At 39.0% G+C, this 1,153,433-nt stretch overlaps 5 protein-coding genes and 1 long non-coding RNA gene across 36 annotated transcripts in view; 2 read left to right on the plus strand and 4 right to left on the minus strand.

Moving 5' to 3' along the window:
• Nucleotides 1-56,880, plus strand: part of LRMDA (leucine rich melanocyte differentiation associated) — a 680,646-nt gene extending 623,766 nt beyond the window's left edge. The window contains exon 7 of the mRNA XM_055803455.1: nt 54,664-56,880. Within this exon, the coding sequence (XP_055659430.1) occupies nt 54,664-54,743 (80 nt within the window). The 3' untranslated portion in view covers nt 54,744-56,880. The remainder of the gene's footprint in view (nt 1-54,663) is intronic.
• Nucleotides 56,881-182,457: 125,577 nt separating this feature from the next.
• On the minus strand, nt 182,458-688,174 carry KCNMA1 (potassium calcium-activated channel subfamily M alpha 1). 27 transcript variants are annotated; one of them, XM_055802251.1, is made up of 32 exons: nt 687,768-688,174; nt 686,827-687,041; nt 552,038-552,202; nt 451,926-451,987; nt 389,558-389,651; nt 385,533-385,644; nt 361,360-361,435; nt 356,158-356,233; nt 354,335-354,505; nt 352,574-352,665; nt 338,449-338,559; nt 336,466-336,571; nt 334,954-335,036; nt 332,580-332,649; nt 330,659-330,814; nt 318,185-318,294; nt 308,715-308,783; nt 295,566-295,652; nt 291,423-291,499; nt 290,043-290,195; nt 253,954-254,047; nt 242,162-242,285; nt 239,025-239,249; nt 235,310-235,502; nt 227,452-227,496; nt 213,101-213,214; nt 209,670-209,800; nt 200,936-201,130; nt 199,217-199,335; nt 197,220-197,444; nt 195,017-195,045; nt 182,458-189,225 (listed from the first exon to the last, which is right to left on the minus strand). In XM_055802251.1, the coding sequence occupies exons 2-32, from the start codon at nt 687,007-687,009 to the stop codon at nt 189,071-189,073; spliced, it is 3,702 nt and encodes a 1,233-aa protein (XP_055658226.1). In that variant the 5' UTR covers nt 687,010-687,041; nt 687,768-688,174; the 3' UTR covers nt 182,458-189,070. The 27 variants fall into 27 exon arrangements, with proteins under 27 accessions (XP_055658226.1, XP_055658231.1, XP_055658218.1 ...); XM_055802256.1 differs by lacking the exon at nt 687,768-688,174 and adding an exon at nt 687,599-687,739; XM_055802243.1 differs by lacking the exon at nt 687,768-688,174 and adding an exon at nt 687,592-687,739.
• A 69,324-nt stretch (nt 688,175-757,498) lies between these two features.
• DLG5 (discs large MAGUK scaffold protein 5) lies at nt 757,499-866,834 on the minus strand. 3 transcript variants are annotated; one of them, XM_055807501.1, is made up of 33 exons: nt 865,936-866,834; nt 825,469-825,537; nt 813,517-813,682; nt 808,319-808,462; nt 805,466-805,649; nt 801,703-801,962; nt 797,625-797,937; nt 793,474-793,704; nt 791,948-792,132; nt 791,178-791,303; nt 790,585-790,717; nt 787,579-787,706; nt 786,723-786,898; nt 786,104-786,207; nt 785,285-785,377; nt 783,327-784,346; nt 780,612-780,750; nt 778,332-778,476; nt 777,718-777,839; nt 776,586-776,675; nt 775,151-775,319; nt 771,147-771,309; nt 770,089-770,222; nt 769,313-769,477; nt 768,744-768,927; nt 767,619-767,767; nt 767,136-767,306; nt 765,756-765,952; nt 764,873-765,016; nt 764,554-764,681; nt 763,657-763,766; nt 761,758-761,867; nt 757,499-759,385 (listed from the first exon to the last, which is right to left on the minus strand). In XM_055807501.1, the coding sequence occupies exons 1-33, from the start codon at nt 866,228-866,230 to the stop codon at nt 759,282-759,284; spliced, it is 6,051 nt and encodes a 2,016-aa protein (XP_055663476.1). In that variant the 5' UTR covers nt 866,231-866,834; the 3' UTR covers nt 757,499-759,281. The 3 variants fall into 3 exon arrangements, with proteins under 3 accessions (XP_055663476.1, XP_055663469.1, XP_055663486.1); XM_055807494.1 differs by having other exon boundaries at nt 778,332-778,479; XM_055807511.1 differs by lacking the exon at nt 763,657-763,766 and having other exon boundaries at nt 778,332-778,479.
• Nucleotides 866,835-874,767: 7,933 nt separating this feature from the next.
• LOC114013919 (uncharacterized) lies at nt 874,768-877,408 on the minus strand. Its single transcript, XR_003557186.2, has 2 exons — nt 877,251-877,408; nt 874,768-876,880 (listed from the first exon to the last, which is right to left on the minus strand). It is a non-coding gene; the product is annotated as an uncharacterized LOC114013919 (long non-coding RNA).
• A 4,905-nt stretch (nt 877,409-882,313) lies between these two features.
• Nucleotides 882,314-923,438, minus strand: POLR3A (RNA polymerase III subunit A). Of its 2 annotated transcripts, none has more exons than XM_055818319.1 (31): nt 923,168-923,438; nt 922,539-922,674; nt 921,870-922,007; nt 921,185-921,356; nt 919,790-919,944; nt 918,578-918,817; nt 917,453-917,615; nt 917,121-917,257; nt 916,477-916,580; nt 915,749-915,890; nt 915,075-915,215; nt 913,799-913,868; nt 912,966-913,093; nt 911,364-911,502; nt 909,218-909,382; nt 908,758-908,930; nt 907,426-907,537; nt 904,296-904,414; nt 902,692-902,829; nt 900,898-901,068; nt 899,981-900,094; nt 895,059-895,145; nt 894,891-894,973; nt 892,484-892,654; nt 891,782-891,875; nt 891,579-891,671; nt 890,978-891,142; nt 890,137-890,301; nt 889,681-889,812; nt 888,204-888,336; nt 882,314-884,319 (listed from the first exon to the last, which is right to left on the minus strand). In XM_055818319.1, the coding sequence occupies exons 1-31, from the start codon at nt 923,209-923,211 to the stop codon at nt 884,171-884,173; spliced, it is 4,173 nt and encodes a 1,390-aa protein (XP_055674294.1). In that variant the 5' UTR covers nt 923,212-923,438; the 3' UTR covers nt 882,314-884,170. The 2 variants fall into 2 exon arrangements, 1 of the variants encoding a protein (XP_055674294.1); XR_008749745.1 differs by having other exon boundaries at nt 884,152-884,319; nt 888,204-888,391.
• A 148-nt stretch (nt 923,439-923,586) lies between these two features.
• RPS24 (ribosomal protein S24) lies at nt 923,587-929,952 on the plus strand. Of its 2 annotated transcripts, XM_055818425.1 has the most exons (7): nt 923,587-923,698; nt 924,502-924,567; nt 925,051-925,260; nt 925,710-925,820; nt 926,715-926,732; nt 928,903-928,938; nt 929,757-929,952. In XM_055818425.1, the coding sequence occupies exons 1-5, from the start codon at nt 923,696-923,698 to the stop codon at nt 926,718-926,720; spliced, it is 396 nt and encodes a 131-aa protein (XP_055674400.1). In that variant the 5' UTR covers nt 923,587-923,695; the 3' UTR covers nt 926,721-926,732; nt 928,903-928,938; nt 929,757-929,952. The 2 variants fall into 2 exon arrangements, with proteins under 2 accessions (XP_055674400.1, XP_055674456.1); XM_055818481.1 differs by lacking the exon at nt 926,715-926,732 and having other exon boundaries at nt 923,606-923,698.
• Nucleotides 929,953-1,153,433: the final 223,481 nt, after the last annotated feature.

Below are 1,153,433 nucleotides of genomic sequence, written 5' to 3' on the forward strand. Positions count from 1 at the left end.
CTCTATATTGGCAGTATACAGTTATATGCTGAATTAAGCAAATAAGTTACATAAAGTTATTTCTGTCCTACGTTATATATAAAAACTATGCATTAAAGTGGAGCTGGTCATCAGGTCCTTTCTCTAGCATTCTCAAGGTTCTACAAGAAATGGTTTGATGAATAATTGCTCACAGCAGGGTAATTAACAGAAGATTCTTTTAAGTTCTACTAACCTAGTGCTATTGCTATTCTGATTTAAAGATGCTGACCGTGTTTCTAAACTATGCGTATGCTCTTTGGTGCCCGTTTTAGTAGGAGGATATGTCAAATATTAAATCTCCACCAGCAGACAACTGTGCATTATTTACAAGTTTCTAGCTCTAAGAAACATAATTGACCAGTTCAATCCTTACAATATTTTGAAATGTGAAACGTCCCTTCTAAAATGTTACTTTATGAAAAAAAAAACCCCAAAAATCATAGAATTATTAACATTATTGTTATTATTACTAAAATTCCATGTTTTACAGTTACACCACCAGGATTAGACTGTTGTGCCAGTGCGTAGCCGAATATGTGAAAATCTGCTTTGATACTTGCATAGCTCAAAGTGGTGCCAGTAACGATAGTTCAGATTCCATTTTATGTGGATTTTCAGCTACTCGTAACTAAAATATTTACAAGCCTGGGTCATTTTTCTAGCTACATTTTCTCCAAAGGTGAGCATTTTCTTACTTTTTTTTTTTTTTAAGTTCGGTGACATGGAGGTGCAAGGAATTTGAGGTATAAAGAGAAGGAATGCAGGGTACAGATTGAAAATCCTTTTTCTTTAGGGGAACACCTTTGGAAGTTCTAATGTTGGTTTGGATTTGATTTACTGCATGCTGATAATTATCAGTCAAGTCTCAGATCTTCATGCTGGATTTCAAAAAGCATTCATGTGAATTCTTATATCATGAAGGACTTAACCTGAGTATACATTCCTGTGCTATTTCATGAACTTGCTAGAAATTTGTGCTCAGCCTTTTACTGTGTGTCAGTCTGCACCCTTCTTGGGGTGTGGGGTGAGCCAGCTGGCTCCCCACAGAGAGGAATTCTGGTAAGAGGAATTAGCTTGAATTTGAACTTTATCTTGACAGGGGTCAGGATGAAACATCATTGCCTGAAATCATATGGAACCATGCACACAAGCTTGCTCTTGGATTCAATAAATATGTGTGGAGTGGATATAGATTCATCTGCAAGACTATTTACATTTCTGAAAATGAACTTGCAGTTAAAACTAGATTCAGGAGAAGACTGGAATTGTGGTTATTATTTTCAAATTGTGTTTGTGTGAAAACTTCCCTCTGGATTCCCCAATGCAATAGTCGTCTGTGCAAGCAGACGGTAACCACTCCATTCTCATGAATTTCAACAGTGGGCTGGTTTTGTAGCAGTCAGTTTTGGATGCTTCAATTGCATTTTTCAGACATCCTTTAAGTACATAACCCTTATGGTAAGGATGTTACCTGCATGTGCAGACTTAACTACCTGGTAATCTTCCTTGGATCCTTGCTCATTGCTGCACAGTAAACATCTGTGTTCTATCTAATCTAATGTGTTGGGCCAGGCGTTCCTTTGGCTTTTAGCCAAATATTTCAAAAGTGAGGTGTTGCAAAGTGAGCTTTTCTTGTGAACCAGAAGAGCTTCAGAGTCTTGGAGGGTGCAGTTTGGTGTAGGTTTTTTGTGGTTTGTTGTTGTTGGATTTTTTTGAAAATAAACAGAATAAGGGGTTCCCTATCAAAGCCATTTTAAAGACGATGTTAATGTTTTTCTTTTTATCTAAAAAAGGCTTTATCATTTAATTGTGCAGGTAGGAAGAGCTATGTTAAAAAAAACATTTATTCTTAATTCTCAGCTTTTACACGTACTCAATTGTAGTTTTGCAAATGAAATTTGTTCCGAATGTTCTACAATACTTGGATTCAAGGTAAAGTTATTTACTGAAGAACTTAGAAAGTATTGTAAAAAGTACAGTGAAGTCTTTTCACTTAAAATTACACACATCTAAGTTTTCTCAACTTGAAGAGCAGATTCGTGTGATCTGCTGCACAGAGATTGTTTTCTGATGTGTTAATAATTTTTATGACTTCTTTTCCCCAGAAATTCTAAACAAAACAGACTATAGCTTTTAGACTGAGTAGTAATGAGCTTTTATCATGTCTGTATTTGTTGCTTTAAATGAATGAAATCTTGCTTAGTCATAAGATCATGATCCATGTGGACACTGGTAACAAAACTTAGTAGTTACTTTCTTCTCCATGCAGTGTGTAAAGACATCATTGTCACCTGTCAGTAATAGCAGCAAATGCAAGTAGCAAATATTTACTTAACATATTATTCTTGTTAAATGTTATTTACATACTGAAATAGTTGTTTAAATACTAATATTAAATACTATTTAATATGTTAATCAGAAAAAGAAAAAGTTCATGTGAAGTAGCTGGAAAGTAACTTAGTATTAGGATGTTGTACAGTATTTTCAGAGAAATCGTGTGATATCGTTTGACCAAGATGTATGAAATCAATTGGCCTGAGCACACAGACTGGCATTAAAATTTCAGGCAGGAAGCATTAATTTGGCTATATATCTTCAATTTGTTCTTTTGTGCTTTTAATATTTTCAGTTGAACCACTATTTCTGTGAACTATTGACACATTGAGTGACACGTAGAAGTCTGCAAGTCTTCATTTGGAACTGAATTGGGCTTTCTTTGCATGCAGCCAGTTTTGCTTTTGTTGATTTTAAAGCAAATTATCTTTGCAAAGATTCTTTCTTTGCAGCAGTTTTTAAACCAGAAATATTGTAAATTGCAATTTCTGCATGTAACTCTCAGTCCTATAAAGTTTATATTTTTTATATATTTTTAAGACTTTAAGGTATGCAATTGTTAGTTATAAATCTGCAACTTGGTTTAAGTCCCTAGTGGTATGAAGAAAAGGGACACAGATCTTGATGGGATGAACTAATTTAAGCATATTAAAGTTTTTATATCTGAAAGTAATTTTAAGTGTCTGAAAGTTCTAACAGTGGTCAAGTTTCTGGTGTATATTGTGTAATTTACTAGTTAAATTACTGCTAAATATATGTACTGCTGTCGCAAGCTTTATGCTTGTTTTCCCGTATCAATAATAGATGGGGCATAAAAGAACTTGGATCATATTAGCATTTTTGTCTGTTTAAGCAAGTTTTTCATATAGCTTCACTGTCAGGATTCTGCATGTTTCATTTCCATAGTAAACTTTCTCATCACAGCTAGTTTTATTTAGCCTCTTTCAATCAATCCCCCTCCTTATTTTATAAAGGGGTTTTGTTTTAAATAACGAGATTTCTCCTCATTATTTATGTAACATTGACACGATTGTGATGTGACTTTGTATAGTACTCACTATATACAATTTTGAATACTTTGATTATTTTCAAAACTAGCGTTTTTAATGCTCTATTTTCCAGCATCCGCTGGAGATAATTTCAGCTAGGGCTGTTGCCTCCAGCATCTTGCTGTCTCAGCTATTCAGAAAAGCTAAGAGCACTGACCACTGTGCATCATCTTTGATACCAATTCTCTGCTCATCAGTTCATAGTCGAATGAGTCAAAGATATTAGTATTTTTCTTATTCCAATAAGTCTTTTGCATCTTCTTTTTTTTAGCTGAGTTGCTGGCTCCACCTTCCCTTCCAGCTCTACAGTTTTTGGTCCTTGCTCTCTTCTGGTTTTCTGCAACTGGCCAAAGTTTCATAGCACCAAGAAGGTGATTTTGAAAATCTGAGTGAATGTTAGTATTTTGAAATTTTTATGTGTATTTTAGTTGTCTCTTGTATACATTGTTTATTTGGTGTTTAGAGAGCATATGTAGGCTTGGATCTTGAAAACTGACAACTTAGAGTTCATTATAATTGTATTAATAATTTCATCCAATTCTAGTGAAGCATAGATGGAAGGGCTAATAAGATTAATTGCAATACACTCACTAATAACTTAAAGCTTTATTCATGCAGCTGAAGGCTGATACAGACCCTGATAATTGACCTCCTACATATTCTTACTGCAGTGTCCATGCCTTATTGCTAATACTGGCTTTTATGGTGCTGTAGGTTTTTTTATTCTTTCACTTAGCTAGCATCCTTCTGGCTGACCGAGGTGGTTTTGGTACTGTAGGAATAAGATCTAACCCGTGCATGGTCACGTCAGCATGGTCACATTATAGCTGTTAGCATCCTGAAGAGCTGCCACAATAGTTTTTGCTGGTGGACTTAGGGGCATGAAAGCAGAGTCAGTTTTGGGTGAGGAAGTGTTTTAATATAAAGGCCTTGTAGGTGACTTTGTACGGCTGTGCTCTGGTTGCACTCATCTGTATTTCAGCTCAGGACCCCTCCTTTCCTGTGCGGAATCCAAGCAAACCTGGCACTTCAGTATTTACCACCTCTGTCAGTATTGATAAATACATAAATTCCCCCAATTTGGAAGTGGCAATATCCCGTGTGCTTTATAGCCATGTTAGAAACAACAGAAATACTTCTGTATAATTAGCTTTATATATAATGTGCATGAGGGAAAAGCAAATAGTTGCCTGAGATACTAATCTTTCATGCCCGGTCCTTCAAGCTTACGCCGAGTGTTACTGCTACAACAGCACTTGCTTTTTTTCCCCTTTCTCACTCTTAGAGTTATGGGATGCTGGATCAAGGAAGTGCTTTTTCCCCTTTCTCTGTCAGGTCATCTTCATCTGCTGTGGTCGCATTAGAAAGCCTTTGCTGTCTCAAAGGACAATTACTTCTTTTCTCTTTATTTCAAGGCCTTTATCCAGCTCAGACTGGTAAATTAGTACAAAGTGCTTGCTCAGAACAAAACTAGAATGATGTGATTTTATTAAATGGGGTTTGCAAAGGCTACCGTAAAAGTGAGGAATGATTTTCAGTCACTTCTTCTGGACCGTGTTCAAGTTCATGTCCCTGAGAGAGCTTAAAAGAGCTGCAAGCACTAATTGTTTGTTTAATGATTTGGCCACCTTTGTAAAAACAGCAAAACTAAGTTTTTCATTACTGCTTTGGGTCATTGCTCTAAAACCTCTGGGTTAAACAATTAATCATAAATCTTGACTCTGTTTTTGATGGTACTTTTTGATATTTCCTAGTACTTTCACAGCCCTCCACAATTGTCATTAAAATAACAGTTACGCTGGTAGAGATGCAAGCCAGGAATAAAATATAACTGATAAGTGATTGCAGTGATTAATTTTACAGTCTTGTTTTTGATGGAAAACATAGTATTTCACATAATGCTAGTAAATATTCAAACTATTACCTACTGTAAATTGCAATTTTTTTAACCTGTATCCCCAGGATTTCAACAGTGTAACATCTGTTTTATTTTGAGAAAAATATGATAAGCATCTGTTTGCATGGAAGATGTGAATGAAACCAGACCACATTTGTTTGCAGTCTTATGGATTATCTGGTCTTACACTGTTTATGAATAAATCATGCAGGATGGATAGTGCTGGTAACCACCACAGTATGTTTTATACTTGGTTTAAAACATAAATTTATGTATTTGTGATTTTTGCTGTAGACTCTCGAAAAATTTATGTTTTAAATAAAGAAGAAGCCTGTTGCATTTCTAGGACAATATTTAAGCTCATGGATACCAGAAATTCTTTTAAGCCAAGCCATGCCCACTGTTGTTAGTATGTGTGAGTATATAGCTTGAGACTTAAAAACAAAACAAAAAAAGATTAGCATGATCTGGAAAACAATACAATAATATATTTTATTATTTGAGAAATAGTGTGCTCTCATGTAACTGGATTGTGGCCTAATATACATGTGGATAGAGTTAAGTTTGCATGTGTAGCCTGGAAGACACATCTTGCAAACCCCCGTGCCTCATCGTAGTACTTAGTGCCATGAATCCTTTGTGTAGATTTCAAAATATTTCATATTCAAGGGAGCGGGTGGATGTACAAACATTTTTGTGTTCAAAACAATGGGGAGATGCTCAGGTCTGAAGAGACCAGTTGTTTGTGTGGTGTCCGCTTGTCCAACAGTATCTGTACTACCATGTTTGAAGGGTTCTGGCTGCCTTTGGTCACAGCTGTCAAACTAAAAGGGTCTGTTGGTTCTGCAGTATGAAAAAGATGTGTTCTACAGGACACTTTACAGGCTGGGTTTATACTTGGTAGCCTGCCAGTGTCATATGTGTGCTTTGGTATTGTTGTTCCTTTGTCATTTCTGATATTCCTTGGAGCCAGCGCTGCTGGGCTTGATGCTTTCAGGATAGCTTTATGAAGGCAACCCAGTGATGCCTTAAAATGGCTTGTGGGAACGCATAAACCTTTTGGTACCTCTGTAGGCTGAAGTCCAGCGTGCATGAAGGATTCCAGTGGAGAAAGCAGATTGGAACTGTAGACCTAATCCTAACCTTTGTGTGTAATGTGGACGTCAAGTTCAATGCTGACCTGTTAGCTTCACCAGCTACGAGGCGACTTAAGGCAACTGCTGCCTCTCAGCGCTTGGTCATGTCTCTCCTTTGATGTGTTGCATGTGGCTGTGTGTGGATGACATGGTACATATTAAGATGTCAAATGTTAGCACATATTTGGTGTGTTAGTTTGAATGCTGGAATGAGTTTGGGATGGAGTGAAATCTTCTAACCGTGTATGCACACCCTTAATCTTAGCCACTGATCTGTTGCTTTAGCTCCTTGGCTGGAACTGAGATGGAACAGGTATTACAATTAGGCAAGTGTGTCTATATTATGCATTAGTTAATTGAGTTTCTCTACCCAACAGGAGTCATGTTTTTCTGGCAAGTTGAGTCTCTCATCTTTTCCCTTCTTTTGAAGTACTTTGGGTATCTTTATTGTTATGGTTCTGGCTTTGGGGTCCGCCCCCCCCCCCAAGCATCTCACAGTTCATCTCTGCAGTCAATTCACCTTCAAAACAGACTGGGCAAAACCTCGTGCAACAGTCCTCTAACATTGTAAGTTGGATGCAGATTTCTTTATCTTGTCTTCCAGTGACGTGAAAATATATTGCTCTTTTGTAGTCTGTTCCAGGTAGGCTAAAGTTTAAGAGCCAAGTGAAATAATTTATGTCCCCATACAGGAGACGGGAAAAGCATTTTTGAATGGACAGTTGGTAGGGGGAGATACTGGATCGGTTCATGTCCTGTTCCCTGCTAGGGGTTTTAATCGGGTGAAACAGAGGGCCTTCCTTCCCTGGTAACTGCAGCTGTTAAAAGAAGTTGAATCCTTGCCTTAAAGGGCCAGTGGAGATTCCTTTTGTGGGAATGCTTGTTGGTGTAAAGTGGCTGGGGTCAATGTTCAGGGCAGCAGGATCTTTCCCTCTTCTGCCAGGGCTCTCGAATAGCAGGAAGAAGGGTGGGGGAAAGGTAGAATTTTACTGTGCTCTGTCAGTTCACAATTGATTTAAGGTTCCTAAAGGAACATGTGCTAGAGAAACAATGTAGAAGATACTTAAGTTCTGACAGCTTCTGTAGGAGCAGAATGAAAGCTCTCTGTGCTGCATCTTTCCTGTACAGCAGCCCAGCTCACTTGCTCAGAGGATCAAGCCAGCTATTTTGAGCCTTTTTCTTCTTAAAAGCTGCTGTTTAGATATAAATAAGTGCTTAAATTATATCAGTTTAGATAATACACAATAATTACTGTTAAGTGTAAGTCTTTAGAAACGTATCAAATATCTGTGGTTTAAACAACGGGGTTTTTTTGAAATGTTCCTACATATCTGTTGCTTTGGAATATGGATAGGAGCAAATAAAGTAATCTAAGAAAACATTCCAGACTTTTCCATTTAGCTGGCTATTTAAAAGTTTAATGTGATTATGTTACTGCTCTGTATTTACCATTTTGACAATACTGTTGCTTTTTAGCTAAGATAACTACAGATTATGGTTGGGGGAGGAGGTTATGTGGGAATTGACAAAGGAATTTGCTAACAGTGATCTTGAAAAAATTGAAGTCAGACTCTTGAAAATCGTGGCTTTAAATTTCTGAGACTCAAAACCAGCGCACTTGGAGTTTCTTTTATTTGGTTACTGGGTCTTGAACTTTTGGGTTCGCGGTCCTAAAAAGTTTATTCCTAAAGCATTTCTAGTGAAAGCAAATAATTCCTTGTTACCACATGGCTCAAGAAATTGAGGTTTAATGAGAAGCACTAAAGAAAACAGGAATTGCCAGTATCAGAACTGGTTGCTTCCCAAAGGAACTTTGGCAGGACGAAGTGCAGAGCCTGTGTTAGAGCAGAGCAGAAAGGTGATTGCCCATGGTTAAATACTGAGTGGGACAGACTAACTGGCAGCAAATCACACTGTGCTTGAAAAATCCCATCTCTTTCCTCTTCTTGGAAACATTGTTGTCCCGATGTTTTTTTCATTGGTATTCCATTACTTTTTTTTTTTTTTACTTCCCCCCCCTAATCTGCAGGAAAAAACAGAGATGTGTGAGGTAATTACATTTCCAGTACTTTAATTTAGGCCAAAACCTGAGTCCTGGAACAGAAAACTTCCCAACACATACATCTGCTCTTGGAAAAGTTATTTCATGAAAATCAAATCTTTCAGTCACCAGATCAAGTTCTTGACTCATGATGCTTTGAGATAGCAGAGGTGATGTCTTAAGCTCTTAAAGTATAGCTGCTAAAGCAATTGCAAAGCAGTTGTTAACATGATGAGGAAAAAGATCTCTCACTCTGGCCAATTTGGATAAATTGATAAGAATAAGGAACGTTCTGATAACTCTTTGATAATAGCAATCGTTGTTGAAGTAGTGATCAGCATTTGTGGTTTAGCCATCTATACTTTGAAATATAAATGTTTTCTATTTATAATATATTTTTATATCTAATTTAATATTTTAATAATACATCAAATTAAAATAACCCTGATTAAAAAAAGCCTTTTATTACTGGAATGACTTTTCAATGAGGCTCAAGTTACAGATGCAAATGTGTGGTGAGACATGATTTGAGGTTGAGGGAAAGAAAGGCACGCCCAGATGAGCTACTCTTTTCTGTTCCTGTAATAGTTTTTGTCAGTAATGATGGTCTGTATTTTCAAGAGCTTCCTTTGTTGTTGTGAGCGATGACATTTCTATTTCCTCTTGGATCTGTTGCTGTAGCTGAGATGTTTAGCTGAAGATGTTTGCTTAGTGTCCTGTGGGATGGTGGAATTTTGACACTGTAGGAAGTGTATATTTTTACTCTTTTCAGAGTCTGTCTCTCTTTTTTTTGCCATTTCTATGGTAGTTTTGTAATGGGACCGGGTCACTTTTCCCTCTTGTGCAGGCATAACTCTCCCACCTGGTACGCACGTAGAGAGGGAATGGAGTGATGACAAGGAGTTGTGTGTTATTACAGTGCTTCTTGGCCTAATTTCTCCTTCTAATTCTTCCTTCCATGAGTCCCTGGCAAATGGGCTGGACTAGAACAGTCCAGGCAGAAAGTCGCCAGACTGAGGCTGTGAATGCTCGAAAGGGTTTATTCACGTGTTGGACAGAGTGTCTGACAGCTCATGATTATCTCTGTGATTACTTAATTGCAGGCGTAGAAGCCCTCATCCACAAAGTCAGTTAGCACCATATTAACCATAGACTTGCAAGTTTGGAGGAGCTTAAATCCCGAGATGATTATGGTTGGGTTGGTAACATCATGTGTGGTGGCACTCACTTGCACCATGTGGGAGGCACCGATGAGGGCTGCAGAGCCCAGTCATTGCTGGTGCCTCTCCAGCCTATTGTGCTGTGTCCCAGAGCATCTGGGAATAAGAGTTCAGAGAGTGTCAGGATCCCTGCTTCCAGCTCAGGGCAGAGCACAGGGGGGTAAGGAGGTACTGAGAGCTACATGTGTAGGTGACGGGGAAGATTGGTGTCCCAGTTTGTGGATTTATTGTAGGAAAGCTGAGGGGACCAGCTAGGTGCAGTTACACGATATGGTTTTCATAGCTTATCAAAGAGTCACAGAATGATTTGAGTTGGAAGGGACCTTAAAAACCATCTAGTTCCACCCCGCTGCCCTGGGCAGGACACCCTCCCCCCAGCCCAGGCTGCCCCCAGCCCCGTCCAGCCTGGCCTTGAGCACTGCCAGGGATGGGGCACCCACAGCTGCTCTGGGCAGCCTGGGCCAGCGCCTCATTGTCCTCACAGGGAAGAATTTCTTCCTTATTTCTAATCTAAATCTACTGTCTTTTACTTTAAAGTCATTACCCCTTGTCCTATCGCTACCTGCCCTTGTAAAAAGTCCCTCTCCAGCTTTCTTGTAGGTCCCTTTAAGCAGGGATGTACCTGCAAAGTGAGAAATGCAGGACTGTAGGACCAGGCATGATTTTGGTGGCAATGAAAATGCTGGAAAGGGGAGAACATTATCTGTTTAGGATGTACCAGGAGAGCACAGATGGGCTGGGATTCTGTCTTGAGTGGTACATGGTAATATCCTGGGAAATGAAAGTGGGAGCCAGAAGCTGCCGCTGATCCAGCTTGTTACCTGTGCTGTCAGCAGGGCCAGGATGAGTCTTGTGAGCTGGCTCCGCTACAACTTCATTGGCTTTCTAAGCCAGACTTACATATCTTATTCTTAACTCAATGGTCTTGTCTTATGGAGTTACATGTTGCTCAGCCAGGCCTTGGCCGATTTTAGCAAGTAAAAAGCAGGTTCAGCCTTCTCTCCATTTTCTGCGGGCAAAGCTAGTGCGGTGCAGTCGAAATGAGGTGAGTGAGCTTTCTGCAGGCTTTGGCTGTCCCTTGCAAAACAAGGAAAATGAGCATTTCCCATAAAAAACAAAAAAAACCCAAAAAACCCCCAAACAAACAAACAAAAAAAAAAAACAAAACACAAAACCAAACATATTAGAAGGGGGGAGAAGTTTGCATGATCAACCCTCCTACCCACCCCCACTCCCACCCCACCCCTTTTTTTTTTAGCTCATTGTTTTGCTTCCAGAAAGGATTATTGTTCCTAACCAACACCCAGACCGTGTTCAGGGCATATTTGAAACCTGAATGCCAGGAAAGGGTTATAAGGAAATAATACGGATTTTATTGAGTTCTAGGTTAAGGTTCGGACTACTAAAATAAATCTTAAGAGTCAAAGCCATATTATCTAATATTCAGTACTGTTTGTATTTCCAATACTATCAGTCTTGAGACTCCACTGTGTTTTTTACTTACACGTAAACATTTAGATGAACATTAAAGAGCTTATTGATTTTCTATACGCAGAATGATTTATTGATACTTTTCTCAGATTTCATAATATTCATTTGCTAATAGCTCCATTGATTTGTTTTCAGCAAAGAAACCCCCAAACAATAACAAAAAAACCCCAAAACAAATCATCCAAAACCTGAGGAAACTGAAGATGTTCTTTTTCCATGTGCAGTATAGCTGTGTGCAGAAACGTGTACTTAGAGAAAACAGGAACACAGGTTGCTGTAAATCAACATAGTCGGTTCTGAATACGAAGCCCCAATCTCCGCTTAGGTGCATTCCTGCAAGGAGCCACCAGGAACGCATGTGACTCTGTGTAACATTATCATAGGCTGCACTGGTGGATTTGCAAATTAATTGTTCACATTTGAAGCAACATTTAATCCCCTTTGGGACTGAATGCTTGAAGGAGACTGATCTGAGTTTGGGATTTTTAAAAATTTATTTATTTATTTATTTTTGTGTAGGCAGGCTGCCCTGTCTGTGCAGACCTCTGTTAATGTCTGTGGGATTTTGGGCAAGTTCTGCCACCCCACTTTCTGTAAGAGCTTCCAGCAGCTTGTAGTATATATTCCCCCACTTCAAGGCAGCTGCCTCAGCTTCATGAAGCATGTGAAAGTTGCAGCTTCCCAACTATCTTTCATCTTTTCTCGAAGACTCCCTTTTAAAACATTTTAATTCTGCATTTAATCTTTAGTATATTGAATAAAGAACACAAGTGGATTGTTACCTAAATACAGCAATGGCTCATTGTTTGATACAGTGCTCAAGATTATTTATTTAAGTAATGTTTTTTTAAAATCAGCATTTCTGAACTTGCCTTTTTGTATTTACTTGGCAAAGTAAGAAAAACTTTTAAACACGCTGAATTTCCTTTTGTTGCTATCTCAAACCTTTATGAAGGAGACAGTAGAGCTGCGAGCTTCAAAATGTTATGAAAGTTTTTAACTCGGGTGCATGACCTAACTCACCTGCACTCACAGAATGCAGTGCGTCCGAGGAGATGTAAAATTACACGGGTACTTCACAGGTTTCAGAATTAAGGCTAAATTGTGTGCTGAAGTAGTGTTTGTCCTTTAAAGGTAACACACTGAAGAAGAGAGGTTCCACTAACTGTTGAGTTCCTGCAAGTCAATATTTTGTTCCTGAGATTAAAAAGACTGTATGTGTTTTAATATTCGGACCAAAACAATAGTAAAAGGCTCGTGACTGTCTCTCGCAGAACGTACTGACTTCTCTCATACTGCATTGCGTGAGCTCGGGAGTAACATGGAACTTAACTAAGTGGAGCATTTTGCCCTTAGTACTGTATCCCTCTGTCCCACAATACAAAACCTAATTAGTGCGTCCAAAGAAGCGTTAAATAGATTTCATGCTGTTTAATAAAGGCATTACGTGTTTTTGTCTATTGCAAAACATTAGAGGGAACGCTCGTAGTGCATGTTTCTGCTGCCTCTCTCACAATTAAGGTGCAGTTTTACATTGTGTCTGCCTCAGGAAGGCTCAGTAACTTTTTTCTTCATCAAATCTTTCCTCTCATTGTTATGCTCTATTTGTTTTGGTGTTATTGCATAATGGCTTTGAAATAGACTCTTAATGAACATCTTTGCTAGTCATTTCAAATTGGGGGGGACAGCATTTAGCACAGGAATATATCAGGCTGTTGTGACTTGAGGTTCAGTAATTCTTTTTTGGTGCTGATCTTTAACTGGTAACTGAGAATGAAGAGTTTACTTTGTGACATCTGTAGCCTGAACCTTTTCATTCTTGCAAGCTCTCATTAAAATGTGAGATTTCTTCCCGAGGGTCACCATTACTGTCAGGTTTACACAGCCCTAATGGTGACGTTTTGTTTCTGATTTCATCCCTTAGCTGGCCTTGTCTGGCCTAAAGTGTCTGAAGCGCAGACCTTCTAGGCTATATATGCTGAGGTTCAAAAGGAGAAAAATACCACCTTAGGGAAGGTGAATTCTGCCAAATCTTGCCTTGTTGTACACGAACCTATAAAGCTATCTAAGCAACTCATTAAGGAATATCTCATTGTGTCTAGCTAATCTGTTGCCTGCCTCTTGGCAAGGTCTCCATTTATGTGTTTTGTGGATTTTTTGGTGGTTGGTTTTGTTGGTTGTGTTTTGTTGTTGGTTTTGTTTGTTTGGTTTTTTGTGGGTTTCTCTTTAGCTCAGTTTCTTCAGATGTGTTTTATCTGGTTTTGGGCTTTTATTAGGAGGTTTATATGAAATGTTATACAGTACTCATCTAACATGTTTTGCAAAACTTTCCTAAGATTTTGAAAATTGTACTGAGTTAATCTTCGTAACCTGTATTTTCTGTAGCTTCGTGGCAGTGTGAACTGATGTAAGGAGCATCAGCGACAGGCCTGTGAGCTGACACGAGAGCTCTGGTTTCTCCTAGCCCACTGCAGGGTTTTGGTCAGGATTTAGTGATACATGAACATAGCTATCATAGTGTGACATCTGCTTAGAGTACTTTGAGAATGGGTACTTGCCAGCTCAATACTTATCTGGAAAGCAGCTAAAGATGTACCATAGCAATTTCAGATCAAAGCCCGGTGGGAACTGTTCCATTATTATGCTCTCAGCTGTTGATGTAATATATAAGTTTGCTAATGCAGCATTTTTCTGCATCTTGTTCAACTCATCAACGTAAAATAGGTCTGAATTTTGCTGCAGCCTTTGTTCACAGCTAGAACAACTTCCCACCTTGGAGTCTCCAGTTCTTTAAATGTATGTTGTTTCAGGAATACTGAAACAGCTAGCTGCTTCCAGAAACACTAAAAACATAATAAAAGGCAACATAAGAAAACAGTTAATTAAGTCCAGAGACAACCTGTGTCCTTATGTTGTTACTTCGTCTGAGCCTACAAAACCACACAAGGAGGAGTGTGATCTGAAGGTCACTGAGTGCAGTGAATTTTCCAAATGTTATATAATTAAAGAAACACCTGTGCCCCAGCCAAATAACTTCATGCTGATCTGCTGTGAAAATGTTATGCTTAATAACCCTAAAAATGTCTAATTTTCTTATGCCCGGTGGAGGTTGCAAACAGAGCAGCAGTATATAAAACATGAGGCATTAGTTCAAGATGTCTTAAAGGGTCTCTTAAGATTGATTTACTACTGTCCCAGTGTGTGTTCCTTTGTTTCTGCAATTATGTTTAGTACACTTCAGATGGGACAAAATGGGATTTAAGACTGCCGATGATTTATGGAGACTTAAATTCTCCTCCTGAACTCCTGATGTTCTTAAGCCAACAGAGGTTTTGAAGGAGATCACAGGTTGCTTCTCCTTTCCTAAGGAGAAAGCAAAAGATCTATATTGCACCAAGTTTGTCATGGTATTGGTGCCCTCATTTTGCACTAAAGAGAGTGCTGTTGGTAAGACATCTAAACATTATAGGTTCATATCAGGAGGGAAAAAAAAAAACCATTGGTGCCAAATTTTAGTGTGTCTTGGGGGCATGTAAACTTTTCTATATAGAAGGAAGGAAAGACAAGGAAGGAGGGATGGTATTGTTAGCATTTTAGGGCTATGAAGAATCTGTAGAAAGATTCCAATGGGAGTGGGATACATTGGAAAAGCAGGGAAAACAGGATAAATGAAAAGCAAGACTAGTAAGCTGGATGGATATTTTTCCATCTCCAAATTTTACATACACATTTCTTTGAAATCTTCCCCACTGAGTACCCGACTACTGACTCCTAGGATGTGCCACCAAGCATGTGAGGGCACAGCAGTAGAAGATATGCCGAGAGTTCTTTATTCATTGTCATTTCATCTCAAGGTGCACATATCTGTGCATGTTATAGGTGTAGAGACTTACTTCGGTATTGCTGAACATATTCACAATTTTAAAACAGATTTGTAAGGATAAATTGGCAAAGGACACTTCTGATTTCACAACTGAGAAGTTTGGCCGTGGCTGGTAACAGCACTAGTTGGAAGAGAAATGCAGATCTACCTGCCTCCCTCTCCTCGTCTCGAGCATGTCCTTTCTGTTATTAAGTTCAGAAAGCACTGTTAACTGTCTGCATAATTGTGAATGGCTAAATTATATAGACTAGGTACTTTGTGAGAAGTCACTGAATGACTGATCTGGGCTAATTAAATGTTTTAATTTGTTCTGTGGTTGCTCTTGATAGTAACTGGAATCCACAGTAACTTAATGCTTGCTAACTGGAATTTATTAAATGACTGTAAGCCCATGAGTAGTAGTGATATCCAGGTGTTCTTATCTCTGAACCTGCATGTCATCTGCTTAAAAAAATAAAAATAATAATTTTATGTTGGAAGGGTCAGAGGTTTAAATAGCTACAAAGACAGTTCTACAGTCATTACTAGTTCCTTTAATGTATGGTATGGAATAAAGGCCCATTGGAAGATAAATGGTGGTGGTGGTATTGAACTGGGCAAGCAGAAACAGATTAAAAAGAAGGCAGGTGTGTCCCAGATCCTGAGCAGTGAAGGTACTGTTAAGGTTCAGTGGTATTTTGTGTAAAGTAGTCACTTGCCTTTATAGATCGCAAATAGAATGAGAACCTGTAGGAGTCATTTAGCAAAATTATGTAGAACTGCGAAGATGAAGGCACCATCTTTGCTTGGACCAGGAAACGTGTGTGTACACGCTGCCCCTCTGCAAAGTGCAGATGATTAATTTGTGAAATTATTCATGGAATCAGTAATTGCACAGGTGGCCTACACAGTCTGAAGTTTCTGGTGGGTCTTCATGAGTAGCTCCTGAGAGGAGCATGGTGCAGTATATGTTCCTGAAGTTACAAAGGTAGGTATAACCGTGGTAAGGTGTGAGGGGGCTGTCTGTTGGCCAAACGAAGGTAAAGGCTTGACAGAAACTAAAAGAGCTGCAGGAATCCAACGCTGTTTTTGCCATTAGCCATATTATAATAGACAGTTCTCTAAGGCAGGAAAATTCAGTATGCCTCTTACTCTCCCCAGACAATTTTCCGGATCCTCCACTGTGCTACTCTTCCAATAATCTGCTTCTCTAAGTGAAAAGGACAGAGCACTGGGATCTGAACAAATGGCCCCTTTTACCAGTTCAAAATTATTCTCAAAACCTGTGTACTGACCGTCGCTACCCGAATACTAACTTTTCCATGGGTTTGAGTCTTCTCAAATTTAGATATTTTCTCCCGAGATATTTTTTACTCTCACTGTAGTTTTGGGTTTATGCGTTATAGGAATTTGATATCAATGTGAATATTCCTGCTTTAAACTTGTAATGATACAGATAGTATTTGCAATTTATCTGTTGATTTACAGTTCTAGGTTTTTAATGTTGAAACTCTTTATCCTAGCTTGTTTGACTGTCTTCCTTCTCCGAGTATGGAAAAGTATGATCCTTCAACCCTCTGCTGCTGTTCTTCCTTTTTTTTTTTTATTTCCCCCTACCCCCTGCCCCAGGCATTGTGCTTCAGTATACATAGTAAAGGTGTGAGGTCATGAGGGATATCCATAATGTGGATGTGTTATATCAATTTAGTACACACCTCATATGGCTTCCTCCTGTGGCCTCATCCTGACGTGAGGCCTCTTCTAGCCTGCTCCTCATAAGCAAAACATGGAACTTTTGTACAAACCAGAGGATATTTTAAATCAGCTTGATATATTCTTTATATATTCCCTCCTCTGACCTTGTTAGGCATCTGTGTCTTGCCCTGCATCTTGCCATATCTGCTTCCTTCAGTTCCTTCAGAAAACCCTGAGTGGAGTTTGGATATTCAGCCACCTTGGTCTATCTAAAAACACTTCTACCAGTGACTTCTTAGGGGCTAGAGAACAAATGGCTCACTGGAATTATGCTCTTGATTTCATCTGGGTGTTAGTTATTTTTTTCCTCCCCAGGAAGGGTTTTTTATTACCTTATCCCTCATGCTTATCAGTCTATGTACAGATCAATCAGGGAGAAACATCTGCTTTCCACACAGGAGTAAATAACAGCCACCCTGATCTGAGCTCTTTTCAACACTGCATGATGACATCTGACAAATTAAGTTGGATCATATGTGTATAGGCAGGATTGTCTTCAAGCCATATAACAGGATCTATCCATACTGCAGGTTGAAATTACCTCAATAAAAATAAGTCCGTACTTTGCCTTAGATCCTCGCTGAATCAGGCCCTAAAAGATGAAGCATCGGCATTTACGGAGTAGGTGATTACAGTTCATGCTCATGTTAAGTGGTGTATATCAGTTAAAGAAATCTTCATGTTTTTACACCAGACTATTAAATTCTTCAAAACTTAAGGTGCTACGGAAATTAGCCTAGATTTATTTGCAGAGCAGGATCTTGAAATCTCCTTTTTGGCATACTTTTGTTTTTATGTGAAGCTTTGACTTTAACTGGATTAAAATGCTAAATTAAGAAAGATGAAATTTAGAGAAGATGATCTAGGTGAATGCAAATGGATTTATTTTGGAATTTTCTCTGCTGGAAGATATCAATATTATAGATTATGTTCTCAGATGGAGTGAACACAGATCTTAGGATGTTTAAATCCTTTCTAAAACAGAGTTTTTGTCCTATACGGCCATAGTAAATTGATAATACCGAACGTGCCAATAAATAGTGTTCATGAACAGGGAATATATTTCTGGGTTATGTAGGGTGAGTAAAATGGTTTCTGTACTCAAGTGCCTTCCTCCAGCCAGAATTTACACCAGTTGTTAACAGCTCCTAATTCCTCCACCCATCTTTCCTCCCCCTCTTTAGACACGAAAACAAGCAGGCTCATTTTCAAACATGAGCTACCAGCAGCTCCGGGTCAGTTTGGCTAAGTCATTGGAAATTGCTGGACACCAAAAGAAGGATTGAATAGCTTCATTTTAGCACTCAGTTTTGCAGTGTTGCCTAACATAGAATAAATAAAACATTTGTAGATGTATGGCTGTTCAGAAACCAAACAGACTTTGAGAACATCAAGAATAATAGAAAGCTGAGCGCTTCAGCAAAAGGAATATGGTGCCTGGTTTTAGTGTTTGACAGCACTTAGGTCAGAGCAGTGTCTGCAAAAACATTGCTTCGGCTGCCCTTGGCATAAGAAACTATTTTGTGATGTGTTATACAACTGCATGTAATCACTCTGTGTAAATGTTGGCTTTTTGATGGAGATCACTGTAATCTACTCCACCAGCCCTACTTCATAATAACCAGTATAATCCAAATACTGGTTCTTTTATACCCATTAAAAAAGTAGTTCTGTTTTTTGCACAATGAATTTGTGTATTTTACTTGTGTTTCATGATGCCTTGAAATGGACCTTGGATCCTGAGGTCGTGAGAGTTTTATTCCGAGTGTATGTCTTAGATGATGTACTTCTTGCTTGGAGGACAGATATGACTTATGGCACACAGAGGTTTTGGTCTATTGTAACATTCATGTATGAAGTAAAGGGCAGCAGTAAACAGTAACAGAAGGGAAAAAAGTACTGGGGAGGGAAATATCAGAAAAAGATAAATTTTCAAGTTCTGAGTCTGGGGTTTATTACTTCGCTATCAGGTATTAGCAAGTGCATTTTCAAAATGATGCCAAAGTGTCTATTTAAGAAAGTGGTTTTTAAAGAATGATGGATAATCAAACATGGGTGTGGCTCATGCTTTAGGCTGAGATACTGTGGGCTGATGATGCATGAAAGCAAGTCTTAGATGATGCCACGTTTTTGAACCAAGCACAGAAAATGTTTTTCCCCTGACAAAAAAACTTGGTTTTTTCCAACATTCAGAGTTATAGGCGGGACTGGTACATGCACTTACATGACACTGTTAGAGATACCAGAATGTTGAAGCTGTAAGGAATAGAGTTTTCAATGCCCTATAAATTTCTGAAGATTGCTGTGTTTTCAGTTCTACTATTAGTTCCTAAAACTTAGAGTAGATAATTAAAAATCCATATAATAAGATAATCCACCATACCACCATACTCATTTCATTTTTCTCTAGGCATACCATGCATTTTTGACATGCATTTGGTAATTTCTGTTTTAAGTATAGCATGCTTATAAAAAATTTGCTTTTCACCTACTGTAAATTAGGTTAGTAGTTAAAATTTGGGCTAGGTATATATGGTCTATATTCCCTCTAAGGGACAGTTTCTTACTGTTTCTTTGCTTTTATTTATTAATTTGAAAAAGAATACTGCAGTAATCTTGCACATTTTGTATTCTATTTCAAATGGTAGTGATAAGCTAGCGTTTCTGGGTTTTTTTATCTGACCAAATAAATTGATAAATACAGCTGATTCAGAGCGTTTACATAATCTTTCCAATGTCAACAGTCATTTAAATTATCCTAACTTTATACTGAATCTCCAAAATCCAATTACCAGCTAATAATAATTGTCAGTTTTACTCTAAACCTTTAATGATAGGTCACAAGGGAAGTTGTACCAGAAGGATTAAATCGTTGTAGACTGTAGCTATGCCCAGTCTTAAATTACTAACCTCTTATCTCATGGTAACAGAGCTACTATATGTTTTGTCGCCATTTTTGCTAAATAGAATAAATGTCACCAAAATTAATTTCATCTTTCTTAAATTAGCTTCTTAGTGTGATTTCTCACTTCAGTCAAAATTTATTTCTTGAAGAATTTAATTTCCTTCTTAATCTATTTTATTTGAGAAAGAGGAGGAAGAACATTCAGGAACAAATGCCTTTTAAATCATTCTGTGGCTAAATTTGAAATTTACCCTTCATTAATAATTGCTGACCCCTACAGGATTGAGTTTTTTAAGTCACTGTATACTTAAAATCAAACTGGTTCTGCTTAGTTCATCCTGGCTATATTTTAGGCACTAAAAGATAAAAGGGGGTAAATCCTGCTTGTAAGAAAAGGCAGCGCTTAATCATGTGAATACAAGATTTCCCATGTGATGGATGATCCAAGGGAGTGTTGTAATTAGATGGTTTAGTTTAGCTGCATTTATTAGTTTTTAATCACATTAAGGACACATGCAAGTGAAGGAAAATATATGTAATGTAAGGAATAATATAGCTGCAAGAAATACTGCCTTGAAAAGAAGGCATTGACAGTTGGCATTTCATACAACATAGTGACGGCAATTTCTATCTGAATTGCCAGTACCCTTTAAAAGTATTTCCAAAGTAATGTGTATTTTAAAATAATTAAAAACCGAAGCTGTTGGCTTTCTATTACACTGCCCGTTCTTTTAGTTTTGATGAGCTCAGTCAAAAACTTTCTGTGAAGTTACAATGCAATAGTTCTTTTAAAGAAAAGAAATTCAAAGGATGGAGCAACTGAAAACGGGGGGATTCAAAAGACAAACCTGAAGTGACAGGCTATGTCTGAAATTATCACAGCTGGTGCTATAAGGCAAAATGTGGGGCAGGAAAGATTTTTAATGCTCATAAATAAAATCTATTTGAAAATATTGAAATCTAGAGGGAGTATATTGGCTGGAACAGTAAAATCTCTTAAATGGCTATGATTTCCTTTTGGAACATGTTCCTGTTTAAGAATCTATAGCATAAAAAACAGGGATGACTAGAAAAAAAAAAAAAAAAGAATTAATGTCTTCTGTCAGCTGCACATGATTATCAGGGTTTTGTAAACTCAATTAGTAAAGAAGAATATATCCAAAATCTGATTAAATATTAGTGCCAGCAGGGCAGAAAATTAAACAGAGCGTATGCATTAATAATCTATTAGATGTTCTATCAACTTTGAACAGCTGTAACAGTTGTAATCAGGCATTTCTTTGTGGCATCCTACAGATTTGTATGAGACTAGGAAGTCACTACTAGGTTATTGCAGTGGGTGGAAAGTCAGAAGTGTCTGTCACTCTTCTGGCTGTGGAGGGGATCCCTGTCTAGGAAAATATTTCTTTTGTGTTTAGCAGAGCTGTCATCTCCGCTTTTGAGTCGTTGATATTTATCTGTATCATGGCACTGTATCTATATCATGATGTTTTTCTGTAAGATGACTGAACCACAACCTTAGAGAAGAACAACTGGAAAATCACTCGAACCTCTGCAGAAATATGGCTGCTGTTACTGCCTTGCCATTTCTAAGGAGGCAAGCATACCAGTTAAGTTGGTAAAATGTTAGGTTGCTTTGCAAACAGAATGATATTCTGAGGAACTGAGCTTTTCATTCTTTCATGGAAGATGTATGGTACCCACATAGCCAAAATAAGTGAAAACAGAAATATGGATAACCTCAAAAATAATAGAATTAATTGTAGCTTCTTGAGGTAAAGTAGGAAACCAAATGATTGATAATTTCAATGCTTTTGAGAAAGCATTATAGGGACTACAAGTGGTGTGTTCATATGGGTAACCAATCCTGTGCATGATGGGGAACTGCACCAAGAAAAAAGAAAGAAGCTGGTGACGAGGAAAGGACCTCGATGACCATGTGCTTCCCACAGCATAGCATAAGGTTGTGCAGAACGCTCTCCCCGGTTCAGACCAGCTGCCCAACTGGCCCAGTGTTCTCTCTTAAAGTGTGGCCAGAAGCAGATGTTTGGAGAGGAACTGAGCAAGTATATGTGATACTTTCCCTTAGTACTCTTCCAGCACTTGACTTTTCTCAGCTGAGTTTGTTTACTAACCTGTAATGGATCTCCAGTCTCCCTTGGAGTTCATATAAGCTTCTATATCCAGTGGCCTCTGGCAAGGAATTCCACAGGTCTGCTGCCTATGTCAAGAGCCGTATCTTTCTGTTTGTTTTGAACCTGTTTCCCACTGCTTTATCCTGATGAGCCCCAGCTCTTGAACTGGAAAAGAGAGTTGAAATGTAATCTCTCTTAACCTTTTTAAAATCATCTGCAATTCTGTAAGCCTTCCATGATTTTAAGGCTATGCCTAGCATGGCAAGATTTCTGCATGTTGATCATTAGGCGAAACTGAATGTGTGTGTGCCTGGATTTCTGACAAGCTTAGTCTATGTGTCCTTGAACAATTTTTATATCATGTAACTCCATATGTACAATTTGGAAAAAAAAAATATTTGCTTTTTTTTCATCTTTTGCTTGTTTGTTGCTTGTTCTGTTCCAGACTGTGTTTACATAAAGAGGGCTGTGGTCCTACAGTACCATCTCTGGAATAAGTAATTGATCTGAATCAATCTCTACAATTGTTGGCATTGCATGCGGTAGGAAGGAGGGCTCTCTCATTAGTCGGTCGCCACTTGCTCTCAAGTCCTCCTTCCCCTGCCTTTATATAAAAACAAAAATGCAAGAATTACCACCAACAGATTCTGAAAATGGAAAAAGGTTTCTCCCTTTGTAAATGCCCTTGCTTTGTTTTGTTGGGGGTATTGCTTTACCTTCCCTTGGAGTTTGTTTGTTTGTGGTATGGGTTGTTTTGTGGTTGTTTGCTTTATTTGTTTTCTTTTCTTTTTTTTTTTTTTTTTTCCAAAGCTAGGATTTGTTTGCTTTGTTTCTGCTTTAGTAGAAATTGAAGGAGGCAGTCTAACTTTAGAAAAAGCTGAAGCCTTTACCATTTATGAAACCATAGAAGCCTGTGTTGGAGTGAGAACCTAGAAAGGCCACAAAAATAAGGTTCAATAATGGAGCAGTAGGTTGACGTTCTGGCTTCAGTTTACACCTGGGAGGCAAGGTATAGCCAAGTTTTGCAAACAGTTCATGATAGCTAATAATATGTTTCTTCCATATTCTAAAACATACTCAAAAGAGCAATTTGCCAAAATATATATTTCTGGTCTAGCTTAAGGATACATTTTGATATGTTAGAAAGTGTTTACTGTGCTCTCATGGTTGTAAATAATCATACTAATTTAGGCAATGCTAAATGTTTTCTTCCAAATTCTAATTGTAACTGGGTTTAGTTATAGTCACATTCAATGAAAAATGATTTTTGTAAGATTTCAGTGCATATTTTTGACCTAGGAGATGTTCTGGATTGAGTTATGTGGCATCGTTTCTAAGAACAGTTTTTACAGTGACCGTAAGTAATCCTTATTACATTAGTCATCTATCCTTTGTTCCTTTTTAGTTTTTCCTTCGAGTTGTTTTCCTGTTGATCCTTATACAGGCTAGATTACAAAGAAAAAAGATTGTTCTATTTTGGCCTTAAAAATCCAGGTTTATTTCTTTCTCTCATCTTTTCACTTAGCAGGAGTACAATTTACTGCACAATGGCACAATCCCAAATGTCTGCACTGTGCAATGAACTCAAATTAGGATTAAAGATTGTCAATTTTATTCTGAAAAGCAATGCTGGGGTAATATTGGCCATCTACCAAAGCTGTACAGGCTTGAAAAGTTTTGCTGAATGTGCACAGAACTCCATTCAAGCATGGGCAGTTCACACTGGCAAAGGTCAGCTCTCTTTCTCATTCTGCAAGGCCTCTAATTTTTCATCATTAGTGCCTTTAAAGATTGCTGTGGGGGCTTCAGAGGAGATAAGGGGTGAACACCGGTTTGTAGTATGATGGCACCAGGGCTGTTTAAATATTTAGAGCTAGGTGTCAGGGAATATCTGGAGATGGAGGGGTGTGGTGAGTGCTGAAAAATTGGAGCTTTACTTTCTTGCCTGTAGAAAACTGGCGTTTTCGTGGAATAACGTGTACAAAGTCCGTGCTGGTATGATCATATAAGTCCATTTAGCTTTGGCTGCTGTATGAATATATGAAACAAACATGGGAGATATTCAGTTTGGGGGTGGAAAGAAGGGAAATTAATCGTGCGGTAGTAAGTAAATGAAATATGTGTTGGAACTGAGCGAACAGGACCAAACGCAAGTACTTAAGAGTGAATGTTACATTGCATAATGTTACATGTTGTAGCAAATAGCAGTAAGTGCCTCCTTACTGCAAGTTTGCTATTTTTCCTGCCCCCCACCCCGCATAAAGCGATGTTAAACTGCATTGAGATGCCTTCTTACTTTCAGGTGGGAGGTATTCCACATCACACTGAATTATGTTCTCTTCCAGTTCCTGACCTTTTTGTGGCAAGGCTGTAATGGAAACCTTTCCTGCATTATCTTTTATACTGATATGGCTATGCAAATATGGATATATCTCTCTAGTGAAGAGATAGTCAATGACAACAGATGGGATTTTTCTAAATCTAGACACAGCATCTCCTTGAACAATATAAGCCAGATCTGTGGTGTGATGGTCACCACAGGAACATCTGTGCTGGTTTACAATGTTACAAATTATGGGCAAAGGCAGAAGGTTAAACTGGGTCACAGCTAAACTGGAAGAGGTTAGCTTAGCTCACCGTTGAAGATTTTGCAAATTCGGTCAGCTGACTTTGTAGCGGAGCAGATGATGGGTCTTGCACAGGCTGTTCCACTAGCTCAGATGTAATGGTAGTGACCCTCAGCAAAGGATGTCAAAAGCTGTTAGAAACTGAAATGGGGATTAGCATCCTAAATAGGCACAGGCTTTTCTCTAGCGGCCATTTGTCATGGCTTGCAGGATTGATAGATTTAGCAGCAACACTACATTGTAAAATTCAATATTGTCTGAATGTGGATCATCAAATGGACTGCTTCTGTGCGTTGATTCTTATCTGTGCCGTGTGTGCAGGGATAGCTATGAACATTTGTTTTTAACAAGAGGAAAAATCTGAAATACTGGAGGAAAGGGGTGTCTCAGCTAAGCCACTCACCACAGCTGACTAAAACCAGCTAGCTCGAATCTTGATATTCTGAGCCCATTGCCTTCATATGTGGTGTTGTTCTAAGGATGTTGAAATCTGCTCGGCTTCTGGAAGCAGTTTAGCTGCGTTCAAATGGAACAGCACCCAAGCTCAAAGTGTTTCTCCACTGACAGACTGGCTAGTTTAGGTGCGTGTCAGAACTACCACTGTTTCTGTAATAGCATAATGACCTGGATCTCTCTTACAGTCTGTGCTAGATGGAGCTATGCTTTCCCTTCACTCATTCCGTTGGATATTGAGTCTGTTGTTGTTTCCTCTTATATGGTACTTATGGCTTCTCCAGGAAAAAGGAAATGTGAAAAGAAATACAGTCACATTTTTTTGAGTCTGCATTTGTGCCATTAATCAGAATATTAACCCTTCTGGCAGGGTTATTCTGGGGCTCGATGATTGCAGATGATTCCTCGCTCTCTCCCAAACTGCCTCCACATACCTCATTTCATGACAGAATCAAGGAAACATGATATTCATGGTACATCCCCTTTCTTTTGTTAAACATAGATGGTTAGGCTATAGACAGATCTTTGCTTCCTTCTCGGCTTGCTATTTCTAGCAGCAAAGTAATCTGCTAACCTGAAAGGCAGGACATGATGCGTCCCCACCATAGCAAGTGACGAAGAGAAACCTCTGTGCACCAGCCATTCCCTGCATGTCCTAGTGAAATAGTTTCCGCTGCTGTTAAATCATCCCAAGAGGAATCAGAGGAGAATTGTGCACTTACTTTTTGTAAGGGCCAGCAGCTCATGTAAATGGTACCTTAGCCATTTCCAGTGTGGTTGCAGTCCACCTGTAATTCTGCCCAGAGCCAGATCAATTACGCTTAGTGAAGATGTGGCTATCTGCTGCATGAAAAATGAGAAACCATATGATAATAGATATCTGTCTCTCACAGTATTGAAAGTTGTTATTTGGCTTACAGAATTTTTATTAAAGCTTTAACAGGCTTGGGGTGGGTAGGGTGTGTGTATAGCTTCACTGGATACAGTAATTAAACACAATACTGGCTGGCTGCTGAATCTGAAGATGCTTAGATAATATGACGATGCCTTTTTTCAGTTCTCACATAGGAGAGATTTATTATGCATGTATTACAAACCTGTGATTTATAAACCTCATTGACTTCATTAGTCCCTAGGGGCTTCATTGTTGTTAGCCTGGAAATGGCTGTTAAATTTTAAAAATTCTATTTATTTATTTATTTATTCATTTTGAATTATGACCTCATTAGACTAAAACATGGCTCCAGATCCTTGCCTTGTGTAAATCAGCCAAGTCTTGTGACTAACCCCAGCTGAAGATCCAGGCTGTAAATTGAAAGCCTGTTCTTTCCAGTTGCGTCTTCCAATCCCAAAGGCTGGCCCTAGTGTTAGAAATATCCTCGTGCTATCATAAAAGGGCATTTCAGTCACTTCTTTTGTGTGGCTTCTCCCAGTTAAGGCAGCAGTCTCTCAATGTGCCTAAAATTTAGGCAGACGTGAACGAGATGTAATGCAGTAAATTTATTCAAAGGAAGAATTAGAGGCAGGATGTTTAAAAATCATATGTAAAAATGCTGAAGGCTGGGACTGCAAAAATTGTGGATGCCAAGTGAGATTCTGTTTCAGTCTCTTGGTTTTTTTGAGTGGTAAGAGAAGCTTCATTTTTGTAGATTTCTAAAGTACTGTAGTTAATCTGAAGAGCATCTTGTGAAAGTTACTCAAGGTAAAACAGAAAAATGGTTTTGCTAAAGTTGTCAAATTCCACTTAACGAGTGTCTTTTTTTTTTTTTTTTCCCTATGCTCCATTATTCAAATTCAAAACCATCTTGAGATTATTGTTGGATTGTGGCAGTTGCACAAGTTGTTGGAGGTTTGCTCTTTGTAACAGGTTTCTTTTTGTTTCTCTATTTTAAGATACTGAAAAGCCCTTCTACCTAATCTTTTACAGTAAATCCCAAACAGTTTTATTTATAGTTGCCAGAAGTAAGTTCCTAATGTCATCTTAATTAGAAACATGTGGTGAAAAAACAGGCAACTTTTAAGCTGACACTATTTTTGAGTTAAAATCTGGCATCCCCTTTCTACTGACAAGCCTGACAACTGCAGCAGCAATCACCTCATCAAATCTCTCCGTTGTGTCTCTCCTGGTTTTTGGCATCCTTCCTGTCTAAATTTTTATCAGATGAGTGCTTTTTTCTTGGCAAGTATTTTAAATACCTTCTTGTTGCTTTATCTCTGCACCATCACCCTTTCCCCTAATGTCATTTCTCACATGTAAGACTGTGGCAGAATTCGAAACAAATTAGTTAGGAACGTAGTTTCAAAGACCAGTTTTTCCTCTTGGCTCACTTGTCTCTTCTCCCCCTGCTTTTTAAACACCAGCATGTCACAGATAGCACAGGAACACTCGGTTTTTAAGATGCAGTTTTGATGCTTTAAATCCTCAATGCTGCATCTACCTTCTTTCTGCTGTGGCATGTCCTGTTGCTTTTCTTTATCTTGGTTCTTCACGCCACTGGAAGATTTTCAGCTGGTGGTGTCTGAAACTCTTTAATCCTGAGTTTTGGAAATACTCAGTGGGCTATGTCAGAATACAAATCTTTAGGTGTAGATGCTTTAGACCACAGCCAAATTAGATCTCCTTTCTGCAGCTTTTCTGAAAACTGGGCTGGAATAGACTTTCTTGCAAGAATCCTGGTATTTCCTCTTCTAGTTGCCGTTGATTGCAATGTTGATTCTGAACCTTGAAATTCAGATGCGACCAAGAAAAATGGTTTTGGGGAAAGTTATCCAAATAATGTGTTTCTACAAAGAAATGCATAAATACTGGATGACATTTGCAAGCTGAATTCATATGCATAAGGATAATTTTAGCAAAATCATCCAAAGTCCAGGAAAAAATCTTGTTTATCCTACAAGACTTCAGTTATAGGTCTTTGCTAAAGATTACAAAAGTGCTGAATCGCAGCTGACATTTGTAAGTAGGTAAAGGAGTAGAAAAGTAGAACTCTGTCTTCCCCTTTGTATATTGTTTAAAAATGAAAAATAAGTTTCGTGGAAGCAGAATCCTATTGGCCTTTTATTTCTCAGCTGAGGTGTATGGTTTGTCAGACACTTAGAATTTATGGTTCAACACTCAGCCTGAGTTGAGACTGCTTTTTGTAGCTCAGATGGAAAAAAGAAAAGAAGGGGGAAAAAGAGAGAGGCAGGGGAAAAAATTAACACATTTTTGAACCGTAAACAAATCTGTGGTTCCGAAAGTAACGTTACAGAGACAGACTTATTTTATGATAACCTGCTTTAAGAGTTTTTCCAAAATTAAACTGGTAATAAATACCAGCAAAATAGACTTTGGCTAGAAGGAAACTGTCAAGTTAATGTAGGCTTTTGTGGTCAGATATGTGGTTTGCAATGTAGATAAAGTGTCGTGTATGAAAAATGTAATGCATGGACACAACTAGTGATCGTTGCCCACATATACCATGGTCAGAACTCTTTAGAAGAAAAAACATTGTCACTAGAACTTTATCCTATATAGTACCAAAGAGATGTTAAAAACCTTTTTGATACCTTATTATCATTTAACTTTTGTGACCAAAGGTCTATTCACTACTTGTAGAACAGTCTGTGCAAGTCTTCATTGTTTTCAGTTGCTGCCCAACCAGTTACTTTGTGAGACTGTTGTATTACTATAAAAAGCAAGACACAACTGCCTTGAGATGAGATTTGTTTTAACCCTGAATATGCATGAAAAAATTAGTGACAGTATAGACTGTCTCTAATTACTGGTGTCAGGGACAGCCTCTGTAGGCAAGGGTCCATGTCCAGTAATTTCTGCCCAGTCATGAGAGTTGGTACCAATGGTTGTTGACATGTCTGCAAAACTGAAGCCATTTCTCACAGAAACCATGTCAACGTTGTCAAATCCTATTTAGAAGCTGTTGGATTGCCGTTAGGTTTTAATGTAGTTATTTTTACATTACTAAACAGGCTGTATTTAAGCAGTTGAGTTCAGCGATGAAAGGTGCTGGCTCCAGTTCCCAACTATTTCTGTGTTGTTAAATTTGTCCTTCTTATGCACAGTTGATTAGGAAAAAAAATATTTCTCCTGTTTCAAAGGCTGTGTTGAATTCAAAAGTTTGATTGGAAAGAGGAAATTTATTTACCAAATTCCATTTTGTTTGATTCTGGATTCTTCATTCTTTAGGGATATGGGAAATAATAACTGTTGTCTGGGGTGGGGTTTGTTTTGGTTTGTGCTCTGTTTTGAAATCAAATTTTTAAAGATGCCGTGTTACAATAGAGGTTAGTCTTCTTTCCTTGCAAAAAGTAAAATGAGTTGTTCAAGTTGGAAAAAAACCCCACCCTATATTCAAGTTATTCAGCCAGTTTTCAAAAGGTCTCTTAAAACAAGAATCTGTAAAATGTAAGTTGTGCTTTTCCAAATCTGCTTTCAGAGGGAACAGTACGTCGTAACACCTCTTCGTAATCTGTCCTACAGTTCTGTCATTTTAGGGATGTGTGCAAAATGCTGTCTAGGAATGTGTCTTTCGTGGACCCCAGGCTACCAGTTTGTCCCCTCCCCTGCATGGGAGAGGAGTGGAGGAGAGGCTCACTGTGCTTTAGCATGTCAACCATTCTGTTGAAGTAAAATTCCTTCAGTGTACTATGTTTCTGACCTGTGTCATACTCGAAGGTTAAGCTTCTCGAAATGTGAGCCTAAAATGAATTTTGCACAATTGTATTTTCAAAAAATAAATTAATATGGTAGCTCTCACTGAGAACACTGTCAGCTGCCGAATGCTCAGCAAATGAAACCCCTCTTCAGGGTGCCATGAACAGGCAATAAACTTCAAATGGTTTTGAATTTGAGTAATGGAGCATTAAGGAAACATACTAATTAAGGTAAATTTGGCTATTTTATTGGAGTCAGTTTTCTGATTTCTTTACTGGATGAAGAGCAGTGTAAGCTTCTGGACACAGAGCATTTTGAGATGCTGGCTGCTTCTTTTCATTGCCTAATGGGAGTTAAGCTTTTCTGAATATCCAGCCACAGTTGTAGCACTAAGTTCTTTTGAAAACTCCAGCTGTAAACCCCAACTTAGGCAACTAATGAAGTGGGCTCATTTTCCAGTGCTAGCACCAGTCCCCTGTGAAGGCAGTGGAAGCAGCTAAGCACGTAGGGTTCATTTCTGTAGATACACATCCAAACTCGTGGCAGGTGGTTTTAAAGTGGTTAAATGCTAGGCTCTAAGGGCAAGATCAATGTGGTTCAGGCTTTTAAGAGCAAAAGAACAACCAATGCATGAAATGTTGATCCAGGTGCATACATGATGGAAAGTCTCAAGCTGTCTATGTTTTCATTAGTGAAGTTGCCTAAGCAACTAATTAATACTCTGCTGCTGCACGTGTCAGCAGAGGCTGCCATTTTGACATAGCTGAGGCTTTGATGGCTGAGTCCTTCCTTGACCTCTTGCGGTTTGCAAATTCCACGTCCCTTGAGAAGAGTAATGGCACTTGTCTGAGTGGGAAGCATGCGATTCAGTGCCTGTCATGGCAGCTGCGGGCACATTCTCTCCAGAATACCAGGCAGAAGGGTAATGGCAAAGGGTTGGAGTGTATTCTCGACATCTGGGAGAGAAATGGGATTTTCTTCTACCTCTCCATCGCTGTCTGACAATTTATTTTCTTCTTCCTTTCTCACACTGTGGCCTTTGCTGAGAATCCTTTTTTGGTTCTCTCTTAGGCTGCATGTCACCGTGCTCAGTGATGTGCCCGGTTGTCCCAATCTCAGCAAGTGTACCCAGCCCACTCCCCAGCTGGGGGAATGTGTTCCCCGTGGAGAACCGTGGGACACAAGCTTCTCCCACTAGAGGCTGTGCAGCAGCTTCTTGCCCAGATGGTCAGGGAAGTGGAGCAGAGACGTGTTTCTTCCCAGTACAGAGATGTGCGTGGGGACCAGTGCTGCAGTATATTGCAGAACACAGGTTTAGCCTCTGGATATCTATTTTTCTTTACAATCACGTTACAGGGATCTTAGGTGCTAGCTGTCAACTCAGAAAGGTGTAATGGTTCTCTTTGTTGCCAGCTTAATATCTTTGAGGGTTTAGGCCTATCTGGGATTTTTTTCCTCAAACACCTGAATTATTTAAAAATAGGTTTTAGGGACTTTTGTAAATGTAATCGTAAAATGCTTTAAATTTATTGGGAAATATCATCGTATGAACATTCATAAGATTTTCTTTGACACTCATAGTGTAATACACAGTTGTTTTAGTAAACAGCGTTGCAAAAAGAGTGATCAACCACTAAAACGCGTGCAATTCTGCTTGGTAGTGTAGAGCCTTCCTGTGACTGCACCCCCAAAGGCTGGCTCAGTCGCCAGTTTGCATCACAGTGCCGTGTTGTTACTCAACAAGCGAAAGTATTTTTGGATGCTTTGTTATGCGACAGCCAAGGCTTTAACTGACCTGTCCCATGGAAATGAAGATGAATGGTAACTCTCCAATCTGCTACCAAATGTTATTCGTAGCTTTTTTTCAGTCTTACATAGAACATGTGCTGCAAGGCAAAGGCCGTAGCACAAGTGGACAGTCAGCGTTCTTTGGAATTTCCAGCTGTCATTTTGAGGCTCAGTTTTGACATAACTTAAAATAACAAGTAACTATATGGAGAAGAGAAAGTTACAATCTTAACGTGTTAATAGAAGAAAGTATTAGGAATTGAGATGCTGATTTATTAAAAGATCTTGTGGAATAGCAAACCAAAGCTCTTAAAAAGCCGTTGTTCAAAGGGTATGCTTAATACAAGGATTTAAGACCAAATACACTTCTTTTTTCAGTATAATGTAATGCTGATTTGTAGAATCAATGCACAGGAAAAAAAATAACAATAATGTTGTTGGAAGAGGGGTTAAGCACATCTTTATGAAAAACCAACATCGCACAAGCAGTCTCATTGCCGGTATTGTTCTCTTATTGCATTGCAGCATGTGCAACATCCAGGTCACTGCCAGTGCAAACCAGACAAGCTTAAGCTGCGATGAGTGATACTGAAGGGGGGGCAGGGTAAGGGGGGCTGCGCGTGTGGATCTGGATTGTCTCAAACTCAGACCCCAAGCAGAGATCCAGTGCTGGCAAATGCTGCGAGAGTCTGTGGGGAAACTCTGCAACTGAAGTCTGCAGGGAATGGGAAAGAGTAGTTCCAGATAGGCCACCTTGACAAAGGTATTAGGTGTAGCGGGACATGCTGGTGTTCTGTACACATTGACAGTTATGAGCTTTTTAAGCAAATGTTTCTCATTTCTTTTTTTCTCTTTGTTAGTTAAGTTGGATTGGGTGGCTGGTGCTGAAACAATTTAATCCTTGTCTACAAAGCAATTTATTGCAAGTTATTGCATCCTATTGCAATTGATTGCTTTATTGTTGTTGGCGTGTTCTGTGCTTTTTCTCTTAGAAATTTCATTTTGCAAATGTAGTAATAATATTTTACATGTGTAGAGTGCCTTTCATCACAAAATACTTCACAAACTGGATGGAGTTGTTGCAGTCAGTTGTTTGAAAGGGGTTTATGCTGGTACCAGGACACATAGCCATCTTTGCCCATGCAGTTGCTCAGGCTGCAGTTTTGATCATGCTGTCTATTTTCTTGTAACCTATATTGTCACCTAAGCAATAAAGAGCCAACTTCCATTCCTGGCTCAGATGTATTTACCGCTGTGACTCAAAAAACTGAAGTACCTGCTGGGTAGGAAAACAGTTTCAATTATACTGGCTGACACCCTGTTTGCCCGATTTGCCACAAAACTAAGAAGAGGGGAAAAAAAGTGTAAGAAAGGAACTTGCAACCTAAACAAATGTGTTTTCCACTCTTTTTTTTTTTTTTTTTGGTCATTGTTTTAGGTGGGTTTGATGTTAAAAAGTGTTACTAATCCAAATCTTGTGTTCATTTAACCAACTTCTGTTGATTTTAAAATCTGCATTTGTCTTCTTTGTTTTATTGTATGCTACAGCCTGAAGCTAAGACACCGTATTAATAACATTGACCAGCTAGAGGGAATAGCACAAGATTCTGTGCTCTGTGGTAAACTGGCCTTAAATTTGAGAAAATCCTTGGAAATTCTGTGGCATTCAGTGAAAGGACTGAATTAATTTAAACTGAACTGCACACAACCTTTTAAAAATTCAATCTGCTACATATATGGATAATACTACTCTTAAATATTCAGCCTCTGTTACTTACTTTAATTCAGTGGATTTTTTCACTGTCTCCACATAACTTCCATGTAAAAGGAAAGGCTAACCTACCGGCTCAGACAAAATGCTTAAGCTCAGCTGATCCGTGTTCTGTTTCTTTTTTACCACATTCCTGCATTTTTTTCCCTCCATCTGTAAGAAGGAGATGACAGCACTTCACTGCCTTATGATCGAGTAAGGATAAATACATTGATTGCGAGATGTTAAAAAATGATTGAGCCAAGTCTGTAACTAGGCCAATTTTTGTAGAGAGAAATGCTTTCAAATTAGAAGTTGGACATTCCGTCATGGAGAAGTGTGGCGTAACAGATTAGCTACCTTTCTCAAAGTATTTAGTAGTGAAATGGTTAACAAAATGTGTGTGTGTGTATATATATATATACAGGCAATGTTTAGGTTTCAGAGTTAACACCCTATTGAGATGATTGAAAATAGTTCACATCTTGCTGAACTGTCATTTTGAGCTGTCTGCCAATTTAAGAACATATTGCTGCCTCAGTTAACATATGGTTCGAGTTGATACAGTTTTCTGTGCAACCATGAGAGCTAGACACATCATTATATGAAAATGAAAACAAATGGCTGAGTCCTGAGCTCACTGCTTTAGGCCCCCCTGGTGCAAGCACGAGTTCAAAGCCACCTAGTCTTCCCATTTGGAGATTCCTGCAGCAGGAGGGTCTGGGTGCGATGGCGAGCAGCAATAGCCTGTTCCCATGCCACGGAGCCGTGGCACGCAGCCTGTGGGGGCCGTTCCCAGGAAAGACGTTTTACAGCGTGAGCACAATGGCAAATGATCCCCTGGGTGGCTGTACCTAATTTGTCAAGATTTAATTAGATCCTGGGATTGGTGAGCCTCACTTTGGGATTTCTGCTCCTTTACCCTATCCACTGGTGTTGCAGATATGTTATACTGGGCACATCAAATAACCGAACCCCAAGCTCTCACTGCACCTTAACTGTGTTCTACCACAAGTTAATGCAGACAAATAGAAAGATAAAGGGGAAATTTTCTAAGGAAGCACTTTCTTTAGTGAGCACCATGAGGCAGCTTTTGATATCTGCAGAAATAAGGTTGAAAATTTTTCTGCTGACTTTATAACAGCTCAGTTGTAGGACACCTGCAATTGTTTTGCATACTATCTAAGATTGTGTTTCTGATGTGATAGAAACTCCGTGGTTGTGCTATAATTTGCTTTGCTTGTCTTAATTTAAGTTACAGTTTTAGCACTAAATCTTTTTTCTACTTAGGCTTGGTAAATTTTGCAATATTTCCAACTCACTTGTTATCCAGGTATTTACATTGCTGAAGTTCCTGGTATGTCTCCTGCCATAGTAGAAAATTAATTCCCTACAAACAAATTATATTTAATTTATTTTAAAGATCTAACTTAAAGCTGACAAAACTGAAACAAAATAAGAACCTGAAGCTGCGTTTTCATCTTTTCCTCGTGCAGTGGGGAAAGATACAGACCAGAGTGACTCGGGTTATGTGTACGGCATAAAACTACCCAGATTTGGATAAATGGACTTTTTTTTCTTGTACATATGGCTTTGTAGCTGGCTCGTTTCCCAACATTCTTTTTGACTCAACTTTCAGATTCGAAGGAATACAAATATCTGAGCAAAACTCATTTCATTTTCTCCTGCCTATTAGAAGTAAGTATTTGAGCAAACTGAAACCACAAATGAGCTTGGGTTTACTTGTGAGATTGATGAACCACAATGAATCTTTCTATGAACTCCGTCTAAATTTCAAGCATGTAATAAAACACGAAAGCATATCCAAAAGTCCCTTTGAGTATATCCCTGCATATCTGGTAATTTATTTTTAGGTCACTTGTTTCGGGGCATTTACAAGCCAGCCAACTGACAGGGAAATGCCGCTTAGCAATCCCACCTGCAGATTGCTTATATACGTCCTGGTATACAAACTGGGGAGGCACGCACCAAATGGCAGATTTTTGGCTGAAAAAGTAATGACAGGGCAGCATTTATTTCATTGGAGCTACGTTGCTGGAGGATATAGGCCAAAATCTCTTGCTGCTCCACAGATCAGGTTGTGCAGATAGATCACCGCCTCCTGTGCGTTCCTTGGCCGTGGCTAGAGCCTGCTGCTCCCCACCGAGCCATAGCAGAGAGCGTCCTGCTGAGGGGTCACAACTTGCCGTGGGTGCAAAGAGCCAGGCTGGGCTGTGCAGGTGGGTTGAGGGTGGCATCAGCCCTACAAGAACCAGGACAACACGTGGACAACACATTCACAACACGTGTTTTCTCATTTGGACGTATGACGTTTACCTATTCTAAATCTTTGTAGAAAACCTTTATTTGGCTGAGTGGGCAATCATCTCACAGCATTCCAGGGATGTGGTTCTGGTTGTCTTTTCCAGTCCCACAAACTTTCTGAAGCGAGAGCCTTGTGTAGCTTACTGTATTGATTCTTTTGCATCCATGCTGTGTATGGCTGGGATTTTGCTGGATTTGGGTGCTCTCTCCAGGGTTCTTTTCAGCCAGGTTGATATTTAACAGTAAGCTGATCACTGATAATAAAGGCAAATTGTCTCATTCCTCCTTGTTTTCCAATGTACGCATAAATCCACATTGTAAAATGGCAGCGCAGTGACTGTTGCTGTTAGGTAGAGATCATTACCTCCTTAAATGATGTTTTAGGCCTATGTGGAGATTTCTCTGTTTGTTACAGGGCGCTATTATGCTTATGAGTCTGTCTGCAGTGGGGAACCTGTCGGATTTGTCTTACATGAGGTCTTCATTTTTGGAATGTAGATGACTGCCATTAGGCTCAACGAATCTGATGCCCTGCCGCTACGCGTTTACCTAGCACAGTGACACTACTTCATTTATAGGTAGTGAAGAGGAAAGAAACCAGGATGCATTTCATTGATCTTTCCGTGTTGTAAATGTAAAATTCATGTGCATTTTTTGTTTGCTTTATGGCTGTTCTCTTTCCTTTTCCTTATTTAATATGCACTTTATACTGTGCCAAGGGGTCAGTAGGGCAAATCAAGGAGCCAGATGGCTTACCTCTACCCTAAGGAAACATACCAATATTTATCTGGGCATTTTACCAAATAAAGGCAGGACTGGAATCCACAATAAATGTGAGAGTTGGTTAAAACTGCATCCTTTTCTTAGATTCACAGCTACAACCTCCTTGAGGCATGAGCTTTTTATACTTCACTGCCGCTTTCTAGTTTTCTCCAAGTAACTGCATCTTAGAAGATATTAGAGGGGGTGCAACTCATTTTATTTATGGCCTTTGCACAGAAACAAGTTTCAGTTATTTTAATCTGACTGAAATAAGAAACCATAATCCATGGATGAAAAGACAGTGGACAAACTCAGTTAAATCCCTAGTACCCTGAGGACGTATATTTTGTCCATTTCTGATTTTTTATGTTCCCTTTTTTCTGCTGTTATTCCCAACTTTAACTTTTGAAAAGCCAAGCAGTTTAAGTGGCCGGGCCTGGGGAGCTTATTTGTATGCAGCACAAATTTCAGGATCTGTTCCCAAGCCTGTGCAGAGTGAAAAATGGCCTGCATTTTCTTGATAGCCCATGTGGTTGTAAAGAATAAATGGCTAATGAATTACAGATGAACATTGACGCAAATTAATCTTCCTGATGTCCCTGGGTTATATGGCAGCCATTTAAAAGTTTAATCAATACACTAAAGTTGAAAACATGCAGGCACTGCAGTTGTTTGGATGTAATAAACATCAGAGGGAAACGGGAGGCTTGTACCCAGTCCATGTATCATAATGACAGGTATTTATGTTTAATGGACTAAATATTTTTTATTGGAAGAGAGCAAATGTCAGCTTAACTTTGTAAGCCCCGCATTCAACTTTCCTTTGAGGTTGGTGAGAGACGGCTGACATGTCATTGAAAATGAAATGTAAAAAAACCAATTGAGACAAAGCGAGGATAAGGAGCTGTTTTGCCGACGAGATGTTGCTTTAATGCTCTGCAACTATTCATTAAATAAAATGTAAACTCTACCATTTCAAACGTTGCAGTAAAATGGTTTACTAGGGCAGACTTTTAATGGTTATTAGGGAAAACAAGAGCCAACCGCTGCCAAATATTCTTTTCTGGGAAACATTTTATTTGAAAAGTCTTTTCCTGAGTTACAATTTCAGAAGATTTATAATTATGGAGCAGTCATCCCCCCCCCTCCCCCTTTCCTTTCTGAGACAAAGAAAAACAGAAAAAATAACTTTCAGAATAACCATTTGATGGTCCTTTTTTTCCCCTTTGAACATAGTAATAGCTTTATATAAGCTTTCCAGAGGCTTGGGTATTAATTGCACTAGAAGTCAATAAATTTTAGAGCCATGTGTGTCCAGGACTTACCCATCATTGCTATAAATGGGGAAGGAGGCAGTACAAGACTGCCAGATTCACCGGGCCTGCACAGTTGCTTGGCTATGTGAAAGACCACATGATTTTTTTTTTTCTTTAGATAGAGAAAAATGTGGTTGTCACATCATTTGGTCTTCCAAGAAGACAAATTTCTTCCATGTTAAACAAAAAGCTCTAATCTAATAAATAGAAGAAAAAGGGAAGATCACGTTTTGCTATCTTTCTGTAATCTGTTTTAATACCCCATTTGTTGGCTGATCTTACCTGAATGGACCCTTGATGGTCTGGAGTGGTCTCATGAAGCTTCTGGTAACGTATACTGTGGAACCATCTCAGAAACGGAGGACGGTCTCAAGGCTATGGGTCAGATTGCTTCTTTGGTGATTGGTTGAACTGGTTCTCTCTTGACTTCATCACCTCTCTAAAATATTCCATTCAGTTCAATAATTGCTCTTAATAACAGCGCGGTAAGTCATCCGGTAGAGGTTTGATGCCTGACCTCCTGCTTCATGATCTCCAAGTGTGTTGTGTTGGCTTTACCACACATTGTTTAAGGCAGAGAAGTGCATTGGGGGAGCAGAAGTAATCTCATATTACTTGAGAGGCACCTGACAAATCCAGCTTCTGTTTGGAAGGAAGGCAATTTTAGTTTAAACTATGTCAACAGTTTTGTGTTATCTGCACGTCTTCATTGCTATGTGGCCTCAGGTTCAGCTTCAGGTAAAGTGGCTAATACTGTGAATAAAGCCGGCTGTGGCTAAATAATGTTGTAGATTGATAATGTCATGTTTATAAGAGATCATATACTGTTTCCTACGAACAAAATAATTGTTAAAGAAGCATCTGAAAACGTTGCACTTGCCCACTCCCTGGATGATGAACTATTTCTGTTTTTGAGCAAGCCCATAAATAAATATGTTTACACCATGAAAAGTAAAAGAATGAAATGAGTGTGTTGGCCACACAGTCTGTGAAGGCTGAAGAAGTCGTAGCGCAGCACAAGATTGAAATCCCACCAAAATGGCCCTTTCCTTCCCCTCCCCCCGTCCCCCCCCCTCTTCTTTTGGACCCTTTGTCACGTGTCCCAAATAGAGTAGCCTCCCAGGCTCAAGGACCCAGCATGGCCTAATCTGGTGATGCTTCCAGACATGCTACTTTCTCCTGATCTTACACCCCGCAGCATGGTGAGGGTTGCTCCTGCCATTGTGTGGCCACACCGCACTATGGCTGGGATTTACCTGGAGTGCAGCGTGAGGCAGCTGAGCCATGACGTACTGGGTTATGGCAATTAGGAATGGTCTAGCGAGTAGTTCTGAGCGGACTTCAACGTGACTGATGAAGGGGAAGGTTGGAGCCTCGTTATTATTGTCATGGCAAAGCATCAAAGACTTGGAAGCAGGGTTGCAGTGTCCTGCTGAATTAAGTTACAGTTTGGTTTGGTTTCAAAAATTGTCTTCTCTTTCATAAAGCTCAAAAGCAGTTTTCCAAAACTGCTCGAAATCAGTAAGCTTTAGTGGCATGTGAAGTAAAACAGCAGGTATCTACAGCAAAGCATTAACAAGATTGCACCAGACAGAGGTGGTGCTAGTAGAAAATTGGAGGTAAAGAGTGGGTGACATTAGATTGATTCTCTCTGTCAGATAGAAAACTCTCTTTTCAGTAACTATTCACAACAAAATATGAAGTCCTCTGTAAAATGGTACATTGGGGAGTGCAAGCCACCTCTATCCAGTATACTACTCCCACAGCAGAAGATGTGATTAGTTATTTTCTTGGTCAACCCATTATACCATTTGACTAAATTACTGCAAGTTAGGTTTTTACAACAAGAGGCTTGAATTTCAGACAAAGAAATCCCTTTCACCATGGTTTCTGAATATTTACATTCTGTAGAGAGGCTGCTGCTATGTATTATAGGCTTAATGGATAAAATACAGAAAGAAAAAAATCTGCTGTACGTAAAAGATTTCTTTTAAAGCAAAAAAACAGAAAGTGTGACAACTCCAAGGCTTCACGTCTGAAGTGAGGTTCAACTTCATTGAGAGAAAGTATCTAAGGATGTATGAAAAAATATTGTCAAATGACAGAATTATTAGTGATTAAACATGGCTTTTTGAGAGCCCTTTTCTTATGTGGGCGTATATATGTACTTAAGTACAGCAGCCTCACACAACTGTCCTGAAGATTTACCAGCCCAGACACACAAATCTACCTGCTCACCCTTTGCCTTAATAAGTGACAATGAAAAAAATTTAATGGTGTTTTATCTGTCCATCAAAAAAATTGCCTCTGACTACTGGCTGGATAATGTTTTGCAAGGCTGATATGTACCAGGCGTTTAAGTGCGTATTCGTGTTTCAGGTTTTTTCCTACACAGTACAAGTCCGGCAAAGATATGTGGTATGTCTGTCACCTAGTCAAAATTTTTAAATAGTGATACAAAACTATTAATCTAAAATAATTTTAATTTAAGTGAAAAAGAAGATAAGGAACCAAGATTTGGCAAAGTACCTTTTTCTTTACCATGTTCATTGTGAATTCCTCAGGAATACGAATGTGATGTTAAAGGGTGAAAGCAGTTTGAGAATTATGCCAGTCGCAGCCTTCTTGAGCTGGGACCCACAGCCCTGACAGCTATTAAAAAATGAAGTAACTTTTGGTTCTGATTTTGTATAATGAGCGTATGACAAAAAAGAGGTTCACTTCTACATTATCCTGCAGGTGTAACTCTGCTGTCTGTCAGTTTATCCTGTATTTTATTTTGATGAAGAGAGAACATTAGGGAGGGAAAAAAATAAAAAAAAAAATCTTTTCATCAAAAGCCTTAACAGGAAAGAAAAAAAGTCTCAAGACAATGTCATGTATTGCTGGTTATTTGTGATGGTTAAAAGAATTATCTCAAAACAAAGAAGTCTTTCACAATGAATCTAAAACACAAAAGCTTTGGTAACATTTACATCTGTGTATCATCCATGTCTCCAAATGCAAGTCATGAATAACACATAAACTAGAATATATAGGGAACAGAAGTGCTAGCACATCATTTAAAATCCAACACACCCCATCGTCAGTGGAATCAAATACACAGCAGGAATGGTTCCAGTTGATAGACGCACAATGAAGTCATTGAAAATGAAAACATATTAATTATGTTCCTAAAGGTTAAGATAGTAATGGCTGAATTCTCTAATCCTGGAATAATATAAGTGCCCCAAATCCATGCAGGAAAAGCACGTAACGTTTCAAAAATTGTCGGGAATTTTAGTCACACTTATTTGTGTCTCACCCATGACTGACTCCACAGCATGGGGGGTAGCAGGGGGAAGAGCAGGAAGTGCAAGACAAAGACAAAACCAGGGAGAATTATCAACAAAAGAAGATGTTCTTGGTCCAAACAAGCCCCTTGCACTACATGAGCTAATTCTAAGAATAGACCATTTCTAAACTGCAGCTGTTATGTGCTTAAGCAAACCCTGCTGGGAGAACTGCTTTGTAGAACACCTCTGCTAACACAGGCACAGAGAGTGCCCTTTAATAGAGGAATTCAAAGTACGGTGTTTAAGGGAAACCTTTTCAGCTTCCAAATTTTCCTGAGCTTATTGCAGGATGTGATCCTAGCTTGTCGCTCTGACATAGGTTTCCCTTAAATGTTTTCTATTTTCATTATCTTTTTGCCTACGTTAAATCAAAACAACGGAGACTGAAGGCTCCTGGGGTGTGTTGGGAAATGGGTAAGGGGGGCTGACGGGGAGCGCTCAGGTTGTGTGATAGAAAATGATAGGTGTCAAAAATACCCTCGAAACACCTGGCTTGGTTGTGGTCATTTTATTTGTATAACAACTTTGTTTGTTTGTTTGTTTTTCCCTGGGGACTAGGAAGATCACTCGCATGGTGGTTAATTTTAGATATATTGTTTCTGTCCTCTTTACTTCTCCCTCCCCCAAATCCTCATCCATGCATCTCTGACACAGGACTATTGCACCTGGGCTCTTAACTATATTAACTCCATTGTGCTGGTGTGCCGAGCGCCCCTGATCCTTAACGTCTTTATGCTAAAACCCAAATCCTCCCAACAGCAAGGGGTTAATTGTCTGCTTTCAGTGCACTTTAAAACTCTCTGCTCTTGGGAATGGTGTTTCCATGAGGGTTGAATGTAATTACAAAATAATATAGGCACTCTGTCTTATTTTCAGTGAGTGATACTTAAGTCCTTGCTGTTGTTGCTGCTGCGTGTGTTTATATTGGGGCTCTTCCTCAGTGTACTTGATGCAAGGTATTTGCAAATTTGAGCCTTTGGGCTTTAAATGTTGTGCTGCTTCTTCTGTTCCTTATTCACTACAGATTATGTATAATTGATGACCTGCATTTACAGACATGGGTGGTATACAGATGTAAATGTTATTATAGCTTTTATATTTTATGTTCTCTCTGAAAGATCATTTTGTCTTTGAATAATACTCCTGTTCAGATTTTGGGGGGTTTATCTCTAAAAGAGAATATGAAATGGATATTGCACATCGTATATTTCTTAAAAGTAATTTGGAATTTTAGGGTATGGGATTGGTGGTGACTGATACACTGCCTGGATGAGATATATCCCTTTGAAAATAACAGCGCCAGTACATGCCTGCATCTGTCTAACCTCATAATTCACTTTCACATTGGGTTATGGATGTCTGCATTCAGTGAGTCTATCTTCCCTTTAGGTATTATTTCAGCCCTTTGAGATAATAAGGAAAGTTTAATTGCGTTGTTAATTGATTTTTTGCACAACATTATTACCTTGATTGATTGCAGAGTTGATGAAAATGTTAGACACAGGCAGTGTAAAGTATCAGCCCAGTAAGGAGTGGGAGCCTTGTGGAGAATAGATAACCTTGATGTTAAGAGCTATATCCTTCAGATATGTCTTCCCTTGACATATTGATGGCCCTTGAAAAGGGAAAAGCTGATTGTATGCAGAATGCAATCATTAAACCCACTTCAGCTGGCTGTTGATTAATTTGTTTTTTCCTGAAGGATCTAGTTAAAGAGAAGGCCTCACTAGTATCAACAGCAGCCATTTTCCAAGCTTCCGATTATTCTTAACCCTCTCCTAGAAGAAAGAAAAATGATACTGTCTTGGTTTAGACAGGCAAATTGTCTGAAAACATTCAGTCCAACTGCAATTTGGGGATTATAACACTCACTTTACCCCGTTAACTACTGCTTCCTCTATGACCTCTCCTCCCCCTGCCTTCAGTATTCAGCTCCGCCAACGCCACAGCTAGCAGAAAGTCCAGAAAGTCACGTTTGATGTTTTCTGAGCAAGGCCAGTGTCTCTTCACAGCAGAGATGCCAACAGGGATGTCAAGCTTGTTTTGCCCAAAGACGGAAATACTTCAATAGCATATAGCTGCTTCCCAGGAGCCTCTCTGAAAGGACGAGAGGGTTCACTGCACACATGTAAGTGGTTAAGCTTTTCTTATCCCTGAAAAGATCTTTCTTGTATGATTTTTTGTTATTGCTTTTGAGATCTTTGAGGTCTTCAGGAGGACAGTTGTGCTGTGCGTTGCTTCTGTCAGAGAGCACAAAGGATGCTGTGAAAGTTGGTATGCCTGGTTCTTATCCCTGCAGGACAGGGGCTGTGCAGTGCTGCCCCAGGCTTGACAGCAGCACTCAGGTACCCTGCCATCGGATATGTTCAACCAAACAGTGACTGTATGTGACCAGCTTTCCCACTGGGAATTCACGTGATGCTCTAATCCGGGACTACCTGCTACCTTCAGAGCACTTTCTGTCCTCGTAGCACCCGCTCTGAGAGCAAAGGTGAAGAGTATTACTTGTAAGAGCTGTTGCCTATAACAGCCGCCTTCTGGCAGATGGGGCCTCCTTGGCTGCAAAGCATTCCATGGATGGAGGGGCAGCTTCTGTCTTAAGCATTTCTTCCATTTGCATCAGCAAATGACCCAAGGCATCTAAAATATTTATGCGGCTTTAACCAAGCAGTTGAATGTTTCAGGAAGAGAATGTGGCGGAGATTTTATCCTTCAGTTAACCATGTAAAGGGTCTTTGGTAAAGGAGTAGGTAGCAGGTTATTGCTTCCTGTTTAGCTTGGTAGTCTCAAAGACAGTTGCTGTTAATTTGTGCTCATGAGTGATACGGCGATCAGCGTTGCTTGATTGTTTGGCCAGATGTGTTTTATTAGGTCCAATGTGCACATTTGCCAGTTGGCTCCTTTTTAATATGGGGACATGTTAACTTACGACATAGTCAAGTCTGACAAATTTGAACCAGCCAAATAAGTGAGTAATATTTCAAGCTGTCAAAGTGGGTGAATACTGATTAACTGACACACTCCAAAAGCTCTTACCAATATCCGTGCTCCAGTGGAAAACGTTTACTAAGCATGATACTTGTTAGAAAGTCTTTGGTGCTTTGACTAAACTTTAATGACTCTGACCCTAATGGAGGGGTTTTAATGTGCTTCTCTTGAGCTATTTCTTAGCCCCCTATCTTTTAGCTTTAGCAAAAGCTTCCATAGAGGCTAAAAGTGCGCTTGTAAACCATGTTCCACTGTCCACTGTGATTTAACCTTCAGCCTCCATCTCATTTGCATGTTTTTAAAAGGAGGCTGAGGAAGGGGGGAAAAGAGTTGAGGATTGGAAACAATGACAATGGTTTGGCATTCAGTACTGGAGGCAGGCAGTGTTTGGGAGCTAGACTACGGCCAGTAAGTATTTAGCAATAGCAGAAGGTGCTATATGCAATGTGGCATAGAAGACAATTCTGCTGAGAGGCAAGCCCAGACTTCACCCAGAGAGGCAGATGTTTGCCAAACACTTCAGGTTTTTGGATCCAGATGCGTTTCTGATTTCATTTGGTGCTATATAGCCACAGTTATAGAAGAAAGAAAGGAGCTCACCGGTTGTGTGGGGTCTGGATGTGTCTTACAAAGTGCCAAATGCCTTCAACTTCCACTGGAAATCAAGAGAATCCAGGGCCTTCTAGTATCAGCTTCTTAAACACCACTTGGTTTTGTATTAGGAAGAATCATAGAAGTTCTATCATTAGCAATTAGTTAAATGTTTCCTTTGTTTCTGGGGAAGGGTTTGTGGAAAGGAACAAGTAATGGCATGCATAGAAGGTTCCCTTAACTGTATCATAATGTGACAGCAGCACTATTTCATTATGCTCTTTAATTTTATTTGAGAGACTTTCTTTCCCAGCTTTAAAAATAAAAAGCAACTTGTCTTTATTTCAGATGACTCTCTTGAGAAATTTCAAACCAGTTGAGCCAGACTGAATTTTGTATGGCTTTTTTTTTTTTTTTTTTCCTAATGTGAACTCCTCCAGCAGGAACACATTTGAGATCCAAAAGCAAGTTTTACTCATGAGATGAGCCAAATTATGTCTAAACTCTCCAGAAGGGCCCTGCTGCTCAATTTTTTTTCACATAAGAATTTGTAATTTTATTGGAATGCTTGCAGACTTTCCGAACAATTATTCCAAAAGTTTGCTTTCTGCCCCATAAATCATGATACATTTGTTTAATTCTATCACAGTTACTTAAAGAGTTTGCTTCCCTCCTTCCCTCCTCCCCCCCCCTCCCCCCCCTTGCATTTTACTGCTAATGCAATCTGTGCATGGTTAAAGTTTGTGAAGTACAGTATAGCTATGCTCGCTTTCTGTTTTCTTAATGACCCTGTCATTCTTTATGGTTTTGCTCCATTGCTGATTGATGTAGGTATTGTTAGTAGAATGTAGCCCAAAGTATAGAGCAGCCCACAGAAATGCCATTTTTGCATATGTTAGCCAAATTAACTGAAAAATCCTCTAAGTTAATACGGGGAGTCTACACTGAAGAAATTAACTTTAATATATGGTAGGGATAGGATTTTATGACCTCCCTTTCCTCCACCATTCTGAATATGTTAAAAGTGTCTCATGTCACTTCAGTGATCGTACTGTTGCATTACCAAAAGTAATAGAGAAATGGTCCAAAACAGCACTGGAATTTATGTTGTGAAGGTGAGAGAATAACAAGTTCCCCCCAGCTGCAGTGGAAGCCTGTGGTGTAGAGGGACGGTCACCTCTTTCCCATACAACATTTGGAGCCTTTTGTTCAGACCACTACCCAGTGACATCCTTCTGTAGGCATCTGTATACACAAACTGATGCTCACTGAGACTAGTCCACCACAAGTCAGGCTCCCAGGCGAAAGGCTGAAAGCAGAGGTTGTATAAATATAGGCTTTGATCATGCCAGAACAAGAAATGGGCTGCAAAACTAACAAACAGTATTGCTTTAATTGTCATATCGGAATATTTAGTTTGCTGGTGTGGTCCGATTTTTAGACAAATGCATGCTGCCCTCTAGTGCTGATGCTCTCGGCCTGAAGCAGCCTGGCGGGAGGGCAGCCGGGAGAGGGGTCTGGTTTGGCGAGGGGTGGCTTTTTTCCCCTGGTTACTAAAATTGCCGGGCCGGTTTGGGGTCTTCGGTTATTGATAGAAAGCAATTAAGTTCTTGTGACACTGCTTTAGAGATGAAGGGTATTTAACAGATGTAACCTGACTTGCGTTGGATGTTTACAGTAATTTGTTCTGCCTTTACTACTTTGGTTTAGACCACGTATGAGAGAATGAAATATGTGAAGAAGCATTTACAAGACTAAAAGAACTGTGAACCCATGCTTCCTTTCTATCATCCCATTCAAGGGTATCCAGTATATCCATATTTAAGCATTGGCTCACCCGTAATATCTGGCATGCTGATTCTTTCTGTGCACTTGGCTTTCTTTGACGGCAATACCTAGCTGGCTATACAATTTAGATGTCCCAGTAATTAAAAAAATCTGCTTTAAAATTTCAACATATTCAACAAGAAATACGTTGTCATAAAGTTGGCATTAATTCCATCCATGGCATTATTTGAGAGTGCAGGAACTGCAAAGATGCACTGAAGAGACAAAAGCATTTGAGTTTTTTCTTTGATGCTTTTTGCTTCATTTTCACTGGAGATTTCCGCCCCCCCCCCCCGCCCCCCCCCCCCCCCCAGTATGTTTCTCTGATGATGCTTACAATAAGCATGGAAAGATTCCAAAGAAATCCCAAGAGTAGGACCTTAAATTGTAAAAATGATACCCAGAGGAGTATGGAACTGGTTAATGATTTAAAGTATTATGCCCTAAATGCTCTTATTTTAGCCAACAGTGGAGAATCTGTAGACAGCACATGCCCAGATCAAAGCTGATCATGTCAATGTCATTCAAGGAGGGAGAGATACCCTCCTTTCCCCCTTGTCTCCCCCCTACTCTTTTTTTAAACAAAGTATGACATCTGAGGAACAGTGTGTTGATTGTTCCACTGCCAGGATACGCATAATGGAAACATTAGCTCCAAGATAACTTTTAATCTGTCAGCCTAATGGCTCCTTAATGTGTAGAGGGCTTTAAATGTATGTCAGCCAGGGCTGTATAAAGTAATATAGTTTGTGGCCTGAATGGATCTAGATGACTCCACACCATGACACAATATGGTTTATTATTAAGTATCAGCTCATCAGCTTATTCCCACGGACTTGGACAAGCTTCTCAATTTCCCAGTAACAGATTATGTGAGAAAAAGCTTGCAGTGCATTTTTTTCCCTCTTTTTTCTTTTCCTTTTTTCTCTCTCCTGCCACCCCCCACCCCCCCACCCGCGTCTTCCAAATTACCAGTTTCATCCCCAGCTGCATTGGGAGCCCTGAAGTGTATTTACAGCAGGCTGTGCTTTATCACACATCAGCTTGACTGCTAGTTTACACTGAACATTTATGCAGCTCCCTTGGCCCGAGATGCAAACTTCACATCTTTGTATTCCTATCACCTTCATTGCAAATTTTTCCAACATCCTCTCCCTGTTGACTGCTCTCCTTCCTCTCCCCTGCTCTCACTTCCCCACATACTCCCCCCGCCCCCCCCCCCCCTCCTTCCTACAAACAGGCCAGTGAGACTTGACATGTCACAGTACTTGTCTGTGCAGGATACTTGCAATAATTCAGTGTCTTAGTTTGCCTGCTCTGATTCCTCTCAGCTCTAGCTTAGGTGTACGGTTCCAGCGCCATTGCTGTAGACTGGATACAGATTTGATTTTGGGCCTTTTGGTCTGAAAGACCACTTTGTGCCCCATGCTGTAGGGTGTCCAGAGGAAAATGTTACTGCTTTTTGGCATCCCTGTGCAGGGAGCAGAGCAAAGAGGCTGTTTGTCTCCCCTGAACGTGAGGGTTACCTTCCTTTAATGTTGCTACCCACAGAGGGAGGGGAGAATCAGGATCAGTGGTTTGCTGCTGAAGGAATGTCCTCCTCCTCTAGGAAGCCTGCAATGGTCCACATTCCCTAATAACGGACCGCATTCCCTAATCCGTGGAGACCTCTTTGGGAGTATTTGCAGACTGTTGTGTGGCCATGGTGTGGAATTCTGCTTTAGCCACAGTGAGCTCTGTCCTCAGCCTTCTCAAGCATAACCTCATCCCCTTATGCACAGATAATTTTGGAGGGATTATGCATTATTTCTGCTTGCATTTAGTGTTTCTCACCTCTTAAAAATAAATTAATTAGTTTATAACATGAGATAAGTTAGTATTTGTGCTTTTGTTACTTGAACACTTGTATTTTATGATACCGGGTTTTGGGAATTTTTTGTTTTGGCTTATTACTATGGTATCTCAGGTCTTTATAAGATAACCCTCCTACAGCATTCAGCAATAGCACCACCAAAGGCATTTGCTTCCTTATCTGTTGTATGCTCCCTTTTCTGTTGCTCCCTCTGTTCTTGATTTAAGGAGTCTAGGTCCTGTGTCTTGACTCCAACCTGGAGCATTCTAGAAACTGTGGTTGCAACAAACAGATTTAATTGTAGTAGTCGGACATCCCGTCACATTAATGAGGGCAGCTGCAACTTCTCTGTTCTTTTCCTATGTCACATTGCAGTTTTTGAGCTCAAGCTTCCCCATACTGACAGCGGTCTGTTTGCTGGGGCAGAGTGGAAGTCTGGGTGGACCTCTCTGAGTTACGTGCTTGGTTGCTTTTGGGAGGACTTTGTGACCTGGGTGATCCTTTACCCCTGTTCTCATCTTCTAAGTGATCTTCTCAGATTCCTGTGTCAGAGACTTCACAGGCTGGATCATATTCCACAGGATGTTCTGTTCCACCAAAAGTCAATGTGAAGTATAAAAAGTTGGTCTGTCATTTCCTCCCTCCTTTTTCTGTAAGATTATGGTTTTAAATTTTTGATTAAATTTTTTCCATTTTACAGAACATGGACCAAGAACATAACAAACATTCTTTTCCACTTTGGGGTCTAACATATTTCCAAAAGTGAAAGATTTTTGGTTTCTAATTGCTCAAGTTATTGTTCTTGTTTATAAAAATGTATTTTGACATAAACAGCTATGAAGGCCCAGCTATAAATAAATAAATGTCTGCAAGTTAAAGCAGATGAATGAACCTTAGAAGACTGAGTGACTTGGAAAAACACTCAGCATTATTTTTTTTTTTGGGGGTGGGGGTGTTGTGTGTGAAAGGTGGGGTTTTTTTAATCATCATTATTTGTGAAGTATCTCCCTGATGTTACACCCACAAGACTCAGGAGAGCTAGAAGTGCACTACTTTCTGTTTATTCTTTTCTTCCTATGGCTGTTACATATTCAGCATCTCTCCTCTCCTTGCACCCTGTCCCAGGCCCTTCTGTGCTGTGAAGCTTTACATGGATCTGTGCTCCCCAGTTTCTAGCTGATTTGGCTGAATGTCAGGCTACTGTTTTTGTGGGTTTGGCTTTGTTTGTTGGGGGCGTTGTTCTTTTCTTGGAGTTTTGGGTTTTCTTGTTTGTCTTTAATGATTCATTGAGGATTACAAAGCAAATATTTCGAAGGAGCACGTTTGGAAATATGTTGATGTATTTTACAGCATTTAGTTGTTTGAATATTCTTAATGATGAATATAACATAGATGACTCGGGTACAATTAAATTAAGTGTTTGGATTTTATATTTGAAGCTAAAATTACTGTGAGAGTGTATATATATAGTTTAATTGTCCTGATTTAGCAGAAAAAATAACCTATGTGCTTCTGAAGGTGAGAGGATTAGGCTCCTAATTTCTTGAAAATCTCTAGTACTTCATTTTTCATTGTAAGTCGAAGTGGAATTCAAAATAAGTTGTTGTCAACTATACAACTAGATAAAGTTGTTAGAATTACATGATGATAAATATAAAATTAAAAATTACCAAGCCCCTGTAGAAAAGGACTTTTTTGTTTCAAACCAGCTCCCTTAGATGAAAAGGTTTTTAAGAGTTTTCAATTAATTCAACTGATGGAGATGTTTTGCCTAAATCAGTAGCATTGTAGACTTGAAACTGTTTGTACATAGGCATTTATTCTCCTCTAAATGTTGTAGGTAGGAGATTATTTTCCTTTAAAGGAAGTTTATATTAATATTTAAGGGAATTTTGCAACTTCTGTTCATTAATTGTAGAACATGCCCAAGTGCCTATGAAAAAAATTATAATGGTATTGATATTTCATCCTGAAGGGTCTCAAAACAATTTACAGATTGGTAGTATAACCTGAGACTGAAATGCACCCAGCATCTAGGTGGAACATGGCAGCTGTTTAATAGCCCATAGCAAAACTATACAACAGCAGGTTGTGGGAAAAGAGATGAATATGGATCAAATACAAATTGGCAGTGGAGGATTTAGGTACTGTACTCAAATTAAAGTTAGGTGAAGTGGAATTCCACTAGAATATCGAGTCTGTGTAAGAAGTGCTACACTTTATCTGACCACAGTCCCTAGTACGACAACCTGTGGTTAGCCCACGTGAAAGGCAGGCAGAGGACTGTATGCTGAAATGTAATCCCTGATGAATACTGTAGACCCATATGTTTGACAAACAAATGTAATTGTGAATACTTTGCTGTTTTCACTTGCAGAAGGTTTTATTAAAAACATTTGATGTTAAAACGGGTGCCTGAGGGGGATCTTGGGCAGATGTGGCAATAGGTTTTGATGGGGGTGGCAAGAGCTTTGGCTTGACTACTTAGTTTTAGCAATTACTTTTTAAAGAAAACTGATTGCTACTGAGGAAGGCTGTGTTTCAAACAGCTGGCCCTGCTGTGATGGCTGAGAGGTGGTTTTCTTGGAGATGTAGAGCCTTTATTTGCCAGGAAAGAAAAGCAAACCAAGAAAGGCAACAAGATGCCACCAGACAACAATTCCCTTAGGTCACTGTTGGCCTGGCCTGAGTGGCAAGCTGTGACTGAGGCTGTATGATCTATAGGTCTAGCACATCCCATCACAACTTCTTTTTACCATTTTGCATATATTCCACGTAATACGTGAAGATCCGCAAACTTTTTTTTTTGTTGTTCTAGGAAAGTGTACAGAGGTCCAACTGCATCGTAGCTCTTTGAAACACATGTCCGATTTAAAAGGAGCAAACATGACTGGAACAATTTTTCATGTACTTTAGTATGCATGTATGTATTTATTTATTTATTTGGATAATTGGGTTTTTTTCCTCAGCTAAGGAAAAGCTGGTGTTGCTGACATTACAATGTGTTTGTGAAGAAAGACTGATACTGCAACACATGCAAGCAACTGCAAGGTCATTACTTACCCAGCATAATTAGAACATCCATTCCGAAGGGGGAAAGCATTTAAAAGATAAAGAGTGAATTTAAAAATTATTCTTCCCAATGCATTTTTTTCATAATTATAGTTTTAACAGCTTGTGGTGATGGTAGAAGCAGCTACTTAAGAAAAATTAGAAGCCTCATTCAGGGAAGATGATCCCTCAAGAGACCTTGTGTTGTCATTTCTTAAGAACTGCGAGCAGCAACCTCATTCAGGATGCTGTGTGTTGTTTTGATGTATAGGGGGTATACTTAGCTTATTATGGCAAATGCTGGATGTTTTAATTAAAAACCACCGCAACAGCCACAGATGTATTGTTTCCCCTTTAGTCCTTCCCCTTGTCTGTGTGCAAAAACACTGGCGTGTACTCCTGCCCCTGAACTGCAAGGAATGAATACCATAGCAGATAGGTAAGAGAGAAGCAGGAGGTTTCCTAAATTCACGTGTGACACATCTTGGCATCAAAATTCTTGTTGCAGCACAGAAGCCTTTTGTAGTCCTCTGAGTTTTTCTGCAGTTGCCAAAGGGAGGTGAAAAATGGAGAGGGGGGGAAAACCAAAACAAAGCCCCAAACCCAACCAGTCACCGCATTTAATTTCTGAGCAAGATTATTGTTTTCCAAATAACCTTCCTGATAAACAGAGTCTCGTGGCAACGTTTTCAGCCATGCTTTTATCCAAGGCTCTCCGAGCAGTGTGTGTAATATGGCTGGCAATCGAATCACAGCTGTGTGCCTGGGTAGGGAATCTCTGCGGAGACAACACTTCCTTAATTTAAACAATTGTAGGCTGCAGGAGTTCAAAAATTTCAGCTGACTTTAACTGTCACTAGCCCAAGCACCTTTATCCCCAGGCGAGCAGCAGCAGCTGGATTTCATTTCCCGCTGCCAGACTGTCCGACATCTTTGCTGAACATCCCGGGAACTGAGCGTCTTTACTTTAAGGATTTTATTCAAGGTGACAGCTCCTCACACTTTAGCGTTCAGATCACCTCAAGTAGCTGAGATATCAGTGAAAATGAGAGCACTTCTCCAGCAAACTCCAAATTTAGATTGACTGAGGTTATCCTTAGGCCTCTAGACCCAGCCTCCATGACAGCACAGGCCTGCCAGTAACTTTAAAACTACAGTGGAGTTTGTAATGATGTCTGGGGAGAAATATTCTGCCAGAGCAGCGGAGGATACTATAAGCGATAGGAAATGATGTCAGATTTAGTTAGGGCTGGAGACAGTGTTAGAATATACTTGGCATAATATGGCACCGGTATCTCTGTCAGCATCTCTGTTTTCTGTCACTGCACACAATCACGGGCCTGTCTGTAGCCCTGACAGTGTCTTTTCAGATCAGGTTATTGCCAACTCGGAGACGGGCTCGGCGCAGCACCATACAGCCCCCTTTGTTTGAAGTCTGCCCTTTTGTCATTAATGCACTTGATGTCTATTTAAATCTGACGGTGAATGCAGTATCTGTTTTCCTGTCAAGAGATCATTGACAATATTAATACCTCGTGTCCTTGCCTCATTTTCTAAGCACTGACACCTCGCTACAGTCTCCAGCATTCATCAAACAGCACTCCCGCGCCGGCTTCTCTATAAACAGTCTTGCTTCTAGTCCTTAAGAAACACGGCAGACCTCAAACGAGACTTTTATCAATGCCAGCGAGAAAGGAGTCTGAAGAATGCCATTAATAAACCGTTCGTATCCTTTACGTTTAGAGCTCCAAACGGCCTTGTTGCCCGCCTTGTGCCTGCTGCGGTTTCACTTGGAATATCGTCTGTTCGGGGGGAGAAAAACTTGCTTGTCGGCAGGCGCTTGGTTAGGAATGACAATATCTTCCCTTGAATGTGGAAACTGCTCTGTGAGTGAAATTATTGAAATTATCAAAGAAAGCCCCGTGGAGGAGGGGAAAGGAATCAGCTGGTGCACCATATAGTCCCCATTTGTGTTATCCTGAAGAAGAATGTGTTTTTTCACAGCAAATGACAGGCCTATCAATTTATTATTTCCACCACCAACCTCCCCCCCCCCCCCCCCCCCCCCCCAGGAATGTGTTACTATCCTTACTATCCTGATGTCTTAGAAGGAAAGAAGAAGAGCACGGGTTAACATTAATCTTGCACAGCCCGTGCCTTCCAAGGTTCTGGTTGCTTATCTGATGCACGTTATACTGGAAAAATAGATGCAGAATATAAAAGCTTGCATACTTAATTCATACCGCAGGTGACAGGCATGGTCTTTGCTGTGTGAGTCCTGGAAAGCTAAAACAGCAGTGAACTGAGGAGCTGCTCCTCCCTCGTCTTTACCCTTTGTGTAAGGCAGGTTTGTCTCCATTGCAGTAGGCTATGTTTGCCCTCACGGAGGTGAGCTGAGTACCGGGGCGACTGCTGTGTTAAGGCGCTCCCAAGGTGGAGGAGACCCTTTCACCTTCCTCCCGTGCATGGGAGGCAACTTTAATTTGACTATATGCGCCTGGGGGCACAAAGAACAACCCTGCTAGGAAAATTTAGCGTCTTTGAGGATGTTCACAGGTGGGATGTGACTGTGAACTTACGCTTTCACATACCACTTAGTACCACCAGAGGGGATGCTTTTGAATAAGGTAGTGAGATCTGCAGGTGTGTGTGTGTCTCACCCGCAGCAGTTGAGGCTTCCTCAGGCATCTTGCTGCTTGTACCCACTGAGAATAATGTGCCTTGTCTCTCAAAAGCAGTGTTCTGGCTTATTTGTGAAAGCATACTCTATGTATCAATATTTAGCAGCATTTATAATTGCATCTTGCTTGTGGGATGTTGTTTGGAGAGCTGCTTTAGAAATGTAATACTAAATATTTATTTCTATGTCTGGGGTGAAGGCTGGAGTCTGTAGGGCTAAGCATTAGGAAGTCCCAGGTTCTAGCCCACATGTGTCCATGACTTCCCATGTGGATTTCAGCCAGTCGCTTCAGATCTCTGCCACTGCAAAGCGTGGATGGCTTTAGGTGCCTGCAGGATGACTTTGTGAAGGTTTGAAAGGTTTTTCCAGGATCCGCGTTAAAGTGTAAATATTTGCTCTTTTTTTTTCTTTTTGGTTTGAATGATGAAGAAAACCCTGTAAGCATATAGCACGGAGATTACAGAGAGTACAAAACATAACTTCAACCCAGACTTTCTGGTTTGAAAACCAGGGGAGAGGCACTGTGATTTACAATACAGTGCACGGTGTTTCAGTGTTATGTTGTTCCATTTTTGAAGATACTTGCGGATATATGTTTAACAGGATAGGTCACGCAGGTAGTTGAACACATGTTTTCCCAGTGGATTCAAAACTGTCAATTGAAGTGGTAATTCTGGATATTTCAATTGCACAAACTTTCTTTTGCAGGACCACGGAAAGCTGTTCCCTTCCCTCCTTCAAATTTCCCTAGTTATGTGCTTTAATTATGTATTATGCCATTGCTGTCCTAACTGTAATTAATTTCCTTTATGTTGTAGGCATTTTGGGAAAATGCCGCTACATTTACTATGGAAAACATTCCGAGGGCAACAGATTCATCAGAGATGACCAGCTATAAAACACAGTGTTGGTTTGGGCCTCTTCGATCCCTCCACATAAGAAGCACAAATTGCATCTAAATTTTAAGCATGCAACCAAAGTCCTCTAGTGCCTTCTGCTGACTTTGCCAAGCCTGTCAAGATCATCCTTCTATCTTAGTCTGAGTAGTCACAGAGATTGACATGATTGCCTTTAAGCAAGTCCCATCCACCAGTGTGACAGACAGCTGCAGCCGAGCACCCAGCCTGACAGGAGGAGCACCGTGATGGATTGCCTGGTCCAATTGCTGCTCACAGAAGAGCAGGGGTCACACCTGGGGCTTCAGTGAGCATGCTCCATCGGTCGGCGCCTTCGTAAAAGCAGCGCGTTTATCTCCAGCTTGCCTGTTGAGCGAAAGTGGCTGGCAATATCAAAATGTTTAGAAAAAGAGAGAGGCTATAATTTCAAATGAAAAAGCCCTTATCTGTCCTTATTTTTTTCATGTGAATTAAGTGCTCGTGTTCCTGTCCTCTTGCACATGCTTACACAAATCCTTCCACAGTGGTATTTTTTTTATTTGGTGTGTCCCCCCCTACCCCCACCCCTAAATGAGCCTAGGTGGATTATTTTTTGTTCCAACAGGGGAAAAAAGTACATGCTGGAAATATTTTGGCCATGCAAAGTGCTATCAATTTGTACAGTTGTCTATGTGCAAAAGAAAATGATTAAGCAATTTTGCAGACAAACAGAATTTTCTAATTTTAAATACCATCTCTACATTTGCTAACTCTGACCTTCAGTAAAGCGATCATTTTTTAATGCTGTGGAATAGTGGCACGGCTTAACTGAATATACTTGGAAGAAGCCCTCGATTGTCGTATTTACGGTGTGTATTATTCCTGGTTTATTGCATGAGATATTTTTAACTTGTACAGAGATTACATTTAGAATTAAATGCTTAAATTTGGAAAGAAAAAAGTGCTTAAAAGGAGTGATATAAAATAAAATTGCCACCAGGTGGGTATGATTATTCAGAGGGGAAAATAGTCAATAAAAGTAACTGGTGAAATTAACATAATTAACAGCTTTACTAATATGTTAGAGAGATGAGTTTCGATTAATCCCTTTTGATGCCTATGTAAGAAAGGCTATTGTCAAATATTCAGTCGAAAAAAATAAAAATGCATGGCATATTTCCTGCTTTTCTGATAAATAGTTTGGACATATTTAGCATTGTGAACCTGTCACTGTGGAAGAAAATATCCCAATTCTTTATGCATATGTAGTGTTAAGTGCTACTAGGTATGATGGAATTGGCCAAGGAATATGCAAAAGTTCTGACCTCTGGGCTGTTCCAAACCCATGCACATTGGTCCCAGCCGACAGCCATCGCTGACTGGCTGCTCTTGGCTTGTTTGAAATTGCTTGGTGGCCTTTGTTCACATTCCTGGTTGAAAAAAAATGTCACTTTTCAGAAGTTGCCTACTTTTGGGGGACAGTTATCAGCTGATGTTGCAGGTCGAAGTGAACTGGATATTGAAGCCGATTGTGAAATGGGGGTTGACCAGAGAAAAAGCATGGGCTACTGGTAGAGCGAGAAAGGAAAGCTTGCGGCTGCTGACCGTTTCAGGCCTTACTCAGTAAATGAAGCCCTTCATTCGCTCTGGATGTCTATAATAAATCTCCAACAGATACTTAAAATCAGTGATGAACACAGAACGATCCAGTTCACACCACCTGTGGCACAAATTGAGCTCTGAGCTGTTTGCCATACAAATTGGTGTCTGGAAAGCACATTTTGAGCACTTGTAATGCTTCTGCTAATGTCATACATGCCTACAAATGAAATGCCAATTTATGTTAGAGGTACTAGGAGACACTAGATAAAGGAAAACTGCATGCCTCTTTTTTTTAATCAAAAATATCATTAGAAATATTTAGGGCACTTGTCATCTCTCTTGGTTACCAAAATAACAGCAATCCTAGTTTGTTCATATCATATTGTCTGTTTTGAAGCCTCGGCACATTTTGGCCATGTCATATTACAGGCAGCAGGGTTCTGAATAGGGGTGTTTAGAATAACCTAATGTCACTTTCAGTCTGGTTGCATATATGTTCTTGTCTTTATAAAAGGCTTTAACCCTGCCTGAAACAATAAACAGCACTTGCAAACTGACCGCATGATTTTTCCATCTTTATTTTGCTTGTTTACTTTTGCTAATGTCAAAACCATTTGTATCATTTTCAGGAGTGTTTTCTTCCCAGCAAAGCTTTGGAGGCAAAAATATTTTTGGAATGAGATGTGATCAGTCTCTTCCATTTTGTTTTTTTGTTTTCACTTGGGGAATTATATACCTATAGTTAAATATGGTAAAGCCCTAATTAATATTTGCTCAAAGGGAGTTCACAGTATATGTCGCTGATTCTGAAAAATCAAAAAGATAATCTATGAATAATTATTTTATATTGCTAACATGTATAAGGATATTATTTAAAAACAAGTGTGGATGTTTATTGCTGTTTATACTAACATCCTTTCTCAATACACAAAGCATTTTATTTTCAGATGTCTTCTGCTGAATTTGTTTTAAGGGATGACAAAACTTTCAAACCTGAGGCTGCTCTCTACACTTGGTTCTTTCCTCAGTGGGTACTGCGCCTGAATTTCTTAACTGAACTGAGTATCATTTAGGATGGTAGTTGCAGTAAAGTGGTCTAAGAAGTGATTCTATGCTCTCTCCTTTACTCTCACTTCTTCATACATGGCACGTCTTTCCCTTTCAAGGTTAACTAGGCTATTTAAAATAAAAGATTTTCCTCCAGAGCTATAAGGATTTTAAAATGTGTATCTTTCCAAGAACCATTGCATTCTTAGTTCTTTGTGTTGTCACCAAAAAAATTTTGGCCAGCTCTTTTTCTGTGATGGTTAACAAGGTTTGAGATCTGAGGTGTGTTTGAACAAGTAATCTTCAAATACTACAAATTTTAAACAAAATATCCAAGCTTCAGTTTTACATTTGGTCTCGTGATGATCAGTACTTTGGCTTTTGGCAGCCATCACATGTCTTTGCAAATGAAGACTAGGAGGAGAATGATTTTACTAGGAGCTGCCTGTAGTAGCTGTGCTTATTACATTCCTAACTTTATGTATTGAAAATGTTAATTCCTAACCTTTTAATTAAAAATAAGAAAAACATCCAAACTACAAGTGAAGTGGATTCTAAAGATAAATGACCTTCAGTGAAAACCCTACTGTTACGGATACACAGACCTAGCTTTAGAGCAAACTGGCTCTAATTGAATGTGTTGCGTGCATAAATGATTTATGGGATTGCTGGAAGTATGTTACCACTGAAACCACTTTTTTTCCTCCTTTGTTAGGGCTGAGTCTCACAATACTTATTCTAGCATTTGCTTTACTCAAACTGTGAGTCCCTTTGAAGTCAATGTTGTTATCCATGAGAGTTAGTGTTACTAGTACTAGAAGGCTGGTATCCAGCTCTCTTTTTCATATATCTGGTTCTTTAAGCAGGGCATTACATGATTGCTGAATGTTCAATTCTCACATCTTCTTTGCAGGTGAAAAAATCATTGTATGTTGGTCTAACATTGCTCACATTTAAGTCAGAAGAAAGAAACAAACCTGTCTGTGCTTTTGAAAATTCTTTCTGTAAATTACAGGGTTCTCTTGCTGCCAGTGGATGTTTTTTTGGTTTTTTTTTTTTCCTGCCAGAGATATGAGTATGTTGGGAAATGTTTACCCCCAGCAGAACTTTGCTAGATGCAGCCTTTGTGGTGAGGTTCTGAATCGGCCCATTTCGTACTGACTCTCACACTGAGTCTTACCACATATTTCTTCTTTGTGTGGAATGAGAGCTGGCACACGAGTTTCTGCCTGCCCGGTTTGGGGAAGTTTTTCTTTTTCCTCTGTGTACAACTGCACCTTTCTGCTTTGTTAAGTGGTTGGCATACGTGAAAGAAAGAGGTGAAATTCAGCTTTCCAGAGGTGTAACCCTATAGCCAAGATTTGACACTTAAATTTCTAAGTATCTATTTGCAGGTTCAGCCTGGGGAATCTGACAGTGAAGCAGGGGATAAGGAGTCAGGGGTCTTACATGGCTTGCTAGCTGTTGTCCTCTGTTCCTAGAGATCTCTAGCTGTGTCCTTGTCTGCTTCAATTGCCATGTCATTGCTCTGCAAGCAAGTGATGGCACAAAATAGGTAAGTGCTACCCTTTTGTTTTTAAAGTGAAATTTCTGCTTCACTGCTTGTAGCATAAAGTATAACAATTGCAATGCATAGTTTGCTTTTTCAGAGTTTTATATGTACACCTGATAACGGTTACATCTTGGTGGCTAGTGAGCTAGCTTTTTCTGCTGTTTAGTTAAAATCTGTCATCTTTGTTCCTTTCTACTCCTAGTTACAGGAATAAAACAAAACAAACAAGATATGATTGTGAGAAGGCAAATGTTACTGCAGAACCATGCCTGTGCTAACAACTCTGCGTGACAGGTGAGCATTACTGTACACAAACACATCTAAATGGCTGGAAGGACAGAGATGTCTTCTGGTTTGGAGCGTTCTTGGAATTAGCCTGTGATTGTGAACAACTGATACAGCCTTTGATTTCCACTCTTGCAGTATGAGGTAGTTAGGGAATGTTGTCTTACCTAAAATGATGCTCATTTTACTTCTAATATTAGCTGAATAACTGACGGAGATCTTGGATTATGTGAGAGTTAGGCCTCTGGAAGAAAAATGGCTTTTTCCAATCATTTATAACCTGTTCTTAAGAAATCTTAAGAGTATTTGATTTGGCATTTGTTATGTGAGAATATTCAGGATGTACTCAGCACTCCTATTTCATCAAAGCTGGTTGAATTAATATCTTTTCTGTATGCAGTACTAAAGCAGCTGTATCTTCTAAAAGTTACCTTTTAGGTTAGGTGACTCTGATGGACTTGCCTCTGGTGGTGTTGTCAACCTGAAGCTGACCCTTTCTTAGAGTTGCTGACAATTAGATTAAGGCTTCGGATCAGGATTTTCACAAGCCTTCAAGGAGCAGATATTTATAAGGACAAGCTAAGTCGTGGTCATGGCACATTCACAAAATATCATCATCATCTCAGCGTCCTCAGCGTTTTAAGGGAACAGCTTCTTGGAAAATACGTTTACTTTTAGGTTAGTCGTGTTCATAGGTTTCAATGTAAAATATATTCTACATTATCACATTACATGCAATGTTTGAGCTGTGAGAGCAAGTTCTTAAATGTGTTCAAAACATCCTCCCAACACAAGTTTCACATTTCTTGCAAATATTTTGCTTTGCAATTGAACGTTTTGCTGCCATTTCAGGAAACAAAGTTGTAAAGTCAAGGAATTTTTAAACACAGCTTTATCTTACTCCAGAAGTTTTTTTAATAGATCATCTCACCTCTTATACACAGTTCCATAGATCCTCTTAGAACAGAAATACATCCTTATGGCATGATAGTGTTATAATAGAAGATACAGAAAGGAATCTGTTTGGAAACATCAGTATTAAAAGTAAGTGTTAATTCAGTGTTCTGTTTGGAAGTAAAGAGGAGAGCTTCACAGGATCTCTTTAGGATATCTCACAGGATGCTCTGGAGTACAGGTTTGGAAATTCTGCATTACTTTTACATTTTAATGGGGCAAATCAAATGAGTACCAAGGTAACTGACACTGATATTGCTGGCATAATTTTTATCTGTAATTGCCCTCCTACTTTAAATTAACACTATTTGCACAATTGAGTATTTAAGATTCAATATAGGGAAAACAAAGGAAGGAGATTTCTGAAGACTATCTGCTTATTCATTTTATAGGCTTCTCTGATTTTATAAGACCTTTGAAACAATGTGTGCACTCAATTATCTAGCATTCAGTGTATCTACCGAGTAAGCAGACAGTTGTGGACTTCAGGGAATTTTCAAACACACATGCTGTTCAACCTTAGCAATTTTCTTTTACCTAGGAATTGTTTTCAGAAATTCCCATATAATGAAATTTCTGTTTAAGTTGATAGCTGTAAATGAGGGCACAGTCGCTTCATTTCCTTTTGACAATAAGCCAAATTCATCCCTGGTGGAACTCCATTGATTTAACTCTACTTGAGCTAAGCTACACAGGGGATGAATTTGGCCCAGCTTGAGATTTTTTTTTTTCCATCTTTTCTTTAATTTCCTTTAGCTTAGTAGTCGATTTAGGGCTGGTCAGAGGATTACAATGCAAGAGAGGGGAAAAGCAAAACTTCTCTGCTCAAGAGTCATTTCCTTTTTAATACCCTACTGATTTAACCATGACTTGTAATGTGTTTCAGGTAGCCAAATTTCAACATCAATTTTGGGAAAAAAATGTTCGCTATACTTTGAGTCTCCTTCCTTGGCTACTTCCCAAACCACCAAATCACCACCTACTACACAATGCACATATTATAAAAGGCAATGGAAATGTCAGTGCACTGGGAAATTATTTGGATAAACTGCAGTTATCAACTGGTGCCTGATATGGTTAGCTTGAGCTCTGCTGATTACATACCTCTTTGGCCATTACTTTGGATAATGGTGGAGCTGCAAGATCTCAACATCTGTAATGCCTAGCATACCTTCCCCTCAGCTACTGCTTGCTGTACTTGGGTTTCTGACAGTCTTGGATGATATCTATCCATGTGGTTCTCATGCCAGTCTGGGTTTTTTTATTTATTTTAATTTTTTATAGGTTTCGGTTATTGTGGGTTCACACCCAATAAGTTTCAAGTTGGAGCAAAAGCTGAAAGCATCATTCAGCCAAAACCACTACTGAGCTGTATGTGGTTTTCACATGAAACTGTAAATCCGCTGCGTTCACTGAGGGGTTAGCAAACCTGGCCTGAATGTCAAACCTCTAGCAACTGTCCCATGTCAGGCTAGTTCTGGGTTTTGTTATGAAAGGTTTGCACAGCTTTAGCTAAGCTCTTATTTTCCACTTTCAGATAAATGCTTTTTCAGCTCTATTTATGAGGCTTAAGAGTAAAAAAAAAAAAACCAAAAAAAAACCCAACCTACCAGCTGTTAATGTTAATCACAAGTTTATATCATAAGCACATTCTGAGTCTTATCCTCTTTCCATTCATGTCAGTGGCAAAGCTTTCAACATCAATGGCAGCAGGAGCAAATATCATAAAATACCGGAATGCACACCCATTTTAAAAGGAAAAAAACAGAGGTCTGCCTTAAAATAACAAAGCTAGGAATAGGATGCTGTACCTTCAGATGTTTTGCACCATTTTCACATTTACTTTTGCACAACGAAGTACTTAGTGGCGATATAGAAGAAAGCAGAATTTTCAGCTTCATGCTGGAATGGTTTGAATTTTCTTATGGGTCATCAAAATACACATTAAAGCAGGGCCTTCGACATAAGGAATCAAAACATATGATCAAAAGAATGAGTGTTGGTCACCCATGCTAGGAATGAAGCCCCACATTGTTAGTTTTGAAGCAGCTGCTGGCTGATAAATTTCTGGAGCTTTATACAGTAGAAACGTTTTGTTATCTGTCAAAATCAAAATTAATATTATTTTACAAGATCTTAATCTATTCCAGAAGTAACTATTTTTAAGCATTTGGTGAGATCTGATGGGTTTGTTGTCCTTTCTCAAACTAAGACACGAAGGATTCAGTCTGAGGCATTCTGCTACATTTGCTGTTTGGGTTTGAAGGCTTAGTAAGTTCACATTTTACCTGACTGGAAGGGCAGCTTCACTGAAATTTATGAAACCTCAACAACCGCTCGAGACCTGCAGACTATGCTAATGAATGTTTTACAGGAAGGCGGAACTGTAGATTTCAGGACTATGAGACAGGATAGGTGCTTTCAGTTTCTGCCTATTTCAGTGGGTTACTTCTGAAAGTTACTAAAATAAAAATATATGTCCTAGTTTCCCTTTTGGAGTAATATAGCTAATATAACCTTACCTGAGAGGATGCTGACACTTAGTCAACTAAAACTTTCCTAGCTCTATTGCAATAACATACCAAAGGAATTGTGTTCTCACTCTGGTTTTATTTTGTACAAAATGCTATATCTAAAACCTTTTTCTTTTTTCTATTTTTAGTCAAACTAAATCCTAAATAACTGTCACTGTTAATGCCATTGTTAAAATTCATCCTTAAGGGCATTCCAATATAAATAGAAATCATAACAGTTGCATCTTTTTGGAGCAGTTTGAATTTGAGGCCACAGTATGCCATATTTTCTGGAAGTCATTTTCATGTATCCCTCCTGTGTTTGAAAGCATATCTGTCAGTGCAACAGAAAGCTGTAGCTGTGTTTTCTTGTTTAATCATGGCTGTGTCATGCCTATGTAAATTGTAGTCGTTCTTGCCCAGGATGCAGAATGCTACCTTTTAAGAGAAGTCTCACCTCCTGCTGGCAGGCTGCCACTCCTCGTCCCCACAGAGAAAAAAGGGAGCACCATGAAAAGTTTGGGCATCTTCTTTATCCTTAACTAACCATAGCTGTGTAATTGAGGATAATAAATATATTCTGGCCTTTCCCACCTTTCTCTCTGGTCCTCTGTCACTGGTTCCCTAATACATAATTAGAAATGCAAAAGTAAATTATTCACTCTCTGCAGTGGTAGTTCTGGTTATGTGATTCTATGATTTGTTTGGTATTAACTTTTTCATTTAGCCTTCAGTGCAGCAAAGAGAAAGGTGAGTGCAGAAGCATTCACTTTTAAAGTAACTTAGCTGGAGTTTAATAGGCCTGGAGTTTAATAGAAGTTAATGAATTTTTATGTTTGGAATGATGGTCTTTCGTCTAGCAATGAAGTAAATGGTGAAGCAGTGGCTCAGAGGAAAACAAAAACAAAAAAACCAACAACCCTGGAGGCCCTGAATGTCAGGATTGAATGCAAAGTGCATTGGCTACCCAGCAAAGTCTGGGCGCAGCACTGAGATCTGGAATGCTCGTCCATCCACAAGGAGGGTGGTTGCATTTTACTTGAAGTTTTGGCAGTGCCCTCTCTAACGTCACAGGTTGCTCTCTGCTGAATGAGCATCTTACATCTGAGCCCAGCTTCCTCCACAGTCAGACGTAAATAGGCAGAATGCTTCCCCTAGGAAGCAATCCGTCCCTCTAGGATCCCTCTAGGACTAGCAGGGAAACAGGTGTATACGATAGGCTTCCAAAAAAAATCAAGATTAAATTGCATGTTTGCAAGTACACGCAAGCTCATGTGCCATCATTGCATTTCTCTTCTTATGTTTTAAAAACAGGATTAACCAGGAGCCCAAATAATTATTTTAAGAAGATTAAATTTTTTTAAGTCCAACTCCTAGTCAAATCCAGCTGAAACATGACCAGTTGAAATGGGCAAAGAGAGCCCCAGAGTAAAATTACACAGTGTTTAACTGTGTGAAACATGTCTGGCTGCCCATACACAGGCACAAATAACTCTGGGAGAATCTGAAGAACTCAGGCTGCCCAGGGAAAAGAAAAAAAAAAGTGACTGTTTATTGTATCAATTGAACCCAAAGGGAAAATGTCTTAATCAAGGAGTCCAGAGTTTTAGGCTTTAAAAAAAAAAAAATAAATTTGAAAGCAAAGAAATCCCAATCTGATCTTAAAAATGACATGTATTTATTTTAAATGAACGATAATGATAGAAGACTGCGCTGTTCTCCTTCTGAACTGTGTTTTCAGCTCCTGGAGTCCAGCCCTGAGACCCCTTAGTGTCCATTAGCAGATCCATTTTCTACCCTTAAACTATGTATTCTTATCAAAATGTTAATTCTTCCAAGCCTTGAAAAAAACACCCTGATACACTGCGTATTTTATATGCCAAATTATTCCACTTTAATGGAAAAAGAACAGAAATGTTAAGGAATTCATGTGTATCTGAGTTGTGCACATCAATCTTCTAAGGCGGCACATAACAAAGGTCAGAAATAGCCTAGCGCTGTGTTTTGTGTAGCTCATCATTCTATGAGAAAATGTGCCCAAGTTCCTCCTAAAACATTGTTTTCAAGCATGGTTACTACTGAATATATTTCTAAATGACAAGGTTTATTTGTCTATATTCTGATATGTTTAGGGGAAACTCAGGCTGACAGTTAGAGGAGGCAGGAAGAGGGAACCACAACAAGTTCCACCCAAACACAAAATGTCATCTCTTCCCTAGCTAGGATACAGAAGCATCCTGATGAAAAAAAGAGCAGACATTTAAAAGTTTCTGACATGTGTCACAGATGCAGCCATTGAGCCACTGTTCCTGATGTAGCTCGAAATGACAGCATCCAAGCCATTGGAACTGGCTGCAGGACATTCAAAGTTTGGTGTGTGTCGCATTTAATCCTTGTCATGGCACATCTAGAGAATAAAAAAGACAAATGGACACAGGCAGTAGTGATAGTTCAAAAAACTTAAAATAAAGCTTCCCAGTCTAATTGATATTATCAAGCTGTGCTAACATTTGCCAGCCACCAAGTAGACAGACAGGAGGTCAGCACCCTTTTTTTCTGCAATTTTCCCCCAAGTCAGAAGGATAAGTCTTTCAAGCTTTCTCTAAGGGTGACCCAAATACATGAACTGTTTACTCAGAAATAGCACTGACTTGCCAAAGATACTCCTTAATAATCAAAACATATAAAGACAAAAAGGCTTCAGCCACTGATGAAGCAACTTGTCATGCATGGCCCGTGTGATTTGTATACACTGTCTTAGGATCCTGCCAATAATGATGATTCTTGTACCAAAGAGTTGATAATTTATTGATTGTACTACCTCTGGATATTTTACAACCTTCATTTCTGATTATATCCTTGTAAAGTTGAGATGCAAGCAGCATAAAATAACATTCTTTTAGAGTTATCATGTTGGCATCTTCTTTCAAGTAGTACATCTTTTAATGCTGGCCAAAAAATTTGTGTACATAATACTGATTGCAGTGGCTCAAGAACTGCAGCACAAATCACTTGAATCAAGAGCTGCTCATCTAGGTTTCCAGAGAATTTATAGTCAGCAGCCCATTAGCTTGTCGTTGATTGCAGGAGATGGGTGCCTGCTCCTCATCTAACTTCCTGTTTAACATACGGGATACTTTTCCATTTACCAGCCTGGGAGGTGAATACAGAGGATTGGGTTTTAGCATTTTCCAAATACAGTCAGCCTCTGATAATGTGAATCCCCTGGCAAGCTGAAGTTGGGGAAAAAAAAATATCTTTTGTATTAAAAAGTCAGTGGTATCTACAGGCTATTGGAATGGTTTCTACTGAAATCCTTTGGATACCTAGGCATAGTGGTAAATGAGGAATGGTTTAACAGTGCTCCCTTCTGTATGTTAGAACAGACTTGTAAGACAGCCACAACTTTATAGACGTGGTGGTGGTGGAAGGGAAGGTTCAATGAAGGAATGTATTTAATGTATGCATTTTTTGTACAGTTTTATTAGAGAATTGACAAATGTATTTGTTACTACCCATCACATTTTGAGGAGGGAATGTTGTACTGTTTTGTTGTCTAAAGTTCAAAAATATTTTTAAACAGTATTTTTTCCCTTTACCTTTGCATCCAACAGCAGAGCCAAAAGCTCAAAGACATTGTAGAAAAACATATATGGGTATATTTCTACCCCAGGTCAGAAGTACGAAAACAGATTATCCCCAGACTCCTTTTTTTCCCCTCTTTCATTAAATATAGCTTGAGGAGAAGTCAAGTTAGCGTGCTAACTTAGACCTGGACTCTGAATGTTTTGAGGTTCTCCCTTTGACAGCCTGAATGTTGACATTTGGACTTGGTTGCCCTCTGGAAGAAAAGGATGCTCAGAATTGGATGTCTCCGTTTCACATGATTTCTTATGCCTCGGAGGGTACGTTTGTGAGGTATTCCTTTGGTGAACCTCTTCCTGTGCCTAAATTGGAGAATGGCAAGGCTCACAGTTTGGTGGGGAGGTCGCCAGCAGGCACTGCTTTTGCAGAGATTCCCCCACAGCAACAGTGAAGAGAAAATAGGTTAACTTGAAGGTCTGTCCTTTCTGCATGTGACAGGTGAATGGGAGCTCCCAGGGAACATTGGCCTCACCTCCAAAATTCTCCTCCTGGAAGACGTGCAGTTGAGGCCTGCAGGGATAGCAGAGCAAAATCCAGGTAATATATCTTTTGTAATGGCAGCTCACAGAGGAAATAAGCCTTGGTCATGTTTCAGTTGGGTCTGACTAAGCATAAAAGTAAATTGGTACTGTTCTGTGACAAGTTGAGTTGCATCTTGAGAAGCAAACCACATCCCTTTGTCCCCCATTTACAGTGGCACAAGGTGGTTCTACCGCTGGCAGAGAATGATGTTTGAAATTGTTTTGCTGAGGCTGTGGACTGTTTAGACTGATGCACAAAAGACTTGGAATGAGTAAGTGTGGTGTAAGCTGCGGTAGTAGACTCCTCACTCTTTACGGTGACACTGCAAAGTCCTCCTGTGAAACTGCTCAGATTGCGGAAATCTGGCTGTACCTCCACCTCTTCCAACAAAAGCTTTTCCATGTATTCTGTTCATACATGCAGTGAAATTAGAAAGTAACAACAGGAAATTAAACTGCTAAAAAGAAAGTTGTAGAGGGGAAAAGGCATCGGCAATGCCTCGTTCCTTCACAGTAGTGACAGTGATGAACAGTATAAAAGGACATGGTGGAAAAAATTTTTTTAAGACTGTTTTTATAATATTGGTGGCTGTAGATGGCAATCTTCATAAGTCATGTATAAGTGTTTCGTGATCTTTGGTAGTAGCTCTATTCCACGGGGCAGAGTTAAGATTGGGGCAGAAAGCCTGTTCCTAAGTTTGTTTCTTCATTGTGCTCCATCTTCCTGTTGAAGACAGAATGTGGTTATTCTTTCCTTCTATCATAAATGAGCTATTGCATCAAAGAAACTAGACTCAAGAGCAGGAGAGAACTCTTCATTCAAATTAAGATGTGGGATTCCATCCACTCATTTTTGTGTCATTGCAGAACATGATTGCATACTCGACAGCAGTATAAGTTTGTTGTTTCTCTCTGCAACAGAAACTCAGTTTTCTTTTCTGCCGATAGTTGCAGAGGATTTAGGTAAGCTAGGGATTTCCCTTTTGCTTTAATGGGAGTTACCCCACACTGCACGATAGATCAGTGGCACAGCAAAGGAAGATAAGTCAAAAGACCCCTAGAGAGCAATGTTGACTTTAAATATTTCTCTTCTGCTATAATAACTTCCCTTCTGCTATAATAACTTCCATAGCATCCTATGCATTATCTAATGCCTGATTGAGTTAATTTGCTGCATTGTAAAATAAAGCCATAATTATCATTATTAAGTGTAATTAACTGTACATCTGATCACTGTGAAGAATAGAGAAAGACAAATATAGCATGAAAACACTTTAATGTTGTAATTACCGGTCCTTTTGTATTGTCCTTGTTAAATATGTATATGCTAAATTATTTGATTTAATGCATTGAGCTATGTTGCACTTTGCTTATCCTTTGCTGATTTCAAAGACACAGTCTTTTCTGGGAACATTTTTGGCTCAATTACTTTTTTAATGGCAACCTGTGGGAAGGAATAAAAACAACCAAGCTCTTAAAGTTTTTTTGGGGCCACCGCATAATGTGCACCACCATTTCCCAGACTTGTACTTTCTAGTAATTTTTTTTTTTTTCATGACTGTGGATACTTATTCTGTAAGAGTCAAGATTTTCAATGGTAAATCTAGTTTAAACAGAGATTCAATTGGAAAACAGTCTTTGTTAGGGAAGAGGAAGGAAAATAATCTTGTGCTATGCAGCAAGTCACAACATTGTCAACCAAATTCTGTAGGTTAACGGAGCTGCCTTAACTGCAGATCCAGAGTGGAGTTTCTGGTTTTACTGGTCTATTGAGGACCCTGGGTACCAGTGCGGGTTGTTTTGCTAGTGATGAGAAGTAGCATTCCAAAGTTTTTGTGGCCTTGAAAACGTCAGTCTTAAGAAAAAGTTTTCCCCTCTAAGACTCATTCACACATTAAGGTGGGCCAAAGCTTGAAAGACTTCCTAAAACTAGATAAAATGGACTGGATCTTTTCTTCTCTTGGGAATTAAGCATTTTTGTCCGCATTGATTAAAGAGTCTAAATTCAATGAGATTGTTTGGGAAACGAGCTAATTAATGAGAAAAGACTTCAGGATTTGGCACTTTTGTAGGAATGTCACAGACTTAATGGGATTATTGACCAGGGGAAGAGGTTGCAGGACCTCACCATAGGCAGTTTATGTAAAAGAATCCATTTAATTTGACTCTGAAATCAAACCACTGTAATGATTTCTGAGATCTGCCTCTTTTCTGGTCAGGTGCCATCTCTTTTTCTGCAGCACTATTATAGCAGCATTATTTGTAGTATTTTCTGCTTAGCTCAGAATATCACTGATTCCCAGAAGCATCAGATTTCCAGTTTCCCTTGAGATCTGATAGTGATGCAGCTGAGGTTTGGGGTGCTTTGTTTTGGTTTATTTCTATGACAGTCACTCCACTAAGGGAATGTAGTAGTTACAAAAAGGTTTCAGCGAGGAGCGTCTGGAGGGGCACTAGTGGGAAATTTGCCAGCGAATGGATAAACAACTTACTGTTATGCTGGACTTTCTCCTGTACTCTCTCACAGAGGTTGGTTACCTTTTTTAATATAATAAAGGGTGAAATAGTTAAATACATCACGGTTTTGCCAATAATAGGTGTTGGTGTATAAGTCTAACTGGCAGTCAGACTGCCCAGGTTATTGATTTTACTGTCTAATGGCTGAAAGAGATGTTATCTTGATTAATTAGAAGTCAAAAACAAATGCATCTTGCTTCTGTTAGATCTCCTGCCATTTGCTTTCTTTTTTTCCTCCCTCGCCAACATTGTTGTACATGTACCTTTAAAATGTCTTAAACTAAAAAGCTATCAAGGTCAGCAGTATACAAACCCTAGTGACTGTATTTCAGCTGTCAATGCACACACTGATTTTGGTGGTGGAAGGTAGTCTTTTAAAGATTAAGGCTATTCATTTAACCTCAACAGATGAAAATCCAGTAGGCTATTATTCTTAGCTCTTGAAGTAACTTATCACCTCATTATGCTGTTGGGTAGAAATGCTAACATGTTATCTGAGTATTACTTTATATATTTACTGATGGTTTTACAGGGAGACATATTTTTCTCTTTTGGAGTATTTAGTGTTCTGCAAAGGTGTTTTGTGCTTAATGCGAATAAGCTTTATAAAGACCATGGCAACAGCAAAGCATAAAAGAGTAGATGATTTTCTATCAGCTACTCTGAGTTACGATCACTAAGATGACAGAAAAAAAATGATAGATGATAGATGATAGAGTGAAAAAAAATCCAGGGTTAGTCAGCAATAACAAAACCTGTAGAGTTATAATATATCATGTTAATAATCACTTCCTGGTGTTTTACATGCTCTCAGAATGCCAAGCACTAAGGAAAAAAATTAAAAAGGAATCTTGGTACATTTATAAACACTGTACATCTCACAGAGTTTACTTCAAGCACACGAGTAGTCATTTGTTTTTACTGTAGTTTTCTTTGTGTTTAATATGAACATGATCTAAAACTAAAATTACTTTGCAAAGTACACAGAAATAGAATATATTGTGCAGGCTGTTGTGAATCAAAGTGAAATTGCCATGTTTCCGTTTCGTAACTTTAGTAGAGATCCTTGTTGTCACAAGCGGTCTGATTCTGAGAATTGTATAAAAACCATAGAACTGTAGAATCATAGAATGGTTTGGGTTGGAAGGGACCTCAAAGATCATCTAGTTCCACCACCCCTGCCATGGCAGGGACACCTTTCACTAGCCCAGGTTGCCCAAAGCCTGGTCCAGCCTGGCCTTGAGCATTGCCAGGGATGGGGCACCCATCGCTTCTCTGAGCAATCTCTGCCAGTGCCTCACCACACTCATTGTAAAAAATTTCTTCCTAATATTTTATCTCAATCTATCCTCTTTCAGTTTAAAGCTATAAGCCCTTGTCCTGTCGCTACACGCCCTTGTAAAAAGTCCCTCTCCAGCTTTCTTGTAAGCTGGAAGACTGCAATCTCCCCAGAGCCGCCTTTTCTCCAGGCTGAACAATGCCAACTCTCTCTGCCTGTCTTCATAGGAAAGATGCTCCAGCGCTTTGCTCATCTTAGTGGCCCTCCTCTGGACACAATCCAACAGGTCTATGTTCTTTTTATGTTGAGGGCCCCAGAAGTGGATGCAGTACTGCAGGTGGGGTCTCACCAGAGTGGAGTAGAGAGGGAGAATCGCCTCCCTTGACCTGCTGGTCACACTTCTTTTGCTGTAGCCCAGAATACAGTTAGCTTTCTGGAGTGCGAGCAGACATTGTTGGCTCATGTTGAGTTTTTCGTCCACGAGCACCCCCAAGTCTTCTCCTCAGAGCTGCTCTCAATCCATTCTCTGCTCAGCCTGTATTTGTGCCTGGGATTGCCCTGACCCATGTGCAAGACCTTGCACTCAGATTTGTTGGACAGCATGAGGTTCGCACAGGTCCACCTCTCAAGCCTGTCAAGGTCCCCCTGGATGGTCTCCCTTCTCTCCAGCATGTCCACTGCAGCACACAGCTTGGTGGTGTCAGCAAACTTTCTGACGGTGTGCTCAATCCCACTGTCTGTGTTGCCAACAAAGATGATAAACAGGCTTAGCTCCAGCTCTGACCCCTGAGGAGCACCACTCATCACTGGTCTCCACTTGGACATCAAGTTGTTGACCACAACTCTTTGGGTGTAACCATCTAGCCAATTCCTTATCCACCAAGTGGTCCATCCATCAAATCCATGTCTATCCAATATAGATACAAGGATGTCACGTGGCACAGTGTCAAATGCTTTGCACAAGTCCGAGTAGATGATGTCAGCTGCTTTTCCCATATCCACCGACACTGTAACCACATCACAGAAGGCCATAAATTGGTCAGGCACAATTTTCCCTTAGTGTGAAGCCATGTTGGCTGTCACAAATTACCTCCTTATTTTCCATGTGCTTTAGCATAGTTTCCAGGAGGATCTACCCCATGGTCTTGCCAGGGTCAGAGGTGAGACTGACTGGCCTGTAGTTCCCTGCATCTTCCTTTTTTTCAAGATACCAGGGACACATTTCAGATCTTTTCAAAATCTTGGGAATCTCGTAAATACAGTAGTTTTCTGCTCACAGCAGCATGTAATGTGTTACAGAAAAACAAAAAGCACTGACATGGACTTTGCTGCATCATCTACCGAGCAGATGGTTTACATGACTTCCTTTCTTCTTACTTTCTCAATAATATTTTTGCATACAGTTAATCTGATTATCAAGTTCTCAATTCTGTCCTCTAGGTTTTGGTGTCATGAAAGATAGTGTCTGAGGAAAGATGGCATACAGCCCTGCCCAATTTATAGGTGTGGAGTAGTTTAAGTAGCCAATTTGTAAAACTTCAGACTCGATTTATGTACACCTAGAAAAAGTGTAAAATGTACAAGACTTCTACTGAACTTCAACTCCTCACTTTGCTTAGCAACTTTTTTGACAAAAAAAAAACCCCAACAACCCAGGAGCCTGTTCAGTCCAAGCAAGGAACTGCAAGTGTTTCCTGAAATAAGGACGTAAAAGGACAGGATGTAAATCAAGCAGCCCTGTGGTCATTTTAATTGGGATTCTTACCATTTATGCAGGTCCATGCAACTTCTTACTGTGCTGTTGAATAAATTGAGAAGTTACCACAGCAACTGCAACATCCGTGGCCATTTTTGACTATAGGCCCGCTGAAATATTGACCTCAATTTTATTTAGTTGAAATTCACAGTACAATTTCAGTAAATTTAGTGCTGCTGCTGGCTGTTAGATTGAGTGCGTTGGATAGCAGATTTAGGTAGTGGTAAGGTTAGCTATCCTGAGTAGTACTGCCACTAGCATCCCTTGTCTCTGATCTGAAAGAGCTTCACCTAGGCAGGAGTATAATCCAGTATTTGTTTTTTATTCGGAGACTACCTGTGAGGGGGCGTGTGCTAGTACCTGTTGTAGTGCTGAACCCTGTTCTGTAAAAACTGGACAGACATTCACTCGATATGAGCTGTACATGGTATGTATATATGTATGTATATGTGGTTGTTTCCATCCAGAAGAGACATTGACTCCTTGCCCTGTTACCAGCCACCACATCCGTTTTGAATCCCTCGACAGATAAGGAACTGAACCAGAGGGCAAATTAATAGACACTGAGGAGTGCATACCTAGGCTGGTGTTGTGATCATCATCATTTTTATTACTCTGGCCTTTGAGTGAATGGGACCCAAATCTGTGAAGAATTGACCGATTCTATCACAGTGTAGGTGTTCCAGGGTCTAATCTTTTAAAAAAAGAAACAAAAAAACCCCAACAAACCATCTTAACCCAGAGATGCTTAAAACCCTTATGGTTACAAACAAAATATGGGATAAATATATAATATCTATATGTCTATATTTATATATTAAAATATTGAAAAGTGGGAAAGAGCAACTGGTTTTGGGTTAGGTGGTGCATAAGAGTTTATACCAATTTGCATTGTGTCACAAAGATGCAGGGGCTCATGAGCACCCAGGGCACCAGGCTGCTTTAATGTGACGCTGAGCTTTGATGGAGGGGAGAGTGCTGTGTTGACCAGGTCCTTTCTTTTCCTCTGGTGTTTCCCTCATTTCCAGGATGTCTTCCTTCTCTTCACGGCAGTACTCCCGATTTCCTTGCTCCAAAGGAACACTTTTTTTCTGGGCTGTGTCACCATCCATTTGTGGAATAAAGGGAAATACAAGCTGTAAAATATTGCTTCTGGAAGTTTACATGAGGGAAATACCAAGCCAGTCTTTGGAGCCTTGGAATGGCTGTCAGAGGCCTGCCTGCCTCAGCCGTTAAGAAGGGCCCAGCTAATGCAGTCAGGTTTGCTCCGTCTGCCACAGCGTTGAGTGACAGCTATGGCCCAGTGCACATCCACTGAAAACTAGCATCAGGGAATGACACAGAGTTTGATAACATAAGATGCTTAGGTTTTTTGGCTCAAGTGAGATGTTCAGAGCTAATAGCCCTGTGAGCAGAGTTTCAGCTGTGATCTGTACCTTGAGATATCGGTTGTGTCTGGCTCAGGAAAAAGGGGAAAGAATGAAAGCTTATTTCTAGAAAGGTTTCCGATGAGCAGCATTTGTCATTGAAGGGGAAGATGGGTATAATTAGCTTGTCAGTCTAGTTTGGGCTGAGCTGGCTTTCTGTGGTAAGAAAGATGGACTAACTGCCAGAAGAGCTGACAGGCAGTCGATAATGCAGCAATTAATGTCATAAATAATTCTGGAACCAATTATATCAAAATGGACTCCAAGCTTTAAAAAGGAACAGAATTCCCTTATTCTTCCTGCTAACAGCAAGAAGCAGCTTTCATTTTTCTCTGTAATTACTTTTCATTGTATATAGCAATAAAGTAGGGCTTTTCTGTCCATATTTAAAACTTGTCTTTCTTGCCTTCCCCCGCCTCCTAAACAGTCTTTACCCCACAGGACAAGGTTGTTACAGCAGATCTTTACCGAGGTGAATGTATAATCTTTCCACATGGCTGTTACATGATAATTTCTGCCGCACCTAAATGACTAAGAGCCAAGTTTTTTCAAATGTCATGGGCAATGACAGCAGAAAGCACCAAACAATGGCATTTGGAAATAAAGACATTTGTGAAATAAATTGATTTGTCTTATTATTTTAAAGGTTGCTCTGACTTGCTTACACTGAACTTATTGATTTTTTTCCTCCCCTCTCCCTGTACAGTTACAGCTACAGAATCTGAGCCAAGCTATTCCCTTTATGCTGCAAACACAATTCAGAACAGCCCTGCGAATTAATGGGCATTCCCTTACAAAAGACACCGAGTTACAAACACTCTCTAGAGTGATATTCTCCTTAGCTGCTTCTCCATGTGCTGTAATACAGATGTAGATAACACAAAGCCTGTACTGGCAAAACCCCCACAGTACTGCTTTGGCTAATGGTCTTTTCTGTAGTCTCATCCGCTGCTTTTTTTAAAAAAAATGGACTGTAGAAGTAGTAAATTACTGTAGCATTCGTTCACAGCTTTGTTCAGAGCCTGACAAACGTTTCCAACTTTTCAACTATGGTGGCATTTACTCCTGGGAGGTTGGGGAAAACAGTTCATGAAGTTCCCACTGTTTTAAAACCAGAAACATCTGTTGGTGTCACATGCAGTTTGTTGGCAGGGTCCAGGAGTAAAGAAATCCTGCAGCTGATCAGCTCTCTCCTTAGCAGTAGGTGTCAGTATGGTGAGCGGTAATTACAACAGAGAGTTTTAGAGGACACACGATAATTAGGCCAGCTAACAAAAACATAAACACTGACATTTACCCTACGTAAAACCAGAAACACGTCTGCTGTGTCTGTACATTGTTTCAGACCATTACAATAGAGCCATAACTGGTTTAATCAAGCTTTCAAGGAACAAAGGCTTTTGGATTTTGGCTGTACTGCTCGCTGTTTTAGCAGGAAGCATGGGAGAAAGAGCGCGAGCGATCTGTGGTGTGCAAAGCCCAGGCGTGCAGTGGTGGAGAGCTGGGTTCCCTTCCAAGCCCTGCTACAGGGGTGCTGCTGAGTGACTGCCAGGGAACCGGCACGGCTGTCATCACAGCTTCCCCCTGCCAGGGGACCCACAACACTCACCTCGCAAAGGCAGTGTGTGTATTAATACATTTAAGGTCTTTTTAAGCACTTGGAGATTGTTTGTAAGGTAGGGTGATGGAAATTCAGCATTATTGAGGGGAAAGACCATCTGTTTCACATCTCATTAAGAACTATATCCTGTTTCTACTCTGCAGCCCAGCAAGGCCTGAATACAAGGAGCTGTGTTTAAACAATACTACCTCAGTTCAACCACAGCATATAGGAATTAAATGTGGTTTTGGTCCAGAAGAACCACCTTTTACAGCTACAGGAGCTGTTACAAAAGGTAAAACTAAGATTTTTGGGAACGTCTTTGCGTGTCAGCTCTGTAGCCCTTCAGTGGTTTTGCTGTCATCATTTTCTTTGCTATGCTTCTGCATTTCTGGCGAAAGCATTCCACTAGCCTCACGCTTCAGATCATTCAGTGCACTCTTTCTCTTCAACAGAAAGGAGGTTTCAGTGCTTGTCTTGTATTCATAAGAATGATCCAAGTATAATGCTAAAATCAGTTTGATCTAGTCTGGAAAGAGTGGTCTAGAAGATAGTATTGCTGTTTTGTCTGCAGAACTCCTGTTGATCTCTGTTCTGGGAAAATTTGGTTCCATGGTGAACTGGACTTCATGAACAAGCCAAGTGATTTAGTGTGAAATGGCAAATTACATGAGCTTAATTTACCTGCCATCATTTGCGATGCTACCCCAATAATTCAGCTTTTCTATTCTAACTGCCAATGCCATTGATGCTACTCTTGGAAACTTATGGCTAAGTGAGCGACAAGCATACTTGGAACAAGTAGCAAATTTCCAGTTTGTCAGGACGGTAAGTTGTCAAAGAGCAATTAATATTACCTAAGACTTCTAGTGTCGTCACCTGTGCTTCTAACAAAAATACAGGATGAGTTTTTACTTTATTCTTAAATAGTTTTAAATAATAATTTTTGTTAGATATATTTTAATGTTTCCTAAAAAAAGTGGAAATGCTATGAGATATTTTGTAGTCCTGAAAGGCAAATACAGGGTAAACTAATGGCACTACTTACTTAGATATTGCTGGTCCTTTATCCTCTAAATGCCTGAAAATAGCTCTTTGCAGAGGTGAAGTGCAGAATCCAATGACTTTAGCACTTTGATTTAGCTCAAGATGGGAGATATTATCTAGTTTTATTCTGTGTGTGTCAGGGTGTTATGTGTTTTTATCTGTTGCTTGAAGTTGCACACTAAAATTCCAAGCTCTTATGGCTATTCACTACTGAAACCATTGAAATCGTACACACTTGTTATAACTTAGTGAATTTGGGCTGATAATACAATAATGACCGGGTTTTCACCAGGAAGTAGCATAAGCATCCTTTTGGATTGACTTTGGGATATTCAGAAATACAGTGCCTTATGTCTGAAACACAAATGTGGCAGCAGTGGGGTTGGAGTAATGTGCCGAGAGACAGGAAGGTGGGGAACGGGCATGAATTCAGCTTCAGTATGATGGTAGATAAGAGAGGTTCACAGGCATCAGTATAATTGATGTGATTTTCAATTACTTTCTTTTTTAATGGCTGACTGATTTACATAATCACGTAAATTTTTAAACATCATCCTCCTCTCTCCTTTAGGTCTAATTAGCTGCCATTCACTTCAGAGTTGGGTTTCCTCTGCCTTTTACCTCAGATACTCTTTTGCTGTATCACTGTTTGCATTTCTTAGATCTAGCTTGTCAGAAGAGCCCAGCATGTCCAAAAATTGATGTTTTTTTCTAAAGCTCAGTTCTCTATCATGCAGCCAATTAAGAAGCCAGGCAGATGGTGGGCAGAGGATGGAAGGGGGACAGGCAGGAGAATAGATCAAGAAAAGTCTTACTAATTCAGAATATCTGGATCTTTGACATCTAGATATGGTTGTCCATATCACAGACATTGATTCTGAGGGTTTGAAAACCTGACCTTCATTAGGTACTTAAGTTAGAGCTGAGGAACTAATATTGTTCTCTTTAGAGCATGAGCTCGGAGAGCACTGACTTTTCACATGAGTTTGTACAGCACTGTTTCTGAAGAGATTTTTCTGAATGACTTTAATAGAAACAGTAAATAATACAGCATGAGTGCACAGGATATGAGTTTCTCCCTAGCACTTTTATTATTGAGAGGAGTGTTTTATCTTCTACGGTGTCTCCAGCAGCCAGACTAACATACGTTTAGTTTTAAAGCATCTATCATACTTTTGGGCTTTGGTAGATAGGCATGCTTAAAAATGTTTTGGTTCTTGGTATATATTTTCTTCACTTTTCTGTATCTTTCTAGATCAGTTCTTGAAATTGCAGGAAATGGATCAAGGGGAAAAGGGGACACAGAACAGGTTGAGAGCGTGCTCGTAACCCATAAGAGCAAAACCTAGTATGTACCATAAGGTGAGCAGGTTGGTGAACCTATCTTTGGCTAAAAAGAGGAGGAAAGTAAGTCTTGCTGAAGAAAAAGAGAAAAGGAAATTGAGGCAGGTGTGTGGAGTGCTGTCTACTGCAGCATCTGGGGACTGCTATCTACCAGAGCACCAGACTTCGAAGTTATGGAGACTGATGCTAACGCTTCTGCTAACGCTGACTGTATAGGCTCTGTGGAGAGCTGAAGGATTTGTATTATTAAATGCTGTAACTTGTTTTATTTTGCACAATTCCTGAGTAAAGAGGATGGACATCTAAGCTAGTCTTCTTACAAGATAACACATCCTTGCCAAAGCTCTGTTCTTGGAGTGAATTTTAGATTTGTAATAGCTTTAACTTTCTTGGGTGTTGAAAGAAAGCTTCAAAATTAACTAGTCCTGTGCCCCTCCACAAGATCCTTTCTAATGCTGCTTCAGAAGGTGTAAGTTTTTAATGTTTTGACATTTGAAGGGAAGTAATGAAGTGGTCTAAGGGAAATCTTCAGTCTGCTTATGGCAAAGGAATCTGTTACTCTGAGGTAAGACCCAAGTGTGAAGCTACACTGGGACTCAGAGAGCTCGTACCTTCCAGAACTGAAAAAAGAAGACAGCACAGCCAAAAGGTATACAAAGAAGCGCAAGAGGGTGTTGCCGAGACTGTGTTTTCTCATTAAAAGTAGAATCTGTTGACGATATAGTGCTAGCTACCTTTCTCTCAGGAGATGTAATGCTTGCATTCTGTTCTTCTAAATGGAAGAAAAGGGAAGTCACTAAAAGAACTAGGGCACCCTGAGAACATAATGATGTTATCTCATCCTGTTCTTTTTCAGAGTGGAGGGAAGAAGGGTGTCAGGTTACTACCGAGAGTATTTAAGCATTTGCCTTTCAGGGACTTCTGCATGGTTAATGCAGATATTCAGTAATAAATTTGAATTTCACCCGTGTTTTCTCCTGAGGTGCCATTTTTATTTCCTTGGCAGACTCCAGGTGAGGTTAATTGCTCCTGGTTTAACATTATCAGGATTAAGTTTTCTGTCCTCCTGCTAAAGGGGTTCAGTTTCTCTCCTTGGGTTAACGTCAAACACCAATCCACTTCCCTCTCCCCTTACCCTCCCCAGTAACTAACTGTGTTGAAATACATAAGACCATAAGATAATACACTGTATAATCAAGAATGAAAAATAATATAATCTACTACAGTAAATCACAGCCAAACAACACACTTATAATAGAAATACCTTTCCTATGTCTGATCCACTAACACATACTTAGTCAGATAACAAATAACTTATTCTTGGAGAGAGTGCCCTGGATTTGATTTATCTCTGAGTGTAAGTAAATATGAAAAGGCTGCCAAATCTGCCTATATAAATCTCAGCTATCTCAAAATGTCATGTATGGGGGAAGTGAAAAATTAAGAAGGTGTTTCTGTCCTAATAGGGTATGGAGGCAAAAGGTTCTGCTTTTAATTCTTCTTAGGGATGCTATTTCTCTGGTTGATACCTGGGAAGAATTAGAGTTGGAAAAAATACATACATATATATATAGATGTATATATAGATATATGTTGTGCCAAATTCTGGTCTTATTTTTGCTGATGTAAATCTGGAGTAGATCCACTAAAGTCTGTGGAATTAGTCTGGCTTTGGCCCAGCGTAGCTGACAGCAAACTGAGAGCCTTTCAAATTAATAATGGTTAAATCTCAGCGTTGTTAAGATTTTTCATTTTGGTTGTAGTGGCCATTGTTTGTTTGAACAAATGGAACAAAAAGAAATCATCTGACAAGCTTACATCTACACAAGTGAGAACAGACAGAAAACTGGGCCAATGTGAAAATCAAAGGTAAGAAAATAGTTTCTGTGACCATTGTTTGCATATGTGTATTCTCATCTGGCCACACCACGGCACACTTAAAGGGTCCATTTAGACAGGAAAGAAAGAGGAGGCATGCAAGGCTGCATTATGCCACTTCAACTCAAATATGAAGTCATATCATAATCCAGGCACAAATCCTGCCAGTCTGTGAATTCTCACCCATGCGCTTTATATGTCTTTCCCTTAATTCAGTGGACGTTACTGACTTGTACCAGGGTGGTGAATGTCAGAATTAGGCCCTCCGTCTCCTGTGTGGGTTGGTGAGCCAGATGCTCTGTGTGACAAAGTGTGTCAATTAGCCTGAAGTACTTGCTGAGCCTCGGTCCATCTGGGATTCAAAGGTAGTTTGTTACCTCTGAGGTGAGTGGTTTTTGTTGAACGTGTCATCCTACTCAAATTCATTAGATGAAAAGTGAGTATCATCTTACATTACATAAGTTCAGCTGGAATGTATACAATGTCAGCAGTATGGGAGAAGAAAACATGTGTTGAATACATCTAGTGTGTCTTGGGTCTCTGAAGGTCACTCCACTAAAGTAATATATAGTGGTAGTGCTAGTGGCTCAAGGTCAAGTCAGCTTGCTTTTCATAATGCATAAACCTGAAGCTCGCTCAGACACCAATCATCTGACCTAAACCTTGGAACAAATATTTTACTAAGTAAATCAGTGAGCATGCTGGCATTTCTATTAACCTTCAATGCACTGGTGACAGAAAATGAATAATGATAAATAATAACTCAGGCCTGTAAATCATGCTTAGCATCAGAGAAAAAAAAAAAAAAAAAAAAAGGAAAAAGAAAGAAAAAAGTAAAAGGTCTGGTGTACTACCATCTGCTAAGCTGGATGAGCCTGAGCCTGTAGGGAGAAACCCACAACAAAGGGAAATGTGCACTCTCCCTCCCGCAGCAGTTCCCTGGCCTTGGAAGTTGGGGGGTAGGGTGGAGGGGGCTTTGCAGAGACTGGTGAAGGAAACACTTGAAAGCGAAAAGCTGAATGTACACAAACTGCAGGGAGTCAGAGTAAGAAGTGCTCAGTTACACAAGGTGGTAGGATTGTTTGGCAAGCCTTGAAATGGATGAAATCTTTTCTTGACCCCCTCACCCACCATCTTACCATCAGCAGCTACCTGGTAGTAAATGGAAGATAACAGACCTACAGCAATTTACCAGGGTTGAGAAGCTGCTTGTTGTTCCCCTCCGCCCCGCCACCACCACCCCCCCCCACCACCCCCCCCCACCACCCCCCCCCACCACCCCCCCCCCACCACCACCACCCCCCTCCGCCCCGCCCCACCACCACCCCCACCACCACCACCCCCCACCACCACCACCCCCCCCACCACCACCCCCCCCCCCCCGCCACACACCCCACCCCCCCCCCACCCCCCCCCCGCCCCCAAAGTATCTTGTTTCCTTTTCTTCTGTTTTTCCTTTCAGTTGTTTTGCTAACGGTTAGGATTATCATAGCCTCGTAATAGCCTTAAAACAATTAAGCCCAAAAAGCAGGAAGAACTGAAAGACTTGTATTTAGCCACATCTTCTGCCCTGTGGTACTTTCAAAGGTCTCAGCTTTATTCAAAAGTGCTGTTTCTCATAGCCTTTGGGTTTCCAATCAGTCTTGTTTTAGACAATACAAACCTGAACTGTGATTTATTATAGAGTTTATTACAAGGAGGGTTTTTCCTAGCCATGTCGTTTAAATGATTTGCACGTCACAAATTTGCTCAGTATCTTTTTTTTTTTTTTCCTTCTGAACAATTTTTGGTAAAGAAAATAAGTGCTGATGAATCAGTGGTTCCGCCTACATGTTGCATTGAGTTCCTCTCTCTCTGGCTGGGAGTGCATTTGTACTGGATTGTCAGGGTTGAGACCCTGAGCATACTTTGTGCCCCTGTTACAAGAAGGAAACACGGCATGAAGCACATCAGGTTGCCACTGCCAGAAAACCACACCAGACTCTCATTGAGTAGCCTTGTCCTTTCACAAAAGGGTGTGCTGTGACCCCAGGGTGGGAACAAATATAGGGAGCAGAAGCTGATGCCCAAATGGCACAGAGTAACTGCTCAGAGACCAGTTTTTGTCTTTAAGCAGCAAAAGTAATTATTTCGTGCAATGTTGGGGAGCTAGCCGATTCGCACCAGACAAACTAGCTCCAAAGTTTTCAGTGAAAAGTTAGGTATTTTATACACTTTTCATGAGAGGTTACATCGTCTTTACATACATATTCATTTGATTTTGACATCCAATCATTCCATTCATAATAGGTGGGATCTAGGTGGAATAGACCTTTCAATTTTCTTTGTTCAAGGATTTCCTGACTTGATTGTCTCCTTATCTCCGTCAGGTGCCCAGCTTATCTTTTCTAATTATTCAGAGTACATTCCTTTCTCAACACAAACAGAGCATCACCCAGGGCATTTACCAAACTCATCCTGACTAACCTTTTTTTTAAGACCTTGTTCTGTATCAAAGCAAGGGCCGATGTTTGCTTTCTGTGGGATCACAGGAGGAGGTACACTCAGCACCTGTTGTGGGTTGACAGGAAGACTGCAGCTAAGAGCTGTGGCTAGGCACAGTTTGTTACTATGCTTTAGCCCGTTGTGGAATCATAAAAGATCAAACTAACCAAATCTTTACCCAGGTACATGAGGAAGAGTGAAGTCTAACTCCCTAGAGGAGAGGATATCAGAGTTAGGGGCTTCTGTTCATATCTGTACTTCATTTTTTTTTTTTTTTTTGTCAGAAATGGGTGTAGAGCAGAGTTTGAAATTTTCAAAGGGTAAATGCATTCTGTGCTCTCACAGGACTTCAGTCAGAAATGCAGGCAAGAGCCAGCCGTGACATTCAGATTCATAACCGAGTTCAGACGCCCGACTGGTTTTCGTCAGAAAAATCCCAGGTGCTGGAATTTGGTGTTCTTTTTGACCATTTCTGTCTTGTGACCAAAATCAAAATAAGTGTATTGTCCACCAGCTGGACTTGTGCTACTTCCATTTATTGTGTTAAAATTATATTCCCAACAGGATTACAGGAACATGATAACACCACTTACAATGCAGTTGCCAGCTGACATTATAAACAAAAAACCTGAACTTGTCTACGCTGCTCTAGAGTATTTTGTATGTATATGTAAAACTCTATCTTGGGTGCAGCTCCTATTAATTTGGGTTCTTTTCCCTCCATATGCAATTGTATGTATCTCACCTGCAGATATATCATCTGCACCTCCAGAAGCTCTCTACTCAAAAAATTAACAATAAATTAATGCTGCTTGTTGTAATCCTGATGCAGGAAGTCCAGATTTTATTTCTGTTGTATCTATTGTGCTAAAATGTACTTCTTGATTCAATGTGCTCTGGGTAAACTTAAGGTACATACACTTCTAAGTGGTTCTTGACAAGTAGAGAACATTAGGTTGAGTTCTTTGCTCTTTGAAGTTTCTTCTCTCTCTTTAGTTACCAGCCAATTCTCATTTGAAGTCTGATGTTTAACAAAATGTGTGAACTATTGACTTTGTGTATGGAAATTGTTAACAAGTGAGCAAAAGAAGGAAGAGTGAACTGCTCTACCAATACCTAGGACTAAACACAATCGAAGCCAAAATCTGTAGAGGATACAAGATATTTTAATGGTGTAATTAGAAAGACTGAATGATAGACTTGGGATATTAGAGCACCAAGGGGAATCCAGCATTTTTTCTATGTCAGATGATCACAAATAGAAGCCTTTAAACTGAGTCAGTAGAACTCATTTGTCTTTCCTGTTACGGTTTAGCTATGGTGCAATTCTGTGTTTGCCTTTTCACTGATAACACTGTAAAATATTCCTCATCTTGAGCAATAAATGGCAATATTGGTCCTGTAGAAAATACGTACATGATTTGCTAAACATTATAACTGTATTAAAGGAAATGCAAAACTACCTCAACCTAATCTGGATTACTGGTGAACCATTTTATTCTCCTGTTTGAGGATAACATGCATTGTCTGCCTTGCTTCTGTGTACCGGCTTTCATTTCAGATTGGCTGCCTTTTGATCTCCAGTGGCAGTAGGTATCTGTTCCCATCACTATCTTTCTCAGTCCCCATACTGAAACAAATATATTTTAATATAACTTTGCCTATACTTTCTTACTTTTCATGTCTCCTATGGTAGTAACCCTCATAACAGCATACTACTTTTCAGACTGAAGTCTAACACGGTAAGTACACCATGATGTGTGTAAATCTGCCTTATAGAAAATGTATTAAGTAGCTATATCTACTATCTCTTTCTGGAAACCTACTTCCCTGTCAAATATTGCTAATCATATAGATATCAGTTGCCAGAGGTGCTATCAGCATTTAAATGTTTTATCTCTACTGCTTCTCTTCTGTAATTCAGCTGCTGCTGAGTGAATTGGCAAAAGTTGTTATTTACAATATTTGTTTCATCATCTGTTTTTTTCCTGAGAGAAACTCTACTTACCTACACAGATGAGATAATAATGTAGGCCTAATCTCACATATCAATGAAAAAAATTGTTCTGTCATTGCCGGATTTGCCTGCTAAAAATATTTTTAGATGTCTCATTTTAATTTTGTTTCACCGGCATAGGTGGTAATGCATAGAGAAAACAATGAATGTGATTATGTCAGTTTGCTTTGTTTGCTTTTGCTTCTAACAATTTTGCTATCACAAAATATTATAAAAGGCCACTTGGGGTTTTCTTGTTTGGTTGGGGTTTTTGGGGTTTTTTTGTTTGGTGTTTTTTTTTTTGTAGATCTGTTTCTGCATGTCTGGAAATTTTGCATTCTGGCATTAAGACACAGTAAAAAACACCACTACCATGTCAGGTTTTGGATGGAAGCCATGAAAGGTTGCAGCAAAGGAAAGCAGTCACACACTAAATGATGGTATGTTCACCAATGAGGATGGACATCAGTAGTAGTGACTAGAAGATGACTCCTGGCATGATGGAAAAGGTAGGTAAGAACCTTGCGATAGAGCTCCAGCTACACAAACAGGGAAAGCAAGCTGCACTGGCTTCTGAGCGTGCCACGTGTGAAAAGCTACAACTTTAAAACAACCTTTGTGTAACTGAAGTGAAATTGTGTTTGAAGCAGGTGCCATAGGGGTCTTATTGGCTATTTATAATGTAGTAGGTTAGTCAGTTTATCTCTGTCGGCATACCTAAAATCTTACTTGATTCTCATGACTCATATGCTATGGAATACAAGGGAAAGTATGAAAAGCTCAGTATTTCTGTCACTGCCAAAGTACCGGGTGCTTAAAACCAATTTGGAAAGGGGCCTTAACATAAGAAAATTAAGTGAAAAAGAAAGGCTATAAACCAGCCTCATGCCAAACTCCAAGCAAGCAGAATGAGTAACAGTCAATTTCTAAACTTTGGCTAAAGTCTTTGTTTTATTGAAGGACTGTTTTGTGAAAAATGTTGCAGCCTAAGAAAAAGGCATCATCAGATTATTCCACTAAAATGGATGTGTGGACACTACTTCCAACAGAAAACTTATTATGCTGAGAAATCATGTGGAGTTAGCTGCTGCATTAATGCACATGCATTTCACAGACCTCTTTAGGAAAAATTAGCCTTACCCCAAAGGGACCATCACTAAACATAACTTATTCTGTCCTTTGCTACATCCTGACTCGCCTTTCAGAAGTCATTGCCCATTAAGCAAAAGTAAGCTTAGCTGGTATATGTTAGGTGTCTGATGTTGGCCATTCCCAGTAAAAGACCGACAAATTAATTTTCAAGTCTCAGCATACTGTTACAGGATTGGGTCATGTAAATCTTAGTATCTCTCTCCTCATATTTTTCTGAACAGAATACAAATAATTTATCCAAGTCTGAATAAGCTCTGAAGAAAGGTAACAAAACAGGTTGTGAATAAGATATTATATTGTTTTCTTTGTACTTTATTAAGCTACCTTATGGCTCTTTTGTGAGGTTGTTCGCTGCTTTGGGGATATTTTTATTTTATTTGTGTGCCTGTAAATGATCTATGGCTGAAAATAATAATTCAATTAATATGCCATCAACAATAAGCAGATTTATATTTGTCTTAATAGTAGTACCTAAAATCCACAGATGTTTTTTGTATAGTGGTTCATTTCAAGTGGTGAAAAGAAATTAATAGAAATCATCTGCTTTTTACAAATTAAGAAACTAAAATACAAAGAATTCAAGTGGTTTGCCTAAGGTTTTACAGCAAATTCAGACCAGAACCATAAATATTCCTTCTATTAGCTGCAAACTGTAACGAAGAAATGAAGATATTGTAAAAGGGGAATCCCAGTTTGCTCAGCTGGGAAGTACTTACCCTATATTTGTGGTACATTTTTCTTTCTGAAAATGAGTGCTCTGACTGTCCTTTTAAACTTTTGAGGAAATTGCAGCTAACTAGCTGCAGGCAGAGGAGGGGGAAAATCCTTAGTAATTAGTATTTACTAACTACTTTACAATGGGAGTCTATCAATTTAAAAATGATAGTCTATAGTTAAGATCTGTGTATATCTTTAGCCGTTTGGATTTAGCAGAGGGTTTTTTGGCATGTAGCGATTACTTACCCACCTTTACTTAAATCTTAATACAAACTGTAAGCGTGCGCATAGCAGGGCTACAGTGAGAGGCTGAAGTGCATCTCAATAAGGTTGCGTGTATAAATACAACATCATAGAGGTAGTTGTGATTTGGTAGTGGACCCATCCACAGTTATATGCTCCTCATCACATAATTGGTGACCTCTTTTATTGAGCTTTGCTAATGAGAGAGACAAAAACTCATCCTTCAAATCTAGTCATCTCTTTTCCCAGTAAATTTGCTCCAGTGTGTTACATGGTGCAATGAAAAATAAAGTTTTAATTAGAGTAGAGCACAGCATCTTTTGTCTTATGAAAATCATGTTATATATGGAAAAACCTAATAACTAACTATTTTTGTCTCTATAAGCAGACCAGCTTGCTAGTTTTGCTGAGTTCATAGAATGAGCCCAAAGATTTTGCTGGAAGTGCATTTTTAGATTTTTAGTTGGGAGAGGAGTGAGAAAAGCCCAGTTTTTTCAGAAAGAATTAAACTAATTATAAAGGACCAGCAGATCTTCTTCCTCTTCCTCGAGTGTCACCATTTCAAAAAATTGTTTTCTGAAAGGAATGTACATATGGAAATGGTGCTGCAAAAAAGGAGCTTCTCCCCCCCACCCCACTCAACCCCACCCCCAATTGTCCCCTTTCTCCAAATTTGGTACAGCCCAAATGGGTATAGCTGCCATTATTTTTTTTAACATGGGTCTTCAAGGTCCCATTATAAATTTCTTTGTGCATCAAACTCTTCAAAGTATGATACGCTTACAAGAATATATAATACTTACAAGAAGGAGAAATTCTGGTTTTGTAACTGAGAAAATACAACTGGTTGGGAGTAGCTCTACCTCATGATTTAGATGTTAACAAAAAGCATTTTTTGTATGTGATATCTGTGCATATCTCTGTTTCAAGAATTCAGTAGACTTGATGTTTGGAGAATAATTTTTGTCCATACTATCTGTCTCTGCACCCCCAAAAATGGATTTTTTCCAAATATGAAAATCACAGGCTGGGTTTAATAGTAGTACAGAAGAGAAAATAAGTGTCTGTGACATTGTGTCTACTGGCTGACACATTTGAAAATTCCCAGGGTAATAATACACATTTTGTCTCCTAGAAGGTCTATGCACTCTCTGGACTCTCAGAATAATATGTCAGGTACCCAAGCCTCAGTAGGCCCTGATCCACATGAATTTTAGCTGGAATTTTCTGAAAGTACTTTCATTAAAATTAAACAGTGGCGGCTTCGTTTGCATTGATGGGTCTATGACTGATAGCCCTGAAATCCATGTCACAAATAAATGATTGGCCCTTCAACTATTCCACATGTCCTTATAGACAGGCAAATATGATCTATAGCATCCACAGACATCTCAAAGAACATAATCATGATATCACAATATATCATGTTACACTAGTATATGTTCAGGTCACATAATTTACCATCGGCAGTGTGAGGTTTAACAGGGCTAAATTATATGGATGCTGCATAGAACAGTTTGGGTGCATTATGCTGACGCTTTGGACTTTAAAATGTTAATATTGCAAATGAAAGGTACACTTCGTGTATCATAAATCTAAGTGTCTATTCTTCCTGTGTGCTCAATAAATACACTTCTCATCAACTTTTAATTATGCTGTTTGCATTATTCTGTCCTGAAGAGGATAACACTCTGTAAATCATCCACTTCTAATGTACACTACAGCATAAGTTTAGTTAATTAAACCATATATTTTATTAGTACTTGCACTTCCATCTTGGAAAACTGCTGGGAAAAAAAATAATACAGAGAGGTTTTTATTTATTGCAGCTGATTTTAAGATGGCATTAGAAAAGTTGAACAGGGTTAGATGTGCGTATTGCTGTTGCCTGGTAGCTTGCTTACCAATATCCAGTCTCAAACACTTATTGTCTACCTATTACTACAAGAGTGGGAAACTTCTTGAACAAGTTGACTTTCCCACAGAACCACTTCAGTGTATTTAATGGTTGGTATTATCAACACTTAATCAGGTATATGCTCATCCATTTACATAATTTGTTATGTTAATTCACCAAAGAGAGATTTCTTTTGTAATGAAATTCATGGTTAGTGGAATTAGGAGACCTTTAGATTCTTCTTACCTTTGAGTTTCCACTTTTTCATTGGACCCAGTGCCACCTCCTGTTTCTAAAAGCACAGTTTTCAGAACAGAGCCATTTTATGGTCCGATATAGGTGCCAGTGCGGTGCAGAACTGTTCGTGTTTGAGGATCCTAGGAGATGACATGATACATATAAAAACCAGTAATAAAATATTGTGTGACAGTAGCATAATTTCATGAGAACTGTATTTGCCTTAGCAGCTGTAACTCTCTGAGGATTAAAGCCAGCCTTGTGTAGAGTCCCTAGTATTTCCTGTTCAGATGGTGGTAAAAAAATAATAATAATAAAAAAAAGAAATTCTTTTCAACTTCTAGGTACAAATGCTCAGAGAGAAGATTTGATTTCAAGAGACTTTCTGGTCCACATAAAGACACTATCATACTGCCAAAGATGATTCTGAACTAAATCCCCTGAATGACTTAGCACTTACTGTCCCAGCTTGAATGTCAAAATAAAAAATTTTCAGAGGATTTTATCAGCAGAATGATTTGAAATTAAATGTATATTCAGGATTTCCTTCATCGAAGCCAAGTAAATTTGCTTTATCTAGAGTCTGCAGTTACACAGTATGCTCAGTTGGAAGTACCACACTGCTGAATAAGAAGGGGCATTATATTTTGCTCTCTAGATGGTCTTTTCCTTATCTCAGAAGAATATTAGGAAAAAAAGTCTCAAGAAAATGGCAACTTCCTGACACCAAATTACAACAGCTTTAATTGCAAGGGGGAAAAAAATAATTAAAGACGACCTCCCAAAGAACAGCAAAGCCAAGAGTACAGTCTTCATGAAACTAGTTAGTGTGGTGTAGAAATCACATGATTAGGGTCAAGCTTATGTATTGTTTTCTCACTCTTTGAAACTGTCCTTTCATGATTTCAGGATCATTGGCTGTGTAAAAATAGGAGATAGAAGCTAAAATGTTATCCTTTTCTCACAAGTAAGAAAGGATTGGGCAATTTTCAGCCCTGTGTAATGAAGTCAAAAGGATCAAGAGTAAGCAACTACTTAAAATACGTTCATTTGAATGCTATTGTCCTGCAGATTGAAGCAGTAGAGATGTTTACATTGTGTAAATATGAGACCACAGTCTTGTTAATAGAGTCCTCTCACCATTAGCTGAAATCACTAGGCTTTGGCTTAGACGTGATGTAATTAAAACTGCCCATTTACTTGTACTTTAACTTGATAAGGACTTTGTTATTAAGCTGTTTGTCTGTGTTTCTTGACTACTGTCTGTATTTTTGTGTAGGATGGCTCAAATGAAGAAGAAGAATGAAGCCAAACTAAAGAGGCTCCCTTTCCATTCAGAATTCTACAGCACCACGCCCAAATCCAACCAACCAAAAAAAAAAAAAAAAAGGAAAAAAAGGAGCAGAAAGGAATGAAATGGGAGTTCAGGGAGCTTATTCCTTGATATTACTTCATAGCTGATATTGTCAGCCTTTGTTTTTTTTCTGTATGTTTGACTCCTATACGTAGAAAAGGGGCTATGTGTTACCATTTCTGTCCTTTTTTTTTTTTTTTTTTTTTTTTTGTGTGTGTGTGTGTGTCTTTTGACAAAAACGCCTCAACATGCTTTGTTACATGGTAAGTCATGGCCTGGCACCATTGGTTTAAACCACAGTCACATTAGCTGGTTTATTCCATGTTTGTTTGATTTTTTTTGCACAAAAATACCAATTTTTAGTTCATATGGTGGCATGAAAGCATGAGAACATGAAAGAAAAGGCAAAACAATGGTTGTTAGCCAGAAAAAGCACTGAGCAATGAGTTTTAAGGAGATTTTAAAATGCTGATACGGAACTGCACCTCCCTAGGATCACTGGATATGTTTGGTTCGGTCTAAAACCACATAGGAAGTTTAGTTAAAAACAATAAAAGATTCTTTTTCCTCTTAATTAGTGCTGTGGCAGTTAAGAACTCCATACGCTTTTTATCCCCCTCAGGGTGACTGTGTTTTATTGATGGAGCAGACTCTTCTGTATCCCCAGCATACGCCGTGCTGTAGCTCGCCTCAGCCTGGCCTGGAGCTCTGAATCAGCATGCCTGCCTTCAAACACAACCAGCAACGCTGCAGCTTGCTGCAGACGATGACATTTACTCACATTATTATCACCAGTCAGAGAGGGTCACAGGAGGGAGAAACTGTTCTTTCTTTTGACTGCGGGGAGGGGGGCATTGTGCCCCCTGAGGCGGACATTGCCTCTGTAATGGATGCCAGCTGACCGGGCCTGCTCGGTGATATTCTCCAGTCCCAGAGCACCTACAGCTTTGATTCTGTGCGCCTAGGGTTGGTGTGTTGGGTCTGCGACCCTGAAGCGGCCATTGGCGGGCTGAAGCAAGCTGGTGTTCAGAAAACGGCCTCCACAAAGCGGCTCCGCTTCTCTTCTCTCTGATCAATATTTACGAGCTGCCGCTCCGTCTTCAGGCGTGGTTTCAATATGTTTTAAATGTATTTTCCTTCTGCAGACTGCAATTAATTGAAATGCTTCAATTTCTCTCATAACGTGAATGGAATGTCTAGAAAGGGTCTGAGTTTTGCCCTGGGTAAGGAGGCCCGTGCCACGCTGAGGGCTCAGTAAGCACCACACATCGCCTCATACAGGGAGCGCCAGGCTTCACCCTGAAGGCAAGCGCCCAGGGTTACAACTTAAACGCCGAGATTTTTTCCCTGTCTGTCCTGCACACAAATATGAGCACATTCATTATTCGTATCAGCAGAGCTGGGGTTTGGGGAGTTGGGGAAAGTGAGACTGAGGAGTTAAATCCTAGCGGGGATTTCAGGGCCTCAGCTGGAGAATCTCCACAAGCTTGGAGCAATCAAATGCAGCTGAGGCCAATTTAATACAAAACAACAACAACAACCACCAAAAAATCTGCCTGTTCTCAGGGCAGGGATTTGCAGAGCTGTTCTCAGAACAATAGGGCTAATGGTATAAAAGCCATGTTTGAAAGTTACCCCCTTTTAAGCAAGTTAAGGTATGTGGCGAGTGGGATGTGTGCATGTGCAAGTGTGTGTGAGTAAAAGCTGGGTGTTTGTTTGAATAAGAAACCCCGAAATAAACTTGTAACATCAGAGGAATTTTTCATTGTTTAATCAGAGTGCCATCTGATATTTCTGACAGTGGTTATTTTCTGGCCCTGCCATAAAACCTGAAGGACAGGGAGTGGGGAAGAACATCTGTCCTTTTCTTTTTCAAAATATGTACTTTCTTTGGCCAGTGAAAGCCCTCTCATTTTCTATTAGGTTTATTCAGGATGTTGAAATTCAGATTTATTTTTTTTTAATTTGCTAATTAAATTTTCTGTAAAATTTTGCAAGTAACTCAAAATTTATTTAGCAGCTTTCTTATGAACGGTTACTGTAATTGGGATTTGAGCTTTAATAGGTTGAAATCAGTCATGTAAATCAATGGAGATGCACTTTTTTTTTTCCTATTAAGTATATCTACCAGAACTAGCATATTGATATCAATATTTATGGTTAAGTGCCTTTAAACCTCAGTGCTATACTTATTTAAAGTTTGCCACCTCTGCTTGCACTAATGTCAATAGACTGATTTGTTAGATAGATTTGTTAGATTAGATGTGCAGTAAATCTTAACACGGATTTTAACTGGGTTTTTTTCAGCAGTTTGAAAACAGTCTCAACCTTTTCTTTGTAGGGGGGGAGGGAGTTTGGGTTTTTACAGTTGCTTCACTGTATCTCTGCTTCCAGGTAGGATAAGATAAATCTTAAGTGATTATTTTACCAAATGTATCACACCATCTTACGTTATCTTAAAATGCCCAGCATATATCTGGTGTCATTGTAAGAAGGGAATCCAAGCTTGAGAATCATGGTAATTGTACTCAACTGAAATCTATGTTTCTGATAAAATTACGATTTTCATTCTATCTTTTTTTTTATTATTTTAAAAGAAAACCTCACGCTATATACACTCAAAGCTTTCTGAAGCTTTGTTTTTCCTTAGAAGATGTCCTAGATTTTATTCTTTAATGTTGTTCCTGATTTATTGAATGTCCATGTTTCCCTGGATAGTACCATCTTTTGAGTTATACATCATCGGAGTGACTCATTCCGATGATGTATTGCATTAATACATCATCAAAGCGCCTTGCTCTGCTGTTGCACTAATGATATGTTAGTATAATACATCATCAGAGTGAACTGCACTGATGATGTATTACTTAGATGGTGATGGCATTCTGTGAAGAAAAGGTTGAGGAGCAGGTTCAATACAGTCGCAGGAGAAAAATTAGTCAATACAGAGTATAACTGTTTCCCTGGTAGTGATGTTGATGCTAAATTAGCACCATAGCCCCTGATCTGTACCCTTGCAGAAACACTGAGACATGCATTATCCCTGAAAGAGGAATGAATTCAGAACACTCAGCTAGAGAATTTTACAGAAGAGAGGAGATGTGTAACTATACATATCACTGGAGAGCTAAAGGTTATACATATAGCTATAATTACTGGCTACTGAGAGATCGAATGAATCAAATGGGGCCAAAATAGGACCAAAGCCTCTATATGTTCAGAAGCTACCTCTGCTGGAGAATGTGATGCACAGGAAGACAGAGATATAAGGGCTATAAATACGCTGCCTGAATTAAAATATCTGCCATTTAGAAACCTCTAACAGGGATATTAAAATATTCTGAGGCATCCAAGAAAGATACGCCATAGCATTTTTTTTTTACTTGTTTTAGCCATGCCATGTCAGAATAACAGGCAGAACATGTTACTGCCTCAGTGCTGTGTAGTGTCTCATGAGCTCCATGTGCACTCAGTAACAGACATAAATTCCAAGTTAGGTGTGCACAGCTTGTATACATAGAAACTAAAAGGCATTAAAACTTTTGATCTTCAAGTGGCCTAAAATTTGCTTTGTCAGAGACTAGGAGGAGCAAACTGTATATGTATACATATGGCTGGAAATCCTCCTACAAAATCAGACTGTACCATGCCGGTGCCTTTCTAAAAGTGACATTTTATATAAGATTACACTTAATTTCTTTTACATGTTAATTTCTGTCTCTTCAGGGGGTTTTGTTGTTTGGTTGTGTTTTGTTTTAATACAAAATTGCACGCTCTCCTTATTCTTTTTATTTAATTAGGAATAATGATTTATTGACTTTCTTATCGCTGGGGTTGTCTGACTTCAGGGAGGGCAGTTCCTTTTATCCTAACTCTGACAGTGTTAGACCATTCCCAAAATGATCTCTGGAAGGAGTTGCTGGAGCAGCTGCTTTCTGGTGCTGGAGCAGCACCTCAATTTCCAGACAAATGGAGGTAAAAATAGCATTAAAATGAAAGCTGTCGGGGTTGTAGAAAACGGAAGATATTATACCTGGACTTATTTATTTAATACAGGCGTCAGGCTGTGACATAATTTCATTTCTAAATGAGAACTAAACGTACTACAGGTACATAAATGGTTGTGGCATTGTGTTCACATTGTTTTCCCATCTTCTCCCTCATTTTGCTAAATCGTAATTCCCTCTTTTGTTTTCCTTCAGCTTCCTTTATTTTTTTTCAGCTGCTTTGCAGCTAGTGCCATTTGGGCTTTGTACCCCACCGTCCCCTGTTTCCCACCATGAGCAAAGCCTGGGTGGGCCTTTCCCTGTGATGCGAGGGAGTGTGCATGGCCCGTAGGTAAAAGCAGCCTTCACAAGAGTGTTTGTGCACAGTGTGGTGCTGCTCTCCTTGCCCCAGAGCCATACTTTGGCTGAGCTGACATGCTCAGGTCCCAGGCTGGGTAACTTTTGGCGATGAAACTGTGGAAGGAATTTCCTTTGTAATCATGGATTCCTCTCTATCATCATACGGGTGATGCCCACACTTGCCACCCCCCTCATAGTCTCCTGCTTAATGCCAGACCAGAAAGAAATGAAGTGGCTAGCACTGCTTTTGCCTACCCAGGCAGCAGTGAGGGTGGATACGCGTGCCATTGAGGTGCACAGCGGTGTGCGGCCATGCCTCCTGACAGTGGGAAGGGGAACGCTCTTGCCTGTCTCAGCAGTCTCCTTACAAAACTATTTGAGGACTCCTATTCTTGGCTTGTTCACATTGTGCAATATAAGCTTCCAGACCAGCCCTTCTTTCTTCCATTTCTCTCCTGATCATCCATCCTCTACAACTTGAAGACAGACGGCAAGAGCGGCTTAAGATACTCTTTTGTTCTCTTTCTCTGTCTTTTTTTCCTTTTATTCTCCCCTTCCTTTCCTTCGATCTCATGTTTCCCACTTCTGCTCCAGCTCTTTCTGTGTATAGGTGATTGCTTTAAACTTGAATTATGTGGTCAAGATACACTTTAGATATGACTTAGCTTTTAAAAAAACCTGTATTGTACCAGTTCTTAAAAAGCCAGAATACTTTGTGGCAGTATTCCCAAGATATTTATCAATGCAGCAAGTCATTGTTTCTCATTACTTTAAAATATTGCTAGACTCTTCTCCCAGGGACTGAAATCACTGTTTCAAGCTTTTATTTGAAATTAATGCATCAGAGATACTCAATATTTCTATCACTGCTGCAGGTATTTTCAGAACAGCTCTCTCTTCTGATCCATTACAATCCCTTCACATGAAACAGAACACCAGAAAATATTTTAAAAACCCAAACAAACAAACAATGAAATTAATTAGCTTGTTTTGTCTCTGCATATTTCTGAAGTTACTGTTAAACAAAACAAATGTGATGGTATTCCATACAATGCAGCAGAAACTGAAGTATTTTAAAAATTATGTTTTCAGTAACATTTTCGGCATTGAGGTTTAGTATCTTGATTCGTCATGTTCCGTTTGTGGAGTTGCACCAATGTCAGATGATATTACAGGCACTGAGGCCGATTTAGGAAAACTGCAGATGCCATGAAAAGAAATGAAAGTCCCACTAGATATGTATAAAATATTGCAAACCTTTTTTTGACTTTTTTTTGAGTTTGTTTGACTTCTGTATCCTAATTAGTGGTAATGAGTTTTAATAATATAAGAACTAGAACATACCCTTTGGGTCTGGACAAACTGAGTCTTAGTTTTTCATGTGGCTCATACATATGTGTTTTTTATCATCTAAGACAATCTGCCATAACAAAGGACAAAACAAGATGTTGTAATTTTTGTAAATAAAGCTTTCTTTCTTTAAGATAGAACTGCCAATTGCAGAAATACACAAGTTGTTCATGATTTATAAACAATAAACACTCCTTTGGGCAGGCTGCCATGCAGTTCCTTTTCTGCTCAAGGTCTAAACTGTGAATGAGAAATGATGTGCAAGTCACAAATGGTATGGCGGAGGGACCTGGCAGGGTTTCAAGTGATATTGGTGCCAATCCAAATCCGTGTTAGACTCCGTTAGGCGAGGCCAGTTCAAAGATGTAATACAACTTACTGGAATTGACTATAACAGTGAAAAGTAAAGTGAAATATGTAGCAGTCTAATTGCCATGTGATAATGACAGAATATCATCTGAGGCTTTTCTCATTCCTGTGATTAGTATCATTGTGAAGATGCAGATAAGCAGTTACTTGTGCATCTGGACTTCAAATGGTCCAAACTTCAGTTAGCTTTATATTTATAAGGGCAATGTTGCATAAAATGAACCTTTTTGGGGGGAATATTGGAGGGTTGGGGTTAGGTATCAGACACGCCATATCTGGCAAACTGTTGGATGCTCGTTGCTTTGAACCTGCAATTGGCTCTTCTGAAGCCATTTGCTTTCCTTCTCCACCCTCTGCCCCGGCCTGCAGCTGTAGCTTAGAACCACCTCTGGTGTTGTTTCCTTCCTCTCCTGCTTGCCCTTGCCAGCACGAAGGAGATATCCTATTTGTAGTGGGCACCCTAATCTGCCTCATGTGATGTGAACATCATGCTCAGGCTTTTTATGCAAGTAGTGGGCTGGTTTTCCTGTGCCAGGAATCCCAACACTTATTTCTGCCCCCTCCTTTTGGGTTGGGTAAGTGATAACCACTCATGCTTTTCTATTTGGCTTTATCCATGTAGAAAATAAACAGATCTGGGGGGGGGGGAAGACCTTATTTTAAAATTGTTTATACTTCCGTCAAGTGGTCAGCATGTCACACAGCTCTCGTAGTCTTCTGGCATCCTGCAAGGCTGCACTATTAAAGATCTGCTATAGCAAGAACCAGTGCGCTCAAATTTTTCTGAGATGGTTGCATTTAAGTAGGCTGTAGCATTTTCATGCCTGCTTTGAGAGTTTTCTTGGGTATATTTCCTATAACCTGATGCTATGCTATAGCAATACATTTGCTTGACCTGTTTTTCTGATGCTGCACAAAACATGTTCAACTCCTCGGAGTGAGTACATACAGTTTACTCAAGTTCATGTATTTAGTGAATCCTTTTTTAAGCGTTGACTTTAACTGAATTGGGAATCTGAACATTATTTTTGTTCATTTGCAAATTACCATCTCTGATGGTGTGCAGAATCAGTGCATCTCTCAGGTGCAGTGTCTGCTGCTCTTCCACTTCTGCAACCTAATCTTCTCCTCCTGTATAATTTATATACTGGAATTGTAATTCTCCATTGATTCAAAATAAAGAAAGCCCATTGATTTTTGTCATTCCGCTGTTTCAGAAATGGTTTGTTACATCGACAAAAGGCCTAAGCTGGAGCTCTCTGAATTCAATGGAAGTCTTTCAGCTGACTCTTAACAAGCACTGGATCAAATTCTAAAATGCAACTCTTTCTAACAATAGCCAAACTTTTTCAGATTGTCAGTAGAGGAGTGCTAGAGGAAGAAGAGTAAATCTGTACACAGTCATTTTCTCTCAGGAATGTTCCCCTAGATTTGCAGACAGCAGTATAATAAATCAATTATCTGATTGAAACCAAAATAATTAATATGCAATTATGACAGATGTCAGGTGCATTAATATGTAAATATTCATAAACTACCTGACAAATTGCACATATACAAGCAGAAATCTTTAAATATGAACATCCCACTGTATTTGCTGAACATAAGGGCAGGATGTTTCTAATTTGGTTGGGGAAAATAGCAAGATGTATTTCAAAATAATTTTGTTTTCTTTTATCAAATACACATTCCCAAGAATGAGCAATGAGCTGTGATGTGTATAAATAAATAAAGTCTCCATGTATCTCAGCACTCCAAAACTTAAAATGTTTACTTAAAATTGGCAGAACTAATGTAAATCTGAGAGTCATTCAAGCTATGATAACATTAAAAAATATATATATATCTACTTGTTCCGTTAAGAAGCTGCAGTTGTTCACCAAGCTAACTAGTTTCACTAGTTAATGGCTTATTAGTTAGCAACCTGGGTTAATTGGTATTCCCCAATCAATCATTAATTTTTCCATTCATTGATCACATTGTTTAATTGTTCATTTGTTGCATATTAACCACCCATAACCAGATTTACACATTAACTACATTTAAGGTAACCTACCCAAATTAATTTATTTTCTGAGTTGATTATTAGTTAGTTCCCTTGGTAATTACTCACCAGCTTAATTATTTTCTACCTTACAATCATTATCGAGTCTTGAGTTAATAATTGTATAAACTCTTTTCTCTGTAGATTTTTAAGTACACATGCCTTATTAACCATTAAATGACCCCATCACTAGCATATCTGTTCCAAACCTCAGTTTACTTATGTCTGAGCTAGTCTTGTTGCCATGTTGCAGTAAATTAATCCTGCATTTGACAACTTTGGTAACTGTAGCAGGCCAATGTCTGAGCTGAACTAAATTATGGCTCCTTTACTAATGAATATCCTGCTGTCAGAATGAAAGCACTACTCAGGAATGAGTGATACTCTGGTTTTGGATAAAACATAGACATAGTGATTTCTATGACACTTGTTCCCTTTTTTTTTTCTTTTGCCTTTTTTTTTTTTCCTTTCCCCTCCTTCAAGATGTCCAAGGCTGAAGTTTTCCCCCAGCTTTACCATAGTTGCAACGGAGACTTCAGACCTGTGGCTATTAAGTCCAAAAGGAGGAATTTTTTTCAGTCAGGAGGTAACTTGCTTAAGAAGGTGTGGCAAGACAGATGAATAGGAGGAGCATTTTGAAATCTCCGGAGCAAAAGAGCTTAAAGACAACTCTTCTGTCAAGAGGTTTTTTTTCAACATAGCAGAGAAGGGTAACTCTCATGAGTAATTAAATAGCTTTTTCTCCTAATTTAAGAAATGTCATGATTGTATGACTGGAGACCCAATCCTCCTTTGAGACATACTGGTGATGATTTCTTCATCTGCACACTATGGATCTCACATAAACAAATATGACTAGAACTGATTAGTCTTTCTCTATTAAAACATTTCTCTAAGAAAGTAGCTATAAAAATGTAGGTTTTACATTGTAGAAGATATAAACCATAACAAAAAGTAGTACACGTGCCCACAGAGAGAAGATAAATTCTAGGTACCGGTGAGGTACCTAGTCTTGTGAAACAATCAGTTGGATTGGTGCAGTATAAAATGCTTTGCTGTTTTTAAATGGCTGTATTCTTCTTTAGTAATTTGCTACTCCACAAATATTTTCCCCATTTCTCCTTCAAATTTCTTCCGGAAAAGGATGTTGCAATTTGGTTTTCTGCAAAGGGATGGATGCTGTGAAGGGTTGAATGTTTTTCATCTAAGTCCATGCACAGATTCAGACTGTTACTGCAAATATAGCTTAAATATTTCCAGATATAATATGATATTTTGAAATATGTTATTCAACATTTTATTTGAGCTCTTTTAATCGAGCTTTGGAAAACTCTAAGTTACTCTATTGAGTATAAGTAGGCGTTTAGCTGAGAAGAAAGGCAGCAGAACATAAGTGAAATCTTCCAATACCACATTTGAGTTGCATAATCTGTCTACCTCATAAAACTGATGCATTTTATATTTGCTTTTGGAGGAGCGGGTGTTTGAAAATAAAAGTTAAGAAGCTGACTTCATAACAGTGACACTGCAGAGCCACTGAAGTTTCAAAACACTGCCATTTATATTAATTTTTTTTATACCTTGGTATTTTTTTTGACCAAAAAATATGCTTCAAATGGGGTAAATGTGATTTCCTAAAATAAGAAGAAAATTACTAGGATACTTGTTTTCAGAGTTGGTGACTGATATGAGAAGACAGAATGCAGAAGAGAATAAATTGAAGCATGTTAATATGTTAAACAAAATGGCTTGAAAAATTATTATTTAAAATTTTTATCAATATTTTCATATTACAGCTACAGTGTTTTTTTAGAAAAACATAAGAATTTCTATTGGTCTTTAACAATTTAATCTATTTATACATATCTATAGATAATGTAAAAAAATAGAAGTGCATATATATACATTAGAGTGAGACAGAGATGCATTTTGTTTTCGTCCACAAAACTGAAAACAGAAATGTCTTCATAAAGTTTATTACCATTTGATATCAAAAGCAGCTCTTGTAAAATTTTAAAAATCTGATTAAGACCAAAATTTTCTTTTTTCTTTGGAGAAATAGAGTAGGAGCATGATGTATGTGTTGTGATGGATGTTCAGAGCAGAATGTGTTGTCAGGGTTTCACCCTTTGAATGAATTTAAGCATAATAAGCTTTTAGACGACTTAGTGATTGGCTTTGCAAAAGCAGTGATTTAATTCCTTGGTTGAGGTTTACTTTAGTATCTAAATCATTATGTGGACCTGCTTTCATCCTCTTTCATAGTACTTAGTGTAATAAGGAATACCTTGTTTCAGTCAGTAATATTGCAACAGGAAAAAGAAATGAAAAGGTAAGTCTCAGACATAATGTACCTGAGTTAACAAAAAAAGAAAAGGAAACACCAGGTATGTAATATAATTTTCTAGAGGAGCAAACTAATTTTTTAAAAAGAAAGCACACTCCAAATTAGAGGTGTCGCTTTACTAGTATCAATTTGCTGAGCTTCTATATATAGAGACCAAAAACCTTTTCTCGATATGCAAGGATGAATCTCTGGTCTTTAACAGAGAATGAGTGTGTGGCAGTAATTTATATAGGAAGGGGATGGCAGCAGATAGCTATTTCCTTGCCTTTTATATATTCAGTATGAGAGTTCAGAGTGGGTGTCTGGGTAAATGAGAAAGGGAATTATTAGCTGTTCCCAATATGGAAATGAATTAAAACTTTAAAAAGAATTGGGGCGATGGTGTCTGCTTGTTTCAGTTTAGTTAAACAAAGATTATGATATCGTACTTTATTTACTTTGGATTATTAGAGCCTTTTCCTAAGCGATCCAGGGAAAGTTTTTCAAAAGGGTCTAAGTGAGAATAAAGTACTCCTGGATAACCTAAATATCTCAAAAAAATCCTGTGTGAATTTTACTACTTATAAAGCACCATCTTGCAATGTATTAACATGGTAAATGTTATATATAGCAATTTGATAGTCTTATCTGGTGCTAGCCTTTCATTCCCTAGCAACTGGCTGCTCTAAGTGTGAAGCATGGTATGTACCTTCAACATCCAGCAGCAGTCCTACCCATATCATCTGGGTGTGCATTACATAGATCTTTTAAATGTTCGGGAGAGAAATCCCCATATGCCCACATGTTAACTATGACTTCACCTCAGGATCAGAGATGTCTCTCAGCAGAGAGGAAAAACTGTTACAGAAGCTCTAAAACCATGCATGTGATTAAGCTCAGATCTAATGACTATGCAAGAAATTACTGTCATGGGCTTAAAGACACTTCTTTTTGAAGGTAAAACAAACCATGAAATTAGATGATAACAAGGTTGAGATTAGTATATTTAATCCCTTCTAGGCAAAGCTCTGGGTGAATTACAGTCAGAAGAAAACTGTCTTAGGTTAACCAATATAACTAGCAGAATATTTTAAAAACCAAAAAACCCACACACATCCCCCCACACACCCCCCCAAAAAAAAAAAAAAAAAAAGAGAGAGAGGGAGGGATTAAGGATCTAGCATAAAAGAGGTGGGGGAACGAACCCCTCAACAAGTCAGAAGATAATGAAATTACTTTAGAACTACAGCCCTTGGTTATGAAGATAAATTCATACACAGCCCTATGGGCAAAAAGGAGCTACTTAAAGATTTTTGTAAAGGGAAATAAAATTTGGGAAAGTGAATAAACAGATGAAAATCCAAAGAGGAAGGTGAATTCCACCTGTGGCCAACTGCATCAAAAGACAACCTAAAACCAAGTTGTTAACACTAGTTTAGTAGGTCCGCAGCCAATACTTTGTTACATTTGTTCTTTTGTTATTTGCAAGTTGTCTGCAAGCAGCTCCTTCAATATTTTACCACGCAATCATTTTGAAGTGTTTTGATTTTCCAGCGAACCCAGTTTTTCTTAAACATCCTATTGTTCCATATTTTTGTGACACTTTTTTAATATTGTCACATTATCTGACACCATGGAAAAAGTTTAGCACTTGGACAAGGAGACTGTACTGGATCTGCACATGTCACAAGGGAAAATGCTATCCAGCTTTGTTCAAGTGGCATAGGAGCTATTCATTGTTCAGAGAAGCACTTCTTGTTACTAGCTTAGCCTAGCTGATATTTCAGGACCAACTTGCTGTACCTAGTGCTTCTTTACAACTCAAACTTATCTGCCACTATTTCAATCTCTTTCCTCTAGTAATGAATCTCCCCATGCCATCCTAAAGTGTCATGCCTTGTACTAAGCTATGACACTTGCAAGCAAACAAACCTTTTCACAGCTTTGATGCCATAGACTGAATGCCCATAGCATGTTACTCTTTCTTTACAGATTCTTCTCCCGCACGTGATGTAAGGCAGAAGACATTTTCCCCAACATGTATTGGAAAATATAGCCTTAATGTATTGCTCTTGCTCTCTAAGTTCAAGGAGCTGGACAAAGTAGCACTTCAGCATTGTCACAGGCAAGTATTATAGCTAAAATGAGGAATTATGCCTATTTAAGTTTGTGTTATTCATACCTTTCCGAATGATGTTTGTTTCTGCTAACAGGTTTCTCCAGGATGCTATCGTGCTGGATTATGGAATGTATATAATCATCTGCATTTAAAATATCTAGTAACGTTTTCAATTCTTCATTTTAGTGTTATCTGCTAGGATTTATACATAGCTTAGGAACCATCAATTTGTTTATCTCACTATTTATTGCTTCATTTAATAGTTGACAAAAGAAATACAGTATCAGACAAATCCAAGTCAAATAATTTCTGAGGTTACAACATCATGAGCGTTTGGTACTGAATATTGTTCTGCCTGGTAATACAGAACTACTGTTATTGATACCATTACTGACTGTAGAATGCTTTTCGTGAAAATTAAGATATTCACATTATGACTTCTGAGTGCTAGATTTCACATCTGATATAGCTGAAAAGCATAACTTACATGATATGTGCCTGTAAAAGTAATAAAGAAGATAAGAATAATTCTGACTATAATGTTCCTCATATTCTTATAATTTCAAGAAACAATAACAGAAATATTTACTTTGTTGCAAAGGAAGTTTATAGGCATTATAACAAGATGAGAAATTATTATTTCTGTCTATTACATGTAGATTTCTGTTGGCTATACTTTGAAGCAGGCTCAGAATTCTACTTTTTTCATATTTGGTTTGTCTAAACTGTTACAGCTACAGTGGAATAAAGAGCACTAAGCTCTGAGTGATGTAACTGATGACATATTTCCCTGTTAATTAGCTACATCTGGAACAGAGGACTTTTATGAAAGTGAATACCTACAGCTGTTGTTAGCAAGTCTGAAAGTATTCAGCTTCTAAAACGTATCACTATAGTAAGACTAAGAGAGGTGGGGATCAATTAAACTAGAAAGTTTTTGTATGAGAAGTCATGGTCAGATAGGTAAAACAAAATGCCTGGCACCAAAGGCTAGACATGAAAGTCTGAAATAAAAGTCATTATTCTGATTGGAGTTTGTTGCAAACTAAAGTGTAGAAAAATATATTTTTGTTTTAAGTGGAATTATTTTGATAATTAGGCCATTATTTATGTTTCTTTGGGGGCATGTCTGAGAAAACTGATCAAACAAATACTGTTGATGATTGTTTAAATATTTTTAATGGTTCAAGTCAAAACTAAACATAGAGAATGGTTACAATATATGGCTGTAAGCCATTAAAGACTGCTAACACTATATTTTGTTATTATGAAATATGGAAATAGAAAAGATAGTATGTTCCACCTTGGATTGCAAGTCTGAGAGCCACAACTTGAGCTAACGGTGCAGTTAGTTAATTCAGTTGTACATGGGTATCTGATCTTCTGGGCTTAGGAGTTCAAGGCAGACAGATATTATGCACTCTTGCCACACCATTCCTTCCTGTACACATGGCTTCAGTGAATGACTATTTTTTTTAATTATTTTTTTAATACAATCAAAGCAATACTGAAATAGCTGGGTAGCACGAAATTATATGCATTTCCCAAATCATTCCCCAAAATATTTTCCCGGGGGGGAAAAAAACCTTGTTCATTGAAATTAAGATATGTTTTCATTTTATTCCTTGTAAGGTAGAACTCTGATTTACTACTTTAAACAAGTGGCAGTTTTCTAGATGCAACTCTTAAAAATAACCAAACTAAAATGGTCTTTGATTTTTTCCTTATAATATAGAAATCTGTCAATAATTTTATTGAAATTATAGGATTATAAAAATATAAGATGGAGTGATACTTTTCAATGTTTCTCACATAATTTACTCCAACCTTTTTTTTTTTAGAAAAAAAAATAGGGGGAAAAAAAACCTGTGTAACCTGAAACAGATTGTTTTGTCTGTGTGGGATCTCGTGTAGATTTGATTAACACTATACTGTCAAGTCTTTAGGGTCAGAGCAGATTGTATTAGAAGCATGACAAGTAGTTAATGAATTTGCATTGACTAATCCATACAAAGCTAAAGATTTTTCTGTCAGGATTAATGTCCAAAAGGAGTAGGACACACTATTTGATACATTATCTTATAGTGAATCATACTGTTATTGGACATAAGATTAAGGAACTATGTTATTTTGTCTCCTTTTATAGATATACAACTGTTTTTTGCTATGACACTGATGTATAGTCATTGCATTAAGAATTCATTTAATCATCAGTAATGTCCTGTTATAATTCCTCTGTATATGGCATGTGCACTTGCATGAACTGGGTAAGTACTGAGTCTTGCAAACATTCACTTCATAATAGTTCCAGCTGTGTAGCCACTCAGAATGCAGCATGGAGTCTGAGACGCGGGTTCCACATTTTGATCTGTGCCTTCAGTTTGAACCCAACTGTCAGAAGGATCTGGTGATGAAACATACTTTTAAGCTTTTGTATGCTGTCTAGATATATTGTGATGAAAAGAGTTGCTGTTTCTTAAAAATTTAGTGACCTAAGTGAAATGAACGCTCAGTGATCCTGTGATATTTCAGGAGGCAGAATCAGGTGAAAAGAATTGTTGGAATGCTTTTTCCAGGGAAATTACGCATGCTAGTCTTGTCAAAATGGTAAGACAAGATAGGGTAAGCCCTTGGTTCTGGAGGTAATAGCTTGATAATTTTTAAGAATATTTATTAAGGAAAAGCATGAATTATATAGATCACAAGATATCTCAATATTCAGAGTCAAGACTTTGGGTTTATGATAGTTAAATGAAAAAGTTCAATTCTCAGTAATAGTAAAAAAGAATAGAATATTAGAATTTACTAGGGGAAGATTAGAAAGCAGACTGGGAAATCATAACATTGCTGTACAAATCCAGGTTTGCCTACATTTTTAGCCCTGTGCAGAGTGCTGTTTTTTTCCAGCTTACGGACGACAAAGTAAAATTAGAGAAACTTCAGGAAAAATCCCATGGTCAACATCGGTGATGTAAGGAATGGGACAATTTCCGCGTGAGCTAAAAACCTAAACTGAGTGGGAATCTTCAATCTGGAATGAGATAAATGAAAGAGCGTGCAAAGAGAATATTGAAAAAGCATGTCAGATGGTTCCACTGTGTAATTATTGTGTATATTGTGTAATTATTTGCTCTCCCTTCCAATGTGAAACCAAAGTTGCATCAAGTGAAAGTAATGGGTATAAACAAAAAATGTTTCTAGCCACAAAACAAACTTCAGCTGTGGAACTGCTTTGCCATGGGCCATTGTGACTGCTTAAGCTACCTATGGCTTTTAAAAATTACCTGATAGCCAGAGAGAAAAGCTCTTAAAATGCTATAAAGTCCAATGGTGATACCCGTAGCTCAGGGATTTGTTGGAGGCTGCATGAATGTGATGGAAAGATGTTTACATGTTTTGCATTATTTTCTGATAACTGGTAGTAGATGGGAGTTATTTGATTATGAGTCTGGCTTTCTTTCCCTCTGACATCTAGAAGACTAGGGTCAGATGCTATGAAAGACCATCTGTAATGAAGTCCCCTTATTTTGTCTTGTTTTCCCTTTTAGGAGATAGTACACCAACTAGTTAAGTTGCTCTTTGGGAAATGTTTTGTTGTTTGAGGCCCAGGTCTAGTTTACTGTATGTATGAAGTCATTGCACAGGAAATGTCTGGCAACATCTAAAAAGCTTCAGTAGGCTCAGTGCTGCTTAAAAGTATCCACAAGAATAATATGATAATATAAAGGCTAAAAATTAGTTCATGAATAATACTGGCCCATAAGAGCAAAGGAAAGTTGTAAATTAATATTTAGGGCACATCCTTCAAAAGTGGAGAATGCTAAATATGATTTACCTTGCTAGTAAAGCTGTTGGCTGTGTGGATTACATTCATCATTATCACTTATTATAGCCATCTCAAGATGAATGTCACAGGCTGACACCAACCATTTGGTTCCTGAGGTGAATGTGATCATATGCTTCTCGTAAATAGTACTCATTCACGTCTCCAGCCTTCTTATTTTTGATCAGCTCTCTGGGTAAATACCGGTTGCCTACTTCCATACCACATGGTACATCACAGTGCATTTAAATATTGTATTTAAGTGCTATCAGAGCTGCTGCAACTTTTTTTTTTTTTTTTTATCTGTGTACAGATCTTGATAACTTAGATAAATCAAACGGTAACTATCTCTTCAGAGAGACCTTCACCACTCCCATCGCTCAAGGGCCTCCCTAGGCTCTATTTGACTGGTGCGCTTCTCAGTTTCCCACTCCAGACTGCACTATTCCTCCATGCCAAATTCTTTCTCTATACTTTCTAAGTGTTAGAGCATCGAGTTCTTTCTTTCTCCTAATTGCATGCATGCTTTGTGAAATCATTGTTTGTGTACCTCTTTCTTCCTCTGTTCCACCTTTGACTTTTTGAGTTTGGTGGGTGTGATATTCAGTTAAAATAATACTGTTTACAAATGAGAAACCGCTATTACAGTGTAGTGGTTTGAAACTTATTTAAAATAATTTTACAGGTTAACATTTTAGGGAAAGGCACTGAGAATGATCTTTACCTATGGAAGTTAGGAGACCTATCATTTAGTTTCATGGGATATTCAGAAATCTCGGGTATTCTTCTTTTACCAGGATGCCCTTCCCAAGAATCTGTAGCTGTTTCTTTGACAAGAATAGAAAAAAAAAATGTTGTAAGAAGTTTTGTGCTGCATCCTACAGATAACATTGCTATTTGCATTCTTTTAAGACATATATAAAATTGAGGTAAATGAGGTAATGATAATGGGTGCCTCAAACGTCTGGGAGCTGTAAGGGGAAGGAACACTCAGAAGTGTAGTGGTGGCAACAGTTTTAAGTGCTTTATTAAGGAAGTGATGCATACTTAGCTTTGCCATCAGATTCAGAAAGATTTCTGTGTTTAACCCATGAAATACTGTATTTTTTACATAAATCTCTGTAGTAGCTAACTATCTTTTGAACAAATTTAATTTCCAGCTATATAAGAGCTGTGGTTGGTGAATAATTACTTAAGTGGGAGATCATACCCATGCTTTAGTCTAGTGCACTACAGCATCCTGCAGGCTGGGACACAGGGAGAATGAATTCAGGAGCATTATATGATTTTGCCCTGTCATGTGCCACACAGTGGTGCTAATGATGAAGGATGTAGCTCCCATAGCCTTGCCTCTCCCCTCCATACCTGCCCTGTTAAATGCTCTCTGTAGTTCAAAACATGTTTGTGTCAGTCAATGTCTGTTATGTGGTGCAGAGTGTTTATAATTTTGTATTAATAAACAGATTAAAAGTCTCCTACTGCTTTCCTATATGGAAAGCTGTTACCACTTGCTTTAAAGACAAATGTGCATGCTTACTTTTGCTACTGTTTGGGGTTATTTTTTCTGCTAATTAATCAAACAGCAAGAAAACAGGGATGGATGGGTTAGATGTCATGAACTGTAAAAATACAACCAAAAAACTCTTTTGGCATATTACTTCCCACTGCCAGGTATGGTGCAGTGAAAGGGAAGAGTCCAGTTTGCTTCAGAGCTCTCACCACCAGCTGCCTGCCTTCTCGGGGTAATCAATAGCTGCTTAGCCCCGCAGATCAGTGGTTATAACACAGCTGTAAACACAGGGACAGTTGACCGCAGGCATTTTAAGTTCTTACTAGATCTAATTTAAATAGGGTGAGGCAATGCAATTCTACTCAAAACTGCATTTGTTCTCTAGTTTCAGTCATTGCAATCACTCATTAGTTGGCCCATCAGCATGAGTCATGGTAAAACTGTAGCAATGCAGAATGCAATCAGCTGGGGTTGAGTAGATAAAAAGCCCCACATTATCACATCTTGTGGCTTTGCCGGCTGTTTTGTCATTAGGAAAAAAGGTAGGGAGGTAGTGCAGCACTGGAACAGGTGACCAGCCTGGAGAATCTGTTTGAAGGCTTTTAGCAATTGCCTAGACAAACCTACAACTGACCTAATCTACTATTGCGATAGTCTGCTCTGCAAAGAAACATGGGCCGTTCTTACTGTGGAAGCAGTGGGGTTCACTACAAATCGCCTTATTCACTGTGGCAGGTGAGTGCTATAGCGGTTTAAGTCTTGTATAATGGAGGAAACTACAAACCTCTCATAACGTGTAATGAGTTACACAAAGATTCATCATCGCAGTTACTCTGTGTTGCAGAGTTCTCAAGAAGTTGTGTGCTTGCATAGTAGCCCTCTGGGTTTTTTTCCAGAGGTGTGTATTTGGCAACAAGGATGGTATGTGAAAAGAGGCACACAGGAAAAGTTACAAGGTCCTTTAAAAGGTAATGGACATTCTCTGTTTTTAAGCATATACCAAATAAATATTCTCATTTTGCTTATGAATAACTGATACCTTTTTGGTTGGTACAATACTGACCTCTTAAACCCTCTGCATTATAAGAATCTGTGCGCTTGTGGAAGTGCATGCACACGCACACTACATGTGTTAAATGTACTGGAACATTTTCTGTCAAGATTCCCACCAGAAGAAAGGCATTAGAACTTCCATTGAATGCGAGGCTGGTCTGGATAACCTCCAGTGATCTAAAATCAGTCTGTGGGTCACTCTTCAGGAGAAGCTGAGTGTTATCAGACTAGAATTGATTTAAGACTGTCTCAAAGTCAGAGGCAGACAATTCCGTAGACATTTTGAACTATTCAAGCGCATTAAAAAGTAACAGTTTGCACACTAAGAATTCTTGTCTTTCCTAAGGATTTATTTAGCTAATGGGTCTCCTCGCTTGCAGCCAAGTGGCACTGATGAAGCAAGTACGTGGCTGTCTACGATTTTGAGACTTGCTTTAAAGTTATGTAAGGACTTTAGGGTAGGCACTACTGTTTATGTTTGCATGGTCCATGATTAGTGTCTCCCAGCACTGTTATTTTGCAGATGAAAGAATCCTGCATCTACACATGTACAGAATTTTTGCAAAGCAACCTCTGACCTCTGTAAAGTTGTACCTAAGGATCCAGGGGGAAAAAAACCCCAGAAACAGGGGGAAAAAAAAAAAGTGATACTATGACTAAGGAGCTGGGGGACCGGGGGGGGGGGGGGGGGGGCGGGGGGGGAGCGAGAATTCTTTTTATGGCATGATATAAAGCTATTGATGATCAAATTCAAGAAATCTACTTGATGCAAATGGGAATAGTGAAGGAATAATTTATAAGTATCTTTTAGCTTTTTTTTTTTTTAAAAAAATTATGGGTTGCCAGGCTGTTTTCATAGTTCAGTGAAGATCTTATTTTGCAACTAAATAGCATCATTGTCAGTACTAGTTCATTAATATCATCATAAAGTGGGGCTAATTTCTGTTGGCTTAAACTCTTTTTTTTTTTTTTTTTTTTTTTTTTTTTGTATTTCACTTGGCTTCTAAGGAGTTTTATTTCTAGTATTTATATAATGACTTACTGAGGACCTTTGAATATACCATATATTCGCTAGCTGTGGTATACAGTGTAGCGTGGCAGAGAGAATGCACACAATGCTATTGGTAGAAAATAATTACATAGATTTAATCACTGAACAGTAAACTGTAATACATCTAGCAAAAACTCCATTGTAGATCTTATTAGATTTTATATACTTCATGGCTTATGTTTAAGAGAATAGAAGAGGATTTCATAACAATGTGGTAAGAGTAAGCTGTGTTATTAGAAGGATGAGAAATTTTAAACCGAATGTTTATTTATGTGGGCTTGCAGCATTATTTTACTGTCTAAAACTAGGGGTTTTTTTCAGAGCTAACTGTTTGTGCTTCCTTACGCTGTTTTAATTGTGTGTCCTTTCCTCTCCTTGCATATTGTGGAAATATGGTATTGCTAACCCAGGCTGAGATTTTCCTGCAGTGTATAACTTGCCATACTTAATGTGAATGAGCCAATGCTACAGAAAGCTGTTCTAATTGTGTGCTCCTTTCCTGATGAGATTTCAGTTTCAGAAGTGTATCAAAGTCAGAATCCCGAATGCTTAAGTTCACTGCCTCTCACTTTGTGTGCTGTTTCAGCATATAACTATAAAAAGAAGATTCCATTTTCTTTCGATTAGACTCAGGTTTTTAAACACTAATTGACTTTGGAGGAAATTTGTAGGGATAGGTACAGAATTAATGTAAACCAAGAAAAAAGATTTATTTTCTAGTGGAAGTCTGTATTACCGATATGTATGTGAATTTATACTTATACATAAAAACATGTTAAACTTGTAACTGAGTTGAGTTGTTCTCATACTGTCTGAATAGTGATTCAAAGAGGGATGCATTTCTCTTTGTCCATCAAGGGAGTTTGCTGCTGCTCTTCATCAGTTCACACAAACTGCCAAAGCCAATGTCTGCCTTGCCCTCCTTATATCTAATGCACTTTCTCTATAAACTCATGGGATTACACCAAGCTTTTATAACTGGTAGCAAGGCACAGCAAGGGAGGAAGGCAGAGGGAGAAAAAAAGATATTAAAGCTTCTTACTAGGACACCAGGACCATCGCTCATCATCAGAGCTGTCCTTGTGAAACGGTGATCCTTCTAGCAGCCCTTGGAAAGTCACACTTTGCCACTAAATGGAAAACAACAATTATGCTTTGATGGATGTTCAAGATTACGGTATTTCTTATTCTCAATTTCTACAGTTTCAAATAAATGTCTCCCTTGTTTCCTGCTGTCTTACTGCTCCCAAAGAGTACATTCACTTGAGTGAAGAAGTCCTTATGAATGCTCACAGGTTTGCTAGGCTATCTGTGTTATGTCTTTTTCTACTATCATGAGAAGTCAATATTTCATTTACATCTCTTTCCTCTGAAAGCCCAATCTCCCTCATGCTCTCCATTTTTTTATTTTTTTTTTAATTTTGGAATCAGGGTAGGTTTTTCCAGCTTGCTTATTTAGCTGTGAACAAACTCCTTTGTTTTATCTTGCTAGTTTTTCCTTTTAAAGTTTCAGTCTGGCTTATAACTCACAATTGATGCTTCTGCTCTTGTTTCATGACTAAAACCTTCTTGGAAAAAGTAACATATCTCTATGATACTTTCCTCATAGAGACCAATTGCTACAGCTCCTGCTGCGAACCCATAATTTTCTGTTCTTTAGCCCATCCTATTCCTTTGACGTTTCTCTACTTCAAATTTACTGACTGCTCAGGGGAAAAAAATGTCAAGAAGTGGACATCTGAATACTTTAGGTTTAGTTTTCAGGTCCTGCATGTAATTTTGAGGGACTAGACTAAAGTCATAGACAGATATAGGCTGTGTGCTATAGTTAGTTATTAATCCTTAGGTGCTTCCTTCCTAGACTGGTATTAAGAACCTTAACTGAGATCTCTAAATTCTTTATTGAATGCATGGGAAATGTTAGGAATCTCATTGTGGCATCTGTAGCAGACGTGTCCCTCTGAGTGGGAACACAAGGATATAGGATATTCAGAAGAGGAGTGCCTGACTTACATGGAGATATGCATCTCCACAGGGAATATGCATATCTTAATAAAGATACACCTATCTCCATAAGGAATGTAGAGTCTTAAATCCTTTCTGGGTTGTGGAGGAGGAGCATGCCTTTAAAATTATATGAATCCCAAATGAGGGAGATAGTTTCAAACCCACTGTTTCCACGTCCACAGAGCTTACTGGTTCCTTACCAGAATCTCCCAGTCCTTAGCCCAGTGTAGGATTTTCTAGCCTGTAGGTACCCTCCTGGCCTTGAGGCTACATCACCTATTTTGCATAAAAGAATTACAGATTCATTGATGGGCTTGGTGAAGCTGATCCTGAGGCTTAATGGTGACTGTGGCAGAAGGTGCAAGGTTTCAGTTCCAGCCTCTGCAGGGACTATCCTGTACAGTGGGCAGGCAGAGAAGTTTTTTTGCTGATTGTTATGAAAAGCATTCAGTTGTGAAAAACTAAAACTAGAACCATGGATGGTTCTGTTGGCTCTCTTCTAATTAATTTGTTAAACTATTTAATTCCACAAACCAAAGGAATTGTGATACAACTTAGAACTGTAAAAATGTATTTTTTCCCTCAAGGAGATTGCCTTTGTAGGTGTGATCTACAGAGCAATCCAGCTATCAGATTTTATTTCTTAAATGGGTTCAGATGAATGGCTGTAGCTGTGGTGGTGGTAGTTTACAGTTACTCTGTGTGCATTTATAAAATCACAGTATATTGAAAACAATATATTTACACCATATTTGAAGCTTCATTCTGTTTTTGGGGGGGTTGGTTTGATTTATTTTTTTTTAATGGCCTCTGTTAACACCTCAATGATAGACATGAGGATCAAAAACTCATGATAGACAAGGATCAAAAACTACGTAACGAAATAGAATTAAGATTGCTGTGAGAGCAGGGCATGGTTTTAAAATATCAATGCTTGCTCAGAATGAGTTTTGAGCACCATGCATGTCTGATGCAGGACAGGAAAGACTGGTAGAATTTGCGGGTCTGAAGTGTTGCAGAAATGTGACAGGAAATAAGCACAAGTTAATATAAAGTCTAACAATTTCCATCAAGCAGGTGATAATTTTTCTCTTTTGGTATTGTAGAAACCTTTTACAAGTCTGCATTTGATGGTGATGGTTTCCTTTTTATTCACTCGTTTTACACCAGTACAGCTGGTTTGGTTTCATTGGGGTATCTCCTGATTAATATTACTGAAAAACAGAAGACCCATTTCTTATGTAAAACACATTTCACACACTATTTTTTGCTTTCCTTTTATTTCTGTTTATTCCATGTTGGATATTGTCTTTTTCATTAGTTTTAAAATTTCTCCTTCTTTTATCCTTACACATGCATGTATTGTAGATGTCTCATTTTTCAGAGACACTAGGAAAATAGCTAGCAAACTTCCGTTCCTAAGAGACCCTTCGATTTCCCTTTCCCACAAACATTTAAAAACAGAAAAAAAAGAATGAGTAAGAATAAAATGTTAAAAAAGTTATACAGATGGATCTCCATAATGGTCTCTCAGTATTTCCAAAATAGTGGAGCTGTTAGATTCACATCAGATCATGCTTCCTTATGAGTAGTCAGTAGAGTCTGCCTGCTGCCATGAGATCATGTACCAAGAGTTCTCAATACAGATCTTTTTTTTTTAAGTCTGTGTAGCAACCCAGATTTCTATTTCTATTCTTGCTTGGTAAGCAGTATCCATTTTCTCCTTGTATTGCTGTTCCTTTTGCTTACTTTATTGACTTTGTGCCTTTATCAGAATCAGCACATCTTTTAATGTAACGAGTAAGCCTGTCATTAGGGACTTGATGGAAGCCTTCCTCAAATTGTAAATAAATTATACTTTATGTACGGCCATTATCATCTTTCTCTAGGGGTTTCAATGGCTCCAAGCTTTTGTGGTATAGACCATATCCCTTTAGGCAAGATATCATCTTTCTCTAGGGGTTTCAATGACTCCAAGCTTTTGTGGTATGGTCTATAGACCATATCCCTTTAGGCAAGATATCCCTTCAGGATATTTCCCTTCAGGCATGATAAGCTGTTTGTAGTTATTACAATATTACTTTGGTTATTGTCTAAATTACCCCTCATTACTGTACATTTTCTTTGCTTTTCTCATTACAGCTGTAAACATTGAGTGTCTGTTGTGTTTTCAGTCGTCCTTCCATTCAACTCTTTAATATACAGCTTCTCTCAGTGAATTTTGATGGATTAAAAAAAAAAAAAAAAAGAAAGAAAAAGTATCCACATTTCTAGCTGTGCACGTAAAGCTTAAAAATACAGGGAAATCAGAATATGGTTTGTTATTTAATTTAGTGTGCTAAGTAACTAATTAGCCACAATAGCATCTTAAAAGGCATCTTTATGGCTCTGTTGGGAAGTATTATGAAAGAGGCCTTGCTCTACATCTTGATCGTCAACTGACCTGAGCTCTGTCAAAGCTGTAATAAGAGAATTGAATTCCAGAGGTGAAGGGCTTTTGCTGAGAATTTCCTGTCAGCATCCCCTGACATTTATGTTTAGGGACTCAAGTGTTGCAGCTGACCTCAGCTGTCGTGGTGGAACACAAGGGGAGAGGTAGGGTGCTTAATTACAGTCATTCAAAACCTTGCCAATGCTTAACAAGTTCTCTGTTATGATTCCCATTGGGTTACACGATTTCATGGATGTGAATGCTATTGTCTGTTACATCACATCCTATGGGAGCATATGAGGATTTATTATGGAAAGTAAAATTTGTACGACAGCATCTTAAGCTGACATATTCAGAAAGGTCTAGTAACCTTCATTTTTCATTCCTTTTAATACAAGAATTATGCCCCTAGTACACACATGTAACAGATACATTTCTGTCAGTACCAGCCTGTAATTTCTCCACTGCTTTTAACAGAACTTCTGAAGATTCACAGAAATTTGAGTCTCCATTTAAAAAGCTCTTCTTTCTTCAAAGCTTATAACAGTCCAAAGACCATTTATGCGCGTCAGTTGTCCCTCTTGTCATCGCTTTTCATAAGATAATATGTTAATCTTAATTTCCAGCAATCTTTTCACTCACTGTCCATGTATATTGTAGCTTATATTCCGTTTCCACAGAAGACATTACCTGTGTATTTGGATTTGTGCTCTGAAAAACTAATGAAAACAGATTCTTGGGTAAATTTCCTTTTCCTTTTGAGGACTTCAGGTTTTATAAAATTTACTGGAACTACCATGAAGCAGAATTAGTAAAATAGTTGCTCCTGTACGGTCCCTGCCCCCAGTGCTTGATAACATTGCAATTTCTCAGAAGCATTAGCCACACTTTCAGGAAGAAACCTGGCACCATGTGGAATTTAAACATTATTCTAATGCTAATTGAGCCCCACTTCGGATGCCAGACCACATGGCTCATAGCATTTAAATACTAACAGCTAATTATTGAGATACATCTTTTCTCATTGTTGCATGGTCAGTAAGCAGCAGTGGTGGTCATAAAAGGAGTCCAAATTAATCCGTGAGATAGTACCACAGTTCTCCTTGAGCCATTTCAATAGCTGATGGAGTTTCTGCTCTAAGCAAAGCTGGAAGCTGTGAAGGATGAAGATATACCTTGATCATCATCAGAGATTTCTGCGTGTTATCCCTTTTTTATTATTATTATTAGTTTATTTCACCTTTTGTGGCTACATCCAGGATGTTGACAGGCTAAATTATTTCATACTAAGAATGTCAGAAGAGATCAGGTATGACTTTTCCACTCTCAGTGAACCAACAAATCTTTCCTTTTGAACCTTAACATATATTGTGCAAAGGACAAAGGAAATATTTGCTTTAGTCCTTAGGATTCTTGAAGACCGATTTTTGAGATGTTTGAAGTGGCTACGTGTAGCATCTTACTACCTTTTATTAGATACTGTGTAGTTAGTATGCCATTTAGTAAAGGCTCTTTACTCTTTCCTGTGGAACCTCATAGTTTTTAGCAAATGTGTAGTTGTGAAGAGCATCATCAGTTTTAAAACTAGCCTTTCTCCCAGTCAGGCCTTTTGTTCTCTTTGAGTCCCAGCTTCGATGGATTTTGCAAACACATTTGTGAGGCATGTGAAAATGTATGGGCTCAAAATTTTTAAATGTTACTCTTGGGGGACTGAGGTCTTACTCACAGGAGAAACCTGCCCTGTAGGGTGTGCCTAATGATTATAACATCTCAAAGAGCCTGAAATGGCAATATAAGATAAGCAAGGTTTTTTCTTTATTCCGTAGAAACCTTGATAAGCTATGGCCTTTCCTCCTAGCTCTTCTGACTAGCCATCTCTCTGTCTCTTGGTAGTCCTAAGCATAATTTAATTTCAACTTCTGAAGGCTTTTGAACTTGTGGCAGTGCTTCACAATCAGTGCAGCTTGGTTGCAGGTAGTTGATGCTTGGTCCTGGCTTTAGCTTGACACACATGAATTACTATGCTAATAATTTTAGGCTACTTCTTTGACTTGTTAGTTTGTTCTTTTTTTGAAAACTTCCTAAAAGGATATTCTGCAATTAAAAAAAAATAATTGTAAGTCATTTTAAAAAAGTGTGCTACTTGTTCTACTTGTTGCTAAAATCTGTTTGCTTTCATTATAGAGAACCCTACTAAAAAGGATTATTAAAAGTACATGTGTGTATAAAGAAAATTATTGTTTAGAGAAGTTGTTCTCTGAGTTCAAGGCATAAACCAATGTGTTTGAAATAGGAGTCTAGGTCTCAGGTTTCTGAAGCAATAAAATACTCAAAATTATTTTTGTGAAGAGTATTTGAACGGTCAAAGTCTGTTCAAGCTTTTAAAACAAACATATGCTAATATCCTCAAATTCTGCCTTCAAAATTAAGTACTTTTGTTTTATGCTGAAAAACTAATTCCAGATTTAGACAAGAGAGGTATGAGGTTTTAGTCTCCATCACCTTTGCTTTTGGTAGGATAGGATATCACCCTTGAAATATCAGCTGTGGCTTTGGAGGAATTATGTACTACAGATTATTATTGTTGTTAATTTTATTTATTTATTTTAAAATAACAGCACTGCTTGAACAAGAATTTTAAATAAACATATGTAAAGCATCATGCCAAGAGACATTTTCCACAAGATTGTCTTCCAATAGCCATTCTTTAAAGCTTCCTTTGTTTTTTAGTTTCTCTTTGATCTATAAGGAGATAATTTAGTAATAATTGAAACCTTTATTTATACACAAATGTTCAGGAACGGTATATTTCTTTTCTTACTAATTCTTCTAGTTGGTCAGGGCACAGTTTCAATTAAAATTAAAATATTGTCTCCTGATAGAGACAGTAATTGTCATCGCCGATGATTATGAACTACCCAGAAATTTTCTGCCTAACAATCAGGAAATGACTCAATTTTGATGTTATCTATGCCTGTTAGAAGCCTGAAAGAAATGTGTTGTCTTTATTGTCTTTCAAGATCCGGGTGTATCACAAATAGAAGTTTCTGTCTTCTAGTAACCAATGCTTAATGGGAAAATATCACTTAATTTTAAGAAAATCAGCTTTGTTTTTTCAGTTGTTGGGATTTTAATTTGACTTCTTTTTTTTCTTTTTTCTTTTAGAATGGCCTGCCATCATGTCAGCTTTAATTTGCATGTAGAAATAGATCATTTTACCCTATTATTTTTTGGCTAACTTGAAGTGGAGTTTCAATCATCATATAAAATGAGAGAGTGCTTAGTCACATTTCATAATTAATATGTAAAATCCTGTCTTTCCTCAATGTTCTTTCTCATGCACGCATGTACTGTCAGATTGGAAAATAATTCACGATTAGTGAAACATGGTCAGGTTGATTAACAACCAACAATTAAATCATTCCCCAGTGAAAGACCTTAATACTTTTTAATTCTTGCTATTTGGTTTATAGATCTAGTACTATTACAGAGGTTGCCACCAGGGATACAGGGAATAGTGTTAGCTGTACTTTGTCAAACTCCAGCAGAGCATGCTGGAACACCGTGGATACTGTGGATTTACAGTATATCTGTAAATGTGTATGATTCTGTCCAGAGAATCTTTTCTGCAAAGCATTTGTGTAAAGTATGTCAAAATAATAATATATGATTATCTATATCAATGGAAATGTCATGCTACAATAGTAAATTTGTACTCAAATAACAAATTTTCACTTTGCCTGAAAGCAAACTTACTGATATGTATGTTCTTTACTCAGTTATGTGAAATAATGTGCACTGATGTGAACCTTTTGTGTGGCATAAACTGATCAAGGTAAGAGTGCAATTGTCAACTAGTGTAGAGAAACACACATCATAAAACCTACTATTTGTAGAATTCAAGTAAGCACTGAATGTATCACTGCATAAGATGTGCCACTAATAAATTGTTTAGAACACAGAATGAGAATTTCAGGAGAAAGTCTAAGGTTCTGTATATTTCCTCTCTAAGGCTTGCTCTCACTGCAAGTGTTACTGGGAGTTCACCCTTGAAATGTGTTTTCCCATTTCAGGTTACGTGAGTGAGCAACTTATTCAACAGGAGTGAAAATTTTATAAAACCAGAATCAAGTGCTGAAATATTTAAATGTATTCTTTGTTTTTGAACTTGTGCAGTTACAGTTCAAAACCTGCTAGATTTGAGGCATAGCAATAAAAGTCCTGTCACACACAGCATGGCCAGCATTGTGGCAGCACTGCAAGCTTTCCCTGTCTGATCTGTCAACCTCTGGAGGGCACGATGCTCAGCAGCTGATAAAGTGCTCTATGCCGAAACCAAAATTATGGGTTCTAATGAACCTCAGAAATGCTGCCGTCTTTGAAATGTGACTCCCTGTCCAGTGAGAAGTGGGCTGTTTTCACAATATTGAACAGCCACTGGATGATAATGACCTTCAATAGCTACAGCTTGGGGCTAGATTTGAGTTTGATACTAAGAGGTGAAAAGCTTTCAAACTCGGTACAAGTCCCTTGAGCTATTTAGTCCTTCCAATGACTTATGTCTTGGTAAACATAAATCCCCTTTGTCCTCATCATGCTTGTTACTCTGCAGCAGGTTTTGTACAGCTTTGTATCATATCTTTATGGTAGATTTTCTGTAGATTTGAACCCTATTCTATTCTCATTCACATCATCCGGAAAAAAAAAAAAAAAATAGTGCACTTGGAATAAGGATTTGTTTCAAAGACCACCAACATCAACTCCAACTTTGCTGGGTTTTGAGGCTTCAGTGAAAAGAATTTGGGGAGCTGTGTATTTCTTTGTCCTTTTTCTCAGTGCAATCCACAGCTTAAGCTCAGCGGTGCGCTGCGTATGTCTCAGAAATGTAACGGGTTAAAGTAAACTCAAATCTGTTGCTGATGTTGTGGGTAAAAGTACATCTTTAAAGCAATATGTGCCTTAGTGGAATAAAGAAAGGTAATTTCTCAGTTTTACTAACAGCTTGGATTTTCTGTTTAACATAGATATAACATTCTGCCTGGGATTCTTTCCTCCTCGTAACTTCTGTCTTCCTCTTGACTGAGTAGGTCAGTAATGCAAAGTGATAAACTGCTGAGAAACATGATGTGGGCATGAAGACTTTCATCAAGCTCATCAGTTTAGAATGGCCTCAGGTGAAAAGCATGTATGCCTACATGCTTATACATGTTTGCTTTATATCAACTCTTTGCTAAACATTTTCATGATAGTTATTAAATAATAGGGTGTGTACTGTGTCCCTGTATTTTGAGGCGCATACTGTGACACTATGTATTCACACTAAAAGCTACAGCTCTAAAGCATCTTTAAAGTAATGTTCATATTGAATATACCCTTTACCCGGAGTACACCCACATGTGTAGGCTGGCAAGCATAGAATAGGTTTTTTTTCCTTTGAACATTACCTTCATTTGTGGTTTTGTTTTTGGGTTTTTTAATAAAAAAAAAAAAAAAACAACCACCACTGGCTGATTATTACTGTATTTAGACCATACCTTGTCTCTGCACATTTATTTACTTAAAATAGTGTCCTTTAACAAATAGATTAATTCAGATCCATTCAAACATAGCTTGGCTTGGAATACATATTTACATTGTACTTGATTGTAAAGACTCTAGTAGATTGCAAGCATTATCAAACTAAGAATATAAGCCATAAAACCTTGTGTGCCTTTGTTGTTGTACTTTAATTCTGTTAATCGCCCTAGGTAAAGATTAGCTGCTGTTGTCAATTTAATTCAGCTTCAAACAAAGCAACAAGGTCACTTTTTTTTTTTTTTTTTTTTTTTTTGTGTGTTAAGCAAACAGGATTGAGTTGTCATGTAGTTCTAATAGGCAGCACAGGGAATCATTAGTCCACCTCAGCTCCCTGACTGATGGGCATTTCACTTCAGTCATCTGACTGAGCACTAGTGGCCCAGTACTATTGACACCGTGTCAGAGCTGAGAGAAGATGCCTTAATCGGCTCAGACACTCTCTGCATTGATTTGACAAGTTGCTGTAATGACCTTCTTGTTTTTCTGAAGGATTACTGTTTACCCAGGGAGGTGCTGCTGAGCGCATGTGCTGCATTGTCATGGAAACTATTATTGTTGCATCTTGATCCCATTAATGCTGTGGTGTGTGACACTGATATGAGACACTGAATATTTCAATGAAGTACATTCCACCTCAATAATACTAATCGCTGACCATTCATTAGGCTTATGATATTTGCAGCTAGTTCTGCGCGGCTGGCTAACTGGGATTGAAGGGCTGTGGTTGCTTAGGGCACTTTCCTGCCTTGTGTGGGTGTTTTATGAGGCCCAGGTAGCTTCTTTACTCTCAGGGAAGAATGTGCCACTTTTTGTTTTGCTTGTTTTGTTGTATTTTCTAATTTTTGTTCTTTGATTTAGGCAGCTCACCAGTAATTTTGGGTGCTTCTGGTTGAAGAAAGAAGAAAATCAAGCTGGGAAGAAAAAAACCCACCAAATCTCATGTATATCCATCAAGGAAAACCAGTATTTTGGGGAAGAGAGGGTGAGGTGATGTACGGAACTTTTTCTGGATCATGTTGCAAGTGTAGCAGCCTATAGCTAATACTCTATTCCCTATTTCCTTGTAGCTTTAAGATAATGGCATGTGGAAGACATATCTTGCACCTTACAACTCTAAATTCTCCCTCATTCTGTGCAAGCACATTTTCTTAGTCCTTTCCTTCTTGCATTTGGTATACGACCATGTGATTTTTACTATCACTAAAAATTAGGTTCTTACTACACCACATTTGGAAACAGGCTGAAACAAGCATGGTTGTTTTAGGATGAGTTTTAGGCTAAAAAGAGTGGAAAAGAGCCACTGATACGAAGCAAATAATTATAACAAGTTAGTCTGTAAGACAGTGTAGCTGATTTCTTGGAAAAGGTAGTATAGCAGGCTCTCTTGCAGGCTAGACCTAATGATTAAGCTGCAACAGAAGTGGTTGTTCTGACAAATTTGAGCAATTTCCTGTACATCGATTTTTGATGAGAAGAAAAGCAAATCCCCAAAGTTTTTTACTTGAAGAATCATCTTTCATACACGGCTTAGTAATTGGGAAATATTGTTTGAAAACATGTCGATAGAAGATGAGCTCTTAGCTAGTGGCCATGAGCTGCGAATGAAAGAATGATGCTATAGAAGTAGCACTTTAGGAAAAGGTGGTTTTATTTGAAAATTAAGAATTATTTCAGGTTTCTTCTTCACTCTTCATCTTACATGTTACAAGGCTACCCAGGTTTAGAAGCTGTTACGTCTTTAGATTTCTGACTGAACTAGATGTTGAAATCAGTGCCTAGCTGCAGTAATACCTACCATTTCTCTCCATTCGATCCAATACACAATCATCCAGTCATCAGCTAATAGTTTGGGTTATTGACAGATGTATCTTATTGACTTCCTTGTTTAACCTAATGAATAATGAAATGCCTTTCACAATATTTGAGAAAGTACTGAGTAATATTTCCCGCACCATGCAATCAGTTTTCATCTAGTCACACAGTCATTAATATTTCTGCTTTGATTCCAAGTTTTCTTGGCAAGATACTGTCATAGTTTCTTAGCACTTCATTGCGTGGTACAGTGTACTGAATAGTCTTTGTGGCATTCTGCTTTGAGAAAAGTGTGCAAAAATTATAGGTTTTGCAAGATTTATTTCTCAGAATACAAGCTAGGAAGGTTTTTCAGTAAAATCACCCAGAACCAAAAATAAAAACCATCTAAGGTTTTTCCCATTGATTAACTACTTCAAACGTACTAATATCAAAGATGGTTATGATTACATTTCCCTTTCTATAGAGGGGAATAAATCCTTCAAAAAGTATAGAATTTACCAAAATCTTTTGAGAAGAGTTATTCTTGGGAGGCAGAATATGTGTTCCTGTATTTGCATTTATAGTTATTTCTTGGTGGCCTCTGGGGTCATTCTTAACATGGGAAATGTTCTCTTTATGTTAGGAAGAATCTTTGGTTTAGGGTCTGCTCTTTGCTTAAGCCAGACTGTTTATAAAATGAGTTTTGGCTTAGAAAATATTTGTCAGGTTCAGATTCTGAGCTTTTTTTTCTCTTGGAACTTTCTAGTCCTTCATTGCAACAATGAAAATTCTGGGTAGCAGTAGTCTAGCGTTACTTAGCAAATGCATCTTGCAGTCAGTAAACTCTGGAACTAGGTAGGGTCTGAGACTGTAAGGAAGCACTACCTTTGTTGCTTGACTTTCAAAGGTGCAGAAGCGTGCTTGATTCCATTACACAGAAGAAATTATCTGAGTGGTGCAAAAAAATGGTTCCTTTATCTTCTGCATTCAGCCCAATATACAGGCAGTTGCTTGTTACATAAACCAGAAAATAGAATCAAGGAATTCTTCCTTCTCTGATCCAGATAAACCTGCCATTCTCTTATGCCACACACGCTTACTTGCTTAGTAAAAATACGGCTTTAGGTTGTCAGCATTAAATAACCAGGCATAAATAAATCTTAGCAATTGTATTCCATATGTTAAAATTCTTCATGGGTTAAATAAATATAATTAGTAGTATTCCATATTTTCAAATTCTTTAAGGGTTAATCTTATGCATCTATAAATATATTTGTGTGTGAGATGTATATGTCTCATGTACTAAATAAAACATGTTTTTCTATACAGTGACATCAGACAGGAAAATACAAGAACATGTACTATGCTGAAGTAGATTATGTGGAGTTCCGTTAAATAAATATTAAAATTACAGACTCCAGAAAAGATTCACTGTACAACTGCGAGTAGACAGTATGTTGTCTGATGTATCTGTATTGCATTACCTGCAATTCAAATTAAAGACTGAGTGAATGTGGGATTATTGTATCAGTTAAAACTGAAACATTTCAAAGTGATAGCTCAGCATAATTGAAGAACACCTATATGGCATCAGAATGTTGATTTAGCCAAGAGGGATACTGCATGCAGTCAAAATAGCACTTAATGACGTTGAAATTAGCAGTGTAATGAGCCTTTTTTTCTCCAAGACATACTCTTGAATGAGACCCTTTAGGCTGAAATAGAATATTTAGGCTTAAATTTTTTTTACTTGCCTATCTACTAAAATTTGCCTTGGTCTTTTTCAAGACCTGTTGTGGATATTTTTACATTTGGAAGAAGCTTTTCCTGAATGCTAATTTTGTGAGACCTCAAATGTCAAGGCATTTTTGAGACTTTTTCTACCTGTCAAAGTAAAGCAGTGTGTCCCTAACTCTAATTTGTTGGTTAACCACTCAGTGTGTTTGTGTTTCATTTTAGTAATGATGTAAGATCTAATGAACATTTACCAATCTTTTTGATGCAGTCCTTTTGGAATTGATGTTCAAGTGCTAAGCATTCAGTTTAATCTTAAAAGTCTTCTCCCTAATCTGATCAAGTTCTTTGGTTTTACATGCCGAAATTGAAAACTTTTGTGTGACATTTTTTTCCCTATAATGTTAACCTTTTGTCCTTTTAAGAAAAACTGGATCCTTTTCAAGGATGCCTCTTTATACTGTTTGGTTTTTCTTCTATGAACAAGCTATTGGTGACTTATGCAAAATGGTTGTGTTTAGAGATGAATTTTAAAATCCGGATCTGAAAATGGATAAAATTTCATTCTGCATCTTTAAAATCTGCCTCAGCCTTTTCCTGGTAGGCTTACATGATAATCCCCATTACAGCTTGATATTTAGAGGGGCAATGAAAGGGGCTATTGCTCCCCTTTAAACCAGCCAGTAGAGTTGTATAACAGGCTGGCCCTGGGACCACTTGGTTCTGCTCTAGCACAGCTAATGAATTCTGCTATTCTAGTTATTCTAATGAAAAACTTCTCTGGTTTTACTCACTGAGACCCTTCTTGTAGAGTTGGTTCCTGTGTTTGACTAGAATACATGGATTCGGGATCACCAAATTTCTGCTGCAATTTTAAAGCCACTGGTTGTATGACTAGTGTTGTGTGGAAAGACTAGGCTGTGACAGCTAAGCACTAATCTTTTGGAACTCCATACTTCATAAATTATCTCCAAAAGCTGACAACAGAAACTTCAGGGTGGATTGGCTGAGGAGAGTCAAGGTCTAGGAAAACAGCAAGACAAAGTTGTCCATTAAGCTTCCTTATTCTATTGTGGTATTTCTGCCCTTCGTACAGTCTTGCTGTTAGTACAGTTTAAAACGATACAATAAAAGCACTGGTGAATCATTTGATATTATTAGGTACAAAGTGTGAACTTTAAGGCTAGGCTGACAAAAAGATAACTTGACACTATGTGCCAAGTAAGACAGGCTGAAAGTAGACCAGCTGCTGCCTTGAATCTGAATGAGTCTGGAAGATGAGAAGATGATTCTTCCTACAGTCAAGCTGTGAACTTGTCTGGACTGGGCGTGAATTGCAAATCTTCGCACCCCACCCCCCCAAATATACAAAACCAGTTTTTGTGTTAAAAAGTTGGGGGTTTTTTTGTTTTTGTTTTTGAGGCATGAGTCAGCTCTTGTATGTTTTGCTTGCCATGTCTCAGCTGTTCTAAATGTCTGTTCTACCTTAGTAGACTGTTGTTGTGCCATGTATTCATGGGGCTGTTCCATCTCCCCTGGTGTCCTTTTAAAGCATGATCAGCCATAAGATGTGCCAGGTTATGTGCCACTATAAAAAATGGTGAGAACGGAAAATAGGCCACTAGATACTAAGGCGTTTCTGGTTATGATGGGATATATTAGACCATATATGCAGTCTGACTGTTAGAAGCTAGGTTTATACAATTAAAAACAGATTGGACAAAGAACTTGTAAATGTAGAATGATGACTAAGTTTTTTACTGGCATGACAGTGAGCTACTTATTATAATTTCAGTGGCCGTTTGAGATGATTATTTTTGTCTGTAATATGTAATCTCACAGGGCCAAAATATTCAACATGAAGCCACAGAAAAAACAACAGAGGTTTTCCAAAGTAAACCCCTCTTGCGGTATGCCAGAATTTTCATTAGCTGTAATGACTAGTTCCAATCTGAGCAACTGCTTGTTGCTGACCACTGTAATGATTTTTTTCAGGTGAGACTTCAATAGTCACTAGATTTCTGGTTTCTCCAATGCTGTGGTTTAACCCCAGCCAGCAACTAAATACCACGCAGCTGCCAGCTCTCACACACAGGTAGGATGGGGAGGAGGATCAGAAAAAAATGGTAAAACCGGTGGGTTGAGGTAAAAACACTATAATATTTGAAATAAAATAGAATAATAATGATGATGATGATGATGTAACTAAGAGGTAGGCAACAAAAACAGAGAGAGAAATAAAACCTAAGAAAGATGAATGGTGCACAACAAAATTGCTCACCGCTCTCTGACCGATGCCCAGACAGTCCTGATGAGAACGTACTTGCTTGCTGAAACCAGTACCTCCACATTTTCTATCAGAAGATCCAATTGCCAATCTAGTAGCATTAAAAGATTCCTTATACCAAGATTAACATTTTTAGCAATATTTTACGATATATGAGATATAAAGATTATGCCAGCTGTGTTGCACACGACCTGATTTAATTGGCTCTGAATTTTCTTTTATGATGTTTCCTCTTGTTTCTCATAGCAGAGCACCAAATACTCTCAAACTGAAATCTGATCAGTTTTCATTTTGCTCTTTGCGATCAAGCATCCTGTAGCTATCCAACTTTTCCAAGCTGAATAGCTGTGAATTTTGCCAGTTTTCAGTAGATGTATGTTCCATCACACTTCTCAGAAGCTCTATTTCCCTTCTGTGGATCTTTTCCATTCCAACCTATTGTACTTCTGATGAGGCAAAACCATACAATGCTTCATATGACGGCATCCTATTGTGCAGCACAGAGAAGTCCCAGCTCTTCCAAATAATTTGTTTAGGCTTTTATTATTATTCTGTATTAATTTAACTTCATTTAGTAGTCACAGAAAAGAAGAATTTCCCAAAGACAGTTCTGTTGAAGGCAATTGGGAAAGTATTAATCTGTTAGCAGTTAGGTGGATGTCTTGGAGAGTAAGAATGCAAGCTATTATTCCTCTGAATATTTCATTGAAAATGTAACTTTTCTGGCACACATAAAGCATTTATTTAGCTAAGGGGAGTTTAACAGTGAGTTGGGTTTTTGGTTTTTTGTAGTTTTTTATTATTTTATTTATACATTCATTCATTCATTTATTTACTTACTTACTTATTTATTTATTTATTTTAAGGAGAGGATATAAACAAACTATTGCTTGTAGCTGTACCAGACCTGCCATAATTAGCATTGCAGTGGGAAAGCATTTTAGGAAGTCATAAGGAACAGACTTAGGTCTCACAGTGTCTTTTGGCATAAAATAAAAAATCGTTACTTTACAGAGGTTTATTTTTGTTTCTTTGTTCAAAATGATGCCCTTTTTTGTTTCCCAAGTTTTTTGATTCCTTTAGCACACTTGATATTTTCGCTTATGGAAAGGGACAGCCAAAGCTGTATTTAATGCAAAAACTTATGTAGACTTTGGCATCCAGAATCTGGACTGTAGTTCAGCTCATACTCTTCAAGGTATTTTTCATATGTCATTAGGGTGAATACACTGATTTTTCCTTGCAGGAGGACAGGTCATGCACTCTTCAGTCTTTTCCTGCATTTGGTTATTTAAACCTAATGCCAACAGGTGTCCAGAAAGTGAGGAGGACTGCACTCGTGAAACAGCAGTTGTGCTGGGGTAGTTGCCAGCATACATGGTAGGTGTGACATAGCTCAGGACCCTGGGTGATGGAGGCAGGTGACAATGTATTTGGGGTCTAGCAGAACATCTGCAGCTGTGAATGCAGCAGAAGGAAGAAACACATGTGCTTTCTCACCTTAAGGTAACTTTTTGTATATACTACCTTTGTTTTTTCAAGCAGGAGGCCTTAAAGTATTCTGGGTAGATTTCAGATTGCCAAGGGTCTGCTGTAACTACTTTTGAAGTCAAGAGTTAGTATAATTCTTGTACCAGCATTCCTGACTTCACTTTCCTCCCCCAGTGTCAGTGGTAATAACTAATATGCACATCAAACTCAAAATGAAATTTGGATTTTTTCTATTGGTATTTGTGTTTCTACCTTTGCTTGCATGCTTTTGAGAAATTGCAAAATTTTCAATGTTTTCTTATTCCATCCTTTTGCAATACTCCTTCTGAGGTTATTGAATCATATTCTATATATGTGAGAGACAGCTGTGGGTGTGGTTTTTTCCTTTAGTAATATGTCTAAGTAATACTATTTGATTTATTAATTCTAATGTCTCATTACTACATTGTTCTGTTTCCTTCACAACTTTACCATTTTGTTTGTTGCTGTTTGCTATTCAATTGCCTCATCTTTGTAAATTAGTAGAGCTTTCACAGGAGTATAGTGTTTTCTGTTCTGTCTTTCAAAGCCTCTTTTAGAGAATATTTTCAATTCTTTGTGATATTCTACATTTCTTAAGAGCAAACTTGCTTAGATTAATTACTTGTAGTTTTACTAACACATTTTGGCAGCACTTTGAATTTTTTTGTGGTGTGGGAGTATGGTGACTTTGTGGCTATGTCTATGAACTGCACAGTCTAGAGAACAGACATTTTCTTGTCATCTTGTGATGGGCCTTTCACATTTTCTGTTGGGATGTAGCAGCCTGTAGAATTTTTCTGTGTACTCTACCAGAGCAGAGTGGTACACCTGTCAGCAAGGAAAGGAAAAGAGACTTTGCTGATACCGCGGCTTGGAGTTCATCGCATTGTGTCACAGAAAATGTTATTTATTGATTGTGCTGACAGTGGCAGTAAGTACAGCTAAGTCTGTTTTACATCGCTGATGGGAATGTGTATCTCATAATTCTTGATGCGCACTCCGACTTCAAATCACTTCTCCTTATCCCCTTCCCCCATTTAAACCAAACACGTTGTTCTTTCTCTGTCTCCTCTATAGAAAGGAAATATGAGAAGTCATTTTTATTGCATATTTTTTCGACATGCAAGTTAACTTTTGCTAAGAAGTCTAGGAAAACAACTACAAATTCCATTTCATCTGTTAACCCTGTTATAGAGTGCATTATTCACTCAATTGACTGTAACACTTAAGACGATTACCATCTGTGATCTAGACATATGTTTATATTGGAATGCAGAAAGTATTTCATTATTAATGCCTTCTTATAAATCCAACTCTCATTTAGGTGACAATCAGTTCAATTTATGACAACCAGAGTGTGTTCCAGTTCTTACTCATGTTTGATCATTGTGTGCAAGTTGCAGACTCATGTAAAATGTCTTTGAATAAGGCATAGAGGTGTGCACTGATCTTGCATTTCCCTAGGTAGATCACATGTCCATGATAGATGTAATATTATGCACTAAAATATTCATGGCAAGTTTGTGTAAAGGATTGTGAAATATTGTATTTTAATTGAGGAAACAAAGCATTTACTTTTCAGTAGTCGGAGTAACAGTTTATGATTGTGATCTCTGTGAGCTGCAGAGAACCCATTGTCATTAATTTAAATATATATTCAGTCAAAAAGAATTCTTTTAAGCTTTTTGATACATGAGGACCAACAAGTGTCTCTAGTCTCAATCTTGTTTCATCTTTACTTTCAATCAGCTTACAAGTGCATCTTCAAGGCTAGATCGATTTTATACTACTACAATTTCCATTTCTGGGTGTCTGCCATGTTAATATATCGATTATTTTAAGAAAAGTCAAGCAAAGTTAGCACAATTTGCAGCACATTTCCTGGTCCCTTTTTCTGATACCTTGGCATTATTGTAGAAAACTAAAGAGGCTGAGGAACCACACATTACTTACAGTGGTTGGAAGTCTCTCCAGCTGGCAATAGGTGGAGCCAATGGTGTTATGAAGCCCTACCAACATCTCTGAACCTCTCTGTGGTGAAAAGTGCTGCAGGAAGAGAGAGACTGCATTGATGGGATCATCATGCTCATGCCTATGTATTCCTTTTTGAGCACAAGTATCCAGTAAGTGCAAGGTGAGTCCTTGAAGGTCCTGGGTTGTACTGGAGCTTTCCACTACTTTCAGAATTTTTTTCTGCTGTGACTAATGAACCCGTTCTTTATCATTTTTCCCTTAAAGATTTGCCAGTTCGTTCTTTATTACAACTCTTGTAATTGCTCGCATTTAGAAAGACAGAGTAACTTAGGTTCAATTTTGTGTGTTCTGTAGTGAGAAAACCCACTGCCGCTTCCCTTCTAATGAATGCCAGAATTATCACAAAGCTATGCCCCATGAATAATGTATATAGACCAATTAAATGAAACTGCTATATTAGTTCTCATGGGATGTAGCTGGTCGAAATGACAATCTTGTAGGCATTGTTACTATGCTTTGACACCTGAAGCTAACCATATGTATCTTCTTGTAACATTTCAAAACCTGTGAATTTATACCTTGTGTTTTCAAACAAACTTAATCATTGTAATTCTAAATTATATGAGCAGCTATTTTTTTTTTTCTTCTTTTTTTTGCATCCTCTGAGGCTGTCACATAACTCACACTGCTGAATTTTGATTAAGTGTAATGGGCCTAAGTTTGGATTCACTTAGGAGGTAGAAGGGAAAGAGTCCACCTGAAAGATTCTGACTGTGGAAAGGCATTGATTTGATATCTCCATTTCAATAAAAGTAATGTCTGGAAGTTCTACTGAAGTTGTTGCAATCATAGCAGATGGAGAAATCTGTTCCTCTGTGAACATGATTCCGTCACTGGTTGTGAAATGCTAGAGATGCATAAAGCTGCATCAGCCATATAACTGGACGAGTAAAGCAAGCACAAGTGCTGAGCCATCCAGTTCACTGCAGCCTTGCCTGCTCTGCTCCAAAAATGGTACAGAAAGAAATCACTGATGCTGTGGGACTTCCAGTCCTGAGCAGGTAAGTCTGTTCAGCATAGCTCTACTTAAGTGTTCAGATACCCAAGCTGCTAGGAACCTATAACTATGCTCTTCATGAGCTTAAACCCGATAATCCACAAAATCAATTTGTTCTCTCAAGAAGACATCTTGAGATGAAAAGCTGAAATTCAGCTTGCTTAGTTATTAAACCACATATGGTGCTTTTTAGAACAGCCAATAGACAGAATAGTCCAAGGTGGGATTTTCAAAACTGCTTAAGGCATTTAGGAGCATAACTGACACTAAAAGTCTATGGGATTTACGCTCTTACACGCCTGTGGCACTTGATTAAAAAAATCCAATTTCAGCAGATAGTACTCTGGACTGTTACTGGGACTTAAGTTCTGCTGATCCAGGTATGACCTGCTGTTTCAGCTCTCTGTGACTCTTATCCTATATTGGCCTATTTAGGCAGGCATTTTCAATGACCTCTGGAGTTATACCGTGCAATGGAATGCCCATATCTCCCTGGGTCTTTCTTGATAGAAGAGATCAGCTTTGGATTGCACAGTTTCATAAAGTGAAGACTATATCTTAGAATAGGTATATGATGGGCAGCATGGATCTGCATTTTGATTGTGGCACCAAATGAAGTTACAATTCAAACAACAATATTGCTTTTCTTCATGAGATTAAGATGCTTTGATTGCTCGGTGATTGTGAAGAATTTTATTTTCTTTTATGGAATCATTTTAATTGCAGATAACAAAATTCTTTTTTTATCCTAACATTACTTTGTGCTTTGAGTCCCATTACCATACTAATGGTCTATGGATTCATGGTCATACAAAGAAATAAATCTCACTTGAGCTTTAATGTAATAATGAACACATGGTGGCATAGAGTGTTTCACCTCTAGGTCCCTCCCTTGAATTTGTCTCTGAGGTTATTGACAGAACCTAATTATCATCTGACAGTTTGGGGTTGGCCTATGTGTAAACTTGTCAGTCTAGCCTAAGTGGTCATGTTGCAAAAAAAACGCAGCTTCTTGTGCTGCTCTGAGAATACACTTAGTCTTGAAGTGGAGATATGTTAAGAAACTTGCTTGCATGTTTCCTTCATCCCCCACTCCCTGATCTTTGCCTGTGCATTTTAAACCCCAAAGCCTTCAGTGGAAGGGTTCTTTCCCTCTGCCGTGTTTGCACAGCATCTAGTGCAATAGCTGCTATTCATAGCTAATTTCTTCAATAATCTGAGAAGCTGAACATACGTCTTAGACTTGCAGGCGTATTGTTCAAACTAGTAAGCAAACAGTTCGGGGCATGTAGAGGAATGAAGCTGAGTTAATTAGCATTGATAATATACAACTGTGGGCTGGCTTCAGGGGTGTCGGGTTGGCCGATGTAGATAAGGTGCAGCTGTGGCTGGTTCTGTTAAGTGGCTCAGAGCCAACGAAGAGAGAGCAGCCGAGGAAGAAGCAAGAGAAGAGAGAGCGGGCCCTTGATGGGGCAAGATGAGAAGGCAGCAGAGGGACTGGCGTGAAGAGCGTGTTGGTATGAGATGGTAAAAGACCTTGTTGCAGCCTGATAGTTTGGAGAGTGCCACGACAGGGGCATTGTTTCTGTCACTGCATAGCAGTTTCAGCAGTCAGCAGATGATCACCATGTGTGTAACACACTTGACATGTCAATTTTAGAACTAACTAGGGACTAGAGGTTGTCACTCATTTTAGAACATAAACTGCGAACTCCTTTTTGGAATAATTAACTGAACATAACTCGAATATTGTCTGAGAAATTAAGAAAAGGACAGGAAAAAAACCCAGAACCAAACCCAAACTGTGTCGGTTCATAGACTTCCCTAACAGAAGTCTGTCATAGGAAACTGCTCAATCCAGTTATGACCCACATATGTTACATGCTCAGTTTCCTTTGTCCAAATCATTCATGAAACAGGAAGAATATTCATGCATAATTTCAGCATATTAAGATAAAGAGTAGGTTCTATTTCTTCCTGGAATAGTAAGATGTCGTTACTTCATACAAATCCTAAGCATCCAGAAAAGATCTGAAGCCCTGCTACACATGATGCTTGGGGCACAGCTATGGCTTGCACTTAAAAGCAGAACAGCTGCATGCGCAAAGTTTCTGCAAGTGGCTCAGAACTCCACCTTATTTTTCTCCCTCGCAAGCACCCAGCCTTAAATTAAAAGCAGTTCTGTAAACACAAGCATTAAGAGAAGATTACATATTTGAGCCTCCTTGTTAATCGCAACTTTTGATTAAGCTTTCCCTTGAGGTTGGCACCTACAAGTTCAATTTTGTTTACATCTGGAGAAATTTAAGAGGAATATATAAAATGAGCCAGTAACGTCAATGACAGTGTTAGGAGAAGCCTGCTGGCACCAGGCGTTAGCAAAGGGGAATTCTGGATTCTCTCTTTCTGTAGATACTTTCTTAAACGAAGGAGACAAAGTGGAGTAATCTCTCGGCATTTAGGTGAGGCACTGTGCCACCGTCATCCTTTTAAGAAAAGGGAAGTTGAAAGAATCCAGGTGTAGAAGAACTACATTTATTGATTCCTTCTTCAAAACCACACAGATTGTATTATTCAAGGAATTAAAAGTTAACTTTATTTTCAAGTCAATAAATTGATGTCAAATCATCAAGCTACTCTGTTGTATATTATCTCCTGTTTATGGCTTTTGTGTGGTTGAGCATAAGTCCATTTCTGCCCCAATTTTCTTACCGGCAAGGACAACAGAAGCGTGTTTATGTATGTTTACCTTCAGATTATATAGCATATCATGAAGGATATACAGCCAAGCACAGAGCACATGCCTAAGTGTATAAACTGGACTATTGCACCATATATGCCTTGAACATCACATGCTGACATTACTTTCCATTTTTTAAATACGTGTGTACTTTTATTGTATGTTGACACTTCCTTTCACGGTGCGCTTTGTCAGAGTTCTGCCACTGTTTCAGGTCTGCCTATAGATTATTGTTATTGACGTTGCAGCTTTGCTGATCAGAAACAGTTTGTAATCCTTTTCCCCCACCAATTAACTTTTTTCAAAACTCAGAAAAGATAAATACAGTAATAACATGTAATAATTGGAAAGCCTTGTATAACGAAGTGAGAATTTTAAGATTAATAAATAGCTGAACGTGAGCCTGATAGCCTGCTTAATTAATCACTGAACTGTGGAACCACTGCAATTCATATGTCAATCCAGGCTCTTTTATGGAAGTGATTTGAATCAATTGCTAATGAAATTGAGAAATTTAGAATCAGCTTTCTGACTTTCAAGTGACAGGGCTCATATTTAACTCAAGAAATGTGGCAGTTAATGACAACATAAAAGTACTGTGAATTATTTGCCAGATCATGTGAGAATTACAGCATCAACCTATTGGAATAGCTCATAGCCGATCAGTGTGAAAATAAACAGTAATAATGACATATTTAGAATTCTACGATGCTGCTTAAAATATGAGAGTCTGCCTGAAATAAACCAAGGATATAAATTGTACAAGTATAACAATAACATTTCAAAAATTCTCCTACTTTGCCACACAGGCAAATTTACTCTTACTACTGTTACACTGTAATCCTTTAGAAATTCCCGTTATCTTTATTAAATCAATTACTTTAAACTGCCAAAGTAGTTTCATGGATAATTCTTCTTTTTTTAAAATGTAATTAACATGCTTACTCTTACTCAGTCACTGTGATTTAAATGATTCTGCTGTTGAATCTGTTTCCTTAACTTTGCACTTCCAGCCACACTTTAATTAATTAAAACTTCATCCAGATATAAAGAGACAGTTATTGTGTGTTAATGAAATATCAGTAGAAAGTGCACTGATCAATAATTAATTTAATTAAGGTGTATATGAGACAATATTGCTATATAATTAACCGTAAACCACGTAACACATGCATATTTAAATTTTCATTAATAAGTTTGTTTGGAATTTTAGATCATGCTGTTTTATGGATTTACATGAGATGTTTAAAATTAAAGTGTTTGTCGAAGAGATTCTGAAACACACATTGAAGGCAGTCCTGAATCATTTTGACAGTCACGCAGCAAATTTAGACAATTGAAGCCACGCTAGGAATGGGAGTGTGCCTGCTTGGAAATGAGATAAAAATCTGCAGATTTCTTTTAACCTCTGAGTGTCAGGTATGCAAAAAAACCTATGAGGTGAAGTTATTCTATGCTTGAAAAATGTGCCTTAGAAAAGATTATGAATAATAGAAGTATTTTTGCAATTCCATCGCTAAAGCTGCATCATCCCACTAGCACGTTGTTCAGGCACCCTACTTATAAAGACTGTGTTCTATTAATATTAATTAAGTTACCCCATTTGGTCTCTGTGAATGACTTTTTAATGAGAATTTACCAATTGACTTTGCTATTCAAAGTTGCTGCTAATTTGCTACATTTACTAAACTTTTAAATTCCTAATGAATAATATTCTTCATGTTTCCTGTTTGTTCAAAACTCATTACGGTTTGTGTTATTTATGATTATTTGATCTAATAGTGACTATAGCAAGGTATTTCAAATCCAGAAAGTTTTATAATTAAAAATATAGTCTTTTCCTTGGGTATTCTAATCATATTCTATCTAGTAGATGTTCAGCACAGAAGCTTGACTTTATGGAGGAATTTTAAAATTGGGGTACAAATCTGTCTGTCAGACTGGTCTCCAAATTAAAACTTCATTATTGTGTATTAACAATGGCTAATGAAGAGTTTTACAAGGTTAGGTAATCATCATGAAGTATAATGGTGTTTTTCATAACTGAGCCTGACCATAGTTAGCAGATGGAAGATTGAGAGATCAATGATGATGAATGTCTTCTAGAAAGTGCAGCCCCTATTCTGGATCCATGTCAAATTTTTAAGTTGAGTTAACGTGCATATTTTTCCTCTCTTCAGGTGAAGCATGCTGCTAGCTGTTCTGTTCGTTTTGTTTATCAGGAGACCTTCAGCAATCTCGGGAGCATGCAGTCCTCCTCAGCATAAATGAGTATTAATTTACTTTTTTTAGACTTCTGTGCAAAAAGCATTGTAGGAAAAGATCTAGTCATTTCAAGCTGGTGGTGATTGGTTGAGGCTATATATCATTTAAAGAATGTTGGATGTGGAAGGCCAGTGTTTCCTACTGGAACAGACTGCAGATATCAGCACATTCTACCTGTTGTTTCAGGGGGAGGGAAAATTTCTGAGTAAGAGTAGGAGAGTAGGCAGTATGTATATTTAGATTTCATTGCTTTTACAATTTGTGCAAAGTGTATTAGCTGGCAAGGCTACTGCACAGGCAAAGGTCTTGGCAGTTGCTGAAATTTTCAGTGGACTGGGTTTTCCCTATTGTATTCAAATATCTCCAAATTTATTTCTTTCTTGGTTGGGTTTTTAGATTGGGTTGGGGTTTTGTTTAGTTGGGAGGGTTTTTTAGTTTTTTTAGGGTTTTTTGTTGTTTTTTGTTTATTTGGGGTTTTTTTGCTTGTGTTTTTTGTTTTGTTTTGGTTTTTTTTGTTAGAAGTTAGAAACTGTAACCCAGTAACTATTGTGTTGCCGTTGCTTTTTACAGGCCACAAGCTCTGTGTTAAGCTCACAACAGAGATCTTGGGACTTGTCAGGACCTCCCTTGAATGTATTTTCTCCTCTCTGGAGAATTATTTTAGCTTGCAATAATTTATCTAACAATTAGGTGATTATTTGTATGATTTGTTTTTGATTTGGCCTAGCACAACACATTTGTTTTATTTAAATTCTTATTATTGTATCTATTTTTCTAACTCATAGGCAGCAATAGCAAATAATTATTCTATGTAGGATGAACCATCTATGACCCTAGAACAAAATGAAGCATGGAAGAATCTTCACTCAGAAGGTGCACCTTCATCAGGAGACTGAGCATAGCAGGAGAGCACAGGTACTGGCATGTAATCACCAGCTAGTTGTCGCTGAAGTTGGGAGAATGCAGCCCATTCTATGGCTAATAAAGGGAACAACAAACTACATAATCAAGACTTGCATATATATAGTAAATTTAGATGTAACATGAACTTTCTAGCTAATGAAGAAAGAGGAAGGTATGAAAATAACTTCGGAAAAAAAAACACCTCCAAGTTGGTCTTAGGATGAGGAGGAAAAAACTGTCAATATCAGCTTCGTGCCCCTCACAGCAAAAGGGAAAAAGAAACACTATCATCAACATCTTTCTGCTACTGAAGAAGCTGGTATCATCAAAATCTTGCCATAATACACCCTGCTGACATAAATACCCAACTTCAGGATATGGAAAAGTAAGTATGATAGCAGAGAAAGGGGTAGATATGGGGAGCACGTAGAATAAATTCAACTCTATTATTATTGTTAAGACTTATTCTGTACTACTATTCATTATTTTATTTCTTTTTTTTCCTATCCTTTTCTGTAACAGTTAAACTTCAACTAACAGTAGTTCTTTAATTAGACTGTTGTTATTTTAGTTACACTATTAATTCCTGGCTTTATATGCAAAGTAAATGGCCTTTTTGCCCATAACAGAAGTTGTGTGTGCAAGAACTGAAAAAAAAAGGTTGTACTAAATACTGATAAAATAAAAATTCTCCTGAATGTTGGTGATGTCTCCCGCAAGATGGAAATCTGGGTGTCTTCTGCTTCACCCAGACTCTCCAAACTTCCGTGAGACTTCATGGCAACAGGAGTGAAAATGGATTTATGCTTGCACTGACCTGAGACTAAATATTTTGGCTCAGTACAATGAGCTGCAATACATCAATGTAGATCAATTTGAGCCAAATCTAATGATTTAATTGTAAATTTCAAGGGTGTGTGTGTGTGTGTGTGTGTGTGTGTGTGTGTGTGGTGTTTTGTGGGGGGTTTCCATTTTGGATCATAAAAACTTGTGGGCTTTTGATTAAAAAGGTCATGTTTCAAAGGAAAATTAAATTTCAGGGGAATCATTTCAGCAAAATCTTTTTTTTTTTTTTTAATTAAAAAAAAAATCTGGCAGAAAATGGCCTAGTCAGCACTACTAATAGTGCAACATTCTTATATAAAAGTAAACTGTACTACAACATACACAAGTAACACATACGAGTCCATATCCATAAACAAATGAGCTGAAATAGTTTTGAAAGAGGTATTTGGAGGTAACTTAAGTAGTTCTACCAAGAATTAGCTCAATCCTGCTTTGTAAAGAAAGCATGCCATGGCATGTTAATTTTCAGAATCAAATTAGAGTTAAATGATTTTTTAAAAAATATTTTCTATCAGTGCAGAATAAAGGTGATGTTTATTTTCATGCTTTGTAGATATCTTTTTTTTTTTCCCCTCAGGAAGAGCTGCATGTGTATGGTAAGAAGTAAAAAAAAATAAATAAAAAAATGACATCACTGGAGTTTAAAATGAAATTTTAATGATAACTGTTTGGTATTATGAAATAACTGCATGTCACTCCTGTGCCAGGTGTTGTACAGGTGAGGTGCTTTTTTAGCTGAGTTCTGGTTTCATCTGTAAGAAGTGGGAGTTTTCAAAACTTAATTTATCTCTTTCCGAGAGAGGTGTTTAAGATGTAGGGAGAATTAATTATCCTCAGCAGCTCTCTTTATGTCTCAGTTTTGGAGGGAGACTTGACAACTAGCTTCCAGCTGCTGGCTAATTTTAAATGGCTTTTATTAGGTGAGACGAATTTCCACCTATATTGCTTGTATATTCAGTATATAGTTGGAAGCAATTTAAGTTAATAACAGCTGGGATTTTGTTTTCTTAAAGTTATTTCATGTTGATACAATAGCTTGAACAATAACTTGGAAAACCACTCACCTTACTTCTCTGGTCACCTGCTATGAATCATTAATTATATGTTTTTTTATTTTTTTTTACATTTTTAGCAATGCATTTTTTTATATTAGAGTTGTGAGGCAATAGTCAATGTAAGCATTGATTAATAAGTTCTATAATATTTCAAATGGATGTTATTTAAAAAGAGATGTCATATAGCCACATGCTTTTAGTGAAGAAATGTATAGGCCGCCTTTTTTATACCTAGGAAGAGGAACGATTGTAAGTTTTCTATTTTAAAAAGTGTATATTAATTATACACTACTTATATTGCATAATTTATTTGAAAAAATAGTTGAGCAATTTCTCCCGCAACTCCTCTCCATTTTGCTAAATCACAAGTTTCAAACACTGGTCAGGACTTTTGCAGGAAGCCATTAATCACAGTACTAGGTAAGAGTGATTTTTAAATACATCTTCAGAATCTCGGATTCCTATTCAGCTTTTAAATTAGACTATATTAGTCCTCACTCCACATCTGAACCTGTTATTCAAAGTGGGAAGTAATACTGGAAATTGCAGCATTGCAAGATTATAACTTCACAGCTGAAATTGAAGAACTGACCCAGAAAACTCTGCCTGGCTGGTATTTTGACCTCTGCCTGAGCTCACGTAAAGCCTGGGTGCAATCTCCCAGCATGGGACCGTGAAGACTCTGTCCAAAATGGAAAGCTTTCTCCTGGTGGCAGGTCTGCTGAGTGACTCAGCCCCCAACCACAGCCATCTCCTGGCAATTGCAGAGATTCTAGTAAGCACCCACCTTGTGGCCAAAATCTTCCCAGAGGATTGCACTCCCAGCTTGAAGAGTCCCAATAGCCTAAGTCCAGGGTTGTCCTCTGTAGAGGAACGCAGGCAGTGGGTTGGTTAGCATTGATAATGTGCAGCTGTGGCCCTGCCCCAGAGGCAGTGGGTTGATTGACATGGATGATGTGCAGCTGTAGCTGTTCCTGCTAAGTGGTTAAATAGCCCTGAGGATTGTGGGAGAGGGGGTCAGGTGGAGGAGGAGTGGTGTGGTCTGACCTCTGGAGGAAGGAGAAATAGCATGGACAGTAGAATCTGACCGAACGTAAAAGCCTTGTTGCAGCCTTCTGGTTTGTTTGTGCTGCAACAATTGGTGCCCCGTGTGAGGCCGACTGAGTTGGATGCTGACTACAACAGTCCTCAATATCAAATACTTGCTGCATTTTAGAAAAGTTAGGTTTCCTGCTCAGCTCTGTTCAACTCCAACTTGCCTATTTTCAGGTCTACATTCAGTTGCAATTGCATCTCTTTTGCATACAGGTTGATTTTCCACTTGAAATACAAGGGGTTTCCCCTGCAGTGTATCTCAATGTGTCTTCCTATCACTACAGAGACAGCAAGCTTTGAGCACTCATGGCTGTAACATCCCCCCAGTGAGAAAGACAACTCAGGTGTCACCTGAAATTCATCTAATAGTGATTTCAGGACTCTGCCTGGGCTGAATACTTAACATGTTTGTCACCTTCTCAAAATCACATTTAGCACAGGGACAAGGATGTGTACGTGTCACTGCATTGCTCTAGGAAGACTAACACAGTCAAAGAGAACTGGGCATTTCCTTTCGGAAGTAGGAACGTGGCAGGCAGAGGCAAGCTACCTCCTTGTAGACTCCCAAAATGTATGGAATGGTCCAGCCCATTTCAGTACCTGTGGATTAGCATTCTTTAACCATGGAGCACAGAGAGGTTTGTTCCATTCTGTTCTTGTGACTTCTTCCACCAGCACATTTAAGCCCTCCTTTTTTGGAGCCCTTGGCTGTTACAGCCTGTCACCTGTGAAAAAAAAAACCACAGAAGTCTCATTTCCTCTGTCAGGAGCTTAATGGAACCCTCAAACCCATTATTTTGTGCAAAACACAAGTTTATCCATAGTTGAAACCTCACTAATAGTATCTCAAGGACCACACTAAAAAAAAAAATATCTTACTCTTTTGCTAGGGAAATAACTCCCACAAGTTGTGATAGTAAATTGCTTGAAGTAGGTATAAGGGAATTGTGTTGACCTCAGTTGAATGTCAAATACTAATACAGCCTCTGACATACCAAACGATTTATTTTATAATTGTGAAAATGAAAGCAAAGAAAATTCCCTTCACACACCCTGGTAAAAATACAAAATACGTAATACATCATGCATTTTTTCCCCATGTGTTTTGCTGTAGATCTTGGTTTTATGCAGACTTTTTACCTTGGGTTGTAGTGTTGGGATAGTATCTATGGAGAGGCAAGCTTCTTTCCATTCTTTCATTGCTGATACTGGGCATGAAAAACCTAACACTAGCATAACTTTGCTTCTGTACCAAAGTAAACTAGATACATGCTCTGAGATAAAACTAGGCAGCAGATCTAGGGCAGCTTGTTTTCATGCCTTGTAGCAACTGGAGTGGCATACTGCTTTTGTTGACCCATGTCAGAACAGACAGGCTTTTGTATCAGTCTGAAAATCTGTTTGTGTTTACTTGTTTCTCATGGAGTTCATATGGTATAACTCAAATGCTATAAAGTAGTGACTAGTAGATGGTGTTTCTTGTTCTTGCTGCCAAAGCAGCATTGCTGTTCATTTTCCTTTTTCAGGCCTTGATGGTCCACTTAGCTCAGTTTATAAACTTGCCCTCCTTTTGCTTATCATCCCAGGAAGAGGAGACTCCTCTTAAAGAATGATGAAGAAATGTGGAAAAAAAAAAAGAAGGAAGAAAATAAATTCAAGGAGAATGAAAACACTGCAAAATGTTCTCATAATGTCACAGATTGTATTGTTTTTGTCATTTTATATGATAAATACTTTCTGGTTAAGAACTGTAACATACCATGTCAAACATAGACCTTCACAAAAACTTTGTAAGGTTAATTTATTTTAATGTTTATTGACAAAATACAAAAGGGCCTTCCCAGTCAGGTCAGCCCATTTGGTTAACATAAATAGACAAATTTTGTAGCAATAACACATGAGAGCATGAGGTGGTTAGCTCCGTCCAGACTTCCCATTTAAAGTCCAAGTTCATATTACATCCTGGGAAGTTCTGACAAGTCCCTTTCTAGTGCCAAAGCAATATATCTTAACTGCTCTGTTATGATCATGTTTATAGTACAGGTTGTACCAAGTATAGATTACTGCCCAGAAACAATTTAGGTATAAGGACTATGGGGCGGTGTGTGTGTGTGAATTCTTCAATTTTCTTACTTTTCAAGCCTAAGGATAGTGACATGACATTAGCCCAATTTACTAGGTTTAAAACTAAATTAAATCAATGCTTGAAGCTTTCCTTGAATATGCCTCAAATTCAGTTCATCTACCATTATTGAAAAGTATCACATTTAAGTCTTAATAATTCTTTACACTAGAGTGCTATTAATGTCATCATTATTATACTTTCCTATCTTCAATATATTATAGCTGTTAGAATTCAAGTACAAAAATCAATGGGAAATTTGCATTTGATATAAAATATTCTAATCTATCACAATTAATTTCCTTCCCTGAATTATGTTAATCATCCTCTCCCCCACCTGGGAAGAAACCCCTATTGCATTCTTGACTAGATTTAGATCTAAAGCTGGTTCCCCGGAGTGCAAATCTTTGATAAAAATTCCATACTAACTCTCTCTTTTCTTCTGTCTTTCCTACACACAGCACAGTGAGAAATATTAAATGAGAGGTTTGGTTTGACCAGCAGTTTTTAAATACAGAAGACATCTGGTCTTCCTTTAAATAAAAACAAAAAATACTCCCTCAGTTCTTGCCCATGGGCAATTAAGCTCTACATATGCAATTTCCAGATTAAAAGCAGCGCTGAAAACCTACTCATGATTGACTGCTGAACAGTGTATACTCATCTAAAGAAATATCCTTGACATGCAGTTTTCTTTCAGTTATTTCCAAAGTTAACTTATCTCCTTGTCTTCCTAGCTTGAGGAGAACTTCTCAACCTCAAAACTCCTAGAAACTCTTCTTTATTAAGAAATTATTTTAGTTAAATGATACACATCTGTCAGTGAAAAATTGTTTGATTTATCATAAGGACAATTCCTTTACTCTGTTTACAGTCAACATCTTACTAATCATCACGGGTTTTTTCCAGACCTTTTCCTAAATTTGGAGTTTGCATCAGTTACGACCATTTGCACTGTTTTACGTAAGCCTTAGTTACCTCTATTTTTCACTTTCCTCTGTGAATTTTGCTCAAGGAATCCCTCTTTCCACCTTGTTCCTCACATCTGATTGATGCCATCGTCATTTCGGTTTCAAAGGCACTTCCAAATTCACTGAAATCCTTATAGCCAACACTTTTTCTCTCCTACAGTTTTGCTTACGCAGAGTGCATGGTCATGAACCCTGGCCAGTCTGGGACCTTGACAGAGGTACATATGTTCCAAGGTAAAGCGATCCATTGAAAATAGCAGTTTGGTGCCAGGCATGTAAGAACAGGGCTTTAGCCTAAAGGTTTAGGCTCGTTATATATCTCCCTCTTTGCCTGTTTTTCATAGACTATTTACTTGGTTATAAGGTTACCACCACCACCAGGAAAGAATTATTAATGCTGACATCTTCTCACATGCTAAGTTTCTTCTGAATTGACTGCTAGGAAATGTACGTTATTTAATATTTTTTTCCTGCTGGCTTGCAGTTAGTATATGAAAACTTTCCAGTGTAATTTGTTAGTTCCCCTTTGTACACTGGATCTGGGGAAATTTTTTAAAAGACTGCTGAAAAGTCACCACATCTCTCACTTCAGAATTTGATTTGCAGTTTGACTGAGGATATGAAGGCAAAATGCAGGACAGTAACTCTTTTGATTGCAGCCATAAGATATAAGGAAAAATCTAATTCTTTAAACATGTAGTTTTACTGGAGAGTGTGTTCTTGATACTTTTGCTTTTGTGAAACTATCATTTACAGAGAGTCACAGGTTCAGAGGCTAGTTAACACAGGAACTGTTTTGGTGAATAAGATTATGCTGGGTTCAGGGTGGCCCAGTGTTACAGTACATAAATAGTTATGTCATTGATTACAGTGATGTTGCAGTTTTGTTTGCTCCTCTGACCTCATTTAGTTGTTGGGTTTGTTTTTTTCTTTATCAAATAACAGATAACTACAGAATAATTAACCTTCCTCTGAAATTCCTAGCAATTGCATTTTTGAACAAGGGAAATGATTGCTCATAACTTACAGGGAACAGACAGGAATTTCTGTGTACTTAATCTATACTTATGTACTTAAAAGGCAATATATCAGACAAAGAACAAAGACATGGCTTTCTATTAAGTGGTTTTCCATGAGTAGTCTTGCATATATCTGAAGTTCCTTAAAATTACAGACTCCTCTGATGGCAGCTTGATATGGTTCAAACACACACTGCCACGGTGGATAAACTGTAGAAGGACTAGAGATTTCATCCTTGTTTGAATAAGTTTGTAAAGAATGAAGATGGTTTGGAACTCTGCTCTTTCTTGAGCAGAAGAGCCTCAGCCTCACTCACACACAGTGCAATGGTGTTTGCCCAGAGCTCCACATGCTTCTGTTTGCAGCATGCTTAGCATCTTTGGGTTATCCTTTGAGCGTTCAAAATGGCAATCAACTGTATTCAAACAGTGTTTGGGAAAAAGCATATGGAACGTGTAAGGTAAGCTGTGAAATATGAAATTGATGGTGTCTTTCCAATGTTTTGATAACGAGATTCAACTTCAAACAACATTAAAGGGCTGTGAACAAGAGAAAAGTAACTCCATGCCACAGCACATTAGCAGCACTAGTACTGCCTTGTTCTTCTGCAATTCTGAACCATTTTAAAAAATATTTTACTAGCTGAAACAGACTTTTCATAGCCATGAAACTGGTTTCATAGTGAGGCTTAGGAGTATAGACTAGATTTACTGCATCTAGTCATATGGTTGTGGTAGGTCAGAACTGGCTTCATAACCATGCCCATAGTAGCAACTCTGGCAAGGAAGATATTCATTAGGGTTGGATCTCAGCTGATGACTCCTTCGCTTTGAAAGATAGTCACTAGATGCGTGACTGGAAAATTGCAGCAGCTGAAGCTTTTGCATTAAAGAACTTGAGACTTCAACTAGATTTGCAATTCATGTTTCCTAGCATACAACCGCTGCTAACAAATGAGATGTGGCTTATTTTTACATATTCATGCTTTCAATCATCTTTTTACTTTTGGGTAGAAATGAAAGATATCTGTGATTCTTTATTCCCAGGGGCATCAGAGTGGTTGTGAGAGAATGTGGTAACGCTGAGGGAGGTGACCAAAGAGATATCTTAATCCAAAAATAGGAGTGTGAGTATGGAGAAAGTCATGAACCGCATTTTCATTTGTGATAGTAAAGTACCTTTGGAGATACCATGTTCTGTCCCTGTTTCTTCTGTTTATACATAGTACACATGGCAAAGGGCGATGCAATTGCATTGGTGCTGGTATATCACGGCATACTAATAATTTCTTAGGCAGGTGCAATGCGAATATTAATCAGCAAGATGATGGGGCAGACACATTATTCTGGTCTAAGATCATTGTTAACACTTCCTTTGTTTATGGCAGTAATTTCATTTATGATCAGTTTCTATATACATATAATGTATCATAAAAGATATGGGAAAATTCCTTCTGCTCGCTAATTGTTGAAAAAGAGCTAGCTAAGACCTCTGCACAGGAAAGGCTGATTTTCAATAGGCTTTGAAGCTGCCAGAGTTCCAGAGAGCTAGAAGAATGCTCATCATTACAAACGGTGAAGAGGACAAAACATACAGTCAGCCTCAACAGTGATCGTGGGCAAAATAAGGTTTCTGTTGACATTAGAATTGATTAAATTAAAAGATCGTAGTGCAGATCAACAGGTTTTTATGAAAAACAAGGAGAACAAAAGGAGTAACATCTATAAGAATGAATATTGAGTGAGAACACAGGCAAAATCTTTGCCGGATACTAATGCAGCTGCTTCTGGAACATGTGTCTGAGCTTGATGTCAGTGAGAAAGAAAATAGAAGAACTGGAGAAGGTAAAAGAAATGCTCGACAAATGATTAAAGGATTAGAAAGTATGCTTTACAGTAAGAGCCCATTTAGCTTACAGGAACATGGCTAAAGGACTGTCTGACATAATTTGCAAGTATATTCACAGGAAACAAGTTTGGTAGGAGCTGCAATGTTGTTGACTTCCTTAGAACTTCAGCTCTGAACAGAACAGGTTTGCCTACGCATATTAACTGCAAAAATATAATGAGAATCACTGGACACGAATTTTGACTGACTTTGTAAAAAAAAAAGTACTAGTATTTATTCAGACTGCAGTGGATTTTTCACAGTGAAAAATTAAAATCTTTTCCCAAATGACCTTGTTCATTCAAAAATTAGTTTAGGGAAGTCTCAGAGGAGGGTCTACAGTTAATGCAAGAATCGGGTGACGCCACCAGTATCCAGAAGATGTACAGCTGTAAGGAGACTGCATCTGATAATGCGCACTGGCTCAGTTTGGAATTGCTATTGCTTTCATCTAAACCCAGAATGAAACTGGTCGTGCTTTGGGATTCTTCTTCCCTTCTCATGACCTCATCATCCCATACTATTTGGATAGTTGACAAGTTGTTTCTTGAGTTTTCCGCTAGATTTTAGTGTGTACAATATATCGGTATATTAATTGTCTCAGATACTCGGACAGCAGAAGTTTGAAGTGTGCCTCTGTTTCCGTATACATGTGAACCAAACGAGTGTGATAGATCATGCTCAATGCCTGTGCACAGTTGTCCAAGCAGCTGCTGGTTTTGAATTGCCAATCTTATCTCGAAGAAACATGTCTTGTTCAGTTCAGAACCAGGTAGCTTATCTCACCTCTGAGACTGCACATCAACCTGAGGTCTGAAGTGAAATGACTTCAGCGCTATCAGATCAATTTGCTGTGAGCAGCCCACATCACAATACCAGCACACATAATTCAGCTGGCTTTGGCAGTTTGCTCAGGAGAGAGCTAGGCCTACGTTTGCAGGGGCACTGAATTATTTCTTCTCTCTGGAGACGGAGAGTCAGAAAAGAACCCTTCAGGTCAGGGTTGAGGACTCAAAAGGAATCCAGCAATGAGGCGGCTAAATTTTACTTCAGTATGCTGGGAATTCAACACTTTTCAAGGCTAAAACAGTGAAGGTCAAGAGGCTAATCTTCTCAAAAACAGATGATGGTGGAAACTAATGTGACACATCCAAAGGTTGCAGGTGGCTCCCTGATTATCCTACTTAACAGTTACTTTCTCTTAGAGTCCTTTCCTTTCTTGGCAAATAGTAGCGTTTATTCTGTGAGTATCCAGTGGTGTGGTTGATCAGCTCAAGAGTTCTGATTTTCCTTTTTAGATACAAATGTGTTGCCCTTCACAAACTTATTTCATGATAAAGACATGCCTGACTATTTTTGACATTTAACGTACATGTAGCAATATGGGTAATATATTGTTTTCCTTTATTACTGACAAGTTTTGCTTTCCTTTCTGTAGCAATAAAAAGTAGCTTTAGCAGTACACCTGTCAAAATATTTACCTTCTAGGCCACCAAATTTAATGTCAGTATCTGCTTAGTATTTTAATTTCTGTTATCAATACCAGAGGAAAGCAGATGACAGTAAGACAGTACATTATACATCTCAAAAGCTACAATAAGGTAACAGTTTCAGTTTGGGGCACATCTTGGGGTCTCCTCAAATGTATGCAAGTAATAAGTCAGATTGACAATGATCTTAATGCTTACAGAACTGCTGTATATATGTGCCACGTTTCTTTAAGGTAAAGAAACGTGCAGGTGTTAGTGCAGCACTTTTCAATGACTGCTTTGAATTGGAATCAATTTGGTATTGGTTTTACCTGGTTTTTAACCCCAGGTGCGATGAGTTTCAGACCATTAATAGGCACATATAAAGGCCCTCAAAAATTGCTAACGATTATCGCTCTGTTAGTCAAGCTCTGCAGAGTGAATAAGGACTGAAAAAGTTCAGAGAGGCTAAACTTTTGTCTCCTTTTTCCAGGTAAGCCTGAAAAATCTGGGGAAGGGGAACTTGTTTTGTAGATTAGCAAAAACTTCTTTGCCAGCACCATCATCTCTACCTCCTACTGTCAACAAGAGGAGAACTGCCCTTTTTCACCGGCGCATACTTGGTATTTTTCTGCAGCGTTAAGTGTATTATCAGCATAGGGGGTATGTCTATGCAGGGTGGGGAGGAAGGATAGAAAAGAAATCACAGATTTTGCAAATGCCGGAGATGTTGTATGAAAGAAGCATTATGGACAGGAGGTGGTTGGAATTATTTTGCTAAGCCCCCACCCGCCTCGCGTCCCTGCTCTTGTTATCAGCTCTGAGGCAGGGAATATCTATTCTCCTTTCACTTACCCACATTCTCTCTGACACCTTTCACTTACCCACATACATCGTGTTCCCCATGGAGTTTTTCATCTTGTTGTAAAAATGACACTTTCGGGGATATGACTGTAGAGGCTGAGATGTTGATTACCTAGCATTAATCATTTCTGGAAATAGCAGTCTCTAAAGATGCTAGTCCTCTGGTGTGCATGTAATAAGTATGGAGAAGGACAGACTGATAGCGTGTGTGGGACGGGGGAAGAAGAAACAGTACATATTTACTCTTGGCCATTTTGGCATTGATTTATCCTTTTGTGGTTACATTTTAAAAATATTGTTGACTTCCCACTCCAGTTAATTAATTAAAGGAGTTGTTCTCATTTGGTGGTGCTCTCCACTGGTTTCATTAATATGTAATGAAATTTCCCCTTGTGCCTTTATTGTCAATGTTTGAAAGCACATCTGCAGGGAAGGCTTTATACCATCAGGTCGGAATCCCACTTCCCTCTCGGCTGCTTCTCTCCATATTGATGGCATACAGGATAAACAGAACAAGTTAATTTGTAATCTTAGATAGAAAATGATAGCTGGACTGTTTCTGTCATTGAGCACTCTGCCAGTTTAAACAGCTGATTAGTCAGCTTCTGTGGAATCGATCTGAATCAGTTCCACCTGCGTGCACCCACCAGGAGCCACTTTATTGTAAATCAATCATTTTGAAAACATCTCACAAAGGGGCCAGTCCTCACTAACAAGCCATCAATTTAAACTGTCTGTCTAAAGCACTCTAGAAATTAGAAGTGCAACAAACATTTATTCTAAAATTATGGTGAAGTTGTTTGGTTGGTTGTTTTTTTAAGAAAAAACAGCCTGTAAATATTTGGTCCTGATGGTGATTTTCTTAGTTGTGGGGTGGTGGGGTTTTTTTTGTAATTCAAATGCATCAGGTCACTTTTCAGACATCCCAAAAGTGCGGGTGCTTTCTCATAGGGAAAAACAATAGGTTGGGAATTTTAACAACAATGGATGGAATGGATGGCCTTTATTACTAGAAGGCAACATTAACAGTAACTCAGAGACTTTATATCCTGCCCTTGTGCCCCTTGGGTGTTAAGATCGATCCCCAGAGTCAGAGAAGTTCTCCTTATTCTCTGACATGATGAATTGCTAAATTTTGCCTGTGCAGAGAGTGGGTCTTCCAGCTGGCAGTGGTTGGAGAAGCTGCCCCAGGGGGGACATACAGATATATGGCTTGGTTTCCAAACTCTTCCTTTAAGACACTTCATACTACCCTAAATAAAAGAGAGTGGAGAAGGTATATTCTACCTATTTTTTTTCTTTTCTTTCTTTCTTTTTTTTTTTTTTTTTATTGGCCTGTCTGGGCATTTCACTTATGTCAACAAAAAAAGCTGTGAGAATCATGTTTTCAGGTTGAGTGCATTGTTTAGAATCTCTGGAGTCTTATTCAGCTTGAGAAAAAAATATGGCAGCAGTTTGCAAGGTGTAGTGCGAAATACTCCACATGACTTTATGCTGTGTAATTACACGCTGCCATAAGATTGCATTGTCAACACTGTGTCTGATTACAAGCTAATTGCTTAGTTACTAGTTTTGATGCAAAGACTCTCAGACACTTGCATATTAAACAAGTGTCCCATTCTTGGAAATAAGTCAAAATAAAAGTTCAGTGAGACCGTACGTGATTGTAGGGAAACTAATTTTACACTCTGATTATGCTGGGCCTGATCTATCTCGGGTTAACCCCAGCTGAAATCCTCTCAGTTATTTTAGGATATTTTGTAAAGATATCTCTTATCAAATATTGTAGAAAATCCACAGCACGTTTGGAGCTTCAGCTTCTCCCTCTTGCAGGGTTTGCATGTGAGGGTGTTTCATATGTTTAATATGGCTGTACATCTCCTTGTCTTCCAGCCCACATGTGTGACTTCTGCAATTAGTCTCTCTACTCAGCCTTATTTATTTTTTTAAAAGTGATAAATATGAACAAGGCAACATCAGCTGGTAATCCATGCTACCTTTTGACTCTTTGACTGTATGGATATCCCACCCCCAAACATACTATGTTACTATTAAAGAGTAGGGTTTGGGGAATTTGGGTGATGTGTCTCTTACAGGTGCTTTGCTAACACCCATTTGTGTGTCAACCAGACGTCACTGAGGGGGAGGCTGTGCCTCTAGATTAAAGCTGTGGAGCATGGCAATGCTCTCTTCCCCTTCCTGAGCACAAATCCTGCCTCTCCTTGCCCACTGCTCTCATGGAGCTCAGGAAGCCTCTTCCTTCTCCGTAGCAGAAATTCTTTTCAGCAATCTGTTAGAAGGGAGGCGAGTGAAAAGCTCTGCATTCCTCGAGCCTTGTCTCCCTCTGGCTTATAGGCTGCAGAGGGCAAAACATAAGAAAATGAAGTAATCATGTCTTTAGGTGTTGCACTCAAGATGCTCTGAAACCGCGGCAGGATTGATATTATGTACATTTGGAAGCTGTGTCAGAGCTCATTGATTTCTAATCCAAGTCATCAAACAAGAGAAACTGCTTTGGCAGGCAAGTGAGCTGTTTCTGGGCTGACAGAGGACAAGGTGCAGGGGGGGGCCTTTTTCCTGTATCAAAAGTTCCCATGTGACCTTTGTGGTGTTGGGGCTTTCTCACTTTTTTTCTTCAAAGGTATTTCATGTGTCTTTCTGGGCTGGCTCCTTTTAATGAGACTCCTGCTCCTCAGCTGACTTCCCATGTGTGCTGAGTCTGTACAGGTTCTCTCTTTAAATGTCTCACTCTAGTGTGACAGGCGTGTGCTACACAAGCAAGATGACCACTGTTCAGTTTTATCGCTCAGCTCACAATCTCACACAAGTAATATTTTTGTTAGTGTTGGCCATGATTTCTGTTTAATTTTTTTTGTACTATCTGATCATCAACAAAATCTCTCATTTGTAATCACAGTATTTATAATGACAGGTTTTGAGCTGAGCAGGAGTACCACATAGAAACTGTGTGAGAATAGTTATGGTTTCGTGAAAGGCAAATGATTTCAATACAGAGATGGAAAAATAGGGGAAAAAAAGTCCTTTTACACCTAGTTACGAAAATAATTGATTTCTGTATCTGTGTTATTTACTGTCTGCCCACTCCCTTCACAGGATTATGCTGTATATCCTTGCCCCAGTTCCATGGACCACCATCAGGGTGTGGATTATAACTTCTACCTTGTCCTCCTGTGGCTGCTGAAAATTTCCCATGAGCTAGCAAACTATGGGTGCAGTCAACGTATGTCCCTGTGAACGTAGTAGTGTATTTCGCCACCTTGGAATCATGAAAGTCTGGATAGTCTATTGTCATTGCCCAGAAGGTAAACTATATTATCCTTTGAAGCAGATATAATTACAGAAAATCTAAGCTAAATCATAAATGCACCATAATGATTTTAAATAAATGAAAAAATTGTACTTACAAATAACAGAAACTTCTAATTACCAGAAGGGTGACATTTGTTTAAATACCTGATCATGCTACCCTGATCCTTTGTAAAAATGTGGTCAGAAGAAAAGTTTGAGAATTAAAATGAATGGTAATACTGGATACTAAAAACATATTGTAACTTTAAACGGAATTGATGTTCTGACTCCTGAAGATGATATCGTGCTATAGACACCTGGTCTGTCACCAGGGCTCCCAGGATCAACAACAACAGAAATAATAATGCATTTTTACCCATGACTAAGTTTGTTTTTTCAGCTCACAAAAGTCATGCTGCCAATAATGTTCCCAAATCCTGTGCTTTCTTTTTCGTACAGTTGCCTACTATCTGGCACTGAGTTCTGTCCTGTCTGTGAAGAAGGATATGGTTGTAATTTGGTTTATTACTACTATTTTAATATGACAATCCTGACGACTTTTACAGTGTGCACTTGCTTGATACTGCATATGGAATGCCTCACCATAGACACTTGATGATCATCATGAAAGCTGTCTTGGAGATAAAGGGAGGAAGGAGAAGTTATAGAGCAAGGACGTGTCTGCTTGTAGTAATCTCGGAGTAAAGGAAATGGGGAAAAAAATAGTCTGGAACAGTTGTGTACCTCAAACTCAGTACTACAGAAACGTATGCAAATAGTTGAAAGCAGTGCAATTCTGATTCTGAAAGTACAGTACAGCTTAAAGGAAGCCAAGCTATGCCCATAAGCACAGGCTTAATGAGATGGTGGCATAAGCTAGCAGAAACACTGACGCAGTACTGGAACCCTGACACAAGCTGGTTTGCCCAGCTCTGGTATCCTGATATCAACAGAACAAGAGGGAATGGCCTCAGACTGTGCCAGGGGAGGTTTACGTTGGTTATTAGGAAAAGTGCCTTCACCAAAAGGGTGGTCAAGCATCTCAACAGGCCACCCAGGGAGGCGGTGGAATCAGCAGCCCTGGAGGTATTTAAAAAATGTGTAGATGTGGTGCTTGGGGGCATGGTTAGTGGTGGGCTTGGCAGAGCTGAGTTAATGGTCGGACATAATAATCTCAGAGGTCTTTTCTAACCTAAATGATCCTATGATCCTACTGTTCTTCTTACAAGATGAGAATGTATTAATGGGTTGTTATTGGTAGTTCTGCAAATTATCTTTGACATATCGCATTAATGATGTGGTGACCGCTGGGTGCTCATAAGGATCTTGTTTCATTACAATAAGGAAAATGTTTAAATAAACAGTGCATTTCAGTATCTCTTTCCTGAGTTATTTTTTGCTAATTAGGACTTCTTTCCTCTGTGTCCTTTATTTGTTGGTGCTGAGTGCTTTGCACTACTTTGCTAGTAAATTTTTTTACTATTGTCTTGCTGCTAGCTAGCAAGAATGTTGTGCATTGATATTACTGGACTGTGCTCAGGGATGACAGCAAGAGGGTGCAAACACAGGGTTTTTTTTTTTATTAATGACAGCAATTTCTAGAATGTATAAACTGGAGGATAAAGATGACTAAAAGTGCAAACATGGTTACTTTCAGATTATTTCATTTCCTCGTCGCAGGATGCTGCGTTATCATAAACTACAGTTATAATGCCCATGTTGAACTGATACTGAATTGTAAATGCAACAGTTGAAAATGTAATGAAAATTACAACTACTATATGGTGAAAAAATATTTTCATAGAAAGAGATGTCATTAGGCTATTGAGGGAGATTGTTGATATCTGTAGGCATCTAGCTCACAGTAGCTACTTGTGAAAATCAGATTTGCTAAACCTCCCTGGAGACTCTAGTTTGACCCTAGTGGCTGTTTTACTGGCTGTGTTTCAGTGCGTTTTAGGATTAAATGGGACAACTGAACACAGTGTAATATACAGAGACATCTATCTTCCCTTCCCCATCAAACAGTTGATGCATTATGGATTTTTTTTTTTTTTTCATGCTTTTGATTGGGAAACCAGTAAGGAGCTGACTAGCAAAGACAGACTAATGTGTTTGATGGGGCAGAGTGGTTTTATTGAGCATAACAAGTTGCTTTTTCTTTGGGACCCTGGTATGTGAGATCCCACCGTGGGATGTGCATGCTGGCAATTTGAGAGACTGTGCCAATCTCTCCTGAGATGTCAGAGTTCCCTTGCGTGAGATGTTGACTTCCCTAGCATAAAGCAAAGCCCTGGGCACATCTGCCTTTCCAACAGCTGCCAGCATCTGGAAAGGCTGCATTAACCAAAATAAAAAAGCTCAGAAGTGCAAGGAATTGCACTGCAAGTAAGTGAAAGTTATTAGCATGATGATAGCTTGTGCACAAGGGATCAAAGGGCTGGAAAATGAAAACAGCTCCATCTGTTCTTGCAAAAAGGAACCTAAGCAGAAAATCACAAACTTCTTACTGTATTTAGTACGTAAATTGTATGTCCCCTTGGTTGGCTTACTTATGATTTCCAGTATAAAAAAAGACACTTCAGTAAAAGAGTGCAAAACTTCCATCATTTTAATCCATAGTTATCCATATTTTTTCCTAGTGCATCAGTGGTTAGAACACATTCTGTTGTAGCTCACCCACACTGCATACATAGTATAGCATTGAAAATGTCTCCATTATATGCCATTTGGGGCTTCATATTTATTATTTTGCAGCATCAATTGTGCTCAGTTTGCAAGCAAAATAAACTATATTTACTTTAAATGCCAATTCTGCAAATTCGACTTGGGAACTGGGAATAACAGTGTCTTGTTGGAACTGTATTTTGACCCTGGCAATAAAAGTCGAGAATTGGCAGAAATTTCCATATCTCAGTTGAAGCAATTCTCTAGTCCAAAGTCTAAATAGGGAACATATTTCAAAACAGTATAGATTATGTGTGAAATAAAAAGGGTTGTACTCCAGTCACTATGGTATTTCAGAGCCAGTTGAGCTACAATAATAAAATGCGCTGAAATGTATTTATATCAGTCAAGTAAGCAGATCTAATTTAGGATACACGTACAAGAAAAGATAAGTAAACTCTGTTCTGTTACTTTGGTTTAAGTCTTTTATTATTCATCGATTTAAACTGAATTTCTGTGGACTTATCCCGTGTAACTGCAATCACATTCAAGTCTGTGAAGTAAAACTCAACATTGATGTGAACGATGATCTAAATTATATTACCTGATCATTTATGTCTTTTTGAGCAACTAAAGCTTGATGAACTTCTTATCGATGCTATTCACATCCCAACACATTTTGACCCAGACTACTGTCTAACATGTGTAGCCATTTATTTCAGGTTATATATTAACACATTTGACTTCAAGTGGGCTACTTCAGCCTCCTTTTGGCACTGTACTGTAACAGCGTTTTGTGGTTTAACAGAATTTGGACTGAAGGCTGAGGGCAGTGAGAATTAAAGACAAGAGGATAAAGATGATAGGATATGGAAATCTGTTTAATTTTAAAAAGGCACCAAATGGTGTCTTCAGAAGCTCTTCCATCATATCCTTTGCTTATATTAGAAATCCAAATCTAATCTTTATCTCTGATGAAGACCTTCATCAAAGCATGTTGGCTTATTTGAGAAGAGTTTGTTTTTTCTCAGGTCTCAGCCAGTAGTTTTTTGGATAAGGTGGACTGTTTGCTGTATTAAAAAGCAAAGAAACTGAACTGATCTTGGGAAGCTTTGTATTTCTGTTATTTACAGATATGATATTATTATTGGACTAAATGCGGAGCTGTGTATAAAGAGAAATAACTCTCTGCTTAGGCATCCAGTCCAACACAGTGCTCTACAAAAGACTACTCTATTAATTACAAAATATATTGGTCTCACTAGCAAGAGCTACAAGACTGATCCATCCTCCTCAGCAATGAAAAATCAGACCGTCTAAAATGCTAGTACGACAACAATGTATAGTTTTGGACCTAAGAAGTGCAATGACAATAACTATAAAAATCCCCATTTATGGGGCACTTTATCAAACAAACATCTCAAGGCATCACAAAATAAAACCATAAGAAAATGAAATCAAACGGAGCTGTGGGTTTGATTGAAGGGAAATCATTGATCCTTATTCCTAAAAGCATAATGGAAAAAAAAAACCCGCTTCATCTCTTGAGGTCTAGCATAGAAGTTAGAAATCTGCTTCAAAGGCCTAGTACGAATATCCTGGAGACAATTCCTTTTCTTGCTGATTCTAGATTTGCTCTGGCACAGCACAAAATAGTGTGCCTCAAACGGTAATTGAAACTGATTCGGACAGTATGGTTACCACCCTCAAGTCCAAAAGGTTATCAGTGATTATAGAAACCATACCCTAAATTTGAGGAATAGTGCAAGAGTTTAGCTGAGATAATTTCTTATCATTTAGCGATTTTTCTCTCCTTTTTTGATGTGTCACCTTCTCTCTTTGCTTCAGATTCATGCAGGTGGCTCTACTATATGACTATACCAAGTCAGAAAACAGTTTTGTCCTTTTCCCTGCTTTCCGAGTCCCAGGTTCCTCTCTGTTGATACTGGGATTCCTATCCTGCTTCCAGCTGCATGATGTAATTATGTCTGTAAATCCAAGCACAAACCTTTTTGTCCTTCCTTCATACATGAGAGCAGGCACGCTGTCAGTTTTCCCGTTGGCAGATATACTAGGTGAAGACACTCAAATCTAGAAAATGCTATCACTAATGACTCATTCCACTGCCCACAAGTATATGAGTTAGGAGGAAAAAAGTTCTATCAGTCATTCCTGTAAATTTCTTCTAATTTAGAGTGAAGCACGTATTAATCAACAGGGCTTTCAAAGATAAAGAAAAGATTAATATATAGAAACCAGGGTATTGTTGATGCTTTATGTTTCAGTATCAGAAGCAAATTTTGTTAGATAAACGTAAAGCAAAAATATACACAAAGTCTTTATGCAAATACTTTTTGAATAGAAAGAGAAATAAAATGTATTTACAAGGCTGGTAAACTTTTTTAGCTGGGCTCTAAGTACGTATATTTAATATTGAAAAAAACTTTATATGGAATGTATTTTTCCCCTTCAAATATCAATTCCTACAATTTGATACAGACCTATCTTCAAAAGCTTTTTACTGTAATACTGTGGGCCAGGCTGCGGAATAAAAGCGACAATTCTAATTTGAGTAGTTCTTCCTGTCCAGAAGAGTTGAAAAATTATTTCCAAAATACTTAAAATAACAAAAGACAGTTACGCATTTTGGAAAGCAAAAGCTGTTATCAGCAGGCTTTTTTTCCTTGGGTATACCTGGCTGGGTGTTTGGAGTCTGGGCAGGTGGAGGTTTGGTTTTTCATGCATTTTTTTTGTTGTTACTTAAAAGTCTTCAAAGATTTTTTTAATCAAGGTTTTTTTTCTTAATAAAATCCTGAATTTTGAAGCCACGGGTACTCAATATGCTGGCTGTTTATGTTTACATTGATCAATATCCCCTCATAAATCCAATGAGATGATAATAATAAGGATAATGACATAATAAGGATAATACTTTGACATAATAATGATAAAACCTGCATTTTTTTCTTTTTAATTTTCAGTTAGTTGTGATTTAAAAGTTGAAAGCTTATGCAAGTAAGCTCACGGATAGCAATCTACCACTATTGTGCTACCAGATGTTATTGCTATTTGAGGACTCCTATGGGTTCCTTACTGTAATTGCTAGAAAGTATATGCCAACACCTGCAGTGACAAAGATCCCTGAATGGAGTTCACTGTAATTAGCTTATTGTTCAGAGTGTGAAGTCATGAATAATAAGTCTTCACTGAATTCAGAATAAGATTGTGATTATTATTTTTTTTCCCCCACATTTCTAAATGTGTAATTGTTTGTATCAGTTTTACTGGTGCCATTGATAAGGAAATACTTGAGCCGTAAGGTCCCCAAAAGTGCATCTGAACCAATAATTGATGCTTCTTCTGAGTTTAAGTTAATATTTATTTTATTGCCACTGATGTCTAGGAGAAGAGGTTCTGTATTTAGAGAGAAAGTAAATACAATTTCTGGACATCTAAATCTGTCCCATTCATGCATTTAGACAGCCTGGATACTGTCTCACCAGGGGCTGATGCAGTGGGAGCTCCAACTGTATCCTCTATCAGTGGCTCAGGACTCTGAAACAGATACACTGTACGGAAAGAGTTAGAATGAAGGTCTAATAAGTAGTATCTCCAGAATGGCAGTAGGAATACTCACATGGCTCCTGCAACAGCAAATTGAGACCAATGAAAAAATAGACACTGACAGCTGAATTAATTCCAGGTTTTAAATTTTACAAGAAAAGTATAAGAAGTCCTTTGGCAATGACCCCAAAGAACCTCCATCTTACCTTCAGGCAACCAGGAACATTGCCTTGATGGGTTACAACTGCTAAAATAGAGGTTAAAGCTTTCCTGGCTCAAAGCCTACGCTTCATGAACTTCAGTACCATGAACACAAAGAATGGGCCAGACAAAATCGGCAGGACACTGAGTCCAGAGACTGCCACAGATTTTGTGCTAGATTTTATGGGTCCTGGTCACACAAAATTAGCTGAGCCAAAACCAAACCAAGTGCTTCCTGAGGCTGAAGGTCAGCAGATGTAGCTTTACATCTCATCTGTGATACCAGCGCAGCTGGAGAAGCCTGTATGCTAACCAAGTGCTACAAGCTTCCTCTGTGCCTATCCCTTGGATGTAGCATGGGTTGGAAACCTATAAATCCCAGCCTTTCAGATAGTTCATGTGGCTGTCTCAGCCACAAACTGATTGACAAAGCAGCTGTGGGAGTCTTTGCAAGATCCCTAACAGAAAAAGTCAACCCTTCTTTCCATGCTTAGTGGGATGTCTATGTTGAATATCAGGTGTAATGAATAGGCAATAAGCTCAACAGAGCTTTCGATCAATGTCCTTTTCTTCAGGTTCAGCATCCATTGATGTTTCTCCCATGTTTACTTGAATAATCTGTTACCTTCAGTCTTCTTTATTTGTATGACCCCAGACGTTGCATATGCAAGGTAAACAAAGACTTCTGTAAAGTCATCATCATTGGTGAGTTTCATCAAACTGATCAGTCCAAACTGCATTAAGCCTGTTGTGTGAATTTTGGCTGAGTTCAACCCTAGGAACTGTTCGCTAGAAGACTGATGACTACCCAGGCAAACAGTGCTTATGCCAAGTGACAGTCCAGAAAAAGAAGCTGGTGATCTGTGCGAGGATTGTATTTTGTTGTTCAGCAAGATAAACATTTATACAGAAAAGCCTATAAACAGGCTTGACTTCTCCAAATTTGGAAATAAATTTCACTTCTGTAGATTTTAGAGAGACTTGCAAAAGAGCAGATCTGTTTTACTAAAGTTAATGAACAAACGTCCTTTTTTTACTCATCAAGACAATTTAATCTCTAAGCTATTAATTTAAAAAATATTTTTTTTAGTCAAAGCACATATTAAAACACTAATGCTTGTGGATTCTGACAGTTTTGTAGTAAGTTTCTGTAAAAAAAGTGGTTGAATTTTATCTAATTTGAAGTCAATAGAGAACCAGAAAGAAACAGATTCCTGAACGTATTTTGCAGCAGTTGCAAACACTCATTGAATTCATTAAGCATTCATTAACATTCATTAAATACCCTTGCTGGAAAATAAGTCACCATCAAGAAGTACTATGCTGAGTGTGTGTACTGATAGCTGGGAATTTTACCTCTAGATTAATTATAGAGATTACAATAGGTTTTCCTTACTTTTCTGATCCAAATACACCGATATAAACAAACCTCTATTAACTTCAGTAACCTGTTAAAGGAAATTGCATTTCAGGTCTCTGGGACCGTTCTTTAGTTGTACATCAGGCTTGTTTGCACTAACTGATAGGGCATACTCAGAACAGTAGCAAGGGTGACACGAAAGGGTGCTCTCAGGTTCTTGCTGAGGCAGAAAGATCATGAAGGTGCAGGTCTTGGCCCACCTGGTTGTCTTCTTCGGCTTAGCAATGGTGGATCCAAAATATTGACAAACAACAGCCAGCCTGCATAGGCATAAGATATCAGCTATCTTAGAGATGGTAATTTCCTTTTTTTTTAATTCACACTGGAAAAAAGCAATGCTTCACTGAGGCAAACCTTATATAATAAAATCCAGTTTGACAAAGTTCTGCCCGAGGCAGGTGCCCTACTCTAAACTTTCAGTCCTACTTTACATTCTTCTCTTATATGTCTACAATTAATATAATTTCTTGTGGCTCCTAGATTATCACCTTGTAGGACCGTCAAGAAAAAAGACCGTTTTAGCCTTATTGGGTTTGATGGAGTTGTGCAAACATGCAGTTTTTCCTTTTGCAGTCATTCATATCCTTCCATGGTTGTCATACTGATCTGCATGGCTGGAGAAAACATCAAAAATATTCTCTCCCAACAGAAACTAAGAAAATTAAAAGATCTTATATTGTTCTTATTTAGTTGTGACATTGTTAAAGAAAATCTGTTTGGGGCTTGAAATGGAGCTTCCCATTAATGACGGGTTAAATATGAAAGAGTCCAAGGACTTTCTGCCCTAAAAGAGGGATTTGTCACATGGACAGTTTGAGAAATCTACATTTTCATAATCCTCTATTTTGGAAGGTAGCGGTCCTTTAATGACTGATTTTAATGGCAAAAAGACTTCTACTCGTAACTTTATGATGTTCTCTTTTAACACACCTCCTTTTGCAGTATAAGATCTTTTTAACGACAATGAAACATACATGCAATGTTTATGGTCTGATTTAATGCCTTTTTAAAATGAGAAAGTTATTAAAACACAAATCATGTTGCAGCTAATAAAAAATGAGGGGAGTTGCAGGAGTAGAGGCCCAGTCAGGAAGCTGTGGCTCTTTAATGCAGAAATATTTATCGTGTGATGCTATGAAATCAATCACAGGGACTAGTTTTTTAGTTGTTTACTGAGGCCTATATGGGAGGAGTGAGGTTCAGACTAGATGCGTACAATACATGGGATTCTGCACTTGCACTGGAGTCTTACATAAAAACCGTGTCTCAGAATGCTTCAAGGAATTGACTCCAGTTCCACAAATTGACTCCAATACAATGAATGAGTTGCAAATTACTAAATTGCCATTTGCTCATACAGTTGCTAGAACATTTAAGAAGAGGATACCTAAGCAGTCAGTGCTGTGACATATGGATGCCTGTGAGAGCAGCCACACTTAGTTTGGGGTTTGAAAGCAGTGGGGACAGATCTGGGACATGTGAGTGGAGCAAGGAGGAGAGAGAAATGGGAAGCTGAAGTAGCTAAGAGTCCTTTGAACTGATTCTCATCGGTTTTGTAGCTTTACTTAATACCAAGAGGCGTCACCATTGGCACCAGTATGGAAGAACCAATAAGGGGAAAGAAGAAGGGGTGTACACCAAGAAGGAAAAAATATATATATATGTATTTTTTTATGCATAGGTCCATCAAAACCTGGCAGCCTGCAGTGATAGGAGAGATACATAATATGATAAAGCTTGGTAACCGGCATGTGTGATTGAACAAACCAATGAAGAGATAACATTTGAAAGCTTTACAGCTTGGAAAGCTGTTAGCAAGCTGGTGTCCCCTTCATCATTTTTAATTTTACTTTTACTGCCCTTCATTTGCTTTGACGGGTTGATGTTGCCATGGTGCAGTTGAAATTCTCATAAAAGTGCTGTTACCCTTTCAAGATGGCTATTTTTTCCTAGGGTTTATACCACATTTTATAGTTATGTCAGAAGGTTTACTTGGTTTATGAATTCTCCAAGCTCTGAGACTGCTCTAAAAACTCTGGGTTGCAGTTCAGCTTTTGCCTTTTAATTTGTGAGATTTAACAACCACTACATCAGTGTGTTATATCCCTGCATAATTAGAAAACTCATTTTAAATGTATCCTTTTGTTAATAAGGGTAAATAAAATTTCAGCTTGTCCCTTGCCTTTTTGATCTGTAGCTTCTTTTAAAAAAAAAAATCCAACAAAAAAGTAGACATTTTTTTTCTGACTAAAACTATGTGGTTCCTTTTCATACTAATCCCCCAACTCTTAAATGATTTATCTCATGTAGGAAAATACTTTTAAAAGTTTTTTTTACTCATATGAAATACCATACCCAGTGTTCATAGAGATACTCTCATGGTTGCAGTGGAAGTTGATTCATGTCAGATGTGAATTGCTCCCCTGGTGCTTTTGCAATCACAATTAATTTCCCGTTTTGCTTGCTCTGTAGCAATTCAGGTTAAGAATCTATGGAGTGAAACTCTTGCCAATGGTGTTACGAGTTAAACTTTTTGCAAGATGTTTTTTAAAACTAACGTACACACTTTGATAAACCTGAAAGCCTGTTGGTCATTAAGAGCTGTGCTATAGGAATCCTACTCAGTGTGAACAACAGGCCAACTTCACAACTTGAGTGGAACTTTGGGGTCAGAAAGGATGAAAAGGGCAAGAGAGACTTTTCTAGACTTTACATTAAAGTCTAGAAAAATTATTCATGAGAGATATGCCCTGTAAGGGCAGCTGGTGAGATTTGTTCATTAATTTCCATTTCTGTTATTGTTTTGGAAGAACATGTGAATTCAGTGAGTGTGCTGTAGCTGGCTTTCATAACGATAATGGTGCTGAAGAAAGGAAAGAAAGTTTCAGACACAACTCTATCATTGAATTGGTATTTATTGTCTTTAGCGGAATTAGAAGCAAAATTTACAAGCTCCAATTTTGCTGCCTTTTTCAAAAAGCCCTTCTGTAAGGCTCTGGGAAAGCTATTAAGCAGTGTCATTAAAGGCAGCACAAACTAATGCAGAGAAGAATGCAAGTTGCACCTGGACATCACTTTTGAATAATCAGAAATTTTGACCTACTTGGACCTGGTTGGCTCCAATTTCTGGCACTAGCATAAAATTAAATGAGCAAACAATGTTTACATGTCAAATATGAGTCAACAAGTAAACAGAGTAAGAGCCAGAATTGGCATCTTAATACTACAGGTAGTATCAGATACATCAATTCTTGCAGGTACTTTACTGAAACAATGTGCTGAAGAGCAACAATTAGGCATCCTTTTGCTATGCTTTGGGGAAAAACTAAATAAAACCTCAGATATCTACACGTCAGGGAACCTACATTGTGTAACTGTAGTCCAGCTCTAACAGGAACAGCTATTATTAGTGCCTTTCACAGCTTTGCTTTTATTTCCTTTCGCTTACCTGTTTCACACTACAGTGTACTGAGCAGTACTTTCATAATATGCATTATATTTGTGCATAGCACAAGGACTGTTACCTCATGTATGACTGAGTTATATCCTCTCAGTAGTAGAACAACTCAGCTAGTTTTTCTAAATTTATTATGCACTGAAGTAGTTGCCCCAAAAATTGAATGATACATTTTAAACTCTGGAATTTAGAAGAAAGCTTGTCTTTGGAAGAAGATTAGAAAATTGCATCTAGGGATGCGAGTTGTCCACCTACAGATTTGATCAGGTTGGCTGAATAAGGATCTTCTATTTGCTCCTATTTGCACTTGTAATTTAGGGAGAAGCGAAAGGGAAGTGAAAAACAAATGTTCTTGATTCAAAAGTGTTATTACAGCATGAAGTGGGTTTTTTTCCTCCTAAGTTAATAGGTTTGTTCCCATCACCCTTTCCAGAGCCCCATGCAGCTCTATATTGTTATTTTATTTTGGCTGAATGATAGTTTAAATGTCATTGTAATCATGATCTGTCCTTAAAACTGCATCATTTTGTTTTGCTCTGTTGTTAAATACTTTCCTCCTTAATTGCCTTTTCATTCAACCAGGAGACTTATAATGGCAACCACTGCACAGCTGAAAAACAATTCATTGTATCAGTCACAGACTCTCATAATGGAGTACCTTAATAAGAGCAAGTTCTGTACTTCTTGAAGGCACAAGATAAATTAGGTTCGTAGTCCATTATTTGAACAAGGGTATCTGACTTATGGCAAATCTATCTGAAAGAGTATTGTAGAATTGTATTTTATCTTTAAGAAATGTGTTTTCTAAAAGTAAGATATTTACTTCTGTTGTGGTAAAGGATTTAAACAGAAGAATTTCTCTCTAATGTTTGTTGAATCATAGTAGAATGATGAGGTAGAACACAGCCATACATCAAACAACCAATGTGGAAAACTTAGAGTTGTATTTTATTTCAGGAGGTAAAGCTGAGCACAGAATGCCCAATGGTTTTGCCAAGAGCACTCTCTCTCTTCCTTATTTACCAAGCTATATATACAATGAAGAAGGTGACAGCACTCTTAAACTTTTTCTACTGCTGAAATTTACAGACGTGCACATTTACTTTTACTTTTGTAAAGAAGATCACAGCAGCAGTGCTGGAGATTGCATTTCTCTAGCTCTGTATGCTATGCAGCTGTAATGTAAAGAGAAACCAGGCAGTTGTTCAGCGGCTGGTTTTGGTTGTTCTTTATTTTTTTTTTCTGTAGATGCCCTATCAGTTTGTTCTCTTTGCCAAGTAGAGAGCTGAGAATGAGTGAAAAATAGAACTCTGCCTTTCTTCCCAAGCCTATTTTGGTTTTGGTTTTGGTTTGTTTTTGTTTTTGTTTTTTTTTGGGGGGGTGGCATTCCTCGCCGTGTAGTAACAGCTAACAAGTACCACAGGAAGTATTTAGTCTGGTGGCCATATTCTAATGAGGACTCTTCTACCTTCAGCATTTAACTGACATTAAGAACTCATGTTTTGAGTGCCTGTCAGGCATCATCAAACAACCACTGGGTTTTAGTATGACCTGGAAGGGATTCAGGCTTACAGTTTAACACCTGAGAAATGTTATAATGCATTGAAATTTCCTGTACAAGCTCCTTTGGTTTTGGGTCAAAGAACACAGATTCAATTGTCTCATGTATGCACTTGCTATTAATCTTTACCAGAGGTGTCAAGAGGTCAACTGACCCTTTCTTGATATTTCTTGATCCACCACTAGGACACAGATAAGATTTGAGGCAATCGGTTACTCTTTATACAATGTTTCTTAAAGTATAAATGGGAAGGAGGCTTACTGTGAGGCTTCCATCTTATCAACCCCTTCATTCAACTGCCTTGGTGTCCTTGGTTGGCATTTTGAACTCCTACTCCCGGAGTAGGGCTATTTCACTTAGAACAAATAGGTGAGAGATCAGGTAAAAAAAAAAAAAAAAAAAAAAAAAAAGTGTTTATTGTAAGGTTGTAGATCTCTGTTTTTGCTATCTTATCTATTACTGTACTTCTGTGAGCGTTTTCACTTTCTAAATACTGAGCCAATGAACTGCACTAAATCACGCATGGTCTCCTTGGTCCTAGTGAGAAGACATTCTGTAGACTGAATACCAAGTCAGTGAGATACAGTGGAGATTCAGGACCTAAAGCAAGGTGAGTCAGTAAACCCAGTCTGCAAATGGGTCTACTAGAAGTAGGGTTTGATAACCATCACACTTAAGAGGAGTTAAGTTCAGTAGTGCAGTTTCTCCCTGTCATGGATACAGAGTGCCTACCTGACAAGGTGGAGATAATGGACCACCTAAGTCCTTCTGGTAAAGCAGCATTGATTGATTCAGAGTAGTGGAAATGTGATGTTGTAGGCACTTGTACTGATCATTGGAAATTCTGCGGTAGAAATTGTATATGTGGAAGCAGGAAGACCGAGAAAACCCTTCCAACTGCTTCTCCCAGCTATTAAGGATCCATAGCTATTGGGTGCGTTTCTCCTCTTTCTCTCCAGAATAAGGGAGCAAAGTTCAGCTCTTTCCTAAATACTGGGCCAGACACCATGATGCTATCACATCGGCAGCATTGTGCTCTGTGTCCTTTGAGTTGCAGACGCAGACTTCTGGCCTAAGGACCTGTAAGCACAATTAGGAGGGCTGTGAATCCATATATAATTATTGCTGTTGTTGCAAGACATCTGACCTTTAAAACCTAAGTTTATGAAGCCACTTTGGGAACAGGCTTCCTGAGTTGTGGAAATAATTAACGCCTTCCCTTGTTGAGACTTTTGATTTGCATACGGTGCTCCTCCCTCTACTATTTCTCTGTGCTTTGAGTGTCTCGTAGGTCAATCTGTCTTCTATGTGCTTTCCACTTGTTCAGGGTGGCAATAACCAGCTAACACATTTCCTTCTATATGTTGGTGTTTCAACACATGTAACTCTTCTGTAATGTAGCCTTGCGGTAAGTTCATCTTTCTAGCCTCTAGAAATATATTTTTACCAACTGAGATTTCAGCTGAAGTTCTGGATTGTCTCATGTCCTGAGGAGATAGATGCATCTTAGTCTGTACAAACTTAAATAAACATAAGATTGGGGGTGCAAAAATGGCTTTCTGAACAGATGAAAGAAATGTGATGCTTGTTGTATTGCAGCATGAGGGACCGACAAGTCTAAAATAAACATGGGCATTCAATAGATCAGTGTCTGCAGTTACAATAATGGCTTTTGTCGGTAAGATACATAGAAAATTCTATGGAGAACCCTCTTGAATATGCCAGTAAAGACAATTTCCAAGATGCACAAAAGTTCTCCATAAAGATTCCAGCCTAATTTCTTGCACTTTGAGACATGCCAGTAGGAGTACTACTTTTGTTAGACTTTCATTACGTTTATTTATGGTAATATAGACTCTTTCCACAATGTGGAAATGTTATCACAACTTCTTACAATTTTGAGTGTTTATTGTTGCTTTCTGAGGAACCCCTTTCTCTGAACGGACTGAGGCCCTGTTGTTTTAGCACATTTGTATATTGACAAGTAAACTTGTCTCTGGACGAATCTCTGGATCTCTGATGTGGTTGACATGATATTACCTCTGCAACTGAATATTTTACAGTTCTAAAACTTCTACTGGCATCCAGTATCAATAATATGATTCAACACAGGAGAAAATATATGGCATCATGGTGGGAATAGAGGCAACATTATTGTTAGAAAAAAATATTCTCTGGAGGAAAAAAAATCACTAGTGTTGATTTTCCTTCAGAAACTTAACAAAAAAGCATTATATTTGCCATATGATCTAGACCTCATCTTATGCTTTAATAGCATCCTGTTGACCTCAGTCGTATTAACTATTAAATTATCTATAATGCCTTTGTATTATAAATGGCAACATTATGATTACAGCAACAGTTGAACATAGGGTCAGCAGTGCTAGATCTGACCTTCAGTTTTATGTGTGCATGGATGTTACTGTAGCGGCCCTCTGATCTGCAGGTTTATACACTGGAAATAGTAATACTAGACAGACAGTGTTGGCTTCTTTGTCTAAAATATATGCTTCTCTGGGTTGGGACAATGATGGAGAATTTTGGGCTGATCAGTGTTCACAGGTACGAGTGTTTGTTTTGCCTGATTTTGCTAGGCTGCTCTAAATGAAGGATAGTTTAGTCCAAACAGTAGATACAAGGAATTTGTCCTGCTTCATTTCTGAATCCTGGGATAGTAATTTTGTTCTCAGCTTTTCCTCTCCAGTCCCTGTTGTATATTGAGGTGTCTGTGCCTGGTTTTATATCCAAGGCTTCCTAAGATTAGAGTTTGGAGATCCTGGAAATGTGTTTCTGGTGAAGATTTTTTTTTTTTTTTCTTGAAGGAAATTTATCATGAATAGCTGGGTGGATTCTGGTGCAGCTGAAGTGTCTGATACCAAGGCAAATGACAATGCTTGAAAATGATGGCCATGAAATGCAAGTACATTGCAAATCACTCAGCTGCAGAGTCTTGGAATAAGAGCACCGCAGAGCTGATGTATGGACTGATGTTGCCATTTAATGTGGTTTCCCAGCAAACCTTTCATAAAATTCATGACTGTAGCTGACCTCTGTTACTGTGTTCCTCTTCGGGAGGGGGGTGGGGGGGGGGGTGGGGAAGGCTGTAACCCAGCTCTCTACGGCAGTGCACTGAAAAGTGATGTGTGATGTGAAGCAAGGTGAGGGGAATCATGTTCACTTCACCACAGACACCAGAGGTGAGCCTGTAGTCAAACAGTTGATTAAATGTCACAGCTTATTCGACAGTCTTCCAGGCTGACAAGGTTCTATTCTGACCAGCTTCAAACTAAGACACTGATTCAAATCACATTTTCTACCAAGTTCACTCCACTGCCAGTGTTGCTTTACACCTATGAAAGTAAAGGCAGGATGGGCCATCACCTGCCAGCAGGAAACACACAGCTGCTTTATGTTATTATTACCACAAAATACAAGACAAGACACTGCTTACAGTATTCTTATAGTATTTTGCTCTTGTATTAGATATAGTTATTCAGCTTCTGGTTTATGCATGGCTGTGAGTGCTGATGTTTTCTGAAAGCAACAAATCTGGCCTGTCCTGGAAAGTCTTGGCTTCTTGTGTAAAAACTGGTGTACGATTTTTCACTTCCACTATAGCTTACAGTCAAGGGACAGTCGCTGATACTTGCATGTGAAGTTAACAAGTGCCATAGCAAGCTGAAAAAGGGCTGGCTGGCATGGTCATGTCCGAGCCACCGCCGAGAGAGTGGGAACGAGTGTGGGTGGGGGGAAATGTAACAGCCGGAGGTGCTCAGGTACCATGAAAATGCGAAGAGGCAAAGAGTACCCAGTCAGACAGATGGCATGTTTAAAAGGGAGGGGAGGCAGATGTTTTCTCCCTTCCTCTGTGTAAAATAGTAAATCAAAATCCGCCTTCAATTCCTACTTCCTTGTCTTTCAACTTCCCACCCTCCTCAGAGTTACGAGAGCTGAGAAGGCAGAGTCTTTCATATGTAAGATGATTTCCACAGTCTGGGAAATGGAAAATTAACAGCTACCAGCGCACACCTTTGTCACTATCACCAGCTAAAAATAATTTAGCCCTTCCATTCCCTCAGATCAAATTAATAAACCAATGTGTGCATGATGCTTTTGTGAATCGCTACCCTCCTGATGAAAATGATTTGTGAATACAAATTGAGGGTACTACGAGTCTCCTAAGCACCTGAGTGATCTTGATACCCACACTATCTATCAGTACAGCATGCCACATTGTATTTGCTTCTCTAGGAGAGTGATGTATTAGTCCCTAAAGGTCTGTGGTACAGTCGAGATCAATTGCTTTCTTCTCCCTAACTCTACCTTGTCTCTTCCAGTGCACGTGTGTGCGTCTGTGTGTGTGTATAATGAGAGAGGTAAGGCAGGAAGAAGATGTGGAAAAAAGCATGTTTCTTTAGAGGAAAAGAATATCTCTTGTCGTATTTCCATGATGATGAGTTAATGATGTAGGTTTTACCTGTTGAACAATGTGCCTAAAGTTTTTTTCATATTAGCTACCAAAACTGTTCTTCCCAGTACTGATCTGGTAATATGCGTTGGCAACTGCAAATCAGACTTTCCACAGTTCTGTCCTATTTCTAGACCAAACAAGCTGTATGTAGAGTGATACGGTGCAATAGTGTAAAAAAATTTACAATATAATTAATTTTTTTTATTCTAGTTCTCTCTGCACTATATAGTCCCTGCCTGTTGTTTTATTTACTCCATAGCTATTCTCGTTTTGTAGCTATTTTCTTTAGCTTGTAGCTCTAAGGTCAGTCTAAGGACAAGATCTTCCTTCCAGAGATGAGTTGTGAACAAGTAGGCTGTGTAAATGCTTTTCTTCTATGTCATTCTGATAAACCTAGCTTGGTGGGGGTGGAAAGTCTCCTTCAGCTCAAGACTTAGGTCCTAAATTCAGAATTTTGAGGTTGGCATCGTTCCTTTGATGCCTCTGAGTAAATTACAACAGAATAGTTGCAAGGTCATCCAAAGCCATGCGCATGTAAGTTGTGGTTCTCCAGGTTGAGGTTGTTTTTTGTAGCCACTAAAACGTACAGGACAGATATTATTTTTTTTTCTATTTTGCTAGATTGGGTTTTGTTAAATAATTTCATGACTTTAATTTTATTTTTAAAATAAAATCTTGATTCATAAACAATGTTACAGGCCTTTCATCCTGCTGGAATCATCTGTACTTTGCTAGGACATTAATACAAGTGTAATAGTTATGGCTACTTTTCTAAATATTTGCTTTGTGAGGGGAGAGGATTTTAACATCCAGCCAAAACAATTAATTAATAGAAATGGAAAGAGTAGTAGTACCACACTCGGCTCCTCTTTCTTCTTCCAGACAATATAAATGTGCTGGTGGTGCTAAATGCCTTCATTCATAAGTAAGTACAATGAAGATTAGTCTTTAATTATTTCTGGCATATGTCCTTTAAATTCAAAGCCTGTAAATCGCAATGGGCAAAGGGTAATATGTCTTAACAGGTTACACCTCCCAAAGGATTTGTTGATTGACATCAAAATTGTTTCCCCTCCCTCTCTTCTGACTGACAGAATGGCAGGTGTGAAGTGATGGCAGTGTGCTGTAATAATGTGTCAAAAGACCTTAAATCAAGACTAATGTGGCTTCAATGATAAGCTCCCAAACGTTTGTATGGCAGAAAATGGAACTGTAGGGCAGATTCGTCTTGGGGCTATTATATCTTTGCACTTTCTAAAAGCGCTTTTTAGTGAAGGTCCTTGAATGATTACAGGGCAGAAGTTTTAGAAGTATTTCTTCTTACAAAGTCATCTTGAGGAGAAAAACATTTCTATGCTTACTACTGTGAAGTGAAGAACTTACATCTAGTGTGTTTTTAATATCAATGTAATACGGAACCTGAAATTGAGAAAAATATACTTGTTTCAGCAGCTACTGATGGTTACTCCTGTGAACAAAACTCAACATTTAATGCTTGAAGAAACAGTAGAAAGGCAGTGAGCATAAATAAGGGTGAAGACACAGAGAGACAGTTTCATGAAGCCACCTCTGATGTGCAGTTTGTACAGAATTTCCTGACCTACAGGGAAAATGAACTCACAGTTAAAAGGATGATGGCTCGTTAAATCTCCATATTTTTTTTACATGAGTGGGTCTTTGCATGCATAAATATAAAAAAGAACAAACTAGCACAGAAGCTGCTGAAGTCTGGTCAAATGGTGACGCAAAAAAGCCAGACTCTGTAAGGAGTCCATCAGTAGTCTGAATTCTGCCCTTAAAGGACAGACTGAAGTTCTCTAACCTTCCCAAAGTTTCAGATCAGGGTCTTACTCCTTAGTTTCGGTATTTGAGGGTACTTGAGAGTACCAAATGCAAATTTTTGTGTACAAAATTCAAAATGCTTTTTACATGTTGTTACAGTGTCTCTGAAGACAAGAGATTTTGCATTTGTTGCACAGGTTTAGCCAGAATGTTATGAATTTTAATGAGGAAAAAATGGCAGTCCTGTTGATTATTTCTCTTCTTGGAAAGCAATTTTTGTGCATTAAAACTGTAGGGCATTTTAAGATAGTCATTAACCAGAGAACTTCATGCTGAAAATTTATAGAAAAAGTAAAATTGGATTTTTGGCATTGTCCATATAAGTAAAAGCTTTTCAGTATTAAAAAGTGCAAATACATATGTTATTTACATATAAAAACAAACAGGAAAATCATTCTATTATAGGTAGAAAGCATGGGTGCGGGAAGGCAGAGATTCTTCCCTTTGGGTTTACTACACGGCTTTTACACAGGATGTTAACAGCAGATGGAAAACCATCGCTGTCCCACAAATGGTATGAGAGCTGACATTGAAACGTGCCCCTCACAATCCGGCTGGAGCCGAACAAATGTTATAGTGATACCCTGTCAGTGTGGGGAATGCATGAAGGTTAAATTAGAAAGCCTGAGTACAAACATCAAACAGAGGCAAATTATTGCTTTGGCCTTAGACAACATTCGCTATGAGTAAGAGACGAACCATGTTGCCAGGGCAGGTGGGAGAAACTTCCAGTAATTCCTCATGTGCCATTTCTGTGAGAAAACAGAGGGTTCAGGTTATCAGGGCTCCCTAAATAAACTAAACCAAAGATAAAACAATTTAAGATCTTTACTTTATGCTTTTAAGCATAGCTTCTTGTCTCAGGCTCAGTCTGCTCAGTGACAGTTAGCTAGGACAAAAGGCACAGGAGGGCAAGTACGTATGGAGAATTCCAAGGAATTTTTTATTTCCTTGGAGACGGCGCAGTTCAGTGGTGTTTCCCAGCAGGTCTGTAGGGAAATCTTTCAATTAGTTTTCAGCAATATGATGAGAAGTACTGGAAATAAAGAAGGACTTGTATGGTAATACTTCATTCTGGGTGAGGAAAAAACCTCCTTACCACCCTGTGGAAATGCCCAGAAAAGGCTTCTGTTACAACGCCTGCTTTGGTACTTATTCCTGATGAAACAGGTATGAAAAAAGATGAAACAGGTATGAAAAAATCAGGATAGAAGGCAAGCCAACTCAGGCAAAAAAAATGAAATAAAGAAAGTAAAAAATCAAAAGGAAAGCCAAGACAGTCTCTTTATATTATAATTGTAGGTCATTTTAAGAAAAAAACAATTACCACAAAAAATTCTTAGTGACTGATAACACAGTAATGGTCATGACAACTTTGGAAAAATCTGCTCCACCCACCTTTCAGAGCATAAGTAGGAGCTATTTCAGACAGAGGGGGGTCTATGCATAGAAAGAGAAAAAAAGAGCTGATTCCAACTTTTATACGGTAACATGGGTGAAATTGGACTTCCGGGAGAGGGACGAAAGGACCTGTGGTCATAGACATGAATTAACACAACAGGTGTAAATTAAGCACAGGCAGAATGAAAACTGAGGACTTCATTAAAATTATTGCACAAATAAGTTGAGTAAGTTGACTAAGAGTATTAAACAACAACAAAAATAGCCCTTAATATATCTTGGTGCTGCCTCGGTACTACGGCTGACAGCTGGTCTAGAAAGTGGAGAAAAGGTTAACAAAGAACTAAATTGTGTCACTAGGTGAGTGCCAATCATTCCGCTGTCTTCTACCCATGACAACTTTAAGACAAATAATTGGAAAAAAACTCTATCAAAGCATCAAATCTGGATAATCGCTGCAGTTTGTAGTGCACTGTATTAAAATTTACACAGCCTCTTTGCACCTCAGTGAAATTCTCCACTGCGTGGCCCAGTTTCATGGACACATTGCAGTCCCCTAGCCCATAATCACGGCCTAGGAGGAAAATCTGATTCACAGTACTGATTTTCAAGTTAGGCTGCTCAAATATGCCTACAATCAATAAGTTGCAAGACCATTGGCACACAAAACAGAGGGCACCAACACAGTCAATAATTTACATTATATACACTATTCAAATGGCAGTACAGCACTAATGGCAGTGGAAGAACCTTTCCTTTTCACCATCCAAACACTTAAACTGAAAAATGGCTTCTTAAAACTTTTTTTCTTTTCAATGTCTTTCCTTTTCTTTATTTATCTTTTTAACTAAGTCTTCTTTATCATAGTTCTGGAATAGCAATGATAATTGGAAAAAAACAAACCCAACTGTTAAAAATAATTGGCCTTTCTTTTTCCCCAAGGAAGCTTTTTTTTTTGGTTTGTTGGGTTTTTTTCTGTGTGAGATTTGTGTGTGTGAGAGAGCTGGTTATTGTGTTTGATTGTCTATTTATTATATGAAACACTGCAAAAACCTGTGCTATGCTGAAGTATCCACCCTCCACCCAAGTAGTCATTACAGGAAATGTTTCCATTGGAAAAGCTGGTAAAATATGACAACATTCCTAAGCCTCATTTTTCCTCTGAAGCATTACTTAACCCTTAAGCAATAAATTTAATCACTGAATGAGAAATGGACCCTTTTAATAAGGCTTTTAACTACACATCTTAATGAAACCTAAACAAATGGTGTTCCTGCCGCTATGTTGGTTGCATGTGTGTTTGTATATACTATGAAAGCAAAAGAAATATTTTTCATACTTAGAGATTTATCGTTCTATAGTAATTTCCAAACAGCACTGGAATATAAACAGAAAATTCTTCCTTTTTAAGAACTGCAGTTTGCTGGCTTTCTTCTTTACGTGACTAATCACCACCAGGAGGGGCTTCACAGCAGCTTGGTTTGCTACTCAATTCAGAAAATATGTGGATTTGCCTACAAGGACAGTGTGTGCATTTTAAGGTGCGTTTATCTTTGACTCATTTATTTATTGTTTGTTTGTTTCTTTAAAGACAACTCACATTTCTGACCTCTGACACTGGCTAACCCATGCTGTAGGCTGTGCAAACAGAAATTTCCTTCATCCAGGCATTCACTTTGCATTAGTTAAGTCCCTGTATGCTACTCTTGTCCCCCCTCCTTTCCAATTCTAGTGAATTTTGTGCTTTATAAAATCAGGCTGTTTCAAATGTGAATAAATCTGTATGTCAAACCCACCCTCCTCCCCACAAATACAAATCTGAATATGAATGTCAGGACCCGTGCACATGCCTAGTTTCTATATGAGAGCATTGTGCCTATCTGGAGAAGTGATTTGACTTCTCTGTATTGCATTAGACCACTGTCATTAACGACAGAGGTGTCATTTTGATGTGATCTGTGAGGCAGTAGAAGCTTTGAAGTTGAAAGATAGAATAGACATGGATAAATTGTGCTCTGAGTATGCTGCTATTGCGCCATTATTGCTGGCAATTATTTCACCAAGTGACACATCTGATAAAAAGTCATCCGCCTTGCTATGGAAAGAAACCACAGTTCGCTGAAGCACATGGTAGATCTGTCGATTTTAGAGCCTGACAAAAAGCTCATTAGTTTTGGCCTGATTGTTCTGCACCAATCCTGAACTCTTCTGCATTGTTTCCCCCTTTCCTTGTGTTTTCAGTTGGTTTTCTTTTCTGAGATAGCACTTTGGCTTTTCTGTTTTAATGTTTGGCCATTGGCTTTCTCTTCTCCATATGACTTTCCTCAGTACACCCTTTCCTAAGGATGTTCTTCATATGCCTCCCCCTTCTCTTCCTTAACTGTCTCAAATAATGTTTATTTCTGTGTTGGTTTCATGAAGTGGGGTTTTAGAAGTTTTTCTTTAATCTGCACAGCATGTGAAATCTAACTTCTCCAAATAAATAGCAGCAGATTGCAGATAATTAAATTTCAGATTAGTTTTAAGTTAAACGTGGAATACAGATTTGTATTTTCATCATCTAGTGGAAGGTGTTCCTACCCAGGGCACAGGGATTGGAACTAGATCATCTTTAAGATCCTTTCCGACCCAAACTGTTCTGTGATTCTATGATACATTTGTAAGCATGTAGGGTGAGGACAAGATAAAAGGCCATAATTTATCATTCGGTGTCTTCATCTGACTAGAAAAAAAAAAAAAAAAAAACCAAACCCAAAACCAACAAAAACCAGTGAAGAGATAGCAAGAGAACAATTACATTAGAGGATGAACCATACGTATGTTAGGAGTTCCTTCTCACATTAAAGCATTCTGGGCAAATCGCAAGCACAAGTTTTGAGGAGCAGAGGGATGGAAGGTATAGAGGCATCATAGGTTTTAAAGGTTCTTCCTATTTCTAAGCTGAAGAACAACTTTGTGAAAACACAAGCTTGTGTTCTGTGCTTCAGTTATTACATTTCCCTGAATAGGTGAGCTGTAAAGGAAGGTGGCCTCAAGCCATCCACCCCACGAAAAGGTCTTTCATCACAGTACATCAGAACTGGTCTTCCATGAAGGGGTCACAGAGTATGTGGCATAGATTCATTCCACCTAAACTCCAGTGTCTCAAATCCAGTTACGTTAGGCTCCTTTCATAGACAATCAATACTGATAATTGTCTTCAAAATACCATTTGTGTTAAAACCTGCTGTTTTTCTGGGATGAGCATGGTCCATGTGCTTTATGCTAAGCGTATTATGAAATGAAACAATGGTAGAGTCCATGGAAAGCAACCACTGCTTTGGAGCATCCTCCGTGAGGCTTGGACACAGCAACAGGACACTGTCCAACAACATAAGCTTTACCAGGATTGTGCTACTCAGTCTGAAGGATTTAAAACTTCAAATCTTACAAAGACAGTATTATTTTTGCTCTAAATTGATGGTCTCAGTTTAATCCTTATAATTATGTCTTCACAGCATTTATAGCCAAGGGACAGGTGATTTAATTGGCTGGAGATTCTCAGTCCTACTAGGAACAGGCCTCTAGGTCAGAGGTGTATTAATGAGGGAACTGCTGGAGGATGATGAGCTGATCCTGCAGCCTCCAAGAGCACGGACTTGACTACAAGTGACTCTCTAGGTAAAAAATGTTCTCCCTAATCACTATGCAAATCATACTGCAGATACAGCTATTACTGTGACTGTAAGCACTTTAGTTGTTTGTTTTGGAGGGGGCCAGGGCAGTTGTATCGAAGCCCAGACCACGTATAAGCTCTCTGGTTGTCACTGTGTAGCACGACACAATGGTTGAAAGGGGCAAAAGGAGTAAAGTTTACATCTATTTCTGTCAGAACTCTTATCCTGCGCCAGCTGAGGTGGAAAAGATGCTGTTTTGTAGAGGGCTTCTCTGACCAGTACTCTCCAGATATATCCTAGTGGTAGTACAATATAATACAAGCGTTAAAACTACCACACACAACTGAGCTACATGTTATAAGAGGTAAAACTAAACATGTTCTGCTGCTAGTACTTGGTACTATTTGCATTAGAAAAGCATGTTGTAGTTAGGCATGCCATACCCCGACCCTTTTCATTCTGAAAGGGATCTCCAGGCATATCTTGGTTATTTCTTACAGAGGTGGATGAGAAGCATAGTTTATAACAGGTTTAGATTTTCACATTGTTTATAGGGGCTGTTTTGATTTGTTAGCTGCAAGCAAAGGGTGTGAGGCTGACAATAGCCTTGGACAAAGAATGTAAACTAGAAAGAACAATAATTCTTTACGTAGAGCTTCTCCTGCACCCAGCAAGCAGGTGGTTTCATCCTGGGCAGAGCAATGTTTTTCAGTGAGATTTGAGATGTCAAAGGAGCATTACAAAGCCCAGACAGCTGATTTCCCTACAAAACACCCTGCAGCCATTCAAGCACACGTTGCTAGAACTATTTCTTGAAAGTCCAGCTACAACAATTGAATCAAATGGCTGTAAGGAGTTTCATTGCTTAGTGTGATGATCTTCCCTGCGAATTTTTTGGATGGAGTCCAAGTACGAGAAAGCATCTGTCGAACCTAAAGTGATGAAGTAATGTATCCTTACAGAAACTGATCCAAGAATGCAGGGAGAGATGAATGCTGAAGCAACCAGTGAATTTAAAAGGGTTTCTTTTTCACACTTGCCATCCATGCAAACAACTGAGCTACCCAAACCTCTACCCAGCATCAGATGCCCTGATATGAAACCTCTCCAGCTCCACTGTCAGATATAATTGTCTACACATTTAAGTACCTCTTTTTCTTCTCCTTCCAGGTTTCCCACTCAGCCCATGAGTTTTTGAAATTTGGTTAGATTTGATTCTCTAAAATGCTGTTTCTCAAGAAGCAGTTCATCAATGCAGGAGACTATATGATAGACTAACCTGATGACTTTCTGGGTTTCCCTAAATTCCACTGTCTTGCACATTTTTATTATTTCTCCATTGCGGTTATGTCCACATACAGGGTGATGAAAGGATAGGAGTTTGCATTGTCTGACTAGAATATTGCAGAAGCAGCAATGAAGTTTGCATATTATGAACAGACAGAACAGAGATGGCTGATCATGTGCAGGGTCGGGGATCGGAAATGTATTTTGCAGCACACTCCAGAAAGTCTATCATAAGGAAAAGTTGTCTTTGAAACAATCCCTTACTCAGTGGGAATATCTTATGTGTGTGCAAATCACAGCTTTCCTCGGCTTCAACTTGAATCACCAGTTTTCTTTGAAGTAAAAGAACCTGTCCTGTTTCCATCAATTCCAAACATTAAACCACTATGGTATTGACTTTTAAAAAACTTTGCATTTAAGCTGTGGGCCTGGGGTGGAGGGCTACCTAATTCAGCCTGAACATATGGATTACACACCCTACATGTCGAGTGTTTGATACATGATAAAACCAAAACCAACATTTACTGATTTGTTTTGCACTGTCTCTTGAGATAAATGCATTTCAAAATACATATTGTATTGTATCTGATGTCTAACTAGAAACGTTGCTGGATAACAGTTGAATGAGTGCACTGGAGAAAAAAAAAAGGTATGTTTACAGTTTCTCAACAATCAGAAATTTCAGATACAATAGATTATTTTACAAGTCTTCACTGTGGTTTGATTTGCAAACCTCTGTGGAGAGTCTAAGAATACAAAGATGTTGGAAACATGAGTTTCTTCTTCCAGCAGGAAAAGAAAGTAGAAACCTGAATAAAGTCATAACAAAAAGTGCTCTGAGTGTTCATCTCTCTCCAACACATCCACTGGGACACTTTGAACTCACTCTCCCACTGACTCTAAGATCTTTTTGACAGAGACTGAAAGTGTCTGGTTACTGGACGCTAGTGTCTAGTTGTTGGAAATAAATGAGAAAGTAAGAACAGGCAAACTGCACCCAGAGGCAGATGAAAATTTTTGCTTAATGGATGTTCTGAAAATAACTTATAATAATATATATGTGTTTTCAGGCCTGGGACCTGGGGGGATCGGAAGGGGAGTGTTTTTTAAAGAGGTCAGTCAAGTATGTATAGCCAGAAATCATGCTTGGGACGTAGCTTAGCTGCAGAAACACTACATACTTCAAGTCCTCATAGATGTATGAAGTTTTTTCTGACTTAACGAAGACGGCACAGAAACTTTGCCAATGAAATCTGCTTATGTTATTTCCTGTTCTGTTATGTTTGAATATTGTTTATTTGTTTGCCCCTGCTCTTCTTTCCTCGTTTTCTTTCACAGCCAGAGTGTATTTGTTACATCATGCCTGTTTGGAAGGCTGTCTTCATGCCAGCTTATGAAACAGCCAGGCACAGTGCACTCACTCACTGCACAAAAGAGTAAAGAGCACATAGAACCACTACAGAAAACAAAGGAAGTCTGAATACTGATTCTCTAAGTATGAATACTTTCTGTATTTTCTCTTTTTGGTCCCTTGGTGGGGGATAGTAACAGTTTTCCATCCTTTGTCAGTCACCATTCTTGAAGATGATGATGCGGGAAGAGCCAGGCTTAAAACCTGCATAGTTTTATCAAATACCATGAATGGATATGCTGTAAAGATTTTTCTCCCTTGGTTTCACTCACAAGTGTAATTCAGTTATCTCCTTAGGATGCAATTACATGATAAATTCTGTCTGGTAGCAAATCCAGGCTAAGAAGCTGCAAATGCCAGCCATGCAGCCTTTCTCCAGGCTCTCCAGATGTGGCTATACACAAAGGCGTCAGCAAACAGCCAGCTGAGTAGCAAGTTGGCCCAGCAAAGGGCTCTAGACAAGGAACTGTGCTGTTGATTTGGACTCAAAACCTCCCTTCTTCCACCCGGCCTATGCCCTGAGCAAGATGTATACAGGTAGGTAAGTGTGTGTCTCACATCCCAGCTTGTTTAGACCATTCTGGGGCAGTGTGGGTTTTTCTTTCTCTCCAGGAGTAAATTATCTTTTGCACTCTAGGGCAACAGAGGTCCCACTGAATATGAGTAACAGGATTTATTTCTGTCCTTTGACTGTCTGGCACACAGCTTTTGAGGCAATAACATGTCAAGCTTTCTGAGGCTATTCAGATACCTTTTGCAAGTTCTATCACAGCTCTTATATACATCTACAAAAGAATAAGGTGGCAGGAGCAGCTGAAATATCTTCCATTTTAATAGCAAGTTACATTACTTCCAGCTTCCTCCTCATCTCTCTTTTTTTTTTTTTTTTTAACTTGCTCAGGTCATAGAGTGGCTTCATATTCTGGTTTGGAATAGGATCTCCTGCTTCTGCCTTCTCTTCTAAGTGTGGGACTTGCTAGCCTGGCTCTCCGTTACATCATAGCTGTATGTCACAGTGCATGTCACTGCTGAGGTGCTCGCAGGTACGTAGCCAAGAGAGTTGCGCTGTTAAACTGAGGTTCCCTCACTGCACCCTTCCTCTGCCCCAGTTACTTTGCCAAAGGGAACAGATTCTTCAGTCAAGTTACGAGGGTGGCAAACAGCCATTTAGTTGAAAGATACAGGTATTTCTTTTATGTTTATTTATGTATCTGTAGACACACATATATGTCTCCCCCCAAAAAAACCCCAACCCAAACCACCACCAAAACTGTACTCCAGAATGCCTAAATGTCTAAACCACCTTCTGGTCATGTTTACAAAAAAGCAGAGTAGAGGTTCCTGCCCTCTACCAAAATGTTTTGCTACAGAAAGCTCAGTGCTGTGAGGTCTATAATGTATTACAGAGGAATAGTGATCAAATGTGTCCTTGTGACAAGGCTTAACGTCATGACTTCATGCGTTAGCTCTAGGTGACCCTAGGAGCTATTCTGCAGTCTACAGTGCAGGTGGAGGGCTACCTATCACCTGCTACACTGCCCAGTAATATATTTTACATTATTATTGATACATTTCTTGTATTCTTGGTATTTAAAGAAATTTTTAGTGATGTCTGATGTTCCCTGAAGAGCTCAAGGCTGCAGAATTAAATTAATTTATTATTTTTTTCAAAGAAGTTATGAAGTACATAGCCATCACTAAGCCACACGAGATGATATTGATGAGAAGCAGAGGGTTTACGTCTGTGCTACCAACCCATGTGACACATAGCTTTTCCTCTAAAAGAGTTGCATGTATCAGTGATAGAGCCCATTACCAGCTTTTGCAGCTTCAACACCACCAAACAAAAGAAAATAAATCTACAAACCTACAAAATTCTCAGAAAGCTGAATTTTGGCTACTGGAGTGTATATACACACATTTATCTTCTTATCTTCAGACGCTTTTTTGTCCTTTGTGCATTTATTTATTTATATATTTATTTAAAGTCCTATGTGTCAGTCCATTCTGCTTCTCTTCAGGGAACGGGGAAAGTGAATTGACTTTCCTATTTATGTTGTACGCTTAATGTATAACCTACAGGCTGCCTGGCATAACTGCACTGTGATGTGCGCTGTTGAGCGCTGTTTAGCAAGCAGTGCTGTGATGGCCCCAAGTGCCACCAGCCACCCCCTGCAGCTGCATGGCCATGCATGACTGAAGTGGAGGGTAAGGCCATAAACCTGGCACGTAACACTTCCCACACCTGTTCAATTGTCATGTTTAGAGATACTGTACGACCGCAGTCTGGTGACAAGATTTGCGTTTTTCTTTTTTAGATGTTAGCTATGCCTAAAGATTGTTCAGGGAAAGAGAAAGACAATCCCATTAGCCCTCATTGTTTTGCTTTTAAAGTTTAAGATCTAGGAAGGAAGCAGAGTTCTTCGATGGTTTAAGAAATAAAAAAACCAAAGTTTGTAACTTTTTGAAAGTAGTGCATCATGTCACAAAATTTTCATCCCTACCTCTGACATAAACCGAGTACTATTTCACTATGGCTGGCAAAACTTGTAGGCTTACAAAGATGATGGCTGTAATGCACAATAATTGTTAATTGGTTAAGGGTTCACTTGACAAGATCTTTGATTGCCTTTCTCATAATACTTAGAAATAGGCCTGAAGTTCCTCTACCTTTTAAGTGAGAGACGTTTTACAGGCTTTCTTAAAATAGCATTATTATTTTTTTTTTCCTAGGGGCTGCTGGTGCGGCAGAGGATGGGATTGTGGTGAGTAAGTGAGGATGGGGAAGAGGCTCATTTTTTGGGTGTGGGGTTTTTTTTGTGTGTTGCTATAGAAGATTATGACAAATATTTCATCTTTTTCACCTTGCCTGTGGGCTGTAAGGCAAAGGTTTGTTTCACAGTTTCCCTGCCCCTCCGTGGCACTCCTTCAATGCACAAAGCTATGCTAATGCAATCATCTCCCTAGCTTGAACAATGTATTTGCCATTTATAAAAAGAGCAAAATTTGTATTTATCATCATATACAGCAAAAAGGCAATTGCTTCTTAATTAAAGTATTGTGAAAGCATAGCAGGACTGCCTTGTAATCCAGAAAAGGTGTGATCAGCCTGTTCATTCACGGCAACCACTTGCTGACCAGAACTACTATATAATTTTGGGGGACCTGCATAGGCTGCCGCTCAATCTAGCCTTTGTATTGGTAACAGGGCAGTAGCTACACAAAACAGTTTTTTACCTTAGTTATTGTATGCCAAGTTTGATTTAAGTGTTTTTGACAGCAAGCTGTGCCATCTAGCAGCCGAGACACTAAAAAAATTAGCAGGTAGTGACATATATGCCTAGCTATAAAAATACATGTCCAAATTCACACACCTATATTAATGGATGACTATTATGGATAAATACCTCTTTTGTAATATGGCTCCTTGTGCAGGGAGCAGACACCTCACTGAACCGGTGATGACGAATTATCTTTCCATCTTAAAATGGGCACCTGCTCGTGGTGACATATGGCTGTCCATCACTTCCTTGTTATCGCTCTCCTTCAGTAATTATAAGTCAAGCTTACTAGTTAGTGCCTGACACCATGAAGGGCTGAAGTCAAGGAGTAACATCTAAACTAGACCTAGTATACATCTCTGTGCAGATTTATTAATATAGAGTAATCCTTTCACTGAACTGGTCTAGACAGACGTCACCGGTTTTATGGTGCATAAAATCCCTTTCCGCTGAGAGTATCTACGGATGGTTTTGACAGGTGTATTCGGTGAGGGCTGGACCAGTTTGCTTCACTGACATTGGTGCTGAGCCAGTTTGTTACCAGTTCTCCATGGTCCTGCATAAATACTGTTGTGCATTGATTTCCCCCAAGCTACTGCCCTGCCAAAATACTCAGTTTGCTTAAAAAACAACAGTGTAGCCATTTTATAGCAGGTTCTTTATGTTATTTAACACCAATTTAGGACCAACTAACTATTTGTACTTTTGTGGTTTTTTAGATGCTTGAGTTGTCTGCAGTGCTTTGCTCTTCTTGCTTCTCTATAATTCAGAATTAAACAAAGTTTATCGTACTGTGGTTCATTATAAATCACTGTGGTGATGCTGCTACACAGAAGATTAATGATGTCAACTTTAATGACAAGGTTATTTATTTTCAATAGCAGAATGCCAGCCACATGCATGCAATTTTACAGGCTCTGAAAAGAAGCTAAGTTTTTCTTCAACTTGAAACCCTGCAGTTGCATGTAGTATTATACCTAGTTCCTGCACTGCAACAGAAGCAGCATAGTTTAAATCTTGCAAAAAAACTTTTAAAAGTTCTCAGCACAAGAGATCAGAAAAACCTTTGGACTGCTAAAAAAAATTATCAGTCCCTCATAACCTGACATATCTGAGCTAAAGGTACCATGAGGTGCTCTGTTCAACTATGTAAAGTAGCTGAATTAGGCAGGTTAGATGTGACTTTGAGCAACCTGGGCTAGTGGAAGCAATTGGAGCTAGATGGTCTAAGGTCCCTTCCAACCCAAACCATTCTATGATTTTACCAGATTATAATTGTATTTGAGTACATGATGGTATTAGAGTGGCCTTTATGGTTACTGCAGAATTATTCACTTGCAGAATGCACAGCATCCTTCACGGCAGCTGGTATTGATTATTAGGCAGGGGTTGATTCTGGAGAGTGAGCCAGACAGAAAGGCAGCTGGGTTAGTTTTAGTTCAAAGTATTAATAGCTTTGGTTTTGTGCAGAAAGCATTCATGGCTTGGTGATACATGTTGCATGACCTTATGGGCCACAGCCTGTCTTGAAGAGAAAAAAAGAAAACACAGCAATCTCTCCTTCTTTTAGAACACAAATACATAAATTTTAATCTGAGAAAAATACAAAATGAAACCATGTACAAGTTATGTACAAACCCTTTTTACAGGACAATATATTTATCACTGGATATTACATATGACAAAGTCAGGTAGATCATTTCTGAGCACCAGCATTTGTTCTCTCTCACCAACCCATAATGGTAAAAAGTAAAATGATGAAGTCATACTCCTTTTTCTTGATGAACTTTTAAGTTAAGATGAAAGCTGGTTCTCAGTGTACCCTCGCCACATCCCACTCTCAAATTATAACTAAATAGACATGTGTAGCCATCAAAATATATTGTATATATGTGTTTGCATGTGTGTGTTTTTTCTGAAAGAAGGAAAAACCATCAGCCCTGAACTCTACAGAAATGCAAACATAAGTATTATATCAACTTTTTTTTTCTTTTTTTTTTTTTCTTTTCTTTTTGACAAAGGTTAGATTACTTGCATTGGCTAACCGTGTGTGTCCCAAGTTGCGCCATGGCCGAAGAAGAATTTTTTAACCGCTACTTAAGGTAAACTTGAGATAACTTCTGCTGACGTTTCCACGTGGTTCCTATTAGTTATTGTCCAGTCAACAAAGTGCTCATATGCCAAATTTTTGGTTTCTGAAAAATCTACATTTTCTATTACATGTATTCAACTGCTTGTATGCTGTGTTGTGTTTTGGGGTTTGGGGTTTTTTGTTGTTTTTTTTTTTTGGTCTTTTTTTAAAGTTATAAAGATCTAAAATGCATTCACTGAAGCAGTAAGAAGCTTTCTTGCAACCTCACTAAGGTTTTAATTAGATGCAGCATTACTGTGTTTAGCTTCTCAAGTTAGATATTGTTATAAATTAAACCCAAAGTGATAAAAAATATTTTATATTTTCTTCCTTTCCCCTACTCCTTCTAATTTTGGCAGTTAACAGTAGTACACCATTATATAAAACAGGTACATTAGACCAGCAGTCCTAGCTATTAACTTCAGTGGAATTTACTTGGTTATATAGACTACTGCACCTTATAGACTCTACAGTTTCAATGTGGCTGCATGTTCTATAGCAGAAAATATCTGTGCAGAATGGATGCATTACTTATATAAATATAGCTCTGATAAATGCTGAGGGCAGAATTGTCAATACTATACGCCTGCGTACCACACTAGGCAGTGGCCACAGACAAACAGCTACTCCCTTCCTTGCATTATTTCAGATGGTGGCAGTGCCTCCACCTAGGAGTATCGCTCGGTATAAAAGTACTGCAAATAGTATGCCTGCTAACTGAATATTAGGAAATTTGTGTGCATATATAATGAACTTTAAATAATCTATATTCCCTAAGCCTGATATTGTTCAAACACCCTTAGAATTAAGAATTAACAGAAAAAAGAAAAACAGTGCTTGTTCATATGTTGGGGATATTGGTGGTTCAGATGACGGGGAGAGGAAAAGGACTATAAAGAACTGTCCTTTCCCCTGATTTTTTCTATGTATCTGCCATTGACTTTGACAAATGTTCCCAGGCCAATCCACTGTAACACGGGGAAAGGATTTCTGTTTTCACTTTGCCCTGTTCATCGCCTTTCACACACTGGATTATTTTGTTTAAGCACATTTAAAACTAGAAATGAAAGGTGAGACACACAGTGCTTTTGGTGCTAAAGAAATTCTCAAAGATAACAGCTGTAAAAACAAAATACCACACATGCTCACACACCCCCTGACCTCAATATGTGTTCATTTCCAATATAAAGGGATCCAGAAGCCCTTACAAATCTACTTCTCGATCAAACCATTTAAGCACCTGCTCTGTGTTTAACTTTGAGCCCACGTGATTCAGCTAGAACAGGGCAGTTGCCTACATGTTTATGGATTCGCTGGTGAGTGACCAAGCAGTGAAAACATGCATAATTATCCATTTGTAAATTATTGCCTTTTTTGTGTGTGTCATACATTATTTTATGCATCCAATTATTGCAGTAGTTGTTAAATGTAGTTTGCACACACACATAGAAAAAATAAGCAACAAAACCAGTCCTCTCTGAATGAGAACATGTTATTACACTTTTTCCTTCTTCTCTTACTCTGTGAAGAGTTAAGAAATGTAGATTTTTACACTGGCTGAAAAAAGCCCCAACAATAACCACCTCACTCACCACCACCCAACAACATGTAATAGAAAGCTACAGATAATACTTTTCTATGTCTCTTGTACATTACATGCAAACTGCTTTTCCCCTCTTGTGCTTTTGGCTGAGGCCAATTACATCTTTTCACATCCCTGCTGCCTGAGTCATTGGGTGGCTTTTTACTTTAAAATTAAAAAAATAGGGGAGAAAAAAATCTTTAGTATAGCTAAACCTGGCTTTCCATCAGCGCCTCTACTATACTTGCCTGTAAGCTGCTGAAGACACAATAACTTTTTCAAGACATCTGTGTGGCTTAATAAGGCTACACAGGATCCTCATTATCCTGAAGCTCATGGGCTTCACCTTGTATAAGCAGCACTGGTTTGCCCACCAAAGATGAACTGGAAATAGCCACATGGTTACGTGTGTTTCAGGACCTGGATGTGTTGTGTCCCTCTCACCCCTTGCTTGCTCTGTCCCCACGATCCTGGATTTGGGGCTGGTAAGGCTTGCAGGGTCCCTTTGTGTTACAGGTGGAATATCAATGATGTCCGTGAACCTGTAGCACTGCATCATTTCCCAAATCAAGGGGTTTTCACCTTCCACCACATGTATTTCTTACAGTTTGGCCATCAATGCTGATTTGAAAGAAGAGCTGTTACAGTTTTAGAAAGTTTTTATGAAAATATAAGGAAGTTTGCATCTTCTTTCTATTTTTCTTATTAATAAATAGTATTGTATACTTGTCAATGTACAAACAACAGTAAGTTACATTGAGGCCTTAAAAACTGCATTTAAACTCCAAATAGCTTTTTGTCTTTATGCTTTAACTTTTACTGTGCTTGGCACTTGCCACCCAAATGACACCCCATCAGACAGCAGTTTTATTCTTTCACCTTAGTGCTCATGGTCTTCAGGGGACAAATTACAATAATAGCCACGAGACAGAGACAAGGGGCTTTCTGGCAATGGGGGAGTACATGTGTGTGGGTGCTGGGGGGGAAGGTGCACGCACCTGCTGCAGCAGGGAGGGTTCTGCGGAGCCCTGTCAGCGCTGCTATAACCAACAGGAACAGCTGCTTTTTGGTCAAACCAGGAGGAAACAGCAGATACAAAATTCCTCCATGTGCCAGCCTGTAAGTCACAGATTTTTCTTTTCCTTTGTTTTATTCTTCACCCCACCCAGCCAAAAAATAAAGACCACCACCTTGCAATGATGCTGTACCAAATACATATACACCCCCATACATATGCATTTACATATCCACCCATACATGTATGTGTGGACATGCATATATGACAACATACACACACACACATTCTCTATCCAATACATCAGTTGCCAATAATAAAAAAAAATAATTCTTTAGCCTGTAATAATTGTACATGCAACTAATGAAAAAACTGAAATCCCTTTTTTTAAAAAATTCCCATTTGTTGACTTTTAGGGAAAAGAAAGAATTATTAATAAAGATTGAAAAGTTATTTCTACATTAGTCATCATGTGGTGTGTCAGCTGTCACTTAAGCCACTTTCCCAGCCACTTGCCTTGCTATAAATTCATATTGGTGCTGGCCTCATTATAGTCTTTAATTGGGAATGTCTCCAACAGGTTTTCTACATGAGCCTCCCTCTAACTGCCAGAAGTCAGTCCTCTGGCTTTGATCATCAAAAAGAGTAAGAAAATACTATTGATTGCTCTTAGCTTTTCTATAAATGGGGAATGCAATACCATACCTATACCTGTTTCTCTGTGTCTCGCTGGCTCTCTGTAGGTGTTGTTCTAGCTGTCATTACACAGGGAACTATCTGGGCTGGGAGAAAGCGTAAGTATAATTCAGATCTTGTCCTTTATTTACATACAGTTGGCAGCGTGATATTTTTGGACGTGACAGACTGGACAGACACACACACAAACCTTAGCTATGTAGAGGTGTTGCATTTGCTTCATTAGTATGTTTTATCCAGTGAATGCTCACTTCTGAAGGAAGGACACCCAGGAGTGGCACTGTATATGATATGATGGTCTATGCCCCTACAGTAAACGCCACTCTTCTAAGAAAATTTTTTAAAATAAAAATAATTAAAAAAAATCACATGTACCTGGTGAAGTTGAACACAAATTTAAAAACTTCTCCTGTACTCAGGACCAGCATTTTTCACTCTGGTTGTAACATGAATGAAGTTCATAAATGAAAAAGGAGACTGACTTCAAAGTAAAGGCTTAACGTGACCCAAATGCAGAAACTGTGTAACGTGTCACTAGCTGAAGCAGCATAGACCAGAAGAGCTCACCGGAATCATCTTCTGGTTTGAGGACTGTGAAATGGGTTAAACACGGTCTAAATAATAATGAAAACCTGCTTAAATTGTTTTGTTACTTTGTAGGAGAGTGAGATAATTTAAACAATCCAATTTTACAGATACTGTAGTAACAATTCTTGTTATTGTCTTTAACTAGCTATTCTACAAAATGTAACAACAAAGTATTCACAGTCCAAGAAGTCACTCCAGAATAAAGCCTAGTAGGTGTTAGTATGGTTATATTTGTACTGCAGCCAGTGGACAAACATTAAAGCTGAGATAGTTTAGCTTAAATGTTGGATTATATAGTGGAAATCATTGTTTTCACAATAAATTCATCTGCTTTGTATTTGTTTGATTCACTGATATTTCTCTAATGATAAAAGTACCACTGTATATTTTATTGTGGTGTTCAACAATTCTGCAAAATTACAAAGCCTAAAGTTGCACAATGAAAATCTGCCTTTTCGATGACTGGGTCCTATATTTTTTGTTTTAATCTTTATTAGCATAGCCTTTATTTTTTCTTTCTTTCTGTTCACGCAATTGTGTCTGATGTTGCTAATTTGAGATAGAGAGAGTTACTAAATCATTTAGAACATCAAATGCTTGGGTGGATAGCTACTGCAGCACAGATAGAAAACATCACATTTTTGTCAGATGGCTATAAAGCTTGTTGGCAACTTTGTGAATCTGCTGACACAAAAGGCACCTGTCCAAGGCCTTTTGTAAATTATCATAATAAATACATTCATTACTTTTAGTTCAATTTGGTTAGTACTGTACTTTTATGTGTGGTGTCCCAGCAAATTGAAACTAAATTGAAGAAAACAAACAAACAAACAAACAACTGCTAAAACATAAAGTTGTTTGGTGCAGGAATTAATTGAGACCAGGATGTTGTGAGATTATAAAGCTGAGGCTAAATCAGTTTTCAGCCTGAGCTGAGCTCTCCAAAAGGAGAGGCAGTGTGACTTTTCCCAAGGTACGAGCGAGCACCCAAGTGCCAGGGTCTGGAGCTAAACCTCTAGACACAGCAGGAAGCATCTGAACCAACTGAATGAGACTGATGCATGTCCATCAGCACTTTGGCAGTAAGGACCCAAAAAAACACAGTAGGTGAGAAGGTTTCTAACTTCTGATTTCATGCACTATTTATGCACTCTGGCTCAAAGCACCTGGCAAAAGAAGAAGCCTTGCCAAACTTGCCTTCCTGCAATTAGCAGCTGCTGATGGCTAATGGGAAACGGAGTGGAATTGCCAAATTTGCCATTTAGAGCAAGTGCTGCCTGTGAGCACCTGCCCTACACGGTCCTTGGTTTAGGGTCGTGGCCATCACTCTGTTAGCATCACAGAAAGTTATCATCGAGGATGCTGGGCTGCTCTGTGTGTGTGTGTGTGTATGTGTGTGCAAATGGGCACAGTCGGGGGGCAGGACACAGTGTCTGTGGGGGGTATTGGACCTTAACATAACTGGCAATTAAGATGATCTGTATATGGTAATAAAACAAATAATATGTCAGAAGAATGTTACAGGTACAAAAATATGACTTTCAACTTTGAAAATAAATAAGTTCAGTTTATTAAGAGCTGGTGTCAATGCTGAACAAAATACACATCCTCCAGTAAAGAAACATTTTGGTGAACGGTTCTTTTTTTTTTTTCTTCTTTTTTTTTGATTTACTAAAATACAAGTTGGACCTTTTTTTTTTCTTTTTTTATAATATATCATTTGTCTCCCTTAATTACATGTCCTTATAACTGTGACCATCATTCTCCTTTAAGCCAAAGACTGAGGTTTGTTTTGTTTTGTTTTTTTTTTCAAATTCTTAGGAGTCTGGCCACATTAGCAGGTTTTTTTTTTAAGGGAAAATACTTGACAATGAAAAAAAAGAAAAATATATTTTTTTTCTAATAAATAAAAATAATTTAAAATGCTAGAGGCTATACATGACTAGTTTTGATTATGTTCATTTATAAATGAAACAGTTTCCAAAATACGTGGAAGCAATATTAAAGGCAGACAAACAAAGATCTGTCTACTTTATTTTTCCCATTAAGCTTGCCCCTCTTAACTTCTCCATCAGTGGTTCAGCATGTAAGAGGAATAAATGTCACATCACCATTCATGAAGTTTGTCAGGCTTTAAAAAAATAGTTCTGGCCTCGAAGGAGTCAACATTCATCTTCAACTTCTCTGATTGGTGGTATCAAGCTGCTTGTCGATTTATATTGATTGATCTGATTGGCCATGTGAGTGCTCATGGGCTTGATTTGAATGTTTCTGGGATAGGCATTATCCGGCTCATCTGTAAACCATTTCTTTTCTGCTAAGGAGCAAAACGGGTAGAGACAGAATAAGGAGGGGAAAATGAGAGTTTTAATTAGTGAAGCACATATACACATAAATATTAAAAAAAAAAAAAAAAAAGAAAGAAAGAAAAAAGGCAGGGGGGAGCAGTCAGTAAAGTTTGTACAGAAAAGGCAATCAATAGAAGGTGACTTTGACTAATTACTAGCAGTACAGTGCATTAGATTAATACCTCTGAAAGTACTTTTCATGAGAGGAGGATGACATGTTTGCAGATTTGATAGTAGCAGCTAAAGAAAACTGTCAATATGCTAGTTTGCTTGTTGAATGCAAGAAAGCTCTTTCTTTTTTCTTTTTTTTTTTTTTTTTTTTTTTTTTTTTAATGCTCCTGTGAACACCCTCTGATTCATTTATTGGGGAAAAAAACCCAACCCAACAAAAGGCTAAAGTGAGAAGCCAGGGAGAGCGGGTGGGTTGAGGGTAATGCAGAGAAAAGCAGGTCAGTCCATATACAGAGGAGCACCTAAAGAGCTGGAGATTTCTCCAAATCATCCCAGCTTTGTGGCAGTCGCCACCGCTGGCTCAGAAATCACAGAGGAGAACATAACTTTCTGCAGTTGGTGCTAGAATAAATCCTCTACGCATTCGTGGTGCCAGACAGCAGCCTTGCTCCTTGCTGTACGTGGTGGCTGTTCCATTGCTACTTAGCAAGCCGGCTGCTTGGGCACCAGTTTGGGATGGGGTAGGGACCATCCCTGCAGGTGGCTCTGTGAGGGGCTCAAGGTAATCCCGAGGGCATTGGTAGTGATATGCAGCAGCAAGGCAAAGGAAGCAAGGACCTGACTTAAAGGAAGATTAGAGGGGAAGCTGTTCCTTTTATATCTTGGGGCAGTGTCTGGTTCCATGAACATGGGAAGAATTTTATGGTGTTGATTTATGGTGGGCTGGGAGTGAGGATGGTGCGAGGCCGCAGCGGTGCAGCCATTCCCTAGCTGCTTATGACCGTAACCACCATGTGGCATTGATCATAGGTGACTGTGGACAAAAACTTCTTAAAAGTCACAAAAGAAAAAAAAAAAAAAAAAACAGAAGAATTTTCTTAAGCCCTTTTGAGAGCAATTACTGCTGTCATTTCTTAGTTAAGGTGTGCAACTTTACAAGATAGGTAGCTCTGTTCAAAGACTAACTTAGAGTGGCTTATGGCCATTAGGTGTTTCTGCTTTGATAAGCAGTTGTTGAACAGGGGTCTCGATTCTCATCCTCCTTCCCCAAATTCCAGAGGTGAGGGTGCAGAGCAGCCAGCACATGTGGTTCTGGGGATGCAATTCTGCAGCTGAGGCATTGTTATTAATTACATACAAGGTTTAATGTGTGCCACATCAGAGCTGCTGCTCTTAACATGAACACACAACTCTCTTTCCAACGGGGAACGCTTCAAGAAGCTCTCGTGTCTCCTTTCCGTGAGACAAACTGCCACTGAAGTGCTGCTGTAGCTGGGCTGGAATCAGGGCAGGAGTGGGAGAAGTGCTCACTTTAAATAGTTACATAAATACAAATAAGCAAAGCCAAATCAACCTTGGAAACCCAAGGACTGAACACAAAAGCTGAGGAGGTGAAGCAGAGAACAGAAACTGGGAGACCAGGAAGAATAAAGGAGAACTATCTGGCCAGAAATGTAAGCCACCGGCTTCGAAGGTAGGGCCTTTAAAGAAAGGGGTTCGTTTCCAGAATTACTGGACTTCTCAGGTACTTCCATGAATATGATTTTTAAACACTTATGCTTGATACGGCCTTTCAGCACCTATGTGCAGCACCTCTACTCCCCAACAACAAACCCCAAACTCATGAGGGATTAATCCATCATGGTTTTTTCTTTCCCCAAATTATGTGTATATATATGTTACCTGTGCTCGTGCTTTTTAAAAAAAATAAATTGAAGAAAAGGATTTGTTTTAAATGCTAGTGGCTTATTAGAGAATGTAAACAGATCTACTGTAGTGGTTTTTTTGCCCTTTTTCTAAAATGTATTTAGCTTCTTTTTAAAATATTCTACTCATTTGTGACCAGGGTAAATAGTTCCCTGCCCCCTTAAAGTTGCCTGGGTCTGAACAATGTTCAATCTCCCATCTCTCTCTCACCTATTATAATTAAGTTCCCTTTGATTTGAACAGATTGGACGATAGGAATTCATAATGTTACATCCTGCACACTGAAGCTAACTGATTAAGTGCTTTAAATTATTCTTCCTGACAGAATGATAAAGTTACAATCTGTTCAGAGATGATCTACAGCTTGCCAGACTCCTACCGCTTCTTTCTACATTCATTTATCTTTTTGTCAAGCAGTTTTAAAAAAAAAAAAAGCGCCTCAATTCCATAGATCTTTTAAAGTAATCAGAACATCTGAATTATTAATGAGACTTTAAGGGAATGTTTCCTGATGGGGGCTGGTTTAAGAAAGGTTGTAGGGAAAAAAAAATATCTGGGAATGTGTACACATCAAAATAATTTCAGCTCCATTTAAAAAAACCATTTAGTTCAAGTGTGACACATGAACCATTATGCATTTGTGGAAACCAATTTTATGTGATCTACGATTAAACTAACCTTTCAGAGAGGTGTAAAGTGTGATGGTTATCATGTTTTAGAAGCCTTGCAAGATCACATAAACAATTTCAAACTAGCAGTTTTCTAATGGTTTGTGTTTAAAATGATTTTGAGGCAAGTTAAGCACTGTGAACTTTTATCTCTACCTGCTTTTTTTAACGCATGGTGCACAAACTTTCCTTACAAACAGGACTTGGAGCAAGGTAATTCAATCTCCTAGCAAGGAAGGAGCACTCACTGTGTGAGTGCCAAGGAGCAGGGATGAGCTGCACTGTGTTTCTCAGCAGCCAGTGTAAAGCACGGCCATCTCCCCTGCTTTCCCTGGGTTTTTCTAAACAAGGCAATTATTTAGATATTAATCTTTACAGTAAAGATCATATCCAGGGAGCTGATCTTTAGAAAGACACCATCAGGTCTCTTTTTGCCTTTACCTGGCATGCAATAAATACAGAAACTAAGTAAATGCAGGAACTGGTAGATTCTAATTTCTTTTGCTGTTGAAATTTCCTTTTGCCAGTGCTGAAACCTTGATCCGGGCATTATCACATCCAGCATGAAATGCTTGGACCCAGCTCTATACCTTTCCTGTGCCTCTTCTGCTGTTAAAATTGTCTTTGACCACATAATGACAAATCTCCTGTGGAAGCCCATCGACCTCTACACTTACCTTTGAAATGTGAGCTTGATGCTCCTCATCTTTTCTCTTGGCCACTAAGATAGTCTGCTCCCAGTTACTAAATGTCCTTCTTGAATCCCTTAAATGCTTTTCAATCTTTTTTGTTATGCTCACAGGCTGACTTTCATACATCTTCCAAAGTCTTAGCACAGATTTTTTACACATCTTAAATGAGCTACTTACTTACTCCTTCCGCTAAATCAATCCAGAAACCCCCTTTTATTTGCTGGTTTTTAGTTCTCTGTCATGTTCAGTCGGTTTCTCTCCCTTTTGGCATATGCATATTAATCCTTACCATATGCATTTCTATGTTACAGTGAGAACAGGCACAGTTTCATACTTTTTTTTTTTATCTTCCTACACTATTTGGCAGGTTTGTTTTTTAACAGCATCACCTGAGAGATTTTGGAACAGCTAAGTAGCTTCATGTATCAGAAAAAAGAAAATATTTACTTTCCGCTCAACCACCCGTGTTTGCAATGGGCTATCAGCATCCCAGTGCAGCCAAGAAGCTTTTAAAGGCTTCATGCTCTTGTAACAAATAAATGAAAATTAACATCTTGTATAAGACTGTTCCCTGCAGCATGAAAAGATAGAAATAATAAAAATTATCAAAATTCAGATTTCTTCAACCTGTATAACATTCTAGCAATTCTCTCCAATGGATTTATTGTCCTGGCACTTTAAAATTTCTGTCATTAATTCTGGATGGAGTAATCACATTTAAATAAACGTCACTGTGAAACACTCCCTCTTCTGAGCAGAGGCAAAGAAAGTACTGGCTAAACATGACACAAGGATTTTGCTAAATCTGTATTCTCACCATAATCCCAAGTTACCTTACAATTGTTTTAAACACGCTTTTTTTTCTTTTGTGACACTTGCAGGAGTCTGCATGCAGGTGGATTTGTGCCTCCCCACCCCACACAGGCAGCTCTTTTCTAGCTAAGCTGAAAATTCTCCCATGCAATTTCTTCCTGTATGAGAAAAAAAGTAATGAGAGTTTCTCCACCCACCTGCTCAGCAATTCTTTCTTTGGCAAATGAATATTTTACATGTAACAGGCAGCAAGTAACTTGCAGGGTGAGAGAGGAGAAACTGTTCTTGCTTTCTGTGAGGGTCTTTATGTTACGCCAAGGCAACTAATGTTTTGGGACAAAAATGCTATTCTGGACTTGCTCTTGCTGTTTGGTTTTTTTATTTTTTTTAAACTAACAAAATTGTCTACTTTTGACAATAGAAGTTTCACTGGGAAATGCCTGACTTTGCCAGTCCAGTCCAGTGGGAACCCATGCCAAGAACCTGCGGGTCTGCTAGATATGGGGTTGTGTCAACACTTGGATCAACAGAGCGCCCAAGAACCTAGTTTCCACTGTTGAACTCATGCTGGGACTGATATAAAGTGGCAGAACCTCCGCTTAAAGCTCTAAAAGGTCATCTCTTGTCACCAGTGCTGCTTTTCCACTTTCAGAAACTAATCAGGGTAAGTTACTAAGAACGTTTGACTTGGGACAGGCTTCCGAAGAAACTGGGGGATTCTTCTTACTTTTCAACATAAAAAAAAACCTGACAGCATAACATAGTTGATTTCAACATTCCTATACTGGTAGTGACCCACCTCCCAGTGTCACCGGCATATCCGTATCAGAAAACCTTCATCGCTGTAACAAACTATTTGATCAATTTGACTGTAGTTAGCAGTGAAAATTGCACATGGTATAAGTAAAAGTCAAAAACTTTAAGACTTCCAACTTTCAGACAGAAGACAGAGGAGAATTAAGACTTCAGTATGATTTGAAGAATTCAGATTTGCATCCCTATATTACTTTTCTGCTGCTCACAAAATAGGCAAGTTGCCTCTCTAACGTACACTGCGTGTATTTTTTCTATTTGAGCTGCACAGTTACACAAATACTATTTTTGGGGGGATAAAATCATTATGTAGTATGTGACAAGTGGCTTCATATTAACACCCTTCCTTCCTCTGCTAAATGGAAAACAGATAAAACATTAATGGAAAAGCATTTTGGTGTCAAAGCCATTAACATTCTTCCAAAATGCATAACTGCTCTCAACTATCTTCAGTCAATATTGCCAACAAAAAAAGATGCTCATGAACATACACAGGGGACAGGGGAGTAGGGAGGGGCAGGGAGGGAAGGAACTGGAATGAGGAATGGGAAGTTAAAGTAATGTCTGCATCAGGGTAGGCATCTTCACTGAGCAGGAACCTGGGTGTTCACAAAAGGACACGTGCAATTAGAAAGGCAAGCAGATGAGAGGATAAAAAAAGAAAAGAGGGTTGAGCAACAGCAGCAGCAGCAGCAGCAGCCAGTTTTACTTCTGGTTCGGAGGGAAAAAAAGGCAAAAGAAAACCAACAAAACAACCAACCAAACAAACAAACCAGTAACTGAATAAAGTTTGTAACTATTTTTTTTTTTTTAATTTCACAAGTTTTCACAAGGACAAGTTATAGAAGGAAACCCACAGCAGTCGCTAGGTCATGCAGAACCATTAATTGTCATACCTTGGCCCATTCTATTCATCCTTGTTGCACTTTAGAAAAAGAAGTAAGCTATGTAAGTTTTACAATGCTTTTAAACTGTCATATTTCCTGTTGAGCACTTTAACTGGCACATCCTTGTAGTAATAAATATTCTTAGGGCAAAACGTTATAACTTTCTTTGCAAAAGAAACACATGAATTTGTCTTTGTGAAGAAGAGCAACTGTAATAGACTTATTTGTAGGGGAGCATCCATAATTTGCAACGTATTTCACTGATAGGACTTACAGCTGCATTTGAATGCACACACAGAGATAGACATATATATACATATATAGAGATATATATAGATATATATATATATATACTGTATTCCAATCGTTACGCTTAACACTGCACAGTGGTACTCTCCGTAGCCCACTTTGATGGTTCCAGGGTTTGTCAGTAAAAGTGCTTGGCTTCATTGTCAATTCACACAGCAAGCAAATCTTCAAAATCATCATGCTTGGGGAAGGGGAAGGTAGAAAACAACACTAACCATAAAAGCACCTTGTCTGGGTTGGCAGTTACAATGCTAATAACTTCTGCATCCAAATATTTCTTTTTCTGGCTGCATGCTCTCTCGCTGGGTAGCAAGGCAAGGTGATAGGTGTTTCTGGCCTCCCTACCCTGGGAGACTCTTCATACCACCTAGGACTAGTGCTATCATTCAAAAGATTGGCATTTGAAGAAATAATAATAATAAAAAGCAAAAAAACCCAAGCTTGAAGTATCATTTCTATGGTCTTCTCTGACAGGTTCCTTTCCACTACTTACTTTAATTCTCTGTCACCATTTTTGTTTGGCTGGGCGTGTCAGTAAGAATCTGCAAGAACCAGACTCTGGCAAGTGCTCCTAGGACAAGATGCCTCAGCACAGGGAATATTTCCACCCCAGGCCTCTTGTTCTGCTCCTTAGCTGTCTAGGGCACAGCACCTTTTCCTCCGCAGTGGGGGAGACCCTAAAGGCACTAGTTTTCTTCCCTGTATTCCTGCATACTGGCACACACCTGTTGGAAAGAACCAGCTAGAAGGTGGAACAGTGTTTCTGGAGGCTCTTCGCATATTAGGCCTCTTGTTGGAAGATTTATACCACCACTCTAACTTCGAAAAGTTAAACTACCATCTGGGGAAAGGAACAAAGTCCCTTGAGATCTGATACTTAAGCATAGAAAAATGCTTGCTCTTTTCTGAACATTATTTATTCTGTACATAAGGTGACTAATTCACCTTTTAAAGATGTAAAAGTCCCAGGAAGGCAGTTTTTAATGACTTACATCCAATATTTATGATACATATGGCTTTTTATCCCAAATGTCAAAAGTGAAAGAAAATATAGCTATTCATGTGGCAGTATAAATAGACAGAATAATAATTTAATATGCAATTAGACTCTTTCTAAACTTAAATTAAACCATTGGAGTTTTACAACTCCATGCCCAGACAATTTCAGTGTTAAAGGGAAAAGACGCTATCTCCGAAAGGCTAGTATTTTAGAGAAAGACCTTAAACAAGCAGAAAAGTCCCTGATGTTGCTTTGGTATAAAGCAAGTGCGCAGCAATAATCTATACAAAGAGTGTAAGCCCTATACAATATAAGCTTTGAGTGTGAAAAATCAGTAGGGATTTTTTTGGTATTTTGGGGTTTTTATGTGGTTTTTTTTCTCTCTTTTTTTTTTTTTTCCTCCCCAATGGGTTAGTTTTATACGCTTCAAATAAATGTAGCAACTCCTGTAAATATGAATATAAAAAAAAACCCTACAACATACATCAACACTTCTGCACTAAATGACTTTCTTTGTGTAACTCTGACATCAAGAGCAAGTGTTCACGTTAAATATACTCTAGTTTCTGATATGTAGAGTAACTGCAGTGAGTTATTTATGTTTTCAGTGTGCCTATGGGTTTAGAATTTTTTTTCTTTTTTCTCCCCTAGCATCATAAATAACTTTTGGTCCGTCTGCTTTGTTGCTGTTGTGCTTAAGGGTTTTATGGTGGTGAAATAAAAATGACAATCACATGCACACTGTCATACATATGCAAAATATGTGTACAAAAAGGGAAAACTCCATGGGAAAACAGGGAACATTACTGCTGGAAACATTAACTGGGGAGAATGGGTGGTGAATGCAAGTTCACACACAGTGGGAGCAGGTACACATATCAAAGTCTATCTTCCTGCACATACTTCTGTTTTTCCCGGGAATCCCTGGTCTTGGTGCGGTTCGGTCGGTTTGCTGTTGATGGGATGGAGTGAACTGATGAGCTCTTCTTGCTGGAAGAATAGGAGGAATGGGAGGAATGAGAAAGACTGGCCCGGGACTGGCCAGCGTTGTGGTCAAATTGCATCAAACAGAAGATCAAGTCTGTCGGCACAAGCTCAAATTCATATGGTGGGTTTGTGATAACATAACTGGAAAGAAAGGAAGAAAGAAGGAAAGAAAGAAAGAGAAAGCACATTTAGATTTGTAGTAAAACATTTCTTCTAGACTTGTTATCTCATGAACATTTACCCAGATTTTTGCATCTCTGTTTCCTTCAGTGCATATCTAATTTTAGCTCACATAATGCCCACTATGAAACTGGACCTTCTTACGTCAGATATCACTTTTTCTATGTTTTCTGTCACCCAGACATACTGTCTGAGCAGGATGTTCTTCAAGCAAATCACGTCATTATTTTTCAAAGCAGACACCTTACCAACCACCCGCCTTTCCCTAGCTGCACCTCAAGGCAATGACTCTAGCAAACAGATTCACATGTTGACAAAACACAGTAACCTACTCACCCACAACATATTTAAAAGAACAGCCAAAAAGCAGGGCAAGGAGGATTTTAGATGCAGTTCTATCTAAATACATATTTACTACAGAATTATTAAATATTTAAATACTGTCAATAGAGCAAGGGATATTATTACTTGTTTGGATTGTGACTCTACATAAATCAAGCTACAGAAAAATGTATCGGCAAATCTGCAGCAATGTTAATTTTGTTCATTCATTCCACAGGTACATTCATGGCCTCAAAGAGCATTCATAAAGGGAAACCTGCACATCCAAGAATCCAGCATTGCTAAGTATACATCCCAGACCTGAAATAAACAGCCCAACGAATTTCAAGAACCTCACCTTCCCCTAACCCCCTTCCAGGGTAGGAAGGGCTTATAGACCTTGCTGCTAAATTCTTTCATGCCTGTGAAAAACATAGTTGAGCAAGGCAACAGGCATTTTCTGTCCAAGCAAGAAATGAGTAAAATTGATCATGAAGCTCACACTTTCTTTTCAAATTAATTCAGGGTTCTTAAGAAATCTGCTTAGCTGCCTCAGGGACAGAAGTCATTTATTAATCCAACAAATAATCCCAAGAATAGCCAGTACAGCATAAATCTAAACCGAAAAACATTTTTTCTACCCAATTTGTTCAAATCCTTACAGAAGAAACCACTTTGGTGGGCTGCAGGGTTGTTTATTGCCACATTCGCCCAATAAAGATGCTTTTTGCAGAGAATGAAACAGTAACAGATGGTAGATTTGTGATAGTTCTGGTATGGGTCTGTGTGTGTATTTCTAGTAGGCACTTAATTAAGACACATTTCAAGTAAGCTGCTAAATGGCCTTCAGTTTGCAAAGATGGAAACGAACCTGCTCTATTTACAGCACTGAGGTCAGCCTTGGTGCTGCTGAAGTTAAAACGCAGCCTACCAAGAGAAGAGTTTCCATTTACTGGAAGAAATAATGATTAGCTACAGACAGGACCAAGGGGAAGCCCACAGGAATATTTTCTGAGCATTCAGAAAAAAGAAAGTGTTGCTACTATAATCTAAATTATTATCCAGTAGCTTACAGCTGATGGATATGAGCAAACTGAAGCCCTTGCCTTGTATGCAAGCAGTGGATCATCATACATCAAACAATATAATCATACTTTTGGAAAATTTACTTTACATTTTTTTTTATTAAAATTAGCTGAAAACTCATGCTATAATATCCAGCCTGTGATTTAAACTCAGCAAAAGAGTCATCATGAAGTCCTCAAAGAGTTACCTTTGTGGCAGTTACGTAAAATACGGAGAAAGCTCTCTTTTAGATTGAGATTTTAGGGTTTAGATTCCAGGCACTGGGATCTCCCTCACCCAGAAGACCAAAAAACAGTGCAGCAGATGTTCTGAAAGACTGGACTTACCGTTTAGTGCATTGGCTGGGAGTACTTAGATGTGCATCCCTCAATCGATAAATTCCAAAGCAAAGCATATTGTATGTTTTCAGTGCTTTACAAAATAGATCTCCATAACAACCTCCATCCTAGGAGAAAGAAGGGGGGAGGGGGGGGAGAGAGAACAGCACATTTTTTTCCTTTCTTTCTCTGTTAACACAATGTCAGGGAACAGGAGTTTCCGTATGAGCCTGTACAAAAAGGACAATGCATAGACATACTGTTGCTTGTCACAAATGAGAATCTTTTACCTAAGGAAATGAATCATCTAAATGTATTATTTCAAATAGTTAATTATGGAAAGTGATCATTATTTTGGAGAGCCTCGGTCCATGAAAAGATGGTAAATTGGGAAGACTGACATTTGCTTTAAGCTGGAAATATAAAGTTTGGTACCAAACAATGCATACTCTACAAATTCCATTAATCATGGTATTACAATTGTTAGTATTGTTGATCCTTTTCTGGCAGTAGCCATACTGTCATCTAGATAAATAAATTGACCGGGGATCACAACAGAAATCAGAATTCTGCGGCATTAAAAGGGTAATAAAAAAGCACCCACTGTAAAATAATGATTAAATGTATGCCAATTTTCATAAAAAATATAAAATGTTCTGATTAGCTGAAAAAATAGTTTAGATTCCATAATTTGTATCTCAAAAATATTGATTCTTAAGTCACGATGAGTGTTAATGCCTTCTGCCTTCACAATGTAGTGCGGTTGAGGTGCTGGCGAAAGAGTACTTGAAGGATGGGTGTTGCTTTTTTTATTTCTGAAAACGTTACGCCGATAGCCAAGTGTTTTGATGAGCTGTTAGTTTCTGCTATAAACGGACTTCTGCATGAACCGAAAGGCTGTTTACTTCTATCTGTGTACCCTCATCGCCCATAATCCTGAAACGGTGATTCCCTGTCATTCCTGTGGAGAAGGTTGCTCCATTCTTTTTGAACAGAACTGGTGAACACAAGGTTAATTTAAGAAATAGCAGATCCTACATCATCATCAAAGCGAAGTGGGTGCTTTGGGATTCACTTCAAGATTACAAGACTGAGTCCAGAAAACATTTCTAGATACTTCTTTATCTGAATGCATCCAAAGATTGTTTCTTTATTCGGTTTTGCTTTTATTCTTTCCTTTGCTCTTAGGATAGTGGAGCCAAAATATCAGAAAATTAGGATTTCATGAGATTTTCAGCTCATCCCGAAACAGCAGAAAACAAACCTTATGGCTATGATTTCAAGTTAATTAGCATATTTTAAGCAAGAACTGGAAGCTCTGTGGAAAGACTAAATAAGCCTATCAAAACCCAGGCAAGGTATAGATATCGCTGATGTTTACACTGGATTAGAATGTTTACACTGGATTAGAATGGGTATACCATCCAGGTCAGCTCATCCACCTCGTTAGCTGACAACTAGGAGCCGCCACAGGATTTTCCGTGTGAAACACCCAGGCAAGGAGTGTGGGAAGTCACAGAGCTTCGTACAAAGGGCAAGGGCAAACCTGGCACCCTGTGCTGTACACTGTCCAGCGACCCACAAGCTCTATTCAATTAAACGGTAGAAATTACACTCTAATGAAGGGAGACTTCTAATTCCATCTGAGAGAAAACAAACAGATTGCAGACCCGCCTTGGTCCTGCATCCCGCCCCCCCCCCCCTGCCCCGAGCCCCCGGTGATCTTACCCCTAGGTCTGCGAAGGGCCCATCATACAAAGCCAACTGAGCAACTCGACACCTGTCCCTGTTCGCAAGTGTCTGGGGCGTGCTGTAACCTCCTCTCAACGCATTTTCCTCGGCAATCAGTGCTTCCAGCTCTGGTGTGGCTCCTCCTGTTACCAATGTCCGTATCAGTGTGAGGATATTGTCATTGAAGTATGTCTGCAGAGATAAAAGAAAGCTCTTTAAGCAAACACCATTAAAGTCACAACTGAAGACATCCAAATTACAACTTTTCTGGGTTTCTGCTGTTTAAAGTTCTTGGCTGTCTCTTCAAATAATTTTATATAGAAAGTGAAAAGACAGCAGCCTCCAATTACTCTATTTTCTTCTATCCCATTAGGCTTCTATACTAGATCCTTCCTTTTAAACACCAATTCAGGCTGATTTTTATTAAAGTACAAAAATTTGAATGATTTATGTTTCCTATAATTGGTGTTAGTAGTGATGCAATGACTGCTTTCCTTCTTATTGCCTTCATGTCTAATAATGGGCTTTAGGACATGTAATTGTAAAATTCAGACCACATTTAAAGCTTACACAGGCTAGATTGCCTTTTTACTCTTGTCACCAATTCGTTGGGGAGCTGCCTTTGTGCTGCAAATGTCATTACTTATTACTGTGGCTGGACTCTAGCAGTCTAACCGATGTATTGTACTAAACATCTTATTACGAGACTTGACAGTGTTCAGACATAAGCATGTATCAATTAAACATCTTGAGTTCATTCCAGATAAATGTATGATGAGTTTGGGATCCTGGTGGTCCTTTTAAAAAACTCTAGGGTATAGGGTAAGTGTGGTTTATTAGGGGAGATTTACTCCACACTGACATTTTGCCAGCATCTGTAACATTGCTGGTTTGTCAGGCAAACAATGGGTATTTTAAATATTAATTTAATGCCAGATGAATGACTTTCAAGTTCAGTTAAAAGTATACTGGTATAGTTCGGAGATACTCAGCTAAATATCTGCAATGTACTGTGCAAAAAAAAAAAAAAAAAGCTGAACAAAAAAAGGGAGACACCGTCACTTACAATGTCACTAACGCCTGCGTTTTCAGGAGGTTTGCAAGCATGGGGGATGTACCAGAAGATAATGAGCTCGCTGTGGAGTACCCAGGACTGACGTTACTGGATTTCTGGTTTCCTTTACTAGATTAGTGACTTTTGTTGAATTTAGGACTTGGAACAAATGTCTGTAATCCAACCAGGTAAAAATGAATACTGAATTCTCAAACAGTGCTTATTGGTCAAAGGTAATGCTTCTTAAATACTGCCCTTCAATGAAATTCATTGCTCTAGCCATATAATGCAATTGTACTTAATACACAGGTAAACTGAGGTACAGGTTGAGATACTTTATCCTGAGATCAAAAAGCAGAACTGGCTTCCTATCCATGTTACTTTGATATTCTTTCTTTGTACAATGGAATTTCAGTTTTATTGTTCACTCGAGATGACAGATAAAACAGGAGAAAATGAATTCTACACGGTTTTTCATTGTTACAGTGAAGTTTCCTAACTTCAAGCTTCTCTGCTTATTTACATAGGCATACACGCCATTCACCTGTTGACTAAATCAAAATGAGGGGAACATATTTTTATTGTTATACATGCCCTAAAGCAAATATTTGCATCTCATCAACTCCAATTATTTTAAATATCGCCTGGGTAAGGCACTACATACTTTAAATACAAAGTGTAGTGTAAGGAGTTGCCTGGCATTAGTAGGGGCTCAGGAAGATTCAGTTAGTCTAAAACAACAGCTAATATCAAATCAGCTCTTACATATGTGGATGCACTGTGTAACAATTCAAGTGTAATACTCAAACCTTTCTTAACATACAGAAAAATCAATGTGACCCCTTGCAGGAATGTGAGTCTGGAGTGATTATATGATGTTTAATAGGAATTGCCATGGTGAGAGAGAGAAGACATTCAGGCGTGATTGTTTATTCTTCAATTACTTCTTCCTTGATGTCCCTGAGGTGAGAATCAGAGTTGCCCTCTTTGGCAACTTTTACCGCCAAGCTACGCTTTTCTAACTGGAAGTTGGAAGTACATAGGATTAAAAAAAAAAAAAAAAAAAAAGGCATTGAGTTGAGCCTCTTTTTTTAGCCTTTGTCAGCATATACTACATACCACTCAGAACTAAAATAATTAGTACGATTCCTAGCTGCAGTTAGGCAGCAATGTTACTTGACAGCAGTTTCATGGATATAAAACCAAATTCTGCCAGATCTAAAGGTTGAAGACACCGTGACTGTAAAAGCTGGAAAAGCCCTTCCAGTAAGAATGTGCTTCAATATATTCTGCATAGCACTTTAAGCACACATCTTCACAAAAGCAGACCACTTTCTGCAACAGTACCTTTTTGCATGCCTTCCCCACTCCTTTATTCAGAATTTCTGATTCCTCTTTCTTCTAGTAAGTAGTGATATTTAGTATTATTCAAAAATACTACTCTCAGTTTTACCTCTAGAAGTCAAGATAGAAGAACATGAAACAAAGTAAAGCCGTCTTTACTGGTAGACTTTTCAAGTCTGATTTACAGTGAAGCCAACTATGGTAAAAGATGTTCACCTGCTCTAAGACTGATAAATGCTGGTTCATGTAAAACAGCTTCATCTTATAGACTGCTGATTTGCAGTGATTGGTAGAACATGCAAAAGTCTAAAATTGTACTAATAATTTTATTCTTCTTCAGGAGGTATCATTAGGCCAGCCTCCACTGGTTTCCAATTCTTTCTCTCTCTCTCTTTATTGTGTAGTTCAAATTATAGCAACTGTAGCCAGAATGCAAGCTTTAAACACATATACTCTTAGCTCATCTGAATTTTGTACTGTGCAAGTGCACAATTACCCCTTACCGTAAATTCAGTTGTAGTTCGCTCGAGCATGATATACTAAGAAATTATTCCATGGCCATATCGCTCATTTTACTACAGATCTCATATTAAATCGAGAAATGAAAGCAGTAGTAAAATCATGTATCAAGTCATGCACCTGTCACAAATTAATACAAATAAAATAAAATAAAATGCAATGCAATACACCACCCCCAAGCTCCAGTGCAATTAAGACATAATGGGCCCAATTCTGACTTATGCCATGTGCCAACCAGGAGTAACTCTGAGAGCCACACACTACTATGAATCTGATGCAAATGAGAAAAGAATCAGATCTATTGTCGGTAGAACAGAATGCTGTCACCAGAGAAAGGCCTCCCACTGCTAGACAAATGTTAAGGCAAAGCTAAGACACTTATTAGCAAAGAAGGCAACATTTCTCTTGGAACAATGGCTTAATCTGGGTTTCACGCCATAACTGATGTGGGTGTCACCATTAAATCAGACAGATGAGTGCAGCCAAATGATGGTTTGGGGGGTTTTGCCATCCATGGTGAAAAGATTCCAACTTTCAGGATGGACTGCTCTGGCATCGCAACCGACCAGAAGAGGCCCAACCACAAGCAAGAACAAATGGGTGAATAGGAAGCTGTAACTTGTCACCTTCTGCTACGTAGGGTCACTCCCTCCTGCACTAATATATTCAACACTTGTAGGGAAAAACTCGTCCATCCATGCTTCTGACTCCTCTCATTACCTCTTGCCACTTTGGAACCGGGGGACAACGGAAAGTTGAACTAGCTGATATCCATTTCTTTTGGAATAATAATACACTGAAATTAATGAGAGAGTGATCATCTTGCTCTGTGGGAGGGTACATGGCCTGGATACGCCAGTACCTGTAAGAAACCGGCCTACAGAATGTCTTTGGAAAGGTGCTGCTGTACCTAAACTAACAAGACACTTCCCAGTGATGGTAGTGAAACCCTTTTGTTGACTGTAAAATCAGTAAAATGAAGAAATATTTGTTTGCTACTGTCATTAACAGAACCCCACACTGGACATCTGTATGGCATCGCTGCAATCGGCACCCGGAATGGGCGTATGGAGGAGGTGTAGCCTAAACACAGCAAAAAAGGAAAGGCATCACAGACACTGAAACTGGGGAAACAGCCCCGACATTCCGGCGGAGATCTCTGAGCTAGCAGTGCCACCTAGCCTACGCTCCGCAAGCCTAGTGCAGCTCCTGCAAACGTTTTGGGGATGCTTTCCGGTTTGTTCAATCATTTTTTAAAGTATAATTACCAGAGTGCTTATGTTTTGCAGTTAATGCTGTCAAGCCTTTTAAACTAATTGGTCTTTTACAGAAAATTTAACTGAAAATTAGCGCATCTTTTAATAACATTGCTTTAACTTTAATAGCGCTTTGCCTTTCATTTATAAATACTCTGAAATTGTCATTTTCCAATTCATATATGCCATTTTTTGTGTGTTTACTAGTGGGATTTTATGGATTTCTGTTAAGAAAACTCCTCCACTGCATGCAGCTTTTAACACCGCTTTCAAATAAATATTTGACCTTGCTTTTCTTTTTCAGTTAGAGGAATTCTGTTGAATGAATAATATATAGCCCAACGTGAGGAACCACTGAGCTAACATCAGTAACTTATACCAATAACAAAAGGGCCTTTGAGACAGAATCAACAGCAGAAAATAAATAACAATGTTTCACGCTTTAAAACCGATTGATTCTCCAAATATTGTCCAAATTTTAAAGAAGTTTGGGACTCTTTAGGTTACAAGATGCTGCCTGCCAATCCCCTGAACAGGCTTGCACGAAAAAAAGCCCTGTGTTTCAAACTGTCCATATCATAGACTACAACAGTTTATTTTCTGTATAAATAAGACTGTGAGGATCCCTGAGGGAGGACTCTTGAATAAGAGATACACTGGAAAGCTATTTTTAACTATGGTCTTCCATTCCGTGCTTTTGTTCATATAAAGAAAAAGTAGAATTTAATATTATAGAACAAAAATTAAGACCTAAAGTTCTAGCACAAGGAAATAAATTCTAGGATATCGTATGTTAAACGCTATAATCCGGTTCTGGAGATCCTTGCCTCTAAATGGCACCACTCCGACAGTTTATCAAGTCTGTTGTCAGTGGTATGTATGGGAGGGATGCCAACCTGACAGAACTTCAGGGTTCTCATAGCTTCAGTGCCAAAAGGAATAACAGAAAGCTTTGACTCTCAGGCCAACTATTCAAACCTTTGAAGGTAAACAATTTTTGTTGATAAAAGTAGTTTCCTCGCACGTACAGAATTTACTGGAACACCTATCCCATCAAGACCCAGAAAAGGAAAAAAATTCTTCTCCTCAAAAATTTGCTTCTCTTAAGCTATCTTATGCCACATAACTTTTTTACAGGTGCAGATAATCTTTTAACAAAACATCCACATCGCCTAAAAGAGGCTTCCAATTTGGTGTTTTTCCACTCACATTCAATGTGGTGATGAGAACGTGCTTTGCTTTTCAGGAGCACCACCACCTTGAAACGACAGACTACATATATTCTTTCCCTGGCTATGCATATGTTTGACAAAACAAATATTAAAATATATTCAAGTCTTTGATGGCAGTAGATGCCTCTTCAAAGACACAATAATGATTAGCTGGTGCAATCTAACGGCAGCCACTGCCACACTTAAGACACGAACGATGCCTACAGTCTTCACAAGCATTTTCACTGAAGCCTGGAGAGCCCACAGTTACCAGCTCATCAACCAGGCAATGCAGGTGCTGAGCTTATCGCTGCCTTCTCAGCAATGACCTGCAAATTATTATATATTATATATATATTAATATATATATATTATATACTATACACTATATATATATTATTGTGGAATATACTGCCTCTGCTGCAGAGGCCAAACCGTGTGTAGATAGCCCATAGACAGCATTTTGAAAAGTAAACTTCATTAAGTCTTTTATCCTTGACATAAAAAAATATCAGATGATTTCAAATTTCAGTGATCCGATACTGGCACTGTATAGGAAATAACGCTAAACTAGTAGGACATAATGATCTTCGGCACTCAGATTTGAATCAGAAAGTGAGAATGCATTTGTAATCTGTGATTCGGGAGTAGGGTTTAGTCCGCTACTTCCATATAATTAAAAATATATAAAAGAAAATAGTAATTTAACACGGATTAATTCTGCTGAATTATTATTATTCAATAACTAAATATTTGAGCAAATTATTTAAAACATATTTTGCACCTCTTTTTCTATATAAATATGTCCATATGTATGTTTCAAATTACTTGTGGGTCAGAAAGAATACTGTATGCATGGGTATTATTCTACTTTGTAATCCTTCTTACATCTGCTTTACTACAAAACCTCGCTACTGCGAGAAGACATTCATCCTTAATGGAGCAGTTCATGCATTATATGTTTGTATTGCAGACCATATAAGGAATTTGCATTCCAAATATATCAACAGAGATCATAAGCTGTATTTTTTTCTATAAAAATTAACCAATAAAAAACCCGCTGAATCATTAAGTGGATCATATAATGAACTATATCTCTGTCTCAAAGTGAGCTGGCACAGGCTGGCACAGTGTGAATTACTTCCTTCTTGCAGAATTCCTGCACAATTAAAAGGATGGAATCATGATTGCCGATCTCACAATTTAGTTAGGATTTTGGGTTTGGTTGGTCAGTAATGGCTGGAAGTTAGGCAGAATAAATAGAAGTTGATCCTTTAAAACAAGTGTACTCTATGAAAAAAAAAAAAAAAAAGAAAAAAGATAATATAGTGCGAGTAGATTAGTTTGTGTGAGAAATGCTCTTTTCCTTGGAAAAGAAGTGAAAGGAGAATACATGCTTCCCATGAGAATAGGGATAGTAAAGGAAAAACATCTCACACATCTTACACTTTCTGAAGGGTCAGAAAGAATGGTACTTTTCCAACTCTTTACTAGGCCTTTGAGGAATAAAAGACAAAATAATGCTGCCACCAATCAGGAAAGTGGTGAAAGCAAGGACAGGATGGTGAACAACACTAACTGACTGAATCCTTGGCTTGTCTTCTTGATTAGTACTTTTTTTTTAATTTAGGATTTTCTACTCTTGTTATCACATTTACCCCTCGGGCTTCAGGCTGTGCTGTCCCTGACATGTAATGTGACCGCTTAGATGTGAAAATGTTTGGGGAAAAAAAAAAAAAAAAGACCCAGTTGAAGAAAGGGACTGCAGAAACAGAGGGGCATGTTGTCAAACCTAAAAGTTAATAAAAACTAGCAATAACTACAATTATTGTGAGGATTATATGATGAGTTCCAAGTAAAAAATTTCTGAACTGTCATGTTCTGCATACTTCTTATTGCCTCACTACTATTTACGCGATACACCTTTGCACAAGCAAAGTGGTGCCCACAACGCTTGGCTTGCTTTTTGTGGTGATGCCAGTGGCCACCAGAAGAATTAACGCTACTTTCTCCAAGATCCTGGAAGCACCCTACCGAAGGATTCATTCAGGGACATCGATTTAGACAATAATGTGAGTAGATAAACAGCTCTCAGTACAACAATTTGGCACCTTTGTGTTAAATTACTCCCATTTGTAATGTGAAAATGCTAAATATTTTATACATTGAGATTTTAATTAGAGAAGGTACAGAGTTGAAGTGTGCTTGCTTAGGCTTTCTGAATTTGTCACACCTGCAAAATATGGCCCGGAAGTATTTTCTGAGTTTATTGCAAACTCCTAGGCTGCATTAGAATAACATTTTATCAGCGTAGACTGATATTATTCATCTGTGGATGGAACATATGAGGAATATAGCAGGGAATAAAAATATGTAATACACATACATAAACAAGAAATATGAATAAAATATTAAATAATAAAGATCACTGTGATTTTTTTCTTAAAAGCAAAAAGCTTCGTTGTAAGTTTAGGTGAAGGTCAGACTCGGCTCCTTTAAGGAAGCCTGTTCAGTCGTTTCTAGTCTTACGTGGGGTTTATAAGATGATTCCCAGCACTATAGAACTTTATTCTGCAGGGAGCTCAGAAAGCCTACGCTCAGATTTTAATACGACTATGTCCTTGCGACATTTAGCAGAGTTTAAGGTCCCTCCTAAAGAAGTACAGTTCATACAGAGCAAGACTGGTCTGAAAACCTAGCCGATATGAAGCAAGGGGAGATGACAAGGACTACGACCGAGGCGTCTGTTGTAACACTGTACTATGGCTGCAAACTAAAAACCCTAATGTAGACATAACCAAAGGCCACCATCTGTAGTTTCTGGCATGCACTTATGTTTTGACTCACAAGACAACTCATGTGAAAAAGAGATGATGACCTCTCTTCACACAAGTAGAGTTCACGTGATGCGTGCAATGGCTTTCATATCGTTCTAGCTGTGTCCCCCAGCGCTCATACTCAGAGCACTGTTCATGGCTACAGGAAATTAAAAGCTTAAAACACGATTGATGCTGTCTGACACGAACGGTGAGCGTAGGGACCAACACACTGAATTCGGGTCTAGGTTTCAGGAGGGAGATACAACAGGTTTTGGAAAATGTTATCCTTAATGCCTGACATGCAACTCATTGCTTTTAAAACTGTGGACTCGTGTCCGTCCTAGATATCTCTGTTCTTTTAAGGACTCTGTGACCAACTAAAAAATAACCTTGTTTAGGCTCTGAAATTCTCCTGACATCTAAGAGAAAAGCATCTTCTCCTGACTACCTGTGGAAAAGGGACCACACTTTCATACTCTTTCACAGTAAGTTCAATGGAAGGGAATGAAAAAGGTTTTGTTTGCTTACTGCGCTCATGAGAGAGTCCAGCACACTGACAGCAAACGCGGTTCCACAGGCAAAGGGCTGCGTGAGATACAGTTCTGTGTCTGGATCATCATCATCGTCTTGGTCCAAGAACTGAACATTTGAATCATTTACTGAAAACAATAATAATAATAATAATAAAATCATAAGGTGTTTCTGGGTCACCAGCATGTGACCTTACACATTACACAGTCAGAAAGAAAAAGAAACAGCATATGTCTGGAAACACAGACTTGTGTCTTTGACGTCACTGAAAATGAAATCAAGATGGATGTGAAAACGTGCATTTAAAAATCTGTCGGTCATTATCTTGCTCATAAGAGGTGAGACTCATTCTGGAGAGGTGACTATCCCTTTGCCATGAAAGAAGCTTTGTGGCACCTGCTGCCTGCGCTCAGAATGAGATACACGATGCTCTTGTATATATCAAGACAATCTCGGTGTTGGTCAGGTACAGTGGCTACGGCTGTATGCACGTACAGTGAAATGTTATCACAAGATACCAAGTCAGAACCCCGTTGCAAAACAAAGGCTGTCCATAAAACTCTGATATAGCCCACAGGCATCTGTTAGATGTGCTGCTGTGATTCTTACTGGAGTGGTGTTAATGCACTTACGGCTTAAAAGAGGATAAACTGTCCCTTTAACATGCATCTATCTGAATGAATGAGCAATACTCCAGCTATTCTCTTGCAGCACTGCCTTTTGTTCAAATATTTGTCTCCGTAACTTCACTTCCTCGGCCACAAATTCTGTATTAGCCACTGTGAAAAAGAATCTATATCAGGCTGTTTTAAAGAAAAAGCCCAAATAAAGTAATATTTGTCATTTAGACTTTCTCTGGCATTTCATTGTCACCGTTAAGCTCTCTGCCTCCACCTCCTTCCACTAAAAATATTTGTTTCCTTGAGATCAGCGTATCAAGTGGATCACATTTCATGAAATATTTCATTTCCATATTAGTCCTCCACAGGCATGAAAGCACAGACCGCTTAGCTATGCCATCAAAATACCCTTTAACTTTCTAAATGACAAATTAATTTCAGTTCCCATGCAAGGAAGGGAAATTAAAAACTTTTTCAGCGTTTGAAACTGCACACAACCCTATTCCCCATGTGAACACATCTCCTGAGCTAGCCCAGCCAGCTTTGAAAACGACGTGAGAGCTGCTGTTAACCTGATACGCTTTCGGCTCTGGACTTCTTAGGTTAGAAATTCTTCTGCCTGCTATTCTGATCTTCCTTCCTATATAGTCCCATTTTCCACCCACTCCTTTTCCAACCTGTATGCACTACTGTGCTTGCCACGCTTAAATTACAGACCGTGAATAACTATAGATAAAGCTTCACAACAGCTGTCTAAAAAAGATGAGAATCGTTATCCTCCATTTACAGCCCTGTTGAGCCAGTCCTTGGCCATGATCATTCAGTCAGGACCTGAGCTGAAGTAGGATTGAAAATTCCTGCCTTCCCACTCCCTGAGACAATCACAACAATGCGACACCTCAGCACGGTAGAGAGAGAAGAGTTCCGCCTGGGGAGGTGGAAGAATTTCATCCTGAAAAACACCGATACCCACAATGCGCCTGCCTTTGTACAATCGCTACCAACTTATTCTCCAGGTTCTTGAGCCAAACAGCAATTGAAAGCCTGATGTCTCATTGCAAAATGGACTTTTCAAAGAGTTTGTGCCTCACTTTAATTTGGAAATTGAGAGTAGGCACTACTGAATGTAGCGATCTTTTTCCATCCGCATCTGGCAGACTCATGCCTGACTGACACCAGCCACACACAGCATCGGTTTCCAAGGTGCTACAGACCTAACGTGAATTCTGCAAGGGTGGTTTTAGCCTCAATGTCTTTATCTTCCTGATGCAAGGTAGCAGGCTAGGGTCCTAGGGAAGGGAAGTAGGTGAGGGGGATGGAACGCCTGGTGCTGCACCGTGGGACATGCTCATCAGCCACCGCTCACCAGAGCTGGCAAGAGCTCTCTTTACTGAGAAGAGGCAACACAGAAGCTTGGCTGCTTTTTTACAGCTTCAAAAGCCGAGCTTCTGAGAAAAAGGCCTACTCCCCAATATAAACAAATAGCTTAAGGGAAAATATGATGCTGGGGTTTTGGTTGGGTTTTTTATTTATTTATTTTCCCTGGTATTTTTTTACTTCTTCTTGGACTTCCTGTGAGAACTGCTAAGGCATGTCCACCAAGTTGACAAGAGGCTGAATTAACGAGAAAAAAAGAGAAATAAAGAGAGAAAAGGAGAGAAAAATTGGGGGTGGGGGAGGGAGGGCCCGAGAGGTGGGGACCCAGGCCAAAGAAAATGAGTTGGTGAGAAGGTGCTATGAAAACAGCCGGCAGGTCAGACGAGTGTGATCAAAGGTTTACTGATGCTGCGTGGGGGGAAAAAAAATAATATATATATATATATAAAAAAAAATCATTAAGAAAGGCCAGAACAAGACAGTCAATTTCAACCAGAACCACAAATAAAACACATTCAAAGCAGTGCCATGAGGGTAGCCCCTCTGATACAGCCAGATAAATAAAGAAAAAGCTGATGACAGTAAGAACAACAACAGAAAATAAGACAGTGATGTGAAGGAAAAAGGCACTTCTTACCCAGTTCAGTTATCATTAGAATGTGGGTTCCACTGTTTTTTTCCTGACTGATTGAAACCAAAGGCAGAAGTTTGCCAGGCTTAGCTAATAAGTAAAGTATTTAGGGGGAAAAGAAAGTACAGAAAGAGAATAAAGTAAGGGAAAAAGACAGGTAAGGCTCTAAAAAATAAAACTGAAAAAGAAAATAAAAGGACAAAGGACCACAAATCAAGTTTGTATTTGCCATGAAAAAAACAGAACAGCTTCTGCACTTCACATCACACCACTTGACAACATAAATACCCACAGCTAGAGTGGAAATCAGAGCCTGGTTACCTACCATCATTGTATTCTCAGGAGTAAAATGTCTCATACTATTATACAGAGTTTGGTTACACATGATTAAACAGTTCTGGACCATGAAGAAATAAACAAATGGCCTCTTACTATTGATTAAATGCACAGGAAATGTCTGCTCATACTTACTGCGTAGGGGTTTTTTCTTTTCTAACCTTAGCCCAAAGACCCCTGCTTATTTGTTACACTATGTAAAAAGCATCTTGTCTGATAGAGTGTTTATTTAAGAAAATGGAGAAAACCCAAAGGGAAGAGAGAAATATATTTCAGTTATTCGTATAAAGTGAAACAACTGTTACTAATCTTTCTTTAGCGAGAGTAATTCAAAACAGTTATCAGAAGAGAAAACATAGCAGCATAAGATACAGTTTAGTTAACGTTCCTGAGACTGCGTAACAAGGGAAGTAGGGAAAGGATAGGGGAACGTGCATGGAAGGATGAATGCCAGCTTTCCTTACCTAGCTCTGTTATAATGGGGATGTTGGCTCCTGTTGTAATGGAGGGTTGACGTAACAGGCCATGGACTGGACTGTTGTCTGGAGAGGACCTATCCATCCCGGGTGGTGTAAAGCCTAAAAGAAGAAGGAAAAAAAAAAATTTTATACAGGACAAACATAATTTAAACAAATCCCCACCAACAGGGAATTCCCCATCTCTATTTTTCTGTTTTTTCCCAAAAAGTATGGTAAAAAAGTTGTCATTTTAAAAAAAAAAAGTTACTTAAATTTCAACAATTATTTCTTAGTAACATAATCCTTCACAGACATGGAGGTCATTTCTACTGTAAGAGATTTGGTAGCTAATGGAGAAACTGAAATTTATGTTGTTATCCTAGGTAGCCTTTGCATCAAAACACGCAAAATGGAAAGAACAATGCTTATTTAAAAATCTATAAAAAAATTCAAGGCTTCAGTGTTAGAGAGGTTTACTTTTGTCCTATTAGTATTTCAAAAAATCCTGAAACAAACACCTTTCCTTAAACCTCAATTAACATTGTAAAGAGTATTGTTTGTAAACAGTAGTACAACGAGAAGAAATAAACTGCTTCCATTAGCAAGCTTCAGGTTTGATCAACATGCAGGATTTAAAATTTTCTGTTATATAGGAGCAATACAACCCACACAATTGTAGGTGTTTTTTTTCTTTTTGGGTGCACCTTTCATAATATGCATTTTTAGGAGGATTACAGTTATAGGAATACTGGGATGGAAGGGCCCATTCTAATAGGGAAGAAGAAAAAGATAGGATGGAAGGAAAAAGACAAAGGTTTTCAAATGGTGCATAAGAGGAAAGCTTGAAAAGAAACCAGAAAGTTTTTTACTTTTGGGGATGTAAAGGAAACATAGGTGGGAGAGGAAACATTGGCAGGCACTCAAAGCAAAAACAGATCTGGAGAGCAGCAAGGTTCACCTCGGAAGAAATTTGTGTTTTCAGCCTGATTATCTACACAGTTTGAAACGAAGCTCTTGACACTGAGCATTTTTAATTTTTAATATATTTTTTTTGATATAAAAAATACCCAGGCAAAGCCTTTTGGAGTTGGATTGTAAGCACTGAAAAACAGGCAGTTATACAAAAGCCCATGCAACAGTTGGGCTGAAAATTCACAGCTGAGAGTAACACGTTCCATCTCCCTTGTCCATTACAGCTGCGGAAATCACGGGAATGTTCTTTTAAACTCATTGCTGCAGAAATGACAGTGAAGCCAGAGTTTGACATTAGGGTTTCATGTAGACCAACACCAAGGCAACACTTCTAAGCAAATATTTGTCTGCTAGGAATAGAATTTAGCCAAGCTCACTTTAAAACACACGTTTCTAAGAAAGCATTCTGGGTTTCTTGCCACATTATGCCCAAGTTCTTCAACTAGGGACTGACTTTTGATCCTCTGACATCACTAGTCTGAAAGAGGTTTGAATAGTCCCTTTACCAATTCTAAATGAATCACAGCCAAATTAATTCCTGACGCAACTGTGTTATCTTCTTGTACTGTGGAAACTGTTTCACTGCATTAAATTCATTGATACATTCGTCTGCTATTGAATTTAGAAGACTGTTACATTATGCACTTTACCTTTCTTCAGTTTGGCAACTAATTTAAAAACCAAGAAATCTCTAAACTGCAGTTCTTCACATGTGGTGCCGGTTTGATATTGTCTGAAGGATTTGTGGTTCTCTTCCAGTGACAATTACCATCACTCTCAAACTGTCCCTAAACAAGACAAACTATAAGAACCACTAGATCTGGAATTCTTGATTGAATGGGATTTAAATTTTGATTTGATATTCAGTTAATTTCTCCATGTCTCATCTATATCATGTATAGAATATATAGGCAGTAAGACTAAAATCACTGAGGAGAGTTACTTAGAAGGTACCAGTATGAATTTCCTTCTGACTATCGCATGCAAGCTAGACACAACATGAGGATTATAAGGACAGGATAAGTAAAAAGGGAGTGAAAAGTCTGCAAGAAAATTCCTTGGGAGAGAAGCAGTCGGGTTATCTTCAGCAGGCTTGCAAGACAAAAACATCGCCATAGGCAAACCTGCGCCAGCAAAGCAATTCTATTTAATATTACCAGTGCATGCAAAACCTTTAGAACGCAGATTTCCCAGGGACGATTTGAAATGCTGCTGATGTTAACAGTCAGTCATTTAACACTACTTGTGCTGAAACGAATTCAGTAAGAGCGCACGGTGACAGCAAGTTGCATTCCCAACGGGTGTTGGTTTGCAGATGTTCCCGTGCGTGCGGCACTGTGGCTGACGGCCATACTGGCTCTCCGAATGCTTACTTCTGCCTGGCACAGCCTAGGATTTCTCAGACTCACGAGCGAGTTGTAACGGAGTTCCTTCAGGCACCACACCATGAGTTAGAGGTAACCTTGCCACTCTCACAACAGCGGGAAAAATGAAAGCAGGACTCCAAAGGGAGGGAATGCTGTCCGAGGGCAGGTGGGTATCAGCGTGACACCTCCTCCTGCAGCGGGCTCCAGAGTTTTGCGGCCTCATATGCTACAGGAAAGGCAAGGCTTTTGCCACAGCACATGAAAAAAAAGCTCAAGTAGCTGTAGACTCCTTGGGCAGTTAAAGCGGCAGCCCCTCTGCAGAATTCCAAGCCAAAATGGCAACAGCAAGACTTTTTACACTCACTTATGTGAGAGCAGAGAACACTAATCTTGTGCCCATGCACCCTAGGGGTTGTGCTGCTGGGAGCATCCCTAGAGGTCCTGCTTCTCTCTTTTTTCTGAAGGCTTTTCTCTCCTTATCTCAGGATAGACTCCTTAAAACATCTTTTAGTGAATCATGCTCTTCAGATGGCCAGAGCACACCTGTATTTCCCTACCAGCTAAAAGCAAACTGAAGAGAGTTGGCATAACCACGTCTGAACGTGCAAGTCCTTCCTGACCTCGCCCTGCTGCAACGTGCGCACACACAGAGGCACGCACACACACACTCTCCATCAAAGGCTGTTTGTAGCCACCCTCTCTAACCCTTCAAATGTTTGTCTTCCTAGGATGGTGTTAGAAGATTGAAGCAAATGTGGCATTTCTTTCAGACACAGACTGTCAGGAGCTCTGTAATTGCACACTGCGCACACAGTGCATTCAGTCTGAAATGCAGGAAGCATGTTAAAGGGATTTTGTTTTCTCCTTGAATGAAAAATAAGACTCATGCCTTAATATTTTTCGCCCTATGTTCTTGGAAGATGTGAGTGAGATCTGCTATTTTAATTTAATTTCCTTGCCTGTACTTCATTCAGACAGTTCTACAAATCCACTTTTAAAAAATGTAAACATCTTTGAATATTTTCAGGAAAACAAAAATTGGAGTACTTGGGAATTTTGTGTCCCTGTGTGTGGAGTCACAAGGCATCGTAAACCTTCAGGCCACATTCCTGCCCCCAAGTCACAGTGTAAATTCTGTACATGGGCTCTCTATTTTTTTTCCTCCAGAAGAGATTAAAAAAAAAAAAAAAAAAAAAAAAAAGTGCAGAAAAACTAACCTGCTTTATCAGAACTTTCATTTAAAGGCATGAAAAACTACAAGTGACAGCTGTGCAGATTCAGTGAATGTGACATTTCTGAATTTCTTCAACCTGACAAGTAAACACCTTAAATCGGTAATGCTATATGCATAATACATGACCTGTATTTTGACATCCATCATCAAATGCTGACTTGAGAAAATACAGGTTTGTACGTCAAGGAATAGCACCCATAAAGCAGGGAGAAATTCAGGTCACAGGGTATTAGGGAAACTCTATTTCATTACAGAAGCTGAAACAAGCTAAGGCATCAGATTTAAGATCCATTTTCAGCTGTGAAAAGATTCAATTCCTCTGCACAGAGCATTCATTTAGAAATGACATGCTTTCCTCACAGCCTCTTTTCATTTCCCTTTTCATATTCCATTTTCTCCTTCAGTCCCCAAACCTTGTTCCATTAACGCTCATAAAAATCGTAGAACAGGGCTGATAGTTGTGATCTTATAACCACAGTGTCTCCTTGTTCAACAAACAACTGAGGGAGCTGTGGCTCCAATTGCTTAACAGGATCAACCTCGCCAAATTCCCATAGCCCGTGCGAGGCTGAGCACAGTCCCTGAAGAAGGAAATCCAGGGACAGCGGGGGGCTTCTGGAGAAGGGAATTCCCTTGGCCAGCAGTGAGGAGGTAAGGTGCAGCACAGCTGTGCCACGTCCTGCAACCACTGGATCCCACAGCCAACTTCTGGCGGGGTGAGCGAGCCCCTTGGCATCACTTGCGTTTTACTTTTTTGTGGTTTGGTTTGTTTTTTCTTTTCACTTATTAAACTGTCCCTCAGTCCATGAGGGTTTTTATCACGCTCAGCCTTCTGCTTCTCTCCCTCATTCCACTGTGGGGAAAGTGAGCAAGAGGCTGGGTAGGGGTTTAGTTGCCAGCCAGGTCAACCCACCACCACTGGCTACAGCCGTCACCACCACAACACGTATCGTAAAATAATTTAGGCTGGACCTTTAAGAACATCAAGTCCAACTGTTAACCCAGCACTGCCAAGGTCGCCATTAAACTATGGCCCTAACTGCCACATCTACACGGCTTTTAAACACCTCCAGGGACGGTGATTCCACCACCTCCCTAAGCAGCCTGTTCCGATGCTTAACCACCCTTTCCGTGAAGAGATTTTTCCTCATATCCAACCTAAACATCCCGTAGCACAACATGAGGCCGTTTCTCTTGTCCTATCGCTTGCTGCTTGGGAGAAGAGACAAACACCCACCTCGCTGCAACCTTCTCCCTTCTTGTAGTTGTAAAGAGCAAGGTCTCCCACATCAAACTGAGGAAATGGCTTGTACTTCAACAGGAGGTAGCAATCCCCTATCCCTCTCCGAAACAAGATGCTGCCAAACAGTGGATTAAATATACCACACCTCTGAGAGGAACTCAAGCTCTGGACTCCTGACGTGCTCAAAATCAGTGAGGACTGGCAGTCCGGAGTCACCCTGCCATCAGCAGCCTCCCTTTTTGAGAGGTGGGGACTCCCACCCCCTAACTCAGCTCTAAAGGAGTTTGAGTCTCCTGCAGTTCTCTGCAAAAGCAGCTGGATTCCACGTCTTGATTCTGCACAAAGAAATATTCCCCATCTCCCTTTGGGGCACTACTGCTCACAGGAGGCGGCGAAACAACCAAACAATTGCAAGACTCTAACTCTTTAAGGTTTTCTCATCTTTGTGGAAGGAGAACCTTGGGGAAGGCTCCTTCCCACAAGAAGGCAAGCTCTTTTTCCCAAGGGTTTCTGGGGGTCCAGGTGCTCAGAGCTCAGCAGGGCCAGCTGGCTATAAGCCCTCCTTGTCTCTTATGGAACACGACCGATGAAGTGATGAGCAGTGCTGGGCTTCTGCGAGAGCTGTGCCCCGCAGCCAGGCTGGCCCATGGTTCCCCCAGGAACCCAGCGGGGCATCGCCTGGGGCTCAGCAGTAACACGCAGGTATTCTGGGAGATACGGCAGCACCGTGATGACGTTCAAAATTAAGGAAAGTTGGCACGGCTTAACATGCCTTCTGCCCACTGAAAGCACCAGCAATAATTGCGGTTTTCCCTGCTTGTGCACGGTTTGGAGCAACTGGCCCGATGGCCGAGTGCTCTGCTGATTGCGTTGGCCATAAACCACCAATTTTTGCTCCTGTGCGGTCCACTTGACTGAGTAATGTTCCATGAAATTTGGGAAGGTTTGCTCTACAGAGCAGTAAATATATCCTTTTAGTTTGCTGGGGGGCCAGTAAAGGCTTACTGGGGTTTTAATGTGGAAACGAATCTGGCTCTCGGATGTGCACTGCTGCTGTTCCTCTGGCTTTACCCAGACAGGCATATTCTCATTGCAGATTTTTATGTCACATTTATATAATATCTTCTGTTCTAAAGGATCCTAATGGATCCTTTATGATCCTCTTCCCCTTTCCCCTCGCCACTTTCCTCTTTGCCTCCCTTCCCTTTCAAAGAGGTACGTTATACTGAACTGGCACTCTACGCAGGCAGAATGCAGCTCCCCAACTGAAAATCCACTTGGCAGACCTAAAGGTTGTGGCCTTGTCATTAAAGCGACATGTAAATTGATAGTGCCCTTTAAATAATGCTATTCTAGGGAAAGGTGCCATAGGATTCAACTGGGTAACATACGCACGGAAGTCCTCAGAAACTCATTTTTAAAAGCATATACGCTATTAACTAGCTCTGGGTCATCCAAGAAGCAGGAAACAACAATGGTATTTTGAGCCTGTATGAATATCGCACAGGTGGTGAACTGCCAAAGACACCCCCGACAAGTTACCACGCAGGAATACGGGACAAAGATTTTCATTAAGCAGAGCCAGCCGAAAAGAAATAATTCTCTTACGAAAGGACCTCACAGCTACATCCCTTTGCTACTGTTTGCTGACAACATCCATTAATATTCCAGTGAATTCAATTGAATGATAGAATATACCTGTTATTCTCCGAAGTACAGCCACTTGGGTATACCTGGAAAGTTCAGCAGCAGTCATGCGGCTAAAGAGCTGCTGACATTCATGGGAATCTGTTACAGCCATTCAATTTAGAAACAATTCCAGCATCAATGTCCCATGTGGTCTAGAGACTGAGAGTCTTACCCTGGCCTCAGAACCTGGAAATCCCAAATTCTGGTTTCAGTTCTGACTTTTACTGTAATTTGTGCCTGAAGATCTACTAATCTCTTGGAGATTATCGCTAAAGCCCTGGAAAAGGAATGTGGAAGAGCAGATGTGACTGCCTAAGCTCCCAGCTCTCTCAGAGGTTGCAGCATCTTCAGAGATGCTCTGGGCACAAACATTTAAACAATTAAATATTAAACTGTGACACTCTGCAGGTTCTCCATAGTGCAAGAAGAAGGGACAGGCCACCAGCAGTTTATTGCCTGATATTTAGCACCATCTTGTAACTGCCTAAGCATCTCTTTCCTAAGCCATCTCCAGAAACAGAGGAACGGATGGGTAATTCTCTAATTGAAAACATCCAGGACAACACACAGTAAAATACAAAGGACTTCCAGAATGCAGAGGACAACAGTTTCTAAACTGCTTCGCACTTAATTTATTGCTTGGGATGTCTTCACGTTGGTTTTATGCTATGTTTTTACAAACCACTTCGAGAATATTTTAACTGCTTCCAATATACCATGTGCTTTAGATTTGTTAAATTCTTGTCTTGCTTTGTTGTAATTATAATGCCATCACTGGTTTCCCATCTGCTTCCACCCCCATCCCCTTACTTTCTTGTCAGGAACCTGCTTTTCCAAAGCCTGCTCCTGTTGGGAAAGAATTTACCTCTCCCATGTTGTTTTTCTAGAGGTGGCAAGTGACTGTTCATACTTTCTGGTGGATTGCCCCTCTAGGTATAGCACCTGCTCCTAATATTATTGCCCAGGAGCTAGAGAGCCGGTTGGCTACTTCTCAAAGACTTTTTTTCCCCCTTTGATTTTTCTTGTTCGGTTGGGGTTTTTTTTGTTTGTTTGTTTTGTGGGTTTGTTTTTGGGTTTTGGTTGGTTTTTTTTTTTTTTTTTTTTTTTTTTTCCCAGAAAGAACCGCTAGAACTATACAAATACTTGGAATGAGAGAGAAGAAATTGTAACGTGTTCATTCAGCAATTATTATGGAATACACTTAAATTCAGAATAACATCAGAAATTGTAATTCTTGTGGGTTTTAGCCACTTCCATTGCAAACTTTATTTCTGAATTGTCCCTACTCTCCATTTACCATTTAATATTTTTCTACCCTAGGTACTTCTAGGGCAAAAAGTTGGTAGCATCTAAGCGTAGCCCAGGTTTGCAGCTAAAAGAATTTACTATAAAATGATGCCAAATTCTTTTCAGTTTAATCGTTAATCAACCTTGAATATTTAGATCTCAGGCAAAAATAAGTAAATATGCCCAATAAAACTTATCCAATAAATTAAGCTATTACCTAGATCGGAGACAAGTATTCAATAACTACAAATGAAATGGAAAGCTCACTGTTAAAAATGATATATCGTCATGTTAGGCGAGACTCTACATTATGTCATTATATCTACATTATATCAAATAAAGTAAATTTTTCCTTAGTGAAAAAGGAAGAGCAAAGCAGATGTCATAGCAAGCAATCAGTAAAAACATTTTGAGAAATAAAAGTAACAATGTTGTCCAACACATGATTGGCAACTGCTGAAACATAAATTAAACAAATTTCCCATTGCTGCTTATGGGAAAATTATGCAGATTAGAATTTGATTAGGTTTATATCATGAGACTCAATTTGGACTTTTAATCTATTAAGCTCCAATAAATGAGGCATCTGAATAGCTCCCCTGAGCAGCAGCAGTAATAACCACAGCAGTCATTTTTTGCAATATGTATTCCAACAATTTCTTTAGCAGATGATTCCACGGCTTTAAGTACAATTACTTTGTAACTTCTACAAAAATTTCAGGTGTATACAGTGAGGAAATGGATCCATACAAAATGCTTTAACAGACATTTTGTGATAATCAACATATGTCACTCTGTTCCAGCAATATTGTTTTTCCATCAGCTTGGACTTACTTACAGTCAACTTCATGGTCTGTGTGGGCTAAATAGTGCCAGCAGACTTGTAAATTATCCGAGCTGGAACTGAGCTGGAAACCTACAGTAAAATGTCGTTAAGTTCTCTATAGGCTGGGTCAAAACTAAAATCCCACATTTGAGGCTGTCTTGGGATCAAAGGTTTAACTGTGAAGGCTGAGACCACATTTTGTCAAAGAAATCTGAACTGGATTCCAAAAGCCAAGCTCTGAGACAGGTTGGATTCAGATCAAGACCACCTCTAATTTATCTGGCAGGTATGTGCCATCGGCCTCCTGCATGCTCCCTGCCACCTAATCTATTTGCAAGTGTCCAAAAACTCCTCTCCCACCTTACCCTGCATTGTAAAAAAAGGTGACTCCTGGCAAAGCCTGCCAACTGGAAAGCATATCGTGCCCATGTCCCATCCTGCCAGATTTCACCAAATCCCATCACAACTCTTTAGTGGACAGGTCGTCATAAAAGACCATAGTCAAGTGACAGTACACAGGTGATTCCCTAAGATTAAATTTGTAATTTATAAACTTCAGGGCTCGATTAAATGCTCAGAGTAAAGGAACACGGATTTTGTGTTCACGTGTGAATATTTTTTTTAAAGAGAGGTTTAATGGAGAATTTTCTTCTGGTGTTAATGCTTTCAGCATACTACTACAAAGGTCCTCTGCAAGCCAAAATTTTTTACCAGAACCAGAAACAGGGGGAAAAAAAAAAAAAAAAATCAGTCATGCTCTTTGTCACTTGAATACTGCCTTCTGTAACACACACAACCTCAGAGTAGCAAGCCTGTTGAAGACATCTCAGTAGATAGCATGTGTGAAAATGAGTGCCAAGTCGCTTTGAGCTATGCCAGTCTACACAGTGCTAACTCAACCAGCTCCTCCACAGAAAGCACAATAAATCACATGCACTCAGGGGCAGTTACCACTGTGGGGAATGATAACTGCCTAAGGAGTATCTGTATACCACTTCAAACAAAACTCTCCTGATCCAAAAAGGTAGCTGACAACACCTCTGTTGCAGTTTAATCTGAACCTTGCCAATAATGTATGATGCCCAATTTGAAACAGGCATAAGGAAACGCCATCCTAGGGCTTGGGGTATATTTTCAAAACATGCGCATTGTCACATCAGCACAATTACATTTCAGAATTACTGGTATTACTGGTCAGTATAAAACCCATCCCTGTCATGTGCAACAAAGTTACATGAAAGATAAATACATCCAGAAAGTACTTCCATTAAAAAAGATGTCAACTCTTTCATACTGTAGTTCACAGGAGTGGCTAACACATCAAACCAGCCTTATACTCTGTTCTGTTTGGCATATTATCCCGGGTTTATATGTCACATATACATTATGCCTTATATATGTGTGTGTATATATGTGTGTGTGTATATGCATATACATTATATACATCTAGTCCAGTTTTAATATGTCTACCACATAATAAAATTGTCTAATTTATTGCAGTTTCTCTTGACTCTGACTGCAAATACACAGACAATGAAGATTTCCTTTTCTTTCTACTATTTTTCCACATTAAAAAAACCCACACACTAAGTAGAATTTACACAGTTAAGGAATCAGGATGAATCTGAAGTAGCTCTCTAATTACGCATTCTTGAATGATGTACCAGTAGCAATATATTAACTGCTAATAATATTTAAGGTGAAGAACTGCAGCGATACCACTTGTAGTACCCGATCTGTGAAGTCTGAGAATCTCTGTTTCAATCAGTACAGGATCCAGAATCAAGAAGCCAGAAAGCAACTTATGCCTCTGATGGCCGTTCTAGGGGGAAGAATATCCAAAGCATAGTCACCAGTGCAAATAATCAGAAAGTTTGTTCAAATGTATCAAAAACACCCAACCAGGACAAGTATATACAAAACCAGTGAGGTACTGCCTGCTTTTAAGAAAAGACAAACTTTCCATTGCTAAGTTTGCCCTATTTTGGCTTACCATTTTTCCCCTCTTATTGAATATTAATCATCGAAAGAAAAGTAACTCGTCATCATGACAGAATGACTCATACTGTTTTATTACACTTTTTTTTCAAAACCCTATGAATGGCATACTTCAAGGAACCTTGTCCCAAGATTTTATGACAAAACCCCCTTTTTATGAACTCGAAAGAAGATGTGGTAGCAAGGGGCAGCCAATGAAATCCACTACGACATAACAGAGTATCTGAGATTGATCTGTTTGCTTAGGCGCATTTACTAAACTGGAAATAGCAACGTTGCTAAATTGGAGTTATATGGAAAAATCTTTTTGATATTTGCCCTACAGGAAGGAGTTCATCAAAACATTACTTTAATCAGCTTGTCAAACACTGATTTCAAGACAGGGTGGATTAGATAATTGAACAGGGATTTTTTAATATAGTTGAACTTACTTCTGAAAAGTTTTAAGCTACTGTTCTAGGAAGACCTCTTCTTCATACATGAAAAATTACAATGGGAACAATTCACAATTACTGAGGATTTACAATAGACATAGCTTCTAAAATACACAGATTAATATGATAACAAGATAGTTCAAGTAGCCTTTCTGAATTTAATCTTGGTTACAGCATAAACTGGTTCTGAGCAAGCTCACACTTATGACTAATGGAACATTGGTCCTTAAGAACACCTCCTGTAACCATAGTGTTACTACTCCAACCCATCTGTCCTCAAACAAACAAGAAACAGCTCTACAAACATTTTGTTTCCTCAGCCCCCATACAACACTGCCTGATTTCAGTGAAATCTCTCTTTCTTTTTTTGTCCAGATAAATGATTTAAGAAATGTCTGGCTACCTTTGCCCTCACTTGGAGACTCATTTCTAAGTCACAACACAAGCAGACTGACATAAACTCAGCAGAAATGGGAAATCCTACGACAACATCCAATCACATTATAATCCTGCCTATACATTTAAGCAAAAATCCCATCGAGTCAACCTTCCAGAAAATATATGTCCTGTTAGGCTGTAGGGATACTTTGCCTCTCAATACTAACCAGTAATCATGCTCCTGTATTAGTATTAAGAGTACTTGACATTTAAAGCTGAATACGAAATTTAAACCAGCAACCAAACCTCAAGTCAATACGAAAGGTCCAATTTCAACTATACTTTCATAGGATCTACTTAAAGCTCCAAGGAAAGTTTTCCAAAGATCAGGTATACCTATGACATTACAGAAACTTTATATCACCTTAATCTTGTATCCAGATAAATCAATATGAAAATTCCAGGCACCCATAATCTTATTAGGGTGCGTTGAATGAAGATAAATCACAATGACTAGTCAAGAACAAAGTTTACCCCATTTCCTTCAATAAAAATTCTTACTGTAGCATTTGCAAAATTCATAGATTTACTTTTTCAGGTTTGGTTTGCTCAGACATCAAAAAGAAAAGTTGCAAAAATGCATCGTTGGTTGCACAGCGGTATAGATTCTCAGCTGAAGACCATGCCTCTGCTCAGCCTGCATATCCACCTCTGCACATGCTGAAAGGTTGGAAGGTTCCTGATAACCAGAAGCTACCAAGTTTTTAGAGAGTGTCTACTACACAAAGTCTGAGATGCCTCAAATTTAACCATGTCAAACATAAAAATCAACAGGTCTGCCTTGACAGAAGAATGCCAAGTATTTTGTAATTTTTACCCTAAAGCTGTCGAATTTGTGCAGCTCACTAGCAGGTGTTAAACCGTGCTCTTCTACAGTGGAAACCTACAAACTAGGATTTAACTGGAAAGCAACAAGACCTAAACCCTAGCTTCCTACTGTAACGTTATCAGACTGATGGAAAATGCTGGATATTGATGCTTTGAATCTCTTGCAGACTAAAGCAAAACCAGTGATGTTGATCTCTGAATTCATGTACGTCCTTTAAAAAAACCACCCACCTTTATGCATATAAATAACCATTTATTAAACAAACAATACGTACTGAAGCAAAGAAAGATACCAGAATTATGCTCATGAGGCTGCCTGCTATGGTATATAACTTTCAAACTATCTTGTAATCCTGTAATATATTATCTATATGTTCCATTTTCTTGAAGTTATCTTCATAATCAAGATGCTATCACAAGTATCGTGGGCATTGGAACTATTTTTAATTTTCATTTAAAGAGCAATTAAAGAAAGACAATGGATACACAAGATAATAAAGTAAGTGATTAGCAGCATGCAAATGACATAGGCTTAATGATAATACCCCGTTCTATTCTCCAAAGGGCCTGTCGGGAGAAACCCTTCCTACATGTGGTTGTGCAGCTAATGTGCCTCAGCCTACAATTACAACATTGCTGACACCATTAACCACTGAAATAACATCACTTCATGAAATCCTTGTTGTCTCATTAAAATGCAAAGGGTCAGGTAATTTACCAGCATTGTGTGTCTACTTTTGTTGTGGGTAATTAGCAAGCATTACCCAGCATGGACTCCAACTGGGAAATAGCAAACCTGTGAAATATTAAAAAGAATTGGTTTTTTTATTTGATGGGAATTTGAAAGATTCGCAATTGCAACGTCAACACACCTTTCTAGACAAGAGGCCATGAAATACAGACCTTTTATGCATTTAATGCCACAAGATTTTATGGTTGGTTATTTTAGAAACTAAAATTCAAATTTTAAGAAATTTACTCCTGTATAACTGGATCTAGATATGCATTGCCTTCTGCAATTAAGACCTTTTTAAAAAATACAGAGAAGCAAACCACCTTACATTTTTTTAAAGACTTAAAAACCCAAAATTTCTTCAAAATGTTTTTTTTTTTTTAAAGTTAAAACACAGAGGTTGGTACGGTACATTCTAATACCCATGTTCCCTTTCTTCTTGCTAATTGAAGCCCCCTATCATCATTTAAAGCAACCTTGATAACATCCACTATTGGCTCACATCTTGTCAGTGAGCAGAACGGTCTCTTATTCTTTAAATGGAAGTTTTGGAACATAAAACACATTCCAATAAAAGTGAACAGAAAATTATGAATTCATTAAACTACTTTGGTATCTTGTGCTATATATAATATTTATATTCCAACTACTGTAAAATATGCTTTAATATCTTTAGGCAACTATAAGGACTTAAATATTTATAAAATGGCTAAAGATAAAGTATAGCACTCTTATTCCTACATACAGATGATGTAAGGCATGCAATCAAAGACAATAACACTTTCAACCCATTTGTCATCTTAAAGGAGCCTTTCAACTTCAGATCCCTTGTGAGCAATCTACATAAGAGTTGTTGCCTACATAGGCAACTCCAGAGGAGTTTGCTCCTTAAAAACTACCAAGAGTGCTATACTTCACATAAAACAGGGTTTTCTGAAAATGGAGACAAAACTATAAATTTGCAGGCAAAACAGCTCCAAGTGGGGCTTCAAAATACTGCTGTATTTATCTCTGGGACATCTGGGAACAGGAAGCATTTTGATTTAATATTTCATAACATAGAGGCAATTGCTTCCTTGCCTGGTGTATAATTAATGCTCATAAAAACAGCGTGGTTTTTTTTTTTATTCCTCAGCATCAGAAATGCACAAAATAGTACACCTTCATAATAGGGGGTTTGCTTTCAAGATGTTGAACGGCAAATAATAATAAAATAGAGTCACCAAGAATTTATCACAGTCTTGGGACGGTTAAATATATTTATAGTTTAAGTGTGAAATCACGTGCTTGATGTACTGTACTATCTACCTCCTCGGCTGGGTTTTATCTTTCTCTGGCTGAAGCAGAAGGTATCTGGAAAGCAGAGGAGAAAGAGGATGAGAGCTCAAAGGTGCTGGAGCCAGACCCTACAGCACTTCTCAAGTACAGGGAAACTGTGTCTCTGCAGCCATTCCCCAACACATTTTTAGCTTAGCAGCAACAGAATTGAAACCCTCTTTTCTTAATGGTTTTTCTCTCTTGCTAGGAAAACTTTGAGAGAGACGGGAAGCTCTTTTCCACGTGTGTAAGTTCCAGCCCCTAACGTTAGTGTCCAGCTGCAAGGAAAATATAAGCATCGCAGCCGGTGCTGGGTGGGAAGGTTTCTGCTGAGGGTTTCTGGCGTGGGCTGGCAGGCGAGCAGGGTCCTAACCGAGGTGGCTTCCACAGCACGGGAAACAAAGTCAACAGCCTCTCTCCCACCCAACCTCTTTAGTTTATTTAAGTTCAAATCTTGCAAAGACTTGCACATAATCTAACTTTACACAGGTGGATAGTTTCATTGAAGTCAGAGAGATTTATTAACCTGTATAACATTGAGCACATAACTTAAGTTTTGGAACAAGCAAGGCATCAGATTGTAAACTTGCCAGGGCAAAGGCTATATTTTATTCTTGTATATATCAGGACTATGACAACAAGCTCTTAATCCCATCTAGAGCTCCAGTGTGCTACCATAAAATAAATAACAGCTATCAGCTGATCCATCTAGTTCAGCAGGATAAGAAATTATGTGCATGTAGCAAAAAGGTAATACTGAGTTATTTATCACAGTGACCTAATCTTCAAAAATTGGATTTTTTTGTGAGCAAATGGTGATGTGGGACATGCGCTGGGAAGTCAGGCTACCCTTATGTCATTCCTCAGTTATTAACTCCATTACTTAGGATGGTCAGCCTTTGTTTAGAAAAATAATGATGAAACTGAACTACAACAAACATTTCAAAATTCAATTAGTTAATAACCAAGCAAGTAGAAAAATTTTGTTAATTGCATTATTTTTGTCATTTACAACAACTGATGCTGGCAAAAATACAAGGAGCACTCAGAAACACACAGCATAAAACCACCCTTAATCAGGTGTAGCCCCTACACTAAACTATCGACCCTGACAAACCCATAACCCCAATGTCAACGCAAAACACTCGCCATCTTTGCAAATGTGACTGGTAGGATGGATATCATCTATGAGAAAATTTTTCACAATATCTATGTGATTTAGGAAATTATGAGCCATCTGTAAGTATAACAAGCATTCCGTAACCTAAATTACACTGATTTGCAAAGACACACACGAATCTAAATGCTGAAAAGATTAAAGTTAGTGTCATAGCTCACTTTCACACTTAAAAAAATTACCCCAGATCTTTCACTTTTTGCCAGCACTGCTTATTTATTTATTTTTATTATTACATCTACATTTAGTATTCTACATTTACTTATATGCTTTCCTAAGGAGGTTAAGTAACCCCTTAAACTCTCAAATTATTTAGCTGGCTTAAGTAGAGTTTGATTTTCTGTGTTCGAAAGTAAGGCACTTTATTTCTACATTTTCATGTAATATAACAAGTTAAACATAGGAAATAGTACTGGAGTGGCCACAGAATATTGAATTCCATAGCAGCCTAAAAAGTAACTGTGTCTATGATTATCCAACCCTATATTCTGAGATCTTCACTTAAAACCTTTAAGTTATTATTATAAAATAAGACAAATAAAGATACAACATTCAGCCGACCCCCCTCCTTCGGGAATTGTTTTGAACTTATAACGAATGCCTGTAATGGTGTTACAATACAGTTATCTCTGAAAGTGACACAAAACTTTTACTAATGAAGCATTTCAGACAGTGTTTATTTTTTCCCCTTCTTTAAGAACTTTCCCTCTTTTCCAATCCTGATAATGCCATGTTCTCTCTCTTTTGCTAACATTTCTGAGATAAAACAATCAAGAATTCTTGCTTGGTAGAGGTGAAAAAGAATATATTACCTCCAAAACACAATGGAATACAGATCTCAAATTCATTTCAACAGGAAATTTCTTGCAGGAGATTGCTACCCTACGTCCATCAAAAATTGCAAAAAATTTAAGAATTAATCAACAGATCATGAAACAAATCTAACGGAACTCCGGGGCTAACCATTTCTGCCCTTTCAAGCGGCATCTAAGCCAGCTCCACAAAAAATGATGATGAAGCCACAAGTGATTTTTAAAGGAACTGGATCAAATGAAACTAAACTCGTACAAGGTTATTTTAGCTTGTGCAATCTGTTACACTTGAAAGTCAGCGTGTAAAATTCTGAGTATGTTTACTTGATTTTATAGGATTTTCCCCAGAAGAATCCTGCCATCATGCATGAGATGTATTGCCCAGGAGTTCATCCCCTCTTTATTTTCTTCTCTTTATTCTTTCTTGTTGGAGGATCTATTACAGTAACTGTAAATGAAGGCCCTAAAAGGATCTCTCATATGTTGAAATAGTGTTCCTAGGGAAAATTCTCGTAAGTTGAAGTCATTCAGAAAACAGCTGCAATTGTTACTATGCTGAAATACATCTACCCTGCTGTACTGTGATCTGTCTTGTAACGTCCATGGAAAAACATGTTACTATACAGCCCCCCCTTTCTTTACTTTAGACCTGCTTGGAGCCATAAGATCACTTTTCTTTATTGTTTAGTAAGTGTTTTTTAATGAAACGTACTGCTTTTATTATATAGGACTCAAAATAAGATCTAAATCACTATCCAGTAAAAGAAAATTATTGAGTTGGATATCTAACGTTACTACCCAGAGGCTACTCTGGTACAGTATTTATAAATCTCTAAACAGTTAAGTATAATTGTCTTTCTGGTTTTCGGGAAGAAAGCCAAATAGCAGTTTTAGTTACAACTAAAGAAAAACATTTTGTGTTGAGCCCTGTTCATCTGGTGGGTAAAACAACAAGTAAAATTCCCACAATGGAAATTCTGAAAGAAAATGCAGGAAATATGAAAAATTAAATGGGAAGAGCTAATAGATGCTACTTGAAGAAGAAAGGATAGAAAGGTCAACAGACAGGAGGAAAGGATTGTTACCGGGGCTCTCCCAGCAACTGCCAAGGCACAGCCCATCCCAGACTCAACCTTTGTGGGTGTTTTGAAAAAATGTTCTGGCTAGGGAGCACAAACGCTTAACACAGATCTGATATCCTTTAGTCTTATCTCCAAAATACTTCTTGATAAAATAAACTCACTTTGCATTTGAGGGGACAGAATGAGAATCAGGAAGGACCAAGGGACAATAGAAAAAGCCTGCAGCACTTGAGGGCGACCTTTTTGCCCCACCACAGACATACCTCTTCACAAACCTTTCTGGGAAAACAGTCAACATCTATGAGAGGAACTGCAAGATAAAAACAGGACCTCCCTCACCACACAAAAGACATCTGACTGGCTTTACGAGTCATTTTGCAAAGAGGTGGGCCAAAAGCCACCATCACGGCATTTTGTATCTCGGAAGTTGATGTCACTGAATGAAAATGATAGCTCTCTGCAACTTCAGTTGGATACGCTTTGGTCTTTCTGTCCTTGGAATCTAGGTCTCCCAAAGGCAACAAACTGCCCTGATGACTTCCAAAAGCTCACTTCAGGACATCAGCGACTGCACCCCTAACCTCTAGTGAGCCTAAGGGTTGCCTGGTCAGCTTTGAAACGCCCAGTGCAGACAGCCATGAGAATGCTTTCAACATGAGAGCTTTGGACACGGGTCTGATTTGAAAGAGTTTCTTGTTCTTTTCCAGTAGACTTACACATTTTATGGAAAGGAGACTAACAATTCCTTCCAGAACAGTTAGTAAGCTTTTCCTTCTATGGAAGGCATCTTGTTTCCATTCACAGTTCTCTGTAGTCATGCGTTTGGTCATATGTTTCTAGACAGCTGATGATGAACATAGATTTGACAACTTAGTTAACTTTCATCTGCTCTGGGTACTCCAGGGTCCTTTGTAGCTCTGGTCCATGATATAGTAGGTTTTTTGGGTTTTTTTCTGTGCCTTTGAACTATGAAATATTTTTTTTTCTTCTTCAGGTCAAGGCAGAGCACTCTGATTGATTAAGATGCAATTCTGGCAGGATCAGTTAGGACTCAAGGCAGGCAGATCAGAAGACAAAAGTGTTCTCACACTACTTAAGGAAGGTCCAGATAATTAATGCTACCCAGTCCAAAAGCCCAGGAATATTGTAACACTACAAGAAGACACTAGCAAGTCTTTGTTCCTGCATGAGAATGGCTGTGTGTGTGTACTAAGTTCATCTTGAACCAGTAAGGAGCAAATCCTTTGCTGATATAAACCAGATTAATTCCATAGACTTTCTTTCGGCAGTTACCTTCATTGGGAATTAGCAGCCCTATTTACAGAACTTTCCCTGTCAAGAAGCCTTGCTGTCACAGGTCCACCCTCCTGTTCCTTCCACAACACTTTTCCTCTTGGATTACTCCTGGGTTCAGTCGGCACAATGCTGTGTCCCTGGTTGGAAAGGGCACGTCTGGATGGATACAGAAGGTTGGTTGGCTGCTAGTGATGAATGTTCATATGCCTAGGACTGGAAGCAACCTTGCTATTGAACCAGGTGGTGAGGGTGAGGCTCTGGGGGAAAGGGAATGAAATCCCAAAATTTGTGGGTTCTTTTTCTGCTAACAACTTAGAACGGAGGAGATATAAATACGGCCCAGTACCTCAGCACTAGCCAAGGATTATGGCTTAACTGAACATTATATAAATTTGCATCCTGCTTTTTATGGCACACTTCTTGCACTGGTGCCATCTTTTGTCTGACACTGAAGTGAAATAACCACAGATAAAACCAGGAAAGATCCTTGTGCATTTGATAACCTATAAGTTAAATTACTCTATTATTTTTTTCCTTTTCAGAGGCATAAAACATAAAATATACATCAGGCTTTTGCATGAGATTCCACTGCTGACTACAGAATTATACTAGCTTATTACTCAGAATAGCAGGGGTAGGATTATGCTGTTAATTCCCTCACCAAAATTCTCACAGCTTAGCCCATACGTTTCTCAGGTTGTCCACATGTTTTGTTTTGTTTCGTTTCTTCTTTTTTCAACACTCTGTCACAGGTCAATTAACATTCTTCCACACACTCAGGTTTTCTAATGTCAGTCTTCCCTATGACCAGTAATAGAAGTCACACAAAAGAACAGCCCAGAACACTCTGTCAAAGAATGGCATTGGTGAGGAATGTCTTCATTCAATTTCATACATTCAGATCTAGAAAAAATTCAGACTGGCTATACTTAAGGCTTGTACCAGCTAATGTGTTAAGGATAAGTACGTCAACTAAGTCAAAAATGTTTAAACAAAAGTAAAATGCCAAGTTGCTCTGTAAATAAAGGTACTTAATTGTTGGTATGGAGCTGTGAGGTGGTTCTAGTGTGCTGCTTGTTGACCAGCAAAAGTTGAATCAATGGTTTATATAGTTGTCATGATAGTTGTGTCCACCGTACGTTAAAGCTGCATTTCATAGACAAAAATGTCACATTGGATATAATTTCCAGTAAAGTTTGTGCTGTCTACTGATCTAATTGTTTCTGACAGTCTAACCATTGTATTCAAGGTCCTTCAAGAAAATATACTGTACTGAAGGCAATGCAACCAGTTTGGTTGTGGATACCATAAGCAGAGAATTTACTTGGAAGATAATTATTTTCTGAAGCAACTGGTTTTAGAAGAACTCCTCCCTAGTCAGTGCTCCCAACTAAAATAGGCTGCTGGTTGTTGCCTGCCCCACGTTACACCCTGTTTCCCAGAAAAGCTACAGAAAGAGTCACGCCTTTTTTTTTTTTTTTTTTTGCCTTTTTTACATGCAGACTGATACTGATATTTACCTGAAGAAATGGCCAGGATTTGTAATTTGTACGTATGTGCTAACCTATTGTGTCTCTGCTTCTCTGCATCAGCAACACCGAACAGGGCTGAAGGGACTTGGACCACGGACCCAGTCGGGATGTCCTGACCTATGGGGGTTGTGCTATAGCACCAGCCTGGATATTGCAGAAGCACTGAACAATTGAGGCTGGAAGGGACATCAGAGGGTCTCCAGTCTGACTTGGTGCTCAAAGCAGGACCAGCTATGAGGTCAGATCACGTTCTTCAGGGCTTTATGCAGTCAGGTATTGAACACCTCCAAGGATGGAGACTAAAAAATGACAGGTGTTCCTGTGGTGTACAAGACACTTAATCCAGTCTAAGATCCAGTGTGCTCCCAGAGGTAAAATATAGCAGCCAAGTGATGGAAATACTACTAATCTCTGTGCAAAGGCAGAAGAAGGATATTCTCTCAGACTGCCCATGCTCAAGAACAAGAAGGAAGGGAGGAAACGGGTGAGGCAAACAGATTTCTTGATGGTTTTAATTACCTGTGTGACAGGAGACTGAGAGAGCGCCACCAAAGAACAGCCCATAGACTGGTAGCAAAATCACACATTTGGTTTGGAGATGTAAAATTTTAAATGCCAGGTCTAAATCAACAAAACAAGAACCTCCATGCCTGTCTTCCACTTGACAATGAGTTCCCTATAAGTTATCATAGCATGAGCAAGTCAGCCTCATAAATTTTTAAGGGAAGAACCCTAAAATATTTTGGGTTGTATTGGTTCCAGGCCACGGATTTAAAACTTCAAACACTCAAGGGATTGAAAAAAACAGTTCCTTCTTCCTCTTCTCTAAATCAACTTGTTATCCAGAGGACTATCCAACCTGACTTTGAAAATTTCAAACTTTTAGTTTCCTGGTACAACTTAATTCTAGTATTAAATTCCACAGTTTTATTGCTGATTCTAAGAAAGAATTTTCCACGTTCAAGAAGTTACACGGCTGCCTCTGATTTTTGGCTCATAATTCCTATTTCCTGATTAGAAATAGTAAAGAGCAAAAACTGAACCTAATCTTAGTTCTCACAGTCCTTGAGGGAAAACTATCTCTAGGTCAGGCTCACAGGGAAATTGCAGACCACAGCACTATCCTTTCTACACCTACATTTATAGCAGGGCTAGATCCAGAGGGAATATTTACTGCAGCACTTAATAGGTTTATCAAAGGTAGAACTTCAGCTGCATAAGCTGCAAGACCCTTCAGGGATGGTAAGATGATTGTTTTTACACTGATGGTCTTTGCCAGGGTGCTTATGACTGCTTTGCAGCTGCTTTGCACAGACACAGTTGGTGTAAAATAGCCTTTGGCTACCTATGAATCAGTCCCCTACTTGCAGCAAAGAGTGAAGGATTTTGCTCAACGTCCTTAAATGGGACAAGTACATGCCAAACCATGGGAAGAAATCAGCTCTGAGTTAATTCTGTGTGGCTTTTTGAGCAAGAAGGCACAGGAACTGTAAAGACAATTTAAAATCCTTGTTCTTTTTATTTTTTGGCTTGCATAACTCATCCCTTTTTCTCTGCAATTGCAATGTGCTTTACATAAAAAAAGAAATCTTGTTAGACAGATGCTTCAGGTATTCTGAGTTAGGTTCAGCTACATAGGAGCAACTGCCCCAGTAAGAAAGCCACAGAGCAGGGCAGGGTGAAAAAGCAATAATTTGATATATTTTTTCACAATTTTTTTTTTTTAAATGCCAATTTCACATTCATTCATTTTTCCTCTACAAGACGTGCTTTGTGATGTAGCAGAGAAACTACATGACTGTCCCTTTAAAAGCCATCAAACCAATCAGCAGGTTTAACTGTCAAGCAAGCTGATGTAGGGCTCTTTGAATTACTGAGTGAGGGATATTCTTCCTGCCAGGTCCTGTCCCCTGTAGGCACTGCAGAGAAGTATTATAGGGCAGTCCTTACCTTGGGAATTAGCCTGCAAGACCCCAATGCTGTCATCAAACTGCATAGATTTGATGTTGAGTGACGCCAAGATGCATTCCTTGTCCTGCAGCGAAGCATCATCAATATTATTCTGATTGGCTGACAGGATAACGCACATGTCGCAGAGGTTGATGTTGACAGCCCTTAAATCAGCCCGACTTAATGGCGTACCCTTCGGCACAGAGGAAAAAAAAAAAAAAAGGAAAAAAAAAAAAGAGGGGGGGCAGGAAAGGAAAAAAAAAGAAAAACAAATTAAAGATTGAGAAGGAGCTTTGGGAAATTATTTAACAACTATCTTTTTTATGCTCTGACATTAGGCTGGTCTAACTATGTGCCAGGGAATAGGAGATGTGTGCTAATCTAAAGGGTAGTTGGTGCTGATGGCAGCATTTTAGGTTCAGTCTCAATACTGAGTCAAGCTATTACTAACAAACAAGAAACAGGAATAATGCCAGCATTCTACATCTCATCGGTGACTTGAAATTGTCTTGATTTAAGTTGCTATCATGTGGCAACCTCTGGCTCTCCGAATATAACAAGGGGTGTGTTTAAAATGTCTATTTATCTACTACCGAGCCACAATGGTCTTGGGCAAAAGAATAGCAATTTAAACAGGAAAGCATTATGTGTCCTACACTTTTGAAAGGTAATCAGGATAAAGCTATTTTTTTTCTACCTGAAGCCATACACAAAAAAGGTTAATCCTTTCCAATGCATGCTTTTGGTGCTTCTAGAAGGAAAACAAACCGATCTTCAAAGCTGTGTGCTTAAACCCTTTGAAACAGAAACAAGACTATCTTACTGGGCACAACTCGTGCCACGTTCCCTACTGCCACAATTCTCAATCAGGGAATGCAATAATTAAAATGAAATACTGTGGCAGTCTGTGGGTTTTTTTTCCTTAGTTAACACAACTAAGACATGACATTTAACCCCTTATGCTTTGTTTAAAGATAACACTTGCCTTTCACATGCAACAGTCCACATCTCTAGTTACAAAATACTAAGCCTATGTCACAGGGGCTGCAAGGTCCAGGAAAAAAAAAAAAAAAAGATTTTTGCATGGAAACTAGATTCTGCTCTGCTGCCTCACATGGTTTGGTACCCAAAGACCCTAATGATGATGAGGAGACTAAGCTGTCCCCTTGTCACACAGCAACTTTCATAAAACCAAGTCAAGACCCTAGTCTTCCATCTCCTGTTCACTCATGGTGAACGTCTCCTGAACTCCACTGAGAATATTCAGTGCAAAAGTGAATTTAAAATGCAGAAAGTGAAGGCAGAGCTCAATTCTTATTCAGTGATTGCCACCTAGTTTCAGATACCAGCCTGACCATTCCACGTTACTTTCAATAATCTGAGGCATGAAACCTTGTGGGAAACAGTCTATATCAAACAGATATGGTTTACTCATAAAGTACTTAAAAGTTAGGATATTATTATTACTACCACTTTAATTCTGCCCTTTGTGTCTGTACTGTGCACCAAGTGAAGCAGGATTTCTGTGGGGAAAAATAATATACAATCATGTAATTAATTAAAGGCTTACTCTTAATGATTTTATGCAAAGGGACAGAATTAAGGCTGCCTGAGGATATTTAAAATTGGCATTTGCCTACTTTTTGAGCGTTTAGTCAGCAGCTTAAATGCCTCTTTTAATACAGACTTCAAATGAAATTTCCACCTTTTTTTTTTTTACTAAACCAGAACAAATGTTTTTATATTCAGCTGTAACCACATCCCCATTAGATATCAGCAGCAAATTTTACCTCGTGAACCAAAGCACAAAGAAGTAAGAAACGAGTTTGAGTGGCTTCCCTGTAACACATCATTCCTACCAGTATGATCTCAGAAAGATCAGTAGAATTTTAAATTAATTATATCAGAATAATGCTGACATTTTAAACTTTATATCATCGTTTTGAACCACATAGGCTGAGGAAGATAAGAAAAGAAAAAGCCATGAAATCTGTGTGGTCTGCTCAGCACTCTTGATCATTGTGTAAGATACAATTCCTTTACATATTCTGTATTTTTAAAGGAGCATCAACTATTTAAGCTGTTTAAGTTGAAATTAGTCCATAACTACTTTTTGGTAGTTATGGACTACCAAAGGACCTCTGGATTGTGGGTTTAGTGGTTGTCCCTACTAAAATCAATACGAGCTTTCAAAAGGGTCAAGGTTTTGCCGCACTTCCACACACAGGTATGGCAGGACGCTGAACTGAAGCGCTACGGCAATGCCCCTTCTAGAGTAGGCCAGCCTACAGGAAGGTTTTACGACTATAGAGGGCTATTACGTAGAAAGAGTAGCTAATTTTTTTCAAAGGTTTTGCGGGCATAAATACCTAAAATATTTGGTAATTTGGGTGCAAACTGATTGGGAATGTAAAGATGGTGTACATTTCCTCAATGCTTCTTCAGAATTTAGAATTAAAACTTTACAAACACAAATCATTGTAATGGATATGCATTATATACTGGATAGCTTGGAAGTAGTAGCTGGATTCGATTTTGCCCTACTATTAAACATATTTATTAATTTAATTCTTATTCCTTAGTCTTTAGCCTTCACAGTGACTGGAATTAAAATGAATTGGCAGGAAGAGGAGGACGGTGACCAAATCTGATACTGACACCCTTTTTGTGACAGCAGAGAATCTTGTGACACCATCTGTTGTATCAATTAACAGAGAAAAGCCAATGGCTAACACTAAAACTGCATTTACACTAAGACCGACCTACAGCCTGAATTAATCAAAAAGTGAAGGCAGCCTTCCCGTTCTACAACTATTTTCCCAATTATTCAGCCTAAGTTATATCCATCACCGATTTATTTATTTTTAACTGCTGAAATGTTATTATTAAGTACTGGTAAATTGTTAAGTTTTCAGTCTGATGAAAACATCCAAACTAACTTTACTCTGTAACGTACATAGCATTCTCTTCTATACTCACCCTGAGGCCTTCTGGCCCTCCTGCCTACACCTTTGCGGGTCATTTATAGCTATAACCATCCAAGATCACCAGTTTGAAGGGCTTCACTTGTTTGTCGTGTTCCCACACTTTGAGCATGCATATGAGCGAATGATAACAATACATAGGAGAGAAAGGAATCTCTGGATTGTGGGTTTAGTGGTTGTCGCTACTAAAATCAATACGAGCTTTCAAAAGGGTCAAGGTTTTGCCGCACTTCCACACACAGGTATGGCAGGACGCTGAACTGAAGCGCTACGGCAATGCCCCTTCTAGAGTAGGCCAGCCTACAGGAAGGTTTTATGACTATAAAGGGCTATTATGTAGAAAGAGTAACTAATTTTTTTCAGAGGTTTTGAGGGCATAAATACCTAAATAACGTAATAAATAACTACTGTCATTCTGTCAGAGAAATCACAACATCAAAGCCAGCTTACATGCAGAGCACTACAGCGAATGTTCGATACATAACACAGCTAATACATTTGATAGCAGCTGAAATTCATCCAATGAGGATGATGAGGAACCGAACACTGCAGCAAATATCTTCTAATAAGGTCTCAAAGGGCTCTGTTTTCATAGACACAGTAAAGGGAAAATCTAAGTCCTCAGGCCTACAAGTAGACAAAAGTAAAAAAGCCTAAGATCAAAGTCAATACGAATCTGTCCAGTTGGTGTCCTAAATAACAAAGTATCAATAATATGGCTTTGGACTTACAGGCAAGATTGAAACCTTGGGGAAGTTATGCAGTGTCTCCCATTCCCTTCTCAGGTATTCAAGTGAACCCACAAACACAATGTGCTTGAGTTCATGGTAGTGAAAGTTGCTGGCTCGTAATGGCATCACTAAATTTCTTAATCCAATCAAAGCAGATTTAACATCCCCAAATATGCAAACGACTACATGCCCACTTAAAACTGTCATCGCTGCTTCACTTCGAGTCTAAAGAAAAAACAAAACAAAACAAAAAGACAAGGGAAAAATGAAACAAAGGGAAGCTTAAATCATATATTGAGTTTTAAACCAGGAAAAACACAACTCTCAATATTGTTTTCATGCACAAAGAAGCGGTTTGATAATAGCTGTTCATTTTACCCTTAGTTATCATTTATTAAACTTGCTCAGCGGAAGAAAATTTCGTTCTTGTTTGCAAGTCCTTCGATGTTCAGGAAGACATTGTACTGGACTGAATTCTGGTCCTATACGTGTTTCTATATATGTGGATTAAGACTCTGGTTACAATCAAAGTACTATGGGTTTAGCTAAGAACAGATTTTGACCTACTACATGTTTAGTCATTAGAAGGATTATAGAAAAGAGATGCAAAACGGCACCTTAGCTGAATACTCACTGGTGGGGTCTTTTCAGCATCAATTTGGAATGGAAAACGTGAGCGCCCAATGGTCTTAGTAGGGCTTGGCGGTATTACATGTACCTTGTGAACTGAGGACCATATTCTCTTAGAGTCAGGGTTCTTATTTTAGGACAAGCTGCTACCACCCTGAGAAGCAATTGAAGAACGCTTTGCACTGCTCTGCTTTACAATGGCTGCCCACAGCACTCCACAGAGCTTCTCTCAGTAACAAAAACTGGGTGGGCAAGACGACTAATACTAATTTTTCAGGCCTTCTGCACTTCCTGACTTGTTCAACAGATAAAGGGAAAAAAAACCCTCATGGAGAACACTTGAATGATGATCAGAATTATCTTCTTGTCTCAGTGACAAGAATAAATCTTTGCACTAATTTCATCAGTGGTAATGTCAGTTGAGCAAGCAACTCAAACACCAATATGATTAAATAAAGTCATTAGGAAAAAAATGACCCTCATTTCTGGAGCCAGTCTTAGCTGCACTCCAGCGAGTAGCTGCAGATCCACTTAAATCATATTGCCAAGAAGTTGTACACTCAGGATTGTTACAGAGATGTTTTGACCATGAATAAAACTAAGACAATGGTGAACTGCAATTTTTTCTTCTCACTTATCCATAGGTTATGTCCTTCTTCTAAATTATGGAAGCATGACAAGGTGCAATACAGATTGGAATATGCAGCAGAGGTGTTCACTATATAAAGCGAACAGGAACCCTGGACATTTTCTCATCAGTTGAAAAATACATGAGTTTTCTCTAGGGCAATTACACTGGTTTTTACACAACTCTACCAAGAGAGTGCTCTTGGCCCTTCGAACAGCAGAAGACATAAGTGAATGCTCAAGCATGTAAGTTGTCCCATGCCTCTGCCTATGGGTCCGGAATACTCAGACTTTACAGGACAGAGACCAAGTCTTGAAAAAAATTACGTAAAACGATGTCACTCTGTAGTCATAGAACTGTATGTAGCCACAGAAATTTGACTGCAAGTCAAAAAAAAAGTTCTTACTGCCTGTTACTGCTGGAGGACTCTCACAGAGCCAAAACAGACCTTGGTCAGAAAAATGAATTATTTTCTGGCTGAGGCATCATCAAGTATTGAATTGACAACCTGGGAAATCCCATCATCTTCAAATTATGTACTAATTTGTACTTGTGTGCTCTCTAAGGACAGTATTAAATTTGCATGGATATGAATGCAGACGTAAATTGTGGACTGTGAGTTTCAAAAGGTGCAGGGAAGCATTTTGTTGGCAGCGTCTTTATTGATGGTGATGCACAGAGCTGAAAGAACCTGGCCAGACTTGCAGACACAGGGGCTAGCAGGGGGAAAATTGGCATGGCATCACCAAGAGGTGATAAATAATGCACTCCACGGTGCCATTTTGCAAGAAACACTTTTCAAAGTGGGACAAACTGTAAAGGTTGTTGGCTAAAATGTGTTTAGAGCATGAGGAAAGATTTCTATCTCTGTCGATTATAAAGTACTGTACAGCAGGGCTGCCTCTCCTTGCCTGCTGGGTTCATAAAAATGCATACTATTTAAAGCTGTTCCACCAAACTCTGTCTCACAGATCAGTCTCCAGAATTTGGAATTTACTTGCCTGGCTGTTTAAACACTGATATTTCAATTCCAGGCAATGCCACGGTTATTACAGGAGCCCCTGAGGAGAAGTGGAGGCAAGCTTTTAACCCCTGACTTCTAGAATAAACCAGGGCTGTCACCATCATTGGTTATACCACACCACAGCGCAGGAAAATCTAAGAGAGCGAGCTCAGGAAACGCTTTATGAAGTGTGACAAAGTGAAGATCCACCAGGGATTTCATTTCAAGTATCATCACTTTTGCATAGGAGATCCAGAGTTAGTTACTTGTTACTCATAGGCATAAGTACACGAACACAAGTGGCACAAACTTTCACCGAGCAAAACAGACCTTGATAGGTCTTCTAATTATTTTTAATGACTTGAGTCAGTTTGATGGTTTCCCCAGTTAAACAAATGAAACAAACCTAGACTACGCTTGCTGCAACATCCTACTGTGGCCTATTTGGGCATCTTGGAATGCAGGAAATTGGGAGGAGTTCTAATAGAGCAAAATTCACATCATTAAATAAGAGAATGCAAAGCAACACTTGCCCGCATTAGAATCATTACTGCCTTCTGTAAAAACATAAATGGGGTATGTAAACATTTAAATATTTCCAATCATAATTCTCTAAAGATTTAAACCACATATGCGCATTTCAACTTATGAAAAAGAAATTCTCTATCTTGGACCAATTTTTATCGTTGCACTTGGCATACAGATTTACATAATCATAATTCTTTAACCAAAATGCTAGTTTCAATTACACCACGATGTGTTTCTGATTTCAATATGCTGGATTTAATGATAGTAGCGATTAATTTATTAATCCATTACACATCAGTTCTACAGCTCAACCAACCTTTTCAAACACAACTTATCATCAATACCTACCAAAATGACTTTTTCAATGTCCTTGGCTGGACACCAATGAAACATCCCTGTAGAGTCATATTTTTTCACATTGGCATCCATATTGTCAATCTGCTCGTTGCCAGGAATTAGCAAGGGGTCGTGCCTGGGGAAAAACAAGTTGAGGACAACATAAGTGGAAAATATTATGAATTATGAATGGAAAGATATCCCAAGAGCTGCATATAAAGAGGGATAAAAGTGAAAAAATGAAATGTATTTACACTTGAACATGCTTTCAATGCGAGCACTTTTAAACAAAAGCCGAAAAGAAAAAAAAGTCAATTTTTCAATTTTGGGTGCGTTTTCAAAGATTTTCTGTACTCTTTCTACACAAATAACCATGTCAAACAGGGCTTTCTGGCATCATCACATCCCTAAAAGTTTGTTGTTTTTTTTTTTTTTTTCTTTCCTGTCCCACCCCTCAAAATAAATATCAACGTTACTGTTAGCATCTGCAATGAAGTAGAAGGGATAGGAACAGAGCCCCATGCTGGCTGACTGGCATAAGTATGGAAAGCCAATTACTTGCTTTTACCACATACAACTTCTGACATGATGCTCTTCGCAGTAAAAGCTTTAACAGGCTGCACTTTAAATATTTTAGCAATTTGCCCAATCATATTTTGCTTTCCCAAACTGAAGCCCTTTAAAGATTCAACAGTATGTCATTTTAGAGTCGACTGACTAACAAATGCCCACATCTGGAATACATGATTTCAATACCAAACAACAATGTCCATTTTCTGTGGCAACTCTACCTGTGATAACCTTCTAACTGCTTTTACAACAAGATTTTAAGCCTCAAAGGAGAAGCAAAGGAAAGACATTTTTATAAACTTGCTCTCCAGCTATTTAGTTATATCTAAGGGCAGACACATCCAGTCCTTTCATTTACATCAGACATTAAGCTAGTACTAAGTGACTCCAACACTCCCAGACGCACCCCTAAGTGATTGCTCTATACAACAGCATTAGAAGAAGGACCGTGTTTACAAGGCACAGGGTAAACTGACCCTAATATCTTAAATTCAAGGAGGGAACAGAGCGTTGTCTGGCAAAAGTACAGTCTTTAGCTTTTTGTCATGAACACTTGAAATATCATGATGCAGAATTGTAACATCTCAAAGAAGGAAGTATTTGCAATGTAGGAATATGCTAACTACTCTGAGACAGCTAGCCAAATTTTAAAGCAGTTTGCTTTTTGAAAGCTGTTCGAGAACATATTAGCTGAACTCTCAAAACTGGAAAGTTTCCTGCTTTTAAAGCACATGAGCTGCAGCCTGTGGTATGAACCTCTCTGCTGCATAGTCTGCTAAGGCAGACTTTGAATACTGTGTATGAGAGAGATGAATTTACCCTGAATAGAGTACAATAAGTTACCATGCTTAAAACAGTTATGCTTGCATGCCTAAGAAAGGTATAATCTCTAATTCCGTCACGGTGATTAACTTGTGTAATTTTATAGCCACTGATTATATATCCATTCAAATCAGTGGAAAATTCTCATTCATTTCACTCAAACAGGGTCAGATCCACTGGAAGTGGCTTAAAAACACTTGAGAAACCAATAATACAACATCCCACTTACACCAGAAATTTCTGATGCTTAAGAAAAAGCAATGCACTACCCGGCCAAGGCATAAGACAGACTTATCTGGAAAAAGGAACACCACGTTTTCAAAGTTTTTTATATTCACTCAACAGAGATACAGTTCAGTGCATTTCACTATCAAGCCGCTGGCAGCAGAGGAGTCTCTGGGGGTCTGCCTGGAGCCTCTGACCCTACTCCAGGTTTAATAACAAAAAACCTTTGCATAAGTGCGCTCCCTCTTTTGTAGGAAGCAGAGGTGGCTTCCCGGTGAAAAAGCTGTACCAATGGGTTCTGTTGTGAGGTTTTGATTGGTGTGGGTTTGTTTTTGTGCGTGTGTGGGGTGGGGGGGGGGGGGGGTGTTGTGTTTGTTTTGTTTGTTTGTTTGTGTTTTTTTTTAATTTCTAGAAAAATATCTACTGCATTTTCTTACTCCATCCATCAGTGAGCTGCAGCCACGGTAGCTTTGGCTGAGGGCTAACTGTGATGCTGCTCATAGGGCATTCCTTGCTGCTCATAGCGGCTTGTGGTACAGCAAGGTTTGCAACCATGGAGACAATCCCACTGGAAGGTTGCACAAACGTTCAGACAACATTTTGTGGCGCTCTGTCCTTGCTGGTTTTTTCTGATGGGGTATTTTAGCTATGTGTTTCAAAATAAGGAAGTTTTGCCAAATGGTTGGGAATCTTCAGGAGCTTCCACTGAGAAATGGTGGGTTTAGGCTGGTTTTCCCCAAACTGTCACAAGACACTTCTCGACAAGCTTTCCTAGAAGAGCACTGAAACAAAAGCAAAGTTCACTGATCAATTCACCACCTCCTTTCAGAAATCAGATGCTTATAGGAAGGGATTTATTTTTTCCCTCTTTCCCTTCATCAAAGAAACTATAATCAATCAACTGGTAATAAAGGCCACATTCTAATTTTCTAATCAGTGTTTCTTTTCTGCTCTGAGATTTAAAACTAGATAGATTGAAATGAATATTGTAACAGAGCAGTTAATAACAGATACCTGACATCGAATTATGGTTAACTGCCTTGGGGTATAAGGCGATAGTGTGTGAGTGCTTAAAGCCAAGTGTAGGTCTCTTTTGGGTAAGCGCCTCGGATCCTAAAAGGAAATATTCAAAGTAGCTCGTGCCAAAGATTTATTAGACATTTACCTCAATACTATATTTTCTAGTTATCTCAGGTTTAAACAGACAGCATGATATGGAAGGGATGAAGAATGAGAATCATCAGATATAACCCCCTATTGAAGTTTTAGGTAACAAATTGTGATTCGAAACCAAAAAAGGTGTTTATTTTTTCAAAATCAATACATGCACTTATTTGCAATATGATAAACTGTTTGGATCCTGTGCTTCACTGCTCAGAGTACAGCAAGTGGGAGCCTTAAAAGAAGCAGATGGTATGGGACACAAGAAAGTATGCTAACAGATACTATTGTACTACTTTTACTTTAGCTGAATGAATTATTGCCCGAGAAGGAAACCGTGATAAGACTAACAATGCTTTGTGTTTCGGAATCTGTGTTTTTTTACATAAAAGTTTGTTTTTCAGATTTAAATCTTCTGTGCTAAGCTATTATTTTAATCTCTCTTTAATGAATGTTTTTTCATTCTCAGTAGAGCAATCCCTGAAGATGTCTATGAGGGTTGAAGACTGTTTACTACTAAAGTCCAACTTTGTCCTCAAATGTTAGAAGATACACCGCCTTATGTACTTCAAAATGGAATTGATCTTTGGACTTTTTGTTTTAAATAAAAAAAATGGTCATTTTATTAAGTAATAAAGTAACAAAATAGCATTACTACTTTGGACATATACACGCTCACTAATCTGATGATCTAAACCTGTTTTGCAAATAGTAAAAAGTAATTAAGACAGACACACAGAGGGCAAGGCTGTCAAATCTGCCTAAGGGGTTTGGACACCCTCTTCCCATTAAAATGTATATTACAGAAAACACTACAGTTGTTGCCCTTGCAGCCAAATCATGGGGTGAACGTTTCTCAAGCCTCTCTGCCCCCCTCACCCACGACGATGGCTCTGTCAAGCCATGCCTGAGTCACACTGGCAGGTCACTGTGGAAATGCTTGTATAAGCGCTTCAGCTATTGTGTTCTCCAGGGCTGTGAAGTCATCTGCTTGAAAAATCCCAACTACAGGAAGAAAACCACCTTTTATCAATTAAAATCCATAGCCTTTAATTGCAATGTCGGCTTTTATGGCTTGCAATGACAAAAGCATTTGGTCATTCCAGCTAGGAAAAGACAAGGATGTATAGCATGCATGGGAGAAAAGGAGCAAAAGTTACATTTCCCTCATCCATAACCCCAGTTTAAAAATAGCTTCTCTGGTTCTTATGGCAGATATTATGTACACATGACTTGAAGAGCAAAAGACCATCTTTTCAAGGTTTTTGAAGAGCACATAATGCCTCTTATGAGCAATTAAACTTGAAAAGGACGCTAAATGCCATGCTACAGCTGCAACCCCAGAAAGCCTGCCTGGAAGACAACAGCCTAAAGCAAAACCGTAAATCCCACTTCCAGCAAACCTATTGCGAGGAAGCCAACACTACACGTTCCAAATAGCACTGCTCTCCTAGCACACGTTTGTAACTACTGCAAACTTATTTCCTTGGAGGTTTTGAGCCTGGAACTTCTGAGTAATGACCGGGGATGGACAGAACTGAAAAGACCACTGGGGCCAAATGGCTGCCCCATTAAATGACTACTGTTTAGCATACCCTTGTGTGCTGGCATGGTTGTCTTAATGTCTTGCTATCATTCATGTGCAACCAAACATCAGAGCACATAACCTCTCTGATGTGCAGCAGAACTGCTCTGTATAGCTGAATACTGGGAACAATACTCTATGACTAGCGGGGACCCCAGCGCTGCATGGAAATAAACTGCAATCTGTTAGTCTTTGCACATCAGCAAAACAATGTCTCGGCTACTTTTTATTCTGCCCTCCTTATATCAATGCAATGGCAAAACACCCCTGGGAACAACACAACTGGTCTTTAACCTGTATCTGGTAACGTTGGCAATTATGCCTTTCTCAGGGAGATACGACATATCTGGATGCTGCCCACCAAAAGATGGTTAGCCGTCTGCTGCTCCAGATCCAGGGTCTTAAAACTCACCTTGCACCTGGACCAAGGATTCTGAGCTTTCCTACCCGACATAGGTGGCTGCATGCTCACGAGTGTATACGCACACGCTGAATTTTAGTGGGAAGGAGTGGGCTTGCCAAAGGTAAGATAGGGATTGAGGGCACACTGGAGAATGTCTCGTGCCTTTGAAATTTCTCCTACAAATACCTTAACAAACCATGGCAATTAACATGCTGTTAGTGTTAGATACGTGCAGCCAGTGCAGGTGCTAATAATTCAAAAAGCATTTAGAGCTTTTACACCCTGGCTGAATATTTCATGATGCGCTGCATGTTTCGCTATTTACTCAGTGGGCCTCTGTCACTTCAATCTTCTCTGACTGCTTTGACTGGTGCTATAAAGCTCAACCAAGATAGAGTGACGGCTTGTCACCGGCAAACTCCACTGACTGCAGCAGCTCGCTGGGACTAGCTGTGAAGGTTGTCACGACATTCTGATGGAATCCAGCAAATGTTTTGTGACTAATACACCCAACATTTGTCGGCTACCATTAGCCATTCCCTGTGACCCTCTGTGGTCTGTGTGGATGGCATTAAGTTGTAATGAGAATTTGTTGCCTACGTGTGTTAGGCTAATGACACTCTCTTACTGATCTTTCCTTTCACAGGTTAATCAGGAATGAAATTTGTAAGGATTCAGTGCCCAGATGCACTGGGCTTCAGAGAAGACAACCCAGTGTGACAAGAGAAAGAAAACCTGCAGTTTACTCTTAAATGCTTTCACTGTCATATTCAGAAGCTGCCCCAATATTGGTTACAACCTCACACTGCCTGACCTCTCCCCTAAATCTTCAAAGAACCACCTATCTAAACACAGTGGTTGGTACCCAGCGCTCCGTGCTAGCTTACGGGCTGAATGACAGCGCTAAGAATCCCAACAATTCTCCTTCCTTCCCTCTTGCTCTGCCCAGACGCCACTGAAGTTTTTTTATCCTCAAAAGCCTTGCTGAAGAGTTCACGTTAATTTATCAAGACTACCAAGGACAGTGAGATAGAGCTGTTTACCATAGGAATCTTGCTCATTAAAGTATCTTGATACCTCAGGACATGATCAGAATATGCTTCTGAAGGATGAACCCTCTCACAAAATGGTTAACTTCTAGACTTTTATGTGAGCAATTTAATGAGGGGGAGACAAGGCACGCAGCCAATGTGTCTTCTGGTTTTAGTATTTCCCATTTATATCTCCTCAAGCTGCAGAAACAGCAATCTTTGAGGGGTAGGAGAACGTACCTGAAAAAAAATAATTTTTCATTTGGAAAAAAAAAAAAATAAACCCACGGTTAAGTGGCATCATAAAATATAGGAGTGTTTTTTGCCACTTAAATGAAGTGTGTAGCCTTTATACCTTAAGATAAAAGCTACCACTCTCGCAAGTCAAAGTTTATAAGAATACATTATTTTCTTTAAAAACCAGTTTAAAGCTAAAGAGTTTTTTCTTTCCACTGCCTTGATCTGAGTGGATCTTCTGCTACCCTGAACTTTATTAAAAAGCCAGTTGATTTTTGCTGCTGCAAAACTCTCCTTTTCTTTCCTGACACAGCTCTCTCATCTCAAAAATACTTCTGCAAGATTCCACAGTACTCTAAAAATAAATAAATAAATAGATAAATGAACATATACGTCCGATACTGTTCTTACTCCCATGGTTTGTAACACAGCTACTGATGGTAGCAACAGTCGTGGGGCTAACATATACCACCTCCTAGTATCCAAACCATTTCATTCCATTACCTTGTTAAAACCAGGTCTAAGATAACACACCGATTACTGAGTTACTCCTGTTGCTCGTGTTTGTTGCAGTGAACTTGTAGAACAGAACCAGGAAGGGAGATGTGCTATTAAATACCTGTTGTGTCGCAGATTAGTTATCGCTGCTTAACTAGCACTGCATAAACTTAACCTCATAAACCCTTAACAAAGGACGTAAATTTTTAGACTACATGATGGAATTCTCCAAGGCTGAGGGACATAAATATAAACATTTGTTATGGCTAATCAGTGAGCTTCCACCTCTTCAGACCTTACCTTCATGCTTGGTTTAGCGGAGTCATGGAAAATGATCAGATTGAACTTATTTTACCAGTTTTTGCTTGAGAAATGTTCCCCCCTAGACCTCCCACCCATTGGTTTTGATTTTTTGCTGGTCCCTACGAGAAAGCTCACAGTTTCAGCTCACGGAAGGGCAGCACTGGCAGGGGCAAGATAAATTCATCCTGAATGGCACTAGCAAAAACACATGTGTACATTTGAGTGCATGTAGCTGCATGGGCAGAGGAGGAGATAAATGTGCACAGCCATTGTTCATCTACTTAGCATCCTATATCCAACTTCAGGAAAAAAGACAGGAGGTTTCCCCCTGAACTTCAGATAAATAATCTCATTAGGCTTCTGGAAAGGTATGCCAAAAAGCTCACTTTTTTCCGTGTCACTTAGCTGGGTCTTGACAGTCTTTGAGCAAGTTTTATGGTTTGGTTGGGAATTATTTTAGATCCTTGATCAAGAACAATCCTCAGGCTTACGAAATTCTCCTTGGCAACACACTGGAAACCCAGTGTCCTCTGATGCCTCTGATTCTTATGTGATCAGGGACACTAATGATAATGACCCTTTGCTGAGTATGCTACTTGTCTAGAGGCCTATGTCAACTACACCACTACATTCAGAGTGGACAGGGACAAACTATTTGTTTGCCTTTCAGGCCCCTTGGGCCCTGTCACATGCTATTTGTTCTTGCATTAAGAGGTACTTTGACTCAGCTGGGCTGACATTTCCTTCAAGTCAGTGTATTCCACTCATGCAGTAGCAGCTACCAAAGCATTAACTGCAGACTTGAGCCCCAGAAACAATCCTTTTAAGTGGCTTTTTTGATTCATATCCAGGGATTTTCACATTTTTACTGGTCATTCTGGAATCCAAAATGACACATTTTTCTTTTTAAAACTGGCTTTGCTATTTGATATCTGGGCAACATAGCCTCCTCATATTTAACGTGGCTGTTCATCAATAACATGCATCAAAACCTCTGACTCTGAGATGATGAACAGGTGACTTGATATCACTGCATGACACCAGAGGCATCAACTGGCTCTACTTTCCTTCTCCATCTCATGAAGAAGGAGGCCTGATCTGTGATTACTCTGCTGCTTAGAGCCTTCCTTCCTTTACCTTCCACTGCCTATTTGAATTTTACTTTTTATTGTAATAGGATGTCCTGGTGTTCATGTCTCCACAGGAGAAGTGCCCGTTCTTTCCTGTCAGAGTTTATTCTGAAATTATACCCATGGTTCTTGTGAGTTAAATGGGACAGACTTCTGTTGATGTAAAACAGATCGAAATAACCATGACAATGCAGAGTATTTTTCTAGTTAAGTTGCATTTGTAGCTCTAGCTGGAATTTGAAGGATTTGTTTCTGATTGATTAGATCCTTCCACTGCTGCACCAGTGCGAGTCTGCTCGTGTCATCTGATGCGATGCAGGACTCAGAACGGTGACTTCCTAAACGTGAATCCAGACCGTTAGTGACGTATACAAAGAATGTTTGTATGCCTACCATCTAGTTATTTAGGTTAGCAATTTATTGGCGTTTAGAGACAGTAACGTCAAAAAGATGTCTTTCCCTGTCTACCTGGATCATATTAGGTAATGTAGCTTTCTCCTTGTGCGTGAGAAAATCTCAGAACTGCCCACTTTCTGAGCAGGTCTGAATAAGCACCTGTCAGACCTCTTGCCGTGATGTCCCAGGGAGTACCTATGATATTGCTTATGTCCTCGGTTCTACTACAGTTACAGCAGAAGTCATAAAGCTTTATCTCATGGCACAACACCCTCTTCCCTGACTTGCCCCAACCCCTGCGGAAATCTAAAATCTACACAGCGTCTTCAACATTGTCTTAACTGTAGAGCTGCTCAGAATGGGATTCTGAAGTCACGACTCTGATTACAATTTATAACTGACCTTTACACGTATTCCTCCTCCACATGCTCCAGCCTTCTTGTCCCCCAGGCCCCCTCTAGATCCCAGACTACAGCTGAGGAAAAAAAGTCCGCACAGTCACCAGCTGTTTCTGTGGGAGGGACGGGGGTGAAGCTGGCTTTGAAAAGGAGCTTTTAAAGTAAATTTAGGAAAAACATTGCAAAGATAAATATCAGCTACAGACATGACAGTGCTTTAGCTGATTTACCTCTGGTGTACTTTCAGCTGACATACAGTAAAGATTTCTGGGCAGGAAAGCAAGTACCTGTCACTTTAGGTAATTTACGAGGAAACAAAGCAGCAGATAATACAGCCCACCTTTGTTTCTCGGGAAGGAGGAGAGTGTTTGGCCATCGCACACAAAGCTTAGCAGAGTCCTCTTCTGCTTCCATCCATGTTGCCTTATTTTGCACCTTGAACCAAAGCTAAGGCAGTGTGGATAAAGGGTCAGGCAAGGAGGCGGTTGGGTCCGGGGAGAGGCTGAGGGTGCCAACACAGGGCTGGTGAATAAATTTAGCAGCAAGGGAGGAAGGAAACAATGTCTGGATGTGGAAGCCTGGCAAGTTCTCCACTCACTGCTCGACCTGTGTTTAGCAATTCTGATGTGCTACTGAGCAGACAGCTCAGGCTCAGGACGACTACTCTCCCTCAGTCCCTCTTCAGCAGGCAATGAAAGCAGGCTCTACTTTGAAAATCTTCCCCCATCATGCAAACTGACACAGGCATGCTTTTCAAAAACCCACAGCCAATCTGTTGATCATTACTTATTTACAAAGGCCTTCGGGCAGAAAGTCCTGTAAAAACCATACTTGATACGGTATACACTAGCTTTTTCTGCTTGTGGAAAAAAGTACCCCTAAGGCTACCTCAAACCATCACTTTCTATTGCACACAAAATGTACCGTGTAACACTAAAGTATTTAATATATATGGTATAATATATCTACAGGAAAGGCATTTGTGTAGAAGTATGTTACCCTGTATTTGGTAATTTGATGTTTTGCTGAAGGCTATGACTTGAAAAAGCCTGCACCTAGTACAGAGGACCTGTCATCTCAGTACCCAAGAGCCAATAGAATAAAGAAGTACCCTTAAGCAGCAAAACTTTGACACAGCTTTGAAGCATATGAAAACAGTATAACTCCCCAGAATTATTATTACTCAAGATCAAAGAAATGAGGCATACTTTACATAGCAAACAGGGACAGTGTGTTCAGCTCCAAATGTTTCAGCTCTTTCTCTCTCTCTCCCTCTCTTTTTATTTCTACTTCCCCAAAATTAGGATTTGAGGGCGGGGGGGGGGAATCTCCCACATGTTTAAACTTGAAGTGGTTAAAACCATTAGCACCAGATAAGACGACTGTCCAAAGGTAAGTAAATTGAAAATGATGCTAGCATGACAACTGGCACCATAAAAATGAGAAGCTTGCCAGTATGTTCGTTTTATTCTTCCTCATAAACTGTAAACAAGCATGTAAATCAGTGTCATATGGGCAAGGCTGAGCTAAGGGGAAGGCAGAGAACTTTTAATGATACATTTAACAGAAATAGATGGTCAATAGGGGAAAAAAAAAAAGCCACAGCTGGGTGCATTTTCCTCTGCGAATCAATCTCACTTTTGGTTCTGTAGCTGAAACAGAGATGAAGATGACCTGTAGAACTTATGTCCTTGAATATGCCCTGTATTGCAGTAACAATAAACAAATATGGATGCTTCTGGAAATGGCCAAAGAAAATTCCAGTCTACTGACTGAAATACAAAGAGGAATATTGCCTAGGTGTATCCAGAATTCTTACAGGAATGAAAGCATTGTCAACAATAAAAGCAATGTCATGAGTGACATTATATACAGAAAGACCTATATATTCATTATTTTTTTTTTCACTTAACCTTTGTGACTTCAGAGCAATTACAGTTACACGTACACCCAAACTGCATGACTGTGTTTATATATGTAAATGAGTTTACATTTTTCTCTGTGTGTGCATATCTCTCTATCTATTTATCTATCTATGCAGTGGGAAATCTCTGCTATGGTATTTAGTTCTGGGTACAATTACGGACTGAGGTTCTACGCTGGCTACTTTAGATATGCAAAACCAGAGCAGGAACAGCCTCCTTGCAGAAAAATCCATGTCTCTGACCTGATCCTGTTCTGACTGACTTGAGAAAGCAAAGGGTGAAGCGCAGCGAGACAGAATGCAGGTGCCCTATTATTTTAATAGATTCCAATTTCGTGTTGCAGTTCTAGTTTTAACGAATCTCTTAGAGGTAATTTGTCCTAGGCAAGGAAACTACCTAGTTATACAAAGGCATACCGGTGTAAAATAATGTACACATAGCAACAGGGGAAAAATATCACTAACACGATGATGTTTTCATCACCCACTTTTAAAGTATATACTATACCCTCTTAAAAATCCCTGTATTTCATAATTAATGTGCTTTTAGCCTGACTAAAACAGCATTAGTTTTGAACTTTGCTTTGGCAAGTACATAGATTATTAGACTTTTTTATCAGTCTAAATCAATTAACAGAAATTTGATTTCAATCGACAGGATAAAAGGAAGGTAATATTCAGGTTCATTTTTGATTGTGATGATACATCTCACATATGGCCTTAAGTACAGAAAATAGTACTCCGAGGGAATCCAACAAAAAGAGAATTGCCGGAGGCAAACTAACCACACGAGTTCCCCTGATTGGTTCCCGCTATCATTAGTGCCACTGCTGTTTAAGAACTACACACGGACAGGACAGGGTGACAGCTCAGACTTTAAAGCCTATGTATTTTTCAAACAGCTTTTCAAACTGTTTTTTTATGACAGAATTTTTTTCAGCTCTATCATTAACTGCTGACAAGCTGACAGAATAAATACTTCAGCCTTTCAGAAACCATCTAACAATCTTTTTTTTTTTTTTTCTCCCCACCCCCTCCCCTTATTTTTGATGGGGGGTGGGGGGGGGAGGAGAAGAGGAAGGAAGGAAGGAGATGAAGATATGAGCTTCTCGCAGTCTTACCTCATCAGTTTGGGTGAGGAGTTGGGTGAATTTCGCATGCCTCCGTTTCGCTGCTTTTTTTTGGGTGATAATGTCGAGGGCTGCTCATCTTCAACTGGAAATATAAGGAACTCATGAGATTAAGTACTGCTCGAAGTGCAATATGAAATACAAGTGAAGTAGCAAAGAACACACACTCTATGTCCATTCACGCACTGATACTTCACTGCTAACATAAGCCCAACAGTAATAAAAATCAAATACATGTTAGTCAAAGAGATTGGTTTGAAGGAGAAGCAGGGAAGAATACCAGGGTTTTGAACACAGGCGTTCAAATTGGTTTCATACTTCAAAAACAAAGGGGGGCGGGGGGGATGACCACATTCGGGTTATTCTTAAGAGTTATTTTCAGTTAATCTGCGCTACAGAAAAGTAGAATTAGTGCTCTGCTATATTCCCAGAAAGATAAAGTACTATTTGCAATACCAACATAACAGCTGCCAGCCTGCTTTTGCTAATGAACCAGACACCAGTTGGTTCTTGCTTCTCACATGCCAAACAACAGAGTCTTCATGAAGAGATGTAAAATATTCAATGCCTTGATGTTCAATGATTCAGTTAGTCGGGAATGTGAACGCAGCCTGCCATTGTGCACGGATCTCCAGCACAAGTCAGACCTCGTCGCTCTACCCTTCTCACAGAAGCCAGTTTTAACAGGAGTGAACAGAATGAGGTTGAATGGAAGTGGGGAGACAATACCTGTATAACAGAGTATGCATGAGTTATGCAATCTTTTAATGAGGATGAGGTGCATTTTCAATGACAGATCAATTTCCAGATGTAAAATCACTTATGGTTTTGCCAATCGTAAACTACTCTTGGATAACCTATGTCACAATAAGTATTGCTTAAGAAATGCAGCTTCCTAACAAGTCATCTATAAGAATTTACCATCACCTGTTTCAGGATTGGTACTGCGCTTGATAACCTGCGCATGAGGTTTACATGTGCTATCAAAGGAATTTTCTTATGCCTGCTTTCTAAAAATCATACTGATGCTGAATTATTCTAATATAAAGAAGGAAAAGTTCACTTTTTTCCCTATCCTATTGTTAACGGAAAAATTAACTAGAAGATAATATAACTGATGCCTAGGAAGCTGTTACTTTAAAGTTAAAAGGAAAGAGATTAGTAGCCATAGTAGTAGCTATATTAAAAGAGCTTAACACACATTAGCAGTGCACAAGCAGAGGCTGGAAAAAAAAAAAAAAAATCTAGTTGCCATGAGCCCTGCAGAAACAAACCCAAAACCTGGGTATATGTCACCTACCCTAGACTTATCTAGCAAGAACTTCAGTAATATCCTTCTGCTATATCCCTCCTCAACACCATTTTATTACAGACTGCACCCTAGCCTGTCATGTCTGTTTGCCCAAGTCTGCTGTGGAACTTCATTTTGCTTGGTCGAGACCAAAGGAGTGGCCCTTGAAAAGACAGATGTGGTATCTTCTTAAATGACCTGGCACCACCTGACAGAGCAAGGGCATCAAAACAAAAGAAAGCATTGCAAAAGCAAAACAGGCAAAAAAAAAAAAAAGAAAAAGCTAACCCCAAAATAAATGCCCCAAAGAGTAGTGTAAAAGGTAATAAATCAGAGCACCAACTGACACTGGTAATAACTTAATTCACTAACTTATCTTTCTTTTCTTCTTGGGCAGCATCCTCAAAGCCAAAGCCACTTCCTTCTCATTAGATTTTTCTTCCCCCCCCCCCCCAAGTCAGTCCTATGGTGGAAATGCTTATTGATGATTAGTCAAGTACCATTCTTTGTTTATCTGAGTGATAAATAAGCCCATAGAAAATTCTCAAAAAATATACAAATTGAAATTTTCTTTCTGTGATAGTTTGTTTGGATTAAACTAGATCACTTCAATATTTAGCAATTTGTAACGTGAAGCGAATATGCACAGAATCACTTTGTTAGTAATACCTTTATATTTCTAATTATAACGAAGTGCAAGTGTTTGTGCATTTCAGAACACCCTCTGCAAACCACTCTCTTGGAAATGGCCTAGTGTTGTCTTAAACTTGTCTATCACAAAGTTATTTGCGTGCTATTCCACACAGACAATAGGTTGCTTTCAAGACATACACTGTGCTCTTGTTCTTTATAGGATATAAATATTCAGTTTCAATCTGATGACTCCACCATTTAAAAGATCAAAGGAACAATAACAACGCAAAACGATCCTTCCAAAAACCAGCTACAAGTCCTATGTTTTGCTCTCTTGGTACTAAAAATTCTAAATTTCACTTAATTTCATCTGCTACCATGGGGTTACAGAATGTTTGTCAAGACTTTCAGCATTGTACCGTAAGTGTATTGTTATCCTATTTTAACAGTTTAAGGAAGATATATAGCCCCAAGGACCATGTGCAAAATCTTGCATTAACGCAAGTCAACTGTAGATCATGTTATAGCTGCAAATATTTCTATGAACAATAGAAAACACTGTTAAGCCAGAGTATTTTCCACATTTTGAGCGAGCTAATAAGACTCCAGTCTGATCCTTTCAAATACTGAAAGTTACTACAATAAGGATCTTTTGTACTATATGGTCCAACATTTGTGTTCTCCAGTGCTGCCAGGTGACGCTACCCTGCCATCCAATTCAAAACCAAAGTCTTAGTAATCATCCACAATAACCATGTCTAGACCTAGATTTCTAGCAGCCTGCCCTTATTTTTGGTACCGCATCTACAATAACTAAGCTCCCTCTTTTGGTATGCTCTTGTCGTATTCAAACTATGCTACTGTCACCAACTGCCTGGGAAGTTCAAGGTTAATGTGGCTCACTAGTTAATACCTGTTAGCAAAGCATTCCGAGGGATCTCGTGTTGTTGCTAAAGCAATGCCTTGCTGAAGCCAGGATGCAATTTATTCTCATTGCGGCAATGAAAGGTGATCTATCTTAATCATATCACATCCAGACAAGATTTTGTTTTTCAATGAAACCTGTGCGCAGAGTTTACAGGGCGTCTGCAGCATAGAAACGCAGCCCCATAAGAGTGGGGGAAGGGAATACATGAAGCTGAAATATTTGAATGGTATATAATGGACACCACTACCTATGGCTTGGTTCCCTAAAGTGTTGCCCTGCTACCTCACAAGTGGCTTCTCAGTAGTCATCAGGATATAGAACATATTTAATTATTATCTTTCAGATGCTCTTATCAACGTCCTGAATATTTAAAGAAATAGATCCAGCAAAATTTTTAGTAAAGCCATAAAAAAACATTTTAGTTTCATGGTTCCTGTGTCTGCATTAATTTAAAAGGGAGTCTTACATTTGCTTGTTCTTATGAAAGACACCCATATCTGAATTGTGGGCTGTGATACATAACTCTGCTCTGACGTATGATTGACCTAGTGCTTTTGTTAATGACAATGAGTCCCCAGTTTTAGTTATTTTTAATATCTTTATGCTACAGCGTTTGTATTAAAGCACACTCATATTACATTATGCAGCCTTTCTATACCAGCTTTCATGAAAATTGCAAATAAGTTTAAGAACTGGACACAGAATTTTACAGAATCAGACCTTGATCCATCCTGTGAGTCCTTACAAAACTCAAGAGCTTGCTGCACACCCCTAAGTATAACGCTTAATGTGCTGTTGTAACAACCAGTGCTCGCTTGTCTAATCGCAGAGAATCTTAACAGTTTTGCAGTTCAGGAAGACTCAGTGCTAGAAAAATGTCAGAGGAGTCTAATGAGGCTTCAGATGCTCCGGTTTATGTTGGAGTTTAATTTGAAGTTACACTGATATTTTAACATGTTTGATTATTCTTGAGTAAAGAGGATTCATTATTTCAATGACATAACCTCCAGACAATGTTCCATGAATTGATTTAAGATGTGCTGGTAATTTTAAGAGCCTTAATGTGGAGCTGAACATCTGTAACAACATATTACTTGACTTTTATCCTCATTCCATTTCTTAAGCAAAATAAAGGGAATGTCTTTCAGAAACAGTGGACAAGTTTGTAACTTTTTTCTTTGTAATTTTGTTACTATTTTTTAAATAAATTTGTCTCCTTCACTGCCTCGCTGAGGTCACTACCAGAAGAGAAACTGTTTTGTAGAACCCAAAAAGAGCTGGAATTTGAAAAAACACCTATGCTACCAAACATCCCGTGAACTGGAATACCTGGTAAACTCATTCTGCCTAGCACGTAAACGCTTCTGAGCAAATAAACCATATGAAAGGTAAAGCACAAACCACCCAGAAACATTAGTTGACTAGCTATCTCGATTAACGTATTAATCACCACATCTGGAGAAACCCACATCTGTAAGCACTTAACAGAGCATTAGTAATGTCATAGTCACATTGAACACAGACTGCAAAACCATGCACAAACCAATCTGTATTGCTTTATGCATCCAACTACGGGGCTACCTACGGAGATCTTGGTTCAACCCGGGCTTTTGGGAGTGGTAGCGGTATTTTACAGGCAAGCTGAGTGCCCTTTGCAATCTACAGTATGTAGATTTTCCTTGTTCAACAGAACTCAGTAAGTTAAGGTGCAGCAGCGAGGGGTTGTTGGGTAGGAAGAGGCTCCCTTTACGGTTATTAACAAGTGGAACAGGTTCCGGGATTCCTTCAGTGGACTTGGCACCAACCAGTGCATTAGTACTTGCATTCTTGAATTGATATGAACATTTTGTGTAACTTGATCTAGCTGCATTCTTTACTTCTAAATAATAAGAAAAAATTTAAATTAATGTCTTTGTATTAAAAATTATTTCAAACCACAGGCATGAATCACTTTTGCTATTATGTGGAATTACAGACTTTAAAGCTTAAAGTATCAGTTTCTACAGCTGAAATAAAGGTTTATACCTGCAGCTTTCTTAAGTTTTTTTCTAAAAATGGCTTTTTATAAAAGAATACTTATAAAAGGATTATTCCACAATATTATCATCTTTAAGCAATAATCCCATCCTAGGGTAAGTGTGTCTGAGGCAACACTTATTTCCCACATGTTGATAAAGGCTCTGAGATTTACTAGCTGTGAAAGATGTTTATTCCTTTGAATCTACTGAAAATGACAGGGGAGGTAGAGCACTCTGCTGCTATTAAAATAAATAAGGAATCATAGCAAAAACGAAGGTCAAAACTTCAAAATTGTGTAAGCACACTTATGGAATTAAACTGATTTTTAGGAACCTACACAAAAGGCTGGGCATTCAGAGGTGCTGACTACTATAAATTTCAGGAGGTTGCACATAGCCCATCTGAAAGGAAAATGAAGAAATCTAATTCCTAAATACAGACTCGGCTTGAAAATGTGATTCTTAGTCTTCCATTTCTCATATATCGAAGCTAATTAAAGAAAACCCCCATATGAATACCTCTAACGAATGCCATCCCCCATAAAAGACAATAAAATGTTTTTCTAGTGAAAATATGCAGTAATGATTGGCTAATGCTTGTTTAATTCTGAAATAGTAGTCTTTTAGAGAACAAGGTATATTGCGGAGCCACTAAGATGTCATATTCTGTTACGTAATATGAGGTGAGGAGGTGAGGTACGGAGCAGCCTGTGGACTGATAATCTTGCGGCATTATTTCCATATGTTTCAACAGTCCTAAAGTTTCCATGGAGAACTTTTGACCAGACAATACCTTCAAATTATTTGAGGAGGTTAGCATGTATTTTGGCATCTTTGTCTAGTTTACCATCAGCTAGAAACGCTACCTGAGAAAGGGAAAGACACATAAATAGCGTCCACACCTGCCATTTGTGTTCAAGTGCAAAATCTGTCTCCCTCTCATTTGAACACATTTTACCAGGTCCAACTATTTTGTGACAAAGTAGCCGTTCCCATTCAATGCTCTCTGAATTGACGGCTCGCTACGGCTCCGACCGAGGTGGACAGAATAATCGCTGAGAACAGAACCAGTCTAACTCACGGTGTTATTCTGCTCATCACTAAGAGTAGTAACATTTAAAGTATAATAATAATAATAGACACTCGTTAGAGTTCACAAAGATTTTAAATCATCGGAGGGTAGCATGTATCTTTCCTCAACAAAACTGCCAAAAAAAAAGCTCTGTATCATACTGGATACAGTACTTGAAAATTATCAATCTTACCTCAGAGTTATAAGGGTTTTGTCATATCTTGTACTTCCATCTTTGATATCCCTCCAGTACAACAATTTTCAGATGATAAAATGTATCTGCAGAGACCTATCTCCCTACGCAAGCCACTGGTCGAGCGTATATTTGAACACTTTGAAATGCACCAACTCAGTTCTATTTTTAAACTACAGGTAGTAATACTGGAAATAATCTTTATAAAACCACCTGCCTACAACAAAGTATCTTCACATACAATGAAAGAAGACCAAAATATATTAATAATACATATCCACCCTCCTCTGACCAAGTTTAAGAAACATCATAATATTTTTACAGTCTCTTCTGGAGATCAGTAAGTGATGGTTTCAGACACCAGACCTGACTATTAAGCACTAAACTTCTATAACAGTATGGTTTATGGCATATTCCATGCAGACATAAGCAAGCTTTCCCAAGATTTTGTGCTTGCAGTGCCACAGCATGAGCCAGAACTAAAATACCTTGTCTTTCAGTATGGCGTAACAGCTTGAGCTTGGCATCGTACTTAATAGCATCACATGATCTTGTTCAGCATGAAGGCAGGCTGAGCTGCTTAAAACGTATCCTACTTCCCCTTATTTCCAGCAGCGTGGGTAAGTACTACCATGGAAAATCAAAACATTAAACAAAGGGAACAACAGAGCTGCCATTTTTTTGTCAAATTATTCCAGATTTCGAAGTTCCAACTACCAGTTTCATCCCATGAACTCTAACCTCCTGCCCCTGACAAGAGCTCAGCTGCCTCAGATGAAAATGGAAGAAGCCCCACACTGGATGACTATGAAATACCTTGTCCATAGGACAAGCTTTTTTTCTGACTCCAACAGTTTATGGCTTGGGTCTTTTTACTCGGTCTTGAAAAGCAAGGACTACAGTATAATAGCTGAACAACCTATCTTTGGTAGAGATGATTATCTTTCTCCATTCCTCTAATACAATTACATATTTTCTGCCTTAGAAGAGTAAAACTGGTTATTTTTCATCTAAATAGCCTGTCAAGTTGTACATGCCCACTGTGCCACAAACACAAGCCTGTCAGGATACACATGGGGCGCCCAGTGCAAGCACAGAGGTGCAATTTTGAACACAAGGTATTACTGTGCTTTCAGATTAAGCACTATTACACAACTAAGTGAGAAACACCGTCACTTCTGAAGATACGTACTATAATGTGCGGAATCCAAACCACATTTTTTCTAGAATCCTGTTGTTTAGCAAGGGCAGGTTTTTTTTATTACAAATTTCTTTAAATAATCTGATTGGGTGCTTGCACCACTATGTGGGCTGATTTCCATAGAAAACATACTTGGGAAACAAAGATCGCTGTGAATTATATGGAACTAAATACATCCTCACGTACTGTCTCTGCCTCAGTAGGTTTGGCAACCAAACCGTCAGGACTGGGGTAATTTGGTGCACCACTGTGCAACGTCAGACCACGATCTCCAAATCCACAAGGGTTCTCTTCCAAGTATGTGATGAGTTCAGCACCAGCAAGTCTACTAAAACAGAATTATTCGCTAGTCGTGGATAAGTTTCTTTTCATCTAATATGACACATGCCTTTATCCTCAATGCACGTGGTCACTAGACGAGTGTGCTGCTTGCATTCTTTATTCTGCCAAAGTTCATTAGAACTATTCGGGAGACTTGTGATGTATCCATAAGGCATTATTATTAACTAAGAACAGACACACTTACTGGTCATTTCGAGAGCAAATTTTGAATAACTTTTGGAGAACAGCAAGCAACAAGGAAGAGGATAGGAGTAGAGTGAGAAATTCCCTGTTTTCTGTAGTATTTCCTAATTGCACCCTGAGTGAACACTACCTGCTTTTGGAAAATGCTGTGCAGAACTTGCCCCAGAAACCTGTCAACATCAGACAGATACAAAACAAGGTCTACAAAACGTGAGCTATGAATGCAATTTATGTAAAAGTATTTTGAAGCTGCAAGCATTCCTGTTCCTTCCCCCCACTCTCATGAACTCCCTTTCAAGCTCAGTGAATATACACTTGCCTACAGACTGCATTAGGGAATCATGCCTGTTTCTATTTCTATACGTTTTATTTATTATAATGAAGATAATTTGAAATGCAATCTGCAACTCCCTGAACATTTTTAAAACAACCAACGTAGTTAATCTAATGCCTATGGCAATCTCTATTTATTCTTTGTGAGCCTACACTTGCCATAACTTAAAACCGGGCTGAGCTTTAATTTAAATGAAACAAGGCAGAATACCAGTACAGTGCTTTCAACAAAATGGCTGAAACTGGCTTCAGCATGATTTGCCTGGAAGGGAAGATGAAAATGTGTTTTAAAGGAGAAAAAAATATCCTGACCAAAACCAGACATTCTAAACAACCACCACTGATACCCACTGCTCCTTTCCTCCCCCATCTCGATCAGCTGCTAGGCTTTCAGCACCGTTTTCCGCCAGACACTAGCACAGTGTTTTCCTTCGCAGTCAGCCATCAGCCAGAGCTGTCACTTGCAGATACTTCATTTTTGTTTCAGTCTAATTCCTACTGCACCCCCTTAATCTCTGCAGCCAGTAACGCCATGTCGCTGCACAGCTATGCCAGACCCCGCGCGAGAAGTCTAGATAGTGTCTGCAACAGTTCAACTGTCTCGGTTTGAAAAAAAGATTTTCATCCTCCCCCCTACAACTTCACCCTTCTCCTTCTCCTAAGCATCTTCCCAGCTGACCTCCAAAGGAGCAATCACCCTTCTGCAATCTGGCATGTCTTCCACAGAGCTGGCCTTTCAGGGGGCGAGTGGAGACAAGCTGCAGCTCTGTATGGCTAAATGCAAATAATCAATATGTTGATTGAGCTGCTGGCTCCCCGGCTCCGTTCCGATGGGAGCGACAGCGAGCGTGCCTTCCCTCTTTCCATGACAAGCCTGTTCGGACTTTGCTACCTACCACTTTGTGAATCAGGCAACTGAAAACACCCACAGCCCTTCCTCCCAACTGTCAGCTAGCGCCGCGATTCCACCCAGCACCCCCTGTACAAGACAACAGATTAACCATTAGGCTAGATATGTTGAAAATATACAGCTTCAACCTTTCCCCAGCTAGCTCAGAGCGATGTATAGATGATTATTTCAACCGTCAGCTGCCGCATAGGCTTAAACCCCTGCACAATAACTCCTGGATTCATCTGCCCCTTGTCAAACTTGCACAGCTTTAGTTTGAGCATACATAGTGTGGCAGTTTCACTGCGGATCTAGAATAATCCAGACGGCTGCTGTCTCTTTGTTAACAGGAAGCTAAACTGATGAGTTTGTAATGCATTTCTTATCAAAGGTAGTTTCAGAAAAGAAAATGTGCCCAGTCGGTTGGGGTTGGAATTTAGCGTAATATTGAAATAGGGCTTAATGGGAATGTCATTTGTGTGTGTGTGTGTGGAAAATAAATATTACTCGTCCCCTTTAAAAATCACTTCACGCCAATGAAATATTTACTCTACAAATTTACTTGATTTTTTTAGTGGTAACAGATGTAATGAATTCATTGATTAGAAACTACAGTACAATGGTGCCTGATGAGATACAAGAATGTTAATTTTAGAAACTGCAGAGCAGTGTTTGCTTGGTGTCTGAAATGGTAATTCCACTGAAACGGGATTGCTGGTTTGGTTTCTGTGTGCATTACAAACTCGAGGAAATGCATTTCATTGCCTTTTTTTTTTTTATATACAAAGAGAAACAGATATGCTGCTTATCTTTACATACTAGCACCATTTGAAAAGCAGGTGAGGCTCACTGGCTTTTCGTTGCAGTGTGTGCCATCTAACGCAGATAAGAAAACATCAAGATCCGAGAATATCAAGAACGTACCATCTCACAACATTTTACAAATACTGAATGGTGCTTACATGAGACGTTCTCTTTGAAACACTGCAGCCCAAGGAACATCTCTTTTTATTATTATTATTTTCCTTCTCTTTGTGTCCCAGGCTTGCACCTTTTGGCTAAAGGCACATAAAATTGAATGACAAATGCATTGCTCTATTTTTTTTTTTTCCTATTGGCATCTGGTGCTTAAATTTTACATTAATAATACACACTCCTTCAGTCTTAATTCTCCTCACACATAAAGGATTGAAACTCAGCCAGATATATATTCCTCACCTCTGCTTTCCCCTGAATGCTGTCAAAAGACAGTTAATAGAAAATGTGGAATGTTGCTAGGCTGGATCCTGTTATGCATTCTAGATGGCTGCTCTGATATTCTGTGAAACCACGATAAACACTAAGTTCCTGAGCTTTTAGGGTTACACGTGTGTATAGAATAAAATATAGTCTGCAAAGGTTTGGAAACCCAGCAAACTTTTAACTTGAATCTTTTGGTCAAAAAAGTCCAGGGTATTGTTTTTACGCTCCTAGGCACTGGGCAACCCCCTATGATTCCTGTAAAACTTCAGTATTTTTTTCCCTTTGCTCCTCCAGTTTCATTCATATAATTTAACTAAAATAAATTATGAATGCTTTACAGAGATGCCGGTTGTTTTCACTTCTCTATTACTACGACTTCAGCAAGCAAAGAAGTGGTTTAAGGCTCTTGAAATTGTGGTTGATCTAAAGTCCACCGATGTCAGTGGAAACGCTGACATTGACTCCAGCAGATGGTAGACCAGGAGCTGTTCCTATCCCATGCTTCAGGTTGGCAGCTGATAAAACGGGGCAGGCAGAAAGCCACGGACACAGCGCTTTACAGCTGGCTTGGGCAACTCGGGGAAGAAAGGCTCCAGCTCTCACGGGCCTGGCTTCTCGTTCCTGTACAGAAGGATGTACACCACATGATGCTATTTGTACGCAACAACCACCTTCCTGTTCCCCTGACAAACGCGCACTGTAGGAAAAAAGCCACCTCATTTAATGCCTAATCAAATTCTAACTGATACTGAGACTAAGTCATAGGTCCATTGAACCTCAAACATCTTTGCCGATTCAGATTTTAGTATTCCCTCATACATTTCTCTTCATTTTGAGTCCCCACTCTCCATTGCCTTTTCAGTTTCTGATTCACTCTGTAATTGTTTGTCAAGTAATTCTTGCTGGAAAACCATCACAGGAAAAGTTAAAAAAAAACACCCGTCAGTAGACCCTTTTCCCCCCGTCCATTTAATTCTCCAATTAATTTCTCCACATGTTGCACCCACACAGGATTCTACTGGGGTACGGTAAAGCTTATTTGGGGAAAGGATGAAGAAAGGGAGATGTGTCTAAACTGCAATTCCATTTTAATGGAGTTCCTTTTAGCTCTTGCTAAGACTCAAGTGACAAAATTATCGGAAAATGTGGTCGTTAATCACTAATACTCTCAGATCTACCAGGTATAAGATGGTGAGGTTGCTATCACTATTTGGAATTCATTCCATAAAAACATACCACGTGCATATGCAATAAGAGTAAATTGTTATTACACTTTTTGATGGGGATTTTTTTGTTGTTAATTGGACATGAAAGTGTATGTCTAACAACAAATAACCGTAACAGCTTTTTTATTTCTGTATTTCTTTTTTCTTTCTTCAAAAAAATGCAGTGTCAATTAAAGGACACCGATTCCCTTACGAGTGGTCTTTTGACAGTGACCCAAGGTATGACACGTAAAGCCAAAAGGCACATCTCTGGAGGATTCTTTACCAGTAGCAACACCCAGCAAACTGTAGTATTTCCACACCCACAGTTGTAATTCAGTGCACTGTCATAGACTACCCTTGTCTCAATGCACAGCAATCCAAAGTGTCTCCTCCTTTGTCCTATTGCCTCAAAGAGGATTTGGAGACACACTGGAAGGGACACGGAGGGAAAGCTGCAGCACTAACAAGGGCAGACTGTCCTTACCCAGTTCTGCCAAACTCCAGGAGGAACCTGTCCTGTTTTTACAAAGTTAACACGTTTCCCCTTTGTAACTGAATACACTCACCATCTGATGAGTCACCGCTAAAACCAGTGAAGTTCTCTACGAGGACAAAAAATAATCTCCCATTTAAAAAACATAAAAAATTTAAAAATTGGAAAGGCCACTCACCATTGTGCTTATGAACACTTCGCTGCTTACACTCCCTCAGCTCCATTACATTCAGTGGGAAAATATACAGTGCCTAGAAGTAACTAAGGGAAAACGTAAGCACAGGAGTCCTTGGCGATTGCTCTGCTCCTTGGGATTAGAAATCTTGTATTTATTGCATTGGTTTTGCTCCTCAGAAAGAGTATTTCAGTGGATAGGACAGGGATGGTTATATGCCAGCTTCTTTGGAGCAAGGCTCTGAAAATTTAAGCTACATCTTGCTGCAACTGTTTCCTTCCTGCCAACACTGGGAAGTGTGGATTTCATCCTGCAGAAATCCAATTAGAATTATCACTTTGCTTTCCAGTTCAAAGTGCCAATTTATCTCAACATCTTAAAAATACGCATTTCCAGTATAATTCCAATCTGCTTATCCTGAAATTTTAAACTGAAATAACCTTTTCTCTGTCCTGACCATGACAAGTTGAAAAATAAATTTGTGATAAACTTCCCCTACCACGTTTCCTGAAGAAGGCACACTAAGTCCCCATACCCGTTTCCCTGCCAGTACATTTTGAGTAAAGTGTCGAGTAAAGAACTGATTTTCATAAATATCTTACAAATCTAGGGGACTGTATTCTTCACTTCCCAGGATTATTATTTTTTTTTTTTTAAATATTCCTCCACTTCCCAGTGAGTTGTCTTACTTCTGAAACACACAATGTAGAGGATATTGCTCAGTCTGGCTTTTTTACTAGGTGGTTAATATGCCGCCAATAAATTGGAATATTTTTTTACAAAACTTCTAAACCTTCAGTACTGTTGATTTTTTTTCCCCTTTTGGCTGTTGTTTACCCTTGCACAAAACGGTGTAGAAGTGTCTGTGTCTCTGAACAAGAAGAATTGAAATCTTGACATTTAACTCTGGCTTTCTTATCATCAGTCTTATCTGGCTTTCATCCACATCAGTGGAAAAACTTCCATTTATTAAATGTTAATAGGATCAGGCTCAGTGATCCTCAATACACTTTCAGGTTCAGCTGTAATATTCCTCTGGGATGGAGGTCTTCACACGACTGTTACCTCTGAGGTCATAATTTAATTTTCATATGTAAACTAAGCATAAAACGCTGTGCAAGTTTACATAGACACAGGCTTTATACACCGGTGCTTACACCATATATACCCACCCAGAAGCACTTCTATACAATTAAAAAGAGCCATTTAAAATATTATTTTTTATAAATAAAATTGTTTCCTCACAAAAGCAATACATGAAGTTCTTGGAGGCTTTTCAGCCACCACTTATTCCTAAGCCACCACCACCACCTGCTGGCTACATGGAGTTTCAAGCCCCAAGCGCTGCTTTTCTGTCTTCAAATCTCTGCCTAAGTATAGAACCGTATTTCTCAGCGGCTCTTACACATCGAAACGTTGTTGCCAGAAGACAGATTTTTAGCATATCGGTTGCAGTTTAATAATACTCTGTTACCTGAAGCACGGCTTTCATAAAGGAGGAGAATGCGAATTGTTGACAAGCAAATTCTCTTACTCAAAGTACTTTAAGCCACATCCAAATTAATCAAATGGATTAACAGAAGCCGTTGGATTAAAAAAAAAAACCCTATTGAAACCTATGCTGGTTTTACCACTTACAGATATAAGGTTAAACACACTTCACAACCCTAAGAAATCTGTATATTTTTTTCCTAAGTACTCCTTACTTTAGCAAGTTCTACAACGTACTCCATTCTTGTAAAGATCTGTTTTTCTCTGAACAGATGTATCCAAAAAACCCATATCATCTGATAAAAATACAAATATAAAAACAACCAAGATACGAATAACAAAGATTACATCTATAAAATAATACCAAAAGTTGCAACAGCAAAAATGGAGATGGAATATATAATTCAATGCTATGGAAAATTAAAGTACGGCACATAATTTCTAGGTACACAATGGCAAAACAAAAGAAGTAAAACACCACAATAATAAGAAGAATATTAAAAAAAAAAATGGAAAACTGATGTCTACTTCTGACTGTATGAGCAAAAAAACACTCAAAAGAATTAATACTCCCATCTCTGCCCAAGCATACAGTAGTTTGGCTGAAATCGATTGCTATGGGGAAGCGAGGGCTGGCAATTTCATAAGGGTGGAAAATAAAGCGTAAGATAAGAAACTCAGCAGTGATAACTAATAACAACTTTACTTACAACAGTGTTCGGATCTCTAACAGAGAGAGTACACAAAAGGCTGGATGTCTTTAGCAAGGATCCTGTTTTCCAAATAAAACCTAAATAGGATGAAAATACCTCTGTACAAAACAAAACCACGACTGTTAAATTCCCACTGAATACTCAAAAATACTGCACTGATAACACTGAAATACACATGGAAGATAGGGTTGAAATATTCAGAATTATTGTAAGAGGGAAACGCATGCCTTCTCGCATTCACTTTGTGTAAGACAAACTATAATGGCATAAAAATATGCAGACTACCAAACGAGGGGAAAAAAGCAAAGGATATTGAATCTACCAAACTAAATTGATAGCCACCTTTGAAAAAAAATAAATAATGTTTTGTCCTTTCATTTTTCAGTTTGTTACTAAAGCTATACAGGGATGTCAAGCTTGCTTAGTTCATGACAAGGATCAGGCAGATCACGCAAAGCAATCACAGGCCATGACAAGGAACAGCTTTAGAAAGAAAACTTCATCAAAGGTAAATGCACTGTGCTAGTACTTCTGGTTTCATTAACCAGAGCCTGATGAGACTACGGCCATTACCAGAGGAGGAGAAGGCAGCCTAACAGCAGCACTCCCACCGGCAGTATGCAGTGCATGGACACAAGAGGAGAGGAAAGAAGGCAGCGGAGAATTAAGAGAGGATTGTCCAAGTGTTGAATTAGCTGCTCAGGTTGCTTAGGTATGTCCTGCAGAATGCCTGGCGTGCTCAGTGTTACACCAGGGAAATCACTTCTCTGTGAGTATAGGGTTAAATACAGATGATGCTAATTTTCAAGGCAGGTAGCATGGTAAGGAGGGACGAAGACTGAGACAAGAAAAAATACAGAAACACAATTCTGCAGAAGCCACTGAAGCGCCAGCATTTCTGTTATAATTATCACACTGATTTCACATGAAAGTCCACAATCACCTGGAGGAGGAGGAACGACAACTCTCTCCAACGAAGACAAAACTGATATATAAGATTCCTAAGATTTACGGGTCAGTTACTACTCTGAAAGTAACTATATCAACCACAAATGCCACAGGATGTCAATATGTTTGGAAATAGCGTTGCTGCCAGATGTTTTGAGAGTCAGATACTGAAAGCATCCAGAAATCCAGTGCTCAGGGGACACTGACAGCTGTCAAGAAAGTAATCTTCCGAAAGCAAATTGCTTGGAGCTCTACCTCTGAGGATTTTATTTTGTCCCGCTTCAGGAGAAAGAAGAGGGCAGACAAAAGGCTTGTAAGCTAAAGGCAGATTAAAAACAAATGCATATTTTGACATATTTTATATTCCTCATAGGCAGAACTCAAGGATACCGCTGAGGAAATCTGGGGGACCCAAGGGACAACTCCAGGATATTCGCTGAGAAGTATGCGGGGCTTGAGTATTGAGACTGGATATACGAGCCTAAAGGTACGATTCTTCCATTCCCTCAAGCTACAATTTTAGATGCAAAACAAGAGCTGAACTTTCTATTTAGAAGGAGAACTACCCGTAAAACTGCAGTTCAACCAGCCAACCAAGGAGACCAGTAAAGCTCAACTAGGTACTAGGCACAGCAACGCTGGAAATCCTGAATCCAAAACCAGGGTAAGCATCCTCATTCGAGTAGGAGAGAATGCTTTCAAGAATTATTCAGAAAAGAAAGAATGAAGAAAGAGAAGTTCCACAGACCGTGTTACAATAAAATATAACATGTGGTGGTGATCACGGGGGAGATCTAAAACAAAAAATAAAATAGTCCCATGCTTTAAAGAGAGGCGAAATGAAGTTTAGGGAGTTCTAAGAATGGCAGAATTATACAAAAACGGCATATTAAAGTGCACAGGTATGGCACAGAATTCATACTATGTAAATCAGCACACAGAAGGATCTGGTGCCAATGAGTTCAAAGAATGCCTGTTTCTGCTCTTGCAGGATTTCAGACTGATGTAATATCAGATGAGTCTAGACTATGAGAGCACAGACCCTTGGCTTGAGTCTTCCCTGTCACTGCAACCGTGTGCTCATTTAATTTACTTCTCTTCCAAACATAACCAAAGGCTTTTGCTGAGTCATGTAACTATCCAAAGGGTAAGATGCCTGTAAGTTGGACTCCTTGTGTGGAAGGATCCTGTCAAAGAGCTACGATTGCGTTACTGGTTCCAGTCTCTGCAGATCCTTGCATTACGATGGTCACCACAGAACCTGTGCTGAGACTGACATTTGTCCCAGCTCCACTGTTCTCTCATATTTTCTCCTTTGTCTGAATGAAGAAATCAATAAGGTATATGTTGTTATCCAGGGCGGTGAGCCTCTTGACTGGACACAATCAAAATATACACCATGAAATGTTTTCTACTACGTGCTTATATATATACATACAGTCGTTTTCCCTTGGCCAATTCTTCTATGGAACACAAGCTCTTGGTGCAAAAAAATCCAGCTTTTAAGAACTATGGAAAAGCATAGATCTTTATCAAATGAAAACCAATTTAACTTTCAGCAGTTTTTGTATGTAAAATGAAACAAAAATTACATTTTCATGTCTCAATTTACACAAAATATCATTTGTCAACAATTAAAATCTAATTCAGATAGCACTCTGAAAATGTGCAACCTCACACAATAGCATAAATATTTTCATGTGGAACATCAAAAGCAGTTCTTCACATCCAAGAGTTATTAAAATTTATTTTGCTATTTTGTTGCTTGCCCTGAATTGGAAAGCTTATTGGCTTTGTTCAGAACCAAGTAAAAAAGCAGCATTTCATGTCAAAAACAAGACAAGATGCGAGAATGGCTATGAGTCCAACTCCATTATTAGTGAGAAATATTAGCATGTCATTTGAAAATTTGGGAAATGTTTCCCATATGTTGTAAAGGAGACTGTGTAGTGGGAGCCAGAAAAGTACATCCTGTTCTATTCAGCGGTGCATCTCACTTCTTTTCACCCTTCTGCTGCCTCGTCATGCGAATTATATTCATTTTCCCACCCCACAATTCTAAATAAATACCGTATCACTTCTTTGCTGCCACCCATCTTGTGATTGAGCGATCACTGAGAACCTGACAGTCCTTGCATATTTTGGTAGATCAGGAATAATTCTAACAAGAGATAAAAAGCACAAATTAAAAAAATCGTCGGAAAAGTGCCTGTTAATGAAACATACTATCAGTTAGCAGCTAAGGATTTTAAGGCACGTTACTCATGGAAGAGGAATAAGCATCACCTCTGCATTAGGCTCAAAACTTGTAATTGATTTTATTTGTTGCTAGAGGAATCCTAGTTCGATTACCTGATGAAACTTTACAGCTAGGCAAACGTTTGACTTTTAAGTTGTTGCCCACGCCACAACTTTTATTATTGCTAAAAGTCCAAGCAACAACCTAAGTGCTAGAGAAGAGGAGCCAGTTGTAGAATAAACCATCCACGTTGCTAGCTGGCATGCCAGCCGGTACCTTCTGGCAAGTTTGATCAAGAACAGAACCTCCATTCCTTGTTGCCCATCTTCCTCCACAGCACAGCTACGGTGATGTAAAATCCCCCTCTACACTGTCAGACATGCCGTGTCAGGCACCACGTGCCACTGCTAAGTCAGAGAGTGATGATAATGTCAGGAACATGGGAATGGAGAAAGCAACATGCTTAGTGCAAGCAAAATCTTTTATGCAAGAACAAACAAAGGAAATTGCATGACAAAGATCAAAGATGCTATAATGATTTTTTGGATTTCCTTCAGCAGTTCTTCACAATAAACAAGGTCGGCATTCCAATTAATGTTCGGAAGCCGCTAAAACCTGCAGATGGTTTTTAAAATATTTTTTCCTCAGAAATCTAAAAAGAGATTCTTCTCTGCTGATACCAATAAACAGAAACTATTCATGCCCTCTTAGGTAGTCTCCCCTTTAAAAACCTCCCTAAATTAGATAGCAGCAAGGCAGTTCTGGTAATTTCCCACTCCTTTCTGTCACATACCCCATTTCACTTCCCTCTCGTCCTCGCCATGTATCTATGACCTCCTTCAGCAAAGATTAGAAGACATGAAAATTGGCCTCTGCAAGGGAATTGCTATGTCAAAAGAACACCCAGGCTTATATTCAGTACTTCAGAACACAAGGATCTCAAAGCACTGAGCGCAAAATATAATATAATATTTTGAGAACACAATATTCTCAGTGTCTGGGGGGAAAAGAACCACAGTTGTGTAGTAAGTCAGTGGCACGGTCAAGATTGAGATCTTTGCCTTGTGCCATTTTTGCTTCACATTTACCTAGGCAGAATTTCCAGTCAAACTAAAATGCCCACATGAATTTTTAAGCAGCTGACAATGGCCACATCTTACACAGTAATAATGTTTTTTCCACCCTTCCTTTCAGAATAATTGTACTGTGATAACAGGATCTGATCGGTATCAGTGAAGCATGTGCGTGTGAGGTAGCACACAGTATGTTTCCTGAAGTCACTGACAATAAGTGAATCACAGCATTACAGCGTTCAGCAATATGTACAATATCACAGGGGAAGCTATATGAGACCGTATTATGAAAAGGAATCCTAACAGAAGTTGGTGAATGGTCTCAAACAGAAAAAGTACAGCTTGACTATTTTCAAGTATATTATCAACATATTAAAGAACTTACATACTAAAATAAATATATCTATGACTTCTTTAAAAAAAAAAAAAAAATCATCCTCTGTTCAACTCCCTCCTGTCTACTGTAACCTCAATCAAAGCAACGATACAGGGTGGGTGCTTGCTTTGTGGCACTTCAAGAACCACATATAGATTTACGTGACAACAGTCTCCTCTTTTTTGTGTCGCACATAAAAAAATTACGAGGTTATGTATCCTGGCATACACAAATACCTGGAAATGTTCTAGGTACTCAGTAGAAAATATGATGACCCAGTAAATACTGTCTCGCAAACTGCTTCTGGCTTCCAGGCTGAGGGCTGGACCTACGCTGAACTCGATAAAATCTGAAGATCTCTGGTTCTAACGCCATGGACTGCCCTAGCATACTTCTCGAACTGGAGCCAGGTGCAAGCAACCTAATGCTTACCTAAGCTAGGAGAGTCCTTAGGTAAGCACCAGGTTGGTTGCCTATGGCTCCAGTCCTAGAAATATGAATCAGTAGTACGTACGTTAGCGGTCACGCTATCGCTAATGTGGCTACTTACCCGAGTAAAGGTATGTATATATTCAATATGCTAGGGGTCTCAATGGAATCATCAGATGGTGAAAACACTGTGCTTGATTCTTATCTTCTTTCTCCTGTTTTTACATCAAAATGCATCAAAAGCAGTAACGCTCCCTTACATAATGCAAGCTAGGCACATTTTAACCTGGTTTGGAGGGGTTTTCTTCTAGGTTTGTTTTTTTACAATAAATTGGATTCCACATTATATGCTGATACTATATTGTGGTCTGTTGCACATTTCAATAAGCACCTCCTTCTATACGTTACAAGAACTTCAGATTACATGATATGCAGAAGACCTAGGTCAGAGGACTTAATTTTCTATGAATCTGAAGGAGAATACTCCAAGTTAGTGAACACATTGTTCCCTGAATTGTAAAAGGAGCCAACCCATAATGATATGAAATGGAAAAAACCCCACATTATAATACAAGAGTATGGCAAGCACAGGCTTTAAGAAACAACTACTCATTTTTGTTTGGAAGCAATTTGAAAACACAAATTATGCATCAAAGTGTGTCTGTGATTAGCATGATCTGATAGCTTTCTGCTGTTATTGGTTCAATATTAAATTGAGACCTTGCCCAATAACATCAACACAAATTAGCTAAGACTCAAAATGACAATCAACTTGGAGGACCTATCCTGAAAAGTGGCACTAACAACTTCCCAGCCTCGATGAGCTCTCAATCTTGCAGCTGTTTTTAAAAGCTTCCTCCCAAAGGCACATTTAGAACTGAATTAAATGCAACTTTGACTTAATTAACGTTTTAAATGATAATGAATACAATGTAGATTCATAGAAGGCATTTACATTGTGTTATAAAACTGATAAAAATTTAATAACTCTTTGTTAATAAGTTATGTCTCTCCAGACCCATAAAGCCTAAGGCAGTCGGTGCTGTAGTCTAGGGTCTAATCCAGGTTCCTAACGCAGGTGGTATAAGGAGGCAGGAGACTGACTTGACACTTGACATTTGCTCTAAGCCTGCTCTGGATCAAGCCACTGCTTGTTCATAAATACTTTATTTCATATAGTAAAGGTCAGAATTTGGGCTCAAGGCAGGGCTATGACAGAAATGCTCAAGCTGAAACGGAGCCAGCTCTGGCATCTGTCGCTTGAAATAGCTCGGAAACAGCAGAGAAGGAGACCTAACCGGCTAGCATCTGTCCCACACCAAGGAGGTAACAGGAAGAATCTGCTGCCTGGTGGTAAGAAACTGTCATGGTGAGTTTCATGACAACCAGCCACACTCAGGAACTAAAAATGCAAACATAATTTCCATGTCACCTTGCATAAGACCCTCTGCTAAATTCACTCCACAGGAGGCAGACAGCATCTTTTCTAGCTTGTCCCCATCAAAGCAAGCCACTCACTAGTCTCTTCCCTATGACCCTGGTAAGAATCACTGCTCAACATAAAGGCCTAAAGGAATTAAATGCAGACTTCTTGATCTCTCCTTCCCCTGCCTCCCCAATTCTTCGAACAATTTGCTGCTAAACTTAGCAGTGCCTCCATCCCACTGTGATGCGAGAGCTCATCTCCTTGTTACAGACAGCATAAATTGGGCAGAGCTCCCCCTCATCAACCTAGTCTTAACATGCTGCATCACAAAACTCAACTGAAAAGGTGTGGGCTTCATTATTTATATCTGCTGGTCATCAGTAACGAGTCGGATTGTCCTGCTCTTACCATTCTGCCATCTGAAAAGGAACAGCTTTGGTTCGCGGGGGTTGTTTCAGCCCTTTTCTGCTCTTGCATTTCTACATCTCAGTATTCATCTGTATGCTCATGTTATATCCAGAAGAGAGTTAAAGACTTTAGCAGCACTCAAGTTCCATCAAAATATGGAACAATAAAAGGGATTGATGTTTTGAGTGTTAGAGTCAAACTACATAGTTGCAGTCACCTATCGTAAAAATATCTGTTGTTTCCTGTGTACTACCTTCCCCACCCCCACACACCCCCGACCTCGCCACAATTAATGTCATCTATTTAGTATCTGAAAAGGAAATACAAAAGTACCAGTGCCTTCATATACATGAAAAAAATGATGGACTAGATACTTGGAGTCTCAAGAGGGCATATACACTGCTTCTATCTCTACGCCAGCAATGCAGAAAGCCATATGGTTGCACCAAGGAGAGGATCACCCGAAGGCCTGCACACCAAGAGCACGAGAAAGGCAGACAAATCAAAGGGCTGTTCCAGTGGAACCACCGCTCCAGCGAGCAGTTCTTGGCTGCTAGTTAAGACTGTGATTGCATACATTGAGTCCATTTATCCTACCTTTAGCGGAAACACCTGTGTGCACCTCTGTACAATTGCCACAAGGAGATGACTGAAAGAAAGTAGGTTAGGCAGGATTGCAAATATAAACTAAGCTTGGAAGTGGAAGGCTAACTTCATTCCCAGCAAAACAGATCTCATGGTGGCTGGCTTCTGCTCTGCCCGTACCACAGGCTGTGGAGCTGGCTGCAAACATGGGCAAATCTCCAGCACGTACAAGCATTGACTTCATGGCAGTGGCCACCACCATGAGAACCTCTACAGAAAAGCGCACGTATCTCCCGCATTAGTATTTTCTTTTTTTCAGTTGTTCCATTGCCTTGTTTTATATGCTTCAAAACCCCACTGGCCAGTTTTGGTAACAGCAGCTCACTTGAAAGCAATTCATTCTGAGAAGGTGGCCGAGGAAGGTGAGCCGCTCTTCGCCATTACCCAGCAGCCACACAGACTACACTGAGGTACACGCCTTTTCCTCTGCCACTCCCAGCTGTAGTAGACTTGCATCTTCACTGAGTTATCTAAAACAGTATTTTATCTGCAAAATGGAACACTAAAATATACACAGGTTTCCATTTTTACATTACTGTCAGTATTTTGAAAGGGAACGTACGCAGCCTTGTAGGGGTATTTAGAAGAAACGTCACAGCCATGTCAGTTCTCAGGACCACAAGGCTGAATACATGAGAACTGATGTAAGCAAAGTAAAAATCTGTCACCCCAAAAGCAAGAACAATATTTGGAACTAGTTTTACATAAATCATTATATCAGCCACAGCATGTTTCACAGGCTTATTGTTTATATTCTCTGTGGTTTTGAATTAACAGGAATTTATTTGGCACTGTGTCTCATTCTAATGTCCCGTTTCCATTAATCTCATTCATAAAAAAAAATAAACAGGCTACACAACATAATGCTATATCATTGTCCAGTACACAGAGGTGGGGTCATTCCATAGAAGTGAGCTGTAAAAAATGTAACAATCCGATTATAATCACTTGCTTCTGACCTTATGATGCCACCCCTGAGGGGCAACATCTGTCTTTCCTTTCCGAGCAGACCCGATCGCTTATTTACTCCCTCTGTTTCTTCTTCCTCAAAACATTAAAGGTGTGCTATTGCCTTTCTGAGCAGGAAAAAGATGAGACAGTGTGACCACAGAGGGATCAGCGGGTTATATTAAAGAGAAAAGTGTTTATGCAGCATATGTAAAAGCAATGGTTTCAGAACAAATGACTCTCCATCCCTCCTGTGGCCACAACAGGATTCGCACAGCTCAGAAAAAGTGCGTAGCGGAAGAGAGCAGTGGTAGCACCCTACCTTTTCCTGTTCGAGTATCATCAATACAATGTAAATGGGATCATATTTATAGCTGGTTTGAGAATCTCGGAGTCAGTAGCCACCACAAGGTGGTACACACATCCTGTCAAAGGGAAACCACTGCTGCTAAAGGGGGAGAAGGAAATTCTGGCACTGAAAGTTGTCTTTGGTGGGGCACACACAGGCCCTTCCTGCACCTTAGATCACCCATAAAATCAAGTATTCCTTGTTGTCTTGGCTACTCCAGCAAGACTAGAGCAGTAGTAGGTTAGTTTTGTTCCATAGAAAGCAGAGGGTATAGCTCTTGCATTCTAGGAGAGATGAAGACTACGCTGTCTATCCAGCCAGCAATTTGGGAACCCAGGACTTAATATTCAACTCATTCAGAAAAGCCTGAGTGCAGTTACACGACCGATGAGTTCTAGATACACTGACCGATGTAAGCGTTATACATTCTCTCTAGCTAAGTCAGTGACACGTCTTTCCCATTCCCACTATAGAATTTAGGTTTTGAAGTTGTAAAGACACACAGGAAGAGCCTACATTGCCCTAAATAGCACAGGTCAATGAAGAGGCTAGAGTTTTCCTCAACCTAACTTGTTAAACCACATTGCCAGACGTAGCTGCAGCACAGTGTGCCAACCTTGGTTCAGCAGCTCTCCTTCTCCAAGCCGCCCAAAATGTCCATCTGATCTTGCAAAATGTGATTTCAAGTCCTTCGAAAAAGACTCAGCATCTAACCTGTCTGTTCACCATAAATCACGTGATGGCACTAGAACACCAGATGGAATATCTGGTTCTAAACTGGGCCTGGGACACAGGTAGGTAGGTAGGTACATGCTTTGGCTGCTTTCAGAAGTTAAGCTTCCTCCAACTTGTCTTACATGGTCTTTCCTTTCACAAAAGATGGCTAGGAGTTCAGACTGAACCCTAAATTCAAAATACAGTGATAATTAGTCTTGTCTTTTGTCTCCAGAGAGCCCTGATATCCACCAAAGCCATAAAGGTTCCACACAAAGCTTCTCAGAACCACCAGAGTGTGCCAAGGCATGCTTTCTCACAAGCTCAATTAGATCTGTGTGGGCCTAGTATCAAGAATGTCTTTGGAAATTTAGATTCCCATGGCAGTGGGCACAGCAACAAATTTAGAGGTTTGCTTTTGGAACGTGAACTTGTGATGTTCCTGAGAAGCACAGCCATATGGTGATAGACACAGAAATTAAATGGTTTAGGTCAAGATTTTGTCTGTATCAATTAATCATTTGAATGGCACTCCCCAAGATTTGGCACAGACTTAAGCAGAAACATCACACTTAGTAACATAATTTCACTGTATAAACCACCCCAGGTTTTTCAGTGGCTAAGTGCCTCTCTTCACTCTAATTTCCTTGAGTCTCCAGTGCAAAAAATACTTGGACTGTTTGAGTGCTGGTCATGTAGCAACCCACCAAAAGCAGCTAAACCTGAAAAAGCATATACACACACAAATCCTATTTTCTTACATTTAGAAAAATCATATCCATTTTTTTTTCCCCAGACAACTGCCTATAAACTCAAAAGCTATTTTAATGTGATTACATTTAATCAAAATATGATTTTCATTTGCTGGAAGTAAAAGCAACAATATAATAACAGAGAAAATCATTCACAGTGGAAAATACACTGCAAGTGTTACTTTCTCTATGTATTAAACAATTAGTACCCTAAATCCTGTGTACATCATTGAACATGTAAATTGGTGTCTTCTACTTGACATCAGATTTGTACAAACAGCGTTAATTATTATAAAAGCTACTCACTGTTTCAAGTTTCATACAATGGTCTGTGATTTTATTTACTTTGGGGAAGAAAAAAACCCAAGCCTCCTTTTATAACCAAAAGTATATTAAAAAAAAAGGGGGGGATGGGGGTGGGAAATGAAAGAAAGAAATGCATTAAGCAATTGTAGAAGCAACCCAACCCAACTGGGGCACCATGACCAAAGCAAGCCCTGTAATAATATAATGACCTTTAATGAGTGTCTGGGGAAACAATACAGTCCTAGCATAAAAGACAAAGGGCAAAACCCATCATGGCTCCACTGACACTAATTCAAAATGATTTTCAGAACAACTAAAGAATGTAAGAGTGGTAATCTGATCCACCAATCTGACCTTACTTTGATTCTGGGGCCCTGCTGCTGCCATTTCTAATTGTCAAACACTCTACATTTCACATCTGCTCATATTTAATGAAAAGCTGACTCTCACCGCCATTCTTTGAGTTAACTAGCTCTGTCAAGATGGGCATCATACGACCCCTGCAAACTGCAAAGAAAACACACTGATTTCTGTTGAAGCCCTGCCAGTGAAATGTTGCATCTGTGTGTATATATATTAATTGGAAAAGAAAGGCTTATGCTGCTTTGCGAAGAGTGTGAATTGGTATTGATTTTCGTACTTATTATTAACAGTCAAAGGTGACTAGTCTCACAAGGGGAAGAGTGAGATCTCTTTTGAATTGATGGAGTGATGAAGGGGGGAAAGGGCCCCTGAAAGATAGGATGCTAAAAATCCTCAAAGCTGTCAATATCACTTAGCCTTCAAAATATAGCGTAGATCTACCGTGTTTCCCCAAAGTATTGTTTTTTTTGGTGGAAATAATACCATTATTGCAGAGGGGTTTGGCTCAGCAGGCAACACAATCAAAAATGTTTACGTTATCTGCCTCTGTACAGTCTTAAGTGAACTTGAAAGCTACGATAACCTATAAATTACGGTTTTTCTTTCCTTACCAAACAGTGCTAATGGCAGAAATTTTACCCATTTGTAGGGGATGTATTCATTTAGCCTGACCTGGTTGCTGTTAACACCAGTGCCGGGACCCAACCACATATTCTCTGTACTAGTCTGTATTAAGGCAAACTATACCGGGCACCGTGTCACTGAGGCTGTTAGGCTGCATAAGTAACACCGCCCGCAGTAATTCTCAATCCAGGAAGGTTTCTTGTTGGCTTTTTTTAACTATGTATGTTTTGCTGTGTTTTAACCTGATAAAGGCCTCTTTAAAGGATAAAAACTCCTGGAACTTAGGATAGGACTTAAAACTGGGAACCATCTCCCCTGAGCTGACGCACAAGTCGCAACCAAGTAGACAAGAAGAACATTCAGAGTGCTTATACACACGTACAGAGAGAAGATTTCTAGTAAAATCTCTAAAATCCTATTAAAATCTTTATCTGACAGTCTTTAAACAAAAAAAGCTAACAAAAATCACAGTACTGTTATACACTCCACACTTGTGTCCAGAAAAATAGTTCAAGTGTCAAACTAGTTAAAATCATTCACCACTTGGACTAGATACTGCAATATACATATGGTATCAAAAGGAAACCAGACACAATCTACTAACTATGTTACACTCTTAGCCATGGAAAGCATTTTTATCTGTGATGACTTGTAACAAAGCCGACATGCTTCCTGATCAAAAGTCCTAATACTCCTTTATAGATGTTTCTGAATAATTTTGTAGCTTTTCTTTGCTACTTGGGTGGGGAAAGGAAAATAGCTCCTGTCCCAAGACATAGTTTTGCCTGTTATGAACATCTGAAGAGGATAAGAAAATGAAAAAAAAAAAAATTTAAAATCACCATTTTTGTATTTAACAACCTTCAGTTGTTGACATCACACTGATAAAGCAAGCTTTGAAATCCCTGTCATTTCGCCCAAAGAATTAAAGGCTACGCAGAACTGTTCTACGTTCTCTGCCTTCTCTCTCTCAACTCTGACCTTTCGAAGGAGCTTTTGGGGCATATTCCAGAATGGTACTGTCCTACGGGACAGATTCCACAGTTAATTTCAAAAAGCCTGCATCAGGAAGTAAGCTTGCATCAGGATAGCCCTTCTAAAAAGGCACCACAAAACGTACAACCTTTTTAACTAAGATTTCTGCGGTTTCACTGTTGGATGGAAGGCCCTGCCTTACTGAGGCTGAAGGGTTACAAACAAAACTAAAGACAATGGGTAGCAGCATAGAATAGAATTGCAGCTGCCACGGTTCAGCAGCTAAGTTGTACCCTGTATATTTATTCCCTGCCCGTTGTATGCTGCTCTAGTGCCAGCACCATTAAAGCTGTCTGCTTAGCACCGGTCATAGGTTTAGACACAGGCCTGTTCCTCCACTGCAGCACCTATTGTTTAATTAATGACAATTTATATTGTATGAATTAAATAAAAAAGATGTCACCAAACTGCACTACTAAGGTCCTGCATGCTATTGCAAAAGCATGCCTCATAAAGAGCACATGAAGCAAAATAATGAATCACATTTTTCATCTTAAAAATAAATTAAAACAGAAATATAGATACAGAGCTGTATTAAATGTGGGTTTGACTTTTTTTTTTAAAAAAAAAGCATCAGCCCAGTAAAACTCACAGAACTACAATGTACGACACAAGACGGGGATGATACCACAGACATCACAGACATGGAACAGCATGTGTTGGTGTTAAAACTTACAGGCACGTAAACTGGTGGAGCAATCATTAACAGAGACAGAAGAAAGTGGGAAGGCTCTCTCAAGGGTGTCCATGTTACTATGTACACTGCCTGACATGCAAGAGCAGTCACGCTCAGAGCGTCCGCAATCAAAACAACATGCCAGTTTCATTCTCTTGTAGATGGACATCTTGGCTATAACCATGTGTTGGATGGGAGGAGAGGAAGAGCAGCAGGTTAATGGCAAGGTTATATATATAACAAGGCAGCTGGAAGGTAATTTAAGGGATTTAACACAGGCCTTAGTTTATGTTAACAGTCTTGACCCAGGGAAAAAAAAAATGCAATGAGATTATTGATAACACTTTGGCTGTACATTAAAAGTAGGGCAAAAGATAAATTGCTCTTTATTTCTGTTCAGTCTTATAGGGTGACCGCAGACATGGGGAAGAATTACTGTTTACAGTCAAGTGTTTGGATCAAAAAAGAACATAGTAAAAACAGAGAATCCTAAGAATATATATTTTTCCCTTGGCACAATTAATACTACTGAGTTAAAATGATTATCTGTTAGATATTTTTAGCCTATCTTGCTTCCTGTAAGAATCAAAGACTTTCTATATATATGTATGTATGTATACACAGACAAAAACACACATACACATATATTCTTACGCACACACTCACACACACATATACATTATACACATACATACATATACATATATGTAAATATATTTATTCTTAAACATATGCTAATAATTTCTCTGTATTAAACTGTGCCAGGGAACTCCTTTAATGCAATAAATTACACATTACTAAAGAGTTACAAGATGTTCATAAAATTTTCTGGAAAATTTACTTCATTTACATTATATCCTCAGGAATTCAAATTAACTCTTGACAGAATACCAAAATTTGCCCATATAAGAGACACAACTAATAATGGTAAATATGCTTGACATTAAAATCAGTTCACAAATAAGGCATCACCAAAAGCACACAGAGCATCGGTCCACTGAAACATGCTGAACCAACCACTGGCACGTTTCCTGCTCGGGACTCACAGGTAGGTTGGGAACCAAACCACTGAATGTAGAATTAAGGGCTAATGCCAAAAGGAGGGACGGGTTAGAATGGAACTTTTTTAGCCTTCAGTCATTCCAATGTCCTTGTTAGGTATTTCTGGAAATATACAGCATCTTATTTCACAAACGGGCGTGTAACCCCCACCGTGCCATTTTGTACGTTACCTGAATCACAGGCACGTTCGAGTCTGAAGAAACGCAAAGGCCACTGAGATTGTTTCACATGTTGCGCTGAACCAACACTTTTGGTAATGGTTTAGATTGAACTGACTCAATTATACTAAAAATGAAACAGAACACTGACAGGCAAAAACAAAACCTTAAAAGCAAATGCAGAAAAAAGGTAATGTTTCTCTGGCCTGTACCCTCAGTTTAGGATGTCTTTTTTGCATTATAGTAATGACATTAATTTACAATAATTTCTCTTTCTGTTGTTCCTTTTTTTTTTTTTTTTTTCCTCCCCGGTTTCTTAATGCCACAGTCACCAGGGAAGAGGGATTGAAATCGCTCAAATGGGTCAAGTCCTGTTCTAAGGCCTTGATGGCTTGCCATACAGTATACTTGTCAAGCAAGGGTAACATTATGATTGTGGAAAACAGGCATTGAGGGAGATGAATGAGTGATCTCTTCAGCAGCGACTCCATTCCTCTAAAACTTTGCTCACATGACTAATGCCATGTTCTTTTAGCATCCTAGTAGAGTTATCTTACAGCTGTTCAGAAAGTCATCATGCAGCGTCAGGCTTGTTCATTGCATGGTACATCATTCCTCAGAGCTTGGCTTTTAGTAAGGAGGTTTCCACTGCAGCTTTTGATGCACACACATTCAAACTACACAGAAAATTCAAAACAGCATTCATTTTCCCATGGTTTCCCTCTGTCTAACTCTTCCCAACACATTCTTTAAAATCGAAAAGTTGGGCAGAAAAAGAAAAGCAAAATATGTTACCAAAAATGTGGAAGTCTTTCCATTATGCCTATTTTATTATTTTCACTTTAAGGGAAGGAAAGCAAAATAAAGGGCATTTGTGAGACACACTAGCAGTAGGTGAGGCAAAAGGCAGGCCCATTTTGTTTTAATTATAGCTGTTTTGAAGGACTTTTTCTAATCAAATGCTGTAGCAAAACACACTGCTCAGAAATTCTCAACCGCTAAGTCATTGGTTAGTAACAGTCCCTGGGTTTCATTTACTTGTAGCCATATCTTGTCAACAGTCAATAATAGGATAGGACACATTTACGAAAATTAAAAGAAATCATCCTTAAGGGCAAAGAGGCTTGAGAAGGAAATCTTTTTGTACCATTTTCACCAGACTTAAACCAATGAAGGGGGAAATTTAAGCCCTTCTGCTCAACAGGGGAAGGACTCCAGGGCACTTCTCAAAAGTGATGCCCTTTCAGGGACTGTTTTTAACTATTATTATCAGTTGTTCCAGAGATCATGCATCATTTTAATATTTTACATCATTAACATGCAGGAAACAGGCTTGGACCTGGAAATGTAAGTAGCAGAAAGGACTTGCTACAAGGGTTTCAACCAGTATATAAGCAACTGCATACCAGAGCAATACATTTAGGAAAGAAAACATGCTGTTACTCTTCATTCCCTTTATACAGTCATTATTACATTCATACCAAATACAATACTTATTTTCTTTTAAATAAAACAAAACATGGATTATTAGTAGAGATGACTAGTGGACAAGATCAAAGACAGGACAGAAATGATTTTAAACGGTTCAGCCACACACATACCATTTCCTATAAAACTTGCAGAAACATTAACAAAAAATGGGACTCGTCAAAGAGACAGGGGGACCTTAAGAACAGCCTCTGGGTGGGTGTTAAATTCAGTTGACACCTGTACCACCTGCATCAGAATTGACTCATTTCTATTCATGGAATTCTTATGGATGTTGAATAGAACTGCTATTTTAAACTAGTAAAAACGTAAGTTGGGCCATAAAGGAAATTACTTCCCTATTTTCAACTGAATAACCAATGGACAAAAAGGAAGATCAGATCCTTCTACCCAGTATGATGACAATCCCACAGCATTTGTGAAATGAATTAGTAAAACTATCAGGGGATGTTATCATGGACACAGAAATCAGGCTACTTAAATAATTTACTGACAAAACAAGGCATATATGACCTAGCCATTTTCTGATTTGTGTCAAGAGCAAAAGGAAAGCAAAATTTCTGTCTTTTATTGATGAAGTAAATACTTCTGAAAAGTTTTTTTTTTTGTTGCAGTTTTTCTCAGAAGACAATAGCCTTCCATTCTCATAAGGAAAGAATGTCTAAGCTTCTAGCAGTACCTCGCCTTCTCATCGCAAAAACTCAAAAAGGCCAGGCAAAATTTTTAGATTGTCTGGATCTGAGGTGTTACTTAGAGTTCACAGACAGTAATAGGAAGTATTTCCAGCTGCAAAAATAAGCAAAGGAAACTGCAGATTATTGCCTACCTAAGATATCAAGGAACAGCTCTTGTGGGTTTTGGTTTTTTCTGTTTTGTTTTTTTGTTTGTTTGTTTTTTGTTTGTTTGTTTTAAAGCAAGCAGAATAATGTATGCCTTCATCTTTGCTGATTTTTATTTATTTTTTTTTAAACCATACAGTCTACCCAATCATCGTGCTCCACCCATCACTAACATTTTCCTTGTGACCTTAGGGTAACAGAAAGTAGATCTACGAGGACATCTAGTGGGTTTGTACGAGATAACAGCTGGTTAAGAAGAACTGGAGGTTTCTTGACCAGCAGAAGGTAAAAACAGGTCCCACCAAAGAACTGAAATGCACACAGCGTCATTTCAATTCATCAAGTTCTCATGATCCACACTACGAGTAAAATAACAGCAGCATTGAAGGGCGACCAGAGCGATCTGATTGCCTTCTGGCAATGCTGGTTAGCATCATGGGACTGAAATACTGAAATATTGGAAGGATTTTTGCCAGCACAGTTTCAGTTTCCTGAAAAATACAGCAGCATATCTTAAACTGTTTGTGAGGATTCATTTCCTCTTAGCACAACAGGCAAAGCTATCTTCTCCATTATTTAATTTCTACAGGATGACTTCAAGACCACCAAGTCAGCTCGTTCACTTCCCTAGCTTGCGACTTGTGCAATCAAAGAATGTTCGTTAGTTGCTTTCTATAATTCATATGATGCTGTTTGTTGTCAAAACTATAGAAACAGCAGGTGACCTACGTGGACATTCTGCTCTATTTTAGTAGCTATAAGAATGACTCACGGGTCTTGAAGTAATGGCACATTTATAGACCAATTCATTTTAATTTTGAAATCTGATCGTAACCTTTCCTTCATTACCTTACAGAAGACTCTCCGCCAGCGTACTTTCAAAGCTAACTGCATTTCTGAAAAAACCCAAGCTATTGGGGAAATGGAAAAAAACAAGTCAAAGCTACGTGACCTTTTCTTTTTTTAATACTCTCTAAGCATGAAGAACTCTCTTACTTGTTTAATTATTCCTGTTTAAACTAATTTCTCTGGTCCATAAAGGCCTAAGCAGAGAAACATATTTAAAATAAATACCTTGCTTCAAATAAATCCAAATTACTTCCAGTATTTTGCCTCCAGGTCAATAGGATTCATCATTTTATCCATAGAAATTAGTTTCTTTCTGGTTTATTATTAAGTATTGATTCTTATCACGCTGACCTCTCTCACAATCTGCTGTGCTGTGCTGCCCCATCTTTCTGCTGTGTCACTCCAGTGGCTGAAAATAGATCTTGGGAGAAATTTCTGCTCTCTGTCTGGATGCTTTCTACCACAACAGGTTCTCAATCCTTTAGCCTAGTTTGCAGGCAACACAGTAGGATAAATAGTAAATAATGATAATCATAAGGAAGGCCACTGCAATTCCAAGCTGTCAAGCTCTTTATAATGCAACTCCAGGAGTGTGTGTTTTTCCCGGATCCTCTGCAAGATCCAATGGCATGTATGGCTGGGGGGGGCGGGGGGCGGGGAGAGGAAAGGGGAACATCTCAATCCTATTTAAGACCTAAAGTGTTTTCACCAGATATTCTCAATTTATTGTGTGATATGCTGAAGTTTCACAGCCTCACTTACTTCAAATAGCTGCAGTTACACGGTACGGCTAGCAGCCTCCGTTGGGCTCAGTAACGCCTCGCTGCAGCTAGGAAATATTTGATCCCTCTTGCTACTTGAAAGAACAAGCTCCTCTAATCCCAACACTGTCCTACAAACAGTACATTTCTTTGCAGTGCTTGTATTCATAAGCAGAAAATTCTTTCCATGTCCCAAATGCTGTGTTTATCTAAATTATCATGACTGTACACACTGAAAGTGGCTGAGGAGAGCCTTCATCGAGTCTGCACCGCTTTCAAAGTGGGATGACTTGGATTGACATGAAGTGGTCTATAAAGTTCATATTCTATATATAATAATAACGTAAAACTTGACAGTTAAGGTCCTGAAAAGTCATTGTGGCTCTACTCACGTAATTTATTTCAAAATAAGCAAGCTGGGGGAAAATAATCACTGTAGCTTGTTTCCTGTTGGAGATACCGGTAGGTTTAAAAGGCAGCCACACCTTTAATTCATTGTCTGGCTTTCCCCCATCTCCTTTTTTTTTTTTTTTTTTATTTTGCTGATGAGGAGAAAGGAGTTAGACCAGGACAGTGAAAGAGCGTGTTGCTCTTTGTGTCAACTATCTAATGAAAAAGACAAAGCACAAAAAAAAAAATTGAAGAGGGGTCTGACAATGAATTGCACTTCACCAGGCAAACAGGGCTATAGTGGTCATTACCCCAGCCTAACCAGTATCCCTAAAAATTCGTGAGGTATCTCTAGAATCACTTCAAGGAAATGCTATCGCCAAGATCTCATTTTCAAATAGGGATGAAAGAATAAGATCGTGGAAAAAAAAGGGGCAACAAGGTGGAAGAGGGGGAAACTGCTGTATTTTCTTCAACGTCACCCTAATCTCCATTGGTGTAAACGATGAGAAACTTGTGCGTATGACGTCACTGCTACATGCAACATAAATAAAGAAAAGAACCAAAATACTGAACAAAAATACTCTCTTCTAGAGAAAGACAGGTTGGACCGCACTCTGGGCTACAGGGAACCCATTTTTACTCACAATAGATCACTATCAGTGTGCAGTTAAAATATAGTAGGGGCCGTGTTCCAAGGCAGCAAGAGGAAAAATAAATCAAAAGTTTGTCAATTGTCATAGATTGCAAGAAATTCCTTCAAACACATCAATGTACACACGATATGTCCCCTCTGGGGTTCAACCCCCACCGTTCACAGCAAGCACTGTCACTGGAAAAAATATATAGAGAATTAGACCACAGCTGTTGCACAAAGTGAAAGAAACAGGAGTCGTCGGTCATCCAGTTTAGAGAATTCATCCCAACATGGCTGCATTTTATATAAACATATACATGTATTTGGCCCCTTGCTGCAAAAACTACAGTTAATGGAATAGGAAAGAGATCGAAAACATTAAAAAAAATATTAACAATCTGTGAATAAAATTTCCACATAAGCATTTCTCTGGACAACGTGACATCAGCATTTATATGTTATTCAGGGAGTGGGATGGGTAAGAAAAACGGGATGGCAAAGAAACTGCAAAAGGAAACAAGGTTACTTTCATTATCCCTGGCCTTGTGGAAACATACTGATCTGCCCTGAATTATTAATATTAGGCCTAACAGGTTTGGACAAATGGCTATGTAGGTCAGACTCACGTTTAGACCCTGACAACACCACAAGATAATGTTCATACGGTATCTAAATGGATGTGCAAGCCCAGATGCATTATTAAAGAATGTGGTTTTCAAGTGTCACAGGAAACTGCATTAATTAATGCCACCATAATTAAGTTTTCCATGTAAAGATATTCTTTCACATTTAATTCACCTGAATGTGTCAATATTTTTACATACAACCTTTCATCTTACACATTTTCCGCATTCAGTTGCCTCTAATTGCTATGTTACTGGCTAATTAGAATATATATTTATCATATAGGACTACAAATACGCATGTGTGACTATTTGCAGTGCCTTTGAAAATCAAATTGACATATTAGCTGTTGACAGATCAGTTGACAGTTTCCTAATTCCATAGGGAAAGAGTATTCTTGATTTATGCTTTGTTTTGGTTAGACTGCAATTTTAAGACCAATGATTTGTATAGTTTACAGATGTATAACACAGTTAAGATTTTTCAAAAGTGATTAGTGATTTGAAAGCTAAAAACTGAGATATTTTATTTGAATAATAGACTGCACTAAAGACTTACCTTAAAAAAAACAACCAACAAAACCCCAAAAACCCTCAGGTCCCATAAAAGGAATCTTAAGATTGTCATCAAAATCTGATCAAAAAATCACTAATTACTGTTTACATTTTTCATTTAAATTTTGTTGCTGATTGACAGAACTTTAAAAGCAAAGCAATTCTATTATCCCTAATAGCTGTGAGCATGCTCCTAAGTGGAATCTGCTCCCAGCTATCACTATACCTGTGACCATATGGGTGTGTATGCAGGAAGGGAGAGGGAAGAGGGCAGATGGCAGACAATGAAAGGGAAATTTAAGATTTTACTCTCACTGACCTTTTTTTTTCTTTCTTTTTTTTTTTTCTTTCCCACCTGACTCAGAGGGTTCCTTCCTTAGCGTTCAGTGCTCACCGCAGCAGCTCTGACAGCCACCGCCACCTCCTTCTGCCTCACTAACTCCATCATTCTGTTTCTTCATCTGTCCCACACCCTTTCATTTAATGGACTGATACATGTGACCATGCCATTTGGAACATTTCCTAGTGCTACACAAAGAAGTTGTCACTCTCACCTCTCCACAGCCCTACTGCTGGCAATAACATCCCTTGTGCTGGCTGGGTCGCTGGACACTCCATTTTCTCTGTGCTTTCCTACTACTGAGGATGTTACGCTCATTCTCATTAATGTCTAATAAATGGCTCTTGCCCCTTATACTGTGAATTCCAGATTCATACCTTCTAACAGATTTCAAGGAAAAGTCTAGATCTCCCATTACTATGGCAGCTCTTTGGGAATTTTTTTTCCTGTTCTTAATCAGCGCATGTGTCAAAAGCATACACTATGTGAAGGAGGAGTAGAGAAGAAATAGAATAGGTCTTTTTTTTTTTTTTTGACAGAATCAGATAAAATTAAACAGGTAACATATTTATTTTCAACTGTTGGTTAATTTGGAAAAAAATATTGGGTTTGAGAGTTACAGGCACCCTGAGGCATCTGTAACTGGCTTTACCAGAACTTACTCAGCAGCTTCATTGGCTTTGGCAGCAGTTCAAAGGTCACATTCTCAAATGGATAAACTGTTCTTGAACAATTTTTTTCCAATATGTTAGGCAACGCATACATTCCTTCCACATCAGGCATGCTTTCCATGAGCTTTGCTCTCCTTGTGGCTACTGGGAGGATAAATACCATTTTCTGTCAGTGTTTCAGCTGCTTTCTCTCAATCATACTTTGTCCCACACTCCTGTCTTTTTGGGGGGAGAGGAGTTTCTTTAAAAACCCTAGTGAATTTTTTTTTTTCCCCTTTTAAAATCATGTTCAACAATTCCTCAGTTTCAGGCACCCCTTAAAGGCAGAGAATGCCCAGTTTAGGCTTTCTCGCATCCTCTAAGACTAAGACAGTGATAACACTATGACTGGATCTATACATAAGAGGTTTTCCCCTTTTAGAAGTAATGGTAAAATAGATAAAATCCAACTCTTCTGAGATCTTTCAGTTTACCTAATCAGTACTTTTGAACTGAATGATCTTTTTCATGGCATGATACCATGGGATGCACATAAATATTCAGATATCCATTGAGAAATGGATCCCTAAATCCTTTTGTTATCAGTATTACAAATATGCTTGGGTCAGACACATCTTTGACTAAAACATGGTAGTGATAATTCCTCCAAAAAGTCCTTTCACAGTGTATATAGATAAAATGCTAGTTTCTATACATTTCTAGAAATACAGATAGAAAGTCTGATCTCAATTCCAAGCGTCAATTATTTCTTCATGTAAAATTTTTCAAACAATTTAAACAGCATCCCTGAGAACTTAAACTAAACCAAATATTAGCATTACAGCTCTACAAGGATATATGTAAGAGGCACTAACATTTGATTTCTTTCAGACAGTTCCTCCCTCCGGTAAAACTGATCATTTATTTCAATAATAATTAATTTCAATAGTTATATGACAGAATATTATTCCCTTGTTTCTTCTCTTAGAGAATCATGTTCACCAAGACTGACAAAAGTTCTGCACTTTAGAAATGGAAAGCTATTGAAATTGCCGGATTTCTGCATGGCACGAATGAGAGCAGAACTGCATTGTTAGCTCATTCTTAACTCAGAAACCTCCTCGATTAGATCTAGCTTCATTTAATTCTTCAAGTTTTGTTAGCTTTTGACTCTAATGGACTATTTAATGAAAAAACAGGTGTGAGCGGTGTGAAATGTAATAAAAACATATGGACTTCAGAAATGCAAATGTCACTTATTATGGTGCTGTGCATTTATTTCTTAGCTTTTCTGTACCACTGTGTAAAACATGCAAATGCATGTACAGATATTCTCCAAGGCTGAACAGTTCATGAAAAGGAGAGGAAGGGAATGATAGAAATATTACTTACGCCGTTTGCAGCCACATTTTTTTATCCTTTTGGGATCTGTGATGTCATCATGACAGGCCTTGCAGTAAAAAAATGCCCTAGAGAGACAGAATGGAAAAACTGACACATTTCTTAATCCATATAAATTAAATTAGTCCCACATTTCCTCTTGCTGCAGTGCCAAATTAATGAAACATGCCAGCATTAATTTCCTTTAATCTTTGAAAAGGTTTAGACATTTAAAGTAGGAAATAGTTGCTGCAAGACCAATAATTTCAAACGTAAGACTCCAAATAAGTGTTTCTTTTAATATAACTTTTATTTGAAAAGTAACTGGGAGAAGGGATGATAATCATGACACAATGTATCAGTCCATTTGTCTTTCATCTTATAAAAAAGAGCATCCAATGAATTTTGTCACAGAAATATAAATATATAATGCATTCTCTGTTCTTATAAGATACACCAGATATTTTTTTAAAAAAACTGTCTAGCAACCTGGGTCAATTTTCCAACCTGGTCACAGTAGGATTTTGTTTTGGATATAATGAGATATTGCAATGAGAACAATGTGACTAATATCAGATATGCTATTCAAAAAAAAAAAAAAAAAAGAAGGAAAAAAAAAGAAAAAAAATCCCAAACCTAAACAAAACCAGAAAGGGAAAATCCATTCAAAGTAAGTTCCTAAAGGAAAATCTCAATGGAAGAATCAAACAGTCTTGATTCAGACTGTTCTCTTAGCTTCCATATCTGAATAAAGCAGAACCATTTTCGTTTTGACAGAAAAACCCCAAAATTTCAAACAAAACCCTGTAATTAACAAGGCGAACCATTGAGGTTTCCATTTAGTATTTTTGCTTATGTCCTACTCTTGTATTGAACGGCTCACCACAAGAACTAAGGAAGCGAGGAAGAGTAAACATTTGACTTTATATAAGAATAAAACAAAATTCCAGTTTAATAAATATGCATGAGACTGCCCACAGGACAGTTTAATCATGGTTGTCAAGTCCACATGTCATGTAAGGCTGCCGTGACACATTCTATGAGGATCACGCAGCTGGCCTCTAGCTGGACAGTTACAGTTTACCAGGATTCCTGCTGGCACAACAAATTAAACATACTTTTTAACCTGCTGAAATTTCCCTGTACTTATCCATATTCAGGATGTGTCAGCTCCATGCCTATCTTCCCACCCTCCCTCACTGCATGCTTCTCAACGTAAACCGGCAGCGAGAGCCAAAGCTGCCACTTTGCGACCACCCACGGATTTTGCCACCAGTACCCGATGGTTGGATTGCTACAGCAGGGGGGGTCACTGGAATAGAACACTCTACGGTCCAAAATATAAAAAGAAAAATAAAGAAAATTAATACGCAGCCTCTGAATAAAGGGAGCCTTTGGCAGCTCATCTGGGATGATCACTGCTAATTTCTTTTTTAGATTTATTAGGGTCCACCACAGGTGGAACTACATTACAGGAAATGTTCAGAAATATGAAGTAGATAACTAATCCAAATAGTTATGAATTTACCCAAGTTATTTTACACCTCCGAATAAAGGCCCTGGTAGTTAGGTGGCCCATCAGGAGCAAAGTAGAATGTCTACTGTATGAGATATGGACCAGAGAATACAATTTTCTGACAATTTCCCTAAGAAACCTCCAGGAAGATTGCTCCTTCAGGCTGAGCAGTTGTCTTATATTTTCCAAGCAGCAAAATGCAACATGAAAAAGCCTTTTCTGAGCATTTGTATACTTTGCTGCAGAAAGTTTCTGGTCTTCAAAATATTCACCTTCCACCAAAAAGAAAACAAACTGCCTCTGAGGAAATGAGAAAAAAATATTTCCAAAGCATGACTTGACAGCAAGGAGAAGAAAACTGCCTCCAGTGTTTACAAGTTCCGCCCAGTCCAGCAGTAAAGCCTCGTATTGAACAAGAACCCGCTATCACAAATACTCCCTCAGAAAACTTCATGACACAAACTGGACATAGGTCGTTTCCACGGATCATGTAGTCCACTCCCATACAAAAGTCCTACAGACTACCTTGAGTCCTATGTGCAAAGCCAAGAGCAAACACCTCAAGTGACTGCTGGAATAAAATTATCCCTCTATACAACTGGGTTGAATTAAGTGGATTTGAAGCATGTGGATTTCTGATGATAGTACTAACATGTAAATGAATAAAGAATAACAAACATGGAATTCATATAGTCTGTATTAGAATTAAACGCTCCACATTTTACACGAAGCTATTTACCGAGGCATAATTGTTTCTAGGTGTAATTGTTTCTAATGTGAAACTACTGTCCTAAAAATGCAAAGATAATTTTGGCAAGAAGATTATACTGAACACTGCATGCTATATTTCATTGTGAAATATATTGAGCTGTAATTTCTCCGTTAGCATGTAACACCAAAACCAGAATAATTTAATTTGTATTTCGGGTATGTAACATGTCCAATTTACTTCATTAAAAAATCCTTTTTTTTACCCTCCGAAAGACCTCAATTTTAGAATATTTTCCTGCCTCTGATTCATAGCTCAAAAGGGTGAAATCAACACTTTCCATAATTGGCTTTGTTAGCTGAAACACATCTGATAATCATTTGCTTTGCACAGAACAGCTAAGAAAAGTGGAAAGGGAGGCAGCAAGTTTCTAAACAAAGCCTTCTGCAAAAAGCCAGGCAGAACTGGGAATTTTGCTTCAGTTCGCTATTAGAGAAAACGCGCTAGATGAATGATGTGTAAAATTTCTTTAAATACATTAATAACAGTCAGCTTCTCCCTGTTAAAAATGCTATGCCGGGTAATTCTTACTTACAATCTGAAATAATTTCACAGGAGAATGTGAAATGCTTATCAATGAAAAAAAAAAAAAAAAAGCTAGCCTCTCAGGAAAGGAACGTGAAGGCAGTGCTGTATATTCAACTGGAGAAAAGCACCAGAGAGGAAGAGATCTCTGGGCTGAAGGGCAGCGTACCTGAGGCAGTGCTGAACGCAAGCACTCCAGGGATGGTGCCAGAAATACGAGGGTACAGGTGCTCCGCTGCGCTGTTCTGTGCATTTCACCTAATCAAAACTTATCTTAGCTCTTTCCACAAGAACAGCATTCAAGCTCTCAGTGATTTCGCTGTTTTCATGTTTTGACTTTCTTTAAATATTTGTGGCAAACATGCATTGCTTAAATATTATTTTCACTGGAACTTTATTATTAAAAGTTTAGGACTTAGCAAAGGTTTTTATTTGAATATTTTATCATTCCAAGTATAGGATTTCATTAAAATACCTAACTCAAGGAGAACATCATGTAAATATCAGATTCCTGTTAGCATGACTTACAACAAATTGCCTTGATAGCATGACTTGCAAATTATGAAGAAGCACTCAGCTGCAAATACTCCTTTTTTTTAAATCTTACAGATATTGAATAATTATTTCTTTTAAAATTATTTTCTCACATTGTTCTTTCATTCCTTCCAAACATATTATAATCCTAACAAACAAGAATACACAAGTTTGGTGATAAACACTGCCATAAACCTCCTTTTCATTCAACCCAAACCTAAGACAATCAAGCACAATGAACCTGGGAAGTTGCCTACAATGGTTGGGATGTACTGCACTGCTGTGGTTTGATTTATTGTTACGAGGCCATAGAGTATGTCGTTCCAGCAAAAGAAAATGACAAGAACATAAATATTATTCTGCTAATGCAATTACTGAATGAATACAGTAGCTTGCTCACATCAAATATTTGCCAAGGTCTATGTAAATAACAACTACTCTAAACCTGAAACTCAGACAAAAATGTAATCCCTGTCCTCTCTCAAAGTAATTCCACTGAGGCAAATTAATTATAGAGATACCAGATCAAAATATTTTACATTTTCTAGTAGGACTCAGGTAAAAAAAAAAAAAAATGCCTCTTCATTGCTTTTCACATCTGCTATAAAATTATTTTATTTCCTTGTTATTCAGGACTGTAGTTAAGAAAATGGCATGCACACATCGTCGGTTCACTAGAGTGCCAACTCCCCGAGACTCTTTTAACAGATAAGAATTAAAATTAGATGAGGTGTTTACAAGTAAAGAAAAAAAAAAAAAACAGAAAGCAAATACTAGTGTTTAAATTTAAAGATAAAAATATATAAATTACCTTTTTACTTCTTTGGCATCACTTGCAATGAAGAATCCTAAAGTACCTTCTTGAATCTTGACATGGTTTCCAGGATTGATTAATATACTGCTCAGTGAAACAAGAACAAAAACAATAAAAACTTAAGTTGAAATGACTTTTAACTGAACGCTCCCAAATAGCTTTAATTGGTTCTGTTATAGGGGACCCACTAGTTAGGAAAGGCTGCAAGGAAATTTTAAGCCATTCTTTCTTGAAATTTCCAATCAAGTAACAGTTTCACATGCTTTTTACAAAAACTTAAGTTTGAGACAGTCACATGCCTCCGCCTAGAATCACATCATTTAACTGTTTACATGTGTTTTCTTATGTTTTTGCTTTAAATATAGACCATACAAAATAACAAACCCTCTCAGAAACATGATGTGTGAAGCTGAGCATTTCAGCTTTCTTGCTCTGTCATGCAAAGTGGTGAAAAATTCACAGTGTCGTGAAAAGGGAAGAACCAGCAACCACCACTCCATAATAATACAAAATATCATTTATGAAGCTAAACCATTTGATGTAAATTTTTGCCAATTTCTAGTGAAGTAGAATGTTAATGGGACCCCTATCTGGACATATAATGTTATTATTTAAAATAATAAATACACACATACACTCAAGGGGAATGGTACAAGACAACCAGTCACGACAACTGAAAAAACATAAAATGAATAGAAAGTTCTTAAAACACCGCTATGCAGCCATGGAAGAACAAAAAGAATCCAACCACACTGTCAGAGTAACCTCAGCTGAACCTGATGGAGGAAATCTTAAACTGCTATCAAGAAGTGAGGTTCTCCAACGTCTCTCTACAAAATATCCTAATTTTTTTTCCCCATAATAATTTAACACTTGATTTTAGGTAAGGCACTTTGCAAAGTATCAGGCTAAATATGAATATACATATAGATGTAAATATATTCTCCAGGCAAGTTTTATTAATGTGTAATACAACTAGGCTTTTGACTTGCTAAAACTGAATAAAAGCTCTTTTTCTCTTTTATTAAAGCTTAGCCTTTCTAAATCAGAAAGTCGTAACGCCACACATATGCAATTTACAGTAAATAAAGACGACCAGCAGCTTAAATGCTTGTGGATTTAGGAAGAATTGATTGTAGGGAAGTACACATACACAAAAATAAATACAGCACATTTCTGAACAGACACACATCACTAAAATTTGAAGGCCAAAAACCTTTCATGCTATTGTTAGGAGGGAAAATGGGCCTCAACAGATCTCTTATTCAAGATGTTATTTATTATCTATACATAAGTAATAAATTAGTGTGACCAAAAATACACCTGAAAGTTTTATAATGAGCACATTGTTTTCTGTGATTACATATGCCCGCAAGGCCCTATGAAAAGAATATGCAGGCTCCGAAATAAAGCGCTCATGAGTTAAGAATTAAAAGGTTGGTCCTGCAGCCATAATTCAGCCCCCATTATGTAGACATTAGGTTACAATTCCTAATTTAATAGCCACAAACTACTTTATTCTCACAATCTGGAACTTCATTCAGTGGTGTTTTACTGCCATTACTCCAGGCATGGCTTCACGTAGTTTATCTTTCTTTAAAATCAGCATCGTATTTTTCTTACATGTTTCTCTAAAGTGCTCATCACTATAGCATGCAAAAGATTCACAAATACATAATTTATTTTATAAGAATGAAGATATAGTACTATCCCATTTTACAGATGAGAGATTAAGTCACTATGAGATATAGTGGCTATTAATCCGGGATGCCTACAGGCTATTTTTTGCAAGTATTTAGCATTGCATAGCTCCATATACAACTTCTGGAGACTTTTGCCGTAAGAATGCTCAGCATTTCCAAAAATCCAGCCTCTGGTTCCCAAAATAATAAGCACTTAATCAGAGGTCATCTGTAAAAGATTTGGTTTAAATTATTAGCTCCCTCTCACACAAATATTCAGTGGCAGAGGCTGGAACAGAAATTAAATCTCAAAGAAAGCATTTACCCAGATATATGCTCCCTTTTCCTTCATTCACAGTTTCAAGCTTTGCAACAGAAAGGAGAGGAGAGCTACAGCAAATAGAAGTCACCACCACAGAAAGCAGGTTCATCTCCACAGCACACTTCAGCGGTATTGCAAAAAATGAAATGTGATGGTGTAAATAACACCTACGTTATGTACACAGATAAATGGGATAAATTAAAGTTGCACAGCTAAACTTCACATCTGGTGTTTTATTTTTTTATTTTTTTTTTAGTGCATTTGGCTTAATAGTTGTGCTTGCAACCAAAACATTTACCTAATGCAGTTTTAAAATGCAATTTCACCAGCTTTAAAATAGGATAAAACACAGGGGAGGGAAAAAAACCCCAACAAAAAAAACCAGCCCCCCAAGAACTTCTTCATATGAAACCAGTCACTCAATTCACAAAAAGGCTGGAAAATTCAGATTTCTGCACCAATTTTTGTCACGTGAGCCACCAGAACACTTAGTAGCCATTACCGAGATGCCTTACGAGGCCACCCCTAAGGGAGGTGAGACGGACACTGCACCCATCCACTCCCAGAGCCAGCGTGAGCCCAGGTAAGTTGCTCCTCAAGAACCAGGGGAGAATCTTCCTGCCACTAACACTCCAGAGCCTTTCTGCTAAAACTTTCTATCGTGTCCGTAACTGCATCTGTGTTCCGGTCTTCACTTCCCTCTTCCCCACCTGCTAGTCCTTAATCTGCCATTATGCTGAGAATCCAAACTCAAAAATCTTCTACAGATGCAAGTCTCATTTATTTCTACAATGTTGCTCCTTCTAAAATACGCAGCTACTTGTAAGATGTTTGGGTTGGCTATTTTTCTTAGGCACTGCTCTGTCAGAAAAATACCTTTTTTTGCCCTTACTTCGTTCTTAATCATGGAAGTATTACAGCTTTTCAGTGAAAACAGATGAGCATGTTTCTTGACATAGACCCACCATTTTGGGTTTTTTTTCCTCATTCCATTCTCGGAGATAAATAAACCATACCTGAACAGTAAAAAAAATCCTAACAAAAGCTCCACAACCCAAGCTCCACAAGCTGTCGTAACCACTAGGTATGTGAATGTTCAATCCCTGCCAGAGAACTTAAAATCTGACAAAGTAATAAGCAAATGAAGCAGTTCTTTCCAGAGGCAGTGAACAATACTCTTAAATCAGATGTAACTGGCCTCACTTAGGATGTAACGAATTGTGAGCTCTATTTTGTATCTCAAGGTTTTCCGAGACACATGAAATCAATTCAGATGGGTCAGCTTATAGACTTTATTTTTGTCAGACCTTAGACTTCATTCACACATACTTATTTTTCACAAATACATTGTATTTATAGCTGCAAAATATAGACGTGATCGCAGTTAATGCAGTATGACCCCAGCAGCAAAATCTTCTGTTGGGAATAAAAATTAATTTGCCCCATCACTGCTATTGGCAAAGAATTACAGCAAAGGCTCATAAAGCTTTGGGTTTATATACACACTGCTATTTAGCCAGAGCAAAATCATGAGAAATTTCTACTGAGTCTGTATGGATTTCTAAAACATGCTGCTTATTAAAGCAGCAATTGAATTATTTCTTCTGACACCTGTAGTGTTATTACCTGAAGTTATGCTTTGATAAGCACTCATTGTAATATGTACAGCAAGGGAAATGTTTTGAATTAAAAGAATAGAATATAGGGAACAAAGAGGATGGGGAAAAAATAAAACAGGCTTATGAGCATACCAAGAAGAACACATACATCAGTTATTTAGAGATGCATGTATCTGTTTAAGTACCTCATGAAAATATGCATATATATATATATCTCCCCACAGCAGAAAAGATAAGTACATGGCAAAGCAAATTGGAGTTTTAAGAGAGAAAGCTTGAGCTAATGTCTCATCTTTTGTATCTCCAAGGCTGGGGAGTTTTGCAGATATAGGAAGATGTAGGAAAACAAAAAAAAAAGGACAGAAACTCATTATGTTTAATAGCAATATATATAGCTAATCCATATGCATTCAGTGCCACGCATTGGAAAAATGCTGTTGAAAATGACACCCCTGATTTTTCCAAATATATGTTCTTATCGTACAACATAATTTGAATTTTTTATCTCTTAAATCAGCTCCTGAAATCAAGCAAGGAACTGCTAAATACTTTAAAAGCTTTAAGATCTTGATCAGGTTTTATTTAATTTTATAACATTCCTATTTTAGGTTATCTCAGAAGCTAATCAAGAAACAGCAGGGTCAAAAAACTTTAAGTCATAATTTCCTTAACAATTCGAGTTCTGGAAATGTATTCCTCAGAACAAAGCTTTGCATGACAGGGGTCACATGTCACTGCAAAAAAAAAAAAAACAAAACCAAAAAAACCAAAACCAACATTATCTTCTGACTTGCTTGCTCCTTCATACGTGAACATTTAGAGCACATGGCAAATACAGCCATGTAAACTGAATATGTGTAAATTAACTATGATTTAATATGTTTAATGGAAATTTTATGTACTTCACCAGCATGAACTTAGGAGAAGCCAGATCCATTGTTCTATGATAACACCACAATTTGTAAGAGCAGAATATGCAAAATTTGGAAACCTCTGCTTTACACTTATCTTTACATGTACCAAAAGTCAGTCAGTTTGCTAAACAGGATTCACTTGGTAACTAGGTGCAAGATCACACATCTAAGAGCAATGAAAACATTGCACATTGAAAATGTGGAAATCGCCTTTGAATTCAGTTTAACTCTCAGGAACCACAAAACGAATCATAGAATGGTTTAATTTGGAAGGCACCTTAAAAATCCCCTAGTTTCAAGCCCCCTGCCATGGTCAAGGATATTTTTCACTACAACAGACTGCTCAAAGCCCTGTCCAACCCAGCACTGAACACCTAAAGCTCAGGGAAGAATCACCAACAATGGCACCCTACCAGTGGAAACTGAGTTCCCAGGCTGATTTAAACACAAGCAAGTGAATAAACGCACATTTGAGATGCACAGTTTTAAAAATAAATAAATAAATAAATTCAAATGTGGCCAGGAAAATTCTAGACTAACACTTATGGACCTCTTTGCATAGATTGTTCAATGAAACGTTAAGATATAGGACATTAGGATATGACAACTTTTTCATACGTCAGTGTAGAATAGATATATGCTAGTAACTCTGACTGTGTTAATTTTGATTTACTCACTTGTTGGATTCTATCTTTCTGATGTGTTAAGTATACATGCTACCTTCAGTAAAACACGGAGACATGAAATATCTGTTCATCCATTCTGATTTACCTGTACCTTCCCTGGAACATGAGCATTGCCCAATATATTTTGCTAGTGCACGGGTGATTGGCTGTACAATAAAACAATATTGTGACCTAGATAAAGAATATCATATTATGTCTTCCCTTAAAGCATTCAAAATGAGCTATGGTTTTGATTACTAACTGTAGGTCGTCCATGTTTTGCTGAACTTAAAGATATTTGATGGAGAACCTGCCAGTCGGAGGTTTGAACTATAGGACAGTTTGTGAACTGACACTTTGGGGCAGGACTAATTCCCTCCATTTATTTTATTACTCATTTCTGCTGTTGATGGTGATTTTTATTTGTCCTCTGATTTCAGATATCATACATGTTGGAATCATACTGCTTCTTGGGTTGAAACAGCATTAGAAGGTTTGATGGCTGATATCTTTTCTTGTTAGTAAAATATATAAAACATTTTTTCTAATAGTTTTTCGGTATACAAAAATTTCAGTAGGAGATGAAAAGCACTTCCTATAGCCTTCTGGAATATACAGCTGTCTTTATGTGAACGACATGGAAAAAATAACTAATCAGCTTTAGAGCTTGAACTGTGATTATACCATATGCATTTATTGGCAGGCCACTTGCTGAGTGGCATGGCTCCACAATTTGCTTTGGACAGGTTGAAACCGAGTAGGCTTCCATTACTGCTGAAGTTGTAAATGACTTTGACCTCTTAATCTAGACATCGCATTTACAAAGTAGGTGACTCTCAAATTTATATCACTGCCAGTCTTTGAGAAAAATGAGGGATACTTATGAAGATAGAAGAGGTGCAGTAAAAGTCTTAAGACTGAGCTGACAAATGTGTGTGGAGATGTCCAGCAAGTACAGCACAAAATAAAAGGCAAATATAACAACGTTTTATCAGTACTATATGAAGACTAAAAACTTGAGGACATAGATAAGCTCAATCAGTGGAGATGTACGCTGGAAGAGTTCTTTCAGAACTTTCCTTCCCAGCAGCCTCAGTTACGTACTGTTCTTGTTTGCTATTATTTGCAAGGTTACATTTTAGACAGCACTAAAGCTGGGATTCATCTCATCTGTCTTAGAATGGAAGCTGCTTTCAAGAACTGTCTCCCCTTGCAGTCATGGACTAAGTCTGGGTAACTAACAGGAGATTAGGCCTCTAACATTTAGATTTATAAAGTTAGGTGAGATGAATCCCGTTATCAGTGACCAACTGAACAGTTCGCCCCTGCATCAAGGAAACTTTTCTGATTCAAGAACACTCCTTTTTCTTGTCCCGCCCCACCCCCCCACCCCACCCCCCCCAACCCCAAGATCTATGACTACCCTTGTAACTGCTATCATACTTGTCTAAAACAAGAAAAGATCAATTGTTGAATTAAACGAAACACAAATGGCAAAATTTGGACTAAACAAATGACAAAAGCTGTAACAACTCCGCTTTAAACCTTGTGGTAGATGTACTGTACCATTCCCCGTGTGACTGAAACAGTAGCAATATCATCTAGTAATCAGGAAGATATATTCTTTTAAAGTACTATTAATAATACATTGTCTAAAACAAGATTATGTGGTATTACTGACTATAGCTACCACATTTTAAAATAAACCCAGCTATTATTCTTGACTGTTTCATGCCATGCCCAGATGAAATGCATCACTATTATTAGCATAACGGCCTTTTAAAACATACCATGTCAGTCACACAACTACAGAATTAGAATTACAAAATTTGTTTGAGACAATCATTTTTGTTCCAGGGTATGTTTTGAAGTGGAGTGTGAGGGTAGGTGCACAAATCCCACTGTGGGAGTTGCGTGCATACCAGCTTCACACTGGTTGTAACTGAGAAAGTATTGCTTCTTTCTTCTGGGCTCTACCATTGACATTAGTTCAGACTCATATTGCTCTAAACAGAAAAATCTAGTAAGACACTAAAAAAGATACAAGGCAAAGGACACAGTGCACATTACATGCTACAGAATATTAAAGCTTAATTACTACAAGCACTTAAAAGGTTGCTCCCAGGAGTTAAGTTCTCGACAATAGCAACTACTAAGTCATGGTCTACAGGATATGCATGAGGTATTTTACTGGGGCATAGTCCAAACTAGTTCAGTGGTGCTGGTGAGTTCAATATGCTTTGAAACAATTCAATTATTCCTTCTGGTTCCAGAAGTGACTGATTATCAGTACAAGGAAGCAGCACAATGCACTTCATTCTGGGAGCAAGCAACTTCACTTGGTACAACACTTCTTCATATTGCTCATCATGCCAGCGTTAACATGCCTTCACCACAAGATAATATATACTTAAAAGCAAGAAGCGAGGTAGAGGTGCAACAACTGCAGATCCTTGAAGATGCTAAGTGTTGCAGTAACTTCTCTGCAGTTGGATCATATCAATAATGCCAAACTGACAGGAAGCCACCTCTCTTTTCACACATCTACTCAGAAACCACGGGAGAGTAAGACTAAAACTTAAATAAACATAACGCAGACAACACACGCAACAGAACAAACATGGAAAAGAAAAGTTTGGAGAGTAGGGTGAAGAAGGATATTGAAATGTCTGGACAATGAGAATGGGTCTCCATAAAGCACCACTGACAATCGGACAGGCTGGTATAAGCAAATAGAAAACAATGCTGGGAGGGGGGAGAGAGATGCAGATGAGAGAGGATAGGGCAGGGCATGCCTTATTTACTTCATCCAAACCAACAGCAGCTAGAGAGAATGTAGACTAGAGAGGGGCTCACAGCATGGTGTACCAAAGGAAAATGCAAAACACGCCATACCAAAGAAAAAACAAAACTGAGAAACAAATACATTTGGTTACATCTTCATAAATGAGCTTAATAAATGCCATTATAATGAACGAGACAGAGTACAAACTTTCCATGGCACTTTCACTGTAACGGTACAACAGCTTTTAATGAGTATTACGAATAACTGGGCTCGAAACAGGACTGGCAATGCAAAGAATCAGGTATTTTGTTGTTGTTAATGGCAGGTGAGAGACTACAAGAGAACATGAATTACTGTATTAAAAGACGTGTTTTGAAGGAAGAATCTGGGGAAAGAAGGACATCAATGAAGGTGTGGACATGGAGACAGTATGGCAGAACAACGTCAGGTAAAGACGACATATACATCGCCACAATACAGTACAAATGAAAAAAGAAGAGGGGAGATGTTAACAGTCAAGTCTGCTTTTCAAATGCAACAATCTGAAACACTGATGACTCCACAAGGTAGGGAGGTGTGGGGTGGGAAGCCTAAAAACTTTATACTGATTTATTTTGTACTTCCTGCAAAGAAGTTAGTGCATGAGTCACAAGAACCAATGGAGAGACAAAATGCTATTCTCTCTCCTCCTTGAGATTGGGGGCTCATATAGAAATATACACACAGATATATATATACACACACACATAGACAGATGAATATATATATGTATATATGTGTGTGTATATACAGAGAAAGATAGACAAAGATGTTATCTTCCTGTGTTCTTGGCAAGGAATTAGTCCTGAAGTTAGAAGGAGTGGAGGTAGGATTGAGGTTGGAAGGAAAGGTAACGAAGAGGGCATACCGCTTTCGGCTTCTGCAAACGACAAGAAAAAAATTGCAAATCAAACACTTTGATAAGAAATCAACTGACACCAAAAGCAAAAAAACCCTTTACTTAAAATTCTTCAAGGCTCAAAGGTTTTTCTGCTGAGAATGAGAACAAATATATGGATAGACAGAGAGAAAATTTAACAAGAGGAGTAAAGACAGAGTGCAGGAGGGAGGAATCCTGGTTAGGCTTTCCTTCTTGCTTACTCATTGAAAAAAAGGAAAAAAAATACAGGGGAAGGCAAAAATATGTCTAAAAGGGATTTCCAATAAGGAGTTTGAGTGTCTGCATTTTGAACTGATACTTTTTGCTATCTATTCAGCCACCTTTCCTGGAACATTTTCAGGCTGATGTTCTCCGTGTTCCTTCAGCATTTTTATTACAGAAGAAACAAAACCTCTCTACAAATCAACTAAGATAGACCATTTTTAAGCTAAGGTATTTGGCTTGCATCAGGGACACAAAAACTTATTTAAGAAGTGCTTCCTGATCTTACTTACTACTTAGAATATTCCCCAATCCTAATTAGAGATGAAGGAATGGCTAACTAATATTGTGACCTGGAACTACTAAAGGGCAGGCCTTAGCAGCTGGTCAGAAACCCACTAAATGCAGTCATGTTTTGTAAACTCAGAGGTTACTTTGATAACTAAGCAGTAATTTAAACATTATTAAATATATATGTAAGGTAAAACAAAATAATAATCTAATCATGGCTATTTTGATTAATCTTTAAGATACCTCGATGAAAACCAGTTGCCTAAAAAGATAAAAATACTATCACTACTTTACCCATCATCTGAAAACGAGTTTGTATTTATCATACCTATGACTATATTAAATTTAGGCTTGAACACTTTTCATTTTCACTTTTAAGCAATCTTGCAAAATCATAAATTGTTTATAATTAACACTGTGATACTGTTAAAACTTGTCAAGGTGTGCTTAATGTTTTGTATAACTTTATCAACAGTCAGGGGAAAAGGAGGGAAAAAATCCCAGCTGCAAGCAGGAAGCTCAGCTGCTGCTAACTTGTACGTTAATATCAGCTTGGAAGGAGTTGCGATGATTTATAATTACTATTGATCTCAAATTCCCTACAGCAGAGTTAACAGAATGTGGCTGTAAATCAGAAAGCTTTAGAAAACCACCATCTAGGAGACTGCCGGGGGCCGGGGGGGGGGGGGAAAGCGCATAGGTAAATGAGCATTTATGCCATTCTGCATGCAATGAAGTCATTAACAAAGTCAATGAGAATTCTGTCTTTGACTTAAAATGGTACTGGGATTTATCCTGAACACTGAGGTGAAGATTTAAAGAAGGGATTAGGAACTCTAGAATGCCCTCACATTACCCCTTCAGAGAGCTGTGCAAACTTTGGAATTTACTTTGCACTGCTTCAGCTCTGAGTGCAAAGGGAGCAGGCATACAGAACTAAGCTTAAAAAGAATCTCCCTCCCTGTGTAAGTAAAATATCAGATATAGAATTTACTTATCTATTATGACTAGCAACAAAAGTTAAACTGGTGGGTGTAAGATCATCTCATCCCTTAGGCAGAAAGAATGCTTTGAAAATTTCTTCTGCTCCTGAAAATACTGGTCTCAGACCCACCTCAGCTATGGCAGGAAATACTAGCTCTTAATAAAAGGATGCCACCTGGATAATATTCTAATTTTTTATTTCTATTTATCATTGTTGCTCTAAATTGTGAACTATGTAAAACCTGCCAAGTTTTACAAAATATGTATCTAAACTATAATCATAAAATCAATCAGCACATATCTACTGTTGGTTACTCTCATAAGGAGTGAAAGCTCATAGGGTACCATAATCAGTTCCCTCTTCACCTTTATTAAGAATTACCAATGAAGAAAAAAATATATGAATTCACTTAAAATATTTCCAAAGTCAACATCAACAACTGGCAAATGACAAATCTATCTTATTCAAAGACAGCTTGCACTTGTAAACCATGTTATTCTATTTTCTAGCTTCATTCCTCATCTTTTCATTTAGTAAGATGCAAGGAAATGTAAGTATACCTAAGAAGTGAGACACAAGTTTTGTTCCATTACTTTTCTGGTTAGATTAAAAGGCTCCAGCTCAGAAAACCACAAATATGCATGTAGCATATTTGGGTTGAAGAGCACAGGAACAAGTAGAACAGAAAAAGATACTCTGCAAGTAGCTCTGTGATTCACTGAACAGTGACTATAAAAGTATCACTGGTTAATAAAGTCAGCAGATATTAGGGTGAATCAGGCTTATAAGAAAATGTGAATACCTAGCTTACATGCTCTCCTTTTACATGTATATTCACAAAATGCTGCTGTGAACATCCCTTTGTTCGTATTGATTTCTGCAATTTTTAGGCTCTTTTTTACTACAAAATTAATTAATTGTGAACTGTTACCTGCGTGGCTTTAAGTAAGAAGAAATATATGATTATATCACATTGTGTTACTTTTTGTGGGATCCTCTGCATCACCTTGTGATTAAGAACTCAATCCAACTCCCACTGAAGTTAGTGCAAAGAATGACATGGAAGCCATGAATTATCTGTTATTACTGAAAAAGACTGTAATATTAGCACCTGCATAAGTAAATGACAAGTGAAGTAATTACAGTCTAAAGTTGGGCAATAATTCTTAGGAGAACCAACAGAAACCAAATATTTTCTAATATTGGAAATACAAAATCTGGTAAATAGTTCCACTGCTGTTACTATCATATTTTTATTTTCCCTAGGAAGAAATTAAACTGTTTAGAGAAAAAAATAATATAAAAAAATCATTCACGTTACACTAGCCAGTGCGGAATGAGATCATTCAATGGAAAAGTATTTTAAGAGCACATGGGAGCTGAAAACACTAAAAAAAATCTGAAATCTGGTATTTCCAAAAAAACCCCACAGAAACAAAAAAGGATGTCTTAATCAGCATCATGTTGAAAAAAATAATATCCAATAGCACATACACCACTTCACATATCACTTTATAACATAGAAAAAGAAAACAAGCAAAACATACTACAGGGCATGGAAATACTCTTCTAAACAGTTGTAACGTGGCATTTTCCACGTTAAATGCCCCACATAGGTTTCACAGATATTTTGAATAAAGAAAAATGACAGCATTTAATAATAACCATTAAAATAAACTTTTGAAACCTCAGAAATTGTGGCACGAGCTCAAATGACAGAATTGAGTCTCTTCCAAGGAGATACAATTGCTGTCAACATTTTAGGTCGTTAGTGGTCAATTATAAGGTAAATTAATATGCAGCATTCCAGATTTACTACAGTAGTACAGAATGTAATTTTCAACAGAGGAATATAAACTTCAGCTCATAGTCAGTACTGTCATATTTTTATTATATGTCCCTCCACATGTGGCAGAGCACATTTATATAATTTCTGTAATACAAAAATGAATGTTGTGTAAAGCACTGATGGACAAGTTGATAGAATATTGACTCCAATATTGACTCAAATTTTATGAATTTTTGTACCAAAAAACCTCACAAGAAATATTTCTTTTCCTGTCTGTGAATCTGAACTAATAATAATGACTTCTTTTCTTTTTGGTTGAAGAAAGGAGTCAGCCATCTCGTAATTTGAAAGCTAAATTAATCTTTTCCAGTTTCATGATGCTATTCACATGCGCAAGTTTTGTCAGAACAGATACCATAAAAATACTATGTTTAGCCTATATTTCTGTTTATCCTGTATCCTATCTAAACTGGTTCTTCCAAACTTATTTAAATGAAATTATTGTTTTGAGAATACACATAGCCACAACGAGTTTTGATATCGCATCTGTTTTCCACTTCTCCATTGTCAGTAAAATAAGTTGGACCACCAGTTAAAATTGCTTGACTATAAACAAAAACATCCTAAGTTTCTGTTTAAATAAAAAGGAATTGCGCTTCTGGAAATGGGACATATGTATCCCTGTGTGTCGTGTCCCGTCCCCCGCCCCCCCCCCCCCCCTTCTACTAAATGTTCTGACTTGAATTAATTACAGAGAAGAATAGGGCAGAAAGAAAAGTCTTTCAGCGTTATGTGAAATGGTGTAATACAATGGCATGCTAATTATACTCTGAAATATTTCAAAAGTGTAAGAATAGCTATGTTCATTCTGGAAAAAAAAAAAAAAAAACAAAGCAGGCAAAATTCTTGACAGTGCATTCCAGAACTTCAAAATTCATAGGCATCGGACATACCTGCTTTCTCGTTTTTCCGACTTGTATTCTATGGCTATCATTAAGAGCTTTAGTTTCGCAAACACCAGTCTGTAGGAAAAGAAGAGGCCAAGAGTCAGTCCTTATCCGCAACCAACATCACGTATGTGGAGATGGCTGAAGTTTGAGACCTTACACTAAGATCTCTTCCCATTGTGTTTAAGTTAGGTATACACAAAACATATATTAAAGTGCTTCTATTTTGAAGATAATGAACACATTTTCCTAAAAATGTAAGCTCACAAGCTGAGAAGAGGAACATAAAACCAAAACACATCATATTATTAACTCTACCTAAGCAACAATAACAAAGGTCATGATATACAACATAAAACTGCATTTGGCTATAGTTGTGGATGTCTTGAGAAAATTTTTCACATCTTTGCTGGAATTCAACCATATGTTGACTGCAGTGTGCATTCCTTAGAAAATATGTAAATACTGAAACTAAACTGAAAGTACACTATTAATAAGTCAGTATTTGCCAACTGCTGTCACAGAGGAACAGCGCAACTGGAAGTAATTTCTGACAAATATATAGGAAGCAAAATCTGATCCTGCAATACACATTTTTTTCAGTTGTAAAATTTTGTGCAAGTGGCTGTTTATTAAAACATCTCAAGGGTGATATTCATAGACTGCAAAACTGAGTTAGCATGGCACCATTTGCTTCAAGCTAATAGGCTCTATGAAAATAAATGAAGAAACTACCTTTTTAAAAAAAATAACTAGAAACCATTTTCTAGTTTTTTCATGCAAAGTCAATGTTACTTGCTTCCTACTCTACAAATCTGTCACAAATTATTCTAGGCCTCACCTTTCAATTAGATGGCTGCCATCTTCTACATCATACACTAAATTTTCTAGTGCTCACTGCTTCTCTACAACCTTCCTTACTTTAGTGTTGTTCATTTTTTTGCATATATTTCAATACTATTTATTTTCTTTAAGCAAATAAGGTGATATTCTGCATACATTGCACCTGTCACATACTTAGCAGAAAATAAGGAATTGGCTGCTGAACTGATATTCCATTTCTATAATAAGTTTCAGATATCACTGTGAACAGTAAATTACTGCTATTTCTTCAGGATTGGAGAATAAGTAGAGATAAGCATGGATGTAGGGGTTCTGACAATGCTGAGGCGATGTGCTGCAGATCACAGAAGGGTATATATATGATACAATTTACTTTGCACTGCTTAAGTTTGGCGATGTAAAACTCAAGTGTACTTCTTCAAAAATTTTCCTTTTAAAGGATTGCAAAAGTGCCCCTTTAATGTCCTTGTCTGGGGAAGCAGGTGATGTCTCAGTACTGGGAAGCAATACAAAATGACAAGTAGGGGCAAGATTCATTGGACTTTTCTTTTTCAGAACCAATTAAGTCTGCTCCTACCTCCAGAACTCCAGCCAATGTCAGAAATGGGCAGACAAAATCCCAATAGCTACTGAATTCTCAGTTAGCCCATCACCTCCCACAATGTTAACAGGTAAATGAAGCCTGACTATCAGCATCAAAACAAGTTAAATTAGAAAAAAAAAAATCACTTCTCAAACATTTTAAAACTAGGGTACCCTATACATTCTATTAAGACTATTACACTTCTGTTTTAAAAACAATTATATGAAATACAACTTTATGAGCCATGAATGTCAAAAGTTCTAAACCTATTCTTTCATGCTGACCGCCTACATTCCTTTAGGAAACAAACTTAAATTCTCTTCCTTGCTTTCTGCTTTGTGCAGTATTTGATAATCTATCTCCATACATATATATTCATTAAAAAAAACCCCAAACCAAAACAGCCCCACCACCAAAACCTGAGAAAGTCAACATAAAGAGGTAAGCATAATGCTATCCTAATATTAGGCATTATTTTGTCATTCCTATCTATAGATTTACTAAAAATATTTAAGTGGTCAAATAAATAGGTTTACATGCACTTGGTCATCCCATTAAACATTCGGATTAGTAAGTCTCACTATTTAACTGTATTTTGCAAATGTATCTTGATAAGATTATAATGAGAAAGATCTTATACCTGCTCCCCCCACCCCCCACCCCCCCGGATACATAAAGAACCTTGTAATAAGAAGTTAGAACACTATTTATCTCAAATTATTATGTAGAAGTCCACAAGAATTGTCAATGACAGTACATGAGGCATTAATTTCTATTTTATTTTCAACTGCCAGCATCATCTCTTAACTACTGATGAAAACAGATGGTCAAGAACAAAGGCTCTCAACAATCTGACTATTTCTATCTACACAGAGGGAAATAAATTCTTTTTGACATTAAATCTTTTTTTACTGGTAAGACTATCATTGGCATAAATTAAACATAGATAACTGCTGTATTATTTGCATGTGAAAGTACTAGAATATGTAGAATATAAAGAAATTATCATACGCCTTTCTGAGCAGCAAAACACGAAGATAAAACCCTGATTAGTTCTTAATTATTTCTTTTTGTACAAAACATTATAAAAAGGATTTAAATTAGAAATTAAATGGGAAGTTTTTGCTTTTCAAGAAAGTTTTTTGATTGAAATCTTGCACATCATAAATCTTTTTTTTTTTTTCCCCTCAAACTCAGTTCTAACATTTTTTGTTGAACTACTTTTGACAAAGGAATAGGTACTGTCCTCAGGAGAGAAAAAGTATTTTCAACTAATTCTATACCTTCGTTCAACTTAGTTAGCAAAAGTATTTTGATACAGAATAAATCACATTGCTATGCACCTAAGGAAAAATACAGGGGAAAATAGAATTCCTGATTAAAAAAAAATAAAAAAATCTTATAGCATCATCTTAAGCCGAGAGAATAATTTACAATATCAGAATTCTTTCCTAAATATATTATTTTTGTCTTCTTTTCAAATGATTTTTTTATGCACATTGGCAAGTAGTGCTTCCTTTGCTGCTTGATAGTATGCTGTGTTCCTTAGGAGTTGGAAGGATGAGAATATCAGGTACTTTACTCTCACTGAGAAGCAGTATTTAAAACCAGTGCAGTCAATGAGCTTTGTATGTTTTGGAATAGAAATTATCATTATTCATATATTTACTTATGTAAATATTTATTTATATATGCTATATGTTCACATACAAAGACACTATATATGTACAAACATATATTAAAATGATAAATATATACACACATACATGTATATCATAACTCAAATATCTCTTTTAAAGGTTTGTTAGTGTCAGGCTCATCTTACCGGCAATCACAGGAAACTAGCAAAAGTGATTCTTCCAGATGTTTAATACTTATGTATTGCTTAGGCAAAAAAATTGCAACAAAAAAAGGAAATACTCCAATACTAGAATTTCACAGAACCATTACAAAAAATAAAAGGAATCACTGATGTAAGTGGTTATCTGACCAAGTGTACAATGCATAGCAAGAGTTTTCGGTGTCTTATGAAATATGGAGATTTATTTTATAGGTGTCTTACTAGATCATTACATACACTTCTACTTTTGCATTAGAACTGCTGGGTCTTACGTATGCTACAAAAGAGCGGATGACAACAGAAGTTAGAGGAGGAATCAGAAATTAGAGGTGCTAAGAAACAAAGCCACTGGCTGAAATCTATCACATATATAACACAGAAGGCACTGGTGTTGCTGCTACCAGTACAGGAATGTTTGCTCAAAAATTAAGAGTACTTAACTACTATGACATTTATTTCCACTTATAATAGTGCTTATCTTATGTGACTATTGACTTATTATTTTCACCTGAGAAAGACAGCAAAAAGTCTGAGCATTCTGCAAAAGGAGAAGAAACCCTAACAGGCCAGCTTGGAAATAAAGAAAATACGGGTGTACCACGTGTATCTGTAATCACGCAGTTTCTAGATCTGTGATTGCTAGGTATTTTACTTTGGCGTGGAGCATAAAAGTCCATAAAATTCATGAAATCATTAACTTAATGAAAACTGAACAATGCCAGCGAGGAGTTTAGTTTACCAGACAAGATTTGGTTAAGTAGGCAGCTCAGATTAGAATTGTAACTTTAATCTCAGCTGCGAAGAGATAGAGAGATCCTACGTATTCAAGGTATGCTTTCTAGTCTAATCCCACCTGAGCAATAAAATTAAACATCATTAAATTTTGTATTTTGCAAGTTAGGAATCACTGGCTACAAAGCAATACTCATTGCCAGGTTCAGTGCATGCAAAACACTGCTAAAATGTTGCAGAATACTCTTTAATTTCTTTGGTCAGAGTCAGAAACCAATAGATGTATTGGAGAGAGATTTGAAACTGATGAAACTACATACAAAGAGTGCCTAAAGCGCCCGCATGGCAGCCCTTCCGACGTACTTTAGTACTTCAGTAACCGTTTCCCTGCTGCACCTGCATACCATATACAAGTTTTGTTCTCTTTTCTTTCACTTCGTCACATCATGACAAGAGGCTATTTGGCTCTGAGGGCTCATCACGGGAAGTATATGGAAAAGGCTCTTGTCCCCCAGCCTTTAAATTATCTTCTGGTAGAAGGTTACTATAGACTTGCTTCTTGTCTCCAACAGGGTAATGGATGCGGGGGGAAGGGGGGCGGGGAAAGTGGCAGGGAAAGCTTTTAGACGTTTTTAAAACTTCTTTAAACTTTAACTTTTTTTTTTTTTTTAAAACAACCCTTTAACAAACCTTTTAGTAGTAATTTTCTTGAACATCATTCATGTATGGCTATGGACAAGGCCTTTTTTCTTTTCCTTAGGAGATCAAGATCTTATGGGGTCATCCAGAGACCAAAAGAAAAAAACTTGCTATTAAATTCTATGAGATCGAGTTGTAAACAATTAACATGTTAAAATAATATTAAAAAAAAACTACTGAAGTGGGCCAAGGTTTGCATTCATCAATAAAAAAGTCAAAGCACTCTTTAAAATCTAGCACAGTGGAAAAAGACCTCTGAGGCTGGAGCACTGCTAGGATAATGAGGAATTCACGGCAGCAGGAAAAGTAGACATCCAGAGGGAGCAGAGAATACCAAGCGTACACTTTAATACAAAAGCATATAGAAAACATGGGTGAACCTTGACAAAGATCAGGCTCTTTTCTAGTGGGTTCGTGTGTCATTATATATATAATATAATAGAGTGTGTGTAGAGTGACTTATGTCACTCATGGTAACATGACATACACCACTCAATGACATATATAACTCTATATACAGGTATATACACACAGAAGTGCTTCATACAAATTATTTGTACCAGGTCCAGTCAGTGGCTGCTGACAAGATCAAGAGCAGGTGAGCAAATGAAATTGCTGCCGACGGTAGTGGGTACCACTGCCATTACGCGGATGGCAGTGAGAACGGGAGCTGAATATTTAATAGCTTTTGATTCATGGCCTGTCAGTCTTATGAAGACACTGAATGTAAGAAATGTCAATATAGAACTCTACATTGATTTTTCTCTGTGTTTACCACATCAAATATTGTCTTGCTCTACGAGATGGTTCCTGATTTGAAACGCAATGGAAGTGCTGTGAAGTGTGGAATACATCCTGCTTGCCTATGGAGTTCCATAAATATTTGTCTTTCATTACTTTTACGTACTCTTATTCTGCTAAACCAAACTGTCATTCCACTGTTCTTTCTGGCTCCCATTAAAGCTGATCATGTTCAAAGAAGAACAGTAAGGATACTGTTCATATAAGAGCTCTACTGAAGGTTTTAAGCACAAAAAAAACAAGCTTGATTTATAGAAGTGGGTATTTTTAGCTTTTTTTTTTTAGGTATGGAGAAGAAACATAATTGGTATATATAAACAGTATTGAATAAATAAATGAGAATTTGTACATTTACTAACTCACTACTTATTGCTTGTACCCAGGGTAGCAAAATCCAGGTTATCTAAGACCATGGCGTAAGCATAGGTAACAGTAACATACGCCTTCATACTTCAAACATATTAAAGAACTGTGGGAAGACGTATGGCCTCTGTGCTGACCTAGGGACACTTTTCTATCAAAGCAGCATTTTCATACTTGCACAAAGGCTGTTGTCCACTGAGATGACATTAGGGAGCACAGTGGGACCTTACAACATCTGTTTTCATGTGTTGGATCTTGCTGTCTCCCAGGCGTGCCTGAGGGGACTATCTAGCACATCATCATCGCCTGGGTGGCGGCAGTGGAGTGGCCAAGCTTTTCCTGGGGGGACCCAGAGGAGAGAGCCTGAGAGTGCTTGGAGGAAAGTATACAATACAGGAGAAATCTTTGGCAGAATCAGATGGAGTCTGATTGTAATCACAGTCAGAAGACTGAAAGCTTCATCTGCAGTCATGTCAGTCCAAAGGCTGTCTTGTGGCTGGGTCGCTACCTGAGCTGAGCTTAGGTTTGTTGAGTCTAAAATGGGACACATCTGCGGCGTTGAATAAAATCCTGGGCTCAGGGAAAAACCCTTAATTGAGCAGGTATGGCCTGACCCAGCACCACTCCTTCAGAGAGGAAGAAACTGCACTGTTCATATTATGTGTAGCATAAGCCACAGGAGTCCAAAAGTGCCTAAGATTTACCTCGCCCTCTGAGACAAGTCAAGCCTAGTTGAAGAGAAAGATCCAAAGATAGAAGCAAGAACTCGACAGTTACAGGTAGCCCATGCTGTCCTCGCTCTGTGAAATACTGACTTTATTCGGGGTCGCCCTTGGAGTGGGAAGTGCCACTGCTATGAATACATCTGGAAGAGAAATAATCTGTTGTGACGCGGAGAGAGAACGGAGCTAAGTGCTGAGCATCACCAGTCGCCTAATTCAGTTCTCTTTCATCAGGACAGTGAAGTTTCTAACTGTGATTAGCCCCCCAAACAGTCTGTTGTAAAAACATACAGAAAACCTTCATGACTACTATAGGAATATAGGCCGTGCAACAATACGCTACGCAAATACAGAGATAATGACATCTCTATAATTTTGCTTTTATTAAAGCATGGCTATAACATTGGATTGAATTAATTACTTCAAAAGTAGAGCCAACAGCAAATGGGCCCACTTTAACATATATTAAGTGGACACCTCTGATATGCTGTTCCCACTGCTAGGTCAATGCATAGTCGTGCTAGCCTCACTAGGAAATTTTTTGGATGGAGAATGGTGGGCCTAGAACCTGGGTGAAGGTTAGCCTTGTATTAATAGCTATTAGATGGCCCACTAAAAGACCACACAAGTTGGGGGACAGCTTGGTTAGTTTACTCTTTCAATCAGCATCATCCACACCTGGTTCAGCAACACTGAAGGGCACAGAACAATAGCAACTACATTCAGGTATTGAAGATACCTAGGTGGGAACACGTTCACGCAGTATGCACACATATACTCAGTTATAAATTAAACTTGCAGACTGATACTATTGTCTACTTCCATCTAATTCTTCACCCTGGTGTCGACATCAAAAGGTTGAAATTCTTCAACAATTCTGAGCATCCCATCCCCACTGAAAGAGCAGATGTTTCTGCACTCTCTTAACTTATGTTATCCAAACTGTGTGGCAGCCTATTTACAAATAATCACATTCCTAGACTGGCAATCAAGGCCAATAACCTGAGGAAGCAGCACATTTTATTCAGCTTCGAAGTTTTAAAATGTCATTGATGGCACAAATTTTGAAAATCCGAATTACAAAACCTGTTCTCGAAGTCTGTACACTTTGTGGGTAGTTGATCACACTAAGCCTGGCCACCAATTTTATTTCCCCTTCACAAACCAATGCAACGGACATTTTGCTGTCCTTCGGTTCTTCTGCAAATTGAAGAGCCAATTCTTACAGTAATGCAAACACCCATGCACTGAACTCATTAATATGAAACACTACATTTTAATTTTCAATATGCTTTAATTAACCTGAATTTAATAGAGTGATGAAACTGTTGGAAATTTTGATATAAAACTTTTGCTTTAATTTAAACTAGGAAACACAGTTAATTATGCCTCCAGATAACCAAACGCTTGAGGAGAGCTCCAAAGCTTAGACATGGTTCCAAATCTCAACAAACACCCTTTCTTTATTGATCATTTTATCTCAGCTCTACCAGTACAGTTAAAAGAATGTCAGGTTTGTGTCACAGCCAGTCTCAGTCACATGTTTCTAAGAAATGGGATGGAAACTCAGCTATGTTTGACAATGGTTTGGCGTGGAGATTTAATTTTCATGATTGTAGTTAGCATAAACAGCACAAATTACCATTCAATTCTGAACATAATACATATTTCTAGAATGCATTATGAGATTTTCTGTTTCAAGATATCTGGGCAAAGTTTTGTGATTATAGTAATTGTCCCTCAAGAGCCTAGTCACAGTCTGGTTAACAGAGAGAAGGAAGAGATTGTGAGCCCCTTCATTTTACTAGCAAATCAAAGACGGGGCTCTGTCATAGCTACATCCCAGGAAAGGACAGATTATTAAGTTGATAACATTTGTCTAACAGTTCTTTCTCCTTCATTCTTATGCCATAACCCTATGTTTATGCTTTTTTTAAGTCAAAAAAGGTTGGAGAAGTGAAAGGAGTTGAAGCAAAATCATTCTCCTTTACATGAGAGATCTTACTTCTTTATTTCCTCCTCTAAGAAGGGAGTGTGCAGAAGTTTTTCTACGTTATCTAGTTAGACATCAAACTCTCCAGAGTAGGGTCTTTTTCTTTTTAAGCATCTGAACAGTCCCTAGGAAAAGCTGTCCAGCCTTTGTTGTGACCTTTTGGTTGGCACGGCTCTAACCAAGAACAATGCCAAGAGAAGAGGAAATACAACAGTGCTAAACTACTCTGACTACGTTTGCGGCCACAGTATTTATCACAGAAACCCTGTGCATACAAATCTCTCATTCACAGAATCATTCTAGGACAAATATATGGATTTTCAGTCTCCAGAAATAAAGTTGTAGCATGCCTTATACTACGCTTATATATTATATGCTTCAAAAACTCCTTTCTCATTACAGAAAAGACATGTGTTTTCTGACATATTTCACTTGTTAGAAGTGTTTTGCAACCAGTTCTACAGTGCTCTGGATGCCACACTGCTTATACAACTCCACTACATCTGTTTCAATTAATGATAGTTTCCTTGGAATGGGACATAAGCCAAGATGGTGACACTGACAACCACTATTCAAGGAATGGGAAACGTTAGAAGAAACAATAGGACAGCACAGATGAGTAAATAATTCAGTTTAAATGGATTGCTGATGAATTTGTTCAACACCAAAAACATTTATGCTTTCATTTACAATCACTTAATTCCAAATCTCTTCTGAAAACAAGCATTATAATGTTTTGCATACTTCCATGCAGTGATTGCTTTAAAGTTTATTTTATTGGATCCCATCTGATGTAGCAACTTTAGGCCTGTAGCAGAGCGAAAAGGTCTCCTGCAGAAACCTCAGATTTCACTTGAGAGAAGAAAATACTTATCTACATTAATATGTATTTCTACTTACTCACAAACTGCAGGGAAGGACAAACCCACAAAGGCACTAGACAGATATTCTGTATACATTTCATTTGCAACTCCTTCCAGGTAGTATTTCTGCCACGTATCCTCCTCAATCTGAAACACAGAAACAGAGATGCAGAGTTCTAAGTGAAACCAAAAGCTTTCTCTAAATTTTACAAACAACCATTAAAACACGAACCAGATTTTAACAAATAAGCCACTAGACTGTTACAGCAACTAATATTGCTTATTTTTACAGGACTTCCTGGAATGTCAAATAAATAAATAAATAAATGAGTACATGTAGTCAGTAAATCAAGTATCCTACGTAAAAATAATACACCCAATTCTTGGCAAGCACATTCAGCATGAGGAGAAATAAGGTTGTAGAGAGCTTGAGGAAAAAAGTTTCTCAATTTTCTCTTTCTGAAAATTCTCTAGTGAAATGGTTGCATTATATTGCTATTTGTGTTTCTCTAACCATTATTTTCTCCTTGTTTTGAAGTTGATCGGCAGTCAAAACTCATCCTTTAAACCTTTTTTTTTCCCCTTCTCTGCATCTATAACTAACAAGGCAGTATGAGGAACATATACTGAAACAATTTCAACAGTTATCAGTGTGTAGGACAACAACTGGAGAAAACCGTTACTGCTAAATTCAGAAATCTTTTACTGTTGAAGGTATGAAGAAAAACAAGTCAGAGGTGCTACATGACTACCATCAAAAGCTCAATACATTTGCCAAAGCAGAAGTTTCTAGTGATATCTGAGACGCACATGCAATGTCACCTAGCTTCCAGCTGCTACCCTGGGGTCCGTGGATGCCACGTCATATCTATAAAGCTTATGTCTCAGACATTCTATGAGGTCTTCAATTAGTATCAAACACCTATATTAAGGTAACTGGATCAAGCTACTTGGTATCCATCAGTAGGAATAGCACTATACTTCAGAAGAGCAAATACCAAGCCAGCTGAAACGAAATATGGCCTACGCTGAAGTTGTTCGCTGCTGGAATCCCAGTTCTCTATATTGTAATTCATGCCCTCATCCAAAGTTTGAGATTTGACTGTCGTTCCCAGTGCAACCTTCCTAAGCAAACTAGGGAAACCGCCACAAATGTGCAGCCTAAAATACTCAAGGCTTCACATCAAACAGTTTGTTCCCTACTTATTAGGTCGCATTAGAATAGAGCAAAAATGTAAACCACAATGGGACGTTCCTGCATGTAATTATCTCTTTATATTTCTTCACAAATTGTGCTATATAAATTGTGAGAAGAGAGAAATTCATATTTTCAAGAACTGTACACAGCACCAAAACTATATGTATGATAATAAAGTACATAAAAAATTCAGCAAGAAACGTAAATTACATCACACTAGCAAACATACTATGACATCTTTTTATTTCTTTTTTACATTTTACATTACCACATTTTCATTAACCAGATTCTATCTGACTAGATAGTAAATAGGAAACAAGTAAAAAGAGATTGAGAGATCAGAGACTTTAATTTTCTTACATAAGACATATGATTTTACAGATTATGGAAATACTTATCTTGTAATTTAGTGCATGCCTAAAACTGTACCTTATTCTTCACAAAAAAATAAAGTCTTAGTTCCACTGTTTAGGTAACCCCACTGTGATCTTCAGATTAAAGAGCAGAAATTGGGAACAGTATTGAGATGAGACGTGAAGGCCAAAAACCGAGCATAATGAGGAAGTATTTTTTTAAAAAAAAACTATCAGCAGAGATTTGCAAAGCTACCCAAAAGGTTTAAGTACCAAATACCAACTCATCTGAGAAGGACTTGGATGACTATTTCTCTTAAATATTTCACAATTTGTCTAAAAAAAGCTAAAAAGTTTGTGGAGTCCTATTAATTCCCCAAGAGTCTAGAGAAGATTTTTCTTGTTCCTTCTTAGCCATTTTTATTGAGCACTTAATATTTTCTAAAAGCTTTACATTATAGTTATGTATTCTCTATTCTTACTTCAGTTGCAAATCACGAAGCTCACAATACCCCACAAAATAAGAATTCCATAGAAATGCAGCAATGATCATCTTCCCACTCTTTTTTTTTTTTTTTTTTCCCCTCCTCTTTCCCCCTCTGCTCTTTTGGAGAGCTGTCTTCATCCCTGCTTCCCTGCTCGCAGTTCCAGAAGTCTCTGCCTCTTTCTCTTCTCTGCCATATCGTGACCTAACATCACCCACAATATCAACAGAACTGCTTCTCTAGGCTAATGTCCTGTTTATCTTGCTTTCTATTTCCTTCAGCTCCTTCATCCAAATGGCGATATGAGCGTGCCTAACTAAGTGTCCTTCATCTCACTCCCCCATCAGCAGCGTTTCCACCTCTTCTTTCAGACTCCTCTTTTAGGCTCATAATGTGGTTATCTCCTCCACCTGCTTCAACCCAGGCACTTATTCTATGCTTAAACCATATGGACCTCTTGTCTTCCCACTAAACAGGATATTCTGTGAAAAACTGGCTAAATCACGTTAGGAAAAAAATTCACCTTTAAAAGCTTTAAGGGACAGCAAGACCAACTCCACATCAAACCAGCTTTTTATGGATAGCTAGTACCAAAAAAAGTGAAGGATGCCGTACTGTTGTCTATACTAAGCTCAGTGAGCAAAACCAGGATTATATTATCCATTACCATGAAATAAAGCAACAGCCACGTTAAAGAGTTCAGAAAGGGAATTACAGCTGAGCCTCCACGGTCGCAGAAGCACATGTCAGGAGTGCTGTGTCCCAGCGCCATATATAACAGCTACAACTCTGCTAATTGTCTAACTTATCAAGAAGCATTTTCATACCACGTCCACACACAGCTTGTCTTGACATGCTATAATCATAATAATGCTGAGCTTTTCAAACTCTTTCACAACTTTAAAGCACCTCTTCCCTGCAACAGCCTGATCCACGGCTCACTTAAACCACCCGAACCTTCTCTACTGATTCTGACACGCTTAGGAGCAGGAGTTGTATTTTATATGTTTGCATTTTTACCTTACAGCTTGAATATCAAACTGGGATTCACCAATCATTTCCCCATGTTAAACTACACACTCTCTTCAAAAGGACTGGAATTTTTTTAAGAAACCTGTGAAATATAAATTACAATGAATTTATTTCTTTTAAATGTTCTTCTCCTGTTGACAGGCTGCCAAGAAACCAGTTACGTTAGTACTAGAGAAGTACACAACTGCAAGAAGAAATTGCAATATGGAGATGTTCCAAATCATACATTCCCTGACAAGCGGGCTGCAAACAATCAAGAGAAATTTCTTCCACAGAAACTGTTTCACCATTCAGAGACCATGTGGGATGCTAAAAGGGATTTGCATTGTGTTATTCTCCACCACACACAGAGAAGTCATACCATATTTTTTTATAAGATTTTTATTTATGTGAAGCTTGCAAATGTTGCTGATCAGCAACTCTTTATATACAGAAAACAGATAAAGTGCAGGCTTGGTGAAAAATAAGAGCAATGATAGCAAAGACATGTTTGTAACTTATGGTTTATTTTATGGGTTTTTCTTAGATTGACACCACCTGGGGTTGGAAAAAAAAAATACAAATACATTACGTGTTTCTCTTTTCTACTTTCTTCCCTTGCTTTCTTTTCTTTAGGCAGATGGTTTTGATTTGCAGGAAGGAATTGCAGATCAGACCTATACTTAAGCACTCACCCTTAGTCAAGGGCCAAGAAAGGACTGGCAAAAGCCAATCTCATTCACAAACCAGTGATGAAGCTTCATAGATACTGGTCAGCATTAAACAAACCTTCACAATGTGACTGGAATGCTTAAGATATGTTCTGTCAGTATACGATGAAATGTTGATTAATGAATTTAAAGAATTGCTGGTGTTTGGGATGCTATAAAACGTTATTATAATATCATGAAAATAACAGACTAAAGTTGATCTTTGCATTTTATCTCTGCCTGAACCATGACATTTTCCCTGTGATTTTAAAGAAAGAGGTGGTCACCTGCCCAGTATTTTCGGAAAGGCACTGCTTGGTGGTCTGCTAGAAATAAAATTATATTAAGAACCTCCAGTATTCAATGTTTCTTTTCTATTTCCTTGAGTCTTGCAGTTACCCTGGGTTTTAATAAGGAAAGTTCCACAGACAAAAATAATCAGTTTCTCCCATAATCCATTTAAGTAAGGTACTAATCTTGAAATCCTGAAAGTGAAAAAAAAAAATAATCTTTAGGACTCATCGTGTTCTTGACTAATTTAAGCCTTTGCGATGACATTTTAAAGTCTGCTGTTGCATTTGACCTCCAAAACTGAATCTCTAAACAAATCTGATTCTTCATCATGTGAGTTTATTTTCCTTTAACATACTTAACCACACCTTGAGTGTCATCCAGTCCATCTCTGGACTTACCCTTACTTATCCACTACTTATCCACACTTATCTATACATTAAGAGAAAGTTGCCAAAAATTAACTGTTAATGTACAGATGAAATAATCTGTCCCATATGCACCTATGAAATGGATGTTTCACATGTCATTTGCCTGAAAACAATGGGCACAATAGTTAAATGTTATGTAAACTTTACAGAAGCACAAAGAGCTGAATTTGGGGTGAGTTTGGTTCAAGACACACTGATCAGGGCTACCACAACAGTCACTCATGAAAGTTATTTATCTGGTAAGCAAAATTTATACCTTGATTTTAGCCTACCTGAATATATTACTGTGCTTACAAAGATGAAAACAACCTTGATTTTAACTCAAAAAACAAAGAAAACCTACAGTAGTTGCAATTATACAGTTCTAAAGATAATTTTGTTACTGCAAATAATTTCTGGTCTATCTTACTTCACTTGCTGACAGCAGAATCTGGGTGTTCATATTTTCTACATTAGTACAAACTAATACTGTTGAGACAAAGAAAACAGATTTCATTTCAGTGCAAAGCTTTACCACAGAAAAATTTTCTTGTTGGCTGAACAAACACATTCCAGAAGAAAGCATAAATCTATCCTTATTAAATATTGTGGGTTCCAGGAAGCCAAATGGACTAGTTGAGTTTTGATACCAGAGAGTGACAGCAGGTTTGATCTCCTGTTCATCGTTATCTCTGTGGCTAACTGCCAGTTTGAGAAGTTCGGAATTCAGATCATAAAAATGGTTTGGGTTGGAAGCAACCCCTTAAAGACCATCTAGTTCCACCCCCCCGGACACGGGCAGTTTTCACTACACCAGGTTGCTCAAAGCTCCATCTGACCTGGCCTTGAAAACTTCCAGAGATGGGGCATGCCATCCTCAGATAAAACCTTTATTTTTTACTGGAAAATGCTGTCTTGGTAACAAACGTTGCAAATAATTAAGCAGTCAAAGACTGCTTTGGAATGAAGGGGTGTGTCTTTGCTGGCAGAGTAATTAAAGCAGAAGGTAATGCCAGCTGGTACTTAGAACAGAATAAAACGCAGCAGAAAAGCTGCAGAGGGACAACACAAGAACCCCAGGAGACACCAGCTACACAGACACAATAGCAGTGAACCGCTTCAGTGCAGGAAAAATAAACATGAAATAATCTTGATATTATTCAGTCCTGCTACCATTTATTCTTTTCCCTTTTGCCTCTTCTCATTTCTTGCATGTTATTTCCATTTTCATTTAGCCTCACGCCTAGGCCTCTATAGATCTTATATAACTTATCTGTGGAATGAAGGCACAATAACTGATCAAAGACAGTTTTACTCCCTCTTTTTAAATTTGGATCTCCTTTACTCATGAAATACTGCACACCAACATATCAGCAAGCAATGACACACGGCACTTCTGCACACTTTCCCTCACAGAAAATGAGCATCTGTCTTTACGAAAGATAAAAATTCCAAGATCCCTGCATGATCCTAAGGAGAAGGCATTGCAGGCCGTTCTGTTATTTTTATCCCTGAAGTTAAATAACTAACATACTTCAAGCTGATGCTGCAGCAACATGAGTAAATGTAACATTCTAGAAAGATAACGAGACAGCACAATTAGTGGTTGATGTAGCAACAAGGAATCAGTCACTATCACACTACAAATGTGATCACACTACAAATGACTAGGAATAAGTACATTGCATTTTCTTTTGACTTTGACACTAAGTCACAGCAAAAAGTTATCTCAGGATGCTGTCAGTGTCAGTACAAACAGTAACAAGTAATTTTTTTTCTTCAGAGACCTGATAAACTCGAGAGGAATTTTTAACAAATAGCAACAAAACTTTAAGTTATTCCAATCACAGCTAGGAAGAAAAGTCAAGAGTTTAGAAGAAGAAAGGTAAACTTAGGTAACTTTTGGGCCTGACACAGAGTGTGCCATACCACCATAGTGACCTGAATCTGCCTCTTCCAAGTCCCCTCTAGTACTGCAAGCGCATGATTACCTTTCCCCAAATATGTTACACCACAATGCTGTCTCCTGGATAGTCATAAAACAAATTACCCAGAGATTCAATAGCCTATATGAAGAATAGCTGAAAAACGACATAACGTATCCCAAGAGAAGGAATCTAATTTTCATCTGTATCTTTTTTTAAGTCATAATGCTCCTCTCCTCCCCTCTAGCTGTATATAGATAGAATGTTGTTATTGGGAAATATACTTACATAATACAATCATTTCCTAGTGAGAAATGGTGACAGAGGTATGAAAAAACAATGCATATCTTGCAAGCACAACCATTAGTATTGTCAGGAAAAAAACTAAACCTTTAACACACCCAGCCCTCCCCCGCCAGCAGCGTCATTATCAGAGGCTCTGTTGCCCCAACTGATCGATCTTGTTCATAGCATTTGCTTCTCAGTGTAACGATAGAAATAGTCACATGAAACAGATTGAGCGTAACTGAACACGATAACGCTACATAATCTCTTCCGTCAAGATCTAAGTCTCAGTATTAAGAAATAGAACTAATGCTAGAGTTACAGCGTCACTTCGGAACTTCTCTTGCATTTTGCAAGGAAAAACAGGGAGAGGATGGTGGGCATGTTAAGGAACTGACACAACAAAAATTCATTTCTAGCACAACAAAAGCAGGTATTAAAGCCTGCTCCCTAGCATCAAATAGACTCAGCTCATCACCACCAAGGAAAGAGCATAAAAAATTACAAAGCCTTTGAGAATAATTTCAGACATTTGGAGGAAGATCATCCATTTTTTATTTTAGACATGTACTTGCTTTGATAAACAAATCTATCTAATTGAATAACAAAACCCGCACAAAAAGTGCAGCAAATGAATGAGCTAATTCTATTCATTATCTCTCTAGAACAGCCCTTGAATACTTTATTCCTATTAAAGTGATCTTGCTTTATTTGAGCGGCCTAATTTTTTGGTTCAGCATTCTGTTCCATTAATCAGTGTTTTGTCTAAGCTCAAGCAGTCCAGAAATTCTGAGTGGTCTTTCCAAAATTACAAGCTTTGTATCAAAAGATTAAATAAAGGGTTGTGTAAAAAACATGGAAGTTGTTACCTATTTCCTTTCTCAGATACATATAAAATGTTCTCTTCAAAGATGCCCAGAAGGCCACGTAGAGGAATCTTTAAAAAAAGAAAAAAGAAAAAAAGCCTAGAAAATAACATCTTCACTGGAGAAATTTTCTTGGGCCCTTGCCAAGTTGTTTTCATCTACTTCTGTCTAACAGAGGGACTCCTGCCTCCCTCTAGGCTCAGAACACTTCCAGGGCTTCCTGATGCCCAGTTTTACAATTATCTTCACCCCCCCATCGTGGGTATTTTTCTAACAACACAGATGAGAAGAAAAAGAAAGCACACACAAAATATTTTTGATTGGTGGCTGAAGTTGCACATTGAAAACAATGTATTTAAAACATTTCCTCACACTCATCTACAATGCCCTTCCAGTCCACCTAAACTGGAGGAGTTATTATGCTTCTGATATGGATATCAAAATCTGACAGCAAGTAATTGGCTGAAAGAAGTTCATACATTCCTAGCAGAGAGTGAAACTTCTTCGATTTACAGTCTTCTAATTGAATTTCCTTAAGTATTATAAATTACCAACTACCTCTTTATTCAATTCCATTGTCTGCTTAAATCAAAGGTAACAAATATCCATAGCGATATAAAAATTTTTACAACTTCCCACAGTTCTTTCTGTATGCAAGAATGTTTTTTTTAAAAGCAGTATGAAAAGGGTATGTTTTATAAAACATCAAATATGCTAATTAAGATTAGCTCTAATTTTAAATGGCAGATATATGCACTTTTTCATTGTCCCTACTAATGTAGAGTCTTGTAGTAGGTCAAAGCAGAGAGAGTATTCTTGAAATATTATGACAACTAATTCTTCTTTAGATGCTGGCCTTGATGGATTTCAACTCAAAGGCATATGGGCTCTACTATTAATACTTCCAAGTTCACAAAACCGGGCAGTACTTCTATCGAATCGTAATACAAAAGACAGACTGGTGTTGATCTATTCAAATGATTGCCTGAAAAATGCACTGCATGGCAGGCTTCAGCACAAGGCATGCATACTTTTATCCCAAGGACTGATACTATTTTCAACCACAACTGTTTTTAATTCCTCGACTCAGCGATTAAAAATATTACATTCAGGCAGACCTTTTTGAGACAGAAAGCCTTTGGTAACAGGCTACATTAATATTTGGTCTAAATCCTGTGGGGAGAATCAGGTAATCGCTTTATTATGCAGCCCCCTGAAGAACCTCAGAATAAACCGAGAGGTTGCATTTGCTCCCCACCCTCTTTTTAAAGCTCTCCCTCATTTGAAGGAATTCACTGTGCACACCCTACTCTCATACTTTAAAACAGTCCAAGGCTGCTTACGTGGCCAAAATAAATAGCAAACCAGTAGATGTGTTCCATCAGTGTAGGTAAGCACCTACTGATGTAAATCTGACTGATGTAAATCTGTGTGGCTATATCGCATCTCTCCTTCAGCCTTGACTAGAAAGGAATGTGGTGGGAGAAGTGGGCATTGCATACGTGTAGGTGTGAGAAACAGCTGCCAACAGAGCCCACAGAACATTCCTGCTCTCAAAATAACTTAGGAGAGAACTGCAACTGCTCTAGATCATTTTTCATATCTGGAATGAGGTGTACTGTCTTACCAATAGAGCAAAGACAAAACTAATTTGTTTGTGGACTTGTGTTACACTCAAGGACCACATTCCACATTTTATTAATTTATATAACAATACTAACTCAAACTGGTTTGCATGGTTGTATGCAGGGACAACACTTGACCACCTCTGCATTTTATTCCATTTACTTACATTTTGTAACGTTTTTCATATGGGTAAACTTCTGGTATACATTTCCTAATCCAAACAATACAGAAATCACAGTACAGTATAGTATTTCCATCTTTTTCTGAGACCATGCAAGTAATAAAGAATCTCAATTCCTTTATTAATACAACGATAACAGCCTGTGCTATAAAAAGACTGGACTATTGAAGCACAGCTTACAGGTGTAAAGTTGGTGGGTTTTTTTTCCTTAACATACAGTTTGTTGTGCAATCTGTCTTTCTTCCTTTAAGTGTTTACAGAACCCTAATGTTTTTGAGCTGATTTCCTTTTTGTTCAGTTTGGTGCCAAAGGGAACATAAAAGATTCCATATGAGATTACATCGCTGAAAGCAAAAGGAAAATATTAGGAACAAATATAATATTTTGAGGTTTCTTAGTTTGTTTTACCTCTAATACTGGGCAGACTGTTTACACAAATCATTTTGCTGTAAAGCAACATATAACGAGTTAAATGTGTGCAATGTCATCATCAATCATGTTCATTTGTGTTTGATTGACCAAACAATTATGGTACATTAAATCACTTTCTAATCACATTACGAAGGAGGAGGAACGAACACACATTTTGAGCTTTCTTTAAAAAAAAAATACAGAAGTTTCACTACATTTTCCTGGCAATCTCCTAACTTGTGGGAGACTCAACTAATAACGTTTGCCCAAGGAATTTATGAAGGTCTGACAGTACTAAAATTCGCTGCTCTAAATGAAAAGGGCTGGAAATTCTTCTATGGAATGGACATCTTTCTTTTCAATAGAGACCTCTAAAAACAATTCCAATCAATGCCGTTCCTCTCCTACGATACACCGTTGATTCACAGCCACCACTCACTAATACTTTTCTCTTTCAAATACAGGTTTTAGAGGGATACAGCTTGGAGAAAGAACATCCTTTCAGCTAAATCAAGAAACAAAACTTTTGTTGTCGCCAATTGAGTTGGATTCTCATGAAGAAATATGTCTTAGCAATTGCATATTTATTTTGCTTTAGATTTCCATGCACTCAGAGATCTTTGGAAATGACAGCATGCATTTTTCTTGCCTAGACTATTTACTTCACTCTCAGTAAGTGGCAGAGATCTTTTTAACCAAAACTGCCTGAGTCTTGCATTCTCCCAATGCACTATATCACAGCATTTTTTTCTCCCAGTGCCATCTGAAGATGAAAGTTGAAGTAACACAAGATAAGGTATGCCTGCACACTATGCTGTTTATAACTGTATATAATCACAAATACAAAAGCAGAACACACACTGATAGCTTCCTCCAAATCAAATGCATTGCTATATTTATGTTTATTCTGTGTATACAGAAACACTCGGATGTAATCTCAGTAGTGCCTTGCAAAGCTGAGCCTTCAGCTTAAAAGAGTTCATCAGCAAGATAGTCCAATCTGTCATTGTACTGAAATTATTATAAGAATATCTTATAGAACAAGAAAATATAGGATCGAAGGCGGGTAAGATACTGGCATAAGTGGTTAGATGCATTTTCTGGAAAAATGCTACCTTTACATTTGCAGTTTTAAACTTGTCTAAATATTTTAACTACAAATCCAGGCCATACCAGTGGGTGTGTCTGGTACGGTTCCCCCACAGTCAGACATTCATACACTTTAGCACTTTCTGAATCTCTCCAGTTTTCTCACTGCAATTTTAAATTCAGTATTAAATTAACTTGAATTAAGACCGGGGCTTCTGAAGATACCCATATATTTGGATCTCCTTATGACAAAACTAATCCCTTCTGATTTTAGAAATCAGAAACTGAGCAAAAGCTTCATGCCTACTTCTGATGTCTAGAGCAAGTTGATGAAACAGGTTGACTCAGTAATTTGGATACATTAGCATGACTGTTACAAGTGTGTGAGACTCCTGAGAGTCTTGGGTTACCACACCAGGCAAGAGTGAGGGAGACCAAAATCACCAACAAGACCAACAAAGTTCATAAGGCATATAGTTTTCTTTTGGGATATAAGTAGAACAGATTCATATCCAAGTGACCATATGCTGATGAGTCATAGACAGTTCCTAAGTTTGGCTTTACTCATGTAAAAAACTTTTTTTTTTTTTTTCACAGCATGAATAAAGATGCAAACATCTTAACTACAGACAGCAAAGTACATGCAGAGCCCAGGCTTGTTTCTATATGGAAAACTGGCATTTTTTTGACTATATGTAATAATCTGGAATAGTTTTGACACACAGGAGTCTGCTGTCTCCAAAGAATACAAAAGAATTTCAAGACTTGATAAGAAGTAAATGAAGACTCACGGTCCTGCACTGACATGTGCACCCCTATGAGAACAGTCCTGGCTTTCCCATTGAAGGATATTTAGATAGTTTTTGTTGCTGTTTACCTGCACAATGGAATTAAAGTGGACCACGGCATACCTTGCCCTCCTGTGTGTCCCATCCCATTAATACCACTCATGGGATTGGAAAGTGACCCTCCTTTACGTTTGGAATCAGTGCCCCGGAAGGGCACGCGGAAGGAAGCACTGATCGCTGCAGCCAAGGCCTTGGTTCAGTAACTACGACTTCTGCTACAGAAGTCTGGGAATAACTGGGTTAAAACTTTGCCACCTAAATCCAAAAGAGCTCTTTGACTGAGGAGAAATAAATATATGAATGATGTTGTAGGAAGTTCAGGCTTCAGTGGCTTCAGTTCTGACACATGTTCCTTATTTACTCTCACAGTCAGAAGTTCCACTAGCCACTTGATGCTAAAAGACTAAAACGATCAGTCCTTTTTTCTGGGCACTTTGTTGCTATATGGGACACATATAAATCATATTTTTTTTTGTTTTAGCAGCAGGGGTTTTTCTCATAGATAAACATGCGGTTTGTCTAAAACAAAGCAAAACACAAAACAGCAGAAAGGTCTCCCTAGAAATGGAAGATGATAAAAAAACCCCAACATTTAAAGGCCAAATGCGTGCTGAATGAAAAATAAGAACATAACATGACAGAACCTGGCTCCTTGCCCAATTTGCAGCAGAGAAATTTTGTAGGGAAGTGTGCACTGGGGTTTTTGTCTTACAAAATCTGTTAATGTGTTTCTATCTGTTTCATATTTGAATCATGTTCTCTACTCAACTCTCTGACAAACTGAATTGCAGACTAATACATTCTAATGAGACAAGACATTACCTTTATGAATGACCTCATAGAGAAGAGGTTGGCTAACATGGTTGAAAGGCCCGGTGCCAGGCAGCTCTGGGCTATGAAACCCAGCTTCAGCTCAGCAAGACAGATTGCATCATCTCCTTCTTTCCAGTTCCAGCTTGGGATATTTAGCAGATGGGCCTGGAAAACAAACAAACAAAAAAATATCCCATAGATAAAAAACCAGAAATACTTCCTCAAATCAGTATGGTGTTGAAGGAGATAGCAGTGAATGATTTTCTTTGTTACTGGCTTGACTGCTTCTGAGTACGCATAAGTAGTCCACGTATTTTACACTTTATTGCCATGCTAAAAAATGTTCCAGTCTTACTAATTATAGAGAAAATATTTTGTTTCTCAAGCCATATTCTGGCTGTGACACACTGCCAGGTGGGCATCCTCACACCTGAACCACTGCATTTTGTAAAGCTTTCCTTCCCTTCTGTATATTCCTTTTACAGGACTTTGAGCTTCTCTCTGACAGATAAAGCACACACATAATATACAGGAATCCGATACAACTTATATCACAACTCATGTGAAGCTGCAACCTATATAGGGCATTGTCATTTAATAAGGTATATAGCATCTTCTGTCTTTTCTATTTCATTCCTTCCACCCTGACTTGACTTAGTGAAAATTCAGCCTTTTTCCTAAGACTGCTATCTATAAGGATAGAATACAGCAGATCAAGACACACTGGTCAGTTAGGTATTGATATGGTTCAGTTATTGGCATAACTCTACTGGATTCTCTCTTCCATCTGCCTTGTACATTTGCATAGACATAAGGAAACACAGAAGCCTTTGCGCTTGTCTCCCTTCTTTATGTTAGAATCACCGTTCAGTGCTTTGATAACAGCTATTCTTGAAGACACATTCACTGAAAACACAATAAAAGATCTTTCCCTCTGAATCTCTTTAAAGCAGAAAACCACTTTGCTTGAGTTCTATAAAAAAAGACAGGCTCCTTCCATTCCCGTACAGGAGGAGAACATCGCAAGCCACAGTAAGTGCTCTTGCTCTAGCCAAAGGTTGCATGTGCAGGGACTTGTTCGCAGGCAAACCTTCTAAGTACCAGGATTATTGCATATCTCATCAGATGAAGGTCTACCCAGCCAAGCTCTGTCTCCAGCACTGGGCAGTGGTTGATGCTTTTAGAAATAATAAAAGAAGCAGGTCACATACGAGTAGCCTGTCCTCTGAAATATTCTTCGTAGCCCTGTTAAGCAGCAGTTTATGGATTTTCTCATCTCAGAACTAAATGAATTAACTTCATTGTGTTTAAAGGCTACAGTTTTAGCATAAAAAGTTTGCCAGACTCCTTACTACAGCAGATTGATAATTTTGATCTTCACAATATTTTTAGCAACAAATTCCACAACTGAACTATGTTTTATAGGAAAAACACTTCATTTTATTTATCTTGTACCTGCTACTTTTCAGGTCTACTTTGTCACGTAAGTAACACAAAACTCACAATAGATCTCCAACAGGGCAATAATTCTATGCTTTTTTCTTTAAGTGTCCACCAAGAACTGACTTCAGATGACCTGCCTAGCAGCCACTGATTTGTCTTGGGTAGTTCTAGTGAAATAAGCCGAGCAAAACTCTTATCAGCCGAGTGGTTAAAAAGCTTATCCGGAATCAATAGCAACTATGGACTACGGATACCGTAGCTTAGAGAATTAAACCCTAGACAATTACTAAGTGCCAAGATTTTGGTAACATCCCTTGCATATACAAATAAAACTGCATTACCTTGTTGCTGGATTACACAACAAGGCTTACTAGGATGTTTTTGTTTGGAAAGAAAAATGCCTTTTATTAGTGAGGCTAGAAAAACTGTGTATGAGCGAATGCAATGCAGTAAAAAACTCTAAAGACACTTTTAGTCACCACATTACCTTATTGTGATACTGCAACATCTGAGTGATAATTCTTATCTTCGGATGGTAATTCTTTATTGAAATAACTCTAGAAATAAAAGAAAAAACAATTAAAATAACTTCTCCCTGGTGGGGTATTTGGATAATGTATCCCAATAGCTCTACTTTACTGTGTTGTCAAGTCCCACAATTAAAACTGTACCTTCTTCTTCATCTGCCTGTAAAGCATACTAATTTAAGTCAGACCTATGGAATACTTACACCTAGTCAAATTCAGTTAATAACCATCGGCTAGGACTAGAAAATATGAAACTTCAGGAATTACTCCATGGACCGGTTTTCTCCTACTGAATTTGCAGAAAGAGAGGCTTGTTTTAAGCATCTCTGTTCAGAGACTGTACTCATAAGCAAATAACACACAACTATTATGTCATATTCACTGACTACCTTCACATCTTTGAATCAACATAATTGATCAAGTTTTCCAATGACGTCTGAAAAGAACCCATTTTTTTCAGTCCCTCCACATATTTTTTATTTATAGTTGCTAGACATTCATCATATTTAAACACCTTGAATACTGCTTTTGTTTGACATAAATCCACATTCAAATTCATCTTAATTCTTACGGGTTATTCCAAAGCTCAATATTGAAACTGATACCTGACTGCTGAATTTATAAAGTATGTGGCTGTTTCCATAATCTGCAGCTTGTCTGCATTCTTAATTATTTAATAAGCCTAAAATATACTCAACTGTGTACAGCTTAAAAATGGCTGGAAACAAAAATACTTTAGAAATTAGTAGATTGATAACGAGTTATGAAGAGAGCAATTTACAATTTAAAAATGAAAAAAGCATTAAGCAAAACTAAAGAGATAGGCTGAAAAAAATAATAGTTCTGTATATTACAAACTAAAGGTAGAAAAAGAAGATAAAACAATTTTTAAAATCCGATTATAGAATCATCACTTTTATAAGATTCTGAATGCCATAACTGCTTACAAGGGTGTTTTGGACCAAGTATCTTGCAAACTGCTGGTTTGGCTTGTGCTCTGAAGCTTAACAAAGCTAGAGCATGAAACAGCTAAAAAAAGTTTTATCCCTGATTTTAAACTTTTGGAAGGAGAAAACAAGTCTTCCTTCTAATTTTCCATTTCTTGCTGAATTGTTTAATTAAAAATTCAGTTTTGCTGAATTAAATTAATTTAAATGTGAGAAAACACAAGAGAATTCTACTCTCAAAATAACACCTCTGCCTTTTATTACATTAAAAGTATTAAATTAATTAAGAATGCACTAATCTGCAATTGGCATATTTTTTTATCGTATTTATGCAATTAATGTCAAACTCAAAGTTTCTCGCATTGCAACTCAAAAGCACGTTTGGAAAATGAAATTAGGCATATTTAAGCCCCGCATCTGCCACAGACAGTCACAGCTCTTGCGCACGGTGAACTTTTTCCAGAGAAGCAGTTTTACTAATTTGTCTTTAATTTCTCCCCTTCCTTCAATTCACGGCATGCAGACATCTGTCAGGCCAGTGAAATTGGTTCATAACACTGACCAATCCTATGTTAGAGATTTTCAATGTATCATTGACATTTTAATTTTAAAAGGAGCGACTGGTCTCACGAAAACTAGGGCTGTATGAAGAAACCTCCCCCAGTGGACTCGCTCAGGTTTGCTATAACTCTAGCTGCCATCTACTGACTGACTCATCTCCTTCCTTCAGAGAATATAAGGGGGAAAGCAGGACAAGATCTGGTGGTGCCTAATGTGGTAAGTGCCTCGTCAATCTAAGTAAGTAACGTTTGGTCTTTGGTGGAAAAAAGGAGGATGGAGCAAGGAGACCACTGTTTCATTACCATCATGAAGTGTATACCTTGCCATCCCCCCAGCAGTGTGGTGACTTGTAGGAGCAGATACACCAAGGAGCAATGAGGTATGAAGTGATTAAAGGGTCCTGGTGTCCCACAGTTAGCAGCAGCCCAAGCAGCCCATTCGCTCACGTAACACTGTCCAAGGACACAGCTGCATTCCCTCTCCCCTCCCTTCTCGTGGGGCCGCATTCCGCTATGAACACTTCAGCCCTAGGTCCTGCAAAATGACTGAGTACCAAAGATCGTGCCCCAAGCACCTCTCCTGATGCACTTTTTCTAAAAGGAGGTAAATTAAAACAGCTTAGACAGGAATTCAGGGTATCCTCCTCCATGAACTTTGGAGACAATCTTGTCATTTGTCCACTAAAAATAATAATAATAATCTTGCAATGTTCTTCAAGTGCAACAGACGAGCAATAAAGCTGTGCGTGGCTGTAGCCTATCTGGACACCAGAAGTTAGCTTATCAGAGTTAAGAATCAAAAACGTATTAAAAACTAATGAGTTTACCTCATAATATTGGAGGCATCTTCAGCATCTGGGTCAGCGCAGTATTTATTGGCAAGGATTAGGCACGCATCTGCTGACTCTATCTGAGACACCAAAGAAAAAGCAACCATAAATAGCAACATCTCTTTCCAGCTCTTCTTTCATTGTAAAGTATTAGAGAATCCAACACTGCCACCACGAGTGTGAACATCAGTTCTTAATACTGCTAATCAAAACTGTTCCAAGGCTAACGTGACTTCACGTGCACGGCTGTAACAGCTCTCACACACACACAGCAAGCTCTTGAAACTTCCCGATGATGCTCAAACTCAGGTCAGTAGTTCAATTACTGACTCGCTGTATCATGAAGGTGTTAATGGACATATCTTTTGTAACCAGATAGTGAAATTTAGACCCCTAAATCCATAGGAAGTTCCTGTTATACAAGTACAGCAGTCCCACAAGCCCTGCAGCTCTGTTTGGGAATTCAAGCACCTTCTGATCAGAGAGGGGAAGAGGAGGCTGAACTGATGATTTAGAATCTGAGCACCAGTTTTACAAAGCATGAGGAGGAGAACTGATCTGCTCACAGGACCTCTATGTTCACACAAACCTTAGCTCTACTTAAAGCAGTTGAAAAAAGTATTTTTCAGTGTATACAACCAAACACCAACGCAAAGAAGGGTGGTACACAAAATAGCAACACACAATTTCATGGTCATAATTGGAACATTTTGTTCTGATGAACTGAAACAGTGGGTGCCGGACTACTAATCGTTACCAATTTCTGCAGACAAAATGGACAAAACACATGACTGGAGCTCCAGAAATTGTTAACATCGCGCTAAAATATTCTTGGCTTAAGCAGCCAGTTTACATTCCATTAAAAAGAAGGAGAAAAAAACCCCCAACAATAAAAAAACAAACCACAGAAGAGTTAATGCTGTATCTGACAGTTTGCTGTCTTTTTTTTTTTTATTTATTTAACTTTCATCCTCTGCTTTAAGAGTACAAAGTAATTTACCATAGAGAATTCTAGACAATAATACCATCTCATTTTAGCTACCAAAATCTCAAATTATGGTGGTGGTTTTTTTGGTGGTTCCCCCCCCCCAGGATTCTAAGACAATAGAAGAAGGGTTTGACAGGTGAAAAATTATTTTCTAATCATTCCGATTAAGGTAAGACAATAGTGTTTTAAGCGATTACTCTAAGACAATGTTCTATTATATCAAACATTAGTGTAAAATAGACTCTTGAACTAAACCCCAATGAAAAATTCATAAAGAGATCAGTGGAATGGCAGACAACGTATCTTAAGTCACAGTCTTACTGCAGCTTTGAAGATCTAAAGATATAGGGAAAACAAAGTTTATAAAGGTAGATATTCTAATCTATCAGACAAGCTAATGGAGGTGGATAAACAATATTTTGGGGTTACATGAGGAAGAGCTTTACTGTATTTTTTTTCCAAATAACACAATGAGCACTTTAAAAAAGGCAATTAGCAGAAAAGAACAATAGAGCCATTACCTTCACTCTCGCCAGGTCATGGGGATTAAGGACTGAACCCTGATAAAATTCCACCTGAGTGAAGTGTCGTTTAAAAAGAGCTTCCAGCTCAAGGTTAGGGGAAATACTGCATTGGGAAGAGGAAGACGATACAAAAGCAAATGAGAAGTCACATTTCCATAAGCGCCCCCTTTCCTTCACTTATAACCCAACCCATTTGTTTATTTTAGGGATTCAGACGGCTGCTGGGGCTTTTCCCATGGTGCGAAAACCGCGTGCAGTGCTTCAGAGACGCTCCAGTGCTTTCATTTCCTCACTTCTGTCCACAGCTTCTCCAGCCCACTTCGTGGGGCTACCCTGCACCTTCACCGATTCCCAGTTTCTCACAGACGTGAATCCAGAAGAGTCAGTGCAAACATTTAGAAGCACCCTCACACAGCATTCTCGACAGAAATCGTCTAGTAAGACACTCATCCTCTGCATGTCCCCACCATTCTCAAAACAAACGATTGCATCAATAAGAGAGCTCAAAGCGAAAACACCGAATGGTGGAAAGGGAACCCTATAAGGGACCCAGTGGCCTGTATGAGCTACAGTTAAAACAAACATAATTATGCTGTGACTCTGCGTCATTTCATTTTGCCATAAACAAGAAAAAAATAAACAAATCACAACCTATCATACAACATGCCACTAACCTTGTAAAAACCTTCTCTGCTACCACTCATTAAAACGGAAGGGATTTCATAGCTACATAGTAAGTGGGTGGGATCTTGGTCATGCCAGATGCTAGATTTGGCAAGAAAAGAAAACATACGTGCAAATGTTTTGCCTGTAAAGGTACAAAGGAAAGCAGGCACAAACAAGTAGCCAGGTACTAAGGTCCCTTCACATACCTACAGCTTCCTGATTCCCATCTGCATCTCTGCTTTCTCTCTTGGTCAATTCGTGTTATTATTTAGGGAAAACAAGCAAACCATCTAGTGACTTGAGGATGTAATCTCTAGTCAATTGGAAAGGACTAGATAGAAAAATTGTGCAAATGCTGCTGATTCTTAGTTTTTCAGCTTCCTTTGTCAAACCATCACAAATGATTCTTTAACTTATTAATCATTTTCTTTGACAAGAAGAACAAGACAAGAACTTGCTGCAAAATGCAAAAATACTACTCAGTCATAGCTTGTAACGCATCTAAACAGATGCCATTCCAGAGCAGAAAAGACCTTTCACAGTCCCTTCGCTACCACATGGCTATTTCTAGCAGCCTCTCCCCTAGGCATGCCCGTTGCATGTCATACGTGTAACGCGCAGCCAGCAGCAGGCAGCGACCACCCTAAGACACCATTCCACACCCCACAGCAGAAAAATGCACTACACTATTTGTGTATAGGTATGTATATATGGGCAAAAGAGCAGTGCTAATTATCAACGTGGTAAGAACTTATTTTCTATCTTCACTGTGTCTGTAAAGTAATGCATCCCATTCATATTAAAGTCAAACCGCACCTACATTTTTCTTTTGATACGTATTTTGCAATATGGCATGAGCATTTGTTTTCTAGTGAAATCAAAGATGAACATGTGTTTTCTGATAGCATAAGTTCATATGACACAATATTTTTTACTTATTTTACGGATTTTACAATTTGGGTAGTTTCACTAGAAATATTTACACTAAAGAAAATTCTCCCATATATTTATTAGCATTTCAATATTTTTAATTTCATAATTCCATTCTGACTTCAACTATGTGTTTAGCTATCTACCTCACAACCGACATGACTGGGTCTCAAGTCTGTATGCTTGAAATACCTGCACTTTAGCAATAGGTTATAAGAAATTGCAGAAAACAACTCTTATCAACATACACTGTTAACAAAAGGCAAACAATTTTATGAGTATTTGGAGCCTAAAAGATCCTCTGTCTTTAAAAAAAAAATAAAAATATATGACTCAGTTTAAGGAGTTTTAGTAACAGATGACAAATCTTGAAAAATTACTTACTTATGCAGAAAGACGATTTCTACGTTGACATCATCCCTATCCTTGTGCAGGAAGTCCTTCAGGAAGTTGGACACACTTTCAAGTGTTATGTGACCACAGACAACTATGTGCCTGTTACAGAAAAATCAGAGTTAATCTTGCAAAGAAGGTAAAACAAGTGAGTGAGCAGAGAAGGAAATGATAATTCATTGGCCAAAAAAAAGTATTAGTGTCTTCTTGATGTGTCTCTAGATCCTATTCCATGAAGGCAGAGAAGGAAAACATCAGTTCCCAAAGGTGCTTTGCAATTGCACATACATATACACTCACCTGCAAAGAATGCTATTATCAAATCACCCGGGCAAGTTGTATTATACATTTAACAGTAAGTGGCATCATTTTTATATATATATATATATGTTTATACATTGTATTAACCAGTCCCTTTTTAAGTCCTATTTCTTTATTTTACACATCTTTCTCCACATCTTTACCTCCTCACCTGACATTTACTATTTAAATTTTTAGTTTATGACCTAATGAGACCATATTTTTCCACAGTTGAAAGCAGACACTTATGCCAATGAAGGCAATGCAAAGCTTGCCAATTATAAGTCATACACAGTAAAAAAGAAATCTTTCTCCTACCATAACTCTTACAAGGAGAGTCCTTTACAATAAGAAATCATTATTTATTGCACCATAGCAACAGACGGCTTAGAAAAATCAGTTTGCATAGACTGCGAGGCCACAGAGGTTTCTACCACTCCACATCTCCATTATGAGATGTACCTGACCATGCAAGATGGAAGCACAATATATAACTACATACATTCTTGAATACCATATTTTAAATTTTGGAGGCTGGAGAAAACACCTAGGAAACTGCACTTTTCCCGACTTAAAGGGATCTTGCTCCTTTATTACTGTAAAGAAAAGTTAAAAATTTGTGATTAGAATATCCTACATTTTCTCAGTGTTTCCTCCATGCAATAAAGTCAACCTCAGCTTCCATGACTGTCACAGCTTTAAAATAGATGGTAATTTTGATACGCCCATTGCTAGTGCTCCCAATAACCACATTGCTCACGCAAGTCACAAAAAGGGACAAAGTGGTATAGATAAAACTCCAGAACTAACAGCAAGTCAGCTTCATTACAGCCACATAGCCTATGCACAAATACTGCAAACACACAATTTTAGACTTATTTGGCATTTGAACTGCCAAATGCGAAGCAAAGTAATTCCAAGAGTAAGAAGCAGACCATCCCAGTCTCCCCTACTTCATAACCGTTCTGTGGAAACAAGAAATAACACGTGGCAGCAATGATTACTTCTGTAATGGGCTCTGTCCTTGCTTCATAATTTGATGCTTGATGAAATGCGTGTGAAAAGTGCACGAAACTCATTGGAAAAGAGATAATTATGCAGAACAAAGAATACATCAGTAATATGCATCAGGCAGTAATGCCACCATCACCTACTGTCACTTTTGCAGTGGTTCAAACGGTGACCCGAAAAGCGAAACAAGAAACTGTGCCACCAATCCAGCACGCTGTATGATATTGTTCTGCTATTACCACTTTCATACATAGCATGGCACAGAGTTATAAAGCTTTATTTTGAAATATTAAAAACCCAAACGGTCCCGTTGCATGAGTTCTTAGTGACACCACCAGGACTCAGAAGTAAATTTAAAATAGCAGCAGTCAAAAACTTCAATGGTTTCATTCTTTTTAACAGGCAACAAATATGTGTCTTTATGAGACTCTGATCATGCTAGTTTGTATTTAACATAAGACTCAATACTACGAACTTTTAATGCTGAACAGCTATCCAGAGTGCCTGCTTTGCCTCCAGTAAGATTTTGCTCAATTTTTAACCTAAGCTTTTGGTACAGTAAGTGCACAGAGCACTGAGCTCTTGGGCTGTAAACACTTAAAAACACAAAAATCCCCCAGTTAAAGCTTTCCTAGTTTATGAGGTGGTAAGCACAATGTCAGAAAAGACGACATAAAATATATTAGCTCATCCTTTTTTTGGTGCAAGGGGTCTGTAAGAGGTTTCCTCCAGGATCTTTGCAGCTTGGCAGAGTTTGCAGCAGCCTCTGTACTGGATAAAACCATGCCTGTGTTCCCCCCTTGAGAATTACTCTGCCTCAGTTTCCCTAGGGGCCAACTGCCGTGGCTGCCAGCACCGTGTGTGCCTCTGTTATTGCACTCATGGTTAGGTCAGGATAATAACCTTCAACACAGAAGGGTAAAATATCATTTGGGGCGATTTGCTCCCCACCAAATGAATGAATCTCCATCCAATACATCAATGTAAATGGAAAATGTCAAGAAAGCATCAGATTCTGAAGAGATGTTTAAAACCTAAATAGTTTACTAGAACTAAATTCTGAACAGACTGTGTTTGATACACTACATTAAACTAACATATTGGGAAGTTCTAAGTGTGTAGTTGTATTCAGCACTTTTCCTGACTGTAAAGCCATCTAGCATCAAAAACTTCAAAGGCCCAAGAAAACAATAAAAAGCAGCTAAGAATATTCATTGGTATTCCTTATGCTGTTTGTACATATTTTCAAAGATGACCAATTTTAAACTATGGGTATTATTTTCTTCAAATATTTCTACCTACTACTAATTAAGAAACTGAACTTTCAACTTGCATAGGTGATGCATTATATTTAATAATAGAAATTATTACTTCTTGTAGGCAACTGCTTTGTACAGATCCTGTGCTGTTAGTTTTAGCAGGGTGTCTTCCCAAATGTTCTTGTGCTACATCACATTCCTGTGCAGAAAAATTACTTCCTTCCTGGGAGGTTTCTCTTCACATGGGTCCTTTTCTGTAATTAATTAGAGTCCATATTTAAAAAATATGTGTAAACTGAAGAGAAAAAACAATGGGCCAGGTAGAGTGCACAACCCAAATTACTGCAGAAGAAATTTTCATAGGATCACAGGATTACAATATAATTCAGTTTTGAAAAGACCTCCAGACATTATCTACTCCAAAAACGTCCCGCTAAAAGCAGATGCATTTGGTACATAATTCAATCCTGTTATGATTCCAATTCAGTAGGGTTTCATAACAGTCTGCTCCAATGAAAATAAAATATTTGGCTGCCAAACACTCTTGCATTTGAGCACCAGGACTGATCCTTTTGAAGTGTCAGAAGGCATCTGCACCATGGTTTCATTTTAGCACTCTCATTTGGGGCTGAACGTGATCTATTCCTGTCCTCTTTGTTGTTCTTATGTAGTGTGAGACAGTGTCCTGAGCAGTCATCGCAACAAAACCTCCTGCGTTTCAAACACTGTTTTTTAATGAGATACGTGCATTAATTTTTGGTTGAAAACTCCCACCAAAAAATCTCCTTTAAACATAAATTGTATTTTTGCTTAGAAGTTGTAGAAATTGGAAACAGATTTCTTACTTGCCCAGAGAGAGTTATTAGGTACATTATTTAAGAAAACTTGGAGAGCTTATATTGTTCCAGTCTGTCCTGTATATGATTTGAAGATTTATAACTTCCTCTGTTTGTTCCAATAACCATTCCCTTCCCATGTACCACCCATTTCTTTCCACGCACTGAGAGTTTAAAAAAAGGCAACATACTGGATATAACCTTTGCTTTGAGCTAGAGTTAGTTGGTAGGAAAATACTGTATTACTAATTTGGGGTCAATAGAAATGTCTAACCTCTGCATTATCCTTTTGTGCATGGAAAACCTCAATAGTAATAGAGTATTCAGCTAAATTATTATGATTTCCAATTTTTTCCCATTCTTTACAAACAAACTTTAGAAATTCCCTGACAATACTGAAAACCATCCTTCAGGAATTCAGACGTTTTTATTGCTGACAGGTATTCAGGAGGACCAAGGTTTCTGTTAAGTAATGGCTGTCATTGGTATCATGTATCAGAGGTGAAACTGCTTTAATATACAAATGAGAATCCATACCACATGGCTGTGATGGTGCAAACAAGAATTTTTTTGAGAATCTAAAGCTTATCACGAGCCATAGTCCATCAGCCAGTAAAAGTAGACTAATCCATCCTCTCCCATATATACTTATCATTCTCAAAACCAATTACAGTAACCAAACATGAAAAATCAGTGCAGTTCTACACAGTTAATTTCAGCTGTGATTCTACACAGATTAAATTCTCTGCAGTACCTAATTCTTTTGCACTCAACTACTGACATAATGATATATTTGCTAAAAATACTCTAGCTTCTTATAAAGTAAATAAAAATGGTGATAAAAGGTCCAAAGCTACCACAGATACAAACAGTTTCAGGAAGACAAAAAAATGAAATAAGCAAAAGCTAAACCATCTAGAATTCTGGCATGAGATAATTGAGAACATTCACTTAATCTATGTAAATAACACTGTAAATGAAAACAGATCCACCACGAATAAGATTCTTCAAAAAGGATCTTTGCATGGTTCTTCCTTCAGAGGACACAGTACGAAAAGAAAATCTTTTGCCTGTTTATTTTGAAAGAAATCATATCCATTTTATTGGAACAAGTATAAAGAACTTGAAAAAACTCACTCTAACTCATCTGTCATAATAAATCAAAGATAATAAATACAAAATTCTGCTCAGCATTCTGTTGAATACATGGTGTTCACTTGTCAAGTAACTAAATGAAGTGTGGCACATATTGATCTAGATGTCTCCATAAAACTATAATATTTATATCAAATACATATGCTCAAATCTCTTTATGGTCTTTCTGCTTAGTGTTCTGATCTTCCCTTTATCTATCAACCATCTACGTTCTTTCCTAGTATACCAGTAGCAGGCTGCTGTGGTTGAAGTAAACAGGTTCTTTAAAGTCGAACTGGTTTTCCTCAACAAAGGATGGGCCTCAGTCACCCTTTCTTATTAAGAAAAGTCAATAAATGTCAACAGAGACCTATGGTGGTCTTGTCAATACAGCGGTATGCATTCTTTAAATATACCGGTTTACAATATCTTTCTAGCTGCTTATGCTTTTCATGATTTACCTAACATTACTCAAGGTTCTGTTGATTCAGTTCAACTAAGCAAAACCTTTATATATGTGTGCTTATGTGCCTCTGTCTTATTCAGTTAAATGCACGCCTCATTAACAGAAACTCCCCTCTCAGATTAAAATAGTGTAATAGGTGCTGTAAAGTCATGATTTCATGATTTCTCTTTTTTCCACAGAAGATTTGAACTCAAGGACGGTCCTCAAAGGAGCACTTATTTGGCCAACGTGTACAGTCAGCCAGAACAACACGTCATAATATTTTAACCATTAAAAACTTGCCTATGTATTGGATATATGACGAAAGCAAAGACTGGGAACATACACCAGGAATGGACATTTCTGGACCAAAGAAAGACACACCAAGTTGGTTTAAAAAAAAATAAAATAATTCAAGCAGGTATGAATCTAAAAGGCATTACTGCCAGACTTGCCTTTTTGCATTAGTCATCTGTGAAGACAGAGCATAAAATACTCTGAAATGAAGATATGATATTTTAGTTTATTTTAAATTCAACTGTAAGCTGTTTTCTTACTTTGATTCTCAAACCGGGCTCTAGAAATACGAAAGAGACAAGTCAAAAGTATTGAAGGATATAGTAAATTGTCAAGTGTGTAATTTCCCAGCAACTTTACTTTAATATTTGTTCTTCGACTGTTTGAAACTAGATTTTCATTATTCTCTTTACTCCTGAAGGATTAAGATTTTCAAAAGTGTTGAAGTTACTGAGAAGCCAAAAGCACTGACTTTGAAACTTCTATCAACTTTAAATGCATAAAGGAATATGACTGCACTGTGACTGGAGATGTGATTGTATCACGGGAGAACATGTCTGAGGTACCTTTGATTTCTGTAAATTGGACCTGATAGCTTCAGCTGCCAACTATTTAGGAACCAGAGAAAACTCATACCATCTGTATTGAAGCTGTTGTGATTAATTCTGACAGAAACTATCTGTTCTTTCCAACAGGTTCCACCCTCTTTTAAATCTCTCTTATATTGTGAGTAAAGAAAGAGGAATTAGTTAAGACTAAAAAACACTCAAAAGAGCTACTCAAAGAGCTATGGTATACAGTATAAGGCAGTGAAACAGCTCCGGATCATACATCAGACCGACATAAATGGGAAACCATTGATGTCGGGCATTTGAAAGTTACTTCTGAGGCAGATAATAATTTACCTTGTGACCAACATAGGTATATAAAACTAAGAATCAAGAAGGAATCATTTCAAATGCTGTTAAATATAGCATTGGTAAGGTGTGGCAAAAATACAGTCATGCATAGGACCCTAATTAGTTGTGAATTATTAAGTTATGATACCATAACAAGTGCACTTATGCAACCCCAGGTTTCAGTCTTGCCCAGTGAACACTGGTGGTGCTACTGGCAACCTTTAAATATTAGAAATTGTTTCTAAAGTGCACAGACATAAAAACTCACTTACACAGGTCATCAAATATTTTTGTGTCCACTTAAGTGAGATTTCTACGAGAACAGGCTGATAGAGTGTGTTTCACATACTTTGATCCTGGATAAATGGCACAGTCCTTTGTTCGCTTGCATCTGTCTGCAACAGTATGCTATCGTAAGTGATTCACTGTGAGCTGCTATGTTTATTCCACTTCCTTGCTCAGTTACACCAGAATGAGTTGCTCTTACATTTTTATGATCTAAGTATTTGCGTAATGCTTGTCAATAAAGCAAATTAAGAAATAAAAGTTAATATTATTTGCATGACACACACCTCTGAAACTGCAATAATGAGAAGAAAGCACAGTAGCGTGATTCTTCCAGGGTCTGTATTAGTTAAGAGACTTCCACTGTAGCTTAAAGTAGAGGACCAATATTGATCCTTTCATTCAATCTTGATAGTAACACTATCTAAAGTATTTGTACTTTCATTAAAAATACCACAGCATTTAGACAAAACACAACTATATCACCATAAGAAATAAGTGAATACTTTTATATAAACAGAAGTAAAAAACATTAGATGCTACGGCATGCACAAGGAGCCCACGCTAGAAAGGTTACAGTAAAATGCAGGAGTAAACCCCACATCCAGCATTAGCATCTCAGTTGCAAACAGCCTTAATCTACTGTTCTAAGCCCTCCAGACTCTGGGCTTCCTTCTTGTAGTATTTTGAGCAGCAGATATCATACTCACAAAACACCTTGTTATTGCTTTTGAAATACACTGAAAATATTTTACCTAAATTGCTTCCTATGTTCCCACCATTACTCATTTTCAAATTGCCTTATGAATTTTTAAAACACTTAGGGAGTCAAAAAATAATGAAATCCTTTGTAAGCAATGCAGAAGTTAACAACAGCATTAAAATTTTTGAGCATTTCATTCATGACCAGAGCAAAAGCACTTCTTTTCCTAGAAATCACCCTAAAACATCATGACTAATTTTCTGCAAGAGAACCCAACTGAAAACAAAGTCATAATTCACTAAAACTTGCTGATCAATGCACAACTTCTGCCATCTGACATTATACTCCCTGGAATGCCCACAATTCAAGCTACGACCTGTATATTTGGTAGAAGGTGGCAGATCAGCAGAATTATAAACCAGATTCAGTCCTTCCTGGGTCAAAAGTCTGACAACAACAACTGCTACTTTGTTGCCAAACCCAAAAGGTTTTTTTCAAGTTTAGGTAGCGAAGGAAAAGTTGAATTACAATTCTAATTAGAAATACAAATTTAGTGCTGTTACTGTAGGAACAGAACATCATTTGAGATGTAGAATACACATTTTTTTAAAGTCATAATATTGTTATATGTCACTTCCCACATTCCCTTTCTTGCTTTCATAAGAATAGATGTAGTCTAATAAGCATGCAAAATTGGGAAGAAAAAAAAAAGTTTGTCCTATTAGTTCTATCTGTCAGTCTACTTAACACTCATCAGATTTTCTTTATCACTAAGTGAGACTTCATTTGAAACAGTGGGATTAGAAGAATGGCTAGCAGATGGGAAATAGAGACACCCCTGGGGATCATAATGCAATCCATGTCACATTCTCTTACTACATTTCTCATCCCACTGGAAAATAATATCTTACATATTGTATCATATTATTTAATGTAATAATATAGTGTCACTTTCTTTGGAGCTATGCCTCTCATTACTGCAGCAAATGGACCTTTGCCAAAGTATTTGGATAAGCCTTTTTTTTTTTTTTTCCTAATTTTTAATCAAATTCAAATGTCTAATGAGTCCAAGATGGCCTGTCAACTTAAATTATCTGTTTGTCTTTCTGTTTACCATATCTATCTGTCTACAGTTTTTATTTTTCTCTGTGAAGTTTAGTTATTGAATCCCATGTTTCCTTCTGGAAGGAATCTCTAACAGATGATTATTCCTGTTGATATGTTGATGATTTGCTAATTTATGGCTTGTAAATTTAAGAAATCTGAAGAAATCTCTGGGAAGCAGAGCAGATCATGAGAGAAGAGAAACAAGAGGGTTTAATAACTTATACAGTAAAGAACTGTGATTTCATTAAAATACAATTTTTAATCTTATATATTAACTACAGTAATGCTTCTAGATAATTTTTCAAAAATCTTTTGAAAATTTAACAAAGTTTAGCATAAATGCTTACTATTTGGACAAGATCAGTAGTTTAGATAGACACATACTAATACTACTAATAATCCCTTGCTCTGGCAGTATCTATTCATGTGAAGCTGTGTTCTGCTTGCTGTCCTCATAAAGAGTTTCCATTGGATTTGATAGCAGTTTTGGATAAAAAGGCAAAAGGAATTTACTCCACAGAATCAAGTCAATAACTCAATGCAAAGACTGAAAAAAAAATAATCATAAGTTATTCAGTCTCTCTTTCAGTCCATCGGTTTACAAATGATCTTTCCATATGCTTCCTAGAGCTTTCGGCAGGCTGATTTACAATTACCTAATGTCTTCAACTGGAAAATATTTCACAGAATTAAAATCCAGTCTGATCATATGAACACTGAAATGAAACAACTGAATAAGAATGATCTTGATTCTCAAGTAAATTAGTAAATGAAAAATAAAAGAACTATAAATTAGTAGAGCTACAACAAATCTGGATCTGTAACCAACTCTCAGACCAGACTAACATAAACATTACTAATAAATACACTAATCTTGATTATTTTTTTATTGGGTTGTAGGATGGGGGTTTTTCCCTTTAAAAGAATTAACACAGGTTACCTTGCAATTCATATTTTGGCTAGGACTGAGTGTGTGAGTTCCAAATACCACAAAAGGAGTGCAACAGCAGAACTCTACTTATCCAAAACCAAGAATCCCCTGAAGCAAACCCCCGTCTCCTAAGACTTAAGGCCTGAACTTCACAGTTAAGAGGTTAGTTGCAGCACTTCAGAAAACCATCCAAAGGCAAAGTGATGACTGCCTCTTCCAGCCTTCCAGAGGTATGCATGCACGCACGCAGGAACCTGTACGCTTATTGCTACATTCTAAAAACAATAGTCTCTCATCCACAGTGATAGAGTAGCAGGTACCTTTTCATCCTTCTATACCACTTCACTTTAAAAATATCATTTAAAAATGATGCCGTGAATACTAACTTGAGAGTCATGCCAACAGGTAAAAGGAAGAGCCTAAACAGAGTAAGTCAAATCAAAAGCCTTAAAAAGAAAAGAGCTAAGTGTAGCTAGGGTGTAGGGAGCCAGCTGCTGGTTTTAAAATCATTAAGAAAAAAAATCATTAAGAGAGGAAATACCACTAATACTCAAGGTGTATACCACTTCAGTTTGATGAAAAGAAGTCAAACAAAAACTATAAAACTTCCCCTGCTCTTATACACACATCTGTAATTATGTATTATTTTCCGAACTAAAAGCTATAGACTTCTATAATAAAAGATCAGATTTTTTTTTCTTCTCCACCCAACTATGTTACATCTAGCTTTTACCTCCAGCATATATATCCAGTATTTTTTCATTACAAACTACTTTATCTGTTCATAACGATACTAGTTTTGTCCCAAACAAAATTACTCAAACATAACTTTTTTCAATTATATGCTTTCATTAGTTATTACTTAGTGATCTAGGAAGTCTCACAATGTTTTAGTGAGGTATCTCCTATATAATATTGCAGATGTTCTTCAGTGTGACAATGTAATGCTTGGTCGTGAAGCAGTAATGATTTAACCTTCATTATAAAATTGTCTACTTTGCATTTTAAAAGCATTTCTCATCTTCAGAAAGCATGAAGTAGATAGACTTCATTAAATCTCACAAGAACTCTGTCAGGTAGTTATCCTATTATACCTCTAGGCAGGATGAGAAAACAATATTTTTCATGGTTCTGACTGCTTCTCAACCCTGAATTTTATTTCCCAGTTACCCCTTAGTTTTTATAGATATGTATGTATGTATCTGTATTGAACATCAACTATTTTTTGCCTTCGTAACTACAGTCTGGTTTCTCTGTATCATTTGTATTTATTGGTGACTACGGCAAGAAGGAATTATTTGTTTGTTCTGAATATAACTAAACCAAGGTGGCCAGCTTTTCTTGTCTACTGACCATCTGATTCTGGTGTATCAGGGCAAACAGGAAAAACATTAGAGTCTTCCGATTAGCTGCTCTGTAAAGAGTAGCAAAACAGCTGTTTAGAAAGAACCTCATTACCTATAGAGCAGATCCCATTGCTTACAAATCTGAAATTCAAGACAAGGATTGGTACCTTTTTTGGCAACTTGGTTTTTTGGAGGTTTTTTTGGTTGTTGGTTTGTTGGGTTTTTTTGTGCTGGGTTGTAATGCACCGACATCGTTATGCTACACGTCATGAAATGTATCTTTTTGGTCTCGGTCACATTTTGTACAGTTATATTTGTATGCATTTTGGTATATATGCAACAATGAGTTAACAGGTGAAACTTCAATCAAAGACTCCAGTAACATTCCTGCTCTGTGCCCTATGAGACCTTAGAAGTCTCATTACAGGAATATACTACAAGGCAGATACTGTAAATTAAATTTAAAATCCCCCATGGACCTTTATGAAAAAACTACCTAGTTTCTAGTAATTTAACCAGTGATAATTGCATACTGCCAACAAACTACTTGGGTTTCCAAACTCTGTATGTAGACATCTCATCTAAGAGCAAAGCAAGCTTCTTCATTGTGCACAATGATTCCTATATAGTTTATGAGTCCTTTGGGGTTTTTACTGGCTGAATATGAAATTTTGACAGAATGAAATGTGAGATCAAACTTGCTGGTGTGTTGGTTGTTTCTCTTCTTTAGTAAGCGGGGTTTGTAGAAATAATTTTTATGCATACATTCTAGATGCTCTTATAGCTATAATTCTATAGCAAGGCCCTCCATAGTGTTAAAGCCATGTGGTACAATCCTCAAAGCATACATAATCATATGTTAATTTTCATTTCCCACCTAAACATTCAATAATATAGAAGCATGCTATTCCACAGACATAGTTCACGAGGCAGCATATATAAACAGATATATAAACGCTACAAAGCAGATTCCATATATTTATCTATCCTGGAAAACGTTAAAAAGTATACACATTTGCTATTTTAAGAGCTGAAACTACATCTTTCAACAAAATTTATCTGCTTTCATTTTGTACACGTATTTAATTTTATCTGGAAACTTTCTGACGTTAGGAATAGAACAACTGTAGTTTCTCATTATGTTTCCTGCCAGAATCTATGCTTGGTTGCTCAACTAAAGACCTTATATTACTAATTACTACCACATGTCTATATCCCAAGCAAAGGAAAACTTATTGGTTCTGACAATCCATTCTCTCAACACTGAATTCCAAATGAAAACTTAAATTTTGGCCAAACATAGCATTTCATCAATCTTGTTCTACTGACTGCAAAAGCAACACCAAACAAGGGGTGCTAATGGCTTTTTACTGTGCAGTTCCCAAGCTCAGAGTCTCTGATGAAAGACCCACGTGAGCAAAGAACATCTTTAAACTACTCAGTAATTAATAACTGAATCAGAAAACAGTGCATAATGTAAATCAAACAGTTGGTATGCTGATGACAGAACTGAGTTTCAAACAACAAGTTATACGGGCAGTAGAGATCAGCAGAGAAAGCACTGACAACAGGGTGAGCTAAAACCAGATAGTGCAGATAAATAAGACAAAAAGAAAAGGTTAAAAAAAAAATAAATAAGCACGCCCCAAAGCTAGCAGAAGCCTGTAATCTGGAGTTGAGCTTTGCAGGATGAAAGGTTCTGACTGTAGATCAGGTCCAAGTTTAGAGACATCTGAGCAATGCTGGGTACTAGTGACAATGTAGAAGGGAGAGACTAAAACTCTGTACGTAAAAGGTTTTTAAACCATATTCCCCTCCACTATCACTCCTCTGGAGCCTCAAAAACAGAGCTAAAAATTCCGTGTTTGGCAAACTTCTCTTTGAGAAACCATGTATGAATACAAATATGAAACTGGCTAGGTCTCTCTCATAAACCAACATTTGGAGAAGTTAATGAGACCAGTCTATCTCAATTAAGGCAATTTTTTATTCTGGGTAAGCAAATTATGATGCAAGTTTCCAACATTAGTGTGTTTACAGCAAGAAAACCAAAACCTTCCAAGAGCTGAGGTTATCTCAAAAAATGGAAGTACTGACATTTTCAATTGTGTCACGTAATTGCTTGAGCATCATTGAACATACAATAGCGTAAGCTATAACGAAAGAATACACTTTGATTTATTCTTGATTATTGATTAAACGGTGACATAAAACAGTACTCTGGAATTAGCTCTGTGGGACATTACAGTCTTTCTGCTCCACAGAGGAGAAAAAACTTGATAAAACCATAATCCACATTTATAAAATGATGCATGTGTGATGACTTGAAAGGAATAAAAGTAATAAAACATATCCCTACTAAAAGGTAGGGAGAGGATGCATTGCCTACAGTACTTTATGCTATATGACAAGGATTCTATACAACTAGTCTTTTAAGGCAAATATGTCTCTACCAGTGGATGTCTCAATGATATGTAACGAAAGAAAAGACGGCAACACTAAAGGTGATATAGAGGAGAAACTACTATATCGCCAAGTACATCTAGTTCATTAAAGGCGATATCCCAGCAGGTCTAGATGCTGGGAATCTTAGAAAGAGCTAGTTTTAACTTGGTCAAGGAAACAAGCAGGCTTTCAATAAAATGTAATGTAGTCAAATAAAATTTCACCTTGCTACCAGGCAAAAATAGGACTTCTTATGGCTTTGTTTTCTTGGTTTGTTTTTTTCCCCCCATATATTGATACTAAGGCTACCACTTGCTCTTCTTAGGATAAGTTTTATATTGTGTGTAGAAGAGAATCACTTTAAAATCCTTGGTCACAGATCCTAAAATCCAAATGTTCGCAATATTCATATGAAGTCAAAAGGAGCTGCATGAGATCCAAATCTACTGTTTGAAGAATGATGAATAGTACTATCAGACTTCTGACATAGTCAGCCTAATAAAATAATCCCATCGACATAAACCGCATATTTTGCACTCCAGTAAATCCAAGTTTCTTGAAGAACTGAGTTGCTTGAAAATCACGTGAATTATCATTGTTGCCCAGTGAAGAGATGAGCACATGATAATCTGATGCCTAAAACTGTGAAGCGCTAGGTCAACGTTGTTGCAGAAGCTAATGCATATGCAGCATTTGTTCAAGATGTGTGCCAGTGTAGACTTAGTGGCATCCAGGTTCTTTTAAATTAGGGACAAAACATTGTGACTCGTACCATAGCATAGCCCAGGTCTCTAATTATAGTGTGACAACTCTCCAGTGGTAACATCTGATGTCAAGGAATACAGCCTGCTAAGCTGTGAGTCAGCTATTACCACCATCAGGGGCTCTTTAAAGTCACACAACCACACCTGGTCTGTTTTGACTTACTTTCTGCCTCGGGTTGAGTTAAAAGTCCCGCCGTATTTCTTCCGATTAAGGATGAGAGCAGCAATTTCTGGCACGTAGCGAGCAAACATTGCCTACATGCATGAAACAAAAACAAAAAAAAAAAAAAAGAAAATGGCATGCAGAGAGTGTTCTACTGCAGCAGAGGCAGCAGAGCCTCTTGGGATACTTACTTTCTTCCACTAACCGCACTATAGGAACCACCATATTTCTTGCGGTTTCCTATTAACTCTATGATTTCAGGGACGTAGCTGGCAAACATGGCCTAAGAAGAAGATAGGAGACAGAAGAAAAGACTAAAAAGAGAGGCCAAAGAAAGGGGGATGATGAATATTTTCAGAAGATATATATCTTTAAGATCTGAAAATGCAAAAGAATTAGATCTATGCAGTTGTTTTAAAAAGAATTTTTTTTAAAAAAATGTAAAAGTTCTTATCAAACAAGAAGGCTCAATGTAAAAGTTGGTCTTGGAGAAGATGCACACCTTACAAATTAAGAAAATGGTCAAAAGAGGAAAAATAGACACACAAAACAAAACAAGAACAAAATTAATTCAAATCGGTATCTAACCATAAAATACAGTTATGTCTAATTCTTCCTGAAGAGGGGAGGGGAAAAAACTTATCCAAAATACACTGCAAAAAACAAAAATAAGTGTTATCATTACCGTTACATTTCTAGTTTAAAAGACAGATTTTTTCCCCCATTATTAGGATTCAAAATAAGGCAAAAACCACGATGAAATCGGGGTTATTCCCCCTAGTCAAGAAACGAAAATGTCACCCCCCGCCCCCAAAAAAAGCTTTTCCAAAAGTTTATGTTTTCAAAAGGATTGGAATAACACGTGATAGTAAAAAGGTTTTGAGGAGAAAATAAAAATTATTCTGCCATGTTTTGTCCAACAAACATCTTCCTTGTGGCTGGATACTTCGAAGAGCTATTGCCATTTGACATGGTCTTTGTCTTTGTATGTCAATAAACATCGATGGGAATGCATATATTTATACTCATATATATATATAGATATATATGTATTTCTGTTTGTCTCATATATTGCATTCATAACATTAGTTATATACATATCACCTCTGTGAGATGTATGTATATGTGAAATCGATACATGAGAGAAAACAATACACGTATGTATCTATGGGCACAATTTATATCGTGAATCATCCATAAAGCACTTACCTTGCACAGAGTAAATAAAAAATAAACCTTGCTGGTTTACAGCACAACATTGCAACAGGTCCTATAATATTACTAACACTAATAAACAATAGCAAAGTTGACAGAAGACAATTAGTAACTTTGGTGCTATGTACATACAGGACAAAGAACACAAGCACTTGCTGACATAAAAGGATACTGGTTATGGCCATGTGATAAATTGTGAGTTAAAATTCTGCTATATGACATGAAAGTATGTTTGAAATTAAAGAGAATGTGGTTTGCCATCATCTGGATCAGGCAAACTGCTCTTTAAGGCAGTCCAAAGCCACAGTGTTTGTTGGAATGTTGGGAAGGAACACAGAAGGGTGGGTAGGGTTTCTGAAACCGCAAAGTGCCTTTAAGTATCTACAGCAGCGTCAAAAAATACACACTACAGTCACTCACTAGAAAGTACAAATAACATTATAAGTTGAAATATTAAGGCACTTCATGTATTCACAAGCATTACTGATTTAAATGGCTTAGAAAAATTCTGACTCTACTAAACCAGACTAATTTGATAAGCTCCACCAAAATATTTGTCTATAGAAGAAAAAGGGTGTATTAAACATATTTAAACATCTTATAATTAATTTTAATTCCCTAAACCATATATTATTACTTCTTTAATTACAGCATTGAGATATATTGTAACAAATATTAAGGTAGCTGGAATAATAATAGTAGTAATAATAACAACAACAACAACAAAGAGTTTTTACCAATCCCCCAAGGATGAAGAAGACCATGAAAAGGCGACCAAGAGTTGTTTTTGCATAAACATCTCCATAGCCAACAGTGGACATTGTAACCATCAGTAAATAAACACATTCCCAATATGTTAGCGGTTGATTATTTTGGAAATTTTCCCATGGATCCCCTGAGTTCTCCACCTAAATTTGACAAGAAAGCATACAATGAATTAAAAGAGCTGTACCACAAATTAACTCTAGTGATATATGTGTGTGCATGTGTGTGTGTGTATATATATGTATGTATTTTATTTTTTTAAATGGCATATAAACTCCTAAACCTCCTGTGATTTATTTTTAACAAATACAGAACCCAACCCTGCCCCAATTATACCGCTATCGTTCTTTTGTCGACATACACAGCCTTGCCACTCATACCATTCATGGAAAGTTTCTTTTCCATTCACCACTACATAACATAACTTATTAATGCAGCTAGATAAGTTCATTTTATATTTTATTTTGTTCAGATTTTTTTTTTTCAGTGACTCTTACTTGTAATGAAATTATACTTCTTAGTTTGGGTCTTAAAGCATTATGTAGCTACCAAAGGCAGTAGTGACATGTTAAGTTCAGTGATACTCATTACTTTTCCAAGAAGCCAGCTACTGTATGTGACAAAGTTGTAGATTTATCAGTGGGGAAGGAGCATGCCCTCTCAAATCTGTTCCAGAGTAAAAACATTTGATGTTTGAGGATTCCTACAGTACAATAGAGAAATTTATGCTGAAAACCAAAACCAAACCAAATATAACCTAAACCCCAAGCTCTAGAAAATAGCATCCCTGCCCTCCTGATGTAATTTTATTTTTTTTTGTTGTTGTTAAAAAATGTGGTCATCCCTGAATGTGAAGTATATCGGAAACAAAAACATGCAAAATTTCAGTGCATCTTCATAAGAGTGAAAATTAAATTACTATCTGGTATAATAAGAAGATAAGCATTCTGAATATTTGATCTTACTATAGCTGGATACAGGTCAAGGTATTTCAAGTGAAGTCATTTTAATTGCTCTGGACTAACATCAATATCATTAAAATATAATATTAGTCCAAAACCATTCGTGAATAACTTGTTACTACTAGCAGCTTGATCATACAGTGTACTTAAGGGACAAACAGTTAACCACATTCAATCATATTTACCAAACTGATCAGTAAACGCCATTAGTTTTAAATACGCAGTTGACATATGCCTATCCTATATATGCATATTCACATTTATGAACTCATGTACTTCTGCACTAGCTATCTTAAATTTTTCACGTCTTGCCAGGTGCAGAACAAAAAACTATTATAAAAATCTACGTTATCGGTGACTGAAAACTACATAAAATTTTTTTTGAAATTTCAAAAGAGAGGAAAACAATCTCTTAAAAATCACTAGCCAGAATGGTGGCCATTCCATTGCTTCTCGTGGGAATACAGAACTGCCTCCTGGCACAACCCCTGCTTTCACCATTTCAGCATCATTTCAGCCCTGCCGACCCCTTCCAGGAAGCAGCCCGGTGTTTCCTTAGGAAACACTACCACCTGCCGGCAAACGGTGCCCTTGCCCCCACTTCCACTGGTCCAAGTCTGTTTTACGGCTGAGGTTCATGATGTATTGCTTACTACTCAGAATTAGTTTCGAGTAAAAGCCGAAAATTTAGGAAGCCGTGATGTCATTTTTTATTGTACTCTCTGGATGTGTTCAGGGGTTATCCAGAACAAGGCGATTTCAGGTCATCAAGTAGCTCAGAGAGCAGACGATCCATGAGAAAAAGTCAATGAAGTATTTTCAAATATACTTACCAAATGTATGAACCCAGCTGCTGTCAGCCACGTGCTGATAAATATAGAGCACAGATTCACCAGCTTGATGGAATTACTGAAAATAAACAAAACCCAACGACAAAGAGGAATTTAGACTGGAATTTATCACACATTTTTCATATGTACCTGTATAAGACTGCATGCCTCAGATGCGAGAGTTTGGTAATGATTTCTGAAGAGAAGCAGGCTCCCTAAAAAACTCGATCAAAAGCCTGTGCAAAATAGGTGTTATTTTGTCTTTGCAGAGTTCACAGTTGCATAATTTAGTGAGCTTGAAAGAAAAATTCCAATGTATTTGAGAGCAGTCAAACAGAAACCTTAGCTTCATTTGTACTCATAAACAAACAAACAGAAAGAAATAATGCTTTTTCCCAAATTATTTCGTTGCCTCCAGTATTCTCACCTTCTCATTTATCATTGCTATACACATCAGAATTATCCGTAAATATTCTGGTACCCTAAAATACATCCATGCAGGCCCAATGAATTAAACTGAGCAACGCCACTTAACATTAGCCACTGAACACGGCACTTACACAAACAATTGACTGATGTCTTTCAAATTATTTCATTTCTTGTACGCTTTTTCTATACTCATTGTGCTTTTGACCTCAGACCTGTGGAGGCTTTAAAAATTAACAGCAAGAAGATGATTGTGTTGCAGCCTCACCACATGTTAACACTTGCAGACCTGACCACAGGACAAGACTATTTTCCTACAGTTATAGCAAACAATTAATGAACTATTGCAGCCAATCTGTAAACATCATGCTGCTTTTGCAGAGAAAAAAAAAAATAAATTATGATTCTCAAACTAAATAACCCAGACACTTTGTGGGTTTTGTGTAAAATCTTAAGTAATTGTCATATTATTCTGCTTGCCTGAACTCTTATGGACTTCTTTGTGGAAATTCATACGAAGCTAGACTATTTTATATTTCATATTAACATTTTTCTAAAAAAAAAGATGGAAACCTATCAGTCAAACTCTGCAAGCTCTTTTTAGTCCCACTGAGTAGTATGTTCCCTACTGTAGCCAGAAGTGATTTTGAAGCAAGGACCTCACTCAATTCAGCAGGAAAATGCCGTAGCTCATGGAAGAAATACAGGTAAAGACTGCTCCCTCTCTTCTTACAAAAATCACTGAGACTTCAAAAGCTAAGAGGGATATTTCACCAATACAGAAGGAACTAAAGTCCCTGTACTACTATGTCTAAATAATCTCACCCATTCAAGGAACTGTATTGGAAATAGCTGCCCTTTGTTTTTGAAAACATTTATAACAAAGAATAATGCCTCAGAAAAATCACTGTTATTCCTTAAAGCAATACCTTCCTAAAGAAGAAAAATCATTAAAAAAAAAAATCATTATCAACATTACTGTAGAATTTATACGTCTGTTTATAACAACTTTAGGATGATAAAAATGCATTCTTTTCTAAACAAAGTTGAGAAATGAACCTGCAAAATTCATCAGACCGGCTCCCTTAAAAATATTTTAAGGGTTACAGTTATCCAAGCGGGCATCTGTGGGTACTAGGAAAGAAATACAATTGGGTAATATGACAGGTGCTGTAATGAATATTGTACTCAAAATTAAGAGACTATTTCAGCAGTTCTGCAATTAATAAGCATTCACCTACATCAACATATATTCCCTAATTCTCTCTTTCTTAAGGCGTGCTTGATTAAGGTTCATATTTTGTCAGCGACAGCATTCAGACATAGTGCGGGACCCTAACACGGGTTTCTAGATTAAAAAAAATCATAGGAATCACGCTGATGGAAAGCTCTGCTGTGAGAGGCTAAATATCGTCCTTCACATGGGCTTAGGGCACGAGAGGCTCCTGATACACCGACGCGTCACCTGGTCTCCGCTTATTACTGTAATACAAGTAAATGGCAACAGCCATTAAGAGTAACTATTGACGTGAGTTTTTTGTACCTTTTATTTTTGAAGATTTATTAAACACCGTGCCTTCTCTCTCCTCTATGAAATACTCCCTGTGTTTCTGCCAGTCTAAATATAGATGAAGGATTAGTCACAAACATTTTCCTCCTCTTTAAGCTCTTTCCAACATCTGTGCAAAATCCCTTACTGTGAGCCCTGCCTAAGCCTCTGTATTTTTGTCAGAAAATATTAGAAAACAGTGAAGGAGAGAAATTTTCAACTGAACACCACACAATTCCTTTTATTTCATAAAATACAGAAACAAAAGATATTGTGTAAAATACATTTAATTTTAAACTAAGTAAACAAACAGATCCTTAGCAGACTGTGGTCTTTTAAGACACCACTGTAAAATTTTGCTTTGCCTTACTGGTTCTTTTCAAGTATAATTAATCATTTTTCAGATATTCTAATAATTATCTAGCACTCCCACATTACATTGCTGGTCTTCTCACTGCTTCTATTTTTGCACTGTTTAGCTTCTTCCTTTGGACTCCAGTGTTTAGAACAGCCCTTCTGCCCACTGTATAAATAATAAATGTGTATTTTATTCCCATATTTCAGTCACTAATTCCAGGAGTAATTTTAATTTCTAGGTTAAACTTTTTTCTTTACTGGGGAAAGAGGAAAAGGAAAGAATTTCTTCTCTAACTGCACCAAACATTAAAAATATAGCAGTACCCTTTATATCCTATCGCTTTCTCATCTTGTCAGTAGTTACTTCTTATTAATGCCAAACACAATGAAATGCCTCTAGTCGAATTAGCTCCGTATTTTTTTCATATAAACACATAACACCTCAAACAGAGAGCACTTTTATCTTTTGCAGAATTTTTAAATAATTTGGGTGGGTTTTTTCCCTGTACTATCATTTCAGACTAGTAACAATATACTGAATTTACTATTCAGTTCAACAATCCAAGTCTGCCATTATTCCTTGGTCTTCACACTCACAAACAAACAATGATGTTGAAAATTTCATTAAAACCTTGAAAGCGGATTGCAAGAAAAGCAAAATATATTAATTCTGTAAGATTTTTAATCATCCCTGAACAACAGAATGTTGCAGTAGCTGGTCAAAAGCATACAATAGTATAGGAATAATAACAATTCAAGGCCACTGTATGAATTGAAATCAATGCTTGAATTAAGGGAATTTTTTATCGAGACTACAAGCTTAACTGCTCTAACACTTGCAAAACTACTAAAGATTGTCCATTAACCACCAGTGGTCAGCATGCTGCTTTTTTCATTAAGAAAGATTAATAATCCAGAAATAAAACTCTCATTTAAAAGTATTTTGGTACTGTAGCAGAAAAAGCGAACTGTACCTACAACACAAACCGTAGTTCTTGTTTATGATAGTACTTAGGAACACACTGAAAATACAAACATTTCTAACTGAAGTTAGTAATAGCAGCAATAAATGTATTTTCTCATTTTTTGCTTTGTAAAAGCTAAACTCACACAAGACAATTAATAAAAGCCAAAGTGCACAGATGGTCAAATTTATGGCAGGCGTAACTAAAATTTTTTTCTAAAATAAATGACATTCTGTTCATTTGGTTTAAATTGACTTACCCATTTTACAAAATCATGTTTTGTGAACACTGATAGTATTCCTAATTATGTAGTTCCTTTCAGTTTATTAAGGCACAAAAGAGAGGAGACATGTCTTTCTATTGAAGAACCAGGAACAGGGAGAAACATAAAAAATTGTTTCAAGGCACTGACAGTTTTTAAGTTAAATAAAAGGCGTTAGTGATGAACTGCTGGGGATTAATCAGCTGAGTAAACTCAGTCACACAAGGAAGCTTTGCTTGACAGGCTTTCTAATAACCAACATTTGAGGTTTACAGATATTTGGACGTTCATATAAATAATCAAAGAGATGAAAACATCTAATCTAAGAGAAAATTCTGCACCAGAGAAGTGTTATCTAAGTGAACAAGTCAATGCTGAACAAGCCAGCTCTGAATACAATGAATGTGATTAATGCGGTATCCCTTCATTTATGGATCTGGAAGTTTACAAATCCACCGCTCCTCAAGGAGCTTTATCTAAAATCCTTGCAGTTTATGGGGCTTCTCCATTGACTGGCATTTCTTTTAGCAAGGTTGCTCTGCGTGTTAAATGCAAACGCACTGGCTCTTCTGAGCTCCTGCACAAATTATTCTCCTTTACCATATTGGCAGTATCCTGAGCTACTGGGACTGCACCTTCACTGCACACTCTGATTTCTGTATTTGACAAGAACTGGATTACTTACAGTCACACAGCTAAAGACAGACAGCGTGAAAGTTTTATAGCAAAGAGAAGAGTTTTGAGCTTAAGGGTTGAAGACACAGCTGTTTACCATGAGCATGTACAAATCTCAAGGATCTATTTCCCCCATCACTACTAATTAACATAGCAAGTAAATGGAGTTCCTTGTATATAAAGCCCTCACACCCGCATCATCGAGCAGTGTAGAGAGCACAGGACATCAGAATGGAGCTCAGTTTACAGCAATTATTGGAAGCTGGGCTCAATACTTCACCTGGGGCATTCTAAGGAATGATGAAAGGTGATGTGTCTTCAACTGCAAGGCACAGGAAGGTTCCTTTTTATTTCCTTCAAAGTTATGCTGTTTCAGCACAGCTTTCATGTATTAATAGCCCAAAGAATCAGTGAAAGGCAGAAGGTTCCTTCAAGTATATTAATTATTCTTTGAAAAAAATGCTAACGACAATAAACACAATATAAAGATAGCTCAGTGTAAAATTAATTTTTAATATGTTTTTGATGTGCAAAAGGTTGCTTAGTTCAAAAAAGCTGAAACAAAGACACAATGATTATTTCTCCAAATACCTTGTAACTACATCTGTTGAAAGAATTTTGATTTCTGTCTTTCCAAGGCAGCAGAATATGGACTGATTATGTGGAAAGAAGCAATGTATAATCAGTGCAGAGCTCTGTAATTTGTTCTGCTTTTAATGTATCAGCACCCAGTCTTGCTCAGATATTTCAAATGTAACACCACATCACATCAAATAAAATCTACTGATCACATAGCAAAAGATGCTGACACTGATAAATCATGCATCAGCAGAAAAAGGTTTAAAGAATAGATAGCAAGGGGTTTTTTTTGAGAAAAAAAAAAAAAGTCATATATTACAGTGACCACAAACCTAAGACATTTATGTTCTGTCACCAATGCAATAACTCAGCATTGTAAGAAAAGGTCTTACCTTGTTTTAAGGATATTCAGAAACTGCAAAATTTCTGAAAACTGTATCAGTCTAAGGGCTCTTAAAAATCTTAAACCTGCAGTAAAGAAAAAAAACAAAAACAAAAACAAAACTCTAGTAAAGAATAATTCAAATTATAACAACATTTCACTTACAATGACAGTGATCCATTAAATCAACATAGATAACATACAAAATGTCAAATACCTTTGAAATGTTCTTCCATATTTAATGGTTCGAAGATCCTTTACCAGGTCTTTTTCAAACTGTTTTAAACTTTTGTCCTTAATAGCTGAAGTATCCTACCAGAAAGCCTTAGTTTATGTAGGAAGCCATAGGAGGAGACATAAAGGCTGAAAGCCTTATGAAAGCTAAGGGGAAAAAAACCTCACTGAGGTTCAGTTGGAAGTTCTAGTGCACGTGTCCTTCAGTTCCAGGCTGTCAGAGGCACATACAAATCTGCATCCTCCAAGCTCACACGTTGGTTAGTGAAAAGTAAAAGTTATGGGCATGAGATGTGATAACCTGGATAAAGTAGACTGTGTATATGCCTGATTAAATTGGTAAATCTTAGTGACGTAAAATCTTTTATTATAATAACGCTCCCTGCCTCCACCCGAATTTCAAAAAACTGAAGCAGGAATAGAGAGAAACAACACATTCTCTCTTAAAAATGACAAACCTACTATAAATCCTTCCATCAGGCTATAACTATAGGAACAGATTATACTTTGGCTATTAAAGTAGCGACTATTTTTACAAAGAAATAGCATTTTTGTGTTGAAATCAGGTTGCACATATAGCAATTCTCAGACAACTACAAAGCCAGTGAGGCATACACAAAGACAGTGTGCACCAGAGGAGATACTATAGAAGATTAAAGGCTTAAATTATTAAAAGAGGTTTATGCTGATAGTAAATAATTTGGCTGCAGATCTTTGGCATATGAATAAAAGTACCTTGTGTATCATACACAGCTTATAAAATTAAAATAAAGCTTTGAGGATAATTTTTATTAAATGGTACAGCCAGAAGTTACATAAAAGTTGTGTAACATGGTATCGTGACTGTTGGTTAGGTCCAGGGCAGCTTCTTCTCATACATCCTCTTTATTGATACATATTTGACCCAATTCCAGTGCTATAAACCGCTTTTTATTTCTAGAAACTCAAGGTGTTCCTGGCAAACTTATAAACCTGGTCACAACTGTCATCATCTCAGTGGAGTCGAGAGGTTCCACTCAAGAGCAAAGATGCATGTGGTGAGATGTGTTTAAACCAAGGCTTTATTTCCACAGTATTCTTGGAAAGTTGTTAAAGAAAATTTTTACTCTTCCTAAGGCTCATATGTAGCCTTATTAAGCAGTCTTGTTAAGGCTCCTAAGTAGCCTTAAAGTAGAAAATCACTCCTGTCCATTACATAGATATAAAGTCTCTTTTAAATTACTGACTGCAGGGAACTGAAGATTAATCGCAACTTGAAAACTGGATTTGGGGATCTAGAGGAAGAGCAATACAATGATGCTTAACAACTACAAACTTCACATCCATTTTCGATTAGAGAATGAACATTTTGGATCATAGTGCTGAAACTAAGAGACATGTCCCTCTGCTCCACTTTCAGTAGTTCCCACAGTTGATACTGCTATCCAAAGAGATGTGGCTGGACAGGGATGGAGAGGACCTTTACTAGCAACCCTAAGCTTTCTCAACTCTGTTCTGTCCAGCTACCTCCCTCGCTCCATTCTTTTGGAACTTTTTGAAAAATGGTTGATGGGAGAAAAATCTTTCCTTTCAAATGCTTTGCACTACTTCTGAAGTTAATGAGATGCCCAAGTTACCTATTGCAATGATTCAAAAAGATGCCTGAGAAACAAAGTTAGCAATAAAATCTCTTATCTCCAAACTCTTACAGTGCTTAAGCTTTATTTTAGTTGTTGAGACATCAAATAATAGAAAAAAGAGACTACAGCTTCAACGTATTTTTTTGTGAAAGAAGAAAATCACTATGGATTAAGCTCTGCACTTGCTAGGACCTACACTATTTTTTAAAATTCCCTCCAGAGAACAGAATTTAAAATAAAATTTTAAAAAGTCCAGAGTTTGCTTGAATGGTTTAATTGAACTACAAATAAAACTGGCTTGTAATTGTAAAACGTACAATCACCTTGTAACCTCTGGATCTTCTCTAGAACTTTACTTGTGGGGCTATGCCTTATAGCCAAATTAATTACTCCACAGAAAGGACCAAATTTTGATCTTCAGAAACCTCAGTGTATTACCTGCTTTGCGTGGTTCAAATCTCAAATCAAAGATGAAATGAAAAACCACAGTTTTCTTTATCATGATGCCAGATGAACTCTTCCCAGTATTCTGTACTTTTCAAGACCCAAAGAGATCTGTTATTAGATTACTATAAACATGTCATTTTATATGATTTTCATAGAACAATTGGGGCTGGAAGAGATCTTTAATGGCTATCTAGTCCAGCCCCGCCGCCACCACCACCCCCTGCAATGAGCAGGGACTTCTTCAACTGGATCAGGCTGCTCAGAGCCCCGTCCCACCTGGCCTGGAACGTTTCCTGGGGTGGGGTATCCACCACCTCTCTGGGCAGCCTGTGCCGGTGTTTCACCACCCTCACTGTGAAACATTTCTTCCTTATACATAGTCTAAATCTGCCCTCCTTTAGTTTAAAACCATTAGCCCTTGTCCTGTTGCTACAGGCCCCGCTAAAAAGCTTGTCGCCATCTTTCCTATAAGCCCCCTTTAGGTACGGGAAGGCTGCTCTAGGGTCTCCCTGGAGCCTTCTCTTCTCCAGGCTGAACAGCCCCAACTCTCTCAGCCTCTCTTCACAGGAGGGGGGCTCCAGCCCTTTGACCATCTGCGTGGCCTCCTCTGGGCTCCCTCCAACAGGTCCGTGTCTTTCCTGTGCCCCAAAGCTGGACACAGAACTTCAGGCAGAATCACCTCCCTTGACCTGCTGACCATGCTTCTTCGCCAGGGACTTCACCTGGCTGCCAAGAGATGGGTATTCCAGAAAAGTGTAAAAAAAGACCTCTGAAACGTGATCTGAACAAAACACATAGAGGGACTGGACAATGTCAGGGCTGCAGCTGTAGATTTGAGTAACCCTGTTTGCAGGTACTCACAGTACCTCGCTCGCGGGGGCTGAGCAGACCAGCATCAGTGCGGGCAGTGTTTGCCAGCCAAACCCACCCTGCCTGCTGCGTCTGCTCCCCACGACACCACGAACACAAAGCCAGCCAGCCAAAACAGCGCTACCCATAGGGACAAATTACAGATGTACTCAGTAATTTGTAAATCAGTAACAGAATGCCCCACACTATGCTCTCTCACCATTTTCAAATCAAATTTACCTCCCAGCTAAGATGTTATCTCTTCCAGGCCCACCAACTCACCAAGAACAGAAATTTGTGATGTTTGTTTATGCACCAAGATTAGTAAGCAAAATTCTGTAAGTAGGAACACTAACAAAAAAATCCCATTTTCCAAAAGCTGTGTCAGCTATGTATAGAAATGCGTATCTCTCCCTTTCATTAGCAATATTTTGGAATTTATTTTATACCATTTATACAAAAAATAACTCTCGGAAGATGTAATTTACCTAGAAGATCTCTCTAATCACAGGTAAAACATACAGATAAAATAAAGGGCCTCTTCAGTTTGTCAGTCTGCTGCTTCTAAAAGGATGACACAAGTATGCTTCTGAGCTGGGGTTTATTTCAGCTGCAATGCCTGGGACAAAGCTGAAAGATTCACAAACTTCTAGACCACAAAACACTTGTATTATTAGCAAATCAGATTCCTTTAACAATATGAGACAAAGAATTTTAGTCAATAGCTTCCGCCTCTAGTACAACAATTTGAGTTGTAGTTAATGACGATTCAAATGAACCTCCAAGTATACCACAGGATTATTTTCTTACTATGAAAATATTTGTTTAGCTACCTGTGTTGCCTGTACAGCTAACAGACCATTTTCAAAGTACACGTAAAATACATGTGTAATGTGTCCTATTATTTTTACTAGGTAATGTCCTGGATAACATGTGCCATCTAGTATTATTTCAGATTCTGAGTGCTCAACCTGGAATCTGTAAAAAGAAAAAAAAAAAAAAAACCAAACAGAAAATCCCCCCAAACCACACCTGACTCCCAGAGATCAAGTGCCTACCTCCTGAAATTCTATACATTGAATTTAGATATGGAAATTTGACACATCCACGTCTTTCAGGCCAATTTTGAAAGGTCAATAAGAGAGGCCAAGTACCGCCCAAAAACCTGAAATCAATCTTAAATATTATCAAAATCAATAATCTGTGGAATAGGAAACAACGTACTATGTTGAAATACTAAGGTAGATCCAGAAAACAACAGAGGCATTTTTCTCATTTCACTAGATACTTGCTCAGTTCTGTGAGGGGTGCTGCAAATATTCTCCTGCCATTGCTTTCAGACTCTTTACTAAGGACCCAGTAAAATGGATGACCAGAACTGTGACACAAACACAACCAATAAACTATGTGCCGGTAGCAATACAATTACAGTACAAAATTATTTTCTCTCTAAAGTTTACAACAAAACAAACATTACTTTAAGCGCTACTTGACTTTACAGTCTTAACGGTGCGGAAATACAGTATTTTCCTGTCTCTCAAGGAGTTTTGCAGTCTCTCTGCTGAACTAATGCTTTCCACTGGATTCACATACAGCAGAAATCAGGTTTACCTGTAGGTTACAAACTCTCCAAAAAAGAAAATATATCATTTTAAATCTATAAAGGGAAAGAGGAAAAAATAACAACTGAACTTATCTGTCTGTAACGAGATTCGAAAAAGCAGAAACAGAAATTGGGATATTTCTTCACACAACATGAAAAGTCAATCTACCAGCAACAGCATCCAGCATTACACATTATTTCTCATCAATGAGATACATAATCCCTCTCTTATTGCCGTAAGTTGCTTTTTCTTGCTTATTGACAATAGCATATCCAAAATATTGGTACAAGGATTCAATACACAGAGATCCTATACACCATTTCTATCCCTGACAAACCATTCACCCACGCATCAGAGCGGCGTCTTCGTCAAACATATCAATGGGCTACTTCTACCCTGGTATTTCATTAAGACCATATGGTTTACTGCAGACTGAGCAAACCAGAAACCATATTTAGGAAATCAGAACCTTTACTGAGACATGTACAATGGAGGGGTAAGTTTTTGGATGTAAAATAATCCCATCCTGAATGCCTTCAGACAGTGCAGCAGAGCAACCCAAGATTCCACAGCCTGTAAATAGGTTTGAAAGTGAAAGCTCAATACACAAGATGGGAAGAAATAGCACGGGAGGAAAAGAATCTGCCATTCCCAGGAAGCAACACAGCCCAAATATTTTGATACATTTCCCTGCCTCTGTTACGCAAATGTATAAGCAGAGAAAACAGCCCACAGCTTGAAAAAGTCAACACCCTACAAACCGGTACAGTAAAACTGCTTCGAGTTCAGAATCTGTACAGGTTGTATACTAATTGTTTTCAAAGAATGCTGTATCAAAGACTTGTTAATAGAACTCTCTGTTTCTTTAACTTACTTGTACACCTATTAAAAGAATTTCAGCATTTTTTTATTATTATTATTTTTTAATTTTATAACTCCACCATTGCAGAATACTCCATTCCATCCTTTGGTAAAGACTGGATTACCTGATTCTAGGTGAAGACTAAATCCCTTTGATGAGGGAGATACCAGCAGCCTACAGCATGTGAGTTTGGGAAGGAAAAAGGAACCAAAATACCGGAGCATTATTTTGAGGTTGAAAAATTACATATAATATCTTTTTAGAAGAAAACAACACTAGCACCAGAGACAGAATCACAAACTACAGTTCCGAAGAAAAACTCAGACCTTACCCCAGTATGAGCCGACCCTGTAACAAGACACCAAGGAGTTGCGAAAAGTATGTTGTTCTTCCTTTTCAGGGATATTATGTCCAGCTTTGACACGATATCCATTTTGAAACAATTCTCCAAGAGATTTTTTACGCCTTCTGGTACTTTTAAAAGTTTCTGTACGTGTGCCCCCAGAAGGGTTGTGGTAGACTAAAATCTTGCCGGGAATCATGACTATGTATCTTCAGCTTCAGGAGCACGGCACATAAGTACTGTGGTCCAGTCTTCAGTCACAGCATCCGCTAACAGCGAAGACAGTCATGTATTCACCCTTCAGTTACTAATTCAGTATCGACACTGAGAGATAGCTCAGAGTTCTTTCTTTAACAGAACTTCTCTTTGGAAGCAGATTTATTTAACTGGACACAGGATAACAAAGTTCACTTTTACATGTTGTTATCAAAAGATCATTCAGTACAATCTAGTCCACTGCTCTTAGCATGAAACAAACAGAATTGATTCAAACACAAAACTCAGCCTCACAAAACAGACTATGAGTATCACAAAGTGGACGGACAAAACAAATCACAGAAGCAGGCAGGCAGTGCAGATGCTGCTCTGATCCGTGATGTATTAGAGCTTAAAAGCCATCTTCTATCCGGATATTACCACATAAGCTTCTTTCAGATACACCAAAGAACCACACCCATCGATCCAAACCCCCAAAATGTGATGCTGTTCACTTGTAACGAACAGGTCCTCTCATAAAGAACACAGTTCTTGTAGTTCACATACATAAAGGCTATTATTTACTGTGTATTATTTTCTTTGCCAACTTGATATATCTGTCTTCTGGTTAAAGCTAGTATGCAGAAGGCAAAGGTCGCATAATCAGCCAAACTCTTACAGGATTTATCCCAGATGAAATGAAATAAAAGAAAAAGAAAAACCAACAAAAAACCACAACCAAATAGACACAAGAACCCTTCATCTAATCCCAGCTAATGACAGCTATATTACTGAAGGGAAAAAAAAAAAAAAATCAACAGAATTTAGCCATCGGGCAAGAGCCCAAAGAAGAGAGTGCATTAGTTTCTCAAGCAGACTCAGTCTGTGAATATTCCCAAAACTGGATTTTTCTTCAGCCAGCTATCATCTCATTCAATTAGGAAAAACTCTTTAAAATAAAATGTTAATGTGAGATATTACCTTCCACGATATATGACATGCTTTCTTAGTCAACTTCACTGCTTTGAGCATAACATACAAACTTCATCTTGAAAAGCTATCTTCATTTCGAGGAATATGCTTATTGTTCCTATTTTTTGTCCCCAGAGGAGACACAAAGATGTACATGCCAAAAATACATCAATGCCATCTGGAGTACAATGCAAAGCAGACACAAAAATAGACCACACCATGTGCTTATAAGAAATGTACAGGATCTTGAAGTGTTTTGGAAGTGTTTTTGAAGGGTGACAATGCTAAATGGGGAGAACAGTACACACGAATTTCAAATTTCAAGTAATATGCAGCAAGTGAATCTGAGGCAAACCACTTCTGTGACACCTTTACACTACGTTCTTACAACCAACCTGGTCATATTCCCACTGGTCACAATAGTAAAGTTCTTCCAGGTCTAGTAACAATAGCCTTTGATTCTTTAAATACACACGCAGGCATATATAATATATATCTCTGAGCGCTTGAATCGCTCCTCTCCAACTGGAAAGATTTGAACACGGCAGCACTTACCTGTGTTACTAATCATGTCTTGCACAGCTCAAACTGAAAGAACGTCCTACTTACTTTTTGCCATATAAGGCACACTTCTTTCTTTTTGTATTTCATCTCGACTAGTATTAGAATCTTGCTGTTACCCAATTTTAAACCTATCATTAGCGTACTTTGTACTTAGCACAGCAAATGTTTGAGTGTAGAATCCATTTACCTTGCAAGCATGGAACATCTCTAAAGGAAAACATTACCCAAGTAATAAATAGCAAGAGCCAAGCTGTTTATATAACCTGTATTTTGGCTTTAGTAATTTTCACAGTACCCCTTTAACTCTCTCAAATCCCTGGCACAGCCAGATTTTTATCAGTTTTCTCCCTTCTTCTGTCACTGCACTGCCAGCCAAATCTTTTGCATACATCAAAACTTGAAAACATGAATTAAATAACAAAATCTGGAAATAAATGTAAAATAAATGTGTTCAAAAAATTAAATATGTATCTAAATTTCAGCAGCAGCAGGATGATAATATATTGTGCTGAGAAGCACTATTCAGCATCACAGACAGAGCCACACAAAGATGTTTGTTATCGCTCCCATGTGCACACATTTCTGCTTTCCAGTGGAATGTTTTATAGCATTTTGTTCTACAGCCTGATTACAGAAGACAGCTTATTGTTTTCAGCAAAAGCACAGTTCTCTACCATCTATATTATCTATCTACGACTTGGCTAAATTTTTGGTATTAGATGTAAAATTAGATTACAGAAAATTGTTCTCTGTAGGCTAAATTATGTTCTTCTTCTGTTGTCAAGAAAGCTACTTTTCAGATAACCCATTATCTACCTCAGATGAGCATCTGAGCAAACATCTGAAGTCCAATTAGCAGATAAAGTCGACGTCGTTAGGAAACTTGCACTGCTTCCAGTGTTACTGGACTTCTTCCTACCCCTGTGAAGGACACAGTTGGCAGCCTCCTGGTCCAAGGTAGACTTAAAACTCCTAAACTCTGTGTTACCAGAAACATCAGCGATGTGTGCAGCAGTCTGCTCGGCAGCATTTACTCCAAACCAATCAACGTTCGTTCTGTTCTAAAGAGCTCTAGGATGACTTGTTAAAACCTATTGTACCTTCAATGAACCCAAGCTATTTAAAGTATGTTAGGAGTGAAGGTCTCCATATCTTCAACAAAAGCGTATCCTTGGAGCGTATCACTCAGTGACCCTGCCTGAACTTGCCATAAAAAATGGATTGATAAACTTATGGAAATATTGCTAAAATTAAATGAAAACTTGCTTTCAAAGTCCATCCAAATGTGACACTATTAATATCAAATATGCAGGAGAAGAAAACAAAGCTTCTCACCAGCTGAGCTTTACCTTTGGCTACACAGGAACTAGGTGTCTGCTAGATCATCTTCCAAGACAGCAAGGGAAGAACAGGTCTTTGGCATAGACAGCCAATGCATTGGTAGAAGTGGGTATCAAATTACTGTCCTCTAAAGCACAGGTTTGAAGGGGATGACTGATCTGCTGTGCTTTTGTAGGACACTAACTGCTTACAGTTGTGCCCAAATGTGCAGTCTAGAAAAAATATGGAACACAAGGAAACCTGTTGTAAAGACAAATAACTTTGTTATATCCAGTGACCATTCTCTTCTTGAAAATTAGATTTCATTTATTTTACAATGAGGCAACACAGAACATTCCACCTGTCAGCTTTCCTCTCTTTCAGGCTGCAGTTTCTGAAACCACAGTGCAAAAGCCACTGCTCTACAAGAAAAGGCCTGTAAAATTTTCACTGGTTCTATTTCACACAGGGTAAAAGTTTTATGCATAGAAAAAAAAAAAACCCCAAACCTGGTGTGTCTGAATATAAAAACTATACAGGCTGGCCAACAATTACGTTTTGGTGCAGCTCTGCAGCATCCTCTATGGGTTATGACAAAACCAGAACAGTCTAATGTTCATCCCGCCAAGCACTTACTGCCCATTAATCTCTCACTAAATGATTCAGAAGGTAAATTTACGATCCAAATTCAAGTTCCTAAAGAAACACATGGAGTTGCATTCTTTAGTTTTTTTAACTCCCAGTCTCAAAGTCTTAAGGTACTAAACCATTTACAGAACAAAACCAGGCCCTATATATGTAAACATTAACTTTGCTGTTTTCTACCCCTTGAGGCAATGACTATGTCATATTCCATAAGGCAATCAGAGATATACCCAGCAGTGAATGAACAGCAGATCCTTACATAAAATAAGAGTGCATAAACCTGTAAGCATCATATTTTATAAAGGAAATACTAATCCCACCAAACTGACGGTGGTGCTGTTTTTAACAACAGCTGATAGCATGAAGGGAATGATAAACAATATTCACATTTACCTCATGTTAAAAAAGAGCTAGGGAGAAAAGGAATTTTTTAATCTCTTTTTTTTTTCTTTTTTTTTTTTTTTTAATTTTACAGTTGTGTAATCCTTTCTAGATACCGAAGTCCATCTTCAAAAAGGATGCAAAACATGCCTCTCAATTCTTTGACGGTTGGAGAATAAATTAATTGGATACTTTATTGATGATGCTACTAAAATCAAGATGGCCCTTGAAATACTAGGTTACACTTCAGCAAGCTAACCTTGCAGAAAGGTAGGTGGCACTGAACACTGGGGAAAACTCGGGGTCTGTTCTTTAAAGCGTCCATCACAGCTTAATATAAAGTACTTTCACTTCCTGAAGAATGACAAGTTAGCATCTTGTATAATTTTCCCTGGCATTCATCAGGAACAAATTGCGCTAAAATCAGGAATATGCTATTCTGAGAGGCTGTAACCGTGGGGCAGGACAAATGATAGGAACAAAGGCAAAGGAAGGACAAAGGCCAGATCTAAAGCCTGACTCATGCTGCAGGACGTTGGTTTAAAAAAAGACTTGCAATTCTGCCCGTCTTTGCTGCTGTGAGTCACAAGGCACAGGCCATAACTGCCAAAGAAACAATGAGCATACTATGAAATAAGACTTGAAAAGGAGTCAAATGGTTCATTTCTAAGCAGCTGCTACGATACAATGTATTCTAGCCACAGAATCTTCTTTAGCTTTTAAAGTGCGCAAAGAAAATATTTAAAGAATAGATATGAGCAGACACATACAGCTATATTAATTATTGAATAAGGACCACAAAATTCAATAAGTGCTTCTGATCCAAGTGCAAAAAAAAAAAACACAAAAAAACTCATTTTCTGAACAGGTGGGTGCCAAACTCCATAAAACATTTATGCTTGTCCAAAGGAAGTGATGCCCTTTTACTCAGTGTAAAGAATAATTCCTAGCATATAATGTAAATTCACACTGTAATAAAAACAAATGGAATACTTCATACCAGTGGTTAGATTAAGAATTTAGGCATAACATTCCATAGAAATTAAAGATAATGGCATTTTAACAGCTTTTTGGAAATACAGCTGTCATGTCATACACCACTTACCACTACCCGTTATTTCACCCCATGCCAGTACTACAGAATAGTCCTCACCTATTCAGCATCTTATCATGTTTAAATACAAAGCCTGAGAAGCAAAGGGTCAGTTCAGCACTAAGGCTGAATCAAGAATAAATCCAGTGAAGGGTGTAGCATTTAAACCTCCTCTCTTCAAATTCAAGTCAGACAGAAGATCTGTCTGTGATCTGCCTACCGAGAAGCAAATTCTCAGGGAGTTTCAAGCGCACACGAACACTTGCACTAACAGGCCCGTGTTACCAAATCACTCAGAACACATAGGGGAAATTTCTATGTACTATCAGCATACATTAGAACCAGTGTCTAGGGGTCTGACATTTTCCTAGAAGATGCCATTCCTCCAAATCTATGTATTGTTCGCTATTTTCCACTGAATGCAACGTATTTTGTATGCCATCCACCCTGCATGCAATTATGTATCATTTTCTTTAAATGAATTTCCAAGGTAAGTGTGAGCATGAGAAAATCCAGATGAATCTATCTTGGTTTGTTTTTATTTTCTAGATGCGTCTGCTTTTGTAGTGCTGATACCTACACTTCGCACACAATAGGAAGGAAAGTTAAATAACACAGAAGAACACAAACTTAGTGTTAACGTGGATTTTAGTAGAAAATGGAAGTTGGGATCACACTATTTTCTTTACAAATTATCCCATCTAATTTGAATTTACACTTGAAATATTTTACATGTAGAGACTCAGACAGTCATTGCCTGCCACACCATCATGACATATATTGCTTGCCAACTACCCACTATAAAAGTATTTTTTTTTGATAGTTAGTATTGTCCTAACCGCATACTTATCCATTACTAAACACTTCATTAACTATGCTTTAAGAATAAGTATCTAAGTTTTAAATAATTATATAAGTATAGATATACGGTATATTCTGCAATCCAAAGTTGAATACTTAATAACAACTACTTTATTACATGCATAATTAATCCCTTAAGTAAATAATTAAAATTGAACTTTTAAATAATATCATATCTATTACCTACAGCAGCCTTTATGTAACAGAACACTAGTAAGGATCCTTATAGGATTTAGAATGTCAATAATAGCTATGGAAGTTGGATGTTGAATAGGAAAGGGTCACAACGTTTGAATTTTGAAAAAAAAAATAATAACTACAAAGCTTGTGAAAGGCATTCAAATCATATTAAGATTTTATGCTTATCCTACTGTGATTATCTCTTCTTGTCACAAGGCTGAAGAGTCATTACATCCTTGAACTTCACTGACTCGCTTGATTTCCTCAAAGAAAAGCATCCCAGATCAGAATTAAGTAAGAGTGAGCAAACTGATACAATGTGAAAATAATAACTGCTCCAACATCAGCACACAGGGTCAGCGCCATACCTGGCCACTAACATTACTGCCAGCTCGTAGCAATAAAAGACCTTTCTGCTAGGTTGTGGAGGTACGTATCCATAGTCCCTAAATCTAGCATCAACTGAAATTATTTTATATCTTCAAACACGTGACACTTGCCATGGCCAAGGGGCTGCAGTGTGGAGGAATGAGATTGGTATTAACTGCTGGATGCACAGTGGTTGGAAAGGAACCAATACATCTCCACAGTGCAGCATGAGCACACCGGTACGCAAACTCGCCTACCACTCTGAGGGAAAATGTTCCACCCGGTAAGGGGTTGATCAAAGAAAAACACAAGCGGCAAGTAGGAAGACAATAAAGATGATAGATTTTTTATACCGAGCAGCAGGGAAACTAGGTGATAATGGAGAAATAACCACTGGAGAGTTCCAAGTACCTCAGAATTATCATAAAGCAGTAGACAACCATTTTGTTCTCAGCCATCTTTACTTATGAGGTACTACAACATTTTCCTTTTCATTATGCAGATTATCATCTCCAGATATCCTGACTTGAATGGAAAACCTCTTAACGCTTAAGATTCTACATGGCAAATTCTTTTCAGCTAAATGTCAACGGTGATGCTACAATATTATTATTTTTTAATAAAAACAGCACTCCCTGCAAGTATAATGCTGAACAAGATGCTGTGCACTAGACCCGCCCCTATACAGCACACTTCCACTTGCCCTGCTTTACAGAGTTGATTTAAAAAGAAGTCAAATTATTTCCCTGTATAAATCACCTATAACTGAAACAAGAACACAGCCTTAGGAAAAAAAAAAAAGTTTTATATACTATTTTTTCTTATGTAGAAACACACATTTTCCTAAGTTTAAACGCTATTTTTAAATTAAATGATGCATTATTCTGGTTTTGATCCTTATCTGTCATCTGCTATATTTTTTCTAGCAACAAACAAGAGAGCCGATGAAGTCAAATATTTCCAGTATTTCAGCTTTTGACCTGAAGTAGCAGCTAGTGAGATTTCATAAGAAAGTCTACTTCTGGCAAATGCCCATGCAATTTTGAAGACAAGATAAGCTTAGATAGCTGAAATGTAAAATACCAAGAAAATTCAAATTCCTTGGCTTCATATCCCTTTCTACATATCAAATCAGAGAAGTAATATCAGTAGATAGATTTAGAGCAAAATGTTTCATAACGAACATAAGCCTATATAAAATTTGCTAGCACAATGTACTGATTTTTTTCAAAAAGAATTAAAAAATAAATGCCTGAATGACAAAGATGCACCTCAAAGCAAATACTGCCCTTTGAGCATCATTAGGTTTTTTGGCAAAAGCTTTTCTGGCAATCCATCAGGTACACCACTGCAGTGTAAGTAGTTACGGAAGAGTCAAGAACTTCAGAGACACTTTTGTGATGCAGAGAAATGTCCTTCCATTTACAGACTGGATTTTCTCTGCCGTCTTTCTATTTTTTTTACATTATGTAGAATTTGAGATAGTATAATACTAAACACTGCTGAAGGTGATAACAAGATTAATGAAGGCTAAATGTCTGGGGGTCAGCAGCGAATCAAGAATAAACCCTGTGGAATTTATGCACGGACACTATAAATACAGAAGTACTAGAGAACCTTAGGCATTTAGAAAATTGATGTGAAAAGGGGCAAAAAGTAGCAAACTATGGAAGATACTGTTTTCTTGGCTTCAGTCAGTATCATATGAAATTCTGCCAGATGGTATACCCTGCAGTCCAAAACCTTAGAAAAAAGCATTAAATACTTTAGCTGGAAAAACACTTAACTCTGTATCCCAAATATTCCTTCTCTACATCTCACCTGACTTTGTATGGCAAATTACTGCAATTGCAAAATTGAATAGGGGATCAAGGAACAGACCGAGGAGCAATGTAGCACTGTTAGAAGCTATTATCCACCCAGCTGTTACTTCTGAAACGTCACATGAGCAGGAAGGTCCGAATTTTGCTCACATTGATCCCTGAAGCACAGAAGCAGAGCAACTCATCTGACCTAATCCCGGGGGGGGGGGTCTGGCCTGTCAGGTGATGGCCAAGCATTGCAGCTGAATAAACACATAAATGAAGCTTCCCCTTTTGAGTTTGGAATTGTAATAAAAGTGAAAATCTTATTCAAATCCCCTCTTCACTTATCTTAGATTCATTTATGTAAAGTTAAGTGAAGGAATTGCCAAGAGGTTACTGAAAGGATAGGAATGATCTGGCTTATCTAAACCTCCAGTCTCATTTGGGAAAGTAAGTTCATTGAGAGCTCTCCGATATTCAGTAACAACAGCCGCTATATGCACTTTCGAAAGTCTCCTACAGAGCTCCTAACTTCTAATCTTTCAAGTGAGATCCCAACTATCTTTGCATCAATTTCTATCGATTCCAGTCTCAACAGGATTTCCTTATGACTAATTCAGTCTAGCAAAAAGGTCAGGAGAAACATGGCTAGGGTGGTTTTCTTTTACCTTACTTAAATTGCATAATGCATCCTTCCTTAATTCCACATAAACCAAGCCTCATGCACCACAGAGCACACTACACAACTGGTGCTGAATTAATGAGAACTTCATAGACATGTCAGTACACTTAGTCCAGGGCTCAGAAATAAAAGAGATCCTCTAAGCTGTCTTACAGAAGTTAGATGCTTAGAAATACAAAATGAGCTAAAGCTCAAAAGATGGTCATCAGAAATCATAGAACTCACGTCAAAATTACCAGAACATGAACTCTTGTATTCTAGGTATAAGGACTGCTGGTTTGGTGCTTATGCAGATTATTAAGTATATTACTTACAAAGCATAAAATAAACAACAACCATTGAAAATTCAAAGGTGAGAAGATCAGACCCTGCAAGATCACCCAGATTCGATGTATTAAAAAAAGCAGTTCCCAAGAAATCAGTGCAAGATGATATCAGGGAGTAAAACTACTGGATAATGTCTATTGAATGCCTACAAGGTGCTGTACAAGCAAACATACTTTCTTGGAGCTAGGACATGACATTAAACTGGTCTTTCAGCTGACTTTTAAAGATAAGAAACAATTAGTTACATTGAAAAAATATAATCTTATTGCTTATACTACCATTCAGGAAAGTGTACGGTTTAGTTACATGTTGTTGGTAGCTCAGGAAAACTTGGAAAGCATCTAATGGCCTTGCAATGATCCTTTTTAGCACTACAAGCAGCATTTTTAAATGCCCCTCATGCAAAAGAATACAAACGTCAGAAGACAGCATAAGTGAATTACGGGTTCCCTAAGCAGTTCGAATGAAAGGGTTTTCTTCTTTTAGAACACTATTCCACATCCTATTAAAGACAAAACCATACCGTTTGGGTAGCCTTCATTTGGGCAGAAGGGACCTAAACACAGAGTCTACAAGACCACTGAAACCACTGGAGAACACAAAAGCACTCATAAAGTAATTAAAGTGCTAATAAAAAGCAGGATAAAAAGAAAACAACAGTGTGTTTTTTCACATAATATCTGGATGTCGAGAAAATATTTTGAGTAGACAGGAAGGGATACGGAGAGCAGAAAATTACATACCATCTTACAAAAATTGCAAATGTTTGGCTATGCAGAGGAATTGCAACAACTTATTTTTCAGCATAAATTCCATATACTTAATAACACCGTCCTACTACTGTCCTAGAGGGAGTGTGACTGAATTAAATAGGGGTGGAAAAGTTCGCATCAGTTATCATAAGCTACTGAGAATTTAGCAGTCATCTATACCATAATAACCTTCTATGTTACCTAATTACTAAATTTGGCAGACTATGATCATGAATGTTTATGGATCAGTGTCTAGAAAAAACATGAAACAGACCATTAAGCGGTGAGAGCAAGAGACAATTTGGGTGGATCAGATAGTGTAAAGCCTAGATGGTTAAGTTAGTTCCTTTGTAAAATATGGGGCGGGGGGGGGGGGGGGGGGCGCGCGGGGAATAGTTTGGCTTACACCATGCAAACAAACATCTATCTGAAAAACAAATGCTGAAGAATATTTAGTATACCTTTAGAAGTTCTAAATATTGTAACCACAAAAGAATACTAAGAGTGTTTTAGTGAAGGGAGCGTTGTCTATATGACTTCATCTTGGCAGGCAAGGAAACAACTCTTATGGAATTCATATTTAGGCTGTTTAAATGAAAATCCCGATTACCTTTACTGCTCATGAAGAAAACAAAAAACTAACCCCAAAACAGAAGTCCAAAATACTTATATATATTTTATACTTTAAAACATCAAATTTCAAAAAGAAGGAAGCGTTTATGAACTATGGTAACCATCCATGGACTTAACTGCATTGCAAATAAAAGACACTGTAATTGTAGCGTTCTACTGCTAGCAGCACAGTGGACATGCCAGGGATAATGAAGAAAAGGCAGAAGTGTCCCATATATATTTTATTTTATAACTGAGAAAAAGCCAATCATGCAATGATGGCATACTTGCCTTCTTAACACAACTAAGGAGAACGCTAATACACGCATCCGTTAAGCCAGCCATTTTTAAGTCATCGTGTCTGGGTCAGTCACATCCAGCAGTTTTAACAATTCACTCTGCAGACTACTTAATGTTGGTTTTCAGTGGGACTGGCACATATAGTTTACAGAACTTCAAGAAATATTTAAGAAAGTTAGCGCTATTTCCGTATGTTTAAAACAAGCCACACTAGGCCTATTAATCAATCTCAGAGAAAACAAAGAATTACACTAAAAAGTAATTAAGTGGTCAAAATAAAGAACTGTATTTATGTATACATTTTAGAAAGAAATCCTATCCTATTTGCTTTTCTATTAAATGTCACGTTTGAGTGATAAAACTATAAATACTGATGTAATTCCCTCAGCATTGCCGTGGCAGTCATTAAATGGACAAAGAACTATGAAGTATTGAAATGTATCTGACATGTCCTCCTTTGACTCTTGTCAGGGATGTGTTCTTGACTGAAGTAATTTAATCCTTATACTAATATTCTGGAGGAAAAGTAAAATCCTCTCTGATAAAGTTAACCAACGATGCTAGTGGGTGTAACACTTCACAATGAAGGGAATAAGGTAGCGACAGGCAGGGCTTGGGATTCTGTGTAAAGCAGGATGCCAAACTATACACATTTTTACAGTTAACTATAAACTTAAGACTGGATTTTTTTTTTTTCCCCACTCAAGATGCATTATTGCTCAATCAAGTTTTTCCTCTGAGAAAGTGAAAAGAAAAGGTGGAAGAGGTCTAAGTAGTCTGGCCAGCCAAGCCAGATAAACTAGGAAGCACTTTTAATTAAAGCAATATAACTGGTATCAGCTATGATATTAACTTGCCATAGCTCCTCAGCCGTCAGCGCATGACTACTTTTGGCTAAGCCTGCCACTCGTGCACAGGAAAAATCAAGGTTCCCCCCTGCCTACAGCCCCTCCCAATCACAGCAGAATAGAACAGGACAAATTCAGGCTCCATTTTCTGTGCAGTGTTAAGTGCCACTCACAAACAGTTATAGACTGGGAACAGAAGATGATTTAAATCATCCAGTTTACTTGGAATTCTGAGTTGGAGGGACACGAGCACTCAGTTTCTATGAATGTCAGCTAGGTGACGGGAACTAATGACACCTGAGACCAGTACTGCCCTTGTGGTTCTCCTCTGCTCCAGTGTCTTTTGGCTGACTTAGTGGGGGAGAAAGGAGGAGAAGCATATTTTCACAACTGCATGCAACAGTATTGGTAGGAATTCATACTGGATGCCATGACAAACACACACTTGTCACAAGGTTACCTTTTGCTATTAATATTGCAACAACTCAAGAGCCTGTTGTGAAGTATCGCCTTAACTGGTACCCTGCCAAAACATACATGCTCTGACAAAACTTAACCTATCAAGGTGTCTAGAAGAAAGCAAAAAATTGCTGTCTTCTATATAACACAAATGTGATATGGTCCGCTCAATGACTTATTGTTGACCAACCACCAAGCAGATTGAGTTGTCAGAACTATTTTCATTAAATTCATTCCGATAGCTGGTTGAAGGCATTTGAAGCGTACAAAAAAATGTTTACTGCACATAAAGGTAGTGCATATGCACATATACATAGAATACAGTTTTCCTAGGAAATATTACAGAATTCAGCTTCCATTACACATAAAATAACTTATAGTGTAAGTAAAAGGACACAAAATGCTTTAAAACTGTATAAAATACACGAGCTTTGTAAGCAGCACAGAATTTGGCCGTTTCAAAGGTTTCGCCAATAGATGGCAGAAATGCACAATGCTGAACCATGAAAATGGCAAACGCTGCACATTTAAGGTGCTACGGAAGAGTTTTGAGACCTGTGGACGCATCAAAAGTCAGTAAATTATTATAAAATTTTGGAGCTCATAATTCCTCTCTTACACTGGTATCCTTATAATTTAGTTACGAGAGCAGTTCCTTGTGTCGGTATACCTAAAGTACTGCTCTAAATTCCCTTAAAATACATATGTTTTCCAAAAAGAGTAAAGTGTTCTGCAGATTCAGACATGGTTTCAGGCTGAGCTGTTCTGCAGAGGTTATGTCAAAAATGTCTGCTGGGTATTGAAACAAATAATGTTTTCAGTTCACATTTTTAACTAAAGCTTCATCTAGAAGCACACTTGCTGGATGGCCAGGAGGCATTCACACCATCAGCTCAGCTATCTCAACAGGACACACTGCTTTTTCTCCAAAGGAAAAGCATCTATCTGTTTCTACAGAGGGAAAACAATTCCATTCTCCGACTCATAAAAATAGCTGAATATCTACCAGAGATTTTGGAAAGTCTTCTCAGACCAGGACTTGATACTGAGACCACAAGCCTCATCCAAAATTAATTAAGATGTCTGTAACAAGACCTGGACAGAATTTCAGCAAGGACTGGAAAAAAGGATCCCCTCTTTTCCATAACTATGCTAATCACCACACAAAGAGATTTGTTCTCTATGCTATGTGTGTGCCTACATTTGCATCTGTTGTCTGCCGTCTTTTCCCCACTGTAAATCCTGAATTATTTTCTGAGAAAACAGCAGAGCTTCGGTAGCAGCCTAGACTAAAAGGGATGTCAGGGAAGAAGGATGATGAAAAAATTCCTCCCGATAATAGAATCTATTAGGAATCAAACAGTTTCGATCACTTGAAATTTTGTACAGTAGGATAGATGAAGCACATGGTCAGGAAAAGGAAACCTTTTTTTTAATAGAACTTTTCTATATTTAATTTCTCTGATGCAATAATATAAGACATTATCAAATCCATATATTAGGCTTTATTTAAATCACTGTAGTTCCAAGGCTGATTGTTGCTCATGCACATGTCCTTGTAAATGTGAAACCAAGATCATATTTTACATGTTTAATCTTCCTCTGACAATACCATCATGTCAAGGCAATTTATTCCAATACAGTCTGCTCAAAATCAATATTTCCTTTTTCATAATCATATAAGTACATGATAAAAGGCACTTCAGTTATCTGAAGTGCCTTTACTGTCATAGAAGATGGAACAACAGTTTTAAGTTGTGTAGGCCATTTGTAAATCATTACCAAATAAAACTGGAAGATGTTAATTTGTTGCAGAGCTCTGCAACTTGGCAAACTAAAATCTATCCAAAGACATGAAGATGTGAATCTGAAACTTAGGTATGATACTCAGTGATCATGATGACTTTGTATTAAAAAACTTGAGTTTTACCGTGACATTATTTCTCCCATTGCAATTACTTTGTTTTCATCCAACAACCTTTTCGGCCTACCTTTAATTGGACTGCAAAGACAGTATCCAGACACAGCAACAGACTGAAATAATTTGGTTGAATTTAACTGTCAAAATTATTCTAAAATCTCAAGGAGCCAGAAACTCCATACTTTCTGTTATCATTCTTCCCTTGGGAAGATACTCCACAGAAGCCTGCACTTCAAGTGAAGAATTGTCCTTCTATCACTATCAGAAAGTTTCAAGTACAGTGTTGTGCAAGAAATATTTATGATTTTATAAAGCATAGCTTTAGTTTGTTTTGTTTATGTATAGTTAATGAACTACCCAAAAATGCTACTGTTTGCAAAGCACTGTTGGAAAAATGTCAAGGGGATATAGATAAAAACAAACATCAGAAAACATACTGATGTTTGTATGTGTACAATTTTAAGTCAGAGCATAAGAAACTTTTACACCGACTTAAAGCAATGTATGCAACTGAATTAGATTAATTTTCTTCCTTTTCTCTACTCCCCCACAAAGTTTCAATGATACGTAGATCATTCCATGCGCCAGCTGTACACTGCTCATGTACTTCCTTTTCTTATGCTGTCCTATGCTAGCAAAAATGATACCCTAGAAATCCTGTGTAAAGGATTTATCAAATCTAAAAAATTGATATTTTGCAGTTTTAAAATGCTGTTGGGCCTTCAGCTGTACATTGGATGGTGAACACCTTCCTGGAAACCTTTTGATGGAAAAGCATACCCTGAGCCATCTTGCATATTGAGTTTTGTTTGCATAATGAAATCTAGGTGAAAGACTGCATTTGAAACAACATCCCTTATGAATACTGATTGAAAAGCTCATTCATATATAGAATTTTGAGATACAAAACTACATTTTATGAACAATTGAACACAAACGAGTAGCGGGGAAAATGGAAGGCTTCATGTACTAAGAGTTACAGAATAGCTGAACAGTGGCATTTCTGAACTCCCAGAAGAAAAGGAAAAAAACCCACTAGCTTCCCACTACACAGTGCATTGAAAGTTGATACATTCAGACCACACGGCCTCTGCTATACTTCACATTTTTCTCTAAGCATGTAGTGCTCCAAAGGCAAAGTTTATTTTTTATTTAGGCCGGTTTGGGTGTTTTAAATACTGTTTAAATTCATGTCTTAACTTTATTGTCAATTAGCTAAACCAGGACAGTTCTTGTGAAATCTCGTGAAATCCCTGGGAATCCAGGGGGCCACATTCTGGGGACTTTCATTCTGTCTAGTCCTTAGATAAACTCACCACAGCTGACTGACATGAACCAACAGCGAAATAAACTGGAAAGGCCCCGATGCTCAATACATTCCAGACAGCGCATTGCATTTGGGCTCCTAAGTGATCTTGAAATACAAGCACTTAAAGGAATCTACTTAATAGCTTACAAATTCTTAAAACGTGCAAAAAATTTTTGGGTACACTGAAGTCTGAACCTGTTCAATGATTTTCACATTGCCTAATATTAGGCGCTCTCTATTTACTTGCCTCGTTAAAAAGCTAACCTCCCTGTGTATCCCATTTCCACAGGGACACTTGGTGCAGAAACCAGAATTTACAAGTTCCGAATCACGCTCCACACAAGGATCTCTCAATTACAAAAATTATATAAAAGGAAAAGGGAAAGTAGGCATCTAACCTGAAAAGGGAAAGGGAAAGTAGGCATCTAACCTGAAACTGTAACCAATGCAGTTCAAACACCCTCCCTCTCCACCCTACACGCCCAGTCCTGCCACTGTATTACCTACAAGTACATCCAAAGTATTTGAGCTCCATAGGCAAAGAAAAGTTTGCCATCTGTTTAAAAATTGTAAAGGAATAGACAATCATCATTAATACCCTTCAATGTATTTCCTCACAAATTCATTCATCACTGGATCTCAAAGTGATAACTTGCTGATCTAAATTACAGCTACGTCAAGGACCCTGATAATTCACTAATTCAAAAATGTGAATTATTTTACTAAAGATTATTTTCCCTAAAGTGGAAAAGCCTTTCAAATAAACACTATGGAAGCAGGTGTAAAGCTGAAACATTTTAAATATGTCTCTCCTAAGATGATTATGGTTTTTTTTAAAAAAAAAATAAAAATATCTGCCTCAGCAGGTGATAAATGTCTCAGGAGGATTCCATGATAAAGCAGATAAAGTGGACTATAAACAAGAAATCAAGACAAAGTTACACTGGTGTAATTAAAAGAGATGGAATTACTTTCAACCCTGTGAATAAACATAAGTACAATGCTTAACTCTGCCTGTGAAATGACATAAATCTTGTAAAAACTATCCAGCAGAAACTGCTAAATGTGCAAACTCTCTCATTATTCCTGTTGCTACTGTCAGTTAGATTGCTGTGTCACCATGAGTCAGTCAGTTACGCAGTCACTTTTACAAAGTGACTTTATTTATTTAATCTCAAATTTATTTAATCTCAAATAATTATCTCTGCCCCATTTCCCAGATTTTGAGGGTTTGCTCTTTTCTCATCTCACATTCCTTTTCTATGGATTCCATGATTCTAGTTTTTGCTCTTATCCTTCATCTCCAATTATGTCAGCCTCAAAGTTCTGGGAAGCTGACGCCACATTCGAGTGTGAAAACACATCCCTTTAATTCACATATTGCAAAGAGCCTGGATTGAGGTATAGCTAGTGAAATCAGCAAATTCTTTTAAGCAAAAGTTTGGGGTTTATTTACATACCTTTCCCCCTCCATCATAATATGGAACTGCATGACATTTTTTCATTCAAAAAGCATCGCTTGGTTTTACATGCATGCCAGAAGCATGTGATAAAGACAGTAATCACATGAGGATCTGTAGCGATCTCCTCTGGCTCTTTTACTGCTTTCTTCTTGGGCACACTACATACTAATAACCACTGATGTATACAGCATGAACCCTAACGTGGTTAAACATTTATTAATCTCTCTTCATACCACAGTAATTAATGAATATTTTTTGCATATTGGTAATTCTGTATCAAGTTTAAAATATTATAATACTATAAAAGATCCTCTGGTTTAATTTCCTTTCCATGTGAAATATTTAGGATAAGCACCCTGTTCAGTTTTCATGGACAATACATGACTGTCTATATTTCTGGAGAAATGGATTGTCAGATCATGAGTTTTCACACATTATCTAAAGACACGGCATTCACAAAGTATGCCATTCTTAGAAAGTTTTCCCTGAACAAAAAGAAATCCCAAATTGTTACCTTCCTTTTACTTAACTAGAGAGAACATGCAATTTGTACAAAAAATTTCCTATGCCATATTAAGGGTGTTCTTTAATTGATTTGTCTGCTCTGCTTCATTTTGTCTTCCATTTTACATGTGGCATATTCTTTTCTAATGCATTCCATGCATTCCAAGAAGTCCCACCTACACAAACGTTAAGCCCAATAAGTGTCTAAACAAATCTTCAAAACCTGTTGTTTCCGTGGATTTACAATTTAGCTATATTGGCTCAAAATGTGAAAAAAATTGTTGATTTCATTGCTGACAATGATTCATGGCCATTCAGTTCAGTGAACAAATGGATCACCTGTTCAGGCTGTAAGCTGAGACAACTGCATCAAATTCAGCACTTCGTAAAATGGCCTTATGTTACACAGTACTTCCAAGCTTCAGTTCACCACTACTTAAAGTAGGAGATTATATTAATGTATCAAGAATAAAAGAAACTCAGGAAGTCCTTTTTCTGACATAAGCCACCTGTCTGCTGAAATGGCAAACTCACTGCAAAACCAGTTTTGGTTAACAACCTTCTGCTTATGCGATCACACAAGATGAAGAAATTCTCCATCACAATGTGCGAAGTCAAGGTATTTTCGTAACAGCTATTAAAAGAAAAAAGCATTTTACTTACCAAGCCAACTTCTGTTTAAATATACTGACACAAACACTGGAGGGACCGTGAAGAAATCTACTACTGAGTTAACTTCTAGCCAAAACCATAGCTTGTCATTGGCTGCTATGAACTGAAAAAAAAAGAGGGGGGGAGGGATGAAAGAATTAGATTATGCTTATGGTGGTTGCAAGTATGTGCAATATTTTCCCTTCTGAAATATTAAATCACAAAGTTACTGGAGAAATAATTGATGTGTTAGGTCAGCCCAGACAAAACAACATGTCCCACTGGGAAGAAGTCTGTATTGTGCATTGCTTGATAACCACATTGAGGTCAAAATGAAAGGTCTAACTAGAGAGGCAGATCATTTATATGATGAGTTGCAATATCCATGATAAAAACCATTTTCTCCATGTTTAATAACAACTCATCAGTAATAAGAGAAAACCGTAGGTGAGTATATAGTATTTCAAAGTAAATCACCTTTGCTATAGCACAGGAAATTTGTTGGCAGTAGTCTCATCACGTATTTGCTGTTCACAGGTTTCTAAATACATCATAGTTTACAGAGTCCCATTATCATCTTACACAGAGGTAATCAACAGGATGACTCCTACAAGGCACAATTCTAGACCGCAGCAGGGCTAGAGTCCTTTGAATTGTGCCATGGATGAGGTCGCTTCCCTCTCCTGACTACAAAACCAGCCCAGGGAACCTGGCAAACTTAGATGCCAAGGACATCATAGTTTTAATCTGCCTATTCATCTATGCGCTTATATAAGGTCAAACTATTCTTCATATTCAAGTAATAATTAAAATGCATGCTTTATAAAAATAAGAAATATAAATATATAACTAGATATAAAAATTTAGTGTATCACAAAGGTATTTAACATAGCAGTTTTACCCACTTAAGTCTTCAAACCTGGACTAACACATTTCAAAACAGTGCTTTTATTTTTCGAATTACAGGCAATAACCATTGTCTTTCTTCCAAAGCAAACACTGACATGCTCTATTTCACCCACTTAATCTCCTTGCTTTAGAATTACTTTAAAACTTGAACAGAAAATGTTTACGGTGCATACCAACTTTGCTGGAATCCCAGACAGAATATTGGAAAGGGACTCTACTGATGTCAAGAACGTTGAAATCATACTTAAAAAGACGACAGGCAACACGAGTAGCATTTGCCTCAGAGAAGACTGAAACCCAAAAATAAATCGACATTTTGTAGTCTATATTACTCAATAGTCAAGCATGACAATTGATCTAAAATATCCAGTTTCAGCAGAAGCTTTCTACTCCCTCCTGTTGAATTTAGTAGTCAGAATATTTGGAACTAAAAGCTTGTTGAGATGGCAGACCAATATTTTCATAACCTGCAACAGAAGTTCTGATCAGCATTTTACCTTTCCAGAGGGAACAACATTTAGGCCTTCAAAAAGGTTAAAATGTGTTGTTATTCAACAAAGAAAAAAAAAAAAATAAACTGTTCACTGTAAAGGCCACTCATACTTTCCTATGGAAGTATTTGAATAATTATTCATTTAGGTCAGGGGTCCCCAAAATTTTTAACCAGGGGGCCGGCGCGTGGATGAAGTGGCAGGCAGCCGTCTGCGGCTGCTTGGTTTCCCCCCCCCAACCCCCGGCGGGGGGGCAGGGGGGTGGGGGTGCAGGGGTGTCTGTAAATACCGGGGGCCGGATTGAGGACCCTGGGGGGCCGTATCCTGCCCACGGGCCGTAGTTTGAGGACCCCTGATTTAGGTAATTAGTGACTAATAAAAGCCCATTCCGTACAGAAGCAATCCTACCATGCTTGAAGAGATATGTTCTTCCAGACGCACTAACATAATTCTGTCACTTCCAAAGCAGGATTACTTCCATACTTGCCATAGCTCTGCTGGATCCTATTGCTCGGCTATGCACTAAACTTGTGCTATTTGGACTTAGTCTTCATCAGCAGTTTGCAGAGTTCACTTCTGACTTCTCACATAGTTGGGTACTAGCCAACAAAAATTTTAAAACAGCTATATGTGTTTGAACACAAATATCTTCTAGGACTGGCGATATGGTAATATTTATATGATTTTGAGTTGCAACATCATTTTGGGGCGAACAGATGGAGAAGGATGAGATTTTCAAATATTTCTTAAAAAATTCTAATTTGCCAATGAGCCCTCATAGGAGATATGTATGAGGGGAAAAAAAACAACAACAACAACAACAAAAAAACCCCAAACAAACAAAAACCCCAAAACAAACAACAAAAAAACCCAAACCCAAGACAAACTAAAATAGCTAAAGGTATGAGATGCTTATTATATAACTAGCCAATTCATTATTGATCTAAATTCTTGCATCCAAAGTATCAGCTTTTCCTCAAGAACTCTCCTCTCCAGTTAGAACTGAAGTTACACCCATCATAGCATTTTAACTTAGATAAGGAGTACTAATCTGAAGTGAATCCTTACCATCCCCACTTACCATATTTAAGTTAACATCACAAAGCTGTTTTGCATAACACAAAGATTTGTTTTGGTTGAAACTGAAACTGAAAACGGTGTTCTAGCAGCACATCTCACATTGTTACTGCTAAAGTGTGTTCAGCCCACAGGACAAGAGCAGCCTCTACACTACTCTCTCTTACCCTTCCAAAAAACACACAGTGTGGATATGAAAGTTTACACATCAACACTCGGTATGTTCTCCCCTACTGTGCTCTGCTTCTTGCTAATGTAGCCTAAGTGACTGCTTTGAGGAAGTATGAGTGGCCAATACATAATTCTAATTTTCTTGGTAAGAGCATATAACCTTTACCACTAGCACAAAATTTATAAAGCATTCGGATACGTCTGAAAAAACAGTTCTTGGAAGTTCAAAACTACAATGTATTGAATCTGTTGCGTCAAAAAGTTAACCCACATTGCAGGCCTGGTGGAGATCTATGAAAGCTCACCAAATACTTAAGAATTAGGGGTTAATACACTATATGCTTTTATGATGCAGCTTAGAATGCACACCCAGTACTGTAAATACTGAAGGAATTTCTCTATTTAGTTAAAGGATAGACACTGCACCTAGACTAGGCAATGAAATGACCTAGATCTGCAACCAAATTCCTTACTGGACCACCAGAAAAGGTTGGTCAAGTTGGTAAGAAGTGAAATCTGAGAAACTCAACTGTCACTGAGACATAGGAGCTCCTGTGATTCAGGAGCAAAATGGAAAAAGGAAGACTACGAGGCAATACTTGTAACAAAATGTAAAGACCAATGTGGCAGGCTTTCTGCTGGCATGAACTTTTCTTTGTAGTTCTGTTATGCTTGAGGCCTTTCCCCCCTGATTTTCCGATTAACAACAAGCAAAGCTAATTTTCGGAGAGTATTTAAAAATAAAACCCAAACATCAGACAAACAAAAAACCCCAACAGCTTGAACTGCAAGCCTTACTGGCCCACATTTTTAAAAGTGCCTGCCTGCCCTAACTTTTAGATACTGCAACAGCATTATTGGATTTTCAGAAAGTGGTAAGTATATTCTAAGGACATATATTTCAGCATGTTGACTAGTATTTACAGCTTCTGCAAAGCATTCATTAGCAGTCTGGGAAAGTGGATGTGCATAAACCTGAATACAGCAGCTCCACCAGCTGTCATCTTTGTCTTTGACTGCCAAAGACATCGCTAGCAGCAGAGGAACAGACCAAGCGTTCCCCAGCCTTGCCGAGGTAGTTATCACTGCCCTGCTGCTGAAACTAGATCTGACGTCATTGACCAGCACTGAACCATAAGAGTTTTCACTTTCTACCACACAAGAAAAGTACGGAACAGATGGCTTAGCTTATAAACTATTGGTCTCCTTACTGATCTTAGACACTTATTATCATTACCTGAATGTTCTTAATCAAATATTTGGGTCGTGCGTTTCAGAAATTAGCTTCGTTTGGTCCAGCCACTGTCAGGTCAGGTTGTACTGAAAGACACTCCCTATTGAAAAGCTATATTCCCCCCTGACCCGTGCTAACAAAGAAACACTACTTACACGCAAGCCAAAGTAGAGTAGGAAGAACACATTGAAAGCCATGTCGATCTGTAATGTGAAATCTTTGTAGAAATTCTGGCAGGATTCTATTGGGCTATTTGAAAGAAAAAGAAATTGGAGCAAAACGTCAGTAAATGAGTATCTACTCTGGTGAGATTTTTATGCATTTCATTTAGGACCTTGATTCAGAAATCACATTTCTGTTTTCCAGTCGTTTGCAAGATACAAGCAAGCATTTCAAATGAATTATTTTATTCATTCAGTTAGCCATTCATACAGTCTTTATATTCACCTGTTCAGGTAATATCTGAGAATTAACATGCAGATACCTTTAAGAAAGGACAAGCAGGAGAATACCTCAGGATTCCTTAACCCCACATTAACCCTTAAAGAACTGACTTCTTTCTATAGGAGACATACCTATAATACTTTAGGAAAACACCTAACAAGCACACAGCCACAGTGAAACATTACATGTTTTTAATTCATATCATAACATAAAACCTTAGACAAAAAAGAAGTTGCTTAGGAATACATTACCCATTAGCAACCTGGGGTACTTAGTCTTGCAGAATCCCTTGTTTTTAAGAAGTTGGTTTTGGTTGGATTTTTTATACTTTTTCTCACTTTTTTTTTTTGTGTATGGCTATTTAACGTACTTTATGTACAGTACTATGAACTGAGTAGAAAAGCAGCATAGCCCACTGGTAAAATTAAATAACGAAATAAATTGAGGAGTTTGAAGCAGTACTCTAAGGGTTAATTTCTGCATGCAGGTTAATTAAAATACCTTTGTGTGTGTCAGGCAGCCATTGCAAATTCTAGCTTAATATATTGTGCTTTATTTAACAGTGGGACAGGTCAAAAGCATACTCTATACAAACTGGTACTTTATAGATACACTTTTGTGTAAGGAAGGAGGTAACTTCCACGAGTATAACTAGTGATTTATTTGTGAGGTTTCTAAAATAGGTTGGTGAAGCCACAGAACAACGTTGAAGTCACAGACCAAAGTGAAAGTCACGTCCCAATATATGCTGATGTATATGCTATATATACATAACATCCCACCATATATACATGTATATACACACATATATTGCAAATGATCATCACAACTGTATTCATCACAACTGTAACAAAGTGGAAAACTAGAACATAGGTCATTTGATCATTTGGAGCCCTAGAAAACACCCTTTTAGGAAAGAAGAAATTCTTTGGCTTCCCAGGTCAAATAAATCACTGCAAGTGAACATAATACCAGTTAGTATAGTGGTAGCTCAGCAAATACAATGCTAGACCGCTCAACAAGCAAAATTCTATGCATTATGAATGTCAGTTACCTAATTTAAAGGCATAAAAGGAAATTACCTGGGCTACCAGGTCATTACACATGCAGCCAAATTTTCCATTCCTTGTATACATTACAGATCAAACAGGTTAAGTAAAGCATGCCCTCTCCTGCCTTTAGATGCATGAATGTATACAGCAAAATTCTCCTTGATGTACAATAGCTTTATATTTTAAGAAGTTTCAGTACTACAGGAAATTCTATCAAAATTGTTTTTCAAAAGCTGTTTGCAAAAACATTGAAGTTACGAAACATTTCTGTGATAATTCGAATAAAATTGATTTACAAAAGCAGGCAGAAGGGAAAAGAAGCCAAATGTTAACATATAGGACGGAGGACAGCACCTCGTACTTTACAAATACATCTTTAGCTACAAAACCAGCGGATGTAATCTGAAAACCCAACAGGATCATTTCCCGATGGCATTATTGAGAGCAATGGATTCTGCCAAAATAAGGTAGGCTACACACCGAGTCACCATGTACCCCACCAACAGAAATCACAGTAAAGTGCAGTGGAAGCAGAACGAACAACCCTGCACAATCACAGAGGCTTGGACTCTTAATTCCAGGTTAGGTTCCTGTAAAAGCTGCAGAAATTCACTGAAGCAAATGGAACGGCACAGATTTATAACTAGGGTCGAGGTCTCATCTTCCTTCCCACAGTTATTTGGTACTTGTCATGTTTGTGAGATAAGGTCAGCTCAGGTTGTACCTAACAGCCATACTTTTGTACCATTGTCCTTTACAAAAACCTACAAGATCTGACAAATTAGCCAATGCATAATACACCTTCATTTTGTATACAAAACACTTCGCCCAGTGGACCACAATCCTGATTTAGGACTTTGGTTTACCTAATACCAGAACTAATACTTCTGCTAGTCATATCCCTAAAGCATCCTTCATTTCAGAGATCCTCTCTCTCTCAATTTCTAAGTTACCCGTTTCAAAGACTATGTTGGTGCCTTTTTATTTTAAATTATGATTTTGTCAGAAAGGTATGTCACTAACGCTAAACAAATGATCATTTTTACACACAGGATTGATTACACCAGATTTTAAATTTTCCAAATTAAATGGCGACATTCTACAGTTTAGATTTTTTGTTTTCATCAGTAGCTCAAATCTGAGCTGACAGAAAAACATGGCCACTAACGTTTCTCATTGTGCTATTCAGTCTGCTGCAGAAAGGAAGCCAATTTGAAACCCCTCTTTACATCAAATTTCCCCCAAACAGAAGCACTCTAGCTCTTTGAGTTCCAGACAGTAGTGTGCTCCAGGACTAATATTATATTCCCAATTTCAAACTAATATCAGATGGCTTGTCCTGTGAGATTTCACCCCTTTAGATTACCAAAGGTTTCACCTTTGAAGGAGGTAACAGATGTTTAGAAATATTTTTATTACTCTTCCATGGAAGTGTGTTTCATTGTAAGTTCGTGCATTTATACTGCTAAAAACAAGGATAAACTACACTAAGGTTAATGGAATACCACTATACTAACAACGACAGGAAAGATTTAACATAACTAAATAAAAATTACAGTAATGATGTAACTAAATGCATGGGCTTCCCTCAAGAGGTGGAAGGATCTACAGTCCAACCAAAGCGCATGTATACCAACGCACACAGCATGGACAACAGGAGGAGCTGGAAACCACTGGGCAGCAGGAAAATGAAGACATAGTTGCTGTCATGGAAACACAGAGGGATGCCTTGCATTCCTGGATGACTGGAATTCCCGAGTGCTGCAAGGGTTGGCTATGAACTCTTTAGAAGGGACAGGCAAGGGAGGAGAGGTGGTGGGGTAGGCCTGTTTGTTAGGGAGTGTTTTGATTGTCTAGACCTTAATGATGGTGACGATAGGGTTGAGTGTTTATGGGTAAGACTCAGGGGGAAGGCCAACAAGATAGATATCATAGTGGGAGTCCTACAGACCACCCAAGCAGGATGAAGAGACAGACAACATAGTCTATAAGCAGCTGGGAGAATTGCTGCCATTATGCTCCCACAGAAGTAAGGGGAAGAAATTCTATAGTCAGAATTTAGCCCAGCTTCACAATCATAGTAACTTCTGTCTGGCTGATCTTACATAAAACATTCCCCACAATAATGGGAAAGGTTGTGCACACCCAATCGGTACTTGAAATTACTATCCAATATGCAAATTTCAGTTCCCTATTCTTTAAGGAAGTGGACTCTTGTATTTTTGGCACACGTCATGTCAGTCTGCTCTTAATGGTTTTCTGCACCCTTTTTTTTTTTTTTTTCTTCTTAATAACAAGGCCTGCAAAGACTATGATGGATGCCAATTTTTATCTGCGTGTAATTACATACCAAAATGCAAAAGATTAATTTAAAGACATATAAATCTAGTTATGGTTTGCCACATTTCTTGAGGACCAGAAGTTATACGCAAAACATTCATCAACCATAACAAAATAAAATTATTTCTACTGTATCTTCAGGAAAGTACCAATGTTAATGTTGTACCACATCTCTGGAAATTTTAGAAGCTATTGAAACTTTCAGCAATTCAAAGAATTGCCTAAATTTAGAAATTTTGCCTAAATTAAAAAAAATAATAATTTTTGGAAAAAAGTAAAGTTGTCTTCTAAATGGTGGAGAAAAAGCTACATCCATTATTGAAATTAGATAAAATATATTTTAAGTCTTAATACTAATTAAATAAAATGTAAAATTGAAAAATATGAACTAAAAAAAAAAAAAATTGTTAAAAACTTAACATGCCCGAGAAAGAAATGCAATAACCTGGTACTACGAAAAATTAGGAAGTTTTTTTTATTTCCATTGCTCATGACAGTTTTTAGATTGCACAATAGTACGTTATATGATAAAAGAGTAGTGTGCCATTTCTATTCTAGAAGGAATGTCCATTGATGAGGGTGAATTTTAAAATCAAACAATAATTCTGTACGCAAGTAGAGGCTGCTACAATATAATCAACACAAACGAATAAATAATTGAAAGAAACCACTCAATATTTAGAAGCTTTTTAGTATCCAATAATTTGAAGACATTCCATTCCCTTCCCACTTTCAAATGATATTTGAATGCAACTTATGTGTATTACTTTGGGTGTGTAAATGTTCTTTGTTCATAAAACTGTCTATAGTGATTTTTTATTCCAAACTATTCTGTTTTACTGGAAGCACCTCTGTAGTACTGAATTCCCTCAAATTTATTTGAAAAAAAAAAAAAGTTACAAATTTTGAAGTAAAAAATGTTTGCCACAAATCTGGTAAGACAGTGTCCATTTATACTCTTAATACATACTTCTAACAGTGCAGGAAAAAAAAGGGGGGTTATATTTAGGCTTTTAACTGTGTTTCAGTGATGTAGTATTAAAGTAAAACTAAGGGGAAAGCCATATGTTTCATTGCCATATGTTTCATTTAGGAAAAACAATTTTCATTCAAATGCAGGATACTTTTGCTTCCTTTAACTGTGGTTTAGTTGCACAGCTCAGAAGGGAATCAGCAGTTAAAAATCATCTTTACTGAAACAGGCATGGACATAGAGCAAAATTATAAACAAGGATGCCTATCAAGTGTCAACGTAGTGAAACAAATGCCACAATTAAAATCCATCAGCAAGTCTAAATATAATGAAAGTTATCAAACATCTCACAGATTGATAAGAAAGTGTAACCTTTTTTTTCATACTTCAAATGGCTTTCATTTATTAACCAAGTTAGTCCCATAGCAGCTAAACAAAAAGTATCTTCTTGCAGGTGTGTAGTGATCTAAATGCAAGATGCCTTGGTAAATGACTCAGTTTAGAAAGCCTTTCTTTGAGTCATAACATCATTAAACTCATTCATTTTTTAATGGCAAATATCTTCTAAATTACTTCACCCTCCTTTGACATGGTGGTGTCTGCCACTGGGGAAGTGTTGCCTTAGCGTTTTCAGTCAGCACTGCAGGACGTGCAGGAAGAGTTAAGCTGGTTTCTGTCCCCAACAGGCGGAGCAGCCAGCTGGATCAGCACCACCTTCAGTCAAGGCAGGGGGAAAACCCACCTTACCCACAGCAGAACTGCAGTGTAATCTGCCCTTACAGCCCTAAATTGTGGGATCCATAAAACTCCATGGCATCATCCCTAGTTATAGATATGTTCTAAGAGGTTTTGTGTACCTGAAGCTAGTGAGTGAAGGAGGAACAATCCCTTTGTCGATGAATTTTGCAGACAGTTATGACCCAATGGCCAAGGATGATACTCTGACCATTTCCTCTCTCTTCTTATCTTCACATTGATAAAGATACATTTGAATTCGTTTTGACCATTCAACAACCTACGTCTAAATCCTTAGCTACTGTTTCTCCTGTGCACACACACACAGACCTGGATAACTTTCTGCTCCCAACGTGTTTCAGTGTCAAATCCTGGAGCTTCTTTTTTGTACTCTAGCCAAGATGCTGACCATGCTTAGTTGTCTTTCTCTCACCTTTTTGTATAGTACCTTTATCTTCCTCTTCCTTCAGAAAGCTTCAGATAAGTATTCCCGCATAACTTCCTGGGACTTCGCCAAGTACTTTTTTAATTCTCTGTTCTGACTCTCCTTTTCTTAATGAATTAAACTGTATTTTTCTTTCCAGTCACAAAAACTCAACTTTAGCATGCGATGAATTTATTTTTGATTATTCTATCTTACTGTCTGTTTCCATCTCCATTCCTGCTTTGGCCACATGTCAAGCGGCCTCCCTTCTTCACTCGGATATACATCTTTCTCTTTGACATTCCTTTTGAAAATGTATTGCTGACCTTAGGCCCACACCCACTAAGCTATCTTTCATTTACATCAACAAATAGTATCCTCTTTCTTCAATTTTAAGGCAAATAAGCAAAATATAAATCTGATCAAAAAAAAAAGAAAAAAGATGACCTGCCGAACAATGTGAAATATAGCTATCTTCCAAGATTTATTAGGCTATTATTTAATCTACCCCTAATAAATTGCTAGCACCTCAAGGGAGCTGCTTTTCAGAAAAAAGCACAGGAACAATCCAAGTTGCTTGTCCTTATTTCCCTTTCCTAATTTCTATCACAACACCTTCTGTTATTCTTTAAAGTCTGATGGATCACAAGCTGGCATTAGAGCATTACCCTTCTATTTCTAACCTAATTAAAAAATGCATCATGACTCATCTGTTCTGTAGATGCTTTCGACAACTAAGTACTTCTATATTATCTCCCTAGCACACTGGGGAACCCTGAGCAGCTTTTAAACTCATTTTGGGTAAAATTAACAGGTTTCCTCATTCTCCTTCAAAAATATCCACTGTCAGAAGAAATAAGCAGTTTCAAAACCAGATCAATCAGTAATAAGTTGGTACAAAAGCATCATTTAGTAAAGATTTTTCTAAGAATCAGGGTCAGAGATATATTATTTTTCCTTATGGTTCTCTGACTTAAGTGGATCATGTGATAAATATCTAGGCATAAAAGGTTTGGGGGGGGGGGGGGTGTGTTTCCTGTGAATGTTAGCTTGATTTATAGATATATTTAAATCCTGTGACTTGACAGTTTTTAATGCAAAATTAATTCAGTTTAGAAAATGAGACAGAGGAGGCCTTCCAGTGGGAAAGAAAGAAAGGTTCTTAATTTCCTTTTCTGTCATATCCATGTACAAAATTAAGAGCAAAATTAAATTTGTACAACTGCAAAAAGAAGGTATACTTTCCTGATGCCTTCTCAGATGCAGAAGATTTTGCCTAGCATAACTCTGACTTTCACAGAGCTATTTGTTACTGGCAACATACAAAGTGACAGAGTCAAGTAACATTGCTAGTACTGATTTTACCTAAATGAACTAATACAACTTGGTAAAGTTCAGTACTGTTGTCAGTTTGCATCTTTCTTGTTCAAGTTTTCCATGCATTTTAAGTACACCGTGCCTCTTCTAAGACTGCCATAAGCCAACCCACCATAGAACTCAAGCAAAATCAAATTCTTACCTTCCTCAGCCCAAACACAAAACTGTATACAAGTACAGTAATAAGAAACTTTCACGTACAGATTTATTTTGAATTGCTGGGATATATATAAAATATGCACATTAAAATTGCTCACTGTGAAAACAGAGTATTTCTTAATTTCATCAGGGGGTATGTACATTCACTACTGCCTGCAGCATATGTCTTCTCCAATTACTGACTTTCACAAACAAAAGCTAAAGGAAAATTCCTGCAGAACAGCTAAACAACCAGGAACCGAGTGCTAAAACAAGTATAAGTAAATGGCCCAGAGTCAAATCTCTCCAAGTTTTTTGAGCAGTGAACAGAAGACAAAGCATGCGCTTTCTTGCAAAAGGTTTGCTCAGAACCACATAAGTAAGTAGGAATAGTATATGATTTTATTTTGCATTAGATTTGTTAAATGCTTACCACAAGCTGAGAACAGTGGCAACTGCAACTAGTATTAATTTACCTTGATAAAATAATCTCCCTGATGACAATCAATTCTAACAGAACAATAGAGCAACAATGCCAGGCAGCACATTTTTAATCAAAGGTTCTTGTGTGAGACTACTAACACATTAAAGAGAAAAACTCCAGTATATGGTTTCAACTAACATAATATTATTATCTTTTTTGAACACTTAATAAGCCACCTCAGTTATATCTGATATGCTGCCTACATTGCAGAAAGATTCTGTTAAACTGCATACCCTATTTACTAGAGCTGACAATCTGGCATATTTCTACTTCATAATGACCCCTTTCTATTACTCCTTGTCTGTTACTATTTAATATAATTGCTCTTTAATATTCTTTATCAAAGTGCATCAAGGAGTAATAAGTTGTTGTAGCTGTTCATTCCAGAGAACAGAAAATAATTGGTGACATGAAAATGCAAACACATCATATGATACTGCAAAAAGGGTATTAATCCCTTTTCCACATTGACATTGAATTGCATAGATGGAAATGGATCAAGTTAGTGAGAAGTACATCAGAAGCATCAAACTTTTTCAATTAAAACAGTTAAACATCGCAATAAGTTCTTTAGAGAGAATGGTGATTCTCAGATTTTTAAAACAGTGGTAAGTATTTTTCAGCCTGGGATATACAGACCACTTACAATCCTTGCATTTGCCTGTGTCAACAGAATGTTCTACACGTGATACTTCTAAAATTTCCTCCTCCTGTAGAGGACGGCCTACAAACCGGTGTTCTCTTAGATAAGCGTCAGCAGGCACACATTTATGTGTAACCACTCTTACCTTGCAACAGAAGGAAGAGTGACTTCCTGAGATTTCCTCTTCCTCTATTTTATGTGATTCTACTTTGCAGCCGCTTCCTTTTACAATTAACCAAAGGTGCTTTTCATGTTTTCTATCCACTTTCCTTAAAGTTTTCAACAGTCCACCATCATCACCGGTTTCCAGCTTTAACTACTCCTTCACCTCAGTGCCTTTTATTATCCTTCTAGTCTGTTGATATTGATGCCCCACTTTTAAAATTCTCCCACATCTGACTGCACTCTTTGAAAAAACACACTTTCCAAAACTGAGAATGTCCTCTACCTAACCTATTTGACTCCAAGTTAAGATAACTATTTTTCTTTTCTATATCATCATAAAACTGACCCTTAATTTTCTGCTTGATATGTGTAACGGACTCCTCCAGATGATTTTGAATATTCTTTCTATATGTTTATTGCTTGCTTACATACTGTAATCAAAACAAACAAACAAAAAACCTAAACTTGTCCTACGGAATTTAGTCTAAATTCAACTATCCTAACTGAAAATGACAAGAGTATCACATAAATTGAAGTGTTTAAATCTTTCCACTTCATTCATCTGTCTTTTCTGGAATTCCCTCCTCTGGCTACTATCTAGTTTACTGAATACTAAAAAACTTGGACCTAAGGTACATTATTTGACTTTAATGTCAGTGAATAATGTAATTGAGCAATGAAAGCCAGAGGTGCTGCAAAACGGTAAAAACTTGACATTACATTACTGCATCAGTTTTTTTGGGTCAAGCTTTTTAGTGCATGCACCCAAATCTAATACTACCCATAGAAAGCTATCTATCTTGCGTTAATGAATATTCTAAGGCAGTCCTAATACACAGTTACACCAGGCAGGATATATTGTTTCATATGTCAAATGAAGGAATAACTGTAAACATGAATAATGTACATTCCTTCAAAAAATTTAAGTAAAACTAGAAAATATATTAGCCCCAAACAAATTTTCATAATTTCAGAGTCCCTCTCGTTCCTCATGAGGAACTTTGAGCATTATCTATCCCATCAGCATAAGGGTCCTGTTAAGCACCTCAGTCATTTAATACCTAACACACGCCTAAGGTGCCATAGGTCATGTACCTCAGCTACTCCCAAACTACTACACATCCAGTATCCTTGTAAATTATGATGGGAGATCTGTATGTGTATACTTGTTCCACTTGACAAGGAATAATGGACAGGTGAACTGAAGTAAAAAACCTTTCAACTACCCAGAATAACCATCTGAGTTCTTAGAACAGACCCTGAGTATCACAGTGTATCTCTCTAAATTTGTCTAACTTAAACAAACTGCAGGCACATAATCTAGGTAAAATTCACTCCCAGCACAGAGAAACACTTAGAAAAGTCCTTTGTATCACTTTCCCTTTCTCTGGACTCCTGAAGAGTCTTATTGCACATACCTTTAAAGTAAAACACGTGCACACGGTTTCTCTACCCATACACTCCACTGTGGCTTACTTTCCACACGCATATAACGGCAACCTAGGAAATGTTGCTACTCAGAAATGTTCGTGTCACAGCTGTCACAGCTGCTCCAGCCATGGGACCTCATTATTTACCAGGACCGTCTTAAGAGCAAACTACCATGTTCTTGAGGCAAAATGCTGATTCTATGAAAGACTCACTGCATAGCCACATTTACTTTTTGCAAAAGAATAGAAACAGTTTAAACAAAGAAGAAAATTTAAAATATCCTTCAGCTCTTTCCTAGTTCAACATTTCAGATAAGAAAACTAGCCTGGAGCCCAAGTGATAGCCCCTATCACAGCAGCTTTTCTAAACAGAAAAGGCAAAGCCCTTTTTAGGCAGATTAATGACATTATGCCTTTCTTCTTTAGCAGTCACTTTATCTCCATTAACAAATGGAGTAAAGTTTGGCCAACACCTGTAGTGGCTGCTCAGATCGATTACCACAACCCTGATATAAAACTACTTTACATCAATGTAAGACGGGGATTATAATGATGTTAAAAATGAATATATAGTGGCCTTTTTCTCTGACACAATCTCAAAATGGCTTGCACTGTATCATCCATCACCCTTTTATCCTGGCTGCTGTGCATGGGAAAATGGATGTGTAGTTAGGCTTACACACTGAGCTAATGGAAAGTCAAAAGGACTAGTGTAATAAACCATTTTGCACCGATTTCAGGAGGAAGAACTTCACATTGCCATATAGATATGTGTCTGAGCAGTTTTATAGTCCTAAAATAATTTTCCATCGTTATAAGAAAAAAAAAGTAACTGTCATTATGCGGAATATAGGAATAACAGCAACAACTGAAAAAATAAATGTCCTAAGTAAGGCTAAATAATAAAATATTCTCAGGCCAGCAGAGTATCAGCATGTGGGTGGCTTCACACCAGTTGTGGAAATTACTTCCCCCTTTTTTTTTTTTTACTGTTTTGAATATATTGCGTGTTTTCAGTTACCTACTTAAAAGTACACACTAAGAGTGTATTTCATCTTTATGTATACATATATATCTGTTCACAATTATAATTTTTCAAGCAACATAACTTTTTATATTATATATTTTATATATTTTTATATATTATATTTATATTGCAGGATACGTAATGTTTATTCACCATGTTGAATACTAATTTCTAATTGGTAAATTAATTTTGATCCCCAAAAACGCACAGAATGTAACCTCAGAACACCTAACATTTGCACCACTACAAACTGTGTTCAGACACAATGTTTCAAGTCACTTTCCAAAGCGTTGTTTCATCATTTTATCAGGAAACTATACGATTAGCATTAAATTGTATCTTCTACCATGCTGATCAAAGATCTGAATACATTTAAGAACATATGAATAACAGGTTGCTTCAGATGGTCACAATGTCATTTGTAAAAGATACTTAGAGTAGTGTTACAATTCCTCATACGGAATTTTCTTTTGTGTTTTGTAAATGAATACATTTTAAATTTTGCAGACTATTTCTATTACTAAAACCCCCAAAACCATTGCACTTCAAAATGCTTCCCAAATTCTGACTTTTAGTGAATGGTTATGTATAATCTTACCTCTTTTCACTGTCACCTGCTGCTAAAGTTGACAGCAGGGAAAGGTTTATCTTTCTGAACACTACTGGCATCATTCAGCAGTTGTCAGAACAGGATAGTTCATACACGCTTTCCTTCCCACATCTTGACAACACTGCAATTGTCTGTCTAGTCAATAAACTACTGTAATATGCTGGAAATGTTAAATATATAGATCTGATACATATTATGTCCTATTCATTCTACAAAAGCTTCAATAATAATGTTATGGGTTTTTTTAAATTCCAGTTCATGCACTTAATGCTCTAGACTGCATTCAGTGTATACACCATTATGGGAAACACATTGGCATGCACAAGCAATACAAGAATAGATTATAATTAATCCCGTAGACAACCAAAAAAGGTGAAGTTGCATCATGCAATGAAACCACAGCTTGGCCTGGGCTGCCATGCAGAAAAAACCTACATCAAAGAGTCTGCTGTACGGCTCCTAGGTAAGAGTTGATATGAAAGAGGTGAGTTATTTCAGCAATGAAGTCACAGGCTGAAAATGTTTATACTACTGTAAACAAAATACTGTACATAGCACCAGTATTACTCGAGGGGGAGGTGGGGTGGGGGAAGATGCTTGTAGAGGAGGACAAAAAAGGATGAGAAAGAGAAGAAGGGGGAGGAGGATTTATAAATTACAGTAACAAGTCTGAAATCCAATCGGTCCTTTTTAACAAGCATTTTTTTATTTCATTCAAAATAATCTCATCTGAGCTTTCAAAGCAAACCCGAATTTTCAATGTATCTTGCAAAAAAAACAGTGGATGAATTAATGGTACAGGGTAGTTTCAAAATGTCCATAGTGTTCAGTAACTGATGAATAACTGAAGATAATAAACACATAGATATGCAGAGATGAATTTTTCAATGCAGTGCACAGGACCTAAACCACACAACTTCCACTGATTTGAATGCATAATGTATTGCACTGAATGAATATGGGCAATATAACAGATGCATTGGTATGAGTGATTTATTCAGCCACCTTCTGCTGCTTTTCTAGTAAAAGACATCTTTCTGCTGAATAAAGCAGGTTTTTTTGCAGAGATTGTGCTAATTCTGAATTGCCTTTACCTTACTCACCTTCACAGCTGTTCTGAATGCAAAAATGTGCCCTGAATAATAGGGTGACCACCTAGCCTGTTTTAAGGCATGTACATTAGGCCCCGTACTTCATAGCCTGATTCCAGTAAGTTAATAAAGGAATAGCTGACCAGGTAATTTATTTTAACGCAATACTCAAATAAGAGGATCCTACCCTGTGACGGAAAAAAGTATTATTCTGTAACACCGTAACATATTTTTATGTGTATGCCATTACAGAATGATTTGTTCCATGTTTTTTCCAACAGGTATGCTGGTTTTGAGCATTTTTTCTTCATTGCCTTTAATTGTAGGTGGTCGCTCTATTTTAATCACAGTTTTGAAATATACCAACTAATTATGCAGGACAGCAATTTCAGGAACACCAGAAACAGTTTTATCAAGAACGCTGAAATTTAACTTATCGTATAAAGTTTTTAATAGAATCTATCGTTGTATCAGTTGCAGAACAATTGCTTTTGTTGTCTCTGGTTTTAAACACTAATAAATCTTGAAAAATTAATCTTCCTATTTAGCAAATTGCCACAGAAATTTAGATCAAAATAAAATAATTTTAATTGTAAGTACAAATTAATTTCTGTCCTCTTGAAATTGCTCAGAATATTTTGAAGAAAAAACTGTCAGCACCTTTTGAATTAGGTAAAAAAATAAATCCATATTCCAGTTATAAAACTTCCGATTGTACTACACTCAAATAGTGTTTAACACATTCTTTTTCTAGCCAAACACTTCCATCCTCTTCACAGGGACAGAACTTACAGTCATGACTCATACCACTTTTGGCCACCATTCGCTATTTAACAAGGCTAGCAGGATGTTTCATTAATTGCATATTAAAGATGTGAACATTTTCTTGGGTGTACAGGTATGCACTTACAAATTGTTGCACAGTGCATGCAAGTGTTATCGACGAGGAAAAAGGTTACTGAGTCAAGACAGATTTAAGAACTGCTGACACAGCCAGCAACCTACTACATTATTTAAGGCAAGCGGATGAGAAGCCCAGAAATCTAGAAAATGAACTTGCAGACTTCCACAGCGTACCATTCCTATTACTGTACAGTTTAGTAATAGGAATTATGGCATACGCATTAGGTACTATAGCATATATGTATGTATCGCAACATAAATATACATATTACATATGTATACGTTCCCACTGTTGTGGAAATAAAAGAGCCTAGCTTTTCTTACTTGGCAAACGTTGATTTAGCAAAAGATGAAAAACAGCCCTTATATTTATTCTTAAGAAAAATAATACACAGGTGATTTTTCATCTAGTCACGATGGACAACTCCTCAAGACACAAACTGAACACAGAGCAGGTCTTAGTTCTACAATCTCATCACTCAGAAGATGAACATAATTTAAAAACAAAATGAGAAGAACCATATCCTGGGTATCTGTTACTAATGCAGGAGAGGATGACAGAAGCTACAAATGCAAAGATGTCTGAAGATCAGGTTAAATTAGTTTACCATACACCTTCACAATAGTTTATTGTCCTATGAACAGTGAATTTTGCTAGAAAACCAGTTAGTCTTGAGAGACCAAATCATTACGTTCAAGAAGAGATTCGGTCTTCTGTTTTCAGATGTCTGCTACGAACAAACCTCACATTAAAAAAGACTCTCTGCTGCAGCTGGAGGGAAGCTATCAAACTCATTAATTTCTCAACAAGCTAAAATGGCAGAAATTTGTCCCTTTTGGTTTCAAACTAAATGACCAGAGCTACCATACTGAGCTAAACTGCCAACTGAATTTTCCCTGGAGTTCGGTTCTTTCCAATCCCTGAATAAGAAATTCCTTTCAGTAAATCAACTACTAGCAAAGTTTAGTCCAGCAAAACAGGGCATCCGATTCTAGCATTCTGTTTTCTCCTAGCCATACCATGATGCACAGCAAAAAAATCAGGTCAGACTAGGGTCTCCATGTTGTACATATTTCTACTTATACACTTTCTAATAAACCCACTCACTAAAGAAAGCTCAGCTGTATTCAAAGCCTTCTTGTCTAACTTGTTCTGAACACCTGCATGAACAAAGATTTCAAATGTCTAGACAGCTTGTTTCAATGCTTCATAGCTCTTATAAATACAGATAAGCCTAGTCATTATTAGTATCAATAATTAATAACAAGCTTTAATCTTCATAATATTATTGCTCTTCTGTATTGAAGAAAATGTTTATTGCAACAAGAATTTTTCCCTCTGACTTCAGAGGGAACTTTCTAACCTGTTGATGTCCTGGCCTTCACTTAATTTCAGTACATCTGTTTCCAGAATCTAAAGAGAATACTGTATCAGCAAGTTGTTGTCATTTTTTTTGCTTGCTTGCCAAAATTAAAGGCTGATATTTTTAAGAAATCTAATGATTGAAGCTTTTGAAAAATTTAATTCGCTATATATTCCATGCTCTAGGAAACGTATATGAATGTGTCAATATTTTTCTATACTTTGCCTTTTTCTGTGTATATTGTATTGACATTTCATAAATTCAGTTCCTTGTTTAGTCAGATATGCTGTTAAACTCACACCAGAATTCAACAAAGGTACAATAAAGACATAATTGAACACTCATTCTTATTTTCTTAAACCTAGAAAGAAAAAAGACAACACGCTAGATCTCACTGCACTTCAAATTTGAGATTTACATCAATGAGACTGACAAATACTTAATATTTAAGGTGGTACATACTGTTTCAAGAAGGAATTTGACAAAATACACCTACACTTTTAATGAAAAGTACAAATTGCTAGGAAAAATAGTCAAGAGAAAATTTCACTGATATTTCACAAGTAATCATTGAAAATTAGCTTACTCATAAAATGATAGAAAAAATAGCAGACTATGGACCATCTGTTTTCCCTAAGGTGGAAGCACTTAAGCCTGACAATTAAAATGAAGATTTAAAACAATGGCGCAACAAGCAACGTGCACTCTTAACATTAAAAACATCCATCAGCTACTGTTAGTGCATTTTCACTTTATCATGTGGTATAATAGAAATAAAATTACTGTAAAACATCGTTGCCACAGGAGCTCTTGCTTTGGAAAAGAAGTAGCCAGCAAAGGAGGTCACTGCCTGTTATCTCTATATTACATAATACAGAATGGATGCTCACTCTTAAATTAGAATCTATCAAGTTATTTTAACTGTTTAATGGAAAGTTAAAATGATTAAAAATCATGAAGGTAATTTAGAACAACAGAGACTTGCTCCACAGTTGCCTTTACAAAATATGAAACCTATATAATAGAACACCATATATATCTATGTTATAGAAATCTCTATCTGTATGTTCTATATCCATCACTCAGTTCTAATCATCATATGAAATTAAGAAAGTAATTTCTCCTTTGACTATATAGGAGCTAATATTTACACTAAAGCCAAAGGAATTAGTTACAATTGTATACAATAAACTGAAGCTGGGAAATAAGAAAAAAAGAACAGACACAAACTTACAGATGTAGAAATTTCAGATCACAGATAACATACTAAAAAGATTTCTGAGAGCAATCTAATCTCTGCCTCTCCAGACAGAAAAATGATGCCAAACACAACAAAATTAAAACCAAAACAAATATAAAAACAAAGAGGAAGATTCAAGTGGAAATACATAATCAATTACCCAACTTTGAAGCCAAATGTAAACTGAAGAGAATAATTGCAAAAAAAAAAAAAAAAAAAAAAAAAAAGAGAATAAGCCACCTAGGAAGCCTCGAGGATGCATGTTTAATTTAATAAATGTCACATTAAAAAAACGTGAAGTCAAAACTGAAATACTGTGCAAAGCTGCGTGCTAACATAACTGTTACTGTCTGTACGATCCCTTTAAGACTTGGTTTCACTTAACCAGATAGCTGAGTTAATAAATTTGAGTAACGGTTCTGGATTACTTGACTGAAGACAGCCATAAGCAGTCACTGGATTCATATCCATTAAACAACAGTGATCTGGACAATTACACTGTCACTGCATTCTAGCTACAAAATCAAATGCATTGGAGCTTCAAACGTTCCCTGGACGGCCAAGCTTAGCCAATTCATGTCAGGTATTCATGTTTAAGACAGAGAGCTGGTCCAGAGAAAATGCCTTTGTTTTCGTGAACTAACAGTACCTTGAGACCAGCCTTGAGACAGGTGATAAAACAGTTCTCGTGAGTGTACTTAGTAGCTGTCCCTTAACATACAAGGGTAGAATAACACCAGACTGTCCTAATTGCTGTAGCTGTTTCTCAAGCCTTTTTCCCCCACCTCTACCAAGCACACTACATTTCTTTCCAGAACTCATTCTTCCCAGCCACTCTGACACCAAGGAAAAAAAAAAAATATATCAAATCTCACTATTTTTTTAATTCTTCCTATAAACACCATTTAAGGACCACATCACAGTTTATCCCTGTCTGCCCAGGATTTTCTTTGTAAATGTGCTTCTATATTCTTTTGTAATTATTTCTGACAGGGCTTGCTTTTCCTCAGATCTGTAGAAGGTGAAAAGATTAACATGCAGATTAATTCAAGAAAGACATTAAGAGGAGACAAGACCCTAGCTGCCTTCTGACCAAAAAACAGCTGTTGCCTCTGATCCACTGAAACAAGTTATGCCAGGTCAAGAACATTGGCCTCTGTGACGAATGGGCAGATTTCTCATCTTTTTTTCCTACAGGACAGCTCCATCCTTCTTCCACGCATTCAATACTTAGCCTCGCTCCTGCTCCTGTTGCCAGGTCAAACTGGAGGGAAAAATACACTGGGTTTTGTCTTGTACTAAAAATTTGGAAAAAAACCAACCCAATTTGTAACACTTGCATCAGTGTTCCCATGTAAGTGAATTAGCACAACAAATTTTACCAGCTGTTAAGTTAAAGCAAAGGCAGAAATCTCTGCCTCTGCAGAGGGTGTGCAATGCACAACCACTGCACAGGTGTTGATTTTTTTAATTTATGAAAGACTGTGTGTGTGTGGGGAGATTATAAATAATTTTCTCTAAGTCAACATTGCAAAGAAGAATTTTAAAAACATGTAAAATCATTTCACATCCCCTCAAAGGAGCATATCTCCATAAACACACCTGGCAAGCTAGAGCACTGAAGTAACATGGAAGTTTGGGAGACACCATGGGGAAAAGGGTGACACAGCAAGTGACATCAGAACCCAACTGCTGACCTTCCAAACGCTTGTCTAATCAAGGGCTTAAGGAAGCTCAGGAAAAACAACAAATGAGAATTGTGAGATACAACTTATTCACAGAAAGGACAGTAATTTCTATCAGAACATGATTTAGTAGGGTCCTATTATTAGAATACTCAAAACACTTTTAGTCCCAAATGGCTTGCTTGTCTTGACAGAAAGAGGAAGAAACTAAGTCAAATCTATTGAAGAACTAGGAAGAGCAGTGTCTCAGGATTTCTGGAAAAAGTAAGTGTAGCGTAGCAATAGATAATGCAGTAAGGATTGAAGTACACACTTACTAACGTCCGATGATGGCTCTAAAGAACGTTTTTTAATTCAATACCTGCTTTTCTAAAAAAAAGGTGTACTGCAATAAATGGGCTAGCATGAATGAAGATTTATCAGGATTCTGCTTTATGGAACAGTTGGATCCTTACGTATTCTTTCTAACAGAAGGCATTTGACCACAGACTTGTTACAAACGACATAAGACAAACTGTTGCACAGCATTATTGATTAGCATGTTAGCACACCCACCACCCCATCACTACCGCAAAACCCTAGACCAGCTGCTCTATGTGTAAAGCAGCTTTATGAAAATTTGTGTGGGCAGATCTATTTTTACGATGACGCTGCCCAAGGATGTTTTTTAACAAAGCTGCCAGATTGACAGACTGAAAATTTTGAGTTGAATAGCTGCAGCTAATTAAAAAAAAAACATTTTCACAACAGTTTTATTAAGAAAGAAATGCCAACAAAAGCACAAACAAAATTTCACTATTTGGAAGTATTTAGAATTCTTTTTACTAGAACTGCTGAAAACTAAACTTCTCATACTTATGTAAACTTTAGGTACTTGACTCCACATCAATATCATCTCTGGGCTGAACCTTCACATCCCACCAAATTCAGCTGCAATTCTGACTGCTCAGTACTTCTGTAAATTAGAACATTAAAACATTGGACTCAGATGTTTATTTTTGGACACTACATTTAGAAAATTTAACATTGAACATTACCATAGGTAACAATGATTTGTGTAATATAATTTGAGGGGCTTTTTACTTCTGCCACTGTAGAACACCATGCAATCATTTGAATTGTTTCATCACATCATCACAAGCAATAAAAAAAATTCACCTGGGAGAAAATATGTAAAGCCTGCCTTTTGTACGTACACCTAATGTTGCAGCACTAAAAGTCCATTCTATCTGTGTAGCAACAGAATCCACGCACCCACACTTAGTTCATGGCACGATAATTCTTTCACTTGTGACTCTCTTAGTTACATTCTTTATTATCTCTTTGGCACATCCCACAGAAGACACTCTGGAAAGCTCAAAGAATTAGCATTTTGAATACTAAGGAAAATAATCTCCAAACTTCATTACCCACTGAATCATCAACCCATCAGTACTGTAAATCTTGACACTAGCTGAATAAAAGTAATTAGACTGGCCTTATAAGTCCATAGGGGGCTTTCCTCCTTTCTTGCTGCTTGTTTAGAGGGAACACTGGCTACAGAACCAATATTCCATAATTCATTCAACCTCTGCTCGTAGTTTGCATGCATCCCTGAGGCCTTAAGATGGGCTATATTTATCATACAAAATGGCAGTAACATATTCAAGGTTATAAATTATTGCAACTTCATTGGCAGACATGCTTTTACAGTCACACTAAGTCTGATGGTGAATTACGGCCTTAGGAAAAACAAGAAGTTGAAAGACACGTTCCCGACTGATTGTGACATTACTTCAGTTGATACCAGTAAATAAACATATACATATGGAACAGCCTCTGTGCTTCCATCAGGGTTTGCAGTTTCATGTACTTTGAAAAGCTATATTAGTTCTATTCAAGCCATAATTTTATTGTACATATTTTTTTTTTTTCCCCTTTCCCAAAATGTATTAGTATTACTAATAAGGTTCAGGACCAAAAAAGTAAAATAAAGAAACTTAAACTCCCTCCTCTGATCAATTCTTGAGAAAACCTGAGAAAAGTTTTCATGGCAGCATTACTATTCTGTATGTGCATCAAGGAACGTTGCAGTTTAAAATGTCTATGAATTTAATACTAATGAAATGCATAAGTGAAGAGTGATATTCAAATACACGCACAGCTAAAATAATCTGTGCACCTGCAGAGTATGAAAACTTTTTCAATTACTAGAGTGGCATAATGATTTTGCTTTGATATACACTGGTCATATGCCATAACTATTTATGCCTTTCCCTCTTAATGATAACATGAGCAGTTACAATGAACAGCATAACAATTTCATTATGTTAAGGTGCTTATTGTGCAGTAATCAAGAATCAAAATATTTTGGGGGGTTTCATCCAAATGTGTTACACTGCCTTCATTTTGGATGAACAGCAAAGACTAAACACTCCAAATTACTGTATTTTTTTCCAATGTAAAAGGGTGTCTGTCTTCAGGCTTTTGCACATTTAAAAATCTAACCCTTTGCTGTCTAGTCATTTTTCACTGCATATTGTGAGTGCACAAGGGACAGATACAAACTTCATTCTAAGAGGAACAAATGAAAGACTTACAGCTAATGTAGCTGGCAGGGAATAAAGAGCATATGAGTTACTTTGAATTACTTAAAATATGTTTCAACTTTTTTGTTTTTAATACAAACTGCATTTCAAGTTCGTGAAGCTCCTATAAATTACATTCTAGAAATATACATCAGCCATGCTCTAAGTCCTGTGTTGCCTTCCAACTTATTGTAAGAAATTACAAAAAAAGTTTATGAAATATCAGTGGACTATCGTATATAAAAAAGATTATGTTAATATAACCTTACAAGATTATTAATCAAGATGATTGACAATTTTCACAGTCAGTATTTTCTGTGAGGGATTTCTTTCCTTACTAATTTCTTCAATCCACTTGACAAGGTTCAGATCTGTTGAGCTGAAGGTACACACTGCAACTCAATTTTCCTCATTTCTATTTTTTTTACTTTGCAAGGAAGCAGATGGAAGCGTATAAAAGGTAGCATGATAGCCTGCTGCAGTTTTTATTGATGGGTAAACTCCATCTAAATTAACTTGTATGGAAATTTCACACGTTAACAAGATCATCAATATGGATATTAGTATTTGTGAAACCAGAAATGTATGAATAGTAAACACTTTATGCATCTGAAGACACACATGCAGCTCAAAAACTCTATGTATCATTAACAATGGTCACTTATCTGAAATACATATTGAAAAAAGTTCAAGCCGTATTAGAAGACTGACTAGTTTAGTCCTGCATATATGCACTTGCCATACAACAGACACTTCAGAGACTAAACAAGAGGGAAATAATTTTAGAAGCTAAATCAGAATAAGAAACAAAACATTATATTTTTTCTAGCTCTACACTTCTTAGTTACCCTAGATATTGAAATGAACAGGGCAGGTTAGGAGGTGAAGTGCTCCCACTTTAATGTTTACTGGTGCAATAAAACAAAACAAAACAAGAAGACATAAGCTCTGCTTCTGTATAGTTCTTGCCTTAAAATACTCAATTCTGAGAAGGGAAGAGATAACCAAGTTCCACATAGATGTGTCCATGAATACAGATTGTAACTACTCTCTACACTGGTACATCAAGAAAAAACAGTAGGAACCCAAGGGAAACATTCAACTGGAAATTCTTAATGAATTTAGCTGGATATCTTGTACACCACAAGCCATTGTGATTTATCAGCTTACTTCTCAAGGGAGTAAAGTATTGGCATTTTAACTGAAATATAATTTATGTTTTGATAAAGTGCATCTTTCAGGAAAAAACAATCATTCCCAACATGAACAAACAAAATGATTCTCTCTTGCTAGAAGATGTCAGTGGGCAGTCACTCACACTATTAACATTATACCTTATTTTCCCTTTGTTTGTCCAGCATCAACTTCAAGATATTGATTCCTGTCAAGTCTTTATTATATTAAACAGCCTTTTATTTCATCCACAGAGATATTCACAGCAGTATATGCAAATCACACATCAATCCTATTCCAAATAAACCAGAGTGTGATTAAGCTCTTTAAATCTGCTACGCTCAAGAACTTTCTCTGGCCAACAAGTTTCCTGTGCTCTCCACCATTCACTTTTTGTGGCCCTACAGAGTATCTGCAATCTCCAGTGTATGCTTCTACAGAAGGGAGATAATAAACCAAGCCTCACAGAGCTTTGGGTATTTAGAACGATAAAGCACTAAAGCCACTCCTTGATGGAAGCTACTTTTTCAGTGGAAGACTGCTGTGAACACTGATGTCAACAGCATGCTTTAGACAGCACCCATCTCATCTTCCCCTGTGGTTCAGGAAGCTGTAACTCTGGAAAACACTGGTGCAGTTCCTCAATCGTACATTTCAAATCACACACTGACAAGCCTTTTAAAAAAGCTTTCAGGTACCATTGTAACTTGAAACACTGCAAAATTCACACCCTGAATTGTTTATTTTGTTAAAAAAGGATGACAGGCTGAAAAAACAGAATGCAAGCATTCAGTTACCTAGTATAAATGTATTCAGGATCATGACGGCTTCAAATTTGATAGAATACTGCACACAACAAGTCTCTTGTGCAATTAGACTGCTTACCTGGCGAACCTACATCAAGCCCTGGGGCACAAATCAGATTGAAACTGTTCTCTGCATTTTCTTTTATGTCGGTAATGGCATAACTAACTACAAAAATCATCATTTGATCTGGTGAAAAGCCTGATTTTTTCTACTTTTGTTACAGATTTCAGATCAACTGTTCTTTTCTGTACTGAATTATGGGTGAAAAATCAGATGCAATACTTTGTTATGTGCAAGTGGCACTTTCTTTCCCCTTTAGCAGTGTGTGAAAGTTCTCTGTGGGAGTATGACTAGCACTTCAATAGCAGAACAGAGCTCATTCTATTTTAGTCCTTGCTTCCATAAGCCTGACTGTAGTGTTTTCATTTAGAATTAAAGGTAAGCTTACAGGCAAATAATATCCATATGACATCAAGACTTAAAAATACAGGAAGGCACATAATCACTTGTCTTCCATTAAGAAACTTGTGTCTGATACTGTACTTTCTGAATTTTGAAAGTCGTAATAAAGGTTTTCCTCCTTCCTCAATAGAGCTAAAGTCTTTAATGTTGCAACCACTTGTTAGTTTTTAATAAATAAAGGAAGACTGAACAGGTTTTATATTTTGTAACTGATTTGACAACGGTGATCCTGGCACACTATAGTCAATACAACTTCAGAAAGGGGAGGAAAAAACAAAAGCATCGAGAAAAGACTCAGCGATGGAGATGAGGATGCTGCAGTAGTTTCCTGCCATCGTCATACTGTCTTAACCTAGAACTTACTATGTAAAGGCTGATCGCCAGTATGAACCATGCACTTAAAAGCTGAATTAAACTTTTACCTGTTTGTCAACTTCTCAGAAATCTAATATCCACAGGAAATCTGATAACCATTGGCCATGTCTCATTTCTGAATAAGACACTGGTATAGAAACTCCATCACCCACGTGCTTTATTGCTTTCTCTGAACCATCTAAATGACACAAAGGAACTTAAATGCATAGAGTCTTCAAGAGAGAGTCTATATTCATCGGCTAATATTAAAAACCTTTGAAAAATGTATGAGTAAAACTCCCAAAATGTCTTTACTTTTAGATATTTGTTAATGAAGAGGGTCTTTGGTCACTTTTTCTGAAAAGGTAGAAAGCTCTCATTACAGGTTAATGCTCCTCCCTTATTCTCCCATCACCATCTCAATTTTTTATAGCTGCAACAATTTTAGCTGAAGATTAGGTTCTTTCTAAGCTGTCTCTCTTCGCTTTGAGTTCCTTCTTCATAGAGTTAAGGGACACAATTTTGTCAGTCATATCAGATTTATTTCATTCTAAACTAGATTACATGACTCCTTGGAGGGGAAATGAGTGGAAGGAAGTTGGAGGAAAAATTAGGCTGTACAAAAAAGTCCCGATAACTTTAAGGCCCTTACAGATGTGCTTATTAAAAATAATCAAAACATAGAGACTGTTGAATCCAGTATTAATTCTTGAAATACCTGAACATTCAGATGCCTTTTTTTTTTTCTAATTTGCCTTTGGAGATAGCACGAGGAAATGTGCTTGAACCATCTTTCCAGATGGTTTAAATATTTCTTATGAATCTTAAATTGTTTTCTCTGATTCTTGCTCTTCCAGTTACAAAAAGATGAGGCTAGATCGGGGTCCTCAAACTACAGCCCATGGGCCAGACACAGCCCCCCAGGGTCCTCAATCCAGCCCCCGGTATTTACAGACCCCCCCACCCCCCCCACGGGGGGTTGGGGGAGGGAAACCAAGCAGCCGCAGATGGCTGCCTGCTACTTCATCCGCGCGCCGGCCCCCTGGTTAAAAAGTTTGAGGACCCCTGGACTAGATGATAGGCCTATGGAGGCCCAAACATAAAGCAGACTTTAATCTTAGATGCCTCTTCAATTTAATATGACTCTCATTTCCAAGAACAGGCATGAAAGCGAACAAGAAGTTTCTGAAAGGCTTACAACAAAGGTGCTAAGGACACCCCAAATTCTATTGCCACAATCCCCACACCCTTTGCTTCCTTCCCTTCGCATATGTGTGTTTCAGCCCGCAAACAGTTTGACAAATTCCCAGCTGGAGTACCAGCTTCCTTGTATCTGTTAGGAATTCAGACCTAGCTGCATATGAGCTTCATGTAACTGCTACTTGTATTCAGATGGCAGTGCAGACAGTGAGAAAAATTAAAGTGAGTTCTGTGTTCTCTTCAGCAGAAAGCAGCTTTCCCCATCACTCAAACAGTACATAAGCTACCTAGAGTCAGAAGAGGCAGAATATGAACCCCAGTAAATGAGAGAAGTACCACAGACTCCTTCCTACTCCCAATGTTTTCAAGGAATGATGACAGTAGGGGTTACACTGGCTGCACAGCTCTCTTTAAGTGCAAGCGAGCTCAATTCCTTTCCCCATTTTGTCAGACAAGCTCTTACTCGGAAAGTCTGTGTCATACGTTCCACAGTGACAGCATGTTACTGCAAGGGTAAAACTTCCCTTGTTCCCCTCAGCAGAGAAACAATTCTGTAGAAAGCAGAGAGGTACAGAGAGGGAAGGTCTGTCTGTTAATAGTTCTGCTTGAGTTAGGATGACACAGAGTTTTCAAAACTCATCTTGTGAAACTGATATCCTGATCACTGAATCAGGACAGTGCTGCCAGCAATTAGTATCTCCCAGCTTCAGGTTCCCACCTGCAGTTATTCCTTTGGTGTCATGGTTTAACCCCAGCTGGCAACTAAGTACCACACAGCTGCTTGCTCATCTCCCCCCTCCCTCCCTTGCTGAGATGGGGAGGAGAATCAGAAAAAGAGGTAAAACCTATGGGTTGAGATAAGAACAGTCTAATAACTGAAATATAATATAATAATAGTAATGAGAAGGGAGACCTCAAAAAGAAAGAAATACAACCTCAGACAGACAAGTGATGCACAATACAGTTGCTCACCACCCACGGACCGATGCCCAGCCAGTCCCCCAGCAGCGATTGGCAGCCCCTGGCCAAGCACCCGAAGTTTCTATACTGAGCTTGACAGTCCATGGTATGGAATATCCCTTTGGCTACTTGGGGTCAGCTGTCCTGGCCCTGCTCCCTCCCAGCCCCCGCGCACCTCCTCACTGGCAGAGCGTGGGGAACCGAAAAGCCCTTGACTTAAGTAAGCACTGCTTAGCGATGACTGAAACGTCCCTGTGTTAGCAACGTTATTCTCATTCTAAATCCAAAACACAGCGCTGCACCGGCTGGTAGGAAGAAAATCAAATCTATCCCAGCCAAAACCAGGACATTTGGTTATAAGCTTCAGTTCTCCACCCAAATCAGTAGTTTGAAAAAGGAGTAATGTTTATTTATTTTAGCAAACCACCATTGAACGCCTCTCCTCCTCTACTAAAATATCATTTCAAGAATCCATTATGCTAAGGGAAAAGATTTATATAAATAGCTATGCACCTGCATGGAATTTTACTAGCCACATGCTGTGAAGTTAATGCTCAGAATATCAATTTGCTTAGCAGGTCTGCTGTCATGCTAAGCTCTATTTGCGTTGTGTGTTACCACATTTTGTCACATGGAAATGTTTCCTTGGATAATTTTGTTTCTATGCAAGTAACTGTTCCTTCAGGAAAAGCTTTTCTAAGTACCATACATATGTTTCTATGTACTTCACAGACTTTCTTCATACTGTATCACCTAGTTGCTACCCTCTGTGAATGCCAAAAAGAATTTAAGTCCAAAGACTGCTTTTCAAAATGTTGAGAAAAAGCAATCTTCAATGTACTGTCTGCCAATTTTAAGATCTAAAACTCAGAGAATGAAAAATCTGTCTTTAAATAACTGTTGTCAGCTTGCCAAATATACTTTTTTTTCTTTTTCATTTTTGTGGTATTTTTTTACCAGTAACCTGCCGCTGTCTACTTGTTTACTAAAATTTTAGACTGAAGGTTCTGTTCTCACCTTCCCATTCTCTCTCCGTCCTGGAAGTGTTCAACCTTGGGTATTTTGAGGTGTGGTGTGGGGGTTTTTTGTGTGTGTACAGAAAAGAGGAAAGCTCCAAATATTCATCAGGTACTAGCCTTTGAGTGAGACACTTAAGATATTAGACTAGTCTCAACAGACTTTGTTCTTGTGCAAGGCAAGTAATTTATTTTCATTTATGTCCTGCCTGAGAGGTTATTCCACTGATTAATCTACACAGGCAGGTTCATTGCCATCTCTCCAAACCTGATAAAACTGTTAGTGACACTCCTAATCAATACAAAAGAATTCTGATTTACTTTTCACTGCTAGTCACTTACATGCAAAAACTCTCTCCTTAAACCCAAGTTTTATCTTTTCAGCAACTAGAGTCAGAAAACTTTTTTATGGAGTATTAATCAAACTCACCCACACATCAAACGTTATTGAACTTGGGTGCAAAACTTCCAGAAAGCTGTCAGTTCCCTGTTCACTCTTGTACCATTGGGTGGCACCATTCCATCCCAACACCTTTTCCATTTACTGACATTGTTTAATCGACATGCACACCCTTCGTGCAAATAAGTTTTGTGCTTCACAGCTGTATTAATTATGATAACTAAGGACAAGTAATAAGAACAATCATCTCGACTGTTTTAATAGAGCTTGTCACTGTCAACAGCAGCCATCAATGAGACAAATACCTAGCAATTGGTACAGACTTTGCTTTGTGTTTTGTAAATTTTCTCCTGGTTTTTCAACAAGTATTTGAGATAGACAGTGTTTAGAAGGGTAGATGTTACTGGTCTTCAATCAACTTCATAAAATAATTAATACTTAAAAGGGAATTTTTCCTGACCTCCATGAAGCAGGAATTCACCCCAACAGCTTAATCGCACTGACACTAATGCAGTTTGCAAAATTGCACAGGTAAGGCCATGGGGGTTGGGGTGGGGGAGCAAAGAGGGGTGCATCATCTTCTTCTGAAGAAAGATAGACGAAATAACTTTTGTCACTGCAAGTAAAAAAAAAAAAACAAACAAAAAAACCCAAACAAAAAACCAAAACAAAACACCAAAACAAAGCAAAAACCACACACCTATAAAGCTCTATGTATCAGTGAGGAAAACCAGACCATTAAATATTTAAAGTACCAAAGAAGAAAGATAACGGTTTTAATAATTTCTCAGCCTTCTTCACAGTTTCCAAGAAAATTTTCCAAGACCAAATAGAATAAAGGAAAATACACAGAAAGAAACTTTGTTAATATATTAAGACCATCTGCCATGCTCTCAGCTTTACAGATATGTAGATTTACTGGTTCTTAAAAGTTCTTTTGAAACTCAGCTTCATAAACTGGGAGGGAGAGGGCGTAAGTATGTCCAGTGCTCTGTGTGACAAGAATATCTTAGTTTGAAATTCCATATAAGCACCACAAACAATATTTTCACAGTTTAAACAATTTCTTTCACAACTCACTGGCTCCATAATAGTTACAAGGTAGGTCTAACATTAGGAGAGGCTGAGCCAACTCAAACATTATAATTTTCCTTAAATACACTACAAATGTGTTTGCCATTTATGGCACCAATTACAAATTTTGTGAGGGAAAATGTCTATGCGGTGAAAGAACCTGTTGACCAGTCTGCTGCCAAATTTGTTCATATTTCCATCCCGCAACATAACTCCTCCCCCTCCTAAAATATTGGAAGATTATTGTTTTAACTGGGTAGTAAACAGCCATGACAGTCCTCTGTTGGCAAAGAAAATCATGATCCGTGTGCCAGCTCCCAGAACAGTATGCTTATTAGTCATGGCTTTGTAAATTCTCTCACATACAATATCTGAAGAACTTGAGACGCAATTTCCATATTTCCCATTGCAATCATGTACTACAAGCTGCACATTAAAATACCAACACTTAATATACAGATTAAAAAACATAATCTCCTAAAATGGATAAAAAAATATAGAAATTCTTGCAACACTAATGTCATACTGTAAACTCACTGGGATTCAGTTCAGCCTACCTTTCCATTTATAAGACCCAAAATCTTGAAGAAATCTGGTGTTGAATACACAGAAAAGAGACTCTAGGGCTATTTAAATGATCTTCATATTTTTGCACGTACACAAACCCAAAGACTCTTATCTTTCATTGATTAACTAGCAAGTACTCTTAACGTACCTCTTAAAAACTGAACTGGAAACTGGGGTGTTTTTAGCAATAACAGCTTGCAAAGAAATGCACACTAAGTTAGTGGACACCATAACTATCCTGTCTTTTCAGATGCAACTCACACTGCATTTGCCATTTCTCTATCACACCTGCGTCACGGGATGTTTTTTGCCTGTTGTTGCCAAAAGGGGATCTTTTGGAAGTTACTCACATGGCCACAGATGTGCCCAGCTGGCATGTTTTTTTCATAGCAAAATTGCCTATGACCTCTATTTGTAAAGCAACTGCTCAAGCAAGTACTAAAACAAACGAACCAAAAAATAAATATTCCAGAAGCTAAAGTTTAGAGCCTGGGTTAGAAGATTCTGCAGTATCAATGGCTTAGCAGAAGACGTTGCTCTGACCATCGGTCAGGACTCACCGATTTGAGCGTGCTGTCCTTAACGGGTTTACCTTCTGAGCAAGACTCTTTAAGGTCATATGGACCAATGAAAATCACTTCTTTTTCTTGCACATCCAAAATATTACTATGCATGCCAAGAAATTAGTTTCTAGTATCATGTAAAGTAATTAATATATCGGTGTTTCTTTATGTTGATATTCAGTTAGGTATAAAGATAAGTTTTGCCAACTCAAGGAAAAGCAAAACCAAATTAAAAGCACCACCAGATGATGCCCTTAAAATCTTAAAGCAAATTTTAAGGTGATTCTCCTCAGAGTGTTTTCAAATTTCTGATTCCAAAACTGGCACCCACACCTCTGTCAATCTAAGTTATGCATACTGTCCTCTTCTACCCTGTTCATCTGTCCTTCCCAACCGTCCTGCTGGAAGAAGTAGATGAAGAGAGCAAAAAGAAGAACAACTCTGCTAGCAAATACTAATTCAGCTTTGGGGAAAGATGGCTAGTAAGATTGCTCCACTGTTTGATGGTCCCTTCTGCCTTTGCTGGTGATAACCCTAATTGTTCTCTTAGTGAACTCCAATTTGCCTTTCCTTTCCGTACAAAAAAAAAAAAAAAAAAAAAAAGAGGAAATTGAGTGAGTTGCTAACAGGAAATAAACAATCTAAGAACAGAAGCTTCTGTTGATGGCAGGTGAGGCCTGCAACCCACAATTACCAGCTGGAACTGTAACTGCAACCTCACAAGAAAATTAGCCAGAAAATCTTGAGCTAACAGCAGCTGTTCAAGAGATTGTGAGGAGTTGCCAAAAAGTGACAGAAAGGCGTGGGAGTCCCAAATATTTTGAGAGACGTGGCAAGTAAGACAATAATCATTACATATTAAGCCAGAGCTCTTGATCCAAAAGGAAGGTGTGGCATATTGCCCAAAATGAATAAGTTTAGTGACCTTAATTTATTTTGCATGGGTCACATGATTAAATGATTTAGGGAAGTGGTGAAGAGACACATTTTCCTTCTTTCAATTTTTTTCTTTCCCTTTACTACTTGTCTGTCTGTATGTTCTATACACCCAGGTTTTTTTACTCTACTTCTGGGTTTGGTAGAGAAGAGACTACTTTCTCATTTTTTTAATGTAGTACAGAGAAGTTCTAAAGGTTAACATGCATAGGCCTCAGGCTTACCACTAACTACAACAACAACCACCTAAAATTCTATTAAATAGATTTTGTAATCACCCCAGCTATTGCTGGAATGATCAACATGCTGCACAGACACTGAAAATTTACTGTCTTTTCTACTACAGACTGTTTTTCCAAACACCTCTAAGAAAAATCAGCTTTCAGTATCGCTGCTGTATTGCTATTATCTTCCAAAAGATTACCTTTCCTATGTTTGTTATTCAAAATCTTTCTTACAGACACGTAATCAAAATCTGAACTATAAAGAATTACCTGAGATATGATATTCAACCAAAACTGTAGTTCTGCTACAGGCCAGGTTAAACCACCAGGGTTAATGCAGTTGAATTTGCCTAACACTAAATGGAAAAAAAAAAAAAAAAAAAAGATTCTGAGGATATGAAACCCTAAAATGGAACACTGACTCTGTAGTAAGGCAAATAACTAAAAAGCAAATTAATAAACTGGGTTCTCCCCTCCTCAAATCATTCTGCCTGTGCCTCTTTCCTCCAGCTGTAAAATTGGGTTTATAGGTTGCAGGTGGGGTTTTTTTCTTACCATTTGTAATTCATCTTATGCTATGCTCACAGAACATTCTGTATTTTACCTTGCATTTGCTCAAAAGCTATCAGTTAGAACATGGATCTTGCGGACTTAAAAGTGTCTACAGTAACATAAATACAGCACAGCAGGAAAACTACGTGTCTTCTCCCTTGAAGACCTGGAAAACTCTGGGATTACATGAAACTCCTGTTGTGTTTTGATGTACAAGCCCACAATTTCCCGAGTTCACAATCTCAGCTTTTCCAATATAAATGCTGTCTTAGCATTGAAGCAAGTTGTAGCTGACTACTGTTTATTTGTACACTAACTGCATTACATCTTGGTGAAAGTCTGAATTATTATATATTAACAGGTATGCTACTTGTGGGGAAATTACATTATTATGACATAGAATAGCCCAACTATGTAATAATGTGGTTTGGAAATTACTAGGGAGGTTTTGTGAGGACAATAAGAAATCCAGTATTCTGTGCCTGGTTAGTACACCACGTATAAGTACTGCCCAGAAACTTAATATTTTTACCTACAATTTAAAGTTATGCTAAAGGAAGAACCAGGAGACCAAACTGGAGAGGCAGACAGACGGTAAAATTCAATACAAAGTCTGGATTAACTATTTCAAAGGAAGCAATTGATTATTTTAATTTCAGATCTCCTTGACTTGTGAATACCGTCAAAATTCATCTTTAACTGCTTTCAGCAACCGAGTCTCACAGATTCCTTAGCAAATTTCAGGTGGAGTGCTCTGGTGCTTCTTCACATGCTCATCTTTAAACTGATCACCAGATTTTGAAACAGAAGGGGGTTTTTTCCCCCCTTTTTTTCTCCCCCCCCCCCCCCCCCCCCCCCCCCCCCCCCCGCTAAAATGACTGGGAATCATTGCCAAGCTCCCTGGTTATTTCCTGGGATTGGCTGGGAATTTAATCTAATATTTATTTTATCTAATTATCAGAAGTGTCCAAACATTGAAAACTCATATTTGTGTCACTGCAACATTTCATAAAAGTGGATGGATGGCTTATTTTAACACTGTCCTGTGAAGCGCCAGGGCCCTGAGGACATCAACAGGCCCCCAGGACCTGGGCCAGCCTCACCGGCCACTGGGGAACAGCAATGGCAGCTGCTCCCTGGGGGTCACAGCGGCCTTGGCTGGACCATTCTCCATGCCACGGACCCGGGCCCGTGCTGCCAGAAATAGGTCCTGATCCTCAGGGGAAGGGCACGGCAGGGAGGAGGTCCGGGTGGACCCAGGAAATCCCAGCTAAAGCCGGGGAACCAGGCTGAGGCAGCACCCTATGGCCTGGCCAGGGCCCTGCGCAAGCAGCCTCCCAGGCCATGCGCCGGGGGAGGCTCTGGGGCAGCCTGTCACTGTCATTAAGGCCTGTTGATACCAAAATGAAACTCCTTTTAGGCCAAAACCTAGCAAGTGAATGTTTGACCCTGCAGAAAATTTGACCCTCAGAAAAAATGCTGAGATGCAAAGGCATTTTTTTGATGGAAATAATATCGCAGGCTTATGTATAAGGATGCTGGCCAGGAGCTGCAAGATTATAAATTGCTGCTTTTACTTTTAAGTAAAAGCTGCAAAGTATTATTTGTGAAATTGATTTTTTAATCTGTCCTCCCCAGTAAGTGCTCTCAAAATTGACTTCCGCACCAGAAATTAATTTACAGGGCTTTAAGCAGTGAAAAAAACAGGACAACAAATACACAGTCTTAAGGCTGTTACTCTAAGGACATAAATGAGATGGAACAAACTCAAAATGAGCATTTGTCTGCATTATTTTATTTTGTAATCACTACCGAGCATTATTTTCCATTAAAGGAAAAAAAAATAATTAAAAAAATGCGTATCATTAAGAAAATGCCATTCCTACAATATATCCTATGCATTCTGAAGGCACTGGCAAACATACAGCTGTAGTCTGATCACAGATAAAAAATTATAGAAAAGATGTATTGCATTTCCCTGTTCCATCTCATAATGTAAAGCTACTTGCTTTGTTTCAGAGGAAGTCCACAAATAAAGCAATGCTATTCTCCTCTGGTTTAGATACAAGTGCATTTTTGAAAAACATAATCGTACAAATATTAGCAAGAGTCATTCTAATACAATTTTTATTGTGAGGACTACAATAATATGCAAGAAAGGAAACTCAAGGTAAAGAGCAACATGAATACATATAGGAATAAAATATTCTGAATGCAGTTTACAAAACTCCTGGAATGGCTACTAGGCTGCAGAAATTCTGACACAGGTTTTTTTGGAAAACACTGACAAAAGGTTACAGATCCACTGTTTCCTCCACAGAAAAGAATAATATTTCATAACTATGCTAGCTCTACAGATCTAAATACTAGAGTTAAACTTAAGAAAATAGTGGTGTTATAATTTAATTAACATAGGTGCAGAAGGACATAGAGATTTTTAGCATTTTTTTTCAACATCTTAATTTGTGAATCTGGATAGAATCTTATCTAGTTTTAACCTCTGAATGGCAACCACTGAAATTAAACCTACAGAGACCAATTCCTTGTCTGTGTTTCCCAAAACACCTACCGCTTTTATCACTTGGAGCAGTTTGACCTTTAACTGCTGATTTTTAGTAGCATACTCCTAATCTTAGGGTCAAACACATCATTAGCAGCATGTGTTAACAGAAGTCAGTTAGAAAGAGATTAGCCAGTGGTTGGGGCATCCTTCCTTTTCTGTCAACTTTTTCCCTTATTAAGATTTTACATATTAGGATTGCCTGAAAGCTTAGAATCATACACCATCACAGCAACAGCTTACTGAAGTTGTGGAATAACTGAGTTCTCTTGATAACAACGTTCTCAGTGCCAGCCAGCGAGCTATGGGAAGCCTGAAAGGCTCCCTGAGAACAAAAGGACTCCCATCACCATTATTGCAGTAGACAGCTTTGCTGTAAGACCACAGCTTTGAAGTTCTCACTGTAAAACATCTGTCCTGTATTCATCAGTCAAAAATCCTTCAGCTCTCTACCCACAGTAAGCCTTGTCAAGTTACCTATAGTTTGACACCCTATAGAGTCTAACAGAGATTTCCAAGTCTGCCATGTAATACAATCTGAGTTGCTGGCAGACACAACTGACTTCACATGCCACATCTTTCATCTTTCTGATCTCTGCTGTTAACAATACTTTAAGTGTCAACACATGTCATCACGTGTAACGCATCAAGAAGAGCCAATGCATGTGTTCTACCGTTGACAGATCTCCTCCCAAAGATATATAGCATTTATATTATGCAGGCAGGTCCATTATAGCCATTCTGACCCTGTAAGTGCACTGGATGCTTTGGAAGTTTGCTACAGTATTCAGTTTTTAAAGTGAACTGATTAAATTTCCTTTTGGAAAGGGGTTTGATTGGGGGCCGGGGAGGGGGGTGGGGGGGAGATAGAGCGATAAAAAAGAAAAGAAGAAGAAGAAGAAGAAAAAACAAACCCTAAACCAGACCACTGACAGTTCTTTCATACCTAGCCACAAATCCACCAAGATTCTTCGCAGCTAGAGATGGTGACCTCTTACCTCTCTGGCTAGACAATTTGGCCGTTTAACTGTAACCACCAAAAAACCACCAAAGCTCACAGCAAGCTGTGAAATCCACCATGTACTACACTATAGTGCTTGCACACATGTAAGAAAACATTCCAGTATGATTTCCAGACCACAGACATTGAAGTTCAAGAGAGACCGAGTGTTTGCAGATTACAAACATCTGTATGCCCTATCCATATACGCATCAAATGCAAGGAAATAACGTTTCATTTAAGCAAATGTGTTCATCTAATCCTGTTATGAATGGAACCGATACCTGCCAGTCTATTTAATAATTTTCTGAATATACTTAGTACTAAATTTGCATACAACAGACCAGAAGTGATCAACAAAAACATAAGTGATCACAGTCTGAGACACTCAAGTCAGTACGCTAATAAATTGAACTCATCAAAAATTAAAAGAAGCCTAAGCCAGTATTGTTTTGAAATGTATACAGCTATTCGGTCAGCTGCATTCAGATCACTTAATATGGTCAGCTCTTCCTTCTTTTCAGAAAGCAGCAGTTCTCTGAAAAATTTCTAGTCACATAAAGAAAGATATTCCTACCAGAAGAATTATTCACTATTCCCCTAGTTCAGAATGATTCTACCTTCCAATACAATGACAAGATTAAATTTTTAGAGGCTAAATTAGCCAAAAGGAACAGTTCACACATAAACTTTAGTGTGATACAAAATCAATTACTTGACAATTGTCTGATGTAATTTGTCAAATGCTAGCACTTTTGAGAAACTGAGGAATGGTGCTTAGTTTAAAAGGTAACCTTTTGAGAAGCACTTACATGGGTAAAGAGTTTTCAGTCTTAACATGACTGTTTAATATTATTATGAATTATTTAACAATAGGTGTTCATCTTATTTTAAATGATGTACACTTTTTATACAAAGAATGTCACTGCACTACACTCAAATAAGAGGACTTAAGGAAACTATTACCACATTAAGCAATGATTCGTTAATGTGCAGTTTAAGGGACTCATGTTTCTAGCAGCGTTGCTTAAAGCAGTGAAGAAAGAATGAACACACTAAGAAAGTACAGATTGTTTCATATACTAGATAAGATTACAGAACTCTACAGTTCAATTAACCTATAAGGTACTTCAAGGGATAAAACATATTTTTTGCTGAAAAGAAGTATTACATATTAACCTTAAAAAAATGATGTCATAATACACATATGGAGGGCCACTATGAATGAAAAATAATGAAAGAACATGCACTTGACTGAACATACAGGAGATCAGCATTTGGCTAAATACTGTTAACATTTGGAGGCCATTTGGGGATCTCTCTGAAGCTAATCAAGAAATACCAGTGTTTCTAAAGAAAATAAACCCAGCAAGTTCAGCAGTCCCTTTGGCAGCATTGTAAATGAAATAAACGACTGGCTAGGTCATTATGATGCTTCTATCTTACACTAGAGAGAGTACATTAAGGTATGCACAGACACAGGTAGATCTGCCTGTATGAGCTGGAATGCATCACACACTTCTGTTATATTCATTCTGGCAATTTTCATAAGTGGCAGACAGACCCAAGTATTTTCAATTACTAAAATTATTACACAATGCCCGGATAAATACATAGATATAATTCAACTTCTCTTTCAAGGATTAAATAGAGAAAATTGAAACATTTAGACAAAGTCCTATAAAAATGTGAGTCACTTGCCAAACATGTATGTGCATTCTTATATCGTGCATCTGTAAAATTAATGCCATTCAAACACTTTTGAAAAAAGGGACATTTAGCTCAGATACCTACCATTCTAGAAAAAAACAAGAAAAAAACATTTGAAGTAGAATACTTGAAAATACGAGGCCTGTAAAATAACATTAAAAAAACCCAGAAAGAACTCACATAATTACTTCAGCCAGTAAACAGATCTGCAGTAGCATGTTCTCAGTATGAATCTGTTCAGTAAATATAAATATAATTCCTTATACTGATGGTTGCTATAAAATTTGTCAAAAGCACCTAAGTATAGCAGATTTGACTCCTAACTATATTGTTATGCTGCCTCTATTAGGAAGGGAAAGATAAAAAGTATTGCCATAAACTCTAAGATCTTACAGCTCCGAAGAATTCAGTTTCTCTGCCTGCTATATATGACTCCACTTAAATTGTAACTGCCAAAGTGATTACAAGTTTTTACTGAACTGCTTTAAAGCAGGAATAAAAAAAAAAAAAAATCATTAAATCTCACATGTGACAGAGTCCACTTAAGGTTCCCATCCTTTCTGCAAGTGACCACAGCAAAGCTTTTCCCTATAACCAGGTTTTGATACTCTGAAACAGTAAATATACTTCAATATTAAAATGAGCTTTATAGAACTATTTTGATTACTAATGCACCCATATATTTTAGTCACCAATTAAATATCTTTCAACTGCTTCACACGGTTCTTCACAAAGCTCAAGACAGCTTCAAATTAAACAAATTTATTTTTTTTAATTTAAAAATTAGCTCTTAATTCTAAGCTCAGTTGGCTTAGAAAAATAAGCAGCACGGATGTTGGCTTTACACAGAGGTCAACTGAGAAGGAAAGAACTAAGCATGCTGGAAACATGCTGGTTTACATCCTCAATGACTGTAAATTTAAGAAAATACTTTAAAAAAGGTTTCTAAACCTCTGCTGAGGTAAACCATAGCTATAACTTCTTGAAAAGCTCTTTTCTCTGTTCATACATACAGTTTATCAAAAGTACTTGGTTCTTAGATTGAGCCAAGTCCTTCAGTGCTGTCATGTGGAGAACAGGTACAGCGTGGCTCTAACATCAACAGTGTCTTGAGACCTGAAGTCAAAGGACTCTAGAGAATTGTGGTAACTGTGACAAATACTGAAACTGTATCACAGAAAACAGTCTTCAGGAAAAAGGATACAGAAATTTATCTAATGAAGCCCCTTTATATATTAGTGTCCCAAACAACGCTGACTTCCTCCCCAGTCATAACAATGGGTTTCAAGTTGTAGGTTGCCCTCTGTTTATATATACAATTCAAATGCCCAGTGGAAAGACTAAGAGCTGATGAGAAGGGGCTGCTCTTCTCTTCTGGGCTAGTGCAAAGAGGTAAAAGGATCCCCTTCTCATGCTACTGGCAATACATAAATTAACAGGCAGTATACACAAACACCAGATCACCACTTACATGCACAGTATCTGCGTATGTAAACAGATCACCACTTACTCTTCCTAAAACAGTGAGATTAATAGTATGTGTATATATATGGAACCTCTTCTGAAACACCTTTTCTTCTCTGACTTTCTGGTTAGATCGTGGATCTACGTATTTGTCTGAATACAGTGGCCTGAATTTCTCCTTTTCCGCTCCCTGCTTTGTATGTCTCATACAGACAGAATGTGACAGGGCTTATCTCACTTCTATTGCATCTACCATACAATCTCTACATCCAACCTTCACCTCTCCTTGTAATGCCTTTCAGACATATGGATCTAAAGAATTTATTTCTGTCTCTAATATGTATCTACATTAGTTCCTTTTTACTAACTCTGAATTTATGTTAGAGGATCCTTTGAGAGTTACATCACGATCATGTCACGATTCCTTCCTCATGTTGCATGGGATCTATTTCAGACTCCCCAAATTCAGGTGGTCTCCCTTTCTGTTGACAGATACCAGTCTCCTGAATCAGATTAAGGTACACATACAGTATATTCCATTCTATCAGCATCTGATGTAAAAACCTACATCAGATGCCGAGTGGGGGTTGGAAAAGATCTGGCAGCTGGCATGAGTGGGAGTAAGCAGCCTAAGGACAGTGTGCAAAATGCAGCAATGAATGACACTTCCATTTTTATCAGAAACTGAGCATGGGTTTGCTAAAGAATCTGATCTGCTGCTTAAAATTATATTTCTAACCTGCACTACTTCTTATTGCTACTTTCAGCACTGATGTGAATTGAAACTCAGTACAAATGGGGCTCATTAATATCTGGAAAAGGAGGACAAGTTATCACCCTGAAGAGTTTTGTCGTTCCTCCGTTTTTTGATTGAGGCCTGAATCTGATTTAGAGCTGAGAGGCAGTGAACCTTCTTTGCTATACTTGTGTTCAGTGGTTACTTACAGAATGCATAAGATTTTAAACTTATACATATGTATGTGTACACACACATCCAGCGAAGAAAGAGTGTAACTATGTATTACATGCTGAAAAGCTTAGTTTCATATAAAACTCCAATGGAAAAAAGAACAGAAATATTAATAGATATTTTGTATTTTGGACAATGCCACTTCAGTATGGCATATATATTAATATTAAAGACCTATTATATGAACCTGTTGCAGGGGAAAAAACTGCTACTAAGTAAGGATCTGTTAATGTATCTGAGCCTCTAAGGTGCCAACAATCTTCAATTCCCATTGATCAGAATAAAATCAGAACCACAAAATATTCCTTTTGTATTATCTGAGGGAGTGTTTGCAGAGAAAATATTTGGTTCTGTGACTGTGATTATAATTAAGGGAATAATATTTTATAATGCAAAACATTAACACCTCATTATGATAAGCAGACATCAAAATATTTGCCTAATACCATAAGGTCCTCCTGGTGCCATTTCATTTTGCTTTAAAGGATCTTTAGCTATTTACTCTTAAAAAAAATGAAGAAACGTGCATTTGTGAAATACCTAAACATAACTGAGTGCAGATTTTGTTTTTACACACAGGGATCTTATCTGAACAATTTCCAGCTATATTTGTTGTCTTCTCATTATTTTCTATTTGTAGCAGTCTCCTTAGCTGTTAAAAACACACATTTGGGGATATACCCGTTGCACTTTCATATTGAAAGTAATTTCTTAGCATTAAAATCATTTATCAAAGATGCCCCATCTAAAATAGTTCCATTTTTATCACCGTTAGGAGAAAAAGTGGTAAAAGATAGGAGGTAATCTACAACATGACCACTGGGGGTCATTCATTTTACACAAATATTCCAGTACAGTATAAGTATTTACTGTTTTTGACTAGGACTAATATTTTTAATAGCATTAATTATTTCTAAAGAGAAGAACACTCAGTGATTAATATCCAGAGATAATAGCCACCTGTGTTCAGTGATTTTAAATGGTAAGTGGGAAAAATAATATTACATTGTACAAATTGCTAGCCAGAATAATGTCAAGAAACAGAAAATACAGGCACAGCATTTAATACCTACATAGAAAAAAACAAACCAAACCAGAAAAAAAACAACAAACCAACACCCACCACCACCTTTCCCAAACTAAGTTTTTAAGGGGACAAACGAAAATTGTAACTGCTCTGACATGGATTCTGAGAGATGGAACACTGCGAACTCTGCTTTACCTTGTATGATTTACTTGTGCTTTTATCAAATTCTGTGCAGTCCTTCTAAGCACTGTGTAGAAGTCCCAATGAAAACAGTTAAATGCTAACACCGAGCAAAAAACCAAGCATTTTATTAATGAAACTCTGCTGAATAAAATGAACCCTATATAGTTGTTCGCCAGTCAACTGTAAATATGACAAAAAATAAAACTGCACTTTAAAAATAAACAAATTTAACATGCTCACCAAAGGTTCAAAAATTTTCAGGTAAGAAAATAAACAGTAGGTACCTGCACCTAAGATCACAGCCAAATTTTTTCAAACTTTGGGAAGTAACTTTCTGTCATGTGTAGCCTTTATTTATATACATAATTGTATGTAATCATAGATAAGAAAATTAAGCACACAATTTTTTTTTTTTTAGTAAGAAAATACCAATCATACATTGACAATGAAGGATGTTGATGTCATTTTTCCAGTGAAGCACTAAACTCAGTTCTTTACCTACTTGTCCAAACAGTATCTGTGCATGTAAACAGATCATTATGCATACATATTAAAATTTTAATTTTAAAACTTTAAAATTCTCTCTAGCACAACACTAGATATTTTGGCTCCTAATTTCTGATCAAGAAATCAGAGATTCACGAAGATTTACAGAAATTTCTCTGAAATTAATGCTTATAGAGAAGGACCAGGTGACTCATTACTAGCTCCAATTTATTACTCCTCATTCTCCTCCAAGCATACCCGGTCTTTTCTATAGGCACTCCTGTTACTATTAAGAGGACATAAACAAATTCACCGTTAATAATATGCTTAAAGAAGTTTCACATCTATAAAATGATTTGTCTTATAATTTATCCTAACAGATTTATTACCACTTCAGCATAACAAACCTGACACAAACACAAACCCCGGCCCAATTAACTATATATGTCCCACAGCTTTAAGACTACTCCTCCTCTCCCATCTTCAATATTCCAAAAGGACTTCTGCTACAGTTTTGATTGGTTTGGGTTTTTTTTTTTTTTGAGTCATATATAAGCCCTGAAATGTCATCAGGCATTTTAGACTTGGCAAGATAACTTTTTCCTTTGCCAAAAGAGGAGGAAGTTCATGCAGTAATACACCCAGTAATCAAACATGAATATTATGGAGTGGGAAGAATGACTCCCTGCCTTTCTGTACATCTCCCAGTATGCTCATTTTCATTGTTTTTTGTCAATTAAGTTCAGTTGTTCATTTTTAAACATATCTAATTTGCTTTAGAATCAAATAATTTCCACTGGCGGTAAAAATACATATATATATTTAAACCTATACCTTCTGTATAAGATATCCTCAACAGAAATCATCCCAACAACATGAATGCGTCTTATGCTCTCTTTAGTGATAACAATGAATGCCTCAGTAACATTAAATCTTTCAATAATTTGTATCTGAACGCACTAGAATTCCATAATAAAACATGATGTACATTTATTATTGTCCACCAAGTTTTCCTAAAACTGTAACCTGATTTGCCAATTTATTTATTTTTTGAAAAATCAAGGTCATGATGGACATGAATATGAGCTGCACTGAGAACAAGTGAAAAAGCAGCAATCTCCATTAAAAAAAAAAAAAAAAAAAATGTACCTGCCAGTATATATTACTTATAAAGTGGAAACTACTACCTGAAGCAAAGGCTGATAAAGAAATTCAAAAGGAAGAGCACCAGGTTGTTTACTCTCAGTTTTTAAATTCAATACACAACTTGCCCTAAAGTTTATCACAGTGCAAACATGGTTACTTTTACAGTGCTTCAGAAAGAAATGGAGCAACCTCAGATCTTTTAAAAATACTTTGGTCTGGGTAGCATCAGTTTGCCATAGTTTAGAACTAAATTGAGTGGAAAAATATTTCATGCAATAAGGATCTAACAAATGCTGTTGAATAGCTAGTTTAATGAGGCTTGCTATCCTGGGACCCACGTGGGACACTGAATTGGCCAAGCCAATTTGATTTGTCAACTACCTTAGGAAGCTCACCTAGAGCAAATGGCATCATCTTTCCTCTTTTGAATAGACCAATGTATCAGTCCATGACAACAGATGAAATTTCATTGCAAAAGTTTTGAGTTTTATAAAGTTACAAGAAAAATAAATAAGCTGAGTTCTAGCAACTTAACGTGAAGGGAGTTTATATCAACAATTAATCTAATAATCCAACTCTCACAAACACCAACTCTGATGTGATCATCATCATCACAGATGACAGTATGAGACAACTCATCTGAGACCTAGTACCATCATGGGCTACCTCGATGGTGCCTTGTTGCCAGTTCAAACAGGAATCTCTATTGCATAGAAAAAGGACAAGCAGGAAAACATCACACCAAGCCAATAAAAGAGATTAACTTGCTGTGAACTTCCTGAATTCTGTATCTATTTCTATTCTGTATCTACTTCTATTCTGTATCACAGATTCTGCTGTGATCAACAACAGTTTCCCTGAACCTAAAACCAAGATGGGAATCCTGTCCAACAAAGTTTGGCACGCTAACCACAAAATGACTAATGCTAGAGCTTGGACCAGTTTAAGGTCCACAGGGGAAGATTCATGTTACTGGAACTCCAAGCTCATCTTCAGCTACCTAGAAGAGGCTTCCTTCAACTAGGACTCTGAAATTCAGTATTTGGCCTACTAAAACCAAAGCGCAGGGGAAAAGGAACGACCAGGTAATCTACAGGAATTCACCTGTTCCTAACCCATAGAAAATCCTACTACTTCCCCCAAAATCACCAGTTTTGTCAAAGCAAACCAAGTACATGGCAATTTGATCTTGAGTTACATAAAAACAGGCTTGTGATCAGGCAAAGCTCCTATGACGCCCAATACGGCAGGAAACCTGGATCCTGGACTGGGCTCCTTTGCGGCTCCACAATGAGCAGAGGCTAGCTAAATTGCTAATGAGTTAGTGTATGCCTCTCCAACAGTGCCAACGGCATTCCTATGCCATCCTTACTAAAACTTAACTCTGACTTTCCAAAGGAAAACCTCCTGGGAGACACAGATGTGTAAACAACATCTGTCCCACCTTTGGAGTGGATCCAAGCTACTGCAGACTCTATTGGTGCCATGAACCTGCAACTAGCACCACAGGGATGTAAAGAGTCAATCAAACTAATTATTATTTAAGCATTAGGATGATTACATTATCTCAGTTCAAATGCAATGTATTGCTGAGCAAAATACTTTATGAGCACCATACATTTGTTATTTTTCCCCATTGTTTTCAACCTGAACAATCCAGTATCTGTATATAAGAGAACCTGCACATTACATTTAGTCTTAAGCACTCAGAGTAAAAACAACTCAATAAAAATATGATATAAAGCATGCTGCAGGTTGTTTTATGTGGCATATTGGCACCGTATAAAAAATTATGTGTTCTTTATAGATGAATATTTTTCTAAGTTTTAAACCAGAGATGAAGTTTCCCATCTCTGCAAAATCAGCCATGAGGAATTCAGTGTGATAAAGTCTCCCCGTAAGCTGATCTAGCAGACATGATTAATTTTTTAGTTGCTGATAAAGAATTCACCATGAATGTAAGATGTCTGGGATAGTTCCTAAATACTCCGCGTTTTCACTGATGCTGACATGAACACTTACAAATTATTTGTCATTGGTACTACATATGTCTGTAAATAAGCTATAAAAGCTATATGTAAATACATAAATGATAGCCATATTTGGGATAGATAAGAATTTGATGAGGTACTCATTGATGTACCTCATGTAAATTATAACTGTATAGAAAGGCAATCTCTTGTAGATTACTTGAATTTTGATGTCATTGAAATTGATTTTGCAAGTATATACCTGACATTGCTATTCCCTGGAAAATTTAAGTCCCTTCTCACATTAGGGGGGTGGGGGGGGGTGAAGAGTAGCCATTACTCATTTTCCAAAAACAAAAAAGCCTGGATAAGCAAGGTCACAGACTTCTGTAATTAACTCTAAAGTATCAGGTGAGGCAGAGCACAGAGGATGATTAAGAAAAAGAAGATACATGAAAGGGGTGAGGGGGGAAATCGTACTAAAAATATATCCAAACTCCTATTTTTGACAAGGAAATATAAAACGCCACAACAAGGTTGAATAAAGGGGAGGAAGGGGGGCACAGTGCAACATTTGGCAGAGACCAGTAAACATCTCAGTTTTTCATGAAATGTATGTATTTGTCACAGACATTTCTCTCATGTCACTCTTCAGAAGATCAGAAAAATGGTTTCCATGGCCCCCTTTCTACCGTACCATTATTCTTTGTGATGCAATATTTCAGGTGACAATAGAGCACTAGCCATAACCAGTGCCAGCTGGTGCTGTTACTGCATAGCCCTTGCAGCAAGATCTTCAGTACTTTTTCACTTCTTTCATTAATTGTCTTACGGACTGAAATCAAGGGAAGTTCCGTATCACTACACAAACAGAAAAGGAAGCCACAACAGATATGCAGCAGAGTCACGATGAGGAATATAAAATAGATTCCCTTCAGTTCTTTGGGAAGTCCCAGCATTGTTAGTGTCTGAGTAACCAGAGCAAAGGAAACTTTGGTTTTACTGACTCACATCAAGCTGTTCTAGTGATTATTTTTTTGTTGTTGTTCCCATTTTTAATCTAAACATCATAAAAAACAAACACAAATAATTCTGTGTTGATATCAAGTTATTTCCTAATAACTATTTCCTGTTTGCTGCATACCTTCTGCCACATCTTCCATTCAGCAACATCAACCTATAGGCGTGCGTGTCTCACTTTAAGCTTTCACTGCATTACAGAACTAAGACACATGAATTAGGTTTTCTTCGTTCATCACTAATCATAATATGGGATGCAGACAAGTGAATAGAAACAGTATTGTTTGGAATATGTGTTCTGTGTGGGTCGGGTGTTTTGAATTATTGGGCTGGGGTGGATTTTTTTTTGTTCTCCAAACACTGTTGCTAAGTCACAGGGTTGTGAACACTGACAGGATATATTTTCCAGTACATAAATGGAAATGAGTCTATATTCCACTTACACTACTGAACTCCTTAAGCAGGAGGGAGGCACTTGTTTCTGTTTTCTGTCAACTTAATATTCTAAACAACAATGTGTAGGATTAGCTGGCTTTGAAACAAAATTGAAGGGCTTTTTTTTTAATGCAGTGATGCTGTTATTAGGTAGGTATGGTACCACTGAAACACATGAATAAAATGGGGCCAGAATAAGTATTTCCCAAAACAGATTAGAAAGTGTTGATACCATAAAATTTGATGCCATATGCACTTATTTAATGGACTTCAACCGCAAAATTCGGGGCTTTCTAAAGACAAAGCATACCTTCTCTGTCTGACCATAGCATGTACTACTACTCTACTCCTTTCTCTTCTACAGAATTTTACATGTAGTCAAAAAGTAATACTACTGCAGTGAAACTGTCCAGGAAAATCAGAAACACTGGGGTTTTTTTTTTTTTTCACTCCATTCATTAAAGTCTTTGTACCTTTTTCTTCATATTCTGTATACCACAAGAGTTGTGAGACAAACTGGGAGAACAAAGAGTATATAAGCAGCTGTGGCAAAGTATTGTGCTGATCTTCGTGCACAGACTATACAGATGAGTTAAAGTCAGTATGGATTTCCACATACACATAAAAATAAACGTTACGTAATATGTGTCCACCTACACCTATAATACACGAGCATATAGCTATCACTGAAGACAGGTTTCACCAGATCGAAAGAAATTGAATCCTGGGCTCCAGTTCAAATAATAAACAGCTTTGACAACACAAATTAAAGTTTTCTTCACCTTAAATAGCATTTCATTTGTTTTGTTTTAGCTAAATAGGCAGTAGTAAAACCAGAGAATACTACATTAATTTTGCTTTTCATAAATAGCTGTAATGCCTTTCATAAATAACCACAGAAGAAAAAGAAAAAGCAGAATTTTCACTGCAATGAAGTACTCAAAATCACTGCAATATTAATATCCAGTAGTATCCAATTTGGAGTGTAAATTGCTTGAACTGAAATCTTAGGGAAAAAAATGGAAATGCCAAAGAGTTCAGAAATAAAAAAAATACTACCATGATTCAGTCTAAAAACTTGTACTATTTTAAGAATATGAAAATGAGTTTAGGAAGTTCAGTTAATATTAAAAAAGAAAAAAACCCAGGAGATTAAAAGTGATTTGCCCACATCTAATGATAACTCTGCAAAATATCATTATTTAGGATCACTAACAGTCAAAAAGGAGGTAAGTGGAAGATGAAGCCAAATGTTTGGCTTGAAAGTTAAACATTTTTAACAGCAAAGTCAGTTAACCACTGCAATTAGTTCTCTAGGTAAATGGAAGACTTTGCATCACACCACATCTTTAAAATAAAGTCTGACTGTCTTTCTGAAAATACTGTAGGTACTGTTGTATTAAGAAATGTGACAAAATAATCACAATAGGCCCTTCGGCTTAAATTCCAAACCCAGTGGTATTTCACAATCTCTTTTAGCCTTTTTCCAGGTCTAGAACCACAGTAATTAAAAACAAACAAACAAAACAACAACGAAAAACACTACGTAAGAAATCCTTAACCTAAAACATCACAATATCTTTATATGCATTCAAGTATGAAATTAAAAATATTAAATATGTCATAATTTTATAATAGATAAGCAAACAACTATAGTGGTTAGGAGGAATTTTATTCTTAGTTTCATTTCTTCTTTATAATTTTTAAAAGCCAGTAAACAATAAAATCCATTTAAACTGATGGGTATTTCCTCCAGTTACAGTACACAGTTTAAAGAGTTTCCCCCGATACCCTATAACAAATTAATTTTAATTAAGGCAAGCCAAGAAAACCCTGAAGTTACTGTCAGTCTTCCCTCCCCCCCCGCACTGTTATTCTACTCTTTTGCTTAATTTTACAAAAAAAAAAAAAAAAGTTTGCAACACTTCAGATCTACAGTAAAACTGTAATATTGTAGAAGCGTTATAGGGCTTTATACAGAGTGACTGATAATCAAGTGATACTCAGAACAGGCATGGGTTTGTGTTTTTGTGGGTTGTGGGGTTTTTTGTTATTTTTTTTACTCTGACCCTAGTTTATGGATACTAATTATTTCTCATTTGAATTTCATGATAGCATTGTAATGCATATCACTAAAATTTCAAATATAAGGTCAGAAAAATTAAGGTTAAACGTTAAGTTATTAGAGCTTTACAAGAATTTTTTTAGAGCATTAGTATTATTCAGAAAGATTATGTCCGGTGAAGAATAGATTTTCTTTAAATAATGGTATATCAACTGCTGACTTAAGTACTGTCTTCTATTATTTAAAATCTAACTCACCTAAGAGTGTTTCAACTAGTCTGACTGTGACTAGCAAAACTAGTTTATCTCAGTTCAGCTATCTTAAGCGGACGACTTCTCAGAAAGAATACTGTTTCACAGTATAAATACAAATAATATCAGAACATACTTCATATACTCAATATAACCTTATTCTTATAAATCCATTTTCTCATAAGAATAGAAATTGAGCCATCTGTTGAAAAATTATGTTTCTCAGTAGAGATGGAGTATAATTAGTAGGAATTTAAATAGTTACATGTGAATAGAAAGTTCCTTTGTTTTGAGAAAATGTTAAATTCAAAAGGGTAACGGGAACACCACATATGGCTGATGCAATACCTTTTAGGTCTTTAGGTATATATACCTATTAGGTATAGCATCTGACTATCACACTCGCATTGTCCAATGAATCTTACATGTATCATGCTGTCTCTAGCAAACTTTTGCAATTTTCTGACAAGAATTCATTGTTTTATGGATGCTACAAAGAAACCAGCTTGCATAGAACCCACTTTCTAATGCTTATCAAGATGCAGATCATGTGATGAAAAACAAGTCTCCAAATCTCCAAGGAAAACATTACATTTTTATAGTTTTGTGTTGTCATCAAATTGTTCCACATTAGTGGGTGGTCTTTATTTTTGAGGCCAAATAATTCCCACTGATACCAGGGGAATAAATATGCCACAAGCTAGTAATTTTGCTCAAGGACAGTCCATCCCACTGCCTCTAATCACAAGAGGTTTGATAAGAGTAAGAAAAACTTTATGACTGTTAAAGTTAGCAAGACTTACTACAATGCTTTACATCGCTATTTTTACTATTATCACACTTGTATTTTATGCTCTCTATCTGATTGAGGCTTGAATAGGGTACCCTAGCACAGGTACCTACTGCTGAAGTGATCATTTGATCACTGTTCTCTTGCAGAACTCTTCCTGTGGGTATTTCATGTGCCACACCAACTAAAAGGATAACAGCATTGTAATGCTTCCTTACAGCTTTTCTTCTGTACAGATTAATCGGCTCTTACAATTCCCTTTGTGAAGCTGGTGTTCAGTCAGGTCTCAGAGGGTTTTAAAAAAAGAAGGGGGGAAAAGAAAAACAAAACAAAACAAAACAACCCCCCCAAAAAAAAACCAACCAGAAAGAAAGGGAAAGGTGGGATAGCTATGCTCATTACATTGTACCAGATATCTAAAAAAGGCTCATGTCAGCAAATACAGGAAAGGTGGGGAAGCACACAGGTATACACATTCACGTATACGGGATTTCCCTTTTTTTTTTCCTGAGTGTTGTTGGATTCCAACTCTGGTATTTGCTCAAGAGCAAGTTGTTTTTATCTAGTTGCTTAATTAACATGGCATAGTTGGCCGTGTGACTCTGTCAGAAACAACATATGCATCAAAAGTGGAATGGGTGTCCTTGCTGCAAGGAATTCTATTTTTAAGCAGAAATGACTCATCAATTACTGGGGTGTCCCAAAAGCTACAATTTGTCAAGCTGTCAGGAGAAAAGGGAAGAAAAAAAGGAAAAGAGGTCAGATCTTCATTTGTATCTGTAGCTTGAAAAGCAGAGGATAAGACACTGACTGTACATCCAACCTCACTCTGAAAGGCAATCTTTTATGCAAGCCATGTTTTGGAAACAGCTATATGGTATCTCGTATTTTTAAAACTTCATCCAAGTTAGCTTTTTGATTGGATAGATTTGTAAATTTCACCAATGGTAAGGAAGAACACTGTTAATTCAGTGTGCACAACTAATCTGTCTACAGGGAAAGAAAGCATGGGATGAAACATTTGCAGATGCTTTGTCAGAGGCTTTGGGATGAAATACAAAATGCAGAGATTCATCTGAAAAGAGGAAAGGGGGGGGGCGTGCGGAGGAAAGAAAGGTTCTAACCTGTATATCAATTTTATACCAATGTGGTTTTTCAAAGAATTTAAAATGTAATTTAGGAATATGTTCTCATGGCAATACTGCAAACACATCAAGCAGCACAGTATGAGTTTGTGAAAACAAAGAAGTGAAACTGAGCATGCCATAAATGTGATCTATACAGTTAAATTTCACAAACTGACCTCCAAATTATTGCGTGCACTAAATGGTGAAAATAAACACAGGACAGATTTCCAGATACTTGTTCCCAGTAAAAGTTACTGCAATGTTACTAAGTTACTAAGCTGCAATGAAAAGCTAGCCTACATTTTTTTAATCTGTATTTCTTAAGTTCAGATCCAAGTTGTCATCAAAAGAATGTATATGCAAGTATAACGGCATCAATATGCTTATTATGTTATTGCTGCTGTATAGAAAGCAAATTATTTTTCAGAGACACAATCGTGATCAATAAATTGTAACTTAAGCCACCATGTAACAGTTTGCTCTTCAGAAGCAGCATAACATGTTGTGCTGTAACACAAATATTATATATAATTTTAAAAATAGACATAAATTTACTAGACTAGCAAGCAACAGGATTAAGAAACAGAAAATCTATTGCAATTATTTCGTCATCCCATGGAAACACCATACAATTATACCCTAAAGCACAGTTCAGACCAATTTCAAGTGTCCAAGGAAGGAACATTTCATATTACTATCTACAGAAGATGAGGAAAACACCAACAGTAGCACCAGTCCCTACCTTGAATCAGAAGAGAAATGACTAGATATGCATGGAAATTTAAAAAGGATATTGGTTCTGGGGTTCTGAGATAACAGAGATACTTTTACTACTCTGGTTTCACTGGCCTCACAAACCTATGAGTTCATGCACAGATAGGAATTGAGTATGGCATCAAAACTACTGCAAGATTTATGCAAACAGGGCAGCAGAAGGTAAACTACAGAACTTAAAATGTATTTTACAAGTATAGTTTTCTAGACATGTTTGATTGCACCTGACATCATCTTTGAACCTTCACATAAAAGATTTTCCTTACTCTTGCACAAATCAAACACTGAGATCCTGCCCTACAAAAACTAATGGAATTTAGAGCAGATGGGGACAATCTTCCCAAACCAGGGCTAGAAAGCAATGTAGACTACCAGGAATCAACTACAAGCAGCTGTCAATTTGCAGTCCGTTTTCACCCTGACATTTACCCTGATGCCTTTTGATTTCTCAGTACACAAAAGCAGAAGCAATTCATTGGGAAAGAAAGATGCAGTTCCGCATCCTAGTGTTGAATACCAGCCAGTGGTATTCAAATGCCCTTTAACAATGGGCAGTTGTTTGGAGTAAAATAGCCAGGTAAGGGAACAATCTCCTATAGTCTTTATCAAGCCACTGTCTTCCCCCAACCCCATTAAAGGAACACAGGTATCCCACATAAAGCATAAGAACACCCCCCTGAAAAAAACCAACAAACTAAACCAAAAAAAAACCAAAAAATAAACCAAAAAAACACTACAAACCCCGAAAAAAGAACAAATAAAAAATATTTTTCCTAAACACAGCAGACACAAAAGAATTTGACTTAAAAGCAGACTATAACGTATATGTGCAAACGATGCTTTTTTTTTGACTACTTAATACAGCTCCAGAAGTGCCAATATAAACTTTCTTGCCATGAATGGTATTTGTCATGAGATAACAGAACTGAATTGCAACCCAGTAAGGCAAAAAAGAAATTTCTACCTGGTGGTACTACATACTTGTTGGATTTTTACTAATTTTAAGACATGCTATAAAATCCTAACTTCTAACACCAAATCCTCAGAGGCATTCCTGTGTGCCTACACACAGCCTCTGGATGAAATAAATAAAATCAACAACATTTCTCACTGATCAGGTACTCTAAAAGACCAAACTCTTATCTGAGTAATCATAACCTTGAACTGCAAAGTGTTATGAAAAGGAAGCGTGCCCCGGGCCAGAAAGTATCACGCATATTCCTTCTGCCTGGATCCATTTCAGCCTGTTTAGAATCTCAAGAGTTTATTATCATAAATAATAAGCTGTGGTAGAAAGGTGAGGGTCTTCAATGTTGACTTTTTATCAGAAGTATTTTTTAGAAAAAAAATAAAAATAAAATTGTAAGATTGATATGGTATAGATAGCCTTCCTGCTCCACAGGCTTAGATCATCAGAGCAATAAAATGGTCTTCCATTTCCATTCTGTGTCCCAGGCCACTCAGTCACCTGTATGTTACAGAAGACCTAATCATCATCTAGTCCAACATCCCACCAACCAGAGTATAACCAAGTACATGTACAACTGAGATACCAGGTATTTTATTTTCTTCAGAGCTTCTTTTGCAGGAAATTCCACAACCATTCTAGGTTATCTCCTCTGATATTTCACCACTGTTCCAGCTATCAAACTTTCCTTAAGACCCAAACTAAATCTGCAAAATTGTAAATTCTACAGATTGTATAGTGTCTCAGGACAGCATAGGGATGACCTTTGGTTACCCTTTCATTTACACATTGGAATGGTGCCATTTCTGCTCTCCCAACCAAAACCCAAGATGGAAGTTTTCTTCCTTCCTCAGGCTAAATAAATCCTTTCCAACAACCACTCCTCATTCCTTTAACTTATCTGTCCCAAGAAGTTTCCTAAACTTTTCATCATTCCTGTTTTTCTCCAGACTCTCTCATTATTTTTTCTACATATTTCTGATACAATGGTGTAGAAAAAGAAGCATGCTTTTTGAGGCCTTGCCAAGGCTTAAGATATTCTACTGGTGTTAGTCTAGAAATTTTTACTTTCCTCTTCACCAAAAAATGAACCCAGGTTTTAGTCTAAAATCCAGCTCCTTTGAAAAAAGTTTGTTATGTAAACATAGCTAACAGCATATTTAAATTAGACACCTTTTAATTCAGAGCTGAGTTTCCTCCAGTCATCTTTAAAAGAGAGAAACTAGAGAGTGCAACGTGTAGTGCTCTCCTGCAAACATGCCCATGACCCTGACTTTTGTCCCTATCAAAACCAAATTTCTGGCTATTCAGTAGAAATTGGAGAAGGAAAAACTAACGGCAAAGTGCTTCCAAAAAAAACATTAGGAAGTTCCATGTAGCCCTTAAAAACAAAGGATCTGATTCTTGAAATAAGATACTTTCATTTGACCAGTTAATATTCTAAGAGATTCTGAAAATTTAAACCCTGTAAGAATTGGCTCATGAAAAACGAAGACTTTGCTTCTTGAAGATCAAATTCTTAAGCCTGCTATGTTCAGTGTAAACACTATTAATTCAAGTGACTGATATTTACGGAGGCACCTATCTGGCAACATATTAAGACAAATAAAGTGGCTAAATACCACTGCACATATAAAATTTTGTTATTGAAAATCAGTGACTGATTTTTGGAATAACAAAATGATAGAAGCTTGAGCTTCAGTGATTCCTTAGCATGCAACTTTGCAGAACAGGACCCGAGGGGGCTGGTGCAGAAGCTGACTATAAGCCATCAATGTGCCCTTGTAGTAAAGGTCAGCAGCAGCATGGGCTGCATTAGGAAATGTATCCCGAGCATGGGGACACAGACAGACAGGAGGGAGACCAGTGAAGGGCCACAAAAATATTAAGGAACCGGAGCACTGTCAATATGAGGAGGGCTGTGAAAGCTGGGAGTTTTTTGTCCAGAAAAGAAAAGGCTCAGCAGGATCTTAGCAATGTGCATAAATAGTTATGGAACCTCCTTCACGAGTAAAGAAAACAGAGCCAGATTCTTCTCAGTGATACCAAATGACAGGATAAGAAGAAATGACATTAGCTGAATTACATGGAATTGCAATTTAACAGAAGAAAAAACACCCCGCATTTGACTGTGAAGGTGATCAAACACCAGAACAGGTCGCCCAGAAAGTCTAGAATCTCCATCCTTGGAGATACTCAACACCATACTGGGCAGAGTCCTGAGCAACCTGCTGTAGGTAGCCCCGCTGGAAGCCGGAGGGCTGGACTGAGCAATCTCTTGAGGCCCCCCCCGTCTCAACAATTCAGAGATTCTGCACCAAGGCAGCTGAAAAAGTTACATGTTGAAATATAAGACAGTTAGTAAAACACTGAAAGGAAACCAAATAGAAGACAATAATGGCTTGTTTCCAGAACTGCATATACAAGCCACGTTATTTATGCCACAAATTAATTTCTCATTTTTTATGTTTTCCAGAAACTTTCACCTTACATAAATGTTTTACAAGACTTAACACTTCAGAAAATTTATCCGCTTGCAATTTATCAAATCAAGGTTGTGTATCACAATTAATAATTTCTGTATAATACCAAGGAAATTTACCCAGAGCTTGATTTACCAGTTATGACAGAAGGAAGTTTTTTCTTTCTTACCATTTTATCTGAAACTCATTGACAGTATTTCTCATTTAATCCATTTGCAATAATTAATTTTGAGCATTGAGCAAACACTATCTACTGGCGTCAATTAATAGAAACTTCATTGCATTGTTTTGTCTGGAGAAAACAGGATATTTCCATATTGCCTACCCAGTGATTATGTAAAAATAGAGAAAATCATTGTGATCCAGAGTTGTTACATCAATATGACAAACACATAAAGAAGAATTATAATTCTCTATGATTATAATCTAGCTGAAGAATTAACAGAAAGTTTTATAAATGAGTTTTACAATCTTCCTCAACTCCCAAGTAGATTGGAAGAGATATTCAGAGAGTGTTTTAAAGATCTTACCTGCACATAACTTACCACACTCGAGCTCTCTGAACATATCAGAGAACAAATGCAAACACTGAGCTAAAAGATGGGTAACGTGTAAAACACACATCTAATTTCTACAGGCATGCCTCACTATATCCATCTTTTTTAATAATTCAAGGAAGATAACACCTATAATGATTGGTAGCTGTATCTCAAGGGACAGGTATCTACCAACAAACTCAGAAAACCTATAGGCATACCTCATCCCTTTGTTCTAGGCATCTAAGTGTATGCTAACACATGGAGGATAATTATCTGGGCTTCCCACACTCACACTCTGGCTTGTTTCTTTTACCTGTCAATAATCACATCACTCTTGTTGCTGGATTTCACTCATAATCAACACCATCTGCACCCAACAAAAGCCTTCCATCCTTCTGGTATTCAATTGCCTGCAGAGACCATGCACTGCATTGCGTACCCACCTGGCTGCACCTGTAGCATACTATTATGAAAGCAATGAATCTTAGCTATGGACATTTTCCCATGAAATTTTGCAGAGCAGTGAAGAAAATTAACGTTCATTGCCACAAATAAGGCTTTCTTCTGCAAATCGCTTCTCAATTAAACCATCAACGGTGTACATTCAGTTGTTTATCTACTACAAACACAGTAAAGACAATATTAGCCCCTACTTATAATTTAAAATGTTACTTAATGCTGTATCAGTTGAAAGGGTGCTGACAGACTCTTCATCAACTATACATTCTGTCATTTGCCAAGAATCAGCAGTAGGAACAGCTGAAGTTATATTTCTGTTACAATAGTAAAGCCAAGTGACCCAAAAGTAATGACTCCAGAGAAACTAATTTACATATTTAACCTCAATTTTCTTTGCATCAGAAAATGACACCTATCAATCCATTTGACTATCAAGCATTTCATAAAACTAAGAGCTGTTTTTAGGAATTAACTCTTTATTTTGCCACCCCTTTTTTTTTGTAAAAGAGAGGTGGGGAGAACAAACTGAGCTGAATTTACTTAAGCATGAGACAAAATTTATCAGCTTACAGAAATGGCCAGAAATTGCAGCAGTATTAACAAAATTAAAACGAGCCAAAAAAATTTTAAAAAATCAAAATTGATTAGGAGACTGGCTGCAGGGTACCATGGGGAACTTAGTCTGTATGAGACCGACTGTATTATTTCCCAACAATTCTCATTATAGAGGGTATAATACTGTTTTCATCTACTTGCCAAGATACAGACCACTGCAATTTTGGCAATGTTAGCAATGGTAAATATCATCTAAAAACATTTCCTTGAACCAGATCCCAGAATTTTAAGTCATCTGCTCCATCTCTACTCATCCATCAGGAGAAAAAAAAAAAAAGTATACATATTAACTCTAATGTGTACTTAAAATATGAAGGAATCCTCTGGTGGCCACTTAGTGTGGGTTAATGAGTATAGTAAGACAAAGAAGGGGGTTATAAACATAATAAAAATATTTTTGCAAGAGTAAATTTCACCGTAAGTAGAAAGGGTTGACACAAAGCTTAGTGCTATATTTAAGCCCTACTTAATTCCTCAAACATGAAGACTGAAATGCTATGTAGAATCTGTATGCACTCAAAATATTGGTAAATGCAATACTTATGAGCATAGAAGCCTGAACAGCCAGGGATGTCCTCAGCAAAATGATACAGCATGGCTCAAAAATTCTTTATTGAAGCAGAAAACAGCATTATTTTAAAGAATGCAAGACATAGAAATGTAAAAGAAAAATACATTCACAACATTTAGAAAACCAAAACAATTAAACTGTAACCTGAAGCTTGTAACAAAGTTTATTAGACTGTTTTGTGGAATAACAAAATCAAAGACCAAAACAATGAACTTTCTCTAAGAACTACATTTCTGATGACCTTAGATACATCTTACTTCTTTTTATAGACAGATCAGACCAATGGGATTCACTTGAAATTCAGATGCAACAGCATTTGTTTGATTTACAACTGAAATTTCAACTGCTTTATCCCCTAAGAACCATGAAACTGAGAAAGACTCATCAAAATGTTCTACAGATTAATCCAGGTGATGTGGAAAAGCTGACTGATTTGTAATGAAAATATGAGATTGGTACCTAAAAATGCTTAATTTTTGATGTTTACAGACTTACTGAACTACTCAAAGTTCATACGTCAGCATATCTGCAAAAGAGGTAACACAGCCTAAACAAATGAGAAAGATGTGAATTCTCTTGGGCATTGACAGTCTGTATCTGTAACACATTTAAATAAATAACCCTCATCAGCCTTGTCATATTTCTATAGCACATTGTGCTGCACTAAATCAAATCTCTTTCACAAGACAAGACAACGGCAGTAGCGAACAAGCAGCAAAGCCAAACATGGTACACAGTCACAGCTTATCCTCAAATATTCCCACAGAAAAATAGAGTTCAAAAGAACTTTAAATAAAGTGCCACTTAGGAAAAAAACCCTAACATTTTGCTAGTAAAACATTCCAAGAGAACTTGCTAATGACACTTTTCTCCTTGTGCTATCACACAGAAAATTCCTCAAATAGAATACTTATATCCAATGCATCCTTCCTAATCTATTCCCAAACAATGGGAGAAAACAATGTGAATCCTCCAAAGCAAGAAACCAGACTTCTTATTTTGCACCGTTTTGTTAAGCAATTTCTAGTATAGCATCTCTGGCTTAGGTGTTTCTAGCCAATATTGTTACTAAGCAAGCATGTAACAAAGACTTGCTTCACTCTAAATAAACACAAAGCTCAAGAAAACTGTATCCCAGGAGGGAATGACAATCCTTTCTAAAAGTCATCCACACAAAAATACAGTTAATGTGTCATTAACTGAGCATGTATTTTTATGCAGTCAAACATATACGTGGATACTTTTGGTGTGCACATACATATTTTAATCAAAGCTGGACAAAAGAACGAATAATGATGCATTAGAATATCAGCAGTTAAGCTGCACACATGACAAAGTTTAACAATTGAAGGTATTTTCTTTTTTCTTCTATAAACGATTTGTTTGAAATTAAATTTGTAGTTCATTGTCAAAAAACGCTACCTCAATAAACTATATCCTAGAACAAAACTGAAAAGATAATTCATCTGATCAATTAAAACTGTGCTTTAAATTGCATTATCCCGTACTCTTCACGTTTAATTCACAACTAATGCAATTCCAAAGAGGCCAAGGTCTCACACTCTCATAGAGTAAAGTATGATCTGTGTCAATGAAACCCTAGTACGTAATAGCTAAAAGTACATCTTTGTGTTCGCTCTCCTGTCATAGCACTGAGGAAAGGGTTATGGAGATGAGGAGGATATGTATTTTCTGATAGTTTTAGAAACTTGGAAAGCTTTAAGGAAAGTCTAGTATAGACACATTTGCAAAAAGCACATAATTTAAAAAAAAATAGTTTAGAAATCAAACTGAGAATCAGAATAAGGGCATTTTCCTTATGCTATACTTAAGACAAACTTGCTAGTTTTACATTTGAACGCTATTCAGGTTCCTTAGGTATCGGATCAAAACAAAGGGGAATTTACACAATCAGTATGTGAAAGGATCAAGTACTTCTGAAATCTTCTCAGATATACATAAATATATAGAAGGTTTAATAAAAGTAGAGTTGTCTTTAAGTTTACCCTTTCTGTTTTCCACGTGTAAAAAGAAATAAAGCTGTCTGGTTAAGAACATACCAGTTAAGATCAAGTTCAGAGCTCAGAATGAACCTATACATCTGTATGTATATTTGTATAAATCTCCCTATTCACAGTGCCACTGTTGTTCTTAGATCCAGCTGTTTTATACTCATTACCAGATGGCACTTTTATGTACAACTCTAAGCAAGTACAATACGTGACACAGTATTGGAAAAATGAGCTATTTAGGGATAACACCAGTGGTGCCTCTAAAAATACGAACAACTCCAAATAACTAATCCGAAAAACACATGCAAGTAGAACATATTAAGCAAGTTGTGAGAGTTTTCATGTTTTCACCTTGCCATTGATGGGCTTTATTATCTATACATTGATGTCAGTTTGTACTGAAGGGACCCCAGTAAATGAGGCAAACTTCAACAGACAGGACAGTAATAACTGGTCATTAGAAAGCAAGCTCTTTGGAAAATAAATAAATAAATAAAGTTCTGTGCCTGAAAAGCACAGCTTATATCCACGGTTGCATATTACACTGCATTGCACCCCAGAAGAGAAAACAGAACTGGAGCAGAAACGGATGATTCAGATCATAAGCAGTTTCCATGCTACTGCCATTACAAGAAATAGAAAACAGGAGCCCTGAGTTACTGGTTTAGCGGGAAATTGAGTTCTCTGCTAGTGCTTTCACTGACCGTGCCTACAAATTATCATGGCAAGCAAATGTTATTCTCTACTCTATTCAAGTCACTAATTCAGTATGATATGCAGAGATCAGGATAACAAATGGAAATGAAAACAGGCAATTCATCTTTAATGCTGACATAAATAAAACTGAGATAAGTACTTTTATATGTATTAAAATACCTGTTTATTTTTCTCCATGTAGAAAAAGCAGACACAGGAAGGAGGAAGGTTGTGAAAACTACTTACAAAAAAGCACAGAAAATGAAAAAATATTGGCAGACATCCAGCTCTATTCTACTGCAGCACACACAGCAGACTCTAGAGAATGATCTAAAGAGTCCACATCAAGTCAAATATCGAGTCAGATTTTCCTCTTAGGAATGAAGGATACTTCCATTATTTCCTTACATTGAAAAATTCATTGATGAAAAATTTTAAAGGAAACATGAATCTGAAAAGAACCATCACTAGGATATAGGATACTAAGTAGATCACTTTCTTAATCAAAACTCTTCTAAGTAACTGCTTACAAGTTCAACTTTGAACGTTCTGCTTTTATTCAAAGTAAAAATGGAAGTCAGACATAAAGGTGATCGAATCTCTAAAAAGAAAACTGTAACAATTTGGTTATTTGTTACATAAAGATTAAAATAATTATGTGGGTGATATTTATAATATCTCTTCGGCAAATATTTCACAATTAACTTTTTGAAAAATACCATTGCCCAAGAAAACAGTATTTTAGGAATGAGATCCTACAAATAAAGGAAGGGAAGAGTCTAGTCCTTTAGTAATAAGTGAAACATTTCCTATCAGGAAGTGACTGGATTTAATTGACAGGGATGCCAAGTTAGTCATTTGTCTGCTAAATAAAATCTCAGTTTAAGAACTGAAATTTTCCATTAGTTTCTACCACGCATCACTGAAAGGGTACATATTCACTTTAAAGAAAAATTTTCTATATACATCGTGTGGTACTAGGGGACAACAATTCAAGCTGGTGGCTTGTAAAAAGTAGAAGCATCGAATAAACAACAGATTATTCTTAATGAAGGGGAATGGAATTCTCACAATAAAGAACCTTCATTCTTTCCACCAGGAATGGTAATTTTTGTGATTTTGTTTAGAACCTTTCTTGAAAGGTGAGTTCAGTAGTGCTTCTTACTAAGAACAGTCAATTCCGATTGAAGCAGCTGTACTGCATCACAACTGTGCCCATATTTTGTAATGGCGTATGGTGCAGAGATGCCCAAGTTTGTGCCAGAACCAGAATTAGTACAGCAGCAACGCAAAGCAGCTTAATTGGCTCTGCTGAGATGTAGGACTAACTGGTCTGGGGGATACTACGCTAATGAAGCTGCACTGTTTTCTGAGCTCAGATCTCTGCAAACGGTATGCCAAGTGCAATGCTATTTTATGTAGTACTAGACTGGGAGAGTGTCGCTTCCAGTGATGACCTGGGTTCCATCAAAATGCTTTAGTTTACCCTCCTCTCAACAGCTGTGGTGGCACTCATTTTGGCCCTAGTCACCTTCCCTACACCATGAATATAGCACCGGGAGCGATGGGTAGTACCTTCAGTACGAGCCTTACTGACTTCCCCAGTGTCTTCCACTAGAATTAATCACGACACACATCCTTGCGTGAAAAAACTCAGCGGTCTTTCCACTCTTTCCCCTTCCTTCGCTATCTAAGAAAGTGGTGCTGTTATTCCCATCTTTCTTGATGCCCCTTACATATGAAGTCATGTGGGATTCCCTTGTGGAGGTATCTGCCACCGCATCTGAAGATCTACTAACAGATTAAAAGCCTTGGCTGAACAGATCACTGGCATTTTGGTTTAGACAAATGCTTACACTAGTACTCTTCAGCTTTGGATTGAAGACACGATTTTTTTGTCACTCTATGCATAAGATCAAGTGACAGCTAAGTGTCCGTGGCACTGGTGGAATACAACAGCTATGGAATGCATTGTCCAGCGAAAGCACGCAGCAGTGTATGTCGCTATCTGTCTGGTGGGTGTGAGCACTAAACCCTGGCTGTCTCCACTGCTCCTGGCAAAGCTATAGTTTCTGTTCTTCCAGTTGTTTTGTTGAGGATATCACAAGCCTTCCTCTCACCACACCTTCATTACTCACTGTTTAACCAAATTCTGAAATGAATTACTTTTACTAATCATGCACTTGGGAACCTTAAATTGACGGATATATTGCTACAGTTGACTCTACATTGCTGAAATGCGTGTCAGGTCAGCTGCTAATACAGAATAAAGCAGAATTTTCCCTTCAGGGATATATCAGGGGAGTTTCTAACCTGAATTAAACTACTAATAAGTATTAAAAAAAGAAAAGAAAAAAAAAAGACAAAGGTGTGTGAGAAGTAGGGTAAGAGTAGCAGGAGAAAACCAAGGCAAAGTGTGGAAGCAGACTATACTAACTTGAGGCTGCTGAATTTAAACTGCAGCTGGAAGTACGATGTTAGCTGAAAACCCAGAGAAACCTACACTTAAAACATTTTGCTATCCCCGCTCGCAGAGCAGCCAAATAAGCTGGTAGCAGTACATAGATTAAGCGGCCTGCTGAAACCTTAACCATGTCAGAGAAATCTCCCACGTTGTTAGTTTTGTTCTCCTTGATTAAAAACAATTTAAAAAAGTCTCTAGAATGCAATTCCTAAAAATCATTATCAAATCCATTAGTTTTCCAAAAGAAAACTGCCCAAACACATAGCTGTATTTTGTTGGTCTGAAATTGAAACAGGTTTTATTCTGTTTGACACTTTCGACCTGGATACGTTGGGCACCCAGAAGTTTTGCCCTTGTGTTTCAAAAAGTTTTTTAAAAGGTCTTTAGAAAATCACTACCTTACGTGCTTCAGTAGTGACATAATAAAGAAAAAATTGCTAAAACTAATGAGAATGCTCACTGCAATGTTAAGAAGGAAAAATCATTGTCGTCCCTTTCAAGGGAGCTCAAGGCAGAGCTTGAGTTTTCCCACCACTTGGCTCTTCTCCACAAAGAAAATCTCTGTGTTAGTTACTTGTGTTACGTTTGACACACCGAGGCTACAAAGGTATGGCTTGAAATGCACGTGATATAGCACTGATAAGCCAGGACTTAATGCCTTTTGCTGGTGCTACCACCTACCTAAATATCAGTATGTACAAACATCAGTGGTGAAACGCCTAATTTTCTGAGCCACATAAGGATTGTTGTAGAACATAACCACTGCTGTTACAGACAGCTAGGCTGGCTCACGTGGGGTGACTCCAGCATACTCTCCTACCTGCTGCAGTAACAGCAAGCCGAAAACTACTTGGGAGAAAAGCTGCACATATGTAGTCCTACAGCTTTAAAATGCTATTGATACTTTAGAATATCATCCTCCCAAAATAACTGGATTCATCAGAGTAATATTCTATTAAGTCCCTTTTTATTGGTTTCTTACGTGTTAGGTTACCAATTTGCCTGTTAACGCCACTGACAGTGTCCAGCTTGATACAAAAGCAAGGGTGATGTACGAACGATCGCAGAGAGGATATTTCTAGTTACACCAGTTTGTATCAAACCATCACATACCTCAAAAAGGTCAGGATGAAACTTTCTATTGCCTGGCCAAAACTGCAACACTATACAATAATGTTGGTGTAAATCTAAAAAAATACTGACATGCTTTGCACATTTTTACTGGCTCACCTTGTCTTGGGAAAAATCTATCAAACCGAGGAGTTTGAAGTCTGAACAGATATGCAATATATAATGCTCATACTAATTCATTCAGAGTTTTTCAGAAGCGTTCCAAGTCAGTCTCCTACGACACTTTTTTCCTCCTGCAAACTAATTTTTTGGTGAATATTCTCACGTATTTGTTATCCTAGTCTGGAATTTGAGCCATTCTACATACACCCAATGAACATAAAAACAACCATTTTATAACAGTATGTATAATCTCAACACACAGAAGTAGTTTTTCTCTACATTCTACAGATGCAATGTGACTGCGTTCAATCTATAAGATCTTTTTCCATTTTATATACGATATTTTTTTTAATATAAGATCTTTTTCCCATTCTTGAATTATTTCAGTAGACCAAGCACTATTATAAAGTTCTTCGCGCTCAGGTGATGAGACCAAGCGCTGATTTGAAGTAGATGAATGGAGCAATTTAAAGATGTATAACTGCTGCAGGAAAGGAGGGTAAGGAATATGTACTAGAATACTCACTTTGACGAATCTATGAAGTATATTACAAGAGCACCAATACTAAGAGCGAAGACTAAGACAACCTAGAAAAGAAAAGAAAAGATTCATTATTAACAGTGTTGAAGTGAAACTTTTACACACAAAAACACACAAAGACAATAAATCATAACCTAATGGGTTTTTATTTCAGCTGTCACTTTCTTTAGAAAGCTACTCCTACTTTAATTTCAAGCACTATATATTTTCAAAGAATGCTTTCTTGCATTGAAAAAGAGACACAAAGAAGTTGAATCCTAGCCTAGGGAAACCCAGGATACAATTAAGTCCTAGATCCTAACCTCTGCTAAACTATATTACTTAATTTCAAGTGGCAAGCAACCCTACTGCATGACATTCAAATCACACTACAGCTTTATCAGACCTATCCTTGAGAACTGTACTGAGTTTCTGCTCATTTGTATGTAAACCAGGAGTGATGACAGATTAAACTGAATTTCCATTTCTGTATGTGGCTGTGAAATCCACTGGCTAAGCGTAAGGCTATGTAAAAATGCATATTTATTCTGTACTCCTGTCCACTGAGACTATAGTTAACTTTCACACAGGTTAAAACAATCGCAAGATGCAGCATGTCTTGATGCAATGAATATACAACCCAAGCACCTTGTGGTCACGATGCTTCCTCCTCTTTAAATCTTTTAAAGTTCTTGAACGGAGTAATTTTGTTAGGTCTAGTATCCAGCCCTTATTAACAAGGTAGAACTTGCTTTTCTGGCTAGGTCCAGCAGAAGCTGGATTAATCACAATTCATCTGTCTCTAATTTCTTTTTTCTGAACGTAAACCCAATACAACTGTCTGTTCTACTGGCTACCAAAGATTCTCCAACTTTGTGGGAAGAAGCAGTTTCACATCCTACCCAGAGCAGGTCTGCATCTACACAGGACGGCGTAATTCGAATTTTGGCTTGAGGAATCATGAGCTACATAATACTTCGCGTACCCATAGTGACTTAAATTTAGGTTATTCTTACTCTGGGTTTCTGTCTCCTGAACAATGCCATCGGCTGGGTAATTTAGAATCCGAAAACATGAACCCAATAAGCTATTTTTTGTATCCTAAAATGCAATTGTTCTGGAAGAAATCAGAAAAGATTCCTGCAAGCTGCACTGAGGATGGGAAACAGATGGAAAAACTTGTCTCCTGCAACTCATCTGAACTGCTGGTCTACAGAATCAAAACAAAATGTCCCTTAGTCTTATGGCAGGCATGTCTCGAGTAGCTGCATAGAAGTAACATCCCTTAAAATGAACTCGGAGAACTGATCACTTCAGGATTGGGTAAACCAGCGTATTAACTATGGGGACACGCAGCTTCTCAAACTACCAGTTAAAATAGAGCTTCTTTGGTCAGAAATGGCTAAAACTTAAGAAGCTGAACAGCCACATGTGAAATAAACTAGTTGTGTCATTCCAGTTCTGACTGAGCAGATCTATTGCTGTGTATGAATACCAAAACTAATGCATACTACCATCACTTTTGCTACTTTTCTTGACAATCTTGACTGTTTGAGTAACAGATGAGCACTGAAAAAAAAATATCTTCATTCAATACATGCTTCAGACCTTTTTCTGAAGCTGCCGTATTAGGAAGGAGCCTGACAGGCATAGCTCAGACAACACGAGGATCATGCAGTTCTAAGTAGATTTACTGAAATAACAATGTAGAAGTTTCTTTACTCTAAGCTATCGTTCAATGCTGTAATGACAGTATCTGAAGCAAGGTTTAATTATATAACCAAATTCTGGTGCTCCACAGGGCCAAAATCAAACATGCATATATTTTCCAATAAAAGTAAGAAACTCGTTAATTTCTCAATATTATATAATTACTACAACTTGTCAAGAAATTTTATTCAATTGCTTAAAATTCATTTTTCATGCCTTTTAGATCTTGCTGACCATAACTTTTTGCTTTGTGAATGTCTGAGAAACAGCATTTTGCCTGGAGTACAAATACCTGTTGTCTTATCACCCAAATCAGTGAGATCTGAGAGTCAAAAACAAGGTCTGAGGCATGAAACACTTCAAATAACATTTTTACTACCTACATCTAATATAATCTTAACACCTAGAGTTCAAGTCTTCTTTCATTAAAACAGACTATTGATCAGATGTGTACAGGTGTTGTAAGGTGAAATAAGCTATTAAATTCATATCAGCTGGTAAGAGTCTCACCATCTCTAAGAAACTAATGTGAAGAATAGAACTTGTGGACAATATACCCTAAATTATGATGAACAGTGATCCCAAGGCCCAATTTTCTCTGAACTAAGTTACTGAGAATTGAATTGATAGTGCACACACTGCTCCACCCCGTGCAGTATTCTAATCCACACGCAATCAATGTTTGGATCTGGATCAAATCCGCTCCATTGCCTAGCTCTAGAATTATTTATTACCAATACATTTGAGCAAAGTCTTTATAAACATATTTTTTTAAAACAGTTAACCAAGGCGCTGAGGGTTCTGGGAATACAGTGCTTACATTTTTAGTGAAAACTTTGATTTGACTCAAACCAGTTTTAAACACAGCTATTCTGTTTTACCATCTTCAGTGGTTTATAGTCAAGTATTAATGCTGATGTTTTAGTCTACATTCTGTGGAATCATTTACATATTAATAGCACCATCAAACCCACTATTAAATTCAGGTATCTCCTTAAAAAAACAAACAAACAAACAACCAAACACACACACACCACACAACAAAGGAAACAACTCAACCAACCACCAAAAATAACCAAACCAAAAAGACCAAAGCCAAACTCAAGACAGATTTGCCCTACAGAAGGAATTTTAAGCTGAAGAATGCCAAAATGACCATTTAATGCTGAAAATTAAATTTGAGAAACTAAACTTGCAATCTGTTTGGGACTCTATGAAAGTCTTCTCATTCTTTCATGTTTTACGAAGTACATAAGAAAAGCCAGACTTTTATTTTCCATTTCACATAGCAAGCCTTAGGTTACAACATTTGGTCATTGCCTACTAGCTAAAGAAGTCCTCTAGAACAAAACCAGCGTAACTGTATACCAGCGTTGCACTTCAGTTACACCCAATTCCTTAATAATCATCACTGCGCTACTTAAGTAACGTTATATAGATTCTGGGTAAAAGCTTCCAAGACACTTAAGGAATTTAAATTTTCTATGACAATTCATATAAGTGCCACTAAAATGCAAATATCTATTTTTTGCAAGAAGCTCCCAATTCCCATGCTGCACCAAACACAAAGATGTGTATGTAAAATTACACTATTCCCCTATTGTAATATACATCTGCTTTTAAATGAAGGCTTGTTTTCTCTTCTGTTGCCCTGAAACACATACTTAACATCACAGTTCTTAACATCCCCAAAAATCCCAGAAAGGGCATCAGAAGAGAATGGAATCTTAAACTCCATTTTTATACTGCTAGCAGAGAAACATGTTTTTCCTTTGCTAAGTGACAAATGTACTGAGCTGAATTTGAAAACATCGAGTGTGTGGAAAAAGCAGGGCCTAAACCAATCAGGTTACAGTTATATAAAAATTGGGAATAAAAAGAAAATTAATTCCCTTCTGTGCTATACAAACACATTGTATAGAGTCTTCAGATGCAATTCCCCTATATATATGTGCGTGTGTGTATATATAAATATATAAAGCAAGTTTGCTATATTCCGATATAAAAATCTGAATGCAACCTGGTTATTCAGACCCAGGGAGAAAATTACTGAGTTTAGGTCTAGAGTCTTTGCTAGATTGTCATGGGAAATAACACCTATTTTGGGGTACTTAACTATGCTTGAAGAGAGGTATAAACATATACCAACTGATACCCCAAACTCACCGCGACTAGATTCTAAGGGAGGAAAAAAGCATATATGCATGTGAATTACGGCCTTTGTTGTTACCCAGGCCGTGGGTTGCTTGCTCTGTTTATTATTCCAGTGCATTTGACACAATGTTGCAATTGCTACAAGTCTGTTATAACTTCTCTGTCTGGAAGGAAAGAATCTTTCAATTTCTAGTAGCTTACTGATTGTTTAAGACTGAGAAATGTGAAATGTTATGCTAGCAGCCACACTGATTAAGTACTTTGTATCAAGTTAAAAATAAACACCAATCTGATTAAAGGCAAGTGGGGGAAAAACATGGACTAATTGATGCATATCCTTAAACCTTTCCTGAAAAAAAAAAAAATCGAGCCACAGAGTTCAACAAAAAAGGACAATGCCTTTTTGAGGCAGCGAGTCAGAGAAATGGCAGATAAAATCCACCTAAAGAAAACTGTAAAAATGTTTTATTCTCCACTGCTAGCAAGATGCTCCAGAAGAGCTTTGACTGCTCTGTTGCAGTCATACTGCAGCCAAACTTTCTGTATTTACATTAAGGACAGAAAAGGAGGAGGGGGGGGGGGGGGAGGGAAAGAAAAAAAAAAAACACCACACCCTGGAAATTTTAATAAGGGCGTAGCAACATAACAAAACACGAGGGAAAGTACAGACATTGAGAAAATATTATCAGAATTAAGCTGTGATAATCACCAAGGGGATCAGCCCACCTTCCAGGCCAACATAGCAAAAGGATGACTGATAATCCAAGGGCAGGACGGTTTCCCCTGCAACTGCACTGACCTAACGTCCTGGCATTGAAGAAACATGGGAAAACGGAAAGGCTGTTCACCTTCGAGAGGAGAGCTCTCTAATGAGAGTTCCTACAGTTCCTACCATCCACAACAATGAGTAACATAACGGCTCTATAGTGGGAACGTCAACCCCTCCCAGCCCGTAACATCTGAACACTCTCTGGAACACGAAACAGAATTCACTGACATTTCAAAGGCAAATTCATGCTTATACAATATTGAACTATCCAAACATCATTAATACAAACCATCATAGGACTCAATAGGCAAAGCAAGAACACAGAAGGAAGGGTTATTTATTGTTATATTGCTCTCAACATTAAGTATTAAAATAAGAAGTACACAGTGAAAAGGAAACACTTTCAGGAATCCTGTAACCCCTAACACTTCAGGGCACCGGACAGGCCTTACTTCGTTATCTGATTTCAATCTGTTGTGTATTCTTTTCCAGAATTGTCTGAAACTCTTATTCTAAGGTTAAATTTTTCAACTCCATGGCCACTGTACCACTTAGAATATATTAAGTTGTTCATTATTAATATTTTTAGAATTTAACTTAATTTTAATTTCCACATCCATACAATAAATTCTGTTAATGAGTTATTCGGCTTTTTCCAAATAATGCTTTAAAATAAACCTCTATTAGCTTTTTTATTTCAAATTACTTAAGGAGAACAGAAATTATTTTTTATGACCATAAAGCTATATCCTCAAGGATCCACTAATTCTGGAACACTGCAGTTTGCATTAGTAAGATGTCAACAGCCTGAGGTTTCCACTCACTTCAAATCGGTTTTTATATTTAAAGTACGTACATTTTCAAACCTCCTTTAACCATAAAGACAAACAGAATTTACTTGTCTAGATTTGTTAGGAATGAAAACCTGCATTTCTGAGGAAACAACAGCTGCCAGTTACATTTCAGAAGTAGGAACTACTTAATCCGTGCTTGGCAATCCCAGCATTAATTTGCAGACTCTAGGATACACACCAGCATCTGAGCAATTACTTCAGTTTAACAACAGTAAGACTTGAGCGAGTCTAGACCACAGAAGAGCCAAAATGGCTTACTTAAATTGATGTCTCATTAACTGATTCCCTATACGCAAACAACAAAATTCAGAAAACATTCCATGCAGGCAAAGCCATAAGTGGTAAGAAATTATGCAATGCCGCTGATAAAAACAGCTGAGCAATTAATATCTCTTAGGTTACTATAAATGCAAATGAAGTAAGTGCTATTCGTTATAATGCAATATAGATTCTTTCTCTAAAAATCACTGTTCTGCAGTCTTGTTTTTTTGGTAGCACTTACTTCATTAAGATGTTTTTATTAGAATTACCTTTGCACATATCACAGTGAACTAAAGCAGCTGCATGATGTTAAATTACTCAATTCAAATTATTTCATCCAACAAAAAAGTCTTCAGAAAGCTGTGAGTTTTCAAGACAAATAAAATGTTATATATCATTTTATAGCCATCAATAGCAAATTTCTGTATAGACACTTGTTTTCCACTATAACCCACCTAATACCTGCAAATAAAGCAGGAGTGAGGATCTCTGAAATCCATCAGCAGGGCTTGGTACCACGCTGTGGATGGAGCTGTGCACGGAGCTGTGCACTGGCTTGTCTCTGGGCTTAGGCATGCTGCCTCGTCTCCGGTCTTGTCTTTCTGCCTCTGCTGCTTTGCCTGGTCCCTTCCAGATCAATGTATAAACAACAAAGGTGAAAGTACAAAATATCCACCATCTATGACACCATGAATTTTCCAGGGTCTCTTAGAGGGTCATTCTACCTCATTCAGGTTTGCCAGATCATATTTCTTATTTATTAAATGCTCCCTTAACACCTTCCAGGACAACTGCATACAATACCAGCTTCTCTTTAAAGAAAACTACCTGATCATGCACCAGGACTTGTGGGCCACCTTACAAGAACCAACCAGGACATGCAAGCACATGAGGGCTGAAGTGGGTAAATAAGAGAACCAAGATAACACGATAAAATAATGATAAGACAAAATAACATTCCATCCTGTTCCTACCACCAGTAAGTAATAAATGTTCAAACAAGCATTCTAAGAAATGGGGAAATTTCCTGTTGTTTACCTACTATTCACAAATATAGGGAAACAGATTTTGCAGTTAATATACTCCTTGTATAAGAGCCAAGCTTGATGGAACATAACACTATGAAGAAGCAGCAATGATATACGCATTGGTTTGCGATGCGAGTACAGGCAAAGTGCAAATTCTGCAGTCAGCACCTGCTGTTGATGACAGGATACACGTGAACAGCCATGAATCTTAAGGGATGCGTCTGCTGGGTAGTATGCTGGCTAGTAAATCTGTCTCAGAGACTTATTGATCCTCCAAATAGTCATGCAGAAATGGCAGGTTGTGCATGGGGATAAAAAAAAAAAAACAAAAACAAAAAAAAACCCCAAAACAAAACAACAACAAAACCCACCAACCCACCACATTTCTACTATTTCTTCCACACTCCAACGTCAGCTAGGATTTAACATTCCTTGTAGAAGGAACTAAGCACCTCCAACCTAGACAGTGAGCAAGCTTATCTTTCAGGGAAGTCAGAAAAGGTTGAAGAGCACACAACTCTGAAGCGCCTTTACTAACTCTTAGTTAGTAGTTGTGAGCCTGAAACAATTAAAGTACCAAAGCCAAATGCTGCAACTTTGATAGCCACATTAAAAACTCCAAAACCCAGACTTGAAAGTGTTTGCATGCAAGTTACTTCAATTACATTTTCTGCTTTTCATTTTATTTACCTTTATTATACCACAAGGAGTTAACTGAAAAGTTAATTAGCTGTTAAGTTCCACAGTAAGTGCATTAGTCACTAACATGCATCAGAGTACTGAAAACTTTAGCACCTTTATGAGATTCTTTGCTGTATAACTTTTCCCCTTTGGCAAAGCTCATATAGACTGGCCATTTACCAAGAAAAATCTGAGTTCATTCAAAAGACAAGGTGAAAGGGAGTGAGAAATGAGTATTTGAGAAACCAATAGGCACTAAGGGCTCAGTGAACTTCTCTACGAAAATTCATAGCAAGGATTTAATTTTAAAAACGAAAGGCAGCGGTAAAGTAGGTCAGCATGAGCTCTGGATGATGATCATGAGCAATCAGAAGACTTGGTTATTATCCTTAGTTCTGCCACTCATGTGGTGTGCGACCTAAAGCATATTACCTGACCTCTCCAGGCTTCCCATTCTCTCTGTTGTTTTCATTTGGCAAAGATGGTACATGTCAACTCATTAGGGCAACAGCTGTCTTTCATGACAGGTGATCTAGTATAGCTGAGCCTCTGCTGCTGCCACAATCATCATACAGAGCCTGAACAGGACACCATGGAACAGTATCAGCACTGCCTATGAGAGCAAAGGGACTTCATTTATTAAAGGGTTTTATTTAAATAGCAAGTTGTCAATATCTCTTTTTAAGATAACCTCCCTGTTTAATTTTCTGGAATTACATTTTTAGCCTCATTAAGCCACTGCTTAGTATAGCAGGATTTTCTTATATTTCTGAAACTAAAATGATGTATTTATTGTAAATACAGCTTAAAAAATACATTTCATATTTAAAGCATCTCTTTTTACAGACTTGCATAATAGTGATAAGAAATACAGAAACAAAATTGCTGGGAGAGAAAACAGAGCAGATACAAAAGAGTTACCCCCCCCCCCAAAAAAAAAAGAAAGATTAGCCACAGTTCTCGCATATTGAACTTGTGCACGAGAACAGTAATTTGAGTATTAGCTGAAAGGTAGAGGTAAGATGCACGGTAAAGGCCTGGATCGCTGGGAGCCTGCCTGCCTATTTGTAACTGTAGTAAGTAATTAAGAGGTCACCAGGGGTAGAACACGTGACATCTCCAAATAATGCCACAGAAAACAGAATTTGCAAATTCAGCCTGTCTGCCACCAGATGCGCTTTAATCTCTCCCCAATGAGAGATTCAACTTTCTTACACGCACTTTAACAAACTGCCTCTCATTTGAGCAGAGTTTGTGAAACTAAAAAGACTCTTTCTTATCAAAGGGATCCTGGGGAATCAGTATTCCTGATTCAGGAATCAGTAGAGGAGACATCAGGCTCAGGATTATGAAAAATCAAAGCAGGAAATAAACCAAAGAAAGTGAGTCCCTTAACACACTTTTGTTTTCCACACAGATTCCCAAGGTCATTGGAGAAAGAATTTTAAAAAAGGAAATATCTTTGCTATGTCCGCGTCTGTACATGCTTCTTACACATGTTAATGTTTCAGCTTTATTTTTCTTTCTTTATACAAAGTGATTGTTTTCCCCCTGAACTTTCCACTGCCATATTGACAACAAAATGAAAGTTTCTGTTCAACCCATAAATTGGAAAAGACTGACATTTTCCAATTAATGAAAACAATACAACACAAAACAACCCACCTGTTAATAGTGCTCTGTAGCTTGAGGCTAATTAGGTTTGCTGGGAGAGTGCCTGGCAATATGACCAATTAAAGTTCATGCAACTTTTCCAATTCAGTATTTAATTTCATTAGTCACAAAAAGTGCAGTACGTTCTATACAATGTGCCATTTGCTAGAGCTAGATGCATAGCATTATGCGTATGTAAATACCTGTGTGCACACATACGTACATATGTGTGTGTGGTTTTTTCCTCTAATCTAAAAGGTCCTTCTTCCCAATTGCCTAGCAGTCATCTAAATCATCTCCCATTAAGGTCAAGAAAAATAAAATTCCCTTTTTGTATATTGGTAAAAGCATAACAAACTCATTTCCAGTGGATGCATGACTGGCTCTGCAGTCACATGGAGCAAAACAATTATGTAAGTTATCTCCAACCTGTTCTTCTCATTGTCCACAGACTTCTGGAATGTCATTTTAGACCTGAGTGACTGACCTGTCAATCAATGAAATCACACTAATTGAAAAAACAAACAAGCTCAACTGCAAAGCCACGCAAAATCAGAAGAACCCAGCTGCTGAGCATGGCCCCCTACCCCACACAACACGGCAGGAGTGCAGCGCTCACAGTGGTGCTCAGTAATTCACAGTCCCAGCCCCAGTGCTGGACTTGAGGAAAACCTCTGCTTATTGTGTCACACCCTGAAATGCAGAGCACAGTATTAATTTTTTTGTTGTTTTTTCTATGTTCCTATGTTTCACTGTGACAGAAGGCTGTTCATCTCCAGATGAAGAACTGGAACCAAATACCTTCAGATGGAACTGCTCTAGTAATACCTCATTCCACCTCTAGATAAAGAAAGTGACTGAGGTGAGATGAAGCAGCAAGTAAAGACTCTTACACTTTCTGGTATAGTGCCTGTGCAAAAAAATTTCCAGGTGTGCATGAAACATCTTGAAAAGCACAAAAGTGCAGTAACATGTGGAAAGAATAAGAGACAAGATATTGCCCCAAAATCATCACCAGAATCTCTATGGTTAATTTAGAAAGTAATCTAACTACAAAGGCTCAACCTGATGGAAATTAATCACCTGAAACAAAGAGGAAATTAAATAATGTCTATTACCAATAAAAAGTAATCATTTACCAACAGTTAACCCACCCCTGTATCTGGAATATCACAATACAGAACTGAAAATTAATAAACTGTATACATATATATAACACACACAGAGGCAAATGCTTCTTTTTAAATTAAGCAATTTTCTATTTCTTAATTGGAATTAAAAAAAAAAGAAAAAGAAAAACAAATAAGCAAAGTAATTTCACTGCTCTCTCCTGTACTTCAAGATCTCAAGATCCTGTACGTCTCACCAGTTCCCATCAGCAAATTCACTGAACAACAATATAAGAGAACATCCAAGAAACTGGCAAGGAAAACACAAGATCGAAACCAAAGAATGGTCGTAAAAATGTCAGAAAATTATAATATAATATGGTACAGAAAATGCTGTGTCTTTTAAATTTTGAAATCAGAAATAAATTTCTGGAGATAAGTGTTTGGGGTAGAAAAACACTAGCAAGTGCTCTCTGGAATGAATGAAGCTGCAAGTGTGGACTTCCTGAGAATTTAGGGCTGGATTGCGCAGGTCATGATGTGTTGCTACGATATTACACATATCAACACTGCCACTAAAGGAACTTCAAAGCTTTATTGCCACATTATAAGAAATGACTAATAGTAACTACATTTCTTTGTGAATGGGTCCCTTCAAGGATTACCTATAATGAAATTAGCACACCCAAATTAATGCTAGATTGTATGGCAGACAAAAGGAATCCTAACATTCCTCAGTCACTTGGACATTAGAGTCCAGCATGCAGCCTACAGGACAGGCAGTCAAGTCCATGAATGTTCAAAGAGGAATTAGAGAAACACTAATTAAAAGAAGTTACTACTTAAGATTTTGTGTTTGATTGGGATGAGTACGTTCATTTACTTAGATTTGCTGTTACCATTCCTAATTTTTCCAAAGAGCAGAACTCCAGAAACAGAAGGAGTTACCTCCCTTTTCAGTTGCTGAGGTTGTTAGTCACAAGAACTCACACACACAGCAAAGCGGGATGCAGCTGTGGAAGTATTCTCAGAAAAAAACGGCAAGCTCTTGGCTTCAATAAAGCCTAGCAAAATTTCATTCAAGAAAAAGACTGAATAAAGAAGAAACAGGCAAATCATTCAGCTTACAAAAAAGAATCTGAAGGCTTGTCAAGGCATGTACTTTGAAACAGTGTGAAAACAAGACACAGCCTTCAGAAAGGAAAAGAATCGCTGCTAAATGCATCTGATTAACTGCAAAACCAGTTTTCTGCTGCAGTACTCAACATTACAGCTCTCCTTCCATTTAACTTCACCTAATGTGGCGAGTTGGGTTTTTTTTCTCTTGTCTTTTGTAACATAAAGATAATTTCCAGAATTTTCATATTTCCACTTGCATTTCCAGAACTACCACAGACTGTAATGATAGCCGATACCTGCAAATGAATGAAGCCTTGTACACATGGGTCAAGTCTAGGAAAATCTGTATCTGGTTCATAGACTTCTGCACAGAAGTAGCCATCAACACCACAACTTGCTAATAGGACCCGCCACACCTCCGGAGGGCTGCAGCAGCTCACTGTACCTCAGGCCACCTTGCCTACTCAGTGCTTAGGCACAGCTTACTGTCAACCACACCAGAAGCTTGCTCATGGCAATTCAATAAAATATCAAACACTGGACATCAGTGAACAAAGTCAATGCAAGGAAAACATGCTGAAGAGGAAGGGGGGAAACTACTGCTGGAGTTAAACATCATCTTATTTTTGAAAGCCACTTTTGTGAGCATGTTTTTCTTCCTTTTGCTCTGGTATCGTTTGTCCTTCAGTCATTTTGCCAAAATTGATAGCTTTGATAGCTACAGGAAAGCGTCTCTCCCCATACCAACCTGCTCTGAAGACTGAAAAATTGACTTTTTTTGATCATTAGGAATAAATCTAAACCTACTAAATCACCCAGCTTTATAGCAAAATTTGTGAATACAAAAAGCTGCCTCTAATTAGTGTACGAAACTGTAGAGACAGCAAGTCTGAGCAGTGACTTTAAATTGTAGCACTGACTAAAATTTAGTCATAGTACTGACTTCAGAAAATTCTGTACAAGAGCATATACCTCATTCAAGCTGAAAAAAAGAAAATAAACAGCATAACACTTTTCCAGGGGCTACTTCAAAATATAATAGTAATCAGCACTCTCGATTTCCTGTGGCAACACAAATGTGTGAGCAAGACAGTGTGAGCTCTTTCGGTTTCAGACTACTTTGAACTGAAAAAGCCTGTCAATTAGTTCTTTGACACAGTCATTAATCATGAGATACGAGATCTCTACATAATTAGATAATAAGATTTAGCAATTTCACAGGAGCAGCTAAATCTAAAGTAGGCAATGTTCAGGGTTGTGTTGATCTTGGTTTATGGGGAAGCATTCAATCACGGTAAGAAAGCCATTTTCGACAGGCTTTGGAAATAAACTGAACAAAAGGTCATGTAGCGGGCTTCTGCTCCTTAAAAAAAATGAGCATAAATTTCCCTTTTAACTTATGTAAAATTTGCACAAGTATAGTTATATGCTACGACAGGTGAAATCTTCATTTACAATTTGGTGCAAGGCTGCACTGCTACGGAGGTTTCTGCACACCAGTATTTCAGAGAAAGGCACAGAAGCCTTTGATACCATCAATTACAGACACTGGTGATTTCCCATTCTGTAATCATCAAGGAAATGCTGATGGTATGTTGTGAGTATTGTTAATCGGGAATTATGATTCAGCATCATGTACCAAATGATGAGAAATTCACAAGGTATGAAATAGAATCAAGGAGCTGCAGCTATCACTAAAGACCAATGCAAAAAACAAACTATGTAGGAAGCAAAGCTAAAAGGTTATTTCTGCACAATAAAACCTTTTTCATGGTATTTTTTCTATTTTTTGAGGGGTAAGACTGGAAGAACAGTTTCTCTGTAAGAATGTAAAGACTGATTTATTCAACAAACTTGCTTCCTGCAGATGAATTTTCCTGTGTTGCTATGTGGCTATAATTCTAAAACTGAAAGCTTTTTTATGAGCCTTTTTAATGTAGTTGGAAGATAAAAATCGTATAATCACATGATTAAAGGCTTGCAGAACCAACCTCCAGTGTAACTCTAATAGTCTTGTTTACTACCCTTGCTTTTAAAAAACAGACAGCAGTGACCACTAAATCTGGCCTTGGAACCAAGTGTTACCTCAGCTGACCTTTTCTCTTGCTAGTGACAGCACTGCATCGGGTCCTTTAACATTCGCCCTCTGGTGTGGTGGCTTATGTTGTTCTTTTTACATAACATGAACAGTCTAATTCAAAGCTAACTTATCAGAGACATCCCATCCTCTGGGCCCACAGCCTTTGCATCTTTACCTGGCTTTGCTAGCCTATGCTGTCTCCCATGAGCATCCCCATTCTTCCTACAGACATCCTCTTGTAGGTGGAGACATACACAACTGCCTGTCTTTCTTCATGCTTTATCTGGTCCCTTGAGAAGGTCTAACACTGTAAGACTATAGTATCTATCTGGAGTAGTCTTATTTACAGACATTAAAAAAAAAAACAACAGAGTGAGGCATGAGGAACATACAACTTCAGCTTATGCTCTGTCTCAAAACTGTCACTTGGTACATAATTTTCCCCTTTTTCTCCATGCTTGCTTCAGCCTGGCTATAGTTCCTTTCTGAGGAGCTACAAAAGCATTTATTCACCAACAAAATTGGACAAACTACCAGGTAATCACATACCTATCCTGGCCAAAGAGATTTATAAGAGGTATTGCTGCAACTCCATGTCTTTATGTTCCCACGCACTTTTAGTTCACAATTTAAAATATTACAGAATGGGCAGAAGTTCAAAGTACATATTGGAGTTTAAGGGTTGGGGGTTTTTTAAGTGTTGCAAGAAAAATATTGTGTCTTGCATCAGCTACAGAAATTCTAGAGCAAACTTTGTGAAAGACAAAGTGTTTTTCTCTGAATAACTAACGCAGAATCTGGCTGAGATTCTGGCCAGGTAAATTATGCCTCTGAAGTATAAAGCATCTTCCTTTTTTTTTTTTTTTTTCTTTTTCTTTTGTTTTCACATGTGCTTTCCTTCCCTCCTGAAATTCTACTTACTATTGATCTCTTATGCAAATTCAGTCCTACGTTGCTTTATTCAAAAAACATTTTATTTTAATATAGGTCACGATCTAGAATCTATTCTAGAGCATTGAATTCAATTGAAATAATTGAAAACTAGATATGGGGAAATTACCTTTTTAACACATGCTTTTTAGATGTAAGGACAGTTTAAGGTTTTTGCCTGGGATGAGAAGTTTCTGTCTCTCAGCTGCAGGCCCAGCTCGTTCCCTCCACGGTGCTGCATCACCAGTCCCACCCCTGATGCTCAGCCTCCCCTAAAGACACTGCTGCTGTTCTCTCTCAGCGAAGCAAAATATGGCAGGTGAACAAGATGGAGCATCAGCGGTGGGTGGGCTATTTGATCTTGTATCAAACCAAAACCTCATCAAGCCCTGGGCTCTGCCAATAATCTCCCCCCTCCGCTGAGCCAGCTCACTGTACATACAGCCCCTGCACAAGACTGAAAAGCAGGGAAAAAACCAAGAAAAGAATCAACGCAGTCCAATTACACTCAGAAAAATGCTCATACCAAATCTACAGATGATAAATATTTATACTCTGGTGATGACACTGCACAAGAACAAAGACTATCAAGTCCTAATACTAATAAATAATTTGTTTTCTCAACAGATTGGCTGACAAGCTTCCTCTCTGACTCCCAGACAGAGCTGGAAGAAAAAGCTTTTAGCGTTCTTAATTTCAAACAGTAAATAAAACTAAAAATCCTTTTGCTGATTGCCTAAAACCTCAGAACGCGCCTCTGATCAAAACAAGCTTTTGACAGAGCCCTGTGGAAGAGTGTGCCAAGGCCCCCGAACACCGCTGAGTCAGCGAGGAAGCCCACCTACTGATACATTACCGTGCCTGCCAGCAGCACTGAGGCAGACCTTGGAGACCTCTTGTTTAAGCAGCCTCTCAGTTCCCAGTCTGGTTTGTTATCCTGGTTCCAGGTATGTTAAACACCAGAAAGACCAAACACACATCCCTATCTGCTTATATACCCGACTGTAAGACAGCACCTTTTCCTTTACTCTAAGAGCCACAGCAGGACATCACCCATAACAAGAACACGCTGCAGGGCTGTTCCACGATGCCAAACACAGCTAGGAGGACAGGCTCTCATGAAAGAGAAAAGCCTCTGTTAGAATGGGTACAACCCTTGGCACCGACAAGGCAACCCCGAGACACGTGCTTTGCAGCCAAAAGTGAATTTCTAAAATGCACATGAACAGAGAAAACTTCTGTTTGTTCCAGCTTCTTGGTGGATTAGAAGCAGACAGCCACCGTGCTGAGTATATGGAGCACCTGGTTAGACTCTGTTAATTTTGATCGCTTCACATGTTTCCCCAGAACAAAGCCCTTGCTGTGATTCAACAGTACTTAACCACAGCCCCTGTACTTGCAAAGAACAGCCGTCAGTAAGCCACCGTCTCCAAACCTCCAACCCAGTCTGAAAAAAGGCAAGTCTGTGCAGCAAACATTTTTGAATGGTACTTGCACAGGCGTGTGTGGACTATACAGAGTTAATTAATTATATATCAAAAATTAAGCTAAACTAGTTGAACAATAGCTTACCGATAATTATAAGTTCTGAAATATTTTATATGGAAGAAGTAGAACAGGAATCAAGTAGATGCATAAAAATAACATAAGCAAACCCCTTCTTCTCCCCATCCAAAAAGAATGATGGCTGAAAAAAAAAAAATTCAAGTCCTCCTTCAAAAATGTAACATTTTATAAAAATCTTACATTTTTGAAGCAAAGAATTTCTTACATAGAAATGTAACAGATATCAGATCAAAACTTCCTCCATCTTGCCCCAGAATTCTAGATTTATATCTAACCCTTCATTTAAGAGTGCAACAGTTGTAACTCTTTTGAAAAGTTATTTGATTTCCTGCAAAGTACAGGACTCTCTACATTCACTTAACACTCAGGTCATGTTTTGCAGGTTTCATCAACAACATAGTCACTAGAAATGACTGTGTTAAAACTACACGAAAAGCACTCTGATATCCAGGAAAAAAACCAAACAGACAGTATTAATTTTAATTAGAAGCTTTTTTCCTCTATGATTATGGAAAAAAAAATAAAACAACCAAAAAACCCTGCATTTTTTTGTTTTGGTAATTCAAGAGGGACCAAGTGATCAAAACACAAATACCATTTTAAATGATAAAATTCTCAGTCTGTTACCTTGAGAAAACCACTTTTTTTTTTTTTTTTTTTTTAATATTAAGACCACAAGACTTCTGAAGGAGCTCTTCTAGCCCTTATAAAATCAGATGTATGCTTAAGTTACTATTTTTTGGGAACGCTATAACTCGCTCATAACCAGAGAGGTCTTGGAGCTGCTACATTTACATGTATTTTCAAAAAAGGATTAAACACAGATTAGAAGCATTTCAGCTAAGTTCTTACCTAGAGCTTTGATGAACTTTCAGAAACACTGTCCTCCTCCACAAACTCCTAGGAACACTACACCTGACCAATGGCACATTAATTATGCTCAGTGAAACAAGTATTATTCTTGAAGAAAACCAAACAAATCAAACTAACCTCTTCTGTATTATTTGCATTCCACTCTTGACAGTACCACTTAAAGGTATTTTATCATGAGTCTTGCCAAATTCTATCAGTTTGGTCTGCCATTTCAGTTTATGTCCCTGTTTCCTGAGACATGACAATACAAACAGCTCAGATTTTTAAAAAACAAAAATAAACCACTCTGCTACCATCACAATTTTTTTCAGCCCATCTAGTTATAAATTAAAAGGTAGTAAAATTTGACCACAGTGAATCACTGCAATGGTTGAAATGCATGAGTTTAACATGGAGAAACCTCACTGGTTTGAAGATAATTTGAATATAGACTTCAGCCTGGTAAATGCTTTGGAATTTGTGTTTTTGATCTTGAACACTATCACCTACTTCTACAGGATTGATTCATTTTCATAGTGCAGTCTATGCAGTAATTTTAAAACAACAAAAGAAAATATTTAAAATTATAAAAGCCTCTGGAAAAGTCACTATATTCAAATTTACCACCAGCTGTATTTATAGCAACAATTTAAGTCCTCCCACCACAGTAAATTAGTGGCAAATGGCTCAAATGGCTGTAGAGTTTTTTGCAACACTTGAGTAAAGAATAAAAATATATATGATAATAGCAAGGCACAATTAAATTTTGAACATCTGAAACCTAGCAATAATGCCAAACTCTTTAGGAGAAAAAAACCTATCAAAATATATTGCTTCACATGCTCCATATCTTTCTGAAGAGGTAAATGACCCAAAAAATAGAGAAAAACAAGCACAAAGCTATGGCGGGTTGTAGTGATACTTTCCCTCTTATAAATACCACGAGAAGAAGAATGCTTTAACACATATGATTATATATGATGAGTAAATCAACTTGTCCTCCTGGAAATTTTCATACAAAACGTTTGCAAATGTTTAATAGCATTATATTTCCGGGTGTGGGTGTGTGTGGGGGGTGGAAACCCAACAGTTAATCTAACAACACTTTAGCAGAAACATACATATAGAGATAAGAATTTAATCAGAGATGAGAAGTCCATCCATTTCAGTACAGCCAACGATCAGTGGGAAGCGTATCTACCTAAAATGCATGAATTTTTTTTTTTTTTTTTTTTTTTTAGAGATCACACTACAGTGTGAAATCTCAGGTTTTGAATATGCAGACCTCCACTGCATCTCTCTCTGTTCGTCTTTTCTGAGATACTCTATTTTGTGTAAATAGTTACATACCCTTCGAAGAGGAACATGCCACATCTCCCACAACCAAGTTAAGTACTATAATCAGTCCACACCTGAGAGTCCTCCTTACAGTCTGCTTTCTCTCAGTCTCTCCTCCTTTTACTTTTAAATTGTTATTTTCAAGTAATATGGCTTATCACAAAACATATTAAAAATTTGCAGAACTGATAAACTTTTTACTGCTGTGATTCAAGCTTCTTACCTTTTAGGGTTTGGTTTTGGTTTTTTTTTTTTTTGTTTAGGTCGATATGAACAACATTTAGATTAGCACAGGTTTTTTTTTACTACTGGTTAGTTACTATGAAACCGACCTGTGGAAAGATATCCCTAAGGACAGTGCAAAGGTACCTCGCTACAATTAGTCTATCTTATTATTAGATTGGGGGAGTTGCATAATTCAGGTGTAAACATAAGTAGGTACTCCTGTGAGTTTTACATGTTGCAGTCTCATGCAAGATAGGAGATTTATCAACTCATTATCTCTGGACACAAACATCTGAAGATACTTGCATATACCTGCTTCAAGGACTCATTACAGGACAATTTTGTGTCAGGGAAGCTAACACTGAGCCCTAAGTGTCCCAACTTTCAGGCCAGATCCTGCATTTCAAAATACCTTTGTCCACATCCATGAAAGGAAAGAGTATGTTTTGCTTCTCTGATAAACTGTAGTTTAAATAAACTATTAATGTAGTTATTCAGGGTTTATCTAAACTACAAACATTACTAGTTTATTTAAACTCAGTTCTCAAGTATATGTGAATGTGTGCATATTTTACTCTTCCATAAAGTTACATCTTGATGCAAATGCTTGTTTTCATGAAGTTAGATAATAGCTAGCAATGAGTAACTTGTGGGCACTATGTAAAAGGTGATAAGAAGAAACAGTTCTTATCTTTTTTTTTTTTTTTTTTTTTTTTTTAATAGTTGCCAGTTCTGCTCATTTATCTGTTTTGGCAAAGAATCATATTAATTTTTACCAAAGAAGATATAAGCACTGACATTGTGCTGAGGCTAGCAAATTATGTAGGACTTCATTTCATCAAAGCAAATTGAAAGAAAACTGCCAAAAAAACCCAACAGTGATCCATTACACATCAAAAGACAGGCAGCTTAAGCAAAGCTCCATTTACTATGCAACCAAATTGAAAATTCTAATGCCTTCAGCATAAAGCTTTGATAAGTTGTTGTCCATTTTAATCAGATTTGTGCAAACCATATTATTTGGCTGGTTACAAGGTTTGAATTTTTGTGTCTTCCGTACACAAATTTATTTGATGATGTATCTCTTCCATCGAAAAAGAGTTATTAAGTAAATTCAACTGCTCCAGACAAAATTCCCAGTTTATAATTTAAAAAGTGACATTAAATTTTATAATTCATAGAACGGCATAGTACCTTCACCACTAAATAACCTCCTTTTCTGACATGCTGAAAGAGCTGCTACAAGGAAGAAAGAAAGAAAAAAAAGGCTGTTTCAAACCACATAAACCCAAAATTAAAGGGAAAAAAAGAGGCCAGTAGTAATAGGACAAGGCGTAATGGTTTTAAACTGTAAGAGGGTAGATTTAGATTAGATATTAGGAAGAAATTCTTTACTGTAATGGTGGTGAGACACTGAAACAGGTTGACCAAAGAAACTGTGGATGGCCCATCCCTGGAAGCATTCAAGGTCAGGTAGGACGGTGCTTTGAACAACCCAACCTAATGAAAAATCTCCCTTCCCATGGCAGGGGAGTTGGAACAAGATGATCTTTAACGGTTCCTTCCAACCCAAACCGTTCTGTGATTCTATGATTCTAAGTGTTCATTAATTTCCATCAGTTATAAAGCCATAGTAATAAAAAAAACCCCGAACCAACCACACTTCACTATTGCAGATAGGTAGTAAATCTATCCCAAGAAGCAAGAGAAAAGCACAGCAAGCAGAAATGTAAAAACAGGGGCTTCTCATAATACCAAAATAACAGTTAGCATAATAACTTTAAATAGTTTTCATTTGGTCTTTTTTTAAATTTTATTATTACTTTTAAAGGACAGCGAGTATGCCATTTTATAGAGAAGCAGGAGCAGAACTTCCTCCTCTCTCCTTTTTCTTTATTCGATCCAATGACAGCTGAACACCCTGGGTGTTTCTGTCAGCCTCAGTGAAATCTAGATTTCTGTCTCACTGTACTTCATTACTGATGACAAATGATTTTTCCAGAATGCAATAAATCACATTAATAACTAATACTTGCATTATAAATAAATGAAGTAAATAATACAGTATAAATAAAAAAAAAGGAAAACAGAGGCTATCAGCTACACAACGAGTTCTATTATTCTGCACACAGAATCTAAAGTGATGGTACTCCCACCACAAGTAACTTCAGTTTGAAAGAAACTCATTTTGGCAGATGTAAACCAGATGCTTGCAGTCTAAATACTTTAGAAAAGTTATAACAGAGATTCAAAAAACACATATGTATGGGACTAGTGACATGATTAGCAAGAGCACGACTGAGGCATAGAACAACTTCATTCCCTTTCATTTACCTTCATTTCTGTGAGGTGATGACCTTCCACTACCTAGATCTATGAATTCTCTAAGATGCTTCCTTGTATTTCAATTCTAGATGTCTTTCCCTAGCACAAGGAGTAATATTCTCCCTAATGTATTCTTCAGTTTTCCATAAATAACAATTCCATTGAAACATTATTGGTACTAGAAGTTCAGTATCGCATGTGATTACAGAGTTTTGAGGCTAAATTTCTAGCTGCGTGGTTGGGTGGCCCTACTGGAATGAGATGAATTAGTCCACACTTTAGGCCCAACGCCCTGTTTGTGGCACAGAAGGAGGAAGGCTGTGCCTGAGGAAAGGCAAGATGCAAAGCCCAGACAGAGCTAAACCAGAAGTAATGGAATATGCCCAGTGTGTACAATAACTTTTATTTAGCTTTAAAATCCCACACCTCAGTTTTTTTCTGTTTATAGCATGTGCATCTTCTTCACGCTATTTCTTTCACGCCATGTGGGCTGACAGTTGAAAAGTAGGCCATCCAAGCCTCGCACAAATAGTGTACTTCAAAAAAAGTGTTCTGGCACTTTGCGTGAAGAGCCAGGCTGTTCTCTGCTGGTCCTTGTGCAGCGAGGTGCGGTCTGAATCTGTGGCCTATTACATCTGAACTTCCTGATGGGAGACCACAACTAACCTTGATTGTGTGAAAACTAAGTTTGTTTTTAAAATGTACATTTTCAAAAAATATCAGCTTTATGCTTTTTTTTCTTCTCAATTTCTTCTGCCTATTGCATGTTCAGCTAAAATGCACTTGAATTTCCATTCCTACTCTAAGTAATGAACTTGAGAGAGCCTGGATTATCTTTTTCCCTGTACCAAACTCCAATTTGAACCAACCCACATTCACCCAGTTTCACGATCCTACTTTTCCGTGGTGTAACAACTTCAAGATCTTTAGTTTTAACGATCAACAGCACAGCAGCATGCATTAGTCAGCTTTTTAATGTCACTGCAATAAAGTTGCATTAGCCATGAGCTTGAAAGCTCCTTTAGTTGCAGTTTCATGGACTCCAGCTCATAATATGTCAACCAAAAGCGAACTTTTTTAATCAAATCCCTTCTTTTTTTCAGTTAAATTATATTGCATGTCTTCATTGACAGTTTTGTATGATTTCTTGGAGTATAATTTGCAGAACCCTGTTTTGCTGAGTGATATGAGAATAAGTAGTATAAAACAGATACAGCCAAAAAGTTTCAAGTTTGGATGCTGAAGGTGATGGAAATTGATCATGTTCTGCCTTGTCAAAATGAGATGCTTACTCAGATATCTTAACAGATTAAGCTCCCAAATATCAAAAACACTGGCACACGCAGAAAAAGAGCACAAAATAACACGCAACAACACTTAAAACACTTGAAAACTGAATGAGAAATAGTATTTATATGCTATTTTTTCACTTAGGAATAAGGACGGACAGACTCACTTGTTGGCATCATCCAGCTCAGAAACCATGGTGAAGGGTAAATCTGACAACATAAGATATTATCCTTTTGCATACATCAAATGGATAAGCCGTTTGCATCCAATATTCTTTTCTTAAGAAAATATACATTTGGTGCAAACAAAGTTATGAAAACCTGAATGTATTTTTCTCTATTATTTAGAGTAAAAAAAAGAAAGCCAGTGTACTATTTCAACGATTTAAAAAATATATTTGTGGTTTTCTATTATTTCAAAAATTTTTGTATTCTAATAGAGAAATGTTGTAAGAAGGTTATTTATTGCTTTGTGCAAAACCTAAACTAGTATCAAATGCAACTTTAATTGCAACAACTTGTCAGATGTCACAAAAATTATCTGGCCTGTTATCTATTTCCATCAGTCTAATTATGCTTTTACAGCCTCTACTTCGTTTCAAAGTGCAGCTGCTTATTACTGTTAAAATATCATCCATCTGGAAATACACCTTCCTCCCAAGGGCCTTGATGATTTACTAACTAGCAACAAGTAACTTCCTCCATGAGCTTCTAGTTTGCAAAGACGCTCATTAAAATTCACAATTTTTAGTGTTTACTTCTTTGTTCCCAAAGCAAACACCGGAAAGTGCTGTTGGGGGAAGGAAAATAAATAAACCTTCCAAAGAATCTTATGAATAAGTAACAAAACAGAAAGTACATTATCAGGTTTGGCTCATTGTTCTTAGCTCCAATATGGTGTCACAGCATAACAAGGCAACTAATGTATAATGCATTAGTAGTAAAAGGATCGCTTTCCATTATGTGAAAGGAACCATATCTACGTTCTGTCTCACTCTATGCCTCTTTATGAACTCTGCATAGCTGGAACAGGGGCAAAGTGAAACTAATTTTGTGGGATTTTGTGATGTTGGGAGTGACATGGAAGTTTCACTTCCTCCGAGATCCAACTTGAATGCAGACTACATACCCAACTGTGTAATTATTCTAATGTAGCCCCAAGTCAAGCAGTATCTATCTTAGCCACTAGAAAATACCTTCTAAACCTTTATGAAACTTTAAAAAGCAAAAATATTTATAGAATTTTACCCCATACCAACACAATTCACTTTTAACAACTTTCTTGCCATCTGAAATTATGTTCCACAAGCTAGAACGGACTGCCTGTTCTCTATTGTCTCTTCAATCAATATTTTTTCCAGCAGACCCCATTCTCCTTTCTTTTTATTTCTTTCTATTGCCTCACATTCCCCACCCCCCACTCCCAGTTCTTCCACAGACATTTTCTTCTTCATCAAATGTTCTTCAGACTTTTAGGTAAGAAAGTTGCGTGCTCTGTGGATCTCGATCACTCTCAAGAGGTCTGCCGGGCCCGTTTGGCACAACTAGGGCCAGCAGCAGCTCCCTGCCTCCCCGCCACACCTGCCTCTGGCAAACGTGCTTGTTCTGCCTTTCACAAAAGAGCTCCCACATGGGACACGGTAATTATTTGGATAGACCTACTTACTGGAGCCATGGATCAGTGACAGCCACCGACAGACACTAGCCTTCAAGTGACAAGTGGTGAATTTCTGGGGCTCGCGCACGGCTACGCCAAGCCTGCCTTGCAGAGGCCCACAGGGCTAGGAGAGCCTTCAGGAAAGCAGGGCCTGAATGCATACAGTGACACAGGGAAAGCAAGGGAAGAAATCCAGGTGTGCTTTAGGCAGAAAAATAGTTTAGGGTCCTGACTTAAAGATGTGGAGATGTTCAATAAGATGATGAGGAAAACAGGTGAGTCCCCCAGAAGTTACTAGAGGGAAAAGAGCGTGCCTCAGAGAAGGAGATGTTCCCTGCAAATGACATTTAATAATCCTTACTTGAAACTATTCTGAAATGCAGCAAGCCAAGCTGCCAAGTGTCCTGCTCTTCAGCCATCATTAGCTACGCTCAAATGACCTTCTCAGGTGAATGGCTTCCTTATCACCTGTGACAACGCTTCCCAATGAAACTTCCTAGCAGAGAGTCCACAAAATTAATCACAAAAGCAATAGCCCAAGAAAGCAAACAAGCTAAAATTGAAGGAAATGACTAATAAATGGGTTGGCAAAGTAGAATGACAGGTACTGGGGACAGGATACATCACACTAGAGTGTGATATCTGAACGCAGTTAGTCACCCTTAAAATACCTGGATTACCATAGATACAGCCTGGCCTCAGAACAGTAACAATACTTACCCTTTTCAAAAAGTCAACAGCTCACAGCCTACTCGAAAGAATAGTCTTTATAACAATCTCAGCACAGCCTCTTCTACTTCATCTTGATGTAAATGACCTGAGCCCTACTCAGTTTCAGTCTCTGGGCAGGGTTGGCTGAATATATAGAACTTGGCATTCCACCATAATTCAAAATACTGGAGGCTAAGGATTATTTTATTGAACATACTCAAGATACAAAGCAAACTAAACGAAAGAAGCAGAGAGAATTTTTCCATTAACTTCGAAAAAGGCAAAACAGGCTGTGGACTTTGACAGGCAAACACTTGTTTTCCAAGGTATTAAAATCCAGACTATTTTAAGATTTATGCGACAAAATTATACTTCAAATTTTAACCAATCTGTTTATCACATACTCTACTCCTTCAAGGACAGATACATTCTTTCATACAGGCTCCCAGTGTCTACACACGGGGGAAGTTTATTCTTAATAAAGTTTGGCACTTGGTATGTGCTAATATTGGGGTGCACCTGGTAGAATAGCTCTGAAAAGTTTTTTTTTAAAAAAAAAAATAAAATAAGCCTTAGCAAGAACAAAATAACTTCAGCTAGGTATCAGCCACACATTCCCTTCCAGCTTCAGTCAATATCTTGATCTGGAAGATTTTGAACTCTACTGCCTTCTGACAGACAGCAAAGTGCCACTTGATTTTGCAAATATAACACTGGCAAATAGACACGGTGATATATATGGGATCCAATCTCCTACTTAGTGAGACAAAATCCACATGTTTTAGCAGTAATGAGAAATAACACATTTTATTTAAGGAAAGGTTTACCTAGAGACATGGTTTAATTGATTATGAAGTAGTAAGAAGGCATTTCAATTTTTATTTATTTTTTTTTTTAATAGTGGATGCGACCGAATAACTTGATTAAATGAAGGCTGGTTTTCTGTTTCGGCACACGGAGATCCAGTTGCTTTAAAAGAAAGTTCATGTAAAGCGAGGGCTTCACCATAATCTCCCTGGAGCATGTCTAGACCTCCCAAGCTCCCTGGTATTTCAGCCTGCAAACTGCAGGAGACCAAAATCTTACCCTCATCTTTGTGCCAAAACATCTTCAGATGCTTTGCCAAATCAGGTGAGTATTTCTTTGACTACTCTGAAATTATTGGGAAAGACAACTACAATACGAGTATAGCTTTTGTTGCTACTGTTCGTTAACAGTAGACAAGAGTTTATTTCAGATGTGCTCTAATATCAGCCTTTATAAAATAAGACCCTAATTAATAACAACCAAGCAGGACATGGCAATTTTCAGGATATGTCAATAATCTAGACCCTACCCCAGGGCCACAGCCAAGCGAATTTCATACAGCTAAGCTGCTTTACTTGATTTAGCTAACAGCAGCTCCATGGCAGCATGGTACACAACACAAAAACTTCCCAAGAAACTAGAAAAATAGTCAGGTACCTAATGTATATCATGCTCCATCTGCCCTTCCTGTACTGCCAGTACCTCATCTGATTTTCCTAAAACCAGCTTCCATAACCCAATATTACCAGCCATACTGTAAAGAAAAGATCTGATTCATTCTGCCTTGAAAGTAACACCTGTGCTGCACTAATGGGCACGTAACATGGACGTAGGAGTTGCTTTTTATCGCCATTATCCAAACCAAATAATGGCAATGTGTCTCAGCCGGTTTACAGGGTAAATTAAAAACAGCAAAAAACATTACTCAAACAGTTGCTGAAGACTGTCACCCCTCTTATTAAATACTACTTTATGTACCAAACTTCTCACAAACAGAAAGAATTAGAAGATATTGCGTAACACTGGATTGGGGATTAGGTGTGTTCGTGTCTTTTTCAACACAAACATGCATGAAGTCCACACAAAAAGCTACTCCACCTATGTGAATATCCTACGTGGATGTTCACTATGAACTTGTACAGTTTTGTCAGCCAAACCATGTTAAAATAAATAAAAATAAAATGAATAAAAATAAATAGAAGCAATAGTGGGAAATAAGATTGTTTTAGAAAAATGAAGATACTACAGTATTTAAAATTTTGTATTAGCATGCCCTGATACATACCCATACCTCTTAGCACTGTAACATGAACCTGTCTTCCAAAACCTCAGTTCTAATCATACGTTTGCCTCCAGCATTTCTGTCCTGTTGAAGAAAGGATTTCTTTCATCTCTTAGTGGAAAAGATGTCTGCCAGAACATAAAGAAACTCCCTAACAAATTTGCACAGCTTCCCAGTTGACAGTACTTTGCCTCCAATTTAAATCTGTTGTGGTAATCTCTTTTACTGCTTTTAGGGAGAGCTGCGGATATTCGGATTCAACGGGGTCTAATCACTTCCAGAGCAGAAAGAGAACACTTCTGATTCCAGAAATGATAATGCAATTGATGACATACACCTCTGAGTCAGTCGTCATTTCCTATGAATGTCATTTCTCCCCTTTTCAATCTCACCTGTTTTTAAAAAGTTTCTCTTTATTGAGGTATTCATGTCACTGGAACACCATGAAAATTCATCATATTATATTTATATTGAGTTTAAGAATTTTTTTAAATGTTTTTTTAAAATATATATTTTACCATATTGTATAGTACAAAGGAGGACATACTCGGACCGCATTGTGCTCAACTAAAAGATTTGCTGGCTAATGGAATTAAAGAGATTTACAGCCTTTTACTTGGAAAAGGAAGTGTGACAATGAACAAAGTTATCGCATAAGCGTTGTTCAACAAAGTATAATATATTTCTTAATGAATACACATTCCTCATCCTGTCTACTTACAGCATAAATATTACCTTCTTCCGTGCTAAAGCTAAATATGAGGATGGGGACTGAAATGTCTCTCTTGAAAAGCATTTATCTTTTATATCCAGAGAAGCAGACAACCACATACCCTAAGTTCACTCCTCAGTTTTCAAGTGCTTCAATCCATTTCAATTTATGGGCCTCAGAAGAACAACTGACAAAAGCAAACTTCCAATATACTTAGGAGTATAACATTTTGAATATACTCGAAACAAAACTAAAATTTGCACACGTTTCAAGAATGTACTCTTGCAGACTGTTACAGGTTGCTGAATAAGTCTTTGCCTCTCACCTCTATTGCTTTACTTTTTGTTGAGATTCGGCCAATTAAAAATGTTAATGTCCTCTTTCTTAATTGTGGTGAAATTTGTGTTTTTATTCCTTTTTAGAGGGTTAGAAGAATCCTTGTAGAAGAACTTTAAAAACTCTGTCCCTATGGACAATATGATGTAGATTCTATGTTCACTTTAATTGGCATCTCATTCCTTCTGTGTTCTGCCTTCAAAATCTCCTGTGGCTTTTTTCCACTCATCCTGCTATGTTTTGCATTGATTTTTTTTTCCTCTGCCTCCAACCTACGCTTCAACTTCAACTTCTGCCAAGAGAATTTTAAGCCATTAATCGCTGAGTCAGATTTCCATTCTCACAGCATTTAACTGAACTTAACAACTCATTCATCCATATTACAGTAAAAGAAATTAAGAAGAAAAAAAAAATAGAACAAGTACTTTGGAATAATGGAGCGCCTTAGCTTTCTAGAGTTTGATAATTTCACTTTGTACATAAACATACTGAAAGGATAAACATGCATCAATCAGCATTGGAATTCCCATCTAATCATGAGGGGGGTTGTTGTGAGGGTTTTTTTAGGCATTTACATTGAGAGAATCAGAATACATCAAGAAGAATGACACATGAGTGATTAGGCACTTATTTGCATTGCGCTTACTTTTCAAACACTGAAACGTTGTTTGAAATGCAAGATTTCATCAGGAAGTTGAATATCATCCTAACACATCCACTGCCAGTCATTAAGAAAAAAATTTCCATAAGAGGTCAGTGTAACACTGGAACAGATTTCCCAGAGAGATTATGGAATCCCTGTCCTTGAAGGCTTCCAAGACTCAGTTAAATAAAATCACAGCTGAACTAGTCTCTCTGGTAGTTCACCACTACAAGGATTCATTCGTGCAAAAACTTTACAAAATACTCTCAGTTATATGTTAAAATAATCTGTTCGGCAGTTTCTAAATGAAAGGGTAAAAACAGCTCACAATGGTCGAAGTTAACCCAGAGAGCAAAGTAAAGTTCATTTTATTATGTAGTTACAGTCTGCATCTCTCAAATCAGAACTATGACATTATTGTATTTTACCAAAATCGCAAAATAGAAAGACACGGTAAACCAAATGGCATACGCAGTTGACTGCAGAGTAGAATAGTCTTATCTCAGATAACGTGACGAGGAAAACAAATTTAAAATCATAAAAAGAAAATAATTATATGAAAAAGTAAACAAAAACAGCATATATTTTACAACCTGAATTTGAAAATTGGCCAAGAAAAAGAACTATCAGTAAGATGCATGTAGAAACTGAAATGATTAAAATAAAAAAAGAGCATGTTCCATTTACTACCCCACAGATGAACTACACAATGAAACAAAAATATAATGGGTGAAAAATATGATGTAGGTTTGGGTTATCCAAGTATTTTGTTACACCCCTTTCAAGGTAATGACACTATAGCGGGTGGTTCAATATTTTCAAATTGTATGATGCTGCTGCTTATAGTAATGTTCCCTTGAAATCAAGGGGTTTGGTAGTTACAAATGATCACAAACATAAATCTATTTTAATTTTAAAGAGCCTTTTCAGCTGGAGGCCCTCAGGTCTTAACTTGCAGTTCTTATAAATAGATCTTGACCTAAATATCCTGAGATTAGGCAAGACCTTAGAGTTACAGTTAAAAGCATTACCTGCAGAGGATTAGACAAGTAGTCACGTTTCACACTAAACCATGACCTTCATCTAACACAAGTGTCACGTTCATTTAGGAAAGGTATCTGTACAAGGAAAACGGCACCCCTCTCAACCCACTTTCTCTAACCCGTGTGGCTCAGCGTATTTGATTTCATTCAGTAAGTGCCATACACAACAAGGACCTGAATTATGAAACTTTGCAATGCTCCAGTCCACCGAATGGAAAACTAGGCAAACTCAGGACCGTATTCTCTCCTTAATGCACATGTAACTTCTGTCATGGCTAACAAAGCCTAATTACACTCATTAGTCCTATTCAACACTCCCTATTCAACTTAGCGATTGCAACAGGACTTGTGCTTTACTGTGCGGCACCAAGTAAAGCCCACAGAAAATAAAACAATTGCCTTCTCTCCATATTATTACATTTTTGTTCATCTTCCAAACATTGTTTTTTATTTAGATGCTGAAGGATAGCAAATATAGCGTGATATTAAAAAAATAATCACAAACCAGATTTTAATTTAATAATATTCATTTAAATTTAATAAATTTGGCTCCTTTTTGTTGCCTATTTTATCCTGGTAAACAAAGTCAGGAAAATACCATGTCTTTTTCATGGATTAATCACATCATTTTAGAGCATCAGTCTTGTGCTGGAAACACAGAAGAGAAGCAGCATAATCACCTTGCTTCAAAACCAAGTTAATTTATCATGAAAAGGTACAGAAAACAAAAAAATCCTTTGACTGACAGTAAGTTTAATAGGGCACAAGGATAAACAAACTATAATGCAAAGCACAGATAAGATACAGAGGGAAAGGAGAAAATAGTTTGTGGTGAAAAATTACTAAGCTTTAGCCAGGCTACAGGTTCCCTGGCCGTTGTACAAAAAAGAAAAGCTACTGCCACTACGAAATCACTTTGAAAATTAAATTATTTTTTAAAATAAGGCTGTTGAGGACTTGGCAATTTAAAAACAAAGTTAAACCTATTTTTTCACTTGCAGGCCATTCTACTTTATATTCATGAGGCTACAGCAACAAACGTACTTGCAAATTTATCAACCATAACTACAGCCTGTGCATTCCATGTCTCCCTAGCATCATCGCTTGTTGCTGAACTGGGATCCAAAACTTCAGCTTGGATTTGTTGACCATTGCCATGGACTCTGGAAGGCGAGCTAGTGCAGCGTTACCTGCCTGACACTGCAGGCAATGTGAAACAACAGCTTGGAGAAACACAAACTGGCAGAACTATCTCAGAGCTTCTACAGTCTTTTTTTCCATAAATACAGGATTACATATGATTTTTTTTATTAGAAGTCAATCATACACATTATGCTGAAGCTAAGTCCATCAACGTTTTGTTTTCTATTTCTTCTCTCTACTTCATCCAGTCTCCCAAGTAACTAACACATCAGTTCATACTCCTGGCATTACCCCTTAGAGGTCAGCAGGAGGTTATGAGGGAGACAGAGCGAGCAACAGTGATGGGAGCTGCAAGAACAATCTATTTAAAATAATAAATTCAACAGAGAGGCAGAAAGCAGAGTAATACAATGTGAATGTCAATTCCCTTCCCTTCTCCTGTTGTTTTAAGTGGAGATCAAGGATAGCACTGCAAGAACTGGGGAATGGCAGAACAATGAGCAGCCCTGAGGTTCTTTGATGCTCTTTCCCTGGGTACATTTTTAATTGTACTTATGCACTATGGAGAAGAACACTGTATCACAATAAAGCAAGCTAAAAAAAAAACAGTCCGAGAAATTTCTAGTAACTAAGTAAATACACCTTGTAAAATATCAGAGATGCTATTTGTATACTACGAGATCATAGAAAAGATTAGAGATATTAGCATTTTCATGAAGTTAAAAGAAAAGTGTACAATCATTCGATAGCTTTTTCCTGACTCGAGTTCTGTCCAACTTCAAACACCTCAATACACTTAAGAAATACTTTCTGGGCTTGTTACAGCTTTTGCCACAGTCCCATGACCATGGTAAATCACCTAAATGGGAATACATGTGCCAAAGCCAGCACTGGCAGAAGCAGAGGCATTCCCATTAGCTCCTGAAATGCTGTGCCTGCTGTCACTGAAGTGCTTGGGGCCTTGAAAGCCCAAAGGTTTCGGGATCTCCTATAATGAAAAGCTCTTAAAACATTTTGATAAACATATTCTGACATTTAAATAGCAAGCAGTGCTACAGCTAACCATTCATCTCCTCAAACACGCATGAGGGAGGCTACAGTACAGTACTCCCCTGCACTACAGCAAAGGTCTTCTAAGCAAGAACGTGCTCCATATACCGCACATACACACCAGCGCCACCAGCTCATCGTTTCTTGCTTTGTCAGGTGGACTTCCTGCCAAGATTCCTAAATTTAGAATGTTAGAAGGGGAAAAAAAATAATTAACAACATATATTATCGGAATATTTTTTTAAAAAAATAATATATGGATGCTATAAAACTAATATTTGGCTTAGTTCTGTAACAGTTTCAAGCTAGAATATCGCATGCAGACTTGCAAAATTTTTGAAAAACAGCTGGGTGTCAGAGCTTTCTCAAGCAATTATCTCAAACGGCGGATGATTCTGTGTCTTCCTTCAGAAACGGGACTCAAAGCAAGACAGCAACATTGCCTGAGCAGCTGAAGAGTCCATACACCACCTTCATCTCGACATTTTTTCTTTGCAGACTCAGACAATCTTCGTTAGTCTTGAGTGAAACTTAAAAAACTCATACCATTAACCTCAGAATGATGGTTGTTTTAGAACATATTCATTAAGTAAAAAGCACCAATTATTATAATTGTCCTGAGGGAAAAGATAAATGTGAAGTAATGCCTAATTCTGATTCCATTAAAGAACAAAACTAATTTGGGTTTGGATTATTTGCCTTTTTTTTTTTTTTTTTTCTTTAAGAGGAGGAGTACAATAGTTTCCTAGTGCACTGAACTTTATTTTCTCCAAAAATAAAGCTCATTTATGAGAGTTACCCAGAAACTCTACCCATGGATTAGACTCCTAGGCTGTTAAAGATGATGTTATTAGCCTATCAGGTTAAGGACAGCAAAATATTAGTTAAGGGTATACTGCATTTTCTCTAATTCCTTTCCCATTGCATGCACATACCCTGCTGCAGTCTTTGCCTTTGCTCCGAGCCTGAGTCTGGCTTCAGCCCCAGCCCTGATCCTGGCCCACAGCGAACACTTTGCTTTGCCTCTTCAGTCTGTTTTGCTTTCTTTTACGGAGTGAATACAGAAACAACAACAGTTACTGTGCAGCCACAGACTCAGAATTTGTTAAGCAAGACTGATCACAGTAAGCACTTGAGAGAAACAAATACACCTAAAAAAATTTAACAAAAGACACCTGAATTTTACACAGTACAAAACAATTATTAATTTTCTTCAGAACATATCCCTTAGGGCACAGGAATCCTATTCTTTATTGCTTTTATATTTCCTCTTACCTTTGAGCTACTAAATGTGTATTTCAGTTTTTAAAATGTCACAAGCTAACCTATGAGTTTATTATATGATCATGCGACACGGTCAGCATTATAAAACGGACTCATTTTACAAATGTACTGTATGGCAAACAAACAAGTATTTCAAGATTACTCTTCCCAAATGCCAGGTATTGATTATTAAAAGACTGTTTTAAAATTTAATTCAGTGTTCTTTTTGGTCATCATCTGATGGGAATTATCTAGAGATCATGGGTTTTGGATTGGCCCCAAGACACTCTAATATATCTTTTATTGTCTTTAATGTCTTAGAGAAGAAAAAAAATATTCTTAGACACAGGATAAAAATGTCACATTTGTAACACAGCTGTGAATGGCCTTTCCACAGATATGTATTTTAGTAAAGCCTCCTTTATCAAAGCCTTCTGAGATGAAAACAATCCATCACTCATGTATCCTAAAAGATCAGGCCTTGAAAGGTAAATACAATTCTTAACTCTGATCAAAGATGACTTAAAGCTGACATGTAGCGCTTTAAAATGTAGGGAGATTATTAGAGGCCAACAGAGATGGATGGACTGACACATTCAATTTTTGGAGGAAAAGGAGAGCCAAAAACCGCAGAGCTGTTCTAGCATTAGTTAATAACAAAACTTGAAGAGTCTTTTGTTTTATTAACAGCAGTCAGCAAAACCCATAAGATGCAATTCTCTAATTTATTGCACAGTAAACTATTTAAAGTATGTGATGTGTCTTCCATTATTGAAGTGTATATTTTAAAGTATTATTTTATTTCAAGAAAAAAAAAACCCTTACAAGTTCATTAGCCCAGCTTCAGTGTGTAATTTACCTTTTCACTGTACCTGCGCATAGACAGAGGACAAAGACACAGCTTATAAAATAACACTTATCAAAACAAAAGGCAAATAGCTAGCCAAAGTGTCATGCTCCCACCACTGCAAATGACAAGACTGTAAAGAAGTATTTAAAGGGAAACACACTGAACAGATAATTAGATTTGTGTGCATAAAAACAAATTACTGTGGAGTATGGACAAAAGCAGGTGTGCGTTTGGTTGTGGTTTTTTTTTTTTTTTCCATAGATTATTCTAATTAGTTGAAAGTTATTCGGTTATTTCATAAGCATCCATAGGACTTTGTGAAATTTCAGTATCTAGAATGAAAAAAAGGATTCTTCTGACGTTATCTATTCACTCATCTAATCTTTTTAGACAGCTGCAATCAGAGATCATAAGCTCTGCAGATAAAGGACCAATTTTTTATGGTATATTTATACATTGCCTTTTGCAAAATGTGCAAAGCATAAACTATTACTGTATTTTACATAATAAAAAATAGTGACAGAGACTTGACAATGATGTGCGCATTTTCTCCCTGTAACATTCATGCCTTACAAGGTGCCTGGGCTTCTGGCAAAGTATCTTCCACTGCACTGCATATTTGTGATTAAATGCTACCTCACTTTTTTCCCCTTGCTAACACTTCCTTTCCCCCAGTGAATCTCAATTACAATCCATTCAGCACTTCTGCTACGACATTCATAAGGGGATTTGTCAACACTGTGACATGACTATATGAAAGAACCAGATGGAAGGTCCCAGACATCAACCTGATTAATGAGGAGAATGAAGTGTAATGAGAATTTCTAGTGGCTAATGTAGCAGCAAGAAAGAATCCAAAATAAACAAGAGACTCTTCTGGTACAGACTACTTCCTATCAGTACTGTGCAAAATATGATGTTACTTGTCTAAATACGTGAACCTCTCCAAACCAATGACAGTGAAATAGTTCTAAATTGTGTCAAAGTTAAATGAGAGAGGGAGGAAAAAAAATCCAAAACCAACCAAAAAAACAAAAACAAACTTAACCATATACTCTGAAGTGTGCTAAAATACTGCCTACCGTTTCTGACTGTCCACCCAGAGTCTGCACAGACGCATGGAGGAGTTTATTGGCAAAACTTTGCTTTTCCTTCTCAGCAGAATGAAGTTGGGACCAGAGCCATCACGAAGCAGTAGACATACCTGAATTGGGGAAGTCAACTGGAGATTTTTCTGCTGTGAGGAAACTTAGTATACACGTGGTCCGATTTTAAGAGGTGATGAAGCTCAATGCCCGCTCAGCATGTTGGCATGAAATGAGACACACAGAAGTGGAAACAAATTCACTGCTTCTGTCTTAGGTTGTCTCCCCTTTCTGTCAGACTACAAGTAACCACCTTACATATCCCAGTAGATAAAAAAAAAAACAAACCAACCAAAACTCTTAACCTACATCCCTGTACCTAGTGGAGTTAACTGAGCACTGAAAATCAAGGACTAAGTATTTTGAGAAATCTGCACAGTGCACATGTAGTTATCGAAGGTTGAATGCAGAAGTTTAGAAAAAAATAGAGTAAGAAGGCAAGGTGTTCAAGAGTAAAACTTATTAAATGTACTTTAGTACTCAAGTAGAGGACACTGATAATTAGATGGAAGTAACCTAAACTGAGTGACCACTGGACTGTCAGGAGATTCCGCCCTTCAGACTGCTTCTTCAGAAAAGGCAATACTGTTCCTGCGAAGCGTAGCGTCTGGCTACCTCGCTATTTCAAAGAAGAAAGGTAATGATCTGAAACACACGTTAATTTTACTAAAGTAGTTTCTTTTTCTTTTATCACCTGACTTACTGGATAAAGTTCAATGCTCAAGTTGTTCACCTGGTTCAATGTTCTGAACTGGGAAAAAAAAAAAAAAGAGTACAAAATCATATACAGAACAAAGATACACATTTTTATCTTTTACTATATATCGCCACTGATTGTGGCCAAAAGATAAGCATTTGATGCTGTTCTCACTTTGAACTAAAATTTTCAAAACTTTGCCCTAAGAACTTCTTTTGCTAAAGTTAATAATATATTTTTATACTTACATTTTCTTTTATTTCATATAGTTTCATTTATTTAAGGCTCATATATTTAAGATGTCTCAAGTGACAAATCAGAACATGTAAACCAGACTCTTTATCTTAAATAACCACTGCAGTGAGAAACTTAATCTTGCTTTCTTCCCGTTTTTCTTAATCCCTCCCCAGTGTCATGCTATTAGAAGGAGCAGGGGACCTGTCCACTGAAGGTTTCACTTAGAATTAAATGAGCTAGGCACTGCTTTACCCATCTCCCTTAAAAATTCCATCCAAACACATTAAACATTCACTAGGACTACAGTCCTATTAACTGTTTTGGATATTCTGGATAATAAGCATAACCCAAGCTTACACTCCTCCTCATTTTTTTTTTTTTTTTAAAGTCCTGTTACCAGAGGAATAAGACATCATGCTGACTATTGCATGGCCAACTTCTATTCCTTCAAAATTTTTTTCTACATTCAACCAAATCTGGCAAAGCAATTAAGATCTCAAAATTACTAGTAACTTGTATTGTTGATAATCAGCATCTGGAGTATATCAACCCTATTAGTGCTCCTTCAGTGGAAACAGCTGAGAGCTGACCCACTAGCCACTTCTATCCATTGGACCATAAGCAGTGGTTAATCAGGCCATTAGCACATACCCTATTCCAGACCCGCACAGCACATCATCTATGATCTTCCTGAGAGGCCACACAACTGAAGGAAACAAATTTAAGAAGAATTTTAGGACAGGAGAGAAAGAGGGATGGGATAGGATAGGACAGCACTGAGACTGTTGTATGGAATAGGCAATATATGGAAGAGATAATTGCCGAGAAAGTTTTACTGGCATGGAAAATCTACTAAGTTGACTGTTCAGTTTTGGGTCAAAAGGGGAGCAAGGAAGTCCTGAGGATGCTCCAGTGAGAAGGGTATTACAGATGCACCATATGAACCATATCACTAGATCCACTAGCTGCAAAAAGAATAACAACAAAATACTACTTGGCATGAGTAACAACAAACCTTACCTATGCACACAGCACACACCGTGCATTAGCCAGTAACAACTCTGAGTAGCTGATCAGTCAGTCCTCACACAATGAGCTCTCACAGGTATTGGTTAACTAGATGGATGAATGGAGCTGAGAGTTCTTTCTAGAGCAAAGTCAGGGCTAATGACTAAATTCCTGGGGTGTGTGTGCATGTAACCACAGAGGAAGAAAGCTTTTAATTTTGCCATTTCTAAATTCTAAGTATACAGAGACACATGAGAAGTGTGCCAGACTGCATCTCCTTCAGGACTGAGAAAGCAAACAGAAAATTAGATGGGGTCATCATGTCTGTGGCAGAGAAAACAAACAGCTGATCTTGTGAGGCGCTAGTAACCTGGAAATTACACCTGTGCTTTTAAACTGGGATGGAAATCTCCACATCAAGTGGGCCATCTGTCAGCTGGCTGTATTTCTTCTGAGCTTTAATATTGTTGAATAGCACAGATGTGGACATTTTGGCTTACCATCCGACTTAAAAAAAACTGAATCAGGATAGCTGCAGAAATCTGTCATGGGACTATGCCTAATGACATATTTTACAGATTCCTCAAGGCAAACAAGAACAGGTTGCCCTACTATGATTCAGGCACATTTGAATCATACCTGCTATTACAAGTTGGGTAGGAGAGCTTCTTTATATGTTATTTTTTTGTGCTTTTGGAATTAATAGCCATTGCTGCTTTCAAATTCCAGCCCTTTGTCTGAAAAACTAAATCAAAATATGTTAAACAGTTACACTGTTCCATACATATGGAAACATGTGTTCTCTATGCATACATGGATATATTTTCACATTTTTTTAAAAATTAAGCTAAAAACCCCTGAATTTCAGAAGAATAAAACATAACTGAGGAGATTTAAACAGTTCCTTCCCGAGGTAATCCTTATAAATAGAAACAGAAAATTCAAATTTCTATCTCTTGCAATAAACTGAACATCTATATAAGTTTCAGTAAACAAGTGCATATGCCTAAATTTATTAAAAAAAGCAACACTGGGGTTATACTTACTTGAGTCATTTAACCATTTTCCATTACAGAGCAACTTCACATATACACCACTGATACAGAATCACACAGAACTAATGTGTTTTGGGTGAAGACTATGCTATATTAATAGAGGTTCCTTAATGATAAATATACAACTTAACCAACTATTTTAAATACAGTTTTTGATGCCTTTGGATTTTTCTCCCTTTTAGTGGTCTAGAAGCAATTATCAATCATTTTCACAACCAAAGCACCTATAGTGTATGCATCTGCAAAAGAAAAGAGCAAGGTAAAACCCTTTCTGACATACCATCCTCCTCTGTTCCTATTTCTTTGCTATACAACCAAAATTTGCACTAGTGTAAGCAATGTGGTTGCCAGAAACATTCTTTCCTTTTTCCCAGTGCTCATATGTTTTATCATGCCTTGTTTCAAAACAACCTTAGTTCCATTGAATTCTTACTTCCTCTTCCATTTTTTCCACTGATGCAGTCTATCTACTCCCCTCTTTTGTGTCTTCCTGATTTGCCTTGGAAGTTCTGAGGTACAGTCAAGACTAAGTGTTCAAAAGACTGCAAATCTTTAAGAAGCCTGAAAAAAACTGCAAAAACTTTAAAAGGCCTGAAAATACCGCGTGAGGTACACTCCTCCCTCCCCATAAGCTTCTCCTCGTATCATGCAACACCTGAATTGGCTAACACACTGTTTACGTTAAAGAATTAAAGACCTGACTTGAGAGCCCAATGAGCTCAATAGAAGTCTTTCCACTGATGTCATTTGGCTTTGGATCAGGTCCTAAACCGACAGAGGCCATTAAATTGTCCTCTTGTTCCTAGTTTTTTTCTCTGCCAGTCACTCCAATTCCACCATGATGCCATACACCCGTCAGAGAAAATGGATTGACTTTTCACATAGCCACATTAACAAACCCTGATGGCCAACACAAATATCCAAGTGTATAGCCAACAGAAACATTCAAGTGTGCAGATACTAACTTTTCAGTACATTCCAGTTAGTGCCACATCTGGGTTTAGTCAGCTAGCACCAATGAGATCACTTTTGGCTCTTCATTTCTAATTTAGTGTTTGGAAATTAACAGTTTTGAATGCCATTCAGAATTTCAAGTCTAGAAGAAGCCAGTTTGCAACATCCCTTAGCCATTCCAAACCTCTCATAAATCGTAGCTTATAAGTGTTGTTTTATACCGCATAGTTCTATTTATATGCAAATTACGACACAGAAAAGGGTGAATTCTTGAGTTTTATTTACTTTCCTCCAAAAGATTTCCGCCTTTTATGCTTTTGTTCTTATCTTTATGTGGTAGCTTTCTTTTTGCCTATCACACCCCGTTTATCTGGCCGCCCAAGAACAAAGCAATAGCAACAAAGTACTTCAGAGGATTTGGGAACATTGAATGCAAACTGCACTCTCACTGACCTGCAGGGAAAAAGGTACCTTTAAAATGTATTTTAACTGGGAACAGAAATTATATAATGCCTTTAAATGACAGTAGTGATAACATCTAAAAAGTTTCTAAAACCCATTCCACAAAAAACGCAACGCAGTGATCCTGAGTTTGAATAAATCACAAGCAATTACAACTGGGTGTGAGGCAGACTGTATATCTGTCTTCATTTCAAACCCCTATAAGCTCTGCATTGGTCCTTCCAAGATTCCTTACATCATCCAGAAATAAATCCTACTATATAGGTTAGAGTGAAACATGAGAGTGCACTGGAAAAGAAACACTGCTTTGTGGAAAAGCGATGCCCAGAAGAGCTTCAGGCTTCACAGAACTAATAAATCCGGCCTCCTGCAGATGCTGTTCTACTAACTTACCATGTCTTCCCTTGGTGCATCTGCCTGCTCACTATAAACCAGGAAATGTGTTAGGAAATTCATTATGTCTGGGGTTAACTAAGCTTGTGCTGAGTGGGAAATATTACCAGATAAAAAACAAATAAGAGATGAGGGAGAAAAGCTCCCCCATTCTTTTGGGAGCATCTTGTAACTCTGCTCTTTTTAGATTTTTGTCTCTATTTCCCTTAGAGGTGACAAGAACTGCAGATAGCTATTGATTATGAGGACAGTTTCAACATTTCAAAGAATTAAGTATGTGATTAGACTCGTTCTTGGTTTCTCCGTGCACTGCAGAAAACAGCACTAACCCGTCTGATACTTTTTTCAAGTGACTGCGCTGGCATTACAGTGGACATTTGATCTGCTAACGGAGTAGCAAAGCTACTTTAACATGAAAATTAAAAAAAATATTTTACGTCTTTCAGGAAGAATTGTGGGACATCATTGCAAAATAATTAAAAAAAAAAAATTAGTCACAAAACATTGAAAAGATTACCCCATATGCCTGCACATATGCACTGGCCTGAGGCTTATCTTGTAAGCACAGAAATACGGAGTCTTATTTGACGGAACCTTTTATACTAAAACACGTACATCTTTAGAAAGCACATATATATTTACTGGTTGAAAATATTGTTTACACACCAATGAGCCCTCTAAACCTGAGTAAATAAATAAATCATTTTGGCCAGATTGTATTTTACTTAGCAGAAGTAAGGCCAAGGCTGATTCTCCTTCCAGCCAGTTGTGCAGGACAATGCTGCTGTAGCAAGCAATGGAGAAAAACTAAAATAACTTTTAAACTAAACCTTCCTGTTAATAAGTACTATATTGTATTTTTAGTAAAATCATGAATACCCAGTTTAGTAGATTTAGCCCAAGTAATTAAAAAAGGATCCAGTGCTATCCTCCTTACTCTGACAAGTTGCCAGTAGTTCCTATTAAAAAAACCTCCTTTTAATGGTAGCGTAGTACCCTGAATGATACATGCTGTCTTCCTCAGTGCTAGTGTCACGTTCCACCTCGACAAGTTAAAGTATTTGTGGGTTTTGCTACTAAAAAACATCTCCACTATACTCCTGAAACATCCGATTTGAATGATGTAAATGTGATATGGCAAGGTGGGAGCAGACTGGCAAGGGGGAATGCTTCACAGACTCTTACCTTCCTGTTTTTGCATCATCTTATAAAGAAAAATCAATACAAAGCAAATATTCATTTTCTTATTCATGATGGGTAATGTTCTGAATGCAAAACAGGGAATGCTTGAAAATGAAACTGCTTGAAGGATGCCTATGAATGTTAAGCTTCATCTAGACAGTGTTAGCTAATGCACAGATTTTTAAAATTATATAGGATATAGAACTCAAATTATTAACTGAGAACCAAACATTTATAGACACACACACACACGTATGTACATATGAAATTGGACTTCAGTAGAAAAAGGAATAGGTTTTTCAGGAACATTCAACAACTTAACTCTGATAGAAATAAATAGGCCTCAAATGACTAAATACTTTTAAAAAGCTAAACGAAAGACATTTTACCTTTCTTTCCAGCTACAAGCTCATAAACTGCTATTACCACCAATAAATATATAAATATTTAACGGCAATCTGTTTTCCACAACTAAATGTGCCAAAAGTTTCATAGAAGGTTCTAATTCAGTGTGCTGGTAGACTTTGTTAAAGTCCAAGTAGAATACTTTTATTATTAGATTATCGCCATCATGTATTGAGCCTCGCAGTAAAAAAAAAACCATAGGAAAAACAAGGAATAAGGCTGAGTCCCAAGGTACTCATTTCTACAGAATGTTTAATTGCTCTCATGAAAACAGCACTAGCAGAATCTGAAGAGAAAGCGAGGGAGTGCTGCAAATGCTAATCACATACATACCCGGATAAGAAAGAATTTCAGTATTCAAACAGGATAACCATAAATAAATTTAGAAAAACAGACTCCTTAGTAAGTGTTTTCACGTTTAATGACTTTAAAATTTCTTAGTTGGTTTTTGTAACATGAGGAGGCTGGCCTTGCCAAGGGTGGTAATGCCACTGCTACCAGCTCAAGGATTTTTAAAGCTCAAGGCAAGTTGAAATCTGTCTGTCTAGACAGCCTAAAAATCATTCACACAATAAAAAGCCCAATAAACACTTCATTGCCTCTAGCAACCACCTGCTCTGCGCATATGTGGTCACTGGGAACCTCATCTAAACCCTCCCTACCTTCTTCGCTAGTCATTATTCATAGATGAAAGCAATCTCTGACTTTTAAATTCCATGGCCAGTATATGGAGAAAGCAAACTACATTAAATCTCATTCACTGACATATTCCTGCCTTCACTTGAGGCAGCACTTTACCCTTTGGAACATATTCTACCAATATTAGTATTATATTGGACATACCTTTATTCTATCGTCTGGATTCAAAAATCCCAGAAACCTATTATCAGCTTCTAGCAGAATGGAATTCAGGAGGGAGCAGAATGGAGGAATCACAGAAAGAAATGTATCTCCACTTTAATTATATTACCACATCAAGGAGAATTTACTTTATAGCGCTGGCTCAAGAACCTCACGACTCCACGCACCACAAACTCTGACACGCAAATAATGACTTAGTGGGGGCTTCAAGAGCTGTCCATGGATAATTCAAATTACTTACATTCAGTAGATGCATAATCCTTAAAAATCTTCTTAAAATTCTAATTTTATATTAGTGCACAGAACATATCCAATTACAAAGTTTATTTTTACCAAGTTTCTGCTTCTTCATACTAGGCAGTACAATTCACATTACGGATTGTTAGGTTCATCTGCCTAGCACTGTGGCACTCAGTTCATTGAATATTTTAGGTTTCCCATTACATTAAGATGTTTTTTCAAGCATCAACAACTTGGATGTAATCAAAAGACTGCTAGAAGATAACAGATGGATTCAATCCTTAAGTGTCATAAAATCAAAGAAACAAGGGGACGTCAGAGTGTGAGAGAGAAGAGACAGAGAGAACAACAAAGAAGGAAGCCTAATACCCAGAAATAAATGCTCAAAGTTTTGGAATTTGCAGTCAATGCAAGAAGTGAATTGATCCAGGGTTTAAAGAAAAGTTAAGTGACATACAGAAGAAGATTAAATGGAGAACTTTATTAACTGGATAGTGTAAGAGAAGTTTCGCCTCTACCACCAATTCCACAACTTGGCAAAAAACCTAAAACTGGGAAGCTTCCTACCTAGCATTCCATCTTCGAAATTTTCACTCACTTCTTAAGAATGAAGCAAGTGAACGGTGGCAAATAAAGGTTTTCTGATAGAACGTGGTGCCCCATCTTCATCTAATCTCTCATTAAGTCAGGGGTCCTCAAACTTTTTAACCAGGGGGCCGGCACGTGGATGAAGTGGCAGCCAGTCATCTGCAGCTTCTTGGTTTCCCCCCCTAACCCCCAGTGGGGGTTGGGGGAGGGCGGGGGGATCTGTAAATACCAGGGGCCACATTGAGGACCCTGGGGGGCCATATCCAGCCCGCGGGCTGTAGTTTGAGGACCCCTGCATTAAGTCTTATTGCTCAACCTTTTTGCTAGCATCCTCACAAATCATGATAATTACCCAAAGCTGCTTGGAAGCAGTTACTGAGCAGCATACACTGCCAGTGTCCTTATTACGTTTCTATTGTGATATGAGGCCTTCAGTCATCTTGGCCGCCAATCTTGTGCTTTCCTCTAGAATTACATTGACTATAACAAAGAAGAAAAAGGATGCAAAATAGTACCATGGCTGCATCTAGCTTCCTGACAGCAAATAGGAAGATAATTATATACATCAGTAAAGATCTTTCTCAATACACTATAAGTCAAAGTAAATATCTGAGATTTCCTTTGTCAAATTGAAATAAAGCATCCATACTGTCCATGTACAGAACTGAACAAGAAGCCCACAGTTATTCATGAGTTTTGAATGCCAAGTGTCTCTTTGCACATCCTGCAAAGAGCATCAGACCTATGTAATGAAATGCGTGATGTCAGCTGCTGTGTCTGGGTGCTGTAAAAGGATGCAAAACATCCTGATGCTGTATTTAAATTGACAAGGCTTACTATATTTGGAGTTTTTGCTGTCTCAGTGGGAGCCTGGGGACACGGCTGTCAAACCAAGAAGCAAAGACTGCCCTGTGAAGGGAGCCCTGTCGACTTCTTTTGCTTCTTCCCCAGTAAATTTTTCTTCATGTAGTTCATACTTGGAGACTCCACGTGCATACTTCAGTTTCAGATCCACATCTTTAAGTTGTCAGTCATTGGAACCAAATTACCCCTCCATTCCTTTCCACCAAAGGGAAGCTAAATGGAAGTAATGGAATCACCTCAGTGCTATGTTTTCTGGTTAGAATCAGCACCACCAGACCAACTAATTCCTACTTACTGAAAAACAAATAAAAGGAGCAGTCTCTGCCTCCTCAGCATCAGTGAAAGTACTGACCATGTAGTAGTCCTTGCACATAGCTGCATATGTATACTTAAAATATATTTCTGCCTATCAAAAGCTTGCTGATCTCACACAAATGAGATTAAATACGTTCTAAAAGAAAAGCTGTATTTCCTGTACAAACCACCCACCCATTCTGTCCCTGAAAAAATAATGCTGCTTGTGGCATACCTCTAAACTTTTCAGAATCCATTTGCCAGCTCAGTTTGGCTCAGGTAGACTGGGAAGGAAGGGAAATCACCATGAAAATCAAGACTTCACTACGGCTGGCACTCAGACATTTAACATTACAACCATTCATTAAGCTGTCTTACCTGAACCCAGCAGAAATACAAAGAAAGGTAGAGTGCCCTCCAGGTTCACAAAAATCAAATTAAAAAAACTGGCACACATAAAAATAAATAACTTCAGCGGGATCCTGAGTCTCTTAGAACATCATGTTACTTATATAGACTACAGAATGCCATACAAGTTTTTAGTACATCGCTATCCTAACAAGTGATTTGAGATTTTTGGATAAAGAGATCTTTTACAGCCATAGACATTTATGAGGGTGGTTTTGTTTTACAGACCACAAAACTAATTTCATTAAATTAACATTGGGGTTGGGTGGTGGGGTTTTTTTTCCTGAATAAGAATTTGAGGCCTAGATCCATTAGGAAGGACAATTACTATTCTGTATAAACACCCCTGACATTGGTCTCTAATAGTCAGACCTCTATTTTCTGGTTTTATTATTCTGAGATACTGGTTGTACTGCAGTATAAACATGGAAATAGATGGGTGATTTCTCCTGTAAGCATAACACAATCTGAATGCTCATAAGTGGATTTAGAAATTACTCTAATATTCAAATTACTTATTGTTGTATGAAGAAAAGAGATTTCTCAATGGGCTGCTGCTGGTACTCTGCTTCAACAACATCTGCCAAAGAAAAATTGTAACTTATATTGCTGCTGTCAATCAGAACAAGAAAAACCTGAAGTTTGTCGTTTGTGTGTGCTAGGTCCTTGGAAAATTAAACCCCTGAGATTAAGAGAATTAAAGAAAAACTGGGGTACTCTGCACTTCCAGCTCCTATCAGTCTTTGTTATGATTTATACACCCAAAAAAACTGGACTACAGCTAACTCCACTGCATTTAATTCACAGCACTTAGAGTTTCCACTTAGAAAGTGAAAGCTCTTCCCAAGCAGTTAAAATTTAAGGTCTCTGGGGAACGTTTCTAACAGCAACAGTCCCATCAGCTTCTCTTCAGCATGCCTAAGGCTTCTGAGCCACTTTCCATGGAGCTGTCCAGCATTACTTACCAGATACTGGAGTTCATTCCCTTTTTGAAAATAATATCAAACAGAAAAATTTTCCATTTCTCACCCACTCTTTAAAAGAATTACTTATTTAATGAAGCTTCATTAACTATGATATACATGAAATATACGTATTCCAGGCAATATAAAATTCATAGCTAGCCAGCTTTCAAAGTACAAACAAAATTCAGGATATCGCTGTTTAATTGACTTTTAAGAACACAATGTGTCTGAGTGATGGACAGGTGACACTGTACTGTCGCCTTCCCTTGCCGTATTGTGACACAAGAAAAAATATCTTGGATTTATTGTAATGAATGCCAATGCCAAACATTCAAGCTGAAAAATAAATACAGACATACTTGTCCTGCAGCTCAATTCCTATGGAGGTAATACTTGGGAAATCTGAAAATCCCCATTACAGACAGTACGCTTATGCCCAATTTCTTAAACAACATTAGTTCAAAGATTAGACTTCACATTAATCAGTAACTGTACACAGACCTTGCTTATGCATCCAAGTATATTTCCAGGCACAATTATAAATTCGTGATTAACAAAGAGTAGTGTGAACCAAGTTTTCAGTAAAATAGAAGCTTCATTAAATAACTCAAAGGTATGGGGAAACAAAAGTGAACAGAAATGTATCTGAAGTCCCAAATCATCCCAAGCACTGGAAAATCACCTGATAGCATATTGCAGAAATGAAAGATCCTTTATTTGCCTGTAAAGGCTGCGAGAATATTCTCATGCCAAAACCAGATACTGATAACAAAGAATATGGCTTGATTTTGACAGTGATGTTTTGTAGAAGCTATCAGAATAGGCTATTTGGAAAAATCTTTAGCACATATAAGATGGGAATATACTAAATAAGTAATTACCAGGACATCATATTGTAGCTCAAGTTGGAAGGATCCGTAAGGATCACTGAGTCCAACTCCTGCTCCTTGGAGGACTATTTCAAATTGAATCATGGGACAAGAACACCAGCAGACTTGTTCCTGTGACCATTTCCCTGCGGAGCCTTTTCTGGTGACCAACCACCCTCTCAGTGAAGAGCCTGTACCTGATGGCCACTCTGAATTTCCCCTGACACAGCTTCATTCTATTTCCTTGTGTCCTTATCACTGGTCCCCAGAGACAGGAGATCAGCACCTTTCCCCCCACTGCCCCTCATGAGGTCCATCTGTAGGTAGAGGTCACTCCTCAGCCTCCTAAGCTGAGCAAACCAAGTGACCTCATAAGCTTTGCCCTCGAGACCCTTCACCATGTTGGTCACCCTCCTCTGAACACACTCCAGTAGTTTGGTGCCCTCCGTGTGTGGAAGCGCCCACACCCCAGACGCAGGACCAGGGCGGGCGGTGGGGCAGTGGCCTCCCCCAGGCGGCTGGCGCTGCTGTGCCTGGTGCCCCCAGGGCACGGCCGGCCCCTCGGTGCCAGGGCACGCTCCTGGCTCATGCTCAACACCCCACTGACTTGAACCCCCAGATCTCTTTCCACAGGGCTGCTCTCCAGCCTCACATCCCCCAATTTGTATGCGTTACCAGGATTACCCTGTCCCAGGTGGGGGATCCAGCACTTGCTCTTGTTAAGTTTCACACAGCTGGTGACTGCCCACCTCTCCAGGCTATCCAGATCTCTCTAAGGCCTTTTTACCCTCAAGAGAGTGCACAGCTCCTCCTAGTCTAGTATCACCAGCAAACTTCCTCACTGCACATTCAATTTCTGTGTCTGGATAATTTATAATACATTAAAGAGCACAGGCCTTAAAACTGAGTCCACGGGAACCCCACTGGTGACTGGCCTCCAGCCTGATCTAACCTCATTAACTATGACCCTTTGAACATGACCCATCAGCTAATTATGCACCCATATTATGGACTTACCCAGCTGTATGCTGGACATTTCCTCCAGAAGGATACTGCGAGAGACAGTATCAAAACCTTTGCTAAAATCCAAAAAATCAACTTCAAATATCAACATGAACTTTAGTAAGCACTCATCTCACTAAAATCACTTCCACAGCACTTCTTCCACATTTCAAGCTACCATACTATTCTCCAAAGAGGATAACAAGAACAGGATACAGCCTATCAAGGAATTCTGAGAGCTTTATCTGACTGCCTTCTTCACAGTATACGGAAAGCAAGTCATGAACCACAAGTTACGAAAGGTTTGACCTCCCCACCCAAATAAAAATCAGCTCTAAGTAAGGAACAAACTTGAGACCATGACTCTAATTACAGAGCCAGTTAAACACACCAGCACAATCTATTGTCAAGGAGACCCAAGAAGAAGATACTGTCAAAGTAATTTAATGCATTAAACATTTAGAGCACTTCTCATATAATATTCAATACACAGAAAGGTGAAATTTGTTATCTTTTTCTGCAGCCCTTTTGTTACTCAGTAGATTAACTCTACTTTTCAATGCAAACCAAACAAGAAAGAAAACAGGCAACTCATTTGTGTGTGAATCATTACACACCAAAACCCGGCAAAGAATGAAAGTAACTGCATAAAAGACACCGTTACATTTCAAAGGCCTGACTGTGCAACACTTGCAAAACAATTGGTGATAATAGATTTTACTTTCTAAAAGCTGCACATATTGTCATGAAATAGTTTTGAAATGGAGATAGAAACAAAAGACCCAAAGGAATTTTAACAATTCTGACACATAACTCAGAATTAAGACTTTAAGTAAATAATAGTAAAAGTATTTTAGTAGTGCTTTTTAAATGTATTTAAATGCCACTTTTGAAAACCTTAACTGAAAGTGAAGCGCAAACTTAAAGAGGGTTTTTATTTGTGTTAACTATCAAAAACAGTACAACACGAAACTTAATATAAGAAGAAATAATATTTTTTAAACTACAGAACATGAGGATAACAGCAGAGGAACTACTCACATCTTACAGGGTCTACACAATGGAAGAAATCACAGTATAAAATTGCGGAAAGGTAAATTGTGGCTAATTAGCTATCTGAAAGTATTTCCTAATACTGAGTTCTAATAAGGCAGCAGAAACATGGCAAATACTTGATCTCTTACAGAGAAGTACTAAAAGATGTAGGGTGATGGACTATTTTTAGTATTTACAAGGCTGCGTCTCTTCCAGCTGTAGACAAAACATTTATAAGAATAACTGGGGAACAGAATTTATGATACACAATGTTTTGTGGAAAATGGTCTTGTTCCCTAAACCTCCATAAAGTGACAAGTCACAAAAAATCACTTTGGCCATATCAATATGGCATTGAGAGCCCATTAAGACATAATCTGGATGCTTTCCACACACAAAACTGGAAAACTAAGCTCTACTAAAATTCATGTGTGTTGATATGAATAACCAGCGAGTTATTCGGAAAAGTCATTTAACACATCAGTAACATATATCATATTGACAAGTAGGTGACAGAAGGAAAATGTTACCAAGTAGAAGCCCTCCCCAACTTGGATAACTTCAGGTTGCAGATTATCCACATTCCTACTTTTAGGGAACAAAATTTCTTTTTCAGAATTTTCTGGGTTATTGCATTTTACTCACAGGAAGTATGATATACTAGAGGATAGCATAATACTATAAGGTACCATGTACAGCTAATTAAACATTCTATTAAAAGTGAATGCACTCCTAAAAGCTGCCCAACTCAGCACATATATTGTATACAGCCACTCCATCATGATTAGTAAGTGGGTTTTTAATTTGTTTCATAATTCACAGTAAACAACTTTTTTTTTAACATTATTAATCTTTTTTTTTTTTTTTCTTCTTTGTAGGCAGAAAGATTTACTCCCTGGAATGTTAATGAAGAATTAACTTTATTATAGGAAATGTTTATAATTGTTTCTTGAGTTCTTCATTGGATTTGCCACTAAAGTACAAATAGCTCTTAATTTGAAAGATTTCCTTCATTCTTCTGAACTTTTAAGGTAGGTCCCTTCTGTCAGATAATATTGTATGAAATATTTTCTTTTCTTAGAAAATTATTCAAAAACTATACACTGAGCACTAAATCACAATAACATGCACAAAAAAAGTAACCCAACAAACAGTGACCCTGATATTTCTGTTTGTGATGGGGACACAGGCTTGCAAATCTAAGCTCAGCCAAGTGGTCCTCCACCTTGCGGGGAGCGCTGTTATACTGCAATCCCTGTCGAAGAGCTTTTAGATTTGAATTTAACAAAAACATGAATCCTTGTTGTCATGAAAGAGACAATACCATTTTCCACGTAAATCGAGGTGTTGACAGGGATGCCCTGAGAAATTTCCAGTGTGAATAACTCCTTTTTCTTCCCGTCCCTGACAGATACTTAGTATTGCCTTGTAGACTTAGAAGCTGCCAGAGGTAGCCACACATTGAAGTGAACCTGAACATGAAGGGGAAACTGCTTTGTACACGCAGATGTTATAACAATCACGAACTGAAACACCAAGGTATCTTTTTTCAGTATGAAATGATTATTCACGATGATAGATAAATTTAAATACTACAAAGCAACATTTTTGTCATATCTTCCCAGTTAACTTTATGTTAATATCTTCTTTAGAGAGACCTTTAATTTTTGTGACTAATTTTTCCTTTGAGAAAATGAAAGTAGAAAAAAAGTATTTTTCAAGAATGCAGAACTTCAAATTGAATTTATAACTTCAAAACTACTTGTTTATGAGTGGTGAAAATCCCACCCCACCCCCAAATAGAGAAAAAGATATCCTACGAACACGGCTATCATCTCATGGCTGCGAATGTCGCTCCAGCCTGCTAAGTTAATTATTGCTTAGGAGTCACTCAGTCATGTAAAACTCCAAACCAAGTGAAGCATCAAATAAGCAATAGGACTGCCATTATATGACTTCAGTATAAAGTGAAACAACAGCATAAGTGTAGGAAGTGAGCTAATATCTTTCACTCTAGTGAATTCACTTAACTGTTTTACGGGGGCTGCATCAGCATTAAGACACTGAACACAATCTTATGTTATCTTGATTTTATACCATCGCTTCTTACAGAACAGATGTGAATTTAACTAGCACACGCCACAGAGTATACCAGAAAATTTAAGCACATACCACAAATAAAAAAGAAAAGCAAATTATGAACTTTCTGAATTTATAGTACAAAACTTGTTTGAACTTGATACCCTCCTTCCTCAAAGCAAACCGTGATACTGTAATTTCGCATATTTAAAGGTATTTAAATGGAACTGTAATAAAAACCTAGAATAGTAAAATATAGGGATGAAACCAGTATCTAGATTAGATAAAAAGTAATTGGATATTTTAGAGTGCAAATGCCATTGCAATTTGCAGACAACTTGAAATTTCACCGAAGTGAATGAGACCAAGGACAGATGTGAGTGAACCATAAAGTCTTTCCATCTAGGCTTATCAAACATATTCCTAAGTGCATGTAGGTTTTCCACTCAACACATACACATGGGCGGATTTTCTCATATTTGATCATTTGTCTGGTGTTTCAGATGTGCAGATAAAACAGAAAGAACCTACTCTGTCCACTCCTACTGCATGATCAGATCAATGCTTTGCCTTGGGCTTTGAGCATGAGCAGGAACAAAAAGTGAGTCACACAAAAAGGTGTGGGCTTGGAGCACAGCGGGCTGCCAGCCGGCCGTGAGCTCTGTCTCCACCAGCTGCATTAGCTTCTTGAAGCTGCAGCGCATTTGTCCAGATTGCCATCACTGAAAAAGCTTTTTTTCCATGAACCAAGTTACTAGAGTGAATGTTCAGTTGTTATTCAGACCCAAAATAGCACATCCATCTGCTGAAACAAGTGTATAATTAAAAGATTTATTGTTACATAAGCTATATATTCCATACTGCTCCCTTGTCAAATTTGGAAGGTGTTGAGCCAATTTCTCTCGGGGGGCTTCCCTTCAGTATAATTTAGACCAACTCATGATTCAGTCCATTACTTGGCTATTAACAAGCATAAGCTACTGAGGGGATGAGTCTAAAATATCACTGAGAAACAACTCAGCCGCAAAAGGGCCCACCGATCATTATTTCCTGAATCACCCAATTCCAGCCAAGTCATCCTTGCACAACTCCAGCCTACGCGGCAAGGGACAGCTTCTGTCTTTGCATTTTCAAAAGGGATCTGAGGTGGAGGGCAACGGTAGCTGACAAGCCTACAAGACGCAGTCCAGATGTCAAACTTGCCTCTGGATCAGGCTTCCTCCCGACTATTTTTAGTTTCCCAGTTCTTCAGCTCTTCATCCATATTTATACTTCTCTGTCAGAAATATGGTAGCCTGAACCACAGTGACAGAACTCAGACTACACAAACAGCCCTTGTTAGAACCTTTAAACTCATCTGATTGTTTACACTTAAGTTTGAAGTTCATTATATGATTTTTTTTTGTAATTCAACTGGAGGTCAGCATCTCAGCATCATTATGTCTCCTAGCACCAGTTCAAAACACAGATTCATGGCATGCTGCTTACCCTTTTCCCAGTTCTCAATTGTGTGCTGAAGTAATCACACAACTCAATCATGCTCTGCAGGCTCCAAATCAGACCTTAACGCAATATAAAACTACCAAAAACTGCAGAGAGAAGCCATCTCAGAGCCAAGGAACAAAATAACTAACAATGAGTGGATGCTTATACTCTTATTGAATTCTAGGCACAGATAATGATGTTGTCTTCATGTACAATCTTGTACTGCTGCACAGCTGAAGTAAACATTAAGCAGAGAAAAAAAGATATTAAGATGGTAACAGAAACTGTAATCCAGTATTCAGAAAAAGATCAAAATAAAAACTTGTCCCTTACAGAACTGTGAAAAAAAGCCTTATTGCACAGGTTTTCATAATCTAGAAAACACAAAGCACAAAGAAGGGAACTAACAGTATGGTGAGTTTTTTTCTGACATTATATATTTCTTACTACCAAGTACTCATTAGATCAATGACATTAGTTAATTACTATCTGATTTCATTTGCAATTTAGAATACAGCCTACTTCTAGATGGGAGCTGGTTAAAAAAAAAAGGATCTTGTAGATGCTTCTAGCACCCATACTAAGACTTCTGTGGCTGACTGGGCAAGCAGGAGTTTGTTCTGATGACCCGAAGCTATTAATGTGGGCTTCCACCGGCTTACAGGGCTGAGGCGCAACAGCCTCTAGAACAGCTATAGTAACGGTACAAGAGCAGATCCAAAACACCCCTTCCTGAGGCCTTATTTGGTTTCTGTTTTTCTAAGCTATCTCAGAACTCTAGCTTACTTCTCTTTTAAACGCAGAAGAATTTATTAACTAAAAAAAGGGAACCCTCAGTGCACATTAAAAGTAGTAATAATAATGAAATATAGTGTAATGCTTGTATCTTTGCCAACAACAGACTATAGCAATGCACTGATTAATTTTCCCCGTTGTCACCGATCATTAGAACAACCTGTACTCAAAACGGAGGTTTTTTGTAGTTTTCATGCTTATGTTTGCCACAGGATAAAAGTTACTATGGTTGAACTAAAATTAATTTTAGAGACTAAGAGCTACGCTACTACTAAATAAAATTTATGGTTGTTTACATTCCAGGAATAGGTACACATGTAGAAGAGGAGCTATGAATGTGACACAGAAGACTCTATGGGCTGAAATCTGCTAACACTGGAATAGCTCACTTGTTTAGAATTTTGCTTCATTAGGTACTTCACTGGTTGCCATTGTTGAAAATCCTCAGGCAAATACGCAATCTTGAAAAAAAAAAACAAAACAAAACAAAAAAAAACTTAGAAGAGAAGTCTATCACTCTTCCTTCCTATCAGAGCAAATGCCTTGCCATTTGGCACCTACAGAGAACTCCACTATCCTTTACAAGTGAAGGAAAGCTTCGTCTTGCATCTAAATTTCGCAAAGGCAAAAGCAGAAATCCAGCAAGCCTGTTCCTTCCCCCAAGACAAGTGTTCCTATGACATTTGACAGAATTAACATTTATTTATATTGCACATAAAATTATACATTATTAATCAGGTTTTCGCAGCCAAAATCTTGTGCCTTACATAAGAGTGATGCATAACGCTTTTCCCTGGAGAAGCCACTGTTCTCAATAAACAAAGAGTCCAGGAAAGTCTGTAGCATTTTGTAAATATAAAAGTTTACTATAAATATATTTTGATACTTTGATGTACAGTCACCACATTAGGGTAGGTTTATTGACACAACTAAATTAATTGAGGAAAAATCTGTAAGTTGTCTCCATAGTAATTTTTGTCTTCATTATTTAACTAAGAAATTATTAGCAGGTTTTTGGTACTACTTCCTTGACTGACATAATGGCTGAAGTAATAATTTCATGTATCATGCACTTTGTAGCGTATCAAAGGTTATCAATTAATACGTTAGCACAGCAGAACTGGACACACACACACTAACTGTTGTCCTAACTACATCTTCCCCAAACAAGTTGACACAACAGGAGGTGCTATAGATTTAAATTCTACAGAATTTAACTCCACTCCCTCATTCTGATATACCATTTTCCTTCTTCTACTGTCACACAGCAGGTGTTATTTCTAATTCTCTTGGGAATCAAGGCATGCCTGACATACACATTTCCTAGTACTGGAATAAATGGCTATCTCTTAACCATTGCAAAAACCTCATTTCTTCCGAGTGAAAAAACACTTTTCTCAATATCACTTTTTACCCTTATCCATACTTTTCCAGTGGAATCATGTTTGCAAAAGGGTTAAAACACAGTTCCTGTATCTAGTTGAAAAGCTTTTATGCAAGTACGTATACTCAAAATCTGTAAGTATCAGGGTAACCCATGCAAGCTTCATCCACTACACATTCATGCTTAATATTCAATAACTTGTAGTTGAGGTGTAGAGTGTGACTGTGGACTACAGGACTAAGCCTGAGAAGGATCGAGATACTTCTACAGCGAGTGCCTTAAATACTTCAGTAAAGCTAATCTAAAGTGTTACAATATGTTTTCTTCAGCCTCAGACCCTCTGAACTCTCATCTATTATTAAGACTCCTCATTCTCTGCAGCATTTCTACTCTGTACGAGCAATTAACTAAAATGCAATCAGGTGATTATATGAAAATATATACGCTATGAAGGCATCAATCCTCCCATATCTGAGGACAAAAGCAATTAAGAAAATGCCTTCATTTTTGCATAGTATGGATATTAGTATTAGAGGCATGGTGTTATTATTATTTAAAACTACACCTGAAAAACCCATCATTTTTCTAACACTCTATCACAGTGATGCCAGCAGGTGGGGTTGGGTGTGTGTCCATAGCTAAGTACATCTTTGAATGAACAAGTTATTTCATTTTTAGGACTCTTCTACATTTGAGATTATCATTTTACAGTCAGCATTTGAAACACCTGGAAGGAAAAAGAAAAGATAAGAGCACAAAGCAGGGCTAAACAGCTTGAAAACCTGAGAGGAATATTTCTGGACAGATACTAAATTGCCCTCTAGACTCAGATTAATGAGGAAATAACAATAAAGCCTCTGAGAAATTTTTGAGTAACACAAGTCGTTTGCCAAGGAAAAAGAAAAAAAAAAAAAAAAAGGTAAGGAAGGGAGAGCACACCTCAGGAATCGTTTACAGTCCTGACACCTCTTTCTTTCAGTCCTACAGCTTTGCTTTTGCACTAGCAATTCAGTATTAAATTTAAGTACCCTACTTACTTTATATAGCCCCTGTTACCATAGTATCTAACAACCAGTTACGGGGAAAAAGCAGGTTCCACAAGGTAAGAAAATACCATAACACACATTTGGGAGGGGGGAAGACAGACAGAGTGGTTAAATGTGTTGCCCAAGGTCGCTTATAAAACCCACTGCAAAGAAAGAAAATAAATGAGTGTTACAGATTTCATACTATTGTGTTAAGTGCTGGACCATCTCCGTATTAAATGGAAAGGGAAGATCAGTGAACAAATACTAAGGAGAGCAACAGCATTTTTTCAATCTTTTTGTTCGAATTGCCCCTTCAACTCAAAATTGAAACCTGAGGAGTTTAGACCCCATCAGAATATGTGGCTTCCAAAAAAAAAAAAAAAAAAAAAAATTCATTACAAGGAGAAACTGTGTTTCTTGCTGAAGAACCCAACTAAAGCCCAGTTACAAGGGCAAGCAGTGCTGCTGTTTGAGAAATATAACGCCTTGTCATCACCTGTCACTAACACCCCATTTTGGAAGAAACACCTTCTTGTTACCTTCTTGGTAAAAGTTGATTTTTCACTTTTCAGGAGACTCGGGATCCTTAACAGAAGACTGAAGCAGAACAGTGCCAATTTAAGGTGAAGGGTCCACATACAGACACCTATCTGCTCAGGAGGAATTTTAGGCTGACTTTCCATGTATACAGGCTATCAAGATGCCATCAGTCAAGAAAAGTGGAGTGCCTCTCTTCTTATCTGAACTTATGCAAAGGTTGATCAGTGATTATATAGCAAAATATTTATATAATTCCTTCCTTGACAAAATCCACACTTCCTCCAAACTGAATACTGACATGTTGGCTGAAGTTCAGCCATTTAACAGTGGAGTGTATGAGGCAATTAATTTGAAAAAATATATCCAATGCCCCATACTTCACAATAGGTTTATTCAGTAGTTCTCAACAAAATTTAAAAAATGCTACTTGGCAGATCCCCCTTGAGCAAAAACGTAGCTTGGGTGACAAAGGGAAGATTTCTGCCTCACTGGCTGCAAGTGGAGGAACAGTGAAAACAGGAGGCATCTCCTACCAGCTCAGCACAGATATCTTCCAATGGGTTTGGGAAAAATGGCAAGAAGGACTGAATTATTGTTCTGTCTGTACTTGCTGCGAGACCCTCTGTGCCGGTTTTGGCAAAGCAGCTCAGCTTTCTGCATTTCCATTTCTTTCAAAGTGTTCAATCAACTATGTAGGCTTTTCAGAACAGAGAGCGGTCCTTATTATATTTTTCTGAATTTTCTACTTGGCACTTATCTCAGGTGGGGCTTTTGAGCAGCAACATATGACCAGCAATATAAACCATGAGATTTCTCTTTCTGTTTGATGCATGGCAGCATTTATTTCTTGACATGACCTGATGGGAATGATTTTATTTTTTTCATTGCTAAAAGTTTCTCTGAGCACTTACAAAGTCTACTCATATAAGTGAAGCTTAGAGAAACATATACGGACCTCTTCTGACAGGTAAAGGGAATAAAAAAGCTAGAGGAGTAGATGCTGGAGCAGATAGAAACACAAAGTAATTTCCTTGCTCCAGTCAATAGGCAGATGTCACCATTGAGGTCAATCGCTACATCCTAACAACTTGAAATGGTGTGAATGAGAACCAAATTGAAATAAACATCAAAAGTGACCAAACCATCTATAACTACAGTTAGGAAAGAAAAGATCCTGTGGCAGGAATAGCGATAGCACTAGTAAGACTTGAACAAAAACTTGTTTGGATATAGATGTCCCAATGACAGTAGACCTGGTAGCAGTGTCTGAAGAAACAGAACTCCTCTCGGCTCCCAGCTGATATTTTTAAAGTGCTTTCCTAATGGGAAAACTATTACCATCATATCCCTGACCCTCATGATTTCTTATGACAGAGAACAAACAAATATAACACTAATCAAACTTATAAGGTAAACTGAGAAAACCGATGGTGCAGATCACATGTATATTAGAGTAAATATAAAGAGCATCCATATAAAACATCCACAGAAAGTGCTACTTTAAACCTTAAGAATTTAGTAGGCCAATAAAACATTAATCCCTGTCAAACTTAAATATCTTCTATTTTTAAGAGTTCATTTGCCTGCAAATGGCTGTCATGCCTAATCCAAGTACTGTGCTTGTAACAGATGTCGCTTTAATAAAGTGATCTGTGCCGGAGATGCTTATTAAACTGCACACAACAGCACAGGATTTACTGCTCCAATGCTCACCCTCTTTGATTTCAGCTTCTGCTTCTCTCAATGGAAACCTTCTATTAGGCTGGCAAAAGCAGATTTCAAAACATAGTGCAACAGGCTTTGGCAAACCGTTGAGGGAGTAGTTTAAAGTTGTGCAAGGCATGAACATCATAGCGGCCAGGATCCCCAAGGCAGCCAGAATATATCGCTTCAAACATCTCCTTTGTGCCAGCTGTTCAGCTATCAAGTCAACTACCAACGACCAGCAGACCTATTTTTGAACACTGCTCATAAATATATTTAAATTAAGCCAAATTAATCACTAATTACAGTAACCTAATGGATGGGAGGACAGATGTTCTCTTCTTCAACCACCAGTTGCGATCATTATTTGGTGACTAGCAGCAGAGGTGGAAAAACATGTTTCACAGCTGCAAGAGACCTAAGGACACAGCAGGGTTAAGCAGACAGTACCCAAGGAAAAACCAGCACCTGCTCCTGGACAACTCAATCTATTCTGGTCCTCTGAAAAGGCTTTATTTCTAATAGTATTATAAAGTAACATAAAATATTATCTTTACAGAAAGAGCAGACTACTTACTGTTAGACCACAAAACAATTCATAAATTCAATTCCTGATCACACTGCTATCCCCTAACATGACCCTGTGAATACTTAAGTTTGGTGGATTATACTTTGAATATTCTCCCTTTATTGTTGTGGGGGTTCAATATTCTGTGTGGATACAGGACCTGGAACGGAAGCTCATTCTAGTGCTTTTAAGCACTGTAAAACAATTTCAGAAACCTGCACAGCTCAAAAATCCCCAAAATCTTATAAAAAAATATCAGAAAACACATTGCACTTACATCTGATTGCCATCTAAAGTAGTTGCTGTTTTGATCTGATGTGTAGAAATGCTAATGATATTGAAGGAACAAGAGATAACAACTGACAACACACAGAAAAAAGAACATACTTTGTGCTGAGATGTGTTTTAATAATTGAAGATGGACACATACCAAAAAGATTGGGATTTTTTTGATTTAGATTTGGTCTCCTTTAATCACTACAACTGTTTAAAAAATCAGGAAAGCTGAGGCGGGGGATTTTTTTTTTTCCTTTAGTATATAAACTTAATATACACAAATACACCAAAACAGACAAAGCGTGACAATAGAATTTTAAAGGTACTAATTTAGAGATGCTTGAATTATTATTTATTGGAAATGTCTGCATTCTGGCTTTGCTTTCCAACTGTTGCTGTCCTCTTCACAAAATTAAGTTACAAGTGAAGATTTCTTTTTCTCTTGAAAAGAGGCCTAGGCAAACACAACATTTTGGTAGCTGGAAGCGGCTCTACTGCATTTAAAGAATATAAACATCATTGGTACTGACTTCAGAACTGTATAAATTCAATAGCTTCAATCAGCTGGTAAATAACATTAAAAGAAAAGGAATCAGTGAATCCCAGCTGAATGACAGGAGTTGGACTTGTCACGTATTCCGCCACGATTCTACGGCTGACAGCTACTCCCATGCTATTGCCAGCGACTTCACGTGAGCCGCTGGAGATACCAACCCTTGCCGGCCCCTGTGGCGGTGCACGCCTCAACACCCCCCACCCACCCCCCCCTCGCCTTGGTTTCCACGACAATGCTCGAGTGACAACTGTCCGCAGCGGTCCTGATGGATGTACCCGACTCAAAAGGGAATTTGGGCAGACGAGTAACGACACAGTAGCCAAGGGTTAACTTGAACTATGTGCCCACCTAAGAGCACGGGTCAAGGTCCCACTCCATTTAAGTGTGAGAGAAACCAACTTCTGTAGTCAGTATGCAAATATGGCTGTGAGTTAATTATCTTACCCTATAAGTCACGGGCAGCCCTGGAGCCAGTAGAGCTCTCCTGCACAGCAGTGGGCTGCACGGCAGGATCTCCCCTTGAGTGGGGACACCTCCCAAGACTACTCCTCCAGGTTGAGAGATGCCTTGCCGCAACAGATTACCAGTATTATTGATGATAATGATGCTAAACTCTGAAATCTTAGGTAAATGGTATAAAGGACTGATTGTGCATACATAATCCTTCAGATGTAAACTTTTAACCAAGTCTAAGACCAGGTCTGGAACCAGCTGCACCTAAACACCCCACCCCCTCACCCCCCACCCCAGAAGGAGTTTAGAACACAAGGAGGTCCATTCTGAAGCACATATACTCAACAGGAGGGTCCCCCTGACAGCTTTGTCTGACCCCGTCTCCTGTGCAGTAAACAATCAAATGCACCTGGCCATCAAATCTTGTTACAACCAGAGTCACATTTACTATGAAAATTTGTTAAATCTCGGTTTTACACCAATAAACCTATCACTGCTTCTCTCTTATAAATGGAGTGTGGCACTCCATCTGCGACAGCCTCTTACCCAATGCATGCAACTACATGAAAGCTAAAAAAAAAACCAACCACACACAAAAACCAACAACAGTCTACATCACACCTAAAATTTACTTTGCATATTTTATAACTGCTTACACAGAAGAAAATTAATGTCTCTGCTTACTAGAACCCAGTGGCCATAAATTTACTACTTATGGTACCATTACTTTCAAGTCAGTTCCTGTGTCTTTGGAGAAGCACTTTCATTATTACTCCTAAATCAGGAATTTCTCTCTTTTTCTTTGACCTCCCAACTACAATTAAGAGCACTCAAAGCACTTTTGTAAATATTTATGCAGACAGTTGCAAAACTGAAACCCCAAACATCAGACTAGCATACAGGGGGTCAGTAGATACAGTCAGGAGGATTTAACAGGCAATGCAAAGTGCTCTACAGGGACCGTTCAGAAATAAGGCATGTTGTATTTCCAAAAGAGAAGTGGAACTAGTGATTTCTGCATGTTTTAATGGCAGTTTGACCTCCCGTTTGAAAATGGAATTGAAATTACAAGTTTTCTTCTACTTAGACTTGAGAACTAGCAAGACAGAGGACATATACTGAGTTGGTGACTCCGGAGAAAAGCGAAAAGCAGGATGTGAAAGAAGTGCCACCGCGTGTTTCCCAGGTTATTAGTCTGACTACCCGATCATACAATTGAACTGGCTTTAAAAACTGAACACTCAGATTCCCTAAATCTACCACATAATCTGGAAATGCACTTTATGCATTTGGCAAAAACAGGATTAGGTGACATTGTTACCGGTTATGAAGTCTAAGCTATCTATTGAGAGAAAATTCTGGAAGAGCTCTGAAATGTGGATGCTTACATACAAACAAAAATTAATAATTTCTGCAATACTGCATCTTTAAAACCGAACAGTAACAAACTGCATAAACAGCCAAGTTTGCATAAACATCCACATTTTCTAACTTTCTACAGAATCTTGGAAAAAAACTGAGCTGAAGAGTATTCTACCTTACAATTAGTATGGGAGAATGCTTGCAATCAATACTGAAAATCAGTCACACCTGACATTTAAACTGAATTTGTGAGCACAACCCACAATTCACAGTGAAAATTGAAGCTTTTAGAAAGTCTATGCACAAGATTAATTTAGAATAGTATTTTAATAATAATAAAAAAATCTATATTTCAAAGGGCTGTCATTTTTTTATGCTTAACCAATTTTAAAGCATTTAACAGATTATACAGAATTCGCAGCAATTGCAGCTATAATTTCCTTTCAACAAAGTATTGCCACAAGAGAGAAAAGAGGAAGCAAGGATACGAATTGGCAGGCAGGAAATAAATTAAGCTTCAAAACCATTATAAATTCCAATAAATACCATTATAAACCTTACAAATACTGCCTGCTTCCTAGGAATATAACAATTTGATGCAACAGCTCAGGTTGGTTGCCTCAGAATTTGCATAATGAAATCCTTTATTTTACATATCCCTTTGAAGCCTCAGCGCTGTCTTGTCAACCCAGTACTGAAATGGGAGGAAAATAAAATATTAAAATGTTAACATCTTTTAAAACTCCACTGTCAAAAGCGTATTATTATATTGACTCTTAAAACTGCAAAATCTCAGCAGTATCCTTCATTTTGATAGTCCCTTCTTTGTCAATTAAACTCTTTTAGCACGACAAATACATAAAAATCATGTCTGGGTTTTGGGGGGGGGGGGGGGTTGTTTGGTGTTTTTTTGGGGGGGGAGGGGGTGGTGGTGGCTTTTTTTTTTGTTTTATTTTATTTTATTTGGAGTTTTGCCTTGGTTTTAACTTAAAAGTTCCCTAGACAACATTTACCTTGGGAAAGCTAATAAAAACCATAATTGTATGAAACGTTTAAATTACTGCAATGTTATTTATAACAAAAAGCTACTTAAGATCTTCTTTAAATGGCTCTTTCCTACACCTGTCACAGAATTGAATGAAAGGCAGAGTAAAACAACTGGCATCCACTTTTTCCAGACTTCACAAAATGTTTCCTACATAACACATCATAAGTGAGATTTAAGGACAAATCATATGGTTTTGTCTTCTATTATTTATTATTTTTCTCCACCAATACTAACTTTGTTTCTGAAGCTGAAAATATAAAAACTGCCTGGATCACCTGAACATCGAAAGCTACTAGGAGCTGTCCAGGCAGTCAGTTAGGTACCTACGCAAATCCCACCCTAGCTCATTATTGCATATGGGTTTCAGCTTCTGTTTCTCCAGGTTAAAGGGGTGATACTGTCCTCAGCCTCTCCAACAGAAGATGATGCAGGTGTTATCAGACCTCTTAGGCTAGGAGTTTCTCCGCTCCTAAATCAAAATATATAAATTTGTAACTGTTTTCACACTATTTTCCTGTTGCTTCAGGTGATTTATGGTTATTCGATTACAGAAAGTAAAAAAAAATTCAAAACCTTTATGGGATGGGAATATGGAGGTGCTTATGTGTCCACACAAATACAAAATCAGAATAACATTCAGCATGTACTTAATTCTCGGTAGCCCAACTGAAAAATCATGTATTTTTCAATTACAAGTGGAGAAGGCAAAAAATAAAAAAAGACCCTATTGTATTTGAACTCCATCTGCAGGCCAATATTCGTCATGTTTAAAGCAAACAAACACCGTCATTTGAATATCTAATAATTTCAGGATGGAGAAATATCAACAGAAGAACAACTGTTTTTGCTTTTGCTAGTATTATTTTACATGGTGAATACAGATCTTTTTTTTCCTCTCAAAATTGTTTTCCTCGAGCCAAGAAAAGTTCCGATCCCACAAATATGTATGGGCCAACAAATAGGTTTTCAGTTTACATGGTAAATTAGCAATTGAATACTGATAGACAATTTTAACAGCTATTACCACAAAGGAAACTTCCAGTATCTGTCACCATCTCGTAACACCTAAGACTGACCACAAAGAGTCTGAACATGTGAAAAATATGGCCAGCCAATCCCATGGTACTCTGTCAGCAGAATTACAACCTGCGACACTTTTTCCTTCACTAAAAATATTATGGATTGAACTGTTCGATAAATAGTAGAAACACTCCAGGTGTGAGTGTCATTCACTAGCACCCAAAAGGTCAGATTAACTGCCTCCAACTCCATCAAGCCCAGGCTCACAATTCTCCAGCACAATCCAGACCCACAAACCTGCATGCTATCATATAATTCTGATCAGTTCTGCCTATGGAAAAGGTCTCTCCATCAAACTGACATTTCCAAAAGAAATGAAAGCCCTTACTTTTCTTTTTTTCTACAGTTAAAATCACTTTCCTCTGGTGAAAGAACCTCATAGTTGTTTACCCAAATATGCTTACAGGCATCTCCTAGAAGAAGCACCATACCTCAGCAAAGCACTCTAAACAGCTTCTCTGTTAGAAGCTACCACAGTGTATCTGAAATAAACAATATATAAAGGGAAATAAGAAAAACAGTATTACCATAACAGAGTCTGTCACCTGTTCTTTACAAGTCTCCATTTACACTCAAAAACTAGGTAATCTGATGAATTATCTTAAAATACGTACATATACAGCCATTCAGGAAAAAAGCCACTAGTGAGAAGTATACTGTTTTTTGTAGGTTGACCAAAAACCTCACAAATTTTCAGAATTTGTTCTGAGAAGGTGGCTGAAGAAGTACATTTACAATAAAACAGTAAAAATCATGTCAGCAGCTTCCTCCTACAGGGATACTGAAACTTGTAATTTACTCTTCCTATAGGAACAATGCACGTTCAATCTACAAAGCAAGGCATATAACAAAATAATCTGAAGACCACACCCTTAGTCCTTACTCTCCATGCATTCCTCAGGAAAGATGTGATGCTTTTAGCATTGAAACGCCAAAAAAAAAATTTCTTTATTTCAGGAATACAAAATAGAGGTTGGAAGTTTCTTATACCTGAGACAAAGGTGTCTTAACAGACCTACTGAGATGCATGAGACGTTGAGGCAAAAGTGTAGAAAGGAAACAAGTAAAGATTCATCTCTGTCTGATTCTGATACTCAGACTGGATTCTGTCTGAGGAAAGTCGGAAACCAATCTAATTACACAAAGCTCTAGCTTTAACATAGTTTCTCTTTTTTAAGATGGAAGCACTGGAGAACAGTAGTAGCTCTATGATCTTACCTTTCTGCTTTCCCTTTTTGAAAGTTATTTCAGATTTTGAATGTCAAATGATGAACATGTTGACAGGTCATCTAGAAGGGTTTATTCTTTCCACAAGACTTTTCCGTTTTCCCATCCTGTTGTGTGATGACTTGCCGTTGTTCAGTAACCAGTAATATAAAAAAACATTATTATAAATTAAAAACTGATACAACAGGACTTATTTAAATGCCCTGAAAAAAAAATAAAAATGAACTGAACTTGTCAAAAATGTCAGTTATAACCAATGTTTCTGCTTCCATCCAAGTAACATCTGTCAGAGAGCAGCGGCTCGTCCTTTACCCTTCAACAACTTATAGAGAAGATCAACTTCATTCCATAATATACTGTAAGTGTAGAATCAGAAAGTAAAAGGTAGAGGGAAAATTTACGTTACGTTTAACAAGATACTCTTGCATTCATATTTTTGAAACTAAATGCATACAAGTGTTATTATCTGCCGTGCCAATTAACCTACTGTTCTGAACGTCTCTCTCTCCATGACAGACAGCAGTTCTCACCTGGTTTTCCTTCTCTTCCTGCCAATATCTGATGGTTCTATCCTTTCACTGTTGTTCTCTACCCTAACTTTCAAGACCATCCTTGGCTTTTTCCTTTACATCTCCAGATGCTCAACTACATTAGGGTTTAACAATGCCTTCCACATCTGAAAAGCATAAACCATCATATACACTCACTTAACTGAGAGTCTGCAATGTCCACTGAGGATATTCAGGAAAAAACTGCAACGGGAATTCAGACACGTGTACTAAAAATAAAAAGAAAATAAGAAAACCGTGCATGTTTGCATTCAAATATGTTTTTAAAATGAAACAAAAAAACCGAACTCCAACAACGAATTCTAAGTTTCAGCATTTTGAACTTGTGGATCTGTATATAGTTTACAGTGGTTATGAGGGGAAAGAAAAGAGAGATTGATTTCAAGGGTCAAATAGGTTTCCAGTTTAAGAACTAAGTCCCAAGATAACTGATTCTCAACAGAAATTTATCGCATTTTGTAAAGGAATTCAACTATTCACTATCTTTTCAGTGACAAAGGTTTTTGAGACATCGATTAAATTCTCAATTCAACCTCAGTTTCATTCACCTCATATTTTCAATTTGAGGAGAGGTGAGAGTAAGAGTCATTCATTTGGAAAACCTATTAGTTCCCTTTTAATGGAACAGTGACCTTCTAGTCCAAATGAGTGTCTTCTCACTCAGTAAAAATTTTTGTTCACTTGAATTTACAAGAGAATTGCCACAGTTAATTCTTTGCTGACACTTCTATTATTATTCAGCTACGCTATCTTTACATTTGCTTCACACAATTCACACACACTGTTACGTTGGTTTAATTGGCAGGTAAAATCAGAGATACATTAAATAAGGAAAGGACCGTGCCATTAGTAAGATTAATTCAGTGGTCAGTTTTATATCATTACTTTATATCTGACAACATCAAAGCCTTCAGGAGAACTTTTTAAAACAACAGAACACCACCTAACCTTGAAAAATATTTTTACCTCAGGCAGCTAACAGTTGTTTTTGATGGCTGTTTTTTGTTTTCACATGCTTTACGTTTCTGCTAGATCTTCTAAATTATTTTTTTTTTTTTTTTTTTTGGGTGATGTGATCAGAACTATTCATAGTCTACTGAGAACACACCACCAAGATGTATGGTATCCAGTCTGGCACAGTTTACCTAAGCTTTGGAAAAAGCTCTCACATATTATACACAGCAGTGTTTTGGTTTGTTTGGGTTTTTTTAATTTTTCTTGATGGAATGGCTGTATTTTATACTTGGTTCATGCCTTCTATATTGAAATCAGTGCAGAAGAAGGTACATCACTCAAAACAGATTTATTAATTCCATGGGCTCTAATCTTCATGTCACTCAGAGTTCAAAACCCAGCCCAGTTTCTGAGAACTTTCACACACAAAAGCCTTCTTATCAAGGGTGGTTCTAAAGTGTATGCGTCACTATTCATTTCACTTTTTTTGACGTCTTTGTATGCTTTCTAAGGGATATTATCTAAAACTCCCAGCTCTTATTAACAGGACATTGCCCTGATGGACTCTAATATTAATATTAAGGGTAAGGAAATGCTGCCCCGCAGCTAGGAAATAATTCATCACTGCATTACGTAATACTAAGATGCTTGTTAGTGCGCAGCTTAACAAAGCTATCTGGCTTATCGGGCTTTCCGCAAGGAACACCGTTCTTGCTTTAAATTAATGATGAAGATAGAAGTGGAAGAGTGACTATCCAAGGAAGCCTGCTTCAGTGTCACAGAGCTTTTGATAAATCTCGTCTTGGCAATGTTCATTGCTGTCCAGCACAGCCTCAAAGCATTCTCTCCTAACAAGACTTTTCAGCAATTAAAATTCTCTTCCGCTGCCCAAGATTTTCAGAAAGAAAAGCAATATTAGCATCACCTAACCTTCACTAAGTTAACTGTTATGTCTGATGGTTTGCACATGTGTATCAGTGTCAAGAGTGGAACACTCCACCCTTAGAAATAATACATCCACACCTCTAGATTAAATAAAACTACTTTTTTATATCACAATCGCAAAACAAACATTTTGAAAGTGAGTAATGTTCTGAAAAAGTGATTAGCTTTCAGAAAGAACGCGTGGGCATTTCAGATAAATTTATTTCCCAAATTTATGTGTGATTTATCCTTCTGTTGAAATGTGCACAACAATCTCTTTGCATTGAGCCAAATCCTTGTGATCAGTGACAGTGACAAAGGACTAATAAGGTAGGGACCAAACTGTGGCACTCATTCAATAACAAGTAGCAACACCAAACCCAATGTGTTCTAAACAGAAATAATGCTAATAAAGGATGACTGCTGCTTCCAATGACCATTTATACTGTGACTTCTTGATGCAATATTTAGCACATTACCCTACAGACTAATACAGGATCTCTAACGTGCCCCTGGTGGGACATTGTTAGAAGACATCCTCACAGTAACCTGTAAAGAAGGACATTTTCGGATCATATAGAAGCAAGCTACTTTATTTTGAGGGATCTACAAAGTGGAGGTGCTTGAAATTATCAAAACAAAATAATTAGTTGACAGTACTTCATAATATCAGCCAAAAAGTCCTGAAATCATAGCAATAGGGAATGGCTTCTTTTGTAAGCACTTTCAAAAATTAAAAGAGTGGATTTGGGGCTATTAGGAACACTTGCAAACCTGCAATTCCTTGTATCGAGTCCTAGTCCTAGGAGTTAGGTATTTTCAACTATTAGGCCTGGATGCTTCCTGGTTTAAAATACAAAACAAAAAAAATTAAAGTACAATACACAGAGTTGACAATACATCAGCCAGTCTCCAAAAGGTGTTCTGCATCAGTTTGAAAAGGGATTCTCTTCAAACCCTCCCTTTCTCATCAACCCTTCTTCTCAATAGTAATCTTGACTATCAACTAATCACAAAATCATCCCCTTAGAAAAATCACTAGGCAATGGCAATACATGAATATTCAGACAGTCTGTTGGAGATAATTAGTCTGGATTAGTCCTCCTACCTTGACCAAGCTTTTTACTGTTTTCTTCCATATGCTTTTTTTATTCCTGCTTTACCTCACTCTGGACAGTTTTTATACAGAATTAATCTTTCACCTCACAGAAACATGAAGCCCTCCAACAGCAGCAATTTAATTTGCTAACTAATGGAGGCTTTAAAATTTCAATTGGTGGGGGTTTCTCTGTTGGTTTTTTGGGTTTGGTTTTTTTTTTTTTTCATTTATTCATTTAGATTTTTTTGTTTGCTTACAGTTACTGAAAAGGATACTTCTGATCAGGTGGTGACAGTTAAACCACACGGTATGAATCCCCTGTCAGCCTATCAGTGTATTTACTTCCTCCATTAATAAAAACCTAACACTTTATTAAAAAGCACAATATTAGATGAGACATCTGTCAAAATATCCCTCTTAGTTAGAGGCCATCCAATGCCCTTCTAGTCTCGGGCATGCCCAGTCAAAAGTTATACTATGAGTAGAAAAGTCTATATAAATCCATGCCCAAGTAAAACAAAGCACTACTTCACCTGAATTTTTTTATTTTTCTTTAAAGGTGGCCAAGGGTGGGGCCAACGAGCCATCCTAAGTCCCTTACCCACTTCAGTCTGTTTTCATTTCTCACATAGTAACATGGGATAAATAAAAATTATTTACAGATCTTTCATCTAATTTTTGTACATAACTCAACTTACACAGATGCATTCGAAGTTCAGGTGCATAGGAATAAGGAACAATTGTACTCCTCCCTCACAAGACCTCTTATTTTTCCACATATAAACCAAGCTCCCTGCTGACAAATCACTTCACATACATGTGATTCCCCTGTGAAGTTTAACAAAAACATCTGTATTGATTGAGAGATGTCACAGGTCATATTCCTATACCCAAACCCACCAGAAAACATCAGAATGCTTTAATCTTCTAGAAGCATAGGGCTAAAACATGCTATGGATGTCCCACCTCAGGCAGAAATTGCCACTGAAGAACTTTGCAATACACAAATATGAGTAGAGCATCATAATGATCACATTGAAGTAAGAAAATATATGAGAAATGTTTCTGTAATTTCTGCTACTGACACCATAGCCATTAAAAATAAAACAGAGTTCATATGTAGGACATAAAAGGGGGGGGGAGTACAGAGAGAAAGAGAGATTCCTGACTTGAACTATGACATAAGCTAAGGTTTTGCAAAATGGTGCTAGTTTACTTGTTTCTTTTCTTCTTTAATTTAAAATTCATACAAGAAAATTAACTCCCTGTCTAAAACACTTTATTTGCTTTAATTTTTTCCTCTTCCAACTTCATACGCATACACACTGTGAATATAAACAGATACCTAGCAACCGAGAAAAATAAAACAACTGTGAGGCTATTCTGTAAGCATGAAAGACAGCATATCTTTGGGCAGTGCAAAAGCATTATGTGATTAAATTCTCCCTGTGAATATGACCTATTGGAAACAATACCCCATTCAGTGGCAAAATTACACTGTTGCAGAGAATGGACTTAATTTTTTTGTCAAGATTAGTTATACATGTTTTCTCCCCTTAGAGAGTCTTGAAATTTATATTACCTTCTTGCAAAGACTACATAGGTAAGTTAACAGCATACAGATATACAATACGTTCAGGCATTTTCGAGTTTAGAGATTTACTAAGCACTGGCACCATTTCTCTGATGTATAAATCACAAAATATTGTGAAGGTAAAAAATGGTGGTAGAGCCACACAACTCAAAAATTTAATGCTCTTAGGTCTCAGTCATGCCATTTACTTCAGCTTTGTCATCCACCATGCTTTGTGTCTACATGAGTTATCTGGTATTCTCTCTAATGAAAGATTGCTTTGAGGCTGTATTTATAGAAGCAAGGGATTTTGCATTGCCAAAGCAACCTACTGCAGTGGTTCTTGAAGCTTCTCCAAATAAATGAAAATGTTTAAGAGAACTACAAAGATTTAGTTATTGTTCTGAAAGGGACTGAAATTCTAGCATTTAATTTTAGTAGAATTACATGAGAATAAAAAGACAGCTATGCAAACTAAATTTTTTCTCATTATTAACTGACAGTTAAAAAGTTCAGATTTTTGGTAGATACATGTTTTTTCAGTCTTAGATAATAGCCAGGCAATGCACTTTCCTCATTATACTAATGCAGGACTGAAAAGAGCTACTATGAATAAAAGTGTAGTTACTGTACATATCCTACCTAGCTACTCTGTGCAGTGTTGTTCTTAAGATTGAGAGCTTAAAATGACCAAAAAATTTATAATCCAGAACTTCAGAACTCTTATTTCCACACGTTGGACGGGAACTAGAAATTACAACACACTGTAGTTGCTGGATCTTCTAATTGAATATTACCATATTGCTTTTACCTGTACAAATGCTAACCCTAAGGAGTAGCGGGAAAATTCAGAATTTCTCTATCAGTCTACCATAAACCAGCATTTACTGAGATGAAGCATTATGCCAGTGACAAATTTTAATTGGAAAAATTAATAAATGCTTTTACTGAAATTTATTTTTGCAGCCTGTTGAGGAAGTGAAGCAGGATACAGTGATGTGTGAGAAAGCAATAAAACATTATACAAGGGCATTGAAAGCAAGAGAAGAATTATGAAACTCTCTTTAATCTCCTGACCTCCCAGCTGCCAGAAATGGACAGGATCCAGTGCCTTGAAGAACCACAAAAAGGCCATAAAGCTGCACCCTACAACCATCCTGCTCACACGTATCAGTCTAGAATGCAGTCCTTCTGTACATCTTCAATTATCATGAAAGAAATCAGGCAAGATCTAGGATTTGCTGTCTTTTCAAACATCGCACACTTTTAATGCCCAATGCTAATGTAAAATGACAAGTCCTTTGGGTTTTGTTTTGTGATGCATTAGGTTTTTATTTGGGGGTGAGGGGTGCGGGAAAGAGCATCACTTTATATGGAAACTAGTATTTGGGTAATGTATAAGAAAAAACTTGTTCTGTTTCCCTTCAAAGATCTCTTTCTGTCACAGTCCACAACCACATCCTGGTTGGCTAGGAAGGCTGGTCTCACCTCTTGCACTAATAGGCACTATTTAGAATTTTTTTGTTATTTTCTGTTCTAGCATCTATTCCCTCATTTACTGGGCAAGTGTAACTAGGGTTACGTATCTTACCACTACAAAAGCAACCGCTCATGCCAAATTTATACATGACTATCTGTAACAGATGTTCCAATCATCAACACTAAAATTCCAAACCGGTCTCTAGCTGCACCATGGCATTTCTTATTCAATTGTTACAAAAAGTATTCAATAAAAGCACAATGCTAGCAATTCTGTGCAAGCATTCAGCCTTCGCTCCCAAAATGAAAATTAATGTTATCATCTGCCAGATTTCTTGGTTTGCCTATAAATCACATTCTCTTACAAGACGTCTACTGTAAATCAAACCTAGTTCAATATATTAAAGATGTGCCTAAAGCAAACGAGCCACAGGCAACATACTGGTCAGCCAAGTAAGAAGCTTTGGTTCCTCCAAAGCAAACTGCTGAACATACTCTGTTTTCTAACTTTCATATCTGCATTCAAATTGCAAGCCCTTTGTTCATATATGCTACATGTGAACATGCTACATATAACGTGATTTTTTTATTATTTCATTCATATTCTAATTTTAACCTACTTTTACACAACTGGAACTCTGACATCAATTAAATTAGTTCAGATTTATAGTACCACAAGATGTGAGGAAGAATAGATCCTCAGCTCCTGAAAGGATCATAAAATAAAAAATATTCATCTTAATACAATAAATGTATTCTGTGATGGAGATGTGTAGGTAGTAAATGCTGAAGTTGAGTGCCTCTAATGGTTCTATAGTGATGTGGGACTACTCATTTGAATTTAATAACACGCCATTTATATCATGAAAGTCTGATGTGAATTTTAGCCACAATAACTGGAATTATCCCATCAGTGGAACAATCCTATGTCTCTGTTTAAGGAGTTGACAAGTCGCCTTGGAATAGCAGGCAAGCACCTTCCTCTCTGTCCCCATGTCATGCCACCCATGCAGGGCTGCCGCACAGTGCTGCAGCTTCCCCATGAAACTCTACAGGACTGGGATTTAGCGATTTCAAAAAAAAAAAAATTCCAAAAAAACCCAAAACACTCAAGTACTGTTCCACGATGCTATTTCTAGAAATCCTTGTTTCATAAGAATTTAAGGTGGGATTTCAAAATCAAATCCAAATCTATATACTCCAGCTATGCTGAAGTCATGCTAGAAAGGAGCTGGATTTCATTGGCTTTTGTCAGCACTGACAACAGGAAAACACTAATATTTTTCTTGCTTCTGGAAAAACGATTGCAAAATAAAAAAAAAAATTAACAGTTTTCCCTGAGGGCCATGAGTAAACACGCATCAAGAGAACAAGCAAATAGAAATAATACAACAGCCACGTACTATCACTGCAAGATAATGAGGCTACCATGTACGCTCTCTGATAGTTACAGAGAGAGACTTCCCATAATCAAATTGAACTAAAAGTCACATAAGTTAAATCAACATAAATTCCTTAGATCTAGGGATATACACAATTTCGATTTATTTCCACTTCACATAATTCATAATGTTTTGTGGAAATGAAAGGGGTGAACGTGCCAATAAAGATCTAATCACACTACAGTCATAACAAATTTAATAGGACTCCTGTATATATCCCAGTATAAGTTGTATGGCTCTCTATACTTGCCCCCTATATATTGTTTTGCCTCACAAGGGTGACAAAGCATAGTGATGTTGCCTTGTAACATTTTTTCATTAAAAAAACGAACAAAAAACCCCCAAGGGGGGGGGACTTTCATTGTACAGGAAATCTTCTTGGGGTTTTTCCTCTTTCTTCACTTGCCAGCTACTTCTGAAATGGTTAAATAAACCAAACTACAGCTTAGTTGGAGTAACTCCAACTTGATAAGTGATATTTAACATAAACATAATGTACTGAAGTTTAAAGATGAAGGATATTGCCAGGTACATCACAGACTGATGTCCATCCTCTTTGTATTATCACATCTTACATTTTGCTTGGAGTGAAATTGGATAGAAGGAGCTCCTTCTGATTTATGGCAGAAGAAATCTAAAATAATTTATATCATTTTGATAAGCTGAGATTCTTCTGAATACTTGGATGTGTTCAGACGTGACTACAAAATAAGGTGCAAATGGATTTTTCCATGACTCTACCTATATTTAAAGACATATCACCTTCAAAGATTCTAGACATACTTTTAAGCACATAATGACAAGAATAAATTCTTCTTAGTCTAATTTATTTAAGAGGGAATGGGAAAATGTCCAGCTTCCATGTGGCACCATGTGCAAATAGTGAACTTTGAAGTAAAATAAGACTTTCAGCCATTAAATATACTCTTTCATATGGGAGATACTTAGTTTTTACTCCTTTCCAAGTAAGTTCTGCTAGCCCATGAACAGACTACGATGAAATGTCCACTTTACCTACAGCAGTGGATTCTCTTCTATACCATAGTTAGTCCATAATTTTTTTAGGCTAGAAGTTTCTTGGCATCTGTTGTATTAAGGAACAATGTGGAAGCCATACTGCTCTAGGTCATTATATCAACCTCCACCCTAAACATTTTACAGTCTAGACAAGCACGAAGACAAAGCTGAAGGTGGAAGTCAGCAATAATTTCCACTTACAAATGGGAAACTAAGGCCAAGCAAAATCAGCATTTGATGTTGCATAGCACATCAGTGGTGTAGGTAGTCCCCATCTGCAGCCTTAAGCCACAGATATATTATTTACATATGTGATATATACAAATACAGAGATACCTGTCGCGACGGAGGGAAGACACAGTCACTCAATATGAGTGATCAGCAGACTTCGTTTATTGTGCCTTACAGTCATCTTTTATGCCTTGTTATAATTAGCTCACACATATTACAAAAGTTAAGCTCATTATTGGTTAGTTGCCTAAATACCAAGCCCGCCCCTAGTTTCTCTTCTGTAGTTACCCGTTCCCTCCTGCAACATTCTTTACCGACCGCAATCTTCTTGTTATTGTGTAACAAAAACAGCCAAGGACAGTGTATTTTTGCTTTACTTCAGATAAGCTGAGTGCGATGTGCATTTTCGTCCAGCCAGCTGGACTATGTCTATGTGACCTTCTTCAGCTAGCCAGTTATCCACAGATATCCTTCTAATATGCTCATATATAAAGACACACACATATTCTCTCAGTGAGCCACTAACACATCCTGTCTTGATGTTGTCATTTCCTACTCATCCATCTCACAACAGTACCTATTACTTGCCTCTGCATCTTAAAGCAGTTAGCTTTGATAATCAAAATAATTAAGCCCAATTTAGTTTTACCACAGCAAGCAGCAAGATCCCGAAGAACTCAGCATAATAGGAAAACTTTCTGCCAACTCAGAAACAATAAATTTTTAATGCTAATCAGGAATTGAAAACACAATGTGACAGTATAGGTTTTTAATTTTAAGAATCTTATTAAGGGCTTACTTGTAATTCTGACTTCCTCCTCTAATATTATGAGTGCCGAGTAAACAGGCTGAAAATATTTACAAATTTGTCAAGCTAGAATAAAGGTGGAATACAGGAACTGGAACTGATATGATGCTCCAGCTGTTCACAAACTGGAAAATATGTAAGCTGTAATATTTAAATGAGTTCCACTGAAGATGTGAAATCAGACTGGAAAGGAAATAAAGCAGCACATGCTAGAAATTGCATAGGATTCTCAAAATTAGTCCAAATGGGAAGAAATGCATGCGTGTTTTACATGCTCCCAAGTATCACCTGCATGAGGTCCAAATAAATCATCATGAAATTAGTATAAAGATTACATTTCTATTTTTTAATGAATTCTTTTCAGTTGGCAGGATCATCCCCTTTTCCTTACCCGTTGGAAGCGGATGGAATCAAAAAGCAATAGGGGTCAAACGTGACAAGGTTTATTTTGCAGCTGGCCGTGAGTGTAGCAAAGGTCTCTTGGGATCGGTGGGTGATGTGGGTGGTAGCTCTGTCAGCAAAGCACAACCAACAGGCACACGAACAAACCCAGAATAATAAGCTTAAGGCTTTTCCTCCCATAACCATTACTTATTAGTCTTTACGAAGCCATCCAGTATTGCCGCTCTAACAAGTCCAAACAACCACATTTCCTCGTGACATCCTCCCCATGTCCACATCCACCTGAGACAAGGAACAATATTTCAAACATCTGAAAGTGTTCAGACTTCCTTAAGCCTTCTTCAGCTTCACAGCCAGCACTTTTTAGTGCATCTCAATCCAGTGGCTTTCGTATGCAAATAAAAACGAAACGATAAATGAGTTAAATGAATTTTTAAAGAGAGAAAAGAATAAAAAGAGGTGAGTCACAAAAGAGAAACCATATAAAATTTGTGTTACCCAGCTTAAAGCAGCGTAACACCAAAGAAGATAAAATGTAACAAAGATGAGGGCTCATCTGATAGTAAAAAAAGTATATGAACAGTATGAATTATTAGACACAAAAGAACAAGATGCTGGAATTACACTTCACGCAGCAAAGTAACTGAGATGTTGGAAAACTTGGAAAGCACTTCCAGGGAAGCACTCTCATCAGAAATTTGATAGGAATTTAGTATTAGTAGAGGATGGGTAACTGTGCCAATGCAAGGCAGTAGGACTTGGTGACTTAAGAAGCTACTTCGAGTACAATTCTGCAACACTTCTCCAATGCAAAATTTCTGTCAAAGTTCTGATCGTTTTGCTTTTAGACTAACACAACACTGCATGCAATGAGGCATTTGAGTATGTGGTTAACGAATTAAATAGTACTGTCATAGTACCAAGTACCACCATCAATTTCCTTAATGCACAGGATCTGCAACAGAAGGATTCTTCAATTTCAGTCATCCAAATTGACGACCAACTAAAGCAAAAGTTGAGAAAAAGAGCTAAGGGCATAAGGACATATTAAATAGCTAAGCTTTATTTTATAATTAATTAAAAATTTTCCACACCTTGTTGATCTAAACTAATTCTGTACAACTGAAAATAAGAGAAGTCAAATAAAATAAAAAATAAAGCTTACTCTAGGCATACAGGTTTTTCTAATTAGAAATTGTCCTAAATACACTGCAAAAATTATTCAGTTACTTAACTGGAATCCAAATACTATAGTTAAAGCTGATTCTTTCAAGTTCCTTGTTATTAAAGACTACAGGACATTTAGTATTCACATGTAAATTATAAGCCTGAAATATATTTCATTTTAATTTTTAGTCACTAAAATTTGGTCAGGAGTTTTTCCTTCTTAATGCTTCAGAATATACATCTGGCACCTTCATTCAACTTCTGAGCACTAACTACTTTGCCTCACCACTCCAGGCAGCATGCTACCAGGAAGCACCTCCGATAATCACTGCTGCAAATGAATGTACTGATAACGAAAGAACTCCTTGACCTGGCCCCTCGAGGTGAAACTAGCGGATTCCTCCTAGCTGTTTTATCAATGTTTCAGAGTAAGCACACTGGGTATCCTCTAGAGATAGTATTAGACTACAGAAAATATTACACTAAGTGACAAGTTGCCAAGACTTTGGGAAACTTGTGTTACTTATTTGGAATAGACACCTCGTCAAAGATTTCTGCAAATTGCACAAATTATCATCCTGCCACACAGAATGGTAATGGAACTATTACCGAAAAATAGTTCAATATTAAACACAGTGAACACTAAAAAATACAACACACATGTCTAGCATTCCAAAACATTTACTATTATATTATTGCTTTGATGCCCTTAATTTGTCTTTTTGCACTAATGCATTAAAATAGTCCACTTGATTAGAAAAATCACATACTACCTTTTCCAAATTCTCTCCAGGTTCCAGAGATAAACAGCATGCTGCTAATGCACCAAGACTGAAATGAAAGCTGTTCTAAGGGTGCATTCATGCTTCTTCTGTTATTAAAAGCAAAACTGGGTAGTAAATACAGCAGATATTCTGCACAGGAAAACTCTGTTCAGACTGTCAGTGGCCTCAGATTTTAAACAAATTGAAATTCACTTTTATTTCAAAAAGTGTATTTATAAGTTGCAACAACCTAAAGACTTTTAGGATGTTTTTACACATGTATATTTGTGTGATCTAATCAATACTTTAGGTCCACACCGCCATTAAATGTGATAAAAGAAATGCAAAGATAGAAGATACAAAGACCCTAAATCTACTTAGTAAACGAGGTATAGATAATATATAAATTTCTCAGCCAGCAAATAAAATTCAGAGCCTGAGGATTACAAGCCCATCCCTCCACCGCAGTGTATTAATTTACAGAATTATCTCCCTAAAGAAATGCAGACGTTTCATCACCTGGCTGACTTGAACTAGACTAGACAAGCCAGCATCTAATCAGCATAGAGCATATATCAGCATATAGACAGGTATGACAGCATAGAGTGATACTATTATCGCTATCTGTATATCTATACCAAAAAGGCAGATGCAGGAGTTAAGTGCCCTAAATAATCTGTCTTGCGCGGAATTTTTGTGTTTTGTTTAGTTTTACATGTGTTACTATTTTAACTGTGTCAAATCTGGTGTAATCTGTGTATCATTCCAATGCAGGATGGCAAAGGTAAAAGACGACATTAGAGGTGCCTTTTGTCAATGCCAAAAGGCATGTAACAGTTCTTCAACTTAAATTTTAACGTGTGAAGGAAATAAAAAAACCCACACACATAACCCTGCTGCAACAGAGGCTAACAAACTCAAAACCTGAATGAGGTCAAAACATACTTCTGTTGTCACCAACAATCACAGTATGACAGCTGAACAATAATGGAAACACCAGGCTCGAAGTCTCAGTTTATTTCTTTACTAGGTCAGGAGAAGAAAGATCCCTAGATCATCCTTGATCAGATTAAGTGCAGTCAGCGAAAGTCAAATGACACTGTTCTCACCCTTCTCCAAAACACACCTTGCAAATCTTTCCAGTAAAGTGGCACTGCAATTAAATAGAATATTTTGTAGCTGTTCAAGAATGTGAACTTATCAAAAGAAAATCTCTCTACATTAAAACTGGATAGCTACATCAGGTCGAAAGTCTGAAGTTTCCTGTTCTGGAACTGTCGGCAAACGCAGAGTCAGGACCACAGCATCCAACTGCGCATGCATACAGTACAAAAGGTGACAGCTATTTCTCTCCATTTCCACTGTGTTTAATTCAGCATAAAAATATAATCTGCTAAATGTAACGTACAGTAAAATAAATGACTGCTACCATATCATAAAGTGGGGGAACAAAACCAAGGGGCAGAGTATTGCAAAGCAAATGTTACAAAAACCCCACTCCAGTCAACACGCTCCAAACTCACTTAACAGCTCCCCTGTCCATCCTGTTTCACAACTCAGCACAAGATTAATTGTGTAACAGTAGGTTTGATACCTGACAGATAATCCTGGAATTTCTATACTTCATGATCATAACAACTACTGCTGAAAAAGTGTTGCTATTGACTTCTTGGGTAAATTTTTAGTATGGAATTAGAGTTTGGGTCTTGTATCCTTTTCCCATCTAAACTGAACAGAAAGCTCTCTAGGAAAGCATCTGTTCATACGCTTGTATGAATGTGCTTAGCAAAGCACAGTTCTCATTTAGGAGACATCACAGAAAGCTTGTAGTTTATAGATTGGTTCCATGAACCTAGAGAAGGTTTCTTTTACTGGCCTTTTGTGCCCACAGGGCACTGTAAAACACTAAAAGCATAAAATCTTCTGTAGTATTAGAACAGCAACACCATTCAACATTTGGTAAGACTGATATGGCAAACGATCACCTGATAATAAATAAATCTATAGAAAAACATATATAATAAATGAAGTCTTTACATTCTGAGCACATATAAGAAAAATATATGAGGGAAGAACTGATCTTGCTGAGAACTTTTAGTCCTGGGTTTTGCTGTTTGTTTTGTGGGTGTTGTTTTTTTTTCCTTTCTTTCTTCTAGTGGCAGATAATTCTGCCTCTTACATGAAATTTCAGCCTCTGTATCATTATTCTGACACTACTTGTCTTTCGGGGGGGGGGGAGGGGGGAGAAGGAAAGAAAAAAGGGGGCGTTATTTGCTGTTATTGAACATTCTATGCTCCTTCAAACTAAAATCTTATTTGTTTGTGTTAGAACTAATGAATGCAAGAGAACTTTGTTATGACTTCCATGTTAATATCCAGAAGTTATATAATGAATCATTCTTACCATAATGAACAAGTGTTACATTAGCTTATCTTGCTGGTAAAAAACTCGTTTGTATTAGGTAACTCATTCTGCTATTAGGAACGGACTCTCCTGGGAAGACAACTCTTATCAAAGTAAACGCCCCTGTAGTAGGACACGTGTAAGCACAGACATTTTAGCCACCATACCCTTGAACTACTGTACGGAGGGATGGGGGAAGAAAGGAGTAATACAGTCAGTGATTCCAAAGCGATGGCTCAATGGTCATCATCCAACTCAAAAGGACTCAGTGGGTTACTGTGTTCTATCAGTGGTGGCATATAACCATCTAAAACATGGCCTCAAACAGTCAAATGTTGCTGTCTCCACCTAGAAGCTGTTTTCCAGGTTGTCTTACATACACGTTACTCGAATGAAGTACATTACGTACCTGTCAGAATGTTAAGCTATGCCACTTCTGTGGCATTTTAGCATCGGTGCAAGTTAACTTCCCAGTCATATTGGAAATAATTGGAAATAATTGAAATCATTATGTTGTCAAGATATTTCATAATATTAACAGTGCATGGATAGTCTTTTCATATTACTATTTCAAAATACCTTTCAAAAGAAATATTCTGCAATTTACTATGTTAATTACCAGACCTGTTGATTTAAAAAAAAAAAAGTTAACACTGATATAATGCTTTCCTTACAAAATGTATTACTTTTTCCAGAAGACTGGTTTAACCTGGTTAAACATGGGGAGCTCTAGCACAGTAGGACGAGAAACAAAACATCATTTTCATTTTGCTTTTCCAACTACCATTAATAAAGCCAAAATATGCCTCCCACGCAAGAAAGTCTTTTCACTTTTAACTGATGTCTCTATTCAGTAAAATACTATGAGACTTCACTCCTGCAATGGTCACATTAAAAACATTTCTTTGTATAATTACAAAAAAAGTATTTTGAGGAAAGGAGAAAACTCAAGTGTTAAGCTTTGCGTTACAACTTCCCTTTGCTTTATTAGACAGCAGTACTAACGTCTCTACATGGCAGTGTTAAAAAGTTTTCTGGAAAAATCTTATCTATAGACCAATAAATAGCGTGTCATGCAGCAGTAGGAAAGCAGACAATATTTTATACAAAACCTGCATAATTTTTTAACAGCTCTCACAGAGCACTGGATCCATCAATAAACCTAATAATTTTTTCTCATTTAAAATGCAAGGCTAAAATTCATCTTTATTTATTACCTAATATTGATTTATCCATGCCAGTTTAAGGGTAATCAGTATGGCAATAAAGAGAAACATCCTCACTGTCCTATGTCTAATCCTATAGGATATGGAACAGAAAAATTACATGCAAGATGTAAATCATTAAAACCATTCCAAAAACACTTCCTTCCTGTGATTTCATGTCAATGCTTTTAACAGTTTTAAATTAAAAGCAACACCCTGCTTTCAACGCATTACTCAAACAGAGAAGGAATTACTTCAAAAATCAGTTATTTGCAACAAATTTTTCTTAAATGTAGAAAAAAATCAAGTAATGTTTAATCATCCAAGTAAATTTGCTGTTGACTATTTTATTATCAAATTAGTAAATGCATTACAGAAACACAGAAGTATCAGGTCTGCATTATACATAGATGACTGAGAAATGAAGAAATCTAACAATTTGTGTAACATTTCGTAAGACAAAGTCAAAAAGGAAATGAGGTTATCACATTCTGCATTAAAAGCGGGTATCTTAGTCTCACTGTACCTCAAATGAGCAAGTACTACTTCAGAACACTAACCAAACCTAACCCTTATACTTTAAAACCTATGCATACTGTTTAATAACTTAATGTAATGGCTAAACCCTGCTCCCACTGAAATCAGCAGAAGACATACAGAATGAGTTTCTTTTGAGAATATCCTTACTGAAGTACTACATGTATATATACTCACGTCCCTGGGAATAACCATCACACTGATCTTTCCGTATCAGCAGATTTCTACATTTAATGGACCTTCAGCTCAGCAGTCTATAGGCAGAAAGAGCACTATTTGAAAACTGTATGAGAAACAACATTATTCTGAAACTTACTGATTCCCATTACCTTCCAACAAAAACGGGAAAAAGGAACAGTTCACTCTTTATCTCATGTCATTTACCAATAAAATAAAAATGGCTGGGCTTCCAGAATGAGATAGAACTATGGCTTGGGAATAAAAATATAAATCTGTAGTCATACACAAGAGAAAAAACCTCACTGATAAGTTTGAATATTTCTACTGAAGTTTCCAGCATCAGTGTCCTATCTTGAAACTCATACAGACTCAGTCTGCAAAGAAGAGCATGGCATTCCAAAACTGAAAAGAAAACACGAAGTGCTACAGGGAAACATATAAAAACCAGATTGTCTTCAAACACATAAGAAGTTGCTCCAGCCAATTTTTTTTCTCAACCTGTAACTGTTATTGCCATTAAATATGATTTGTATGTGCATATCTGGTCCTGCCAAGGGGAAGGCTTGACAGGATTTAATTTCTATTCAATAGCATCTGACCTCGAGCCCGGAAAATTCCCTGGAGCATTGTAGCAGGCAAGTTTTTCTGCTTTGTTTTGTTTCAATTCTTAAGCTTATTCACCTTTCTTTAAGAAGCACCCCATAATTAGTTTTAAATTAACAATACGCCTGCACATATATTAGTTTTTAAGCTTCTTGCAAGAAGGCAGGTGTCTCTGATAAAGTTTCATTTGGCTCTGACAAGAACACACTCTTCCAAATATGTTATTTTCATCCTTGAAAATACCAGACTACATCTGTCCTCAATTAAACCAGTGTAAATGTGGATTGACCGCACTAACTTCAGTTAAATTACACCAATATGGACGAGACCAAAATTTGACCCAGAAGCTAGAAACAAATTTCACTGTGTGTTTTAAAACGCTTTCAGTCCTACAGCTCCTTAGATAGTTTTTTTTCCCCTTCTGACCTCACTTTAGACATTTTCATAATGAACCACACTACACATTTATTAACCCAAGCCAGTGAGCAAGGAAAAGTAATTCATATAACACATTTTTCAACAGTTCTGTAAGCTAAATGATGCTTTTTAGACTTTTTTCTTTTTGCTAGCAAAGGCATGTATTTTGTTTTTACAATACTTGACCATGTTTCAATGTCACTTTGAAGTAACTACTTGTAATAGCAAACATACTCCTGCCACCTTTTTCTACATGGCAAGTTTAAATTGAAAATAATTACTTAAAAATATTTTTTTTAAAAAAAAGCACTAAAAACTTCTGTTTCTGATTACATTGAGCAAAATACCTTTTCTCCTCCTTTCGCAATGCTTATCTTCTAGTCTAAAAAGTAGAAAAAATACAAAGATGGAGAAAATAAACTGTCAATAAAACTTTGCTCCTAGTACAAGCTGAAAGATAAAGCCGTAGAACTACTAATTATACACATTCATATTTAATGAAGGCTTCCCATGTGAAACTCATGTTTCAGCCTAATTCTTTCTAGTCAGTTATTCATTTTTACGCAGTGTTAAACCACTTTTTTCAATCTCTCCAGCTGAAACTAATCCAACATCCAAGACCAATAAGAGGAACAGAAGGCACTTACTGCCTTCCTTTGTTATCACTTCTTTTCATGCCGACATCAGAATTCTTGGACATAACTTTGTACTTTGTTAGAGAAATTGAAGGACTTTATATCATCCACAAGAATAAAATTGTAAAAAAAAAATAAGAAAATCACTGTATTAGGAGGGGGAAAAAAAAAAAAAAAAGAGGCATGCACATAGCTTTCTGAAGATGCAAGTGAATCAGAGATGCACTGCTTTCTTTTTAACCTGAGAGATGACAGCAAACCACAACTCCTCAAAGTACAGGTTGCACTGTTTGTTTCTACCTACAGGTTAAGCACAAGACATGACAGTGCATTACAGACTAACAGATCTCATCAATGAACTGCACCTTTAAGGCTAATAGTGCCTTTTGTTGTCCTTATAGACTCTGCCAGCTTATAAAACAGCTGGTTAACTCCTCTGCCAGTGCCAGCCCCCCACCACCACTGAGCACTTCGAAACGGTAAAACAGACACTTATCCAGCTCCTGCATTTTATTGCCTCTCAGTTGAAAACCACTCTGACTATCCTCCTTAGTGGGTTAGGAGCCCCTAAAAGAGTTTCCTTGACAAGCAGATCCCTTTTTCCTGTCTCAAATCAGCTCTTCTAGACTGCAGACAGCCTAACATTTCTATAAATCATCCTTTTGTGAAGTAGTTTTTAAAACAATCTCTGCTGCTAATGTACACCTCTTCAATCTTATAAATTTAAGATAAGGAGAAGGAGTAAGTTAGAAGACCAATTTTACAATAAAAGTGAAGTAGTTAATCTGATACAGAAACACAGTTCCTCATCTGAAACAGAATCCTTGAACCGTTCATTGAAATGTCCCAGTCTGGTACTCTCGGACACGTTCAATGCAATAAAAAAAACAAACAAAACAAAAACCAAACACACACAAAAAAAAAAAAAAACCACAAAACACAACACCACACACAAAAGGTCAAGATCGGAGAACAGAAAGGTCCGAGTGATTTGGGAGTTTAAGAATAAAGCACCTGAACCAGTAACACAAAAACATCAAGTCCCCCATTTGCAATAAATGATAGGACTAACCAGCAGAGAACTGATCAGTTCATCTTACTGTATTTAAAGTTGTAGAGATGCTATCACATCAAAAGGAGCCAAAGAGCATGCCTTAATTTAGTACCAAGTGAACTTGTTGAAATATTCACTAAGGATAATGTAAAAGTCTGAAGAAACATGGTATCATCAGCACCAACCCCCCGAGTTCCCATAAAGACAAGGCTTTGGGCTTCAAAAATGCCTATCACAATTCTCTCTACAGAGTATTTTAATGGCAACCAGGTATTAAAACCTCATACAGTTCAGGCTGCCACAATGTGCTGGAGAAAACCTGGGATGCTTAAAGTCCGATGCCAACAATATCAAACGGTGAGGCCTAATTTACTGCAAAGAGATCACTCAAAAAAACAACAAAACCCACACCACTTGCAACTGATTACAGTATATATTTTTAAAATACCTCCTCTCAATTTTTCTTCTGGGCAAGCAAGACAACATGAATGCATTCCACTGCAATATACTGCAGCGTGGGAAGTGCTGAAAACCTTTCCATGTAACCTCTCAATGGTCTCAAAATTCTGTTGGCCAAACAACTCTGCATTTCAGCAACATCGTAAACTGTTTCATCTATGCTTTCTGTGTTAAATAAACTGGAATCAAATAAATGGAAAATCCTGAAAATAATGGCATTACACTGAAGTCATAATGGAATAAATAAGGTTCCTGAATTGTGCAACAAGTTCAGGGGGGGTAAAAAAAGTACTTTTACACCAACAAACAAAATTGGAAATGTAATTTAAACCTTCTAGTGGGCTAGATGCACTTAATTAATGAACTCAGTCGGTTTTTAGAATCATTTTCACATCTAACGGGCTGCTAACGGGTTCATTTTTATCAAAGACACAAGGGTTTACCCAATGGGGATCCAAACACATTATCATTAAAATGAAAACATGAACTATCTGATCTCCTTATACAGTGCTCTATTTAATGTATCCTGTTTTCTTTCACACTGATACTGTTAAAAAAAAAAAAAGCTTGCTATTCCCGATATCCTAACCTTGTAAACCATATCAAATTGTGATGCGTAATTTGCAGTGAAGACACCTTATACTAATTATAGAAGATATTTTCAAAGTATTAGTATGCTATAGAGAGACGAGTTTACATAAACACCTGAATAACACTGAAATGCCGATACTCCTGCCGACTCAGATCTTGCTGTAATATTAAACCTTAAAATGGGAAAGAGGATTCCTACATACTCGTCACTGTACCTGTAAATGAGAGCTAAAAGCTGGTAATAAAGCTGCATACAATTAACATGTTAATTCTTAAAGTGCAACAACATTGAAGATTTTCCAAGCCTTTGCACACATTCCTATTCCCCAAATAATCAGAAAGATAACATAAAATTCCGTTATGTGAAAGAAGCCAGTATCATATTCTTTACTACACCAGATAAGAGAAAGCTGAAGTCTCTCTCAATCCAATGCTTACTTTGTGGCAAACCAAAATTTCTTAGACTTCAGCTTCTGCTTATTCCTATTACTCCAGATCAGTGATTTAACTCATGTGATTAATTCTCAACTAGTAGTATAACAAGTTTCATAAAACCAGATTTAACATTTGTTTTAACCACATGATACGTTCTCTTAAGGGAAAAAAGAGAAGACCTCGCACAGGCAGGTTTTTCGTTTGTAGAAATACAACTGTGGCTTTGGATATGCAACAGAACTGCATCTTTAAAAATAGGTCTTTCACATTAAGAGCCATCAGCTATAAAAGGACAATGAGCAACTAGTGTTGATGCCCAAGGCTCTTTCCAAAAAAGAATACATAATGAGTCTAATGGACTGAATGGCAAGGAAAAATACAGATTGCTTATATGTCTGCACCTATCAGGCCCAAAACAGATAAAAAAGCAGAAATGCAGAACAAAAACACTAAGGAAAAGAGTCGGTATAGTGAAAAAAATATTTGGATAGATGAACAAGCCATCTTCAGTTGCAAAATATGGAAGTAAAAATAATTAATATATAAATAAAGATAGATATGTGTGTACATAATTGTATTTATATAAAGATGATATAATATCTATTTCATAATACTAGATGGATTTAACTATATAGAACAGAAATGTATTTTGGACTGGAAAACCTGTGTCGGAAGAGTTGAAACAATTTCCACTAAAGTCCCTGATTTCAGTACTTTTTAAAAGCTGATTTCAATACTTTTTGCAAGCACGGGTAATTATTTTTAATCCTAGCTTGCACAGAAACAGAGAATAGCAAGTTTAGTTACGTGTTGAAAATCACCCAAGTCACTGTTATTGCTGAAAACAGAAACCGTGCCAAAGTTCCAGTCCTATGCTGCAGTTACTGAATCACACTGCACACATTATTTTTCCAAGGGTGACAGAAAATGCTCAGGAAGTTCAGAATTACTGTTATGCACTGCACCATCTATTCGATGTCCTCTAGCTGATACTTCAAAGGGAGGGCAGGTTTGTGAGCAAGTAACTCTTCCAATGGATTTAAGCCAGTGGCTGACAATCTTTTCCAGTCTGGAGATCCCTAAAAAAATTTCTATTGTACTTACAAACACCAAACAGCAACTGCAAACCTATACACCACTGGCCTGGGTTTCTTAGCACCTTTTCACAGCCTTCTACAACAGCAAATTGAAAACCATCAAACTCACCCCAAACAATTTGGTAATGGAGAGAAAACAAAAGTAATTCTGAAAAAAGTCATCTACAGGGAATCTTTACTACAAAAAATCTTTAGAGTTTGATGGGAAAATATTTACAGGCTTCTCAAATATATTTCTGTTAAGTGTGACACCCAAGCCTTTTTTATGTTCAGCATGCTGATTTATATTGCTTTTCTTATATGGAAGAACTTTGATTTCATGTACTTCATTATCTTCAATAATACTTTGCAATCCTTTAAGTAGAGCAGAAAAGGACTTTAAAGTCTAGTCTGACAGAGTGCAGCCTGATCACATTCATTGAAACAAATCCTTAGGCATAAGCACCAATGACAAAATTCACTCAGGCCTTTGTGGAGAACAAAAAAAAAAAATAATTTAGTCTTGAAAAAGAAATAAAATGGGAGCAAACTACTAGCATATTCAAGAAAGACCTTGCTGAATTAATCTTTTCATACTTGTGCTGGGTTTCCATACATAATACTACGCCAGGCTTTTGAGGGGTAGGAGAATGTGACAGTTAAGCTTTGTTTACATGGCTTAGAGCAGAATACAGAATTATTTGATTTAGATAAAGCAACAGAACTGATTGTGCCAGCTTCTCTTGACATACGCATGGTTGCTAAACCGTAGCATGCAGTCAAAATGGTGGCATGCAACACTGTCCAGTCTAATGACATTCCAAACACATACAGAACCGCCACCCTAACAGCCTGCTCTGTCCATCCTTCTACTTCAACATTCGTGTGTGGTTTCATCTTATAGTATTTGGGTTCAACAGTTTTAAAAATCAAAACCAAGAGAACTGAAGTCACAAGGCTAGTCTTCCTTTCTCTTTTTGAGGGACAGATTAAAAAGGACAAACTATAAAATTAAACTGCTTGCAAAGATGTTGCAAATATTTTGCATTGACACTAAAATGAGGACAACATGCTTGCTTGTTACCAAGACACGTGGCTATACGTTCTCGAGGTACATTCGGCACCTTCAGGATGCATGTTACAGGATGAAATATAATGGCTGACAACAACAAAGAAAATAGTGCACCTCCGGGCAAAAGCTTAGCACGCTGCTGCCCTTTGCAGCAGGCTCATGACAGTATCTCATGTAGTGTATCACAACAATCAGATGGATCGCTAAATCTACTCATCTCTACAGAAGTAATTATTGCAAGATTTTACCCTGACAGGCATAAACTGGTTTTTTAACAGTACGTAGGAGTCACTTGTTTTTCAATGAGAGGACTGCAGGCATCTGACAGCAGTGGATGGCTTAGTTTGCATGCAGCGAAGAGTATCTATCTACACAAGGCAGGATCAGGTTTCCACATTTCACCTCAGTTCCTAATGTGGGAACCTCATTCTAAGCAGTAACAGTTACACTGTGTTTGAAATCACATTTTTTGAAGTCTGGACTAGAAATAAAGGAAGAATCAGCTTCGTTTCCCTTCATCCATTCTGTACCTACCCTGCCTCAATTAAGTTAGGTTTGTGAGCCCCACTCCATGACCAGAGTTAGCAGTTCTATAGCTCATTAGAAGGCATGGAATTAGAATTACATCGCAGAAATTGCCTTTTCCCTCATCTCTCCTAGCTATGCCGAATAGAAGCAATCTTCACAAGACTGAAAGAAGCAGCAGGGCTACTTCAAACTTATGATAAGTCCCATCCCTTCCCCTTTCAAGAAAATATGAATAGCTCACTCCTTTTCTCCTGCCTTCCCTAGTGAAACATTCCTCCTACCCATATCCAGAGATAAAGGGAAGCCCCTGCAGGATGAAGACTCTCTTACTGGGAAAGGGGGAGCAGGACCAGTCAGAGCAGACATGCCAGTTTACACCCTTAAACCCATGGCATTTTGCTGTAGACTTCAACAAGACCCAGAGAGCTTTCAGCTTCCAGGTGAACTCATAAACAGGCAGTTAATATTCCCTGGTCTTTACTTCAAATTCACAACTTTTTCATCCTACTTTCTACCATTAGATTTCCTGCTCCCTTCTCAGATTAACTAGTATGTTGTACGGCGTTACTTCAGACCGAACCAAGCCTTCTGAACCTTACCCAATAAGGAGAACCATTCGCATACACATATATAGATATATAAAGTCTAGGGAATATGTCAAATTAGGCTTGTGACTCCTGCACGTCATCAACCAGTGTTTCAACTGATTCTGGCTAAATGGCATATAATTCTGCCAGCAGCAGGACAGACATTAGACTTCACAGGAAAAGTGGGACTTTCAGCAGCTTTAGTGGTAAACTGTGAAGCTGTCTCTGCTGCAGCGCTTGGAGATGAAATAAAGCATTAAGTAAAACACAGAGGCACCTCCTGTGCCAAAGCAACACGCATCGGAGGAACCGTGTGAAACTACTGACGCCAAGCAGAATATCCCGAGAACGTTTCTCAGGAAATTTGTACATATTCAAGTAACTATCAAAAAACAGTTTTAAAACAAACAAACAAAAAAAAAAAATACTGTGTATTTAAGAAGCAAAAGGAAACTGGTTTTGCTAGACAGAATTTTGTATGGAAATAAACTATAACTTTTTGCTAAACACCAAAAAGGAGATTGTTATTTTTTCTTTTTAACTCGAAGCTTAGCAGTTCGTTTCATTCACCCCACGCCTGACACTAAATCATTGATGGCAGAGCTGCACATAAACAGAATTAACTTTAAAAATATGCATTATCACATCAGTGTTTGGATTACAAGCACAATTTTATCAAATACACTAAATGCAAAGAGAAAAAATACTAAACAAACAACATTATCAACTGCATCATCAGAGCAGCCCCTTGCACGGGAACAACAAATGCCTTAAGGGGAAGCCATCTGTCTCCACTGGCGAGCTTTGCAAACATGGTTCATTTGCAACAGTTGCATCCATATCTTTTGTTTGATATCTGATTATTGTCAGCGGCCCATAGGTAGAAGGGAAATCTCCTCTGCACCACATTCTTATCATGAGGATGCAGCACGTTATCAGAAGGAACATTCCTGTGTTTATATACTTTCCTTCTAGCTGTATCTAAGAAAAAGGTAGCAAGGATTTTTCCTAACTTACATTTAACATTAATATAGTGACACAGCCTAACAAATATTTTTTCAACAATAAAGATTTGTGTAACAAGTCAACCTCTAAAACAGCAGTTTCCCTAAGCCAGTTTTACCATAACTGTCTGAATACTAACTTCTCGACTTTCTCCAAATATTCATACAATCCACAGCTTGATACAACATGATTTTTAAATGCGTTTGCTTTTCTTCATTTTAATGACAGAATGCCATAGCTATGTTAGAAATAAAGGAGTGGTAGATGTCAAAGATGCTAGCAGAGTACATGTATGCCCACTGTAGCAAGAGTCACGTGCTTCATAATACTATCAAGAATAGACTCTATAAGTGTGGCCACCTATCTAGAGGTCACAGAAGTCCCTGCAGCACAGCAGAAAGTTTCTGAAACTAGCTTTACAGTAGGTAATCCCCCCAGCAGCAGCTATAAACTTGACTGAAACACCACAGAAATAACGTGGATTAGCCTACACCAAAATCTGGTTTACAAAAAGAAAGCTTTTAAAAATCAGTAGTTTTAATTAAGATTAACATTTATGAACTGTATGTGACATACAGACTTAATTTTTCTATTTCTCTACTTTCTGAGCTTCTATTTCTCTACTTTCTGAGCTAGTAATTCAAATGCAAGGCTTTAAGTCCAATGTAAGTCCACTTCTCCATATAGTTCAGGTCATTCTTTTATGAAACACACTGTTTAACCTCTTCTTGATTTTATTTTAGCCTGTATGTCCACCTTATGCCCACCTAACCCATCCCCACCTAGCAGTACTTAAAACTGGTAGAGTTCAAGAGAAAAAACACTATTTATGTTTGATCAGCCATACACTTCATGGGACACCTAACAGAAAAAGAAAGCCTAAGACTGGCATGCATTAACTTGAAAAGCAAGCTGATGGGGAAAGAATGTCAGCCACCTTTCTTCCAATGTTACAGTATAGGAGATGATAATAAAGTAACTTCTTGGTCCTACATACTGCCTCATACTGAGAAATTGGCACATTCTTGTTTTTATTATTTTAGCTTAACCACTAAATATTAGTATTTTACTTGTCATTGTATTCAAGAGAGTAGATCAATTGAAATTACAGCAGATTCAGCAAACAGAAGGTGGCTCCCTTAAAGGTGTAGTGACAACAAGAAGTGCTACAGCTACACTGCAGAATCGAATAGTCCAATGCTGAAAAAATAAGTACACTGAAAGAACCTTCTCTCCCACAGGACCCTGGAGAGAAGCCCACTGTTTGATCCAAAACACAAACCCTGCAAAACAATGCTTGGTACTGTCAATAATAAATAAATATTCAGAAAAAGAAATTGCATAAACAGAACTTAAACTAGCTGCTGTTGCCATAGAAACCAGCAAGAGTTACTCAACACTTCCTACTCTATGCCATTATCATTCAGTATCTCATGAACTCGAACGGAGAAGCATTGTTTCTATTCCTATGGAAACCCTGGAAATAGCCCCCATCATTGTCACAGGAGATCAAAGCAACCTAGAACATACCTCTTGGATTCGTTTATGTGCCACCAAGGCCTACAAAACATTAAAAATTATGAAACAAAGTCCATTTCTCAGGAGAGCAGAGCAGAATCCAAATTAATCTCTAGAAGCAGTAGGTAAATAATAACCATCAACAAGCAGTTCATCATCTGTGAACAGCAGCAATGGACTAATCTGTACAGTTGCACTGACAGGCAGAACGGCACAATCTGAGCAGCTTTGTGTGCTGTCCTTACACAAACGCTCTAACTTGTAAGACTATGACCTTTAGTACTTATGACATTTCTCTTATTTGTTGACCAGAGTGAGGAAAAGGAAACTTGTACACAGATGTAATAGCATATAATCTAAAATGCATATACATCACTTTGCACCTCAGAAAACCATCAAAAAAAACCCCAAACCACCAACACAAAAATCTGTACACATAGATTCAGAAATACATGTACTGTTAAATAAACAAAACTCATGAGTATTTGAATGACTACATATTTAAGGTAACATGCTCCTCCATCTCTCTCCTGTCTGACTAGATGAATGCCTCCTTTTTCTACTCTATTAATCTTAGCATCTAGAGTGAGTATAAACTTTGTTCTAGTGATTAGAAGGTATGACTGCAAACCATAAAAAATACCCCCCAAAGCCAGTTCAGTCATCGATCTAGCAGACAAACAAATCTCTGACTCTGTTAACACAAGATGCTTTTTAGGAAGAACAGGAAACAACAGTAACTTTCCACAGTCCATTACACTCACATACACTCTTTAGAAAATTTATGTTGGAATATTACTCATTCTTATACTCTGTAAATAGCTGTTTGATATCTGTTGCCCAGTTGTCCAATATATCTTTTGAAGCTGTTGACACTGTCTATACAATCTGACTTCTAAAAAAAGAGAATAAATAAATAAATCCAGGAGTTCACTGATTCTTATATTTAAAAAAACAAACAAACAAACTTTTTTTTAAAATCTTTAAGTTGATCTAATAACTTCCTTAAGCTGCCCTTGGTTTTAGCATCTGGTTTATAAGTTTGGCAAAGATTGTCCACTACCTTCCTTCGTCAATGCTGACCATATCCCTCACCAGCCCTTTCTCTAAACTGAAAGGTCCCAGTAATTTTTACCTCATAAGGCAGCCATCTCACACTCTTATTCTTTCTGTTGCCTTTTTCTGTCCTTTACTTTGTCACCCTTAAGACATAAAAATAAGCACTTCAAACAGTACTCAAGATGTGGGTACATAAAGATTTTTTTAAAGTAGCAAAATTATGTCATCTGCCTTGTTCTTAACGATGCCCAGAGTCAGTCAATTATTTCAAAGAGCTGTCCATGGTAATGCCAAAACCTTTCCTCAGCTATATGTACATATCTGGCTTCAGAATCATGTACATGTGGTTTAGATTTTTTTTTTTTCCTCTCGATACATTGCCCTACTTTTACACACACTGAAGTTCATCTGCCACATACTTGCTCGCCATGGGTATGAGCGTGCTACTGATTTCTACGCCTTGAGGTTGTCATCAGCTCGTCTGTGTTTTAATTTTTTCATCCATAAAATAAAAATAGTCATCTGCCTTAAGAGACGGATGGATACTTCATTTATTTACAGCTACTTCTTGTTCTGTCATCTTCAGGGAGATGTAAAAAGGCAAAGTAATGGTTAATGTGATTAGATAAATTACAATTATTCTAATGGCCCTGAAATGTTTAGCAGTCCCAAACGGTCAGGTAAAATCTCATTTTTTCTGCTACGAATTAGAAGCGGATTTAGCACTGAGTAGAAATGAAAAGTTTACTTTCTGTCCTGAAATGGGATGACAGTAAACCCTGTACTGAAACTTTAGAACACCTTTTGAAAACTTTCAATCATATTCTGAGAAACTGCGATTTTGCATTAACCTTTGTGAACTATTTTACTTTCTAATGAAAACAAGTCTTCATAGGCACCTTCATTTCGTGAACATAATATTAAATAAATAATAATAATTTAAAAAAACAATCACACAAAAAAATCCCACCACAAACCACACGCGCGCACGCACACACAAAAAAAATCCAACCAAAATTACCCAGACCACTGAAGACATGGAACAACCTGTGGTTCCTGCCTGCACAGTCAGACCTGGAGGCTCAGAAACGCTTCTCCCTTCTCCTCTAGTTCAGAAATCTAGAGCACAGTACAGGGAAAATAAGGCACTAGTTATTTGTGTCTAACTAGGAGAGTTTAGAGGTCACGCCAAACTTTCCTTAACTATCTCAGAAAAACTGCAATGTCATAGCCACCAGACCGCAAAAAAAACTGTTACTAAGAATGCATGTGCTTCACTGCTGAACTACCAACGTCAGGTTTGGATTTGGAAAGGGTATGGGATATTATGAGTATGAAAGACTAATCTTTCTTTCTAAGATCAGTCTTTTATATATATATACACATATATATATATATAATAGACTAAAAGAAAAACTAAATCACGGAAAAATACATTTGATTTCTGTTATCAAGTCAATTAATACTTTTTATTCTCAATTAAGTCCTATTCAGATCAACTGCGTCCTACGACCAGTACAGGTGCTCAGAAAATGAGTATATGTTAATTCCACAAGAAAATTGGTGGCAAGACATCTCTGGGGTGACAGGGTCCCAACAAGGGAAAGAAAAAGACAGCCCAGAATTTGTAAGAACTTTGTTTATGCTTGAGAAACTTGTTAAAATACATATTCAAATTCTGCCATGTTGCATACTCAAGGTTGCTCAAGGTTTCTCTTCCTGCTTTGCATATCTCGTAAAGTAGCTGATATTGTCAAGAACACTGTCAAAAAATCTGTATGTATACCAGATGTACCTGCCCTCTCCAAATTCGTATCTGTCAAGGATACCAAATTATCCTTTGAGCAACCGTTACTGCCTTTGGAAATAGGAGAGCCCCCACATACTTTCTATGCTGCTAAATTTCACTGTGGCTGCTAGGCAACTGCAACTTATTACAAGAGGTGGTAGGGTTTTTTTTCCCCTGTCAGTGTTAAAAGAATTTGAGTCCTCTCCTTCAGGATAAAAAAAAAAGAAAAAAAATAATGCAGCAAAAGCAAAGCAAGCTGTGAAAATATCCTGGAAAAAAACCCAAACCCAGGGAGTATATAGCATACTTACATTTTTTTCTAAGAAAGTCTACTATAATTACATATATATTTAACATTCCACTGTTTTTTCTTGTATTTTTTTCAACACACTCCTCCAACTCTCAAGCAATTCACCTGAATACAAACTTTTTTTTTTAAAAAAAAAAAAACACCACCCCAAACAAAACCACCAACCACCAGTACTTCTAATTCTATTGCTTCATGTATTTTTCCCTTTTAGGATATTCTTATTTGATATAATTTTTACTTAATCTCTTTATGACATCTTTATGGACAAAACCTACACCTTATCTAAGCAAAAATAAGCAACTTAAACTTCAGAATGTTTGCTTGAGCAAGACTATTGCAAATTAGTTGCATTCCAGTACTGCATCTATTTATAATCAAACTGTGATCACTATAAACAAATTAGAAAACCATAAGGCTTTACATCTCTATAGAATCACAACAAGATGCCACTCTTTCCCTAAATGACCAGTAAGGCCTCCTAGCATTTTTAACAGCTCTTCAGAAGTCCAGTCAAGGGTCTAAATCTTCCCATATTAAACATTTAGTGCACTCTCTATTCACTGGATGGTGTTTGATTCAGACTTTTAATCATATTTTGACACCAATTTCTCAGAAACTGTAATGTGTACACCTTGAAGAATGAGACCCTCTGCCAAAGGGAGTCCCAAGTCCCAAGCTAGTCCCAAGTTTTATTACTGACCTCAAAACATTGTTCTACCTTGCCAAAACATTTTTAAGATTTGCATTTTTCAACCTTTGAATGTGTAAGACAGTCAGGGCTGGTCAAACAAAAAAACAAGACTGCTGGAATTTTTGGACAGATGGAGAGAATGTAGCAACAATTATACATTCCAAACACACTATGTAATAGAAAATTTCTATTTCATTTTAAGCATATACTGGGGAACGTATAGTCACTATTTTAATTTAAGAAAGCATCTTCATATAGTATCTGCCTCATCTTTGGGTTTTTCAATGTAGTTAATAAATATTAAGAGCATGAATAAAGCAGGCTATAATAATGTTCTAATTAAATAACTTAGTAATAAACAGCTTAATTAATACACCACTGCCACTAATTGCCATCCCATCTTCCCTCTCTCCCCAAAGGGCTTTTCTTCTCTTTCTTTCAATGCTGCCAAACTAAAAGACATTTTCATCATGCAGTGATTAAGCAGCAAAGCCTCATACACTCCATTGCAGCACAAATTCACCCGTTTCTGAGTGTTTCCTTCAGGTACTGTAAGAGTCACGGCAGCAGGCACAACCACCACAGGGCACTTAGCACAAGCTACATAAAGCTTGTATCTCTGCTATGCATTTACAGGTCACATTAAAAATGGAACACATAAAAATTTGCTCCAACATTTTATCTCCTGTATTTGTGTTTGAAATAACGATTCATCTTTCTTTATCAGTTTGAAGGACAGTCCATGTTCAACCGTGTCTTAGATTGAACTGTGGTAACCTCAACAATATATATCTGACTTTCTTTTGTATATTGAACACTTCATCTAACTAAGGAGTTCTTTTTCTTCTTACCCAAATGATTTTAAAAAACTTAATTCCAGGAAGCAAAATCAGTTCATAAACACCTTTAATTTCCTGCTTCTTCAGATTAATTATGAATGTGTCTGATTCTTTGAGAAACCCACCTCCGGAATTTTTATCTGTTATTTCCATCATGTACAGCACTATATAGCACTTCGAAGTAAACCAATATTTCCCTGAACAGATTTTGAGTAAACTGTTAGCTTTTATTGTTATTTATATTTATGCCACTCAACAACAACCGCAACCGGAACTGCATGGGTTTGATTAGCATCTTCTTAAAAGAAGCTGTAAAGAAACTGCATGTAAAATTCTCATCTATATTACTTTGGAGCAAAAGTCACATTTTCAGAGGTTGTGCCATCAAGAACATTAAGTTCCAGTAGTGCTTTTAAATCCTGCGGAATGGAGAGGAAAGGTTATTCTGACCACACAACTGCAGGCACCATGCCTAGCCAGCTGCTTTCTGCACTAGCGCGGAAAACTAACAGGGCTTTAACTGACAGACATTCTGCATCACCCTCCGCAAACGTCCTCCTCCACACTGCCCAGTCTCATCTGAAGGGCAGCCTTTGAATATTCCTTGGTGTATAAACCACTTCTGAGATGTCAAGCACAGAAACTGCTCCTAGAGCAGTAGGAACGTCTAGCTGTATTTCAGCACTTGAACATTCACGTAAACAACCGAATCACCTGCAACATTAGCCTATGCCACTTGTACCTCTATTCCACCTAATCTCACTGTCATTAACAAACAAGAATTAGATGCTATAAGACATGCAGCTGACATAATGATAAAACAAGCAATGGTCCAATGCATTGAAAATTTGGTGGTTTAATTATTTACAAGTAAATTTCCCATTCTTGTTTCTCACGTTGCTCTACCCCAAAAAAGAAGTCTCCTTTTGTTAAAAGGAAAACTACTCCTAGAGACTTAAAGAACAGAAATCTATTTCCTCATAGTTCTCTGTTGGAATTAACAAAAAAACACTCTGAGAAGCAGGGAGCAGGCACAACTCCCTCCTCGTGTAACCAAGAGCTAACAGTACAAGTGGAGATACTAACAGGCCACATTTGAGACTCTATCCTTTCCAATAAACATGCTCTTAGATACTCTCATGATGAGGGAGTAGCATAAAAAGAAATGAAAAAAGGTAACCAGTTTGTATTGAGAAACCAGACATAACTGACCAATTCTGTGGAGTAAAGCACAAAACTGGCAGCACCAATTCTCCTATGCTCCAAAAAAGTAACAAAAAGTAGGTGCAAGCAATACTGAATTTTACATATGAGCACCAGTATGAGAAGCTTTTGTGCCAGGGAGACAGTTAATTCTGCCAGTGTTCAGAATCATTTCCACAGAGAACGTGTGAAAGTTTTTCTGTATACAGAGATTAATTTGCACAATACCCCTATCCTTGGCTTCAACTAGTTTGCTCTAACACGTACATGTAAAAAATAATGCCAAAATTTAAATTACATGCCTGGGTTTTTTTCCCCACCTCACAGCAAACACTGCTGGCAGGCCCAGACATCCATCACAAATAGGTTTTACAGAACATTTCAGATACTTTAAAACATTATTTTATTTTTATTTGCAATGGAACATTTAATTGAAGTCAAAAGCAAAATATTTCACCGTTTGAGAAGGTTTTGATTTATCCTCTGTTTAGCCTTTACATGTAATTCCTTCCTCTGTTACCAATGGAATAGGAAAGGAGGAGACTAAAACCACTTCCCCCCCAGCTCTGCCCTTCTTATTTCAGTTACAGATCCCTTCCCTCCCTCAGACCCACCAATAAATTAAATCTTTTTAAGAAAACTAGTATGGAGGGGAACCATCTCTTTCAAAGACTTCTGAGCCACTGTGTTTGTTAGCAATGGATTAAATAAGCAATAAGCAACATCCCTTATTTTCCAGCAGATGCACTGAAACGTATGATTTAGGTACTGTTTCTTCAAAACTATTTTTCAAACTACAATTAAAAAAAAATATATTTAAGTTTTAAACTCCTTCTACAGCCACTATGCTGAAGATGGCCTTCTACTCCATATCTGAAAGGTTACCTACTGATTTGCATCTATTGTCTAAACAGAAATGTATGATTTCACAAGAGATTTGGGCAAATGGTCCTATGCTGATATATATGTCCAATTTTGTAAAACTGCATGAATGTGAAGCTGTGACCTTTAAAAATAAATTTTGTCCTGTGTTTCACAAACTGTGAGCCTTTGTTTTCTTCACCTGTGGGTAGCCATGAAGTTTAAATATTAAAGAGGTAACTATAGGAACAGCCACTATAAAAGTATTTGTTCCGACACTCACAAAGCACCTAGGCAAACTGATAAATCAGGAAGTTGTTTTATAAGGTTCCTGGGGAAGAAATATAAGCTAGACCAGACACGTCAAAGACACGGTGACAGACCCCAGTAGAGAACGGTCCAAAAAATACTCAGTTTTGGTTCCACAAACAGCACTTGACATTCCTCTAAGATTCACTTTGGAGGCAAAAAAAAATAATGTCCAGGTAAGAATAATGGTAAGAGTGTTTTCCCATGAGCAGAAAACACAAATAAGATTCTATTTTACACTGATGTGTGTTCAACACTTTGCTAACTTATCTCCTTCACTTGTCAAATAAACCCAGGCAGCCATTACACAACAGCCTTCAGGTGCTCATGCTGAACTGAAGATCAATTACAACTCTCTTCCAAAGTCCATTTTCAGTGGACAACTTAAAACTTTGATTTTAATTTAAACTCTCACAGCATAAAAATTTACTATAATTACTTTAGCTGCAGTTATCTCATAAAATTTTGATTTCATAGCACTGTAAAGCTACCAGCTCTTTCTTCTTCGGGGGGGGGGGGGGGGGGGGGGCGGGCGGGAATATTACACGCTTTGATTCAGAAATAAAATAGCTGGCAGGAACAGGCTGTGTTAAGTTAGTAGGAATCCATGAATAAGTCGTAATATTTTCAAACAATAAAATTTGACAAAAATATTGGCCTGACTGAGCTACATCCTATAGCTACAAATAATGTGAATATTCTCTCTAGCACAAATGTTCATTGAAGCAGTTAACCTTTAGCAAATATAACCATAAAGTAATATTTAAATTAACAGTTCATACTGGAAACTGTCTTCCAGAAATTACACTGTACCAAATCAAATCCTGAAATTGATGAGTACTACATTAAAATAAATACATACTGTTTTCTAAACCGAACAAAATTAACAGAATTCATACATTGCTATTCATTCCTCAGTCATATTGGTGAGCCCAGATGTGTACAATACCTGCTGTTATACCTTGACAAGAATATAGATATACTCTCTAGAAATTATCTGACCCAATTATATTGGCCAGCTGCCTACAAAAATCTCTGGAAATAAACCTGTCCTTTATGCAATGGTAAACTGCAAGTACAAAAACAAAAACAAACAAACAAAAAAAAACAAAACAAAAAAACCCAAACAAACAAAAAACCACACCAAACCAAACAAAACCAAGCCATAAAATGGAATCGAGTAAGTTCTCCCAGTATCTTGAATAGAAATACATAGAAAACCATGGTTTATGTTTTAAGTTTTGGTCTTATTTGTTAGTTTGTATTTGTGCTCACATATACCTCAGTAAAAACAACACAGGCCAAATTCTGATTGCATAGCTAGTTGCATAGGACTCTGGTTTTGGGCGATTTCTAGCCTTGATACTTATATTGAAACAAAAAGCACGGCTCTAAGATTTGTCACTTTTAATGATGAAGATGTGAGGAAAACATGCAGAAGATCAATACGGCGCTTTCCATAAGGTGATCGATATGTCGGTCTCACATAGAAGACGTAGTGCTAAAAGCAGCAATGGAACAAGCTTTCAAGCCACCGATAAAAGTCAATATTTAACATAAGCAATTGCACATAAGGTACTTTTAGCAAAAAATAATCAAAATAATGTTATTGCGGAACTAAGACAGCAGAATTTGAGTCACCTCCTCTTTTCACTGTAAACTACTTTACTGGGAAGTGCAATTTGGGGTTTTTTCCTTCCATGTCCCTCCCTCCATCCCCCACCCACCCCAAATAATTACTTTGCAGAGCAGAACTGAGTCACAGTTAAACATCTCCTTACCAAAGTTAAACAATCAAGGACATAAATTCTGTTTTCAGTTTAACTCAAACTAGTTAAAAAGTCTCACTGAAAAGTTTTAAACAGGATTTAAATCGATTTAGCTGTTTCTTTATAAGTACATGCAATCTAAAAATGAAACTAATCAAAATCACACAGGAGATACCTTTTACTGCTGTGAACTCCACAAAAAAAAAAAAAAAAAACAACAACCTTGGCAATAAAGTATGATTTGACAAGGCTATAAAATAGTTATATTCAAAAACACTGAGAAGTATAAAGTTTTTGCAGTGGAACTTTAAATCACATATTATCAGTATCTGATTTGTGGCTCTATTTGATAGATAACTGTTCACATCTTGGAAGGATTTCCTAAAGAAAGATCAAAAGAAGATGAAATCATTGCTAATCTATTTAAAGTATCACAAATTCCATTCCATAGCTAAATCAAACTTGATTTTCCTTTAGAGTTCTGACCACTATCTGCAGTTGTAACCCTGTGCTTATTTTCCAAGTCGGCATCCATTTTCGCTAGCACTATTTCACTTCCAGACAAAACAGACCTATAGTTTTACCACGTAATATGAAATTACTAAACTCAGTGTTTCTAGCACAGCTCAAAATCCTGGTGCCAAAAACCTGCAATAGGCTGGGGGGGTTGGCTGGAAGTCAGTTTGTCTTACTTGCTGTCTTTGCTTCTCTCTTGCTGTGGGAATTTGTCTGCTAATTTTACTTCAAGATTTGATTGGTTTGTTGCATCAGCACCGAGTCAAAATCCTCCACTAATGCTGGGACACAGCATTTGTTTCAAATTGTCCGTTAAAATACAAACATAGAATATCATAGAAGACTTACAAGTACTCTGCCAGTTAATGTCTGGGCAGATATCATGACTCCTGCCCAATCCTTCACGGAGGTCATCCATCCCACTTCTGCTGCCACATTCTCCTCTTTTTCATCCGTAGGTTTGCAGGCCCCATCTGCCTGTGTATCTCCACCACCATTGATCTTCTGGGCCTCCTGCAAGGAGAGTGTTTGGGTTAGTTAGCGTTTAGCAATTTGACAGTGAAAATCGGTGTTACAGCGGTGGATAAGAAATCCTAAGAAAAAAAAGCAAATTGGTCTTCCTGTACTCTTTCTAGACAAAATCAAGCACCTACTTGCCCATATCTGTTTAGAAATAATAGAAATAAAAATGTTCTATGAGGTACCAGGCTACTAGATGTTAATACTCTCCTTGACATTACATCTTAAAAAACATTTAGTTAGCATCAAAAATGCTGTATGTTCCTTCCCTATAGGCAGCAAAATTGCCAAGAGCTATGTATGCATTTATCAAGCTACAAATAAATGAGTTTATCAGACATACCAAAGGACCATTTGATGTATTGGCTCAAAACAATGCATACTAGGTGTGAACATAATTTACGTACAGTTTTAATTTACTTCACTAGAATTAATTATCTGGGTAAACGTTCACTGAGAAGCATGATGTAACAAGCCAATAATTATCAAGTGTGAGAGGAACAAAATACACCATAGCGAATCTGCAGGGAGCTGCCATGCTATCAGGGAACCAGCGTCTCAATGAAACTGTTTAATATATCACAGGAATTCTTCTGTCATTAAGTGGCTCTCGTAGAATGGAGTGCTAGAAATTGAAGGGGAGCCTCAGCTGCACTAAGCTGACTGATGAGTCACACACCCTGGAATTCGTACCAGTCTCTTGCGGATGCTGCAGAGAGGATGTTTAGCTCTGTAACTGCCTGCTATGTGCCACAGTCACGCACGCTGCACAAAAATCAAGGGAAACTATCGGAAAAGGCAGCCTGGATTGTACAGCATGTAAAACAGATCGCATGCAAAGTATCAGACTGTGCCACAAGCGTGCCTTTGGTGACAGCCTAATAGTAATGACTTCCTGAACACTTGACAAGTTATGCTAAACAAGCACAGGGGAGGCAGCAACATGCAATGTGGAGGCGAGCGCCGAGCACTGGAACTGCACCCACAGATCTGCATTAGCACTTCAAGCACACCGCACAGCCCAACAGCTTGAAAGATCTTGTTTATAGATGACCTGCCTATAGGCCACTAAGCGGGAAATCAATTGTCATTAATCCCCTTTGAGGGAGCAGTTATACAAGCAAAGATGCTTGACGCCGATTCAGCAATTATTTCTACCGTAGGAACACGACCCTACGATGGCCAGAACGTGTGGCTGTGAGATGGCCGTGAGGACGCAGCTGGACAGAAAGGTAAGGGCGCTTCCTCACAGCTGTACTGAACTAATACAGCAGCTGCCCTCAGTCTGTCAGCAAGGACAGCAAAGCAACAGTAAAAACATAATATGGAGACTAACAGTTGTTTTTAGAGAATCCCAGTATTGCAATTTAATTAGCTAATCAGATTCTTCTCTGTTGAGTCCCCCTCCCGAAACGTGGGCTCCGTCTTCCTCGTAGCAATCACAGCACAGAGTGCGATGTAGCTCTATCGATAATAACAAATTATTCTGTTACAAGAGCAATTCAGTGCACTGCCTAAGCAAATAGCCAGACAGAAGGCAAAAAGCAATTTTGTATTTGCGTAAATGGGCCATGTTCCCTGACAAATTGGGATACAGTGAAAGGAATGTTTTGCACTCGGCAGTGAGACATATACTGCATCGCACAGATATATACCGAGTACAACCGGCAGGAATGAGCTCACTGCTTAGGACAGTGGCATAAGGCACGGCACCAGGCATGCCCAGGAGGGGAACGCTTGGCTAAGGACAATTTTTGACTCACATCACCACCAAGCTACATAGATCGGTCCCAAAGAAACCCCTTGACCGCCATCACTTATTTGTTTATAAACCATGAAACAGAAGCCTAGCTTTTTTTTTTTGCCTTTTTTTTTTTTGAGTGGATGGTGTGGCTCTATGTACCATACATTACAGTCAAACAAAATGCTGCTGTTTACCTAACGGGGACACATCTCCAAGCGCTGGGGGCACCCACCGGCCTCCCTGACCCTGGCCACTCTCCACCAGGCTTCTCGCCCACACTGCCTGTGGCCCACGACACCATTTTAGCCCAGCCCAAGGCCACCGGCTCCCCACAGCCCTGTCCTACACCAGCTATGCCACCAGCCCACGACTGGTTGCCCTCAGCTTCACTGCTGGGCCAGGCTGGCCCCAGGGAGGCCCCTGACGACCAGGCTGCCCCGCTCCTGGCTGCGGTGATGGGAGAAGGCCCTGGCTGCCATTGCTGGCTCAGGCACCCCCAGGGAGCCCCCAGCCCCACAGGGGCTACTGACCGGTGAAAACTTACACATGCTACTTATTTCTCTCTTCCCACCAGCCTGTCTGCCTTTTGTTAATGGTTAGAACTTGTCTTTCAGATTGGAAACTGTGCGTGCCAGAAAATAGTGCGTGGTCCTCCTCTGCATGGCACAGTGGGCTTCCATACTCTGTACAAGTTTATACCGAATAAAAAGTATGAACGTGGCTTTCATAGTAAAGGAGGTGTAATTATCTCTTCCTCTCGCCTAGGAAACCGAGATGGTGATGCAGTGCCTAACTCAGTCACCAGAGAAGTCATCAGCATAGCGAGGATGGAACCACGGGCTTCCCCAGTTTTTCCACCCAGCACCCCTATTTAAACCTCAGGGGTGCACAGCTGGCTAAAAGCATTTGTAGTGATGGAGTTTGGTATAGAAAGGCACAGAACTACAGATCATTAAACAAAAGGAGCTTAATGGAAAAATCCCCTTCATGGTACTCGACTTGAAATAACATGGGAAAATCCTGTTGTTTATATACTCCTTCCCTACTCCCAACCTTTTTGTCAAAATATCAAACCATTGTAACGACATGAGTATTCATAAGATCATGAAAATAAGTTTCCTAATACTCAATTAAATAGCGGGCTATTTACCTCATTGAAGGTAGCTTTTATGTTTTCAAAGGGTTCTAAAACCCTATGGTTCTTTTTGCTGTATTGAGTGTCGGTTGCCAATAGAATGGAGAAGATGTCACTGTCCTATTCAGCATTTCATTCTCTGAAGGTATTAAAGTCTGTAATACATCTAAACAGCTGTATTTTTACATTTTTAACACTTATTTCACCTCTATTAAAATCTCCCACCCGTACTATTTCTTAATTAAAATGTAAGTAAAACAATCATCCCCTTGCCAAGGTATCATTTGGAGCAGAGTCTCACAATCAGCTACATGCCAAGCCTAACTTTTGCCATTATTGTAGCTATAATTCATACGCTGATTAGTTGCTGTTACGTCATATTTGTATTCAGTTGGGATAGTTTACATTTTCCATCTACCCGGCTAGCTTCTTAGTTCACTTAATTGGCAGTTAAGAAAAGTTTATTCCTAAGCCATTACGCTATGGTGCAGAGATCAGTGGAGATCTAAAGGCTGCTTTCATTTACACTGTGTAGAAATCAGTCCTGTTATTAACCGTATAGTCCTGCTCCATCGCTATGTCCTCACCTGAAAGCACTGAGTAACCAACACCTGAAAAAGGTGCTTAAAAAAATAACCTGACAGTGACTGTAATAGTTTAATTATTTACAGGCTCAACAGCTACAAGTAAGGTAATAGTATCTTTATCTACTCTGCTTACCTGTTGTTTCACAAAGTGTTTGTTATTTTAATTACTTGATGACAGGAACATTCAGGTAGATTAAGTGAGAAGCAGCATACTTGGCGGAATATAAATTTCCTAAACTTAATCACAAAATGGAAGAGAATCCATGTTAGATAAGAGGGGGTGTACGGGAATCAGGACTCACTGTTCTACCAATTCCATCGACACAGACCTGGACCAGAAACTTCTGTGCTTTACCTTGTATTGTCAACAATAAATACTGACTTACATTACGCAAGTACTGGGATGTTTAAACACAGTTAGCTTAAGAAAGCAGATGTCAAAAAGGGTAAGACACTAAAAATGAGTTTTCATTTTTTTACAATTAGTCCTGCCTGCTTCACTTTACCTCTCTCTAGAATATCTGTACAAACATAGAACTAATGCACACACATGCCATTCAACCCTGGGCTGCAAAAAATAAAAGCAGAAAATGATTATGAAAACTTAAAACATAATCTGAGAATAATTGGCTTTATTAGAAGCTTTAAAAAAACAGGACACTATAAAGACAACCTGGTAAGCACCCTCTGAAGTATGGTAGTGAAAAAAAAACCCCAAACAAACCAACTCACAACAAGAAACTTGGTCTCTTGTTAAGATATGTTAGAAAACACAGGAAACAGGCAAGTAATGTGAAGGAAAAGAACCAGGTTAAAGTCTGGTGAAACAAAGAAAAGTACTTCTGATAGTCCTCTTATCTAACATGTGAGCAGTATGAATAGCCCACAAAAATCACAAATTATCAACTGCTATGAGAATACAGGGCATGAAGTCATGCTCACATCACACAAAAAGCAGCAGCATGCTCAATTTAAGCAGATTTAAAAACAGTAATACCAATGGAGCAATCCCAGTATCAGCCTTGGTATTCCATCCTAGAGAACACAAGGTGGGAAAGAACCTGCCAGAATGGTAGTTGCACCTGGTTCAGAGCATGCAGTAATAATACAGTAATAATAAAGATAAAACTTGCTTCCCCAAACTATGTTTTAACTGCCCTTCAATTAAGACCATTCCATTCCTACAGCCTGCATTTTACAAAATATTTTATATCAAATCAACAATGCTTTCATACTGACCACTCTTATAGATGGGGGATCTATTTTTATAGTCCTTTCCTTTTTGTTCAACTGCTTCCCCAAAGCTCCTAAGACATGCTATGTGAAGAGGAATAATTTTAAATATAAGACTGTTTCTCCTTTCTGTTAGACAAACTTTTAAAACACAGACTTTAACATTATTAGACTTCTATCAGTAATTCAGCTACCGTGGCCTTGGATACATTCTGTCACCATTTTGATAATTCTGAACAGGGGTCTTAAATTTGTATAAAAATAATATTTTGCTGCATTCTCAGCAGCTTGGCAACATACAGTCTATGTCAAGACGTCGGGTACCTACTGAATTCATTGCCATGGCAGATGGTAACTATATCTGATGGAGAACATCTGTGGTCTTCATCATAATAGTTACTAATTACTAGTTCTTCAGGGCAAAAAACAACCAAAAAAAACCAAACCAAAACCACCTGAAGCTGTTCACCTATTCTGCTACAGCTGAGCAAACACAGGATTTCACTGGAACACTCATAAACAAAGCAGATGGGAATGTGAGAAATGAATAGCTGCATGGAGACATAGAGACACCCTTGAAAAGAGCAAATCTTACAGCAAAGAGAAAGCAAAGGCTAAACTAAAAGTGAGCCAAGACGAACTCCCATAAGCTGGCCTATCCGCAGCATTGCTTTGAATATTAGGTCCTGAGTCAATATTAGGTTACATAGACACCAGTTATCGTACCGTAGCTATGGTTCGGCTAGTTTCAAAGGATTAATTATTGATGCAGAGAAAAACATTTTCCTTCCACTGAATAAAAGGAAACAGAATGATCCGTGGAAAACATGGCTGATAAGATAGCCAAGCATTTTGCTCTCATAAAACATTCACAAGCTATGTAATTTGGCAGGTTAAGGAAAAAAAAGTCCAAAATAGATTCCAAAACTTTTCTTCTTAGTTTAAAACTGAGATGGTAAACTCCTGTGAGTCAACTACTCCTTTTGTTCTCTGCATTCCTGCAGAAATACTGAGAAGGTCCTTGCTAGTCCTTAAGGACCAGAACCTTTCTTTCTTTGCTGACTGAATTTAAACAAACACACAAAAACACAACACCAAAATCCTTCACTGTGAAGCATCTAGCTTCCAAGACAAAATACAGTCTTTCCAGTGACCAGCTTCTCTGTTGCATCTGTGCGTACCTTCTGTAATCCTGACAGATTTGCTTCCTGTGCCCTTCATATTTCTGGTATAGGTTACTTGTATAAAATCCCCATTTCATGTCATTGTTTTCACTGACAAAAATTGCAGCAGTAGAGGAATTAACTCTAAAACCTTGACCTGAGAAACCAGGGAAACTAGATTAGTAAAATACAGTGTTCCAGCCATGATCCCACCAACAGCACAACAGTCTGTCAAATGAAGGGTTCCTGGGTATGCTGTTTTGTATTCTTACGTGAGAACCAGACACCTATGTTCTCAGAAATCTAAAGAAAACAGAAAAAGGTTCAGTTGACAGTTTAAAAACTTCTACACGTTGATGCAAAACTTTATTTCTGAACAATTGGAAAGCTGGCTGAGTGATTTCCAAACCAGCCTAAGAACTGGGAGACATGCTGAAGTCCCCATTCTGCCACCAAACTTTTTAAGTCGTTAGCCACGTTACCTAGTCTCTTCATGCCTTCACCCCACAGCTACAGAATGAGAGTAACAGTAGTTTCTGTCACAGAGGGTCCTTACCAAGATAAATATATTTAAGATTTTAAGTATTTTATTTATTACACAAATGGCAGATAAGGCAGGCATAGGGTAGGGAATTACCAGTATGCTTTAGTGTGTGTACTTGATAAGGACTGGCAAACTATTATCCAAACAGTTATCCAAGCCAATTACACCAAAGACAGAAGCATAAAAAGGGAAGCAATGAACTCCTCCAGGCACTACAATGTAATAGCACAGTCTTAATAATGATACCAGGCAAGTAAAGATAGGTGATAAAACCAGTGCCCACTTAAGTTATAGAAGAGTAAACAAGGGAGGAATATAGAAGGATTGCACAACGTGATTATCAAACAGTGCTGTTTTGTGGGGTTTTCTTTTAAATCACACTTAATGAAAGAGATTGACAGAGGCAGAACATCGTTTTCACAACTAAAAATCTATAGTAAAAGAAGAGTAATCGCAAACTGACAAGCATTCAAAATGGACGGAGTGCTTTTTTGTAAAAACCATGATCCCTAGTTCAAGTTAGCAAGAGTTTATAGCAATAGTTACATAAGTTTTGCATATAAGTTCAGAAGTTTGTGTGAACAATGTCTTTTCTTTTTATTCGTAAAAATAAATCCTTACATTTTCATTCCTTACTTCTGAATATATATCAGCCCACATTTACAGAAATAAATAACTAGTGAGCTTGTCATAAAACTACATAACAAGTTAACTTCTTGTCTGCAATACAGAAATAAAGAAACACAGGAGAAGTCAGTGAGGTACAGGTTAGGAGTATTCACTGAAAATGTTTCACAAGTAGTCAAACTAATATCTAGCCCACATCCATATATTTATTTTCCTTTTCTATAGTCAACAGAGCGTTTCTTATTAATTTCCTTTACAAAGACCAAATTATTATCACATTAAAATATTCCCTAAAGACCCTATTCAATTATGAAGTGGCAGGCAAAAGGGCAAACAAGCATTTCATTTTATTAACAGAGGCACTAAATTTAAATCAAAGGAGACGTGTCATTATTCTGTGGTCCCTGCATACCGTAGAGAAAGGTACATTAGGCGGATTAAACAATTATTATGTAAAAGAGCATATTTGTCTTTAACCATCTTTTCTGTGGTTCAAGCATTACACTGAGGCCATTCTTTCGAAATGTTTTTTTTAAAGAGAACTTCAGAGTAGCTGTGCCAGATCACTAACCTTAATTATGATGAAAACTAAACATGTAAAAATATATGAAGCAATATCAGATGGCACGGAGTTACCAAAAGTCTGGAAAAGAAAGGGATCCTTAATGGAGAAGCATAGAGAAAGGCAGAAAGGTGCATGTGTTTTCTGTTATCCTCCCACCTAACAGAAAGGAAATCAAAGAAAGCATACAATTGAAAATAAAACCAACACAGACATTATCATGAAATTAACACTGTCAAACTACCTACATCCTATTGAGTGATTGATCCAGATGAAATTTCTTTGTCATAGATGACACAGCATTCTGAAATATCAATACTTCAACAAAACCCACATTTTACTTACTGTCTTCGTGCTTAACTCACATTCATAATGCTATATGATTCACAGCAATCCAAAAAGCCTCAAAGACCTTCATGAATGTGAGAAAAAGGTCCTAATCGATGCGGAAATAAAGCAACAAACAACAGGAAAATCACCTAACTTATTTATCTTGATTACAGGAAGTACTTTAGGTGATTGCTTATAATTTTGTTGTTGCTAACGTTAAGGAATACCCAACTCCAAGTTTTTCAATCATCACTTTGTGGCACCTTTTTTACTACTGTGAAAGGATGAAAAATGCATTGAAAAATAAAGTTGGGCAAAATCAAATGCATTAAAAGAATAATTACCAGTAAACTCTTTATGATCTACATGATCTAAATTATGAGAGCAGATGTTACAAAATAATTATGCGGTAGAATCTGGAATAAGAAAACTGCTGAAAAAACTACTCTCTCTCAGGAACAGTCAACATATAAATAGATGATTAACAGGTTCCAAAAGTAGAAGGCTTATTTCACTCAAAGATATATACAAATGCAACATCTAAAGTAAGTATCAACCTGCTTTGTCGGTGAAATTAAACTTCGCAATACATCTTTCCGGTTGTAGACTTTTCTCCACCTTGCTCAACTACGCAAGAGAAGGCTTTTACCTGTTAGCAATCAGCGCACTTTATTTCATTATATTAACTTCATAATACCTTCTTGCTTGTGGTGTCAGAAGTACCGAAGACAAAGAAATGCAGACTCAATTGTAGTAGGAAATTCAGAAAAGCAATCCAGCTGACACCAGTGACTAAAACCAATGCTCTCTGGTAACCAAAAAATACAAGGACTAAACCTTTCCTCTAAAGGACCAGTTAAGTCACATTGTAAGAAAACGGTAAGTGCTATTATTTAATCCGGTACCTATGACCTCATTGGTTACTCACCGCTAGGGAAACATTTCTGTATAATCTGAATCTCATTACTCCCTTACATAAACGATTAAGTAGACAGAAGTTTTTAAACCTAAAAGAAAGAAGAAAAACACCTTGTAGATAAATTTCTTTTAGGTAATATACATTATTTTGGTCCACTTCCCAGACACTAAATGTCAGCATCCAAATTATGCAAAGTCGGTACGGTACTTGCAGACTACAAATACAGCAGCTGGTACATTATGATGCAAAGAAACACACACAGTTGCTGCAAATTCATAGACACTAACTGAAATCTAAGGCAAAGAAGAGAGGAAAGCTCAATTCTTGTTTGGCTTGCATACTACAGCTCTATTAATTTCTATTTATGCCATATAGAACGAGAATAAGCTCAGTGAATTCTCTTTGACTTTCTTAACCTCATCATTCTAAATAACAGGAGCAAGTTTTAACCGGCACAGAGATCATCATCTCCTCTTGTGGGTGTACCAGTGATGCACTGATAGGAGCTGATGCATGACTGTGACATTGAACATAGCTTTTGTAAGCAAGGAGAAGTTGGACTACTGGAAAATAAAGATACATGATGTCCATTCTTGGCAATCATAACATGAAGAATTGTGTCCAAATCTTCTTGCTCATGCCAGGATTGAATTTGCCTGTCCAAAAACTTTTAGACAAAGCTCCTGCTCTGACAGGCCCTTTTCCAAATGAGAAGAGCAACCCTTTGAAGTCCCTCAGAAGTCTGAACTGTTAGAAGCAGCCCTGGCAGACTTGCATGAGTAGCAGAAGGGAGGAGAGGTGCTTAAAGGCAGACACTGTTCTCTCTCATGAGTCTGCAGTTTTTGGCTTCAAGATTTATCAAACCCGCAAATCCTGCATATATCACAAAAACATGTTACCTCTGAATACTGAGGCCATAAATTATGCATGATACAGCAAGCAGTTATTGTCCACTGGTCAGGAAAGGTAAGGAACAGAGGTGAGAGAATAGGTCAATTTATTTATTTATTTTTGGCTCTTTTTCCAAGATTAAATGATAGCAAGAAAGAAATCAAAGGATAAGAATTGTTCAATCATCTGGGAGTACTGACTTTTAATTTGCTAAGCCTTCAGGGGAACAGCAGTTGACAGCGATCAGTAGTAAGTTAATGCTACTACAGAAATTGCAATCTTGAAAGAGGTGGAAATCAGCCATGCCCTTTGTTTGTATCTTGCAATTTTGTGATAATCTGGTAACTTTATTGCAGGGCCTAGAACTCCAGTTTTGTCTTTTAAATTTTATATAAATTATTCTGGTACAGAGTTTGCAGCAGCATAAAGATCAAGCAGCTCATCAAAGAAGGCTGCCACGCTTCACGCTATTGACAAGCCCTGTTTTACAGAACCTACTCATCAGCTTGAAGCTTTAGAGTCTTTCTCCATTAACAGTGCTGCATAATTACCTCACACAGCTTCCAAGATGCAGGTGCCACCCATCATTTATCTGTGAATGAGATTCATTGACATTCTCATCCAAGGATCACATGAAGTTAAACACTTTACCTTTTCTACTTCTTGAAATAAAAAAGACCTTAATTAAGCCCTAGTAAAGAAAAAAGTAGTAATGATTCGTACATCATTAATTCACATCTTCCAAAATTCTGACTCTAGTTTGTTCAGTAACAAGACATTGAAGTAATATGTATAACTAGAGGATGCATTTCAGAAATGCACTTTGAGAAATAAATATAACCTGAATTTCAGATTCAGCTCATGGAAATTTGGGGGGGGGAGCATGAACTATAAGAACAGCTTTATTTTCTAGCTTAAGAGTATAACTTTTACCCTCACAAACTAGTTTACCAAGGGAAATGGGATCTACAGGTTACAAATGCCGAAGTCATATGTAACACAATTCCCATTTTGCGTGCAGATACACAGCTCTAAGAGTATTCAAGGATATTTTTCACCATGGTCACCCTCTACAACTTCACTAGTTTTAGGATGCACTGTGCATAATTCAAGTGCTTGGTTTTATTAACCCTTGTAAAGTGCTCAATACAGCCAAAGTGTTGTCTAATACTTTAGTTTTACTTTCAATTACCAATGATGCCCATATTAGTAGCCATAACTGCCTTGTTTTACTAGCTAAAAACATGTTGCGGTCCTCACTCTAGGTTGCAAAAGATTTCTACTCAATAAAATTAACTTCCTGCGAAGTAGGGAGCTTCTTCCTTAAGACTAGGCCAGATAACTACTGGTTTTTGTACTGAGCTCTTCTAATAAAACTACACTACCAATCTATTTTAAAGGGCACTGTGGAAACAAAGTCTCCTTGTTATTGACTGGGTCAATAACAAGAGCTGTAAAAACTCAAATTAAAAAAAAAAATTCTTACCTTAACTCAGTTCATTTGTTTCAGGATTCAAAAATTATAAACTATTTTATTTCCTCTAACAACCCACTACTTTTGCCATATGAATTTAGCCTGGAATCACTCAGTGCCACAGAAATCTTTTCCTGTCCTGCTGTTTTCTGCTCATGCAGATAAACTACGGGAGTAACAGAAAGCTATAAACTGGGAGAGCATTCCAAACCCTATTTCCATTTTGATAAAGCAAAGAATGTTTCAAACAAGGTTCCAAGCAATTACCCAAAAGAGAGGCCAGTGTAAGAAAAACACCCAGCAAATCAGTAATTGAGCTATTTTCTGTGTTATCGGCTTTTTTTTCCCTAAGGCTACTACCTTTGCCCATCACATGCCCCAACAAACCTCCCAATCTTTGGTGCTCTCACAGGTCAGAGCGTGACCTTTGTGAGCCGCTCATTAAGTACGCACCACCTGGTGAATTCTCCTGCTCTATGAACTCCAGCAACACCTCTGCAAGTACGGTGCTAAATGCAGTTTCCCTCTTGCCTCTCAAGAGATTTATGGACACCGGTACAATTCAAACAGAAAGGGGAGAGAATGGCTGGGTCCTCTCGCTCCCAGATCTCACAGCTCTGACCTCACTAGAAAGGTCCTGGCCGTGTTTCCCGTCACGACCAGCTATAGCAGCTGTCAGCATAGGAAAGCAAACCCTGTGAAAGTCTGTACTGTCTTTTTTAAACATAATACCAATCAAAAGAAGGGAAAAAAAATAAAGCTTGAAATTCACTACTAGCCATCTCTCTGGATATTACCATCTCCGTAGGGATTACAACCTAGAAAAAAAGAGATTGCAAGTGTGGGGAAGCACCATGTGAAGCTAAGCTCACGATGATACCGCTTTTTCCACAACTACAGAAGCACAGAGATGAAACTAATAACTGGGTTCAGGTCGATGGCGTGTTGAGCATGAGCCAGGAGCGTGCCCTGGCACCGAGGGGCCGGCCGTGCCCTGGGGGCACCAGGCACAGCAGCGCCAGCCGCCTGGGGGAGGCCACTGCCCCACCGCCCGCCCTGGTCCTGCGTCTGGGGTGTGGGCGCTTCCACACACGGAGGGCACCAAACTACTGGAGTGTGTTCAGAGGAGGGTGACCAACATGGTGAAGGGTCTCGAGGGCAAAGCTTACAAGGAGCAGCTGAGGTCACTTGCTTTGCTCCACTTGGAGAAGAGGAGACTGCGAAGTGACCTCCAGCTACGGGTTGACTTCATAGAGGGCAGCAGGGGGAAAGGTGCTGATCTCTCTCTGGGGACCAGTGATAGAACAGGAGGAAACAAAATGAAGCTGTGTCAGGGGAAGTTCAGAGTGGCCATCGGGAACAGGCTCTTCACTGAGAGGGTGGTTGGTCACCAGAAAAGGCTCCGCAGGGAAATGGTCACATGACCAAGTCTGTCCGTGTTCAAAGACCTTCTGGATGATGTTGTTGTCCCATGATTCAGTTTGAGGTAGTCCTGCAAGGAGCAGGAGTTGGACAAAATGATCCTTATGGACCCCTTCCAACTTGAGATATTTAGTAATTCTATGACTAACCTTCAGTCTATACCTGCCTTTTTCTAAATCTAACCTTTCTTAAACCTTTTTAGTCCTGCTCTCCTTAGACATCCTTTTTAAGATATTTATTCCTAACACAGTAGTGATTGGGAAAGACGTCTCTGAGCTTCCAATTAGTTCAATAGAGGGTGTCTAATGAGAAAAAAAACCAAAAACACGCACACACACAAACCACATGCTGAGACAGGATTTGTGATCCATTCAGGAGATAGGGAGGTATCACCCCTCTTCATTTTGTACTTTCTGTTTGCTTGATTTGGGGTTGGGGGGGCAGGGGGGATTTGTGGTGTTCCCCCCCTCATCCAATACATAACAATTTGTCATTTGGTGTCCACAAGTTTGGCTCAGAGCCTTCACTTTCTTTCTGAGCATCTTTTACTATTGCCATTAACTGAGGTGGCACCGAATACTGAAAATACAATCAACAGCAGCACACATCTCTCTGGATGAAACTCTGCCAGCCTCCTGGGGTGACAGCAGATGTTTTTGTTATTCCTCATGTCTTGTAGGAGCCAATACTAACCCAGGGAAGGAGCCAAAAAATGAAAGCAAGACTGACAGCAGGAATAATATCATAGCCCAATACGCACTGAGGTCACCATTTAACTAAATAAGGCATTCATGGGAAGATAAACACCAAATTACCAAAATGGTTACACAGCCTTTCAGCTTGCTGGAATTTTTTTTTTTTTTTCTCTCTATAAGAAAATAAAAATACAATTGTAATAGTGAGATACCATTAGGTAGGGTCTAAACCCAAGACTGTGTTTGGCAAAGCTACTGCAACTGGAAACTGGAATAATGAAAGCTCCCAGATAATCAGACTCCAGGAGGATGGGAGTTGCATTGTTTTGACTGTTTAGTTGTAAAAGCAAGCATATGGGAATTGCTGAAACAAATATGCACACACAGTTTGCCGATACACAGTTCATAGGAATTAGGGAGAAATCTGTATTCCTGAAAATTATATGAATTCAAATTTAGATTCTTAACAGTATGGAATTTGCTGGAGTCTGCTTCATTATTACTTGTAAAATTAATTGTTTTCCTTAGCAAATTTTGACACTGAATATCAGAATTTGATAGTAAACTCAGGCCTCATATTGACAAATGAGTTATCCTCTCTGTTAGTGAGACTACAATTCAAATACTCTCATAAAAGGAAATTTGAATGGTACAGTGATTCTCACAGGTTAGTAGTCACATGTTTTTAGTCTATGTGGTAAAGTTATCTTTTTCTTAAGATACATATAATATCAGCACTGAAAAATCTTTTAAAATAACTTAAATTTTGAAATAATGACAGTTCCAGGAAGAAATTAAACTTACATCTTGATCTTTTTACATACATTCAATATAGCAACTGTTTTCATTTCTATAGAAAATAAATAATGTATAATTTTCTTATCGGTCCTAAGGGACTAATTGAAGAAAGTCTCATTCACTGTAACATTTTTTAAAGCCACAAAAACTTCTATGTCGATAAGCTTCTAACAAGTAATAAAACAATTTTCTAAAAGCAAACTGATGCAAGTCTACTTTAAAAAAAAGCCACAGTTTTCATTTTCATATGGTGCTTTCAAAATATTCTACTCAGTTCAGCTTAACCTTCATTTTTATAGATACTTAATAAAAGCTTTTAAGACAGATTCAAATATGGCTAAAAGAATGAAGGGAAATACAATTAATCAATTTAAACACAAACTTCTGTTAGGAGTAGGGCAAGATTTCCTTCACAAGTGACATTCCTGACTATATTGCATGACTGACTTCACCTTGCAGAAAAAGGACTATCAGAGGTGTGAATACAAATCTTGTTCCTGGCTACTAAGTTATAGTGCAGAAGCCATACTAACAATTAACTCATATGAAGAGAGGGGCCAGTTTCTTATTATTAATTCTAGGTTATTACAATACAGCTTTGAGTCTGCTTCCTGACATCTTAGCCAGCACCCCAGTGATGGTGGCATCACTGGCTTGCTGTGCTCCAGATCCTGGAGTTCAGGAGAATGCTTTCATTACTTGGAGACCTAGCAACAGTGATATTTACTGAAATGATCAGTCACACACAGAAAAAATACATTTTTAAAAATGTATGATTTTCTACTGTGCTCTGCGCTCCCTGTAATCAGCAAGTTCTGCTGGAATCCAAGTGGGGGAAATTTTTCATCAACATAGACATATCAATTATGAGAATGTCAGCCCTGCTGGAAGCCAGGCACAAACTGTTGTTAGATAGGATGCTTTTGAGATGGCTGAAGCAAAACAGTAGAAAAGTATAAAAATAAATTGAATACTTAACAGGAAAAGTAAGTTTAAAACTCCATACAACTTGTACGCAAGTCCCAAGTCACTAACAAAACTCTTCCCCCTCCCTCATCCCTTCCGTGCGAGTTTGAGGTTGTGTCTTGACTTTTACATTTAACTCACCCTCTCACATACACACACACAGCATCCAGGTATTTTTGAAAATCCTGATACATTAACTATGTCTGACATATTGCGATGAAATGCAATCGCCTTCTCTGACAACCACAGCTAACAATGCAACTGACAAAAGAGAATCTAGTTGATGCTGCTGCCAGTCATATGGATGATGACTGACCATTACATCGGGAAAAGTAAAACACTTCCACTAAAACCGCTTTGTGACTGCTGTTCAGCCCGAATTAGTAAAACACCAGTTCTGCATTTGGTAACTGATCACTAAACAAACGAAGTGACTGATTTCAAGAAGGTATTCCTACTGAATCAACAAGCCTTAGTAAGAGTGCTTATACCAAAGAACTGCCCCAACAAATATCACGGTACTTTCTAGGATGAACAGAGATTCTAGCATAGAATGACGTACACAGTAGATCCCAGAACTGAGTTCCTTGAGAGACCATACAGCTGTTGGAGGGTCACTCCAATTACTGGCACACATGTTGTGCCAAAACTGCCTCAGAACACAAATTTGGTCATGCTACCAGTATTTTTTTCCCAAACACATTCAGACATACAAACAGTGTTACCTCTGATAACTCTGGACCTTTTGCAAGTTCCAACGAGTCTATAAAATCTGCAGAGGTCCCTGCATGCAGCTTCCTGAAAAATGAATGCTTTCTCGTTTATGAGAGCATGCATACATATCTCCAGAGCATAGTGTCAATACTCTCTCCTTTTCCTTTTTTTTTTTTTGCTAATAAAATGTAGCTTATTATAACACTGCCTTTCTTTACAATGTGGTAATATAGCATTGCCATCAGATGAGTTCGAGGTGGTCTAATCAAAACTAAAATCCTCATTATTAGAATATACAGGGTAGCAACCCAGTTATTAGCTCAACGAAAACAGGAGGCATTTGGTTGGATGGCTTGGCTTTGGGTTTTTTTAAGCTAAAGAAATTCCAAGTCAGCGACACAGACAATAAAGGTATATTGATTCATAAGAACTACGGATCCGGGCCAACAAGTATAAAGACGCATTCCCTCCAGGACAGGACAAAGCATATGGCTCTATAAATGACTCCATATGACTTCCATATGGCTTTGTAAATTATCTTTTCCTTACCTATGTTGTATTTGATGCAACATCTGCTATCTTTCTTTGTACCATCCATATATTATATTCCAAAACCACTCCCAAGTAATATTTGACAGTACTATATAAGCATAACTTCAAAATTATTATTCTATGGGTTACATGAGTAAAATTAATCAAGTCTTCAATAGCAGAAAGAGATATTGTACAATCTCACATGATTCATGCCAAGATGTTCACTAGATTTATATATATAAATACACACACACCCGAGCTCCACCACAGGACAACCAGCAGCACTCTCATTAACTTGCTGCTTTGCACAGAAACCACCATACACAGTTCATTTTGACTTCTTCCACCATACTGCAAAGAGCAACTCGGAACTATTTACTCTGTTGACTGTTTAGACCTTTTCACTGGATGAAGTGAACTGTCAAGCAAACTATATAGAAAGCTTGCATTTTTCAGTTTGTTTCGGTTTAATATTTCAGTTTTCATATTTCACAAAGGAACTAGCATATTCTTTCTCTGGTGCTTCCAGTGCCAAAATAATTTGTATTAGTAAATATCTACTGGTCTATGGCCCAGATCAGTCATTTAAGCTCACTAGGTTCTACAGATTCAGCCTGGGAACACAAACGTATCTATGAATTATAAAAGCAATCCCTGTAGCTCTGGCAACTAGTGCTATGCAATGACCAGTAGCCTATGTCGCCTCTGTGGGATGAATGCAAATAAAACATCTTTGGTTCTGTACACATGTATTTAAGAGTTGTGTGACTAAACGCAGATCCAGAGAGATTACAGTTCCAAAGGCCAGAAAAGGATTACTGAGGACAGAACCACTTACTTAATACATATAGCACTTACTCAAAACATTTAAATAATAGACTTACTACAAGCTGTATGGAAGATTTTCATGAGTCGCACAACCAATTTTCATTAAACATAACTTGGCAGCTTTGTCATTTCTCAGTTCAAGGGCTGATAGATTGCTACTCGTGCAAACAAGAATAAATAACTTCACACTTTGAAGAAAGACTTGCTGGGTTTTCCTAGGGGGTTTGGGATTTTATTTTAAATAAAGACCTTTACACAGATCACAAATGAAGCTATAGCAGTCCAACATCAGTTAGCACCTGTAACTAATGGCACAAACCCTAACAAAAATTCAAAATATTTAAGTTATGTATAGCGGAAAGATACTTCAACCTTCATAACATGGAAACTTGGATAATGTAGCCTCTATGACACACTAGCTTGTATAAGTATCTTTAATGCCTAATTTGAGCTGTCTAATATTTACAGACAGGATAAGCTGGTGACTGCAGTAATTGTTCACTCTTTCAAAAGGACAAAGAAACACTTGTGCACAAGGTTTTAATTCAAAGACCGTGTTCTAAACTAGACCTCCTTCAGGTCAAGCCCATTTGTTATAAAGCTAGAAAATACAAAATCCCAATTCATAATTTAAGCCTGACTTACAGCCAAATTGATTCTTCTGCTAGTAGTCAAAACAATCTTAGCAACCAATTGAAAACTTTATGAAGGGGTAAGGGCTAATAATTGCTGCACTCCATTTCTCAGTAGAAGTCCCAAATTAGTTGCATGACCACTTTTGCCTGTGTATTCTCCTTTATTTCACCCCATCATGCATCAAGTTAGCCTCTCGAGAGAAATAATGGAATAAATGGAAAGAAAATTATCTATTTTTCTGCCCACATCAGTCTTCAAACACATTAACAGGGAAGACCAGGAAAAGCTAACTTATTCAGTGTGGTAGTGCTTGTTTGGGAACAAACCAAGACCTTTATTCCAGAAGGCTGTTAATTCACCAATTCTCTTAAGTACTAAAAGGGAACCTAAAAGTAATGGGAAATCTAAGTAAACGTAAGTTACTTGGCACTCTCAGAACTCCTCGGGACATGGATTAAAAGTGAAAATTACTTTTTCTACACTGTCTACATTCAAGCGTACCTTAAAAGAGTTTTGGAAAGTCACTGTTGTTGTTCTACACAGCAAGTTCAGATGGCAAGAAATCTATGAAAGAGCTTGAGCAAATATCAAGATCTCTCCTGTAGTGAGGGGTTTTGGGGTTTAGATCATTTAGATACATGTTAATGCATGTGGAAGAAACCATTAATTTAAGTACGTAGCATTACCCATTTAAAGCGTTATTGAAGGCTGAAACATTTATCTCAGTGTCTTCTAACTGAACTCTAAGATGGCATATAACAAGACAAAATTCATCTACTTATAATTATCAAAAAAATCTTACGGTTTTGAAAGTGCAAGGAAGTTAAGCGTGCTACCGTGGTAGAAAAATCTACTATCAATAATGAATTAAAAATATCAAATCAAGTGCCTCTGGGCTTGAGCCCACTGTAAAACCTCTCCTGATACTGGTATGCAGATATGTAAAAAATGAATTACCACATCTTGAGACACTTTCATGTCTGAGTCAAAGGGACTGAATAAAGGTAACTAGCTAGTAGAAGTTCATCACATCGTAATCAGAAGCATTTTTCATTATCTAGTTGCTGGGTATTCTTTGAAGATTAGTAACATATACCATACCAGTATATACATAACAATTCATAAGCACAAAGCCATCAGAAAAATACATAGCCAATTAACATGTACAAAAATACTCCAATATAGATGAGGAACAATTTTTTTCCAAATTGGTCGTGTTTTATTCTTTCTTAATTGAAGGGCAAATTAAGAAATAAAATGCCAGTGATGGCTAATTGTGACTTCAAACACCTGTGGGACTTAAATCTCCTGTGAGACTTTGGTTTGGCAGGTTGAGCGGGGTTTGGATTTATTTTGTTTAAAACTCAAAAGGGAGAGCTTTAAAAAATTATATCAATACAAAGCAGTCCTTAGCGTAATAGATGCAATAGGGAAAAATTTTCTTCCCTAGCAAGTAACAATTTTACTACATACTATACTGTAACGCTCTTTATTTAAGAAAGGTCAGAACGCCGATTTAAGAGTAAGAAAAGTTTTTCATAGTTTTCAGCAGTCTTTCAACTAGCCCTCTTCTACGTTTAATTCCCTTCCCTAGCCAGGAACAGGTAACCAGAAGGACTTGAATTTCACTGTGTCAGATCTATCTTTTGTTTGGTTTTGGAACGCGGGAAAGTAAAGCACTCATTCTGTCAGAATACAACTTTACACCTACAAAAGGGTGCATTCTGGTAGCAATAGCCACTCAAAGGTGCTGGCTACCTAAATATCAATACCACACATTGTTGCAGTACTCAACCATTATCGCTTGTCATCAACTAATATGTGAACGATCCTTCTTCCAAAATTGCTATGCCCAAAATGAGCAGCTGCCGAGAAGCTGACACTTCTGAAGCTGTTACACCAAACCAAAATCTGCCTAAGCAAGTAATAAGCTCTTTCGTGCAAGATGGATGAGTAAAAACAGTGCATTTACACACACTAAGGACTGTGTGATTTTATTAACAGGAATAGGAACAGTAGCCTTGGGATCCAGAAAACATACGCATTAACCAACCTGCAGACTACTTTCTCCAACCTCTTAGGACAGTTCATTCTGTTCTGTGCTGTCTAATTTTGTATGTGCACAATTCACTCAACTTTTCCATAAATAGAAGACAGAGTACATCTGGAGAACAAATAAATCTAAAGACATACTATTGTGTTTCAACTAAACATTAGTTTTCTGTAGGTGGGAAGTTGTATTCACTGTCAGGAGACCACATGCAAGTAGTGAAGTTTGCTAATTCATCATAGGTCACACACCTCTACAGAAGAAAAAACATTACAATTCAGATATATTTTTTTCCCTATTAAGGAAAAACAACAAAAGATTCCATGAGATATACTTTGGAGTCTTATTTTCTTTTCTAGGTAAATAAATATATATATCTACAAGGTCACCCTTACCTAGGAATAAGAAAGGCTTACAAATACTTCCTTGACAAAAATCCACATTATAACTTCAGATTGTAAAGCAGAACACGCTACTAAAAATACCGTATAAATAGAAATAAAACTGACAGTGTCCTTGTATACGCTGAACAAAAGCAAAACAAAAATACAGTAATGCATAAGAAAAAAAATAGCATTCATTTTTTAATAATCAATCTTTTATTTTTGCTGCTATTTATTTGCCAAACTATTCTAAGCAGAGATATTTCTTAATGCCTAACCACAACACCCTGAAACTAGCAAGAGGTCATTCACAGAATCGGATTTGGATGCTGTCAGACAAGTAATACACATAAAAGCATCTACACATCGTAGTATTCCCCCTCCACCAGAAATCACTACACTAATCCTGTGAGTAAAGACTGCCTACATTATCATCATTAGTATCAACAGGATACCAGAAATCATTCATTTTCACACAGTCGCTTCTCTCAAAGCACTAGGGCTCTGTCAAATTGGAACTGCTTTTTGCACACAGCAACTTACTAACACAATTTGGGAGTTTCACTCTAACCTACCACCAAGAGGCACTTAGAGAAAAGAAAGTTAAACAGCTAAGGCACAGGATGGGAATCTTTGAGGTCTGACAAGTGGCCTTCATTACCAGTGAAGCAGATTTTGGGGGAGAACTTCAGATGGTACTTTGCCAGCCTCAGTTACATCATTTGTACACTTGAGATTGATTACTTAAATTGTCTGGAAGTAAAGAGTTTTCACATCATGATCATCAGCAGCATTTCTAAATTATTTCAAGTCGCTAGGGCTGAAAATATAAATACCTAATTTCGACTCATCTATCATGCTACTATTACAATAGTGGCCAAACATCTCGCAGACTTCAGCATTTACTCAGAATACTGATGGCCTGGAAATACTTGCCTTCAGATTTAGACAAAGCAGATAAATGGTTGACTTGTTTTTCCAGTTTTAAAAAGCAGGTATGGAGAAACTGAAAGGCAAGCAGGAACCCTGTAAGGAATACAGATCTAAAATCAGATGACAGGTTGTAAGCTACAGCACTAACGAATGGAATAACTTTCCTCTTCCATGGGGTGTATATAAGCAGAATCCTTTGACCTCCTAAAGAAACCGTACACAGGCTAGAACTTCCGAGAATTTTTTTCCGAGTCCTAGAGGTCATCTTTTCAAAATAACCTCATGTTATTTGGTGTATACATTAAATACATTAGTTCTAGTCTAGATCCTTTGACAATTTCCTATTCTAATTATTTTCCATTGGGCTAGAAAACACGGTACTTCTCAGTACTGTAAATATAGTCCATGTCCTCATTCTTCCCCCTGTTCCTTACAGAGAAAGGATCATCACAAAATTTAGGCCAGTTCCTACCTGAGTTTTGGCAGTGCTTTGGTAAGATTCTGCCTTATCTTAAGAGTCTCTGCACCAAAGTTGCCATTTAGAAAAGGGATTACCAATTTCTTCGATTAATTCCTTGTGTCTGCTACCAGCAACTCCATCTTTGAACATAACAAAAGGAGAGCAGACGGACATCACACTGCACAAAGCCAGGACAACAGCTCCATCCACACACTAACCCCAGACTTCTAAGCCCAAGAAAAAAATTGTCCTCGCTAAGAGGAGATGCATTTTCACATGAATAATGTTTTTTTTCAGGGTATGTCTATCTGAAAGTATCCTCAGTCAATAAATGGAACCACTACTTCAGTTCCTGTTCAAGAAACTCCCGCGTACAGTGGCTGAAATGGATCAGGATTCCTGCCTGCCATGCCAAGGACTGCACTTTATACTTCTTTTATCCAAAGAACTGTACTGCAGCCTGTGAAAAATATAAATTCAGTCTTATGGATGAGAGAATAAAAACGTTGCATTCCAAACAGGAATTTATTTTTCCATGTAGCTTTAGAAAGCAGAAGCTAGTAATTTAGAATTAAATACAAGAGCTATTGCAACACTTTTCTTCACAGACTTGTGGTGTCTACTAAGGTAACAACCTCTCTTAATTTAAGGAGACTTACTGGCTGGCTGAGAACTGTACAAAAGCAGTTTGTGTTTTATTCTTTTTAGTAGCCTAGAGAGTAAGAGGTAAACGTGAGACTCAAGATAATTAAGAGCAATAACTTCTTCCATCTGCTACGATTTCTGATTAAGATCCTACCTTATCAGTCACCTTTGCTAATATCCAGCATTCAATAAGCCAAACCTATCACTGTGTTAACCCAGTGCTGCAACCGGTTAAGCACGTTAACCACTGGGTTGCACACAGAAATGTGATATGCCCAATCCTTAATACATCCCCAGGAATACAGTGTTTAACCGTGGAAAACATAAAAATCTCCTTGAACATTTCTGAAGCATTACTTGAGAGTTCAAATGGTACCAAAAACTTCAACAGCTAATAAGTTAACAGCCATAACTAAAAGGCTAGATGGAAATTTCCAAATAGTGCCTTAACTATTCATTTAATATTTAGCAGCAACACTTTTGAAACTTACATTTATAAAAGAGAGAAAGCTGCAGTACTGACTACTTTCACATTTCTTAAGTCAACATACCTTGGAGAACAGCTCCATGAACATCAGGTTACATATGTCTTTAAATTCTTACTGTGGTGACCAGGACTCAACTTTCGTTTTTATTACTATATTCAAATATTCTTTATATTTCTCTTTTTTATTATTATTTTTCTGCTGGATTCAATTAAGAATACAATGGGATTGAGTTCCAGACACTGAGATTTGGTTCACTGAACTCAAATAGTACTCATTCAATATTTAGAAAGTTAACGAAGAAAAGAATTTTATGTGGGGGGTGTGTATTTTTTGATATTTTTTTCCCGCTGCAGTTACCATCACTGTTCCACTTAATGATAGCTATGTCATCATAAATAAATAAATAAATAAATAAAAAACCCTAGGGTCTGTGGAGGGGCAATAAAGCATGTCTTAATACAGAGAAACACTGAGGAGCCATTTCAATACTTTTTTTTTTTTGGCACCAAACAACTTCTTTGAATTTCATTCAGTAAAATGACAATAAAGGTTTCCACAGCATAGAGAATTCTCCCATATATTAGTGCTATATTCTTCTAGCATTGTAAGAACACACTTCTGAGTTATACTTCCACTCTATATTCAATAGCCATTAAAGGCAACAATGTGTGGTGCAGAACGTAAAAATCAAGAAATATTAACCCTTCAGCCTTTTTTTAATGGAAAAACAAATTACGCTATTTGGAACCTATAAAATACATAAAACAGTGACAGCGATTCTACTTCATTTTCTCTCTGATGAGCAATTCAGTGATCTGTTATAAAATTAACAAAAGGATAAAAACCCAAAACACCCTAGTGCATTTATTCTTTAAAATTCTCTCTTTATAATTAGCTGTACCTGGACTTCTTTCTGGTTATAATTCCACATCAAGAATCATTTTCATAGTAAATCCATACATTTAAAAATTTTGTTAACTGTTTTAAATTGTCCCAACAACTGTGACAAAGTAGTATGTAACACAACACAGTTATAGTTCTCAAGCCATCAATTTAAGTGCTGAAAAATTTACCAGAACAATTCTAATCTCTATTAAAAAAGTACGTTCGGAATTCATATCACAAGGAACATAAGCTAAAGGTTGTAAAAAGCTTCACCTGAAAAATAGGAACTTTAAAATATATTACAGTGATGCGATAAATGCATTGATACATACTTCTCTACCAGAAGAAAAACATAATTCTTATTTAGTTGTACATCAAGAAACTATGAGTCGTTCATATAGGATGAGCAAAAAACCAAAGTCTAGAACAGTCTTTTTATTGATCAAGCAATACCATGTCTTCACTCCAGTTTTAATTTGCTTAGATAACAGATGTTCCATGATAACTGAATACAGACACACGTGTAGTAAAGCACAGGACTCTGTCTGACTGCACCCTTGGGGATTTGCTTTGTGTAGTAAAGAAAATATTGATCTGAAAGTCTTTAGCAGTTGTGTATCGCTGATAAAGCTTCAGCATCACCACAGCCTAAACAAGAGGAAAACAAACATCTGTCCTTTCACACATGGAAATGCAACTGTCTATTAATAATCACCTATAAAATGCAAGGTCTTGAAAACAATCTTAAATTCACAACATGAAAATTTTGTTCTCAGAATAGTTCATACCAGTTGTCTTTGCCCTGAACTTCATATTGCATAATTTTCGCACACCAACGATATTAGGCTCAGAAAAATCACTGAAGCTGCAAACAGCTGAAGTTTTGGAGAGCAACAGGCAGCATAAATATATACACCAGCCTTGCTTAATAAATTCTTCTATTGGCATCCATTTTCGGCTACTAATTGCAAAAGAACTTCGGGCTATATGGATCTTTGATATAGACCTGTTGATCATGTTCTTAATCAATAAATGGGAATTATTAACTTAGATTATTGAAAATACTGTTTTGCTTTCATTCGCCTAAATGCAAAGAGAAGAAAGAAGGGCAAACAAACTCTCATAAAGAAATTAAATGCTTGGAATCAGTAAGGCTAAAAGGATTCCAACCACCTGCCACAACATACACACAAGGTTTGTGTCAAAAATTGCAGTTATACACACCAAGGAATATGCGCCTTGTATGAGCTAGCTTACAGGTAGAAGCAGAAAGAGCTAAAAAAGACGACAGACAAAATGTCAAAGGAATCTGCTGACTGGCAGCCAATGAACAATATCTAGCCTGTACATATTTGTGTTTTCACGGTCTTAACATCTGCTTTGCTCTTATGTCTTGGGGAAAAAAGATACAGAATGGAAATACCTATGCCTGGTAACTTTAAAAAGACATGAGAACGCATTGAGCGTAGCGGTCTTGGGTCTTTGATTTGCCATTCTTCACATACTCCTTTTTAAAACTCTCCTTAGATAAACATTAGGGAAAACATTCTAACTAACTTTGGTTTAGAAAGGCTGAAATACAAAGTGTCATTCTGTAACTGAGGGACAGCTGGCTGTTACTGTGATAACGATATGTCAAATTAAGATCTTTTCCACTGGAATATGTTGCTACCGCTGATTATAGCTTAAATTCCCAGAATTAAAACCCCATTCATAAGGATTTGAGAGCCTGAGCTTATGACTTGTCTCCCATATGCGCCTGTTCGCACAGACCAGGGGATACTACTCCCTAACTGCCCACAAAAACAAACAGAACAAAAACATGGCTACAGGGAACATCTTTAACCCTCAAATGGTTATTAACTGCCACGCAGTGCATGCTGTGCACCTTATTACAGTCTAGGAAAACAACCGTGACTGGGAAAAAATGCCAAAAGCCTTAAGATTTCCTTATTTAAAATATAACATCTGAGCAACACAATGATTTCTTAGGCAATTATTATGCCGCTGGCCATCATTTATTTATTTTTGTAAGTATTCCTGAATAGCAGTGTATCTGCATTCAAAAACAAGCCCATCATAGCAATTTTCTACTGATTTAATTCTAACAGGAGGCACTGAAAGGAGAAACTATTCAAACTGGGTTTTTTAATGTACTTCCATACTTTACAAAAGCCAACAGCGCAAAATAAAAGTATATTAACAGTTCACACTGTAAGCGACCATAAACTATACTTTTCCTACATCTAAAAGGCTGTGAAGTCCAATCCTGACCTAAATGCAGTTCACACCAAGTAAGTGAAGACCACAAGACAGCACTCATGAGCTTTGGTCTCAAATACCACACCAAATTTCTGAATGGTTTTCTCTAACACATACACAAACGAAGATCCTTGTTGGAGTACAAGTTCCAAGTGACTTTAAGAAGAGTTGATGCGTTTTAGTCTGCAGTACAGAAACACCACGTTTACCACTCCCTACAGATGCTACATGCATCACATTGCCCACTAAAGTTACACGGCTGAGTTGCTGCTGCAGGCTAGAATAATACTACTTCAGCAAATTAATTTTGTTTAATGCCTTTGCTGCTCAGTGAGTGAAAAACCATCAAGTTTGGGGCTGAAAACACAATAGAATCAGTAGATAAACTCTGTGGATGCATGCAGCTAATTGTTTTGCTTTTGCCTATGGCATATGTATTACTCGACTGCTAATTTCACGCTCTGATACTGCTTCTTTATAGCAGCAGATGAAACTGAAGCTCTAGTACCCTGTTCAAATAGGATGATAAATATGTATCCCACCCCTCTGCAATATGTTTGACACACTCCTCGCCCATTGTCGCGCTTCCCTTTTAGGAAGTCTAAGCCAGCCCCCTGCTTTAGCTCTTACTCTTGCTGTTGTCAACCCAAATTTCTATATGCTCCTGCCTTATTCAGTATGCAAAAAGGAATTCTGATTTCCCCATTTACAGAAATCCTCTTACAAATCTGTTGCATCTGTGGAGTATTTAGGTTTGAGGTGGGGGGAACACACTGCTGTACACTCACAAAAAAATTCAAGATAATTATGCAGGCACATTTCTAAGCAGATTGGCAAATAAGCACTAAAGAAATCTTACTGTTCCATGTGCACAACTGAATTTACCAATTCAAACAGATTTGGAATCCTCTAGGAACAGGAGGTGTTGCTGCCGTAGTTAATTCAGACCTACCTGGCTCTAAAAGCTGTCTGAGATGACGATACAGCATTGCAGGATAGCTTAGAAGGTGGCTGAAAAAACAAAACCTTTGGCTGGTCCCTAAATTGTTTCAATACCTTGAAGTGAAAATACATTTCTAATGGTACCTGTCAAAGAAGTACAAGGAAACCAAGAATATTGAAATTTATCAAATCCAAGATAATCACATGACAGTCCATCATACAAGAATGATAATTTAAAAATAATGGTTATGAAATCAGGAACAAATGGGATGAAACCAAAAAGCAAGTCTAAGGAGACAAATCCTACTGGTCTAATCCAAATCCCTATTCATTTCCAGTGAAACACCACAGTAAAATTATATGTTCTTACACCACTGCCATACCAGGAGCTATTTATATTATTTTAGCTGTGAAAGAACCCATAACCATCGCATCCCCATTTGTTTTTGAATGAAATACCTTCCCTTTTGTTCTTGGGGGTTTTTTTAAGGAGAAGGAGGAGGTTTTAGCATAATAAAGGAGAGCATCTAAAACCCAGATAGTAAACATGAGATCGAAAAGGAGAAGCAAAAATTAAGAGAAATGAGGCACTCCAGGCATGTTAAAAATAAGAGGACTTGGAATTATTAAGTCTTTAATATACTCACGTATGAAATCTAAGGAATGCAAAAAAACCCAACCGTAGTGTATGCAAACTTTCAAGTTCATACTTATTTGTGAATTTAGCAAATATATATAGAGACACACACATGCATTTATATACATAAACACACACAAAACAGGCATACAAATTTAGATCTTGGGCAACACAAATCTGGTTTCCTGTAGAACAAATCTTCATCATTGCCTAGCAACCAGAGCTATTTTTATGTCAAACTGTAATAATTCAAAATTTCAGCTGCCTTGACTGAGATTTGGGAGTGGGGGAGATCACTTAAATCCCATCTCTTCCTACTTGTGCCTCCAATAGTCTGACACTTGAACTTTTCATAACCAAAAACTGCTCCTTCACAGAAGCCAAGTTAGGACAATTCCAGCATATAAAGTGCAAATCCGAGGAAAATTCTGAGTGATAGAAAAGGACACGATTCAGCAAACACTCCTTCTATTCCATGTACGGGTACAGGTTGCTGTCATCTGTATTTCCTACTTGCAGAACCCTCTGCAGGTTCTCATGCAATAATACTACATTTGTGCAGGTACTGCTGGGTAATTATGTGTAGCACAACTGGTTCTTGTTTTAAGGGCTACGTCAGTCATAACAACACCAGTCTTGAACATAAAAGGCATTTTATTGCACATTATAAACTGCTGTATTGCATTTTGATTACAAAATTCAGTGGAAGAAATGGAGGAATACTATTATCCTCAGATTTTTTACAAACAAGTTAACCGAAATTGAAATTCCCTTACAAGAATTGTAACACAAGCATGATGGATGAGGGAATGGGAGTTTAAAGCCAAAAACCAGGTATAATGCTTTCCCAAATCCAAAGCCTGTTTCTGTCAAGAAAATAGGCCACATATATTAAGTGGGAATAACATCCCTGCACATACAGAAGGAAAATATGTGAGATGAAGTATTAAAAGACTTGGTCCAGCATATTCAAACTGCTTGGGCTATTGTGAAGACATTCTTCCATATCTTCTTGCACATCTTACCTCAGATATTTTTATTTTTTATTTTAAACACTATCTGTGGTTTACTTTTTGAAACATCAAAACAAAAGACTAGAAACACTTGTTTTTAAGTGAAAGATGGAATTCTGATGCATCCACATAGCACCAGAAGGTATAAAGATGTCTCTATGGCAATTCTCGAGATGAAAAATAACGAGCCGTTAATATTACATTATCTGAAAATGCACAAGACTGAAACCCCCGAGGGAAAGACAAACCAAAATATAGCCCTTATCTACAGTTTTCCAAAAGTAATACATATAGGCAAGAAATCCACAGACACAAAAGCATTCTCCAGGCAAGGTTACCACTTACAACCAAATAATACGCTTTGGTCACAGGGTACAACCATCTTCTATAGTAAGAATATGAAAACTAGTGCAATAAAAGCTGAGTTCCCTCTCAGATAAGTACCATTTCTGTTTTAGAAACAAGGAAAGTAGAACACAAGGAAGTCCATACACTTCCCAGTGACACTCACTGTAGGGTAACAGAGTTGCAGTGCCAGGTTCCAAGAGTGGACGCTACCTAATTGTTTTAAGATATGCTACGTTTCAAAAAAATGTGAGTGGTTAAAAGACTGCCCAGAAAGGAATCAAGAGAACTTGGCTAATATTAATTTACCCATTTTTTTTTCTTTACTTTTTCCTATTGCTAAGTAATTCCCATATTTTTGGGGATAAATCAAAAGGCAATTGCAATTGTTTCTTAACTATGAGATGCACAAAGTATTCACTAAGCTGAAACTGCCCAACTCCAGATCTCTTTTTTAAAAAATACTATAAAGGCCTGTAATGCTGCTTTGCTCTGCAGGGTTTTCCCAGAAACAGGTTTAGGCAATGTAGCTTTTCTTTTGGAATTGGAGTTCTTCCCATGGCACTTCCAAGAAAGCGCCATTTAGTGGAAAACAAAGCTAAAGCACAAAGAACCATATTCAGTCATGTATCAGGAAATAATTTATAATTCCTTAGGAAAATCTATGGATCTGTATAAAAGCAAAAAAATAAGAGTATGATTTGATATTTAAAATGTTCATTTTTGCCCTCCAGTATGGTGGATCAGTGCTAGCCTCAGTTCTTTTATTAAATAGTAACATGACATTCTCGAAAATAATAAAGGGTGTTAAGATAACATATTCTTAACGCTTATATAAAAATCACTTGTAAAAAACAGCAGAGAAATACAATTCAGAGACCAGGACAAGGAGCAAAAGATGACACAGACAAATTCTAATTAGAATTTCATTTGACATAAGCAAGACAGATTTCCTATGCTACACTGCAGGCAGTATTTGGTTTTCTTCCCTAACTTGAAAATGTATCAAACATTACAGGCACCAGCTGTGTTTGGGATCTCCAAGCATGATCAGGACCTTCCGAAAACTGAGGCAATGTAAAAGTATATTATTACATATAAAACTTGTCCCTTAAGAACTTACAAGTCAGACAAACAAGCGAGAGCCTCAGAAATTACAATTATAAACCCCCCCTCAGAGAAGAACACGATCACAGCCCACAAATAATACATGTCCAAACATTCTCCATTCACTAGCCTGTGTTATTTCTTCCAGCTTTTGGTTTCTATACTGCTTATTAGCAAAATTATGGTGGAAAGCTGGAACAACTTTTTCTTAATTGGCCTATTATTATACCACTTTTTTTTTTTTTAATTAAGATTCAACATAAAAAACTCTAGTCGTGACAAAAAGTTCAGATTTCTAAAATATGCCATCCATGCTGGCACATATATGTGTGTTGAAAACATTTAAAATATTTCCCACACACACACAAAAGGAAAAGTCTAATGCTCGGATGCTCAGTGCTTATGTGTTAACTTCTGAAAACTGCTAAAACTGCTTTGAATACTCCTAATGTAAAAGGTTCACTTTAGGAGCTTTGGGTATTATTATAATTGCAAATTATCATCTCTTATGTTGGCTCTGTTCTTCCAACAGTCATCAAATAAGGTAAAATGTCCTCAAACTACCTAATGATCTGCCAAAGTTATGTCCTAGTTTTTCAGATTATTCAAGCCTGGATTTCTATCATTACATATATTTTCTAGAACATTATTGTGTGTGTGGTAATGGCAGTGTGAATGAGGAGCAATGCCAACAACATTTTAAAAGAAATAAAAAACAAACACACAGCAGCAGCCCAGTGTCTTTACAAGTCAAGTGGGTAAAATAAATTCCAACAGGTCTATAAACCTTCTGGCCTCAGTAATCTTAATTTTAAAAACAATCTTGTAATATCAGTAACAAGGAATAACTGTTAATTGTTTGGGATTTGTTGGGGTTTTTTTCTTGTACTTGTCCTATTTTCCTCTTTGGAATACTGTCCATTCCCATCTAGCTAGGCAATGAAATGATAATTTCATACTTCACTGGTAATATCAAGGAGCATAAAGTCCTTGGCTATAGTATTGACCAACAGACATAACCATATATCATTCTTAAATCTGGCTATAAAAAGAAAAAAAGGTGTTCTTCAATGAAGCAACAGAAGACTATTTGATAAATAGGATATTAAAAATTAATAGCTTCAACATGTAATAAAAACTGGAAAACATTATTTGATTATTACATTTGAGGTCTCTAAAATAAAAAATAATGTTAAAAAATCAAATAACATCTACACATTTTAACTTTTTTTTTTTAAAAAAAAAGCTGTTGCCTCAGTCATTCAAGACTGTACAGTCTATGAAAACTAGGTCAGGCCATGTAATTCCATTCATGTAATTCTGTTTTTCTCTTTCCATTCACTTTTCATTCTTTTGTGGCTTCAACCCAAGGAAATATTACTTCAAGGTATAAATCAAAATGGTTATGTTTGATATTTTAACTTTTTTAAACTCCGTATGATTATCTTATGAACAAGCCAAGCCCAACAGATGAGAGGTGAGGTCTGTCATAAACAGGGTTTCTGAACGAGCATAAAAATAAAAATACAAGGTTCTACTTCCTAGCATTCTCCTCTCAAAAAAAAAAAAAAAAAAAAAAAGATAGGATGCTAAGAAAGAGTGGAGTACTTGTCTCACAACAGTGCAGCTAACTAACTTTATAGCAACAGGGGCAAATCCCCACATCTTCAGTCAGATCTTTCCTTTGGGAGCACTTCCAGTGAGTAAGGTAAGATTGTTAGGATTTGCTTCTGAAGTATTTTAAGACAATTAAAACCCCACCTAAACAACTTTCCTATGATGGACTGTTACAGCATAGCATCATCTTTTACAGTTAGCTTTGCCCATGTTCTTGCTATTGCCTTGACTGCTGTCTAGTGACTAAAAAAAGACCCCTGCGTATGAAATACATGTGAACTATTATGTCCTTTTCACTGCAAACACAACTGTACAGGACACAGCAGAAATTAAAACTGTCATTATTGTTAGTCATACTGTGGACAGATCTAAATTACCATTCAATTCCGAAATGCATCATGTAAACCTCTTATTTCACATGGCATAATTAAAGAACACTTGTTGCACCTTTAAATAAATGGTACAACTAAGACAAGCACACATCGTTATACAGGTCATCCATCAGAAAATAAAAGCTCCATTGAACACTCTTGCTTTTCAAATTTGGAAGCTTATAAAATGCTTTCTGAAATTATTTCTAAACAAAATCTTCTGAAAGGTGTTTGCTGTTGCTAGGCTGGCCAAAAACAAAGGTACCAAGAAAAAAAAAAACCCACTCACACCCAGCTTCCAACCGTGTGTTCTCTGAGACTAATATTTCATTTAACACACATCTGCCCTCCTCAAAAGGATCAATGTGCATTTTTTCTTATTAACCCACCGAAAAATTAACAGTAAGCTCTCCATTTTAGATCAGAAGTCCTACACAAAGCGTAGGATATTTTAAAAGTGGAATATTACTGCAATTCTTTCATGAGATCACTGTTTATCAGCCTTTTTTCCCCCCTTCTTATTTTTATAACAAAGTTATACAAAAATTTATATTTATTTTTATAACAAAAAGTTGCTCTCCACTGCAAGAAAAAGAGATATGTATTTCAGGTTTTCTAATAATCAACACAACCTCCTCAAACAAAGCCTTTTTTAAATTTTAAAAAGAATTGCCAGGAATTGATTAAATATCTTTGCCTTAAACCGTTAACACATGTAAACCCCATCAACTGCACCGTCTTCATTAGACCTCTGCTCCGCATGTCTTAACACATCGGCCGGCGCAGGTCAGGAATACATCTTTTTCACAACAAAACTACGCCTAAGGAGACTTTCAGCTTCCAGTCTATCACCCTTTACTGCTGTAACAAAAGGACCTGGTTTCCAAGCTGTAGGCCGTTTCACAGCTGTTTCTACTGGAACAGCACTGAAGACTGATCTCCAAAGGTGTAGCTACTTCACTGTCAAGTAAAACTGACACTGTGCAAAGCACGAATCTAACTCCCAGAAGCTCAGAACCAATGCCACATCAAGGGCACGCTGGTATTTTACAGCCAGCATCATTAGTGCTTTGTCAATTTCAAAGGAATGGAAAACTTCTATAGTTCACTAACTTTACCTTGTTATCAGAAAAAACTTGAGGGTAACAGAACTCAACTATGGATTATTTCACAGATAACAGGCTTGGTCAATTACAGAGTTCACAGAATCATAAAATCATTTAGGTTGGAAGAGACCTCTGAGATCATCAAGTCCAACCATATAGTATTCAGCAAATAGTTCCACTACTATAATGGCACAAAAGCAATATTATCTAGGATTTTCAAAACACCTACAATTAGGGGTACGCTACATTTTTTGACTTTTTCATCTAGAATACTTTAAATGGCCTAGTTTTCCAGAAATCAAAATAGCTAAGCGTATACCTTCTTGGGGGGCTGGGAAAATTCAAGAATCGTAAGACATTGCTAATAATTTAAAAGCCTGCTTTTTTTTTTCTGTAAATTGGAGACATTTCAGTTCTCTCTGGCATTTCCTACACAGGGACAAAAGACTAAGGACCTGCAGAGAAAAATGTCCAAAACCATCAAATGGAAAGAATAACTTCAACAGCAAGACTAAAAGACAACCAATTTGTAACTGCAGTTGATTACTAAAGAAAGATCAAGGTATTTGGCCTGAAGTATTTAAAGACTACTGCTTATACAAACGGAATTACCAAAAAAAGAGAAAACAAAACCAAAAAAAGTGTCACCTGGCTATGGTGGCAGACTGTGACAGCATGACACAGGGACCAAGATGAAACAGTTCTCTCGGCAGTTGAGTGGAAATTAGTCTTTTAAAACTAGCCCAACAGAATGTTAAAAAATCAAAATACAGAAAGAAACTTTCCTGCATTTTTGCAGGATGATAGAGATGGAAAAGCTTATTCTTGGCTGTGCCACAAAGAAAATTCTACAGCACTTCTGCAGAGTTAATGTGCACCATAGCTAGAAATAGCTAGAGATGTAATTGAGCTTTCTGAAATCTTGAAGTAGCATGCAGGCTTATAAAGTGATAAATGAAATGCACAGCTGACTTTCTAAGCATGGGCATTAACCCAGCACTGCAGGTTAATTTCATATATTAAAACTCACTGGAGAAATTGTTATTAGCAGTGCCGAGAATGTATTCGGGTTGAAAAATGCAATCACAAATTGTACGGAAGTTAATTTCTGGTCACCTTATTCTGATACTTCCAAGTACAAACTAAATTATATATGTTCCACAATAAATAAAAGAGCAGTGCTTATTCACCAAGCAGCATGTGTACGTGTATTGTCCACATCAACAAGGGCAAATGGCAAACAGGAAAGCAATTTAATTGGCATCCCACCGAGATCTTGGCTTCCGTGATTTAGAAGCTGTAAAAAACCATTTTTTTTTTTCTTCTATATAAATATTTCAAGGGAGACAGGATCAAAGCCCTTCCATTTTGCAGGTATCCTATAGCCTTCATCCTAACTAAAAATAAAAATAGTTAAAAATGATACTCTGAAACAGCAGCCAAAATAACACTTCCTCAGAAAAGGGCTATGAGTGGAACCCTCTAATGCAATTACAGGCACCTGGTGATATGACTGGCAAGCTCTAGAGAATCCAGTCCAAAGTGGCAAACATCCAGCAGAGACAATTTAGGGTGCAAGACAAGGAAATGTGAATTTTTAGAGACTTGGATGTTGAAGTAAGACCTCAAATGGAAAATACTCAAAATGTCAGTCTTCTCTCCCTCCCTGCCCCTCAGCCTAAACACCCAATCTAGGAATGTCATTAAAACAGGTTCTTGCAAAACTCCTGTCACTCTTGCACAGGAAGAAGAAAGGATGGCGAATATCGCCTCTCCACCGAGCTTACCAGGCTGACGTATCCACGGACCATATGCATTATTTGCGTTCCTTAGTAACACGCGTATCCTGTTTGTAGGTCATGCTTAGTCACAGATGGATTGCTTCTGTGCTATACTCTCTGCCTGCTTAGCGAGTAGCTTCACTTGCTAATCACAGCTCTACCACAAGATCTCTTCCAGAAAGTTAATTGAGAATCAATACTACAACTGGATGAATACACCAACTTCCTGATTCAACACGCCCACATTTTATTCATTCAGCTTCAATTAAAACAGCAAGCTCCCTGCAGAAGTATTGGAACAACTTGTTTACTGTTGAACCAAACGTAATAGAAAATTTCCAGATAACCAATGGGGTTTTTTTTTTATTATTTTCTTAAAAAAATAGCGGGGGGGGGGGGGGGGGGGGGGGAGAAGAAAAAAGATTTTGCCTTCAGCCACAGAAAAACTGATGGTCAAACCAGTTCTGAGGACCAGATTTTTTCTGTGCCTTAGAAAGTTGGTCAGGATCATGCTTATTTGAGCTTTTCCCTGCACTTCTTGTATTGCCAGCTTCTGTAGATCAACACAGAACGCTAGGAAGCACTCCTTTTTTGATGAGTGGAACAACCCTATGGATATTTCAAAATTGTCTATGCTATGGCTGCCTGTGGAATCATAAAACCCTTGTCTCTTGCCAGCGATACTTGTGGTGGTTTTACATTGGAATAACTGCACTTATCACATACAAGGAAAGAGGTGCTTCTATTTCTTCAACTCTGTAAAATTCACATGGAACTGATAACAACTCACTAAATCTGAACTAAATTAATAGTAGGGATAATTTATTGCTACAAAGAGGGGCAAATGCAGGCATTAAACTCAGTAACAGTAGGCTTAACAGGTTTTCATGTTACGTCCTATCAGTGTTAGCATGATACGCATCATTTACTTACACAGGCTAGCTGTATCTAATTAAAGAAATAATAATTATACATCGATTTTGAAAATTACTTTTCAAGTCAGTGAGCACAGAGGTAGTATACAACAGCACAGATTTTATTGCTTCCTTCCTATGCAACCTCATAAAAGTTATAAACTAGAAAGAAAAAATAAAGTATCTAGAGGAATGGGATGAGCTCCCTGCTGAGTCTCTCTAAATGGAGCAACATTTGAAATTAATTCTGCTGTAAATAAGTACTGTTACATTCATAATCGTCATTTACATTGCCACAGCACTGTCACTCTGCATATAAAAGCAGATTTATGGCATCTGCATGTAGGAATTGAAATGCTGCATGTATAACTTCATAATGTCTCATGTTTCTAAAACAATTTCCTAAACTGATCCAAATCCCTCCATCTCAGTGTGTGTTCAGATCTTCTTTTAATGCTGAGCCATTTATACGGCCAGCACAAGGGTAAAGTGTTCTCCAGCAACAGTCAACATTTTCAGGTAATGGCACTTAAAGATTGGTGATTCTAAATACCTCCAAATAAGCTCAAATTGTAATTTTGACTTGCAGGAAGATAATCACACAAAGTAAATGGAACCAAGGTTACCCTCTGTGTTCAGAAATCACTGTCATTACCTAAACTGAAAAGTATATGAAAATAATCTCATTCAAAAACTTAAGCCACATCAAAGATGTCGAGGTGTTGAAGGGTAAGTACAGAGAATCCCTTACAGCGGCAACCTTAGATCAGCAAGTCCAGCTCATCTCACCTACTGGCCTACGTCCCGTTAAGACACTTTTTATATGAAAAAAAGAGATCTAGAGACAGAGAGATCAAAGACAATTCTGACTTGGAATTTTGCAATTCAGCACATAAAAAAAACAGAATCTGTTTTTTCACCCAAGAGCCCTATATATAAGAATACTATACTGGAGGAAGCTGTCCAGAAACCAGCTAGCAGGGAGGCTTTTAAACCAGCCTGGAAAAGAACAAAAGCTGCATCCCTCAGAAGGGATGACAGTGTTTTAACATATGTAACTCTCAAACCCTTTGAAAGCAAAATGTCCATCCAGAGAAGTTGTGTTTACTTGATTACTTCTCATGCTGCCCATGAAGTGACCAGGTTACAAATCAAATTTTAAGAGATGGCGCAGTTGAAGCATGTTTGTGCTAGACATACCACTAAATAGTGACTCTATTAGTAAGTTTCATGTGACTAACGCTAGAAGTGAGACATTTCCCTCCCTAAAAATCAGCTGTTATCCCAGTCTTCCTTTCTTCTCATTACCCTTTCTGTTCTCTTAATATCACCACAAATCGCAATTACCTCAGTTTAGTACATCAACTCTTTAAAGGAGACCATAACAATTCTCTCCAGTTACTTCCTAGATTTTATTTAGCAAAACAGTTTTAGACTTGTTTTTCTTAACGTCCTTAAATTTTCCATTAGGAAAAATCAAAGCATGTCATTGCAGCTTTATTTCACTTCACTTGGAATATTTAAAAATATAGATGCAACTAAATCATTGCTTCTGCTTTGTAAAAAAAATGATTTATTTTTTTTACTTAGCGCAGTATTTCAAGAGACAAAATTGTAACATCTATCCTGAAAATGTGTAATTAACACTGAATGCTGGAAGCATCCCGATCCAAAAACGGAATCAGAGTAAGGAAATGCAACGGACAAACTGACTTGAAATACTAATTGCAAAGGTATAAAATGTATTATTTTTCATACGTGAAGGTTTCACATTCTTTTAATCAAACATCAGGTTTACTAAGCACTCTTCAAGGTTACAAATATAAAAGGAAAACATTCACTTTAGTATTGAGACTCAGTGCTAAATCACAGACTTGCTAAAAAAGAAAATAGTCTGATTCTTCGTCCCCCCTTCATTTCGGAGGTACGGCCCAGCACAAACAGCCACTGACTTGCTCCAGCACCTATCTTCCCTAAAATTATCCTTCACAAAACTTATCGTACTGTGATCATTATGGTACAGAAGGGGAAAAGAAAAAAAAAGAGCATTGGGAAAGGAAATGAGATAAGGAAAAAGAGCAGGGCAATCAAAATATACTGGCAGTGTCCCCAGAAGGACTGGCACAGAGGGGTTGTGTGGTGATAACACCTGGAAATACCTGAAGAGGAACGGCTGTTGGCAGGCTGCCCGGGTACCGACCGCCACCATCACAGCTGTCAGAGCTGCAGTTCCTTCAGATAACAGCATCATATAAAGAGACTCCATTTTTTCTGAAATTACACAGTGGGGATGCAGAAAATTGGTTTTCCTTAGAGGTTAAGAAACTATTCAGGTTTGGAGACACTTTAACGTAGGACTCGTCCTCTTGTGCAGTACTTAAAGCCGTGGGTCAACAGAAAAAAAAAAAATCAGATTATGAAATAGCAAAAAGCACCAGCATTGCCTATACATTTTACAGAAGACAAGACATGGCTATTGGTAATAAAATGAGAATGTGGTTTTTGATTCTCAGGCCAAGCCTAAGAATTTATATTTTTTTCCCTTTCCACAAGATATGAAATTAAAGTAACCACAAAATAACATATATTGATTGATCAATATTTGTGCCCTCTTGGCAAGTATTTGGTATTCAGAAACTTCCCTGCATTTCAGGATTTCAGAAAAACTCATCATACCACTTCTTGACTACAGCAATGGAATTTTAAAAAGCAATGAAAGCAAACTAACCTTGATCTACACATTACTGACACTGTTCTCATTATTTGCAGGTTCATTAGGAACAAAGACCACCCCACCCCCTTTTTTTTTTTTTTTTTTTTTATGTGATTTTAGCTAAGTCCACGTCTGGTCACGGCAAAGCAGTGAGTGAGTGAATTGGGTTCCTTCCTCTGTCTGGCTTCTGATAACCACAGCAATCATAACATCCTCACCCCCAGCCTGTATCTTTCTCATCAATCTTATCTTTAACTGCCTGTCAAGGAGAGAATGGGAACATAAAAGCTTTGTAGAAACCCTGATAAAGCTTATCAGTGACTTAGATTTTACAAAAAAAAAAAATACCCCACCACCCATGGAGATACATCTATCTCAAGAGGCCCATTGGTGGTAATTAACACCTCCGTTTACATTTACCAAAAAACACTCTATAAAGGTTTCCAAAGGACAGTCTACTGTTACAAGCAGCTAAAGAGCTTTATTCAAGTTTACATTTCACATCAGGGATATAAAAATTCTCCTGCACACACAGCATTCAAGCGGTCTACACAGTACATGCAAATTAACTTGTTCTAAGGAGCTATTATCAGATAACTATTTGCAGGAGCAAATTGGAAGCAGTGTTTCCACTATCAATTACTCACCCAAATATCTGATAAATTGTCTTTATTTGGGGCATTAGGAAGGCCTTCGCTATGGCATGACTCTACCGTTCTCCATAAACATTTCTTTACAAAACCACAGTGAGTTCACATTATGGCTCCATTGCAAATGAGACACCGATCCATTGAGACTTCCCCAGTGTCAGCCAAGGAGCTCTTGCACCCGGTGGTGCAAGAGAGGTTTTAACCAAGGTCTCCCATGTCCAATACTGCACTGTAACTAATAGACTTTCTCATCTTTCATGTTTTGCTTTCAGTGAGAACAAATCAAATTAAATAATACTAAATGCAGAATAACCGCTTAAGTTGTGTAAGTAATAGATACACATGACTAGGGAAAACTAATACTTGCTTGCTTCAGAGGTATTAAGCAACAGAGACTATTTTAAACATAATTCTCTCAAAAACTGCATAGACTTGTAAAGTGTGCCCACTCCGCAAGCTCTAGCAAGTTGGAAAAATCAAAGCAGGAAACACAGTAATCATGTTACAATCAAATAATATGCAGGTTGCATAGTTAAAGGCATCGACATTTTTCCAGGGAAAGTGTTGCTCGGTATGAGCCAACCTCCTCGTTCTGGAGTTCCATTCATTTTTCCCTCTTTGCTCCATAGCCTCAAAGGTTTTGAAGTAATTCGGGATGAGGTTGTCCAGAATCAACTACAAATTAGCTTAACTCAGTAAATACAGAATTTAATGTCTGCTTTATTGCTGACACCATTTGGAGATAAACCAACAGTAAGCTGGTCTGAAAATCCAGTTTCCTGCAGGCAAAACAGGTAAAACTCCCATCCTTAGCCTTTAAGATTCCTATGTGAAGGTCTTTAGTGGTTTGGGGGTTTTCCTAATAACAGAAAAAGAAAATAAGCTTTCATTCTTCTGTACTATTTTTGCTCAATGTTCTACTTCGAGGGGAAAAGCTGCAGAGCACAGACTTCAGTCAATGAGCCCTGCTAGCACTTCTCTGCGGAGACTGCACAGCACAAGGGAGTTGACAGCAAAAACTTTTTCCAAATACACACCAGAACCCAGTTATGTTGTATCCGTCATCCTTCTGTGTATGCTTATATTTACATGTGCAAGACTTCCATATCTTTTAATGTGTTGGAATTTCCTTTTCATAGACACAGCAAGCATATCACCCTTACATAAGATGCAAACAGAGCTCCGAAACCTGAACTATAAGTACCCGGTGGGAAATATTGCTGGAGCATGAACATTCATTCATTATAAAAACTGATTAAAGTTTTCCTTCTTAAAGTCTTAAGGTTATTTTCGGATTCTCCCTTCCCAGAACTGGGTCACCTTCACTTCTCACCCCACACTGGCCTGCCCGCCAATGCCACACAGACACCTGCCCAACGTCATTTACTAGCATTTAATTGCCTTTAACTTAAAACACAATTTAATAAGCAAAGCATGAGGAAAAGTAATCCAGCAATACAAGGACTGTCTCTGGAAACATCAAGGGGATCAGAGTCAAGCAGGAGACAAACATAACCCTTTCTTCCTAAATACCAAACAGAAATCCACATGGACTTTCAGGATAGAAAATGCAATGCTGACTGTTATCTATACTCATTGCCTTCTTGCCAATTGCCTTATTAATAAAACTCTGACATAATTCATCTAAAATATCAACTGTCATGACTTCCACAGGAGGGAATTTCCTTTTGGTCAGTTCTGCACCCCAATCTCCCATCAGAAATGTGGCATTTCATGCACACGAGTCAGGATGAAGCACGTTTGTAGATGCGGGTTTGGACAGAGCCCTTGTCCTGCAGCACACGTATCATAACAAGGGGGAACGCCAGTGACGTAGCCGTCAGGCACAGAACGACACAGCCTCCTGGCTAATATTGCCTCCTCAGCCTGTAAGAACTACACTGCTGCCACTTCTAAAACACCGACAGGTGTTCCAGGCAGCATTCACCCGTTCAGATGATCTATTTTGTTGGGACATAGTTTGATGGTACACAAGGCAAGAACACACCGCAAACAAACAATACTGTAAAAACAAGGCGTTATGTTTTAGGCACAGTTCTTGAAGCAGGGGGTGAGTAGCAGCCCAGCCTACGGCCTCTCCTGGGGGGACCAAGAACCACAAAGGCGCGAGGCAAGTCCACCCGAAGACAAATACCACAGCTGTTCGGGGCAAGGGCAGAGAGCTTATTTTGCCTGCCCATTCACTAACCCAGTTGGGGAACACGGAAGAGAACGATTAAGAAGTTGGTCAGAAAGAAACCAGCAGCTGAAAACCCACTGCTAGTACTTGAGGCTTCAACACCAAAACCACCACCCTCTGCAGCCAGCGTGGCAAGAAGTTCTGTTGCTTCCATTTGCCTGTGACTTCTAAGAAGGTTGCTGGTGTAGATGGATGGGGAAAAGGAAAGCAGACCAGTAACAGTATTAAGGACTATGGAAAAATGGAGTCAGTTCTGCCAGTGATGAGCAAGTAATAGAACAAGAGAGTGCAATCATACTAAAACTATTTCCTAATTAAAATAATTATATTAGCTGGCCTTTAAGGAGATATATTTATAGCAAGTGTGACAAGCTATTAAGGATTCAATTTAGATCAGAAGTTTCAAATTATGTCTTTAGGTATGGGGCAAAGCGAGCTGCTGGCAAGCACAATAACTCATCTCACACTGGAGTAATTTGTCTCTGGCGAGGGACGTAACTGGAATTATTTTCTAAGATCAAGAATTCAAGTAACTTCTGCATAAGTGAACATACGTAGACTGCAAAGCACGATACATTCAACAAACTACTGAACTACTTGTGAAATGGCACTTGATTTGTGGTATTTATGTCATAAGTTATTTTAGACAAACACCACCTTTTAAAATTCTCAGGGTTTTATTTGTTTGTTCATTTTTTCATAAATTTCTATCCAGTATATACTAAACCCTACCAGATGCTCTCATGGTTGTATTTTTCCTGTATTTAAATATTGATGAAGACATCTCGAGTCTCTCACCTCTGAAAAATTACACATATCCCATGGGCTGTCAAAATGTCTAGAACCAGCAGCATATTAAGACTGAAATGTCCACACTGATGCATTTAAAAAGGTATGGAGTTTAGAGGCAAGCGAGGAATACAGACAGGAAGAAACAAATCATAAGAAAATGACCTAATTTTTTTTTCAAGTTCTTTATTTTCATCACCAGATGTAGCAGAATTGTTGTTTAGAGCGGCAGGTCAAGATCAGACAACGGGCATCCCAAAGTCAGGCTGTGAAATCTGCAGTTTGGACTTGCTCTTCCGAAACACAAATACTCTGTTAGTACAAAATCCTTCCCTTGCCAAGCAGATGGCTCATCAGGTTAGTCTTAAAGGATAAATACACTTTGTATTGTACAGAAAGGTCTCTTGGAACTAGATCAAAAGTACTGAAGGTACACCAAGAAGCCACATGCAGCAGAAAAGCAGGTTTATCTCAGCCAAACCTGGCAGACTTAAACAAGTATATTGCAACTACTGCAATACACAGAAGTCATTAAAAAAAAGTAATCTAATCATTAGCGTAATCACATGTCAACACATACAGCAATATGTAGAAAAAGTAATGTATACAAATTCAAGGAAAATAACTTGATTGGTATTTCTAAACTCAGCTGTTGTCATCACCATTTCTCATTCAGCAAAGTCTTTTTCTCATTAGATTTCCAAAGCATGTCTGCTCCGTAATCCTAAACTCTTGCCTCCAGACAGATGAAGGCCATTTGATTCACCTTTATGATCCCATTTCATTCCCCAGACACTGCTATTTCCCAGGAATAAGCCTTCCCTTTCTAAGCCCAGATGGTCATCCCCCTCCAAGTGCTGATGTACATTTTTCTTCTACCCCAGCATTACTGTTATCTGCAGTGATTTATTGATGAAATTAATTTTGTCCCCTGAGCACAGCAGCATATTAATAATCCAGAGATTAGTATGTCAGGGTTCCCTTTAGCAATGTGGCAAACTTATTTGCTACCACAGACAACAAAACAGAGTTCTGCTGTTAGCAAGACTAAATGGGATAATCTAGAATATTGAACTTGTTGGTACCGATTGGAGTGCAACACAGTGCTTAGTAATTTGACAATTAATAGACATCACCCTCCTAAGGAGACCAGCACCCTAAGGCCACTAAAATTTCAAGAGCCTGCTTTGCAGTTCAGCATGGAAAAGCCATGTAGCGCTACAAGAATATTTTCCTTCCTTTTTCTTTCACTAGAAGCAATTGGCATTCAGAAATGCTCATTTTGTAATAGAAAAATAGAATTGACAGAGATGGCAACACACCTAGCATCACAAAAGTTTTATTCTGGGGGGGGTGGGGTGGGATCATCATCAAAAAAATTTAAGAAAAGCCAAAATAATTTCAGTTAACCGCTAAGTCGATGTAATTGACAACTGCATGTATCTGACATATTCACCACTGGAATGTAGGAATGTAGAAGAAGGTGCAGCAGCGCTGCTTCAAAGAGCCCAAAGTCTCCTGCTCATTCAATGGACTGTTGTCACCTGTTCTTAAACCGTTACCATCTGAATATCACCTGCTGCCTCCTCCTCAAGCAACTGTGTAGGTTACCCTAGCTTGACCTCTTGACATTTGGTTCTTATCCCTTCTGTGATGTTGGTAATTCCATAGTGATAAAACACACCAGACAACATGGTAAGTTTGGTCCTATTTACATTCAATACCAAAAAAACTGGCACTAACTTTTGTCTACTTTCTTCATACAATCTACAGAAGAGTTATCCAGTAAGGCTAAAAGGTAAACTAGGTTTAGCTCTCAGCAGTTTTCAACTGCACCTTTGCCTACGAAAAATACATACAGGAAGAGCGACAGAGAAAATTTCTGCTTCGACCCATTCTAGTGATTTTTTGGGGGAGAACACAAAACACAGACAGTTGTGTATGTTTCTGCTGCCCTTAACAGGGAAATTCATATACTAAGAACTCAATAAACAGCGCCAAATTATTCCATAAAACTCACACCAAAAAAAAATGATAAATTATATATTCTTTGAAGGTATATTTGCTAGATTGAAATGGAAGATGAAATCATTAAACATGACTCTTTCAAAATATCTATGTTTAAGTTCATTATAAAGCAATTATCCTTTTAAATTGTACGTATAATCAGCTTTATCTTTCTACAGCGCTGTGAAGCTTTAAAGGTTTCACTATGCATTGGATACAGGTATTAGTGCACCGCTCTCGTGAAATTAACTCCACTTAAATCAGCAATCTGCTAACAGACTAGTAAATACACATGCAGCAGTATAAAAACAATTGCATCACCGGTCTCTGAATTATAAAATATTGAATATTTCAATAGCACATATTCTAAACCATTTTTAGATTTTATGTAATAACCTCTCTGCAAGTTATGTTACTTAAAAGTTTTCCCCATCTCTTCCAAATACCACATTGAAAACAAGACTATTAACGACGACCTCTACTGAAAGTATTTCAGCTCTAATTTAGATGGATCTAATGTGAGGAGAGGAAGAACACGCATGTCCCTCCATACACTTACATCACAAGGACTGAGAGCTCTGAAGTTATTATGACAATCCAAAAGCACTTTATTCTACAGTACTGGAATGAATTCTTAAGTTCCTCCATTTTATTTAATCAAAGCAAAGAATTCATTTTAGATTTGCACAGTTCATTCATCAGACTGAATTAAATTTTTGATAAGCCATAGTTAAATTTTTCATAACATAACTATCTGCAGTGTAATAGGCTTTTTTTCCCCTTGCTTCTCTCCTATGCCTTCCCCATTTCCATGCCATCAGCCAGACGGAAGGGCCTCGGCACTGGAGAAAAAGAATTACTAGCTACTTTAAAATACTGATTATCAGAATATTCACAGAGCTTCAGGTTGAGCATGAACATTCACAAAGTAGTAAATCGGCACATATTATACTCTTATTAGGAAGGGAACAGGGGAATTCAGGAATCAAACTTTCTTAACAGTATACCCAGATGTAATTTTATCTCTCTAAATCTCTCGTATATTCTAGATGCTAAAAATTATTCTCTTACCTGCAATCCTACCGAAAATAGTCCCAGAAGATCATGCGAAGCCCTTTTTACAGCGATTTTTGGTCAGAAATTTTTGCATTAAATGCTTATTCCATCAAGATTAAACACTTCAGAAAACTATCCTGTTTTTCCTGGACTTCCTCCACAAAAAAAATTTCTAACCTGTGCCTTCTACCATTTCAGCTGTTCATGTTCTGAAAATATGTTCTGAGAAGTCTGTACTCTTTGCTTCCGAGACACCCATGGCCACATAGACTGCAGTGGAAACAAGGGTTCCACTACAAGGTTCATGACTCCTGGTAATGCCAAAGCCAATTCTGTTTTAATTCTTTACAAATAAGTCAATATGGTATGCAAAAAGCCAAGTCTACTGATGGAATTTGTATGGCTGTAAAATAAAAATAAACAAAAAGCAAATGGACTCCAAACTCAGACAACTTTCTTTTCTTCAATATGGTATTTATTGCAGCTACACCCGAAATAGACTTCTTACCTGGCACTAGGAAGGGGAAGCAGAGGTAAGCATATCTGATTTTTTTTCTGATGAGCTTCCAGTTACACCAGTCTCCATTCAGCATTTATCAAATTAATTTACCCAAGTGCTCAAAAAACATTCTTTTTCTTTTTAATTATTCACATAGTCAGCACAGATTTCTATATTCTTTTCTTTGGAATTGAAAACTGTATTGATGCATCGATGCATCAAGAACATCTGTTAAATCCCAGCTCCCCCAGAATCTTTCATAGAATCATTCAGGCTGGCAGGCACCTCAGAAGGTCACCTCATCCAAACTCCTGCTCCAAACAGGGAAAACAATGAATTCAAAACTGGTTGCTTTGGACTTTGTCCATGCAGGTCTTCAAACATGACTCCCTGCCCTGGATGGTGCTCCCTCTCTCCATTGTTCCAGGAGTTACGATCAGAACATACAGTAGCTGCAAACTGCTTTATGAGGTAGGCAAGTGAACACAATCATTTTTTCATTCTGTCTCCATTTATCATGAAGGTAATGAGAGGTTCCACTTACGTCTCAAGTTCATACGCTCTGGATTCATTTTAGTAATTAATAGGAAGAAAAATAGTATCTCATTGCCTTGTGCTGTTAATGGAATTTTAAATGTAGTCTCCTCACTACACTAGCAACTGGCTTTTTTTCCCATTTCCTTTAGTCCATAATAAAAATAAAGGAAAAGAAATAAAGAGTTTTATGCGTCTGAATCTGTGAACAATTAGGATAATGTGCTAGGTTTCCCAAGACAATGAAGATACACCTGCTGGTCTCCAACACACAAAGCCTACCATCCTGGACCAATATTTATATCTGAATACACCCAGACTGCATTATAAAGAAATAAAATGGCACCATTAATATAAAGAACTAAAAAGCCACTTTGGCACTGCTAGTTCCTCTGTTATCACCAGCAAAAGGCGACACATGAAACCAGCACTCTCAAAAAAGGTTCAGCCTATCTTGTATTATGCAAATATATATATTTCAATAGAAACATTTTCATACAAATCTTCAAAAACCACAGTATTTACATGCAGCAGAGTTCATTCTCATTGGCCGTCATTTTCTAATCGATCATACAGTTAGACATTCTAACTGCAAAAACAGGTGAGCGTGCCTGTCACCGTCCAACCCATCCCAACATTCTGAAAAACACAACATTTTGTGTTCGTGTTTGAAAAACATAAGCCATACGATCAATTTCTGTCTTCTGCTCAGAACTGACACACTTTATAGAAGTCATCATAGAATTATAAAAGCAAATTTCACACAAAACATGCAAATCAAGATCTGGAAACCATCTTTCTAAAATATGAAGTACTGGACTGTAACTTTTTAATGCCAGCCACCTTTTTGAAGTTGACCAAAGCTTAAGAGTTACTTTCAGGTATTCCAGGTTGGACGGGCTTTAAATTGATATATCCTGTGTTTTGGTCACTGAGGAACAACAAGGTTGCTGACCTACTTAAAAGAAAGGCAAAAAGATGCCTTTTAAAAAACAAAGGAAAAACCTTTTCAAATAAATTAAAAAAAAACCCCAACAAAACCAACAAAAACCGAAGTATAATGCCATGTTTTTTTTCCCCACCATTGCTAAGTATGTATTTTTAAAAATGAACTTATTTTAGAGCTCTTCTACATAAATTTGTGAAACCCAGCACAGGCATTGGGGTTCAGCTCAAAGGTCATCTGTTTGCCAAAAAAAATGTCATCCAGAACGAAGGAAGTGGCAACTGGAGACAGCAGCAGTTCTGGTACAGTATCAGAACTCTTAGACCCAGTTGCTTTTGAACAGAGATCAACTAAATCTATACACCTTACTTGGGCTAAGAAAGAAAACGAACCAAAAAAACCCACCCCAAAACCCGTAAAGAAGGAATAAGAAGAAAAATGTTTTCCTTGTGGAATCACTGTACTAGAGCACCCACTGGAAATGTGCACAGGGAAGCCTCTGATGGCTATCAGGAGATATTAAGGCATCAGATAAGATAAATGGACAGTCTTTTAAATATAATTAATCTTTAATGGATTTGTTTCTAGTAATTAGAATACTTGAGGAACATCTTATCACTAAATACCAGTAAATGAACACCTAGAGGAAAGAACTGCAGATGTTCAAGTTTACTCAGGTCAGCAAGGCAAGGTGACCCATCCGAAGAGGAAAAACTGCAAAAATTTTATCTCAGACTAAAACACAATGTGTGCCAAGGCACCATCCTTATATTTAAAACACAGGATGATGGTATTTTTTCCCCTCATTGACATAGAAAAAAAACCACCACAAAACCAAAATACACCAAACAAACAAAAAAACCAAACCAAAAACCCCCAAACCACCAAGGCCCCTACAAGAAAGAAAAAGAAAAAAAAAAAGCAAAAAGTGCTGAAAAGCCAAAAGACAACCCCCACCAACAAAATAAAAAGATTAAAAAAAAAATACAACAACAGAGAACAAAAAAAAAAAAATCAAAACAAGCCCACCCACAGTTCAGCCATTTGTGCAAACTACTTGCAGCCTCTAACACAGCACAAAGGAAGACCTGCCTTGTAATTTATCTGAGGCTCAAGAACAGAATTACAGAGTAAGGTAAAATAGATTTTATTTCCTTTATTTCCCCCCCCAAAAAAAAAAACCCCAAACAAACAAACAAAAAGATCCCATGTGAAGGAATCTTACAATCCGTACACAGAGTACTTCCACATACAATGTTTCAGCAGCTAGCCATACATCTATCCAACACCCTTCCTAACACTGCCTGCATCCATCGAAAGTGTCCCAGCAAATCCCTCCCCACATTCCCAAGGTGGGAAGCAGAGAAGCATCCTGAGGTAGGGATGGAGCCGCCAAGCCTTGGGGCAGCGGCTGCGGCGATCCTGTGAGGCTCGGCAGCGCTTGCACTGGGGCAGCACAGACCGTGCTTTGCGTATCAGTGTCAGATAAGGCTGACACTGTTTGGTACATCCAGAAAAAACAGAAGAGCATAGCAATGGCTCAGATTTACACAGTTTTAATCCCATATAATTCCACAATAGGCCCCATGCCTGTCAGTTCTTATTGGTTGGCTCCAGGCTTCCAAAGGCATGTAGCCAGTAGGAAACATTAGACAAAAGGACTTAGGTGGAATTAGGTGGCATTTAGACTGGGCGAATCTGGGCCATACTATGCTATCTCATTTCTGAAAGCCCCAAACAGTGCCAGTATGTTTTGACCAACCCATAAATTACAGATGGATTACTGGAAAAGAACTGCATCTGAGTAATGTGTCATACCAAGATCTCAGCACATATAATCAATGTCTAGTTTTGACATAGATCTTCAATTCAGCTTCTCCAATAGCACTGGGATTATAGAATTTATATGGGATTATAGTCCAGAGGGGTACGAGGGAAACATCCAGCTCCTAAACTGTTTTTTTTCCCCATTGATTTAGCCTATCTGTAACAACACTAAAAAATACTGATCAGCAACATCCTGCTCCAGTTTCTGCCCTCTCCTTTTGCTTAAATAAAGGATTCAGTCTCTCCGATCCATTACTGTTCAATTACTATAATATAAAAAGGCATCAAATAGATGAAGAGTCAAGGAAAATTTAGCGATACAGCTCCAAGACGGCCAAGAGCAAAAACTATGTGCAACCCCATGTCACTGCAAAGATTTATCCTACCCCTATTTAAACCACTTAATATACATCAATTTTAATACATATGTCCAAATAAATTAGAAGATATATGAACTGGTAAAAGGAATCTGAGTTTCATTACAATCCTTGTATTACACTCCCTTCTACTTTTGCTCCTCTGCTTCCTAGCCAGGCTGTGATCTGTACTCATACACAGAGGTACCAATTTATTCTCAGGTATGTCGAGGCATTAATCCAACTGCTAAACACAAAACTATTTTTTCAATAATATTATAAATAATCAAAACTGAAAAAGTAGTCCAAAAAACCTCTTCCAAAGCTCTACCTCAAGATAACCTATTTCTCTGGTCCTTTCCACATGAAGTGTGATCAACCTGCCTTTCAAGATCTTGCACAAGGAAAGGCTGGAGCTCCAACTGCAACGCTGTAGCTCAGTGCTCTCCAAAGCGGGGTGTTCAAGACCATCCAATAGGGTGCAAGAAGAAAACATGAAAGCTTAGTACATGTACAAAATTTATAAGTAATCTGCATGTACTGGGGATGCAGGCTCTAATTGTTTTATTTTACTGATAGGGTTGCACAATCAAAGAGGTTTGGAGCTCACTTACCCTAGCTAATTCCCCAAGTGATTCCGGGCCATGTTATCGAGATGCGCCTCCCCAGGTAACTCGGTGGCAAAGTGAGTAAAAAAAAGTAAGAACCTTCCAAGTTTTCTGGACAAAACACTTCACTAAAAAGAACAGAGGCAAGTCTTCCTAACCAGGCTACAAGCAAATTTCCATTAAAATGCTTTCCATTACTATGAACTAGGTAAGAACCCAAGCATCCACACTACATTTTTCCTCCTCCTTTTAAGGCAACGCTTCTACTTGGCTCTGCCAAATTTGAAACTCACCCAGGTTTACCACATTCAATAATTAATACATTTTGATCTTGTATTTTAGTAGATTACTGCTAAGTCAAATCAGGCCTTTGAGAAACACATAAAGCTCTTTTTTTTTTTTTTCCTCTCTCTTAGGTATACCAAAATAGAATCTCCAAAAACCAGTAAACTATTATCATTCTTTTACTTAAGTTGGAAGCTTCCATCATTTCCATTAATATTTCTGATATTTTAAGGTGACTCATTTAAGTGCAATTGCATAAGTACCCCCTTTAATTAAGTGACCAAATCCAAACGAGTCATGCATACATGCAGTATCTTTTACATTGAGGTCTATGCAGTGAGACAGATGATCACTGATGGTAATGAGACCTTGAAAGACTTAGCAGAGCGACCACTGAGAAATGTAAATTCTGCTTTTTTGAAAACCTCTGCCAACAGTCCATAGTATAGATGCTGCTGGTTTATTTGATTTTACATAAACTGAAGTACAGGAAAAGGGTTTAGAATGACAGGACTGAAGAAGCCACTCCACAGACAGCAGAAATATTTTTGTGACAATTTTATTGCGTTACTTGCAGAGAAAGCATCGTCAGCCTTTGTTAATATACTGCAACTCTGTTTGGGAGTACAATTATTTAAATCAGAGCATGTATTAATGGGCACCGTTACCATTATGTCTGTACAATTTTGTGCTTTTGCAGAGATTTATTTTCCAGGCAGGGAGAAGTTATCTGTTATTTCCCCCTATGCAGGCTGTCCAATTTACAAGTCAAGAACTGAAACAGCTGAAATTCCTTTAAGCGACATTAAAACAACACTAAAACCAAAATATATGGCTCTGAATAGACAGTACAATTATAAGGACTTTTCTGTAACTTACCTGTCTTTGATCCACTGACAGAAACATCAAAGCAGCATGAGGATATTGAATAATCCTTTTAACTACTCCATACGTATCAATACCGTACTTAAACCTTTAGATTCTACAGCTACAAACAGAATACTTGTACCCCTTCAGATAAAATAAAACAAATTCAGAAAGAGGAAGTCTTACTGTATGACAAAACTCCATAACTTCAACATTAATTCCTAGGTCTTAAAATGAGAGCATGATGAAATACAGTGCATTAAAAACCAGGAAACAAGATTAAAGGAAATACGTGTTTTGGAGATCTCTCAGCTGATCTCCCTACTACTTATTTCTTCAAAACAGTTCTAGTTTTACAAGTTAAGAATGATAATCTCTCTTTTGCCCTAACTCCCTGTGTAGTGGAAAAGCAGATGAAGCTTCCAAACCCGGTAGGTGATTTGAACAGCAAGCAAGTGAAAAAACACAGGCCATATGTGAGAAACCTCATCAAAAACCTGGGGGTTTACAGAATAATTGAAATGATAAAAGAGAGGACAAGGAATAGTGCCACTTGTGTATTTGATGGTTTTTAACCCTAGATACACGGTTTCTCTGTATCTCCCACCACAGATGGAACACAAGAGTCCTTTGAAGGACATGGTAGAAACTGGTAGAGCCTTCAACATTACACTCAGCAGTATGGATCCAAGTAGCATCATCTGTCACCTATTTCGCAGCTTGAGATATTTAATAAACCTCTAGAGCTAATCACCCTGAGGCCACCAAGAACAAGAGGCCCTTTTGCTGAAAACCTCAGTGGAAGGGCCAAGAACCAGAGGGATGAGGAAAGGTCATGATCTTCAAGGAGCCTCAGGAGAGATCTTTACAGTGCACCTTGCAATGCACAGCAACACCTTCACACAAAGGACAAGTTAAGTTGCACTTTGCTCTGCGATATACATTTTGGAGTCAAGCCATTCTTTTTAGCACTGTCAGACACCTTTACAACAAATAGGTCATTTATACAAGAACAGAACATTTGAAGGCTTAAGTGCAGGGGCATTACTCTGGCTTCCCGCTCATTAACCAAGCTTGTTGGTCTTACCTTGCCCCATTCTACCAGCTAATTACGCCTTAGGACAGCAGCAAGCAATTAACTAAGTGGTATAGTCACAATCGGTTACTCTCCATAGCAAGTGATGGGTAGACAGCATTCATAGGAAACAACCACACTAAATCTCACTCTCAAATACTTGCTAGATATCGTTCGGAACACTATTTAACAACTATTCCTTTGAATGTGTTAACAAGCAGCCAGTAACCCAATAGGTATCAGTGGCCTTTGATGACACTGCTTAATTTTCTAGGGACAAGATAGGACACAGACCACGGCAGGCTGCGTGCTTTGCACTTACCAAGTAATGTATACCATCAATCAATAGCGGCTACATCTTCCTTTTTAATCCGTCCAAGTAGCCAGGATGTCAGACATGACACAAAATGGAAGAGTTACAGGTGGGAGAAGGATCACATTATCACCCACACCACTGAAAACCAGCTGTTTGTTTTAGCAAAAGACAGTGCCTTCAACCCTCACAACGGATAATGCAAGAGGGTCTGTTGCCAGAGCTCACGTAGCATGTGACAGTGACCGCCACACGGCTTCCAAGCCTTTTTTCGTTTTTGATTACTGGCAAAAGAAGCAGCCAGATCGCACTTCCATCCTCCTGCCTTTGTCAATTAGTTTAATGGTTCCCTTAAAGGGCATAAAAACATGCACCTCCATGCATGATCCATACAACCAGTAAATGACCTCAGGAGTCAAAAAATAACAAATTAAACTGAAGATTCCAGTCAAGTATTTAAACATGACCATGACCTGAGTTTTAGTAATCTAACAGTCCTGCAGCTACAAGCAGAAGTATAGAAAAAGAGTATTTTTCCACCTAGCACCTTCGCACATTCATCCTCCATAACTAATGCACGGTATATTCTCATACATACTAGCAGTAGTATTTACATTAAGTCCATCTAAACTACACAAAGAATGCAGATGAAAGATACATTTTCTAATTCTGCTTCTCACTGAAATCCATATGTGTTTTTTCAAGATGATTCAAGTTTATATAGAGACAAAACAAGCACAAAGATGAGAGCCTTCTCAGCCCTAGAGAATTAGCTACAGACTGAACAAACAAGTCACTGAATTTTAATTCTCGTTAGCCTTGCTGTGTTGTCTCAAACGTCAGACCTCTCTCACCCCAGCACATGGAACACTTCAGAAAAGCACAGATGTAAACACAGCCATGGCTACAACGCTCTTAACTACGCCAGCAACCACAGCTTGTGTAGGTCCTGCAACAAATGGATGCTGAACCTTGCAAGGTTTGTTTTCTCATGGAAGATTGTTCAGGTGCAGGCAAATTGCCTTAACTATTTCTAAATTGCGGTTTTCCTGCTGGTGTTTTCAAGCTGAAATGCATTCTAAAGAAAAGCCTGCTATAACTCAACATCATTCAAACTCTGGAGACTGGATTTCCAATCAAATTTCTGTTTTACAGAAATTTCTCCTATTACACGCAACAATGCTGGCTCATACTAAATAACTCAAGTTCAGCACCATTTGCAGAAACACAATAATCACAAACAAGATGATAGTAGTATATATGAAATATTCTAAATTGCATTTAAAAATCCTAGTATATACTGAAAAAATGTGCCTGATGGCCACTAGAACATGATCAACAGCATGCAGGGCTCTGGTTCTCCGCTGACAGCTAGCTGTAACTCTGACAAATGTACACTCAGCCTTGGCGGCGCTGCCTCTGGCTAAAGCAGATATAGTGTGTTAACACACACAGCAAATTTAAGTGGCCAAGCAGAAATCATTCCAGGAGTTAAAATAAATCCGTAATTAAGTGACACTTTTCAGATATATAATTTTAGTTCTCATTTCCTTTTTTCTAACTACTTTGCAGGCTGTTATTTTGAGACTGCTATTAACCGCTAGGTTATTTTTAATGTCCTGCATGTGACAGATGTCTCTGAAATAAAAGGCAGCTGAAGGACAACAAACTCTTTCTCCAGGATGGTTTTGATGTCCGGTGTTACTGTGAGGATCAAGCCCAAATATCCTCTAACACATTCAGAAGTCACACTGACAGCTTTCATACAAACAGCTATTTCAGACCACCACTCGCTCACTCAACAAAGCGAGCATGTAGCCGCAGGACATTTCACCTTAAAGGAAAGGTGGTTAACTAGGCTGGAAATGCACCAGAAGTGGGATCCTAGTTGAAACAGACGGGGGATAAAGCACCTGGAGTTAAAGGGTATCCTACAGATAGAATTCTATGATTGCTTTTGCTGCTAGCATCATTAAAATGACAAAAGGGACCACCACACAGGCACTCAAGCCAGCAGTTTCCTAAGCAAGTTGCCAGATACCAAGTAATTGCTATGGAAAAAGTGAGGAAAAGGGAGAAGAGAGGAAAGCAGATAGAGAAACATCTCCATAGTAGAAGATAGCCTTAAATGAGTTATACATTACAATCTGGGTCATTTTAAGAATTAAAAATTGTTCTATAATACACTATCAAACTGGGTCTGCAAGATGAATGCATTTCTGGTGATATCAGATAAATCCACCACTGAAACTATGCAATCAGACAGGAACAACACAGCCCCTGTCTCTTTGATCCAGGGGAAAAAAACCCCACACCTTCAGACCACTCAAGATTAAAATAGTAGATTCTTTACTGAAATACTTGAAAGAGAAGTAATAACCGGCCTTGTGGGACCGAGACAGAAGATCCCTTTTCTCTGAGTCAACATTTGGGCCTGGTATTAACTGAAGTTTGAAATCTTCCATTACATACCACGGGGTATGTTTGCACAACCGTGTGGAAGCTCATCCTTCCCTGAAAGGCTCTTCCCAGCACCGGCACCGCCACCCTGGTACCACTGCCTGAGTCACACTTGGGCCGCAATGAAAGGAGAGCTACAATGGGATGAAACACACAGTCCATCATGACTATTTTTTCAAGTAGGTTACATCAGTGCTTTCGGATGTTGCAGAGGCAGAATGTGTAACAACAGGTGCCAGAGAAATCCATCTGTACTCCTTGGAAGTGCCAAAACGTACAGAACTGGAAAATGTTGCCACAGACACTCTCAGATCAAAATGACCGCAGAAGACCAAGTAAACCACCAGCCAAGGAATCTAGAAATTTATGGCAGCAGTTCTGGGTTTGTCCCAATTAGAAAGAAAAGGCAAAGTTTCATAATACTAGTACTTAGTTGCCTGATATTTGTTATTATACCAGTCTTTAAAAGTTACTATTCAGATACTATTACAGTAGTTTCCTGTACAGATGTGGCACACGAAATCATAGTAGGAGACAGACAAAACCTACGAATTTCACTTAGATCCATACATATTAAAGAGATCAACGACTTACCATCACCAAACACACAAACATGCAAACGCAATCTTAGAAACTGCTGCTGCTTTCCATTCTGATAGGACAAAACTAATTTAACACTGGTTTCCTGCAGACCACTTGCATTTATTTGACTGTGACATAACATGGGCTTCAGAATCAGCGTATTGCTGTATCTGGAACCCAAAGGATCAGAAACCTTCTGCTGCACATCCCGGGGATAATGGAAGGAGAAGGGGAGGAGCAGTTTACTGACCCTTCCATTAGTCTGCTGAACAGACTAGTGATTATTGGAAATTTAAGCCACTTATTGAGACTTTAGTGACTAATTCTGTCACTCATTTATTGGCCCTGATACTTGTGGGCTTTGCACAGTAATCTTCCTTAATGAATTTTTGATGCAATTATCTTGAACTCACCGTCTTTTATTCATTCATTCATAATAAAAATCCAAACAAGAGTTGCTCAGCTGCAGCAAATCGGCTCACACTGCAACAGGAGCATGGCAGCTGCATTTAACAGTGCCCTCAACTTTCAGAAAACAGTAAAAACAGAAATGTGTTAACACAGAGGCATTCCTAATATCACAAAATGACAGCAAGGGCTTCCCGTAAATCAGTGAGAAAGACGCTTTTATTTAGTCAATGGGTTCTAAAGCTTGGCAAATATAAAACTGGAACTACAACTCTTATCATCAGTCAGAGATTAAGAATGCTCAGGCTTTGCAGCTGTGTGCAGTATCCCAGAAAAGTATTTTTGCCTGCATTAATCCAAAAACTTAAAGGTGACAGCCTGTACATATTTCAACAACGCACCACAAGAACAATCTTATATGAATCCTAAGATACAAGACGACAGTCAGACCGAAGGCTGAGAAGCGCTGAATAGCATTCTAGACAAAATTAGATTTATATTTTTGCCTCAAGCAGACTACCTTACTTTTTCAGCACTTAAATACTCCTTCTGTTGCTTTCTAGTCACGGTTGCGTTACAAATTCTATGCCCAACTCACCTTAGTTTTGGAACCTCTATTTAGAATGTCAGTCACAGATGGAAGAACACTATGTAAATCCTAATGACTGTTCAGGTCACTTTAAGCTTTGGTTAAGAACAATACTGCAGATTTATGAAAAAGCCTGGAGAAAGAAATATAAACAATTGTTTTTCTACATTGTGTTCTCATTTGATGTGGAAGAGAGAAATGAAGATGCAACCACACATCAAGAACTTCTAAATTCCACTCCAGCCAGATACGGTGTCCTTGAGTCAACTTCTGCATCTTAGTAGCCAAGTAACTATTTGCTTACTTGCCAATTTTTTTATATTTTTTTTTTTTAAACACATTGACCCAGCTGAACTAAAAAAGAAAAAATTATTGGTAAGCAAGCATGAATTCTCCATTTAGACAATGCTGAAGACAAAAACAGACTAGGTAACGAGTCCTCAGATGAAAGTTTTAACACAACGGGGAAATAGCCTTCTTTGTAAGCATATTCACGTGATGTAAAACTGTGTAAGAGTCACAATGCACAACGACTTACATTCCACTTCTTCTATTTTGGGAAAGCCTCAAGGATACGGCAAAAGAATTAAGCAATTCTCTATTTCTGCTTTGCTCCCTCACGTACCTATCCTTTCCTCCTCCTGGTGCAAGAATAGGAAGTTAATTGCTGCCATAATTTTGATCTAATAGGATTTGTATCTTTAGTTCAACAGGACCTAAATATTATCTCCAGATCTTAGAACCCTATAAATAGTTCTTGCTTTTTCTGAACAGCCATGCAAAACTATGGAGGAACTCTCAGAAGGTTTGCACAGCCCTGGCTGCAGAGTCACTTCTTACTCTTTGCTGAAGTTCAGTCCCACACCAACAGCTGTTCATACAGCAAAGCTCAGGGTGGTCTCAAGGCTGTTGTTTTCTTCTCTAGCAAAGCTTTCCCCCTGCCACCCCCACCCCCCCAAAAAAAAAAAAAACTATTCACAAGTGATTTCTGCTTGTTCTATCATTTCAGTAGCACCTTGGGGCCACCCTTCTTTATTTCTGCCCTTTCTACTTACTTCGGTTCTCCGTTAGATAGGTAGATCCACACAGTTATTTTCCACTACTGGTAAAATTCCATTGAACCTATGAGTATTCCCCAAGTCCCAAAGCTAAAATTTTCCTCAATTTAAGCTGCTTTTTTTAGCTTTTATAAACAAGATAGAGATTACATTTAATAATGTATCAAGTGAGTACGAAGTCTTTTTTCCTGTGCACACACTTGCTGCTTTTCTTCACATGACTACTATTACAATTGTTTTATTTTTAAAACCAACTTTGTGCAAAAGAAAGCTACTTCATGATATCTTAAGCTTTTTCTTTAAAATCTATTAAACAAAGCACTTACTTGCTAATATGGGGGAACTCAGCATATTTTTCCAGATCTGAAGTTGCCAATACAATACAGACCAATTAAATAGGACCAAGGCACAGGCTATTCAGGAAAAGGACAATACACTGAAAAAGCCCCAAAAGGGCTTTATATTAGTATTTCTATCCATTACCGTGCACCCTTATTTTTTACTTTTGACCTGTGTGCTTGTTTCTGGGGTCAGGAGAGTGTTTTACTTTATGGGACAAGGGAAGGAGAAGAAACGTAAAATTATCCAAGGCGTTAAAGCAGCTTAAAACCATCTCATGCCGTAAGCTGCTTTCAATGCCTTCGATCTGTTTAAAGGAGGAGGGGAAAGGAAAAAACACAAGAAAAAAAAATTGTGAAGGAAAGCAAGAAGCCTTGGTGATATAGTGAATCAGGAGGCATATTTGACACAAGTTTTTGAAGGGGACATGTGTAACATCTGGGGGCAAAGATGCGAAAAATCAAGATTTGTTTTCAGGAAGATACAGGCACTGGTGATTTGGAACTGATGTTATCACATGCATAATTTACTCTTGGTGATGGATGGTTACAGCCCTGGAGTAGCTTTAGACAGTTGTTTGCAATAGCATAGCTGAGAAGGGAAAGGTTGGGAAAGTGGAATAGGCAACCAAATGCAATAATGGAATGGCTGCAAGCACAAGCACGTACAGCAGGACACCCCAAAGCACAAATACAAAGTAAGGCTGGCCCGTGGACCTCCCAGTGCAAGACCTTTCTACATTGACATAAATTGATCTCTTACCGTAACGTTACTGATCTTCCAAAGGTAGTACTAAACATACACAGAGCTGCCCTCGGAAAGGCGTTTGCTGGAGTTATCACATTTATATTAAACTGTCTTCACAAGCATTCTCAGTTGTACCGCTCTAGTTATTTTTCTCCTGTCTAGATATATCTGGTTGATCCTGGCAAAAATACCAAACTGTATTAACACCTTTAAGAGGTGATTTAAGATTAGGCATAAATGCATCTTGTGGTTATCATTTGCTAAACAATAAAGAGACTCCAGCCATAGGAATCTTCTGGAGAGGAGCTAGTATTGCACACTCAGCACGCTGTAACAGATCTGCATCGGTGGACTATTTTGTGTCTCCTCTCTTAGGGAAACAGTGGAAGACTAAAACATTGAACAAATACTGTTAAAGTTTTACAGAACAGCTTTTTCTTTAGTCCTTGGAGGGAAGAGGGGCAAACAAAACAAAACCAGGCTATTTCTTTTTTAATACAATTTCAAAATATTTTTATTTCACAGGGGCATTCTGCTGTGTTGGTAGACCAGAGCAGAGGCTCCTTACTAAGCAAGAACGCTACTCTCTGATCCAACCTAACATGATATTCCATGCCAGTGATCATTCAAAACCTACTACAGGCACCAAGATGAATGTTGGGAATTTTCTACTAGGAATCTAGATTGAAGGGCCTTTGACAGCTTTTGAAATTGGGCCTTCAACTGCTCTCAAGTATCTGTTCGCTACTCATCACCTATCTTGCATTACCAACAAGATTCTGGAGCCTAAGCATCCCAGTTCTTGGTGCTGCCTACAGATCCAGCAAATGCACCGCCTCACGTCTGAGGAATGGTGTCTGAAGCAAGCTGTATTTCGGGTGCTTGTTAACTGAGTAACTGATGGGCAGAAGTTTGCGTAGACGCTCAGGAACACAAATTACCTAGCACAAGGGCCAGAACAGCAGCCGGGGACATCAGGGGAGCGCAGGCATCTGTTCAGGTTCTGTTGGGTCCATAAAGAGCTGCAAATTTACATTAAGCCTCCACTAGGGCAGAGGTTTCGAAGACCCTCCACAACATTAGAATCAATACGACTGGACTGAAGTAGATGAAACACTCCCTCACTCCCAGTGCACTGCTACCTTATCGTGGTCAGTGAATATGCGCCATGCCTGTCCCCCACAGGGCTGAACCCCACGCCTCCCCGCCCCCCCTCTGCTCACCAAGTTTTGTGCCCTTCTCATTAAGTGGCTAGGTAAAAGCCAAACGACCTATACCAACCATTCCAACAAATTTCAAATTATGCTGGAATGTTTTCCTAACTAAATAAGTAATTTTCTTTTCCCTGTCACTTCTGCAGTTATTACACATTGTCCATGACTACTTCCTCAGTGACCTTTTTTACTTAGAACATTTCCAGAGTCAAAGTGCTTCAGGATTATTTCAAAGTCGAACCAGTGAAATGTAAAGTTATTTTTACACCTGTATTGAATTGTTCATTACCTATTTGACATTCTGAGAATAATGAAGGACATGCAGCCAAGATAATTTTTCCTAATTAGAACAATATCCGTGGCAGATTGTGACGACTTCTTACAAGCTTGAAACCAAAAAGTGTTCTTCAGTGAAAAAGTTCTTTCTCTACCTGAAACTAACAGACAAATTATAGTACTTTGCTAGACAGCTGGAAGTGAATGCATTTATATTGATAAAAACAGCATGGAAACAGTTCTAAGTGAAAAAGAGGTATTTTGATGACTCAGAAAAAAATGCTAGAAAAGACGTTACGCATAAATTAGACAAGGTCAATGCTGGACGACCTTTTTAATTCTCTGGACACCAATATTTACATACGTCTACCATCAAAAGTGAAATCATCATTGATTATGATAAAATTATTGCTATGAAGAATTATTATTGCCACAATGAGCATTTATTTCATGAAGCAGTTGCAATTCTGATAAACCATTTCAACTCATTTTTGGATTAAGGAACGCTGGAAAATACTGTCTGTTTGTGGGAATACAAAAATCCCTGTTGAAATTCCTGTCAGCAGCACGACCTTCACTGGATAGGTCTGAAGTTAGAAACGTAAACAAATTTTACCTTTTTAAAACACCATTTCAGCACAGCCTTTTTTTTTTCCCCCTTCCACACAGGTGAAAATACAAGGGAAGAGGAATATCACCATGTTATTTATCCACTTCCCATTTCAAACACCTTTAAAATGTCAGTTTCTAAGCTGTGTTTTTCTTTTCCAGTAATTCTTTATTTTTCTCTGGATGGATACTGCCGCCACCCAATGCCACCCACCGATAGAGAACAGAGCGCCATGGAAATCAATGAACAGCGCGCACCAAAGCGGTGGGGGTTCCTCATGGATTTTGCCACTGATAAACACTGTGCCCTAGATAAGAGAAACGCTACTTTTGCCCTACCCTCATTGCAGCTATTCAACTAATTCTACCAAAACGCGTTGGTATGAACCGCTCCTGGCTGTATTGTTTGTTGTGAGGGGCCGGTTCACCCGAGCACCAAAGGTTCACACCACCAGCCATCCCAGGTGCGTCTTCTCGTGCAGTAATGACTTCTGGTTTGTGTGGCATCACTTCACCCACTGTCTGGAAAGCTCTGCTTCAGAAGACCAAAGAAATGTTTGAGAAAATGGCTGCAATTACAACCCAGAATTATTATAAAACCTATTTTAAAAAAAAATAAGTAAATCCAGAGCTTTTAGCTTCATGTTTTTTCCCTGCTTGGTACTGCTCAATCATTAGCATATTCATATTTTCTGGATCGTGCTATCAAAATCTACATAACAGAGATGAACTCCCTCACACAGCAAATACGTGTGAACATCTCTTAGCAACAACCGGTCATGAGCCAGCAAGGAAACTTAACAGCGATCCCACTTAAAACATCCCACTTATGCATACCAAATGATAATGCCATCAGTAAAAATCCAAACTGTTCACTAAAGCAGCATGCTCTTGAATGCCTGAAATTAAATCTTCCCCACAGAAGCCAGACACCAGAAGGAGATGTGCTTTGTCCTTGACAGCTATTTCAAGAACATTTGCAAGGGAACAGTAACGTGTGCTCCTGTCCTCAACTGTTTCAGTTCCAAACTCTTTCACATTCAGGCACTGCTTAAAATTCACTATGCACATAATGTGCCTACATTACCAGCAGCAGAGAAGTAAAGGAATAAAAAGAAGGAAACCATTAACAGTTTTCTGTGTTACTCAACCACGTGGAAAAGTACTTTTGCCAGACTAATACAGGTACCAACCACTGCAGCGTTAAAAATCAGGCTTCCCAACCGGCCTCTACAAAGATGCCTGAAAAAATGAGTGAGATTGATGTCAGCAGCCTCCTAATTGCATGTGTAATAGCAAGGGTAACTGTCACAATTATATTAAGGTTTTTTTAAGTCAGGCTGACTTCATGCACTCCTCCATCTGAATGGAGGGCTCCAGAGGAAAGAAAAAATAAAAAAAAGGTAAAAAAAATCTGATCTGCCAGTAAGCATGGTCTCCTATAGTCTCCCACTCTTTTCTTGCCCAATAAGGCCTTTATGATTACTCAGTGAAATACTTAGACGTGTAACTCCTCTCCTTAGCCATCGAGTTCATCACTATGGTGGACCCTGATGTTTCAAAGAAAGTGATCCTCTAAAAAGTCCCGTCACATTTATATGCCTACAGATGGATTTGGTGAATTACATTCTGCACACACTTTGTTTCTTGGTATTTATCTTGGCCGGAAGGCTCAGCTGCTCATGGCACTGAATTCTACTTACTGGGAGTTCCACTGATATTTTTACTTTAAAGAAGCTGCAGCTTTTTTTTCATTTTACTGTAGGCTACACAACATGCTTAGCTTTATGTAGCATACTTCTCAAAGGGCTGCTACGTATTAGGTCAAAGGCAATTAAGCATTCACAAATCTATTTGGGGTAGGTGGGCAGAGAACACTGCCGTTTTGAGAATAAAATGAGAAGAGATGAGTGAACTAGTTCAGAAAGCTGGGTAAAAATAAAGCCTGACCTGCCTCTTCATGCAATACGCAGACTGCACACGGGAGGAGAGGGACCAGAATTAACTGTACAGGAGTGAACTTTCCCCAAACAAGGTAATACATAAGACAAATGCCACAGATGCTGTGTTGAAGAACGGAGAGATGCAAATGTGAAGGGAAAGGCAGCAAGACAACAAGCAATGCCTTCATTAAGTTCAATCCAATTTCTTTAAATAACTGCTTAATGCAGGCACTGTGTATCAATTGAGTAAGACATACGAAAGAGAGATACTACCTGCTTGTTACCAAACAGTGCTTGTTAGTAAAGAGGCATAGAGATACCAAAAAAATTGTCGAAGTACTCTTTGAATAGAACTCTCAACTCAAAGAAATGTAGCTACACATTCTCAGAAAGAGACATACGTTTATTCCAACTCATGCGTTACAGTTTGTAGAAAATGCACCACATACCTCCTTTAACGCAGCCGTTTGTGCTTACATCAAGTGGAAAAACTAAAACCATCTCAGCTCATTGCCTTTTCTGTAACATCTACGTCGTCGGAACTATTCCTCTCTCCTTGTGTTTCTGTCATCTATTTGACCTTACGTCAAAAACAGATATGCATTTTTCATCTTGAATTCTTCAATACACGCAAACTTGTTTGAATTACAGTAGGTTCACTGAAAATTACATTGCCATTCAGCTAGCTGTGACAGAAATAACTGCCTGAATTACTGTCTAGGGGAAGCAGCCCCCCCCCCCCCCCCCCCCAAAGTTAGGGCCATTATCTCTGCCAGATACTTTATTCAAAATCATCCAGCTCCAGTGTGGGCTGTATAGCTTCATCGCTTTTTTTGTACTAGCATAGCTCATGTTGAGTAAAAAGGAAATTATTCTTAAATACTCTACACAAAATGATCAAAATGTTTAGTAGCTCATCAGTTCAATCCTTTCACATTCGCTTTAAGCATATACCACAAAAAAGCCTCTGGACTTGTAAATACCAGTTCTAAAACTATTACTCTGTAGGTTTTGATACCTGTTATCAAGCACCAAACTATTCAACAGAGAAGTTATAAACCATTCTCCTCCATACATCGAAGCGTACCGCTTGTACCTTACTCATACCTCAGGAACTCAGAAGTCCTTAGCTGATTTCTCAGTGATGGCTTAAGCAAAATTATTTCTTTGCTGACTAATTGAACAGGACAGTTACTGCCCAGATGCGATCCTGTGAGGCCATATATCAATAAACTGGCAGTAGTTTCAATGAAGTGCTCCAAGTAATAATCTTATGGCTGTTAACGAGCTATGGGCAGCCTCCGTGAATAACTCAAGATAAAGCAAGAACTACGTTGAATAGCAATAAAGGTACAATATATAGTAAGATATATTAATTACTTAAGCCACCTAAATAATTTTTTAAATGGTTTATGAAGCAAAAGGAAAACATGTTTCTTTCTGATCCGATCTTAAAACTTAGTTGTCAGAAGCAGCATTTTGCGGTCAGGTCATCCGAGCAGTTTCCAAGGATCCTAACAATCTGAGCCGAAGCGTAGCATGAGGCTGCATTTTACTGCAATCCCAATTTCAACCTCATACACCTCGCACCAAACTCTGCTAATGAAATATTTCACTTTACTAAAGCAGAATCATATTTTTACCTTTAAGCACATCTAAGACCAGGAGCGGCTTAAGCGAAGCCAACATACAAAGCACGCTACCAGTGTTACCCAGCGATACTGAAAGCGGTTGGAGTTCGGTGTCCAGCAATGCCTTGGGGCACCAACAACCCAAACTGGGGTTTAGGAATTCAGGAGGCATGTGCCTGCTGCCTAGCTGTGAGAGCAAGTTAGAGGCTTGGTGTCACGAGGTGCTGCCTTCTGGGATGAGGGTGCCCCTGACAAAGACTCAGCAGTGCAGAGGGTTCATCGTTCCAGACATCTCCCAAATCACCCCATGGTCAAATGGGGACATTTGTTGTGAGAGAAGTCGGCACTGAATAAACAAGGAGAACGAGCATTCCTCAAAATAACTAAGTAAATGCAGTTAATGAACAGTGACAGAATGGCACTGGGAATTCTCCACCTATATTGCATCTTATGATTCATGTCCGCACGAAATGGAGAAAATAAGCGCGTTCTTTTTCTGAATTATGACAGCCCGTTTTTGTGACATGAAGCTACATTATCAGCAATCCTGCGAAGAGGGAAATTTGCATATAAGGCTGAGAGAGAACTTTCCAACAGTGAGTCACCTATCTGCTGATCAGGTATTTTGGGGACCACTGGGAACTCAAGATGGTAAACAACACGACTCAGGTTGGCCAGTGCCAGCACAGCCTTCCACAATACTCTGAAGAGCTGCTCACCTGAAGTCTGTCATAATGCCAAAAGCCCTAAGTATTCACAGATTGGAAGAGAAAGCATACTGAAGGAAACTGGGTTAAACCCAGAGGGATACTTTCAGATAAAAATCCCTTAGCAATATTCTAAATGAACAAAATTTTGCAATTAATTTATTCTGTTCTAGACCATTAAAAACATTCAAGATGCATAATCTAATACAATGCAGTTGGAGAATACGGCAGAAGCCATGCTCTTCTAATACAACTAGTAATTATGCATGCCATTTGTTGTTATGCAGCTGAACTGACACAAAGTTCTGCATTAGCCCTCACACTGCAGCCCCTCTTACATCAAAATTGCCAGCTTGAGTATACTCCCACATTGCAACGAGCACACCGTGAAATGGCTGTGAATCACAGATGGTGCCAGCAGAGATCTCTCCATTCTCATCTTTAGTCATTCTGCAGGCAGGGAAACGCACTGGCTGCAGAGTGCCCACCTCCCGGAGCTGCAGCGCTGCTCTGCTTTGCCATGGACAGCCGGCTCGCCCGCCCGCGCCTGCCTCTCCAGCCTAAGGTGCATTCTGCATTCACCACACACAAAATCCCTCGTGCACTGCTGACACTGCAGCACTGCTTACAACCTACGTATAGAGCCACTTATCCCCTGCCCGGGTCCGCAAGCCCAGTTCTCACTCACAGGCGAGCTCTACGCAGGCACCGAGGGCACAGGATGACCCTAATACTGCCCCAAACCTGGTAAAAACTTCAGTTTTTCTACCATTGAACTATTTCTGTGGCCAGTATCTTTGTGGAACAGAGAAAACACTGTACCAAAACAGATCTGAATTTCCCTTTTCTACAAGTGGCAGAATGAAATACTGCAGTACATCCAGCATTCCACACCTTTAAAGTAGCCACCCGGCAATATGGAAGCAGAAACTACTTGATACAATTAGCATGTGGCTCTATCTCTATTTAAAAACTTTTGTATCCCCAAAAAGTTTGAAGTTAATCCTGTATTGTGCTGAAGACACAAAATTTATTGGTCTCTTGACTGGCACTGTTACAGTAAGCGTCCCACCCTTCCTTCCCCCTCCATTTCTAAAGACAGTCCAAAGCATCAGCCTGGCCAACAAGAAATACAGAAACAGGACAGATACTCCCGTGACACTGAGCAATGGAAAGCATGGGGTTAAACGTAGCGGCTAAACAGTGGAGAAAGAGGAAAAAATGCCAAAGTGCTTCACTAGCTCAGTGTAGAAGAGGCCTGGGATGCACTGCTGAGACGACAGCAGGATCTATGTTTCAGACTTCTGGCCACAACACCCGATGTTGATGAGCGATGTGAGAAAGCTCATTCCTGAACACGAGGCGTCAGGGGAGCCCCCGGCGCTGAAGCCCAGCAGCAACACGGCCGGTCCCCACAGAACACAGCTCTGCGGGACAGACGCATCTGCGCGATTCTTGTTGGGCCAGCAGAGCATACCAATACCCAGGAGACTAAAGCGTTTCTCCCATAAGTGGGACCTAACACACGGAAACTTTATCTTGCAGGTCACGTCAGAACACCAATATATATTAACAGGAGCGCAGGCAGGTTCCCTAGTCATGTCACAGAATTTGGGATAAACTAAGCTATATGGCTACGTGCCTCCTCTCTTCACTCGTGCAAAATCATTGTTTACACGTGTTCAAAGCTATCAAGGGGCTAGTACATATCCACATGGAACAAACTTAATTTAGTACAAATGCTAAGCCAGTTCTGCTACGCTTATCATTTAACAACACAGAAATAACACCTGCTCCTCCTAGGAGAAAACTGTGCGTTTTGCTCATAAATTCTGCTTGCCTTCCTTGAAACTGGGGCAAAGCACCCTCTAGCATTACCTGTCTCCATCCCTTACAGGCCAACGCTGTCACGCGGCTGAAGTCCTCAGCAGTGATGGGCAGCGGTTTGCTGAACTGTGTATCTGCACTGAGTACAACTTCTGTCCGAGTCAAAACTCTGCATTTGGAATTTCACTTCACACGCAGAGCAGAGGTGCGTGCATACGTATACACACACACACAAATACGGTATAGGAAAACCACTAATTCGCTCCAAAAACTCGCTTGATACCTGCAGATAATCCAAGGTTATTTGGAATGCATTATCACTGCTTGAAACTGCAGAGTTTTTCATCAATATAAAGAACCGCAATGCTTACTTCACCTTTGCCTTCCTGCCACCTCGTCACGGAGTATTTTAAGCTTCAGAGAGAAAAACCACGGCAGATTAGCCTACAGCTCTACCTGTACTGTCTACTTAATTGTTCATTATCAGGAAACACGCTTACACTTCTGCATTTATAAGAATTAAACACCTTAAGGACCATCTCTACAAACAGAAATACAAGAGAAAAAGTATTTTTATTATCTTGTCAACATCAGAGAAAGCAGAAAAAGACAAACTATGACACTAAGTTATTATCTATTGAAAGTTGGTCTACTAGCAATCACCACTGCTTCTAACCATTTTTCATCTTTTCAGTAATTCTAACAGACATAGGTTTTAACATCTACGATCTAAGAAATCTACAAGTCATACAAGTAAAAATGTACTGCCTAAATTAAAGACAAATACTCATAGATCAGCTGAAAAAATGCTTAATTATTCTCTCCCATTTACACTTTTCTGAAGAGTTTGACTCTCAAGAAGCCTAGGGAGAACCTGTTTTTCCTTATTACTCACTTTTAACCTCAATAGCTTTTTATTGCCTTATGAACTAAAATCCTGGCCACGGTTGTCTGATCACTATATTGCTAACTGACAGAAAAACAAAGGAAAAAAAAAAAGGCAACAGAAAACTCTATAGGTACATTCAGAAAGAACTCTGCACAAAAGGCTCTTTGAAAAGACATTTTTATTAGGGGTGTTCGCATTTATCACTTGTTAAACAGATATATATTGGATAGTATCAAAGTGAGAACTGGCAATATTACAGTATTTAAATTACCAAGTAATTATCTGAATATAATTCAGATTGGCATGTGTAGGCTTACCTGAGCACTGCAGATGACTAGTTCTGTGAAAGACTATATATTGCCTTCTGCAAGCAAACAGTAGCTTAGCACTCAACTGATGTATTGCAATATAAGTTTAAAAACTGTTTTCCCTAAAAAATAAAATCTTGACTAATTTGAACAATTTTTTCATGATACACACAGACGTAAAAGTGCGTATGTAGATAGACACAACTTTACTTGAGAAAGAAATATATTCCTTTGCAATTACCTGCAAAAGCATATTTTTTTCTACTACAGGACTAGGAGTAAATCTAGAAGGCATCCTTTTGCAAGTTTTGTTTATAGTACGGTGACTGTGTAGTTCGCGTTTCTAAACAAATTACATCACTAACTCTAGATTACATCTCTAACTGCAACCACAAGCCTTAAGTTCAAATCTAAGCTACGAAGGTCTTGCTCTGCAACATGCAGTCGCAATACTGGGAAGCATGATGTCCATGACTGCCCTCCCAAAAACAAGCTTTAAATAGTAATTCCCTAGTAAATTCTACGTGAGCCTAACCTGGTGCAATAACAGGGTTTTTTTCCTTGACAGTCAGCAACCATAAACACAAACTTGAAAGCACTGTTATAACAAAGTAAATATTTTTGTCTGCTTTCCCTCACCCCATGGAGAAACTGTGGGATGATTTACACACACACACAATTGTGGGGTCAAAACTGGAGCAACTAAACTTTCTTCCAGCTAGTGGGCATATCACATAATACTGCTCATACACATCATGAAAGCTAAAATTTAAAAATGGGCTAAAACCGACCTTGTTTTTCTTTCCAGCCTCTTTAACCACCACCTACACTGAGTAAGCTGAAGTCGCCAGCATACAGGATCGCACCTTCTGCATCCTGTGAGCAGCTGGTTCTACAGTATGCAAAGAGAGAAAGGAAAAAGGAAGGAGAGAGAAGGAAAAGAGAATAGGGACGCAGCAGCTGGACATCAAGAGGTCTGTGCTATGGTGCCATAACAACAACAGAGATATTTATCACTGGAGCAGCCTCACGATGCACTATACTGTCCATGACCACTGTCTGCAGAGCTCCCGGACAGCTTATAATTGGCATCTATCCTCAGCCACAAAGCAAATACCAAGTTATTTTGAACTAGTTAAAACAAGAAGTCAACAACTAAAAAACTTCCACCATTTAACATCTTCCTGTACAACTCGGGATAAATAAAACCTTTTCTCTCCCTATTTATTTCTCTCCCTTTACTAAATATGTTCATAAATCCTCAGGCAAGGTCTACGCCTATCCCAATACCAGACATCCAGGCTGGTGCCTGTACTCTTTTCCTGCTCGGTGGCCTAAAGGGGGAAGTATTTTTGGTGCCACTCTTCCCGGAGCCAAGAGCAGCACTGCTGGAGGCAGCAGTACACCATCAGCTGCGGGAGCTGGTGCACACGCCAGATCTAGGCATGATCTTCCCTGAGCAGCTAGGGTGCTTGGGGAAAAAAAACCACTACCAAATGGATCTGGAGGGAATTTGGTATTTACTAGTGACTTGCTAACTCTAAAGGGTTTGCCTTTTATTTATTTATTTAAAATAAAGGAAGGGACGCAAAGTGAAATACCTCAGCCACTACTACCTGATTATAGGACAAGCCAGGGTAAAACACTTCCTTCAACAGAACCAAAAGAACTTTTCACCTTTCTTAAATCAGAATTAGGCCTTTCATCCTGGATCCCTCACATTCTTAACCAGAGTCTCAACTGAGTTTTGTTGTACCACAAAAACTAATGAGAACACAATATAGAAAAACCTGAAGATGCCATCAAAAAAACCCACCTGTCAGCCTTGGTCCACTCCACTTGCAACCAATAGGGTGTTAAAAAAAAAGCAAGCTTCACCCAAGTTTCAGTCTTCAAGCTGGTGGTGCAGAGTAACCAAAATCAAATAAATAAGGAAAAATTCAGAGTCTGATTTACATCTCAGAGCAGCGTGAAAGTTATGCAGCCCAACAGTCCACATCATTCATTTGGACGTGTGAAATACCCTGTGGAGAGGTTTGAATCTTAAAGTAGTTCTCTCAAAGTAAAGGATGAAGTAGTGCATGATAAATGAACTTGTCAGGAATCCTTTTACAGCTATTCCAACTGGAAATAAGCGGCATTCTCAAGGAACAGCAGAAGAAAAATAGTTATGTCTGATACGCTTTGTCTCTAAGCCAGAAGAAACTAGTCTGAAAAGCCTATTTACAATTTTTAAGAGATGTATTAATACAAGGGGACAGGGAAGGATTCCTTGCAACTGCTGGGAACAAACTACACAGGAGAGAAAAAAAGATTGTTATTTACAGGAGAAAAAGAAAGGCCAACAGTAAGAATTGATATCATTGATGCTCTTAATTGCCTGACGAGGGAAGATACTACATTTTTTCTGAAGGGGTTTCAAAGTATGCTAGATCATAAAACAGAAATAAACATTCAGACACTGACACTACACTTGACAGAACAAGCTACAGTCTAAATTTAATATGAGCCCAAGAAAGATTTTTTTGTATAGACAATAGCCTTTTTTTTCTGTGACGTGAAGAATCCACTGTTCAGCATCTTATAAATCATTAGCCCTTCCTGTAAGATACAACATTTTGATCCGAAGTTTCCTGTTTTGGTTAAATTCAGTGGAATCACCCAGGTGAGGAAGGATGGCTTAGTCAGTGACTAAGGTTTTGACAAATAGTTCCTGTCGATAACTGTAACAAAAGAATAAGTGCTAGCACAGAACTTAATGTTTCAGCAAATTACTATACTTGCTAAACACAAGAACAGGCAAAAAGCCAACTTCTGGCCTCGGGCATGTATAAGGTTTCCCTCTGGAATCAGTATCAGCTGCTTTTGTGGATTTAAGGTGAAATGTGGTGCTGGCAGCAAAGCACCCTTTAAGCTATCACCCCTTTCTGCGAAACCTGCGTCTAGAAGAACTCTAGGTTCGAGCAGTTTTATCGATCGGGACACAGCTTGTAACGGCCCTAAAGGCTCCTCTTCCCTGAGCAACGCCATGGCTGTGTCTGGCCGTGAGGGGAACTCCGCTCTCCCCTCTCGAGGTTCATTTAAGAGCTGGCAGAGTGTGGAAAGAGGAACCCATGCCCACGTCCTCATTCGGCCCCCGACACCCACAAGCCCATCGCTCACGCGAGGCATGAGCCGCGCACCCCGCAGCACCTCTGCACGAGAGGCTCAGGCAGCTGTGTTACACCTGGCTGGCTCTGCAAACCTCTGAAACCTACAACCACCTTCTTCCGTGCTCCTCTGAACACTCAGCCGAGGTTTTCAATTTGGAGAGGAAGGACAATGGCTTTACCCCTTCTTTATTTCAAGCTAACCTGCCTGGTTACAAGGAGCGTGGTTATACTACAGCGTGCTGCATTTCCAGCTGCCGACACATTGCATCTTCCCGTGCTGAAGGCTGTCCCTCAGACAGCCGGTATATCTTTAAACATTTCCTTTAGTTTTGCAATGTACTTTTGTTACACATTAAACACACGTCGCATCTTATCAGCGGTACCTTCCGTAGCAGTCTCTTGTTTCCAGAGGAATAGGAGAGGCAGGAAAAATACCAAACATCAGCTAAAGCTGTGCAGACACAGTGCAAATCCAAGTCAGATTTTTCGTATTGCCGATTAAAAGTGATTAAATAACAGACATTAGTAAGAAACATTAAGATACCTCTTCTTCCATCAAGACACTGACACACGAGGCGCGTAGCTCTTGTAAACGCTAAGCAAAAGGTTTCCTCAGAAAAAGCAGTAGTTAATATATAGTTGATGGAGCTGCTGTCTATAGGCAGGGCAGCGTACGTATGGCGTGGTAATGATGCACATGTAAGTGTTCACCAGGGTTAAAAGCTGAGGAACAAATACTCTCTCAATAGGAAGCTAATGAGGATTTCATCCTTATTCTTCAAAGTTCTATTTTCAATATTACTATAAAGAAGTAGAAATCCTAATTGCTGTCAAAAAATCTGAGCTTATACAGTTACACACAATATAAAGGAAGAAATCTCACAGCATTAGTTTATGCTGTTGGGTACTGAATAGGTCAGTAATACATTAAATTACTAAGCCAAACTTCCCCTCTTGGCCAACAATCCTGAAGTTCTGTAAACACAAAGAATTTTTTAAGCTTTACTATTAATAGGTTACTCTTCATTGTGCTCTTCACGACAGAGAAGAGCAGGAAATTCTCCAAATGGTGACACAGCCCAAGGTGAGGGAAAGGCATCTGAGGTAACCAGGGCTCAAGTTATTATAATCCACCGAAATGGAACAGAAGTGAAACTGTCCTCCCCAGTTTTTAACCAAGCCTTTTATCTGCATGTAGGAAGCCAAACAAAGAACTCGAGATTTCCTGGGGTTTTTTCCATCAATTAAAGAGGATCTTTCTGTACAAATCCCTCCGCTTCATTCTGTTCTGGCCTGCCTAGAATTTTCTTCTATCCCATTTGTTACCCCATCCTATTTCTCCCCTTTTCTCCAGCCTCCCCTTTCCCGTCCAGTAACTTACCTTTTGGAGGGCCACTGCAGCAGCTGTGGTTTTCAGCCTCTTCCCCCTCATCTTCCTCACAGCAACACCACATTTTACTATCCTAATGTCTGGACTGTTATGGCAAGATTCATTGAAACACAACTATAATTGTATTGTAATTCAGGGCTAAGGTGTACTTCAGCCTCTAACTTCGAACCCGTACCTCTAGAGCTGCGTAACTTGCAACTGATCCTGGTCTGTTAGCTGTATGGCCAAAGAAAAAGCAGGAGCATAAGAGAGAGTGAGTGCATAAAAAAGTATTGCAGGCAGACATTCCCAAGATATTTTAAAGTATGCAACAAATTATAACAATAATAATTACAATAATAAAACGTGTTGCAAAAGACTCACAGGAATAAAAACGGTTCTGCAAGAATTTCTCTAATAATCTGTGCACTCAAAAATAAATGAGATGCTGTATTTAGAAGAAAATTAACGTAAAATCAAGTATTTGACTGGAGATTTCACACTGTCACATTGACACAGACACACAAGTTGCGTGGAGGGCATCAGAGTGACCTGCGATATGAAACAATTACCTTGCAGGGTTTAATTATAGCATTCATCCAGCATATAAAAATAGGTCAGCCTCTGCCACCTGGATATGTCAACCAACTAGCCAGAAAAAGTGTAATTCACTCCAAGCTGATAGACTTTAGAAACTTTTGTGTGGGCATTACGTGAAATAGCTACAGCAGGCGATAAATTCAGGGCTGTGTGGCACTTACTCTGTCAGGCGCTTTGAGCGCTGTCTACCGAGATTCCAACAATTCCTTTTTAACTTAATTTTTAACGCTTATTCTAATGTAGCTTGTTACTACACAGAGCTTTCTGGCAGGTGAGCCAAACCGGTATAAAGTTTATTTCTCTGTGCCAAACTTGCAGTTTACGAAAGGGGCACACTAAGTCTCCAGCAGGTTTGAAAGGACTAAAGCTTTTTATTCCCCAGATAGCATTACTGGTAGCTGCATTCTCTATTTGCCTCATTTCTTAAGTTGAAAAGTCTAGAAAATTCTTCTTAATCATTTTCTCATTAGCTAGTAACATCTAGGAAGTTGTAGCAATGGCTGAAAGAACACAGATGAAAAACAGATGAAAGAGGAAAACTGATGCACCATAGCAGAGCAACCCATATGCCAAGAACAACGTATCAAACAAAAATTACTGGTACGCTGACTGATAAGGTGTGAAGCTATCTCAGGGTGAAGCCACCAAACAGTTCTGAGCCTGCTCCCTGAAACTGGGCAGCACAAATCCAGACCAGGTAACAACAACGTTCAACATTAGCTTTTTTGCTGAATAAACATGTGAAATGGCACTGAAAGTGCAATGACAGCTGGAAATCGTATATTAATGCCATCTTCAGAGAAACCCAGGTTTGAATAACCATAAAAATGGTTCAGAATATTGCAAGATGAACTCTGAAGAGCATAAAAGACACGTATGGGTGTGAGGGAAGGTCACAACTGAACAAACCTGGAGAGCCAGGTCTCCAAGATTGCCAGAACTTCAACTGCAGAGTAAGAATCTGACTTACAAAGGGATAAAATAAACCCAGACTATCAGCATTTAATATCACTTTCAACACTAAAACTGTGTATTACTACCAATGATGAAACAGCCCATAAAAGCCTGTAGAGAAGCATCACCTGCTATTGCTCAGCAACACTTGGGGCGGGGGGGGGGGGGGGGGGGGCGGGCTGTCCTTTTATGAGAAAAAAATGTATTTAATGGGGATAAATTTAAACACTAATTTTTCCTGTAGCAATAGCAACAGATATTTTTCAAAATGCTTGCTTGCTTATTAATGGGAAGCTAAGTGAAGGTGCAACCACCCAGTAAGACACTGCAGACAGGAAGGGAGGCGGCAGAGGGACACCCTCGTGACGCTGCGTTAACACACGGGCACCCCAGCACTTAGCCACCAGATCTCTCCCTGTATAGCAATAAAAATGCAAATGAAAAACAGGTTTCCCAGGAAGGCTCTGAATAGTACCAACTGAAAGGGAAGTACGTTAAGGCTAAAAATAAGCGTACCAACAACTTCTCTTGCTGTTTTTGATGCAGAAAAAATTCTTTGAAAGATCTAGGTTTATGCTAAAAACATTCCAAATTTTTTAAGAACACTTTTAGCATAAACATTTTGCCAAAAATAAATAGATAAATATGATTTAAATAAAAAACAAAGTTGTTTTAACTTTGAAATTTTGAAGATCCTCTCTTCAGAAAAAGATGTTTTCCTGAGTGAATCCTAATAACTCACAAAATAACATTTTGCATCTTTCATTGCTCTAGCAGCACAGATCTTAACATGATCATGACATTCCATTGCAGTTACTAATTTAATATTTTGACCAATCATTCCTACTATTTTAATTGAAGCTTCAAAGTCAGATCAACACTTACAGAACAAGCTCTTGAGTTTGACTGAGCCTTTGACAACATCAACAAATAGTGCTGTTTAATTACTATAGGATTCCTTGCCAGATATTTTAAATGAAAGTTTTCGGGGGGTTTTGCAAATGTTGGTTACATTTTAAATAGTCTTCTGTTGCCACTGCTATGCCTGTCAAAGTCCTAAGTATGTGTAACTGCTGACATGGCTATTGCAGAAGAACTCTGAATTACCCATGTTTATTTTCGTAACTCTCTTGCAATGGACACAACATGTAGTAAGTGCTTCCTGTGCTGGATTTTTTTTATTTTTTTTTTTTTAACTCTTTCACTTTTTAAAAATTCAGTCTCTACAAGACATTGTCCAGTTCCACACCTTTCTGTACCTGGAGATGACTCTCTGTGAAACAGGTCTGCAAACAGACACAATGAAACACAAAGAGATCAAAGCAGTTCTCACAGAAATACACTGGAATTAAATAAGGAAGCATAGTTCACATTGTTTTAACTTGCTTCTAACTTTTCGAACAGACGCGCCTAGAGAGGTATTTTAACTCTTTTGCATCCTCTCCTTCCATATATGCCCATATAAATAATAATTGTTAAAAATTAAAAACTTTATTTTCCTCTTACAGATGTTCAGTATATTTTACCAACCTACCCCAAACAATCTCTATTTTATTTTACACTTCCCTTTTTCCAGAACTCAGACTAGTGCCCCATTCACTCTAGTAAAACATTTCTTTGCATAGCAAATGCTTTCTTTTTTAATGTTTCTAACGCTAGTCAGAAGATGCATTGGGGTTTTTTTCAGAGAAAAATACTTCTGCACTTTCAGAGCATTTCTGAAAGAAAGTAAGTTTGGTTTGGGCGGGGATTTGATGTTGTTAGGCTTTTTTAAATTTCAGTCACACTGTGTACACCAACATTCAAATGCGACATGTAACAGGTCTCAATAGATGTTGTCACTACGACCTTTAGACACATCTCTTTTCCTCCTTATTTTTTTTTTTTAAATACACCCTAGCACCCTTTTTAAAGTTTTTAAAAGCATTTAAACCACCAGCAAAATATGTTGAGCACAACCAGTGAATGTAACACTTCTGATGAGGTAAAACATCATCTGCACAAACTCCTGGAAAAAGCTGGTTCACTTCACTATAGGAACTGATTTTCTTTTTACAGAGAAGTAAAGTATGTTTGACTTACTATTGTTATCCTAGCTTAAAAAAAAAAACCACACACACAAACCCAAAAAACCACTCCACACAACAAAAAACCCCACACCAACAAGACAGAGGCATAGTGTATTTTAATAAGCACTCCATAATACTAAAATAGTATATATTTATTACCAGCAACCTATTACTGTCAAGAAAATAAGGTTGCCTCTGAGGAAAAGTCACCCGTATCTGAAGGGTCAACACTGATGATGCTTTTAGGATGCAGACACTGAAATCTGCAGGTAGCAGTTCTGTGATTACACCACAGAAACCCTGACAGCATTCTAGAGCTTTCTCCTAATAAAGAAAACACATTCTAAAACCTATGAAAACTTGACCGTGTGCCACAGGGCTAGAGGAAAAGCTGTGTTTACCTCCACTTCAGCAATGGATCTACCAGATCAGGGAAGCATCTGCCCTCTATAGCTAATCCCAACCTCAATCTCCCCGCCATCGGGAGGAGAAGAGGGAGGGCTGCAAGAGGGACAAAGCTACTATTTCATGGTTAGCCAGGCTTTGCCTTTAAGACTGGCACAATTGGAGCCCCAGCTGCACAAAGACAGTGCCTTCTGCTAGACAGGGACTATAAAAGCAGGATGGAGAAGAGCAGTAATCAGAAAATTTCTGCAAGGTGGGACTCTCAGAAGTCTCACCTTTGGCCCAAAACTGGTACCTTTACCACTGACTTCAGGAAAACCCAAATTAGGTCAATGCTGTAGAACCCGAAGTGTCAACATGGAAAATTCTTTCACTAAATGTGCCTTCACCTTTTAACCATTATTTTTGTACTTTGAGTTTTTTCTACCCTCCTGACGTATGGCTGCTCCTTCTTCCTATTAGCAGATTACTGCAACTCCAGCAACGACAGAGCAAGTCACCTGGGGCTTGCCATACACATTTCTCAACTCTGATCAAACATTAACACAGGCCAGGCCCTTCCCACCGAGGGCACGGAATCACAGGGAACAAACCACTTGGGTTTGTCCTGGCAGTGCACTGCAAAGGACAGGACATTGCCAGTCTCCTCCACCATACGTGCTTTTGCAATTCCTAACAGACCAGTCTTTCCCAAGTATCTCAGAAGCAAAAACAAAGGAATATGCAATACGCCTTCGTCCTTCTGCGTTGGGTTACGGTAAAGCCACCACAAACTGAGGCTGAACGTCCTACAGCTACTAGGAATGCTGCTGGAGGCTGGCCAAGGATGTGTCCCACAGGGCTGCTCTCTAATGGCAGCAACAGCGAGAACTATATTTCATTAACATCGGACATATCATCTGATGCATGGTCTCTTCGCCAGTCCCAAAAATCTATGTTTCCAGTTCTAACACATTATTTATAACAGAACAAGAAAGGTTTTCTTCAGTTGACGTTATTTGATTCTTGCGAGTTTTTCTTCATGACATTTACTCATTTTTAATTAGATACTTAAATGTTTTTCTATGGTTTGTCCGGCACCACCTCTCATGGGCAGTGGAGGGGGAAAAAAAAAAAAAAAAAAAAAAAAAGGAAAGAGTAGTAAAGACAGTCCTTGCTTTTTGCTTTTTCTTAACATCATTTCAATTTTGTTTCCGTAATACTTCTCAATTAATGAGTCAAACAGGAGCTCTAACTCCAAGCTAACTCACTGCACAGGTCCAAGGGTTGCTCCTAACAGTGACATTTAGAATTGTGAAGGGAATGCTGTCTTTTCAACTAGACTAACATAGGATTATTGTTTTTAAACCAACTTTGTCAGACAAAATAAATGGCTATTCCTCCCGCCTCTTCCAGAAATTGCCAAGAACCGCAGCTATTAAGGAGCTAACAGAGAAGGCATTATCCAAGGTCAGGAGATTGCTCTAGCAGATTTAAAAACCTGACTGTACGTAAGCTCTGCAGTCAAATAAAGAACCGCTGCCTGTACTAGACATGTATCTGTACAACTTCTCCAAAACAGAAGTTTTTCTTATTATGAAATATATGTCTCATCTACTTCTTACCCAGATTGTTTTTGCAAAAAAACGTTTAAAGAGGCACAGGAAGAATGAAGTTAATTCCAAACCCACTGCACTTATCTACATCTGAAGTAACGCTTTATTATTGTAGAGGATAGTTAACCATATATTTGGGCATCTTTTCAGAACCTCCTTCTTAACAACTTTGATTCCGCCAAGACTCCAGCATTTCTGCTAACCTTTTAACTAATGCTTTCAGAAGGTAAGAGGTACTGCTTAAAGACAAAATTTTGGTTCCTTGAAAGACACCAAGACAGGTATAGCCTGCATGGAGAATTTCTTACTTCAAGATGAAGGAGACTCAGTTCATAGTTTCTAGAACTTCCCCTGGCACATGGGTTTTGCAAAACCTATCTCAACCTTATTTCACTGATGATCACATGAACCATGTTCCTAATATTATTTCAATAAATAAATGTCCTATTCTTGCTCTTTCAATTTGCAAGATCCTCATTTCCAATAGCCTGTTCAACAGTTGGAACCCAAGAACATTCAACTCAAATGTAAGTTTCTCAGAAACATCAAAATAAACATTAAATGCACCATAATGTAAGCTTTCAATGGTATAAAAGCCGAAAAAACATGTTTTCCATCAGGGCCTCCAAAAACAAAAGGCAGAGGCTGGAATTACCACCTTTATCAACCGATGTTCAATAGGCATCAATCCCCAAAAGGTGAACTTGCCTGGGTAGGTGGAGCTGAACTTTAACATTTCTAGACAGCAGGACCCCACATCAACTAGGCAAGCAGCTCCCATCTTCCCACGATATCAGCCTGTCTGCTTTTCTCAGACAAATTTATATAATTTCTAAATTATATAAAACAATCAACGACGGTCGTTACACCCCTTCATACAAACCTACAACTCAAGTCCGCACTCACGGAGGACAGCCTTCCATGGAAGCGAGACCAGAACATGCCACATAAGGAGGGATTGCTCTTCACCTGGTTTACGTTAACAGATCTTCAGCTTTTAACAGCAGGTTCTTAGCTCAAGTTTAACATAAAGAATCTCTAATCTTTGTGCAAAATGGAGAAATTTTACAGGAGGCAAAAGCAAGTTTCAGTGTGATTCTTGAAAACATACAAGAGACAGATATTACAGACATTATGAAAGAAAAGTTATAAATATTGGACAAATATCAGGTTTATATATATATATATTTACACACACACAGTTTGAGGTTACAAATAGTAAGAGGGGTAGCAGCTCTTCCAAATCACACTGATGTCCATTAGAAATACAGTTCTGATCTAACAAGTTAAAGTGTGGATGAACAACATGCACAAAATGCATCCTATGCCCACTGTTTTGTCACCGAGTTAGTCACCAGCAATTCCTCCTGCAACGCGTCTGAAGTTTCCCACACTGTGGTTTATTTTCAGAGCTCTCTGAGTCATTGGGCCAGGAAGGAGACACTTCTGCGTACATTAGCTCCCTGAAAAAATGTCAAGTCACACTAAACAGTATTTACCATTACAAAGTACATGCTTCCCACTGGAACCCAAATACAGTTTCAGAGGGAGAAGCCAAGAGAAGGAGGAAAAAAAAAAAAAGAAAAGGGAAAAAGCCATCCCTCAACTCTAACCATGGCAAATTTAAATATGACAGCACAGATATTTGTGTTGCTATTTTGAATACAGCTCAATACATCCCTTTGTAGCATAATTTTCAGCAAATCCCAAAAGTACTAATTAAGCTATTTCATTTTTATTATCGTTCAGCTGATGCAAACTGGAAACTGGCACTTGGGCTAGACTGTACCACACCTTTGGCCGTGCTAAGTAATATCTTATCCCTGAACAGTTTCATTTAAAACAATTTGACTTAACGAGGTCTTAACAAGCATTAAAGTATCATTCAATAAACCTATGAGTGTGAAATGAAACCTTTAATTCGTATTTATGCTGGTTTCACCTGGCATTTCTAAATCTGCTGCAAGTCACATAAAAGTACCTTTATTCTTCTTGAGGAAAATCAAGCCATCCAGTAAGGTGGCTTTTTAGGTAGAGGTGTAACTTCAATAGGGAAGAGGTGATGACCATAGTAAGAGTGAATCGGAAGGTGCACAAGGAGCTTCCCCCACCCGATATCACAAGCCTTTATTCACTAACAGACCTAACAAGTCATTTGTTGGCATTCTGCAAACAGGTAGGAAAAAAAAAAATTTAAGTAGCAAGCTGGAGTTAATCACACAAGCTGCAGAACCCAACCACAGACTCACACTGGAATACTCAGAGAAAGCAGTCTATGCATCCACACCTGGACAACATTTTACAGGTGTCTCCAAGACCAAAAAAAAAAAAAGTGAAAAAAGCCACATCTGCAAAATTGTCCGTTCAAAACCTTGAATGCTGCATAAGAAAGTATTGCTCTCCTTATGCATTAGGAGAAAAAACAATTATTTCTCATCAATCCCTAACCAGATACAAGCCTGTACGTTTAGTTCCAATTTTACTTTTTATCAGCATTGTTTATTTATTTCAGCTTGTTTATAAACACCATTTTTGTTACTTACCACATTTAAATTTAAAGTTTAAAAGATTTTACCAGTCTTTTGCTCCCAGGAAGAAACTGTGAGCTGATTCTTTTTAGAAGCAGGATAAATTAGCACCTAAGACAAAGGTGATTCAGTGTTCTTACTTTCCCAAATATTAACTTGGTACACTATCAAAAAAACTCCATAATTCAGACAACATTCAAGATCACAGCTAAGTTTTAGTATTCTCATATAAGACAAAGTATCCTGAAATGTCAGCATTAATTTTTCCTGCAGCATCTCCATTCCCACCAGTCTACCATTCAAATACCAATCCAGTCTAAAACCAAAGACCTTTAAGGAAGAACCAAGCATCGCTACAAAAGTATCTCTGAAGCACATGATTTAATCCAACAGAGAAACCAGAGGATCTCTCCACTCACTGCTTTTCAGAGAGAAGCAGTCATAGCACTGATGAGTCATACTGGTTTATCAAAGGCGTTCCAGATCAGCCCATCTCATTTTTGGTAGGGCTTAAAGGATTTTGAGTAGGCAGTGGAATGCTTTATAGCACATACATATTAACCTAAACTAGCTTAAATTGACGTAAGTAAAGCTCAGCTGTCACACTGCTGGAAAACAGAACAGGAAAGAGTGATAAACAATGGGAAGGACTTTCCTACCAGTATGCCAGCAAGACTAATGAAGAGAGAAAAAATATATCTATACGTATTAGCAGCATGTGTATCGGCATACTTTATAATAACACAACAAAAGCTCTAGGCATTCCAACTTAGCTGTAAGATTCAGAATAATTATACTGTACAGCTGTATTTTCCTTATACATTATTTATACCGAATTACTTTTCTTATATACGTTTTCATTAACAAGCTTTTAAACTTAATTCTTTGGGAGGAGAAGGGATGAATTCCTTGAATCTGTCCTTTGTGTTTGGGTGTCAAAGCTGAAAATAAAAATAAGATTTTCCACATGACATAAGGACAAAGTAAAACAAAACTATGAAGTTGCCAAGGTTAAAAAAAGAAATAACAACAATACACACCACCAACAAACAAAAGCCCAATCAGCAAGTCCAACTCAGCATTAGGATGACTCCAGGTCCCTTTCCACGACCAATTTCCTTGGACTATGATTCCTATTATGCTTTCCTGCTTATGACTCATTTACCTGGATGAGTCTATGCTCTAAATAAGGCTTTGCTACTCTACAAATGTGTTCATCTCCTCCTTTCTAGAATTCTGCATATATTGTTACCATTGCTGCTCTGCATGCCATAATTAAGTCACACATTTCTAGCCCTCTGATTTCTTTAGGTAATGCCATATAAAGCCTCAGGAGGGTTCTGGACAGAGACAAAAGTCTTCGCAGTACGTGCTGAAGACGTAGACAATCCAAAGCTTTGTCAAGAAGGATGACTCCAGCAAAATAATAGCTATTTTCTCTGTTGCATACTACAACTTTTTAATTAAAATATCTTTATTAAAATAAACAGCCCAAACCACACGAAGAGAAAAGGAAGCCCAGCCTTGCACATCATTGCGTAGTCAGTGGGACAACAGGACAATGAGAAAATGCATGGGTGACAGCCTCCCACCTCAGTCCCACTGACCCTTGAGATGCTTTGAGTCACCGGTGGGACCTCTGCAGTCCTGCCAGCCTCTGACAGGCTCCGTAAAGCTTGATAGTTATAAACTACCCGGAGGGGAACAAAAGGAGGAGGCGGCACAGACACAAGACACATCTGGGATGTGACGTGCAAGCTGGCTTCCACAGGCGGCAGCCAAACGGCTTAGGCTTGAAAAATTCTCTTGTTTTTTGGTACCAGTCACTGACGTCTCCCTGCAACACGACTATCAGGGAGGAGGAAGAAAAAGAAACCCAAACCAAAGTCCGCTGATGACATGATGAATAACAACGGGCACACAAAGCACACCAGATGTTTTCAAACCACGTTCCAAAGGCCATGTCTACCTATGGGAAACCCCGCAGAACAGATAACAAGATACAGGGAGCACCTGCCTTGCCTTTCCACCTTACAACCCATGACCTCTCCCACAAGCTGCGCGTTTTTATATTAATGCGAGCTAGACAAACCAAGGCTGCTTTGATACAGAAAGGACAACAGCTGTAGATCCCAAGGGGAGCACCGTCAGAGGTAAATGCTTCCACAGGTAAATGCGACAAATAAACTTCAGTGATAAATTTGCACAGACAGGGGGAGTGAAACCCTCATTACTGTATTCTTAGCAGCTGTCAATCCTTGTCAGCGATACAGTTTAACCTTACAAAAGAGGCTTCAAAACAATCTATTCTGCTGACTATCACAGCAATAATCAGGCGCAGACAGTACAGCTCCAAGCACAGGGGTTCCGACTGCAAAGACAAAAGGTGCTAAAACCAAAACAGTGGCTCCGGAGCGGATAGGCAAAGCCCAGAAGCTAGTTACATCATTCCAGGTCACGCATTTTCTAGAAAAGTTATTAGACTAACTAGCAATTCAATACTTAGGTATACTTTAGCCCTGTCATTAAAAACACTCTGCTCTAGACTTGTTTAAAGAGCATTATCAGCATTATGGGTCTTTTTATACCTATTCTTACTACAAACTGCTATCCTATGTTATATTGGGCTGTATTATTTATTTTTTTTAATATGCAACTCTACTAAGTACTAAAACCAACAAAAAGTCATTCAATGTACGGAAAATACAATTATTTTTTTTTCTTTTCATTGCAGGATGGTAGGACAGTTTATTTGGCACTGCATCCCAGTGCTTCAACACCACTATACTACAAGGTGCTCACAGAAAACTCTGTTTTCTTGAAGCTTATACAAAGTGCTGCCTATATAATCAGAATGATACAGAAAAATCAAAAGGTTGCTTGGGAAAATATCGCTCTACTAACCGAAAGGTCAAGCACAAACAGATAGCAACAGAGTAAATACTCTTCCATAGAACATCCTAGTAAGAGGGCCCTGCCCTGAACCAGAGGGAACAACCGTCTTGATGCTGTATCAGCGTTTTATTTGCTTTCCTTCCCACATCCGCATACTGCTCTGTGGTGACTAAGTCACACATTAAGCCACCATTTGTTTAAATTATTCCTGAAAGCAAAATACTCAAAAGAGAACATCAGCTCTTCAAAACACATACCTTACTGGAGTACTGCAATCCCCTGCATTGCCCAATCGGGTATCTTAAACTCAGAATTTCGATTCTGTGGGAAGTTCTACATACGTAGATATATTTATTATTTTTTTTAAATACAATTTTGTTTCATATTAAGCATGGGACAGAAGCTAGCACAAAGCTGGAAAGTAGACCTTGAGGCAGAGCTTCGAGCCCGGCAGGCTCCAGGGCTCCCAGCGCTGCGATTGGGATGCTGGCAGCACTGCAGCCCTCGGCCAGGACTCACAGCTGATGGAAACACGAAACACTTCAGAACCCTGCCGAGCTGACAAGAAAAAAAGGTGTGTGTTTCCAAAAGTCACCCTGTCTTCCAGGGGATGCTCGTCAAGACAGGCACATTTCAGTTTGGATAAAAAAGGTGTTTTGTGACAAAAAAAAGCACATTTCATTGGAGCACTCCTGCTGAGCTTTGTTCAAGGTAAGTTAATAGATTCATCAGAAGTAGCTTTAAAAAAAAAAAAAAAAAAACACACACACAAAACACACACAAACCACAACAAAAAAACACTACCCAGAACCATGTACCACATTCATTGCACAGAGCTGGGCTAGCACCCTGCTCATTCAGGTCCAGAAATACAAGTCATGCCAATTTACTCTTGGCAAGCACCAGGTCAGAAAACCCCCATGCATGCCTGTCATTTGACACAAATATTGTGCACCGGCCTCAAGTTGTACCGGAGGAGGGTTAGATGGGGCATTTGGGAAAAGGTCTTCACGGAAAGGGGGGTCAAGCATTGGAACAGGCTGCCTGGGGAGGTGGTGGAGTCATCATCACTGGAGGTGTTTGAAAAACACACCAATGTAGCGCTTCGGGACACGGGTTAGCGGTGGCCTTGGCAGTGCTGGGTTAACGGTTGGACTTCAGGACCTCAAAAGTCTTTTCCAACCTGAATGATTCTACGATTCTATTCCGTAAAGAATTACTCCTGTTGGAACCACCACCGCACTTTGTGACAAGTGCTTCACTGCCCACTCCAAAGCACTGTGCCAGGGTCCCTGTGGCCTTCCACAAATTACATTTGCAACACTTCACCCAACTGGCACCGCACTTGCCACCGGGAGGCTAACCACCTCCGCCGGGGCTCACACCTTCAGGCACGGGATGTGCAAGGACAAAAAGTAATATTTTTGTTGCCGGTCGGTTGGGATTATTTTTTTTTTTTTTTGAGGGGATAGGTTAATATAACATACATAAAGTATTATTTACCATGCTACTACATTCCTGTAGGTCAGTAAACTCCACTGAATTTACACTGAAATTAGGTTTACACCAGACCCTGCTATGTGCCCTTGTCAAGTCTGCCAGGCACCGAGCAAACCTCCCTGACAGTTCTTCCACAAATTTTCCCGCAGCAGTGTCCTGCAGATGTCAAATCATTTCAAGTTATTACTAATCGATTTAAAAACATGATGTTGCAAAACAAAGCAACTATTTTTTCCTAATGATTTCCATAAATTCAAAAGATGACTCCCTGACCTTTCCTTACTTTTCCAAGCAGTGACTGTTTTCTTTGTTAGCCAAGATTTTACCCTGGGACAAACAACAATAAATATATTTAAAATATTTATATTATTTATTACTATAAAGGATATTTGTATATGCCTTAATATTTCCCATCCTGATAATATTGTATGTCCTAAGTTAACCTCATCTTTCCACTCTTGTTGCAGCTTTGTAAGAAAAAGTTTTCATACTGACTTGGCTTTTTTTTTTTTTTAATACATATCCTCACTAAGTAAGCCCTGACATATTTCTCACTTGAAATATAAGGTGTTATGTTCTATCTCCTTGCTTTGCCACCTGGCACTTTAGCCAGCAATCTATTTATGTTATTTTTCAAGCTCAAGATTTTTCCTTACAGCAACACAAGTAGTTAAACATGTCTCTTGTAAGAGCTGATACCTACTGGGTTCTGAAATCTTAATGATAGTAAACAAACCAGCCTTTTTAGCATGCTGGAGAATATCAAAAGCCTGAGACTGTGTATCTCTTGCAGAAGGTAACAGGAAAAAACAAGAGTTGCCCAGAAGGGTGGCCCCGCTATCCTGGCACTGCCCGGAGCAGGGGAACCCCGTGTCCTCATGTCATCGATCTGGCATGCGCCTGCCCTTGTGCTACATGGGGCATCGGCAGAAGCCAGCAGAGCCCTCTAATTCCATTTCTGCCCAAGTTCTTTGCCAACTAGATAGGAAAAATTGAATTTAACCGATTTCAAACCCCATAGGCTACTAAGGAAAAAAAAATAATCCACGCAGAGTATTACATATTCAGGTCATAACCATGACAGGTACTTGCTTGATAGCAGGAAGGCTAAGAAGCTCAGGGGGCAGAGGGGATGCCATACTACTGCCCTTTATTAGTGACAGCTGTTCAGCTCATACACTGTCTGCACTGTTATGATTTCAAACAGTTGCCCACAATTTCACTTTCATGATTTATTTTTCATAAAATTCAAATGCAGTGGGTTTAGACCCTGGCTGGTTGCGGGGTTGTATTTTTTTTTAATGTTTTGGAGAGGTTATCTTTGTGGTTGTTTCATTTTCATGGGGTTTTTGTTGCTGTCTTTTTTGGTGGCGTGGTTTTTTTTTGTTGTTTTTTTTTTTAATAAAATCAGGTGTTAGTGTCTGTTCTCTGCAGTACCAACTCTGATTAGAATATTTCAGTGCTTTGAATTTCCATGTTGAAGCAAATTTAAAACCCTCATTTTTTTAAACCTGATTAGGTACTAGACTGAAAATTATATATATACACACAGAGATCATGAATATAAGTTTATCCAAGAGAAAAAAAATCTAGGTTCATTTTCATGACTTCGCCTTCATTGGGACAGGCAACACAAAGGCTAACCTAACTTCTTCTGACCTGTTAACGAGACCTCCTTTTTTCCACACATGATGCATTCCATGCTAATTAAGCAGGAAAGTTAAGCCACACTCTGGGTAAGGCAGTCTGCTTGGCTTGAGAACAGGAGCTGCACTTCATCTCCTCTCCAATCAATAATCCATAAACCGGGGCTGAACGTGCAGGCTGCGTGCCAGCCAGCTGGAGCCCAGACCTCCGCTTCTCTAAGCCTTTCCTTTTCTTTCACAGTTCCATCAGCTCTGCCCAAAGGAAACATTTCAGATGAATAAAACAAAAACCCCCGTCTTTTAGTGCTTTACTTTGTCATTTATTCCCCCGCAGACCAACATTTTTCACAGGTAGCGAATGCCGGTTTTAATGAAGCCTGCAAAAAACCTGCATCAGGATGGGTGTTGCCCAGCCTTCCCATAGAAACAAACAAGTCTACTGTGCAATCTAATAATACACATCTCACCTTGTGTCAAATTTTAGGGGTTTAGCTGCAAAGCTATTAGATCTGTGGAGGTTTCTCTACTTGTAGACTTTCAGCTTTACAGGTCTTCTGTTAGGTATACAACGCACACTCGAGAGACTGCGGCATGCGAATTCCTGTGCCTTCAACTTCACATGGAATTTTTTTTTTTTTATTATTTACTTTTAAATTACCACTGTACAGCTACATTTTGAAAGTTCTCTTTTAAAAGATCACTTCAGCATTCTCTACTTTTAAACCCTGATATCCCTGAAGCTATTACAGTTGGCTTTAATTAACCACTCAGGTTAGTGAAACCTTTTCCAGGGGCCTCAGAATTTAAAGGCAGGTATGCAGAAGTAGTACCTCATTTTTTAATAAAGTCAACAAAAAAAAAAAAAAAGGGGGGGGTTCCGGGACACATCCAAAAAAGCGGTAGAATTATACGGATAATGCCTACAGCCAAGAACAGAAGAGTGCAAGCTATTGGTCTGGCAGGTTATCTAATACTAAGCACATAATATTTTGTTTTATGTAAAAGAGTCAATTCTTTTTTGGAATTCTATACTGTTGTTCCATTACAGTCATTCAGTTGCCTGAGTTAACATATTTATATACTTCAATTACGGATACATGTTGCCATGTACTTTTATTACATTTTTCAGGATTTCCTTCTAATTTTTCTCCCCCAGGGAGTTTCAAAAAAATAAATCACAATCTTTATTAAAGAAGATAGCACAGGGAGAGCAAAAATCTGTCCTAGCTATTTGGTACAGCTATAACTGAAAAACAAAAAAAAAAAACAACTCAGAAAATTATTCTATTAAAAGCATAAGGACACTACAAAGTGCACATGTATATCTATAGCTCCTATATAAGCAAATCTCTTCAATACAAGATTTCTTTGGGAGGTGGAAGCACTAGATGTACACACACCACATTAGCTATCAACAGCCTGAATTGTAACCGATACTTCATTTTTTCAACTGACACTAAGATAAGAAAAGGAAAGACGGGGCAGGGAGCAGGCCGAGTAGGTTTAGTTTTAAATTTTTTATTTTATAAAGTGTTATTTCAGCTGCCATGGCAAAACTAAAGCTACCTTTGAATTTAAATTATTTGTCAGCTCCTGTGCTACAGTAAACATTGCATCTAAAAAAGAAAAGATTCATTTCAGGGTTATAAGTTCTCTCAGACCATTTTAGTGAACGGTATTTCTACTGCAAGGCATTTTAGTGAATAGTATTTCCATTGCGTTTCCATTTTTTGGAGGGATTCTTGCGTTCAGGTTTGCCCATGCACCCCAATTAAGTAAAATCTACACACAAGTAAGGTGGCTTGCAGATTTGTGATCCACCACAGTAAGATACACACTTCACGCCACTAGCAAAGCAGCTACATGGTATCATTTAAATTTTTTAAGTGTATCCTAGTACTACAAATCAATTTTTAAATGAAAATACAAAAAAAAAAAAAAAAAGACATGGAAGGGGAATGCATGAATATTCTTCTGCTTTTGGGCTTGTGAGGTACCAACAGGATTCATGAAACTTATCTTTTCCATGCAACTAATCTGCTGACTGCTCTGGCATTCCCGCCTCTTAACAGTGATTTTAGGCTTATCTGTCATTATTTCCAAAGTTAAAATTTGAGTTAACTGTCATTTAGTAAATAACTAGATTATTATCCAGGTTTCTAGAAAAGTCCTCCCATGAGTTACTTCCAGGCTTCCCCCAACCCCCTCCAGCCATGACCCAAACCACGGTGCTCCCAAGGAAGAGAGGAGACCCCCAGCATTGCCGTCACCTTGCGCCATGTCTCCATAACTCTCTCTTTCTACAGAGCTTTGGACTCACCCATTAATCTAATGGGGGGACGTCATACACATGGAGGGCAGCATCATCGCCTCTCCATCCATATTCAGTCAGATGACCCTCAAAAGGGCATTAAAGATATACCTGTGTATGTTAACAAAAAAAAAAAGGCCAATTCCTGCTGTAATTATGAAAAATTTTAAAAAAAACAAAACCCTAAATGTTTATCCTACAAGGAAAACTGAAAAATAAATTTAATTTTCAATTAAAATAAGTTTTACACAAGAAGTAATTTATAAAAAAAAATAAAAAGTCTATTTTTATTTTTTTTTTTGGCAAAGAGAAACATTTTAAAATGAAGTCACACACCTCCCATCACTTTTAGCCTGTCACAAGCTCAAGCTGGGACTGAACATTTCCATTTTCAGTTGAAGTCCTGGTGGGGTCAGGAAACGAGGGATCTCCCTGTTTTCTCAGATCTCAAAATGCGCTGCTGATATTTAAAGCCCCACTGAGGACTGCACCCAAGAGGGATGTTTTGGATTTTAAAAGACAGGCACAGCAGTACACACGTCTCCATGGGCAAACAGCTACGCCTGTCAACATCTGCCGCAGTAAACTTGGCTGTGGGTAAGGAGGTCCACAGATGCGCTTGCCACTGAACGGCTTTAATTTACATCCTAATTCATAAGGCACAACACAAGAATGAAAATCAAGGCAGAGGGACGGTATTACAGCTAGGAGAAGAGATCAGGTTTTACATTTTTCCAATTGAGTTCACGCTCACAGTTCTAAAACACTTGCCACCAAACAAGTCATACATACTGCTGGCAGACAGACCTTGCCTTTGGGACATGACTTCTATTTTTAATTTCTAGGGCATTGTTCTATCCAGTGTGCAGGCAAGGAGAGGGAAATTCCTTAAACGAAAAATCTACCAAAGACTAAAGCCATTCAGCATTAAAGTGATTTCTGGTTGTAGCGAAGAGGCAACACATTTTGTTAAGGAATAACTCAACTGCCTGCACAAGAGCTGGAAGCAGTCATCTGGTTTTGCAAACCCACCCATCACACCAAACTCAACTCACTGTATTTCACACAGCAGCATAGTGAGGCAATTTTACTGCTGCGGTGGTATGGTGTGTAATATCTGGACCATAACTGTACATGATGCAGCACCTATTTGGAATAGCGTGGCCACAGTAGTGACTGAAGAAATACTGCACTGCCTCTCCAAGACCACCCGAAACATACCCAGCACAAGCATACCTGGCTGGGGGAGAGCAAATCCCCCGTCAACGGAGCGGACCCAAGGTGGAACAATGGTTTGCAAGGCTTCGCTCGCTGATCAACTATTTATTTCAGAATACTAAGAAACTCTATGCTGGGACAGTAAGATGCATGCTCTTTTCCCCCTCCATGGCTCAACCCCTGTTGCTCTCCCTGCCACCATTTGTACTTTAGAAGAGATGCTGAGATCCAGTGCAAAAGAAAACAAAATAATCCATTATTTTAAATTACCACCATTTTATTGAAAGAAAAACATGTGGCTTCACCAAACGATGCTCCACAGCATACAGAGAATGTTTTGTCCTCCCTGGGGGTGGGCACAGCCCCCCACCCGGGTGAGAGGCAGCCGCAGGTACGTGTGGTCATAGACCGCTCGCTCCTGGCAAGCTGGGAGCCGCTTCCCAGCACGGCAAGGGCAGCTTCACCTTGCAGGAAAGCTCCTGCCATTCCCTTCAGCCCAATGATCTGAAGCCTTCTTCTCACCACAAACAAGCTGTGAAATATTTCTTTAAAAGAAGTTTCCAGATCCAAGTGGCATTTCAGGAGCAGCCAGATGCTGGGAGGAAAATAACTACACCTGTGACACAGATACAGCCAGAGTCCAATGCAACTCCAAGGGAATCTCAAGTCCAAAGCAATCATTTTGTCATCCTGTTTTCACACTTAACATACCTATAAAAAAAAAATCTAAAAAACTTTGTTCCTTTACAAGGAAGACAGAGCTTCTTATATTTTAATTTATTAGGAGAGTATTTTTTCCTTTGCCAAATTAAAGGCTATGTAACAAAGCTTCAAACGAAAATCAGAGTAACGTTTTGTTATCTGCTGTAAATAACAAATGATCTACTACCTCAGAGCCTTCAGTGAACACTGGTCTACTAAAATCTTAGGCAAAGAGCCAAATTCTGGATTTGTGAATATGCATGTGCCTCTCACCGACTTCAGTGTAAGCCACGTGAATGAATCTGAAAGCTGAAGTTGGCTCTAATTCATGTTTTAAGCCTAATGAACTGGTAATAATCAAATTATTTGCTCCATTTTTGCCTTGTATTTTTAATAAAGTATTAACAGCAAGGTTCGGTAAAATAAATAGAGCACAAACAGAAATTCCCAATACACAGCTCCTCACTGACCTTGAGTATCTTTGCTAACGTCAAAGGACCAGACAAACTTTGGACAAACAGAAACCACAAGAATTTAGGTTATTGATCTTTTTTCATTTACATCTTCTGTTCTGTGCTGGATATAATTTGAGATGTATACTTATTGCATGTAAGAATAAGGTAAGTAACACAAACCCATTCACTTGGCTTCAGCTGAGTTCAGTTTTACTTACTACATAGAAACATGTACTAGAGGAGTGTCCTACCAGCAAAAATAACCACAGCAGAACAGTGAGAGTGACTGACAGACAGTAAAAATAGTAGGGAGAGTAGGGGAAAAAAAAAAAAAAAAAAAAAAGCAGCACATGAGGGTCAGATGAAACAAGAGCAACCCAACCAGTGCAAGAAGCAAAACAGCAGGTACCAGATGCAAGTCAGTTATCCGAACGGACATGGAACTGGACTCCTCGCCATGTTAGTGTGTCACAGTGTGACTGCCTTAAGTGTGCTGTAGGTCCTTTCTATACGTACACACATGCTTACACACACTTATTCAACAGGACAGTTAAACTGCTAGAGGCTGCCACAGAAACCAGTTATAAGCACAGGACCGGGAGGACTCCTGTGGTGCAGGCTGTGGTTTGAACTAGACCTGGAAGGACAAAGCCCACCTGTATTCTTCTTAAAGCAAATATCCTACCTGTATTTCATTATATAGTTTCAGGAAGAGTCAATCATGTGGCTTATCAAGTCTACCATGCTTGTTGTTTGATAAACTAGATTAATAACATCTGATGTATTGCAACTTCTGTAATAAACCTGCCAAACTGCTGCACTACTGCCATCCACATTCATCCCAATGGGTAGCTTCAAATCACTACCATTGATTTCCAAATAAATATATTTTAAAATCGCTCTCCATTTAACATCCCCTCGAGGAAGTTCTGGCCCATATAAACACAATCATTCCTGATTAATTTATAGAAACTAATTTAATTGAATAAGTAATGAGAGTTTCTTTTCCCAGTTGGGTAGGAAGAGTAAAACAAAACATGCGTGTGTCCCTTGAGAAGATGCAATAAAATGAAAATATTTATAAGCTGGGGACTTCCCGTTTTGGTGTAGGCAGTGGAAAAGAATATTTCAAGAACTGTTGCACCCTCATATTTCTTGCGTAACACTAGGACAGCTCTGCAGGTGACATGGCTATTAGAAGAAAATGTTTCAATAGAGATCAGGAGGACAGGATCCAGAATCAGTTCAACCTTTTGAGACAGAATGGCATCACCTTGTCTTGACAGCAAAACCACAACAGTGTAATATTGACCAATTGGCATATTCCTCACCGGCACCAAAGGCCGTTGGGTTTCCTTTTACTGACCCAAGGCTCCCAAGAAATTACAAAGAGCTTGTACAACATGCATGGCGAGCAGTCTCTGCCTTGCTTTTAACAGTACTTCACAGCTGAGGCAAACAGCACTGAACCGAGATCTGGCAGCTTCCATGGATTCTCCTTCACGACTACAGTCATGAAAGTGAACTTGCCAGAAATTGCTAAAAAGATTAAAACGGCTAAAGCAAAGTTTCAGTCAAACTAAAGCAAACTGGAAAAAGGTTGCCCCTTTAAGATGGTAACTTGACATCTGCTGCACCAGACGGGAAAAAGGAAAGGACACGACCCATTTGCCAACCTTCTTTTCTAATTGATCCACTCCTGGTTGTTTCTCAGGTTGAAACAAGCCTCCGCATTCCCACTAAAGCATCTTATAATTGGCACTAAGTCTGCTTCTTACAAGGAGGCAAGGCCTCTCCTCACCACGATTTCTCCTGATTGGCCTTCCTGCTGGTAGCATCCCCAATTCCTACCTCTCCAGCCTGTCTCCCTGCTCCTCCCTTGCACTCCTGAAGCCTTTTTTCTACCTGAACAAGCTCACTGCTCCCAGGGAAGGAGCATCACCGCTTCCCTCAACAAGGCTGTTTGTTCTGACCAGAGCGTTGCAGGCTGGGCTGCACATGACAGCTGCCTGCCTGCTTGCCAGCCATACCCCTTCCAACAATCCATAAAAATACCGTAGTAAATTGTAAACGGACATTACCTAGGTTTCTACCACCTATGAGCAAATATATTTGCATTTCTACAGTCAACTGTCCTAAATTTAACTTACAATGACCTGCTCAGCTCCAACTATTTTTAACTCTTCACATATAGAGTAATACTGATTGGGAAAAGTTCTTACTGGGGAGTAGTTTCTCAATGAGAAAAACAGTCTTCTTCCTTTTGCATTTTGCTTGTTGGTTTTGGGGTTTTTTTTGGTTTGGTTTTTTTTTTGTTGGTTTTGGGTTTTTTGTGGTTTTGGGGGGGGGGGTGTTGTTTTTTTGTTTTTTGGGGGGGGGTTTTTGGTTTTTTGTGGGTTTTTTTTTTTTTTTTTTTTTACAGAAAATATGAAGTTTTCCAATAACTAAGGCCAAATGGTTTTGTCTGAACAATAAAATATTAATTGTGAAGCAAATACCCAAGAAACATATCTGAAGGTAACCATCTGCACTGTTTCCCTGCTCCACCTTTTACCTGGGGAGGGTTTTAATGGTGGTAGATCTTAGGTGTTTTCAGCAGCTTTACTGAACAATCTCAACATTTTTTCCCCTCCCCATACTAAAACTCTTGATTTAAGCGAATGACGACACACCATCCTCCCTGCTGTGACCAGCCAGGGCTCCCATCACCTGCAGCAGTGCCCCCCTGCATCCCCCTCCGTGCCCCAAGGCTGTAAGGCTGGCTGGTACCCCCGAGGGCTCGGCTGAAGGCATCAGCATCACCCAGACCACCCAGCTCTACCTGAGCAAGCCTGCCTGCTCCCAAACGGTGGGGAAGACCTGCAACCCCCTCCACCCCCCATCCCTGCTTAGGTGGATACACATCTAGTTATCTTAAAATCCTCTCTACCAAGGACTGATGGAAGCACAACTGTGACAGCCTGGAGCTCAACACTGGCTCCCAAACTTGCCTGGAAGAAGTGGCCAGCCCGAGCAGAGCTGTGTGTTGCTATAGCTACACCGTTGTCATTACTCCAGCTACCTAAAGTTAGCAACACCATCCCCACCAGACCCAGGCCCACCTATGACTGCTGTGGAGACACCCAGGCTGATTACTCAAAACACACCGGTCTCCCACAAGGAGTAATTTTTCACAGGGTCTGCAGAAATACACAGTTCAGTTCCTCCTTTCCTCCCCACCCAGCTACCAGAGCAGCAGGCATTTCCTTAAAAACACCCTCCTGAATTTCTAAAGATGGTGTGCATGTATAAATAGAAGTGGTTTGGCAGGATGAGATCCTAGGGAGTAAGTTGGCTCCCTTTGACTTGCAATACAGAACAGGCAAACTGAAGAGAAAGAACAGATCTAGATTCAAAATTGCTTCTGAACTACTAAGGAGATATTCAAGAATGACAAACTTAAAAGATAAATAGAAATTGTAAGAGATTGCCACCCCTTCCCCCCCCCCCCCCCCCCAAAAAAAAAAAAAAAAAAAGGCAGACTGACACAGTTCATTCACAAGGGTGAAAAAAAAGTTAGCTTCCCATCTCCCATGATGGAAAAATACTCCGTCACGCCCAGGGCTATTTGTGTAACCTCCATTTAAAGTAATTATCTTGTCCACAGGTCTAGCTCCCTTTTACTCTTATTGATTAGTCCTACCCACCTTCAAAATATTCTATCCAAAATCTTATTAAAAAAAAAAAAAGCTTTTCTGCAGGTGTTAATGATATTAAAGGACCTTCCTTGTTTTGAAGCATCCTGTATTTACACAGAATTTTCCGGGTAAAGATTACAGTGCACACTTCACAAACAATTATGTAGCAGCACAAAGAGAATTGATCAGGCACACGTGTTCAAAGGCATCACCTTCTGTACCATTACAGTGCACAAACCACAGAAACCCAGGCAGCAACTAGTGCTGCTCGGAAACACCATCCCCAACACTGCAAAATCTATCAGGAGAACCAAACAAGGGCCTGGGACACTGCTGAAACAACTTCCCAGTTCTCTGACCAGTAATTTTATCACTGATCTAATAGCTATGCATAAGGCCAAGTCCTCCCTGCAAGCTCTGTTACGGCAAATTGTACTCTCTAAAGCATACTGGGGGGTGCGTGTAATTTTTTTTACAAAATTAATAACAGAGAATTATTTCTGAAAACAGAACTAGACCTGCTGATCATTAAAAAAAATCAGAACCTACATAAAAACTGTACAGCACAAACAGTACAGGCCGAAGAGTGGGTGCCACGCTGCACTGGCACGGACGGGTGCACCTCCCAGCTGGCACTCCTGCGGAGCCGTGCCTCTTCCCTCCAGCCCTGGCGTGGTCAAACATACGATCCCCTATTCATTTTCCCTGTACACGTTTGTACGACATGTTTTGTAATACAGGATGCTGAAACACAGCCAATATTTACCCAGGTTTTATTTCGGCCTCTGCAGAACAGGAGTTGATAAGGTACTTTTTATTCCAGGTTTTGTTACTTTTTCACACAGAGCAGATAAACCTAATCTATATGCCATGCAAGGAGCTAGGTCAGATAACAGCTAAACACCCTTCGCTATTACAGTGGCAGCATTATGTAAGTACCCGACGATGCATTTTATTGCCTTAGCTAGTGTCCTGCCAGACTGGCAACGTTCCTGCTTCAGGTGACCTGCACAAAGCCACTGAAGATTTAGGGATGGACAGGCACAAGAAAGCATCACCTTCTGACCTCTTATCCAGAATGCCATACAAATTCAGGTAGCAGCAGGTAAAGTCACCGTGTTGTCTGCTCAGGTTCACTATGTCACACTCTGTATCACGGGACAGGTCTTAAAACGGCAGAAAATTTTCACTCCTGCTTTTCACTCACCAAGCCTGGATGTTCTGGCTTTGCCTCAGGAGATTTTTCCAGCTTGTCACAGGAGCCCGAGAGTGGCATACTGTCAGAGAGAGGGCAATACCTAAGCAGTCCCCTTTCTTCCTTTTAAAAACATCCTAATTTGACTTAAAGATGTTTGAACTTACAAGTCATATTCTTAACCTTTTTTAATACTTTTTAAATATTCGTGTCTTTTTAGTCACGCTATCACCAGCAATCTACGCTCAATTTCCAAGTGCAGCAACCACACATCAGCCACACTGCATGTTCCCATCATTTTCTCCAAAGAGCGTATTTCCCATTTTTCTGTTTTACAGCTTCTAAGGAAGGAGGGTCAGTCCTCTTTCAAACCAGACCTCAGCCTTTCATTATCGATGGCCCTCTTGCTAGCACCGAAGCTCACCTGGACAGCAGCCTCCTCCACCAGACTCCCTTCTAGGCAGGGTCACGGCAGGCAAACCATACTGGGCAGCACAAACAGGTGACAGCTTGGCCCTGCAAAGCCAGGCTGCTGGTGCCGCCGTGCCAAAGAGGTTCAAGCGGGGAGGGCAGTGGCTATGGCTGAGAAGAGCCACGAAGCGGGAGCCACCGTTTAACCCTGCTCTTTTGCCAGCAGCACCAGCCTTTGCTCTTCTCATCCCAGCACGAGCCGCGGAGCCCTGGCTCATCACCCCTGGGACAGCCAGCAAGAGCCCTGAACCACAGAACCGGGATGCCAGGGCTCAGGTACTGCCTCTTCCGACCTGGCCTCTCAGACCTTTTATTTTGATCCTCCTCCTTTTCCCTTGCCCTTTAGCTCATGCTCCCTCGAGGAAGTCCTCTCCAAAATGCACAGTGCTTGCCTGCACCCCCTGCCCGCCCGGCTGCCCTAGGACAGCTTTCCCTTTATGGGGTGTCCGCCTGCTCCAGCTGGTCAGTAAGCTCCTCCGGCCAGGCTGACAGGCTGCATTACAAGTTCCTTAATTATTAATTTGATATATTAAACGATTAGGCTAGCACTTCCTAACTCCCATAAAAATGCTGCTGCTATTAGATTTCATGGTATTTATATACGTGCGTGTATATATACACACGTATACATGTATACCTTAAATGGAACGGGACAGCATAAGTAGAGATGTTTCTAAACCTATTTTCTTAAGAGCAGCCGCTTTGATTTTCCAAGTTACCTACCTTCCTTTTTCCATTCAGATCAGCCTTTCCCATCGTCCCATGAAAACGACCTTACCTTTGAGTTCAAGTGGCAATGACTCTTAAGCTACACCAAGAACAGGCCCCTGGAAGCGACCTTCGAGAATGGTATTTCTGACTTAACATTAATAGTCTCCTGGTACCCAGGAATTACCTTTAAGTGTTCCTGCACGAGCGGCTGCCGGCGTGCACCAGCTCTCCAAGGAGGCCGGCACTGCTGCTACCACAGGGTCATGCTCAAGCTGGCTGCATTTTTTGACCGGTTTTTGTTGTTTCCACCACTCCCATTACTATGTATTAGCTAAAAGCGAGCCCAGAGCAGTATTCTAACACTTACTAAATACTTCTCGATGAGTACATTTCTGTAGCAACATCATTTCAGGCTCTGTATTTCCATCCTGCCGTGTGTTATATATGGGACTCATCATGCCAGCTCAAAAAACACCTCAGTGGTGCCTGATCAGGAGAGGGCAAAGGCTGCCAAGGCAGTTTTTTGACTGGCAGGCAGCAACGCCAGGGAGCCCAGCTCAGGGCAAGCACCAATTACTGCAATAGGGCTTTAACTCTCAGAACACAATGATACAGGATGAGCCTGACAGACAATTAGGAGCCCTGCTCTCCTAATCAACCCTGATCTCCTAATCAATCCAAGAGCCAGGCCAGCTCCATCGTCAAAACACGCCTGCTATCAGAGATACAGAAGAGACCAGCTCTGGACAGGTCATCTGTCCTACTCTCAATCAAATAAAACGCTTTACAAATAACCCACTATGACAACTCAGAACGTCACTGCACGTCTCTCGTGTTAGTGCTCAGGCTTTCAGAAATTACCTCGAGTTAGCCTTTTGCTAAGCAGAGATAACCCACTTTCAGAGCAACCGTAAAAGGAAAGAAGTGCTATATTCTGGACTGCACAAAGATTCTTCTACAGCCACTGTGCCCGAGAGTGACTTGGCTTCCACAGCCACTCCATCAGTGACAGGGGACCTAACAGTCCTCTGTGATAACTGGAGAGAGTCAGAAGTTTTGAAGAAGTCACTGCAATGTTTTGTTGGGTTTTTTTATACTTGCATGTTATAATCTAGAGGAGTTTATATAATCTAGAGCACCCAGTCTGCCCATCTCACTTTGCTGCATTGCTGACTTCTAGATAATTTTCTTCAGTTTCCTTAAAGTCATGACTATGTGAGAGTCTCTGGTTTCATTAAAAAACAACAAAAAAACCCCCCTAAAACCCACAAACAAGAAAAAAACCACTTGATCTTGATGATTTCAGGGGGAAAAGATAAAGAAAAACACTGAAATACTTAAATACATAAAACACTAACAAAAAAAGACAAAACCCACACCTAAAATATATTGTGGCTCTAGGTATTTTGGAGAAGGAGCTGTCAGCATTTCCGCACTCCGCTGCCAGGTAACCTGCAGAAAGTCAGCCAAGTAACATTAACAGAACCTGATCCAAAGGTTTAAATAAATTAGCCAGCATGTTTTATACTCCTCTCTTCAAAGGCTGACAGTGATCAGTGCTGCAAGCACACAGCATTACCATCACCCACGACCAGTCCTCTGACAGCACGGCCATTACATGAAAAGCAATTCACCTTCCCTAAAGCTGCAGCCTGCTTTTCTCTGACTAATATCTGGATAATTCATTCTGAGCTGAAAAAATCCTGATCAAGCTTTTGTTTTACAAGCACTCATTCCTTTTTCTCACATTTCACAGGTAACTCCCATTTGCACGTGACTTTCGTAAGCAACGCACGTGCAGAAGTTTTTCGTGAATCTTGTACTTCACAGTGGAATGAGTCTACTACACAGCACACTCCTGACAACAGGGATACAGACTGTTGCATCATACTGTTTATATTGTTTCAAGTGCACTTAACCCAGCCAGCTTCTAAAATGTATTAATCCTTCAAATCTTTAAAGGACATACTATATGCATGAGACAGTTATACTGTGTAATTTCCTCCTCTTTAATTAGAGACACACACCAGTGTGGCTATAAACTTCATTTTCCGTTTTCTTTATTGGGGGGTTTACTCATTCTGAATCACTATTTCCTTCTTGTTTCACTGTTTTCATGACATCCCATGCTGAAATACTAGCTGGACTAACACCGATGACCTGCACGTACCTGAGTATCTCCAAAAGCATCCTTAAGGTAGCTTTAATAAGTATTGTTACATTACACCTCAGGATGAAAGGTTTCACGGCAGCACTGGTAAATGAACCTAAGATTCCTGACTTGCACTCCAGTGCCAAGAGAAACATCATCACAAGCGAAACGGGAGGGCCCTGCTGCATCCAGGCACTTGCAGCACAAAAGCAGTAACCAAAGGACAACCAGTCTGACCTGATACACAGACTCAAAACAACTTAAAAGACTGTGAAATTAAAGCAACTCATCTGTTAACTCAGTTCTTCCAGTGAGGGCATGCTGAACTATTTCAGTAGCTTCTTTCAAAAAAGGCCTTTTCTCTTAAGTATTTTTACTCAGACTTCTGGCCAGCTTTAGAATCACCGATTCTCAGCCACTGGCAAGAAACAAAAAATAACAGGAACTACTGAAAAGCTCTTGGGTCCCGGCTTACACTGCACCCCTAAGAACTAAGTTAGCGGAGTGAGAAGAGGGGCATGGCATTTGCACTGGTGGCAAACACCCTATTTATAGCATCCTAAATTAGGACACTGGGGATGGAATTAGTTAAGTTGCACTTCAAATAAAACCAAACTATCAGAATTAGAAGGACGAAACTGAACACTGCTGAGATAACAGGCCAATCATTCAAATCAACAGACTCCACATTTTACCCGAGATCACTTTGTTCTTCCTTTTAAATCCATAAAATCCTTCCTGTCACTTCCATCGCTCACTCTTTCACATCTGCTAGTGAAAAAGCACTCATGCTCTAGAAAACTATGATTTGGCACATCGTAAAACCCATCAGGATTAATTTACCAGTCCAATCTAGCGGCAGCAAGGGAGAATCATTACCTGCATCTGCCACTTAGCAGATACATGCCAGTCCTTCTACTGTGGCCCTAGCTGGAAGGGCACCCACAAAGAAAATGCGTCACTTAAACAGTGATACTTCTCATCTTCCAGTACTCCAGTCTGGCACCTGTGTTGAAGCCCACAACACACAAAACTGCGAAACCCCTGTCCTGAAACAAGCAATGCTGACAAGTAAGAAAATGACCACGTGCCAGGGCTGTTAAAAAGAACATCACTATTCCCCTTTCCCCTCTTTTTTTCAGGGCCTTCCCTTTGACCTTCATTCATATGTGCGTGCACATTATAAAAATGTCTGTCAGTCATGGTTTGGTCTTTTAACTACAGTTTATGCAACAAGAATGTAAACAAACTCACCAGTTGCTCATGATGAGCTTCAGCCTACACTAGCTTTCAGAAAAGCTAAAAACTGGTATGCTGCAATCCCAATTCTCCGCAAAGTAACTGAGAGGTATGGGGGAGAAAAAACACTAAATAAAAATCAGTGCTCAATATGCCATTGAAGGTGTAAAGAACTTACCTCCATTGTCTACCTTGTCTGTTTTCCAATAAAGTTCTATTAGAAAGAATACTTCCTCTCCGACTACACCTATATACAGGTGATATATATATATATATATATAGTGATCTCTGTCACACATACCCCTCCTGTACGTTTTTTTCCTTCTATTTCCAGAAAAGAAGTGATTTTCTTTCTGTATAAAGAGCTGGAGATTTATTAGGCTAGTCATTCAAAAAGGCAGCAGGTATTGTAGCCAAGTTTTTTAAAATTAAGAAGAAAAGTTGAGATGTGATCATTGAAGAACAGGATCAAAGGGAAGGAGGCATTTGTGACTTTGGTCATTTGTTTGCTGGCGTTTAATAAAAACAAACAAACAAAGGTCTTCATTCTGTACAGCTAAGCCTAAATAAGCCAACAGAAACAATCTTTGTTTATCTTCGGCTTTCTCTCCCCAAAACATTCAAAGGATGTTTAAGCTTGGTGTCACAAAACCTCAACTTCAGACAAAACTAAGCAAGCTTAATAGGATTAGCTTGCCTTTATAAAAAAATAACCTATATTGCATTTTTTTAATTGAAGCCTATAGATATGTAACAAATTTGAGCAAGTTATATGAAGTCAGCACATCTACATAAACCTAGGTAAAGTGCGAATACATATATGCATGTGCATGCTCATATCACCACCCTCAAAAGCACTTAAGGGCCACAACTCTGATATTAAGAGCAGCTGAAACGAGTTCTGCATTTACAGAATCCCCCAAGGAAGCATACAGTAAAGGAATTCTGTTCACCTCCCATTCTCCCACTTTGCCACAAACAGTTACTGTGACAGGGAGAGCGGGTCCGCTTGTTCCAAAGTGTGATCCAATTGCCAGACATGCGAAGAGCCAGAAACTCTCAACTAATTATTTTGGCTAAATGTTTCAAGTGGGAATCAGATGACACGAGCTCACAGGTGCTGAAAGAGCTGGAAGCACTACCCAGCTGCCTCCGAAACAGGTGACTTGCAAGATGAAAGAGGCTTCCATCCAAGTGATGCAAAGCAGGATTTGGCACGCTGCACACAGGCAAGAGAATAACCACTGCTGGCATCTAGACACGGAGCTCACTTTTATTAGAACATATGCCATACGGCTGGCTAAAATGCAGCACGCTTCATGAGTGCATCTTCTCAGTTCCCCCCAGCTAAAAAGCCAACAGCCTGCCCTCCTGACAGCCTTCACAGAAAAGATAAAGTCCCGAGATCACCGCACTGAGCTTCCCTTTGAACAAGGCAGGACATACATGCCAACTGTCCAAACATCACGTCACCAAGCCCCAAAGGTTATCAGAAACCTTCTGTGTAACAACACAGGCTGCTCACTGCCAGTCACCTGCCTTAAAATGCGTGCTGCAGAGCCTTCTGCTTCATACTCCTTTCCTTCCCAATTTCCTAGGTTTTCCTCAGCTCCTTGTGTCCTCCGCTATGCTCGAAGAACAACCCCAAGACCAGAAAAACTGATCTTTCCTAATGAGCACACTGCTCTTGAACGGACATGCATTCTGGTCATCCTGCAGTTGTTCTTTTTGGTTGGTTGGTTTTGGTTTTAATTAAAAAAAACACACACACACAACACACACCAGTATGCAGACACATAAGCATAATTTTATTTGAATTTGTTTCTTGCTGGAAGAGTTCTGTTTAAAATTTTCTTATTTTAAGGACAATTGCAATTTCTCCTCATGAAACAAATACTGTATAGCACACAGGTTTTACAGTAATTTCTAATCATGTAATAATTTCATTTAATAAGGCCTATTCTATTTTAACAAAAATTCCATCTCAGCATAAGGAAAACCCCAAACTCTGTTAGTTTCTCTTACCTAAAGGGATGAAATTCCATCAGCATCCCATTTAATAAATATAGGAAAGCTCCCTTGGGAAGGGGGGGGCGGCACAGAATTGACACTCATGAAGAAGCAAGTCACATATACTACTCACAGCTCTCCTACAAGCCTATCAAGTGCATGTCACCATAGATTTTAGTTAAGTCTGCAAATTAAGAATTAGGAAAGCACCATGAAGAAAGACTGCAGAGGGACAGAGAGCAATCCTCCCAGGGACAGAGTTCTTGAGAAGGACGGGAGATCCCCACAGAGTGGGAGAGGGGCGCAGCAGGACAGGCAGGGAAGCAGCACTTCTGCCCTACGAAGTAGAAAGGAGAAATGAGCAAGTTGGGGCCAGATATTTTTCTGTCTGTACTTAGGCATTTCTTATACCCCTAGTCTGGTTTTGATTTTGATACAGATTTACATGAGCATTACATCATCCTTTATATTTATTACCATTTATATCATTTTTATCAATCTCAGACTAAAATTTAAGAGCAAAAATTTAGATATCATCTTATATTTACTTCACTAAAACAAAGTATAGAACTTGGCCTGTGCCACCCCCTCAGTAGGTCAGTAACTCAACCTCTTTCATTTCCACAGCACCCTACACAAAAACCTGAAATGACAAGCTTCAAGTGTCATTCACCTTGCAGAAAAGCCTTCTAACAGTCAGGAACCTGGCCAGATAAATTAACTTCTTTTGTAGTGTCTAAGAAAAACAAACAAACAAACAAAGTCTTAAGAATTCAAGGAAAAGTAAGTCTTAAGAATTGAAAAGTAAAACACTTTGCATCTTAAAAGTGCATTTTCACATAGCTGGACAGCACAAGCTATCCAGGCTTACAAGACTGGTCCAGAACCTCACAATCTACTCTACAGAAGTGTTGATTCAGACGAGCTGAGGCTTTTATTACCAATACTCATCATCCCACAAACATTAAGACAGGCACACACAGACTTTTGGTGGAGCTCTTGGTGATTCACCACCACATACAGACTTTCCACTCAGAAGTGTTTGTTGGTGGGGCTCCTGTGACTCACCTCCAACGTACTTTCTTCCTCATCACCATGGTCCCTTGGTGGAGCGCTGGTGATTCATCAATGCACAGCCAGGCATCCCAACTCAAGCAGTCTGCCAGATGACTACGTTGCGACTGTGGCTTGCTAGATGAATTAAAAGTGTTCTGCCACCCCAGTTTGTATCCCTAGTAGGTGAGCTCTGAAGACAGAGCTGCTCCACTGCTACTCCCATGAGCCCGGTCCTTCCCAGTTTTGTCTTCCCCTACCCTTTCTGGGGCCAACAGAACACCTTTCCTTGGTATTTAATTCTTCATTTTCCATACAGTCAGGTAACTACAGAAAACTATCAAAACTCACACTTCAGGAAACAGCACTGTGAAGCCACTTCCAGACACACCATGAGGCTGAATCCCAGCACCAGGAACAGAATGACTGTAGTTATAACACTACAAACTGAATAATGTTAACCAGAAATCTAGCGGTACACACTTTGTGCATGCTAACTACAGGCTTATCCCTAGCATATTCTTAGTTGTCTACTAAGGAAAAACTATACTTAAACAATAGGAAAGATTTTTGAGGCAGACGCCAGGATATTTATTTTTATTTTAAAAAAAAATCCAAATAAAACCCAAGAAACCTCCACATAACCCACAAAGGTAGCAACTCCTATAAAGTTCTGCAAAAAAAAAACTGTCCTGGAAGAAAACCAGAAATAACTCTGATTAGGCAGAAGCACAGGGCGTACATACAGAACACCTGAAAATGCGCAGATTTAGGAAGTGCTGCCCAGACTTTACCCCACACATCTGCATATAAAAAGAATGCGATTGTTCATATTTTGGGCAACCAACTGAAGAAATAAAATGTGCTGAAAACTCCAGAAAGAAAAAGAAAAATAGGCCTGCAGTCACAGTCACCAATACATACAGGGAGGATTTTCCCAAAGAGTTTTTAGGATTCCAAATGATTATTAAAGACCCCTTTCCCCCTTGGTATCCCGTCAAAACAAGCTTTCCCCTTCCTGTGCTTCCAAACAGCCTTCATATAAAATATTTAAACGTATAGGCATTAGTTGTTTAAGTCCCCTCAAAAGATGCCTTTGATTATCATTACCTATGACATATTGTTCATTTTACCTCAGTTGTAGAAGTGAGGCTGTGGATCAAGTCACTAACACCCTGTTCTGCATCCTGCCATACCTGAGGCTCCAGCCATCGCCCATCAGCGCTCTCCTCGTTCCTCGCTCTTTATGCCATGAAAAGATGCCCAAACAGGTAGCACACTCTGTGCTGCTCTCCATGGTGACAATCACAGCCCAGGTACAGACTTTATTAATAAAGTCCCTCCAAAACAGCCATGTCATATTACTTTGGTTGTGATCCTCCTTACATCCTTTAAATGCTATTTAAGTAACTTTGGCAGGTGTTGGACAAGAAAAGTATTCCAATCACTCACAGCTTAAATCGGCAATTACTGCTACACACCTGTAGATCTACGTAAAGAGTCCTCTATGGCTCTGAAATACTACAACTCACACTCTGAAAAGCTACATCTTTTTCTCTTAAAAACTTCCAGTTTGTTTCCAAGAAGTAGGCAAGCCTACAAAAGCAGATAGAAATGCATGCTGTCCACAGAAATTCCCGTATCTGTTACTTCCATGACTTTTCAAAAGCTAATTTAGAAACAGCTCACATATTTCCCATTACTGTTATTTTCTCATTGAGTTTGCACCTTTATATTCAACATCACTGATCTACAAAGAAGGAAAAAAGAGGCGCAGCAATAGCAAAACAATTGTGTTGCATGCTGCAAATGCCACTACCACTTTGAAATAGGAAAACGTATAGGCGTATAAGGGAGAGAGGACTTTGGTGTGGTTTTGTATGTTTTGTGATCACCGTGGTTTCTACAGCACAAAGCCTTACACCCAGACTAGCATCCCTGTAACCAAACTGCTCTTCTGAATCCCTAGAACCAACCATTACACCTTGAAGGATGAATGTCTCAGCGACTGCAGGCAGTAGAAGAGTTGGCAGCAGTATGACCAAAAAGATGCATGACCACACTTAAAAAAAAAAAGAAACAAAACAAACACACAAACCAAACCACACCTCATTCAACCCTCTAACTACAATAGGCTGCAACTGGAAAAATACGTAAAAATAAACAGTCTATAGGAAATACTTGGAAGAGCAAGAACTTCACCAGTCCACTGTCTCAAAAAAAAAAAAAAAAAAAAAAACCACACCACAACAAACCCAAACCTCTCACAGCCAGTCTTTCTGTGCACACCCTCTGACTCAATCAGGGATCTAATGGAAAAGGACGAATAAAACAAGTACCCACCTCAAGTGCAATAAGGAAGCAGGCTGTGAATTCTTGATCGATTAGTCAAAAGTCCCCAGGACGTGAGCCCACAGCTTCCCCAAGCCAGAGCGGATGTGGTTTTCCAGTTGCATAGATGAGTAAGCTCTCCATGCTGTTAGTCTGTCCCATACAAATACTTTTTCATTTACATTTAGATCCAAGGGATAAGACTCGAGAGGCTGCATTCATACAATGTAATCCAGAGGGAGGCGAAGGCAGCATGGCTTTACCCTCAGGCCTGCAAGAAGATGCTCCAGCAGCCGGCAGGCAGGCCGACAGCCCTGGGCAGCGAGAGCCAGCGGAGCCCCTGCCCCAGCAGTGAGCACTCACAGCCCTGCGGTGACACCCCCAGCACCTGAACCCTGGCCACCACTGCCATTTCAGGTGCCGTAGGTTATGCTTTCCAGCTCACTGCTGGACCTTCAGAAGATTTTACAGAGAGCCCTACAGATAGATATGCAACATGGCACACTATCCAATGCAAAAGCGCGACACAAAAAGCAAGAACGCACCCAGAATGCTACAAATTTCTCCGTGGACTGTGCTAAGGAAGCTGTGCTTCACCTGTGTATATTCCAGTACCAAATATGTACAGAAAAAGACAAAACAGCTAAGTTTGTAATACCTATATACTTAAAGAAAAAACCTAGACAGACGTAACTGTGTCCTGTAGCACACGTGTACCCCACAACGCAACAAGCCCAAGGCCACCCCACATTCTGGTTTTCCTTTCTTGCCCTATTACCCAGCTTCCCATCACACCCCAGGTATGAAACCTGGTACCTTTCCACTGGCATTTTAAAATAAAGTTTTAGTCGTTGCTTCTGCAACTTTTGTGAGCTTTCATTCAGAAAGCAGAAATGAGACACAAATAAGAACATATTCAAAGAATGATAAATTAATATGATTTTCATGTTCTAATATTAAAATGCAACTGAATAGTCGTACCAGTGGTTTGAGTAGAAATTAAAGTTCTACACAATTTTGACTTTTTCCTGAGTATGTAATTACAAAAGCTTTTGTACTTTTTTTAGTTTATTTGTATTACAATTCATTTCAAAGTATAAAATGCATTTATATACTTTGTACATGCCCCTTCGCCTGAATAAAACAGTAAATATTTTTAAATTTGCTTAATTCCATTTCCATCTAGTTATTTCATATTTTGTACCTAGAGAAACATTTCGGGCCAGAATTCCTTAGCCTGAAGTACACGAGCACCTCCACAGAGCACATGCAAATTTACCATTCAGTACACACAGAACCAGGCTACGCAGACCTACACAAAAAAAGCAGCCCTGTGTCACCCATAACTCTGCTTTCATTGCTTTCACCAGTGTATCTTTTGTTATGACAGCTGCAAAGTCACCCCATTACTCAGCCCTCTCCTCCCTGTGTATTACATCCCTGTTTGCCTTTTGCACACATCCATCAGCACGTGGCCTGCTACACTGCCAGGCCCTGAAGATACGCATTAGCTGTGGCACTAGCTTTTATTTTTCTTTCCCTCCCCTCGGAATCAGACTCGCATCAGCCCATCACCTTCCTCTTCAGCATTACCAGGACTAGCCTGTACCCTCAGCAGCACTTGCTCCAGCTGCTGCGCTCTCCTCTCAGCTGCCTTCCATCATCAAATCTAGCCCACATCACCAAAAACTGTCTTCTCTGTGTCACAAAAAAAACCTGTGTCACAAGCACAAGTCTGGGGTTGATCACACTCCCCTTAATATATACATCCATGTATTGTCTTCATACAGGTCCTTCCCCCTGCAATTGCCTGTAGCTATTGGGGAGTTTAAATCATTATCAGTCACTAAAAGACCTGGCAACAGCACCTGATAACACCCTGCCATGACTGTATCTTGTGCATGATAAGATGCCATGTGGTATCTTCCATAAGTTTGGGATTCAGCAATAGAAGAAATGAAGTTATTTCAAGAGGTGGAAGGAAAAAATGGGAAGGATTTTACAGCTGAAAACACAGAGTAAAAAAAAAGGGTGAGGAGAGGAACCCTCATATAAACAGCAATTACTCACTCCCTTTAGGCAGAGGCTCAGAGAGTAACGTCGTACTAATACAACTGGGAAATGCAACTTCCAGTGTTGTTTAACCTCCACTGCAGACAGTTACATTTATTTCTTCACAACTGCCTAAGCTAAACGGGGAATTTCAGTGCCACATTTTAAAACAACTCAAAATGTTTCAGAATATTCATTAGGCAGCTGTGTAAATCCTGTCTCCTTCCATTCTTCCAATCACTCCAACGGGAACCACCGTGCTCTGAGAGCTGACACTTCTGCAAAGTGAATCTGAAATTGTATCGACAGCAGACTAGTGGGTGCAAACCTCTGACTCAGTGCTCTTTCGCAGTTCAACAGCTGCCTCAGGAGCAGGGCACTGAGGAATCAAACCGAAGGTAAAAAAAAATAAAAATAATTTATGGTTTCCTTTCCCTGCTGTTATGAAAATCTGACTCCAACAAAACCAGGATTTCAGCCTACAAGTTTCCAAAGGTGGTCTGATATGCCTTGGTGCCTACAAATTCAGACCTTCACACCGATGCACATATATCCAACGCTATCGTAAGGGCAAGAACAGCCACACCGTGATTTTTGCCAGCAAAAATTTCATGATCCTTAAGGAAAATATATGTATACTTGAAGGTTTCTCTGAAATGTGATGGTTTACATTCTTCTTTCCATGCCATTAGGTTTATCTTTTTTGTTCTATATCTGTTTGTGTTACTCCTCATTTCTCATATCACACAAATTTTTTTTGGCCTCTAAGTAAAAAAAAAAAAATAATTTTCGAACCTCAAGATTACTTTTATGCCAGAGAAAGTTTAGTTTAGTATTTACCTTTATACTGCACTGATTAAAGAGTAGTCCCATAGGGCCACATAAATATTTACTGTACCTGTCCTGTAGGACTGGATCTCTATGGTCATAAACATCTTTCTTGAATGTAAGAGACATATAGTGATCCTTAAATCTGCTCATCGGTTGTACTTCACTTGGTGTACTCTTAATTTCTCTAAAACCCCTCCCTAAGAGTCACATTCAGTTCACCTCAGTAATACTAAACAATATATAGAACACCTAAGTGAAAGGCCTTTCACCTTAAATGAAAAAAGAGACATAAGGATGGGTGTGCACCAGTCAATTAGGCAGTCATGATGCACTGCAGCAGCTTTGCTAATGTTCAAAGACAAACCACCTCTTCATCATGGCACTGTACAGGTGCAGAACATTTAGACAAATGAGAAAAAGGGGTATTTATTTAAATTAAGCCTTGGCAAGAAAACTTTAGAAACATGCACTTTGCCAGCCACTTCCCAATGCTGGACAGACCTTCCAAAGGCTAATTCACAACACTCTGAGAGAGGCAGCTTTAAAGACTTGAAAAATACAGCCAACAAAATCCACCAAGCAGCGCTGGAAAGTTTTCAGTCTCGTCTAAACAATTCGCACTTAAGAAGCAAAACTTCGCAGACAAGTATCCGTACAGCACTGTAACACCTAGAAGATCCGGAAGCAGAGAGTCACATCAGCTGGCTGCGAGCGTTTCACACAGGCACTGACATGAACTTAGAACACTTTATATCATCATATCAAAACAGCAATTACAAACAAGGCAGTTCTTCATGTCCCCTCTCAATGTTCACAGATTGTGCTTCATCCCTGTAGTGAGTGACAATGCGTACAGAACGTGCACATCGTCCAGAGCCAAGGAACATCCCTCTCTGTTCCTGCAGGGAAGTCACAGGCCTGGGTTTCTCAGATCACAAGGTGTTAAGTGACAGGAATGAACACCACCATTCGCTTACTAGACATTATCTGTCACAAACTACCCTCTTACTGAAACAGAGCAAAGTCTTAAAAAGATTAGTCAGGATGAGTTCCCTACAGTGCTCTAGGTGATGCTCTGTGTTGAAAAAGGAATGTACTCTGAATAATGAGAAAAGGTTCCACCGACAATGTTAAAGGAAGGTACCACCGACTGTTAAAGTAAAGCAATGTACTCTGAATAATGAGAAAAGATAAGGTGGGCACCTGAAAGAGGTAAGACCATGAGTCAGGAAATCGTTGAACAAAGAAAGTTGAAAGGTTTACTCCACCTAGATCCCACCTATTATGAACAGAATGATTAGGTGTCAAAACCAAATAAATATGTATGTAAAGATGTTGTCATCTCTCATGAAAACTGTATAAATTACCTAACTTTTCATTGAAAAGTTCGGAGCTAGTTTGTCCGGTGGGAACTGGCTAGCTCCCCAACGTTGCATGAAATAAATACCTTTGCTGCTTAAAGGTATTTATATTATCTCTGAGCAGTTACTCTGTGCTGTTTTGGCATCACTACACAAAACTGGCTAAAAGCCCAATTAAGATGCTATTAAAACCCCAGAAGGGAATACTGAACAATGCCAAGATGACACAAAACTCCACAGACCCTGGTTGTTTGTTTTGGAGGGGAGTTTTGAGGGATGAGTTTGAGGGGGTTTTTGGTTTGGTTTTTTCAGTCTTGTTTGTGAAAAACTAAACTTCTATGTCCCTTGAAAGCCAGAAAGAAACTATCCTTCATAGCCAGGTTTACCAGAGTGAAATAGCAGTCTTTAACCTATCTTTTAGAACTTGGTTCGGAATTTCAAAGACACCTCCCTCAAAGTAGACTCTCTGAGAAAGCTGGGGTTTTTTTTACTAGTTTTCTAAAAGTAGGAGGAGTCAAAACAATCACAATGGCAACGATAGTGTCAGAACCTTTTGAATACCATTTCAAAACCAGAAAGAATTCAAAATATGGTCAGCAACCCATACAAACCATGCTTATCTCGGATCACCAAACGTGGTCCCAAACAGATGAAACTTGTTTGAGTAGGGCTTAGATTACCAAACATCCTTGTGCAGAATAAGCCTCCTGCATCACAGCTGCACCTACATCCTGGAAGTCTTCACCATTGAGACCGCTCTTTCCCAGGGATGGGTCCAAGCTGTTTTCCTTTCACCCAATCCGGACCACGTGGGATCACGCCAGCAGACTGCACACTTCATTTCAGCAGCGCCAGCTGTCACACGGGCAGCAATACAGGACAACTCCCCAAGCTGGACACGGCTGCAGCAGAACCCGCTGCCCAGCGCTCTGCATTCACAGAGGGGGGTGAACACCAACAAACACCCCTACCTGAACTTTTAGGCTTTTTATTCTTAAGCTGCTTCTGCAGGAGCGAAAATTTCCTGCAACGATGAATGCTGGTCACTAGCAGACTGCGGTCAAAATGGGTTTTACCATCTTGAACCAGACTCCTATTTGAGGTAGTTGTGTTTTGAACAAACTAAAGACCGGCCCTGGCACTCAGACCTCAGATTTCTTGTTTTCTCAATACAACTGCATGTGGTCTCAGAGCTTCACTCTTTTAAATGAACCCCTTGTCCTCTCATTAGGTCAGAAAAAGGGGGGTGGAAAATGGCCAAATGTCTCAAGACAAGTTCTCAGTTTGATCATATTCCGCTACCTGGCACTACCCATCTCCTCTAATTAAGACTGCATTTTTCCCCCACTTAAGTGCAACGGGGAACTGAAGTTGCTATCATCTCAGCCTCATGGGATGCTGAGAAACCTATCTGGAGTTTCTCAGTACGTAAAGAAAGAGTTACACCGAGAGCCACAACTTAACTCTGCCTCAGAGCTTGTATGGGTTTTGCACGACAAATTAAGTGAGCTATTACTTAGAGATAACAACTAAATTTAAAAGCTAATATCTCACATATTAATAACAAATGCAATAGTAATACACCATTTACTGTCCCGCTAAAACCAGTGCTACAAGCTGTCACAGTGTTCATCCATGAAGGCACACAGTGCTGCAAAAGATCTCTGTGGAACACACATTTTCATGTTCTTCCCTGTATGCAACGACTTTGTTATGTGGGGCTACAGATGCCAGAGGCACCAGGGGTTTATCTTTTGGTCTCCAGAGAACAGCAGATGCCACCACACCGTAAATACTACTATGGGAAACGGAAGTTAGTCAGCTGTTTTGGGTACATAGATGTGCTCGATAGCCCGATTTCTAGAGGCTCAGGACACTTGCAGATCTACAGTTAAAGCTTTAATTTCCAGGCTCGGAGCCTTAAATGGACTTGGGAGCGCTTCTGCCATCTGTGATTCGCTCACAAGCAGTGCTCAAGACTATTAAGGTGTAAATCTCATCCATGTATTTTACATCCTTTACAGCTGCAGCATCTGCCTCCACACTGTGACCCAAGAATTTCCATATGGTAAGACTCCGCAAGGCAGGTTTTGTAACCCCCACTCTTCTTCACTTAAGATTTTTCCATGGCACCAGAATTTCTTTTTTTTTTTTTTTTTTTTTAAATACATCTTCTATCATTCATCTCTTAGATCACAATGCTTTAAAGACTTAAAGCCTGTGCCTAAGCAAGGGTCAAGGCTCGATTTTCACACGCTCTGTGCTTATTTTGTCTAAGCAATATTGATGGTAGATTGACAGAAATAGATGGCAATCACACATGGAAAAAGTCTAAGTTACGCAGCTCTCCAACTTGCCAGAAAATGTGATATTTGAATCAAAAGGCATACCAGACTTCCCAATTACCTTACTTCAAAGTAAAAGTAAGGCATTGACATTTATGATTAACAGAGGAAAAAAAAGATACTGTAATGCTTGTATTTCAGTGTGGGATCACAGCTAAGCCAAGCTCACCTGCTCCTACTAAAACCCCAATCCTCTAGTAAAGTCGAGATAGCTGCAAGTATGAGTATCAACATGCTGTGGCATCATATAGGTTTCTCTCCTTCTCTGATACAATATGTTCTTATATTCTTTCCTAAAGCTTGAATAAAACCAAGCAATTTTCTTCACGCTTTGATCTTGGAATTTACATAGGTCATTTGTATTTAGGAAGCACTTTCATCAAAAGCAAACTAAAAAACTACCCTCCTTGTCCTGCTGCCCTTTCAAAGGATATAAAAGTATCATTTAAAAAGCTGCATTTCCATGAGACAAGCAGCGATTGCATGATTTCAGCTTCCATTTTTACAGAGTAAACTTCTGGTTCCTGTGGCAGACTTGAATTATCCTCATTTTACTACATCTAATATTTGTTTCCTTTAGTATTCCTGGCCTGTCTTAAAGAGTTGAACTTTCACAGCAGTCCACTGGCCTTCAAATGCTCTACAAAAACAGAAATGGCAATCTATTTAAGGAACTGTTTTCCTAACACCAGGGACAAATATCTTGACTTCAGATAGAATGCAAAATTCCCACTAAAGTCAGTGAAAGAAGTGTTTGGATGACAAACCGAGACCAATAGTGACTTACCACAATCTTTTTCTATTTACACTGGATAAAAAGAGGGCCCTGGACACTGACCAAGCAAATGTAAAAATAATAAATAAATAAAAGAGTTCTTTTTTCAACAAGCTTCCTACAGTCTGCCCAAGCCTCCCACCCTCTTTACTGCAATCGATCATCCTGAATGATGTGGTACCTGCTAGTTTGGGTTTTTTCCCCCCTCTCTGTTCCTCATCTTTTAGGACAAACTCTTTTGATGAAAACACTCCACTCTATGAAGGTTCACGGCTGCTGTTCTTCACCCCTTTCCTATCGAAGTTTCCATCTCTTCCTCGCACCGGCAGCTAGAACAAGAGCTGCTGAATTCCTCCCCATATTGTGGTTTGTGTTCCCATAAGTCAGGCCTGTGACTAATATTATTTCTGATATGGTTGGGTTTCGCCAAGAGTATCGCCAGGCCGTCCCTCCTGCCCGTTCAGTACTCTGCTTTCCCTTTCCAAGGCTCAGAGCATCCTCTACCTTCCAACACAACTGGTGCATCCCTCTGTTTTCTGGGACGTCGGGTAGGCACATTCTTCGCCTGGGTGACCTTCACACCCACTGCTAAAGCTAACCCCTGGATCTCCCTTTCCCATTGTCCTCTCTCCTCTTGAGCAAAGCTATGCAATGCACGTTCAGAGGAGCAGACGCAGGAAGAGTAAAGAAGAAACATGATCCAACGTGTAACATCAACAAGGGGGCCTCCCTAGAAGCTGAAGGGGCAGAGGTTATGGGGTACGAGAGAATGAGAAACAGATACAGGGGTGAAGAAGCGAAAAATGTTTTGTGGGCTCTTCTGCACTCTGACATTTCTCATCTCTTTACTCCAAAGCTCAACTCTCCATCAAAATACAGCACTGGCTTATTTTCTAGGTTCCTTCAAAATTCTCAGTAATCACGCAGATGCATTTATGTTTGAGATTATTTTAATTCTGAGCTTCTTGCCAAGTTACATTTTGTGTAAACACCTTTAAGTACCTGAAGCCAAATTCATGTGAAGTATTATACTCCTTGCTCCTCTTTCTTTCCTGGAGAGCTTCCATGTGCTCTTACACAGCTGCTACGCTCCACTTAACTGATGACTGATGTTTTTCACACCCATACACATTTTTCCTGAGCTCTATTGTTGCCCAGCTCTAACTTCCTATTCCTATGTAACACTGAAATTTTAGGAACTGCTGTTGCATTACATGCTGATGTTTTATATCTATATTTTATAGTGATCCTAGAACAACTAATTATACATGTATGGGTCTACTTTCTTAGCAGAGACTCTCTCAACCTAAAAAAAGGAATAAAAATATAGCTACTCAAATTTTAAGACATCCCTCCTAAACTTATGCGACATGTTTTCTTGTTTCAGTAAGAATGTTCTTTAATGGAAAATGAAGACAAACAGGAAATTGTCAGAGCTCCATAAGAAATATTAAAAAAAAAAATAGCATCATATAATCCTCCATTACCTTCTGGAATCTGTATGTAGCTAAAAATAAAATCCTGAGTTACAGTATTGCTGGTACTATAAAATGCCAGTCCCTGTAAGGCATATGTAGTACTCTGTAATTTCCTTTGGGTTTGTTTTTTTGTGGGTTTTTTCCCCCTTCTTTAATTATTCATTTCTGTGGAAAATTTCTCTTAGCTGGAGATTCTCTTTACAATGGGGAGAAGATTTCATCTTTGGAAGCAGCCTACTCAGGGGATGACAAATCCCTGGCATTCTTGAGTTTTTGAACTCATTAACCTCCTTAAAGCTGTTATCAGGGGACTTTCAATACTTAAATAACTAAACAGCTAACACTTTCAAATGCTGGAATGTCACCGATGACAATGAATGGCTTTGGACCTGGAGTGCTGGAAAGCTGCCAGCTCTGGCCAAGGATTTGCTGAGTTTACATTGAATTCTTGGACTGGATTCTAAATCCCTGTATTTGGATTTCAGGCTTTGGCACTGACCCATTTGTATCCCTAGCAGTAATAAATTATGCAGTTAAGAATTTCATACTGATTTAAGAACCTCAACTGACAGCGGCTTCAAATACGAACCGCGAGTTCCCAGAACATTATGGAACAAGTGCTTCAGTCCTAATCAGATAAAAATGACTTAAGTACAAGTTCAGATTTGATTTGGCTAAGAAACCTTCCTGGTTTGTTTTTGGGTTTTGTTTTGGGCGGGGGGGGGGGGGGGGGGGGGGAGGTGGGCAGGGAATGAATGAGATAACAGTCTGTAGGTTCAGAAGAATTATTTCTCTTCAGGAATGAGGAAGACACCTCTATCAGCCTCTACTACCCCCAATTCCCAGGCCAGCCCCTCAGCCAGCCAGCTCAACATTGAGCACCTCTGAAGGACCCCTCCACCGAAACCTGCACACACCTGGGCTTCAACTCCAGAACTGTGAGGGAAGCTATTGTTGCAATAACGGGACTTAAAAATAAGTCTGTAATTATAATATGACTTCATACCAAAGTGTCAGGAGAACCCCTATTGAGTAATACCTGAAGAAATTAAAAAATTAGAAGCGCTACAACTCTTTAGACAAAGTAACACACAGGCTGCCAAGGAAGACGCACCCAAAGCCAGATGGATCTCCCTAAGTGCACCCTACAGTCCTGCAGGTAGATACCACTTTGCTGCAATTCCTATATGATGCACATGTTATCTAGAACTTATCATTTCCCCCAGGATCCTGACACCAGTAGAGGAATACCAGAAAGACTTGGACCCAAATGCACGCTTGCTCTAATTAGCACATTATAATGTATTACTTAGAGAATGCACCATCTCTGCGTGATCCTCATTCAAAATCGTCCAGAGACAAGACACTAGAGGACGGTATTTGTACAAAGCCACAGAACAGCTCCTCTTTGCAAAAGGAAAAAGAGTACAGGGTGAGGAGAGGAAAAGGGTGGGTAACCGAACTGATGCTTGGCTGCATAAATAGTGCGGATTTTAAGATAAGTATTCCATTGGAAAATGACTCTGACAAAAAGAAAGAAGAATTCACCCACTAAAACAGGAAAATAACACTGCCAGAAAGCAGCAAACAAAAGCAATGCAGCGCAGCTTTTTATATGGCAGCTCTTAATGCACCGTTATCACAGTACTGTAATTTAGATGAAGAATAAAAGCAAGATAAAACCAAATAATACTAAATCTGCACTAATCACATCCTCCAAATGTTTCTGGCTGCACATTCACCAGTTACATTTGTGTAAGTGCCACATGCAAAGATCCCAACGGAGAGCGCACTAGGCTCTGTGGATTTAAATCTCAAAAAAGTATCCAAGGATAAAAGTCACTCCAGGTAACGCTATCACAAATTAAGTTTTTCAGTAGTATCTGACCGTGGATATTTCATAAAATTTCACTCTGGACTGACAGAAACAACAGTTTCCAAGAAGCACTTATACAGTACCTACTTACGAAGTATCATTAGTAGCCTGTGATAATACAGTACGCTACTTTTTCTTCCATGCAACCACATGCAGAAGTCTTAAAAAAATGAAATTGCTGTTTTATTTGAATGACCAAAATCTATTTGTTGGTACCTTCTAAGATCAATTTCTAACATGAACTGCACTGAGAGAGAAAGCATTAGCTTTTTAGCCTTTTTTCTCTCTTTGCTGCTACTACCAGTAGCAGTGCGTAAAATTATTATAGGAATTTGGTTAGCCTCAATTTTTTACCAGGAAAGGATGAAGTAGAAAAAAAAATAAAAATCTGTTTTAAAATACAGCTCAGTGTCCAGATAATGCTTAAGTACCTACACAATGAAGGTTTACTTCCTAAGTACTATAGTAACAGAATTTCTTCCAAACAGGATAAAAGGATCACACTGTACAGCACCAATGTAATCAGAAAGCCATCTGGATAAATTTAAAAAGTTGAGGTGTAATTTCTGACTAAAACTGAGCACTCACAGCTCCTGCTAAAGTCATACTACAAACATCTCTGCACTCTTTGAAGCCCGAGACTTCAGAGCTCCTTCAAGCCACAGGGCACTGCTTATTTCTGCTACACTGATCAAACCGTTCCAGCCTGGTTTAAATCTATTTCTGGTCTAGCTCGGCTCAGACCAAGAAGCTCTGTGAAGTAAGCTAACAAAGAGGGCAACAGAGGAAGAAAATGAGGTATTTAGTTTTCCTGTGTACAAAGAAACCTGAAGGCACATACCTTCAAAATAAGACCGCTACATTATATTGTGGTTTAACGTACTATTTGCCAACTCAATTGGCCAACACCATGGAGTAGCAAAGTTTTGAGTAACATTAAGCATTAGCCTGCCATATATATTGCAAATAACTATTTCGGACTTCTCTTTGCAAAGTAGAATAGCCTGGGATATCATCAATCTATTTCTCATGTAAACATACAGCAAAAGCATCAATCCTTCTCTGACCTCTGGTAATCAGTCGTGCCAAAATTCTGCTACTAACCAGGAACTATGTATTACACCCAATATAGCAAGTGGTCTCCACATTCTAACGTTCACCTCTGGGGAGCAGAAAAAAAAAAAAAGGAAAAAAGTAATTTCCAGGCATGCAATGATCATCTATGTAGTTTATTGCCATATATACCTCATTCTGTGTTGAGAGCACAGGCTTCAGGTCAAACAAAAGGAAAGAGCAATAAAAAGCTAAGTCCAAAACCACTGCACTGAAGAGTTAAGCGAATTCTGTAACACACTAATGGGCCCCCGATAGAAAAGAACAGCACAGGAATGGCCTAGGAAAGCGTGAACGCACCAAGCACTTTAAAAAATTATGTATATTCAACATTTTCTTTTCATTGTCTTCTCGCAGACCAGCTACTTTTGCGATATACATTGCTCTCATCTTCCCACTTCTTCCTTTCATTCCTGTCTTGAAAAGCTGTATTAAGATTTCCCAAGGGCTCAGCACTCTGTAAGCACGCCTCTTACGTACTTGTGTGCCTCTGCTGTAATAACTACTTCAACAAATAAACCACATGAAATTCTTAAATCTACAATTATATGAAAACAGATTTATTAAAAGCCAACGCAGCACATGAAATGTCTGACCACAGCTTTTATAGTCATTTAGCTGCTAAATCCTTCCTTATTATCATCTAATCAATTGGTTTGAGGAGGGTAGCAGAGTTTATCATATTTCTAAAAGTGAGAAACATTTAATTGCCTATTCTTGCGTGCTTTCCACAATCTGTTACGGACATTAAAATGAGCATAACACACCTATTCCAGAAAAACATTGTAACAACATCTAACTTTGGTGCAACTTCATAAAAAGTTTGGTCACATTTATACAGATCCATTGAGAACCATGTATTTTACACATACATATTTACGTAGCCATACCCTAGGAATGGAAACATTCAGAGAATACAGCTGGGCAGCAAGCAGAACTGATGTATCACGTAAAATTTTAAGATATTAGCTTCCAATATGAAAAGAACTCCCAAAAACTATGAAAGCTTGACAAAATAAGGTTCCTGAAAGAAGAATGTGAATCAAGCTATTAACCAGCTTCGGTTTTGACTTTACAATAGGAAATAAAAACATAAGACTAAAAGGTCATATATTTATTTCTTGTCAAAAAAAGAAAACAAGGGAAAGAGTTTCAGTATCGTCTTTTCCCCTTCCCCCAGTCAAACCCAGATAAACTGACAGTTTTGTAACCATCCCTATTTTGGCAGAACTGTATTTTTCTGAAACTTATTTATCAAAAATGGAATTCAATCCTCTCCACTAAGAAAAAAAAAAAAAAAAACAACCAACAAACACTTATATAATCTTACAAACCACCTAAATTCTTTCACTTCAGAGCTGGAAATTCAAGACAAAGGAGACAAGCTCCTTCCAAACTTGACGTGAAATATTCTTGTCGTGGTTAGCTGGGCTTTTGGTGACACTTAAGAAATAAAAGCATAGAGGATGCTGAAAAGAAAATGATAGACAAGGATGGAATTTGACTTAAAGGCAGGTAATGAGATTGATTTTTTCTTTTTGTTTTCTTGTTTTTTTAAGCTGGATAAAGATCTAGCGACTAAGCTCCTAAATTCACCAACATCTCTATGGCCTACTTTCTCCACTTCTTTTAAAGTCATGCCAAAAAGCCCAGGCACTTGCCCTCACAAAATGCAGACGCTTCCCCAAAGCTCCCCTCCGTCAGGCAGGCAGTGGCACAGCGATCCCCCCACAACAAGGGAACGTGCGCCACGGAGCCCTGCCACACTACCAGCCCCGCACTGCAAACAGACGCCATCCTTCCATCTCTTCATTGCTGTTTCTTTTCTCATCTAGTTCACTGCCCAGCGTTCATACCGTTTACTTTTTGCATGCCTCCCAAATCAGGCAATACAATTCAATTTTTACAGTCATTTTTACATTCCTATTCCCAGCGATGCAATGACTACCTTCAAAGTATTGCAGAGAACTTAAAAGAACAAGGTAATCTTGGCAACAAAAACATCCGCATAGAGATTTTGTGTTGTTCTTACACAAACATAAATTTGAGGACAAAACTGAATCGTCAGCATAACTTCCATGATTTTTTTTTTGTTTGGATAACAGCTTTCCAAATTTTAAACAGGAATACTGTTTTTCTGAAATAGTGACTTTGTTTCATTTTCTTTCAAACAATGTCAACTCTTGTAGCTTGAAAATAAATGGAAATGGTATGTTGTTTGTGAGACCGATTAAACACATTCGCCACCTTATTCCTGAAAAAATCCTTAGCTTTTTTGCAATGCAACAGAAACAAGCATTTCAAAGTATGACATTAACCCTTTGCCTTAAAAACAACAAAAAGTCAATAGCTTCATACCAAGACTAGTCTTCTGCTTGCAATGTGACACAAAGTGCATGTCCTGCCCCCCACTGTATGTTTGTCCTGGCTCTGATTCTTTCACCTGTTCTCTCCCGGCATTGCTGGCACCACCAGATGGGTCCTGTTTAGACTTAATTAATTTACCCCACCTCCTAGGATTTCAAAGTAGTAAAGCACTGTCAAGAACCCTGGTTCTTTCCTTTCTTGGATACAGAAAAAGAACCCAGACACAGAGAGATTTGCCTTTTAAGAACAGAATACAACATACACAAATATCTGGGGAAAACACGTGTTGTTCAAAGAAGCTAAAAATAGTACAACCAACAAGCGTATGTTTAACTGGGAACCTTCCTAGATTCTAAAAGTAACGTTATTCTTTAAATCCAGTGTGGACGCGAGTACTCAAAAACTTTTGGGCTGGGGATTTTTTAATGGCAATGGAGCACGCATATTCAAAGTGCCTATGTATAGATAGAGTGAGTACCATACACTGCATACTGAACAAGGTAAGATGTCCTTCTTCTTGCCATCAGTCTTCATTACCTCCACCATGTGATTTTTCTATTCTCACCAATTCCTCAACACACTACAGCTAAGATTTTCTATCAGCCAAGATGATTCTTTTTTTAAATTCCTTTTATGTTGTAGTTTGAGTCTAAATCAGTTTTCCTCACACGGGGCACCAATTGTCACAGCACAAGCAAGCCAGCAAACTGCAACAAGGCTTTTACAGTCGGTCAGATTCTACTGTCCATGCTGTTTCTCCTTCCTCCAGAGGCCAGACCATACTGCTCCTCCTCAGTGTTACTTAACCACTTAGTGGGAACGAGCTACAGCTGCACATCATCCATGGCCATCAACCCACCGCCTTCGGGGCAAAGCCACAGATGCATATTATCAGTGTTAACCAACCCACTGCCTTCATTCCTCTACACTTTTATTCTCTGCTTACGTAAAAAATAAATCTTCAAGAAGGAAACTTAGGATTGCACAGCATGTTTTAACCACCCATAACCCCTTGAAAATAGTAACCGCTCTAACAACTTGCAAACTGTGTTCCTTTCACAAATCTAGCAAACAGGAGGAGTGGATGTACATGGACGAAATTGTATGCCCGTCTCAATCACCAGGCTGCTTTATATGGACTGGGGCAAACCAGTCCTTGCACAACCCTCCCGCTCCCCCGGCTTTCTCCCAGTTATCCGCTTTCAGATCTCAAGATGCACGAGGCAGAGGATCACCCCTTGGTCAAAGCTGGTAATAGGATCAGGCATAACTAAGCCTGCAGAACCATGTGTCCTCCAAATACTACAATAATAAAAATAGTTCAGATAGACCTTTTAAGTTGCTAAGCCCAATTTCGAACACACAACACTCCCTGCACAGAGGGAAAAGCTTTAAACCATACCCTAGAGCCCTAGTGATGAATTTTCCCACTTGCAGAAAACCCTCTGAGAACCACAAGCCTTTCAGCCCTCTAAAAGGGACTTAAGTGGTGCAGAAGTGTCGACACACAGTACAAGAATGAATTTCACTTCAAGCATACCAATACAAAATACAAACCGGCCTACGACGAGAGCTGCCCCCCCCCCCCCCCCCCTCCAAAGCCCATCTCCATAATGGATATGCTGCAGCTGTCCCGGTATTAACACAAAGTTTTAGCTCCAAGTGTGTCACAAGTACACCAGAGCCTCAGGTTTTCACCTTCAGAAGTCCGGTGACACACTTAAAGAGCATCAGCTCCAAACTACGTAACCTAATCAGAAGCCTGAGGCCAGAAGACAAATAGAAACAACTTATAAATAAATTCTGAAGAATCTAATGTTGTTGGTTTGGCTTTTTTAATGCTTTACATCAATGCAGCATTTTCAACAGGATCTGCACTGAATTAAGCTAGTGTTTTAATTTAAAATCTTTTTTTATTATTATTGAAGAAGAGAATGATCTAAAATTTTAGTTTAATATTATATTCTTTTAAATTATTAGAAATGAGCCCAAATAATCCAAAATAAGCTGACCCTGTGAAGGCAGACATCCAGGAACCAACATTAATTACAGAAATGAAGAACCCTTTACTTTCACTGATACTAATGGCCAAAACACCACTATGGTCTTAAGACGCATAATTTCTTCAGAGGTTAAGCTGTTACTATGCTCAGAGTGCTGATGGAATTCTCATTTACCTATAACTATTAGGGTCATCAATTTTTTTAAAAAAAAAAAAAGTCACAGACATTGTGTTTTTTCCCCCGCAGGATTTACACACCAGCCTACTTCTAGGTGCTATTTAAAATCCAAAAAGTATTTTTCAAACTAACAGAAACTACAGTCTTACATTCGCTGCTGAAAACAATCCATTCCCAGGACCAAAACTATTTGTCCCAAGGAAGAGACAACTCGATCTGAGCAATAGTTGCAAAAAGAGCCTCCATTTAAAATGGTTCCTCTGCTTCTTGCTCATAAAGGTATTTTACTGAGCTGAGAGAATATAAATACACGAGACAACCTTCAGAAGTCTGTTTATATTGCCAGAAGCTTTTCTAGAACTTTTACCTTTACTTGAAGTTATCATTACTCTTCCCTCCACTTCTGATAAGCGTTTTGAAAATAAAATATATATATTATTGAATAAGTAAAATAATAAAAGCTCTAGAGCTCAAGTTCCCAGTGATAGGAAAAACACCCTGAAAACAGTCTGGGCACCAAGCTCCACCACTTCTTGTCTCAGACTACATCAAACAGGCAACAACTGCTTTAAACAACCCTTCCCAAACCCATTTTCTTCCCCCTCAGTCAGAGTAAGTAACAACACCTTTGCCCACACAGACTTCACACACTTGCCAAAATCCTCAGAACATCAATTAAAAACCAAAAGACAATTTTGGCATAGTTATACTGAAACTAATCAATAGCTCTGGCACAGCCCAACACCCGTAATGTTTTAAAGCAGTAAGAGATCATCCAAAGTCACAGTCTTACCATGTGATATTTGCTGGCTTGCTGGTTCACCATCCCATCCGAGGTAGCCGCTCGCCCAGAGCAGCCTGCTGGGGCCACGGCACCAACAGAAAGCCCACCAGCACAAGTTTAACACTGCAGAGTTATGGCTTAATAAAAGAAAGAGCTCCCTGGAAGAGCAATTAGCAGAAGCTGTACATGCATTGTACACTGGCTAAAAAAAACAAAACAAAACAAAAAAACAAAAACAAAAAAAACCTACTCAAAAAAGAAAGGAAAACAAAGCTCAGATGCTTACCAAAAAGCTCATCTGAGCTTTTCCCTACAAACACAGCTAACTCGACAAGGTGTGAGATGCAATAAGAGACCTTAAGAGCTGCACCTGCTCTGTACTCTAGCATTTATACCGTCAAGGCTAACCCAGCCCACCTGGGGGGACTTGCATGCCCACTCACAGGTGCAGTAGATCAAGTGTGCTCCTCGAGCTCATCTCCCTACCCAGTTACACCTGAAGGGAACCCGCTGAGCCACGCTGGAAAAGCTGGAGTTCACTTGCAAAAACACTTTTGTCATCCAGCAAAAACATTGAACAAAACTGTATTCGCCAAAGAACATCATGAAACTACTAATTGGCATGCTAATGATGGAACCACCTCACTTTCAAAACTTTCCAAAATCTAACGTGTGAAATCTTTTCTGCTCAGTAAAAATGCCTAAAATGGTTTCGGATCTGGAGGTACTACTGCCCGCCAGCCACAGCCCGTCCCCAGCACGGCTCAGGCTCCTCACAGCAAGCCTCCTCCCAGGCTTTACACTTTGGATTTATTAGCACTGCCAAACCACCACCTCAGGACGGTAGGACCGGTCTTAGAGAACTACATAAAAAATACTGCTGCCCAAAACCACTTAATGTGCTCTGATGGACTAAATTTGGGGTTTTTAAAAAAGCGGTAAGCGATGTAACTTAGCTTCAACAGGCATTAGGTCAGATCAGGTAAGGTTTACATCGCCTGCGCTCCATACGAAGTCACAAGGTGGATGTACACACCAGGCAATGCGGGACAGGCACCTTCACAAAGTAACCACGCTATCAGGTGTGCTCTGCACCCAGCTGGCATTCCCCTACCACCTCAAGAGCCCAGGCAAGTGCTGAATGACTGGAGATACTACCCACCATTGTACCCTACCCTATGCTATCACACCATATCACCCCACCCCACCCCATCCCGCTCCAACACATCCACCCACACCCCTTGTACCAACTCGCTGTGTGATGTGACCCACCTCGTAAGGAGACTCAGCAATACCCTGGCTGATGGTCACTGAGGGCCTGCAGCCACGGGTAGCTCGGTGGGTTTACTCTCTCACTGCACCCCATGCAGAACTGGAGTCTTTTGCTGCAGCACCCTTGAGCGGCTGCGGGCAGAAACATCAGATGTTTCAAACCTGAATATTCTATTTCTTTGTGTAGAAGAAGCAAACAGACAAGCCTATGAAATCCTGGGTTCACTTTGTTGTTTAAAACCATAAGCAAACATTTCATCCTAGAGGTTGAATTATTTTCCACCTCTTACATTCTCTCACTCCACCACTCTCTAATGAGACAGAAAGTTTCTAAATATAGTTTCTGTAATCAATTGTAAGGACACGCTTTACTTTTGTACACAGCTGGCATAGCAGCAAGATTAAGATCTATCTGCTTTAAGCCATTAGCACTTCTCGCTTTAAAGAACACAAACCCAAACCCACAAATAATCACATGGACAGTCAATAAAGACAGAAGTTTGTATACAGCTTTATTAAAGCAACTGCAGCCAGAGAAATGATAACATGTTCTGATTACCCCCACAATTTCAGTATGGGAGCATGAAAAACTTATTTTTCTAACTTATTTTTTATTAAAGTTATTTCTAAGAGCAATCAGCTTGAAGTAAATATTTTTTATTAGAGGGTGTGTATCAACCCCTTAGGTAAAAGAAAATTAAAATTCAGAGTATTAGGTATTAATGCAAGAGATGATGCTGCTTTAAAGAGCTTTAAAACAGTGTGGAACTTTACAAACACTGAAGTATCTTCTCCTATGTTTATATATACAGAGAGGAGAAGCCAGGGGATTAGCTAAATCCTACTCCAGTCCAGGACATGATGTGTAAGGTCAACATTAGGAAAAAAAAAAATTAAAAAAGGTACTTGGATTATAGCTGTCATGTTCATCGACAAACATCTAAATAAGGAAATAAGTTTTCAAGAACAATACCTCTTTCTGAAACCCTCTGAAATGATCACTGACTCTGAAATCAAACTCCTCATCAGCTCTTAAATTTAAATTTGGGCATCTAAAATGGCTGGTTTCTGCAAGTGTTGACGTTAAGCTCCACAAAGTAACCTAAACAATTGTTGTGTGAATTTTCTTTTAAAATTATGCATATCTTAATAACAAAAATAATGCCATCAGTTGGAAATAAGAACAATCAAATCTCTTTTTTCTTTCCGTCCAGGAATCACATCTTATTGTTCCGTTGGCAACTCAAATGATACCGATGTTCTCCTACAGTACATATCATTTAAGTTGACATTAAAATGTTATCACTTAAATCACACAGGCAGAGTCAAAGCTCCACACCTTGGACAAGCATTTTCCACTTTCAGTAAACTAAAAATTTATTATATCCTAAAGACATATCCCAGCAAAGCAACTAAAATTGTTTTTGCAGATATCCAAACTGTGAGGTTTTTAGTGTTGTTTTCTTTTAGGAACAATGGATCTGTAATACAAATTCTGCTCTTCTGCCTGATGAAAAGCCCACTCTGTAACTTACACATCTAATGCAGAGGCAGAGGAGGAAACCCAGCATTTAGTCAGGTAAAAATTTTGTGTGGCTTTAAACCAAAAATCAGACCATCTCTCAATCGAAGACATCCTTCCTTAAGCAGAAAATCCACGTCTCTCTAAAAAAGCACAACATAACAAATGGTGACTATAACCTTATCCTGCAGAGAACGGGAAAATAATGTTGCCATAAAGGACACAAGGAAACAAGTCTGCAGTATCGCTGAGAGCCTGAGCGATATGAAAATCATGCCAACATAAAACCAGCAGTCCACTGCCTCTGATGCTGAAGGAATCGGAAGCCTTTGGATATAAATGCATTGGGAATGGATGAAAACTAACACAAAAAGCTGAAAAAAACTTCCCACATAACAAAATCAAGTTATGAGAAGTATCAAAGCATTAAAAAAATTCCCTCGTGGGGAAAAACGTTTGCAGTGCACATAGATAGACCCTGCAATATTGTCTCCTAATTAGGCTGTTCTTGTGACTTAAAGGAAAAGGAAAAAGGAGGGGTGTTTTCCCTTCAGTCCTTAAAAGCCGAGTACAATTTATCAGCTTCTTTATGAAACAATATTTATAGTACAAGAACCTAGAAAATGTAAAACATCACACAACATCTGCCTGTCATTCAGCAACCCCACTTCCAAAAAAGTGATGTCAAATCCCTTGTAGCCAAAGGATTCACTGCATCCGAAAGCATCCGAAGTGCTCCACACCAGCTGTGACCATTATACGTCAAAGAAGCCAGTGACCTGTTTCAAGCAATTTGTGGAGCAGGATACCCGTGTGTAATCACAACAGAGTTTTAACAGAGTTCATGCTAGAAAAAATTACAAGATGCTTAAACAAAGAATCACTCTAATATATTTCACTTTATTTTTGTAATATTAAGGTCACCATTTGCAAATAGGTTGTGGTGGTTTTTTTTTTTTAAAAAAAAGACATATCTGTGATAACGTTTCCCCTGTACTTAAAATAGAAAATTAATCCAACACCAGTAGTGCTAGAGTGAATCTCATTCATAATAGCAAATTTAAAGCGAGTCACCTTTTAACAAAAAAGAGCTACAGCGTTACATCAAAATGTAAAAGGTAACATGAAAACTGAATGACATATAACAAGAAAGAAAATGCCAAATATTTAGTCAGCGTTTGCCTGGACAAAGGGGAACAAAACCATATTATGAATTTATTCCTCAGTATAGAAAGAGCGACAAAAACGCAACATGGTAGACCTGCACCTAACAGGGTGCCAAGCCACCCAAATTCCAGCCAGGCTGCCGTGTTACACTACTGTTGTTGGTGATGTTACCGTACTTTTCAACACTCTTCTGGCCTGGTGATGAGATCTGGGTTTTTTTTCTCCACTAAACGGTAGCAGTTCGCTACTTTAATGAGGTAGCGAAGCTAAGGCCATGCAAAGGGGGTGTCCAGGACTCAGGGCATGGCCGCACGTGTGCCCCCGTGCTGCGGGCGATCCGTGGGCCAAAGGACCTTTGCCAGCTCCGCTGAATGCACCCTTACTGCTGTTCTAAAAAAAGGGCCAACATTTACCATTGCGCGCCAGCTTGCAGGAGAGATGTCGCGATAGGATATTACCAGCGGTTCGAGCACTCAGATCCTGATTTCCAAGGGGGGCCTGGCAGAAGGTGTAAGTCTTGGCTGGAATAGAAACACAACTCATGTGATTTTTAAATATTATGTTTCTAACGTTGAAATCCCAGACATAATGGCCACAAGCCAAGTAAATACACCTCCCTACAATAAAAGAAAAAGGCTTTTAAAAGCTTAAAATGTTAACACAAGAATCGTTTTAAAAAATAAATCAGATTCATCTAGAACACTGTGAACATCCAGGCCTGAGTCCAAAACCATTGAAATTGTTAGGACTGCCTCCCTCTATTTCAACAGGCTTTGGATAACGCTCCTCGTTCCTTTAACTCTCAAACAGACAAATACATGCAATACATCATCTCAAAGCAAACTGAAGTCAACACATTTCAGTGGCAGCACATTCATTTAAACAGAACCATGCATACTATATATGGGAATAAAGTGTTCCTCTCAAAGATGCAAACCCGATGTATTCTCAGGCTATAAATACCATCAGGATTCAAAATGGGCCCTCCCTGGCCGATACATCTCTGACAGGCATGGAAGACATGGATCTTTCTCATTTACTCACCCAGCTATGCTATCGCTAAAAGCGCTAACGAAATCCCACTGCATTTCCCCCTCCCGTCATCACCCAAGGTGACCTCTGTGCCGCAGACAAAGTGCTCACACTTACAGACCATGAGGTCTAATCCAGAATCTGTGCATCTAGCCCTGCGTAAAGTTGGTGTAAATGCCAGTCTGGTCTGGTGCTCCTGCGAGGAGCAGGGAGCTGGACTCCACGGTCCTTATGGGTCCCTTCCAACCTAAGATCTTTGGTGATTCTAAGCCTTCAGCTGTGCAGCAGCACATGAACTCACTATAGAAACACAGCATCTTATGATAGTTAATAAAGCATAGTCCCTTCCCTTTTGTCACTGAAATGATATGTGGGGGAGAAAGTATTTTTTAACCATTAACACCCACACATAACATTTCAGCAATCTTCCCCTTCGAAAACCTCCACAAGCTGTGTTGACTATGTCCTTCTCAGACTTCTGATATTTGATAATTTTCATACCTTAAAACACGTAATTCAATGCCATGTTACTAGGTATGTATAACCGAACCAGAAGGACAGCCCATCCTTAATTTTGCCTAGAGTGATGTTTATGTCTCACCAGGTTGTCTGGAACCGCTGCCCAACAACCTCACGCTATGGAATGCCTCCCTGCTGCTGAACTACAGCCTGATCTTGCCGAGGAATTATTACCGACCAACCCTGGAAATTCACATGAGCTTTGGCCAATCTGAGCTGGATTCCACAGAACAGCGGAGCTGGCTTCTGAAGGAACCCTGACCATCGCCCTGTGCTTTGCCTGCTGACTAGGGATTACTGCTTCTCCTGAGCATTTGTCCCAGGAAGGACACTCAATGACTCAGATTCACAATCCACTTTCTTGCAACAGTACAGGGCAGACACAGGCCACCGTTGCTTTTTTAATTATAATCATTAGATCCTGTCCTTGCAGAGATTATACTTAGGACTTGCACTCTCCAAATTTTCAGTGTTTCTGTCTCTGGGGCTATAAACTGCCCTCATTTTGCATTCAGAAATCGCACCACATCAAAACTGCGTACATAGACCATTGCTATTTGAAAGCATTTTGTTCCCCATTACAGGCATTTCTTCTATTGAGCTGTAACTGAAAAAAATTGTGAAATCTAATGGTTTCCAACCAGCATTTACAGATTTGCAGACGTGCGAGAGCTGCAAATTCTTTCAAAGTGCAGCTTTTCTCCTTAAATATATGCGTTGCAAAGCCTCGAAAATAAGTACAATACTGCATCAAAATAACCTGTTGGTTGAAATTGTTTGGTTTACAGCTTAAATCCTTGTCCATACATTTTCTTTTCTGCACGCATAAACAATTTTAGTGTGTGTCTGTAAAACGTGAAATCCATTATGAGCTCCAGAGAGCCAAAAGCATCTTTCCTTTTCACAGCATGGAAAACAGCCGCACACGCCTCTCCACACCGGTGCCTTGTATCACTTGGAGAAACACTGCCTGCAAAAAGCTGCCAGTACCTTTTCTTTCAGTCCTTGACCTCTCCACCATGTCCATCTCTCCATTGGCAACCTGTCCGGCAGGACGCTCATGGCGTAATTACACACAGGCCACCTGATAGCCAAGAGATGGGAACGATTCAGTGCCTTGAGCCAGGCTGCGCATGTGACTAACGAGCTAAATGCATTACGGTCCTCTGCTAATCCCTTGAGCCTTCCAGTTGTTCATACGCTTCTGCTCGGTACATCTTCGAGAGAGTCAAGGTGAGGTTTCCACATACAGATTTAAATGGAGCGATGTCCTGCGTTATGTGTCCACAGGTGCTTTTTAACGTACTCTCATACTTTTCTCAATATACAGTGCCCTGTGGTGAGTTTGTTTCTTTAGTTTCATTTGGAGCGGACGTTTATGCAGATATTGCTAGGAAATCAAAAAACTAAATTTATGAGAGCTGGCTTGGGAGAAATGCTTCTTCTTTTAGGGAAAACAAAATTTTCCACTTAGAAATTCTCCCAAGCCTTAGAGGTCCAGGTGAAAAATCTTAACTTTTCAAAGAAGGCTTCTGCAAATATTTCACTTCCAGTAAAAACAGAATTTTCCTATTCAGAACCAGCAAGAATGTTGTTTTGTTTCTACTGACCAAATCTAGCACTGTAAGATTTATTAAACTTCCCGAATATGTAGACCAATATCAAGGAAGACTATTATGGCTTGTAATTTCAGGCAAGCAACTGCTACCTCTAATCATAACGTGATTTCACTTTATATGTACGTGAGTCCTGGGTTGTGGGGAGGAAAAGCTCTCCAGAACACTGAAATCATTCCAACAGGAGCACAGAGATAAAGATCCATTCCACCTGCTACAGCCTTGAAGGCACAAGGTACATAAGGGGTACCACCCCCCAGGGAACCAAGGAGCAGCGACACAGGGTCTGGTACGCCGTCCTTCGAAAGGGTTCAAATCTCACGTCATGGTGCACTGGGCAGCCTCAGGAGCCGGCTGTGCCCCAAACTGGTGTGCTGTTGTTCCACCGCTCCTGCTTCATGTTTGAGTTTGTCCCAAGGCAAAACATAGTATCTGATAATGTCAGTAGAAAAAGCCCTTCAGGAGCATAGAAAATACAGTAGCAGGCCCACACCATCAAAAGGACGAGAGATTGTCTAACACGCATTTAGCCACTCTGTACTGTGTACTTCACCATTCATATTTATTTAATTTTTCTGTTATTACGAGAAACAAGAGCAACTAAGGGTGTCAGAGCCCAGCCCACTGAACTTCAGTCTCACATTCTACTTTTCATACACAAACAGGAATGAGTTGGTCAAGCGACAAAGGAAAAGCGAAGAGAAGACCAGTTCTTTAACAATGTCTAAGCATTCCTAAAAAAGCAGGTGGAAACACTGACAAGAAAAACAGCATTTGTTAAGTCTCTGCAATGTGACTGTAGCTAATTTTGCAAGAATTACATCTAAAATTATACACCTTAGTAAATAAAGGAATACAAAGGCTTCAGTGTTAATGACCCTCACATTATGTGAAACACTGACAAAACAGGTCAAGATTTACATTTTTCCTTTTGGCAGATTTAACAAAATGTCATCTCACAAAGCAAGCATGGAGCATAAAAATCCTAAGACTTCAGCAATCATTTTTAGTACGTGATTAATATTAATGATCTATTCATATGCGATGACATAAATTGGATATGGAATTTTAAGGGGCAACATTTATCAATCTGTTACCAGAAGTTTTCATAGTCTTGACTTATGGTATCTTGACCTTATCTCCAAGAAAAAAAGAAAAAACAAAAGAAGTGAAACTTCATACCACAAAGTGTTAAACTGTTTCTATCATGTTTTTAAATTCCAACTTTAAATTTGATGGGGGGGGGAGCGGGAAGTGGGGATAGGGGATGAGGGGACACACCAAAAAACATTCCAAACCCTATGTAGCCATTGCAAACCGCTACATCCCAAAATCAAGCTGACAATCACTGACAAATCTGAGGAATACACTGTGCTTAGAATATAGCAGGGGAAAAAAAAACAACCCAGAACTTTTTGCAGTTATTAGCAATAACATACATGGATACAGGTGTTAGCACAGTAACTCTGTGAATTATTCACATATATGTGAGTTATTCAGCAGGAAGTGACAGAAAGAAGACGTGAGAAAGATTTGAACTCACTCCCTGGGACCACCCTTTGCGCAGAGAGTGAGACGATGTTGGACAACCCAACTCTCCCACAACCTGTGGAGCAGCAAAAGAGGCAGCACAGGGAAGGAGAGGTCCTAACATGCAAAAAACTTCTTCAGAAGTTTGGCTACCTCTTGCCAAATTGCTTTTGCTAGCATATATGTGCATTCACCTTTTTCACCTGCATCCTTGGCAGCCTCTCCCACGTTACCATGCAGCACAAAGCACATGTTTGGTAACAGCAAAGCTTAAGACATTTCCAGTTGTTGCTTCATTTAGCCTTCTTACCCTAAAGACTAGAAAAGTGTATTGCAGTAATTAGTTACTCCTTACACACAAAGAATTCCCTCCAATTCCCCTATTTTAGGACATAAGAAATGCAGGATCAGCCCTTGAAAGTTCTTCACCAGAGGCTTGAAAACCCTTAGAAGTGGAACAAACACAATCTAAAGAGAGACACATATCTCCCCCTACCTGCAGAGCCCTTTATCCTCCCGCCCCCGGGAATAATATTCACGGACACAGCTACTTCAGGTCTCACACATGAAATAAGCTCTGATTTTACAACCTGGCACTGCTGCAGTATGTCAAATCGTTTGGACGGGAAGTGCTGGAACCCCTTGATGATACACCTGTTATTTAGTGAACCGATATGTTTAGCCTAAGAGGTCTTAAAAAAATTTGGATATGCCTTTCTGTACCGGTTAAGAAATGAATTATGTGCCTTAACCGAGTATGTCCCAACAACAGACTATCAGACCAGCAATACCCACCAAGACACTATGTGCAAGAAGTCTTATGTGCAAGCCTCTAACTTTTCATTCTCACAAGGAATGAATGAAGGGGATAACCTGTAGGATTTCCTTTTTCACCAGTATCCCCGACAGCCCTTGCAGATTTGTCTCATCACATGGAGAGGAAAACGCTGAACGCACACAGCAGGAACTGCAGGTAAGCCCTAGCTACCCACCCATTCTTGAAAATCGCTGTCTACCGTTGAAGGCAATGACATTTTACAAGACACGCTTATCACCACATACCGGTTTGAACTCTTGTCATCATATCTGGCTACCACCTCTCTAGGAAAAGTTCAAGTTTGCTTTTGAACGCAATAAAAATGCCTATAGAGAAGTGATGCTGCCTGGTAGGTTTCCCAAAGCTTAGGGCTGACTTCAAAGCTTTTATTTACCCCTTATCTCTAGAAATCACTTCTTCCGTAGATAGGCCAGGTTCACTGCAACTGTTCTACTTCCAGCCGGACTGTGGAGGCTCCTTTAGGCAGCCCGAACGGGTCGCCTGCCTCGCTAAACCCACACACACAAACAAACAAGCACGGTAACTTCTCACACTCTTGACTTCGCTTCTGGTTTCCCCGAAGCGTTCGATCCTCGGTGCGGCTGGGTTATGCGCTGTATCAAGTGTATTTAGGGGGGGAGGGGACAGAAGAAAGGGGAAGACAGCTCACTGTACGTCAAAGCAAGCCAGCAACCTAGCAACCATATATTAAAAGGTGTGTGTGTTTTTGTGGGTGTCTGTGTGCCAGGAATAACTGAAGCAGATATTATTCCATTTGTAATCCAAAAAATGTGAAAAGGGAAGGGGAGAAACTCCAGCTGCTGGTCTATTTTGGGGTCTGTCAAAATCCACTTTCACAAATACAGAACCTTAACGCTTTCTAGCCCATTTGTCTTAAGCAAAAATGAAAGTCTGGACCTGAGCGAGTTCTTAACTTCGGTCTGAAAAGAGACCCTCCAAAGCAGGAGCCGACCTTACTTCACACGCTGTGCTCTCTCCCAGCTTTCTGATATGCAAAAATCACAGGGGCAGAGAGGCTGCCTCAAAGATTTTGCGTTTAGGTTAAAAGAATACTGATCTACCATGTTACTTACAAATGCACTAAATACTTCCAGGTATCTACATTTAATCTATCAAGTGGAAGCGTCAAAGATTCTCAGGGAGAGGAAGCTGCTCTTAAAAGATTCACTTGAGGGAGAAGTTTACCTTTTCGATTTTGCCCAAGTTTCTCAGTCTAGGGGATAGTTTAGCCCAGCAGACACACACCCCCACCCCACCATCGCATGCGGTCCTGGGGGTGCACACCAACTTCTGAACCACACCGTCCCACCGTGCCTGCGTCTGCCTCGCCGGGAGGGCGAGCTGACACCAAGGTGTAACTTCGGTGCCACCAGATGAAAACCAGCATGTCCCTGCGTGGCGTGGGAGGGAGAGGGGGGACTGGGGGGCACAACTCAGGGCTGCACCCAAGCCACACTCCCCACGTTGCGGCTCCCACCAGCCTGTGGCGACTCTACCACACCAGCAGCCAGCACGCTGCCATCCAACCAAGAGCCCTACGGCATCTCCAGTGCCACCTCGCCCAGGTGTCCTGGTCTGCGAGGCTGAGCTCCTCATCCTCCTCCTCCTCACCACCACCACCGAACCAAGCCATCACCAGCACCGGGAGAGGAAGGGGTGGGGGTGTTACCTTGTTTTTGACCCCGCAGTGGCAGCAGACAGTCCACAGGTACTTGAGGGTCCTCCACAGCAGGATGATAAACAGTCCCCCAAAGAAAGTGACCATGGATGAGGCGAGGAAAGCCCACCACATACGCTGTCCGCGGCTATCGCAGGGCACCTCCATGGTCACCGGGATGATGAGCGCATCCATCTTGGGCACATTGACGGGGGAGGAGGACGAGTCTGTGTTGAGATTGTTGGCGTTGATATTGTTACTCATTCTAATGCCGCCGCCGCCGCCGCTGCCGCCCGGGTAGGAGCCGCCGCCGCCGCCGCTGCCATTTGCCATAGCTAACGGCGAGCCGGGCGCGCAGGGGCTGCCGAGAGCTCCTCCCGCCGCCAGCGCCCCCCGAAAAACCCATCACCAGCCATATTGCTGCTGCCGCCGCCGCTCAGCGGGGGGGGGGGGGGAAGGATAAAAATAAAGAGGGGGGGGGGGAAAACCCAAATCAAAACAAACAAACAAAAAAAAAAAAAAGAACGCAATTAAAAAAAAAAAATTGAGAGTGAAGATAAGCGACCGCACAATCCCCCGGTCCCTCTCGGGAGCCGGCAGGCCGGTGAATTCCGAGCGTCCTCCTTGTACGGTGAAAATAATACGTATACGTAAAAAAAAAAAAATTAAAAATAATAATAAAAAGGTAGTCTCCTCCTCAGATTCCCACCCCTTCCTTCTCCCGCATACACGGCCCCCACCCCGCCCACCCCCACAAAAATCAGCCGCCACCACCACCACAAACTGATGCCTCGGAGCGTCTCTCCAAGCCCCCCAGCGCTGCGAGCCTCTGCCTGGCGGGGACCTCCGCCTCCGCCGCGGATCTTCCCCGAGGTGCTCTGTTATTATTGTTATTAGTCTTTAACTTGTTATTAGCGACACTCAGCCCCCCCCCCCCCCCCCCCCCCGCGCACCCTCCTCCTCCTCCTCCTCCTCCTCTTCCAAGTCCAGCCCCTTCCTCTCCTCTTCCCCCCTCGGTGCCGGCAGCCGCCTCCTGTGGCTCCTAATTCATCCTCCGCTGGCCCATCTGTGCGGGCGCTGCCGCCGCCTCCTCGCCCATCCTTCAGGCGCTCCCGCCGGGGCCCGCGCTGCCGCTCGGGCGGCTGCTCCCACACGCGCAGCGACGCCGCCGGCCCCCGCCCCTCCCTGCGCGCCGCCGGGGGACGCGCCGGCCCCGGGCCGCGGCCCCCGCGCGGGGCAGCCGGCTGCCGGCCGCGAGGGGAGGAGAGCGCGGGTTCAGGCGGGCTCCCGGCCCGCCATGGGCAGCACCGCGCGGCGCCGCCGCGCTCCTCCGCCCCGCGGTCGCGCCGGTGGGGCCGCTGAGGCGGCGAGCGATGGCTCCGCAGGGCGGCGAGGGGAGGAGTGTGTGAGGAGAGGGGCGGGGGGGGCGACGCGCTTCACAGGTGGCGCCGGGGCCGCTCCAACAAGTGCCGCCGGCCCAGGCGGGGCCATGGCGGCCGCGCAGCGCTGCCCGCAGCCGCGGTGAGGCGGGGGCGGCGGAGCGGGCCCCCTGCCCGCCGGGGCCGCTGTGGCGGCTGGCATGGCGCGGGGGCGAGCGCGGGGGCCGGCGGGCGGGGGCGGGGGGCTGAGCTGCAGCAGCAGGTGCCCTGCCCGGGGTGCGGGGGGGGCCGCCCGCGGGGGTGCCCGCTCCCGCCGCCCGCGGCGTCTGTCAGTGACAGCGGGGGAAACACCGCAACGGCTCCGCCACTTGCTGCGCAGCCCGGGAACCTTCCTGAAATCAACCCTTCGGAACAGACGTGGCGATTTCACAGGACACGCCGAGGGCAATCCAGCCAGGAAACCCCGGGAGTCGTCTCCTGCCCCCCCCCCCCCCCCCCCCCATTCCCATTGAAAAGCAGAAGAATCTGCACGTATCTATTTAATTATAAATAAAAATCTTCATTTGGCCGCACGGTCTGCTCCCTCGCGTGCCTGCGCAAAGTATTATGCAGATCCTCTTGACATCTTTCCAAGGGTAAAATACAACAGCCTATGTGTGCTGCGTGACATTTCCCCATCTGATCAAGCCACGCTACACAAGGACAGGGCCACCATGATGGAATAGTAATCTTTTAACCTCCACTAGCACTAGTTCCTCTTGCTGCATCTGCCATGGGTTGGTTTGTTTGTGTTTTCTACTCGAGTGACGGTAATGAGATTTTTATGAGTCCTCAAAGCTTTTTATGGGGCTCTCTAACCCTCTCACCTCCACTTTTTTGTGTGCTGACACTGCCATTTGTCTGACTTTGCGAGGTTATCGTGATGCCTCGCTCCAGTCTGTTCCTCCAGTCTGTTCCTTGAAGAGAGAAAGGGATTCATAGAGGCCTCTGAATAGGGAGAGTGCTAAGCAATAATAGGGATGTATATACACAAGTGACACAATATTACACGACCGTATCCTGGAGGAAAACGGATAGTCAGTTACACGGTGCACCTGAAGAAACCCGTTCCCAGGAGGCTGTTGTAAGAGGGAAAGAAGTGGAGGATTTCTATATGCAGAAAACACGTCAGGTTGGAAAGGAACTGCATGTTACGGCCCAGCCTGTGCTGCCACAGCCACTGCCACCTGCCCCGTCTCTCATTACCAGCCCTCCCCACTGCTAGAAAGCCACCTGGGCCACAAAGCGGTGGTGTGACAGGATCACGCACTTTGGGACCTGGGCTCAGAACCCGGTCATTTTCTCTGTATGCCTGGCTTGGTGTTCAAGGAGCACCCTTTTCGCAGCTGCGCATGCACCCATCAGCAAACACCGGGAGTGGAACGAGAGCGGGAGCATCGCGACACAGCCACTCGATGCCTGATCTTCAGAAGTGCTGGGTACTTACTGATGCTCTTACAGCTGATGGAAACCACGAGCCCAGTGCACCTGGAAAGAGCCGGGCAATGAACAGCAGTAGCACAGCATATCCCAGGGGAGGGGCTTGCACAGTGGAATTTCTTCTGTATTCTGGTCTGGTAGGTAACAAGGCCTGGGTCTCTGAAGGCATGGATATGGCATATGTCTTCTCTCGCTGGTACTTGAGAAGTACCAGAAGACTTGGCAGAAAGGCCGCAGTCTGAAAGTCTGTCTTCTCACTTTATACATTCAGAAGGTATGAGTTTAAAAGTATTTATTTGACCCCGGGTACTGACTGATGCAGCAGAGTGCTGCAGACATTGGTTTCATGCGCGCTCCAGACACAAGAAGAACCATTAGGCACTTCTAAAATAGCATCCCCAAATACTGTACCCGCAAATACAAAGAATGGTCCAAAAGAAAAATGCAGATTAAAGCAAACCAAGTGCACTACAAGTTATAGTCTGTACTACCAACATAATTTGATTTTAATATGTTTACACAACATTTACACATAGGTTTGAACAGGGGTAGGAGATTTATTGTGATCACTTGTATAAAGCTGATTTTAAGTTCTGCTGCTCAGAAACTGTCCATAAACCAGCATATAGATATATATATGTGTACACATACACAACATGCACATTAGGAGTTCTAGCTTGTAAATTTCACACTATATATCCAGGGAAAACCCTTTCCTGTTATCTGTATAAACAAGGCTCTTTATTTACACAAATAGGTCTCAGTTTTACAAATATTTATATTGAAACTGACCTACAAAGGTAAACTCACTGATATCAGCTGGTTAGTGGAAAAGTTTCCTTAATAGGAATTGCCTGCTAAAGACAAAACATACATGAATTAGGTAACTTTGTATTTTGTTCACCACTCTGTGGACAGGGATACAAATGATATCTGAATGAGGAGTACCACTCAAGTCAAGTATCATTTGAGCTTACTCCTTCATGAATAAGGACAGGCCTGCTTTCTAGTACAGGTTTTATAATGTGGAGTTCGAAAAAGCATGCTGCACGCTACGTTTGCTGAGGCAACAACTGCACTTCACATCGCCTTCAGCCCAAACACAGTTTTCCAGCTCTGTTTCCTGGGGAGGTCTATTCCGAGCAAACCCAAAACTTAGGCAGATTAGTTTTCAGATTAGTTTTCCATTTAATACCTCAACATGAGAGCTCAAAATTTACTTATTTACAGAACATACCGAACACTGTGTTTACCCGTGTTTTTCCTCTGTTGCTACCATCAAGCATAGTCCGGGACACAACCATGCCAGCTCGACATAAATCTGGAGGGTTTGGTTCCAGAAAGCTGTATTTTAGCAGCAACGAAACGACTCCTCTTTATGTAAAACAGTTCCCTCTTGTGGATATTCTGTGTACAGTAGCACAGACAAAGTATTTAAAATATTCATCAGATCTGGATCTTTGCAATTAAAAAAAGAACCCCTCCATTCAGCAATGAGCTCAACGAACAGGGAAATCTTGATTTTAGCAAATGAATATAGAGGTAAGGAAGAAAGAGCTATTGCATTTAATCAGATATAATTTACCTGCAAAATGACTCATAATCAATAATAAATTATTTAATTAAGTGCAATAAACACAACAAAGCTAAATAAAGTTGCAGAACTGTACCTGTATGAGTCAAGTATAAATCACAGTGGGCTTTTTTATTTTACCTATAAGAGAAAACCTTCTGCACATTCCAATAAAGAAAACTGATCAGAAAAGAAGGAAAACATACAGTATATAAAGAAAAACAGCAAAACGGCCAGGATTTCCAAGGGTCCACATACTAAGTACTGAAGACAGAGAAACTCTTTGGAGTGATAAATCTTCCAATTAGAACTAAATAGTCCAAGCAAGTAAGTGGCCTGGCTTCACTGGTGACACAATATCGCTCCAGGGATTAATCGGGCGTAACAGTTTAACAAAAACCATGTGAATGGAGTAACAGTGTAAAATTTATGTGTTCTTTAAACGATGCCTACGTTATAGAAAGAGAGGTGTTGGTTGTTGCGTTTTTTCTTATGAAATGAAATGAAATGTGAGAGAACAAACATGTAGTCCCCAGTTTTGCCAAAAGGCATTTCATCTAACTGTGTCTGGGGAAATGACAGAAAACAATTGCATGCTATTATCTTGAGGGAAATTATATTTAAAAAGGCTAAAAGCCTTTATATACCAATACACTATAAACTTGTTTGCCACAACTTGTTTGTTTAATGGTTTTCTATAAAAACTTCCCATTTGATTAGAGGTACAGAGTAAACGTTGAACAAGCAGCTTAAGGTTCTCTAAAGGGAAATACTTTTCCAAGGTAAAAAAGTCAAAGTTCCAACAATTAGGTATGTATTTATTCTCTGCAGTGCCAGTCTTCAGGCTGCTACGTCAACAATCCCTTATAGGATGCACTGTTGTTACCTCATGCGATTGTTTAACCAGCATAAATAATTACTCTTTGTGACCAACAGCCACCTCCTTTACATTTCTGTTGTCTGCATAGAACATGCTGTTGGCTTTTACATAAAGTCAGTAGCAGCGGCAGAGCAATACCTTACACACAGAAGTGCAATAAAATAATGATTGAAACTGATTACCAGTCAAGGGGCTAGATCTGTATCCCTGAGGTCATTGGGGCACTTGGCCTTGACCTCAAATGATGGAGAGACAGTATCAACCAGACTTTACATATAATCATAGAATCTTAGAAGATTGCAAGTTGGAAGGGACCCATAAGGATCATCAAGTCCAACTCCTCGCTCTTCACAGGGCTCCCCAACACTAAGCCAAATATCAGCACACTCCTGCTCTCTTCAGCTTCAGAGGCTTTGGGCGACAGATGCCAGTTTATACTGGGACAGCGCCAAGAAAGACGAAGGGAATGCAGTTTAGTCATTGCACTAACACAGGAGTTCTTCCCCAGAGTCCCAGGAACGCCCAAGGCTCATAATGTCTTCGTGCTGCCACATCAGAAGGCTTTCTGATGAGTCAATCCCTAATACTAGCAGGTGGGCCATCACTTTGAAGTCGGTCCCTCATGTTGCTGCTCAGTGCAACTCATGCTGTTTTGTCATGGGTCTGACCTTGACCAGCGGGCTGGTAAGTGCCTTTACAGGATGTGTAAATAGTTGGATTTGGGGGGAAGAACAGGAATAGAGTGCTTGTGCTACTAGCTCAAGTCAACCATACGTGATTTTGCTTCTTCATTCTCCATGCTAGTCCGTGCCTTGGGCCAGGAGACTGTTGTCCAAGAAAATATCTTGCATAAGCAACTCTGAGCCTCGCTTTAATACTGTTCCTTACCATTCCTACTGTGTCCTGGGAGAACAATGAAAAATAATATGTTTGCAATGATTAGATGGATACTGGAAACAAAATGGTATCATGAAATAATTCTGAGTAATCTTTGTTGTAATGCAAGATGTTGGCCTTCCAAGATGCTGGGGAAGACCCTGTGCTGATGAAAAACACCCGTAAGCATGGATCGGCTGTTCTTGTCTTAAAGACTCTAAAGAGGAAATATTTGCAGGAGGTGATACTAATGTGGATAGAAGAGTAGCATGGCCGCATATAACTATATATTTGCATATGACAAATTATCTTTAGCATTTGCTCTTTTCATAGAATTTAGTCAAATGATTTCAGTGCATATTAATTTAAAATCCTGTTTGGCTCATTTTGCATTTACCCAATCCCTGTTCAAAGCCTGAAGTACATATTTAGCATGATAATGTATCGCACTCTGTAACACCTTCTTATCAAAACACTTTGCAAATACGAATACATTCAGCTTCATCAGATCTCTGTAACAGTATACACGGACACTATTCTTGGCAGCGAGGTTACATAACGATTTCCTTGAATTAGTTAAAACTTTCATCTTGAGATCTCTTCTGGCACTTAACCCTGGCAAAATCCTCCAGCTGGCAGGACAAAGACATACCTCAGCAGAATGCTTTGTTGGGTCACCCAGTCACTCAGAGCGATCATCTCCAGAATACTGGAACCCTTGTACTCAATCCAGCCAAATAAAATAGTAAAGAAAATCCCTTGTTCATGCTAATCCATACAGTATGAATAGAAACTTAATACATATTAGTATTGCAAACCAAGTATTTTCCTTGGACTTTCATTTTTAATAAGGTAATTCTTGGGTATCCTTATATGTTCTTTAATACTTAGACCTAAGCGTGCTTCCTTGTCCTCATTTTCCTCTTACCAAAGGTCCTGAGTCACACAGTATTTGGTTAGATGTGATATTCCTTGCCAGTAGGATCACTTCTTGTTGGAAAAGGAGTATGGTTTATGCATTAATGGAATGTTAAGAAGACGTGGCTAGCATCTGAAAAAAGGTGACAGCAGAAATGATGACTTCAGGAGCGATATTAATTAAGCCATATTATATCCTCTGAGGTCTGTAAGTGCATTTAATAAATATCAATCCACACACTTAAAAGCACTCTTGACTCCTGTGAATCAGAGCCTGTTTATTACTGTTTGTATTAATTATTTTTTTCTTCCAGTCAGGGATTTTGCCACAGAAGAAAGAAGGAAGATAGCAGGGGATATTCTGAGGACAGAATAGTAGCAACCACTGTTAAAACACAGGTAGGTTAACAAAGGAGATACAGAAATAGCAGTTAAACAACACATCAAAACAGTACCCAAAACAAATCAAAGAAAAAGACCTTTACAATGGCTCTCTTAAACCATTAGTTCCCCTTTTTCTGAGTGGGCCTTGACTTCCATCCAAACCAGAGGGACAAAGCAAACCCTTCAGTCTGCACTGGATGATAGTGAGAGCACAACAGAGAGATGAATTATCTGAAGTGGTACACAAAGAGCCACCCCAGAAGCAAGGTAAAAATTCTCTGCCTTTACTTTGTGTTGGTTTTGTTGGGTTATATCAAGTCAGGACAGCAACATCACCCTGCAAACATACCAGTGCAATGGCAGGTCTTCCTTCAGCAGCACTTTGCAACTTTGTTTTGTGGAATCACAGAATCGTAGGATCGTTTAGGTTGGAAAAGACCTTTGAGAGCATCAAGCCCAACCGTTAACCCAGCGCTGCCAAGCCCACCACTAAACCATGTCCCTAAGTGCCACATCTACACGTTTTTCAAACACTTCCAGGGATGGTGATTCTACCACCTCCCTGGGAAGCCTATTTCAGTGCTTGACCTCCCTTTTGGTGAAGACATTTTTTCCTGCTGCAAACAAAGCATTCCAGAACCCCTCAGGCAAAGACCAATACTAATTTTTTAAAATGTCATTCATTTGGAAAACTAAATGGTGGTTGTCTCATCGTTTCATATTTTTCCATTCCATTACTTGATATCTTGCTTACTGGAACTGCATAGGCCAGGTAGCTTTATTTCATTGCTTCTAGGAATCCTTTATCTTTTACTCTAGACCCTGCTAAGACATGAATAAAAGGGAAGGGGGGAAAAAGAATTTTCATTGTACAATATGATACGTCTAAAGACACTTGTTTGCATTGGGCAATTCTTTTTCAAGCCTAGCATGTGGCACTCGCACTTGCCACCACTGTCAGAATCAGAGCCCCTGCAATGGAAACACTGCCAGTCATTCCTGAAACTAGCCACCAGCCTTAGTGTGCTCCAATGTCTATGGTGTGCCATTTAAAAAAATCACTTGGGGAGCAAAGTAATAGCAGCAGGACTGCACTGCTGCTCTATTCCAATTAAGCCAATGGAAATTTTCATAAAAGTCAGCTAATTGTGAGAAACAAAGAAAAATGTGAAGATGGATGTTTACTGAAACCAGCCGCTGAGCGAAACAGCTCTGAACGCCAGCTAATTTAATGTCCACCAGGTGTAAATCTGCTTAATGCTGAAAAATCAGACATCAGGCATGCTAAAACCATACAGGGGAGACCATATGTTTACAAGCAGCCACTCCGTTTCTTTGCAGCTTGTGGTGACACTTACACTTTGTTCTCCCCAGGATATATTCACATTTAGGAACATGGTGGTTATTTTTGACAGTAACCTCAACATAATTTCGGGAAGAGCAGTATTTGCAATGATCTGCTTCACTTTCTTGTCTCTCACGCTTGTCTGGAACTGAATAGCTGAGAAGTAGGTATTTGCAACTGAAAATAAATTAGAACAGAAATAAATCAGGACCACTTCCATTATCAAACATCAGCCTAGAGAGTAAGGTTTGAAAAGCTGAATCTCAACATAATCAGAAGACGCTCTTTCTTATCCCTCTACGTAAGCGTATATCCACCCAAGAGTTTTTCCAATATGAGGAAGAGATAAAATCCAGTTAATGCACAACCCTGCAAAACACTGAGCATTCCTGCTTTGATCCAGCAAAGCATTTAAACAGGTGTCTAATGTTATGCACAAGTAATCTCACAGAATCCTGTAACCCAGTCACATGTTTAAAATTAAGCATGTGTTTTAGGTCCAGGGTGACAAGGCTCAGCACCTTGTATGATTAAGTGACTAGTAAGCTGAAGAGGTTGTGTAGGAGTCATGTCCTTAATTGCTTGCTGACTTCATCAGCGCTTACATCTCACTGAGGTTCTATTTGCTAATGCGCAAAATAAAGGTGACCTTTAATTCCAGAATAAAGATAGCTTTAGGGTTCCCTTTCCTATCTGAAACTATGTTTTTCGGTTAGAAAATAATGACAAAGTAATACCCAACTTGGTCACAATTTTGGAAGGATCAGTGATTAACTGACGTTATTTTTTGTATTCCTGATAAAGGACGAACGTCTGGAATACTATTCTAAAGACGATATTCTGTTTTCTCACTGATAGATCCAAATCGGTCCTCTCACAAGTCAACGATGCTGCTAAGGATCAAATATATACCACTAGCCACAGATACACGTCAAATGTCGGAGCTCTGCTAATTCAGCAGTCTTATATGCGGTACTAAGCCTGCAGCAGGCTATACAACAAAATACCCTCGGGCTGAATTCAAACTAATTGAAGTCAAGGCCACAATGAATGACTGCCTTAAAAAGGCACAATTTTCCAACAGAGCTTAGAGTATTATTTTTTTCCTGTGCTACATTCAGTGGAATGTTGGGATATTTAATGGCAACAAACAAAATGGAACTGCAGTTATGACCTTCAGCTGCAGCCTCTGGGCAATAAAATAATGGTGGAATGAAGCTTTATTAACTGAATAGCCTCATATGCTGCATCTACTCATATTCATGGCTTTAATTTAATCTGATCTGTGGGCAGATGTTAATTTCTGTTTCCTGACATAAGCTAACTGTAATTCAACCTATGGTCAGAACTTAGGTAAGTTATTTGTGAAGAGGCATGGACTGATTATGTCTTATGCAGGGGATGCAGTTTTGCCTTCGACTACAACTCTGTAGCTTCATCAGCGACAGATAGATGTGGATATCTAATAATAATTTCCATGTGCAGATCTAATAATAGTTAGACACAGGCTAATTTGTAATCAGTGTAGCAAAATCTTTGGGGAAATACATAATAAAGCGTCTATTTTCATAAATGTTCGCAGGTGGATATCCTGCAGATAATTTTTAATTATTAATTAACATGCCATTTTAGACAACGGAATACTAAATTGTGTTGAAATGTGAGACATATTAATCACAAACCTTCCACCTAGTCACCATCTCAGTCAAGTCCCATTCAAAGTCTCTGACAAAAAGCTCTTGTCTATTGTATTGCCTTATCTCACACAATAGGTTTTCCCAGCATCTCCTTTAACAGAAGGAGGTTGATGATAATACATTATAGCTTATCTAACCTTAGTACGTGAGAAACAAATATTTACAATCTACTGACAACTGAAGTAGTGAAAATACTTCTAATTTTTACATAGGGGATTTTTTTGCAAGTTTTATGGTAACTGAACATGACCTGTTTTTCATTAATGGCTATTGCTAAATGCGTAATTTAAAGTATTACTTAGTTTAATCAACATTTACTAAGCTTGTAATCAAGACTTTCTTCTGAATTTCTACTATGTTGTATTTCATGTCTTTTTGTATCAAGAAATAAGTAATGCAGAACTTTTGAAGGTTATAAACTGACGAAGCTCTACAAGCATCTGTGTCTGTTAGCATCAAGACAGGTGAAGTGCACAGGTGGGTAAGGTGTTTCTCACCCACAAATAAAAAGACAACACTGTAAGTACTGGAGAACCCTACAGCAATATTACAATTGTATAATATAGAATCATCAATACAACTATGGTCCTGGAGGAGCTCTGGCAGTGTGGTATTCATTCTAATTTAAAACAATAAAAATTAGATTAGAATTTCAGGGGTGGTTATACTCACTCCCATAGGTAAAACAGGCTCACTGCTAACTTGTTTTCCTAGAAGGAAACTCACCTTTCTTGCCTGAAAAAAAATTCATAAAACAACTGCTCTTTTGTTTGTGGGTAGATTCAGCTATTTAGAGACAGGTAATCATGAGCAAATTATTTACTAACTGCAACAGAGCAATAGGACAATGAAAGTTTGTCAAGGGCAGGTTACCATTAATATAAATAAATACTGTTTTAATAGACTTCCTTCTCCATGCATCAGGTTAGCGCCCTTTCAGTGGCAGGCACTATCAACTAATTAGAATGTGTTTAAATCCTGATTGATAGGTCAATGCAACACACTTCTGCGTGCATTGCAAGAATCACAAAGTAATAGATTCAACCAGTTTTTTTTTATCACCATCAATGAAGTGTGGGACATAACCTAGATTATGTTAAACATTTTTTCTGAAAAAGAGGGTTTCCATTGCCTTTTTTCCCAGATGGTGCACTAACTGCTTTCTAACACCAACCAAAACATACAGCCGACCCTCTTCAATGGTTTACCTTCACTTTTGTGAAAGAATTCCTGCCTTCCAGACTCTAATAAATTCAGTATTGGCCATTTTGAAACGTGGGGCGTCATCTCACTGGTCTTCTCTGGATTAATATCAGGTTTCAGGAAATATTAAAGGTAGAGTTATTTCTTCTTTGGACAGTCAGATTGGATTTTCTTTCCCTTCTTCAGCTTGCTCTGATTTCTGCAAAAGTCCCATATTACCTCGTTCTCACCTTAGACTGATACTTCTGCAGTACAGAAACATCTTTTTTTATCATCCCAGTCTAAGTATAATAAAAATATCCCAGTTCTGTAGCTTGTTAAACCCTCCTAGTTGAAGGACGGGATTCTTATGAACTCAAGATAGCTGAGGATAAACTGTCCCGGCCTGAGGACAAGCGGTGTGTTCGGAGTCAGTACTTTTCAGTGTTTCTACAGTGCAACAGAAGGCAGGTCTAGACTTGGCCCCATGGAGCGGGAATACACCAGGCAACATCCAAACAGGGGCTCCATGATGGAACGAGAGACTGAAGGCAAAAAGATGTTTAATTCTCAGATAATGTTTTCAAGTAGCTGGTTACAAAGGAAATGCATGGTGGAGGCTCAGTTATATCCATATTTTATTTTATTTTATTTTATTTTATTTTATTTTCCCAGTGAATGGTTTAAATATTCAGACTGGCTTCTATTAGACTGAGATCCATTGGATGTGGGTCAATGCACACACATTTCCTGTTATATTTTCCTGATGGTGCCCATATCTCTTGTATAATGTGTACATGTACTTGAAAACTAGACAGAGGCGTTTAAATCTCTTCTAAACCAGGCAATGTAACTATTACTAGAAAGTACTACAGATGGCTGACTAATTGAACCATGGAAAGCATTATCACACCATTTCTCAATTTAGAACTCATTATTCATTTGAGCTCAATCTGATTTCATTACTGTTATAATGTCATACGAAATTAAAGTGAATTTCAAACTGACACACCTGCGTGAGGTTATTTTGCAGTCCTCTGAACTATATGTGATTTCCAGCCAGTCCTACCGGGCCGCTGAAAATGATTATTTATTTATTTATTTTCTTGTTTTGGGAGGGTTTGGGCTTGTAGCTTAGTTGTTAGAGCAGAAGCCAAAAAGCCAAGAGGCGCATGCAGCCTTGGTTCTGCGACCTTGAGCAAGTCACATGTACTCTGTGGGCTTTATGTTTACCTCCATGCAAAGGGCATTCCAGGGGTTAATATTTCTACTGTGCTTTTAGAGTTTTAGATGAAAGGCGCTGTAAGAGCTCAAAGCATGACTTGTTGTTTTTTTGTGGTTTTTTTTTTTTATACAAATATATATATATATATATATATATATGTATTGCTCCAGTTTATGTCTCCGGTATCCAGTATGGGGATTTGTATTTGTGCAAAGCTGTGGGACTTCTCCAATAAAACAGACTGTAGCAGCTACTTATTTAAAGTTCTTTTGCACCAGATTAACTGAATGCCTGAGAGAGTGATACTAGGTCACCTTCTTAAAGTGGCCTGAATACCAGCAGAAGATTAAGAAATGGTGGGAGCAACTATATTTTGTTACACTGGAAGCATTCATTACAAGCAAAGCGTATATGAGCGAAGTGACATTCAGTGACAGATTGAATTGCATTATGAAAAACTAAAAATGGCAGAGAGACTCAGTCCGCTGGAATAATAACTCTTGAAGATTTTCCATTTTGATAGCCAGTTGATTGACGGGGGGTGTTACAATAAGAAAATGGCTGTGACTTTTAGGTTGGAAAAAAGCCACCCTGTGATCTAACATACTTTCACCCTTGCAACAACAGCGTTACGATCTGCAACTCAGTCGGTTTTCATGAATCCTGGATCATTCTTTAAAAAATTATCTAATCCTTTACTTTCCCAATGGTGGCACAACAGCAGCTGTAACCAAATACCCATCACAGCAGATCATACGTGATATAGGAACACGAGCTACCTTTCATCTGGCCAGGATACAGTGCCACCCTATAATTAACTGTTGCTGTGACTTAATTTAAGATCATGTGTGTTAAAATATAGTTGGAGTTCTGAGGTTCTTAAGGCCTTAATACCGTCCATTTATGCAGCTTGCCTTTCCTCCTGGATTATCGTAATGCAGAACCTGAGTGTATGGGTTACTTTAAATAGCAGTTATAGAAGCATGCATCAGAGAGCAGTCTTTTGTGCTCTATTAGTATAGGTGAAAGAAGGAGAGGAATAGAAAATACCCAGGAGCAGGCAAAGCTGCTAGTGGTAGCTTTAGAAGTAGAGAAGCAAACATGAGACATTATAGTCCAAAGAAAGGCTGAAAAGACAAAATAAAAAAGAAAAGAAAAAACTTCATGGAGATTTTATGTTTGCACTGCAAGGTTACTTCTTATTTTTTGGCTCGTTTCCTACATGAACAAAAACGAACAAGTATAACCTCAAGGGTTTCTCTAGTCAACGTTAAGCAAGTACCAGTTTGTTGATAATGTATCATTTTATTTGAGTGATGCATCTAACTGATAGAGCAGAAGTGATATTACTGGACTATTAAGCACAAGAATTTGCACTCTATATTAAATTTCTAATATGCCTGTGTGTATTTTATGGGGGTTTTAATGAAAGACATGAATGCAATTAAATCTGCACTTAATGTGTTGCACTTTTAATATATTACAGGATTAATTTCCAGTATTATGTTTCACACTGAATGGCAGGTGCTGATTGGGGTTTTTTTAATTTGGCTTTTGTGAAAGAAAGGTGAGGGGTAAGAATAAACTTCTGTGCTGGTTTTAGCTGGGGTAGAGTTAATTTACTTCACAGTAGCTGGTATGTATGGGGCCGTGCTTTGGATGCGTGCTGGAACAGGGCTGACAGCGCAGGGCTGTTTGGTTACTGCTGCGCAGAGCCTGCCCGGAGCCGAGGCCCTTTCTGCTCCTCTCACCGCCCCACCAGCGAGGGGCTGGGGGGCACCAGGAGCTGGGAGGGGACACGGCCGGGACAGCTGACCCCCGCTGACCCAGGGGATGTCCCATACCATACGGCATCATGCTCAGTGTGTAAAGCTGGGGAAAGGAAGGGACGTTCAGAGTTTTGGTGCTGGTCTTCCTAAGTAACCAATAATGTCTGATGGAGCCCCGCTGTCCTGGGGGTGGCTGAACCCCTGCCTGCCCATGGGAAGTGGTGCATTTATTCCTTGCTTTGCTTTACTTGTGCGTGTGGCTTTTGCTTTCCCTATTAAAGTGTCTTTACCTCAACCCACGCGTTTTCTCACTTTTACCCTTCCAATTCTCTCCCCCATCCCACAGCGGGGGGGGGGGGGCGGGGGGGGGGGCGGCGGGGAGCGGAGCGAGTGGCTGCGTGGGCCTCAGTTGTTGCCTGGGGTTAAACCACAACTTCCTAACTGGCCGATATCAATGTAGAAAGGGATTTTTATTTTTTTTTTGGCCCTAGTAACATCCAGCTGCGAGGGAAATCTACTTTGTCAGGATAGCATGAGCTCAGCCAGTCAGTCACTGGCAACTAGAAACCAGGTCACAGTGGTCTACAGCGATCCTGCTGCTGGATCGTGTTCTCTAACGGAGAACGTACATGGACAAAGGTATAAATTGCATCAGCAGCAACAGCTGGGTGAAATAAGATTTAACTGCTGATTGGCACCAGATGGTGGGCTATTAGAAATAGTCTAAAGCTGCCCTGGAGGAGCAGGAGCAAGCCTGAGAGCTGCTGCAGCAGGCAGGAACTGACAGCATTAGTATGAAGACTCTAGGATGAACCATGTTGAGGCACTCATTCCTAATGTCTCCCTACCTCTTATAAATTTTAAGGGCTGTGAGCAGAGGAGAAAGATACAAATTATAGAAACAGATGGAGAGTCAGCGAGGCATAGAAATACAGGTGCTATATGAACAGATGGAGTGAAGGGAAAAAAAGGAAAGGAAGAGTGCTAAGTCTGAGAGTCATTGGACTCTGCCTATCTCTGGATGCACAAAATTCTGCAGGTGTAGAACAGTTCAGTCTTGGAGGGGGATTCAGAAATTAATTACATCACTTATTTTCAGCTAGCTCACTCCTTCCCACTAGCGACACTACTTTCTTCCCTCCTCCACATGCATTAAAAGAAGTTGACTTGTCCTTGAATACATCTGACTGCCAGAAATTTTAAAGAAGTTATCTTGTGGCAGAGCAGAACTAAATCAATATCACTAACTAAGAGCCCTTATCTCCTTAATATCACAGCAATGCCTTTTTTCCAAACTCAGACCACATTAGCTTACAGATCAATGTTAAACACAATGGCAAAGCTGGAATGCTCTTACTTTCAGTCCCAAGGCTGATAGTATCGCTGCCCTAAAAGACGGTGCCAAAGAGGTACTCAATTGGGTTAACCATCTGATAAACCTCGACTGCACTCACCGAATGCCAAATCCAACATCACCTTCCCATTACACAGCAAAGCACAATCTCACCGTCTGACGTTAATTACATCAATTTCCCTTTTGTAGTAAAAGGACAAAAGATGGCTGTTATTTATCCCTGAGAGAGTTGATTGATGACTTAGAAAACTGTGAGCTAACTCTTAAATTCAAACTTACGGTACATTTCCTCTCTGCCTTTGCTGATTCAGCACAAGGCAATGTCGTTGTCAAGGACAACATTCTGGAGCAGAAAGTGGCTCTGTGAAACCCGCAAGGTTTAGCCTGGCAGGAGTCCTTGCCGGTAGCAGTCTGGGGTTGTGGACCAGGTTGGCTGGAAATCTTTGGCTGACAGATTCACAAGTCATACCCACCGTGCCCAGGCTTAGCTGGGGAGGCAGCCTCTCAGCAGCAGCTGGATGCGGGTTGATGCCTTCAGCGCCTGAGAACCAGCTCTGTGATTAACCATCCGACTCTGATCAAAAGGCGCACATGCCTGCATCCTGACGGCTCACTTCTGAAATGCCCTGTTGGAGGAATTGACATTTTAAAGCGAGGCATGGCATTTCCTTCCATTTATCATTATGCTTTCTTGTGTTACCTTTTGGAAAATGAGGACTTAGTATTCCAGGCATTACTCGCTGAATATCATTGATCACAAAGCACTCAGCTCCTCCGGTTTTGAAGAGAGTCTCTGGTTCTTTGCTGCAGCAGCATGTCTATTTGAAAAACAGGATTGCTAGGAAAGATTATTTATCATTTTCCCATTATATCCAGAAGTTAGAAGGGAAAATACTTGTTAGGTCAACTAGCCTGTCCTCTTTCAAGAACAAGCGTTCTCCCTTTCACACATTTTACAATGGAGGCTTTGCAGGACATACATACTTTGGCTTGGTTGAGAGCATCCTCTGGGGGAGGAATGGGTTGCATTTTGAAAGATTACGTCTGAGGTGCCAACTGAGACATCGGAGTCGGGTTAATAATTTCAGCTTCCACATCTTTTCCACAGCAACGCTTTCCTGCCAACCCCAGATACCACCCTAAACACTGAAATTAAACAACGTCGATGCTCAAGCCCTTTCTGGCATGTGACCAGAATGAATGTGAATGTACACAAACGCAGCAGAACAGGATGGGATCCCAAAGTGCCATCCTCCCAGGTGCCATCACACCCATTTTCTGCATGTCTTCTGGGTCACTCGGTATAACCCTTTGCTTGGCCTCTATTTCTTTTATTCAGTTTTGTTACCTCAGTTTTATTAGCTTTAGTTATCACTGTGTTTTGTCATAAAATCAGGATGATTTCACAAATATCTGCCAGCTGGCTGAGGAACAAAGTTGAATGCTTATTAGATTTTGAAGGCAAGATGTGATAAACTACCATTTTGCTAGATTTATGCAAGTCATGTAGCCCGACTACAATAAGATGTCTCATAAACTATTAGCTTTGGGAGCACTGCAGGATAAGGCATGCATTAAGCAGATTAAAAACAAATAGGAGGTGGCAAGAGACAACAGCAGCCATTAAAGGAAGGATCACAAGATCTATTGGACAGAGTCAACACCCTTAATGTGGAATCACTCTTGCGCAAAATTGAGTGTTTGAGCCTGCTGCAGTGATACTCAGAGCAGCAGCGAGAAGAAAATTGTCACTGGCTACCTTGAGAACCAGCGAATAATTCAATGCAAGCAACCACCAGTACCATGGAGCACTCCTGTCCTGGAGAAGCCTTTCTAGCAAAGCATCTGACAGACATTCGTACACCAACCATCTGTATTGTATATTTGTAAAGTAACAGGTGCTGACAATCTGTGCGATCATTGTTTTTACAGTTGCAAAATCCCTTCTTGCTTGGCTAATCTATTTAAAGGAATTTATTCTTTGACTTATCCAATACATGCAAAAGCTGAAATCTTAGACAAAAAAATGACTTTCAATACTAACACCCTTATCAGGAAAGGTTCCCGTTGATAGGAGAAAAGAGGCTTTACCATCTAACCTGGTTTTGAAAAGTGTTTTGGCCTGATTCCAGATGCTTGCCCTTATATGATCTGAGAAGCAGAGGGAGTGAACTCACAGGAACCAATTTCTTCAGATTTTTTTTTGCACTCACGCACAAATACACACAAGAAAATGTATCAAGGCTACAGTCACTAGCATGACAGATGCACCCAAGGTCTTGCTGACATTGGCAGCCTTACAGGGGCAATCTGTATATAAGGACAACATGTTCTTGAGCAATTCCTCCTAATGAGGCAGGCATACAGATAGTTCCTCTCATATCTCTGGCATGAAGTCTCATCTTTTTTGCTTATGAACTGAGCACTGCAGAATCATTGGAGGACAATACTGAATAATAATAATAATAATAATAATAATAATAATAATAATAATAATAATAATGATGTAGTAATTTGTTAGTAGGTTGATGCCAGGCCCTGAAATAGATCCTTAGAATCTTCCTATCCATAATTTTTTTTTCCCCAACTGGAGACAAAGTAGCTTAATAAAAGGCTCTGAAAAGCCCATATCATAAGCATTTTACCATTTTCTGTGAGCATGAAATTACAAAGAGGAAATAACACAGACTGTGAAAAGTCATCTAAAAACTAATATAATTTAAACATGCCATATAAAACATCGAAAAATGCATCTACTACTTTTAGGAAGGGTTGTTCACTAGAAGAAAATAATTTCAGGCCTGCCCGTTTTTTACATATTTAATCCAAGGAAACGGTGGGTTTATTTTAGTAGGTAAAATTAATAATACACGGTAATACATGACAACATGGACACACTAAACATCCTTCATTTCGTTAGGAGCCGGTTGGATGCATCACAGCTGGCATGTCATCAGAAACAACACAATCCTGTATCAAAGGTTGTGGGGCAAATATGCTCTGTTATAATACCATGGCAGTAGTGAACTGTAAGTCCTATTGAACAGCCCCAAGAAGAAGAGCTGTACAGTATGAAAGAAATGCCTTTTGAATATCTCCTGCCCTGCTTACAGTGGTAGAATGAACCCGGCTCATGGGAACCCCTGACTACAAATTCAAGGAAGGTTGGGGCAGTTTTTCCCCCTATAAAAGACTTCAAATGCTTTCTGGGTCACGATTAACCCATCCTTCATCTCCAGGGTTCTTACACATGCTTCTTATCTTGGGTTTTGTGAACGGAACAAGAAAGTGACACCTACTTCTCTCTTCCCTTCCTTTTCCCTCAAAAGCTCCTATTAATCATAGCAATTCTTTATCCTTATCATTATATAGCTGAAGTCTTTCCAAACTAACCATTGTGCTCTTCTAGCTGTAGGAACAAAGATCACACTTTTCTGGCCAAGTGAACTCATGAAGTGTGAATTTTTGACCTGGAAGATGCCATTTCATGCTTAATTGTAGTAATTTCCTTTAAAATAAAAAGGCTTTTTTTTTTTTTTTTTTTTAATAAAAGGTCATTTAGTGGCGTTATAGCCTCTCTCTGAGTGTGTACATCTCTGATAAACAAGGATATAGCTGAGGATTTCTTCCTAGAATCTTGATCGAAAAGATGCATTAAATGTACCTATACATGTAGTATATCTAGATATGTTATCTATTTGCATTATTATGGGACTTGGATGTCCTAACCCCAATCAGTCTCAGTGAACTGGGAGCTGTAATACTTTATAATTACCGACCATCCAAAAAGCTCTATTTTGCATCTCCTTTTCTTTTTACAAGGTTATTGAATAAAGTGGATACCTTGAAAATAATGCTTGATGGACCTGAGAAAGTCAAGAAAAGTCATATAGGTTTGTAACTGTAACATCTTCTATGATGTCTGTCGTGGTATCTAAGTCTTTCATTAGGAGTTAAGGTGCAGGCTCTAATTTGTCTGCAGTGCTTGTAGTCGTTTATATACCGACAAAGAGTTTAAAATGAACCTGATATGGTAGCGTTATTTTCATTAGTGGCAATAAAAGTGACACCTGAAAAGGTAGTTCTGCTTCGTCTAGCCTTCTAAATAATTAATCAAATAAGGAAGAATAACCATCCGCCTTGTACCATCCTCCTTGTACAGGCTGAGAACTCTGCCAGAGCGGTGACATTACAAGTCTAAAGCCTCCCTGTAAGGCAAAATGAAAGCCAGGAGCAGAACGGAAGAGCCTACGTACAACCGCGACGCCTGTGCCATTCTAATCTAGCAGAGTGTAGAGTCTGGAGGTCAGCCGCAGAAGGAAAAGGCTGGCAGGAGTACGCTTGCCCAAAAACTTGCTGGAACTCAGTTCCACCTAGCAAATACGTTCTGTAGCAATGCAGTGGGTGCTCTGTGTTTTGGCACCACGACAGGCTGTGGGGACCTCAGGGCAGCCTTTCCATTTTCCAGCATCCTCTTTAGACCTGGAAAACCACAGTTCAATTATGAGTGAATTGATGGACTTTTTTTTTTTTTTGGGGGGGGGGAGGGAGGGGGGGAACAATTTTACTTGCTAATAGCAGTGAAGACAATGGTTATCTTTCAGCAGTACAGAGTAAAACTTGGCATTTCTTTTCATGACATGCAGCAGAATCAGCTCAGCTGTATTAAAGTTATTCTTTCCACAGCTCATGAATCAGGTATTCATATTCAGAATGTCATATGAATTAAAAGATCATAAATTTAGTCATTATTTTCAGCAGCTATTTCTTTTTCCAATACGTATTCAAAACTTCACTATGTTACAGTTTCTTTGAATTCTTCTGTACGTGTCTCCTTCCACTTAATAATAATCATTGGTTTAGTTCGATCTTTCAAGCACATTTCTGAATGAGCAGGAGGATGAGCAGGAGGGCCCCCGTGGGGATGATCCACGTTAACACTACCATCACTTGAATTGTGTTATTCACAGGCTTCTTGGCACTGCAATGGGCATGACCATGTGTGCGAGGCAGCCATACATACAGGTAACCAGATCAACTAAGTGTTTCAATTTATGTGACATGAATAGGCTTCACCAAAATGAGAGAAATGACAGAGTTATAAAAGGCAGAGCATAGATGTCATGTTTATTTTGTGCTTCAGGCTCGTTAGCTCTAATTAGCTGTCAAGCCAATTAGCCTGAGCAGACATGCCGGAATCCTCCCTGTAAGACCAGATGAAGTACAGGAGCCGGGGACTGGGGAACCCCACGGCTGCTGGGCGCTGCTGGTCCCTTCCACCCCCGCAGTGCAGCAGCAGCAGCAGCAGTAACCTGGACGCCTGATTTTGCCAACAGATGAGGAAAGGCTGGAGCACACAGCAATGACAACCCGAGCTTCATGTAACACAGAGCAAGCCCTTGCTGAGTCAGCCTCAAGCATCTGCAAATTGCTATACGCTGCGTTTCCTTTTATCGCCTCCTATGCACTGCAAGACGTCGTGGTGGCTAAAGGGAAGGGGCAGAATCTGCCCCGCGTTTATTCCTCAGCTAAGAACCAGCACAGGGTTTATGTTTCCCTCAAAACAAGGATTAAGTGTGACTTGACTGCTCTTGGCCCAGCCGGTTCTTTTACAGAGAGGTGTGAAATTCATCTAGTCTGATCATAGCAAAAATATTTTTGTCTCCTTTTCCAACTGCTATTAAAACTAACTTCTGCAGAACGAGCCTTGCGCAGGAAGAGCTGCAGCAGCAGTAGGTGGGGAGGCAGGAGGAGAACCCTGGAATTTTACAAGCTGTTTTAAGCTCTCCTGAGGCTTAGAACTGTTTTAGGGTGATTGCGTTTGTCCCGTTTTTCAAGCTGCTCCCATTTTTGGCCTTCATTAGATTTTTTTTGTCTTGTGCATTTTGTTATACGTACGATGTTTATATTTTAATTATATTCCCCTTCCTAAAAAACTAAAATTCCTAAACTAAAATAATGAACTGTACTATGATGTTATGTATAACATCTTCCTAAAGAAGACTGTTGTACTCATTTATCTTACAATGGTAGAAGCAACAAGCCCTATCTTTTGCAGGGTATGAGCATGAAAATATGCTTTTGTTGGTGGGGTCTGTTTATTCCTTAAAGCTAAGAAAACAAAGTTGGAGGCTAGGTCTTGAAGTCCTCATTTAATATTTCTGTTAAAATCAGAACAGAAACATAGATAGCCCTGAAGATGAAAAGTAACCTCCTAAAGACGAGTCAAGGGGAAGTTGCTATGACAATGTCTTCTGAACAAAGTACAAAATCTTAGAAAAAAATAATACAAAAATCACTTGCTTATCAGAACGAAAGTATGACACAGGAGTTGAGGTCATTCTGAAATTAGACCCCCTACATCAAAGCTTTCAATCAGACCCCCTGCACTAGAGCTTTCAGCAAAGCTCTGGCAGAGCTTTTGTGATTCCAAGCCTTGCTGTGACCCCCAACATCTGTACAAAAGCCTGAGAAACAGCCTCTCCCTCACAGCTGGAAAATAATGAGGCAGCCAGGTAACCTACACAAAAGGCCAGCATCAAGTGCAAGCTGAGCAGTTAAGAACGCCAGTTCTCAATTCCATTCGTAGACACCCAATTCGAACATCTTTCTGTGTGCTGCGCCAGCGTATTGGGCTATGTAGAAGAGGTATGAACGTGCTGTTCTACCCCCGTTACTGAGGCAAGTCAGCTTTCCGTGCCAGGGCTCCTCTAACGTCTCAGCAGCATGACACGCCTGGTATGCATCACTCCGAACATGTGAGCTGTTAATTGCCACAGCTCAAGCTTCCCCTCGGAGGAGAACTCCCATGGTGGGATTTGTCTGCAGAGCCTATTCTGTGCTACTTAAGAGACAGCTGTTACAGCAGATGACAAAATCTGAAAACAAATTGAGACAAGCGGGGCTTTGATACGGGGAACTGCTGCTTTAGAAATGCCAAGAGGTTTTACATTACAGCATGGCTGTAGAGGTGGAGTTCCTACAAGACTTGGAGGCCTGCGTTTGGCACGCACGGTGTGTGCTAATTCAAGGAGATACAGCTGCAAGGAAGCCGTTTGGATGTGAAACGCAGACAAAATGTATGTGTTTAATGACGTTAAGTTATGTCACCAAAAGTACCAGTTTCCGAAGGTAAACCACACGCTGTCTTTGGGCAGCATCTGAAATGGGAACAGAGAGTCTACAGACTTTTTCTCCTTTTTTTCAACACCTTTAAAATTAAAGATTACCAGAGGTTTTCCCAGAGTTTCCTTCACTTCGGGATGCCAAATCTGAGACACTATTAGAGGCGACTGCTCCTCCAGTAAATTCCTCTGAAATCAGTTCAAAAGGGTCTCAATACTAAATGCCCAAAATAAGAAGCAGCCGAACTGCTTGGTCATTTCTAGATTTCTTGACTTTTATCAGCACTGATCTGTGCATTTTCTTTTTGGGGTAAAGAAAAGTCAACACATTTCTGCTAGAAAGAATACCCAATTGAGGCACTGGGCCATCAGCACATTCCCTACAGGCTAGAATGTCTGTCTGCTTAGCCATACAGAAGTAAATTTTGTAATAACAAGCATAAAGATGGCAATATATCTTAGCTAATTGAGTTTAAAAAAAAAAGATTCTGAAATGACACGTTCTTGCAAGAAGTGAAAGTAGCAAATTACAGTCTGTCTGCTCAAAAAATATAGTCATGTAGCATAATGTATTCTACCACATGAAAACCATTTATAACTATTAAGCTATGACATAATATTTTTAATAAGTTCCGATTATGTTTAATTTGTCATCAATTCTTTGTTGCAACTTATCTTTAAATTCTGATATAGAAGCTCAAATTAAGCTTAATGTGACATTAAGATAAATATTCATATATTTTGAATATGTCATGAAATAATTTAAAAAGACTTTCAGCTACTGAAAGGCTCTATCCATCAACACCATTTTTACCACCTTCTCAAGAAAATTAAAATGGCACATTGTGAATATTCACATCTGTACCAAGCACATTCTAACAAATAGATAATTTTTAGTTAGTCTTTTTAGTAAGAAAGCATAACATTTTCTAATGTAATTTCTATAGATGGATTTTGACAGCAAATTTGTTGTTCCCTAGGTTTTGCCCAGCTAAAAAGATACGTATTGATAAGGCAGAAGCTTTGAATATTGCCAACCATATATTAATTTCTCTTTCTTCTGAGCAAAAAATGAGAGGCTTGGTGGTAAAGGGTGTGCTGCTCTGTGCGGTACCTACGCTTCAGCCTATGGAGACGCTGCGGTATTTTGAATAGCCATTTGTCACTATGCAGCTGAGCCAGGATAAAGGTCAGCCAGTCTCTGCTCTAAATCACACTAGTCTCTTGAATTAGAAAAAAAGTAATGATTTAATTATGTTTTGCTCTTTCTTTTTAGAAAAAAACAAACAAACAAAGAAAAACACACACAGAAAAAAAGCCAAACAAACCCCACAGTTATCCATGGGCTGAATTTTACATCAAACAGAATTTTTCTACACTGAAGATATTTTTTTCTTAGAAACACATCATCTCATTAAAACCTCTTCAGGCAACAGATTGTTTTCTTGCAGGTTTCTATGTAATAATATAATTACGTGTAATCGCTATATATTATATGTAACTAACATATATCATATATATAATATAATTCTGTGAGTTTTTCTCCGACTTCTGTTTTTTTTAATCAATAGAGGAATAGTCATAGGTGATATTAACCTTTCAAATGGGGAATACCTTTAAAAAAACCCAACGACTAACCTCTTTGTAGATGGCATCAGAAAATAGAAACGTTTCTCTAAACAGCACGGTATTCCCCTGCTGCCCTTAAATAACATTTGAGTCTGTCATGTCCTCACATCTGGTTGTCTTTGGATCTCCCGCTCCTCCCAGAGTTGGCTCCAAAATGTAAAAAATTATTCACTTGCAGTCTCAAAGATTTCATAGGTTTGACATCCCACTTCTAAATGGACAAAAATAGTTCATGAGTAAACCAGGTATGGATGCCTCTCACAGGTGAGCTATTAGATTTGTCATTTTTACACTAGTGATTTCTTAAAGTAAAGGAGACCATAAACTGTCTTCATCACAACTTTTGGGAAGTTCAACCAAGATGAAAAAAGAAAATTTTCAACAGAGCTCAAATTCCCGCATCTCCCACTGGAAACAAGTCTAGTCCCGATTCTAGGAACACTATTTTTTTTTTTTTTTATTTTCCCCCACTAACTTAATAATGCATATGAATGAGATAGCTTGAGCTCTGGCATAAACACATAGCCATCAATTGTAATTTCAGGTTGCAAAAGTGAATTTTTGGCTGAAATATATTCTATAAGTGTCAGTAAATTTTTATAGTGGTATAATGAGTTTAAACCCTCATGGTGAGGGCTTGTTTCTCTTGCAGTGTCTAGCATATTTCAGTCACAAATGCAACTGAGTGAATAACAGTAATGCTAACACAAGAAAGAAAATAAATTAACAAATTCTTTCAGTTCTTTTGTTTCTTTAAACCTTGCAAAACTGTCCTATCTTTTTCATGAGAAGAGGGAATATTTTTCATTACTCATAACTGCACACGATGCTTCCAGGTGAAGCACAGATGTTTGTTATTTCTTTTTAAACATTCAGTTCTGTAATGAACATGTTTTCCCTCTAAACTTAGCAAACTAAAAAAAAAAAAAAATACAAAGAATCTCAGGCAAGCTCCTTGCCTAATACACATTTCAGCACTGCTTTAGATTGAAACTAACGTAAAAAAAAAAAATAAATTGCATTTTGCATTTAAAAGGTGGCTGTCTTGGTGGAATCATCCATCAAACTAGAATCAGCTTGTGCCAAATGAAATGCTAAACAAGGTTTGCAATGTCCCGAGAGTGGGATGAGATGCATGCCAAAGCAGAGTCCTTAATAAGCTGGGCTGTGCTCACACTGGTCTGACTAGCCTACACATAACTATGCTGTTGCCTGCTTTAGGCAGTTTTCAGATCTTACTCCATTGATTTAATTTTCTTTAAACATTGATTAGTTTCATTGCTTCATAGGAATGGAAATCACATCCTGGATTCTTCTTCTGGCTTTCCGATTTTGCCAGCCTCACGCCCCAGATCTTTGCTAAAAGCCGGGTTTCACTGTTGACACCGCCCGGGCAGTTTCACAGGCAAGGCAAAAAAAGGCTTTTGATGAATTATACCCAGCATGCAACTTAAAGTTAATCCAAGCAGGTTTAAGGATCGCAGTTCCCTTCTACTCCTTGTGTGTTAAGTAGCAGGTGACAGATGGGCTGTTGACACGTGGTGTAAGCAGCAGTGGTGGCTCTGGTGGTAACAGAGAACGGGGATGGCTCTGACCAGGGGTCCTCAAACTACAGCCCGCGGGCTGGATACGGCCCCCCAGGGTCCTCAATCCGGACCCCGGTATTTACAGACACCCCCCCCCGCGGGGGGTTGGGGGGGAAACCAAGCAGCCGCAGACGGCTGCCTGCCACTTCATCCGCGCGCCGGCCCCCTGGTTAAAAAGTTTGAGGACCCCTGGCCCTGATGGCTTGATCTGTCCCTCCCCATGTGAGCATCCTTCTGCCCGTGAGCAGGGCTCTGAGCGGGCACAGCAGCCCCCCTCACACTCTGTCATCGCTTATTCTCCCTTCAGCTACCACGCTTAGAGAAAAATGTAGCTGCAGCGCTGGCACAAGCTACAAGTGTGGGGGATAAAGAAAAGGCAGCCCCAGCCCAGCTTCTACTGGCCAGAGTCACCCTGAGCCAAGGTCTTGCCCCTGGGCTACTTCATCTCCGACTCTGCATCTTGCTTCCCCCTGCTGCGCGCCTCCGACCAAAGGAGAGGCGATATGTCTTCGCCAGGCAGGCGATTACTGCTTTCAGCCGCGTGGCTTTCTCCCAGCTATCGACTGCATTACCTTCCCAACAGGACAGTGTCAGAAAATTGATGTCCCGAGTTTTGGCCTCAGTCTTGCATTTGCGGCGTAAACCACAATGCCCAGGCAGCGTGTGGCTCAGGGTAACGGTGGAGAACTCCGCTCTGAGCCACCGCTCACCCATACGCTCTCCAGGACTTGATTTGACAGCCTGTATCACATAATCAGTATATTTACCTTAATTGCTGCCTAGAAAGAATGGTTCCCTATTGTAAATATAAAGCATCTCCCTGTTTTTCATGAGAATTTGTGAATTAATGCTCCCTCACCTCCATTCCTTCTGTAATCAACGTTAGCAACAGTATCTGCAGCAGACGAACAACATTTCTTGCATTAATTCACTCAACTGATTGTCAAGAAAAGTTGTTCTCACCTGCTAATGCAAGGAAAATGTTACTGCACCTTGAAAACAGGACCAGATAGCAGACAGAAGGTATTGCTTTTTAAAGGTGCCAGCTCCTCAAAAGACTTTTCAACAGTTGAATGCTTTAAAAAACCTCAGTAACATCTGACCTGTGTGTGTCCCACTACTTGACGTACCACAGTATAAAATACAACAGCAAATGATATAGTGCTGAGTAGAAAAGATGATCCATGCGCTGGAGGAAGAGTCCAGAGCATTTTGACTCAGACGGCTCCATCTTATGACAAGGGTTTTAATCAGGGACCAGTCGTTACAAAGGCAAAACGTGCAGGCGGTCCGACGGCCACTTCCTACTGACTGACCGAAACCCCAAACTTACCAGCTTGAAGTGATTTCACACAATAATTTTTCATACTGATCTCAGTCGTGGTAACATTGTCCAGCAACACAATTACTTTTTTTTTTATTATTTATTTTTAAGCAAAACTTGGAAGTTATTAGCATTATTGATGTGAATGCTTTAATTCCTGTCTTCCTTACTAAATCTAACTACAGTATAGGAAAAACTTCTGAAATACGGTTTTCAAGTGAAGTTCTTTCTAAAGTTATTTGCAACAAATAAGAACATGCTGTTTGATATCTGTAGTAATGGAACTCTTCTGTTTAGTTACTGAAAAGATGCAGCACTGTTAGCCCGGGAGGGATATTCCCTGCAAAAGAGACAGTCTTCTAAGACCGTTTCACTCCAGGTCCTCTTTTGAGATAGGCAACAAAGGTTTATTTTTTTCTTTCTTTCTTTAGCAAATAAACTTCAACTGCAACATCATCTCACAGAGCGCCTCAGACTGAGTCAGTGATGTCAAATCTTCAGAAATAACGGCTAGACCAGAGTTAAAGCAATGATGAGAGTGATGGTTTCTGCATCCCACCACCGGATCCCTTCAGGTCAGCACCACAAGCTTATGTCCTGAGCCATCTGCTGTTGGGGACAAGCCTGCTCGCTTACCCTCCCACCGCAAAGGCAGGGGGCACCTAGAGGTGGGTCTTAGCAGCCAGTCCTGCACTTCTTCCTGCACTTCAAGCACTGGAACAGGCTTCCAGGGAGGGGTGGAACCACCTTCCCTAGAGGTGTTTAAAGAAGACGTCAATGCAGTGCTTAGGGACGTGGGTTAGCAGTTGGACCGGATGATCTTAAAGGTCTTTTCCAACCTAAATGATTCTGCAGTTCTCTGGAGAAGCTACAAAACCCTCCAATGTTCACGTAAAAGGTGATGAGAGAGTGAAGCCACCTGTTCAGTAGGAACTCTCTGCCACTGTTGTACCCAGTCTTGAGTTGTCACCGCATACTGGCAGAGGACAGTTCAGCTCTGGTGCACTGCCTGCTCTTCCAGAAGGGAAGGCTTTAATCCTATTATCCCGTGGAGCCGGTTGCTTTCTGGCAAGAGTCATTACAGTGTGATTAGCAATCTCCTTCTCCACTGAGCCTGCAGACTCTCCCTAAGGCAAAACAAAGACTTTCACTCTCAGGCTTTCTTGTGTCACAAAAAATAGAGCTTAAAACAGGGTACTCGGTCATTTTGTACATTCGGGTAGCGTTCTGTGCAGCGTGTCGGAGCTCTTTGCACAATGCAATTTCAAACTCCAAGGCATCTGTTCCTCAAGTAATGGATCTAATTGAAAAAAAAATGTTTCTCCTTTAATCTTTACAAGGACATATGAGTGCATTCCTCCTCTAGAAAATAAAAGTTAATGGTTGTCTCTTTTCAGAGGTACATTTGATTATTCATTTCATATGTTTGAAAAGGGTGGTGTGCATAGTCTGAGATGTAATATTTGATTTCTAGGCCCCTGTGAGAAACAGCAGTTAAGATCATTAGACATTTTCATTCAATAAAGGCGGCTAAGAAGGGATAGCCCTAATGGACACCCTGTCACATCTTATCCATCTTAAAAAAATACAGCTCTCATAGTAAACACAGAGCCTCTAAAACACAAGATGCTCACTGCCCTTAGCTTTCCTTTTGGCTGAGCAAACTGGAGTCATTCAGATTCTAGAGACACTATTCAGGGTACCTTGAAAAGTGAAATCTCAGCCTGAGAACACCTGCCAAGAGAAGAGAACAAAATAATATGAGGGAAGACTGGGTAAAGGGATTCAAAAACTTCAAATCCCCAAAGATCTATTATTAGCTGACATATTTAGATTTGACTTCTCCTAGAAAAAATCCAGACATTAGGGTCACTTCATCATTAGCAACAGAGCAGAAAATAAAATGTAGTGACTTTTACCATGTATCCTATTTGAAACAGATACTTTAACTGAAGACTGTTCTCAAATTAGAAGTACAAATCAATACACAAGACAGATTACTGCAGGGTCTGCCAACTTATGTCTCGGAGGAAAAGTAAAAATTTTAACCTTTACTAATAATAGTCATTTCTCATGAAGAAGCTAGGTTGGCCAAGCAGGTTTTCCAAAATTAAATGGGTTCAACCATGAGAGGAGACAGACCATGGTAAGACTAAAGGTTCTTCTCTAAATGACTGGAACATTTTCAGGGGGGACCATTTCAATGAAAATGGCAGAAAGTAAGAAATTAACCTGGGGGTGGGGGTGGGGGGTATTCCTGTTTCTTTTCACCTTTGCTATTTATGTAATCTTTCCCCTCATAGAAAAGACTCATGCAGAAGAAGAAAGAAAACATCTTTAAAAAGCAAAGTGCCAAAAATGTTTAAGTTCTAAATAGCTGAAAACAGTTTCATGAAACAAATATAAATAAATAAAACATAATCAGGGTTTGAGAAAAATGGTGACCCCTCTGCAGCTTTACTTATATGGAATCCAGTGATGTTTTCTAACAATGACACCGACTGCTCACATGAAAATCACCGACATCAGGGGCTTCCTTTCTCACTGGTGAGCCCTGTGGAGGGCCTTAATGGGAGTAACAGGAGGAAGGCGAGGACAGGGGGCCAGTTCCTTGGGTAGCAGTACTTGCAAAGCTTTATCCTGCAGCCTCTCCTTCCATCAGAGCACTAGCAGGGTGTCCTGTGTTGTCATTCAACAGCCCCCCCAGCCCTATATTTTTGCTTGATCTGTAAAAATGACACTTTCTTAGATTTTTTTTTTTTTTTTTTTACTTCTGTCAAATGAGGATAAAATCAGACAACTGGTTTAGAAGTGATTGTGAGAGAGACGGCAACTGGAGGCAAGAGACCCAGACAGCATAGTAAGTAATCTTTCTTTAGGAAACCAGACTATAAAAAACTAGGTGGACGGTGAATGACAGTAATTTGCTGCAAAGCAGAAGGCTCTGAAACACCGATACCTGCTTAAATTTGGAGCTTTGAAATGAAAACATACAAGGAAAAGTTTGAAGGCTAATGAAACATTTTCCAAAATACATCTGAAGAATTTCATAAAAGAGTTCACATTATTCTGATGCTCCACCTTACTGACAGCAGTTTTAAATTGAATAGATGGGGAAAAAAAAAGTAATTTCATTGTTTAACACCAACTGTTCAGTAACCAGAAGTAAGGAGGACACACATGTAAGGGATTGAGCTACGAAGGGTCACAGGCTCAAGCTTGTGTTCTCTTCCTGGCCTTGATGTTGTGCAAGATCCTCAACAAACGGCACTTCACACACCCCTTTCTCTGTCCCCTTAACCTTCTTGGCCATTTAGACTGTAAAGTGCCACAGTGCTAAAGTGACAGCCATACTTCAGCATTTGTGCTCTATTTGCTGCCTTTCGTACTTTCTTCTAACGAGGCAAGGTTTTTAACAGTGAGTTGCATCTCTCTAAATCTTAGAGTCCTCCTTAGATTTCCATGTTTTAGTGGGGAAAAAAGTAACTAAAAAGGCTGAAAGACTTTACAAATAGTTATTTTGCATTAAAGTAAAAGTGGTGAATAATGCAAAAGCAGAATTCCAGCAGTGGTCATACTCTGGTTGCACTTAGTAATAGTTAGGAATATCAGCAAGGGTCTTGGAAAATGCCTGTGAGGTTTTCCTCCTTCAGTCCTATAAAACTTACATCCATGTTTCATTTTCTGTTCTCTGCATTCCAGTTCTTTGGGTTTTACATACATTTTTACACAACAAAGAAAGGTAAGAGATTTCGTATTTCTTCTTTTTCCCCTTCCACTAAAAAATACCTTAAAATGGAGAGAAGGAAGGGGTTTTTGTTTACTTTGTAGTTAGGCCAGAACATGTTTCTTTGGCCTTTGGCTTGGGAGGTGCATCTTTAGGAAATAACAGGAGTATCTTGTTCCTTTTCTTTGTGTTTTCCTTTGTAAGGTACTCCTCAGGCTTTACCCGATATTCCTTTTTTCTGCCTAGGGCTTTCTGCCCTTCTCACAGAGAGAGGAAAGGTGCTGATTTATTCCAGAATACTTATCAAACAGGACCTAACCTAGGCATCAGTATGGTGAACCTGAACCAAAAAGCTATAGTGTGTACCTCAAAAAGGAGACATTAGCTGAAAGGTAATGAGGGATACCTCACTGCTAAAAGAAACTCACTTCCGTGACCTCACATATCTATAAAGAAGCACAGCTAAGGGATAGAGTGCCCTATAACGGATGGATGTATAGGAAGGACTACAGCATGGCTCAGGCTCTGACATGTCACTTTAATCAAACCTAACTTAAGGTGCTTAAATGCCTGCACAAATGTTCTTAGCATCATGGAACAGAGAGCAGAGGGTCTGAAAACAGAGGCTGCGGAAGGAGCTGTTAAGGAAAACAGCCAAGCCAAGGAATTCAAGGCAGGACACCAAGCTGGGTTAAGATCCTTCCCGACAAAGCTTTGTACCAGTCATATCAACAGCTGTTAATTAAAAAAAAAAAATAAATAAAAAAGAGAAAGGGGCAGTTGCTACAATATAGGCCACTTCTGCAGCTAAGATCCGCTATAACGTAATGCTTTTCCTCTCTCTTTCAGTTTGATTTGCTAAATAAATGAATAATTGAACTGTGAAACATGGCAGAAGGCTATTAAAGCCTATTAGCTTGTTAAATGGGCTGTCTGCTGGTGTAGTTCTAACCCCGTACAGTGAAAATCTATGTCATTCATATGGGACTGATGGATAACCAGTCCTTAGTGCTGCTGGAAGTCTCTGATGTGTGAGAAATCGGACAAACTTTCAATAAGCTTCCTTCTGCCGCTTCCTTCGCAGTCACAGCAACGCATTCCAGTTATACGCGTATAGGTATCTGCTGCAGGGCTAAAGCTAGTCCAAAGGCAGAAACCAGTAAGGCAGCAACCCAAAGAGCTTCCTGTACTGCTGGTTATTAGCCTGGCTCTGGCCTGAGCTCTGCTTCCACATTCTGCTGCGAAAAGCTCTGGAGACCTGCTGCCAGACACGGCTTGTCCAGATCAAACAGAGAATAAGGTTCCCGCAAAGGCACCGACTGTGAATAAGTTTTGTCTCTGAGGGCTTTCTGCTGCTTGGTGTGAGTCCAGCAAAGCTTACCTTCCCATGCCACCGCTACCACTGAGTTGAGTTTTGAGGTCAATGAAGTAGAAGGAGCGTAATGGTAGAGCCGTGTGCTCCCCCTGGCACAGCTCTGGATGTAGCGAGGCACAGGAGCCGTGCCTGGACTCAGGTTTGAAATCTCCTGCTTGACTTGGCTGCCGGTTAGAAGGTCCCCCTTTTCTTCCTTCCATCCCAAGGCCAAGGCAGGCAGAAAGCCAGTAGTGCTTCACAAAATCTGGATAATGCTTTGCCCTGGTAGGTAACAACTGGTTTAGTGTTTCATAAACTTCTGTACAGATTTAAAAGCAAATGAAAAATGAGATTAGTGAATAAAATAGCCTTTTTATTTTTTCTGTAGGATTATTTCCTTTCTAGTTTCTTTAACCTGGGGAATTGCTCTTTGCCAGACACTCAACTCCAGTTCTCTACTGGGAGAATAATCCTCGTTCAGACTAAACTAAAAGTTTACTCTTTCTAGACTGTGGTAGAATCTCTGAGCCAGCAGAGGAGACCACACGACAGCTCTCCCCTTCCACCACCTACCACCAACACCCCGTGGCCTTATTGCAACAGACAAAGCTCTTGGGTCCCTATACAGTCAAATTGATAAGAAGCCATCCAGATGTACATGCTGTTCCACAACTTTCCATTTGCCCTGCACTCCAAATATGTAACCTAGCTCTCCCTGGAGCCCCTTAGAATCCATAAACTGCCCATGGTATAGACAGCATCGTTTTACCTTTTTCTGGGTAGTATTTTGCATTCCACTGCAGTCTTTGAGAAGTCAGTGTGTAAAAAGCACGCAAACATAAACTGCTTACAGGGAAAACGGTGATAAATTCAAACAGAACACAGGTACAGATTTATGTGAGCCAAAAGCACCTTACAAAATATTAATTGAGCAAGAAGGAGACCCTTGTGAATAACAAAGGTTCTAGAAAAACTGAAAATCAAGGAGGAAGGCAGTTCACTCTGTGAAGTCAGCTAAAAAACTAGCAGTACAGCTTGTTTCGTGCTAACCCCTCTGGTTTCCATTTCACATTCTTCTTGTTGATGTATGTCTGTGTACATACGTATAGACACATACACACATTGGTGAAGCAGCTGAGATGTTCCAGACCCAGCTGGACAATGTTTGTTTATCATTCTAATCTCTTGCACTGGCTAAACATTTGCCAATGGAAAAAAACCAGTAACGTGTCAGAGTGACACGTGTCAACAATACTTTGTAATCCCTAGCAGCAATATACCTTCTGTGGTAGATCTAAGGAACAAAAGGCACCAGAAAGGTTCTTTCTTGTCTTACATGAACTTTTTGCTTACCTGAGTTTGAAGAAACTGAGAAGAAATAAGAGCACAACTGCAGAAAGAGGAAGATTTCAACTAAATTTGCAGCTCATTGGGGATCCTAATTGCCCTGGGGGCTGCTCTGTCCCTTCCTCTCGGCATCACTAATCAAACGGCTGCATGGGTCAAGGCTTGCATTCTGTAATTTGTAGCATGATATATTTGATAGCTACCCAGCACTGTACTGCTACCATGCTGTAAGATTTATGGCATCTACCACCATCTACAAGTTGCCCATTCATACCTCTCTCTTGCTTATGCCTTTCCTTTTTATTAGGATGCACTGGGCTTTTTCTTTCATTAGAGATGATAGATTTTAACATCGGTGATAGTAGCAGGTAATTATATATGTCTTTCTTCCCCTCTCCTGGAACACAACTGCTTTGGGAGTTCGTTCCTTTGCCTGAAGTTGCAAGATTGAGTATGATTCACATTCTCAACATTTTGTTGGGGATATAAGCTGTGAATCTTACCCTGTACATGACAGAAATACAGATTTGCTGAGCCATAGAAACATCAGAGTAAATCAAAAGTTGCACCCTTCCACCGGTCTATCGTATTGCTTTAGTCCCTTTACTTTGGTACAAAGTTACTCCTTCATACTTTTAACTTAGAAGGCTAGAATATGTAGTAAGTTGCTGGAGAACACCTTACAGGAGGATAACGCAAGAGCATCCAACACTCTTGTGTTCATGCCAGTCATCTGTGTTCTACATTCCCTACAGCTCAGTTGCAAGCACTAAGTTTGCACTGTAGGTTAATGCAAGCATTCACCCAGCTAAGTTCAGCCTCTGCTAGCCACGTAGCTGTGGCAGACTGACTCAGCTAGAAAACTTGCCCAGGAGGGTAAATAAATATTCAGGCAGCGAGCCCACACTGAGCTCCAGCCTGCCACAGCTACGTCGACAGCAGTATTTCACATGCCTAGCTGAAAGCTAGTGTCTTCGTCTGTGCGTTGGAGGCAGTCACGGCAGCATCGGTAACATTCTCGGGGATGTGTGGAGCACAGAACTTAGGGCAGCACGTGCATGACCCAAGGCAGGGCTCCCAGTTCCAGGAAACCACGCAACAGAGGTCTGTCCAGGTCAGAAAGAGTCACACATCTGCTCCACGCCTGCGGCACAGGTCAGAGAGCGGTACCGTGAAGGTGCCACCATCAAAGGCAGAGGCTCCATCATGACGTGCTGCAACCATTGCGTGCCTCACGAGGGGAACAGGAGGGCTCAAGGGGAACCACACCAAGGGCTTAACAAATAAGAGTCCTAAATGACTCTGGGTAGCGACTGTGCGGAGAGGGAGGTGGAAGCCCACAGTGAGATGTGGTGGTCTGATCTGGGCCCTCCCCACCTGGACTGAAAAAAAATTTACTTGAAATAAAGAAAAGGTTCCTACCTGCAAATGAGAGTGCCCATTACTATGAAAGACATTTGAGTTTGATGCCTAGCTTCTTAGTTCCTGGGGCTGAAAGCGCTGGACGATTTTCTGGTAAATTGCAGCCACATCTCTCTGCCCAGATGATCTGGGATGGAGCAAAACCTTGGTGAGACTCAGGAACCCCATTTATATCAGTTTTGAGTGCGTATATAGTTAGCATAGATATGCTATCTTAAAAACCAGAATAATAATAACAAAAATCTCTAAACTACTTACCAAAGAAAGTTTGTGCCCATCTATGTGATCCTGTGCCATAACAGCTGAGGCTCTGCTCTGAGTCTTAATGAAGCTCATGTGACAGGAGTTATAAATGGGAACTGTGCAGAGCAAGTGACATAGTGTATCTGAGAAGGAGCTATAAAAAAATATGTTAATTCTGAAAATCAGATTCTTGGAAGGGAATTTGAATATGTTGATGAATCTCTACAGAAAGCAACATATTCCTTCCACAAAGACCTTGCTGTTGCCAAGAACCAATTTTTACCCATCTTAAATGATTACTTTATATAAATGCAGAACTGGTATGTGTTTTTACAAAAGAAAGAAAATTCTCTCTTAGCAGTGTTCACATGCTCTCGGGGATGCAGAATCTTTAATCAGCCATTATGTTATACAGCTTTTCAGATGTCTCTATCTCCCAAATTCTGATGACTGAAACATATTTAGAACAAGAACAGCTATAATTGTAAAAACTTGTGCCTTTTTGAAAAGTCATGGCTAATGATAGTTTTTTAAAATGAGCTTCTCGGTACTCTGTATCCTCCAGAGGGCTGGTGGGAGGAAGGGATTGCATGCATTCCTGGTTGCTCCCTTTAGTTCCTCATTCTACTTCTAAAATCTTTTCTACACCTTTCTGAACAAACAGTTGAGGAAGGAAAAAAAAAACCCGAACCCACCCTAAACAAAACAAAAAAGACCCACTAGAGAACTGAAGTCCCTTGTGCATTCATCAGCTGCACCTTAACCCGTTCTCAAAAATAGTGTATTTTGGAAACTACTCATCCAAACAGTTTCTGAGAGCACGAGTTCTGTCCCTTTTTCTCTTCTGTTTTTTCTCTGGTCTCTTTTCCTTACCTTGACTGACAAAAGAGAAATGGCTGAAAATTTTCCATCAAACATTTTTGTTTTCAAGAAATTCTAGCTAATCAGTTAAACCAAATTTTTTTCAAGAATGCAATATTACACAGGTTGGTTTGGTTTTATATGAGAATGGAATACCTTTTATTATTCATTTGAATGTCTTTCTAAAGCATTGCTCTAGTGTTTCATACTACCTACAGTTTGTGTTCTTCAGCTTCTGTTATCCCCCATGGGCTAGGACTCCTCACTGAACTACGTGTCTGGGCAATGGTAAAGACTATGACGTGCGACCACAGATTTAATTTATTCAATATCAGCTGTAAAAAAAATCACACCAATCTATTTCAAGATGGAAACAGAGCAGTTTTCATTCAAAATATTACATGGGTTATTTCCTGTGGTTTTCATTAATACTCACAATCTCAATTTTCTCATTGTTCATATGCCAGCTGAGATGTGGTTGGTAACATTATTCGGTATGGATGCTGGGATATGTAGCCCAATTCATGTGATATGATTTTGGTTCTTACATGAGTACAAACTTTAAACACACTAAAGACCAATGACTAATAACTTTTAATGAAATAAAGCACAGAACTAGTTGATGTAGTAGTTAAAATTATGGTAGCAGCTTATGTCTCTCTGTTCTAGGGCTTCCAAGTTTGCAGAATTGAATCAGGGTCAGTACTGTTGCCCCTAGAGACGTTACATTATACCATGCTGAGAAAGTTAAATATAAAACCATGAAAAATATCCAGAAACCAATACAAACTCCAACAACAATCTTGTTAATTTTTTAGTTGCTTTAGCAGCTAACATATTTCTGCCAGAAATGAAGCCTCCCCCGCTTTCTCCCCATGAAGACACTGATAATTAATGTCAGAGCGACACAGAGAACATGCATTTCTATTACCTAAAATATTTGACCAGAAATACTTCCTGCTCCTTTTTAACTCACTAAACATCAGAAGAAAAAAAAATATGTATTGAATGTCTTTCCTTCGTATTATTCAAATGAAGATGAAGAATAACATAAACTGCAAACACAGAGTGGGGAATAATCCCAGCATGTCAATTAAATTGACAGTGTATGGAAAAATGCTAGTGAATTCACTCTCTATTTCATTTTACAACCATTTCAGCTTGAATAGTGTATCTGGGAAAGCTTCTTATGTCTACAAGAGTTTTTTCCAGAAAAGAACATTTATTACAGTTGTCTTGGCAACGTGAGCTCTGTGGAAATCTAAATCAGAGCTTAAGAAGGTTTTGTTTTTAAACTCCGAAATAAAACAGAAGAAAAATAAGACAAACTAGGTGAGCAGAACTTTATGATCTGGTCTTGGTTAAACACATGAAATGAACAGATCCATTACATGTTAAAGAATTCCACCGTGCTTCATGCTGAGGAAGCTCTGAGCAGAGTATGGTCTTAAGCAGGGGCTGGCAGCAACGCACCGAGGAAGATGCAAGCAAGCGGCGTGGAGCCCACATTAAAGCATCAAACAGGGTAACAGGCTTTAGAGGAACAGGACCCTTGACAAAGTCAGAAGGAATTCAGAATAGAACAGAGAAGACTGAAGGGACTCGCAATTGTGTTTTTTTAAAACCTTAAGCGTTGTTATAAAAAGCACAGCTATTAATGGTTCCACATGGCCATCAGGATCCCAGCCTTGAGAAGCAGTGCAGAGAAAGACTAAAAAATTCAGCTTAAACGGAGCAAGTTTTTAAGCTGTTAATTAATGTCTTTAAACAATGTAACAAGTTACCTAGAAAACCTCTCAATATCATTAATAATTTTAAAGTGCAGACTAAATAAGAGATATTATTTATTCTTGTACAGTTGCAAAGAAATTGCTTCAGAGGTTTACAAAAATGTAAAATATTCTATCCTACCACTTTTTCTTTTTTTTTTTTTTTGTTCTCCAATGTTTTTTACAGGGCTTCCTCTCATACCCTGGCTGAGCTGAGCACAAAGCTGGGTGCTCCCAGTGCTCCCATCCATGCGAGAGATGGTCCCAGACAGCCCCACCTGAGCAGGCACACAGCGTGCCCTAGAGAAGCCACTGCTGCTGCCGTCACTGCCCTCATATTCATTTTTTTCTCACAGTTATTGAGAATTATGAACTTCAAATTGGGAATCAAAGTCTAACAACCTTTCTTCTGTTATTTTAACTAAAAGCCTTGTCTAGTGGCAATTGCAAAGGGAGAGCAGAGATGTTGTGTGACCCCGAGGAAACAGCTCAGCCTTCAAGAGCTGCCCCTGCTGCTGTCACTGGTTGTGGTCCAACACCATGTACAAAATACAGGTTGTGAAATGCAAAGAGGTAGCTGAAACGCTTCCAGCTAAACAGCATGTAAACCTAATTTCAACAGGAGGCAGAGAGGAAAGTACTGAACTAGCCGAAGGACAAATTGACTAACCAGTGATTTCAGCCTGGATCCAGATTTCAAATAAACTTTGTTGGTGCTCTCCCGAGCCCCCAGCCACGGCACACCATGGAAAGATCTTGTTTTCTGTTCCTCTTTCTGAACCAAGCAGGAGCGCATCTCCAGCTTGGCAGCAGGCTAGCAAGGCCGCGTACATTGTTTCTTCAGTCAGCAATCACGAGCAAAATTACTCAAAAAAAATCAATTAAAACTCGGGTCCTAACACCAACCAGAAACCAGCCAGCTTGGACAGGGTAAATGACAGTTTTGTGATCTTATTGATGCTGTTACACTTCAAAATCAACTGTGAGATAAAAGGAACAAAACAGGGTAGACAAAAACTGAACTTACTTTAACTCGGTGCAAATTTCAAAAATTTCACTCACACTTTTTTCAGAACTTTTGTCCTTTCTTAACTTCATAAACTAATCTCATTATAACTAATGTTCTCAAAACACTCCCAAGGACATTGAAAGATGAAACTTAACATGTAAGAAGCAGGTCTGGATAGAAATTGCTCAGTGTCCCAGTAAGACATTTCTTCTGTTCCACCTCAAACAAAGCCTCAAAAGCTTCTTAACTTGTTTCTGTAAAGGCAACAACAACAACAAATCGGTGTCTCCCTGCATTTTTCTTTATTGTTCTTTCTCCTTTACCACATGCAGGTGGTAGGGCAGTAGGGCAGCCATGTAATGCATACCTGTGACCTTGAAACTTGCTCTTGTCTTCATTTCAGACGTCGTGAGGGATGGTAACACCAGCTACAGGAAACGTTCTGCATATCACAGATAAGTTCTACGTATCACACCGTAGTGCTGTGCAAAGAGAAAACTGCTCCCAGTACGTCCCGCCTGGCAGAACAAAGGCAGAGGATAAAGAAGCAGACGCCATAAGGGCACTCACTGATGCTCTGTAAGGCAACAAAGGGTTTCCTACTTGGAAATATTTTCTCAGGAAGCTGGCATACTTTAAGATCACCCACCAACATAGGTCTGACTGTTGTCTGCTCACTGGTTAAGTATTTGCCTTGAATAAACCTGTTAAATTTCATCTTGAGACAGCTGATGTCTTTCATTGCTCTGTGCTGCCCGCTACTTAAGTCTCGGTGGAACTTAAAACCTGTGAAGTATTTACCTTCAATGCATCCCAGTGAAACAACAACAACAACAAAAATCATTTTCCCTATATTATTGATGGGTCACAGCGCCAAAAGGCACTTAAGGTTGTACCTAGGACCTCAGAAAAACTGGCAGAGTGAGACAAAGAGCTCCACTCTTCCAAACCTCAATCTGCCATGTAAAACCTCACTGCATAAAAAGCTTTTTCACGCTTTTTCTTTTTTTCTCTTCTTTACTGTGCCAATTTACCATCTGCAAGTGACTCTTGATAGCAACAGTAAAAGAGCAGGAGAAATTAAACCCAAGGTATGTTGGAGCTTCTCGATATACAAGAACCTTCTGCCTTATTTCTATGGTAGGATGGTTTGCAGTGCCAGCAAAGCTTTTGTTGAACCAAACCGGTGTGAAGCAGGGATTTTGACTAGCTTCAGTACCTTATCCAGTGTGATTCTGCACACCTATGGGATGATCCTGTCTGGTTCCGAACAAGGAAGAGCAAATTGGCTACTTGTGGCTGGATCATGCAGGTATTCCTAAACAAGCTACAAGGCTTTGTTTTGTTTCTCATTTCAAAGGTGGGAGAGTGCACACTTAGATGACAGAAGAAAGAAGGAAAATAATGGATAACTTTTCGTTGGAGAAAACAGATGCTGAATTTTCACAATTGCCTGCAATAATGTGTTTTCAAAAGATTCTAGTCTAAAAGCTGCTCTTTCACTTGCCATATTGTCCTCAGAGACAAGTTTGCTCATGTCAGGGTTGAGTGATCTCAATATCTGAAATGACAGCATGATGACAAGCACGGAAGAGAATGAGAAATAAAAGTATTGCTCTCTATTTCAACCTCTTTTCATTTGATTCTTCATGCTATGCTACTGTGGCTGAAAGCATTTTATTTCTGGTGCAGAACCTCTGGCTGGAGACTCAGAGCTGGTAGTTTTGAGGAAAAAAAAATAGTGTTCAGTATTTTTCAGATTGGCAAGAGATACTTCTACTTTATTAATGGAATCCAGTGCAAACTTGTTGGAGGATTTTCCGAGCATAGGAGGATAGGGCAATTACCAAAAGAACTTTAACTTTCTTTACTCCAAACATTACTCTGGTTGTTAAAAAAACCATGCAGAATATGTACACATTCTGGAGCATGAAAACAGCTGCAGACATATGAGACCAGACTGTATGCTGATGTTAAGGCTGTTAAGAAAACAATGGCTAGCTGTAAAAATATATAAGAAGGAAAGGTAGAAGAAGAGACCAGCATGGGTCTCTCCATTTATTATGCCTCAATCAATATTTTTCTCTTTTAAAACCCATTTAAACAACACGCTATAATATGTGACATAAAAAGTCAGGTCTTACAGCTAGAAAATGCCATTGGAAATGCTGATTCTTAGAAGCAGAAGGAGAATGAAGACTGTTAGTGACTCTTTGGGGTCAGTGCAAATTAGTTTTGTGATTAGTGTTTTCTATAGGTTTTGTGGTTTTATTAAGTGACAACTTAGCCTTGAAGGCATTCACAAAGTATAATGTAAAAATATGATGCTATACTCCAGCTGGGGAAGTAGATATTTAAGTGATTTCTCCATTCCTTCTTTTTCTGTTTTTTCCCTATGAAACTCTTTCCTTAGGTCCCAGAGTTTCTATAAACCTTACCGATAGCATTTCCAAGCGTAGGCATATTAAGAGACATTTTTTAATTCTTTGCATCAGCTGATTGACCTCCTCTCCAAGTGACTGCTTTAAAAGCAGGGGCTATTTTCACCTAGAATGTAACATATTGTGGCCCAAAGTTCAGCTTTCATTTGTTTGCTCTGTCAACCAATGAAATGCTACATAACATTAAGTACTCTGAAAAAAACCCACCCCTCTATTCCTGTATATATAAAACTAGATAGTCAGAACTAGAGAACAACTTTAGTGTAAATGACTGCTTTTCTCAGGTCTTCATCTGTAACTTATGACTGACAACATTCACTTTATTTCATAGTGACAGTAGTGAGACAAATTAATAGTAATGCATAGTTGAAATATTTTAAGGATGAGTCCATAGCAAAGACCACGAAGTGGCTATGTTGCCATCACAGTAAGGTAACGGTAAAGGTGCAGTTAAATGTTGTAACGAAAAAATATGTCCTAAGTAATTTTTCATTATTGCTTGTCTATTGGGGAAAGTCACCATGAAATAAGAAATTTCTGTTATAAACTGATTTCAGACAGGAAACCTTAAATATCATCATTCTGGATGCTTCGATATTAGCATCTAATTATGCCACAAGACTTTCTCCCTTGATTTCAAAAGAATGCAGGATCACACCTACTGGGAATAATGTTTTCCTGTTAATTATGCTATTTTTTTGCATCACATGAAATGATGAATTAGAGGGCTTGTTAATGCTCTGTAAAACAACGGCATCTTTGAATGTGAAATGAACTCAAAATTAAAAATAAAATATTTAAATCTTAGCAGCATTCAAAACTTCTAATATATTCTAAGTGTATTGTAAACAAGGTAACATTTACCCCTGATGTTCTAACATATACTATATGCTGATACATTCTAAATACAATTAAGAAATATCTATAGTTCATAATGGGAAATTTTGCTCACCAGATATGTTTCTGCCTTGATAAAACCAGGTATGCTACTAAGCACAGAAACCTCTTATTAAATACCGTTGGAATAACAATGTACACAAAAAACCATTAGCATCGGCGCTCCTCTCATTATAGCTAATGGCAAAACCTCATTGATTACAGCAGGAGCTCTTTTCAGTGCGCATTTCTGCTTACTTTTACTGCAGGCCAAATTATACCTCTGTAATCTCTGGAACCCTGAGTATTTTCCATTGCCACATCAACAGCTGCTAGCAAGCGCTCAGCCCTTTTTCAAGCACATGAGCCTCTGCCGATGCCCCCAGCCAGCTTGCTCCATGAGGTCACATCTGAAACACACACGTTCCGCTCTTGGAATCGTCATTTTTCTCCCATCTAAGAACTAATCTCAGCACAGATGTATACCCACTCACGTGAAAGAAGTATGTAATGTGGATATTTAGGTGTAAATCTCTCTGCGTAAACTAATTTTTGGGGTAGTAGATAAAATTCATAAAGATTAGCAACAGTTCCTTTCCAAAAGTGCAAATTTTTCCCCTTTTCATGGTCACTCGCTCAGGGAAGATACCCACAGTCTTACGGCTCATGCAATCAAACACAGCTCTGCACAAGACAGCATCCATTTTAAAAATTGTAATAGATCCAGGAATAATTAAAAAAAAAAAAGTAAAAAGATTTTAAAAATCACTGCCCTTACGGTGTTCCTGAATTGAAAAGCTCCTAAGCTTCCAAATAAACGCATGCAATAAAGATTTACACAACTTTAGAGGGGAACTGCTTCACCCAAAGAGCCACCTGATGGACGGAGCCGTACACACCTGTGCTGCTTCAGATCGCGGCCTGGGCCAGCGGCCTGAAAGGAAGGGGTGAGGAGCTACCTACGTACATAGGAAGTCGTGGGAAAAAATGCCTATAATGCTAATTATGTTCTAGGCTCTCACAAACTCTTGGCCGTGAAGATCAGGATTCCTGGTTTAGTTAGCCCTGCCAGAGGACGGCACTGGTTATGGCAAATTCCTCCCGTCCTCGTGAGAGTTACTTTCTCCCTTTCTGTGCTAATGTCTCTGTACCCTTTTCAGTTGTTATCCTGAGCAAAACACCCAAAATTTTGCCTTCTGCTGGCACTTCAGCTTCTTCTGTTTCTCTGTCGATGAAGACGACAGCAAGTTCGTTATTGCAATGAAATTATAAAGTGTATGGTCCTTCTTCCGCCCATGCCATCTGTGGACGTAGGTCATCATTTAGGAACGATGCCAGCTGGAGATGCCGAAGGTACCGTTAACCAAAGCGGGGAAAAACTCAAAGCAGCTGCAAAACACAATCATAAAGATACATTCGTTATTATTATTCAGTCTCTTTTAATAAGGTACACATTCCGTGTGCCAAGCCAGAACAAGTAATAGCAACAAACTCCAGCTACCTTGGAAAGAATCTGTTATAATTAACAAACATAGTCACAGCTTTACCAACGAAGTCTGCCATGACAACATACGTCGTACAAAGATTTTTTTTTACATTGCAAAGATAAAAAGTTGAAGCTAAAAGATAAAAAGTTGAAGCTATTATCAGATTGACAGGGCTGCTGACACAGAGTATGCAGGCAGTTACTGTAGGACATTGATGGCTGTATTTCTCACATAGAGTATGTAAACACAATAGATGATATTCTTTTTGATGCTTACACGTGATTCACGTAAGCATTACTATTAACTGCGCAGAGCAGCACGTAAACTTCTCGGATGCAGTTTGCAAAGGGCTGGGCTCATAATGTTTTGTTGTTATTAAGGAATATAATTCACACAAATTCCTATTTAGCTGCCTTGCTTGCTTCCTGTTCCATTAGGTGTTTCTGCAGAACCTAGAAAACTGTGCTCAGTTATCTGCTGTCTCATTGAAATAAGAGCAAGAATCCCTGGGGACACATGTTAGAGGAAGGCCATCTGTGGAGCTCCCGAGGCCCACAGGGACGTACCAACGCCAGCACGTACTGACACGGACGTGTAAGGAACTGGTAAAAGGAGAATTCTGTTACCAGAAGCAAAGTGGGATGAAAGTTGATCACAGCAGCAGTTTTCCTGTCAGAAATGTTGCTTTGAGAAATGGTTTATGAGATAAATGCACATCAGTTCCTGACACAAAAAAAAAATAATTGAAGAACTAAATTACTAAAACAATGAAAGAACTAAACTACTAAAATGACGGTTAATGTCTGGTTGCACAAGGGAACGGGCATTTTCATTTTTAAGGTGTTCTAGTGTTTGATGTTATTTCATTACACTGGTTGCAGAAGTGTTAACCTGAGGATGGCTATACTGGATGAGAGCAGTAGCCAGACTCCCTGGAGAGCATCCTCCCTCCCGTAAGGGCTGTGGAAGCGGGTGCGGATGGAAGAGCCCTGCCAGACAGGGGCTTCCTTCCCCATGTGTTTCTAGCCAAGAACAAATCATTGAAGAGCTTATTTGGAGGTGTGTGCAGTTCACATTCCACAATCATTGGCGGGCTCCTGCTCCAAAGATCCATTTGCAAAACCAAGCATGCTCTCCAACCCCATAAATCCTGTAGCAATGAATACATAGATGTAACTTTTTTGTGTGTATGAAAAAAATATTTTTCTTCTGTTTGCTTGAAACACAAAAATACCTTAGGATGGCTCTTACCTCTTTTTTTTTGAGACATGGGATGATGTATTTCTATTCACCTTCTCCACATCGTTCATAAATTCAGGACACTCAGTATTCCCCTACAGATTTCTCTTGTCCGTTTTGAGTCTCCATAGATACACACCTCTGATCACCCTTATTAGAAGTAGAAAATTTTTAGATATCCTTTGATGTGGCTGAGGGCCTCTGACAAGGCACACAGTGCTGTAGGCTGCCTTCCATGTATCTGTACAGTACATGTTTTCTGTTTTACTTCCTTATTTACCTTTTTAGCCACAATAAACTTTGCACTGACTGTTCAAAAACTGCTCGGAGAGGTGGTGATAGCTAATAAAGAGCCTACACACACGGTGAAACTGTTAGCTATTAATCACCTTAGCTACATACATATTTATTTTCCTTTTTCTATTATGTTGCTTTGCATTTGGCATCCTACAACTCCCTGTAGTTGGCTTTTGATCCTATCAAGTCAAATAACGTTGGTCACCCCACTTTTTCTCTCTTACAGATAAGATAGGAGTAGGCTCCTGGCAACCTCCTTGTGGTGGAAAATGAAGCACTTAGTCCTCCCCTTCGTTTTCCGTTATTTAGCTCTTAAACTCATCCCAGGGTTACTAAACTGCCCTTACAGACCTCAGAAAGGACCTTTGTGGATGCTTTCTGAAAACCCTGAATAGACCTAATACATAGCATCCTGACCTCGGGAGGTCTTTGGCAGCCTTACAAACACGGAAGTGTGAGGTATTGACACCCCTTCTACAAAGGTTCTCTCCCCTCTTCCCCTAGTATATTATAGCTACCTGAGTGCCTACTAACTGTATTCTTTATTGCAGCTTCTACTAATTTGCCTAACATGCCAGTCAGACTTACAGTCACTCTGCAGTTATCCCTGCATCCAAGTTGTAGACATCCCGGCCTCTGTGCCCTGGTAACATTTTGAGGGGCAGGTAACATACCACATAACTACATCAGCAATTTCATATATAATGTCTTCTCGAACATGACATAAGTATTCTCAGATCCTGGCACTTTTTACTAGAGACCGGCCATTTTCTGTAAAAAAACCCCTCTTTTATGCCTTCTTCAGATTAAGGTTTCTCCAATTCATGCCTGGGGGATTGTGTGGGTTTTGTTTTCTCTGTGTGTGTATTTTTGTTTCTTAAAAACAAAAAAAAAAGTACTGCTGAAAAACTTCTTTGATCACCTTCTCCCCAAATAATGATTCAACCAATACCTTTAGCTTTTCAGCAACAGCTTTTATATTCCCTGACTGCTCCTTTTATATCTGGATCAACAGCCTTCTCCAAACAACTCTCTCAAAATCTTCCTAGGGTCTGATGTGATAAAACCATATCTTGTTACTAGTTTTCATCTCTCTACCAGGATGCTCCAGTTTTATCTTTAACTAGCAAAAGGTTAGGCTTATTCATGGTTGATTGCTTGGAAATAATTTCTACTCTAAAGATGACTTTAAAAAAAAAAGAAATAATTTCTTAATTACCTCCTTTACACTGCTGTGCAACCATGTTGGCTTTTGAAGGTCATTAAAATAAAATAAAACGCTATTTCAGTGGATTTGTTTTAACGTTCCTGCTTAAAAGAAATGCTGTTCTTTATAGAGTATCTCTGCTACCATTAGATCTTGCCCTAGTACATCTCACTTCAAAATGGTAAGTCACAGCATAGTATAGAATGCCTGCATTATCCTCATCAAGCCATTTATATGAACTGTCATAATATGGCATGAAATAATGCATTGTTTTATTTTTAACACATGAAACACTTTTTTTATTATTACGTGACACAGGTTGACATCTCTTATCTGATTTGTGATACAAATGAACACCAAATAGAATGAAACCATTTAATACTACGAAGAAGAAGAAGAACAGATAAGCATTCAGGGTACTAATTAGAGGAGCAGCTATTTTCTGGATACGTCTCTCAGCCTGGAATCATTTTTCTAGGATATTGAAAACAGATGCTTTTTAATTAGAAGCAGAAAATCTGAGTTTCAGCTAGCAACACCCAAGAGCACGCTTGACTGTACTGGAGGTAAAACACAAACTTTACATGAGTTCTACCACCTTCTGTTACGTAATTGTCTACTGATGTATACATCTGCTGGATGGCATCAGAGTGGTCAGAACGGGCATCTCCGTGTGGCTGTGACAGCCTCCCCTTCACAGGGGAGGGACTATGGTCAATAAAATTGCATGAACTGTTCTTTAACATCAGCGTCGAGACCTGCAGCTTTTTAAACAGAGGACCCTGGATTCGATCCCCAGTGCTCTCTATATGCAATTTAGTTGGCTGTTGCCGTCTATGACTATATATAGAACCAGATTTATTACTATGGGTGTGTTACCAAGACAGCAGATCCAGCCTGTTAGAAGGAAAAATATTAATTCCATTGAGTTCAAAAACATCTCCTGTAGTCTGCTTATCCTTCTCTCTCTTTTATAGCCATGACAGCAGTGATAGATGCCTAAAAAATACCTAAGCCAGAATAAATCTCCACAGAGAACACAAAATGAAGTGTGACCTCTCAAAAACTCTAGTTTTACTACAACAAAAATACAATAGCACCACGTTGCAAATGACTACTTCATACACACACAGAGAAACCAAAGCCATATGATCAGCACAGGTCATTCCATGTCTAAATGTGGACAGCAAGAACGAGAAGGGAAAAGCACAGCCTTGTTTACAATACTGTCTCTTGAGGTTCGGGCAACCATCCCAAAAATAATAGCCAGCAAGTCACAACCAAAAGCCTGGCCTGGATTTAAACTCCTTTCAGCTCTACATAAGGTAAACGTTAAGTATAAGGTTTTTATTCCTTTGCAGCGCAGGGCTGTCCGTGGCACCACAATTACCACAATTCTTATCTCCTGCACCCTTCTGATTGCCCCAATTGCACCCTGTTCACCAAGCGTTTCTAAAGGCAGAGATATCCTGACGTTTTAACTTTGCCCTGGTCGAAGGCCCAGTCGGAAGCTGAGAGATAAGTGGGAAAGAGGCACCCTGTTGGCTTAAGGTGACACAATCGATCATGAAACTGGCCTAAGCTGAGCCAAGCAGTCAGCATCCCAAATACTCCCAAAGCCTTCGAATCACCGATGCTTGTCACAGACTGGTTAGCTCTGATGGAAGGGACAACTCCTTCTTAAGCTCTTTCAGTTAGTTTAAAGAACAAGAAGAGGAAAAAGAACTAATGGAATAGGGCTTTAATTGGCTCCCCAGTGCTAATGACACCGGCGGTAATTAGCTTACTCCAGGCACTCTCACTGAATTTGCATAAAACAGGTTGGGGCCCTTTGGTGTACACACCGGGCTAGCTCGCAGGCCTTGGCCATGTCATGTCACAGGGCATCTGAACACAGACCGGAGCGGCTGGTTACTATAGAGAGGACAGTGTGGGAGGCAAGCTGTGGGGTTTTAAATAGGCTTTAAGACCTAGAAAAAAAAGAAAAAAAAAAAAAAAAGCCTGAGTCAACTGCAGAGAACAGGGAGAGTGAAGGGAAGGAAAACTGATACAGTGAGATGCATAAGCAGATTGGCAAGACTTGTGACAGTTGGTGTTTTCCTTAGAGCCTCAGCTTTTAGAATTAAGGGACTAAGGGAAGAGACTGATTTGATTTAATATGAAAATATTTCTAGCCCCTGACCAGGTGATTTCAGCATCAGATTTGTAACAGCCTCTCTGAATTTGCACGTCAGTTTGATGAAAATAGTGAACACTTTAGAGAGGGGGGAAAGAACCCAGGAGACATGCCATTTATACACTTTAGCTTTTGAAAGCTGAAACTTTCGTATTGTAAATGTGGCCCTGTTTTGAAAGTCAGTACTAGTTTGACAGAGTCCCATGGAAGCATAAAGGGAACCAGCAAGGTTACAGAGAGCAGAAGGCTGGACAGGAACAAGATAAGACACTACTGCGTTTTCCTCCTGGTGTAGCTGCCTTGGTACTGAAGAGATAGCTTCACGTTGCGCTGTCTCATCCACAGAGAATCTAGAAGTCATGGTAGCCAGGGCTAGAGATTGGGGGGTGCACTGTAGCTGTGTCTTGGTTTTGTATGCCAAGACAAAGGTATGTTCTTCCCAAGGAACGATTTGAACTTTTCTATTGTGAAACCTTTTTTCCTTTTAGAATTCAGAGAAATGAGTAGCAAATAGATCTGTGGTCTCCTGCCAATTGCTGTAACAGCTCTAAGGATCCTCAAGCACTCTGCAAATACGAGTGCTTCCCTTCACACCCAGGGGCTGCAAAACCAGCCTTATACCTACGCTGCAGAAAAATAAATGGCCATTTGGGCATACCACGTAACAAGCTCAAGGTCACACAGCAAAGGAGGAGCAGATCTTGGAATAAACCAGGACAAGCCTATAATTCCTGGTCCCTCTTGGCTGGCATTCTTTCCTATTCCTATGCTCGAGTCTGATGACTGTACAGCACTGTAAATACCAGCCAGTCCTTCAGCACAGAAGGACAGGGTTTGCTTTAATGCTATTTTTAGTTAAGCAGATCCCACTTTTAAATCTGCAACGCCTTCATTTTCAATATCGTGATTATGTTTAATGTTCCATAGGAAGATGAGGGGATTAGTATGAATCAGAAAGCACAATGCAGCGTAGGCAGTACCACGCTGCCTTCCGAAACACTAGCGCGGAGCAAGCCGGAGCTGCAGCGGGGGCTTTGCACAGGGAGGAGGCATTAGGCAGCTGGACGTGTCAGCTGGGTGCCTCATCAGGCAGCTGGTGCAAGTGGAAGGTCAAGAGCACATTTACTGTTTACTGAATTTGTAAATTACTAATTATTCAGCTCACTAAGCAAGGTAGGCTCATTGCCTGCGCGTGATATTCCCCCTCCCATCAGGTCTAAGCACATATGGAAAAGTAGGAATTCTCAGCTATATTTTGATAGATGGAAGTCATTAAAGTGCCATAATAAAGGCCATAAAGAGCTGTAATGGGTAAGTCACTAGAAGTCTAAGCACGCTTCCAGGGTTGTCAGGGAACAGGTGTAGAAGCTAAAGTCCTGCTGTGCACTGTCTCCACAGAGAGCCTGGTGGTAGCCTGGCTAACCAGGAGGTGGTAGGATGTCCCATCTGCATCCATGGGAAGCCGTGACATAGGAGGAGTTAAAGAGGAGCCCTTCATTCACATTAGCAGCTTTCAGCCGTAGGAGACAGAGGCAGTAGCTGGAGAGAACATCTCCGAGCTGGGGAGATGTCAGAGGTACTGGCCAACAGAAGTGGTGCGAGCTACAGTGCAGGAAAAGTGACTGCCAGGGAAGGAAGCAAGGAAATGGTCTGCAACGTGAGGGTCTGAAAAAAGATTATACAGTGGGCCTTGAACCAAGAAAAGAGATTTGTTCTTCCTGTCCTGTGTCAGCAAGAGAGATGGTTTCGGAAAGAAACTATTTCAGAATTAGTCAGAAAGAGGCCTGAGATGGAGTATATCGTCATCACAACTTGGGAAGGGACTTCATTTTTTTTTTGCCCCCCAGATGCCTAGATTGGGGCAGGCATAAATAATATTTATCAGCAGTCAAAGAAGGCTGACACAAGGATGCTTCAACTGTGGAGGCTGGGAAGGTGGTAGCTTCAACTGAATAAACCCAAATGAAAAGAAAACTTGGGGAGAATACATCCAGCTCTCAGCTTGCAGCCACTTAACGCTAGCTAAGTGGCCAAAGAGGCATGTCTTCCCCTCCAAAAGCGTATCCATGTACAGGCAAGTATCTGCCACAAGAAGACTAAATACTTCTGGAATTAATAGGGTTAAAGGATACAGTTACATGCTACCCAGTCTTTGGTTGCTGCAATATCTACCAAGACCCTTTACAGGGGTCCTCAAACTTTTTAACCAGGGGGCCGGCGCGCGGATGAAGTGGCAGGCAGCCATCTGTGGCTGCTTGATTTCCCCCCCCAACCCCCGGCGGGGGGGTCTGTAAATACCGGGGGCCGGATTGAGGACCCTGGGGGGCTGTATCCGGCCCGCAGGCCGTAGTTTGAGGACCCCTGATTTAAGAAATGGAGAAAAAATTAACCCCTCCCTGTACTTGACTGCTCAGACAAGAATAGGAGCGAAAGCTCAATGAAAGCAGAATTCTAAGTGAAGCCAATGTTTGGCATAGAGGGATGGAAATCAGGGTCAACTGTAGCAGATGAATGAGACTGTGGTTTCCAGAATGTTCGAAAAACAGAAGTGAACACTCCAGGTGGGAGGAATGGACTTAAAACAAAAACACAAAAAAAACCCCCAAACCGAAATTTTGAAGTGCTTACTTCAGCGAAAAAAGCAACACAGTAATGAAAAGTGGCCATGACACCTAAGACAAAGACTACAAATAAACTGTATTGTGCCAGAAAAAGTTCTACGTTAAGAGTCTTCCAAGCCAGTCAGTCAATCCAGACATACCCTACCTAGAAGCCAGGCTCTGTAGGCAGCATCCAGACTGGAAGCAGGGGAAGGGAAGTGACGCACAGAGTGAGAGGGAGGCGAAGAGTATTCTGCTAGATTTTGCAAAAAGAGCTGGGGTTTGTGATGGCAACTTTCTTTTTTTGATCCTGGCTGTGCATCAGAAAGGAGACACACACCTGACAGGAGGCAGCTTTGACATTACAACACTATATGGCTTTCTCCTACTTTTTTTCCCCCTCCCCTTTCCTTATTTTGAGTTGAACTACTTTAATACAGACTTCCATGGAAAAAGGCAGTTCAAGACTTTTTCAATCACGGTTTCATTTGCAGACCCTCCATTACCCTAAGATGCATGAAATTGCACCTGACAGTTTGAAAGATCTGTTTCAAACGAGGCACTACCAGCTTCTCAAAGCTTTTCATGCAGCTCAAGACCCCGCAGACAGATCCTTACGCCAAGGCTCTGCCAAAGAGTATTTCAGTCTTGCTCTGTGTGCGTGTGTACATATATGTATATATATATAAAATGCATATACATGTAGTCTTTCAGAGTGTATGTGAAGCTGCTCCTCTAACCCTTCTCAATATAATTTATGACATTAATGAACATCTCCGTTTTTTGTGTGGGTGCTGTTGCAAGTTATGATCCATGTCAATAGCTGGCTTCCCACCACAGGTCACCTCAGTGCAATGTGAACTGCTCTGGAGGGCTGGAGCTTTTAAGAACACCTGAAAAACTCCTTCAGTCACGATGACATGCTGAGTAGTACCTACACATTACTTTGAAACTGTTGTTCATACTAAATGATAGCATACTCCCAGGGTAGCTGCACACAGGTCAGTGGGGCATTAACCCAGTATGGGAGCTGACTTTTGAGTGACTTAAGAAAGGGGAGGGAGGGCAGTGGCTCACATTGTCTAATTAGAGAAAAGTTTTCTTTTAACTGTTACTTTAAAAGCTGTCAGGTTATAAAAGAACTACCAGTCCCATGAAATGAGTAAAGAGAACTATGGGACAAATTAAACTGGCAGAACTAGTGCGGGATATAATGCAGAGGCAGAAAGGCAGGCAACTCTGTTGCAAGCGTGGCTAGAAACCTCTTCTCCCTTGTTTTCATCTTCTCCCAACCAGAAGAGGGCCATACAGAAATCCAGGGAAAATCCAGACAGAGATGAACATGGCACTTACCATGCAGTTTCAATACACCCCCTGAGTTTGAGTAGTATCTTGACTCCCTGGTACGTTTCCCCTCTGTTTCTTTCCAAAATAACTTTCATCTCAGTTTGCCTTTGGGGCTTAAAAGAATAATCAAGAAGTGACACTTAAAAGTGAAAAGCAGATGTAGAGATCTTGGGCTGTTGAATAATGTGATTGTGGATCTTCAGTTGTTGGAAGGAGCAACAAAATACAATGGATTAAGATGATTTAGCACATCTTTTCAGCAAACTCTATATACGTGCTATAGATTTGCTCTGTTTTCTACAGAGGAACATAAATCACTTTGATCAGAGACTGGAAGCTTCTTTTTGGGGAAAAAAAGGGCAACAGGGAGATTCGGAGTCTGCATGAACTGCTAGTGACCCCCTTTGCGGCTCTACCAGCACCCCGCTGCACTGCCGCTGCACCTCACCTACCCCGCACTGAGCTTGCTCAGGTCCGTTAGAAATCAACTGCAAAATAATTACCGCAGCGCTTGGCTCCAGATCTGACTTGGAAAGTGATAAGTCATCAGCTCTACAAGCCATAAATTATCAGTTCTGGTCAGGCTCAATGAAAAAATATGAAAGCCACAGCTTCTTGAAAGTGCAGCTAGACATAGCTTAAATCCAGTCCAATTAAAATAAAAACACATGATGGAAAAGTGTAATGCTCTCTCCAGCGGTTTGTGGAGCCTTTGGCACAGGGGAAGCAGATAAGGCTGGCTTTGAGACTGAGCAATGCTCCTGCTACCCAGCGTGCGTTGGTTATGGTCTAGACCTGGTCTGAAAAGTGGGGAAGGCTTGCATAGTGCAGCTTCTCCGTATGCTTAAAATAAGATAATCCTGAACACTTTCCTTTTCAGAGTTCCATTCCTCCTCTTTGTGCCTGACTACAAGGAAAAAGGAACATTTAGATGGAGGACTAATAACCCAGGAGATAAACATACTAGAAAAAATACTTAGTTTATGAATTGCCATTGAAGATTTTGCGATTCTCACATTTACTAATATTCTCTAAGTAATTTCTGCCATAAGTTTTTGGCCTAAAGTCTCTGAGCAATTCCAAATTTTTTTTAAACCCTTGTCTTGCAGAGAACTTGATAAATAGCTCATGTAAGCTGTTTCCATTACTTTGAGTGAAACCAGGCTCCTTTTGCAAATAGTTGTGTCTTACAGTTCAACATTTGCCTTCCTTAAATACTTTACTTTTATTTGTCTAAGATTAGCTGTTTCACAAACATTCTTTGCCACAGATTTCTTCAAACCTCTTTGCTAAAATACTCTGTTAATACAAGAATACTGCTCAGAGATAAAATCCTCCATTTTCTTGAAACAGAGACAGAATGTTCTTTCAGTTATTTGTCCAGCTGTGTTAATAGGATATAAATCAAACAATTAGGAAACATCCAGTTATTGTGCAGACTCCAGGACTGTTGCATTTGAGTACCTTGCAGTCTTATCCAGAAAATGTTTCTATAAGGAAAGGATGCTCCGATGCTCCTATTTGACAGCCTAAAAGGAAGGTCTGGAGAGGCTGTACAGATTGCCCCGAGCTTCTGACAGAAAGGAAGACACAAGCACGGACTCCACTGGAATATCTCTTTTCCCCTGAGGAAAAAGGAAAACTATTTTACTGATGGATCCTCTCCAGCCAGCACCACTCGACTACTTTTTTTTCTTTTTTTTTTTTTTGTCAAAAAATAAGCATGCAAAGAGAGCGCAAGTGGTGAACTACCAGTAGCGAGGCTGGTGCAGTATTTCAAAACTCAAGTGCTAAATAGGGACCTAGCCAGACCAACATCTTGGGTCAAAATCCGCAAAATGAAAGCGACTTAAAAAAAACAAACAACAGATTACCATGTCATACTCCGTACTTTAGAGTTGGGTCAAAGCTGCCACACACAGACTATCGTGTCCTATATTCAATACATCCAAGTACTTGAAGGGACTAATAGGAGGAGCCAGGAGGACCCTGCTGGCAGTTCAGATGCCCGGGGGCTAGACAGAACCGGGCAGAGATGCTGTGGGCCTCGGGGTGACAACTGCCCAGAGTGCGACACAAACCCCGGAGAGGACACAGTGCCTTAGGAGAGGCAGATGCTTCCGAAGGGATGTTTGCACGCAAGAAAGGGAGCCGCTTAAAGCTGGTCAGGAAAAAAGAAAAAATGCTCAGTGTCTTCTGGGTGAATTCTTGAACTAAATTCCCAGTTGGAGGTAAGTGGTTCTGTCCTGCAGGGTCCTGCTCCCTCAGCACCAGCCCAAAGTGTGGCTGTCCCCTCCACCCCAGGGGACACCGTAACTGTCCTTTGAAGGAACTGAGCAGACCTTGCTGGTTCCCCACAAAAACAAAGCTGCTAAGGTAAGAAGAGGGGGTTGTGTTTCTTGTACCACAGCAATTAAGGATTCTCATCCTGAAAATGGGAAACCCAGGTCCTGTAAGGATCCAGCGGGAGAGGCAGGGGGTCTGAGCTGCATCTCACACTCCGTGGACGGTCACAGGAAAATTAACACCTGAGAAATGTCCACGGAAAGGAAGGGGCAAGCAACAGCATTCTGAATGGTGCTCAGAGAGCGCTGATGCTGTCAAAGTCTTTCAGGAATATTCCAGGCACGAGCCTTTGTTTTAGTCTCTCTGACACTTTGTCTAGTTTCTGAATCCCAGCGGTACTGAGGTAGGATGTATTTTGGCACACCATGAAAAGTCCAAAAGTATTGTGAAAGATTTACTCAGATAACTTTCTGTAAAAAATGCCAAAGCCTTGACAAGTATCCCATTTACTTCTAACTTTGAAGTTAAAAAAAAAAAAATAAAATCACAAATGCTTTAACTAGCTAAATATTTATAATAGCTTGTCTTATGCATGCAATGTGTGAGGCCTTCCAAGTACTTTAACAAGCTAGAAATAGAGAAACATTCAAAACTGAAAGAGCCATATTTGGGGTGAAAAATGGAAATTGTTTAAAAACACCACCATCGGTTAGAAGAGAAATGACATTTTAATGTATGGGCTATTTTCAGTCAAGCAGGCTGTAAGGACTATAGTTAGAATTCGGCCAGAATATCAGGCCGGGATATCATAGTTGCAGAAGAGAACAGCTGTCAGTAGCACCAGTAAACAAGCAAGAGGAGCCCTCCAGAGAGAGAGACATCTGCACCTACCGCCAGCCTGGAGCCCGAGCTCGAGAGAAACCTGTGTACAGCGCTTCTGCTGCTCCCTCCTGCGAGCTCCTGGGCCTCCTGGTGGGGAAGCATCCCCCAGAATAAACACCTGCTGTCGAAACGTACATGCCAGGTGCCCAAGGCTTGCAGCGCAACTGTCTTTACTTGCGTTACAAACGTCTTGTAACAAGGATGGTCTTTGTTTGCTGTAGGTTTTCCACGCTCTAGCAGAACGCTCACTTTTCTACCCCTTGGATTTCACCCCTGACCACCACAGCCCTTGGATAGCCAGACTTCCACGGGTGAAGGGCCAGTGCAACAGGGATGTCAACAGGTGAAAGCTCTTTCCAGCACATGCCTACACCTTCTGCAGATGTAAAACAGCTTCGTGAGACGTTCACGATGCCGGCTGGCAGGAACAGCCAAAAGATGCATATTCTAGTGATGCTACAGCTGCCCATATTGTCACCTGACAGCGGCTGGCAGGAAAGCTTACCGCTGCAGACCGACCTCAGCTGCCAGTGCATTAGGTGTTCTTCGAAATTCAGCTCCCACTTTCTCCCATGTCATTAAAGTCTGTTTTCTTTACTGGGAAAGCTGAAGGGGCACACATTTGCTCTGCAATCAATAAGTTTCTCTTTAGAGGCACAACTTTGGGTAGACAGGCACACAGCTAATTGCCCTAAGTGCTTGAAAAGTCGCACTAAACAAGTTTATGTATATTCCATTAGCCAATTTTCTGCAGCTTAGTTATTTGAAATTCTTATGTGTGTCTGCAAAATGCAAAGTTTTATTCCCTGTAAATCAGAAACTGCATCTTGGCACTTCACACCCTTTGTTTTGTCCTGCTTTTAAAGCCACGTGCAGTATTTTTATGCGCTGAGATCTCGTGGCAGATGGTGGGTGCAGACTGATTGTAAGGCATTTTCACAAGCAATGCAAATGCATGCGACCATTTCCATAGGCTCCCAGCGAACTGAAAGCAGCGAGGCAGGGCAGGGAGGAGAGCGGGGGAACTGCTGCTTGTCTCCTGTCACCTCACTGCTGAGACCCAGCTGGGTGCTGCAAAGCACCAAACGTTCTGCGACCAGCAACCAGCCCTCTCTGTTCTGTCTCACTTGCTGTTCTGGCAGCTCCAGGCCACCCCCTTTCACCAGACAGACACGCTACCTAAAAGCTGTCACATTAACGTTGCTTTCCATGTACAGAAGTTCTAGAAATATTCCTGTTCGGGCTGCACAGGGGCCACAGCTGAGATGACAGGCTCTTTTCACAAGGTGTTTAACAAAAATATAGTCCAAAAGCTACAGCCTGAAGTCAACAAGACTGGCAAGAAAACATGAATGGTATTATTCTTCATCCAAGTGAGACAGATAATGTCACTCCTTTGGGGTGAGTTTACACAGTCTGGATGGCTCAGGAAGAAAATGCTTTAAATACAATAAAGAAGGCATATACACAACTTAGGGCAAAGTTTCTCCAGTTGGGGTACACTTATGCCACTTCAAGGATATTGTGACTGTAATATTTTCTCTCTTCCCTCCAAGTCTGCTGAAATTTTCACGGGATGTCTAATGTCAAACCAGACTGACTTGCCTAGGATTATAAAAGAAAGTCATCGCCATTTCCCAGAAACAGGAGACACTGTCCCGAGTCCCCACCTAGTAGCTTACCATCACTCCCTTATTCCTGCATCTTCCAACACCAGCGTACCTTGAATGCCACCTTGGCTTTGAACAGAAATACATCAGTTCCGTAGAGAGGGAACAGCCGTCCGTAGGCTACTGTCCTTCCTCCTTCTAGCCATGATACACATTGAGAGCTTCAAAAAGATGGAGGAAAAGCAACTACTTCAAAACCACATGGCTGATAGGAGACTCTCCCATTCTATAAATATGCTATACATGTACAGTCATAGGTGAGCATTTCTTTGGAAGCCTACAGCTGACAGCCCTTGCGATCTCCATCCTAAGCTAGCGTAGCTTCAGGCATACTTATTCATGGAAATCTCAGAACCACCACTGAATCTCACTTAGTTAAAACAGAAAAGCAGCTACTATGCCAAAAGATGTTCTGAACTGCTCTCAGCTGGGAGTCTCATTTTATGCAGCTTACACAAAGGCTTCTAAAAAACAGCACATTAACGCAAAACACAAATGTAACTGAGCAGGATACGATGAGACTGTTCTCACAAATGTCTCATCAATAAGCACCATAAAAGACTTGCGTCAAGAAATAGTACTCCATCTACCAGTATACACAGGCCATAGTAAATAATGAAAACATAAATAGGAGAGCAATAAGGAAAACAGGCAGGGAGTACAATGATATCATTGAAACACATATAAAGCAGCAAGGTTACTGGTGAAAACAGAGGGTAAAGGGAAATTGTGCGTATCTTTCTGCTACAGAAGAGATTAGTACTGGCATGATGAGTAAAGCCATGGACACATCCTTTGTGTTTGCAGAGTCACTTGGGAAAAACAGTTTGAGTTTGCTTTAATTGAAGTACTTGCACATCTCATTGCAGTGTGAATGCCCTCATCAGAATCCAAGGAGCTGTTGTTTCTGCAGGGTAACTCACTTCAAAATGCCTCTGCTCCTGAATGAGTGTATCCATACTGTCCATTTTGGTTTGAGTTATCAACATTAAATTCACCTGATTAGACTGTCTGAAGCACCTCCGTACAGACAGGCTGTAAATGAGAAAGGCAAAAGAGATACACCAAAGATGAAGAAAAGAATAAGACAAGACTATAAGGCTCATTTTATCTTGTGCTGCAGGCACGGCTTACCTCTAAAGGTACCAGGTAAGTACAAACGTAGTCTTGAATTCAGCCAACAAATGCACAAACCACATTTGCACAGAAAACTAATAAGCTAGCATTTGCATGAAAAAGATATCAAGAAATTAAGTTAAATCATAGAAACATTTAGGCTGGTAAAGACCTTTCAGATCGAGTCCAATCATAAGATAAAAACTGGAATCTATTTATTCTTGAGTTCTTAAAGCACGCGCGTTTTCTTTAATTAGAAGCAAGCATCCACATAAGAAATGCAACCTTGTAACTTTTAATAGCTGAAGCATAAGCATAATCATTGTAATGGAAACTCCAGATTACATGCTCTCATCTCTTGACCTTGAAGTCACCACGTTGGTCTCTAGCTGCAATTAATACTCTTTTATTAGGGGGGCAACGACTTTGTCGGGAATGTCAGTAAACACAGGCACTCTAACACCCTTCACGTTGTCCCAGGTGTCCCAGGTTGAGGCTGTGTTACAGCTGCTGGGCAGCCAGCCCGTCTCTTGTCTAGACACCCAGGACTGACCACAGAAGTGCAGTGGGGCGCGCACCCCACTTCCCAGCACGGTGGGGACAGCACTGGGGAGTTAGTTGCCCCAGGAGAGATGCAGCTCCTAGTCAGGGACTCCCCTCTGTCCTTAAAGAAAGGGCTGGGATGTTGCTCCTTAGTACCTGGTGGAAATCAAGGCTGCAATTTCAGTACCTCACAGCCCTCCTGTACGTAAAACTGGAGCTACCAAGAGGCTGCGTAACAAAGACTAATCTCGTACCAGACAGGGGTAGGTCAGAACAAAGTCCATTAAACTAAGCACTCACGTGGTCCAGGCCTTTCTCCTTCTAATTACCCGCTTTGTCCTACAAGTTTCACAAAAGGAAAAAGCGAGCAATCTGAAAGAGAAATGTTCACATCTTGTTGGAGAGGGGGATTCCTGCATGGATGAGACCTCCATCTCCGGTTGCAGGCAACAGCAATACCCATTATGTAAACTGCCAGGCTTTACACTGGCAGAAACTCAGCTTCACCTAAAAAAAAAAGAACGGGGGAGGGGGGGTGGGGGAAGGACAGAAAAAAAGCACCACCAACTCAAAAACTCACAAACCCAAGCGCACCAAATTTATCTGCCATCGGTCTCTCTGCATTAAAAATAAAATTAAAAATTCATATTTCTGGCTCTACCCCACCCCCCCCTTCCTCAAAGGTGAGACCCTTCAGCTGCTGAACAATGACAAAAAGCAGTGACAAGTTGTGCCTGGGAGCTGCAGGAGAAACTGCTGCCTTCAGTGGTGCTGGGCTAGAGCTCAGCGTCCGTTCTGGAAGGGTAGAAGGAATAGGTACAGAATGATGTGAGGAGTAAACTCAGAGAAAAGCTGATTGTGAGATACTGAAATGTTATTTCCTGGGGTAATTATTTGCCTCAGTGAGTGCACTGAACTCAGCAGCACTAGGGTTGTTGGACATCACACAGCACCCTGTAGCACACTTCTTGTTAAGCTACACACTTAAGAGTAACATGTCTCTCCTCCTGATGGCATCATTTGAAGTATTACATTAGTCATTTTTTTAAAATCCCTCATGATTTCTTAAAAACTGGTCTTTTTTCAGTTGCCGCTCAGCTTCCTAGCTGTAAAACAGGCTGCAGTTTCTGACCTGTAAGACATCTGTAAAAAGATGTGAAGCTGCATAAACAGGACTCTAGAATCTTCTGGGATAAAACACAGGCTCTTCCAGGAACCAAAGACACTCAAAAAAAAAAAAAAAAAAAAAAAAGATTCCCCTGCAATGACATCTGCTAACGTGGTGCTCTGCCCCTCACAGATCACTTCACCCTGAAAAGGTTTGTTTGAATTATTTTCCTGTTTGAAGCAAGAGCTAAGCACTCGCTGCCCTTCCTGCCCCACCCCCTCTCTGTATCGCTAGATTTTGTACGAGCACAAACAGCTAAGCCACCTGTAAAATCCAGGCAATTAAAACTGTTTTCCAGGACATCCGTGGTCTCAAAGCACATAGGAAAAAAAAACAACAAAAAAATTAGCAAACGGGGGCTCTGGGGCCTCCGGCAGGGTGAGGAGAGAAGGAGGAACCAGAGCCAGCATCTCAGTCCCTTAAACACCAGCAGCGCGGAGGGCAGCGAGCGAGCCGGCGGCAGCAGAGCTGGCGGGCAGCCACGCTCCCACTCGGGCCCTTCCTTCTGCCCTTGGATGGTCGAGGCTCGCACCAGCCACGGGGCGCGGGGCGCTGCGAAACCTGGGCGCAGAGGTGTCTGTAACTTGAATAAAGAAATTCAGAAGAGAAAGGTCACGTCCCAATGCACGGCTTGCGAAAGGAAAGACACAGAGTGACTTCTCATGAGGCGCTGGGACAGTCTGCATACGCTGCATTACAAGACAGCAACATATGGCAGAGGAGTTTGTTGACAACTTAACGACTGTATTACTTACATCGGTGCCTAAACAAAAGAAAGATGCAAATCTGTAATTTTTCCAAGTAAGAGGAAGTTCTGTAAGTCTAACTTGGGAAACTGGTACCTAGGAACATGTGTCTGACAGCAGGAAAAAACGCTGTTATCACTGAATTCTGGACCTTTACATTTTAAAGCTCCAAGTCGACATAACTTCACACTGCTATTTCAAATGCTTGTGGATTAGAAAGCTTCCTCCACAAATGTATACGAATATACCTTAAAGGATTGTAAAGCCCTCTGAATATGTCATAAAAGGAAAACGCCACTCAAGCTGGACATACGTTTCCATAAGGAGAAAGAACATTGTATCGGTGAGGGCTGATACAACAGTGACTTCTGCCGTGAAAGCCTTGTCAAGCCAGCATATCAGTTAAGGTTAAAGCTTCCTGGTATTGCTCCGATTACTCAAAATACCTAATACGCTTTAAATAGAACTTAACAATATGCTTCCGACAGGAGCATTTATAACGTGAGAGGCCTCGGTTCCTGTTCTTGTTCCTACAGCAAGGGGCAAAGCATCTGTGTTAGTGGGACAAGGATGGAGACATTAAAAAAAAAAATAAAATCGAACTGTTTGTTCACTGGTACCAAAACAAGAATAACACTTGTTCATTATCAGGAAATTCCCCACACTTAATTTTGAACACAGGCAGATTCAAAAGAGTTTCCAAGACTTCCATCTGACACCTTGATGCGATGCCATCACCTCTTACCGGAGTTAAAAGCAGAGGCAGTCTTAGTGAACTGCTTTAATGCCTACGTCTGACACACACTTAAGGATTTTCCTTCCAGGGGAGAGTGCAACAACGTGTTTAACAGCCTTTGCCTCTAAGAAAAAACATAATATAACAAAGTGACAAGCTTTGGAGGTTTGAGGAAGTCACTTTCATTTTTCATTTTTTAAAAAAATAAATAATAATCAAGTGGTTTCAAGAGAGAGCTTTACCTATGATAACAGAGCCCACGAATCCTCAAAAATTTTAATACAGAGTTTTCTTCATTAGTAATTGTTTTTCCAGAAGATAAACCCTCTGTGGCCCATAAATTAGAGCTAGTCAATTGTCCATCAGAAACAATTGATTTGACTAAAGAAAAGAACTGCCTGCACCCCTCTGTGTCTAGAGCCGATTTCCTTGCTCGTGCATTCACAAGAAGTTGGAAAATAACCCTCTGCACAGGCTATACACACGGAGTTAGTCAGCATAAACTGTCACAAAGGCTTTCCATTTTAAGTCATACCTTTTATAAGCAGGACTTGACGCTGTGCCAGTCAGCCTGATGCTCTCTCATGCTTTTTGCATACTTTAGAGACTAGATTATTATTGTCTGGTCTCAGCTCAAGGTCTGTGGCCATACAAGGCTTAGTATGTCTTCATCAAGTTGGAGCAATTGCTACAAAATAGCCCATAATAGGTGTGCGGATTTAACACATGCTCAAAATGCTGGATTTACAGATAAGAAATCTACAATACTTTTCAGCCCCTTCAGAACCCCCATTATTGGAACTCCCTTTAATTGTGCATTATAGACCGCAGCATATAGTATTTTAGGAATCAGTCACTTTGTTCTTTCATGCCATGCCTAGCAGCCCTTGATTTACTAAGTCATCACTACAGCTGCAAGTTCTCACCATTGCTTTTGCTAATACTTTCTGTCTTATGGAAGAAATTGTCATCGAGTACGCATTCTTTAATTTTCTTAAACCTAAGCATGATTGTCTGGTTTGTTTTTGTGGTTATCGAAGTACTTTAGGATTTATAAATACAGGAAGACTCTTCCGCCAGGCTTGTGACCTTGAGGACGACAGTTTAAAACTGCTCTTAATCTTGCAAGAAAAAACAATCAGTACTATATACCGCACAAAATGACTGTAAACGAGATGTTGTAACTACATAAATAAATAGTGTCAGAGAGAATGTTTGATGTGTCAGTCTGCACCAAGGGAGTTTCCTGAATTTTAAAAGAACAATTTGATAAATGCAAGTCATCTTCCATGTATTATTGTTTCTGCTGAAGAAACATTTTTTAATGTCTGTTTTCCAATCTGTTATGCTTTTTGTACTAGCCATATTAAAACACTGGAAAAAGAAAGATTTAGTCTCTCTCACATAAAAGAAGTATATTTTTTTCCCCTCTAATGGTTACATTCTGTACTACACAGTAAAAATCCCCAAGCAAAACTTTTAATGATGAGTAATTATATACTATAACCCCTGTTCTGAGTAGCTGGCTTGAGACACCTTTAAAGGGTTCTTTATTTGTCAGAAATCACTGAACATTTTCCCGAAAACAGTGAATACCAAGAAATTTGAAGAAACGGAACAGCCTTCCTTTTGCTGAAACTTAATGTCTCGTTCCAATGTTTAGCAAACGAAATTCCATTCCAATTCAGTTACATCTTCCACATATAACTTTCAGGCTCAAATCACCTTTTTAAGGTAGGTATATTGACAACGAAAGACAAGGCTAAATAGCTGAAAACTGGAACATCAGGTCTGAGGGGTTTTTTTATGTAACCCATCAGCTTCATTCTGAACAATTTTGCCATTTTCCTGTTTCACAGTGACTAACAAACCGTATGTGGGTCACATACTCACCCTGCAGTGCCACTGGTTTTCAGGAAGTGGTTTTGGGGTGTGTAGTATTTGGACAGTTTGTTGTTGTTGTTGTTGTTGTTTTAAAAACCAAACCACCACTGACAAAAAGAAAACAGAACCAAACCACCACTTGGAAAGCACAGGTACGTGTACCCAAAGGGAATCCCACACCGGATAGGTTAGCTCACCTCACTTTTTCTTCCCCGCCCCGCTCCCACCCCCCCCCAACCCCGAGGAAAAGGACACTTTGCTTTGGAATGACTGTAGAACGATGAATTCGCACCATGAAGCAGAGCGACTCGATGCCTTGCTATGCAGCAAACCCTTCTTTAAACAAAATCCACATCCAATAAATAGCAAGGGGTAACAAAAAGCCATAAAACCCAAACCTTTGAAAGAGATCGGGCTTACATCGGGCATACTTGAAAGTCGTCTCTGGATTAAAGACCTCCTTTAAGATATTAATGGAAAAATAACAAGCCATCTCTGTTTTAAAGGGCAAGATAAGATCACGGCAGAGCTAGGAACTTCTTGTAAATAGACCCTTCCTTGCTCCAATAAAATTCATTGTTCCACACTAGCAGAAAGGAGCTCAGTTTCTTTACCAGCACTACTTATAACGCCTGGAAAGCGGCAATTCCATGTGCTCATGTGGTAGCAAACTTTGGTTATTCAAAGTAGCTTCATTCAATCTAGAAAAGGTGCAGAGAAAAGGTAGCAGGAAGGAAAAACTTAACATTTAAGAGCCTAAGCGGTTTGTTTAGCCTAGTAGAACGAAAGTGCTCCGCATCGTGAAGGACACTATGGAGGCAGAGATGTTAAAACAGTACTTTCACAAGAACAAGTATAAAGGTGCTACACACGCCTTTGGTTTGGACATGAGACTATTGCTAAAAATAAGGGAGCTAGTTTGAAAGTCTCATTATCAGAGCACCGAGAGCAGGAAAGAAAATGACTTTCAAACTCTGACTTGACTGTTTCATGAAAGGATTTCTGTCTCTGAGTAGCTCTTGCTGCAGGTAAGAGAACTGAAAAGGATTTTAAGGGCCCACAACTTCCAATACCCAGCACCGGTTTGTTGCTGTTCTTGTTCTTTCCATCGTCCCGTGTATTACAGACTGCCTACATCTTCAAATGACGGACAGTGCAGAGGGTATAAAATAAAATGTGGGCTTTAGTGAAACAGTGGGGTGGGAAAGAAACAAGAGAAATAGGGCTACTCCTGTTGAGTCCCAGCTTTTCAGAACACTTTGTTGTTGTTGTTGTTATTTCAGTAACATCCCAAATTATATCAAAACAGGTTAAAGTTAGAATAACGACAGTTTATTTCTAGGGAAGGTCAAGCACGCTTTGGGTCTCTGTAATTTGTAGCAAGTCAGTTCAGCTTCTGCGTGCCTTACCAGCACTGTGTCATCACAGAATCAAAACAGTGTGCGGATGGAAATCCACATTAATTGAAAGACTGCAGCCTCCATAAGCCAGAAAAGGTCACAGAAATCCTAGGGCAGGTGTGTGGACTTTCTCAAGTCATTTTCTGCTGCTTACCACGTAGGTTCTTTTACACATGTACTGCTGACACTGCTGGAAATATAGCAAGGCATCGCTTTCAGAAGCTGCAGACATGGGATCCTTGCTAAAACATTATCTAAAATTGCAGGCTGCTGAATGCTGGAGCGGATCAGCCGCTGCTGTTCACCAGATCATCAACAGTGAGTACAACAAGCACCCAGAATCAAATCAGTAATTAATACGCAACTGCATAGTACGCTTTATAAAACAAACAGACTTTACATAACATCCCAAAATACTTTGGTATTAGGTAACAGGGCGAGGAAGAGAGAGGTTAGGTTGCATGAGGAATGGAAAAAAATATCTTTGAGAGTTTAGATGTGCAAGGAGTTGAGAAGCAATGACACAAGTGAAGCATGAAGCAAGGAAATGAGGCAAGCGGCGGGGCTGCACAGGGTGGGAGACACACCTTGAAAGAAGATTTATCTACTAATGGCAGCAAGAATAGAAATGAAAAGGAAACCAAAGCTGACCGTAACAGTAAAAAAGAAGGGGAAGGCTTGTGATGTATCCATAATATAATTCTCACAAACTAGAGGCCTGCTCCTATTCTGAGGATATTTTCGTGGAGTGCTTGCCAAAACTGGATGTCTGTGCACGGTTCCAGAGCAGAAGAGGGACAACTGCAAGGAAAAAACGTGGCAGTAACTGCAGATTGAAACCCCCATTTCGGCTCTGGAAGGCACAGAACTGCTGCTGTGGAGGCAAGACTGGAAGCATCTCACTGGGGTTAACTCATGCAAAGGCCGAATGAAGCGCCCTGCAGTGTCCTGTCCTACGGGGGAGCACAGCTGCGGACTGAAGGCAGCGCAGCCCAACACATCCTTACTCCACACTGCCAGGAGACAGCTCCGACCACGTCCTGCGCAGGACAACAGAGCAGTGGCAGCATCAGGCAGGAATTCAAGCGTCTCTTGGGATTCACATCTTTGAAACTCCGCCACGACAGGCCAGGAGGAACAGGAGGATATGCAATTATTTTAAGAATTCATTTGAATTATTTTGCAGCTGTAAAATAGTCACCCCGGCACAAAATATGTGGTACCACCCTGACAAATGACTTCTAAATAATTGAACTGCAAATCAGTCAGAGCGGGTCTCAACAGATCACACTGTAATTGCAGCTATTAACCACATATTTTTTATTACATTACAAGTCAGGGTATGAAAGTATGAGTATTCATTTGAATGTGAGAAAGACATTTGCAGCCAGAAGATGTGCAAGGCCACACAGTTCAGCCAACCCCCGATCTAAGTGATACACATCTGCCACCACGGAACCAACCTTAAGAGTTGCCGGGGGCATGCACCTTGTATCACCATCCTGGAATTCAGCTCCACGTGTTTGGTTTCTTCAGGAATTGCGCTTACTCATCTCTGCATCACAAACCTACTCGTTACTATATTGATGCGAGCAATGGCTAGCACACTCCAAGTCATATCTTTGCAGCAGAGAAGTTATTATCTCTTACCTTAGGATCTTTCGGCTGACTCCACTGGAATTATCTTCCCAAAATGCTGTAACTAAAAGCTATTTTCATCACAGAGCTGAAAGACTTACAGTCACATTTAGACCCCTTGCACGTGTTTAGATGAAGCAAGGTATTTTCAGTCCTTCATTGCTTATGGTAGCAAAAACATCAGACCGGCTCGAAACCTAAAACCTTAGCTTCAACACAGGTGGCCCACAGATACCGTCTTAAATTAGGCTAAACAATTAGATGATTTGAGCATCTAAACGCTAAGCTCAAATGCTAAGCATTTGTGGAGCAGGCAGATTTGGCAAATGAACGAATTATGATGATGATTTTAATTGACTGGCATTACTGCTAATGAGTAAGAAGAAACTGCAGCAAAACCAGATGCAAAAATTGTGGGAAAAGGGTCACTTCCCCTGAAGATGTCACCATCTTTAGAAAGTCGATCTTACTCTGCCTCAGAGGAAGGGCATAGGGAAGATTACACAAGAAATGTCCTTCACATTTGCACTGGAAAAACTTTAAAAGAAAAAAGCCATTGCACATATAAATGAAATTTTATCAAGAAACAGACAGAATGTTTTTTCAAGCTGTTGCAAGTATTTAACATTTTGACAGACTTGCTTCTCATTTTGAAGACATCAGTGTATCGTTAAATATGCAGTATGTACAAGGATTAAGTTAAGACTTCACTATTAGCAATAGTATTTTAGCTCTGGGACGTTCTCTTTATACTGTGAACGAGCAAAGGAAAGGGTCATAAATCAAGATACCACATCTCTGAAAGCTTCCTCAGCCACTGCTGTCATTTCCTTCGCTGTGACAGACAGAAAATAGCCCAGTGAATGCACAAATTTGGCATATAATATACTGTTAATAGAACATGGCCATGACAGATAACTCACCATAATATGAAGTGAGTAGGTTATATAGTAGAAAGATTTTGGTGATATGCTTCCTAAAACAATGATTAGATCTCTGCCATTTTCCCTCCTGCATTTTTAAAAATACAGACTCATATTTTTTAAAAAACAATAAATCTGGAATTTCATACTTTACACATGAGAAAAAAGAAACCTCACCACACCTTTAACACATGCATTTTGCAGAGGAAAATTACAGATGCTTACCTGAATAACATCTACTGAAATCAGAATACCTGTAATATTCCTCACTGGTTTTAACTAAGTTACAAGATAAAATAAATATAGTAAAAATTCAAAACATTTTCTGTACTGGAGGTCTACAAGGTAACTTGCAGTACCGAAAGAGTTTTGAATTATTTTAGTCACAGTGTGCTTTGCATGCACAGTTTACTTCAGGAAAAGGATTCATCTAGACAACTTTTAGATATAAAGTTACAACCTTCATCTAAAATTCTTTAAAATGTAATAAACAACCATTCTTACAAAGCCTTGTAAGGAACTGTTTGTTAAAACAGAACAATTTGAATGATCCCAAGTTAAGCCAGTATGTTTACACTGGAGTAGCAGGATCCCTTATTCCCCTGGGTTTTTGGATTTGCGCTCACATCGTTCGGGTTGTGCTAACAAAAACAGCTCTTTGAACACTCAGAGAGAAAGAAGTCAAATGGAATCATTAAAAGGCTTGCTACCCAACGGGTCATCAAAAACATACTCTTCCAGTGAAGAACACAAAGACATTTTCTAAGTCAAATGACACAGAACTCTGGGGTGGGGGTGTATGTGTGGGGAAGTCTTTAAAAGCAACCAACTGAATGAGACCCTTACAGTCACCAACACAGTAACCATCAGAAAACGTACAGGAAGAGACCGAGCACCTTTTTCATCCTGTTCAGTTCCTATTGTAGGTCTGGGACCTTTACGTTGTTGCTCAAGACCAAAGTCTGCCTTGTTGGGTCTATGTATTTTTCAGGGCAGCCTCTTCGGTTTCCAAGCCAGTGCGCATTTTTCCGACGTCTGTGTATTTTAAAAGAAACAGTCCATTGGGAAAGAGGCACAGAGTCTTAGAAATTACACTGAGCCTTAAACGTAAGCCTAGAAGAGATTACAAGACTGTACTTCAACCACAAATACATCCATCCGAGATGCATCTGGCAAAGTTGTTCAAGACCGCTTAAAGCAACGCTTGCATTCACTGAAAGGGATTACGATACAGCCTCCAAATGTATCAGACACTGAAAAAGGACCCTTATCTGAGGCTGGAGAGGCTGGCAGCTGTCAGAGCGTTATTCTGGATCTGGCAAACGCTTGCCCTGTAGTTCAGGTCAGCATGAACAGAATGCAAAGGTTTGAAAGCAAGTAGATGCTCATCAAGTGTATTAACAACAGGTCATAGGTATGGGCTGCAGTATCATTTCGTGTCAGTCTCGCTACGGAGAAGTAAAGGTAAAAGATGCTGATTTCTAACTCCTTACCTGCAGCCATACATGCTGCATGGTGGCTTGTAAGCACGAGGGTGAAATTTTCAGACTTTTGGTTTCTGGCTATATTACTTTTTAACTATTTTTGAAATACCCACACAACTATGTTCTTTATTTGAACACCCGGACAGAGTTACTCTTTTTGGAATGATGGCCAAATCTAGCTCCAGCACGTACTATTATAAAACAAAATGGTGTATCAGGAAACTTTTGACCTGAGCAAAAGGAATCTTTCTAGTGTTTAAGCATGATTTCTATTCTACTTCTTTGCAATCAGCAGAGATGCAAGGTATGCCTGTTACTGACCTGCCAGAACCTGCCTATTCTCATTGTCTTAATCCTCTATCAGAAAAAGGCACCATGGTGGGATTTTGTTTGTGTGGGCTTTTGTTTTGGGTTTTGGTTGTGTGGGGGTTTTTTTTTGGTTTTGTTTTTTTTTTTTTTTTTTTCCCCCAAGAAAAGCAGGTAAGGTGCAAGTACTGTCATATGACCGAAGGGTATTACCAGGTATGCAGATTACAAGAAGACTGACCATCCACCAATCTGGTTCATGCTGAGGTTGGCTATTTGGCATCTGGGAATAAAGCAATTGATGAAGCAGAAAAGTTAATACATATAATAACTACCTTCCCTAAACTTTCAGACAACTCAATGAACAGAAGAGGCTGGTCTGTCTCACATGTAAAAACTGAGGCACAGAATTCTCAATGTGCCTTTAAGCTAACGAGTCACATTTTTGCCTGTTAAGTCTTCTCTGGTTTCCAGTGACACTCTCTTGAAAATAACAGCGATAGACTCATTCTCCAGTTAAAGCCTCCATCCAGTCAATTGCATTTGCACTTGAAATCCTTACCACCACTGGGCCAGAATGTTACAAATACGTTGACACAAACCAACATCTCGCTTCTGTTGAACTTCTCTGGTATTGACATATGCAAGGCTGGGCAAAAACAAACCCAAACCTTGTTCCTCTCAAGGTGGGCACTTGAAGCTTATATGCACCAATTTTCGTCAGAAAATAAAAACCTTACATGAGGACTCAACTATACACACATTTTACACACAAGTCAAGTTATAGAAATTGACCTTTATTTAGTAATCAGTTTCTTTAACTTTTTTTTTTTTTTTTTGATACAAAGTGACATTTCCATTTTAGTACAGAAAATCCATGTCAGAACAGTACCTGTTTCGGTTGTACCACTGGAGTCTACTCTGACCTCAATCTTTAAAAAACAAACAAACAAAAAATGAGATCAACAAAAAACAACTGCTGTCCCTTACCATGAGAATTACTTTGACTAGTAATTAATGCATACCGTTTCCTATTTTGTATGTTTTTATATATATAGTATTATAATAGTATGATTTAATACCATATACAATACTATATATATAAAATATGTATTACAGTTCAAAATATTCTCTCTCTATAGTATATAACTAGATAAATACTATATAAAGTATTTTGAACTGTAAAACAGCATCTGTCAAGCAGAACTTAAATTTAGGGCCAGATCTTTCTTTGAAGAACTGTGCAAGAAGAATCCCTTTATTTTTTTTTCTTTTTTTTGTTTGTAATTACAAAAGCTGCAAATAGAAGCAAAACTACAGCCTGTAGTGTAAAACTAGAAACCCTACATAACGAAATGTTAGGAACAGTGACCAAAAAGCAGTTCTACTCAAATGATATTTTAAAAACAATTAAAATACAGTACCCAAGAAACATGGCACAAGAAACAGAAGAGACAGGTACAAAACCTGTGTTAGGAACACAGTCAGAAGTGCAAAAAACAAACAGGGAACCGATACAATGGAGTTTGGTACAACAGGTAAATAAGTATTGCAACCAAAACTAAACGATCACTTAATTTTTGACAGTGAAACCACTAACAATTTAGTACCTTTCTAAAGGCTTTTAATCAAAGCCCTAAAACTGTGGCTGCTCTTAAATAAAAAACATTCTATGTGAATGCTACACACAGAAGTACAAAGCTTAAGAATTACCCTGCAAAATTGCACCGACGTAAGCTTTCCATATTTACAGTATCTAAAGGTGACAGAACACAGCATGCTAGGCCTAGCTCACGACTCTTCCCCACCAGTACTCAATCCAGGCCCAACAACCAAAAATTATTATTTCTCGACACACGTTAAGCTTGGATTGTTCAGATATATTATAACGCTTAAATATTAGATTCATGCATAAACCAAGAAACAGTATCTTTGACAGACAAGCATTGACAGGATACAAAGAGTGGTCTGCCCTGTAGGAGTGTACTTCCTTCTGAGCTTACTCCCAAGACGTACCGATTCCATCCCACGTTAGTACCTGGTTGTCAAGTCAACAATGTGCTTAGAAACGGTCAAAATTTTAACTCAAGAGTCACGTTGCGCGCACACTGTTCGCTCGCCTTCAGACATTTCACTCTGTTTTGGAGAGTTACCTCATTAAGTGAAAGGACACAGAGTTCAAAAAACAAAACAAAACAAAAAGACTTTCAAGTAAACAACAACAACCAAATACTTTGAAAAGGTTTTTGTAAACTTGTCATTCTACAGGGTTTTGCAGCATTGTTAAATTCGTTACTTGCAGACAAGCACACGCAGGCCGCAACCTCTCGCGACCACCTGCCACGTGTACGCATACAGCGTAAGAGACAAGCTCGGTGAAGTGACCGACCTCTTCCCATGTGCCTCATCGGGTCCTTGCGTGTTCAGTGTTATCATTCCCCTTCATGAAACAGAAATCACTTACGGATATCTTTATAAAGACAGAAATGGACAGAGTCCGTCAGATAGAAAGTTAGTTGGTTATTTACATCTGCAAAGTAGTTTCACAGCAAAGTAAATCTACAGCGGGCCAGCTGGGATCCACAGGACTTTGTTTTGTTCTTGATCGACAGTTGTCATAATCTGAGTGCAAATGCTTGAAAGGGCTCCTCCCTGGACAATGCCTGGAGAAAAAGAACCCCCCCAACACACACGCACGAATGAGACTGGAACAAACAGTTATGACTAATTCAAAAGAGCAGTCTTTGCATTTTTCTGCAAAGTGTTTATCAACAGATCAGAATTAATCTCCCCAGTTCGGTATTTGCCAGATGCATGACTCCATTAAAACGAGAAAAAATAAACAGAGCGAAGAGGTCAGGCATTCAATACGCAGTTTCTTCTGCTAGCTCTTGAAACAGCCCAGGGAAGTCGCAGAACTGATGGCTATAATCAACTAAGACAACTGTTGTGTTCGAGGCCTCCATGTACTATTTTCAGAGGCATCAGGTGACAAAGTTTAAGTCTAAAGATGGTCAGAACCTGCTGGAATAAACCTTCTCTGTTCAGCATGTGGTGTTACGAGTTTTATATTTACATATTAATATACATAGAGACTACAGCTGTAGCAACTAGACACTATTTACAAATATTAGAAGTAAATTGTGAGGCAGCTCACAGATCATTGAGCTAAATAAAACAGCGGCCATTGCTACTCTGACTCTTATAGTCAAGTATGCTCAAAGAGCAAAAGGCCTGAAAATCAATTCAGAAGATAAATGAACACCTTTCATTCTACTCTTGCTAAACATAACAGTCATAAAAATGCCAACACTGACACAGGAGAGGAAACGTATTAGCTTTAAGACTTAAAAAGCAAGAGGCTTCATGACTTGAAAAATATGTCAGCAGAACCTCTGGCCTCAGCTACCACTAACACTGGTAAAATATGGAAAGTCTTAGAAGGCTCAGTTTCCATTATTAAAAAAAGAGAATTTGAGCTCACGTAAAGCACCGCTTGACTCTGCAGTATATGGGGCAGTTAACGTCAGGTGAGTTCAGATACAGAGCGCAGTAGCCAAGGTCTATGAAAGGTGACAGGTGGCACTGAAGAAGCGATTGGGATTAAACACCGTGCTCACAACTTGGTACAGGAAACAAAGCCAATGTGAAAGAGTGATTAGTCAAAAAAAGTACATCGTCAAGTAGTCACAGAGCTCAGGTCTGAGAGAGCGTGTCACAGCTCCACGAGGAAGCCTCCATGTCCCACATGCGTATCTACAGGCTTATTTTATGCACAGCATCATAATATCAACAAGCTTAAATGTCAGCGCAGCTCGAACACCAACCCCCTTCTGACTAGCAGCAGCTGGAAATGCTGATGGCAGCTGGGGTCCCCTGTGGCTGGCACTGACAGCAGGAGGTCCTGGCCACAGGGCATGCATCAAGATGCACACAGGACTGTTCTGGACTGAGTGCTACTCGCAGTGTCAGGGTGAAACTAAAATGCACCAAATGCCTTCAGAAGGAGCAGGAGATAACATGTGGTGACACAATCTGGCCATGCACATATCAAGTGCTGAGAGGGTTTAGTAAGTACCGTATAAAAGAACATGTATGGCTATTACATACCAGGTAACTGATTTTCCTGAGAACCTGCAGCTTCTCTCAGGATGGGCTGAGACAGCGCTATACCAAACACCCCCCCTTCCCTCCCCTGCACTTGGCAGGTATGCCTCAAAATATTTCTGTGAGAATCCCATTGCTCAGAGCATGAAAAGCTGGGGATTGGCTAGTTCAGTGCTATATTTTTTTTTTCTTTGTAAGTTTTGTTGCCATTCACATCAAAATGGCTAGAATTTTATCCCCACTCTTTTGAATGTACATGGAACCGCATGGAAATATACTTTGAAATAAGCAGCGACAGTCCTCAAACACAGTTTTCTTTCTCTGGGAAAAATACTGTATTAATTACAATCCAAGATTCCTCTAATATACTTTATGATGTTAAAAAGGCCTCTGAAGCTGAATTCAATTATTCCAAATTACAACTCGTGCTCAAGAAGCCTTTGACAGCTTTTTTTTCCTTTCTTGTAAGATTTAAAGTATGTCTCATGAATCATTCATTCATTTGCACTACAAGGTTTTCTTGTTGTTGCTTTGTTTGCTTTTGGTTTCTTCAATTTTTACAATTACAAAACAACTTATATTCCTGACATGGTATAAAACCGACAACACTGTGTCAAATTATCTCAACCATACTTCCAGTACTACTGGCACGTAAAGAAACATTTTCAGAATCTCTTTAGGTCGTAAGATTCACAACACGCTAAAACAAAAGCACGTAAAAGCAAGAGATAGTACTTATGTTGTGAGATTTCCTCTCCCAGAACACCGGAGCATGAGTTTGCCAAAAGGGAAGGCAGAATGAAAAAAAAAAAAAAAAAAAAAAAAAAAAAAAAAGTGCTCTTTGAAGGAACATAAGATCTTTTGAATTACACAGTAAATGGATTAGATCGTCACTGCATTCCTAGGGAAATGTTGATTAAATACTAACCTGTAAAGTACTTGCTATACTCTTGTTCTATTTTTTGAGCTGTCTCAAACTGTTCTTTGGAATGTTTTTGCGTAACTTTGTCCCTCAGGAAGATTGGGTCTTTTTGCTCTCTGCAAAAAAAAGAAAGAAAAAAGAAAAACCTCGTATAAGAGTAATTTTTTTTTTTAATGGTCTTGAAATGATTACCTCCAGTTGGGTGAATGTGAAAAGCTAACTAATTTGCAGGCACAACCCTGTGCATGGAGTGCCATCTACTGTGTTTCAGCAGTACCAGCATAGTCGCCAGGATCACAGCAGTCCTAACAAATTTATCTGCTATCAGACCAAGATGGTGTTCCTTTAATTTCTTAGAGTCTGGGAGGGAGTTGAGAGAGATAGAACAAAATTTTTTCCAGTAGATGTGAATTGGATCATCTCATAGTACACACCACTACTCCCTACACAAAGCTGGGCTCAAGCACTCCTTAAGGGCCTGAAGCATCAAGCAAACAGAATATATTCTTATGTCATCTTATACTTCATGACACATTTTTGTTTTTCTATTATACAAGCTGCTGGAAATAAAGTAAGAAAAAATATAGATAAATACAAATTAAAAATAAAAAATATTTGAATTCCAATCAAGGCTTGTAACACTCCCCTCTATATCTGACTTGGGGTCCCCAGTAGGGGATTTGTTTTAAAAGGAAGCAGAATTTACAATCAACTACTGAAGTCATATTAGATAGGTACTGAAACAATATAAACATAGTTTCTTATAGCGGTGAGAAAAAAAGCACAATTTTATTTTATAAATAAAAAAATAATCTCTACTGCACTAACCTATCACTGCTGCACGGCACTTCAGAGAACGCCAGTAGGACCTGTTCTATATCAAAAAGCCTATTTGGAAAAACCTTTGGTGCTCATAGCAGGCAGAGACAATGTGCCACTTTATGTTGTTTTGATGACTGCTAGAAATCGTTGCTTGTCTAGTTCAATCGCTCTCTGTCACTTTCCAAAAAAAGGAAATGGCTGTAACGGTCACCATTCCATTTCCAAAGGGGCTCAAGGCATGACAATTCCATTTATCCTGCAAGTGCATGATCCTACAGAGGTAACGAAATACACCATACCACTTTTTTTCATGCTTCTACTTGAAAGTGGTGATACTTAGCTTCCTTATTTCATAGATAGTCATCAAATTTACCCATGGATCAAGAACATAAGTCATCAGCTCTCCAAATGAAGATAGCACAAGTATAAGATCTCTCAACAAAACTCTTTGGTAATACTTATGTTGGGAGATTCTGTCAGTTCTTGCCAAACCCATCTATGGAAATGTGTGAAGGCCTGCTCAAACATCAAGGGAGGGACCGGGGTTTGTAACTGCTGTGGTCTGTTCCTGGCTGTACCTGAGCAGGAAATTCCCATTTAGGGAAGAGCGTGGCCTGGGAAGCCCACAGCATGTACACTCCATGGCAAAAGGGGACGCCCCTTGCTGTTATCGCCGGAGAAGGAAGGTGGGAAAGCTGAGGTTACGGATCAGTTGGCACTGCATCCACACGCTTGGTCCCACTGGGAAGATGAGGAACAGCTCTTTGTCACCCCCACTTAATCCTCAATGGATCTCGCCCTTATCTGTCTGATGGTTTAATACAAGGGTGAGCAGGAAAGATGGGAGTGCCTCCGGGAGCACATTCTGTTCCGTCTACATTGTTTGATTTCTTTGAAAGATTCACTGAATTATCATGCAACCAAAATGAAGTTCCGACCATATACCTCACATCAGTTTTTATGAGGATTAATTTCCACATTTTAAAGAGATTTAAGATGACTAGGATGAAAGAAACAACAAAGATAACAAGTTTGTTTTAAGCTAAAATAAACATCCCTGAACTATACCCCTCACAGACTTACTTGATTTGTTTAGCATTTTTGTAGCGAATAAAAATTACAATAGGGTAGATATGAACACTGTGGAGCCGTTCGATGGCATGAGGAGCGATGTCAAGCAGACAATGACAATCCTAAGATCAAATGTAAATGCAAAACACTCATTCAGTTAAAAAGCACAAGCACACATGCAAACCCCCCAGTTCTTCCCTTACTTAAATCATAGCAACCCAACAGAATTTTGCTACACATTTAGCATTTTGGGGCTACTGAGCAATTTGTACCCAAAAGATTTATAACCAAAGACAGAAGATGAAAAACTGCAAGAAATTCCATTCATAGTATCAAAAGCATGCATTGATAGAAATAAAAGTATTTGAAGGAGTCATGAAATGAAAACTCAGATTGAAATATATGCAATACAATTTTTCTAAATTTAAACATTTCTATTTGTTTTCTCTTTCAGAAGCCACAAGCAAACACAAGCGTTAAAGTAGTAAGATTTTCTGTGTGGTTTGACAGAAAACTATAAGCAATGTTCAGATTTTAGTTAACATCTGTCTCCAGGACGCTGTTTATGTTCTATATGACTGCATTAAAGGCAATAGTTTTTTAAAAAATTAAATCCTCTTTTGGGGTGTATGGGGTGGAATCTATGGAGTCTATGAAAATAATTTCTAACTCTATTTAATAACACTGTAAAAGAAAACGGACATCCCTACTTTCTACAAAGGTAAGCTTGGATAAAATAATCTTTGAAGAGTTACATGCCAAAGTGAGGTAACTTATTTTTACTCAGCAGCCTGGGGAACAATTCTCTGAATGTCTTACAGGACAATGCTAACACAATTTCCACCCCACAACACAGTATGACCATATACCACAAATTGGACAAAGAACTACAGATTAAAAGTGACTCACCTTTTCTGTTATCTCTTTTATGGAAGCTACGGTTGTCACATCAAAATGCCCACTCCTCCGTTTATAATCGATAAACAGACAATCCTTCACACCGCGTTCAATGGCTTGTTGGGAAGCCTTCATAACCTCTGTTTTCATTGAACAACAAGAGATCGACTTTAATTACTATTACTCAGGCACAGAACAAAGCTAATGAAACTGCCTGCCAATTCAGATCTTGGGTTTTTTTCCATGTTTGTACTACCATTTAGTTCACTTCTATTGATGTTACTATCACACATTCTGAGCAACGACACATTGGTTATATTTGCATACTTACCAAGAGGACATCTGCAAAATTTTCCAGGGGATTCTTTGACCAACATGTCTTTCACAGCATCAAGTAAAGGTCCTAGAATAAGGACAGGCCTAGGAGACGTACAGTCCACTTTCTGTACACGCTGATACGCCAGACTTGCAGAATCTACACACAGAGAAGATTTACTTATAAAAGTATAAATTTTCCTCGCGGCATTCCTCAGGGACGCAGAAGCAACCTAATGGTAATTATAAAAACAAGTCCTTTGCAAGGGGTAAGGGCCTTGACAAGTACAGAAAATGCTCACTAGCCATTATTGTCATTTTCTCAACTTGCCAGCTTAAAATAAACATTTTTCTAATTTAACCTGGTGCTTCTTCCCCCAACGCTCATCCAAACTTTAAAAGCAATCATTCCTATATTTTCCTAGAAGTGTAAACAAGACACGATACTGCATTTCTCCGGTTGGGTTTGTAAGGCTCTTCCAATGAAGTAAGCATTGTAACCAACAAGATTTTTGTAGAGGAGGGAAGAAATAGAAGTGGAGATTGTTGAGTGGTGCCCAGGATTTCTGTCTAGACTAAGCAGCCAGGACAGAAATGAAATAGTTGAAAGAAAGATCAAAACCATGCACCAAAAAGCAACCTCCCTCTGCAAATAAAACATTAATACTAACAGATCTAGGAATAAACTACCCACAAAAACCTAATTTGGAATACTCCAGCTTGTTATTTAATAAAAAAAAAATAATTGTTATTAAACCTAATATACATGATGGGACATATGATGACCATTGGTATTCAGACCAACCAGAAAAGAACATCGCTCTATGTCATGATACAGCTGTTCAAAAATGAAAAAGAAGGGAAGGGAACCGCCTTGCAAGTGTAACAAAAGTACTTGCCATCCAAGAAAGGAATTGAGTCTGTACTGATTGTATCAAGAGCCAGTAAATCCTTTCCATCTTTGGAACCACTTCGCTTGTGTTTATGCTTTCTTCTGAAGAACGACCTTCGTGCTGCCGCTGACAATGTCTTAGATGAGCTGCTTTCATCCTTCGCCTCAGACACGCTGTGTCTCCTGTAGAATTCCTGATCCATCCTATAATGAAACAGACTAAATGGTTGGTATTTAAACTCATCTTTTTGCATTTTTTCTGCAAACAGTATCACCACTGCTCCTGGAACATGCTGGAAACTGTTGTCGCAAGCCTTAATCTGAGTTCCTTCAACACAAAAAATTCATCAGAAACAAACATTAACATAAATAAAAACATAAGCATCTGAAAAACTCACACTGCCATAATTTCCTCAGGATTCTTATCATACCGATAGCAGTATGGCACAGAGGGTGACCACGCTGGCAGGCAGGGCAAAATTCTCCAAGGCAGAAGCACCTACTGGCCAGTCAATTCAGCCTCGCACAAAAGTGAAGACCCCATTCCTTCTAAAAAGCTGCATGTTATGCTTATCCTTACAAATAACTTATTAGTAATCCAAAATTACAGGTTTATTTTACACAGCTTTATTTTATATGAGGATAAATATTTTGCCCACATACACAGTAAAATGTGTTTTACTATTTTTTTTTTCAGTAAAATAAATAGCAAAAAACAATTTTACTATTCATCTTCCAGTAACAAGCCTATCAATTTCGTGCCTGGGTCTGCATGTACATGTTCTACTTCCACACATTCCACACAGCACCGTTGTCCCACCGTCAGAACAAAATGTGAGTTACAACATGGAGAGAAGACTGTTGGAAGAAAAGGAAACCGCAAACCCAGTAATCTTAAAATGAAAAAAAAAAAAAAAATTTAATCACTGAGTGATAAATAACACTATTTCAGTAACCATGTAAAAATTGTAGTTCCTGCAAACTCCTCTTAACTGTTCTACCAGTGTTACGAGATTGTGGCGGATGCACCGGCTTATGATAACACTGCTGTCCGCAGACAGTTAAAACCACCAATGCTTCCCAAGAACGACTGTGTTAACCTTGGATTCAAGGATATTTTTGGTTTATTCTCACTTTTGTTATTCTTTTACCTATCACTACACTGGTCTATGTATCATTTCTATTTCTAGTTTACCATTTAGTAGCATTAAAAACAACTTGATAGAGCAATATATTTAATTCTACGTTATTGAAATACATCAGCCCTAAAATTACATGTTTAAGAATCTCTCAGAAAGAAAAGAAGCAATCAAGTCTTTTATACCACATCTCACTAGTCAGACTTTTTAAAGACTAGAAGATAAATACTGTAGCTGAGGTCACTCACATATATTTACTTGGAATCTGTCCTCTCTCCAGCTTCTGAGCATTCTCATCTAGCTGCCAAGCCATCCAGCAACCAAAGTTTCCCTGTGGCAGAGTGTCATCAACATATAAAATGTCATCCTTCTTAAAGCTTAAATCCTGTTCCACCTCTGCCAGACGGTCATAAAGTGCTCTGGAAAGGAAAACATAAATAGGCTCTGCAACAATCTCCATCAACTCAAGGGAAGAGCACGCATACTTATTTTGAAAATCAGTTCACAGATCAGTGGCACACTCTACATCTGAAGAGCACACAAGTTTACAGTGAAACATGCAGACCTTCAGAGGCCACAGATAGCGTACTCACTGTCAGAGATTAGTTGGGATAAATGAATAAACTCTGAATTCAAAAAAGGGTGGTAAAACTGATGTACTATCTCTCTCAAGATGCTCTGCATATCATCCTAACAGCCTTATGCTGCCATTACCAGTCATGCCCGAATACCTGATATAGAATCCATCTCCAGGAAGCTCTTTTATCTTATTAAACTCTTCTATTCTGTATTGAGTCCTTATTTTGATGTTTTCTCCAGGCTTCAACATTTCAAGATAAGCTTCCTCAGCTGTTTTGTTTCGCATATCAATGGACCCATACTGCAAAACACAAACCGCAGAAACCCTTAGGTGTGAAATTGTACCTTAACAGGCAACAGAATTAGGTGAGCTTGAAAACATGCAAAATGAGTTTCTTCTTGCCACTGGTGGGCTCTATACAGAAGTAAATCTTACCACTTAACTCTAATACAGTTTGCACCTGAAGATGTCTAGCAAGAGATTTGAGACACAGGGGTGGAAAAAAAAATACCCAAGTGAACACAGCAGACATGCACCGTCAGAGAGGAGTCTGCACTTCTTTAAATAGTTTTCAAAGCTTAAGCTGAGAATCATAAAATCTACACTAGGAAGAACCTGGTAGTTTTAGGGAAAGCAAGTGGTCTGAGGGAAGTCAGAAAAACAATTACAAAGCAAAATCTCCATCTGGACACTAGAAGCACAATGGGAGAGTCTCAGTGCCCAGACAGTCTCAATGCTCAGTTTTATCTGAAAAGCCCATAAGCACATATGTGTTTATCACCTTAACAGTCCTGCCAAGTAGATAAATATTCTCATTTTAGATACAGAAAGCAGACTCAAAGACATATTGCATGGCTTTCCCTAAACTCTCATTAGAATTTCACAGCGATATCATCAATGTGGTTCTCTGTTTCGCAACATCTTCCATATCCTTGCCTTTCTCCTATGTACAGCAATTGGATTCAACGCTTCCTTCTTAGAGGAAGAGAGCCAGCATTCAGAATTCCCAGTGGGCATACATTAGTCCTTCAAACCCGTGGGCAACTGGTGCCTTCAGCAGTGGTAGTTCTCCAGGTCCACATCATCCAGCTCTTCGTGTGTCACCGCCAGAACGAAGGTTATGCATTCTCACCATCCTTGCCCAGCTTTTGTAGCAGGAACTCAAGATGCACAGAACATCTCCCATTGCAAGACAGCATGATTCTTTGTACAACTCCCTCTTTATACCACCCTAAAAATGTTGTCAGTATGCTGCGGGCTTTTTTTAATAGCTTACCTCAAGTATCATGTCACCCAAGACTAGTCCATCAGGTCCTTTTGCTGGGCTATCATCATCTACGTCTGAGACAAATATTCCATACAGGTTCCCACCACATATCTGGATCCCAAGATCAACTTGGGATTTTTTAACAACAACACTTCTAGGTTCAGGCGTCCTTTTGTTTGTGTCCACAGGGCCCCTTTTGACAGGGATAAAGAACACATGTACTTCAGTTTAAAAACTTGCATTACATACAGTCAGCTAGCCAACTGAAGAATATATATTTACCGAATTATTATTGAAAGTAGATCACCTACAGATACAGTCTTATGAGACAAATATAGTGTTCCTTGCAGACCTTCTTAAGTAAACCAATCTTGTAGAAAACTTTCTCCACTCCTTGCAAACCCTTTCAAAATCAGCCTGAAAAAACGTTCTTTTACCCTGGGGTGCACTTAACTTGTCTGCTGACTTATTTCACCCAGACATCATATTCACAGAAGTACACTTTGTATTTTAATACCCTTCACATCCATCCTAACCAATTTTTTTTTTGTTGTTTGGGCAAAAATTTTACTCTCTACCTTAAGGAATTCCGGGGACTTGTGGTTGGTGTGGTTTGTTTGGATGGGGGTGTCATTGTTCCTTCATCCTGTTCACTCACAGTATCAATTATGGAATGATTGTCAGGGGTTGCAGCTCCACTGCCTTGAGGGGTGGAATGATTACTCACAGGTTCTAGGCGAGAACTAAGAGAGAGAAAAAAAGAAGAACAGAAGACTGGCGGGTTAGTGTTTCACCAATGCCAAACATTTTCCATGCAGACAAAGTTTTTGATTTGGCCATAAATCAAATTAGAAAAAAAACCCAAACCCAACAAGAAACAAAAAAAAAAAACCCAAACCCAAACCAGCATGCCAAATAATGTATGTTTACCATAAGTCTAAGAAAAAAATAAAGCTCAGTCTCGAAGTATGACCATATATCAAAATAGGATGGATAATTTCACTAGGTCATACACATTCTCTGATTAGTTTTTGGAAACTCCAATTATTAAAATTTTAAAATCCATCTGACATACTAGACACCCATAATCCTAGGAAGAAGTCAGCTTTGGTTTTAGTTTAATGTATGTAAGGATTATGCCCAAATAAAACCAGAAAATCTAGCAGGTGCCTCAAGCATTTTTCTTTTCTTTTTGACAGGGATGTATTCGCACATTACTTGTCTAAGCAATCACACTTCTCATCAGCAAAAATGCACTGATGTCTGCAAACACATCCCCTGTACGGGTATCATCAATTAGCCAGATAACTCCATGGACCAGAGAGTAGTTTTCTCAAAGTCTGGCCTGCCTTACCTTGACCGTGAATGATTGCCAAGCTGATACATATGAGGGTTATACTGAGCCAGAATAGTAATGGTGTCGCACTGCTGTCCAATGATTAGTCGAGCCTGTTGCTCTGTAGCATTTCTCAAATTTATTCCATTAAACTACGGAAAAAAAGCACAAACCAGGATGTCAAGTTTTCAGATGGAAACTAGCAAAATCATTCTTTCAGTCTCCTAATTAATTTAATGCCTATATGCTAACCTCTTTCCACTGGGGTAAGCAGGAGGATGGACATGCTGCTATACAATGATTCCTAGGGGTTTACTGCTTGGAAGGAATCACTGTAGTTTTACAGTATTTGGTAACCTGACCATGAGTTTAGAAATCTTTTTACTGTTGAAAGACATATGTGTTCTAAGCTATATTACGATGTCATACCACTGGTTAAATACAAATTGGATCACATCACTGATCTGAATAAATTCAGGATTTAAAGATAAATTCAGATCCACAATCCATTCAGGTCTGTTGTAATATCATCCACACACTGTGGGAAAGAAGATGCTTTAACATACACAAGCATGATCGGATCTAACATTTACAAAGCAGCTCTGTACTTCATAAAATGCTCCTCCACATGTTTGTCTAACGCTGTAGGCAAAACCATGACTGTAGCTAATCTAAAGCCTACTTGAGTATTTGTCAAACCAAGTATCTCAGGCAAGGCTATGGCACACCAACAGCAGCATGGAACTCGGTCCAAGCCAGCTGCCTGAACCACTCACCTTGTCAGGCAGAGTATGGTGCTGGGGCTATATTTGTTTTAAGCACCGTAACTAGCTAGCTTAAAATTTAATTGTATCTGCAAGATGCAATGCAGATCTACCATCAAAAGACAGCATTTTATGATAAAGCTTGACAACGAGTCACAACAACCAGTTACTGGAATATTACAGTGGAGAGTACCCTTTGCTACAGTTCACGGCACACGAACTTTCACAAGATACTCTTTTGGGGAAGGTAGTTACAGCTGGAGTCATATGAACTGATTCATTAAGCCATAGGAATAGTAAGCAAACAATTACCTCTAGTAACTGATCACCATACTCAAGGCCAGCTTGATGGGCAATGCTCCCACCTGTTACTTTAGAGACAAATATTCCACCATTTTCTCCGCTCACAATGGAAATCCCTAGTGGCTCAGAACCCTTCTGCACTTTAACATGACGCGGCTCTTCCATGTAGGGCCTTTTAGAGGAGATAGTTAAAACTGATTTGGAAAAAATTGCACTTGAACCATCACAACGTCAAAGTTACATGCAATACTTTATGTCTGTCTGAGCTGTAGTAATAAAATCGGTTTAAACAGTTACTTTAAAAAAAAATTACTATCAGCTGTCTTAAATGCATTCCTCTAACACCATGCAACGTACAGTGGCAGAAGTAAATGTTTACCAGGTACATGACAGCTCTGAAACATTATGGTAAATATGAATTATAAATAGTATGGTGGTGAAGTTGGTCGGAAAGAAGCTTCCAGATACATATTATATAAAAGTAATTAAACCGCTGTATATAATATGTCATTTACAAACCATATTCTAGAAAGGTATGTTACAAATCAAAATGCCGGGAGTCTTTATTGCTGGTGAAAATAAACATCGTAAATAATAAGGTGGTAAACCAAAGGACAGCAATGCACAATTACCAGATTCCATATTTTTATGCAGGGAAACATAAATTAGTAATGAAAATTAAGCAGTTGCAAACTCAAGCCATTAAGAAAGCGGCTTGCATGGTAGCATTACAATTACCATGCAAATTCTCCTCAGGGCAATTATCCAAACATGTAAAATAGCACAAAGTGCGCAAAACTGCTCAAGAAGGACAACCTTATAACAGGCCAACCTCAAACTCCTTAGTGATGAGAACCTAGGCCTAGGAGCCACAGGCATTCTCAGAAAAGACCTATTACGGAACAGATATCTGAAAGACGTAGAAGATTTGAGAAGAAAAGAACACTTAGAAAAAGACACACAGTAGTAAAACACTAGTAAGTATAGCAAGAGAACGGCTTACACCAAAGAACACTCTGATACCTTCCCCTCTCCTCCCGCCACAGTTCGGGTGGAACCACCTGTACCGGCCCCATCACGGTGTGTACAAACAAACAGCCTCCTAAAAAGGTTGATGTAACTACAAACATAATAATGTCTACACAGCCAAGGCAGATATAAACAGTTGAGCTCATTCTAAATGAAATAACTTGGGTACCTGGTGTGCTATATTTTTTATTTTAGTAGCATGATACTACATTTGACAAGTGTTAATTTCCATGTTTTCTTTCTTAACACTTCATTATATCATATAGACATTCTCTAAACTGTGCCAGCTGCTGACACAATTTTAATTGTGCTGGTTTGAGTTACCCAGACTTCACTCGCTGCTACTCATGTCCGCCAGGCTGAGGAAAGGTAGTTGTGGAAAGAGCAGGATTTGAGGCTGGGGGCACAGGGAAGAGGACATCGTTTCATAAATGATGCTTATTGCCATGGTCTTTGAAGGTAACTATTTGGTAGCCGTCTGCAGCAGAGGCATAATAGTTTGCCAGCTTACTAATGCATAAAAGATAAAAACTGGTTGCTGATACGAATACACCGCTGGAACCCAGTAACCTTATACCATCACCAGCACTGTTCGAGGTAATGCCCTCGGAGCTTGTCTATCCATGTAATGAAGGTAAGATAGGTTTACTACCAGCAAACAAACTGAAGCCCAAATTTTCTGTATGAAGCACATCTTAACTAAACTGTGCTAGCTCCCACAAAATTGCAATTAATTAAGTTTTTTTCATTTTTATTTTTTTTTACTTAATATGAGCATGTAAACCATGACACTTCTTAATATCACAGAATCTATCAAGGCATACTACCTCATTAAAAACTAGAATTACATCTTTCTGAACTTTATTTATTGTGTCTTTCTGCTTTTCCATCCACCACATGCATTTTAAAATTTGGTTTGTTTGTTTTGGATTGGAATAGGACAGAATCAAACTCACAGAAATTGCACAGGATCGTATCTTAGAACTCTAATAATTACTAAATCAAAGATAACTAGCAATGCATGTAGTAGAGAAACAATAATAAAAGAATGGTGACATTAAAAAGGTGTCTTACTTGATAAGCAGTGTTATTAAAATCAAGTGAAGCACACTCTTCTATAAAATTCAGACTGCCTGCCAGAATCACTAAACACTCATTAGAAAAAAGCCTTAATTGATCAGAACTTTTAATTTTCATTTCAATTCAGATCAACAGAACAAACAGAAACATTGATTTTTATTTTTTTTTTTTATCTGTATAATTTTTATCTGGGGAAAGGCCAAGAGATTTACTTGTATTTTGTGAGAAACAATTATAAGACCAAATCACCTTTTAAAATGCTGTATAGGCATCTTGAAACGTTTTTTTTAAGATAGACTTAAAGTAGCTACTTTCCTAAATTAAGAACTCTTTCTGTGTGTTAATTTTTTGGTTTGCTTTTAAAATTTAAAAGAAGAACAAACCCAAAATCAACTTAAAATGATATTATTTGTAGAAAGTCAGCTCAGACTATGGTTTAAACGTGCACAGCAAGAGCAAAGGGGCTGGAACCTGACTGCACTTCGATCGCCTGATCAACATGAACAGGAATTGTTATTTCCCAGAGATAAGAGCACGTATCCCATGCTCAGCGATACAAAGTTATAGGGGTGTCAAAACCATAGCTTTTTCAGTTGCACATTACATATCTTTAGTCATGTGAAAGAGAAAAGAAATTTTGACTTTGAATTTGCAAGTGACATTAGAGGAACATTCACACGAGAACACAAATCGAGTACACATAGTACAAAAGTCACACTGAAGTAAGAATGAAAATTCACAAAAACCTCTTTACATTCCCTTCCAAAATAACACTGTCCTTTGTACACAATATCAGTTCTAAAGTTACTACAATAACTTAGTTACCAATTCTTCAAATGAGAAAAAAGTTTCATATAACATTTTATGAATAACTTTTTATTACTACCAGAAAACTTAGAATACAGAACATGCTTATTACTTTATCACATTTTTTATGGTCAGTCCTTTTACAGAAACCAAGCAATACAAAGGGGTCTTCAAGGCCACATCAATGAATCTATTCCAACACATTATAGCTCCTTTACGCTGCCAGAATGGCACTCACTGCCTTACTGTAAATAAAAACCTGCTTCAGATTTGTGTCTGAACTGTTCAGTGCTCTGAACTCATGCAAACTTTTGCACATGGTCAGTCTAGCCAGATCATGACAAAATTAAATCATATGTCCAAGACTGATACCATAAGCAACATGTCTTGAAAATTTTCTTCAGGAGACGTAGAAAATTGTTAAAACACAAAGCTCATGTTTTTAAAAATACTGTCAAATCAGGTTCAAACTCTGCAAGCAGCTACACATACACTTAACGCTATGGCTAGCAGCGGTCCAGGTACAGCCAAAGGGATCAGTCACAGTAGTGAAATTGCATCTGTACATACGGGGCACAGGTTTTGGCCCAGTTATGCTCTCAATTTTTCATGTTATCTGGCTAAATTGAATCAAGGCACAGTGGTTAGAGCACGTATTCTACAACACTAAGGCACCTGATATTTAGCTATCAGATGCTACCAGGTCTTCATTTTATTTTTCCCGAGTAGAGAACGAGCCTAGCAGAAACAAGCATCTGAGGTTGTTCAGCTGAAGGGGTGTATTCCAATTTAGAATGCTCTTACTTGGTACGGATATTAATCTAACATGGAAGAAATAAAATCAATCCTTATGAAATTGCTTAAGTTTCTAAACTCCAGAATCTACTCTTCAGTTTTGAAGAAAAAATCCACACAAAGATCTCTTACATACTTTGCAAAGAAGATAAAAGCATCAAGTAACAGGACCCGAGACGCACCTCTGTGCCTATGTATTTGTCATTTAAATTAAATGTTCACATTCCTTCAGCCTAATAAACAAATGTACAAAGTTTCCTCAGACACATTTGTATCAAAAACAAGTAACGTGGGGACCTTACCTATCTTTTCTACGTTCTCCAATAGACACGGGGCTAATGGAAATCCTGGGTAGCGTAGAAAGGGAGTTCTGAGACTGGCTGCTGGCGAAGGAAGATGTTTCCAAGTTGAGAGGTGACTGTGGAGGAGTTATCAAGCTGGGACTGCTACATTCAGAGTGTGACAAGGAGCCTATGGAAAATCAACAGCTGAGTTTCAGTGTCCTGCACCTGTCATAGTCTGGAGAGCTACACAGACATAGTGAAAGACACCAAACCCATCTGAGACAAGGAAGAGGACCGACTGTTCACTAGCACTCTATTAACCATGTACAGGGTGTAGGGAGACCAGGTAACTCATTTCAGACAGTGCAAACTTACCGTCCTTAATGACTCTATGTCAAATCTGTCTTCTGTAAGGGTGCATACAACTACTGCCATTCTCAACAAGGAGAGGATGCTACAGACAAGCTACACCATATGCATGTCTGAAAACACTTAGCAATGCAAAGTTAATGAAAAATAATAAAAAGCAGGAAAGAAGTAAAATAAAAAACAATATGTAGGTTTACTTTCAAATAAAATATTTACGTATAGCCCTTTCCTTTGGGTTGGAGACACATTATGAAACACTGTAAAACCCCAGCAAAACCCCAGCACGAATCATACCCAGAGACAGGAAAGCTCTGCAATTCAAAACATGCTTGACATGACTTCTTTCACATCTCTTCCCTAGTTGTACCCTCCCTGAGTAATTTACTGAACAAGTGCCCTAACAGAAACATTCCGTATGCTTCCTTGGAAAAAATTCCAGAAAAGAAATCTCAAATTACTAACAACAGATGAAAGCCCTTTGTAAGAACTGCATTTGCCCCATTAGGAAAACCACTGCATACAACCCATTAAGGCTATAGAACACTTGAGCAATAACGGCAGTGAATTGTTGCCGTTTATTGTCATCAAACTCTGAATCTCACAGCTCTCCAGCGCTGCAGCTGATATTCGTATCATGTCTTTAAATATCCTCCACCAAGCAATTTTGAATGAAGTACTAAAATTTTACACTGCATTTCAAAACATAATTTACAATCAAGTAACAATATGCAAAATAATGTACTCAAAGAATGAAAAAAAATAATGCTGGTCACTTCACTGTTGAAACTTTGAAGACATCGTTCTAGAAGAAAACTACAACTGTAAAACACGTACAATGTTTATTCTTACTCTTTTTGTGCAGTTTTACTTAGTTTGCCACTTCCTAGAGTCAATTAACAGCAAAATCGACCTCCATTAGAAAGTTTCGTTCTTTTTTACCTTTCTGTGGCAAACTGCAAATTTTGCAACCTTAATAAAACTGTCACTTTGAGAATTTTGGAGCAACCTGATTGAACAACTGCAAAGGCTTTGGATTGCCAATACTGAAAACAGTACAACCAAAATTACTTATGAAATAATTCACCTCTGTCAGAGCCCATCATGGACCTTGGATATCTTGGTGTTAAAGGGATCTTAATTCGTTCTGTTCTGTATTGCAAGTTACTTGAAGAACCTATTTTTAAAAGAAGAAAACATAACAATGAAAAAATAAAAAGCAAGTACATTGAAGAAAAGTAGTACCTTTAGACTCTACTTCTTCAACGAGCATTAAAATGGCCTCTGAATTTGTGCACAAGCCTTGGTGATTACCTTTATATATATTGTGTGAATCATATTTCTTGATTCGTATGAACAGAGCACAATACAGCCATACAGTCTATATGCACTGGTCATTTTTGGAAAAAAAACCATTTTGGATATTTTTCAACCAAATGAAATTTAAGTTGAAGTTCAAGCAAGAATCTAACATCTCTGTTGTTTACTAAGAATCCATGGGGCTTTCCAAAAGGCAATTAAAATATTCTGATCACATTCTGCTTGGATGAATACTTAACTTTTTAACACTGGTTGCAGACTGTGCTGTGGTTACAAAGCTGCCATGTTCTATTCAGATGCAACTGCCAACCATTGATGGAACACAGGAACACAAACATGCACGAAGAAGTTACTACATAATTAGAAGTTTTAAAACTTCTAAAATGTTAAAATGTCATTGCTCCAAAGCATGCATTTGCTTTGGTATTCTTAAGATAGGCATAAAAAATCTTACATCTCACTCAAGCAAACATAAGTGTAACTTATCTTCCGATACTACGATTTACGTTAGGCCATTAGTCATCCTTGAATTTTTGTTCTGGGCACTCTCTTCTTTTCTCTTCTTCTCTCCACCTCACTGAACCTCAAAAATACTTTGGCTGGGCCTCCCACCTTTATAAAGGTACTTCCAAACAGTAACAGGGACAGAAAGGAGAATCACTCAGGCACACAGAGCATTTAAAGAAAGACTATGAAGAATGAATTAAACACAGCTACATTCAGGGAATACCTTTAGTCCTAAACCCAAAATAAAAAAATGAAGCAAAGGAACACAGGAAGCCGTTAGGCTGTGCTAGCTATGATAATCCCATAATGCATGTACTTAAGGAATTTTCCATTTATTCTTTGTCTCCAATAGATAGGAGCCCCACAGGAAATAAATCAGAAAAGCTAGTTACCAAGTCTAGCACTGGATGGTAATGAATTTGAGCCATGGGATGCTCTTGTACGTGCATTTTCAGAGTAGTCATTGGAGTGTTTATGACTTAGGTCCAAACTCAGGCGACCTTGATGCTGGGAACTACATCCAAAGAAAAGGAGAGTAGGGCAACAGTTAGAACTGGGCGTAGCACCTCAGCAAACAGCAAACTGGTCAACAAAAAATTTTGGTTATCTCTGAATAAAATGAACGCTCCTCTCCCTCCCGCTTCCCCACTGTCCCATCATTTATGAATTAAGAGAAGTCAGAAGAAAAACAGCCTAAGGCACTACAGAAAAAGGGGAAGGCTTTATCCGTTTTGGCAAGGACAAGAAAAAACACTACACAAGTTCATAAAAAAAATATTCTTTTACAATATCAGCCTGTGGAGCAGAGGGAAACCTAATCCATCACGTGCTGAAAGACATGAAAGCAACTGGCACATCATTTATGTGCAATAATGGTTTTGACAACCCTGAGTCAAAATAACACACAACAGCAGCGTGTTTCACTCTGCACTGTATAAAACATCTACTAGAAGCAATTTCACCCTAATGAAAACAGAAATTTAAGGAGATCTAAATCTCAAAACACCTGGGATGCAGATGCTGATGGCATATTTGGCTAGCAACTGATGGGCAATTGCTGGTGTGAACTCTGTGGCTCCAGGCGGTATAAATTGGGTTTCTCATGACAGCAGTTACTGCAGGGCATGGTGCCAAGCTTCTCGGTACCGTACCTGCTTAAGATGACAAAACCACATTTTATCATTAGCATATAAGCTACAGATTTCAAATATATTTAAACATTTATATAATAATTTATTATAACCTTTGCATGTATGATAAATAAGAATTATTAGCATACAGACAAATACATTATTAAGCACTGTGACACCTTTTAAGTAGTACATGCATTTTTAAAAACTGGTTTATAATTTTGTAATGAGTCAGTAATAAAGCAGATTATATTACCAGAAATGAAATCATTCACAGTATTGTCGCAGCACTCTCCAAACTAGCCAGCTGCAACAAGGTCTTTTACCACCACATACTAACATACTCTTCATGCCAGTCCCTCTGCTGCCTTCTCCTAGTCTCTCCTCACCCAGGGCATGCGTTCTCTCTTCTCTCTGCTTCTTCCTCCCCTCTCTTCCTCGGCTGCCCAACCACTTAACAGAAGCAGCCACACCCGCACTTTATCTACATCAGCCAACCCACCCCCCGCCCCGAAGCCAGCCCACAGTTGTATATTATCAATGCTAATTAACCCAGCTTCACTCCTCTACACAATATATCATTTTAATATGCACTAATAACTAAAAGATCTTCTCTGGTTTCAAGTATCAAACCTTTTCATCCAGCAACAAAAATTCTGCAATTCTCCCTGAACAGTCATCTGACAGGAACGCAAGTTTTTATCTGGTATTTGAACTGACTGCAGCTAAAATGACTCTTCTTCCTCTTCTGTTGCCTCAAAGACTCCCACTTCTAGTGTGTCCTATGACTTGAAATTATAGTATTTTGATATTTATTTATGAAACTTGTTACTCAATCTGTTCTTTTAAGTACACTCATCCTTCAGTACTCAATCAAATTCTGTCTCGCCAATTTCCTCTTAAATGAGTTGTCAGAATACAACAGCAAAAACTTGTTCACAGTTCCAGACGAAGAATCATATTGTCTAATGCAGGTTTGACTTGACTGGGTTTATTATGCAAAGGTATCAAGATAAGATAAAGCGTTTAGTCAGAAATGATACCTTTTAAAACTTTTAATGCTATCAATAAAAGAGAGAGAAAGAGAGAGAAAAGAGTAAAAGAAATCAAAGACGAGCCAAAGCTTCTTTGATCTGAGCTACTCTTGAGCACATCTTTACATTCTGGAAACTGATTAGGACAACAGGGCTTGAAGCTGTCTCTTGTTCCAGACAGACAAAGCATTACCTCCTCCCTGGTCTCCAGTAAGAAGAAAGTCTTCCATGATTTCTAGAATGTGCAGGAGTTTGGGGCCTTCCAAAGATTTGAGGGTAACTCATAAAAATCAATACTGTCTTGATTTGAAAATCAAGTTTCCTATGCAGCTGCTGAAGGTAGCTAAGGACTGAACAATCCATCTGGCAACAAGTTGACCAAATGCTTCTTGACTAGTTCAAAGCAACTAGCATACAACACCCTAATTAGCTCCTGAAGCACTCCATTTACTCAGTGCCAATTTAAATTCTTGCTAACGTGAACTTCAATACCAACTAGTGTTTGATCAACTGAGACAACACGCTAACTCACTCCTGTTCTACCTGATTATATTGATTGTGTGAGCTGCTAGCAAGTCCCCTCTTCAGCAGTGCGGTGTCTCAAACACACTAGCATTTAACCTTTAACTTAGATGAAGATCACAACCAGTTTGGGCACTCAACTGGAGATACTCCACGTATTGGATTCCAATAGGCAGAACTTAATGTGTTGCACTTTCTGAACACCAGATCATTTTCCTTGGAGGTATTTTAGAAATGGAGAGGCTAAAGCTTGGGACACCTCCATTTACTGTCCACTTTCAAAAATATTGGAAATCTTACTTGTCTCCCTAACGGGCAGGCTACACCTTGTCTACCACTAAAGTCTTCAATACTCTGCCGCATAGAAACTGATGAAACAAATCTTTCAGCCAGGAGCTGCTCAGTTCCCTGAATGGTTCTTAAACAGGTTTCACTTCTTTACAGTCCAAAAGCTAGGCAGACCATGGTCAGATTACGCAGAAATATGTTGTGTGAGTCATGTCTGTTCTGCGCTTTCTCACGACTAACCCCCAATATTGTCCAATACGGACAAATTCCTTGGGGAATTCCTCGAAAGTAACTAGGGGTGCTGTCACTCACCTGCTGACATGCCGCCAGCGTACAAGGCGGCAGGCACAAAGCCATCGCTGTGCCTAGCAGACCGTTTCGGGGAATAGGGTGCCCATTCCTGCAGCTCTGGGGACAGATGCTCCTCACTCGCTGGAGCATACTTCTGCACCTATAAAAACATAGAAACTTGATTACAGAAAGTTGGGGATTCAGCAGACAAAAAGTAAAATAGCTAGACTTTGTAGGCAGTAAGCAACTTTGGACTTCCTAGCATCTGCTGCAGAACGTGCTTGTTACACCTTCGTCTTTCAGTGATACTATTCACTTCTACTCCTTCTTCCTCCATCCTGTTCTGTTAGTCCTTTTTATTTTTTTGTAATCTTTTTCGGCCAATGTTTGCAACTTAACTGATACACTTTCCTACACAATAAAACACCCAGCATTTAGTTACGTTTCTCCTCTAAAATACTGCTTTCACAGGACATTTCAACTGTTATTTCAGTCACTATTGCAAGTGTTTCCGTGTTTCCTGAAGAAGACCAGGCTAAAAAGCCAGAAAACGTTTTCCTCTGAGTCTGTATTTTCAGATATGTGTGGAGCAACCTCTCTTCAACAGAAAAAAAATCAGGTTTTGGAACCACCACAACTTCTGTTTTGTGCATAACAAGCAGATGCTGCTGAGTTAAGGAACATGAGAACAGCTCAGACACCCAGCGATGCCAGAGAGCTGCCAGTTCAGGGCGCAGTATGCAGAGTGTACGCGTGTGAGACATACAACACAAAAAAAAATGAGATTGAAGAATGTTGTAAGTGAAAAATAATTACCGAAAAGGTACTTACAGTTCTTATGATAGCAGCATTTTAATTAAAGGAAGAGCTCCTGAGAGCACAAAGACTAAAACGTAGAGGTTCTTAGAACCAATACTTGATTGCTAACATGGGTGTATCAGTAATTGTACCACCTGCCACTCAGGAATTAAAGTTCTGTTAAATTTATCAACTTATCAAAGTACACAAACTCAACTGTGTGTATACACAACTAAGGAAATGGATAACGCCCAATATGGCTACAAATTAAACTACACTGCATGTTCTATATATGCATTTTTATTATTATAAATGCTGCTTCAGTCATGAAAACATGCAGACTGGACACTACTGTCACACAACCTGACGCAGTCGTAATGCACACAGACAATTCCATCAGAAAGAAATTTCTAGAGTGAATGGTGTCCACATTTTGAGGCACGATACTGTATCTGCTCTCTAGTCAACAACTTCAGAGTTACAAAGCTCTGCCTATTTTCTGGAAAGATGGGGGAGAAATTAAAGGGAGAAAAAAAAAAACGAAAAGAGAATCACAGAATCTAGAAGCGAATCACAGAACCTAGTCCTAATTTAACCCTAGGAATGTAAATAAACTAATACATCAAGTAACCTTAAAACCCAAGACTTCATAATTGTATTATACAATGTTCTTCTTCATCGCAAACCAACACATGATATCAGCAATATCACTTGGGCAGCATGTAAAACAATTTTAAGATGTCCTTGTCTATCCTTTCTGGTCTCCTAGACAGTGAGTGACAAAAATACCTGTCTATTCCAGATAATAAATTCCTTATGTATAAGCCCCCACCTACATGTGTCCTTGTTACGGCTGGAAACTCCTCACTCCCTACAAGAATATTACTACAGTTATAACAAGGACAGCGTATACGCTCACCACAGCACACCACAACAAAGCATGGGGACTACCGGTGCTGAGAGATCAACTTGATATTCTACATACGCAACCATCTCGCCTTCAAAGGTGTTCAGTAGCTTAACCTTGAAGTGAAGAGGATGGGATTATCCAGGTACAAACAAGTACAGGCAAAGAATACGACATTTTAAGTCACTATGCTGTGATTATATACAAGCAAAAATAATGCTTTTTGAAAATTCTGATTGTAATTGGGCAGAATAAAATATCTGTACCTACCACCTGAGCAAAGCTGAGGCAGTGAATATGAAACTGTATTATTCATTATGCCACCTTATATAATGTGGTCATCTAAACAGGTTTTTCCTAGATCGCATAATGGGGTTTTTTCTGTGTACCCTGGTAAAACATGACCCACAACCTCCACGGCAGGGTTTATTCTAAGAAATTATACTCTCATTTCGAACGGTATTATTAAACCATATTCTCATAAACAATCCATCTTGACAGTGTAAGGTGCCTCACGCTCTATGATTTCTAGATTAGATTTACAACATGATATGGAAACACAGAAAGGCTTACAAACCCCAACACTGGGAATGGCATGCCTTCTTCCGTTAATCCGTACGGTGAGCTGGGCAACCAATCTAACTTCTGTAAAAGTTAAGAGGCCCTATTCTCAGCTTCTCTAAAACTGCCTCCGCATTTTTATTGATTTTTTTTTTCAGTTGTCAAAAACATACAAGAGCGAGCCCAGATCTTCCAACAAGCAGCATTAAACCCCAAGAAGCAGCTGCTAAGCAGAACCCCAACGTTCTGTCCGGCAGCCACTGCTGCCTGTTAAACACCACAGCTCCATCGACTGGTTTTGGATTTTGCGACACTGCAAAGTGCCAGCTGCGTCCAGGGCAGCTTCTCGGGGGACCTGGATTTTTTGAATGGGCTATGGTTCTCCTGTTACAGGAACTGACCACCCAAAACCACACTGAAAATGCACATTAAGGTTTCTAGTTTTGTGCTTCAATATACCAAGCTTCTACCTGAAGCGTGGGATTAGGAATGGGCATAGGGGTCATTTTATGCCTCAGGGCAGGAGCTGATTTTGGCCTTGGTCTTTTAATCTCTGGCTCTTCAACTCTTTGAAAACCAATGTCGTCTTCACAGGATTTCCTTGAAGAGAGATGAGTGCAGTCAATTCCCTCCTCCCGATAATAATGCCCGGCATTCCTGCTGCGCCCCTTGAGAGTAGCAGAGTCCTGTTTAAGTGCCAAGGACCCCGGAGCCTGGGCAGTGGCTGGGCTGGTGGGCGGTGATCCAGTTGTTACTGTAGACTCTGATGCAGAGCTTGCCTGCTGTTTATGCTTAAATTTGATCGAGTCACTTCTCTTAGGAGGAGTTGGAGGAGTTGAAGCCACTTCAGCTTTTGACGGCTGAGGTGAATGGCCTGTCACCTGATTAGGGGAAAGATACTCCAGTTTGGGAGGAGTTGGTGGTCTTTTGAAAGTATCAGGGTCAAAGATAGATTTCCTTTGTTTTGGCTTTTTGTACACAGAGAACTTTTCTGTTTCCGTCGCTGAGATGTTAACCATGACTTTTGGCCAGGTACCACCACTATGCTTAGTTCCATGTCCTTTGTCAAACGCGGTCTCAACCACCATACAGTCAGCTCCCGCAGGTTCGAAAGGCAGCCTCCTGTTGTCCAAGTCAACAGCCCCATAGCCTTGGTCCCCGTACGTCTCTGGGCTGAAGGAGCTGAGGCTGTGTTCTGAATTACTGTGGCAACTGTGCACTGTGTTCCTACGAGAGTCTACTCGCAATGTGTTATTAGGAAAAGGTTTGTGATCGCAAAACGCACCGCTGCCCTGATCACTCTGGTCCTTCTTGCCATCCAGGATGTCTGGATTGAAAATGTCAGTCTGGGTTGAGCTGTTGAGTTTCAGATTTCTTTTATTTTGGGCTTGTAGCTCTGATGCGTGAACCCTACAGTTTGATATTTTTTCTGAATCCTTCAGATTTTCAAATATATTTTGGCCACTCCAAGATGAACTCTGAGGAAAAACCTAAAACAAAAACCACATGTGATCACCTTATTATTATGGCTGATTTCTGTTTAGTATCAAGCCTATTCCAGCCTCCTTCACCTACCTATACCTGAATATATACCAAGTATAGTATACGTATATACTGAATATATACGTATAGTTACAGCCGCAAAAGTTTTAATCAAATTTTATAGATTCAAAGCACAGAACATCAGATAAAATGAAGCTACAAATTTTTTTAAATATTTTCAGAACAATTCCACAAGGGCAACTCCGCATGGTGGCAAAAGCACTGAACTGACAGGGAAGGGAGCTGCATTCTACTCATACCTCTGTGAAGTGATGCTAATAAGTCATCTTACATTGCCTACTTCCCCTCAAACATTTCATCTTTTTACTTTCTTAAAACCCCAAGCTCTCTGGAAGTGGAATTATCACTCACAAAGCCCAGGTAACAGGCCCAGCATAATGGGATTCTCAACTCAATAAGCAAAACTTAGTAATATTTTTATAGCGATAAGCCTGAAAAAGAAAGCCTTGTACTTAATCCTCATGACAGCCAGAGTTCAGTTTTCTGCACAGCTCCCTCCTGACTAAAAGCAAACCTTTCTGTGGTCAGGAGGCAGTGTCTCTTTCATGTACAAAACTGCCGCAGCTCTGAAGCAGAAACCAAGAAGAAAGAAGCAATTGTGCTACGAGTCATTTCATGTGACCAGCAAATAAATAGGCAAGAAGTAGGAGCAATAAATAAGTTTCATTTCCTACCATATGGCACAATAGCCTTACTTTCGAAATAGCTGTTGAGCGAGTGCATCATGAAATGCATCCAGATGGTCTTACTTTTAGCAGACTTTCCCACATGATATATTAATTTTTTCATATACTTTTCCCTGAATAACTAAAATAATCCTGTGTAAGTTCAACAAAATCCTGCAAATGTAGCTTCTCCTACTCACCTTCATCAGTGACAGGGTAAGGGAATCCCTACAGTTTCGTAGCAAAGCTTCACATTCAGTAAGTGACTTATTATCTAGTGTAATGCCATTGATCTACAAACAAAAAAACCACAACAGACATCCGTAAATCAAAGGTCGCAGGTAGGGTGGCATCTCTGAGACAGGGAAAACACTAGTTTTATATGTATACGTGACTGAAGACTGGTTGACCTTGTCCTGTCTTTTTCCATTCTCCACTAAAAAAAACAAGCCTCCTAACTACAATTTTGCTATTCCTCCTAGAGATACAGCGTAACACCACTTCTTTCACTACATTAGCCTCTATGCATTTGTACATCCACAGTCACCACCTTCCATTTCATTTCAGCGGAGTTCATCCATCAGACAAGTAATTTAAGGCTGCAAATGCACATGGGGAAAGTCTTCCCCCTGGAAAAGGATGGTATCTGTGATACTGTAATTTAAAAGATGAGAAACCTTTCATCTGACCAAGGGATGTCTTTTTGGAACTGATCTTTCCTAGTCAGTATAAAAAAATCACAAGTATCATTATATATAAGCTAAATGTATATAAGTCATTGTCTCTGTCAAAAAATCTCATATGAACTAGGTGTAGCAAATAACCTGCAAATTATATTAATCACTCAGCCTACAAACACATAATTCATAATAAATATTCAGTGCCTACACAAAAAGGGAATAACACAGTGAAAGCAAAAGTTCATTTGGAAAGTTTGGCACTTTAAAGAGTAGCATCAGTGATAGCACTTCAAAATAAATAAAAAAAATAAGAAAGGAGAATGTATTTTTAAAACTTACAGCAATTATTCTATCTCCCACAGTAAGGGAACCCTCTTTGGCAGCTGGGCTTCCGGGCACAACAGCAGCAACAAATACTCCATTTTCTAGACTGACCCCACTATCTAAAGTGCAAAAAAAAAAATATTAAAAAAAAATAATATTCCTGCAACTCAAATACCTTGCTCAAACAGCATGTCTGACCTGCCTGCATGTAAAATAGATATTACTACCAAACCAAATGAGTTTCAGTTTTTGAAAATCCTATTAGAGAAGTAAGAACACAGTGAGGGGAAAACAAGGATTGGGGTATCCCAAAATTTAATAACATCATACAAAGCTGGGGTGACTGACGGGTTTAATAGTCTTGCTTTCACTCCCAGTAACACTACAGACAGGCAGCTAACAAACCAACCAACCCCACCCAAGAACAAAAAAGAAAACCTGTACTTAAAGAATAAAGCTATCATCAACATTCGCAGTCTTTGTTTGCTAAAAACAATTAAAGAAAATCCCCATCTAGGAGGAAGTAACAGTTTCAGTGGGATTTAAGCAGAGGCTCAGAATGTGTACCTTTATGTCAAGCCATTTTTGGCTGAACAAACTTGTACCATTTACCTATGCCCTTTATAGCCATTACCTTTATGTCCAGAAACATTGATGTGAAGAGGTGTTATCACTCGCCCACCTAAGGATTTCCTTCTTCGAACCACCATGTTAATAACACCACCTCCATTTAGAACAGCTTTTATAACTTGCTTTTTATCCTTATTAGTAAGATCCACATCATTTATCTTCAGCAACCAATCATTCACTCTGGTAGATGAACAGAAGCAAGCAGGTCAGTGTTATAAGCATACTTTGCTGGATGCAGCACACGAATAACATTAATGCAAAGGGATGCAACAGAGCTGATCTCAATACGCTAATCCTTAATTATCTGGAGTTCTCTGTTCCCGAAGAAGAATTAAATAGCAGCTACAAGAAAAGCAGAACTTCCAGTCTGCACTTCACTAGCAAATGTATATCCTCAAATCACTAATGACCGCTCTTTATTTAAAAGCAATTCTTAGGAGAGAAGAGAGTTACTAAAAACCTTCTACTGACACTAAGAACAGGAGCAGATTTCACATTATTCCTTGCTCCGCTCTCCCCTTGCCCTCTCTCAATAGCTCATCTTCACGTCTTTCCCAGCATTTAAATAAACAGATCAAAGTTTGAGGAGATAATAAATGGAGTACGTAAGACACAGAAACAAAAGAACATTTCAAATCCTGGTGAGTTTTAAGGGATGAGTCAAACAGTGTTTGATTTCCGTAACACTTTTAAGCATCAGTCTTCTCAGTGAGATTTCCAAACCAACAGTAGTAATATACACATCACCAACGATAAAAAAGAACTTTGAAAAACGGGAAAACTGAAGACAATTTACAATATTCTTATATTTAGTTTATTCTGATCATCAAAACACAATTATCTCCAGCGCCAAACCCTACCTTAACCGACCGTCAGCGATACTTCCTTTGTCCACTTTGGTAACAAAGATCCCGCAGTCTCCAGGGAGGTATGGTTCATTCACGCCTTCTGCCACATCAAACCCAAGTGCTTTCAAGTCCATATCCTCCTAATAAATATTATTAACAAGTGACTCAATTGCACTGGCAACCATTGTGCTGCTGTCTGTTAGCAAGAGGCATTACTGCATGTTTGAACTATGCGCTTGCATTTACAGGGTACTTGTTCTAGGCAAGTTTTGTATTTTGTACTTCAATAAATAAGCTCCCAACTCAACTAGTTATTAGGCAACCTTGGCCCCTAGAGCAATCCTTCTCTCTTCAGACTAAGGCTGAAATAATGCAGAAGGGGAACTTCACCAAAGAGGAAGAGGAAAGCAGAAGAAAGCATGCGAGAAAGCACATTCACACACATATAACCTATTTTAAGGTATGATGCTGCATGTGTAATGAGAGAACAAGGACATGTTTCCCAAGAATGGGTGTTACTTGGGGGAAAAATAAGGTAAAGCAACAGTATTGTGCCTCAGTGATGAGAGCAGAAAGACATGCGCTTTGATATGGCTACAGACCAGAAGTACACAGGAGAGAAAGCTCTAACGTTACACAGGATTACTGCTTAAATACAGATTAAGAGGCGATGTTCTACCAACCCTGCCCCAAAATAGACCACACTCAATGTGAAAAAGTGATAAACATTTAACAAATCAGGCATTGAACCAAAAAAGGAAATTTTAATTTAGAAAAAAAATGGTTAAAGAAAACAAACTAGGACCACCCGATCACAAACTGATTTATTATTATTGCTATTTTCAGTGTTAAATAGTACACATACAAATTAGAGAACTCTACTTGGAATCAACTGGGCCAACCACCTCAGCATACTGAAGGGAGATGATATTTGAAATTTAAAATCTAACATGCAAAAAATTAAACTGAGCTTCTTAAATCAGAAGCGTAAGGCATGGCTCCAGACATGGTTTGATGGCTAATCCCCTTAAAATCAGAAGAGCATAATGTCTTCAGGGAGTGCAAAAGACATCTGATAAAAGCCAAAGAAAAGACACACAAAAATATGAATATTTACCAGAAATTAAATTGAGCTAAACCTGCCAAAAATATACTGAAATCCTTATGAATCTTCCAAATGTTCTACATAAGAAAAAAAGTTCATAGGGAAATCACAGGGCTGCCATAATATAAGGATCAAGTAGAGATCACAGCAACATTGCACAGCCTCAGAGCTGAAAAGCAAATATTACTCCTCTCAGTTTTGAGCTGAGTGATTATGTAGGACATTAGTTTAAGCAGACAGGTGAAGCTGAAGCAAAAATAAAAGGATTTAAACGTATTCAACTCTATAATCTCCATCCTGGAATTCAAATGCTGGTAGGTCAGCAGGGATTTTCCTATAAATTATATAGATTTTCAAGGTTAGCACAATATTAGTACTACTATTTGATAGCAGCAAGGGTAATCCCTGCATTTAGAAAAGGGAGATGTATATTCAAATGACAAAATCTAATCTCAGTAATGCAAACTTCTAGAACGGTCTCTGTAGTAAAGAGCTAAAAAGCTGCACACAAATTCATTGGGCTGAAGTGCTGTTTACCACAGGTACAGCATATGCTAGACTTGCTATTTCTACAGACAATGGAAAAGTGAAATTATTAGTTCTCGGTTAAAATGAAGAAAATGGCAGTGCACAAAATCCAAAGATGAACGAGCATGGTCAGAAGAGATGAAAGAGGACGGTAAATTGTCATCCCAGAAAAGATTTACAGATGGTGGTCCTGATGGATCAGCATTAGTACTCAGTCTATATAGTCTTTTCAATCTGTAGATTTCAACATATAGTAATACTAAATAATATTTTTTAGTGTCAAAAAAGGAACATATTAGTAATCTGTTGGGATGTAGTATCAGATCACAGACAGATTGGAAAAACATAAAAAAAAAAAAAAAGATGACCCCAAATATTGTAGTAAAATAAAAGGGATTTAATTTGACAGCTTTAAATCACAAACTTTGTCATTCAGGAATGAAAACTAAATTCTGGTATATGCAGAAGCTGTTATAAGCGAAGCACAATCTGGAAGACTACATGTGTGTTCTATATGTGGTGAAAGAAATTACTATTAGCAAACAACATGACGTGCCAACCAAAAATTTCAAATAGAACAGCATACAAAACTTGCATACAAAGCAGTGAAATAAAAATTCTAGGCTACAACGAAGAAAAATTAAATGAAATGGAGAAAAATACTACTAGGATAATGAAAGGATGTAGAGGTTATCTGGAAAGCTAAACGTAAGAACTTCATTTAATATGCCAAAACGGAAAAAGGATTTAACTTCCTCTGCAGACAAGCAAGAGAGACTAGCATCTCTTTTGATCCCAGATTTTTAAGGTGAAGGGTAATGCTGCCCTAAAATATATGCTCATGATGAATAAATACTTTTAATGCTTCAAAATTTCTAACTATCACATCTGAGTAAAATAGAAGAAATAACTTCATGTAAAAGCTGAACTATTTTATGCATAGATTATATGTGATGTTGTCTGTAAGAGTAGAGGCCTGGGCTCTCTGATGTCAGTGTTCCCATCACACCTTACATTTCGGCTGCCTTAAACTGCCATTTCTGCAATGAATCACTACCTTCAGGAACACTAAATGTTTCACTTTAAACATTATTTATAGTACATGGACCTGGCTATCCTGCAAGATCAGATGGAGGAATTATTTTTATTTCTAATTCATATGAAGAAAAATGCAAAGCTTGTGTGTAACAGCTTGGTTTTGCCAACTACTTTCTTCTAGACGTCACCGCATTTGCTCTGTGTGTGTGTGTGTGTGGCTCCTCACACAACAAAAAGAAAAAATAAAAAAGACTTATTTTTAATCGTACCTATCAGGATCAAGATGATGTAATTGACTTCAAAGCTGTCCAATATGCAAGACAATGCAGTTTGTGTTTTTGACTTACTCTGTCTTTTTCAAATTCCACCACTTCTGTTTCCCATTCCAGAGAATCTGTGTCTATGGCTGAGTCATGGGAACTATGGGCCATCAGCTGACGGAATCTGGCCTCTTTCTCCAACTGATTCTCCATCTTCTCCCTAGGCAAAGAAAATAATTACTTATGAACACAGACAACCCTTTTAAATAAACTAATACATAATGTCATCATCATGAGACAGCTTGTATTTTGTTTGCTAAACCAAAAACCCAAGCTGTGCCAAAAATTTGCCGCATGCTTCCAACTTTCCAGTATTCTTGGGCTGCTATCAAACTGACTTTCATTTTCTACGTGTTGTTCTAACAGAGTCTTACACTTTTTGCAGTATTTTTACGACTCATCTCATCAATAAGATAAAAAGGTTAAGACAGTAAGACTTAGAATCCTGCCCATCACAATAATTCCCACCAGAACTGAAAACACAGGCAGTGGTCCCACACAGTATCATGAATACCTCCTGTCACCAGCTATAACAGGGTATTTTTCACTTGCAAACACAGCTAACAAATCAACGTTTTTATCACAAACTTCCATGCAGTTTGATCATTTCTCTAACATACTTCAGTTCCTTCAGTTCACGAACAGCGTCGTTTTTCTGCTTTCTCATGTCATCCAGATTGCGAAGAGCTTCAGCTAAGTCGCTCACAGCCCGGTCTCTCTCTCTCCGTAAGTTGTCACACAAAGTCCTTCAAAAGCAAGCAAGTTTCAATGTAGTTACTTCAAATCTTATCAAAGTAACAGACTAGTTTTACCACATTGTACAGTTCATGAAAAATTTAAAAAAGCGGTTTCAAAAGATCTCTCTAAAAAAATATATCTATAAAGGAAGAAAAAAATTACATATGTTCTTAAGGGAAAGCTTGTCAAGATAGCAGAAAGTTTCTTCATCCCTTTGAAAAATCTATTCCTACTTTAAACTAGCAGAAAAAAATAATTTAGTAAAGTATCTTCCCTTAGTTCCTTACTTATGTTTAATAGCAAATACATTGGCTACTTTTTGCGAAATGTCCCTGCAGGTAAAGAATTATTCGCAGGGCTACAGCTCTAGCAGGATTAGGTATATTGTGCCTAAAAGAATGCATAATATGCTGTTCCTACATAGCAGCACTGTTAGGCTCTACGGTATTTATTAGAGATATATTATGGGTACGAAAGCACAGACAAAGCGAAGTAATTTGTAAGGTACCCTCAACGTTTACAAAAATCGCCGTGTGACAGCTAATACAGAAGCTGAAGAAAGCGCTAGCAAAATCCAGCAAGTCCTAGAATTGCATCAACTGCACGCAAGGCATTACAAAAAGCACTCATGTACCATCCAGCATTCGTTTACCGTATACTTTCCCTTTCCGCAACAATTTTATCCCGCTCTTGAAAGGCCCAATCTCTCCTACACTTGGCTACTTCTGCTTCCTGGACAGCTTCCTTGAGTTCTTGTGACATTGCCTCATATTGTTTCCGAAGCATTTCAATTTCTTTGTTTGCTCTTTCTATGTCTAGTGTAGCAGAATCTTGTATCTAGGCATAAAGAACAGAGAGGTAAGTATTTCAGGCACAATTAATCATATCATTATGATTAATACTCTTCAAAGGCTCTTTTTTTCTCTCTAAATGAGTTATAGTTATATTCAAAAATGAAGACAGCACTGAACCCTAAACCCCAGGTTTACCTTCTCACTTCAACATTAAAAGGGAAGGATTGCAATAAATAAGACCAAAGGGTATGGAGAGTCATGTCTGGCCTTTTGATTGTCTCTTACATTTCCAAGGAACCCTTTGTTTCTCTTCCAGCCCACTGGCAGGAAAAAGACAATCAGAAAACGCACTCAGTCGAACAAACAGACATTTATATTTGAAATGTCAATTCTCATGTGGAATCCACCAAAGGTGAGCACCTGATCAGGTCCATGGCTCAGTCACAGCAAAGTTCACCCAAACTGACTCAGCTTCCTCGAAAAAAGCACAAGTTTCCAGAATCCCACTGGTTTGGCCATAAAGAACCAAACATAATGAAAGATTTATTCCCAGTACAACTGAAAACAGTTTAATTGCTTCCCCACACACTCTTTCGGGATTGGCAAATCAGTATGGCAGGCAGAACTAAAAATTTTTTTTGTACTGATAGAAGGTCAGTATTGAATGAAAAGAGAACACAAGTTTAATGAAAACAACCCAAAATACCTAGTTTAATATTAGATAATTTCATATCCCTTAGTTATTCCATGAGCATAAAAGCCGTGGTACTATGCATTTTCATACTATGTTATATGTAAGCGTTTCCAGTTGCATGTGGGTTGATGTTTAGTGTCGCACACAAGAGCGCCGGTAATTGTGCAGAATTATAAGAACGTTACTACCCACCCAGACAGAAACTGTCAGAATAGCACGTTTATACTAAGAAAGTCCTCTGATTAGAAAATTTACAATCACTCTTCAATTAACTTCCTTTATGAAATATCAGCAACAGCTAACACCCTGAGCAGGTCAGAGGCATGAAGAGCACGTTACAGATGGCAAGCAGCCTACCTACCAGTAGGCAGTGAACTGCCTTGCCACCTGCTAGATCATAATATTTCATTTGCCATTTAATTTTACAAATTTAACTTAATACGTTAACAAAAAAGAAACTTAATATGAAGCATGATGGTATTTCATTCAAACATGAAGTTTTGTCACTGTGTCTTGAGAAGAGCGTATGTGCACTTACAGTAGGTATTTTACAGTGACCCAGGACAAGGGGGAAGACACCCCATGTGCCCAGACCTTTCACTAAATTTCTTGAAAATTACTGACCTGTTGAAGCTAAGGGAAAAAAAAAAAAACAAAACCAAAAAAGGCATCTGTGAACACTTGCAATACCTGACGGGCTTGATAATATTCCCTTAGTAGATGGTCTCTCTGGATGATAGCTTCTGTTCTCTCTTTCCTGGCAACATCTCTTTCTTCCTTCACTGTCTCTATATCCTTGCAAGCTTGGTCAAGCTCCTTCTGGGCCTCAGCTTTGTCCTTCACTTCATGACAGTATTTTTCCAGCAACTCATTCCTCTCACAAATTGCTCGATCTCTTTCCACTAGAGCCGAGTTTAGCTCCTAAAACAAGATCCATTATTTGCAGTAGGTTAAGTACAGCAGGAGATAAGTTCATCTTTCCAACTGGATACACACTGACATCTTAAAAGCCTAGAGAGTTTACCACTAATGTTCTGAAAGACGGGAGCAGAACAGGGCTGTGCTCACGTTACATACAAGTACTAGCAAAGAATATTAAATGTGGTATTAAAGATATCACACCATCACATTAGCACAGTGCTACGTCAAAAGTAAGCAAGAATCTGGGAGCACTCACAGTTTTGAGGAACCTAAATGAGGGAAGGTTATTAACCAGTCAGACTCGGGTTTTTTAGAAAAAGGCTTTAAATATGGCAAAGGGAAAGAATATATTGCAAATGTTTTTGAGCAACTGTCTCGATTTTATAAAACTGAAATTATTTAGACAACCCAGCCATATAAGTATCTTTCTCATAAGTTTTAAAGGGACATTAAAGTCATATGCTGGTAAGATTCCAGTGTGCCAACTACAAAATGTTCAAAAATAAAACTACAGTATGCCATAAAGCAGAATGACACTACATCTTATTAAATGTGGAATTCAACTGCACTGTAATACAACAGATGAAGCAAAGGTAGCTCTAATGTACAATCTGTCCATTTAAAATAGTTTAAATTAGACTTCCCATTGCAAGAATGAGGCATTGAAACAGTCGAATCTCATGCCACTAAATTTTTAGAGGGTCCAGCTCTCTAGAAGCATTTGGCCAAGGGCTACAAAGAAGTCTTTCTGCATATTGGCACTCCTAGCTGGAAACTACTGATGTTTTGACCTCAGAAAGATTATCAGAGACAGCTGACACCTCAAAAGCAAAACAAGGAAAGGCTCCAAATACTGAAGGATAAAAAGAGAGCGTGTCATAAACCGACTTTCATTCTATTTTCCTCTACAGTTTGCAAGAAATAAGATTCAGTATTTACAGCACAGATGACAATTGCATTTTGCTGTTCTACCATAATTGTTTTTGAGATACGGCATCTAATTAAGGCTAGTCAGGCTGTTAAAACAGTTCTGCGATGATATTAAGAGTTATTTTTGCTGTAGAGTTAACAGACAAGCACTAAAATTAACGACTCACTCTGTGAACTTTAAACAGACCAGTGAATGTCAATTACCAGAGCACTCAAGTTTTTTCAACAGCAATAAGAGCCTCCGTTGCTCAGTACCGCCGAAGAGAGAAATCCCTGACCCATCTGGTGGTGCAGACAAGTTTTAGTACTGGAAGCAACGTTTTGCACAGCTTAACTATAGTCTATATAAAATGTGCATTCAAGTATGTGTATAAAACTTACACAAAAATATTAAGTCTTTTCCCGCACACAGCTGAGATGAAAGTCATCAAGTATCAAGGCAGAGGGAAAGTTCTCCACAAGCCCTTCATTAAACAAGAATTTACAGTACTTTAAGGTGATTGGAAAAAACACATATTGCCACAGTTTTATTCCAGCATGCTCAATAAAAACTACCCGAAAAAGAGCAGCCATTGCCTCCAGTGGTCAGTAGTAAAATTTCACCTCTGTCTTTTTCCTGTGACATTTGCACAAAATCCCAACATGACAGCACAGGGCAAGGTGCCATTTGGCATTGCCTAGGGCAGCTTCTGTTTGGAACCAGCAGAGTGGTTTGGTTTGAAGAATGATTCTGAACTTGTGAGCAATTCTTACGTTTGAAGGAAGTTCTCGCATATGAAACCAGTGCAATAAGGATAAAATGCGGGATAAAATACAACAGGTCTATTAAACAGAGGGGAAAGCTGACTACCACTGAGATGAAACACGACATTCTAAGTATTTGCTGGAGCAAAAGATTATGCCAAACAAAAACACCACTGGGGAAAGTAGAGGGGGAAATCCAGAATATCTAATCCCTAGCTTTGAGTGGCTGAACTCATGAGACCTTAATCCAAAACTGTCCATAGTGCAAAATCCTGAGATTTCTTCTACCATCGATAAATGCCAGACTGTTAGTACATTTTGGATGTAAATTAACCCATTATGTTTGGGCATGCGTGACCAATAAAGCTTAAATATCTAACTAGGACATCGGCTGACTGACCTCATTGGTAACTGCTCACCACATAATGCTTAAAAGTCAACCTCTTCTCCATTTCAGTTGCTTTTGCACTTCTTTGGGACACAAAAGGTAGACTAGCAGACACAAGCTTTAGAGAAAAAAAACTACATTTAAAATTGCCGAAATGGATTCAGTGCTGTTTCAATCAGTCAGTGTGTGCTGCGTGATGGGGCACTTCAAGCTGCTACACATCACAAGGGAAAGCAAAGACCACCAAGGCCAAAGGCAAGCACCAGACCAACTACTCACTGACAGGACTAATGCCCATATGGGGACATCTTTCAGGAGACTGTTTCAAGTGAATCTATCACTTGATCAATAATTTTTTTCAACCTTTCAAACATCTGCCTTGCCAGAACTCAAAAATTCCTTACACGTCGAATGCAGCTGCAGCGAGCCAGAACTGCGTGACACAGGAACGTACTGGCTTACAAGCAGAAGGGTTATAGCTACAGGAACAGAAAGCAAGCTCCCAGGACTGCTGGTTTACACCTTTTAGTACGTTATAGGAGCAGTGACTTCTGCTTTCTGATGGGCCAGTTTAGGGGGTGAAGAAAAATGCACATCTGTGCCCTGCCACCAGCTCGCTCACCGGTCCCAGGCTCTTTCTGGCTCTTGAACACCCCTTCAAATCATCTCGGTGGGAGGGAATACCCATGTATTTAACGTTTAGATTTCCTGCCCCTTAAAGCACTTTGGCAAATGACTAACCGTCCCAGAATTACCAATATACCAAAGTGGAGCAGAAGAACTAATTGTGGCCATTTCCATCAGTATTCCTTACCAGCTACCCTGGTTCCACTGAAACCGGGGCAGGCATTTCTATTGGCTTAATGGCTTCGACGAAGGTACAACAGGTACGAAACACATATTAAAACTTCACTCACTGCAGAAGCTCAATTCCTTAACTGACGAATATACAGAGTTGAAACCTATGAATTCTTAAAACCAGAAGTTATTTTTAGAACCTCTGATGCCATATGTCACAATCCACACTATGCCCCTCAACAACAGTTTCATTCTAAAAAAGCTCCACACCTCAATTTTTTTCATAAAAGGGCATTTTTTTCAGATGCAATGCTGTGAAAAAAAGTAAAATGAAATTTATAGGCAATGGAATACATTTGCTTGTATCTATTTCATGCTAAATTAAGGATTTGTAAACCAAAAGGTCAAGTGAATGCATGTCAGCCGAAATGAAACTGAGCAGCAAATTGTTTTTTGGAAATTTTAACAGCATCATTATAACATGATTGTGATATAAGCATGTTGAGAACATACTGCTGAAAAATACAGAGTTCTGGTTCCACACACTTCAAGGCATGCCTGAGTTCTAGCCAAAAATCTTCAAAACATCCTCTTTAACTTAAAGGCAGAAGGAGGGCAAATGAGTAAGTACATGCATGTCAGCACAGGCTCTGCATAAATATTTGAGACCACTTTATCATGTACCGTCTTAAGTCATAGGAGATAGTATCCAGTGGGTCCTGTAGAGGTTAGAAGTTAAAAATAATGAATATTTAGAGCTATATCGTTAAAGAGAGCATTACTTGAGAAAGCATAGAAGACTAATGCAGTAAAGGAAGGCTTCATGATCAGCAGAAGAGGATTAAGTCAAGTGAATAGCAAATTTCAACTGATGGGTACTCTAGTCAAATATGGAAGCTTAATAAATCGATCGTAAAAAGGACTGCTACTGGAAAACATCAGCACAGAATTTCCTCTTTGCAGTGCACTCTGATTTTCCATTAATCAGTCAGACATTTCTAACCCTAGCATCAACGACGTATACTCATTTCCCTTCCCCATGGAAACAAGAGGTTAGTACCTGTCTTAAAGCTTCCATCTCTTCACTAGCCACTCGCTTCTCAGAAGAAGTGTTCTTCAGTTTGGACTCTGCAAGCTCCAGCTCTGTTTGAAGCTTATCTACCTCTTTGATTACTTGATCTCTCTCACTCATTATGAGGCGGTATTCATTGAAAACTGAATCCCTTTCTTCCTTGTATTTTTCTGCATCCTTTGCTGCTTTCAGCTGCATTGTTTTGAACCTTGTCACCTCCGACTGTAATCGCTCCATCTCTCTCTGCAACTCTTTGTTTTGTGCTGTGGTGTTGCTTAGTTCCTGCTGTACCGATTCAAATCTAAAACCAAGCAGAAATGCCAGTAAGATACTTGTTCCTCGTCTTCCTTTTTCGTACAGTAAGGATTTGGCCGTGTCACCGAATGTATCCATTGGTAACACGCCACCACAGAGGACCACCTTAAGACAATGTACTCTCAGAACTGCAAAATGAAAGTTAAGACTAATTATTGCTTCAGGAATATTCCTAAAGGCTGAGGAACATTAGAGAGCCTCTTTAAGGCACCGAAACATAAAAATTGTTAGAAATACTTTAGAATTACTTTAAATATTAAAAGTAAATGTATAACAAATTCTTAAAAAGGAACGCAAACCACTGCCATTATTTAATAGCACAAGCTTAACTTTATTTACTGCGTTGAGCTCTGCTCATCTTGGAAGTGAATTCCTTCTCCCAGTACATACTTTCAGGCATGTGAAGAGAAGGGAAACAAAAGCAGAAACTGGAAAAAAACCGAACAACTTCCACATGCCGAAATACGCCACAAGGCTGGTAATGGATAGAAGAGAAAAAAGTGATTTTACAGTAAAAATGCAGACAGTGGAACTGAAAACAGGTAATTCAAACATTACGGTTTGTTTCCATCGGTCCGTCATTCAGTGAATCTGAAATGCAAAATCTCTTAAAATTTTACAATATAACTTTTGACGGTTAACACAGATGAAGACATATATATTTCATCACTATAACCTACTGAAGTACGGCTCAACCAAAAAAAGGGCCTAACAAGTTTTATTTCATTTATTAAGTAGTAACTTTTGTGTTTATATTGACAAACTATTCTTAAAAGCAGGAATACAATTCCGCACACAAGTTCACAATTAGGTTTGAAAAGAAACCTCTCCTGAGAGCAGTGTTTTACCACAACCGGACACCAAGATTTTCTTGCATGTTTCTTGCAGCACTCACAGGTAAATGCCACTGATGCAAACACTGGACCTACCGTGGTGGACCTTTAGAGTTATCCAAATTTCAGATGCCCATAAACCTCTGGCAGACTGTTCTCTTTCACACACACCCCCTCCCAGTTAAAAAGTGCAGTTTCTCATCTAATCCAGCACATTGCTTGACCTTTCCCGACAGAAAGCTGTAAACCCTATTTCAAATATTCCCTTGAAAGCCTCAGTGTATTCAAAACATTGCCATAGCTTTACTGAGGCAGCTGCCAGTAATTTCAAAACCATCACCCTGCTCCTTTCAGGAAATTCTTCAGTTTAAGAGATCACCAGCCTGGCATTACAGAAGACCTAAGCTATTACAGGCTGGATTTCTTCTTTCTTTTCCTAAGTGTGAGCGTGCAGGTAAGGAGAATGTATAGCGACAGGAGAATAAACAAGAATGTATCAGAAAATCTAAGAGACTATGCCAAACAACCTTATCGCCATGTGAGAACCCCCAGTACATTTGAAAACTGTTTGGGTGTCAAAGCAAGGACAAAAGTGGGAAGACACAGGGGAGAGGGAAGGAGAAAAGAGGTAAGGCAATGCTTGACAAGCAAATAAAGTATCAGTAAGGAAGAAAAACAAGAGAAAAAACCCCAACAACAACAAATAAACACACCCCAAAACGAACCAATTAACCAAGAAACCCACACGACACCAAAACAACAAAAGCATAAGCAGCGTACTAGCATGGGGAAGTGGCCAGAGGGAGGAAAAAAGTTTCTGCCACAGGTGACAGTTCATATTAAATAGTGATAATTGAGGAAACCTGAAAGCAAAGTTCCAGCTGACACACCTTGGTCCTCAGGAGGCCATACGGGCAGCTGGGTCACATTTTCACTCGTAACAACAGTTGTGAACAGGATGCAAGTGGCAGGCTTGGATGGGTCGGTAGCAGAAAGCACAGGTTTATAACAAGCAACCAATACTGAAAAGAACCCGCACCAGGACTCCCTGCTTTGTCTGCAGTGCAACTGCAAATGATGGGCAGATCCGTCCGCGTGCCATAGCCCACATTCAAAATGCAGACACACGCATGCAAGGTAAGGTTTAGCACACAGAATTAGGGAGCCGCTGTAGCTAGTTTCCAATCTGCAAACTATTCACCAACTAAATCATCATGGCTCATATACATAATTCATGCACTGTGTATTACTGTGACAGCATAGATAATGATATTTTAGATAGATAGATAAAAGAAAACAGATTGAACACTTCTGATATTTTTTGAGGCCAAAGCTTAATTCAAAAAGAGCCCTGGACCATCACTGGAGTCTCACTCTTCCTGCTCTCTTTAAAACCTATTTTGACTGTATTTACACTTGGTATTAACTAAAAATACTAGTGCTGACATTTATGACCCACTCATCCTCAAACTACAAGTTTGTTAAGTCTTATACTCTGAAAAGTATACACATCTGAAATGGATTTTAAAATTTTTCATCAGTCAACCAGAGAAATATGGTTCGGGTTATGGACAAAGGGTATAAACATAAGACAAAAAAAGGTTTCTATAAGTACAAACAAGTAAAAACAAGAAGTCCAGACCCAAAGCCAACTGAATAAAATGCAAGAATTCCTGAAGTTCAATTATATTACTTTAGTTGAATCACTGGTTCACGGGAACATGAATATCTTTCATCAAATGCTTAATACCAACCTCTGCTCTGTCTCAAACCACGCCTTTCTCCCAAGAAGGAGACCTAGATCACCAAGCCTTAATACAAATATGTTGAGCTTCTGCATGTATCAGCATGGTTGCAGGGTTTCTTGTAGCATATGTTAGGCTTTCCCTCGCTTCCAAGAATCAACAGCAGTTTAAATGACAGAACTTGTTATCTTATTACTCATTCTCCTATGACTTTATTAGATGTTTCACAACTACGTACATGTTATTCTTGTGTACGTTACCATCTAGGCTCAATCTCACCTTTTTGAAATACTAGAAGTCTATGAACATGGAAAAAAACATGTTTTGGCTTTGGTCTGTGGGAGTTGTGTATTATCCCTAACTTGTGTCAGTGAAAACATTCTCAACACACCCACAGATGTTCTTTGGAGTCCTTATGTATATTAGCATTCCTCCTACCCCACATGGGTAACTGCGTAGGCTTAATTATCAAGGGGGAGCAGAGAGAGGTTCAGCGTCATGTGACATGGCATCTGTGCCCTTTTGCTTTGGCACTTTTGCTGCTCGGAGCAGCAGCGCCTTCTCAGCGAGGCAAGGCTCCCAGAGGTCTGCATCCAGCAAACTGCTGCCAACTCAAAGCTCTGTCTTGGGAGTCCCACACAGTCTGCAATATCGTGAAAAGTTAACTTATGCTTGAGAGCATCTTCATTTGCTAAATACCTCTCAGAAATTATATCCTCTTACTGACTTAGGTTTTATGTCTAACTAAAGCTAAATATGTTGATGGGCTCACCATTGAGGAGTTTGTTGGGAACCACTGTCTGTGGTTTAACAAAACTTTGGTTGTATTCAACTCCTACGTCTACAACTAAGAATAAACACAGCTTGAAAGGCAAAATATCCCTTTCTCACATGAGCCAGACAGTGGTTAAATTCCTCATATAATTCCAAAAGCCCAGCTGGGAAATCCTTTTCTCAAAAGCAGCACTGTTTCTCCAAATAACCATCCCCATTGCACCTTCTAGAACCTTCCAGAAAACCTTATATAGAAACATACACTTACTCATCACACCAAGATAACATACACCAAAGAAAAATTTTAGGGGGGGGGGGGGGGGGGGGGGGGGAAGATGCTACATTAGAATTGTTACTGCCTTCACAGAACACCTCAAAGGTATCAAAACCTGATTATACCTTCTAAGAGAGGACGAATATTGCTGCTGGAAATGTATTGCTGTGTCCCTTTGCTTCATTAACATGTCAATCTGTTTCTGAAGACGTCTGTTCTCCTCCTCAGCCTGTTCTAGGCGGCTCAGATCAGTATTGTGACTTGCGATCTTCTCATTGTACCGTTTCCTTAGGGCATCGTAATCCTTCTTCACACCCTCTAGCTTGTCCATTGCTGTATCGTAAAGTTTATTTAGTATCTCTGAGGATCCATTTTGCTTCATAACCTAAAAAAAATGCCAGAAACTGAATTAATAAACTCAGTTTCTAAACTAGCCCAATTAATCTGTTTTAAAATATATATTTAAGAAACAGTGTAAGGACAAAAATACAGTAACACATTTTAATAACAATTCTTTTTAATGACTAAGGAAACACTGAGCCTCTTCTAAGCATTACTACATCTGCTTAATGGTAACTGGGCAAAAAACATGCTTTCTCACAACTTAGGGTTCACAAGGTCATGAAAATCTCTAATGGTTATTGCTACCACCAGTTATCAAACCTCACGTTGTTTTCAAAGGACTTGGCAGCTCTAGCAAGACATAATCACCGATGACCAAGACGAGAGCAGTAATTTCAGAAATGACCACTAGGTGGCATTCATGCCAGGTTGCCTGGATCCTCCAGGAACAAATTAAATAATGTAAAACTTCAAGAGGAGAAAATCTACCCTAAATATGTTATACACACAGGCATGTATTTTAATATTAATACAGTATTCCATCTGAAAACTACCCACAGCCTTCTGTTTCAAAAGCTATCCATAAAATATGAACAGAAAAAGAAAAATCCACTTAAACATGAATAAAGTCTGACCCGAATCTTAGTTTCAAATTAATTTCCATCGACATAAGAATCTTGTTGTAAATAGCAACGCTGATGATGAATGACCAGCAACAACAACAGAAAGCCTCTAATGAGCTTCAGCAAATCTAGTCCTTCTTCCTTCTCAAAAGGGAAAAAAAATGCCTGAAATGAGGCCTTACTTTTTCATTTTTTACCTTTTTTTTAATGTTATTCTCATTTTTTCCCGTTTTTGTCTTTTAAATTGATAATTAGCCTTGATGGAGCAGTGGGAAGAAACAGCAGTGCTTTATATAGAGAGGTGCCAGGAGTTTATACAATCTGAACACCAGCGTACAAAGGCACATTCCTACCTATCTGGAAATAAAAAGTACTAAAAAATTAGAAGGAAGAGACAACAGAGCTTTGTAAGAAGTTGAAACCATACACAGAGCAGCTACCCTGTACGCACAGATCAGCTCGTCATCTTCTTTTGTGCCTTATATTCAGGGTAAGGGCCAGTTCCTGAACATGGAACAACCTGGATGCCTATGGACCAAGAAGAAACCTACAGCCCAGAAGGAAAGGAGACAGAAGGAGCCTGCCTGCTCCTTGCCCACCACTCGCTGCCCATAGGCGGCAGATGATAACCATCACTGTCGGGGAACCACTCCTCCACAGGGGCAAGGTAAGAGAGAGAAAGTTCTTCAGCCTGACACCAGTCTCTTAACTAACCAAGAGATGGAAAAGCAGCAAGTTCCTGTTCATACAGCGGTCCTGGTACAAGGCTGCAGTGCGGGGAGCCTGGCACGGCTGTTTCGGTACACCCCCTGCCCGCAGTGGATGCGGCAGCACTCCCCGCACAGGGCTGGACCCACCAGCATGCCGCAGTGAACCATTTCAGATAAGCTAAACGTGACAAAAGGTAGGCACACGTACAGTGCAAATACGTGATGATTTAAACCCGTCAAAAGAGCCATTTTCCTGAAGACTACTTCCCAAAGTATTTTGAGAACAGGTTTGAGAACCAAGTAGTTGAGAATCCAAACAGAAAGAAACCACTTCTGAGGTCTACAGTGCATCTGGAATGTCTTTTTGCTGAAAACACACTAAAAAAATAAAGGACAAATATACTAGAAATCGGATGGAATTCGGCATAAGCTTGCTAAAAGAGATTTGACAGAGGAAGCCAGCAAGGCCATGAAGAAGAAACCATGTAGCAAGGGAGATCTCCCAGTCTAAGTCCAGTCTGAGAAAAAGTCACTAGCCCCAGCCGGACCAAGAGAGACAGCCCTGGTGACAGGACACCTCACATGCAAGCAGCAGGAACTTCAGCTGATCGGCTGCTACACAGCAAATCCATGACAATCCCACATGAAGAGTAACCCGATCAAAAGTTTTTGCTCTCTGAGGCCGCCAAGATGTTGGGTTTTGCTACACCTGATGACAAAACAACGTGTCAGAGGGATCAACACAGAGTCAGACTAATTCAGATGAGAAATAACACAGACCAGATAAGACTCTTGGTGCCCTTTCAAGACACCATGATTCACTCTGACGTGCTGAGAAATGGAGTTACACAACTTTCTCACTGAGAGTCATGGACACAGTTTTCTTCAAAGGCTTAAATATGATGCTGATGCAAGACTGAACATCTTTTAATAAATACTGACATTGATACTTCAGCTTCCTCCTGTGCTGCCAGATAATTTCAAACTTCAGGACAGAATCTCAAAATACAATAGCCTTCTCCTGGAGGTTTTACAACCCTGCTTTGCAGGCTGGGAAACAGAGGCACAGGACAAGGAAGCCTTATGCCCAGGTTTACAGAGCAAACCATTGCAGCTGTCTTCTGAACTAAGCCACCAAACCATTTCACAGCAGAACTCTCGAGACAACATTAAAGGGAGGGATCAAAAGGAAATACAAATCTCTGCTCTTCGTCGCACTAGCCCTCACACACCTCCTGAAGCGCCATTCAGCACCTCCAACGTGCTGCTTTGCCCTTTACCCCTCCGACCCTAGCAAATAATTATTCTGGTTTACAGAGGTTTTACTTCTGAAGCCTAACGTTTGACTTGCAAGTTTGCCCTGTGATTCAGCCTACACACAGCTAACCGAGATAACTCGGTTTAACCATGCCACATGTCACTGTTACTATTCTAAGAGATCAGACTTTTCCGTAGGTAAGCCAGAGACCTGATACAACCAGTTGCTCCTTACTATTACTTTTACTTTTTCTTCTTCAGAATGTGTGAACAGTGTCGGCCTGGAGACAGTCTGTAACATACAGTTCTGAAATGCCCACCTCTTCCAGTCCTGAAAAGCTTGTGGTTTTTTTGTTTCAAGGTAAAAAATATTCATCAACCTGTTGTTCTAACCGAAGAGCACCTGCGAACCTAAATAAGCAGACTTAGCTTGATCTTTCCCCTAACCTTTAGTGTCACTAGAATAATAAAACAAACCAAACGCACCCCCCCAAAACCATCTGTATCACTCATTTTTTTATTGTTATTCTTTCCAAAAAACAAACATAGCATGCAAGTATAAATTTAGCCCTATCCTATAAAATGCCCTAGGAAAATAGTCGTCTTTTTAATCACTTTGCAACTTCAACTGAGGTTTTTGACACCTTCCCATCCGCTTAAAAAAATATCATGCATATACAATCTTCCTTATATGCATTTTTTTCATCTCTGCATCAAAATTTCTTGGTACCACCTAATATTCTTTATCTCTTGTTCTTTTTTCCAGCTAGAGACAGAAAACCATTTAGTATCCAAGATGTTATTTTCTCCCCTAGTGCTGTGAAACCTAAGGCACATGTTTTAGCATCAGTAAGACATAAAAGGCAGCAACCCTGCACATTCAGCTTTCTTGACTTCTTCATCAAAGGGACAATTCATGATTTCTTCTAGCACGGGTATTACAAACTGTAGCTCACCTGCTGCTGCTGGCTGCGCAGGTCCGTTATCTCTTTCTGATCTTCGTCGTGAAGCCTCTTCATTTCCTCACACGACTGCTGGAGGTGATTATGTTCTCGCACCAACTGTGTGTTTTTCCTCTTCAAGGTATCCATGTCCTCCTTCAGCTGTGACTGGTCACTCAGCAGCCGACTGTGCAACGTGCTGTCATGACACGCAAAAAAAATAATAAGTAAAAATACTCTTAGAGGCCAACTTGCCAGGATGAAGTCCTGTGCTAACCCATTGCAAGCCTGGGTTTCCTAACAGTTGACCAAACTGACTCAATTCTGCACATTCAGGTATTCCAAGCACCAGGAAAATAAACAAATAAATCAATCAGAAACAAACGGCAACATAAGTATGAAAATACACAGAAGTACACAGTACTCTTACACCACATCAGAAGAGATGATGGATTTATGCCACCCCCCAGTGTCATTTCATTGCCATTTAAAAAAAAAACAACAAACAAACAAAACCAGACAAGAAGAAACGGCGTAATGCATAAGATGATCATGGAGATAACAAGAATTATCCCACTAATCACCTTCACTTTCTCTTGGGCCCCTCAGCCAAGCAGCAGCTAACCAAAATACAGATGAAAACTACAAAAATCTCTTGTATCTATTGTTTCAAAACCAAACAACCTCCTGCCCAAACATAAAAAAACCCAAACCAACAAAAACTCACTATGTATATTTCAACAACATTCCACACATCAAAAGCTATCAAAGTTACTCCAAACTTCACTATGCAAGGCAGAATTATTGAAAGAAATACACTCTCACTTAAAATTAAACTGAAAGCCACATGAGGAGGCCACCATTCAGATTATAATTCAAGGTAGCAGTCCAAAATTAGACCAGACCACTGCTGAAAAAAAAGCAGAAAAATCAACTGAATATATTTTACTACTGCAGATCAAATAAAAAGTGACATTTGAATACTGATAAGTATTGCTGTTGTTGAAACAGTGATTCAAACCACACTCTGACACCTGCTCGTACAATGTTTAAAGTCCGTATTTATTAAAAACCCAAACAAAACAAACCCACATAACACACAATGAACTGAACAAATTTAAAGTACTTTGTATTCCTTCCTCATGAAGTGAAGCACCAACATTTCCTGCACAGAATGACTGAAAGTATTAAAACCAGTTTCCTTAAAATTAGAACAGCCTGCTAAAATAACAATAAAAAAAGCCTTTAATAAATTATATTCATACAATTAAACACACAATCTTTACATGCAGATTATTAATCTGCTGTTACTCAGATTTTGTTGGAAATCATAAATTCTTCAGAATGGTAACTTTTAAAAAAACAACCAACCAAAAATGCGGTTTTAAGAATTACTGCAGGAGAAAACAACATTTGAATAGTGTCTTCTACACAGTTCCTTTCTTCACCCTGAGAATTAGTCAGAATGAACAGGAATTGCATACATAGATTTCAACATGTGTTGTCACGTTTTGGACACCTAAACTCCAACAGTGAGTTTCAGCCTCCCAGAAGTTTTAAGTAGGAAACTGAATTATTCAAATCCAATTAAGTTTGTTCTTATAATAAAAAGAGTTACCTCTGAATCCATTCAACTTCGCTATACTTTCTTCTGACAAGATAATCTTAGTCTGTAGTAAGTGCAAATGCAAAAGCTTATACTTGTATCTATGCATGATTTTGCCAAAGCCAAAATTGTTGGTCTCTGAGGAATATGCCTGTATTCTTGGTATACTTGAGTATTTCAATCACTCACTGCATATTGTAAAGCTGAGTTTTTTTCCTGATAGGAGGAGGTAAATCCTTTTATCCTATCATGAAAATACTGAAATACATAAAATATAACACAGTATGTTCCAGGGACCACAGAACTTCTAAATACAGTGATCAAAACACTCATTTTTTTAGAATAAGGAATACAAAAGTTTCACATCAGCATTGGACAGACAGATAATTTAGCTCTGGGGAAAAAAACCCCAAACCATCTACCATGTAGAAAACACTAACGCTTTGCACTAAAGTACTTGAAAATCCTCAAATGAAACTAAGAATAAATCTCGTTGTAAAGCTGCCACACAATTTGCCACATCTGTACCTGTCGTCAACCTTGAATTTTCAGGTTTTGGAAGAAGAACGTAAGGAAACGATGCCTATCTTTAAAGGCTTGGTGAGGTGTGGGTGAAAGTGCTGGGTAAGAGCTACCACCCCCAATGAAAACAAATGCTGTCGTTAAATACCAGTCGTACTTTTTAGTGCAATAAACTTCAAACCAACAATTTATCTGCGTTTCTAGTTCTGAGCTGTGTTACTTTCAAGAGAAGAAAACATGTTGCTACTTGTACCAACAACTACTGATAAACAGAAATGCATGCTAGAAATAGTCACCATTTGCACCCTATGTTATCATGTTTTCATAAATGCTTACAACTGGTCTAAGCCTATGTTAAAGCTTACAGAAATCAGCATAAGAGCTATCACAACTGGTTAAAAAAAAAAAGAAAGAAATGACATTTCCCCAAATTCTGTGCTGCTCTCCAGCCTGACAGCAAGGCTACCGGGCTGTAACTGCCATGCGGTAACTCAGCTTTCCTTGGCAGTGTCCCACCAAGACATCAGGGATTTCCATTCCAAATTCCTAAAAGTAAAACAAGCAATCCATGCTTTATAATTTCAAATAGGCCAGAAAAGTATGATGGAGGCAAACATTAATCTTGCCATTGAAGTGGAAAAAAGAGAATTAAAAAAATTATTTGATCACCATGTTCTACTACTTTATGGTCTAGCACAGACTGGTAAACTCTTACCTTGTGCAGCTTTACTAATACTTACTGATAAAAATCTGCCTCTTTTGCTGCTTCTTCACATCTTTTCAGCGTCTTGGTGTGTTGATTCTGCAGAGACTGCAGGTCTGACATGGCCTTCATGCACTGAATCTTCAGCCTTTCATAATCATGGTTTGGTTTTGGACTAGGCCTAGCATGGAAAAAAGGATGTGCAGTCGATAAGCCACGTTGGATTTCACGAGAGAATGAAACAACAATCCAATAAAAAATACTATCACACAAAACCGCTGATACTTAGGTTATAACATGCTTTAATTTAAATACCGACCACTTCGCGTTAAGATGCAACTGGAAATAAAAATTCGCTGACTTTAACCTGTATGAGTTTTATGCTGAGACGTAACAACGGCTCCCCTGCGCTACCGCATCCAAACTCCCAAAGAAAAAGCCCAGAGCAGCGGGGAGAGTGGCGCTGAGAAGAAGGGCTGCACGGAGACCTGAGCTAGGAAAAACTTCTCATCTAGGCAGCAGCTGGAGGACCCTGTCTATAGCTCCCTCGGAAAGTCAGAGTTAGGGCTGGGAGAAAGACTTCCAGCAGGACACCAAACACACACACCTGTGCCAGCAGAATTTGACCAGGCTGACTAATTGAGCATTGAATTCCAAATAATTTGACCAAGTCATTCTGCTGAATCGCATATCTGATTGAGTGTTACCATGTTCTTTGAAGCTACTAGAAACGAATGAGAAAACATGTCAGAATCTACCTCACAGTTCTCTAAGACAACCCAAATTTTGTTGAAATGATTATTAGGAATCGCCAATACAATATAACCTCCAATTAGCAATATTCATGAAGTCAAACGAAGTGAAAGCCAAAGTCAATCAAGAGAAAATTTTTGACTGATTTTTTTTTTTTCAGTATATCAGCGTGATCACAAGAAGAGAAATTTTCTAAAATAATCTACCTTGTCAAGCAATTGACGAACACAGGTTATGTCAAGAACGTGTGGTCCTTGCACATGATACTTCATTAGCAAAATCATAAATCATGCTAGAAACTAAATTAGCAGGCTTATGCCTTCTTGTTTTGACTAAGCATCTAACAGTGACTCTCAATTGAACTGTTCCTCCTCTACATGGTCACAAAATCTTTGCACCATTGAATTTTCTAGTTTCAACATGAAGCTTCTGACAGCTGTCCCTCTTAGCATCTCCTGGGTCTGATATCACTTCATAGACAATGGAAAAAAAAAACCAAACCAACAACAACAATAAGAAAAACCACACAAAACCCCAAGTGCTTTCTAATTTCAGTCTGTTTATTCTCATAGCAGATTTGCTCCATTGCTGCACAACCCCCCCTTTCTCCCTCCTACCTCCCTCCCTCCCAAATGGCTCTGCCGTAAGCGCAGCCTGAAAAGCCATCAGAATTCTCTTTGCTTCATACAAAACCAGCAACACGGACTGTGGAACTGAAATGCAGCTGGCAATTGAATCAAAATGAAAATGGTTTTGCACTGCTGCAGTGGGGAGAGTTGTTAAAAAAAAGTGCCAGCCACGTCTGATTCACAGACTTTTAGGGAGTCTGTGCATGACGTGAAGGCGCTTTTTAGCAACCCAGTTGCATCTGGGTTGCTGAGTATTAAGGCCTTCAACTGTAATTCTTCTTTTCCTCCCTTCTCCAGAGAAGTGCTCCTGGGGGAAAACAAAACCAAAAAAACCCCTTCCTTGACTGACAGATTTTAGCAACAACTGAAAGGCAAATTCGTATAAAATAACCCAATATTCAAGTCACATCTACAGGGATATTTTTTAGTTGTTTGGTTTTTTTCCCCTTTAATTCACTGTTTAGGGATGCCAAAAGAAGTACCACATTATTCGTCCAGCGTTATGGACATACTACTGCAACTACTGCTGTGTTTTTCTTTTAAAATCCAGCCCTAGTTAGCATAAGTAAAACTCAATTTGAAATGCTCACACCCTTGACAGAATCACTAAAACCCCAAGTATTATTTTAAATTAGACTTTAGAGTGAAATTATTGAAAGTAGACACCATCTGTCCACCACAGTCATTAAAATGACGTTAATTGAAGAACAGTTTAACTCTCAGCTGAAGCATTTAGCTTACCAAGACCCACTAACACATGTTCCTATTAAGCTTGCAATCATAATTTCCTATTTGTGCAAAATATTTCAGGGTATGATTTCTTTGTTAAAGAGTAACTATGAGGTCAGTCTCAGAACTACGGTGAGCCTACCTACACAAGGAGGAAGGATCAACCATGCCACCAGTCACATCCTGCTTGCTAGCTCATCTACACAAAATAAAAACCACCTGGGTAGTCAAGGCCATATGTTCACAGTGCTGTTCCAAGGCTTTATGTCTCAGCAAGAAAAACAGGGATAGGCGCAAGAGGAACATTGGTCAGAAGTCAAAAATCAGAACTGTTGCAACAAAGCAGGCTGTTGAAATGCAGGTAGCGGCCAGGTCTTGTTTAAGGAAGACCACCACAGTTTTATTCTAAAATGCCTCACAAAATACAGATTTCAATGTATGAATATCAAATATTCAAGATATCAACATATTCAAAACATGATTTCAGTAAAGGTGAGGTGTCAGTTCCTGTTTTGGAAGCATTGATTCAAACGTTAATAACATTTAAAATGCCGGTATCCAAAGGTCCGGCTTTTTTTCTGATATTCACGTAATGACTCTAAAAAGCCTTTGTATTCCAGTGGAATTACCCTGAGCGTAAATCAAGGCCACGGTGAGACAGACATTTACATGTATTTGATGCTGACATAAAAGCTAATGCCAACAGCAGATCCAACCTTGTGGGCGATGCCTACCCAACAACTTGAAAACGTTATCATTTACTGTTGCAATTCCACCAAAACCAAATTACAGATTACACATCAAACGGTCGCTTCTCAAAGGCAGTTTTCAGGGGGGTTACTTGTATTGCAGTCCTCTTCTAGTACTACAAAAGTATGAACAACAGCAAAGTGAAGCCTACAAAATGCACCTCGAGCACGCCAAATGATTTGCTCAAACCTTTGCTTCATCACCACAACACGTGCAGACACACAGCTACTGTCAAGTGACACAAGCACCGCATGAGCAATCCTACTCCTGTCCAGCAGGATGACACATATTTGTCTGATTCAGCACATCACAATCCACTTCTGTAGCTCCTCTTTCGCTGCTCTAGGCTTGAGCCAACACTTGCTTCAGAAAACAGCTCTGGGTTTTGCAACGGCCAGCCTTCACAGCCAGCGCAGCCCAGCCCATGAATGTGTTGCGAGCTGCAAGTGTTCTGAAGCACGCCATCGCGACGTGTCAAGATTTGCCTCCTCACCACCTGTGCACGGTACAGCCACGGTTAAAGCAGCCTGCACAGCCAGGAAAGCAAAAGCCCTTCCGGGGTAGGTCAAGTCACCATCTAAATAATGAATTTCCAGCTTCCACACTTCAGCCTAAGTTTGCCATGTCTGGGCTTTGACTCCTAAAGGCTGAAGATCAGGTTTAAATGAGGAAAGAATGCAAAACAAGGTGGGAAAAAGAGACATACCAGCAAGCTTTCAAAAGCCATAGATGTTTATGCAGATGGGAGAAGTAGTTGCTTTTATACTGAAGGAAAAAAAGTCAACTAATCATCTTCATTCATTTCCCACTCTTCAAATATTTAATCGTCTGGAAGGCAGCATCCTCCATCTAACAAGCAAACTGCCGAAGCACTACCCAAATACAATGATTATTTTGATGAGTTGTTCTTTAAGCTGTAAACATTTATATTTTCCACAACACAGAAACTCTACACTAGCAATAGAAAATTGATTTGACAGTTAATGAGAAAAAACTAGAGCAGTCCAGAGGACAGCTCATGAGAACTTTATTAATAGCACCCAGGATTATGGAGAACATTACTGTAAGCTATAAAATCCTCAATGCCTAAGCTCTAGTGACTTGAAATAAGAAATCCCTCTGTATAAATAAATAACTGGAAGCTATGCAAAAGATGTTGACATTTGATTGCCTTTTCCTCTCCCATCCCCACAATTCTTGGGGACCCTTAGACAGAGCAAAAAGCTGTTGAAGTAGCTCTCAAAACTCACGGGGGGAGGAAGAGGGCATTAAGATGAGTAGCTAAGGAGTGAATAAAACACTCAGTTTCTCTCTATTTCAGGTCACTGGTTTAAATCTTGACCTTTTTCATAAGGACAAAAAGCTTAAATAACCACCTGACCATGTACAGACAGAGATGAAGAAGTAACAGATACAACAATAAAACACTGAAGGGAAGAGAAGCTATGCGTCACGGAAACACCTCCAAGAAAATCTGTTCTTTGCTTTTATTTCAGATTTAGTGACAGACAATTTCTTCCAAGGTTCAAAAAAAAGTCTCTCACATCTGCTCACTGCAGGCAGAAAGCACCTGCTCACCGTGCCCAAAGTCACATCTATAAACATTAACAGATCTTTAACTTTATAATATAAACCAGTTCTGTTTCCTGCCTGATAAAACCCACATCTACAATTAACTCATACTCTCCTTGACCACTGTCTTCCTCATAACTTATCAACCCTCAGATTAGAACAAGCTGCATAAGGATGCTGGTCATTAACTGACTCTGAACAAGTGTTATTTTAATATGGCAGCACCCACAACTTCTTAGTGGAGGGCAGTTCCTTACTCTCAACATGCTAATGTTACACAGTCCCTCAATATATGTATACCAGAAAGCATATTTCAAAAAACCCCCACATTCTCCCCTCAACAGAAGTCCAAGCCTTTCTCTCCTTGCAGAAGCACAGGAACAACTAAGATTTTTTTCCTCTCCTAATTTCTGTCCTCCAGCCAAGCATTCAGAGCTATTTCCCTTTCTTCTCTCTTGCTTTCAAAACAGCAAATGCTTCAGCCACTGTCTTCTTTCTCTTCCTACCACATAACCCAGGAAACCTAAAAAACTTCTTTGCTTTCTTCTCTCAACATGGAGGTGAGCTCTGCTCCCCTCATTCCCACAGGACAACTGCTGGAGAAATGGGGAACAGGCATTCAACAGGCAGCTCTGAAACCTGGATGCGGTCACCTCTGTCACACATCACCAGGATGCAAGCGAGTTGCAAGCCATATACATACTTTGCAATATCCTTGCTGCTTTACAGGCAAGCAGGCACCAATACGCTTGAAAACACTACTGACAGCTAAATTAAAATGTTGCATTTCCTTTATTTTTACCTGCAGTCATCAAAAGTTGATCCAGGAGATGAAAGTGCAAGTTGCTTGCGCAGCTCATCCCTCTCTCGAGTTACCTGACGGAGCTGATACAGTATCGTCTCCAGCTTCTCGCTCATCTGTCTTGTGTCTATTACAGGTGGTGGAGATGATGCTTTACCAGTCGTACCTGATCGAAAGAGAAGTGATTGGCATCAGAGAACTCCTCAGAAGAACGATACAACTTCATTAAAGAAGTTAACACTACTTTTACAAATCCTGTATTTCTGGCTGCAGAACCCTGTTCAAAAAATGAAGCAAGTCATGGAAGTTTTCATCAGTTTGTTGACCCAAGAATAACTCCAGTCAGCCCCCACACTAGCAGAAAGGCCCTCTGCTTCAAGTTAAGTTTGCAGGAGTAAGTTCCTTGCTCACTCATGAATTTACAAGCTGCCTAAGAGGCGAGGCAAGTTTGCAGTCACAATTGCAAAGACCTCAGAAACTACCACCATGGCAGAAGTCACTGGTACAACGTTATTTCCATCAAAGAACCATGTTCTTGCTTTTTTTAAAAAAAAATAATTCCACCCACGTCAACTCACCCCAGTGACAGAGAAACTGCTACAGCACGAGGGCTCTTTTCTTTTTCCTTTACCTAGCAGTCCAGACACACTAACCTGCTGTGCACTACTGCCAACATTTATTTTTAACGCAATTCTACCCTTTCACATGACGCAATTTATCAGTCTAATATGTGAAGTTAAAGATTTGGCTTGCCAATAAATCATGACAAACGGGCTTCATTTTTAACAACAGTGGCTAAAAGGAGCACGTCACAATCACTGCGTTTCCTCTAAGGGACAGTCATACGTTAAAGAGATCCGTGGGATCTTTTAACCTTCAGCTTTCTTAACATCAAAGGTGAACGGTGATGGCTAGTGTCTTCTCAGACAGATATACCAAGATACATACAACATGCTGACAATTAATTCAATCTTAATTTTAGTTCTGCTCATTTTAATCCCAGACACATGAGAGCAAACTCCAAGATACAGGTCACAGATGTGGAAGTTAAAGGCCTAAATCTATACAGGAGATGACGATTTTCTACAACTCAGAAATCCTAGGAATAGTTTGCATAACTATACAACTGAAACAAGTTGCTGACATATGTATTAACTTGTTAGGGTGCACCTGTTTTCTGCCTTTTTTTAAACTGAAGCACCAAGATACAATAATGAAATCACGCTCTCTGATCACTGTCTTTTCAAAGAAAGAGCTGCAAACAGTGAATTCATCAGATCAAATGCTAACAACTTGCAAGAATTGGCATTTTATCTCTAAACCCAGCTCAGGAAGGTGTTGCAGAATGCAAAAAATCCCTCCAACTTTTTAAGTAGAACTATGTGCGTTTTCAAGTTCCCATGGCAAAATGACTGCAGGCTCAGGGCTACCGTGCGTACAGCATCTAGATCGATAGCACCCCTGTTCTTACTCCTTTCAGCTGTTACTGTAATGTTGCAATGAGAATTTATGAGCACAGACTGATCTTTTAATCTAAACATTACATAATAACGTATGTAAATGCTCTAGTAGCAAAATAAATAAATCGATCTTGCAGGAACAGCCTGCATTCTGCAGAAAGACACACACACACACACACACACACCCCACTGCTCTAAACAATTCTCAATGGAAGCTGCATTTGGGCTTTCTCCTGCTCCTTTGTTTCACTCCACCCAGGTGGAGCCCCTTCATCCATATTGACTGAGGACCTCACATTTTTCAAATGCAGTTATCCTTTCTTTTTCTAAAATGAGAACCATTCGACATAATTTTTAAAGCAAAACTACACAGAAACCAGTGATCATACAAATGCACTATCCTAGGCTAATGATACAGGGAATAAACAGGGAAGAAAACAAATCGTCAGATAAAAACCCCTCAGCGTATACATCCCAAACTATTCCAAATGAATCCATCAACGAGCAGGGAGTTTCATCAACAAGTGAAAAGCTAACGGCACACAAACCTGATGCAGGTACTGACAGGTGGCATGGTCTTGGGTAAATTCAGTAGCAACCTGCACATCTTCTCACTCGAGCTGATGCACCAAAACGTGTAATGCTGAAAAACTCCCCTTCTCATCCTTACGAAGAAGTTCAAAAGCTTATCTATCATCCTGGGGCTAAACAGATGAACGGGATGTGAAGGGGCAGAAGAGGAAGGGGGAGCTGAATCAGGAAGGCCGGTGTGTTTGACAGGGAGGGAAGGGCAGTGGATCAACCATAGCCCCTCACTAGTACCAGCGGTAACCCCACAGCAGGCCTAAGGACAGCATCTGCCACACATGTCCTACACAAGCACCCGACAATGCTCTGGAATCTAAAACATAGTAAAAGGAGGCAAGAGTCAGACCTCTGCTCCTCTACCCATTTTCCCCACCAGCTTTGGCAGCGTCCCAGTGACAATCTTCTGCAGGCATGGAGAACATTTGTGCCCCCAGCCCCAGAACTGTGCTAAGCAAGACAAGACTGCTTTAAATAAAGACAGGCTAATTAGCCTCAGGAAAGCAGCTTACTTGACTCATGTGAAGCCATTCGTCTTAGTACCAGAAAAGGTTATTTTTCATTAACTTGTCACTTTTTACAAGCACATCAACAAATACTTCCATCTCAAATGCAACGATACGGTTGTCAACACATAATACCAGCCAAGAGCCTTTTAAGTGCTGTAAAACCAGACCAACACAATCCAAATATTCCCATGCTTATCCTTCAGACAAGTCCCAAACATTTCTCTTTGCTGGATTTACCAATAAGCTTACATTTTCACCAGTTGTACAACAGGTCTTATAAATGTTAAATCAGATTTGTGGATGTTACAAGAACAAAAAATATTAAAATTGGTAAACTCCTCTTTTATCAGAAAAATTCAATACTCTTCGTTTCCTTTAATGGGGCTCTTATAGCTGAATGCTAAAAGCCTTTTAGTGCATCTGACATCCTGATGCAGTAGAAGGAAGGTGACTTGTGCTTCCAGCTTTGTATTCTTTTTCCGTCTGATTGCGTATTTTACACAACAGTACTTCCTAGCTGCACTTTAACCAGTCGTACCAGTCTTCAAATGCACAAGCCTAAAGGCTAAATCGCCATTATCCAAATTATGTCACCTGTCAGTAACTCACCTGCTTTCTCAGACAACCTGGATTTCTGAAAATGTATTTACTGCACGTCCTGCCAAGCGCAACTCATTCACCTGCCTCGGTGAGCCTCATGACTCATGTCTCACACGAGCTGTGCCCGGCGCTGAGCGCCCAGCCGCATGGCAGCCACCTCCGCGGCCAGCCTCCAGGCCAGCAGTGCTGCACCGGCTCCCACGCAGCTGCCAGCAGGGATGTGGCACGTGGGCAGAAGGCATTTGGCCCGAATGCGGTACGTGCATGAAGTCCTGGGTATGCGCTGACTTCATCTAGAGCAAGAATCTGCAGGATTTCCATCATACGTTGCAGAAAAGCAAAGTCTTAAACAGATGCAGGAGCAATCACATCTTCCATAATTATAGTCCAAGTGCCAGGCTTCGCAGAAACCGCAAAGCTCCATTATTGTAGCACATATAAAATACAATACTCGCTGATTACTCTAATCATCAGTGACTGAAAAGATAATACAGCCACGCACAAACCACTGCTCAGTTAGCTTCATATCTGGGGATGGGGTAGCACGCTTTTTGAAGTGAAAACACCAAACCAACTTTTTCAGAGAAACAGGGCTGGGAAAACTGTACCATAATGCTGAATCAATACAATCAATATAATACTGAGGGGGGAAAATGGGCACCAATGCGTAAACTGCTACTTTCAAGACCTACTATTACCATATTTTGAATTTTAAGACACTCATTACTCTGAGAAATACACTTGTATGGCAGGTTCAACTAATTCAAAAAGCAATCTGTTACAAGCTAACAGAATGCCTGAACGGTACGCAGATTTTTTTCAGCTTATATTAGCAATTTGCGCCAATTCTTGCTTGCAAACAAATAGGAGACTATTTGTTGTACAGCCAAGCCTTTTCCATTGCTTCTTTTATAAAAAATATCAGCAGGGATGTTCAGAATATTATTTCTTTACGGCCTTGTAAATCATGACAGAAAACATTAAAAGAGTCTTGCAAGATGTATTGCAAAGCATGATCAACAGGGTTTCTCCCCAGGCTCAGGAAGGCGTGGGGAGTAAAGACTTATACCTGCTGTAAGAAAACGCATGCTAAAATATTTACTTTCTTTCAATAATTTATGAGGACTAGAACAGGATTACATATCAGAAGTTATCATTCAGATATATATCTTCAGATATATCTTTTGAAGTGGTCTTGAAATAGTGGAGAGCCCGGAACAGAACTGCTTGCAGGTGAAGTTAAACATTAGCAAAACCAAGCAGCTGTACATTGAGGAAAAGAAACTGAAAGGTAAAATAATGAACTGCAGAAACAGTTTCATCTGACAGACAGAAAACCTACTAGGTTATGAAAGCAGTGAGGATCGTGTAACGTGCAAGGACAAAAGAACGGGTAGCGCTTCAGGATTTGTTTTAATGCAGACTGTAACCAGCTAAACAAACCCAGCAGCACATAAAACAAACTTTCAACTTCACTAAGTTTAAGACATTAGAAAAAACTGAGCAATGGCTCTAGAAAGATCAACACGAAAGAAAATGTACAACCTAACACTCAAAAATAGCAAGGAGCTGTGGGAAAAAAAACCAACAGATATGTCACTTCAAAAAGTCCTTGCAGAACTTTGCTGAGCTAAAACACAATGAAGAATATAATCTGTTACAATGACCAAGGAAAATACGGCTGAAGTTTCTGGGTTTGGATATTCAGGAGCTCGCTGGTGAGAAAGCTCAAACCCTACGTCTGCCAGGCTTACAACCAGGCACTGAAAGCAAACCCCAGCCAAAAGCATCCGAACCCAGGGGGGCAACTAGGGGCAACGGCTGCACACCCACCGTGGGGGGACAGGGCTCCACCAGCGCTCGTCCCTTCATGTCTCCTGCAGAGGAGCTGTGAGCATCGTCTCACTGTACTGTTTTATAGCCCCAAAAAGCAAACTGACACCGAAAGGATTTCCTGGATGCACAGACTGATACCGGGCCTCAGGGAGTAGTGAGAGACGCTGTGCTACAGGCCCACTGTCCGGAGCACAGCAGAAGGGTATTCGCACACCCTGTGTTCCCATTCAAAGCATTACAGATCATCTGTATCTTCAGATACTTCTTCCGGGCACTGCCAAATGTTAAAAAGATATAGCAAACAAAATAGCATGGAGTTGTCAGCTATTCCTTAGTGGTTCTCAAGCCCCATCTATACAGAACCTTCAAGAGACCAAGAAATTAAATCAAATTCATTCATTACCAGAAATGATAAAAACAAACAATAAAGAACCTCCAAACCCAACCCAGACAAAAGAAAAAGAGAAAAAAACCAAAAAACCCAACATCCCTCCTCTAAGACTGCATCAGTATTGATCAGAAAAATTAAATTTTGTGTGGTTACTGGTTTTTTGCTTGGTTGTTAGTTATGTTTTGTGTGGGTTTGGTGTTTTTTTTTAAACAGGGCATCACATCCACGAGGTAATCCTTTGGTACCTCTGATGTGTCAGGAGTTGAGAGAACACTGTTCATGGTTATGTGTCAACCCACAGCTGCCTGGAAATGGTCACCACAGAAGTCAGTGATGATACGTTTAAGCTATTCAGAGTGCTGTTTATGTAAGAGAAAATTATTATTAACAAACATACAAAAATTAGGTAAAGGCATTAAGGATCAAGCCTAGAGACACCTACATAATGAGTGAAGTTACTTCAAGTTTGTGCAAGAGGGTGTAAATTTCCTAAGTTAAAAGTCTTGTTTTGAGTCAACTGAACAGGTGCTTAGTTTACATCAAAGGATGAGAAAATCACATAGGAAATAAACCTATAAAAAGAGGTTTAATTCAATTATTGAGGCCAAATCTTAGAGGAAAATGACTTCTGAATAGAGAGGCTGATTAGTGAGGAGGTGGAACGTTGAAAGCAGTCACTGCAGGACAGAAAGTCATTCATTTGTGGCCTTTCAGCAGGTGTAATATTGTCACTTATTCCTTTGTCAGTATGTGTTAACTGTTGAGGTTTCTTTCCCAAACACACGTTTCCCGTTTGTGTTCGTCAAAAAAAGCAAGAAATACAATGAGAGATTCCTATAGGCTGTCAGAGGAAATAAATAAACAACTCTTTCAGACAAGGAAGGGGTGTTTATCTTTGAAAGAGTATCATAAACCACACCTACAACTGAACACTTCCCATGAAGAGGGAAAACGATTACTTTGTTACACACAGTTGTAGAACATCCAAAGCGATAAACTGAAATCACAACAACACAAAAAGCCAAAATGGCCAATGTGAATGGGGAATGAAAGAACTACACAGTGTGGGGAAGGGATTGTCGTCTGGTGGGAGGTGGGTAACTTTTGCTGTGGAGTAAGAATTAGGGGTCTCCGATTAAGTAACTTGAAATGCAATTAGTGGAAAACTATCTGCAAATAACCTGTTGAGCTGATAAACTAACAAAGGGTTAAGCTAGGAAATAGTGTCGGTTGAAGTCAAAGTTGGCCAAGTTGGGTGGGGACAGATACATGACCACACAGGGCTGCAAGAAAAAGTCATCAAGTTGTAGCAGCAATGGTGGGGGTTGTTACAGACTGGTATGTAAAATCCCGTAGGAAAAGGCAGTACAGTGATGTGAAGAGTGAGAAGCAAGAAAAAAGCCACTTATGACTAAAAAAGCAATACCATTTGCAAAGAACTGAACAGCTGCAACAGTAATATAGTCTGTTGAAAGTTAAAAGATAAAGGTGATAATATGCCATGTGGAATGAAGAGGATACAAGATTGACAGCTGTAATCAAAACAATGCAAAGATCTGGCTGTGGAAAGAAGGAAATTACATACAGAGGAAGATGGAAGGATTTTTCCATTCCAAAAATCCTCTCATTAGGGTCTCAGTATAGTTTTAAGGAATGGAAGAGTATGCAATGCCTTTCTGTTAAAACCTCATCGTGAAAAAGCATAACAGAGAGTATCCTCAGAGCCACAGCCCGACTCCTGCATGCAAGCTGCTGGTTTCTAGTAAAAAGTATTTCTTTTTTTTTTAAAAAATAAAATATATACACACACACACACACACAACCACTACCCCCGCTTCCACGCACTGAGGAAGGGAGGAAAAAAATCACATTTTTAAAGCACTAAAGGAAAATTCTAATGTTTCATTACGTTACCAGGGGAGGTAAAAAATGGCTCTATTCTGGAAACTATAATCCTGTCATGGCATCATATTACTTAGGTCAACAGTGTGTCACCACGGGCTGCAAAAGGAGTATTGGGTATCAGAAGTCTTGAAACATACTCTTTTAAGTCAATTCACAGAGGCTTTTTTAGGTGACATGGGCCAGAACAATAAACTTACCTGGCTATTGTAGAAAGGAGCCTGATTTCGGAAAAAAAGAACAATGAAAGTGATACATGGCTGATATTATATTATCTATAGATGATCTTTCAGAACACAGGCCTTCCCTCTTTCCTCACAGGTCCAGAAAATTATGTGCTGGGATACAGAAAAAATATCTGGTCCAACCCTCCCGTTCAAGCAGGACCACCTAAAGCCAGTTGTCCAGGACTATGTCATTTAAAGTGCAATTCAGTGCTTGGTGAGTATTTATCTTCAAGATCATAAATGTCAAATGACTGAGTGCACTACACAAACTGACACTTTTTTCCCCTTAATCTCTCTTTTTTTTTTTTTTTTTTAAATGGGCTCCTTATTCCGTGTTCTTCTCCTCTCTGTTATCATGACCAGTCAAGTGGGAGACTAGCCAGTGACTGTCACGTATAGCTGCGTTACTGGTTTTTATCCAGTTCCTAAGTGACACTGTTGTTCCGTGCTTGGCACGCCAGGCACTGGATCTCCATAAATAATTATTCTGATGTCAGAGATGCAGGATTGCAGCTCCATTCAGACAGTCTGCCGGGCACGGGGAGTGGGCACATGAAGGATGCTTCTATTTACACACAGAAATCTTTGTCATTAGCCAAGAGCAAAGAGAAAGGAAACACAGAGAGAGCATGACAATCTAATGAGGATTTGTTCCTCTGTGGGGGAAGAAGCACAACGGTGGGTGCAGGGATTACAGCAGTTTGTATCTTGCCTCTTTCTGGAAATAAACAGGGATTATTTGCCCTCAGTACCATCAAAACTACCCATTTTACATGCACAGCATGAACTTTATTAATACATGGGAAAGAAAACGAAGGAAGCATGAGGGAAAAAAGAAAATATTGTCAAGTAAACCAATTCTGAACCCTGAGGAAAACACACAAGAAAAACTTTTAAAGAGCAATGCCATGTCACTCTGTAGTTTTATTTACATATAGATACAAAAGAAAAAAGGCAGATACACCTACGGTCAAGGCAGATGAACCTACAAAGAAGTTTCTTCTCTAAGGCTGCTACACTGCTGCTACCCAGGTGGGAAAAGCAGCTTCCACTCAAGTGCTTATTCTACCACATGCACATGAGGCTGGAAGTTCATTCTTGTTGCACCCCTCATGCCCTGCAAGCCCATCTAGGCAGGGAAAGAGAAAAAAATCTTGTGTGACAACACAGTACTTGCAATAGACTAGCTCTAAACTCTTCTTGAGGCACATTATGCAAGTTACATCACTCCTCGCTCTCCTCTTGTATGAGGACCATGACATTACTGAAGACTCAGGGAACCCCGCGTATCCAGCTGGTGCCCGAACAGAAGCGGCTCCATAGCTGTCCATCCATGCCACTGCCATCTCCTCTTTCAATGGGAGGATCAGAACCACAGAAACAGCCAAGACAGGGGCACACCATGGGTTTATACAGTGATGAAATTATGTTCTCTCATCTTTCCCTCCCCCTTTCCAAATTCTAACACTACGCTTTATTTATTTGACTGAGCCTGAGCCTGTGTTTTCTTAGAACTACCTTTTAAGAACAGTCATCTTAGTACTATTTAAGCTTAGTTCTTAGATCAGGGTCTTTTTCTGGAAAATAAACCAACTGTTATATATACCACCTTCACAAATTAACTCAGAAACCCAGGATAGCTGTAACATGTAGAGTCATCTCCACAGCATCCTGGCTTACTTGGAAGTATTTCAGAAAAAGATCGCTTAATTAAGAATGCTGGCAGCAGAAACCACCTCCGACAATAGCTAGGGTGATTAAGGTTGGAAAGAAAAGACTAAGCACATGGACATAGCCTTCTCTAGTTACTTTTATGAACTACGGAGTCCAAAGTATACAAATGAAATATTGTATTATCTCTCTTAATTAGAAGATGCTAAGATTCACTCTCTGCTTCTCTACCTGGGCTTAATTAGTGGCCTCAATACCCTTCTCTTGGCTTCTGAAAGGTCAAACGTGTAAACGCGTCTCCAAGCTGCTTGGCAAACATAAGCAAGGTAGAGCAGAAAAAATAATTTGTTACATATTAATGAAAAACAGTGTTTTGAACTCAGGAATAATAAAATAGATCCCTTATCTGCCCCATGAACAAGGTTAGCATGAGTGGGGAAATGAAAATACCTCTTTATATACATGTGTGTACGTATAATTACCAATGTCAAACTGAATGTATGCCAAAGTTTACACAGTCTCCCAACCATGAGCTATTTACCTTTTTTCACTGATGCATTCATTTCACAGGCTAAACTCAGCATTTGCACTGCACAGAATTGCCCTTGTAAAAATGTATTGCAATGAGATGGGTACAGAGACGGGGGAAGATGTATGTGAAATTCCCGAAACACTACAGCAACTCAGGATTTGCTGGGATTCCATTCAAATAAGTCACACAAAGCCTTCAGGGAACTGGCATGCAAACAGTTTCAGTTATGATGGTTTGTCATTCAACAAATTGGTCAGTATTAAAATAATCTGACTGCGGCTTCCGAATGACTTGCAAACATGTCTATTAGGATATGTTTTTTATTAAGCAAAGAAATTTTGCTATTGATATTAGACCACATGAAAAATATTATCTCTTGCAGAACAAGATGTGAGGGAGAGAAAATGGTTGGGGGAAAAATTATACTCATTAATAAGAAGTCTATAATCAGACTAGAAAACAAACATGCCAGCCACAAACAAAGAATTCCCCTGACTGTTAATGTATTAAATATTAAATAGCTAACTCACTTTAATCATTTGAAAAAACAAAACTGTGGAGAAAACTAGATCACAAGTTTTGTTTAGTAGCGGGTCACTTAATTTTGGGGTTAGACATAACTTTGATCACCACCACACACCAAAGGCAGAAAAACACTTCCAAGGACAGCCCCTTACGTAAAACACACAGATCAGGATTCAATATAAATTTCAATATTTTAAAACATGAACAAAACATACTTTGGGAAGAATTCACTTCCGACTCATATATGGGAACAATGCATGTCCTAGAAGTAAAATACCAAATTCTAAATAAGCATTCAGAAACAGGAATCCCACACTTGTGTAAGGTACTGTGCCGCAAAAAATTAATAAAACAAAACAGAGGCCATGTCTCTGTAGCTTGCAAGTGGTCACTGTTTAAGTAAAAAATCTTCTTCATGATAGCAAACATCAGCTGTTCATCTACCTACTTTTACTTCCAAAATTATAAAAGGTCAGACAGTGCATTCACAGTTAAAAAAACCTGCACACACCAAAAGACAAAAAAAAATAAAATAAGATAGTTTTAAGCATACCTTTCCTTTTTAAAATCAGGAACATGGAACTAGAAAGAACCACCTGCATCTTCTCCTATCTTAAACATCGCTTAATCCAATTATTCCACAAACCTACAGCATTTCACCTTAGAAGAACTTCCTTCTTTGGAAGGTTCCTTTGAGTCTGGTTGTCCTAAAACGTTAGGAACTTTTTTTTTTTTTTCCTATTTCCAGCCCCAATTTATTCATAGCAAATTAAATCACATCCTTCCTTCAGGTAATAGCACACAAGTATGATCTTGATAAAAATCAAACTAACATGTCCCAGCCTCCCGTATGTTCAGCAAATAGTTCAGTCAAACCTAAAATCTTGTTCCTGCATGCTGGAGTTAAAAGTTCAGCCCTGACTGCAACAGATGCCTGCCCACAGCCTTCAACAGCCAACTGACTTGCCTGGTGCTGTCAGGGAAGTCTGCAGATGCCTGACACAACACTGGAACTTTAAATATGCAAGAGGCTACATTCCCTGTCCAAGGCAAATGACTTTGACATGGGTTTCACAACAGAAGTGAACAGGAAAACTGACAGCTAGTACAGTTACTCCAAGATCATCTTGATGGTCGAGGAGTTTTGTCCAAATTTCTTCTTCCTCTTTTATTTTTTAATTATTTCGTCTTTCCCAATTACTTTACAAACAGAAAATGAAGCAACTCATTGCATGCAGGGAAAAAAAAGAAAGGGGGTTAAAGCTTCCAGCCACTTCCAAAAGCATAAAAGGCTAACAACCTTGGGTAATAATATTTTTAATTTCTACAATGTCTTTTACTCTGATTTCAATTTTCACATTTGCATATATATATACACACACATATATGCATGTGTATACATATTTTTATATGCATAGACTTTTTTGCACCATTTCACTAAATAACTCAAAGCATAGTTAAAATCATCTAATGTATCCAAAAGTAACAATTTTATTGGCAACAACTGCATACAGCCATGAAAAGGATTATCTTGCACTACACAAAAGGTGTGTAACTTCTCCCTGATGAAGATGCATGGTTACATTTTATAGTTCAACTTCTTTTATTTTAGGACTGGAATCCCTCTGCCCTTCCCGATGGCAACCATAGAAACTTGTTCTCCCAATTCCCAAAAGACACGCTCATCAGGTCATTCAATTAATACTTTACTCACCGATGCTACTCAGAGAACTGCTGCTTTCAGAATCAGAAGGCATGATGGACAGCACACTGTACGTAGATCCTAAAATTAGAAAAACAAAAACAGTATTACTTTTTCCCCCCCTCTTAAGTTCCTTTCCCCAAACCAAGCTAAACATACAATTTCTTGATACTGTAAGATGCCAAACATTAAATTAGAGAGAACACGCATCACTAATCCATAAAATGCTAAAAGGAAAAGTATAATTTGTAAATGAACATTGCACTGAGTGCTGAGTAGGAAATCATTTTGGATAAAATGGTAAAAATGAGTTCAGCAACACACTTTACTAATACAATGGTTATTTCAGAAAAACTGCAAATAGAGTTTCGCCTCTACTACATTACAAAGATTATGAGTGATACCTGTGACAACAGAGTTATTTCAGTTTCGTATCTTTGTATATGTACTAGCTCCTATTTTGCTGTATAACCGATTTCTATTCTTATCATCAAATTTCCTTCAGACTTAGAAATTTCATTTCACTGGTAAACAAACCATGCTTGCATCCATTTGCAACTTTCAGTACCTGACCTTAAAAGCAAGGACCTACAGAGCTATCTGCTGTTACCGACAATCTCAAGTTTTTTCACATATTAATAGATCAATAGACAGAGGCGTCTTTATTTGAGCTGTTTTAGCAGTATGCTAGACTTTGCTTACCAGAAGAACTAGAAAAACAGGTCCTACTTCAAAACCTTACAGACTAAACAGCTCCGCCATCCCTCACGAAGAGGATAAACGCCCCGCAGTAAAGGCAGGGAGTGATTACGTGCAGAAGTGATCTGAAATCTGCTCCATTGCCAGCGCTAGCTGGGATGCGAGACCTGTCTTCACAACCGCCAAGCTCAAAGACAGTTTCAACACTTCCAAGAGCCGCCTTTCCTACAGTCCTCCTCCTTAAGTTTCAATACTACTTTCTCCCACTCTCTTTGAAATTAAGGAAAAAATGCTGAGAAGTAGCACGAGATTAAACACATGGATCTACCTTTGAAATACATTAAAGAAAGGACAGGATGCAAAGTAAGAAAGAAATCCTAGTTTTTGCTCATCTCCTCTGCTTCTTGTCTACAGACATGACATCTATAACTACCACAGTGTTAGGTGAAGGAAAAACAAGATGTGATAAAATAAATTTACTGACAAAGTGAACAATAACAACAAAGTGAATTTAAAAATGCAAACACGCTTGGGGTCCAACCTCCAGCTAGTAAAAGTGACACGGACCCCAACTTTATTGGGGTATGTTTGTTTATCTTGACAAAGAGTGAGGCTCCTACGTTTGCTAAAAGGAGTGATATCTAGGCTAAAGCAAACTGAAACAAGTAGATGAACGTAAGGAAAAAGTCCTTCCAAACAAATCCTCTGGATTTATTAGCAGACATGGCAGAAAAGAAGTACCAGAAAAGGAACTGAGTCTTGAAGTAGACTGTTTAACCTGACAAATCCCTGTGAGAAATGATTCAAAATATACTGGTTAAAAAAACCTTCTAGATGATTGCACGGGATGTAAGTTTTTTGTTACGTGCTGATTTTTAAATGAAATATATGACAAGCATGTCACTGACACACCGGCTTCATAAAAAAAAAATAATCTGCTGTGAATTTTTGCTTCCATTTCAAGCATTTTCACATAATAATTTAAGCTGTGGCCCAATTTCATTTAAAGCTTATTAAAAGCAAAATCATTTCTGCACTAATTAAAATCAACCTCTTTGCATATTCTAAACTTGTATGACTTGCAGTATTTCTTGCAGTCTGGACTAAAAGGATTAGAATATTAAGGGAAGCTGAAAAAAGCAGTATATTAAACAAAGTAGGACATCTTTGACGACAGATAACACGTACCAAGATTGTATCAAAACTGCGTGGGACTCAAGCACAATAAAATCTTGTGCCAAGAAGTGACACTTCATTATACTCGGCAACTTAAAGCAAAATCACCCAGATGCTCTAGAAGATTACACAGGAGTCCCATACCTAAACCAATTTTTACTGATCGTTAGCTGCTTTAGCTTCTTTTTGAAGAGTGCAGAAAGAAAAGACTCAAAACCTTCTCATCTTAGCTGATCTTGCTTTTATTTGTCTTCAAGAAGCACTGATTCTCTCCACCTTCTTTTCCTGTGTTAAAAGCCAGAGCCAAGACTTAAAACGAGTTAAATCCTGCTCTCTGGAATAGATTGAAAGGTTTTGCGAAGCTGACTTCATCAATGGAGACATATGACTCTCCCTAGCGACGTTCTTAAAACATCAGCTCAGATTTGTCAATGCAAGATCCGGTATGCATGGCATGTTATCACAAGGAAACGTACAATTGTGAAGAGGGGAGGAATCATCTGACCCATTCATAATTCCTCCCTGCTAACAACCACAACAACAAAATGAAATAATGAAATAATAATAAAAAAATAATCTAGTGACATTTGTCTGGCTCCCAAGGCTGTTTGTGGGTATGTTTACTTTTGTTTGCTTTTAAAATACACAGGATATGAGTCCATTATCCGCAACACGTGCCACCTCTGTCATCAGAGGCAGTATTAGTAAGCATCAGAAACAACACCCAGAGGATTCTACACAGCTTTCCCAGTATTAAAATTAATCTTCAGGTACTGAACTGACAGACATCCACATATTCAATTCGGGCTAAAGTAGCACTGTACTTGACATATCCCGCTTGATCAAACCAGAAACACCTCAGTAGTACCTGAAAGTGCTCTGAGATTCCTCCTCACAAATGAAAACGCTCAAAATCATCCCAACAGGAACTCAGGTACAGGCAAAAAGGCAAGGAAAAAGCCCCAGCTACTTCTTATAACCAAAGGCACTAGAACACCCTGTTTATTCATGAGCTATACAACCACAGTATTTTAAGAAATTTGTTGCAAAACCTTTCCCCCCTGCCCTTGCCAAGCAATTTTCCACTTAATTTTAAATACTTAAAACTTTCTCACTGTCCATCTCGTCAAACTGCACAAAAAATAAGATCAGAACACAGAACCCAACAAGAAGCCATGACTACTTTTTCAGGTTCAAAGTGCTTCACACCCAGGGGTTCACCCGCCTTTCACCACACTTTCCCAAATATTGGTCTTTCATATTTTTCCACTAGTATTCACCTCGCATGCCAAAGTCCCTGCTACATTTTATTTCAATTCACTGACTCCTAACGATCACTGACATAGGCTTTAAGATCAAAATTACAACTTGAAATGACAGAATTTTGACAAACAAAATAGATAATACTCAAACTTAATTTATTAATAATAATAATAAAAAAAAAGTGACCTGTCTTTTACAGATACATATTCGTACAGAGAGGAAGAAGAGCGCAAGCATCCTGCCTGTGCATGGCAGACTTGCTTTTGGGGCATTTCTTTTTTAGTCATCCAGATTTAAGCTTCGGATCAGTTCCTGGCTGTATTAAACAGCTTTGGCAGAACAGAGGGACTTCGAAACTGCTACAGTATATACTCGAGAATCTCAAGAATCCCATTTCCTTCTATTTTCAATAACTAGAGCAAGTCAAATTTCCTTAATTTATTACGGTCTTTATTAGTCAGATGACAGGAAGGCCACTTAAAAACTTGCAAGTTCAGCAAAGGAACTAGTTTAACTGTGGAAAGCCATCTCCAGGGACAGCAGAAGAACTGGATTCCACTTTGCCACCATCTTTCACACAATGTCCACATGGCAAGGGTGATGTGTGTTTTCCTTGTTAAGGAGGACGGTGACAGGGAAGAGTTACGTGTCCTAACAAGACACCAACTGTCTAACCAAGCAAGTTTCTCGTCAGCAATGCCAAGTCTCAACTGCTAGAATCAAATTGTTAGCACAAAATTAGAACATTTCTCTCATTTGTCTTTCTAACCTTTGAACTGTGAAGCACCATGTAATACCGGGCATCACCTGTACTTCAAGGAGAGACCAAAAAAACCAAGCCAGCTAATCGCAAAGCAAAGCCTCCAAAAGAAGCTTGCACTTGGTACCTTCTGCCAGAAAGCAGCACACAGGATCAAGTATAATATCTTCTAAGACTAAATGCTAATTATTTTCTGAGAAAAAACACACTGTGTTCAAATTTCATTGTAGGCTGAACGTCAGGATTGCCACGGCTGTGTAGCACCTTCTCCTCCTCTGTACAAATACGTGCACGCAGGCAGGCTCTGCTGGTGGCTCTACAGCACAGCGCATTCCAGGGACTGCAGTGGCAAAAGAAGACACAGGGACTCAGCTTTCCAGAATTCATCGCACAGATGCTTTCAATCCATTAATTTTTTTTTCAAAACTTATATTTTGCTTTCAAATATTTACAGAACTGTATCTATCTGAAAGAAGGCTATTTCATCTTCCAAAACGTGCTATATTAACTAAATGACTGAGTAGGAATAAGACTAATTACTCCCTCAGATACACACCTCCAGCACAGGGCTGGAGAGGCAGGTATACTGAACCTGTTTGAGTGGGTGAAGAACCAGGGTTGAATTCAAGGAGCATTAGGTGTTTCATCCCCAAGATGGGGAGTGCTCTGGTCTTAGCTGCCCAGCTCTGGGCACGTCACCCCTCTTGAAGGATCGCGTTCAGATCTGCAGTACGGCTGACTCCTAAATCAAGCATGTTGTCTTAACTAGGAACACTTAACTCACAAGGGCTGAGCCTAGGAGGAGCGCTTCACCGGCACAAATTTCTTTGCTACACCTCTGCTTTTAAGGATGACATTAAACACCCCTCCATGCTCCCCTGCTGCAAATTTCCATTGTTAATTAAAATCTGCTCTTCCTCCCACCTCCCTTCCGAGCACAGTGACTGCCAGCTGATTCAACTCCTTGTCAGCAAATGATTTTTCTGATGGAGGTCCAACGCACCAGATGAGAGGGCAGTGTGACAAACATTTGTTTATCCACATCTCCGTGCAGCAAACCCAAATGACTTTGGCAGGACTCCTGCTTGCTGTGGGGGAGCGAAAAAGTTTGATTAGAACTGGAAGCGACCCAGATGACAACGTTCCCATTGCCTTCACAACGAACAAAACTGCCCAAGGAGCTTAAGATCCCATGATGTGCCATGCTCTGTCTCTGACGCTATCCTTCTCTTGGCAGCCTGTGCAGCCAGGTTTGTCACAAAGAGCAAGACACAGTCATTTCTTGCAAGTTGTGTGACATTCAGATACTAAATTCTGACCTCACACAAACCCTTCAATGGGGTATTTTCTTCCGTCCATGTCATACTTTTTTCAGATGTTCCATAGCCATTTACCTTTAAAGATAGGAGTATCTCCAAGAACAAAGGTACAAACTTGGCAGTAAAGGAAAAATGGTGGTAGAGGTCACATCGGCTAAAGTTTGCTGCCTCTTCCCCCATCTGCTTTTAAACATGGCTGTTACTTATTCTGCACACCTACAGGTCCTTCATGCTGTGCCCTCTGGCATAAAATCTTCTTAATTTTAGAACACCATGAAAACTAAATGAACATTAAACAGATTTTTAAATAATTAAGCAGCTAAAAATTCACAATTTTTACTTCCCAGATGCCTCAGTGTGGAACACCTTCACAGAGACAGGGTCAAAAAGTTCATTTTCCTTTTACAATGGAGAAAACATTGTACAACAACCTGTTTAAGAAATACCAAGATATTAATATTAAATGTGTGGGTTTAGAAAAGATAGACATTTTAGTGCTTAAGCCATCATTCAATTCCAAGTGATTAAACTTGTGATAAACTCTTGTTGAGGACAGAAACTTCACACATAAACAAGGACTTTGGCACCTTCCTCTGAAACACGGTGAAAACCAGCACTGGTGACAGAATAACAAGTCAGGCTGATTCTGATTTAATATGACAATTTCTGTGTAGGTTTAGATTCAGAAAACTTAAGTAACCTGCTGGAGGCCAGAGACATCAGTAAAGAAGCCCTGAGTTCAGATGCTTCATGTCCTAGCTGTCAGTCACAGTCAAGTACAGCATTTGACCTTCAGCTGTTAAAAACAACGCTACACAAATATCTGTAAAATTCCTGTTTTCTTAGCAGCATCTGTTCAAAACACTTCATAGTAGTATAAACCCACAGACTGACATTTCTAAACATGTATTCCTAAGTGCACCCTCTCTTAGAGGTATTTTTTTTTCTTTAGCCAGGAAGCAATACAGTGATCTATGCTGAAAAGAATTTCCAACCTATCTTTAAGATATCAGAAATCTCATGTCACTGGACTACTGGTGGTGCATCTCACTGCATTGTGAATTATTAAAGGAAGCAGATGTTGGTGCCTTCCATAAAACAAAAGCAGAAGAGTGGCAGCGAGAAAATAAGAGGAAAGGCTGAGAGGCAAGACAACGAGGTAGTTCGTTACCACTACGTTACTTTACCATTAGGATACATCCGCTGCTGTCCACATACTTCATTAGCGTTACTTGTTCTCATTTGCTGCATTGTGAGCAGTGGGTCAAATCATCGTCTTTTGACATAAAGAAGCACAGAAAAGATTACAAGTCTTAACAGATCTGAATTTGCACAGCTTGATTCACAAAACACATAAGATGACAGTGCTTCAGCTGACAGCATTCAAGCCATTTTGCCTAATAAAGCCTTAAAGAGGTGGGACAGAGGAGCCAAGCTACCAGGAAATTTTATTAGCAGGACAGCAGCTGGTAAATGGAAGCCAAGAGCTACAAAAGCTTATGACTCCTTAAAAAACAAACAAAACCACACCTAAGTATATCAAGTCAGCTAGAAATCATGTCCCTTGCTACCTTCCAATCTTCCATTTCTTTCTTTGCAATTTATATAACGACTAATTTCATCTCTTGCACTCTGTGAAACCACATCAGAAGTGATAAATTATATCTGCTGGAGCAGTTGGACCAAAGATGTAATCATAACCGCTGCTGCTATTGTTTATTCAAAAAGTCCTGCAGCAATTCAGGTTCAGAAAACCAGAAACAACTGCTTTAACCTTTGTCTTCTTGCTTTTTGACTGGGATGGCTTTTAACCATGTTAGTGAGTGCATTTTGTCTTGACAAGTCATTTGTCTCCAACACTCCATTTCAGCTAAGAAGAACTGCAACAGCAAATGGCCATTGCCCTCCTCTTACAGCCCTGAATTTCCATTAGGTAGTGCAGCGAGATGGGTTATGATTTTTCAACAGCTATTTTAAGGCTAACAGCAACATAGCTAGCTACTGCGAAAATATCAGCATGCAAACCTACATTATTCAGATCCCGGCAAAAGAACAACTTACAGTTTGTAGAGCTGCATGCACTCCCTTCACTGCTAACTTTCTTACAAAAGAAATGCATATTTTTTTAGGCTGACATTCAAAAGGCCAAGAAAAGAATAACTGGCTCCAGATTCTTTAACCTCAGCATTTAGTAATGATAGAAAAAACCTGCATTTAAAGCCAAGTCTTAGTAAAACTGCAATGCAGGTAGGTGAAACAAATTGTCATTTATTTCAGCTCAGGTGGATTGTACAGGTGGTCCTTCCATTATTACCAAAGCGGCAGTGCCGTCTTCTGTTCGACCAACATGATGTGGTATTATAACAGCTGACTACCTTATCAAGTACCAAAATCAGTTTTATGAATTATTTTTAGTATACCCGCTTTAACAATGCCAGTTAACCTATTCCAGGAAAATCCACCGCTGTTCCACTGGTACCATCTACCTCACCCACGGAGCGTCTGCAAACTCCCCTTTGCTCTTCTCTGTATCAGTGGTCAAAGCACATCCCCGTTCTGCCCACTCTTACACCCAGCCTGGTCCCATTTGGTCCCAGCTGCCTATTCCTCTACACTGTCCGAATAGATTGTGGTAACTCAGAGCTGCCTATTTCTAAAAAAGTTTCTCATCTGCCCTGTATCTAGATCATGATCGGCTTTCATCTGTCAGACATTTAGAAAATGTCATTTTCAAGGCCACTGCTCAGTCGTCCTGGTCCATTTTCTGAGTTTCATTGACAAGTATATGGCAGATGAGAGTTAAGGCACCTTGACAACGACGAAGTAAAGGAATTGTGCAAAGTGGAGGAAGTGTCCCAAGTATGTTGCTCTGCTACAAATGGTCTCTGTCCACAGAACTCACACTCCAGACCTGCTGAACCTGATACTGACTACTAGAGCTCTTCGGGCTCTAATCGCACAGTACGTGAACAGCCAGCTGGGCAGCTCCAGACACCAACGAAGCTGAGACGCGATCTGGACTCCTCCTAGGCCGTGACTGAAGGGTGCCATTGCTCACCACAACTGCAGAAAAAGCAGGTGAATTGGGAAATACGACAAGTCATCCGGAAAAGTCCACCCCAATCCCATTTAATGCTGGGGTACGAAACTTGTTAGCAATATCACTGAGTTGAGTCACAACTCTTAAGAATAAGGAAATATTATGCATCCATTCTTATTCTGGAGGAAAAAGGAATAGAGAGATGATGGACCATGTCACATGTCACAATTTGGGCTGGGAACGGACAGCTCAGACTGTTCTTCCCTTTCATTGAACTTTGACAGAAATAGTATCCCTGAACGCATTCAAACTCCTTGCTAGCTCCTTTTAACCCCAGATAACAATATATCCACACCTATTTTTCCTAGCACACTAACCAGTTCTTAAAAGTTTGAAGAAAGACTGGTTGGTTATCCGTTTTGTTATGCAGCATTCCTTTCAGGGAATGCTCACTTTGCAAAATTATTTCTGTATCTGGAGGCAATTCTTTACATCAAGCTATATTCCAGAAGCTTTGCAAGTAGTCTTGACTGAGATTTCTGGAGGATGATGCTGTCCACCATTTGCAACGGACCCTAGAAGATTTAAGTGAAAGGAAATTATGTTCAGAAAATACCCACACGCTATGCAGTCAAAAGGAAGGAACTGTTGCGGGATGAAGATGGTAAATACTACACCCCTACAAATGCATTCTCAATCAGCAACAGATGCCTTACTAAATTCGCAATGGTGACAATTAAGAGATTTGAACTTCACTGAGTTTGCACAGACATACACAGAACTTTGTAGCACGTTATTTCATCAAATAATCGGGCAGTCAGGTAATATGAATGGCAAAATAAAATTTAGGAATAGTATTATTAACTCTGCAACTAAATGCTATATTTAAAAGTTAATTGAAATTTTGGAATTAAATCAAAGTACCTACCTAATTACGTTTGTAAAGAGGCCATGCCATAAAAAAAAAAAAAAAAAAACAAACCAAAAACAGAAAGGAAAAAGTAACTACAGGTATTTAAACCTCCAGACACTGACACTCAAGAGACTAGAGATCTACCAGGTAACAAGGAAACCAAGCACTAATTCTTCAAGACTAGCCTCTTAACACATCCAGCCCTTTCATTAACACACTGTAGCTTGCGATGGGGCATTCCCTCTGCAGAAGCGTGGGTGATGAGCGCGTCCATCACGTGCCTAACCTGAGCTTTTTTCTAATCCAAGCTTCGCCCATAACTAACAAGAATCATGGTTCAAACTGTTTTTTTAGGACAAGTCATCAAGAACACACATGTACCTACACCCATCCCTAAACACAGGCTAAATATAAGAACTGATCTGCTTCAATGATAAAGGCACGGTTAAAGCCACATCGCTTTCCTCTTCCGCAGAGATTTTTAAACAAGGACAAAGGGATTTAACATAGTTCTAGCTTACTTCTGCACAGCAGGAGAATTAGGCACACAGGGAAGAAAGCACCTAACATAAACATGACCACGATCACACCAAGGGGTTATGCTATTTACAGCTCAGGAAAAAAAAAAGAAAAAAAAAAAAAAAAGGAAAAAAAAGGCCATGTTTAGGCCAGTCCTTTGTGATTCCAAGCACAGAAGTAACATCAAAGTCCAAAGGCTTTTTTTTTCCCTCTCTGCATACTATCCACCTTATCTAAACTTAATTTGCCTATGTACAGCTTAATCTTGTAAAGCCAACTTGTCTGAAAATCCTTCCAATTTCTACAGCCCTAGCACATCAACAAGGACCAAACTTGCAACCAGAAACAGAACAGAGCAGCTGGAACACTCTTCTCAAACAGCGGCTCCTGTTACCCTCCAAGAACTAAACCAGCATCAGATTGAAGCAGCTGTGCTTACACGGCATCTCCTTATATGCTGTTCTCCATATTAAATGTTATAAATAACAACAATTAGGAAAACTTACGAGCCTGTTATGTCTAGCCTGAATCCCCTATTTCTCTACAACTCACAAACTAGCTCAGGTCTACTGCTCAGTAGGATCGCCAGAGATGTACGAACACAATCACCCAAATTCAGACTTTGTGGGAGCCAATATTCAACACACCTCCTTTGAAGATGAAGTGGCATTATGACATTTGACTTTTTCAAACCATGCACCTCTATATTAAACTGTTTCTGTTACTCTGTATGAAACCTGGCATAATGCTCAAGTAAACTCCTTTCAACCTTGAAAGGAGATGCATGCTCCCCAGCTAAGCCCTGAAAAATGAGTTCTCCTGATACTGCTCTTCATAGCGTGCTTCAATATTCAGCCTCTAAGTATCCCCCCTTCAAGAAAAACAACAGAATAAAGCGTCCCAAGATGGTTTTATTAAGGTATGTCAGAGAAGCACTTTAAATTCAACTTTGTTGTGTTGTTACAATGAAAAAACCTACAAGCACTTTCACACAGAAGAGGGCTCTTCCAAGCTTCTTCTGCCTTTCTGTTTACAGCAATTGTTACTTGAAATGGTAATAGAGCAGATACATGTAAGCTAAATCATTTAATCTAAGATTTCTTGTCTCCTTGACAAGTTTCTTTTTTTTCCGCAACACACTACTTCATTTAAGAAAGCAAAAGCAAGGAAGAAGAAAACATACAGCTTTTTTTTGTTCCCCTCCTAGTGCTCTATCTAGAGCGGGAAACCCTGTTGCTAGCAGTAATTACATATAAACACATATATATTTATTCTGTAGGCACAGAGTACAAGGCTCTGCTCAGTACTTGCCTGTTACCTACAGACTTCAGGCCTAAGTCCTCTTCAGGACATCTGCAATTACAGGAAGGTCATCAGAACTGCATGGATGCTACTAGCATGCAGCAAGTGCTGCAGACAGAAGAAATGTTGAATCCATGGCAAAGCGACAGAGACCCCTCTCTAAAACTGGACAAATTGGAGCAAACATTCTGTGTGCATCTATACAGGATCTTTCCAGAAAGGTACAAGTTTTCACAAAGGTAATCCCTTAATCAGATAACTTCTCAAAGTGCCAAGCACTGATACGACCTCAGAAGAGCGGGTGGAGAAGGTACTGATACCAATAAATGACTGGACCATAGACTATACTTTTTCAGAAGACAAACACGCAGATACAAAAAAGAAATGGCACCTACACCCTCATTTAAACAATACCATTCAGTATGTCATCAAGTGCTCTGCTGCACTGAGCGATTATTACAGAGGTCTATTGCGTATGAACTATTCACAAAAATCATTTGTTACAGAAATCCCCAGGGGAAAACTTCATGCCTCTTCTGGTTACGGCTGCACCACCCACAGGAACGTTTCATCCCTCACCAGAGGTAACCTTTGGCTGTGATGATGGCAGCAACAGGCTGATAACCTCCGCTGCCAGCACCGCCAGCATGCGTGTGAGCAAACCTCTCCCTGACACACACAAAGAGTAACGCAGAGAAATGTTGCTTAAGCTTCCTAATGGCAAAAGCAACGTGTGACTAAATACAACAAAAAGCCATCTTCCCCCACGTACTGGGGTGCTCATGCATACAAGTGCTCACTCTACCTGGGAGCTAAGAGCAGAGAATGATGGGGGAAGAAAAAAAAAAAAAAAGAAAAAAAAAAAAAGGAATTCATCTGGAAGCAATTATGGCACGCATTCCTCTCTCCCCCTTTTTGCCTCTCCTCTGCAAGGCATGAGCGCTGCTACTTTTCCTCCCCTGATGGTCACGGCAGGGCAAGGTGGAGACCGTGTCCTCAGCCTCTGCTGAGGCCAGAGCAGCGAGGCAGCCCTGCAAGGCAACACGGTGCTTGGCAGAGCTGAAGGAGTTTGCTTCAACACAGCTATCCTTGGGGCTCCGTCTGACTTCATCTTTCAGATAATTCCCTTGATGACAGACCCTGTTTGGAGACGAAATCAATTTTAGAGTCTAGAGAGGATTTTTCCTACACAGCAAGGGTATCAACAAGGCTTTTTAGCCTTTTTGAGTATTATTTTCAGAGAAAGCAACTGCTGCGGCTCCAGCATGTCACAGAGTGGCTAATGACTTAAAAATGGGCTAGCTATGACTTTTTAAGCCAATACGTCTGGGGTACCAAGCAAGCAGCTGCAGCGAGCATACAAATAACCAGGAACTTGAGGTTCTAGTGACAGCCAGGTGGATCTTAGTAACGGGAGGATTTTTATAAGCCAAATATTCACTGTAAATCAACTGTAAGGAGAGGAAATAACGCCTGCGATACAGGCAGGCAAATGCTATCGGCTCCATCAACTCCGGAAATAAGTTTTAAAGTTTACTGCACTGAAGATGTGACAAGACTGAAATGCCACTCTTAGCAGGAAGCGGCAGCATCAGCGTTACATGACAGGACACACTAAGCTTAGTGGAGCACAGCAGACCCCCTGGAGTCTGCAAAGAAGCACAGGCTACAAATCCGTCGAATGCACTCGATGTCCGGCACGCTACTCCAAATGCAAATACAATGCCCCTAGTCCACTAAGACAGTGATGGGAGAGAAGACAAAAGCAAACAGGACTACAGCACTGAAGAAGCAGAAGATGGCATCCTGGACAGCACAAGGCAGAGCTGCTGGGGGGAGAGACCTGCCTTCCAGCCAAGAGCGGGCGCTGAGCCAACAACCGAGTCATGACCTGTCCTGCTTGGAAAGTCACCTGCCCCTCACAGAGCTGTGGTTTCCCCTCAACCCTCCCTCACCTCCATCCCTCGGAGTACAGGAGCAGATGAGGATGCTGCCTCCCCATCAGCACCACTTGTCAGGTGTGAAGGTTGACTGAGGACAGCTTTAACATTCAGGTTCAGCTACTGCTGCCAGCACAGACGTGCCTTAAATAAGCACGCCAGGTGGTCTGCAGTAGCAGATAGACTGCGTAACACTTTACAACCTCTTCATTTAACCGTATAAACATCCACATTTTACTGTTTGCATATCAGCAACAGAACAGGCAGCAGCAATCGTGCCTCCACAGGCAGCCTTGAAACAGGCTTTGTTGTGGAGGCTTAATGGCAGACTTTGACACCTCATCTCCACTCTGAGCCTTCAGTGAACCAGCTTCTTTACATCTTCCTCCTTGAACAGGTTCTGAAGATACTGGGGATGTTCCTAAAGGAGACGATGCCACTGCGAGCAGCTGCCATCAGGATCAAGTGTTTTGTGTTGTTTCCCATTTCAGCAGTAGCCATAAGAGCAGCAGTGAGGTCAAGGGTGCGCAGGGGACAGAAACAGCGTGAGAAGAACTGCAGTGGGTTTAATGAAAAAAAAAACCACCCACACACAGAAAAAGAGACATCCATTGTTTTCATTGTTTTCCTCACATGCACACTGCTTTCAGTATGAAACAGTGACATACAGTTAAGAACCAATTAAATCATAACCAAAATCATGCAATTCCTATTAGTAAGAAACGGCTTCCCCCCTCAAAAAACCTGCAGAAGACCCAAATTGAGATGAATTAGCATGCTACTGTACCCATAACCACCAAATGTTTGAAACACAGTACAATAAAGACCAAATTCAACTAGTCCATAATATGAAACAGCTTAGGAAATGACTATATGAACACAGGTTGAGATGAATCACTGTTTAGGTTAAAGCCTACCCTGTCGTGATTTATAGCAAACTTTCACACTCCAACTCGTTTTTACAGGACATTTTCACCATTTCTTTAATTTATTCTCGCATAGTACTGCATCGTCTCCTGTTGTTACAAAAGTATTTTTATTCTGTATTTCCATTTGATAAATCAAGAATATTCAAAATATTAACATTACAAACAACTACGTTACATTCAATTACAGTTTTTCCACATCCATCTGTTCTTATGATGCTGCTGGATTTTAATGTTAGGAATACATGGTTTAAAAAAGAAGTTTAATTGTGTCAGCTGAAGTATGTAAAAGCAAATAGAAAATCAGAGCTCAACTCAACAGTTCTGTCTTTTCTAATTGTGCTGTAAACCACAAGTTCCTCAAGGGAAATACTATTTCTTCTCTCTGGTCGGGTAATATCTTCCAAAAATTGACATTTTGAGTACATTAAAAGATTTGTCAGAAACAAGCGTGAATATTAGTTTTGATCCATTAGAAAGTGGTTCACATTTCAAAATCCACAATGCAACAAATCCCAAAAGGGTTTTAATTTGTATGAAAGCATATAACTATCTCTTTTTCTTTCATAAATAACACCAGTGGAAAACTTGAGAGAAAACTTAAATTCTTCAACTGAAAAGAAGGTTGATAGCAAGTAGCTCTTTAAATCATGGCTTTCCCTTCCTGTGCTACATTTTATCCTACTGGGAAAACACATCCTGCAACTTTCCACTTGAAGGGCTACATTTGCCTTATAATTAGTGATGCTTATGCTGATTCTGTTTTACTTGAAATGCAGAAAACCTTCCAGAAATATTTATGAAATCTGTGCTTCAAATTAAAAAAGAATAAATAATGCAAAGAATGGAAATTAAAAAAAACAAAGGGGGGGGGGGGGGGGGGGAAGGGAAAAGAAGTCCAAGCTGCTATAGAGAACCCTGGAAACAAAAAATGAAAACTTGTTTCTAACCAGAGGAAATATTTTATTCTTTATAGACTTTCAGATAGGTCCAGACTTTTTCCATCAAGGGCCAAGGCAGATATCCTACACGCTACTATACTCTGTATGAGGACAATGGCATAAATCAGTGAGATTTAATCCAAAGAGTACTCTTATTTTTAGCACATTCTCTGTATGTATCCAGTAATGTATCCTGATAGGGGCAAGTTTGCAGGTTGGTCGTATTCATTTATTTTTCAGTTTCATAAACTATGTCTTTCTCCACTCCCTAGGCAAATTATCAGAGGGAAGGGACTCAACAGGCAAGCGTTGGTAAAACCAACAAGCAAAACCCCCCACAAACCCTCTCCACCCATCTAACTAGAGTTGCCACTGCACTATAAACAAGTACAAACATCAAAGTCCTACAACGTAACAAATCATACAATAAAGTTGCTACCTTCGGGTAGACTATCAGGAGGAAAGAACAACAAAAAAAAAAAACCCAAACAAAAACCCAAAAAAACCCAAAAGAGTGTAAACTGGCAGAGTTGTAACATCTCTGCCCTGCCTAGGCAAACTCCCTGCGCTAACCAACCACTTCACCAGAAAATGAAGCTGGTGATTTGCCACCAGCTCCACACACAGGAGCTGATTGTTCAGTCTTTGCAACTATCCAAGATAAATTGAGCAGAAGCATCCTCCCAGGCATACAGGACAAGCTTTACAATTCACAACTGAGCTCAAGTTGAATCCAAGAACTGGAACATCGTTCATTTTAAAAGGATCAGAAGTTTCCCCATCAAAAAGCACAGCCTCAGGGGCTTTCTGGTGATGCCATCCAGAAGCAATTTTAACATAGAAAGGGATGGCACCAGGAAAGTTTTGAAAAATATACCTGAACAACCACGGCCCTTTGGATAGGTACACAACATCTCTGTACCGGAAACCTGTATTAGGGAGGTATGTTTTATTAAACAGGATAAAGAAAGCGTCCTGCCTAGTTACAGCACTTAGTTCCCTCCTGCTACTTTTAGGCTGAACCCCTGTGAACATTCCATAAAAGCACAAATACTAACCACTATTAATCATCACACATTTGGAGAGTGTAGATCAGCATCACCTTGTTTTCAAGATGAGAGGATTCTAGCCACGATTTACATGGTTTTAAAATGTATCTCCCTGGTTCCTCAGCTTGCCATAAAAAGGGAGAATATTTGCACAGATTAAAAGATCCCCTAGTGATTCGTGCCTGCACGGCAAGTATGTGCCCTCTGGCCAGCGAGGTTCAGAATTCATCAGCAACAACGTTGGCAGATTTGGACTTGCGATGTTTTCTCCCACACACACGTAACTGCACATTTATCACCTACACGAGTTAACATCAGATACAAATAAAAGCAATATCCAACAAATAAGCAGCAGTGATAACAGGCAGCTAAAGAGAACAGATGACTCAATATTTCAAAGAAATGCTGAAGATAAACATTCAGACAGAAAGACTATAGATCAAACAACTGGGCCATCATGTTTTACTGGCACATGTAGAGAGGCACTGGAATTTGCTCTGTGTTTTCAGAAGTACAATGGAGCTTATGAACCATTCCTCTCCCATCAGATAGGGGAAAAAAAACAACCAGCAGAACTAGTAGAAACAGGATAAGGAAATCCAGGCAGCATCAGCAAAGTTATTCCTGGTCCATTAGGATGCTGGAATACAATGGAAAGAGGCAACCATGCTCCTTTATGTTCCCCCACTAAGTAGAAATCAGAGCCCTGAAGGAACCTGCTGGCCCTGTACAATTTTCATCCCTCCTAAGTGGAGGTGCTTCCTATCTGCACAGAAACAGAGCCAGGCCCAGCTCTTCATCATCATCTGGCATCTGCTTTCGGAGACATTGCTTATCTTCTTACTGAAGGCAACCTCTTTAATATTCCTCCTTCATCATTTTTGTCTGCCTTAGCAAGAAAAAAGTAAGCATTTTCATTGCTGTGGGGAAGGGGAGACCTTACATGACTAGTATTTTTTGAGAAGAGAAAGCAAAACTGTGTTCTGAAAGCAGAGAGACCAATTTTTATAGGACCAGAAAGACCCTGCCACGGCCCTTGGCTCCAAACACACATAATCTTCCAAAAACATCCATCATATCATCAATATTACTAACTAATGTTTCCTACCCTGAAAAATAGTATTCTATTTTCAAAACTAAAGATCATGCCTATACTTTCTACTTTCCAAGAAATGAGGGAAGCGAACCACTTGCACATTCTTCTTTCTTTTCTTTTTAAATATAATACTGTATCTGAGGAACGTATGTTCATAGAGTGGAAAAACAGAAGTCTGAAATGATAGTAAGTGGCAACACATAGTAAGACAGGTGGAACACTTATTTGATTCAAGGTGGTTTTTGCGTTATGAGTTAAAACAGATGCCATTTGGAAAAAATGGCAACATTTTTCTGTTCTAAGAATTGCGACAGGACAATAAAAGTGGCTGGATTACCTTCTTAAAAATAAAAGTATATTAAAAAATAAAGTGTCGCTGCTGATACACAGCAGCAAGACTAGGTTCGGGCTCAACTTCCCAAAACTATAAACTTCAAAAACCTATTCCAAACACCTCTAGTTGCAAGATCACCAGTATCTTAAGCCAAATGCAGCAGCCTACATTTAGAAGAACACGAATACGTGTCTAGTGGTGACTGAAAGCATTATTACTGTTTTTAAAGTTTCAGGTGAAAATTTCTGTTAGAACACAGCAAGTCCATTCATTGTACACTATATACCTATTGTTCTTCCCACAAACAATGAAAATGAAGAAAATAACTGATGGTTTTAGACAGCCCGAAGATTTTACCAGCAATATTGAACAAGAAAAAACATAGAAATCAATCTTAAGAACTGTTAAATTACTGGGCATTTTCCCCAAAACTAATGGGAAGCAGAAAGCTTTCTGCGAAACTGCCAGCACAGTAATATCACCCACAGTGGCTCCGTGTCTGCTCTCAAAATGGTAAAGCTCTGAGAGATCAGAAATACCCATAAAACATCGTGTTGATGTAAGCACAGATAGCCTCAAGTGTCACGAAATTAGTGCAAAGAAGGAGGGTAGGAGGGATCAGTGGGTTTTCCCAACCGTGCACTCTGAACCATTTTACGGCACAAGAGCTCTCCTGCCACCGTGACCACCTGTTTCATCGTGACAGTTCAGCCCGAAACACAGCTCCCTTACCTTCACACACCCACAAGCAGCAGGTACAGTACCAGAAAAATCCAGAAAATAAATCACAGCCATGTAAGCCACAATAAATATTTAAACGGGTGGCATCTTTCCCATGCATTTTGATATTACGCTAATACATACTAAAGTTAAAACCTAGACAGTAAAACACCAGTTTGAAAAGCAAAAATTAATGTTACCACATGGGCTTTTTTCCACTAAAAAAAACATTCCAAAACAACAACTTTCAGCAACCTCAAAGAAAAAAAAAAATAAAAATCCTGGATAGTACAGCCTACAACTGCAATCTAGCATGCACATGGCTTCCACAGGTGTAGCCAAGTAGCCGCTAAAACTCTAACAGCATGTTTTAAGAGAAATAAGATGCATGAACTTTTAAGTTCTAAGAATAAACCACAACTTTCATTTTTACAAGTCCTGTTGCCCTGTCTTTAGCTGTGAATGGCAGGAAAGCTGTCAGCATGGCCGTATACAGACATAGAAAAGAAAACAGGAACGATAAAACCCACTTTGCTACCAAGACAGAGGCTCCGATACAGCCGTACTACAGATCTTAAAAGGCAGGCCTAGAAAATTGTGCTTATTGTCTGAATAAAAATACTACAGAGGAACGGATGTAGCAAAAAATTTATAAGCAGCTTTGAGAGTGCTTTTAGACTGCTGGAAAACGGGATGAAATTGAGAACCTGGAGAAACCTGAGCTACAGCTGGAGTCAATGTTCATTTGTCTTGATATTCCTATGTCTGCTCAGACAGCAAACGGTGCCCCTCGAGGGGGTACCCATTGCCATTTACTACACCAAAAGACAAATATATATTCTAATATTTCATCTCTTACAAACCCACAGACACAGTAATCCAAAACATAGCATAAGCAAAGTTTATTCCCCCCATAAGATGCACGTCTCATCTAATTTATGTGCCATGTCAGTGAAACAAACAGTAAACGCATGTGTTCTCCCCGTGCCCCGAGACTCTGTCCTTACATTTGCCTGTGGACTGAAAAAGAACCTGCTGACTTTTCAAATCTTAGTCTTCACACAAAGGTGACGGCGGTCCCCATTCTGCTTATTTCTCCTCAAAATAGCCAGAAGATCTCTGGAAGACGTGCAGGAGGCATATCACCATCTCAGCACAGACCCAGCAGGACACAACGGCTGCGCACCACCTACCTCTTCTTTTCATCCTTAGCAACTTCTGGTTTTTTGTGTGGAATACAAAGCTGCTATGTAGGAAGAAAGGCTATTTGTCTTCTCAAAACTTAGAACCATGTTGATTTATTGGAATTTGTTCATTCTGAAAGCTATTCTCACTACTGAAATACTATACTATGGCACAAGTAAAAGGACTGAGAATGGCTATTATTTAGGTTTCACACCTTCAGTAAATAATGCTTAAAAATACTCTCCTTTGTCTGAATGTTTTGCAGCAGTATACATGACAGATGTGCCTAACAACCCGTATGCGTAGGTACAAAAAGGCTCTGGAAAATGTTTCAGTATCAGCTATACAACTCACTTTTCTCTCATTAGAAGAATTTTTTTAAAATAAGCTCGATTATGAACAAGAGTTTCATAAAAATCAACAGCTCCCAACTGCAGCCCCACTTATGGTGGTGCAGGACAGCCTGGCAAGCTTCAACATCCACACTTTCAGCCATGCCCTATTCGAGGCACACTGTGCAGAACCAACATTGTGACAATAAATTAACTTCTACAGGAAAAGCTATGTCCCTCGCTCCATCCAAAATATAGGCTATATATAGATATGTATGTATTATATATGTAATATATATATTGTATATAAAACCCATTTGATTCCACAGCTGCAAACTCAAGACTTTGTTACAAACCACCAATACAAACCCTCCCATGAGATTTCCAGGAAAAATTCTGCAAGAAAGATCTTTAAAACCAAGAATGAAAAAAAATTGGGGGAGTTACAAGAATGAAAACACTATGTCTGAGGATAGAGACTAGCACGACCTCCCTTTACATAGAAGCCACTTGTAGAAAGCCCCAGTTGTCAGAAGCCAGGTTTGTAATGCCCTGGTTTTTCACTCTCAGCTGCTTGTAAGACTACATCCTCTACACACGATTTTAACCGAGAAAGGTATAAATTGATACATCACACTTGCACATCCAGAACTTCAGCATCACATTTAAAAGGACCTCTCTCTACCAAACTACATTTTTGGTACAAGACACATGCAGACCACTTGATATTCTTGAAATTTTTCCCCAAGCTGTTTTATCTATTGCCAATCTGTTACCAGAAACCATTTAACAGTTTGCCTCTACAAAAGCTGACTGTGTGGGAACCAACATAAGGCATGAAAAGATACGCAGGTTCTGCCCAAAGCTAAGAAGGTAACATGGCCCAAGAAGAAATTACTCCACAGCACATATATGGCTATAACACATATATCCTGGGGTGGGGAATGAAAAAAACCCAAAAACTTTTCTTTGAAGGAAAAAAGAACTCCCTTCCCCCATGTGTGGCTTTTAATTGGTCTCCAAACACCCACAGGAAGCCCATGCGGTTGGGATTTGAGCTGAAGAGCTTCCCATGCTACTGAACCCTGCAAGAAGGAAGTGGCTTATGACACTGCCACAATCAAACCACCAGAAAACCCTGGTTTTGGTCTCAGACTGTTTCACCACTTTATGCTGCAAGATTCCTACCAGGAACCATAAAAGGGAATGGCTGGATTGGACATCAGACTGTTTGGTTTGCCAGTAAAAATGTTTTTCCTTCTTTAAAGGAATTTTGGCAATATATTCCAATTAGTTTTTGCTTGTAAACTGCAACTTTCTGTATTTTACAGCCAAACTACTGCAAAGTGGCTGAAACACATCAATCCGCTGTTCAAGATGCCGATCAATGCCATAATCAAATCTCTCAGAATGAGAGAAGAGTAGCATAAAGGAATTATGAGGCAAACAGAAACATTACTCCAAATTTTTCACATCCTTTTTCCATTTCCTTTCCAAAACCAAGCAGAAAGCCAGAAGAACAGTCGACCAAGAGCCCACAAAGCTACTCAGCACCAATGCAACCGCTCAACTTTCCAATACCTTTCAGTGCAGCTTTACAGTCATGCATTTCTGCTTCTCCTCTCTTCCAACTCATCTTCCATCTCAACTCCGAAGATCACAGGGCGATCTTACAGACGGTATATCTCATATATGCTGCTCCCAAGTCCTCCCAACCCAGCAAGCTTTGTCATTATCACGTTGCTATTGTCTTCCTCATCGAGACTGTGTTCCACAAACAGGTTCCTGATCAAAGCCAGACAAGTTTCCTTAATAGCCATAGTCACTATCACCTGGTTTCTTGTGCTGCCTACACATCATCTGATCTTCATTATTTTTATTATGTTAAAGCAATTAGGTATTTGTTGCAGTCTTCAGCCCTGCTTTTAGGATGAGCGAGACCAGCAAGCAAGTGCTCATAAAATGAAATAAGCCTTAAGCCTGCGTTAATGCAAGCTTAAAAAAAAAAATCACTATAACAAACTACCCCCAAAAAGCACAAGGGAAGTGTTATTAGAAGCAGCCATAATACTTTTCCAAGCACTGTATGTGAACCAACATCTCTTCTACGCATATATATACATCAAACAAACTATTTAGGTTACTCTCTGTGATTTAAAAATATAACTTAATACTGGGGTGGGGGTGGCTAAAGAAATTATAGTTATCTACACTGAACAACCAAGTATTACTGGTACTCTATTAGTCAAGCTGCAGAATGTATTTATATTAAAGTGGCAAGAAGATATAAAAACAACACTAATAATCCTGGGAGCCGTGTCTGAATAAATGCAACATGAATTCATGTTTTGCATGCAAATCAGTTTAGATAGAGTTTCAAACTACTTCATATGCTTCCTGGCATGGCAATATTCTTATAAAGCAACATCTCTGCAACAACCCAAATTATAGGTTTTCCAAACCCTTGGAATCATAAGACAGTGTGCATATATTAACATTTTTCTGTTTAAAATGTTATTCTTGATACCGGGACATTTATTCACACAGGTCTGGGACAAGGCATCCTAAAATTAGTTTTAGGTGTAAATGAGTAGAAGTCTTTCTCCAAGAGTTGGTGAAAAGCAGTAGTTAAAAAAGAAGAAAAAACAATAACAACAACAAACAACCAAACCAATAAAGTTTTTTCAAGAAACATCACTGGTATAAGCTAAAACATAAGCAGAATCCCTACAAGCACACCGACTGAAGTGTGAGCCTGCCAACCCACCCAGGAAACACTGCCGTTCCTCAGGCACTACAAGCTGCACGTACAGCACAGAGCAGATGCCTTCACAGCCCAAACCAAGCATGCTGTGGGTATCCCCTGGACTTTGTGCTACTCGTGGAAACATATGAGTAAACAAACCCCATACGGCACACTTTACTGAAGTACAAGTCAACAGGAGGCAGGTCCCCTGGTCCTTAAGCACCGCAACCAGCCCGGCGCCCAACAAAGGGCTCTTGTTCCAGCCCAGCACCAGGGCGGCAGCTGAACCAGTTGGCCCAGTACCCCACCGTGGTCTGTGGGACATCAAAGGCTGGCTCTGACCTGAGCAGACAATTAGGATGTCTTGGTGTCGAGTTGCCAAGTTCTCAGAGGTTGCTCACAGATGATTTTTTTGTACTGCAGTAGAACCCCTTTCATAAGTAGTAGTGTCTGCTTCTTTACGAGACTAGCTTTCAGGCTCCCCCCAAATCTAGGGAAATAACTGCAACACTGCTTCCTTTTTCCTGTATAAAGCTTAATGCAAAATTTAAAAGATTAGTTAAGTAGCTTTAACATACGTATAACATAATTTTAGTTTGTCAAGGATAGATACCATGGTTCTTTCTCTGAAAGGTTCAGGTAACCAGGTTAACTGAGATGCTGATGAGGACAGGGGTGAGCAGCTGTGAAGTAATTAGCAAAGACAAACATCACACCCTATTGCCAAAGACACTCAAGCTTCAGCTATCAAGTACCACCATTTCCTTCAGAAAGTATAATCAGCATAAAGTAAAGCTGCTCAGATTTGTGCTGATGCTATAAACAACAATTCAAGACAAGCCTCCTTACAAAGAAACCCAGTTGTGCTTTCTTCTCTGTTAAAGATGCTGCCAGTGTCAACGCCACACGGCACTGCCCTTCTCATCAGCTCAAATCCCACGGTGCTGCCCCAGAAGGACTATTCCCTCTCTTGGTAAGACTGCCCCTCAAGACACAGCTTCCCCTTTTAACCACCGGTTCCAAATGTGCGTGCAAAACTATTAAAATCAGACCCAGAACAAGGACAAATAGGGCCAAGATGTCAAGACCTCTCTATACCATACCAGTCTTTTAATCAAAAAAAGAGAAAAATGTTCTTAGATGATCCAGTAGTAAAAAAATCAGACCAGATTTCTTTCTTCTTCACTACCTAGCATGGCTCCAGCAAGGCTAAAGGACACTCACTAATCAGAGCTTAGCTGGAGTCAACTGCTCTGAATGGCCACGTAACTAAGCCAGAGTCTTAGGGCAGGTCTTCGCACTGTCCCGTACCAGGGGGCCACAGCGACCACCTCCGCCCAGCTGTGAAACACCCTGAACACCACAGTTACTTGGCTTTACTTTCCTTCTGTGGCAAAACACAGACCTTGTGTAGATTGCTACCGAACAGTGAAACGCATGGGAACTTGGGTGTTATGAATGGCATTTTAAAAAAAAAACAAATAGGAAAACAAAGTAGTTAACGCTAACAATTAGTACACAAACCTGTGTATTTTCATATTTTCAAAATCTACTTTACATCTTGGGTAAAAAGCAACTTCATTTTCCTAACTTTTAAGGGAACATAAAAAATTATTATCCCATGATTCAGGTGTTTAATACAAAGTTTCAAATAAAAATATGGAAACACTGAGGTTTGAAAAAATAATTTTTTGCTTTCCTTAAGTCCAGCATCTTCTTTAACAGGTAAGATCATTCCCGCATAGGATTTTCAGCAGGAGCCAAGGAAGCACCAAATTAGAGCATTTAACTTCCAAATGCTGCCAAACAAACCGCAATGCAACCAACACTATGAGAAAGCAAATTCTGTTTGCAAATCATCGTATCAGGAACTCGGGCATGGGTTTTACAACATTAGGGTTGTACTTAATCACCTTACCCCATGCAAGCACCAATACCATTCTAAAACCTAAGAGAGGAAGTGTTCTCTTGCTGAAGAGGAGCATACGCTTATGCACCTTGTTAAACCGAACTGAACCTTTTAAGTGATGCTCTTTAAGGAAGGTCTTTAGGACTTCCTCCCCCCTCCCCTCCCTTCTTTTTAAAAAGGCATAAAAGGTTATCTTGCTGAAAGTCATTTCAACTGAAGAAAAAGTCTTGGGCCCAAAACACTGTTTAGTCGAGTTAAAAACAAACAAAAAAAACAGTTCTAAAGTTACATTGCAGCACTTGAGATTAAATTAACCCAAATAAATTATAACTGTGTATTTTCCTTCTTTTTCTCCTCTTACCCAAATCATCAGAACAAGCAAAATTTCTCTGTCAGTCTTCACAAGACTGCATCCTGAGAGTTCCCAGAACACAGTAAATGTTAACTCCTGCACATTCAATTCAATACCTGCAAACCACAGCTTTTAGAAACAGATTCATTTCAGCCAGGACACCACTGTGAAGTGAAAAGCAAGAGCTTTACCATTATAGTTCAACCTTAGTACTGTAGTTCAAGATCTGAACTACTTATTTCTGAAAAGCATGATATTTTCCAGGAAAACAATCAATTAATTACACTAAGTAAAATATTACATACCCAACTCAAAAGGGATTTAGTATATTCCTATCAGTATCAGAGCTATGTCCCACAGCAGTGTCAAAACACAGAAAAACATGATGTTTCACAGCATTCGTTAATCTTTGAAATGTTGCTGTGATCACAGAAAAGTCATTTCAACTTGCTTTTTCCTACTAATTAAAAAGGCAAAGAGCAATAAGCAAGATGACAGAAGCCAAGAGTAAGATGAAGGGAGAAATAAACCAGATGGCATGGTAATATGTTTATATAAACTTAAATTATTCCTAAATTATGAAAAAAGGAAATATCAGAATGTTTAATTTTGCCCTATAATCAGTGCTCTTTTAGAAAAGAGTTTTCAGATATCTTTATGTAAAGTGGATTGCAAATTCTAATTAAGATATAGCTGTAAGCCAGGATCCTCCATCATACAATTAATCTTAAATCCAGCCTCTAGCTGAGCAGGGTACAGATGGAGTTAGACAGATGTAATTACGAAGTCCATCAGCAGTAAGCCACTGGGAGAGGTTGCAGACTTTCCTGTATTTCTGCTTTGTACTGGGTGGTAAGCTATTTTTGTCAAAATATATCAGGAAGACACAGCTACTGTGATACAGTTACAGCACTTTAATATTAGCTATAGTTTGCATCATGTATTTTAAGACACTAATTTTGAAAATAATGACAATTGCACTCCTGTTTCTGTGGGCTGCACTGACAGCGCTGGAGTAGGTATTGCATTCCCAGCTTCCTTTCTGTCCTTTGGGATGAACTTCTTCCTCCTCTGCTTCAAACCTCTCCAACTGTAAAACTGCATTTTACCACCCGTCTGAACCTGCGAAGTGAGATTAATCACTGAGAAAACGTAATTTTGAACATAAAATGTAAGAAAAAATAAGATCTAACTTGGCAAGTCCGTCATGTTTTTGTAGCGTAGTGCGTGATCTGCTCTGCCATAGTGCTCACATTCACATACCCGTTTCCTCTGAATGACAGAAACCCTCTCCAAAAGGTTTCAGTTCATTACTGTCACTGCTGTACTCCATGCATTCATGGAAATCAGCAGTTTTTGCTAATTTTGGGAAAGGAGTCAGAAATACCCTGTCCCACCTAAGAACCAACTTTTCATGTGAAAGTGAGCTGACACCTTTACACTCACACGCAGAGGACAAATTTTGCAATCCCATGTCTAAACATGGTATAGCAACTAGAGCTTGACTACACTTCTATAATAACCCATTTTCTTACAGCATCAGCACTGAAGAGGTATATCCAATAACAAGGCATATGACATGTACCTTGACAATTTCCACTCACTGCAAAACCACGAACAAGCCTTCTGCTTAGTGTCTGAAAACAGTATTGAGATTGCACACTTTAAACGTTAATACACTTCCATCTCAGATCCGCAAGTAGCATTTCAGCACAGCAAAAAAAATTATTATATCTTTGTATAATGCAGTCAGTTCACATTCCATCCTCATACAGGAAACATTTGCATATCTGAAAGTAGCAGCAAAGATTATCAGTAAATTTGCACTAACCATTTTACTGCCATTATCCCACCCAAGCTGGGGAAATCAACTACATCTCCCATGCCCTGCAAAGGGCTTTTTGTATGAGTTTTACACAGTAGTTGAAACAAAAAAATACACTTGTGTAATGGAAGTCAAATTGGGCAAAATGTTCAGAGGCAAATTCTTAACTTTAGGGTCACGAACTGACAAATTTAAGAACACGCTAGAGCTGAAGGTACTCATACACATTTCCAGCTAGGCCATCTGGCCATGCCCAAGCCCTGGACCTGGCTTCCACAAACATTCCGACCTTCAATTTTTGTGTTCAAACTGATACTCCAAGAACAGGTGTCATTTACTGGAGTGGTAACAACTACAACAGTACTGGTAAAAAAAGCTTTTTTAAACATTTCTTATATGTGGCAGGGAATTCTTCATGCAAACTTTTAACTAGTAGCGAGGATAATCGCAGCTAACATAATCGACTTTGTATCAAAGCAGGCAGGGAATGCTCACAAACACCACCGCAGAGCAAGTTCAAGATGTTTGCTCTCACTGCTCTCAGCCACCCACTCTCCCTCGTGGCCCTGAATCTTTGTGAAGCTCATCATCACTCCACCCATGCTGCAAAACAGAGACCCCAAGCCCAAGCTGGCTGGCGCACTCTCCTCTGACCCACAGCTCCCGGAACACCTGACTTGCCAGGCAAATCGAAAATGTGTTAAATCCTACCCCCAACCCAAGCCTACAAAAGGTCACCTAGCTCTGCAAACAAGCTCCGGGCTTAAGCAAGCACATATAATTGTCCGTGATGTGTTTTCCTCCTCTTACAGAACTCTGCCTGATTTTCATCATTCGTCCTTGCAATGAGTTGCCTCATACTCTAGCAATACATTATTCACATCCTGCTCTAAATACACACCATCTTCCAGTCTTCTCCACAGCACAAATCCTCAAGTCCTTCAAAGGCAGTCATTCCAGTAACAGCGTTCTCACACTTACTTCCACGACGGTTATTCCTAATTTTTGCACTAGGAAACTAAGGCAAAGCAATTAATATCAGTAATGCTGGATGTTCAGCTTAGACATCCACAAAATGGCTGAAATGAAATTATACAGAAAGCAGCTGGCAAAGAAAGCTTCTTTCTAAAAGGCCATTTTTAGGAGCATTATTGGAAGCTGGAATTGTTTTTTATACTAGCATGAAATTAGTGTTCCTAGTTCAAGCAGGAGCAGGCTCACTCTTAATGAGAGCTGTCTAGAAAACCCAGAGTAACAGCTTTTCTTTGTGGTGCCACTTCCAACCAAAAATGCAGATACGCAATATATCTGACAGGGACAACAGAATGAAACTTGCAAGGACTCAAAGTTACTTTACTTAAACCCTACTCGATCTGAGACAAGTCAAAGGGAAAACTATGTATTTTTTCATTATTTTCATCATGATAATTAATCCATGCCTAATGAAAAGTAGTCTTTGGGTAATTCCTGCTTAGAAAGAAAGCTGCAAATTTCTCCAGGCTGATATAAAATTAAGATAAAAACCCACAAAGCATTTGCTTTGAAGTAAGTTTCAGAAAAAAAATTAAAAAAATCTTAAGTTCACTAAGATCTATGATATGAATAAGCATTTTGACAAACCCAAATTTTGTGTTCAGAAGGCTGCAGACAGGCACATTTAAGATGCCCCTATTAAAACACCCACAAACCACAAAAAAACCTGTTGAAGCAGAAAGAGTATCCTCCCTGAATTCCTTTTGTCCAGCATTAACAGAAGAACTCAAGAACAATTTTATTTCTTTAAGAACTTCCAAAAATCCTTTGGGGAAATGCCTAGCCACTTGTGTACCTTGCAATCCAACAGCCAGACACAGATGACTGCTTACAGCGGCCCAACATGCCACACCTATTTATTACCTTTATTTACTAATGCTCAGAACAACTTTTGTTACCCAGAAAAAGTTCATAACAAAAATGTTGGACATCTATGTTTTATGTAATTTCTTCAAATCTGAATTTATTTGAGTTTGGAAAAAGTATAACTGATCTTTACTCTTTTTAAGACTCACTGAAAAAGTTGTTCTAACATAAGGATACCTCTTAAGGGAATGGAGAGTTATTTGTCTTATTAAGCACGGTCTTGTATGTTTATCTTCTACAAAGCCAAAGTGGGAATCACAGGAGTGGCTCCTATGTTCTTCAGTTTACAGTGCCATACGATATCACATCATAATTATAAGCTCTATTAATAAATAAAGATCACGCTGCTGAAAGGGGTGGGCAGAACAACACAAAAAAATATAATTAGACTGAAATTCTGTAGTGTTAACAAAACTAAAGAAATCACTTGAAAGAGCATATTCCATTTCATCACCTTTTAAGGTGTACAAATTGGCGTACGTGAATAGTGCATACACATATCAGGTCCCCTAACATCACCATCATAAAAGGACGCCGAGCGCTCAGGCGGGAAAGCGGAGAAGCCTACCTTCACAACAAACTGCATGCGAACTGAAAAACGCATGAGGACAGCAGAAAACGCAGAACAGAGATTAGCCGGCCAAATGAGACTCCCCTCCATAAGCTAACAAAGTTCTAGTGAAATCATTAAGAACATTAAGTGCACTTTCAGTGATTTTTCTGAAATGGATCTAGAAAAGAAAGCATTTTTCAATACTAAGAATTCCACATAAAATGCAGATGCTATCCAACATCTGATACTAGTTTGAATTAAATCAAAGGCCAAGGTCTCACGATCTAATCTGCAAGGTCAGAAATCCTAAAGCCCCAATGATCCAAAGTCACCTCCTCCTGCCATCATAAGAGCAGGGAATTATTCCCCCCAAACTGTAAAGCTCTAACCATGGCACATTTATTATCTTTAACAAGCTATTATTTCACCACAATGTGTTATAAAATGGTTTGAGTGATTACTGTGGGTTCGTGTCTTACACAATAATGATAACGTATGCAATCATACTTCAGCAAAACCTTAATTTTGGGTTGCGTTTTTTTCTTTATTGTTCCCTTAAATGCATTGTAGGAATAAGATGAATTATTTTGATAAGAGAACTAGTCTTTAAAAATCTCATCTGCTTTCAACATATTTTTTCTCCACAAAATAGTGTTTCTCATTATAAAAGCAGCATGTGTTAAAAATTTCCATGCATAAATGTACACATGTAAATGCATTTGATGAGATGAATTCACAGAACATTTCATGTGGATTCCCTATAACAGCTTCTCCAGCCCTCAGATACGATCTGGCTCGTGCCCGTGAGAAAGCTAAACAGATTCAGAGCAAAACCAATAAACTCGACACTGTATTGTTGCAACGCAGACTTGCAGAAGAAGAAAAAAGAACTTCACTTTCCAGAGATGCTGAGCAACACGTAGCGTAGCACCCTGAAATTCCTTACGAGGGAGCACACTGCACAGCACAATACGTGCAGTAAACTGCTCAGGACTGTAGCCAGGTAACGGCCGTGCTGCAATCCTTTACCTTCTGGTTGTCACTGGAAAGGAGGAAATCAGGGGCCCCAAAAAAGTTTAAGTTCAGTACCAAAACCATACTAACAACGTGGCTTTTTGCAGCACTTAATGAATTTGCTATAGTTGGCTCTCAAATTAAATTGCGATTTGACATTCTAGACAGTATAATGGGATACTCCCTAGCAAATGAAATTTTATGTGTCACGTATGCACAGCATATCATTGAAGATCAACTCAGCCAGATATAGAAAAACAGCTCAGTATTTACACGTTGTGTTTTCTTCCAGTCTAGCACACATTACACACAGATTGTACAGAAAAGGACTGCCCCAGCCTTGACAAAGATTTCTTTCATGTATGTAACTGACTTTTATGTTAATACCAATACTGTTGATATCCTACCAGGTCCCAAAAAGTTCCCAAGGCAGAAAGCATCTCTGACCTCAGTATCCAAAACTGCTTCTTAACGTTATCAAGGAACATTCTCCCACTCAACACAAATGCTGCTCTGCCACCTGCAAGCAACGCAGCCCACAAAGTACTCCTGGCTACCGCAAAGAGGCCAGGAAAACAAGAAAGGTTCATGAACTAGGGTAACAGATGAATGCCTTCAAATTATGAGATAGTGTAGTGTACCTTGAAGTGCTGGCTTACACATTTTCAAGGCCAGCAGTTTAGAGAAAAACCTCACCAAATAACTCAAAGTTCAACTCTGCAGTCTCAAAGGCTGAGCCGCCCTTGTGTTAGTCAGCAGCTGGGAGGGTGGCTGCACAGCTCATTAAGGCAGACTAATCAGACCCTTAACCTAAAGAAATAGTCACTGCATCTTATAGAAACTGTCCTTGCCTCATATGCCCTAATGGCAATTAGAAGCCTTAGAAACTTAAAATTTCTCCAGCAAAAAACAACCACCAAAGGCTGCCTGCACACTGGCAAAGCAGCAAAGGAAAGCTGCTGCAGCACGTCTAAATAGAGAGGCAACAGGCAGTCCGAGCATCCCACGGACCACTGCCACAGAAAGCAGAAAAGGAGTTGAACCAAAAAGTAATTTTTTTTAATATTCCTTTCTGTTAAAAGGAGGGGAAAAAAACCCAAACAAAACTCACATACCACACTTTAAGGTGAAAACAATACGATTGAAAGTGAATTCCCTCTTGAGAATACGTCTTTTGTGATTTTGAGGGGGGTTAGTATTGCCTTTTGTGATTTTATTATCTGTAAAATTCAGGTTGTACCCACAGGGCTCATTCCAAGCCTAGCCCAACACAAGAACTACATGATGGAGCAGCTGACGACAACAAGGAGCCAGCTGATCAATTACAAGGGAAAGCAGACCACTGTTTAAGGCTTGTTTGGGGTTTTTTGTTTGTTTTTCTTTAAGACTTAAGCTTTTTCTATTATTTTTAACCACACCTACTTAAGCCAAATGGCCTTTAACAAACTGAAAGAGCAAATCTGTTAAAAATACAACACGCCCTATCTTCAATTAAAGGTTAAGCAAGCTCTCGAATAACACCACACTTTCTGGTAAAAGCATACAGAAGGGAATAACCAGACTGGACATCCATTATTAATGCAAAGATTAAGAAATGCAGTCGATACCTGAGTATTTCCATTGTGGTGATGCATATAGCCTCAAAGAAAACCTTTAGAAAGCCTGATTTCACCACCATTAAGCATACACACTCACTTGCACACCACCCAGAAAAAGGATCATCATCATCATCATCTAAATGCAAAGTAGAGCTTTGATTAAAAATCACTGCAAATGTTCACAAGATCACGTATGAAGTGTTTAAGAGAACTTTAAAGCTGCATAAGAGGAAGCTTTCCCGAAAGGAAGAAGTCACTAAAACCACCTCTGTCACTCTCCTGTTGACTTCCAGCCAAAGAGCTCCCGACAACTCAATCAACCTCTCTTTCCACAAAAGGATCCTAACCCAGGAAGACGACCTGGAATTTTATCAGTGCTTCAAAAGAGCAAGATCACATGGTTACCCGAGTCCCAAAACTATCTCTTCCTAAAGATAGCTATCCACAAATGCACGCAGCAGGAGAAAGTTATCCACAACCAAAACAAACAAGAAACAGAAACAATAAAGGAGCTACAGTTTTACGCTTATTAAAATAACACGTGAACATCTATGTAGCAATGCAGGAGCTATATTTGGTGATTTTGATATGGATATTTACTACACCACTTTACTTCCCCAATCGAAAAATTCTGATGCTTTTAAAGAAAACCACACACACACCTGCCGGCTTGTCTGTCTCAAAGAATCTACTTGAAAAGCAAGGGTTTTGCTACACTAACATCAACAGGACATAGCTCACCTGCACCAAGTGAGACCAAAATTCCAACTACGTTTTACACCAAACCTCAAGGAGAATACCTTTTCCTATGCTATGGCTATGTACACCCACAGATACTCCATTTTGAGCGCTGCCGAGAGGCAAACAGCCACCAGCCTCACTTTCTGAGCGTACAAGCGGTACCTTACTGAAGACGTTGTCTAATCCAAAGAGCTTAGTATGCGAGGTCTGGATCCTGCCAACGCTTGCACATGCCTAACCCGATGCATATAAACAGGGATTACTCACATGCTGGAAGGTAAGTACATGAATAATAAGCATGTTCATGAATCAGCAATTATGTGCAGGTAGAATAAAAAGCCAAGGTGAAAGGAGAGGGGGTACAAGAGGCAAGGAAGTTGTCACAAGGCATTTATAATTATAAAAGTGAATGGTCCCAACTGGATATTCAGGAAAGCTAACTCAGAAGTAAGTTTAAAGAACGTTAGCTTTGAGGGTTTGGGGGTGGGGAGGAGGAGAGTTTCTTGATTTATCATCCAAAGACGCAATTAACTGCCAACTATGTAAAAAGTCTGCCAAAAAGCAACCTTTAGACTGCCCCTCTTAACCCAGCCCCCCCAACTCTCCAGCTGAAACACTTCATGGTATTGCATTCCCACTTGCTTTCTCCTGCTACAGGCCAGCTGCGCACCTGGAAAGCTTCTGAATCAAGGCAATATGGCCTATTCAAAATTTTAAAAAAAGAAAAAAAATTAAGATTTTTCTATAATACAAATAGCAGCTCTCCAGAACAAACTAATTAATGCTGTGAACAAGCAAACTGCTGAGCAACTCAGCCCAGGAACTGTGAAATTATAGGCTTCAGAAGTTGTGAGGAAGAAGGTGGAGGTTATATATACATCTGAAATAGTCTGCTCTTAACTTCCTCTGACACCAGTTTGGGTATGAAAGGCCTTCCAGTTGTAGTTAAGTTACTCTGTATTGCCCAGTAATCATACACTGTCAAAACAAGTTTCCTTAAGTGTTCACTGCAAGCAGCCAAGCGCTTCCGTCAGGTTCTTCAAGGTCCACCAATTCTAGGTACCCCATCTACTACCATCAGCTTCTCAAGCCTGCAAAGAGTGCCCTGCGGAGAGCAGGCTCCTCCTGCACAACAGCTTACAACCGGAGTTCCCAAATTTCACCTTTTTTGTATACCACATACAGCAAACGCTGCACGCTCTGGATTTTGAACTGGTTTCTAAGCTATAGCACTATGGGCCTCCTTCAACATTTTAGCAATTCTATCCTGCATCGACAATAATTATTATACCAGAATAACACCGAGAACTCCATAATATGGCCCTTTTGGAGGAGCTGGGCTCCAGCATTCAAGATGCACTAACAGCGCTCGTCTCTTCAGGGGACGGCACCCTTCCTTCATGCTTTCATTACAAAAGCATTGCTCAACCTCAAGCCAAAGCTCAGTCAGTGCGACATTTCCAGCTCCTATATAGGAATGTTTCAGTTCTAAATTACCACCATTCACAAAAAAAAAAAAAAAAAGCAGCCAATCACTTGCATCTTGAAGGTCATAAATAATGCTTCAGCATTGACTACCCACTGTAATTTGGAAAGTCTCAGAAGCCTAGATGCCTCAGACTTCATAACTCAGCTCTTTTCATACAATGTTATATGCACTAACAAAACAAAAAAAAACAACATCTAAACCACCCAACAACCAACAAAACATCTCAATCAATACTATGAACAATTCACATACAGAAATGTTTTCAATGTATATATACAGCCTTTTATGATTGTTTATATCTCAACAAAAAATAACAACTTCCACCCAGAACCACCACACTAACACCCAAAACATGCTGGGGACTGAACAGCTCTGAAAGATGAAACTTCTGTCCTTGAGATTTTACAGCAGAAGAAATTGTTAGAAAACAAGTGAAAAGTAGAAGGAATTTATCAAGATTTACTGGTATCTTTCTATGACCAGGGTTTTGAATAAAGAATTGTAATGCTGTAAAAAAATAAATGACACAACAATTGGGGACTGAAGGGAGAAACATGAAGACATTTAACAGGAGCAAGGGAAGCTAAGAAGCAAATTGAAAGAAACAAAGGAAAAACAATAACTGGTAAAAGCAAACAAGCACAGGGAAGGAAGAAAAGGGGGGAAAAAAGAAGAAGGAACACTTAGCTCAAATTGCAGGCTGGGAACAGAACTGGAAAGCCCAAAGTCACTACCCATGTGGTGGCTGTGGTCTTCACTATCTGGACCAGAGGTCCAAAACTCACAGCAACCAACATTTGTTAAAGCTACAAGACAACGAGACGGAGAATGGTAGTTAAATCAAACTAAAGATCTGAAACCTCTGAGGCAATCTTTAGCTTTAACAAGTAAATAAAGAGCAAGTTACAGAAAGTTGTTGGCTTTTTTTACTGATCATGCCTGAAAGTGAAATTTATGCTTCTATTTCAGGGTACTCATAGAAGTAACAAGCTTAAAGAACCCCCCAAAACCACATCAGTCTCTCCTCTTTTCCGCAATATCATAAGATACCAAGTCCTGCATGTGTCCAAAGCAATTTGATAGCTGCATGCACTGATACCACAACCAAATTATTATTATTCATTTTACACCGATGAAAATGACGTCCCCGTGAGTTTACTGTGGCCAGCTTTGTTTCCACCCCCTCCCTGAGCACAGCAAAAACGTAATTGAGAACTGCCACCCTTGGGATTTGTGAACTACTAAAACACACGTTTCCTTCTTTGGGATCGAGAGCTTGCTTCCATTCACTTACTGCTAGACATTTCATTGGGAATACCGCTCCGGACACTTGCCGGAAACCTTCTGCATATTTTTAGCCTGGCAATTCCAAGAGATACCACAAATGTAAGATCATCAGAAGACACAGGTACTGCAGAACTAGCACTGGGTTATTTGATCAAGTTTAATTACTGCTCAGTGCTGCCAAAGACCTGTATTTCTCCTAACGTGACTTCTGAGCACTGCCTGCTTTTTCATCTGCACAATTTAAGAAATCCTGTAACAAGGCTTGTGAAGCTACCCTGGGGACTAATAACAGGTCTGGAAAAACCCAGACATACTGCTCTACTTCACCCACTCTTCAATTTTCAGCGATGGAAGGGAGCGTAAATTGTACTTAATTGCAAAATTGTCAGTTCGGTCCTTGAGTCAGTAAATTAGGCTTTTACAACTTCTCCTCATTCTCCCCTCTCTCCCTTCCCAGGGAGCGCATGCTTCCAGCATTATTTCTCGTCTCTGAGAATTTCTACTGTCTTCTTCCCCAGCCTCCCCCCACAGCCTTCCAAGCCCCCTTTTCATCTCACGTGCTCCTACAGGACACCACAGCCCACCTCCACAGAGATTCACAGAATCATTTAGGGTTGGAAAAGCCACTGGAGATCACCCAGACCAACCGTTAGCACAGCACCACCCAGGCCACTGCTAATCCATGTCCCTAAAGTCTCACACCCTTCCTCCAGACAGTCTCTCAGCTCCTCACTAACTCAAGTTCTCACTCCTGCTCGCGAGCTCCTCCTGCCCATCACCAGCCCGCATCCTGTGGGGACTGGCCAACACTTTCTGGGGGACAGGGAAGTGAGGGCACAACGCGGGGGGCACCATGCAGAGACCCCAGCACCAGCCCCGAGCAGCCACGCTCCCAGCTCCTCAGGGACAACCCTGGAATTACTGTGTTTCTTGTGGGTGTCCTTGGCACTGCCAGCAAGAGAAGTGGATCCCAGCTCTCCATCTCCTGAACTCACACATCCACAACTTGCCTTTTGCGTTTGTTTTTAAATACGCTGAAAGGCTTTGCAACATTTAAAAGTAAACTTTGTGACTTCAAATCCAATACTGTCTGAAAAAACTCCTTTATTTTTATATTGAAGCAGAGGGAGGAATTGATATAATCCCTCTAAAAGCTGTAAAAGTTTGAATTCTAACGTTTCCCTACTCCTATAAATGCCCACATTTTCTTTTTGGACTGGAAATTAACACTTGATTCCTGCCCAAATACAGTTAGAAAAATAAGTCTTATTAAATAACAGAAGGAACATGTTCCAAGTCAATCTACAACCATCTTCTTTCGTTCCTATCCCCTTAAAGGCCTTTTAAAAAATGCTATCAATTTGGAATTTTAAATTTTGAAGTTTTAAAACTTTAATTCCAGTCTTGAAACTGTTGGATAAAACACCTCTGAAGACTAACATGCTATGCTTTTGAAATCCAAAATGGTGCTAAATCCTTACAGTAAAAAAGCCATTCTGTTACGGTTCAGCTTCCAGACGCACGCTCGCCGACAGCAGCTGTACAGGTACAGAAAGGTAGGAGACCAACTGCTAATATAAAAGGAAACCATGAACCTAAAAGTTTAATAGCTGTGAAACCAGCACCAAAGTTTTTCAAGTTCAACAGTCTTAACTCAGCCTGAGGATCAAGCACTAGGAGCACCTTTGTAGCCCCCCAAATTCATCCCAAAAACAAATTACAAGCCTGAAAACACAATTAGCCTTTTTGCCACTTTTTTTAATATTGCAAAAACACAGGTAGAAAGCTCTATGTTATCTGAAGCGCTCTAAAGACTACACAGTTTCATGAGATTTATGTTCTAGCCCTTTAATTACATTTAAAAGAAAATACACCTTAATGTTACTTGTCACGATGAAGTATCTTCCACTGTATTCTTGCCTTGGACACATTTTATGTCACAAGATTCACATTGTATCAACTATAAGAATGAAATGTTATCTGTTTAGCAAGATATCCAAGAGATAACCGAATGCTCAGAAGTAATGTATTTCCACATTTAGAAGGGATATGTTCTTCTACCAGGATACAGGGTTTCTCCCGTGCACAATGGGGGTATCTTGCCAAATCAAGTATTTAATAATAATACATCAGCCCACCCACCCCCCCCCTAAAATAAATAAAAGCACCTGGCACACCACTTAAGGAATTAATCCTTGTGCAAAATACTGGGGGATTTTAAATGAGCCCAACAGTTACTTCACAGGGACAGAGCCGATTTCTCATGTAAACCTTTAGGTAGAAGTGTAGTGTAGTAACCAAAGGTCTTACTCCAAGAAGTGAAGCCTCCGATAGCGACTAAGTGAAACAGAGCAAATGGCACTTCGTTCAGCTTCTGCTTTGACAGAAGGCAGTTTCCTGTTCAATTTCGCACGCTGTTTACTAACACTGTTGGGCATACTACTCTCAAATTGGATACAAAGTAAGCTTAAAAATAAACATTTCATGGGAGAAACCGTCATCCACAAACCACTGTACAGCCTTAGGTGTAAAACGAGCAATTACAAGCTACTATAGAAGACATATTTAAATCAGGACTGAACTGGTGGAAATTCTACAAAGAAAAGCAAGCTCTTAGTAACAGAAAGGCAGTTACCCATACTGGCAGTCTTTCCAGGGGTAGTAGGTCCCCAGTTCTTTCCCTCTAGCAGTCAGACCAGCTGTTTACTTCCCTCTGTGTTCTGTCGATAAATACTTATAAAAGTGTCAGCTCTACGTTGTCCAGCCAACCACGAGAACTGTTGGTATAAATAACAGCCTGAGTTTCCCTCTGAGTTTACGTTATCACCTTTGAAGTCCAATAGGAGGTGATACTTAACACGAGGAGGAGGAAAACACAAAGTAAAACAAAGTAATGGTACATGTTGTGAATGCTAAAACGGAAGGAGAATCACTCATGCTAGCGTAGTGAGCAGGCTGTATGCTGAATTCTGCAACTTTGAACAAAATTATATTGCTGATTACCTCCCCATTTCCCTCACAACAGCAGCATACTGGAAAAAGAAAGACGCAAACAGCACTACAATAGGTTACCGGTTACAAATAATTTCCATTTCCAACAAGCATTCAGAGGACATACTTTACATTAGCCTCCACTTCAAAACAATACTAGAATTAAGTGTACACCTGTAAACTGTCATTTTTTCAGATACTAACGGTCATTTAAAAAATTAATTCAGTTGCATAGGTTCAGTTAAAGGGATGTTTAAGATACATATTTTTTTGCCTTTAAGAATGGAGGCTTTTTACATCAAATACCCTGAGGACTGTTCCACTTAAGTACTTTAAATACAGACTCCAACAGTTCTCCTTGCTACCTTGTTTACAGCTGGCTACTAGATCCAACGAACATCAAGTGACTTGACTCATCCGCCTTAAAGATCCCCAGTGAAAAGGAGGAAAAACTCCTAAATGGCACCAGAAGAGCAGACGAGTGGTCAGACTCCCTACAGGGAGGTATTACAGTAAAACCCAATTACACCTGAATACAGGTTCAAATGAGAACATTTCTACTGCTGTTACCCTCAAACATTAACTCTTGGCGTAACACACACAGGACAAAGTCGTGCACAGACAAGGATCCTTGACAGGCATTCAGTGGGCACACAAGCAGCCTCATGACTAGTTAGTTACCATGAGACCTCCTCAGGAGTGTAAAGTTGGAATATACACAACAACGTCTGAAGGCTCGGGTCCTTTACCTTCCTAAGTGCGTGACGGTTTATTCTTAATCTCACTGTTAGCAATCTATTGTGCACTAATCTGTAAACACATTTATCACAAGGGCAACAAAACCGTAAGCTCTCAAAGTTAGCTCTTTACTACTACCCATAAATGAAAGCAATAAAATTTTCAAACCCATTGCACCAGGGGAACATCCTTCCCCACACAGTTGCTAATTTAACCCACCACCAGCCTCATGAATGTGTTCAGTCAAGGAGGATATAGTTCATTTTGCCAATCAAACTACTTATCCCTTGAGAGCTCAGTGTTGCGAGACAGTTTGCAATTCCAACTTGTATTTTAAAAATAAAAAGTATTACTATATCCATCTTTTACTTCACTTTTTCCTGTCATTCATGTTTTGGGGTTTTTTTACACCTTTGTTTTTAAGGCTGGGAAATGTTAGCAGCCTGGTATCATTAATGCATCTTCCCAACAAGACAAGACTGAGCATTAATCTAACCATAGAAAAACATCATGGGTCCCATTCTGAAAGGCAGCGAGTGCCCTCATCTCCCATTGATGTCAGACCACATAATGTTAGGAGTGTTGAGGTCTATTGTTCAGTCCCATTTTTCCCCATCCTGTGGGGTCCTGCCGTATATTCATTAGAAAAGGCCATACACGATAATACACTGATATAAAACAAAACATAAGTCCCTCATGCATTTTTGTGTGTTTACCAAACTCCTAGCATCAACAGCTTAATTCAGAATACATGCAACCGCACACACAAGCAGTATTTTCCAGATGGAAGAAGCTCTTGCAGGGGTTTGTCTTCCTGAAGAAATGGTATAGCTTCTAAAATCCAGGAAGCCCTCCCAATGCGGTTCCTTACGTAAACAGGTAGGCACTCTGCAATTCCCAAATCAGGTAACAAAAGCAAGAAGAGAAGCCACATTCCTGAATCAGGCAACTGAAAGAGGAAACCTAAACATCACCTGGACAGCCGCATATTCTTTAACCTGAAATCTGTAATACAGAATTACTACTTACTTTAATTGAAGTGTTTCTCATCTGGAAACACAGCCGCACTTAGAAGGCCTTGTGTTATTACCACCGAATCTTTATTATTGCTATTTTAAAGCCTGGTATTGTGCACACAGAAGTAGACCGTGGTTTGTTTTGGAGGGGAGGAATAGGGGAAGACCTACGGGTCAAAGCCCAGCTTAGCTAAGCAGCAGGTTTACACTCCAATTCTTCTCCTCGGGATGTGCAATTCAAGCCAACTGTTTTCCCGTCCTAACCACCCAGCCGAGTTACAGCGCTCGAGCCTCCAACGAGCGCGTTTATCCGGAGAAAAACAGTGTCACTATTTATTCAAAGGCACATCTGCTGGCGCCCGGCCAGGCAGCCCCTGCCAGCCGCCCGGCTTGCAGCGGGGACTTTCCGTTCTGCCCGGGCAAGAAGCGGGTGCGGGACACCCCCGGCGGCCCCGAGGGGCTCGGAGAAGGGGGGGACCCCTGTGGGTACGCCTCGCCCCGGCCCCAGGAACCCGCCGGGGGGGGGCGGCTCCCACCGGCACCGCGCAGCGCCCGCCGCTCCCCGCCGGGCACCGGGGGCAGCGCGGCCGCCGCCGGGGAGGGAGGGCGGGCTGGGGAGCCCGGGGCGTGTGTGTCCCACCCCGGGAAAGGGGGACCCCCGCCCGCAGCCTCCTCACCTTCGGGAGCGGGGGGCCGCGCTGCACAGCCGCTCCCGGGCCCCTGCCCCAGCGAGGGTGGGCGGGAGCAGCCGCTGCCCCCCGCCCCCCCCCCGGCTCCTCCTCGCCCCGCGCCCCCGGCCCCACTCACCGGCCGTCTCGGCCGGCGCCCCCGCCACGCCGTTCAGGTAGAGGATGGAGAGCAGGTGGGGCTGCGTCTTCTCCAGGGCCACCCGCAGGTCCTGGAAGTGGTCCCGCTCCTTGGCCAGCAGCAGGGCGATGAGCAGCTCGGCCTTCCCGCCGCCCGCCGCCTCCAGGTCGCGCAGGTCGCGGGGGCCGAGGGCGCCGGCGGCCTCCAGCAGCTCCACCACCTTGTCCACCTCGGTCATGGCCTGCGCCAGGCTCTGGCGGCACTGGGCGAGCAGCTCCTTGTGCTTCGGCTCCATGGCCGCGCCAGGCCAAACTTCGCCCCGCCGGGGCCGCGCTGCGCCGCCGCCCCCCGGCCCCGCCGCTCCGCCACCGCCGCCCCCCGGGGAGGCGCGGGGCCGAGGCGGGGCGCAGCCGGCCGCCCTCCCCCGGCAGCCGGCGCTTCTGCAGCGGCCCCCGGCCGAACTTCGTCCCGGGGAAGAGGCGCGGAGCTGGGGCAGGAGCTGGGCCGAGGGCGGCTTCGCCCGCGCCTCCTCCGAGCCGGGAGCCGCCGCCGCGCTCCCCCTCAGGCGGCCGGGGAGAGCCGCCGCCAGGGGCTGCTGCTCCTCTTCCTCCTCCCGCCGCCTTTCCGCGCCCCCCGGGCGGCGAAACAACTTCTCCTCCTCCTCCTCCTCCTCTCGCCGGGAGCCAGAGGCGCGGGCAGGGCGGCCGCCGCCTCCCCAGCCCCGCTGCCCCCCCGCGGGGCAGCCCGCAGAACTTCTCCGCTGCTGCAGGCCGCGGGCGGCGGGCGGGCGGCCTCAGCGCCAGGCGCCTCCTCGCGATCCGCGGGCGCACGCAGCCATGTTGGTTGCACAAGCTGCCGCCTGCGCCGAGCCGCCGCTGCGGCAGCGCATTGCCCGCCCGCCCGCTCCGCTCCTGGCCGCCCCGCCGCTGCCTCTCCCCCGGCCCGGCCCGGCCGCCTCCCGCCTCCCGGCCGTCAGTCAGGGGCTCCCCACCGCCCCCCGAGGCGGGCCGCTGGGGCAGGGCCCTGCCCGCCCTCCCGCCGCGGGCCGGCCTGCGGGAGCCGTGCCCACCTCCCGCCGGGGAGCCGCGGCAGCCGGCCCCGGGGCGGCTCGGCGGGGAGACAAAGGCTCCGCGGCGGCGGGGCGGGCGGGCTCCCCCGGGACTGCGGGCCCCGCGGGGGGCGCCGCCTGCTGCCGGGCACCCGGGCGGGCAGCAGCCTCAGCCCTCGATGCACCCTGAGCCGGGAAAAACAAAACATCCCGGTCCTAACAGGCAGCTGGGGCTCGGGCCGTGAGAATGCACGGAAAGGCGAGTTCGCAAACCAAGGAGCCACACGTGAGTAACAGCTGCTGGCTCGTCGGACCCCCAAAAGCCGTTTCATCGGCGTTCCGTGAGCCACCAGAGAGCGGGTGATGTACCAATCGAGCACCCATGTTTTGTTTAGCAAGAAAAAGGGAGAATCACAACTTTTCTGTCCGAAGCAGCCCCCCAGCATCACTGCGCCCAGCGGTGCCTGGCTCTGGCAGGGAGCGGGCGGCAGCGCGGCCACCAGCCATTACAAGCTTCAATTCATGCTTTTTTATGAAAAGACTTGCCGGTGTGTTTCTGATACCCCGCAAAAACAATGGTGGCTGTAATGACACAGAAAGAGCGCCGCAGATACTGTATTAACCCCACTACACCCAGTACCTGAACGCCTCCTGCCCGAACACTTGTGTGCTTTGTTTAGTGCACAAGGGGAAGCAATTGTTCCCCAAAATTTTCTGTTAGCACACCCATTTGGAGAACTGGAGTGCCAAACTGATTCAAGTCATGTTACATAGCTGAACAGACAAGGACGGTGATGTCTCTCAGATGTGAAAACAGCCTGGGGTTACGTGCATAATCATCGTATGCATTCTGCTGCTATTAGTGGAGGCAGACACAGAATAAAGGGACTTGGGGATTTTTCCTCAACCTTAAAAGTCATTATTTAAAAAAATACTTGAAAGTACGGCATAATTTTGAAACAAGTTTTTTCACGTTTGGGCCATTGTTACTTATGCTCTTGTAGATTCATTTCTTCTAATTTGCATCCGTGGTTTTCTTAGCAACTGCCTTTACTAGACAAAATACACAGAGATTAGCTTTGCTGGCTAGTGACTAATGTAAATTCCTGCAACCTGCGGTCTTTCTAGTCCATTTAAATTTATCAGAAAAGCTGCCTATTTCTCTCCAGTAAGTTGGGCAAAGTTTAGCCAAGTAAAGTGATCGTACATTCCAGAAATATTGGTTAACACCGGTATGCATTAATTGTTGTCTTTCACTCAGCAAAACAAAATAGAAATAGACCACAGTGAAAAACTACCAGTGAGAAGTGCAACCTGCCTTGTGTCACCTCGTGCACAGCCATCGCAGCCACCGCGCTCAGCCCGTGCCAAGGCGGTCAGTCCCCTTCCGTGCCTGCAACGGAACGTCGGGCGAGTCATTGGGCAACTGAAAGCTTTCCTAAGGCAAATTCATGGGGAGACTGAACAAAGATGGCACAAATTGTTCAAGCATTTCCCAGTTGTTAAGGCTTTGTCATCTCAGCGGTCCTTTAACAGTATTTTTTTATCGCGTGTTTTAGGCTTAGATGGTTTCCTGTCAAGAAAAGGAAACAAAGAAAAGGTAAAGAAGAAAAGAACCAAATTTCATTATGGGGCATTATGAGGAGAGCTGTACTTCAGATCTATGTGACAGTCCTCTGCTACCTGAAATAAGAAAGAACAGTCTTGGTTTCTGTCCCCTGCCTGCCTCAGCGCTCCAATAGGCGCCCTGCACCCGAGCCTGCAGTAACACAGGCTGACATTGTTCGGGCAGGGCACAGCTCGGGTATCTTGAGTCCCATTCCAAAGTCTAGAGGGAGGTGTGCCTTGGCAAGTGTTTGCTCTGGACTCCATTTACTCCTGCCTTTCCCAAATGCGTGTCTTAGTCCTTTGCCTTCTCTTCCAAACAAAGCGTCAGTCTCCTCATCCTGCGATGCCTGCCTCGCCTTTTGCTTGCAGACCTGCGTCTCCCATTGCCATTGCTCAGATCGCGCCAGGTAGGAGGTAAATCCCTGTCGTGTTGGGTTCCTTTCTTTCTGGCAATGCAGTCTCTTAGACTCCATTTTTCTTGCAAATGCAAGTCCTCTTTGCTCTCTGATAAATTCAGCCAAATTCCTCTCTTTCATGGGTCCAGCCGGCTGGCAGTTGCCTGTATAAGAGAGGGACCTTGCTGTTACCTCAGTCGCCTGGCTCAGTATAGACCTTCCCAAGCAAGTGCACAGAAAGCCTTCATAAAGCTTAGGCATATATGTCATCTTTGAAGACTCAAACCATGAAATGTATGCAAAATTATTTTGCCAGAAGTTTATGTAGTGGCCAAAATTCAGATCATCACAGGACCCTGGAATCTACAATCCTACTGCCAAAATAAGCAGCAAACCCAATGTTCAATTAATTCCTTCCTCCCTGTCTCCAAAAGAAAAATAAATAAATAGGCAAAACCTTTGGTTTCCCCACCAAGTTTTCAGAAAAAAGAATATATCTGTGGAATAAATTTTCAGAATTAAAATCTAAGTTAATAAAAGACAGATCCCTGAAATGAATTGAAGTCTACAACTTGCACAGACTATGCAAGAATCAACCAGGTGTTTATCATAGTACCAAAAGGCAGGCATGTGGGGTTTTTTGTTTTTTCTTTAAACCAAATAAAAGGAAGGATTTTTAAAAATGTAATTAAATCGGAGCTTTGACATAGGACGTCACGGGTGCTTACGCAAAATTGGATTCGAACCACAACTTGACAAATTACCACGGTGGGTGGGGGTGGGGAAGATCAGTAGATTTTTCTGAGCTTTGGAGAAGCTTCCCAAATCTTTTATACTAAGATTTGGAAACTAGGCTACTGAGGATGTATGGTTTTGGGCATTAGAAAAAACACTGGGTTTCTGAAAGAGCGTATCAGGCTAGCCTGTGCAGTCTGGGAAGCACATTTAAGGGACAAGATAGGGACATGGAGGCAGAAATCAGGGTTATTTTTATGCCATTTTGTATCTTCTTTTCAGAAAGAAAAGGAGAAGCACTAGTGTTCCATGCAGAAATGGAACCTTTCAAATGCAGATAAAGCATCCAAAGCTTAAGAAAGTAGCAAGACCTTGGGAACGATTTTCAAAAGCAGAAACTGGAATTTGAAAAATCAAGTTGGGTATTTGCTTGGTACATCTGCCTCTGAAAAACCTCCCTCTGAAGATTTAAGATGGGGGCAGCCAAGTACTTTCAAGTCCTTGTCTTGCAGAATTTTCTGCTGGGAGGACAGGATCATCCGCAGCACAAGCATTAGGTTTCAGCAAGCCACAGTATGAAGACTGTTTCTGTTATAAGTCCTCAGAACTCTGCAGTATATGAAATCCCAGCAAATTCCACAATATGAACTACAGTACCAAAAAAAAAAAAAAAAAGAAAAAAAAAAAAGATTAAGATCAGAATCAAAAGCAGGATTCAGCCTCTAGTACAAGAAGATTTTGTTCCCGTAATTGCCATTACACCTTTTTTTATTATGCAATAACCATCATGCTTGTGTTTGCAAGCTCAGCACATTCCCTGAAATACAATGTTGTGTCATACGTTTGCATTAGAAACTAAAAAGAGATTCAAATTCACATAATCCAGCATATAGTTCTTCCCGTACAAGTCTATCTTCCATACAGGTCAGAGAGCTTCAGACTGAAACCAAGACGACTCTGAGCATCGTGACAATCAAGCAGGAAAGAGGAGAGCAGAGGAAAAAGGAAGGAGAAAGGGGAAAAAAATATATAAAAAAAAGTAAAGAGCAACAGAAAGGAAAAGCCTACCTGCTTTCAAGATGGATTTTGGGAAGATAGTAAAATACGTTGCACCTGCAATGGCAAGGGCTGCACCCAGCAACTGTTCTGTCTGGCAAAATCTTTGTTCCCAAAAGCCATCAGGTGATGAGATTTGTATTCTGCATCGGTCATCCACACACTGAGTGATGCTATTGAACTACGTTAGCTTGGTATTTTCTGACAGGACAGCCTTTAGAAACACCCAAAAGAAACTTCCTTATACTCACTTTAATAACTCTTTTAGTAGGACAACAGTCTCTGCAAAAAATACCTGCCACTCTTTTGCAAATAATTCCTCCTCCTCCATACCCACCTGCTTACTGCTGCCCGAGCCACAGCAGCAGCTCTGCTCGCTGTACTTTTACCAATCCCCTCCTCAATGTCAGCAATCAGAACCAGTTAGAAATCCCAATGGCCAAAAGTAGAGGATTTTCTTTAGGATTGGGAGGGTTTTTTTTATTTTATTTAAAAAAAAATAATGGGAGACATTTTATTTGATTTTTGGTTTTTGGAGCCCTTAGGATACAGGTCTTCAAGCATCGTTGGCAGCCATGTATGGTAGAAACAGTTTTGCAATGAAAGCTAAGCTTCTCACATAATCATGGGATTCAAGCAATTAAGGGTCTAGAGAAAAATACTGAGATTTACAGTAAATTAATGGAAGCTGGCAACACTGTATGGATCCTGCGAAAGAATACAATCTCCAAGACAGGTATATGAAAAATGCAAGTTAAGTTAAGATCATTAAGTTAAGATTAGAGCTGTCTAGATACATGGTAAACACCACAGAGATTTTGTAATAGATGTTATATGAAACACTAGCAGCTAAGCAGTTCTCAATAGAAGCTTAGTTTTTCAGGTGGTTGTAACCCACAGACAATTAATTAGCATTTTCAGGATAGGAAGGTGCTGGTTTAATGGGGCAGCAGATCAGAAGATCTCATTTACACATAAAAAGGAAAAAAAAAAACACCATACCGAACCCCAAACATAACGTGAGCAGTCTCACTATTGCCTAGGAAAAAATATTTCACCTGGCAGTATCGCCTCCAGGAATGGGTTATGCCCATAAATCCTGAGATCCTCAGCACTGGTGCTGGAGCTGCAGACCAAGGGAGCTGCTGTCAGCCTCTCACAGAAGCACAAGGATCATTTATCTTCCTAAAAATGTGCAATCGTGAACTCCAGGAAATGGTTTAGCTCTTTCTTAAGTGAGCTTCTATGACATACAGCGTGAAGGAAAGCAGACCAGAGAATTATATTCCCTATTTTTTTTTTCCTCCTGCAGCCTTAAAACCTATCAGTCATTTCCTCTTGCACAGCACTAGGCAGTTTTCAGATAGTAATTATTTTGGCCCATTCCCTCTCTGGGCAAATTAAAATGAAGAAGATCAGACAGTTATTCCAGTCAGCTTCAAGAGAAAGAGAACACCCTGTCTGCTGAAGGTTTTAGATTTCCAGGGGCTGCTGAAAAAAACAAATTAAAAAGATTGTTTTACTTAAGCAACTAAAGATTTGCCAGTTAAAAGAGGACGAAAATGCCTTCCTCTAGGGCAGGATACCCAGTGGGAAGAGTGGGTGGGTGGGCAAGGGCAGGGGGAAGAAAAGGGGAGGGAAATTCGCTCCTCCTGGAGCTGTGAACACACACAATCACTTCTGTTTCCTAGACATCTGCTTCTAAAAACAGGCAGCAAAGGAAAAGCGGCGATCCTGCAGGGGCACGTTACCCGTGCCTACGGGGCTGTAAGAATTTCAGCTTCCGCAGGGAAGGCGCCCTGCAAATACATCCCAAGCACCCGTCTGATTAGAGCAGAACCGGGGGGTGATTTCATTTTCTTTGGGAGACTGGGCTGACTTGTGATGTGGTTAACTTCTGCAAGCCAGCAGATGTTAAACAGCCCCTTTAAAAGCTCTTGCTTGCGGTTTGTTGTTGGGTTGGTTTCTAGGTCAGTTTTCAAGTCAAGCCAAGAAAGACTTATTTATACCGATCAGTTGCTTTTACTTCTTTTGGCATGAATGGGGAGATAAAAGCAAATGGGTGCCCTCAGCATCCCTGGATAACTTCTATGAACAAGCTGGTAAGAGGAAAACCCAAACTGCTGTTGAAGGAGGTGGACAAATGGAATAGCAAGTGCTCCAGAGGAAGCCTTGGCATGGTTTCACCACCTTCCTTGTTCTTCCATCAGCAGCGAGCATTTTACCAACTGGATTTGAATCTAAAGGCTCTCGAAGAAGGAAAGGTATTTTCTTACGTTCCATTTCATACTTGAAGCCTCAGATCTGCTTAGAATTACATAGGAACTTTTAATAGCAAGTGGCTTCCCATCTTACTGACGTGCAAGACTTGAAGAGCTGAATACATCTCAGTTACAAGCGAAGGTTTTGAGGGTCTCCAAGTCAATGAAAGGACCTAGGGATTAATCCAAGACTCTTTGCAGGTGACATTGATTTGAAAGGGCTTTGGTTCAGATGCCTTGCTCATTATCTACCAAAACACACACAATTCGTTTTACCATTAAAAAAATGTAGTATGTTAAAAAAAAAAAAAAACAAACAACCAAAAAAAAACCCCAACAGCCAAAAAGAAGGGAATTTGTTTTGATAGAGTACCATTCCTCTCAGACATCAGCCTGGTGGGTATAGGAAGAGCAAAAAAAAAATCTGATCGTGCCTAGCAGGCAGAAATGACAAAACAGAGCTTTAGAAAGACTTCAGGGCAGAAACATGCAGAGCCACAGGGAACAACTGCCCGAGACACACAAAAATGCCCACTTTTACAAACGGTGAGCACGGGGCAGTGCTTTAATCGTGGGACAGCTGGACTTGAAGAAAAAGGCTCCTGATGCTAAATAGAAGCCGATAGTCACTGAGAGAGCTCCAGGGCAGGCTCTAGTCCAAGCCCAAAGGAAAAGGAGACAGGTACGCAGGCAACTGGGGCTCTCCGAGTTTCTCTAGATACCCCACAACACCCGTCTTTCCCCACGTGCCTGAAGAGCTTGTCACACCGCTCGTATGTTTTGCAGTACTTAAGCTAAGGGTGAAGGGACAGAAGGGGCTGCCCAGCTCCTGAAAAAAAACCAGTACCCAGCTGAACTGTGTGTGAGAATAGACCAGTACTCAGATTTGGTTGGACTCCAAAAGCTTATCATGCATGGAAGCAGATGAGTGGGATTGTGGGGAGCATCCAGCTGGAGGGAATTAGTATTGCTTCATAATGAAATGCTCTAGCATTCGGAATTAATCTGTTTTATGATATAGAAGAAGCATTCCTAGGGTACTTTCATTACTTGTGTACGAAACTTTGTGAAAACCAGGCAAATGTAGATGGTCAGGAGAGTGAAAAATATGCCGGTCTTCAAGCAGATCCTGTGTGTCAGACCCGTAGCCAAGACGTGAACTGCTATTTGTTGATTTCTGTTTACATAAATAACTGCACAAATGCCATATGCTTCCGATTTGAGAAGAGATTTTTACTTTTAACATTGCAGGATATTCCTTGACTGGAGGGAGAAATTATTTTTGTAGGAGCTAAACACAAGACTGAGGTTACAGTGAGAATAAAGTCGAAGAGGAACCCTTGCACGACTTGCTGTACTCAGGCAGAGCGCATTTATGGGCCAGGTTGCAAGTGAAGACCGAGGAGTGTTTAACGTGACAAAAATACTGGACTTAACTAAAACCAGTTCTGAAAACAGTAGCTAACGTGAAATGAAGTAACTCCCAAGCTACTCTCCAATTTAGAAGGCAAGAGGAATACAGTCTGTGCGCCAGCCTACATGCCTTGGCAGGGATGGGAAAGCCAGCAGAGACTTCCAGAATGAAATAACGTCTCAGCTTGGCACAGTGGCAGCTGCGTTACCAGCTTCCACAAGGTTTGGTCATCCAGTTTAAACTGAGCTACAAATCTCCGACACATCCATATTTTTTCCCCTCTTAACACAAATGTAAAAATGAAACATGCAACAGTTCAAGATGAGGAGTCTTTTTTTTTTTTTTTAAAGGAAAATGCCATAAAAGTTATTTAGAACTTAAATTATTAAGAACGACAAGATTTGTCAGAACTGATCAGCAAACAAAAAACCAACTCCCAAACCAAACAGAAAATCCCCACCTCGACACGAAATGGAAACAAACATCCTGAGCGTGCCCAGAAAAAGCAGAAACATCTGAGACAAAATCCTGAGCAGCATGGAAGCCTTAAAAAGGATTTTGGTTAACATGATTCTTTCTGGATCAAGTCAGCAGCAATGATGTTTAGAGAAGCGTCATGTGATTGCTTGAAACTTAAAAAGATGCATTAACTGGTGGAGAGTTTGATGGATAGAAATACTTAATATAATTCATATATCAAAGCTCATCCAGTTCTGCCGAGTTAAGAGTTCTCTAATGGGTTTCCAGGGGACTTGAATGAAGCCCCAATTTGGTAATAAAAACACTGTGTAAAAGAATAACTGAACTAAGAAGTCTCCAAGTCTGCTAGGGATAGTCCATGAAGGATATATACACTTCATCAGCAAGGCAAGCCAAGTATTATCCTTCTTACCGTGGGCTATTTGTACTGTTAGAATTTTTTTCCCTTCACTCGTCTTCAGAGCTGCCACCCTCCCCCTCCAAGAGTATTAACGGCAGCGAAGAGCTTCGCTGCCCTCTCCTTTCCCCGCTGGAGTCAGTGTCTGTCCCGCAGCTGACTGCAAGAGCAACTTCCAGCCTTTTTCCGCTTTCTTTGGAAGATGAAAGAATAATAAGAACTATACATGGCAGATGCTGATCACATTGTTTAATCCACACATCCTGGCAATAAAAACCTAGGAAGACAAGTACGTGCCATTGACCAAGTGTTCTGTGTCACATGGAAGTTTTCACGAGCAGAGTCCCTTCACTGACCCTGACGATTCTAGCATCTCTTCTCACAACCATGTTGCTGAAGAGACACTATTAACACTCTTCAACAGTCGGAATCTAACCTACAGACAGCCTAAAGATTTCCCCAGGTCATACAAGTGTGCGGCAGCAACAGTTAATTGTTTCTACATGTGCCAACTACTACCAAGCTGCTGGGCTGATCCCCGCTTCTCCTTATTTTTATTCTCAACAGAATACACACAAGCACAAGCAAGGGAAACAACATTGGTGTCTGGTAAGTGGGAAGGACCAGAAGCAGGCTAAAGGGAAAAGTAAATGGAGAATTAAACAGCTGAATAAGGTTTTCAATGCTGACAAAGAGCCACATGAAGCAGGGATGCCTTTCTTTTCAGTTCAGAGTATGGATACATTCCCTTATATAATAAGGTAATTTTTTTAAAAAAACTTATTTGACCATAATAGTAATTTCAATGGCAGTAAATTTCCACATCCAGATGTGCTGAGGAGACGTTTTTTCCTTGAGTGGTTTAATCCTCCTGCAGGCAAAAGATCGCAGTAACCTTGCCTGGCTGAGCTGCAGCCAGGCAGTGGTACTGGTTGACACAGCCCTGCTGCGGGGCAGCAGTGTCACCAGCAGTAAGAGTCACCACGGGCCCAGAAGGGAGGATTCTGTGTGAGAAACAAGGACAAGAAGAAAGAAAGAAATGTAGAGGGGAAACTACAAAATGCACAGCAGTGGCATAAGTCAGAAGACCTAAGTGTCGTCTTAGAAATGGAATTTTAAAGGAAGCCACTAATGTAACTGGAAAACATGTGCATGAGCCAGCAATGTGGAAGAATGGCATATGGGAAAGGGAATGAGCTGTCGAGTGGGTTTGTGAAGACACCTACACATACAGCAAACATTGCAGCGGGGCTGGACTGGAGAAGTGCAGGGGTGAGCGCAGAGTGAGGAGCGAGGTGCACCCTTCCTTCCAGTGCGTGCAGGAAAGATCCCCTGCTCGTGTGCCCTGCGGCAGCGGGGCACGCACCACTGCGGGTGCTGCAGGCCTGCACCGTGATACGGCCAAGGCCATCCTTGAAAGCTGCGGGTTGCCCTTGAGTGACAACAGAGATGCTGTGAATCAGCCCGAGTTGAAGAATCCGCGACCTGTGACTGCATTGCTCAGGCTGAAGGGCTTCGTTCCGTAGGAAGGGGGATTCTGAGAAGCAACTCCTGTGTGAAGTAACAGAGGAGAAAATAGTATCACAGGGTTACACACAGGGATGAATCACATCCCACTGCTAACCAGTTCGTCTCAGAATCCAGCAGAATCCTGAATAATAAGTTGCACCAAATGATTCTTAAGTCTCACACCTAACTCTGGCATTTTCTGGGACTCCTGAAGTTTACTGGAACAGACTCACTGTTGCTTTTGCATTTCTTGGCAATTCATTTTCTTTGTTTTGCTTTTAAAAATCTGCACAGTTTAACATTTCAAAGGGGTGCATGCAGATAGAATTACCATACGTATTGAAAGATTCCCAACCAACACCCACTATCAAAAGGAGGAGAATAAAATGCCTGTGGTTAATAACCCAGATACCTGCTGCTTCTGTAAAGAGCTTCACTTCTGGTCAACAACGTCTCCAGCTGACGATACGCAGCAATCACAGACGAGAAGGGAACTTGGTACGAAATCCTTTGGGGCACGCCAGCTCCCTGTGGACTGTTAAAAACACAGTCACAGAGGCACCTGTATGTCCTCTTTTACCCACGGACTAAACTCCTCAGCATTATCCAGCTTTGAAATCCACAAGATCACAGCGCTGTGATGGCAGATGTTCATTGCAAGCGGTCTTCTTTCATAACAACAAAAAAATCTGTATAGAACAGCTTTCCTTTTCCAACTGTAGTGAGTTATCCATCTGACCTCCATAGCTTATGTAGCCCTTCCTTCTAGGAATTTAATTATGCAATTTCTGTACCTTGGTCCAGTAGCAGGACTTACATATTATTAAAAACCTCACATACAGATTTTCCCAGAATGGTTGTGATCTAACTGCAAGTATCAACACTAAGAGACAGATTCCTGCTTGCCTTCCAATTACAGATACGATCTTCCACGTGGGCCGTACCAAAACCCAACACACAGAGCAATTTTTACAGTTAACTGTAGGTTAGCCTTGCAGGTAAGGCGCTAAAATTGTGCAGAGTTGGTTGAAAGAATATTATCACCAGATATAATAACTGAAAGAAAGAATTCAGGGTTATCAGACACTTGTTAATAGTCATTAATGAACAAATAGTGATTTAACTATCAGTTGTCACAGTAAACTCCAGTACATGTGATGAAATCTTAGTTCTCAGGAATACACATCATTTTTCCAGCTATTTCCATCACTTCCCTGGGACGCCCTGTAGAGATTACAAACATCTGTGAGTCATTTTATCTAGCTGGTACCTTTCTGTACCACCCCCCCCCACCCCCACCCAAGAGATATGAACCTCCACACCATTCTGCTTCCATACCCCCTTGCTTACCTTTGCATTCCCTGTCTTTTCAGCTTGCTTTCCTCAACACCTGCAGAAAACACCCTATTCCTGTGCAACGTCCACCACACCCACCATCATTGCTTCCAAAAGGAACATGCAATTACTCCTGATCTCACAGGCTTGAACTCACAAGACAGACTCTTTGGATTAAGAAACACCTTTTACCATCTGATGCACACAGTGGCTTTATGTGTAACTAGAAGACACTGTGGTGGTGAAGGATTCAAAGCAGCTCACGGCCAGCGGAATCCCTAAGCACAGCCAGTCAATATACAAGTTCTCACCCCAAAAACGGGAATTGTTACACATATGGTAGGAACTAACACAGCTACAGGCATCCCTGTACCTTTCAGGCATCCCTGTACCTTTCAGACATTAAAGTGGAAGTCATCTTTCATAAATGTGGCTGTGTTCAGCTGTCCGTACACACACAGCACCTGCTTCCTATTATTGTCCATCCTAAACGTTGGTCTCCTGCATGTCCCAGCAGTACCTTCAAGTGTTTTGAATACAGCCTTGCTTTGGGGTTCAGCAGCAGCCGAAGATTGTGAGCTGCTACCCAGCGAGCTGCCAGAACTTCATGCTTGGGAGCAGCTCTTGGAGCCGTACTTCAGTCTCCCTGTGAAGAATGAACGCAGATTGTAACAATCATTGCTGCGTGCAAAATGCTGTGACAAAAGAGACATCTCGCAGTACAGCTACGGCTACGCTCTTCTCCCGCTTGCCAGGAGCAACTTGCTATCTTACCTCAGGAACGACTACAGCCTTCTACTGTAGAAGAAGCTTCTTTTTTTTATTTTTTGTAGCTACCTTTTTTGTTTGGTTGGTTTTTCTGAAGCCAGATAAGGCAGAAGATAAGCAAGTCCTCAGCTGGGAAAAGCCATGTCTGCATTCTCTTTGCTTCTTTAGGAAAATCAATTCCCTTAAAAGCATATGCTTGAGGAAGGAGATTAACAGGTAACCTTCCTTCTCATAGTTGCATTTCAGCCCGCAAAAAGCATTTTTAATAGAAAAATGAAGAATTGCTACCCAAACCCCTTTTCTCCCAAAACAAAACACTGCTCTCTAGTGGAAGATGATGATACGATCTAACTTCACTTGAAGGAACGTTTTAAAATTTTTGTTTTACTAGTTACAGGAAACCTTAATTCATTTTCACAAGCACTGACCCACAAGAGTCAAAGGGCTTGTTTTATTTCAGCCTTTCAGGTTTTCCTGTGAGGTTTTGGAATTTATTCCTCAAGATAAATTTGCTACGCATTGGTATCAATGCTGTAATCACATCCAAATAACCTGCCAAATATTTGTGCATTAAAATATTAACTATTTTCTCATTTGATCCCTTTTAGTTTTTCTGTTCTTGGATAATTTAAAAACCACAGCCCAATTTTTCATATTTTCTTATGCTTTTTCCACGTATTTAATGACAGACAGACTTTTCTAGGTCCAAGTACACAGCTTTAGCTAATCATGTTGAAGGTACAACATTTGTCAGTGACATTTATGGAAGAATTTAGGCAAACATGCGGATACTATGAAAATCTTCATCCTGTTGGCTGTGGGTTTCTGAAGACATTCCTGTCTGCAAGCATAGTGATACAAAATTAAGGAATTACCTGTTGCAATAGTTCCTTCAGCTTACACAGAAACTGTAACAAATGATCAAACATTAAGGAGTATTCGTCCTGAAGAAAGCAAATTTTATCCTGCTTGTAGTTAATTTATATGATATAGCGTTCATTTGCTTGCTTTTTTTTTTTTTTTAATTTTAAAAGCATAAAACAAAAAAAGGAATAGCCCTCCATACTAAATCTCTTCAAGTTATGGACCAAAGCAGCACATCTCTACATTTATTTCCAGCTTCCCATATTCTTAACAGGAAACGTATACAGCATGTGCTTCTGTTTTCTTACCTCTCTGCAGACGAGAGATGTGTAAAGTAGTTTCCCGATAAATATACTATAATAAAATACTTTATTACTTTTTTTTAATGACATGTCTTAAAAAAAAAAAATTGCTCTCTGCTTATTGGTTTGCCAATTAATTTTAACTACAATTTTTGCCTGCATAATACTTCCACCTTAAGTACTCTTCCCATACTATGGGGAGAGAAGAGTAATTTGCCAAAGGATACAGGTTAAGCAGTCACAGATTGCTGATTAGCATAAACCACATAGGTAAAAACTACAATCCTGTCAGGTCTATACCTAGTCTTCTATCAAAATCACGTAGGCTACACACACTGTACAATAGGAATACACAGGCTTGCAAAAGCACTCCAGCTTACATGCAGGCAGCAGCAGCAGGCGCTGCGCACCCGACGCAGCTCCACCACCAACGGCTGCAGCCCCTGGACGTGTGCTCGTCTTCCCTGAATGCTCTCCTAGCTGCATCCTGCATCCATACAGCTGCCACAGAAACGTACCGCACAGCCAATACCCACCCCTTCCGCAAGAGCCTCAGGAAGCAGTTTTACTTAGCTTCTCCATTTGATTTCTTCATTGTCCTTTTCCACCTCTGCTCGCGTTCTGCCCTGTTCCCACGGCTGAGGAGGTGTTGCCCCCACCGCTGAGCTCAGCCGCTCCCTTGCTACGAACAGCGCGGTCAGCAGATACTGCAGCCTTCCACCTACGGCCAGGTCTCCAGGCTGCTCCTTGGAGTTGTCACCAGATGAGCAGGTCATTTTCTGTGCTCCAAAGGTGGGGTGTCATTTGCTTGTTTTTCAGGGCAAAAGAGAGACATAGAGAAGCTCCCTCCATCCCTAAGTATCTACTGAAGCATTTTTAGAAATAATAATTCAGCTACTCCTATTGTTAGACAGAAACAGTGGAGATGGAAGGGGTTTTTTTTACCCACTCCACAAAAATCCCAAACTACCAACCTTGAAAGAATACAGACAATCTATCTGCTTTGCCATTTACTTGAGATTAAGACAAAACCGTTCGCAAGTTTTAGTAAACTAGTATTATCAGGAGATGCCACTGAGGAAAAAAAAAGTAAATCAAGGTCAGTTTATAAACACTAACTTATCAAGTAGTTTCTAAGCCTGACAATTACAAAAAAGGTTACATTTGTTTTAGAACAGATAAAAACCATGGAGAACACTACAGATCAGTATAGGGATATTTATAAATAACTACATGATTTTTGGTAGCCAATTGCTGCTTCCTTAAAGCCACGCCATCAGCAGCGCTGACAGGGATCCGGGTACCACGGCAGGCTGCCCTGGCAGCTGGCCCTGCTGCCTCCTGCACCCCTGGCTGCGCAGCTCATACTTGAGATTCCTCAGCCACCCTCGGCTGCTAAGCTCAACGCCTCGGTTCTGCGGGAGCCGGACAACTCTTACAATTTTCAGGGCATCTGGTGATCAAATTAGAATGGTAGTACCTAATTGCTAAAAGCTGTAGTCATTAGGCTATGGGAACAATTAGCTTCACAAGTGGTTTTACTGTAGGAAGTCCCCAAACAATTCTGAGACATCATAAATGTATCAGTGATGCTTTGCTACACAGACATGTGGTAGTCAGGGATGTTCTGTTCTAGGGCTTCCACTGTTATCTAATCTAATATCTTCAGAAATGATTTTTTTCTTGAAAATTTGACATTTAACTTCATATTTAATTTCAATTAGCACATGTATTAGAAAATAGAGGAAAATGTACAAAACTATTTTTTAAAAATGAAACCTGATTAAAGCTAAGACAATTACTAGAAATGTAAATTTTAAGCAATATCCCAAAATGTCTTTCACCATTAAAAATGACCCTTAAAAGAAGATGCTTATGAGTGAAATCCAACAGCTAATTTGTTACTGACTGTACAGAAAGCCCAAACAATAATTACTAATTCAGAACGCTTTTGTAAACCATCTATTTTTGGCTGAAAAACTTAGGAAGCACATAGCCTGCTTGGAGGGTAAGAGGCTTACAAAAAATACAAACACAAGATAGGTTTTCTATTACATATTCATTTTGGTTGTAAATACCTCAGATTTAAGCTCAAGAATTCTGAACTGTCTCAATAACTCAGCAAATGAGGGAGACTGAAGTTAAGTCATTCATAAATTAAATACGCACAAATATAATGCATCAAGAAACAAACACAAGGTCAACATTTTCTTTATCTCTGCCTCTCTTTATTGTGGTATTAAAGACAACGGCAACAGATGTGATTTACTGAACACTTTTAACACGTACAAGAGTTAAACCCACCATTTAAATACCATTTCGCTAAACTGACAAAATAAAAATCCCCCCGAAACAACTCCACCCTACCCCCAAAAAAGAGGTGGTTACTCGTTCCAGTACAAATCCCACTCATTTACATCTTCAGAAATATCTTTATGCACAAAAATGCCAAGCACTTCAGTAGGATTTCCCATGATAAAAAGAAGTCATTATCCACAGGAAAGGTTTACGGGCTTTCACTCCATTTGGCCCCTTACATGTTTTAAAAGGAAGAGCTAGACTTTTATACTTACAAATCTGTAGATGGCAATCTCACTGAGATAACAGAAAAATTTAGTTTATTCTGAAATTTCTACTGTTAAAAAAGAGATAGTGAAATATATATGGCTTTTAGAGCAGATACTAAACATATTATATTCTCAGTCTTTACCCTGCCAAAATCTAGGCAGAGTTACACCTTAGTATCACACCGAAAATACAAAATAATTTCACAACAGCCATGCTGAATTGTACATCAGGTCTTCTCTGCATGAAGAATGATTTAAAAAATAAACACAGTGGCACTTCAAGACTTAACAGATTTAACTACATTCTCCAAATGTAGCCTTACACTTTTTTTTTTTTTTGTTTGCTACATGAAGACAAACAGCAGCACCAACTTGCTCACTTTCAAATGCTGGATCATTCAGCAGCCTACTTCAATTTTACGAGTGCACAACTTCAGCTCTCCTCTCTCTCTCTTTCGTTTCTCTCCAGCCTTGACCCATGTTACGAGCACACTGAATATCCAAAGACAGCTGACAAAAAACCACTAAGATACTTCCCTTCCATAGCACCACGGTAAACTTAAATAAACTACACTAAAATAATTTAGAATCTATTTTCATTCTGAAAACTGCTCTAGTGGGCTAAAGATGAAAATACTTTCATGGATTGCCATGAAATAATTTGAAAACAGCTTCCCTTTCTATTTCTACTTTATATATTAAAAAAAACCCTAGGTTGTTCAGACTATCCTGCTCAATTATGAAACACTCCCAAAACTAAAGCTGCTGTAAATTACAGATTCCAGCAGTTTAATAGCTGCTATAATCTAAGAAGCTATTCATAATTTCTAATGTTCTTATAACAGTCTTCTCAGAATTTAATAGCAGCTTTACAACATGCACCTTCTTGCAGGTACAACCCAAATCAGAATCCTGGGAAGGAAAACTATTTACCAGATAGTAACTTGGGATAAAACAATTAAAAAAAAAAAACCAAACAACACAAACCACAAGCAAAGAGCAACTATTTCAAACACTTTCAACAGCACTCCTGAAGTTTTAACTCAGTATGAATTAATCAGACTCAGTTCTAGCCTTCTGAAGTTCCTGTTCTTAACAGCTGCAGCTCCTGTTGAAAGGCCATTTCCAAATGCACTCCGCAACTTCTCAGAACTCTCTTGCAATTTTGGGTTTTTTAATCAAGTCTGAATACACTTGTCTAATACTGAGTTAATAACAACTTCCACCATTAACACAAAGATCTAGTTCTAGCACACGAAAAATAAAATTGTACCCGGCAAAATCCACTTCAACTGTATTTCCTCTCTGGTGCAGAGAAGCCTCCCCTTTCAGGGTCTGCACTAACAAGTGGTAAACGACTGAACAATTCTTTTGATGGTATTTGGCTTATCAATTCACAGTTATTAAGACACATAGAACAGATAATACAAATTTCTTAATTTAAATGATGTTTCCTTGCCGTTTCTTGTTTTGCTATCTTGTATCACGTCCAAGTGCTATGTAACAATGGGAATATGAAATTCATTATCATCAAATATCAGAGGCCTCCTAGGAGGGGTTGATTCTTTGTCTGCTTTGTGCAATAGTTTAAAAAGTCCTGTTCCAATATTCATCGGAATTCCCATGATGATGCACTCGGAAACACCTAGGAAAAAAACCCAACATATTGACAATCTGAAGATCAAGGATTTACAAAACTATTTCACTTGCCCCTTCTGTATGCCTTGCCTATCAGATCTCCAGGAACCTCGCATGGAAAACCCAAGATCTCCTCACTAGGTGAGAAAGTCACTCCTTAACCCCCTGGGGTTCTCCCAGAACCTGCCCCCCTCTACACAGGGGGAGAAACACAACCAATTTTGAACTATTTTTGTACATGTTATGGTCATGAGATCAGTATTTTATATTATTTGAATTCTCAAAATGAAAAACATTCAGCCTAACCAAAACACCTTCTCTAGCAACAAGAGCGCTTTGGGTGGTTTGGTTTTGGTGAAGACACACTCTACTCGGTGCCAACAGCCGAGGATGAAAGGCACAGCTACTGCGTGTTCATTCTCTGGGTGCTAAGACTTGTGTCAAACCTGGCCAAGTCCCCTTGAAACCCCCGCAGCTCCCCAGGGACAGAGGCAACCGTTGCTCCACCTGTGGCGCTTTGTGCATTTCACCATTTTTTTGTTTTGAATTTTAAGGTTTAGTCTGTCCCAACTATTTTTGATAGCTACAGCATTTTCACAGCAACACGCTGACATGTTTATATTCCAGATCTACTGAGGTATACAGCTTTTCCAAAGAACATCCCACATTAAAAGCAAGCTATCAGAAACCAGTGGGTTTTTCCTCTGCATACTGCTATGATCCAAATGACACTCATGCATTCTCAGGAGTATCAGAGTTATCATCCTTCACATACTTGTTTAAGAAAATAATAATAAACAGCTGTACCTTTGACTGCATAAAAAATGAAAATAAATTTGCTCAACATTCTGGCAAGATTCGATTGATAATTTAAGATGAATATTATTAATGAATGAATGAAGAATATGAATGAAGATTTTTTATTTTTGCTCTTAGACCGCTGCTGCATTTCTGCTGCATATTCGCCAACATTATGCACTTAAAAATCTTGTGCAAAGTAGAAGTCTTAGAAGTTGCTGTGTATTTAGGTCCACTATTTCGTATAGCCGCTATAGCATGCATGTTACAACGGATAAAGGAAATACCTTTCTAACATGTAGCAGATTAAAACTTACCTAGTTTTGCACAATAGCCTTTCAACCTGAGCCAGCCACTAAACCATGGAAACTACATTTGGATTTTGGGAATCCTTCTTCCTTGGCAAGCCTTCCATGTAAACACCCAGAAGCCTTCCCCTCACCTCCCTTTTGCCTCACGGGCAATGTACTAGTTCACAGCATCTGACAACAGTCACGTATAGCAGGAAACACGCAGACAGAACATGCCACTAACAACCAAGTGGATGTTATATATCGGCTCAGACTAATGTATACTAGAAGCCAACAACAATCATATTGGATGGGTGAAGATGTTGTTGATGGCAGCAGAACTGCCAGGACAGCACACACTGCTCTAATGACCACCCAAGCCCCCTCCAGTGCAGGGTCTCGTAACAGCACCAGTTATAAACTATTACAGATCTAAGCATCTGGCTGACAGCTATGAACTGCTGCTCTCACTTCCAGCTGGAAAGAAACCAGGCGGAGATGAAGCCAGTCATACTGCTCTTACTGCAGAGCTTATTTTTGACATTTCCCTTCCAGACCACCTCCTCAGCAATGAATGTCACAGCAGTGAGCTGTAGCTCTGGGGTCCTACTCACAAGTTAGACATGAGAGCGCTGTTGGCTGCTTTTTGGGAAGCGGATGGAAAGGCAAATGGACTGTATCTCTAAGCAGTATCTTGCCGACTACTGCTGACGCTGCTTCCAGCATCCACTGGATGCTGCTGGTACTGGATGTATTTCTCTGGTCTAGTTGCAACCCGCTGTGCCTACTGAAAGGTGAGAGCAGCAATTCTTAAAAGAAAATGCTTGTTTATGTAGGCAAAGAACAAATCAGCTGTTCCCCATTTTCTTGGGGGGGGGGGGGGGAGGGGAAGCATCTTTCAAAACAAAAGTGATTCAAAGGCCACATAGTCTAATAACTACACATTCAGGAGAAGCACTGATTTGAGATGCCATTCAGTACAGCACCTACAATTTGATTTTGGGTACATACTCATTTCTCTTGGCAACATTTATAACTTTTTCCTGCTCTGAAGATGCAAGCCCATGAGTGTGTAAGAGTCTTAACAGTAATTCTAAGAGATAGCTAGCGATGGCTGGGTCAGGCAGCTGCACCGCACTTTTTCATACAAGCAAGCCAGTATCATCTCTTCATTTTTGGAAGACAGACAACAATTTTCTGTTTTGTCCATTCCATTTCCTTATATGAACTAAAACATTTATATAGAAGGCAACACGAAAAGATCATTGGTTTCCACATTATTCAAAATAAGATTTTACCAGCTTAGAGAGGGCTTTGAGAAAACATACTCTTTACTTTACTGTCCAGGATTGAATCAGTCTCCCATAGGATCTTTGCTTTAGCTATGGACAAATAATAATTAAAAGAAAAAAAAAAAAAAGAGAAAAAAAAATCCCCCTCTTGTAGAAGACACTCATCTGGACAGTCAGAAAGTGGCAGAATTCTTAAAATACGAATTAGTGTATTATGTACTAGTAATACAAAGGTTTCTAACAGATTCCAGCAATTCAGAAAATACACTGTCCACAAAGCACTGTTTGAAATCGAGTACGTTTTCTAAGACCATATAGAAATACATATAAACTAGTAAATCTTAACATGACATATTCATATTTCTGTATTTCATTAACACTCAGAAACCCCAAATGAGCAGTTACAGCTCTAGGACAGCAGGCTTTACGTAAAAAGACGATGAAGAGGGTGAAAGCTGCTTGACTTCTCCTTTTCTCTGTTTTATGTCCTAGATAGAGGCTTTTTAACAAATCATTCCAAAATTTATGTAGCTTAAAGGAGAATGAAATCTGAGAAGAACTGGGGCAAAGGAGTTTAAAAAAAGAAAAACAACATCCATTCCAAATATTAAAGTACACGGCAGAAACACAAAATTAAGAGATTAACAGAATATGACAAGACTAACCTACTTGAGTATTGTTTGGTTGTCTGTATGTGTGCATGCATGCCCTTGTCTGCATGTATACATATATTTTTCAACTCTGATCAGATTCTGTCATGAATTGAGTGAGAAGATAATTCAGTTGATGTTAACAAACTTAACGTTAAAACTGAAGAACAGATACATTTAAAAAGAAATTTCTCAGGACAGGGATCTTCTCTGTTCTGTTAATGAGTAAAGTACTGATAAACAAGGTTCATAATTAAAAAAAATAATAATCCAAAACCACACACACCATTTTTATCTGTTTAGAGCAGAACTAATTGAAGAAGCCAGGAACTTTCCCTTTCTGTTTGTTTCTAGGTACAGCTGACAAATCAGATAAGCAGTCACTACGCACAGTAATGATTCACCTATGCTACCTGCAACATACATCTCTTCATACTTCTTAAGAGGAATGAAACCAAAACCTAAATGCTGAATGGGGTTACTAGATTCATTAAGCAAATCTACGTGTTGAAGATACACAAACTTTCACAACTTAAAAACGAGAACTCCTGATAGTGAGACAAATTTCCTGGTATTTCACTGAGCTATATAGTGAAAAGTAAGCCCGAATTACTAAAATGCTGCTTTAAGAAGCGTACAACAAATACGCGACTGACTTCAAGATCTCTGATTGAGACTAGAAGTAGAGAAACGTCAAGCAGACCTCTAGAATAAAGAGCTTAGATAAATCAGCCGCAGACTCAAAGTTTTTGACAGGTAAGCTCAACAGAAAGCTTAACAAGAGCAAAAATCCAGTGCTTTGAAGAGGTTTACAGATGCTCGGTAAGGACCACAAGCCGCAACAGAATTTGCAGTACCTACCACAAACAGAATCCTTCTGTCCGAAGTAGGCAGCATCAAAGAGATGGTCTGCAGTCTTTTCAAAAGAAGCCAGCATCAACACACTTTCCTTCATTTTTGCCAGTCCAAACCTAGTAATGCCCAGCACTTCGCCCTTGATTGATGGAAAAACCCAAAGACAGACTATCACAATTGTGGCTGGAGGCCTGCTGCTTGCAAAAGAAGCAAAAATCAAGTGAACAACAGAAATGTAGTTTTTACCCTAACACACACAAGTAAAAAGTTTACCATCTACAATATAGCGTTGTCATAATATGCTGCTTCACAGTTAAAACATCCTGAAGGATAACAGTTTGGTAGCAATCAATATTTACATTAAACAAGAAGTTCATACATTCATACATGAAAGAAGCTTTTATAGAGATTTTTTTTTTTAAAGCAAGAACATCGGCAAGATTGAAAGAAACATGGCCAGGAGAAAAACCACACAATTATAAAGCAGTTGCTGAGCTACAAACTTAAATTGGGGTCTGAGAGCACTGTGCTGAAGCTACTGCCGATTGTCTACTAACAAATGTGACTTCATCTGCCAGGAGCTTACAGAAGACATTAAATCTTCATTTTTTCACTGTCAAGAAAAAAAGTAATTAGCTTTTTAAGCTAACTTGGTTTATTTCTGCCTCTGTTTCTAACACCCTAATTATAACAGACTGCGCACAGAAGCACAAGTCAGAAGTACTGACAAAAGAATGCACGCTAGGAGCCCAACAAGTGTAAACCGCTGCACTTTGCTACCCTTTTCTACGATCGTGTCGCAGCTCCACGCGGCCAGCCCTGGGGACTGCTGCAGCGCAGTACAACAAAGCCCTACAGTTTTGGGAGAAGTCAGAACTCCTTCATCCAGCTTACCCAAATTTAAACCCTTGCACTCTGGCAGACAAAGTGGAAAATCTTACTTCACTAAGCATACTCAAATCTAAAAATCACAATGGGTGTGAAGGAAAGAAAGCCAATTAATAAAGAACAGACACGATTTTCTACTAACAAGTTCTGGAAGACTGTTTATACTCTGTATGTAATCTGATTCTATTTGTAATGTCTGTGTCCTTAGACTCTCATATACAGTGCAGCTGCTATGAACCACACCCCATGTGGTTTTCTGCACAGCAAGCCTTAAATTGCATGCATGGCTACCCAAACAGTTGATTTTCATACCACAATTTTTAGGATTCCTATTTCCAATGAGAAATTATGATTCCCTACTCATTATATCAACTTGTTTTCAGTCAAATAGGCCTTCTCCCCCCCAAGCCCAAGAACCAGACTAATTAAGCATTTTGTTTGGTAAACAAACAACAGTATTTGGTCAGTGAAACTCACAATTCTTTAAACCTATAAGCGATTCCCATCTCCCTAGCTCATCTGTCCTTCTCAAACATGGTAAAATTAACTTGCCTAAACAGGACAATGTAACATTTAGAAAACACATAGTACAAACCTTGTAAGTCATTAGATCAGACAACAACATAACATGTCTCCTGTCAATGCTCATACCATGGTTCACCATTGTATACTGAATCTCATTGATAATTGTCGTCCGAGCAGCTTCAATCCCTAGTGTCTTCTCTACCTACACAAGAGATTATGTTAGATTAATGAAAAATCAAATGCTTAGAGCAAGTATATTCCTGGAAAAAATACTGACTGATGTCAGATTAATACTCCATTTCCATTACTACCCTTTTGCATTTCTCTGTTTTAAAAATAGTTTTAGAAAAAGCTGCTTCGAAGTGAACAGTGCTGCCAGTCGAATTGTTCTCTTGCGTTAATGCATTCTGACAACTATTAGTGAACTCAGGCTTGATGATACATCAACTGCTGCATCTGAGCACAAACAAGCACTTGTAACAAAGATGCTATGGGGGAAACCCCACAGTACCCACTTAAACGCTACCTCGTAAGTGTTGTTAGAAGACGTTTTTGTTCCTTTCACTCCATGGGTAGCCATAACAGCTCGCAGATTATCACCTTCAACTAGAAGTTTATATTTTTCCTTTCCACTTTGTTCATCAATATGAATGACAGCTCGGGAAACCTCTGGTATACCTTGCACTACAACCTTGACAAAACAAACAAAAAAAACCCCTAGTAACTTTGGTGTGCACAGTATAGAAAGGTAAACTTTATTAGCATTCAAACTTATTTAGAAGCACCAGTCTTTGGAGTAAATGCTCAATTAAAATACATATGAAACAAGATTTCCTGCTCTTCAATACGCTAGGTACAAATGTGACATTCACACCATATTACAAACCTTACTCATCTGTATTTTATATTTTATGCCAGATATCCTCACACTCAGATCTGGCGATATATCCACACAAATGAAAGGGCATCCTGCCAATAATAAACGTTCACTTATGCCTATTTTTAAAAATCAAAGTAAACTGTCTCCTCACAGCAAAAGCTGTAAAAATGCCAGATACTGTCATGTGGTTAAGCTCTGGATGCAGTTGGAAGAAGTTACCACTATTTCATACAACTGCTGCACTCCGAATGCTTCAATAAATGTTGTAAGGAACATATCAACGCTTCAATTTAATTTAGTAATTGAAGATTACTAACTGAGGCTTAATTTCAGCTGTAAAGCAGTGGCATCACAATCTAAGAGTTACGGACTCAGCCTATGTTTATTGACAATACTGACAAGAATTACTTCATCTTCCCACCATAGAACTCCAAATTACTATAACTGATCACCTCCCACAAAAACGTAAAACAACCTTTGTTTTTACCTTTGGGAGTTCTTCCTTCAGGGACTGCAATACATAATACATTGAACTCTTGCTGTTTTCACGAGGGGTCACACATACAACTGCTTCTCCATGGACAGCAACATCTCCAGGCTTTACTCTGAGTTTAGATATGCAAATAGAGTAGCGCACAGTCTCTGCATTCACCTGTGGCAGAAGTCAGCCAGCAAACATCAGGATATCTCTCTTAACAGATACAAATCTGCCCAAATACATGCAGCAGTCTCTCAACAATATAAAAAAGCAGAATGTGGAAAAATAACAGGGAGTTGTGACTCTTATAAATTGTATGAAATACTATCCTGTGCTGAGGGTAGCGGCCTGCATGTTGACTAACAGACAGAAATGCCATCCTTGGGTTAAGCAAGGCACCAAGAAATGAATGTATGTTCTCTCATTCCCAAATAAAGGAAAAATTACTCACTTGACAAGGAGAAAAAACCCAACCCCAGATATAATGTAGCCACAGCACATCTTCTGTTCACTTTCTTTTTTTAAACTTCCACTGGTCTGACTTGTGATGTTGAAGAGACCCTTTGGAACTTACCCAAGGAATATTCTGCCTAAGACCTGAACAACTCACCTCTAACCTCAGTAGTCTAATGCGCTCTAAAGACAACTTCACTAGGATGAAACAATCATCTGGAAGAAACACTTCCTCAATATATTCTGAAATCTTTAAGAGATAAGGATGAAATAGTTAGCATGTGAAAACAGTTTAAATGCCCCATAACAACTGGCTAACTTTTACATTTAAAGTATTAGCAATAATACAATTTTTCCTACCTCCCCTAATAAAGTTTTCTCAATTCTTCCTTTAACCAGACGGGCAAAATCAGGATCATCATCTTTATCCAACTGTGCTGTTATTATAGGGGTGCTACAAAAAGTAAAGATACAAAAAAATAAAACAGTGAGGAAACTGCTCAGCTAGATTACAGATAGCAATTTGAATTCCAGTTTGCCTTATGGAACCTATCTCATCTCTAGAATAGTATTTAAAAAGGTAAGAGACCTTCAGCTTCCTCAGGTACACCCAAGGAAATTACTGTTTATGTACTTCAGGCTGGTAAAAATAAGCAAACACACAAGAGATTGTAACACAGTAACTAGTGACTGTTTTCACGGCAACACCACTCTAGCATTATTTAAGTATGGCTTCATGAATAGGTATGCTTCAACTACTGCTGAACTCCAGAAAGTTTCACAGCATATGAGACATTTATTAGAATACTAAATATAGGTAACCACTTAACCACATTTGATTTTCAGAAAAAATGAAGCTTCTCTCTTCTCTGGCCCCAAGTATCACTTAGTTGGATAGGTATTAGATCTTTTTTATTTGGGTATCCCATGCATCAACATTGTCTAGTCTATTACTGAAAACAGGGAAAGTCTATGATGTATTGCAAATTTACCCATCAAGTCTCACTTAGGCAAAGGAAAAAAACCCCACCAAAAACAACCAAACCAGAACAACGTTAGTACCTAATAGCCTTTGAAGCATTAATGATTTCTTTGATTCTTGGCACACCCAAAGTAATGTTCATTGAAGCAACGCCAGCAAAATGGAAAGTCTTCAGAGTCATCTGTGTGCCAGGCTCACCAATACTCTGTGCACAAAGAGCTCCTACTGCAGAACCAGGCTCCATCTGTGCCCTGATAAAGAAATTCTCTCATAAAATAATACAGAAAGAGACATAGAACTGAATAAAGTATAAATTCCTAAGCAAGCAAAGACAGAAACTATTTTGGTAGATACGTGAGAAGTTCGTTACCTTTTAATTTTTAATAATAAATGAACAGGAAGTAAGTTAAAAGGTCTCTAATACTCAAGATTGATCTCATTCTAGCAAAGAAGATGCCCTGTCCTACAGGCATTCTACAGATTCAGGATAACATCCATAACAATAAACACAACACTTGTCCTCTTCCTCCTCAGCATCAAACCGTAGATTGAGGATTCCCCATTCAGGGAAATCCCATATGCTAACATTTCCAGACCCCCCTCCCTTTATACATTTAAACATAAGAAAGCTTTATTAAATCTTCTTTAAGAACTTATTACACAGATTATTTTTAATCAGAGCAAAATCTAGACATTAATGTCTTTGTTGTCTTCACCTTATTTAAAAGCCCTACGCTGATGACCTACTTTCCCTCGAAGTTACACAAGTAATGGGCTTATTCCCACATTTGCCCCTTTCTAAAATTTACGTACTTTGAGAACTGGTTGTCCTTACAGGACAAAAATAAAAAAGATCAATGAAGACCACACCACACTATGATAAGCAATTTCAAAATGAGACACGAGGGGTGGTTTACATCCCCCCCTACAATTTTGATCAGATCCTGCAAGTTAGCATTCTTAAGCTTGCTCAGACTGCAACGTGGTCTGCCTTTCTAGAGCAAACACAACCTCTGAACTTAAGGCACAACACCACCTCCTCAAACAATCTAATTGCAGCAGCTTCTTGCATATTTCTTGATGAAATCTTACGAAGTAAAATTACTGTCGAATAGTGATTTAGCTTGTAACAGCTAAAGGAATTAATTCTGGGTGACTGTAAAAACAAAATCATTTAAGCAAAGGTTACTGTTCTCACTATTATTTGGACGTCTCCTGACATTCATGTAATATCTGCCTAAAAATTGCTGGAATCTCAGCCGAAAGATTTCTCCTGGTAAAATGACAATAGTCTATAAACCAAAACCGATCTTCATAGCAATCAGATCCTTTCCAAGGGCACCGTCTTTCAGTCAGATCAGCAGAATACAGTATGCCAGAATGTTTAAGAAAGCTCAAGACAAATGTAAGCAAGTAATCCTAACAACTGAAAGCAGGAAACTGCTAATTGCTTTAAACTAGTTCTGTTAAGAATGCAGCACATACATGAATTTTCTAGAAAAAGTATTAGTAAACAATTGATGCAGGTGAGCATGAGGCCACAAAGCAGATGTCACCAATGGCTGCACGCCAATGACCAAATCCAAGGAGTCCAGAGTAAATGAAACAACTCCTAATGGATAAGAAGATGAAAACATCCACAGTATCATTATCTTGTTAGAGACAACAGAACAAACAAAAATCTCCTGCAAGTGCTTAAGAGATTCAAGACCACATTAACACCAGGTGTAACATTAACTCTTTACGGACTGTGTAGATCCAAGAATAACTGTGAAGATTCATGTGGATTTGAAACTGATCTATTCAGACATTATTTTGCATGGACTCTTTGGAGGTTTGGAACAATCTCCTGCAAGAGGGGGAGGAAGGGAACATGCCTGCTGCCAGTGGGTGTAAAAATGTGTAGAGTGTTTAAACAATATCCTCTCTCACTCTGAATCCTAGCACTTTTGGCTTTCACCAGAATCTGCTGTCAAAATACGATCTGTGGATAGAAGTAGTAAGTAGCTATGTAAGAGAACTGTGTTCGCGGGTATGATCACTACTATTTCAGAAGAAAGGTGTCTGAACACAAGCAGATAGCTTTGCATGTTCAAAAAGTAAAAAGTTAAGTATAAAGCATCTTTCCTACAATGTAAAAAGAAATCAAAAGTCTTCTAATGAAATAATCTGATTATGACTGTAGACAGAAAGGTAAAAATCTCAAGTGTCAGACCTCGAGAAATGTTGTACAAGACTCAACTCTGCCTTAACAAGCCCACCTGTAGACAGCAATGTTTTGGGGTTTTTTTGGCATTTTACCTTTGTCTTGCAATGTTTATGGCCTTGAGGCCAACTGTTTCATTTTATTTGTATTGCATTCACAACACAACCAACACTCATACAGTAAAAATAGCAAAATACACTCTTACATTGCAAACAAAGCAACAAATGCTAAACTGGGGAGGGCGTGGGATAAACTGAGAAAATAACAGGCTAAACGCTTACCTCATGTATTTGTCCCTACAAGTCTCTAGAAACTTCTCCAGTTGTGTTGGAGTAATCCTATCCAGCTGATATAAAACTCGTGGCTGAGAAGAGAATAAAAGAGTTGGAAAATCAATAGCTTACAAATATTGAAAATAGCTATATAACTACCCCCTTGAAACTATTTACCTCTGTTGTGCCATTGTCATTAATGCCATACTTGTCCCTAGTTTTTTTTATCTTCTCAGAAACACCTTTGATGAATTTTTTAATTTCCTGAAATTACATTAAAAACAACAGTAAGCGAAGACATGGTCTTCATAGTCAAATCTTCAGCAGTAAATTATTTGCTCAGACCTCCAAATGGTATGTTTACAATAATAAATTAACAATGCACAGTATGGAGAGAGGAACATTAAAACTTAAGACACGCACATACACTAGAATTTAGCAAACCAGATTCACTCTTGTGTAACCACAAATTAGTAGCAATACATGAGGAATATGGTCCACGCTGAACAAAAGCATCCTTCCTGAGCACGCATGGAAAACTTAAAGAGATCTAACTGTGGTTGATCCTACCTTCCTACCCACCACTTACTGAAGCTGATTCTACCACCAAAAAAAAATAAACCAACACCAAAACACCCCTCAAAATTCTTATTTTCTGAGTATACTGACACATCTACATTCTCCCTCATTTCTCAGTATTCAAAATAAGTCAAAATGGAAAGACTGTGGCAAGAGAGGAAGTACATGAAGGACACCTGGCTGCACAGATTTCAGAAATTCAAGACGTACTTTATTTGGGAGGAAAAACCACTCAAAATTGATACACACATGTCAGTCTCTACCTAACGTAGTTCAAATAACTCTTGTTATCTTGTGGAGAGGTCTTGCAGATAATTGCATTTCACACGTAGTAGTACATAAACCTTTCACTCTCTCACCAGTTTTACCCAAAAGTATTTCTAGCAGTCTTTACTGGAACATAGACTGAAACAATTACTGTTACAAAACCAGCCAATATTTCTATGAAACATCAGTTGGGCGTTAGATTTTGGATATTGTAATGCACACTACAAGTCAAGAAATACGAGTTCCACAAATAAACTCTTCCATAAGAGTGGACTCAGTGCAAGTCACTGGATTATCAAAACCAAAATATAAACAAAAGCAAGAGGAAGTCCTTCCCATTTGCCTCAACAATGACTTAAGAAAGCCTCTGTAAAGAAATGAACAGTTTGATTTTTAGAGTCCCTTTAAACCCTTTTCAACCCATTAGTCCTGCCTGACAACCAGGATGACAATAATGTAATATCACTTCTTCTTCACTCAGTACTGGACTCCTTCCAACCACCAACAGTAGCTGGGCACCAAAAATTACTAGTAAATATCTGAGTGACTGCCCTTCCCCTCTCCCCCAACCTAATATATAAATCATTATAAATACACTTCTATTACATCCTAACAGAATCCTTAGATCCTCAAAATAACAACATTGTTACTGATAGTCAAGAAATTTTCAGACAGTAAGTTACTTTCTGCGAATACCAGCACAAAGTTCAACTGAAAGAACCAACAACAGAAATGTGCTGCTGGAATGGATGCTTCAAGTTGTTTCCCCACTTGGATGACAACAGGATGCATTCATACATTTTTGCCCCTTTTGCCCTGTACTAAGTCACAGTAATTCAAGAATGAAATATTTTGCCATTTTAAAGGTTTTTGACCCTGAAATCTTTGCATAAAATCGATTATTTATTTCCTAAAATAAACTGTTAAGCAATAACGTGATATTAGAAAAAATAGTATTTTTACTATGGGTGCATTAAAAAGAAGGAATATTGTAGCTCTTGCAGAAGACAATCCAAAACATTTGATCTAGGAAAAAAAGCCCACAACCCAACAATCCACCCCACTAAGGAGAGATTTTAGAAGTAATTCTATCACAAAAGATGCTTCTTTTGTGGAGGGGCTGGAAGGGAGGAGTGGAAGGGGAAGAGGCAGGAGGTGTAAGTAACACTGACTTCTTCCTCCAGAACACCGAAGACTAAGTTGTAAATTTTCACCTACTAGAAAACCTGGGGACAGTAATAATAACCACACCCATCACAAACTCCTCAAAACAAGTTGTCATACTGGCTGAGTAACTGGCCATGTGGTCACATGGAGAAAGTCCACAATAGGGCTGTCTTAAGACTAGTAGAGCAGAGGACTCCAAGTAGCATTATGAGAAACTGCGTAGTAGTATTATGTGAAAATATGTGAAAGTAGTATTATGTGAAAAAGTAGCATTATGAGAAAAGAACAACTTTTCCTCTTGGACAGTCCCTGAGCTCCAAAACGCTTTACAAAAAAAAAAAAACCCAAAACCTCCCAACATAGCACATCTGTTGTTATTTATAATTCTGAACTGTAAAAATAAGGTACTCAAATGGTACATTATTTCCACACACTAAAGACAAAAAAAGGTGAGAAATAGAAGGTAAATCTCTGAAGACATTTCTCATTGTCAAAAGTTTTCTTCATGCATAACAACTAAAAGAGAAAATTAGCAATTCCTCTCAACTTTCAATTATTTGTTGGCAGTTTATCCAAACTACGGATTAATTTATGCTACAAATAGAATGAAAACGTAGCTCACTTTTTGCTGAGCCTGTCTGTCTCTATGGACTTATCTTAAGTGCAACACTGTCCTCTACGAGCACAGCGATGCAACTGCCAGAGCAAGCTCAAGAAACCATCAGTTCTTTCATATTATCTAAACCTATGAAGTCTTTTAGTCTGGACCTGTTTAACAAAACAGCACCAAACTGACTCAGTAAGCTGAGGCTCCACGTGGGCTTTGTCAGCTCCTACAGAGCCCAAATTTAGTCAGAATAGCAGTGCAGGGTATAAAGCCTAGCCAGCCAGGTGCTTGCATCACGTGTCCCGACACTTAAGCTAGTGGAATCATTTCTATACATGAAACACTGCTGATAGAAGAATCCTCGCAGCTACAAAGCTTGCTGAAACACAGCGATCCAGACAACCCCACAAGATCCACCAATAATCTCCTCGAGTCCAGGCAGACCCATTAGGTCAGTTCTACACGTGCCAGCACCAACTGGCTGTGTGCTGAGCCTTTTCCATGTTTGTACCACACTCCCCAGTACTCTTATTCCATCTACAAAAAAAAACCATAGAGAAATGATTTAACTGATGTTTTTTGTTTTTAAATTGTGAGGTTCTTCTAAATGTTTTCCCAATTTCAATAAGAAGGAAATAAAACCTTCCCTTCACCCGTATCTTAATATACTCAAATATATTAAAAGAGTAACACAATTTAAACTGTGCCAGCCAACAATCTGCTTATTCATTGGTTAAATTCCCACCAGTGACGGCGGAGTGCAGGCAGAGTGAATGTCACCCTGTTTGAAAAAGGCTATTCAGACATACTGGTTTTTGCACAAGAGTGGATAAGCCTGTTATAGGAACCTCCTGGTAAAATAACACCAATAAAAATATCTCAGTTCTGGAAAAGTGGAGGAAGGGGTAGGAAAATGTCAGAAAAGATGCTAATATCCCTAAAGTTTGAAAGAATGAGTTTTCAAAGGCAGTTTCAGGTACTAAAAGACAGCTTCCTCATATCCTCAGATTTCACTATGAGGATTAATTCGTCTCATGGTTTTCACCACTAAAATGGAACTGGGGTAAGTAATTGTGATGAACACCTACATTATTATTTAACAAGCAGTAACTTATATATGCTAATCAGTTACTTTAGCACTATACACACATCTTTAGCTAAAAAGCACTAACATTAATGCTCACACAGTGCACACACATGCTACAATTACCTCATTATATTTTTCATAACCTGTCTCAGTTAATGTCTTCAAGGATGAACAGAAAAAAAAAAAAGGAAAGAAGAAAATGTAACAATATCTAAAACTTAAAAATCTTCAGTTAAACTAATTACCATTAAGGTGATGTAGCCATATCTGTGATTCTGAAATTAACAGCAATTATCTAGATTTTCCTGATAAGATTACAAATATGTACACCTCAAAGACCAGCTTCATCTCCAAACTCTGGTGTTAGTATATTGCATTTTTTTTCCTTCAGAGAAGCAGTTAAGATTCACAGCATATTTCAAGTATGGATATACTTATTTTTTCAACTCTGCTGTAGCAACAGAATTGTGAATGAGGTTTATAAAAAACCGCTTAAAAACAACAATTATTTTTTCATCTTCTGCTCTGAAGCACTTAGATCTATTAAAAAGAAACCCTTCAAAAGCAGGTCACTGCTGATGATGTTCTCATCTCTGCCAGTAATAGGAAGGTGCATCAAGGTAACAGCTTTATGTGTCCACAGGCAGGTTAATTGTACACTTCTTAATCACTGTCTCCTAAAGTAGTCTTTAGGTATAGCTGCTCTCAGAAATACTAAAATTGTTTAATGCTCTTTCAAACAAACCGACTTTTGCAATTCCAAGTGCAAGCGGTCATGTCAACAGCCACTCATCCTTAAAAGACGTGCAAGTACTCCCCAGAATAAGAAAGCCACATCCAGCGAAGCACTTCACGTGACACCAGTTTTTTTGCTGGGTTAGTATCATAAGCAAGCAAAGTTAATAGGTCTAAGTGTATAGCTTGTGTTTCTACTACAGGAAAACAAGCAAATTAGTAAAAACAGTTATTCCGAAAGTTGACAATATCAAAACATAAGCATAATAATGGAGTATGAGACTCAGTGGTTTCCTACATAGAGTCAACAAGCATTATTTCTTTTCTGACATCCTAGTGGAAGCTCGTAATTACTGCACCGTCTTGCTAGGCAGAGAAATTCCCACAAGGTATCTCAGATTAATGGCACCTTCTACTCAAAAAATCACTAGATTTTTCTCTCGTTTCTAATGTTCCTGTGGTGAACATGAACAACTACCATAAGAATTAAAATTACTTGTTCCCCCCCCCCCAACCGTACAGAAATGTATTACTGAACTAACTGCCACTAACACATAAAATTCAGCCATTGCTCCTACACATTAATAAGGCTGTTTTATTTAATTTCCTTAATTTACAAGAAAAAGTTAATTGCAGTCTGTTAAGCGAGATAATTACCTGCAAAAAACTGTCTCGACAGCAAAGAAATTCGTTCTTCTTCATAATGGACTCAGATGTTAACACCAATTCATTCTTACTAAGGGCTGGTTCACTTTGGCATGGATATACAGCCTTAAGAAGAAAAAATTACTTCTTCATATAAAACACATGCACAAAAAATTCACTGTAAAGGCACAGAATATAGATACATACAATTGATTTAACAGCATTCTTCAGTTTTGGCTGGTTTTTGTGCGGGGTTTGGGTTTGCTTTTTATTTTTACTATATAATACCAGAGTATCGTGAAGGGAAGGTCCACATATAGTTCTGCTTACTTACGTAAAGCTGAAGGTATACACACACGTTTCATATTCTGCTGATCTATTACGCTCACATTACAGAAGTCTGAACGGTTATTTCAGCAAAAGGCTTTTGTCTTTGGCGGGGAGGGGAACAACCAACCAACAAACCACAAAACCAAAACCAAACAATACCGTCCTTCAAACATCACCATACATCCCGAGTTATTCAATAATCCATCAAGCCTCTGACTTAAGAGGCAGTTCCACACAAAAAACATGCACATCTTGATATAATAAGGAATTACTTTGTGTAATGTAAGTTCAATCTAGTAATCAACTAAGCCAGGAGTATTTTATCTATTAAGTTGGATATCAGGCCCTTGGGACTAGGTTTAGGCACAAAAGGAAATTCTACTTTTCACAGCTTATACACAGTTTGGTCCTAGTTGCTGTGTTCTACTGTAAAAAAATACAACTCTTAGTACAGACATGCTGAAGGACTGACCATGAACAGGCAAAAAGGCGTTTTAAAAATAAATACTTCAACTGCAACAATTCTTCCTGTCATTTACTACTTCCTCCTACATGCTTAGTACTGTTTTCGTACTTCGGAAGATTTCAGTAACACTTACCCTGATATTGTCTAGAACACGCTTGAATTCTAGTGGTTCATCCTTCCCTTCCATGGCTGCAGGATCCAAGCCATCTCCTCCGTAAATAAACTGTATAATGTCACCAGTAGAACTTCTGACTGTCAAATCATACTGTGAGCAAAGATCTTCAAGTGATTTTACCAGTCGCCTCTAAAGAAAAAGGAAAAAAAATAGTATTTTCAAGGAAAATAAATGGGATCTTTTTAAAAGTAGCTATTGCTTGAGATTACAAAAAATACAGAAATTGGACCCTGGAAATACCTGTGACATAGTGATTAGCAGGCATAAAAACCTATTTTAAGTCATACATTATCCCTAGGGCTTCACTGTACATTCCTCAAAACATGAAAGCCAAGAATAACAAAATTTAAAGCAACAACATAATTCTCCACATTTAGAAATTCTGCCACATGGAAGCCTGACGCTAGGCTGCAAGAACCTATTACAGGCTGAGGAATCTGGGTTGGTTTTTTTTGACAGAATATTCATATTCTTCATCAGGCTTATTTCTCAAGTGATACAACACTTTTTGTGTATGGAAGCAAAACCAGTCAACAATTATTTTCACTGACAAAAACCAAAGAGCTCATCTGCCAAAGCCAGAAGGTGCTATTTTTCTACCAGTGTTAGCTACTTCTTTTACATTAATTCTTTGTATTGGGAAATAGCTTTACTACCATTTTCCTTCCTCCGTCTCCCTAGAAGGCAGCATGCTGTGAAGCATTAATGGTTAAAAACATTTGTACTTGAAGGATGGACTTCACTGTTCTATGAAAATAAATTAGCTCCCTGAAGAATATAAATTGGTAATTTTTTGTTACTGAGGAGGATCAAGGTAAGATGAAATAAATGTTGTTTCTTTAAAAAAAAAGAATTACAAAGTCCAAGTATTACAGGTCATTCCTGTAGGGTGAAAATTGATGAGAAAAAATATTCTGCAGCCTGCTTATTATATTTATATATACTTACACACATGCAAACATTATTCTGTTACTTTGGGGAGACAAGTGGTCTAATTAATCACCCACCCCAAAAGAAACTGGTTTCAGTCTTTGCAGTTACTTGCATATCTCTGAATGTGTCCCCAGCTCCAAATTATCTTGGCTTTTCTACGGCCCGTTACACTGGGAAAAGTACTATACTTAAACAATTACTTAAATGTTTTCACTGAAGTCTTAAGGCTGCTTGTAATAGCAAGAAGCTTTGTCAAAGGGACATTTATTTTCACAGGAGATGCAGCCCAAGACACCAACAACTTGCAGAACTTTAAGTCTATATGGCCAAGGTGCCTGTTACCTTAAGAGGACAGATACTGAAAGGGAGCTTTAACTGAATTTCTGTCACCCAGACCACCTTTTAAATAACCCAAACCAAGGATCTGTGTTCTCTGTTTCTCAGTGTTGAAACACCATCTCTGAAAAAGCACTCGCAACTCAAATCTGTGTTACAACATATGGACAAAACTTCCTAAAACCCATGTGATGGATGGAACACATGCTACATAGAAAGCAGTTCTCAATAATTCCATAGAACAAGGGCTTTTATCACCCTTACTCAAGAGGGAACACCTTAATGCAAGCATGCTACTGTACCATTGCCTGAGGTCTGCTTTAGAAACCAATATTTCACAGCATAAATTACTCTGTTACACTAAAAACAAACATACACACACACATAATGTATGCACTTCTCCCCCACCCCTCACCTCAAAATGTACATTTGAAACACCTTCTTTTGCAAGACTGATAAAAACCCCACTCCACTGACAGTTACCTGCATATATCCAGTTTCGGCTGTTTTCACAGCTGTGTCAACCAGACCTTCTCGACCAGCCATTGTATGAAAAAAAAATTCAGTGGGAGTCAACCCAGAGTAGAAGCTATTAGCAACAAAGCCTTTTGCTGCTGGGAGCTACGAAGAAGAGTGGGAAAACAATGGTTAAAATGCAATATACATTCTATATGCATGTTACAGAGAAACACATTGTATGTCATCTAAATTCTTTCAGATAGTTAGCCAATCCATACACAAACACGGAGCAATCATCTCAGCTGCAATTAGCTTTGAAGTTCAACATTTGCATTACAGATCTGAATAAATGCTTCAAAACCCTGGCCTAGTTCTTGCAAACTAATCTAATAGACTTTCTTCCTCCTCCTCCTCCAAGCCTTGTCATGCTTCTAGCCATTCCTTGCAAACACTACACCATCTTCTAACACTTCAGCCTCCCTTAACATTGCAAAAATTTAAAAGGCGATAAGAACATTCATTTTGCAGTAGTATAGCAAAGGTATCTGCAGCGCGGAAGACTAAGGAATACAGTAAAAATACAACTGGAGATACGTACATAACTGCTTTTTTCAAATGCTCTCACCCCTGAGAAGAGTTCTTGCCCATGAACTTTATGCAGGCATCCCTTCAATTCAAGTAACAACAAACTGCCACCACAACCCCACAGAACTATGTATAGGCTACAAAGAGGTTCACCTTAGAAGATCACTTTTTGTTAACAGGTAGGGCTTTCTAAATCAGTTAAAAAGCTAGAGTTAAAATGTAACTTTCACCTTCTCATTTAATCCACGAAGGATTTTTAATTCTTTAATTTATTCAGAAAAGAAATAAAAATTACGTTACAGAACTCAGAAAAAGAAATTTGGATGTTTAATGAGACATGCAAGTGCCATGTCTGCCACCTGACACTTATCTGACTAACACACTAACAAGATTGATGGCTGATACCTAGAAGGTTCTGTACTGATCATGAGATTTCAGAGAGCAGTTTTTTCAAAAAAAAAGAAAAAAAAAAAAAAAGAATCTCACTGAATTGTATTAACAAGTGCATGAGACTCCTATTGCCTAATGTAGAACAGAACTCAAAGATGGAACAGTCAGAGTAGCCCATGGTACCTATCCTAGTGGGAAGAAAAAACAAAAAGACAATAAAAAAAAAAAAAAAAAAAAAAGACTCCAGAAGAGTTTCTCTGGCATATTTCACCTGTCTGAAGATATCAACACACACCCAGCAGTTGTCCTAAAATGTCTTAGTGCAGTGAAACATAAGCCAACAGAGATACTTCAACAAATGATTTTTAGAACTCTCAAGAGAACTAAAAATATATTGTCATACTTCAATTTTACTAAATTAGAAAGGTCTAAGCAAGGCTCCTCTGTAAAAATGCAAATTAACTAGACATCCTATAGCAATTCACACTACTGTTAACTACCAAAGCACATTCAAAATATTTCACATTCACCATATGTGATCCTTTTGCTTCACCATGTCACATGAAAACATCCTATCATCCGTCCTTCTTAAAATGGTTTAAGGCAACTTCTTTCACTTTTCTTTACAGTGTGCTGCAAACATACAGAATTACCTTAGAATGCTTCTCAAAGTGAGGCAAGGACCTGTTCTCAAATCCATCAGGAACTCGGGACCCACTGATAGCTTGCTGACCTACACAAGCAATCATCTGGGAAATATTAATGAAGGAGCCTGAAAAGAAAGAAAAAAAATCTCACTCACAAATGAAGAATATCACTGCTCCTCTAATGAGCTATCTTTACTTTAACGAAGATTATTTAGCTTCACAATTCATCAAAAATGCGCTTAGAATTGCAACAGTTAACAAAGCTTTTCCATTACTTGTCCTGTTCATTTCAGCATTTATGCAGAGACTGACAACTAAGTTAGCCAACGATACTGCTAACAACTCCTAACACTTTTTTCTTCCTGTCATAGAGAGTCACACCACCACTATTTGCCTACAGTCCTTGTATTATCCTGTTGTGTATTACGGATTGTTTTTTATACAACCCATAATCCTAACCTACCTATTTTGCTTCACAATTTCTTCAATAAACATATTCTAACAATATTTTTGATGAAGGGCTCAGTGTCTACAAAGATTCCTAGAACACATTAAGTCCTAAAGAATTAAGTCACTAACTCAGAAGTTTTATTTGCTGAACATCCTTGCAAACAATGGCCCCCCTCCCTTAAATTACACACTTAATATCCTTCTTCTTAGATTCCAGTATTTTTTCAGAAATAGAAAATGTTACCTTGAGGGCTTTCCACAGTTTATTAGAGACAAATAAACAAAGGCAAACGGTGATTTCTTCCAATTCTCACAGAAAACAATGGAAACCTCAGATAGTAATTTGAGTACAAAACAAGCATTTACTACACAGGTGGTCCTTCAGAAACAAAGCAGTGAAGATGGCTGAGGGTGCAAGCAAGGACAGGTAGCCTAGGAGGAACAGGGCGAAATTGTCTGAGCAGCCAGGTGTGAGGTTAGGAAAGCTACAGCCCTGACAGAATTAGATCTGGCCACAGACGTCAAGGACAACAAGATCAGCTTCTATAGGTACATCGGTGATAAAAGGAAGACTAGGGAGAACGTGGGTACTCTCCAGAAGGAAATGGCAGACCTTCTTCCCCGGGACACGGAGAAGGATGACCTTGTTTGCCTCAGTCTTCACTGGCAGCTGCTCCAGCCACCCTGCCCGAGCTGCAGAAGGCAAAGGCAGGACTAAGAGAATGAAGAACCATCCACTGTAGGAGATCAGGCTCAAGACCATCTGAAAAACCTGAAGGTGTACAAGTCCACGGGACCCGATGAGATGCGTCTGCATGTCCTGAGGCAACTGGCAGATGAAGTGGCCGAACCACTCTCCATCATCTTTGAGAAGTCATGGCAGTCTGGTGGAGCCACCACTGACTGGAAAAGGGAAAATGTAACCCCTGTTTTTAATAAGGGAAATAAGGAAGACTCAGGGAACAACAGGCTGGTCAGTCTCACCTCTGTGCCTGGCACGATCATGGAGCAGATCCTCCTGGAAACTATGCTAAGGCACATGGAAAATAAGACTGTGACTGATGACAGCCAACACAGCTTCACCAAGAGCAAATTGTGCCTGGTGGCCTTCTGTGACGGGGTTACAGCACTGGCGGACAAGGGAAAAGCAACTCGTGTCATCTACCTGGACTTGTGCAAAACTTTTGACATTGTCCTGTTTGACATCCTTGTCTCTAAACTGGAGAGACCTGGATATGATATGTGGACCACTTGGTGGATAGAGAATTGGGCTGGATGGTTGCACCCAGAGTTGCGGTCAATGGCTCGACGTGCATGGGGAGACCAGTGTGGTGACGAGTGGTGCTCCTCAAGGGTCAGCACTGGCACCAGAACTGTCTTTGTGGGTGACATGGATGGTGGGATGTTTGTCCACAACAAGTGGGCAAGTTTACTGACAATACCCAGCTGTGTGGTGCTGCTGACAAGCTGGAGAGAAGGGACACTCTCCAGGGCGACCTTGACAGGCTTGAGAGGTGGGCCCTAACAAATCTCATGAAATTCAACAAAGCTAAGTGCAAGGTGCTGCACCTAGACTGGGCAATCTCAAGCACAAATACAGGCTGGGCAGAGAATGGGTGGACAAAAGCCCTGAGAAGGACTTGGGGGTGTTGGTGGACGAGAAGCTCAATATGACCCAGTAACGTGCGCTTGCAGCCCAGAAAGCCAACTGTACCCCAGGCTGCATCAAAAAATGTGGCCAGCAGGTTAAGGGAGATTATTCTCCCCCTCTACCCCACTCACGTGTGATCCCACTTGGAATGCTGCATCTAGCTCTGGGGCCCCCAACTTAAAAAGGACATGAAACTGTTGGAGCGAGCCCAGAGGAGGGACACCAAGATGACCCGGGGGCTGGAGCCCCTCTCCTGTGAAGGCAGGCTGAGAGAGCTGGGGCGGTTCAGCCCGGAGAAGAGAAGGCTCTGGAGAGACCCCAGAGCAGCCTTCCCGTACCTGGTGGGGGGCTACCAGAAAGCCGGAGAGGGACTTTTTACAAGGGCAGGTAGCAATGGGACAAGGGGAAATGGACAAGGGGGAACAGCTCTAAACTGGAAGAGGGTATGCTGAGATGAGAGATAAGGCAGAAATTGTTCCCCGTGAGGGCGGCGAGGCGCTGGCCCAGGCTGCCCAGAGCAGCTGGGGGTGCCCCATCCCTGGCAGTGCTCAAGGCCAGGCTGGACGGGGCTTTGGGCAACCTGGGCTGGTGGAGGGTGTCCCTGCCCGTGGCAGGGGGCTGGAACTAGATGGTCTTTAAGATCCCTTGCAACCCGAACTATTCTATGATTCTCTGAAATATGAGTTCCAATCCCTTATGTAATTTCCACTTGATTTTTCTATGTGATAGAGATACTGAAGTCAGAAATGCAACTGAACCCTTTCTATTGATGAGTTAATTCATGTATTAAGAACATCTTAAGGATGCTTTTCAACTTGTACTAAAACTTTAAAGATACAAAAACTAGCACATCAGCATGATTTTAATTAACTATACCCAAACTGTACTTACTGAGAAGCGTCACTTCAAATCTATATGACATGAAAGTAACACTTGCACAACTGACTGCGTAAAACAAGCTATAAAGACAACAGAAGTAATTTTGAGAACAGTGATGGAGCATGCAATCTACTTACAAAGTTTAGCTATACGTACCTTTAGAACCACAGAGAGCCATGATAAGGGGACTGTTGCTCTTGTCCAGTTCTCTGAGACAGGCACTGCCAGCATGATCTCTGATAACAGAGAGTTCTTTAAGGATTAAGGCCTGAAAACCAAATTTCAGAATTCAGCATTTGTTAAAAGATACCATATGCTAACAGTACTCTACCACTTGCCAGCAATACCTTCAATAGTCAAAGGAAATTCTAAATACAAGAGAGAAAGAAACCTAGACATTGCTTTGAGGAAAACAAGTTTAACTTCTAACTTGTATAACTTTCCAGTTTGCTGCACAAAAAGTCTTTGCTGGGATAAGACAGGTAGCCAGGAACATGCCAACCTCTTTTGTCAGCAGCACCAATTTAAGCTAAACTGAGCACTGAACTAAGCTTTAAATCTCATTGCACTATGTGAAAAGTTACCACAAAGGAGGAAAAAAATAAAAAAAGATATAAAAAAAAATATTTTGGACTGCTGTCAGAGAGTACAAAGATGATCTCTCCATTTGTTAAAAAAGTAACAACAGCATCAAAAAAAACACTTTATGACATACACAGGTGTCTGAAAAGAGGAAGAGTGGGAAAGACTGCAAGGCTCCTCCTTCAGCCAGACTGCCACTTCAAACTGGAAAACTGACAGTACTTCATCATAGGGTAAGGTTTTTCTGGTTGGTTGTTGTTGTTGTTGCTTTGGTTTCTTTCTTTTTTTTTTCTTTCTACTTTTTTTAAAGGTAAATACTTGTCATTGACTAGCCAAGACAACAGATGTATAGAACCACTGAATACAATGAAAACTGTGTTTTTCACCTGACTTCATTAAGTCGCCATTCATAAGCTTTTGGGCAACATTCACTGCTCCTCATCAAAACTTCTACAGAAGAAAAAAACCAGCATAACCACTTAACTTTTGCCCCAGTAAGGGTCAAGAAAACACTTGCATATAAACACATCTATAACTAAAGGAACGTTTTGCTTCTTGGATTAAGTTCTTTATCATTACTGTTCTTTACTAACTTAGCAAATACTGAAAAATGTAATTAACCCTGTTCCAATTACCTACGTAATTGTATTCTCTTGTATGTCGCCCCAATACATCCAGCCTGGAGGGAGGGAGGATCTTAGTTGTTTAGTATTTATCTAACATTTTTAGATGCATACAAGCATCTAAATGTTAAGCCTAAACAGATTCAGCTAAAGTTGCATACATACCTAGGGACCCTATTTGCTCCTATCTATAGGTTTCAGAAGAGAGCTTCGAACTTCACAATTTACATGAATATAGTTGCTAAGTCTCTAAATATACAGTGATTTAAATTAGAAATTTTACCTCTAGCGTCTCCTCTGCAGTACAACCAGGCTGCTGCTGTAGCTTGCCAGTGTTCAGAGCTTCAATATACTCATCACATTTCTTATAGCCAGCATTCAGGAGCTCATACTTCGCTTTTAGCAGGCCTTGCCCAGGGGTTACATCACCAATTCCAATTGAAAAGCCACGATTAGCTATTATTAAAAATAATAATAATAATTAAATACATTATATCGGTAGCTCAATCTCATACAGAGTAAACAAATTAAAACCTAGAAATATTACTATCAGGAACTTCTATTTTTTCCTCCCACCATATGACCATCATAAGCACAATCAGGTGTTTCGTTGTTTCTGCCAGCTTCACAGCTAGCTTATTTTATTTTTTTTAAACACAGTATATTATATTTGAAGCAAAAATCTTGCTTGATTGCTCTGTATTTCTGCTTTAAGATACTATTTTACAAGGAAATGTACTTACAAAGATAGACGGGAGCAAGTCTGGCTAGTCGTGACATGGCATCTGCAGCTTCTACCTGTCCCCAGTCTCTCAGCAAGATGTAGAATATATTGTTCTTGGATCCTGAACCTAAGGTTCCTTTGTCCATACTGCCGCTCATTAACTCACTGTTTTGAATTGTGACATCTAGAAACAAAAAGGCAAAAAGAAATCATCCATTTTTGAGAACATTAGGTAAATTCTAGTAATCGGTTGTGGAGTAGGTTTTTAAATAAAAGCTCTGTTCATTAAAAGAACAAACCCCAAAGACATACCTTTAATGTCTCTGGAGATGTGCGTGAGTAAGTATTTTAGGGGAACGGCCTATGACCCAGCCTTATCAACTGAAGTTAAATTTTATTTCCCTTCTTAGAAAGGCAACTGTAGCCTATTTAAGACTTGTGAGAAACACTGTGAAGAATCCTTTTTGTAAAAAAAATAATCAAAAATTGTTTCCTGAACTAGAACAAAGCCTTCAATCTCATCTGTCCAGAAATGAAGCCCTCAATCATGCATAATAAACCAATAGTATTTGTTTATTTACTTAAAGTAGAGCAACAGAATTGCAGAAGTGAAGTTACAGTTCTGTTACTCAAAGATTCTGATATTCAGTTCAACTGAATCACCTCTGGAGGCACAGCCCAAATTTAAAAGACACACTTGGACTCTGATGTCTCTTTAATTACAAGAATATCATAACGACATCCGTCTTGCCTGTAGGCCTGTACCCACTGCCTCTTTTGAATTATTTACTTTTGCTTCGTCAGGAACCTTCCACTTCAGGCACTGAATCTTCTTTCTAAGCTTCAGCCTTTAGCCAATTAAAAATAATCTTCTGTACCTGTACCTTAGACAAATTTTCTATGATAACAGTACAATATATGCTCATCCTCATTATGTACCTTTCAAAGAACTGGTGTCTGTAGATGGATCCAATTTATATCATTTTATGCGGAATGCTGTAGACGTTTGCACACTGTACTCTATGCTCAATATCTTCAATGTGAATCTAGGTAATCATCTTGAACCAGAAGTCATTGCTCTATTGCTTATTATATATAATAAAAATGTGATACAAGGATTTATTGAGATTTTGGAGAATTTGCAGAGAACTTTCTGAAGAAAACTAGCGTTGCTTCAGAAATTAACTTTCTTCAAAGAACTGAACAGAGCCACCAACGAAATCCAAAAGTTTTCTGCATCATCTGCTACTGTCAAACTCAGAAAATGGAAGTTCTTCCCGTACTTCCTAACATGAAAATACTGTGGAGCAAAGACGCTCTGTGTTCACATGAGTGTGAACAGGATTATTGTTACCTTCCACCCCACATTCTTTAAGAGGCTGAAAAAACATGCCACCATGTTTATAACCAACCCCACAACTATGAAGTGGTCCTATCTTCTAAAGAATCGCTCAGAGTCTGGTGCAGAGTGGATTCGAGTCCTAATTGGTAAAATCTTTCTGACATCAACATTGCATGACAGATACACTGTAAACCAATGGTCCCTCCCCAAGTTCCTTAACTCACACTTCCGAGCAGCAAGGCACCAAGCTAATCTTGCCTGCTCAAGTTCTTTTCCACCTGTTACCACATGAATGACAAACGAATAATAAGCAAAGCCTTGCTTGTCTCCTACAGCTTCTTCAACTCTCATGCTCTGCATTCCATCTGCCACTCTGACTTCCCTAACTGGAAGGATACAGACGGTTTGCTATCCTAGGGATATCTACCCACCTTACATACCCTAAACTCCTTTCACTGTTTTGACTTCTAATCCCTGTATTACTAAACCCATTTAGGATATTAAATTTTTCCATTTGCCCTCTGCACAACCACTTCCTAAGCTGCTTTGCTTTTATCTTTCTCTTACGTACAAATATTACGTTACTATCACGACAAGCCTAGCATCATACAAAAGATTTTATTACAAGAAAACACCCAAGTCTTTTCTTTGGTGTTCAACATGACTTCAGCTTTTGAGGAAAAACTGCATAGTTTTATTTCTTACTTCAAGGATATTTATGTGAAGTACTGCTTTAACTCCCACAGTCAGCTCAACAGCAACAAACTCAACAAAACAATAGGTACAATTTCTTGGAAAACACAGCCTTAGAAGCGTCACTCACAAGAATCATTGTAACACAGGTCTTCCCCTTTGCCGCAATACTGCTTGCCCTTGGTTCGTAGATTGGCTTTTACAGGACAATCATCACTGGGTTTGAGAATGAGGCTGAAAACCTGTTTTCCTGTCCAGAGTGTTACAGGCTTCGAGAAACAAAAAGACAAGAATTAGGATTAAAGAATTTATATTACAACTACAGTAAAACAACAAGCAAGAATTTAATCGTAAAATGGTTTTCTATACAGAACCTTTCTATGCTGAACTATACTTGCAGAAGTGCACAGTAGCATTCCTTTGAGGGGGGAAGTATTATGCACTTTATTATAGATACAGAAACACTGACTGCTGAATGGTTATCCTTTATATAAGGGCATCTGCGTTCATTTAGAGAAACATGCTCTATTGCTCCCTCTTACTGTCATGTTTCCCTTCCTGATTAGAAAACTAAAGAAACAAAAAAGATGCTGCTACTACCATTTCACTTCTCAAAGAGGTTAAACACTCACAATTCCTTCTTTATGTAGTGTCTTTGGTACAAATTTTTCAGTTAAAAAACCCCACACAATTATGTATTCCCTTCAGCTGTAGTTAAACATAAGTAACTCTCACAGCTAGCACTAAAATTATTCATTTGGAGTGACCAAAGCAGTCGAAGAATCCCTGCTCCTGGCTATTAGCAAATGTTCATATAAATTTATAAAATTCACATTAGATACTGCCCATAATTGCTCTGACCTTGCTTTAAACCAGTATTATTCACTGGCATTTCAATTTCACTTTCTGAATTTCCCTAATATTACACTTATTGTGAAATTCAAGGGTATAAAAAAATCCCCAAATTTATACACTAGTACTTAGTATTTAACAAACCTGAAAATGTACCCAACTATCTCAAAACAATACTGTTTGCCTCAAATACAAAATTAATCAAATACAGACACCCTTAAATGTATGCGAATGAGGGCTTATATGACATCATAGCTCTCTCCAAAGTCTGTGACAAATACACAAATACTCTGCTCTCCATAATAAATATTTTCCATACGTGAACCAATAAAAACCCCAACCAACTAACCTAATCACAAGGCACTATCTTCTTTTATCTTAAACACAGATTAACAACTAAAGCATACTATTTCCCAGGTTTAATACCTCCTAGATTTGGGATACTGAAACACAGAACTGTTGAGCATTTCAGGACATTACTTGAGGACACTCAAGGAGTAACTGTCCACTTAGCTGTGTATTAGTCTGTACAGCCAGTAACAGTGAGGTTACTAAGAATGATGGATCTTCTACTGACCACAAACAGCCAAGTGGTCTGTCTCAGGGTAGCAGGAGAGTAGGCAAAGCTGTGTTTGAATTCTTAAGGAACCCTGCATCCCCACTGTACCATGCAAAGTTGACTGTTCAGGATCAGGAACCATGCAACAACTTCTGCATAGCTTTGACCCTGAATTCTGATCCTTGCACTTACAAATACTAAATTTCATACAAAACTGATGTCAGAGAAAACAAGAACTGTCTCTGCTGCGAACATTACCACGTGTCAAAACCAAACAACAGAAGGCAGCTTAGTAACATTTTAAAAAATAGTTTGACACACCCTCAAAATTGCTGGAGGTGGGAGACGAACTTTAATCTTCTCATCCTTGCCAACCAGGATAGAAGCAATAATTTGACAGGCTTTGGCTCGATCAAAAAAGGTATCTTTTAATGTAAGAAGATAGGCACCTAGAACGTAAAACATTATTAATGTGACAGACTAAAATGAGATTAAATTTAAAAGCTATTGCATATTCAGTATCAATGATTTCATTCTAATGCTAGTTACATACTTACTATGCAAAATGACAATAGTTTAGACTGCTTTAGTTGTAAATCCTTTCCAGAGTTATTTCTTTCATTGCTACGCACTCAAATTTCTAAAAATTTGAACCAGTGCATTTCTATAATCTGTTCTCTCTCTCTAACTCTGTTCCATAGGTAAAAATAAGGCCTTGGCATTAAATTTTGTACACTTTCTTTTGTATAATTCATCAGATGTTTCCCGAAGAGTTAAGGAAACTTGAAGGTACTTACTGCAGGTTGAAACTAATTTTTGACTGATGAATTCAACTCCTCTACCATAATTATAAGCAGTTTATATGGTCTACCTAGTGCATACAAAGACCTCAACCATTCATTTCCTCTGTCAGAGAAACAGTGCAAAACATACGCAAAGGTAATAAATAATTGCAGTCAGAAAGGCAGACAGTATCAGAAGATTCTGAGGATATCATAATATTTCAGACTAACAACAGCCTTCATTTCATAATACCACTGACTTGTGAAAGGAGCATTTTTTTAATTAATACAGAAAAATTCTCAAAAGAGGGTAGTGATCCTGATGGAACAACTGTTAAATCACACAGCTTTAAAACTGGCTTATATACACACCTGTGAGGAAATCCTGAATAGCAGCGATAAGAGGTTCTCCATTTCTTGGTGTTACCAAATTTGCTTTAGTCTATATGATATAAGAAACAAGACAGAATGAAAAAAAAGACACATTTGAAGACACCGTCATTTGTCATTCAGAAGGAAACAGCATTTAAGACAGTTATTTCAGCAAATATTGGCAAAGTTTATTCTAAATCAAAGTACTGCTTTCTTCAAAGACAGAAAAAATAAACTAGAAGTTTCATTGTGCTACAGTCCATTGACAGTTAAGGAACAATTTGAGAACAGTTGCTGGAAATTAAATATTCTGTTTCCAAAGCAGAAGTTGCAATCAAATTGATGTGTTTGGTAGGTTACTGTTCAAACAGGACAGGGAAGGGAAAACTAGCTTTGGGAACCTAAGAAGGGACAAAAGAGGTTATGCTTGCTACAGGGAGATACCGAAATATTTCAAGTTCTGTGGCCCCTACTGATACACAATAATCAAACTAGCCACTTGCACTGGCCCCATTTTCTTACATCTTACTCAGACTACTTCTCCAGTTAGCCGCCCCCACCTATGCAGCACAGTTTTGCCTGAACCATGGGGAGAGGGCAGTTCTTAAGCTTGCTAATCAGTCCAGCAAGCCAAGACATTCTGCAGCCAACAGTTGCGTGGTACGTCTGAAATAGCAGCAGCATGTAGTCACCCTCAAGGAGCAGTTACTGCAAAATCCTCAGACTGACACTATTCACTACTTTCACACCACAGATCACTGCCTGCAACCATCGGATCCTTCTTTATCTATGCTCTTTCTCCCTTTTTTCTCTTCCCCAAGAGCCCGCTGTCTCCTGCCTTCTCTAGTAAACTGGTACTCTTAGTAAACTAGTAAACTTGTACTCCAGTACAAGCACACTACTGCTGCCTCATTTCCAGTCAGTCTCACTGTCTGCCATTGCTGGGCTGTCAGACCACAATGCTAAGTACCTATCCGAAACCAGGACACTGGCGAAAGAGCCACCCTATTTTGGTAGCAATCACTAAGGACAGTCAGGCAGAAAAAGACTACTGACACCTACTTAAAACCACTGAATTTTCCACGGGTGCTAAACATAAGTCTACTGGACTGCCACTGCGTAACAGTCCTAACTAGTCTTCAGGCAGCTTCACAGTCACACAATATCCACATCCAGGAATCTTGATAATATTCCAGATTTCACACGCATGTTAAGAAATACAGAGCTCAGCCCACCTGTCACTAGCAAAATCCCAACCCCAACATTATCAACCTACCCCCATTAAAACAAGTGCTTCTGCTTTTGCTTCTTCTGTCTGAGGAAGGTGAAGGTTCATCTCATCTCCATCAAAGTCTGCATTGTATGGTGTACAGACACATTCATTAAATCTGAATGTCCTATGAGGTTTTACTCTAGCCTGGGGAAAAACAAAAACAACAACAACAACAAAGTGATGCACATGCAGTCAAGCATGCTGAAAGATGAAAAGCCATGCCACAGTGCTTCCTTGTGAGCTTTATCTTTTCTTTTTAATACAGACATGAGTCAAAATTTCCGATTACAGAATTTAACTCGAACAGGAACTGACAGAAATTGTAGTCAGGTTACGTTATACAAACGTAGATAATGACTTCCATTATGAAGAATTTACACAAAGCCCAGAACACAACATGCTTTGTAGAGTTCACATCAACTCTACAAAAATTAAATGCTTACGCAAGAACAGATACCAAGGTTAATTATGAGTATTAACAGAATTGTCCAGGCAGCATACTGCCCAGTTAGGCATCAATTCCCACGCAAAAGCACAACTGCACTGTACTCATTCCCACAGAGCGTTTCAAAAGCAGCTGTTTATTTTGGTGTAAGTGAGAATCACCAGCGAAGGCAGATCACATTCGTCCCCCTCAGGGCCACACCTCCTGCATGTTAGGCTGCGTTTGCACTTACTATGTGAGCCATGATGCTCAGCTTATGAAGAGACGGTTGTCGGTTGAACAGGACTATGTCACCATCTATGAGATGTCGCTCCACGATATCACCAAACTTCAGCTCCTGGGCCATCTTTTCTCGGTTTCCATATTTCAAAAATCTTATTAGTAAGACGTAACAATGAAGTCAGAAGAAAAAGTCAGAAAGATGTAAAGACAACTGAAAATAAATTGTGTTTATAATGCAAGCTCTTCCATTAAACATTGGAGCATTTGTATTACAATAACAAGAAGACAACACTGGTGTGGATTGCATCATTTATAAAAATAAAGAATTTGTTTCAACGCTATCAGGCAGTATAGGGCGTTTTACTCATATACTATCACTTACTACCCATAACCTGACCGCAGATTAGCTCTCCCACGAAAACAGCCAGTACGTGCCCACAACTGCCCATTTTCATTTATGTCTGTACTATTCCCTCTACTTCAAATAAGAAAAATTTAGTCATAAAAAACCAAACCACATAGTTGCAGTCCACTATCATTAGTATGTACATTTAAATGTAACAGATTATCTGAAAAGAAATTGTACACTAAGCCTGAAGAGATCATGACAATTTTTTGTTACTGCCTTTTATAAAAGATTCTGAAAATAAACATTAATCCCTGTAGGCTTTCACACTGCAGTAAGAACAAGCTGATGGGGAGAAATAAGAAGCGAATCATTACAGATAAGCATGTTACCTTTTCATCTGCGTGTGCCTTTGCTGGATGAAGTTGGCTCCAGGATGAACATCAGGACCATTACAGACAAGTTTCCTCATAAAATTAATATTTGCTTTGTTCACCTGTTGCATAAAGACTTCAATAAGAAACAAACGAAACACTTTTCAGACCTCTTGTTTCTGTTGGTCGTTTCTGCATTTTCTAATTTTAGGCTCAACTGAAAATCCCCCTCAAAGCCTCCAGCTGCTGAAGCGAACAGGCAGGAGGAAATAGATCAGAAAAATGTAAGTCAATCTTAGAGCAGAATATTCAGAGTGAAATTAAATTAAAAGTCTGGGAAGTAAATTCAGGAATAAAAGTACCCAACCACTCCTTAGACAGATACACCAACAAACACATGAAGCTATATAAAGTTAAAAAACTACCAAGCAAAACTTCTCTCTCGACATGTCATTCCTTACACCGTATGCCTTCACAGTATTCGCATGTATCTGACACCACAACCTTCATTTACCAGCAGCAATGCAACTGGCAAAGCATCACTGAATGACATTTTGAACATAAAGGAATACATTGACTCCCTTTTATAGTAAGACTATAAAGAAAAACACTGAGGTCTGGTTTAAAAAAATAAAAAAAAGTTTTGGTTCTATGCTACTTACCTTTTCAGGAAAGGTTAGTATTTTAGCGACATGAATAGGCACTGCTACTTCATCTATTCTTAAGTTAGGATCAGGTGAAATGACCGTTCTGCCAGAGAAATCCACTCGCTTTCCAGACAGATTGCCTCTAAACCGACCTAAAGTGAAAACTCTTCTATAAAAAAATTGTTTCAAAATGTTGCCTGTTAAGACAGCATATTAGAACATCTCTCAAGGTACTTCAATAAAGCGCAACACATAGTGGCGGAGAGATGCTTTGGAATAGCAAATATTTGTGGATTAATTAAAAAAAAAAAAAAAAAGGAGATAATTAAAAACAACTTTAGACAAACCTTGCTTTCCCTTAAGTCTCTGAACAAAACCTCGGGTCCATTTTTTAGGTGCCATGTTGAGAGGAATTCCGGAGAGCTCACTATTAATGTACAGGGCACACTGTAGTTGAAGAAAATCCCAGTCTTCCATAATCATCTGTGTCTTGGCTCCTGATATCCTATGCTAAACAAAACAGTAATCCAGTTAGGAAAATAAGTGTAAGAACGCTAAACTAGCAAAGAATTTTTCTGCTCGGAGTACAACTCTTCTTTCGAAACTAAACGTTAAAAAAATTCATACACTGGAATGAAAAAGGCAAAACAACTTTACAACAGGATGCATAGTGCTATGTAAGATACTAAGGCCACTCACAAGAGAACCCAGCAAAAAACTTCCTTTGGCTATCATCAGCTTTGGACAAAAGCTCACAAAACTATGCATTTGTTTAAATTACATTTTTCCCATGCCACTTAAGTTAAGCTAATGTAACTTCACAGCCAGGAAAATTACCTGTAAACAATAATTTTTGGCAATTATGGGAGAGTCAGCACTCACTTGACTTTGTCTGCCTGACAACAGACTAGTTTTGAAAAGCCTGAAAAGTATTAGTCTGGTAGAACTTTTCTAAATAAAATGATAAATTGTCACATTTACTTCTAGCCTCAATGCGATAACGATGCTAACTGAAACCTGGGCAAAGAAGCAGTAAAAACAGAGGAATTCTACACAGAAAAAAACCCCAACCCAACAGGTATAACGTTTTCATTATAAGCGACCACTTAAGAAGTGCCATAGTCAGAGTGGGGAGAAGGAAGAAAAAAAACCCAAAGGGAATGGGAGGGAAAAAAAAAAACCAACAAGAAAACCAGTTGAGCTTACAGACCAGAACTCAAAGGAAAAAACATTTCCCATAACCCACCAGCAGATCTTCAGCAGGTCCTGTACTGCAAGCTGCCAGTCAGCCAGCTCCATCCGAAGCAAGTTTCTCCATTTCGTTCAACAAAACGCCAAATGACACAGCAGCACAGTACAGTATTGCTTGCTAGATTGTAAGCAGTAAGACAAGTAAAGCCACTTGCTATATTAAATTCTAGTGAAATCATTTCAAAGGCAACAGTCTCTGAGAGCCTGGCAGGACGACTCACCTTTTTTATTACATCATTAAGGAAAATTATCTCTGTCAGTTTCATTGTTAAGTCATCTTCATTGGTTCCAGACTTTAAGTCGCTCACGACAGAGGGTCTGATACACAGTGGAGGCACCAAGAGTCGTCTGAGGATCAAATCTGAAGGTTTACCTGCTTCTGGGTTCATTAGAAGCAGAGGGATGTCTTCTGCTGGGATCCTTTTGAAGAGGTTCAATACTACCAAAGGATTCAAGTTTTCCTACAAAAGCCATTGGAGAATGAGGAGAACAAGCCATCATGTAACAGTTTCAATGTGTCCCTCTTCCCTTTGTTTACTGATTATTCAAAACTAAAGTATTTTTAAAGGGTAAATAGAGAACTAATCATGGAAACCAAACTATGTTTGGGTTTGCTTAATCCTAACCAAAGCTTTTAGCATCTCAGATGTTAACTTCATATATATTTTCCTTCCTTTTTTCCCCTTGTACATCAGCATTTACTTCTCATCATGTTACTCTCTCTTCTAAAGACTAAATACTGGCAGTATTTCATAGTTATTTGACAAAGCAGCTCAATAAACCTCAGATCAAACTTACTGTACATTGTATTAATTTCATTAGTGAAGAAAAGTATTAACTACAGTACTTTCTAGATCATCTTTCAAAATTTCATTTCTCTCTTCTTAGCACAACTACTGCTGTAGTGTAAGAAACTCCAGATATTCACTATTTTTTCTGTTCAAATATGTACCCTGAGATCCTCCCAGCTTGCAAAGAGCAGAAGGAAACAAAACTGCGCGCAAGGCAAAGCTGAATGAAACAAAAAGGTTAGGTAATTAAGCCTCCTCTCTTTCTCAGCATTGGGTTCTCCTGAAGAGAAAACCCACTTCTGTGTTTTGTAATCATCTCAGATTTACAGTAAAGCTACACGTACATGGCGAGTTTATATGGCCCTCTATTTCTTCTCCCTTATCTAGCTTATGGAAGTATAACACACCAAGAACATCTCCTTTCTTTACAGGGAGCTATGTATCAGAACATACCAATAAACTACATTTTTCATTTTAGTAGAGTTCGCATTATTGCAATAAATACAAACATGCCTCAAGTGTCTTTTGGCACACTAAAATCTTGGACCACCACAAAGCTTAAGCTGCTCCAGTTAAAACCTCTGAGGAGTTTCCTTTCACACACAAAAATCAGCTGAAAATTCAAGTCTTAATAAAATTCACCTGAGCTCTTCCCAGTAAGGGTTCTACTTCTTTGTTATGTTCTATGGCAGTTTCAAAGGACTGGAGAAAAGTAGATACTATTGGATCTATGACTTTCTTATTGGTCTTGTACTTTTCATGTATTATTTTCAACAAACCACACTTCTTCACAGTTCCTGCAAGCAAATAAAGGTGGGTTGTTTTTTTTTAAACAATAACAAAAACATCAGGGAAAAAACCCAAACACCCCCTCCAACACTTGAGTAAGCTACAATTCCAAAAACTAGCTAAACCTTCAGCGAACAGAAGAATAAAATAAAACTTTATCAGCTTTATTAACCAGTTGCCTGAATTGACAAAACAAGAGAACAATCGGTTAACATCTCCCTGTACGTCTGCCTTGGTGTGCCTGGATCATGATGTGGCTTCTGAAGCTGAAAGCAGGCGGTTTAAATTCACCCTCACCTCAATCACAGGCTAAGATATACCATGCTTTATATACCATCCTTCTGTCTTCCAAAATAATTTTTCAATTAAATTGTTAGAAAAATCTGAGAAATACTTTCATATCATGCAGGTAGCATTATTCACAAAACTTCCACAGACTAGGAACAAGTGCTTTCCAAACTCAATTATTTTTATTGAAGTATACTGACCTACCACTTAATTTTGTAAATGCCTTTTGTTTGTGCCTCCTTTATATGTGGCTCTAGTTATTCAGGCTGCTGTCCATTAAAACAAACAACCCACAATTTTCACGAGTTAAAACCAAAGTTTTAAGTTATGAATTTAATATCCCCTACGAATCTGTAACGCTGGAAGTCCTTTCACAGTAATATCACTTGTTCAGTGTACATGAAGGAAGAAAAAAAAAAAAAAAAGATTTTGAAAAAAGTTAAATCTTACGAACATATTCTGCCCTGAAGAACAAATTCCGTTGTAACCCAAGATGATCACAGCTCAAATACTTTCAAATTGCAGAGGATATCCTACTAGAGGATAACACGCACATCTAATCTTAAGATGTTTTAATACGATGAAAAATGAAGTTGACTCGAAATTACCAAGCCTATGAATGCTTCTATGTTAAAGCACACATCGCTGATAACAGCTCCTAATACGTTTAGAAAGGTCTTAAACAGATGGGGTTTTTGCCATTATTCAAGTATCAAATACTGCTTACCGCCATGAAGAAGCATCACATGAAACAAACCAAGCAACTAGGGCAATGCCTATATCCACATAAATGATATGTGAACAAGCACGTTCCTGGCATTAAGAATGCCACTCCCTGTTTCTTAATGAAGGCCTGAGAATATACCCATCAACTGTGGAACAAAGAAGCATATTCAAGATTTTGGTGCCAAGTAGAAGACATCACAGCAGACAACTTTAACTGCTAACGTCAAGACTCACCATTAAAGGCACCACAATAAGGACAAGTGTTTTTCTTTCGGCACTTTTCAGACACCTTCTTTTTTAGCCCTCTCTTCTGAAGATATGTAAGGCCAGGCCGCTTCAGGTAATCCAAAAACTGTTTTTTTTCTTCCACTGACAGCATGATACGGCAACAGGTTTTGCAGATCATCTTAAATGTAAGCACACATAAACACAGCTGTTTAACAGGCACATTCAGAGACCTAACCTCTCCTACCAAAACTTCAGTTGTTCAGTAGAATGCAGATTTTTTAAATTAAATATGATTGTCTTGGTTGAAAGACTAATTCATATACTGTAACACACAGAAAAAAGTACATGGAAAAAAGAAAAATACAGTCAACGAGGCAAGTCCTTCTCTAAGCTCTGCAGGACCTTAAAAACCCATACAAAGCAAACAAATTTACTGGGATGTCCTAAATGGCCAGTTATACGGCATACATTTAATTTGAATGACCATGGAAAAAATAATGGATTGAATTAATGACTCTGAGACTACAAAAAATAAACCAGATGTATTTACATCACTAAGAGTGGTATTTAATTTACAAAACACAAGATACATAAAGGTTAAATTTATAATACTATGCTATCTTGATCTTCTCAATTACTCTTTCAGGCATCATCTTTCCTTTTTCTGCCAATAAATCATAATCATGTTTACCTGTAAGATGCCTATCACAGCTTTGAAGTATCCAACATGAAAACACGGTAGTTCTAAGTCAATGTACCCATAATGTCCTAAACAATCAGCCAGATTTTTTCCACAGGTTTCACAGGGGCAGTCTTTTTCACTGGTTCCCTTTGGGAGAAGGGGAAAACACACACAGAAAAAAAAATTTAGCTGTAATGCACCGAATTAGTAGAAAATACAACAGTTCCTAACTAGTCAGCTATCCCGACAGCAGACCCGCTCCTTTTTCCCAGCATCAGAAGCATGTCAGTAGCATTACGCTCACTCCAAGGCTTAAAAAGAAAAATGTCTTTCATACATAGGCCCTGCTGATACCAGCGACATTGACTCATCCTGCTCTTGTAACTGATCTTACAGCCCGCTAACCGACAATATGGCCTTTTATAGCCATGTGTCTCTGGGCATCCCAACAACCTGGCAGAAAGAAGTTATCTCCTGCCTCAAAAGAATACTTTCCTTAAGCCTCCAAAGGCACTAAGGAAGTAGTTGTGGCTGCAGCTAACAGTCTACGCAATTCAAGCAGAGCCATTTGCACTTATTTTGGACAAGCACTACATTTCAGTTGTTCCAACTTATTTCTAACCACGTCAAGTAATTCCATAAAAAGGGTTTGGGAAAAAAAAAAGAAAAGGTTCTCACCATGCGATGGTCAAGTACTCCATACTGCAGCGGAGAGTGATGGTTGTCCTGACTATACAAGTTTTTGCTAACCACTTGGATGTGAGCTTGCTGACGCATCTCTTCTGGGGATTTCATGCCAAAACAGATGTGGCTTCTAGGATGGGAAATTTCACGTGTGTCACACATGTGCACGTACTCACAGAGATGCAGAAATATGTTACTACGTGTCCAGACGCAATGCAAAGGGAGTTAAATTCATCCACACTACCACTGAAGTAGATTGTTTTAGACAATTATTCAAAATAGCGCTGTTTTTCTGTGAATTGGTGGTTTCTACCCGAAGTTTACCGATGTTCTCAGGCAACCCTAGAGCTGCACAGCCACACGCCTGCCGAGCCAGGGCCCGAGCCAGGCCCGGCCAGCCCGGGGCCAGCTCAGCCCACACCAGCGCCTCTAGAAAGGGGAAAAACGGTAACCGCAGCTCCCTCCGCCGCTCCCCCCCCCCCCGCCGCCGCACACCGAACTCCCTGCCAGGGCCGCCCGCAGCGGCTGCAGGCCGCGCCGGCACCCCGGACGCTCCCCCAACACCGGGCAGCGGCCCCAGGGCCTCCCACCGCGCCCAGCGCCACACGGGCCGCCCCGCTCACATCTTCTTGGCCACATCTGTCTCCCTGAACTGCTCCTTCACCATGGCGGCGGGGGGGGGGAGAGGGAGGAGGGGGGATGGGTCGGGCAGCGGCAACCCCTCAGCGTGCGGCTCGGCTGCACCGAGCGGCGCAGAGCACCCTCCGCCCGCAGCGCCCCCTGCTGGCCCACGGCTAAACCCGCCTCTGAGGGAGGGCACCGCCCCTCACGGCCGCCTCCGGGGCCCACGGGCGGAGCCACGCAGGACCGCGGGGCGGGAGGCGGAAGCAGCCCCTCACAGCGCCGGTACTTGGCAGAGGGGCCCGGCTGGCTGGTCCCGGGGCCGAGCCTGGCCGCCACGCCCGCCGCCGGGCCTATCAGGCACATATAGACCGCCGCCTCCGCCGCCTCCTTCCGTGTCCGGCTCTGGAGCGGACACCCCGGAGCGTGGCCCCGCCCCCCGCACGAAGGACCCCGGCACCGCCTTATGATTGGCTGCGGGCGCGCGGCACTTCCTTTCCTCGCTCGCTGGCAAGAAGGCCGTCGCCGCGATGGTGAGTGCCGGCGCTGGGCAGCGGCAATCCGTTCTCTATCCGCCCCCCGCCGCCGCCATCCTGCCCCCGGCCGGCTCCTAGCCGGTCCGTCGGTCAGCCCCTGGCGGGACCTGAGGGCGGGCTTGGCATCCCGTTGCCAGCCGGGGCTCCCGCGGCCGGCCTGCTTGCGGCTGGTCGGGGCCGGTTGGCAGCGAGCGGGGCCGGGTTGCGGGCCGGGGCCTGGCCCCCGCGGGCTGACTGCGGTTGCTCGGTAAGAGCAGACCTGCGCTTTGGTAGTAGCTTTACCCTGTATTTGTTCCCTTAAAGTGGTAATGGGCGCTGTGGATCATGCCCCTGTACTGGTTTCAAAGTTTTTTCCTGTTGGAAAGTCTTAAGGAATCGGTAACATATAGGGCTTTTGTAAAGTAAACATCCCCACAAAGGATATGGTAACATATAGGCCATGTAACACTGAAGAAACTGCTGTTGTATGATTGTGCTGCTTGGGCTTGTAATCTGTGTGTTTCAGTAAAAGCTGCTTCAGCTATTCAAATGGTAGGAGTAAGTGTGGATGTTGCTGTGATATTTGGCAGCTGGGAATGAGTTTTATTTTTTGAATATACTCTTCAGAGCTGTTTTCATGTACTCTATATGTACTTCTTTTTAGAGCTGCTGAACCCAGGGCCAGCCCGCTTGTTACGAGTTCCCTGTCAGGACTTGAGAGACTTCTGACTGTTGCTGCACAGTGTGTTATTTATACACTTGTTAAGTCTGGACTGTATGTGTAGCTATTGTTTTGTGTTACTTTGTTTCTTTTCTTGCAGAACGAAACAGTGACCATCAGAACCAGGAAGTTCATGACAAACAGGCTTCTTCAGCGCAAGCAGATGGTAAAACAATACAGAAAATTGCTTTTAGTTTGTCTGTTGGTTTTGGGCTGCAGGTGTTTTTTTTAGGCGCTCTAAGGGGCCTGTAAAACCTCCAGAGACCCTGTTGTTATAGGCTTAAACGCGTTGATGTATGCTGAAGTTAAAATTTGATGGTGAAGTACAGAGTTGGTTTGTCATTTGCAGTTGCACCAGGGGAGGTTTAGATTAGATATTGGGAAAAAATTGTTCACAGGAAGAGTGGTTAAGCATTGGAACTTAGTGACATGGTTTGGTGGGACTTTATGGTTGGACTCTACCTTAGAGGTTTCTTCCAATCAAAATCATTACCTCAAGTGGGAAACCTAGAATTTTGTATCAAATCAATACTACTTTTTACTGCCAAGGAAGGTTAGCGTATGTGTTAAGCTCATGGTGGGACTGTAGCACCTGGCTGTTGCGCTGGATACTGACTTTTTACTCAACTTGTAAAAATTTCCTTCTTAGGTGATTGATGTTCTTCATCCTGGGAAGGCCACAGTCCCCAAAACAGAAATCAGGGAAAAGCTGGCGAAAATGTACAAGACGACCCCTGATGTTATTTTCGTCTTTGGCTTCAGAACTCACTTTGGTGGTGGCAAGACAACAGGTTTTGGCATGATCTATGATTCCCTGGACTACGCAAAGAAAAATGAACCAAAGCACAGGCTTGCTAGGGTAGGTTGTTTTTCAGTAACTTGAGAACAATTAGGATGGATTGGAAGTGTTGTGACTTACATGTCTAAAAGCCAAAGTTTGTGACAGTGCTGTTGTACTCAAGAGTTCTGTAAGAGGTCTTAAAATAGTATTTTAGCTTCTGCATTTACAAAATAGGCTAAGTTTTTTATTGTATATTACAGGGGAACTGGGAAGGCAAAACATACTACCAGTGATACTTATCAGTAATAGATAATTAACCGCTATTAAAGGTCTTGAAGAAGCATTAAGGGATGGGGCTGATGCATATGCTACTTCAGTGCCTAGATTTTGTGTTCCTTAGTTAAATTGTGTCACTATTTAGCTAACATTTGAAATTTAAACAGTATTGGAAGAGTCCAGAAATAGTAGAGCTTAATTTCAGAGCTGTTATCAGTGAAACAATGTTAAATGCAACTGTTTCTTAATAGCATGGCTTGTATGAAAAGAAGAAGACTTCCAGGAAGCAGCGAAAGGAGCGTAAGAACAGAATGAAGAAAGTCAGGGGCACAGCCAAGGCAAATGTTGGTGCTGGCAAGAAGGTAGGATGAGAATATCTGTGAACTAGAGGGAGCATGTTGCCTTTGAAATGTTGATTAGAAAATCTTCAACAGAATAACATTGTTTTTCTTCCATTTCTTTCACCTGTTCTACTGGATAACAGAAGGTAATCTGTGTGGTGTTTTATAGCTTGTTATCAGCTCAGTAGCTTAGTTTGCTCCTTGCTGCTGCAATCATAGCTGATGTAATGTCAAACAATGCTGCTTAAGTGATCCTTTCCTATGTGCCACTAGGAACTGAGGTTAAACTTTAGTAAATCTAACAGTATTGCTCTAATCGCATAACTCGGTCTTGCAATATGCAAAATAAATCATCTTAACACCTGTTACTCAGATTGCCTAAATATCTAATGCTTACTCCCCCAAGCTGATATAATTAATGGAATTAATTATAGAGTATGTTTAGTTAAGGATGTGTGGTGGTGTAGCCAGTCAGAACAGCGTGTAAGTAGAGGTAAGGTAGAATGCCTGCTTTATCCTGTGTTTAAGTGACTGATTCCCAAGATGGGCAGTTTTCCCTGGTGGGAGCTTCCTGTGCTGTGGCTGCAACTTGACACAAGCAGCTTGGAGGGAAGGCATAGTTCATCATCTATCATGAAAAAAAAAACAACAACCCCAACAAAACCAACAAAAAACCCACTGAAACGGGGGAATAGCCCGGGTGTAGAGACAATCATCTTCCTTCGTAGCTTTTTGTCCTCAGAAAAATGCCAAGTAAGCTGTGCAGTTAAGTGGGGTTTTACAAGTGTTGTAGCAAGGGGGGGGAGGGTGATGGGTTTTGATGCTTAGCTCTGTAGCTGCTGAAGTGTGTTGACATCTTGAACTTTAGTAATCTTCACTTTTGCTTTTTTCTACTTTCTTGGAATTCTCCATCAGAAATGAAGTATCTAGCAGGTACTGAAAATAAGCATGGATGTGGTGACTGAATTATACATCACTGAAACGTGTCCATCCTTTTAATCGAAGCACTGTACTGCCTTGCATACGTGCACCTTTGCTTTCAACTTGCTTCTGCCCTGTAAGGGTTCAGATAACTACTTAATGAATTTTATTCTGTGTGACTTGGGATTAAAAAATTTGGCTAATGGCAAACAAAGACTTTTTGAAACTAGTGAAACAAGAAGGAATTCCAGTGAGAAGAAATCCAAGTAACTTGATGCCATTGATTTGAGGCATTGGTTCAGAACACTCCAGGTTCTCATTCAAAGTAGTACAGTGCAATTGCATGTGTAACTTGATCTTTGTGTGAAAGTAGTTGTGCATCTATGAAAACTAAGTCACATCACAGCTTAGTGCTTTTGAGGCGATGGTTGGAAATGACACATTTGTCAGCGTTAAACTGTACTTAAATATTGGCTTTAATATTCCAAGTTAAGCTACAAGTTACAGTGAAGTTAGAAATCTCTGTAAAATTAGATTCTGCAAACTTACCAGATGAGAACTAATCTACCCGATAAGTTTTGGAGCCTTTTTCGTTCCCGCTTCAAGGCCCTGCTAAATGATGAAATCCTACAGTTGTTTACAGTGTAACAGCGCAAATAAGCATTTGGGTATAGTAGCAACATTGATGTACCCCCCCCCTTGCCAGTGTCATGGGGAGCCATTCAGGTTGCACTGCTAACAGTAGAATGGATAAACTTCTTCCCTTGAAGACTTTGGCACTTGGAGGTAGCTGTTGTTGAGTGTTAATGTGGAATGGCTAAATGAATGTCACTTGAATTACTAAAGTTGTCTGGTTCATAGAAACTCTTGAAGCATATATAACCACGTAGAAATTTAATATCAGGATCGTGTGCTGTGATAATTATGTAGCAGATGTGACTTCTGTATCAAGTGCTTACCAAACTGGCATGCAATCTCAGTAGTAGATGAACTGCGTTTCTGATTAGAGTTTTTTTAATGTCATCTTACGTGGTCTTTTAATGTATAAGTATGCATGGGTTAGATATTAATTGTTTACCAGTTTTGTTAAATCTTTGTGTCCTTGCATTAAACTTTGACTAAAACCAACTTAATTTAGTTGCTTTCTGGAAAACTTGCTTAAGAGTTTTGTGCTGCATCACAGAAAAAAGCTTGTGGAATACACTGCGTCTGAAAGCTTTGTCTTGAAAAATGCATGTTTAAACGTAATGGTGTGGCATGGTTCATCATCCTTTATCCCGGCCATATGGAGGAATTTTTAACAGGAGTTCTGGCATATGTTCTGGAGTCTACCTATATAAGCTATGAAAAGTGTTTCTCAGAAATGTGTAGGCACTTGCTTCTGAGACGTCTTCAGGCAAGTCTGTTGTTGTAAAAGCTATGTACAGTATAGCGGGAAAACTATTGAAATGGTGAATCATACTTGATTAGTTTTTCTTGAACTTTTAAGTCTGATATCAACTGTGCTACTGTCTTGACTGTTAGAAGTTTTCTTTAGTGCTTCCTTTCCCTTTTTCAGAATTCCCATTCTGTTCTTTGTGTACTTTGAAGAGAAGTATTTTAAAATAGTTTGTGGTGTTTAATATATTCTGTAGATCTGCTTTGCTGAGGTCACATAAAAGTTTGCAACAAGCAGATGTGGGTCTCCCTAACCTAGTGTTCGCATTTAGAGCAGTGACCCATATGCCCTAGGCTACTGAAATGCAAAAATACACCCACCCACCCAACCTTTTAACCTCACAAATGTGGTTGTGACAGCTTTTGACATGTGAGCCTTCCAAACAGAAATGTGTTGTGTTGTTTTTGTTTTTTAAAAACAAACCCTTGATCACACAGAGGTGTGGATGGATAGGCACTTTAAGCCTTTGTAGGTAGCCTGTAGGTATAATTTAACATGCAGTTGCAATCTGAGTATTATTTAACCTCTAAACAGCTATTGTTAAGTCCCATTATGTGTTGGAGGGAATGTATAATGGAAGTCTTCAGCCTCTACATTACTAAAAACTCTGAGTGTTTCTTATGGCTTTCCACTGTGGTAATCCGAAAAATAGACATACTGTGAGTGTCAGTGGAAAGCCTTAAATACTCATCTTCTACAGCAGTAGCTGTTCTCTTACTAAATAATGTTTGTTTTTTTCCCCAGTAAATGAGCATACTTCAGATGGAAAATGGATAACAGGTATGACTTCAGAATGCTTTGTAAGGGTAGACGTCTAGTAGTCGTTACGATGATACAGGTCTAATGCTGATTTATGTAAATACCATGGTACCTGTGCTGATACAGAACCCAGTGCAAGAGTTCAAGACTAAGAAAGACCGAAATAGTTACAAATCACTATTGTGGTTACTACCGAGTCGATAATTTATGTGACTTCCACTTACATGAAATACCTGTTTAGCATAAAGACTGAAATAATAAATGAGGCAGCTTAGATCTAATGTTGCAGAAAGTGTTGATTATTTAGCCTTATTATAAACAAGGCTTACATTTTCCTACATTTTGTAAACTAATGAGAGGCTAGTACACTGTGGTTTTTATTGCCTTAAATAGATTGAAGTAGTGCAATTTCTATTTTTGAGGAGAAATTTCTGTTGTTTTCTTACAGATATTTATTTGCATTAAATTTCTTTAAAACAAACCTGATATTCTTTACATTGTAACTGTTATAGACCTCTCTGGTTTTGTTAGAAATGGTCTGAATGACTCGGTGTAAAGCAACTAAACAGTTTGTCTGGGAGCTGATGTACTGAATATAATGTCTTAAAACGGAAAGCTGGCAGAGCAATTGTAGCACATCAAGCTGTTAGGCAGGAAGACACTAATCTAGGCTCTCATTTGTTCCCATGACAGTACTATGAGGTTTTGAACCTTATGTTCTAAGAAAGGCAGTGTGATTCACCTGGCTTATTGGGGAATCAGGTTTTCAGGCTCTGTAAAGGTATGACTGTAAAAATGGTTTTAATAGAGTGGCACTGATCTATCTTTTTCCTTCACAGACTATGTTATTCTAAGAAGAAATACAGACTTGCTCTGGAAAGAAGCTGCTCATCTGGCTTTAACATCAAATAAACTATGTCAGTAAAATGCTGGTTTACCCTTTGATTTTGATTCGAAAGCTACCATTTTGTAAAGTTTTGAGAAAATCAAGATTGGTGCACTGTTTGCACTGTATTAAAATCTTTACATAATTAAGCAATTCTTGTTCAGAGTATTATTTTGAGGCGAATTGGAGCTTTCTGCAGGTGGTAGTAGAAGTAATTTGGAAGCAGGCAGCATTAGTTAATGGAGGTAAGTGTGCTTGCATCACCTGGTGTTCAAATGGTGGTTTGGAAAGTAATCTCAAGATGTGCTTGTTTGCCTGTATTGTGTAGACCAGTACAATATAGCCAAAGGGTGAACAAAGCATGTGGACAGGGGTATTCAGAGCTACATACTTCTACAGTTAAGATACCTGCTAATGAAGGAGTCGGGTATGACTTGTCTTTTGGTCCTGAGTGGTCTGGACAGGCTCTGGGTTCTGTCTCCAGACTGCAAACCATACAGCGCATGCCTAATTTTTCATCTGGTAGTGTTAAAGGAGTTATTTAAGATTGGATTAGTGGCTGGAAGAGGTATACGGTGTGCTAGAAATGTGGGCTTCTAGTGCAGGTATTTCAAGTGGTGAGCACAACAGAAGTTTTGTAGTTTAAATGGGACTGAAATGGATGGGGCTGTTCTAGCAGCTGTGCTGATGGAGGCTCTGACTGTATTACCCAAGTACCTTTGTACTGAGGCAGCTTGTTGTAACTTGGGTAATTTTAGTGACTAGGGGGGAAAACCAGCAACAGCATAGTTAAGAACTGTTGAAGTGGTTGGAAAAGAGGATACTGTTGTCCTGATGACTTCCTTACAAGATCTGGTAAGTAATAAAGCACTTAATGCCTCTCTTAGTACCTTCTGTGTGAGTCTTGAACTGGTGGGCTTGCTGTTTGCGTTCAGCAGCATCACACTTGGCTGTACAGTAGATTTTCTGTACGTCACGCTGTGTGTTTCTGCTTTTATTGGGGTTAGTAACTGGGAATAGCAAGCAGCTCCCCTGCTGAAGGGATAGGTATTCCCATTTTTTTACAAAGGTAGGTGAACTGGTGATGTTAGGCTAAGGGGGTGAGTGAAACGCAGTAATCGCTTCTAAAATAATAATTCTCATTCTGAAGTCCTGTGCAAATTAAAAGGCTTTTTTACTTGGCAGACAGACCTTCAAAGACAAGTACCTACTTGATGTTCTCACCGAAGGTTGTAAGTGTGTTAAATCCTGAAGTTTGCTAGAGGGATATTAAAAGTGCGATTTTTGTGTTTGGGTGATGTGCACTGAACTCCTTGAGATAGCAGGTATGTTTTCAGTAGGTGACAGTACAATTTCTGACAACAGAAAAGGTAGTAAGGGATACGGAGCAAACATGCAAGGCTTAAGAGTTAGAATGTAAACCTGTTTTAAAGGTAATGCTTGCAGTAAGCCCTTTCTGTATATAATGTTCAACATGAAAGGAGAGAAGAGTCATGCTATTAAATGTAATTGAACAATCACTAGGGGGTGGTGTGAACACAGTGATAGAAATACAAGGGAGACTTGTATAGCAATTTTTCACAAAATAGGCTGCAAGGAAGCCAAATTACCTCTTTAGCAAGGGACAAACACCTTTGAAATATGCATTAAAAATAGTTGGGTTGAGGATCTGAGGCTTTGAGTGGTATTCTTGTTTCACTGGTGGTTTTTTGAATTGAATGGAAAACCATCTGTTTCAATGAAGACCATACAGTTAGTGTTTTCCAAATGTTTACTGTTCTAAAGCTCCAGAGTGCTGGCATGAATTCTAGTTGCTCTTTTCAGAAGCCGCCTTACCTTAGCTTTAAGCAATCAAGAAAGGGTCTATAAGTAAGTGGGGGCATAAAGGTGTTATCTGTCTTTCATAGTCTTGATGTTTTGACTTGATATAACAGTGCTGTTACAGGGGGCATGTACCTCTTGAAGCAGAACTTGGCTCTTCAAGTTCTGGAGTACTGAAGGTTCCCTTCTTCTATTTTCTCATGTCTTAAATGCTATTAATTACAGGGTCATTTATGAGGTACGGTAATTTTTTGAAGCAGATGGATTGAAATAAGCTGTCTTATTTGGTGCTGTAATTTTGGGTTTGATGCCCCATTTTGGTTTAAGATACACAGCAAAAAAATCCTGGTGACTCCCTGGAACAATCAACTCTCCTTGTTGCATGGTTAGGTTATAACCCCATGTCTGTAAGCTGTACTCTTGTCTTGCAATATGAGGCGTTAAACACCAAAAATAGGGAAGGGGACAAAATGACGTTGAAGTGATCCAGAATTAACTGATCAAATAGGATTGCCCCATTTGAGTGTTGCCACTAGCCAGCATTGACGTGGCTGTCCTATTCTCCTCTCGTTCCACGTGGAAAATGGCAAGCAACTGAATAGCTGTCACGTGAAATCTTGGTGCTTCAACAGTCTGGAGACAGGAGCAGCTCTTCATGTGAGTCCTCGTTCTGCCAATGTTTTGTCTTCATCTGCCGCAGTCCAAGCGACGTGTGGCAGGTGTTCTGTAATTCAGAAGTTTAATGCACATGTCATGCTGTGAACACTAGGTTAATCCCCTTTCCTGTGGGAGGTAAAACAATTAAGTGGAAAGCATTGATGAACAGGAATTGTCACTACTTTCCCTACTGTGTGCTGAAGGTACCCTTTTATTTCCTGCTGGTCTTGACACATCCCATCATCTATAGGTAGCGGTTTCTGTCACTGTTGCCTGCTTTTAGACTTTGGCCTGGCCCTTGTATTTCAATATATCAAGTACTTTTATCTATGTGGTTACCAGTCAGGAGCCCAAATTAGTCTGAAGAATTTTTGGAGAAGGAACTTCTAAATGAAACCATTGATGAGTAATCTCAAACTGACACACATGGGAGGACTTTCATTAACACTTCACCACTTTTAATGGCTTGGACTTGTGTGGTTTTCGTTTTTTTCAACAAGGGCTATAATTAGCATGGAAAATCTTTAGGTTTCTTTTTTTGTAGGAAGGACTCGAAATTATATAGCTGGTCTAGCAAGTAATGAAGCCTTCCTGTGAAGTGCTTGAAAAGCTGTGCAGGAGCCTCAGGGCTTGACTTAATTGAAACTGGATCAAGTAGTCCATTCCTTGCTGAGGTTCCACCTCTGCAATCAGTGAGATATCTAAAGCACAGCAGACAGTGGTGGCGTTTGTCTGAAGGAGATTGCAGTCTAGAAGGCAAGAGGAAAACTAAAGCAGATCAAAGAAAGATTGACCACAGCAGCAGAGTCTGTTTGAAGGAGCAGAGTTTAGTGTCTTGGCATCATAGGGGGGAGGAAAAAAAAAAACCAAACCAAAAAAAAACCCAAAACAAACTAAAAATAGTCATAGAGATGAAAGATGGTAAAATTTGGTATCACCTGGGCAATGAGGTGGTTTCGTCTAGGAAGGAGCTTGCAACAGGCTTGAGAGGGAATGTTAAGGGGAAGAAACAAAGCTGATTGGGTCAGTGGCTTGAAGTGAGGCATGGTATGCTATGAGAAGGCTGCAGTACCAATAGGCAGAGGGATAAAAGGGGGATGTTGGGGGTTCCTATTCATAGAAAATGTGTCATTGAAGGAATAGTCTGTTGGTCACTAGCAAATCTATTGGCAAGAGTCAGAAGAAATTAACTTCTATTACTCTGGTCAGTTCCTGTACAAAATTAATGTCATTAGTTTCTTACATGGAGGCAATGGAACATTGTCCTGTAGCAGCTGTTGATACTAGATTTGTACTGGAAGTTTGAAGTTGTGGTTGTTACTGTGCCCTGCTCATGTGCTTCCATTAGAGTGAAGTGATTTATTGAGCCTTTTTTGGATGGGTGTTTGGGTGGTATTAAGAGACCAGGTGAGAGTTGTTGATTGATTTTTTTTTTTTTTAGCTCTGAATGCTGGCGAAGTTTCATCTGAGCAGGAGAACTTTCCAAAATAGGTGGCAAATGTTTCTTCTGTTAATCATCTTCCTAACACAGCAGCAATAAGACCAAGTTATTTCAATGAATGCATTTGTTACGATGCTGCTCAGATGGAAAATGAAAGGTGTATGTAAGCTTTGATAGGTCAATGTCAGGAGTAGGCACATCCTAGTATGTCAGTGCTTTTGGACCCCTTTGCTTTAAAGGGATTAAATGGAAACTTATTTGCTGCTCATATTTGTTAACTCTAGTTTAATGTCTTAAAGATAATATATCCCCTGTAGAATTTTATCCTCATCTGGAATCCAGTAAGTTTCCTCTTAATTTTAGTCTTTGCTGTCTGTAAAGGCTGTGGCTAATGAAACAGCTGCAGAAGTGGCTAAAAAGCCATCCTGTACACTAGAAGGTAATTGTATTTTTTTTTTCCAAGAGCTGGCCACCGCCAGCCAGTCCTACTAATGAAAGAGCTCCATCTTCCTCCCCACTTGTTGCTGTTCATACCCGGAGATCCGAAATAAGGTCAAGTAGTGTGCTGAGGCAGAAGGGCATTCAGAGCATCTGTGGCTTCTCTTAACACCGTAGATACTCTGCGTGCAGCAAAACTGGTGTGAGTGCAGTGCTTCGCTGGGGTAAATGATACTGGTTTGCACTTGGGCTCATTGGGTTAAAACACAGCTTCTTGTCCAACGAAGCCGGCCAGACTGCAAACTGACCTGCATTAGGAGACACATGCTTCGCTGCCTTTCATGATGATCTGATTTGATTGTACTGGAGCTGCTACCCTGCTATCATTTTCTGTCAATTTTTGCTAGCCTGTTTGTTAAGCCAGGAGTCATTTGTGTTGATTTGATAACAGGTTTCAATCACTGATAATAAAACTTTTCTGTGACAGATGACCTCAGATCTATATCTCCTGTGCAGTCTTGGCTGTAAGTAGAAAATTGGGGCTGACACTTCCCTTCTCCCATGTTCTCTGTGCTTTAACAGTTGATGTAAAAATCACAATGGAAGTGGCTTCATATTCTGTATGTTAAAAGGGGGGGGAAAGCCGATTAAAAAGATTGGTCCATAGTTCTTGTATAGTTTCACTGTTTCCTTTATAGTTTGATGGATCCTGCTGCAGACCAGAAGTGAAATGAAGCCTTTTTATTATTTTTTCGAGGGCAAATAGGGGGGTGTTACAAAACATAAAAGCTGTGAGCATTCGTGTTTTAAGTGTTTAATTGATTGTTGAAGAAAGGTGGATTTAGGCCCTGCTTCGGAGCTTTATAAAAGTAAAGACTAATGTATGGATCTAAGATTGGGAGAAATTGCTTCATACTCACACACAAATATTAAATTGTTATGGTTTTGAGGACTTAGAGAGTATATTTTGCCTGGCATTGAACTCCATAGTGTTTATTTAAACACTGAAGCACTGTTACTTAGGCATAAACCAGGAAAAAACAGGGTGAAATCGAACTGTCCAGACTCAAATGCTGAAAAGTAAACATCTTTTTATATGCGTGAAGTATAATATAGTATATTATGTGTAAAATTTTTTTCTTGTTTTTATTAAATGTGAAAATCTTCACAGGCATAAATGTCTACTAGTGGCCCTTTGTGACACTGACTTGTGCTTTTGGAAAAAAAAAAAACCAACAAAACCCCAACATAAATCCCCTTTCAGTAGTAAATAATTGCTTTAAAATACTTCCTTTATTTGAACAGTGTCCTTCTGGCTCCCGGCAGTGCTTTATTGGTATGGCATGTGGCCTGGGTGACAGTCTCAGCATAGGACTAACAGAAGCTCTGGCGCGGTGCTGCACAGAGCAAGCCCTGGAGAGCTGCATTAGGAGAACTGGTGCTGGCACTGACGGTGAGTGCAGGACCGGTACAGCCCCAGCAGGATGCGGGCATGCAACCTTAAAAATGCCTGCAGAGCTGGAAGGTTCCAGTATTCCCACCTAACAGGCAAAGCACAGAAGGATAAAATACAAACACTTCTTAAAGTACCTGAGTGTTTAAAAACATAAGTGCAAATGTATTTATGTACAAATGAATAGATGATATTTTGGTTGGGAGGGACCTATGATGGTGAGTCCAGCTGCCTGACCAAGTCAAGGCTGACCAAGTTAAAGATACTGTGTTCTCCAGGCTTTGGCCATGAACTACCTCTCTAGGAAGCCTGTTCCAGAGTTTGGCCACCCTCTTGGTAAAGAAATGCTTCCTAATATCCCATCTAAACCGCTCCCGGTGCAGCTTTGAACCTCCCTTTAGTATAAAAACACCTCCAGCAGTCGTGGTTTCTCCCCAGGCCAGAAAACAAGCAAATGTTGTGCTGGGAGATGAACCTCAGTGTCAAGGTAATGCCCAGCAGGTACCAGGAACCAGCTTTCGTCCCGGCAGAGCGGGGATGGGGCTGGCTTTGTGCAACCAGCCTCAGTGAGAGGCGTGATGGGCATGGAGCGTGGGATGCAGCCAAGCCCTGGCTCGCTCGGCTCTGCCCCATGGGTTTCTGCAGCGCAGTCCTTGGGTCAGTCGCTGTGCAGCCCTTAAACTTCAACCCAGCAATTAGTCCCTGTTTGTTTTGACCAGTACTGTCAGCCTGATGCAGTGCCCCTACCTGGAGCAGGGAATTCTTTCTTCTGGGTACAGAAAGCTCATGAGATTACTTTCTTCCTTCTGAAAGCTCTCTTCAGAGGTGATGTGGCTAGCTGGCAGTATTCTAGCCAATTCTGATAAAGAGGAATTCCTGTGTATCAAATGTCCGGGTCTCGGAAATAAATTTCCCATGGCTTGTGTAGGGATTAACTTGTGCTTTTGTCAGCAGTGACAGCCTAACAGAATTTGGTGCCCTTTCAGTCTCTCAGCTTGGCGTTGCCCATGCTGCTTGACTAGGGGCACGTTCCCTCCGCTTTACAGCTCATTCAGAATGTACGTCCCTGTGTTTGTTAGCAGAGTTCATTACTCCAGAACATAAACAACTTTTAAGTACTTTGTGTGATAGCTACTGATTTTAAGAGGTGGGGGAAGGTAGTTCTTCAGTCTTCCATCTTTTGCTGGCCCCTTGAAGAAGATTGAAGCTCGTTTAACCCACAAGTCTCTGCTTAGCTGACAGAATACCTTGTCTTCATTTGAGCTGCCTGTTGCAGATGGACCACGCTTCTTCCTGAAACCTGGGTCAGTCCTTCCCACTCACTTTTGGGAGACGCTGCCTCTGTACGGCCCTCACAATGGTACATATCTCAAGGCATATATCCATAGTGATTTATCTCTGTGTTTCTGCTTTGCATCCCCTCCCTTTCCACCCTTCTCAGGTATATTGATGTGCCACACTTCAGTTCTACATTCTTTACTAAAGAAACATACACAATCCTTTCTGGAGCATTTCTCAATCAAAAAAAGCAATGCAAAACCCAACTAAAACCCAAACTAAGCTTTTTCAGTGCCTCACTTAGAATTGGTAAATGGAAATAGAAGCAGACAGCCATCAAGTAAACACTGTGTACAAGGCACTTCTGAGGTCTGTTCTTCAATTAATCCTTGTCAATAAGTTCAGTGACAGCTACAGCAACACTACAGAGAGAAGATATCCTCCAATGTCAGATGCGGTAATGGTGCTCTCTTGTTTTTCAGCATAGTTCCCCAAGGACTTAACACCTTCAGTCTTTTTTTTTTGTTGTTATTTGCTTTACCACTTAAATAGATGCCTTGGGACGTGAGGTGCAGGAGCATAGGTAAAATATTTTTTATGGAGCTTGCAAAGCAATCAAGATGTTTTTATCTAGCCATTTTCAAACGATGCAAACTTTGAGAGCAAGTGTCTTGCTTTTCTGTGAGGACGCATACAAGGAGACAGCTTAGTCTCAATGAGATTGTGCAAAGTGATCCTTCAGCCAGCAGAGGACTGTAGAACCACGTACCACGCAGTTACTGATGCAAAAATGTTCTAGCGCAGAGTAAGGGGAAAACCCACATCACAAACATGTAGTTGAGACAGTCTCTTAAAAGTGGTAAAATACTGAAAAGGGAGGGCCCTTTTCTTTGTTTGTTTCTCATTAAAGAATTTAATTTGCCCCAGGTTCCCCTTGTCGATGAAGATCTATGGGAATTTTGTTTACATTTTGAAGCACATTGCCAAGAAGAGTACTTCATATGGCGAGTATACTGAACCTTTTGAGGGAATGACAACGCTACAGAAACGGCGGTGCATTCCCTAAAGGAAAACATACTTCATTTGTAATGAACATTATGTCTGCAGAAACTAATGGCACAACCTCCTATTCAGTTTATGTAAAATAAAACAGGCCCATATGTTGCTGCTTTTAGAGTTTGGGTGTTTAAATTAAATGTTGTTTAATGAATATTCAAGCCCATTTGCTCAAAAGTTGTGCTCAGTGCAGCATCTTTTTCCTCTGTCTTCGATCTTACCTAGAGTATTAAGCCATTACAAGAGGGTGCTAAAGCTGAGGCATCTGTTTCTAACTAAAACTTGGATATTAAAATGCCAGAGCAGATGAGAGGGTAAATAAAGACATACAGTAAGAGGATCATATTATTTTTTGTTTTGTAATTAAGACTGAGAAAGGTTTGATATGCATGACGCCCTTTAAGAAATGGGAACATTCGCTGTGCTATTACAGCAGCTGCAGTTTGGGGATGTTATAGTGGCATATTCACTCCCCATTTCCTATAGGAGTTAATTCAGCTTTTCCAGTATGTGTGGGCCAGATGCCGGTGCTGGGATGCCTCAGCAGGCTGCCTTCTTGAGGCATTTGCATCTGCATCTGCGTGGGGCTACAGACAGCTCGGAGATCCTAGCGCCTGGGTGCGGACAGGCTGGCTAGAGGCACCCCACAGAAGCTGGGATTTGGGTACCGCCACTTACAAGGTTTTGCCTTTGATCATCTGTCCTCAGCTCAAAGTCAGGTAGAAAACATTAGTTGGCTGGAAGAAATCCCCTGGAAGCCAGATGTGTCCTATTGACTGCCCTATCGAATGGTCTAGGCCACGCAGCACGTTCCCCAAAATGTGCCGGGCGTTTGGCATCAAAGGTCGGCGGCTGCCCCGTGAGAGGTTGCTTTGGGTTGGGAAGGAGCCCACGGCTGCGGGCAGGAGGGTGAATTCAGTCTCACCGCACGTTTGCTTGCATCCATTAAATCAGGTTTTTAATCCAGGAAGGTACTTCCACATACATTTAAAATCCTATCTTTTCAGGAGAATCTCTTGACAAGCCAAAACCTGAAATACGTACTTAAATGTTTTTGCAAACTTTATGTCTGAGTCCAGAAATTGACAGCGCTATCCTCATTTTTTAATGGCATGGAAAAAAATCTCATTAGAAGACAGCTGGAATGTAAACACAAATCACAATAATTGGCTTTTACGTATTTTCATGAGGGTTCTTCAGATGCTTGTTTTTACTGCACAAGTGCAATATTGCAGATATACAGTGAAGCCCTCTTCAGAGAATAATTGATACACGGATAAAATACTTAAAAACATTCCCTCATGCTGTAAATTTAAATGAAGGCCAAGACTATTACATGAGAAAAATGAATGTACAAACCCTTGAATTCTTTTAAAATTCTTTATTTGCCAGAGCTTCCCTTACCTAATTCCACTGTGTCTACTGAGCTGGGTATTAGGCATCCATTAGTGCAGGAACAGAACAAGAAATTGCCTGCCTAGCGAGGTGTCACCTGCAGATAGTTATTAACCTGTTCTGGGCATGTCTGTAGGCATGAAAATCCACCATTTATCTGTCTCTGTGAGAGTATTTGTTAGGGATCTCCAATTAGGAAAAGAAATCTCTACCTAGATTAAAAAAAAAAAATGAAGTTAATACCATCACCTGTCTGCAACGTGAACTTCTGGGCTGCACCACACTTTAATTTCTTGTACTTCAGCAGAAAATGATGCTGTCCTGGCTGCTGCGCTAAGCGGTGAGAGCCGGTCCTACCCTGAAATGCTGAGTTTATTTTGCATCCCAATCCTGAGCTCTGAAAACCTGCAATACATAGGAAAACAGTTTTTCTTTAACAAACCTGATACGATGGAGAAAGACTTAGTAGGATAATTATTTTATTTTTAAAACATAGCTCCGTGTGAAACTTATTTCTTATGCAATCCTATGTATAGATGCAGTGAGTACATCTGCTCACTGTAGTGAAACAATTCTTTCTGATTTTAGCATTTATTATTTCTACGGAGCCAACCCAGCACACAAAGGGAGACAAACTGCCCCTTGTTCGTCAGCAGTGGGACTGTTTGGGGGTTGCCATCAGCTACCACGTTCTAAACCCTCCGTGTGCACAGGGGGAACAGAAGAACCCCTGAAATGTTGGGATTTTTTCAGAGTCAAACTGCACTGCGAGTGAGTGTATGTGCTGAATTTGCGGATGATCTGCTCTTTTCAGCTGTAGGATGAATACAGTCTGAGCAGTTTTATGTCGACAGGATGAGTAAAGTATTGGTGACTTGAAATCACTAGCAAATAGCTTCTCAGGTCACCAGTGTCTGACTTCAAGTTTCTAGAGCCCTCTATCAGACAGCATCCTGGCCAGCTCAGCATTCAGAATTTAGCCCCCCCCCCCGTTCCCATTTTGTTTCCCTACATCCCTCTATTTCAAGGAATCCCACCCTTCCTCAGTTACAATCTGTTTAAGTTGCAGAGAGCAAACTATTCTCCAAACACCAGGAAAATATAAAAGGCTATTTTTTTATTTTATTTTTTTTTTACTATCATGCTTTAAAACACACTAGCTCTTTCTTCCTCACCTTTCTTCTTGTCAGCTATAACAAACACAAACCGTCCCTAAGGAGAAAACAAACACTTGCTGCGGTATGCAAACAATCTATGAATTCATGACATCGGTGCTAATGTGGCTTGTTTCAGCACCAATTTAAAACCCATTCTCCTGCACCGTATGTCATCTCTTCCTGGCTATCTATCCAGCTTCTTCCAGGTTTGTCATATTAATCTGGCACCCACCCTTTTGAATGCTAAAACGTGTTATCACCCCTTTCTACAGTCATGTGCATGTTAAAACAGTGAAATTTTTTTGCATCCGCCTTTACGCTCTGTAGGAAAGATGAAAGAGGCCGTGGAGAACAATTGTACATCATGGATCTAGCCCTCCGGATAGGAATGATACTGGTGACAACCTGTCGAAATGCTGAACTTGTGTTGTTGCTTGGATGAAAGAGAGAATGCAAATGAGGGATAAGGAGAAAATAAAAGCTTCAGGATGGGCAAGGGGGATTTTCTAGCAACAGCATAGCAAACATTGTCAGAGCACTTGTGATTACAAGTCATATAGCCCTCCGCTGTTGGGAGCCAGAAACGTCTCTACCTCATTTACACTCCTTCCCAAACACATTAGAATTCCTGAAAGAAAATAAATCTAGACAGATTCCACAAGCTACAGAAGGAAGATTTGCTTTATTAAAGTCTTAGAAAAGACTCTCGGACTCTGCTTGCGTACTGCCTGCCCGGAGCTGCCCGGGTGGGGGCTGTTGAAGTTAATGCCTTTCCAGGACATTTTGCATTTGTACATAGGGCAAATTCACATCATTAAAAAAAATAATTGATAAATTGGTTAAAAGGCATAACCCTTTCATGTAGATGTTCTCACCTGGTTTCAGTTCATCTTTTAACAGATTAGCTTCGCTTGGCTGGACAGTTGAAGCAATGCTGTTTTCTGTGATAACGGAGACTTTTAGGACTGTGTTTAATTACTGACATTAGTAGTAAGGCTGCGGTTGACTGCTTTGGGGGAATAAGATATATTATAATGCTTAAGTTTGTAGGATGTATTTCCACACTTTACTATAAACAAAGAAGCAATATGCTGTAAAACCTGTATTTTTTTTCTAGAAGACAGGCAGTAATTATGCTACGTATGAAGAAATCCATTCCCAGAGCTCACACAGGTGTGTTTAGAGATGGAATAATTCTGTTTTCCACCCAGCTTTTAGACAACACTGTGCAAATACAATCGAAAAAGGGTAAGCAGCACTAGGTAGAACCACTACAAAGAGAAAACCTGATTCTCTCCGGTCCTGTCTTTTTCTGTGTTATCCCTCCCCCTTGCTTTCCCCCACTGCCTTGCAGGTAGGACATTAGAAGAAGTTGTATATGAGGAACTGAGAGTAATCGGAGCACAGCAGTCTTTCTTGATTTATTACTTCATTCATTAATCCATATATAAAATGCAATTTAGGACAAGGCTCAGAAATCCTCACTCTGACATGTTCTCACATATTTGATAAATGATTCTACTGGAAGAGGCTCGTAGGGCATCTGCAGTAAATTCTGCCGAGATCTATTTCTCAAAACATTTTTACACTTTCATATCAAATTAGAGGATATCTTGTAGATAAGGGTAAGTGATGGGATTTCTATCACTTGGATGCATGTGGAGGAGTACAAGCATCCAGCACCCTAAGAAAGCCACAGCTTCGGGACAGTCGCCTTGAAAATAATTCTCAGAATTTTCTCCTTTCAGCCCAGAGTTGTTAATAGTCATTGAGAGGTTTGAAGACATTGATATAAATACTGTTTTCTCTAACTATCCAAAGGAAGGAGCACTGTGATATATGGATTCCATTTGAGTTATTCCAGGCAGAACGTGGGTTCTTAATATTAATCTGGGGGAGCTGAACGCAATCTTAACATGGCAGTCACGTCATCTCCAGATGCAGGGCTGGGGTACCAGCAAGCCGCTGTAAATTTGGAAACGGCATTCCTTTGATTAGGTTAGAGAGGGGCAGTGAAACAAAGCATTTTAATTTTGGAGAACCTTTCTCTCCCCAGACTGGCTCCAGAATATATACCCATCACTGCACTGTCCTTAGGCTTTCCTCTCCCCTTCCTCTCTTATTTTTGGTACTCTTCTTTATTTTTTCTCATTTCTATACATAATATTCCCTCCTCCTAGCTTTTTTCACTCTTCATGAAGACTTTTGTCAGGCTATCGCTCCAGTTCATGCCATGTAGGAAGTAGTGAAGAAAAGGAATGTCACTGGCAGGAATCTGTGGAAGCAACTAAATGGGAAGGTGTGTGCTCCTCACATGCCTGCACTTGAGAAGTACACGCACCCGGTCCAGGTAGCTGTAGTCATCTCCCACCTTGCTTTATTAAACAAGGACGCAATATGGGAAAAAACATTTGTGGACCTTGATGCTTCTGGCACCTTGCTGTGATTTGTGTGCTCGTTGTATGGTACTATGCACATCCATACAGTTGGAACTAGATGATCTTCAAGGCTGCTTCAACCCAAACCATTCTATGATGATTCTAAAAATCTCAACTTTTAAACACTAATCTAGGTACAGAAGACCTAGAAGCTCAATTTTCTCTATTCTTTGGATTTTATTTTGTTGATAAAGTAGCGGGTAAATTAGACTGAGTTCTGATGACTGCTGCTTTCTCTCATTCTTGTCAACCCTTTAGTTCAAGCATCTTTTGTCCATTTCTCCAAATATTTAGTACAAAATGTCTTCCTGAAGACCAGACGTGAATTCAGGGATGTCCGTTTGTAACAGAAACTTAGCTGCAACATTACCTCTACATCTGCAGCGCACACAGTATGCTGCAGATCTCAATTATGTATTGAAATTCTCTGTGGATATATAGATTATTGCTGCTGTGCAAAGGAAATCTTTCTGCTACCCTTGAGTAATATCCCCTAGCCTTATTCAGCCTGAAAGTATTTATCAGAAAGTCATTACAGCTGTTTTGTTTGCACATAGCTTTCATTCCTCATATTTGAATGTCTGGGCAGCATTAGTTCAATTAGTCTAATGAATGAGTAGGTCTTCTAATATTTACTATCTAATTAGTTTATTGGCCTAGATGCATTGTGCTAGGTCTAACGGTGCAATATGTCTGGCCAAGACTGTTGTGAAGGACTTTGTAGTTTATTTCTTTGGTATTTCGGCCCAGCACTTTTTGGAAGAGAAAGAACGGGCTAATTTCTGTATCTGTTGTCCTAAAGATTGTAAAAGTAATAAAGCATCCTAGAAAAGGTGATACTTCTGCCCTGCCTCACTAAACTCCCATCCAAAGAACTTTGAGTCCCTTCTGTGTAAGACAATCTGGATGGATAGGATAGCACCTGAGAGAGAAAATAAAATAAAGGGCTAGGTTTTGATTTCCAGCTGACATGTAGCATGCAGCAACAGAAATGGACAATACAGCGGAATATATACCAAGGATGATAAAATGGTCCATAATCCGCTCTTCTGACTCCAAGGGGAATAAAAGAACAAACGAATAACAGGTGTTAGTTATGTTATTGATTAAGCTACTTGAAAGTGCTGAGATTTTACCTAGGAGAGCTCATCCAAAGCATACAGATACACTATGAATAGAAAAAATTAGAACAGAATATTACATAGAACTGAAATTACTTGGGCTGTTTCTTAAAAAGTAGAACAATAAATACAATCACACCTTTTTTTAAAAAAAAAACAAACCCAAAAAACAACACCTCTCTCTTTGTTCTATGAAAAAAAGATAGGTACTTTATCAAAGGACCCCCAACAGGCTGAACTGCCGTACAGGTTGATGGGTTGTGCCCCAGTCCAGCTGCAGGTACTGGTCCCTACCGGGCCAGCTGATGCTCGCTGTCTGTGCAGCAGGGCAGCAGGGCAGGGGTCTAACACAGCTGCTTTTTATCAGAGCCAGGTGAGGCAGGGGGCTTTTGCTACTGTCAGCCTTGGGACCTGCGCTTTCTGCCCCGATAGCTGCCTAGAATCTGAAAGCCTAGGGAAAGGAGGATCAGGAGAGGATGGCTGAACTTTCACAGGCTCATTTTCTCTGGATAAGAAGGTGGAAGAGCAACTGTTTAACTGAGATGTCTCTGAACGCTCTGGGGATCATCAGCTTAACCCGAAATTCAAGGAGAGCAGCCTTAAGAAGTCTTGAACTCAGATAAAGGTAGGAAAAACTCTGGGATCTCTGTTTAAGACTGCTGGAGCTTTGCTACTTTTATTCAGTGATTGGAAATGCCTAAAAGAAAAAGTTAAATGTGTGAGTGTAATAGTACCTGACTGTCTTCTTAAGTTTAAAAAAAAAGTGGCTTGACTTGTCTCTAAATTTGAAGTCATCCTTTGCTGTGTCAAAAACAAACAAAAGAGAATATAGGGAAGTAAAAAGAGCATGCTGTCGAATGCATAAAGAAAATACGTTAGAAAGAGGTATCCTTGAAGTAGGGTCTCTTTGTAATTACTTCCACTTACTTTAGCCCCTTAGGTTTGGACCTAAAAGGTGGCTTTGCATGAAAGTGTTCTCCAGTTCAATTGGTATTTCCAGCTAGCCTAGAAACTAAATCTGGAGTACACGAGCAAAATCTCTTGCTATTTAGTCAGTCTCTGTTTATTCCTTATGGCATAGCCCACAATTTGGAGACTGTATAGCTTTGTTTCTGGTAAGTTGTGCTTTAACTTGGTGACACCATTGCACAGCTGTAGGACACAAGATGAAGACATATGGGGTTATATAGCGTAGTACTTATTTGACTGTGAAGTTACTCATTGCACCCCTTTTTTAATTGTGTTCCATAGTGTTACGAGGAGTATTGTGAATTTCAAGGTTTACTACAATGTATCTGTACTTCTGGTTGTAAGGAGTTTGATTCAAAGGAAACTTATGCTGCTTCCTAGCCCCAGTTTATTCAAATAACAGATATCAAAGGCTTCCGAAGACGGGCATTGGATCATGTCTCAAATGTAATATTGTTGTCACAGGGGTTGAAGTTACGGCGAGGAGCTATAGCAAATACAGAAGCTTGTTCACAGAGCTTGAAAGTGTAGTCCAAAAGGCAATCTGAGTGTGAGACGGGCAAGATATTTTCCCCTTGAAATACTGGGGCAATTCAGTGATCCACTCTTAAGATGAAAAAGACACAGTGGGCTATTTTAGCCTTAGGACCCTTTTATTTTGCATAGTGCTGCTAATGATGCTGAATGGGACATCCGCAATAACTAACTACTGGAAGTCAAAGTGATTTGTGAAGCTTCTTAGAAATGTTTGTGGAAACTTTGGGTAGATGTGGAAATAAATATGAAATAGTGGGAGGCTGATTTTTTTTCATTAATTATTTACATTCATAGTATATGAAATTGATTGGTGTGGTGTCAGAATTATTTTTGCATGCCGTGTGTGTTAACTGAAAAACATGCATAACTGCAGTGAGAGAATGGGAGGAGATCCTTGGGTAGCAATTTTGCTTCCTGACTTTCAGGAAGTTATTTACATTTCGACAGGATAAAGGAGATGGACTTGGCCTTTCATGTTACTGGGTTCGAGAAGCCTTGACATTAATTATTTTAAAGTAAGCTAGTTCTCTGATTCTTTACCTGCTAACTGCTGCCGTATTTCACAAAGATGGATAACGAGCGGTGGATGGCTCTGCTCTCATGGGCAGTAGTAGATCACTTACTGTTACTGATGTTCAAATGTTCATCATTATGTTTCAGGATTAACAAACCATATTATGGAAGTGGATTTTAAAAAAAAAATATATTTTAGACTGTGCTTGTAGCATTTCAGTGAACCAATTCTATCTTGATTCACTGTTGGAAGGTTCAACCAGTGGACGGAATCTTTGTAAACAATTACATATCAGAGGGAAAGTGTGGTGTTTGGTTTTTGGGGTTTTTTTGGTTGTTTTCTTGGTGACAAAACTTTCTGAAAATGTATGGTTTCTTGGAGATGTCAGTCTATATTGTTAAGCACTTCTAATATCTTTGGAAGTCTGGTACCATATTTCATTGTCATGGAAATAACCACTTGTATGGTGTATGAGGGTGTCAGCATATCAGAAAGCAGTTCAAATTGCTGTACTGGTAGTATTGATTGACTGTGATCGATAACAGTACAATCAAAAATAGCACAAGCACTGCTTACCCTTCAGCTTCAGATCTGGCTTTTTGCAAAATGGGAATATTTCACTTTCTGAAAGCGCATTTCATTCTCATCTGCTGCTGCTTTGCTTCTCAGTGGAGTTATGCGTAAGCTAGGATGGTGCACCTCTAAAACAAGTTTGAATCCAGCTTTGCAAACATTTATATATGGTGTTACATAATATATGTTTATCAATTGGTCCCAACATATCCTGTTATCTTATCTCCGAGCTCTGAGTGTTAATAGAGTAATTTCTGATTCCTTCTACTTCATCAATATACATTCACACAAATTCATGTGGCAGTTTAGAGCCAATTAAAATTTATAAGCCACAAGTAGTGAGTGAAATTCTAAGGATTAATTTACTCACTGGAGTATTAATCTGTGTAATGTAGTAGGTTATCCTTCAGTAAACTTGGCTATATGGAGATAGGGAGATACATTTCCTTGCATGTTTTACTGTAAATGCAGTAATTGGTCCCACTGGGCTGTTGAGCTCGAACGGTTACAGCCAGCAGTACCACCGCAGCCTTGGTATGAACCCTGGGAAAAAGAACCACATCAGCAATACGAAATCCAGCCGTCTTTGTCTAGCAGGATCCATCTTGCTTCTCCTTCCCTGCTCAGGGTTTGAAATCAGGAAAGAAAAAGCCGAGTAAATTAACTGAAATGGAAAACAAAAAGACACCCCTTGCTGTGGCTATCGGAAGGTGTAACCTGTTCGCTTTGCCTCGCCGGTTAAAGAAGCGATGGAGAAGGCGTTGGGAAGGGGAGGCAGCGAGCAGAAATGACTTGATATCGTTGGCAGAAGGAGCTTCCTCCTTAAGGCTTGTGAGTTAGGGTCTTTTACACTTGGAATACCTAATTGATCAAGCCTAGCCAATCTGACTTTTGTTAATGGGTTTTTAACTATCATTTATTCAGCTAATGATCTTGCAGATAGGGAGCAGGGGCAGAAAGAGATTGTGGCTCATGAAGGGCCACAGCAAAAGCTCGTGCCTGATCCGATGCTTTAGTTCAGATCCTTTCCTCTCTGCTTGAAGATGAGCTTCTTTTCATCAGCCTCTGCCTTCCTCCCGGGTTATTAACTGCGAGCTTTCTATGGTAAACCCCCTAGAATTCACATGTGTTTAAAAAAAATTAAGTAAATAAAGCTGGGGAAAAAAACAACACAAGTGTCAAGGGAGCCTGGAAAGATAAATTATTTTCAGGGGTTTCTCCGGAAAAAACCCAGGCATGACAAGCAAATGAATAAATAAATATGCTGTAGAAACTTGTATCTTGGGAGCACTGAGGTTTCAGGATGAAGGGTTGCAGTAAGAATTTCTCGCTTAAAAAACGCTAAAACGAGGTGTTCAGCCCTGTTTTTTTCACTGCTGCTGCTGGCCATGGGTTGGAAAGCCAGCATCCCTGTTGTTATCTCACATTATTGGATTTATCTATCATATACCCTCTGACAGGGATGATACCGAAAGGCCAAAACCTGCTGAATTGCCTTTATCTAGATGACATGTGAATTATCCCTGTCCAGCCTCCTAGTTCTAATTCTTGTGTTTGTCAATCGATGCGGAGCAGAAATATGAGTGTTAAGAGAAAAAAAAAAAAACACACAAAAAAAAATAAAAGGCTTTCTGCAGGTAATTCCACGTCAACTGGGAGGAGAATACAAGTTCTCCTCCTTGGTGAGCTGTGCCCTGTCTCCAAGGCTGTGCATCCTTTCAAAGCCTTCTTCCCAGCCCTCAGGCATCAGGTCCTCGGGAACTGTCTCTCCCTTGGACAACTTGAATCTCAAAGCAGGTTGTGACCGTGCAGGCTGCTACATGGCAGGGAAAAGGAGGCAGGAATCATGGTATGGCTACTGGGCTTACTGGTCCCCGGCTGCCAGCTGTGTGCTGTGCCAGGCTGTGTGTGAATCGTGTTACTATGCATCTGAAGAAAAAGGGGAAGAACTAGCTGATTCCTGACCTTTTTATAGGACCAACGCTGGAACTGAGCCCAGAATGAAGGCGCAGGATTTAAAGGTTGGGTTTTTTTAACTGGAAATCATGCGAGTGTGCAGTCATGTATGCAATTAAGCTAAAAGACCCTTATTAAGGCTGTTGAACTTTTATAAAAAGAAAACCCAAATGACTTTAAAAAGATTTATGGGAATAGGGTCACGTATAACACAGGTGCTTTTGATGGGGGAAACCAGCTTGAAAAGGTATTCCAGAGAATCTGCTGTTACAAGTAGAAATTACCTTTCAAGTTCCATATGTGACAGAAGGAGTAACTTCTGTCTTGATTGAATTCAAATGTGTATTGTCTGGCTTTTAATGGTCTGTTATTTCATATTGTGGTGGCCCTGCCACGAGCTGCTCCAACACAGGCTGCCCATGGGGTCACAGCCTCCTTCGGGCATCCCCCTGCTCCAGAGCGGGGTCCTCAGTTGGTTGCAGGTGGGGACCTGCTCCACCATGGACATCCACGGGCTGAGGGCACAGCCTGCCTCACCGTGGGCTGCACCACGGGCTGCCGGGGAATCTCTGTCCCGGTGCCTGGAGCATCTCCTGCCTCCTCCTGCGCTGGCCTGGGGGGCTGCGGGGCTGCTGCTCTCACACATTCTGGCTCCTCTCTGCGGCTGCAGTCGCTGGTGTGCGGCGGGTAAAGGTGTCACCCTGCCCTCACTGATGGGCTCGGCCTTGGCCAGCAGCGGGTCCGTCTTGGAGCCGGCTGGCGTTGGCTCCATTGGGCATGGGGGAAGCTTCTGGCAGCTTCTCACAGAAGCCTCCTCTGTAGTCTCCCGCTACCAAAACCCTGCCAAGCAAACCCAATACATGTCTACAGGTATTTGTAATCTGAAAAAAACAACACAGCGTGGTACATTTTAGGCTAATTCATGGAAGGATGCTGCCTTGTTTCATACCGTATTATTTCTAAATTCTTAACACTAATTGTTCCTTCTGCCTTCTTTCTCTCCAATTATCGAAGCTTGTATACATTTTATCTGTGTGCAGTTTTCTAATTATCTTCTAGGAGGTATTACTACTATATCCCTACAGAGAATAACAGAAGTTGGTAGAGATTCATAAAATGCATTTAAAAGCCCGCTAATGTGGATATGTGAATGTAGTGGGAAACAGTGATTTTCTTTTCGTTCTAGCTTGTTAGATGTCTGCCTCCATTCAAACAATGGCATTCAGGAGATGGAGATATGGTTAGTGTAGTTTCATTTAATGGCTTTTTTTTTTTTTTTTTGGGGGGGGGGAGGCGGAGTCTGGTAAGAATTGTCTTCCTTAAAGGTCCCCTTCATAAACACTAACGACTGTCATTTGTTCTCACAACTCTCCATAACATCTTTGTCCTTATTTTTTTGTCACTCAAACTTGGCACTTTTCTAGTTCTTTTTTTTTTTATACTGAGCATCTGAAAAGGATTTTCACATGGTAGAAATAAAAATGGAATGATATTGCAAGCATCCAAGTGTAATTTTGACTATTGTGGACTTTATAAAATAATCTACTTTTCAATTAATATAGTCACTTTGTATTTGGATGAATCACTTTTTTTTTTTTTTTTTTTAGTTCCTCCATGACCTGAATGGAGATATTCCCTTGCCAAGGGTTTCCCAAGATTTTACTCTATGTAAACAGAACCATAAAATCAACTGCCATGAAATGAAGTTTCTTGTACTTCAAACATTGGGCCTGAAGAATTGGTTGGGTTCTCCACTGGGAAGTAACTTTATATTTCTTAGGTTTCAGCTGGAGAGGTGTTCACCAGGGCGTAGCAGGGCCAGCTGTGGGGTAAGGGAGCGCTGCTCTGAAAGCCTTGGCTGGCCTTAAAGCCCTTCCAGGGCTGTATCTAGCCTGTACCTCGCTGGCACCAGTCTGTTCCCATTCCCAGGGAGATGCCCAGGGCTGCCCTGCCCCCTCTCTGGGGTGGTGGGACAGTGCTGGGGAGCCCTGGCAGTGCCTGGACCCTGCCTGAGGGCGAACGCCTGGAGCCAGCATGACCTTGGTTTGGTAGTTGTAATAAGGGTGAATAAAACAATAAGCAGCTTTTATCTGAATGGAGAGAACTCCACTGGCTTAATTAGGCTTTGGATCAGCACTTCATATGGTTGATCCTTTTTTGTAACACACAAAACCTGAAGCCTTGACCCTATTTGCCTAAATACTTCGTGGTGCAGACTGCTGCAGCGTCAGGGGTTAATAGCACTGCCTGTGAAATGACACGTAGGCTGTGCTCCAGCCTCATGTGGAGGGTATGGGGAAGGATGCGTGTACTCAGCTGGGAGGGCAGATTTAAAACTTGTTCTAAGCACTAGGAGGATAAAGCAGTTCCCGATTTATTTCAAATCTGGATCTATATCAAGATGAGTGATAAGATTGCAGACAGATGGGGTGTTTTTAAGCAGATCAGTTAGAATTGCAGGATTACTGGTGGTTTTTGTTTGTTTGGTTCCCCCCCCCCCCCCCCCCCTTGGCTTTATTCTGTGGTCCTTTTTCAGACATAACAGCAAAATTATGTGCTATTTTGTCTTTTTTTGGAGCGTAAGTGACCTGTATACATTCATGTAAAACTTGAATTCAACTTCCTATAATACATTTGAACTACTTATTCTAATAAATTATCTTAGAGACCACAGTGAAGCAGTACTCTTTCTCTTCCACCCTAATGCAATGGGTGTTTGACTATCTTTTTTTTTTTTCCCCTTTTTTTACCATTTTGCGTTCCACAATGTGTTCTGCTCTTACACGGAGAAAGTATTGAGTTCATTGATCTACAGCTGCACCTTACCGAACTTCTGCAGTGCCGCGCTGTCTTCTGTAGGTCTCTGGTTTGATCTCTCTCTCTGCCTGGTATAAGTTATAGCTGAAAAAGCTATTCTTTGCTGCTTAAAATGCAGGATGAGCTGGCCGGCATTGCTCTTGGCAAACATTGCTCTAGTCAAGAGGGTGGGGAACACATGGAATAATGAGCTTTAATCGTTGTTAGTAATACATATGAAATGTGCAGGCCAGCCAGGCTTGGCTGTCGGAAGACCCTGCTTTACCAAGCCTCACCTCTTTGGAAAGAAGCAATAAAGACTGATCACTGCTTTTTGTCCGCTGGTGTTTACTTCCCATTTATTTTGTTCTTGACCTTTTTTTCCTCATGAGCTTCATCACATATTAGCAGACTCTCGTGTGGTCTCTTGCATGTCAAAGAACTGGTTTGTCAGGCAGCATTTTTCTTTTTTTTTAAGGTCGTAATTCCTGTTTGTGCCCTGGCACTAACTCTGTGCTTAAATGTCTGTAAGGAGGCGTTTGGTGCAGACATCAGTCTCTGGGGGTTTGTATGATCGCGTGTTGAGAGCAGTGACACAGCTAGTACCCATAGCGTGAGCCGTGTGCTCGCTCTGCACGTGGAAAACCCTGAGACACGAGGGCTTGCCTATAGCTCTTGGTCTGTGGGAGCTGTTATCCCAGGCTGAAAAGCCCCATCTGGATTGGCATAATTTACAAATTTCATATATGTTTTCTTTTTGACAAGAGAAATGCTATAGATAACATGGGGCCCCTTCACCTTGCCCGAGGGCTCATCCCAGCTGGCTTGTGCCTGCCAGCCTCCTAGCTGCAGGCTGGCGATGGAGGAGCGAAGGCGGAATGTACCAACGCCTGAAGCAGTGGCAGTAAATTATTATCATGATGCTTTCACTGCCATGTCCTTTGTGGCCCTGGGAGGGAGAAGATTCTGCCTTAACCAGCTGTTTGGGCTCCTCTGCTGTCCCCCGGCTCTGCCTCACTCAGCTGCTGCAGGATTGCTGCGAGGTGTGGGAGAGAAACCCTCTGCAGCGCTGTCGGGCTCCGCATGGATCTGCGTTCCTGCAGTTTGGCTCTGCTGCCAGCCCGTGTAGGACACAAATGAAGAGGATCATACGGCCCTTTGCACTCTGATAACAAATGGCTTCCAGTGTTTCACATCTACCAAAGTAATTTCAGTGCGTGCACATGGGAAAATGTATTTTATTGGAGTTTTCCAGGCAGTATCCATATCATTATCTTGATAAAAATGTCTTTTTAAAGGCTTTTTAATGAGATTTTCTATTAATTTCAAAGTAGTCAAGCACAGTGGTCCTGATTTATTTTTTTTTTTTCTTTCCCCAAATGAACTGTGCAAAACAATGTGCTTTGGTACCAAACTAGTGATGAGGGGGAGGGGAGGCCAGGCCAGCGTTGGTTTTGGCACCTTTTTCTTAACCTAGAGAAGCTTCTGTTTATACCAGCTGGAGGGTTTAAAGGTGGTCTTATTTTACAGGCTGGGGTCATGGAGAGCTGTGCTAGATAGAGCCATAGCTGATGCTGTTGGTGATATTCCCCAGATCCCAGTTTCTCGTATGTAGAAAGATCTAGCCTTCTTCATACTTTTTCTAATTGTCTAGGTGACTATGAATAAAACAAACTGGTTTAGGAGAAAGAAAGAAGCATCAGAAAGAATGACCTCCTGAAGCTTTTCTTCTTGATGAATGATAATGGAATTGTATATTAATGTGAATAAATGAGTTGGAATTGCTGCTTTGAGTCTGCGTACAGTGAAGAAATTAATATATTGATGTGGGATTACTAAAATTCTGCTTTAAAAGGACTTGCATGCACCAATGAATGTATATAACTTGTACCACAAGGCCCTTTATAAAAAAAAATAAATTAAAAAATGTGTTACCTTGTGTTAGAAGTTGGCAGGATACACTGACTTTTTAAAAAATTTTACTGTACATAAAGTAAAAGTACAAATATGGTCTTAGAACAGTAAGGTACTTTCTCTTCTGCAGGGACTCAGGCATACAGCCCCTGTCAGCTTATATCTGTCTCTTAAGGAAAATGGTTTGGTAAGGGTCTAGCACCTGGCTACATGAAGAATTTGCACCTGCACATAATAGTCCCAGGGTCAAATGTCATGTACTTATAACAGGTAAGTGCATTTGATTTGGTATGTCTATATGGGAAGGAGAAAGAAAGAACTGATTTTCTTTCTATTTTTATTTTTTAATGAGAAGGTGCTGGAGGGGCACAACGGCAAAGTGTTGACATTATTTTCCCATGGAAAACAAGGTGCAGATATAGATCCTTTTCCAGGCTCCTTGTGAAGGCCCTGATGGCCACCAGCTACCAACTCTGAATGGCCAGTGGGCTGCTGGCACCACATTTTCCTTTGCGCTGTAGGTGGCATGCTGTGCCAGATCTGGGTTCCAGTTAGCTCAGGAGAAATTCATGTACTAGGTAAAAAGAATGCGTGTGTGCTGTGGAGAGGCCAGAAACACAGACAGTGAAGTGTCTCAGTTTGAGCTGGTGGTTTTCAGCAGCATTAAGCATTATCAGTCAGTAGGTTCTATATTTGCATGACTATTTACCAATATGAATTAACATTGTTGCACTTGATCAGGTGCTAGTCTTCACTGCACAGTACTGGTGTTACGAATATGCATGAGCTGTATTGGTGGGGATTCACAGAACTATGAACCTTGTGCTCTTGAGATGCTCTCCACAAATCCAATACGTTTGGCTAATGTACAAAACGTTTCCTTGTTCTTTGGCTACTAGATGGGACCGTCCCGGAGTCATGCGTGCGACACAGGAGTACTGTGCTGCTCTGAGTCCTTGTGTCTGAGCTCTCACTTGAGAAAAGCTCACAAAGCTCATCTGGCATCCAGCTTTGTTGACACCTTAAACACTGGAAGTTTGAGCCCCGCACATCAGAACTGCTGTTCCCTGTGCATTGTAGTTATGGGTGAAGCTTGGGTGCAGGTTGAGCTTGAAAAGTGGCCTTTGCAGTGCTGCCTGTTGTGTCTCCTGGTGCTAGTCATCACTCCTTTGCTAGATCCTCTGTGGACAGAATCGCCACCCCCATCTGCCCTTCAAGCTGTTTCTCTGTTTTTCGGTTTGTGCTGTACTTAGTCCCCTTCCCTTGCAGCAGCAACACACTTTGCTTCTGACAGAGGCTTAAAATACAAGACTGGTGATACTGGTTCATACTGGGCAATGGCAACACAGCTCCTTTCCCTCGCTACCCTACGTTCTGGTGGCCTGAAACACTACCTCGCTCTGACAAAATATCTGCGTGTTCACACACGGGCTGTGTGAAATGCTTTGGTCCTTATTTCAGGGAAACCCAGATTCCCGTTAATCAGAAAGGTTTAGGTTTTGCTTGAACTTTTTCAGATCCTCTGTGAGCAGACGTCGGTGGGCAACTTGCAATCTATTAGAAAAATGAATTCGTATGGTTTGTTTTTCTTGATCTATTGCCAAATCGCAGGCCCATATTTGTCTGCCTGCTTAATTTGCTTTTGTAAACAGTGAGCACAGTATGCTGTTCTGGTGCTCGGGCTATAGAGGGTGTTACATAAGGAAATAAATATGAATATTTTGAAGTATAAGACATTGTTATGTTTAGGAGAGAAGTGATTGTCTGGTCTTTATTTCTCTCTGTGTGTATATATTTAAAAATATATAAAATTCCTGTAGTTATAGTTGTTGGATATAGTTTTGGCATTATTAAGGAGGGGCTAACTCATTTTTTGGAGCAACCTTAAGGAGAATGAGGTTTAAATGTTATTAGTTTTTAACTCCACATTACGTGATTTGTTAACATTAATATTTAATTTAATGGAGTCAAAGGATTAATGCCAGTGTTTATTTCTAAAAAAGGCAAAGATGCTGCAGGACAGCATTTAGCTTTGATGTACTTGAGGAAAATATTACTGAGAAAAATATTCATGCTGCAATCGTACAAATACTCCTTTCCTTCCCCTTGCCTCTCCTGGAATCTCTCTGTTCTCTCATTCCTTATTCCTAAAAATAAGCCATGGGGTTCTAATGGGGACACTGATTAAATATTCTGCTCTGTAATTTATGCAAAAGTGAATCCCAACAGGAATTGGGGACTCTGAAAATCTGTTGTGAAATAATTATCCTGAATGACATTGTAGAAATGGTCCATGAGGATGTTGTCAATAATACATTACATAAAATCTGTTTGAAATAAACCTTGAAAATTGCATGATATTCATGGGAACCTGAAAGAATTATCAGTAAACAAATTTAATCAGCTTGATGTTATGCATACCACTCAACCTCTTATTATCTGATCATCTAGGTTTTAGAATGCTATGGGGAATCGAATGACAATTAATACTAAGATAGAGCTGTAGGAGCTCATGTGGTGGCTGCAGGACTACCTGATTCTCTTAATTTTTGCTCATCTCTCTTCATTTGCATTCATTTCTTGCTGCCACAGAGTCTTCAGTGACACCCACCGATAGTGACCTGGCTGTTTGTTGTTGCAGCCATTCCCTTAACAAGAAGGCACTTGTTAACAAAGAATGAACCTGCTTGACAATTAAATCATTCTAATTCTTCCCACATACTGTGAAATGGTTATACTGGTGTCTAGACGCTTCTGGTTGTGATACCCAACTGCATTGTGGCAAGGGAAACCAATCCACAAAATCAAGTGCAGCATGAACTAGGCACCAAATCATGTACAGGCATATCAATGATGCTTGTGGTAAAAGGCAGGAGTGTGGTGAACTCCATCATAAGTTCAGAAGAGGCCGTACCTACTTCTGCTTCGCTGAAGTCAGTAGAAATTTTGCCACTGACCTCTCAAGGAGAAACAGGACTGGAATTTCATTGACCTGCTTTGTGTTTTTTCCAGCCATGGGTTACTAGATACCTACTGAGAGAGTGTTGTATAAGGCAAAAAGATGTACAGGAGGACTTGATGGGGGCTTCAAAACTTCCATTTAGTAAATAGGAAAACAGTGCAGACTTCATCGGTATGTCTATCTTCTTTGAGGCCACTGGTCACGTGTATTGTAACATCTAGGAGTTAACCTTGGTGTACACTTCCAGTTTGAGGCATGCATTGCTTATGGGATGTTCTGCTTTGTGAATGTATTTGGGTGAAACCACGTGACGTTAGAGCTGTGCAATGCTGTCCTGTTCAAGACAGTGCTTCATTCATTGGTTTTGAGTAGTCAAGTGAGAATGCTGCCAAGGAAAGCAGTGTCCGTTCACAAAGAAGCTGTAAATTTCATTAAAAATTATTCCTTTGGGCTGTTTTTTTGTCATGATGGCAGAAATGCAGCCAGATATATTTTTTTTTTCAAAAAAGATCATGGGGCAGGAGGGAGGGCAGGGAATCACTTATTATAGATCAAACTTATAGCTTTGCCCAAAGACTGTCTGCAATCTTTAGGCAAGTCACAATAGAGATGATTTTTGCAGCTATATATGATGGCTATCTCATGATTTCTGAAATAAAGGGCAAATACTTCATTCCTGACATTAGCAGGGCGTGTTCTAATAATTTTTTGGGGTCTTGAAACATTTTTCCTTGTTGTTAAGATCCCCATGAAGTGTACATACTATCTTCTATTAAGAAGAGTAATATAACCTTTTAAAAGATTGTTTTTCATGATGGTAGGGTTGTGAAGGACCTTAGAATGGAAGAAGTACATTTTTCTTCGATGTTCAGCTGTGCCGAAGCAGGATAGCATATGCCGAGTGGAGTGCCTGTCCATGTTACCCTTCAATGAGTACCAGTGTGGATGAATATTGATTGAACCAAACTCTTTCAGATCTTTCATCCAGTTCTATTTTCTTATCTTCCAAGTTCAGTGGTTTTACCTTTGCATCACCTTAGATAAGCCATGGAAACTTAAAATTAAATACTCAAGCAGAGTACCTATTTTCCTGTTCTTACAGTAAGAACACTAAAAAAATTGATGGCTTTTTATTAATTTAAAAAAAAATATTACTTCAGGCTGGAAATAAATGAAATGGGGAGGCAGAAGATAATTTTTATTACCAAGATAAAATGCCTTAACCCCTCTCTGTGAGAGAAGATGAGCGAGGCCAACCAGGTGGTATCAGAGGGAGACATGATTTAGGTCCACTAAAGCTGTATCTAGTTAAAGTGATGTCTTTGCTTAACTGAGTCAGATTCATGTTAATAGAGACAGTATTTATTGTAGTCTGCTAAAGATGGTGTTAATAAAACCTTCAAATTGGCAATCAGGGGTGGGGGAGAGACGGGATGGCACTGCAAGAATTTAGGGCTAGTTCTATCAATGCGCTATTGTCAGAATAACTCGCTAACTTTTAATTGGTTATTTTGGATTCTTTTCGTATGCAGAAGGGAGTTTAAACATATTTAGACTCAAGAATGCTGGGAAAACACAAATCTGAAGACAACAAAAATCCTGGCTTGGATTATGAGGCTTTGATTTATGTAAAATAGGCTTTATTTATGTAAAATAAAGCAGCAAATTAGTGCTTATTTTGTTTTGATTCCGAACTATGGTGGTCCGCGTGCAAGGAGTTAGCTAAATTTCCTGGCAAAAGCTAAGAGTTATAAACGTCTTTGGATTGTTGCAGGTATGCTCATTGTAAGAAGTCACATGGAACTTACATTCAGCTGATGCATGAACTGCATCGTCAAAGGGGACACAGGAAAAATAATCTCTAACAACTCCTTTTATTCATGTGCTTTATGTAACAGCTGGCCAAAGGCCTTTCTAGGGTGATTGGCGTTTAATTATTGGTCAGTCCCTCTACAGATGATAAGGACAAAGGTTTCATTCATTTGTGTGACTTGGAATATCTGTGTTTTCTGGCTAAGCTAAAGCACTGCCTACAGAAATGTGGAATAAGGTGCTCCCAACTTGCCGCTCTTCAGCTTTTGTGGTGCACTGTTAAAATCTGAGCAGCTCCTTTGCTCAGGAAAGTAACTCTGCTAAGCCATCTAAATTAACTATGCTGTCTCATGTATACTAAAATGCAGACACCCCCCCCCCCCCCCCCAAAAAAAAAACCCAATTATCTCCACAGAGAAAAAAACCCGAGCTCTCTTACTTTTTCACATGAATAGGACAAACTGCAATTTTAATCCAAATGAGAGCTGGGAAGGGCTGTTGAACTAAGCCAATGCATGTGCAGCGCTCAGAACTGGACCCCCACCTGTTGGATACTGTTTAGGCTTATCTTGTCCTGTGGTTAACCTTTACATTCTCTGGGATTGTTAGAACACCCAAGTCTTAGACTGAGTATTCAGCCTTCTTTCTCTCTGACATTGCTTGCCAGTGACACTTTCTGTTGCCTTATTAGCTTTGTAAAGTTAATAAGACTTGGCAGCTCTGGCACAAGGTTGAATCAGCAGAACTTACTGTGCAAGGTCATGGTTCACTATTACATGAAACCTCAGAACATGACATCTTTTTGTGGTGCACATTAAACATACCTGAAATGTTTGGTTTTGGTATAGGAGAGATGTCTAAATACCGTACTGGGCAGAACAGTGTCATCTTCTAGCTTTAACAATAAAACTTTTCTTTCCTGATTATTTTCCCTTTTTTTTTTTGTTGTGTTTAGAATGCCACCCTCCTTCACTCGCTTTTATGCACGCTTCCTACATAGGCATTTTGTCATGCATTGAAAAGGGAGTAGAAGAAATCCAGATGCTCACAGGTGTTTAGGTATTCTGTTCTTCAGTTTTTCTGGGCTTGACTAAGCCCTTTTGTTTCTCAGTCTCTGATGCTGCTGCCAATTGGCCTTCCTGCTCTGTGTTCTTCTATTTGACATCCTGAAGCTTCCTTCCTCCTTCAAAGTGTCATTAGTCTTTCCTGTAATTTCTCTCTGACCTTCCCTTTGGGAAATAACTGCATCCAGCAATGTGTCTTTCTGAGTGAATATGTCAGTTTTTCAAGGTGTTTCTGTCACTACTTTCAGTATCATTCCACTCCAAGGCCTTTGGTCATCTTGGATTTTTATTTCTGTCTTCTGTGACTTCTCTAATTACCTTTGTCAGGATTGGACTCAGCTGGATAACTAGTAACCAGATTTTGGGTGTCCTGAGTTGTGGTAGCCTCCAAAGGTTGTTGGCTTGGTGTGCTCTGCCCATCAGTTACCAGCCTGTGCAATCCTCAGAGACAGGCTTTGCTCATCTTTGGATCCGAGAGCTCACCAGTGCGCCAAGTGAGGTCCTGTCCCATGAGATTTTGAGAGCAAGTTTCTGTTATGGCTGAGGTCATATTGCAAGCCCAGGGTATGTGGGATGAGTGAATTTGCCTTTTGAAAAGTCAGGCTTACAGGTTCCGAGGTGGTGCCATGATTTGGGGGGTAGGGTTGGAGCTCATCTAGTGATGCAGATTTGCTTGTTGCTTATCTAGTTCTATATGTTTGTCCATATGTGCTTACTCTTGTTTTAATCTTTTAAAATAATATATAAAATTGGAACTGACTTCAGACCTATTTCATACCACTCTTTCAGTGACCAACTGAAACCTATTGCTTTCACCATGCTATAGCCAGGAAAAGCATCTTTTTCCCACAATTTACTTGAGAGCCCAAAATAAAAGTAATACTCAGGTAATCATAATTGATCCATTCCAGGAAAGCTGTGGCAATCAAGCTTATTGATGTAGGCCCAAACTATTCAGCAAATCCTTTTTATTAGCAGACCTTTGAACAGAATGGAAAACCAAAAAATACACAAACTTCTTGGAAAACTGTCCACAATTACTCAACCACTTTGACAGCAGCCGGTAACGTGCCTCCAGCAGTTGTCCGTTGTTGTTTCCTGTGTTCTCTGACCCAAATGGCTTAAGTCATGGTGTTGTCTGCTTTAAAATAACTACTGTGTTCCAGCTGTGTGGTGACTGTATTTGAGCAGTGGGTAAAACAGGATTTCATATATAAAAATATCTGTGCATGTATGTGTATATATACATGCTGAATATTTGTAGAAAATTGGTATGTATGAATGTCATACACACATTTAGGTAATAAACATAAAGATATGTACAGCTGGACACACAAAGAACCTAGTCCTATAAGCACTTACTAATGCTTCTGTTTAGTGGTGAAATTAATGTGAGTAAAATCTCACGGTGCTAAACCCCAAGTTTTGTGTGAAGGCTGCCAGCACCAGCCCATGAATTTCCAGGAAGTGCTCAATGATTTCTAGGGATGACTGTGCTGAACAAGGGGAAGTCAGTGCAGTCTAGTAATAAGTGCAACAGTTGGCCATTGTCTCCATCATCTTTGAAACACGGTCCTTTTTGCCTTTTGTGTATGTGTATCTCCAGTTAAAAGCAGCCACAGATGGAATAAGAATTGACATCCCGTTTCCTCCGCTTTAGTTTACGATGATTGTTGTCTGATAAATCAGAAGTAGATGTCTTGATTGTTGAAGTCATCTGAATTTGTGGACTCCAGGTATAGCAAAGCTGGCATATTTTACTCCTGGTTCACTTGGATATTTTTTTTTTTTTTTTGTAAAATCAATACGTACTCTGTCAGTTGTATCTTTTGTATTTTAATAAGAGATGGCTAAAATGTAAGTGCAGCAACCACATACACAAATCTTTAACATTTTCATACTGGCACTGGCAGTAACTCTATGAGAATACTTTGGGGATGAGAGGCAAGTTCTTATTCAAAACTGAGCATGGATTTATAGTCCTGTGTCAGAATGGAATAGGGAAAATATTTTGCTCTGGGAGAACAGAATTTACTAGTGGATTCAAGTGTTACTTCAGCAAAATATGATAGTATTAGATATGGCAATATCACGGTATTGTTTTATTGGCAATTAGATTCCAAACTGGCAGGGATGTATGAATTTAAGCCTCAATTATGAGACCACGGTGTTTTAAAGCCATCTGTCAAGAGTTTGCTCCTTATGCCACAACATGTGTACCTTTGGAAAAAAAGATGATTGACTAGAATGAGTGAAGAGGTAAAGCACACCAAACTGCACTTCTGTTTTTAACAAATGCTGTCATTTATGGCATTTGATGCAGTACAAACATTTACATTTGCAAAACCACACAAGCTGCAAGGTTTCCTGGTTCATGTGATGTATTGTGAAGATAACCAATATATACTGCTTAACATCTTTTTGATCTAAGAATGCTTGTGAAACCTGATATAGTGCATGCACAAAAATGTGTCTGTAATTTCTCTGAATTACTGGCTGTTGTAAATAACATCTTCTAAATCATAGGATTATTAAGGTTGGAAAAGACCTTTAAGATTCTTGAGTCTTAACTATTATAACCCAGCACTGCCAAGTCCATCACCAAACCATGTCCCTAAGTGCCACATTTACATGTTTGGTAAATACCTCCAGAGATGGTCACTCAACCACTTCCCTAGGCAGCCTGTTCCAATGCTTGATAACACTTTTGTTGAAGAAATATTTCTTAATATCCAACCTAAACCTCTCCTGGCACAACTTGAGGCCGTTTTCTCTTGTCCTATTGCTTGCGGAGTGGATGAAATGAAGCAATCTTACCAGTATGGGGATTTTACAGATGACTCTGGAAGTTCTTGCAAGGGTTTGGCCAGTTGCCAGGTTAGGTAATTGTGTTATGATTATTTACGATCACTTTATTATGTTCTTGATTGCTATTTTAAGTACTTGAGGAATTTGCTACCAACTGAACTTTTTGTAATTATTGTTTTTCCACTAATGCGCAGCACTTGGATTCCCAACCAACTGTAAGACACTCTTGGGCTACTGGCTATACAGATACAGTAGTGAACTTGCTAAGATGAGACAAGACATGTGGAAGGAGGTATGACAGCTAAGAAGGTGGATGGAGACAGGCAGTGTGTCTTGCCTCTAATTGCAGATTGCAGCAGTAAGGTGAAATCTCCAGGGAGCTAAGCCTTAACTTCAACAGTGTAAATAGCACTTATGTAAAGACACAGTGAAAATAAAATTAATATTCCCTAAACATTTGGAGACTCTGTGCTTAGAGGCAAAATAAATGGAAGAAAGTATCGCTGTAGTGATTAGAAGAGAGTATCAGCTTGGTTCTGATCTGCAACTCAGTTCTTAACCTAATAATTTCCAATTCCTCTTTCAAGCTAATTTTTCTTCCATGGAGCCAAAAGCAGACACAGATTGTGTACAGTCTTCATTAAACCCCCAAAGCTGGGGGTCCAATGTCAGATGATGGTGATGCTGAAATTTTTGCCCTATCCATGTTCTTCTAAAAGGAGGAAAGAGAAACTTAGTTGTGTACCTGGGAGAGATGCAATATAAAGAAGTAAATAGTAACACACTATGAGATAGCGACTCAGGTGCTTTAGAGATAGTATAAGTATGTGATTGAATGATATTTTTATTGTCTAGCTTTCTGTCCTGTTTGAAATAGGTCTCTGTGTATAATGTGTATTATATATTCAAATATACAGAAGCACAAATGCAATCTGAATATATGTTAATAGGAATTAATTTGAGCTGTTAGTGATATTAAATACTTAATTAAAAAATAAATTAAAAATGGTCTGTATGATCAGTAGGTTTTGCTAAGGTTTTGCCTAGGATGGGCTCAGGAGTGAGAAATACTGGAGGTGAAACGTTCCTAATGCTTTAAATCTTTCTTTGAATTCCCATGTTATATCTCTTCTCCAGACTGTTTCTCTCTTCCTGAACATGAACTGTAATTTAGATTGCTTAGCTGTGCCTTTGGGAGAAGGAATATGTTACAGTAGATGGTACCATTTTAAACTAGAGTAAATCAGGAGTAATTCTGAGGGCTTTCAAATGAAATACCCTTTTATAGAAACGGTGGTTATGTGTAAGAAGAGCTAGATCCCTAGTGTTTGTTGCTCAGCTGTTTCTACTTGAACAATAATCCCACTGATCTGCGTTGCTTCTTTTCTTTCTCTGCCAGGTAGCACTAAGTGTTTTTTTCTCTTTGTTTTAAGAAGCAATCTAGAGACTGCAGAACAGAGCTGGTGCTGCTATAGCTTCAGTGACAAGCCTTGTTTGCGGGGAAAGAATCCACTGTCAAGCTAAAGCCGGTTGAGATGAAGGTTGGGTCAGGATTTTTACCGAGTGAGGTAAAGGTAGCATGTTAAGGCAATGCAATGGGGGAGAGGAATCAACAAGAAAAAAAAAGACGGCCCAACAGAGATAATCTAGGAAGTGCAGGGAAAATGGTAACAAAGAAAGGATAAGGAAACTGTTGAAGCAGAAAAAATGAGGAATGTTAGTTATAAATGAAGAAGTTATTTAGGAAGGGTAGGGGGTATGCTAATAAAAAAGCTTAATAACTACAGGTTTTAAATTAAAAATCCAAATGTATTCTATTGATGAGGAGAACAGAAATGGTGAGTGCTGTTTTTGAATTCCCAAACAGCTTTTCCCATCCTTCGGTTTGCTTAACCTTGACATTGGTGTTAGATATTTTGACTGCTTCCCATGATGCATTAAGCTCCTGACTGGGCAAGTAGACTGTTGCTAAAAATATTTGGAGATTTCTTCTCTTTCCCACTAGGTATAAGAGTTTACCATGTTGTTACCTTCAGAATTGCTTAGGAATATTTGCTTTGGAAATAATAGAGCTCGTGACTTCTCACGATTGACTCTAGAGGAAAGCTGTTTATGAATCTAGCAGCTGGGAATTATGTGTGAGCCCCAGCATAGTGCATGTGCATCTCCATGGGCCTGGATGATCTCGCCTGAAGTTAGCAAGACTATTTCAATGCTTAAAACTCTTTAGGTGTTTCAGTATCTTATTTAACATCTTGCTGACCTGGCATCCTGATGTATTCCCACAGGTTGTTCTGGTTCACTGAGCAAAGAAAATTATAAGGTGAATAGCAGGGCAAAGTAGACAGTTGTCTCATCTCTTGGAGTTGGCATTGCATACAACAAAGCTAAAGGAAAAATAAATCCTTTATGAAAAGGATAGTAATACTGCTAAAGGGCCAGAAGTCTGTAATGCCTGAGAAACTGAACTGGTTAAATATGAAATGACAAAATAGTTGGTAGCTGAAGTTCACTCTTGCCTCTGAAAGGTCAAGTTTGATGCTTACTACTGCCAACTGTTCTGGTTTTATTTTATGATCAGATCTATGTTTGGATATTTTTATTCAGACTTGATTTAAAAAGCTGAAAGCCTGAACTTCTCAGGTAAATACAAGCTTTCTGATTCTAGTATTTCATAATAAAACTGCAAAAAATGCACTTTAAAAGCTGAAACACAGGCTGATAAACTACAAGGTTTTTAAATTCAGTCTTGGAAATTTATTATTTTGATCTGGATTTATGATTTTGAATTGTGGGATCTTCCAATTAAACCTGACAGGGAAAACTTCTTCTGCACCTGCATGTCTCTTACCAAATAAGAACCTTTTCAGTGAAATGTGCTAGTTCTGAAACATTATTGGCAACATTTCTCAGTAGAATCAGAAATAGGAAATAACTGAGAATGGCCCCTCTTATCCCCCTCTCTGTATATACGTACCTGCTTAGGGCACTTCTCTGGGCTGAAGGTTCAAGCTCTGCTTTGTCTTTGACTCATGTTACTGGCAGCCTGAAGAAGGATCTATTTTGTCAGTCCCACTTGTGTTAAATAATTCAAAAACCTTTGTCAAAGAGAAGCTGACAGACTGTAGTCTTGTGGCTAAGATCTTGCCTGGCATAAAGGAATAATGTGAATTCAGCTCCGCAATTGGCGTACGCACTACATGTTGATGGAAAACTCTTTAGCTGCTTGTCTACTGGTTATCCCCAGATGGTTCTGTCTGTCCCTATTTCTGTTCTGCTTCCATCAATATTTGAGAAAGTCCTGGAGTTGACCAAAGAGTGAAGAAATCAAGTGAAAAAGGCCCAGAATTTTTGGCAAAACACGCTGTCGGTACTGGATTTCCTAGTTTAGAACCCTGCTGGACTTGCTGTCCTCATCACTGCTGATAAACACGTTGTTCCTTAGGGCCAACAACTTGCAATCTCTCATGAAGATTATGTTCTCCATACAGTTTTCAGAGATGATTTAGATATGGCATATGAATACTAATAAGTCAGTAGTCTAAATATTTGCATTCCACTGTGAAATTTCTATGCAAACTTCTACTGTGAAGGTAATTTTGCTTGCCTATAAGTTACGAACCATCCTCCTGTCTCCACCACTCAATTGCTGTGAGTGACAAGTCAGATAAAGTATAGATTTAAATAAAATGGGAATAGATGGCGGAATGATACAATGGTGTAGAACAAGGTTGATTTCCTCCATTTTGCAACTGTACTAGCACGAAGGTTGGTTCAGCGCTGCTGCCCCACAGCCGGATGGGATGGGCCGTAGCTGAGCTGCCAGCCGAACTGACACTTTTGGGGCAAATTTCAGATTTGTTTGCTGTCTTGAAACTTGTGGCTTCTTTGAGCACCGCTAGAGTACAAGTCAATTTCAGAGAGCGTCTCCTGCATCCAAGCCTAATGCTGGCTTTCACCATAGTTCAGTCTGTCCTGAAGTAACGTTTTTGCCACTCAAGTAATTGAAGGCCAAGTGGTTTTTCCATGAGCTCTAGAGGTTTTTGCCACTTGGTATAGCAAGTGAGATGGTAAAACCTGGGGGAGGGTATTAAGATAGAGAAAGGAAAAGCTCCAAGTAGCTCTTAACAGATGGTGCTCGAAAATGAGTATCTCTTTGGCACTGTGAATGCTCCCTGAGGGGTTCTTCATTCTCCGACTCTTTCTCTTTCTTTTTTCCCTTCACTTGCTCCCTGACACTTCCCTTCATTTGCTGTAATTTAAATGAAAGCACAAAAAAGGCATATTTGGTTTTAATATGTAAAGAGCTACTCCTGGGTTTGAAGCAGCCATTTAACATGCAGGGGGAGTGAAGAGAGGAATGGAGGCTGGGGCTGCTGGCTGTCAGTTCCTGCCACAGCAGTCGCTGCCATTGCTTGGCTGCTATCAAAGATTCATCAGGGGGGAAGTGGCTGCTTTGCAGACAAAAATAACAGATGGTCGTTCGTGTTTGCCTTACTCCGGGGGCCTTGCCACAATGCACGAGGTCCAAGAGAATTTGCATGACTGGGGGTGGCTGCTTTCTGTGTGTGTGTTCATGCATATTTGAACAGATTTTTTGTTTTTGGGTTTTATAAACTTGCTAATGAATTTAATGATGAACCTATAGATTTCCTGAGATGCTTACAGGATGTGTTGGTTTTGAAGTGAGTTTTAATTAAATTTTCCAGCGCTCATCCACAATTTAGCACTGTTCTTTTGCAAAACAAGCTTCTTAACACAGGTGGCAGGGCATGGATGTGACTCAGAAAAAAGCTCTCCCTGCTGCCAACCCAAATAAACATGGTTCATTCTGGAAAAATACTGATCACATTTTTTGTCTTCAGCAAACTCAATACTGTGTAGGCAAAATAAATGTCTGTCTCAGTTGAAGATAAATAGAGCAGGATAAAATAAGTAGTGTTTTAAATCTTTTCTTTTCTTATCTTTAAAGTTAAACTTTCCAACATTTTTTTTCTTGAAACTAATTAATTGGCTTTGTATTTACAGAGAGGTTTTGATAATTAAAACTTAGCATCAAACTCCTCAAAATCAGACACCTGTCACATACTGTGAGTGTACATTTAGCCTTTTTTGTCTTCATTTTTTTGATGTTATGGTTTCCCGTTAACAACATCTCATTTAGTAATCAGACTTCTTATATGATATAAGATCATTGTCAGCTATCATGGAATGTTTCTCTGAAAAACTGGCATTGCAAAGAAGCGAAGCTATTAATGTTACCCCTCCACCACCACTTTTCTCACTATATTAACAGTTTGCTCTTACATATTTTCAACTCCTTTCATGTTGTAGAAGAGTTACCACTTTAACTAACAACTTGTATTTCTTGCATAAAGAAAACTTCCATGTCGGGGTCTTGCTAGAGCGCGTGGCCACGTCTTCCCCATGCTGGCGAGGAAACCCCTTCCGTAAGTTGATCCCAGGAGATGAACAGCAGCACTGTAAAGTCATTGTGCTCCTTTGTCCTTTGAGGTCTTGTTTTGTAAGCAGGTTTGAAGAAGATTTGTGTTGATCTTTGCTTATATTTACATGCTATGAATATCGCCTTTGTGGTTCAGACAAGTGTTGTTTCTTCCGTAATGTGCAATTTGGCTTCCAGTGGTTTTGCTCCCGTTCCTGAAGCTTGTAGTTGGCCACACCTGTACGGCAGCGTGGTGTAAGCTGGTAGTTCTGGCAGTATCTAATTGCCCCAGTTACCTGGCTGCTTTGCCTGGTTCATGCATTCAGATGAACTGTCTGTTCAGGTTGTGTCAAAAAGGAAGGACTTTTTTCAGGAGGCAAACCACCACTGGGAGTGTGTTTATTGTTGCTGGATGTGTTTGATTCTTTAAGCAGTTTGAAATGTTTTCCTCCTTTTCCAGAGATAAAAAGTCTTTTGCAGTGCTCTCTGCTTTTGGTTTTTCAGCCTTCTTGTGGTGCTACAGGCTTGACTTTGCTATACAAATAGTGAAGTGATGATTTGTGTCCAGTGAGACCTGAGATACTTGTGGACTGTTCCATGCTACTGGTGGAGCTCATGATCCTTAGCAGTAGTGCTCAGTGGCGCCATGGGTTTGGCTTCCCTCTTTCCTTAGGTTTGCCTGTATATGACTTCACTAGACAAAGAAACCATGAGACCTGTCAGAAAATATTGCATGTGAAAGCTGCAACACTTGAACTTAATGTTTTGCTATGCAGCCAATGATAGATTAGAATAGTACATATACATATTGCATTAAGGATATTTTATATGCAATAAGTTGGTTGGTTTTTTTGTGGGTTTTTTTGTTTGTTTGTTTTCTGAAAGAAAACTAAAAAGAATGTGAGACTTGGAGTCTCTGGAGTGGAAAAGTTGATGCTGATAACTTTCTGATTCCTAGCTCATTGAACTTTTTTCCTCTAGTTAGAATACTTTCATGGAGATATTTTTCCCTTCCTCATGATGGGCCATGTGATAGGATTGCTGAAATATGTGAAGCATGCTTTATTTCCCTGGTACAGGCAGGCTGTAGTTCTGAGATCTGCATACAACTAACCCTCGGGTAGATAAAACTCTGAAGCATTCCTAGCTGTAATTCAAGGCAAGAGAAGGGTAATAAAAGAGGGTCTTTCAGCCACTGAGCAGGTGTTTCCTGGACCTTGTTAGCAGAAAACTAGAGAATCAGGCAGATGCTGCTGGAGAACTAGGTGCATGGATGCAATGGGGTTATAAAAGCAAAAAATAAAAACAGTTGAAGACCGAAGACTGGTCTCCCCGTTTTTCATTGGTAGCTACAGAGAGCGTGCAACACGTTCATATGACACTATTTTTATTCAGGTGTCAGTTTTAACTTGCTATTTTTATTTGGCCATGGAAACAGGAGGCATCCATAGGGTGCAGCTGTACTAAATTTACATTCTGCTACAAGTGCTTATTTTCATTTAATACCAAATTGTAAATGCAGCTTTAAAACACTTTAAGTTTTTCTCACAATGTTAGTCTGCTTATTTTCTGAAGATGTCATTAAACACTTGTGCTAAAACGTGAGGAGAGATCTTGATTTACTTTCTCTGTTGGATCTAAAGGAAGTTCCTTGCAAAGATCAGTTTGTCCACCTCAGCTTCTGTGAAAACTTCCAGTCTGGGAAACGTTCCGTGAGATCTGTGTCACAAGGTGTTACTCTGCCACTGGGAACAGTCTTTTTAAATAGATTTTTTTTTTGTTTTTTTAAAAAGTGTATATGTAAGTGCGCAGTTGGTGTGGAGTGTGTATATATTCAGAAACTGCAGAGGAGCAATGATGAGGAGTAAACCACAAATCTAGACCCAGGCTATTGCTTGGCTCCAGGGGGGGCTTTGTCTGAGATAAAATAATTGTATATGTCTATCTGGTGAACTTGTGCACGCCATGCCAGCTGTGGATGTGGTAGACTTGTACAGTCATACCGAGGTTGTGTGCGCCAAGGCAGTGATTCTTCTCTGTTGCTTTAACTTTGCAAGAATACTGAGCAAATGTTGGTAATAAAACCCAGTGCTAAAAACTTTAATTTTTTGTTATCAAAGAAGGGCAATGAGGCTCTGTAGCCTGTCAGGAGCCTGTGGGTCCTGACTGCTATCGCCTGTCTGCTTTTAGAAGCAACCACCTAAGTCTGGGAATTGTTCAGTGAAAGCAGTGTCAGTAAATGAATCTAAAACACTACACCTGCATCTTATTGGGAACCTTTAGAGCCTTTACTATGGTGGTTTTCTTCTCTCTTGAATGTTCAGTAGGGCGTCAGCTGGCTGCTGCTTGCTTCCTACATGACGGAAGGGAAGGAGGAGGTAAGATGTGTGCTGATAACTGGGTGGTGGGTGGCTTGTTTGAATTTCAGAGTGACATTCATGCTAACGCAGTGGCTAGCTAAGCATGACTGACAACACACGTAAATTGGGTTAGATTCTTTAGTATGGCTGGCTGATTCTCAAGTGAATTTTGCTAGATGAACTGTGTAATCAAGTTGTATTATAAAGCTACAAGACATGTACTCTGTATAGATGTTTGGTAAATGAAAATTATGACTGTAACTTGGCGTTCAGTAGACCTTTTAATATTAGAAGGAGAAAGAGGCTGGTGCTCTGTGGTGGTCACTGTGATGATGGCCAAGATAATCTGTCGGCGAAAGCCTTTAGGCTTTTTTTTTTTTTTAGATACACAGAAGCGTGATCAACTGATAAAATGTATTTTCCTATGTTAGTCAAGTTTTTTGAACTCTATAAACAGATGAATTAGTTGACAAAATGAAATGACATAGTTGGAGGCTTGTTTGCCCAGTGATGAAATTATCAGCACTGTTAGGAAGAGCTATATACCTAAGATTTTCTCAGTAATGCTTCTTTAAACTCTGCTTCTGGCTCACACATAACAAAGACCAAATTTAAAAACTATTAGAAATGCGACTAGTCAAAGTGATGTTTTTTAGCATCAGTGAGGGGCTATTAATTGTTGTATATATTGGTTATTAATTTTTGTATACATTTGAGCAGATCTTTCCATTCTGTAACCCTGTATTGCATGCAATTGTTGTTACAAGTCAAATATATATCCAAAACTTACATATATTAGATTCTAAACCACTAGAATCTGCAGTGCTTGGATAAAAACACTAGAAGGAGAGAGTTTTTGACAGACACACTTAAAAGCTTGATATTTCAGCAAGAATTTCCATGGAGAATACTGTACACACTTTTATATGATTATTTATAAACATTCAAAACTCTTATCCAGAGGGAAAACAAAAAAATTACAAACATCCTGAATCCTAGAAAACCTCAGATAATCTTTAATGCCATTACTCATCTGATTGAAATAGGAAGTAATTTTAAAAACAAACAAAAAACATGCCATAGGAAAGTAGGGTTTCCAGCTCTTTTTTTTCTTTTTAACACCTGGAGCTCCCTTCACTCCACAGCAGACAAGCACATGGGTGTGGTTTAGAATTCAGACACCCAGACTTCATGCTTTTCTTCAAATAAGGTAAATTTGTGCTCCCTTATATGGAAACTTTCCAAGGAAATGCCTGTTTTTAGAGGGTTTTTTGGCCCTAAAACACTGATTTTTTTTAAAATCTTTTTCCTTTCTGCTCCAGTTGGAAGGGGTACTAAACCCATCTGCACATAGATGATTCTTTTTCATGTGTTATATCTTCCTTATCAAAGTACTGTTGGCTGTCTTAGTGTTTGTATGCCTGTAGTGTGTGCTGTGACCCTGAGATGAGAGCATATTAAGTGTAGTTTGGTGTAACTTGGCCACTTACGGTGTGGTCAAGAGGATGAGGCTTTGCGATATCCTCCAAGAGTCTGCAGCCATTACTGATTTACTCTTTTGATTTTTCTCCTACCCTATGTAGAAATACTTCTCTCAAAAAGGCAAAACCCAAACAAACAAAAAAAGAAACCCAAAACAAAACACCCAACCAAACAAAAAACCCAAACCAAAGCAAAAATCCAATCTGTGAAGACAGTTAGTGGGTATGCAGATAACGTTGTCCTGAGAGTGACATGTGCCCTCCAAGCCTCCAGATACTGAAGACCATGACCAGTGTTTGTTTATTCCAGCAATGGTATGGCAGTACCATTTGTAGTTGCATTGTAGTCTCTGTAGAGACCCATGTTTGATTAAAACTTTGTAACTTTAAGAAAAAAAGAGCTTTTCTTAATTGATAGATCAGTTTAAAGAGCGTGATTTGCTACAGCTGTGAGACAGACTTCTATGGAGCCTGCAACACCTGTGTTCACATGTGAACTGGGGGTCCAAGCCTTGCCCCAAAACACCCTGCAAGGCACTGCTGGGATACGCTCTCTTCTCAAATGGATTTACAATCTAAGCTGTGGCTCTGAACCAGTTTTGTTGAATGTAAACGGGTGGCCATAACAGTAAGAAGTAAGCTGGGAGGAATTTGATTCTTGCTGATGATTCAGCATGGTTTTCTTGCAAAGAGTAGGTTGTGTGCAAGGTGGCTTCTCTGCTCTTCAAGTTTGGTCTGATTTTCTCTGGGTGGTGTCTCATCTTTTTGCATCATCTCTGTAACTGCTATGTGTGCCTGATCCAGCTAGAATAATAACTTGGAGATTTTTAGTTAATGGCAGGTATGTCAAAGGAATGAGAGGTCCTCCAGAAGGTGTAGAGGGGGTAACTTGTGGTTGTGCTGTAGAGGAAAGCTGTTCTATGTGTCAGCAATGTTTGTCTCTAGCTAGTCAGGGTTTCTCAAATCCCTGGCCGCTTCAAACCTTTTCAGGTATATTGAAAGATCCGAAACAATTCTGGGACGAAACTTATGTATAGGTACAGTTATCTTAAGATGAATTTTCACCTTGGTGCATTCAAGCTATGCTGTAAAATGTCAGGTGTCAGCAGTGAGAAGCAGCAAGTATTTTTCCCCTTGGAAAGGGTTGGTAGGTTTTGCATCTAGATTATTCTTTTATAGGGTGCACAAGGGAAGACCAGGTTGAAGCTTACACAGTAAGTACATGCAAATTACATTATAATACAAATAATTGAGCTAGCAGCTGTGTATATTTACCTACAGCAGTTCTGAAGCGCATCTGAGATCCTGAGTATAATTTAAATATGAAAAGAAACATACACGCAGAGTATGAACCAGGGCAGGTACATGCTCAGAGGAGGTGGGGATGATCTGTGAATGAGCTATAGAAGACAAATTTACTTGTGCTCAGGTTTTCTTATAGATGACCATGCATGTACCTAGTCAGTCTTCAAGAGTGTCTGAATTGCTGTTGTAAGCCGAGGCTGTGCTGTACCAAGGTCATTTTTCCAGTTCTGTTATTGACAAGCGATACCAGCTCATAGGAGAACAAAGCCTGTTCCTCCTCCTCCACCACCAGACTGCATCAGATCCTCAAGTAGTAGAAGCTGTTGTTTGTGACTCCAGTTTTCCAGATGAGTGAGTGGACGTTGAAGTGGCTAGGATGCAAGGTTTCACTAGCTGGAAAGCCTGGTCCAACAGAAGTAAGAGACAGCGAAAATAAACAGTAACTGCAATCAGCTATTGAACACTATAGGAGCAAACTGATTTACCGTGGGAATATAGCACCTCCTTGTTGTGACAAGTGGTTGAAATTGCTTTGAACATGTATGTTGCCTAGAGTGCTGTCACAAGGCTATACAGAAGCTGCTAGAAAACCAAATTAGAAAATCTGACAACAGGAAATTCTAAAATCTCTACTAAATACTAGAGATCACTCCTACCAGTTCTGTGCAGTAAATCAAGACTGAAGCAACAAACCATCAAATTCTTGTCAAGCTGTCTTGATAAAATGGTTTTGTCAAATCATTTTATGTTCACAGTTGAACCTTGTAATAAAAGCTCCAGACTGGGGCTTGTCATCTTGTTTACCTCTTGACTGCACCATAAACTTCCTGCATGTCCTTGGAAGAGTTGCTCAGTATAAACCTCTCAGTTCTGTAGCTGTGAAAATATGACCGTACTGTTATTTCTGTTTCCCATTTTGTTTGTTGGAGATTGTAGCTTCTTCCGTAGTCACTATTTCCATAATTCAATGGATTTCTTATTCCATCCGCAATTTGTGTGAAATGATGTAAAATAATGAAAAAAAAAAAAAAAGTCATATGTTACTCACCCATCTGTTTTTATAAGGACTCCTAAAAATAAGTTGCTTTTCTGTTCCCTCCTAGCTTTGTATATCACAGTTGAAAGAAAAAAAATGAAATACAAATGTATTTGTTGCAATAGTGCCTTGTTGCAAGGAGTTGATTTTGTTTACTTGAGCTCTTTAGATAAACTGAAGAAATGTGTAATTCTTTCTGCTTTCTCAAAGTGCTGCAGCTAGCAGACCATAGGAGTATGCGAATAAGTTGTAGAGAGTGTGAACACGTTGATCTTTTGAGAGAACTCACATTGGGAAAACCAAATGTTTGGGTGTAGGAGAAGCTTCTAATCCGCCTGCATTTGCATTTTTCCAGCTCTACAGTGCACTTAGAAGATCCTCAAAAGACAGAAATAAAAGGTGTTCAGGTGTTGCTGATAGACTTGCTCAGGGTTCAGGTACCACAGAACGTGTGTTCAATCATATAAAAGACTTTGAGATGGTACTTGAGACAGTATAGTCTTGGAAGTTCATTTAAATTCATAATTTTTATAACCTGAATGCATGGTGGTGAATGGGTCTGGCAGGGATAGAGTTAAAGGCTTTCACTTCCTCTCTCTAGACCACCAGATGCTTTTCAATGTGCTAACAAGGATGGGTGGATTAGCAGGTGCTTCATGCAGGAAGGCTAATGAGGTTCATTGGCAATTGGGGATATGAAACAGCAGGGGAGGAGTAGGAGAGCTTGGGGTCTGGAAGAGAGTGATGGTGGTGCTTCTGGCTGAATAAGACTGCCCAATCTATACTGCAGCTGCCTTTTCATTTTTTGTTCTATAACTAATAGAAACTTTTAAAAAAATATATTTAATTTGTACACCATCGGTGATGAATGCTGGAGTTCTTTCTCCCTGCTTGTGAACACTGGTGTCTGTGGATTAATTGCTTTGTCATCTCTGGACTATGATTCTTCCTGTTTCATTACACTTCTGTGTAATTGTATTGCCTTTGCTTCTTCTGTGCACACTCAGTGGCTGAGAGTGTCCTGAGAGAGATTGTGCCCTAAACTGCCAACGACTCACCTTAATGGGGTGGGCCACAGATGGTGCAAGTTTCCCTTCCAAAGTTCCTCTGCTCCAGCTGGGCTGTCAGGGTGAGTTAACCAGATTAATTTGGTCGGTGCAGCTGAGTCAATTGTGATGGTACTAAAGTTGGTGGAAGGCACTAAATGGAACAGCTCTGCCAAATCCCCTGACTCTTCAGGATCTGGCCATCCTCTCCCTCAAGAAAGGAGGGTTTTAAAACCTCTTACTTGCCAGAGTTGTTTTTTTTCTGGAATCAAATTAAATTCTTTTCTCTCTCTTCCCCACCCGTGTGAACCCACAAGTTCTTGTAAAGCATTGTGTAGTTGCAGGAGCTTTACTTGTGGGCAGTGAGAAGTCATGATAGGGTCATAAGGTGTGCTGCTTTATCAAGCTGAACGTGCTCTATCATGCAAACAGAAGCATCTGACATCAAGAAAGATCCACTGTCTGCCTGGTTCCTAAAATAAGTTTGGTGTAGTTTTGTGTGTTTAGATTACAAGATTTAGATTACAAGAAATAAGGTCTTCAAAATTGTTTGAATCTTTTGTGTAAGAGGAAGTGTATGTTTTCAAAGAGACAGTGCTAATAAAGATGCACAGTTTCTCTTCTCACTCAGCCATGCACACTATTCTTTCAGTTCGTCTCAGTCTGCCATATTGGGGCTAAATCCATTACGGCTTTCTACCTCCTCTAACCAATAGCGTCAAAACTACTGTATCCAAATGGTCGTATTTGATTACTAATGAATGGAACTTCATTGAATTTTGGGAGTGTAGGAAACAGGAAAGATTAGATTGTCATTGCTAAAAGATGAAGAAAAAAGATAGCAGGGAAACCCAAGAGCAGGACTTGCTGCAGCGCTGTCTGCAAAACACTAGCAGTGTCAACAGCTAATGTGTGTATGTGTATTCCCTTATTGTGTGTGTGCATATATTCCCTCTATGGCTAGAAACCTGTATTTCTCTGTTCAAGGCATTGTGCAAACTGAGCAAATCTTGAGTGGCAGTGGGCCAGTCAGCAAGTCGGTAGTATTCGTGACCTCTTTTCATGTTTGGGATGTGTCCAATGCCTGTCTGAATCAAAAAACCAATTCTGTTAAAGAAGTCTCTTAGGGGACAAAAAACCCAAAAAAGTCAAATGGTTCCTTAAACCCTGGTCAAGGGATGAGAGACCTTACAGAGCTTTCTGGTTATTGCTGAGATCCATAAAGATCCTCGGTTTAGTCTGAGTCTTGTTTGTTTTTAGGGCATTCTGGTCCGGTGACAGAGCTACCTAAGCTAGGAATTTGGTCTGATACACGTGGTTGCTTTTGAGCAAGACTTTCTCAGGTTGTTCAGACTCCTGAGATGACCCAAAAAGATGTGAGTTAACAACATGAGGGAAATAAAGATGACACATGTGACCCAGCTGGTGCATGTGACTAACACCTCTGCGCCGCATGGCAAGGAATGCATGAATATAGAAACTATGTCAACAGACAAGGTTGATGATGGTTATGAGAAGCGGCATTCCCCATCTCTGCTGCCTAGTGCATTACTGAATAATTCAGTCCCATGTACTGTACACTTCGCTTCTCTTTTAGTTGGCACAGTAATTCTACTACTGTCCTCTTCTCGGCTTGGGCATAGGAATGCAATAGGGTGTGCTTGGGAGTGGGGAAGAGATTTATGGGAGACAAAAGCTACCCTGTGCTCCATCTATTGTAGATTCTATGACAGATCCTAGGAGCTATTCTAGTTTACAGCTGAGAAGGGAAAAAGTGAGAATGCTTTTTCAAATCAACACTTCACACAGCATTTCTTCTTAACGCATTGTGCTCAGAACATGCATTCTGGTAAGGAGAAGTTTTTTTTTAGACTGTGGATAATCCTGTATCCCCAGGTATTTTTCCTGGCATCATGTATTGCCACAAGCTCAAAATTCCACCCAGCCAACTCTTCCTTCAGGTTTTGCAGTAAATTTGAGCCCATTAACACATGAGCCCAGGTGTTGGAATGTAAAGAAAAAAAAAAATCAAATTCTTTTGAAGCACAATTGACAGTTTAAAATTACTGGGGTCCAACTTCAGAGAAAGGACAACAGCTGCCAGAATGGAAAGCTTCCTCATGCAAGAACTCTTAAGACCTATCAAGTCCTCCTTCCAAATGCTGAGCATCTATTGGAATTACACTGTTGGTTTTGGTTTTTTTTTCTGTTTGAGGTAGCTTCCTGAGATCCTCTGGTATCGAGGAGGAAAGCAGGGTCTGTGTTAAAGGTCATTACTCAAGTTCTTCCTCTGCTTCTGCCACGGACTCCTTAATGCGCAGCAAACCATGGAACCCTTTTTGTGCCATCTTGTACTTCACAGAGGGCTTTTGTGATGAGCGTGTTTGCTTTACAAAAGTACAGCCTGCTTCTTTTAGATGGTGTTGGTATATGGCTGTTCAGCAAAGTGATGTCAAATCATGGTGAAAGCAGTGGTCACAAGCACCTTGAGCTGCTTCCTGCATCATACTGAGATAACTTGGTCCCAGTATTTCTGTAGATTTCTCAGAAGTTATTGAGGATATAGGCACGTCCTGATGCTTCAATACATGACATGGAAGCAGTGATCTTTCCCCTGTACTGTGAAGCTCTGCCTAACGTTTTCAAAGCACTTTGAGAGCCATGAAATTATGAGTAGATACTATGTTTGCTTGCTGGTTTATCTCACTAAAAATAATATCCATCACCTCTCTTCCAGAAGTAATTTTTTTTTTTTTGTGTGTGGAATACTTATGGCTTCTGTTTATGTTTTAATTTTCTTCAGTAGAAGAGGGGTGAAAGCCTAGGCTGTACATAGCTGCTGTTTCATAAAAAAGAAAGGGGAGTGTGGGTGAACCAGAATTTACGATGATGATAATGTTGATCTTGAGGTAAAGAGATAGACTTGGTAAGCTATGAAGGAGTTGGTTTGATGGTTTTATTGGTTTGAGTTTTGTTTTTTTTTTCCTCTTTAGGCTATGCTTTAAAATATACTACTTTAATAAGACCTTGGAGTCTTGCAGACTACTTGCAGAACAGAAATAGTAGTAGGTGGATTTGTACCCTAGGCAACGATAGCCTGTAGGCTTATATGGCCTGGTGGGTAACTGAACATAAACTCCTTCTGCAGTGCTATTCTAACTGGGTGAGTAGGGCCACGGTGTTCTTCGTCAATAGTGATATGCTATTCCATGCAAGATACAGCCTTGTGTTCTGCTAATGGCAACATTTTATGTATAAGTATGTAAGCTTCTTCGATTACTTTGGATTAACAATGTGAGTGCCCAGATCTCCTCCAGCATTTTTTCCTATTCCTGCCTTTTCAGCTGGCTCCACACATCCAACTTTGAGGGTCTCCCTCTCTGACTTTGTTCAGTAAACAAGTGAGGAGATTAAGCTGAGTTACCCAGGGGTTGGATTCAGCCATCTGTTCAAGTGTATCTGTGGCTCACTGAGTTGCTCTTTGATTATACAGTTGTTTTTTAACTTTCAGATAATTTTTTTTTTTCTTATAACAGGGAGCTTTTTACACCAGACGTTCTTATGTCTTTCCATACTGTTACCGAACTCGCAGGGAAGTGTATGGTAACAAATAAAAGAGAGTTATGGCAGGAGATGAAATGGCTGTAAGAACTTGAGATACAAAAGCATGGGGAAAAGTGAACAGGATTTCCCCACAGGTAGGTGGACAGTGACTGGGGACTGGGGAGGAGGGTTATATTCCTCAGCCATAATCCTCAGCTGGACTCCCTAGAGCCAAGATCATAGTAGTGCCCTTATGCAGGAAAGCACTTTAGGTCTTATTATATTCAATTGCTGCTGGCTGCAGCAGAGAGCAGAGGTAACCTAGCTTTGAGAGAGCTCAGGTAGCAGAAGCAGTTGAGCCACAGAGGTACAGAGCATCATCTGACCTGCTGAGAGCAACCTTGTTTCTGGTAGTAAACTGGAACACAGCTTCTTAATGCAAGCTCATGTGTTTCCCCACTCACGGGCAGTTGGTAGTTTAGACTAATCCTCAAGCACATGCTTAAGTACTTATCTACATGAGGGCCAAGCAGCATGATAAACAATAAAGAAGACAGCGCTCTAGAGCTGTTGACATCATGTGGTGACCCACGTCTGTTCAAATAACTGCGGTTTTTACGCTGCTGGCAAGGTCAGACATCTAGGGTTAACTAATCCGTGGTTACTGAACTGGGAGCTGTATCCTGTACAGCAGTGATTCAGTGGTCTGGGATGGATTAGTGATGAGCTCCAAGCGTGCTGCAATGACAGCGTCCAATGGGAACCTTGAACAGGTGAATAGAGAACAGCAATTAAGGATGACATTATGTCCTTGTGTGCAGTTTGGTACAGAATTCCAGGCCAGTACTGGAACGCTTTATGCTTGATCAATGTTTGCAACTGCATGCTGGCGGTGGGAAAGGTTTAGAAAGGAACTATAATGTGTTTGAAGTCTTGTCTTCAGTGATGGATTTAAAGAGCATGCTATGTTTGGGTGGTCAGGAGGATTAAGCAGTGACTTGGTGGCTATGTTGTAGTACCTTCACTTGGAGGAAATTATAGAATAATAAATACCTTTTTCATCTAAAAGCAAAAACATAATAAGCACAGGTGTCTGAAAGCTGAACCCAGGAAAACTTAAATTAAATGTGAAACATATTTTTGCTACGTGAAGTGATTACTTGTGGGATCAAAGTGTTAAAAGAACTGTGGAGTCTGTTTCCCTTAATTCCCTTAGGTTAAACTAGAAAGTATAATTTGATCAAACAAGTTTCTGGCTTAAACATATAGGTAATTGGTTAAAATTTTAAGTGGTGTCTCAAGCAGGAAATTATATTACTCTGTAATGGTGTTCTTTGGTTTTAATGTGTCTGATCAGTTGGGAGAAAAAAGAAAACGTTTTTCTCTGTCACTGAAAAATTACATTTCATTAGAATTTGATCTGGGGAATAAAAATATTTTTGTTAGGTTTTATTTTGTTTTTTTGTTAAAGAAAAACTGAATTTATGCAAAGACATTCCTATTTAATGAAAAAGTAATGTCATGAGAAAGTGTCTTGTGTGTCATGCGTACTATTTATTCTATTTTGAAAATGCTTTTCAAGAAGCTACGTTGTAGCAGTGGATTGTTGCATATCTGATAGCTCAAGATCAGGAAGAGAGGACTGAAGCTCCTCAGAGAAAGGTGTATGTTTGTATGGTGTTTGTTTACCACCTACTGCTGTTCTTTTGAAACACATCTGTGAGCAGAATACTCTCAAGGGATGTTTATAAAATAAACCAGGAGTCTGTCAGCCACTCAGCCTTTTCTCTGTCTTCTGGTGAGAAAGTTAAATTCCTTCTGTGTTTTCCTATCCCTCTTGTAAGATAAAAATAATCTAAAATCCACAGCAATGCAGACAGTTAGCTGGCAGCTGGGAACCTGGTAGCCCAAGTATCCTTTTATGAAGAGAATTGGCCCTGGCAAAAATCTTCACATGCTGGGGAGCTCTGTTCGTGCTGTCTTGCTGGAGTGCTGGGAGCCTCTTACAGGCTTTCATCATGCAGCTCCTACATAACATTTGGTGGTTGTTAGAAACTTTTTCCTTAAGTCCTCAGCTTTGTGCACAGTTTTGTAAATTGTTTCACCATGCTGGCCTTAGAGGGTTTTATTGACTCTGACTTTATGAAAGCATGCAATGAGTAAACTACTTTTGCTTGCATATGATTCATTCTTTGCCAGAGTTTCTTTTGGAGCTTTTCCATTGCTGTTCCAAGAACAGCCTCTGTTCTAAAGATCAACAATGGCATTTGCTTATCAGAAGTGAAAAAACTGTCTCTTTAAAAAAACAAACCACAAAACACACCACCAACCAACAACAAAACACACTTAAAAAATGAACAATTTGATAACAATACTCAACTTTCACAGCACCTCCTGCCTGATTGAAAGGACTTTAATGTGTGGCAGTGTATTTGAACTTTGAAATAGAAATCTGAAGATTCTTTTTCAACTCTGGGCTTAGTTACACATACACTTCATACTGGATTTAATTTGAATTTAATTTTGGTAATAAACTTCTAATTGAGAAATATAAAATATTCAATTTAAAAATGTTCTTTTGTAAAATTTGGCTCTGAGCTTCTGAATGACTCAGTTTCAAACATAGTTTGTCTGCCTTACCTTTCAATAGCGCAAGTTACAGTAACAGCAAAGGAACAGTTTCCTTCATGCTAAATAAAATGGAAGTAGATACAAGTATTTGTATTTAGTGTTCTCTTTAGGCAAAATAATATTTCATTTATTAATATTGCATCTTCCTGATATTCTGTAACTCACTGGGTGTTTTCTGCATGCTGGCCTAGGCTTCGAGGGTGGGGGGAAAAAACCCCAACCACCCAAAACGATCACCACCGAGGAAACTTGATCTGAAGTAGAAACACTGAAACTTGCACTAAGTGGTGCTACTGGGGGAAGCAAAGAACCCAAACCAAGAGAACTGCTCTGTCAGCTATTTGATGTCAGTCTGTAAATGCAGATGTTTTAAACTTTAAACACAAACAAACGACAAAATACCCCAACCAAACAAAAATAAACAAACCCTCACTCCCCAAAGAAAACAAAGAAAACCCCCACCACAACACAACCACTGCGTGGCTCCGCAGAATTGTATATCATAGGATCATTTAGGTTGGAAAAGACCCTTGAGATCACTGGATCCAACCATTAACCCAGCACTGCCAAGCCCACCACTAAACCATGTCCCCAAGTGCCACATCTACATTTTTTTTTACACACCTCCAGGGAGGGTGACTCCACCACGTCCCCGGGCAGCCCGTTCCAGTGCCTGACCACCCTTTCGGTGAAGACATGTCCCCTCACACCCAATCTAACCCTCCCCTGGTGCCACCTGAGGCCGTTCCCTCCTGTCCTGTCCCTTGTTCCCTGGGAGCAGAGCCCGACCCCCCCTGCCTACAGCCCGTGTCAGGCAGCTGCAGGGAGCGATAAGGGCCCCCCCGAGCCCCCTCCTCTCCAGACTGAACCCCCCCAGCCCCTTCCCGGCTCTGGACACGCTCCAGCCCCTCTGCGTCCCTCTGGCCGTGCGGGGCCACAGCTGGACACAGCGCTCCAGGGGCGGCCTCGCCGGTGCCGAGCGCAGGGGGACGGTCCCTGCCCCGGGCCTGCTGGCCACGCTGTTTCGGGCACCAGCCCGGTGCCACTGGCCTCCTGGGCCACCTGGGCACACTGCCCGTCTGCCCAGGAGCAGGCAGGACAGTGGTAGGCCCGGCCTGCCTGGGGCTGCCTGGTGCCATGCTGGAGCTATGCCTGGCCTTACCCGCGCCCTGCTGAGCGGGCTGGGCTGTTCCCTGGGCTTCCAGTGACTTCTGTGGCATAAACAACATTCAGTTGATAGGAATATCAAGCAGACAATGAGAAAATGCTCTTCAGCTGAGTAAGTTTGATCACACTTCTTATATACTGTTTATTAATGTGCTTATGTTTTACGGAATAAGTCATTATGAAAACGTCCATTTTACTTTGGTTTAGAAAACAGATACAACATGAGGAAATAGTTTTCCCAAATACTCTGTTAGGATGTCCGGTGTCCCACTGCAGTTTTCTAATCTACTGGGCAAACAATGAGTATAAAGGCTGCAGGATAAAGTCCTTATACATGTAACAAAACCACGTGTCATTGTTTACTTGACCTTGTTAGGACAGAAATGGTTCATGAAGTGCTCACAAAGAATGAGGTTTCAGCTGTTGCAGATGAAAAGCTAGTCTTTGTGTCAGAAAATCAAGGCAAATAGGAACCTTGCACTATTGTGGATGGTGTAGTACTTTTCACTGACTTTTGAGGATTTGTGCGAGGACGTTTCTGCAAGGGTTTGAAATGATACCGCATGCATTGTGGTAGCTGTTGTGTCAAGCTTCATCCTGTGGTTGGCCAGTGAATTTGTATATGATATTTAATGCCACAAGTACCAGTGTCTATTGGACAATCAACAAATACCAGCCACTTACCAATGTCACACTTCACGAAGCAGCTAATAACTGCATTGGCATCATTGTTTTTCACTACATTTGTTTTGTGTTAATGCATTAGCAGCAACAATTCATGTGAAATATTCAAAATGTTAAGCTTTGCAGAAGTTCTGGGGCAAAACCACAGTAACATGTCATCTTAGACCTGTCACAAAATAACCACATATAGAATATTAAATGTTTAGCATATTGTAGGACAGAGTATGAGATGTGACTGAAAAGTTGTGGAAAACGTCTGTCAGAGGCTTCAAAAAATATTGGGTACAGTAACACACAATCAGTGGCCTTAAGGCTTATCTGTTTCTCTGCTCTCATTTAGTCACCTACAATCTTGTTTCTGTGCCACTGAAGAGTTTCAGGGCTTAAGTTAAGGTGGTGCATCTAAACCATGTGCTGAACATGACCTAAAGGTTTTTGTATGTCTCCTAATTTTTACTGAGGGGAAGTACATGATTTTAATGAGGTTTACTTGGAAGGAAGCGGTGCATCAATCCTGTGTTAGCTACACTCTGATGCTATTTTGCAAATGTGAAACAGATCAACATACTGTAGGTAGCCCCTGATAGGGTGGGTAACTGTACAGTACAGGTTTGCCCATCAGAGTGTTGGAAATGTTGTTTCTGGGACCTTAAAAGGGTTTGGGCAAAATGTACTTGTAGTCCAGACTTGGAGTAATGAGACTCTTTGATTTATGGTCTGTATGTGTACCTGCCTGCAGGTCCTATTTGCATACGGAAAAAGCTCCAGAGTAATTGCATAGGCGTGTACAGATGGTGATTTGTGAGAAAACTCAAGATCACGGACAGATTTTTCCAGGAGAAAATTTGGTGCTTACATTGCTAAATTAAATATTAACTTAACATTAGGAACTTTCTCATGTGTAGGATTGAAAGAAAGAGCTGGCGTTCTGTGTAAGCAGAAGAGCATATGGTATTTCTTCCATTTGAAGATGCTACCTGAACTGGTGAATCAAATCACAGTTGCATCATTTGTTCATCATGCTTTGAATTAAGAGGTACTATGCAGTCTCAAAGTATTCCAGTGACTCGTTTTCCATGGATCAATCACTGTTCCAGTAGGTAGTTGTAGCCTATAGTGTTGCTTCAGTTTAAGAATGCTTTACATGATACCAAATGTTTAAAGTTGCAGCTGATGGTAATTTATTTTCCTTTAGTTCACAGTGTTTGTAAAAACACTTCTGCTTTTGTGTGGTTTGATGTGACACATGGTGTAGGAACTTCTGTTTTACTGTATGGGGAAAATTGTATCAAAACAGTAAAAAATTACAAGAAGGCAAGGTCTTTTAGGAGTTAATTTTGATGAAGATCCAAGTATTGTTTTCCCCCTGTACTTTGATTGTGGTATATATAAATTGTTGATAGATTGATAAATAGCTCTATAGAACTTAAGATGGTGATCTTTCTTTTCCTGTAACTCATCTATCTACCTAAAACGCAGTGATGCTGGAAAAGGCTACTCTTCGACTTCAGTCCTTATCAAAAAAATGTCTCATTTTTTTCACGTACAACCACTATTGCAATTTGGGCAATAGAGTAATAGTGTCTGTATCTAATGACAGACTTAGCCTGTCATGCTAGGAAACAGTTGTGAGGGAATCCATAGCAGCTAAATTTCCCAGTACTTAGCCTTGCAATTCCAAAACAAGTGTAGCGGCAGTTTGGGTATAAAGGTGTTAACAGAAAGGAAACATGGATTTGTCTGCCCCGAGCTGATGTTCACTATTGTTACTGTGTTGTATATATACAACATATATATAATATATATGTAATAAAATGGTATTATATTGTTATTGATAGCATTGTTCGCTATTATTAAGAGCATTATATTTGCACCTCCTCGCTCCCAGTCCCAAAAGGACCTCAATAGTACGTTCCCGTTGTATTGTTCCTACTGTATCTAATCTGTAGCTTGCATCCATTTTATCATTGCTTTTTCATATACAAGGTCATTTAAGGTATGTGTATGTAACTTTAATTTTTGTTCCTGAGGAAATATTTTAATCCAGGTACCTGGTGATACATGTGATAACTTTTAGCTGCTGCTGGAGTAAATTGTCTGCTTTTGGAACAAAATTTTAACGTGGTAGCTAGTAAATGTTCCCAAGCTTCCTTTGGTCAGAGAAGAGAATACCTTGTGTATTTGAATAGGCAGAATTTAGTCTTGCCCGTGGGCCCCATATCTTTAACAACAGTCCTGGCTACAGCACAGTCAGGCCACCGACTTGGAAGTTTTTGGATCGTCCTGTTGGCTGGCAGAGAATAACATTTGAGCCCAGTGTACAAAATGGCTTTGTAAATCAGAGAGCAGATTTGCTTGCTTAGAATTGTTGCTTCTGCACACAGTGGCAATCCCCAGGGTTCCCTAGAGCAGGACCTCCTCCATATGTTCTTGCTGGCTGCAAAAGCCAGCCTTGCAGTGAGGGGGCTGTACTCATGACTGGAGACCCAGATGGAGGGCTGAGAGGCAGAAGCTTCTGCTGCAGCCATTGTCAGTTTAGATGGAAAGAACTTGTATGAATGCCTTTCCTGTTTTAAGATAACCCCAGCTAGCTATTTATTGTGAACAAGCTCTAGGAATCTTGGGAGTATAAAAATGGAGCGTTTTGGCTTAACAGCAGTGATGGGGTGGAACAGAGAGAGGGCATTGTGTTTATGATAGATGAAAATCCTTGACACCAAGGTTGTGGTATCATGGAGCTATTTTGATTTAAGGAAGCTTGAGAGACCATCTTTATCTGCCTCTGGTTGGAGAAGTGCTTCTGAATACAGCAGAGATGGGAGCTGGTTTCAGGAGGTGGAGCTAGGAAGCTGAGGTCATTCTCTGCATCATAGATTGTGAGATAGAGGCATGTTTCTGCATATCTGAATTGGGGCAACTTCTGAGGAATTTGGTACATAGAAAAAAAGAATAAAGCTTTTCTGACTTGGCAGCATTCCTTAATTGTCTGTGTAGAACCTGCAGGTCAGTCTGTGTGAGCAATTAAAACAAGCAAACCTCCCCATCAAGGCATCACCACCTGTGTTTTAAAATATTACTACGTAACCTATGATAACTTTATCAGATGCCTTAAAAATTAACGTGGCGTAGGAATCAAAATTATATAACTTATTTTACAGTTGGACAAGCTGAGCCAGACAGCATATCTGTTTCAAAAGTCTGATGTGACCTAGAGGCTTAACTCTCATTTTTAAAAAAAATAATTTAGGAGCTTAACTCGTGTTGACTTATAATGGATAAACTTTAACTTTGAAACAAATTTGAATGAAAACCGTTACCTGTTTGTTCACTGTTTTATAGCAGTTTAGCAGTCCATGCTTCCCAAAGAAATATGAAGTTTCTAAACTCGTTCAAAGTCGTGTTTGTAGTGGCCTTGCCTCACCAAATCCTCCCCTGACTACTTATTCCTACTCGTGTGCTCTAATCACTTTAGAGTACATATTTGTATATTGAGCTACACATATTTGATATTATCAGAATTTGGATAATATTCTAAGTGGTTATAGATGCCATGTTTTATCCCTCAGATTTATTCATGCTTTGTATAGAAAGAAGAATGCTTCAATGTACACTAGTACCTTTGGCTGAGGGCAGAGAAAGAATTGCTGTACTGAGAAGGAATTTGTTACTACAATATTTAAATGTAGTTTTGGAAATTTATTTATTTATTTGATGTAACTCTTTTGCTACTGCTTTTATTTCCCACTGATCCTTGAAGACATCAAGTAAAACTGTGATATTTGGATGTGGGCTGTGAATTGGCTTCTGACAGTAGAGGCTTTAAGTAAAGCACTTTGTAAGTACCAGTGATGTGGTGTAACTGGGAAGATGTAAATGAAAGGTGCTTTCCAACTATTTCATCCACCACTGCACGTGAAATACAGGAAGCTTAGTCGTTCTGTGTGTCTCAAGTTCCTTTCTGCTGTCATTGGCATTCTGATTAAGGTATGTGGAAAATTTACCATCTGCAACAATCTTCAAAATAAATGGTCCTTCCTGCAGAAACCGATATAAAATAGATCTTGGATTACCCTTCTGCTTTGTAGCTGTTTCTTGACTGAATGCACGAGGTATGCAGAACCAGCCCTGTGTGATCTTTTGCAAACACATTGTGGTGGTTTGACCTTAGCTGGGTGCTAAGTGCCCACCAAGCTGCTCTCACTCCCCCTCAACTGGACAGGAAGACAAAAAAGATACAACAAAAGGCTCTTGAGTCAAGATAAGGGCGGGGAGAGCTCGCTCACCAATTACCATCACTGTCAAAGCAAACTCAGATCAGGGAAACTAATTTTACTTATTGCCAATCAAACAAGACCAGCAAACCTGCCCCAGCCTGGGCTCCTTTCCCCATGAGGTCACGGGCCCTGCCAGGAGCTTCTCCAGCACAGGCTTCCCACGGGGTCACAGCCTCCTTCAGGCACCCACCTGCTCTGGTGTGGGGGCCTCCCCGGGCTGCAGGTGGGGACCTGCTCTCCCGTGGACCTCTGTGGGCTGAGGGCACAGCCTGCCTCACCGTGGGCTGCACCACGGGCTGCCGGGGAATCTCTGTCCCGGTGCCTGGAGCATCTCCTGCCTCCTCCTGCGCTGGCCTGGGGGGCTGCGGGGCTGCTGCTCTCACACATTCTGGCTCCTCTCTGCGGCTGCAGTCGCTGGTGTGCGGCGGGTAAAGGTGTCACCCTGCCCTCACTGATGGGCTCGGCCTTGGCCAGCAGCGGGTCCGTCTTGGAGCCGGCTGGCGTTGGCTCCATCGGGCATGGGGGAAGCTTCTGGCAGCTTCTCACAGAAGCCACCCCTGCAGCCCCCCATTACCAAAACCTGGCCATGCAAGCCCAGTATACACATCCACAGAACAGACTCCCAGATGCCCACCTGGGAAACTGGATAGTGGCCATCAGTGGATGAAGTCTTCGTTACATCAAAGTCCTCAAACATGTAGGTTTGGAAAAGAAATCTAGTTCTACTCTGTGCAGAGGCAGGCTTAAGTCTGAAAATGAAAGTTTGGTTTCTTTGTTTTGCTGGTTTTGCATCGATAAGTCTTTGACTTCTGAACTTGAAAGCTTAACAAGCCACTGTCAGAGCCTACTTGTGCCTGTAGATCTTGATGCTCTGCAGTCTGTGTGGCCTCTTACCTTAGAAACAGAAACTGGAGAAGTGTCTTTCTTGGTTTACTGGAGTGGTGGAAGATCTGCTGTAACTGGTGGCCTCGGACATAAGTTTAAAATCCCCTTACTCTCCCTGAAAAGAAAGCTTTTCTCTTTGAGGAGCAACATTTTGTCCAGCCAGCTTCTCCAGAGTTATGAAAGTAAATAGATTTCAAATGTATTTTCTATAGAGGGTATTCATGGGAGATTATCTTGTGTTTTCTGTGTTAATATGCTGGACTGAGGATGCCTTTGGAGCCAGAAAACCACCATCCCTTACACTTGCCAATCCTATTTATTTGCACGGTGGTCCTAGGGCTAGTTGCTTGGCCAGAAGGATTGATGTATATGTCCCTTGATGTTAGTGCCTGTCCTCCACTGTCTGTGCTGGGTGTTCTGGCATCATTCAGGTGTTCTCATTTGCTGAAAGTTTTATGATTTCTGTTACAACATTTATTTGTGATTAACATCTTGCCATTTACAACCTTAAGTGGGGAAAAAAATGTTTATTCCTATAGATGTCTGTTGTCCATCCTTATGAGAGATAAATGTTTTGATCCCATCCAGCTGCTGTGCTTGGTGGTTCCTTTTAGAATATTTGTGAATCAAATGTGTTAGCAGCATTAGTGTTGGTGTTGCTGCTTCGGAAATGTGCGTTATTCTTCCTGCCTCCAAATTGATGTGGTTATGTGTGTAGAGGCTGCATCTCACTAGCTGAGAAGGAGAAGAATGTAGTATAGCTAAATATGACAAATAATATTAATAATTTTAAATTATTTTAGCAATTTTCTCTTATTTCTCACTCGAACTTTTTTCACATTCAACACAAATTCCATTTTTCCTGGATGAAAGGAACGAAGATAAAAGTGAGAAAGGAGTCATCTCTCGGGGGGAAAAAACTAACTTTTTTCTTTTATACACTAAAGCAGTGCATATGTTTAAGCCCAAACTGTGTGAGAGAAATCTGTGCAAAATAAAATAAGATGGGATAGAGGAAATTAAATTGTTGCATTCTCCTGCTCAGTAACTGTAGTGAAGTGCAGCTTGACCATACCTTAGGTTGCTGCTGCTTTGATTTATTGTTTGTTCTACTGAGTGTACTGAAGGTGCAAATCACTTTTTTGTGATTGTTCTATGGGAAGATCTGGTGCTACCATTTTTGTTGGTGTACCAGGACAATAGATAAATAAAAATCAAATGTAAGCTTAGGAATTAGTATTGTCCTGGCTTAACTGTTTGTGTTACTTGCAAGTCACACGCATGCTTATACATAAAATCACCATAAAATTATGTAGCGAGACAACTAAACAGAAAAAAAAACAAACCAGAAATGCCTGCTTAACATAATAGAAAGTTATTTATTTGATCAGTAATCGGTTTAAGCATGTCTGGCTAACCTTTTCTTTATAGTCAGTGCTTCAAGGCTATTAGGCAAGTTTTCAGCCAGTGACAAAAGATGATGGGAAAACACAGCACTTAGAGTAAGAAATAGTGCCAGAGCACTGAAAAGACAGTAGCAGCTTAGTGATTAAATTGTGTTTGTTTCCCCGGCCCCCGCCTCACGCTGCTCTTTTTTAATGTTGCACCATGCCATTGCTCAGCCGGAGGCTGAGAAAGGGAATGTAGGTACACCTCGTACCTGCAAGAGACTGGAATGTTCCATCTCGAAAACAGCATCTGTATTATAAAGACAAGATCCTACATCTTCTGGCCCTGATGTCCTTGTTATTTGCATCAAGGCACCAGCATGAATCAGTTCACTGCGGCACCAGTCCAGCTGATGTGACTTGCATTATTATCAGGTACCTGATTGCAGTCTCTGGATGGATGGAGGGCTGGATGTGACTAGCATATCAATGTGTGCTGCTGCTGCTGTGTGATAGCAATCTGTGATGAGGACAGAAGCCCACTCAGCCCTGCAGAAAAGTTCTTGAAGGACACAATAAAAGTCTGTTTTGTGAAATTTTGATCATCACTATGATTTTGTACTCTTTGACATACTGCCAGCTGGTCCAGAAGATACTTTGACAAACATGTTTTGGCTGTGTAGCACCAAGAAAGTACAAAGCTTCTGTTCTGAAATTGCAAATGGTTTCTTCAGACAGAGAATTAATTTGGAATTTTAGACAAATCTGTATGGTTCCAAGACTAAACTAGTCCAAGTGTTGGATTCCAACATTGTATATCATGATTTTATTTTTTTTTGTTTCCCAAAACTTTTTAGATTTCCTGTTAATGTAACTGTGTACTTTAGTAAAATTTTGGGACAATGCTTATGACTTTTTATGCGCTGTGATAAATGGTTCAAATGCAAGGTCTTGACTTTGTGTTTATTATTTCTAAATCTCCACGATCTTACTGTCTTCAGTGGAGCAATTCCTGACCTGTACTGGTTGCAGATTGTACAATGTGATATTAAAAAAATGGCATTCCAAACTGAATCTAAATACCAAAACAAAAAGCTTCCTGCCCCACCCCACCCCTAAACTTCTGTGAGGGGATAGCAGAAAAAGCCTGTCATAAGGTGTTACCCTGGATATACTTTTTGGAAATGAAGACAGCTTGATAAGAAAATAACAACAAGCAAAAGAGATGGAAGAAATATTCTGCTCTGAACGTGAAGACTGTAAGAAGTTTTTTTGGATATGTTCAGTAACAGAAGAATGACTCAAACTCAAGCACAGAGATCCTCACTGTAGGGGAGTACTGCACTTACTTTATTGGCCCTGGGGAGCCAGTTAGTGAAGGATATTTCTAACTGCTAAATCGGTTCCTGAGTCACCTATTTAAACAAGAAAGATCTGTTTTGGAAGACAATCCAAAAGCCTTGTATTTACAATAGACTTGAAAACTTTCTGTGAGCTACTCTCTTTGCGTTGCAAAAAAACCCTGGTCTCTTTCGTATGAGCACACCTGAGAAATGATACTAGCTATTCAGGATGTGAAACAGTCATCTGGTAGAAGGAAATAAATTTTTTTGCATTCTGTTTTACTGCCTTAGACTTCTGTAAACTATTGAAATGCATTTTCAATTGAAAGGCCTTTTTCATGGCTCTTGCAGAATATTGTTTGGAGGCATGTTTTCATCCTCCTTGTAACTTGTGGGCTTTTTTAATTTCATTTTTTTAAACTATGCTTTTAAGTGCTGTCTGGGCCAATGTGCCCAACAGCAGTGTCTCACCTGCTAGCTCGAAGATGACAAGGAGAAACAGAATGGATTATAAGGAGAATATGCAACATATGGCATGGATCATTTGTTGGGAAAGGTGGTAGGCAGTTATCTAACAGACAATAAGTGTTGCAAATAGCACGTGGTAATGAACAGGATTCAGTCACAGCCCATATATTACATCAAGGTGAAAAGATTGGACTAGAACTGGGAAGCTATCATAACAGTCATGCTACTAGTGTTTCTTGTTGAGCTAATAACAAATTTCTTACTGTTTTAAGTGAGAATTTTTTTTTTCCTCTATTGACTCTAGTTTGCCCTCAATATTTTCAATTCTGTCATTTTCATGAAGGCTTAGTAGTTGCCACTTCATGAACATGACAGTGTTTGGCCTGCATTACAGCAGAAAAAGGAGAAAGCAGTGAGGCAAAGTTGTTTCTGGCATTTTTAGTGAAATCAAAGCAGTCTGTCATGATACCTAAATGACCGTGGTTTGGTCTGCAATGTGAAGTTTGCAGATCCCTTTGAAGGTGTGTATTTAACTTTGTGGTTTTTTTTTTTTTTTCTTTGATAGAACTGGATTTTTTACTTTGAGAGCTGAAACTGAAGTGAGCATATCCAAAGGCTTTAGAGAAGAGGCTTTTCTGTAAGACTTGTAGCATGTTTTTGTGGAATTGCCTAGGCTGCAGATTTGAGCCTGAACAAAATCCCACTTAATTTTGAAGGCATTAATTTTTGGATCTGCCTTTGAGTGCAAGCTCTGTAGGATCATGATGGCTGTGTTTTTGAACTCTTCCAATTATTATTTGTATTGCATTTTGAATAGTTTGGAGAAAATCTAAAGTTATGTTCTTTTGAATAGAAGCAGAACTATTGCACCTTTTCCACTGATAAAAGTATACTATAATGCAGTGAGCTCCCAGTGTCATCCATTCTGTGAACTATCCTTTGTTAGCTGCTGTCTGATCCTGTGCTGAATTATTTATATCTTTGTTTCAGCATCCCATTTAGATGAGGCACTGGAAACTCCAGGACTTCTGCTATCACGTTCACAAGTAATCAAGTGCAGGATAAAACAAAGTGAAGCTTTCAGAATAAAATGCTAATTTATGTTCCAGCAGGGAAAAGAGAAATGCATATCCATTAGGGATATGAAGGGGAAAATCACATTCAGATGGAAGAAGTTTATAATTTCTGTGTGTTGGACAAGACTTTATTGCATCTGTAAAAATCATCTAGTTTCTCAAGAGAAAGAAGGTATTTCAGCAGAATGTCTTGCTCAAAAGTAGGCTCAGGCAGTCAAACGCTCAAAACTTACTGGTGCTTGCTCTTTTTCAGTTTTTACTTGAGAAGTTATTTGTGATGACTCTCAGTGTTTCCCTCTAGGCTGATGAAGCAGTGTGTAAAAAAACCCCTGAAATAATGTCTGTCTTCAAGTTGGATGAAAATACAGCTAGGCACAGTGCAGTTTCCAAAATAGATGGTCTCAAGCTTAGACATGGACTTAATCTTAGATCTAAATTAAACTGATTATCAGGGGCTAAGAAAGACAAAATATGTCAGTATAATATGACAGTAAAGAATAACAAATGACACTGAAACATCTGAGAGTGTCTATGCTTTTATTTACTTATGACAGTAACAAACCAGCGTCACAAAGTTGAAAATTCATTGCTAGTAAGGTTTAATGGCAATACAAATATATTAATACCTGTTTATCCAGAAACAGTATGCTGAAAAACCTCAGATGTGTTAGAAGAGAAATATGAAAAATAACTTCAGGTATGGAAAACTCACCTAATGGTGAGTAATGACAGGACTTCTAAACAACTAGTAAAAGGAAGGTTTAGGAACATATTGCTGCTGTTCTGTAACTGTCTACGCAGCAAGAAAAGATGGGATGCTGAACCTGCAGAAAACCACATAACTAGTTTGGAGCAAGGTACTGGAAGACCATGAAGTTCAAACCATGAACTAGACAAAAACTTCTAACCATAAGGTATAAATAATTAGAGCAAGCTTTCTCAGGCATGGTAAACTTTATATTACTTGGAGTAAGTCTATAAATGGAAGTAGTGTACCTTGGTAAGAGACAATTCTTTTTGACATATGTTAGGCAGGAACGACTTTAAGGAAACCACAGCAAGTGGAAGTTAGTATAAGAGACTGTAATTGTCTATCCTTTTTAATATTTTAGCCATTTATGAATAAACTGGTTTTTGATATTCACAATTAATTCGTGAAAATATTTCCTTTGTAAGTCTCATAAGATATTTCTGATAGGCCTCAAAATGTATTCACTATAAAGTAAAAGGCCATGTTAATTTTTTGTGATATCAGGAAAGAGAAGACAATCTTTTTGGAGCACCTTAGTCTTGCTGGCACGTCCTGTAGCTGAATTGTTATTGGTAGGTATATCATGCTGCCAGCTGATTAGAAATCTGGAGTAATTGGTGGTTTTGGCTTGCCAGTGTGTGTAGACTTAACATCCTCTGTACTTACCTTGCACATAAAGGGAATTTCGTTCTACAGTTAGAAAAATCTTACGTTCAGACTACCCAAATATCCTGGTAACAGTAAAGCTCTGATCTTTTAGGAGTCCATATTGTGCTTGATCAGTGTTGGATAGACTTTTTGAATATGATACTCCTAATTTTGCCATGTGGTACTGTTATTTGCACAGTTTTTAATTGTATATGTTTCTATGTTACCTTTCTATGCTTTAAAAAAATAGTAGTTTCTGAAATTCATACAATAACATAAATTCCTGTTTAGCTAGCTAGCATGGTAAAAATACCTTCCTGTATGTCACTACTCTGCTTAACAGTCAAAGAGCAAGAATGACATACGTTCTATCTGCTAGGAACAGGAGGAAGGAAAAATAGCACAATATACAAAAGGATCTTTGTGTCCCTAGTATTGGCTGATGTGAGAACTTTGCAAAACAAAAGGAAATCTTGCCTAACAGAAGTGAAGTGCCTTACAGAGAATATAACAAAGAATGAAATGGAAAGCAAATTAAATCAATCTTGTAGTTTGGTTTGTGCATACTAAAAATGAATCCCTTTATTTCTGAATTAGGAACAGGAATAATCATGCTGTATGTGTAAAGAATTAAGATTAAAACTATGTGGTCTGTTTGTGTTGGGAAAGCAAAGGGTAGAAAAGCTGCCACCTCAGTACTCGTCCTAAAATCTATGTGTTAGTTGGATGCCCTTTGCAGGGCAAGCAAAGTTGCAGTAAAGCAAGCAAGCAAAGACCAGTGGAGCTGGCCCCTTACAGGGGTACTGACTCATTTGTGTCTGCCATCACACTGCAAATACTTTTTCAAAAAGCTGCAGCTTTGCTAAGCTGTGGAGAGTTCTCCAGAGTCTTCGCGGTGTTCCTAACAGAGCAGTGGACAAGGACTGTCCAGTGGTTTGGCACTTTAGAGTTTCTTGGCTGAGAGCTGGAGATAAGAATGAGTGTGCTTACTTTGAAAAAACAGGGTCAAACTTCTGCAGAAAAGGCTGTTTAGAGTATCTGGCTCATATCGCTTGCTTTTAGATAGTGTACTATAGATAGGCTACTCACAAGTGTCGTTTTGAATTTTCCCTTGAACTGTGCAGGCATTATTTCTGCAGTAGCTAGTTAATTTTGGGGGAAATGTTCTGTCTTCCTATACATGTGTAGCATTCATGCTTGCTTTGTGCTTTTAGATGTTACGGGTCTCGACAAGCAAATTTGTATGACAGCATACACGTTCTGTTTTATAAAGAAATAAGCCTGTTAGATTTGGCTGTACCAGATTTAAAAATGTTTTAATTGCTTTTAGGAAGAATAAAAAAAATGTTATTGGGTCAATGGAATTACCTGTGGTTTAGACACCTTTATTTTCAAGTGCTTATTCTTCTGTTAATATGAGGTAGTTTTTGAAACAACCACAATAATTCAGTCAAGCAGTATCTAGATAATCTGTTTTGGTATTTTTGGATCTTCCCAGTCCCAGTTTTCTTGTCTAACAATTCTAGAAGTATTGACAAAGCTCAGAGTGTTCTTATTTTGGCACCACTGTATCTTCTTGAAATTACTCTTCTTGGCTCTAAATAGTAATAACATGGCTATTTGTGTAGCATAATGTGATAGAGCCAGTACAGAACAATCTCTTCTGAATGCTACTTCCCTTTTTGTGTATTGTTTTTTTGGATGCTTTGGCTGCAGCTGCTAGCTTTTCCTTGAATCATGCATTTTAATTCCTCTTTGTGTCACACAGTGAACTATAATGCATCCAGCGCTAGGTTCTTTAGCCAAGTTGCAAAAATGAGCAGGTTTTTTCAACAATTTTGCTCATACGCCTAACAGAAACTATGTCTTTGCCTTATCTTTCTTTTCTATTTCCCATTTTGCATTTGTGTTTCAGTGTTGTTGGATTTTTCTGGTGTGTGGGGTGGTTTGGGGTTGGGTTTTATTTTGAGTTCTAAAACCTGTTTTACTGGGCAATGTCTACAGTCCTGAGTGAGGACTAAAGCTGGATAGTTTCTCATACTTGCTATATTTGTGATCAATTTTTACAAATTACTTATTTCAGAAAACAGCAGCAGGTTGCTGTATCTCACAATGTTGGAGTCTGACTGTTGAGCTTGAATTCATCAAATAGAAATATTAAAGCTTTCTGCAGCTATCTTAGAACTGGGAGATAAAGTTTTGAAGATAAGCATTTAGTAGGAATCCCAGAGGGAAAGATTGGTCACTAATGAATACTTGTGATCAATAAGAACAATCAAATATCAAATTAAAAATATTACCTTCGTTATTCCGGTGTATTAAGCTAGGATATTTCACAGGGTAGTATCTTAAAACAGGAATAGCTTAAAATTTTATTAAGTATTATCTAAACCATGTGATACATTCAAAGAAACTGCCACCAAATCTTTCCAGCAAACATTTTTTTCAGGTTTTCCTCTAACAGCCTCATAGAGATGATTATTTTTTTTTTTTTTTAGTATTCTTATTTTGAAGAGGAAAAGGTATCTTTTATATCTTAATGATGGATAGAAATTTTGTCTGACACTTGGGCACCTTACAGTAGGTGGTAGACATACCTTGAAGCAGAAGTAGATAATCCTTAGCAGAATATAGAGGATGAGAGCAAATCCTGCTTTTGTTGAGTGTCAGTCCGGTGCCTTCGCCACAAGACCGCAAAAATTCATCTTGCATGGTGTAGATAAAACAGTGGAGCAATAAGCTTGGCTTTTTTTTGGACACACACACAGCAGACTGAACTGGAAACAAAGAACACTTCAGAATTGTTTTATTGTTTATCTTGGGGAACAAATACTTCACTGCAGAATAGAGTGAACTTCAGTTAAGAGCTCTGACAGTGATATAGTATGATATAGTGTATTGCCACTTTATTTTTATAGCATCTTCTGTGGAAATGATATCTCAAAGGCTTTACGTGGTTAGATAATACAGATAAAATCTTAAATGGTACCAAGGAGACAGAAATTAAGACTTTTAAGGGAAAAGGGGACAATCTGTTTCCAGGTGACATTTGGATGATAGATGGTAAGTCAGTATGGCAGAGACTTTCTGTTTTAAGAAGCTTTTTCTAGATGGCAGGTAGCATGGGAGAGTATCTGTTTAAAGAAAGGAAAGAAGAGAAGCACATGTCTTGTTTTCCAGCACCTACTTTGCAGTGTACAAGCTGGCTTTGTGACAGTTTACATAAATAATTGCACTTAGACCTAGATTTCATTGGATTTTATTGGTACAGATACAGTTAAGTTACTCCTGACTTGTGCTGATTTAAATGAAGTAAAAGCAAACTGTTAGAAGGTTTTAGGTATTGGAATGTGGGAGAGCATCTTCAAAACTGAAGCTGGATTGAGCTGTGGAATCTGACTTGGAGAAAAGTGCAAACAGGTTAGAGAGAGAGGAATTCATTTACAGAGCTGCTTCTCATCCATTTACATTGATCCCAATTGAGCTGAGTACTCATGATGTCAAGGCTATTGCTAACAGGATAATAGCCGTTCTAGTTGTGCATATGTGCAACATAATTGCAATCTGTGTACCTTTAGGATCTGCACAGTATTGCCTCCCATGGTGTGGCCAGATGATGCACAGCTGCAGCTGTCCAGAGGTCCCTTGCTAACTTTACTACAGAGAGGGGGTTACCTGGGGGACCCTTAGTGTCATGTGCGTGTACGATAAGTCCTCTTCCTTTTCTGCACTGGGTAGGAGCTTCCCAAAGTGCCTCTGTTCATAAACTCCCACCTGGAAGATTGTGTAGGTTTCGAATAGCTTCTGAGAAAGATTATGGTGGTTTACGTGTTCCTCCAGCTGAAGAGAATCTTAACAGACTGGCCAGTATAGCATCTGTCTGAGTACTAGGCCTGAAACACCAGCAAATTGCTGTGTAGCTGCTGGGAGTCCTGGCTGGAACGATGCTGTGAGGCTCTGGAGTAATAGTGTGAGCAAGTGTTGTGGATTCTTAACATTCAGAAATTAATGCATTTGTTTTATGTGTTCTTCAGACTTGCAAACTATATGTCTGTATACTTTATATATATATATATATATATATATACACACAGCTGACTTAATTTTTGGTATGGATTAAGAAAGAACACTTTTTTTTAGGTGTAGCATCCGCAGAATGATCCTATCACATCGTAATTCCTTGTGGAAAAAAAAACCCAGAACCTAACCTAGGAAAATATTTTCAGTGCTGTAATATGTTCTATATCTGGTCATTATCTGCTGCCTTATTTATTGTAATTGCTGTGTCTCTTTGACAGATACACATTCAAAGATATGGTTTATCATACTATTGTGTTCTTTAGATGACCAGGAATATAAACTGATTATGGATTTCTCAGGCATACGTGCAGTGTAGATCAGTCACAAGAATTCTAATTGGAAGATTGTCTTTATGGCCGTATTTGCTGGTCATTTACAAGTGACCTGCACTGATTAATAAGCAGCTGACGATTAATCAACGACTTCAACAAGGAATGATTTACTTGAAAAGGCTATATCAGAGGAACAGAGCAAATTATTTTCACTACGAAAAGCTACAAGAAAGTGGTAAGGGACATAGATGAGTACAAGCTAAAAAAGGGATAAAATTGAGAAACATTTACTCTAGAAATAAACAGTTGGATCTCCGACTCCTTTTCTGTGTTCTTAACAATAACTGTTATTTTCTCATGAAATCAGAGACACAGGTTTTTGCATCTTTTGAATGTCATCTTTCTAATTTTTCTTCATTTATAGGGAAGTACTATTCTCTTCAAAATATGCTCTCCTTTCATTAAAATACTTTTTTTTCAGCAGTGTAATAAACATGTAAGTCATCCTCATCTTATTGCTTCCCACCGATACACTTTGTACTTTTGAAAAACACTATACCTGTGTTTACTTTTGAGTTATTTGTTTTCATGATTCCCTTACACGGAGTACTTTAACACCTTCTGTCATTACCAGCTGGAGAATAACAGCTACCTTATAGAATTATTTAATATTTGAAAATAATTTTCAAAAAGATTGACCATGAAAGAATTAGAATATGCAAGGAATCTTGTTACATTAAGGAAACTATTCCAGTGGGTTTTATTAATGGTTCTCTTGCTCAGTTTCCCTCCCTCTGTCTGTATAGGAAATAGATTGAATTTTCTAGCTTTGGTTACTAAGCTTTCAGCTCCTGCTACTGCAGTTATTAATCAGCTGTCATGGCACACCATAAAAAAGTGGTTTTAAAAACCATGTTTGCTTTTTAGACAAATAGTACTAGGAGGTAAAGCCAAGGGTGGTGCATAATGCATACCTTTTAATGTGCCCGTGATAATGCTGCAGTCTTTAATTTGAATGACTTGCCTTAATTCTCAAAATAAGCGTCCAAGACAATTTGCCAACAAAGCTGATTTTTCCCTCCCCCGTTTAGTTGACTTAATTTGTGTGCCATAGCCTAATAGATTTGCCTTGGCCTCATTTAGAGGCTTCTTTTATGCCTTTTGATCATTTGCTAATAAGTATTACGAAGTAACAGATAAGGACTCAAGGATTTGCTAGACATGAAAGAGTAACTGGGACAAAAATCCAAAGAGGGGGAAAAAATCCGCAGAAATTCCTCAAGTGTTGTCTACACTGGCGTTTTAGCGTGCCTGCGAATTTGTGCCAGGATGATGTTTCTAAGTGCGTATGCCTCTCGTGCTTCGCATCACTGGAGTTTACCCCTGTGCTTACAGTTTGTGCTATGCCCCAATGCCTGTCTTTTCTAAGTACTGAGGTCTCTTAAACCAGGGCAAGTCTTCAGTGTAGACAAGACTGTAATGTTAAATTCAGCGTCAAGGAAAAACTTCAGTATTTTATGATTCATGTCACGAGTCATAGGAAGCTGAGAAATGAAAGAGAGAAATAAAATTCTCTGTTCACCCACAGAGTAATTTCTGCAGAAAATGTAGCAGCCAGGCCCTGACGTTGTGACTCTGCTGTGCTGCAACCAAAGCCAGTCCCCAACGACTGTGCCTTGCATTTGTGGAATCAAAATGGGATTGAGCATACTTTCTCACCAATTTGTCCAATTTTTTTTGTTGATGATGAGCTTTCTTTACTTTAGACTGCAACAGAGATAAGTAAACAAGCTTTGCTTATGACGTACTAGTTCTTTGGAAACCTGCTTGCATCAACAGTGGTCTTTCTATTAATTCAAGACATTGGAGTAAGATGCTTAATTGAAAAAATCTCTTAGGAAAAGCTTTTCTACTCTGTACCTTATTGTCCCAGCTGCTCACTTCTTCAGCGTGCGTTTTATGGGTGTGATGGGACTCTGCACTTGAACACCATGAGGGATTCTCATATGATTTAGTGGTAGGAAGAGTGAAGTGCACTGAAAGCAAGGGTGTATGAAAGAAAATTATAGTCTATGTGTTATTTTAAGCAGTAGAAGTAGAATGTTGTGGTGTTTCAAAGTTGTAATTCAATGTTAAATAGCCACGGACACACATTATTTGATACGTAGCTGCTTCTTGCTCATTGAAGGCTCATTTTGGACAGTTAGGTGTCAAAAGATTCAGTGTGTTACTAATATAGAAATAGAGTTCCTAAAATGAGATTAATGTGTTACTGCTGATTCCCAACATTCTAATTTCTTCATTAGCTATAATATTTTGCATCACTTATAATGTTTGTTTATTATCCTATATTTTATAATCCAATTCCTACTGAACAATCAAGGAATTTACTAGCGTGTCAGTCTTGACATTAGAACTTATTTCACAGATTGTGTTCAAAAAAAATATCCCGTTCACTCAAATTCAGATAATAGTACTGTGGCCACTTCAAAATGAATCCCAGGAGCCCAGCTGGCAAAGGATTCCTGGGAGAGATTAAGTCAGGGTTAAGTCTAGCTGATCTAACTGCATCTGTAGTCACTGACTGACATCCTAGTTCCCCAGCCCCTGGGAGATACTGACAAGAGGGTGAGCATAGCACATGTTTAGTGGGGCTGATTAAATCAAACCTTTTGATGACAGTCTTAGCAAACTAATAATGGGATAAAAAAGGGTCTTTTTCCTTTTACCTTTCATCTTATTTTACAATAAGACTGCCTAGATTTGAAAAGCAGAGTGCAGTGTAAAAATTAAATTATTATTAAAATATTTTTTCTCCTCCAATTTATTTCAAAGAATGGAACTTAGGATAGAGTTGAGAATAATCCTTACTGGCAAATGGATGGAAATGACATCAAGGTATTCTCATCATTTAAAAATATCTATTCAGGGTTTAACTATAAATCTTCTGTGCTCCTAGGCTCTTTTAAGGAATTCAGCTGTTAATGCTATCTAAGCATTAGTGTTTTAGCAATTCAGAAATGTACAACCAGGTCTTAGAAATGAAGGTGTCAAATGATTCTCAATGGAGGAAAAAACCACACCAACCTAGTGACTGAGAAATCATTAAAGAACCATAACAATACCACATTATTGAGTATATTCTGTTGAATATTTTCTGATTTGATTAATGGAAAAGATGGAGGGTTTGAGTGCTCTACCCAAAATATGAGTGGACAGTTGAAGGAATATAACTCGCTTTGCAAATACCTGATCGAATATACTTTGAATGCGTGGCTCCTTTTATGCCTTGGTATATCTTAGTAACAATCATACCTTGCTTTCTGGATCATGTTGAAAATTTTAAGACAATATGTCACCATTGCCCTAGCTCTGCTATCACCCTGCTGCTGCTGGGACCAGGATGAGAAGTGAACGTATAAGCTGTTAGCACTTTTTAAACTGTCATGTTTCTCAGATGTATTTCCAAGTTTCAGTGTGGCACTGGAATTATCTTGACTAATGTACATTGCTTTATTAACTCTGCCATTGTAGCAATAAAGCTAGTACAGCCTCAGGAAGTTTTTCTATGAAATGTCAGAGACTGAGCATGTATGGTTTCATGTGGGCCACAGTAAGGGCTGCCTGTTTTAAGTTCTGCCCACAGGGGAATTCGCTTTTGTTAATGTAGTTAATAATAATAATCTAATTCATATAGAAGAAACTCATGCTTCTTAGAGTAGAACATCTAGCGAAGTTTAAAGTATTTGTTATTTATGCACTTTGAAAGAGTTTATTTGAGGATTTTCAAAAGCCTGTGCAAAATGAAGAATTCTCAATATTTCATTAGTCCTTTGCTCTAGATGTCTAGATGTAATACTCTTAGTTTCAGAAAATGTACTTCTGTTAGCCAGCTGTTTATCATCAGTGATGGAAGTTTACCTCAAATTATTGAGAATTTGTATACAGAATGTTAAGTAAGGTAGTCCTAGCATAGTGTATAAGCATAAGCTACTTCAAATGTCCGTCATACTAAACCCCCCCCCCCCCCATGTTTAGGTTGTGTCTGAAATAACAAACAGGTGTAATTCAGCAACTGTCTTCTCGAGGTGATGACACCTGTAGTCTAGAGAACAGTCAAAGTAAAGGGTATATAGATGGTATCCTCATGCAGGGATTATCATACTACAAAAACTCTGTTCTTGGGCCCAATTGCAGTGTGTTGATAAAAGATTTCAGATGTTGAAGCAGGATCTATATCAGAAAGTCATTACATAATCTTATTCTGGAGCCCTCTAAAAAGGGTGTCTGAAACCTGCATGTTTGAATTGGTGGAGTATGACGAGTGAAAACCACCTTGAAGTTGGTGTGTTGTAGCTAAGTGATGAAATACGGCATACTTATGTGACAGAGTGAGTGGTTCATGTGTATTCTTAAATTTGTTTAGCAGTTTTATTCCTACTGCTAAATGCTGAATAAATATTGCTATCAAAACTTGTATCTCTAAATTCAGAACGAAAAGAAAGGACACTCAAGGCAAAAGTCAAAGGGCACTTTTGATAAGGAAAGCAGGAGAGGTAGTGAGAGTTAAAACAGTTATTGTGCATGTTACTGCATTATTTTGAAGGGTCTGTTCTGGTCCCTTAAATGGAAATATATAGTTAGCACAATAGATATTTTTAAGACTTATTAATTATTTGTAGTACATAGACTGAACTTTTGGTTCCCTGATAATCTTCATTGACTTAGTGTTCAAAGAGTAAGTTAAGGAGACTACAAAAAGTGTATTGTCCAGCTTGACCATTGTGAAGAGCTCCAGAAACAGTATTTTTGTGAAATTGACTTCATTGGTAACAAATCTTAGAGTCAGATGCATAATCTAGATAGAAAAGCAGCTGATATACTATGGTCCCCAGTGTTGAGAAAGACACAAACTCTACTACAAAGTCTTGTGTAAGGGTCACATTCTTTCTCATTTTAAAGTTCTTAACTTTCTCCTGGATCTCATGCAAGCAAATGAATTAAACTTCTAAAGGCTGAAAAAGTACAAAATTCCCCCAAGGATGCAGAGAAGAAAAGAAAAAGAAGGGTTGAGAGGAGACACCTTGGAACAGAATGCTAAGGGAGATTTGCTAGGAGAAAAGAATGGCAAGTTTTGATCACAAGGAAGATAAAAAATACCAAAAAAATAACCACATCTTAAGTGATCCCAGAGGGAAGAATTGGCTTCCAGTATAGAGGTACCGACTAGAACAGGTTTCCCTATAGTAAGTAGATAGGGCATTGTCAGAGTAGCTTGGTTATACATTATTTCAGTTCTATCATTCAGTGTTCCCCCTAATAAATCAAATTAATAACGGTTGGCTGACATAAGCCTTGCAGCCATAAACCTCAAGATCTCCCCTTAATAGGCAGATGAGGGACTTGCAAGCAGCATGCAGCCCATCTCCATTGTTGACCCTGTGCCTAAACAGAGACCTGCTAAAAGGAGGAGGGGAGAAGGCACTTTGGGACACTAATTCAACTTAATGCTGAGTATGATTGAAGCTGTCTCTGTAGGCAGTAAAGTATACACTCCATAAGGTCTAGGAATAATGACATGTTGTAAATTCATTTAATTTTAATTTTAAAAGCTTGCTCAAAGATAGAATTACTAGAAGTACTTCAGCTTTAGTGTGGATCTTTGGTCTGATTTTTTTTTTTTTTTTTTTTTTTGGTCTTTAAACCTGCAGCCTCACCAGGCAGCAGTTACTTAATTACAGCTCTGGCTTTAAACATTGAATAACCTGGATACAGATTGTTTTACTATTGTGGGATCACTCAGCACAGAAAGCATGTGAATAGCTTCAGTGATTTGTCATTTTGCTTTGCAGTAAGCTTAATTTTTTTAAAAATACTATTTTTTTAAAGTTTACCATCCTGTGTACTTGCATCTCTGTAGTGTATAGTCTAAATTCCGCTCATACAGTGAGTGCGCAGGGCAGAAAAATGAAATGTGACCCATTGTCATAGCAGGCATGTGCTTGCAGCCCATGTAATTACCTATCTCTAGCCAGGCTGAAAAAACCTGTAACCTCGGAGTGAACTCTGGCCCCAGACCTCTACACTAAGAGTAGAGAAATGGCATGCTCCAGCAGTCACTTAAAAGCAACACAACATCAGAATATACTCTCATAGGCTGATTTCCTCCTGAAGGCACGGACACTGGTTCTTAGGTTGTATTGGAAATGCAGTTTTCTGCAGATAAATTGTTTAAAAAATCCTCTAGGCTTTACAGGCTGTTATTATGCTATATTTTAAAATATGAAAGTATACTTTGCTATTAAAGGGAATTATGATCTCTGCTGTTTGAAAATAGTCATTCTTAGAGCCTACTCGCACCTTAGATGTTGCTAATAATGCTGTATTTCTACTAACCAAACTCTCACTCACCCCATTTCTGCTTTACTCCTCTTATGTAAGTCACTCCACACTGTTTTGATTTGAATACATTAAAATCTTTGCTAGTAGCTTTGCTTTGGTTTTGGGGAAGACCCTTGCGCATCTTTGTCTACCAGACTGAAGTGGTCATTTACTTTGACTAGTGACAAAATCCATCTTCCCCTGTAGGCAATTAAACCATTAAACTTCACACCCCCCCTCCCCGTTCCGAAGCTAGTCTGCTCAGGAGTGAAGGGGTTAAAATGTAGCAGTACAACAATTCTTCTTTGGATTTTCTAGCACGATCAGATGTGTAAAAAGGCGTGTTGTTGCATGACAGGCAGTGGCCTCACAATTATGTAGCAAAACTTGTGTAGCCTGGGCCAAAAAGGGGCAGAGTTCCCCTCCTTCCACCAAGGACAGGTTTCTTGCTTCCTTCTCTGTGTCAGCAATAATCCTGGTGAAGCTATGAACCTGCTTTTATCAGTTCTCTGAAATCCAATAGGGTGTTTGCTCAAGAGAGGTGATGGGACCCTCCAGTTTAGGGGCACAGGGATTTTGGGTGGCTCCTCCTGGGGTCTGCCCAGGTCTGAGCCACCTTTGCTTGGACTTTGTTATGAAATCAGGGAGATGCAACTGTCGTCTGAACCTCTGTGGTTTTCTCCTCGTGAGAATGTTGTGAAGCAACATTGTGTTAATTTGTTGCAAGAAGTGATAATAGAATATCATGGGAAAGCATTTATTATTTACCTGATTTACTTCTGGTTAGGCTCATAATTAGCACTTATAGAAGCTATTTTTGTTCTAAGAATATCTGCAGAAAAATGTTGCATGAATTTTCTTGCAGCCCTGTACAAGCAGACTGTGCTAAGCCTGATGTACAGCTGTGATTACAGTTCATTGTGAACTCTGTTTAAAAGAGTTGAACTATATAGTTCAAAGTTTTATGACTGATAAATACCGAAAGTAAAAATCATAGTAGAAAATTCATGGGCAAGTGATAGGTAATTCTACCTGCTGTGGAGAGGAGCTGTGAGGATTAGATTAGTACTTATGTGCTTAACCTGTTTCCTGAACAACGATGAACTTATTCATACCCTTTTGCTTTCTAAACATCCAAAGGGAGTGGTGTGTCACAATGAATGTGGTTTCAATGGTGGTGTATAAACCTTTCGCTAAGGAAGGACCAGGAGGCAGCTGTCTTTTTCATGTAGGAAACTGCAGTAAGGAAATGTATCTGAATGTATTTCAATAGTTCTTCTAGCACCAACCCCTGATATAAATGCACTGCAGGGGGGCTAAGAGGGTTCATTTTCTGTTGTTGTTGTTGGTTTTTTTTAACACATCCATTAAAATATTGCTTTATGCTAGGGTTTTGATGTTGTTATACCGATAGGTCTTTCCTTAACATATTCAAAATGTGAGATAATTTTGCATGCATTGTTACAGAATTTAAAAGCTGGTGTAGAATAACTTCTGTTAGTCTCCTAAACAAAACCGCTGTATTTCCAATAGCTTGGGAAGGTATTCAGTCCAATCTCACATTTAAATGGGAGCTATGTTCCTGCTCTGATTCATTAGTTTGCCTCCTGCCAGGAAGTAACAGCGTACTGGCTGCTGCCTGGGGAAGGCAGTTCTCACCTATGGCGAAAAAGCAGCAGTAGTAGATAGCTGGGGAGGGGAGAGCTGGTGTATGTGTCCTTTTGTGTCTGCCAAGAAGTAGTTCTGTTTTTCATTAAAGGATATTTGGAGATCTGCAACTGTCTCTAGTCTTGGTTTCACAAAAGGATGACACAATCTTTCTTCTGTAAGAAGAGGTTAACCCTAATGAGCAATCTACCACGCCTGCTTTGTCCTAAATGCCATAATTGTGTGAGTATTATTGGAAAGATCTTTGAATCAGATGTGTGTCTTAAGGAGAAAATCCTTGTTTATTTGTTAAAAATTGGTATCTGTCCCTGTTATTGAGGCCTAGTGAGAGTCAATATTGAGGAAGACTTTTTTTTCTGCTGCCCCACTCCTTTTTGGTTTTTCTGGTCCTGTCTCAATAGCCATGAAGAGTAAGTACACCTACACCATTCCACAGCACGTCTTTCACAGAAGTGACTCAGCAGGGATGTTCAATTCTCTCTGACCTCTGACAATCCCTTAAACTTGTGTAAAGGCAAAAAAAAATAATATATATCTCCTAATATGAATGTTCTTGTGGTGGATTTTTATAGCTGCTGCTCTACATGTTTCAAAATGGTAAGTTCAGTTCTTAATTCTAAGGAGAGGATCAACTGACAAGAGAAGTGAACTCTGTACTTAACTCGCAGCTACCTTCTGGAATAGTTTTTCCACAGCTTGACGTTTCCCTTATTGTAAAGTATCACTCCCCATGCATTAGGCTCTTTTAATTTCAGAAGGCTGCCAGGATTGACATTTCATAAATCCATCTACATGTGTAATCCTTTCCTATTACTTGGATAAATACTTTGACTCTCCTGCTCCAAACCAGAGAACTAGAGAAAAATGCATCACTGCTTTCATAGGGAAGGAAAAATTCTGTCTGCAGTCAGAATCAGTCATCTCTTTCTAATCTTTTGAACCTATGTGACTGAGTAATAAGCATTTTTTTAGCAGAACTGAGATAGAATCAGGAAATTATTTCTTGAAAAACCCCCAACCTGTAAAGTTACAACCAGAGTATTTTGCTTCAGCTTAAAGGGATTTTAGATCAAGCCTGTGGTGCAATTTTAACATGCAGAGGTTCTAGTGTAGTCATCTCATTGTTGCTACACAATGTGACAAGCTTTCACCAAAAAACTAACATCCTTTACATGCGACTGGGCTTTTTAATTTGAACTTCAGAGTGGCTTTGGGGTAGCCAAGTTGCAAACTGGTCAGTCAGTGCCCATTTGTGTTTACATAAATATAACCTGGAAACAGTTCAATAGTGAGTTGGAGTATACCTATAAGGCAGTTTTGTTCACCTGTGCTTTATGCTTTGCATAATGAAAAATGTCAAATATTATAATAGGAATTGAAATACCATTTACTATATAAAAATCCCATTTTTGTTGGTGCTGCTTTCTACAGAGTATATGCTTGTGTGAACCCTACCCTAAGAAAAAAAGTCAGCAACAAAGCAGACTACTCCATAGCCTTCGTAACAATGTTTGCACAGTTAAGATTTGTCCTCAGATAACTTTTTTTGTGGTAATAAGACATAATAGAATAAAATCTGTAACTACTTTAATATTATAGGCTTTTAATTCATGGCTGAAGTTTCTAGTGGCTACAGCGATGTGAAAGATAACAAAATGAAGTGGCAATATGTATGACGCTGGCTCATCAGCCATGTTGGTTGTGATGTGGACATCAGAGGGACTAATTCTTAATTAAGGTTACGGGGTTGTAAAAATTTATTTTTTTGCTTGGTGGTTTTTTTTGTTTATAGGCTTATATATCCATTTATGTCTAGATGAGGTTTATCCCAGGCCTGTCAATCTCATTTTTTTAGTATAAGATTCAGCTGGCCCCTTTCTCCTTGCTGTGTGGCATCGATACCTCATGTAGTGACCTGTAGGGTGTTCGTTGGGGAGAAGTACAAGAGTGTTACAGGCCAGCTAAGTTTAGAGCTTTCTGGGGAATGCTGAATTGGAAAAGGGTCTCACTGCAGGACGTGTTTGCTGGCAGAAGTCTGCCATCATGCTACTGCCACTGTCCTGTGACCTGGTTTAACCAGGTGTGGTTGCTTCCAGTTGCTTGGCCTTAGATGGGAAGTATTTTGTGCTGGAATTTAAGTATGCAGGGAAAGCAGCACGGCTGGACAAGGAGTGATTCAGTGTTTGGGACACTAATCTAGCACGTGTGACACCTAGATGCAAATCCTTGTGCTGTCGCATCTTTCCTATAGCGAAGCTATTAACAGTGTCTTTTTGAGCCAGACAACTTCAGGCTGTTAATGTCTCTGTTCCTCTGCTTAGAATGTTAGCAATATCTTACTTACATGGCTAGAGTGAAGTTAAGCAAATTAAATGCATCATGTGCTTCTGATGTGCTTATGAAGACCATATCAATGTCATTAAAATGAGGATGATGTGCCAAATGTCTGTGGAAAAAAGGGGTGATGTATTCCACAATTGCGAACATCTAGTGTCCTATTCATTTGAACAGTTCACCTGTACTGTATAGTCTCCTCAGAATTAGCTTTATTTGCTGGTTTATATGAACATGCAGCTCTAAAAGTACAGTTGTGTGGTTTTTTTTTATTTTAGATTCCTGTTTTTTACCTGTATTAACACTTTATGAAACAAAATGAAAAAAAAAACAACTTAGTACTTTGAGAGGGGATGCAATTTTTTGCTAGAGGATGAAACATTCTGTTTCTTCTAAGGAGATGTTATAAACCGAAGAAAGCATGAGATAAATGAAGATATAATTTTATATTTATGGTATACAACACTCTCGCCAAAAGGTGCCGCTTTTTTAGTCAACCTCCTATGCCTCAAACTGACAGTAATTAGGATTACTGTAATAAAAGGGACCCTGAAGAATATTAGAAAGAAGCTTGTGCTAAAATATGCCTAAGCTTTATAGATCAGACCTAGCACTTTGAATATCCTTTTGGAATGAAGAGAATCCTGTAATATATAAAACATCAGCTTAAAAAAATGCCCTCTGGGGAGAGAATATGCTTGGATGTTTTGGGTTTGATTTTGATTTCTGTAAGGCAAAATACTATGGGCAAATATGGAATATGAACTGCTGGTCTGGGAGATAAAACTGTACTACTCTGTCAAAAATTGGTTTTGCTTTTTGTCACCTCCCTCCCCCCAAAAAATGTTACGCTTTATGAGATTCTGGTGAGAGTGTTCTCCTGAAGCTACTCTTTACTCATGAAATGTGAAGTAAAGATTTCACAGTCATGCAATATAGCTTTATTATACAATAATTATTCAACTCAATGCTAAAGATGTTTTTCCCTTGGAAGCAAGGGGTTAAACTTGATAGTAAGTTTGGCTGTGAATTTGGGCACTGTAGTCTAATGGGATTTCATTTCATATGCACGGTCATGTCGGCTGTGAGCGGGTCTGAGGCAGCCTAGCTGATGGATGACTTCTTTGCCCAAGGTGGCAGTTGCCACTGGTGCCAGATCCTCCTTAGCCTACTAGAGACACGGTAGGTGCAGTGTTCTCACCGAATGCCTCAGAATACCTTCTCTGACTGGCTGCAAAAGGATGGATGTGTCCATGTTGTCAAGTCTTGGGATTTCTACTGCAAGTCCTGTGTTTTTCAAACTAGAATTTATGAAATATGTAATTTTTAACAGTTACTGAATTTTCTCGTTCTGGAGCCATTTATTTTTCTGTATATTTTAATTGCCATTAGCATTATCCAGTTGTCTGGTTCAGTCACAAAATAGGCAGGCAGATAAAGCCAGGAAATGGTAGCCAAATTTGCAATACCCTGAATCCACTGCCTGAATCTTTTCAGACTGCCTTGAACTTGCATGTCATTAAAAGGTATATGTATGCTCTCTGAAATATTATGCCCTTTTTAAAAGGAAAAAAAAATATATATATCTCCCTGGAGTTGGTTGGAAGGAGTGTGTTTCTAAAGGTCCTTGGGCATGACTTAAGATACCATTGCACTTTAAAAACAAAAATGCACACCCGCTTCCCAAAACTAAACCAGCCAGAAATCCCCCAAAATTTCTTGCCTTCTTTGCTATTTTAGGCATATTCATATGGGGTGTTTTCCCTGATTATAGCTATAGTTGCCAGTTGTCAGCATTTTCTGGGGTAAGGAGGTAAAACTGTAAGAATTGGCACTAGCTTTACTGCAGCAAACAATTTCAGCTTACCATCTCTCTTAACACTAGCTGCTGATTGCTGAATTTCCACTTGTGGTAGTTCAAGTAGTTGTGGCTTTTTATTAAAACAGTAAGGCTCTAGGTTTCATGATATGTCTGAATAAACCTCTATGCAAACATAAAACCCATAATCCTATGCTCAGTTTTACATCCTGTTCAATATTGAACATAATTTTCAATATTAACATAATTTCCCTGCTGCTAACTACTGGGCAGAGAGGAAGAATACCAAACAACATGGTTAGTAATTCAAAGCTAACGTAGATGTATTACCGTCATAACTTCTAATATGTGTGTCTGTACACTTTCAGCTTGAAGACGTGCTGATGTTCTTTCAAGGAGTGTTTTTCTAATGTGTCCATAGATAATTTGATAGTGAGGAGCTCTACCCATTTTCTGGTGTGTTGGATTTGAGCCTTATGACATCCCTATGTATATTCTGGGGCATTCTGCTGAACAGAGGAGTCTGATCTTTTTGTGGATCGCTGCTGTCAGAGGATACACAAACCTAGCTGCATGGAAAACATGAAGAAAATATGAAGAAAAAGGAGATGGCATGGTTGGGAGGAGGAGAAGTGGAGTAAAAGCTGAGAGAAAGGTGTTATGTGAGAAAGCTTGGTATAAGGAAAGGTGAAGGGTGAGAAAATAATTTGAAATGGGAAGAGGAAGAGAACTGAGAGATAAGTACTAAAGGAGCAAGGAGGATAGAGAAAAAAAGATATGGTAGCAAGTAAGTCTCTGGTAAAGAGTGGTCTAAAAGACCAAAATACTGTGTTTCTGCCCAGCTCTACTATTCACAGTCCTCGACAGAAGGCAGGGCGGCAGCATAGTGATGTGAATTCAGTTGCCATATTTACCGTATCAACTGTTTAGTTGAGCCTTCTGCTTCTCTGGTACAGGAATTGATTTTCCCATAGGCAATTTCTTAAAATATGCATACTAACAGTCTTAAAACATGTTAAGCTAAAAGACCAGGCTTTAGAGCTCACATCTGGAGTGTTACTGTTCCAGTTCATACTTTTGCAAGTTGTTTTCCAAATGTAGTTTGGAGAAGCACAGAGCCATGCAAACTATACATAAGTTTTCATGTGTGTAATTTTTTTTTTTTTTCAGAAAACTGTCTTCTGCTTGCTTCATTCCTGTTCTTTTTACTCTTGCCTTTCAGAAAAACAGCTGTTTGAGTATGTCTTCTCAAGCTGCTTTGTAAAGAGTCAGGAATCAAACTAGTTACTTCTGTTATTTAAAATGAGCTCCTTTGACACACATAAAAACATTCACTGGTGTTCAGTAAGCGTCGCTGTTGTAACAGAAAAGTAAAAATAAACAGATGATTTGTGGTTTTAAGGCCATACTCTGAGATACTAGTCTGTAGAAACTGAATATGAGTTTGTGATTAAAATAAACTATTCTAATGCTATATTTCTAGCTGGAAATAATCTGTCATTATTAAATTGATTTCTTTGAACTGCTATTTACTGTTAAGATGAACATTTTTAACAATTACATTTACAGTGCAAATCATAAATGTGATTTATGGCTTAAATGGTTAATTTACTGCAGTTGATGGTGCACCTTTGCTGCCAATTACCCATCAGTAAATTTGTAAGATTTTCACATAGCGCCTCAGCACTGAGAGAAGAAAGCTCAGACGAAAACAAATCGAACGGGCAGATCTTCAGGCAAAGACTGTGTATTTTCTGCCATGAGAAATCTGAAGGCAGCTCGCTAATTGAAGGCTTCAATTATTTCAGCCTGTTGGTTGCCTTTGATGTTACCTGCAAGGTGATTTCCCTACTAGACTATGGACATTTTGTAGCAGTGAGCACTCAAAAAAGGAGCATGTTCCATAACCACAGTCATAAGCAGACCATTGAATGAATAAGAACATAATATTGGGAAGGATTTTCTCATTGTCTCACCAACTATCTGCTAGTGATTTCAAACAATTGTATGGTAGACAGTGGAAAGGAATCCATAGAACATCTTCTGCATGCATATATACATACATATACCTATATAAAATATAGTTTCCATATGGCATAACATTACTAAATGTTTTATAAAGACTTTAAATATGTTTCTGTGCACGTAAGACATTGAAAGCAGACAGGATACATCAATGACTCTGTAGCGACAATGGATGTGTTAATGAACTACATAGATATTTTTCTAGATTGTAACGCTACAAAAGTAAGCACAAGCAAAAAAAAAAAACCAAACCCGAAAAAAACCACCACCCCCACCTCCCACCCAACCCCTTAAAACCTCCCACTTGCAACACCAAAACCCCAGCTCTCAAACTGGCTTTGCAGCAGTCTATGCAAATCTAATCTCTCTGGAGGATGCTTCAGCCAGAAACCTGGTGATAAGTGAAAATTGTAGCCGTTACAGGAATATGCATCTGCAGCATGTCACTGTCATTAAAAGCATTGGTACTCAAGTTCTTTCTTGAGCTGCATACAATTTCCATTTGTTTGGAGGAAAATATTTTCTTCCTATTCTTCTTTTACACAGAATTGAAAATATGCATTCATTGACTGAGAAAAGTATCCTCTTCAGGCTTCTGTAGGTAGTCAGCAATGCCCTGATGTACAGGATTCATAAGTGCAATTATGATGAGAAGGAACAGGGGTTTAGTTTCACTTTAGGTTCTCTCTGTAAGAGGTCACATCAGATATATGTGGATTCAAATGATCAAGACCGAGATTCTATCTATGAAATTTTCCTGCACTATTATTTGGTCTCTTTCACAAATTTATTGAGCTCCAAGCTAAAGGCAATGTTAGGTTTCTTGTACTAGCTGCTCTGAAAGTGTTCTCTTGCAGAACTAGTTGGAATATTATTCATGACTGAAGTATAGCTATTTGATCCTTAATCTGTCTTGAGCAGGTTTTATTCCTCCTTGATATTTATTTCTAAACATACTTCTGAAGTCGGATATTCTTTCTCAGCATTTATTTTTGCTAGCAAAATGAAGCTGTCCTCTTTCAGTGACTCTTTGCAGACACTCCATTCTTCTGATCACTGTAATAGGTCCTCTTTTGAATTTGTTCCCGTGATTAAATTCATTGCCCTTGCATACACATCACGAGAACTATATATAGTATTTAAGTGACACCTTACTGACGATTGGTAAAAGAGCACTCGGAAGTCAGAGTATCAACCTGTGTATCTCGGAGCCAAATGTATTCTGAGGTTGCAGATAAATATATGAGATAGGATCAATCCTAAAGTCTTTCTTAGGTAGTATCTGATAGTCTGTTGTATTTAATTGTTGAATATGACTGGATATTCTTGGAAGTGGTGCAGAGAAAGCAGCAATATGGATTACATGGAGCTGTACAGTTTTTAGGCCTCTGTTCTCTGTGCTGATAAAGGATTGATGAGTATGGATGGTGGCTTATTGAAAATATTCAGAAATTTTAGCAGATATTTTTCTTGTTTTCAGTCTTGGATGCATCTGGCATGCTTTTATAAAAAGGAGTCAGTGTGTCAATTTATCTTTCAACTCTGGGGGCACGGAATATTTGGAGAGGCCCCTGCTGATTTACTTTTGCCAATGGTACTTTTGCTTAAATGGAGGCTGCAAAATTTATTGTGATTTGGAGCTGCTTCCCTGAAATCCAGTTGCCCTGCACAGTGAGAATTCACTTACCTTCAGTGCAACCTGCAGATTTAGTCTGCTTACCTTTTCCAACGAAGTAACAGTTATTTCAACACATCTGTACAGTTTCACTCCCTTGTATACACTGTAGAAAGCAGCCTTTCCTGCTAATATTCTTCAGGTTTTTTGCTAATATTGTTTTCTAGGTGGGTGGGTGGAGGTGACTTCAGGGTGACAATGAATGTACCAATAAACTTTTAGCGCTGGGGTGAGAAACTGAGCAAAAGTTTGAAGCAGCACGGTTCTGTATTTGTTTATAAAGCAAGGGTAAGGCAGGATTTAGGCACCCTTATCTATTTCAGCCCTGTTGGCACGCACGCTAAGCAGGAGTACGTGGTTTCTCTGCTGGGTTTGTATACACACACATGTTCATAGGTGTATGTAATCATGTATTATACGCTCAACTAGCGGTCTACCTTGAGGATTTGTATTAATTGCATTACGTTACCCTTTAGCACTCCTCAGAACGTGACAGGCTGTGATAAGTGTCAACCAAGGTCTCTTTGGCTACTACAGTGTGTGATGCTGGAAAGCTAGAATTTTGGAACTCTGTTTTCTTTGGCTATTTCTTACAATTTTTTTTCATTTCATTCATGCTTCAGAATGTTCAAATGTCATTTTTCCAGTTGGGGTTTCCTAACAGCACTGGATTTAGGAACTTTCATCCTTTCCTGGACTGCAACGCGACGTGCTCGGTCCCCTTTTAAAGGCAGCTGTTTCCTCAAATACACGAGTTTGAATTTTTACACGTCATATTACTCTGGATTGAGTATATGGTTGAGGATTATTCTGCCATTAATGTTTCAGTGCCTCAGTTTATCCATCTCCAATAAGATATTAAAACTTTCTGTTTTCACAAGGATGTTGTCAACTTTAATTCATTAACGTCTACAACATCTTATTGTCATTTAAGTGCAAGGAGCTTATCAGTGCCACACGTTACCCAACACAAGTGCTCTGGAACTAGTACTGAACTCCAGTTATGAGCAATGCATCCTTTTCATCACATGAGTTTCCAAGGGAAGAGTTTACCTGGAATTACAGCATGTTGGCATTTTTGAGTGTTAGTGGAAAGGCAAATTTCTGTGCAAACACAAACTTTTGTGTTGTGACAGCATGAAGTTTTATACCTAGTCACAGGAGTAGGACTTGAAAGAGTGCAAAGACATGGAAAGCCTGAAGGCTTAGTTCTCACCTACCGAAAAGATACAAGAGCTTAGAGCTTAGTTATTCAGAATATGAATAACTGTGCAGGGGATATTGTAACAGCCTTCAGTTCAGTATCTACCTGATTTAAAGTTCCTTTGCACAGCTAGGCAGCGTGAAGGGCTCCTTGGGGATATATGAGAATCTGGCCCTCCAGTATTTTCAGCTGTTCTATCTTTTTGACTGAAGTCAGTTCACAATACAGAAAAGCAGTGTCTTTATTAAAGAAAAGAAAAAAAAAAAAAAAAAAAAGAAAAAGCTACATGATAAATGTACAAGTAATTAATATGGATACTTTTTCATTACTGTCATTGCTGCTGTGGCTTTTAACAGTTTTACCTGTGACATGACACTTTAAACTGTAATTTCATCATGATTTAGAAAATACAAATCAATCAGCACTTAATCTATTTTTACAAAATTAAAAGTCGTGTAGAAATGTGAGTGAAAAATTAGCAATGGAAATAGCACAGAAATATCCCCAGTTCTGTTAATAACAATAATTTACATTTATATAGCATTTTTCATTTGCTTTCACTCATTTCATTCACAAGGCATTTTGTTAGCTACCAGGCTGATATGGTTGTATTGAGGAATCTCAGTCACCTCTGAGGTACAGGTGGTGACCAAATGGTATGCAGCACATAGCAAAGCTCCATGGAAATGAAACATTTGGCCCCAGGTAAAGGATCCAAATGGCGAAAGAAAGTGCTGAGGTCTCCTCGGTTGTGATTAGGTGGGATGTCAGTCTGGTCTGTTTGGTCAACTTACAGAGTTTAAGTCATTTATGAAAGAACAGAAAGCTAATTCTATCCAGATGTGGGATGAACATGTAGTTTCAATATATTGAGCTCATTTCAGTTATGTTATAGTGAAATGGTTTGTATTAGCATACATGTGAAGAAACCTAGCCTTTGACTAGTCTTTGTCTCAGTGTGCAACTTAAACTATGCTGGCTCACGTTTGGGCGAACAGATTGTTAGGCCTGTTGCTCAGGATCCTATGAGAACACTGGGAAGACTTTTTTTTTTTCAAAAGAATTGCTTAGAAAATATCCTGCTGTCTCTCATCTGAGCTGTGGCTACTTTAAAAAGAAATTGTATTGTGTTTTGGGCACCGTGTAGGTATGTTCTGCAGATATTTTAAAATGCTTCAGCAAATTATTTATCTTGTTCTCATTGCCACAAAATGTCAACATTCAAATGAAGGCTCCCTATCATCTTGACTATTTTAGAGTTTACGGTGAGGTTTTATCTTTGTTGTTTGTAAGTCCTGTAGAAGCATCCTGGGAGTTTTGCTGTTGATTTCGGATCTCCGAAATACATGGGTTGTGGCCGTGCGACTTGTTCCATTTCTGCAACTGTAAAACCTTTAATCTGGAACTTTTAGGAGGTTCTTGTTAGAATCTCAGTAGTACCATATCATCCTTATTAATGAGCTGCTCATAAATTACACTACTAAAGGCATTTACATGTGAGCGTATGTATCAGTGTTTGTATGAGGATTTTCTTATGCAGATTGCCGCCTATTCAGGAGGCGCTACAAAAGCAGATAGACACTGGAACAATAGATTATTTATATCCTTCTGATTCCAGCAGAGCTCTGTTAAATGATGTTTGTTTGTTTCTTTGTTCCTTTCTTCTCTCTATAGCTCTTTAGTCTCTCATTTGAATGAAGGGGTTTGGCTGTGTAATACGTTGTTCTGCGAATTTCAGGTAATGGAGACCAGGGACTGGTGGCTGCCGGCAGGACCAGGCGCCCTCCAGCAGGTGGCACTATTGGGTGACTTTTGCTTCAAACTTTATTATTTCAGTACACAGGAATATGTTGATATATGATCATTTTTCTATTGGCTTTTTATGGAAACACTAAATAAGGTATACAATCTGAAGACGTATATACGTATGTGTCCTTTCTTCTAATGAATAGTAACAACTCTAGTGTACTTTCCTAAGCAGATCAAATACCTCTGTTAAAGACTGTTCTGTGTTGCATTATTAATAATGAACGAGACCGACCTACCTTAATTTTTGGAGTGATGCTTGGAATAGGTATGATCGACTCCCGTGAAACATTCTGGAGGAGTAATAGCGTTGATCTTCTATGTAGCGAGGCTTAAATATTTTAAAAGGACTTAGAGGTCTCTACAAAAAAAAAAAATTCTTATTTAACATCCAGCCTTATTTTAATGTCCTCTTTACTTTTGTCATCATGTCATGAGAGGAAAAGGAAACCTGGTGTTGCTTGGATGATAGCTCTGTTGATGACAGAAGGGAGATTTGTTGTTGCATTGCTTTTCCAGCATAGCAACTTACACAAGACATGCATGTTCCATTAAACACACTGATGAATAAATGTGACTAGGTGCACGTACATATGTACACATTTTTCAAGTCACAGCCTACTCTAGCACTAGTTTTGCAGTGGGGAGATTTCTTTGAGCCACTTGACTAACGTGGGTGTCAATAAAACCAGGATTGAGCTGATTACTTTCACAAGAAAAATGTAAATACCATTCTCAGCTTATTTCATATTTAACATGGCTGTTTAACAGCTGTGGTTAACATAAACATGTCTGAAATACTGCAGATAAATTGTTTCTCCCTTTAAAAAAAAAAGGCGGTGGGGGTGGGGTGGGGGAGAGCAGTTTGCCAGCAAGCACTGGTTTCTGTCACTGCTCTTTTTCTAATGTAACAGAGTTATTTTTAGCAGTAGAAAGTGCAAAACATGTTTAAGAGAAATAGGCTGGAAAATGCGACATGCGTAACCCATCTTTGTGGGTGGATGAGGTTTCTCTATCAGGGTTGCTCTGTTTGGTCTCATTTGCATCCTCTTGCTGAGTGCCATGCTCTTTTGAATTACAGATGTGTTTTGCAGCTTAGAAACCCTACCCGAGCATATCTCTACATGACTGGAAAATATATTTAAATGATATAACATACAAGCTAGCAATGTTGTTGTAATCAATTCTGGGAAGAAATAATTCTTGATGTTTTGACTCAATATTTGTTCTTTCTGTTTATCAACCTTAGACTAATAGCGGAGTTAGAGTGACAAGGATGCATTTAACATGGTCTTAAAATAACTTTATATTTTTCAGGAGCAGGAAACAAGGAAGTGCTTCGGGTTTATTTCTAAGGATGATCAGTGTATTTCTGAACAGAACAGGGAAGAAGGGGGACTTGAGATCTATGTTTTCTTGCTGCCTTTATTCTCAGTTCTGCTGCTGGCCTCTTGGGACAAGTGTTTTTGTTTCTCTATGTGTTGCTTGCCTTAACCTTTAAAATGAGGATAGTGATTACAAACTTTTTGTTTAACCACTTGTACATGTTTAGATGAAAAGCATTGTGTAATGGTTTATTAATTCTCATATGTTTTGTTTCTGCCATCTGCCTGTTTGCTGGTCTGCTTACTCAAACAGAAGGACCCGTGCTACACTGAATTTTTTTTTTTCATCTTCAGCATGTTCAAAATTGAGAGTTAGGATGATGCCGGTCAATTGGTGATTGGGAAACTTACTACTTTCCTCCGCATGATATTTTCTCTGAGGACTACATCTTTACTAGTGGACTGAAGACTGGAGAGCACAGGGAAGGTCTGTATTTCTCCTGTCACACAGCAGAGGGAAAGTTGAGAGGAAAATTTCTATCATGTGTACGGGAATCTGCAGCTCCTATGGTCAGTAAGGGAGAACTTGCCTCTTGCTTGCAAATACAGCTGCTTCCCTCACGAAGTTGCTGATCCACACCCCAATCATTTCGCCTGCCTGTCGGCTTGATGAGTATTCTTAGCAGGTAGAAAATGGATAAATGGTTTCCTTGCTCAGGTGTCATTCTTTCCTTTCTGTATCCAAGCTGTGATTATTTTAGTGTGGGTTTTTTTGTGTGGTGTGGGGGGGTTTTTTTGTTTGTTTTGGTGTTTTTGTGGGTTTTTTTCCTCTCTAAGATTTCTTCAATTAAAGATGCTTGAGCGTGGTAACCTTAGTATAATTGACCACAATAGTAAACTATTACATGTTTCTAGTCCTTCCACATCACCATCAGATGTCTTCTATACTGTTGTCGGAGAATATAATGTTGAAAGAAAGATTCTGCTCCCACTCCACCCACTCCCACCCCCTTACTCTTTTTAATTTGCATAAATTTTTTTTTTTTAATTTTTTTTTTAGGGGAGAGGGAGAGAGCTGTAACCTGTTTGTCTACTGCAAAGAGAATCAATGTAATGTATACTTAAGGTATCTTATTAAGATCAAAAATGGTATGGTGTCATCTTAATCTCAGCTAGATCTCAAGAGGAAAGGAATTTTGTTAGGAAATTTATCAAAAGGCAATTTCATTTTCCCTTGAGAGAGTTCACAAATAGGAAGGTAACACTGAGTTTTGCTTTCCTTGATCAGGAATATAGATGATAAAAAAAAACCAAAAACCAAAAACAACCAACAAAAAACCATACCACACACACATACGTACACGTGTGTATATACGCCAAAAGCATATCTATTCAAAATATTTGCTCAGGTTGTCTTTTTCCCTGATGGGTGAATGCAGGGGTTCACAAAGATTTCTTCGATAATTACAATAAGCTCCAAAATTCACATCACGCTTCACCAAGAAACCTGTTGCTATTTTGCTTTTTAGCTCTTGTAGAACTCAAACTAGAATGTAAAGAGGCATAGAAAATTTAAGGTGTGCCACATCTCTGCAAACCATGGATTTGTGGCCTGTATCATCTCTCTAGGGTCAGCAGCTAAGGTAAAAACAGACCCTGGCTTTGTGCGTGCTGGCTCCTTCATCAGCTGTACCAGAAGCTAAGCAGGCTGGTATCGGTGCTGGGCTAGACAACTTTCAGTATTAGAGAACCAGCACATAAGGTTCTCCACTACAGACAATATTGAATTAATAATAATTGTAAACAACATTAGGAGCTTGCTTTTTTCTTTGTTTTTTTCTTTCCCTTTTTTTTTTTTTTCCTGGAAGCCTCATGTTTGTAACTAAGAATTAGAATGGAAGTGTAATTGTGTTTTGGAAATGTTGGAAACCTCTACTCACACTGGGATTGTTTCATAAATAGTTCTTGTCCTTAAAAAGAACTTGAGAAGAACTATCTGTTTTATTGGCTTTTTAGTTTGTATGGCATTTTGGAGCCCAATTTGCATATTAACCAGTGCAAGAACTAAAATGTTTAAGTATCCTACTACATATAAAGTCTCACGCAGCCATGTAAAATCAATCTATTATATTTCTGTAAGTGCAACTTTTAGTACAGAACTGTTGAAAACATTACAGTTTTAATCCAGGATTACCACAGGGTCTGTAGAGAAAGAAGAAAAAATCTAAACGTCGGTTTTGTGTACAGAATAATCCTGATTACTTGAGCCTTAATTATTTCAAACTTTGTTCTCAAAACGTCCGTCTATTAACTGTGCTGAAACCATCCCTGAGTACCTGAAATCCTCATCTAAATGGTCTCAATGACTTCGAGATAATCAACGTTGTAAGCTTCATGCAAATTGGACACCTAGCATCTGGGATAATTTCTTGTGATATCCCGAGATCTTTGTCACAGAAGAAGTGTTGACGGTGATGAAAGAGACTCTGACAATGAGCATATATAGCTCTGATTAGCAAGACTGGCTTCAAATGTGCGAGATGACAAACCTATCTGAAAAGGCAAGGGTCTCTGGAGGAATGACCACGGTGTGCTTTCCAGGCTGACCGGCTATCATTATCAGCTGTTCACATTCATGGGGAAGTGATGTTTTTGTTGCCTTTCCATTAAGTAGTCCTGTCAAGATGCTGCCGTGCATTTAGACAGCTGAAAACCAGAAGAGAAATACTGGGGGGAAGGGGGGGGGGGGAGGGGGGCAGGGAAGAACTCAAAACAAAACCTAAACCATGGAAATTAAAAACCTTTTCCTTTTTTAAATTTGCACCATGCTACTTGTTCTAATACACAAAATGTGGTGGTTGGTTTGTTTGTTGCTTTTTTAATTTTATCAGCTTTGGATGCCTTGATGCACACCCTTGCCCGTTTCTCGGGGACAGATGTTTAGATCTCACTGCAAAGTCAGTGTCTCCAGCGGGGTGCTCAGAGACGCTTTTAAAAATATAGGCTATGTAATGTTGACACAACGCTGCGTTGCTCGCCGTCCTATGTTCTGTTTCCTATTTTCACTGCTTTTATGAGAATATGAAGTATTACGGTTCAAAAGGATATGCACAAGGCAAATGAGATGACAGAGGTTCATTATCTTAGAGCCATTTGTAAAGTAACTGCTTTGAGGTGGTTTACAGTTTACATAGTGTTGTGAATATTGGTATGAATTTCTCTTTGCTTCTCCAGGTGCTGGTTTCCAGAGACAAATATAACCTCCAATTCCCAGCACACTGATCTGTCTAAACACAATTTGACATGCGTTGCTATTAGCTTAGTACCTTATCAAATAATGTGCCCTGATAGAGATAAAAGGTTTTACAACCTTGCCGCCTTTGTTTCTGTGTGCGTTCACCCACAGAGACAGCTCTGCAGCAGCTAATAATTAACACAAAAGACAAAGACAAATCTATATGGCTCAGTGTTGGAGGCTCCAACGTGCATGTTAAGCAGTCGGGGAAGTGAAATCTACGGCAAGAGGTATAAAATGGGATCTTCAAACAAGGCTTTAAAATGAATTGAAGTTGCGCTTTGTAAAGTCTCGTTTTTTACATGATGGAGCAGATGTCAAACCGTTGTCTGGAAATCAGCACAGTTCTGTGTGTCAGAGCGTTTACTCAAATCTTCAGAGAAGCTCTTGCTGCTTTCTTAGCAGTAACCCTGTGTCGCTTTGCATGCCAAGTGTAAGCAAAGTATCTGAGAAAGGAATTAAGTGTGCTGAAAAAAATCAACCAGGGAGATGATATAAAATATTCACTGAACTGAAGCCTTCCTTTCTTGCTCCCTAACTTATTTAAGTTTTGTGTCTTTGTGGGTGTACACAGTTTTAAGTGGTAGCTTGAGGGACTAAGCCCAAGGCCATGCTGGCTTCCTCTGACTCTTTTATTTCCATTAACACTTCAGAGGCCAGTGAGGGCCTCTCTCTTACTACTTTTTTGATTAACCCAGCATCTTTAACCTACCTAGCATTTCAAATGTGACCTTAGCCAGAGTAGGTACTCCAAAACGGGAGTTGTTCTAGCACATGTGGCAAGGTAGTCCAGCGTTATCAGGACTGTGAAGCCATTTAGTTCCCCTCTCCTCCCTCCAAAATGTAGTCAAGTACTTCAAAAGTAAGAATCTTACTTTTAGACTGCTAAGGCACTATTTTATTGTCTGAGTAAATCTACGGTCCCCATTAATCGAGAGCAGCTCAGTAGTTTTAAAAATCAAGCCAAAATTCTAGTTATATGTAAACGTGTTCTGTTTTTCATCCAAATCAATTAAAGCCAGACTTTTAAAGATATTTGACAATGAAAGTATGAGTAGATACCATGGGGGATTTTCAGAATTGTCTGTCTCCAGGTACTTTTAAAACTCACAAACCATCCATCTATGTTTTAAAGTTTATAAACACCTCTCAACAGTCTGGATCTGGGTTCCTCTGAAAATTTTCTTGAGTATTAATTCAGAGTCACGTTATTATTTTCCTCTTCTTAAATGTGGCCTCATATTAAAAAAGTGATCCTTAATAGAGCTGAAAGGTGTCCATAATGCTGAAGAGAAAGTATTTAGGGACAAGAGAAACACTGAAAAATGTGACATTTTTCTAACAAAACAAATAGGAGATACTTCAGTTCATGATCGTTTGTACTGCTACACTGAATTCTAGTTCATCACCCTATCAAAATAACGAAATGAATCTGGAAGATCTGAATGAGTTAAAGCTCCAAATACCGACAGAGACAGCAGGCAGCGTAAGCTAGAGAGCAAACAGAGATACTTTGAGGTTGTCTATGCTGTCATGCTGATCCCAACGTCCATATCAGATTTTTATAACTGTAATTTGGCTGAAATTTTTAAAAGGAGCCTAAGGAATTTCGATACTCGATTCCCACTGAATTTCAGTAAGACTTTATAGTCCTTTGGAAGCCTTTCCTTTTGGTGGTACTTTTTTTTCCTTGAAGTTTTTCTTTAATGCATCCCTGACAATCTCTTTAAGGTAAATTTGCATGCTGTCACTTTGCTCCTTGACACAGCTTTCCAAAAGGATATTTTCTGCCTGCCGTTTGGTGTCTGATGTCTTACGAAGCTGGTTAGAGATGTCTCGTGTTAAGCTCTGAATTCGCTGGCAGTGGTGACAATTGGTTTTAATTCCGCAAACCAGCACCGTTTTAAGCATATTTCATGTGCTGTAGAAGCGTAATGGCAGGCCAAAAGCCCATTCTCCTCTGTGGCTCTGCCAAATGTGTAATAGAAGCAGGTTGTGCTATTGCTTAAGGCCTGATTAAATTTTTGAATTTTGTTCTGTGTTATATGATAGCCTTAGCAGCCCAGCAAATCTGTGAAGCCTTATAAATTCACCACGCCACCAAGGGCAGTAGTCTGTGCTTGTCAGCAGGACAAGACAGAAAGGTAGAATCTTCCTTCTTGCCAAGTTCTTTGTATCCTTCTGAAATAAAACCGTTTGCCCTCTCGGTTTGCTTTGTAAACCACAGAATGAAATTCAAAAGATCACCCAGCTACCAAAACCTACTTAGTATCTTGCCTGAGTTGAAAAGAAAAATGGTAGAAGACCATATGGTCATGCTTCCCTTACGATGTCTGTGATTTGTGCATTCAGCAGCTGTTTTTTCTCAGGCACTAAACTTGCTAGATTGGCTTTCTTTAGGTTTTGAAATAAATTTGAGTTTCAGCCTCCCAGGTTCTGTACATTTTGCTCCTGCTGTTGGTCACTTTTCCTCTCGTGCTCTTTGAGTCTCTGGAAATGATGAATTCTTATCCAATGCTTTGCTTGTATTCTGCTTCCTGAAAACTTTTCTCCCCTATTTTCCACTAGCTATACTTTCAATTTCTTTGTCATGCTGTTTGTGAGGCATTAGCCTAGTTGTGCCTGTAGATTCGTTAGTAATGCTCTATCCAGTGAAATCCAAAACCAAAGAGGAAATAATAGCTACTAACATGCAGCACAGAAAGCCTTATGGTCCTGAATTGCAATGAAAAGCACCGCTGAGAAGAAGCTGCAAAGTTTTCTTGGAGAAAATCTCACGACAAGTGCAGGATCCCCGGGGACAGATTTGGGCAAGGCAGGTACCTCATAATGCTGTTCGGTGGGGCTGAAGCTTGCACTTGGAGTTTGTGACAGGTGTAGTTGTAAAAGGCAAGATGTTCTTAACAGGGAAAACCCTAAGCAAAACATCCTGGATTTTACAGTCCCTTTCTATAGGCTGATGTATGTCTGTCTCACAGAATCTGGGGAGCTTGTATCCCTCCACAAAACTGTGCAGCTCATTGTTGCCTCTAAGTAAAAAATGTACAGACAAGAATGTAGGCAGGAGTGAAAGTCGCACTGTGATTTTGGAAGTGATTCTGCTGCAAGGTGGTGATGAAACTATGTGGTCACCCAAAAATGTATATGCCATGAAATATAGTTGTCAGTATTGATCTTTGGATCAATGACATTTCAGAAAAAGTTGGTTTGGTGGTATCTGGTATCTTATCAGTTAGCAAACCATCAAATTGTGTGGCAGGACGATGGAAGCTACATCCGTATTCCTGATCACGTAAGCACACCCCCCAAAAAATAACCAGCTAAGCTTCTGTTAGTAAAGCAACTCAGTTTCAAGTATATGTAGAGTAGAGGGGCAGAGTAAGAGTTTTCAGACCTTGATTTGGCTTATTCTGAAGATGCTGGTAATTCTCATTGATGATTTGGTTGAGACTTTGCAAAGGTTTATCAGTGTATTATTTAACAAAAAGGTAGTGTCACACTCCAGTGTAACAATGTCAGAGGGAAGGAAGATCGCCTCCTAAGGCTGAGGCATAAGGCAATGCGTGCTCCAGTTCTTCAGGTACGTTGGCAAAACAGAGTGAGGGAAGAGACTGGAAAATGGGAAAAGACCTGACAGAACTGGGGGGAGTAAGAGGCACCCTGTGAGGTGTTGAGACAATCTACTCCCCACCCAGGACCAAGTAGCTGATGAATCTGCCCCAGGAATATATGTGGGAAGGTAGTAATGGATTTTTACTTTACTGAATGTAGGCATTTTATTTGTCTCTATCATGGTCTGATATCAACGAATACAAGATTCTTGAAATTGCTGGGGAGATAAATCTGTACTTGCATGACCTATTGGCAAAAACAGATGGAAGAATTAGATGGGCGAGATCTGCTTGGCCTGATCCTGAATCCTGTATTGGAAATATTGGGCTGGGCTGATGACAGGCTGCTGCCCTGTACCTTCTCTACTCTTCTTAGCTTCAGCAACGACTAAGATTTCCCAAACTGTACAAGCAGTGAATAGAGACAAAGTGTCTGAAACCTGAACTGCTATTACTTTCAGTCAGTTTCTTTATTTGCAAAAATAAAGCTTACAGACGATCATCCATTTTTTAATAATGTCATTAATATTCATTATAGAGAACATTAAGCACCTAAAATAATCTTTTATTAATGCAACATATTTGTGTTTTAATATTTTCGTTCTATTAGCTGAGGACAAACTGTGAGATTTACCATTTGTGCTGTGACCAACCTGAGAACCTCCTCATCTTTCTTCCTGATTTACAGCTCACAGGAGGAGGACGGATTAGTCACCGAGTTGTGATTTATCCTCTGACTGACCCTGTTCTGGCACCTTAGCTTTGTTTCAAGGTTTTTTGTGTGTGAGGCTTTTTGAGAAGGCTGCTAGCAAGGTGTAGCATCACATTCTTATGACTCCAGCAGTTCTCCCACATAGTTTCACACTGGAGCAAGCTGTGCGTTGGAAACATTTGGTCCTGGGAAGACTGATAATATAAACTACAATTTTTATTTGCATTGTAACAACTTAGAACTTCTGTTTGAGTATGGGAGCTCTGTTGTACTGGGCACCGTACATGTTTAATAAAAAAAAATAACTCTAGCATCTGATTATATGTTGGGGCCATAGGTGAGTGCAAGAGCTAGAAGAAAAATACAAGAGAATAGAGAGATGATAACGTCTAGTGTAATAGCAGTGGTCAGAGGATGCTTGTTGCCTGAAGGGTAGCAAGTAGTAAGAACAAATATAGAGCCTCATTACCTTGGAAGCTGCAAAATGAAATCTGAAGCAACAGTGGTACCTTTCTTCGCTATCTCTCATGGGAAGTAGTGATGAGGACTGATGCAGAGGAACATATCGTGTAACTTTCGACATCAAGTCTGTCTAGGCCAACAGCCAGAGTAAATGCATATGGGGCTGTGTTCTAAACTGTTCAGGTTCCTCTGGGATGCTGAAAACACATCCGTGGAGGATTATGTGATTTTCTTACTGTGGAAAAACGGGGGAGGAAATTACACACATTTCAGCTTTCTTCCTCTTTTGTTACTCTTGGTTTTTCTCTGAGGGAGTTGCTATGGCTTTTATTTAGTGAGCTTTATGGCAGATGCCCAGTGATATCTTGAGCATCAAGCTTTTGGCTGTGTTAAAACTAACTGTATTCATCTAGTATGCAAGCGGAGGTGAGTTAATAAGAGATAATGGCAACTCTAACTTGGATGTTCCTGCTAAGTTTTGAAAACTATTATGTTGAGAAAGGAAGCATTTGACTAAATTATGAAAGACATGATCTCTGTGCAAATTTTATGATTTCTTGCATTTCAGATCAAGTTAATTCATTCCTATGAATGCCTCTTCTTTTCGTGTCTTGGAGTTTCACAGATGTAGTTTTGTGACCATTTACATAATTATCTAAATGGGCAACTCTTTGTCGTCCATCCTACTTTTCCCCTCAGGACCTCTTGATTCTTTTTCTGCAGTCTTTTGAAGTTCAGCCCACGATTTCTGGGGTGTAGGTATTGGCTTGATTAACTTCAAAGAGACGCGCCACTGACTATCACATTAGCTTGTCAGTTGGCCTCCAGCAGACACTGTGATTGTGAATGGAATTGAGTAGCTTTACTGTAGGTATCTTTTTTCCTTTTTTTTTTTTTTTTTTTTTTTTTTTTCCAGAGCAATGGCAAAATAATGAAAGATGAAGGTTAAACAATGTCATTCAAGTATACGCTCATTTGCTAGCTTACAGTATTTGGTATAGCTTTAAATGAAGAGAGGTATGAGATGTCAAAATTTTTTGTGTGTTGTTCACTGTTATGCTGCCCCAAGAAGAATCCAGAAGAATGTGGAGACATGGCAGAATGGTAACAGAATTCCATTTCCCAGGACTTTGGGAGTTTGAAATAGCATAAGATGTAGAATGATAATGTCTGGGTTTTCTTTTTTTTTTTTTTTTTCTTTTCTTTTCTTAAACTGCAACTCGACTGACATTTAACAAACAGCTTTTTGTGTCCCAGTTTTCTGTGCAGTACTAAAGATCCAAAGGTCAATGCAACATTTCTTTTTTTATGATGATAAAACTATAAATTGTCTGTCATGTATAATCATTTGTATAAAATGCATCCTCTTGATGTCAGTTATGTGATACAGTTATATTTCTTGCTGTACTAGTTTCTCTACCTTATTTTGGTAATAAGAGATCTAAAGATGTCATCTAGCCCCAGTAGTAGTTTACCAGAACTATTTAATCATAAAGAAATATCTGTGGGATGTGAAAACATTGCTTGATATTTTGATAAAGATAGCTGAGTTTTTTTTAGGGAAGGAGACATTTTCTAGGTAGAGACTCTCTCAGTATGCTGTTTGGGATGATACAGTTGAATCTTACTTTTCCTAATAACCCCCTTTTCTGTCTTTAATTTCTGTATGCAAATGATACATATCCAAATGTAAGCTCATTTAAACATGATGAGACTGAAAGTTAAATATGCGCAGACTGTGAGAAGGGTTTGTGTTTCTGAGATCCAAAGCAGAGTTGCTAGTGGGCAGCACAGGAATTCAGATATCCTTCTTACTGTGATTTACAGAAAGACAATATAGGAAAACCTGTATTTAGAGCTCCAAGAAACTGCCTATGTACAGCGTATGGGAGACAGTATGTTCCTTTTGATGGTAAATATAGAGTCATTTAGAGGAACTACGTTTGTCAGAGACGTGCATAGGTATTGTTAGAAGATTAGTTTCGTAGCAATTAGAAATGAATCTGAGTTAGTTACAACACCAGGTCACAGATTATCTAATGATACGAACAAAGCAGACCGGTGAGTTTTTAAAGGCACTGGTTTAGATGCTTTGATGATACAGATACACCATGATTGCATCTCTGTCAGCCTGTTACTCATTTGATATACTTCAGTTTTCAGAACTGCTGTCTCTTACAGTGCAGTTTAAGACACTGCAGCCTCACACAGTCTTTTGTACAAATAAGACTGTACATTATGCAATAAAACTCTGTAACTGACATAGGAAATGAAAGGAGAAATGTGAAATTAAGAATTCAGTTCTATGGAAGCACTTGCACGTCCCATTCCAGAAGCGAGACCTAACCATGAAACACTCCAATTAATACTGAACACTGCATATTATTTAATTACAATGCAGAAAACTTTTTTTTGGTAGGTTGCAGTAGGGTGGCTTGATTTAAATCACCAATTTTAATCATGATTTAAGTCAGCAGGCAGGAAACCTGTACTTAAATAATTAATTTTAATCTGTGCTTAATTATTTTCCTACAGAAAGTTTCAGTCCTGTTGGTGGGTATAAACAAAACACACTGATTTGCAACCAGAAATAATCTTACGGTATAATTGGTAATATTTTTTGCTAACAAGGAAAGTGTATTAAAAATATATATGTAAGTAATTATGTCACTTAGCATACATTTGTTCGTATTATTAATTTTTGCATTTTATGATATTAGAGAACGATGAATACTGTGTTTGTTGTCTGCTTTGAGGATACTTTGTTACCCAGGATTTTTTCAAGAAGCTTGCCTCGCTTCCTTAAATGAAAATTAAATGATTCATTAAGTTACTTAAGGAAAAAAACCTGTAATGATTTTAAAAAGTACATTCTTAAAAAGTTTGACTTTTATTTTTAATGGAGTCACTGAACAGAAAGAGGTGGTAGCTGTAGTGAATTACCAAAGCTCAGCATACACTGAATTTTCAGAATTGTTTAGGTACCTAAACGGCACACAATTTCTGTTTAGTTAAGCATTGTCTACCCACTTCAAAAAGAGAACTGGGCATTCAAATCCATCTTCAGATGTTCAAACAACTTTGAATGTCTTTCCTCACGTCTTTCAGAATTTTAGAACTTGCAGATTTTGTAGTTTTCTGCTGCTTTTTTATTCTCAGAAGGAAAAGAACACCATGTCTTCATTTTCAACTTACAATTGGGCTTCTCAATAATGAATTTAACTCAAAGAAGGAAATATTAATGCCATTTTTAGTAGATTCATACGTTAAGTACAGATATCAGTTTAAGCAAAACTTTGGTTTATATATGACTAGTACAGAAGGCTAAAATGATTCAACCTTCCTTATGACAGAGAAAGAAAATCAGGGACACCAAGAAAACATAGGTTTTCAGAAGGACAAAGCAAAGAAAAACAAAGGTTCCTTCAAGAAAACAGCTGCTCTGCTGTTCTGTTTCTCATGGCAGTACCTAAATGGACATACTGAAAAAAGCTTCTAAAGAGCCATTACTTCGTATTAGATCAGTGACCTGTGAAATAAAGACTCCTGTTTGCATGTGACACAGTTGCATCTAAAAAGTCATCTTGGATAGTCTGGTTAAAATAAATAAATATATGCTCTGCAGAAAATATTGTGATCATGGTTTAATGAGTAATGGATACACTATGAGGTCTGTAATTATGTATCTCTCTCCTGTAATTAAAGAGATTTCAAAATATGTATAGCATACTGTAGAAAGTTTTAAAATAAAATACCCTATGCTCACTCAATAGTCAATGTTAGATTAGCAGCCACTGAAACAAGGAAATGAGTTAGTTTTAAAACTGTGTTTTACTGTAGCTCCCACCTTTGAAGTAATAGATCTGTGTTAGAGGTGGATGGGCTGCGTTAGGTTGTTGGCTGAGCTGCGATGTGTGGTGAAATGCTTCCTTTTCAGCTTTCTAATAATTTCTTATTGAGTTTGGTTTGGTAACGGAGCAATAAGTGGGTGCCTTCTAGGCATGGTGATGCACTAGGTCCTAGAGAGGCCTCCACTGAAATGGCACTAGATTTACAGGAATTGTGTACGGTCTCTGCAGCGATTTGCTCTGGGAGATGCTCCCCCTGTCAGTACCCAGGAGGGAGGGTTTGCAGCAGGGCTTATTGCCATCATCAATAATGTCTGCATCTTCCCTCTTACCATCAGCTTAGTTCTCTGCAGTCTTGGTTGGCTGGAGTGGATCCATGACACGTATGTAACCCTTAAAATATCACTCCTGCTACACAATTCAAATGACCTCTTCCTACCTCAGTCTTAGCTCTGTGTTAACAGCTAGGCAGGCCTACCTGGGGTTTTGGAGCAAAGCAACTCTCCTCAGGTTGGTAGGATTTACCATCCCAACAGGGAAGGGTAAGTTTTTTCCCGTAGCTGTGCACTGGGGAAGAAACAAAAAAATATTTTCATCCTCCTTCTCTGTTAGGATAACTTCATGAGAAGCCAGGCCAACTGGTGCTGATCTGAACAGCCCCGTGATGCGGGGGAGAAAGGCAAATCTGCATTCTCTGCAGTAAGACCCTGGGAATGATCCCGACTGTCATGTCAGATGAAAATTCATGAGTCTGTTCTGTCACCATGTGAGGCAGCATAATAGAATATGGCCTCATTCGTATAAATTTCTGTTTTCTTCCCCTGCCACTTGTCTTTTTAGCTATTAAACAGGGTTAAGGGCCCTCTTGTCACTGTTATTAATACAGAGAATCTACATCAAGGAGGCTTTTGCCCTTCTATTCCTTGGGAAGTTTCAATGCTAGAATTAGAAGAGAAGATGAAAGCTGAAAAAAAAAAATGAGACTGAGAAAAGGGGAGATATTCAGCAGCTCTTTTTTCAGGAAAGAAAACTCAAGGGAGATTATACATGTAATCAGATAGTTTAGAGACACTTCTCTTCCCTGCTGATATAAGAGAGGGAAACTAGATCTAAACAATAGATCTGTGGCCTCACCATGGAGCATGTTAGAATAGGCTACAGCCTAAATCCTTATCGAATGGTCTTGAATGTTAGGGGCTTGTTGTTGTTGATTTCAGCTGCTAAATGATTCCAGTTACTACAGGGATTTGCTCTTTAGATTTCCTAGCTCAGGGAGCTGAACTTTCCCTTCAGGAGGATTACCACTAGCTCCTATAGACCTAATCAACATAAACCTTCAGCCCAGCAGGCAGGTGTCACAGTAGCAGTTCGTTTACAAGGTAAGTAGGTACAAGATGTGAAAAGTTCAGAATTAGTAATGCAAGTCTTCTGTCATTTTTATCATTGGACCCTGCAGGGAGGATCTGATTAAATGGATATTCAACTTTTTGCATTAATGTGCACCCAATTTTAATTTGCATATAATTAACAGCACAAAACCTATAATTTTATTATTTGCTGTTGGAAAGCAGATCTCTGGCAGCAAAGAGCTACATGCAGTTGCTAAAGTATGATAGAAATTACTTTATCTCTTACCTTTTTTTTCTTTCTTTTTCTGTTTCCTGCCATGTATTAAGTCCAAGATCTTTTTTGTTTGGTATAAAATGTAACTTCCAGGTTGTTTGCTGAACTGAGCTGCTGTATATGTTGCTTTGTCTTGTAGGTTCTTTATGTAAAAACAACTTTGTAGACCAAGCAATCTCCAAACGCTCTATATGGTTTCACTGATATGTTTTTGGAGGTTGGATGCATGGTATAAATCCCAGCCTAGGGATGTGATTTCAGTTTCAGAGGACCTTAGTTCTGTCCACATCTTCTGACATCTATCCGGGAAGTGACAGGGAGCAAATCAGTTCACCTCTCTGCACCTTTGTTTCCCCCTCACTGTTGGCTTGCTGGTCAGTTTAGGTTCTTTGGACTGGGATTAGAATAAGAAGGGAAGAATTGCTCCACTTATATATTCACTGGGTGAATCTGTGGCTCTTGGTGGGCATAAATTGTCTCTGTAATAATTGGAATTAAGTTCCCTACTCAAAGCTTTTTTATGAATCCATAAGTTACTTGGAATCTACATGTTAGATATACAATTTTTTTTTTTTTTACTCTAAGCAAGAATGACTGTCTCCTAGGATGAAATACTGAACTTGTATATTTCAGTAACATCCTGAACTAGATCACTGATGTGGTGAGGCTGCTTTTAGCAAACCACCAATTTGCAGTGTTTGCAGCCCTCAGCCTTTGGCTTGCTGGAAGGTTGGTGGCTGTATCCAAAAGACTAGCCTGATTTGCCCTGTTTTCTGTATTCTTTTTCAACAACATATGTCACTGTGGCTATGCTGGATAAGATAGATCTTTATTTCAATCTAGTATGGCAGGTCTCATAATCTCATATTAACAGATGCGGGTCCTGCTACCTGCTGACTTGTGAGCATGACCTTTCTGCTCAAAAACCAGGTCCCAGAAATATGTACCATCAAGACTTCTTAAATAGACAGCTATAGAAGTGCTAAAGAGTATTGTACGTTCCGCTCTTCCAGCAGTCTTAGATCTATAGCCACACTGGAAACGCTGTCTTGTGTTAGGTTGTACTATTTCATTTTGGTAATGTAAAATCGTTTAGTGTAGTCTTCTGTATGCTGATTACATGTGAAAAGGAGCAAATGATGTATGTACTGTTGAACCAACACATAACATTGGTTCATAGAAGTGTTAGGAATCAGTGTTATCAAATGTAATATATTCTTGTGAAACTGTAACTTAGATTAATTGAATTTTGTAGTATACAACTCTTCCACCAAAGTTTATTGGAACTAATTTACACCAGAAAATTGAGTTAGTCAAAGGTTTACATGTTGAACGACATCTTTACCCAGATTTGGAGAGTCTGCTGTGCTGCTGGAGCACCACAAAAGGTCTCTTCCTATGAAAGTGTATTGAAGTAGACCATTGTCTGGGGAGTGATATAATCACACAAACATATGGACTAAATGCTAATTTCTAAACTGCATAGCTTTAAGGTAAAATTTAAACTTTTTTCTTAATCCCTAATTTGAACAATGCTCATGAATGCGCGTTTCCGTGGCATTTGCTTTAAAGTCGTATGAAAGGGAGTAGATCATAGTATAGTAATTAGCAGTTATAAGAGCATTCAGAATCTGGAATCAGGGGATCCACTATTTTCTCAGTTGACTCTGAATCAGAATATAGATACGAGATATCTCTTTACTTAGCGCCAATATTTTGTATTTCCTTACCAGAATAAAGTAGATACAAACCATCAGCCATATGAATGCTGTATGGTGAGACTTGAATGTTTATAGCTGGCAAAACTAAAGTTCTGCAGCACATTGGAGGCTGAAAAACCTTAACGCTGATCCGATTTCTAGGCTGAGTTCTAACTTAAAGAAGTTCTTTGAGGGACTCGGAGGGTAGTTTAGCAGCTGTTGCTTTTATAATTGTACCAGGATGCTGAAGATAATTATGGTAGTGGCGTGAAACTCTTTCTAGTCTGGTTGCATTGATTATTTTAAAGCAGAATTTTGTTTTAACCTGTTGAGGCAATTGAAATCTTCATTTGAGCTGTTTTTTCCTAATTTGGATACCTAGTACTCCTTTCATTTATTAGCATATGGTCTTTGTATCCTGGTTAGTGTATCTTTCCTTGGGCCTGTGTGTGTGCCAGGAGAAAAGTTTCTGTATTTTGTGCAGTCTATAAGCAGCAGCAGATCGCTGCTGGAAAGGAATTACAGTAATTGACTAGTGTGGTCACAGTTAACTCTGTGGGAGAGGTGTTAGGGCTAAATGATGTTATAATGGCATTTCTGCTCAAATAAATGATACCAGCATAACACGATTTAGAAGTAGCCTCCAAATGGTGAGGCAATGGAAGCAAGCGAGTCATCAATTAGCATGCATGTTCTCTTAGGAACACTGGCTGTGTTGTGAGCTGCCAGTGGGGCTTCATCGGTGAGCAACAGGGATAACCTGGTGTAGGGGAGGCAAGTTTCAAGTTTATTGAGAAGTGACACAACAGGCATAAGCTGAATTAGTTTTCTCTAAATAAGCTATGCTGAAAGCAGTTATAGAAGATGGGACTTTTTCTTGTGCTGTGTCCTTAAAATGCGTTTGTCTTACCACAGGCAGGAGAGTTTTAGTGAAGCACTAAGACCCAGATTATCTCAAGAATTTTTACACTTAGTTCTTAAGTGTTTCTAATCTTACTCCTGAAAAATCAGTAGGAGTAACACAGGATTAAACTGATGTCACCCTGTTATACTGTCGTTACTGTCCCTTTTTCCAGAGGAAACAGTCCTCGCCCAGGTCCCCAGCACCTCTTATTATTGGAATAATAAGGCATATTCTAGACAGTGCAGGCTCTATATATATCGTAGTCTGAAATAAATGTGCCTTATATCCATTGCCATGGTCCACAGCGACTTTCTTGCCTGTGGAAGGGGATGGAACGTGACTCAAGCATGTTTCTTGCACAGTTACGGATGCTGTTCTTTTTGGTCCAAACGATTGCCATGTGCCTCTGCAAAGGAAAAGAAGGTTTCTAGTCCTGTTGCTTGCTCTTCCCAGGTTGCAGCTGCGTAGGGGACTGAGGGTGGAACAGGCAGAGCTTTTTATTTGCAGTTGCCAGTTGTCTTGACTAGCCTAATTCCTTTATCTGAAGTGACTCTGGGGGAGAAGCCATAACTGGACATGCTGGATATTATAACTTTCTCTTTGTCTGGTTGTGGTAGGACATCTGGACATTCAGATATCTGAGGTTTGTTGGATTAATGATTTTGAAACAGTAATTTTAATGGAAGTGATTAATAATTGGTAATAACTGGCATATTAGAATAGTATTCAGAAAGTACTTCTTTGCTGAGGCACCTGGAAAGCTGTAAAATTCAATGAACCCAAATTATAATACAATAAACAGGATAAAAATGGAAATTTGGCAGAGCAAATCGCATAGCCCTCACATCCCTTTGTCCACCAAGTAGTTGGGCTGGCCGTAATATACATGTTAATATACTGTTTTAATGTATCTCTGAATGAGTGATAACAAAATACTGTGAGATTATCATAGTGGCTGACCACACTGAATAAAAGATCATCATCAGTAATTTACATGATCGTAAGACAGAAGCATTAATACAAGTTAATAGGTGTACTTTGCATCTGAAAGATTAATTGTAAATTCTGAATCTGCTCTAGGCAGGAGGAAACCTGCCTGGTCCCAGGAAGATATGACTGTATGAATAGGAATTTATTGTTGTTACCAGTATGTATGGTGCAGGAACTGGAGCGCTGTGTTCTTCAGTGGTGACTGGTCCACTATCAGCCACAGTTTTGAGGTTTCCCGCTCTCCTCCCATCACCCACTGAGGTGTGACTTTTGGTCTTTCCTTACAAATCATACATTTGTTAGCTTTTGCAAGTATTTGGTGTAGCTTGTAGCGCATGTTCTTTTGGACTCTTCTAAGCAAAACAAGGCACGTTTGCTTGTGACGGAAGGTGTCCTGGGGGAATGCTCCCAGGTATGCATTCTTTAAAGTTATCTGTGATGCAGGATTTTTAGAAAAAGTGTTTTGGGAACATGGAAAGCCTTCAGTTGAAATTATGCTCCTTGACTCATTAGGTGCTTTTTGAAATTGCTAGTTATAATGGCTGCAAATATGTTTTTTGCAGGTTCTTACACGTACTTTTATGCTTGAGAGCTATTTGCTGAAATATTTTAAAATATTCCTTGTTTTACTTACGTTTGCAGTACAGAGAATATCTGAAGTTGTAGACCCTGGTGGCAAATTCAGTCTATTCAAATATGTCTGCAGCTTTATATGGGTTAGAAAAAAAACATATTGAATTTGGAAATCAATAGAAACCAAATAGTACAGAAGTACTACGTATTAGAACTTGGAGGTACATGGGAAAAAGCAAGTGTCATTTAACTGCAGAAAGTCTAAGGGTCTGAAAAATCTACAAATAAAATACAATAACTTATTTTCAGTATCACACTGGGAAAAAAACATATTTTCTCTAATAGTCACTATTCTAATTTAGTAGAAAGAAGCTTTTACATGGTTGTCGTTGCCAAGGTAACTGCTTCCTTCATATCCATGTGTTCAGCATATGTGTCTCCCTTTATCTCTTAGCTCTCAGAGGCAATATCATGGCACTGCATTTGGGAAATTATTATTATTTTTTTTTAAAGAGTGTGAAATCTCCTAACATCTAGAAGATTCATTAAATGCTCTCACTCAAGAGAGACTTAAATTATGCTTGTGGGGTTCTTTTAAGCTGAAGTTCTGAATGGGACTGAGTCTCATATCTTCAAACTCAGTGCAGAAGTAAATTTAAAAAATAAGTCAGTGTCAATATTTTATTTCAAATGCGTATATACAATGATTTATTGATTATACATATGCACAGGCATACATATAAATGGATTGTGTTTATATATGTATAGAGCATAGATTGGCAAAAACAAACCCAGAGAGATCTTGCCATCTTTATATTCCTAATGGTTATAGTTTGGCGCTGAAACCTATTAACTGTCTGAGCACCTGGGCCCACTTGCCACTGGGTCACTCGAGCTGTTGGTATCAAACAGAGATATATTCACAGCGGGAGTGTTTGTGGTGCTGTAGTGACTTTACAGAAGCTACTTAAGATGTATTTCTGTGTAGCTTGCATAGTGACCAAAGAATGCATGTTTTTGCCGATTTCAGTATTTGCTGATATTCTCCAAAGTGCTTGGCAGTAGAGCTAAAGTAGAGGTTAAAAAAAAAAAAAAGAGGGGGTGTAGGTGGGGAGAGGGGAGCATAGGGAATGGAGAGATTAAAAATTATGGCATGGATAGCTGTATGGCATGCCTCATTTGAAATACCAACACTATCATTTTTAGTGAAGCTGAGCAACTCCATTTCTTACAGATGCAGTAGAACCAGGAGTGTGCAGTTTTTGGAGTTTGTCCTTCTCATCTTAGAGTTAGCCTGCAAAAAAACACCTGAGGTATCTAAAACTAGCAAACACATGATATTTCTCCTTGGGTAAAGTGTTTTGCACAAGATGAAAGCAAATCCTGAGGCCACTGTGAGCTTTTTTCCTATTGACTGGTACATGTACAAACTTTAAATAAATATATAAATGAAAAAAAGTTAGTGTGGATTTATTTATGCAGATGTTTTAAATATGTCTTGGATTAAATTTGTCTGGTTTCTTATCACACTTGATGCTTTTAATGTTTTAAGGCTTCCAGAAAGTACATTTTTGCTTTGTTATTTGTATGTCTTCTTTGTACCTTAGAGCCTAAAATAAATTTTGGCTTATCTGGTGATTGTTAAAGGGGAAAAGACATTGATTTTACACCATTAAATAGGATTCTTTGAGTAAGACATGAATGAAAAAAAGTGAAGTTTGTCCGCAGTAGCTGAAGTGTAAAACTTAGCATATTTTTAAGCCCACTTGTGCTCATTTTTAGACCTCACCCTCAGCATGTGCCATCCTTATATTTAAAAATTTTGATCAGAACCCAAGGAACATGGAAGCAAATGGAAATGTTCTCATTGGGTCATATTTCTATATCATTTGATTGGTACCCTTTCTATGAAGAAACTCTCTGCAAATAAAGTTGTATTAACTTTAGTTTTCAGGCAAACTGCTTGTTCAATGGAGACAGTGCAAATAACATGCCTCTTGAAACTCCTTGTCTTCATAAGCTCACCAGATACAGTCCAGCTTATAGGACTTGGTGCTGTAGTAGTGTCTTAAAACTGCAGAAACTTTAAATGACTTCAGACGTTTTCCTTCCCGCTTGCAGAATAAATTACCAGGCCAGTGGATGTCGTATTTTCCAGAAGTCTTATTCAAAGATCATCCACTTACATCATAAACTATGAAAGTGCGACTGGCACTTGTAAGCCCATAGGTAAAGTGTATTCATCCTCAGCATCACCTCATTAGCACTTGAATAAGTTGCCTAGTTTAGTTACATGAGTTTAAATAAAAATTGAATGCATCATTTGAAGTGAAGGTGACCACTTGGCTTATGGTTGATTGTATTGCATGGGAAACCTCTCTGGGGTCAGTAGCTTCTTGCAGAGGGACAGGGGAGACAGCTGAGGGTGACAATGTCAAACCACTTCAGGTAGGTTTGCTGAAAGATGTCTGGGAAGAGCCTCAGACTCTTAGGATTTATCCTAAAGGGCAGAAGAAACATAGGATTTCAGGTCTTACTGCAGCCTAAGAATGGACGCTATGTTAGTGAAATGTTCAGAAGTACTTCTGTTGAGCAGAAATTGTTCTTGGCAGACGGCAAGAAGTGTTTTTTTGCTGTTTTCAGGGAGTTATTTGCTGTTTTGGGGATAAAGCTGATAAAAATAAAAGTCCTTTTCTTGTCAGAACGTCTTGCTGACCAACAACATACTGAAGGAAAAAAAAATACATTTTCTGTAAATGCTTTTCTGAATGTATTTAAATGATCTTTTTATATTTGGAATTTGTGCCATCAGAACTGTCTTTGAACACGGAGGAGATCAACTGGAAGGACATTTGTATGGAATAGGAAAAGGTTAAAAATAAAGGGAAAATTATGAAAACTTCTATTTAAAAGAAATAATCTTGTCATCTTTTAAAACAAACAGTGTTCACATTTATACCAAGTTTAATGTAGAAATAAGCCACAGCTTTCTGCAACAGCTACTACTTAGCCTTATCTATCTGCTTGGCTAATACAGTAGATTCAGAACCTTCTTCTACCCACTTGCTGTACGCTTTATCCCACAGGTGCTTGACAACTGTGTGGTTTGCATGGCTGGCATCCAGAAATCCCAGCAATTCTCTTATCCCGCTGCCACCCAGCTCCTCTGAAATCAGAGGAGTTCCATGCAGTCTTACATGACCGTATGGGACTTCTGTCTGCGATGTTCAGTAGTTAGTCTGAGGTTTATTTGCACATGAAAGTTTTGTCAATTAAAAGAGTAAGAGACCCCCCCATTCTGCCTACAGATTCTTTGATAAAGGGAATGCTCGGGGGGAAGGGAATGGATTTGGTAATGGAATGGGGAATAAACATATCCTGGTATAAAACAAGATTGTACTGACATGCTGCAGCTAGGCTGGGGACAATGTCTGAAGAAGTGAAATAATTAAAATAGTGGTATTGGTATGGGAACAATGTCCAGACTACAGTTATGAATTTGGATCTCAATGGAATGATCTAAAAATCACTCATATGGATGTGTGCACACATACACACAAGAAAAAAAAAAAAAAAAAAAAAAAGCAAAGACCAAACATAAAAAACTTATTTCCAAGGAAAGATGAAAAAGGCCATCTGCTTGGTTTTTTATTGTTTTTTATTTTTTATGAGTGTGATGCTCTTTGGAGTTGCACATTTCTCCCAAAGCTACCTCAGCATTGTAAATCACTACATATAGATGATTCTGTTCTTTTGTGTGTTTTTCTTCCGTATTTCCAGTTTTCTAGGGCATACCATATAAGAGCAAAAATCCCTCTACTGGGAAATCCCAGACTTCTGTTGTAATACAGTCACCTAAACTCAGTAATGATTTTATAGTTTTAATTAACTAATAAGTGATTATTAACTTAGAAGTAATACTATGTGGGATAAACAATTTGGAAATGGGGATCCTTGAGGCCAATATGTAATACATAATCCTTAGTCCCTAGCCATATCTCCCTACCTGCCACTTCATCACTGAGAAGTCCCAAAAGGATCTCAGAGAGCTCTAACTGGGTATCTGTACAGCTGTACCTACAGTACAAAGGAGGATAATTAGGGTTAGGCAAACATTTTGAAAGTAACTTAGGGAATGAATTCCCCTTCTCTCATTCTCTTTCCTCCTTCTTTAATAGCTTCTGCAATAATTACCTGATTTCCATAACATTTTATATTTAAGAACTTTTTGCTCTGAATTTCTGTGGAAGTTTTAGAATATAGTTAGAAGGCAAACTGTTTGTATTGAGTATTCATTTGAATATTTTTCTTTTAATGGGCAGTTCGGCACTTTGGATGGAAAATCCGCTACTTAGGAAGACATTAGTGGTAGTCTGTGATTTAGTTTTCTTTCACCACTGGGAACCAGGAGACTTGTGACAGTGCCTGACTAGCAGAGGAGTGGAAGGAATCATTTAATTTCAACCTTGGGAAGAGAATTTCAAGATAGCTGTAGGTGTGCTTGTGCAGTGGTTCTCTGTAGAGTAAATAATTGTGAACCTTTACGTTTTCACCAACTTTATAGAAAATGACAACACGTGCATTGAGATGGCTGCAATATTTAGAATACTGATTTGGAATATGAGGGAAAAAAAGAGCTCTTGAATTTTTCAGCTCCTGTAAGGAGTGATTTGGAATTTCCTTGGGTTTTTTGGCTGTACACTTAAACTGCCAGCCAACACATGAAAGATGTAAGGAGAAGGTTTCTGTAATGACAAACTGAGATTACAACAGTGCTGAAGCAAATAAAAGTACAGTTTAACAGCAAAACAGCTGAGTAGCATGTGATGGAAATGGTGACCGGGCTCTGATTTTCCTGTGGTCTGCTGTTACACAGGAGTTTTTCTCTTTCAAATCAAGCTTTCCAAACAGCGTATGTTATAAACTACAATTTTTTTCAAATATGTAATTATACAGTCAACCAACCATTAAGAGTGCTGTTCCAGATTTTGGATTATTGTTTATATTCTGTATCTTGCCTTGTTCACTTGTTAAGAAGAAGGATGCATTAGTTTTGTGGAAATAACGGCAGGATTTCAGTTTGCCTAAGATGAACAAAATCGGTAAGATTATATTACAAATATGTTCTACATTTAATAAAGACTGGTATCTCTGGGGTTGGGTGAAATAATATGGTCTCGGCAACAGAAATACTGACCGATGAATATTGTTTTTCTTATTTTTTTACTTAACAGCTTCCCTTTGAATATTAGTTCAGTCTGAGAATCTCATGCATTAATTGAAGAGGTTAGGTTTGTACCTGCTCACTTCATTAACAGCTGTTACTAATTAGTGGAGCTTAGTCATTAAGGAACCTGCTGGGGTTTGAGGAGAACAATTTATATTTTTTCATGGCATTTAAACACACAATACGCCTGTGTGTGGAAAAGTTTCATTTGGGAGCAGTCAGGTTTAGCAACATTAGCATATCTATGGTGGGCTAGACTGGGGCTGTAGGGGAATGTCCCCAGGAAAGGAGGCTCAGGAGAGACCTGGTACTTGAGTAGGTCCTCCAGGAGGGGTGGTTCAGAGCAGCTTTTCAGGCTGCAGCTGTGCCTGCAGCAGGAAGGGTGGCATGACCTGCTCTGTTTGTGCCTGGCAGCGTGGCATCCTTGCAAGCTCTAGCCTCAAGCAGGCTTTGGGTGACAATTTTCATTAAGCCTCAGTATATGGACGATGTGATGTCTCATTAGGAGTGTGGGGGAAGAGAATTGCTTCTTCGTGGGTTGTTCAGGTCACATCAGCCTGGGCACACGTGTGTAATCCATTTGAAAGGTGCGGGCTGGTTTCCCTGTTCATTATTTTTGCTCTGTAGAGCGGAACCATTTTCTCACCTTCCTTAATATAGCCCTTGCTTCCCATAGGTAGCTGTATACTTTGTGTCTGTTTCCAGAGCGCGCTCTTCTAATAAATCCCAATATTAATTCCAGGAGCTGGGAGGGGTTTTTTTAGGATATGTCTCAGCCATGCTCTTCTGTGCAAGCTCTGTTGCAAGTCACCCTGTGAAGTGCGAGTACAGCAGTTTTGATTACTTTCTCTGCTGGGGAGAGATGAAAGAGGAAGCCTTCCTGCTCCTTCTTCCCCTTGAGCAGCTGTGTAGGACAAGTCACACGCTGTTGGGCTGACTTCAGGATTAATGTTAGCCTCTTCTTTTCATGTACGGGATTCTATTACTGGGTCAGCCCTCAAACTTTTTGCGTACGGACTTCCAGATCTATCTGGCTGTGTTGGATTTAAACTTTAAACACTTCCCTAATGTACGCTGTTGTGTAGTTCTTTGCTGATGGAATCCATGTAATAGGTTGGTTGAGCTCTTCCTCAGAACAGTTTTCTTACATCAGAAGCTGCCTGTACTTCAAAGTACTTAAGCACCATACAATGAAAGTCTACTGCAGTTTGGTACAGCTGCTGGAGCAAACCTGACAGTCTTTCCTGGTAGAGGCAGTATTCATGTATCCAGTCTACATGGTTATACTTTAAGCCATATACACACACACAAAATCAAAACAAGCAGAGGTGATCTAGTATTAGAAGTCACCCAGTAACAAAAAAAGTAATTGAAAACTGAGGAGCTAGCATTTTGTGGCCATGCTACTGACGTTAACAACAGATGAGCACAGATTTATTTCTTGAGCTTCAAAAAAACATGTTTGAAGGGATATGCCTACAGGTGGGATGGATGAAAGTAAAGTATCTAGTAATTTATTTCAAGTGCTGCTTTTCTACTCCTTTAGCTCTTACAATAAAACAATAACATCCTGTAGATGCTTCATGCAAAGGATATTTTCAGAGATATTTATTTATGTTTTGTTGTTGAGAACTATATTTAGTATACTAACAGTACAGCATACTTTTGGATTTATATAATTACCAGTTGAAAGATGAGGAGTCCTTGCCTTTGGGAAATACCTTAAACACAACCCTCCACCTCCCTAAAATTTTTTCTTGTATATCATTTTAGAAGGCTCACAAGTAAGCAATCTTAAGCAGGAATGCTTCTTAGCTCTACTAAGAAGATGTCTAAGCTGCATCAGAAGCAGGGAAAACATTTCTAATACTTTGTCAGGACCTTACTAAAAATAATAAACAAATCTGTAATTCTCTTTTGTCTGGTTGCAGAACTTTAAGAAATAACTCCTGGGAGGTCCTGAGAGGCCTTTCTGGCACGCTGTTGACAACAACCTGGTGCTGTGCTGGGATAGCTCATTAAAACGTACATTGCTGTGGTAGAACAGAGAAGCAGCATCATGGTTCCCCAGACAGAAGCCCCCCCGTGCCCCCCCCCGTATAACTTGTGATCAGAGTAATCTCTTTCCAGATAACCCTCCATAGTGCATGGGCATATGAGGGTGTTGTGGGAAGTCACAGCAGCTCTCGGCTGCCATAAGGGCTGCTGGAAGCCACAACAAGTGGGATGAGTCCAGTGTCATCCCTTAAGCTGCAGGACAGAGCTGGATGGTGGAGACTGCTTCTGTTTCAAGAAGGGTTGGGAGGCAAATTCTGCAACTGAAAATAGAAGATTGCTGCTAACTTGAAATCTTGATCTATCTGAATTTGGGAAACGTCAAAATATTTTGACAATATGGGAAAATCCCCTTCCCTCTTCTCCTAAATGTGTTCCAAGAACCCCCTTCTGGCTAAAGGGAGTTGGCTTTGCCGGTTATTTCAGTTCTTATGGGGAACCACAGAGGCTGTTTAAACTTCTGAAATGTGTTCTTCTGGGAAGTTGTGGCAGTGGAGCTAAAGCCTCAGGGCAATAGGCTTTACCAATGGTGAAGGAGAAGACAGGCGGCTGTCCCCGTTTGTTCGTGCTTCTGAGCATGCACCCTGCCATGTGAAACCCCAGCCCCTCATCTCCAGCTACACAGCTGCTGCTTGGGCTGGGCATGGGGATGATGGGTCATTTCTTTGCTGGGAGTGGGGCCTGTGGCCTTACCTTCCATAAGTACCATCTCTCGCATCTCCTGGTGAATTACCTCCGGTGTCTCATAGGAAACCTTCATCTGCCAGGGGCTTCAGATTTGCTAAACTGCATGTTGGTCATTTTGATGAGAGTGCCTCAGCATGAAACTTTTCCTTGGGCTTTAAACTTTCATGAGTACTAGAGTAAGGACTTTGTTTAGTTGGCTGTTAAACCTGGCTGTTGGCTTGTTTTAGAAATGTAATATGGAAAGGAAATATACTTATCTATGCCATTGCTGAGTCCTTTTCACTCTTCTCTTGCTCCCACATCTTTAATCTTATTTAGAAGGAAAGTTTGATAACCTGTGGTGCTTTCCTGATTTTTTTTTAGGTTGAGTTTTTCTTAAAATAAATTTCAAGACTAAGTATGTAAGAGTAAGAATGAACTATTGACCTCACTTTGCCTTCATGTGCAGACTTCCCCAGCAAGAATTTCTTCTCAAATAGTCTATTCAGTACTCAAAGATTCAGCTCTGGAGGGTTATGCTAGGTTGCACAGTACACTTTCCACATATTAAATACAAAATTAACCAAACGGAAAACTCAAAAAAACTTTCGTCAGAACTATCAACAACAATCCAAGCATGAATCCTTAACTGAAGCAGCAGTGCTTTCCCTGGTCTTTGTAGACTCTCTGCCAATATAGCAACAGCTTGAGTAAACCTAGTGGATAAGAATGATGTACTTAGAGATGAGAGGTTCTTCACATGCTGTATAGCACTTTAAAATGCTAAGTACTTCCAAATATGGAAGTACTTATCTTTTTGTTTCTACAATATCTTAATTTTTTTTTAAAAAAAGCCCCAGAAATCATATTAGGTTCTTGTAAGTGTTTGCTTTTATATTAATAAATCTTCAGGGAAAACACATAATTTTTCTGATTGATTTTATAATTTGACACCTGCCTCTTAAGAAGATATTTAAAACATTTAAAACCAGTGTTAAGCCATCTTATTCATTTCTGTTGGATGCAATCATGTGATAGTACCAGATACACTGCCGCCTGCCAGTGATTTCGTTGACGTTTCAAGTCAGAGTACTAGAGAATTAGGACACACGCTTTATAGAACAGTACATTGTTTCTGGTATTCCTGTCTTCCTTTTAAGGGTACTGTACAAATAATTTATATGTTGCTAATCTTCGTGTCATGAGCATGAACTTCCTTCTCAGGATTTTAGAAAGGAAATTAGCACTGGTGAAATGCATAAGATTCACAGAAATAAAACCTAAGTAGTGGCACTGGATGACAGACCAGACAAACCAGAGGCATCAGAACTACAGAATTCCCTTTTAACCCTGGCAAGGTGCCCCCGCCTGACCCGGCAGGGAAAACGAGGTAGCTGAGCCTCCTCCCTGGTTCAGATCCTTGGCTGCGTTTTGAAGCTGACAGTAAAGAAATGATGTCACAGCAGATTTGACGGTGTTTTGTGTGCGGCGTGGCTCATGCTCACTTAGTCACTGTCCTACACCAGCAGCCTACAGAAGTGTGCAATCTTAGTGATCTAAAGTAGTCATAAATCTTATGGCTGTGTCTTTGTAGCCAGGTAATGGTACAGTAGTACTTGTTACACACTAGATGTGAGTTCACTGAGGTTTAAGAATTACCAGTTATGTGATACCGAGATTTAAGAAATCCGTTAAATGGTTAAAATTTACTTAAACAGAACGAGCAATGTGTATTCAAATACCTGAGCCATGCAATTCTGTTCTGGAATCAGCAGAGTTCTGCTGTCGGCTTCAGTGCTCTGTAAGTTGTTGCCCAGTGATGAGTAGATATGAAGGATTTAAAATGTCAGATCTTACAGTTCTCCACTTTGTGCTTGTAGAACTGATGATGGATGGCAATGAATGGCAGGTGATGAGAATGAGTGTCATATTTGTTGTTGGTTTTTTGGGACTTTTTTGTAGCAGTACCCAAGTACTGCATGCGATGTTGGTCCTTCATAGTTACTTTTTCTACAGAGGAGTGTTTCTAAAGGTTAAATATGACTTGTTTAAAATTAGGAAAAAAATCAGGAGGCTTGTGAAATATGAAGTTTGCACATTTCTCTGTGTGGTGGACTTGGTGGACCTGCAAAACCATTCGGTCCCCAGCTATCCAAATTACAATTTCAATCAGATGACGTTAACATTTGAATGTTAAATTTATTTACTAAGCGTAGCAATGTTTAATAGAACAGTGCTCTTCTCTGGAAGGGCCAGATTCAGTCTAACTTTGAAGAGGGATGGTCAGAGCCACAGAGTTGCAACTTTATTACAAAGGTTTGGTATAATCTGATAAATACTTGGTTTAGTCCTCTTCCCTGTCTCTACTGCCCATGGCTTGTCTACTACCATTTTATCATTATCATTCTATATACTAGACTAGAAAGGTAACATATCTCAGTGCAGAAAGATTCATAAAGCAAAAGCACCTTTACAGAAGGAGCGCCAGATTAGAGGACAGAACCAACAAAGAGGTTTGCTGTGAAAACAAAGCCTCTTCTGAATGAAGTCTTTCAGCGCCTTGCATGTGTTTTCAGATGCGACTACATTAAGAAGCAATATAATACGGTGGTGAGATGGCTAAGGAAGGATACAATGACATGCAATGGCAAAGACGGAGCAGAACTTTTGCCTTCAGCACTCACCTACAGCCTAATGCCAGAGAGAATTTCTGCCTCCTATCCCCAGTAAGGCTTCACAGACCTTCGTTCTAGAATAACGGTGCAAAATTATGTGCCTTATAAATACCCCGTGACTTGACTTGAAGATACTGAATAATAAAAGATATATTACTTTTGTGATGTTTATGTTTTGTTTGCCAGTTGGGTCTTGTTTTATTCTGTGTTATGGAATGCCTTAGTGCCCAATAACAGGCAAGACTACAGGAATACACTGTACAGTACACTGAGGTAAAAATATCCGTTAGGATAGCACTGTGATATTGTTCAAGAAATTTTGAATAGTTCCATTGAGTTTTAAAGAGGTTTTTGGAAATTTTCCATGTATGATGCTCTTTATTAACTGGGCAAAACTTTTCATAGTTGATTGCCAGCCCTTGATGTGTTGCTTCATATTTTAATAAGATCCTTCTGTTAATAAAATATATGTTAGCTGAGTAGATGGGTGAGGGGGCAGTTGAAGAAAGTGACTGTTTTAATTTCTTACTGTTTTTACACTCTTAAAAAAAAAAAAAATCAACAACAAGAGCTGACACATTCCCTGTTTGTTGAATGACTCTGGACACATGAATATTTTGAACTTGAAATGCAAGTAGATGGGGAGGTTGTAAAGATTATACATTTGGGGAGGTACCTATCTCAGATGATGTCACATTGAAAATACTTTCCCCTTCAAGTGGTCTCATTTGTTCCAAAAGCAATGCTTTTGGTAGGTAGCTTTTTATTTTTATTTCTTTTGTTTAGGAGTTGGTAAAAATCAGTACAGTATCTGAGGTTACGGGAGCTGTACTGGTTTGAATGATCTGAGAGGTGACTTGGTTTTAATCTTAAAATGAGCAAAGTTCTTCAAATTCAGATTCTGAGCTTTCCTTTTCTCAGGCCCTGCATTTCATACTCAAAGAAATTTGAGTAAAGACTTGCAAAATAAAAATGTATATTCTACACCTGTTTTTCCTCAGACTTTAAACTTCAGGTTTACAAATTACTTTGGCAAGTTTTAAAAAAAATAAAATAAAATCACCTTAAACATGCAGTAAACATCACTGCTACAGAAAAGCTCATCTGCATTATTGACTGTGTCACTGCAATCAGTACATAGGAAAAGCCAAGGAGAAAAAAGCTAGGTTTAGTGCACTGTAGTTGTTCTATTAATTAATTGGACCAAAAGCTCAGTTTAAAAATAGACTTTTTTTTTTTTTAAAGGAATGATGACTTTTAAAGTGTGCAGTATCATAAATATCTTATTAACCGAATATACATCAACTCTTGAGCTGCATGGGGAGGAAAAGAAAAGAAAAACCAGATGCAGTCAAATTTCATGCCAAATGTTTGTCTTTAAAACAAATTTTATCGAGTGTTTATTAGTTACTATTATGATAAAAATATTCCTAGCAATCATAGCCCAGCAAATACCCATTTATTCCAGCAGAACTGCATATTTTTTCTGACTTTCCTCTTGAAACACTTTGTCTGAAGGGATTTTTCTTTAAATGGTACACAGCTCTGCAGGTTTCCGTAACTTTGAAGATTACTTGAATGTTTTCTAGTTTAAAAAACAAAACAAAACGAAACAACAAACTTCTGGTTTTAGCTGAACATTGATTCTGATTAATCCATTAAACAGGAATGAGATAATCCTGAGTTCAAACCAGTGTTTTGGTTGAAATTAACCTGATCTATGGTGTTTAATAGAAGTTGAATGAATTTTTAAGGGGAAATTCCATACTTTTTTGTGCTAAACAAGCCCGTGTTTATGGAAAACTTTTAAATAAATAGTTTTGATATAATTAAATACTCTTTTGTCATGAAGGCTCTTAAATGACTTTAAAAGGTTGCAAACCAAGATCTCAGAGATATGTAATGATACATTGAGTCAGTTTACCAAGTGGCACCACTCAGGTCCTGCTGTTTCTAACTTTACCTTTAGTCCTGTCTATATTCTTTAAGTGCAAGAGGCATCAGTGTGCTGGGACTTTTACTCATCCTTGGGAAAAACCACTGTGATACCCCAGCAGTGCCAGGCGTGAGGAGGAGCTATATAATGTTGCCTCTGACATGAATGGTTAAAGACTCCCAGGAGATGGTTTCTCTGTGTTCTCTATCTGGGTTTTTCATTTCTGAGGCATTTATTGAAATAAGCTAAGAATGAAATACCACCTGCTCTGGGCCAGATGGTAAGTTTGTGGGACTTTATCAGATTCTGAAGCTGCATGAGTGTTTTGTATAAACAGGGGTGGAGAAGACTTTTACTCCCTGTCTCATTCCTTTGGCATAAATATTGCATAGCAGTTCAGGAGCTTATTAAGTATATATACAGCTTATTAAATTCTCTGGCTTTCATTCACTGAATCTGGTCAGTTATACATCAACATTGCTATTGGCCTATGTGGTCTGGTCTTTGTGTTACACATGCTTTGTAAAATTCCTGGGTAAGAGGATTTCGTTCTACTTTGGTAAAATAATATCAGAACTTCATAACCTCATACTGGTTTTGACTAATGGGGTATTTAGCCATCCTGTCATGCCTACAACAGTGGCCAAAAGTCGATGCCCTAGAATGAATAAGAACAAGACAAGTGGATGTGGTACTTTCCAGACACTTTCTGATCATTCATCTGGTTCAGACACTACTGTTTAGATATTCATTTTGTATCAATAGATTTTGTTGTTTTTTTCTCACTGAACTTGTGCAGTTTTCCACTGAGCTGGATCTCGCTGGCTTCTCTCTGTTTAGGGGTCACAGCTGCTACTGACTAGTCTTCAGACATTATAACAGTTTTAAGCAAAAGTGGTAGATGTTATTGTTACTGGCTGAACTGTTTCCTCCCTGAATTCCTTTCAAATTCTTGGCTGAGTATAAGCTAGCTCTGGGAATTCGATAGTTTGTCATTTTTCCTTATGTTCCTTAGAAATGCTTTGGTTTCAGAGAGATCCTTCAGGTTCCTCCAGAGATAGGGGCACAGCTTGCATATCTCCCAGGTCTTTTCCACAATCAGCCTTGACACAAATTTTTTTGGTTTTCCGCTGCATCTTTGAGAACTTCATTTGTGTTCTGATCATCTGACAGTATTTGTGTTCCTACAGTTTATCTGATAGTGTTCATGTTCCTTATGTATTTGAAGGAAGATTTATGATCAGTTCTGAGTACTCCTGTTAAGTTTTCATTAAATTTGTTTTTATTATACCTTGGGTTGAGTTTAATAACTTTTTAAAATTCTGCCTGTTTTTTTTATTTTTTAAAATTGATCACAAACCCAGCTTTCTCAGTGATTTCTTGCTTCTGAGAGGCTTTCTCACCCTTCTGGTAAGCCATGCTGATTTCATTCTGCCATTCAGGTTTGCTGATACCTAGAGTATTCATTGGTAAGATTTTGAACCACACTCAACATGTCAGTCTGTTGCAAGGTGAAGTTGCAACTCTTCTTGTGGGACTTCTAAATAGCAGGCCTGTAAAACATTTCCTGATAACACTTAAACTTTATCTCTGAATTCTGTCCTGATAGGTCATTTACCTGATGTATTTTCCTATTTTCCACAAAATGGATCAGTAGTATTCCAAGGGCAAAGAAATTTGGTCTTATGTGATTCCATTAGTGTGCACCAAAATACTGGAAAGATATCTAGGAGGCAGCAATTCATTTTCCCCGCTGATTTAGACCTCAGATTCTCAGCCACTAAGTTGCCCTTGACTGTGCTTTCTGTGAGACAGACACGGTGCATTTGGTAGGAGATGAACTCCACCATACAATCCACCTAACAGTCATAGGATGTAGTTGCCTTTGGTCTTCAGTCTGTTTCTTCTTGCAGTGCCTTAGGTGCGAAGGGCTGCTGCAACCAGCCCTCGGATGTGCTCAGTTCCACATTTCCTGTTACTTCTATACAGAGGAAGAAAAATAAAATTACATGAGAAGAGATGTAGATGCAACGCATAAAAAAATCCAGCATTTAGACAGGAATAATTTGCCTGTCAGATGGTTACCCTAGTATTCCTGTGTGATTATATAAATAAAAGATACTTTTAATATTTTTTTTACCAGAATGCTCAAAAGGATATATAACTCATTTCATACCTTTTCAAGGCGTGATAGTCTCCCCCTCTTCATCCGTAAGGAGCTCCTTAAACCCTCAAACTAGAAATAAAATTGCTTCATGGTGATCTCATTTTTTATTTTATTTTTTTCTAGGCATGAAGTTATGAAGTTGCTAATCCAGTCTTTTATCTTGTATTCACCATTATAATGTCAAGATTGAGTAATCTGCCTTTATCTCCAGGGTGACAGCTATGTAGAATCTTCAAAAGGGACAGTTTTGCCAGCATCTAAAGACTCTTGTTAATTACTGTATCTTGAAGTAAAGTGAAATAAAGCAGGATGAAAAATGATATTTCTCTTTGACAACCTTGTAAAAATACTAGTGAAGAAGCGGTACAGTTTTAGTACTTTAAGAATGCATTAACTGAGATCAAGGCCATTCTGATCCTGGTGCAGGTTAATCTCTACAAGATACATTGTAGAAAGCAATGTGTGTGTGGCACTAATGGTTTAGAAAGCTCATTACTGGAAATTAAATATTTTGCTTCTGTTTTCCTATTGAAATTGATTGAGATGACTTAGTAATGGTGTTAGTGTGTGTGGAAAAGCCTGTATTGTGATGTCTTCCAAACATAAATTAACTCTTTTTCTTCTGTTTTCATTAACTTTGTGTATTTCATATTCCAGTTTTATGCTGTTTTTACTACTGTTGGCCTTACGTGACCTAAGTAGTGTAAAGCCAGACTGTATAGATTAATATGACCTTGTAGCAACCACTTTGTTATCAGCAGAGAATACCAATAGTGTATTAACTATATGTTTCTGCAGGATTGGGGTTTGAGGTGATAGTTCTGCACTGAGTGTAGGTTTGTCTACGTGCTACTTGTGGAGAGTCAGAGGCCGAGTGAAGCTGTTTGGATCAATCAATGGATTGATATTTGCTCCATAGTTGGAATGCCATATGGAAGAAGTCCTGAGATCAAACCCATAGAACTTGGCCCAGTCAGCAAAGGCTGTGGATCTGTTCTTTTTTTTAAAAGGGCTGTTACATTTGTTGTCTGAAAATCTGAGGAGGGTTAATGCAAGCAAGCAACCAATTAATCCCTTGTTAACACAGAGTTGAAAGTAAGTGCTTTGTATACGCTCATGGTAAGTTAAAATCAGGCTCAGGTTTTCAGAGATCATATAGCATTTTCTGTTCATTTGTTTTGGTTTTGTTTAATCTTGCTTGATATAATACACAACTATTTATATCATGAAAATACATAATGCAAGCCACAGAGGATAACTGAGGAAACTGAACTGATGTTGGCACTAGAACACGCTTTGTTTCATTACTTTTAACTGCTTGTGGAATTGTAGCTTTGTGAATTTACTATTTCATCAGCAATGGCTTTGAGCAGTATTTAAATAACTGTTATACCAGACTGCTGGCCATCCCTGCAACATCCTTGTATTAGTAGTAGCCAATAGATCATGTTCCTAAGGTAGGAGATCTTAGCAGTAGTACAAAGGGCTTAAGGAATTGTAGAGACTTGGCTGGGTAAGGGGAAGAAGCCCCCTCCTTGGTCACTACAGTTTACACCCCCAAAATAGTTTCACTGCAGGAGCTATAACATAGCCGTACAGGAGATGAGAATTCTCATGACATGAGCCGGTCATTCCTGCTAACACCTTATTTCAGCAGCGCTGTTCACCACAAGTATTTGCCTGTTTGCGCTGCATTCATTCGCTGTGACATCTCTTTGAAAAATAAATCTAAAAAAAAAATAATAAGGGAAAGCTAGACTATTAAAGTGAGATAATAGTCCCTCCTGGCAATACAAAAAATCAACAAATGTAGCATTCCTTTTGTTAGCGTAACCTTGTAATGGTCTCATCTGTAAAAAAGCTGCACTTAGGAAATCTCTAGTCTAGGCTTTCAGTCTAAGTCTCTCCCCGTGTAACAGACAGCAATGCAAGGTGTGTGGCTTTCTCCACGTGTGTAATTTTCCTCATTCCTTTTACTTATGTAGGAGGCTGACATCTAAAGTGGATGTTCAGTAACTGGATAATTGTGGTTAAATGGGGGGCCCTGGGGCTTTTAGCAAAGGGACAGCTTTAAGGAATTACCAAGGTGCCATCAGGAAATTACCACAGTTAAAATGAGCCAAGCATGGCAGCAGGGACATGGCAGCACTTGCACCTTTCAGAAAGGAAAAATGTTCATTAGCGTGAAAGTTTGTAAGATATATAAAGGTGGGTTCTGGGCTGAATACCATGTGATCTGTGGAGTACATTTTAGTAATGTCTGATACTGAGAATCTCATGTATTGCTTTAAGTTGAGATGAAGTTATTTTTTGAGTTTCAGTTGTTATTACTGGGATCTGTTTTAAAACTGCTGAGAAAGTTTAAATGAGGTACTAAAGCCCAGGAGTTTTTGAAGGTAGTTCTAGTACCTGAGTAGCTTTCAGAAGTGAAAACTTGTATGTGAGACATCAGCTCTGTAGTGCAAAGGCCCTTGCTGAAAGTAGATGTGGATAATTACACCACTTCATACGTCCACAGGGGTGTCATTACTCTGAGACTTCTGTAAGAGGAACTTGTATGAAGGCAGTGTGAATGCAGCCGTACTGGCCTGCAGTCAGAGCAGCACCAGCACTATTTCCAAGCCCGTTTATGGTTGGAAGAATTTTAAGCGGACGCGTTTTAAGTTTTCTGTTATTACACTGATGTTGTAATATGCACAGTAATATATCAGTAACAAATCCAAAGACTGACAAGTGAAATTTAGTGCATCCCAAACTCATGGAGCCTGAAGCTGCTGCTGTTTAGTGGAACTGGCAGGAAGAGACGTTGGCACGTGGTGAAGTGGGCACTGCAGCTGGGGGACACAGGCTCCGTCCTGGAGGTGGAGATGCACTAGTGTTCTTGTATAGCTCTTTGGGTTTTAGTACAGCAACACAAAATAAAAATAGATTGCTTAAATTTTACATGACAACGGACAGAAGGTACAGTGCTGGCTTAATCGTTTGAAAAGAGTTAAGCTAAGTCACATTCTTCCTTGGCTGGTTTTGATAAGTAATAAACCCCATGTTACATACATTTGTGCTTTTAGAAATATCATAGTATTTGTTGTTATGAGTACATCTAGGTTTGGATTTTCAGCCTAACTTCAGTTTTTGGTTAGAAACAAATGAAAATGGCTTCCAGTGGTAGCGAGTGAGGTTACGTTACACAGCAATATTCCTGGTAGCAAAAGAAAACAATGTTCCTTTCCTAATGACTGAATTACACAGGCAAGGAGTACAATGGTTACTGTAGAGAAAGTAACATTTCTCTGTATGAATGTATTTTAACAGTAAAAAGTCTTCGATTAGTTTAACATTTAAAATATTTGGTATCTTGTACTTGCCTGAACCAGAATATAGTCTAGTTGTTGCTGAACACATCAGTGCATTAGCGCTGCAAAATTTGCAGTAGCTACTTAACCAGATTTCTTTACACCCAGCTTTTCTGGGATTTTTGAAACTAGTTTATCTAATTCTAGAGAGAAGGAAAAAGTATTCCAACATCTTTTTCTGAGTTTATTCAGACCTTATATTAATGAGCAGAATATAACTAATTTCTGAGCCTAAGTCTGAGAGGGATGGTGAGGGAGGCATGATAAACAATCATATTATACAAATGGAAGTAATTCTCAGAGTATGCATAAATAATTAGATCTATGGAGCATTTTGAGGAAAAGCTATGTGTTTCCAGTTGCTGTTTGTTCAGGTCATCTGAAACAGGACACTGATAACAGCACTACACTGTCACTGTACAGTGCTTCCAAGTCTGGGGTGGGTCAGCTGAAGTTTTTAGGGATGTACCTACTTGTTGTGAGGCCCCATGTTAAATTATATCTGCTGTGAGTATTCAAGCGCCTAATAAATTCTAGGAACAAGACTGCTCTTCTGTTCTCCTTTCCACCCCTTTGTCTGTGGGAATTGATTCATAGTTTTAATTAGCCTGCCTTCTTTCACAAAAAAAATATTCTTCTAAGAAGAAAAAACAATAAATATTTTAAAAGATGATTTTTTTGCTAGGTGCGTCCTTACTAAATTTGTACTTGCTGTCCTTTTTAAGAAATATTATTTGTTAGCTCATTGAGAACTCTAAAATGTAAAATTAGTGAGGGAGCCAGTTTCTAAACTGTTGGGAGTGTGCGTGTACACTCTGCCAGGGAAACAGATTCTTTCAAAACCAGTGTCATTTTCTTTTTAAGTGTCTCAGGAAAAGGTCTGTGTAGAGAGCTCTGTGTATTTCAGACTCTTAATGGGTGGTAAAGAGTTGTCAGCTCATTTCTGCTCATCTACAATCGGAAAATCTGTTGCAGGATTATTGTCTGTTTTAAACAGTTCAGCAAAAACTATCGTACTAGCGAGTCCTAACCTGAATATTTAAATGCTGAAATATCTGTCATAGTAATTAACATACAGTAATTCAACAATACTGGCTGTATACTAATTTAGTCCGTGGATGCCCAAATCCAGCAAAACTGTCACATATAATCCCATTGAAGTTGGTATAATTGAAGTTATATATATTCTTAAGTGCTTTTTTGGATTAGGGCCTAAATACTTTTCAACGAAAATGCTGTTCAGCTCCTTGCTCGTAGACACTCTTGCTCATAAAAATAAGTGTTGCAACCTGAATATGTGAATAATGAGGAGGTCACTACTCCCAGCTATTTGTGAAGCTGGGTCTTTCTGCTCTCCACTTGCCTAAGCACATGTGGCTTGGGCCAGGAGATCCCTGGTGCTGCAGAGCTGGGAGCTGGGGAGAGGCTGGCTCCGCGAGGCCGGCGCTGGTGGGAGAACAGGCTGCATTGCTTCACAGAAGGAGTACAGGTGAACGGTGTGAACACAAGTTTTGGGTGAAAACAAGTTATTGTGGAGGAACTGTTGTAGTGTTATTTTTCTGATGCCTTGTTGCAGTTCAGAGTCAGCAAGCCTTTCTCTTAAATGCTTACATTTCCTGAAAGAAAGCATTTTGAACTTGCTCAGGAATTCTAGAAACTCTGCCCTGGAAATGTGAAATAAAAAGTCAACAGCCCCCTCTCCCTTTCTTGAAAACAATACCCTGGGCGTGGTGCTATCAAAGGTAGGGATGAGTGTCCTGCTCTGGAAGGGGTTTCCTGAGTAAGGAGAGTGCTGAAAAGGGCAAGTAGTAGCCAAGGACAGAATGTTGTTATGTGGGTTACAGAGATTAGACAGCTGAAACACTTGAGATCTCTTTCGTGTTTTTACAGGTGTTATTCTTGAGATTTTTCTCCTTTTCCTCCTAAAACACTCTCTCTCTTTTTTATGTACATGACATAAGAATTTAATGTGGACTCTAAAAAGAAAGTGCTTGGAAACTCTGGAAACCTATTTTTAGAGTTCTGTGTCCTGAAACCTTCTAGTTGGTATGTACAAGAGCCTCTGCCTAGATTGTTGTCACTGTAGATCACAGCACCTTGCAGGAGGATTAAAGTATAAGGAAGATGCATGTAACAAATACGGTTGCCCGTCTCCCAGGTGTATTTCAGCTCAAGCATTCTGCAAATAATTCACTAAAAGTAGCTGCTTTCATGCCTGCAAGACAGCATGTAATGTTCATCTCCTGTTCCCTCCATCTTACTCAAACTTACCACTCTGGTTAAAACCAGAAATGTCTTTCACCTCTGCTAAGCCGTTCTGTTGTCCTGCCAGCTCTGGTCCTGTCCTCCTTTCTTTCATCTTTGACTTATTTGCAAGCAGTTTTGTTATGGAGCTCTTCTCTTTGGTTACTACTTTCCTCTTGGACTGGTACCTGACACAGTATCCTGCTCCAAGGGCAGGGATTTTGTCATCTGTAATACTGTCTTTCTGAGTAGCATCCCTGAAAATTCCCAGATGTAGAAGTAGGAACATCACAATTTTCTGATAAAATTTAGGATGAAATGTAATGTAAAGCTCGTGTCATTGAGGAAGTGCTAACATGACTAAATCCAGATTTAAGAGCATTCTGCAGCAGCACTGGAATCAAAACTAATGGCTGTACTCAGCTTGGACTGGAGGCACAGTGCTGTCAGGATGTCACTCCTGTGTTCATGATTCAGATAGCAAAGTCTGTCCCAAAGAGCTGGCACTACTGGATCTATGGCAGTTGTTGCAATGCATAATTAATGCAGCCCTGGGATACGGTTTCAAACGCTCTGTGTGAGTGCGTGCAGGAAGCCTGCAAAATGGGCAGTGTTTTCAGTAGTCAAATATTGATGATTAACTAAGTTTATAATGGCTTACACATTTCTGCAAAATTGGGTGAGGAGAGGAAGGATTGCCAAATAGGTTGTAATTGAGAGATTCTAGTGGAAATCAATGTCACTTTCATTTTCTACAAACAGCAAGGAAAAGATGAATTAATGTTTGCTTAAGCAGTTTTCGGCAATGTACAGCATAAACAACAAAATGAGTAAAGAAAAAAACTTCTAGTTGGCCATAGGTTGAAAGAAAGATACAGGAGGAGGCAAAAATTCTCTTGGTGTTTGGGTAGTGTGATTAGAGAGATGGTTTTGAAGCAAGCTGGTAGGTGAAGATGATTTCTCAAGAATAGTCTTTAGTCAGCAAGGTTCGTAATGTTTATATGGAGAACTGCCTTCCTGGCGGGTTGAAGAAAACGAAAATGGCTGTTTAATACTGGTTCCTTTTCTACATGCTGATAACCTTTGCCATGCAACAGGAAGAGAGTCTCGTCCTTTAGCTGTGACTCCGACTCCCACAAACAGAGGATGATACTGGAGTGTGCACTTCGTGTTGAGCTATACCCTAACCCCCATGTGTGGGGTTAGCTGAAAAAAAGCTGCCATGATAAGAAACTGTCCAGGGGAAATTTTTGAAAAGAAGTTATATAAAAGGAGATGAGCTGATCTAAACAATTGTTGCACCTTTTGTGCTGTGCATTTGACTTTCTGTAGCGGTATTGTGTAGCAGTAGCAGAGGGTCTCTGGGCAGGGTAGTAATTATGCTGTGTACGATTCTTCCTGGTTTGGTTTCTTTGGTTTTTGTTGAAGTGTCTAGGAAAAATACAAACCACAGCTGTCTGAGAGATCCAAATTTAAAAATCTACCTTCTCTGACCTTAAACGTCATTCCTGCGGTGCATGTGTTTTCACAAGACTATCCCTTGTTGCATATGAATTATGTAAATGACTTGAATTATATTCCCAGTGGCCACGGTGGAAAAACTGCTTCATGCGTGAAATTTAACAAACGAGAAGTAGAAATTGATTTTGAAATTTAGATCCTACTCTACTAGTTTTAGTACTTGGATTAAATTAGTGAAGTTTTATGAATGTCAAGTCGTTGAAAACTTGAAGTGGTATCTCTATACTTAAGAGTATATTTAAATATCTTTATCTAGATAATGTCATTTCAGGACTTGTTTCTTGAAATGCTTTGAATTTAATTCAGATATGAAAATAAATCACTGTTAGCCTTGAAAAAAAAAAAAAAAGGTTTGTGTCTAAAATAAATGAAATTTTTTTCTAAAAGTAGAGGTTTTTGAGAGATACAACAATCACTTCATTCATTCTTTAAAACATAGAAGACCATGGCTAGGAAGAGCAGCCCAAACTTAACTTAAGGAATTTGTGTCCACAAAAGATGCTCCACCTAACAGTACTAATGTAGGAGGGTTTTTTTTTCCACTCAGTCATCTATGTGCCACCCTATTTTTAAAAAAACCAAAACGGTGTCTGTGAAAAATTGTGGTAGCTACAGAATGAAATCAGCGAAGAAAACTAGGATGTGCGTTGCATACTAGTAAAACTAAAAAAACTACATTCTTTCTGATGGTAATGACTTTTTTCTACACTTTTATAATGAGATTGTGTGCTTCTTCAAAGACAGACAGCCCATTTCTGAAAGATTCTATTGCCACAGGTATTTATAACTTGCCAAACCCAGGTCTGTCAGGGAATGGTTTAATGCCACATTTAATTTCAACAAGCTCTGAAAGATCTGGAACACTGAAGTATGAAGGCTGGCTTTTCTAGTAGGTGCCTTTTAAATAAGGGTTATGAAATCCCTGGAGAAATGTTGTGAGGACCACAGAGGCTCTGGTAAACACACTCCCCCAGTCAGGGAATGATAGTTGATGGGTTTGCACTGAAATGGGCTATTCCGAATCTGGCTAATGATTGCTGCTGGTTCACCCCCTCTGGATTGTGAAACCGAAATTATGCATCAAATCGAATAGCTGCAAGTTTGCCATACAAAAAGACAAATATATGTAATACATGTCTGCTGTAACTAATTTATGTATACATATCTAATTTGATTCTTAGTAGATTGGCATTTACATATTTAAACAAAAGCCAATTTGATATAGAAAAAATCAGGAGGGAGATGATGGGCTGCATTTAAAGCACAACCCCTCCCTGCAAATAAACCAAAACGAAAAAGAGGGGAGACCTGGACTGAGGGAATTATTTTTTTCCCCTCAGTTTTTCAAGGCAGTTTTGAGTAATTCTTTTACTTTTTTCTGTAACTTTTATTGACAAGTGCATCGTTCCTTTGCTTACAGTGACGGCACGCTGTTGAGCAGTATCTGCCCCGTTTATATGAGCAGACTTAATTGGTTATACTTGAGCTGGGTGTATAACAGACAACATAGTGTGAAAAAAGAAAATTGTTCTTCTGCAGAGAATAATTCCTAGTTAATAGATGGAATTTTATTAGTAGTTATGAACAAATAATAACATGCATTTTTTGAGGTGTGGACAAACATTGCCTAGCCTAAGATTCACTTAAAATAAGTAAGGCACTGCCCACCACAGTGGGAATGTAAGGGCCTCCTGTCATGTTACAGGCTTGGGTGATGCTTAAATGAGCCAGAACAAAAGATCTATTTGAAAAGAAGCTACATTAGGATTTGGTCCAGTTACTTCATATGTGGCCCCTTTTGTTGTCAACCACAGAAGGCTATCCTATAATGGGTGGCCCTGTCAAAGACCATTTAGGTATAACGGAAAGAGTCTCCTAGTAAAAATGCAACTAAATTTTTCATCTACCTGCAACAATGAGTTGAAATGCTTGCAGGGGGGAAAACCAGAGCAGTTTGTTTATTTATTTATTTATTTTGCGTGAAAGGCTTGGAACAATTCTGCAGTGTAGTTCTGACCTTTTCATATACGGCACTAAGTGGTAAGGGAAATTGGGTTTCCTGTCAGCTCTTACAACCCACTATTTCTCTCCTTTTTCTTGTGGTCAATACTTGGCTTTTCTCTAAAGCCTTGCTGGGGATATTGTTGTTTCAGTTAGACCATAAAGACCCTCACCTGCCACTGCCAACATGTTTCCTAGCAGAAATAGATTAGCTCAAATGACAGCATCCAGGCAAAAGTTCAGCTTTAATGTCTGATGCCTTGTAGAAAACTAGCAGCATGCAATACATGGCTTAGCTGCACTTCACTGTCAATATGGGCTTTATTCAAGGTTTACCTTCTTCTTTTCTTAGAAGCCATTTTATATGCAGAGGTACAATGGAGTAGAACTTTTTTCTTGTATAGAAAATATTGTTCTGGCTTGTAGGATGAGATGACAGGAAAGGGCAGAATAAAAGTACGGGATGATGGCAAAGAAAATATTAGAAGTGAAAAAGATCAATTAAGCACATCAGTCTGATTTGTGAAATTGATTAAATTAAGCAAATTTCTGAGCCAAGAGGGGATCTTATTTATTGGGACTGATTTGTGGGAGCTCAGATGAATAAGCTCATCTGTGCCACCTTTTCTTAACCGGTAAAATTCTTAGGAGTAGAAATTGCAAAAGCGGAATTCGTTTAAAATTCTGAGGAAAAGGGACTGTGTAATGTAAAATGCCTTATGAGTCTAGTGGTTGTTCCTTGGGGTACAAACAAAGGCTTAGCTTCAAAATTGTGGCTAAACCTGTTTTCTAAGAAAAGAGAATGAATGCATACACAGAGATAAACCCTTGAAGGTGCTGATTGTTTCTATGACGCGTGATCTGCAGCTCTCCCTCATCAAGGAGAATTACTTACCATGGAGGCCTTTTTAAGAATAATGCTGGTAAGAAAAGGGGCTAAAATGGATAGTCTTCCATATCCTGAGCTTATTCATTAACTACCTTGTGGAAAATAAACAAGAGGAAAGCTTTCTGGGACGCTGGAGTGTCGGGGTATCTCAAGACTGCAGACGAAGAATAGGTGAAGAATTCTGGCATGAATTTGGAAAAATGGAATCTGTGGGACCAAAGACTGATCAAACTTTTCCTGTCCCTATAACTTCAGATTTTGGGAAGTACATAGCATTTTGTTGTTTCTGAGAAAGATGCTTTAGGGAATCCTGCCTTGAGGAATGTGAACTTATGAAAGGTTCTGTGTACATAAATTCTGAAAAAAATTCCTTACCTATAGAACATATTCAGCTGGTAGATTATGACAGGTAGGAAAGGATAAGAGGTGGTGTTAAGGTAAGAGGTGGTGTTAAGATAAGAGGTGGTGTAAAAATTGTCATAGTACGCTATTCTATGCAAAGCTGCTATATTTAGTGCAAATCAAAAAAGCAGAGGTCAGAACGTAGAGGACAGTGCATCTCTATGGAAGTCATGTTTTGGCAGAGCTGAAGGCTTGGTTCTGTGGACAAATCAGAGAAACACTGCCAGGTTTAGTGAGTAAAAAACAAGCTGTGCAAATTTAGTGGATTGGGGAATGGGTGTGAGAAGCAGAAAAAACAGCTTTGAGTGCAATTGCATCAGACTGTGCTGCAGCGTGGCATGCTCATGTGCCTGTATTCTGTGATTATTGGTCAAAATGATTTTGACTCCTCATTTTGGTGGGGTTTATGTTTGAGGCTTTTTCCTTAAAAACTGATTTAGAAGAGAAGAATAAAAGGTTACATAAAAGGACAGAACTTCAGATAAAACCAGACATCTACTTGTGGTTAATAAAATATTTCTCAGCAATCCAAAACAAGTATTTGAAGACTTGAACTGACCTAACTCTTATACCTCATCAACATGTTATTTTATTTTATTTTTAATTTGACTACAAAACCAGAAAGAAGCCCTGTTTCCCCAACTGTATAATTGACTTAAGGAGTATTAATAGCCCATTTACCCTTCCGTTTGATTTTTTCTTCTTTATTTCTTGAATGAATGGTGCAGACAGGCGGAAGCAAAAGCCTGTTGTTTTGCAACATTTGTTTTTATGAAGGGAGGCTCCATTTACAGTTGACGATGACCCCTTTAACAAAACCTCTAGAATTCAGTTAGGCTTCTGTTATCATTTTTGACAAATTTCAACTGGAAAATCATAAGTTCATTGAGGACAAGTAAGTCTAAAGCACCACCACTGCTCCCCCCATGCTATCACAAGTGCTCCTGGTAAGTATACTGATGAGTTGGGATGGATGAAATGTGGTTCTGATGTTTACCATATGTGTGTGTGTGTGTTTATACATACATATAAATATACATGTACGTGTATATTTTTGTCACATATATGTAAAAAGCAGGAGCCCAAGCTGAAGCATTTGTAGTCTCTTAGGCTGTTGGTCAGGCACAAATCGTTAGCACTGGATTCACAAAACAAAAAAATCTGCACGTATAAAAGATGAGGGGAAAGTTGTTGCAAAGATTCAGAGCAACGGAATTTTTAGGGCTCTTAATATTGAAGGGGTGTGGCTTTTTGGCCGGGAGGAGAATCAGAGGAGCTAGCACCATTTCAAGTGCTGCTCTTGTTTGCCTGATGGAAGGCTGACGGGTGGTTTGATTGTGTTTCTCCTTGTTGCAGTGCTATAGTCACTAGTCACTGACAATATCCCACAAGCAAGGAGGATCAGTGAGAGGCAAGGTCAAGGAAATGAGCAACAGACTACTTTGTTGAGAGGACAAGACAAGCTGAAAAGACCCGAGCACCTAGTGTGGAAAGGTGTTGCAGTGGAAGGTGATGCATCAGCTAAGTACTCTGCAGTGAGTTTCATTTAAAAGCAAAGACACAGCTTGTCCTGCAAAAATTCCTCCAGGCTTTACTGAATGGCCTGACTGCTTTTTTCTAGAGTGAGCTGTCTTTGTGAAGAAAATTTCTTAAGAGAAAGAGCTTAGATCACAGCTTGGTACTTGTTGTATCAAAGGGCATGCAATAAGGCTACGGCACTCAGTGCCTTCCTTGCCCCAGTCTTTGCCGGTAGAGGCTAATGTTCAGGAATCCCATATCCCTGAAACCAGGGGGAAAGCCTTGAGCAAGGAAGAATTTCCCTTGATGGAGGAGGATAGTGCTATGGAGCTCTTAAATAATCTGGATTTAAAAATCCACAGGACTCTATGGGATATAGGCACAATCGGTGAGGAAGCTGGCTGATGTCATTGGGATGCCACTCTTGTCTTCAAAAGGTTGTGCAGTGCTTGGGCTAGACACCATTCAAAGGTCCCCTCCAACCTCAACCATTCTGTGATTATATCGAGCATGTCCTGAAAGTGAATGAAACTGCTTCTACCACACCAGTTTCTGAAGCCTCTACTGTTGGAGGGGTGCATGAAGTAAGCCGTTACTGGAACGATAAGGCTCTTACTGACAAGGACATACAAGCTCTTTGTTTGAAAATCTGTCTACAGGGCTTCTTTTTAGATTACGTAGAGATGAGATGCTCTATGGCTGATCCTGTACTTCATAAAATCAGTGATTAAATTTCCACTGGGAATAGGAAGTAACTGGTGAGCTCAGGGAGGGTTACAATATCATAAATATAGCTGTTGTTTTCTCAGGAGTGCCTCCGGGAGAAGGGTATTTAAAGTAAAAATCTGTTTCCTGCTTGCCCTCTGTGTTGTAGCTCTACCTGAAAGCTGCTGGACTTTGTTGATCCTTGGGGGGCAGCTGCTGAAATTGCAGTGGAAAGTCCACAGATAAGAAACACTATCATGGCAAAAAGAGAAGGCTGATCCAAATTCCTGTACTTTCTTTTTTTTTTTTTTTCTTTTTTCTGTACTGAGTCACTTGAATACATAGGGATACCTTGTGCTATCTGTCACACGTTCTGTTCACATTGACTAAATAGACGTTTCCTTCTAAATTTCACTTGTTCTGGTACAGAGACTCAAGAAATCTCTATACCCTTACTGTGCTGTTGACGAGATTTCTTTCTGATCCCCCGCTTGTCTAGCTTAGTTAAATTATAAGTTATTAAAGACACTAGCTTTCTTACATATGTATCTGGGTTCCTACAAACTAGCTGTGGCCTCTACATGCTGTTGTAAGAGAAAAAAGAAATTTCATGAAGACTTGAGTAATACCTGGTAGCTGATGTATAGCTGACAAAAGTTCTATAATCTGGGATTGAGTGAAAAGCCATGGAATAGCATCAAAACAGTCTACTGTGTTGTGATTAGTTACTCTGTTAGTTGAACTACACTTTGATAAGCTGGTTGATGCATGTTTCTTCATCCTGGCTTATATCTTACCTCATATACTAGATAGCTTGTGCTATCTCTGGCCAAAAATATGCTGGGTGTGGAGGAAGGCTTTTCCAGGGAGTTAAAAATCAGTGAGGCTATGGGATTTTTTTCACTGATTATGGCAGGGTTTTGTTAGAAAGTCACATTCTATTTTTTGTACTTGAAAGGGAGATGGCTACAAACATATCTACACATTGAGTATGTGTTTGGTTAGAATAATTTGTTCTAATTCAGTTTGATTTCTCCCTCATTTTCATGAGTTTAGTTTTGGGACAATGATAGAATCGTTTTGATATTTCAGTGATGCAAGATTAATATAGAAGGCTATTTAACAAGACAGCACCCTGTGTATTAGCTGACTTCTGTATTTTTGTCTGGTACCACCATTATTACAAAAAGAAAAATCTTCTATTTTTGAATAGTTGTCAGAGAGAGGAGGGGATTTGTTTTGCTGACTTTTCTCTAGACGGGAGCTCTCATAGCAAAGACATCATATTCATGCTCAGACCTTATTTACTCTTCCTAATGAAAATGAATGTTTGTATTCCTATTCTTAGTCAGTTTGCCCATCCTTAATTTGTTTATGAAGAAGCAGGACTGAATGTTCTGCAGCATCTGTGAAGTATTAACAATTACTTCCCAATTACATCACTACTAAATAGCACACAGATTTTATTGTTGAGATATCTGTGAACCATTGATAAAAGGAAAGTTGGGTTTTTCTTCAGAGATTATATTTTTAACAAATCACCCTTTACATGCAGACAGCTGCATTAGTCTTTGTTACAACTTTAAATAATTGCTATATCTTTTCAATATCTCTGCAACTGCATATCCTCAATATACGTAGCAGTTTCCTAGCCTTCTCTGGGTGTACAAACAGATGTCTGGGTAAGCCAGGAATTAACGGTATGAGTGCAGAGAGGCAATGAGAAGTTTCGTTTGGCTGTAAACTTCAGAGCAGCCCACCAGCTAAATTTTCTGTTTGACATAAAAGGGTCAGGTTGTTACCGTGTGATCTCATGCTGGCCACAGCGCTGCTGCCCAAGGAGTACGGGAAATCAATAGTGACTGACAGATTCTAGTTGTGGGTACGATTTGCTGCTCGTCTCATTCATTGCTCTAAGATGAAAGAAACCTGCATCAGTTCTGCTGAGGACAAAATTGCTTCTCTCTGTGTGTCCGTTACGGTGCTGGATTTAGCTTGCGAAGGACCCAGCAAAGTGCTGTTTCCCCCCATAACTGCCCCTGCCCCACATGCTTGCAGAGGGAGGGAGGAGTGTGGCAATTTAGTAGCATTTTCTTTTCCCATTGTTAGTTTTAGCAATACAGCGAGTTTGTGTTACAGAAATTAAGCTTGAGTTGATCGCGGGTCACGGAGCTGAGCTCAAGACTACAAATAATGACAAGTATATCCCAAGGTGTTTGAGAAACCCACATGCTTTGGCAGGAGCGCCAGCACCGGTGGGCTGCTTTGCTGGACAAACTGTGACAGTGCTGCTAACTGAGCAGCTGTATTTATGCAAGTGGGTTACAGAAATGATGGCAATAGATACACGTGGAACTTGCTTCTCTTTCAGAGTTACTGTAATATTGCCAGAAACACACTTTCAGAAAATTCCGTTCTCCTAATTAAGGATTCTGTTATGTCATTGTAGACAGTGAAATGGGCAAGACCTTTTTATATATCAGTTGATAGTCAAATACATAAAAAAATGTTATGGCTTACAGAATCAAGAGATCAATTTGTGGTTTTTTTCGTTAGTTTTCTGTGCCTGAGACACTGAAGCACCCCAGTTGGCTGGAAACTAAAACCTTCTAACCTTTAGACTCTTTTCATTCTGACACTGGAAAGATGAATATATGGATCCATTTACTATTATGTATGTGTGAAATAGTGAATCTTAGGCAATGAATGCACCAAGGGTTTGACAATTAACATTACATTTGCTTTTGTGTTGCTGTTGTTTTTTTTATTTTATTTTATTGTTACTGGTTTCTAAGAGAACACAGTCAAGGGCTAATAACAGAGATATATTTTTTTCTCTCCATTCTCTTTATTCTCTCTATTTTCTGTTCATAGAGATTTTATTTTCTATTGCTGAGGCCATGAGCTGAAAATGGCAGAGGAAGACAAAGACTCGTATGTTTGTCAATTGCTTCAGAATACAGCTGGCTGATGGGGGGGAGTAAGCACAGAGTCCTGGAGTTTGGCAGATGACGTATATCCACCTGACACTGAATAGTGTTAGTTCAGTAGCGCAGATTTTGCAGGGTACAGGTTTGTTCATCTGTGTTCAAGAAAGATGAACTCAAACTGGTACACGTACACAGAATTGCCTTGAGGTTAATGAAAAGCCTGTTTTACAAGAAGAGACTGAAAAGAGATCGCTCATTTAACTTAGGAAAATGAAGCTGAGTGGATCAGAGTGCTGCCTATGAATACATCAAAGAACATGGAGGCAGGTAAAACAGGGAGGGAAGAGACGAGCTACTTAATCTAAAGGACAGGCACAAGAACAAATGGATATAAACTGGTCACAAATAAATTCTTAAGTTGGAATTTAGAAGAAGGTTCCTTGCCATTAGAAGGATTCAGAATTTGGAATAGCCTTTTATAATTAGAGTAGCAGGGGCAAGAAATTACGAAGGAAATTGTATGATATGGTGCTGCTGGTAGCAGGGGCCTGCAACTGGTGAAAAAGGAGGTCCATTTCAGGCTCACTTCCTATGTGCTCTGTATTCTTTTCTGGGAAGACAAGTACAAGCTAGTTTCCATTTCAGAAGACAAAAGCGAACATCACGGCATTACACAAATAAAGCCATCTCGTGGTAGTTTCATACGCAGCAACTGCAAAAGGTGTTTTGAGGAAACCAATCACAGATATCACTATTAAGCTGTTGGTATCGTGTTATAGCTAGATGCAGTATATAGAAAAGAACTGAGTAGAAAGCAAGAAAATATTTTTGGACTAAACAGATTTCTTAGCAAAAAATGCAAAGATGAAGCCAGTATGGTTTAATGCCACCAAAATGTAAATAAGAAAATTTAGTAGTAAGCATGTCCAAACTGTAGGGATCAAAGGGTGGGGTGGGGGTTAAAAAAGAGATTACTGACATTACTTAATAATATCTCAGTGGATATACTAAAAGCTGTCATGATACCTTGCCATTCTTTTTGCTCCAGCCTTTTCTAATATTACTTTACAGGAGATGTAGGAAAAAAAAAATAATACCACCCATGGGTTTGAACTGTACTGTAGAGAGAGCAGACGTACTTAGGGATGAGGCTAGTACTTAATTATCTCATTGCCAGCCTGTGTTCTTTTACATCTAAATCAATGCTTTGCTGTCCCAGATGGATAATTCACTTATACTTTGGTTTATGTGAACTAACAAGAAAGCTGCAAAAAGCAAACATTGGGTGAATTTATATGATGTAACCAATGCTTCTGCTTTAAATATTGATTCTGTTACTTTATCTTCTAGCAAGACTGTGCCACTTAGTCTAGTAATGGAGGCTTCATAAGTGTTCAGGGAGTGATGGGTTTGTAAAGTAATGAGCATTTATACTGTACTTCAGGGCTCACTGCTAGATTGGTCCAGTGTGAGCTCAAGCTTTGACCTTGTGTGACCCTGTGAGGCAACGGAGGCCCTCAGTCTCTGCCATCAGTCCCTTCTGACATTTTGATATAGCATGAGTTGCCGTGATCGGCAATGTGAGCAAAGTCATGCAGCGCAACTGAGGAAATTCAGAAAACTCCCTCTGACCACCACCTAGTTACTGCTTTTCAAATGAGACTGCAGCTCCAGCCACACGAGTGCTCACCGCTGTTCTTGGGAGGTGGGAGTGAAAGGTGCTCATTACAAGCTGAAACCACTGCCTGCCACCTCCTTGAAATAAAAGTCAAAGAAAACTTGTGCACTCGGCTCCTGTCTCAGCTGGAAGGGGATTTAAGTGCTGCCTCTCAGGTAAGAAATGGCTTTGAGTGAGTCTTTGCCAGCTCCACTTCCTATGTGTGTTAGTATAAACAAGTAGTATAGAGCACAAGTGCACATTTTGCCTGCATTTAGATACACTAGGACCCGATCTGTAAGATTAGTCTGAATCACAACAAGGTGAGGAAAAACAGTTGATGCTGTGGGTCTGAGTTCTTTCAAATTGTAGACAGGATCACTGGGACTAGACAAGTGCAGCTAGACAACTGAAATGGAAGCATTTCTGATGAAAGTCTTTCATAAGGCACAAAAAAATACAGTTGTATGATAAATATTTAGCTCTTAATAGCACTAACGACCTTGGTGGAAGGTAGTCCTAGGGATTAATGAGCACCTGAGGTTAATGGAATTGGCTCCACCCAACCAATCATTAATTCAGAGCCAGTGCCCTAGACTTTGATCATTAGTGCTTAAAAACAAAATCAATTTTACATGGTTTGGGGCACCTTCTGACCAGCAACATCAACAACACAGTTTCTTAATTTTGAAAATGACCTTCCTGCTAGATTTCTCTCTTTTTCTTCCTTATATTGCCCACCGTTCAGTAACGTGTAAGCGCTAAAAGAAAATGCCAAATCTCAGCATGCTGTGTTTTGAGATGTCTGGTTTATTAAGTCCTGAGGTGTGTTGATAACAGAAGCATAACGGCTTTTTACATGGAGCGCTTCAAGATTCCAGTCTTAGAAATGGCAGTTCTTAATGGTTTGAAAGTATTTTCTAAGCACTTTGGACACTGTGTTTGAATTTAATGTTTGAGTTCAACACAGTATTAAATATCTTGGTTTTGTGCATGCCTTGCACCTGCAGGTAGGTACTTGGTGGTTAAGGAGCTGTGTTCCCAAACAGGGGCTGATGGCTCTTTTTAGAAACAAATCTTAATTTTGGGGGGATTTTGGAAATAGTAAGCTAAATTTCAGAAAGATTCCAGTAACTTCAGTTCTTTCAGTGCAGACCACAGGGGCCTAATTTTTCTGACATACTGCATATAGACACCTCCTTTTGAGCTGAATACTAAAAATGTAGTGTACATTGTACAGAAGTATTACTAAGACCATTCACGTTTTATAAAATACAGCCTGCGGCCGAGCAGACAAAAGTGATGCCACAGGGTTGCTCTGGTGTGGGATAACATGCACAGGAAACAAACATCAATAGCCTCCTGAACTGTGTAGACTGAATACTCTCCCATCCATGTTAGAATATGTCATGTATAAACTTAAATGTGGTAATCCATTGCTATGGTGATGTGGATGCTAAGCATCCCTGGGAAAAAAGAGCTCTGTAATTAAACTCCCTGCTACAAGCAGATCTGATTATGAAGTGTGCGAGTTAAAGGAAATGATTCTGGACAAGAGAACTGGCTCAAGCACAGGGTTTTAATAAGAGCAGTCCCATTTTTAAAGTGGAGTATCTGAATAGGCAGCCCCCATCTTTTGTGTTCCAGTGCCAGAAGGTATCTGATCTTACCTGCAGCGATACATGCAGCAGGAATCTCACAGGATGCTTACATCTGAAAGCTGTTCTTTAGCCTTACTGTTAAATGTCACACAGATTAAGTGTATTTATTTTTTATGTATACATGTTGCGTATATATACACACATATAGTCAAAATACAAGAAAGGCATTTGTAAGAATCAACATCTCACAAAAATAGCATCACTAGAAGGCTGTACTTAGAATGGCTGTTTGTCTGTTTGTTTTAAAATACTGTGTTTTTCTTTACTGCAGAACAAATTGTTGCTGAACTGCTTAACTCTCTCTATTTCATTAAAAGGAGCGGAGTCCTAGCCCACTGAATACGGTGGCAATTTTTTTTTCTGTAGGATCATAATTAAATGTGAACATTTCTTATCAGATTAAAAAACCCAACAAACACCCCTCCCCCCAGTACCACAATCCCAAAACGTAAAAAAAGGAAACCAGAGGAAATCACTGAAAATTCATAAAAAAATACATCGGTCTATATCAATGTCAAGACATACATCCTAAGAAATTAAAAATGTTTCTTTCTAATGTTTTTGAAAATATTTTTGGTTTATGCAGCATTATTTCAGTTATATATTAAAACATGTGCCTAACACATTGTTTGCTTGAAAACTCTGTAACTCCCACGCCTCTCCTGTAAATTTTAGCTTAAACCACCTCTAAAGTTTATTGTGTGAACCTTGGTTGATGACACAGCATTGTTTCTGCTCAATATAATTGGAGACACCTAACATTTCAATGGAAGTCTGTTTTGTTTTGGATTTTTTCATTGTTGGTTTCACCTTAGAAATACTTGACCAGTTACTCAAGTATAGTGACACTACTGTCTGTTGCACTGTGAGTAAATTTTTAAATGGTTTTTGATTGTAGAGTATAACACTCCCTCAGAATCCCATGAAAACACTCCCCCATTTAACTCAGCAAAGCTTTATTAAAACTGTTAGTTTTCACGCACATTTCTCTGTGGGATTTTCTTTACTGTTTAAAATACCACTGAAAACCTTATTCTAATAACAGCTCGGCCCTTCATAGTGAAATGATGGGGGAGCTTGGTGAGGCTATAAAAGAAATTGTTAATGCTGAGAAGAACGTGCTTGTGGGCTGCGCAGCAGCCTTCTACTCTGTGTTCTGCAGCCCCATAAACAACTTGCTAACGAGCACCAGATAATGGCTGTGGATGCTAAATAATTTCTTTCCCTGCAATTGAGCTGAAATGTTTAAAAATATGGTAGTTGAAAAAAATTAGTCTTTCTAGGGGAAAACACATAATTTTCTGTTTGATCTACAACACCTTTTTAATAACATTTTATGGTATCGCACAGAGGAGAAAACAAAATAAATTCAGCAAATGTAGAAATCGATAGAGAAGCTGGTATTTCCTCCGGTGAATAAAATCAATTACATCTTCAGAGAAGGTGTTTAAAACAAAAAAGAAAACGACTGGGGAGGGGGAAGGAGGGCAGGGGGTGGGGAGGCAAAAAAAAAAAGCACACAGAGAGACAGCCAGACCCCCCAAATGTTCTCAGCCGGGTGTGCTGGCTGTAGGTGTCACTGTGAACATGGCTTTGGGGTCAGGTGCCGGGGATGTCATTGTAACCCATTGAGCTGTCCACGTTATTGAATGAGTCGGCGTTCAGATGTTCAGCATGCATGGGACATTGTCTGCCGGGCTGTTTGAGGCACTGGCAGCAGAAGGTGACATCTGGTGACTAATGGGCTCAGATGTGAAAGCCGTTCCCACAGTTCCTTGGGCTGCAGCTGCTCTGCCACCGCGCACGACGCAGGAAACGGGGGGAGAAGAGCGCCTGAAAAAAATCAATACCTTCTGATTTCCGAGGAAGTATAACATGGCCCCGGCTGCAGACATTTTCCCAGCCCAGGACTTCTGATAAATGAAAAGACCACACAGCTAAGCACGGCGCTTTACCGTGCCTCCTCTTTTGCTTATCTAAACCCATCAACTTTTAACGAAATGGCTCCACCTTATGAAACAAAGATGGACCCTTTCCAGGCACAGTCTGAGCTCCGCTCTGTTTCTCTTAGCAGACAGGGCTCTGCCTGAGTCAAAGCGCTCTGGTTTCAGGGTAACCTCGGCTCTCGATCATCCCCCTGTAACGCTTTCAAAACTGAATCAGAGCTCTTGTTGTTTCCTCGTGGGCAGGTACGTGTGAGGAGAAACTCATCTGTCATTTAAACTCCCTGAAACAAAGACTAAGCTGGAATGCGGTGCCCGTATGTTTCCTGTTTGATCCACTGATCAAATGTCATTTATTTGTCAGATTCTCAGAAATGGCAGAGAGAAACCACAGGAAGAGCTCAGTGCTGCAGATGGTGGTAAAAACTGTTATTAGCAGATGACAGCACAAACCACAGAGAGGAAAGCACAGATAAATTCATGGCTGGAAGTTAGTGTTTACAGCAGAAAAAGGGTTTTAAGAGGGGCTTTCTGGAGTGTGCAGGGGAGGGAAAGGGGAAGGGAGCTGGGAAAGGGGAAGGGAGCTGGGAAAGGAGTGTTTCTCAGTTCTCATGCCCTTCCACTACAAGTAAATTGGTGTGTTTGGTCTCAGGGAGTCGCTGGAAAGAACGGACAGAAAGAAGAAAGGAAAAGCAAGGACCCGAGCAGAGAGATACATTTTGCTGTGCATGCATGCGTACGTGCACAGATAATCACATGATTTTTCCATCAGCCAAGCCTCTAGTGTGACAGAGGGAGGGAGGGGAGTCACATGGATCAGCCCCATAAAATCTGCAAGAGCGCTGTTCTTAATTCAGCCATCGGCTGCTCCCAGACCTCACGCAGAGAATTACAACGAAATTCTATTTGCAGACTGACATCCCTAATGCTGCTGTGTCCTTATGTTTACTTCGGTTAACTGTCAGCCCTTATAAAGTGCACTGTACCACAGCCGCTGCCGTGGAAAAGAAAACGCTCAGAGTAGCTGCTTTGGGGGAGATATTTGAGAGAAACATAAACAGAAGAAGCAGGGGCGGGGGGCGGGGAAGAAAGAAAATCTACTTGTGTATCTACACAATGTGAGACTCAAAACAGAGATCATTCAACCCTTGTTTCCAGCACATTTCTTGGTTTTAGTCTCAGCTGATAAAATATTTAACAGCCATCTTGGCACTCAGCATAGCAATAACCAAAGAACATCCAAGCTCTCGGCCCCCACTGAGACAGATTCCAGTGACATGAAGTTTTCTTTTCCCCCTTCCCATATGATGTGCTGTCTAGCCTAGCTCCAGGTTTGATGTGAATTAAAAAAAAAAAAAAAATGTCCCATTACAGCATGCCCTGTTACTGAAACATAGCCATGGTTTTCTGGAAATTACAACTTGAAGGATGCCACTGGCACTGCTACATGTCAGGTTACTGTATTTGCCTGCTTTTAAAAACACAAATAAGACAAAAGTTACTTAGTTTAGGTCCCCAGTTGGGATGAAATTACATATTTCCATGTGGACATAAACCAAAATGCAATCTTTGCTCCCAGGAGCGTGCTTTCTAAATAAATAATAATAATAAAAAAGGTTGGTGAAGCAAATCAACGTAAGAACACTGGCAAACAGATTTAAGCACCACGTAGAAGGTTCCCCCTGTTATTCATTGGTTTTAAGTCAGGAACTGAATAAGGAATAGCTGCAGTCAGACCTGTGCGTTATTACTCCTAATCGAAAGATCACTGAAAATTGTTTTTCCAGGTAGGAAATTGGGAAAACCATAATTAAAAAATTGTTTTTAACATCAGCTTGCTTTGTGGCGTTTCATACAGAAATACAGTTTGCTAATTACTAGACCCTGTAATGAGGGGAGCTGGGTGTGGTTTTTTTCTTTTGGAATTGCTAAATACTGACAGTTCCCGTTCTGAATGAGCAGTGTCTTTTCAACGTTTTTGGAGGGCTGGCCCTCACAGGCTTTTTGTCAGAGAGGGCAGTATCAGCTCTTGAGATATTTATTAGAGCTGTCATGGGTTTTGGTGGTTTTCTCTGTGCGCCAGCTGCCAGAATCAGGAAATTGCACCATCCATTCAGTTGCTGTTACTAAATAAGTAAATAAGCATAACCCTTCTTGCTGGGAAACTTGTGATTTGGTGAGGCTTAGAAACTGCTGATCAAATACCAAGGCTCTACAGCTTATCATCTGAAAATGATATATCCTTATGAATTTTGCACATCCAGGTTCTCATACTGAATTGATCCTTGTTGCTTTCAGTAAAGGTAGAACCGAGCGTTATGCTTTCATTTAAGATTATCTCATCTTTTTTTCTGGGTGCTGTTAACATTGCATACAGTGTCCACAGGCCAGCTTTTCAGAGTGAGTTTTCTCGTGCCAGGTTATCTGTATTTTAGGTGATTACCTTTTTTTCTTTTTTTGGTTCTAAATATTAGCTTTTACTAAGGATGATATCAGTCCTTAATTCTGAATCACTAAATCTTTAGCGCTTGCATGCTCTGGAGCAGTGGTTTGAAATACAGGGAGTAGCTTGTTAAAGACCACCAGTTGAAAGAACAGATGAACATATAGAGAGAGGAGAGGAGAGAAGTGCTGAAGAAGAGCAATATGAAACGTAGAATGGAGAGCATGAAGTGCTAGCCATTAGAGAAACCCTTTAGGAAAAGGAGCACAGATGTGGAGCGCAGGGGTAGTACAAGCAAGGCTTTTTGTGGTACGATATTGCTTAGGTAGTGTTTTTAAGTGTCTCAGAGGGAGTTTCATGATAAATCTGGCATTTTAAAGACTTTTAAATTAGCTAAAAGTATCCTTTTCTTCTGACTTGTACAAGACATTTTATTGTTGTTATTGGCTGCGATAATTCTCTTGGAATTTTTTAAAATAAATTCCTAACGTTTCAAAAACAATGAAACTTCTTTTCTTATTAAAACTAATAAACTAAGCCCTAAACCACTTTTCTATCTATATCAGTTACTTGAGTTTTGATGATAAACAAAGCAGTGTTACAAATGAGTTCCTTTCAGTACCACTGATATATGAGGGGAACTTAAACTAGTTGCTGAGCTTTCCAAGGCCTCTGTTTTTCTATGTGTGATGCGGTGACAAGTTTTGTCAATTTTCATTCTCTGAATGAAACTGCAAAGAACTTATTTTAACAGAATGTTTAAAATTACCTTCTTTCCTAAATAATGAACAGGTTCTCTAGGAATGTAATTTTCTCTAGATAGTTTGGGAAGGCAGAACGGATCTGTATGTGTATTGCTAGTCGCTTTCAAGAACTCTGCAGAGCCTGGATAGTAGTCTTCCTAAATTTTTCTAAAAGGCTTGTCGCAATGCATTATAATAATTTTCAGAATGTCATGCTCTAACTGTGTGTGTGTGCATACATGCTTTGTTCGCTAGGGCTTTGGGCGGTCTTGTTGCAGTCATTTGTAAAGTTGTTATTCCTAGCTGTAAGATCTGGGAAATGGATGTTAGCCTCGTGCTGTCTTCAGGTACTGATGCTTGGGTTTTCTGTCACTTTCTTGAGTAATCAAGGGCTTAGGCAGAGTGGTTGTAGCTATGGAAGCTAGTGGAGGAGGCATTGAGGACAGAGGATCACCTTCTGTATCCGTCAGTAACAGCTGGAGAGGGATGGAGGAGAACATATTCCTTCTCATGTGAAACAGCTGCCCTTCCCATGTAAGGCTAAGGAACTTGCTAAAAGGTGCTAAGCTACTGGAGTTTCATCGAGGGGCCGGGTAGGATGAAAGGATTAGGAATCAAGAATTAGGGATCAATTACAAATCAATCATTTGTACAGTTTCCTGCGTGAACTTGGATCTGTGGTGCGTGCTCGGGCACATAAAAAGGACGGTTCTCAGTGCTCAGTGTTTTCAGTTATATGCTGCAGTATTATTTCTATGTCTATATTGCTAATATCTTACACTATTAAACATGAAGGTAGGGTAAAAATCCGATTTGATTCTCATTACATTTCTAGTAGCAAAGGCTTTGCTAGAGGTAGTGCTGTTACTAGCATTAACTCGTGCCTTTGCTAATTAGGGTGGGAGAGGCAAGGATAGAGTGGAGGCAGATCTAGGGGTTTTTTTTCTCCAGCAAGCAACTCTGTTTGAGGCCCACCTCAAAGTACTGTGAGGGAAACTTTGTACCATCTTCAGAATTTTCTGTGGGAGTGGAAGCTTATATTTACTTTGAATAAACATATACTTATTTATTAGGAAGACTTTCAGAAGTTCGCATCACTTCCTAGGTTGTGGTTGCTGAGATTACATAGTCAGTGATGCTTTGACCTCTTTGACTGAACTGTGTTCTTCCCTGTGAAAGGAAACATTGGCTAAACTAGAGCCTGTATTTTCTTGCTTTCTGAATGGCGTTATCCTCCTTCACAGAGCCTCTGCACCACCTCTGCTACAATTATAGATGTATGTACATGAACACACAAACTCTAAAGTTTGATACCCTCATGTTTATTGGAGATGACTTGTATGTAGTATGGATTTGCTCTGAGAGGTACTCTTCAGCTCCCTAACTGAAGTCTTGTTTTTAATTCTTGTGTGAAGATAAGCTATTACAATGAAAGATTTAACTTACTGTCAGAAATGTTTAGATTATTCTGCAGTTATGAATGCTGCGCTATGTTTTTCTAGACAAATGAACACAGTTAATAACATTACAATGATAAGGCTTTTACTATTTACAAAAAAACATTTAGCTCTGGTGTCTCTGGGGGTTTATTTGGAATATCTGTATTTTCACAGCTGCAAAATACAGGTGGCGTGGGCTGTTGTTGAATGAGTATGACATGTTTTTCAAAGGCAGAAAAATGAAGTCAACAGTCACACGGCTAATTGACAATCATTAGTGAGTTGATCTTTTGCACCAATTGTTGGTTTAAGGCTTGAAAAATCTATCATTATCCCTGACAGCAAAAATTAGCCTGGTGAGATTCTAGCTCTCGGTTGACTAATTAACTTCTCTAATGCTGATAGACTTCTACCAGGTACACCTAAGAAATAGAGCCATGGTAAGAATCCTCAGATACTGAATCATTTGAATGTAGTCTCTCTTGGGAGCTGCAGTGTCGGGAGACAGGCGAGCAGTCTATCAGCACCGAAGGCGTTAAGAAAGCACTCTCTTGGTTGCCTTAGAGAAGAAGGTGGTCATGCCTAAGCTAAAATATCTTATCAGAATTTCAAAAACTGACTTCTAGATTAGGGAGCTAAGAAGCAGTATCTTAAAAATCACACACAGCCTTGTAGATGCTTCTGATTTGAATTTTCCTTGCAGGAACTGCTAAGTTCATGGTACTGGTGGAGCAAACTCATTTTAAAAATTGCTGCAAACCTGCAGTGTTTGTGTTTCTCCAACAGCTGAAAGAGGATTTGTAATCTTGTACTATTTGACTGATTTTGAAAATTAAGTTTCTAATTCTGTCACAGCAAAGTTAGTAATGAAAAAATAGTATAATTAATAGAGTTGAACTGTGGCAATAGCGGTAGCAATACTAAAAATGAATTTTCAAGACAACATGACTCTGTTTCTTTAGATTGGTGTGACCAATTGTCTGTTATTTCATAGCAGGAATGTAAAGGTCTTTCAGGCAAAACCTGACATTTACTGTCTTAACTGAGGATGATCCACCACAAATGGCATGTTAATAATGGTAAATAGCAAAATGTTAGATGAAAGGCACTGTATGACATGCAATATGAAGATATGAGGCGCGTCTCTTTTATTTTGTAAGATTTTTTTTGCTTCATCTAGTTGTAGTTCACTAAGCTGAGACTGAAACAGTGATACATTTTTGAATATTATCGAGCTATACGGCTTATACTCTGCACCCTGATGTCTTTCATGTCATTTGGGTGCTCACATGGCTTTGTATTCTAATCTGTTACTATCGCAGACTTTCTCTGGCAACCTAATGAGTTACTGTCATTAGTTTTATCTTTAATTTGACCACATCTGGGTGTTCTGTAGGGGTGTAATAACATGCAAGCTCTCGATCGGTCTTTGACACAGTGCTTACACATAACATTACCCTCTTGCGCTTTTATTTTTAAATACAGTTTTTCAGTGGAAATACTGGTATCCAGCATTCAAACATGTTGGTACCAGCTTTCAATGCTGCTTGACTGCAGATATCCAATTGATGGCAATTTAATAAGTGCCTGTTTGCATTAATATATTAAAAGAGAATACTGCCAGGTTTAAAGGCTGGGATATTTTTATGTTTTCTTGTGGTTACCCCCCCACACACCCCCAAAAAGGGAAAAAAGACCCAAACCACCCAAAGCCTCCAGCACAGGAATGGTTGAAGCTCCCATGAGACCTACACGCCTGGTGGGTGAGGCGCGCGCCCTCCTGCCTCTGTGCTGCAGCCTGCCCTCAGAGGGAGGGCTTCCCCTTCAAGCCCTTCCATCATGGACAACCAGGAATATTTATTTGTACTTTGAGCTACAGAAGTCCATTACTGAAAGGAATGTTCTGGCAGAGTGTAGCGGGACTGCTGCAGAGGTGGGAAGGAGGAAGGGCCTGCAGGAGTGCGCAGGGCAGGGCAGGCCCTTCCCCTCCCTGCTGCCATGAGCTGCAGTTGTGAGCAGCCCCAGACCCCTCGCCCTGTGTGAATGCCCAAGTGCCAAACCTGTATCACCTTTAAATGCATACGTAAGTTTGTTATGAGTAAGAATTGGCAGGGGTGTGTGCTTATGGCACAGCATGTGGTTAAGTGCTTTTCTGAATCGGAGTTCAAGGAGTCGAATGGATCAAGTCTTCCTGCAATCCGAATTGATCCTGTCTGCTCATGACTGTGTAAACGATTGGTCTGTTACTAATGAATAATTTCAATCCTTTATCTCAGGGTGGTATAAAAGCGTTCTTTGTCTGCTCAGGTTTTTTCAGCTCAGTGATCTGCCCAAATGTTTCATGTATTTGCAGGAATCCTTACTGCATTAACTGCAGTTGGCTTGCATCTGGTTCTCTCAATTTGTCCTGCTGCCCTCAGTGTGTTTATTCCTTAGTGTGTATTGGAGTAGCCGATTTATTTAATTTGGATGTTCCTTTTGTAAGCTGTGGGTGAGAACAAAGTCTTGTCTTAAATCCTACTTCAGTGATTTAGGTGAAACCAGGCCCAGGTCCTCAGCAGTTACACATACACTTAATTTGCTGCATGATAAGGATCAGTAAGTTTCATACTCCAGCACTGGTCACATATCAAAGGCTTTTTAAAGAAACAAAATGTACCACATGAGAACTAGTCCCTTAGATAATTGGAGATGCTACACTACATCTTGCTTCAATACCAGGAGTTTCTGCATTCTGGCCTCAGATACATCCCTGACTCACTACATGGTGTTTTGTAAACATACCTCAAATGTCTCTGGGAAACCCTTACAATCCATCCGTTTCCTCATTTGTAAAACAAGATTTAAATGATGTACTTCACAGGAAAGCTAGTTAATGCGTTGCAAAATTCCGAACAAGTAAAATCCTCTGTGCTTTACATACCATTATGTAACTGAAATATATGAAGAAACACAATGTGCCTTTTAATAGTTACTTGTGCAGTACCAATCAGTCCCTTACTGTTCTCCCCCCCCTCATTAATTAATTTCTTTCTTTGTGTGCTGTTTTAAAATTACCTAATTACCTGTAAACAAAAGGAAACATGTTTCTGGGGTTTTTTTTAATGGCGGAGTTTAATTTTTACTAATCTTATTAAATAATAATATTAATAAGACTTAACAGCTCTCATACAAAGAGAGTGTGCTGTGGAAAACATGAATACATTTAACGAGTGTAAAACAGCTTGAGCCATTTTCATTTCCACTGTGTATTATGTATTTTTTTAAAGAAGAAAATCAGACATGGGAGAATTAATTTTAACTTCATTGCTTATGAATTATTAATTCCTTATGACTGGAGTTATTTACATACTGAATAGTAGTTAGGCAAAGAGCAATTAGAAATTAGAAAGGTGTAGCTTTCTCAAACTTTAGGAAGCCAAAATAACAGGCTGTTGCCCTTTCTCTCTTGCTTTTTTTTTCCTTTCCTTTTTTTTTTTTTTTTTTTTTCTAAAAAGGCTTATTTGGTTTGACAGTCACATTTCCATCAGTTTTCCCATGTGGATATGTACCCTTTTATATGTATTCTTGCAAAGGTAGCATCGTAACTTCGATATTCTCTGCTTTTATATCTACCTCTTGACCTCCCAGTCACACTTCAGCAGTTTTGTGTTTTACCTCTATATTGAATATTTCCTTTAGGGCCACCAGTATCTCAAATTCAACATCTCAAATTCAATTGCTTTCCTGAAGTTCTGCCCTTTCTTGTTGCTCAGAGTGACTCCTGTGCCGCTGTAACCATCTCCTGCTCATTCTTTCAGCCCTTCATTGACTGCCTCTTTGCTTTTCCATAAGTTTCAGCTCCATTTGTTACTTTTTAGATTCTCAAATATCTAACTCCTAACTTCTTCTCTGTTGTATTTTTTTTTCCTCATTCTACTCTGAACTTTCCCCTTGAGTTTGTTCCTAATATTTCTTTACCGACCTCCTTTCCTATTCTTGGCTTTTGGCTGTACCTGTCTGGGAAGGTTTACCCTTCTCAGATTGCTTCCATGGCTTGGTCAGTCTTTAGGGGAAGAAGACCTATGTGCCTTAAAATTACAACTTAATTACTTCTGGCTTTTATCGTCTTTAGTTTTGCAAACATTTATGCTCACCAAGGAATTTTGCCTCCATTTCTGAAGCCAATGAGAAGCAACGATGTTACCAAGTGCCAACACTGTAGGAAGGTACAGAAAGGCCAGGTCTTATCTGCTGGACTTTATGCCATAACCTTCAAGTCAAGTTACAAAACTGCTGACACATTAGTTCTGCTGTAGTATTATAGTATTTTATATGATATGAAATATCTGGGAATCCCTGATAAAAACATCTCAAAAGCTACCCAAGACTTGTACTAAATTGCAAAAGAAAGCGTACAGACTTGCATATTATTTCTTCCTTAATGCCAGAGGGATTAGCGTTATGATAATGAATATCCAAGGAATTAAACATGATTTGTCATTTGTTGCAAACTGTTGCCCAGAATAGTAACCTATCATTGCTTTTTCACAAAAGCAGCTTTATCTGTGAATGAGATCTCAGAGATACTACTATCTTCATAAAAATGCCTATTGCCACTAGTAATATAAAAGCAGGCTGAGCTCTGGCAGTTTAGCAGGAGACGAGACAGGACCTAACTAAGAACTTTAATGAGATTACAGGGGTTTACAGTAATGGGTTAACTTTCCTCCTAGTTACCGTCATGCATGACTATTCTGTTCTTCCCTGTAGTGTGCAACAAGCAGATGGAATGGTCAGCAAGTCAAAATATGAAATGTTGGAAAGGTCATGATACTACAGGATGCCGCTGTCTTTCTCATCTGTCTTACAATTAGGGTATCTTGTTCTTGTAGCAAGAGTCATAATGAGGACTGTAATGAATACAGCTTATATCTGTTCCTCTCACCCAGAAGCTCAAAACAAAGGGCAGGTGAATTTGTACTAATGAGGGACCAGGCAAGGCAGCGTTTATTTACGTGAGCAAATGTTTCTCATTCAGAGAGTCATACTTATATTTGAAATTATTGAAGAAAAAAAGGATTGCTAGATGGGCTTCTAAATGAGGGCCGTTATCTGAAGACTATTTTGAGTCTTAAACTTTTTAAGGTTGAAAAAGCTTGGTGAATTTGCATTATTAAAAAAAAAAAATAATGTTCAGGGTATCTGTGATTAGGATAATGGGCATAGGTTCAGGAGACCCAGGTCCTGGCCATAAGTCTCATGTAGAATTTAGTGATTATTTCAAGACCACTAATGGTGGAAGATTTGGGAGAGGTATTTATACAACTTCAGAGTTGTTCTAAATATGGTGAAGCAGTTGCTGAGGGAATTGCTTTATTCCTGGATGTCAGTGGGATGGCAGGGTTGGATTAAGTGTCTCTGCCAGCCTGGGACACTAGTAGGTTATTAGAATTAAAAAAGCACCTATTCAAAGAGAACTACCTCAACCAGTTGCTCTTAAAGGAACTTGAGATGCAAGAGTAGAACAAACAAAAGAAATAGTGGTCATCGTATCAGGACTAAAACATTAATGGTACTCAGGTGTAGTGAGAGATTAGATTAATTCACATGAAGCATTTCTGCCATAGCCACAGCAGTGCCCTTGGGCAATCTGAGTTGGCTAGAGCAGCTGACAGACCTCTAGGTGGGTCTCTGCTGAGTGGCTGCAGCTATGAATAGGGCTGTTGGAGCCGAGCTTTCAAGGTGTTATATCTGTAATGCTGCAACATTATTTTGTTTTTCTGTCTCTCTGCAATTTATGAAAAAGCACCTCTGAAAGATGGATAAGTCTGTGTGTTCAGCCTTTAGATAGCTGCAGGGTAATGGAGCTCTGCAAGTTCACTCAGCAACTCTGGCAGCTCTACTAGAACCATTTGTGAAATGGAGCAACATTTTTTTCTGTCATCTAATATTCAGGACCAGCTGTGGAAAGTGTCTTTTCTTTGGTGTGAGTGGAGAATGAAAGTAATGAAATATTTCTTGTGGCTTCTTTTGGGTCTCTGTTCTCTGTTTTGTTTCAATATCTTGACTGTCTTTTAAACCATAGTTGCAGTAAGTTTGCGTGACTTGTATCAGAGTTCCATTACTACAAATCCTGAGGTCTGATATATCTGTCAGCCTGTGAAAGGTTCTCATGACTTACCAGGCAGTGACTGCTGGTCTCACCTGCCATGCTAGTAAGCATTTTCCAGTCATGGAAATGAAAGTATAGAAATGATGTCATGAAACTTAGTCTATTTTTTGAAGGCGGCGTGGTATCTTTAGTGTTATCTAGATTATAATACTGCCTACTAACCTTCAGCAAAATTAATAATTGTTGTCTGATGAACCTAAGAAGCAATGAAGAAAAGCAGAAATGGAGTTAGACAGCGATCATGATTTTCCCATGTTTACATAGCAGGTGAGTGGCAGAACCAGGTATATAATCCATGTCCCATGATTTCCTGGCATTTTCTGACATCTGTACTAACTTTGACTAAAAGTATCTGATTGCACTGAATTATACTATTGAAGATTTTGTTCATGGTGTTTCTGTAATATTTTTCAAGGATACAGTGTATTTTCTTGCTTTCTTGTCATTTATGGTAAAAGTAGCACTAAAACACGTGAAGGCATGAACTGAACCGCAGTGTGTAAACGTCAAGAGATTCATGCACCATGAGTATTTTGTATAAATAGATATAAGACAATGAACACAAAACAAAATAAATATTGGAAAGTTAATACTTCTGGTAAAGAAAATGCTGGTATTCAGACTGCAGTCTTTTTACACTTCATTCAGTGCTGGCTGGTTTTTACATGCAAATGAGCAAATTACCTCATGTGTCAGGAAATGGGGCGTACCTGGTTGAGGGGCTGATCCTCTGCTTAGAGGCTGTAACAATGAAGTGTTGGACCTTTGCTGTAACTAGATAAACATGGGAGATGGAAAAAAGCCATGTATATTTCATTCTGATTCATAGTAGAAGTTCTACACAGTGATAACATGAAAAAGTTTCAAGAGTGATTTTGTTAGAGTTACGTAACTATTGGAGCTATGTCAATAGCAGAAATACATAGGAGTTTTGCAAATATTTTTGTGAACACTTTATTTTTGGAGGAAAATATTATGAACTTACATAGATCGGCTTTTGTTGTGCTCAGGCATATGATGTGTATTTTTGACTGTGCAATTCATGGGAGGAAAAATGATGGATGTTACACAAGAAAACTCTCTGCTGAGTTATGTTCTGCGCTTTTTCCAAAAGCTGTAGTGTACCGGAATTCATTCTTGGTTTTTATCTCCTACAGCTCACAAGCCGAATCTCCATGATTATATGTAAAGTCCTTTGCACTGCCATCAAAAATCTTGTAGCCAAATCAGGATGTATTTCCTACAGAACATCTAAAGATCAGTGGAGGGAATCTTTCCACTGACTTCACTAGGCTTTGAATCTCACTGTAACTCACTCTTTAAAGCACTACAAATACAAGATCTGAAGGCAGGAGTGTATTTGCATATCTCCTTAACCCCCTGAAATACTAGAGCTAGTTGAATTTTTATACCTTTTGACTTTCATGAGACTTTTATCCTTACCTCCCCCTTTCCTCTTATCTAATCCCTACCCTACCCCCCACAGAGTTTGATTTCAGCCCCCATTATTTTTTTGCCATGTTTTATATATTCTTCTCTCTTTCGCTCTGAAGGGAGGAGGAAAAGGGTCAGGTTAGCTTTACAAACTATGTTTCAAAACCAGATAGAGAGTGTGTGTAGAGTTAAATAACTTGGACAGTTTGTATGCTGTAAAGATGTCATCTTATGCTGAGTGCTCCTGAGTTGCTTTTCTTTGTTTTGTTAGAGCACCCTTTTTGTCAATGTAAGCCCTCTAAAAATTAAGCAGAGAACCAAGTCGATATTTCAGAACGCTTAATACGGATGAAATTAACACTAAAGTATCCAAGCTCCCCAGTTTTTCATGGGTACTAAGTGAGAATGGACTCTGCTTCAGGATTTGACCCTGAGCTTATGTAGATCCTGAATGGCAAGATATATATTCTTAAGGTTAAATCAGATGAACTAATTTTCTGCCCTAATTAAACTAGTGAGAATCCTTTAGAGTTGTACAGAATCAGTTATTTACCTACTTGGTTGACTGACTGACTCTGCTATTGCATTAAGTGAAGGGGAAATACCAACATGATCTTGTTGGTCTTAGGTCACAGATGAAACAGTTTTCATAAAGCTTTTCCAGGTAATAATACTTGTTTCACACTATTGTAGGTATGAAAGTATTAGTGGGAAGGCATCCTGATATGAAAGGGTTGCTTTATTAGGTTACACTGTTGCTGTAAATGTTTCCTAATTATCTCTGTTATGGTAGAAATCTGGAAAAGTGTAAATTGAGCGCTTTGCATAATTTATAAAAGCTGAATGTTTCCTAATTAGTTCTGTTAGGTTAATGATACCACAGCCTCATTTTTCTGTGGCCCTGAGCAATGACCTTTACCCTCCCCATTTTTAACACTTTCTTTTAGTTCAAAAACATGTGGTGACCTTCCTCATCTCGAATGATCTTTGGGAGACATAATGCTTTGGAAAATGTTACAAATCCCTTCTCCCCTCTCCCTTTGAAAGTAAAGAAATAGCCTGCTTTATGCAGGCAGAGTAAAAGCCTGATTTATACAGATCCTCTGAAGAATGCTGGTGAAGTGCATTCCTTCAGTGTTTTCATAGAAACTGATGTGAGCTGCATTAGCAGAAGATGTGAAAATGGTGAGGTGGAGGAGAGAAAAACCTCTCTCAAAAGGATTCTAAAATAACATTTTGCATCCTCGAGTAATTCCCAGCTCTCCCTGGCAACCATTCATTTCTTCCGAACAGCAGAAATTTGCAATATGAAAGTGGATTGGCTTGCTTTTCCCATGGGGCTCTGTATCTCTTCATCCACCGCCTAGGGTAAAAAGCAATGCATACGTTTACAATATAAATGTGATTTAATCGACCTCCCTGTCAGCGAGAAATGGCAAGCATATCAAACAAGCCCAAGATGTTAGGAAGAAAAAAATCATAAATTATTCCAGTGATGAGTTTCTAAGCAGCATTTTGGACTACTAGATGATTCTGTGTAAAGCTGTTCCTTGAAACAATAATTAAGATAATTCTGTGTGACAAGGAGAAAAATGTTCAGCTTTGTATGAATGTGCTTTATGTTTAGAAAGCTGAATGTTCGCTGTATCAAAATTTCCCTTAGCTGCTGCAATGCAAAGTTAAAACTAATTGAATGAATCACCATCTGTATTTCTAAGTCCTTATTTATTTCGTCCTATGGAAAATCAGTTGGGTTCTAAATCAGGAAGATGATAGGTTCCTTTATGGGGGGGCTCTCTGTCTATGTGTACCGTAAAGTCCTCAATACCAGTATCTTTCTGAGCTATGAAAATACAGCTATGTGGAAAAGAGATTTTTAGGAAAAGAAATATTTACATATTACTATTATTTTGATTTCTGTTGCTTGAAAGAGACTTGAGTTCTTCTGAGAAGATAAGCAAAAGAGGAAAGGCTCATAGAATCATTGTGCCCTTAATTTGTCTAAAAGAGCTCCTTCTGGAATTGTTTCCTATTCACAGGCACAAATGCATGTTTTCATTGTAAACTTTATTTCCGAAAAATATAGAAAAGGTAGAAAAAGTATTTTCTGCGGATGTGACAGTTTGTTACACAAATGTGATCACAATTGGTTCCTCCTCTGTGCCTTCCCCACCCAGCAATGAACTTCTTTTTTGGTACCAGATTGTCTGAAGTCTTTTATGTCATTGTCATCGTCTTTTTTTTTAATTTACTCTAATGCAGCGTGGATCAAGACCAAGGGACCTTGGTTCATAACTCCATAGTGGGATCTTTGCTCCCCTCCAGATCTTTTTCTGCTAAATGTATGGTCGTATCAATGGAAGATTACTGGAGGGACCATACTGTATTAAATCTGTGTGTACCAGAAAGGTACTATGACTGGATTTTAAGGCCACTTCTCCTTCCTGACTTTCACTGTTTATTACTATTTTAAATGTTATGCGATTGTATGTATCCCTTCACTATTAATATAACACAGCACTAGTTGGTGGAAAGATTAATTTTACCTCATATTATTAATACTGGAGATTTGGCACTTTATCTTCTTTTAGTTTACTTCCTTTTTTTAATAGTGAAAAAGGCTTCCTGTTGACCTGTACTGTCCATTGCAATGCATAATTTGTGCATGGTTTATTTTGGATTTTTTTCTCTTTTTCCCCTGGTAGGAAATGACATCTTTATTTACAGTCTCATCCCTATCATAACTTGCTTCATGTCTGCCTGTTACAACTAAGATTTTGGTTAAAACCAGTTATGATCTAGTGGATTTTTCCAGCTAATTTCCAACATTTTAATGTTTTGACCTGGTATAGTATGTTTCTTTCAAACTCCTTTGACAGAATGTGTCATTTTTGAACTTTACACTTGAATTCTTGGCTCCAGCACACTTTGAATTACTGCTTTTCTCCCCCTCCTGTGAATAAATTATAGTTCCTACCTCTTAGAGAACTGTCATACTGTCTCCTTCACTGACCTCATGTTCTTAATTCACATGAAAATTTCTTGGTTTTTAGCTTAACCTCTTGTATAGCTTTGCTTTCTTCCTCTGCAGTGCATTTTCTTTTTGTGCTCTTGGAACTTCAATGTATAATCTTCCCAGTCTTCTTTTGTACCTGGTGTTTTACCTCTTAAAGGTCTGTACAGCAAGGCTGATATCTCTAGTATCCTGGCAAGACTCCAGTTTAAGTAATTACATTCTGCCTTTCTAAATTCTTCTTACTTTTTCAAATGAATATGATGGTCCCTCTCTTCCTGCCCTTCACTATTGTGTGCATTGCTAAACGGTCCCCGTGCTTCAGCCTGCAACTTCCCTGCCATATTGTCCTGTCTGTGCTTTGGGACAAAGGGGAAATTTAAAATAATATTTATCATTATTTTAACATGTAAGCCATACCTCCTTTATGCTTTATTTTTATGCACTTACAGGTTGTTCTTTAGTGCTTCTACCTGTCATTCCAATAGGTTTAATGCCCTATTTGTCCTACAGAACACTTCCACAGTACTTTGGGTCTTTTGTCCAATACCTGTTTCTCTGCCTTTTGCTCCTCCTGTCATAGGTATTGATCTCCTCCCCGCCCCCCCCCCCCCCCCCATTTTTAGCCCCAGTCTTTCTTCTAGAATTTAAAATATTCTGTTTCTAGTGAAGTTCTCCCTGTTCATGTAGTGCTTGGTCTGCTCTCAAATGAATGATTTGCACGTATATGCTGTTCACTTCACGATTGCATGTGCATCATACCTTCCCCTACTCTGTATGCCTCCACAGGTAGACCAAATTCTTAGGGCTCTATGAGGACCCCAGCAGGCATATGATCAGGTCCATCTGGTTTTTTGTCTGTGTGAACAATCCGAGGTGATATCACTGCAGATGAATGAAGAGAGTGAGATATGTCGGATTTCCACAACACCCATGTTGCACAATAAAGAGGAGGGGAGGAATGTCACTTACGGTCCAGTTCTTTTCAGTACTGTTCTGAGTTACATGTAGTGGCCTGAGAATGGATTCTGTAATGAGCTGTATCTCTTGTGTGATAGCACAACCAACAGTTGGTGCTGCCTGCTCCCAAAACACTTTGAGGCTGGGGGTAGAAGTACACCAATGAAGATCAGAAACAGGGTCCTCTCTTGTTGATGCATTGGTCTTTCAGAAAGGAATGTGACTGTGCCACGCTGCTGAGTGAGAGTCATGGCAAACGAAATAGTGTGGAAGCACCCCTTTCCACGAGCTTTCAGCCGTTTTCTTACAGGAAAATTTTCTTCTAAAATGTACTGTGGCACAATGAATAGATGCTGATAGCTGCTGGTATAAAGGGATTGTGTTGAAACGACGTGCAGAATGAGTTGGATGCTGATTTTGTGCACTGGGATGAACATACAGAGAAATTTTAAGAGGTTTGCTATTGTTTAAGAGTTTGGCTGATTACTTGATATAACCTGTATGAGTCATGCCAGGGCCAACAATGACATAATGAGGATAGCTAGGTTTGGAGCAGCATAAACCTCTGGGACATCAGAAGGAAATTGGTTTTATTCCTCCAAATAGATATGTCTTTTTGCTTAAGTAAGTACAGTTTGCATAAAATGCGAGGTGTCTGAGAGGAGGCGGCTGCTGCTCTGCTGCATGTATGATTAGGGTACAGTGTGTTGTGAAATGGAGCAAAATCAGTGGAAAGATTCAGATGGTAATCAAGTGGCTTAAAAACAGGAAAACCAAACCATACTCATCAGAACACTTCTATCTCACAAAATCTTGCACACCGAGTGGTTTAGAGCTCCTATTATTCTGTTGTTCTTGTTAGCCATCTGCAGCCATTGACATTTATTGTGCAGGTTTTTTAAGCCTTCATGTTCCTCAGCTCAGGGGGAAAAAAAAAGACAACAATATTAGTTCTTCATGTTAATGTCAGCAAACCCTGTTGCAAAGAGTCTAATCTAGGGACGGGATCACAAAGAGTGGTCAAGAGCAAGGTATATAATTAAGGGAAAGCAATAATATGTCCGTCATAACCATAGAAACAGTCTAGTTGAACTATAGGCGTGAAAGTATTCATATGACTTCGATGCAGATCCACGTGACAGTTAGGCTGTACACTGTGTGACTGATTCAACGATAGTAATTGAAGACTTACAGAGATGCAAAGCAGCATGGAGGAGAGCATAGCAAGTGTAAATTAAATACATGGTGGGGGGATATGTGTTCCTCTTGCTTACTGGATTATTTACATATTTAAATCTAGATGTAGAACCTGCTCCTATTCAGTGAATTATCTGTAGCCAACAATAACAGGCCTCCCCCTGCCCTCCCTCAAGCTGTTGTACAGCGAAGGAAAGGCTATGCTGTTTGAGTCATTTATTGTGTTTCCTTTCATTTTCAGGAAAACTGCTAGAAAGAGACAGAGCTTACAAATCAGCATTAAGTAGTAGGAAAACAATCTAGTTGAACAGTAAACAGTGCAGCGTTACTAAAGAATACAGTTAGAAACCTGGCGCATTGTTGATATCGCTGTGAGCAGATGGACTGTAAGCACACTCACTGCCAAACCTCCCTAAACCCCACACGCCAAGCATGGCTGCATGGCAGGATGTTTGAGTGAGTGGCAGCTTACTACCCCCACCCCCCACCCCAGTATTTGTTTTTTTAGTTATGTGGCTAAGTAATTTTTTTAAAAAAAATAATATATATAAAAATTAAAATATATAATCCTTATGAAAAAGTTAATAGTAACAGTGACCTCGTACTTATGTCATATGGATAACCTGCCACTTTACTGATGTTATTGACTGATGACACAAACTGTGGCCCACATTCTGATTGTCACAGCAGTGACGGCATCCTCTGCCGTGGGCACTATCTCCTTCAGGGCAGGACTGAGCAGCAGACCTGAGCACCACAGGGTAGGTACAGAAGAAACTGTGTGTTCCTACCATCTGGTGGCCCACAATTGTTTCTGTAAGCAGAATAGTGTTTCTCAACTGGTGGACTGTGGCACTTGAAGGAGAATGAGGTTTATTTACCATGGGTGTCAGGAAAAGTGAAAAGGACATTACTACATGTCTTTTTATGATATAAAGCAAAACTGTACTCTTTCACAGACCACCACCCTCAAGACCAAGAAGCTGTCAGCCTGTTGCCGCATGCAAATAGTACTTTGTTTTTTCTCTGTGGTATGTTTTTATTGTAACTCTTGTAAGTAATGTAAGAGTCTTGCGGAAAAAGTCCTTTGAATAAGGACACTTCCAAATTAAAGCTTTCCTCTGGGATAGTAATTTTCACTAGTGATTGTTAAGAACAGCACGACCTCCTATGACTTGGGACACCCTTGTTGAAACAAGTGCTGAAAACATTCCAGGCTCTGACACAAAGGACCACAGGGCTTAAAAATAATCCCATTATAACAGCAGTTCATGACCTTCATTTTGGATAGCATCAGGCCACCTGAGCCAGTTCTAAATGTCCCTTTAGATAAAATTATGCAGTCTTCTCTGGTCAGTCAAACGATGCCATAATTTTCTTTTAAACCTGATACAAAGACTATTATTTCTAGTCCTCAATAATGTTATTTTCTGATAAAATATAAGTACTGTGGTGTCTGCTTTCTAGGAATATTTTTGGTTTTAAACACTTTTGTTTTCAATTTGGCTAGCAGATACTGGAAAAGATTTTCCATATTTTCACCAGTTCACTTGGTACTGTAAAATTTTCTGGGAGATATGAAGGCAGGATAAAATGAGAAAGAATGAAGTATACTAAAAATCTGGAAGGAAATGAGAGGGTTCAAAAATGTGTAGCCAGGGAAGGGTGTAACAGCCGTTAATATCAACAAGCCTTATTCGACTGCTAAGGGGGTTTTGAACATTGGCATTGGTGTACCTCTCGGAACACATAAAATTTTACTGAAAATCAGTGTTTCACTAGTCTGAAACAGCCCATTCATTTTTAACTTTGATTTTAGCTAATATATGTACTTTGATTAAACCCTTAAAAATTATGTAATGTTCTTAAGGTAATTTTAAATGTTCTATATTTTAATAGCTTCCTGTTCAGTAAACGAGGCAGGCATATTTTACTATTCTTTAACATAACGAACAAGGAAGAAATAAAAAGCCTTAGTAATTGTCAATGAAGACGTATAACTTAGTAATGTATTTACATTAGCTTTCTCTAATCAGGACTTATATACACACATATCTACAGAAAATATCTATGCAAGGGTAAGTATGTGTCTTCAGGAAGACACAGGACATTCTCCCTGTTAGAGAAGAGTTACTCCACAGCTAGTGGAAAGGCATTGTAAGCCAACATGTTCCAGGGGTTAGACTCCTCCTCAGGAGAGAGGCTTTAGAAAAATAGCTGAAGTACAAATTGAAAATAAATTTGGTGACAGTTATTTACATTCATTCACTGCAATTCCCCCTTTTCAGTCACAATCTGCTTCTGTGATGGTGTTAAATCAGTCCATCCTGGTTGACTGTGCTACACTTTCTTCTTCTTCCTTCCCTGCTTCCAGTTTGAGCAGATACCTATGGACAAAATGATACAGTGGTATTTGCACTGTTATATCTGAAGGTTTGGTGTCAGTAGAAAGTGAGTGTATCTGAAGTAAGTAGCATAATCTGTAAACTGTGAATCTAAAATCACTGTTAGTAGAACAGGTAGCAAAACAAAGGAGACCAAGTAAATGCTAGTCTGTCCCCCTGGTACATGCTCAACTAATTCCAGCACTCTTTCTTCTGTTAAATATAAGTATAGCACACAGAATTCAACATTCCTTGGTATATTAGTATATACATTTGCTCCTTAGTGCATAGGTATCAAAGAAGTTAACTGTAGACACTGATGGTGTTACATTAGCTCTTCGTTCAGAGCTGGTGTGTCATATGCTTCCAGATTTATATCTCTCTCTTTCCATCAATATTGGCAAGTATTCTCTAGACATTTATAATCTGAAACTATCACAGGCCAGTGCATTTTCCAGGGGCCAAAATCAATACTGATCTTGGTTTGAATATTTTTCTGGCAAGGTTCTTTTTGTAGATTCACAAGTAGAACTAATATGTGTTAAAGCTATTCGACCTGGCATTTCACAGCCTCATTGACATATTAAATATAGGCATTACCCATGACTATTAACCTTACAACTATTAAGTAATAAAACTCCTGCATAAGTATTTACTAGCTTAAAGTTATACTGTAACACATGGTATTACAAAACAGGAAATAAAACACCGTATGGAAAAATGCATCAAACTGGACGGATCTCCAGCAGCTTCCCCAAAGTACTCTGCCAAAATGCTTCACTTTTGATGAACTGCTTGGGTCAGGATCCGTTTACATTCAGTTTTGGGGCCTCTTTGGAGAGTTCTTTGCAGTGCACAACTATAGGACACAATTCAGGACAATCCAATTAGATATGGAGGGGTGGGTTGCTTGATTTGTTCTCAGACCATGAGAGTGGTTTGACACCCACAGTGTATTTCACTGAGCTTGCTTTCTAGAGCTTCAGCAAGTGGAGATGATGCTTCACTCAGTGGACTAAAGTCTGTTTGTTGGTAGGCTGCTGTCCGTCATGAAAGATACTGTATTTACCTGCAGCTCCATCCACTGCCTTCCGCAGCCTCCTGTGGGAAGGAGACCTCTAGGGACAAAGGCAGGACCTTGGTTTCACAGAAATTCTGGTTTGGGACTCTCTGCAGACCTAGGAAGACGTTGCAGTATCTTTTATCAGAATAACATATTTTGTATTCTTCTCTATGATCTTAATGTATTTTGGAACTTCTGCCCCTTTCTTTTTTTAAATGACAGCTCAAGGACAGGGGACTCTACATTTAAGCTGCTTGCATCTTAATCACCATTTCATTCTCTTCCTTAGGTGGCTCTTGCTTCTTTTCTCCCTTCTTTATTACATTATCATCAAACTTCTCTTGAAGCCATTTCTCTTTGGACTGCTTGCTTTCACGAGTATGGGTACTGTCCTGAAAACATGTCTTCTGATCCATAGGCACTTTAACTCACTTCTTGGCTCCTCTGATCATTAGAGACTCTTATTCGCAAAGGGGAAAACTACAGCTGAAAGTAAAAAAAAATCCCTTTAGTGACTTCTAGAGGAAACAGGCCATTGAAAGGGCAAAGCAGAGATACTGCATCCCTCAGTAATCCAGCTAAGAGATTAATAGCCAAGATAAAAATAGAAAAATATAATTATTCTAACTTAATTTCCTCTCTTAGAAAATATAAGAGCAGGCAAGACCTTCACAACCCTGATTCCCAGGTTTATATCTCCCTATCAGATTTGCGTGACTTGAAGCACAGGGAAGCCTTAGTAGTAAAACTAAGTGAATAATTCATGGTGAATAGCTTATTTGATGAATTACTGAAGGCCCTTTTTCTGTTTGTGTAGAAAGTTTCTGGCAGATGACAATTTCTTTCACCATGTATTATTCAAATTTACTCAACCATTTTCTTTGTTGCTGTTGTTGTTGTTTTTTAACTTGCTGATTTACTGCAAGCAGCTTTCCAGGTATTGCACAGCACCAGACTCTTGACACTGCAACTGGTCCCCAAAGCCACCTGGGAGAGTTTGTGCCTCCCAGCTGGCTGGACATAACCTTTACACCGAGGAAAAGTCCTCAGAAAAGAGGTAATGCTCATACTTTGGTTTTCATAGAGAGAGGCAGCAATGGGTTTGAAATTCCCTATAATTCCTTAATCTTTTTTCTTTCTGGGTCACAGAGGCATTGTATGAGGCATCATTCTTACTAGGTAAAAGGCTAATGTAAGATTTATTGGCTGTGGGTAGAGTTCAGATCTAAATTTCTGCTGTCACATTCATACTAAGTAATTATCTGCACATTTATAAACCTACTAGCAAAGGGGGCAGTCAGGCCCTTATCTACTGCTTTTAATTACTTTCATGTTGGGAGTACACAAAAAGTGTGTTTTGTTTTTATTTCCCTTGTTTCGTTTTGCCATGTCAAGCAATATGTCATCTCACCCCAAATCTTCATCTTTTGTGGTGCAAAGGCTTTATGCATTTAAGAGATCGTGAGAAAGAGAAAGATTATTAGGATTTGTAAAACCAAAAATCTTTGCAGAAAGTGTGATGGTAAGCTCCCTGGAGTCTATTATTTAACTGAACATATGAAATAAGAAGCAGATCTGCACTGAGCTCTGCGACGACACCAACCTTAGTGAAGAAAACTGGTTTTGGAAATGGAGAGTTGAATGAGGGAAGAATATTTCATAGTCTGTAGGTCAGGCTCAGGGAACAGTGCTGAATCTGAGGTTAAGCATTATAGCTTTTGTTCACAGTTAATTATTGGGGTTTCTTCGGAGAGCCTTTGTGGATGTTGGAGGCTTAGTTCTTAGGGGCAAAGTAAGGGTTGAGGGGTTATTAGCAGATAACATCCTTTAAATTTGTGAGAGGAATTTATAATAGCAGCTCTTAACAATTTGTCCCAGAAATTTTTCTGTTTTCCTGAGCATTCGTACACTCATCATAGTGAGTTGTCTGTATAGAATTATTTTTATTTATGGAAAATAAACAAATTGCCTTATACTTGACATAGTGTTTTATTTTGGCCATCTTTCTTTCTTTGCTCAGCATGGAAGAAGGAAAGTTATGCCCGCAGGAGCCTGTGTACCGCCTCACTTAGCTGTTCTTAGCTGATGGGACAGATCCTTGTGTGAAGAAGGCATGTCTTTCAGCAGAGAGATCTTCAGAGCCCATCTTAGTCTGTTCTGCATTTACTGCTGACGTGAAGAAATTTATACTGCATAGCCAGGATATATTACTTCAATTAACATGGCGAAAAATTATTATTGCTGGTTTCTATGTGAAATGTAGAGCTAGGAAAGTATTGACAGAAATGGGATGCAGTAAGTTAAGGATGCAGTTTAACAACATGTCCAACCTATGTCACAAGAAATTATTTGGGGTTTTACTTGACTTATACCTTCTGATTTTCCTTAGAAAAGGAGTTGTTTCCATAGTAACAGCCACATTACATGGTTCTACATTTATGATACTTCTAAGATAGACCAGCATTACAAAGAAATATACTTCTCAACGTGTCATGAAACAATCCTGTACTTGTTAGTAAGAAAAATCTTATTTTCAGCAAAGTGAGTCACTTGTTTCTAGGTTATGTTTAATTTGTTTATACTCTTTTTCTGTCCCTCCCTCATTTATTGTGGGTGGTGCTTATATTGCTGCCTATTAAGATGCCTGACACCTCCTACTATAGGCTTTTGTCTCCAGCTGCTTACAGCTTTACCAAATATTAACTGTTTAGACTGATACTTTCTGTTCAGGGTCTCTGCCTTGTGCAGAGTCCTTTTGGAATATCTCAAAGCTGTGCAGCTATTTGTGAGAATTACTCTGTGTGTGTTATCTTTTTTTTTTTTTTTTTTTTTTTTTTTTTCCCTAGGTTAATCAGTGGGTGGATCTTTTTGAAGATTTCTATATCCCTTCTGGGCAAAAACCTAGTGTAGGGTGTGCCTTTTGCTGTATGTCCATTTCCCATCCCTTCACTCTCCCCTGCCCCAGTTTTGATATTTCACTCCAAGTATCTGTGATCTCTCAGTATCCATGCTGTCAATTCCTGACTTTTGAATGCTTCTGGAAGATCTTGGTAACGTGCTACTAACACATACATGTATTTATTAAGTGCATATGTATGGATGGATACAGTGCAGGTATTGATGCACTTCAATAGGTTCCAGTGGTTGTCTGGAGAATGACAGGTATAACAGTGCTATTCCATTTGTGTCAGAGGAGTAAGAGATCAGATACAGCTATTAGAATAATTGGAAAATGAAGACAGGACATGACTCTAGCTCTTAACAATTCAACTAGTCAATGAGGAATCGAAAGTGGTAAGGCGCTCAGTAGTTGGAGCATGTTAATTTGCAACCTGTTCAGAAGCTGCCATGGAGACTTAATACCTCAGACATTTCTTAATGAATTTTAAAAACAATGTGAACTTGGTTACTGCAGTTGCATGCTGTATTGTGATTCATTCCTGTCAGAAAATGTACTGAGGTGCTGTTTCTGAGTCCAGTGCTGTTCACTGCATGCAGAATTACTTCTCTGGCCCTTGGTATAAGACACTAAGGAATTTTCTTACAATGCCTTAGTATTTCAGTATTATACTTCATTTTGTGAATTTGATATTTCCCCCCACACACACACTATAAGCTCTAGGGGTATATTGCTATGCTACAAAACAATGCAGTGTCAAGATACCCAAGTTAGCTCTGGAGTACTAGTAGGGCTTTTTTTGGTGCAGTACTCCATCACTGTGAAGTGTATTTAATTTGGTTGGGCCACGGCACTGCACAAATACAGATCCTGACACCTGAATACTCTCTTTTATTGGCAGCTTGGAATATTCCATAGTATCATATAGATCTAAGTTATGCATTGTTTACCAAATCTCTTCTGGATGCACATTTCTTCTGGCATCCAAAACTGGCAGAAATCTGCCTGCAGAGCCTGGCAGAGTCCCTTAGCTGTTTCACCTCTTTTTTTTTTCTTTTTTTTTTTTTTTTTTTTCTGAAGGGAACACACGTGGGGTTGTAAAGGTCGTGTTATTTAGCACAGAAGTGACAAGTGAACCGTTACCTCCTGCAGCCTCTGCCATGCTTCTTTCACGACTGCTACTTTGATTTGTCACTGGGGTAGTCTCTTTCAGTCGCCTCCTTGCATGACTATCACTGCCGCTTTGTCATTTCACTTCCTAGTGCAGATCTAAAGGGCTTGGTTCATACCAGTCAACTGCCATTCCTAACCTGTCAGGCAGCAAACAAATCTAACTCAGTAATGCAAGCAAGATCCCAGTAATTCATGAATCTCTGAAACACCAAAAAGAGCAAAAGACGTATCTGTAGATGAGCATAGGCTACGTTATACTATCACTGTAACACTTTATTCTGACAAGCTACCAGATTTATGGTTGTTTTCTTCCCCAGAATTTCAGCATCTCTGGCATTATTGATCGTGTTATGTGCAACAGCAAGTTTGCTCTGGGAGATTTTTGGAGCACAGTAGTGGAGACACAGCTGGGGATGTAAGTGAACTTGGTCTGAGTGGGGGACATCGCTTGCTGTTTCTCAAGTAAAGCCTTCTCAGAGAAATGAGTAAAAGGCAACAGCATGCAGCAGCCAACGTACAGGAACGGGTGTTGGTCTATATTAGGTCACTCCATTTGCCTTCCTGAAATAATTTAGCTACTCTTCCTAGCAATTCCTCTTTTAAGAGCTGGGAAGCAGTGTATTGGACATGAGCAGAAATATTGCAAGAAAATAAACATAGAAGTTCTGTCAGTAGGTTCTGGGACTAGGATGGGAAACCTCTGTGGTGGTAGCTGAGTGTGAGTAGTGTTATTTGCAGTGGATGCTAATTTGGAGGAAAGCCTGGAAGTAAAAGCTGCAAAGTGAAGTAAATAGGATGCTTAGTCGCTTCCTTTTCCTGCCAGCTCTCTTAGAATCTGCGTATAGTCTTCTCCTCCTAACTTGTTATTTAATCCAGTACAAAAAGGCGTACTAGTGACTAGAAGCTGAAGCAAGATAAGTCTAAGAATAGATGTAAGCTTTTAAAAGTGAGAGCAATTAATAGTAGAACAGTGTACCTACAGCTCTAGTGGGTTGTCTGTCACTCACAATCTTCAGTCAACATTGGATCTGTTTCTAGCAGATGTACTTAGCACATAACTTGATTCAGAGTTGACTAGATTGGAAACTGTGGCCTGACTATACTAAGTCATCCCATGAGATGAAAATCTGTGAGCCTTTTGGGAAAAGATTCTCTAACTGGCTGATTCTCTGTCTGTACTCTTGGCTGATTGCTTCAGGTTTCCTAATTTAAAGTTATTTTAATTTTACCTCATGTCAATACTCTCAAGTATTCTTACACTATTAAACTATTCTGAAGTGTAGGTTCATTCTTTCAGCTGGATGAAAATAAGTACATGTATCAAATTAATAATATCTAATACTAAAGAACCAATGTACTGTGTTATCGAAGAGTTAGTTTTTAATACCAGATCCTGAAAGTAGATCAGCATAGGCATATCTTTGTGTCCATAGAGAGTTCATTGCCTTCCATTCTGCAGATACATTTGCTGGATTATTGCCTTGGTTTTCCTTCATAGTTCTGAGAGGATTATAACTTGTATCCAAAATGATGGAATTCACACCTCAAATAATATAGCGTATTAAGATGAAAATGTGTATGGGGCCAGATAAAGTGCAAAGAAACACATGCAGGTGAAAAAATAACATCCTCTCTCTGTGTGTATATATTTGTATATAAAGTAATGGCTCTAAATCAGCTATTCGCACCCAGGGAATGATGATGGAGTAACTCGTTTTCGTATCAATGATGGGATAGCTGTGCTCCATATTGTGCGTAAGGCTCTGGTTCTTCAAGAGTGCAGACTAAGGGACTTGCTGGAGCACAGTTTCTCTGCTTTTCTGCTTAAACACATTTGTTTTGAGAGGTAAAGGTGTTTACCTAGATCTTGTTTGTATATATGGGTGAGATGAGGTGAGGATTCTCACCAAGACCTTGGAGCTAGGAAGTACTTCTTTTCATCCCACAGTTTAGACTTGCCTCTTCTGGTTTTCTGAAAACATCAACTCATTGCTCTGAAGTTGTCAAAGGCACAACAGAATGGTTACAATGTTAATCTTATTCAGTTAAGTGCTACAGAAAAAATAAATCACATGATATCATTATAGGGCGCATATATTTTCTGAATGTTCATTGTTTTGATCATCCCACCAAAGAATGAATAAAGCAGAGGAAGAAACAACACACTTTACAGAGAAGGATTAGAAAGGGTGAGGCAGAAAAAATAGAAGTTTTCCTGGAAGGAGAGACTAAGGCCCTTTAGCTTGAAAAAAAAGAAGACAGAATGGAGACTACATAAGAGCTTAGTGAAACCTTGAAGAGGCGATTACAGAATGACTGTGCACTATTTCTCTCAATATAAGAACCGAAGACACCCAGGCTTAATGTGACCAAAATTAGTTGATTTTGTTTTCCACATGGTGTGTAAGAATTATGCCATGTAACTCAATGTATGCGATGATGTTGGTGCCTAAAAAATTTAGGAGAAAGGTTCATAGCTGGCTATTAAATACAAAAGTCTGGATGGTTTACCTCGACTACAATATTCCTGAGTTACCTTTGGGAAGGCAGTAAGATATGCAGAAGAGATCAGATTCTGGCTTTGGGGCTGTGCAAGGGCATTCACTACTGAGCGGTGGACTCAATGGATATTTGGCTTGCAGTATGATCGTGCTTTTCCTCTTAACCAGGTACCTTATTTTACATGTACTGCAATCAAAAAAGTTGTGCTGATTTATACTAAAAGAAGATCTACAAGACACAATATTTGCTTCTGTTAGAGCAAATTTTATCTTTACTTACTTATGTAACTGTTGTTTTCCCTTAATTTTTTTTATAGTGAAATTTTTACTTAATGTTTGTTTTCAGTTGTTGAGTCTGTGCATGAAGTAAGGTCTGCCACCTGTTTTTGTCTTTAAGTTTCCATGTGAGATTTTTAAAGAGTTTACATAAGAAAGGAAAGCAAAAGCACAAAATTGCTTAAATATGTATGTGGTTTCATTAGACTGTCCACACATGATGATAAGGACAGCACTGCAAATGTCAAATTAAAAGATCAGTCTGTTCCTGGTATAAACCAATCCTACTGTGTCGCCTTCAAGTAGCATGATGCCATTTTCCAGGATCTATTATCAGAAAGGGAGCAGTAATGAATCCCTGTGCCAATCAACTCCACAGGCTTGAGTGGAAAAAGGAAAAGAGGAGGAACAAATTACATGGGTAAATACCTCTGTGATATTTTTTTTTTTTTCTAACAGCATAAGAAAGTTCTTCCATTTATAGTCTCTGATCATCTGCATTATTATGCTTATAATCCTTTTAGCTTCTGGCAGTGTTGCTTCAGTGCTAACATATAATCATGCTTTGTCTCAAGGAAAGTCAGAAAAGGAGGACAGAGGAAAGAAATAGGAAGCCAAGCAAACAGAAATAATGAAGTAAGTGTTTTGTGCTCTGCCTTGCATCTCACTGACCTTCCTTCACCAAAGCGAAGCTTGGTTGCAGTTTGAAGTGCTTAAAAGGATTGCTTCTCTCTTTTCTTTTGGAGCAACATAAATCCCTACCACACCTTTGTTTATCTGTGGGGAAAAAAGCAGGTGCCATAATTTGTATGGTTCCAAATGTAAACCTGAAAACTTAGTAATGCAAATATTTTGAAAGAAGCATAAGGCAAAGATGAATGCTTATTTTCCTCTAATGAAAACAATATGTGAAATGGAAATAGGTTCTAAACTGTATTCTAAGTGAAGAGCTACGTTCCTTTAGTGACACATTATTCTTAGAGCACACGGTAACTCTGAAGTTTCTGTTTCTAAAAAACTTTTGATGTATGTTCTTAAGTGTCACCCCAGCTGTATGTCTGCAATTTATGCTAAACTCCGAGATAATTTATAATCTGTTTCAAAGCCAATTGAAATCAATAGAAAAAACCCCATAGACTTATAGGAGCTTTGCACCAGGCCTTTAAAGGTTTATTTGGTTGTTGATTTTGTGTGTCAGCAAAACTGTCCAACAGTCCAACCCTTACAGGTTTGGCACACTACAAAGAAACAAACTTTGGGTATCTTCCCTTCATAGGACAGGAAAGCATGGCAAGATGAAGAGGCCCACCAGCAGTCACCAGGTGGTCAGTAGAAGGAGCAAGCCTGGTTCTGATTCCGTAAGCACTAGACTATCGCGCCCCACACTGAGAAGTTTATTGCAGTTTTATTTTCTAACATATTCCGTTGTGCAATGCACGTGTTTAACACAATCAATATGTGCTGGTCCCTAGCTGTACTTATGAACAGTTTCATACCTGAAACATGTCAGCACCTTGAATACAGGTGGTGGTGGTTGCCTTGTTCCAGCACATGCCCATCAGCCCAAATTCATAGAAAAACACTCATTAAGGCACTGGGGCTAATGTCACTAGCTTGTGCCTGTAATGGTAGCTGCAGATAAATGAAGTGATAGTAATCAGTGAGGTGAAGCACAGCAATGATCAGTGTCTCTGCCATCTATAGTAGTAGATGTTGTCTACACCTGTCTTTTCAATTTTTATCATATGTAAAAACTTGGTGCATCAACAGAAAAAAGTGTTATAATTCTGTAGTTTGATAGTTCTCTTGTACCTTTAGACTTAAAAATAAAGTAGGGTATATCTGAGGTCTTCTCTTACTCTTTAAAAAAAACTCAAATGCAAGAAATAAAATCCCACTGCATATCATGGTTTTCTAAAAAGCCCTGGACACTGGCAACTATTGTTGTGTTTCCTTCCCATAGTGATGAACCTTCCTGCGTTCTGCATAGCTATTGGAATTTCTTTAATACACAGTATAAAGAAGGAACCTGTATGGATCTGGGGAAAGATGCAGAATCAAGAACTTCAGCCTGTAGCGATGGTTCCTGTGGTTAGCTCTGAGAGATCTGTTTTTCCAGAGTGGAAAATGTCTGTTTCTCCAAAAACTCCATCATTGCTATGCTGGCAGAACCAGCAGCAAGGGTAAACAGTGTGATATCATAAGCAGAGCTGTTGTCTGCCCATTTCATGGTCAGTAGGAGAATGGAAGTAAGACCATCTGTGACCAGTGTTCACCAATTCTGATCTGTGATTCCTTGGTGGCTTGAGCTGGGTGGTTATTGGTTTGCTGTGGATTCACTCCGCGTTTTGCTGCCTCTCCTCATTATTTCCACAAGTTATATGAAAATTGTTTCTTTTCCCTGAAAGCTGTTCCTGTAGCTTTATTTGGGATACTATTTACTCGTCGTTGGAAAGTGACCTATGCATCTGTGAACAGAAGGTGAAGTGTTTCATAGAACAGTGTGTCTATTAAGTAGTGCTTGCTGTGCAAAGAAAATATAAATTTGAGCCTCTGCCAAAAGATTCAACTAACTACTCAAACAGAACTCGATGGTCCTATTTGCATGGGCTCAGGATCTAGCCCTGCTGTGTTTGTGTAGGTATTTATAACATATTTATACATTTATATTTATAAAATACTAGGAAATTTTTTATTTGATTTTTCAAAGTGAGAGCGAGAATTTTAGCTGCATAGCTCCTGTTAAAATCAGTGGGACTGTTGCTGGTAATATCCCAGGTGAAACACTGAGCGTATTAGAACTACAAAATGTAATGATGTATCTCTGTACTGCACAGCCTACCTTTAACTGCTCAACCATTGCTTTTAGGATGCAGGTAGCTAAAGATAATGCAGTCATGAATGCAATGTCATGCTGCTGTCAGGAAAACAAGCTGATGTCAGTCGTCCCGGTTTCTTTGGAGATTGGTACACAGCAGTGGTATGTTTACTGTAGAGAAGAATGAGACCAATTTTAATTTAGTATTATGCCCATAAAATGGCTTGATTTGTGACATTTTTTTTCAGCACTGCTGGCATTGAAATTCTATTCTGAATTATATTTTTTATACTTAGAAAACTTCTAAAGTTGGAAATCAATGCAGGATTTGACCTTTGGTGTGGTTATGAAGAATACAGCTCAGATAAATGAAACCTTCTCTTAGTTTGTAATTGTAGGTGTGTCTAGATTGCTGTTAATGCTTTTTGCCACTTGAGATTTTTGAGCATACAGAAAAATGGAATGGTAAGCGGTTGCACTCTTTCAAGAAGTGATAAGGGTGTAGTGTTTGTCAATTTAATATTACAATTGTTTCAGTTACACCTCTGATAATGCTTTTTCATTTACACTTGTTCACTCTGAATGCTTCTTCTGTATTGAAAACTACTCTAAAATTAAGCATGTCCATTGTTCTTTCCTTTTTAATTCCTGCTTAGCAAATAATAAGAAGACTAAGACTACTTATTTTATTATTGCGGAGAGAGTATTAGTGGGAAAGAACTTGCTTGCTTGCAGCAGCTTTGGTGAAAGCTTAGCATGACCTTTCCTTATACTCTAGGCTGCAGAAGTGCAGTAAGGGATTACAGAGAAACTGCTAAGAAGAGAGATGTGTGAAGAAAAGTTACATCAGGAGTACGCATTGCGATAGCTCCATTGACATGAAGCTTCTTTTTACAGTAAGTACAGCCGTTGCAGCATACTACTGGAAAAAAAGAGCAATGAAACTGAACACCCAGAAAAATCCTGTACTTTTGCCATCTCCCACTTCACAGCTGGCTGTACATTTGTGAAGTGGGGAATATTTTCTGTTGTTTTACAGTGTTTGCTCATTTTATTCACTAAGCGAGTTTTCCTTCTTCAAAGTAAAATGAATTTGCCTCTGGGAAACTAAACCTGGGGTCTCAACTGAGACTCGTTGTCATTAGCGGCAGAGCCCAGGAAGTTCCTAATTTAATGAGCAAGTAATTTCTGAAAATCTTTATAGATATATACACACACACATATGTATATATTTGAAAATCAACTTCTGTTCTACTATCCAAAGACCATACAGTCTAAACTGAGGCCAAGAGGTAACAGATGGGTTTGAGAAGAAAACAGCACAATGGAAAGTATTTTGTATCCTGTTTGAAGTTACCTTAATCTACCTACACCCTAACTTTTTGCTTTATATATGGCTAAACTTTTAAACAGGCATTTGAAAGACTTGAGCTGAAAGCTGTAAACAGATGTTCACAGCCTAGTCTGGGAGGAAGCCCGATGATGACTGTTGTAAAATGTTGTGAGTAGGTACAGACTGCCATTGTTGCCTGGACAGAGGTTCTGAACTGACATTTCCCTACTGAATGAAAAATTTTAAGTAGAGCAGAGAGAAATGATGAAGAGCCTTAAATATGAAGTCAAGTAGTCATGATTGCCTTAGGCCAGGTAAAGGAACACGTCTCCCAGTGAGTGTCATATTTCTGTATGGTTGGTGTAGGCTGAAATGTATGGGAGCAAAGTACAGATAAGTTTTCTAAATGTGATTTTCAGTCACTTTTCAAGGAACTAGGCTAGAAAATACATTTCGTATGAATAGATTGAGTTTCTCAGTTCCTGTATGCTTTTCTGTTGTTACACATTTCGTAATAAAAATCTGCTTTTTAAGGGATATGAAAAGTAACAGCAGCAGCTGATTGAACACTATTAAAAAAAAGGGGGGGGGGGGCAAGAAAATCAATGTATTTATGAAAGCAGTATCCCAATGTCTTTATGAAAACAGTATCCCAGGCTTGTACTCTTGAAGCCAGGAATAGGCCTTTTGAATGATTTCCTAGTTCCTAACTGTGTGCCAGTATTAATACCACGAACTCTGCTAGGATACCTTTCCACCAAAACACAATGTGGGAACATCTACTCTCACAGTCTGGAAGCGGATCCTCCTTACACAGGAATGAACATGTTTTCCAGAGAGATAGAGAGGTATACAGAAAGTAAAGCTATAATTCTCAGAAGTGGCAAGTGCTAAGTGTCTAAGTTTTGAGTTGTTAGAAGAGTTCAAGGTGATCTGTGCAAGAGGATAGGAACGCAACAATTGCTCTAATTCAATGTTGTGCTCCAATAGTACCACTAACACCAGAGACAGGGAAAAACCCCCAAACAAACAAATTCCAACTCCAAACTAGCAGTCATAGAATCATAGAATCATTTAGATTATAATAACCTTAATAAAAGAGCTTTGAGATCGTCAAGTCCAATTGTTAACTCAGGACTGCCAAGTCCACCGCTAACCCATGTCCCTAGAGCGCTGCATCTATGTGTTCTTAAAATGCCCCCAGTGATGGTGACTCCACCACCTTCCCAGGAAGCCTGTTCCAATGCTTGACCACCCTTTCCATAAAGACATTTTCCCCTATACCCAATCTAACCTTCCCTGGTGCAACTTGAGGCTGTTCCCTCTTGTTCTGCCACTTTTTATAGGGCAGCAGACTTACACCCCCCTTCCTACAACCTCCTTCCAGATAGTTGTAGAGAGTCCCTGTGCTACTAGTGATCTCTTTGGGTCTTTTGAACTCAGATGCATACATCACAGAACCCAGTAATCTGAATTTCCATGATCCTTTTCTAAGCACTCCAGGCTGAGCCATTTCCATGACTTTGTAGGATATATCCAGGAATTTTGTACCTGTGATTGTAACTTTGCAGGTTATATCCAGGAATTACATGGTTGTAATCCTAACTGTGATGCAGCTCGTTTTACTTATCTCTCTGCTCCCACCTGACATCGCTGGCTGATTATCATTGCCTTGCTATGACAAAATTTTATTCAGGGATAGTTATTATTTACTTTTCAACAGTACTTGGCAAATAACCCGTAGGAACAACAGGGGGGTTTTGTACTTGCTTGTAGTTTGGGGTCTGCACGTGTAGGACTAACTTCTTGTTGGTTGTTTACAACCCAGCTCTGACTGCAGGTTGGCAGATCATCATCTCCTAGAGGAAACTGCTTCTGGAGGTATAGCACAGGGGAAAAAAAGGAACTGAACCTGACCTCTTTGTTTGAAAACACCTCTATGAAAATAATATATGAAATATACAAAATTGATAAAACATTTTACTGTTGTTTAATAAACTGGACATGGATTTTGTAGTGTACTGCAAGAGTTTGGGGAACAAAGTATTATTTGGTCAAAAGTCAGGTCAGGCTGACAATAGAAGGTGACTGAACAATGTAGGCTTTCAAGTGTACACAGCACTGTTCAACAGATCTGCCCTTTACCTAGGCAGGGCTGCTTAAGTGTCTGTCTGTGAGGTTAATATGTGGCAGCTTTGTTACAACTTTAATGATCCTAAAGGCTGAACGTGGGAAAAGAGCCCTCAAACCTTCCTGTGAGACAGTTCAATTTGTGGCCGGTTTTTCAACCCTGTGGCCTGCAGTGGGAAGAGCTAACCAGATGAAAGCCTGGAGCACTGATTCACCTCAATTTCTATCCACTCTCTTCTGTGCTACAAACCGATAGCCAAAGAAGTTTCTCTTTTGCTTTTCCTCCTTCCCATGCAGTTGGTTTCAATCAGACAGGCAACACCTGCGAGCCTGAAACTGTAGCCTGCTATTGTGGTGGCCGTAATACTTTGTGGGTCCATTCTTGCTGTCCAGTGACACAACTGATGTATTTGAGCATCTGTGAGACCATTTGTGAAGTGCCACGTGGAAGGGGAGCTTCCCTTTGTTAGCCAGTGTAGTATGATGCTGGATATCATGTAGCACAAGCGCGTAGAGATAGGCATGGACCTAAAAATGTCCTTGGATCATTCCAAAGGGCCATGAGGACAACTAGGAACTCCTTGCATAGATGTGCAGTTGTGAAGATTAATCACTGAATCAACCAATTAGTGAATAAAGAATTAAAGTTCTGTAGCATAAGGTGTTTGGCCTTTCTGTAGCTACTTTTTTGGAAAGCACTTGCTATTGGCCTAGCTTTTCTCTTGTTAAAAGCACATTAGACTTTCTGTGACATTAATAGGGAAAGAGGGCAGCGGTAACATTCAGCCTGTTGCATTGTCTTACCTGCCCCTGCTGAGATTTCGGTATGACAATGATGGGAAACAAATGATTGTAAAACTTAGTTCACAGGTTACAGAAAGTGCTTTAATCTTTTGCCTCTTGCCAGCAGCTGACAGGCAGGCCAGTACCTGGAACAATGCTCAGGATTTGACAGTGATTGGTGGGTGAGAGGCTTGGAGAAAGTGTCTTTTTGAATGTATAAGTAGCCTACGCAAGCAATACAAGCTTAAATTTACTTCTCAGCACTCCTCACAGCTGCAGACAGCATCTGGGGTGGCTGTGATCCAGAAGAGGGGTCTGAAGGTGAGCTTCCCCTTCTGCTGGCGTTTCCAAGCTTCTGCAACAGGCTGGGAGTAGGAATCACACACCCACCCACCTTCCTGCTCTCTGTCATCTCTCTTCCCAGATCTTTCAATATCATGTACTTAAAGCCAGTGGCACCTGGTTCCCCTTCTTTCTCTCCGCCTCTTCCAGAGAATTTTTGCTATTTTATGGTCACATATTTCTGAGTGTGGGTTTTTTTTCTTTTTAATATCTATCAGTTACTGGAAGGAGTGGAGGAAGGATAACTGGGAGAAGGGTGGGGAATGGGGGGAAGCAAGAGAAGACCTGTTAGGATCAATTATCTTATTTTGGAATGCATTTCATAGAAATGTAAAAGAAGAAAGGACCACTGAAGCCACCTCATACTCCCTGCTGCTCCAGGCAGCATGAACTGCAGCTGTGCTGCTCTTATCAGCTTTTTGTTAACCCAATTTTGGAGGCTCCATGCTTCCCAGGCATTCACTTCCAATGCTTCACAGTCCTTACTGTCAGGAAGAATTTGCCCAGTATTCTACATATCGGTTATTCCCGATTTCACTCCAGGCTTGTTTCTTTTTGTTCTGGCCACCACAATTACAGAAAATACATCATGACTCCTTTTGTGTTAGTATTTTTTTTGAAGACCCTGTTTATGCTTCCACTTAATCCTTTTTTTCTATGAATAAACAGTTTGGTTTTTTTTAATATTACTCGTTCTGCATAGGCTATGCTTTCATCATTGCTTTCCTCAGCACTCATACTTTGGCCCATGTAAGATGTGGCTCTCAAACTAGGACATGCTTCTTCAGCTGAAAGGGACCAGTGCTGCTTGTACTTGCTGTTACTGAACTACTATCTTTTTGAACAGTATTTCTCGTTTCCATTGTAATTTTGAATTTTAGCACTATTGTCCAGTATGTTTACAGCCAGATATTGTTTGCCTAACTAATAATATTCTCTACACTATCACTTTTATCTTTCGTGTTAATATTAACTTGTAGCAAATCCAGGACAGACACATGGACAAACCCAGCTGATAAATTTTGATAATAAATTACTTTCACTTGATGCAAAGGTCCAACCAGCTTGACACATATCTTTTTGTAGTTGGTTTTCTAGTCCATATTTCCCAAACATTTTTTAAGAAGCAGTGCTTAAAGCGTTGTAAAGACAAGATGCAGTATTCACCATATTGTTTCTTTTAGCTTTCTTTCCCTACCAGAAAAGGAATAAAGCTTGATTTCTGTTGAAAGTTACTGATCTTTTTTTTGCGTTCATATAACAGCTTATAAATGCTGTTTCAGTATTTGTTCCAGTACTTTTCTGGGAACAGAAGCTAAGCTTACCAGTTGTACTGAACCTCACTGCAGCAGCTAATGGCCCTGTGATTGCTTCAGCCCATATCCAAATATCTGGACCAGATACCCTCAGTGCTTACTAATATAAACAATGTTATATAAATAGTATTTTCAATAAATGAGTATCTCTAGTGTACTTATCTTTAACTTCCAACTCCTTGCCAAAAAAATTTAACATCGTCCATTTACTGGGAGAACAGGAAAATACTCTTGGGTTATCTGAGCAGTTAGTATAGCTATCAGTAATTATAGTTACTATAATTATTACTATATGGTATAATTTTTTAATTATAGGGTGCCAACTGTCAAAACTGACAGCCGTTTAAAAAAGAATTTTCATATTCCAGAATTTTACATGACGTCTTACTTATTTGAATGTAGTTTATTTTTGCACTTTACTGGACTGTAAAAATACAATGGTCAGCTATCATTTATTTTTACTTCCCATGCAGTGATACAGTTCTGTAGGTCTTCATCTAAATCCAAAAGACTTTTATTAAATAATAAAATAAATGTATTTTTGTATTACCAGTATCAAGCATTGCAAATTTGATTTCTTTTTCTCCCAAGCTTTAAAGATTCATCGTATGCTTAGTTTTAAATGCTTTTGTGATAATAACATCTACTTGCAGTATGCTGCTTTTCAGTACATGATGATTTACAAGGTGTATCAGTACCACTGCTCAAGTTTTACAGCTAGTGAACTGTGGCGAAGGAGGTTACCCCAGAGGGCAAGCCCCTTGTATGTGGGTCATAGTAGTTGTATTTTCCTGCATCCTTGTCTATCCTTTGATGTAAACATCTTCACACTGGGAACTAAATATTGAAAATGATCTTTTAACTTGTAGCTGGTGGTTTGAAAAGAGCTCGTAAAGTGATAACAGTCCTGGCAAATGTTCCATGACAGACAAAATAGCAGCTCTTGCAAATGTAACTTTAGTTGTGTGAATACTATCCAGGTCTTCAATTTCTCCTGATTGCTCTCAGAACACAAATCAATGAATCCAGCTCTTGTTCATCAGCCTTAAGAATGATGTTCAAAGCAGAGGGAGAAGAAGGAATTCTTGTGTGGCATTTACATACATGTGATAATAAAGGGAGCCTTGCAGGGACCTGTCCCAGTCAGAAACGGGGTTATGGAAAAACCACAAAGCCTCATAAAATATCGTAGCTGTATATGATGGTAAATGTTAGCAGGTATAGACAGATGACAGACTGGCTGTGCCAGTTCAGGCTACAAGGTTTATTGATATTATGCAAGGGTATGTTGGTTGAGTGATCAGTAAATGGGAACATAATAAAATCCTGAAAAGTGAGGGGTGTGGGAAGGAACATTAGAAATTAGAAATTAGGCCTAATTTGGCTAAAGAAAGATAGGTCCTCCTTGCCCTTGTTCATTATGTTGCTGTCTTATTTTTCCCTCTCCTTTGTCTTCTTTTCCCTTTTTTTTTTTTTTTTTTTTTTTTTTAATCTGGCATACATAGCTTTTCCTTTTGCTACAGCATTATGAATTTCTTATCTGAAAAAAAATTTCAGGCTATGCTAGTGTTCCAGCATAAGGAAATAAGCATCACTGCCACAGACAAAAGCTGCTTTCTGAATCTGTTTTTTCCCTCTGTGATTAAAATGAGGTAAACTCAGATTTTAAGAGTTCCTACTTCATCCCAGTTAATTTTGTGTTTCCTTAGAAAGCACATTTTTCATCATCTTTAATATCACTCTATCAATTGATAGTCAAATGACACCTTTTGAAGGCAGAAGGGGTACTGTCTGCAAATCCTCCCCAACAATAGGATAATGGAATATCTTATAAAATGCACTAGTGTTTTAAATACTTCAACCATTATCCTTTCCTTTTAATTTGGTTTTTTTTTTTTACCTCCTAGAAAGTTACCTTTTAACAAAGCTTGTTGAAATGGTCCAAACTCATATTATTAGTGCCCTGAATTAAGATGAACCATAGCAGTGGTAAAATGATGCTAACATCTTTGATGTTCAGAGACAGTTTGTGCTGTTGAAAAAAATAGATCAGCTTTATCATATGTTGTTCATACAAACTGCTTCACAGGGTGTTATGCTGGACAGAGCAGACTTGAGATGCTTGGATTTTGTCCTTGGTTTTGCTGTTACTTTTGACGAAATCTTAACCAAGTGATCCATGTGCCTCAATTTACAAACAGCTCTGTCATTTGGCTATACTACATTAACACCTGCAAAATTTTTAATAGTTGAGTAAAAGACTTCATGTGCTAGACATGCTTAGTACTCTAAGCATTGAAAAGGTGATATTTATGACTGCTCAGTAACTTAGCTATAGATGTGTTTAAAAAATATCTTATCTCATTCATCAAATACCATTTTTTTTTTTGCAAAAGAGAACACAAATTCATCAATAAATCTGAAAATTGCTTAAAAATTGTTTTACCCTAAGAAGTTGACAGTGGAGAAAGGAATGCTTTAGAAAGAGAGGGGAGGTGAGCATTAGGGTGCCGAGATGTAGAAAACTCAAAAAAAAGAATTGCTTTGTTGGTTGATGTTCGTGTGTTTTGATTTGTTTACTGAAACATACATATTGGATTCTTCAGACTTAATGGAAAACAGCTATCCTCAAGCAGCAAACCAGGGCTGGTTTGAGTGTGTGTTAGAATATATCCTCAGGCATTTGACCCTAAGAAACTACAGTGGCACATCCCTTTGCAGAAAGAAATCTCCATGTCCTGGGACTGTAGATTGTGTTAAAGCAGAGTCTCTCTCTCATTCTTCCAGTTGCACTGCAACTTGCAAACAATTTCTTGGAAAAATAATGCTTTTTCAAAAAGACTTGTTCTCATCCATTTATACCTTTTATCTGCTCCTTCATTTACTTTTTCACATGTTATATTGCTTCCCTAAACACATGGCTTCCTCTTCCTCTGTGGTGCTTTTGTCACTGTTGTTTCTTGGTCAAATAGTTGGCAATTGGCAATTCTGCTTGTATTAGCAGTTTTGAGAATGCTTCTCCTTATCTTCAGTTAACTATAAAATTGTCCTGGCTTTTCAATGAGGAGATTAGCTTGCTGGGATATCTGTAAAACCGGCTAAGAACAAGGTGGAATCATTACTGTGTGAGATGCAGCCTCTCTGCACATCAGCAATTTGCCAGCCACTTGGAAAAAATACTGGTTTATAGTACTTCACACAGTAAGAGACTGAAACTATCCTACTGCTCCTCCAGAAGGTTTGCTTTGCACCTCTTTATGTAAAACTGCTTGAGCTAAAATGTTCACAGTCTTTACAGTTGATCAGATGTTTTGATTTGGTTTAAATTATTGTTAATTTCTGAGTTCTGTCCGCTGATCCTTAAGTTTTTCACTCCTTTCAGATCTTAACAAAAGATTAATGATCACACCATTTTGAAACAGAAAAAAGGAGTCAAGATGTTTGACTCCTTTTTGACTGTATGACTGGAGTCCTAAACTACTAAAAAAGGAAATGACTTTCCTACCCTTGACCTTTCACATTGAACTTTATAGCTCTTGGTGCACTTTTTCCACTCTTTCACAGTTTGAAAGTGTTTGCAAGGGATGTAATTCCCTGTGTGTTAATGGTTCCAGTTTGCACCTCAATGATTCTGTGTAAATGTGCGAGGGGCAGAAGGCGTGACCTTCTTTCCATAACTCATGCCTTTTTCAATAACTTGAGGGACTTCAGCAAGAAATCTAACCCCTTCGTCTGCTGCCAGTGTGGTTCTGAAAAGGGATCTGAACTAGATGGTTAAACTAAGAAGGAAGCTGTTTGATACTGCCCAGTGTTTTATGTTCCCTGTTTCACTACCTGCTGGAAAATAGCTTTGGCTCGCTAGCCTTGTACGTTCCCTTCCCATCCCCCCACCCCCCTTTTTTTCTTCCTAGGAAATATTTCGAGAATCTGGTCAGGGAAGCATAGGAAAAGGGGAAAATATTGGAATTGTGTATAGTCAGTAGCCAACTGTTATAAACTGAGTCATGGTGAGATAGAAGCTGCCGTTTTCCCTGTAAATAGCACGAAGACTTTCAGTTAACAGGGAAAGAATATAGTTAAACAAAGAAATTATTTCACTTAAATCCAGTTTATTTGTATATATATATAGCCGCAAACAAATATAGGCTTTAGGATTACTTGATTTTACACAGCCATTTCCTGGGGAAAGGGGCACTGTAAGCTTCGAGGAAGAAAAAATATCCAGTTGAGATATTTTGCAGCCTACCTACTCTTCTCTCTCAGCACAGCTAAGGAACATGGTTAGCAGATTCCTCTGTCAAGAAACTGTTACGCCACCAGGCTGCAACAAAGACGGAACAGGGAAAAAGACAATGAGATTAAAGTGATCAAGGGGTGTTAGTGGTACAGCCTTCTGCTCTGTTCTTGTCTAATGCTGCATGGGACTATTAGTCAACTGAATCGGTGGTAAAATGATGACCACTGTGGTGACTGGGCAAGCATGAGGTAGTTTGACTGAAAGTTAAATGGTGAAAATCTACACTTTCATGTGACGTTCTTCATGCAGAGATTCCTTTTGTGTTTTCAGAGACTGCACTTTAGAGAGTTCGCTACAATGTTATACAGACAATTAAAAATGTAATTAAGAAGACGGACTACTGAAAAAGAGAATAGTTAACAAGTAAAAGCATAATGAGGAAAAGAAATATGTCTGGTAAACAGATACAGGGAGGGAGAGGGAGTGAATATTTTGTCAGAAAAATAGAAAAAAAATCTTAAAAGTCAATCATAAGACAACTAGTATAGGAAGGGGGAAGAGTGAGTAACGGCAACTGATGGAAATGGAAAAATAAGACTAGCAGAAATGAGGAGGAGGGAGTGCGGGATGTTTTCTTTACTCTGGGTTGAGTAATTATTTTTTTTTTGGACCAATTAACCTTGTACATACTGGGTACACAATAAACTTTTCCAACTCAGCTCAGAGACTGCATTTTATAACCAGTTCTCTCCTGCCTAGTTGCCTGTCACACAGACTCCTGTTTTTTTCCATTTGGGGATGAATCCTAACCATTTTTCAGGCTTTTAAAAGTCTGTGGTTTTGAAAGGCCATTGAAAATAGCTTTCAATTTCTGCTATGCTCTCTTAATGTAGATGTCAAAATCACTGATGAGAAAATATTGTTAAATGATCACAGATAAAGTGGTTTCACTTTTGATGAGTACCCTGGAGAAGACCGAGACATTCTGATGAACTGTGCCAAGGGGTTCTGCACTAAACAGAGACACATACTGAGCTGGTAGAAACAAAGTCTTAAATGGCTAATCAGAGGTTTTAACCACCTAACGGAGAGGAGGATCTATAAAGTAGAAGCAAACTATTTGTGTCCTCTTAGGGTCCCCTGATTTAATTTGCAAATGACGGGTGTATTGCCTCCAGGCAGTAACACTGAGATGGCATCCCTTATCCCAGCAGGGATTTCCCCAGTGTGCAGGGGACACTGTCCCCCCTCACCAGATGACTGTGGAAGAACAGGGAACAGCTGATGTTTCAGGAGGGTTGTGAAGTCTCCTTGTGCAACAATCTGACTTTGTGTCCTGTGTCTACTGTCTAGAGACCACAGCCAGATGGGCCAAGACAGCATCAGAAAATGAAACTTTTTAAGTAAACTTCAGAACTTTTAGTTTTAGAAGTAAACTAAATTTAATTAAATAAAACTAAATTTAAGTTTAATCCCTCTGGTTACTGGCTCTGTGATGAGTGACACCATCTTTATTAGCTGCTCTTCTTCATGTCAGGCATTACTAGTGCTTTTATTACTTTTCTTTTTTAATGTATTCATATATGTATTCAGTTTAAAAATCCATAGGCTTTAAGACCTAAAATGTACTTGTTGTTTTTCACCTTCAGAGTACATGGTATGCTTCTTCAAAAGAATCAGACGTGTGAATTTTCATGGGTGTATATCCGTAACAGGAGGACTTGTAAACAGAAGAAAAAATAAGGTCTGAGCTAGGGAAAGTGAAAATAAAGGGAAATTCAGAGAGATTTTGTAGATAAGTCCCTATCAGTGACGCAGTAATAAAGTAGAAAAGATTATTTCTGGGTAAAATGGAGGGGGAAACGTAGGAGGAAAATAATGTTACTCACTAAATTCTGAGTAAGGCTCTAGAGAGCCATTTAAAATTTCTTAGTGTAATTTGAGCAGAAAAAAGAAGCCCAATCTTTCCAGCCAGAGCTGGTGAGAATTATTCTATGTCTAGTATGCAAGAGCTATTTAACACATAGCATAAAGTTTATACATTAGAACTAGGGCATCAGGCTACTGGAGTTGTATTCCCTGCTACTTTCATACTCTGTAACTTTGGGTGATTCTTGTTCCCTTCGGTGTCTGAATTTTTTAGTAAAAAACAAATGCGAATTAGACTATTTGTCTTCCAAAAGCAGTATCATGAGGATTGGTTCATAAATGTTTGAGAACTACAGCTGCAAGAAGCAACTGGTGTGACACATGATGCATAAACTCTGTGCTGTAACAGAAAGATTTCATGGGATTACAGTAAGCTCAATTAGACTTAACAGCTATACCTAGGAAAGGTGGTGTTGAGACATCACACACACTTGTGGAGAGATTAAAATTTCCCTAAAAAATCTGGTTTCAGATGGTAGATGCTACTTGGAAAGGAACCTCATTGGGGATGCTCCTTTAAGAAGTTTTTCAAAGGATGTTGGGTTGATATGTGCAGACGGAAACTCAGCTAAGCCTCAGTGGCCAGCCCTTAGTTTAGGGTAACAGTGTGCAGTTCTGTGTCTTACTCTGTTGGAAAAAGCGAGTGGCAAATAGTCATCTGTGTTGCCTGAATCTGTAGTAACATGTTCTGGATGGGTACTGAGGTCTCTGCTTCCAGATTTTAACGCAGGTGTATTAACGTGTAAGGCATAAAGCAATCTTTCATCTTGCTGATTTGGCTGTAGATTGTGTGTCTGGATTTCTGTGTCTGTAAATTGAATAGACAATTAATTTGTTGTTGACACTGCTAGGTGTGTCATGCTAGTGTGTACTTGTGCACCTGCTAGAAATGCTACTGTGGGGTGAGTCCTTGATGGCCCAACATCCGAGGTGTTGCTGTTCAGCTTCCTACCACTGTACTCAAGTCTGTCAGTAAGAAGTAGCAGTGCAAATATCAAAGTTTCTCAGTATACTAAATCTGGTAAACAACTGGCTGGGATTCTTTAAGTCTCAAAGCATGCTGTACTCAGGGCTCACAGAGGTGATTGCTGTCCCCACCTTCTGCCACCCACATCCCTCCTGAGGAAGGGCAATCATGTACACAAACTGTAGTGTGTTCTGGAGGATCTTGCTCACCTTTAGCTTTTGTACTGACACGTGGAACAGACAGGGACTGCAGACATGAGATCCAGTTTAGCGGCTAAACAAACTTGAAAGGAGGGTACAGCTTTTGTCGAAATACCCACCTATAGTCCAACTAAATTGCATCTTCTTTCTTCATTTAAGATAAACAGCAGCTTCATCTTCAGTCCCCAATCCTGAAGTACATGGGTGTCAGCTGAATTGCTCACAAGTACCCAAAAAACCTCCCACTTTCTCTGTTTTTTTTCAGAGATGAAAAGGATTTGGTTTGAAGTTGGCACCTATGCACATATGGGAGAACTGTGCGGAGATTTCTTTTCTGTTCCTGTAGTGCTACTAATGATTTGCTGTATCCCAACCCTTAAGAATTTCTTTTTTGTAAATGCATTTGGAAATTGTTCCAACACCTTTTGGTGAACACAGGGATTAGGCAAGAATTAACTGTATTCTGGGATGTTCAGTTGCTTCTATAAAAGGCGTTTCTCCTTAGTGTAACTGCAGAACTGACCCTATCTGATAATTTCTACTTTGGAAGATCCATTTAATCTATGAGTCCAAATAGTTTTACAGTTTGAATTTACTATGAAAACAACCTCAACCTGTTGAGCTTTTTAGTTCATTAGTACTAATTAGAACTCATTGTGCATAGTTATTGCACTTTTATGTTGCCATAAAAATCATTAAACCTCTACAGCATTGCTCAACTGTACCCTAATATAAAAACTCAGCAGCAGTGCATATAAAATTAATATATTGCCGATCAGCTAGGAGTGGAAGTGGGAGGTAATGGTTTTATTTTACTTTTGTACCTGCTTTCAGTCCAAAGCTACAAAACCAAAACATATGCAGAAATTAAGTTTGCAGAGGGTCACTCCTAGGACCTTATGCAGCGAAGCACTCCTTTTGCGTACATAGCAGACCTGTTTCAGCTGCGCTTTTGTTCAATATATTTTTGCCTTCAAATAGGCTAACTTTGCGCTTGTGCAGTAGGGTCACGTTTCTTCAAACTCTGTGCATATAACCTAATTTAAACATGTAGTATGTGCTCATGGATGATCTTGTAAAATGTACATCACTGTAAGAAGATCAGGGTTCTAGGTATTATTTATTATGGATGGTTCAGGTCTTGATTAGTATTTTTTGTCCAAAATAGTCAAATCAGTCTTCATTAAAAAAAACATTAGTCACTAGACTTATTAAGTCCTTACAGTCAGTAATTTCTACTAACTTTAGGTTTGTTAGTTATGCAGATATTTATCCCTTTTATTCAGAAAAGATATATTGAAATATTTATTGTGATAACCAACAGTAGTCTTGAAAACAAATCTTTCAGTTTTTTAACACTGATCTATAACAAATATTTACCTACTGCTACAGGAAAATTGTCTCATAATTTTGACCTGTACAGTATTAAGTAGTGATTTTTTAGAATTACTTCCTCTAGTTGATACTGTGAAGGATTTATTGTTTCGTATATGAATTAGGGCACATAAGAAACCTGTGGTTAGATAGTTCATTTCCAGTCAAGAAGCATGCAGGACTTGCTGATTCCTTGCCTTTGTAAGTGGTTTTGTGTTTATTTTTCGGTTAAGTTTGGTAAGAACTGCCATAAATAACATATCAGGCATAGGAATGCTAACTAGGCTTTTATAAGATAGGTCTTTTATCATCTGGAAATGTTGTTTGGAACAGTGAAAAAAAAAAAAAAAATATGTCAAGGATTTCTAGACTGGTTTGCCTAAACCCTGGGGCAAAAGTTGTATTCTTGTGGGGGTGAATTCTATGCAGTATGCTGAATGCTTTTGAAGTATTCTGGTACTGCCACTTCACTTCAGTGGCATACATCTGTGGGAAGTGCCTGCGCGTATCTGTTTGTTGGTGTACTTGGCACAAATTTGATGCTTCTGTTAAGGCAGTCAAACAATCTTAAACAGGGTAATTCTTTTACAGCAAGGGCACATGAAGATCTTTTCTCTTAGACATGGTACGTGATTATTTTGAAATACTTTTTGTCCAAACATCTGATACTGCATATTTGTACAAAGCAATGAAACTTGAAACTGGCTTGTGGTGTTCCAGTTTTTATGACTTTTTGGGCACTTTCACTGTTTTTCTTTTTGAAGATGCTGCCACAGGGCAAGTGAATGAGTATTTACCTAATATTGTACGAGCTTTTTTGCATCTTGAGAAATTACAACAGTTGCTAGCTAATATGAAAAAAATACTATATAAAGGCCAGGCTTGTGAAGTATTGAAAGGTTATTAACTGGACCTTATGTCTTTTCCTGCTGTTTATGTACCCGCGCCCCCCCTCCCATTAAAACACACTCAAAAGTCAAAGGATTGGAACTTTGTAGGGTCTTTTTGTGAGAGAGTGTGTGTTTCTTTCCTTCTTCAGTTATTGATTTTGCATAGTAACTTAGTGAAGCCAACATAAAAAGAACCAAGCAGAATTGGTAGAAGTATCTTTTGAGATTTATTTTTCTATAGAAATGTGGCATAATATGATGGTTTTTTTTCACTTCTATCCCCTAATAGCTCAACAATTACACTTTTTTAAAAAAAGGTGATACTTCTTTTTATTGCCAATCATCTGACATGAACCTAAAATATGAAAATTAAAGGTACCAGTAAAGGTGCTGGGGGTATGGAAATGGACCTTCTTTGCAGGCTTTGGCCATTACCAAATGGCTGGAACTTAGAGAACAAAGTATTTGAACAGGGAATTCAGTTCATGTTCCTGGGTGTGCTAATTCTGCAGTATGTGAAGTAGGAAAGCACGGTGGAAATCTATTGTCCATTAAGTAAGCTTTTTGTACTTAAAATTATACTTGGAGAAGACCTATTGAATAGAAAACTGCTATTATAATATGATTTCTCTTTTGAGTAGACTTGTTCTTTAAATAGAAAATGAAATTTTGTTCCAACATTGTTGAAAATGCAGTAGAGTACATTACAAGATTTTGTTAGGTATGTGGGAAATCAGCACAGTAAATGTAATAAATTATACATATCTTAAGGGAAATTCAGAGGCAGAAGTTACAGAATTCATTTTTTGTGGTGGGCTGACCCTGGCTGGGTGCCAGGTGCCCACCAAGCTGCTCTATTGCTCCCTCTCCTCAGCTGGGCAGGGGAGAGAGCGTACAACAAAAGGCTCTTGAGTCGAGATAAGGGCAGGGAGAGCTCGCTCACCAATTACCATCACTGTCAAAGCAAACTCAGATCAGGGAAACTAATTTTACTCATTGCCAATCAAATCAGACCAGGATAATGACAAATAAAAAAGCAATCTTAAAACACTTCCCGCCCCGCCCCCCCCCCTCCCTTCTTTCCAGGCTCAACCTCACTCCCAATTTCCTCTACCTCCTCCCACCCCAAGGTGCAGGGGACGGGGATGGGGCTGCAGTCAGTCCGTCACACTCTGTCTCTGCTGCTCCTTCCTCCTCAGGGGGAGGGTCCTCACGCTGCCCTGCTCCAGTGTGGTGTCCCTCCCATGGGAGACAGCCTTCCATGAACTTCTGCAACGTGAGTCCTTCCCATGGTTCTTCAGGAGCTGCTCCAGCATGGGTCCCCACAGGGTCACAAGCCCTGCTAGCAAACCTTCTAGCAGCTTCTCACAGAAACCACCCCTGCAGCCCCCCATTACCACAACCCTTTCAAGAAAACCCAATACAATTTGTAAAAGTGAGATATTGCAGTTGTCTTTTCTGTGACACTGTAGCTTACAAAATGGCATGGCTCCTAATCAGCTTTTGTGCATTACAAAACTATAATCCTTTGTTCACCAAAATTATTCTGTTGAGCAATAGAAAGCTAAGAAAATGAGGGATCTAGAATCTCTGTAAAAGGTTCATGGTGTAGAAATTGATTGCACCGTTCACTTTGGGCCTGCACATTCAGCTGTATGTTTCCTGGTTACTAAAACGTGAAAAGAGCTAATTCTCCTCAAATACAGATATCAGAAGAGAAAAATCATGAAACTGGTATTTCAGAGAGTTGTTTGACAGTTAGGAGGATGAAAGAGACAAATAGTAGACTTAGCACTCCTTTCCTACACAAGGTGGAATTCCCTTCATGCCTGTTAGGGCTTTTGGTCAGCACTGAGCTAAGATGGCATTGCTGGGAAGGGTGGGTGGAAATGATGCTTAAATGTGCGACACTCACAAGAAGGCTCCCTGTTTCCATTCCTGCTCTCTCCCCCTCCTGTGCCCCCGGCCTAGTGCAAGAGGTTCCAGTTGCGCTTTCGCAGCAAGGCCATTCATTAAATGTGAAGTGAATATGTACAGAAATTGTCTCACCAAGTCATTTATTTGATTTCTTATGACACCTAAGGGCAGTTAACACGCTGACTGATCTGGGGGTGATGGGTGTGGGCCTCAAGTAAGAGGTAATGAACAGCTTGAATTATGCTTTAACAAGCATCAAATTTCAATGTATATGTAATATAATGCCTTGGAGGAGGGTTTGTTGAGTCTTGAGATGGAGCTGTAATTCCATTGATGCAGACCCAGGGAGCTGTGCTGCCTGAGCGGAGAGACTTAGCTCTGTCGCCTTAGACTTGCTGTGGCATGGCCTCGCCTCTCTCAGGAGGTTTAATGCTGTGTACTTCTCTACTGCTTGTCTTATATGAATTTAAATTACCTATTCCTTAAAGCCCAAACAGCTGATGCAGTCTTTGGATTTAACCTCTTTTTTTAGTCTTACACAGTAGACTACTGGCTACTCTTCAGGTGTATCAAGGATATATTATTGCTTCTTACTACTCTGAGGAACAAGGGAAAGAAAACAGGCTGTGAACCCTCACTTCTGTGCATATCCCTTTTTGCTTGGTCTTTGTAGCAGAATCACAGTTGCACATCAAGGTGATTCTGCTTTCAGTATAAATCAACTTGTGATGGAACTGAGCATTTTAAGTGGTGATGATGCAATGGGCATGTTGTGCTGGTGCTGGGCACCCCTTAAGGGATTTCCTTTGGAATAGTTTTACTGAGGTGAGATACGTGTTGATGAAGGGTGAAAGCAGGCTGGAAAACTCAGTATTGAAATGGGGTCAAGAGGTACCAATCCAGAGAATTCAAGGATGGGAAGTAGTATGGACGCCAGATATATTTGTTTCCCAAATGCTGGAGGGCGGGTTCCCCATTCCTGTTGCTACTAGTGAATGGCAGGGTCTGTCAACAGAATCTGTGGACTATACTTTGTCTGTGAACAAACGCTGAAACGCACCCTGCTTGGGCAGCAGTGTTTATATAGGCAAAGACATCTGTTGATTCAGAAACCATATGAGAGGAAAGCTGCTTGTCTCCCCCAGTGCTCTTGAGACTGTTTGTGTGTTCAGTCAGGAGCCCTGAGATGCAAAAAGCATTATCCTCTTCAATAGTGAAAATATTAGAAGTCTTAGAAAATAATTTTGAAGCAATAGTTTTTAATTTCTTGAGGCTTTGTAAAATCTTTTTTTTTTCTTTTTCTTTTTCTTTTTTTTTTTTTTTTTAATAGTCCAGATCTTGGTTAACACAGCAGTGTTACCGAAATATCGGAATGAAAAACTTATCGACACCAATGTGATGTAGATAAGCAGACACTTCTTTATTAACGGCCGGGTGCATGAGCGAGTCCTCTCACGATCAACGCACGCCAGGTCTCAAAATCAGACTCCATATATAGAACTTATTAATACATATTAATTAAATATTCATGCATAATCATAATATTTCCCGTAAATCATTAACATACTCTCCTCCTATATCCGATTCTGCGCAGTAAAGCTTAGAAAGGTCTAGAAATGGGTCTGGGGTACGATTTGGGTAGGTGGTATATGAGTCGGTGGTCGCCATCTCCCCCTGCCGGAATTACCTTTTACTAAAGTTCACGATTTCTTGGCAGGTATCTACAAGCTGTTCCAGTCGACTCTCCCCGGTTTCCATTAATCTCCTATTCTGACATTTCAATACACTTCTACATACAGAAGACTGGTCAAATACAAAGAAACCTTTCAAACCCTAAAGTTATTACCTAAGTTTTAACAATGGTTCTAGCCCCTTCTTCTAGCCTTGGTACAGGATGTACAGAAGATCTCATAACAGCTTTTACTGTGCAGCTATAAGTTTCATTTAAAATATTTCTTATCCTTCTATATTTTAATTTTATAAAATGATTTTATAAAATCAATTAATCGATCAAATAAAGTCAATCAATCTTAACTTATTAACAAATCGATAACAGCAGTACTTCCTAGTTGGGCAAGTTTTGCATTGTGAGGAGAGGAAGAGATCTTAAAAGTGTTGCTGTGTATGTGTTTGCTTAGGACCCCTCCCTTGCACATGGATTTATTTTTTTCTAACCTGTGTGCTTTTTTTCCTTTGTTGGATGATCCTATGGAGTTAGAATCCTCAGCAGTCCTGGCTGTGTTTTACTTCTGTTATCTGGGACATACTGGCTGATCCTTTTTTTCCTTTTTTTTTTTTTTTTTTTTTTCCCCCCCTCTCAGTCTGCAAAAATAGCAACTGGAATTTTTTATCTATTCAAGTTGCAGCCATAAGGTGCAGTGCCTGGTCCCTAAGTCTGGCTTGGCAGAATCCCCAAGCTTTGAGTCACAGCCTAATTTGAGCCAGATCAATGAAGAGATTATTAAATAACTGAGCTCTTCCATTTGAGAAGCTTTGCCTCTGAGGCACTTTTTACTTTCACCTCTGACTTTGGCAACACTAAAACAATCAATATTGACTCAAAAAATACAGGCAGTGAGAAAATATTTCTGTTCTGGGGGATAAATGCAGAGCGATTTCACTATTGCAATGCCTCGTTAGTGAGTGAGTAGAACGTGCCTTCTATTTGTGCGGATCCTTTCTCTCACAACATTCCTGCCTCCCACTACTAATCTTCTTCCTCCAAGCATCCCACCAGTGCGAACCTTGCCCCACTTGTTGGAGGACCCGGTTCTAAGGATGAGAAGAAATTCCCTCCTGAGCCGTTCCTGTCCTTGATTTTTCCCTTCAGACCAACACGTCAGCAGTATGTTGTACAAAGCAGCACTGGTAACAGTTCCTGCTGCTTGCTGACTTCCACTAGACTCTAACTGGTGCTCAAAATGAAAAGTTGTGCCTCTGAGTAAAGTCTTCCAAGTACTTTGCATGTGATCGGCTACCTAAATGAGTAAGATGCTTTTATTTTTTTTATTTAATAATTGTTCATGGATGGTTATACTTTTAACAGTCTTAACAGGTTTCTTTCTGAGAAAAAAATTAATAGTCTCTTTCAGGCTTTCCCTGAAGATATGGCAGTCTGTTTCAGTGCTTCTAAGTATTCAGATTGCATCCTATTTCATCCATTCTTTTTAATGAGCAGGTGTGCTGTATATTTCTTGCCTGCCTTTTCCTTTCTCTGTTTTGACTAAAATTTTAAAAGTTCATTACCAGACAATAGAAAGCAAAAAACCAAGGAACTGAAAAATTCAGACATCACCTAGTCTTGATGGGACTAAGGTAGGCTGAAAAGGTTCAGACAGAATGGGTCAGTCTTGTTTTGCTCTTCAAAACAATGGGTACTGTTATAATTCCATTATTTTTGAATTGTTTTACAGATGATGGTAATACTTCATTAACAAATCTTGCAGAAGTATCATTAGACATTCAAGACTTGGTAGAAGTTTGTGCTGTCAATATCTCAAGAGGTACTTCTGATCTCTCCCCTTACACCCTCCAAAAACCTCCTAGTATTGTTACATTTAACCACGCAGCCTATATATACTTTGCTCCAAATAATATAATTTTTCTGTTTTCCCTAAATATACACTTTCAGTTTACTCTGTGTCTGTTGCTCCAGTTCCAATATTTCAAACAACATGTGAAGAGTACAACAATGGAGATAGTCTATTGAGCTACAGTTTTTGAGTTGCTTTAGATGGGCTTTTTTCGGTTTGGGTTTTTTTGCTTGTTGTTGGTTTGGTTTTGTTGTTGGTTTTTTTTCCTCATGGAGATAGAGTTAGATGTGAAATGTGAATCTTATCAAGTCATTGTTTTCTGAAGAACTGAATCTCTTTTTGTGTGCAGATGTTGTCTCCCGTTCAGTGTGACAGCCATACTGGGGTAGAGCTGAGCAAGCAAGGGTAAGGTAGAAGTCCAGCTGGTTGTTTTATTTTTGGATGGTTTCGTTAGCCTGTTACTCTGTCAATCACATTTACAAAGTGACCTCACTAGTGGTTGTTACAGACACAGCAAACTGTTGTTCAGGTGTGGGAGTGAACATACAGCCTGGGTGGGAATGACAGCAGTTTGACAAAGTGGCTCTGTCACAGGTGAAGTGCCTGTGTCCATAAACTTCACTGAGTGACACCATAGCCAGCTTCTGCTATTGAAGGCCCTGAGTGAATGTCAGTTCCTTGCTGGCTTGCTACTACACGGAGGATTTCCTTATGAATGCCTACTCTCAGCAGGAATACGTTTTTTTTCAAAGCAATTGTAGAGTGATATCCTGGAGTATATTTGGGGGTTTATGCTACTTTTATTTTTCCTTCTGTTGACATTGTTGTTTTGTTGACTTTTTCAGATTGGTAGATGTTTTGGAATGTAGGTGTTAAATTACCAGCCAACACTAGAGCCTTTGTTTTTATGCTGGTAAAATCCTTCCTCCATGAGTCTGTATTTTTTTTCTTAGTCACTAGTAACTTGGCTAATTTTTTTTTTAACTGCAGTGATTTCACCATTGTCTTACCTTTAACTCAAAAATAAAATCAAACCCACAGTTATTTAGGAAAACTCTGGTTAAAATAGACTGGCTCAATGAAAATGAGGCAGCAAAGGCACAGTGCTGTGAAAATTTTTCAGTGATGGGTACAAAGCCAGGGATATCTATTTAAGTAAGACAGAAACAGAAAACACCATTTCTGCACATATACTGCATTGTCTCTATTTGTGTTCCTCTGTGCAAGCTGCTAAACGTTTGTGAAGTGCAAACTGTCCCAAATGAATTTGGCTTTCTACGGTGTGGACTCAGAAAATCCTGTAGACTTGCTGCTTGCATTAGCAAATCACCTCCTGATTTCTGCTGAAATATCTTCTAGCTGACATCTCCATTCTGAATTTTCCCAAGGATTCTTCTATGTAGTGAAAGTGAAAAGAAAAAAAAACCAAACAAACACAACACCTAGGAAGAGAAAAATCTTTGTGAAAACAGCATTTTTTTTCAGTTTCCTGATGGATAGAGGCTCTTCACAAATGTCTGCAACAATTTCATGTTTCCAGTCTGGGGTGTATTTTCAAGATATGAATGACTGGTACATTTAAATTCACTCTAAACAGAAAAGCAAGGGCTTAATGAGTCTAACAGGTAAGTGGGACATAGAGTTGAAAACTGAAAATTCAAATGTTGGAAGCATTTCATCTCTGAAAGCAAGGATCTAAAATAACTGGTGTTCGTGTTTGGAGCATATGGTAGCAGGGAGGAGTAAGAATGCTAGGGAAATACTTGTGAGTTGTCTGCGTTAGTACCGTACAGTAAAGGCACGGAGATTTCCTTTATACAAGGTCCATTGTAATCGTGACAAACAATTAACTTGACCGTGCTGTTGACCTGGTCTTTAAGTAAAATTTTGGCTTAGGTAGGTGTTACTGCTTTTCCAGCAATAATGCAGTATTATACTTTAAAACGTTGCAGACTGTGGCTTCAGAATGTCTCAGTAAATACAGGTCTTTCTGTTAAAGGATTGGGGAAATTAATGGCTTAATTAACTGCATCACTTACACCACCCATGCTGTCCTTGTTCAGAAATGTGTTGCGTTATGTATGCTGTAACAGCACTAGCACCAGTTATTTTGCAGCCAGCCCTGTTTGGCAAACTGGTTCAGCTAGTACCAGCTCCATTTTGCAGACCTCACTTGCAAGCTCAAAATGGTTAGTTGTCATGAAAATCCATGTGAACAACAGGTCAAGGCAAACTTCTTGACTTAAAGGTGCTTTAAAGGGCTTTTAAAAATGTAGTATTATCATTCGAAGAGTATCAGAAAATTATTGGAGAATAATAATCAATAGATCCTTTTGCCTCTGTAGTTTCTCTAAAGCTTGGCATTTTTCTTTACTAGTAAAAGAACGTGTATTTCTCCTGCCAGGACAAGTCTTAACTATTGTTAATATTAGACCTTCTGAAAGCATTATGTTCACCTTGGTCTGCTATAAGGTAATAGAGAGGTAGTTGTTGCCATTTTTGATACGTCCTCCTTTCTCCCTTTCTTCACATTATCCAATATACTCGTCTCCTCTATGAGTTTGTGACAAATATTTTCTACTTGCTTTTTGTGAACACTCATGAAGTTGCTGAGAGTTTTCATACCTATGCTTCTACAAACCAAGAAGCTTCCATTTCTTTCCACCTCCAGGAAACCTTGAGACGAAACTTACTTATTTAAAAGAAACCACCACCCCTGATGATTGTAGCTACTGAAGTTACATTCGTTTGCTCCTGTATTAGTAATATCCAATATCCATAGTTTTTATATGGAGATAAAAAAAATCCAACAGAGGTTTTAATTGTCATTAGCACTATTTCTTAGTTGTATTTATAAAATGTGCAATGCGTGCCTTGTTCTTAATACGATTCTGATTTTAGTGGTTAATAAATTTCTTAGGAAATGAAGACAGTGTGCTGTAGCTAAGTAAGATTCTCTGTAAGCTGGTGGTTAATTCTTTGTGCCCTGTACTATAGTAGAAGAACAGTGAAACTTAAGTACTGGGCTGAGAACTGGAGTCTCCCCAGTCTATTACTCTTTGCGGTTATGTAAGCTCTGACGAGCTACGTGTGCTTATGTATAAAACTCTTCACATTTTTTTATCTAGCAAAGCTGTTCAGAGATCTGTAGTTTGACAAAATCTCCTTTCTCAATAACAATAAATATTCAGTAAGGAGCCACACTTTGTGTGTTCACATTAACTGTAAGTGTTCTTTGTAGCGCATAGCAATAAAAAGAACAGCCTGGCTTCCAACTTGCTAAAGGGCACTGAGAGGAAAGGAAGCAAAAACACAGTTCTAAATGAAAACCAGTTAGCTGTAACAATCTTGTTGATGGTTTGACTATTAGTCCTCGTGTCAGCTGCAGAATGCACTTTCTGCCCTGAGCCTCCTTGCAGGCCTGGTTAACCTTTAGTTGCTGGGCATCAGACACTTCATGAAAGTTACTGGAAAAAAAACCAGCTTGCAAAATGTTTTTGTGTTGGAATTTTATAGCAGTGTGTGTACAGAAATTCCACATGATTCTCAGTACTTGTGGATATTACAGTAGTATTTGAACAACAGTAGTAGTTTGCAGTAGCTTCGGAATTTGGGGGGGTGGGGGTGTCTCCTCAATGGTTAGCTATGTAAGAAGCAAACCATTTTTTGCCACTATTCAAATGTCTCTTTTAATGTTTTACATTTTGATTGGGGGTGGGGGGAAAGGCGTGTATTAGCTCTTCCACTTGCTTGAATGTTTTCTGGGGAGTGAAAAAAGATCCATGCTTTGATCTGTTGTGAATGGGCTGATGTGAGCTTGAGGGATTAGCGTCGGAGTTGCTGGGCTCACCATCTGGGAGAATAATTTAATTTATTTTCTTTTTTAAGAAAGGACTGTGAAAGACCTTGAGGTCAGTGCAGCTTGAGAGAAGTATTCACCAGGAGTCCAACTGAAAGAACCTCTGGTATTCCAGTTTTATTTACGGGCTGTATTTCAAAACAAATTTAATGGAGTCCAGATCCTCAGTGTATATATATTTGCTGATAAAGTTAGCAGAATAAAAAAATCTCCACAGCAAACTTTGTCCCAGTGAAGTACAAGTTCTTGCCTCTCCGTGTGCTGGCCTGTAGACGACAGGAGGCTTGAGAGAGAGGCCCTTCTGTTGCTCCCCCTTCTTGCTTCTGAGTTTGAGGTAATGAGGCCAGCTGCCCTGTCTAAACGAATCAACACTCAGGTTCAACTATTCTCCTTCGGTTAGACTCCAGGGAGAGGAAGTCTTTGGGACTCATCAGGAGTTTCATCTCCTGAAGTTAACAAAAATGGGCTTATATCTGGATCACAACTTAGGATAAATCCACACCACATAGTAGAAGTTAGTACAGTTCCCTGTGTAACTTGAAATAGTTTTACACAGGTAGATTGAAGTCATCTGGCTCTTGTAGCCCTAAAGTACTTCTTCATGTAACCTCAAAGGGACTACGTAGCTTAACATTTTGTTATAAAAATATGTATTCTGTCAAAAATGAACTTTGACTCTGCAGATGCTAAAACACATAAAATACTGTTGCTTCTTCTCTTATCTAATTTATGAATCTTAGTGGTTATATTTTAATAGATTGCTGTAGTAATTAATTACTAAGTTACATGACTAGTTCAGAATTCTCTCCAATAAATCTGGTAGTGAATCCTTCTCCTGTATTCTCTAAAAAGCCTGACTTGAATGTTAACAATTCTCCCTCCAACGCCGAAAATGGGAAAGAAGCAAATCATGTCCATAACATGAATTGAAGTGATGCTGAGTTTGTCTGAGCTCTCTGGTGGTCTAGATGGGAGATTATGCTGTGTTTGACAATGGCAGGATGGGAGTAGTGCTGCAGATCCTGTAGAAGAGTTCTCAAACATCTCATTGTAAACTCAGTGGCACTATTTGTCCTGAGAAAAAACCCCTGTTCTAAGATGTCTGGGTACTAGTTCCCCATGGGGATCTCTGCATCCCTAAAACAAAGCTTGTGGGTAAGCTTTTAGTTTGCTCACAAGTGAATGAGATGCATGTAGTCCAGTCTGAAACAAGTACAAAAGGAGAGCAAAATAAACAAAAAATTTAGATGAAGTAACTAGTTAGGCTGCAAATGAGTTGAATACAGCTGTTGGCTTTTTAATAGCCTGCTAGGCTAGAATGGGACTGGATGTGACTGCTGGATGATCTGGTCAAAAAACCTGAATTTTTCTTACTACGGTTCAATTATCTGTTGCCTATTTTGTACTAGAGGATATTTCTGAAGACATACCATTGTGGGAACACTTGGGTCAGTGAACTTGAACGGGAAGAAGAAGTGATGTTATACAGCAAGTGCCTAGGAGATGGCTATTAGATTTTTGTTCCAAGACTTGTAAATGTTGAACTTTGTATGAACAGAAAAGGTAAGATGAGGCCTCAGTTCTTTAAAAGCATGGAAGGTCAGCGCACAGTCTTCAGTTCTCCCTTCCCAGTTTTGTCTCTGGTGCATTCTGCCTTTAGTAGGAGGTGGAAGACTAACTTCTGAAACAAGAGAGAGAGAGAGAGAGAGAGAGAGAGAGAGAGAGAGAGAGTGTCTGTGTCTGTGTGTCTGTGTGTGTGTCTGTGTCTGTGTGTGTGTGTATAAAAAACCCACACAAAGAGAGAGAGAGAGAGAGAGAGAGTGTCTGTGTCTGTGTGTCTGTGTGTGTGTCTGTGTCTGTGTGTGTGTGTATAAAAAACCCACACAAGGTATTGCAGGGAGGGGAGGGGGGGTGGAATAAAAAAAGATGTGGAAATTATTTGCGTGGCAGTTCTGCTCAGCTTGTAAAATCTGTGACTGGGAATCTGGCTTTGTGTTTCAGGAATCCACAGGAGAGCTGGAACAAATGCTTTTGTTTCCAAAGTGAGGTTGTGGCACAATGTTGAGATAATTCCCTAGAGTAGCTGGAAATGGCGAGGAGGAAGGCAGTGATCCCAGCTGTACTGTTCAGCTCATGGAGCATCCCCAGAGTAATGCCAGGTTTGTGACGCTGCTTGATGTGTGCACAGCAGTGCTGCCATGAGTCACGAGTGCGGTGGTGTGATGGGAATGCTATAGTGCTGTTCTGTTTTATTCACCTGTGTGTTGTGGTGACTGTTGAAAGAAAGCTCTGCTTTCATTTTTATTAATGGATCTCTCGCATTAACTAACACAGCTTCAGGATAGTGTGGAAGACTAAGAAGTCGGTAGTGCTCGCTGTGCAGTGGTGTGGAGTTGCTTGTGTGTGATTAACAGTCTGTTTAACATATTTTGAGGTACAAACCCCCCTCCCCCCCCCCCCCCCCCCGCTATATTTGCTAATTGCCTTTTGGAGAACCATAGCTAATGATATTTTTACACATTTTACTGTAACATTAGTTAGTGGAATCAATTAAGAATTATTGAGAGATTATACTATTTGTTACCATAGGAAAAAAAATTACCAGCGAATAGACCGTTCAGGGGCCCTCAAATTAACATACTGTTCTTCATTTTGTTTGTGCTGATGTATTTCACATCCTGTCACTGTCAAAAGGAGAAGAAATAGAATGTCTATCACAAGTCTCCCAAGGAGAGTTTGAATATCAAATGAATATTTCTTATCAGATAGTGGACCTGATCTAAATCTGAATTTATCAGTTAAGAGTATTGTGTCCAGCCTGGTAGAACTCTTACATTTTTGGCATCAGCCCTCAATATTGAAAATAGATGATATAATACTTCCAGGAAAATACCATGGAACATTCTGTTTGCAGATCACTTTTTTGTGTGGTAGGTAGTAAAAAAAAAAAAAGAGGAAGCAGAAGACAGATTTGTAGAGAATAGTTGGACAGGAGGAACGGGGGAGTAGGGAGCGACGAACAAGTGCATGCAGAGAGTTTAAAAGAAGATAAAACAAGGGCTAGAGGGACTTTGATAAGTGGTGAAGCAAACTAATAGATACTGGGGAAAGAATGAGCAAAAAGCCAAACAAATTTAGCATCCAGAAAGACAGAGAAAACAGAAATTAACTTTATCAGAAAAGCAGAAGATTGGAAATGAGTAACAATAATAAAGGAAGGAGACTGGGTAATGGGGTGAGAAATTAATTGGAGCTGGATAAGTAGAGAAATGACTATTTGGGAAGTATTATTGTGTGACTCGGTGTGTAACATTTGTACAACTAGGTCATAAAAAGTCATCTGTTGTCATAACTAAAGTAACTCTTAGGTAGCAAGGTCAGATACCTCTTCTGAAATAGAAGCATTTCTGTTTATCCTGGTGATCTTTTGTGGTGTTGGGGTTCATGCAGCCTTCTGCTACACTATCCACATCTCCAAAACCTCCAAAAATCTGACCAAATATCTGACCAAATGTATCGTGAAAGAGGCTTCTCCCACTCTTATTTCCCCCCAACGCCAGAATGTCTGAACATGCTGAGTGAGCAGGCTTTGGGTGCAAGGCTGTGCAGGGAACGATAGCAATATAAAAATCATCTCACTTTTCTCTCCTTCCCAAAAGTGTGTGTAGCTTTAGCTCCAATCCAGTTCACTGGGTGCCTGCACAAGCGCTTGCAGCAGTGTAAGGGTGGGGATGAGTAATGGGGTGAATGACAGTGTTCCTCATAGGTATAAGTTTATGCCAGCGTAAAATATACATGTTTCTGTAGCCTTAAAGAGAGATTTAGGAGGAAGGATTGACCTGGAGGGATTTTTTGAAAGTTCTGGTCAGTTGTTTTTTTGTTTTTTATTCCAGAATGAAAAGTTAGACAGAAGTTGAGTCATGGAGAAAGGCTGTGGAAATAACCAATTTCCGTTCCAAATGCCAGTGTTATGCCATCACAAAACTGAAAACTCTGGAAAACATTAAGCAGTTCTGTGCCGTATTTCATTTTCTGCTCATTTCCTGATGTTTTTGCAAAGGACGCTAGCTTTTCCAGAGTGGTCCAGGAAAATGCAAGCATGGCCCAGAACTTTCTCAAGAGATCCATTTTTTTTCTATGCTTATATGGGTAATGACAAGAAATCAACCTGATTTGTCTAGACTACACTTCCAGTATGAAATCTAGAATAAAGTAGAAGTCTATAAAGATTAAGAAGCACTCATTTCTATATTCTTTTAGTCAAAACTGGGTTGTTATTTTTTGATGAAACATGTGTATGTTTTCTACATGCACAAATATTCTGACAAATACTACCCTGTAACGTGCTTATCAGACTATTTTCAGATTCTAACTCTCCATTTCAACCTCAAAAGTTCTGCGTGGTCATTTGGCATGAGCAATTGATTATATGTTAACTGGATGTAAGCTCCAACTTAAATAAAAAGCTGCACAGAAAAAGCTGAATGTGTGCACCGCCCATGTGCGCTGCTTGCTTGTGGCTACCAAGCACTCTTTGGTTAGTCAGAAGTTTACTTACTCTGTTGCTAAAGTGCAAATTCAAGGTTTTATAAAACATGCAAGAATGGCAGCCTGGGAAAAATGACTGCACCAAACAAAAGGCACTTGTCTTCATTTCAAAGATCCTTCACTTTCAATCTCTACTTTACCTATCATTCTCTCATGCTGTTGAGACTTTTAAGTCTGGCTTCTAATTGGTCCCATGTCCTCATTTATCACCCACTTGTTATGTTTTCTGATGAGCACTTTTAGTCTTCTTCCACTATCTTACCTCCAAATCCTTCCTTAAGTTTGTTTTTTTATTTCTTTTTTTGGTTTTTTTTTTTTTCTGTGATGCTTATGAAAGGAGTTAATGCAGTTTGCACAATGCTGGTAAAGAAAGGACTGTCAAGGTTTGCCTGTATGAGATTGTGGGGAAGGTTATAGTAGTTTCAAGAGGTTTAAAATGAGAAGAACGAGGAGAAGGTTCTGAAGACTGTGTGTGAGGCTGAGGGCTCCTTACCCCACACTCTTCCCCTAGCCTGCTTTCTCCCAGGCAGCTGTCAGTGACTGAGAAACTTTTCTTTCCAGAAGCATCCAACCCTTAATTTCACAAGCCTTCCCCCTGTCCAACATGTATGAACAACTGCCCCATCAGTGGGGAAGGACAAAGTCAGAATTTCCTGATGTGGAAAGAGAAAAGGACATGGACATGACAACAACAGTAGAAAAACCTTGAATCTTGCTGTTCTTGGTGCTACTGAGAGAAGCGATTGCTAAGCAGATGGCATGGGCTTTTATATGCCTTGAAGAACTGAAGATCTTTATGGTTTGTGCAATACTAGATCGTATGTTAAAAAGGACTTTTTATTTTAGTCCTGTACTCTGAGTTAATTTTTACTTCTCCCAACCTGTAATTTTACCTTTCAGACCAATGCCTCTAGGATAGGAGGCTGAAGTGGTAGATTATGGATTAGAATCACTAATGAGCAGACTTCTTGCCTATAAATCTGTGGACAACGATCCCTTTCTCTAGTGGCAAACTCTGCTGCTGAAATCTGACTCAAACTTCTGAAGCAAACGCCTTTAGATGGTGAGCATGGGAAATGCTGCTGCTGCAGTTTCCTATTTACTTGGAATATTTATTTACTCCTATTACTTATTACTTTTTTTTTTAATTATTATTTACTCCTGTTACTAACTGGGAATGCCTGCTATACATATTCTTAACATATGTTATCCTCTCTGCTACAGTTCTTGCCAAGAAACTATCAAAAAAGGTATTTAGCAAATGAAACTGCATAGGAAACATTCTTGTTGTACTGGAGCGCCTGGTGTAACTAATTGGGCATGTGTAATGGGAGGGTAAAGATAAATAAAGCTACGTGTGTACAGTGTTTAGGTAAAGTGTGTGATACTTTGCATCGTAATTATAATATTTTTAGATGTTAGTGATCTCCAGAAAGGCACAATAAAAAAAATGAGCTAAATGAGCAAATGATGCAAATGTAGTACAGCATGAGCTTCCTCCGAAGCTCAGTGTTGATGACGTGAGGCAGAATCATGCAGGGCTGCTGCTGCAGGTATCCAAAATAGAATTCTTTTTTTTTTTTTTCTTTTTGTCTGTGTGCACATTTGTACTCTGCACAGCGTTTGTTTCTTTTCACCTTTTCCAGTCAGGCATCCTGCCTCCAACTCCCTGGCCCAAACCTAGTAGGAAAAGTTGCCATTTCATTGGAAAACAGTGCTGTGTTTGCAGGATATGCTGTTTAATGTTATTTTCTCCAAATAAAGGAAAGTATTAGTTCCTGCTGAAAGTGATTTGGTTTTGCTCATCCAGCTCAGCAGCAAGGTGTATTTTCTGAGAAGCCAATGGTGCAGAAGAAGGGTTTTGGATGACGTCTTTAAGCAGGTGCAGTGTTTCCAGGCAGGGCCGCAGGGCTGGGGAGAGCTGCACAGTGTGCAGCACAACAGTGGTGGCTTTATGCAGGCAGCAGCGAGGCAGAGGGGAAAACAGACTAGCTGATAGCACATCAGGTCATGTTTCAAATAGATTTTGGATATACGAAGTGGATTAGAGCAGCAAGTCTCAGATCTTATATCTATTTTTCCCTCTTGTAAATTTGTAAATTTGTTCTAAATTGTAGATGATTCCCCTTCCTTGTACGTGGACTATGTATTCTTCCAGGCATGCAAGGGATTTTTGTTTTCTTTAATTTGGAAAGTCTCTCAGCTCAGCAGTGCTGCTTGGCACAGGAAGCACAGTAACAGTCAAGAGAGATCGAACTGTTATCCCTACAAATAGAATTAAAAAATAATATGTGTGCTGTTGTATTTAACACTATGTGGTGTCTGCCTCTTGTTTAACTGAGTGCCCGGTAAGGTAATATACACCAGTGATTTCCCAAAAGGCAAAGGAGTGTGTGGTCTTGTAACTTTTATTGTGAAGTTTAAATTACAAAATAATGTTGTTTTTCATTCCACATACTAGAACACTTCATCATTGTAGCTTTAATATTGTAAGTGTTGGCCAATATTGCACTTCCAACAAGAGAATCATAAGCAAGTAGAAATAAAACAGGAATTAAAATGCAGATTGAGAAAAATTTTATGCTTTATGTGCATATTTATATACGGAGAGTAGTCTCAGCTTGTCTGCATCGGCATGGGTTCTTTGAAACAGGTATAACCACCTGCCCTTACTTACCATTTTAACACGTGTATATAACTAATTGTGTAATTTTAGAGCTGCTTGACAGAATACTGAAATAAATGTATTTCGATGAGGGCTAGGTCAAAGACAAAACCAATCTCATGAAAAAAAGGTAATAAGGCAAATCTGAGACTACATAGTAATAGTGTAGTAACAGAAATTACTAATTTCAGCAGAAGAGATTTATGACTGTTCATATGCCTTAAAAGGAAAGATCTGGTAAAAATAATAATTTACAGTGTTTTGTTTTTTACACTACACTTCAGTTTATATTTAAATAAATTAGATTTTTCTGAGACAACTGTGTGGCGAACTAGCAGGGAGTAAGGCCACTTGTGGCTCATGCCCATATCTAACCCCCGTCCTGTGTTCAGATCCACAGCCAAAGCTCGTGACAGCCAGGGCAGATTTGGGTGAGCTCTGCACAGGTTCTGCTCGGTGTTGCCAGTTGCTCAGCTTTATTGCTTTGTAGGGCTCACACTTACTGTGTGGGAAACTGACCATGGCCACTGCACAGTTTAAATGAGCAGTTGTCCAGGTAGATTCTTTGTGTGTGCTAAGGCACTGCTAAAACCAGTGAGTCTGGATATACAGATCTACGTTCCTTTAGCATTAGTTTCCACATCAGGAATGTTGCCTTTCAGGCAAAACTTAAAATGTTTGAGAAAAGCATCCTCCACGATATGTATTTCATAGATGTTGCACCGTATAACAGATGTCAAGGAGATCTTACTGCATGTATGTAACAGATCAAAATGACATTTCATTTTGAGCTCTTTTCATCTATTTAAGACTTTAAAACTGACTTCTTGGTATACAGCCTCATCCAAATCACCGTGTGTGCTATGTTACCAAACTCTTGGGTAGTTATTTGATTTAGAGTTTTCTTTGAATTCTTGGAGGTTGGCAGCATGCTGTGTATTACATGGATTATGAGAAAATGAATCCCTGCAACCCCTGCAGGAAGCAGTGTTGCTCGCATCTTGCCTCTGGTATGATGACCCCTTGAAGTAGCAGTGGTTTCTTCTCTTGTCTTTTGTGGGTTGGCTGTAGGTCCTTAAACCCTGAGCTTCCAGCTGCGTGGTGAGTGCTGGCATGCTCCTTACGAAGCCAGTGGCAGTCAGGGTGCATCGCACTCCACTGCAGGGCTTGTTGTTCGGTTTGTCAGGGCAGACAGAAAATACAGAATGATCATTCCAAAGTGAATGTTAGAGGTTTCATTACTAGCCAAATTATCTTGGCCTTGCATCTTCTGCCATCTGGCTGTATCCAACAGAAACTCCCACTAATTCCTATATGTGAGCTTTGGTTGGCTCCAGCTGTAGTCCAAGGACGTGCAAGACATATAGGGCAATTTGCCCAAGGTAGGTTCGTCTGTGCATTTTCAGCAATCGCTGATTGGGTTCAGTAACAGTTGGTACTGTTTTTGATGCTTGTGGATGACTGTACCCATGTTCTCTATTCTGCACGTGAATGAAGAAATTGGTGATTGAAACACGTTACTGTTCTGTAGCTGTTCCTGTCCTTGAAGTTTAACAGAATTTTTTCTTTAGAAAAATGATGATAAAGCTTTTGCAGGCTCTTCTTAAGCAAACGGAGCCAGTATGATGAAACTGATCCTGAATTCCTGCCATCAGGAACAGCAGAGGGGAGGTACAGTTGCAGATGCACATTTGATGCCACCCAGCCTGCAGTCTGCTGCTGATGTTATATTATGCTGTGTGCTGCAAATACTAACTCGCAGCAGCTCCAGCTGATGCAAGGTATCCACTTAACTTCTTAGCTCTGCCTTTTCAACTCTGCTCTGGATTTCTGAAGAGCGTTTCGTATGTGTTTGCACATGCAGGTGTCATTTTAAAGCTGTTTTTGCTGTCTTGCAGGCACTGTTGTTTCCTCATCTATAAAACTGACTGGCAACACAGTTGCAGAGGGTTGAACACATTAACTGATGTGCCAACAGTGCTTCCATGCATGTTCTGCCCTAAGCTGTCCCCAAGGGATGTGAAGGCTCGTGAACTTTGCTTTTTAGTTATCCAAGCTTCTACTGTGGTTCAAATGAACAGACCTGGTGGAACAAATGAATCAAAGTACGTGAAGGTGTTGAAAACCAGAAAAGGTTAGAGATAAAGGGAAGAAGAAAAATTGCAGAAGTTAGCCAGAAGATGTTTTTATACCTTTACACACATTTGCATTGATGTGTGGTTTTTTTTTTTCAAAGCAGGCTGCAGTAATCCTACCTTTATTAATGTTAAAAAAGAAACTCAAGTGGAGATCAAATTTTCCCATTATTCATCCATGTGCTGTACATTGGAGGGGAAAAGGGTGTATAGGGAAGGGAAGGATGCTCAGATGTTTCCATTTGAATTTTAAAACTACAAGCCACATAATAGAAGGGCAGAGAATTCGGTGAGAGAACAGTGACAGATTCCTCCTGACTTTTGCTGGACTTTGAGTCTGGCCAAGAGACACAGTAGCCTGTGATGATGACTTTGAACATCATACTGCCACAAATTCATTCTACGACCTGTGAAACTAAACTCATTGTTGCAATTAACCATCTTTCATCTCATACCATGAAGCTCCTCAGAAAGTGGAAGAGAGTTTGCATGCTTTTTCACGGTTCTGCTATTTGATGGGTGGATTTAGACAGCTCTGAATTCTGTCCCCTTTCATACTCCTACTACATGATAGGAGCGCGTGTTTTTAATCCCAGGGATATGGAAAGACTAATGGGGAAAGATAGGGAAAGACTTCACCAATCACTTTGAGTAAACCTAAGTGATACCAGCAATCTGTTTGCAAACCTCTTTTGGGCGTAGATTTCTTTTTAATCTGAAGACTTTTTTATTATTTCAGCATAGCTCTGCCCAGCTCCTCCGCAGCTGCATAGTAAAGAAATAATTCCCAATTAATGTGTCTTTTAATTGCTGGGGTACACCAGTATCCAAGTTTTTTTCTCACTCCTATGCATTTGAAAGAAGTTGAAATATCTTTCCTCCATTTCTATCCCTTCTTCTGCTTGAACTCTGTATTCCATAAGAACAGTACTTACAAAAGGTGTGTGCTTCCCTTCTTCATTATTAGTATAAACTATTTAAGAAAATACCCAACAACAAATTTAATTTTATACATATTTATTAAAATTAAATTCTTTCTTTGCACACAGAAGACATTTTCTTGAAACATTGAAAAAAAAATTCTACCTTGTTTACTTAGCAAAAATCAGATTACTGTCAATGCATTTTAATGTACCACTGTCTTTAGGTTGTTAGTGGTTTAAACTGTTACTGTTAATTCAAAATCATCACAGGCCTTTGGAGGTCTTTTCATAATAATCTAAGATCCTGTATTTGTCCTTCCTGACTATAATCAAATCTGTCTCTTGGACTTCCTGGTTTTGTTTTTGGTTTTTGACAGCAAAAAAATAATTTTGTTTTTTTCCTTTGAAACCTAAATGCAGTCACAGTGTTACAAAGTAATTTTCTGATCAGATACCATGTTGCGGTAAATTCAGTGCAACAGGCATCTGGGGACTCTGAGCAGGACTGAAGTATAGCGGTGGTGGTTTGAGGGGTTTAAACCATTAAGAAACAATTCTCCGCAGCTTTTGTCTTTCAAAGACCTTGCTCAAATAACCAGTCACAGTTTTATACCATGAAATAACGAAGTAATTAACAGGTTAAGTAGCGAAGCTATTTGTATTTTTCAGAATAATAAATTTTACCCACAGCTCGTAAGTCAGTAGTACTCCTAAGTGTGTGTTAAACTTGAGCTAATTTTTAACTTGCTGATCTCTTCCATTGTCCTGATTTCTGTTTAAAAACTTACACTATGCAACAGGAAAGCTGGAGAAAACTGCAGAGTAAGACCTCAAGCATCTTTAACACTGCATGAAGATGCTGAGTGCTCTGTCTGTTGTGCACCCTGGCAGTATGTAGTTCCACTGAGAAAACTGGAGATGGAAGCAGCATACATGCTGTGGAAATCCCACATATGCTTTGGAAACTACTTTGAGGTAAAAGCATCTTGTTGGAATCTTAGAGAAACAAGATGAATTGATTCATTTTATAACTGTACATACATATTTATATGGATTCATTTACACCTGTCTTCTGTATGAGTCATCCCTGTGTGAAGGCAAGGTTTTTGCAGACATTTTCATTAATTTAAAGTTTTGGGGTTCTTTTTCCAACTCATCTAACTAATTGATTAGTTAATTTTAAACAAATTTAAACTAATACATTCAGCGTCTTTGTGTAGTGAATTTACTTTGTGTAGCAGACCATTCCTGAAGTAGCTAATATGTGAATGTCTGGGAGAGAATTTACAAAAAGAAAGTCCCTAAATAGATTGCTGTCACTGTGCAGCATTTCAGTGGACGTTGTGGGTGGCAGGTGGCATATATTTTTTTGGTATTTTGTAATTGTAGTTCAGCAATTAGCAATTCTTCCTCTGTGCCTCTGGATTGGTGTCTGGCTACATCCATGCTGTAACTGGCAGTTAATAGAATGCAGAGGCAACCTGTAGTTCATTATGGATTGTGAAACCTATTCAAGGCACTGCAGGAATAGTGGCTAATATATATTGAGTTATGTGCTTCCAGGTCTCTGTTAGAGATGGTTTGTGTACATTGACTATAGAGATCCATCCTTAGCTTATCTGTCATTCAGATAATGTGACTAGCCATTTGAACAGAATACCATGAGAACTGATGGATTCTTGTATCAAAACTGGAAGATAAGCTTTAACAAAACACAACTGAGGAAGTAGCAGGGATGAGTGGATGAAATATAATAGCCTTTCATATAGTGGGTCAGTTCAAGACACAATACTTTCTACTGCTCTTAAAAGATATAAAGCTGTAAAATGTATATTATTCCATTATTCTTCTTTTCCCATAGTCCCCCTCCTTCCTCATCTCCCTTTACTTCAGTGGATCCATAAAGCCTCAGAAAAATCTAGCAAGTGGTGTGCTTATCCTTTGGGAAGTGAGCTGGTTTACTCATATTGCTTCTCAGAACAGCAGCTGAGAACAGTGGGAAATCAAGTGCTGGCGTTTTTGTTGGCTTTGCATTAAGCAACAGGAGAATAGGTTATTTGCAATGGAATTCACTCCAGGTAGTCAAGATACAAAGATCAACATCACTCAGCAGCAGACCACAGGAGCAGAATTGAAAGAACAGGCAAGCATTAAATAAGAAAGCATGTATGCAGTTGTGCACGCTGAATGGCACCTTGGCTGAGCAGCAGCAAGCAGCCCATGTACCCTAAGCATTGCTGGTTCTTATAGCCTGTGTGCTCCATGTAGGATGGGCACAGGGGAGTGAAGACTGTCCATGAAAAGTAGAACACTTCTGCATACTTTCACAGAGCCCCTTTGGGATAACTGCAGTTCCCTCCTATTTGCCTGTGAACACAAGCTGAGATAATCTTCCCTCCTTTCCCTTCCCTTGACATAGTTCTTGCACTGCTCTAAAGCATCTTCTAATATAAAGGAAATTTCTTTCTGACCCATGCCTCTGAGATCTGAATAATCCTGGCCAGCTTGGGTTGAATCTCTTTATTATCCCTCAGATATCACTACTTGTAAGACTATGAAACGCTTTTTACGTAGAATTTGTTTCCGCTGCTTGACTCGATGACTTTTAAGCAATGGTGAGTTGATCCTGTGCATTATGCAAGTCAGAAATCATTCAATGAGGTCCTCTGTTTATTCTCTTTAATAATATGTTCCATTCATCTTGCATGAATAAATGGAACATAAAGAAGCATACTCCTCTGTCCTATCTTTGAGATGATGAAGGACGGTGTTTAAAAATACCTAGTTTGTGCTTAACAGGAAACTTATAGAACTAGATGTCATTTAGCTGCCAAGATGACATGTGAAGGGCTGCAATAGGTAGGACTTGAAGTGAGATGCGTCAGGATGAAACTGCAAATAGCACATGCCTTTATTCCTAATGGGTTTGGTGTCTGATGAAATACATTCACTAAAGCCTGAATGACTGTCCAGAGGCATTGTTAGAATGAATCAGCTAGTTGTTTTCTAAAAGATGTGCGACATCGTATGATATTGTTTTATGCGCAGCGAGTGGAATAGCCTAATTCAGGCAGAATTTCTATCAATGCCCTTTGCAAATTAAGCTCAAATGGCTACTTAGGAAAGAGCAGTCCATGAAGGACTTATTTTTCCCGTGAGAATGAGAACATGACTGGAGACAGTTACTTCTCCATGAGGTGTAACATATTGTGTTTACCCTCAGGTATCAGATTGTTTGCAGTTTCATAAAACCAGGGACGGAAAGCCCTATTTCTGAATAAATGTAGCATGTGCAAATTACGCCCTTGTTGCCCTGCTGAGGAGCTCCTGAAATGCAAATGGAAGTAGGAGGCTACAGCAGGGCATCAAATGAAGAATAGCTGGTGAGGGACAGTAGGGCCAGAAGTTCAAGGGGGGGGGGGGGCGGCAAGTGACGAACTGTGCTCCCAACTTCCATGTGGAACATGACTGAATCTCGCTGGTTGGCGGGGGGGGGGGTCTCTTGAATTTCAGTGGGTTGCCTGGGCATTAGTATGGAAAGTATGAGGTGATTGTGTATGCTTCGTTTCTTTGTACTGATTGTGGCTTACTCCCTGTGTTTCGATTTATCAATTACATATCATTAATGCACCAACATACAATTCAGATAACTTTATAATGTTGTACTATGTATGTCCTTATGCAATATGGATATTGTTAAGGATATGCTAAGGATACACACCGTGACACAGAATGCAGAAAAATGCCGTGAATTATGCAATGGTGTACGACTGAACTCTTCCTGCTCTCATGTATAATTTATACTGCAAATCACAACTTCCAGGCCTAATGCATCCACTGATAATTTGTTTCGCAAACTGTCATCCTTGTTGCATCTTAGCCACGTCTAAAACAATTTAGAGTGCAATATTTGAAACAATTATAAGTGATTATGGATTGATGTTTCAGTGAAAGCTGATTTTATTTAAATCTTAGGTTCTTATCCATGTTCTGCTGAACATTTGTATAAATGAGTGACTGGTGAATTTTAAGCATCATTAATATGTTCGGTAGTCAAACTCTTCAAGGGATTGTAAGCCTGTTACTTTTTTGTTAATTCCCTGCCTATCCATTTCAAACTTAACTGACAAATTAAGTTTAATTAATTCTTGCCTTCTTGAGCCAATCCTTTCTGATTTAGGTGCTGGTTCATTAATTTGCAAAAAACATCCTGTTTCTTGAACTGTAAAAGTGGAGAATACTGAAAAGAGGTGATGAGTTGGGTGCGGTGGGTTTTGCTGGTTTGGTTTAGTCCACCCCCTTCCCCAGATTTTTTCTCAGGCTCCATGCTGGCTAGACCTTGGAGCTTCTAGGATGACATAAAAGAGAAGGAATGGCTTTTGGCGTAAAGTGTAGGCAGTAAATGATTGGAAACCATAACAGCATTCTTGGCATCTGCTTGGCAATTTGATATAATCAGATGCCTCCTTTTAGTTAGTGGTTTGTTAAATCACTGGTTTATAGATTTATAAATGTTTCACTCCCTCTGTGTGCTGCTCTAAGGCTCAGACTTACTGTCCTGGAATTAAAACTGCTGATCTGGAAGGCATACTTCCTCCTCCCCGCTCCCTCCCCATGTGTTTTAATCTTTTGCCTTTTAAAAGTTACATCGGAAAGGGTGAAATTATGATTGGATTTCGGTCTAAGAACAGTGAAATATTAAACAATGAAGTTGTAACTTCAGAATCTCTGACTGGGGGGTGCTCAGTCCCAGTTCACACACTAATTTTTGACACCTCATGTACCTAAGAACAATGTATTGCTCTACAACAAAAATTTCATCTCATTAGAGTTTATCTGGGCTAAAATTCCATACAGGACACAAAGGTAGCTAATGTGTAGCAATGCCCTTTAACCAGGTAAGGTATGGTGAACAAACAACTAAACATAATTATCAGTGCCATAAGGATTTATGGCAGTTAGTACAGATAACTGAATTATTTGTTGATTATTTACTTGAATAGTTGGACCACCTTTTTCATTCATATTGGACAAAATCTAGTGTCTATGAATGTGTTCGTTACTTGCGTGATATTCTGTAAGCGATAATATAGTATAAGCAAATTATATTCAGTATTTTGTACATCTGTACCTTCCCCCCCTCCCCCCCCCCCCCCCCCCCCCCAGTACTTTTTTGATAATTAGATGAAAATGTAGAGAGCCACCATCAGGCAAGAGAATCACGTTGTGTTAGGGTGTGTACAAAGCAAGTAAGTTGTTCCAGCCTTCCTTTCTTTGTAACAAACTACTGTTAGAGGCAAACAGTATCTTTTAGGGCAAACAGTAATTTAATATCTGAAACAGTAATATTTTATTTATCACATTCTCTTTACGATAGGGAGTTTGGTCAGTTGCATGTTTTGGTTTGCATTGGTAATAGAATACAATAATGTTAATTCCTATCTATAGCATCTGCTCTGCAAACAGTCTTCAAAACAGTCTGAGCTTTGAAACAGGAAAACTGCAGAATGAACAATGTCAATGACCACTAGAATACTCTGAGGGCACAGTTAGGCTAAAGTTTATGGGTATCTCTCATGATCTGGAAGTAAATCTGGTTCAATGTATGATAATTTTATGTCAGCTGTTTGTAGCTAGGATAAAATTAATAGGTTTACTATGTTTGCACAACAAATGCCACAGGAAGGTTTCTCCATCTTTTAATGTCACTGATACAATCACAGCTGTGGAGAAACGTAATGAGTTACTAATGAGGTTGGACTCTAAAGTGTTGCAAAGTCCTTGACTTTCCCCTCGTGGTTCTAAAGACTGGCAATAATTCTTGAAGCATTAAGTAGCTTGGTTATTTGTATCTTGTCTCCTAGCATCTAGCGCTGCTGTTTGTTGGTGGGCTCTACAGCATGTTTTATCCACATGTGGAGCTATTTTAGGAAACTGAGGAGCACTGGTTTTGAGTTTATAATGACTCTGTCAGGACTTTTTTCTTTTCTTTTTTTTTTTTTTTTTTTTTTTTTCTGTTGGACTTCAAATGGTTTGGTTGGTGATGTGGTCCTGCTTGGCAGGACATGGCACTGGATGCGCTAGCTGCCTCTCAACCCACAGAGCCAAGCCTGTGCCCCATGAGTGGGTGCCTAAACATGGTGCTATCCTGGAATAAGTAATTTCTGTAGCCACGGTATGTGTGTGTATAGATACATGACAATTTTGGTCATACTTTACTGACAACTGTAAGACAGCATAAGTCTGTATCTGCAGCAGTTACACTGTCTTCTGCTCGATGAGTGTCTTCCTTCCAGAAGTGTGCTTTTTCATCTACCGATACACAATGCAGCGCATTCACTGCATACATGAAATGCTTTGTCCACCTATTATCTACCTACGCTAAAATCATATATGCTGTAACCTTTCCTAAACCTTTAAAAATATTTCCTTTTTTCCCTTCCTTTCCTCTTTCAAAATGTTATGCATTTAGAGAGCTGCATGTGCTGAAATCCATTCTATTGAACCATCTGTGAACAAGTGCAGTATGACCCACTTCTGCTGAATATCCACTCAGCTAATTATCTACAAAAATTTGTCTGCATAGCCTGCTGTCCAAGTTGCTACTGTGCACCAAGAAGTAATTCATTGTAGAGAGGAGGAAATGGTTTAGTAAATGCTATTAAAGAACCAGACACTTCAAAACATCTTCAGGTACTTGATTCTTGGCTGAAGCAAAGTATAACTTGAAACAAGGAAATAGGCATCCATACAAGTGACGTGTGGAAGAACATAAAAAAGTGAGAAGCATGCTGGAATGGCAGAACAGAGAAAAGGTGGGTTTTTTTTTATTTAGTACTATTTTTATTAGAAAACTAGAGACTTCTGAGAGCCTGTGTCTGAGTATGGAATTGGCTGTTGCTTTCTGAAGATGACTAGCATCTCATACGACAGGAGATTTCCATGAGCTTGGTTCTAATACATAAAATTTCAGTTACATTGGGCTAAAAATTGCGTGCAATCTTGACTGTGAGAAATACTCAGCTGATAGCAACAAATTTGCTACTATCGGAGCCCAAGAAAAAGTGGTGCATAGGAATGTGTTACGATTTAAAAGTCAGAATTATTATGAGGAATTGCTTTCCATGGAAGTTGGAAGAGTCTTAAGATTAGATTCAGTAGGACTTATGAATTTTATTGGAATTCTTTTTCTAACTTCCAGTCTGGTAGAATTTAGGCAGAAGTGAGATATGAACAGATGAAGAAAATTCAGTGTGTGTTTCTTACATGTCTAAATGTCTGTCGGGTCTTTTCACCCATCCTCGATGCTCAAGTTTTCATACCTCTCTCAATGGTCAGATTTTTGTACAAAAGCATATGCAATGTTAAGCTTCAGTTCATGGCCCCAAATGTGTATACAACCGGAAATGTACAGGCAAGAACAGCGCTGAATCATGCTCAAACAGTGAATGAGCATAAAGTATATTTTACATTTGCATAAACCCCCAACCCACCCACCCCCTTTCCTCTTGTACAGGGGAGCGACAGCAATAACATTACTCTTTTCCCTTTCTTAAATCAAGAACATTTGAAGAGAAAGCCATTACTTTTTTTTTTTTTTTTTACAGCCTAACACCTGCAAACAGGTGAGAAACCAAACCATACCTAATTAGCGGTCTGTGCATAGAATTTGCTGTACCAAGGGAGGGGCTTAATTTTTCTTTGTTCATCATACACGGAAGACTACACCAAGCCACTGGGTTCATAATTTTCGGCCTTGTTGTGCATTTTCTTTTGGAAATTATTACATTTTGTTTGCAGTTTTCCCTACATGCATGAAATCCTACATTTACTCATGAAGCCTGATGAGCTAACCCTATTGACACTAACTGGAACAGCGTTAAAGAGGAATTCCTCAGGTCCCCTTTCCAATGGCTTTCAGACAGGAAGGTACAATGTACTTTTAGTGTCTGTGTTAATATCAGTCATTTATCTGAGTCTAATGTGTATAGTCCAATTCAGTCTTCACCCAGAGCTTCCTAGAGCTTTCCCCCTGCTCCTGTAAGTACAACATTACTAAGTCCAGATGTTAGGACGCAGTTTTCTTTCATCCTCTTACTGTTATTTTGACTTTTTGCTTGGGATCTTGGAGCACTGAAGTATTATTTCTTACACTGACCGCAGGCAGCAAGGAAATGGAGGCAAAAATCTGCCTGTCACTGAGATCTGCTGGCTCGGAGCCGAGGTGGTATCACCTTGCTGTGTGAGAATGGCTGAGATGGCCAGGTCTACTCCCAGAGCACTATGTCAGCAGAAAGCTCTGCCTCGGCTGTGTTCTCTGGCCTGTCGAGGAAGTACTGTGCCATCTACAGAGTACAAAATCATATGAAAAGTGATGTGATTTACTCAGCTAGAATTTATTTTAAATAAATTGGGAGTTTCCTCTCGGCCATAAATCTGATTGTACGTCTAATACCACAGTTCTAACTAAATGCAATAACATCTACAGGTGCTCAATGCCACTCTGGAGCAACCTGTACATTTTTTACTAATTCCCTTGCTAGTAAGAGAAGGCAAAGCCAAACCAGGAACCACAGAAATGCTGCTTCGTGCTTTATTCTCAAGTGAGATGCATACATCCTCTGAATCACGGATGAAGGTCGAGGCTTTGTATCTTACACTACAAATTAGTTTCCACAGGTTAGCTGAAAGTCTGTCTTAAGGTCAGTCCACACTTCTGAATAATGCAAATAGCCAAGCAAACAACAGGGTAAAAACTGCATAGGTGAACTCTACTAAGATGGCCAACTAAAGTAAAAAATAATAAATAAATCTAGTTTTCAAAAAGTTGCGTCATTTTTGGCTATACAGAACTTGTATACATTTAGCTGTCTATAATATTTATCTCTTAAAGAAGTGCATGCGCCTTATTCAGATTGTATTCATGGGCTGGTTTCTTACAGAAACTGTAGATAGGCTGTAGTGTGAATAATTTCTTAAAGTTCATTTCAGGTTAATTAAAATCAATCCCAGGTTTCTTGCTTAGAAGGCATCGATTCTTATCTACAATTAATATTGTTTTACACCTGAAAAGATGAATTTGAAAGTTGACTGACACTTTAGCACACCGTCAGTTGGAACACTTTCATACAGAACCTTCCCACTGTGAATGTAGTTTTGTTGAAACTTGAACATCTATCTCAAGGTGTAAACTGTTACTACTTTTTTCTGAAGGGGGGGTGGTAGTTATTTAGAATTATTTCATATGAAAATGTAAAAAAATATATATACATTATTAGATAAGGTAATTAGATAGGGTTGTGTCCTTAATGGGGTCACATGAAAATTAATCAAAACGATGCAGAATATAATGGTATATTGTCATATTTTAAATGATCTTTAATGAAGATTTCAAGAAGCTTTATCATTCTGTTTTCAAAGCCATGACCATTCTGATTTCAAACACAGAACAAAAGTTCTGTCCAGAATGAAAATGCAGTTTCCCATTCAGTCTTGTTTCTATGAGAGAGTGGAAGCAGAAGGATCACAGAATCTCTTGGTATCATAGTAATCTAATTCAGGACTTTTAAAACTTAGCTTTTCAATACCACTGTCACAGGCAGAAAGTTGCTTGCTACTCTGACATGAGAATGTGCTGGCTGGCTGGGTGCTGCGTGTGCAGCCAAGAACAGATAAATCTTCAGCTTCACCTGCTTCTGTTGGTGTAGTGGCAGCTACCAGCTCAGCACTGAGTCATGTACAGGCATAGCAGAAGGTGTCGGACTGTTTTGTCAGTGCTTTCTGCCTAGTCATTCCTAATCTATTCCAGTCAGTGGGTGCTAGGCAAAATACTATCTGTCTGAGTCTGAATAAGTTTGTGGGCTGGGTTTTGGGAAGTCTTGATCTGATATCATATTCTTAGCACCGGATTCACAGCGATACTTTTTGCAATGGGTTATGTTAATACAAAGCAGCAGTCCTAAGCTGTGTGTAGAGCTTCCCGTTGAGTTTAGGCATTAAAAATAACTGCAAACATTAAAGAAGAGCCTAGACTATTTTCGTCTTGGCTGGTTCATGTATAGCATTTAAAGGAGGAAAATTCTTCTGAAGTAATACTTCTGGCATAAGAGAAAATGAAAACATTGCTGAAACAGTAAACCTTTGCAAATCTAGTAACGGTATTAGCAATTCATGTGATTTTTATTGTGAGCGTTATTTTATGTGATGTTTCTGGTTTATCTTTTATTTAAATGAAGTGAGTGACAGTGTAATATAAAGTAAATAGGTGAGCATCTCGGATCTCATTAAAAACACATTTACAGGGGCTTGTGTATTTACAAAGAAAAAAAAAAGATTGAGAAAAATGACCCTAACTATTAAAAAGCACTGGTCGAAATGAAGTTTTTAAATCTTTTATGATTTTTAGGTGGTACTCCAGAGACACTCCATCTTGTAGGACTTACTCTTTCAGTGAGTTAGCCTTTTAGGACTATTCAACTGTGTAGAGAGCAGGGAAAGCTGGCCATGGAGGACATACACCTGGCCAGGTGCTGGGGGATGGCACCTGATGTGTGTTGACTCTGTGACTGTCCCTTGCAGCCAGCAGTCCTCTCATGTGATGTGAAGGAGCTGAGGAATGGATGAGACTGCACCTTCAGTGACTGGGAGGCATGGTGCTGAGTTGTGCACCTTATAACGGTTTACTGTGCATCAGGTCCTCCTACAGCCAGGTCAAACAAGGTCTCTGCTTCAAATGAGAGATGCCAGAGCTGTGCCTTTGATGGTCTTTTTCTGAAAGTTTAAGATTTGGTCTGTCTGAAACACACTGGTTTCAGATAGGTCTTTAACAGGATGCATGCATTTCACTAGGCTTGCTTCATTTTGTTTCAAAAAAACCCTTTCTCACGTATTCCTATAAAAGTCTGCACATATATCCTACCTGCCTCTGTTTCACTGGATTAATGTGGCTTTTTGATATCTACATTCTATCAACAGCTGCTAAAAAACTTTTTAATTTGAAAATCTGCACTTTTTGCATGCATGGTGAACAGAACCCTACCCTTAAGTTTCTTGGAGCTTGGGGTTAGGGACATTTGTTTGTCCACAGTTCAAGTCTTTTGTGAGCAGATGGCTCTAAAGGACCTCTAATTCCTTAGGTGAAAAAAGAGGTTATGTCCCTTCTAATTTTGCTCTCGAAAGATAATTTCCTCTCCAATGCTAATCAAATGCACACTAAAGAACATTAAAGAAGAAACAAGGCAAAGTATATCATGTAACTCCTTTTGTCCTTACCCTTCCTATGCATGCACAGACACGCACTGTGTTCCTTTTACCTAATTCAAAGCCCTAGATCACACCATCCTGACAAATCTGTGTTGTTCTTGCACAACGAAGTAATATTATCAGTGCCTCAGCTTGTGTTGTAAATGAAACAGTACTTAAAAAAAAAAAAAAAAATCCTGTTACAGAAGCAAACATTGTGCCAGGATGAATGCATGCTGACAAAATAGCTTTTGGGGGCTGCTGCATAGCCATGCCTTTGTACCATAAAATTTGCTCCCCTCTTTGTACGCAGAGGAACGAATCCACCTAAGCGTGGCAGTGCAGGGAGATGATTCACCTACCCATGAACCCGGGAAAGCTGCAGAAAGCTTTCAGGGAAAGGTGCAGCATTATAAATATTTTAAACCTTACTGTGAGCAGGGAAAAGTGTGACATATGTTTTACATTTCAGTGCCTGCTATGGTACCATTATTTTAGAACCTGTCGCCTTTCGTAGGCTATGTGCTCATAGACAAATGCCATCACTTCAAAACCAATAGCTAAGCTGCCTCTTTTCATGCTGTTTCTTTCAGTTCCAACTGACAGTTAAAAAATGTTTGTTGTTCCCCCCCTCCACACACAGCCTGCATTCTAAGTGATCTGACCTAAAAAGAGTGTAGCATACAGCTAAGCTTAAAATACAAACATTCCCTTTGAAAGTTGTAACGTTCCTGCTTGTCTGGGGCTGCAGCAAAGTAAAAAAAATAAAAGAAGAATTTCAGTGTCTGAGTGATGCAATTCACAGATAAAGCCATTATCTGAGAAAAAGGGGAGGCGTGTTTAGAGTCTGCGTGAGTGGCAGGAAGAAAAACTTCCATGTTCAAGGCAAAACAACTGCTGTTTTTAATTATTTCTTTTCCTCTCCGTTTGGAAAGCTCTGCTTTCTGAAGCATTACTATCACTAATGGGGAAACAAGGTATGGTAATGAGACAGATTTGAGATCCTTCCGCAGACCAACAGTGGCACAAGGACTCAAACCCAGGCCTTCTGAATTCTAGCTCAGCTTTCTCTCCACGTTATCTATTTTCTAGGATAAAATTATGTGTAAAAACAGCAGGAAGCATATAAGGACAAATTTGCATAATTCATAATATGACAGCTTTGTTTAGAAATAGTTTAGTTTGGGTTTTGTTTGGAAATTAAAGTATACTTTTGGTATCATGGAATCTTTTCAGGAATTCAGTGTGAAATGGTGATATTTCACATCTTGATGGCTTTGAACTGCCTTATGAGAAATCCAGAACTGTTTGTCCAGACACTTTCTAATTTTTAGATGACAGTTAATTTTAAATTACAACAATAAATAACTTCCCATAATTTTGCTCAAAATGGGTGTGGGTGTGTGTGCACAGTTCTGTCCAGTCTACCTTCAGTTTCTCCTTTTGTAAGAAATGTTATCAATTAAATATTTTACAGAAGTTTGAATAATTGAAACCAAAAGACATAGTTCCCAAGCCCTTAACATTTGAAGTTAAGGACATGTTCCTTTTAGATCCGTACCAAAGGAAGGAGGATGCATGTCGTGTTCAGCTGTTCAAAGCCCATCACTGTGTCTCCTAAAGTAAGGAGTAGAGATTGTGGAAATACCATCCCACAGGGAATTTAAGATCCGGCTAGATAAGCATAAGCCAGGGGCTGTTCAGGTAGAATTACACGCTACCTTGGGGGTACGGGAATGAACTACATGTTCTGAGGTCTTTAACAGCTCTGGTTTGATCTTTTCGTTTGATTTTGTTTTTTTCCTTTAGCACATGTTAGTGAATTCTTTAAAGCTTGACAGTCTTTCTGAAAGAGAAGCTGTTCAATTTTAAGTTTGATCATGATGTAGAAACTAGTGGATAAAGTCTATAGCTCGTATGATGTGAGAGGGCAGAACGGTGAACTGACGCAGTTTTCTGGCCTCCAGAAGTAGTTTTTTCACTAGCTGAAATTGACAGCACCTCCTGTAGATCTCTGTGTGCACCTAACCCCTTACAAGGTGAAAAGAAATAAGACATCGAACGTATCTAAGATTTTAAGTGTTTTATTCATTCTGGAATATTTTTATTTCTTTTAGAATTCTGCTGTTTTTCTTGACTCTCATTCAAATTGGAACTTCAAAGTGTTGTCTGCCTCTGAGCATGAGAGTAACAGTCAGATAAATGATACACCAAATTGAGGTATATCTCCTAGCATTTATTTTACCATGTGCATGGCAATAACATTAGGGGAAAAAACCCATATTTTAACTGTTTTTCAAAATTAAATTGTTTATTACTAAGAAGTTGCATAACAAATGATGTAATTGAGGTTTGTGTTCTGTAAGTGCACACAGACATATTTCCTTCACACTTCTTGCAGTCTTTGATCCAGCATTTGTCACATTTAGAATGACACAGGTAGGAAGTCAGGCCTAAAGGTTGGCCAAAAGGTATGAAGGATATAGTGTTGCTCCAACTGTACTATGGGAAAAGAGTAAGGAGACATTACAACCAATCCAGTACTCAGTGGAGTCATTAAAGAAGATTCATTTATTTCTTCCATATATGATATTCCACTTGCAGTGAAGGTAGGATAATAGCTGACAATTGCATGTTAACAATTAATAGTAATTAATTTTATAATCATGAAAGAGGTGTGTGCACAGTGTGGATGGAACCGTTTGGATTTAACTGTTGCTGTTGACTTTTATACAGGTCCTTTCTGGGAGCTTAAGTTCTGAGGGCTGTTCGACAGGCTGATTAGAAACAGGTAATGCACAAGTGTAGGGAATCGTCAGAAATCTGTAAGGAATTCCCCATAAAATCTTTTAAAAATCCTAAAGGTGCTGTATTGAAATATTACTCCATAACAGTTTTTTTCCCCCGCCTAGAAGCTATAGACTTGTACATTGCAGACACTTGATATATTGGCAAACCCAATAAGGGCTAAAAAGGAGATGTACTCCTGGGTCTGATAGAAATCTCAACAAGACTCTTCTTCCTCTTCTCTTCCCCCACCTCTACCAATTAATTAACAGTGATATTTGTTGACAGTTAACTTCCACCGGTTCAAGTCATTTGGTGAACTGAGATGATGTAGCTTTAAACGGTATTATTTTCAGAGCCACCACAGGAAGACTGATGAGAAGGTGTTGAATTTGAATAGCCTGAAATTACAACATCTCAAAGGGAGAGTAGCAGAAAGAATTGACTGCGTCCAGACTCAGAGACCAGGGACATCTTCTGGCATCTTATAGAGAAACCTGTCTAGGCTCTGTGCCCTCTCCATTCAAATGAACTTACGTTCAAATCTGGCTTCAGGGTTTTTATAGATTTTGCTTGAACATATTTGGGAAAAATATAGACCCATGAGTTCTCATCTGATTCATTTAACAATGCCAATGCTTTGGTTGAGCAATTTCTGTAATTCCACTTAAAATTTTACGTATTACCTAAGAGGTGAAGTGTGGGATTTGTTTGTTTTTTAAAAAAAGTCAGAGGGAAAAGTTGCCTATAATGTACATTGGTATGAGAAGAACAGATATTTTTTGAAATGCCAGAGTGACTTAGGTGTCTTTCTCCTCTGTACCTAACTTAGAGCATCTGAGAATACTATTTTTGAAGTTAACAATTATAACTGAGAAGCCTGCAGATAGTAGGGACAATTCAGAGAAACTCAGTCAAATCCCTGTCCCACTCGTGCTGGAAGACTTGCTGTTGATTTCAGTGGAGCAGGCTTTCCCTTGTAGTTTTATAGCAGTGGGAAACACCCCAAATGTGGGCTAGAGTTCTGTGTTTCAGTTGTTTAAAGACAAAAGCTTCAGAGATCCCTTCTGAAATCATGAATGATGTTCCTGAGGTCAGTCTGAGCTGCCTGTATTCCAGTGTGAAAATCATCTCCAGAAGGGTGAGCAGTCAGAACATATGCTGCTATTTAAATCTTCAGTGAAAATCAACATGCTTTTTCTTATCCTGTTGAATAGCTTTTGCTAAAGGAACAAATCGGTGTTTTGTTTAAATGTTGAACTTGGCACGTGAGTGTGATGCTGTAAGCAGAGTCCAGGTGCAGGGCTGAAGTTTCCAGGTATACATACAGCTCGCTGCTGTGTACGCGGTGAGGGGAGGAGAGGGAGAGCTTCACCACCTTCTCTGTCTGTATCTCAAAGCTATGCAAAAAAGTCAAAATGAAAAAGGTTTTGGTTTTTTTTCTAAACTTTTTTTTTTAACTGTGGCAGCATCCAGCTGACTTTCAAAGAACGCTTTTCTTTTCTTTTCTTTTTTTTTTTTAAAAAAACCCTTTTGCCTAACAAAAATCCTGATTTTTACTGTGAAACCTTTCATTACGTAAAACACACTAGTAGTTACTATTGCAATCAGATGTAACTCAGAGTTTCTTTTGTACCTGGCAGATGTAAAGTAAAACTAGGTTTGACATGGGTCCTCTAGAATCATCACACAAAAGATGTTAAACTGGAAACATAAACAGCAACAAAAGAATAATTAACAAGGTTATCTGAAGTATGTGGGGGTTGATCATTGTTGAAATTATCCTTTGTCTAATAGCACTCATGAAAGCCTTCAGCTTTATTTAAATTAGAAGGATTTAGGGGATCAGGCTGCAGTTCCTGCCCTTAGTACTGGCTGAATCTTATGTACCAATGTCTTTCATCTGTATTGAGGATAGCTGTGAAATAAAATATGTAACTGATACGGTGTTTGTTGCTCTAACCTACCACCGCGGCCCTCTTGGAGGTAAGAGTGAGTTATCTTCCAAATTACAATAGTCTTATCAAGGACATATTTATCCATACTAAATAGCATCAAGGAAAATTGCCATTCTGAGTGGACAGTGAATGAGATAAAAAAATAGAATTGTTTTGACTAGGAACTTTGATTTTGTGGAATAGATCTACAAGAAAGGGTGTGGATGGTGGTGTGCGGATGTAGAAGTGTGTTTTGTGCTTATAGGTTTAATTCTGTCTTTTTAGCTGCATGACCGAGGCTTACAGTGCAGTCTCCCGAGATGGTAGAGCAGATAAAAGCCAATTCTATCATTCTTGTTCATACTTGGATGCCACACTTCTGCAAAGGCTGATATGCTCCCAGAAGAGGTAGAAGCCATTATAGAATCTGTTCTACATTTCCAGCAGTTATCTTGGGGTGGTCTATGGGTTATTTTGCAACTAGTGACCTACGCAGCCTAGGGTGCTTCAGCTGTCCTTTCCCCTCTCCTCCCACAGCCTT

This window comes from Falco peregrinus, chromosome 1 (genome assembly GCF_023634155.1).
Source record: "Falco peregrinus isolate bFalPer1 chromosome 1, bFalPer1.pri, whole genome shotgun sequence".
NCBI classification, from domain to species: Eukaryota; Metazoa; Chordata; class Aves; order Falconiformes; family Falconidae; genus Falco; species Falco peregrinus.

Excerpts from the sequence above, each read along its gene's own strand:
- RPS24 (XM_055818425.1), top strand. Across the intron at positions 924,568-925,050 it reads TTCTTCAGCGCAAGCAGATG|GTGATTGATGTTCTTCATCC; the intron begins GTAAAACAATAC and ends TTTCCTTCTTAG. Across the intron at positions 925,261-925,709 it reads CAAAGCACAGGCTTGCTAGG|CATGGCTTGTATGAAAAGAA; the intron begins GTAGGTTGTTTT and ends GTTTCTTAATAG.
- POLR3A (XM_055818319.1), bottom strand. The coding sequence starts at position 923,211 with ATGGTGAAGGAGCAGTTCAGGGAGACAGATGTGGCCAAGAAGAT. Across the intron at positions 911,503-912,965 it reads CACCTCCAGCAATTTTGAGG|CCTGTAACACTCTGGACAGG; the intron begins GTGTGTCAAACT and ends TGTTTCTCGAAG. Across the intron at positions 884,320-888,203 it reads ACAGAAGGATTCTGTTTGTG|GTGTTTCCGAGTGCATCATC; the intron begins GTAGGTACTGCA and ends TTTTTTTCCTAG.
- DLG5 (XM_055807494.1), bottom strand. The coding sequence starts at position 866,230 with ATGGAGCCGAAGCACAAGGAGCTGCTCGCCCAGTGCCGCCAGAGCCTG. Across the intron at positions 785,378-786,103 it reads TGGGAGATAGAATAATTGCT|ATCAATGGCATTACACTAGA; the intron begins GTAAGTTTTAAA and ends TTTTGTTTGTAG. Across the intron at positions 776,676-777,717 it reads ACCATCCAGTGCTAGACTTG|GTTCTTCAAGTAACTTGCAA; the intron begins GTAACTAGCTTT and ends TTTTAAAAATAG.
- KCNMA1 (XM_055802216.1), bottom strand. The coding sequence starts at position 687,147 with ATGGCAAATGGCAGCGGCGGCGGCGGCGGCTCCTACCCGGGCGGCAGC. Across the intron at positions 332,650-334,953 it reads GATGCCTCCAATATTATGAG|AGTTATTTCAATAAAGAATT; the intron begins GTAAACTCATTA and ends TTTTATTTCTAG. Across the intron at positions 197,445-199,216 it reads CCCAGCCAATGCACTAAACG|TTATGTTATCACAAACCCAC; the intron begins GTAAGTCCAGTC and ends CTTTCTTTCCAG.